This window comes from Hypanus sabinus, chromosome 3 (genome assembly GCF_030144855.1).
Source record: "Hypanus sabinus isolate sHypSab1 chromosome 3, sHypSab1.hap1, whole genome shotgun sequence".
Taxonomy (NCBI): Eukaryota; Metazoa; Chordata; class Chondrichthyes; order Myliobatiformes; family Dasyatidae; genus Hypanus; species Hypanus sabinus.
In genome coordinates, this window is record NC_082708.1 from 132,394,648 (window position 1) to 133,534,887 (window position 1,140,240).

Below are 1,140,240 nucleotides of genomic sequence, written 5' to 3' on the forward strand. Positions count from 1 at the left end.
TAAATATGTCAGGGATGGGGTAAGAAGGGGAGGAGGGGTATTAACAGAAGTTACCAGCCAGGATATAAGGTATTGTTCCTCCAACCTGAGTGTGGCTTCATCTTGACAGTAGAGGAGGCCAAGGATAGACATATCAGAATGGGAATGGGATGTGGAATTAAAATGTGTGGCCACTGGGAGATCCTGCTTTCTCTGGCGGACCGAGTGTAGGTGTTCAGCGAAACAGTCTCACAGTCTGCGTCGGGTCTCACCAATATATAAAAGGCCACACCGGGAGCACCAGATGCAGTATACCACACCAGCTGACTCACAGGTGAAGTGTCACCTCACCTGGAAGGACTGTCTGGGGCCCTGAATGGTGGTGAGGGAGGAAGTGTAGCACTTGTTCCGCTTACAAGGATAAGTGCCAGGAGGGAGATCGGTGGGAAGGGATGGGGGGGGGGGAACGAGTGGACAAGGGAGTCGCGTAGGGAGCAATCCCTGCTGAAAGCAGAAGGGGGGGGGGGGAGGGAAAGATGTGCTTGGTAGTGGGATCCCGTTGGAGGTGGCGGAAGTTACGGAGAATTATACGTTGGACCTGAAGGCTGGTGGGGTGGTAGGTGAGGACAAGGGGAACCCTATCCCGAGTGGGGTAGTGGACAGATGGGGTGAGGGCAGATGTGCAGGAAATGGGAGAGATGCGTTTGAGAGCAGAGTTGATGGTGGAAGAAGGGAAGCCCCTTTGTTTAAAAAAAGAAGACATCTCCTTCGTCCTGGAATGAAAAGCCTCATCCTGAGAGCAGATGCGGTGGAGACGGAGGAATTGTGAGAAGGGGATAGCATTTTTGCAAGAGACAGGGTGGGAAGAGGAATAGTCCAGGTAGCTGTGGGAGTCTGTAGGCTTATAGTAGATATCAGTAGATAAGCCGTCTCCAGAGATGGAGACAGAAAGATCAAGGAAAGGGAGGGAGGTGTCGGAAATGGACCAGGCAAATTTGAGGGCAGGGTGAAAGTTGGAGGCAAAGTTAATGAAGTCAACGAGCTCAGCATGCGTGCAGGAGGCAGTGCCAATGCAGTTGTCGATGAAGCGAAGGAAAAGAGGGGGACGGATACCCGTATAGACTTGGAACATGGACTGTTCCACAAAGCCAACAAAAAGGCAGGCATAACTGGGACCCATGCGGGTGCCCATGGCTACACCCTTGGTTTAGAGGAAGTGGGAGGAGCCAAAGGAGAAATTATTGGGAGTAAGAACTAATTCCGCTAGACGGAGGAGAGTGGTGGTAGATGGGAATTGGTTAGGTCTGTAATCCAAAAAGAAGCGAAGAGCTTTGAGACCGTTCTAGTGTGGGATGGAGGTATATAGGAACTGGATGTCCATGGTGAAAATAAGGCAGTGGGGGCCAGGGAACTTTAAATTATTGAAAAAATTCAAAGCGTGAGAAGTGTCATGAACATAGGTGGGAAGAGATTGAACAAGGGGGGATAAAACAGTATCCAGGTATGCAGAGATGAGTTTGGTGGGGCAGGAGCAAGCTGAGACAATAGGTCTACCTGGACAGGCAGGTTTGTGGATCTTGGGTAGGTGGTAGAAATGGGAAGTGCGGGGTGTGGGAACAATTTTTCATGGCTGGATTGTCTCTAGAAGCTAGATCTAAAATTTAGAGGCTTGGCCTGATATTTTAGTTAAGGCTTCAATTAACATTATACACCATGTAACTCTGCAAGCATATATAGTACTCTGCAGCAGTCCTAAGCACATACATACAGATAGGGTGCCCAAGACTTCCGAACAGTACTGTAGTCATTTTAGGCATTACACTGTACTTCTGCAAAAAAAAAATCATGACACGTGAGTGATGATAAACCTGAATCTGATATGGGTCTCTATTGCGGACTGAAAGTGGGCAGGGAGAAGGGAGGGGGAGGAGTGGGAAGCACCAGGGAAATATTCTGTAATGATCAATAAACCAATTGCTTGGTACCAAATTACCTTACTTGCTGTTAGGTGGGAGAATCTGCGCATACAACTGTTGCCTGGGTGCTTCACCAGTCGCAGATTTACAGGAGAGTGGCAAAGAGAAAGCCCCCGTTGAAAAAACCTCACATAAAATCTTGGCTAGTTGCCAGAAAGCATGTGGGAGACTGATGTGAGCTGGAAGAAGATTCTATGGTCTAATGAAACAGAAGTTCAGATTTTTGGCCATTGAACTAAATTCTATGTTTGGCATATGCCAAACACCACACATCATCAAAAACACATCTTCCCTACCATGAAGCATGGTGGTGGCTGCATCACGCTGTGGGGATGCTTCACTGCAGCAGGCCCTGAAAGGCTTGTGAAGGTAGAGGGGAAAATGAATGCACCAAAATATGGGGAAATCCTGGAGGAAAACCTGATGCAGATGGCAAGAGAACTGCAAGATTTGTTTTCCACCAAGGCAATAACCCCAAGCATAAAGCCAAAGCTACACAGGAATAGCTTAAAAACAAAGTTAACGCCCTGGAGTGGCCAAGTCAGAGTTCAGACCTCAATCCAATTGAGAATTTGTGGCTGGACTTAAAAAGGGCTGTTCACTCAAAATCCTCATGCAATCAGAGCTTGAGCAGTTTTGTAAAGAATGGGGGAAAAACCAATCCACACAGACTCAAGGCTGAAATTGCTGCCAAAGGTGCATGCTGACTTGAAGGGGGTGAATATCTATGCAGTCAATTATTTTGTGTTTTATACTTGTAGTCAGTTTAGATCACTTTGCAAGAGTCATCCAGCTTGAGCATAATAAGGAAGGAGAGTTTACACTTTGACATGAAAGAGTCTTTTTCTGTTCGTCAGTGTCAAAAAAAGCCAAATTAATTCCAACACCTCCTCCCTCATTACCCTTCAGGGCTCCACACAGTCCTTCCAGGTGAGGTGACACTTCACCTGTGAGTCTGTTGGGGTTATGTACTGTATCCAATGCTCTCAGCATGGCCTCCTGTATATTGCTGACACTCAGCATAGATTGGGAAATTGCTTTGAGGAATTTTATACAGAATTCAAAGGGCTAAACCCTAACTGATTTATTTGCAGCTTGACTAGTAAGAATAATGTTGCAAGATACCTAAGGAATAAACGAGTACTTGTTGCATGAGAAAGCTGCTTTGTGTAATCACTAATCAAGGATACCACACAATGATCAGAGTACAATATGATAATGAATGTTTAACAAGTAGCCCAGATAGTGCTTGGGGCTCACTTGATTACAGATTTTCCAGGGTCTATGAGCAGGGGCTCTGCAGTATCAACTGAGACACAAGCTTGCTAATAAATAATATGCAATCTTAAGTAAACTGTGTTTGACAGTTATTCCCTTACTCTGAACCTAAAGTCCTCTGACAGAGAGACAGATCAACAGCTTTAGCAAGCACCTACACACCATCTGTCAGAAGCAGGAACTCCAGTATAATTCCATTTCCCATTCCGATATGGCAATCCATGGGCTTCTCTACTGTCACAATGAGGCTACACTCAGTCTAGAGGAACAACACATTATATTCCATCTGGGTACCTCCAACCTGATGGCATGAACATTGATTTCTTGACTTTCCGGTAATGCTCACCCCACTCTCACCATTCCCCATCCCCTTTTCCCTCTCTCATCTCCTTGCATGCACAAAGCCTCCCTCCTTCTTTCACTGCCTTCTGTCTTCTAATGGATTCCCCCTTCTCCAGCCCTATATCTCTTCCAGCAATCAAGTTCTCAGCTCTCCATTTCATCCCTCCCTTTCCCAGGGATGAAACCTATCACCTTCTGTTTCTCTCTCCCCAACCCAAACCTTTTAAATCTACTCATCTTTTTTTCTTCCAGTCCCACAGACTATACTTTTACCCCAGAGATGCTGCCTGGTCTGCGAAGTTCCTCCAGCATTTTGTGTGCATTGGTTGGATTTCCAGCATCTGTAGATTTTCTTGTTTCCAAATTAAATTCACTGTGATTCAATGTTGTAAAACAATAAAACATGAATACTTTCTATAGGCATTGTACATACAGCTAGGGTGCCTCAAACTTTTGCACAGTCCTGTAGTTTCAAATATAACTGCAAGAGTCATCTAGCTTGAGCATAATGAGGAAGGAGAGTTAATCGGGATTAATTTCACTGGCATATGTTTTGCAGCAGCAGTACCCTGTAACACATAATAAAAAACAATGAACGTTAAGTATATATAAAGACATTAAATAAGTAGTGCAAAAAGCGAGGAAAAAGTAATGAGGTAGTGTTTATGGGTTCATTGTCCATTCAGAAATCTGACAGCTGAGGGGAAAAAGTTTCCAAAACATGTTGTGGGTCTCTTCAGGTTCCTATATCTCCTTGATGGTAGAAAAGAGGAGAGTGCATGTCCTGGGTGATGGGTGCCCTTAATGATGGAAGTGCCTTTTGAACATGTCCTCGTTCCTGGGGAGGCTGCTGCCAATGCAGACTGAGTCTACCATTTTCTGCAGCTTTTTCTAATCCTAGACTAATACCGGACGGTAACGCAACCAGTTACAATTCTCTCCACTGTACATCTGTAGAAAGCTGTGAGTGTTTTTGGTGATATACCAAGTCTCTTTAAACTCCCAATGAAACATAGCTGCTGTCAGCTATATTTCATCAGGAGTTTGCTCACTTTTTCCACTGCTGATCCCTCAATGAGGACTGGTGTGTGTTCCCCCAACTTCCTCTTCTTGAAGTCCACAATCAATTCCTTGGTCTCACTGACAAGTGAGTGCAAGGTTGCTGTGGTAACACCACTCAACCAGCTGATCCATCTCACTCCTCGTCGCCATCCAAAATTTTGCCAACAATAGTTGTGCCATCAGCAAATTTATAGATGGTTTTTGAGCTGTGCCTAGCTACAGAGTTATGGGTGCAGAGAGTAGGGTAGTGGGCAAAGCAGGCATCCTTAAGGTGCACCAGTGATGCCTGCCAACAGGCGGAATATGTTATTTTTTCTTATCTGCACAGACTGATCTCCTGTTAAGTCAAGGAACCAAATGCAGTTCTGCCAGGCTATGGGATTACAGATTGTTTTGGTTCATAAATGTATTGTTACCAAATGCTAACATTGCTTTATGTATGCCACAGTTTAAATTGCTAAATCTTATATGTCATGTAACTGAAATTGCTTTCACTTCAGGCAAGGTTTGTTCAACAGTCACTTCCAATATTCTATTATGTAGATACTTCTGGAATAGCAAAGACAAGATCAATGTAGTTCCTTTCATTTTTGTTCTTTCACACAAAACGTGTATAAGCTGCCTTCAGTGCTTCATCTAAGCTGTGTTCAATATGAATATTGCTTCATTTGATAATATCATTCCCAAGAGGTTTCCTTGCTCAAGTATAAAATGCACAGATCTCTCACACTGATGTTTTCCGACCAACCCTTGCTGCTATTTGTGCTGTAATTGGGAGACATGTTATTTACAATGAACCAAATGGAACAGGCACAAGTTGTGAGAAACATTGTAGGCAGGCCATTCAAAATCATCATGGCTTATAATTTCTGCCACTTAAAAATATTCAACTACAATCAATCCGGCCAACCACCTGTAATTGAATACTTACAAACACTACAGCACAGAAACAAGCCTTTTGGTCCATCTAGTATGTGCTGAATTATTACTCTGCTTAGTCCCATTGACTTGTACCTAGACCACAGTCCTCCATACCTTTCCCATCCACACTCACACCACCTCTGAATGAAGAAGCTCCCCCTCAGTATGAAAAATCTAAAACACCTCCACTGTGAACAAGTGCAGATGGAAAGGGACTGTTTGTATGTCAAATTCAGCCCAGTGTAATACATGCTCCCAAAGTCCTTTTCGTCTTTCTCATAGCAGTTGAAAGTGACAGCAAACAATGGCAGCTGTGTTGCAGCCCAAACTTCTGGATACATTGGTACTGCACCAGGAACGGAAGACGTTGCCTTCCTTGTAAGAATCTGCAGCAGTGATATCTATTCTCAGAACTGCAGATGCACAGGAAATCTGATTAATGGATGTGCCAACTGTGAGATCTTCTCCATGGGCATAACTACACTATAAACCACAGTACAGGAATTCAGAAAAACTACTGTAGCTATTAGAAATATGAATTAAAATGGTGTGGAAAATGCATTAAAAAGCCCACAAACAACAATGGTGAAAGAAAAAAGTTAAAAATCTAAATCCATTCCCTTAAAATGTTACCTGTTTCTTTCACCACAGATTCTGACTGATCTGCTGAATATTTCAAACACTTTCAATCATTGTTCAAAAATTCAAACTTGAGGTTGTGTGCAAAGACCCAGGTGAATATCAGTTCCTGTATATATTAATAAAATTTAAAACAATATTATATTTTTTTATGAAGGTGAGCAACCAATTTCAAGTGAATATTTCCCACGCCTACATTGAAGCTGAGGGATCAGATACAGCTTATGGAATTCAACTCAAATCAAAGGAGAATAGATCAGATAAATTCACATTAAAACTCTACCCCAGCTTTGCCTCCAAAGGCTGTCCGAGGACTCAAAAGCAGGGTCTTAGTAGAACAATGCCTCTTCCTTCAGGTCTCCACTGTTAAGCTGAATGAATATAAATAGCCATCTATGACATGCCCATGTGCCATCACAGCTACATGGTTTTTGTGAAGAAGGATCAATGACCAAAAGTGTTAACTCCATTTCAAAGTAACTTTTATTATCAAAGTACATATATGGTCATAGTAACTATAACAAGATCAATAAAATATCAACCAGAGTGCAGAAGACAACAAACTGCAAATGTAAATATATAAAAAGCAATAAATAACAAGAACATGAGATAATGAGATAAAGTCCTTAAAGTGACATTGTTGGTTGTGGGAACATTTCAATAATGAGGGAGGTGTGTATGGTTATCCCCTTTTATTCAAGAGCCTGATGGTTGAGGGGTAGAAACTGTTCTTGAATCTGGTGCTGCAAGTCCTGAGGCTCTTGTACCTTCTACCAGATGGCTGCACCAAGAAGAGAGCGTGGCCATGATGGTGGGGGTCTCTGATGATGGATGCAGCTCTACTACAACAACATTTCATGTAGATGTGCTCAATGGTTGGAGAGCTTTACCCATGATGTACTAGGCAGAATCCACTATTCAAAGGTTTCCTCTTTCCACAGAGAAGCTGCCTGACTGGCTGAGCAAATACTCAGCCAATCGTGGACAAGGCACACCAGCAGGCAATACTTGATTAGAAGTTTGAGGAGATTTGAAGACACCTGCGTATTTCCATATACAATGGAGAGCAGTCTGACTGGTTGTATCTCTGCCTCAAATGGGGCAGGATTAAAAGAAGCTACAGAGAGTTGTAAATTCAGCCGGCTCCAACATGGGCACAACCCTTCCCACTACTGAGGGCATCTTCAAAAGGTGGCACCTCGAGAAGGTGGCATCCTTCATTAAGGACCCTCACCATCTGGGTCTCATTATCACCAGAGAGGTGCTACAGTTCCTTCAGCTCAGGTGGACTGGGTGGATGAGATCTAGTGAGATCCAACGGCCAGGAAGGTGGAACTGACAGTTCCTACCACTTCACCATCACATTTCCAAACACCACCTTGCTGTTCTTCTTTTGGAATATTTATTTACTGTAACTTATAGTAATGGTTATACCTTGCACTGACTGTTGCCGGAAAACAACAAATTTCACAACGTATGTCAGTGATAATAAACCTGATGCTGGAGATTGTGGTAGTTGACAAACGTCTCTGACAATGACAGGAAACCTGGCAGGAGAGATTTTAAAATGGAAAAGCCATTGCACCGGGGCACTTCCACTCTCTCGACCTCAGAAGCCTGAGTCCTGTGGTACGAGCAAGTGTCACAAACCTGGGCCTTCCTAGGTTGCACTGGATGACCATGACATCTTCTATGCCCTTGTCATGCCCTTTGCTCTCCATGCAGCGTTGTCGCAGTTCCACCTTCCTGGCCGTTGGATCTCACTCATCCATCCAGTCCACCTGAGCTGACTTTGCACACTAGGACAAGCATGTCTCTAGCTCACTGGGGTGTGAGGCTGTCAGCTACCCTCACCTGGTTAACCTGGCTGATGGCCACTGTCGCATGGAATCAGCTACTTGGGAGCCACAGGGGAGAGTCGGGTCACTGGTGGGGACCAAGAGTGAGTGAGCTGCCCCAAAATAAACCCAGAAAGCCCCTTCACCAGAGGTGCTACCCCTCACTGGACAGTCACCATTCCCACCTCACTTAATCATCTTTCATCCCTCCTTGCCCAACCCTGTAATGTACACTTTCCACATCCAGTTTGTAGCAGAACCTCCTCTCATAACTGCAGCACATCTTACACCCTCCTCCCATCCTCATCCTGCACTCCTGGAGAATCCCCACTAGTTCTCAGATCCCACTCCTCCTATGGCCACACCCAACTGCATTCCATCCCCTAGAACTCCTCCACTGCCATACTTCATTATATACTCTCCTTTGCCCACCATCCCTCCCCTTAAGAACTCTCCTTCAATGCCCACACTGAGACACATTCTCTAGTGCCTTGTCAGACATCCCCTCCTACTCACATGCCCAGATAGACAAACCGCTGCCAATAACCATTTCCTGTGCCCACAGTCAGGCACAGTCCTTCCATACCCACCTCCTACGCCTAGACTTCCTTCTCCTTTACCAAGTAGACACCCCCTTCCCGTGGTCACAGGCATCCGCTTCCTGTGCCCTCCCTCACGATCTGTCATTCCCTCCTGCCATACACACGCCTTTATTCACCTTACTTCTCCAGCACCACCCCAACGTCCCACTTTAAATCGTACGAACTGTTTCCTGTATCGCCAGGTCACCGACCCGCCATCAGCCGAGCTATGCACTTGCGCCGTGCCGACCAATTGTTCTCTTCCCGTGACCTCTCGCATCCTTCCGGTAACCTCGACCGGCCGGGGCGGGGCGGGGCGGGGCGGGGCGGGGCGGGGCGAGCCGAGCCGAGCCGAGCCGAGCCGAGCCGAGCCGAGCCGAGCTCGGACACCGACCGGCTGCCCGCTCTCTGCCGTTTGAACCTGACGTCTGCCGCTGCGTGCAGCGCACATGCGCAGCAGGATCTGGCGGTTATAAATGAGAAACGGGGACGCGAGGTAACGGGAGAGTGAAGAAAAAAAGTGGTCGAAAAGAAAAGCAGCGCGTTGTCACCTTGTAAGTAATATAGTGAAGAATTAAGTTTCGTGCATGGGGAGGGAGTTAGTGACTAGCTTGAGGTACAAGATCCCGCTTTCCGGCTGAACATTTTCTGCAGGGTTTGCTGCAGGTCTGCAGTCTCCATTTCCATTCATTTCTAAACTGGACTGTGTGCTGTAAATTAAAATCCCTGATGTTTAACCAATTATTATTCACTGTTAGTGAGCTTTTTAGTTTTCTTACAAGCCATCTGTTAGTGATACTTTTTTTAATAATGAAGCGATGATATTGATTTAAATATTTATTGCAGAGCCACTATAGTATGTTTATAATTTTCTTTGTGGGGTGGGACATTTGTAATCAGCTGGATGTGAATGAGGGAAAGATTAAAAGCTGAAGATGTTAATAAAAATATGCCTGTGAAAAATTGATAAGGGCATAGATGTCAATGGCAAAATGGACAATCGGCAGTCTATGTTATCAGAAGAAGGCCTTGGGTGGGCCTCGCTATTCTGTATTTCATTTCACAGCCTTTTTTGGCTGTATGCAGCAGCAATTTGCTATATACTGCAAGATCTGATTCGATAAAATTTGCTTTAAAGTAAATGTAATTGGTCAGATTCTGTAGTCCAGTCCTGGTTGGTGATTCAACTCAAATGCGATGATATTTATCCTTTAACTAGAAATAAAATTAAAAGTTAACAAAGTAAATTTAGCCCTTAGGGTTGAAGTGATTACTTCAATTGCTTGCACTATGTATAATTTAGCTAGTTAGTGTCTGCCATGTGGAAATGGAAAATATGGTACTGTTGCAGAAGTTGGGGGATGGGGAGAATTGTAAATTCTGGTTAAGTGATGCTGTTTCATAAGTGCTTCTTAACCTTTTCAGTATTTTCCTCTGTAGTGCAGTTTTACTGTGCTGCTGAAGTGGCATCATGTGAAATGTTAAATCTGTTCCTCTTTCAACAGATATTGCTTGGAACTCAAATGTTTGACTCTATGTTCTACTATTATTAAAGCAATGATGGCCAATTTGATCAAAGTTGCAGATGACATTCTATAATGTTATAATGCATCAGACTTTCCTCAATTTCATAGTAAACTACATTTGTTATGCTCTACTGCTTTTTCATTGATCAGCCTAGTGGTCCTGTTTTCAGTTTGGTGATGTGTTGAATCTTGGCATCTAAATAAGTCACGTAGGTGGGTTCAAGCTTAACTCTAGAATTTTCAGTAGCATTCTGGTGGAGTACTTACTGCATTACCAAGAAATTATGTCCCTTATGTAAAGTATGAAACTGAGGCTCCATGGAGATGCCATAACATACTATCAAAAGAAAGATAGAGCTGGAGTTCTCTCACTGTCCTGATTAATTTTTTTCTTATCTCATCACCAATGGCAGAATAACTGATCACTTGTTGTGTAGAACTTGGTGTGAGCTAATAAGCTGCTGTGTTTCCTAGACTACACTGACTACAGTTCAGAAGTACTTCGGTTATAAAGAAATTTGACTGGAAGTTGCATCCTCACCACCAGGTTTAAGAACAGTTACTGCCCCTCAAACATCAGGCTCTTGAACAAAATAGGATAATTACACTTATCTATTGAGATGTTTCCACAACCAATGATCTCATTTTAAGTGCTTTTTATCTTATTACATACTCTTGTTATTTATTGCTATTTATTTATAGTTGCATTTCAACAGTTGTCTTCTATTCTCTTGCTTTTTAATTGATCCTGTTTACAGTTACCAAAGTATAGATTTTTCACAGGAAAAAGAATCTCAGGGTTGCATGTGGTGATTTGTATGTAATTTGGCTTTGAACTTTAAATATCTAACTTAGTTTCCAGAGCATCTATTTCTAATTCTAAAAGCCTCATTGCAAACACTTGTGTCTCCTTGCGTCAACAATTCTAAGCTGGCTTTCCATCCCACATCTTACCAAAATTTAATTTGTCCTAAATTCTGCCACCAGCTTGCCCATTGCTCGTTGACCTACTTTGGTTCATCATACTTCAAAATTTGTAAGGGAGAGAAGCCATGTTTAAATTCTTAAATTACTCACTCTTCCTGTTTGAATCAGAGCAGACCATTGCCAGTAATACAATTGATTTTTTAAAAATTGTTTTATGATTGTCATTGAGATGCAGTAAAGAAACTTCATACTGTTCAAAGTATATTATCAAAATATGTACTACCTTGTGATTCATTTTTTTGTGGGGGAATACATTAGAATTTCATGAAAAACTATACATGCACAAAGGCTGACAAACTACCAATCTGAAAAAGAAAGAAACTGAAAATGAGAATAATAACTGAGAACAAGCATTGTAAGCTGAGTCAGTAGATGACAGATTCAGTTCAGAGTAGTAATGATTGAAGTAGTGAGAAGAGTCAAGTCACTTTTATTGTCATTTCGACCATAACTGCTATGTACAGTACATAGTAAAAATGAGACAATGTTTTTCAGGGCCATGGTGTTACATGACACAGTACAAAAAGTAGACTGAAATACGTCGACTAAAAAAAACCTACACTAGACTACAGATCTACCCAGGACTACATAAAGTGCACAGAACAGTGCAGGCAATACAATAAATAATAAACAGGACAGTAGGGCAGTAAGGTGTCAGTCCAGGCTCTGGGTATTGAGGAGTCTGATAGCTTAGGGGAAGAAACTGTTACATAATCTGGCTGTGAGAGTCCAAATGCTTCAGTGCCTTTTCTCAGATGGCAGGAGGGAGAAGAGTTTGTATGAGGGGTGCATGGGGTACTTCAGAATGCTGTTTGCTTTGCGGATGCAGCGTGTAGTGTAAATGTCCATGATGGCGGGAAGAGAGACCCTGATGATATTCTCAGCTGACCTCACTATCCGCTGCAGGGTCTTGCGATCTGAGATGGTGCAATTTCCGAACCAGGCAGTGATGCAGCTGCCCAGGATGCTCTCAATACAACCCCTGTAGAATGTGATGAGGATGGGGGGTAGGAGATGGACTTTCCTCAGCCTTCACAGTAAGTAGAGACGCTGCTGGGCTTTCTTTGCTATGGAGCTGGTGTTGAGGGATCAAGTGAGATTCTCCGCCAGGTGAACACCAAGAAATTTGGTGCTCTTAAAGATCTCTACCGAGGAGCCATCAGTGTTCAGCGGGGAGTGGTCGCTCCATGCCCTCCTGAAGTCAACAACCATCTCTTTTATTCACATTCAGAGACAGGTTGTTGACTCTGCACCAGTCTGTTAGCTGCTGCATCTCCTCTCTGTAGGCTGACTCATCGTTCTTGCTGATGAGACCCACCACCGTCGTGTCATCGGCGAACTTGATGATGTGGTTCGAGCTGTGTGTTGCAACACAGTCGTGGGTCAGCTGAGTGAACAGCAGTGGACTGAGCACACAGCCCTGGGGGGGGCCCCGTGCTCAGTGTGATGGTGTTGGAGATGCTGCTCCCAATCAGGAGTGACTGAGGTCTCCTAGTCAGGAAGTCTAGGGTCCAGTTGCATAGAGGGGTGTTTAGGTCCTGTAGGCTCAGCTTTCCGATCAGTTTCTGAGGGATGATTGTGTTGAATGCTGAACTAAACTCTATGAACAGCATTGGAACATTGTCTTTTTTGTCCAGGTGGGTTAGGGCCAGGTGAAGGGTGATGGCAATGGTGTCGTCTGTTGAGTGGTTGGGACGATATGCAAACTGCAGGGGGTCCAGTGAGGGGGGCAGCAGCGTCTTGATATGCCTCGTGATGAGCCTCTCGAAACACTTCATGATGATGAGGTGGGTGTTTTTTTGTGGATGCTTTGTTTTTCGTGTGGTAGCACACCATGTAAATGTACTCAATGGTGGGAAGGGCATTGCCTGTGATGGAGTAGGCTGTATCCACCGCTTTTACATTCCTGGGCATTGGTGTTTCTGTACCAGGCCTTGATGCAACCAGTTAGGATATTCTTCAATGTGCATCCATAGAAGTTTATCAAAATTTTCAGTGACCTGCCAAATCCATGCATGCTTCTAAGAAAGTAGAGCCATATTCTTGTTGCCATTGTGATGCCACCCAAGTGCTGGTTCCAGGACAGATCCTCTGATAATGTCAAAGAATTTAAAACTTCTGATTCTCTCCATTTCCAAGAACAACGGTGCATTGAGGTAGGACAAGGTGTTACATTTACAGAGAGTGCAAGTGGACAATAAAGTGCAAGGTAATTGTGAGGTCAGAAGTCTCTCTCTGTCTCTCTTCCCCCCCACCCCCCCCACACCTCCCTCCCCCAGCTTTACTGAGGCACTGAGAAATGTAAGTAGACTCCATGGTGGGGAGGCTGGTTTTTCTGATGTGTTGAACTATGTCCACAACTCTGTGGCTTCTTGTATTTTTCAGTGGAGCAGTTGCCATACCAAATAGTGATGCACCATAGAGTGCATCTTATTGGGATGCATCAATAAAAAATTGGTGAGGGTCAAATGAAACATGCCAAACTTCTTTAGACTCCTCAGGAATTGCAGGTGCTGACGAGTTGTTTTTTTAAAGTTGTGGTATCAATGTAGTTGGACCAAGACAGGGTATTTGGTGATGTTCACTCCAAGGAATTTCAAGTTCTTGTACCCCTCAACCTCAGCACTGATGTAAACAGGAGTAGTGCAATGCCCCCCTTTCTTCTGAAGTCAGTTACCAGCTCCTTCGTTTTGCTGACATTGGGGGAAAGATTGTTGTCATGACGCAATGTCAGCAGGTTCTCTATCTCCTTCCTGTACTTGAACTCATTGTTACTTGAGATACAGACCATTACAGTGATATCATCTGCAAGCTTGTAGATGGGGTTAGAGCAGAATCAAGCCACGGTGTTCTGAGATTGTAGGGAAGAGGGCTGAGGAAGAAATTTTTGGAACATCTGTGTTGACGATGATCATGGGAAAAGTATTGCTGCCTATCTTTACTGAATGTTGTCTGTTGGTCAGGAAGTCAAGATTCAAGATTGCACAGGATATAACATTAAACAGTGTAAAGGAGAACAAAATAATTGTTGTGGTTTTGTATATCCATAAAGTGAAGCTAGGCTGTACACAAGGTGCCTGACAGGAAATAATATAGCAGTGGTGGAATAGTGGATGGAGCTGTTGATCAGCCTTACCGCTTAGGGCAGGGGTCGGCAACCTTTACCACTGAAAGAGCCATTTGGACCCGTTTCCCACAGAAAAGAAAACACTGGGAACCACAAAACCCGTTTGACATTTAAAATGAAATAACACTGCATACAACTTTTTTTTTGCCTTTATGCTATGTATAAACAAACTATAATGTGTTGCATTTATGAAATTGATGAACTCCAGCAGAGAAAATGAAATTACATTTCTGCATGCAACAAAAACATTTTGAACTCCGAAAAAAAAGATGTTGGGTTGAAGGTTACTTTTAAGTAAAATACTCAATGTCTTTGAGTCCTTCTTGTGTTTATGAAAAACGCTGAACTTAAATTGTCCGCCAGCAGCAAACCAAAAATAACGTCAGCCAGCTGTCAACCTGAAAAATAAAAGGACTATTTCACTGAACAATGAAAAAACATGAATATATGTAAAATAATAGGCAATTAAAATATTTATCATACTTGGTTAATGGGATTTCTGGTCCTGGACCTCAGCGCACAGCGTCTGTACATCAGGGCTGTATGACGTCACCTTCATCTTTACAAAACATCCACCAACATGTGCAGGGCTCTGCGTCCTTTCCCATGAAGAGTTGTCTTCAGGTGTGCTGTCATGTCTACCATGAAGTGTAGCTTTTCCAGCCACTCTGGCTGTTCCAGCTCAGGAAAGGTGAGCCCTTTGCTGCCCAGGAAAGTTTTTGCTTCTTCCAGACATGTGACAAAGCGTTTCAGCACCTCCCCTCTTGACAGCCACCAGACTTTGTTGTGCTATAGGAGATCAGAATATGCGCTTTCCAGCTCGTCCAGTAACAAACGGAATTGACAGTGATTGAAACTTTTTGCCATTATTTTATTGACAATCTGAATGACAACATCCATTACTTCTGTGCATTCCGGAGGAAACATTTGAGCGCACAGTGCCTCTTGGTGCACGATGCAGTGAAAAGTCAGCAGCTTTCTGTCCAGCGACTTCTGCAGTAAAGCCACAAATCCCTTGTGCGCTCCTGTCATACTTGGTGCCCCATCAGTAGCTACTGACACCAGGTGGGTGGTCTTTATTCCTTTGGCTCTTAAACAATTCAAGACAGTCTCACAGATGTCCTCCCCCCGTGTTTGGCCTTTTAGAGGTATCAACTCAATTATTTCTTCCTGTGGCCCGGCAGAGTTTACATACCGGCAGAACAGCGCTATTTGTTCAATATCACCTTTGTCTTTAGACTCATCACATGCAATTGAGTAGGCCACAGCTGAATTGATGACTTTAATTTGCTGTCTTGTGATGTCTTCTGCCATTTTTATTGTTCTGTCTTTGACAGTCTTTGCAGAGAGGGGCATATTCCTGATTTTCTGCACAATTTCACTCTTGTTTTTAAAGTCTGTGAATAGACGTTCTGAAATCTTAATGTAAGATTCTTTTATATATTCACCATCTGTAAACTGTTTCCCGTGACTGACTATTTCCTGAACGGCTACAAAACTAGCATATGTAGTTGATTTTCCAGACTCCATCTACTTCTTGAAATGATTTTTGCTCAGATGAACCTTCCGCATCAGTTCCAAACGACTTTTTTCTCTCATCTCCATCTGGATATTTTTGAGCAAAGGCTGCGTGTTTATTCTGGAAATGTCTTGCGACTTCTGACTTTTTGTTGTTTGCTAGTTTCTCATTGCATATTAAGCATACCGGTAAACCAGTCTTGTCAGCAGTGAAAGCAAATGAATCTGCCCACGTATCATTAAACGTTCTGTTTTCTTCAGTCACTTTTCTTTTTTTTAGAATTCTCCATAGTTAGCCTACCTTGGATCGAAAAATTAAAGAAATCACGCTCTGGCGGGTGTCAGGCATTGGCAGTGGTGACATATATTAATAGCAACAAAATACACGTTTTATTTAGATTGTACAAGATCACCATAATCAAATTTAGAATTACATTTCAAAAACTAACAAACTAACATAAAATACATTTTAATTAAATACTCATTTATTTTCCAAAGCCACAGGGAGCCGCAGCACAGAGATGAGAGAGCCCCGGGTTGCCGACCCCTGGCTTAGGGAAAGTAATATGATTCTGGATCCATTTGCAAAAGAAGGTGATGAGTCTCAGATGTAGGAGTCTGAAGATGTTTGCTTGGAATTGGTGTTGCAGACAGAACTGTAGTCAAACAATTTTTTTTTGTTTGACTCTTTTTTTTTTCCCCCCTTCAGACTAGTAGAACCAGATCTGCTGTCCCGGATGATGTTCTGTTTATCAGATATCGTGCAGGCACAGTCCTCTACCATTGATCTATTTGACTTGATATTTCTTTAACTGTTAAAGCAAATAACATATTCTATCTTAACTTTTCATGGTCCTGCTATTAACAAAACTTCACACTGACCTAGAAACATAACTACATCTGCAACTTTAAGCCACTTTGACTCCCCTTATCAAAGGTATTCCCTTTGTTCTTTTCATCTCACTTTTGCTCTGTGATTTAAAACTTGATCTAGCATTCTCTATTCTGACATAGTGCCTTGGACCTGAAATGTTAATATTGTTTCTGTTTCCATAGATGTAACTAGGTATTTCTACCGTTTTCTGTTTGCATTTCTGATTTCCAGCATCTACAGTTTTTACTTGCATTCATATTTAAATGCTTTATGGCTTTCCCATTTTGTCATCACACCTCCATAGCTTTGTAACCTTCAGACCTGTGCTCCTTCACGAATGCTTCCACTGTGCATTCTTTTTACTGCACCATTTCCGTTGTGGTTTTAGCTATTGTGTCTTAAGCACTGTAGCTTCCTCAATTTCTTTGTCTTTATTTTAAATCATGCTTAAGACAATGGTTTCACCAAGGATTTGGTCATTCCCAGTGTACTATTTGGCTGTTGTTAATTGAACAGTTGTAAAGTTGCTTGAAACAGTATCCATTTACTGAACTGAAGTAAAGTTAACAGAATTGAAGTTTGTGGATTCTCTGAAGTAAGCACGTGACTGTTGCCAGCTAAGACTAAATATTGTACAAAGCCTTAATGTTGAGTACATTTTGGATTTAATTTAGAGATACCGCATGGAACAGGCTCTTCAAGCCACGCAACCCACTAATTGAACCCTAGAGTAATCATGGGACCAATGGTCATGGGACAGTAATCAATTAACCTACAAACAGGTACATGCATCTTTGGGCTGTGGGAGGAAACTAGTGCAGTCAGAGGAGACCTATGCGCACACAGGAAGGGCCATACAAACTTGCTTACAGGAATCAAACTGCAAACTCCAGTGGCCCCAGCTGTAATGGCATCCCACTAACTGCTCTGCTACCATGACACTCCATGTCGAGTTACAACATGTGATGCAATGTTTTTGAAGATATCTGCCAGGATTTCTCTAATCATGCATCTTAAATTTGATTCCAATGATGTAAGATGATTTGGTGAGTCTTCAAACAAGTTCTTAACATGATGAGCTTTTTATGATATTTAGATCTGATACGATATTAGAAAGTCTACAGTTGACATATTAAACAGCAGAAAACTGGTTCTTAATTTAAAAGCAGTGCTACCATTTAAATTGTGATATTCAGTAAGTGAAGATATCCGCCATAGCTCCTGGTAGCTCAATCTGTTACACGTCTTTGTACCCGCCACCTTGTAATCAAAGAATCCTTCATTTTGCAAAACCACCTACAGCTGGAGGCAGCATTCTAATGTGCACTTACTGCTCATTGGTATTGAGTTATTAGGTATTGGGGTGGAACCTGGTGTGGTCTTCTGCTGCTGCAGCCCATCCATGTCAAGGCTTGACTTGTTGCATTTAGAGCTGCTCTTCTGTAACCACTATGGTAATGTGTGATTATTTGAGTTATTGTTGCCTTCTTGTCAGCTTGAAATGATCTGACCATTGACTCCTCTAACCTCTCTCATTAACAAAGTATTTTCACCAACAGAACTGGCACTTACCAGATGATATTTGTTGTTTTTTTTTTGCATCATTCTCTGTAAACTTTAGAGACTGTTGTGCATGAAGACTGCAGGAGATCAGCAGTTTGATGTACTCAAACCACTCCATTTAGCACCAACAATTATTCCACGGTCAAAATCATTTAGATCGCATTTCTTCCCCATTCTGATGTTTGGTGTGAATAATAACTGAGCTTTTTGACCAGTTTGCATGCTTTTATGCATTGAGTTGCTGCACCGTTATTGGCTGATTTGGATATTTTCATTAACAAGTAGATATACCTAATAAAGTGAGCACTTAGCGTATATTATGGGTGGTGAATTTAGCATGCTACATAATGCTGAAACTTAAAAAAACTAAGCTTTTGACTACAAAATCTTACACTTGGAGAACAAAGAGCAAAAACATGTTTCTTCACAAGAAGGTGATGTACAAGGTGTGTTTTATATGGTGATAGTGGACAAAGATGAGGCAAGCAGAGTGTGTAGGATAATATTAGGCAGTAGTTTGGTGGAGACAGATGGTACAAGTTTAAGGAAATTGTCCTGAATCAATTTTTTGTTGCTTTTCATATACACTGAGTAAAAACAATTCTGAGCAAGCTTTGTTGCTTTTCAATTTGCTATTACACTGGACACTAGAATACTACAGCACGGTACAGGCACTTCGGCCCTTGATGTTGTGCCAACCTGTATATTTTTTTTAAAGTACTAAACCCACACTACCCTGTAACCCCCTATTTTTCTTTCATCCATTCCTTTCATTTTCTTTCATTCCAAGAGGCTCTTAAATATTACTAATGTTTTAGCCTCCACTACCATCTCTGGCAAGTCATTCCAGGTACCCACAACCCTTTTTTTAAAAAAAAACAAAGAAACAAACTTTCCCCTGATGTCTCCCCTAAAATTCCTTCCCTTAACTTTGTACATATGCCCCCTGGTATTTGCTATTTGTGCCCTGGGAAACGGGTACTGGCTATCCATCCAATCTATGCTTTTCATAATCTTGTAGACCTCTATCAAGTTCCCTCTCATCCTTGTCTGCGAATTGCAAAATTCTCTTCTAATGTAAAAGAAAAATTCCACCTTATTCACACTAAAATCTCTTTTCATGATTTGAAAATTCTGACTTGGCCTCTGCCTTCCTTAGCTCTAGAATAGTAAGTACATCACAGTAAAGTTTGATTCTTTTAGTGCAAATACCATCAATGCACGCCTAACTTACCAGGGAAAAATATAATTCTTTTTATTGGTTACATCAGGGAAGCCATAGAGGTTATTCATTACTTCAGGTTTTAACTTCCAACAAATGTCACTTATTGACATTTATTTCATTTCATCCCAAGTGGCTGCTGTGGTAGTTGGTTGCCTCCTTTTGAAGTTTGTTTCTATAAAAGCCATCAATGATTAGACCTTTATTGTTTTCTCTAATCAATAAATGCACCACACAACAAATAGCAGCCTTCAATGTTAGATGACACGTTGGTTCTTTGATGGCAAAACTGTAGTAGGTTATGAAAGTATCATTCTAGAGTTGTATGCTTCAATATTTTTTATTGGCAATCAATTAATCCTTATTGTCCATTTGTTATTAAGATATCATCCAATTGCATATCACACATAACCCTACATAGTTAAATGATTGCTGTCATTCAAACCTTTCTATTACACTTGTAGTAGTAAACAGGAGGTGCCTTTGCACTTTACAAGCCTTTTTTTTTGAGTGATTGACAAGACCATGTTTAGTCTTAAAATCCCCTACTAGAACAGGTCAAACTGTCTTAAGCTGCTTTAAATTCCAGGGAAGACATCAGTTCAGGAAATAAAGTTATAGCCTGGTTGTAGCGGTGTGCTACATGCAGCGCTAAAATAACGACACAGAGTCGGTAAACTGCAATTAAAGATGATTTTATTCGAACTTCACAGCCTTGCTTTAAAGCCTCCCTCATCCCGCCTCCCTGGGCGCGGATGCTCCAAGGGACAGGTACTCACAAACCCCCGCAGGCTTTTTTCCCTTTGTTGCAGACCTGGCCTTTGTGCCTGCGCGCTGGCTATTTGTGAGCTGGTTCGAGTGCGCTCGGAAGTGGGTCGCCACATGGTCACCTTTTTCATCAAGTCCTGCCTTGTCAAATGCTTGTCTTCTGCATCATTTCAGCATATCATTGGACCGAGCTGATGGCCTCTCCAGCCATCAACACTAAATGAAAAATACAAAAAGCATTGAGGACAATCATGGTCTCATCTGTGAGACTCATTTCTTTGATCCTCATATGCAGCCTTATTCTCATTCATTGCCTAAAGGGATGTTGACCCAAATGATAGTGAAATCCAAACTGAGCATTTCTATACAGGCTATTGGAGAATAAGTGCTACTTCAAAATATTATCACTGAAACTGTCATTTTGAAAGCAGGTTGTTAGATATTAGTTGGCTGAACTGGACTTGTCCTTTGTGTAATCAGGATGTACGTGGATAGCTTGTTCTCTGCAAGCTCTTCTGTGCTGTTCATCACAGGAAAAACTTTCACCAGTTGAAAGAAAAGGTAATAATCATCAGGATGTTTCCAAACCCATATTTGATCATTTGTCATGAAACTTCAATGTACAGAGTTGAAGGTTGTTAGAGGCTTTCCTTCCTACCTTTTCACTAATGGAATGTACAGTACCAGGTATTGATTTAATAGCCTGGAGCATCAATTGTGAAGGATGACTCTATAAATATAAACTGTCAAGGAGTTCCTTGATTAGGCTGTGAAATGATTCTCCCATTTTGGAAGCTAATTTTGACTCTGTCATGTCCTTTGCAAATAGCCTGTCTTCCAAGCAAAGTAAGCCCTGTCAGTTTTGTCTTTCCTCATAACTGAAGTGTTCCATCACTGGTAGCAATATAGAGAATCTTTTCTGTACCCTTTCCAATGCAATCCTTTATTTCCTTGAATGTGGCAATTGGAACTGCACATAATGTACCTGCCGTGGCCTAATTGATTTTGTGTAAAGTCCCTGCTCTTATTTTCTATGCCAAGCTAATGAAAGCAAATAACCTGTACTCCATCTTCACCACCTTATCCTTCTGTACTGAAACTTTTAAGAATTTTCGGACTCGTATAATCTCTTCTATATCTCCACTCCTCTGATTCTAGCCTTCTTATTGGAGCTACAAAACTCTACAGCTCAAGAAATCTCTCATTAGCCTTGTTTTGTTTCCTTTTTTAAATGCCCCTCTAACCCAACAATCAACTGTCCAAATGTTATCTTGGATGACGTGAGTAACTCCTGTGACACAACTTGGACTATTTTACATTGTTGCAGAAATACTTGCCACTACAGGTAGTCCCCAAGTTATGAACGTCCGACTTAGGGACAACTCGTACTTACGAACCGAGGAAAGAGAACACTGTCCACCATTTTAAGTCATTGCCGTTGACGCTGTGAGTGTTTAACTTTGTATTTGGCTTAAAATTTTCTTAATAAGATTCACCCTGACCGCCCCCCCCCACGTTCCAGTCAGCTGGTGGTGCAGTCAGATCGGCACCGGGCTAGAGAACAGAGGTTCCCGAGTTCGATCCAGTGACAGACCGCTCCTGTGCCGGATTGATGTCAATCCAGTGACTCCCGTACCATCCATGCCGGGTTGATGTCGAGCTTGCAACTCGCCCTCTTTTTTTAAAAAAAAAAACTGCACCTCCAGTTTAAATTCCCATGCAGAATAATGTGGAGGATCAAATACCCAAACCCAGCACAGCCCCCACTTGTCCCATTTAACCTGTCTCAGTGTGGTGCAGTTTAGGACCCGGGGAGATCAGTGCGGAGGTCCTTGGCACTCAGCGGACCTTGGGAGCCGGCGCAGTTTGGGACTGCCGCCCGCAGTGTTTCTGTTCCATTGATGGGAAGCGATCGCAATTGAAAATAAAGTGGAAATAATAAAGTGTTTGGAAAGAGGTGAAACGCCATCAGTCATTGGAAAAGCATTGGGTTACAGTCAGACAACAATTGGAACAATTTTAAAGGATAACGGATAAAGTGAGAATAATGGAGCATGTGAAAGGCTCTGCCCCAATGAAAGCTACAATTATCACTAAGCAATGCAGTGGTTTAATTATTGGAATACATGTGTTTCTTAATGACGCTAAATAATACTGGATGTAAAGGCGGACTCAGGAACGGAACTCGTACGTAAACCGGGGACTGCTTGTACTTGTTAAATTATCATTTAATAAATGCTGCACCACCTTGTCTGTGATGTGTTTAGCTTGAATTGCCGGTGTGGTGACCTTGTGCTATCTGACTTGTATTTTTGTAAATGTTGAGCATAAAATATGGTTAAGCTTTTTTATTGCATTTTTTAATTTTGCTGTACGAACAGAATAAAGGGTAACTAGAGAATTCTAAAATGAGTTGGTACCTTCTGGAGTGGAAGGAAGACGATGGGTGCAATTTAAAAGAGAAATATAAACAACAAAATGATTCTCATTAGTTTTGTCTTCTACACAGGCAAGGCATCAAAATGAGACTGAAATGGGATTATATTTTTCTTGGATCTTTGCTCATAATAGCAGCTGTCTGGGCTGAAGGTGATGATGATGATGAACCAGAAGTAGATGTCTTGGAGGCAGAAGAAACAAATGCTGACAGTAAATCTACAATTCAGGTAACTAGTTTACAAATACTTCAAGGTGACCTAATGGTTCAGTGGAAAGAAAATGTTTACAACAGAAAAGCAAATAGTATATAAGTAACAAATTATGTCAAAGTTAAAATTTCAGCCCTTGTTGTCCAGAAACTGAAATTTGGAATTCTTATTGGTATTTTTCTACACTTTTAGCTACATTTTTGTATTTGTATACGTGATGCATCGCACTTCTGGTCGTCATTAGAATAGATGATGGTCTGGAGCAGTGGAACTTGTTTTTCAGCAGCCAATATTGATCAAATAAAGCAGAGTATATTTTATATATATATTTATATTTATACAGTTTTTAATTGACCTTTTCTGGTATCTATGTGATATACATTATTAGTGTGGGGGAAGAGTTTTTTAATACGTGGACTTCATTTTGTTCTGTTTCAGGTTCTGCTTTTATTTTTCATGAACATGAGTTTTTTTCATTTGTGTTGTGAAGCTAACATGTTCTTGGGGGGAGAAAATATAGTCCTGTCTGTACCAGAATGGATTGTTTGAGATTTAGATTGTGGCTTGATAATTTAAATTTGGTGAGAGTTCATTTTAAAATATTTTCGGGTAAATTGTTCACATTTATTTTGGTCAACATTGCAGGCTTTTTGTACAGCCATTACTTATTTTCTGCTTTGAAAAGGGCAATGTATAAATCCATAAGGGCAGCATCATTACAGTATAAATGATCATTTGCATTTACTTTCGATATACATTATTGAAATTGCAGGTATCCTACAAGACACCTGTGCCAATTGATGAAGTATACTTTGCTGACACATTTGATCGAGGAAATTTGGATGGGTAAGAGTTTATTTGCACTCTTATTGGTAAGATCCAGTTGATTTGATATACCATTATTGGCAGTTCTTGCGTTGTGCTAATGTACTGGCATCAGAAAAAATTCTCTCAGAATAAATAACTTTCTAATTTTGTGTTCCTCCATTTAAAGATGGGTTTTCTCCACAACAAAGAAAGATGATACAGATGAAGATATTGCAAAATATGATGGTAAGTCTCATTCAAAATATATGAAGTAATACAACTAACTAAAATCATCCCAGAGTATTGTTAAACAGAATATGTAGTCATATCAGCAGGTTAAATTTGTCTGTTAAATTCTGTTTGCTTTAGGAGGCCTAGCATTACCAACTAGACCACAACAAATCCTGGTATAATTTTACCAGCAGATAATTTAGATGTTTTTAATTTAGTGAAGAATTGGTGTTTAGTGCTGTTGCAGCTATATGCTGAAAGCGGATAAATATGTAGATAATTACAGAATTTAGTTGTCTTATTCAAATTAATGGGCAGTAGTGTTTGGGGGGGGGGGGGGGGAAACAATGGGCAACTTTTCATAGCATTACTGCAGTGAAGTTTGACCTGTCAAAAACTACAAGCCATGAACAGGCTATGTTAAAAGCGCGAAGGTGAATTTTGTTGAACTCTTAGGAAAGGGAAAATATGTGTAAGCCTTAAACTTAGTTATTATAGCTAATTCCATGCCAGACCAAGCCATCTGGATTGATGAAACACTGGTGTAATTGACATTACTGGGTGATAACTACTGAGGTATTAATTTCCTTGATTGGTTCACTTGTAGTATTTTCACTGAGGTGGTTGTATGAAAGTGAAATAGTACAAACCAATTAGAAGAATGATGCCACGGTCAGTAATGTAGACTCTAGAGGCAGAAATAATTAAATAATAATTCAAGTACAGTGGAAAAATATCACTCCTGGATACCCTAGAAGAAATTGACATGGGGGGGCTGGGGAGGTTGGAGAAAGAAGCTCATGGTATATCTTGTTGTTTATTCACTTAATGATAATATGGTTGGTTCTTCATGTGATCAGTGGATATCCAGGAAGAAATAAAATATCTTGGCTTATATACAATTACATTTGCTGCCATGTAGTACTGGGTGTTCTAGCATCTGGTACTAATGTATCCTGTACTGTAAAATGTCTGATCTATGGACCTTCTGTTATCTTTATTCTTTAGCAGTTTGTTTCATGTATTGTACTGACTCTTCTTCAGTAAAATAAGTTAAATTAATAAAGCTTTGACAGGGTGGATGGTCAGAAGAGGAATGTTTAGCACTCTGTTTATGGTTTCGGATTAAGGGATTAAAATGAGAATTCTCCACTTCCAAAGGTGCAGATGTTCAGTTAATGATTGAGTTTGATTTTTTTGAGCATAGAAAGATGTAATGATAGGCTGAGTAATCAATTTGGGTCTTTTCATACTTGAAAAACCTTGTGCAGGTTGCTCTTGTAGGTCCATGTATCACTGAGCATTTTGTATTCCTTTTGGAACTCCAAGGTAGTATTGTTGATATTGACAAGGGCTTAATTTTTTTCATCAATTTTCTGCTCTATTCCACTTTTTCTCAGTAGGACAAGTACACCTTTGCTGGAAAACAGCCTGCCCCAATCCATACTTGCCAGATCCTTTCTGAAGCCATCAAAGTTTGGCCTTTGATTTGGAATCTCAACCAGAGGACCAGACCTATCCTCTTCAAAAAATTATCCTAAAACTAATGGCATTGTGATCACTTGATGCAAAATGTTCCCCTACACACAAACTTCTGTTACCTGTTGTCTATGTGTGGTGAGAGAGATTTGCACTTGATCTCGTTACTTGCAGCAGCTTTGCTTACTAGGATTATGGTATCTAGCTTACATATACAATAATTTGCTTGCATAAATTTGCCTCTAAATTGGAGGGAATAAATATTTAATTTTGATCTTGCAATTTAATTGCATGTTCATTTTGTTTAGCTGGACAGTTTAAAGGAAAAGTAACTTTCTGCAGTTTCCAAACCTTAAAAACTAAGTATTGCTGAAACTTAAATAGATTGTTAAAATGTTTGTTTATTTCCCAAAGCTTGCTTATATGACACATGAATATGTTTGAATTTCTGTTCCCTTGTAGGAAAATGGGCAGTAGAGGAATTGATGGAAAACAAATTGCCTGGAGACAAAAGTTTAGTGTTGAAGTCCAAAGCAAAGCATCATGCAATTTCAGCTCCACTGAAGAAACCTTTTATGTTCAATGGTGAACCTTTAGTTGTCCAGTAAGTATATTGTTGTTTCGTTGCTTGCTAAAATTTTTCATATACTGAATATTCATAATTTTCTAAATCAGGAGACCATTCAGAAATCAGGGACTTGGGAGTCCCTGTGCAGGATTCCCTAAAGGTTAACTTGCAGTTGCGTTGGTGGCAAGGAAGGCAAGTTGGAATTCATTTTGAGAGGACTACAATATGAAAACAAGTTATAATGCTGAGGTGTGTTGCAAGGCATGGTCAGACCATACTTTGAGTAGTAGGAATAGTTTTGGACCCTTGTCTAAGAAAGCATTGTTGAGAATCAAGAGGATGTTCTTGGGAATTACCCTGAGAATGAAAGAGTTAACAAATGAGAATGTGTCTGGGCCTGTACTCACTGGAGTTTAGAAGAATGGGGGAGGGGGATCTCATTGAAACCCATCAAACGTTGAAAGGCCTAGGTCAGGGGTCAGCAACCTTTACCACTGAAAGAGCCACTTGGACCTGTTTCCCACAGAAAAGAAAACACTGGGAGCCGCAAAACCTGTTTGACATTTAAAATGAAATAACACTGCATACAACGTTTTGTTTTGCCTTTATGCTATGTATAAACAAACTATAATGTGTTGCATTTATGAAATTGATGAACTCCTGCAGAGAAAACGAAATTACATTTCTGCATGCAACAAAAATTTTTTGAACTCCAAAAAAAAGACGTTGGGTTGAAGGTTACTTTGAAGTAAAATACTCAACGTCTATTTGAGTCCTTCTTGTAGTTATGAAAAACGCCAAACTTAAATTTGCAGCCAGCAGCAAAGCAAAAATAACGTCAGCCAGCTGTCAACCTGAAAAATAAAAGAACTATTTCACTGAACAATGAAAACATATGAATATACGTAAAATAATAGGCAATTAAAATATTTATCATACTTGGTCAGGTTGACTCACACCTGACAATGCAGTCGTATTCAGTAGGGATGGATCGATGCTTAGGGGAGTGACCGGGAAGGATAACGTGTTTTTTTCCTCTCTGAACTCACAGAAGCGTTTCCCAAACGATGTTTGCATTGCGATGATTGCAGAATGTAAATACTCCGAATTTATCATGTCGTGACCTTGTTTGAACTCTCTCAAATTGGGGAAGTGAGACAATGTGCCTTTCTGTAAATCTCTGGCAAGCACTGTCAACTTGTGCTCGAATGCCAAAACATCCTCCAACATGTGCAGGGCTGTACGTCCTTACCCCTGAAGAGCTGTGTTCAGCGTGTTCACGTGCGCTGTCATGTCTACCATGAAGTGTAGCTTTTCCAGCCACTCTGGCTGTTCCAGCTCAGGAAAGGTGAGCCCTTTGCAGCCCAGGAAAGTTTTCACTTCTTCCAGACACGCAACAAAGCGTTTCAGCACCTCCCCTCTGGACAGCCAGCGATAAAAACACGTTGTAGCGGTGTGCTACACGCAGTCAGTAAACTGCAGTCAAAGATAGCTTTATTCGAACTAAACAGCCTTGCTTTTAAGCCTCCCTCAACCCGCCCCCCATGGGCGCGGATGCTGCAAAAGACATGTACTCACAAACCCCCGTAGGCTATCTCCCTTAGCCTGAACGCTGGCTAATTGTGAGCCGGTTCGGATGTGTCAGGAAATGGGTCGCCACAACGTCTTATTTAGATTGTACAAGATCACCATAATCTTCAAATTTAGATTTACATTTCAAAAACTAACAAACTAACATAAAATACATTTTAATTAAATACTGACCAATTATTTCCCAAAGCAACAGGGAGCTGCAGCACAGACGTAAAAGAGCCACATGTGGCTCCGGAGCCGCGGGTTGCCGACCCCCGGCCTAGGTCATGGAGAAAATGCTCCATACAATGGGCAAGTCTAGGGCCAGAGGGCACATTCTCAGAACAGAAAGATGTCCCTTTATGTTGTGTATGTGGCTGGGTTACACAACAAAACTATAAATACACTAGAAACTGAAACTAAGTTAACAGGGCTTTTTATTTATGGAACCCGAACTGAACACTTGTACAGATCAATATGTGCCTAACAGTGCATGCTCAATAATGTTACTATAACATAAACTAGTCCCATATTATACAGTAGGCTATATGTTACACTCCCCTCTTACTTTAAAAGTGTATCAACTTTTTAAGTTAATGGCCACTTCACTACACTAAACAAATACTGTATGTGTACCCTTCATATACAAATACCCACCAACTATTTAATTAGTAATAATATGAAATTATAACAAAGTAACATAATAATTATAATTGAATTCTCTATGGGGCCCTTCTCTGCCTCTCTGGGTAACATCTGCCCTGCAACATTTGATTGGGGAATGAGTCTCCACAGGCACATTAGGTGGGTCCTCAGTGCTGATGACAGGCTTATCTGTGGGCAAGCCTGATGTGGTCACATCAGGAGTGTTTGCTTTTATGTCCGGGGAGTCTGGGCAAGATGTTCTATTTTTCACCTGAGCTTTCAGGATTTGATCCACATGATGTCTCCATACATTCTGTCCTACCTTACTCTATATATCAGTGGCCCATCTATGGCAAAAATTATACCTGGCTGCCACTTTTCAGTCCAGTAATCCTGTGCAAGAATTGTCTGTCTCATATTGAAGGTCAGTCTTGACTTAACATTCGTGTTTGAACTGTCTCTTCTCTACATCATGCCCATACATCTGGTTTGAGAAAATCCATGCGGGACCTCAGGTTCCTGTTCAAAAATATCATCGCTGGAGTCTGGTTAGTGGTTGCATGTACTGCATTATGATAGGCAAGGAGGAAGTTGTCTATTTTGTGTTGTAGTGGTCGATTTTCGCTGTCCCTTTTTCACACAGGAGCTTCTTTGTGGTTTCACAGTACATGCCACACACTTACCTATCCCTCAATATGTCTGATAGACCAGCTCCAAATTAACAATGTTCTGATAATTTGCGCAATGCAGCACAATATTCAGAAATGCTTTCATCTTTGCTCTGATTCCGTTTATGGAATTTAAATCTTTCAGCAATGACTAGTGGTTTGGGGTTTAAATGCTGTTGGAGAGTGTCTACTATTTGCTTGAACACTTTGTCAGCTGGCTTTTCAGGGGGTTAACAAGCTCTGTAGCAGCCCGTATGTTTTCGCACCCATTACACTAAGTAAGACACTGAGTTTCTTTAACATCATTAGCATCATGATATAACTCTATTCTTTCAATATAAATTGCCCAATTTTCAAAGCTACCTCAAACGCTGTAATGGATCCAACACCATCCTTGTGTTAATTTATTGTTATGCAAATTTAGTCCCCGTCCTTTTAATTTAACCCCGGTCCCCTTTTTTTTCTTGACTCGTGTTACCTTTTTTTTTGCTAGCGTTGCAAGGATACTTGGCTATATGTGTGTGTGTCACTTTTTTAACCCCCTTCTGAGGCAGGCAGACCCTCAGCCCTGGGGTTCAGCACTGGCTGTGGTCTCACCTGGACACACTGCAGCTCCGACTGTGTTTTTCAGTCTCCCGACTCCTGCTGAATTCCTGCTTCTTTTCAGACCCGCAACCTCACTCTGCCTCTTCTGAGTGCTGTTATTGATTAAAACACGGCATTCTGATACAATGTAGGTTCATTATCCTCATCGCCAATTTGTTGTGTATGTGGCCAGGTTACACAACAAAACTATAAACAAAAAAAACACTAGAGACTGGAGCTAAGTTAACAGGGCTTTTTACTTACAGAACCCAAACTGAAAACATACAGATCAATACGCACCTAATAGTGCATGCTCAGTGATGTGTTAGTACAACATAAACTAGTCCCATATTATACAGAAGGCTAAATAGTACTTTAAAACAGAGGAGGAGGAGGAATTCCTTCAGCCAGAGGGTGGTGAATCTGTGGAATTCATTGCTACAGGCAGTTGTGGAGACCAGGTCATTGGGTATATTTAAAATGAAGGTTTGTAGGTCCTTGATTATGAGAGAAAGCAGAAGAATGGAATTGTGACGGATAATAAACCAGCCATTATTGAATGGCAAAGCAGACTTAATGGGCTAAATGGCCTAATTCTCTTGTCTTGTGGTATTGTTTAGTGAACTGAAACTCAAAACTTTTTGTTCTTGTTTTGTAGTATTTGTAGGGGGGGGGGAAATGTGTTTATTTTGATCAGTAGGCTGTCATCAGAATAATGAAAAGTTGGTGTGAAAGGGGCTTTAAAATGCAGAGAAGGGGAGAAGAAAACTAGAGAACAATTGCAGTAGTGAATAACGTGCTATGCAAAGTGAAGTTGGGTAATGTGACAGGTGAAGAAAGAAGGATTAGTTATGTAAATAGGAGGACCAGAATGATGTGAAATTTTTTAAAAAGGGAAGCTGGATACTGGTAATCTAATAGTAAAGAATTCTATCTGAAATTTGTTGAAATCCATTGTCTAGTTTGTTGTAATATGCCTTTAAATATCTCCAGTTGCTTCCTTTATATAATTTTTAAGGTATTCTGCTTCTCACTAGGATTGGAATTTGTGGTTTTTAATTCCAGTGCTGTGAAATGAAAATGATTTTATTATAATCTGTCTTCTACTCTAAACTCTTTACAGAAAGATATTTGATAATGGCTGCCATCACAGAACTGGCAAGCAATCTTGATGCTTCTCACCAATATCTGGTCATCAAGCATTACACTTTTATTTTAAGTTTAATCAGTTCAAGTTTTGGGGGGTGGGCACAATAGCTTAGTAGACAGCATAATGCTATTATAATTCCAACTACCCAGATTCAATTCAGCTGCAGTTTATAAGGAGTTTGTACATTCTCCCAGAAACTGTGTAGGTTTCCTACAGGTCTCCAGTTTTCTCCTACATTGCACAGACCTGCAGGATATTTGGTTGAATGGATACAATTGGATAGCTTGGACTCATTGGGCTGGAAAGGCCTGTTTCTGTGCTGTGGCTCAATTTTTTAAAAAAATATTGATTAAAATATCAAAGGATCTGTTAGCGTAAATGTAGGTGCATAGCTCATGGCTGAAACTGTTCAAAAGAGGGAAATATAGTATAAAATAAGCGCAATCAAGTAAAATGCAACATTTGGGGCTAAAGTAAAAAGAGCAAATTTGCCTCATTTATGTGACCTGTAGTTTTATGTTTTTATGTTTGCTGTAGAACAAAATATTTCTCAATATCGATCTGTGGGTCAGTTTTCTGGTTCAGAAAGTGCAAAGTATCTGGTCTGAATCATTTCTCTTTGCAATATCAAAGACTTGATGAATATGTCTGAAATTCTTTTTGCAGATATGAAGTGAACTTCCAAAATGGCATCGAATGTGGTGGTGCTTATCTAAAGTTGCTTTCTCATACTGAGAACCTGAAGCTGGTAAGTAACAAATCAGTGAATTACTTTCTTCCCCCCCCTCCATTTTCTTAAAGGAGAGTTATTAATGATTCACAACTGCCTTTCCTGAATATATTTAAATTGGAGTGATGGGAAGTATCAAAGCTAAGACAAATCCATTCCTTTGATCCAAAATACAAATTAGAACCCTGCCATATTGATTTACAAGTTTATTCATTTTAACAAAATAACCTTTGTTACAGTAAAATAATCAGGATGCTTTTGTTACTTGTGCTGTTTTAATGAAGAAAATCTACCACCCTTTGAACAATGTACATTTCACAAACATACTTGGCTCTAAGTCCACCCTCTTTGTCATTTAGCACAACAAACCAGATTAAGTTGAGCCATTCTGTCCACTTCTTGAGACTGGAAGAAAGTCAGAATTTTTTTAAAATCATATTTTGGTGAATTTGGCCAAACCACTAGTATATGTAAATAATAAATTTTAATTTTCCAAGCCTAGTGCATGATTTTCTTGAGTATTACTAAGTGGTTAGAATACAAATGTGGACACAAGTCTATTCAAAATCATTGGAACACTGTTTAATTACAGAAAATGATCAAAATTTCAAATGATCCCCTCTGAAATCCAAGGTGATTTATAGGTTGTAGTTAGAAGTTCAGTACAGTGAGACTGAGAATGAATGTATAGAGAGATGAGAAACTGCTGCATTCTAGTTTTCACCAAAACGTGGCAAAACAAAGACCATGCCTAACTCAAGTGTTCCGACTCTACAGAATGACCCTGTTCCTTGCAGACACAAACTCCTTGTGGTCTGAGAGGCCATACCTCCATAATATTAATCCCAGCACACCAACTGCTACTGAAAATGAGAAACCAATCACGAGGACTGTATGGCCTAATGAGACAATCTCTATACTTCAAGACTGCTTGAATGGACTAACTGGCAGATGTTCAAGGAGGCCACTACAAACAAAAGACACAGACCTTGAGGAATATGCCTCATATGTCACTGGCTACATCAGTAAGTGTGTAGATGATGTTGATGCCTCCAAAGCTTGTCATCTCACAATCCAAGTGTGAAGCAAGGGCTTCTGTTGAGGAGTGCTCCAGAACGCTGCTTTCAAATTTGGTGACAGAGCTACCAGGAGAAGCTTCATCTGAAGACATCAGAGAACAATGAACACCTATGCTCAAACATAAATATAGGAAGACCTGTCTGATAATGATCCCCAGCACATGTGGCTGGGCATCAAGGGCATTACTGATTTTGCAAAGAAAAACAGAATCATATCTCTCTGTCTCAGGTGGGCAGGGACTGTTTGTAAAAGCAGCGGATGAAGGAAGGACTCTGCAGAGTCAACCCCCCATAGGGCAGCCAGCTACACAACATCCTGGGCCCAGTGTTCGGGGGGTGTGCACATCACTTCACTGACATTTCCTGGACATCTTTAACCCATCAGTTATTCAAGCTGCTGTCCCCACACGCTCCAAATCAGCCACTATCTTCCCTGTGCCAAAGAACTAAACATCTTCAGAACTGAATGACTACCACTTGGTGGCACTGATGCCAATCATCATGAAGTACTCTGAATGGCTAGTAATAGCACATATCAAAAACTCCTTTTCTACCACAATGGACACTCAGCTTACAGACAGAACCACTTACAACAGATACCATTGCATCTGTCATGCACCTGACCCTGACATACCTAGAAAACAAGGATATTTGTGTCAGAATCCAGTTTCTGGATTTCAGTTTGGCATTCAACATTATTGTTCCACATACCTTCGTGAAGAAGGATCTCTGCTTGAATCGTAGACTGTTTATTCATTTTCACAGATGCTGCCTGACCTCCTGAGTACCTCCAGCATTTATTTTGTGTGTATGAATTTGGATTTCCAGCATATGCAGACTTTTTTGTTTATGATTTCCTATTCTTCTGTTTGAATTAAAGTCCAACACCCAGTTGGAGTTTCTAACCAATAGACCTCATAGTCGGGATGCACAATTGCTTCTCCCTCCCCATCATCAGCACTGGCGCCCTCCCCCCCCCCCCCCCGGACTATGTGCTGAGCCCATTACTGTACACTGTATCCCACACACAAGTACACAGCCAAGCACACCAGTAATCACATTGTCAAGTTTGCTGACAATACAACATTGGTGGGGCACGTCGCCTGATCAGTGAGACAGTCTGTATACAGAGAGAAGGTGGAAGAACCTTAAGCCTGGTGCCAGCCAAATAACCTCTTCCTCAGTGTCAATAAGACAAAGGAAATGGTTATCAACTTTAGGAGAACTCTCATCCCTCTTTACATCAGTGATACAGTCATTGAAACTAAGAACAGTTTCAACTCCTGGGAGTGCACATCTCATTCAACCTCTCATGGTACTAGAGAACGTTCTACATTATCAGGAAAGCTCACCAATGGCTCTACTTTCTGAGGAGCCTGAAGAGAGCTGAACTGTGTCCATCTATACTCTCATCATTCTACAGGTGTGTAGTAGAGAGCATCCAAACAAGCTGCATCACTGTAGAGTATGGAAGCTGCACTACAGCAGCCAGGAAGGCTTTACAGTGGGTAGTCAAAACTTCCCAATGCATCTCCAGCACTGGCCTGCCTACCATCAAGGACACGTATACAGAAAGGTTCTGGAAAAGGACCAATAATATGAAAGGATCCCACCCACCCTGCTTAAGGACTGTTCCTCCCTCTCCCATCAGGGAGGAGGCACTGTAGCATCCATGCTGGGACCACCAGATTCAAACACAGGTGCTTTCCACAAGCAGCAAACAGTCAACACCTCCACTCATTAACCTCCTCCATCATACTTCCCACGCACTACTACTTATTTCCTGCCAGAGTTTTCTTGTATACATACACTCCTGTGCCTTGCACCACTTTACAGACATATTGTAAATCTATGTATACAACCTGTTATGTATTTATTATTTTTATTACTGTATTTTTACCTTTTTTGTGCTGCATCAGATCTGGAGTAACAATTATTTCATTCTCATTTACACTTGTGTACTAGAAATGTCATTAAACAATCTTGGAATAGAGGAAGAGTGAACTCGTAGGAGCTGGAGTAAGCCTTAAGCCTGTTGCATAATTGAATATGATGAGCTGATCTATATTGGCTTAAACTCTTCTATGTCACTGCTCCATACCCATCTATTCTTCACTCTTCCAAAGCTTATTCTTTGATGGAATATAGTATAGAACAGTAGACATACTATATTAATCTTGGTATTCACTGTCCTTTGAGTTGCCTGACACAGACACAATGTTCCTTCACTTTGATTCCCAATAAAGTCATAGTGAATTTCTACACCAAGATGTCAATAAAGCATGCAATTTTTCAAATTTAGACTTTGGTAATGTATTCATATTACCTAGTCTTGTTCAACCTGACCTCCTAATTCTGGCAATCCGAGTTGTTTGTTTGTTTTCTTTACTGTTGACCTTATCAGGTAGATTTGGCTTTCACAAATAATGCAGTTGTGAACAGTGGTACACTGCAATCAGAATCTTGCAACACTTAAGGATTGATTTTTTTTTTCAGTTAAAGGTTTGTGATGATGTATATTATTTAATAACAGAAGTGAAGTGCCTTTTTACCTACCACGTGGGTTCTCCGGAGTCATTTTGGTAGCAGTATTCCACCTCAGGCCAATGTCAGTCAGGCTTTAGATGACCTGAGCAAGGGGATCAACATGCTCAAAACAGTGCACTCCAAAACCTTCATGATTGTTTTGGGAAATTTTAACCAGGCCAATCTTTTTAATTAAAAAGAAATCATTAAGCAATTACCATCAACAGATCACTTGAAATACCAGAGGAAACAGCACTGCGCCATTGCTACACCATCAAGAATTCCTATCATGCTATTCCATGCCCTCATTTTGGGAAGTCTGATCACCTAGCTGTACTTCTACTCCCTGAGTATAGGCAGAGACTGAAGACTACAGCACTAGCAGTGAGGACCAAGAATGTATGGACAAGGGAAACACAGGAGTGCCTACAGGATTGCTTTGAATTAGTTGGACTAGATTGTATTCAGGGCTTCATCTTCAAATCTGGATTAGTATGCTACAGTTGTCACTTTGTTAAAACCTGTGTAGATGAGTGTATGCCTACAAAGACTTGCTGAACATTCCCAAAGCAAAAGCTGTGGATGAACCAGGGTGTACGTCATCTGCTGACGGCTAGGTCTGTGGCATTCAAATCTGGCAACCCAGGCCTGTACCAGAAAACCAGATATGATTTGCTGAGGGCTATTTCAAGGGTGAAGAGACAACCTCGAATGAAGTTGGAAGCGACATCAGATGCACAGCAAATCTGGTAGGGTCTGCAAGGTGTTACTTCCTACAAAGTGAAACTCAATAGCATGAATGGCAGCGATGCTTCACTACCAGATGAACTCAACACCTTCTATGCCTGCTTTGAAAGGGAGAACACAACGTCCTCAGTAAAGATCCCTGCTACACCTGTTGACCCTGTGATCTGTCTCAGAGGCTAATGTTAGGCTGTCTTTAAAGAGAGTGAACCCTCGCAAGGTGGAAGGTCCAGATGGAGAAGGTGGGAAGTCTCTGAAAACCTGTGCCAACCATCTAGCAGGAGTTTTCAAGGACATTTTCAACCTCTCGCTACAGGCAGAAGTTCCCACTTCAAAAAGCAACAATTATACCAGGGCCTAAGAAGAATAATGTGAGGAGCTGCCTTAATGACTATCACCCGGTAGCACTCACATCGACAGTGATGAAATGCTTTGAGAGGTTGGTCATGACTAGACTGAACTCCTGCCTCTGCAAGGAGCTGGATCCATTGCAATTTTCCTGTCACTACAATAGCTCAACTGCAGACACGATCTCAATGGCTCCCCACATGACTTTGGACCACTTGAACAACACAGACACCCATGTCAGGAAGCTTTTCATTGACTATAGTTCAGTATTTAATACCATCATTCCCACAACTGTGATTGAGAAGCTGCAGAACCTGGGCCACTGTATCTCCCTCTGCAATTGGATCTTCAAATTCCTAACTGGAAGGCCACAATCTGTGCAGATTGGTGATAACATCCTCCTCACTGATGATCAACACTGGTGCACCTTGGGTGTGTGCTTAGCCCACTTCTCTCTATATATACAGTTGACCCTCCTTGTCTGCAAGGGATCCGTTCTGGGACCCCTCGCAGATACCAAAAAATGCGGATGCTATCAACCTGTCTCAATGCGGTGGACCTTGGGACCCAGCGGAACCCCAGATCTTATTTAACCTGTCTCAGTGCAGTGGACACTAGGACCCAGCAGCAGAACACTGAATCCGCAGTGTTTCTGTTCACGAAAATAATCACGATTGAAAATAAAGTGGAAATAATAGTGATCGGAAAGAGGTGAAATGCCATCGGTCATTGGAAAAGTGTTAGGCTACGTCGGTCAACGATCAGAACAATTTTAAAGGATAAAGTGAGAAAGTCTCTGCCCCGATAAAAGCTACAATTATTACTAAGCAACGTATTGGTTTAATTTTTGGGTTTTTAGTCCTTCACATCAACCCAGCATGGTGGAGAGCAGCCTGTTACTGGATCGAACTTGGGAACTTCTGTTCCTGAGCCCAGTGCTGAACCGTTTGTTCTTAAGCATTTTATATGAACAGAAAGGTAAAGTGCATACTATATACTAAGACAAACATTTGACTAACTGACAGTAAATAATACCAATGTTCCTGTTCCAACTTACTTGGTAAGAGAACTGATTTTTTTCGATCCCGATCCACAATAACCCACGCACATCCTCCAGTATATTTTAAATCATTTCTAGATTACTTATAATACCTAATACAATGTAAATATTATGTAAAATAGTTGTTATACTGCATTGGTTAGGAAATAATGACAAGCAAAGTTTGTCCATGCTCGAACAACAAGTGCTGGAAGAGTACTTCGGGTTTTCACGATTCGTGGTTGGTTGAATTCGCGCATGCAGAACTCGCAGATAAGGAGGGCGGACTGTACACGACTGTGTGGCTAGGCATAGCTCAAATACAATCTATAAAATTTGCTGACGATACAACCATTGTTGGTACGATCTTAGCTGGTGATGAGATATGCCAACTAATGGAGTGGTGCTGCAGCAACAACCTGGCACTCAATGTTAGTAAGACGAAAGAGCCGATTGTGGACTTGCTTCATGAAGGGTAAGACAGGAACACATACCAATCCTCTTAGAGGGTTAAGAAATGGAGAGAGTGAGCAGCTTCAGGTTCCTGGATGTCGAGATCTCTGAAGATCTAAACTGGTCCCAACATATCGATGTGGTTATAAAGAAGGCACAACAGTGGCTATACTTTATTAGGAGTTTGAAGAGATATGGTATGTCAACAAATATACTCAAACTTTTATAGATGTACTGTGGAGAGTATTCTGACAGGCTACATCAGTGTCTATTGGTATGTTGGACTGGAAGAAGCTGCAGAAGGTTGTTAATCTACTCTGCTCCATCTTGGATACTAGCCTACAAAGTACCTAGAACATCTTCGGGGGTGGTGTCTCAAAAAGGTAGAGTCCATTATTAAAGACCTCCAGAACCCAGGGTATGCCCTTTTCTCACTGTTACCTTCAGGTAGGAGGTACAGAAGCCTGAAGGCATACACTCAGCAATTCAGAAATGGCTTCTTCCCCTCTGCCATCCAATTCCTAAATGGGCATTGAACCCTTAGACACTACCTCACTACTTTTAATATATAGTATTGGAGCGGTGTGCTACACGCAGCGCTAAAATAACGACACGGAGTCGGTAAACTGCAGTTAAAGAAGATCTTATTCGAACTTCACAGCCTTGCTTTAAAGCCTCCCTGATCCTGCCCTCCCCGGGCGTGGATGCTGTATGGGGCATGTACTCACAATCCCGTGCCAGCTTTTCCCTTTGTTGGTGAAGCAGACCTGGCCCCTTTTTGGACTGGCCTTTGTGCCGGCGCGCTGGCTATTTGTGAGCCGGTTTGAGTGCGCTAGGAAGTGGGTCGCCACATAACCCCCCCCCCCCAGAACCGGCGATACACCCCCTAATGTCCACAGTCTGGGCCGGACTCTGTTTGGGAGGTCAGCCTCTGCACCACTGTGTCGGAAACTCGACCGGTTGCGCCAAGTCCACATGGGCCGGTTTGAGTCGGTCCACCGTGAAAATCTCCTCTCTCTCCCCCCAACGTCCAGCACGAACGTGGACCTGTTGTTCCTGAGCACCGTAAACGGCCCCTTGTAGGGCTGTTGCAGCGGTGGCCGATGCCCGCCCCTTCGTACAAACACAAACTTACAGTTCTGCAGGTCTTTGGTTACGCAGGTCGGGTTCTGCCCATGCTGCAAAGTGGGTATGGGGGCCAGGTCACCGAGCCTCTCGCTTAGTCCGCCCAGGACTGCTGCAGGTTCTTCCTCTTGCCCCCTTGGGGCTGGTATGAACTCCCTGGGGATGACCGGGGTGCACCGTACACCAGCTCGGCTAACGAGGCACGCAGATCGTCTTTGGGCGCCGTGTGGATGCCGAGTAGGACCCAGGGAAGCTCGTCCACCCAGTTGGCTCCTCTCAGGCGGGCCATGAGAGCCGACTTTAGGTGACAGTGGAAACACTCCACCAGGCCGTTCGACTGTGGGTGGTAGGCAGTGGTGTGGTGCAGCTGTGTCCCCAAAAGGCTGGCCATAGCTGACCACAGGCTGGAAGTGAACTGGGCGCCTCTGTCGGAGGTAATGTGGGCCGGTACACCAAAGCGGGACACCCAGGTGGCGATCAGTGCCCGGGCGCAAGATTTGGAGGTGGTGTCGATGAGCGGGATCGCCTCTGGCCATCTTGTGAACCAGTCCATGATAGTGAGGAGGTGCCGCGCTCCGCACAACCCTGGCAGGGGGCCCCACGATATTCACATGAATGTGGTCGAAACGCTGGTGGGTGGGGTGGAACTGCTGCGGCAGAGCTTTGGTGTGCCGCTGCAACTTGGCCGTCTGGCAGTGCATGCACATTCTGGCCCATTCACTGACCTGCTTGCAGAGTCTGTACCAAACGAACCTGCTGGAGACCATCTGGACAGTTGTCCTGATGGAGGGGTGCGCTAAGTTATGAATGGAGTTGAAAACACGTCGCCGCCAAGGTGACGGGACGGGGCTGGCCGGTGGCGACGTCACAGAGTAGGGTCCTCTCACCTGGACCTATAGGGAGGTCCTGGAGCAGGACTGCAGTTCTGTAACTCGGGATCTCCTCATCTGCCTGCTGCACCTCTGCCAGCGCCTCAAAGTCTACCCCTTGGAAAAGGGCATGAATGTTAGGGCGAGAGAGCGAGTCCGCCATGACATTGTCCTTGCCCGAGACGCACCGGACATCCCTCGTGTATTCAGAGATGTAGGACAGATGGCGTTGCTGGCGGGACGACCAGGGATCAGACAGCTTCGTGAACGTAAAGGTAAGAGGCTTGTGGTCTGTGAACACGATGAAGGGCCTACCTTCTAAGAAGTACATGAAATGCCGGATTGCCAGGTATAACGCCAACAGTTCCCGGTCTAAAGCACTGTATTTGAGCTCGGGTGGCCGCAGGTGTTTGCTGAAAAACGCCAGGGGATGCCAGCAACCCGCAATGAGTTGCTCCAGTACCCCACTGACTGCCGTGTTAGATGTGTCCACTGTGAGGGCGGTAGGGACGTCCATTCTGGGGTGCACTAGCATCACGGCATTTGTCAAGGCTTCTTTAGTTTTAATGAAAGTGGCGGCGGACTCCTCATCCCAGGTAATGTCCTTGCCCGGACCCGACAGCAGAGCGAACAGGGGGCGCATGATTCGGGCAGCTTAAGGGAGGAAGTGGTGGTAGAAATTTACCATACCGACGAATTCCTGAAGGCCTTTGATCGTAGTGGGTCGGGGGAAATGGCGGACCGCATTTTCCTTAGCGGGCAGAGGGGTCGTCCCGCCTTTAGTAATCCTGTGGCCCAGGAAGTCGATGGTGTCGAGCCCGAACTGGCATTTGGCCGGGTTGATTGTTAGACCGTACTCACTCAGTCGGGCATAGAGTTGACGGAGGTGGGACAGATGCTTCTGACGACTCCTGCTGGCTATGAGGATGTCGTCCAACTAGATGAATGCGAAGTCCAGGTCGAGTCCCACTGTGTCCATTAACCGCTGAAACGTCTGTGCGGCATTCTTCAGGCCGAACGGCATGCGGAGGAACTCGAAACGGCCAAACGGGGTGATGAGAGCCATTTAGGGGATGTCGTCCGGATGCATCGGGATTTGGTGGTATCCCCGGATGAGGTCTACCTTGGAGAAGATCTGTGTGTTGTGCAGGTTTGCTGCAAAGTCCTGAATGTGCAGCACAAGGTAGCGGTCCAGTGTGGTAGCCTCGTTCAGCCTGCGGTAGTCGCCGCATGGTCTCCAGCCCCCTGTTGCTTTGGGCACCATGTGTTGGGGGGGGGGAGGCCCATGGGCTGTTGGACCGCTGGATGATCCCCAATTCCTCCATCCTCTTGAACTCCTCCTTCGCCAGTCGGAGCTTCTCTGGGGGAAGCCGCCGAGCACGGGCGTGGAGGGGTGGTCCCTGGGGCGGGATGTGGTGCTGTACGCCATATCGGGGCATGGCTGCCGTGAACTTCGGTGCCAGATTGGGGAAATCTGCCAGGACTCTGGTGAAGTCGTTGTCGGACAGTGTGATGGAGTCGAGGTGTGGGGCTGGCAACTGGGCTTCTCCCAGGGAGAATGTCTGAAAGGTCTCGGCGTGGACCAATCCACACCCAGAAGTGGTTGGGCTACAGCGGCCAGTGTGAAGACCCATGTGAACCAGCTGGAGCCGAACTGCAGCTGCACCGTACTGGTGCCGTAGGTCCTTACCATGCTGCCGTTCACGGCCCTCAGGTAGACCCGGTGCCCTGTTGCGGGTGTCGTAACTCGTCAGAGGTAAGACGCTGATCTCGGCATCGGGGTTGACCAAAAAACGGCATCCCGACCTCTTGTCCCACACATATAGGAGGCTATCCTGATGGCCAGCCGCTGTAGCCATCAGCGGCGGCTGCCCCTGGCATTTCCCGGGAACTTGCAGGGCAGGCTACAGTGCCAGGTTTCTGCGCCCCACTGCTGGTGGTAGAAACACCATTGTTCCTTGGGCTCCTCACCCCTGCCTCTGAGGTTAGCGGGCTCTGCAGCTGGGCCTGGACTGGTTTGCTGCTGGAAGCGTGGCCTGGTGATCTGTGCGACAGACGCCCTACTCACCTTCTTGGCGTTCTACAGCAAGTCCGCCCGGGCTGCCACCTTCCGGGGGTGGCTGAAATCCGCGTCGGACAGCAGCAGGCGTATGTCCTCGGGCAGCTGCTCCAGGAATGCCTGCTCAAACGTGAGGCAGGGTTTGTGTCCGCCGGCCAGAGACAACATCTCATTCATTAAAGCCGATGGAGGTCTGTCCCCCAAACCATCCAGGTGCAGTAAACGGGCAGCCAGCTCACGCCGTGAGAGTCCGAAAGTCCTTATGAGCAGGGTTTTGAATTCCATGTACTTGCCGTCCGCTGGGGGAGACTGTATGAACTCCTCAACCTGGGCTGCTGTGTCCTGGTCGAGGGAGCTCACCACGTAGTAGTAACGTGTGTCCTCTGAGGTTATCTGCCGAACGTGGAATTAGGCTTCTGCTTGCTGGAACCATAGGTGAGGTCGCAGTGTCCAGAAGCTTGGCAGTTTCAACCAAACAGCATGAACAGATGCGGTGTCGGTCATCTCCGGTCCAAAAATCGTTTGGACCGTCGGGGTCACCAATTGTAGCGGTGTGCTACACGCAGCGCTAAAATAACGACACGGAGTCGGTAAACTGCAGTTAAAGAAGATTTTATTCGAACTTCACAGCCTTGCTTTAAAGCCTCCCTGATCCTGCCCTCCCCGGGCGCGGATGCTGTAGGGGGCAAGTACTCACAATCCCGCGCAGGCTTTCCCTTTGTTGGTGAAGTAGACCTGGCGCCCTTTTGGGACTGGCCTTTGTGCCAGCGTGCTGGCTATTTGTGAGCTGGTTCAAGTGCGCTAGGAAGTGGGTCGCCACAGTATTTCGTTTTAAAATCTATTCTATATACATACTATAATTGATTTACTTTTGTTCTCTTCTATATTATGTATGGCATTGAACTGCTGCTGCTAACAAATTTCACGTCACATGCTAGTGATAATAAACCTGATTCTGAACTCTTAAACATTTCAAGTAAAGCATTGGAGAAATGATAAAGGTAATGAGTACAACAGAGTGGATGTGCAAGTGGTTTATTGGCAAACTTGAAAAGAAATCCAGAAGTTTTCTACAGAAGTATTAATAGTAAAAGGAATTTTTACAGGAGCACTGTGACCAATTTAGGGATGTAAAATGATGATGTATTGGGAGAAGTTTCTATAAATTTGAGATGGGGAAGACTTCTGTTTAAAAATGAAAAGCTCCAATTTTTTTTTCTCACTCTCTCTCTCCCCCTCTCTCTCTCTCAATGTGAAGATGCAAGATAATTGAATCAAGTTGTTTTAACAATAGTACCTTCAAATAGCTCTGTCCTTGATCCGGGTGGGTTGCTTCCCAGTTTGCTGGTCACAAGTCTTTCCGTCCTCATGTGGGGGTGGTGCTAAAGGTTCAGAGAATAGTAAATATTGCACATTTTGTTCTAAGTACTTAGAATTTATAAACTTGGTAGTAATTGGCCAACATGTGATAGACCACAAAGCTTTTGAAAGCAAATGGAAGAAAGCAAACATCAACTTTTTTTAAAAAAGACACAACATGGTTTTGCAATGAAGAATTATATTTGACTAAACAATATCAGATAATAAAGATCAAGTGGGATAGTGTAGTTGATGCTGTTAATTTAACCTTGCAAAGGGCAATTAGCAATACGTCATACAACACACACAAAATGCTGGTGGAATGCAGCAGCCCAGGCAGCATCTATAGGAAGAAGTACAGTCAATGTTGCAGGCTGAGCCCCTTCGTCAGGACAAACTGAAAGAAAACTGCTGTGTTCGACTAGCATTTTGTGTGCGTTTGATTTTCTAGCATCTGCGGATTTCCTCATGTTAGCGAAACCTCATGATACGGTAGCCAAGTGAAGCTTGTGAGCTGAAAAAACAGCAGGTTGGAAACTTGTTAAGTAATACTGGCCATTCAGCAGAATGATTTTGTAAAATTTCAAACCTCTAGGGAGATGTGAGTCGTATTCTTTAATGTTTAGTATTGGAGCTTTCTAAATTGTTATAATGACTTAAATCTGAGCCTTGTGCCTCAAAGGTTCTCCTGTTATTGGTTGAGCTGCCTTCTACCATGCTAATAGTGAGTGACACCTCATATCATCAGGCCATCACTTTCCCAGATGTCCAGTCCCATTAAACATCCATACTACTAGGATTGTATAGGAGGTCTCTACTGCCTATACAAAGTATTCAGCCCCTTGGAAGTTTTATTGTTTACAGCATTGAATCAGTGGATTTAATTTGGCTTTTTTTGACACTGATTAACAGAAAAAGTCTCTTCCCTGTCAAATTGAAACAGATCTCTGCAAAGTGATCTAAATTAATTACAAATATAAAACAATAATTGATTGCACAAGCATTCACCCCCGCCCCTTAATATGACACACCAAATCATCACTGGTGCAGCCTGTTGGTTTTAGAAGTCGTGTAATTAGTTGAATGGAGATCTGTTTTTGGAAATCTGTGACCAGTCAGGGTGTTACAATTGCTTGTAGTAAAAATACACCTATATCTGGAAGTTCCAACTGCTGGTGAGTCTGGTAAAAACTACACCATGAAGGTAAAAGAGCACTCCAAGCAACTCCATGAAAAGGTTATTGAAAAGCACAAGTCAGAAATTAGATACAAGCTTCAGTGGCTGAGATGGGAGAGAGTACACATACTGTTGCCTGGGTGCTTTGCCAGTCACAGCTTTGTGGGAGAGCAGCAAAGTGAAACTCACTGTTTGGGGGGTGGGGGTAGGGAATTAACTCACATTAAATAGAGTTTGCCAGAAGGCACGTGGGAGACTCTGAAGTCAGCTGGAAGAAGGTTCTATGGGCTGATGGAACTAAAGTAGAGCTTTTTGGCTATCGGGCTAAACGCTGAGAACACTATCCCTGCCGTGAAGTTTGGTGCATCTTGCTGTGGGGATGCTTCACTGCAGCAGTACCTAGAAGGCTTGTGAGGGTAGAGGGTAAAATGAATGCAACAAAATGTAGAGACATCCTGGAGGAAAACTTGATGCAGTCTGCAAGAGAACTGTGACTTGGGTGAAGATTTGCTTTCCAGCAAGACAATGACCCCAAGCATAAGGCCAAAGCTACACAGGAATGGCTTAAAAGCAACAAAGTTAATGTCATGGAATGGCCAAGTCAGAGTCCAGACCCCAATCCTATTGAGAAATTGTGGCTGGACTTGAAAGGGCTGTTCACTCACAATCCCCATGTGCAGTTTTGTAAAGGAGAATGGGGGAAAAAATTGCAGTGTCCAGATGTGCATAGCTGCTAGCGACCTATCCACACAGACTCAATGTTGTAATTGCTGTTAAAGGTCCAATCTACTAAATACGGATTTGAAGGTCGTGAATACTTTTGCAATAAATTATTTTGTATGTGTAAATAATTTAGATCACTTTGTAGGGATGTGTTTTCACTTTGACATGAAAATCTTTTTCTGTGGATCAGTGTCAAAAAAAAGTCAAAAGAAATCCACAGTGATTCAGTGTTTAAAAAAATAAACCATGAAAACTTTGAAGAGGGTGTGACTACTTCTTATAGGCATTGTAAGTTTATTTGTCATGTGTCATAGAGTGAAATGTGTTATTTGTGTTGACTAACAACAACCCTGAGAGTGTGATAGGGGTAGCCCATAAATGTTAGCAACATAGCACGCCAGCAACCGTCAGGAGAATAACACAACATGAGAAACAAAAAAACGAGCCCTATTCCTCCCTCTTACCCACACACGTACACAGACTTTCAACCCTAGGATTGGCCTCCAGCTTACGTGGACTCTGTCCCGGCCAGTGGGGCTCACCTTCTAATTAGATTCTCTGTATTGATCCCAAGACAGGCCGACCACTGAACACTGAGCCTCAAACTCTCAACTTGACAACAATGGGACCCCAGTCACAAGGCTGGTGGCATAGTGGCATCAGTACTGGACTTTGGGGCGAGAGGTCCCAAGTTTGAATTCTGCTGGCTCCCTTGCACGCTCTCTATCTGTGCCTGGGTTGAGTGTCGAGGTAGCAACTCAACTTAATTTTTTAAAAAAAAGGCTGGAGAGGGATGGGCTCTGTCAGGTTTCAGATGCCTAAAACACGCTGTACGATGAGCAATCACCAAAAAGATTGGTGCAAAAAGCTTGTTATGATGGCACTCTGACTCCACCAGGGTTAAGGGTGCGCACACACACAATTTCAAGGTCTTGAACAGAGGGTCTTTGGAACAGTATCTAAGTTGAATGATGACCTTGGATGTCCCACATCTGTATCACTGGTCTGATGCAAAGAAGAGGCTTGGACTCCGGCCTAACCTCTAATTCTCCCACATCCCTGTTCCTAGACCCTAACCTGACCATTACTTATCCTCTCTGTCCCCAAAACCATCCTTGCGAGCCTGGAAAAAAACAAATTAAAACCCTAATCTGAGCTACAATTCAACGGAGGTCATAGCTTAGCACCAGCCTGGATTCTCACTATGAAGCAGTTTCTTTGATTCTATTTATTTCCTCAAAAATAGAGTACGGTAGAAATCCATGTATCAATTCTAGCTCACTCTTCTTTGGAATCCCATGCTGGATTCACTGGGAGATCTATTATAATACTCTTGCACTACTTTTTTTAAAAATTGTTGGGAGACTAATTGGGTGAATCCAATAATTTGGAAAACATCTTGGTTCAGTACCTTACAGGCATGCATGCTTATTAGAGATTAATGTGCTTTGCCCAGCAGATCAAACTTCCCCTCTGTATATTTTTGTAAATTGTTTTTCTCAGTTGATTTAAGATTTGTTTATTTGAAGATCAGTGCGAAAAATTGATACCTTTCCCTTTTTATTTATCTTAATAGCAAATTTTAATCTGAGTAAAATAGAGTATAAAGGGGAAAAGTTCAAAGTAAATTCTGTCATAATCTTAGATGATCTCTTGTTTGAAGCATTTCTAACTGAAATACTTGGTCCTTATTGAAAAATAGGAAAATTATAACAGTCAGCCTGTATATAGCAAAGATGCACAAACACCAGTGTGATAATTAACTGACTTTTTTCTGTATCATTTGTTAAAGGTTAAAGAAATTAACCATTACAACTAGGAGAATTTTTCTAGCTTTTACTCTTAGCATAAAATTATTATTTTTTTTGTCTTTTGAGCTCAAAGCTGAAAGCTGTGAATGTTCTCATTTCAAATTTCTCCCATTCTACTAATATAGTTGACTAAGATCAATTTCTACTGATCTTAAGCTATCAACTTGTTCTGGTTAAGAATTATATTCTGGTTCCCTGGATGCACTTCACATATTGCATATCTATGTTTCATATTGTGTAACTGTAACAAGGTATGGGAAGTACAAGTTAATAACTAGCAGTGCGGGCAATAGCATATCTGGGATATTGGTAGATGGTGGAACTAATGATGTACCTCAACTAAATTTAAGGAATGAACCCAGGAAGTAGGAGGAAGTTTAATACCAAATCAAAAATGGTAAAGAAAGAAGAGGAGATTTTATTTGTGAGAAATTAAATCAAGAATATTAAGAATATAACTTATTGATGAGGATCTTGTTCGGTTTGCAGGGTACTAACACAAGGTGGCAGAAACACTTAGCAGGTCTGAAAACATCTGGAGAAAGGGTCATTTACCTGAAGCATTAAGCTGATGTTTCATGTAATGTCTGATCTCTTGGGTATTTGCAGCAATTTGGTTTAAATTTGTTCAACAGTAAATGAGTGATCACAGAACATTCGTAGGGAATTCATACATGGATGCAGTAATTTTAACTCTTGTGGAGAGGCTAAGGACAAGGTTTGTGTGTGAAGATTAACTCATTCTAGAATATTACGACAGTTAACAATTTTGGGAAGCTCTTTATGGATTTCAATATTAATAACGTCAATGCTTTTCAACAAAATCTGACTTCTGAGAAATAAGATTCTACATGCACACACTTGATTTGTGGTTTATATTCTGTTTGCACTAGTGTCATCAATTGTAATGTGTTTTCCTGTTACTTGACTATAATCCACTATTTCTTCTGTTGTCTTGCATTCTTATTTCTCTTTGTGAAAGAAGCCTAAATATTTAATTCCATTAAATTTTGTTGTATGTTAACATGAGAATGTCTTGGTTATGAACTTGTTATCTTTTATGTTTGTGACAGTGGAAAATTCCTCAGCTAGGGTGTTGTAGGACACTGATTTGTGCTTGCTTGCCACAATTTTATTGCTACTAAATTTTTTGAAAATGTTTTAATTTTGACAGTTTAAGGAGATAGTTATTGGTGTTTTTGATCTTGACAAAAAGAGCCTTAATACTGTACCTTGAATTACAGTATACTGATGTATGTTGAAAGTGAGTCTTGGGAGGCAAAGCTGACTGTTGGTATGGATGGTATCTGATTTAATTGGCAATTTATGCTAATATGAGAGAATTGACATGTCAAATGTTCTTGTTACAAAATTTAAACAGAGCTTTCTGCTTTTCTCTCTCTAGGAAGAATTCTTTGATAAAACACCATATACAATAATGTTTGGACCAGACAAATGTGGCGAAGACTACAAATTACACTTTATTTTCAGACACAAGAACCCTATAACTGGAGAGTATGAAGAAAAGCATGCTAAACGTCCTGATGTAGATCTAAAGAAGTTCTACACAGACAAGATCACGCACTTGTATACTTTAGGTGCTATATAAATTCTACCAACTTCCCTTGATTATTCATGTATTTTTTCTATAATTTAATTGGTTCAGCACAACAGTGTGGGCCAAAGAGCCTGTTTCTGTGCAGTACTGTTCTGTATTTATCTGTCTACGTATATCAAAAAGTTAGGAAATTAAATCTAATGTTAATGCAGATGCATTTGTGGGGTGGGAGAAGAAAATCAAGTTTAGGTAATTAATGATGGTGCTTGGTCATCCATGAATGCAATATTGGTCAGTATCACTTAATTTATTTGAATTATGTCTCTTTTTAATGCCTCCATTCACAAGCTCAAATGTGCAAAATATTTTTGACAAGGCAGTTATCCGGGATGTTGTCTTCTCATCTGAATTGTTGAAACTTTTTTATTGTTATTTGCAATTGTATATAATGTTAAAAATGTGACAAAAATAAGATGTGATGACAAAGATGCATCAAGTATTTTGGAAGGGAATTGTTCATGTTAAGACAACTATAATTTATTCATTTAGCATTCCATACAAACTAAAGCCTTCTCCACTCATGAAATCAGATACAAGTACTCAACTTGAAATTTATTTTAAGATCTTCATCAGGAAATTGCATGACAAACTTGATGGAAAGAGATTTACTAAAATCAGTGCAGGGTGCATGTGCCTTGAAGTCCACTTCTTTCCATCTTGGTGGTTCTACTTATGAATACATTATGGAGCCTGGATGTACGTAGCATTTTCAGCAAAAAACAATGAAATTCTCAAAGTTTTAGTGGGTGCGAAAGCTGCACCAGTGAAAATTGTTTCTGTGTGTAAAGGGGACCTCCCAAATGGATCTGAGAACAATACACCGACTGTATGTAGTGACAATGTAGTTTTAATTACCTGGCCCTTGTTAAACTATCCTTTTATCACAGACAATTGCTAGTAACTTAAATATTCATCCATCCAACTGCCACCTGGTAACTTTCAGAAATATTGTCCTCATCCTGAACTCTCTGCTATATAGACAATTCAATATCCTAGTCTGTTCCTCTGATTTCTCCTACCACCCAAACTTCGGTAAGACCTGGCTCCTAGTACAGCCATTCTAAAGAAATTAGACCCCTAAGAAATAGGTGAAGGTTTTCTTCATGTACTCAGTACTGCTAAGCTTTCCTTTTAAGGCTGCCTTGGGTATGACTGAATTGCCTGGCAGCAGCTCCATGAACAAAATATCTAACCCTTGAAAATGCCAATCAAATGCTCTTGAGTTCCTTGTACTCCACCTACTGGATAATATTTTGCCTTGTCTATGTAGCCCATCTTCCAGTGAAGAACAACATGCCCTCCATAATCTTTTGTTCCAGTTGCACATGTCTTGCAGATGGATAGGATTAAAAGGTACGCATATATTCTTAAAAATCTGAAAAAAATAATTGCAAATAATTCTACATCTGATTTTCCCCCTCCCTACAAATGAATGTTTATAATATGCATAATTCAACCATGTATTGAGCTTCAGATGTCAATTAGTAATCAAGAACAAATTATTATAGAAGAGGAGAAAGCACAAATTGAAGACTTTTTTAAAATTATTATCATCATGGTCAAATTAGGAGTTGAGTATTGTAGCAAATAGTGCGCCTAAATTCAAATGTGTCTTGCTTTGAGTATTGTGCCTAGATGCTTCTGTCGTTAATTTTCAAAAATATAAACATGTTCTTGACTGCACAAGACTGAACAATTTTCTTCCCATGCACACCCCCCCCCCCCCCCACCCAATATAGCTCCATAGTATTAGCTGGATCTAAGAAGTAAAATGATCAGGGATCATTATGTGACTGCGTTGGGCTCTTTGAATTAACATTAGTTTTTACTTTTTATTCAGTGCTGAATCCAGACAACACCTTTGAGATTTTGATTGACCAAACTGTTGTTAGCAAGGGAAATTTGCTGGAGGACATGACTCCACCTATTAATCCCCCTAAAGAAATAGATGACCCTGATGATAGGAAGCCTGAGGACTGGGATGAAACCCCAAAGATTCCTGACCCTGATGCACAGAAGCCTGAAGACTGGTGAGTACAGTCTTTTGGGCAATTTCTCTAATGTTTTACTTTAATGTTTATTTTGATATTTTTAATCAGGAATCCGTGGTATCACATTCTGCATTTTTACCAATTTGCGGTTTGATTTTATGTTACATAATTTTGAATACTTCTGCAGTTCAAACTTCAAAATACCAGATCTTCTTTCAGGGATGAAGATGCACCAGCAAAGATACTTGATCCAAATGCTGTTAAACCAGAGGGATGGCTTCACGATGAAGCAGAGTACATTGCTGATCCCAATGCAGAAAAACCAGAGGACTGGTAATTTTGTTTTAAGCATTTGATTTGGGTTAGTTGCTCTGAAATTTAATGTCCTGTATAAGAAAGTAGCATTCTTCAAGGTTCTTCCACAGTTGAGTCACTGTGTGTGTGAGTGACATGTGTACACTTCTGTATTGTTTGGTTAAAATTACTACTTCATTTAAGTATATTTATGGAAATATGGGTAGAACTGTTTATTTTGTGTGAATATTTAATGTTGACCATAAAAATAGTGATATAAATCTCAAAAATAATATATACCAAGCTAATTAAAAGAAAACAAAGAATGGAGGAAACACACTCAACTGATCGAGTAACATCTGTGAAAAGAGAAGCTGATGCTGTTCGATCTGCTTGTTTCCTTCAACTGATTTCCTTATTCCCAATCTTAATATAGGGTCTTATATCCAAAATTTTAATTGTTTCTCTTTCTATAGTTGTTACCTGACCTGCTGATCATTTCCAACACTTTGTTTTAATTTCAGAATTGAAGTGTTTGATTTTCCAGCTGTTATATGTACAAATTGCAGGGCTGAATGCTAGATGCGTTTCAGTACTTGGGGTACTGGGGAAGTGTACTGCAGATGGTATTGATTATAATGTTTGACATTACTAATGTTGTTCCAACTCTAAAAGTGCATGTTGTAGCAGCACGACTGTTTGCTTGCCAGCATATATTGTAAGTCCAGGTAGAAATAAGTGTTTTCAAGTAAAATCCTTCAGTGACCCCATCTTTAGGGGTTTAGATGTGTATTTTGCAGGGTAGGATATGACATTATTTAACAAGATTGCAATGGCAGAAAATTGACATCTGAATATTGCAGTTCCAAAGTGGTTAAGATGTTTGTGCCGTCCAAGACTAATTTATATGTTTACTTATTTTTTTTCTTTTTGAAGTGTAGTAGTGAAATATCACAGTAAAATACAGTTGTTTGTATTTGGTCATACACATCCTTTCCATTTCCAGGGATGAAGAAATGGATGGCGAGTGGGAAGCTCCCCAGATTCCTAATCCAAAGTGTGAAGAGGCACCTGGATGTGGAGTTTGGGAACCACCCATGATCAGCAATCCTAACTACAAAGGGAAATGGAAACCACCTATGATTGACAATCCCAACTACCAGGTATGAAAAAAAAATTTCCTGGCATTTGACATTGCAGAGTTTTAACATTTAGCAAGGGAAGTGAAAGTAGAAGATATTCATTTTGATGTGCTGAATGTTGTGAAAGAAGCAAGGAATCGGGCAGTGTTAAATTTGAGGTCAGTTAAATATTCTTGAATGATTAGATTAAGGTGTTTGGGTTGGGATAATTGCACCCTATTGTATAGGCCACTGTTCTATTTCAAGGCTCGTACAATAGCATACTTTGATATGTGAGAATTGACTCAGTCTATTTTCCCACTGTTATTTATGTTCTCTGGCAAAAACCTTATTCAGACCACTCCTAAATTTAATTGGATAATTTGATGTAAGTGCTCTCACAAATTGTGAGCTATGGGTTAAGTGCTTTATACTTTTTAAAAGCATAGTGGTTTACAGGTTTCATATGCATTTCTATTTTCACAGCCTGTAAGGGAGCATGCCATGAGACAGAACATTTTTTAATATTTCTCAATATTAGCCAAGTAGTTGAAGAGTCAGCTATTGACTGTTGGAGCACACTTGTTTAGCTTTTAGCGCTTTGCTTTTAAGAGTGAATTTTGAATAATGCATCATAATGAAAAAATCAGAGTAATACAAAAATGGTTGTATACAGTAATTGCAGTTTTGGTTATAGAAGTATATAAGATGTATTGACATAAAATAAATCAGATTCTACTAATTCTAGTTCTGGAATATTTGAAGTCAAAGTGTAAGCATTTCTCTCAGGTCATTTCATGTAATTTCAATATCGGTTTAAGAAGCTGAGACCTGGTGTATTGGGAAAATAAGACTTAATGTTTGATTAAACCTGTTATTTTCCGAGTATTATGTGTACTTTTTTATATTAAGCAAATACTGAAACATTGACAATTTATACTTAGTTTTTTTTTAATTGCTGGGGAGTGAATCCTGCCTAGGATGTTACCTCATTTACTTGTAGTCCATATAGTGTAACAATATAATAACACTGAGCAGTTATGCACTAGCCTACAAAATTCATGTCTGCTTTAGTGATTTATTTTTTTCCTTTTATTTGGATCAAGAAGCTTAATGGCCTTCATTCTAAAAACTGCTACCATTTTCCTCCATTCTTAGCTCCCAGTTATCAGTATTAGTTGGGTGAGAAAATGTGAAAACCTGGCATTTAATATCATTGGCAAGAATGCTGGATCTTGACAAGACTTCTGTCAAAGTCCAGCATGTGCCTGCTCATGAACTTTATTGTGATGTAATATTTGAATTGATTATGCAGAAGTCTGGTTGATTGCACAAATGAAAATCACCCCAGGGGAAGATTTGAAACCACCTTTTATAATTGTATATGGATGAAGAAAAGTTTTAGTTAATCCTTCCAGGCCTTGAAATTTCATCACGTACTAGTTTTCTGAAACTCCCCTTGCAGTCAAGGTAGTACCATTTTGACTATTAACCACATGTGCATCTAAAAATAAGGAAATTAATAACTCATCTAATGAAAGGAAGTTGTGAGGAAAAATGGGTGAATGTACATATGATCTGGTAATAAGTCAAAGCCTCTGTATGGGCCATACAAGTACTGGATGCAAGAAGTATCAAAACGATGTTGATCAACTTGTTACTGGATTAAAGATGGGTTCAAGTAGCATCTCATTTCAGGTGTCTAATTTGACCTAGAACACATTACAAGCAAATTAGATCATTATTTGCAGAAGTGGCAATTTTTTTCATAACAATAACCTAAAGGAGTACTTTGACCCTAGAAAACTGATTGGATTGCATTATTTAATTTTAAATCTACAGGGATTGTGGACTCCAAGGAAGATAAAAAATCCTAATTATTTTGAGGACTTGCAACCTTACAAGATGACTCCAATTATCGCTATTGGTCTCGAACTATGGTCCATGACTTCTGACATTTTATTTGACAACTTTATCATATGTGCTGAGAGGAAAGTTTCTGACCAGTGGGCAGCTGATGGCTGGGGTCTAAAGAAGATGATGGCAACAGCAAATGAGGTATCTCATCTGCATATTATGAAATGGGTTAATAAATTGTGTTATTTATGTCCAGTCACTATAACTGTTTTCCTTTACCCTTTTTTTGGGGTATTTTTTAAAAAAATTATCTTTGGAGTAGGAATTTGTCTTCATTATTCCTGTTAAGTGTGTAATTTTGTAGTGACTGCATGATAGCACTGCCAAGATCTTTTTTAGCATTGTAGACCAAATCCATGGAATTTTTGTATTGATGTGCAGCAGCCAGAAATAAGATTTAGTCATGTGTGGTCATTGCTTTAAATTATACATCTTCAAGATGTATTCATCTCTGCATAGTCTCTGTAACTTCAGCCATCTCCAATGGGATCCCACCACCAAGCACATCTTATGGATATATCATGACATTTGATTTTGTGCCCATGAATCTAGTGCAAAAACTCTACATTCTCTGCGCATGTTCCAGGTTGCCCTAACCCTCTAGTATATGCCACAAATATACCTAGTCACCAGTAGAAATTTGCTGTGCACAATTGGCATTACAGTAGTGACAGCACATTAAAAGTGCATTAGCCATAAAGCATTTGGGATAACTTGATCATGTACAAAGTAAAGCTGATGTTTCACAGCTCATTAACTTGGATTCAATTCTGACTTCTGCTGGTATCTTCACCTTCTCCCTGTGATTGTGATTTCCCCCCCAGGTATTCCAGTTTCCTCCCACATCCCAGCTACATGTGTGTTGTTAGTTTGACTCTAAATTATACCTGTTTGGTAGGTGACTTAGAATTTGGTGAGAGCTGAAAGGAATGTAAAGAAAATAAATTGCATGGAGAATAAGTGTTGCTGAAAGTTGACTGACTTGACAGACAAAATGGTCCATTTTGCAAAAAAAGTGAAATTAGATACACCTGGATTGGAAGGTGTACTGATGTTAGCCAGTCTATACCCTTGAAGTTCAAAAGTATTCATTCACATTTTAAATCTGACAAAAGCATAATCGATTATTATACCAATTAATATGATATTGTACAGAATAATGCCAAAATGTATTTTGTGTTAATTCCATAAATCTATTAATTTTGTAGATTCTTAGTATCTTTTTACAATATTTTTATTCAGAAGGAAAAAAAAACAAGATTTCCGGAGTGCAACACATATAGATACATTGCAGCATAACACATAAAGGTATACCACTCTGTAATCAAAAATTTAAAGATGTCCTACATCATAAAAGAAATTTTTTATATTAAAAAAAAGTCAACCCCCCTACCAACTACCAAAGAAAAAAGCTGATGGATGGATAATTAGAAAAAAAAGACATATTCACTCAAGAAGGGAAGATAAAAATATACGTAAAAGTCTGTGCACTGTTAAACTGTATAAATTGGAAAAGTAATTTAGGAAAGGTCCCCAAATATCATAAAAAGATTGTTTCGAATTTAAGACTGAGCAGCGGATCTTTTCTAAATTTAAATAAGACATAATATCACTTAGCCATTGAAGTTGTGTAGGAGGGGTAGACTCCTTCCATTTAAGCAAGATTGCTCTTCTTGCTAAAAGAAAGGAAAAAACTAAAACCTGTAGGTTAGGAGTATTTAAAGTTATATCTTCATTTGCAATAATACCAAACAAGGCAGTAAGGGGATTTGGGTCAAATTGTACCCTAAAAAGTTGTGAGAAGGTATGAAATACTTCCCGCCAAAACTTTTCAATTGTAGGGCAAAACCAAAATGTGAATTAAAGAGGCATCATCAGAGTTGCATTTATTACAAAGTGGAGAAACATTCGGGTAAAAACTGGACAGCTTCTGTTTAGAAATGTAAGCTCTATGAATCACTTTAAATTGTAGAAGAGAATGACGAGCACAGAAAGATCTTAATTACATTTCAAGATGTTCCAAATTGTATAAAATGATTTGTTTTGTTTTATTTTCAGCTTATTGATTTTTGTTGCTAGGGGAATATTTTTCTCTGAACTAATTACTTTGTTTACGTGGATAGATTGTATTAACTCAAAATAACCAAATGTTAAAAGGTAGATTTATTGCTGTAATTTTAATTATGCAACTAGAAAGATGCATTTGCATTTTAAGCAGTCTTGTTTTTCCTTATAACAAACCTGATAAGTTGTTATTTCTCATTATTTTTCCTGCCACTAATTATTTATTTCATTTTTTTCATGAATTTTCCAATGGTAAAACAAACTATTAAACTAAGTCATGCACAGAATTCAATCCTATCATATATTCTTGGAGATATTGTTCTGGTGTAATTTATCCGCAGTGATTTTAATTATTTCCATTTAAAAATATCTCTCATTGATATCAAAATGAAATGCAAAAACTAACTTCACCTAATTTTCCTTTTTAGCCTGGTGTTTTGGGTCAGTTGACAACTGCAGCAGAAGAGCGTCCGTGGCTTTGGATTATTTACTTTCTTACAGCTGTTTTGCCTTTGGGGCTAATTGTGCTGTTCTGCTGGCCAAGCAAGGTAAAGAAATATTTGAAGGCTTTTTCTGTGGCACTTTTTTTTTGTGCAGTAATGGTGAGGATTCAGGAAGGTCTCGGGTTTTAATTATAATGCTATGGGGGAAGTTCTTATGGTTTATTAACCCTGCATTCATGGATTAATGAGAGAAATAGATGACTGGGTTCAAGATCTTCTCACTGGCTGTTGTTACGGATTCAGCAACAATAAATATATAAGTGAGGCAGGGTTTTTTTTATAACAGATAAAACATTTATTAAACACTGAAAAACAAACTTCCAAAAGTAAACAAACAACTAACATAACCGGAAATCAGCTGCTGTGTGGCAGTTCTTAAAGCGATGTTGCAAAAACAGTTCTTCAAAGCAGTACTGCAAAAGTTCAAAATGCTTAGTCCGTTAAAGGAGAGACTTTTTAGACAATTTAAATTCTCTTTCACGTTGTGTTGCTGCGGTTCCCAGTCGAACTATACTTTTCCTGGAGTATTTACGAAGATGAAAATGAAACGGCTTAAAGGCACTGACCTTTTCTTTACAAAACTGTACCCGACCCTCTCTGCTATTATTTGCAGGGGTTAACACGGGCACAGCCAACGAATTCCTTCCGAATGAGGATCAAACGAGGTCGAACCTGTTTCACCGTCGAAATCGACTTTCCTCGATCTTTTAGCTCCCGAACTCCAATCTTCACTGATTTTTAACTGGCAGTATTATAAAGAAACTGCCGGCAATGACCTTTTAAGCTTTAGGCATTAAATAAAACTCCACCTTTCAACCAAACCGCGTCATAATATTGGATAACGCAGTGGCATGGAGTCAAAATAGCAAATCCAGCCACGAACTGCCCCTCCTCACAGGGAGGGGCCCTCCTTTTATACCCTGTGTTTAAAAAAAACTGTCACATGACCTCTACTGGCAGGAAAATGACGTCACTCCACCATCACAAGACCACTACCTTAGGTCCAGCATATCTTCAACACCACTGTCACATGACAAGTAAAGATACCCACGGGTACGTAACACTGTCTTTACTGGAAATATGAGCATGTGCCTTCATAATGTTATCCACATTCAATCAGGTAAATGCTAAAGCATAATTTCTGTGTATAGAACTACAATTTTACAAGGAACAGCCTTGGTCTTAGTGACACAGCATGGGAAGGGGCCATTCAGTGCACTATATCCATGCTTACCAACAGACATCCAGTATTTGGCCCCATAGTCTTCCATGTCCAAACTGATCCAAGTGCATTCAAATCCAGTTAGTGATTCTTCTACTTCTGCCACACTCTGACAGTGCATTTCTGGTACTTGCACCCTCTGTGATCATTAATCCAGTCGCTCATTGTTTTCCAATAACTTGTTTATTACTGCTTTTAGCCTTGCAGATCTATAATTACAAGGATTTTCTTTGCCATATTTCTTGGAAAAAATTAGGACCACATTTGCTGTCAACTGGTATCTCACTTGCCAGTGAAGATTAAAATTTCAGCCAGGGCTGCAGCAATCTATTTTCTTGCCTCCTGTATCAGCCTGTCATAAATATCATCCATCCTTGGATTTATCCATCTTTAAACTCCCTAATGTATAAAGTACTGCATTATGGAGAATTGCACCTTCCTGCTTGAGTTTTCCTGCTTGTAAAGTCCGTTTTCCTTGAGAGGGGAGAGAGTTTTTGCTGGAGTTTATTGTAGCTTCAACTGCTATTACAGATGTATATACAGTAGGTGCTAATATACTGGAAAACTAATTTGAACTGCATCTTCATCTTTTGACAGTTCAGGAGAGAGATTCCTAGATTTGGATAGCATTTGACTAAACAATTCGGAACACTTTATTCATGAAGTAATAGACTTCCTGATAACTGGAGCATAAGTGGTTACGATTTTGTTTTTTAGAAACTAGACTCTGCAGCTGAATACAAGAAGACTGATGCTGTACAGCCTGATGTTACAGAACAAGAACAAGAGGATGATGAACAGGAAGAAGAGATGGATGAGAAAAAAGAGAGTAATGGTCTAACAGAAGGTAGAAGTTTATTGTTGGGTTATATATGTTTGCTAACGTAAAATTCTTTAATTTGCAATTACAGTGCAAACACCTGGATATCAGCTTCCATTTGTGCATTGGCAACAGTACTTACTCACAACCCCGCATTGTGGGCTGAATGGCTTGTTCAGTACTGTACTGCTCAATAACAAGTAATCTTGCAATTCAGAAAGTAGAAACAACAATGATCTTAATTCCAATTTATACTAAATGTCCTTCTCCTGTGTATCTTCTATACTGCTCTACTCCCTGCATATTCTTGTCTGTATGAAAGTCTCATGAACTCCACAAATTACCTGCTTCCATTACTACCCCTGGTAACCTATTCCAGGCAACTACCACACTCTGTGATTATTTATTTATAATGCTCCCCCCCCCCCCCCATCACTTCTAACCTCTCTCCCTCCACCCAACTTTAAAAGCATAGCCTCTGGTGTTTGACATTTCTAATCTGGGAAAAAGATTCCAGCTGTCTCTGCGTCATAGATTTTAAAAAGCCTCTCTTGTGTCTCCCCTTAGCCTCTGACAATCTAGGGAGGACATTCTAAGTTTATCCAACTTGTCCTTGTAGCTCATGCTCTCTAATCCAGGCAGCATCCCAATAAAGTGCACAGAATGCTGGAGGAACTCAGCAGGCCAGGCAGCAAATAATGGAAAAGAGTACAGTAATTACAACGACTGGTTATAAACTTCCGGCCAGAATAATAGCCTTCTCAGCTTTCCACCTGTTGGAAACTGATGTTTTTGATCAAAGGTTCTTCAGATGTCAAGAATTATGCATAAAATTTGTTGCTTACATCAGTTTTTATTAAGCATTAAAAGAGCAAAGGAATTAGGAAAGGATAATAACAAAAGCACAGCCTAGTAGCAAAGCAAGGTGAGGACAGAAAGAAACAGAGACCAAACCCAATATGGTCTGCTCTTCTTATACCAATTTGCTAAATTCCATTCAAATTCTGTTCCTTGAATCAACCAATAAAATACCCCCATTCAAGTAATGTGATACCCAAGAAGCTTCCAGAAAGATGCAGTGGAACTGTAGTCACTAGGAAACCTGTTGAACAATTGCATATACAAAAGTAATATAGTATTAATGGTAAGACTCTTGGCAGTGTGGAGGATCAAAGAGATCTTGGCATACAAGTCCATAGGAAACTCAAAAGTTGCTGCGCAGGTTGACTGGTTAAGAAGGCATACGGTGTATTGGCCTTCATCAATCATGGGATTGAGTTTAGGAGCCAAGAGGTAATGTTGCAGCTATATAATACCCTGGTCAGACCCCACTTGGAGTACTATGCTCTGTTCTGGTCACCTCACTACAGGAAGGATGTGGAAGCCATAGAAAGGGTGCAGAAGAGATTTACAAGGATGTTGCCTGGATTGAGGAGCATGCCTTGTGAGAATAGGTTGAGTGAACTCAGCCTTTTCTCCTTGGAGCGACGGAGGATGAGAGGTGACCTGATAGAGATGTATAAGATGATGAGAGGCATTGATCGTGTGGACAGTCAGAGACTTTTTCCCAGGGCTGAGTGGTGAGTGCGTGGAATGAGCTGCCAGCAACGGTGTTGGAGGTGGATACGATAGGGTCTTTTAAGAGATTCTTGGATGGGTACATGAAGCTTAGAAAAATAGAGGCCTATGGGTAACCCTAGGTAATTTCTAAGGCAAGGACATGTTTGGGACAGCATTGTGGGTCGAAGTGCCTGTATTATGTCTATGTCTCTGTGTAACTCTATAGAAATACAAACAAGCATAAGAAAGTTGAACTACAAAGAAATAACAATTATACAGTCTGATCCAATACACCCAACTGTCTTCTTTGGGTAAGGCAGTTCTTAATCCACTTGCAATTAACCATGGATCCCATCCATCTCTAACTTCCGAATCATCCTACCATGAGGAATCTTATCAACTGCTTTAATGTAGATAACACCATTGCCTTGCCCACATCAAGCTCCTTTGTCACCTCCCCAAAAGAATTCAGTCAAGTTTGTAAGCCATGACCTGCCCATGTTAACTGTCCCTAAGCAGGCCATGACTTTCCAGATGTGTATAAATCCTATCCCTCAGTATCCCCTCTAGCAGCATCTCTATCACTGACATGACTTGTTCAAAATCCTTTCTTGAATGAATTGCCACTCCCTTTTGGTTATGATTAGATGTAATACATTTCAGATTCAGATTGATTTATCACATGCACGTCAAAGCATATGGTGAAATGAATCAATTTAGTTACTAATGCCAGCCACACAAGAGTGCAAGCCCGCCACACACACATGACCCAATACCGGGACGAGAACCTATTTATAGTTTTGTTCATTTTTCCATTGCCCTTTTGTTTGTCTAAACTCTGCAGCCTGGACTTAAATCCAACCAAGTTTTCATCAATGAACCTTTTGCTGACTGGTCTTCATTGTTGAGCAATTATTGTCCTCTTTCTGTCAAAATTAGCCTTCATCCAATTTGAGACCTTTAACTTGAGGCCCTTGTCCTTTTTCAAAGCTTCCTTGAAACTTGCAGAATCAGGGTCACTGTTCCATCAGTTGACATTTCCATCACTTGCTGGTTTCATTCCTTAAGATGAAGTCAATGTGGCCCCTTTTCTGGTAAGACTATCTATAGTATATGTTGTCACAAAATAAGCTATTTTGTATGCACATAGCAAATTGTGCACAATCTCAAAAATTCTTTCTACTAAAGCCAATCCCAGTCAATACTAGGAAAGTTTTTTAAAAATACAGCTATAACCTTATTGTTTTATTGTTTTCTACCATTTGTTTGCCTATCTATTCTTGTAATTCCCACTGACTTTTGGGAAGCCTATCGTATGATGTCTTTTTCCCCAAGTTCTCGTCTTTAATGTGAAGTTGGACAATTCTTCAGGATATCTTTAATTACTACTGTGACAGTTTCTCTAAAAGCAGTACAAACCTTGTCCCCTCCCCTCCTCTTGCGTCCTCTGCCACACCAGAAGATTTTATTTTTTGGAACATTAAGCTGTCTGTCCTACCTTCATTCAAACCAAATTTTCTTCAGTTGTTATACATTGGTCTGTTTTGTAGTTGTCGTAGATCATTGTGTTCTGCATTTGTTCTTGAAGTTTAGATGCGATGAAACCCAAGAGTGAATTTATAATTATGTGATCTTTTCATTATGATTCTTCAATGCAGGGAAATAGTTTGCAACATCTACCTTTTTTCAAATCCTTAAAATATTAAGCCAATCCAAGAAATTACTGAACTGACTCCTGCATTTGAAATATGTAGAAACCAAGTTTAGGCACCTTGTCTTAATTAATTTTTCTTAACTTAATTTTAGTAAATTTCCATTACATACCTCCCAAGGCTAAATTAGCCACATTAACACACGAGATTCTGCAGTCATTGAAAATCTTGCATAATACAAAAAACTCTGGATGAGCTTAGAAGGCAGGCAGCATCAAAAGAGAGAAAAAACAGTTTGTCCAAAATGTGTTAAAATAGCCACCTTAAAATGTCATGTTCATACTAATTACAATTCGCCAAATAAGATTTGACTTGAATCTAAATAGGCACAATTCCCCCTCTTTTTATTCCATCTTCTTGCCATTACTCAACAGCATACTTGTCACCACCCTCGATCAAAAAAACTTTAAGGTATAAATTAGTAAATTCATCAATTTGCTTTCTGTACCAAGATAATTGGCTTTCAAAGTACCTATCCATTGTTTTTTTTTGTTGTTGTACTGAAGTTGAAGATGAGAAAGCAAGTGGAGATGATGAAAATATTGGAGAAGGGAGCCAAGAGGATGAGGAAGATGAAGAGGACATAAAATCAAAATCTGCCTCTGAGGATGAAGTTAGTATTTTGTTCAATTGTATGTCATCTTTTGGGAAATGTATATTTTACGTCTGAGCATTAATTTATGTTCAACTTTTCAGTGCAATGTATTTTGAACACAACTACCAGGCATTGTTAAAGCTCTGCAATAATTAAAACAAATATGAAAAGGAAGAGTAAAATTATCAAATAGTTCTATAGGTGCAGTTGCAAGAAAAGTTTGCAAATCCTTTCCAATCACCTGGTTTTCTGCATTAATTGCTCATAAAATGTGGTCTGATCTTGATCTAAGTCACAATAATAGACAAACACTAACACAAACAGTTGTACTTTTCAGGTCTTTATTGAACACATTGTTTAATCATTCACAGTCCAGACTGGAAAATGTATGTGAACCCTTTATTTAATAACTCATTTAGCAGTGATAATTGAGAAAATTATGACACAATACCACTTAATTGGGGACAGGAGACTGTTGCCAAACAATTTCTAACTAGTGTCAGGCAGGTCTCTTGCGTAGCCGTTAGATGCTACACTGTGCTTAGAGCAAGCAATTTTTGAGTATCATCAGTTGTGTGTGTTTGTGTTTGAAAAGCAATGATTTTTGTCACTGATAGTTAGTGAAAAATAAACAATAAGACAATTCAGAACTTTTGCACACTGTGATTTCAAGCATTCAGGCTTGGAAATGCCAAAAATGACAGAGTGAAAATCGAATGATTTCCCTACTTCAAGTTAGAAACTCCTTTTTTTCAGCTATCACGGGGGACTAGACAAGGTTGTCCATTAAGTCCTTTGTTATTTAACTTAATATTAGAACCCCTGGCTATTGCTCTTCGTGAAGCCAAAAATATTTATGGGATTTTTGTGAATGAGACCATGCACAAGATCTCTCTTTATGCTGATGATTTATTGGTATATATATTTAAGCCTGAAGAATCTATTCCTGCTTTGCTAAAATTATTTGACAAATTTGGAGATTTTTCAGGATATAAAATAAATTTTAGTAAAAGTGAATTACTTCCTTTAAATGAATCTATGTCTATATATGATAATATTCCTTTTAAAATTAAGGATTCTTTTAGATAATTGCATGTCATAATTACTAAAAAAAAATATAAGGACCTTTATAAAACCAATTTTTCTCTAGTGGACTCTATGAAGTACTCATTTAGTAGATAGAGCCCACTTACATTTTCACTTGTTGGTCGTATTCATGTAGTTAAAATAATGATTTTACCAAAATTTTTATATTTATTTCAATATATTTTTTTTTTGACTAAGAAGTTTTTTGATCGGATTGATTCTATTATTCTAACTTTTATTTGGATAATTAAAGACCAAGAATTAGTAAGTGTCATTTACAAAAGTTGAAAAAGGATTGAGGTCTCTCTTTGCCTAATCTAAGTATATTATTGGGCTGTTAATTTGCAATATATGTCCACTTGGTTATATTGGGGTGATAGGAATGATCGGCCAATTTGGGTAGACCTGGAACTGAGAACTGTGAAACAGTTTTATTTAACTTCGTTATTAGGAGTTGCTCTACCTATACAATTAGCTAAAGTTGCTAATTTAAACCTATATCCTGTGATTAAGCACTTTTTACAAATTTGGCTCCAGTTCCGCAATTTTTTTAATCTTAAAAAATTTAAACTTTGTAGTATAATTTATACTAATTACTTTTTTAAACCTTCCTGGAGTGATCCAATTTTTTTTTACTTTGGAAAAATATGTATTCTTATTTGGATTTATTTAAAGAAGGCAGATTGATGTCTTTTGAACAATTAGACAACAAATATTCTCTCTCATATTCACACTTTTTACAATATCTTCAAGTTAGACATTGTTTACAAAAATATTTAAGTAATTTTCCTTACATATTGGAGGCTGACTTATTAGATACTATTATGACTATGAACCCTTCAATAAAAGGTTCTATTGGAAGAATTTATAATTTATTATTACAATGGGATAAGCGTCCTTTATTTAAGATTAAACAGGATTGGGAGAAGGAACTCAATTTGTCGAAGGAGAGACTTTCTAAAATATTTCCCAATGTTGACAAGTATTGTGATAGATGTAAAACTGAGATAGCTACACTGACACATATGTTCTGGTCATGTTCTATATTAAAACAGTTTTGGAAGTCAGTTTTTTCAACAATTTCTAAAGCACTCAGAATCATCTTACAACCTAATAAATTGACTGTGCTTTTTGGAATAATTCCTCAAAATATCCATGGTATTTCTGTGTCTGACAAACATGTTATTGGGTTTTTACATTGATAGCTAGGAGGGCCATCTTGTTGAAATGGAAGGATATATCAGCTCCTACTTTGTCACAATGGTTCTCTCAAGTGATGCTGTGTCTTAGCTTGGAGAAAACTAGAAGTCGAACCTTTGAACCTTTATTTTATTTTGAGAAGAGATGGGGCTCATTTGCTCCTTATTATCACTTCAGTTAACTGATGGATTTCCTCCAGGATCTAAGTGTAAATTTTTTTCTTGATATATCTTTCTTCCTTGTTGGCAGTTTGATGTTTATTTTTAGAAGCTTTTTGTATGATGCATGGCTCCAGGGTTGGACCCCCAGTGGGTTTCTTTTTTTTCCTCATTTTTCTTGCTTAGTAGGGTTTTTTTATTCACAAAAATTTTCAATCCTTAAGATAATTTTTTTTTGAGGCATTGTAAGTGTTGTTACTTCAATGTACCTGTGTTATTTTTGAATAATGATAATAATAATAATAAAAAGATTTGAAAAGAAAGACTAAGTTAGGAACTACAAAGAATTTGAAAATATTGACGGTCATCTTGAACCTTACAATGAATATGAAGATTTAGAAAATGCAATTGCTTAAAGCATTGTATGAAGGCAGTCCCTTATTTGCACTGTGTGTGCACTGATTTTGTTCATTTACAGTCAATCAAAAGAACACGGCAGCATTGATTGGATGAGTTCCTCCAATAACTATTAGGAACCAGTACACAGTTTTTTGGTGCTGTAGTAGTAGTATCGGTAATGTTCTAATTTGTTCCCTATTTCATTTAAATACATGTTATTACTTAATTAAATGGTAGTTTGTATTTTTCATACATTTTTAAAAAACTGTTTCCATGAAACATCAGCTAATTGGAACAGCTGCTTAATTGGGGGGGATTGTATATGAGGTGGGGGGCAATCTGAATTGCAGGCACAGGTTGTTTAGAAGATATAAGATGGTAACTGGAAGACTAGTAAATGAAGGCAGAGAAAATCATTGAGGGAGGAGGTTCTGAATTCTGCTATCCCAAATGCTACGGAGACTTTAAATCAATTTTGTTTTTCTTTATTGCACCTCTAAATTCTCCCCTATATACTTGCCTCAACATCAATAATTTTTGGCTTTATTGATTAAAACTTAAGTAGGCATATGGATGAAAGAAAAATGGAGGGCTATGTGGAAGGGTCGGGTTAGATTGATCTTGGAGTAGGTTATAGGATTGCCACAACATTGTGGGCCAAAGTGTGCTGTACTATTCTATGTTCTAACTTCTACCTTGACCATAGAACTTAGTACAGTTGGTTCTATTTATCACTAGTTTTGCAACCTGGTCTCTGTAATAGCTAACATCTTGTACCTTCCAAATTGATTTTGTAAGTGAAATTCATATTTTTCAACCCTAATTCTACTCCTTGTGTTTGTATAAAAAGAAAATATTCTTCCCTGCTTTAAAGTTTATTTATTTATCTCCCTAGCTTAATCTTCCTTTTACGTCCCTTTTGATTATTAACCTCCTTTATTTCATTTTGTTTTAGAACCATTAATAACTTCATTTTCAAATTTGTGATTTCTACCCTGTGCCCCCCACCCCAACTTGCTGTTTTTAAAGTCCTTGTGCCCATCCAATTTGTATAAGCGCTGGGATGTTTGAGGATGATTCATGTTGTTAGTTGAGACCAGTTCCTGTCAGGAACCAAAGCGAATGTTCTGTGAAATGAAACCCCTTTTTTACCATAACATCTTAGTTGTGCATTTTCACCACCCCGCCCCAAATTTGCATATGTCATTGTAGGTATTGTTATGTAATTTGCTTCCAACAATTGGTACTTTCCAAACAGCCCTTTTTACCTTCTTTTTCCTGATTGGCCTCAACATGGACAAAGAAGTCTGAATTACCCTTTTCACTCTAATAGTATCTCAACCCAAATGTATTACTTGAAACATCTTTAATTTGGACTCTTGATCCAGTCTATGCACAAATTCTTATTGGATTATCCCAGAACTAACACATTGCTCTTCTGTCCATCTCCCTGTTCTATTTTGCATTTGCTCCAAGGTGCTAATGGTTTTCTAGCTAATCATCTTCTCATGATGTGTTCCTATTCCTCCCTAAGTGCATTGTACTCATTCAAAAGAATCCTTGCTTTCCTTGTCACTTGGGTTTCATTTGTTCTGTACAGTATGGCATACCTCTCTCAATAAGATCTCAAATTTCTGAGGTGCTACTGTAGTTAAAATCAAATTATCTGAATCTTCTTCCCTTCCCTTGTGTCTGACTGCTTCCAGCTTGCAACCTGGCTGAGCCGAAGAGATTTAACCCTGTAATTTCTACTGCCGACAGATTTAATGGGATGTCTGTCTCCACAATACTCTCTAGTTCAGATTCAAAATATACCTTGGCTTGCTATGGGTTATAAATTTTTGTTAAGTTTATTTGAAGCTTTTAATCAAACTCCATTTTAAAATACTAAGCATTTTTATTTCAGATTTATACAAACTACAAGTATTGAAGATCAGTAACAACAGTTTTCCATTTGTACTAGATTTGCATTCTGACCAAATTCTTCACATTTTAAAAACATACTTAAAAGCATCAGCAACAAGGGCTTGCATAGTTTGGCTCACCACACAGGTTGCCCTTGGATAACAAACCAATGAATTTGAGTTCCCATTTCACCATGAAGACCACCTCTGGGTTATAAACTAGTTCAACTTGGAACAATTACTAAAAGTGGAGAGAGGAAACTAATAAGAATCTATGTGCAGTATATATGTACATTGGACCTTTGAATTTAATAATATGAGAACTTTTGTAGGCTTCCATGAGTTGGATGTTTGTAACCCAAGGACAGCCTTTACAGAAAATCGGAAAAGTACATGATTTGGTTGTTAGTAGTGGATAGTTTGATGGAGTTCAAGTTGGATTGTTAACTGACTTTGTTTTATTTAAGTTGTAAAGTATACTAAATATTGAATTAAATATCAGTCTCTTATCTGGTCACCCAACACCTGATGACAAATTCTCATTCTAAACAGATTTTTAAATTGTTATGAATTGGGATATACCCATGAGAGAGATCTTAAATGAAAATAGCTCAAAAGTGAACAGGGTTCTGTGTACCATAATGGTACAATTTGAACTCCACTTGGATTGAAGAGACCAGATCTAGAAAACATGTAGTTTGAAAGTGCATTCATGAAGAGAGAAGAACATACTTTAGATATCTTCAACTGGTTACTGCTATAAGTTAATCTTCTGATGCCAAATTCTATGCTCTATTATCTTTCTACATTGACAAGATAGGATACATATGCATATAAGGTGGAAAACAGCGTTGTAATTTAATTTAGAAAACTTGACCAGAATCAGTTGTGTACTATTAAGTCAACAGTACATTGACAGAAGGAAGTAAATGGTGCTAAAAGAGGGTACTTCATTTGGTAGCAACATCTGAACTTCTGTAATTGATGTTGCTTTCTTTTTCCTTAGATGAAAGAAGCAGATGAAGCTACTGGCTCAGGTGACTGTACCACAAAACTGAGCCGTAAGAAAAAACTGAGAAAAGAATAAGTGCTTTAATACTCTCGGAATGGAGGCATTCTCATTTTCCAGGTGGGCATTACCACCCACTGTACTTCCTAAAAGCATGCAGATTTACTTGGCGTGATGGCTGGGTTATAAATCAGCCTATTAGAAGTACCTGTCCAATCCTAGCCTCCATACTATTATCTTCCCTGCTTCATTTACAAGCCTCTTAGTCTTCCTGGAAGAAACAAAAATACTATGAAGATGTTATTGATTTTTAATTTTAAGAGTATCAGAATATGGCCTCACCGAATGACTAGTTATGAGAGCATATTCAGGAATTGCAAAGAAAGATGTAGCAAGTATTTGGTAACTTTTGTGAAAGAAGTGTTTAACCAGGGTAAAATTGCAAATATTATAAAATGAAAAGGCAGTTATAGTTAAATGGTACCATTTGTAATAAAAGGGGAGAAGCATTGACATTTTATGACAGGTATTTGATGTTATTCATTTCATGTTTTCACTTTGTTAAGGGGAGAATAAACTAGTATGAACATACAGTCATTCCAATGTACATACTGTATATGAATTTGATTGATGCAGCTCTCGGCACAACTTTTAGTGCCAGTGTTTTCTTCCCTCTGTGGGTCTCCTGTTGGATTGTATTGTTGTAGCAAAACAAAAGATGCACTGAATTTCTTTGTACATATGAATTGTTCAGGAACACAGAAGGGTGCCGTGCTTTATTTCTCAACGCACCCACCCCTTTCACCATTGCCCTGACATACACACTTCTAAGTGGTACAAATAGCTGTGTTACATTTTGTCTTTACCACTAACTTAAAACATCTCATGATCTGCACTTGTATTATCAATTTAGCTGTGAGAAATTCTTTTCCTAGTTTTTGTTTTGGTGTGTGCATGTGTATTTTGGTAAATAATTTGTATTACAATGCAGTGACATTCCTAAACCATCTTCTGAGTTTGTTTTCTGAATACAGAGATGAATGATTTAACAAACCAAATGGCTGCAGTTCAGGAGATGAATGGCGTGGCGTGTACTAAATTTTCTGGAGTTTTATAGTTTTAATGTTACTCTGGTTTAGCATAATCCTTGTTTACACTGATGTTTGCAAATGTATAATTGCTCTTTGAAATAAATATTTAATATAAGGGCTATGTTTGTGCTGACTACATATTAAATCACCCTCTGTGTAATTGACTTGGATTTTTAAAACTGGCATTATGGAATAACACAAATCCACACACCTGAAATTCATCAAGCAAATACTTTTTTTGGTGCACCCATTCCTTAATGTCATGTTAGATCCTCTTCCTTTTTAACAGCAGCATTTAATTCCCTTGGATTTTCCCTAATTAATGTTTCCTCACTGAAGACATTTTTGCATTACAATAAAATGTAATCATTTACAAGTAGAACATGTTTGGTAAAGCAGCAATGAGTTAGTGGTGAATGCCCTTTATTAGAAATTATTTCTGATAAGCCAACATATTGGTACCCTAGTGGGTATCATCAGGATTGTGCAAATGCTCTGTTCATTTATTTACTAGGTATCCCCAAAGCTATTTTAATTCTGATTTTTAACTATCTCACAATTACTTTGACCTTAGGCCTTATTATTAACCAGATTTTATTTTTCATTGTTGATTCATGTTTTTCTCCCTGGAAGTTTTTTTCCTAAAATTTACTATACATAGTAGAATCATAAACAGGCAGTTCACTAACTGCTTGTCATCACTCTATCTGTTTTAACTTTTAGGCATCTGGTTTATGTTTTAAGAGGAAGAACAGTGTCGGGTAGCTATGAGCTCCATTTTTTGCATGATGTTTCTGTTGTCATAATGTATCTGGAATGGACCCTGAACTTTTACTATATGGTTGGGACCCACTATGACAAACAAGAGTGAGTGTGAAGATCTGCAAATGAATTGGTCAAGGCTTGAGTTCATTGTACTTTAATTCTTTGACTTTTAGGGATAACTTTTAAGTCTTGTATTTCCCCTTTGTTATCTAAAGTATTGATGATGTTTTTGTCTTGAACTACTTGCAGTCCATGAGAAAATCATAATAAACCAGAAATTGGAGAAAGGAGTTAGTGACACTGAATGGGGCAAAGACTTGACATACAGTACTTTGGGAAGGGAGAAGTTTGTAATGAACACCTATTTAAAATTTTGCTGGCTTGTAGAGGAACTTACAAACGCAGTGGTAGCCATTTGGTCTTTTCTGCCTGTTCAGTACAATCAAGGCTGCTTTTTTACTCCTGCCACCTTCCTGCACTAATCCCATTGGAATAATTTTGAATGAGTAAATGGCATCTCCTTTAACTGTTCTGTTCCCATTCCATGATGCTAATGCTTCTGCTGTTGCTTCTTGCCAGTCCAGTTATCAAAGGCACTACAAAGTAAACTGGAAATAAGGTACCTAAGTAAATTATTAAAGAAAAACTGTGCATAATGGGAAGAAGTTACTACTGTAGAATTTTCCTTCAACTTCTGCCCATTTCTATAATATTTATCTCTCGCAGTAGCACATCATTTCAGGCTGATGTGAATAAACACTTAGATATATTTAGTTGATGAGATTGTAGAGGCATTAGTAATGATCTTTCAAGAATCACTTGGTTCTGGAATAGTTCCAGAGGATGGAAAATTGCAAATGTCACTCCACTCTTCAAGAAGGGAGGAAGGCAGAAAAAAGGAAATTATAGGCCAGTTAGTCTGACCTCAGTAGTTGGGAAGATATTGAGTCCTTTACTAAGGATGTGGTTTTGGGGTACTTGGAGGCACATGGTAAAATAGGCCAAAGTAGGCATGGTTTCCTTAAGGGGAAAATCTTGCCTGACAAATCTGTTAGAATTCTTTGAGGAAATAACGAATAGACAAAGGAAAATCAATGGATTTTGTGTACTTGGATTTTCAGAAGGCCTTTGACAAGATGCCACACATGAAAGTGCTTAAGAAATGACGCCACGGTATTACAGGAAAGATACTAGCAAAGATAGAAGATTGATTGGCAGGAGGCAAAGGGTGGGAATAAAGGGAGACTTTTCTAATTGACTGCTGGTGACTACTTCTGTTCCATAGGGGTCAGTGTTGGGACCGCTTTTTTACATTGTATGTCAGTGATTTGGATGGTGGAATTGATGGCTGTGTGACCAAGTTTGCAGACAATATAAAGATGGGTTGAGATGCAGGTAGTGTTAAGGAAGCAGAGAGGCTGCAGAAGGACTTAGATTAGGAGAATGGGCAAAGAAATGTTGAGAAGTGTATTGTCATGCACTTAGTAGAAGGAATAAAATCACAGACTGTTTTCTAAAATGAAGCCAAGGTGCAAAAAGACTTTGGAGTCCTCATGCAGGATTCCCTAAAGGTTAATTTGCAGATTCGAGTCAGGTGAGGAAGACAAACTAGAATGTAAAAGCAAGGAAGTAACGCAGAGGCTTTTTAAAGTACTGATGAGGCTTCACTTAGAATATTGTGAGCAGTTTTGGGCCCTTGATTTAAGAAAGGATGTGCTGACATTGGAGAGGGTTCAGAGGAGGTTCAAAAGATCAATTCCGGGAATGAAAGGCTTGTCGTACCCTGGGCCTTTACTTGCTGGCATTTAGAAGAATGGGGGGAGGGGGACCTCACTGAAACCTAGAGAATGCTGAAAGGCCTGGATAGAGTGGATGTGAAGAGGATGTTCCTTATGGTGGAGGAGTCTAGCAGCAGAGACACTGTCTGAGAGCAGAGGGGCACTCATTTAAAATGGAGATGAGGAGGAATTTCTTTAGCTGGAGGGTGGTGAATCTGTGGTATTCATTACCACGGGCACTGTAGAGGCAGGTCATTTGGGTGTATTTAAGGTGAAAGTTGATAGTTCCTTAATTAGTCAGGGCGTGAAAGATTATGGGGGAAAGGCAAGAGAATGGGGTTGAGAGGGAAATGGATTAGCCATGATGAAATGTTGGAGCAGACTTGGTGGACTGAATGGCCTAATTCTGCTCCTATCTCTTATGATCTTAATTTTCAGTGGTCAATACAATAGAAGAATAAATTACTCTTCCCTGAACTAAAGTAACACATTTGTTAGCTCTTCACAGACATAATGCAATCTCTAATAAGTTTGATATTGGTACTGTTGCATAGAATTTCATATGTGGACTGACAAACAGTCATCTTTAAGGAATATGTCAAATATATGCCAGAGTATAGATCTATAAATTCATAATTTATTAATGGATGGTTCTTTTGTCAGAAGTCCGAATTTTTTAAGAAGTCTTGCACACATCAAAATGCACTGTATACACTTCTAGAGTGAAGCTAATTAGGGTATTATATTAAGTGAAATTGTATAATTTCAGAAGTAAGCTTAATTGATCCTTTGTTAATGAGAATTTCTCTTTCATAGACTTGTTTTTGTTATAATTTTTTTTTAGATCCTAAGGGTATTTTTTTAAGATAGCACCATTAAAAATCTTAGTCTGTGGAGACCAACGAAGTTTAAATCCTCCCCTTCTAGCAACACTGAATGAAGTGTGGTGTTCACAATGAGGAAAATTGTACAAATGCACACTTTGCTATTTGGTTGTGTTTTTTTTGCTGCTATTACTTGTTATTAAATTGAAATTAAAAAAGATGAGGAAAGTACTCATATCCCAGCCAAGGGGAAAGTAATGAAAATCAGTTTGACTGACCAGTCAGGACAGCATTATTAGTAAAAAGAATAAATAAAGCAAGTTCACAATGTGATTCAATTACACATTATATGGATATTTTAGGAGAAATTTGGCTTGCTGTAATGAAACATTGCATGGCAAAGCTTGGCTTCATTTAATTATTTAATAAGTAGTATTCTCGCAACATACACAAAACGCTGGTGGAACACAGCAGGCCAGGCAGCATCTATAGGGAGAAGCACTGTCAACCTTTCGGGCGGAGACCCTTCGTCAGGACTATTCTCATTTATTATTAATTATAATATCGTCAGTATTATTCTCGTTTTTTTTATACCCAGTGTGTGGTCTCTGCCTGAAAATGGACCTTAACCCAGATGCCCATAGTCTGGTACATTGTTGACTTCACAGAGTACCTCTTCTGACTTCAAAAAATGTAGAATTCTCAAATGATAATAACCTTTCTATCCTGCTTCCTGTAATTTCTTGGAGGAAATTCTGTTTTCTTATGCCACCTTTTGTTCTGGTTTGTTTTACAACTGTAGATTAAGTCCTCCACGACACTCATAGGATCACAGAAACAGGCCTTTGCAGCCCACCTTGTCCATTCAGACTGTACCTCAAGATGTAAACTTGCTATTTACCTTTACCTTTTGCTCTACTATCAGGTGGGAGGTGCGGTCATGTTGCGTTCCACGCCACCAGGTTCAGGAGCAGTTGGTGTCCTACAGCCATCAGACTCCTGGACCATCAGCCTCAATGCTGACCTGATCCACAGCCTGTAGATTTATTTCTGCAGTATGTGTTCATTGTATTATTTATTTACTTTTTCTTATTATTTGCACAATTTGTTCTGTTTTGGATGTTTGTCCGTCATTGTCGTGTGTGGTTTCACATGGTTTCTATTGTTTTTTTGTTTTGTGGCTACCTACAAGAAGGTGAATTTCAAGTTTGTATATAGTATACATACTTTGATAATTTATTTCAAACATGCCGACTCTGAACTCTTAGCAAGCACTTCCCACTGTCATTTCTTTTCCCATCCCCAACCCCATCCTAACTAGCACCTACTCCCAATCTACCTTTACCAGGTCCTGTTTCACACAAATGAAATCTGCCTTCCACCTCCCCCATTACTTATTATGCCTTATTATTACAACCCTATTGCTTTTATATCCTACTGCAGTCCATTCTCATTCAGTGACTATTAAGTGGCCTATCAAAGTGGCCAAACCCATCAAAGTGTTCAGCTATTTTATTCCTTATTCTACCTATATTCCCAAATTGACCAATGCCTCTATGATATCCATCCTAAGTATAGCCATAATACTCTCCCTTGTCAGCAGTGCAACACCTTGTCCTTTCCTGCACTTCTCTAAATCACATTTCCATTTTTGCAACAATATCATAAAATCATGTGGTGATTCACACTCAGCTCATCTACTTCAGCTGTAAAGCTACTTGCATTAAACTAAATGCTGTTAAGCCTACCAGTCCATTCGTGCTTCCCTGCTGATGACTACCTACTCTTTCTATTGAACTTGTCTTTTCTACTTTCTTCATATGAGTCCACCTCTACTTCCACAATCTACATTATCCACTCTTCACCATGGTGGAAGATTGTGTATGTGATTGGGGTTGCCTGTTCCATGGTTCTAAGTGTCTATTTGCATCATGTAAGTGGAATATAGTTACCGGTACATTGCTTTGGATCAAATTAACCAATGATGAAAATTTCCAGTCCAACTTCTTTCAGATGAACCATTCAACTAAGTCCCATCTGTCTATATGAGTGAAAGTTTTTTTTAAATGTAAGCATTATTTTAAGAAGAGTTGAGTTGTGTTGGGGCCTGGCTAATGTCCATCCCTCAATTAATATTAAGAAGAGTAAAAGGTCAGTTCTTGCCTTTCTAACGTTTTCAATAAACTGGCAGCCACTGTACTGATTTAAAAACATTCTTTTGCTGTTAAGTCCTTTCTGCATCCTAGGCACATGAGAAATGAGTGTATTTTAATATTACTGATAGGGCTGAACATGCTCATTAAAGGCTTAAATATCTAGTGGATATAATTTGATTAAAATTATTTAAGTACAATTTCCACAATACGTGTTGCATCTTATGCCCAAATTTTCATCTGCCTGTTCATGATCACATTAGACACAGGTAAATAATCTATTCCCAGGTTGTAGCTGATGTAGTACACATTTTTTAAAGCAGGATTCAAACTAGTATTTAGTAGGGTCTTCATTATATAATCACCCACCTTCTTCAAATAGACAACCTGTCATTGTGCATGGTAAAATGGAACAATTGTATTGGTTACTAAGCCACACAAGGAAAGAAGCCTTAACATTTCTGCACTTCTATTTCTAGCCAATGTTGAATTCACCGTAGCAGGGATTGAAAATTTTCTAGATTTACAGGCATTCTGGCAAAACTTAATTCAGTACATTTCAATGTGTTCACATAATTACTTGATTGCTTGTTATATCAGATTTAGGCCTTAAGCTTCCACTGTGCATCAACTTAATATTTAAACAAAATATTTTTAATAAAGTTTATAAGATTTCCTATGACATATTCAGCAATACCAAAGCAGATAGATGTTACCATAAAGCCAAATGCAGCAGTTTGCAAGATAAGCTGTGTGAAGCAGAAGTCGGATTGTACCCAGAATAAGTCTGTTGGCACCAGGCAGATGCAATTTGTTGTTTGTAATAATTGACATGATTATTTATTTTAAAAAATAAACATTTTTCAAACATTTAAACCAACAAAACAATCCCGGTGTGCAGAGCAGGGAGAGGAGTTGGGCCTTCACACTTCATTTCAGAAATAGAGGCATGACAAAACTTTTCTGTCCATTTTGAATGTACATTCTCTTATCATATAGGAAGTCAATGATGTTTCTTGTGTCTGGACAGCCACTTTTGTAGATCTTATCAACTGGAAGAGTTCTACATCCATATTTCAAGTATTGAGCAATAGTTGACAGTGCTATAGTACTTCTGCCAATATATTCAAAATATGCTGTTAGTATTTAAATACTTGCAGACAGAGTCAACACTTCCACTTGGCAATGCAGATTGCTTAAATGAAAAGGAATTGGACATTGTGGATAGACATTTCTATGTACATAAATATGATTTGGGGGTGATGTGTTGCCTTGTGGGTGTCAGGGTCATGGATGTTGCTGCATAACAGTCAGAAGCTATGGATTATATAGCAACCTGCCACAAAACTGGCCATTGAATGTTTATATCAAGCTTCCTTCTTCCTTTGCCCATCTTCTACCTCAACTTTAAGTTTGCAGTAAACGGACAAAAGTATTCAAGATGACTTTGTTTATTGTTTATTCAGTCAGTGACTTGTACAGCCAAGATCTGTGGAAGTAAGTTCCAAATTCTCATGACCTGGAGAGAAAAGTCTCTTCTGAATTTTCCATTGGATTTTTTTTGGTGATTATTCTTTATCAATGATTGTTGCTACAACTTTCTCTTTCCATATTTGTAAACTTAAATTTGCCAGCCCAATAACCATACCACAGTTCTTTACTTTATCCTTTTCACCAGTTTATTTGTTCAAACTCAGCCGACGAGAGGCTCGGAGCCAAGCATCAGAGAGACAGAATTCCTCTCCCTCTGGTGGCTCGTGACGAACCTCTATCAGCAGGTTACATATAGCGACATTTATACAGTTAAAAGAGGCCATCATTATCCATATTTGGAGTTGTTTTCCAGTTCTTAGTAGTCAGCCTTGGAGTTTTTATCAGACACACACAAGTCTGTTACTCTACAGAATCGGACAGTTCCGTCCTTGATTGAAACAAAGAAGTAGTTTAGCAATTCCACAACCTCACAGCTGCGCAAAGCAGCAACAAAGGATGCAAATTACGCTAACAGAGTACAAAGTCCTTGAAGGTCATTAACCCCTGCACCCCCAATATCCTCAAAAACTTCATCATATTCCCTAACAAAATCTTGCATCATGTTAAAACCTCCATTTGTGTCAGCCTTCAGTCTTCTTAAGAGACAAGAGACCCAATTAATTCATTATTCCTGTGATGTATTTCTGGTAAACAATCCCTTGCATCCTTTGCATTCTCTGTGTATGGTCTTATCAATGTGTGAAACAGATTCTGCTTAACTACACACTTTTCATTTCTATCCCTCTTTTAAAAAAAATACTAGCACTGTTTTTTTTTGTGGCCTTTTCGACTGGTGGCACAAACTTTAGTAAATGATGGAGTTGTAGTCCAAGATCTCTTTGTTCCTCTACTCCACTGAAATCATATCTTCAAAGTAATATGCAATTTGATACTTATACAAATCTGCTACCTCAGATTTATATATGTTGCATTTTGTCTTCCAGTTATTTGTTCATTCAAGTTTATTAAAAAACAATCATTTGGTGATGAATTTGTAGAATTTTTTTTACCTATATGGGAGAACAGGTCGTTGGGTGTATTTAAGGTACAGATTGATAGGATCTTGATTGGCCAGGGTATCAAAGATTACAGAGAGAAGGCCAGGGAGTAGGTCTGAGGAGGGGGAATAAAGGATCAGCCATGATTAAATGGTGGAGCAGACTCAATGGGCCAGATGGCCCAATACTGTTAATTCCATTCCTGTGTCTTGTGGTCTTCTGGTCTAATGACCTAGACTTTGTTACAATATTATCATTTCCAACCATTGCTGATATGGTATCAAAATTATAAATTACGTTCTTATTTTCAAAAGCAAAATCTTTAATGCAAATTGTGAACCACTCTGATCCTTTTGGAAAACTGTTGCCCAATTTCTCAAACCATGAATAAATGAGCTTTATTCACAGCCTTTGTGCTCGGTCCTGAATTCAGCTAGAAATCTATTTAGTTACTTGTCACTTGGTTCTACATTCTTTGACAGTTATTTGTCTAATGATAATGTACATTATCAAAAGCTTTATGAAAGTCTGGATAAATTACAGCTATTGATTTACTAATGTCCCCTCTTTTTGTTAGAATGTTACACCAAACATTGCCAACTCTGATTTTAGAAACTGCCAAAGAATGTCAACTATCGCAAAGAAAATAAATAAGTAATGAGGGTAAGGATATAACAGGGTTTTCACACACCTATAAAAGAAAGGAGTAGGTCCCTTAAAATTAGAGGATGAGACTGGAGAATTATTAATGGAAAATAAGGTATTGCAAGAGATTTTTTAATGTTATCTATATAGTAAATATAGACATATGTAACATATAATATAGATATGTTATCTATGTAGATAAAAACATCTCAATACTAGTAGAAAACCTGGGAACAGAAAAGAACAACAGCTTAAAACAATAATTATCACTGGAGAAAAGGTGTAGAACAAAATAACAGAACATGTTCCCTGCTTTCAATGGCCTGAATCCTATAGCATAAAAGAAGTGTCTCCAGAGACAGAATCTCTATATTCTGAAAAGCAAATCAGAAAACTTCTGATATGGCCCTATTAAAGAAATGAAGGAGACAAAAATCAAAAATTACTGGTTGGGGAAACATTCAAAAAATGCTAGATTTACAGTGGTGCTAGAAGATTTGTAAACCCTGTAAAATTTTCTCTATTTCTGCCCAAAGATGACCTAAAATGTGATAAGATCTTTACACGTCCAAAAACTAGATAAAGAGAACCCAATTAACACAAAAAAACATTATACTTGTTCATTTATTTAATGAGGGAGAAATAATCCAGTAGTACATGTATTTTTTGAAAAAAGTGTGTGAACCTTTGATTTCAGTAATGGTGTGACCCCTTTGTACAGCAATAACTTCAACCAAACGTTTCTGGTAACTTGATCATTCCTACATGTCAGCTTGGCCTTGAAGGAATTTTAGGCCATTCCTCCTTACAAAACTGCTTCAACTCTGGGATGCTGGTGGGCTTCCTTGCATGAATGCTTGCTTCAGGTCCTTTCACAACATTTCTATAGGATTAAGGTTGGACTTTGACTCAGTCATTACAAAACATGGATTTTCTTATTTTAAACCATTCTGTTGTTAATTTACTCTTATTTTTTGGATCATTGACTTGTTGCATTATCCAACTTCTATTAAACTTCAGGTGATAGACTGCTACCCTGACATTCTCCTGTAAAATGTCTTGATACAATTTTGAATTCATTATTCCCTCAAAGATTGCAAGCTGGCCAGGCCTTGAGGCAGCAAAGCAGCCCCAAACCATGTTGCTCCTTCCACCATGCTTCACAGTTGGGATGAGGTTTTGGTGTTGGTGTGCAGTGCCCTTTTTCCTCCAAACATAGTGGTGTGCATTTCTCCCGGGAAATTCAACTTTTGTTTCCTCTCTCCACAGAACATTGTCCCAGAAGCATTGCAGAACATCCAGGTGGTGTCTTGTAAACTTGAAGTGTCTAGCAAAGTTTTTTCTGGGGGGGAGGGAGCAGTGGTTTCCTCTGTGGTGTCCTTCCATGAACACCATTCTTGTTCAGTGTTTTTCTTGTAGTGGACACATGAACAGAGAATTTAACATGTTCTAGAGATTTCTGCAGGTCTTTTGCTGTTACACTTGTTTTTATTTTACACCTCCTTCAGCATTGCGAATTGTGCTGCTGGTGTGATCTTTGCAGGATGTGCACCTCTAGGGAGAGTAGCAACCGTACTGAGTTTCCTCCATTTGTAGACAATTTTCCTTACTGTGGACTGAAAAACATTCAGGTCTTTAGAAATGCTTTTGTAGCCTTTTCCAGCTTCATGCATTTCTACAATTCTAATTCACCTGAAAGCTATTTTGATCGAGGCATGGTGCACATAAACAGATCTTTCTTGAGGAGAGCAGGATCTGTCAGTAACCTGAATTTGTGTATCTTTTTTATAGGGTAGGGCTCCTCTACAACCCCACCTCCAATCTCATCTGACTCCAAATAGCTTTTGTAGAAGGCATTACTCCAGAGTTTCATGTACTTTTTCCAACAATTATGTATAATATTGGATCATTTTTCTCAAATAAATAAATAAATGAACAAGTATAATGTTTTTTGTTATTTATTGGGTTCTCTTGATCTAGTTTTAGAATTTGTGTGAAGATCTGATCACATTTTAGGTCATATATATGCAGAAATAGAGAAAATTCTACAGGGTTCACTTTAGCACCACTGTTTCTATTGCTGGGTCCATTGGTGTTTGTCATCTATATCAACGACCTAGATGATAATGTAGGAAACTTAATCATCAAGTTTGTGGATGATACCAAATTGATGGTGTAGTGGATAACGAGGAAGGCTAACAAAGCTTGCAGTGAGATCTGGACCAGCTGGAAGAATTGCAGATGGAATTTAATACAGACAGGTCTGAGGTGTTGCGCTTTGCGAGGACAAACCAGGGTACGTCCGGAAATGACTGGGGCTGCCCCGCTATTTCTCAGGCACTGGCCTCTTCAGGAAAAATGTTGCAGCTGCCACTGAGATCCATCAGCCTCAGGTACAAGCAGGAGAAAACCCAACTGACCATTGTGCTGAGGGAGTCCGGTGACCCACAGGTGAGGAGTACAAATCCCTCGATCCATACCGGCCGAAGCAGACCAGGCTGCAGCACCAAGAGGTTGTCGGCAGAGTCCAGGCTGGGGGAAGGCAGCATGTTTCTAGCCTGCCTCGAAGAAAGGGAGGAAAACCATGGTGGTGGAGGAGCTGACAGGGACAGAGCAGGAGCACTACGGGGTGAAGGCAGTGGCACAAGGCTACTAGGACAACATCGGAGGACACCATCAACAGGTCATTAAGCTGGTCTGACCTGTTGAAGTTCCTACAAGCCAGACTTTGCTTCCTCATCGGGGCAATATATGATACTTTGCCCCGCCCTGAAATCTTCACCACTGGTTTGGCAGTGAGGATAGCTGCCCCTGTGTGATACCCCTAATGCCAACCTCCAACACATCCTGGCAGGCTGCAAGACTGCACTGTCCCAAGGGTGTTACAGTGGCAGCACAACTACGTGCTAAAGAAGCTGAGGGAGATCCTGGGGACCTGCAGGCCGGTGTGAGAAGCTGCCTTTCCCCAGCAGGACGATAACTCATCCCATTTGTTAAGGCTGGTAAGAGCGCTGATTGTACCCACCCAAGAGCTCCTTCAGGCCTCCTCTCTACAGGCTAGGAGTGGAACATGAGGGCAGACTTCAGCAGACAGTTACAGTTCCCCATGGAAATCACCACCACATCTCTCCGCCCAGACATAGTACTGTGATCCACGGTGGTCAAGATAGTCCTCCTCATTGAGTTAACCGTTCCATGGGAAGGAGGAGTGGAGGCTGCCCACAAGCGGAAGAGGTGGAAGATGATAAGTAAACACAAAGTACACTGCAGATGCTGTGGTCAAATCAAGATGTACAAAAAAGCTGGAGGAACTCAGCAGGTCGGGCAGCATCCGTTGAAAGAAGCAGTCAACGTTTTGGGCCGAGATGCTTCGTCTTGACAAACAGTCTCGACCAGAAGCGTTGACTGCTTCTTTCAACGGAAGATGATAAGGTTGCTCCGTGATATGGCAGTGACAGGAACACGGCTCAGGAGGACCACCAGAGAGTTGGCTGAAGAGGCAGAAAAGTGCAGCTTTTGGATGACGGAAATTGGGGAGATGACTAGCCCTATTGGAAGCTGCAGGGGGTGCCAAGGAGACGCCCCTGCCACTATTCTGCCACCTGACATACCGGGCATAAAAGCAAATTACCAATGAGCAGAAATCCCCAGCATGATGACCCTGCAGCTGACCTAGGAGCTCTGTCGGAGGTGCAGCAGACAGCAATGCCAAGCAGGAAACAACATCTTCCTGTAAATCTCATAGAATTCAGAATACAGTAGAAGAGAGAGGTCAATAATTCCTTGAAAGTGGAGTCAGAAGAAGGTAGTGTTGTAAATAATGCTTTTGACATATTAGCTTTCATAAATTATCAAGTATAGGAGTTGGAATCTTAGGTTGAAGTTGTATAAGATATTGGTGAGTCATTTGGAGTATTATGTGCAATTCTGGTCACCTACTTACAGGAAAAATATCAAAAAGACTGAAAGAATGCAGAGAAAATTTACAATAATGTTGCCAGGACTTGAGGTCCTGAGTTATTAGGAAAGTTTGATTAAATTAGGACTGTATTTGCTGGAGTGTAGGAAAATAAGGAGTGATTTGATAGAGGTATACAAAATTATGAGGGGAATAAATAGGGTAAATGCAAACCACTTTGGTTGGGTGAGACTAGAACTAGAGGTCATGGGTTAGTTGAAAAGTGAAATGTTTAAGGAGAACATGAGGGGGAATTTCTTCACTCATAGGGTGGTATCTGGTGGAGAATATATTGGCTGGCTGCATCACAGCCTAGTATGGAAACATTGATGCCCTTGAACAGAAAATTCTACAAAAAGTAGTGGATGTGTCTCAGTCCATCACGGATAAAGCCCTCCCCACCATTGAACACATCCACACAGAGTGTTGCATCCATCATCAGAGACCCTCACTACCCGGTAATCTTCTCTTCTCGCTGCTGTCATCAGGAAGAAGGTACAAGAGTCTCAGGACTTGCACCATCAGGTTCAGGAACAGTTGTTACCCCTCAACCATCAGGCTCTTAAACCAGATGGAATAACTTAGCATGCCCCAACACTGAACTGTTCCCACAACCTATGGACTAATTTTCAAGGACGTTTCATTCATGTTCTCTATGTTCATTGTTTTTTTCTTCTTTCTTTTGTACTTGATGAGCTTATTGCATTTTGCACACTGGTTGTCCACCCTATTAGGTGTGGTCTTTCATTGATTCTATTATGGCTATTGGATTTAGACCATAAGACAAAGGAGCAGAAGTCAGCCATTCGGCCCATCGAGTCTGCTCCGCCATTTCATCATGAGCTGATCCATTCTCCCATTTAGTCCTATTCCCCCACCTTCTCACCGTAACCTTTGGTGCCCTGACTACTCAGATACCTATCAATCTCTGCCTTAAATACACCCAATGACTTGGCCTCCACTGCTGCCCATGGCAACAAATTCCATAGATTCACCACCCTCTGACTAAAAAAATTTTTTCGCATCTCTGTTCTGAATGGGTGCCCTGTAATCCTCAAGTCATGTCCTCTTGTACTAGACTCCCCCACCATGGGAAACAACTTTGCCACATCCACTCTGTCCATGCCTTTCAACATTCGAAGTGTTTCTATGAGGTCCCCCCTCATTCAACTCCAAGGAATACAGTCCAAGAGCAGTCAAATGTTCCTCATATGTTAACCCTCTCATTCCCGGAATCAATCTAATGAATCTTCTCTGAACCCTCTCCAACGTCAGCACATCCTTTCTTAAATAAGGAGCCCAAAACTGCATACAGTATTCCAAGTGAGGTCTTACCAGTGCCTTGTAGAGCCTCAACATCACATCCCTGCTCCTATACTCTATTCCTCTAGAAATGAATGCCAACATTGCAATCGCCTTCTTCACCACCGACTCAACCTGGAGGTTAACCTTAAGGGTATCCTGCACGAGGACTCCCAAGTCCCGTTGCACCTCAGAACTTTGAATTCTTTCCCAATTTAAATAATAGTCTGCCTGTTTATTTCTTCTACCAAAGTGCATGACCGTATATTTTCCGACATTGTAATTCATTTGCCACTTCATCATCAGCAAACTTAGCCACAAAGCCATCTGTTCCATAATCCAAATCATTGATATACAACATAAAAAGAAGCGGCCCCTGTGGAACACCACTGGTAACCAGCAGCCAACCAGAATGGGATCCCTTTATTCCCACTTTCTGTTTCCTGCCAATCAACCAACGCTCTATCCACATATGTAACTTTCCCGTAATTCCATGGGCTCTTATCTTGTTTAGCAGCCTCATGTGCAGCACCTTGTCAAAGGCCTTCTGAAAATCCAAATACACAACACCACTGCATCTCTCTTGTCTAGCCTACTTGTAATTTCCTCAAAAAATTGCACTAGGTTTGTCAGGCAGGATTTTCCTTTAAGGAAACCATGCTGAATTCTGCCTATCCTATCACATGCCTCCAGGTACTCCGTAACCTCATCCTTGACAATCATCTCCAACAACTTCCCAACCACCGATGTCAAGCTAACAGGTCTACAATTTCCTTTTTGCTTCCTTGCCCCCTTCTTAAATAGCAGAGTGACATTTAAAACCTTCCAGTACTCCAGAACCAGGCCAGAATCTATCAACTTTTGAAAGATCATTGCTAATGCCTCCGCAATCTCCACTGCTACTTCCTTCAGAACACAAGGGTGCATTCCATCTGGTCCAGGAGATTTATCTACCCTTAGACTATTCAGCTTCCTGAGTACTTTCTCTGTCATAATTGTGACTGCGCATATTTCTCTTCCCTGACACCCTTGAATGTCCGGTATATTGCTGATGTCTTCCTCAGTAAGACTGATGCAAAATTCTCGTTCATTTCCTCTGCCATCTCGTTATCTCCCATTACAATTTCTTCAGCATCATTTTCTATCGGCCCTATATCTACTCTCACCTGTCTTTTACTCTTTGTGTACTTGAAAAGGCTTTTAGTATCCTCGTTGATATTATTTGCTAGCTTCTTTTCATAGTTCATCTTTTCCCTCTTAATGACCTTCTTAGTTTCCTTTTGTAAGCTTTTTAAAACTTCTCAATCCTCTGTCTTCCCACTAATTTTTGCATCCTTGTATGCCCTCTGCTTTGCTTTTACTTTGGCTTTGACTTCTCTTGTCAGCCATGGTTGCATCCTTTTTCCATTTGAAAATTTCTTCTTCTTTGGAATATATCTGTCTTGCACCTTCCTCACTTCTCGCATTAACTCCAGCCACTGCTGCTCTGCCATCCTTCCCACTAGTGTTCCTTTCCAGTCAACCTTGGCCAGTTCCTCTCTCATGCCACTGTAATTTCCTTTACTCCACTGAAATACCAACACATCAGATTTTGGCTTCTCTTTCTCAAATTTCACAGTGAACTCAATCATGTTGTGATCACTGCCTCCTAAGGGTTCCTTCACTTCCAGCTCTCTATTCACCTCTGGTTCATTACACAATACCCAATCCAGTACAGCCGATCCCCTAGTGGGCTCAGCAACAAGCTGTTCTAAAAAGCCATCTCATAGACATTCTACAAATTCTCTCTCTTGAGATCCTGTGCCGATCTGATTTTCCTAATCCACTCGCATGTTAAAATCCCCTACAATTATCATAACACTGCCCTTCTGGCAAACCTTTTCTACTTCCTGTTGTAATTTGTAGTCCACATCACTGCAGCTGTTTGGAGGCCTGTCGATAACTGCCATCAGGGTCCTTTTACTCCTGAGATTTCTTAGCTCAACCCATAAAGATTCTGTACCTTCCAATACAATGTCATCTCTTTCTAATGATTTAATATAATTTCTTACCATTAAAGCCACACCACCCCTTTTACCTACCTGCCTATCCTTCCGAAACACTGTGTATCCTTGGATGTTCAGCTCCCAGAGACATGCATCCTTTAGCCACGTCTCAGTGATGGCCACAATATCATACTTGCCAATCTGTAACTGTACAACAAGATCATCCACCTTATTCCTTATGCTGCGTGCATTTAAGTATAACACCTTAAGTCCAGTATTTGGTACTCCAAATTCTGACCCCCATGCTGTAACAGCATCGCACTAACCGCAACACTACCATGGCGCTCCGTGGCATCAGCAATATCAACAATCTGTGGTAATGTAGTAAACTGTATCAGCAAATTTGCTGATGAGACCATGATTACAGGCGTAGTGGACAGCAAGGAAACTATCAAAGCTTGCAGCAGGATCTGGCCCAGCTGGGAAAATGGGCTAAAAAATTAATGCTCATAGGTCTGAGGTTTTGCACTTTGGGAATACAATCCAGGGTAGGACTTGCATGGTGAGTGGTAGGGCACTGAGGAGTAAAGTAGAACAGATGGATCTAAGAATACAAATCTGTCATTCCTTAAAAGTAGCATTAAAGGGAGATGGGGTTGTGAAGAGAGCTTTTGGCACATTGGGATGTTATATTGAAGTTGTTTAAGACAATGGTGAGGGCTAACTTGAAGCATTGTTCTAGCTACCTACCTACAGGAAAGTATCAATAAGATTGAAGGAGTGCAGATAAAATTTACAATGATATTGCCAAGACTTGAAGGCCTGAGTGTAGGGAAAGGATGAATAGGTTAGGACTTTATTCATTCAAGCATAGCATAAGGGGAAATTTCATAGAGGTATCCAAAATTATGAGAGGTATTGATAGGATAAATGTAAGCAAGCTTTTTCCACTGAGGTTAGGTGAGACTGGACCTAGAGGTAATTGGTTAAGGGGAACATGAGGGTGAGTTTCTTTATTCAGAGAGTGGTGAGAGTTCGGAATGAACTGCCAGCGGAAGTGGTGGATGTGGGTTCCATTTCACATTTAAGAAAAATTTGGATGGGAACAGGGATGGAAGGTGAATGGAGGGCAATGGTCTGGGTGCAGATCCATGGGACTAGACAGATTAATAGTATGGCATGGGTTATTTGGGCCAAAGGGTCTATTTCTGTGCTATAGTGTCAGAAATCTAAATAGAGTTTAACAAATTTATCAGTGTTCTTTGGGGATGTAACATGAAAGACATATAAAGGAGATTTGAGTTTCATTTTCCAGAAGGTGTTCCCGTATAAAAGATTACTCACTGAGGCAAGAGCTTTTAGCACTGTAGGTAATATATTAGCAGGGGTGGAGGATTTGCTAAGTAAAGGAGGTCGGAATTAGTGAATTGGTTTCAGGTTGATGAGCATCCCAGAGATCAGATGGCAGAAGCTTAACTGTTTCCAGTCTACATTAGTGATGCAGCAATGAGGATAATTTAACCAAATTTGTTGCAGGTAGAAAAGAAACAGGAAAACTGTTGTGAGGAGGACATAAGGAGTCTACAAAGGGATACGAGGAGGTTAAGTAAGAGGACAAAGATGTGGGGAAATAATGAGAATATCTGCTTTGCCTAACTCCGCCATGGACAATCCCAAGCCTGGCTGCAAGAAGTGAAGGCTTGGGCATGGGGCTAGCAACCCCATCCCATAAAAACCTAGACCCACATAAATGCCAATAGAAGCTCTTAAAAACCTCATTGCTGGGAGAAGAAGGATCTTTGCCTCGAAGATGTATGAAGTCGTGCGGTGACAGCAGAAGCCAAAGGGACAGTCAACTTAAGGTGCAGGACAGAGAACTCTGCGAGCTGCTATTGGCAGCCTGTGCCCCCAGTAGGGGTACTACTTTTCCTGGGAAAATGGAGAGAGACTACAGAATTCTGTGGTAGAGGTGTGTCTAAGGGTTCTCAGATACATAAAGTAGAAAGTTAGTTTATAGGTACAGTAAGCAATCAGGATAGCAAATGGAATGTTGGTCTTTATTGCAATGGAAGCTGAGGACAAAAGGAGGTAAAACTTATACAATACAATGGTGGAAACATACCTGGAATACTGCATACAGTTTTTATAAGTTTTCCTTCTGTAAGGAGGGATATACTTGCATTGAAGGCAGCTCAGATAAGTTCACTGGGTTGGTTTGTGGAATGACAGAATTATCTTCTTAGGAAAAGTTCAGCATGTTGAGAAAAAATGGTAGATGAGAGGGGTTGTTTCCTCTTGGGCAATCAAAGGATAGGGAACAACACACACAAAATGTTGGTGGAACACAGCAGGCCAGGCAGCATCTATAGGGAAAAGCACTGTCGATGTTTCAGGCCGAGACCCTTCATCAGGACTAACTGAAAGGAAAGATACTAAGAGATTTGAAAGTAGGAGGGGGAGGGGGAAATCCGAAATGATAGGAGAAGACCAGAGGGGGTGGGATGAAGCTAAGAGCTGGAAAGGTGATTGGCAAAAGTGATACAGAGCTGGAGAAGGGAAATGATCATGGGACCAGAGGCCTCAGGAGAAAGAAAGGGGGCGGGGAGCACCAGAGGGAGATGGAGAACAGGCAGAGTGTTGGGCAGAGAGAAAAAAACAAACAATTAAATATGTCAGTGATGGGATAAGAAGGGGAGGAGGGGCATTAACGGAAGCTAGAGAAGTCAATGTTCATGCCATCAGGTTGGAGGCTACCCAGCCAGTATATATGGTGTTGTTCCTCCAACCTGAGTGTGGCTTCATTTTAACAGTAGAGGAGGCCAAGGATAGACATATCAGAATGGGAATGGGATGTGAAATTAAAATGTGTGGCCACTGGGAGATCCTGCTTTCTCTGGCGGACAGAGCGTGGGTGTTCAGCGAAACGGTGTCCCAGTCTGCGTCAGGTCTCACCAATATATAAAAGGCCACACCGGGAGCACCGGACGCAGTATACCACACCAGCCAACTCAAAGGTGAAGTGTCGCCTCACCTGAATGGACTGTCTGGGGCCCTGAATGGTGGTGAGGGAGGAAGTGTAAGGGCAGGTGTAGCACTTGTTCCGTTTACAAGGATAAGTGCCAGGAGGGAGATCAGTGGGAAGGGATGAGGGGGAAGAGTGGACAAGGAAGTTACATAGGGAGCGATCCCTGCAGAAAGCAGAAGGGGGGGGGCGGAGGGAAAGATGTGCTTGGTAGTGGGATCCCGTTGGAGGTGGCGGGAGTTATGGAGAATTCTATGTTGGACCTGGAGACTGGTGGGGTGGTAGATGAGGACAAGGGGAACCCTATCCCGAGTGGGGTGCGGGCAGATGGGGTGAGGGCAGATGTACGGGAAATGGGAGAAATGCGTTTGAAAGCAGAGTTGATGATAGAAGAAGGGAAGCCCCTTTGTTTAAAAAAAGAAGACATCTCCTTTGTCCTGGAAGGAAAGGCCTCATCCTGAGAGCAGATGCGGTGGAGACGGAGGAATTGTGAGAAGGGGATGGCATTTTTGCAAGAAACAGGGATAGGGAACATTAGTTCAAAATAAAGGCAGTCTATTTATAATGGGGATGTGGAGGAATTTCTCCTGCCTGAGGGTCATAAGTTTTGGAATTCTCTAGAAGGCGGTGGAGGATGATCTGAATAAAGACTTAGTTTAACAAAATCAAACTCTGCAGCAGTTACTTATTACCATTGAGAAACAACAGGGCTAGTGAGAACATTGCAGCCAAGCAGAGAGGAGAAGAGTGCAACTTCTATCACAGCCAATGGACGATGAGGATCCTGGTGTCTGCCAACACATGAGGAAGCTACTGCCAGATTTTAGCAATGGTCTACATTCACCCTGCTTGCAGAATACACATCCACATCTCTCCTTTGCCAGATGTATCGCGCACTCCGATCCACCCAACATGAGCCATCGGGAAAAAGCTCCGCACTGAACTGTAAGGCAATTCATTGCTCAATTTGTGCTAAGTTCCTAGTACAGTAACAGTGTCAGTAACACATCTCCATTGCTTTTAGCTCCAGTTATAATAATGTTTTCTTTTCCTGCGTTTGCATCTTATAGTTAAGCGAGATACCAAAGTACTGTACATATGTAGTTAATCTGCTGAGAGAGGGAAAAAAATAGATTTAGTTTTAGGAAATAAACCTAACAGACTGGCTTCCTCAGTGCCCATGAAGAATGGGCTTCAGCTAAGCCACCCATGCATCATTGTCATTCTTCACTCATAAGGATGTCCAGGAGGCCCCTTATTCACGGGATTATGTTCTCTACTGTCTGTCAGCAGCAGGTTGGCAATGTTATAAAATACTTTCAGACAGGGGTATCCTCCTTAGGAGAGCAATTAAAATTATACAATATTCAACACTGAGATAATTAAACCAATTTGCAAAATGTTCAAATAAAACCTGTTAAAATTTATGCATTATTAAATTCAGATTCATTTACATCTGCCAATTGCAGTTTTCTTAAAATAATTTGCATCCACTTAAAACTTATGTGTTCAAAATTAAAATGATTGAAATCAATTGGGTCAATGTAATTGACTAACTAGAAGTGCAAATTGCTTATATTTGAATCACTTTGCATAAAACTTATGTATTAGGTCAATCAGATACATCAGCCCTTGTAGCAAATTTTGCAGAAAATGAAGTTTTTTTCTTTCTTTTACATCATCACCAGAAAATTATGTGGCTAAACCTCTCTTTAAACTATTTTTAATAGACTTGAGGCTTGGTTGCCTCTGCAGATAAAATGGGAAATTTGGTACCCAGTGGTAAGAGAATGAGTTTAGGTAAAACATGATGCTTAACTTCCAAAAGTCATAGCTGCAATTTGGAAATACAGTGTGGTTTCAAACAAATTTTGAGAGCAATTTGAACAATTTTTAAAGACATATTTTTGTTTCTCACTTAATGATTTTGAAAACTTGGCAACAGATCAGGCACAGCTGGTTCCTGATGTGAATGAATAATGTGCTGCATATCATTCCTGTCTTCATACACATTTTAATCACATTGGGCAGCATATAAAAGATACAAGAAATAGGAAGAAGCTTGGACAATTGGCCCTCCAGGCTTTTCTCTCATCAGTAAGATCATCTTCTACTTCGTTCACTTTCCAGCCCAGTCCCATGCAGCTTTATTCTTGTTCTCACACATAACACCCAACTCAGATATCCAGAGACTCGTATGCCTCAATTCATGGGAACTTTATCTATTTTAACTTTTTTGGGTGCTGCTGTTAAGAGATACCTACTTAAAACTAATTATCCACAGTAGCCTAGTGTCTAGAGGGCAAAAAGAAATTTGAGAACAGCAATTCTAGCTGTCTTATAGGACACCATTACTCAGGCACCACTTAAACTGTGCGCCACTGCACAACACACACACACACAGATTTTATAAACACATACCCCACAGCACCTTCAGGCTACAGCTATTACTTGGTCTTGAAGGACGATTAAAAAAATGGGTTGAAGCCTCCCCCTGCAACTCGACATTTACAAAAGGAAAATTTCCATTGTTTTAGTGGTCCTTGGGTGGGGAATACCAATCCAGGGATCACATTTCACTGGGAAAATGTCCTCACACCTAAGGAACTGGTTACATTTTCCACCACCCACAGACAGCTAGAACAATGATAGGTATATGAAAAACTGCCCTGCACCATGTCACAGTGACAGATATAAAAGTGACTTTGCGTTGTACTGCAGACGTGACAGAGCAGCTGACAAACACTACAACTCCATCTTTTCATTCCGTACCTACAAGGAACAGCCAAGGGTCAAATAAATGTAGTGATTAAACACATTCAAAAACCAAAGGAGTCTAAGGCTTTGCATGCTGGGAAAGGCAGAGAATAGATTAAAAGGTACTTTGACAAGTAAATTCAGACGTTTGAGTACCATCCAGATGTAGTTATAAGACGTAGGAACAGAGCTAGGCCATTCAGCTCGAGACTACTCTGCCATTCTATCATGGCTGACTTATCCCTCTCAGCCCCGTTTTCCTGCCTTCTCCTTGTAACCTTTGACACCCTGATTAATCAAGAACTGATCAACGTCCACTTTAAATATAGCCAATGACTTGGCCTCCATAGCTGTCTGTGGCAATGAATTCTTTTGATTCACTAGCCTCTGGCTAAAGAAATTCCTCCTCATCTCTATTTTGAGGCTGTGCCTTCTGATCCTAGATGTCTCCCACTGTAAAAAACACCCTCTCCACATCCACTTTATCTAGGCCATTCAATATTCATCAGAATTCAATGAGATCCTATCCCCTATTCTTCTAAACCCCAGCAATGACAGGCCCAGAGTCATCAAATGCTCTTCATATGCAAACCCTTTCATTCACGGAATAATTCTCATGAACCTATTCTGGACCCTCTCCAATACCAGCACATCTTTTCTCAGGACCCATAGCTGCTGATAATGTTCTAAGTGTGGTCTGACCAATGCTGTATAAAGCCTCTCAAAATGAATGCTAACATTGCTTTTGCCTTTGTTACCACTGACTCAACTTGCAAATTGACCTTTAAGGAATCCTGCACGAGGACTCCCAAGTCTCTTTATAACTCTGACTTTTAAATTTTCTCCCCATTTAGAAAATAGTCTATGTTTTTATTCCATCAACCAAAGTGCATGACTATATTCACTATAATCCATCTGCCAATTACACGCTCGTTCTCCCAATCTGTCCAAGTCCTTCTGCGGACTTCCTACTTCCTCAGCAGCCTTCTTCATAATATCTGCAAACTTGGCCATAAAGTCATTAATTCCATCACCCAAATCATTGACATCTAACATAAGAAGAAGCAGCCCTAAGAGGTCACCAACTGGTCACCAACAACCAACCAGATAAGACCCCCTTTATTCTCACTCTTTGACCCCTGCCAGTTGGCCTATTTTCTATCCATGCTGGTATCTTTCCTGTAACATCATGGGCTCTTATCTTGTTATGATACTGATTTTCCTAAGATAGAAGGGCCCCTCCCTCATTGTGAATAGAACTATACCTGGTTTAGATCCAAAATTAAAAGTGAAAGAAATGAATGGTACCAACTGAAGACCAGTAAATAATATATTTTTTCAGCTGTGGTCAACTACAATAGCAAGATGATTCCATTCAGCTTGTCAGAATGAACCATACTCATTAACTTTCATCACAAAACAAGGATTCCCCTCAATGATGCTTCTATATTTAACCCTAAGAGAACTGAGGAGAGATGTGCTCTGACTATTCAAATGTATGTACCTCTGCTTCATTGCGACATCAGACATTCATGAAAACTGGCCTGTTGTTTCAACCAGGGCTCTGAGTCATCAGCTTATGAAAATGAACATAGATGGAGCCCAAATAATGCAAAATATATACACACTATGTGGCCACTTTAAAAGGTACACCTCTACACCTCATTAATTTGAATATATAATTAAGCAATCATACGCTAGCAACTCAATGCATAAATATGGTCAAGTGGTCCAGTTGTTGTTCAGACCAAATATCAGAATGGGGGAAGAAATGTGATATATTGTAAGTGACTTTGACTGTGGAATGATTGTTGGTGCCAAACAGGTGGTTTGAATATCTCAAAACTCCAGGATTTTAACACACAACTGTCTCTAGCGTTTACAGGGATGGTGTGAAAAACATAAAACATCCCGTGAATGGCAGTTCTTTGAGCGAAGAAACCTTGTTGATGAGAGAGTTTACAGGGGATTGGCATACTGGTTCAAGCTGGGAGGAAGATAACAGTAACTCAAATTACCATGTCTTTCAATAGTGGTGTGCAGAAGAGCATCTCTGCGTGCACAACACATCGAACCTTGAAGTGGATGGAGTTACAGCAGCAGAAGACCTTGAGGTGCAGGAGATATCTAATAAAGTGGCCACTGGGTGTATATCTGCAAATAAGAAAATATTGTCACCCTCAGTGCCTGAAGCATCTGATTAAGATGAACCAACAAAATTAGTATGCAGGAAAAGAATTTTGGAAATTAATGTTGGCAATGGTGGTCAAAACCTAGTTTGAGCATGCTCTTGCTAATATTCCAGAGTTTGCCTTGATCCTAATAAACCTGGTGTAGCTACCGATGGTCTCTGTTCAAGGGTTCATATGCATTAGTAATTACATTAGAAATGCATAATCAGAAGTTAATTGGGAGATCATGTTTTCAAGGGATTTTAGTTACAATATATTAAAATGCTGGAAATTAGGTTGAAAATTAACTAAGAATCCTAATCAATTTTTAATATTCTCAATTCAGTGTATTCTTGTTTATTATTTAAAAGCAGAAATTGTGAAAGCACCATCAAAGATCCTAAAAGAAAGAACAATTGAGTTGCATTTTTAACTTAAGTTGTCTTCAACTAGAGATTATTAAAAAGATGTCTTTCAGCTGGATCTCCCAAAAGCTGGAAATCAGAGAAAATAGAGCAAAGTGCAAAATCTGGAGCAGTGTCAAAAAGAGGGCTCCTACATGCTAATAAACTAAGACTGATATAAAAGATAAAGTTAATTAAACTGCTTTGACAGTGTCTGGGGAAAGTGTCCCAAACGAGATATGGTATGGTGAGCTGAGCAAGCCCAAAGTAGGGGAAAGATGTGTGGAAGTCATGTGCCAGTCTGCTCATCGAGGAATCACCGTTTGGGTAATTATAAATGATTGCTCCACTGGCAAATTTAGTCGTATGAAACCACTGGGACACTACTCAAAATCAATAAAATATTCTTAAGGTGATGCATAATAGAACAGTGATTGAGCACCTATGAGATAGAATTAATATTGCCCTTAACCTATTAGCCTAATCTGTTCAAGAAGACAGCTAAAGGGAAGAGACTTGTTTTCTCCCTTGAGGCTATCACTAAGCACTGCAACCACACACATGGTCACTAACCTGTCCTATATCAGTTACACATGACATCTTTATGTCTTACACGATTGTATTGTGATAATTATGGTAATTATTGTTTTTCCTTAAGTATCTGTAAATTCTGTAAATCTTTTTAAAGGATAGAGTAAGATACAATCGATGATACACACCAGGGCTCAAATGAATCCAGTTACTGAAAAGTATACTGTGAATTAAGATGTTTAGGAAAGAAATTTTAAGACAGTGAGCACACCAGATTCTTCAAACAAATTAAAACTTGAGTTAAAGATAGTTTATTGTGTTCAAGTAGCTGTTTAAACATGTTTAATTCATCAATAATATTAACCTTAACTGGATCAAATCCTAATTTCACTATGAAAAGTTATGTCCTAATCAATCAGACAGTAATGGACTGTCATCCCAACATTGCATAGGCAGGTTTATGATGCAAAGGTTCAAATGAATCTTTTTTTTAAAAAAAGAAAGTCACCTGCCTACTCTCAGAATGGAGAATAAATTTCTGATGCACGTCAGGAAATTGTGTACATTTCACTCGAGTTGAAGGAAATAAAAATATTGGCTAGAATGTGCAGTTTCTCCATGTGCGCTTTATGCAGGTGTCAACATGGAAAATCTCCATTTTCCAGACTAAGTAACTTTTTACGTGTAAGTCTTGAACACAATAAACTATCTTTAACTCAAGTTTTAATTTGTTTGAAGAATCTGGTGTGCTTACTGTCTTAAAATTTCTTTCCTAAATGGTGTCAAGTTAGGAAAAGGGGAAGTATAACGAGATCTAGGTGTTCTTGTACATCAGTCAATGAAAGCAAGCATGCAGGTACAGCAGGCAGTGAAGAAAGCTAATGGCATGCTGGCCTTTATAACAAGAGGAATTGAGTTTTGGAGTAGAGGTCCTTCTGCAGCTGTACAGGGCCCTGGTGAGACCCCACCTGGAGTATTGTGTGCAGTTTTGGTCTCCAAATTTGAGGAAGGACATTCTTGCAGCGTAGGTTCACAAGGTTAATTCCCAGAATGGCGGGACTGTCATATGTTGAAAGATTGGAGCGACTGGGCTTGTATACACTGGAATTTAGAAGGATGAGAGGGGATCTGATTGAAACATATAAGATTATTAAGGGATTGGACACGCTGGAGGCAGGAAGCATGTTCCCACTGATGGGTGAGTCCAGAACTAGAGGCCACAGTTAAGAATAAGGGGTAGGCCATTTAGAACAGAATGCAGAAGAACTTTTTCACCCAGAGTGGTGGATATGTGGAATGCTCTGCCCCAGAAGGCAGTGGAGGCCAAGTCTCTGGATGCATTCAAGAGAGAGTTAGATAGAGCTCTTATAGATAGCGGAGTCAAGGGATATGGGGAGAGGCCAGGAACGGGGTACTGATTGTGTATGATCAGCCATGATCACAGTGAATGGCGGTGCTGGCTAGAAGGGCCGAATGTCTATTGTCTATGTGCATACTTAATCTCAGCCTGTTTTCACATCCTACAATCTATTCTCCCCCCATAAGTATAAATTATATCTTACAGAGTGTTGAAAGAAAATACTTAAGGGAATTTGTTAGATACTATTTAAATAATTTCCTGCATTCCTTTACTTTTGATTTAGTTCTATTTAAAAAAAAATGCATCAAATTCATCTGGAAACAGTCCAAACATTTTTTTCATTAGCAATAGTAATGTGTGTCCTGGAAAAGTCTGTTAAATGCCCAGTTATTGTGAACCAAGTTAGCTATCTAATTTGAATTTAAGAGAGACACCATAGCCCTATAACTTAAAAAATTAGCTCCAATTTTAATATGATAAGTACAAACAGCACAGTAGAATCATAGGTATTACCTCACTTTACACAAAGGAGGCCATCTTAAAAATGTCATGCATCTTCTGATTAGCATATGCAATGTTAAAATAGTTAATTTTCTAAATGTTAACATTATATTGCACGTTTTCTTAATCTAGGTTATATGTTGCACTCAAGTCAAGTTAAAGCTAGAGGTAACAGGAACATAAATTATTTTGATTCTGGGGCTCCAGTACTCTACATGCTCTACAAAAACAAAAACAATAAACTGTTGATGCTGGATACCTTAAAACAGCAAATGCTGGAAATGCTTAGGTAAAAAATAATTTTCTCAATCAGGTACCACCTGACCTGCTGAGTATTTCAAACAAGATACTCCATGTATTGTAATAATCAGGTTAATTTATGGATTCTTAACATTTAAATGTTAAAGATCATGTTTCAACATCTTTCTAACAAGGGCCAACCAGCTTGATGAGACTTGGATAATTTCTCAGAGGTCAATTTAGAAATAATACCCAAAAAAAAATAATGTCAGGCAGGTTTTACTGGTTGTAACAGCCAAGAAAATGATGTGGACTATGATGTTGTACAGAATACAAACATACTATAAATGCCAGTCTCATTTTCGTTTGCCTTTTGTATCTGTTGTTTGGAAAACGCTAGAAGCTGACATAAGGTTTTCTATGTACTGTCCAAGAACTTGATTTTCAGATTTCAGTTTCAGATTCTCTTCTTTCACAGCATCCACACGTGCAGACAGCTCTGAGAAAGCAAAAGAGAAATATTAAGGCTTAACAGCTGTCTGGAATATAAAAACAGTAAATTGTGGAACTGCTCTGCAGTATTTTAAAGTGGTACGAAATAAACTTTACCAATTCCACCCAGACAAATACTGCTGACTACAAGCAAAGGCAATTAATTATTGTTTACATTTCAGCTAGATTGAGAGGCAGGAATAAAATGAAAGCAACACTAAAGGTTCTCTTTCCAAAAATGGCTTCTCCTTACATGTCGTTCCTCCACTGAGATTTCAGCCAATGGTAGGTATTGTGACACAGAAGGACAAGGATTGACAGCAAAGCTTTCTGAAGCTGGCAAGACAGAAGTTTGCTGTTTGGGCCACCACGTACATGCTGATACTAATCACATTTCCCAGCATTTGGTCCATGGTCTTCTGTGCCTTAGCAACTCTAGTTTTCATTTGGTCACTTCTTCGTCCATCACCCCCTCAGGGAATGCATTTCAGATTCAAACCACACCCTGGGGGAAAAGTTCTTTCTCAGATTCCTCTAAACCTCCCATTACCCGAAAACCCCACGCCCTCTAGTTTTAGAAAAGCCTGTAATGGGAGGTAGTAATTTTTCTTACAATTTATCTACAGTTGCAAGAAAATATTTGTGGACCCTTTGCAATTACCTAGTTTTCTGCATCGTTAAGAGCACCAAATTTCTTGGTGTTCACCTGGCAGAGAATCTCACCTGGTCCCTCAACACCAGCTCCACAGCCAAGAAAGCCCAGTAGTATCTCTACTTTCTGCGAAGGCTGAGGAAAGTCCATCTCCCACCCCCCATCCTCATCACATTCTACAGGGGATGTATCGAGAGCATCCTGAGCGGCTGCATCATTGCCTCATTTGGAAATTGCACCACGTCGGATCGCAAGACCCTGCAGCGGATAGTAAGGTCAGCTGAGAAGATCATCGGGGTCTCTCTTCCCACTATTACAGACATTTGCACCACACGCTGCACCCGCAAAGCTAACAGTATTGTGAAGGACCTCACGCACTCCTCACACAAACACTTCTCCCACCTGCCATCTGGGAAAAGGCACCGAAGCATTTGGGCTCTCACGAACAGACTATGAAACAGTTTCTTCCCCCAAGCCATCAGACTCCACAATACTCAGAGTCTAGACTGACATCTACATCATTTATCATTATATTGTAATTTGTCCTCTACTGTGCCTATTGTCTTGTTTATTAATTATTGTACTGGCCTGCACTGTTTTGTGCACTTTATGTAGTCCTGTGCAGATCTGTAGTCTAGTGTAGTTTTTGTGTTGTTTTACATAGTCTAGTGTAGTTTTGTGTTGTTTCATGTAGCACCAGGGTCCTGGAGGAATGTTGTTTCATTTTTACTGTGTATGGTACCAGCAGTTTATGGTTGAAATGACAATAGACTTGACTTGACTAATTACTTATAAAATGTGGTCTGATCTTCAGTTAAGTCACAATAATAGACAAACACAATCTGCCTAAACTAATAACACAAACAATTGTACTTTTCATGTCTTTATTGAACACTTTGTTTAATCACAGTCCAGACTAGAAAATGTAGGTGAACCCTTGTATTTAATAACTTCTTCAGCAGCAATAACCTCCCTCAAGTATTCCCTATAGCTGCTCATCAGTTTTGCACAACAGCAAGGAGGAATTTTAGATCATTCCTACATGCAAAACTGTTTCAGTTCATCAATACTTCTGGGATACTTTGCATGAACAGGTCTTGCCACAGCAACTCAATTGAATTAAGTTCTGGACTCTGACTTGGCAATTCCAAAACACAAATATTTTCTTTTCAAATCATTCTGTTGTTTATTTACTCCTGTTTCGGATCATTGTCTTGTTACATCATTCAACTTCTATTAAGCTTCAGGTGATGGGCCCCTACTCTGACATTCTCCTGTAAAATGTCTTGATACAATTTTGAATTTGTTGTTCCCTCAACGATTGCAATCTGTCCAGGCCCTGAGGCAGCAAAGCAGCCCCAAGCCATGATGCTCCTTCCACCGTGCTTCACAGCTGGGATGAGGTTTTGGTGTTGGTGTGCAGTGCCCTTTTTCCTCCAAACATAGCAATGTGCATTTCTGCCAAAAAGTTCAACTTTTGTCTCATCTGTCCACTGAACACTGTCAGTGTTGTAGACTGTTGTGAACATCCAGGTGGTCTTTTGCAAACTTGAGACATGTAGCAATGTTTTTCTGGCGAGCAGTGGTTTCCTCCGTGGTGTCCTTCCATGAACACCATTCTTGTTCAGTGCTTTTCTTATAGTGTACATACAGAGATTTGAGAACTTGCTAAAGAATTCTGCAGGTCCTTTGCTGTTACCCTTGGGTTCTTTTTCACCTCCTTCAGCATTACACTTTGTGCTCTTGGCGTGATCTTTGCAGGATACCCACCCCTAGGGAGAGTAGCAACAGCATATTTGCAGACAATTTCTCTTACTGTGGATTGATGAACCCTCAGGTCTTTGGATATGCTTTTGTAGATTTTTCCAGCTTCATGCATCAGTAAGGCCCTCTCAAAGTTGTTTTGATTGAGGCATGTTGCACATAAACAGATCTTTCTCGAGAAGAGCAGGCAGTGTGTGTATATTTGTGACTTTGTGTATTTTTGTTGTGATATATAGGGCAAGGCACCTCTACAACCCACACCTCCAATCTCATCTCATTAATGGGAGTACCTGACTCCAAAAGGTTTTGTAGAAGGTATTACCCCAGAGGTTCACATACTTTTTTTGAACCCAAACTGTGATTATTTAAACAGTATACTCCGTATTGATGAGAAGTAAAATTGTTTGTGTATTATTAGCTTAGGCCGATTGTGTTGGTCAATTATTGTGACCTGGATGAAGAACAGACCATGTTTTATGGGTAATTAATGCAGAAAACTAGCTAATCACAAAGGGTTCACAAACTTTTTCCGTGCCCCTCATAACTTTGTATACTTCTATCAGGATCCCCGTCAACCGTCTCTACACCAAGGAAAATAAACACAGCTTGTCCAAACTCTCTCAAAACCAAAATGCTCCATCCTAGACAACATCTTTGTGAACCTCCTCTGCACCTTTTCCAGTGCAATTATGTTCTTCTACAGTGTGGCAACCAGAACTGTATGCATAACTCCAGATGCAACTAATATGTTATAAAGTTGTACCAGTGTATTCTGCCCTTATATTCTATCTCCTGCAAATGAAGACATGCATCCCATATGCCTTCTTCACTACTTTGTCCACTTGTACTGCCACCGTCTGGGATCATTGGACTAGAACAGATTTGAGGGCAGCACGGTAGCATGGTGATTAGTGCAATCGCTTTACACTGCCAGTGATCACAAAGCAGAGTTCAATTCCTCCCACTGTCTTCAAGGAGTTTGTACGTTCTCTCTGTGATCGCAGGGGTTTCTCCCACATTCCAGTTAGGGCAAGTGAGTTTTGGGCATGTGATGCTGTGGACACTTGTGGGTTACTTCCAGCACAATTCTCCGGCTGTATTGGTTGTTGACACAAAATGGTACATTTCACTGTACATTTCGATGTAACTATGACAAATAAAGCTGATCTTTGGAACACAGTTCTCTCTCAATACATTCTAAGACTCTGGCACATACTGGGTTAACCCTATACTATATTTTCCCCAAAATGCAGAACCTCACACGCATCAGGATTAAATTCCATGTGGCACTGCTCTGTTCCCTTTACCAACTGGATCAGTATCATGCCATAGCCTACATCCAGCGACTCACATCTTAGCAATGACACTACAATGTACCTGGTACATTGTACCAGGTACAAACTACCTGGTAACTTACTAATCATACCTCCTATATACATATCGAAATTATTAATGTATAAGTAATTACTGCTACAGTAAGAGTCCTAGTACTGATTTTTTATACTACCCCATCAGTCACAGGTTTCTACCCCAAATGCAACCCTCCACCATCACCCTTCTGTTTCCAAGTCAACTTGCGATCCAATTTGCCAGCTTGCCCTGGATTCCAAGGGCTATAATCTTTTGAACCAGTCTCCAATGTTGTTTCCAAAAAGGTCTTAATGAAGCCCATGCAGATTACTTTAAACTGCAATGCCATCAATAATTGTGTTACACTTCTCTCATCTTTATTTTCTGTCACCATCACCTTTCCCTTCATTCCATCTGAATGTCCTTCCAAAGGTGTTGGGATTGTGGGAGAGGGACAGAAAGTGATAGAAGTTTATGGAGACTGCACACAACTTTATACTTAATATCAGTCCTGATGAAGGGTCACAGACCGAAATGTCGATCATTTATTCCCATCTATAGACGCTGCCTGACCTGCTGAGCTCCTCCAGCACATTGTCTGTATTATTTTATATTCAAGACTCCCACGGATTAAAGGCATGTTCTTTAACCTGTGGCACTTGGAGCAAGAAGGCTGTGAGTGAACGGCTGATTTTTCGGAGCAAAGGGAGTTTTTTTTAACTACTCGGGTTAAAGAGAGGCGAGACTGCGCAGGCGCATGATGTCAGCCAGCACAGCGCGAAAGGTTTAAAAAGACCGCCGTATCCAGCAGGCAGCGTCGGAGTGAACAGCGGAAGTGAAAGGCAGCAGAGTGGTAGTGCTTTGGCTCAACAGGCTGAGGTGGTAATAGGACAAGGTGAGGTAGGTTTAACTATGTTATTTGAGGAAAGGAGGTAGTATGTGTGTGAGGCCAGTTTTCTGTGCTCGGTGTCAGATGTGGGAGGTCCTGGAGTCTCCCAGCCTCCCAGACGGCCATATCTGTACCAGGTGCGTCGAGCTGCAAGTCCTGAGGGACCGAGTTAGGGAACTGGAGATGCAGCTCAATGACTTTCGCCTAGTCAGGGAGAGCGAGGAGGTGACAGAGAGGAGTTATAGGCAGGTGGTCATACTGGGGCCTCGGGAGACAGACAGCTGGGTCACAGTCAGGAGGGGGAAAGGGAAGAGTCAAGTACTAGAGAGTACCCCTGTGGCTGTACCCCTTGACAATAAGTACTCCTGTTTGAGTACTGTTGGAGGGACAGACTACCTGGGGGAAGTGGCAGTGGCCATGCCTCTGGCACAGATTCCAGGCCTGTGGCTCAAAAGGGTAGGGAAAGGAAGAGGAAGGCAGCAGTGATATGGACTCTATAGTTACGGGGTCAGACAGGCAATTCTGTGGACGCAGGAAAGAAACTCAGATGGTAGCTTGTCTCCCAGGTGCCAGGGTCCAGGATGTTTTGGATCGCGTCCAAGATATCCTGCAGTGGGAGGAAGAACAGCCAGAAGTCATGGTACATGGTGATATCAATGACATAGGTAGGAAGAGGGAAGAGGTCCTGAAAAAAGACTACAGGGAGTTCGGAAGGAAGTTGAGAAGCAGATCCGCAAAGGTAGTAATCTCAGGATTACTGCCTGTGCCACGCGACAGTGAGTGGAAGAATAGAATGAGGTGGAGGATAAATGCGTGGCTGAGGGATTGGAGCAGGCAGCAGGGATTCAGATTTCTGGATCATTGGGACCTCTTTTGGGGCAGGAGTGACCAATCCCAGGAGGACCAATAACCTGATGCGGAGGTTTGCTAAGGCTACTGGGGAGAGTTTAAACTAGGATTGTTGGTGGGTGGGAACTGAACTGAAGAGACTGGGGAAGAGGAGGTTGGCTCACAAATAGAGAAAGCTTGTAGACAGTGTGAGAGGGAGGATAGGCAGGTGATAGAGAAGGGACGTGCTCAGACCGAAGGCTTGAGATGTGTCTATTTTAATGCAAGGACTGTTGTGAACAAAGCAGATGAGCTTAGAGTGTGGATCAGTACTTGGAGCTATGATGTGGTGGCCATTACTGACTTGGATGGCTCAGGGACAGGAATGGTTACTTCAAGTGCCAGGCTTTAGATGTTTCAGAAAGGGCAGGGAGGGAGGCAAAAGAGATGGGGGTGTGGCACTGTTGATCAGAGATAGTGTCACAGCTGCAGAAAAGCTGGACACCATGGAGGGATTGTATCAGAGTCTGTGTGGGTGGAGGTTAGGAACAGGAAGGAGTCAATAACTTTACTGGGTGTTTTTTTATAGACCGCCTAATAGTAACAGAGATATTGAGGAGCAGATAGGGAAACAGATCCTGGAAAGGGGTAATAATAACAGAGTTGTTGTGATGGGAGATTTTAATTTCCCAAATATCGATTGGCATCTCCCTAAAGTGAGGGGTTTAGATGGGGTGGAGTTTGTTAGGTGTGTTTAGGAAGGTTTCTTGACACAGTATGTAGATAAGCTTACAAGAGGAGAGGCTGTACTTGATTTGGTATTGGGAAATGAACCTGGTCAGGTGTGAGATCTCTCAGTGGGAGAGCATTTTGGAGATAGTGATCATAATTCTATCTCCTTTACAATAGCATTGGAGAGAGATAGGAACAGACAAGTTAGAAAAGTGTTTAATTGGAGTAAGGGGAATTATGAAGCTATCAGGCAGGAAATTGGAGGCTTAAATTGGAAACAGATGTTCTCAGGGAAAGTACGGAAGAAATGTGGCAAATATTCAGGGATATTTGCATACAGCTCTGAACAGGTACGTTCCAATGAGACGGGGAAGTTGCGGTAGGGTACAGGAACTGTGGTGTACAAAGGCTCTAATAGATCTAGTCAAGAAGAAAAGCTTACAAAAGGTTCAGAGAGCTAGGTAATGTTAGAGATCTAGAAGATTATAAGGCTACTAGGAAGGAGCTTAAGGAAATTAGGAGAGCCAGAAGGGGCCATGAGAAGGCCTTGGCAGGCAGAATTAAGGAAAAGCCCAAGGCATTCTACAAGTGTGAGAAGAGCAAGAGGATAAGATGTGAAAGAATAGGACCTATCAAATGTGACAGTGGGAAAGTTTGTATGGAACCGGAGGAAATAGCAGAGGTATTTAATGAATACTTTACTTCAGTATTCACTATGGAAAAGGATCTTAGTGATTGTAGTGATGACTTGCAGCAGATTGAAAAGCTTGAGCATGTAGACATTAAGAAAGAGGATGTGCTGGAGCTTTTGGAAAGCATCAAGTTGGGTAAGTCACCAGGACTGGATGAGATGTACCCCAGGTTACTGTGGGAGGTGAGGGAAGAGATTGCTGAGCCTCTGGCGATGATCTTTGCATCATCAATGGGGACGGGAGAGGTTCCCGAGGACTGGAGGGTTGCGGATGTTGTTCTTTTATTCAAGAGAGGGAGTAGAGATAGCCCAGGAAATTATAGACCAGTGAGTCTTACCTCAGTGGTTGGTAAGTTGATGGAGAAGATCCTGAGAGGCAGGATTTATGAACATTTGGAGAGGTATAATATGACTAGGGGTAGTCAGCATGGCTTTGTAAAGGTTAGGTCGTGCCTTACGAGCCTGATTGAATTTTTTGAGGATGTGGCTAAACATTGATGAAGGAAGAGCAGTAGATATAGTGTATATGGATTTCAGCAAGGCATTTGATGGGGTACCCCATGCAAGGCTTATTGAGAAAGTAAGGAGACATGGGATCCAAGGGGACATTGCATTGTGGATCCAGAACTGGCTTGCCCACAGAAGGCAAAGAGTGGTTGTAGACGGGTCATATTCTGCATGGAGGTCGGTGACCAGTTGAGTGCCTCAGAGGAGTGTTCTGGGACCCCTACTCTTCGTGATTTTTATAAATGACCTGGCTGAGGAAGTGGAGAGATGCGTTAGTAAGTTTGCTGATGACACAAACATTGGAGGTGTTGTGGATAGTGTAGAGGGCTGTCAGAGGTTACAATGGGACATTGATAGGATGCAAAACTGGACTGAGAAGTGGCAGATAGAGTTCAACCCAGATAAGTGTGAAGTGGTTCATTTTGGTAGGTCAAAAATGATGGCAGAATATAGTATTAATGTAAGACTCTTGGCAGTGTGGAGGATCAGAGGGATCTTGGGGCCTGACTCCACAGGATGCTCAAAGCAGCTGTGCAGGTTGACTCTGTGGTTAAGAAGGCTTATGGTGTATTGGCCTTCATCAATCGTGGAAGTGAATTTAGGAGCCGAGAGATAATATTGCAGCTATATAGGACCCCAGTCAGATCCCACTTGGAGTACTGTGCTCAGTTCTGGTCGCCTCACTACAGGAAGGATGTGGAAACCATAGAAAGGGTGCAGAGGAGATTTACAAGGATGTTGCCTGGATTGGGGAGCATGCCTTATGAGAACAGGTTGAGTGAACTTGGCCTTTTCTCCTTGGATCAAAGGAGGATAAGAGGTGACCTGATAGAGGTGTACAAGATGATGAGAGGCATTGATAGTGTGGATAGTCAGAGGCTTTTTTCCCAGGGCTGAAATGGTTGTCACACGAGGACACAGGTTTAAGGAGCTGGGGAGTAGATACAGAGATGTTTTTTTTTACTCACAGAGTGGTGAGTGCGTGGAATGGGCTGCCAGCAACAGTGGTGGAGGTGTATATGATAGGGTCTTTTAAAAGGCTTTTAGATAGGTACATGGACCTTAGTAAAAGAGGGCTATAAGTAAGCCTCGTAATTTCTAAGGTAGGGACGTGTTCGGCACAACTTTGTGGGCAGAAGGGCCTATATTGTGCTGTAGGTTTTCTATGTTTCTAAAATTAATTTACCTTCTAAAGTATGTTGAAGCTCCAAAACTTGATTAATCAGCCGTGTCTTCTCTTCTAATTCTACTTGACTCTCGGGGTCAATTACTAACATCAAAAGATTACACAACATTACAAATCAAAAATAGAAAGAAGCAAATAAGATTCAAAAAGACTACTGGCAAACACATCCAGTTACTTTAAAGATCAATGTTACCATGTTGTTGTCTTCATTCTTTTCACCACTCTTAATTAGGAAGAGATCTATGGCTAATCGTTAGGATGTTTTCAAGATGAAAGCTAAAACCTTATAATTGCCAAAGCTAGATACAGCTAATTAATGCAAATAGTAGTTGTGACTATAATCATCTGTACAGATGCTGGGATAGTGGGTGGTCTGAAATACAACATTATATAGAGCAAACCCAAATAAAATCCTCAGTAAAATAACTGTTCCGAGGAGAGCAAATCTGAAATTAAATACCATGTTAGGCTGCCTCAAAAATAATTAAAGTTTTCTTCTGAAGTTCACTGGACCAATGATATGCTTCAATTACTCACTGGATTTGAGAACCCCAATAATGTAGCACTTGGTGATACACTCCCAAGTCTTCGATTGGAGTACTGCACAGACACAACAGAAGCATTCCCAAGCAAGTTCAGTGAAGAGCTTTAAAAACCCAGTCTCTATAAAAGAGAGGTACCGTCTAGCAGAGCAGTCATCGGAGTAGTCCAAGTCAGAGTAGTAGGGCTTTGGCTCAACAAAGCTTCACCGAGAACAGGCGGAGGCAAGTTAAGTAGGTGAGTTCATTCCTTATTTTCTGAATTAACGCTTGAGAGAATAGGGGGCAGTCTTCTGGGGCAGGTGTGACCTGTACAAAAGGGATGGGTTGCACTTGAATCGAAGGGGGACCAATATTCTTGCGGGCAGGTTTACTAGAGCTGTTGGGAGTGTCTAAACTAATATGGCAGGGGGATGTGAACCAGTACAATAGAGCTGAGGATGAGCCAGCAGGTTTACAGTAGATGATGGGTGTAACACGATTGTAAGGAAGGCCAAGCCAATTACTGGATAAAAATGCAGACAGAGAAAAGAATTAAATTGTACCACAGAGGCAAAATTCGAAAGGGTGAAGAAAGCAGGACTGAAGGTGCTGTATTTAAATGTGCACAGCTTTTGGACTGAGGTGGACAAACTCATGGCACAATTACAGATTGGTCAGTATGACAGTGTGGGCATCACTGAGTTGTGGCTGAAAGAAGGCCATAGTTGGGAGCTTAACATCAAAGGATATATCTTGTATCAAAAAGACAGGCAGGAAGGCATTGGCAGCTGTGTGGCTTTGTTGGTTAGAGATGGAATTACAGGTACATTTTTAGAAAGAGGTCAGAGAATGTTGAATCTTTGTGGATGGAGTTAAGAAACTGCAAAGGTAAAAAAAAACAATCATGGGAATCATATATTGGCCTCCAAATAACAGCTAAGACATGGGGTTGAGATTGCAAAGGGAGCTGGAAAAGGCATGTACTTAGTGTATTGATAGAATTGTAATGGAGGGGTCTTCAATAATCAGGGGGATTAGGAAAATCAGGATGTCAGATCACAAGAAAGGGAATTTGTTGAATGCCTACTGGATGGTTTTTAGAGCAGCTTGCACTTGACCCTACTTTGGGAAAGGCTATCTTAGACTGGGTGTTGTGTAATAACCCAGATCTTATTAGGTTTTACTCTTAGAACCCTTTTTAAACAATGGAACCACATGAGCAATATGCCAATCTTCTGGCACCATCCCCGTTTCTAATGACATTTGAAATATTTCTGTCGGAGCCCCTGCTATTTCTACACTAACTTCCCTCAAGGTTCTAGGGAACATCCTGTCAGAACCCAGAGATTTATCCACTTTTATATTCTTTAAAATCGCCAGTACTTCCTCTTCTTTAATCATCATAGTTTCCATAACTACCCTACTTGTTTCCCTTACCTTACACAATTCAATATCCTTTTCCTTAGTGAATACTGAAGAAATTGTTCAAAATCTCACCCATCTCTTTTGCCTCCACACATAGCTGTCCGCTCTGATTCTCTAAGGGACCAATTTTAAACCTCACTATCCTTTTGCTATTAATATAACAGTAGAAACCCTTTGAATTTATTTTTACCTTACTTGCCAAAGCAACCTCATATCTTCTTTTAGCTTTTCTAATTTCTTTCTTAAGATTCTTCTTACATTCTTTATATTCCTTGAGCACTTCATTTACTCCATGCTGCCTATGTTTATTGTAGATCTCTCTCTTTTTCCGAACTAAGTTTCCAGTATCCCTTGAAAACCATGGCTCTCTCAAACTTTTAACCTTTCCTTTCAACCTAACAGGAACATAAAGATTCTGTACCCTAAAAAGTTCACCTTTAAATGACCTCCATTTCTCTATTACATCCTTCCCATAAAACAAACTGTCCCAATCCATTCCTTCTAAATCTTTTCGCATCTCCTCAAAGTTAGCCTTTCTCCAATCAAAAATCCAGTCCTATCCTTCTCCATAATTATTTTGAAACTAAAAAAGGAGCTAAATTAGGGAGCTTAACATAAAGGAACACTTTAGCAGTGATCATAATATGATTGAAGCATAACTCACATGTATCAGTATCACAATGGAACTAAAGGGAATTACTCAGGTATGAGAGAGGAGCTTGCCCAGGTGGATTGGAGGAGGATACTGGCAGGGATGACAGCAGAGCAGAGATGGCTGAAGTTTCTGGGAATAGTTCACAAGGCACAGGATAGATATGTCCCACAGAAGTTCTCAACTGGCGAGGTAGGCAACCATGGCTGACAAGTGAAGCTAAGGCCTGCATAAAATCCAAAGAAAGGTTTATAAGGTCGCAATATGAGAGGGAAGTTGGATGATTGGGAAGCTTTTAAAAAGGCAACAAAAAACAGCTACAAGGGAAAAGACAAAGGCAAACTAACCAATAATATAAAGCAGGATACTAATACATTTTTCAGTTATATAAAGAGTAAAAAGGAGGTAGGAGTTAACATTGGACCACTGGAAAATGATGCTGGTGAGCTAGTAATGGGGGACAAGAAATGACAAATGAACATAATGGGCACTTTGCACCAGTCTTCACTGTCAAAGACACTAGCAGTGTGCCAAAGGCTCATGAGTGCCAGGGAGCAAGACTGAGTGCAACTGATATTACAGAGGAAAAAATGCCAGGCAAACTGAAAGGTCCTAAGGTGGAAAAGTCACCTGGACTGGATGCATTACATCACAGGGTCCTGACAGAGGTTGCTGAAGAGATAATGGATGATTTTAGCATGGTCCTAGAGGACTGGAAGATTGCAAATGTCACTCCACTCTTTAAGAAGGAAAGAAGACAAAAGAAATTATAGGCCAGTTAGCCTAGCCTCAGTTGTTGGGAAAGCGTTGGGAGTCTATGATTAAGAATGAGGTTTCGGGGTATTTGGAGACTAATGATAAAATTAGTCAAAGTCAGCATGGTTTCTGTAAATGGAAATCCTGCCTGACAAATCTGTTCCGATTTCTTCAAGGAAGTTACAAGCAGGGTAGACAAAGGAGAGGCAGTGGATGCCATTCAGGAGACCCAGAAGATTAGTTTACAGGTCAAGTCTGTGGTAAAGGCAGCAAATGCAATGTTGGCATTCATTCCAAGGGGAATAGAAGACAAAAGCAAGGAGATAATGCTGAGCCTTTATAAGACACTAGTCAGGCCACACTTGGAGTATTGTCAACAGTTTTGGGACACATATCTCAAAAAGGATATGCTGTCATTGGAGAGAGTCCAGAGGAGGTTCCCGAGGAGGATTCTGGAAATGAAGGAGTTATCATGTGAGGAGCATTTTGCAGCTTTGGGCCTGTACTCTCTGGAATTTAGAAGATTGTGGGGAGATCTCATTGAAACCTACTGAATATTGAAAGGACTAGATAAGGTTGATGTGGAGAGGATGTTTCCAATGGTGGGGGTATCCAGAACTAGAGGGCACAGCCTCAAAATTGAGGGGTGACCTTTTAGAACAGAAATAAGGAGCATTTTTTTTAGCCACCGAGAGTAGTGAATCTGTGGAATGCTCTGCCACAGACTGTGGTGGAGACCATGTCCATGGGAATATCTAAAGCAGAAGTTGATAGTGTCCTGATCAGTCAGGGCATCAAAGGTTATAGTAAAGAACAGGTGTATGGGGTTGAATGGGATCTGGGATCAGCCAGATGGAACGGTGAAGCAGACTTGAGCTTAATGGCCTAATTTCGTTCCTATGTCTTATGGTCTAAGCACAAATGAACTATAAAATCTGCTGAAGAAGAGAGCAGAGAAATGTAGTCATCAACAGGTTTTCCTAAGAGCAAGGATAAAGCATAAATTTTTGTAGAAAGATGTAAGCGGATACCACTTTAGTTTCATATTTTAGCATGATTAAAGACAAAATAACCTTTTAAGTTTTATTACAGCTGTATTGTTTTATTAACCCCCATTGCAAGATCTCTGGCAATAATGGTATCACACATTTTCCACCACCATACATTGGACTTACACCTGCCTCGTGGTCATGTAATGGCATTTTTATATTAAGGTTATGTAAAAACTTAGAAGCATATTGAAAGACCACAATACTCAAAGTTTAAATAATTGCTAAAGCAATTTACACAGCATTAAAAATACACAAATATTACAGATATTACAAATATTACCCTGTTGTTTAACAATTGATTCAACTTCAAAAGCATAATTTTATCTGTGCAATGCTATACATTTTATTTACAGAATAAGTAATTTATAAAGTTGCAGTTGAAAAGTCTTGTACATATGGTCATGGCAACTAAAAGCTTACATTCATAACGCCATCTGAAGTGGAAGCTGGAGTAGGAAGTGAACATTCTCCCCACAGAAAGGAAAAGTAAAGTGTGTCTCCTGTTCCTCACACCTTTTAACAGACAGTCCTAGAATAGCAATAGCAGAAGCTGCAGCAGACTGTCTGTTGGCCTGCTCAATCAGGTGTAGCACAGAACTATTTCACTATCTTTTTTTATATCCCAGCCAAATATTTAAGGAATTACTTCTCCATAAGTACTCCATATATTATTGATTGAAGGGAATAAAGCATCCAAAATCATGATGTTTCCAAATTATCAAATTGAGGTAATTAACTCCTATCATTTTAGTAATATTTTGCAATAACTCTTGAATGAACTAAAGATGCCAAACAAAAGCCCAAAATAAAATTACATCGTCTTCCCCAAAGTTCAAATGTCATTCTATTAATTTTTATCTTTTCTTCACCAGAAACACTACACTCCATGTATAACAGAAGTCCTTCCTTTGAAAGTATCTCCAATCTGAAAAATTAGTACTTTTTAAATTCATAGGAATTGTAGAGGATGAGGATATAATACACAAAGTATCAGGAAAAGTACTAAATCGTTAAGAGGAATTTACTGGGTTAAGTAGTTTTTAACATTCATAGAAAAAAACATAGAAAACCTACAGCACAATACAGGCCATTCAGCCCACAAAGCCTTGCCGAATATGTCCTTACCTTAGAACTACCTAGGATTACCCACAGCCCTATATTTTTCTAAGCTCCATGTACCAATCCGGGAGTCTCTTAGAAGTCCCTATCGTTTCCGCCTCCACCATCACCGCTGGCAGCCCATTCCACGCACTCACCACTCTGCGTAAACCCCTGATACCTCTTCTGTACCCCTACTTCCAAGCACCTTAAAACTATGCCATTTTGTGTTAACCATTTCAGCCCTGGGAAAAAGCCTCTGACTATCCACATGATCAATGCTTCTCATCTTGTACACCTCTATCAGGTCACCTCTCGTCCTCCGTTGCTCCAAGGCTGAGTTCACTCAACCTATTCTCATAAGGCATGCTCCCCAATCCAGGCAACATCCTTGTAATTCTTAAAAATGATTATGGAAAAAAGACAGGGCAAAATTTGTCAGGTCTAGGAGGGTTTCTTGAAACAATATATTCAAGCGTTGGGGCTGTACAGGACCTCAGAGCCTAGCCAGGTGATCGTTGTTTCCGTGGTGGGAAAGGGGTGGCATTTAGGAGCTTAATCATAATTATGTAAAATTTAAGATAATTACAGATAAAATTCAGACTGCTTCTCAGGTGAAAGTTTAAATTGCAGAAAGGGTAATGACAATATTAGGCTGGGGAAGTAGATTGGGAGAGGCTGCTTGGCAAATCCATATCTGACAGGTAGGAATCTTTTAAAGGCTAGTTAGAGTCCATGACCAGCATATTCCTGGGAGGATAAAAGGCAAAATGGCAAAAGGCATCTTGGATGACAAGAGATATTAGAAGTTTCATCAAAAAAAAAGGATATGTAAGGTTTAGAAATCTGAAATCAGACAAGGCTTTTCAGGAATATAAAGTGGGAAAGGACTTAAAGAATTAGAAGAGCAAAAGGGGGCCATAAAATGTTCTTATCAAGAGGGTTTAAGGAGAATTTTAAAGCACTTTATACTTTTATTGGGAGCAAGAAAGTAGCTGGAGAAAGGGTGCTTCCACAAATGGAAGGAAATATGAGGGAATTCTTGTTTGAAAACAGAGGGAGTGGGTAAGGCCATTAATAAGTTCTTTACATCAGAATTCACCAAAGAAAAGGTTGTGGATTATTCTGACATTAGGGATGATATTTTGGGGTATCTGTATTAAGGAGGAGGTGTGTGTAATGGGAGATATTAAGGTGGAATCTACCCCAAAATACTGAGAGAAGCCAGGGAGGAGATAGAGTCATAGAATACAGCATAGATATAGGCTCTTCAGCCCATCTAGTCCATGAGGATTGCTGGGGTCTGACATCCTTTTTGTCAGAGGCAGTCATAGAAAACTGTTGAACAGACAATATTATTCCCTTGTTTAAGAACAAAAGGGATAAACCAGGAAATTATAGGCTAATGAGCCTTACATCAGTGGAAGCGTAATTACTCAATCATTTTTAGGGATAGGATTTATTTGCATTTGGAAGAGCCTGGGCTTAAAGTCAGTTTAGCTTTGTGCAGGGAGGTTTCTTCTTCACAAATTTATGGAAGTGACAAAGATTATTGATAAAGGTAGGGCTGTGGATGTTGAATACATGTACTTTGGTGAACCATTTGGCCAAGTCCCTCATGATAGACTGGTCCAGAAGATTAAGTCACATGAGACCTAAGGTGTTTTGGCAAACTTGGTCCAAAGTTATCTTGGTGATAGGAGGCAGAGGGTAGTCATTGACATTTGTTTTTCCAGATTTAACCAGTGGTGTATCAGAGGGGTTGTTGCAGGGGCCTTTGGTGTTCTTCATTATATGGATGAAAATGTTTGTGTTTGCTAAAGCAGCTTAGCTGACAACATGAACATTGGTTGAGTTGAAGACAACAAGAATGGTTGTCTAAAAATCCAGAGGGACCTAGATTAGCTGGAAAATTTGGTGTAGCAATGTCTGATGGAATTTAATCTGGACAAGTGTGAGTTAACACATTTTGGGTCATCTATTACTGGCAGGACACACATGTACAATAAATGAGAGACCTTGGAAGTGTTGATGGACGGAGTGATCTTGGAGTGAAAGTTCACAGGTCTCTGGAAAAGGTGATACACAAGTAGGAGTATTGAATATAGAGTTGGGATATCATGCTACAGCCGTACAAGACATTGTACAAGGCCAGTCTTGGAATACTAGCTGTAGTTATGGTCAACAAACTACAGAAAAAAAACATGGTAGCACTAAAAAGACACCAGAAAAGGCTCGCTGGGAAGATGCCTGGAATGGAGGGTTTTAGTTACAAAGAAAGATTGGATTGGGTGGCTGAAGGGCGACAGAGGTTTATAAAATTTTAAGGTGCATGGATAGATTAGATAATCAGTCTTTTTCCAAAGGGTAAGGGAGTATAAAACTAGAGCATACAGGCTTAAGCGGAGAGAGAAAAAATATATTCTTGAAGGAGATCTGACGGGCAAGATTTTCTACATAGAGGGTAGTGGGTGAAAGGAACAAGCTACCAGAGAGATAAATCTAGGGAAAAAAATCACAGTGCTCAAAAGGCATTTGGACAGGTACATGGATAGGAAATGAATAGAAGGACAAATGCAGTAGGTAGGAAGCTGCATTTTTAAAAGGAAGCAGCAATGAAGAGGTTTAGGTCTTTGCGGTAGAATGCATGGCTGCTAGCAATAATGATTAAAACTAGAAATACTCAAAGCCAGAACTGAAGATGTGCTAGCGACCAGTGGTTATGGAAGCCATCAGATGGCCTAACTCCCTCATTGCCCAGTCCCTGCTTAAAATATAGCAGGGAGTAGTGGGTTATGGATGGACTTTAAAAACAAACTTCAAAACTTTAAAATATAAATCAAAGCTCGAAGCAGAGCCACTGTGGGTAAGCAAACTTAAGGGAATGGGACTATGTATGAGTTAGGTTTGGCAGCAGACTTTAGAATGATTTCAAATTCTTGGAAGGCACAGTGTGGGTAATTGGCCCAGTGTATGCTGGAAAAGTCAAGTCTAAAGATAAGCACAAGGGATGGATGAATAGCAAATGAACTGAAGTTGGACAGAGTCAGGCAACATAATGGAGTGAGAAGTAGGTGGTTTAAGTGAAGGACTAGTCTGCAGCAGAGACAGAAACAGAAATAGCACAAACAGCAAGTCATTCTGGCCTTTTGAGCCTGCTCTGCTCTTCAATACATCCATCTCATTATCACATTGCATTGCCTTCCTTCGATCCTACTATGTATAGAAATGTGTACATCTCCTTAATATACCTAGCATCTTCGCCTTTGCAACCCCATGTGGTACCAAACTTCATGGGTTTACCACACTCTGAAAGCAAATTCTCTTCAATAGACAATAGACAGTAGGTGCAGGAGTAGGCCATTCGGCCCTTCTAGCCAGCACTGCTATTCACTGTGATCATGGCTGATCATACACAATCAGTACCCCGTTCCTGCCCTCTCCCCATATCCCATGACCCCGCTATCTATAAGAGCTCTATCTAACTCTCTCTTGAATGCATCCAGAGACTTGGCCTCCACTGCCTTCTGGGGCAGAGCATTCCACATATCCACCACTCTCTGGGTGAAAAAGTTTTTCCGCATCTGTTCTAAATGGCCTACTCCTTATTCTTAAACTGTGGCCTCTAGTTCTTCACTCACCCATCAGCGGGAACATGCTTCCTGCCTCCAGCGTGTCCAATCCCTTAATAATCTTATATGTTTCAATCAGATCTCCTCTCTTCCTTCTAAATTCCAGTGTATACAAGCCCAGTTGCTCCACCTCAGTCCTCAATGATCTCTCGTCACAATCAGTCAAGGGAACCACCTTCTTCACATCCTGTCTATCCAGCCCATCAGAATGTTAGAGGCTGCAATGAGATTCCCTCTCACCCCTCTAACTCAATCAAGTACAACTTGAATTAACCTAACATCTCCTCAGTCTGGTGAACTTTTGCTGCACTTCCTCTAGTGTAAGTATATTCTTTCTCAGATAATAGGATCTAATGAGACCCAATTTCATTCAGCAAGACATCCTTGCTTCTCATTCTAATGGCTAGCAGACCATTAGCCTTCTTAACTGCTAGTTGTATCCGCTTGTTCACTTTATGTGACTAATGTACACATATATTCAAGTTTTTTTGTACATCAACAATTTTAAAACATTCCAAAGGGTCTTGACCCAAAGCTTCAAAGATCTATTTCTATTCACATGCACTATCAAACCTGCTGTGCTCCTCCATTTGTTTGAGGTTTGCTCCAGATTTCAGCATTGCAGTATCATATCATCATTAAGTCATAACACTTCTCTGTGCTCCAACCAGAACAGACAACTCTACATTTGTTCATGTAACACTACATACACCAAAGTATTGCCCACTCACTTCATCTGGCACTTTGCTGCATCCTCACAGTTTACATTTTTGCCTCTTTGCATCCTCCTCACAATTCACAATTCCCCTCAACTCATTGTCAAACTAGAAAATGTTACATTTTGTTTCTTCATCCAAAACATTGATATATTATGAATAGCTAAGGTCAAAGCACTGATTTTTTCAGTACTCCACTAGCTACTGACTAGACCCTTAAAAAAAACTCCTTGCCATTTCTCACTTCCTAACAACTAATTTGTAATGCTTGCCAATACTCCGATACCATACATATTAATTTTACGCATGTGGGATTTTAGCAAAGGCTTCCTGAAAATCCCCATCAACTAGTTTGCCATCATCTATTCTAGCTCATCTTAAGAGTCCAAACAGGTGCCACTTCGTGAACTGATTGTCTCAGCTTTGAGGGGGAAGATGGATTCAATTGCAAAGGAATAACTTTTGTGTCTTTATTCTATGATTAGGGTTTTGAACATATTTAGTTGAAAATACCTGTCCCTCATCTAACAGTGAAGGTTAACAAATAATCTTATAATCTGGACAAAATGGAAAGGTCAAGAAAGGTAATGGCATTGGTCATGTACAGATGAAGAGAGATTTCTTCATTCGAAAGGATTCAAATCTTTGGAAAGGGCAGCACAGTAGCATAGTGGTTAGCACAACAATTTACAATACCAACAGGTTTCCTCCAGATGCTCTGGTTTCCACCCAGTCTAAAGATATACCAGTTGGTAGGTTAATTGGTCATTGTAAATTGTCCTGTGATTAAGCTAGGGTTAAATCAGGGGTTGTTGGGCGTATGGCTCAAAGGGCTGGAAGGACCTATTCTGTGCTGTATCTCAATAGAATCGTTAAAAATTCACTACCCCAGAGTACTATAAGTGAAGCTGAAGGAGAAGATAAATGGAGTAGTAACACAAGCTTAATGTAGTTTCTTTGTCTTAGAAACTACATGGGGGTCTTAGGCCACATTTCTCTCGACCAATGTCAAAAAACAATAATTAATCATTCACTTAACTTCCTTTTATCTAATCCAGTAAAGCACAAAGTTTCTTACTGTGTTGGGACAGAGATATATCAGACAAAAAAAATTAAAAAAGATTCAACGCCTGCAAAGATTAAGGTCTATTCAGGCACCAGACTGAAGTATAGGTGTCAGAAAAGTAGTATTTTGGCTCTGAATACCAGAGTAACAGCTGATTTTGTAAGAATTCCCCTATCTCATCTTTCCTTGTGAGAAATAAAATGGGAACAGGAAATTCCTTACCTGAAAGATAATTACAAGATGGTAGATTACATTTTAAAAGTAACAACAGTCATTGTAGATTTGACATCATACCTTCCATATCAGCATTCATCACAGGCAGTTCACTGTCAATATTTGAATCACAGAGTGTTGATCCAGAATCCCCTAAAAGAAAATATAAAGCTAAAGTTTACTTTATCGATATTAAAAATACCAGTGGAGGATCTCACATAAGCTTATCTGAATCATCAACCGGTGCCTCCCATATCAATGACAATTACCACCAGAATATGCAAGGGACCATTTGCAGCTTTTGTCCAAGTTGCAGACTTTGAAAATATATTGATGTTCCTTCATCCTTTCTCTGTACAAATCCTAGAGCCTCCTACCTATCTATGTTTCTATACCAGAAAAACTGCAGAGGTTCAGGATAGTAGGTCAACACCACCTTTTCGAAGACAATTAATTGCTAGTAATAAATATTGGCTTCCCCATCCACAATTTATGTTCGGATCCAAAAGAAAATGAAATAATGAAAAAAAAATGAGTAAGGGTATCACCCGCCGCAGTCAAAAGTCATACGGAGGAGAAATATCCCAGGTTTAACCTCCAGCTTCTGTTAAGTTAACCAATTTTTGCACCAAATAGTAGTGGGAATGTTGTCACTCAGTATCATTTGGAACAGCAATTAAATTCAACACCCTTGGTTCGGGAGGGGAAAGATTGAACAATAATCCCTGCTCCTGATCACGATCCAATAACTTCTGCTGGAAACCATGCAAGTTTAGAGATATCAGGTGACGACGGGATGATTCAGAAGTGATGCTCTAGTAATGTCAAAAAGCCTCTCAACACCACATCCAGACTGTGAGGGATGCCAGCTGGAGGTGGCTGCTCAACTAAACCAGACCCTTCTCAAAGAAACCAGATTCAAACTCAACACTTTACATCACTTCTGATGAATTTGCAAGAGTGGTATGTGGCTGGTATTGTTAAGTTATTCTGTCCCCAATTAAAACATTAACTCGTTCCACAGATACTGCCTGCCTGAATGCTTCTGGCATTTTCTGTTTTCATTTCAGATTTCCAGGATCTGCAGTTATTTTGATTTTCAACTTAATAACATTGTTTGTGAGAAAAGAAAATATACTTCATCATGCACAAGTAGTACAGTTTAAAAATACCACTGCAAAACTAGTACAATTATTCAAAAGGGAAATATCTATTTACCATAATCAACCCCAAATGTTAATTTTCCCCAAAATTTGAATTAGCTTGAATCAGTATTGGTTAATTTAGCCAATTTAGTCACATTTCCAGATATTGATGGAAATCAGAAATAAAACAGATAATGTTAGAAATACTCAGCATATCAAGTGGTACCTGTAGAAAGAGACAAAGAGTTAACATTAAAACTCATTCTGAAGTGCCAACTATTTTTAGCAACTTGTTTTATTTCTTTTGCTGAGAAACTGACCACCACTCTCATCCTTCAAAATTTATCTAATCCAACACCTCTTCATCCATGAAGAAAATAATTTGTGCCAGCTGCTCCACAAGAAGTTGGTTGAGAATTTAAAAATAAATAATCAGAGCTACACGATGTCTCTCTGCCACACAAGACCTCAGATACTTAGGGGAAATCAACTGTACAGAAGGACATAGAAAGCAACACACACAAAATGCTGGAGGAATTCAGCAGGCCAGGCAGCATCTACAGAAAAGAATAAACAATCGACATTTCGGGCCAAGACTCTGATTCTGATGAAGGGTGTTGGCCTGAAACATTAACTCTTTACCTGCTGAACTCAACCAGCATTTTCAGAAAATATACAACGAACTGCTTCAAAGAGCAAGTGTGCTTGGGATGCATGGGAGGGGCACAGAATGGAGATGGTATGGGAATTCTTAAAGCAGAAAATTTAAAGTCAATTTGGACATACAAGGGAGGAAGCAAGAGAGTCTTCTTATAATTTTTAATGAGTGCTTTGCTGAGCAGTTTTATTTTTCCAACAGGAACCAGCCACCCACAGGCAGATTACTGACCTTGTCAAATAAGTGCAACATTCAACCACATCAGACATTTGACTGGAATGTCTATAAGACACAGGAGCAGAATTAGAGGCCCATCATGTCTGTTCTGTTATTCCATCATGGCTAATTTATTATCCTATAAGTTTATTCTCCTGCCTTCTCCCTGTAATCTTTGATGCCCTTACTAATCAAGAACCAATCAAACATAAATACAGCGTGTCACTGGCCTTTATAGCCATGTATGGCAAATAATTCCTCAGATTCACCACCCTCTGGTCATAGACTCCCCTAGAATGGAAAGCATTCTACCCACATACACTCTACCTACGCTTTGCAATAATATCCCCCACCTCACCCCCATTCAACAAGTCATCAAACTCTCAATCACAAAAGCCATGGTAGAGGCACAAGTGAATTGATGGAAAGGGTAATGGGATGGATGAAATAGTCAATAACGGAAGCCCTCGGCTGGACATCAGGACCTCAGACATTCCTACATTTCTACTGCTAGCAACTTCAGTACTGTACAAATTTCCACCTGTCTCCTACCGTTCCTTGCAACAGTATCAATTCTTGAGTGAGGCAAGCCACTACTCCATACCAGCGTGGTTACTTTTAAAACCTCAAAGTTAGCAAGCCTGTTCCTAGCCACAACATGTTTTCCAAGAGTAACATTTCTGACTTATCTCTGCCTTAGCTGGTATCTATAAACAGGAGGTGGAACCTTGGGCCTTATGACTCAGCTTCTCTCCAATTTCAAGTTTTAATAAATATGAAGCACTTTGACTTAGAAATTCATCTGCTCTACCCCACCCCTCTCCAGCTGAGTGCTGAATGTGTTGGCTTGGAACTCGCTCACATTGTGTCCATTTAGAAAGATCATATTGAATATCCAGAAGAGCCAGTGTGTTGGACACCACCGTGAGCCACAAGCTGCCACATGACACACATCAGCAACAGAAGACTGAATTAATTCTGCAGTAGAAAGTTGTGACCTTGTCCTCAATTGTTAGAGCAGTACTGGCATATACGCTGACTAATATACCCATGATTACTGACTTGATAAACATAAAGCTGAAAAGATAATGTTCCCTGGAAACAGAGATGAAATCACACGTCTCTGTAAATTTAATAGGGATAAGGTCTTTAGAGTCATAGATTCATAGAAAAGTACAGCACAGAAACAGGCCCTTCTACCCATCTATTCCATGCTGAACCATTTAAACTGCCTACTTCCATTGACCTGCACTGGGACCATAGCTCTCCATACCCCTCCAATCCATGTACCTTTCCAAATTTAACTTAAACATTGTAATTGAGCTTGCGTGCACCACTTCCACTGGCAGCTCGCTCCACGCTCTCAAGATTCTGAGTTTAAAAATTTCTCATGTTCCCCTTAAACTTTTCATCCTTAACCCATGACCTATCGTGGTAGCTCCACCCAACCTCAGTGGAAAAAGCCTGCTTGCACTCACCCTCTCTATACACCTTCTAATTTTGTATACCGCCATCAAATCTCCCCTCAATCTTTCAAATTCCTAGGAATAGTCCTACACAAGGAAATTGGTACCCCTTCCTCTCAGATCACCAATCTTACCTTACTTGTTTGTGCTATCCAGCTTGAAGTTCCCTTTCAAAGCCATGGAAGAATCCATGGTAAACATGTAAAAAGCAATGATATTTCAAAGTAGTAGAGTGAAATAGAATGGTGCACTGGCAGAGCCTGTAGGGCTGATTCCTCACAGAAGCAGCCACCCATCTTTAACCCTGACCTCAGGTGCTACCTCTGTGCATAGTTCTCACATTCTCCTTTTGGGTTTCCTCTGGGTACTCCCACATCCTAAAGACATGCTGATTGATGGGTAAATTGGCCCTTAGTATATGAGTGAGTGATGGAGGGGAACTGATGAGAAGGTAGGGAGAATGATGAAATAAAATTAGCATAGGATTTGAATAGATGGTCAGCAAAGAAGGCCCCATTTCCCTGCTGGGTTTCTGCATGAAGCCACCCTGAGCACTTCAGGTTGCACAGAGAACACTTTGAGGAAAGATCCAACTTTGCCGCCAGCCTTCCACATTTTCAGCGACACACACAAAATGCTCGAGGAACTCAACAAGTCAGGCTGAATCTATAGAGGGGAATAAACAGTTGACATTTCAAAACAAGACACTAGAAAGGAAGGGAGCAGAAAGCCAGAGTAAGTAGGTGGGGAGAGGGAGGCGAAGGAGTACAAGCTGACAGATGATGAGACCGAGTGAGGGAGAAGGTAGGTGTCTGAGGTAGCAAATGAAATAAGCTGGGAGAGGATAGATGGAAGAGATAAAGGGATAAAGGAGGAACCTGATAGGAGAGAACAGTAGACCATGGAAGAAAGGAAGGAGAGAAACCAAAGGGAGGTGGTGGGCAGGTGAGGAAAAGGGTGAGAGAGTAAACAGAATGGGGAATGGATGGAGAGAGAAGCAGGGAGGAGGAAGAAATTACTGGAAGTTGGAGAAATCAATGTTCATGCCATCAGACTGGAGTCCACCCAGACTGAATATGAGGTGTTGCTCCTCCAAACTGAGTGAACTCAATCATGGGAGTAGAGGAGGCCGTGGATAGACATGGGAATGGAAGTCACTTTGAAATGGGTAGCCAATGGGAGATCCTACAGAGAGAGTGAAGGTGCTCAACAAAGCATTGTCCCACTGGTGTAGAGAAGACCATATCAGAAGCACTGATGCAACAGGTGACCCCAACAGACTTACAGGTGAAGTGTCGCCTCACCTAGAAGAACTGTTTCTGGCCTCAAATAGTGGTGAAGGAGGATGGGTAGGGGCAAGTGTGGCACTTGCCACATTTGCAGAGATAATGTCCGGAGGGAGATCAGTGGGGAGGGAGGACAAGACAAGGGTATCGCGTAGATATCAATCCCTTCAGAAAGCAAGGTGGGGCAGTGTGTAGGGAAAGATGTGTTTTGTGGTATGATCCTGCTGAAGATGGCAGAAATTACACTTCTAGTGCTGGATACAGAGGCTCATGGGGTGGTAGTCAAGGATAAGGGGAATACTATCCCTGTTATGACAATAGGAGGATGGGATGAGGGCAAATGTGTGGGAAATGGAAGACATTACAGTGAGGGCAGCATCGATGGTGGTGGAAGGGAAACCCTGTTCTCTTGGCCAGAAAAAAAGGACATCCGAGATGTTCCACAATAGAAAGCTTCAGCCCGAGAATGGTTGTGGAGGAGACAGAGGAACTTAGAGAACGGAATATAATGTTTACAAGTTACGGGAAGTGGTATAGTCAAGGTAACTGTTAAAGTCAGCAGGTTTGTAAAAGATATCAGTGGATACTCTGTCTCCAGAGATGGAGACAGAAATTAAGAGGAGAGAAGTGACAGAGAATGGGCAAATAAATTTAAGGTCAAGAAGGACATTGGAGGTAAAGTTGATGAAAATGATTGTGTCTTTGCTTTGCATTACAGTCTTGTTTTTGCAATTATTTTTGACTCTCTCTCCATTTTCTGGTGTAATTTATGTCTAATTTGTGTTCTGTGTGTTGTCTGTACCTTCATGCCTGTGATGCTGCTAAAAGCAGTTTTTTTTTAAATTGTATCCGCACCTGACCGTACTTGTGCACGTCATTAAACCTGAACCAGGAAAATACACTTGGAGTATTGTGTACTGTTTTGATAACCCTGTTATAGAAAAGACATTATCAAGCTGGAGAGGGTGCAGAGAAACTTATAAAGATGTTGCCTGGACGAGAGGTTCAGAGTTATAGGGAGAGGTTGGCCACGATGGATCTTTATTTGCTGGAGTATGAGAGGTGACCTCAGAGTTTATCAAATCAGAGGTGTGAATAAGGTGAATGGTCGTAGTCTTTTTCCCAGGGTTTGGGAGTCTAAAGCTAGAGGACACAAATACAAGATGGAAGGCAGAGATTTTTAAAAAGGCCCACGTAGTAACTTCTTTACACAGAAGTTTGTGAATACTTGAAATAAGCTGTGAGAGGAAGGCGGCAAGGCAGGTAGAACTACAACATTAAAGAGGCATTTGAACAGGTACGTGGAGGGGTTATGGGCAAATGTAGGCTATTTGGATTAGCAGGGAGGATGCTGTGGTTGGCATGGGCCAGTTGGGCCAAAGAACCTGTTTTCATGCTGTGTCTCTCTCTACTCCATGCCTCTACACCAGGAGAACTTCCAGTGCAAATACCCTGTCCAATTTCACAAAAGATGCATCAATTGTGTACAATGTTAAAAGAATTTCCATCACATTCCGCTGAAGGAAACTACTCTGAAATCCAAATCCTAGCTGTGCAAATCAAAACTCAAAACGAGTCCTGGTGGAGCGTCTCGGCCTGAAACATCGACCGTACTCTTTTCCAGAGATGCTGCCTGGCCTGCTGAGTTCCTCCAGCATTTTGTGTGTTGCTTGCATTCCCAGCATCTACAGATTTTCAAAATGCACTGTGACTGCTGTCGAGGGCTTTAAACCTGACACATTAACGTGGTTTGGTGAATAGAAATCGGGCACCGAGGGAGTTTTTAAAGCAGTCACTGGTCAGAGTCTCTGCCGGGTCTTGCCACGTCTCCTGGGTGCTTTGCCCATTTGGGGTTTCTCCCTTCGGTCCGAGGAAAGCTGGAGAAGGCTGGCGCAGGCCTTCCCCGGACACCTAAGTGCGGGTCGGACAGGGAAGGCCTGCGCCTACCGAAAACTCACCCCGCTTGGGTTCGGCGACCCGGCGCCTCCCTGCCCAGTACTCACCTGCCTGCGCCGGCGGATCGGTGTATCCGGACGGGAAGTAAACAAGCGGCTCCGAGGCAGTTCCGAGACAGACGAAATTGAAAGAACTGCCATGAACAAGGCGGCCACCAGAGGGAGGGCCGCCCCAACAGGAAGATGGGGAGAGGCCGGCGCTGCCTCTCATCCGGCCGCGGGGAGGCTTCCTGTCTGTCCGGCCGGCCGGCCGGCATCTTCTCCCGCCGGTTAAAATCCCCACAAGGTAGTGTCAACAAATTCAAAATCTGCCTTTCTTTGCTTCTTTAGTGTTCATTCATTGAAAGCCACTTCAAACAAAAGAGAAAGCTCACAATAATTTGCAAGCCATCCATCCACCTTGACCTCAGCTTATTTGAATTAAAAACTTAACTTTCAAAAGCAAGTTGATTCCAACCAATTATAGTCGGAAACTAAGGCAAAACAGATGTTTTGCCACGTCACCATAGTGCCACGCTGAGAAACCTTATTTCATATAGTTTGATTGTTTCCAAACAATATTTCATCCATCTCTTCAATTGCAAAAAGGCTCAAATGTAATCGAACCCTGTTGCCAAAGAACTGAGAACAGTAATAAAAGAACGACATCAATGACACAATCGTATTAAGATCCGACAGAACTTGTGAATGTGAGCTTATACAAGCAGTAAGCATACTTCCTGCACGGGAAGGTGCCGCACGTTTTTTTCTTTGTTTTTTTTTTCTTACGTATACACATTTGTCTTTTCTCTTCTGCTTATCTGAACAATGGTTCCCCACGCCGAACCCGTCCACCGTCCTTATTCCAAATCAGTAAGTCCTGAGTGCAGACGACGTTCAATCAATCTGCTTTGGGAGTAACTAACAATATCAAAACTTGTTAGTTTCTTTTGTACTTTGAATTGCCAGTTATCTATTAACTAGATTTTACCTGAATCGTCGGCTAGAGAAATGGTTGTGAAGGTGCCGTCCTCTTCTGGAATTTCAGCTTGATCCATATTCTTCCCAAGCAGACAGCGATCAAGTTCCTAACCATCAAAAGAGAGCTGGAAGATCTGTTGGTTCAAGTTCATCCGAATCGGATGCTCAGCACTGAATAATTGAAGCAGTACCTGGTACTTTGACACCTGATCTTCAGCTCGCCGGAAAACTAGTTAAAGGTGAAAGCTTACAACTAGTGGCTTAAAAAAATAACCCCGTAAACATTTTGTTTCCTTTAGCTTTCGCTTGCCTGTCATTTAATTGGACCATAATTAGTACAAGTAATCTAAAATTCACTTCACCCAAGTGCCCTTTTGAACGGCTTGTTTCATTCTGAAACTGCTTTTATGTAAATAAAAATAAAATTAAAAGCCGACGTAAATGGTAAAAATGTACATTTACAGTAGATAAAATAAACTGATACACTTAAATAGTAATTGCCTACTCTGTCTTGTGAATCCTATTCACCAGCCACTTTATTAGGTACACCTGTACACCTGCTCATTAATGCAAACATCTAATCAGCCAATCATGTGGCAGCAACTCAGGGCAAAAAAAGCGTGCAGACATGGTCAAGAGGTTCACACCAGATGTCAGAAAGGGAAGAAGTGTGAGATAAATGATTTTGATCATGAAATGATTGTTGGTGCCAGATGGGGTGGTTTGAGTATCTCAGAAGCTGCTGACCTCCTGGGATTTTCACATAAAGTATGAAAAACAACAGAAACAATCCAGCAAGTGGCAGTTCTGCAGGTAGTAACACCTTGTTAATGAGAGAGTTCAGAGGAGGATGGCCAGACTGGTTCAAGCTGACAGGATGGCAAAAGGAACTCAAATAACTACGTGTTGCAACAGTGGTATGCTGAAGAGCCTCTTGGATCGAAGAGCTTCTGTCGAAACTTGAAGTGGACGGGCTACAGCAGCGGAAGATCATGAATATACACTTAGTGGCCATTTTATTAGGTAAAGGAGGTACCTAATAAAGTGGCCACCGAGTGTATAATAAAAAAAGCCCACTCCCCTTGTTTTCATTTCCAGCTCTGACTATTCTACCCAGGGTCTCTCACCCTTTATTCCACTGTTCCATCTCAATCCCCTATCCCTTGTCACATCCCCCCACCTACTCATCGGATTTCTGTTCCCAAATATGAAGTCTGCTTCCAACATCAGGGGCTAACCTACTGTCCACTCATGCAATCACAGCTTCCATCATGATAAAGCTGCTAACTCTCCTCAGGGTGGTGGATATGCTCAGTGTATCTCAAAGTTTAAAGTAAAGTTTTTAACAAGTCACTATATACAACTCTGAGATTCACTTGCTTGTGGATGTGCTCAATAGATCCAATAACTATCATAGAATCGATGAAATACCACACCAGCTGGGCATTCACCCAGTGTGCAAAAGACAACAAACTGTGCAAATACAAAAAGAAAACTGATAATAAAAATAATAATATGCTAAATCGATACGCTAAAAGTGGCTATAAAATACCCTTAACTGGAACAGTACCAGCAGTGATAATATTCATAATTATTGATATAAAATTTTCACTTGCCTTCATTTGTATCTATTAATACATTACAAAATTTTTCTTTAAAATCTTGAAAAGTGCCCAAATTTTTGACAGAAGGTAAAACATATCTCTTACCTTAAGGAGAAATCACAAATAACCCATCAGAATATCATCCTATTACTTGTTTGCAAGCTATATATAAAATTGTAACTTCATGTATCTCACAACTAATCACCACTTGCTTACATAGCCAGAATATACTCAGAGAAGAGCAGAAAGTATTTCATAAGGGTATGAAAGAATGCAAAGAACAACTGATAATAGATTCTGTAATTCTTAAATCAAGCCCAGGGGAAAAGCAGAAATCTTTCACGTTGTTATATTGACCACCAAAAAGCACTTGATTCTGTCCCACACTCAAGATTTATAGAAGTTCTTAATATACATAGACTACACCCAATACTTTTGAAGAACTGACAAATCTGATGAAGCATTGGCGTACTATAACCACCCTATCTTTTAACTTCCTAAAATGAACAACCACTAACAACAAAATTAGTTGAGGCATTTTCCAGGACGACTCTAAGTCCACTTATGGTTTTGTCTAGCTTTAAACCTACACTCTCATTTACTGAATCAAATGAAAATAGTGTACCAAATCAGAACAATCAGACAAATTAAACCTTGGTTCTTCTCATATACTGCACATGGACAATTTGAAATTATATGCTACTTCAGTAAAGCTAAAGCAATTAACTCAAATAGTAGAACTACTTCATAAAGATATGAACATGAACTTTGGACTGGATAAGTGTAGAACATGAAGCATAAAGAAAGATGCAACAGAGCTAGTAGAATATAAAACAGAGCAGCAGATACATACAATCAATGGATGAATGTGAAACATATAAGTACCTGGGATATGAACAAGCAAAGAAAATAGATCATTGTGTGATAAAGGGAAAAGTTGTGGCAGAATTTACTTCAAGGCCTAAGAAAATCTGCCAAACAGAGCTCAACAGGAAGAATATAACAAAGGCAATAAACACTTTTGATGAACACAAATTAATGTATTCTTTTTAGTTCCCTGGGGTAATACAAGGCCAGAAGGTTAATACAAGAAAATTACCAAAAATACTTGATAAATACCAACAAATTCAAGGCAATACATGCAGAAAGTGTCAAGGGAAACCATAACAATCTAACCCATTACAGGATCCTACAGCAGTTTAACTCAATCTGATTACTTACATAGGCACAATCAAGTGGCAAATTTCATTCACCAAAATCTTGCTTTAAAATACAATCTCATAAAAGACACCACACTTAGCAATGAATACAAGCCTGATCCAGTTTTTAGAGTCAGAGTCCTGCAAGTTATATTACAACCAATCCATTATTACAGATAGGACAATTTATAATAACCGTCCAGATATAATATTATATATAAACAAGCAAGAACAACATGCTCAATAGATATAACCATTCCAAGCACACATAATATACAGAAATCAATAAGTGAAAAACAGCAGAAATATGCTGAATTAAAAGAGGAAATTTAAAGACTATGGGACATGAATAGGGTTCGCATTACCACAATAGTAATATCTACAACTGGTAATTTCCTGATGTCAACACATAATAACATTAAACAATTTGGTTAAAACAGCAATATTTATGTAAACCTTCAGAAATCCACACCATTAGAATAGTCCAAAAGTCCCTGCAATTTGTTGGAGCTTTGACCAACGACCGATCGGGAGATCAAAAGCTTGAGAAAAGGGAATTTCAGTCAGGCTCTCTAGCGGAGTAGAAAAAGGCAACAACTCACAGCAGTAGTTTTGGAGCTCTGACTGATTCGGGATTCGGCATTTGGGATTAATTAACAGTAACAAATTAAAGGAAGGCAGGGGCAAGCAAAGCGGCCTTTGTTGGAGTGGACAGAGTTAGCTTTTAAGGCTTCAGCAAGGAGAAGGTTCAAGTCAGAGAAAGCAGAAAAGAAAAGCTGTAACTAAAGCTTTTATTTCCTCCCTTCTTTACATTTGCTCAGCTAGGACAGTGGGGATATCAGGCAGGATAGTTGAATGCTTCTCTTGAGGGATGTGGGAAGGCAGGGAGACCTCCAGTGTCCCTGATGACAACACCTGCGGGAAGTGCATCCAACTGCAGCTTTCAACAATCTGCAATAAGGTTTGGAGCTGGGACTGGATAAACTCTGGATCATTTGGTAAGCTAAATGGGTGATTTAATGGGTGATAAATGGGTGATAGATAGGTGATATAGAGAGGTAGGTGCAGGACACAGAAAACTGGGTGACAGTCAGGAAGGAGAAAGGGGAAAGGACTACAGAAGAGTCTCGGTCCAAAACATCGACTGTACTGTTTTCCACTGATGCTGCTTGGCCTGCTGAGTTCCTCCAGCACTTTATGTGTGTTGCTTGGATTTCCAGCATCTGCAGATTTTCTTTTGTTTGTGATTGTATTACCTACCAATCTCTGTCTCACCCCTTCTTCTCAGTATTACATACTGATCTCTCTCACTCTCAGCCCTGATGCAGGGTCCCGACCCAAAGTGTCAACCATCCACTGGTGCTGCTTGACCCACTGAGTTCTTCCAGCAGTTTATTAATTTACCCCAGATTTTAGCATCTGCAGTTTCTTGAACTCCAATGCATGTACAGTGTTGATATATTAACGTTTTAAATACTGACTCATTAAAATATTCGATTTGCATACTATAAATATTAGATTTACATACTTTTCTTACCATTCACTGGAATTAGATAAAAAGTATCAGGGCTTTTAGTATCTGTCCATGAGCCACTGGTTTATATTGACTTGGTCGCACTACATTTTATTCCATTCAGTTTGTGGATTTTTACAAGTTTTGCAAGTCAGATCCCACAATTTTAATTCCCTTTTTCATGAAAATGGTATTTAATATTTACCATGCAGTAGTGCTCGAGACAGGATGTGGATATTTTTCTTTATTAGCCAAATCATAGAACATAAAAGCAGGAAGAACTTTACTCATTGACGTTGAGAGCATAGTTTGAATTGAATGCTCTGTGCAGTTCAGTTCATTACATTCTATGAAAGTTTTGAATGTACTGGGGTGGGTACCGAACAAAACTCTGAGGATATGCTAGGCATGGAAAATTGTAGCTACGAGGAACAATTGGATATGCCAGAGATGTTTCCTTTGTAACAAAGGACATTGGGGTGGACTTAATTGGTGCATATTAAGTCATGGAAGGCATATATAAACTAAATTAGAAGGAGTTTTTGTTTGCCAAAGTGAGGGCTCAAAAACCAAGTGGTACAAATTTCAACTAATTGATAGAAAGGTTAAAGACAATAGAAAGATGTTTTTCAGAGGGGTGTAGGCAGAAACTCTGAATATATTGTACTTTAAAAACACTTTGACATGTTCTTGAAGAGCTGCAAATTGTAGGACTAAGGTCGAGGATCTTGCCATGTTATTGACTGACCTACTGTTGCTCTTTTTCCAACCGATGGCCAAAATCCTTTCCTTCCATCAAACATTGTCCATGGTTCTCTGATTCTGTGAATAATTTCACAAAGAGCTTTAACATTTACATGGTGAAATTTTGTCATCAGGCACATTTGCCAGCAGAAATATTAATCATAATTATTTTTAACATACTGTTTATTTATTTCACACATGAAAGTAAAACAACGACTATCATAAGATGACAGGGGAACAAAGATACAGCAAAAAAATTTAAGATATGTAATCAACTAAGCAACCAATTACTGAAGCAAACATATATCAAGAGACAAATATAGAATTAATCTTCACAACATCCTTTTGAGTTATTGTTGCCAACCATCAAATTGATTTGTGTTTGTACCATTCTATTTTACCATATTAGGAGACTTAAGATGGCATGACTAAGACATCGACATGATATAACCAGGCTGTAGATATTTCACCATGCATATGTACTTCAGACTGACTGAAGAGCAGTTGAAAGCAGTAAGGAATATTCCGCTCAGCTATAATACCAGGGGAAATAAAATGGAGATAGAGTTCTATCTGCCTGAAGGATTCATCACTGACCATAACTGATTTAAGGCCAATTAAATAATTTTGGCAGATTCTCCTGCCTCAACTTTTAAGGTTGATTGGGAGTAACCACACACAACCAATGGCTTCAGGTTATTTGAAAATGCGTCGATTTTTTTGTTGAATTTCAATTTGTGGATTTGGGATGTTTAATTAGGACTTGTGCTGAGCATTGCTACAATGCACATGATGACAAGTGTAATTTCCCAACATTTCCATATTAAGTCAAACACCATCGGATCATAAGTTGACAGAACAAAGGAGGGCACTTATTCCATTGTGCTTGTGCCAGCTTCTTTAAAAAGCTATCACATTTATGCAAATACCCTGCTCTTTTCCCATAGCCTTATAAATTTATTCCCTTCAACTATTCATCCAATTCTCCTCTGAATACAACTAATTAATCTGCTTGCACCAGCCTTTCAGGCAAGGAATTCCACTTTATAAAAATATGCCATGTTAAAAAACAAGCTGCTCACATCATTTGGGGTTCTTATGTCAACACCTTTGTCAAGTGACATTATGAATGGATAGTACATTCAGTGTGTTTACATGTGCTCATACGGTAAACTGATTGGACTAGTGTGTTAATATAGGCAAATAACAATGTAACAATGTCACACCGTCAGTCGAAAGGAATCGCTGTTCTCTGTAAGATGTGCGTGCGCGGCCGCACCATAGCTGAAACACTCCTGCACACATAGCCCTTGTTGCCGTGCAGCGGGAATAAAGACAGGTGAGAAAACGTTTACAGAATATGCAGTCTTTTTCATTATACCCAATTAATGATTCAATCAAAAGTGTGCGATTTCTCAATTTCTAGATATCCATAGTGTAGACATTACAAAAAAAACATTAGAAGAGCTGTGCAGATTTCAGGCCATGTAAAAACTCCCACTCAGAGCTATAGTTTGTCCATGAAGCTCTAAAAAAATTAGAGGGAACATTGGAAGGAAGTTTCAGTTTAAGTATGTTGCTTTGGAAATCAACCATTATCACTTTGGAAGATGGTGCCTCTTCCAAATTTAAATTCTGTTCCTTTGATTATTGTCTCCTTTGCCACCCTTTTGCTTACAGAAGATAAATCACTGAAGATTTTTACTTTCTTCATCCTGAATAATCCCTGCCTTCACATATGATCCATATTTAAAGTATACCCTAACCATATCATCGTGGACGCCTTCTGCACCTTCTGCAATGCCAAACCAAACCCTATACTTCAACTGAGGCCGTCGCAACATTTACTTTTTAGAACAAGTTCTTTGATTTTGTACCTTTGCCACAAGTAACCATTAAACCTCGTGCATAATTTTAGCAACTTAGTCATAGAATTCCAGAGTGCTATAGCATGGAAGCTGACTCTTCCTATTTATATTCCGAACTGTAGCATTTCAAGATGTCCCACGTAGTCACAGGAAAAACAGACAAACTCCACACAGATTGAACCTGGTATCTGGTGCTTTGAAGCAGAAGCTCTACAAGCTTTAAAAACTGCACCACTGTACCAGTCAAAGTACATTTATGATCAAAGAATGGATAACTTATACAACCTTGCGACGGCAGCTGCAAAGGAAGAAACCCAAAAGAACCCGATTTTAAAAAAGACCAACCACCAATGCACAGAGAAAGAGAAAAAAAGCACAAATTGTGCAAACAATAGAAGCGAGCAACAAAAACAGCATTCCAAATCAAACTGAGTCCTTAGAGCCAAGTTCCAGAGTGGCCTGGAGTAGGCCCAGAACGTTGGTATTCAGTTCATTGTATTAGCAGGGCAAATCACTGCAACGTTTACAGACACAAAGCACAGCAGCCAGTGGCAGTCTCACAGCCTCAGTGTCACAGAGAGAGGAGCCCCCAGTCTATCTGGGCCGTTGTTTAAGTTGCCCGAAGAGCAGATTGTGCCTTGCATTAGGACCCAGACTCCACAATGGTGAATTGCTCTGGGCCTAGCTATCGCTGCAGAAGAAGCTGATCTTGACCTCTCCAAATCAGCTCAGTACCCAGAACGTTCCAACCTCACCTGACTCTTGACATACTGCCTTTCCAGTCTATCTGGGCCAGCGTTTAGATTGTCCAAACAGCAAATTGTGCCTCATATTCAGTACTTATCCTAGAATCTTCATAATTGTGAGTGCACAAAATGAGTGTCTCTGTTCCTCTTTAATACTCTAAAATTTTAATGCATTTTTCCTCTCCTTATCCTTCCTTTGAACATGATTATTGTTTCTAAAGTGCTTTGCCTCTGTGAATCATTAGTTCTGGTCTTCCCCTTCAGGATATGGCCTGAAATATTTAGACAGACATTACACATGATAACGTCACATTTGCTGATCTAAGCATAGGTTGTGAAGGTTCTGCCAGTTGACGTATGAGGAGGGTGGAGAGACGCTGTTCAAGCAAAGATTGGATCTATGATGCTCTTATTGAAAAGCAGGGCAACCTCGTTGGCCCAAAGAGAACTCACCCTGCAGTTTAGGAGGAAGAAACATGTCAAAAGGGCAATGTTATGATAGCTATGGGGAATTCCAATATGTAGATAGATTGAGAAAATCAGGTTGGTGCTGGATCCCAAGAGAGAGAATTTGTAGAATGCCTATGAGTGAGATGGCTTTTTAGAACAGTTTGTGGTTGTGCTAATTAGGGCATCAGCTATTCAGGATGGGGGTTGTGTAAGAAGCTAGATTTGATTATCGAGGTTTGGGTAAAGGAGCCCTTCAGAGTCATTGAGTATAATATGATAGAGTTCATCCTGCAATTTGAGAGGGAGAAGCTAAAGTTATATGCATTGGTGTTACAGTGGAGTTAAGGAAATTACAGAGGCACTGGAGAGGAGCTGGCCAAAGTTGACGGGAAGGGGATACTGGCAGGGATGATGGCAGAACAGCAATGGCTGGAGTTTCTGGGAGCAGTTCTGAAGGTGCAGGGTAGATACAAAGATTAAGTATTCTAAAGAGAGGATGAGGTAATTGTGGTTGATAAGGGAAGTAAAAAGCAGCATAAAAGCAAAAGAGAGGACTGATAATATTGCAAAAATTATTGTTAAGTTAGAGTATTGGGAAGCTTTTAAAAACCAACAGAAGGCTACTAAAAAAAGTCATAAGGAGAGAAAAGAAGAATATGAAAGGAACAAGCTAATAACATAAAAGAGGATATCAAAAGTCTTTTCAGATATTTAAAGAGTAAAAGAAACGGTGAGAGTAGATATCAAACCACTGGAAAATGATTATTGAGAGATAGTAATGAGGGACAAAAAATGTTGGACGAAATTAATAAATATTTTGCATCATTCTTCATTGTCTAAGACATTAGCAGTATGCCAGAAGTTTGAAAGTGTCAGGGGGAAGAATTGAGTGTAGCTTCTATTACTAAGTATAAGGTGCTTGGGAAGCTACAAGGTCAAAAAGTAGATGTCACCTAGATCCCATGGTTTTGAAAGAGGCAGCTGAAGAGATTGTGGAGGCATTAGTAATTACCTCTAGATACTGGAATCGTTCCAGAAGACTGGAAAATTGCAAATGTCACTTCACTCTTTAAGCTGGGAAGGAGGCAGGAAAAAGGAAAATACAGGCCAGTTTGCCCGACTTCAATGGTTGGGAAGATGTTGGGGTTGATTATTCAGGATGTGGTTTCAGAGTACTTGGAGGTACATGATAAAGTAAGACAAAGACAGCATGATTTCTTTAAGGAGAAATCTTGTCTGAAAAATCTGCCGGGATTCTTTGAGGAAATAACAAGCAGGATAGACAAAAGAGAATAGTTTACCTGGATTTTCATCAGGCCTCTGTCAAGGTGCTGCACTGTAGGCTGCTTAACAAGATAAGAAAGTTACTAGTATGGATAGAAGATTTGACTGACTGGTAGGAGACAAAGAGTGAAATAAAGGAGGCCTTTTTGATTGGCTTCTGGTGATGAGTGGTGATTCGCTAGCATTGGTGCTGGGACTGCTTCTTTTCATATTAGACGGCAGTGATTTGGATAATGGAATGAATGGCTTTGTGGCCAAATTTCTGGACAATATGAAGAGAGGCTGATGGGCAGGTGGTGCTGAGGAAGCACAGAGTCTGCAGAAGGACTTGAATATATTGGTAGAATAGGCAAGGAATTGTCAGATGGAATATGGGAAGTGTTTGGTCATGCACATTTGTAGAGAACAACATACATATTTTCTAAATTGGGAGAAAATTTAAAAAAACAGTGGTGCAGAGGAATTTGGGAGTCCCCATGCAGGATTCTCTCAAGGTTAACTTGCAGGTTGAGTCAGTGGTAAGGAAGCAAATGCAATGTTGGATTTAATTTCAGGAATACTAGAATATAAAAGCCAGGATGTAACGCTGAGGCTTTAGAAAACATTGGTCATATCCCAACAATATTGTGAGCACTTTTTGGGCCCTTATCTAAGAAAGGATGTGGTGGCATTGGAAAGGGTCCAAAAGATGTTTACAAGAATGATTCCTGTGTGGCGACCCACTTTCTACGCAGGTGAACTGACTCACAAAATGGCACGCGAGTCGGCAGAGAGGCCAGCCCCAAAATGGCACTGGGCCTTCTTCTTCAGCAACAAGGGCACGGGAAGAGACTTTTGTAATGAACCTCTGATGTCATTTCCGCCCGGAGAGGGCGGAAACAGAACTGCGTAAAAGCCAGTGCCGTGAAGTTTGAATAAACTAGTCTGGAGTGCAACTTACTGACTGCGTGTCATTATTTCTAGCTCTGTGTGTAGCACATCGCTACATTGGTGACCCGGACGGTCCAAACGGGATTTGGACCAAAGATGACCGACTCTTCATCTGCTCACGCAGTTTCGCTAAAGCTGCCAACTTTCTGGACGCTGCGACCAAGCAGAAGCCCAGTTCCAGATTTGGCAGATATCTTCTGATTCCACGCGTTACTATTACGTGGTGAGCTCCCTTGATCAGGAGACGGCCGGCCAGGTTGCGGATTTCATACAGTCACCCCCAGAAGAAGACAAACATGCAGCATTCAAAGAGCTGCTCATTGGGACCTTTGGCCACTCACGGCCTGAACGAGGTGCCCGCCTGCTTCACCTGGACGGTTTGGGGGACAGGCATTGATGAACGAGATGCTGGCTCTAGCTGAAGGACACAAGCCCTGCCTCATGTTTGAGCAGGCGTTCCTAGAGCAACTGCCCGGGGACATACATCTGCTACTGGCCGATGCAGATTTCAGCAACCCCTGGAAGGTGGCAACCTGGGCAGACCTGCTGTGGAAAGCCAAGAAGGAGAGCGTGGCGTCCATCGGTCAGATTACCAAGCCACGCACTCAACAGCAGGCCAGACCAGGCCCGGCAACAGAGCACACACAATCCTGAGGCAGGAGCGAGGAGGCCAATGAACAGTGGTGTTTCTACCACCAGCGGTAGGGCACAGAAGCCCGCTGTTGTCACCCGCCCTGAAAGTTCCCGGGAAATGCCAGGGCCAGCTGCCACTAATGGCTACAGCGGCTGGCCACCAGGGCAGCCTCTTGTACGTCTGGGACAAACACTCAGGACGCCGCTTCTTGGTCGACACCAGAGCAAAATCAACGCCTTACCCCCGATGGGGTACGACACCCCCAACAGGGATCCAGGACCCACCCTGAGGGCTGCAAATGGCAGCACAATACGGACCTATGGCACCCGCACAGTGCAACTGCAGTTCGACATCAGCCAGTTCACGTGGGACTTCACACTGGCCGCCGTGGCCCAACCACTCCTGGGGGCAGACTTCTTGTGAGCTCACAGCCTGCTGGTCGACTTGCAAGGGAAAAGACTGGTACATGCCGAGACTTTCCAGACATTCTCCCTGGGTGAAGCCAAGTTGCCGGCCCCACACCTGGACTCCATCACACTGTCTGACAACGAATTCACCAGAATCCTGGCGGATTTTCCATCAGTTCTGGCACCGCAGTCCATGGCAGCCATGCCCAAACACGGAGTACAGCACCACATCCCGACCCAGGGACCACCCCTCCACGCCCGCGCACGAAGGCTCCCCCCGGACAAGCTCCGCCTGGCAAAGGAAGAGTTCAAGAGGATGTAGGAATTGGGGATCATGCGGCGGTCCGACAGCCCATGGGCCTCCCCCTGCACATGGTGCCCAAAGCAGCCAGGGATTGGAGACCATGCGGCGACTACCGCAGACTGAACAAGGCTACAACTCCAGAACGCTACCCCGTGCCGCACATATAGGACTTTGCAGTAAACCTGTATGGGGCAAGAATCTTTTCCAAAGTAGACCTTGTCTGGTGATACCATCAAATCCTGGTACACCCTGAAGACATCCCCAAAACAGCACTCATCACCCCGTTCAGCCTGTTCAAATTCCTCCGAATGCTGTTCAGCCTGAAGAATGCCGCACAGACGTTCCAGCGGCTAATGGATCCAGTGGGACACAACCTGGACTTTGCATTCATCTATTTGGACGACATCCTCATAGCCAGCAGCAGACATCAAGAGCATCTGTCCCACCTCCGCCAGCTCTACTCCCGCCTGAGTGATTTCAGCCTCACGATCAACCCTGCCAAATGCCAGTTCGGATTCAACACCATCGACTTCCTGGGGCAACAGATGGGGCAACACCTCTGCCTGCCTAGGTAGACGTGATCCGCCACTTTGCCCGGCCCAACACGGTCAAAGGCCTGCAGGAGTTCGTTGGTATGGTGAACTTATACCACCATTTCCTCCTCTCAGCAGCCCGTATCATGCACCCTTTGTACACCCTGATATCGGGTAAAGGCAAGGACATTACTTGGGATGAAGAGGCCGCAGCCACTTTCGTTAAAGCCAAGGAAGCCTTGGCAGATGCCGTGATGCTAGTGCACTCCAGAACAGATGTTCCGACTGCCCTCACTGTGGATGCATCCGACACAGTAGTCGGTAGGGTGCTGGAGCAGCTCATCGAGGGGCGCTGGCAACCCCTGGCGTTCTTCAGCAGGCACCTACGGCCACCCGAACTCAAGTCCAGTGCCTTTGACTGGGAGCTGTTGGCACTGCATCTGGCAATCCGGCATTTCAGGTACTTCTTAGAAGGCAGGCCGTTCACCGCGTTCACGGACCACAAACCGTTGACCTTCGTGTTCACGAAGGTGTCTGATCCCTGGACGGCCCGCCAGCAGTGACATCTGTCCTACATCTCCGAGTACACGACGGACATCCAGCATGTCTCGGGAAAGGACAACGTCGTGGCGGACGCACTCTCCAGACCAGCTGTCCAGGCCCTGTCCCTGGGGGGTGGACTATGCAGCACTGGCGGAGGCGCAGCAGGCAGACGATGAGATGCCCAGCTACAGGACCGCAGTCTCGGGTTTGCAGCTGCAGGACTTTCTCGTAGGCCCAGGTGAGAGGGCCCTCCTGTGCAATGTGGCTACCAGCCAACCTCGCCCCATCGTCCCGGCAGCCTGGCGGCGGTGAGTTTTCAACTCCATACATAGCATCGCGCACCCATCTATCAGGACAACCGTCTGGATGGTCTCCAGCAAGTTTGTGTGGCACAGACTTTGCAAACAGGTTAGTGAATGGGCCAGAACGTGTGCGCAGTGCCAAACAGCCAAGGTGTAGCGGCACACTGAAGCCCCGCTGCAGCAGTTCGAACCCACCCACCAAATGTTCACCACATCCATGTGGATATCATGAGGCCCCTGCCAGTGTCGCAAGGAGTGCGGTACCTCCTAACTATGGTAGACCGGTTCACGAGATGGCCAGAGGCGGTCCCGCTCACTGAAACCACTGCCGATTCCTGCTCCCGAGCACTGATTGCAACCTGGGTAGCACGCTTCGGGATACCGGCCCACATTACCTCCAACAAAGGCACCCAGTTCACCTCCAGCCTGTGTTCGGCTGTGGCCAGCCTGTTGGGAACACAGCTACACCACACAACTGCCTACCACCCACAGTCGAACGGACTAGTGGAATGCTTTCACCATCACTTGAAGTCGGCTGTCATGGCCCGCCTGAGAGGACCTAACTGGGTGGACGAGCTTCTCTGGGTCCTGCTTGGAATCTGCACAGTGCCCAAAGAGGATCTGCACACCTTGTCGGCCGAGCTGGTGTACGGTATCCCAAGAGAGTTCATACCAGCCCCAAGGGGGCAAGCGGAAGAACCCACAGCAGTCCTGGACAGATTACACGAAAGGCTCAGCAACCTGGCCCCCGTACCAACTTCACAGCACGGACGGACCCCGACCCATGTACCCAAAGACCTGCAGAACTGTAAGTTTGTATTTGTACGAAGGGGCGCACACTGGGCACCGCTACAGCGGCAGTACGAAGGGCCGTTCACGGTGATCAGGAACAACGGGTCCACATACGTTCTGGACATTGGGGGGAAAGTGGAGGTTTTCACGGTGGACCGACTCAAACTGGCCCATGTGGACTTGGTGCAGCCGGTCGAGGTTCAGGCACCGCGGCGCAGAGGCAGACCACCCAAGCAGAGACTGATCCAGACTGTGGACATTAGGGGGTGTATCGCCGGTTCTGGGAGGGTGGGGGTTATGTGGCGACTCACTTTCTACGCAGGCGAACCGACTCACAAAATGGCGCTGGGCCTTCTTCTTCACCAGCAAGGGAAGCAAGCCCGCGCACGGGAAGAGACTTTTGTAATGAACCTCTGATGTCATTTCCTCCTGGAGAGGGCGGGAACGGAACTGCGTAAAAGTCAGTGCCGTGAGGTTCGAATAAACTAGTCTGGAGTGCAACTTACAGGCTGCATGTCGTTATTTCTAGCTCTGTGTGTAGCACATCACTACACCTGGAATGAAAGGGCTAATGTGTGGGGAATGTTTGATGGCTCTGCACCTGTCTCTTGAGCCAAAGGGGATAACTTCATTTACCTTCACTCACCCCATCACTGACCAGTTCCTACAATCCATGGACTCACTTTCAAGGACTCTTCTCCTCATGTTCTCGATATTTATTGCTTTTTAAAAAAAATCATTTTCTCAACCCAAGCTGGTAAAACCTGAGGTACGGCCATAGTCAAGCACACTCAATTGCTAGAAACTTCCAGACTATTCCAGTAGTGTTAAGTATGTGGCTTTCTGGAGATTTATAGAAGTAATTGCTGTGTAGGACGTTTAATGTTATTGTGTAGTGACTTCGGGCTGGTACCAGTTGTAGATGTTACTATAGCGACAGTGTTCATGTTCATGTTCTTTCAACTTTCTCTTTTAATTCAGCATATTTCTGATGTTTTATGCTTACTGCTTTCTGTTTGTAGCTGCATTTAGAATGGCTATATCTATTAAGTAAGTTGTTCTTGCATGTTCGTCTTGTGATATTATATCCAGACTGTTATTATGGATTGTTCTTTCTGGAACAATGGGTCAGTCATAACATAATTTATAGGACTCAAACTCTAAAACTGGATCAGGCTTGTATTCACTGTAAGGCGTGGTGTCTTTCATGAGTTTCTATTTTTAAAGCAAGTGGTGAATGAAATTTGCCACTTGATAATGCTTGTGTAAGTAATCAGATTCAGTTAAACTGCTGTAGGATCCTGTAACGTGTTGGATTGCTTTTGGTTACTCTAGGCATTTTCTGCATTTATTGTCTTGAATTTGTTGGTCTTTTACTATGTATTTTTGATCGTTTCTTGTGTTAACCAGCTGGTCCTGTATTGCCACAAGGAACACTCTGTTTCTGGGAAGAGGTCTCCAACTCTGAGCCAGGCGTTCAACGCTTCCTTGTTGACACCTAGTCCGCTCAGATCATGGGGATGTCTTCCATGGAGCGTCGTGCTCTTCCATTGGTTAACTTTTTCTTCTATAATGATATTTTTTTTCCATTTTCCTGCGTTGTGCTTTCATTTAATTTTAGTGGTGTGTACCTCTCATCAGAATTGCATATGCTCGCATGGAGTGCTGAATCCTGTTTTTGTTGATGAAAATATATCCTTAGAAATTTTATCTGACTGTTGTGTAAATTTTTTAACGTCTGTTACTCTGTCATAAGTAGTGTTAATCTAAGTGTGTTCAAGTACACAGTGTTTTATAAAATTTGTCATTTCAGTTCTTATTTTTCTTTGTAAATATTCCAGATTAGTTTCAGACCAAGATATTATGCCAAAAGAATATGTTAATATGGATTTAGCTGAAGTGTTTATTGTCTTTATTATTATTATTATTATTATTACTTATTATTATTTCTTTTTGTGTTTGCGGTTTGTTGTCTTTTGCACATTAAGTGTTTGTCCATCCTCTTGGGGGCAGCCTTTTATTGATTCTATTGTAGTTCTTGTATTTACTGTGAATGCCCTCAAGAAAATGAATTTCATACATGTCATATATGTTGACATACATGTACTTTGATAATAAATTTTGCTTTGATCTTTGAACTCACGAGCGTCTTCATTGGCACCTATCGCATATTGTACAGCCTTGATAGAGAGGATGCGGAGAGTATGTGGAGAGTGGACGAGTCTAGGTCCAAAGGGCACAGCCTCAGAATTGAGGGGCATTCATTTAAAACAGAATGAGGAGAAATTTCTTTTACCAGAGAGCAGTGAATATGTGGAATTCATTGCCACAGATGGCTGTGGAGGTCAAGTCTTTATTTAAGCTGGAGGTTGATAGGTTCCTGTTCATCAATGTTATAGGGAGAAGCCAGTAAAATGGGATTGAGAAGGGTAATAGATAAGCCATGATGGAATGGCCAAGCTGACCAGATGGGCTGAATGGCCAAATTCTGATCCTATACCTTATGGTCTTATGATATAAATGGTCTACTCCTATACCTCATGAAGAAATTTGGGCCAAGTTTTTATAATATTTCTCCTCAAAAATTTCTACCATATAAAAATTACCAACATTGTACGGAGATTGGTATAGCAGCATTTAAGTAAAAGTATAGCACAAAATATATAATGTTTGCCTTTAATATATGCTCTAAATTTATTTGTCAATGCTTAGAAAGTTGATACGTTTTCTATTTTTGTGCAAAATAAAATATTGACAGTTAAATTTAAGATTATATAGATTAAATAGCTCTGCTGAATAAATGATTGTGCAATATTTTATAGAGAGCACCAGGTGTCAGTAGACACTATATTCAAAATTCAAAAGATGCCATAGGGCTCAAATTTCACTTCCTGGCCAATCTTTGGCAGGTGACTTTGCAATCTCTTGCTACAATTCTGCACTATTTTAATTTGCAATCCACATTCTAATCTCCATAGAGATTTGCAAACCTTTATCACTTACAGAAAATAGTATGGATAGTTTCTGGAAATTTCCCTTACAAGTATAGAGGATTGCCTTATGCAGATGTTGCAGATCAGAAACTTCAGATCATAACTCCTTCACTTCAGGCTTGAAGTCAAATCAACAATTTAATTCCTTCCTCATCTCACTTTGGAGAATATCCAAAGGCCTCATATTTCTGGATTTTCCTTTAAACGAATAACTCACAACATCTCTCTCTTTGCCTCTGTCTCTGTCTCTCTATCTCTCTCTGTGTCTCTCTCTCTCTCTCTCTTTCTCTCTCTCTCTCTGTCTCTGTCTCTCTGTCTCTGTCTCTCTCGGTCTCTGTCTCTCTCGGTCTCTGTCTCTTTCTCTTCTCCTCTGTGAAACTACAGTGTGCAATAAAAGTTAGTGGGCTATGATGAGGTGGGATGAGGAATAGGGAAACACCCCAAATGCTGGTTTGGAGCTGGTTAACGTAGACTTAAAATCATGATAAGAGTGTTCTGCTCAGGAAATAACAATTACTTGCTCCGTTTCATGAATCTTTGTGTCGCAATGAACACATGCTTGTCCTTTTTTCTCACACACACATACGCACATTCATGCCCTCTTACAATTCCTTCCCCTTCTGACCCCAACTTTCAAACTCCTTTCTCCTAACAGTTGCCTCCTTACTCCTTACAATGTGGACTATTATTTAAATGGAGATAAGGTTCAAATATCAGAGGTGCAGAGGGACTTGTCAGTCCTCAGGCAGGACTCCCAGAAGGTTGATCTACAGGTTGAATCTAAGGTGAAGAATGCAAATGCAATGTTGGCATTTATTTCAAGTGGGAAAAAATTTATATAAAAGCAAGAAGATAATGTTGAGGCTTTATAAGACACTGGTCAGGCCACACAGAGTATTTTCAACAGTTCTGGGGCCCATATCTCAGAAAGGATGTGTTGTCATTGGAGAGAGACAAGAAGAGGTTCATGAGGATAATTCCAGGAATGAGAGGGTTAACATATGAGGAGCATTTGGGAGCTTTGGGCCTGTACTCACTAGAATTTAGAGGAATGCAGGGAGATCTAATTGAAACCTACCAAATGTTGAAGGGACTAGATAGGGTAGATGTGGAGAGAATGTTTCCTCTGGTGGGGATATCCAGAACTAGAGGGCACAGCCTCAAAATTGGGAGGTGACCATTTAAAACAGAGGTAAGGAGGAATGTTTTTAGCCAGAGAGTAGTGAACCTGTGGAATGCTCTGCCACAGACTGTGGTGGAGGCCAAGTCTGTGGGTATATTTAAGGCGGAAGTTGATCATTTCCTGATCGGTCAGGGCATCAAAGGATATGGTGAGCAGGCCGGTGTACGGGGTTGAGTGGGATTCAGGATAAGCCATGATGGAATGGCGGAGCAGATTCGATGGGTTGAATGGCCTAATTCTGCTCCTATCTTGTAGTCTTGTGGTCTTACTACTTCCATCTTTACCCTTGCTTTCCTTCTTCACCACTACAACCCTCCACACCCACATCCACTCTCCCATGTTGGGCCTCCCCTTCTCTTCTCTCTCCTCTCACAAAGGAAGGTCTCCACCCACACTCTCAAAAGCTGGCCCTTCTGTCAGTCAGCTATGCCTGTCACGCTTGCACAGGCAGTCACCTCCCAATCCCCACTTAGCTCACAGGAGCGTGAAGGACAGTGGAGTCATCATTTCTGCAGACTCCTGTTGTTGTCCTTTAGGTGAACTCAGTGTGCTGGCCATAGCAACAGGGTGGGTAAAATCAAGGTACCGGGTGCACTTCCTCTGGGAAATGATTCTGCTTGCTTCTTCAACATCCCTCAACCAAAATCAGAAGTTCTGCTGTATTCCCAGCTGGGACAGTCTGCCTGAACAGCAGCCAAAGTTCTGTTTGGCCGCAGCCTGGCCCTCTCAGTCTTGCATTCCAGGAAGCTCTGGTCACAAACACCTCTCAAGGGTTCTGTTAGTAAGAGCCGTTCGCAAGATTGCTTCAGCCAGTGAGACCTCAGTTTACAGAAATACTATGAATTAATCATTTACCCACCAAAATAATTATATGATATTGAAATTAGAATGAAAATAACAATTCACTATACTTGCAGCTTAGGCTATGACTTTGATTAATTATGTCTTTGTACTTTTGTCCAAAACCTCAGCCTGCAATGCTACACATTTCTGCTGTGCTTACCCCAACCTATCATCTTCATTTTGTCACAGCAAAATGGCAGAAATACTCTCAAGCTTTGTGTGGGAAAAGTGTACTAAAAACAATCGCAAATAGTGGAAGGTTAACCTATTTCCCAAGGGGGCTGGAATACAAAGAAAAGGAAGTTATGCTTCAGTTGTTGAGGACTTGATGAGGCACTGTCTAAAGTACTATATTCACTTCAAGAAAGATATATTGGTTTTGGAGAAGATGCTGCACAAGTATGTTAGTATTATTGTGTTAAATTATGAGCAAAGCAGAAATGTATTCTATATAGTGTGCAAAGGTTGAGGAGTGATCTAGTTATGGGGTCTATAATTCAAAAGGAATTAATAGGGCATTTGCCCTTATGGGGAAATGAGAAATAAAATGCCATCATCTTTAAGACTTAATTTTCCAGAGCAGTCAAGAATGAAATCAAGAGGCACTTCTTTACACATAGGTTTGTAAAAATGAAAATACTCTTTCTCCCCTTTCTCTCTCTCTCTCTCTCTCTCACACACACACACACACACACACACACACACACACAGACATACATAAACACATTATCTCTTTCACTCTCAAAAGGTAGTAGACAATCTAAGGTTTCATAATATAAGTTGAAATATTTTTGAGTAAGAGCAAAACAAAACAAATCAATCAAAAGCAAGCTATTGATTAATGACAATCTAATTGAATGGTGGAAGAGTTCAAAGTTGAAATTCAAAGTAAATTTATTATCAAAGTACATATGTGTCACCTATATACAAACCCTGAAATTCATTTTCTTTTGCGCATTCACAGTAAATACAAGAAACACAATAGCATCAATAAAAAACCCAATCCAACAGGGCAGACAAACAACCAGTGTGCAAAAGACAACAAACTGTGCAAATACAAAATGAAAGAAAAAATAAATATATATAATAATCATCATTATCATCATCATTATCATAAGAAATAAATAATAAATTTTGAGAACATGAGAAGAAAAGTCCTTGAAAGTGAGTCCATAGGTTGTAGGAAAAGTTCAACGATGGGGTGAATGAAGTTGAGTGGTTATCCCCTCTGGTTGAGGGGGAATAATTGTTCATGAATCTGGTGGTGTGGGTCCTGAGACTCTTGTACCCGCTTCCTGATGGCAGCAGCAGGAAGAGAGCATGATCTGGATTGTGGATGTCCTTGATGATAGATGCAACTTTCCTGTGACTGTGCTCTACGTAGATGTTCTCAGTGGTAGGGAGGTCTATACCCCCGATGGACTGGACCATATCCACAACTTTTTGTAGACTTTGCCATTCAAGGGCATTGGTGTTTCCATGCCACCAATCAACATACTATCCACATTGGGGTGGCATGGTAACGTGGTGGTTAGCACAATGTTGTACAGTCAGGAGGGGCCTATTCACGCAGTATGTATCTCAATAAATAAATATAGAACTCTGTCAGGAGGTTGAATGCTCTACTGGTAAAGAACTCCAGAGTATTTAAGGAACCTGAATATTTGCTTCTAATTTCCAGTGACATGATATAGGTTGTTCCTTCTGATCGAACAGCTCTAACCAACTCAGCTTAGTTCTTCAGGTATTTTTGCAAATTCTCTTGCTTTCCAGGGGAGATAAGCAGGAACCGTATCTACATAATTCAGTAGGTGCTTAATGAGGGTTGGCAAAGTCAAAAATAAATCAGAAACTGAAAGCAAAGTACTCACCTGAAAACATGCAGCTCAAAGTTCCAAGGAAACGTGAGTACATGCAGGTGAGCATTTTTAATTGCAATTATGTAGTCACGTAACTCCGTGAAATGGAATCAGTGTGTTTGTTGCTTAGCAAAACTCTGCCCAATTCCTTAAACTGATACCAGGACCCATAGATCCATGGATTATGAACATTAGCACAGAGACAACCCCTTTGGCCCTCAAAGTGTAGGAGAGCTAATTAAATATTAATCAAAAGTCCAACTAGATTTTCCCCTTGTGCCCACACAAGGCCATACTTCTCCATTCTCTGCACGTTCATGTGCCTCTTGTTTGCCTTTGCCATTTTTACCTCCTGCACCACCCCTGGCAGTACTGCATCACTCTATAAAATTCTTGCCCCTCACATCGCCTTTGAAATTATGCCCTCTCACCATAAACCATGCCCTCTGGTATTAGAGATTACAGCCTCAGGAGCAACAGGATACCAGCTGCCTGCTGTTTCTATGCTTCTCATAACCTGATATCCCCTCAGGCTCTGCTGCTCTAGAGGAAACAACCCAAGTTTGTCTAACCTCTCCTCATAAACACTTACCATCTAACCCAGACAGAATCCTTGTAAATCTCTTCTGCGCTCTCTCCAAAGTCTCGACTTCCTTCCTATAAAGGGGTGAACAGAATTGAATGATGCAGCCTAACTACAGTTTTATAAAGCTGCAACATAACTTCCCAACTCTTGAACTCAGTTCTTTGACTAACAAAGGCAGATATGTCATAAACTTCTTTACCACACTATCCCTGTGAAGCCACCTTCAGGGAGTTATGCATTTTGACCCCAATATCCCTGTGCACATCAACAATGTTAAGGATCATACATTAACAATGCACTGTCACTTTATATCTGTTCTCCCAAAGTACTACAGTTTGCATTTGAGAGGATAATAATAATTTCATAAGAAAGTTACAATATGTCCAGGTATGATATCTAAAAAGCCATCTCACAGGTGAAGTGGCAATTCTGGACCAAACTTGAACCAATGAAGGATGCTGAACAGTTCTGGCAGGGCATGAATACCATCACCACTCATAAAGTTAAATCAAGCGACATAGGAAGCACCAGGGCTTCACTTCCAGTTGAGTTCAATGCCTTCTGTGCCTGCTTCAACCATTTAAACATAAAAAAACAATCAGGAACTCCCACAACCCTCGATGATCTTGTGATTTCAGTCCCTGAAGCAGACACGTGAGCAGCGTTCAGGAGGGTGAACCCACGTAAAGAATCCATGTAAATTGCCAAGTTCTACAGACCTGTGCTGATCAACTGGCTGGAGTGTTCACCGAAAGATTTAACCTCTTGCTTTGCTTTGACAGTCTGAGGTACACACCTACTTCAAGCAGGCTTCAATTTTACTGATGCGTAAGAAGAACGTGATAACCTGCCTCCAATGATGAAATGTTTTGAGAGGTCAGTGATGAAACATATCAACTCCTGCTTGAGAAATGACTTGGATCCGCTCCAATTTACCTGCCGGAGCAACAGGTCCACAGCAGATGCCATCTCGTTGCCTCTTCACTCAACCCTGGAACATATATGTACAACAAAGATACATAAAACAGGATGCTCTTTATCGATAAAGCTTAGCGTTCAATACCATCATCCCCTCTTTCTTTGAGACCTCCTTGTGCAATTGGATCCTCGATTCCCTCACTTGCTCACCTCAGCCAGTTCAGATTTGCAACTGCATTTCTGTGGTGAACTATGTGCCTGTCGGGACACGCCCCCTGCTGACTGCTCCTGTGGCTCCTCCCACAGGCCCCTGTATAAAGGAGATCTGAGGCCTGACGCTCGGCCTCAGTCTCCAGGACATTGTATGATAGACACTCACTCCTGGTTCCTTCTTCCAGTCAATAAAAGCCGATATCTCGCCTTACATTTCAGTGTGAGTTATTGATGGTGCATCAATCTCCTCCATCATCTCCCTCAGCTCAGGTGCACCACGGGGCCGTGTGCTTAGCCCCCTGCTCTACTCGCTTTACACTTATGACTGTGTGGGTGTGCACAGCTCCAAAGCCATATTCAAGTTTACTGACGACTTCACTGTTATAGACCGAATCATACATAGGTGATGATGAATCAGTATATAGGAAGGAAATTGAAAATATGGCTGAGGGTGCCACAACAACAACCCCTTACTCAATGTGAGCAAGACCAAGGAGGTGATTACTGTATTGACTTCAGGAGAAGCAAACCACAGCTCCATGAACCAGTCCTCATCCAGAGAGTCAGTAACTTCAAATTCCTCAGTGTTATTATTTCGGGGGAGCCTCTCCTGGGCCCAGCACTTAAAAATTCAAGTTGCAGTTTCAAAAAGAGCACTAATCTGCATGTTGTTGATGAAAGATTTGATAATGATGAGAGACACACAGGACTGTATAAACCTTGAGATTTACAATGTGAAAACTGACAATAGACAATCAATATGGCTTGCACCAGAAGTGAACAGCAAATTAATTAAAATGGTATTAAACATCGGATCAGCTGTTTCAGTTATTCCACAGAATGAGTTTGAAGGGCATATCAAAGATATTGAACTGAAGCTTGCAGATATCAAACTAAGAGCTTATACTGGAGAAAAGATAACTTTTATGGGAATGACATTCAAGACAGTGAAATACAACAACAGACAAGCCACATTGAGCTTGTAGGTAAAAGCAGAAAGACCAGCATTGCGGGACTGTGATTGATTGAGATAACTACAATGACCAAAGCCCAGCTGGATGAATGGGTGGCCAAAAAGACAGAACGGGCTCGGCCCAAAACCTTGAATGTTTACTCTTTTTCATAGATGCTGCTGGTCAGGAGGGTAAACTGTAATGTGATGCATTCTTTCCATTGTATATAGACTGTTTCTGTGCACTCCCCATATACCAAACTAAGATATTCAATACCATGCAGACGGCTCGTTCTCCACTTTGAACTCTCATGTCCCGGGGATTCCCAGGATTTGGTCATATGTTTTGAGAACATTATTGATTTATTTCTCTATCAGCATGGTAATTTCCTCCCAAGGCAAAGCTCAGAATGGGGGTCTGTTTTGAAGTCTGATGTTGGGCACACAAACATCATAACTCGGATCTCAATATAGGGATGTTGTCTTGGGAGAAGACACTAATGAAGGGTCTTGGCCCCAAATGCTGACTGTCCATTGTCCTCCATAGATGCTGCCTGAACCTCTGAGTTTATCCAGCAGTTTTCTTACATGCTCCAGATTCCAGAATCTGCAGTCTCTTGTGATTGCAGAACACATAGACATTGGCTTGCCTAACTTTCCAGTCAATTCATAGTACCTTTTAGAAAGTACATTGCTGGTATTTTTCCAGTGCCTTGCAGTGACGTCCAGATCTCAGAAGGATATAGGAATGCAAGGATCACTGCTGCCAAGTAAGAACATTAGGATGGTCCAAGGTCATAATCTTCAGAAACCTCAGATTCAGATTCATTTATTTATAACATGTACATTGAAACATACAGTGATATGCATCATTTGCATTAATAGCCCTCACAATCGAAGGATGTGCTGAGGACAGATTCTTTTTGAGGAAAATACCCTTTCCTCAGTCAGTAAAAGATCATGCTGACACATTGAAGGCAGTGGTAAATTTAATCATTTTTGACTTCCCTGGCCAAGAAGTGTCTCCCAAGATATAAGAAATAATGAATGTTCTTTGGAGTCTCTCCATGAACCTTTGTAGATGGAGGAGAGTATAGTGAAGTGGCAGAGGGCATTTGTGAAGTACCTTTGTCTCACAGATACTGAGTGTAAGGCTTGCCTTCTTGTATGCTGGTGAATGAGTCTTGGACCCTGACTTCCATGTGATCATTATCTACAAACTGCAGTTCAGGTTCTGAGACTCGTGGTCTTGGCACTGGAGAACAGTTGCCATAAAGTGAACAGTTTAACATTAGTTTTGAAGATTACTTCAGTTTAGTGGGAAGTTTATTGGAGGTGAGAGAAAGTTTAAGAAAGGTGTTGGGGCAATCATGCAAATTAGTTTGACAATGGTCTCACTGAGATTGGTTTCACTCTGGACCATTGATCTAATCTTCCACCTGCTAAGAGGCACTTTCTCCTTCAAGTTTCATATCTAGTTGTGTTCATGTCCCAAACACTGAAAAATCCCTGACCCCATCCCCCCTCTGCCCATTTCCCTTTCTTTTCTATCAATGTTCCCACAAAGTCATTCTTCCAAATCTCCACTCAAATCAGAGGTGGCCATTAATCTCCCTCTTCTCTAAAGATCTTTTCTCTGTGCATACCCTCCACCACAACATAGCACTTACAATCCCCTCATCACCCCTTGGCAGCTGGATTTAGGATGGCTAACTTTTGAAACACCTGCTCACACCCACCCCACTCCACATTTCTCCCAGCTCCAAGTCTTCACATCCGGCCATACTGTGGCTCTGCTTCTCCTCAGTCCAAGTTCAAGTGGGGATTTCTATCCTCTTCATCTCTGGTCTCCAGTTCATCCTTTAATTCCTTTCCTTCTCCCTCTCACTCGTTTCAACTTTCAGGTGTGATACTGTTCCATCTTATCCTACGATTCAAGCTCTCCTCAGTTTCTACCCAGTTTAAGCTGGCACTGAAATCGTGCTGCTCTCCTGTCCATTCAAGTTAGTACTGATGCTCCCTTTGCTTCTGTCCATTTGCCAACAGTATTGCTCCCTCTGTGCCACTCCTGATTGCCACCTTCTGTAGATCCTTGGGAGTGAACATGATCGTCTACTATAAAATAGAATTGCAGATGTAACAAGATCTGGCACCCATAAAATACAGCACCATTTAATCCCTAGATAGAGCAAAAGGCAGCAAGTATTGAGAATTGGAAGATGGGCTCCGGGAAACGTCTCATGGGGGTGTTGGTCCCTGATATGATCAGACAGGTAGTATTGAAAGATTGTCTCAATGAAATGAGAATAGTTGGAATGAGGTTCACAGTACTGACCACAAATCAATAAAAAAAATTCGCAGCCATAGAAATTAAAGTAAATGTGGATTTACTAAGATGATACCAGAGATGAGACTGCAGAAGAGAACAGAGTAGGTTAAGAGTGGAGTATATTGGAAACTGAAGATTATAAAAGGATTTGAGACAGTATAAAGTGATGGATTACTTCCATTACAAAAGCCAGAAAGCACATGCCACCAGGCTCAAGGATAGCTTCTATCCTGCTGTTATAAAACTATTGAATGTTCTTCTTCTACAATAAGTTGATCTCTTGACTTCATAATCTACCTTGTTATGACCTTGTACTTTATTGTCCGCCTGTACTGCACTTTCTCGGTAACTGTAATACTTTATTCTGCATTCTATTATTGTATTATATGCAGTATATATAGTTAAGAGGCCAAAGGTTTTTGCACAGCTCTGTATTTGTCAATGTGGAGCGGAGAGTGAGTTTGTAAATCTGGCGGGAGCAAAGGACGTTGGGAGTGGCGAGGGTGGAGCGCTGTGGGAGGGCTGTGGGACAGGGGGCAGAGAAAGAGTGTCGGGGCGGATGGTGGTGCAGGTGCACACGCACCCACCTCTGAGACACCAGGCAAGGTAATTTGATTACAAACAATTGGTTGATTCATCATTACAGAAAGTTTCTCTGGTGCTTTCCGCTCCCCCCCCCCCCGCTCCCTTGCCCTTTTCCCAACCATGATCCCCCTCTCCCTGCCCCTTCCCACTCGCAGTGCACAATAGAGACCATATCAGAATCATATTTGCCATCACTCACATGTCATGAAATTTGCTAATTTTTTTTGCAGCAGCTGTACAGTGCAATGCATAAGATTACTGCAGTACTGTGCAAAAGTCCTAGGCACATATACAGTATATAACCTGCCCAAGACTTTTGCACAGTACTGTAAAGAAATGAACTGTTCAGATGACATGCAAAACAAAGCTTTTCACTGTACCTCAGTACATGTGACAATAATAAACCAATTTACCATCGCAAATGTAGAGCTTAAGGAGAAAAATTTCAGAGGAGTACAGGGAACATCGAGAAGGAAATTACAATGGTATTTTCAGGTTTTGAAAGTATTGTTGATATTGTCTGTTGAGAATCAATCAAATAATTTCAAGTGATATTAAATGTAAAATATTAAAGCATTATGGTAAAGAACAAGAGAAGGAGATTAGGGTTGATAGACCTTCTTGGTGAGCCAACACACAGTATGCAGCCATAAATGTGATTACATTTTTTCATCATTTTGTTACTCAACAATAAATGGTCCCTATGCAAATGTTTTCAAGGAAGATAGAGTAGTTAGTTTAGTAAATCAACTAGCCAGAAATTTTCATCCAAGTGGTATTGCTACCTAGGCCCTCGTGGGTTCATATGGTCAGTCTAATTAGAATATCTTGAGTGACTCCCAGCATGATCATAGCTGTGCTTGGGAGACCAATTTACCCCTGGGGCTTTGCCATGCTGTTGCATGCATCAGGTTGGCATTACAGTTTAAAGAGAAACTGATTGTAATGATTCCAGAAAACTGATGCAGAAATTTATACTTATGAACACTGATGGGTTTTCCATCAAATTCAATGACTTGTTTGTCTAAATGGTTTACTGTAGTTATTGGGGTAGTCCTTGGAAGTGTTAAGTACCAGTTAAATGGAGAAGCATTTAAGGTCCAGTGTTGTTAGAATTTTAATGATGACTATTTTGACTATGTTGTTTAAATGCACCATTGCAAATTAGTTAATCTTGGAAGGAATTCTTTTGATCTTTCGAGTCAGTGTTAAAGTAATACAATTAGTCCCACTGTTTTGAGTTTTTTTCTTATTCTTTGAGCTTTGTCTTGAGCTTTTTTATATCCTTCATCAACAAATAAAATTCGTAGTTATGATTCAATCTGCCATAAAGAACCATTTTCTCATGTTAGTTTTGGTTCAGTCAACTTCAAACATAGAAGTTAATGCTTTACAGAGGACGTCAGAGTTTGGAGTTCAATTTCAAAGTCCTCTGTAAGAAAGATTGTATGTTCACCCCATGTGCATGTGGTTTTCCTCCGGATGCTCCGGTTTTCTCCCACAGTCCAAAGATGTACTAGGTCACAGGTTAATTGGTCATTGTAAATTGTCCTGTGGTTAGGCTAGGGTTAAATAACTGGGTTACTGAGCAGTGCAGCACTCTATGCTTTCTGGTTCTTGATCTCTCCACCAAGATGAATAATTTCTCTCTTAAGCTCATCACGATTTTAAATACTTCTAACAGACTCTCTCACAAGCTTCTCCATCCCAGAATGAGCAGCTGTGGTTTCTTCATTCTACTTAATCTCTCATCACAGGATTACATTGGGTAAACCTCTTCTTCACCCTCTCTAAAGCCTTTTCATTTTTCCTGAAACTTATCCCTTTGAACTGGCTATGAAACTAAACTCTACTCTCACTCTAAGCATTTTATCAAGGTTCGCTATGACTTCCTTGTAAATGTGTTTTGTTATGTGTTATCATTGGGCAAATTTCACATACCTTAAAGCAGTTCAAGTATGGATAAAATATTTCTACTCAGAGCTGGTAACTATGTAGAACGAACTCCTAAAGAGAACGTTTGAATTGACACTTTAAAAACAAATAAGATTGAAAAATAAAAATAATAATGACAATACTGTTTAATAAGGCAAATTTATTTCAGAAAAAATTGGTGTTTTCTAAAGCCAGGGTTGAAATGATGATGTGTGACAAAGATGGGGAAGGAATGTTTATGAACAGTTATTTATACAGTATATGACAGCTGACACAGTGGTGTCAAGAAAACAAGCTCGTCCTCAATGTCGCAAAGACAAAGGACTACAGGACTTTGTGGACTACAGGAGGAATGGAGACAGGCCAGCCCCTATTGACATTGATGGATCTGGGGTTGAGAGGGTGAACAGCCTTAAGTTCCTCAGCACAAACATCACTGAGGATCTCACGTGGTCTGTACATACCGGCTGTGTAGTGTAAAAGCACAAGCCTCTTTCACCTCAGACGGTTGAGGAAGTTTGGTGTGGGCTCCCAAATCCTAAGAACTTAGTACAGGGGCACAATTGAGAGTTTCCTGACTGGCTGCATCACTGCCTGGTTTGGGAACTGTAACTCCCTTAATCGCAGGACTCTGCAGAGAGTGGTGCAGACAGCCCAGCACATCTGTAGATGTGAACTTCCCACGATTCAGGATACTTACAAAGACAGGTGCGTAAAAAAGGGCCCAAAGGATCATTGGGGACCTGAGTCATCCCAACCACAAACTGTTCCAGCTGCTACCATCTGGGAAACGGTACCGTAGCATAAAAGCCAGGACCAACAGGCTCCGGGACAGCTTCTTCCACCAGGCCATCAGACTGCTTAACTTATACTGACACAACTGTATTTCTATGTTATATTGACTATCGTGTTGTACATACTATTTATTATAAATTACAATGACTTGTACATTGCACATTTAGATGGAGACGTAACATAAAGATTTTTCTCCTCATGTATATGAAGGAGGTAAGAAATGAAGTCAATTCAATTCAATACAGGTGAGATGCAGGAAAATGGAACAATTACAGGCAATATGGTCCACATGGATGTGTTGGGCCATAAAGGTATCCATGCCTTACAGCTCATAATCTATATTGACTGTGGATGAGAGACTATCTTTATCTTACAGCTGATTTTCTAACCTTAAAATATCGGTTACTTTAAATTATTAAAAAAAGTTGTAGCCTCCATATTATTTTGTGAAAGCTGTATCTTTTTAATTTTATTTTAGTTTGGGAGTCTTCAAGCAGCACAGATGTAACTTTGTGCATGGAGACTTTATACTCATGACAAGTCTGTATTGGCTTCTGTCAAATGATAGCTTGATGGGTTTCTGTTTTATGTGTGTTGTGTGGTGTGTATTATGTGTGTATGGAGCAGGTGGTGTGGTTTGAAGGGGGTGGATAAGGAAAACATGCTAATTTCTAAATATTACTGTTAGCTTCGTATGGCACAGTCATATCCTGAAAAACCTACTAGACTGTATCCTTCAGACAATGTTTCCAAGGCGGTCACAGTGTGAAGGAGATACACCTCTCATTTATGATGGCTAGCCTCAGAGTAAAGTCTCCATGTGTTAAGGATCCGGCCAAAACACTGGGTTGAAGGGCCTCTGCTGGTAGATCTGGACCACAACAGGCTTTGATTTCTGCTTTCTTTCACCTGGCCATGTGGGTTTTGGCAGCCTTTTCCTTTTCAGACTTTCTCCAATTAGCTTGTTGTCTCCTCACTTGCACCCACCTGTTTCTATTTTCACTCATTACCCTGTCCATTTTAACCCTGCCTTGACTCACATTCTCTGCCAGTTTGTCCCAGTGTTATTCTAGCCTGTCATTGTGATTGCTGCCAACTGATTTTGCCTGTTCTGGGACCTGATTTTTGCCGGTGTGCTCTGGATCATCTGCCCTTGCTGGACTGCCTTTCCTGGGTAAGACCTCTGCCAGCCATTTTGGATTCATGCCTGCCTCCTGTTTTTGAAAGACTGTTGCCTTTGTGCTCCCTAATAAATCCTGGTAAAAGAGCATTCATTGGTCTGAACTTGAGTCTCACTGTAACCTGACACCATGATAATCAATTTTGTCTCATAGTTTGGATTGGTAGGTTAAAGGCACTGCTGGGCTTAGCATGCTCAGATAATTCAAATCATGATCACTATGATAAAACAGCCATGCTGTGGACTTGAATAAAGTTAGCAGTCAGAAGTTTCTGGAGACAAGTGAGTTATAAGAATAATGAAGCTCCAAAAATTATTAGCAGTATTACTGACAGCTGGACTCTTAAGGAAAGATCCATACCAATAATATTTGCAACACACACAAAATGCTGGTGGAATGCAGCAGGTCAGGCAGCATCTATAGGAAGAAGTACAGTTGATATTTTGGGCCAGGACCCTTCGTCAGGACTAACTGAAAGAAGAGATAGTAAGAGGCCATGGATTAACATATCAGAATGGGAATGGGGCATGATGTTAAAATGTGTGGCCGCTGGGAGATCCTGCTTTCCCTGGTGGACAGAGCAAAGGTGTTCAATGAAACGGTCTCACGAGCACCAGACATAGTATATCACACCAGTCGACTCACAGGTGAAGTGTCGACTCACCTGGAAAGACTGTCTGGGGCCCTGAATGGTGGTGAGGGAGGAAGTGTAAGGGCAGGTGTAGCACTTGTTCTGCTTACAAGGATAAGTGCCAGGATGGAGATTGGGGGGAAGGGATTTGGGGGGGGGGGGGAAACAAATGGACAAGGGAGTTGTGTAGGGAGCGATCCCTGCGGAAAGCAGAAAGAGGGGCGAGGGAAAGATGTGCTTGGTGGTGGGATCCCGTTGGAGGTGGTGGAAGTTATGGAGAATTATACGTTGGACCTGGAGGCTGGTGGAGTGGTAGGTGAGGACAAGAAAAACCCTATCCCGAGTGGGGTGAGAGCTTTCGTGTGTGAAATGGGAGAGATGTGTTTGAGAGCAGAGTTGATGGTGGAAGAAGGGAAGCACCTTTCTTTAAAAAAGGAAGACATCTCCTTCATCCTGGAATGAAAAGCCTCATCCTGAGATGCGGTGGAGATGGAGGAATTGTGAGAAAGGGTTGACATTTTTGTAAGAGACAGGGTGGGAAGAGGAATAGTCCAGGTAGCTGTGAGAGAATATTTACCTGTTTTCTTCCATTATGTTGCCTGGCTTTCTGGGTATTCACAGCATTCCCTGTTTTTGCATGGAGGATACCATTCTGTTTTTGCTCCAGGTTTTTCAAACCTGAAGTTTTTTTTGTCATCTTCTGAAGATAACTAAATATTTTGCCTCAGAATGTCTTCAATGTATCTTGCACTGCTTTTGCATCTTGAAGAAAATGAAGTTACATTTGCTGGTAATCTGCAAAGATAGTTCCATAAAGGTTTGCTGGATATGAACATCTTTGTTCAATCAGGCATTGGTTCAAATCATCAGTAAAATGGCAATAAGCAGGTAGATGACCAGAAGCTTCTGTGCAACATTTAAGCACCACTTAGCTTACACTCATAATTGTACTTGTGGGAAAATCAGTTTGGAGAAGAATGATACTTCACATTGCTTTGCTATTTACTGCATGTTTTATCAAGATTTCAAATGTACTTAAGTGAATCATGAGTTCTCAAGTACCAGCTCTACCCAGATGTTAGCTGTACAGAGGAACCCAGAAATTGATTAATGATCATCTCCGCATCTCAGTGAGCTAGATTGGCTGATTGAGTGATGTTGCAACAACAAATTCAACAGCAGCAAATTCAAGGAAATCATTGTGGACTTCAGCAAGAAGAAGTCAGCAGAACACACAGCAGTCCTCAGTGCTGGGTCAGCTTCAAGTTCCTGGGCATTGATAATCTCTGATGATTTGTCTTTGGGTCAACACATTAATGCAATCACGAGGAAGACACTCCAGCAGCTCTACTTTGCTAGGAGTTTGAGGATATTCCTAGAATCTTACAAATTTCTATAGATGTACAGGGGAGATCATTCTGACTTGTTGCAACACAGCCCAGTACTAAGGCTGCAATGCACAGGGTCCCAAGAGGCTGCAGAAGGTTATAAGTCTCAACCAACTCTATCATAGGCACAACCTCCCCTACAATTGAGGACATCTTCAAGAAGCAGTGCCTCAAGAAGGAACCATCCTTTACTAAAGGCACTCAACATAAAACCATAAGATATGTATAGGGGAAGAATAAGGCCATTTGGCCCATCACATCTGCTCTACCACTTCATCATGACTGAACCAATGTTCCCCTCAGCAACAATATCCTGCCTTCTCCCTGTATCCCTTCATGCCCTGACCAATCAAGAATTTATCAACCTCTGCCTTAGATATGGCTGCCTGTGGCAACAACTTCCACAGATTCACAACTGTCTGGTGAAAGACATTCCTCCTTATCTCCATTCTAAAGGATGCCCCTCTATTCTGAGGCAGTGTCCTCTGGTCTTAGACTCTCCCACCTTAGGAAACATCCCCTGCATATCCACTCTATCAAGGCCTTTCACCATCTGATAGCTTTCAAAGAGACCACCCCTCATTCGTCTGAATTCTAGTGAATTCAGGCCCAGAGCCATCAAACGCTCTTCATATGACAAGTATTCAATCCTGGAATTTTTTCGTCAACCTCCTTTGAACCCTCTCTAGTTTCAGCACATCCTTTCTAAGATAAGGTGCTCAAACCTGCTGACAATACTCCAAGTGAGGCCTCACCAGTGCTTTCTAAAGTCTCAACATTACATCCTTGCTTTTGTATTCTAGTCATCATGAAATGAATGCTGACATTGCATTTGCCTTCCTCATCACAGACTCAAACTGCAAATTAACCTTTAGGGAATTGTAATCAAGGACTTCCAAGACCCTTTCCACCTCAGTTTTTTAAATCTTCTCTCCATTTAGAAAATAGTTAACCCTTTCATTTCTTCTACCAAAGTGCATGACCATACACTTCCCAAATCTGTATTCCATCTGTCATTTCTTTGCCCATTCTCCTAATCTGTGGCCTCTTCTTCCTCAGAACTACCTATCTTCATGTCATCTGCAAACTTTGCAACAAAGCTATTAATTCCATCATCCAAATCATTGACATATAAAGTTAAAAGAATCAGTCCCAACACAGACCCCTGTGGAACACTACTAGTCACCGGCAGGCAGGCAAAAAAGCCTCCCTTCATTCCCACTTCTTGCCTCCTGCCAATCAGCCTTTGCTTTATCCAGGCTCATAGCTTGTTAAGCAGCCTCATGTGTCGTATCTTGTGAAAGGCTTTGTGAAAATCCAAGTACACAACATGAACCGAATCTCCTTTATCTATCCTGCTTGTTATTTCTTCAAATAATTCAACAGATTTGTCAGTCAAGATTTTCCCTTGAGGAATTCATATTGACTACAGCCTATTTTATCATGTGCCTCAAAGTACCCTGAGACCTCATCCTTAATAATAGACTTCAACATCTACCCAACCTCTCAGGTAAGAATAACTGGCCTATAATTTCCTTTCTTCTGCTTTTCTCCCTCCTTGATGAATGGGCTGATATTTGCAATTTTCCAGTCTTCTGAAACCATTCCAGAACCTGGTGATTCTTGAAAGATCATTACTAATGTCTCCACGATTTCTTCAGCCACCTCTTTCAGAACTCTGAGCTGTGCACCATCTGGTCCAGGTGACTGATCTACCTACAGACTTTTCAGTTTCTCAAGAACCTTCTCTCTAGCATTGGTAACTTCACACACTTTATGCCCCCGACACCTGGAGCATCCACCATACTGCTAATGTCTTCCACAGTGAAGACTGATGCAAAATATTTATTCAGTTCAGCTGCCATTTCCTTTTCCCCCCATTACTACCTCCCCAGCATAATCTTCCAGCAGTCCGATATCCACTCTCACATCTCTTTTTATGTATCTGAACAATTTTTTGGTATCCTCTTCAATATTAATGGCTAGCTTACTTTTGTATTCCAACTCAACCTTTTTAATGACTTATTTGCCTTCTGTTGGTTTCTAAAAGCTTCCCAATCCTCTAATTTCCGGCCAATGTTTGTTCTATTATATGCTCTCTCATTGGCTTTGACTCCTCTTGTCATCTTTCCTTTAGAATACTTCTTCCTCCTTGATGTATATATCCTGGTGCCTTCCAAATTGCTTCCAGAAATTCCAGCCATTGCTGCTTTACCATCATCCCTGCCAGTGTTCCTTTCCAATCTATTTTAGCCAACTCCTCTCTCATGCCTTTGTAATTCCCTTTACTCTACTGTAATACAGGGTGAATTTGATCATATTATGATCACTTTCCCCTAAGGGTTCTTTTACCTTAAGCTCGCCAATCAATTCCAGTTCCTTGCACAACACCAAATCCAGAAAAGGTGATCCTCTAGTGGGTTCAACCATGAGCTGTTCTAAAAAGCCATCTCATAGGCACTCTAGAAATTCTCACTCCTGTAATCCTGCACCAACATGATTTTCCCAGTCTACCTGCATATTGAAAGCCATTGTACCTGCTATTGTACCATTGCCCTGTTGGCTTGAATTTTCTATCTGTCATTGCAATTTATAGGCCTTCTCAGAGGCTGATGTTGGAGCGTAGAAGGTTGAGGGGGAATTTGATCGCGGTATTTAAAATTGAGAGGGATAGATTGAGTTGATGTTAATAGGCTGTTTCCATTGAGAGTAGGGGAGATTCAAACAAGAGGACATGATTTGAGAGTTAGGGAGCAGAAGTTTAAGGGAAACACGAGGGGGTTTTTCTTTACTCAGAGAGTGATAGCTGTGTGGAATGAGCTTCCTGTAAAAGTAGTAGAAGCCAGTTCAGTTGTGTCATTTAAGGTAAAATTGGATAGGTATATGGACAGGAAGGGAGTGGAGGGTTATGGGCTGAGTGCGGGTAGGTGGGACTAGGTGAGATTAAGAGTTTGGCACGGACTAGGAGGGCCGAGATGGCCTGTTTGCATGCTGTGATTGTTATATGGTTATATGTTAGGCTGCCTTTAAAGAGGGTGAACCCTCGCAAGGTGGAAGGTCCTGATGGAGTATCTGGTAAGGCTCTGATAACCTGTGCCAACCAACTAGTGGGAGTATTCAAAGACACTTTCAACCTCTCACTGCTATGGGTGGAAGTTCCCACTTGCTTCAAAAAGGCAACAATTATACCAGTGCCTAAGAAGAATAATGTGAGCTGCCTTAATGACTATCACCCGGGAGCATTCACATCGACAGTGATGAAATGCTTTGAGAGGTTGGTCATGACTGAACTCCTGCCTCAGCAAGGACCTGGACCCATTGCAATTTGCCTATCACCACAACAGATCAATGGCAGACACAATCTCAGTGGCTCTCCACATGGCTTTAGACCACCTGGACAACACAAACACCTAAGTCAGGATGCTGCTTATCAACTATAGCTCAGCATTTAATACCATCATCCCACAATCCTGATTGAGAAGTTGCAGAACCTGGGCTTCTGTACCTCCCTCTGTAACTGGATCCTCAACTTCCTAATTGGAAGACCACAATCTGTGTGTATTGATGATAAACATCTCCTCGCTGATGATCAACACTGGGTGCTTCTTACTTCTAAGTGTATTTTCACTTACTCTAAGTGTATTTTCAATTTTTTGATTGTTCAACAACAAGATGATTTAATGTTTCTAACCTGTCAAAATGGATGTAACTTATTCGTTAGGAATTCAAAAAATACTGTGTTCTCTTGTGAAATGTAAAGAAATTCCTTTTTATATTGCTGGTTTAGCCGTCAGTCTATGAACTTTTTCCCCATGTTGTGTCCCTCACTGATTTGAAAGTATCAACGAGTGAACCTCTCATCAGGGGTTTCACAGCTTTCATCCTTACACGTAGCTTCGAAACTGCTGATGTGGCTTTGGTGCCTAAAAGCATTGATGAAGTGGTTATTGCTGAGAAATTGATGCTGAAATTGCTGTGTCTACCAAAACACAGTGTTCGAACACAATTCAGTACAGTGTCCTTTCAGTGATCCATGTAATCTAATTAGGACGAAGAATGATAACACAGCCTAATGGGCCATGTAAAAAAATAAGATTGTCTAATGCTACATTTACCTTACAGCACTGCCCTTACTATGTCAATTCTGATTGCAGCTGCAGCATTGTAGTGCTAATGAGGTGGCCCGTCTGCCTACAGTGGCATAGAGTACCAATCAAGAGATGTTTCTCCCTCACACCATTGGAAATTCAGTCTCATTGCCAAAAGGTATAACGGGTAGCTGTAGATGCTGCAGCCTGTCATTTATCTGGCCATGAGTTAGTTAAGCACACAGTTTCACAGTGCAAGTAGGCATTACAGTTTTATATTTCAGTCCTGCTGAAGGGTCTTGGCCCAAAACATCAACTGTTCATTAATTTCCACAGATGCTGCCTGGCCTGCTGAGTTCCTCCAGCATTTTGTGAGTGCTGCTCGGATTTCTAGCATCTGCAGGATCTCTTGTGTTTATGGTTTTATATTGTTAGTTTTCCACAAATTCCCTTAAAAATGGTGATAGCAAGGATACAAACTGAAAATTACGACTTCTGCACAAGCTTGAATGCAAAAACATGAGCAAACTCTTATTTTGACATTGGGAGAATGAGCAAAGAAGTGGCAGATTGAATACAGTGTAGGGAAGTGTATGGTCACACACTTTGATACAAGGAATGAAGACGTGGACTAATTTCTAAATTGGGAGAGAATTCAAAAATCAGAAGTTCAAAGGGTCATGGGAGTCCTCAAGCAGGATGCAGGGTTCCATAAAGGTTACCTTGCAGGTTGAGTCTGTGGTAAGGAAGGCAAATGCAATGTTAGCATTCATTATGGGAAGACAGAATATAAAAGCAAGGATATAATCCTAAGGTTTTATAAGGCTTTGGCAAGACAGCTTTTGGAGTATTGTGAGCAGTTTTGGGCCAAAAACAAAAAACATTCAGGCAGTTCTGTGGACAAAAATATCTTTTCAATGAGAGAGGCCAGAGGAAAATGGGCTGACTGGTTCAGGCTGACACGAGGGCAACAGTAACTTAAATACCCACATATTACAAAGTGGTGTACAGAAGAGCATCTCCAAATGCACAACACATCGAAACTTGAAGTGGATGGGCTATATACAACAGCAAAAGACCGCAAACACACACTCAGTAGCCACTTTATTAGGTACAAGAGGTATTATATAAAGTGGTTTCTGTGTGTTTGTGACAATAATAAACCAATTTACTAATTTATCAGTTTGTTTTTAGATTGAGGTTGAAAACCTTGACAGATATTGGAGGAAGAGCAATGGAGTAACAAAATTCATAAGTGTAGTCCCTCTTTCTCTTCTACCGAATCAAGGGATTCCATGCACTCAACAACTACCTTACTGCTAAAGATAGCTCATTGAATATTTGCAATAGAAATAGTGATTTTTAGCTCTGAGTTATCTTCCAGAAATTAAGTATACCTTCACTGACTCCAAATGCAGACTATAAAGAAAAAAATAAGCTAGGTTAGATTCTGCCAAAAGTTATCATTATGATGTAATCAGAAGTAATGGTGTTACATCATCATCCTTGGCAAGAACTCACCTTGTACTGCAGTACAAACCTGATGGCTTTGCTACTTCACTTCCTGTGAACTAGAATCTGTTTGGCATTGGCATTGTTGTAGATATTGTATAGTAGTTACCAATCTAAAATAGTTCAATTTTGATTCTGAGAGGAGGCAAGATTTTATTAAAGTGTTAAAATAGTATCATTGTCACATGTTCTGAGGTATGATGTAACATTATTTTGCAGCCATCCATATAGATCATTTGATCGAGTGAGGACATTCAGTTAGTACAAGGGAAAGCAGAATGAAATGTTTCAGTTACAGGGAAAGTGCAGTGCAAGACCATTATGGGGGGGGGATTGTGAGGTCAAACATCACAAGAAGAGCATTTGATAATCCTATAACAACAAGGATACAAGCTGTCCTTGAGCAGGGTAGTACACTCTTTTAGGTTGTTTTTGCCATTCACCATGTTTTCTGTATCCCATTTCAAGCCTAAAGGATCAATCTCAGCAAAGAGCTCAGTTCCTTCTCTCTTACTCCCATCTCACTGAATTTCAAGGTTGGTGCAATAATGTTACAAGAGATCCTGATGAAGGGTTTCAGCCCAAAATGTTGACTGACCTTCTGAGTTCCTCCAGCACTTTCTGTGTGTTGGTAGACTAGTGAGTTCTTCCACCCTCTTTGTCTCTGTCCTGTGTCCTTTGGAGAGATTTTTGTCTCTTAGAAGGCCTTGACTTCTTGTAATTCTCCACTGCTGATATATCTGTAGGTAGAGTTACTGAATATATTCAAGCCAGAGATACAGATGTTTGAGCTATAGGGGAATCAAGGTGTATAGGAAAATGGGTGTTACTGCAAAAACTGGATCTGCCAGGATCTTACTGAATACCCCAGTTAGCTCAAGGGCCATTGGCCTGTTGTTTCCTATAATAGGTATCTTAGGAAGATGGAAGAAAGATTCTACCGCTATTACAGCAACAGCAAGATCAGGGTTTGATTCCCATCACATAAGGAGTTTGTATATTCTCTCTGTGACCATGTGGGTTTCCTCCAGTGCTCCGGTTTCCTTGCATTTTTCAAAGATATATGGATTAGAGTTAGTAAATTGTGGGCCAGCGGTGTTGATGCCACAAGCATGGTGACACTTGCAGACTGCCCCCATCAAAATCCTTGCTCATTTGATTTGACACAATCTGTGCATTTCACTGTATGTTTCAATGTATGTGTGACAAAGAAAGCTGATCTTTTTCTTTAGCTTTATTCAGCGCAGTAATACTTTTGTTTTCCAGAATGTGTTTGGTCTTTAGTTCTTAATTAATTTCAATTAGAATTCCAAATTCTTCCATTTGACATATCAACAAAAGAGTTACTTACAGAGTAGAGTTAATTGTTCTTGAATTCTTTAATTATTGACCTCAATGCAAATCAAATCTGTTTTGAATAGAGTGGGTTCTTTTCAGACAATGACTCCAAGTGATAAATTCTCTGGTCTCAAAATTCCGTCGGTCACAATCCACATACTTAATCCGGGATCACATTCAATATGCTCTTCTGTACTGACCCCATCAGAACAACTAGGGGTCAATGGAAAGGTCAACCTTGTACATACAGATAGACATCGGCAAGCCTTTCATGTAAATCCTTGCCATTCATCTGCTTGTAAACTTCGCCAGATTCTTGGTGGAGGTCATTTACTCACATGCACACCATCAAAATCACAGTGGCAGATCTAAAGGGTCCCAGAGAATAAAGGACAATCTGTACATAGATGTCAAAATCAGGTGTTTATACACTTGCCTCTGAACTGGAGGATTGCTGACCCACCTGTGCACCAGAGATCTGAGTCCAAAATCTACGCTAATGCTTTAACACCACACTCAGGGAATGTTTTAGTGGCAGAAGATCTTTATTTATAGTTCTACCTTTCGAATAAGATCCTATTGACTGACATAGATGAGCAAAATTGAGAAGATATTCCTACTGTTTTGGAAATCATTTATCCCTAAGTCAACATCTGGTAATAAATGGATTTGTCATTGTCAAATTGGTAGTAATTTGCCTTTTGCAAAATGGATCACATAGTTCCTACATTATAACAAAGATGTGCACTTAATATGGTATTTGTTTGACTATAATATTATGAGGTGTCCCAGGATCATAGCACATAGAACAGTACAGCACAAGAATTGGCATCCTATGTCTGCTCTGACCAAAATAAGACCATAAGATAGAAGAAGCAAGTTAGGTCATTTTGGTCCATCTAGTCTGCTCTGCCATTTCATCATGGCTGATCCACTTTTCCTCTCAGCCCCAATCTACCGCCTTCCTCCCACATCCCTTCATGCCCTGATAAGTCAAGAATCTATTAAAATCTGCTTTAAATATTTGTAAGGTCTTGGCCTCCACAGTAGCCGGTGGCAACAAATTCCACACATTCACCACTTTCTGGTGGAAGGAATTCCTGCTCAACTCCATTCAAAACGGACACTATTCTGAGGTTGCGTCCTCTGGTTTTAGACTCGCCTACCATAGGAACCACCCTCTCTGCAGCCACTCTAGACCTTTCAACATTCGATAGGTTTCAATTAGGCCACCTCTCAGTTTTCTGAATTCTAGTGTATACAGGCCTGGAGCCATCAAACCCTCTTCATGTGACAAGCTGTTCAATCCTGGAACCATTTTTGTGAACCTCCTTTGAATCCTCTTCAAAATTAGCACATCCTTTCTAAGATTACGGGCCAAAACTGCTCTCAATACTCCTCATTAGTGCTTTATAACGCCCCAACATTACATCTTTGATTTTATATTCTAGTCCTCTTGAAGTGAACACGAACATTGCATTTGCATTCCTCACCACAGACTCAACCTGCAAATTAACCTTTAGGGAATCCTGGACAAGGACTCCCAAATTTCTTTGTGTCTCTGAATTTTGAATTTTCTCTCCATTTAGAAAATAGTCTATCCTTTTTTTTTCTACCAAAGTGCATGACCAACACTGCACTCCATCTGCCACTTCTTTTCCCATTCACCTAATCTGTCTAAGTCCTTCTGTAGCCTCTCTGCTGCCTCAAAACTTCCCCTCCACCTATCTTTGAATTGTCTGCAAACTTTGCAGCAAAGCCAACCGTTCCATCATCCAAGTCATTGACATGAAACATAAAAAGAAGCGGTCCCAACACAATGCCAATCTAACTAATCCCATCTGCCTGCATGTTGTTCTGATCCCTACATTTCCCACCTGTTCAAGTGTGTGCAAATGCCTCCTAAGTATTGTTAACTTATTTGCTCTACTACCTTCCCTGTCATTGAATTCCAGGAATTTAGAACAAAAGATTAAAAGAAATGGGAGCAGGATTCAACTATTTAGCTCATCGAGTCTGCTCATCAATTTGGGTGATTTATTTTCCCTCTGAACCCCATACTCCTGCTTTCTTCGTGTATCCACCTAAATTACAGCCCTGTGTATGTAAAAACCTTGCCTTGCAAATCTCCCTTAAACTTCCCTCTTTCACCTTAAACCTGGGTATAAGATTTCCACCTTGAGAAGGTGGGGCTTAATTGCATGTTATTTTATAAACTTTTATCTTTATTAGGATGGTCCACTCTGTTTTCCAGCCCACCAGTGGGACACACTGTTGCTTTTGTGTTCTTGAGCTTAGTCAAATTAAGAGAGTGTTCCTGATTATGCCGGGGACAACTCCTGGTGTTCCTAAAATCGAGGCGTCAACCTGAAGAAATTGCAGCACAACCTGAAGAAATTACTGAGGTGACCAGACCCACTATCGACAGATCAAAACCCCACTGCCCTGCTATTTCCAATGATGAGTGCTGGCGGACAATAACGGGAGGAGGAAACACCATGAGCTTTCAGTTCTCAATGGTGGGGGAATAAAAGCAAGGCAGAATACTTTAAATACATGCAGCCAGGATTATTTAGAAATATTCCAGCTGAATTCCAATCAAAACAACTGTCACTCATTTGTTGTTATGATTGTCTCTCATGAGAGTGGGATAAGGTTATGGGACTTAACAATATCACAGCATCCAAGTCCAAAATTCCTAATCAAACTAAGCTTTTCCAAATGCTAGTAAGTCCTGTTTCTATTTATCCTCTCCAATATCTTATGCACCTCTGATGTAAGACTCACAGGTCTATAATTCCCAGGATTAACCTGATTACCTTTCCTTTTTGAACAAAGGAATAACTTTTGGCACTCTCCAATCTCTGCTGCTACTCTTGTAGCCAGTGGGGATGCAAAGATCATAACCAAAGGTGCAGTAATCCCTCAGGGTTTATCCCATCTGGTTCCAAAAACTTACCTATTCTTATGCTTTTCAAAAGTTCCAGTACATCTTTTTTCTTCCTGTCAATGTGTTTTATGTTGTCCTCACATTTGTCAAGGTCCCTCCCATTGGTGAATACTGAAGCAAGGTATTCAATAAGGACCTCCCCTCCCTCCTCTGTCTTCAGGCACATGTTTCAACCCTACACTCACTCTAGTCATCTTCCTTTTCTTCATGAACATGTAGAACACCATGGTATTTTCCTTAATCCTACTTAACAAGGCCTGCTTATGCCCTCTTCTAAGTCTCTTAATTCCTTCCTGGCTACCTTATAACTCTCTGGAACCCTATCTGATCTTTGCTGTCTAAACCTTAAGTATGCTTTTAAATTCTTCTTGACCAGATGTTTCACATCTCTTGTCAACCATGGTTCCTCCACTCTACCATCCTTTCCTCTCCTCAGTGGAACATTCCTGTCCAGAATCCCAAGGAGGTACTCCCTCAACAACCTCCACATTTCCATTGTACATTTTCATGAGTACGTCTGTTCCCAATTTAAAATCTAAATTCCTGCCTAATAGCATCTTAGTTTGTCCTCCCCAATTAAATACTTTCCCATGCTGTCTGCTCCTATCCCTGTCCAAGGCTATGATAAAGATCAGGAAGTTTTGACTACTTACTCCAAAATACTCACCCACTGATAGATCTGTCACTTGCCTAGTACTAGATATAGTACGACCTCTCCTCTAGTCAGCATGTCCACATTTTGAGTCAGGAACTCTGGACACATCTAAAAAATTCTGGCCCATCTAAACCTTTAGGGATTCCCATGCCCTTGCCAACCTTGTTTAATCCCTTCCTACAGCTCTAGAAAACCTGCCCACAAGAATATTGGTCCCCCTTGAGTTCAGGTGTAACCCATCACTTTTGTACTGGTTATACCTTTCCCAGAATTGATCCCAATGATCGATAAATCTGAAACCCCGCCCCTGCAGCCACACATTCATCTGCCATATCATCCTATTCTTACCCCCATTGGCACGTGGCACAGACAGCAATCCAGAGATCCGTCTGTCCTGATGAAGGGTCTCGGCCTGAAACGTCAACTGTACTTCTTCCTATAGATGCTGCCCGACTTGCTGCGTTCCACTGGGATTTTGTGAGTGTTGCTTGAATTTCCAGCATCTGCCAATTTCCTCATGTTTGCGTTTTTAAATCCAGAGATTACTACCCTTGGGGTCCTGCTTTCTAACTTCCTTCCTAGCTCCTTATTTTCACTCTTCTGGACCTCATCCCTTTTCCTACCAATGTCATTGGTACCAAAGTGTACCACAATTTCTGGCTGCCCCTTCATACTTTTTACTGTTGTTATTATTTTATTAAAAGATCAATATAGATGCCAACTCAATATATTTCAGTAATTATACTTACCAAATTCAGTCACTGAGTATCTAACCTTCCTATTGATGACTAAGAAACCACTTGATACTTCAACCAAACACATAAATGAGACATACATTCTAAGGAAGTGATTGCACTTGGGTTAACATCTAGATAAGAAGCAAGGCTGCCTGTGGGAAACCTGTAATAACTAATGTCTCAGCAGATTCTAGGTATACCTCATGAAGGAAACCAGCCAAAACCAATGCATTTGGCACAAAGGTCAGAAAAGTAGATGGAATTAAAGGCCGCTTTTTGTGGCTTATAGTCATTTTACTCCATTAACAGTGAGATCAAATTTTGGAAATAAATCTTGTCCATTGTGCCTAAGAGGACTTCATTTCTCTCTCTATTCCACCACTTAATTAGATCAAGTTAAGTCAAGTGGAGTTTATTGTCATCTGCTCGATTACAGTGAGGTACAGGTACAAAGAAAAACTTGCTTGCAGCAGCATCACAGGTACAGACAATCATTTTCTGTGCGAATTAAATAAATATCACTAAATTGAGACCAGAAATTTTCCTGGAGTTGTTCCCATTCCACTGCCAAGACTTTTCTCAGAAGCCCCATTTATATGTCAATTGAAGCTGTACAGGTGGACCGAAACTAATTCTAAGCATCTCCTTTCTTCAGCAAAATCCCTCATTCCCTGTCACCAGACAGTGATCAAAGGACAAAGATTTCAACTTCCAATTTTACAACAAATGTGATGATAGTTATTAAGACTGTGAAATCCATTTCCCTGGGAAAACAAGAATCAAGGAGATTAATGGGTGTGATACTGTCAGTGTTCCAGCAACACAGAAACTGTTGTGGGCAGGTGTGTAAAGCAAACCTCATCCAACTACCAGTCCCCATCACAAGCCAGGGCCTGTTTTGCAGATGTTGACCCCCCTCATATTGTCTGAAGCATTTCTTTCATCTATTAGTCCTTTGTGCAGCTTCTCTTGTGTAAAGCCTCAGTGGTGGCTTTTCGCTCAAGCTTGAGCCTGCGTCCCAGTGTTACCTTTGTTATTCTCAACCCCTTTCATTTCCTCGTTTGCTGTTTACGTCCCCTCAGTTTCTGCTGCTACTCCACCCATGCATGCACTGCCATGTTTTTGGTCTGCATACACAAACCAGAACACTAAGCTGATATTCCTGGAATTGCTCTTAATTTTGTCAATAAAAAACACCTATGTAGAGAAAGCACGCAAAATATGCAAACAGAAGATAATGTTACAGCAAAAACTAACCTAATTACATTAATTAATCTAACCAATCAGCATCAAGTCAGGAAGGGTTAAGTTTTAGTTTTTACCTGCTGACATAAGAACATGAGAATTAGGAGCAGGAACCCCTCAACCTACCCCCCCCCCCCCCCGCTCAATAATATTGTGGCTGATCCTCAAAACCAGGGGTCCCCATCCTGGGATCCACGGACCCCTCAGTTAATGGTAGAGGTCTATGGCATAAAAAGTTTGGGAATTCCTGCTCTAAACCAAATTTATTGGAGTAGAGAAAATCTAGTTGAACATAGAATATAGAACAGTACAGCACAGGAACAGGCCTTCTGGCCCACAAAGGTGTGCCAAATTAATTAAGCTTGTAAACAACTACCTAAACTAGTCCCTTCAACCGACACAATGTCCATACCCTTCTATTTTCTGCACATTCATGTGCCTATCCCCTTAAATACCTCATTTGTATTTGTCTCCACTTCTGGAGATGTGCTGTCTCCACTGGCTGCAAATTCCAGGCATCCATCACTTGAGCTCAGGTCTGTCACTTTTGGAGTTCTGTTTCTAGCCTAACATTACAGGATCTAAGGATATTATGGGGGTGAATTGCCTGAATGGGTTATTTTAATGTTTGATATCACCCAGGCTTTATATATTATCCTATGGACTTCAGTCTTGTATATACTCACTGAATGGATATACTCCAGAGCAGGGAAATCCAAAGATTCATCAGTCTCAGAGTGTAGGAATTTCTCTAAAAATCAGTCCTGAACAATAGACTCTTTGTGCTGGGATTATCACCGGCATATGTTGTTCATGATTTTTCCTCAATTACACTCTGATTCCAGAGTACTTCGATGGGATTCCCACTCATTCTCCAAAACTCAGACCATGCTGCTCATAACCCAGGGATCGTCAAGGAAAGTATACCCACTCTGAAGCCAAACCTGCACGTACTCCCAAACTTTGGTCTCCACCCTGAAGAGTGTTTCGTTCTTTCACCCCAACTCTCTGGCACTGGAGGACAGCACGCCACTTACATTTGTGGTTGCTTGTTTCACCTCCAAGATAACTATGTGTCTTATTTTCCTTTCAACTAACTAACTACAATGTAAAATATGCTGCTGATTTCACACTAGATTTTCCACACCATCTCTATAGAAATGCTGATATCTCTATAACAATCTTAACAATTAACACACAGCAATCTTGTGTGTGAGCTTAATTTATGGATCCAGATAGGCAATCCAAGAATCAGGTTTATTATCACCGGCATATGTTGTGAAATCTGTTAATTTGACAGCAATGCCTGATAATATTAAAGAAACAAGTATATAAGTAGATCAGTTACAGTGAGTATAAATGTAGCTGAGGAATTGGTGCAGGGGTCGGGGTTTCAGTTTCTTGGATCATTGGAACCTTTTCCAGTGCAGAGGTGACCTGTACAAGAGGGACGGGTTGAACCCAAACTGGACGATCCTGGCCAGGAGGTTCGCCAGCTACTTGGAAGGATTTAAACTAGTTTGCAGGGCAAAGGAAACCAGAGTACCAGGTCAGAAAGTAGAGGGATGGAGAGAAAGGGAGATGCCAGGGCCAGGAAGAACAGGCAGGAACAAAGTAATAGATATGATGGGATGGATAGTTTGACGTGTGTGAATTTTAATGCTAGGAGCATTATGTATAAAGGTGATGTGTTTAGAGAATGGGTCAGTACATTGAACTATCATGTTGTGGCCACGATAGAGACTTGGCTAAGAGAGGGACAGAAATAGATGCTTAATATCCCAGGTTTTTGATGTTTTAGAAAAGATAGAGATGAAGGTAAAAGATGGTGGGAGAGTTGCACTACTGTTCAGGGACAATATCACAGCTGCACATAGAAGGGACATAGTGGAGGGTTCATCCACCATGTCTATTCAGGCAGAAAAAAGTAGGAAGGATGCAATCACTCTGGGTGGTACTACAGACCACCCTTCCCAGTAACCAGTGAGACATTGAGGAACAGATTGAGGAAAGATGTAAAAACAATTGGGTTGTTGTCATGAGGGACTTCAACTTCTCCTGCATCAACTGGGACCTTCATCGCATAAGAGGTTTAGATGGGGCAGAGTTTGTTAGGTGCAAGCGAGAGGCATTCTTAATTCAATATATAGAGTGAGTCCAACAAGCAGAGGGGCTGTGCTGGACCTGGTGTTGGATAATGTCAGTTGGTGGGCAATTAGGGAACTTTGACCACAATTCCTTAAATTTTAAGATGCTATAGATAAGGATAAGTATAGACATTGCGGGAGAATATTAAATTGGAGCAGGGCAAACTATGAGATCATTAGTCAGGAACTAGAGAGAGTTAACTGTGCAGTACTGGATTTACACCACACATCCTGTCCCACTTTAAAAAAAGCCTACCCTTGCTCATAATGTCTTTGCAAAGCATCGCTTAGAAGATACAGTAAAAATGTGGAAGAAAGTGTTGTGATCGGATGAGGCAAAAGTGGAACATTTTGGCCTTAATAGTAAGCGGTACGTGTGGTGTAAATTTAATACTGTGCATCAGCCAGGTAACACCATCCCTACTGTGAAGTATATTTGAGGTAGCATCATGCTATGGGGGTGCTTTTCAGCAACAGGGACTGGAAATCTGTTCAGGATTGATGGGAAGATGAATGCTGCTAAATACAGAGAGATCCTGGATAAAAACTTGATAATCTCTGCAAGAAAGCTTAAACTGGGGAGTAAGTTTGTTTTTGAGCAGGTCACTGACCCAAAGCAGACTGCCAGTGTAATCATGGAGTGGGTTCAAGTGAAGAAAATTGATGTCCTTGTGTGGCCTAGTCAGAGTCTCGACTTTAATTTGATCAAACATCTCTGGTAAGACCTCAATATTGCTGCCCACTGCCACTCCCTAACTAACCTGGCACAGCTTGAGCAATTTTGCAAGGAGGAATAGGCAAATCTTGCTCCATCATGTTGTGCAAAGACAATAGAGACTTATCCAAAAAGACTGTATAGCTGCAAGAGGTGGTTCAACTGAGCAAAAGAGGATGAGTATTTTTAAACTGCTGACATTTCAGTTTTTGAATTTTTAGTTTTTCATGCTTTACAATTTTCTATTTTTTGTGGCTCTACTGTGAAAAATGGAGAATATAATTCACAAATAAAAATTCTCAGTTAAATTGATCAAAATCCCTGGTTGTAGTTCTCATTTGTGTGAACAAAGGATTGGGGGCTGAATACCTTTTCAAGGCACTGTACATGGTGACATATATGTTCTTTGATAATAAATATACTTTGAACTTGGAACTTTAGTAGGTCAAATGTAAGGAGACTGTATACTGTTAAGGGCAAGACTCTTAACAGTGTCGATGAGCAGAGGGTTTTTGGGGTCCAAGTTCATAGCTCCCTGAAAGAGGCTACACAGGTTGAGAGGGTGGTTATGAAGGCATCTGGCATGCTTGCCTTTATTTGTTGAGGTATTGTGTTCGAAAGTCAAGTACTTATGTTGTAGCTTGATACACATCGAGTTAGGTCGCATAAGGAGTATTGCATACAGTCCTTGTCATCCCATTATAGGGAGGATGTTGAGGCTTTGGCAGGGGTGCAGAAGAGTTTCACCAGGATACTGCTTAGATTAGAGGGCATGTGCTATAATAGGAGGTTGAACAAACTTGGGCTGTCTCCTCTAGAGTGCCAGAGCTGAGGCGAGATCTGATAGTGTTTATTGTGTACAGTTCTGGTCACCAAATTATCAGAAAGATGTCAACAAAATAGAGAGTACAGAGAAGAATTACCAGAATGTTACCTGGGTTTCAGCACCTAAGTTACAGAGAAAGGTTGAACAAGTTAAGTCTTCATTCTTTGGAGTGTAGAAGGTTGAGGGGGGACTTAATAGAGGTATTTAAAATTATGAGGGGGATAGACAGAGTTGACGTGGATAGGCTTTTTCCATTGAGAGTAGGGGAGATTGAAACAAGAGGACAGGAGTCGAGAGTTAAGGGGCAAAAGTTTAGGGGTAACACGAGGGGGAACTTCTTTACTCAGAGAGTGGTAGCTGTGTGGAATGAGCTTCCAGTAGAAGTGGTAGAGGCAGGTTCGATTTTGTCATTTAAAAAAAAATTAGGTATATGGACAGGAAAGGAATGGAGGGTTATGGGTTGAGTGCAGGTAAGCGGGACTAGGTGAGAGTAAGTGTTCGGCATGGACTAGAAAGGCCGAGATGCCCTGTTTCCGTGCTGTAATTGTTATATGGTTTATATATGGTTACGGGTTTACAAGATTATGAGAGGCATAGATAGAGTAAACAGGGAGTACCTTTCTGCTCAGGATTGAAACGTCTAATACCAGAAGCTATGCATTTAAAATGAGAGGGGGTAATCTCAAAGGAGATGTGAGGGGCAAGTTTATTATGGAGTGGTGGGAACCTGGAACGCACCAGACTGGTGGTAGAGGCAGGTACGTTAGAGACTTTTAAGAGACCTTTAGATAGGCACATGAATGTGAGGAAAATGGAAGGATATGAACATTATATAGGCTGAGGAGATTAGTTTAGTTAGAAAGTTGGTGACTAATTTAATTGGCTCAGCACAATATTGTGGGCTGAAGGGCCTGTTCTTGTGCTGTAGTGTTCTACATTGTATCTTCCATCCTGATTACTCACTAAGTTACTTGGAGAGTTGATGGAGATTTTGCAGAAGGAGAATAGCTGTATGCATCAGCGCACTATTTTGGGTGTATCATCCAGTAGATTACAGCAAAGTATCTGTGGCACAGGATTACAGTAATCAAAAACACCTCTGGGGTATAGGTCTACCTCAATTTTCTGCATTGTCATCTACCTCAACAGTGTTCTTTTAAAAACATACATGAATCTTTAAAAAAAACAACCATCCAAAAATTGCTCAAACTGATGATCAGACAGCTACACTGAAATTTAATGAATAGTTAAAGCGATGACTCCCACTGTCTCATTGTCATGGCAGCAGGATCATTAATCAATCAACAACCAGACAAACAGTCTAACCAAATAGAATATTCAGAGGGGATTCCCAGACAAGGTTAAAAACAGAAAAGAATACAAATACACAGAAGTTAATTCTATGCCTTATTTTAGATTTTTTTTGCAGTTTATCTGATCCTACTCAGATTCTGATCCTTGCACTGTTTGAATTTATGCTGTCTTCCAGAACATTGATCTGACACTGCTGACTTACCCTCAGCCAGCACTGTGAAAAGCTTTATTATTACCAGAGAGATTTAATACTTTAAGTAATACTTAATTGCTACAGCAGGGTTCGGCACTGAAAGCATGTTGTCTATCATAAGATGAGGTTTTAAACAACAGACATTTCTCTAGAATTAAATAGGACATTTCTATTCTTTTTTTCAATTTCCAAGCTGACAAGTAAAACCCATTGCATAGATTTCTGGTGTTGTTATTAATTGAAGGTATTTCTTTAAAACTACACTTAACTCATTAGCTGAACTATGGTTTTATTTTAATCAAACTGTAATATCTTGTACAGTTTGCTGGAGGGTAATTTTTTGAAGTTTCCAAAGGATAGCTAATATACTCTAAACTCAGGAGATTCTGCAGATGCTGGGAATCCAGAGTGATACACACAAAATGCTGGAGGAACTCAGCAGGTCAGGCAGCGTCTATGGAAATGAATAAACAGTCGATATTTCGGGTCAAGACCCTTCATCGGGGCAAGTCTGCATTTTGTGTGTGATACATACTGTATTTTAACTTTAGTTGTCATTCCAACTAACACATAATTCACATTACAATTTAAGATTACCTATCAGGTGAAAAATCTATTCCTATTTCAATGCCATAAGCTGCAATTGATAACACATTTAACGTACTGGGTGCAACATTAATTCATTGTTAAAGAGAAATTGATGGAGACAGTTGTAAACTGGCTTTACATCACAGGATATTACTCTGACTTTGGCTGGGGTCAAAAAGAGACAGGTGGACATGGCAGCTTATGCAGAGCTAGTCATATCAAAAACATTCATTCCTGCCAATTATGCTTTTATTTAAATGCAAGATGAAGAGATGAGATAGATGTTTATTATCCACCCTTAAATGCCCTTCTTGAATGCTGGTAAGGACAGTGCTTTGGGTAGGGGGCTCCAGGATTTGAACCCAGTAATCTCAAATCTACTTACACTGGGGACATTTTGAATGAATTTTGATTATTTTCTGTCTGTCTCTGTGAGCAGTGGCATGTTAGAGGCCTTATTTCATCTATCAGACTGTTCTTGGTGGAGAACCTTGATATGTAGCAAAGTAAGCCTCAATCAGATCCAAATGTGCAGGAGCAGGAAAAGCTGAGAGGTAGTGTACTCTGCCCAACACATCCCTCTCCAGCACTGGTAGCATCTGCACCACTGCCTCAAGAATATCCACCATCAAAACCCCATTATCCAGGCCAACCCACCTTCTTGCAGCTAACATTGGGCAGGAGGAACAGAAGTCTGATGTCCCACTTCACCAGGTTCAAGAACAGCTATTTCCCTTAGGCCATTCAGTTCGTAAACCAACCAAAAGACGATCACTGGATTTTAATAAAACTAGGACCACTTTGATCACCTTGCACTAAAATATAATTTTCTTTTGTTCTATTTATGTTTTGCTTCTGGTAGAAATTGTGATTACTTTATGCTTAAATTTTATTTTGGGTTTATACAGCCTGTGATACTGTTGCAAGAAAGATTTTTCATTTTTCCGCTGCTTTAGGGTATTTGTGGATAGGAAAATAAACTCAGCTGTTGCTTTTCTGACTTTTAACTTTTAAATAATGGCATTGCTGGTAATGCTTGGATCCTGAGAATGAAACAAAGGGATCTGATTAAGAAGCTTATTTCATCCACTCATCTCCTGGAGGTACCTTTCACATTATAATAAATGATATTTGTTATCAATAATCTGCTTCTAAATCTGGGTGGGGATGGTTCCTGTAGTGGCAATATCTCCTCAGAGAACATGAACACTGAGATTAATGAGATAACTAAAACAGATCTGAACAAGAAGTTGGAACAAACATGAACAAGAAAAAACTATACTTGTGTTAACAGACAGGCATAGATTTTTGATCTTTTATTGGCCAAAAACTGGTCAGCTGGTCATGCCTGGTCTCTGAAATTGCACAGGGTTCTTGGTCTGAAGCACTTCTTGCTGAAAGTCTCATTATATTAAGAGGCTTCCAGGAGAGAAGTAGAGCTTATAATGTTTGACGCAGTAAAAGTCCATATAAAATACGTAATCTGCATTGTTACAAGGGACAGTATGGTTTATAGGGCCTGCCAGGGAATTCTGTATCATATGCAAGAAGTAATCATTTTCTTTTTATCTACACTTTTACTGCTTTGCTTTCTATTATGCACGGCCTATAATGAAGCCCATGTTCCATTGACTGGCAATTTGTAAAGACTTCACAATAAGGTTTCTCATTGAGTAAAAGGACAAATAAGAAGCATATAGCATCCACTTGATACTGTCCACACAAACCACCATACTCTGCCTCCATCTGAAGTGATCTCCTGAGGTTGAACTTCTCAAACAGTCATTAAGTACTTGAGCTACTGGCTATGCCTGGAAAGGTCATAGCTAATCTGAACATTTATAGAGCTCAAGCTGTTGCTGAAGAGATTATTAACATTAGTCGGCTTTACACTGATTTCCATTTGTTAAAAGGCATCACTTCTAGCAGAGGAGGCACAAAGTAAGGCTGTTCAGCCACTGCTATCCAATTAGCCCAGTGTTTCTGCTCTTTCCCAATAGTTCTTCAGCTTTTATTCTTTCATCAAGTACTTATCAAATTTCTTCAGAAAATTATTTTGTATGTTTTGACCTCCCCATCAACAATCTATTCCAGATCATAACAATTCCCTACATTTAAAAACAAATCTTCTTATTTCTAGTTCTATTACAAATTATCTTAAATTAAAGTTCTTTTAACCAATGCTCCTACCAATGGAAATAGTTTTCCTTATTCATTTATCAAAGTTTTCTAGGTATTGCACAACTCAATATAATCACTCATTAATTATCACTGCCCTAAAGAGAATAACCTCTCCACATGACTCAACCTCCTCATTCCTGGTACTCCTCTATTGAATTCTCTGTGACCTTCTCCAGTGACTTTCTAAAGTGTTGTGGGCAGAATCGTCCACAAAGCTGCTTCTGAGTCCTAAACTGTGTCCTATAAAAGCTTAGTAAACTTCTCTCTCATGTCGCCAGGTCTTTTTGTTGTTGCACCTGCTTCTCCTCAATTTCTTATCAAAATACATTAACTCATATATTTATGCATTAAATTGCATCGATAATTTGCAAATATTTGCACTCTTCATCTCTTTTGATAGAGTTGTGTAGTGAAGGTCTTTTCATAAACTATATACAGTTCCAAAATATTAACCCAAAGACTATAAGATACAAAAGTTGAAATGGTACCTGTTTTGGAAGGTTAACTTGGAAGTGGAGTTACTCTCATGTCTTTGCCCTTCCAGGTGGTAGGGCTTGTTGATTTGGGAGATGCTATTGAAGGAGTTTCAGCAAGTTGTTAGAGGGTGTCTTGTGGATTGTGCAAACAGTTTCCATGTGCTGGTGAAAGAGGGAGTGAACGTTTAAGGTGATCAATCAGATAGGTTGTTTTGTCTGGATGGTATAGAGCTCCTTGAATCTTGATGAAACTCCATTCATCCTTTCAAGTGAAGACTTACTCTGTCATTATCCTGACTTGCACATTGTGCCTTGTCTATCATCAAACATATTTGGGATATTGGGAGTTGAGCTGCTTGTGACAGAACATAAAACATATTCCCAATCTATTCCGCTCAAATATTTATAGAGATAATCCCTTTAAATGGCAGCTTTCCAGAATGGCGATGGCAAAGGACTGAACCATGTTAATGTTACTGATGTTAAGGGAAGATCGCTAGAGCTTATCTTAGTTAAGATGCTCATTTCTTAGGACTTAAGTGTATAACTTATTGTGTTGGTGCATGGCCTAGTGGGCAAGGCAACAGACTAGTAACCTGAAGGTCACTGGTTCGAGCCTCAGCTGAGGCAAAGTGTTTGTGTCCTTGAGCAAGGCACTTAACCACACATTGCTCTGCGACGTCACCAGTGCCAAGCTGCATGGGTCCTAGTGCCCTTCCCTTGGACAACATCGGTGGTGTGGAGAGGGGAAGGCCTGCAGCTTGGGCAACTGCCAATCTCCCATACAACCCTGCCCAGCCCTGTACCCTGGAAACTCCAGGCACAGATCCATGGTCTCTCGAGACCAACGGATGCCACCAAGTGCATAACTGTTATTTGCCACTTATTAGACCAAGTTTAAACGTTGTCTGGATCTTACTTCATAATGGTGTAAGCACCATTTTGTTACCTGAGGAGCTGAGTGTAGCTTTCAAAACTGATGTTAGAGGGAAGGCCATTGATGAGTCTGTGAGAGGGTTAGTGTAGAGTATTGCCTTAAGGAACAACAAGCAAAGTCTAGTGGTGAGATTATCAGCCTTCAAAAACTACAGTTATCATACTTCGTCCTAGGGTTAACCAGCAAGTGAAAATATAGAAAGAGGAGACATAGAGTTAGAAGATGTAAAATACTTGTGGGTGGAGTTAAGAAAGTGTAAGGGTAGAAAGACATTGAGAGTCATATACAGGCCTTCGAACAGTAGCCAGGATGTAGGGTACAAATTACAACTGGAGATTGTAAATGCAAGTATAAAGGACAATTTTTCAATAGTCATGAGGGATTTCAATATGCAGGTAGATTGGGAAAATCAGGTTGGAGCTGAATCACAAGATGGAGAATTGGTAGAATGCCTATGAGGTGGCTTTTTAGAACAGCTTGTGGTTGAACCCACTAGGAAAAACGCAATTCTTGATTGGTTGTTGTGTAAGGAACCAGATTTCATTAGGGAGCTTAAGGTACGTAGAAAACCCCTTAGGAGTCATTAATCATTATATCATAAAGTCATCCTGAAATTTGAGGAGGAGAAGCTAAAGTCAGATGTATCAGTATTACAGTGGAGTAAAGTGAATTACAGAGGCACGAGAGAGGAGCTTTGGAAGGGGATATTAGAATGAGCAACAATGGCTGGAGTTTCCGGGTGCAATTTGGAGGTTGTGGGATGTATACATCCCAGAGAAGAAGTATTCTAAAAGAAGGATGATGCTAATGTGGCTGACAAAAGAAGTCAATGTCAATATAAAAGCAAAACAGAGAGCATACGATAGAACAAAAAATAGTGAGAAGTTGAGAATTGGGAAACTGTTTAAAAAAAAAACACAACAAAAGGTAAGTAAAAATGCCATGGGGAGGGGAGAAAGAAAGGTGAATTAGGAAAGTAAGCTAGCCAGTCATATCGAAGAGGATACCAAAAGCTTTTTCAGATATATAAAAAGTAAAAAAGAGGTGAGAGTGGACTGCAGTAAAATGACGCTGGAGAGGTAGTAATGGGGGACAAGGAAATGGCAGATGAACTGAATAAGTGTTTTGCATCACCTTTGCTATGGAAGACACTAGAAGTATGCTAGAAATTTAAGAGTATCAGGAGGCAGAAGTGCATGCAGTTGCTATTACTAGGGAGAAGGTTCTTGGAAAGAGACAGGTCTAAGGTAAATAGACCTTTGGACTACATGGACCATATGGACTACACCCTAGGGTTCTGAAAGAGATAAAGAGATTGTGGAGGCATTAGTAATTAATCAATAGATACTGCCATGGTTCCAGAGGACTGGAAAATTGCAAATGTGACTTCAAGAAGGAAGGGAGGCAGAAGAAAGGAAATGATAGACCAGTTAACCTGATACAGTGGTCGGGAAGACATAAGAGTTGATTGCTAAGGATGTGGTTTCAGCGTACTTTGAGACATTTGATAAAATAGGCCTAAGCCAGCATTGTTCCCTTAAGGGAAAGTCTTGTCTGACAAATCTGTTGGAATTCCTTGAGGAAATAACATGCAAGAAAGACAGAGGAGAATTTGTGAATGTAGTGTTCTTGGATTTCGGATTTTGTGCACATGAGGCAGCTTGTCAAAGATGAGAGCCCGTGGTTTACAGGAAAGATTCTAGCATGGACAGAGCATTGGCTGATTGACAGGAGGCAGACTGGGAATAAAAAGGGCCTTTTCTGGTTAGCTACCAGAAACTGGTAATGTTCCTCAGGAGTCAGTGTTGGAACTGCTTCTTTACACATTATATGTCAATGATTTGGGTGACAGAATTTTTGAGTTTATGGCCAAGTTTGCATGATACGAAGATTGATAGAGGGGCAGGTAATATTGAGGAAGCAGGGAATCTACAGAAGTGCTTAAATAGTTTGGCAGAATGGGCAAAGAAGTGGCAAATGGAACATGCATTTTGGTAGAAGGAATAAAGGCGTATTCTATTTTCTAACTGTGGAGAAAATTCAAAAATCAGAGGTGCAAAGGAACTTGGGAGTCCTTGTGTAGGATTCTCTCTAGGTTGACTTTCAGGCTAAGTCTCCGGTGAGAAAGGCCAAAGCAACGTTCGCAGGTGATGCAACATCAATAACTCACTCTGAGACATAAAGGCGAGATATCGGCTTTTATTGACTGGAAGAAGGAACAAGCAGTGGTTGACCACCACACTACATCCTGGAGACTGAGAGGCCAGGCCCAGGCCTCAATTGCCTTTATACAGGGGTCTGTGGGAGGAGCCACAGGAGCAGTCAGCAGGGGGCGTGTCCAGACAAGTATATGTAGTTCACCACAGCAGGATAGCATTTATTTTGAGAGGACTAGAATGTAAAAACAAAGATATAATGCTGAGGCTTTATAAGGTGCTGGTGAGGCCTTATAAAAAAGTATTGTGAGCAGTTTTGGGTCCCCTGTTTAAGAAGGAATGTGCTGACATTCAAGAGGGTTCAGAGGAGGTTCACAAGATTAATGCCGGGAATGTCAGGCTTATCAACTAAGGAGGGATTGATGGCTTTATAACCATATAACAATTACAGCACGGAAACAGGCCAGCTCGGCTCTCCTAGTCCATGCCGAACACTTACTCTCACCTAGTCCCACTTACCTGCACTCAGCCCATAACCCTCCATTCCCTTCCTGTCCATATACCTATCCAATTTTACTTTAAATGACAATACCGAACCTGTCTCCACCACCTCTACTGGAAGCTCGTTCCACACATCTACCACTCTCTGAGTAAAGAAATTCCCCCTCGTGTTACCCCTAAACTTTTGCCCCCTAACTCTCAACTCGTGTCCTCTTGTTTGAATCTCCCCTACTCTCAAAGGAAAAAGCCTACCCACGTCAACTCTATCTACCCCCTCAAATTTTAAATACCTCTATCAAGTCCCCCCTCAACCTTCTACACTCCAAAGAATGAAGACTTAACTTGTTCAACCTTTCTCTGTAACTTAGGTGCTGAAACCCAGGTAACGTTCTAGTAAATCTTCTCTGTACTCTCTCTATTTTGTTGACATCCTTCCTATAATTCGGTGACCAGAACTGTACACAATACTCCAAATTTGTCCTCTCCAATGCCTTGTACAATTTTAACATTACATCCCAACTCCTATACTCAGTGCTATGATTATAAAGGCCAGCATACCAAAAGCCTTCTTCACCAACCTATCCACATGAGATTCCACCTTCAGGGAAATATGCATCATTATTCTTAGATCACTCTGTTCTACTGCAGTCTTCAATGCCCTACCATTTACCATGTATGTCTTATTTGGATTATTCCTACCAAAATGTAGCACCTCACACTTATCAGCAGTAAACTCCATCTGCCATCGTTCAGCCCATTCTTTTAACTGGCTCTAACACTCTTCTCTCTGCAAGCTCTGAAAACTTACTTCATTATCCACAACGCTACCTACCTTAGTATCATCTGCATACTTACTAATCCAATTTACCACCCCATCATCCAGATCATTAATGTATATGACAAACAACATTGGACCCAGTACAGATCCCTGAGGCACACCGCTAGTCACTGGCCTCCAACCTGACAGTTATCCACCACTATTCTCTGGCATCTCCCATCCAGCCACTGTTGAATCCATTTTACTACTTCAATATTAATACCCAATGATTGAACCTTCCTAACTAACCTTCCATGCGGAACCTTGTCAAAGGCCTTACTGAAGTCTATATAGACAACATCCACTGCTTTACCCTCATCAACTTTCCTTGTAACCTCTTCAAAAAATTCTATTTGTCAAACATGACCTTCCACGCACAAATCTGTGTTGACTGTTCCTAATCAGACCCTGTCTATCCAGGTAATTATATATACCATCTCTAAGAATACTTTCCATTAATTTACCCACCACTGATGTCAAACTTACAGGCCAATAATCGCTAGGTTTACTCTTAGGACCCTTTTTAAACAACAGAACAACGTGAGCAATATGCCGATCCTCCGGCACTGTCCCCGTTTGTAATGACATTTGAAATATTTCTGTCAGAGCCCCTGCTATTTCTGCACTAACTTCCCTCAAGGTCTAGGGAATATCCTGACAGGACCCGGAGATTTATCCACTTTTATATTCCTTAAAAGCGTTAGTACTTCCTCCTCTTTAATCATCATAGTTTCCATAACTTCCCTACTTGTTTCCCTTACCTTACACAATTCAATATCCTTCTCCTTAGTGAATACAGAAGAAAAGAAATTGTTCAAAATCTACCCCATCTCTTTTGGCTTCACACATAGCTGTCCACTCTGATTCTCTATGGGACCAATTTTATCCCTCACTATCCTTTTGCTATTAATATGACTGTAGAAACCCTTTGGATTTATTTTCACCTTACTTGCCAAAGCAACCTCGTATCTTCTTTTAGCTTTGCTAATTTCTTTATTAAGATTCTTCTTACTTTTTTTATATTCCTCGAGCACCTCATTTACTCCATTTTGCCTATATTTATTGTAGATATCTCTCTTTTTCCTAAACAAGTTTCCAATATCCCTTGAAAACTATGGCTCTCTCAAACTTAACTTTTCCTTTCAACCTAACAGGAACATAAAGAATCTGTACCCTCAAAATTTCACCTTTAAATGACCTCCATTTCTCTATTACATCCATCCCATAAAACAAATTGTCCCAATCCACTCCTTCTAAATCCTTTCGCATCTCCTCAAAGTTAGCCTTTCTCCAATCCAAAATCTCAACCCTGGGTCCTGGCTTTGGGCCCTGTACTCACGAGAAATTAGAAAATTGATGGGGGACCTGATTGAAACCTTTCAAATGTTGAAAGAGCTAGACAGTGGATATGGAAAAGATGTTTCCGATAGTGGAAGGAGTGGGAAGTCTAAGAGCAGAGGACACAGCCTCAGAATAGAGGGAGATCAAATTACAGCAGAAATTCCTTTAGCAATGGTGGTGAATCTGTGGAATTGATTGCCACAGGTGGCTGTGAAGGCCAGCTTATTAGGTGTATTTAAGGTGGAGGCTTTTGGGTTCTTGATTGGTCATGGCATAAAATGTTATGGGGAGAAGACAGGAAAATGGGTTTGCGAGGGAAGTGATGAAATGGCGGAGCAGACTTGATAGGCCGAATGGCCTAATTCTTTTCCTATGGTCTGTCCAATATAATAAAAGAGGATACAAAAGTTTTTTTTTCCCAGGTATGTAAAGAGTAAAAGAGAGGAGAGAGTGAATATCAGACTTTTGGAAAATGACTCTGAAGTGGTAGTAATGGGGGACAAGGAAATTGTTGATGAGCTCAATAAGTATTTTGCATCAGTCTTCACTGTGGAAGACACCAGTAGTATGCCAGAAATTCAAAAATGTCAGGAGGCAGAAATGAGTGTAGTATCTATTACTATGGAGAAGGTGCTTGGGAAGCTGAAAGGTCGGAAGGTAGATGTCACCTCGACCAGATGAACTACACGCCAGGGTTCTGAAAGAGGTAGTTGGAGAGACTGGAGGCATAAATAGTAATTCTTCAATCCTTCAAGAATCAGTAGTTTCTGGAATGGTTCCAGAGGAATGGAAAATCGCAAATGTCTCTCCACTCCTTAAGAAAGGTGCATCCAATCAGTCACAGGGAAAATATGGAAACTCCACACTAATAATACTGGAAGTCAGGATTGAAAATGGGTCATCACAGTAATGTAAAAGGAGTAGAGACGTGTTTATCTGCGCCAATTTCAAAGTAGGCCAATCAGCATATCGCTTCTGCTCGCCATTTCATCATAGCTGATCCATTTTTCTCTCAACCTCATTTTCCTGCCTTTTCCCCATAACCTTTTATGCCATGACTAATCAAGAGCATATCTACCTCTGCCTTAAATACAATATTTCTCCCTCATAAAGTGTTCAGCTGCTCTTGATTAAGTCTCTTGCATATTCTTTCCTTTCCTGAATCACCATTCATGGAGTTAGTCTGCAGATCACGAGTCCACTGAAAAAAAGTTTTCAAAGTATCTCAGAGTATTTTCTTTCTAATTCATGGGTGTAGGCTAAATATATTGAGAGAAACTTATCCAAAAATGGCAATTTATTATTGTCAAACTTTCCACCAATTATTTATGTATTTAAATCAAAACTCTGTTACAAATGTCATGCAACATTTTTCCCTGTCAATCAAAAGTAAGTGTTTACATTTTTGCTATATAGTAAAGCTGCTGGAGTTGTCATTGCTAAAGATCACTGACTTTAAGATAATCTCATTGTGTTTATTTCTTGCATGTTTTTCTAAGGACAGCTGTGAACACTATCTTGCTATATTTGCACGTGTGCACGCACACACACACACACATACACACGTACATAACTGTATATATTCGCTTCCTCATTGTAATTTATAGTCTATTTTATTAAAGCACCATACTGTTGCCACAAAGCAAGAAACTTCACAACATACAGTTTGTCAGTGATTTAAAAAAAAAATCAGATTTTGATTCTGTTCTGGAATATTTCATGTTGGACTAAAACCTTTTACATCTCCTCTTCATTGACCTCCTCAAATTGTTAATCAAATCTGAAAGTACCAGGAGTGACCATGGATTACTTGAGAAGTGCTGCAATACTCTTAGTGATACACTAAAACATGGAAAGGATGAATTATAGTTCAATTGTTATATCATTTGGCCTGTATATCAATTAGGTAACGATAGAATGCCTGCAGCAACTTCACACTGTCTCATTGACGTTGTTGAATGAGTAATAGGGCCACACGTAACAGCAAGAGTTGGAACTGGAATTGGAACTTATTGTTTTCAGATGTACCAAGATACAGTGAATAACTTTCTTACAGATCAGATTATTACACAGTGCATTAAGGCAGAACAAGATAAAACAATAACGGTGCAGAATAAAGTGTAACAGCTAAAGAGAAAGTGCAGTACAGGTAAACAGTAAGGTGGAAGATCGCAACAAGGTAGTTGTGAGGTCAAGAGTCTGAATTATCATAACAGGGTTATCATACTAGATTTTTCATTAAAACTCAAGGACCAACTCTTGGTTGTGCCTCAAAGGTAATTCTGAAAATGTACAATTGTTTGACTGTTAGTTAAATGTTCCCACTCTAGGGACCTGACGGTGATTGTAGAATATCTTGTTGTTCACTGTTTCTGAAAGAATCACTACATAAGGGAATGTTTTATGCCCATAATAGGCTGTATACTTCTTCCTGCATGTTGCTGTAAACATACTCCCTCTGCGGGTGCCTTGATGATGGCATCATTAGGGAAGTCAATATGCCTATGGCTGACACTCAGAGCTGGTAAAGAACCTCGGGTGACAAGGCAGAGATTTACCCATCACCGAAGAGCCTGCTTCCAGAGAATCTGGAGAGACTCCACATCCTGCTTAAGCTCTGCGATGAAAAGGTTTTTACCACACAGCTGTGTCATTCGCTGTGTAAAGACTTTTGCTGATGCTTTCATACCTGGACTGCCCTCTGCACTCAAATCGTGGTCAGCTGGATCCTGATATTCCTTGCTATAGGCTCCATCCAAGTAGCTGCAGCAGATTGCTGGCCAGCATTTCATCAGAGCTGATCCAGACAGATTTCACATACTTCAAATGTATTAAGGGCAGATGGTATCCCATAATCGCTGACCATAAGAACACCACCTAATAACAAGAAGGGCCTACATTCCTACGAGGTGCAGGTGACCATGGGAATTCAGAAGAATTTTCTCATGGTGAATGCTATGTTTCTGGGAAACGTGAGCGACTCCTTCATCTTCAGTTTCTCTGCGCTACTGGATGTTGTGAACAGCCTGCAATCTCCATGGCATTGGATTCTGGAGGAAAGGGCCAGGCTCTCGTTCCTCAGCTCCTCATACCAACGCACACTCCGACCACAGCAGCTGATCACCGATACAAGCGTACAAGCCCGGTGAGGAGGCTACGTAAGGAGAATCCCACACAACCCAACATCGTGATCTTCTTAGAATGGTTTACTGCGGTTTTGTTATTATTGTCACATGTACTAAGATGCAGAGAAAAGCTTCTGTCTCGAGTCATTCCATATATGAAGACAGTGAAGAGGAAAAACAGAGTGCAGATTAGAGTGTTACCGTTATAAAGGAAGAGCAGTGCAGAAAGATAAATAAAGTGCAGGGGCTTGACAAAGTGGATTGGAAGATCAAGAATTCATCTTTTATTGTATAAATAGTCCTTTGAAGAGTTCAGTTACAACAGGATATAAGCTGTACTTGAGCCTGATAATATGCACTGTCAAGTTTTTTTAATCTTCTGCCCAGTAGGAGAGAGGGGAAGAGAGAATGGTTTCTTTGCCTGTACCATACCACAGAGCCTCTCTGTGTTAGCTCCCAGCCAGGTGCTCAGCTTTCATCATTTTATCATCGCATAAGCATCGACCATTGAACAATACAGCCCAGGAGCGGACCATTCAGCCCCCAGTGTTTGTGCTGACAGTCAAACCAGACTAATCCCATCGGCCTGCGCGTGGTCTATATCCTTCAATTTTCTGCCTGTTCATGTGTCTGTCTGAATGCCTGTTGCACATAAAACTGAGGGGTATAGACAGAGCAGATCACAGGAAACTTCCCCGTGTCAGAAGAGGAGGAAGTTCAATGGCTCTAAGACCAGAGGACTAAGAACCAGCAGGAGCAAGAAGAGCGGCAGCACCTCCCACCTCCCAGCCTCCTCCACCTGCCCACCTTACCCCCCCCACCTGGTTTTATCCATCACAACCCAGCTTCTCACTTCATCCCTTCCCCCCCACCACCTGCCCACCTTACCCCCCCACCTGGTTTTATCCATCACAACCCAGCTTCTCACTTCATCCCTTCCCCCCACCACCTGCCCACCTTACCCCCCCACCTGGTTTTATCCATCACAACCCAGCTTCTCACTTCATCCCTTCCCCCCCACCACCTGCCCACCTTACCCCCCCCCCCCACCTGGTTTTATCCATCACAACCCAGCTTCTTACTTCATCCCTTCCCCCTCACCTGGTCTCACCTATCACCTGTCAGCTTGTACTGCTTCCCCTCCTCCCCACCTTATTCTGGCTTCTGACCCCTTCTTTTCCAGTCATGATGAAGGATCTTGGCCAGGAATATCAACTCTTTATTTTCCTCCATAGATCCCACTGAGTTCCTCCAGCATTTTATGTTTGTGGCAAAAGGTGTAAAGTTCCTGCCAGCATCTAAATATTGGGGACTCCTTAACAGAGAAACACTCTTCTAAGAAACCTGTAAAATCATAGCAAATCTGGTGACCTTCTCTGCACTTTAATTGTCAATAACAATGCAGGAAACTAACAAACAAATGGAAGAACCTAGAACATGGAGAAATCAAAACAATAAGTAATCTTTCCTTGTGTGTTACTTTATAGATTTGCCAACACTGAATGTAAGGTATCGATAAAAGAGATTTTGTTCATTAATAAACAAAAACTTGATTCAATTACTGAAGATGTGATGCCCAGTACTTCCTCCCGAAACTCTAGCAACAGCAGGAAATGTTCAAGGAATGACAGGCTAGGGAAGGAAGTGCAGAGATCACACGCTATGGATTTGAGTGCCAGGATTCTTTTGTCTTACACCTGGGGGAATCTTAAACGTTCAGGTACACAGAAGAAAAAAATTTATCCTTTTCACCTTGTGTAAGGAAGGGAATAATTGTTGCCCGAATGACCTGAAAGCCAGTGGCAGGCAAAATAATGTAACTCATATTGATGAGGATAAAAGGGTAGAAATTGTTAAATAGCATAATAATTTCTCCTTTGAGGAATGTGTGCAAAAGTATTAAGATGAGATTAAAAGATTACACCAATTGTTACTCTTGAATTCTTTGAATAATTTATAAATAATTTGTGGAATCCTCTAGATAAAAATATTTGGGTTTTCAAGAAGTTTTTAGTGAAGTATTTTTTTCTCTGGACTTTTATAGTTTGATGACAAATTAAAGCTTGTGCTGGAACTGACCTAGAAAGGGTGAGTTGAGAACAAGGTGCAAGTCAAAAGGGGTTGAGTTTGAAGCCACACCTGGGAGCCCAGGGGAAAAGGGACTGGAATTTCAGCTTCACATGCTGGTAAACCTTAATGCAGCTTCATTTGTTTGGGATGTCCTTTGTGATTTTACAATCAGAATTCCTTCATTTAGTAGTTCCAGGTAACCAATGAGTTGTAAGATTACCTAAAACTCCAAACGTCGTGGGAGATTGAAGCATCGAGGCAGCAGCATACGCTGCAGTCAAAATAAAGTGACATTGCAAATTGTAACATGGAGACAGTAAACTGTTGGTCTCCCTCTCGAATGTTGAAGGAGTGATTTCTCTCTGCCTCGCTAGTGAGAGAGAGAGCTTGTCTGAGATGGACAGTAGTGTCCGATGATCATTGTCTCTTTGGAGACCTTGCTATTGTTTGCATGGCAGGTGGTGGGGTTGATGCTTGCTGGAGTGGGAGGGGGGAGGGCTGATGCTTTTGCTGCTGCTTGTGCATGGGAGGGTGGAGGAGGGGCTTTGGGGCCTAACATGTTTCGTCATTCATTCTTTGGGGTTTTTCCTCTGTTTCAAGGATGTCTGTGGAGAATAAGGAATTCGGGTTGTATACTGTATACATTCTCTGATATTAAAATTGAACAATTGAACCATTGAACCCCTTGGTTACAGCCATTTTGGGAGAGAAACGTTGTAAGGGTAGCAACAAAGATGGCATCCCATTTACTTTTCTCTGGAAATTATTTCACTGAAATCATGTAAGAGAGAAATCATTGAGTTAAGCAACAGAAGAGGACGTCATTCAGCCCAACAGTATCGGATTAGTCATGCTTCCCTGCTCTTTCCTTAAAAACCAATAGGTAGAGTCAGCATCTGCCCCAAGTCAGAGAAGGGAATTTACACTAAATAACAAAAGAGATGAAAATGGACAAAAACAAAAAAAAACAGACAAATAAAGCAAAAGGAAAGTGCCAAAATAAGATCAGGGATTCTAAGAAGCTAGTGAGGAGATGTGATAAATAAGACAGAAATAAAAATACTAAAATCCAATCTGAAAAAAATTCAGATTAAATGTGTGCACAGCAAAAAAGGCAGTCAGGGAGGCAGCCTGTCATGCATTTGCTGGAGGGCATGTTGAAAGAATGAATGGTTATTCATCAGCAGAAATGCAGGTCATTAACAGAGAAGTAGCCTGGCCTTATGGGATGAAGATCACGCCTGATGAATCTCTCCACGTTCTTTGAATTTGTGCTTATAACAAGATACGGTGACGAGGGAAGCTCAGTGGATGTTTTTTAAAATCATTTCTGCTAATCTTTTGATACTGTGTTACATGGTAGACTGGCATATAATCATAAATTTGGAAGACATTGAAAAGTACATCAACATAAAATCTGAAATTAAATGGACATTAAATGTGAATCAGACTGCACAGATAGAGGGAAAGAGATGCCTAAGGATCCTGAGATACTGGGAGTAACAATGTATATTAATGACTTGGACAAAAAAGGGAACCCAGCAGATAACACCAAACTGGGAGACAGTGCAATCTACGGGGAATTGGTTGATTCAACTCAGAAGGAGGGTAGTAGACTGGGGATTTTGGCAAATGAGCGACAGTTGTAATTTAGTGTTGACAGTGGTAAAATTTCTGAGATTCAGAAAGGGTAATGAACAGTGACAACAAAGCATAATCTATACTGTTCCCCAGAACTCAGCACAGGAGAAGGATGAGAAGGATGTTGGTGAAGGACTAATATATTCATTGGCAATAGGAAGCAAAGGTGGTGTCTTGGGCTCTATACCCAGGAAAAATGTTATGAGCTTATGAACTGTGCTGCTATGGATTACTGTGAATAGGTCTAGTCATCATCATTGGCATCGGCGGGAGAGTCAAGTGATTTATTATCTTCAGCACACAACTGGGAGCATCTGCTGAAGGGGCAGCAAGTACAATACCGCAGTCCACTTACTGAGTCAAAAGGTGTGATCATCCTTCAAAATCATCCCTTTTAAAGGACTTCTAGTGTTGCACACTGCCAGTATCATGGAAGGGCTGTCTGGACAAACAAGTAGTCGATGGATTCCTGGAATCCTGTTTGTTAATGGGAGGAGAATTGATGTCATGATGCTTGAATGACTTCAGGCTAACTATTTGGTGCAGGCATTAATCCTGCCTTCCCCTGGATCTTGTGTGCAGTAAAGGTCTGTGTGACCTGTGTGATCCCAGATCTCCCCTGCTTTACAAATGCCTCAGGCAATATTCTGACCAATGATCACAGCAGTTCCTTTGTAGACTTCAGTTCAGAGAAAATGCAATGCAAGCTAGACCAAAATACAAACAGCCCTTAGATGGATATCGATATCATTCAATTTCTGCTGATAACTGGTTCTTTCTCAGTTTCTACAAAGAGCACCTGGTTAACCCATGTGTTGTCCAGCACAGCATTTACCTGCTCATTAATATGATCTGCAAGAGAGTTAGGGATTTGCCAAAAGCATTGGATACGGCAGATGCTGGAAGTGTGAAACAAAAACTAAAAACAATTGTTCAAACAATATCTGTGGAGAGAGAAACATAGATAACATATCAAGAACTGCAAAAAACTGGAAGTGAAATCGGGTTTAAATAAGAGTGGGGGTGAAAAACAATGGAGGGAAGGACCGTGATTGGATGTGAAGTCAGAATCAGAATTAGCTTTCATGTGTCATGAAACGTGTTCTTTGGCTGCAGTAGTATATTGCAATATACAATAATAAAAACGGTAAATTACGATAAGAAGTTAAAAAAGAGGAAGTTAAATAAATAGTGCAAAAAGAGAGGGAAAATACTGAGGTGATGCTCATAGGTTCATTGTTCATTCAGAAATCAGACTGCAGAGGGGAACAAGCTGATGGATGCTGCCTTTTTGAGGCATCACCTTTAGAAGGTATCCTGGATGCTGGGAAGGTGAGTGCCCATGATAGAGCTGGAAGAGTTTACGACTTTCTGCAGCTTTTTCATGCCATGAAAGCAAGAATCCCTTCCAAATTGTGAAAGGGGAGGAGATAGCATCACAAGACATTTTATCTTTTTTTTTATATGACTCCATGCAAGGATTACACAACCTGGCTATGTTTTTGATTCTCGCCAAGGTATTCCTCATATTCCCTTATGAACCTAGTGAATTTCTAAACTAGTAGCTGGTTTCACTCCTTGAAGGCTCAATTCATGAATTCTCCATGGGGATGCCACATCTGCTGGAGGTTGTCACTTTTTTTTCACTTAGGGAAATTGAGTTTTTGGAAGTCACTAAGATCCCAAATTGTTTCTGGGTGATAACCTTTTCTTTGGTAGCTTCATTTTCTGTTTGAAGTGCCATCTTCAGCAGCTGCCATTGGTAAAATGGCATGGTCACAGTGGCAACTTTTGGGATTTCTGAAGTTTCACACCACGAGGCTTAATAACAGTTATTTTCCTACAATCATAAGGTTCTTGAACCAACCTGCAAAACTCTAATCCTACCTCAGAATCAGGTTTACCATCATTGACATATGTTGTGAAATTTGTTGTTAAGCAGCAATAGTACTGTGCAAGGCATAAAACTTAATATAAGTTACAGAAAATAAATAGTGTAGAAGAGGAATAATGGGATTGTATTTATGGGTTCATGGGTGTTCAGAAAACTGATAACAGAAATGAAGAAGACATTACAGGCCACCTCTTGCACTATGTACTTTTCTCTGATGAGCAGTTATTTCCACTAATCTCTCATGTTTGAATGATCTTTTCTTTTTCTCTTGTCACTGTGTGGTATAATTTATGCATCGTTTATATTTCGTGTGTTTTCTGTACTTAAGTATCCATGAGATGGTTATATACAAGATTCTCATTGCATCTGTACCTCACCGTACTTGTGCACAAGACAATAAGCTTGGCTTGACTTACCTTCTCTTGACATGGCTTCTGATAGAAAGATTTGCAGAATGGTGGGTTAGAGGGAATACTGCAATGTGCTCCCAAGCAACTGTCTCCCCGTTTTGCCTGTGCCTTGAAGAGATTTCAAAGTTCAAAGTAAATTCATTATCAAAATGCATATGTCACCCCATACAGTCCTGAGATTCATTCTCTTGCAGGCATGCACAAGAAATCCATAACAGAATAATAACAATATAATCAATGAAAGACTGCACCAACTTGAGCATAAACTGTGCATCTACAATAATAAATAAATAATAATAATAATAATAATTTTAAAAATACACATAAATATCAGGAATATGAGACAAAAAGTCCTTGGAAGTGAGTCCATAGATTGTGGGAACATTTCAGTGATGGGGCAAGTGAAGTTATCCTCTTTGATGCAAGAACCTGAAGGTTGAGGGGTAATAACTGTTCCTGAACAAGGTGGTGTGAGTTCTGAGGCTCTTACACCTTCTACCTGATGGCAGAAGTGAGAAGACAGCATGTCCTGGGTGATGGGAATCCTTGATGATGGATGCTGCTTTCCTGCAACAACGCTTTGTGTAGATGATGGGAAGGGCTTTACCCATGATGGACTGGGCTATATCCATTATTTTTGTAGGATTTTCCATTCAAGGGCATTGGTGTTTCTATACCAGGCCGTGATGCAGCCAGTCAATATACTCTCCACGATACGTCTATAGAAGTTTGTCAAGGTTTTAGATGTCATGCTGAATCTTCAATAACTGCTAATGAAGTAGATAGATAGATAGATAGATAGATAGATACTTTATTGATCCCAAAGAAAATTACAGTGTGACTGTAGCATTACAAGTGCACAGATGTACAAATATAGAAATATGAGAAGCAAAGTAAGAAAGAATAAAGAAAAGTTGCCTCAAACAGTTTAACAAAAGGGGTCATCACTTCTCTAGCTATAGGTTGACTCTTTATAGAGCCTAATGGCTGAGGGTAAGAGTGACCTCATATAGTGCTCTGGAACAGCACTTGTCTTAGTCTATGACTAAAAGTGCTCCTCTATTCAGCCAAGGTGACATGCAAAGGGTGAGAAACATTGTCCATAATTGCCAGGATTTTCCATTGGGTCCTTTGTTCCACCACAGCCTCCAGAGTGTCCAGTTTGAATCCTATAACAGAGCCATCCTTTCTTTTCAGTTTATTGAGCCTGTTGGCATCACTCGTGTTGAGGCACTGTTGTGCTTTCTTCACAATTGCACTTACATGCTGAGGCTAGGGCAGGTCCTCTGAAGTAATACACCAAGAATTTAAAGTTGCTGACTCTTTCCTCCTCTAATCCACGAATGAGAACTGGCTCATGGACTTCTGCTTTCCTCCTCCTGAAGTCAATAATCAGCTCCTTGGTCTCGCTGACATTGTATAAGAGGTAGTTGTTGTGGCACCACTCAACCAGAGTTTCAGTCTCCCTCCTATATGCTGATTCGTCACCACCTATGACATCCTATGACAGTGGTATCATCAGCAAACTTGAATGTGGCTTTCAAGCTGTGTTTAGCCACACAGTCGTAAGTGTAAAGTGAGTGGAGCAGGGGCTCAGCACACTGCCTGGTGATGCACCTGTATTGATGTAGATCATGCAGGAGATGTTGCTGCCAATCTGAGCTGACTGGCCAATGTTCCCTCTAATTTTTAGTAGTCAGTGTGCGCAAAAATCTTACGTTGTGCAAATTATTTTCCTGTGACAAAAGTATGTGCACACTGAATGCACACATGGCACAGTTTATATAGGTTTGCAAAATATTTGACATAAAACTGCACAGAATAACAACAAAATAACATACGTATTTAAGTCACTCAGTTATTTTTTCTCTCTCCTGTCTTTGACATTTACCCATTCTTTGTAAACTCTATCTAGACTAATAGAACTTCTATCCAATTGATAGCTTTTGATTCTCATTAACATGTCCAAACGAGATTCAACTAAATGGTTTCTCACCTTGTTTTTGAGTTGATTCGTTAGGCTAAAGCCTCGCCCACAGTCCGCACTAGACGCAAGAAAGGATCACCCAATGTCCATCAACTGAGCAAGGTCGCAAAACTATTCATTTTGAAGTTCAAATGCCACCATATGAGCAAAGTTTGAAATCAGTTTGGATCTAATTTTTTCTTGCACGGAAAATTTGAAATCATTAAACTATCTAACTATTACAGTATTTTCAGCTAGAAAATCATGATATTTTAGACATAAGGCATTAACTTGTTCATCGTCAAATGTGAAGTCACAATCTGCAAATGCGGAGAAATCAAAACCCGTGATACAGCGGTACAAACCGAAACAGGAAAGGTAAGATGACGAAAATTAGTGACGTGCATTGTGGTATTTGAAAAACCGACTAACTAGTTAACAGAAACATTTAGCTAAAAGATTATTTTCAATAAGTATAATTATTAATTGTTACATTATTTTAGGTAACTAACCTTTTGTGCGCAGATTAATTTCCTTTGTGCACTGGTTGAAAAACATCGCGTGCACACACACACGCAGAGCTTAGAAGGAACATAGCTGACTGGTGTCTGCAAGTGAGAAAAGCAAGCATCCAATTGCACAAGGATGTTTTAAGGCCAAGGTCTTGAAGCCTATTGATTAGTTTGGAGAGGTGATGATATTTTCTGCTCAGAAAGGAATCTGACTGGAATGTTCAAAGGATGGATTCTTGCTCTCAGAGTGAACTACATCACTGAAAGGGAAGAAGGTAAGTAAAGTTTAAAGATTTAAGATTAGCTTTATTTGTCACATGTACATTGAAACATACAGTAAAATGAATTGTTTTTGTCAAATGACATCAGAGATGATTGTACTGGGCAGCTTGCAAGTGGCGCCACACTTTCAGCACCAACATTGTGAAACACTCTGGTTCTGTCAGCTGTGTAAGTCTAGGGAAGACGATCTCTGGCCCTGCCAAACCTGCGAGCCCACCTCAAAACCCCCGGTTTGCGTGGGTGCTGCGTGATTTGTTACCCCATTGCAAATAAGTACCACAAAATAACGCAGTAAACCGCATACAATTGAACGATTTAGCTTTATAATTTTTAATTTGACTACAGGGTTAGTGAAGAAAATGATTAAAAGAAGAGCCCATTTTAATGAAGCAATCTAATGTGCACAAGTTGGAGCTCACAATTTCCCCCTTGCCAATCCTCCTTCCGTCTCCCCAGCCTTCGTCAGATCATGGCTCCACTCCAGGTCGAGCTCTGCGACCTCTCCTCTCCGGCATCTTCTCTCTTCATTTCCCGCTAACAAAAGACCCAGATCACACCAGTGTCAGGCACACGGCACTAAAACACACTCCTCTCATTGGGCGGCTCACAGTCCAGAGCACCCATTATTTCTAACCCTAACCCAAACACTGCTTCTACGGGAAGACCATTACATTAGCAGTGAAACCCTTCCCAGGGTGCTACAACAGCATGTCCACAAATTAATAACCCCAGTCTTTGGATTTTTGGAGGAAATGGAGCACCCAGAGGAAACCCACATGGTCATAGGCAGGGCATACCAACACTTTACAAATAGTGGTGGGATTCAAAGCCCGATCTGTGTTGTCCAGTACTGTATTAGAATTATGCTAACCGCTATACTAATACGCCATTAAGTTAAGAGGTTATTAGTATTACATTCTCCTCTGTAAAGCAAAATTTAATATACTGTCTAACATTGTTTCTGAGATCCCCAAACCACCCCGTCTGGGACCAACAATTATACCACGGTCAAAATTACTTAGATTACATTTCTTCCCCATTCCACTGTACCTTGTGACCCCGTCTGCATGCTTTTATATATTGAGTTGCTGCCACATGTTAGTTGATTAGATATTTCCATTAATGAGCAGGTATACAGAGGTACCTAATAAACTGGCCACTGAATGTATCTCTTTGTTTATACACAGATTTATTTCAACTTAATACCTTACTTCCTGTTACCATGATTTTCTCGAATGCTTGGACCTTCATCTCATTGTTTAGTTTTGCTGTTGTGTCAGTATTATGGGGAGTGATTGGCTGTTTCTTTGTAAGAAAGGCACTGTCGTTGATGCACCTCATTTTTAAAGAATCAGGAGTAATGGGACAGACTCACTATCATTCAATTATCATGTGCAACTGTCTAATCATCTTGGTCTTTTGCCAGGAAAGTTGTTTGAGAATGGAGGAGTGCAAATTTGAGTGGAGTTTGTGGTCAGAAGGCCAAACAGATGGCTTTTAGTGTCAGTCTTCTTTCTCAGCTACTTCCTTCACCCAACATGCAGTGTGAGTGACTGCTGACGGCATCAATGTACAATCGGATCGTGATTCTGTGGTGAAACTGAAGTCAATGCTCATCCAAGGGAAGTTACTCTAATAGCCGGTCAAATAAAGATGCTTGTGGTGGTCAGAATTAATCCATCCCAGTCACAGAACATAATTGCAGGAGATCCTCAGAGCAATGTCCAGGACTCAGCCATCTTCAATTGTTTCATTAATTACATTCCTTCCATCATGGGGTCCGGGATATTCACTGATGATTACATACTGCTCATTCTCACTTCCATCTCCTCAGCAAAGGATGTAGACCATGCTGGCATGCAGCAAGTCCTAGACAATATTCAGTTATGACTGGATAAACAGCAAAAGCATACAGGCTACAAATGTACAAGACAACAACCCATCCACTTGACATTCAATCAAACTAAAATCACTACACTCAACCTGCTGGGAGTCATCATTGCCCAGTAATATAATTGGACTAGTAAAATAAAATAATGTGGCTACAAGTGTAGGCCACAGGCTGGGTATCCTGTAATGCATTAACTCACTTCCTGCCACCCCAAGATTTCTCCACAATCGCAAGGTACTCTCCATTTATCCTGATGTCTGATTCAAAAACAGCCCTCAAGAAAGCATCCAGGCAAAGCAACCTACCGGGTTCAGACCAGCTAGCTTAATATTTCTTCCCTCTGTGACTGGCACACAGCATCTTCAGCGTGAGTTACCTACAAAGCCACTGCAGCTGCTCACCCAGACAGTCCTCGACTGCTGAGAAGAGCATGGGGCAGCAAGTGCGCGAGACTGCAGGCTTCTCTTCAAGTTGTTCACCATCCTGATTTGGGTGCACAGTCCATCATTGTCGCTGACTGATGAGTGGAGGTTGCAACATGAAGCAGACTTTGAGGTGTGGTTAATAGTACCTGGGATCAGAGAATTGGTTGCTGATTTTTGATGTGTTTTAGATCATTAAACCTTGCATCAGTGCATATTTCCTTTGGACCTCATTCCCGATGCTGAATTTAAGTAAGATCTCCTCATCCTACTTTCCTCTTCACATGATGGTGGGAGGATGGAAGCCTCCCCACCGTCAAGAGCAACTTCAAAAGGTGATGGCTCAAGAAGATGGCATCCAATATTAATGACCCCCACCACCCAGGACATGCCCTCTTCTCATTACTATCACCAGGGACGGGGTACAGGAGCATGAAGACACACTCTGAATGCTTTAGAAACAACTTATTCCTCTCTGCCATCAGATTTCTAAATGGTCAACAAACCCATGAACACCACTTCGCTGTTTTTGCTCTCTTTCTACACTACTTACTTAATTTATATATTTATTATTTAAGAGTGTCTTTTTAAAGAGACTTCAATAGGTACATGGAGTATTAGAAAAAGAGAGGGTTATGTGGTAGGGAAATTCTAGGCATTTTTTGGAGTAGGTTACTGAAGGGCCTGTAATGTGCTGTAGATTTCTATGTTTTTATGTAGTTTATAGTTTTTTATATATTGCACTGTACTGTTGCACAAAACAATATATATATAATGAAATACTGTATGTCAGTGATAATAATCCTGATTGAAGCTACTGCCACTGGATTACGGACTTGGCAAGTGTTCTTCACCCATCTTTTGGAATGTATGGAGTCATGCTGAATATTTGGTTCTCTCTCTCTCATTCCCTCTTGCTCTCTCTCTCTCTCTCTCTTGCTCTCGCTCCCTCTCCCTCTCTCCCTCTCCCTCTCCCCTGTAGCTTATGGTAACCTTTTAAATTACTAATGAAACATCCACCATTTGAGAAAGCATCTTCTGTGCAGGAGCTATAAGCTTGACCTCAAGCCGTGTTCACCTGATGTTACCAGTCATTAAATTGATGTCCACTGAGGTAGTTAGTGCTCTCTGAAGGTTGAAACCACAATAATTAGGCAATAGCATGAATTTTGCATGTATCCTTCACTAATCACACATGCGGTAGATTAATCACTCATTGTGATTCCTCAATACCCAGTGATTACATGGTAACTTTCTCAGAAATTTTGCAAAAGTCTTTAGGGCATTCACAAATGCTTTGTGGCAGCTCAGCTGGCTCTCTGACTTCAATCTGCCACAAAGTAAAGTGCCCCCTCAAAGAGTTCAACATAGATTTTTCAAGACTTAGGAGGTCCAAAATGTTCAAATCCTCATGCCAGTGTCCAATGTTGCACATTGCTACCTGTACTTTGTGAAGGCGAATGGTATATCTCAATTTGCTGCAGAGAAAATAGTTAGGAGGTTCACAGGAATCATTGGTGAGAATTAGTGAGGTAAGCCTACTAAGGGGAGTTCGAACAAGGATCAAGGCTGAATGATCAACTTTACAGGTATTAGGTATGTGCAGTGGTGTATTGGTCAGGGAGCAGCATGCAGCAAAAAAAAAACATTATTCAACAATCATAATGAATATAGAATTATATGAAATATAAAGCAAGAGGTTGAAGGAAGGATATTAAATAAAATGTGTATGAGTACATAATGTACTTACAGTGTAAACAGCATTATAAAATGTGTTTTAAGGTGTCTACAATGATGGGCTAACTAGAGTGGTTGATCAGATTTACTGCCTGGAGAAAGAAACATTTAGGATGGCATGAATTTTTTTGATTCCAGAAGTTACTTTTTGAAAAAGGCAGTTTGCGATGGGTAGTGTCTGCAATGATTTTTTTTTTTGTGCCTGCTTCTTTGTCCTGGGCACAAGCAGTACTAGTCATGTAATGTTGATAGACTGTTGCCGATGACCTTATCTGCTGACCAGAGAGTTCACTGTAATTTTGGTACATTGTGAGAGGATGCTGCACCAGACAGTAATGACTGATGGGAGTATGTTCTCTCTGATGGTAGTATTGAACTGCACCAGTCTGTTTTGAGGAAGATGCAATTTTACTATAGAAAGTCTATGTGATGGCATTACAGAAGAATAGGATGCTGAGCTTGATAACTGATCTTCCTATTAAGAGATGAGGGTGATCAGAGTTATGAAATAAAGGAAGGGAACATGTTAAGTTTATTAAGTCAGGTATATGATAACTTAGTTATGTATAGTGTTTTTAATATAGTTAAATATCTCAAAGTCTTCACAGGATATTTCTAGCAATTAAAATTTGATACTGAACCACAGTGGGATATCAGGGCAGATGGTCAAAAGCTTGCTCAACAAGTTAGATTCTAATGCCTAATGGAGGAATTGCATTTGGAGAAGTTGAGAGCAGAGGCTGAAAGATTTAGAGCTTCAGCAAACAGAGGCAGCTTTGTCAACAGTAAACCTTCAAATCTGGAGGTGATCAATGCAGCAAATTACAAGAAGTCAAGAGATCTCAGAGGGTAGAAGAGGCACAGACTTGCGATATTTGGAAACCAGACTTTAGAAATCGATGCAACAAGTATTGTAGGAAAGGCGATGGGATCAAAGCATGAATCAACACATGGAGTTATGATATTGTAGCCATTGGTTGCAGGAGGGGCAGGACTGGCAGCTCAATACTCCATTATCTCATTGTTTTAGACATAACAGAGTGGAGGGATTAAAGGAGGAGGAGTGGCATTATTAGCCCGGGAAAGTGTCATGGCAATACTCTATCAAGACAGACTAGTGATGTATTATGGGTGGAACCGAGAAATAAGAAAGGTATAATCACACTAATACGGACCACCGGACTGTCTGCAGATTTTTTAGAGAAACAAATTTGTAGAGAGATCACAGGCTGTTGCAAGAAACATAAGGTTGTTATATCAGGCGATTTTAACTTTCCACATATTGACTGGGACTCCCACACTGCAAAAGGATTAGAAGGGGTTGAGTTCATCAACTGTGTTCGGGAAAGTTTCCTTCATCAGAAGGAGAAGCAGATATCGTAACAATAGAGGGTGTGATCTTTGATCTGCTATGAGACAGGGCAAGTGATAAAAGTCTGTGTAGGGGAACGTTCTGCATCTAGTGATCACAATGCCATTAGATTCAAAGTAAGTATGCAAAAAGATAGGACTGGTTCATGGGTTGAGATTCTAAATTGGAGAAAAGCCAATTTTAAAGATATCAGAAATGATCTGGCATGTGTGGATTGGGACAGGCTGTTTTCTGGCAAAGGTGTACTTGGTAAGTGGGAGGCCTTCAAAAGTGAAATTTAGAGAGGACTAAGCTTGTACGTGCTTGTCAGATTTAAGATAAAGGTATCAAAGAGAATCTCTTGGTTTTCAAGAGATATTGAGGCCCTCATTAAGAAAAAACAAGAAATCAGCAGATACAAGCCGGAACAAACGAGGTGTTTATGGAGTATAAGAAATGCCAGAGAACACTTAAGAAAGAAATCGGGGGGGGGGGGGTCTAAAAGAAGGCATGAAGTTGCCCTAGCAGATAAGGTGAAGGAGTATCCTAATGGATTCTACAGTTATGTTAAGAGCAAAAGAATTGCAAGAGACAAAATGGGTCCTCTGAAAGATCAGAATGGTAATCCATATGAGGAGCCAAATCAAAGGGGGAGATCTTAAATAATTTTTTTACCTCTGTATTTACTCAGGAGAGAGACCCAATGTCTACAGAGCAAAGTAACTTCATGGACCCTATACAGATTACAGAGGAGGAGTTGCTTGCTGTCTTGAAGCAAAAGAGGGTAGATAAGTCCCCAGGGCCTGACAAGATGTTCCCTCAGACCCTACAGGAGGTAAATCCAGAGCCCTAGAAGAGATATTTATTCATCCTTAGTGACAGGGAAGACTGGGGGATAGCCACGGTTGTTCCACAGTTTAAGAAAGGCTCTAAACATAAACCAGGAAATTATAGGCGTTATTTCTGACATCAGTTTTGGGAAAGTTATTGGAAGGTATCCTAAGGGACCAGATATATAAGACATGGACAGATTAAGGATAATCAGCATGGCTTCGTACATGATAGGTCATGTCTAACCAATTTTATAGAATTTATCAAGGAAGTGGAAGAAGGCTAGGAAGTGGATGTTGTCTACATGGACTTTAGCAAGGCATTTGACAAGGTCCTGTATGGTTGTTCAAGAAGGTTCAGATACTCTGGATTCAAGATGAGGTAGTAAATTGGATTAGACATTGGCTTTGTGGGAGAGGCCAGAGAGTAGTAGTGACTGGAGGCCTGTGACTAGTGGTGTGCCATAGGGATAGATTCTGGGTCCATTGGTGTTTGTCATCTATATCAATGGTCTGGATTGTTACGAATGTGCCACTGCTCTGAGGGGCCGAAGGGTGCGGGGTAGCCCCCTCCTTTTTGAGAATCGCAAGATCACTATTGAGTCAGTTCAGGAGACCCAGGAAATGAGAGAAAGACATACAGAATCCACAAAGAGTTTGGAATGTGTCCTGACCTCCGAAAGGCGGAACCATTGATACCGGCTATTGTCTCTTGGAGACGGAATTGTGTATTGAATCCTGTACGATGTATCGAAGCCCCAGGCAATGAACCGAGGGGGAGGTTGGTGGAGGGATTGCATCATCCCAACCTGATTGACATCTGAGACCCTGTGAGTCAGGATAAAAAGAGGGTCTGTGGGAACAGCCCCTCAGACGCACCAGAAGAAACACTAGTGATCCCGTAATAGCGAAAGCCGGTGGGAAGGCCACGTGCATCCGTTTCCATTTGCCCTGGAATCAGTGGTCCTTTACCACATAAGAACAGTTTTTAGCTAACAATGGGGAAATCAACTCCCAACGACTCTCGAAGGATTGACATCATAAAAGGACTGGGCAAGTTTTAACCCGTCTTTCTCTCCAACCAAAAAGCTGCAGCTTGAATGAACTAAAGTGACTTTTATATTTCCATCGGACAATACATTATCCCCTAGACAACGATAGAGCTATTCCTTATTGATTATTATTATACCCGTGCTTTTAGATTTAGTAATGATGACGTATATTATCTGTATGTTTGCATTGATATTATTTTTGTGTATTTTTATCAATAAATACTGTTTAAAAATAGTACCATCAGACTTCAATGAACCTCTCTATCTTTGCTGGTAAGTGACCCAGTTACGGGGTACATAACAGGATGATAATGTGGTTAAGTGGATCAGCAAATTTGCCAATGACACCACAATTAGGAATATAATGAACAGCAAGGAAGGCTATTATGGCTTGCAGAGGTATCTGAATCAGCTGGGAAAATAACTGAAAAATGGCAGATGGAATTTAATGCAGAAAAATGTGAGGTGTTGCTCTTCAATAGGAACAAACAGGGTAGGTCTCTGAATGGTAGGGCACTGAGGACTACGGTAGAACAAAGAGATCTGGTAATACAGGTCCATAATTCTTTGAATGTGGTGTCATGGATAGATAGAGTCATAAAGAAAGGCACATTGGCCTTCATAAATCAAAATATATTGAGTCCTGATGAAGGGTCTCAGCCCAAAATGTCAGCTGTTTGCTCTTTTCCATAGTTACTGCCTGGCTTGCTGAGTTCCTCCAGCACTTTATGTGTGTTTGGATTTCAAATATCTGCAGATTTTCCCTTGCAATTGAATATAGGAGTTGGGATGTTGTATTGAAGTTGTGTAAGACGTTGGTAAGGCCTGATTTGGAGTATTGTGTGCAGTTTTGGTCACCTACTTACAGAAAGATGTAAATAAGATTGAAAGAGTACAGAGAAAATTTACAAAGATGTTGCTGGGTCTGGAGACCTGAATTGTAAGGAGAGATTGAATAGGTTAGGACTTGGAACATAGAAAATCGAGAAGAGATTTGATAGAGATATACAAAATTATGAGGGATATAAATGGGGTAAATGCAAGCAGGCTTTTCCCACTGAGGTTGGGTAGACTACAACCAGTAGTCATGGGTTAAGGATAAAAGGTGAGAAGTTTAAGGGGAACATGCATGCGAACTTCTTCACTCAGGATTGTGAGAGTGTGGAATGAGCTGCCAGCACAAGCCGCACATGCAAGCTCGATTTCAACGTATATGTGGTTTGGATAGGTACGTGGACAGCAGGTATATGGAGGGCTATGGTCCTGGTACAGGTCAACAGGGGTGGGCATTTTAAATTATTTTGTCATGGACTAGATGAGCCAAAGAGCCCGCTTCCTTACTGTACTTTTCTATGATTCTAATTTCTTCTAGCAGTGGTAAATGTGGGAGTAGTGGAGGTGCTACCTGTCGTCGCAATGGAACTTTATCTCCTAATATTCCATAAATTAGTTGACCTCCATGAATTATGCAGAATAATCAGCCACACATGTCAGACAACAGACAACTTATTAGCCTTCAGTCGTCGAACACTACAACATGGCTACAGGAAGTTTGGTCTATCTGTTTCATACCATATTATTCTGCCTAGTCCCATTGACCTCTACATGGACCATAGCCCTCCATACCCCATCCTGCCCATATATTTATCCAAACTTCTCTTAAATGTTGAAATCAAAGCCACATCCACCACTTCTGCTGGCATCTTGTTCCACACTCCGACCATCCTCTGAGTGAAGAAGTTGGGTTGCATGTTCCCATTAAATATTTCACCTTTCACCCTTAACCCATGACCTTTAGTTCTCGAGTTTGCCTTACAAAATTCAAGAATTTCTCCATCTTCAGGACTTTCAGTTTATAATTAATAATTAATTTATAACTACTAGTGAACTATCAAGTTTACAACCATGTTAAAATAAGGCAATGTTCTTACTTGCCCATCTTTCAACACTATGACTGTGCCCTGCACTACTTTTCTCATGGTATTAATGCCAAGTGATTCATTTCTTATTTCCTTTTGTCTGTCACTGCATCTTTTACTGGTTCTACAACTTACACAATTGAGCACTACAGTCATTCATAAAAAATGTCAATGAGGAGGTGTTGAACAATGCTCTTCAGGATTTAATCTGACACACTAATCCTTTAATTCAATCAGTACCCTTATTGGTAATTGTCACCTTCTCATTTATTAGTGGAAAGATTTTCTTCATAGCAGGGGCCCACAACTGCATCTCAATCCAATTTAAAACTATTAATGCAATAAATATCTTATTTGCAAATTTCCAAGATGCCGTGTGTGATGAGCTTATTGGAATTTACGTAACACACACAAAATGCTGGAGGATCTCAACAGGTCAGGCAGCACCTATGGAAAAAAGTACAGTCAATGTTTCAGCCCAAGACCCTTTGGCAGGAACTTACATATCTGTTCAGCCTTCAACGAAAATGAGACACAAGTGAGACCTTCCTGAATGCAAACACGAGGAAATCTGCAGATGCTGGAAATTCAAGCAACACACACAAAATACTGGTGGAACACAGCAGGCCAGGCAGCATGTATAGGTAGAAGCACTGTCGACGTTTCGGGCTGAGACCCTTCATCAGGACTAACTGAAAGGAAAGATAGTAAGAGATTTGAAAGTAGTGGGGTGAGGGAGAAATGCGAAATGATAAGAGAAGACCGGAGGGGGTGGGGTGAAGCTGAGAGTCGGAAAGGTGATTGGCAAAAGGGATACAGAGCTGGAGAAGGGAAAGCATCATGGGATGGGAGGCCTAGGGAGAAAGAAAGGGGGAGGGGAGCACTAGAGGGAGATGGAGAACAGGCAGAGTGATGGACAGAAAGAGAGAGAAAAAAAAGAGGAGGGGGAAAATAAATATATCAGGGATGGGGTAAAAAGGGGAGGAGAGGCATTAACGGAAGTTAGAGAAGTCAATGTTCATGCCAACAGGTTGGAGGCTATCCTGCCAGTATATAAGATGTTGTTCCTCCAACCTGAATGTGGCTTCATCTTGACAGTAGAGGAGTCCATGGATAGACATATCAAAATGGGAATGGGATGTGGAATTAAAATGTGTGGCCACTGGGAGATCCTGCTTTCTCTGGCGGACAGAGAGTGGGTGTTCAGTGAAACGGTCTCCCTGACTGTGTCGGGTCTAACCAATATATAAAAGGCCACACTGATTGCCCTTTTTAAATGGATAGGAAATCTCTTTCACCTTTAATTTATAGATATACTCCTTGCACATGCTCTTGTGGCGTTGTTCACAGTGTTCATTGTTACAAGAGATGTAGTTATTGCATGCAATACACAGAAGAACGAAAGTCTCTACTGAGCCGTTGCTGAAAGAAGACCAGAGTTGGGAGCTTAACGTCAAAGGATATACTTTGTATTGAAAGGACAGGTTGGCAGGCATAGGCAGTGGTGTGGCTCTATTGGTAAGAGATGGAATTACATCTTTAGAAAGAGGTCGTGAGAATGTTGAATCTTTGTTGGTGGAGTTAAGAAATTGCAAGGGTAAGAAAACATTATGAGAATCATAATTGCAGCCGAGATGTGGGGTTGAGGTGGCAAAGGCAGCTGGAAAGGACATGTAATAAGAGTAATGGCACAACTGTAATGAAGGTCTTTAATATGGAAGGGGATTGGGAAAATCAAGTTGGTGTTGGATCGCAAGAGAAGGAATATGTTGAATGCCTACAAGATGGCCTTTTATAATAGCTTGTTCTTGAGCCTACTCGAGGAAAGGCCATCTTAGATTGGGTGTTGGGTAATAACCCGGATCTTATTAGGGAGCTTAAAGTAAAGGAACCCTTAGGGAATAGTGATCATAATATGATTGAATTATGCTGCTATTTGAGAGGGAGAAGCATAACTCACATGTATCACTATTGCAAAGGAATAAAGGAAATTACAGAAGCATGGGAGAGGAGCTTGCCTAGGTGGATCACAAAAGGATACTAGTGGGGATGACAGCAGAGCAGAGATGGCTGAAGTTTCTGGGAATAGTTTACAAGGAGCAGGATAGATATGTCCCACAGAGGAAGAAGTTCTCAAATGGCAGAGGTAGGCAAGCATGGCTGACAAAGGATGTTAAGGACTGTATAAAAGCCAAGGAAAGAGCATATAAGGTAGCAAAAGTAAGAGGGAAGTTGGATGATTGGGAAGCTTTTAAAATCCAACAAAGTGCAACTAAAAAAGTAATATCAAGGGAAAAGAAGACCGGCCAATAATATACAGCAGGATACCAAATGTTTTTTTCAGTTATATAAAGAGTAAATGAGAGGTAAGAGTTGATATTGGACAACTGGGCAACAACGCTGGTGAAGTAGTAATGGGGTCAAAGAAATGGCAGATGAACTTCTTGGACTCTTTGCATCTGTCTGTGGAAGACCCTAGCAGTGTGCCAGAGGTCATGGGTGTCAGGAAGCAGGAGTGAGTGCCTTTGATATTACAAAGGAAAAAGTGCTAGGCAAACTCAAAGGTCTTAAGATAGATAAGTCACCAACACCAGGTGGACTACATCCCAGAGCCCTGAGAGAGGTTGCTGAAGAGATAACGGATGCATTGGTCACATGATTCTGGCGTGGTCCTGGAGACTGGAAGATTGCAACTGTCACTTCACTTTTTAAGAAGGGAGGAAGTCAGAAGAAAGGAAATTATAGGCCAGTTAGCCTAACCACAGTAGTTGAGAAAGTGTTGGGAGTATATTATTAAGGATGAGGTTTTGAGGCATGTGGAGACTAATGATAAAAATAAGTCAAAGTCAGCATGGATTCTGTAAAGGGAAATCTTGCCTGACAAATCTGTTCAAGTTCTTCAAGGAAGAAACAAGCAGGGTGGACAAAGAAGAGGCAGTGGATGTAATTTGCTTAGATTTTCTGAAGGCGTTTGATAAGGTGCCAGACATGAGGCTGCTTAACAAGATAAAATCCTGTGGCATTAAAGGAAAGAAACTGGAATGCATAGAGGAATGGCTGACAGGCAGGAGGCAGCAACTGTGAATTAAAGCGGCCTTTTCTGTTTGGCTGCCATTGACTAGTGTTGTTCCGCAGGGGTCAGTATTAGAACCACTACTTTTCACATTATTTGTCAATGATTTAGCTAATGGAGTTGATGCCATTCTGGAAAAGTTTTCAGATGATACGAAGATAGGTGGAGGGGTAGGTAGTGCTGAGGAAGCAATGCAATTGCAGCTGGACTGAGACAAATTAGAATGGGCAAAAATGTGGCAGATGGAATCCAGTGTTGGGAAATGCCCAATAATGCATTTTGGTAAAAGGAACAATAGTGCAGACTATTATCTAAATGGGGAGAAGATTCAAACATCAGAGGTGCAGAGGGACTTATGAGTTCTCATGCAAGACTCCCAGAAGGTTAATTTACTGGTTGAGTCTGTGGTAGAGAAGGGAAATGTTGTCATTTATTTCAAGGGGAATAGAATATAAAAACAAGGAGATAATGCTGAGCCTTTATAACACACTATTGAGGCCCACATAGAGTATTGTCAACAGTTTTGGGCCCTATATCTCAGAAAGGATGTGTTATCATTGGAAAGAGTCCAGAGGAGATTCACGAGGATGATGCCAGGAATGAAGGGGTTAACACATGAGAGTGTTTGGCAGCTTTGGGCCTGTACTTACTAGAATATAAAAGAATGAGGGAGGATCTCATTGAAACCAACCAAATGTTGAAAGGGCTAGCTAGGGTGGATTTGGAGATGATGTTTCCTATGGTGGGGGTATCCAGAACTAGAGGGAACAGCTTCAAAATTGAGTGGTGACCTCCCCCCCCCCCCAGGACAAAGGTAAGGAGAAATTTTTTTAGCCAGAGAGTAGTAAATCTGTGGAATGCTCTCCCACAGACTGCAGTGAGGCCAAGTCTGTACGTACATTTAAGGGCACCAAAAGATATGGTGAGGAGGTTGGTGTATGGGGTTTAGTGGGATCTGGGATCAGCCATGACGGAATGGGGAAGCACACTTGATGAGCTGAATGGCCTAATTCTGCTCTTATGTCTTATGGCCTTACTGCAACACCTTAGGGGGAAAATTGAACTACGCAGCATTCCCATACAGATGTCTCGCAGCTCAGAAAGAAAAAGATTTGAGACGATGTGGAGCATAACCCCAATGCAAACTCAAACTTGTCACAGATGCAGAACAATCTGCAAACTGACCATGGATCTGAGCAGAGGACAGCAACATTGTCCATGCGTGGAGAGGTTTTAACTCGTCTGCCTCCACTGATCTTGTCTTTGCTGATGGATTTGGCAGACGATTCTTTGCAGTGAACATGAGAATGGACATCCCTGCCTGACTCCAGACTTGATGGGGACACTATCTGTCTCCCACCCATCTGAGCTGATTAGGGCTGCATGAGGTATCTGTGTAGAGTATTGGACCCAATTTTTTATTCCCTCCCAAAACACATTTCGGAGAGTGTGCCCACCATATTCGTGGAAGATGCCCTGGGTTTAATGTTGCAGTTCCATAAAACTCTGCTTAGACCACACTTGAGTTTAGTGTTCAATTCTGGTCCTAGGAAGGTCACCTCATCATAGGAAGGATGTGGAAGCTGTAGAGAAGTTGCAGAGGAGATTTACCAGGATGCTGCCTGGATTAGAGAGAATGTCTTATGAGGAACGGTTTAGCAAACTAGGACTGTTCTCTTTGGAGAGGAGGGTGACAGGTGATTTGATAGAAGGGTATAAGTTGATAAGAGGCATAGAAAGAGTGGATAGTTAGCACCTTTTTCCCCAAGATGGAAATGGTTCATATGAGAAGGCATTACTTTAAGATGATTGGAGGAAAGTATAGAAGAGTTGCCAGAAGTAGGCATCACCCTGAAGGTATGCACTGCCAGGGATTGTGTTAGAGGCAGGTACATTAAAGATATATAAAAGATTCTTAGATAGGCACACGGATGAAAGAAAAATGGAGGGCAATGTAAGAAGGAAGATTTAGACTGCTCTTGGAGTAAGTTAAAAGGTCAACACAACAACATGGGTGAAAGGCAATCATACCTGCACTTCTTGTAGCATTCTTGATTTCCAGACTTGAATGCTTCTCATCTGGCTCTCAGCAAATTCCAGATTTCATGGTTCATCCTGGGTTTCTGACTGGGGTATCTCTTCATCTCATCTCTTTTTTTCCTGTCCTGATGAAGAGTTTTGGCCCAAAGCATTTGACTGTTTACTCTTTCCATAGATGCTGCCTGGCCTGCTGAGTTCCTCCAGCATTTTGTGTGTGTGTTGTTATTCCCTCTGACTTTGTCTTGTTTTCTGAACATCTTAGAGGATGAAAGCCCTCTCGCTGTTCTCCCTGATTGCTTCTCACCAGTGTATCGGAGAATCAAAGAGGGTTTTCAAGCTGTACAATCTCTCCTTAGTTCTCTGTGGCCAGCTTCCACTTCCACATCATGCCTTCTGGTCCTCCAGCAGGTGACAGGAGGCACAAAGGATGCAGTGGTCCAATGTGATACCAGTGGATCTGACCGTGAACAGAAAGTCTATCTGCATCCACTCCAGTCTAGTGTATTACAGCTGAGGGTTTCTGATGGTGTTGTACATCTTGTGTCTTCAGCAGTTTCCATCAGGAAACTGGAGCTGCTGTCCATTTTCCTGCAGGCACCACCGGTTGTCCAGCTTTGTCAATAATGCAATTGAAGTCACAGGGAGGAATGTTGGAGGGAGCTGTTGGAGGACAACTAGCTGCTTGCTCAGCACGGATGAGGCATATGCATTAATTAGCCAGAGTGGATTGTTACTTTGCATTTACCTGCCACCTCCTTGACTTCATTGATAGAGAAGTTGCCTCCCTGCAGCAGAATATTCAGACCATTATCCCTCCAAACATATAGACAATCACTATGACCATCTCCAGTAGTTGCGGAAATGTGGCAGCCCACACCCCTGAAAAATGTCACATCTGTCTTGACCTTGGCCAGGCATTGCAAGGCTTTAACACATTGCATGGTGTTCTTTACACTGTGCACACTTAGAAATGGGCTTTGTAGAGACAGTCTGCCTCTCCACACAAGCTGCAAGTTCTGATTTGTGAGCTGTCCTTCCTGGCACTTGCTGGTCCAGATCCCAAAGAGGTCATTGATTTCCACACAGCTTCCTGCTCCCTCAACATAACAGGCCGGGAAGAAGAGGACATCCCCAATGGGCACATGCTGATATGCATCATTATCACACACTTTTTCTTGGAGGGGTCAGTGAAGAGTGGCTATGCCTTCAGAAGTGATAGTGGAGTCTTGTTCCTCCCATAAGTCCTGTAGCACCATCTGCCGTCCCGCCAGGTACTTGAAGATAACATTAAAATATGCATTGCCTGGGAATGTCCTAGAGGTAGCAGATGTGCTTTGTCTCAGATTTTCGGCAATTCATCAGGACATTCATAATGAAAAGATTCATTGTGAAGGGGTGCCCATCTCTAAGGTCCTTCACTGACACTCTGATGTTGCTTTGAATCCCCTGTACTCCTCCTGAGGCGTGCATTGCTCCAGCATGCTCATAGATCTGGTTGATTATAGCAGGTTCAGTTGCTGGAAAGAGCTGTTAGAGTGATTTTCCAATCAGTATTAGGATCCAACCATGCATCAGCAGATTAAGCTCACGTCAGGCACCACTTGATCATGAAGAGCTTTTTCTTCAATGCTCGTTCACCCATGAATCCACTTTGTAAGTCAACCTCCATGATTACCATCCTGGGAGATCAACCGTGGTGATCACAAACATTTGAGACCTGATATAGGGGATCTGGGGTGGAGGGGGTAGGTAACTGTAAATTCATTGGCGTTATCATATTCGAGGATCTGTCCTGGGACCAGCACATAAGTGCCATCATAAAGAACTTCAAATCAACAACACAAAATGCTGGAGGAGCCCAGCAGGCCAGGCAGATTCTATGGAAAAGAATACACAGTCGACCTTTGAGGCTGAGACCATTCATCCAGATTTTCTCATGTTTGTGATAAAGAACTTCTACTTTCTTAGAAGTTTGCACAGATTTGACACGTCATCTAAAACTTTGACATCTTCTAAGGTTACATAGTGGAGAGTATCCTGACTGGTTGCATGGTGGCCTGGTATGGAAACACAAATGTCCAATAACGGGAGGGCCCACAAAAAGCGGTAGATGCAGCCCAGGCCATCACAGGAAAAGACCTCTCCACCGTTGAGCCCACCTACAAGGAGTGCTGCCACAGGTAAGCAGCATCCATTATCAACGACCCTCACCATCCAGGTCGTGGCTCTCTTCTCCTTGCTGTCGTCGGGAAGGAGGTATAGGAATCTTAGGTCCCATACTACCATGTTCAGGAACTGTTATGACCTTTTAACCATCAGGCTCACCTCAACTCTGAACTGATCCCACAGACTTTGGACTCACTTTCAAGGAATCTGCACTATTTATTTACTTTTTTTCTTTGCAGTTTGTCTTCTTATTGCACATTGTTTTTTTCTCTATCTGTCTTTCTGTGCAGTTTTCATTGATTCTATTGTATTTCTGTGTTCTACAGTGAATACCTGCAAGAAAATGAATCTCAAGGTAGTATATGGTGACATATATATATACTTTGATCGTAAATTTACTTTGAACTGTGAACTTTGAACTTTAATTTTCCCCTGCCAGATATTCCACCAGGTGCCTGCTGCACACATCTCTAAGGCAATCATTTCCTTCTCCCAGTAAGAAGATGAAGATTGCGCACAGTTTTCCAGGTGTGGTCTCACCAAAGCTTTATTTAATTCCAGCTACCACTTTCAACTCACAATCTCTAAACCTGGCTCAGAGTCAAGTGCAGCTCAGTTTGTTGCACTAACTCTAAGTCAGGAGATTGTGAGTTGAAGAATCATTGCAGAAACTTGTCTATAATTTCTGATGTAGTACTGAAGGAGTCAGACATTGCTGAAGATGCTGTTTTATGTGTTAGGCAATAAACCAAGGATCTGTCCATCTTCTTGGGTAAATATAAAAGTTTCCCCTAGCATTATTTTGAAGAAGAGCGGAGCAAATCTTTACAGGATCTGTCCTAGATAAATGCAAGTCTTTCTTTTCACTATCTCAATCTATTGTTCTGACAGATACCTTTCTTATCTGGCTTTGCATTGACGGCATCTTTGCACATGTCACACCTAGCCCTATGTTCAAGTCATTGATACAGACTATAAGTGCATAAGATCCAAGTACAGAATTTAATTAAACTGTATTCCACTGCAAAGCCAAAAAGAACCATCATTCATGTTATCTAGTGACCAGTCCCTAACTTACAATATTTCTTTTTCTCCCCACTTCCACAACCGAAGGACGTATGGGTTAGTAAGTTGTGCACATGCTACGTAGGTGCCAGAAACACGGCGACACTAACGGGTTGCCCCGGCATATCTTAGGTTATGTTGGTCATTGACGCAAATGACACATTTCACAGAATGTTTTGATGTACCTGTGACAAATAAAGACTATCTTTGATCATTGCTTTATGCCCAGTTCTATGAGTCTTAACCTTGTATAGCAACCTCTTGTGAACCTCATTCTCAAAGACCTTCTGAAAATCTAATTGTGCTACATCCCTTCTTCTATCTTCCAGTTCAGATGAGGGGTCTCGACCTGAAACATCAATTGTCCCCTCCTCTCCGTTGATGCTGCTGACTCACTGAGCTCCTCCAATGCGTGAAATGGGCATCCACGGTCTCTTGAGTCCCCTTCTTCCATCTTACCTGCTCTGCTGTTCACATCCTCAAAAAATAGTATTACAGCTGTCATAGTTTTCTCCCGATGAAACAACTTTGTGCCTAAGCATATTGAACCAGATCTTCTCTGACACTGAGATCACTGATAACCTGGTCCTGGACCATGTCAGTTGTTACAGTAGTGCCACTGACCCAGTCTTGCATTGGGATCTCAGATGATGTAATGTATGATGGCCCAGCACAAAATAGGAGCTGCCAGATTATAGTAAGCCTGCACATACAGAGAACAGCTTTTATAGCTGGTGACATCTTTCCCCAGATTCAGTAGTTGTCAAAAAATGACAATGTTGATTAGAAATGTTTTCACATTTTGTGCTCAAATTTATGTATATGCTCAAAAGCAATGAAACAGATTGAAATTGATTTAAGTCATAAAATAAGCTCCACTTACTATTTTTGTCACAGCTAGTTTAGAGTCATGGACTAATACAGCACAAAAACAGATCCTTTGGCCCACTGTGTCAATACTGAGCATTAAGCACCTATCTTTGCTAATCCTTTTTCCAGCACTTCTCCCATTGCCTTCAATGCCATGGTGATTCAAGCATTTGTCAAAGTATCCCCTAAGTGTTGGGAGACCACTTCAAGCAGCATGTTCCAGATTGCAGTCAGTCTCAGGGTGAAAATAAATCTTTCTCAAGTCCTTTCTAAGTCTCCATCCCTTTAAGCCCCTTTGGTTAAAGATACCTTTACCAAGTGGAAAGGTTTCTCACTATTTATATCCCTCATCATTTTGTTTGCTGCAATTAGTTTACCTCTCAGCCTTCTCTATTCAAAGAAGAACAAACCCAGCCTAACCAGCTTCTCCTAGCTGAAACGTTCTATTCTGGGCAATATCCTGCTCATCTCCTCCACATCCTTTTCAATGCAGCCCTTCTGATTACGTGAACATTACACAACATTCCAGATGTGTTTTATATTCACTGGAGTACAGCTACTGCACATGCTCAGTGGCAAGGTTTCCATCCTGAGAGCCAGAAAATCTTCAGAAGTTCATTCTGACCCTTGGACCTCAGGTGCAGCCAGCAGCACGGGGCAGGGTGGGAGATGCTGAGCTTTAGGCCCATTACCAATGCTGAAACTGAGACTACTGAAGGGACATGCGACCATGATCAATAGACAGAAGTTTCAGCCCATTATGATTATACGTGTGCTTTAATAGTAGGTTCAGAATCCAAGTCGGGTTTAATATCACTGGCGTATGTCGTGAAATATGTTCACTTAGCAGTACAATGCAATATGTGATAAATAAAGAAAAAAATGAATTACAGTAAGTATATGTGTATATTAAATAGTTGAATTAAAATAGTGTAAAAACAGAAATAATATTTTAAAAAGCGAGGTAGTGTTCATGGGTTCAATGTCCATTTAGAAACTGGATGGCAGAGGGGAAGAAGCTGTTCCCGAATCACTGAGTGTGTGTCTTCAGGCTTCTGTACTTCCTTCCTGACAGTAACAATGAGAAGAGGGCACATCCTGGGTAGTGGGGGTCCTTAATAATGGACGCTACCTTTCTGAGACAACGCATATTCCTAACAACTAGTTGGCTTTCATTTCTCTTTTCCCCATTTTCTCATTTCCTTTAGGTAATGGGAAGATTATATGTGCTGGATGTCCTCAGTAGGTTGGGCAGTATCAGAAATGAGAGAAACAGGGCCAAAGTTTAAGATCAAGGATGCCTCATTCAAACTTGAAAAGTAAGAAAGCAAGTGTGTTTTAAGTTGCAGAGAGGGGGAAGGTGATGAGAACTTTCCCATTGATAATGCCTGAACTGCTAAGTTTGTGTTTCAGATTTCCAGTATCTACAATTTTTTCCATCCAGGTTATATACACAGCCATCCAATCAACATTATCCATTGTATAATCTCAGTAAATCAGAAAAACCAAGTCCAATGTATTCACTATCTCTGTGTCCACCTCTTTTAATGCTTGAGAATACAGGCGTCAGCTTGATGGGATTAGATAGCTTTTCGTCTCAGTTATTCATCCAGTACCGTCACTTTATCACTTTAGTTTCTCACTCTCACATTGACCTTTCGTTCCCCACAATTTCCAATACATTCTCTTCTATGAAAGCAGATTCAAAATATTATTTAACCTCATTGACATTTTCTTTTCTTCATTATAACTTTGCTAGTCCCTGTCTGCAAGCAATCCATATTTAATTTTGCAAATCTTATTATTTTCACACATTTGGAATAGTTCTTATAATTTACTTTTATCTCCCTTGTTGTACTATTCCCAAATTACCCAATGTTGGCCATCCTCTGCTGATTTTCAAAAGTATCCTATTCCTGACTTACCACAATTTTGGCAACATTTTAAGCTTCAATTAAGTTAATCTTCCTTTATTTTTCCTACTTACTCTATGCCTTTTGGTGCTTATCATTTCTCATGGGAATTTATATTAATTGACATTTGTTATTTTAAATGCTTGCTATTACTTAACTAACTTCAGCTTTTAGCCTAATTTTGTGATCTATCTCGGGCATCTTACCCATCATATCTCTGTAATTTGCCTTGTTGAAATTGAAGCCCATCGTTGCTCATCAGACCAACACTGGAGTTCTGTTGCTGACAACATTTTGTTCTCCTTTCTTTTCGTATTTCTGCTCTTTTTGATGAACATCAATCTAATTAATATGATGGAGACCCTGACGTCCTCTATAAGGGGCTTTTAAAAAGGTGTAGTTGTGTACCATTGAGAACATGTCCATGATCTTTGAGACCAGATTAACATATTTTTAATGTGTTGGTTGTGCTTTAAGATTAAATGCAATAGAAACCTTGTGAAAATACTGCTCATTAAGAATTCTACAACTGCAACTGAGGAAACTGCATCTGAGTGAGTGGCCAAGGCTGTAGAGCAGAATTATTATCTCTGAAGTGCACCCAGAGACCTGTCCTGAGCTGAAGAGCCAGATCCTTGGAGCTTCTTCAAATAAAAGCATCTTGGCAGCTGACAAGCAGACAATCAATTGCATGATAGCAAATTATTGTCACAACTAAACTGCACAATGAAAGAAGAGCATCTTTTGCCATTGTTATATATCCAGTGAAAGGAACAGATCAGGCCCTCTGTGCCATTTATGACTCTATAGAGATTCTGCCCAATTGATAATATTGGAGTACTCTATCATATTGGCACCAGTCGCCTACGGGAACTTGATGAGACTGCCAGTTAGAGAGAACAATACATTTGTCATCTGTGCTTCAGCCTGGCTTATTTACAGATGTTCTCAGTGAGAGCTAGAAATGAAAAACAGCCGTATGTGCTTAGGGCAATGGTGACTTTAACACCCATTGGCAGAGTGGTGCAGTTAGTGAAAAGACCAGTAGCATTTGGCATAAAACCAAATCTCCTTTGTAAAGTGAAGGCTCTGCTTAGGTGTTCAAATCCAAATGGGCACACCTCTGCCAACATGTTTGTAGTAGGGGAATGTAGTTGGTTGCCAACTACCAGTCCTGCTTCCCTGCCATTTTCTCATCCAGGGAACAGATCAAGGGGAATCCTCGGCAGGAAAACCCACTGTGACCTGCTTGAACAGACGGGATTTGTTCATCAGCAAATAACCCACAGCAGAGGGGTCGTTCAACTCTGCCAAAGATCCCCAGAATGAATAGGTGCTGACCTGGAGATTTCTTGAGGAACTCCCTGTGAACCTGCTCAATTCAGATGTCAAACAGCAAGCAGACGTCATTTATTATTTTTACATAGTGGGTTGCTAAAAAGATATTACAGGTTTTCCTGCCTTTTTGTGCAGAAAGGCAGCATCCAATGTGACATTCTACAAACAATTCCAAGCACTAAATCAGATTTGACAGCCACTCTCAAAGTCAATATAAATATTCACTAAGATGAAGTTGCCGCATATTATTTAAAGAAGAATGGCTTGAACTGCAGTAAAATGTTTGTGTCCCGAGTACTAACACAGCAGTCACCTATGAATGGCTTTCCCTAATCAAAGCAGATTTTAAGACTCATAGGAAACTGGCCTCTCTCTTTAAGACTTTAAAACTTGTGTAGCCAAGTTGTTGCTCTTAATGTTTCCTTCTTTAGCTTTGAATCCACTTTTCCTACACCTCAAGGCAGAACCCATTACATTAAGGTGGTGCATGTGTGCAAGTTATTTTAAAATGTTGATATACATCTTGCTAGAAGCAAATATTAAATGGAAATAAGAATTGCAAGCTATTCTTACACATTTAATCATATTTTTTATTTTAGATTTAAGAGATTCTCTGGAAATCCATAGCAGCACATATGAAATGCTGGAGGAACTCAGCAGGTCAGGCAGCATCTTTGGCAAGGAATAAAGAGTTGATGCTTTGGGCTGAGACCTTTCATCAAGTCTGAGCATAAAACGTCAACTGTATTCCTCTCTGTTAATGCTACCTGACCTGCTGAGTTCCTCCAGCATTGGTGTGTGTTTCATTTTCATTGTACAGTTTATTCCTCCTCCTCCATTGCAGAATCATAAAAATTCACAACACTATATTTAGTGCATCGAGTACCTTAAATTCTTCTAATCTGAAGCTACTTAGCTCATTTTCTACATACTGAAACCCTCCACTTTATCAATTTAATCCAATTCCATTTTAGAGCATGAATACCGCCTGTTCCAATAATACCATGTGCTTCGGAATTTTCCACATTTTCCCTACTTTTTCCATTAAATATTTTACTCCTAAGCTACTCAATAATTTCTTTTGAGATCATTTTAACTTTGCAACTTTTAGTAAACGTTATGACAGACAATGGAAGCAATTTATTGCTATTTATAATAATGAAACTCCATATGAATCTGAAGATCTTTACCCAGGGGATTTTCCAGCTAAAATGAAAAGAAATTGTACAAGTATTTGGTTTGCAAGGGATCAATGACTGCTTCATGTGGACCTTTTTCTTTACAAATTTGTCTTTATTGGTCATTTTTTATTATTTTTTTCAGGATATTGGAAAGGCCAGCATTTATTATTGATCTGTAATGTAGAAATTACTGGCAGATGACATTGTTGAACTGCTGGAGTTATCACTGGAGAACCCAGCAACAAAGAGGGAATGATAGTATCTTTCTAAGTCAACGTAATGAGTCAGTTAGAGCGTGCAGTTGATAGTGTTCTCCTGCACCTGCTCACTTTTTTCTTTCGTGGTAGATGTTGCAAGTTTGGGAGCTGCTGTTGGAGTAGGCTGGATAAGTAACTCAACTACATTTTGTGGATGGTACACACCGGAGTAGAGGGAAAGTTTCCCTAGGTCACTGATGAGGTATTAATCAAGCAAAGAAAACTGAAAGCAGGAATTACCGGAAACACGCAACAGTGTCCATGGAAAGAAAAAGAGTATCATTGTTCCAGGTCAAAATCCATTGCTAAAGCTGGGGAGGAGAGAAGAAGTTGCAGATGAAGGAGGTGGGAAAAAGGATTTCCTTCCAAAGGGAATATCTATAATAAGGTGAGCCCAGGGTTGCCATAGAGATAAGTTGTTAATGGGTGCAGATAGAGGGTAACAATTCTGATTGCAAATTGCAGACCAAGGTGTGTTGATTGAGAGCGGGGAAGATGAACAAGGAAGCAGAATCCGAAATGAACTTTCAGCAAAATTAGCCAATTAACCAAAGTGCTTTCTTCAGGATGATGAAATTGGAATCAACTTGGCTCACTGGAACCTCCATTTTCCAATGTTATGGTCATCAAATCGGCTCCATCAGTGGTGCCAAGGGACAGATGTGCAAGCATTTGCTCAGAATTGCATCATGGACTTAAACAAGTTACTGGGGAGTGCTGAATACTTTGATAATACCAGACTCTGCTCAAAGAATTCAGCCCAGTGTTATGAAGGTCTTGGTCCATTCAGCTGTAAAGCCCAACAGCTCCAATCTGAAACCTCTTTTGAAAAGTTGTACACCTTTCACAATTCAATTAAGCCTGGATGAGCAGCTATCAATATTGTTTCAGAGAGCTAATTATTGATAACTCGTGGCTTTTTCATTACGTCAAAGTGAAGGGAAGATGAATAAACAGGCAGTTAAAGTGCCAGAAGCTCAGGTATCTCCTGGGAAACATTGTATCAACATAGCATGAAATGCTTGAGATAGTGCAGAAACAGCAGCTCTTTGTTTACCTAATTAATATTCCTAATTTCTATGACAACGGATCTCAGCTCCTTGCTTCCTGACTTAAGCATTAACTCAATATGCTACATTTGATATTGAAAAGAATATTTAAAATTTTATAACTTCAGTTCAGCGATAAATTTGGAAAAACAGAGATAGCCTGTAAAAGACAGCAAGCAAAAAGGCAAGTTTTAGTGGAACATTGACCAAACACGGCCAAGTGGGACTATTTTAAATGGGAATCTTAATCAGCATGGCTACGTATGGCAGAAAAGCCTGTTTGCATGCTGTAAGCACTCTGACTCGAACTGGATGTTGCCCAGTCAGTACCAACAAAGAGCAGCTAAGAGAATGGAAACGCCACTCATGGACCTTGCCCTCCACTGCATTTGCACCCTGGGCCTGTAACCTTTTCCAGTAACAATTTGTTGACTTCCATTTGTTTGAAGTCCCACTTTTGAACATAGTGAGCAAGTAGTAAACACAGCAGAAGCTACATGGAGAAAATAACTGATGAGAAGACAAAGGAGGCTGAGAAGTCCTAATCTACACAAACGGACCTGCTAAATGGACTTTGGCGATAGGGCACGAAAGGCTCCAAGTGAGCTGGCATTTGGTAATTGAAGTTGTAATGTCTGGATGTAGCACCCAAAGGCAGGAGTCAGAGGCCGGAATTGCTTATGGCCACAGGACTGTCAGGGGAGTTGGTGGAGGACGCTGAGGGAGATTAGTGCAATCTGTACTCTGCTATTGGGGTGCAGTGGGAATGGGAGAGGGGTAAGGTCCCTAAGCCATGACGGGTTGCAGAAAGAATGATCAAAATTGAAGCTTTGGGCTGTGGTGGGGGTGGAGATACGATGGCGGTGAGGGGAAAGAGATTAAACCCAGAATTAGAGTGTGTATCTGGGTTGCTGAGAATTGAGTAGAAGTTTAGGAGATAGGATGATTAGAAGTCAGGAGATCAGAGTCTTTTTGAAGGTGGATTCGGGTAACCGGAGGGATGGTAAATGGCTTGGCCTTGGGTTTGGAGTGTTGGAAATGCTGGAGGTTTAGGATGTTGGAGTTTCAGTGGGTTTTTCTGCAGGATAGCATCAGTGGCAGATATGCGCAAACTAAATAGGGTTTTAGCTAATGAAGATCAAAGCCCAATATAGCACTGTGAGGATCTAGTTGTCCCAGCTGTGCACAATGATACTAGTTTTCATGCCAACAGGCTTCACATTCCCCTGAAAACCTCCTGAAAGAACATTGGATGGTGTAGAATTGTGGGTACAGCTAAGAAACTACAAGGGTAATAAGGCCCTGATGGGAGTTATATACAGATCTCCAAACTACAGTGAAGATGTGGTATACAAATTACAACAGGAGATAGAAAATATATGTCAAAAGGGCAATATTATGATTGTCATGGGGATTTTAATATTCAGGTAGATTGGAAAAATCAGGTTGATGCTGGATCACAAAACTGCTAAATTGTAGAATGCTTACAAAGTGAGTTTTTAAAGCAGCTCATGGTTGAGACCACTAGGTTATCCACTATTCAAGATTGGGTGTTGTGCAATGAACCAAAATTGTCTAGAGTGCTTAAGGTAAAGGAACACGAAGGAACAAGTAATCATAATATGATTGAATTCATGCTGAAATTTGAGAAGGAGAAGCTGAGGTTAAATGTATCAATATTAGAGTGGAATATCAGGAAATAGAGGGACATCAGAGAGGAGCCAACCAAAACTAATTGGAAGAAAACACTAGCAGGGATGACGGCAGAGCAGCAATGGCTGGAATTTCTGGTAGCAATTCAGAAGGTGCAGGAGAGGTATACCCCAAAGAAGTAGTATTCTTAAGGCAACATAAAATCAAAAGAGAAGGCATATAATAGAGCAAAGATTAGTGGGAAGTTAGAGGATTGGGAAGTTATTAAAAATCAAAAGCAGGCAACTAAATTAGTTAATTGGAAGGAAAAGATGGAGACCAAAATTAAGTGAGACAATAATATTAAAGAAGATAACAAAAGTTTCTTCAGATACACAAAGTGTAAAAGAGAGGTGACAGTAGACATCTGTCTGCTGGAACATGATGCTGGAGAAGTAGAAATGGGGGACAAGAAAATGAATAACAGACTGAATCACTGTGGAGACACTGGCAGTATGCTGGAAATTTGAGAGTGTAAGGGGGCGGAAGTATATGAGGTTGCCTTTACTGGGGAGAAGTTCTTGGGAAACTGAAAGGTCTGAAGATAGGTAAATCGGTTACCCAGATGGTATACACACTGGGATACAGAAGAGGTGGCTGAAGAGAGAGTGGAGGCATTAGTAATGATCTTTCAAGAACAAATTGAGTATGGCATTGTTCCGGAGTCATTCCACTCTTCAGTCTGTCTCAGCGGTTGGTAAGACGTTGGAGTCAATTGTTAAGGATGTGGTTTCAAGGTACTTGGAAGCACATGTTAAAATATGCTGTAGTCAGTATAGTTTCCTCAAGGGAAAATCTGGCCTGACAAATCTGTTGGTATTCTTTGAAGAAATAATAAGCAACTTAGACAAAAGAGAATTGGTGGATATTGGGTACTTAGATTTTCAGAAGGCCTTTGACAAAGTGCTACACATGAGGCTGCTTAACAAGTTAAGAGCCCATGGTATTACAGGAAAGATACTAGCATGGTTAGAGCCTTGGCTGTTTGGCAAAATGCATGAAGTGGGAATAAAGGGAGCCTTTTCTGATTGGCTGCCAGTAACTACTGTTGTTCCACAGGTGTCAGTATAAGAATTGCTTCTTTTTACATTCTATATCAATGATTTGGATAAAGGAATTGATGGTTTTCTGGCCAAGTTTGTTGATGATAAGAAGATATGGTAGGTGGGGATACAGGTAGTTTTGAGGAAGCAGAGAGACTGCAGAAGGACTTAGACAGATTAGGAGAATGGGCAATGAAGTGGCAGGTGGAATACATTGTGGAGAAGTGTATGGTCATACACTTTGGTAGAAGAAATAAAGTGTAGACTATTTTCTAAATGGAGAGAACACTCAAAAATCTGACGTACAAAGGAGTCCTCATGCAGGATTCCCCAAATGTTAATTTGCAGTTTGAGTCTGTGGTGAGGAAGGCAAATGCAATGTTAGCATTCATTTGAGGGGACTAGAATATAAAAGCAAGGATGTAATGCTGAGGCTTTATAAAGCACTGCTAAAGCCTCACTTGGAAAATAGTGAGCTGTTTTGTGCCCCTTATTTAAGAAAGGATATGCTGACATTGGAGAGGGCTTAAAGGAGGTTCACAAAAATGATTCCAGGATTAAATGGCTTGTCATATGTGGAGTGTTTTATAGCTCAATGCCCGTACTCACCAGAATCAAGAGGTCTAAAAATCCAGGTGCGGGTTCATGACTGGAGATCCACCTGCAGAAGACTTTGATAACCACTGGCCTATAAAGCCTTCGTCTCCAGCTGCATTATGCCTTAGGTACAGGACCATGCTTCATGGAGAACTTGGGGTTTAAGCCCTATGTCCTTTCCCCTCTGTTTAGTCAACATTGCAACTTTTCCTTCCTCCTCTTGCACATGCTGGCAGCCTAACGTTAATATTTCTATGTGTACGGCATCAAAAGCCAGCCTGATGGAAACTCCCTCCAAGATTTTCAACTACAGTCTCCAGCTCTGAATGCAATCAGCTTTTATTTCATTTAATTTATTTAGAGATACATCACAGTAACAGGTCCTTTCCGCCCAATGAGCCTAGCTCACCCAATTTCACCCAGGTGACCCTTTAACCAACTAACCCATACATCATTGGAATGTGGGAGGAAACTGAGGCACCCGGAGGAAATGCACTTTGCCAAGAGGTAAACATACAAACTCCTCACAGACAGCAGCAGAACTGAACCTAAGAAGCTGGTGCTGTAATAGCATCATGATAACTACTCCGCCACCATGCCACTCAGCACAAATTGAGATTCTCCAATACAGTCTCCAAAAATCATGGAAGTAATTGATATTCCCTTAAATTGCTGCAGTACAGAAGACATGGCTTTCCACAGCTCTTCAGGCAAATTTACTTTGCATGTTTCAGCTGGAGGTTAATTACACATCCATGACTCCATTTCAGAGGGGGGAATCAATTGGTATTGTACATGGTTTGACATCATCCGCATGCAGCGTTCAAAGTCATGTTATGCAATTGAATTCTGAGGCCTCAGTTCACAAAATGTATAGAGTGCCCATGGCCAATGAAGTTCCTTTTGAACAGGTGAGTCCTGATGATTGGCATCCTTCAGCTTTAGATAAACAGGGTGTACACACCTTGCTAGGTGCTTTGAAACTAAAGTGAGAGCGACAAATGTGTAAGCTTATTAATGAAAGCTGAATAGGAGTGGCCCAGGTGGCAGTGAATGTGTCTGATCTGCATTGTATTACGACTCACTGAACATCTCCATCCTTCAAGCATCTAAGCACAAGTTATTGAAGAACATGAATTACAATTAAAATGTGCAACAGTTCATGGCAAAAAAAAATAGTGGTCCGGTTTTGAAGATTTTCTTTTTGCATTCCCCAGAAAATAAGGAAAATAAAATCAACAATGTATTGGCTGACCATTACGTGATGGGAGATATTTATCTCCACATTACAGACAGACTTCAATTTTATGCTAAATCAATTTTATTGCCAATAATTGCTGAAGTAAGAGATGGTCTAATTTTAATGTTAGATTATAATTAGAATCATGCACCAGAGTACTTGGTTCATCCAACTAGATGATAACTTGGATATGGCAAGAAAAATCTGGGCTAACTGTATATGAAAACAGCTAAGTACAACAGATGTAGAATACTTAATTTTCTGGTCAACTTAAAGGTGAAAGGATTTTCAGATATAGAGTATAGAACACAGAATAAAAAAGAATATCAATTTCAGTACAGGCCCTTCGACCCACAATGTTGTTTCAAACTTTTAACCTACTCTAAGAACTATCTAACCCTTCCCTCCTCCATAGCCCTCCATTGTTCCATCATCGATGAGCCTATCTAAGAGTTTTTTAAATGCCACTGATGTATCTGCTTCTAACACCACCCCCGGCAGGACATCCCACACACTCTCCACTATGTATACAAAATTTACCTCTGATTTCCTCCAATGCGTTCCTTCGATCACCTTAAAATTATGCCCCGGGTATTAGCCATTTTTGCCCTATACAAAGTCTTTGGCTATTCACTATATTAATGCATCTTAAATTAGTACACCTCTAACAAGTCCTCCTTCACTCAAAAGAGAAAAGCCCTAGCTATCTCAACCTATCCTCATTAAGACATACTCTCTAATTCACATAAATCTCCACTGTACCCTCTCTAAAGCTTTGATATTCGTCCTAAAATGACGCAACCAGAACTGTCCCAAGTGTGGTCTAAGCAGGATTTTATAGAGCTGCAACATTACCTCACGGCTCTTGAACTTAATTCCCTGATTAATGAAGGCAAAGACACCATCCACCTTCTCAACCATCCCAAAGTGTGTTGCAACTTTGATGGGTGTATGGCACAAATCAAATTAACTAAAACATTAAGGAGGCTATGTGATGTTTCTTTTCCCTCTACAAGCTCAGCCTTTATTGTCTATCCCTAATTCTTCGAAGTCCTTCAACTACTGCAATCCTTCACTGTGGATCATCCTACAGATTGCCGAGTGAGATGTTTATTACCAAGCCAAGGTTGTGCTTGACTTGGAGGAAGCATGCAAGTGATAATATTCTGATGAACCTGCAACTCTTTTCCTTCTTTGTGGCCGAAGCTGCAGGTTTGAGATGGGTTGTTGGAGTTGCCTTGATGAGTATCTGCAATACATTTTGTATCTGCTACACCCTGCAGCCAGTGGATAGATTAAGTATCCAGGGTACCAGTCAAGCTGACTGCTCTGTTTCAGTTGTGGTCAGCTGAGTGTATGGAAGCTGCATTCATGATATTCATCATGTGGCTTGTGGAGGTTAGAAAGGATTTGGGGTGTCAGGAGGTAAATCATTGAACACAGGATACTAAACCTTTGACCTGCTCATGAAGCCATAGTATTCATGCGGCTGATAATTGAACTTCCAGTTCACGTTGATCCTTACGATTTTCTGTTGGGGGTGGGGAGTTGTAGTTGGTAATGCCTTTGAATAGCAATAACAAGGATAGAGAGTTAGACAAAGTCAGTTGAATCTAACACAAGAACTGCTGATGCTGGGGTCTGGAGTAAAGAAATAAGTAACTGCTGGAGGAACTCAGCAGGTCAGGCCGCATCTACAGAGGGAAATGGTTTGAGACCATCAATCTGACTAAAATAGTAGAGGTAAGATAGCCAATATAAAGAGGCAGGGGACAGCACAGGGCAAGAGCTGGCAAGCGACACGTGGATCCAGGTGGGAGCTGTGAAGAGTGGTAACAGTGACAGAGGCTGGGGGGTGACAGGTGAAGGCAGCAGAGGGCTGAAAATGATGGAATACTTTAGGAAAGGAAGGGAGAGCATGGAATCAGATAAGGGAGATGGGCAGGTGGAGGAGGCTAAAGGAAACAAGTGATGTGGTGTGGGGGGATATGCGAGTATAGGAAGAATTGGGTGAACCAAGAGAAGAAATGAACAGAGGAGAAGAAGGTTATCTGAAACTGAAGAATTCAACATTCATGCCTCTGGGTTGTAAGCTAACCGGGCAGAAGTTGAGGTGCTGTTTTTAAGTCAAGTTGAAGATGGTCATTGCCTGTCACATTTGTGATGTGAATGTTATCTATCACATCATCGTTACTCCACCTCTTGACAGCTGCTTCATTCTTGGAAAACTTGAAGTTATAATTGTGCAATTATCTGTGACCGTTCTGACATTCTGATGAAAGAAGTCACTAGTGAAGAAGTTGAAATTATTTGAGCATAGGATTCTGCCCTGACAAATTCCTACAAGGATTTTAGGCCTTAGAAGACTGGTCCCCAAAGACCTCCATAATATGACACCATCATCATTTCTAGTCATCTTCATTAAAATATAGTGAACTCAAAATCTAGGCTGGTGTTTCAGGACACACTATAGAGGGATTCAGTCATATGTAATGTCATTTGGTTGGGATGTCAAAACAAGTTCTTCACTGATTTCTGAAGAGGGTCTGAGTAATCCAATAGCATTGTTTTGAAGAAGAGGAATGGAGTTTTCCTTGCCAATATTTATCTTTCAATCAACAGCACTACATCAAAATCTCTAGAATAAAACACTTTCTGGGCAATATCGCTCTATTTGTTTGACCTTTCTAAAGTAACTCCTTCTTGCAGCAGTACTTTGATGACAAGTCACTTAGGGAGAGTCTGAGCTTGTGAAGCATGTTATATAAATGTAGCTTTCTCTTTTGTGATACTGTAGGGATCAAGGGACTGTAGGAGATTAAAGGCCCAGTATGTTGATATTTAATTTTGCTGCATTTGGCAAAGTAGTTTTGTTAAAAATGTAGAATATGTACATCTACAATATATTTGTAAAGATCAGTGCAGAGAATCGCTCCTCTCAGATACAGCTATGGAACCTTTGCAGGAGGTTGTCAACGAGGAGAATTATTGAATATTGGAGATCTCCAGCTCCTTAATGAGCTCTCTCTAAGGGCATGGAGGAGTGGAGGTGGTCAAGGCTTTGAGAGGTAACTGAAGCAGCTGATCTGTAACCACTCATTAAAAGTTTAAATCATTCTCACAGCTCAAACAGCATAAGAGCAACTTGGCACATCTCTGATGAGTACACTGTTTGAAGTATGTATGCTATTTACAATGGCCGCTCCTCCACACACTGGTAACATATTTGAATCACTTATCATCAATAACAATGAAGTGGTATGGTGCCCATTAAATCCCTACAAGTGCTTCTTCAATCACATTCTTAGATGTTTTCACCCCAATAAAGCACTCAAATACTATATAATTGCTCGTTGCATGCCATATCATCACACCTAATACAGTCTCATGCTGAGAACTACATAGAGCTGAATATCTTAGTGACTGTTTCGAATCTGAATCTGCAGGAGATGTATTTTCAATTTTAGTAGCGTAATTCATTCCAAGTAGTGATCTGAATATTTAATTTCTATAGGATTTGGCATACACTGCCTTATGTGGAAGAAGGCACAGCAAAGCAGACTGCAGACAGTGCGAATGAGGCTTGGTCTTTGTCTTTTTCTCTGTGTCTTCGCCCCCTCTAAATTCTGTCCATGATCAATCTGAAAGGAGAAAACTGCCTTAAATTCACAGCAAGGTAAACTTCCAACAGCCTGAAAATTGTGTATGCCATAGTCTAACTTTGCTGGTGTGTTACATTTCTGGATTAAACTAAGAATTCTTCTAATCATTATCTGATTGCTTCCAGCCACTTTATCAAAGCAATTTTAGGAGTTAGGGGCTGCTTCTTTACAATGCAAATTTCTCTGTCCATTCTATCTCGTGGATAACGATACCATATGATTCCCATATTTAAGATTAACCTGGAAATTCCTGGGCCCTCTCAAAGATGTTGAAAGTAGAGTGGATTAGAATTCTGGCTTCAAGTCTATCCACCCTGGATTTGTCCTGCACCCAGAAATGAGGCCAAATGTACAACTTCAGAGAGTATTGGCATCAGTTGTGGCCCTCTCTCAGTAGCTCACTTATGAGGGGTGATTGATACGTTTGTGGCCTAAGGTAGAAGGAGTCAATTTTAGAAAACCTAGCACATTTATGTTGCAACATAGTCACCTCCTACACTTACACACTTAGTCCAGTGGTTCTGGAGCATACGGATCCCTTCTTTGTAGAAGTGGTCCACGGGAAGGGTGATTGATAAGTTCGTGTCCTAAGGTAGAAGGAGATGAGTTATATAGCTCTCGTTACATGCACATGCAGTTCAACTCTGAGTGAAAATGTAGAAAATTTGAAGTTAATATCTCCTTCTACCTTAGGACACAAACTTATCAATCACCCCTGCTGTGGACCACTTCTGAGGTCCAAGACACCAACTTCTACAAAGAAGTGATCCGTATGCTCCACGACCGGTGGACTAAGTGTGCAGATGTAGGAAAAATAAATGTGCCTAGGTTTTCTAAAATTGACTCCTTCTACCTTAGGCCATGAGCTTATCAATAACCCCTCGTATAGTGAAGTCGCAAATCCAGAACAGCTTTCAGTAGGGCAGATCTTTACAATTGGAACCTTACTGTTTCTGAGAGGAAAGCAGTATTCAGAATCACAATCAGGTTTATTGTCACTGACATGAGTTGTGAAATTTGTGGCAGCAGTACAATTCAGGCATAACAAATTACCATACAGTATGTTGCAATAAAAATTAAACAAATCGGTAATGAAGTTTGGCAGGCCTTCATTGTGATTGCACCAATACCTTGTGTCTAGGATAGATCCCTTGAGATGATGATGCCCAAGAACTTAAACGTTCACTCTTTCCACCGTTGACTCTTAAACAAGGACTGGTATACGTTCTCCTGAGTTTCTCTTCAATCGATCATTTTATCTTGCAGATACTGAGAGTAAGGTTGTTATTGTGACACCAAAATCACAGAATTTTATCATTAGTATATTCCCATCTCCTCCGAGAGGACCACAACACTGTCATTGGGTTTGGTGGCTTTTGTGCCTCAGTGACTTGGAGAGCTATGTTGGCTGGAGTCAGAGCTTTATGCTTTGGCTCTTGGTAGGGTCACCCATGCCAAACAGGTCAAAAGGTAGAGTTCAGACTGACAGTGGGCCACTGGTCCTCCAGGTTCGCGGGTTCACCTCAGGGCTAACAAAATTGTTATGGAAACAGCAATGAAGAATCCTTCTACATTTGAGTGTGATGGTATTCCTGAGTCTCCACCCAAAACTTGCATGACTGACAGTAGTGAAAACTGAGAAGTTACTCATACAATGAAGGAAGCTCAGAATACCGTCAGAGATGGAGGGCCTCTTCTCCTCATCCACTCTATTGAAGCCTTTCAACATTCAATAGGTTTCAATGAGGTCAGAATCAGGTTTGATATCACCGGCTTATGTCATGAAATTTGTTGTCTTTGCAGCAGCAGTATAATACAATGCATAATAACACAGAAAAAAGACAGTGAATTACAATATATATATATCTGATGGCAGAGGGGAAGAAGTTGTTCTTGAATCATTTAGTGTGTGCTTTCACACTTTTGTACCATCTTCCTGTTGGTAGCAATGGGAAGAGGGCATGTCCTGGGTGATGGGGATCCTTAATGAATGATGCCCCCTACTTGAGGCATTGCTCCTTGAAGATGTCCTGGATACTACAGAGGTTAGTGCTCATGATGGAGCTGACTAAATTTACAACTCTCTGCTGCTTATTTCATTCCTCTGAGGTAGCCCCATCCACCCCCCCCCCCCAAAACCAGACAGTGATGCAGCCAGTTAAAATGTTCCCCATGGTACATCCGTAAACATTTTTGAGTTTTTTTTTGGAAACATACCAAATCTCTTCAAACTCTTAATGAAATGTAGCCACTGTTGTGCTTTTGTTGTAGTTACATTGATATGTTCAGTCCAGGATAGATCCTCAGAGATATTGACATCCAAGAATTTGAAATTGATCACAGTTTCCAATTCTGATCCCTCTATGAGGACTGGTGTATGCACCCTCGTCTTACCCCTTCTGAAGTCCACAATCAGTTCTTTGGTTTTACTGACATTGAGTTCAAGGTTGTTGCTACGGCACCTCACAACTAGCTGAGATATCTCACCCCTGTACACTGTCTGAAATTCTACCAACTATGGTTGTATTGTCAGCAAAATTATAGATAATATTTGAGTGGTGCCTAGCCACATAGTCGTGGGTATGAAGAGAGGAGAGCGGTGGGCTAAGCACACATTCCAGAGGTGCGCCAATCTTGATTGTCAGCGAGGTGGAAATAATGTTTCCGCTTTGCACAAATTGTGCTCACTACTCCTTCTTCTGAAGTTCAGTGAACAGAGGCCCACAGCCATTAAAAACTCCTCATACGACAAACCTTTCATTCACAGAATCATTTGTGTGAAGTTCCTTTGAACTTCCTCCAATGTTAGCAAACCCTTTCTTAGATAATGAGCCCAAAACTGTTAACAATACTTCAAGTGAGACCTCGCTAGTTCTTTAAAAAGCTTTAACATTATATGCTTACTTTTATATTCTAGTCCTCTCAAAATGAATGCTAACATTGCTTTTGCTTTCCTCACCACTGACTCAACCTGCAACTTACCCTTTAGGGAATCCTGCACAAGGACTCCCAAGTCCCTTTGTACCTCAGGCTTGATCAACTTTCTCTCCATTTAGAAAATACAGTAGTCTGCATTTTTATTTCTTCTACCAAAGTGCATAACTATACACTTCCCAACACTGTATTCCATCTGCCACTCCTTTATCCATTGTCTGTCCTTCTGTAGCTCTCTACTTCTGCAAAACTACCTGCCCCTCCACCTATCTTCATATCATCTGCGATTTTTGCTGCAAAGCCATCAAATCCATCATCCAAGTCACTGATGTATAACGTAAACAGAAGCAGTCCCAATACAGACCCCTGTGGAACACCACTAGGCTCCAGCAGCCAAACAGAAATGATTGAAAGGTTCATTTATTATCAAACTATCGAACACTGAAATTTTTCTCTGAAACCAAGAAAGAAAACACTGGCAGCACGATCATCAACCACCAAATTCTTCCTCTCTGCACAAAAAAAAACAAAGAAAAATGGAACAGACACATTGACTCCCAAATCCCCCTACCCCACACAAAGCAACAAGAAAGATCAGGCAAAAAAAATGTCTGAAAAAAAGATCTATAATCCATCCATATCCAAAACACAAAAAACCTGGATAACATTCTCCAGGCACAGTAGTAGGCCTATCTCTCTCTGTAGCAGAGCGATCCCACCTTCAATCAAAAGACAGTCTCCCCTCTCCCACTCTTGAAGGCTCCTTTAATTCCCACTCTTTGCCTCCTGCCTATCAGCTAGGGTTCTATACATGTTAGTATCTTTTCTGAAATACCATGGACTCTTAACTTGTTAAACATTCATATGTGGCACCTTATCAAAGGCCTTCTGAAAATCTAAGTACACAACATCCACCAACTCTCCTTTGTCTATCCTGCTTGTCATTTCTTCAAAAAATTCCAACAGATTTACCAGGCAGGATTTACTCTTAAAGAAACCATGCTGACTACATTTTATCCAATGCCTCCAAGTACCCCGAAACCACATCCTTAACAATCAACTCCAACATCTTCCCAACCATTGAATTTAGACTAACTGGCACATAGTTTCCTTTCTTCTGCCTCTCTCCCTTCTTGAAGAGTGTAATTTGCAATTTTCCATTTCTTTGGAACCATGCCAGAATCAAATGGTTCTCGAAATTTCATTACTAATACCTCCACAGTCTCTTCAGCCAACTCTTTATGAACCCTGGAGTGTATACCATTTGGTCCAAGTGTTTTGTCTACCTTCAGACATCTTAGTTTCTTAAACAACTTCTCCCTTGTAATGGCAACCTCACACACTTCTGCCCACTGACACTCTTGAACCTCCAGTATACTGCTAATGTCTTCTGCAGTGAAGACTGGTGCAAAATACTTATTCAGTTCATGAACCATTTCTTTGACCCATTACTACCTCTCCAGCATCATTTTTCATCTGTCCAATATTCACTCTCACCTCTCTTTTACACTTTATGTATCTCAAGAAACTTTTGGTATCCTCTTCAATATTATTAGCTAGTTTACCATCATATTCCATCTTTTCCCTCTCTATGACTTCTTTAGTTGCCTTCTGTTGTTGTTTTAAACTTCCCATTAATTTTTACTCTATTATATGCCCTCTCTTTTACTTTTATATTGGCTTTAGCTTCTCTTGTCAGCCACGGTTGTGCCATCCTTCCTTTAGAATACTTCTTTCTGTTTGGGATGTATTCCTGTGCCTTCCAAATTGCTCCCAGAAATTCCAGCCATTGTTGCTCCACCATCATCCTGTCAGTGTTCTTTTCCAATCAATTTTGACCAGCTCCTCTCTCATGCCTCTGTAATTCATTTTGCTCTACTATAATACTGATACATCTGACTTTAGCTTCTCCTTCTCAAATTACAGGTAGAATACTGTTATATTATGATCACATGTCCCTCAAGATTCCTTTAATCAATTCCGGTTCATTGCACAACACCCAATCCAGAATAGCTGATTCCCTAGTGGACTCCACCATGAGCTGTTCTAAGAAGCTACTGTATCTCATAGGCTTTCTAGAAATTCCTCCTCTTGGGATCCAGCACCAACCTGATTTTCCCAATCTACCTACATAGACATGCATTTCTATCTCCCGTTGTAATTTGTAGACTAAATCTTTACTATGCTTGGCAAACTGTATAGAACACTTGTTATGTACCCGTGGATATCTTGTGACTGTCACATAGCCATGATGTAATTGAGGCTCTGCTGGGCATGATGTAATGGTCTTGTGATGGTGGAGTGATGTAATTTTCCCGCCAGGGAAAGGTCATGAGATCGCCTCCTTCAACAGGGTATGAAAGGAGCACGCATTGCTACATCACAGGTCAATTCATGGCTTAATCCAACAGTGAATCCGTTCTGCTGCGTATTTGATTTTATGACGCAGTTTCGTTTTAAAAGTGGAGTTTTAGTTTCTACTGTGAGAACTGTTTCCCAGTAGTTCTGAAAATTGCTGCCAGTTAAAGCCCAGTCGGAGAGTAAGGATTTATCGAAGTTGGGAAGCTGAAGGATTGAGTAAAATTGGTGTTGGCGGTAATACAGGATCAACCTTATGTAATCTTCATTCGGAAGGAATTAGTAACCTGCAACCCACGATAATCCCTGCTGTAAGAGCAGAAAGGACTGGGGCAGTGAGTTATTTGCCAAAAGGAAAAGGTCAGTCCACTTAAGCCGTTTTATTTCCTTCATTGTAAATCCTTTGGGCAAGACATATTTCGGCTGGGATCAGCAGTAACATTGTGAGGTCCAGGAATTTGTTACTTCTGAGAAAATCTCTCTTAAGTGACTGTGTAAATCATTTGAACTTTTGCATTTACTACTTTTAAGAACTGCGTTCGCATTTCTCATTTTAAGGACTGTTCGACCTGCCATATGGCAGTTAACTTCCGGTTAGGTTAGTCGTTTGTTTACTTTTGTTTTTTTTTTATTGAGCAGTGTTTAATAAAAGTTTTATTTGTTTATATAAAAAAAACTGTCTCAATTCTATATTCATTGTTGTTGAATCATTGAATCATAACAATTGGGGGCTCGTGGGATAAGTACCATTTTTGTGCTTAAATGTTTGTTTAATTATTGATCGGTGTTTTGGAAAAGGGGAATACCCAATTCTTTTGTTTGATTGGTATGTGAGTGGTATTCAGCAACAAAGAATATTGACGACTTTCTGGCATCGCCAGATCCAGAGTTATTAGCGAAGGCGAAAAAGAGTGATGCATCTGAGATTGCTAGCAGGTTGGAGCTTAAAGGTATTTTAAAGGTTACAACAAAGCCTGTAATTCAGAGGAAAATCACAGAACACTACATAGATTCAGGTGTTTTCGATGAAGCGATTTTAGATAAGTTCCCTGTGAGTAAAACAGCTATTCAGTTACAACTGGAACAAGTAGCATTAGAAAAGCTTAGAATAGAAACTAAATTAAAACAGAAGCAATTGGAAGCTAACTTGGAACTACGTCGGTTAGAAGCTGAAAATAAACAGAGGGAATTTGAACGTGCAATGGCAGAATTAAAGTCTGAGTATCAGTCTTCTGGTTCTAGAAAAACATTTGTTGTTAGTCAGGAAATTAAATTGGTCCCTCCATTTAATTAAATAGAAGTAAAAAAATATTTTCAACATTTTGAAACTGTTGCTCTGATTTCAGAGTGGCCGAAAGTGAAATGGTCAGTGTTGTTACAGAGTGTAATTAAAGGCAAAGCACAACGAGTTTATACAGCTTTAACTGCAGAGCAAGTACTTGATCATGATACTGTGAAACTGCAACTGAAAGGTGTATGAGCTAGTTCCGGAAGCATATAGAGATAGATTCAGAAATTTGAAGAAATCTTTGGAAAAAACTTATGTGGAATTTGCCTACGATAAAGCTGGGTGTTTTGAGAGATGGGTTTCCTCTAAAAATGGAAATGGAGACTATAAAAAATCAAAAGAGCTAATTTTAATGGAGAAATTTAAAAGGAGCATCCCTGTTGAAGTAAGGACATACTTAAATGAGAGAGACACTGCTTCTTTGCAGGACTCTGCTAAATTAGCTGATGAGTATGCTTTAATCCACAAGAATAAATTTCCTCAGGGCAGAACTTTTAAAAGGAAAAGTAACACAGAGAATCAAGGTAAACCAGAAATTAAATCAGAAGTTAATGAGAAAGGTAAGGAGGAAGGAAAACTTGTGAAGGAAAGACAGTTTGGTCCTATTTGTAATTATTGTACGAAACCTGGTCACGTAATAGCTAACTGTTTCCGATCGAAGAAGAAGGAGAAGGAAGCAGTCCCAGATGCTTGAGTGCAACATACTGAAACACCTGTAAATTCACAGGGTTTTGATAAATACAAATGAAGCTTTGTTAGAGTCTGACCAAGTTAAGAAGGGATATGATCATTTTATAACTGAAGGATTCATATCCTTGAAAGAAGGATCCACACCAGTGTCAATAAAAATCCTTAGAGATACTGTAGCTTCTCAATCACTGATGTTAGAAAGTGTGTTAAAGTTTAATGATGAGTCTGACACTTGTGAGGTAAACTATATACGAGGTGTTGTGAGTGCCCATATGCCTGAACATTTGCATAGAGTAAATTTATGGTCAGGGTTAGTTATAGGACTTGTTAAAGTAGGACTACAACCTAGCTTACCCATGAATGATATTTCTTTATTGTTAGGTAATGACTTGGCGGGTGGACAACATAAAGTCAGAGGAACCACGGATGGATTCTAACACAGATTCCTCCTGTGTTGTAACTCGAGCTATGGCTAAAAAGCATGATGTGCAGAATGAGGTTGTTACCCATAATTGTTCAACTCAGGATTTGAGTTTTTAGGATGTGACAGAAACTTTCTTACTTCTATTGTTTGAACAAGACTTTTGCAGTAAGTCTGACCATGAAGATTTGTCTCTGTCTCAGAAGGAGATGATAGTAGAGCAGAGTAGAGACCCTGAGATTATCAAATTAAAAGAACAAGCTCTTCTGGATAGTAAAATTGATAAGGTGCCAGTAGGATATTATTTTGAGAAAGGAGTATTGATGAGGAAGTGGAGATCACCTACAATTCCTGCAAGTGATGAATGGAAGGTTGTTCACCAGGTAGTTGTTCCTAAAGTTTATCGAAATGAGATTTTAACTTTAGCCCATAGTGTGCCCTTGGGTGGACATCAAGGGGTGAGGAAAACAGTGGACAAGATTTTAAAACATTTTTATTGGCTTGGTTTGAGAAAAGATGTTGCGACATTTTGCAGAACATGTCATACTTGCCAAATTGTGGGTAAACCTAATCAAGTGACTCCAGTGCCCCCACTGCAACCTATTGCAGCATTCGGTGAACCATTTTCCAAAATTATTATAGATTGTGTAAGTCCATTACCAAAAACAAAAACTGGCTATCGGTACTTGCTGACTATCATGTGTCTAGGTTTCCAGAGGCAGTACCACTTAGGAATATAACAACTAAAACTGTAACAAAGGCTCTTATAAAATTCTTTACTTATTTTGGGTTGCCTAAGGAAATACAATCTGATCAAGGTAGTAATTTTATGTCCGGATTGTTTCAACAGATAGTTCATAAATTGGGAGCTAAGCAGATTACCTCCTCTTCATACCATCCAGAATCGCAAGGTGCTTTGGAGAGGTTTCATTCTACCCTCAAGACTATGATTAGAATATATTGTGTGGAAAATGAAAGTGATTGGGATGAGGGTATACACTTACTTCTATTTGCAGTAAGGTGGTTGGTACAGGACTCATTAGATTTCAGTCCATTTGAACTTGTATTTGGGCATAGAGTTACAGGACCTTTGGCTTTATTAAAAGAACAATGGATTAATAAAGAGGTACACACTAATTTGCTGAAGTATGTTTTAAAATGTAAGGACAGATTACATAAAGCTTGTAGCTTAGCCAGGGAAAATTTAAAATCAGCTCAAGAGAAAATGAAAACCTGGTACAATAAAGAAGCTAGGATGAGGACATTTAAGCCTGGAGATAAGGTGCTGGTTCTTTTCCCAGTGCAAACGAATCCTCTACAAGCGAAATTTCACGGTCCTTATGAAATTATGTCTAAAATTAATTATGTGGATTATGTGATAAAAACTCCAGATCGTAGAAGGCCAACACAACTTTGCTATATAAATATGATAAAACCATATTATGAGAAACAGTCTGCTACTATGACTGTTGTGGTCACTAATAATGAGTCTGATCTCACTAGGAACATCATGGATGACTCATCTGAAACTCATTTTAAACCCAACATTGTTTCTGTCAGATTACCAAACTCAACCATTCTGGAAAATATTGCTGAGAAATTAGCTCATTTACAGACAGAGCAGAAGCAGCTGATGAACCAATTAATTTTTAAATATAGAGGTTTATTTCCAGATGTTCCTAGAAGAACCACAGTAGCTTCACATGATGTAGATGTTGGAGATGCCAAACCCATAAAACAACATCCATATAGGATGAACATGGAAAAATGTGAACTTGCTGAGAAAGAAATTAAATATATGTTAGAGAATAATATTATTAGACCTTCTAACTCGAATTGGAGTTCACCTTATGATATGGTGCCTAAGTCAGACAGTAGTATTCGGTTTTGTACAGACTACAGGAACGTGAATGCTGTAATGAAAACAGATACATAGCCAATTCCTAGAGTAGATGATTGTGTGGATAAAGTTGGAAAAGCAAAGTTCCTTTCAAAGATTGATTTATTGAAAGGGTATTGGTGTGTTCCATTGACGGATAGAGGTAGAGAGATTTCTGCATTTGTAACTCCATCTGGGTTATATGAATATAATGTTCTTCCATTTGAGATGAAGAATGCTCCAGGTACTTTCCAACGGATGATTAACTCTGTGATTCAGGAGTTAAAAGATACAGATGCTTATATTGACGATTTAATTACAGGAAATTATGCTTGGGAAGCACACATTCCTGCAGTGGAGAAACTATTTGAAAGGCTTGCAAAAGCTAACTTAACTATTAATTTAGCTAAAAGTGAATTCTGTCATGCCACTGTAGTTATTACCTTAGTTATGTTGTAGGTCTGGGCTTGGTTAAGGAAATACATAAAACTCCAATTTAGCAACAAAAGTTTGATGTTACAGAAGTACAATATTTTGATAACTCATATTAAAGGCAAAGATAATGTGATTGCTGATTGTCTATCTCGATGTTGAATGCACAATGTAATTTTTTTATGGAGTGATATTTTTAACATTTGTAACCTCCTGCTGTATAGTAAGTTGTAAGATGCTGTATGATAATACTATGTATACTGTTACTGTTGTAAATAGTTGTTAAAATTTTGTTCATGACAGACCAATTTTTTTTTTGGAGGGAGGTGTTATGAACCTGTGGGTATCTTGTGAATGTCACATGACCATAATGTAATTGAGGCTCTGCTGGTCATGATGTAATGGTCTTGTGATGGTGGAGTGATGTAATTTTCCCACCAGTGAGAGGTCATGTGATTGCCTCTTTCAACAGGGTATAAAAGGAGCACGCATCACTATGACACAGGTCAGTTCATGGCTTAATTCATCAGTGACTCCGTTCTGCTGCGTATTTGATTTTATGACACAGTTTCGTTTTAAAAGTGGAGTTTTAATTTCTACTGTAAGAACCATTGTGCCGGCAGTTCTGAAAATCGCTGCCACTTAAAGTCCAGTCGGAGAGTGAGGTTTTATCGAAGTTGGGAAGTTGAAGGATTGAGTAAAGTTGGTGTTGGCGGTAATACAGGATCGACCTTATATAATCTTCATTCGGAAGGAATTAGTAACCTGCAACCCACGATAATCCCTGCTGTAAGAGCAGAAAGGACTGGGGCAGTGAGTTATTCGCCAAAAGGAAAAGGTCAGTCCAATTAAGCCGTTTTATTTCCTTCATTGTAAATCCTTCGGGCAAGGCATATTTTGGCTGGGATCAGTCAGTAATGTCGTGAGGTCGAGGAATTCGTTATTTCTAGGAAAATCTCTCCTAAGTGACTGTGTAAATCATTTGGACCTTTGCATTTACTACTTTTAAGAACTGTGGTTGCATTTCTCATTTAAGGACTGTTCTGCCTGCCGTATGGCAGTTAACTTCTGGTTAGGTTAGTCGTTTGTTTACTTTTGGGGGTTTTTAATTGAGCAGTGTTTAATAAAAGTTTTATTTGTTTATATAAAAAAACCCTGTCTCAATTCCATATTCATTGTTGCTGAATCATAACACTCCCAACAGGGTATTTTTCCCCTTGATGTTCCTTAGCTCTACCCATAATGATTCAATACATTCCGATCCTATGTCACCTCTTCCTAATGATTTGATTCCATTTTTTCCCAACAGAGCCACACCCCCACCCCGCCTACCTGCCTGTCCTTTCAATACAATGTGATTCATTGGACATTAAGCTCCCAGCTACAATCTTCTCAGCCGTGATTCAGTGATGCCTACAACATCATACCTGCCAATCCATAACTGCTACAAATGACACAAATACTCACATTCTGAAGATAGTTATAACAAAAAAACACATAGAAATTGCGCAGAGAATAGAACAGTACAGCACAGAAACAGTCCCTGCCTTGAATCAGAATTACTTTCTTGCCAGCATTGACTGTGGTTCGATGCCAGGCATAAAACACAGGACAATATCATAACAGACAACACAACCACAGCCAACAACTTACAAGACAATAGTGCAAATAGCTATGGGAAACCAACAACTAGCAGAATGGTCACATGGGCCAATGTCAATAAACAAACTTAAGTGTGAACGTACGAACAAATTAAATAATTATTAACAGAAGAAGGGGAGCAGGAAAAGCCATTTAGCAGACCTTCTAAGGTTTTCATAACAACTAACGTCAAAGTGATTAGCCTAAGTCTAGGGATCTTGTCTTTTTTGGGAACTGGAACAATTGTAGCAACTTTAAAGCAGTCCGGAACCTGCATAATTTTAGGGAGGTGTAAAATATCTCAGTGAAGTGATCCACACAGTGGTGACCATGGTGCCAATTGGAATGAATCCCATATTCCGGCTTTTGAGCTGTTTCCCTTCATTCCTTACCTGTTCACGTGACTGCCTAACTGTGGCTATTGTCTGCTTCTACCACTTACCTGCCTACATTCAGTGTCTACTTTATTAGGTACACCTGTACACCTGCTTGTTAATACAAATATTTAATCAGCCAATCATGTGGCAACAATTCAATGCATAAAAGCATGCAGATATGGTCAGGTGGTTCAGTGGTTGTTCACACCAGACGTCAGAATGGAAAAGAAATGTGATGAGCATGGTATGGTTGTGCCAGATGTGGGGATTTGATTATCTCATAAACAGCTGGGTTTTTCACACACAAACAGTCCCGAGAGTTTACAGAGAATGTGGCAAAAAACAAAAAAACTTCCAGCGAGTGGTAGTTTTGTGAATGAAAATGCCCTGATAATGAAAGAGGTCAGAGGAGAATGGCCAGACTGACAGGAATGTGACAGTAACTGAAATAGCCACACCTTACAATAGGGGTATGCAAAAGAGCCTCTCCGAAAGCACAACACATCAAACTTTGAGGTGCATAGGCTACAGCAACAGAAGACCACAATCATATACTCGATGGTCAGTATATTAGGTACAGGAAGTACCTAATAAAGTGGCCACTATATACAATTATTTCTTTCCACACTCAAGATTCCTGTTAGGTCCTGAGTCATAGCCTAGACAAGAGACTAAAGTGTTGCTTCCTCAGATTTTCTTTTTGTTTATGTTAGATTGCGTGAAGCTGAACACAAATATAGTTTCAGATTACTTGTATCACATTGGAATCTGGAGAAACACAAAATTAAGTTTTATTGAACATAATGCATTTAATTGCATAATGGCGCTGATGTTTTGCAATAGTTCAACTGCTAATGTTAAGTTAAAGATTTTCATTTGTACTTAGTGCCTGAAGCTTCCCACTTAGTCAGCCAACATTGATGGATTCCAGTTGCTATGGAACATTTCTCCATGACCACAATGTCTTGGTGAAACCTTTCACCATGCTTGTCACTGTCAGTGCCAAGATTTGTAAGGAAGAAGTCAAAATGGGAATGCAGAAAATGAACTTTTAGTGACATGTTGCACTTCATGGTTTTGTATGCTTGAAGAATGTTGTCAAACAGCTGCACGTGGTTCGGTGCTCTGTAGATGCCAAGAAAATTTTCAACATCTTTGAGTACCTTCTATACAATTATCTCCAGTCCCACTTGAAGTGTTTCGAATTGCCTGTCATCGATGACCTGTTTGATTTGTGGACCAACAAAAAATGCCTTCCTTAATATTGGCATCAGTTATTCTGGAAACATTTGTATCAAATATTGAAATCCTTTACAAATCTTTTGTGCTTGGTGACAGCAGATCTATCCTTGCAGTCTTGAACCCAGTGATTCTGCTTTTGCCTCTGACAAACCCAAGTCTCTGACCAGGTATATTTAACTCAGATTGAGTCATCAGATGAGGCTCATTTGGCATAAAGGGTTCAAAATCTGTATCAGTATCAGTGTCGTTTTACAATCCTGGCTCGTGCATCATGGCCTCTTCGCCTGCCTCCTCCAGACTCCAAGTCTCTAGTGGATTTGGAACTGGAAGTCTATTGTCATTTGGCACAGGTCTCATGGCTAAAGAGTGATAGGGGTATTCAGCGGATTGCTTGTTTTGAGCAGAGAAACCAGTCAGACAGAAAGAGCGGTCTGTCACATGATCCTTCTGCTCTTGCCATATCATCGGGACTGCAAACGGCATTGACCTCCGAGCACCTCTGAGCCAAGCTTGAAGATTGACAGTGAATGTTGCGCATCAAATATGAGGAGCCCAGGCTTTGTCTTGGTCGCCAACTTTACACCCAAATTAGAGTTCATGGGCTTTCTTAATAAGAGGGGTCATGCTTCCTCGGTAAGATTTAAGAGTATACTTGCCACAAATATAACAGAAAGTATCGCGGTCGTTTGCAACATTGCTGAGACATTTTGCTATCACAAATACAGGTTTCTCCCGCTATCCGAAGGTAGAGCATTCCTATGAAACCTTTCATAAGCCAAAATGGCGTAAAGTGAAGAAGCAATTACCATTAATTAATATGGCAAAATTTTTTGAGTGTTCCCAGACCCAAAAAATTACCTACCAAATCATACCAAATAACACATAAAACCTAAAATAACACTAACGTATAATAGAAGCAGGAATGATGCAGACTAAGAGAGACCACTTTGCTATGAGCAGAACCAATAGTAACATTGGCAGCTGTCAAGATTCTTTCTCTCTGCGTATAAATAGTTCGAATGGTGGACGCAGGCAAGTTCAACGCACGCACAATGTCTTTATTTCGTTCACCATGATCGAAACGCTTAATTACATCCAATTTTACGCTAAGCATAACACCCTTACAAGCTCTCTTAGGCTTTTCTGATCCCTCAAGACACATCTTGCTAACGGATGCACAAAATAAATTAAGATAAAGCACAGATGCTCACAGACACAGTTCGAAGCTATGGCGGCTTGATGCTGAGTGTAGTTCCCGGTGTGTGTGTGTGTGTGTGTGTGTGTGTGTGTGTGTGTGTGTGTGTGTGTGTGTGTGTGTGTGTGTGTGTGTGTGTGTATGTGTGTGTGTGTGTGTGTGTGTGTGTGTGTGTGTGTGTGAGTGTGTGTGTGTGTGTGTGTGTGTGTGTGAGTGAGTGTGTGTGGGTGTGAGTGTGTGTGTGTGTGTGTGTGTGTGTGTGTGTGAGTGTGTGTGTGTGTGAGTGTGAGTGTGTGTCTGTGAGTGTGTGTGTGACTGTGTGTGAGTGAGTGTGTGAGTGTGTGTGAGTGTGTGTGTGAGTGTGTGTGTGTGAGTGTGTGTGTGTGTGTGTGTGTGTGAGTGTGTGTGTGTGTGTGAGTGTGAGTGTGTGTGTGTGACTGTGTGTGTGTGAGTGTGTGTGTGAGTGTGTGTGTGAGTGTGTGTGTGTGTGAGTGTGTGTGTGTGTGTGAGTGTGTGTCTGTGAGTGTGTGTGTGACTGTGTGTGAGTGAGTGTGTGAGTGTGTGTGAGTGTGTGTGTGAGTGTGTGTGTGTGAGTGTGTGTGTGTGAATGTGTGAGTGTGTGTGTGAGTGTGTGTGTGTGAGTGTGTGTGTGTGAATGTGTGTGTGCGTGTGTGAGTGTGTGTGTGTGTGAGTGAGTGTGAGTGTGTGTGTGTGTGTGTGTGTGAGTGAGAGAGTGTGTGTGTGTGTGTGTGTGTGTGTGTGTGTGTGTGTGTGTGTGTGTGTGTGTGTGTGCGTGTGTGTCTGTGTGTGAGATGCTTTTATAAATTTCCTAAAATCTATCCTGCAGCATCCATTCTGTGCCTAAGCATACACAGCCATGCCTGGACATTTCGTTCTCTGTTAGAGTCACAGAGTCACACAGCACATGAACAGGCCCTTTGGCCCTGCTGTCCATGCCAACCCAGCTAGTCCCATCCATGCTGGTCCCATTTCCCAGCATTTGGCCCATAACCTAAACATTTCCTATTGACATACCTGTCCAAGTGAGTGGAAAATCTCATGAAGGAAACAACTGGGGCCACATCCTGCCAGGTTCTCCGGCACACCTTCTGGCTCCCTGGCATAAACAACTGCCCTCCTGGTACTCCTCTCTCTGATGACAGGACTGGATCATTCAGAAAATCGGGGTGCTCTTTTCCTCTCTCCCCCCACAGCCAAAATACTCTATGGTTTGTTGTCATCTTGGTGCTGTGAAAGGGAGCCTTTAAGAGCTGGTAGTTTTCTCAGAGAGACACACGACAAGCTGTTGGAAGCTGCGTACAATTGACACTATCCAGTCAAGAGCCACACAGATCCCAGTATGGTGTGCATTGCTGGGTGTAAATTACCATAATACTTCTGGCTGAATGCTCAACTTTTTGCAATGGTTTGGTTTAGCTGTTAACTTAATTTTGCAACACTGACTTACTCCAATAAGAAAGGGTGAATCCAATTTCAAGACAAATAGCCTGATTGGTGAACTTGGTCAGATTGCTTACATTAGAAAAAAATATACTTTTGTGCTCAGGCATGACCACAGTCACATTAAAAATTTCCTTACTTAGAGGTTAGAACAGTAAACTTTAAAAACTCAACAGTGCTAGAATGGATGTAGTTTCTGGTGTGCTCATTCCCAACCCAACAGTCAGCAAGACATTGTCATGACGAATATTAAAATGGCATCAATCCAGCTCCTATTCAGAGTGCAGTGCAGCCCGAGACATTCCTAGCCACCCAGAGGATCTTGGTTGCAATGAAAGCGTTATGAGGTGCTCGTGGTAGGTGCAGTCTTCTGACAGGGTGACGCACCATCAATAACTCTCGGAGACGGGAGGCGAATGATAGGCTTTTATTAGCAGCAAACGAGACCACAACATCTTGGAGACTGAGGGAGGAGCAGTGCCTCCAATTGCCTTTATACAGGGGTCTGTGGGAGGAGCCACAGGAGCAGTCAGCGGAGGGGTGTGTCCAGACAGGTATACATAGTTTACCACATGGGGCATTCCAGCTGCTTAACTAGCAAATCTATTTACCCAATGGGTCACCTCCCCGTTCAGGACGAGTTACAGCTGCATTAGACACCAGTTTATAAAAGAGAAACATCATTCACACAAGCTTAAAAGGTTCCTTTCTGATTTAAAATAGCAAACTCTTAGCCACCTGAAAAAAACTGCTGATAAAGAGACAAACTTTCCATCTGATAGGGAAGATTAATGTTGAACAGAAATTTTAAAAATATATCTGCAGGTGCTGGAAGCCTGAAATAAAATAGCAAAAATTCTGGAAACACTCAGCAAGTGAGGCAGCCTCTATGGACTGAGAGAAAAGGTTAAGGGTTCTGATACATTTTGCTGTCTGTTGTCACACAAGAGGAGGATATTATCTGAGTGGATTCTCCTCTAGTCCAGTACAGTACAAGGCTGGGTTGACAGTCCCCAGAAAGATACATAAACTTTTATTTACAGCTCAGGATGTCACACACTCTCTCTCAGGCAGCATGCATGCAATGAATGCCATATTGCCTTGGTATGATGACAGCACCTATTGCTACGCTGACCTGGAGGTGCAACGCAGTACTTTGAACTGGCGGTATTCTGATGAATGATAACAACCTTCTGGCCACAACCAAGGCATTTGATGGCTCTTGGCCTGTACTCACTGGAATTTAGAAGATTGAAGGAGGAATTTCATTGAAACCTATCAAATATTGAAAGGCCTAGTTATGGGAGAGATGGAGAAACTGTTTCCAAGTCAAGGACAAAAGGATGCAGCTTCAGAACAGAAGGATGGTCCTTTAGAACAAAGGTGAGGAGGAATTTCTTTATCCATTGGATGGTGAATTCTTTGCACACTCAGCTGTGGAGGCCAAGTCACAGACTATGGTTAAAACAGAGATTGAGAAGTTCTTGATTATTAAGGGTGTCAAATGTTACAGGAGAATGGGGTTGAGAGTGTAACAAGAGTCCTTGACGAGGATAACTTGGACCCAAATGCTGGAGTATCCGAAGCAAAGATAGAGACGCGGTATCAAACTGAATTGAGAACTGAGTACAAAACAAACGCTCGACGAACTCATTAGTGAGGCCTATGTTCAGGTGTTATTTAAATGATCAATTCTTGGCACCCAGAACATGATTATCAATTAACAGGAACATCCGAAGCTTAAAGAGGCTGTGCCAGCTATCTGCACTCCAGAGAGTTAGAGCATTTAAGTCTCAGAAGCTGGTGTGGCTGGGATCAACTCGTAACAGGACCCATTGCCTTATGGCTGACTCCTGACAGCCCTGGCTGCTTGGTAGTCCTGGATGAGAGTCAGATCCAGGATGCATTTTCCAGCACCCAGTACCTTTCCTCTGCTCTGAATCCCTCCCAGTCCACTAGCTATTGCTGAACACTCAAACAGTATGCAGGTCCACATGTCTTTTCACCATGAAGACCTTTCCCCATTGAAAAAACCTGGGTGCCGGTGGGGCCAACGGTGGTGGGGCTAAGGGGCTGGTGCAGACATGTTTTAATTTGGAGATGTGGAAGGTGGGGTTGATCTTTCAGGTCTTTAGGGTGCTTGCAAGGTGTAAGATACTTTACTCAGGATCTTAAAGGGGCCAATGAACTTGGGCGCCAACTTTCTAGGTTCCACTCAGAGGCAAATCTTAAACGGACAGCCAGACCTTTTACCCAGGCTGTAATGTGGGTCCCAGACTTCTTCTTCTGTTTGCCATGGTCTCCGCTCTCCAGGTAGAGGCCAGCAAAATCTCTCTTCGCAGTGTTGGACAAGTTCTTCTGCCTCAGGGACCCCAAACTCGGCCTCTCGTTCTGGAAAGGCGAGGCAGAGGAACACCAAGCTGACACTGGAACAGTGACATCCCATGCACCGAGTGCTGTAAGTTCCTGTGGACAAGCTCGGCCCACATTAAATGATCACACCACTCATCAGTTCTTTCCAAGCCAGGCATCTCAGGGTAGATTCTAAATCTTGGTTGGTCCACTCTGTTGGACCGTTGGACTGTAGTTGAAACCCGGAGGAAAAGCTTACAGAAAGCCTTCCAGAAATGTGATGAGAACTGTGGATCTCGAACAGAGATAAAATGCACCAGGAATCCATGGACCAATACACTTTGGCTCAGGCTGTGTCTCGTCGATCTCCTGAAATGGTCCCGATTTCACTCTGCCAGACGATTATGAAGACAGGTGGACTGTTCAATGAGAACCCCTAAGTTCTCTGCAGGCTTTCCCAATGCGAGGGCATCCTTCAGTTTGTCTCTGAGTCTGTGGTGGTATAGTATGGCCAAAGCCTCCTCATTCCAAACACTTTCCTGGGCCAACGTCCAAAATTCAATCATATAATTGGGCGCTGACCATACCTCCCTCCACCCCCCCCCCCCCTCCAACCCCCTGTCGAATCTGCATCAGGCGATCTAAGGCTTGGCTGGCCTGGGCAGGGTGATAAAATATCTTCCTCACAGCGGCTCTGAATCTGAGCAAATCTCTGACCTCCGATCCCAGTGCATCGTGGCCCAGGTCCAGTCAGAAGAGAGATAGACAACCCCTCCTGCTGGTTCCATAATAAAATAGTACATGGTTCTGTAGTCAAACAGTAATGTTTTACTGGTACTAGAAGAAAAAAGGGATGAAAGGAAGAGGAGACCTTTTTCAGCCTGGCCTGCCCATGGAGAATGCAGAAGCATAAAATGTCATCAAAGCACAATTCTATTCACCTGCAGCTGACAACTTATCTTTCCTCTGTGAACGTCTATCGAGACACCATGCAATAATAAGTGCTTAATAAAAGAAATAGACATTGCACAAGAAATATATGCAAGGTTATCTAGTCCTGTTTGCACATTCCCTCGATGCATTTCCAATGTGCCTTTGTCTGCTTTAGTTCTCTTACCCAGTAACAGTGGAGTAGCTGCAGTGCATCTGCCAGGAAGTTTCAGGATGTTCTTTCATAAGGTCTTAAGGTGTATGAGCAGAATTAGGCCATTTGGCCCTTCATGTCAACTCTGCCATTTCATCATGGCTGATTTAATTTTCCTCTGTCCCAATCTCCTGCCTTCTCCCCGTATCCCCTCATGCCCTGACCAGTCAAGAATCTATCAGCCTCTGTCTTAAATATACATAAAGAGGTGGCGTCCACAGCTGCCTGTGGCAAAGAATTCCACAAATTCACCACTCTCTGGCTAAAGGAATTCCTCCTCACCTCTGTTCTAGAGGACTCCCCTCTATTCTGAGGCTGTGTCCTCTGGCCATTGACTCGCTCATCATAGGAAACTTCCTCTCCACTTCCACACTATCAAGGCCTTTCACCTTTTGATAGGTTTCAATGAGGTCACCTCTCATTCTTTTGAATTCTGGTGAATACAAATCCTGTTCATGTGAGAAGCGATTCAATCCTGGAATCATTTTTGTCAACCTCTTTTGAACCCTCTCCAGTTTCAGCAAATCCTTTCTAAGATAAAGGGCCCAAAATTGCTCACAATACTCCAAATGAGGCTTCACCAGTGCTTTCTAAAGTCTCAATATTACATCCTTGCTTTTATATTCTAGTCCTCTTGAAATGAATGCTGACATTGCATTCACCTTCCTCAACACCAACTCAACATGCAAATTAACCATTAGGCAATCCTGCACAAGGACTCCCAAGTCCCTTTGTGCCTCCATTTTTAATATTTTCTCTCCATTTAGAAAATAGTCAACCCTTTCATTTCTTCTACCAAAGTGCAAGACCATACACCTCCTGACACCATATTCCATCTCCCATTTCCTTGCCCATTCTCCTAATCTGTCTAAGCCCCTCTATAGTCACTCTACTTCTTCAAAACTACCTGCCTTCCACCAATGTTCATATCATCTGTAAACTTTGCAACATGGCCATCATTTTCATCAGCCAAAGCAATGACGTTTAACATAAAAAGAATCGGTCCCAACACAGAACCCTCTGGAACACCACTAGCCACCGGCAGCCAACAAGAAAAGACTCCTTTTATTCCGAGTCTTTGCCTCCTGCCAATCAGCCACTGCTTTATCCATGCTGGAATTTTTCCTGTGATACCATGGGCTCGTAGCCTGTTAGGTTGCCTCATGTCTGGCACGTTGTCAAAGGCAGATATCCCACCTCTCCCAGAAGTTCCTGGAGTCTCCCACATATTGATAGCGGCTCCCTGATGCCCGCAAATTATATACAATATCCCGGATATCAATTTTTTTGAGAGGGAGAGAAAGAGCAAGATGGAGAGGAAGAGGAAGAGCGAGAGGGAGTATGCTGACTGGTCTCTCTTCGTGTTAAGTAGACCTATCAGTTTTCTCTGTGGGTGGGCTTTACAGTCGACCTCTCTCTCTCTCTTTCATTGTCCATCAGTTCAGTTTAGTGTCCTGCTGCGCCATGGCAGAGTGTTCCAAAAACAGAAAATATAAAACGTACTTCACCTTAGACTACACTAAAGTGTAGCCCTGCCTAATAGGGGTCAAAAATAATGACAGTGTTGCTCACTGCACTGTTTGCAATGGTGACTTTTCTAATGCTCAAGGTGGGTTAAAATGTAAAAGACATGTTGAGGTAAGTTTAACAAGTGTCATTCATTCATTAGCATAGCTAACGTTATTTAAACTAGCTGGCTGGCTGCTAAGGAGCTACTCTATTGATGCCCTACGTGATGAGGCCAAGCTCCCTGTAGACTTGCTAAAGTTGTAATAGAATAAAAAAACGACTCCATGATAAATAAGTACATATTTTAATGTCACATTTTCTGCATATACCCTACTTGGTCTACAGATTAGACAAAATCACTAAACAAAGTATTACATATACACCCTTAGAGGTCGACCAAGGGGGGGGTGGGATATGGTGTTGGGGAGGGCAGGGGTGCTAGCTCCCTGAAATGAGTTTTTGCAGGGTGGGATGTCTGCAAAGGCCTTCTGAAAATTCAAGTACACGACATCAACCAATTCATCTTTGTCTATCCTACTTGTTATTTTTTCAAAGAATTCCAATATATTTGTCAGACAAATATATATTTCCAAGATTTTCCCTTCAGGAAACCATGTTGTTACTGTGGTCTATTTTATCATTTGGCTCCAAATACCCTGAGACCTCAAACTTAATAATCGACTCCAACATCTTCTGAAACACTAAGGTTGGGCTAATTGGCCTATGGTTTCCATTCTAAGCAACATACACAAAATGCTGCAGGAACTCAGCAGTCCAAGCAACATCTATGGAAAAGAGTATAGTTGACATTTCAGGCCAATTCTCCCTTCCAGAGCCACTCCAGAATCTACTGATTCTTGAAGATCATTATTAATGCCTCCACGATCTCTTCAGCCACCTCTTTCAAAACTCTGGGTTGTACACCATCTGGTCCAGGTGACTTATCTACCTTCAGGTCTTATGGTAACTTCATATACTTCATGCCCCCGACACCTTTCAAGAGAAGCTCAAGCAGTTCTGAGCCTTAAGGACTCATTGTAGACAATAGAAGTTTCACCAAGCTAGACAACAAAAGCAAAGTTGCTGGTAGAATAGCAATGCAAGAGTGAATTCACCTGCCCCAAGACAGTGCCATAGCTATCCTAGTAATCTATTAAAAGCCATATTCATTGAAGATAAATTGAAAATTTTTTGAATATGTTTCTCTCTAATATCGTTGACAGATATGTCTGAACCTATTGATAGATTAAGAAACATTTTCCATCGACAACCAACTAACTTAATCCTAAATTTGAATGGAGGAGGAGCTTAGGAGAGTCAATGATGCCTAATGGTGACTCTTCTGCTTGTACATTTGGAAACTGCTCTATTTCTATCTTCAATATCTCTATTTTTCCCTTTCAAGGTTCTTTTGAAGACCCTGACCTGGAGTTACACGCTGACTTTGGTTCTTTGCGGGAATGGGACCCGCTCTCGGGGTTTCATGACTGGCCATTATTCGGCGTGCCGAGGATGTGACCTGCGACATTAGCTCGCCTTCGGAGTTCTGGGAACTCGTGGCTCTGGAAATGGGCAGACCAGGGTCAATGCCTCTTTAGGAATTCGGTCTGTCCTGGGAGACAAAAGATCGGAAGCAGTGAGCTGGCTGCTGGCTGTGTGCCCAGAGACCCGAGATCATTGGGCACGGAGCTCGGAAAAAGCAACACAACAGACTTTTAACATCATAAACGAGCGAGTTGTTTGCTATGTCTCCCCTCACACTGTGAAACAGGGACACCTCTTTTTCCCTTATTAGGGGGAGAGAGAGTCTGTGGTATGTCGAATACCGGGTGAACAAGTAGTCTTTGGGGTACCGCAAATCTGTGTCTTTGCTGCATCCTTCAGTGCTTGGTGGAGAACACCAATGACATTTTTGCTGGTGCTTACGTGTTGGGGAGGGGAGCTGCAGGGGGTCTGTGGAGTTCTAACATTTAACTGTCATTCATTCTTTGGGGCACTCCTCTGTTTTTGTGAATGTTTGCAAAGAAAAAGCATTTCAGGATGTATTTTGTATACATTTCTCTGACATTAAATGTACCTTTGAACCCTTTGATCTTCACTGTCAGATTTTTAAAACACTACAGGAAGACTTTCATTTTCTCCACCTTCCAATGGAGCACATTGATTCTTGGTAGGGGTCCTTTGTCCCCTGTATCTCACTGTATACATTCTATAGCTAAATGCAGTGCATGTATATGTACATGTTTGTTTATTGCTGAAAGCTAGTTGTTCTGTAAATCACCAGCATAAGCTCACTCAGGTGACTGTACTGCTCTCAAAGTGAAAGCCAGGGTCATCCACATTGCCAGGATCCTCACCTCTGGTTCCTTCTACCTCCTGACTATGTCTGACTACTTTTTGCTCACTGCCACCCTGAAGAATTCAAAGCAGCTCAAATGGCAAAAGTGCAGAACCATTGATAATTGGTGACCATGACTTTCGCAATCACATCTGGAATTGGTATTTGACTACTCAGTAGTATTAATTTCATAGAAGGACTCAAGCCCTTGTAGACACTTCCCTACCCATCTCCTGTCATAACCATCCTTTACACTAGGAAAGTACCTCCAGCATACACTATTCTTCAGAATCCTGTGCAAGCTATTTTGTCGTCATTGCCACAGGCATCAGTTTCTTATCAACGCTCCATTGTAGTTTGGGTATATTGTTTAGAACTTCTTCCTGAAGTCTAAGCTGTGGGAAGGGCAACTACTAATACAGTAAATATAGCTTCCAGGGCCCACTGTTCTTGAAGCAGAGTAAAATTACATAAGTGAGTCTTCTAGTATTATTTTGGCACTGAGACTACTGATCATCATTATTCTTTTAGAGATTTAAACATCATTGGAAAGGTGATGAAACCACTATATTAATGCCAGACAAGCACCTCAGGTAGATTTTTGTTTGTTCCCGAAGAAACAGTCTTTTAACATCTACTCCATTATTCTCGCTCAGAATTTTAAACATTTCAATATAATCCCCTTTTGTTCTTCTTCGTATTTCGCCCTACACAATGACTTCTCAAATGACAACAATTAAAGATCAACTTCTTAATTATCAATATTGTGATTCTATCCGACATTTCCTCCAAGGTAGGTATATCCTTCCTTAAAATGATCTCTCAGATGAATGTTTGGCTGAGGAATTGGTGCAGAGGGCAGGGGGTAGATTTCTGGATCATTGAAATCTCTGCTGGGAAGGGTATGACATGCTCAAAAATGACAAGTTACATCTGAACTTGAGGGGGACCAGTATCCTTGCAGACAGATTTGCTAGAGCTGTTGGGGCAGGGTGTTTTAGACTAGATTGGCAGGGGGTTAGGAACCTGTGTGATAGGTCAGAGGATGCAGCAGCAGGTTTATATGCAACATGTGGAGACTCTGAGGAAGGATGGGCAGTTGATAGGGCAAAATTACAGTCAGTGGGATGAGTTGAATTGTGTCTATTTCAACGCAGGAAGTATCAGGAACAAGGGTGATGAACTTAGAGCATGAGTAAGTACATGAAACTATGATATTGTGGCCATTATGGAGACCTAGCTGTCACAATGTCATGATTGGCTGTTGGATATTCCAGAGTTTAACTGGTTCAAAAAAGATAGGGTGGAAATAAAAGAGGTGGAGAGTGGAATTGCTAATCAGGGGTAGTATCACAACTGCAGAAAGAGAGAACATCGTGGAAGGACTATTGGCTGAGTCAGTAAAGGTGAAAGTCAGAAACAGTGAGGGGGCAAACCCTGTATTGGGAGTATTCTGTAGAAGCCCCCAATAGCAGCTGAGACACTGAAAAATACTGAAAAACTGGGGGCAGACTTGGGAAACATGAAAAAATAATAGGGTTGTTGTCAGGGGGAACTTCAACTTTCCTAGTATTTATTGGTACCTCCTTAGTTCAAAAGATTTAGATGGGAGGAATTTGTTAGGTATGTCCAGGAAGGGCTCCTGTTATGTTTATTCCTTGTAAAGACAAACAATATGGGGAGAAATACTAGAACTGTTTTACTTACAGATTTACAGCAAAGGCTTTTGCTCCAGCCTGAGCACATATGACGAGCTCACCTGTATCATTTCCAGTTCCAGATGAACCCTCTGCATTGCCCACTGGGAAATTAACTACTTTATTATGTACACACATAATAACATGTCTTCACTCTTTAAAGAAAAAACAAGCACAACAGTATGTCCCCATAAAACTGCAAGAAAAAATAATCCTTCGCAACAAAGATATTTACATTCTGTAACTAGTTCCTTTTTCACTTAGCATCTTCCTATCAGTCTCTGGGGTGGTTTAATGATCCATTTTGTTCTGCTTTATGTTTCCAAAAGTATATTGCTTGTATTTGGTGCATTAGTATTTGTGTCTTTCTGAGAGTCTTTTCTTTACATCAGCTGGCCCCTTTGGTGTACTGACAGGTGAAGTGTCACAACTATGGGTTGGTGCTTGTGGTCGTAAATTCACATGGTTCCTTCATCCTTTCTCAGGGGTGTTCCTCGATCTGGTAGGAATGTGGAGAAACTTCTTCTTGTACATATCTTTTGCCTGGACCAAGCGCCTGAACTGTGATCTCAGATTTGCACTTGATCTCCAGGCTTCAGGATTAGTATGTTTTACCTAGTCTTGTCATGATACTTTTTCTCCTTCCATTTTACTTTGGCCAGTTTTTCCTTAGTGTGCTCCTTTAGATGTCAGCAGGTTTTAGTGCACTGGAAAGTTAGTGCGTATGCATCAACTCAATAGCACTTGGGTTGGTGAAAGGCAATTGTGCAGTGGTGCACTTCAATAAATCATCAAACTTTTGTGGAAGTCCTCTCATCCAACTTGCACCTTCATCATGGGACCTTCACTACCTTGACCAAACTCTCTTCTAGGCCACTAGATTTTGGATGATGTGGTCTTGAAGTTAAATGTCAAAACCCCTAGCCATTGGCAAAGGACTCAAATTCACAGCTCAATAATTGTGGACTGTTGTCTGATACCACTTCACATGGAACTTGATGCCTCGCAAACACAGTTTTCAGGAAGGTGATGACTGCTTTGCTGGATGTTGATTGCAGTGTTGCAACCTCTGGGTAATTGGAAAAGTGATCTGTTATAATAATGTGACTCTATCCATTACGTTTAAACAAATCCTTGGGATCCAAGGGAACCTTGCTTTGTGGATCCAGAGCTGACTTGCCCACAGAAGGCAAAGGGTGATTGTAGATGGGTCATATTCTGCATGGAGGTTGGTGACCAGTAGTGTTCTGCAAGGATCTGTTCTGGAACCCCTCCTCTTTGTGATTTTTATAAATTACCTGGATGAGGAATTAGAAGGTTGGATTAGTAAGTTAGCTGATAACTCAAAAGTTGGGGGTGTTGTGGATAATCTGGAGGGTTGTCAGAGGTTACAGCGAGACATTGATAGGATGCAGAACTGGGCTGAGAAGTGGTAGGTGGAGTTCAACCCAGATAAATGTGAAGTGGTTCATTTCAGTACGTCAAATTTGAAGACAGAATATAATATTAATGGTAAGATGCTTGGCAGTGTGGAGGATCAGCAAGATCTTGGGGTCCGTGTCCGTAGGACATTCAAAGCTGCTGCGCAATTTGACAGTGTTGTGAAGAAGGCTCTTGGTGTGATGTCCTTCCTCAACTGTGGGATTGAGTTCAAGAGCCGTGAGGTAATGTTAAAGCTATATAAGACGTTACACTTGGATTACTGCATTCGGTTCTGGTCACCTCACTACAGGAAGGATGTAGGTGCTATAGTGAAAGGAGATTTACAAGGATGTTGCCTGGATTGGAGAGCAGGCCTTATGAGAATAAGTTGAGTGAACTTGTCCTTTTCTCCTTGGAGCAATGGAGGATAAGAAGTAACTTGATAGAGGTGCATAAGATGATGACAGCCATTGATCGTGTGGATAGCCAGAGGTTCTTTCCCAGAGCTGAAGTGGCTAACACGAGGGGGCATATTTTTAAAGTGCTTGGAAGTAGGTACGAGGGGATGTCAGAGGTAAATTTTTCACACAGAGAGTAATGGGTGCATGAAATGCACTGCCACGGACAGTGGTAGAGGAGCGATACAATAGGGTTTTTTAAGAGACTTAATAGGTACATGGAGCTTAGAAAAATAGAGGACTATGTAATAGGCTAATTCTAGGCAGTTCCTAGAGTGGGTTACATGTACAGCACAACATTGTGGGCCGAGGGCCTGTAATGTGCTGTAGATTTCTATGTTCTATGTTCACTCTAACTTGAAGTATGGCCTATCTAGCCGTAAATGGTTCTCCTTGCTGGTTTGGTCTATAGGTAAGACATATCGCACATGAAGCAGTGGTCTTGCTGATGTCTTGGTTCATTCTTGGCCAGTACATCACTGCATGAACTCTTCATTTATATTTTTCATCAGCAAGATGCCCTTCATGTATCTTCTGGAGCATTTCCTTGTGTAGGGATACTGGATCCATAAACTTGTTCCCTTTGAAGACCATATCATCCACTACTGACAGTTCAACTCTGCATGCCTAATAACCTTGAGCACACATTTGACAGTCATTCTTAGTTCCTGGCCATCCTATCTGTATCGTCTCTTAAGTACTTTCTCTGTTTCATCTGTCCCTGCTGCTGTCCTAATCTTTTCTGTTCTATCGGGAGATACTGGAAAGGAGGTGACAATCACCTCAACATAGGCCTGTATATCTGCATTAATCTCTTAGTCACACTTCTCTTTCTTGTTAAATGCTTGAGACAGTACATCAGCAGCAAACATATATTTTCCTGTGTGTATGTCATCTTCACATCATATTTCTGCAGCTTTATCAACGTGGGATGTATCCTCATGAAACAGTCATTCAGTGGTTTCAACACACAATAATTGAGACTAGTGGGTCGTGGTCTGTCTCCACTTCAAAAGCTTGTCCATAGATGTACTTCTGGAACTTTTCACATTGCATATGTACTGGTGAGAAGCTCTTTCTTTATTTGTGCATAGTAGGCTTCCACACTTGTTTGCGTCCTTGATGCATAGGCCACCAGTTGCCATATGTCATCATGTTGCTGCAGTAGTACTGCTCCAAGGCTGTTCTGGGACACATTAGCTGAGATCCTAGTACACCTTTCTGGATCATAAAGCTTCCACATGGGCTCATCAGTTAAGAATCTTTTCTGCATTTGGAAACACTCTTCTTGCTTGTGAGACCAAAATCAACTCATTTCACTGCTCAAAGATTGATCTAAGTGGTGCTGACACAGTAGGCAGTCGAGGGATGAACTTAACTAGGTAAGTCTCCACCCCTTTCTTGTTTTAGGACCTTTCCCTCTTTTCAATGACTGATGTCTTTCTTGGGTCAGGCTTCACTCCCTCTTCTGACAACTCCTATGAAAGTCAGTGACTTAATGCAAAACTCACATTTCTCTTTATTTAATTTCAAATTGACGTTCTGTGTCTCAGTCGTGCATCATGTTCATCCTTGGTGGACCCCCAGATGATGATGTTATCCATCATGGTCTCGACACTAGGTATGCCTTCAAAGATCAGGTGGGTGGTTTTTAGGTAGACTTCTGGTGCAGACAGAATCCTATTGTTTCGGATCGCAGGAAAAGAACTTGTATCTCTCAAATGTGACGTTTTTACTTGGGACAAGATACTCAGATATTGTCATTAGTATCCAATGTAAAGGCTATCTCATCAATTATCATCAGCTATCATAGATGTCCAAAGTATCTTCACCAACTACATGCAGAAAAATAGATGCGTTCAGTTTTTCATCCACCCTTCCCACTCTGCTAGCCATTCTATATATATAGAATCGCTGTCTAAAGCATTTCCATTTATCTGTTAGAATGCCAGTAAAATGCATAGATGTGGAAAGACTCAGTTTATCTTTGACAGAAATATTTTGGCTCTCACCTGGATTTCTTGAGGAATCCAGTGTACTTCAGGGCACAGCATGCTGTCACCTCGCTGGCCTGCTTCACTCCATCACTCTCCGTCTAGCATCCCTTTCTTCAGTCGCTTCAGTCGTACACGTTATTTATTTACTGTCTGTGTTTAGACCTCACACCAACTTCTAACACCATGTTATGTTTGTTCTTTGTAATGACAAGTAGCACAGGTAAAAACGCTAGAACTATTTTATCTACAGATGTACAGCAATAGCTTCTGCTCCAGCCCAAGCACATGCAACGAGCTCACCACCATCACTTCCCGTTCCAGATGAACCAACTGCATTGCCCACTAGGACCTGAAGTTCTTTATTGTGTACACACACAATAACACAGTTCCTGACTCAATATGTAGACAGACTGACTAGAGAAGAGTCATAATGGATCAGGTACTAGGCAATGAACCAGGCGAGGTGTCAGATCTCTCGGTAGGAGAGCATTTTGGAGACAATTATCACAACTCCCTGAACTTTACTGTAGCCTTGAAGACGGATACAAGCAGATAGTATGGAAAAGTATTTAATTAGGGGAGAGGGAATTGTGGTGCTATTAGGCAGGAACTCGGGAGTGTAAATTGGGAACTGATTTTCTCAGGGAAATGCTCAACATGGAGCACGGAGCGACCACTCCCCGCTGAACATCAACGGCTCTTCGGTAGAGATCATTAAGAGCACCAGATTTCTTGGTGTTCACCTGGCAGAGAATCTCACCTGGTCCCTCAACACCAGCTCCATAACAAAGAAAGCCCAGCAGCGTCTCTACTTTCTACGAAGGCTGAGGAAAGTCCATCTCCCCCCCCACCCCCCCCCCCCATCCTCATCACATTCTACACAGGTTGTATTGAGAGCATCCTGAGCAGCTGCATCACTGCCTGGTTTGGAAATTGCACCATCTCGGATCGCAAGACCCTGCAGCGGATAGTGAGGTCAGCTGAGAAGATCATCGGGGTCTCTCTTCCCATCATTACGGACATTTACATTACACACTGCATCCGCAAAGCAAACAGCATTATAAAGGATCCCTTGCACCCCTCATACAAACTCTTCTCCCTCCTGCCGCCTGGGAAAAGCCATCGAAGCTTTCGGGCTCTCACGACTAGACTATGTAACAGTTTCTTTGCCCAAGCTATCAGACTCCTCAATACCCAGAGCCTGGACTGACACCTTACTGCCTATTGTCTTGTTTATTATTTATTGTAATGCCTGCAGTGTTTTGTGCACTTTATGCAGTCCTGAGTAGGTCTATAGACTAGTTTTTTTCTGTGTTGTTTTTTACGTAGTTCAGTGTAGTTTTTGTACTGTGTCATGTAACACCATGGTCCTGAAAAACGTTATCTCATTTTTACTATGTACTGCACCAGTTGTTATGGTTGAAATGACAATAAAAGTGATTTGACTTGACTTGAACAGAAATGAGGAGATTGTTTAGGGAGCACTTACAGGGGGTTCTGAGTAGGTTTGCCCCATTAAGGCAGGGAAAGGATGGTAGGGTGATGGAAATATGGTTGACAAAAGATGAGGAATATCTAGTCAGGAGGAAGCAGAAAGCTTAATTAAGGTTTAGGAAACGAGGATCGGACAGTGCTTTAAAGAATAACAAGGTAGCCAGGAAGGAGCTGAAGAATGGACCTAGGAGAGCTAGAAGGATGCATGAGAAGCTTTAGGCAAGTAGGATTAAGCAAAACCCTAAGGTTTTCTACACAAACTGTATGTGAAGTACAGGATGATGGCAAGAGTGACTGTAGGACCAATCATTGATCAAAAAGGAAACATATGCCTGGAGTTGGAGAAGACAGGGAATATTAAATGAATACTGAATAATATTAATGAATATTTTGCTTCCGTATTAAATAATGTTCTTAATATTCTTAATGTTTGAGAAGACAGCATATAACAGTGTATAATGTTAAGAAAGAGGATGTACCGGAACTTTTGAAAAACATTAGGATAGTTAAAGAGTTGGCGCGTGGCCTAGTGGATAAGGCATCAGTCTAGTGACATGAAGGTCACTGGTTTGAACCTGGGCAGCAAGTTGTGTTCTTGAGCAAGACATTTAACAAAACATTGCTCTTCGACGACACCGGTGCCAAGCTGCTTGGGTCCTAGTGCACTTCCCTTGAACAACATCGGTGGCGTGGAGAGGGGAAGGCTTGTAGCATGGGCAACTGCCGGTCTCCCATACAACCCCGCCCAGGCTTGCACCCTGGAAACTCCAGGCACAGATCCATGGTCTCATGAAACTAACGGATGCCTATCAGGATAATTAAGTCCCCAGGGCTAGATGGGATATACCTTGGTTACTATGGGAAATGAGGGAAGATAATGCTTTTGACAATGATCTTTGCATCCTTACTGGAGTAAGGAGTAGGACTAAATTATTGGAGGGTAGCAATAATTACTACCCTCCAATTAGTTACTGCTTTATTCAAGAAAAAGAGTAGGGATAATCCTTGAAATTATAGACCAGTGATTCTTACTTCAGTGGTAGGATATTTATTGAAGAAGATTTTTAGAGAAGAGATTTATGAGGATTTGGAAAAGCACAGTCTGATTAGGGGTAGTCAGTATGGTTTTGTGAGGGGCAGGCCATGGTTTTTAGTTACTCACTTTATAAGGTTTCCCGTGCTAAGCTCAGTCATGGGATCCATGGAAACTTGGCTGTGTGAATACAGAATTAGCCTGCTCATAGAACTTAGGCAGTATTAGTAGATGGAGTGCATTCTGCCTAGAAGTTGGTGGTGAGTGATGATCTACAAAGTTCTATTCTGGGACCCCTACTCTTTGTGATTTTTATACATGACTTGAATAAGGAAGTGGTGGAGTGTGTTAGCAAATTTGCAGATGACATGAAGATAGGTGGAGCTCTGTGAATTGTGTTGAGGTTGCAGCGGGACACTGATGGGATGCAGAGCTGGGCTGAGAACTGGCAGATGAAGTTCAACCCAGAAAAGGGTGAAGCGATTCGCTTTTGAAGGTCAAATTTAAATGCAATAATGGCAGGGTTAATGGCAGGATTCCTGGCAGTGTTGAAGAACAGAGAAATCTTGAGGTCCACATCCATGGATGCTTAAAGTTGCCACACAGGTTGATGGGGTATTAAGAAGGCATTTGGTGTGTTAGCCTTCATTAGTTGGAAATTGAGTTCAAGTACGACAGGTAATGTTGCAGCTCTATAAAGCCCTGGTTAGACCACACTTGGAATACCCATCACCTCACTATAGGAAGGACGTGGAAAATTTAGAGAGTGCAGAGGAGAGTTACCAAGATGACGCTTGAAATAGAGGACAAGTCTTATGAGACTTGAGGTTGAGCGAGCTAGGGCTTTTCTTTTTGGAGCGAAGGAGGATGAAAAGAAACTTGATAGAGGCATATACGATGATAAGAGGCATAGATAGAATGGATTGCCAGAGATATTTTTCCAGGGCAGAAATGGTTGATATAAAGGGACATAATTTTAAGGTGATTGGAGGAAAGCATAAGGGGGATATCAAAGGCAATTTCTTTACATGGAAAGAGGTGGGTGTATGGAACACCTTGCTGGGGTTGTTATGAAGACAGATACATTAGGAACATTTAAGAAACTCTTAAATAGGCACATGGATGATGGAAAAATGGAGGGCTACGTAAGAGGGAAAGTTTAAATAAACCTTAGAGTAGTTGGCACATCGTGGGCCAAAAAGCCTCAACTGTACTGTAATGTTTTATGTTCTTAAATGTAGAGGCCACAGATTTTTTGATGTTGTCTCTGTACAACTGCAGCAAGATCTCTTTACTCTTATATTCCAACCAACCAGCAATAACGCTCATCATGCCATCTCATCGCCTAATTGCTTACTGGACTTGTTGTTAAACTTTTGATTTTCTTGTGCAAGAATACCCAGATCCCATTATACACCAGTGTTAGTTTCTCCACATTTTTAAATGGTCTCCAGATTATTCTTTCCATTCTTCATATTTCTCTACTGATACCCTTAAGCCCCAGGTTCAGTGATTTATTGGTTTTCTATCACATGATTTTTCTAATACATTTTTTGCTACATTGCCATTTTTTTCTGGTGTGCTTGTTGTGCTTTCTATTCTGAATGTGGCCATAAAACATTGTAGTCATTTGCTTATTTCACATTACCATTTCAACTTGCCTCCCTCCAATTTATTCCGCTTTTACTTCTGCTGTTCTCATCCTTTTTATCTGCTTGGGGAAGCTTTTGTGTTTTTATGTGGTTATTTACTCTCATATGCTATACCTCCTTTCTTTATTATTTTTGATCATGTATTGCTGCTTTCTAAAACCCTCCCAGTACACAAATTAACAACTTTTATTAACCATCTTATCTGCCTCTTCTTTGAATAAATACTATCCTTGAGCTCTTTAGTTAGCTGCCAATGGACAGTGTAACCTATAGAATTTTTGTTTTGATTGTGCATTCAGAGTGATGCGTTTCCAGCAGAGACATTTTGAAGTAGCAATAAAGAATGAAAGCATAGGGACCCATTACTCTTATATGTGTTTAATAAAGAGATTCTGATTATATCATGTGTTATAGCTGCATGCATGATTATTCATCAGAATGCATCCAGATCAAAGTGCTATAAGCACCGTAAGTTACATTATTGTTACAAGCTTCTTTTGACAGTCACTCTTATGTGAAAGGAATATGTTCAACAGTTGATTATGCAATAATGTGATGCAGAGGTAACAACAGTGGATCAGATTCAGGTACTATATCCTTTGATTCTTTCATCACATAGACATTTAAAACCTTGCCATCTCTGGCTTTGTTACAAGGGAAGGTTTGTTCATCATCCTACACAGGCCAGTCTTGTTGTTTATTCAATATGAAGTGTGTCTGAAAGAATATTGACCAGCATATTTCAGAAACCTAGCCTAAAAGGGGGACAGACTGTACCTGTATATTAGGTGCTGTCGGCAAGTGAAATGTTGTTCCTCTGGCTTCCTTCCGAGATGCACTCTTTAGTAGAATTTCCCTCACCCCTTCCTCTACCAGAATTTCCAGGCCTTCTCAAAATAAGATGAGATATTAAGTCATGAGGAACCTTGAATTAGCCAAGTGACACTGACTACCTTTAATTGAAGTCAATATAAGCAAACGCATTTCAAATATTGGCTGATCCCATTTTAATACATATATTAAATGCTAATGAGCAGTGGTGTGCTTCAAATCTGTGTGAAATTGCTTTGTTTTATACAGCATCATTATAACTTATTTTGTTCTCTATTTTTTCATGAGAACAAAATGATCAAAAATTACAGCTTGGCAACTATCCAACAGATGTGTGTCCAATAGACACATAACTGTATCCTTGCTGTACAAAATGATGGCCTTATACTGTACAGCAATTCAGAACTGGATCGTGGACAACTAACGTTAAGTTTCTTCGAACTATGCACAAAACATCAACGTTTGTGCAAAATAGGCTGTGGAGAGCAAAAGTTGTTGATCAATTTACATAGCAAACAATTGTGGACACAGGACATTGATTTACATTAATAGGATTTGTCAAACTTTACCAGGAATTGCTGAGCATATTTGAAAAGATTTATAAGGATTAGTATATCATTTATTTATGATTACAAAGAATGGATACATCTTAACATTGCTTATCCGCTTCAGCAATTGACTTTTCTGTGGTGTCACTGCACTCACAATCATGTAGCTTGAAAAATAATTTTACACGCCACTTGAGTCTAAAATTCTTTCCAGTTCCTTTAGGTGGGTTTTGCATCAATTTTAAGTCCTTGTTTAATGTTAGACTATAAGACCATATGACAAAGACACAGAATTAGGTCATTCAGCCCATTAAGTCTGCTATCATTTCATCATGGCTAAATCCATTTTCTTCTTAACTCCATTCTTCTGTCTCATTCTGGTCCTCTCAAAATGAATGGTAACATTGGACTTGCCTTCCTCGCTACCAAATCAACAAGCAAATTAATCTTTTAGGAATTCTGCATGAGGACTCCCAAGTCCCTTTGAACCACTGATTTTCTCCTCGTTTAGAAAATAATCTATCCATTTATTCTTCTATGAACACTGTATTCCTTTTTTTTGCCCATTCTCTTAATCTGTCTAAGTTCTTCTGCAGCCTTCCTGCTTCCTCAACACAATCTGGCCCTCCACTTATCTTCATGTTATCTGCAAACTTGGCCCCAAAGCTAACAATTCCATCATCCAAATCATTGACATTCATCGTAAAAAGAAGCAGTCCCAGTACTGACCACAGTGGAACACCACCAATAACCAGTAGGCAATCAGAAAAGGCTTCCTCTGTTCACACTCTTTGCCTCCTACTAATGTTCTATCCATGCTAGTATCTTTCCTGTAATACTATAGAGGTCTTATCTAGTTAAGCAGCCTAATGTGCAGAACCTTGTCAAAGGCCTTCTGAAAATCCAAGTACGCAGCATCTACCAATTTTACTTTGTCTGTCCTGCTTGTTGTTTCCTCAGAGAATTCCAACAGATCTGTCAGGCAAGATTTTCCCTTAAGGAATCCATGCTGACTTTGGCCCATTTTATCATATGTATCCAAGTACCCCAAAACCATACACTTAACAATTAACTCCAAGCAATCATTGAGGTCAGGCTAATTGGTCTATAATTTCCTTTTTCTGCCTCCCTCCCTGTTAAGGAAACTGCACGCTTGAACATGAGATCCTAAAGTTTGACTCCTACAGGAACTGCAAAATTGATAAATGAAGCCTTATGTCAAAACTTTATGACCTTCTAAAAACTATTTTCCCTATTGTAATGTGTACTTTTGAAAAGCAATTATATTTTTCCTGGTGAATGCAGTCGATTGCCTAAGTTTTCCTTTTTTTGTATCTAAATGCAATGTACATTGATCTGTTGCTCATAGTCCTTACATCTTTATAATTAGAAAAACAACATTGTCACCAAATGGTTAACATACTAGAAAAGTATATCGATCTACAAACATTAGTTCATATCCCGCCATGCTAGGTTAGGAAATTATACTCAAATGATTAAATAAAATATAGAATAAATGTAGCTAGTCTCATTAATGGTGACCATCAAACTGATGAACGTTGCAAAAGTTTAAATGGTTTACTAATATCCTTCAGGGAAAGAAACCTGCCATCCTTACCCTCTCTGGTTGAAGAAATGACTCCAAAGCACAAATATAGTTCACTTTTAATTGCCTTCTGAAATGGCCAAACATGACACTCAGTTCAGAAGCAATTAGGAATGGTTAATAAATGCCATCTTAGCCTATGATATCTATATCCTGTGAATGAATAAAGAAAGTGCTATCCCAGAACACTCTCAATCACTTCACAGCCAATTAAGGACTGAAGTGCAGGCATTGTTATAAGGTAAGAAGTATCCAAGTTATATTCAGTTAGTTTACACAAATAGCAGTGAGATAAAATATTTACTGTCATTATCAATACTCTGTTTTTGGAGTGAAGTTTGTTGAGGGATAATGGAAAGTAATTTTGCTCTTTGAGTAGTACCATTCATTCTTTTCTATATAGATGCCAATAGAGGACATATGGTGTTGGGAGTGAAGCTCAGGATAAATTAGAAGGCGAAGTTTATTCTTAGCCTGGTTCCGTCTCGGACAGATAACTGAAACTGGCAAAGATACAAGAGACAGCAGATGCTGGAATCTGAAGCAAAATTAAACAAACTGCCAGAGGAACTTTGTAAGTCAAGGAGCGTCTGCAGGGGGGAATGTTTCTGGTTGAGACCTTTCATCCGGACTGAAAAATAGAGGGGAGATAGTCAATATAAAAGGATGAGGGAATGGGTGGATCAAGAGTTGGCAAGCGATTAATAAGAGGTGGATAGGTGAGGGAGGGAAGAGTTGTAATATCAACAGAGGATAGGAGGTGATAAGTGGAAGCGAGGAAGAGTGACAGGTGATGGAAATGAGTAGAAAAAGAAAGTAGTGAACAGGATCAAATAAGAGATGGGAGCAGTAGGGGTAGGGATGTGGGTGATGGGCAGATGGAGATGATGGACGGAGGAGTGGGGTGAAGAAACAAAGGGACTTAGGAGTCCTTGTGCAGGCTTCCCTAAAGGTTAACTTGCAGATTGAGTTGGTGGTTAGTGTGAGCATTCATTTTGAGAGGACTAGAATATAAAACAAGGATGTAATGCTGAAGTTTTATAAGGCATTGGTCAGACTGTACTTGGAGTATTGTGAGTAGTTTGAGGGTCCATAGGAGGTTTACAAGAATAATTCCTGGAATGAAAGGACTAATGTATGAGGAGGGGGTCTCATTGAGACCTATTGAATATTGAAAGGCTTAGAAAAAGTTGATATGCAAAGAGTGTATCCTATAATGGGGAGGTCTAGGGCGCACCCTTAGAATAGAGGGATATTCATTTAGAACAGAGATGAAGAAGAATTTCTTTAGTCAGAGGATGTGAAATTCATTGCTACAGACAGCCAAATCATTGAGCATATTTAAAGTGGACATTGATAGGTTCTTGATTAGTAAAGGTATCAAAGGTTTCAGGGAGAAGGCGGGAGAATGGAGTTGAGAGGGATTATAAATCACCCATTGATGGAATGGTCTAGGGCTTATGGTCTTATGAGCTAAAAGAAACAGGGAGGTGGGCTGGGAGCTGTAGTTATGATTAGGTGGGTGCAGGAGGGACTGAGTAGAAAAGGGACAGAAAAACTACCTGTAATTAGAGAAAACCCGAATTCCGTAAGCCAGTCCTCTTTGGAGGATCAGAGGTGGAGAGGGTAAACAACTTTAAATTCTTCCATGTTATCATTTAATGTCCTGGGCCTAGCATGTAAGTGCTATTATGAAGAAAGTGTGGCAGGGTCTCTACTTCCTTAGGAGCTTGTGGAGATTCAACATAGTATCTAAAACTTTGACAACCTTCTATAGATGTGTTGTGGAAAGTACATTGAAAGGTTACATCACAGCCTGGTGCAGAAATACCAATGACTTTGATCTAAAAATCCTGCAAAAAAAAAGTAGTGGATATGGCCCAGTTAATCACAGGTAAAGTCCTCCCTACCATTGAGCACATCTACACGGAATTGTTGTTGCAGGAAAGCAGGGATCTCCATTACCCAGGTCATGCTTTTGTCTCGCTGCTGCCATCGGGAGGAAGGTACTGCAGCCTCAGCACTCATATCACTAGGATCAGGAACAGTTATTACCCCTAGACTATCAGGCTCTTGAACTAAAGGGGATAACTTCACTCAAAATCACTTGTTCCATTGCTGAACTCCCATAATCTGTGGACTCACTTTCAAAAAGTCTTAATCTCATCTTCTCAATACTTATTGTTTATTTATAATTATTACTACTTTTATTATTTATTTCCTTTTGTATTTGGACAGTTTGTTGTCTTTTGCACACTGGTTGTCTGCCCTATTGATGCTGTCTTTCATTGATTCTATTATGTTTATTAGATTTATTGAGTACGCCCACAAGAAAATTAACTTCAAGGTTGTATACTGGGACGTATATGTACTTTGATAATATATTTACTCTGAACTTTTGAACGATGAAAATCATGATGTTCCATTTATCTCAGTAGTCTCATAAATTTTAAGGTGAAATTCTGATCACAATCTTTACAGATTCAAATTAAACACATCGTTGGCCTCGTTAACAGCAAGTCTGATCAAATGACTTTGGTTGACAGAATACCTGCAAAAGCACTGAAGGTATTGATATGTGTGGCAAAATGGGTGAGGCTTGGCTTGTCATCTTCAGCATCCGTATAGAATCTGATGAATCTTTTGTTAGGCTTACCAAAGGGCAGCATATAGATGAGAAATGTAAAAGGGACTTTAGATGTAATGGAACTGAAAGCAGGAAAAAAAAACCATTGTCAATGATTTTCTGGCTTGGGGTAGGAACAAGACCAAGATAGACCCTCCAGTTGAATGTTGAAAGTGAAGCATTGAAAGATGATGTTTTGAGGAACAAAGTCAGGCAGATTGAGAAGATTGACAAGCATAGGGAGGAGCAGTTTATCATTTGCAATCACATGGTATGTCACTTGTTTGTGGAATTTAAACTAATGCTATCCTGACTGATACTATCAGAGAATCAAAACCAACACTAGAAGGGTGATTGGATAAAAGCATCTTCCAATCAGTGTTGAATTACAGACAGTGTGGTGGCTTTAAAGTGTTGGAAATAACTGAAATATTACTAATGGTGTAAATCATAATGGTTCTCACTGTTGGAAAGTGTAAATTAATAAAAATTAAGTTGTCTCGTGGCTCAGAATCCAAATTTGGCCGGAACTGGTAGAGTCATGTTGCAAATAAAAGGATGAAGGATGATTTAATTTTTCTAACTTTATTGTGAATTCCAACAAACTTATGACTAAACTAAAGGATGCTAAATATCATCTTCAATAACTGTACTTCGGGTACCTGATGGTAATGATCTTGGAATTCTGATGTGGCTCTAACCTTTAACTGCCCCAGGAGCACCAGTAATGTTTGGGACTTCCAAAGCGGAGAGATGTCCCAAGAGTGCTTTCTTGGCAAATCTTTAATAAAAGAATAATTCTTATTTCACATTCTAGTATAGCAGCTGTAGCATTTAAATAATTATTTATAATAAAGGACCCGTCCTTAAAATACATGATTGGATTTCCCTAGAAATGCAATTAATGCCAGAAAATAATTATTTATGCAGAACTTTATTAAATAGACTCTAGGTTTCTAAATGGCCAACATTCATTGACATTCCCTCGTCTACCATGGCAGTGACCTCTTCAAAAAAAGCTCTATCAAAATAATTAAATAAGAGTAATCCAATAGGAAATCAAAAGCAAATACATATGAAGGGTGATTGATAAGTTTGTGGCCTAAGGTAGAAGGAGTCAATTTAGAAAACCTAGCACATTTATTTTTTAACATAGTCCCCTCCTACATTTAGTCCAGCGGTCATGGAGCATACAGCTCCCTTCTTTGTAGAAGTTGACGTCTCGGACCTCCAGAAAGTGTCCACAGCAGGGGTGATTGATAAGTTCGTGGCCTAAGGTAGAAGGAGATGAGTTATACAGCTCTCATTACATGCACATGCCGTTCAACTCTTGAGAGTGATTATGTAGAAAGTTTGAGTTAATAATTCATCTCCTTCTACCTCGGGCCACAAACTTATGAATCACCCCTCGTAAGCTAGTACTAATTCATAGGAGTGATCCTAAGCATCCAATCACCTGTCACTTTAACTCTGCATTCTGCTCATGCTCTAATTCAGGTAAAGTGGCATCTATGGGGAGAGAAACAACATTTCAGATCTGGTCCACATCATCAGATCAGGGAAGGAGCTAGTCTGGGGTAGTACAGTTGGTGGGAGAGAAATAGGTGAAACTAATGTAATATCTTTGGGTGAAAAATGGTTTCTAAATATGTCAGTTAAATAGCAGTTAAAATTAGATTAAGTTTCTTAGTCTTTCAAATATGTTGTTAACATGATGCTAATGGTGAGGGTCCAGCAGGCCAAACTGCACAGGAGCTGAAAAGAACCTGAACCAGATGATGAGAAGCAGAAATGATCCTTTCTAAAACAAACAGGAGAAAACAAGTCACCTAAAGTTGGCAAATTCAGTAACAGATTCAGAAGGCTGCAACACGTCCAGACTGAAGGTGAAGTGCAATTCCTCAAGCTTGTGTTGGACCTCATTGTAACAGTGAAGGAGGCCACAAATGTGAAGGTCAGAGAGGGAGAGGAATGGTGAATTAACAGGCCAGGAATCCAGAAGCTCAGAATCGCTCCTGCAAATTGAATGTTTGAGTTCTGCGAGGCAATTGCCTAATTTGACTTCAGTATCTTCAGTGCAGAGGAGACCGCATTGTGAGCGTTAGGTGCAGTATTTGGGATTGGAAGAGATGCAACTGATTTGCTGCTTTACCTGGAAAGATTTTTGGGTCCTTGGATGGTAGGAAAGGAAGAAGTTCAAGGGCAGTTGTGTCGCCTGAGACTGCAAGTGAGAGTGCTATTAGAAAGAGTGGTAGGAAGGAGCAAAAGGCAGACTAGGTCACGATAGAGCAAGCAATCCCCTTGAACTGCTGAAAGGGGAAGGAAATGAAGGAAAGAGAGAAAGGATAATCCATTGAAAGTCAAGACTGGAGATAAGGACTAGGTTCATGTTTGTCCAAGAGAAGGGTTGAGAGCAGAGGTGCAAGAAATAGATATGAATGCAAACCACTACAGTAGGGGTGAGGTGTTTCAGAGGCAGCAACCTATGCAGGTAAAGACATAGGTCACAGCTATACAATAGAGACAGAGGAATGTGGGAAATGGGAAGGAGTCCTTACAGGCAGCAAGGTGGAAGAAAGTATCATCAAGAACAAGGAACAATACAGCACAGTACAGGCCATTTGGCCCACAATGTTGTGCCGACCCTTAAACCCTGCCCCCCATATAACCCTCTACCTTAAATTCCTCCATATACCTGTCTAGTAGTCTCTTAAATTTCACTAGTGTATCTGCCTCCACCATTGACTCAGGCAGTGCATTCCACGCACCAACCACTCGCTGAGTAAAAAACCTTCTTCTAATATCCCTCTTGAACTTTCCTCCCCTTACCTTAAAGCCATGTCCTCTTGTACTGAGTAGTGGTGCCCTGGGGAAGAGGTGCTAGCTGTCCACTCTATCTATTCCTCTTAATACCTTTTATACCTCTATCATGTCTTCTCTCATCCTCTTTCTCTCCAGAGAGTAAAGCCCTAGCTCCCTTAATCTCTGATCATAATCCATACTCTCAAAACTAGGCAGCATATTGGTAGATCTCCTCTGTACCTTTTCCAATGCTTCCACATCCTTCCTGTAGTGAGGTGACCAGAACTGGACACAATACTCCAAGTGTGGCCTAACCAGAGTTTTATAGAGCCGCGTCATTACCCAGCAACTCTTAAACTCTATCCCTTGACTTATGAAAGTTAACACCCCATAAGCTTTCTTAACTACCCTATCTACCAATGAGGCAACTTTCAGGGATCTGTGGACATGTACCCCCAGATCCCTCTGCTCCTCCAAAGTGTACCACCTCACACTTCTCCGGGTTGAACTCTATCTGTCACTTCTCAGCCCAGTTCTGCATCCTATCAATGTTTCTCTGCAATCTTCGACAATCCTCAACACTATCCACAACACCAACAACCTTTGTGTCATCTGCAGACTTGCCAACCCACCCTTCTACCCCCACATCCAGGTCGTTAATAAAAATCACGAAAAGTAGAGATCCCAGAACAGATCTTTGTGGGACACCATGAGTCACAACCCTCCAATCTGAATGTACTTCCTCCACCATGACCCTCTGCCTTCTGCAGGCAAGCCAATTCTGAATCTACCTAGCCAAACATCCCTGGATCCCATGACTTTCTGAATAAGCCTACTGTGTGGTACCTTGTCAAATGCCTTACTAAAATCCATATAGATCACATCCACTGCACTACCCTCATCTATATGCCTGGTCACCTCCTCAAAGAACTTTATCAGGCTTGTTAGACATGATCTGCCCTTCACAAAGCCATGCTGACTGTCCCTGATTAGACCATGATTCTCTAAATGCCCATAGATTCTATCTCTAAGAATCTTTTCCAACAGCTTTCCCACCACAGACGTGAGGCTCACTGGTCTATAATTACCCGGACTATCCCTACTATCTTTTTTGAACAAGGGAACAACATTCGCCTCCCTCCAATCCTCCAGTACCATTCCCATGGACAACAAGGACATAAAGATCCTAGCCAGAGGCTCAGCAATCTCTTCCCTCGCCTCATGGAGCAGCCTGGTGAATACTCCATCAGGCCCCGGGGACTTATCCATCCTAATGTATTTTAACAACTCCAACACCTCTTCTCCCTTAATATCAACATGCTCCAGAACATCAACCTCACTCATATTGTCCTCACCGTCATCAAGTTCCCTCTCATTGGTGAATACCGAACAGAAGTAGTCACTGAGGCCCTCGCTCACTTCCACAGCCTCCAGGCACATCTTCCCACCCCTATCTCTAACTGGTCCTATCTTCACTCCCGTCAACCTTTTGTTCTTCACATAATTGAAGAATGCCTCGGGGTTTTCCTTTACCCTACTCACCAAGGCCTTCTCATGCCCCCTTCTGGGATATCCCTCATTGTGGGTTAGTCCAAATCCTGGATGTCAAAATCTTGATGCAGTAAACATAATGTTTGCATTTGCATTGTGTTGGCACGTGGCCTAGTGGATAAGGCATCAGTCTAGTGATCTGAAGGTCACTGGTTTGAGCCTCAGCTGAGGTGGCGTGTTTGTGTCCTTGAGCAAGGCACTTAACAGCACATTGCTCTGCGACGACACCGGTGCCAAGCTGCGTGGGTCCTAGTGCCCTTCCCTTGGACAACATCGGTGGCGTGGAGAGGGGAAGGCCTGCAGCTTGGGCAACTGCCGGTCTCCCATATAACCCTGCCCAGGCCTGCGCCCTGGAAACCTTCCAAGGTGCAAATCCATGGTCTCACGAGACTAACGGATGCCTATAAATGTTTGCATTGGTTGTAGTCTTCCAAACGCTCTTGGATTCTTGAAAGGTCCTGACAGATCTGAAAATCACAAACAAAATTCCCATATTCAAGAAATTGTGGTGATCAAAATGTAGGAAACAGTAGGCTAACTAGCCTTATATCTGTCAGTGGAAAAATGGTGGAAGTAGGACATACACAATAAAAATCAAAAATAGAAATCAAGTAGCATCAGTGTGATTTTGTAAATGGGATAATTGTGTTTTTGAAAAATTCATTGGGTTTCTTTGAGGCTGTGACAAGGTAAAAGGGAACTATCAGATGTAGTGCCTTTGGATTTTCAAAAGGCATTGAATCAGAGGATAGTACATGGCCTGACAGCATGGACAGACGACTGGTTAACAGCCATAAAGTAGAGAAGGGTGATAATTAGGTTATTTTCAAGTTGGCAAGCTGTAACCAGTAGAGTATCACAAGGATCATACTGGGGTCTCAGATATTTACCATCTATATTAATGAAGAGGCTTGTAAGTCAAATTTCCTGTTTTTACAAGGTAGGTAGCAAAGCAAGTTGTGAGGCCTCAAAGAATCTACAAAGGGATATAGACAGGTTAAGTGAGTAGGCAAACATTTGAGAGATGAAATATAGTATGGGGAAACGTGAGGTCATGCACTTTAGTAGGAAAAAATGAAATGCAGTGCATAAATTAAATAGAGAAAGACTAAAATTTGCTCCTCTAGAGAGCAATCTATGTGCCCTGTATAAAACACTGTAAGGTAACACATAAGCTCAACTGGTAATTAGGAATATAAATGGAATGTTGAAAGAGAGGTGAAATATAAAAGTTGTGAAGTCTTGCTACAGTTTTAAAGGGCATTGGTGAATCTATACCTGGTGTGCTGTGGACAGTTTTCATCTTCTTAATTAAGTAGAGATGTACTTGCATTTCAGGCAGTTCAGAGAAAGTTCACTGGGTTAATTCCTGAGATTAAGAGATTGTCTTGTAAAGAGAGGCTATGTGGATTGGGCCTATATTTGCAGTAGTTCAGAAGAGTAGCAGATGATCTTATTGAAATATACAGCATTTTGTGGGAAAAGGAATCCTACCACTAAAGATGCCTTTGCGACCCACCACCAACACCCCCCCCCCCCGCTTTCCATAGCGATCAATCCCTCTGTGTTTCCCTTGTCCACTCATCCTCACCCGCTAATCACAGGTTGTGAGAACAGTTCAGTGACGAGTCAAGTGAATTTGAGTGAAGTTATCCCTTTTAGTTCAAGAGCCTGATGATTGAGGGGTAATAACTGTTCCTGAACCTGGTGGTGTGAATCCTGAGGCTCCTGTACCTTCTTCCTGATGGCAGCAGTGAGAAGAGAGCGTGAGCTGGGTGGCGGAAGAGTCTGATGATGGATGCTGCTTTCCTGCAACAATACTCCGTGTAGATGTGCTCAGCGAATGGGAGAGTTTACTTGTGATGAGCTGGGCTATATCCAATACATTTTATAGGATTTTCCATTCAAGGATATTAGTGTTTTCATACCAGGCTGTGATGCAGCCAGTCAATATACTCTCCACAACACATCTATATAGGTAAGTCAAAGTTATAGATGTCATGCTGAATCCTCTGAAACTAATGAAGTAGAGGTGCTGCTGTGCTTTCTTCATAATTGCACTTACATGCTGGGCCCAGGACAGGTCCTCTGAAATTATATGGATTTATTCCAAGGCATATAAAGTTGCTGAAACTCTCCACCTTGATCCTCCGATGACAACTGGCCCATTGACCTCCTGTTTCCTCCTCCTGGAGTCAATAGTCAGCTCCTAGCTCTTGCTGACATTAAATAAGAGGGAGTTGCTGTAGCAACACTCAGCCAGATTTTCAATCTCCTTTGTATATTCTGACTTGTCACCACCTTTGATTCACTGACGACAGTGGTGCTATCAGCAAACTTAAATATGGCATTGGAGCTGTTCTTAGCCTGACAATCATAGATGTAAAGCATGTAGAGCAGGGGTTAAACACAGAGCCTTGTGATGCACCTGTGCTGATAGAGGCTGTGGAGGAGATGTTGTTGCCAATCTGAACTGACAGGGATCATAAAGTGAAGAAAGCGAGGATCCAGTTGCATGAGGAAGAATTGAGGCCAAGATCTTGAAGCTTATTGACTTGGTTTGAGGGGATGATAGTATTGAACAATAAGCTGTAGTTGATAATGTTTGTCCGGATACATGCATCTTTGCTGCAGAGCTGTTCCAGGGTTGAGTGAAGAGCCTTTGAAATGGCATCTGTTACAGAAATGTTATGGTAGCAGGAAATTGGAGCAGATCCAAGTTGCTTCTCAGGCAGGAGTTGATATGTTTCATGACCAGCCCCTCAAAACACTTCATCACTGTGGATGTAAGTGCTTCTGAACGATAGTCACTAAAGCATATTACTACATTCTTCTTAGACACTGGCATAGCTGAAGCAGGGATCTATGAACTTGGACTGCAAGATCCCTCTGCTTGTCAACACTGTCAGGATCTTGCCCTTAACAGTGCATTGCCTCTTTATATTTAACTTACCAAGGTGCAACTCTTCACATTTAGCCAAGTTAAACTCCATCTGCCATTTCCAGTTTTGAGTACATTTATTATCAAAGAATGTATAAATTATACAGTCTTGAGAATTGTTTGCTCACAGGTAACCAGAAAGAAAGAAACACAAAAAAAACCTAATTAAAGGAAAAAAGAATAAAAATAAAAGTAGAAGATCAACCTTCCATGCACAACAGAAATTTTAAAAAAATCATACAAACAATTGAAGCAAACAAGAACAGCATTCCTAACCAAATTTGAGTCCTCAGATCTGCGCCCAGAGTAGGCCCAAAGCCTCTCTCATCAGTACATCATATTAGCAGGCGCAGAGCACAGCAGCTGGGGCAGTCTTCATAGCCTCAGTACCATGGATATGACCATCGCAGAGAGCAAGTGAAATCGGCTCTCATCATGACCAGCACCCTATCTTTTCAGCCCATCTGGGCCAGCATTTAAATTGACCCAGTGACAGAACAGTGAAAGGCTCCGGTGCCCTGGAGTGAGGAGTGAAGATTGCACCCATATCTATTGATATTCCGCTGTATTCTTTGCCAGTCATTTACACCATCCACAACGCCGCCAACCTTTGTGTCCTCTGCAAACTTACTAGCTCATCCATCTACATTTTCATCCAGGTGATTTATATACAGTACATCACAAGCAGTGGAGGTCCCAGCACAGATCCCTGTGGAAAACCATTAATCACAGATCTCCAGCTGGAATAAGTTTCATTGGCCACTACCCCCTGCTTTCTAAGTAAAAGCCAATTCACTGTGGATACCATTAATTTTAATCTTCTGGATGAGCCTCCCATGAGGGATCTTGTCAAATGCCCAATTAAAATCCATGTAGATGACATTCACAGTTCTACTTTCATCAAACTTCCTTGTCACATCAACAAAAATCTCAGTCAGGTTAGCAAGACACAACTTGCCCCACACAAAGCCACACTGGCTCTCCCTAAGAATTCTCTCCACTAACATCCCTACCACTGACTCTCTAATCTATAATTTTCAGTATTATCTCAGCATCTCTTCTTAAATAAATTAGGTACTCACCAGTCATCTGGGACCTTGCCCGTGGCTGGAGAGGACACACAGATATTGGTCAAGGCCCCAGCATCTCATCTCTTGCCCTCTCTAAATAACCTGGGGTAAATCCCATCAGGCCCTGGAGACTTGTCCACCTTAATGCTTCTTAAGAGACACAACACTACCTCCTCCTTTACCTAGAAATGCCCTAACATATTAATACACTCAGCACTCATTTCCCTATGTATGCTCCACATTGAGGAGGGAAAATACTTGCAGGGCTGTGGGGAGTGGGTGGGGGCATGGGATCAACTGGCATGGTTTCAATGAGACAAATGACCCTCATCTTTGCCATAACTCAAATTCAGTCTAATGAGGAGGTGTATACCCAATACCCAATCTTTGATTAACGTTTGACCTGAAAGGCTACAAATTAAATCCAAAGATGTGAAGGATCAGGATTGAGAAATAATACATCTGATGGCAGGGAAGTGATGAATTCGAAGTTCTCTGTTTGGGATTTTAACTGTTTCTAATGTACATGAATGACATTGATTCTGAGACTCAGTGCATAACTGCAAATATGTGGATGATATCACTGCTGTCAAGCTTCTCCTGCTGCCATCAGACTACTGAGCCAATCATCTAGTTCCTGTCCCTTTCCTGGTGGTGCTGCTGCTTTCTTGAACCCTAAGTTCTATCTCTCATGGTCACTTCAACATTTCTTTTTATGTTACTTCAGATTGCACCACTGTGCTTTGTACCATTCCATTGTTTGGTATTCATTGCTGTATGCCTATCACCTTGTATACTAAAAAATACAACTGCAGATGCTGTGGATCAAAGAATATGTACACAACGCTGGAAGCACTCAGCAGGTCAGGCAGCATCCGTGAGAAAAGAGTAGCCAACGTTTCAGGCCGAGACCCTTCATCAGGAATGGTGGGGAAGGGAGGACCGAAGTATAATGTACTGCGTAATCTGTCTTTTTATTCTTCAACCAGTGTACTTTCAAAACGAATGATTTATTTGGATAAATAATTGTGTAATAATTGTACTGTTTCGAATCAATGGAATAATTGAAAATGTGAATTCTAAAATGTAATAAAATTAGCTCCTGGTTGTCAAAATGTTTTAAAACAGCATGTCATTATGTACATAGCTCTTCAAAGCTGAGTGAACTAACAAGAGGCTTTATCAAAACCATAAGAGTATCCTTACCCTACCCTGTCCCCTATCTCTATTACTGGGCTTCGGCCCTCCCTTCCCCCCCCCATTCCTGATGAAGGGTCTCGGCCCGAAACGTCGGCTACTCTTTTCTCATGGATGCTGCCTGACCTGCTGAGTGCTTCCAGCGTTGTGTACGTACACCTTGTATACTGTTTGCTCTGTGAGCTCCAAGTGAGTGAGGAACCTCATTCACCCTAACATATACGACAATAAATGAATCTGAATTTTGAAGAGGCAGATCGAATCAGAACATACGGTTAAGCAATTCCAGGATTTAAGTAAAATTTGCGAGCACAGAACAATGCCAGATAAGAATTAAAAATTAATTATTTTATTCGAAGAAGCAGAAAACTTCAGGCCAGTTAGTTTATTGCTTATCTTAAAGAAAATTATAGCAGCTATCATTAAAGATGCTGTAGCCGTATACCTAGAAAAACCTCAAGGCATTCAGAAAAAAATCAGCATTGTTTTGTGAGAGGGAAATTACATTTGACTAATTTATTGGTGCTATTTGAAAAATAACATGCATTGTGAATGAAGGCCAACTGGTGTATAAGCTATACCCGGATTTCCAGAAAGCACTTGGCTTTCTGCTGCTTCGAGAACTCTTGGCTCGGGGCACAGGAGGTAACACCTTGGCATGGATGGAAAACTGACTGGCTAACAAGAAACAGAGAGTAGACATAAATGAATAGGTCTTTCTCTAGTTGGTTAAATGTATCTTTTGTTTATGTCATTGATGGAAATGGAAGTAAGGAAGACATGTTTCAGTTGTGCAGGGCATAGGTGAGACCACATCTGAAGAACTGTGTAAGTTAAGGAAAGATACTAATGCATTGGAAGCAGTTCAGGGAAGCAAGACCAACATCAGGAAGGCAGGTTCTTTTGTGAGAAAAGGTTGGACTAGGTCTGCATCCATTGGAGAATAGGAGAGCGAAAGGGAACTTGATCAAAAAATATGGGATCCCAAGGAAGGCTACAGAGAGTATGCTTCCTCTTGTAGAAGAATTTTGAATTAGGGTTCATTGTTTAAAAACAATGGATCAACCATTTGTGCCGGAGATACAGAAGCAGAGTCCTTGAGGGCAGAGGAAGATAGACAATAATTAGCAAGAGGCTGAAAGGTTACTGTGGGTAGATGGACTGGAGGGTTGAGGATATAATCGAATTACTCAAATTCTTATTAAGTGGAGGAGCAGTCTTAAAGTATTTTTGTATCGTCCTCAATTCACATGTAAGTATAAAAGATTGACAGGACATGTAGGTCATGATTAAATTCAAAGATAAACCTCTCAAACCAAAGGAGCAAGCCATAATGTCTACAAAATGCTCAACTACATAGCCCAGACAATGGTTTATTCTTCCCAAACCTTATAGCACTCAGGTGAGATAATACTCAGAAAATGTTAGCTAATAGTGGGTCCAGAAATGTGTAAGTGTTCTCGGGTAGTGAGGATAGTGTACAGAGGCAGAAAATGATCCTGGATTCTAGAACCTAAGGAAAATCTAGGAAATTTTCTGCAATAGAAAATCCTAGAATATTATTTGTAAATAAACTGTGGGAGGAGAGCACACGTAAGCAAGTTTGAATCAGCAAAAAATAACTTCAGAATTATAATCACATTTTTTTCTTCTGCACAGTATATATAAAACAAATCTGTGGAGAAGATAGTGTAGCCAAATATTCTAGAGCATTTTACAAAGTAATTGGATAATACCAGAGCTAAAGCATTGGGATATCTCTGAAAGCTGTGTCCTGCAGCTTACCATCCTGTGATCCAGAGTAACAGCAACTACATCTCTTATTCAAAATTATAAGGTTCAAAAATGCAGGAAAAAAATCTACGAAAGTATTACTTCAAAGACACCACCCAAGGACATTCACAATTGATGCATTTATCAGGCTAAATCTTTTCCCCTTCCAGGGTGAGGCAACACTTCACTTGCAAATCTGCTGGGTCGCCTATTGTACCTGGTGGTCGTGATGTGGCCACTCTACATTGTTGAGGCCCAACGTAGATGGAGGACTGCTTTGATTTCCCATTGGCCATCCATTTTAATTCCAATCTCCATTCCCACATTGCCTCCTCTACTGCCACAATAAGGACACTCTAAGGTTGGAGGTGCAAAACCTCCTTATCATTCTGGTTGGGTAGCCTCCAACCTGATGGCATGAACAGCAATTTCTCCAGCTTCCGGTAATTTTCCCCCTCCCACTTCCCTCTGTTCAATTCCCTATTCTGGTCCCCTTCTTATCTCATTTCTTCTCCTCACCTGGTAATCACCTCCCCCGTGCCCCTCTTTCCACCATTTCTCCCATAGTCCACTCTTCTCTAATATCGGATTCCTTCTTCTCCAGCCCTTTACCTTTTCCACTTATCTCCTCGCAGCTTCTTACCTCATCCTCCTTCCCCACACACCAGGCTTCACCTATCAGCTTCTAGCTTGCAATCCTTCCCCTCCCCAACTTCTTATTGAGGCGCTCCCCTTCCTTTCCACTCCTGATGAAACACCCTGAAATGTCGGCTGTTTATTCATTTCCTTAGATGCTGCCGGACCCACTGAGTTCTTCCAGCATTTTGTGTGTGTTAAGATTTAAAGTAAACTTTTGAAGTGAAGGTTTCTACTTTCACGAGCTGCTTTATTTCCCTGATCAGATCTTTCCCTTCTTCACTGTTTCATCTTGTTCACAAATGGTCCACTTTGTCTCAGCAGCTTTATGCATAGAAATTTGGAGTCCCGATCCAAGAGATAGTCTATCCCAGCGTTTAAGTGTCACCCAATCCTGTTCCTAGAAAAGATCTGTCCCATATTTTAGATAATATCGTCAAAAGAATGTGTTATGATTTCTCATCCGAAATCCTTAGTATGTTCGTTGTTGAACCCAAATCCTGATCCTGTAAAGTCTCTATTTCACATTTTGTTTTTTTATTCCTAGAGAAAGTCCACTTAAATATATCTAGATTACTGGTCAGTCCACTGCAGGTACTAGTTTAGTCAAAACCAGAGTTTCCTCTGATCAGCCCCCTCCTCCCACCCCCGCCCCATTTAAACTATAGGCACATGCAGTTTGAGTATTGCTAAAAGACTGCATGAGTGTGACTATAAAGAGGGAGCAAGACAGAGAAAGAAGCTTTTGTTATGGGGAGCAGCTTCATTATCATGAGAACAACGAGGCTGCTGAGATACCAATACTGGCTTCACTCGACCTGAGTGTTTACAGGGAGAAAGCTCTACTATGTAAGTGATATGAAACCCACGTCTGACGAGGTAAGTTTGATTTAGTTCAGTTGATTTAAACTACTGGGAGATCTCATCATCAACCTCACAAACATTCGGATCTGTGTGACTGCGATGTCCTATCCCTGTTCAAAATCACTGTTTAATAGCCAGTTTCGTCCTGTGCATTGATGTAGATAATTCAAGTCAAAACTAGGAAGGACGTGGATCTGAGTCCAACTCTTTACAGAGTTCGGCTCGCTCTGTCAATAAACTGAGATTCAAAAGAAAGAGTAAATTAAAATCTACATTTATGCCATAACTTGTTTTTTTTTTCTCTCTCTGATGAAAGCCTCCAATGTAGGCAGGAAGGTAAAGGGGAACATATTTTATCAATTGAAGTTTGATTTCTAGAGTGAATCTATAGTTCTGGGGAGAAGAAATCTCACATGATCAGCTACTAAGAGGTTTGTGTATTTAGTCCGAATTTATGCCGATAATCCGGTCCATATTTTTGATTTTGTTTTCCCTCTCATCCTTTAGCTACTTGGGTATCATATACCTCACCGACACCCCTATCCTATCTCGCGGTTTCATAGATCAGTCTATATTGATGCTAAACTGATTCATGAACGTACCTGCCTACTTCACTGCAGGTTTATTGTTAACATAAATCCAGCCTGAGCTAATAGTCTCAGTTACAGTTCGAGGATCTGGACCAGGTTTTAGATCTAGTCACTATACCGTGGCTACATCTCCTTTCTTAGTCCCATTCCAATAAATATTCCATCGCACGTTTTAATTCTGATCCCAAACCTGCTCCTGTATCTGCTCTCTACGATGTACACTCCATCCTATCAACCCTCCAGCAACTAAACAAAATCTTTTTTTCTCTCTCTCCCGTGTTTCCGCTCTGGTTCGTTAAGGTGTCCAGTTTTGTTTTATTGCCAATCCGACCATGCATTGTTAAGCCTGGGGCCTCTCGTGTCATGAGGACAACGGGGGAAATATTTTTGAGCTAAAAGTTTGGGGTGGGGGTGGGGACGGTAGTGATCACATCATTTGGCTTTGGTCCCCGTGAATGTGTTGAACTATATTTGCTTTGCACATTATCTCTGTGCTTTTAATATTGGATATTATTAAGTTTATTTTCTATCTTTCCATTTCAAGTTGGTCTTTATTTTAGCCAAGGTGTCATGTCCCATTCGTGTTTTTAATTTATCATGAGCTTTTTGCCTCAATCTTAACGCAACGTGTTTTATTCTGTGAGTGCTTCTTACTAGACTTATAAGCATCCAGAATTATTCTATTCCGTCTTTAATCTCTGTATTACATTTTTATAATTTTGTTTCTTATGCTGCACGTTTTATTGGACCCGTATCTTGAGGATCTGTCGTTACAGACATCAACGTATTTTAGCCAACATTATGTGTGCAGCCCTTGGTGCATAGTTTGAACCCACATCCTTTGAGCTCAGTCCTAATACAGGATTGTTTGGAGGGTGCTCAGATCTCCATTAAGTATTGAGATGTTTTGAATGCAATTAGTCTGAAATAAAGTGAATGCATTTGTCTGTGTGTGAAGATTTGTTGAAATGGTGCACTCTGGCACTCAAATCCAATTCCTGTAGAACATCTATTGAATAATGGTTCTGTTTGTTTTAAGGAAGGGTTCTATCCCATATTTTGCCTCCTATCTCGTACATCCTCTCCTGTGGTTATTTTAGATATAAACTAATACTGTAAGATGATTGTATATTATCCAGAATGCCAGGAGGGTGATTGGCCACTCTTTTTCAAAAAGTGATAGGGCATCTTTCACCTTATACCAGCTGTGCAACTTAAGTTTATGCTTCTGCTGAGGCACTGTAGATTTCAGTACTGGATTAGTGTGTGTTCATGTGGATTTTCAATTTACCATTTTCAGAAACGAAGAAATAACTCTACTAATTGTAAGTGAGTCAAGCTGCCATATTGTCAATCCATTTCATTTAGAGTTACTCCATCCCTGGTTTTAGATTGATCCAACAGAGTTGATCTCCAGAGGTCTCAGGTAATGACAAAATTCCTCAGCATGGAATAATAGACAAACTTTCACACTGTCAATCAACCACCCCACCCAACACAAATATAGGTATTTTAGGTTTTAAATACTTGAACCTGAAAAATAATTATTGTAAGTCGAATTGAAATTGGAGCCACAGAGTCAGAGAGCTCAGTCTGGTTCTGCTAAACTCCAAGCAGCAAAGCTGCTCTCTGTTGCAGAAAATTCAACAACTAGAGATGGTAGAAATCTGGAATTTAGAAAGAACATTCAGCAGGTCAGGCAGTATCTTTTTAAAAAAGATGCATGCAAAATGGTCATCCAGCCTGCGTAAAGGAGCAAAAGACCAATTAAACTAGCTACACTTTGAGAACCCCTTATCTGAAATGCTTGGGGTGTTTTGGATTTCAGATTTTTACGCATTTTGGAATATATAATGAGATGGCGGGATCAGCATCATTTCTGGCTCTGAATTTATGTGCTACACTTAAGCAGTCTTTGTCTTACACTTGTCTGTACATACGTATATAACAGGAGAGGTTATTACACACCATTAGTATAATGAAAATAGAATGTGTGCAGGGTAACAAAAGCATCACACAGCATCGGGAAAATACCCGAAGCAGCTGTTGAACAACAACAAACAACGGCAGGCTCACAGTCTCCACCTACGATGTTGTGTTTTGATTGAAATGTTACAGTACACTGTATTTGTATTTTACTTTTTTAGGTTTAATGTAAGGCATAAAGATATAAAAACCGTCAGCATTGTGGACTTGTTCTGGTATTGGATTTTCATCAGCATTGATCTTGGCAAACTCATCAATAAACTTCTCTGCTGCTTCGTGATCAGCAGACACGTTAAAAACTTAATCGTGCCTTTTCTTAAAATTTTGCTATCAGCCTGCTGAATATTCACTTCAATTTTCAGTTCCTTCTTCTAGATCTTTGCAGCTTTACTTTAAGCAGCATGTGTTCACTCTGACACTGATAAATCCACTCTTTCGATACGCATCAAGATCTTCCTTTTTCATTTTATGTGGTGTTTTTCTATTTTTATTGACTTTTGTTCATTACATTTGTGAGGTCACTTCTCAGAACTGTCTGTGATGTGCAGAGACCTGTGCATCGCCCAAGAATCATGCTAGTGTCTTGTGGAATTTTCCATTTGTGCCATTATGATAGCTCTCAAAAAAACTTCGGATTTTGGAGGGCTTCAGATTTTGGAGTTTTGGATAAGGAGTATTATTAGCTGGTCCCCTCCAAAATTTCTTTCAAGAAAGCTGGCACTCATTCTATATACAGTTTTATCTGTTGAAGCAAATGAATAGAGACCTTGATATCAAAGCAATTTCCCTCTGGAGAATTTTGTTTGTTAAGCTTCAGTGCATTTGTGCATTTCTTTTAAACATTCCTAATCTGTAATGGCTCCACTTTTTCGAATGGACCCTTTGTATCAGATTCTGTCAGATACCTCTTTTTGTCTTCTTGAATATATTGTCCTTCTAGTGAAGGTTTGTGACTAATTCATACAAATGATCCACTTCATGATTTTCTCCCCAATTTTCCTATTTATTCAGTCCTAATTCAGTTAATTAGTACAATTTTTTGGTCATGATGTATCTTGTTTGTCACAATGACCATTGGACCAGCCATCCTTGGCATAGTCCTTCCAGGATGTTGTCACCTCTCTGGGCTCAGCCATGCTGAACGCAAAGCAGCTTAACTTGCTGGGAATTGATTTGAATTCCTAAGTTCAGAGGAAAATTATCCACTACTGAACGGTAGTGGACACCGTTCAGTCCATCACAGGTAAAGCCCTCCACGCCATTGAGCACATCTACAAGAAAGCAGCATCCACTATCAGGGATCCCCACCAACCAGGACATGCTCCTGTCTCACTGCTGCCATCAGGAAGAAGGCACAGAAGCTTCAGGACTCGTATCACCAGGTTCAGGAACAGTTAATACCCCTCATTCATCAGGTTCTTGATTTCACTCAACCTCATTTGCCCCATCACTACTGAGTTTTCCACCCAGTCTTCAGAATACAATGCAGTTGCAACAGGGTAAATTTTAAGTTCAGCCTTATTGATTCAGAGTACTTGCTCTCTTATTGTGGCTTTCTCAAAGTGCTTAAAAAAATGAAACATTTTCCTGGATTTTTACATTTATTTTCAGATTTGGGTCTTCTGGTCAAGGCCTGTATTTATTACCTCAGCCTCATTGCCCCTGGGATGGTGGTGATGAGCTGCCTTCTGAATGACAGTTGAACAGTGTTCTTGGGTAGGGTGTCCAGGACCAGCGCTATCTTTGCACATTAGGGAGATGTATGTCTTGGAGGGGAATCTGCAGGAGGTGGTGCACCTACACAGCTGCTACCCTTGTTCTTCTTGGTAATGAGGTTGTGAGTTTGGGAGTTGGCAGCAGTAACTACAATGTGTTTTTGTGCTATTGGTGGAGGGAACCCATTTCTCTTTGATACACACTGAGCCACTGCATGTTTGTGATGGAGGAAAGGCCCAGGGTGGTTGAGGTATTGGCAGTCAAGCAGGCTGCTTTGTCCTGGGCAATTTCAAATTCCTTCCAAATTAATTTACACTATGTTCGTCTAGTAAGTGGAAAGTATTTCCTGGCTTGTGTCTTGTAGATTGTGGTGTCAGAAGGTGAGTTAATCACCTCAGGAAACTCGACTTCTGATTTGCTCTTGTTGTCACTGCATTTATGTGGTCAGACTTGCCAAGTATCTTATCAATGGTGACTGCCAGGGTATTCAGTGTGACATCCAAAAGTTTGACAAACTTCTACAAATGTGAGGTGGAGAGTATATTGACTGCCTGCATCACAGCCTGGTATGGAAACACCAATGCCCTTGAATAGGAAATCCTACAAAAAGGGTAGTGGACACCGTTCAGTCCATCACAGGTAAAGCCCTGCACACCATTGAGCACATCTACAGGAAAGCAGCATCCTCTATCAGGGATCCCCACCAACCAGGACATGCTCCTGTCTCACTGCTGCCATCAGGAAGAAGGTACAGAAGCTTCTGGACTCGTATCACCAGGTTCAGTAACAGTTAATACCCCTCATTCATCAGGTTCTTGATAACTTCACTCAACCTCATTTACCCCATCACTGAAATGTTCTCACAACCTACGGACCACTTTCTTCAACTCCTCATCTCAGATTCGCAATATTAATTGCTTATTTATTATTAGTTCTTTCTCTTCGCATTTGCAATTTGTTGTTTTTTTGCACACTGGTTGTGTGCTGGTGTTGGTGCAGCCTTTCAGTGATTCTATTATGCTTATTATTCTGTAGATTAATAGAGAACATGTTAGAAAATTAATCTTAGCGTTCCATATGGTGACATATATGTATTTTGATAATAAATTCACAGTGAACTTTGAACTTTGGTGGGAGAATAGATGATTGCTGAGGATTGATACAGTGCAAAACTTAATTTTGGATGCAGACTATATGGATCAGTACATTGAGGTAGAACAGAGAAAGGAAGAGCAGGCCTTGAGGCAGGTTGTGATTTCAAGAGCTGATTTTATAGTCTTACTAGAATGAGATGGATGCTGTGCTTGAACCTAGTGGTATGTGCTTTCAGGATTTTGTATAATTTGCTCGATTGGGGATGGAGGAGAGAAGAGAATATGTCCAGAGTGGTGGAGTCTTTGACGCTGTCGGCTGTTTCGTGAGGCGGGAAGAAGTGTAAGCAGAGTCCACAGAGAGGAGTTTGGTTCCGGTAAAATGCTGAGTTGTGTCCACAACCTTCTGCAGTTTGGGGCAGAGCAGCTGCCATACCTAGCCATGATGTATCTGGATACGACGTCTGCTATGGTGTACCTGAAGAGGGTCAATGGAGATGTGCTGAATTTCTTTAGCCTCCTGAGGATATAGAGGCACCAGTTAGACTCCTGTTGGAGATGCCTGTTGCCTGTATTTTCGTAGCATGAATGTTGTGTGCTGCTTTGCAGCCCGTACCTGAATGTAGTCTAGGATTCACTATATACTCTTAAAGGCAGCTTTATTTGCCCTGCTGTTTCACCCTCAATCCATGATCTAATATGATGCACCTATATATTGGTGGTGTAAGGAATGAATTTCTAAGCGATGTGTTAAGTATCTTACATTAACAGACTTTGTGCTTGCACTTTACTGCTGTATTTTTGTATTTTCTTTTATGTTTGACCCTGTAAAGGTATTTTCACTCAGTCAGCCAACTCCAGCAGATTGCCATGAATCCCTGTCCAGATGAAGGGTCTTGATCTGAAATGATGCCAGTCTATTTTCTTCCGGGGATGCTACCTGGCCAGCTAAGTTCCTCCAGCAGGTTGGTCTTCACTCCAGGTAGTAGCATCTGCAGGTCTGTGTGTCTGCTGTATATTCGGTGTGATTCGACAGAAATCCTTTTTTCTTGCACATTTACCTCGTATTTATGATCCTGCTCAAGGGCATTTGAGGATTGCCACTAATCCCATTCTGCTTCTTTCTCTCCACATTTTCTACCATCTCAAACAGGTGCTGATTCATGGTGGGGTGTGGTTCTAGTCTAATGTTCTTTTGCATCTTGTTAGAAATAGATGATTAAAACATGAAATTGTTATAGAAGCATCTAATCAATATAGATTTAGAATCAATGGTTACTTTTATCATTAACTCCAGCCAGAGCAGTACACTAGTGAGGTGCATCCAAACCAAATGCAAGTGAAAGACTAACTTCTAGATGATCACATTGCCTGAATATTTATTACTTTAATACTCTACAGTATACGATCTATGGAATGGAACTTGGTTTTAGTAATCATCATTGAATTTAGAAGCACTCCTGTTGTAAATTTAGAGTTCAAAATGTTTGTAATGCTCAAAATCAATTCATACACTGGTTAGATAACAAGCACTCTGATCACCAAACATCAGAACACTAACTTTAACAAACAGTGTCTATGAACTGGGCATGATGTTACTGTCAGCAATACACTTCAGTGACATAAAGTATTCTTTAAGTGGAAAAGCTTATGATATAATGGTAATTTCATTTAGGAAGCATACAATGGTCCAATAAATGGCATGGAAAAGGTTTCCCACAAGGATGGAGGATCAACTCAAAGATGAGGGGCTGAATATGTTCTCCTCGGAACAAAGGTTGAAAGATGATTTTATAGATTTCTACCAGATCATGATCGCTTAAAGGGTAGCTGTTCCAATTAGCAGAAAGTTCAAAGACTGGGGGCAGAGATTTAAAGCTTTGTCTAGAAGATACAAGGGCCGCGTGGAGTGAAACTATTTTGTGTGTTGCTGAAGATTTGCACCATCTGCAGAGTCTCTTGTGTCTACATTTATTCGATTATTGGACATGATCCTTGTTTAAATGTCCCAAAATGTTCTTTGACTTTTACCCAATACACCCCCCACCATTTCTTCCATGCACACAGTCATTTGTCCTGACTGACAGTTATCCCTCATCACTGCCAAAACAGATTTTATAGGTATCGATGAAAATTTGCATAGGTTACAAAACTGTAACAAAATATTCAGTGGATCAAGTTGCATCTCCTGATCTCCCGACCTACTGAGTATTTCCAGCGTTTTTGTTTATTTTTCCTTCACATTTCAAGCATCTGAGCCTCTTTTATTTTTTTGCTTTTTGATGAAATAATCTTATGTTGAAAATGTTTCCCAAACACATGAGGATATGAGGCTATGTCATCAGTCTACAGCAGTGGACTTTTTTTTAATCTCACGCTCTAGAAGTAAAGGAGGTATTTCTTAGGACAAGGGTAAATGAAGAGGTTCACTTTTGTCTGAGGTCAGTTTAGAGTCATAGTGTCACAGAGCATGCAAACATGCCCTTTGGTCAACCAAGTCCCATCTGTCTATATACCTCTAAACCTTTCTTATCTATCTACCAGTCTAAATGCCGTTTAAATGTTAAAATTATACCTGCCACTACTTCTTCCTTTGACTGCTCATCCACATACCCACCACCCTTACCTGGGAAAAGTTGACCACGGGTCCTCCTTAAATCATAGCTGACCACCATATATCTTTGCCAAACAAGAGAAAATCTGCAGATGCTGGAAATCCTAGCAACACACACAAAATGCCGGAGGAACGCTGCAGGCCGGGTAGCATCTAGGACAGGGGTGTCAAACTCATTTTAGGTCATGGGCCGGATTGGGCAAAATGCAGCTTCATGCGGGCCGGATCAGTCGGGCGCGTGCGAACGCAGCTTTCATTGCCTCCGCTTTTTCAGCCTGTTCTCATGTGTCTCAGTCTCTGCTATAACTACAAAGTGTTTCACTTCACAAATTCCATTTCTTAAGAAGAAGACTGCTGAGCAAGCATTATTTTTATGATTGGTATTAATTTACAATCATCGGCTTCATATCGCCGGGCCATTAATAATTAAAATAATAGATCTATCTAAAATGATCTCACGGGCCGGATATAATTGTACGCCGGGCCGGATATGGCCCGCGGGCCTTGAGTTTGACACCTATGATCTAGGAAAAGAGTACAGTCAATGTTTTAGGTCCTGCCAAAGGGTTTCAGCCCGAAGCATCAACTATACTCTTTTCCTAGATGCTGCCTGGCTTGCTGACTTCCTCCAGAGTTATGTGTGTATTGATAAGTCTTTTCCATCTAGTCTAGACCATTCGCCTTAGCTGTGCCCTTAAGGCTTTATATCTCCTTCTAAAAGGTTACCCCATAGCCTCGTACACTCCATGGAAAAAAGTCCCAGACCTTCTCATCTCACCTCATAACTCAGGCCCTCCACTCGCAGTACCATCCTCATTAATCTTTTCTACACCCTTTTAGCTTAATCACATCCTTCCTTAGCTGGGCAAATAGCACACACTGCTACAAATATCGTCTCACTTACACATTTTATAGTCGTAAGATGACGTCCGAGTTCTTGCTCTGCTCGATAAATGAATGCAAGAATGCTAAGCTGCTTGCTGCTCAGTAACCTGCATAACTTTTAATTTTCAATATTTTCAGAGAAGTCCTGAGCTAATCACAGGAAAAATATCTTGCAACAACTTCCCTCCAGTGGAGGATGCAGTTAAGTACTTCTGGTTCACAGAAGGCAGTTTGACTGAGGGTTAGGGAAGTGCGTAAGTACAATGCTAAGATAATCCTAATGATCTCTTTGTAGTTTTCAATAAGGTACATAATTGAAAATGACCCAATTCAGAACAATCTTTTGGAAGAACAGAATTTTGAATCTTCAATTGCAAACTTGTCTTGGTTCCTCAACGTGCTCAGTTTGTCACCCCATCTAATGTAAAAATGGTTGAATCCCAATAATGAAATTGATTGTAAAGAGCTGGTATTTTTTGTCTTTTGTGCACATGATCCATAATTGCATTTTTTTTTAAGTCCCTCATCAGGTTGTTCACTGTGTATTGCTATTATTAGCAGTATTTCCCTGTCCAGGGGGGAGATGTAATGGGGTGTTTCATGAGTCCCATATACAGAGCAGCTGGGCAAACTCAGCTGACATAATGCAGATACAGAACTCCAGTACTTGTCAGATAAAGTTATGAAATCGGTGAAGCATTTTAAAGTTGTCCCAATGAAGAATCCTGTGACAATTTTCTGACAGTGTTGAGTAGTAAGAATGAGAGGTTCTAAACATAGGACCAGCCTAGCTGAGCTCTTCATTGGGCTATCTCCCTTCTGACCTTGTATCTGCTCCCAATCTCCACTTTAAGAAGGAAATGCTCTTTTTAATTGTTTACTCGGCTGGGCACACCCATTGGCATCTCCTCATAATCTCTATCTTGATATTTGTACCTCAACTGAAAATTCTTTGCTTTGATTCACAATTGAGGGGAAAAAAGTCCTGAGTAGATGAACGGGAGCTAGTGAACTCGAGATTGCCCAATAATTGAGGGCTTAATGTGATTACTTAGACTGCAAACTGGGGGTTATGATCCCTGAAAGAGATTACAGGATACAACGGGCGACGTTGCACATGGGTCTTCGTCTTGGCTAAAGTGGCTAGACCTCTGATTGGTGAAGATTTCCTGTGTGTTGGTCTTAAAAAGTGCCAGCTTGTAGATGTCAAGGACCCCACAACGACCCTGAGCATGCCCCACTGCATGTGAGCTCGCTCAATTGTTGGACGAATTTCCAGACCAACTGCTCGGTTCTCCACTACAGTGACAAAATGTGGGCTCAAGCACCACAATTCTACAATTGGCATGTGCCTAGACTGGACCCAGGAAAGCTGGCAACTGCAAAGGCTGAGTTTGCCAATATGGAGAGACTTGGTATTGTACACCAGTTGAATAGCCCCTGGGCTTTGCCTCTCCATATAGTCCCTAAATTCACTGGTAGTTGCTGCCCATGTGGTGGCTATCAACTCCCTAACGAGGCCGCCACCCCTAATTGTTACCTGGTCCCACACATCCAGCATGTTTAGTCAGAAAGTATTTTTTCCCTGGATTGATCTAGTTAAGGACTTCCATCAGGTGCTGTGTGCTTGGAAGAGATACCCAAAACGGCTGTGATAACCCCATTTGACCACCTAGTTTCTGTGCATGCCAGCTGGGCTGACAATCGCAGCACAGACTTTAACCAATGTTTGATGGACTCTGTATTGAAAGACTCAGACTTTGTTTTTGTTTACCTGGGTGACATACTTGTTGGCAGTGCATCCAAATCTGAACACGTATCCCATCGCTGCACACTTTTCAAGCTCTTAAGCCAACACAGATTGATCATTAACCCTGCTAAGTGCTAGTTTGGGTTGCTAACCATCGACTTTCTTGGCTATTGCTTCCCTGCAGAAGGTGCGAAATGCCTTACATCAACATTAGCTGCTATTAATGGATTTCCCACCACCCTGCACTACTAAAAGATCTATCGGAGCTGTTAGGCATGGTGAATTTCTATCACCACTTCAATCTGAGCTGCTGACCTTGTGCTTCCTTGGTATAGTGTGCTTAAAGGCACTGCCCCAAATCATGTGCTTGACTGGTCAGCAGACATGGCCAGTGCATTTGATGATACCAAACCAGCTCTTTCCATTGTGACCCTACTGGCGCACCTGTAGCCATTACTACTGAGGCTACAGACTGTGCTGTGGGTGCTATGCATAAGAGTTGGTTGCAGGCGTGTGCCAGCTGCTCGCCTTGTTCAGCCAGCAGCTCTGTCCCCCCAAAAGGGTGTACTGCAGTTTTGACCGTGAGCTGCTTGGTCTCCATCTGGCTGTCCACCATTTCTTGTTTTCTTTTGTTCCAGAGTGTTGGTTGACCACAAACCCCTCATGCATGCCATGGTCAAAATATCAAATCCTTGGTCTGCAGCAGCAGCACCAGACCTACATATCCGAGTGCACAACACATCAAGAGGAAAAATAATGCTGTGGCTGATAGCAACTCACAGCCATCCACTGAGGCCATACACACAGGGGTTGACTTAGTCAGCATGGCAGCCAGCCAAGCTGATGACCCAGAGCACCAGGCTTACTGAACAGCAGCCACGATCCTGTAGACAGTTGACATGAAGTTCAGAGAAACTGGAGTTTGTCTCCTGTGTGATGTCTTAACCGGTCACCCTCACCCCATCGTGCGCACAGACTGGAGACCGACTGTTTTTGACTCCATACATGGCCTCCTGCATCAGGGCCAGAAGGCCTCGCAGAAATTGTGTGGCACGGCCTTTGAAAGGACGTGCGTGATTGGACTGCAACCTGTGTGGATTGCCAGTGGGCCAAAACTGTCATGTTCAGGCACCATTGGAACCTTTTGAGGTTCCTGAGCGATGGATTGACCAGATGAATGGGGGTGGGGGGAGCTGTGTGGAGTAATGTAATTGGTTGAAAAGTACTTGATTCACAGCCACTGACATTGAGTTTGGGTTCACTTTAAGAAGTTGGTCTGATGTGATGACATAATTACGTAAAGTACTTTCACTGCTCTTTGTGTTCAGTTTTTGTAGTACAATAAATGAGTTGTTATGGTTTTTCTTAAACATAAAATGCCTCAGCCATTTTTATTTGCAAAACCTACACCATTTTAACTAAAAAGGAAATTTCTCATCACAAATGATAACTTATGTTCTTTAGGGAGTGGTGTCTCTGAAAGGCAGCATCCATTATTAAGGACCTCCAGCACCCAGGGCATGCCCTTTTCTCACTGTTACCATCAGGTAGGAGGTACAGAAGCCTGAAGGCACACACTCAGTGATTCAGGAACAGCTTCTTCCCCTCTGCCATCCGATTCCTAAATGGACTTTGAAGCTTTGGACGCTACCTCACTTTTTTTAATATACAGTATTTCTGTTTTTGCACATGTTTAAAAAATCTATTCAATATATGTAATTCCATAATCAAGTTCACAGACGACATCACGGTGGTTGGCCTGATCAGAGGGGATGACGAGACGGCCTACAGGGACGAGGTCCAGCACCTGGCCGCGTGGTGTGCCAACAACAACCTGGCCCTTAACACCCAGAAGACCGAGAAGATCATTGTAGACTTCAGACACGCTAGGAACCACACTCATGTCCCCATTTACATTAACGGAGCTGTAGTGGAGTGTGTACCAAGCTTCAAATTCCTTGGTGTCCATATTTCCGATGATCTCACCTGGTCCCTGAACCCCTCCATCCTGATCAAAAAGGCGTAACAGTGCCTTTATTTCCTGCAGAGCATCAAGAAAGCTCACCTCTGTCCCAGGATACTGATGGACTGTTACTGCTGTACCATTGAGAGCATACTCACCAACTGCATCTCAGTGTGGTATGGCAATTGTCCTGTATCGGACTGCAAAGCACTCCAGCATGTGGTGAAAGCTGCCCAGCGGATTATCGGCACCCAATTGCTCACCATTGAGAACATCTACCATAAATGCTGCCTGGGCAGGGCGAAAAGCATTATCAGGGATGCATCTCACCCTGACCATGGACTTTTTACTCTCCTCCCACCCGGTAGGTGCTACAGGAGCCTCCGGGAGAGTTTCTTCCCTGAGGCTGTGACCCTGCTGAACCTCACGTCACAGCACTAAGCAGTATTGTACCCATATTGTACTGTCTCAGTACTTATATATTTGTGTGCTGTAACACTTTTTATTCACAGTTATTTTGTAAATAACACTATTCTTTGCATTTCTGGTTAGATGCTAATTGCATTTCATTGGCTTTGTATCTGTAGTTGACACAATCACAATAAAGTTGAATCTCATCTAATTTACTTGTTTATTATTATTATGTTTTTTCTCTCTCTGCTAGATTATGTATTGTATTGAACTGCTGCTGCTAAGTTAACAAATTTCATGTCACATGCCGGTGATAATAAGCCTGATTCTTCATTGTACTGATGCCAGTCAGGTTGCTCTGCCAGTCGTCCTTCTGCACTTTTCCAGAGTGATATATAGGGATCACTGGCAGAGGGACCAGTTAATGTGTTGCATGAAACTAGAATGGCATAATATAGACAACTGGAAGTTTCACCAATTGGTAAGGCATTAGAGCTTTGGTGACTTAAATATATCTGAGATCTCACCCTGGGGCCAATGGGCTGGTCTTGTAATATGGTTTTTGTGAGTACACTGCACATTGGTTCATTAGGCCGTTGAAGACCACATTTCTTCAGCTAACCATGGGGCATACATTATGAAAGGACATCTGTTGTCTAAAAGAAGTTTGAAAAAGGAATGAACTGCCAATGTTGATTAATTTTAACTGATTTTCTTGCACATTTGTTTGTTCCCCTTTCTGCAGATCCAGGTTAATACTTTTTAATCAATGCCAAGTAATGCACTGGTGCAATGAAAAACTTCCTTGTAGCAGTGTCACAGGCTCATAGCATCAGACACGCAGCATTCTTAAGAAAATATCTATTTTACAATTGCTACAGAAAAAGACCCTAACCGTAACAACAGAAAAAAAAAATTACAACAGAAAAAACAGAAAAACGGAAAAAGTGCAAGGTTGTCATGGTGTTGCTAAATAACTATATAATATTATAGTTACATATAGTATTTTTGTAATTGTATAAAGCAAAAAAGGTGGCTAAAGTGAATGTAGGTCCTTTGGAGGACGAGAATGGAGTATTGATATTGGGTAATGAGGAAATGGCCAAGGCATTGAATGACTATTTTGTGTCTGTCTTCACGGTGGTGGACACGTCTATCATGCCAAAGAGAGATGTTACGGATGTGATGGGAGGTGAGGACCTCAATACAATAGCGATCACTAAAGAGGTAGTGCTGAGTAAACTTGTGGACAGGTAAGTCCCCTGGTGCTGATGGAATGCATCCCAGGGTATTGAAAGAAATGGCAAGAGTTATAATAAAAGCTATGGTGATGATTCACCAAAATTCTCTGGACTCTGGGCAGGTCCTAGCCGATTGGACGACAGCAAATGTCACCCCACTGTTCAGAAAAGGATGTAGGCCAGTTAGTTTAACATCTGTAGATGGGAAAATGCTTGAAACCATCATTAATGAAGAAATAGTGAGGCATCTGGAAAGAAGTGGATAGATCGGGCAGACACAGCATGGATTCGGCAAAGACGGATCCTGTTTGACAAACCTATTGGAGACTTTTGAGGATATAACAAGCACAGTGGATAGAGGGGAACAGATGGACCTTATTTACTTGGATTTCCAGAAGGCATTCGATAAGGTGCCACATAAAAGACTTATCCATAAGATAAGGAAGCATAGAGTTGGGCTGATGTATTAGCATGGAGAGAGGATTGGCTAACTAATAGAAAGCAGAGAGTTGGGATACATGAGTGTTACTCTGGTTGGCAATCAGTGGTGAGTGGTACGCTGCTGTTCACGATGTACATTACACTCAGTCCCCTCTTCCAGATTATTAATTTATCTAAGTTTGCTGATGATACTAAATTAAAAGCAAATTGTGCAGAAGATATGGAGAGTCTGCAGAGAGATATAGATAGGTTAAGCGAGTGGGCAGTGGTCTGACAGTTGGTAAATGCGAGGTCATCCACTTTGGAAGGAAAAATGAAAGAGCAAATTATTATTTAACAGGTAAGAAACTGCAGAGGGACCTGGGAGTGCTTGTGCATGAATCACAAAAGGTTGGTTTGCAGGTGCAGCAGACTATCAGGAAGACAAATGGACTGTTATAGGGATTGAATTTAAGAGCAGGGAGGTTATGCTGCAACCGTAAAGGGTGCTGGTGAGGCTGCACCTGGAGTACTGTGTGCAGTTCTGGTTTCCTTGCTTGGGGAAGGATACACTGGCTTTTGAGGTGGTGCAGAGGAGGTTCACCAGGTTGATTCCAGAGGTGAAAGGGTTAGACTATGAGGTGAGATTGAGTCACCTGGGACTGTACTCGCTGGAATTCAGAAGAATGAGAGGAGATCTATAGAAACATATAAAATTATGAAAGGGATAGGTAAGATAGAGGCAGGAAAATTATGTCCACTGGTAGGTGAGACTAGAACTAGGGGAAATAACCTCAGGATTCAGGGGAGTAGATTTGGGATGGAGATGAGGAGGAACTGCCTTTCCCAGAGATTGGTGAATGTGTGGAATTCTATGCCCAATGAAGCAGTGGAGGCTACCTCAGTAAATATATCCAACACAAGGTTGTGTAGATTTTTGCATAGTTGGGGAATTAAGGGTTATGTGGAAAAGGCAGGTAGGTGGAGATGAGTCCATGGCCAGATCAGCTATGATCTTATTGAATGTCAGGGGACACTTGACGTGCTAGATGGCCTAACTCTGCTCCTATTTCTTATGTTCTTATGCAGTATTGGTTAGGGTTGTGTAGATTGGTTCAAGAGACAAATGGTTAAAGGGAATTAGCTTTCTTGAAGCTGGTAGTGTGGGGGTTCAGACTGCTAGACCTCATGATAGCTGTGAACAGATACTATGGCCTGGGAGGTGAGCATCTTAATGATAGATGTTGCCTTCTTGATGTACATCCAATGATGGGGAAGGATCCCAACACTGACGTATTGGACTGAGTCCACTCTTTTCCGTTGCTTCTTGTGTTCCTGCATATTTGAATTGACCTATCAGACAAAATCCGAATCAAAAGACCGAATCAGGGTTATTATTGCTGATATATGTCATGAAATTTGTTGTTTGTTTTGTGGTTTATTGGAAAATGTACGACTGTGAGCAAACTATCCAGGGTTGTGTGCTGTGGAGAGCATTGTGTCTATGGATTATGGTACAATCAGTGAGTTCAAATAAATAACTGTGCATTTATAACTAAATAAAGTTTGGCAAATTTAAGCTTTGATTGGAGCTCAATGGGAATGATTGAGCTCCAATCAGAACCATCTTTCTTTGTGTGAGGTATGTCTCCCAGCATTGGAGTGTTCCCCATTTATTCAGTTCTGCTTGATGCCAAACTTCCTTGAATCAAAAATAGTTACTGTTATCTCATCTTTGGATCTCAACTCTTTGGTTCCTGTTTGGAGTGGGGCTATGGTATGATCTAGAAACAAATGGTTATGCCAAAACCCAACTGGACAACAGTCAGGAGGTTAGTAGTGAGCAAATGCCTTTTAATAACATCTTCCATCACATTGAAGGTCGAGAATTGTTGGCTTAGCTAGTTGGATTGGAATTTTTCCTGCTTTTTTGAACAGATCATATTTGGGCAATTTTCTACATTGTCAGTGTACAGGGACAGTTTGGCAGGAGACTCATCTCATTCTCAAGTGCAGTTCTTCAGCACCAGCAGAGGGAAGTGGTTTCCAGTGCTCTCAGCTTTCTCTTGATATCATTGGGGTTGTACAGTACTGTATTAGCTGAAGCCTACCATTTGTGATGGTGAGGATCTTGGAAAGAAGCAAGGATCATCTATTCAGTATACCTCTGAACAGGTTCACAAATGCAATTTGAGAAAATTCAAGCTAATGCTTTATTGACAGTATATGAGATCAAGCAAAATGCATCACCGGACAGAAGTGTTTAAAATTGGGTAGAGGGAGTCCTTTCTCCCTCAGTGAACATCTCGGATACTGGAGCAAGCACTGCTATAAGGTGACAGGGAGAAAACTTAAAGGAGGCCTGTGAGGCAAGTTGTGTTTTACAGTGTGATATGTGCTATCAGGGAAGCAGATATGATAACTGCACTTGTGTCATTTAGACAGGCATATAAACAGGTAGGGAATAGAGGGATATAGGGCATGTGTAGACAGGTGGGACTGGTGTCATGGTTTACAGACACTGGACCCAAGGGCTAGTTCAATGTCATATGGACAAATCCTTCCACTACCAATACTCCAGGCTGAATACTTTCAAGCTATTGTAAGATATTGATGTCCTACCTCAAGGTGACAAACTCCAGGAAGAATGTCATGATGACCATGACTATAAACACAGTTTTTTTTTCAATGTTATTGATCTCATTTGCCCTCAAATACAGGAGAAATTCAATAAACCTATCATCAAGCAAAGTGATGCAAGGTGTCCTCAGTAATTCTACCATGTAGTGTTTCCTCAGCAATTATTCTCAGTTTGGATTCGCTGGGACTCCAAAGCTCCATTCCTCATTAAAGTCTTTGTGTATCTGGACACAATGGCAGGTTTTACAAAATGATAGTGGCAGCCTTGATGTCAGCCCTGCATCAAACTGAATGTACTGATGAGAAACCTGGTGCAGAGCGAAGAAAAGAGCTGTGGTAGCTGCAGATGTATCTCACAAAAAAGAAGCCCATTATGGTTGCTGGAGGCTAAATCATGTCATTCCTTTTCTGCTCTATTACCTTTTTAAATTAAACTTGGTTCTTCTCATTTGATTTTATTGCAAGGTTTGGCTTTGTACACAGACGATATTGCCTCCCACATGGTTGACTATAATGGTCTAGCTCAGGGTGAAATGTTGAGCCTCTTTGCAGTATTGTATTCCAGCATTATTTTGCCTTCGAAGTTTTGGCCCTCGACATCTGATCCTACCAAGGGTTTTTGATCTCAATGTATTCAAAGATACTCTGTGACATTTTTTAGTCTCGAGCTTTCAGACCTCAAATTTTCAGTTTCTGGGTATCTATTTTGTTTAATTTATTTCTCTCACTTTCTTTTGTTCCAATCCTGAAATGTGTTTGTGATCCACCATGTCATGCACTATCCTGGATTAGTACTGATCTATATTTATCTGATATTTGCACCATTTTTTTTCTCAGTTCTAGAGATCTACATTATCCTGTGTGTTCACTGAATTCCTTTTCTGATGGTCAATCTTATTTTATCTCATTCTGATCATGTAAAATTGTCCTTGTATGATATTTATCTGTCTTCTGTTGTGCCATCAGAACTACAGCGTCTTGTCCTAGTCATGCAGCTTGAAAGTAAGCTTTATTATGGTTATGAGTTTGTTAGAAATTTCAAAATATGTCTTACATTGTTATTTTAGAGATGATCCTATTGTTAGCCCCACTAGTATAGATTTACTTGAATGTTTCCGATATGCTCTGCCTCATGATTGCTTGGTTAATTTTCATCCATGATTTTGAAGTGTTGCTTTTCCACATTCATGTCCAAGCTTAATCACATCTAGTGTACACTATTTATTTGTGATCAAGAGGGTAAATGCAGCCACTATTTCTTTTAACCCTTTTGCCAAAGCTCAGATCAGCTACCTTGACTCAGGTTAGCAATCTACCCTCTGACCTTTTTGATCTGTAATATTTCAAATCACATCAGTGATATAATTGCACCATTCGATATTATGCCCTCCCTAAACTTATCCCACTTCCTTCTCACTCCATCGTATTCCCATCAAGCTGTTGGTCAACAGATTCCTTTCATAAAGAGAAAGATTAGCTTTATTTGTCACATGTTCATCAAAACATGCTATGAAATGCATTGTTTGTGTCAAATCAAATCAGCCGGGATTGTGCTCGGTCACAAGTGTTGCCATAATTATGGAACCAGCGTAGCATACCAACAACTCACTAACTCTAGTCCATACGTCTTTGGAATGTGGGAGGGAACTGGAGCGCCTTAAGGAAACCCACGTGGTCACAGCGACAATGCACAAATTTCTTACAGACATTGACAGGAATTGAACCCCAATCATCAATCGCTGGTGTTGTAAAGCAATTGCGCCAACCACTACACAACTGCGCCATCCGTTTTTAATGGCTTCCACGTGTAGTGACTTCCCCTCACCTCGAGTTCACATGGTGGTAGATGAACTGATGGGATCCATTGGGCACATAGGTAATTTTAATAGAATTAGGTACACTATGAGGTGTGACTTGATGTAGTATTGTGTTAAACCCTGCTGTTAGAAAACCTACAGCCCACAAAGCTGCGCTGAACATGTACTTACTTAGAAATTACCTAAGGTTACGCATAGCCCTCTATTTTACTAAGCTCCATCTGCCTATCCAGGAGTCTCAAAAGACTCCATCATGCCCGCCTCCACTACAGTCACCAGCAGCTATTCCACACACTCACCACTCTCTACATAAACATTTTTTACCCCTGACCTCTCCTCTGTACCTACTTCCAAGCACCTTAAAACTGCCCACTCAACTGTTAGTTGAGTGTTGTTTGCCATTGATAAAGAATGTTTGATTGGAAGCTTTATCCTTGTTTTCTTGACTTATTAAGCAGCAGTATAAAAGAACCTATGATGCCACATTGTTGCTGAAGAAGGTAAAAAGCAATGATCAAAAGAATGTGAAATAAAACCGTTTCTGGTTAAGGAAGTAATAATCGCACAGACAGATGTGTTGGTGAGCTGAACAAGCATGATCTGTCACAGCCATTTGTGCTATCCGTGGAACAGATGGATATGTCCCTGAAAGCAGATGGTGTTGTAGAGATCCTAGATGGTAGTCGCTGATTGCCTTTGATGTGAGGGGGGCTTGTAGAAAATTTCCAATGGGGCACCGTGCATATGCTGGAATCAGAGTGAATGTTATGTATATTAAGTGGAATTAGCTCCCTCTGCATGTGTATAGTAATCAACAAAGCATTAGTAGCTTCCAGATCAATTGAAGATGTCAGGATCAATGTACTCACTGACATTTCTGCAAACCGGTCAGTAATAGGGTAAAATGAGTCATGAAAAGAGTCTTGAGCATCTTTTGGCCAAGCAAGAGTAAACTTGTCTAATGAGAGAGAGAATGGATACAGATGGGCACAGTTACCAACACAATGATGAGCCAGAACCTTATAGCTACAGTCAACATTGGACTGAGACAAATGTAAATGTAGAGAGAGTACACTGTTAATGACAAGACTCTCAACAGTGTTGATTACAGAGGGGTCTTGGGATCCAAGTCCTGACAGTGGCTACGCAGGTTAATATGGTGGTAAAGAAGGTGTATGGCATGCTTACCTTTCATTAGTGCAGGCACTGAGTTCAAGAAGTTCCGTTGCAGTTTTATAAAATTCCAGTCAGGCTGCATCTGGTGTATTGCATGCAAATCTGCTTGCACCCATTACAGGAAAGATGTAGAGGCTTTAGAGAAGCTACACTTTACGACACCACTCGCCGGATTAGTGGGCTTGCGTTATGAGGAGAGGCCTGACAAACTTGGGTTGTTTTCTCTGGTACGTGGAGGCTAAGGGGAGACCTGATACAAGCTCAACGGTTTGAGAGGCATACAGCCTGTCATAATCTTATAAACTGCCAGCATCTTTCTCCCAGAATTGAAATGCCTAATACCAGAGGACATACATTTAAGGTGAGAGGGGGTATGTTTGAAGGAGGTGAGCTTGTTTACACAGTGTACTGGATGCCTGGAATATGCTGCCAGGATGATAGTGGAGACAAATACGATTGAGGCAGTTAGGAGATTTCTAGATAGGACATGAATGTGCAGAGAGTGGAAAGATATGGACATTGTGCAGGAGGAAGGGACCAAACTAAGTAATTAATCATTTAATTACCAATTATTTTAGTCTGATGCAACATTGTGGGCCGTAGGGCCTGTTCCTGTGCTGTACAATTTTGAGTCATGGAAGCTGTTGCAAAGGATTACAGAATTGGATGGGGAAGTCGACTGGTCAGTTGGGTGGGGCCTAAAGATGATGAGAAAGCAAGAGGTAACGGCTCCTTCTCTAGTAAGGTTACCACAGATAAACAGTAGTCACTGTTCTACTATCTGGTCAGGCAAGGACTGGTGTGCCTGGGGAGGTGAAAACTCGTGACTCTTTCAACAGGTGATAGTATGGTGGTGAGGTACAGGTAGCAATACACTGTGATTTGTACAGAGCAGTCTCAGGAGTGCCCAGCTGGAGAGGAGTGGATGACCTGGATGATATGGTGAGAGAATTAATAAGTGCAAGGTTTCCTCTAGTGGAGGAAAGAAGTTGGATTAGTGCATGTAATGGCTGTGTATACCAGAAGCTGCTGAAAGGTCCAATACTGTGGAGCCAAGAACTGGAATAAAAAAGTGGTATTCCCAGATATGAAGTTGAGCTGCATGCTGGGAACTTATTATACCTTTTCTTTCTGGGATATGGAAATTTGTGGTGTTGACTATTTGACAGCTTACCAGAAATAGCTGTGGATGTGTTCACTACACTGGGAGGCAGCATGTCCTGCAGTACTCAGATACTTGGGTAGAACAGGTCACGGTTGTAATGTCTGCAGAGGCAACCAGAGCCAGAAATTCAGATCAGAGTGAGATTTTTTTGGAGTGATGTTCAATCTTTTGAAGTTGTTTGAGTCAACAGTGCAGCAGAGGCAGTAATATTGCTTCTTTCAAGCATAAGGAGAATTCCAAGTCCTTAGCAACCAGTTTGGAACTAGACACCAGGACGTTTGTACATGAAGCATGACAGCTGGTACACTAGAACGTTAAGACCAGTCTGATGTTGAGCTGAATGCCAAGGGGAAGGATTTTATTGCTATTTCCATGGTCTGACAATGTTACTTTAAGCCTGAATGTACTGATTTCAGCTTGATACACTTAGCCAAGGTTAAGAGTCAACGTAGTTGAGTTGCATTTGATGGAAACCATCTAGAGTGGGAAGGTCAGAGGTGACATTCTTTGCTTTAAAAGAGTAGTGTAGAAAATGTAAGATGCAATGCAGAGCCCAAGTGAGAACTGTGAAGTGAAAGAGCATGTGCAAGAAAGCAGAAAGATGGCAACATTAAACAAAATTTAATTTAGAATTATTTACTTCGGAGTTGTGATATTGGGAACATTTCAAAATTATGTACGATTATAGCTACTACAGAACCCTGCAAATATATTAGTCAGAGTTAAATGAGTTTGCAATTGATGATTAGTTAAATCGATAGTCATTGACTCTGTATTTGTAAATATTTAGTAACTTTTACATTGTACATACATGTAGATAGTTACTGACGTTAAGAATTTATTCTTGAAAAGGGGAAGCACTGGTCTACTGGAGGTGTAAAGACCTTTTGAAGAACTAGGTGTACCATGTGGCGTGACTTCTGACATGCAGTTATTTCATGCCCTGCAATTTGCTGAATGTTGTTCATCATTAATAATGGATCAATGAATTTCTTTTATCTTTGCCTTGCTAAACAGTAATTGTGGAAAACTATTTAGATGCTGCAATGATTAATCACTTTTCCTTTTCAATTTCTCAGACAAGGTGTTGGCCAAAAAGTAATAGGACATAAGACATTAGGTCATTTGACCCATTGAGGCCGACCCATTTCCCTCACAACCCCAGTCTCCTGCCTTCTCCCTGTATCCCTTCATGTCCTGACTAATCAAAAGCCTATCAACTTCCACCTTACAATCACCCAGTGACCAGGCCTGCACAGCTACCTGTGACAACGAATTCCACAGATTCACCACACTCTGGCTAAAGTAGTTCCTCCTTAGCTCAATTCTAAATGGAACATTTCAATATTTTGAGGCTGTGCTCTTTCCTTTAGACTTGACCCACCAAAAGAAATACCTTCTTCACATCAGCTCTATCTAGGCTTTTCAACATTTGCTAAGTATCAATGAAATCTTCCTCATTCTTCTAAATTCCAGTGAATACAAGCCCAGAGCCTTCAATCACTGCTCATACGATAACCCTTTCATTCCCAGAATCATTCTAATGAGCCTCCTCTTAAAACCCCTCTGATATCAGCACATCCCTTCTTAAATAAGGGGTCCAAAACTCCAAGTGAGGCCTCACCAGTACCTTCTACAGCCTCAGCACTACATCCTGCTTTTATACTCAAGTTCTCTCAAAATGAATGCTAAACTGCATTTACCTTCCTCATCACCGATTCCACCTGCAAATTAACCTTCAGGGAGTCCTACACGATGACTCCCAAATCCCTTTGCGCATTGGACTTTTGAATCTTCTCCTTGTTTATTAAATATTCTATGATTTAATTTCTTCTACCAAAGTGCATGACAATACACTACCTGACATTATATTCCATCTGCCAACTCTTTGCCCAGTCTCCTCATCTAAGTCCTTTTGCAGCCTCTCTGCTTCCTCAACATTACCTACCTCTCCACCTATCTTTGTATCATCCAAAAACTTGGTCACAGAGCCATCAATTTCATCATCCAAATCATTAACAAACAATGTAAAAAAAGCAGTACCAACATGGAGCCCTGTAGAACACAACTAGTCACCGGCAGCCAATCCGAAAAGGATCCCATTATTGCCACTCTTGCCCTCCTGCCAATCAGCTGAAACTGCAGGGTAAATTCTATCATATTATGATCACTGTTTCTTAAGAGTTCCTTTACCTTAAGCTCCCCAATTATATCTGATTCATTACACAACAGCCAATCCAGAGTCCATACCCCCTGGTGGGCTCAACCAGCAGCTGCTCAAAAAGTCATCTGGGAGGCATTTACAGATTCTCTGTCTTGTGATTCAGCGTCAACTTGGTTTTCCCAATCTATCTGCATATTGAAATCCCCTATGATTAATGTAACATTGCCTTTTCGACATGCTTTTATCTGTGCACCACATCCTGCCTACTGTTTGGAGGTCTGTATATAACTCCTTGCAGCGCCTTCCTACCCTTGCAATTTCTTAACTCTACCCACAAGGGTTTTACCCCTTCCGATCCTATGTCACTTCTTTCTAAAGATTTGACGTTATTTTTTACCAGCAGATCCTCTCCTCCTCCTCTTCATCCTGCTGTCCTTTCGATAGATTGTGTATCCTTGAATATTAAGTCAAACTGGGACTGCCTGTTATCTCCTCTTTTAAAAGTCAGCCTGCTTGACATCAAAGTTTCTTCCCACATTTAGTTCAAACTCTTGTACATATTTGTCAGTTTTCTTTCTTCTTAATGCTGTATCTCCAGCTCCAGCCATGTTTTAGTATCTATCTTGTAATTTTTTTTGTTCTCAAGTGCTTTCACCCTAATCTAGATAGATTTGTTGCTCTGTTTTCCCCCTGCTTTGTTTAATTTGTAATCCTATATCTAGGTTTCAGCCCTCATTTTTGCCTGCCGGTTGTTAATTTTTCAATTAAACCTTATCTTTCTCTTTAGAGTGTTGAAGATTTGTTGTCCAGATTTACAGTGAGTGTGGTTAACATGTTTCCATTTCTATATGGTATTTTCTACCAGTTGACTCCAATATTAACGTATCCCCTCTGGTTTCTCAACCCTTATTGTCTTGACCCTATCTTTGTATTTAATCGTCTTTTATTGTCAGATTCTATTGTTTGTTAAGCTAAGATTTTTCATCTGTTATAATTGTATTAATCTAAACCCTTTGGTAACATTCCCTGTTTAGTTATACTTGTATCCTTGGTATGTTCTGATACCCTAGCTCCCCGACCCTGCCATCTGCTTCCGTTAAACACAAGAGGTTCTGTAGATGCTCCATAACTAGAACAGCACATACAAAATACTGGAGGAACTCGGCAAGTCGTGCAGCGGCTATGTAGGGGAATGCATGCTGATTGTTTAATCCCCTCTACAGACGTTACATGACCTGCTAAACTCCTCCAGCATTGTGTGTGTGCGTTCCGATGTTTCCTTTCATCTTTTCTTCTTACGATCATCCAGACACAGATTAAAAATCCATCCCAGGTTTTCAATCCGCCAGCTATTCTTACAACACAGCAGCAACAACTAGTATTTATTTACTTACACCCTTTAACACAGTAAAATGGCACAGGCATGTCTCAGAAGTGTAATGAAACAAAGTTATGACATTAGGGCCACATAAAGACAGGTGAGAAACAGGGTCTTGTTAAAGAAGGTGGTTTTGGGGAGAGACTTAGAAGGTTCAGGAATGAATTCATACCAATCAATGATTGAACAGCAAGTGTTGGAGCAATAAAAATCAGGCATGTGCAAGAAGCAAGAAACAGGGGAGATCGGGACTGGCTGTTAAAAGGGCGAGAGGTCATGAAGCCACTTGTAAGTGGCGGGTGAGAGTTTTAAACGTGGAGGCATCGTGGCGTCCGAAACCCATGGTGAACGTGACTTGGAACAAGGTAGTATAGACGCCACTGAGCACAAGTTAAAGGGTAATCTCACTGACAATTCGCGCTTGGCCACAGATCCGGTTTGTTCTTTGCCCCCAATTATCACAATAATCCTCACCCTGCATACCCAGGGGATTCCAGAAGGGAGCGTGAGGGGTTCACGATAGGTCCTGAGCGCCCCGGTGTGCGGAGGGCAAGGCAAAGCAAACAAATGGAAGCTTGTGTCTGATATGCAGAGTTTAATAATTGCTGAAAGTTTAAGCAAATACCACAAATGTAGGGGTGAATCTAAAAGGGAAACTAGGGAAGCGATTCAGAGGGCATGGGAAAAAATTGCTGGGAAGTCAAATCCAAGAAAATCCCAGGGTGTTTGATAAGTATATAAAGAAGAGGAGAAAAATGTGAGAAATAAAAGCTTGACTAGGTTATTCCCTCCCCCCCCCCCCCCACCACCACCTTCACCATTCCTTATTCGTGTTTCCCTCTCACAATTTCCCTTCTTACCTGCCCGTCGCCTCCCGCTGGTTCCTCGACTTCCCTTTTCTTCCGTGGTCTTCTGTCCTCTCCCCTCAGATACCCCCTGCTGCTGCCCTTTCACCCGGTCATTTTCCCAGCGCTTCACTTCACCCGTCCCCCTCTCCCGGTTTCACCCGTCACCGGCCACCGTGTGTACTCCTTCCTCCCCTCCCCCGTGCTTTCCAGTCCCGATGAAGGGTCTCAGCCTGAAACATCGGCTGCTTGTTCCCACCTATAGATGCTGCCTGACCTGCTGAGCTCCTCCAGCACATCGTGTGTATTGCTCTAGCTTATTCAGACCCGTGTGCCGACTCGGACATTCATTAAGATCTATAAGATTCAGGCAGATTATCCTCTTCAGCGCTATGTAAGTGCATGGGTTCTATATCCCGCGTACCTCCTAATGCCCATGTGTATAATTCTCCAGTCAGGATATACTCAGAAACTGAGCATCGGTGTTCCAAGTGCAATCCCAAGGTTAGCCACATCTCATTAAAGATCTTTCTTTCTTTTCCTGCTTTTAAGACTCTGAGTGTAACACTTTACAGCTCCAGCAACCTGAGTTCAATTCCTACCGCTGTCTGTGAGGAGTTTATACGTTCTCCCCGTGATCATGTGGTCTTCTCCAAGTGCTCGAGTTTCCTCCTGCATTCCAAAGATTTACACGATAGGGGCAAGCTATGGTGGTACTGGAAGCATAGTGACACCTGTAGGTTGCCCCCAGTATATCCTCAGACCCTGTTGGTCACACTTTACTGAGTGTTTTAATACTTCAGTGTACGTTTGACAAAGTTAATCTGTCAGCCATTAGCTGGGGAGGGGTATATCTACTTCACAAAAACTCCTGCAGAAATTAGTATGTTTTGATGATTTAACCACTTAAAATAATGAATTTCAGGAGTGTTCAGACCAAGTCTAATTCTCTGGTTGCACAAGCCCTCAACCCAAGAATCGTTCTGATGAAATCCCTCTACAAGCGGGTATGTCCCTCTTTCAGAGTGAAACCAGATTTATCAACGGTATCCCAGGGCTTTATATAATTGGAACAAGATGTCCCTGCTCTTGTACTGGAATTGTCTTCCAGTAAAGACCAACACACTGTTTATCTTTCAAATTGCTTACTGAAACTGCATATTGACTTTCACTAATTTGTGTACAAGATTGCCAGGCCTCTCTGATTACCAACACCTTTCGGTCTCTCACCATTTAAAAATACTCTGACCTTTCTTTCAAAGTTAATTACCTCACAATTTTCCTTGTTATATTTAAGCTGGTAGAGCCTGCCCATTCATTTGGCCCATCAATGTCCCACTAATGCTTCTCAGCATTTTCCTTCTGACCCATACTGCCACCTAGCTTTTCATAATTTTTCAGCGTTGATATGTTACATTTTATAGATTGTGAGCGGGTCAATCTCAGTGCTGATCCCTGAGGCACCCCACTGGACACAGCCTCGCAAATCAAAATGACCCTTTAATTGCTACTGTTCTCTGTTCATTTAAATACAGAAAAAAAATCTCAGCCTGACCTGCAGATATTTTCAAGCATTTCAGTTGTTTCAGATTTCTAGTTGGTGCAGCTTTGTGATTTATTCCCCCACCCCCCACAATTCATACTTCCCCAAATAACATGCCCCTAATAATCTCTTATATGGCAGCTTATTGAAATTCTGTGAAGGTCCAAATACATCAACTGCTGTTCCCTCATGTATCACCTCAAAAGATTCCAACAGATTTGACAAAAATTTTCACTTTCATACACGTTGACTCTGCCCAATCCAGTGTATTATTCCTGTGTGCCTTCTTGCACATTATAAATAATAGAATGTACCATTTTACCTGCCCCCAATCAATAATTTCATATTTTCTCTCTTTCCTTTGAATAGTGGGATGATATTCACTGCTTTCCAATTTTGTGACTGTTCTAGAAACTTTGGAATTCTGGCAGATGACAACCAGTGCAGCTGCTATCGCTATAACCATTACATTCAGAACCTTATTATGTTACCTTTTTCGTCTCTGCCAGTGGAAGCAGATGTGGTTAAGGTTCTTCTTGAATATTTCACAGATGTTTGATACCGTGCTGATGTTGTTGTTAAGAATGCAGGGTGTGAGATATTGAATGGGATAAATGTGGTAATTATTAAAGAGTATTTAAACTATTAAACCTAGGACACATTTCAACCATGCATGATGTTATATCCGTTTCTGAAAATGGGTATAACACTACACTTGGATGAAATGTGTCCTAGGTTTAATTTTTTTTTTGGGGGGGGGAAGCAAAGAAAGAAAATATTGTGCTCCTCCTCCCACCATCTTTTTTCAATTTATTATGTCTGTAGGAGCAGTTCCAGAGGATTACAGTACTGCTAATATTGTGGGATAAATAAATTTTAAAAGGGAGGAAGGGGTTAAACAAATAATTAGAAGCTAGTTAGTTTAATTGAAGGCGGCAAATTATTGGGAACCTTTCTGAGGACAGTATAAAGTTTCACTGAAAATAGCTGTGTGGATTTGTTAAGGAATGATTATGTCTGACTAACTTGAAGATTATTTGAGGACGTTTCAAGGACTATGTGTCTGATGTAGTCCGCATAAAATTTAATAAAGTATCAGAATCAAGTTTAATATCACTGGCATTTGCTGTGAAATTTGTTGTTTTGCAGCAGTAGTACATTGCAGTACATAATAAAACCATAAATTACAATAAGTACATCTTTTAAAAACATTAAATAAGTAGTGCATTGCAAAAGGGGGGGGGGAATAGACAATAGACAATAGGTGCAGAAGTAGACCATTCAGCCCCTCGAGTCTGCACCGCCATTCTGAGATCATGGCTGATCATTCACTATCAATACCCAGTCCCTGCCTTGTCCCCATATCCCTTGATTCCCCTATCCATCAGATATCTATCCAGCTCCTTCTTGAAAGCATCCAGAGAATTGGCCTCCATCGTCTTCCGAGGCAGTGCATTCCACACCTCCACAACTCTCTGGGAGAAGAAGCTTTTCCTCAACTCTGTTTTAAATAACTGACCTCTTATTCTCAATCCATGCCCTCTGGTACTGGACTCTCCCAACATCTGGAACATATTTCCTGCCTCAATCCTATCAAATCCTTTAATTATCTTAAACGTTTCAATCAGATCTCCTCTCAATCTCCTCAATTCCAGCGTGTACAAGCCCAATCTCTCCAATCTCTCTGCGTAAGACAGCCCTGCCATCCCAGGAATCAACCTAGTGAATCTACGCTGCACTTCCTCAATTGCCAGAATGTCCTTCCTTAAACCTGGAGACCAAAACTGTACACAATATTCCAGGTGTGGTCTCACCAGGGCCCTGTACAAATGCAAAAGAACATCCTTGCTCTTGTATTCAATTCCCCTTGTAACAAAGGCCAACATTCCATTTGCCCTCTTCACTGCCTGTTGCACTTGCTCATTCACCTTCATTGACTGGTGAACTAGGACTCCTAGGTCTCTTTGCATTTCTCCCTTACCTAACTCGACACAGTTCAGACAATACTCTGCCCTCTTGTTCCAGCTTCCAAAGTGGATAACTTCACATTTATTCACATTGAATGACATCTGCCAAGTATCTGCCCACTCACTCAGCCTATCCAAGTCTCCCTGTATTCTCCTAACGTCCTCTTCGCATGTCACACTGCCACCCAGTTTAGTATCGTCAGCAAACTTGCTGATATAGTTTTCAATGCCCTCATCTAAATCATTGACATAAATCGTAAAGAGCTGTGGTCCCAATACAGAGCCCTGTGGTACCCCACTAGTCACCTCCAGCCAGTCTGAGAACACCCATTCACTGCTACCCTTTGCTTTCTATCTGCCAACCAGTTTTCTATCCATGTTGAAACCCTGCCCCCAATGCCATGAGCTCTGATTTTACTCACCAATCTCCTATGTGGCACCTTATCAAATGCCTTCTGAAAATCTAGGTACACAACATCTACTGGCTTACCCTCGTCTAACATCCTTGTTACACCCTCAAAAAACTCCAACAGATTAGTCAAGCATGATTTGCCCTTGGTAAATCCATGCTGGCTCGGCCTAATCCTATTTCTGCCATCTAGATGTGCCACTATTTCGTCCTTAATAATGGACTCAAGCATCTTCCCCATGACTGACGTTAGGCTATCAGGGCGATAGTTCTCCGTTTTCTCCTTCCCTCCCTTCTTGAAAAGTGGGACAACATTAGCCACTCTCCAATCTTCAGGAACTGATCCTGAATCTAAGGAACATTGGAAAATGATTACCAATGCATCCGCAATTTCCTGAGCCACCTCTTTTAGAACCCTCGGATGCAGACCATCTGGACCCGGGGATTTATTAGCCTTCAGTCCTACCAGTCTACTCATCACAGTTTCTTTCCTAATGTCAATCTGTCTCAATTCCTCTGATATCTTATGACCCTGGCCCATCCATACATCTGGGAGATTGCTTGTGTCCTCCCTGGTGAAGACAGATCTAAAGTATGCATTAAATTCTGTTGCCATTTCCCTGTTTCCCATAACAATTTCTCCCAATTCATTCTTCAAGGGGCCAACATTGTTCTTAACTATCTTCTTTCTCTTCACATAGCTAAAAAAGCTTTTGCTATCCCCTTTTATATTCCTGGCTAGACTGAGCTCATACCTGATTTTTTCTCTCCGTATTGCTTTTTTAGTTAAGATCTGCTGTTCCTTAAAACTTTCCCAATCATCTGTATTCCCACTCATCTTAGCCCTGTCATACTTCTTTTTCTTTAATGCTATACAATCTCTGACTTCCTTTGTCAACCACTGTGGCCCCTTCCCCCTCTTTGAATCCTTCCTTCTCATTGGAATGAACTGCATTTGCATCTTTTGTATTATGCCCAAGAATATTTGCCACTGCTGATCCACTGTCTTTCCTGCCAGGGCATCCACCCATTTAACTTTGGCCAGCTCTTCCCTCATGGCTCCGTAGTCTCCTTTATTTAATTGCAACACTGACACCTCTGATCTGCCCCTATCCCTCTCAAATTGTAGATAAAAACTTATCATGTTATGATCACTACTTCCTAATGGCTCCTTTACTTCAAGATCACTTATCAATTCCTGTTCATTACACATCACCAAGTCCAAATAGCCTCGTTCCTGGTTGGCTCAAGCACAAGCTGTTCCAAAAATACATCCCTTAGACACTCCACAAACTCCCTATCCTGGGGTCCAGCACCTACCTGATTCTCCCAGTCCACCTGCATGTTGAAATCTCTCATAACAACTGCATTACCTTTAGCACATGCCAATGTTAACTCCCTAATCAACTTGTACCCAATATCCACGCTACTGTTTGGGGGCCTGTACACAACACCCATTAGGGTCTTTTTACCCTTACTGTTCCTCAGCTCAATCCACACAGACTCTACTTCCCCTGTTCCCAAGTCACCTCTTGCTAAGGACTGAATCTCATTCCTCACCAACAGGGCCACCCCACCCCCTCTTCCCATATTTCTGTCTCTACGATAGCACGTATACCCTGGTACACTCAATTCCCAGGCCTGATCCCCTTGCAGCCATGTCTCCATTATCCCAACAATATCGTAGTTCCCCATTTTCATCTGAGCTTCAAGCTCATCTGTCTTATTTCTGACACTACGCGCATTCAAGTATAGAATTCTTAGCCCATTCCTCCTCTCTTTGCTTAAAACACTGTCTTCTGTACCTAACCCAGCTCCTTGAACTTTCATCGGGCAAATTGCACCCTGAATTTTGATGACCTTCTCAAGATCACCCAAACCTTGTACACATTTAACCCCATGCACCTTCTGACCAACCCTCTGGATCTGGATCCCTGCCCCCTGCACATCTAGTTTAAACCCCCCGAGCAGCACTGGCAAATACTCCTGCACGAATGTTAGTACCCCTCCGGTTCAGATGTAGACCATCCCTTCGAAACAGATCCCAATGTCCCTGGAACAAAGACCAATTATCCAAAAACCTGAACCCTTCCTTCCTGCACCATGCTCTCAGCCTCGTATTAATGTGCATAATCATTCTATTCTTCGCCTCACTCGCACGTGGCACAGGTAGCAATCCCGAGATTGTCACCCTGGAGGTCCTGCCTTTCAGCTTCACTCCTATCTCCCTGAACTCTCTAAGCAGGACCTCCTCACTCACCTTACCTACATCATTGGTCCCTACATGGACCACTACATCTGGGTTCATGCCCTCACTCTCAAGAATAGCCTGCACCCGATCTGAGATGTCCCGGACCCTGGCACCAGGGAGGCAACATACCATCCGAGACTCCCGATCTGCCCCACAAAATCTCCTATCTGCCCCCCTAACTATAGAGTCCCCTAAAACTATCGCTCTCTTCTCTTCCCTCCTCCCCTTTCTAGTTGAGGGTTCAATCTCTGTGCCAGAGGCAGGACCACTACAACTCATTCCTGGTAGGTCATCCCCATCAACAGTATCCAGTACGGTATACTTATTGTTAATGGGAATGGCCGCAGGGGTGCTCTGCTCTCTCTGCCTGCTCCCCCTGCCTCTCTGGACCGTCACCCATCTGCCTACTTCTTGGTTTTTTGGTGTGACTACCTCCTGATAACTCCTATCTATCTCTGCCTCCACCTCCCGAATGATCCGTAGTTCATCCAGCTCCCGCTCCAACTCCCTAACTCGGGCTGATAGGAGCTGCAGCTGGACGCACCTTTTGCAGGTGTGGTCATCAGGGACAACTGTGTTGACCCTGACCTCCCACCTACTGCATACGGAGCACACCACTGCTCTGACTGTCTCCCCCATACCTGAACTGGATTAATAGAATAAGTCTAAAAAGCACCTAGCGACCTTACCTTCTTCCCCTCAGCGAGCAATCACACAGGCTTACCGAAGGCTTACCGAATACTGAGGTAGTGTTCATGGGCTCATTGGCCTTTCATAAATCTGGTGGAGGTGAAGAAGCTGTTGCTGAAAAGTGTGAGTATTTGAGTTCCACATGGAGTTGCAACAAGGTAAAGGAAATACACAATAAGTAATAGCATAAGGAAAAATGTGGAGGTGCGAAGACTCCTTGGAGTGAATATCCCTAGATCCTTTAAGGTAGCACAACAGGATGATGAAATGTGGATACAGGGTGCTTCACCTTATTAGCCAAGGAATCGAATATAAAAAAGCCACCACATTTCAGAAAAGATGTCATTGCATTGGTGAGGGATTCAGAGTATTTTAGCCGTGAGAAGAGATTGCATAGTCAGGGGTGATTCTTTGGTCTAAAAGAGGCTGAGGCACAGCTTAATTCTGATATAAAGGATACTATTTTAAGGGCTAGATGTTGTAAAGAGGGAGTAACATGAAGGGAATGGAAGGATATGGATCGTGTTGGGCAGATAGGATTAGTTTCATTTGGTGTCCTGATTGGCAGACATCAAAGAGCAAATGCTGTGTAGTACTGCTCTATGTTCAATGACCTATTTACATTAGCAGATTCAACAACCAGGGGGCAGAGAGCTAAAGTAGTTAGTGGGAAAATTGAAAGGAAGATCGGGATTTGTTTTCACCAAGAGGGTGATGAGGTTAAAAGCTCACTGCCCAAAGAGGCAGAGACCTTCATCACATTTTAAGAAGTACTTGTATGTGCACTTGAAGAGGCACGACCTGCAGGGCTATTAACAAAGAACTGGAAGTTGGGATTATGTTTACAAATTCAAAGTAAATCTTATATCAAAGCTCATACATGTCATCATATACTACCTTAAAATTTATTTTCTTGCAGACAATCACAGTAGAACAAAGAAATACAGCAGAATAAATGGGAAAACTTTGCGCACACTAGGACTAACAAATGACCAGTGAGCAAAATAAGACCAACTGCGCAAATAAAAAATATAATAAATATGTAGTACTGGGAACATGAGTTGTAGAGTTCTTGAAAGTAGTCCATTGGTTGTGGAATCAGTTCAGTTAAGAGGTGTATGAAGTTATCCATGCTGGTTCACAAGCCTGATGTTTGAAAGGTAATACTTATTCCCGAACCTGGTGGTGTGGAACCTAAGGCTCCAGAACCTCTTCTCCAATGGCAGCAGCAAGAAGAGACCGTGGCCTGCATGATAGGGTCTTTGATAATGGATGCTGCTTTCCTATGGCATTGCTCCTTGTAGACGTGCTCACTGGTGGGGAGGCTTTTTCCCTGCGATGGACAGGGCTGTATCGACCATGTGGTTGCTCTTGATCTGCGACTGTAGAATTACAAAGCCAATTACTTCTTTCTGTGTTGGAATCGTATAAAAATAACGAACATATCACTTCTTTATGTCACCATTAATGATCCTGTCATCTGTAGCTCTGCACCTCTCCACTTGCAACCCTACCTTTCCCACAGCAGCAACTTCTACCTTGAACCTTTATACCCCCCCCTTCCAATGTTTCACCTCGTCTTTCCATTTAGTTACTATAATCTGTTCCAAATTTTCAGTCTTTCAAAAGTATTGCAGTGATTTTGATCATCTATCTCTGCTCTGTCTTGGGATTTCTGCCAGCCTCCTTGGATAAAATTGCATATCTGTGTACCCACCCTGCCCTGTGGATTTCTGTGTTTTCCCACTGTTCATCCTAATTCCATATTGGTGATGTACAGCAGGGTTTCTCTCTGCCTTTGATATTCCTGTTTCCAGCAATTCTCCGTCCAAGTGTTTGTCTGTTTTGTTGCGTCCCTTTCCAATTCCCTCACAAACCAAGGTTTATCTCTGTCCTTCTGGCCCAGCACATTGATGCAATCACCATGCTAGCCTTTCTCTTTTTGTTAGGAGTTTCAGAAGGTTTAATGTGTTGCCAAAGACTCTTACAAATCTCTATAGGGGTACAGTGAGGAGCGTTCTGCCTATTTGTATCACAGCCTGGAGGTTCCAGTGAAAATGCAGACACAACCAACATAATCCTTTCTACCAGGGGTTCCCAGACATAAACAAGATTAGGATATATTGAAGAGACAGTGCCTCAAGAGGACAGCAGCCATCATTAAGGATTCTCACCATCTGGGACATGCTTCTTCTTGTTATTATCATCAGGGAGGAACCGGAAGACCCACACTGAGTGATTTAGGCAACAGTGTGTTCCCCATCCACCATCAGATTTCTGAGCCCATGAATATTACTTTGTAACTAATTGAGTTTTATGTCTTTGCATGGTACTGCTGCCACAGAACAACAAACTTAACATCATAGTGATTTTCTTTTGTGCTGTCATCACCTATATTTTCTTCACCTATGAATATTGATCCTGCTCTTCTACTCTGTCCAACAGCTAGCCTCTGGCTCTGTATTGCCCTGCTTTTCCTAGTTCTATTACCCTTATCTGCCAAGGTGAAGAGGAAAACCTAGAGAAAATCCGGATCCTGTGCAAACGATCTGTAACTGGGTTTCTCTTTGACACTGCCTTACTACTGTAATCTGAAGTCTGCATCTGTACTCTGTTCTGGTGTTTCTGTCTGTTCCTGTCCTGTTGCATTTATCCTGGTTCCAAGCTGTACTCTGCCCAAGCGTTTTTTTTTATTTTTATTACTTTATGACTCCATACCTTGTATTTGTGCCTGCCCCTTTATTTTAACGAGCCCTGGTTCGAGATAGGGAATTTAACTCCAAAATTTAATTCTTTCCCTCTGTTGTCCCGATGCAGTGTTGAAATTCTGTCCCTGGATTTCTGATTGAGTGTATGAGTCCTTACTCCATGTCTTGAGCTCTGTGTCTGGATTTCTTTCTGGCCCTGTGTAATTTGCATTAATTGTGATTCTGGGATTTCAGTTTCTTCTAGCTGGGTTCACTGGCCATGTATCTGTATCGTTCTTCTGCCCCTGGGTTTTTCTCTGGAAATGCACTGTTTGCATAAATCTTGATTTCATGGCTCCATCTCGGAGACTCTTGCCGATTAGGTGTATTAGTCCTAATCCTATACTGTGAATCTGTCTCGGGTTTCTTTATAGGCTGACTGTTGCCTCCTCCCCGCCCCTTGTTGAAGTCCTGATCCGAAGTTGAGCTTTTCTCTGTGGCGCGTATTGCTTGCCACCCCTGGGTCTGCTCACGGCCTCTGGCTGATGTTTACTGTGTGATTGTCCCAGATCAATGCGCTGGCATGGTGAAGGTGATGGTGGTGGCGGCGGTGGCAGTAGCAAGCAGCTGCTCGCTGTTCCGTCCGACTTTCGCGATCCCATTGAGGATGTTCTCCCCCATGTAAAACGCCAGCATTTTAAGCTTGAATGCCGCGGGACGTCTGCAAGCGTAGATCCGCTTCTTCAAACACAGGACAAATGTAAACAGCTCAAAAAAACTTTCTTTGAAAAAGCAGCAAAAAAAGAGAAAAGCTTGCACGATTCGTTTTTGCATGATGATCGCTCAGAATCGGATCTTTCAGTGGAGTTGATGAAGAAACATTGGAATATATCTAAGAAAAAGAAGGAACGTTTCATGCAGCTTAATACTGTGCTGAACTCTAAGGCGCTGGGTTGCAATGAGTTAGTTATCACAACCTTTTTTTGTTTGTTTTCTGTTGCTTTATTTATTTCCGAAGGCAAACCAGCATAAAACCGTCGCTCGGGTGTCCTGTGCAATTTTCTTCGCTTCTCTGTGTGTGTATATATGTGTGTTTATATTTTGCCGGCTATTGGGAAGATCTCACACACCTAGAGACAGAGCGACAAGTTGCCCTGGATAATCGCTTTTGCAAAGGATGGGGGATTTCGTGGCCCCCGCGGCTGCAAACGGCAACGGCCCTTCGATCGCCGGTAACACCAGCGGCGGTATCCCCAAGCACAGCACCGTGGTGCAGAGGCTCCGGCAGCGGATTGAGGGCTTCAGAAAGCACCACAACAACTGCGAGGTGAGGCGCCAGCAAGCCCAGGCTCAACAGATTGAACTGGACCGCCAGGAGACCTTGACGCTCCACCAGAGGTGCCTGGAGCTCAAAGCGAAGAAAACGGGCAAGAACAAACAGGACGGAGCTTACAGAAGCAAACTCTGCGAGCCCGAACCTCCTTCCGCCCTGGCCGCCTTACCGGCGGTCGCAGATCAGAGGACCAACACTCTGATCGCGGTAAGACCAAACTTTCCCAAGTCTGCCTGCCTGTATCTCCGCGTTTAAAGGTCCAGGCAGACTCCTCTGCTATTGGTCATCTGTGGGGCGAGAGGGTGTTATTGTCTGCTTGGAAAAATCCAAGGGAGCGCTGGGGAGAAGGTACCCTTACCTGTTATAACGAGGAATTGTCCATTTTGTAAAACAAATTATTTTTGAGGGTTGAACGAGCTTCAGGAGTTACAAACTTGATTTAATGTTGTGAAAATTGGAAACCTCAGAGTCATAAAACTTGTAGGACCATTTGCAGGGGGCTGCAGTCAAAATAATTAAGTCACCTGACATTTGATTTAGGGCTACCTGACATTAAGAATTGTGCAAGTCCGGTTCGGCTCTCGATGCCATTGTAACGAGATTGTCTTTCGCTTTCTCTACTGGATGGTTTTCTTAAGAACGCATCTCTTTCAACATTGCACTCATCTTTGAAACAGGAAACCCGAAGTATAGCGACTTGTGAAACAACAAAGTGAAAAACTTTGCCCCTACCCCCTTCAAATGTTCACCCCCCCCATACACACAAATTATTTTTTCTTATTTTTATAACCTCTCGATCCTTGCTGTTTCACCCGTTCTGCGAACGGAACGCTCCAATCTACTATGGTTTCCTGCCTCAGTAAAAGGGGAGTTGATCTGCGATTTGTATTTAAAGAGGTGGGTGGGACGTGGCTGATGGACGGAAGAGGGGAGGAAGTGCTGAAAGATCTGTACTCCAGAGAGAGAGATCGATCCGGCAGGCAGCTGGCGGGCTCTAGGTCTCTCGGTTGTGCGTTGCTTGGATATTTTTAATATTTACAACAATTAAGAATGTTTCAATTGTGTTCGTCTGTATATATTTGCATATGCATGATATTCGCAGAAACCTATCCCAGTCTAGCTTGATTGTGTAGATATAGAATAAGAGACGCGGGGAGGAAAAGATGACATGGTCGAGAACGTGTTTGCGTTGGAGAGGTTGAGGGAAGGGATTCCACTGGACTGGGGAATAGCAGTGGGCATTCGGGAGAGCGATGTTGGCGATGGCCCCAGTGGCACTGCAGGAGGACGCTGTAAAGGTTTGGAGGGGAAGTTCTACGGTGTGGGACACGTTGCTGATGCAGTTTGGCAAGGACAGGAGTGAGTGAGTTTGGTGCGGGTCAGGATGCAGACGACACAGTACTGGCTGAAATGCTGTGACACGTTAAAAGAACTTGCCTTTTAATGTAGTGCCTTTAACATTATCAGGCAACGGCAAAGCATTTCACAACCAATACGTTTGATGTGGAGTTGATAGTTTAAGGACAAATATGGCATTCAGTCGTGTGGTCTTCACAAATGACAATGAGACAAGTGACTCGGTAATATTTATTTATTTAAAGATACTGTGTGGAATAGTCCTTCAAGCCACACTACACGGTAACTTCTGGCAACCCCATTTTAACCCTATCATAATCATGGGACAATTTACAGATTTACAGTGCTCTGGTGGTGGTAGTGAGGAAAGGTCACCAGAATACATACCAGTATCATTTGGAACTATTGAGCAGTTACTCAAAACCCTTGATTAAAATCTTATCAGACAATGGTACCTTTGACAAAAAGGCACATCTTTGGTCCTGCAGATACTTTTGACCCTGCTATCCTCTGATGTAGTGTCAGTACATTGAAGTACAAGGGACAGTTTCAACAGTTGGGCTGAATGGTGGTGAGAAGATGTTTGGACTGGAGAAGTTGGATGTGTAAAGGTTGCAAAGAGATCAAACACTCTGGTGAAGAATAATTCTTTGCAGTAATGAAGATTATCATTAGTGATTTTAGATACTGGTGCTTTGGAGCTGTGGGAAGATTCACAGGAGGGAGGAGCATAAAACTGCAGGGATGAACACATTCCAGAATCTTGGTTAAGAAAATGTCGGCTGTGGGGTGATTGCACATGGGGGTTTATTGAGGAAGTGATGGTTATGGTAGGTTTGAAAGGGAGAACGGTATCTGGCACCAATTATCAATGCGTGGTATCTATTTAAGATGGAAGGCAGGAAATGGCTTGATTACATGTATATTGGGATGGGTCAAGGGGGAAAAAGGTAGAAATTTTGGATGAGATGTGTTTGGAGGAACTGGAGGAGAGAAACTATCAGGAAATGTGTTGAGCTATTGTATGGATGGGCCTAGTTGGCAGAGTTTCATCATGAAGGAGCTAAATCAACAAATACAGCTAGGCTAATGGTTTTTAATGACAGACAAATCCTTGCATTGGTTGCAACTCTTTGTAGAGATGAGAGTGGAGAAGTTGGTAGGGGTTTCATGTCAGAGTAGATGAAAAGAGCCCAAGCTACAGTAGGAATATTAAACTCCATGGCATGGAAGTGATCAGCAAAGCTATTTCTATAAGAGCCATAGTAAGCTTACATCCATTTAGGGAAGAGAAATGGAACAAGACCAGTGGTTACTAGTGAGGATGGGAAAGAGCAAAGGTTTGCTGGAGCACAGGCTTGCAAACCAGAGTTATTTGAACAAGATATGATAAATAGGAAGTTAGCTAAAGGGTTGGCAGTTGGGAGACAATCATAAGCAATTTCACAGGAGTTTTTTTTCAGTAAATGAGCTGAGAAATTAATAACTGTTACAGAACATGAATGAATGGTGGAAATGTGAAACCAAAACCACTGGCAGTCAAACTGCACTGCTGAAATAGTGTTAAGAGGAACAGCAAGTTACAGTTGTAGATCTTTAGACAGTGACTCAAATCCTCCTAACTTTCTTTGGGTGAGGAGAAGAATGATCCTTTTGTCAGGATGAAAATTTGACCCTTTCAATTTGCGACTGTGGAGGGAGGCAAGTGTAAAGCACATTGTCAGAAAAGAAGGTATTGCTAGCAACTAGTTCATTGTGATTACATTGATATAGCAGTTGTGTGAGTTCATTCAGTTCCTTTCACTTAACTAGTAGTAGAATGTGTTTTCAATTGGTGGGTAGGTCCACTTTCATATGGTTGTGAAATCGGGATTTGAAGATTTTCGAGTGCAGCTGGTAATTGGTTTATTATTGTCACATGTCCCAAGATACATTGAAAAACTTTGTTTTGCTTTCTGTCCAAAAATATCATTACGAACCATAGAGTTATTACATTGAGGTAGCACAAAGTGGAAGGCAATAACAACACAGAGTATGGGGTTACAGTTCCTGTTAGAGAAAGCACCATGCAGTTAAATGCTAAGGTGCAAAGGCCACCACAAGGAAGGTTGAGAGATATTTAGTTCATCTTTATCGTACAAGAGATCTGTTCAAGTGTCTTATAAAATTGTGATAGAGCCTATCATTGGACATGGTTTTGTATCATCTGTCTGACCGGGGGGTGGGGGAGAATGACTGGGGTGGCTAGCTGTGATTATGATTGCTGCTTTATCAAGGCTGTGGGAAGTGTCACTGGGCTCAATACGGCACTGGATTTCATGATTTATGGACTTACACTGCCAGTGAATTTGCCTACTCCTAATAAACTTTCACATTTTTGTATACCTCATGTAGCATATTGTGTTCACCCAATATACAGATATTTTTCCAATTTCAATGTACATTGCAGTTCTGAATTTCATTACCTTTAGCTATTGTGAGATGCACACTGCTAGGCTTTCCTTCTTCCATTGAAAAGTGTACACCTCTCCTTGAGCAGATACAAGGGAATATAGTGTTATTTTTATTTACACTGAAATTGGTTAGGGCAGCCGTCAATGTGGACATATCTGACTCCCAGATATATGCATCAATTGAGATATCTTATGTGATCCCTGGGTCCAAGTAGTTTTGTTTCCTTACCATGACTAAGAAGTCTGTGTGTGTGTGTGTGTAAAAATGAAGAGCAGATTTGTTCTGGTAGGAATGGGAAAAGGGGAGAAGACTCAAAATCCATCATTATTGGAAGGGCAAGATAGAAAATAGCTTGCACCTTTTACCCCGACATAACTTTCCCTTCCCGGTTGCATAGTTCACTGTCACTCACTGTCTCGGTCCTCGGATGGCATTTGCTGACCATGCACAGATCAGTTAGTGTCCTGGTATCTGTCTTCCTTTGAGTTCCCCAGTAAGAGTTGGTGCATTAAACAAAGTACACGGGCAAGGGCTGGGAAGGTGAGGGGTTCTTTGAAGCAAGGGACTTTAAACAAAATATTTGTAGGTATTTCAGTATTCTGTCAAGATGCTAAGGAAGATAGCTGTCACCTGCTGGAGGAGAGTCCATGGAATTGGCAGTGATCTTGCCAATGGATTTTACACCTAGTTTCACTATCTTCCATGTCTGAAATAAAAATTAAACAAGTGCAGAATTTCATGGTTTTTAAATCCTGTTCCATTATACTTTACAACTGTTTTTTCATATGTGCATATTTGTACTTGAGCATAAACTCAACTTTGGCTTTTAACTTTGAATTTGAAGCCCGTAGTTGATTAAAAGGTGAGACCCAGCCTCTTGGTTAAACGCACTCTTGTTCTTTTGCTTTTGACAGAAAGTATTGGAATCTTTGTCAGTGCTGTGTAACTCTGGAGTCAGGGTTATTGAGCTCATCTCGACACAGAGAGCTTTCAGTCGCATATCTGTCAATGTCATGTGGATACCTGATCCCTCCATTGTGCATCTGAGCAGAGGATCATTGGGTGGAAACGAGGAAATAACTGTGTATTCCAGCCCTGCAGAAAGACCTCAATCTGAAATGTCAACTGTTCATTTCCTTCCATAGATGCTGAGCTCCCCTAGCATTTTGTGTGTGTGTTGCTCAAGATTTCCAGCATCTACAGAACTTGTGATCTCCAGCGCAGTAGTTATTTAGTTAGCCTTCCAGACCGCAATGCTGAGAGGGAATATCGAGAGCAGTGGCAACTGGCCTAGGAAACAAATCACATGTCTTCCACAAAGTTCAGTGAGTGGCTGACCTCTCTCAGTAACTGAAACTTTGACAGATACTATAGGTGCTGGCAATTGGCTGAGGAACTCAGTGGATCAAGCAGCATTGGAAGCACATGTATGGCTGATATTTTGGGTTGTGTCCAAACCTAAAACATCAACCGTATCTTTGACATATGCTGTTCGGCTGACTGAGTTTTTCTACCAGATTGTTTTTTTTTACACCCTGTTCTTCATCTATGGGCTTTGATAGCCATTTAGCCAACAGTCCAAGACAGTCATGGACTTCCACTCTCAATTCGACCATGAGGAACAGGAACAAGTTCGAGGAGCTGAAGTATTTCATGTTCCCACTCTTTTAAGAGCACAGTTTGCTGTAACAGTTTTCTCAGCCGGGGTGATGGTGTGCTCTCTGATCCCAGTCAAAGTGATCCGAGTGTGGCCTTTGGTTATAGTGAGCTTGTTTGCTTGAAAATTCTCCTCACCCAGTTGCCCATACTGTGAGCAGATGCTTTGAGGAATTTTCTCTGAACTGCTTTCTCAATCAGTTAGCAGAGTTTTGATGGGACATCAACAGAATCATTGTACCATGTACATAGGAAGAGGTTTCTGTTCATTTAGATCACAATGCTGATCTTGCTTCATATCACTTCATTCCTTGTCCTAGCAATAGCTAGGTCAGGAGATTCCAGCCCAACAAGGCTACAGTCAGGAAGTTCTGCAGGGGAAACTCCAGTTATGATTTCCTACTGCTAGTGTGATCATCAGGGCTTGGGCAAAATGTAATGGTGAAATTATAATCTTACTTTGTGTTAATTGCTTCTCTTTCACTGGTGATGGGAACATTCTGACATGATAAATCTGAAAGTACACTACTGCATAAGAAGCCCTCGAATTGTATTGACCTGAGAATAGTATTCTAAGAGGTAGATGAAACTAAAACAGCCCTCTGTTGTTCTGTTCCTGGAAAACACAGTATGTACCCTGTGCAAAGAAAGGAAAGGTTGAGAAAAGGCCTCTTAGTCAAGAGGTTCCAGGTAATACAGCCCCATTGTGGCTGTTTTATTCACTATAGGTTTAATCTTTTGCTTCTTTGAACATACACTTTCAGAGGAATTTTCACTAACTGAACACAGGAATATTGGAGGTTGAGTAGGCCATTCAGCCCCTCAAACCAGCCCTGCCAGTCAGAATTATCATGGACGATTTGCTCCAGGCCTCAACTCCTCAACTCCTCTTGCTGCTCTCTCTCGTCCTAAATTCCCCAGTCTATCAAAAAGAAACCCATTTGCTCTTTATATACCTTCAGTGATCTAGTCTCCACAATCTTGCTAGATAGAGAATTCCAGAAAGTGCTTTAGATATGAGCTTGAATATTTGGTATCTGCAGCTCATTGATTCTTGCAGAGGTGATCCTGGTTGAGTCTCAAAAATGCCACTGTGTAACAATGAAAGTTATGGTAGTTCCTCCACTTAATGTGCTACATCGGATCAGAAATAGGACCAAGAGAATTGTTTGATTTAATTTGTGTCGAAATCATAATGTGGATGTCTAATGATGAATAGCTGTGAGGCTGATTCAGCACTTGGTACACCACAATGAATTGTGTGCGACTTGTCAACAAAGATATGATAACTGATTGAGGAAGCCACTGTGGGAATTCTTGTTGACCATGCGTACCCTGTTACCTGTGTTGCCATGACAAAGAGCAGCCTCTTGTGTGCTGACAGTGCGCCAATGCTTTTCCAACACAGGATTAACAGCAGGAAGAGGAATAGTACAAATTGGGAGTCAGATCTGTACCCATTTTAATCTTCCTACTGAATCCACTCTTATCAAGGTTTTCTCGGGATGGGGAGTCTGGTGAGTGTTCAGCAGGGGTGAGGGCAGTAACTGACAGCCTTCTAAATCTCACCTGAATAGCCATTCTTTATAAAATAAAAAAGGCCAAGTTGTGGAGATCAGGCCAGTTAGGCAAGATCTTTAGGGAAGAGGAAGCAGTTCATGATTCAGCTTGATGAACTTTCTCTGAAACATCACCTACCTTGCTCTTGCTGCAGACCTGTCTGATCTGCTCAGTATTTCTTGCCCTTGCTGTGTTTAATTTCAGATATCTAGCATTTGTATTACTGTGCGTTTTTGGGCGGCATTGCCAAGCTGAGGCCTGGGATAGGATGAAGGGAGTGAAGATGAAATCATCTGCCTTGATAATGCCTTGAATGATTTTTCCCATTATGTGCATGTTGTGCTATTGACAGTTACAGGGTAAATTGTCCAAGAAGCTGATTTCATAGGCTACCATAAGTAAAGCTAACATTGGAGTTGGAGCAAGTGATCAAGAAACTCCCTTTTAACCATTTCATGTTCAGTTATCTTAAGGCAACTGTAGCAAGGCCCAGAAGTATTTTAAGCTGTTGGATAAAAGCATGCAGTCCCATTTTTTTGTGTGGTAGTCCGTTCCGTTTGGTGTGAGGTCATCAGCAGAACATTGCTTGGGATATTCCACAACTTGCTTTCTAACTGGAATAATTTAGATTCACAGACACGAGGTTCTGCAGATGCTGGAACTCTTGAGCAACACAGACCAAATGCTGGAGGAACTCAGCAGGTCAGGCAGCACTATGGAGGAGAGTAGGTTTACTCCATCTCTCACTCAGATGTCTTGCTACACTTGTATTAAGTCATTGGTTCGACCCCAATTGGTTCTGATGAAGGGTCTCAACCTAAAACCTCTTTTTCCATAGATGTTTTCTGGTCTGCTGAGTTCCTCCAGTATTTTGTGTGTGTTGAAGGGATTCACAAGGATATTGCTTAGATTGGAGGACTTGAGTTCCAAGGAGAGACTGGATAGGCGAGGACTGTTTCCCTTCAAGTAAAGACGGATGAGAGATTATATGATAGAGGCATGTAAAAGTTACGAAAGGCATAGCTAGAGCCTGTTTCCCATGGTACAGGAGTGTTAAACTAGAGGACATGGGTTTATGGTAAGAGGGAGAAAGTTAAAGTTTTCACACAATGATTAGTTAGTATCCGGAATGAGTTGCCAGAAGGGGTGGTGGAGGCAGTAACAGTGGCGACATTTAACAGGTATCTGAGCAGGTACTTCAATAAGTAAGGCATGGATGGATATCGAATTAATGCAGAGAAGTGGGATTAGTATAAATGGGTTTGGTGAGCGTTTTCTGTGCTGTACAGCTCTGCGACTGAATCAGCCAGTTATGTTCTTTATCCTATGTCAGAATGTAATGATAAAGCTAAATGTGAGAGGTACTGGCCTTAAGATTTCACTCGGGTTTCTATTGGTCATTTTTTAAAAAAGTTTACTATATATCCTAACCTTACTTAACACAACTAACAAACATAATGGAAGTCTGATAGATTTAGTTTCCCTTCAGTTTATTGTAAATTAAACTTTTAAAACACTAACAAATGCAAGGATAAGGCTCTCAGCTCCTAATTGGTTTCTGTATAGTGTTCGTTAAATATTTACTAAACTTGTATCCTTAAGAGAACTAAACACAGTCTGAACTGAAAATTACCTTTCAAGCACTGAACAGTAAATAGACAAGTGGCTGTTTCATTAGAAGTAATTATTCAGTTAATTCGTACTAAAAAGAACAGTAGTCCCTAGGGCCTGTTACTGGCTAGAGTATTCTCAAGTGCTCAGAGGACACTGACCCTGCACTAATGCTGGACATTTGTCCTTGTGGAGAATAATTTTCTTATCTGGACATGCAGGAATCTCTTTCCCCGTGAATAGTTTTGTGTTTTTTTAAAGGGGCACATAGCAGTGTGGAGAACAGACCCACACAACAAAAGACGAGTTTGGTACTTTTCAGGTTCCCTCCCCCAGAGCCTTTATTTGACATGCGACTAATTTCAATAGGAAGCTTTTAATCTGTCCTGTTCTGAGGGTTTTCTGCTGTGACGAGTGGGTGGGGCGGTGCTGGGAGGATGGTTGGTCGGGGTGTGTGGGTGGGGGTGGGAGTTGGGTGTTGGTGAACTATTTCAGCCAGCACAAACAAGTGGTTGTTTTTGTTAATATAGTCAACAGTTCCTGTTGCTTGGAATGCTGTGGAATGTGGCTGTAGTGACCATGTTGCTTCTTACCCCCACTTCCCTTACTGAATTCCACTTAACTGGCACGAGCTGGAGCCTTTAAATCAGACCAACATGCTCTGTTGCAGGCAGTGAAATTGGCTGGAAATAGAGGCTCACACTTTTTTCATCTGGTGCATGTGACATGACTGAAGAAAAATAAATGTTGGTAAGCAAGAAAGCATAATTTACTGAAGGAATTGTAGGAAAATGCAGGCAGATAATTGCGAGGTACATCACTGAGCAGAGATGATTTGTGCTGTCTTCATCATACTTCATTGTTTGCATGTTAATAAGAGCTTTGTTCTAAACTGGAAGGTGATTGCTGCTGGCCATTTTACTTGAGGTGGAATGTCTCAGTTCAGTAACAGGCCGGTAACAATATGGAAGGGACCTTATTAAAGAATACCAAGTTTTCCATTCCTGCTTCCATATCATTCTATGACGTGCCACTATCACTATCTTTTTCCAGTCCTTCTGCCATTCTCTAATTCCATTAAGTTGCTTAAACTTGAATTCCTGGAATTCCCTAAACTCCTACACCTTGCTATCTCTTTTCCTTTAAAACACACAGTAAAATCTGCCTTGTTGACCAGGCTATTGGCTGGTTGTCCTGTTGTCTCCTCCTATAGCATTGTATCAGACTGTGATTGAGCAATGCTTCTTTAAAATGCCTCGGAATGATTTATTACAGTAACGGCTGTATAAGAGTAAGGTGTTTGTCTTTTCTGTAACTGACCCTTCCGGTGGAATGTAGCTTCGGAAGTGCTTAAATTTACCAAGAGAACCCTATTGGACTTTTTAAAGGCAGATATTGTAACACAAATGTAATAAAACCTAAGGTAATTTTGTCCAATGTATATGGTCGGGCATTGTGTTCAGGAGTAGGCGAAGACATCATGCATGTTTTAGTTGGGATTTTCCAAAGCTCAGTTGGTCCTGGAATTGTTGGTTAGATTTAAACAATGCCAGATATATGGAAGGAGAATGAAAATGTCTTGCTTTACTTTGGTTGAAAATATGGGGCATAACGGGGAACAGGAAGTTCACTTTCAGACACTGTGCTGTAGACTAGATTTTGTGCAATGATTTCCTTAAAGTCTTCAGTGGCCTCCTACCTGCCAAAATGTCCTGGTAACTGTAAGCTCCTTTTTGATAAATCAATGTGTATGAATTGTTTTTCAATTGTGTGATCCCCTTTAGTGTCACCATGCACTGACACAGTGCTTTGTTTCAATTACCTGTTGTCCCAGGTTGAGTAATCAACATCTTCACTGCCATGTTGTCACTGATGAAGGATGGGTGAAGTGCAATGTGATTCTGAATCATCAAGGTTGCTGCATTTGGTATTGACAGGTTTCCTTTCTGGGGAGCCTCAGGCCTTAAAATGTGTACCACACATGACATGATTGGAACATGTGAGAAATTATCAAGTCAAGAAGTAGTGTCCTGATAACATCAAGTTTAATTTTTAAAAGCTGGTATCAGAAGTGTGGGGATTGAACGTTAAACTGGTTCTGTTGCTTTAAGGTCCTGGGAAGAGATGGAATTTGAGCTGGAGACTACACAATATGCCTTGATTTCAGCACTGTAGGAAGGTCCTTAGATCATGGAAGGAACAAAGCAAGATATTTCAGAGTGTAAAGACCATAAACTGTTTCAATATCTTGAAGAGATGAAAAAATAAAGTTTGCATCAATAAAAATCCTAAGGCAGTTTGACCTGTATTAATTCCTCTGTACCTTCAAGTTGCCTTTTCAAAAGAATACTACTTCCAATTCACTTCAAGTTGCTTTTGGCCTTCTAGCATCATAGTGCCTTGCTTAAACTGGCCAAGGCCAATTCTAAGTGGCAGCATTCAGCAATTGCACCCCTTCAATAACCTTACCTACCAGCAGTGCTTACTTGCATGGTGATGGTGCATTAGCAGTCCTGTATCTCCTTTATTATTATATCCAAGCCTTTTCTGTGAACTGAAAAATGGTACTGTTTTTGCAGATGTTAATTGGAATTAGGTTCCTATCAGCCAGTATTGTATCTCGTAGGCAAAGAGGATCTTGAACCTGCGGCACCATTTAGTTAATGTTTTTTTTGTACCTTACTCCATTTGCTCAATATTCCTTCTGTCTATTTCATCAAACATCCATAACCACATTTTGTGTTATTTTATATGTCTAACAATACAGAAGGAGGCTATTCAGCCTATCAGATCTGTGACCCTTTGTGCAAGGAAGGCAAATAGATAAATCCTTGCTCAAAATGCCAGTGCCTGTTGACAGCAGCGATGGTGGGCTCATAGTGGCCAAAAGGAGTTTGCTACATGGAACGACTACAACTGGGTGTGTGATGAATGTACCCTAGTGGAGAGTGGCAGGAATTTATGGTGATATGTTTTTCCTCTCCTGGGGTTTTCTGACATGCTTTGTAAAAATTGAAACCTCAAGATGCCTGGTACAGCTGTTGGTTGGGATAAGGGAATTCGATGAGTTTGGATTCCCTTCACTGGGAAGTCTCTGCTTCTGTTAACAGGATTTGGCATAAAAGACCACAGACTGTAGATTAAGTAACATAGTGAAAATTTGTAATTTAATTATGGTGTTGTGGGATTTTCTAGCAAGATCAATATTTTATTGTGCAGAATGTGGTGATGGACTGCAGTCTGTGCAGCCTGTGTAAAGTTCGTGCAGTTCCGTGTACGACACTACTGTCCTTGGCCACATCAAAGGCAGTGCGAATTAGGATGCAGGAGCCTCAGGACCCACACCACCAGGGCCAGGAACTGTTATTACCCCTCAGCTACCAGGCTCTTGAACCAGAGGAGATAGCTTCATTCAACTTCTCTCATCCCATCACTACTGTTCTCACAACCTATGGACTCACTTTCATCTCATGTTCTTGATATTTGTTGTTTATTATTTATTATTCTTTGTATTTGTGCAGTTTGTTGTCTTTTGCACGTCAGTTGTTAGCCCTATTGGGTGTGGTTTGTCACTGATTCTTTTGTGTTTCTTGTATTTACTGTGAATGCCCACGAATAAATGAATCTCAGGGTTGTGTATGGTGAGTGTGTGTACTTTGACAATAAATTTGCTTTGAACTTTGTACTGGTAGGCAGTGGGTACCAGGGATTGATTGCTTAAGCAACAGTGATGGGGATGGGATCACTGTGTTTAAGTGGTGCATCGTCTACCAGCCAAGTGAACTGCTTTATTCCTGATGTCTTTAATGTTCCATCTATGCAGATCCAGACAACTGAGCGGAATGCATCATCACCTGATCGATCTTGCAAGCGGTGGAAACATTTCCTTTGGAAAACTGCTCACTGCAGAATACTCACTCTTCCTCTTGTGGCCACAGTATTTATGTAGCTAGTACGTTTGAGCATCTGGTCAATGGTACCGCAGGATGCTGTGGTTCATGTGATAACAGTAATCCGCTTTTATGTCGTGTAGCTACACTCATGGAGAGACAGCACAGAAACAAACCCTTTGGCGCACTGAATTTGTGTCAACAGTGAGCCCATCTACATTCATCTCATTTCTTATTCTCCCTTTTAGAAATTCTCATCAGCTACAACAGATGCTTATACACGCCGCGCGCGAGCACGCACACACGTAGCAACTTACAGAGGCCAATTAACTTGTTAACCCAAGTGCCTCTGGGATGTTTGAGCACCCGGAGGAAACCCATGCAGCTCAGGACATCCAGGCCGCACAGTCAGGATTGAACCCATGTCTCTCTCGTACCGTGAGGCAGCCGTCCTACCAGCTGAGCCATTGTGTCACCACTGGTTGCCAGAAATAATAAAAACCGAATACTTTGTGATACATTTATTCAGTCCCCAAGCAATATTGTTCTCATCTTGGTACAAGTGCCAGACTGTGTCAGAATTGAAAGTGGAGCTGAACACAGGCAGTCCCCAAGTTATAAATGGCAGACTTATGGACAACTCATACTTACGAATGGACTGCCATAAAATCTATTATATTAAAAATTTGAGTTAAGTCAGATCACATTGCTGATAACACTGTGAGTGTGTAACTTCATATTTGGCTTAAATTTTTCTTATTTACCCTTGTAACCATGCCTCCAAAGCGTAAATCCGATGCAAGTGCTGATGATGCATCAAAGAAAAGGTAAACGATCACGATTGAAAATGCAGTAGAAATAATAAAGCGATTGGAAAGAGGTGAAACGCCATTGGTCATTGGAAAAGCGTTGGGCTACAGTCGGTCAATGATCGCAACAATTTTAAAGGATAAAGTGAGAATAATGAAGCATGTGAAAGGCCCTGCCCCGATTAACACTACAATTATTACTAAACAACGCAGTGGTTTAATTATTGAAATGAAAAGGCTATTGATAATTTGGTTAGACAATCAAAATCAGAGGAACGTGCCTATTAGCCTTACTTTGGTGCAAGGAAAGGCTCGAAGCCTTTTCAATGATTTAAAGGCTGCACGTGCAGCGAGTGAAGGCGATTGTGACGAGGAATTTGTTGCGAGTAGGGGTTGGTTCAAAGTGAAAGGTGGAGCAGCGAGTGCTCATGTAAGTGCTGCGAGTGATTTTCCTGAAACATTGACAAAAAATTGAGGAGGGAGGTTATTATTGAGGAGGAAGTGTTCTATTTGCATAGAAAGGTAAAATATATACCATATGCTAAGACAAACGTTTGACTAGCTGACACCGAATATACCTGTTGTGACTTATTAGAAATCCGACTTAAAGACAGACTTAGGAACAGATCTCGTTCGTGACCCGGGGACTGCCTGTAGAGTGAAATTATTTGTAAGCAGCCCACCTCTGATTTTTTTTTGACGAAGACACAATCATTAATGTAAGTGGCTGTAGATTTTTGGGTCTGTGAACCTGTGCAGTGACGTCTGGTGTAAGGGGAGTAATTACCAAAAAGGCACAGTTATTTTCCATAATAGAGGGTCTTGTCTGATCTCTGGATCCTTGGTGCCACGTGTTATTGAGTACTGAGTGGAAGCTGACATCAGTCTCTCTTGCCTCACCTCAAGGTGATGGGTTTTTAAGTTTTGGGAAAGTTGTTGCCACTATCTGTAGCCATCAAGAGTGCCAGTGGGGATTTGATTAGTTATCATTTAAGCTGGGGTGAGATAAGTGAGCTGGAGATGAGTTATATTTTGGAGGTAAAATTTGAGGAACACTTATTGATAAGAAAAACACGGTGCCGTGAAAATAAGAAATATTTTAAGAAGGCAACAGAAACAACAGCTATCTCTGAGAGCTCAGTTTGAATTTATCCAAAATTGATAGATGAAGGGCTCACCTTTCATGAATATCCCTCCTTCAACCACCCATTCTTCTGTGATTATAAATGCCAAACCTTATTACCTCCCTTAAACTTACTGTCTGTCCAGTTGCATTTTTGACTTTTAAATTTGCCTCTTGCTATATCCTCTGATAGTTTTTGAGAGATTATATTTGAAATATGTTTTATTTTGAACTGTTAAAATTTTTCTATTTTTCCTGTTTTTGAGCAGTGATCTTTGAGCAAAACTTGATCTATTTTGTAGGAACAGACAAGAATGGTATTGCAACTTGGTTTACACTCTGGCTACTTCTGGTTTGTGATGATGGAATACCAAGTGTCTCCTATTCTAGAATATTTAACAATTCAAAGTCTTCTGAACCTACAGTAAAGTTCAACAACAACACATATGCACCAAAAAATAACATTTTTACCCATTAGACAATTAAGTTTTAATTAAAACTCGGGTATGTTGCACGAATGTAAGTCCTCCTGGATCTTTGATCTGGGGTCTGCTCTCTGTATGACAGTAGCTGAAAAGACATTGGGCAAGTGGGCACAGTTGACATCATTTCTGCAAAATTGTGAATGACAACCAGATCTTTAACAATTGGGTTGGGTTGAAGCCTGTTCTTGTGTTAGTTACCTGTGTTAATCTCTTGTAGTCTAAGCTTCTTTCTTTAGATTTCTCAGTACTGACTGCTGCCTGTATCATCATACCCCTAGCTCTGAGTTTTTCCCTGATGCCCTGGAATTCACGTCAGAAACTAGCCTCCCCTGCGTGGGCTGACTACACTTCTTGCTACCCTAGAAAAGCAGACAGTATAATCAAAGACACCCTCCCCCCCAACACAAACACGCTCTCTCATCATCCCTCCCATCAGGCAGAAGATACAAAGACTTGAAAGCACATACCATCAGACTCAAAGATGGCTTCTGTCATGCTGTTACAAGACTACTAAACCATCCCCAGTACAATAGGTTGGACTCTTGACCTCACAGTCAACATTATGGCCGTTTGCTTTATTGTCTGCCTGCATTGGAGTTTTCTCTGGAACTATAACAGTTTATTCCGAATTCTGTTACTGATATTTCCCTTGCACCCTGCACTGACCACATGCAAAACTAAGGTTTTCACAGTACCTCAGTGACAATAATAACCTAATTTACCAATTTAATTTAATTTACCCTAGCACCTCACACTGGCAAGTAAAGATCCCAGCCCCAGCTCTTTGGTCCAACTCTCATTGCCTCGATAGCAGGAGAAATGACCTTCAGTGTGTGTCTGTGATAGCCAGGGTCAACATAATCTTTCGTCAGAATGCTTGTTGAGCTCAGGATGTAACCCTTGTTGTGGAACACCATGGATACTCCACCACGGTTCTGATGAAGTATTCTTCATCCTCGTACCTTAACTTTGTTTCTCAGTCCAGTCAGGCTGCCTCATCCGCTGAGTGTTTCCAGTACTTTTTACTTTTTTTATTTCAGATTTCAAGCATCTACAGTTTTTTTTCATTCCTATACAATGTTGATCTTTGGCATCGTCTTGTTTGTTTCTTTACCTGCAGAGTTTTGCAGGTGCCTTTAAGTGTTTGTCATTCTGAAGCAGACAGGAGCAGAATTAATCCTTTTGGTCCATGGAATCGGCTCCGTCATTTCACCATGGCTGATCCATTTTTCCTCTCAGCTGCAAACTCATGTTTTTCTTCTATATCCCTTTTAGATGCTATCAACTTCTGCCTTAAATATACATAAAGACTTGGCCTCCACAGCTGCCTATGGCAAAGAATTCCACAGATTTGCCACTCTCTGGCTAAAGAAATTCCTCCTCATCTCTGTTCTAAAAGGGTGCCTCTATTTTGAGGCTGTGTCCTCTGGTCTTAGATTCTCCTACCTTGGGGAACTTCCTCTCCACAGCCACTCTATCAAGACCTTTTATCGTTTGATAAATTTTAGTTAGGTCTCCTCATTCTACTGAATTCCAATGAATACAAGTCCAGAGCCATCAAACACTCTTCATTTGACAAGCTGTTCAATCCTGGAAACATTTTTCTGAACTTCCTTTGTACCCTCTAGTTTCAGCATATCCTTTCTAAGATAAGGGACCCAAAACTGCTCATAATACTCCAAGTGAAGCTTCACCGGTGCTTTATGAAATCTCAACGTTGTGTCCTTGGTTTTATATTCTAATCCTTTTGAAGTGAATGCTAACATTGCATCCTCGTGCGTCATGTCTTTCTATTATAAGCTGGGGTCTGATGCAGCTCTAACTCGTCCTGAGCAGAGAGGTCACAGAGGAGTGACCCACTGGGTAAGTACATTTGCTAGTTAAGCAGCTTGGAATGCCCCATGAGAAGACTGCACCTACCACGAGCACCTCATAACGCTTTCTTTGCAACCCTAATCCTCTGGATGGCTAGGAATGTCTCGGGCTGCACTGCACTCTGAATAGGAGGTGGATTGATGCCATTTTAATATTCGTCATGACAATGTCTTGCTGACTGTTGGGTTGGGAATGAGCACACCAGAAACTACATCCATTCTAACACTGTTGAGCTTTTAAAGTTTACTGTTCTAACCTCTAAGTAAGGAAGTTTTTAATGTGACTATGGTCATGCCTGAGCACAAAAGTATATTTTTTTCTAATGTAAGCAATCTGATCAAGTTCACCAATCAGGCTATTTGTCTTGAAATTGGATTCACCCTTTCTTATTGGAGTAAGTCAGTGTTGCAAAATTAAGTTAACAGCTAAACCAAACCATTGCAAAAAGTTGAGCATTCAGCCAGAAGTATTATGGTAATTTACACCCAGCAATGCACACCATACTGGGATCTGTGTGGCTCTTGACTGGATAGTGTCAATTGTACGCAGCTTCCAACAGCTTGTCGTGTGTCTCTCTGAGAAAACTACCAGCTCTTAAAGGCTCCCTTTCACAGCACCAGCAGCACAGAGTATTTTGGCTACCAGTGTTTAGAGAGGGGAAGGGAACTTACAAACCTTCTGAATGATTTGGTCCTGTCACTAGAGAGAGGAATACCAGAAAGGCAGTTGCTTCTGCCAGGAGGCCAGAAGATGTGTCGTGGGCACCTGAGGGAGAACTTGGCAGCTGTGGCTCCAGGTGTTTCCCTCAGGTGTGAGAGCCTGCACTAACCTGGACAGGTATGTCAACAGAAAACGTTTAGAAGGTTGTGGTCCACACGCTGGCAAATGGCACTTATTTGGATGGGGTATCTTGGCGTGGACCAGCTAGGCCAAAGGGCCCTTCTCTGTGCTGCTTCTGTGAGGGTCTGTTTCTGCTTTTCTTGCTCTACACCTGGACTTGCTGAATGAAATCACAAGTGAGTTCTACCCATCACTGAAAACAGAACAACTTCAGTAATTAGATCAGGGACTCGCTCAGTGAGGTAGTCCTGCACTGGGGGACCGAGGAATTACTATGCATTATTCTAGCTGATGAAGTTTGGAGCTGAGAATTGGGAAGATCTGTTTTTCTAGAATTAACATTGAAAGATTTCTATTATAAGCAGCATTATTGTCTGTTAGGATGGGTTTTCTAGTGGGACATTTTGATGGTAGCCTTCCATATCATCTTGCTTCTGTAGCCATGCAACTGCAGGTCACTTGTCCTTTGGTACCAGGTTGTGCAGCGAACGGTGCAGAAGCAGTCACTGGATTGATGCAGATGCCGGAATCTCTTTTTCATGAGACTATTGGCACTTTTCACAGTGATCCTGGCACTTGTGTCACTGGCAGTCAGCAGCTGTGGTAGAGCAGCCAGTTGGTGCGAGGAGCCAAGCATTTGAAGATGCCCCAGGATCCATTATCTTCAGGTTGCGCTGGCCGCTTCTGGGCTCCCTGAGAATAAAGATGTGGCACTGACAATGAGGAAGTTCTTCAAGTGATTCATAACCACCCTAACACAGAGGGAGTGGAATCCGCCCCTGCTGAGGAAATGGCCTTTATTGTTGAGTTCTTAAAATTTGGCTTTATTTGTCACATGAAACGTACAGTGAAAAGCATCAATTGCAGCAATGACTGACACTGAGGATTGTGCTGGGGGCAGCCCTCGTGTTGCCATGCTTCTTGTGCCAGTGTAGCGTGCCCACAGGTCACTAACCCTAACCCTAATCACACCTAATTTCAACTCACGTGACCATGGGGCGAACGTAAAACTCCATACAAGCAGGGATGTGAATCGTTGGTGCTGCAAAGTGCTTCACTGGTCACCAGGCTACTGTGCTGTGCCTTTGGGGTGAATATGCGCTGCCAATGACTACGACTCATTGTCCGCCTTCTACGGATGCAGAGTCATCCAGCACAGAAGTGGGCCCTCTCACCCACTGAGTCCAGTCCGACCTTCAAGGAGCCGCCTGCGCTAGCTCAGTTTTACTCTCTCCTCGATTCCGTCAGTTCCCCTTAGATTCCCACTTACCACAGTGGCCAGCCAACCTACAGGTCCCCCTGTCACAGTGATGTTGGGAGGGAGCCCAGGTGATCAAAAAGAGAATGTGCGGACTCCACGTGGAAAGCATCGGATGTCGTCATTGGGCCTGTGCCACTGTAGCTGTGTGGTGTTAGCTCTGCCGTCTTTGCGAAAAGTAAATGCAGGCAAATTTCAGTGCCTGAGATTCAATTCGTGGCACATTCGGCGATGAGCGGACCTTGACCTCCACAGAGAGACTAGTCTGAGCATGAGAATGTGGCTGAAGCTATTGCCTTAGTGTTGCACCTGTCTCTGGCATGACAGCCTTGGGAAGCCTGGGCTTGTGAACAGCATGGAGATCGGGTCAGGAGCACAATGTCTCTGAAGGCCCCATGGGAGGGGTCTCCCTGCAGACCCTCCTGCACAATGAGTCATTGCTATAAGATTCCACGCAGTAAAGGAGAGCTAACATTGGTAACTTTACTGTGGCTCACACTGCACGGACATCACAGCAGCTGAATGCTGAGAAAGGTACTCTGAACTTTGGAAAGGCTTTGAGCAACTTGCAGGGATTTCAGCCTGTTTAGTTGAAACTCCCAACACCCTTAAATAGATTTGGAAGCAGCGAAGTACCATGCCGTGCTCTTGATTTGGTTGTGACTGATCAACAACGGTCATGGGTTGTCCACCGATACTCCAGTTTATACAGTAGCGCAGCGGCTAATGCGACACTAACACAGCTCAGGGTGTTGGAGTTTGGACTGCAATTCCAGCAGCGCCTGTAAGGAGATTCTACATTCTCCCTGTGACATGTGGATTTCGTCTGCGTGCTCCAGTTTCATCCCCCAGTCCAAAGACGTACCGGTTGGTAGGTTAATTAGTCATTGTAAATTGTCCCGTTATTAGGTTAGGGTTGCTGGGTGGCGTATGTCTCATTGGGCCAGAAGTGCCTGGTCCACATTTTATTATTGAATAAATAAATAACACAATTAATAAAATTTAAGGGCTGAAATGTGTTGTGTGACGTAATTTGGAATGCATATGATGCTTGGAGGTGGCTAGACCACTCTCCCAACAGCTGCTGTTTCTCCACTGACGGACTGTTACTGTGCTTCAGACTGTGTGAAGTTGCCTTTGTGACTGATTTATGCTTTCTAAAAGATAGATGTGAATAAATGCCGTTTCTGGACTACAGTTTTTCATGTGCGTTTTTCAACAGGTGAGCTCAGCAGGAGTGCAATGCTGATGAAGCATTTTGTTGAGTGTTACCCTTGTATTATTTGAGTCTGTGGCTGTTTCTCAGTCTCTATTTCATCAAAAACATCTGTGATACCATTCAGGTACAGGCTGTCCAGACATGTCTGGCAGAGCTGAGGGAAGCAACACTCATCAGTCACTGTTGGGGATACATTACTGTCATCTGTCTGTGTTTTGTTTTCCTTTCATAAATTAACACTGTGGTTGGGTGGTTCAGAAAGTGATAGGTCTAGCAATTTACTCATATTTTGCTTTAATGTGTATGTTTACAGCAGTAGACATTAACGGAACATTAAGTGCCACTCTAGAAATTTGGGTATTTCCCACAAGGTCATCTATGTTGGTTCACGGTCTTCATGCAACCCTTGTTTGCAATGATGGTGGTTGAAATTCATTCACATTTTCCAATGCTCCCCTGTCATTGGTCACTTGCAAACCAATCAGATTTCATAAAATGGTTTCCCTGCCGCTGGGACATTTAAAGGGGCAGTCACCCTGTAACTTGTGCACTCTGCTGCACACTGGGGCCAAATGCACATTCTAAAAGCGGCACACCCCGGCCTCAGCCCACCTCTACCCTCCCAACACTGCTTCCATATCAAAACTTGGAATATTGTGAGTTAAATGTAATCAGAGGATAGAGACATTTTTAGAGAGCACTGAGGGAGAACATATAGAATTAATGTAGAGATAGATCCTCTTGTTTATATGGCTATAGAAACTATTACTAACTATTGGTTTCTTTCAGAGTGACACTGGGGAATTAATAAGGAAAGTAGAAAAATGACACTTTCATAATAATTACTTTGGATTGGCTTCTGCCACAAAGGCCACTAAAATAGTAATAGATAGTTCAGGAGCTCTGGGGAAGGAGGAAACTAAAACTATCTCTATCATATATCAAAAAAACCTAATGCGACTAACAGCTGACAGGTCCCCTGGACCTGCATCCTTGAGTCTTTAAAGAAGTGGCTAAAGAGGCAGTAGATGCATTGGTGGTAACCTTCTTAAATCACCTGGATTCTGGAGTGATTCAAACAGATTGGGGGTAAAAATAAATGCAAAATGTTCACGCAAGGAAGGAAAGAGATAGGAAGCTATTTGGAAAATCCTGGTATTCCACTGTTCAAGAGGTAAGAGGAGGACCTTTAGAAAATCAGGTAATGTTAATGTGGCTTTTTGAATAAGAAATTGTCAGAGTCATACATTGTGCAAAGAAGCTTTGTAGCCCCTCGAGTCTGTGCCAACCATTTATACTGATCTCATTTTATTATCTCATTCAAACTCACCTGGGTTCTACTGTCCCTCATACAGTAGGAGCAACTGAAAGTGGCCAGCTAACCTACAGTCTGAGATGTGGGAGAACTTCAGAACACCTAGTGGAAACCCATTGCAGTCATTTGAAGAACATACAAACTGCACACAGACTATACTGGAGGTCTGGATTGAGACCAGGTCATTGGAGTTGTGTGGCATTGGCTCCAGTAGCTGCTCCAATGGGACATCTCAGTATCAATGACAGCTGCATCCTTGGATCTGTAAGAAGTGGCAGAAGAGACGGCAGACGTATTGGCATTATAAAGGGAGCTGGTAGACATGGTATATTTGCATTGCTCCATAAAGGGCTAACTGACAGAAAGTAGAGTTGGAAAAATAGGCCGTTTTCAGACTGGCAGGCAATGACTAGCAGGGTTTTGCAGGATTAGGTGCTGATGGCTCGTATATTTACAATCCATATTGATGGCTTAGAAGATGGAGCCATGTATGGTGTGGCCAGATTTGCTAATGGTGCAAAAATAGGTAGATTAGTAGGTGGTGAAGAGGACCCAAAGAATTGAAAAGCGATGTATTGTAGATAGACTGAGCCAGTGGGCAAGAAGTTGGCAGATGGAGGACAACCTAGGGTAATGTGTGGTTATCCACTTTGGAAATAAGATTATTATTTAAACAGAGTGAGATAATAAACTGGATATTTTGGTAAGGAATTTGAAGTCCCAAGCATAAGAAACACTGAAAATTAATATGCTGATACAGTGAGAAGTTAGAAGGTTAATAGAATGTTGGCCTTTATTAAAAGGGACATGGATTATATATTCAAGGATTTTTTAGGTAACTGGTGGGACTCGAGTATTGTGGCCAGTTCTGGTGTGCGTATTTAAAGAAGGATTTATCTGCACTGGTGTCGGTGCAGAGAATCTACCTAGCATTATTCCTGGGATGAATGAGTTAACATGTAAAGAAACTTTGAGCCGATTGGGTTTATACTCACTGGAGTACAGATGAATGAGAAGTTGTCTGATGACTTTTGAGGGGGATTGGCAGGATGGATATTGAGAGTGTGCTACCCCCTCACCACTGATTACACTGGAGATTTTTTTTGTTTAATGACAGACCACTTGAAGCTGAGCACAAATATAATTTCAGACTACTTGTATCATGTGGGATTTTGGAGAAGCAAGAAATTAAGTTTTATTGAATATAATTGCATTACAGTGCTGACACTTTGCAATAATTTAACTAGGCTAAAACTGTTTTGTTGATGATTTTCATTTGTACTCAGTGTTTGAGGCTCCTTGCTTAAGTGTAATAATCAGCCAGCGTTGATGGATTCCAGTTGCCCTGATACTGCTTTTCCATGACTGTAAAGTCTTGGTGAAACCGTTCACCACGCTCATCACTGACAGCGCCAAGATTTGCAGGGAAGAACTCTAAATGGGAATGCAGAAAATGAATCTTTAATGACACGTTGCACTTCATGGTTTTATATTCTTGAAGCATGTTGGCAACCAACTGCACAAAGTTTGGTGCTCCATAGTTGCCAGGAAAATTTTCAACGACAACGTTGAATGCCTTCCATGCAATCTTCTCCAGACCCACCAGAGGTTCTTCGAATTGACTGTCATTGATGACCTGTTTGATCTGGATCAACAAAAAATGCTTTCCTTAATCTTGGCATCGGGTTTTCTAACTTGAATTTTGAATTGAAATAGCAAATTTTTAAAAATGGTGGATGGTTGGGAAATTTCATGGTGGTTTTCATGTTCAGCAGCCCAAAGTCAATATGATACACCTAAAAATTATCCAGGAAGCAAAATCTTTGTTGTCCAGTGTTATTGTATGTTAGATATAGTTTCACAGTATTTTATTTTGGACCGAAGCAAGAAGCTGTTCTCTTGGATGGCCAGGAATCTTTGGTATTCTTTATCCCAAAGAGCTATGGAGATAAGTCACTGAATATATTCATGGTGAAGCTTCACAGACATTTAAATGACAGGGAAGTTGTGGGTGGGGGAGGGTGAGGGAGAAAAGAGGTGCTGATGCCATGATTGAATCAGCCAGTAACTTAATCAATGTCAGAACAGGCTGGAGCAACTGATCAGCCTTCTACCAATACTTAAATGTTATATTCTTGAAATGTTTGTTAAAAGATTTGAAAGTGGTGCAAAGGCACTAGAGCCAGGGGTCTGGGCCTGGTTCCTGAGAGTGGAGGTGTAGATGTGGTCTGATGGGGTAGGACTCTGTGATGCGGAGCATCCAACCATCACAGCCATTCACTCTCAGAGTCATCCTCCTCTGCTCCTTCCTCATTGTGGATAGTTCGTGGTGTGGAATATCTATGGCTAACATGTGAAGGTAAGGATGGTAATGGAACAAAGCTGCTTGCACTGGAGCACTGAACTTGGGCAAGGAGATCGACTGTTGGATTATCCTTTGAAGGGATGTGTTTGAGCCTGAGGTAGCTCTCTTCCCCGTCTGGAAGGACAGGCATCTTGTGTCCTACGTTATTGGTAAGGTGGACCCACGAGTGTTGTTCTTGAATGTGTGAGTCAACATCTGGGTTAGAAAGCACACATAGTATCTGCACAATGTTCAGGTCTTGCTGTTGTGTGTCGCGTGAGATCATGCTGTTGCTTCAGGGTTTGGGATGTGTTGCTCTGGGTAGTGAGTTCTGCCAGTTTTTATCAGGTGAACCAGGCCTTTTCATCAATTGACTATCACCTCCTCCTCGAGTGGATGGATACCTTCCACTGAAATTTTGAAGTCTCCACCTGGGAGAACTTTTCCTCACCTCTTCTGCTGCTCTCTCTGCCATTTTTCATGGGTGTGGGTTGCTTGGACTGCATTGAGGCATGAAGTGACAGTTGCATAGTGACTTCGGCAGTAGCTCAGAATGGCAATGAATGCCTTGTTTGGGGGCAGGGTTCCTTTAGAACAGAGATGAAAATGAATTACTTTAGCCTCATTGATCCGCTTTTAGCCAGAGGGTGGTGAATCTGTGGAATTTATTATCACAGGTGGTTCTGGAGACTAAGTCATTGGGTGTATTTAAAGCAGATGTTAATGGTTCTTCATTAGTAAAGGCATCAACGGTTACAGGGAGAAGGCAAGAGAATGGTTTTGAGAGGATAATAAATGGCTGAGCAGACTTGGTGGGCCAAATGGCCTCATTCTGCTCCCATGTCTTGTGGTCTTACAGTCTTTGTGAAACAGTGTTTGTGGAAAAGTATCACACGATTACACAGGATTGTGATGCTTTATGCCACCTGTTAAAAGCGCTAGTGCCATGCGCTGAATTTTAACGCAGGGTTGATTTCAGAGGAAATTAATTTCTAGGGCCTTATATTTTATTTCATCAGGCCCCTTTTTGTAATACATCTGAGAACTGCTGTGGAAGAAATGCATTTCATAAAAATGAAGGTTGGTCTGTGTTACGAAGGGAGATGATGTGTTAGGCCCAAGGCTCTTTTTCAGGCTGGGTTCAACTGTGACAGTGGAATAATATTTCTTCCTCCCTGTTTTATCCTTTTTTTGGACCTTGGGGATGCCCACTGAAGTGTTTCTTTCTTCAGTGGGACCTATTTGGCTGTTGTGAAAAACCACTGCATTTTCTCCAACAGTAAGCCCTGTTTTCATAAATAAAATGCTGCACTCTCATAAATCCTGCAGTACTTGGAATAAATTGCACATTGTAGTTGAACAAGATAACATGAATTTATTACTTGCAGTTCAGTAGTTACTGGCTATAGTAAAGCATCATGGTGGGTGTGTGAAATGTGTAACTCTCAGCAGAACAGAAACAGATTTTGTCAGCCCAGACCTGGGTTCTTCCTGGAGAGAAATTTTAATTTAATTGTTGGGCTAAGTACTGGTAGTTACAGGCCTGTTACTGGTGGTGGTAGTGGTGGAACAATCTGTGGTAATGAAACAAGCATGTTCATAACACAAAAGTGCTGATGCCTGAGTTTTTTTAATTCCAGTTTATTGGTCAAAAATGTGCCCCGATCTGGGGAATAGGACTGAGTTACTGTTTGCATAGTAGAAAACAAGTAGACAGGCAGGAATAAAGGCATTGAATATCTCCCACTGCACAATGTGAATGTTGATGGGCTTTGTTGCACTCTCTCTATCCTCTGGAATAAGTTTCATGTCGTATACTTTTAGCAAAGGTTGGCTAAGCAGCGTGTGAGAAATCCCAGGAAGCAGACATTGCTTTATTCCAGAACATTTCCTGAGCAGCTAGACTACAGCAGGGAGTACTTAGCTGTTCACACCATCAGGTGGGCAAGACTTTGTACTGAAGAGTGCCATAACAATTTTGTGATGTTTAAACTGTCGATCAGTTTTCAGAGCTGCCAATCGAACATAGCATCATCACAGACACTTAAGTTTGCTCCTTTGGGATTCATGACCAGGATAATAGCGTGTGGTGAATGGAGCACAGCAAACTGTAGTTTAATAAATTATGCAAAGGAGGGACCAATGAATGGTTAGTATCTAAATTTTAGTATAGCACAATTTATATCTTTTGGGAAGTTGTTCAATCAAGTCCGAGGCTTTAAAAAGTAAGAGAATCCTTCAATTCTATAAATTGAAGCAAGAAGTCTCTTATTTCTGTGGTGCCTTGGACTGAAGGCAAAGTGCTTGATTCAACCAATCCAAAATGCCCCCACCATACTGAAGCAGGGAATCAATTGCTCAGGGTTTGAGTGAAAGTATGCACCTTCTGCCAGAGGGTGGATTGGTGGCTCCCAGTATACAGCATAGAATTACAGATTGAATGCTCATTGTGCCATTATGAAGAGGTTGAACGTGTAGCGTGGAGGAGTGCGGCTGTGGCTAAGGGTGGAATCAGGTTTGAAGGTTAAGATAGGAAGGGTACAATAATCGGTGACGAAAGTACAGTACTTCCGTTTGCTTCTCACCAATGCTTCGTCTTCATCATAGTGGGTGCTGGGTCCAAGGGATGATCTGCTTTCACAGTTTCCAAACAGTGGATGGTCAAAAGGTTGTGAGTTCAAATCAGGCTTGAGGATTTGTTGGCTTATCAGTGAGACTGACACTGAAGTGCAAGATTGAGGAAACGTAGTCTTTTGAAACAGTGCTCCATCAGCCAATCAGGAAGATGTAACATTTTCAGGGATCACGTGGCACTTCAGAGCACAGTATCAAATTTACCGCGTGTCTTACCCAACAACTGTCTGTCAGTTAATAGCGCCAAGATTTGGACATTCATTTTTGCCTACTATTTGTTTTCATTGTTGTGTACAATTGGTTAACTGAATAGTGGATAACAATAATAGATCAGCTTGAGTTTGGCACAGATTAGTTTGAGATCACCCAAGTAGAGCACATACTGATGAAAGTTCTGCCTTTGCATAATCTGTCTGGCTTGGGGGTGGAGCATTGTCACTATTGATAGTGGTACTGTTTCAACTCCAGTGTTTGACTTATGCTGGAGTCAGATAACTACATCATATAAACAGGCCATTGGGCCAGTCTGGTTCAAGCTGAACTATTATTCTGCCAAGTTGCATCCACAAGGTCTGAGAGGTACTTTGTCAAGAACTGAGGACTTGTACACCTTAATTTACCTCAAGACAGCAAGCACCTTCTCTTCAGGGAGGATAAGAGCTGGTGGCTGCCACAGATCGATGAGTTGGCAACAGAGTTCAGGGTCCTGTCAAAATTCTGGACTCAAAACCCAAGGTGTAACTATCTTTTTGTAACTCCTGTCAATCACCACTCTGTCTCAAGACTGATCCAAAGATCATCCAGCTCTTGTTCCCTAAGCTGCAGTTCTTGAACGTGTAGTCGTCATGGATACCGAAGTCTCCCTGTCTTCCCACATCCCACTAGAGGAAAGCTCCACTGTCCTGACTGTCATTCCCACTGCTGTAAATTTGCAATAAGAATGAAAGAAAACTTACCAGAATCTTGTCTTAGCCTCTATCTCTTCTCACCAAAGCCTCTTGAGCCTAAGTCTTAGCTCTCCACTCTAACAAAAATGGCCACTCTGCTTAAACCTAATATCTTTTATATGGGCCCTTGCCCAGTGCCTAATAACCCACGTGATCTCAATGTCTGCAGAAAATTCCAAAAGGCCCTGTTGCTTTTTAAATCTGGCTCTTAAACTCAACAAATCACTGCTCGTGCAATCTCAAACTCTGCAGAAAGTTTCAACAGACCCTGCTCACTAATTTTTTTATATCCTTGAATAACTCCAGAATCAAATGGGTAATTTGTTCTGGTTTCTTTGTGTGTCTGTTTCCCTTTGTTAAGAAGGATTTGTAATTTGAAGTTTCCTGTTGCACGCTAGGATGGATCTGAGCATTACTGGCTGAAGTCTTATATGAAATTCTAGTTCAATTTGGCCAAGTACAATACTGAATTGGAAACCAGGCTAGTAAAAGTTAGAAGAGGTTTACCAGACTTCAACAGCTTGTGGTGAGCATCAGAGGCTGCAGCAGTTGTTCTGTCATGTGACAGGATAAGGCATAGAGCAGCAGTTCTGCTGCATGTTCAAAGCAAAGGGTTTAATGATCACCAGAGTTTATATTTCAAATGCTCTGATATTTTCACTTGGGGTGCAATATGTCAGGGCTTTCAGAATTTTATCATGTAGGCTCTCGTGCAACGGGAGAACACGTAGTGTAAAGCTCCTTCTGGTCCACCCACAGAGTGTGGCTGAACCACAGCTTAAAAATGCTGACGTTATTCTACCTCTCCATTTCCCACATCAGCTTTGAAAATCTGTTGCCATTTGATGCCAAATTGGGAAGTGTTGGCTTATACATCTATTTTCTCTATTAAGTAGCCTCAAAATGATGTCCCTGGAGACAAAGAGCTACTAATTACCCTCTTACTGCTTACCTACTTACTTTAAAGGTCATCTACGGATCACTGAGAGTGTACTCTTGTAAATACATGCTGGTATTTATGCATATTTTATTCCACACCTGTAACTTCTAACTTTATTTTTATACAAATAATTGTTGAATGTTGTGTTTTGTTGCATGTTATGCCCTGACCAACACACCTTGGAAGATTCCTAATGCATGTAAGTATACATGGCGAATAAAGGTGATCATATCCTATTAAAAAGTACTTGTGTTACTTGACCTAAAATGTTTTCTCTTTGTGCCTTGGGCACCCCAGTGGTTAGTGCGATGCTATTACAGCTTGGGGCGTCAGAGTCCAGAGTTCAATCCCGTCCTCTGGAAGGAGTTTGGACCAGCTCCCCATGGAATGTGTGGTGCTCCGGCTTCCTTCCACAGTCCAACATCCCACCCATTAGAAGGTTAATTGGTCACAGTAAATTGTCCCGTGATTAGGCTTGCGCTAAATTGGAGTCATTGGGAAGCGCATCTCGAGGGCAGGAAGGGCTTATTCCATGCTGTATCTCAGTATTACCCTACCTACATCAGCAAAGTCACCTACCGCGCAGTATTCTTTTGCTGTGTGACTCTTTTATTCTGAATGTGTTTGCTTTTCTATTAGGAATAATGCTCCTGAGTAGTAGCGTGACTCACTAGAGGTTAATAATTTCATGACAATTTTCTGATGGGACTTTAGCTCTTTTGAGCTATGCTCAACTTTGGAGGTCAAGAGCTTTGAGCAAGATGTATTAAGAGGCAGGTTCCTCAGCATGCCTGGGAAAGTAATGAGAACTCGCTGTATTTCATCACATTTATGAATTGCACCGGTCTTGACGTCTGAGAGAGAGCAGGTGTCAATATGTACTCGAACATTGTATCCAGAGCAGACTCAGTGATCAAAAGAAGTACTGTGTGGAATGTTAATGGCTCTGTGGCTTGGGCTTTCACGGCCTTAATAACACAATTTGAATAAAAAGAATTAACTTGACATGTCTATTAGTGCACCTGTTATATTGAATGTTTTAGCATACATAATCATTGGAAGAATGGACCTGATATAGTGGTTGACAGCTGTTCATTTTTGACAGTGAATGGTAATTTCACCAATCTGGATGTCACCAGATGTGGATGCTTTTTCCAGGTGCCACAACTGGGGACCTGGGCACATTTCTACCTCCTCAGCCCTCATCCGCTGCAACAATTCTACCAGCCGTTCTCCCACTCAGGTCGAAGTCTGATAACTTGGCACGTGTCGGGAGCTGAATCGGGACACCGTGTGATCTATCTACGCAATTCACAATTACAGACTACCTTTAGCCATCACTGTTATTTGCATTGGCTCCAAGACGCATGGAGTCATTCACCATAACATGGTCTGTGGCTTAATTAAAAGGAAGTTCTGAGGCACATTCAGTTGTGGCAGTGTTTACCCTGTGAAGAATGGTTTTATTCCCCATCTATCCTGAAGTCTTCATTGTCACCAGTTGCTGTTAGTTATTAACTTTTGAACTCTTTTGCAGATTGGAGTGATGATGGTGGTCAGAAGTTGGACAATGTTATTGCGGAATTATTCTGCCCACAGTGATAAGTGTTTATCTCAGAAAATAGAAGTTGTGACACACAAAATGCTGGGGGAGCTCAGTAGGTCAGGCAGCATCTATGGAAAAGAGCACAGTCGCCGTTTTGGGCCAAAACCCATCATGAGGAAAGAGCAAAAAAGCTGAGGAGTCAGAGTTAGAAGGTGGAGGGTGCAGAGTGGTGATGGGGGAAGGGGACAATACATAAAGTCCCAGCCTGGAAGTTGTGACAGATTTTTAATTTGAAGCTTCAGAGGCATAGAAGGAGCCAGTGCCTTGAGTCCTTGCTCGGCTCAGTAGACCATCGTCGACTGAAAGAGGAAATCTTCCATTTCTGGTCACTCTTCAGTGTCGACATTTGCTAAGACTGGCCTAGCCGTGACCTGCCGCTAGGCTGAACAAGAATGGATTCCCAAACAGAGCCAAAGAACAAGCTTCCCTGTAGATTACGGAGTAATTCTCTGTGGGAGGGGAAAAAGAAATAAGCGGCAGAGAGGAAGCAACGTATGATGAAATGCATTTCTTTCATTTATTTAGGCCTTACAACTGGACCAGAGATCGATGGTAAAATAAGCTAATATGTGATGTAATATTACATCTTGTAACACTGCATAAGCATACAGATGATTGGAATAGAATGAGTGACTTGTGCCAGATAGACTAAATGCTTCACTTAGAAAGCATGGTCATTGTGAATAATGCCAGCATGTGTATAGCCTATGTGTTTAGTATCAAATTTGCAGTTGTGCATTACCCTTCAATATGCATGTTTTGGCAGATTCTGGGCTTCATTCAACTGTTGAATTTTGCAAAGAAATAGAGACATCCAGAATGGGTCATGAGGTATTAGTAAAGAACCTACGTGTGGTGCTCAGCAGAAAGGTCTGTATGGTTTGGTGATCAGCGTTATCAATAAAAAAAAACTGGCCTCGTTTCTTGATATTGCCACTTCCAATGGTTTCTGATAGCTTGTCAGTTTTCATTGTCTGTAATCAAAACAGCACCATAAGATATAGGAGCAGACTTGGGCCATCTGACCCATCGAGTCTGCTCCACTATTTCTTCATGGATGATCCAATTTTCCCTCTTGGCCCCAATCTCCTGCCTTCTCCCCGTATCCCTTCATGCCCTGACCAATCAAGAATCAACCTCTGCCTTAAATATACCTAAAGGCTTGGCATTTTCAGCTGTCTGTGGCAAAGTATTCCACAGATTTGCCATTCTCTGGCTAAAGAAATTCCTCCTCATCTCTGTTCTAAAAGGACACCCCTCTATTCTGAAACTGTGTCCTCTGGTCTTAGACTTTGCCACTATAGGAAACATCCTGTCCACATCCACTCTATCAAGTCTTGCAACATAATTCCCTCATTCTTCTGAATTCAAGTGAATGCAGGCTCAGAGACATCAAACACTCTTCATATGACAAGCCATTCAATCCTGCAGTTATGTTCACAAACCTCCTTTGAACCATCTCCAGTTTCAGCATATCTTTTCTAAGATGTGGGGCCCAAAACTGCTCACAATACTCCAAGTGAGGCCTCACCAGTTCTTTGAAGTCTCAACATTACATCCTTGCTATTATGCTCTACTCCTCTTGAAATGTACGCTAACATCACATTTGCCTTCCTCACCACAGACTCAACCTGCAAATTAACATTTAGGGAATCCTACAGGAGGATTCCCAAGTCCCTTTTGTGCCTCAGTTTTTTTAGTATTTTCTCTCCATTTAGAAAATAGCCAATCCTTTCATTTCTTTTACCAAAGTGCATGACCATACTCTTCCCAGCATTATATTCCATCTGCCTCTTCTTTGCCCAATCTGTCAAAATCTTTCTAGCCTCTCTACTTCCTCTAAACAACTTGCCCCTCCACCTTTTTTCATATCACCTGCAAACTTTGCAACAAAGTCATCTTTTCCAGCATTCAAATCATTGACATATAAGGTAAAAATAATTGGTCTCAACACAAATACCGACAGTAGTTACTGGTAGCCAACCAGTAAATGCCCTCTTTATACCTACCCTTTGCCTCCTGCCAATCAGCCACTGCTTTATCCATGCTAGAATCTTGCCTGTAAAACCATGTAGCTTGTTCAGCAGCTTCATGTGTGGCACCTTGTCAAAGACCTTCTGAAAATCCAAGTACACAATACCAGCTGATTCTCCTTTGTCTGTCCTGCTTGTTACTTCTTCAAAGAACCGCAACAAATTGGTCAGGCAAGATTTTCCCTTGAGGAAACCATGCTGATTGCAGCCTATTTTTATCATGTGCCTCCAAGTACCCTGAGACCTCATCCTTGATAATTGACTCTAACTTCTTCTCAACCACCGACGTCAGACTAACTAGCCTATAGTTTCCTTTCTTCTGCCTAATTCCCTTCTTGAAGAGTAGACTGACATTTGCAATTTTTCACACTTCTGGAACCATTCCATAATTCTTGAAAGATCATTACTAATGCCTCCACAATCTCTTCAGCCACCTGTTTCAGAACCCTAGAGTGTACACCATCTGGTCCAGGTGACTTATCTAACTTAGGACCTTTCAGTTTCCTAAGAATCTTATCTCTAGTAATAGTAACTTCACACAATTCATGCCCCCCAACTCTTGGGACTTCTGCCATACTGCTAGTGTCTTCCACAGTGAAGACTGATGCAAAATACTTCTTCAGTTCATCTGCCATTTCCTTGTCCCCCATTACTAACTCTCCAGCTTTGTTTTACAGTGGTCCGATAGCCACTCCTTTCTTTTACATTTTATATATCTGAGGGAAACTTTTGGTATCCTCTTTAATATTACTGGTTAGCCGCTTCTGTATTCCATCTTTACCTTGTTAATGACTTTCTAGTTACCTTTTGGCTTTTAAAAGCTTTGCAATTCTCTAACTTTCCACTAATCTTTGCTCTATTATATGCCCTCTCTTTGGCTTTTATGTTGGTTTTGATGTCTCTTGTTAGCTACGGTTGTGTCATCTTACTTTTAGAATACCTCTTCCTCTTTTGGGATGTTTATATCCTGAACCTTCTGAATTGCTTCCAGAGATTCCAGCCATTGCTGCCCTGCCATCATCCCTGCTGGTGTTCTTTTCAATCAGTTCTGGCCAACTCCTCTCTCATGACTCTGAAATTCCCTGTACTCAACTATAATACTAATACATCTGACTTTAGCTTCTCAAGTTTTAGGGTGAATTTGATCACATTATGATCACTTGCCCCTAAGGGTTCTTTTACCTTAAGCTTTCTAATCAACTCTGGTTCATTGCACAACTCCCAGTCCAGAACTGCCTTCCCTAAATGGGCTGAACCACAAGCTGCTTAAAAAGCCATCTTGTAGACAGTCTCGAAATTCCCCCTCCTGGAATTCAGCATCAACTTGATTTGCCCAATCTATCTGCATATGGAAATCCCCCATGACTATTGTAACATTGCCCTTTGGGTGTGCATTTTCTGTCTCCCATTGTCACCTCCCCACTAGGATATTAGTCCCCCTCCAATTCAGGTGAAAATCGTTCCTTCTGTACAGGCCCCACCTTCCCTAGAAGAAAGCCCAATGATCCAGAAGTCTTATGCCCTCCCTCCTGCACCAACTCCTTTGTTACGTACCCCGTAACTGGGTGTCTGACCAGCAGAGAAAGAAGAATCCGTTGGAGTCTGGTGGTACCAAACTAAAGGTGTTTATTAGTAAACTACACAATACAATATCAAAAACACAAATATACATATAAAACAAGTTAGCAGTAATAAACCTAAAAGTGTAGGAATAATAGTAATCAATAATAAACAAACTCTATTGATGTCTAGGGTAAATGAATTGTCATAGAAAAGTATAAAGTTCAGTTCAGTTCATAAATGCTGAGGTGGTTATGGTTGTTGTGTTGAAATCGTTGGGGGGAGAGAGAGAGAGAGAGAGAGAGAAATGTAACAGCTACAGCAGGCAAACCTTCCTTTGCTTTTTTAATCCGTCGTATCGTTGTGGTCATTCAGTTATGATCCCTCTGTTCTTCAGCTAGACCGTTCTTCTGTGGTGGACTCATCACTCTGGCATGAGTGGACACACACACAAGTCCCCACCGGCCCTGCTGTAACACTGTGAGATTTACTGACCGATCTCCTGGTTCGGTCTCCAAAGCCCCTCCCCCCCACCTTTCTGTGGGTTCACAATACTCAGTCAGTGTCCACTGGGGTGTCTGAAGGGTATCTCTCCAGACCTGTCTTTTATCCTCACTCACGGGGTCTCAGCTATCCATCAACTCTGAATGAATGTGTCCATCAAATCAGGCCACTCCTGCTATCTCCTGAGGAATGTTAACGAGCAAAGTACAGTCCTTGTAGTGGAAGGTAAATAATCCAGGAAGAGTCATAATATAGTAAATTAACAGTCTCTCTCTCCCTCTTATCTGTAGCAGACGTTCTTGCCTGGGCTTTATCTCTCTCTCATGAGCAGCATAGCAACAGCAATAGTTCGTAGTTCTCAGGAAGGGGGGGGAATGGTTAACTCTGCACCCCATTGTCCATCAGGTCTGTTCATCACTCATAACACCTTAGCCCTGTGTTAAACTGTATAATCTTCCTTATTCTGGCCCTACTAACATGTAGCACGGGTCACAATCCTGGGATCACAAACCTGCTGGTCCTGCCCTTTAACTTAGCACCTAACCCCCTGAACTCCCTATGCAGAACCTCGTCACTTGTCTTACCCATGTCATAGGTACCTACATGGGCTGTGACTTCTGGCTGATCACCTTCCCACTTAAGAATGCTGAGGACTCTCTCTGAGATATCCCGGGCTCTGGCACTTGGGAGGCAAAATACCATCCGGGAATCATGTTCTCAACCAAAGAACCTCCTGCCCATTCCTCTAACAAATACCCTATCACTACAACATCCCTTCCCTTATGAGTCACAGAGCCGGACTCAGTGCCTTTCCTCTGTTAGGTCATCCCACCCCCAACAATATCCAAAGTGATATACCTGTTGTTGAGGGAGATAGCCACGAGGTTACTCTGCACTGGTTCCCTGACTCCTTTCCCCTTCCTGACTGTCACCCTGTTTCCTGTGTCCTGCACCGTGAGTGTAACTGGCTGTCCTATCTATCTCCCCTTCAGCCTTCCGAATGATCCGAAGTTCATCCCATTCCAGCTCCAGCCTCTTAACACGGATTGTTAGAAGCTGCAGCTGGATGCACTTCTCACAGGTGTAGTCATCGGGGATACTGGAGGTCTCCCCACCTTCCCACATCCCACAAGAGGAGCATTCAGCTACCCTCCCTGGTGTCTCTACTGTCCTAGCTGAGCAGATATAAAGAAAGGAGAAAAAAACTTAGCCTTGAGCTTTTCCTTTATGTTGTGTTCCCTGAACTGAAGCCATTCTCAGGATCACTCTGATGACAGCCACTGCACTTGCCTCTGCCTTCCTTTAACTTGCTCTTGCTGATCAATCCAAAACGTGGATTGGTCGCTAGTCAAAGCTCTATTGTGCTGTAGTGACTTTTCTGTTTGGGCAGTGGACCCGTGTTAAATCCCCTCCTCTCAAAACTTCCGATGTCCAGATTGGTCAGTGGTCAAAGTTCTGTATAGCTTGATTACATGGGTGAAGATCAGGTTGCTGTAAAACTGCACCTTCTTGCATTCAAATCTTCACATTTAAGGATCACATTTTACTTTTCTTCCCCCGATCGTAACTCCTGCACAAAGTGTATCACTTCACATTTCTCAATGTGGAATTGCATCTGTCACTTATCTACCTCCTTTGCAAGCCTATTGATGTCGTTGTGTAGTCATAAGCAACTCCCTTGCTGCCTTATCCAGGTGGTTTATTTGTTTATAAGCACCAAGGACCTCCTTTAAAAAAAAATTGGCATTCTTCCATTTATTGAAGAAGTAACTGTATCTGAGGGAAGACTTTGAGTATCAAAGGCACAGCAGTTTTTATTGAGCCTAACTGGGGGGGGGGGGGGTGTCCCAAAATCCCCTTTGAAGATCACTCATCACGTAGAGGCTTTGAGAGATGTGCAATCACCACTAATGTTCTTTGGTGTGCCATTTTAAAAATGTTTCCTTTCACGTCTTTTTGACCTTTAATACTTTTCACCAGCCATTTCACTTTGCTGCAGTCTTTCCACTTCCAGCTAAGTCAGCATTTGATGCGCATCTTCTAATTATCCCCGGGGAGTTAGTGGTGAGTTTATGTGGTCCTGAAGTCATGACTACAGTTTCAGGATTTTGCTTCTGGCACAGTGAAAGATGGCATTACTGTTCGAGGGCAGATTGCGGTATAATTTGAGGAAGCTGTGGTTTTAAGTGTTTCTGTTGAAGAGATCTTGTTGAGTAACTACAACTTGGGGTGCTTCAGTACTACTGCAGTGGAAGGGTGCCTGCTTCAATTAATGAATTACCAGCTGGAGCATTGGCATGTTCTGGGATCAGTGTTGCGTGTGGCAGGAGGAATGAAGGCTGGTGACCCCCTAGGTATGCAAATTGTGAGAGCTTGAGAACTGGATTTCAGGTCCTCTGTCGTCATTATCAGCAAGTCCTGGGTTGAATCCAAAGGTCAAAGCCTGAAGGTCATTCCGAAGTCCAAATGGAAGTCAGAAGGTCAATCAGAAATCCCAAAGTCAAGAACCAATAGCTGGAGTCTATAAAGCTCTGAGTCTGCTGGAGAAGTTGAAGATACAATGTCTGCGAATCCATGAGTCCGCTGAGGCAGGAGGAAGAAGGTGAGGGTTAGAGGTCTGTGTAGGTGGGTGGAAGGGAGAAATGGGCTTGTTTTGCTGTTATTACTTTGTTGTTTAGTATGTTTTGTTGTTCTGTTGAGCCTAGCGGGCATGCTGTGATGGCACCGAAGTGCATGGCAACGCTTGCCAGTTGCCCCCAGTACGTCCTTGGGTGGGTAGATTGTTATCGCAAATGACACATTTCAGTGTATGTTCGGATATTCATATGATAAATAAAACTGAATCTGAGTACGCTCCTGATCTGAAGTCTGCCCTGCAGTGAATGGTTTTGAGCCTCTTGATTATTATTAAAGCTACTGTTTTCCAGGTTAGCTAAATGCAATGGATTCTGGTCAATTGGTCCATCAGCTAATCAGGGAAGCAGCTTATTTGGGACACCTCTTAAAGAACAAAAACTAATGACAAAAATAGCCGGGATTCCCTCTGTTTACTGGAACAGTACGCCAGTTAATTAGCACAGGAGACTGTTGCAAACAATTTCCATCTCTGGTCAGTCATATGAACTTGTGTGGCTGTTAGACACTACACTATGCTGAGACCGAACAGTTTTAAAATACCATCGGTTGTATGTGTTTGTGTTCAAAAGACAGTGATTTTTGTCACTGATAGTTGGTGAGAAATAAGCAGAACTTAAAATTGTTTTGCTCACTGTGGTTGCGAGCATTCAGGCTCAGGGTTGCCAGAAATGGCTGGGAGTGAAAATGAAATGATTTCAGTACCTCAACAAATTAGGAACTACAAAGAACTTGAAGGCATCGACAGTCATCTTGAGTGTTACAAAGAAAATGAAGATTTGGAAAATGCAAATGTCAAAAGTATCATATGAAGGCAGTCCATTATCCGCACTAGGTGTCTGTGCTAATTGTGTTTATTTACAGTCAATTGAAAGAACACAGCAGTGTGTTGGTTGTCTGGTGTATCTGACGATGACAGAGAAACCTGGTCAGGAGAGTTTTTAAAGTGGAAAAGCCATTTCACTGGGATAGTTTTACTCTCAACCTTGGAAGTCCGTGTCCCGTAATATGAGTAGTTGTCCCAAACTGTGGTCTTCCTTGATTGCAATGGATGATCATGGCATCTTCTGTACCTAGTCATGCCCTTTGCTCTCCACAAAGCATTGCAGAACCACCTGCTTGGCAGTTGGATCTCACTGCAGATCTCATCCGCTCAGTGACTTCTCATACTAGGACAACGATGCCCCGATTCTCTGGGGCATAAGGCCTGCCAGCTATCTTCAGCTGTTAGCCCGCCTGTCGAAGCAGTGAACAGGGTTGCGGCCACTGTCACATGTAAGCAGCTACTTGGAGCCACAGGTGGGAGTGAGTGTCCAGTGGGGACCAGAGGTGAGTGAGCTATTCCAGAATGGGAACAATAAGCCTTTCATCAGAGGTACTGACCGTCACTGGGCACCCCAAACACAGCAGCATTCATTGGACAAATTACTCCATCGATAACTGTTAGGAACTAATACCATTTTAGAGTACTGTTGTAGCTGGTAGTGTTCTAATTTATTTAAATTCATAATTTGTTACTCAGTTAAATGGTAGTTTGTCTTTTTTAATATCTTTGTAACCATTTTCATAACCAGCTTATTGGGATAGCTCCTTAATTAGATCAAAATTTACTGATCCCAATATGTCCTAATTACCCGAAATCCACTGTATTTGATTATACCCCGACTGGTATCTTGCAGATAATGGAAGTCTTTGGATAGTTGGAAGATGGAGAATTTGCCAAAGATTAACTGGTCTCGATTGTTTCAATTAAACCTCCAATCATTGCCTTCTCCTAAGTGTGAACTTGGGATCAATGCTGAGAAATAGACACTAGAAATAACCTTCGTACTTCAGATCCAGGAAAGATAAAACAGAAATTATCTTTTGTTTCTATTTGCAAACTGTTAATTTTACCCTCAGTCATTGGTGGTGATATGATGACAGGGTCTGGTGTGCAATGAAGCTGATCCCCATTCCTTGAGCTGTTCAGATTTGTTGTCAGAAGAATAGGTACTGGGTTAGATGGAGTCTCATGCAGACGTTAGGAGAGGGTGAGATTGGAGTTGGAACAAGATCAGCAGTTTACACTTACCTCAGGGCAGTTTTCCTGCAGTAACTCAATTTAATGGACATGAGTACGCCCAAGAAAGTTCATGGCAGGACATTTCCTAATGTATCCCTTGCCTATAGAACTACTGAGTTATCCTGTTTAAAGAAGGAAAGATCTATGATCTGCTGTTAAATTTGTACATGTATTATTCAGTTTTCTGTATGAAAAAAAATACATTATCGATATTGTATACTTGTGTGTTGTCTGGATCGGGAAAGCATATTAAGGAAAGTATGTAATGTAATACTTTAAGGTGTTTGTGTATTCTGTTAATAGTATCTTAATCCTTGGCTCTGGTGATGAATCTGTGATGTTAGCCACTGTGTTTCTGTGCCTCAATCTTTGTGACTTTGAGGTTAGCAGGCATGGTATCATTCTAAATGTGTTTCTGTGAAAGGCAACAAAATGCTTCTCTTAGAAAAATAGAGGGCTATGGGTAACTCTCGGTAATTTCTAAAGTGAGGTCACGTTCGGCACAGCTTTGTGGGCAAAGGGCCTGTATTGTGCTGTAGGTTTTCAGTGTTTATCATTGTCATTACCTTTGCCGTTCTTCTGCCCTTCCTCCTTCATCTGGAGATGCTAGGTAACAACTTGCCCAACTCTACCTCCATAACATTGCTCAATTAATGATTTCCAGTGAGCCTCAGATAATAAGGTATTCAACAACAGAGACATTACCTACCTAAGCAGCTCCAGGCTTGTAGTACAATGGGCTAGTGAATTAAGACCTATTGATAAAGCTATTCAAACTGGGCAAAGCACACAATTGCCTGCATGAGTCACATGAAGTTGATGAGATTTAAATCTTGTTTTAAAAACAGATTTAAAAATTTTAAAACTTTAACATTTATTTCTATTCTTGAGATTACATTTTGACATTCCATTATTTAACTTTTCTGCTTCCCTTCCCTCTTCCAGAAAGTGGCCGATGACCTGCTCTGGGGCGTCTTACCGGTTTTGCTTTGTAGATCAATGCCCAGAGTTATGCGGATCACTCTGGGTTGCCCTTCAACGTGTACATCTTGCTTTTCACACTCCCATTTTTTTTCAGCATGCTGTGATTTAACCTTGTTATAACCTTGCATTTTGCTGATTCTAAGGCATTCTAGTCTGTTCTGGACTTATCTCTGGTGAGCTGATAATAGCGGACTGAAATAATAGAAACTGGACAGCATCGTAGAAACTTTATTGGTTACAGAAAAATTGTATCCAATGCAGTGAGGCTGCCAAAAGGAATTTTTTGTCTATATATAGATAGAACTTTTTCTCCATTTTCTTTATAAGCACCTTCCTTATCAAACAGTGGACTCTGGCCTGATGTTGAGTAGTGTGTACAGGTATTTAAGTCTGATGAAATGTTGCTAATCATTGCAATAGTTAACTGAAAACTTTGTTGTAATAAAGGTGCCACTTAAATCTCCCTGCCGTTTGATTCTCCAGTAAGTGTGAATACTTGAAAGAGGGTAGATAAAAGGAGTACCATGTAGAATTCCGTTTCACATTAAGAGTGGATGGAGTTTGTGGTGAAAAAAGATCCCTTTTGTGTTGTTATTACTGAGAAACAAAACATAATGGATTTTAAAACAGGAATTCAGCAGTACTGATGGCATATTTCGAAAGAGCGAATTGATGTTTGAGGTTAAAAGCCCTTCATCAGAATTGGAGTAGATTGTTAACGTCCAGGGAGAGTGAGTGACAGATGGTTTGGACAAGGGGAATATTTGAGAGCTGGATTTGGGAATAGGTGATTCATACAGTCATAGAAACATACAGCATGGAAGCCACCGAGTCCACAATAACCACCCATTTAAACTAATCCCATTTTATTCTCACATTCCCATTGTCCCACCAGATACTACCATTCAGCTACATGTTAGGGGCAATTTACAGCAGCTAGTTAACTTGTGATACAATGGGTGATTATTTTCCGACATGTTTACTTAGCATGCATTAAGATTTACTCCACCATTTATTAAGCCTTGTCCATCCCTTCTAAACAGTTAGAAATTGTACCATGGCCCCAAGCCACACTAAGAAATGGTTCCTTATGTTCCTGCAGTTAACATATACCACGCAAGTTGGCATTCTGAAGGTGAGGGCTCTGTGAGGTCACGGTGTGGTAGATGGGGGTAGGTGGGTATGGTGTTGTGGGAGGAGACGAGCTACAGATTTCTGGGGGAAAGAGTGGAGTGGGATTGGCCATTATTGAGAGAGGTAGTGGGGGAGACTGAGATGTGTTGGGAAGAAGGAGAGGCCAATTAGTGAGGTTTACAATTATTGGAGATGTAAGAGAGACTCTGTGATCATCAGGAGGCTCATTCGAGGCCTTGTTGAGCTTTTTTTCATATTTTGCACTAGCCTGTCCTTCACCAGAAGGAGGGGAGAAACTTCGAGAGTCAGCAGCTCTTGCCTGTATTGCATTACCACAGCTAACCTTAAATAGTGCCTTGGACTCAGATTCAAATGGGGCACACATTCTGGTTGGGACTGGTCAGAGGAAGTATCATAATGAAATCAGTTCTCTTCCCTTCAAAGATCCAAACATTACAGGTTACAGATAGCTAATTTACTGATTTAGATATTCCCTAAATTCAATATATCTAGGCTGCCTTGGCTGATGTCTGCTAACAGGACAGCGATCAGGAACAACTGTCAGATATCATCTGAAACAGGAACAGGAATCCTTGGAAGACAGCAGAAATCCATTGCCAAGGAACGGACGCACAATGACTGGGTTCTCTTTCCACTGATATTGTTTTCCATCATTTCAATTTCTGTTTGATAATCCAGCACATGCAGTTTTTTGTCTTCCTGGCATTTCATTCATAATTTCTCTTTGCATGTAAATGGCGCCATTGCACCATGAAGGATCTTTGCTGCAGGCTCCAGTTGTCCAGAGGAACTAATGCAGAATGTTAGCACTTTATCTGCATTGCAAAGAATGAGACTCCTGAAGAACTGACAAGAGCAGGTCAGTGGGCCCATTTTTGGCTAGTGAGATTGGATTTCTAGATTTTGTAGGTAGGGGTATTCTGTCTCATATCTCCACTTTTTGCCACTTTCCTGAAGACATTGGGTGTGAGAGGAACAAACAGGCAATAGACATCAGATTGTTTCTCTGCCCACTGTAAATTTATCCTTTCTGCCCAGTCAGAAAGAAGGCAGCCAGCTATCTCCTGAATGCCAAATCATGTGTAGACGGGCAGGCCTGTATTGGCCTAGTTTTCCAACCTACTGCTGCTACCATTGCCAGTCCGAAGGTCCCACAGGATGGGAACTGTAGAAAATCCCATGGCAGCAGCAGATCTCTGGAGCTGCTTTTGAGAAGGGAGATTTCATCCTTTCCTCGAACTGCAGACGTTAGTCCTGAGACCATGGTTGATAATGAAGCTCCAGTTTGTGTTGATGTTGTCCTCTGTAATCACCGTAACTTGTGTATTTGCATTACTTTAAAGTCAAAACACAAAGTGAAGAGAGCATATACACAGTATCAGAGTAGTGATTGGGTAAATACTGGTGAAGGTACTAGAGACAATCTCCCTTACTTTGCTGTGCAATCTTGTATGTCTGCTGGATCCATAGGGTAAAATTTCATTTGGGTGGTACCTCCGAAGATGCAGACTGCCTGGGAGTCAGCATAGAATTCATCCATAGGCCCTCTGTGGTGTCCATTGTCTTTCGGCTCAGAGTTGTGGTGTTTCCACCAGCTAACATGCTCCCTCTCAATGGTGGGATCCCACCACATCATTGATGCCTAGGGTGTGACAGTGGTTCTACAGGTACTTGACCCTGTTGCTGTCTGGCCACATATAGGAATCAGGCTGTGTGTGATTGAAGTTTCTGCAAGTCAGACAAGTGCATATTTGGGAAATATTAAGTAAAAGCACAAAATACTAGAAACACTCAGCAGGTCAGACAACGTTGTTGGAAGAGAAACAGAGTTGATATTGCAGCTAAAAAAAATCCTTCATCAAAATAGAGAAAGTGTGGAAACAGATTAGTTTTAAGATGTGAGAGGGAGAGATAGGATGGAGGGAATACCTCTGATGCAGTTGGACTCCTGTTGCCCAGATGTTGATGTCTATGGAGCTGGCTAGTTAGTAATAAGGGTAGGCCAGAAGAGAACAAGCGACAGGATACATTAAAGGTGTTCATAGATTACAGAACAGTTCAGCACAATGTACACCCTTTGGCTAACAATGTTGTGCCATCCTTTGTTCTTAGAGCAGGTTAAATCTAACTGTTCTCTTTGACATAGTGCTCCAATTTTCTTTCATGCAAGTACCTATCTAAGAGTCTCCTAAATGTCCCTAATGTATTTATCTCTGCACCTAACACTCTGTTTAAAGAAGAAACTACCTCTGACATCCCTATACTTTCCTTCAATTATCCTAATTGGGTAATGTAAATGCCCCTTTCTATTGGCCATTTCTGCTCTGGGAAGAAGTCCCTGGCTGTCCACTCTATCTAAGTCTTGTATCACTTACACTTCTGTCAAGTTACCTCTCATTCTCCTTGGCTCCAAAGAGAAAAAGGCCTAGCAATGCATGTCCAAACTATTTCTAAAATCTGACTAGAAAAGGAGAATTTTGTATTTGGCCAACACAACGACTAGTGTCTGGAGAGAGATAAACTGCGTTCATATTACAGCTGATCCTGTTGAATCAAACAGAAAATCGAGTTACCTGAAAGTATTGCATTATTTCAAGTTTGGATAATTGTCATTACACCACCTTGTATACAAGACAACATTCCTCTGGGCCGAGGTGCACAGCACACTACATATAACTCACCCACACAACACATAAAAAGTAATGTTACTACAAATAATAAGGTGCATTTACAGCACAAGTTTAAGAAAGTAAACAGTATAAACTATTGGTGCTTCATACACGATGGGTGATGGCAGAGAGTTCAGTCGTCTCATGACCTGGAGAAAGAAGCTATTTCCCATCTTAACAGTTTTTGTCGTACTGCTATGGTCGGAGGTCAAGGACATTACATCCTGAGGCTGCAGATACTGTTTATTCTTGCCTGATATCTGCAGTTCCTCACACAAGTCTCTGAATCCAAAATACTGAAGATGCTGGACATCTGAAATAGGAAATGGTGCAAAAAGTACTGAGCAGAGCAGGCAGTATAGGTGATGGCATACAAATAGAAATCCCATTTGAACAGAGCTTCCTCAAGGTGAGGGACAATTAGAAATCCCACGACAGATGCTGCCTGACCTGCTGACTATTTCCAGCATTTCCCAGAAAGTGGATAACCAGACTGTTTATCCGAACCCACTGACCTCGCGTAATTTGATTACCACTTGATATGTGATTTCCCCCTAATTTAGCACAGTTGGGATTGAGCCTAGGAATTACTCATTCTAAATGGCGGTTAACACCTCTTTGTGCAATGATTGGGGTTCCATTTAAGTTTTAATTCCAATACTTTGATGAAGCTGTGTTCACTGGGAAAGTTTCTACTTGACTATCAATCGCATTTAGTTAGTGCAAACACAGGGGGGTTCTTTAAGGCTGGGTTCTAATCATAATGTATACAGGCTTGATACTGGGCTAAGTATTCACTTTGAAATGGGGTTTTGATAAAGCTTTTGCATTGTAGACTTCTGACTGCATGCAGGTATGGCTGACAGGCTGTAATTTTGGTTGGAGAATACACTTTACATGTGAGACTGTAATCTACACTGTTGGCATCTAACTTTGCATTCCCATTTGACACAGTAACCAATTATGTGTGAGTAGTGACCCTAATCCGTGAATAATGAATGTTGGTGTATTAATAAGTGGCAACAAAATACATAATGATTTAGAGTTCTAGTTGCTTCTGGCAATATTTAAGATTCAAACAGAGTGGAAAAGAGGATATGGGCATACTTATTTTAAATTTCCATATGGTGGACATTTTTTAAAAATTATTTTTTTTACATGAAAATGAGTTGGATCATGGAGTAGTGGTTGATGTTGGAATATCAAATTCCACAGTCCAATACCTATCAGTTTCAGTCTTAATCGGAACTTGGGCCTAAAAGAGTGAAGCTGATGGAGGTACCTGAATTTTGTAAGTAAAAAAAATAAGAGATGGGAATTTCCCTTGGGTTGTTTTTTTTGGAATTTAGAAAGAAGTTTGTCTATACTACTTGAGAAGAACATAGGAGTTGTTTTCAAGTATGGAATGAAAACAACTTCTCATTTTAAGTAATGCCTTTAATGTAGGAAAATGTCCAAAGTTCCTCCGTGGGAAGATGACCGTACAAAATTGAACACAATAGATGACCAGAAGCTTGATCAAGGAGCTAAATTTTAACCCCATTTTTTGCTTGAAAAGTATTCGTCAATTTTATTCGTGAATGTTGTTGTTCAAGCATTAAGATCATATATTCATTTATCCTAACAGTACAAAATAGTATCTCCAGATTCATACAATGGAATTGGATTACCATGTTAAATATTCTTTGGAAATCCTAAATCTAAAGTAGTTTCACTCATGTTTTTTGCAACAAGTTCACATAACTTGGTGCTTTAAGCTCCATTGTAATTTTGGTGAATCCATCGGAAGTGGCAGTATATCTTGTGGCAGTGTCTGAAGTTGAATGCAATGTTCCAAATGGAGTATGCGACTGAATCACTTCATTTCCTTTGGTGTCTCAATCATCTTGAGATAATGATTAACATTACATCATCCTCTGATTTCTTCTTAACCTACCTACTAGGGTTGTACATGGACATATAAATCCACTCCCCATTAAGAAAATATTTCTAATTTGTTTTTCATGAAGTCAAATTTCCAGGACTTTGCACTGCTCAGCAATGAATTCTAATTGCTAACCCACTTAGTTAATCTGTTAGTTCCTCTACATAGTTTACAGTGCTTCTGAACTATTGTCCATGCTGTAATCTGCATCATACTTACTTAAGAAACTCAGTACTTCAGTCCAGATCCTTTGGCTTCTCCATTAGTCAGTTCTTGCCATTCAATGTGCATTCCCTTTCTGCCCACTTGTTTTGCCTTCTGATTCATTAGCAATCTTCTGGGCGAGTTGGAGGCCATTTTAGCCTGGCTGGGAGTAAGCCAGGTCACAGGGCTGAAGAAGAGATGACTAGTGATGGGATGTCATCGATTGACAGTGGTATACAGGAGTTGAAATTACAGACCTTTTTTAGAGTTTGGACAGCTACTTTTAGCACAGAAAACTGGCACACAGAGGGGAAAACAAGCAGTTCAGACAGTGCAGATTCTCTGTGAGAATCAGAAACTGCCATTAAGTGTCTACTGTCTGCTTTAGTTGCTCCCGTTCTAGGGTTCAGGGGCATCTTACATAATTGGACACCTTTATTTCTGTTTTGGCCCAGTTTGTGGTTGGCGAGGAAAGAGTGAAGAAAGCTTAGAAGTGGTGTACCTGTCAGAGTGCTAGGAAGGCAGAAATTAACCAGAAAGATAGTGGCAGAGATAAATATTGGTGGCGGGAAGGTGCAGCTTTAACCCAACCCCTCTGTGGGGAGGTTGACCAGATTGGTTTTACACCTTGTTCTATTTAATTGCTGAAGGTAATGGTGTTACATTTAGTGGAATGCATAAGGCAGCACTGACTTACTTACATAAACATTAATCCCTGATCTCATAAGAGGTATCATTTATTGGATGACAAAACACATCATCAACATAAGGCAGGTCATTGGGAGTGATGATCACAACCACTTTAGCTAAAATTACTTGGAATGTTTAGGATGGAATGGATGTTTACACAAGGCACCAGCATTCAGGACAATTTTGTCTTCTCCTCCACCCCAAATGCAGCGTTTCTATTAATAGCAATTCAAGTCAACAAAAAGTCAGTAAAACATGAAAGCCACTGGGGAGAGAATGGGCAAGGAGTGAGAGTTCATGCATTCCTTTCAACCCTTCTGTTTACTTCTTTACAAACCCACCAGATCCCTTGTTTCAAAGTGGTCTGCTTGCTTTCACTGAAATTGAGTATTTCACATTTATTTAAAGCTAGCAGTGGAATAAAGGTGAAGGAATTATAGTCCAAAACTAGAACTCCAAGAAGCTAGCCATAAATTACAAGAATTTCCTGGTGATTATGAAAATCTTTACGTGTTAACAAAAGCATTTAAAAATATTCTTAATGCCTGATAAAATAATCCTATTGGGAATTGAATAGTTAAATATAGCTTGTTACTTCAATTGGAGGTATAACCTATATTGTATTACTTGTATTGAGAAAACATTTGCATCCTCAAGAAAACTATTTAAATGGTGAAGGAGCAAAATTGATGGGACATTTGTAGACAAGATCAAAGAGCATGCACCCTTGGGAGAATGGATAGATATTTGAGAACAATTAGTGTATTTTCATTGTAAAAGAAAGATGAAGTGAGTTTTGATTATTTGCCAGAAAAGGGTGTTCATAAACCTAGAGGCACAAGCAGTCTGAGAGATTGATTGGTCTCTGGTAGGTGGCCATCTTGTCTAGGCCCAGGAACATTCTTGTTGTGAATAGAGGACTGCCCATATGGACCATCTGCATAGCACTAATTGTGAAAAGCTGGATCCTATGAACAATGTAATGTAATTGCAATACTTCTTACCCCATTTTCTCCCCAATATTTTGTTTTGCATTGCCTATTTAAGATTTATGCCCATCCCCCAACTGTTAGCTATGTAGTTGTTATGTTGTATTGTTGTACAGTGTTATAGTCTGCCTATGAAATTTGTTCCAATCAAGTTAAGGGCTGAAAGATAGAAATATCTTATTTCTAAAATAAGGTATAAAAAGAGCAGGTGTTGGAAAGACTCAGCAGATCAGAGGGAATCTTTGCAGAGAAACAGGGTTAACACTTTGGGTAAATGACCAATGATGAATGATTTCTTTTCCCAACCAGCCGCCAAAAATAGAAAATCCATCATAAAGTGGGAAAGCTTAAGCAGATTCTCTCTTGGCAGTTGCTGCCTGATGTGCTGGGTATTTCCATAAATCTCTGTTTCTATCAAGGAATCCCCACACTTGTTCCTGGAAATCAGCTGTTAGAGAAAGCTGAGGCCAGCAAAAAGGCTGGCAACAGAATCCCTAATCTTTGTGTCGAAGGGTAACTGTGACACGTAGTGCCATAGATTCATTCAGGTACTAGCCTTCATCTTTGCAGTTTGCATGTCCTAAGTGTTCACTGAGGACTTTAAAGTTGCTGACCTTTTCTGCCTCTAATCCCCCAATAAGGACTGGGCTGAGGACCTTCTGTCTCCTCCTTCTGAAGTCAATAATCAGCTCCCTGGTCTTGCTAACTTTGACTGAGAGGTTGTTGTTGTAGCACCTGTCAGACAGATTTTCAACCTCCTTCCTATATGCTGAGTCATCACCATCTTTGATTCAGCCAATAACAGTGGTGTTGTCGGCAACTAAAATATGACATCGGAACTGTGCTTGGGCCTCACATTCATAAATGTAAAGCAAGTAGAGCAGGGGGCTAAGAGCACGGACTTGTGCACCTGTGCTGATGGAGATTGTGGAGGAGATATTGTTGCAAATTCGAACTGACTGGAGTCTGCAAGTGAGGAAGTTGAGGATCCAGTTGCTCAAGGTGGTATTGAGGCCAAGGTCTTAAAGCTTATTGATTAGTTTTTAGGAGATAATAGTATTAAATGCCGAACTGCAGTCAATTAAGAGCATGCTGATGGAGGCATCTTGGCTGTCCAGCTGTTCCAGGTTTGAGTGAAGACCCAATGAGTTGGCATCTGTTGTGGACCTGTTGTGACAGTAGGTAAGTTGGAACAGATCTGAGTCACTTCTCAGGCAGAGGTCGATATGTTTTATTATCAATATCTCATCATAGTGGATGTAAGTGCGACTGGATGATAGTCACTGAGGCAGGTTACTATGCTCTTCTTAAGCACCAGTATAATTTTAAGGCTGCTTGAAGCTGGTAGGTACCTCATACTGCCAAAGTGAGAGGTTAAAGATATTGGCGTATACTCCAGCCAGCTGATCAGAACAGGTCTTTAGTACTCGCCTAGGTACGCTGTTTGAGCTGGATGCTTTCTGTGGGAAAGGTGAGATGAATGTTGTGGTGTTATTGATAATGTAGGATGTTTTAGGTTACAGTGGGATATAGACATGATACAGAGCTGTGCAGAGAAATGGCAGATGGAGCTCAATCTGGAAAAATGAAGTGATACACTTTGAAAAATCAAATTTGGAGGAGTACAAGATTAACTTTGCTTTCAGTTGGAGATTGAGCAGTTACACAGTCTCTTCTTTTGTACTGATTTGGGACATCATAAACACCAGATACAATAGATGACCCTGACCTCACAGGGAGATGGGGGTGGACATCCTCATTGTAAGCAGTGTTGATCATAACAGTGTTAGTGGTGCAGCTGGCTGGATACTAGAATAGAAGGATTTCAGCAAGGTGTTAAAGGAAAGGTGGCTGTATGTGCCGGCAAAGGAAATATGGCAGAAGCTGGGACTGGTATTTGGGAGTTAAGAAAATGAAAATGCTTGCTTACGAAGGTTCAAAGGTCCAATTTAATATCAGAGAAATGTATACAATGTATATCCTGGTGCTTTTTCTTCTCAAACATCCACGAAAACAGAAGTGCCCCAAAGAATGAATGACTGTTAAACATAAGAATCCCAAGGTACCCCCGCCAGTTCCCCTCCCTCCCGTGTGTAAGGGGCAGCGAGCAATAATCCCCCCTCCCCCACCGGCAAAAAAGTAGCAAGTATTGGCACTGCCGCTGAGCACTGTGTGAGCAAAGCAACCCCAAAGACACAGACTCGCGATTACCGCAAAGACACAGACTCGCGATTACCCCAAAGACACAGACTCGCGATTACCCCAAAGACACAGACTCGCGATTACCCCAAAGACACAGACTCGCGATTACCCCAAAGACACAGACTCGCGATTACCCCAAAGACACAGACTCGCGATTACCCCAAAGACACAGACTCGCGATTACCGCAAAGACACAGACTCGCGATTACCCCAAAGACACAGACTCGCGATTACCCCAAAGACACAGACTCGCGATTACCCCAAAGACACAGACTCGCGATTACCCCAAAGACACAGACTCGCGATTACCGCAAAGACACAGACTCGCGATTACCCCAAAGACACAGACTCGCGATTACCCCAAAGACACAGACTCGCGATTACCCCAAAGACACAGACTCGCGATTACCCCAAAGCAACAGACTCGCGATTACCGCAAAGACACAGACTCACGATTACCCCAAAGACACAGACTCGCGATTACCCCAAAGACACAGACTCGCGATTACCCCAAAGACACAGACTCGCGATTACCCCAAAGACACAGACTCGCGATTACCCCAAAGACACAGACTCACGATTACCCCAAAGACACAGACTCGCGATTACCCCAAAGACACAGACTCACGATTACCCCAAAGACACAGACTCGCGATTACCCCAAAGACACAGACTCGCGATTACCGCAAAGACACAGACTCGCGATTACCCCAAAGACACAGACTCGCGATTACCCCAAAGACACAGACTCGCGATTACCCCAAAGACACAGACTCGCGATTACCGCAAAGACACAGACTCGCAATGACCGCAAAGCAACAGACTCGCGATTACCCCAAAGACACAGACTCGCGATTACCCCAAAGACACAGACTCGCAATGACCGCAAAGCAACAGACTCGCGATTACCGCAAAGACACAGACTCGCGATTACCCCAAAGACACAGACTCGCGATTACCGCAAAGACACAGACTCGCAATGACCGCAAAGCAACAGCAAAGACACAGACTCGCGATTACCCCAAAGACACAGACTCGCGATTACCGCAAAGCAACAGCAAAGACACAGACTCGCGATTACCGCAAAGACACAGACTCGCGATTACCCCAAAGACACAGACTCGCGATTACCCCAAAGACACAGACTCGCGATTACCCCAAAGACACAGACTTGCGATTACCCCAAAGTAACAGCAAAGACACAGACTTGCGATTACCCCAAAGTAACAGCAAAGACACAGACTTGCGATTACCCCAAAGCAATAGCAAAGACACAGACTTGCAATTACCCCAAAGACACAGACCTGCGATTACCCCAAAGACACAGACTTGCGATTACCCCAAAGACACAGACTCGCGATTACCCCAAAGCAACAGACTCGCGATTACCCCAAAGCAACAGACTCGCGATTACCCCAAAGACACAGACTCGCGATTACCGCAAAGACACAGACTCGCGATTACCCCAAAGCAATAGCAAAGACACAGACTTGCGATTACCCCAAAGACACAGACTCGCGATTACCCCAAAGCAACAGACTCGCGATTACCCCAAAGCAACAGACTCGCGATTACCGCAAAGACACAGACTCGCGATTACCCCAAAGACACAGACTCGCGATTACCCCAAAGACACAGACTTGCGATTACCCCAAAGTAACAGCAAAGACACAGACTTGCGATTACCCCAAAGCAATAGCAAAGACACAGACTTGCAATTACCCCAAAGTAACAGCAAAGACACAGACTTGCGATTACCCCAAAGTAACAGCAAAGACACAGACTTGCGATTACCCCAAAGCAATAGCAAAGACACAGACCTGCGATTACCCCAAAGACACAGACTTGCGATTACCCCAAAGACACAGACTTGCGATTACCCCAAAGCAACAGACTCGCGATTACCCCAAAGCAACAGACTCGCGATTACCCCAAAGCAACAGACTCGCGATTACCCCAAAGACACAGACTCGCGATTACCGCAAAGACACAGACTCACGATTACCCCAAAGCAATAGCAAAGACACAGACTTGCGATTACCCCAAAGCAACAGACTCGCGATTACCCCAAAGCAACAGACTCGCGATTACCCCAAAGCAACAGACTCGCGATTACCGCAAAGACACAGACTCGCGATTACCGCAAAGACACAGACTCGCGATTACCCCAAAGACACAGACTCGCGATTACCGCAAAGCAACAGCAAAGACACAGACTTGCGATTTCATTTCACCCGGCATTCAATGTTTCAGAGGTTCTCTCTCTCCCTAAAAAGGGAGAAAGAGGTGTCTCCTTTTCCACAGTGAGTGGGAAAGTATAACAAACAACTCGCTGGTTTACAAAATTAAAAGTCCGTTATGTCGCTTTTTCCAAGCTCTTTTCCAAAAGGTCCCGAGTCTTTGGGCACACAGCAGTAGATTTTCCGAATCCCCCACCGACACACAGGTCTCCTGCCATGAAATCGACTCTCAATTCGCCTTCTCCAGAGCCCCGAGATCTTAGGCTTCTGAATCCGAGCTAGACTCTCAGGCCGAACCCTTGGCGTGCTGAACAACGGCCAGTCCTGAAACCCGAGAACGGGTCCTATTCCCATCAAAGAACCGAAGTCAGCGTGTAACTCCAGGTCAGGGTCTTCAAAAGAACCCTGAAAGGGAAAAATAGAGATATTAAAGATGGAAATAGAGCTGTTTCCAAAGATGTGAGCAAAGGAGTCACCGTTTAGCACCATCTTAACTTCGCTCCACCTCCTCATTCATGAAGGAAATGAAAAAGACAATAAGATTTTAGTTCAACAAAGGAAAAGTATGGTGACATTGAAGAGCCAGCTTGGAAAAGTCTCTGAACAACTACCACCAACATATCACCTGTGGAACCAGACTAGCCAAAACTCTGGACCACTGTTTTACCACCATCAAGAATGCTTACCTTTCCAATCCCCACTGCACTTCGGAAAGTCCAATCACCTGACTGTACTTCTACTCCCGGTGTATGGACAGAGACTAAAGACTGCAGCACCAGTGGTGAAGACCAAGAAGGTATGGTCTGATATGGTCAAATCAAATACCCAAATCAAAAGCTGTGGATGAACCAGGAGATTTGTAGTTTGCTGAGGGCTAGATCTGTGGCAGTCAAGACCAGTGACCCAGAAATATACAAGAAGTCCATAATATGACAACTTTAAGAGCAAAAAAAATTCCAGTTGAAGTTACAGATGGAATGGGATGCAGATCCGTTCCAGCAGGGCTTGCAGGCCATTACTTCCTACAGAGCAAAACCTAACATCATAAATGGCTGTGCTGCTTCACTCCCAGTTGAGCTAAACACCTTTTTGCGTTCTTTGAGAGCTGGGGGGGGGGGGGGGGGGGAGAAACACTACACAGGTGCAAATTCCTGCAGCATTTGTTGACCCTGTCATCGCTGTCTCAGAGGTTGACATCAAAACAGCTTTCAAGAGGGTGAACCCTCGCAAGGCGTCAGCTTCTGGCGGTGTACCTGGTATGGCTCTTCAAATCTGTGCCAGTCAACCAGACAGAGTGTTCAAGGACGTCTTCAATCTCTCGTTGCTGCAGTTGGAGGTTCCCACCTGCTTCAAAAGGGCGACAATCATACCAGTGCCCAAGAAGAGCAGGGTGAGCTGCCCTAATGACTATTGTCCAGTTGCACTCACATCTACTGTGAAGTTCTTCGAGAGGTTGGTCATGGCCAGAACCGACTCCTGCCTTAGCAAAGACTTGAACCCACTGCAATTTGCCTGTCGTCACAATAGTTCTACACTAGATACAATCTTACTGGCTATCCACTCTGCCTTGGCTCACCTAGACGTTAACAATACCCCACTTCAGGCTGCTGTTTGTTGATACAGGTCTGCATTCAACACCGTCATACCCTCCGTACTAATCCAAAAACTGGGCTTCTGTAGCTCCCTCTGCAAGTGGATCCTTGAATTCCTCATTGGAAGACCACAGTCAATGCAGATCAGAAGCATATCTCCTTCTCGCTGACAAGGACCTGCATTGATCATTAAGGATGTGTGTTTTGCCCAGTGTTCTATTCTCTGTACACCCATGACTGTGTGACTGGGCGCAACTGGAACACCATATATAATTTTGCTGCTGACAGAATTGATGTTGGCAGAATTTGAGATGGTGATGAGGAGGTGTACAGGAGTGAGATATATCAGCTGGTTAAATAGCAACCTTTCACTCAGTGTCAGTAAGACCAAAGAATTGATTGTGTACTTCAACAGTGGAAAGGGTGAGCAGCTTCAAATTCCTGGGTGTCTACATCTCTGAAGATCTATCCTGGGCCCAACATATTGACACAATTACAAAGAAGGCACAACAGCAATTATATTTTTGGAGACTCAGTATGTCACCAGGGACTCTTGGAAAGTTTTGTAGGTGTACCATGCAAATGCATCACTGTCTGGTATGGAGGGGCCACTGCAGAAAGCTGCAAGTTCAGACAGCTCCATCATGGGCCCAAGCCTCCCCAGCATTGAGGACATCTTCAAAAGGTGATGCCTCAAAGGGTGCATCTGTTTTTAAGAACCCCCATAACCCAGGACATGCTTTTTTCACATTGCTACCATCAAGGAGGAGGTACAGGAGCTTGAACATGCACACGCACTATGTTAGAAATGGCTTCTTCCCCATCGCCATCAGATTTCTGAATGGACAATGAACCCATGTACACTATCTCATTATTTTTGTTCAGTTTTGTTTTCTTTTTGCACTACTTAATTAAATTATATCTACTGTATAGATAGATATATACAGTATATATTGTTGTAATTTTATAGTTTTTTTTTACTATGCATTGCAATATGCTGCTGTGACAAAATGTCCTCATGACATGTGCCAGTGATATTAAACCAGATCATGATTCTGAAAAGCAGGAGAAATGGAGACAGGTGGATGAATAGTTTGTGTGGAAAGAGTTGGAAAGGGAAATGAAGGTTAGTATTTTCCGAGGTCAGGGGTTTCAACTGAATAGGGAGAGTAAATGGTCTATTATGGCCCAATTTTTGTTATAACATCTGTACTCCACAGGCTTATGGACAAAAAAAAAGAACATTCTAAAAGTTTGATGGAGCGACCCTGACAAAATTGCTTGTGGTGTCTGCTGCTTTCCTTGAGGCCTCTCATAGCCAACGAAGGCCAAATTTCATTCTCGATAAAAAGACCGTTTTTTTTGTTTGGTGGGGTGGAGCAAACAAGGAAACACAACCAAAAAGTAATTTAAATTCTGCCAGAAGATGCTAGAAATGGAACAGTGGACTTAAACTTTATCATGCTTATCTGATTTGAGACCAACATGTTACATAAATCATGCTTAAATTGGTTGCTGCTGAACTATCAGTAGTCTTTTGCACTAGTGCATTATTTTATTAGTGCGTGAATTTAGTTTTTTCTTGAATTTTCTAAATAAAGATTTTTCTTTATTTAGAATCTTAAAAATGAGAAGGCCCTTCATTCCTCGTCGCCTGTGCTGGCACTTTAGAAGAGTAACCCGGAATGTTCCATGCATCTGTTACAGTATAAGTGAATGGTTTCATGTGGTATTGCAGTTTCTCGAGCTGTAGCTATGAGATTCAGATAGTGACAATTTAGGCAATTTAGATAAACAGAGATAGCCCAGCATTTTAAATTGCATTGTTCAAGAAAGAGAAGTCAATTTACCACAAAAAGGTACATACTTAGGAGCTAAACATTTTCAGAATCAGTTCAATGCATTGATTCTCTCTCTTGTAATCCAGCCAATGAGTAACGCTGGAAGCTCTGTATTGACTGTCTTAAAGGTAGATTATAAAACGAACTACTTTCTGCCCTTGTGTAGACAAGTGTCTTGCTTGTTGACACCATGTTATCAGGCGCCAGAGCGGTTAGAAAAATTGTGAGTGACATACATTGCTTCGCTGTAGTTACATGAAATGAGGGGATGGAAGCTGCAGTAGGAACTTCAGTGTAAATCACTTGGTTGGCTTTTAGCAGCCTTTCATTTAACTGCCTCACTTTTTCTTTCAAAAGTAAATAACAATGGGAGAGTTGTAAACAAGCGGCTGATTTTCTGTCAACTATTTTAAGCTGTCACACAAAGCCAAATTCTGCCTTGCAGAGTCATAAAGTTATCCTGAGTTCTTGTGTATCAGCGGAGGGTTCATGACCAGTTGTTCTGCACAGTGGATTTGTGCAAATGACAGCTCACTTGGATTTCCACAAGTGTGAGAGAGTTTATGAGGTGTAAGATGTATGAGATGTAAGAGAGTTTGAGATTTTTGGATGGCAATATGCCCTGTGGTGACTCTTTCCATCAAATAAATTGGATAGAAAAATGCAGTTTTTGTAATTGGAACACTACAGTGTTTTGAAACCCTTCTCCAGGTAAGAGTTTGCCTAAGTCAGAATTGAGTTCATTGTCATATGCGCAAGTATATGTGCCACCTTGGTGTCATAGCGGTTCGTGCAACAATGTTACAGCTTGAGCCGTTCCAGAGTTTGGAGTTCATTACCAGCACCATTCTGTAATAGAACCTCTCTACATCCTGCCCATGGAATGCACAGGTTTTCCCCAGTGCTCCAGTTTCCTCCACAGCCCAAAGATGTACTGGGTAGGAAAATTGGACATTGTAAATTGTCCTGCGATTAGATTAGGGTTAATCAGGGATGTGGGGTTGTTGGGGCAGTGTGGCTCAAAGGGTGTACTCTGTGCTGTGTCCCTAAATAATGAAATAAATGGATGCACAGGTGCAATGAAAAGCTGACTCGCAGTAGCATCACAGCCATAGGGCATATTGAGTAAGCAGTGTTCACAAGAAAAATATAAATTAAAGTACCTCGCAGCTGTACAATTAACACAAGAATGAACAAAAAAAGTTAATTTTAGCGCAAGTTGATCAGTGGTCATGATGTTGCTAAATGTAATGATTAAGATTGTGCTGATAGGTTCAAGAACTGAGTGGTTGAAAGGCTTTTCTTGAACCTGGTAGTGTGGGACTTCAGGCATTTGTAGCTCCTGCCCAATGGTAGTTGCGAGCATATTACATTGCCCCAATGTTGGGGACCTTTGAAGGTGGATGTCCCTCAGGCAACACCTCCTATAGATGCTATCACTGGTGGGGAAAGATGGGCCCATAACGTTTTGGCCAAAGTCGACAACTCTGCAGCTTCTTTCATTCTTGTGCAGTCAAATCGCTGCTCATGATGCAGCCAGTCAGCATACCTTTAACAGTTCATCTGTGGAAGATTGTTAGAGTAAACCTATGGAAAAAATACAAACACTCATTTGTATGGGGAACTGTTCTGAACAACATGTTGACAAATCTAGAAGCAGAGATAGAATTTTAAAAAGCAGCCTATGCTATAAAGGATAGGCTACTTTAGAATTTGGTTTGAGGTTATTCTCGGGCCTAAAGTAGTTGGAAACAGGGTCTGAAACTCATTTCAATAAATGCTTCCTAAGCTATTTTGCCTGATGTGGAGTTCAATGTTTAAAGTAAATTTATTACTATTAAAGTAGGTATGTGCTACCACGTACTGCCCTGAGATTCATTTTCTTGTGGGCATTCACAGTAGATACAAAGAAACACAGTAGAGTCAATGAAAAGCTCCATACAAAGGACAAACAACCAATGTTTAAAAGAAGACACACAGTGCAATACCAATAATAATAATAATAATAAAATATTGAGAATGTGAGTCATAGAGTTGTTGAAAGTGAGTCCATAGGTTGAGGAATCGGTTTAGAAGCCTGATGGTTGAAGAGTAATAACTGTTTTGAATCTAGTGGCGTGGGACCTAAGGCTCCTGTACCTCCTTCCCAATGGCAGCTGAGGGAAGAGAGCATGGGGGCCCCTAATGATGGATGCTGCTTTCTTGTGGCAGTGCTCCTTGTAGATGTACTCGATGGTGGGGAGGGCTTTTCCTCTGGACTGGGCTGTGTCCACTTTTTCTAGGCTTTTCCATTCATGGGCATTGCTGTTTTCATACCAGGCCACAATGCAACCATTTTTAGATGACATGCTGAATCTGCACAAACTTCTAAGTTGAGGCTCTGCCAAGCCCTCTTTGTAATGGCACTTACATGCTGGTCCCAGGATAGATCCTCTAAAATTATAACACAAGGAAATTCAAAGTTACTGACCCTGTTCTGTAAGACCACTTAACTCTACTGGTGGTAGGCAATGGCTAAATCCTCTGTGGTAGGGATAGAACAGATGAAGACAATGTGGGTAAGCACAAAAAACTCAAAGCTCCAAAATATGGGTTTTTTTACAATTTAAAATATGCAGTTCAGTTGAGGTCTGCTTTTAACTGGTGTCGTGGTCGAATTTGAACAAAACACCAGTTTTAAAATTGCAGACTTTATCATCAATTTATCTCACAGTTGGCAATGATATTCTATTTTTCACCTCATTAATGGTTGCTTCTTACACCAATGAAGCAAATTTTGTGGATTGCAATTGCTTTGAAGGATTTTCTTTAATTTTAATTGCAGCATGGTTGTTATTATTGTAGTCTCTTGCAGTTAATGTGTCAAAAAGCTTCTGAAGTGATATTTTAAGCACTTTTTTCTTTTTACTAATTCAGATGTTCTTTTTTATTTCATACATTGAGCAATGTCCTCTGGACACCTGAAAATAGTAATACTATTTTTGTTTATCAAGACATTGAGCCTTGATATATGCACGACCTCTACCTTTTAATATTAGTGAGAAAGTAACAATGAAGGTTGAAGACCTTTGCCATGCTTTCCATACAGCCCCCAGTGATTTGTGGACCAGTCTGTGACATTTTGTGTGGGTAGTTTTTGTGTTGGTAACATAGACCACTGTATTCTTCATGATTGTCCCAGTATATTTATTGCAGGCCAAGGGGGTTGTATTTTTTAACAACCATTCTCAACTGGATCTGACCTGGAACACCTATTAACAGCTGAAATAGAGTGTCAGTGTGCATTTGAAGTCCTGGATTGAATAGTTTTTGCACTGTGTTTGCAATGCTAACAAAATCAATTCTATTGCGATTACACATATTGGTGGAAAATCCCTGTGCCACCAACCCAGAGGAAGTCATTTTCCAGTGTCACAGTGCTGAATAAAAATTAAAAGGCGTGTTCAATTTTAACGTTGTTCTACCTTTCTTTGCTGGGACGTAATTACGTATGGTCTTTGAGATGTTTTTTGGAGTCTGCTCCTCTTGTGAGCTGCTTAGTTACCCACTACCAGTCAAGACAGGATGTGACAGGGTTGGTCTGATCAGTTGCTTATGGGATTGTTTAGTTCTGTATGAACTGCCTGCTGTTTTTTTTTTGCTGTTTAGAATTAATGTGCTTGTGTGTATGTTAGTTTTGTGAGTTAATCTTGCTGTCCTTCTTCCAGTGTTGTTCAACACACAGGAACACAGATTCATCAGCTGAGGAAGGACAAGAGGTGGTAATCTGCACCAAAGTTTTCTTGCCACCGTTGGGCCTGATGCCACAAGAGATCGTGGGGTCTAATGTCAATGTTGAGGATTGCTGGCAGTCTGCACAGAAGTATTCTTTCGTCTCTGTGGTGAGATGGAGCCTACCTAGGAATTGTGTAGAAGGGGTGTAGAATTTTGGTATAGCTGTGCTTGTGCCACATCGCAATGCAGTTGCTTGATTAAATTGGAACAACTGCAGCAATTTAGATATGACACCTCAGATATTCGCGGGAAATGTGTTGCTGTTTCCAGTCTTGGTGCTGAAGCAATGCTAAGTGGTACATCTGGCACTATTCGACATGGCAGCTAATACAAAGGAATGGCTTGTTAGACCATGGTGAAGGACCCATTGCTGTTGATCTGGAGTTGGCTAGTCCAGCTGGAGCAAAGACAGTTAATTTCTTTGCCCAAAAGCCATTAGAAAACCCTGATAGATTACTCTGATATTGAGACTGAGGCTGTTTTTCTTAAAGTATTCCAATTTATTTACTCAACTAATTATTAAAGGTGGAATTGCAGCCATGGTTTTGACTTGTTAGTCTCAGACTCCTGTACTTTAGCCGTTGTAACACTGTTGATTGCGGTGTGCTATGCTCTTCTCTGTACAAGCAATTACTGACTGGCATGAATAATCAAGAATTGTTTGTACAGGGGGAAGTACCAAACCCTTAGCAACACACACAAAATGCTGGAGGGTTCAGCAGACCAGGCAGTATCAATGGAATTGAGTAAACAGTTGACATTTTGGGCCAAGACCCAGAAGGAAATGTTGACTGTACTCTTTTCCATTGATGCTGCCTGGCCTGCTAAGTTCCTCCATCATTTTGTGTGTGTTGCTTAAGATTTTCCAGCATCTGTAGATTTTCTTGTGTTAGTCCGAAACACTGACGGGGTTTCTTTTCCTTAATCCCAGTGCAATGACATTAATTTTAGTGCTGATGTCCCTGTTGGGATCAACTCACTCAGTGAAGAAGATTGAATTAACCTCAACCAGCTGTGTGTTTAATTACTTGGGACTTCAGAGGAACTTCAAAATGAATGGATTGATCTCGTACCCTCTGCATCACCCACTTCTCTGCTCGTTTCTATTATACATTGACCATGTAACTTGTGGATGTTCACAGCTGCACTCCTCATTTCCTGCTAAACTGTGAACAAATTTGAAAACATATTTCCAGCAGTGTAGGCAAGTTTGAGGCAATCTGCTGATCCTCTTGCCAGAAATATCCCAGCTTGGGAAGCTCCTGGCTTTCTGTCCATGTTCTTCAAGCCCGCCTACTTTTGACCGTGATTCAGAGGTGGGGCATGTGAACAGTTTGTTGCCATGTTGCACTGGGTGAGAACAGGGTTCTGAATGCCACTAGAAGCAGTAATTGTTTTCACAAAGCACTGTACTTGTTGTGCTGAGGATAATTGCACTACCAACCTCATAAATAAATACCAGGCAGTGTCAAGGCAAGATCTCAGTCAGCTCATTCTGTACTGTGTGATAACTAAACAATAAACTTCAGGAATGTTATCTTCATTTCATACTCTTTGGACTGGCCCTGAACTAGGTTATAGTTAAAACAGCAGTTCTCCATTCTCGATCCTGTATCCTGAGGATTTCTCTGTTTAGTGCTTTTCAGTGGAGAGAAATTCTAATTAATGCAAGACTGCCTGCTATTTTTACAGCTATTAGTCTTTATCATTCCTCCTCCCATTTTCTCTCAAAAATGCCAATTTAATGCATCTTCACTCCTTCTGATACTTTTATCATTTTCATCTTTAAGTCTGGAAGGGCAGTAGTTTACTGCTTTGTTAAGTTAATTGGCCACTGTAAATTTCTGCTAGTGTGTGGATGAGTGGAGATGTGAGGGGAGGAGTTGATAGGAATATGGAAAAAATAGAGTGGTCTTTGATTGTATAGGGTGGTCATTGATTGTCAGCACAGACTCAAAGAGCTGAAGGGCCGATTTGCAATGTTACTACCTTTTTAATAATGTCAACTCTTTGTTGACATCATAGCTGTGTCCAGTTCCAACCTTGAATCTTCATCCTCACACCTTTTGATTTGTGTTTTATCCTTTCTTAGTTTTAGTCATATTTGATTGATTAGCATTCGTTCCTGTCCAGTGCTTTGTGTATAAAAAAAATAATTATATCCTCTGTGGATATTTCATTATAGTACTGAGGGACTTCCTCATTGTTGGAGCTGCTTTCTTTTGGATGAGATGAAAGATTCTGTGATCTCGTGGGGAGAATGTAAAATATTCTATGGCAATTGAAGGAGAAAACGCAGATGAGCTGACCAATATTTACCTTTTAGGCAGATGGTGATGATCACATTGTTACATGTAGGAGGTAACTGCATGGGGAAAAATAGGCAGGCAGCACTCTAGTGAGTGCTTTGGAAATATGTCATTGGATGTGAAAGGGAAGCCTTCCTCTATCCCTTTGATACTCAGAGCACAACGGTGGAATATCCGAGATTTAAAATGAACTAATGCAGCACAACCGGGCAGTCAGGACAGTGTAGACATTTGCGATATCTCCTCGAATGCATTAAAGAGAAAAACAGGAGATCTAGTTTTTTTAAAAATTCATGAAGTTTCACAATCTAGTTGCCTAAGTATTTACTTAGGTTTGTAAAGGAAATTAGGTGTAACATCCGCACTCTTAAAATACTCAGATGGGTCTCAGTTCTCTGGATAGTTAGAGAAACATGTAGCCACTTCACTTACAACAGAAGCCCAGGAGTAGCAATCCAGTGGAACTGGCCAGAGTGAGACATCTACTCTTCTAACTGTGCTATTAGGTTTTTACATCCACTGGAATCATATGTAGCAACTTAGTTCAGCAACTTGTCTAAATTAAGCTGGCGTTGACAATGCAGCAGCTAAGTGTTGCACTCAAGTGTTATTGTGGACTAAGTGCGCAGGTTCCAAAGTGGGCCTTTAGCCTTGACTTGCTGTTTCCAAGGCTAGAGTGCTTCCAAGTGAACCAAGCAGATAATTGCTTCTTAAAGCAGGAGTGGATGAAATCAAAAGAGAAGAGCTTGTTCTTTGTAGATAATGCTGCACCATCACAAGTTATTACTTCAATGTTTTCTTAAAAATCTAACTTGTTGGTTAAGTCATTTATTTGCATTTTAAAACTGTGTTCTGTAAATAATACTAATGCACTTTATCTTTAATTGACCATCTGATATTTCTCAGTCACGCCTGAATATTCAGCAGGAGTGTGTTCTGTTTGTGATTGCAGGGCCAATTAATTCGGCCTGCGTGACAGGTGAATTCAGCACTTGTTAACTCAGGAAGAGATTGAATCTGGACGAAAAGTAGGGAGTAACTACAGGCAGTGTCTGATTTCATTCACGTGCTTGGAAAGTGAATTGTATAGGATCTGTTTTTTACGGTACTAATTGTGCAAAATTCCATTTTATCTATAGTTGATTGCTCAATAATTGTTTCTCAGTGTAATCATATCAGTTGCAAAATTTGACTTTCGGTGCACAATCCACATTAGCGTGCCTGACTTTCTAGCAGCTGATGATATCTTCTGCTTAATGTCCATTTTTACCTGCACCAACACAAATTGGCCGTCACAAAGAAAAGTCTTCACAGAACCTAGGACATGCAGTGTTTGCTCATTGCTTTTCTCACTATTTAAAGGGACAATCTGCTTGCACTTGCCTGGGCAGTTTCAGAACAGGTGATTCTTTAAGCCACGTTGCCACTAACTGTGTTTTCTCCTGCAGTTTGCTCCTGGGTTATGTAGCTGCTCCGTTGGTGGCAGTTGTTACTGGAGGCAACATTATAGCCATTTCTTGCCACTAAATTATGTCATATTCGCTGGGGATGGAGGCTAGAACTTGCCCATATACAGATGGCTTACTCTTCAAGAGTTTTTCAGTTACCTCACATACCGAGAGCTGTCTGATGAACAGGTTTTTGAAGTCTGTCAACATTGAGATACGTGACATCTTGCAGTAAGATCCAAGGCCTCAGCGGATCTCCCACCTTGCCTCCCTATTTGCATTGGAAAGGTCGCTCAAAGATGGTATTTGTAGAGAACAAGTCGTCTCCACGGTTTCAGTGTCACCTCTGACACTGTTTCATTCATTCTCGTGCTGTAAAGGCTCGATAACCTGGACAGTTTTTGAACAGGAAATGTTTTTGCTCACGGAGCATTCAGATGGTAGGGGTCAAGAAAGTTTCCATCTGCTAGGAAGCACGCATGATGCCTTCATCCAAATAATGTCTGGCTGGAATTGTCCTTAGGAATAGATTCTGGTGGGATGAGGAATCTCTCCTAATCCCTGGTTCCTCACACTCGAGGTCCCTCCCACCAAAGCCGACGAGTAAAGAGACCTGCAAGTGGGAAGCACTGCAGTTTTCCTGAAGCTAAGGTTTTGTTTCCATTGATAGTACCTGTGAAGTAGACGTGCTGACCTGATTGTCCAATTGAAGCAGGATCCTGGAGTCTACGGCATAGAAACAGGCCCAGTAGCCCAATGCCAACCAAAAAGCCCATCTGGTAATCCCATTTGGTCCATATCCTTCCAAACCTTTCTGATTCATAAACCTGCCCAAGTACCTTTTAAATATTGTTCATGTAACTGCCTCAACCACCCCCCTCTGGCAGCTCCTTCCATACACAGATAGCCCTCTGGCCAAAAAAAAATTGCCCCTCGAGTTCTTACTAAATTTTTATCCTCTCCCCTTAAACCTGTGCCTTCTCAGTTTTGATTCCCCACCCCTGGAGAAATCTGTGTGCATTCACCCTCATAAAGAGAGGGAAAAGAAGCAGAGGTCATGAAGCGAAGCTTGCAGAACAGCAATATCAAGAGACAGAAGAAAGGTATCGTGTCCTTATTCAGTATTCACTGCCATGTTTCCCCACTGATTAGAGGAATCGGGCACTAGCTCCACGGGATGTGGGGAATGTTATTGCAGAGAGGATTTTCACAAAAAGTCTGCAAAGCAAGTCCCCAATGCAGACAAATTGGCCTCTCCACCCTACCTCAACACCAACACTGTATACTAATAATTGGGCAGTGGAGTCCAGATGTTGCATAAAACTCAAGTTCTACTATGCACTGAATGTAACATGAAAATAATGATCTCTTGACTTTATACCTTACAGACGGATATTAACCCAAGGACTAATGTTGGCTCATCAGATCACACTAACTAAAGTTCTTCTTTGCATCCAGACACAGAGATGAGTCACTTGATAGAGCCTGAATGGCAGGTGCTTTGTCCCTGCCATCCTCGCCATTCTTGTATGTGGCTCTTTGTGCATTCTGAGAAGGACTCTCTTTACAGACAAAGAGTTTCATGGATGGGTGAGGTGGGAATGTGCTGGACGGCTCTGCTCTTGAATAGGGGTGAGTTCTTGCTTGGTGTGTTCCTGCGCATGGTGTGGAGTGATCTGCTCTCACAGGATGTGCCTCTGCTAATGTGCAGCATTTTAAGTGCTTCAAGCTGCTCATGAGCTCCATCTTTCCTCTCACCAAGTCAGCTTCCCTCTCTCCTTCTCCCACTCCTCCTCCCTCCAGTCTTTCCTCTTCCTCCTCGCTCCAGTCTTCCCCCTCCACCTCCCTGCAGTCTTCCTTCCTCCTGTTGTTGTTCAAGAGTCCTTTCCTAAAACCCCACCAAATTACAACCGAGCCAGTTTGATTGCAGGGTTCACCATGGCCGGATTGAGTCTCTGTGCATGGTTGCACATGTGGTAAAGTATGTCTGGGGAACAGAGCAGTACTTTCTGCAGTGTACAACTGACTGACAGATCTCGGGAGATCACGATGTAGCTTTCAGCATCACTCCATGAAGTGGTGGAACTAACTCTGGACAGTTTGGACCATCTGCGGTCAGGCTTTTCTAGCTGTCAAGCTGGTAGGCCTCCTTCTCCCAACTCCACTCATTCCTCTCACGTGACCCAGCTTCCACTGGATAAGCCTCAGGACTTCTGAGCCCTTTCAGTAAATCTGGGGGTCTCTGTTGCTTTTACCAGCGGTCCTTCTCATCTTGTTGACAGTCAGAATCAGGTATTGCTGTTGTCTGGCGCCCATGGCGACTGTGCTTTTAAGAGTTGATGGCCTTTACAGATGATGGGCCGCAGGTTGTCAGAAGCAGCTATCAATTGAGTGTGGTCTTGTTAGGATCCATGCAGGTCTTGCTTTAGTGCTTTTTATGAATTTGTATCTTGAGCTACTTCACATAACTTTTTGACCAGTAGCATGTTTTGTTTTTACGTGATGTTGGGGCTAGCTACCATGCTGATAAAGCAAACCAGTATATAGGTGAAATAAAATTTCACTGAAGATCGTCATTGTAATGGGATTTAAGGACATGGAAAAGACAAGAACGTACATAACCAGGATTAAAGGATCAGTATATGAATTCAACGTGGCAAAAATAAAGACAAAAAAGAAAGAGGAAAGAATTAATAGTAGAAGCCATGCTGAAGGAAGTACATTACCGACAATTCATTTATGTGCAGTCTTCTGTCTGCTGGCTGCAGTGTTAAAGCGTCAGTGTTTACTGCCGTCTTTATTTGTGTATCACTGAACGTGCTTCATCTATTTTGATTTTTTTTAAACACTGGTCAGGTTAGAAAAGATTTTTTTAAACAGTGATTCTCCAACCCTTTTGAAATTCTCAAAGCTCTTGAGACAGGCACTGACAGCGTTAGGAAAATGGCCAGCAGCTGCTAACCAGTGGGAGAGTTGGTTAAAGATGGTGTTCCATGGATATAATATCGAATCTCTTCACACTGGCCCTGGTGTGGAGTGAAGAACCTTTTAGGACAGAGGATAAAATTTCCCAATTTATTGAATTCTGTGGCAAATCCCAGTGCTTCTGTGCCAAAACAAGTTGAATTAGGATACGGTAGACAAATAACACTTTTTAATCCCATCGTCAGCACCGTGTGTAATTAATTTATTTGAAGGATAGCAGATTCTATTTCACCCTTTGCAGGACGGGTTCCCTTAGTTTGGTTTTACTTGTACACCCCTTTGCAATGCACTACCTGCCAATTTGCAGTTAAATAGACTCACTCATAATCACAGATTTTCTTTCTGTTTCTCGCCCACTCACCCACCCACAGATTAACTCATAATCACTTGATCACGAACACAAGATACAATCTCAGCCCAGAGCAGGGAATGTTCAAGCAAGTGCTTCATAATTGTACGCATGTCTGTCTTTCTTAGGTAATCACATCTTGTAGTTGATAGGTGAATACTTCAGCAACTTTACCCATATTTATCTGTTTCCTTGTCCTCACTCACAACTTCTCTAATTCATTGTTAGTTTTTGTTTTTTTTTAATATAAGAAAATAAATAACTAAATAATTGCTGTTAAGATGGGACCTTTGCAACTTTGGGAACTTGTGGTGAGCTTTGTAACTGATGATGTAAGATTGAGTGTTGTCAGTACTGCAGTGTAGGAGCTGTGGGAGTCAACTGTGCATTGTAATGTGATCTTATCATTTGCTTTATAAATTATAGAGTTACAGGGTAAATTTTGGCATGGAATCTTTTGCATCCACCCATGAGGCAGTGTAAGGCCTAGGCCTCGATTTAATACCTTATCTAAAAGAAGACACCTTCGGCAGTACCAAGTGTTCCCTCCATGGAGGGTTGGAAAAAATCTTGTGCGTGAGCCTCTGGAGAGGGACTTTAAATCTCTGAAATGCAATTTTTTTTTAAGAAGGTGGGAAATGTCAGCTAAGGACTTCACATACTAGATTAAAGTCTGCTGACCTTGAAAGAACTGCTGAACAAATGGTGGTTAATAGATCAGACTATCTTGTAATGGTCCAAGGCTAAATTGGCCACCCATGTTCACATGGGGTAATGTATTCTTCTGACAACACAGAAGGAGGCCGTTTGGCCCTATAGGTCTGCCAGCTTCAGCAGAACAATCTCATTTGTCCACTCATCCTTTATCTTCCTGTCTCCAGCAACTTGCTCTTTCTTGCATTGCCTGTTTACAACCCTTCCCCCCCCATTGATTCTTTTGCCATGTATGCACACCACTGGGTAATTTACCATAGCCGGTTAACCTAACAGCACATCTTTGCGATGTGGAGCACCCTGTGGACAGGCAGCAACTGAGGCTGGGGGTCTAGAGCTGCCCAACAGCACTAACTGCTGCACCGCCGTGACATCAGGCATTTGCCCGAGGTAACCAAGAGCTGCTGGTTCTTGTGGATCCACTCCCCAGCAAGAGTCAAGTCTATTAGCTGGAGAAAGTGCAGGATTTAGGGATTTAAAAAAAAACATGACTCGTTTAATTTAAATATTTAAAGATGAAGGTGATTAGAGAGCAAAGCACTTCGAATTCCCCCATTCTGCACTGTGCATTATTAAGTTCATTCTCTTCCACTTCTGTGGAGTAATCGCTGGTTGAAAACCCAAGAGAATTATAATTCATTAGAAGCAAAATAATGATGCTGCTGTGGTAACATCAGTCACTGTGATTCTCACATTGCACATCTTATAGTGGCCATTAGTTGATGTGTGGCTCTACTTATGCAGGTCGATCAGGATTCTATTTAACAGAAGATAGCCTTGCTTGTTTTATGACCACCTGTGTTCCAATCACCAACAGCAAGCAAAGTCTGGTCCTGTAAATCTCTGTGCATTTGCCTCTGTGCAAATAAGGCCATATGTTTACATAGTATCTACAGTCAAACCTCGTACAAACATTTTAGCATCTTTACAATGAATTTCAAGTTGGTCACTGGTGTTATGTGATTAAGCACCCCATCTATTTGTGTGAAACTGTATCCCACAAACAGTAATAAAATGCACAAGCAATTAGTCTTTAAAGAAAAACTGGCTGATGAGAGCATCTTGCTCTTCAAATAATACCAGGGTATCTATAATGAACCATTGAAATGGGCAGGCAGAGTTTCAGCAGCGCCAGTAAATAATGCTCTCCTTCAGTGTTTCTTGAACATTGGCTTAGATTAAGTACTGATGTAACTGGAAAGGAAGTTGAATGCAGAATCTTAAAACTCAGAAGTGAGACTGCGGCATAGTAAGCCAAACTGACACTGTGGTGAAGAACATTGTTGGGCGCGACATGGGATCCTAATATGCAACATAAACAAAGAGGGTAGTAAACAAAAATAATAATTAAATTCACTCAGGATTTGCTTTAATGCCCTTTTATTAAAATTGCCAGTCCTGAATCTATTCTGTTACGTATGTGGATTGTGGTGATGCTCTGAAAATTCAGGCAAACATTGTACTGCAACTCAGGTTCCTGCAAGATTCTTTTAAGCAGCTTGAGATGGTTTCCTGGTCAAAGCTGCCACGTGAGTGCAAGTTGATTTGTTGTAGTTTCTGCATCTTACGTCAGAGGTGGATGTTTTAAAATTATAGCAACTGTAATATGATTGATGGGACTAATTTCAAAAACTTCCAAAGTTCAAGTAAAGTTATTATCAAAGTACGCATGTGCCACTTTATACACCCTGAGATTTGTTTCCTTACCGTCGTACTCAGTAAATCCAAGAAACGTAATGGAATCACTGAAAGACCGTAGCCAACAACTTTCAAGGATAACATTTCCAACGTCATGACTTTATTGTCTGTGCATTCGGGTGAAATATGCAAAGGATAATTTCAGTAGTAATAAATCTCATTCTCATCAAACCTATCACTGCGCATCCGGGTTCAAATTAACCTTGGTGCAGCTTCTAGCAGCGTGGGTTACTGTATATTCAGGCCCTCTAAATTCCTGCTATAACTAAAAGGCATGCCAATAGCTTACTCCTAGTGTAGGTAAGTAGCAAAATGAATCTGTGGGAAGGGAGAGAGAAAATTGCAGCATTGCAGGGAAATAGGATGGGGCAATGGAATTATCAGGATCGCTCTTCTGAATGTCTTTCCCACGTTGTTGCAAGTGCAAGGCTGTAAACCAAAACACAACCCAAACATTACCAAGGATAATTCTGTATCCTTGAGCTAACAACTGCTTCTCCATTAATCAGTTACCTTTCAGTCAATCTCATCTAGTTGAAGGAAATTTTATTGTCCTGTGGTGGTGCGTTTTTGATTCCGCTGCCCTTCCCCTCACTTTTCCTTGCTGAAAGGCGTGAAGGGTGGATCTGAAGGAATTCATCTGGGACTTGGGGTCAAAGTTCAGGTGCAAGGATTGAATATTAAGCTCCAATCACAGAGGTGAAAGGGCCAAGTTTAGATATGCATTTGATAAATAGAATATAAAATGGGAAAACTGTCACTAGAGTTGTAGTTTCCATCTTTGTCCTGGACTGTGGGTGATGCGAAAGGTTTCAGTTGATCCCTAGGCAATGAGGTTGGTTTATTGTGTGTAAGAGCTTGCAGTTCTTATTAAGGTATAGTAAATAACAATATGGATTTATATACACAAAGATAATTTAGTAGACAGGTGATTAGAACAGGAAGGTAATCATCTGTATTCTTTGGAGTATATAAGTGTTGCTAATAAGGCCACTTTTTTTTTACCCTTTCAAACTGCCCTTGAGTAGGAGCTTTCTACAGCTGCTGTGTCTTTCCAGTAAGGTTCTCCCACACTTCTGTTAGGTAGAAAATTCCAGAATTTAGATCTGGCAGCATTGAATGTTGTCCTCTTACAACAATGTGTAAAAGCCCACACTAATTCACAACATCAATTGCAAAATTTCACCTTCTGTGTTGTGTGTCTACGTTCCATTGCAGGCAGGTAGGTTCACTTTAATTTGGCATTATGGCCGGCACAGACATTTGCAGGCTGAAGCCTCTGCGCTGTACGGTTCTGTGAGGCACTGCCAGAATATTTCCAAGTCACGATGGTGAGTGAGTTGGAGGGGACCTGCATGTGGTCGTCCACATGTACCTGCAGTCCTTGTCCTCCTTGGTAATGGAGATCACATGTTTGGTTGGTGCTGTCAGAGTTGCCGAGGTGACTAACTACAGCCCACTTCATAGATGGAGGGAACAACTGGTGGCCAGGTTTTGGTATGTCAGAAATTCAGTCACTTGTAGTAGGATATCCAGCCTCCAACCTGTTGCAATATCCACAGTATTTATATGGCGAGAGTTCTTAGCCATTGGTGACTACAAGATGTGAGTGGATGGGACTCATTGATCGCACATTGAGGACAGATGGTCCTGTATTAGAATTTAGAGTGATAGATTGGATTTGATTAAGTTCAACACAGATCACTACTGAGATGGTATGTTAATTCAGAGATTGTAATCAGCTTTGACCCACTACCAATATTTAACCCATTTCTGTGCTGGAACAGCTATAATTTGGGTATTATAGGCAGGTAATTGTGTCTGAGACAGCATTGTGTATGACTGTGAAACCATTGTTCATTGACTGTCATGTTTCAGAATCCCAGTGCCACATTTGACTGTCAGAGAGTTTCTTTCCTCCCATTGTTCCAATAGGTGTAAATTGACGGTTCGGGCTGATGGGATTTAGATGTGGTCATAACTCATTCAAGTCCCAGTAACCCATTCGAATCGAAATCACATGAGAACCCGCTTCACTGATCAATTATAGGCAAGTGAGTGCCAACTCAGGTTCCTGATCATGTTTAGTTCTGGATCACTAGTAAACATTAGGCTTTGTGGCTGGTTTCCAACTGCACAAATATTCTGTGGTTTAGTATAAGGGCAAAAAAAATAGGGGGGGGGCTTGTGTGGGCTACATGGCCTCTCAAGCATGCTGTATTATCTATTTTGGCTAATCCTAAATTCATTTTCCCATCTAGTATCCAGATTTCAAAAGTCGTTGGATATGAGAGCCCGTTGGGATAAATAACTCAAAAGGTTCTTAACCCTCTGTGAAAATATTTTACCTCAGATTCCTATTATTATTCAGTTACTCCTGTTTCCAGACTCTAGCTGTGGAAGCTGTCGGCCTTGTCAAGCCCTCAAGATGTAATACATTTCAGGAAGATCACCTGTCCCTTCTAAACCCAGAGGGTATAGGCCCAACATTCATCCTTTTAGGATAGCCCTCTCAAGCTAGAAATCAATGTTAATGACTTCCTGTGTATAAATTCTAAGCCAATTACCTGTTTCCTTGGGAATAGAAACCAAAACTGCTCTCTGGGTGCTCTCTCTAATTGAAGCAAGACTTCCTTACTCTTGAATTCAAGTTCCTACAATGAAAGTCAATCTGCACTTTTTGAAGGTTTTTTTGTATCTACATACTAACCTGATGCATCTCTTGAGCCAGCTTCCTTAGATCTCACTATTGTTACTGTTCTTATTGTTCTATTCTATTAAAAATTCAGTTTTTTAAAAAAGAATAAACTTAAATTTCCTTCTGTAATACTCATCTGACAGCTTCTTACCCAATCCTTTAAACTTAAATTTCGGATTGTAGTCCCTTTTGTTGATGTACCAGTACACCCAGAAACTCCTCAACACAAACATCTATATGGCATGTAGATATTGGAAGAATCCGAATCAGACTTTAACCGCCAAGTACCTGTGCACATACAAGGAATTTACTTCCGGCAGATGTTGTCTCTCTGCTCATAACAATAATAATGATAAATATAAATGAAAATATAGATTATACATACAAGTAGTGCAATCCAAGTAATAGTTAGCCGACAGTTAACCGGCAGTTAACTGTTCAGCAAAGTGACCGCAGTAGGGAAAAAACTTCTCCAGTGCCTATTAGTCTTAGTCTGGAGGGATCTGAAGCGCCTACCAGACGGAAGCGGTTCGAACAGTCCATGCGCAGGATGGAAGGAGTCCTTTATGTTGTTCCCCGCCCTCTTCTTCAACCTGGAAGAGTACAGGTCCACAATAGAGGGCAGGGAGGCTCCAATGATGCGCTCGGCAGTCCTCACTGTGCGCTGTAGTCTGGTTCTATCCTGCTTGGTGGCGGCTCCAAACCACACAGTGATGGAAGTGCAAAGACAGACTCAATGACTGCAGTGTAGAACTGCAGCAGCAATTCCTGAGGCAGACCATATTTCCTCAAGAGCCGCAGGAAGTACATCCGCTGCTGGGCCTTCTTCAGGATGGAGCTGATGTTCTGCTCCCACTTCAGATCCTGAGAGATGGTGGTTCCCAGGAACCTGAAGTTCTCCACGATGGACACAGGGCTGCTGAGGACTGTGAAGGGGGACATAACGGGGGGATGTCTCCTGAAATCCACTATCATCTCCTTTGTCTTGAGTGTGTTCAAATGTCTTTTGTAAGTCCAGATATGTTATTGCTTACAGATCTCCTTCATAAAGTTGATACTGAATTTTGTAGCCCTCCATTTTCTCTCATTCTCCTTTTTCTTTTGCACAAGCATGTTTTCCAAGAATTAGTCCATAATAATAATAATTAATATTATATATTTATAAAGCACTTTTCACACAAATGGTGTAGTACTTTGAAACTTGATTCAAGGTGTTTTACAATGGGATAAAGTACAAACATGAAAATTAAAGGCAAAGAAGTTAATTAAAAGCAAGATTAAATAATAGGCTTTGAGTTGGCGTTTAACAGTATTAACTGATTCTGCATATCTTGTAGTTTTAAGTCTGAATTCCATAGTTCAGGAAAGTAATTCAAAAAAGCTGACCTGCCGGTTACCTTTTGAGGGAAATTGTTCGAATCTTAGAGATTGGCAGAAGAAGACCAGGGAGCTTGAGCAGGGCTATAAAACAAAAGCAATTCTGTGATGTATTCTGGCCTAGACCATTAAGGACTTTAAAAACAAGTAAGAGAACTTTGAAATCAATTATAAAAGATGCAAAAAGTGAATGCAGAGTAGTTAGGATGGGAGTGATATGTTCCCCCATTTTGGTTTGAGATAAAAGTCTAGTAGCACATTCTGAATGAGTTTGTCATTAAATTACTTTGGAAGGCCAGTAAGAAGTGCATTGCAGTAATTTAATCTAGTTGATATAAAGCTGTGAATTAGTTTTTCAGCATCATTATGTGACAGATACAGACATACCCTTACAATATTTCTTAAGTGTGGAAAAGTTGCTCTGGTCACTTTCTTTATGTGGGATTTAAATTCAATCTGAATCAAGGATAACACCCAGGCTTCAACAGTTCCTTCCCCCGAGCCATCAGACTCAATACCCAGAGTCTAGACTGATGTCTACTTCATTTATTATTATATTGAAATTTGTCCTCTACTGTGCCTATTGTCTTGCTTATTAATCAATTATTGTACTGCCCTGCACTGTTTTATGCACTTTACGTAGTCCTTTGTAGGTCTGTAGTCAAGCGTAGTTTTTGTGTTGTTTAGAGTTGTAGCCTTGGGTTGTCTCACATAGTGTAGAGTAGTTTTGTGTTGTTTCATGTAGCATCATGGTCCTGGAGGAACATCATTTCATGTTTGCTGTGTACTGTACCAGCAGTTTATGGTCAAAATGACAATAAAAAGCAATGACTTGGCTTACTACTTCTGATTTTACAAGGGAAGTCACGTTCCCAGGTTTATCAAAAAGTTTATTCCTTTAAGCTTTGGGACCAACCAAAAATATTTCTGCCTTATCTTCATTTAGTTGGACAATTCATTTCCTTAGTGCTATGATTTTCCCTGTGACTGTATTTCATTGTAATTTTAAACCTAATTATTAGGTTTCTTGCTCTCATTAGACCTTTTACTCCTCACTAATTCTGCTATGTTCATTGTATCATCTCTTATGAAGGTGGATAGTACTTTTTTGAAACACCAGTAATTTTTTCCCTCCATTTTAATTTCTGCTTCAGCTTTGAAGCGTTCCAGTTTTAAGTTCACTTATTTTTCAAAAACGTGTAAAAGCACATACATTTTTTTGGATTGATTATGTTCATTATCTATTCCTTTCGTTATTAAATGGTTAACAAATTGGTTTCCAAAGCTCCCCATTACCAAACTTGATACTACACTACACTATACTATAAGGCTTTTTTAAGATTTAATTCTATTCTTGATAATACTATTACTATTCTTGATAACTTTAGTTATCCATGGATAAATCAATTTATTACAGTTTTAAATTTCTTAATCACAAAATGCTATTTTAATGTTTGTTGTATGTGCTAACATCCCTTGTTATTCTAACTTACCATTTTGTTCTTATACCCATTTAATTCGCTTATTTAAGTATCTGGTTTACGACTTAAAATGTCTTGAAATTTAATTTAAAAATTCCTTCACATTCTGATCACTCTTGCCTAGAAGATAAGTTATGATGAAAGTACTAATTAAACCTGTCTCATTACCTAAGACTATACCTAAAATAGTCCATAACATGGCTGCAGGAAACTACTTATTTCAATATATTTGCCCATTATTCAGGAACATTAGAAGTTGAGTTATATAACAAGGGAAAATGCCCTTCTTTCTTTTGGGTCCATACTGTTCATCAAATACCCATTTGCTCTAATCCCATTTTATTCTCCCCGTGATCCTATCAATTCTCTCCAATTCTCCCACTTACTTACATATAATCAATTTACTGTAGCTAATTAATCTACCAACCCACATGTCTTTGGGATGTAGGAGGGGAACAGTTTAGCTGGAAGAACCCCACACAGGGAAAATGCATAAATGCCACATAGACGGCATCAGAATTGAACCTAGATCTCTAATGTGCTAACATCACATTTGCTTCAAATTTTTATTTCTTAACTAATATATTGGGGTAAGATGGTAAACTAAGCTGAAGGGACTTTTCTCCCTTCATAAATCCTCTAATTCTGATCTTACGTACTAATCTTCTAAGCCAAGATAATTTCTCAGTAGACCATGGGTTCCCAACTTCGTTTATGCCATGGAACAAAAAGCAAGGGGTCTGTGAACCCCTGCACTAGACCCTGACATTATTCTTCATGTCTAAACTATCCCTTTCCTTTCTAGTTTGTCACTCATACTTTGATGTGCCAAGTTACCTGTGTAACTAGATCTGCTACACGTGTTCAGAACAAGAATATAAGAAGTAGGAGCAATGTTCTGCCATTCAACTCCCCAAACTGTTGTGAAAAATCAAATAAATTTATTTGACATGGATCTAATGAATGGAATTTTTTATAACCTCTTCTTCATAAGGCAAAATTGTGTTCCTTTCTCGGCTAGTTTTGAGCTCTTGCCTGTGCTAGGACAACTTTCCTCTTCGTCTCAAGTTCTTCCTCTGTTTGCCACTGGGCAGGTAACGTGGGCTTTAGATCATGTCGACTCTCCTGATTATACCCTTGCGTTCTGTTATTTATGGATTCCCACCCAATTTTTCTTGATTTGACCTTGTTCACTGAATCAGTTTTATTACTTAACCTACTGAAGTAGAAATTTGTCTGTGATGGCATGTGCTGGGCTCATGGTTTGATTCTGTTTGTACACTGCTCTGTGCTTCCAAAGTTTGTTTGCTTTGAATTCAGTGAAGCCAAATTTCATAAACAGATTATAAGGTGAATATGTAAACAGATTACAAGGAGCCCATGGTACTGACTGTTTGTTTACACTTTATTGTTACTTCCTTTGACAACTATATCTTTACCTAAGCTATATCAATGCTGTATTACATTAATTTTATTAATTTATAATTTAACTTTTCCCTTAGCTGTGTTCCTACTTGTAAACCCTAGCTGTCTGATTTCCTTGTCCTTTCAAAGTTCAAAGTAAATGTATTATCCAACTACATATATGCCACCATATGCTTCTCTGAGATTCATTTTCTTGCAGGCATTCACAGTAGAACAAAGAAATACAATGGAGTCAGTGAAAGCCTACACACAAAGACTGATGTGCAAAAAAAAGTTAACTGCAAATACAAAAATGAATAAATATATAAATAAAGAAATAATTAATATGGACAAAATAAGACCTTCCCTATCTAGTCAGTCTATTATATAATAAATTAATACTTTTACCCAAGTTTTTTTTTGTTTAAGCCCCTTCCCTCTAAAAAGCAAATAAAGTGTAATACTTACCAACTGTTCCCTGTCTGCTGTTTAGTGACGTTATTCTGGATTACAATATACAGCTCAGGGCTGCTCCTTGTGTGCCCAGCTCCACACACGTTCATCCTCTCTCTCGTCACTTCTTATTTCCCCATATACTTTCTCTCGCCACTACTCCATTAGGCGCTTTCTCTCTCTTTCTCTTGCCTCTCCTTCCTTCGCCACTGTCCTCCATCCCTCCTGCTGTCTCACTATCTGCTGCTGCTCCTTAAATCCCAGCCACTTTCACACAGCTTCAAGTCTCTCTCGCTGCCACTTGTATTCGTGCTGTTGCCTGCTGCTACACACACTCAGTGCTCCCTGTGTCCCGGTGGAGAAGACAGACATCTTCTGACTCATTTTGTCTGTTCTTGCAGCAACTCTCCATCCTGTTATAACACCGTATGTTTAAATATTTTTTCTTTTAAACTAAATGACCATTTCTACTTTGGAAGTATTATATGGTGAAACTGATGTGCATGAAATTAGCAGAATGTTTTTAAAAATTGAAAACCATAATTATGGCAAAGTATGCCAGATGTTGCAGTTTTTTTTTAAAAAGAAAGCTGTAATGTAGAAGACAGGAAATTAAAGTTTGGTGTTTAAACACCAAATTATTTTTTTTTAAATTGACAGGTCATGCTTGACTAATTAATTTTTAAGGAAATTGCAGGAGTGATTAGATAAATTAAATGTGGATTCTTGGAAGGTGTTTGATTAGGTGCCACATAAGAGACTTGTTGCAGGAATCAAGGCCGGTAGTGTTACTAGCACAGTAGCTGTGCTACAGAGATGGCTAGGTGGCAGTAAAGATAAATCCTATTTCAAATTAAGGCAGATAAATTGAATTGCACAAATATATAAAAAATATGCAAAAGGCAGGAGAATGGGATTAGAAAGCAAAGCTGCAATTGGCACCATTACGGTTTGATAAACTGAATGACCTACTTCTGAGCTGTAACTTCTGGAATTTGATCGCCTAACTGCAGTGCTGCTTCATATGTTTAATACTGCAGTCCAGTCCTAGTGTTGGTCTATTACTTGAGGAATCCATAATCCGATGCCTGTTTTTGTTGTACAGTTTAAAAATAAACCTTCTCCAACTTTTCCTGTTAGTATAGAAACATAGAAAACCTACAGCACAACACAGGCCCTTCAGCTCACAAAGCTGTGCCAAACATGTCCCTACCTTAGAACTACCTAGGCTTAGCCATAATCCTCTATTTTTCTAAGCTCCATGTACCTATTTAGGAGTCTCTTAAAAGACCCGATCGTTTCCGCCTCCACCACCGCCACCGGAAGCCCATTCCACACACTCACCACTCTCTGTTTAAAAAAACTTACCCCGACATCTCCTCTGTACCTACTTCCAAGCACCTTAAAATGATGCCCTCTCGTGCTAGACGTTTCAGCCCTGGGAAAAAGCCCTGACTATCCACACAATCAATGCATCTCATTATCTTAGACACCTTATCAGCAAACCTCTCATCCTCCTGCTCCAAGGAGAAAAGGCCGAGTTCGCTCAACCTGTTCTCAGAAAGCATGCTCCCCAATCCAGGCAACATCCTTGTAAATCTCCTCTGCACCCTTTCTATGGTTTCCACATCCTTCCTGTACTGAGGCAACCAGAACTGAGCACAGTACTCCCAAGTGGGTTCTGACCAGCGTCCTATATAGCTACAACATTACCTCTTGGCTCTTAAACAGTCCCACGATTGATGAAGGCCAATATACTGTATGCCTTCTTAACCACAGAGTCAGCCTGCGTAGCAGCTTTGAGTGTCCTATGGACTCGGACCCCAAGATCCCACTGATCCTCCACACTGCCAAGAGTCTTGCCATTAATGCTATATATCGTATGGTATCATAAACAAGAGAAAATCTGCAGATGCTGGAAATCCGAGCAACGCATACAAAGTGTTGGTGGAACTCAGCAGACCAGGCAGCATCTCTGGAAAAGATTAGTCGACACTTCAGCCTGAAACATCAACTGTAGATGCTGCCTGGTCTGCTGTTCCTCCAGTATTTTGTGTGTGTAGTATGGGATCATGGTCTGTCTACAACATATGTGCTGTAAATCGTGTTATTTATTTAGAGATACAGTGTGGGGACTGGCCCTTCTAGCGCAATGAGCTGCAGCACCCAGCAACCCACCTATTTAACCCTCTGTCTGATACAGGACAATTTACAATGACCATTTAACCCTCTGTGTGGTATAGCACAATTTACAATGACCATTTAGCTTACTGTCTGGTACAGGACAATTTACAATGACCATTTAGACCTCTGCCGGTGCAGGACAATTTACAATGACCATTTTTAACCCTCTGTCCAGTACAGGATAATTTACAATGACCATTTAACCCTCTGTCCGGTACAGGACAATTTACAATGACCATTTAGCCTTCTGTCCGGTACAGGACAATTTACAATGACCATTTAACCCTCTGCCGGTACAGGACAATCTACAATGACCATTTAGCCCTCTGTCTGGTACAGCTTCGGACTGTGGGAGAAAGCTGGAGCAGCCTGGGGAAAGCCACACATTCACGGGAAGGACGTACAAGCTTTTTACAGCAGATGCTGGAATTGAACAAACTCTGATGCCCAAGCTGTAGCACTGCCACACGAACCAGTACGCTACATGAAACCCCCAGCTGTATGAAGAACTCTCAGGTTGCTTGCTGTCAATAAGCATGCAGCCGTCCATTCAGTCCCCTTTCACTTCTTTTGCTTATCGCACAAAGTGCAATATTCTTAAAGGTTCTCCTTTTTCCTCTCACCAACTTTGTCCTAGCCTTGAATGTATGCCTTTGATGAATATCTCTCTTAACTCTCCTTGTCTTCCTAGGTTCTGGCTGATCACCTGCTCTGACATGCTTTCCTTCTCCCTCTTCATTTGATTGTGTTTACGGTTTTGCCCTCCAACCTGATGGCATGAACATTGATTTCTCCTTCCGACAAACCAATTCCCCCCCCCCCCCAGTCATTATTCCCCACTCTGACCTTTTACTTCTTCTCACCTACCTATTACTTCCCCTGGGTCCTCTCCTCCTCCCCTTTCCCCTATGGTCCACTCTTCTCTCCTATCAAGATCTTTCTTCTCCAACCATGGCTTCACCTGTCACCTTCCAGCCAGCCTCTTTCCCCTACCCCCCCACCTTTTTATTCTGGTTTCCTCCCCCTTCCTTCCCAGTCCTGATGAAGTGTCTCGGCCTGAATCATTGACTATCTGTTAATTTCCATCGCTGCGGCTGGCCCTGCTGAGTTCCTCCAGCATTTTGCATGTGCGCATGTTTTACTGGTTCCTATCTCCAGGTACAGAGCTCCAACCCCCACCTTCAAGTATGCCCTTATTGTCCTTTTTAATAAAAACATTTCTGACCCTTATAAACCACCACCTCACCTCTAATCTGTTTCTACTCCAATGGTTCTGAGAGTGGTGTTGGCTTTTAAATCAGTATGGGCCTTTCTTGCAGCTTCATGTGGACCCTCTCTAATATGTGTCTGCCTTTGCTGATGTCACAAAATATTTCATGTGACAGCGGGTAATCCTTTTAGTTCTCCCTCTTTGGCAACTTTTGGCATCACGTCTTTTAATCTGCCGCCGTCAAAACCTGAAGTGAAAAGGAATCTTTTGAAAATACTCAACAGGTCAAAGTGCTTTACATTTTACATCAATGACTTTACATGATGGAAGATTCCATCAACCTGTACTGTTAACCAAGTCTCTCATTACACGTTCTGACTGACCCTGATACTTGTTCAGTTAGCTGCCTCTCTCAGTTTTCTAAAAGTATACTTAATTCCGTTTCGTGGACATCTTCCTATCAAACACCAGTTACCCAGCAAAGAAAGGACCTTAGAACAAAGAATAATACAGCACAGTACAGGCCATTTGGCCCACAATGTTGTGCCGACCCTTAAACCCTGCCCCCCCCCCCCCATATAACCCTCAACCTTCCACCTTCCACCCACCTTCACCTTAGGCTTCAGATATTTTGAAATCACTTGCGAAAGGGTCCGTAAGACTAGTTCATCCACATTACATCATCTGGAAGGTTGTCCATATGAAGACTATATTTGTAATAACGTAACCAGCTCTGTGGTTGAGTAGGATAGTGCATTCCTTAGATATTTACCAATGATAGGATGACAGAGGTCCCAAATATGCACTTAATTCAAAGCAATAACAATTGGAATTGTGGTAAATTATATTCAACAACAGTGATACAGAAAAATCAATAAGTTGTTTCTCTCAGGAAAATACTTTGCTTACACTTCTGCTGTTATGCCAAGTTCACCATTTTAAGTGCAGCAGGGGGCATCATTCAATTCCTCATTTTCTTTTTGTGTAATGTTTGGCCACAGTCAGTTTCTTTGCCTTATCCCTGGAGACACATTATTCTTCCTCTGGGTCTTCACTCCTTTCTCGGAGCTGGCCAGGTCAGTACTGTAGCCTTTGCTCTCAGGCCTGCTGTGTTTTGTCCACAATTCTCAGTCTGATCTTCTCTTGGCAGCTTTATAGAACATAGAACGGTCTAGCGCAAGTTCAGCCCCCTATGTTATGCTCAACTAATTAACCTAGTAATTAGACGCTAAACTAAAATAATCCCTTCTACCTACACAATGTCTGTACCCCTCCATTCTCAGTACATTCGCATGCCTATCTCATAGCCTCTTAAATGCTTCAACCTTTCTGCTCCGCCACCACGCTGTTAACACACTCCTGGCACCCACTACACTGCTGTGTCTTAAAAGAACATGTCTTGCACAGCTCCTTATTACTCCTGCCGCAACCCAACTTTAAATACATGCTCTCCCATAGTAGACATTTCAACTGTGGGGAAGAGATACCAGCTGTCTACCCTGTCTGTGCCTCTTATAAACTTCTATCAAATCTCCCTCAGCCTTCACTGCTCCAGAGAAAACAACCAAAGTTTGTCCAACCTCTTCTTGTGGTATTTCTTAATCTTCTGCTGCAGACCTGCCAAGTATCACTTCCTTGGAGTAAAACTTGTATAAAAATGCAATCTATTTTAATTCTGCCACACACAAAAAACTACTTGATTCATTGGATGAATTTTGACTGGTGCGAGTATGAAAGGAACGGCAACAAATTGTTAGTTAATTTTACATTTCACAGCTTTTATTTGTATTGATACGGAGGAATAGAGAAGCTGTCCAGTGAGCCATGGTTGGCCATTTCATTCACGCCTCACCAACCTACATTTTAAATTCCACCTACATTAAGGCAGTAATTGGAAAACAAAATTCCTGCACATGCTGGACCCTTAAAGAATGAGCAGCGAACTCCAGAAACACTCAGCAGATAAGGCAACCGTCCTTGGTGGAGAGAGAAAAACGGGTTCCTCTTGACCAGTGAAGGTCATTGAAAGATGAGCAGATGAGTGGTGGAAGCTGTGGTTGCTCCTCTTCAACACAAGATAAAAGTACTTAAAACAATGAAGAGTTGACATTCAGAAGAAAGAGAGACTGTATTTCTATTTGAGGAGTAAAGGATTAAGAGATGTAGAATAAAGATAATTGGCAAAAGAAACAAAAGTGCCATGTGGACTTTTTTTTCTATATAAGGAATGGTCAGGGCCATTACATACATCAGCAGAAATTTCTTCCAAGTGCAGATTAAGAAGGCAGAAATAATTGTACATTTAAAACTTCCTTTAGATCGTTGGAACTGAAGCAGTATATTTGGACTTGAGTCTGATATGATTCTTGGGCCACTTCTCCATTCGCGCTTTTAGAAACACATTGTAGCTGTGTGTACAGCGCTTGATTCTGCCCCAATCTCAACTTCCTAAAACACTCAGCCACATCTTTGTCAATGCAATGCTGCCCATCACTCTAGTCTCTTTACTCATCCAAAGCACTGCTGCTGCGTCTGTCGAACTTTTGGATTAGATGCTACCATCGCTAGTGATTTGAATATCCTCTTTCATGCCACCATGGTCATGTCCTTGCTTTGTGATCTCCTCTAGCTCCTTAATCTTCTTAGAGTCTTTGCTTCTTTAATTCTAGCCTCTTGCTCTTCCCTGAAGTTCATCATTTCTCTATTCAGTAGTCTGGCCTTCACATGTCAAAATTTTGAACCCTGGAATTTCCTCCCTTTACCTCTCTTACTTCTCGTTCATTTCAAAAGATGGTCAAAACCTAATCGTCGGCACGCTTTTATTAATTTCCCCTAGTAACTCCTTCTGTGGTTCTTTGTGAAGTGTCTTATTTGTAATTTATTTTTTTATTGAAGTTCATCAAACAAAAAGTTCCATAAGATGTATCTCAGACATTGTGCATATACATCATGTAATCATATATTTCACAAATCTCCACAAAATATTTATCTGAGGTATACACTTATAGAAAAGAGTGGAAAGAAAAAACAAGCAAAAGGAAACTATGTACAAGTAGGGAGTGAAGCGCCTTTTGATTGTTGACAATGAGGTATAAATGTAAGATGTTGTTGAATCAGAAGCTTTAGAACTGTTTTTGTAATTTGCACTTGATGCTATTTTCACGATGAGATACTTAATTATGGTCTCAATAGCTAATTTCCAATTTTTCTATGCTATGGACTAATGTAATAAATTCCAATAATCCACTCCTTAAGGGCTTTAGTTGTGTCAAGTTAGCAAAGTTTTCAGACTATTGGATGCCATTCCCATTAATTTTATTTCACTTTTTTGATACGTTACTTAATAAATTTTGAAGGTGAACTCTGTTTAAAGGGGGCGAGAAACAGAATCCTGGTGAGTTTAGAGGAAACACAGGAAGCAGATCTTAAAGGGAGTGGGAAACAGGCACCAGTTAGCATCAAAGGTGAACTGCAAACAGCGCTCTGCGTTGAAGAGGAGTGTGAAGTTGAGAAGGCGCGTGGAAATGGAGCCCAGTGAGGTTTTGAGTGAAATAAAGTTTACAGTGTACTGTAAAGTAATTGACGATTGGTAAACCGCTTTGCATTCAGCAGTACAAAAATTGGCAGTCTGATCAGGACTAAACCCACTGGATTACAGATGACAACGTTCAGGCCAGATAAGAGAATTTTGGGATTCGTGAACATTTTGATAGCAGCTATTGAAGTTTTACATTATGATTAAAGGCAGTTAATTGCCATGTCATGTGGCTGTTGTTTGTGTGTAAAATGTCTGGCTTGCTTATTATCTGATAGAACAGTTACTGCATGTAAGGTTAGAATTGGGAACAAAACTGTATTGAATGGGATGTGAACAGTATCGATAGGAAATGGGCTTCCCATTTTACCAGCAGAATTTTGAAGATGTGTGTTTGTGAATTGCCAATTTTCCTCTATAAACATTGGAATTCTTTTATTTACAACCTTTCATAGTGTATAGATGTATGCTTTTAATGAATGAGCCAGCACTTTGAGGCATGGGGATTGAATTGAATTGATGGTATTTCTTACATCCTTCACATGAGGAGTAAAAATCTTTACTTTATGTCTCCATCTAAATGTGCAATCATAGTAATTTATAATAACTTATAATAAATAGAACAGTCAGTGTAATAAAGAGTACACTCCAATCAGCGTGAATTAATCAGTCTGATGGCCTGGTGGAAGAAGCTGTCCTGGAACCTGTTGGTCCTGGCTTTTATGCTGGGGTACAGCTTCCTGGATGGTAACAGCTGAAATAGATTGTGGTTGGGGTGACTTGGGTCCCCAATGATCCTACGGGCCATTTTTACACACCTGTCCTTGGAAATATCCTGAATCATGGGAAGTTAACAACTACAGTTGCGCTGGGCTGTCCACACCACTCTCTGCAGAGTCCTGCGACTGAGGGAGGTACAGTTCCCATACCAGGCAGTGATGCAGCCAGTCAGGATGCTCTCCATTGTGCCCCTGTAAAAAGTTCTTAGGATCTCGGGGCCCATCCCAAACTTCTTCAGCCGTCTGAGGTGAAAGAGGCACTATTGTGTACAGACCACGTGAGGTCCTCAGTGATGTGGATACTGAGGAACTTGAAGCTGTTTACCCTCTCAACCCCAGATCCATTGATATCAATAGGGGTTAGCCTGTCACCATTCCTCCGGTAGTCCACAACCAGGTTCTTTGTTTTTGTGACATTGAGGACGAGATTGTTTTCTTGACACCACTGTGTCAGAGAGATGACTTCTTCCCCGTCGGCCACCTGGGTTCTTGTTTGAGATAAGGCCAATCTACGTAGTGTCGTCAGCAAATTTAATTAGCAGATTTGAGCTGTGGGTGATGACACAGACATGGGTATACAGGGAGTAAAGGAGGGGACTCAGTACACAGCCCTAAGGGGCTCCTGTATTGAGAGTCAGAGGGGCAGAGGTGAGGGAGCCCACTCCTACAACCTGCTGGCAATCTGACGGGAAGTCCAGGATCCAGCTGCACAAGTCAGGGTCAAGGTTGTGGTCTCTGAGCTTCTTGTCAAGCCTGGATGGAACTATGATGTTGAATGCTGAACTGTAGTCCAAGAATGGCATTCTCAGATAAGCACCCTTCTTCTCCAGATGTGTAAGGACAGTGTGTAGAGCAGTGGCTATTGCGTCGTCTGTCACTCAGTTGTATCGGTAGGTGAATTGTAGGGGGTCCAGTGTGGGTGTCAGCAAGATGCAGATGTAGTCCTTGACCAGCGTCTCAAAGTATTTGCTTATTATTGAGGTGAGGGTGACAGGACGCCAGTCGTTCAGACATGTTACCTTGGTCTTTTTTGGTACAGGGACAATGGTGGATGTTTTGAAGCGGGAAGGCACTCTGCACTGGGAGAGGGAGAGATTAAAAATATCAGTAACACACCTGCCAGTTGTGCTGCGCACATCCTGAGTACTTCGGTCCCGCAGCCTTGTGACTGTCCACTCGTTGGAAACATCTGCGTACTTCAGCCTCAGAGATGACCAGGTTGTCGTGGTGGCTTTCCTCAGAGGCTCAGAGTTAGCGACATCGAATCGGGAATTCACACGATTGAGCTCCTCTGGGAGAGAGGCCGCGATGTTGGCAGCACTGCAACATTTGGTGTTGAAGTCTGTGATTGGTAAGCAGCCCTCGCCACAAGTCATGTGTGCCACGTAAATGAGCCTTTTTTCCCCCTATTTAACTATTACGTGGTAGGGAATTGTGAACGATTTACTAACATGTAGTGCAAGTGAGTTGTTTGGTTTGACTTCCCCACTGTCTATTTCCTTCCTCCAACTCATTAAAGATTAGGAACTCCCTGCACTGACTCTCAATATCCGCTACATGTACACATCAAGGAACTAATCATTGTCTGTTTAAATAGGGTGATCAGTCTCCAGGCCACTTGTGTCAAGTGGCTCCCTGCTGTGCTTTGCTATAATACAGCTCACATCTTGATTTCATACGCTTACCTTGTGATTTCAAATCAGATTACCGCTTATAAGTATAAATACATACAATGAACAAAAATAGTTTGTTTGTCAATATAATTTACTTTTAGATTTTTAAGCATGTTACTGGCTTTCTTATTGATGCTTCTAACATCATAACACTTATATTTATCTAAGCGAGTGTATGAGTACGCACAAGAGGGCCATGTTTTCTTGTTACTTGAGGGAAGTTCTTGTCCCTCTCCCTCACATGATGTAAACTTAGATGGGGAGCGATGGGCATGAACGAGAGCCTGCATCATAGCTGCCTTATGGTGGGGCCTACATTGAAATGCTGCAGTGCCAGCCTGGCATCTCCTGCATCCTTTAGGCGCTGGTTATTTTCTCCTTTCCGCCCAAGATGAAACTAACGCTGGTATATCACGCTGGTGAGGCACCACTTCACCTGTGAGTCAACTGAGGTGATATACTGTATCCGGTGCTCCCGATGTGGCCATTTATACACTGGGGAGACCCGCCGCAGACTGGGAGACCGTTTCGCCAAACACCGGCGCTCGGTCCTCCAGCAGTGGCGGGATCTCCCCGTGGCCACACACTTCAATTCCACAGACCACTCCCACTCCGACATGTCTGTCCATGGCCTCCTCTGCCATCAAGATGAGGCCACACACAGGTTGATGTCAATACCTTATCTCCTGCCTAGGTAGCCTCCTTCCTGCCGGCATGAACATTCAACTCACAGACCTCCGTTGATACCCCTGCCCCCTCCCCTTTACCCCATCCCTATCTATTATTTTAGTCTGGTTCTCTTTCTCTCTCTTTCCCCCCCCCCCCCCTCACTATAATCTCCCCCCAGCCCTACCTTTCTTTCTCTTTTATTTCCCATAATTTTCCACCTTTCCCCGGCCCATTTCCCTCCAGCCTATCACTTCCCAGCTCTCTACTTTATCCCTCCCCCCACTTCTTATCCCCCCTCGACCATCCCATGTTACTTCACTCCTGATGAAGGGTTTCGGCCCAAAACATCGTCACTACCTCCTCCCATAGATGCTGTCTGGCCTGCTGAGTTCTGCCAACATTTTGTGTTTTTATTTATTTCCAGCATCTGCAGATTCATTCGTGTTGCTGGTATGTCACAGATGCATTTGGCTAGTAAGTACAAATCCAGACATTTCCAAACACAACACTTTGGAAAGTTATCTGTGATTAGTTTCCTCTTGGGTCAGCAGTTGTTCACTGTGGAGACCAAACGTAAAATATAATAGCAAGAATAGGCCATTTGGTCCTCCGCACCATTTAACATGATCATCTGCTCCATTAGCATTTTTCCACTTTCTTCTCGTATCCCTATAACTTTAAGAAACATGACTTCTTGCTTTTTAACTATATAGTGAGTTTGTTTCCACTGCATTCCTCTAGGTCAGGAGTACTCATAGACCAAAGGGTCCATAGCCCCCAGGTTGGGAACCCCTGCCCTAGGTAATGAAATTTCTTCTTATTTTGGTCCTGGATAGCCAACAGCTTATCTTGCTACTTTGACACCTCAATGTGTGCTTCCCAGGCAAGGAAGCCATCACTCCTGCAGTTTTGTATGTTTCTAAGAGGTTGGCTCCATTTTCTCGGGTTCAGCTTTCTTTAATCTCTCCTCATGAGGTTCCCATCCCATTAGACTCACTCTCATTCTTCTAACCTTGTAACCATCACCCACTCCCTCCTCTAATGCATGCGTACAGTAAAATGCCTCCATGGAAAGAAGATTGTTCTTTGGATAAAGAGGCAAGAACTGCAGAATCAGCTGAGGTCTCACTAAGACCCTGTACAGATGCAGTAAGATATTCTTGCTCCTGTGTTCAAATAAACTTAGACCTAACTGCTTGCTGCATCTGAACACTTGTTTTCAATGATTGTTGTACAAGGACACCCAACTCTTCCTTTCCCAATGTAAAAATAATCTCTTTCTATTTTTAGAACCAAAGTAGATAATCTCACAGTTGCTCGAGTTATTCTGCATCTGTGTTGCATTTGCTTAATGACCCAATTTGTCTTTATCATTCTGGAGCCTCTTTACATCTACTATGCAATTTACATTTCTCCTACCAATCCCCCCCCCCCACCTTACCCCAAGCATTGTCTGCCACAAACATGGAAATGTTATAAACCCCTCATCTAAATTATTGATATATATTGCGCTTAACTAGCACCTAGACCACGATCCACGAAGCCTGCTGAGAAACAGTTGTATTTATTCCAACTTGCCAATTCCTGACTGTCAACCAATTTCCAGTCTATGCTGGTATACAACCCACTGAGGTGTGCTTTAGTTTTGCACACTAAATATTTGCATTGCACTAGATTAAAAGCCTTCTGAAAGTTCAAATACAACACTAGTTCTCCCTTTTCTATTCCAGTTACCTCCCCAACAAAAGAAAAAACTGGTAGATTAAGTATGATTTTGCTTTCATCAACCCAGGCTGACTTTGCCTAATGTTGTTAATGCTATCCAAGAGCCCTGTTGTTACATCTTTTATCACAAACCCTGGCCCCACCCCTGATGTTAGACTGGCTGATTTTTTAACCCCCTATCTTTTCCTCACCTTTTTAAAAATAATGTGGTTATACATTTAGTGACCATTTTATTAGGTACACCAGTACACTTCCCCATTAATGCAAATTATGTGGCAGCAACTCTGTGCATAAAAAGCATGCACACATGGTCATGAGGTTCAGTTGCTGTTCAGACTAAACATCAGAATGAGGAAGAAATGTGATCTAAGTAACTGACTATGGAATGATTGTTGGTGCCAGATGGGGTGACTTGAGTATCTCAAAGTATGCTGATTTCCTGTGATCTTCATGCACAACAGTCTCTAGAGCTTACAGAGGATAATGCAAAGAAACATCCAGTGAGCAGCAAGTGTGTAAGTGAAAACACCTCATTAATGAGGAAGGTCAGGGGAGAACGGCCAGACTGGTACAAACTGACAGTAACTCAAATAACCGTGTGTTACAATAGTGGTGTGCAGAAGAGCATCTCTGAATACACATGTCGAACCTTGTTACAATAGTGGTGTGCAGAAGAGTATCTCGGAATAAACACGTTGAACCTTGAAGTGGATGGGCTATAGTAGCCTAAGGCCACACTGGCTTCCATTCCTGTACCTAACAAAGCGGCCACTGACTGTATTTGCCATCCTGTAACCTGCAAGGAACTCTTCCTTAGTGTAAAGAAATTTTAAAGATGATCGACAATCCATTCATTAGGTTCAGCAGTTTCATTTGCAATACTAGGGTGAAGATTATCAGGCCCTAAGGATTTATTAGAACCTATGTCTTTAATAACTCTGGTATTTCCCCTCTTCACTACACACTCGGTTCCGTAATATACTTGAGAGATACTTAAGTCCTCCTTTGTGAACTAGAATATGTGTTTGATGTCTATGCCACTTCTTTGTTCCCAATTATAATCTCCCCTAACTGCAGGGGGCTTGTATTTGTCTTGACTGACCTTTCTGTCTTCACATTTACAGAAGCTTTTACTGTCAATTTTTATGTTCTCTGCAAGTTTACATTCAAATTTCATTTAGTTCTCTCAATCAATTAATTGAACTCCTTTGTTAAATCCTTAAACTGCTTCAAATCCTCATGACTGTTGCTTTTTCAGGCAGGTATGTGCATCCTTTTTGGATCTAATTCTATCCCTAAGTTCCCTCATAAGTCAAGATTGAGCCATCACTCTGAACTTATTTTTATGTTAGACAGGAATGAATAATTGTTGTAATTCATATGCACATTCTTTAAATATCCACTGCCTATTCACTGTCAACCCATTTCGTAGTTCTCCAGTCTATCACAGGCAATATTGCCTTATTCCCTCATAGCTTCCTTTGTTCCGATTCAGAACTCTACTTTCTTGTTCAGTTACTTCACTCTCCACCTTAATCAAAAACTCCTTGATTTCTCCTCCTTCCAAGATCACACACAACTATGTTTTGCAATGATAAAGGAATAATTAACTATCCTATCTCAGATAGATCATACTTCAACATATTCATCTAAAAATGGTCACGTATGCATTCTAGGTGTTATTGTTAAATTATTTTGCCCAATCTATATGTAGATTAAAGTTATCCATCATTACAGTTAGACCCTTCTTGCCTGTGTTTCTAATTTCCTGATTAATTCCATTATATACCCCACTAATGTTTGGGGTGTATAGACATTGTCTCTTGGTGTTTCTTGGCTCCACCACCTGTACTTCCATATCATCATTTTCTGAGCATTGGGTTTCTCCTTTACCGACGATAGCATCTAAACTCCTTTCCCTTTTTGTCTACCTTTCCTAATTTTGGGTATCCTTGCATGTTTAGTTCTTACCCTTGGTCACCCCTGCAGTCATGCCACTGTTGTAGCACCTGTGTCATTACCATTTGTGCTGTTAATTCATCTATTTTCTCAATGCTCCGCACATTAAGGCACTATACCTTTTTTAAACATCTGTTGTCAATGTTAGCTCATTGACAACATGCACAATGGCCCTATTTGCCACTTTGCCCATTTTTGCTTCTTCCCTTCAGATTCTTTCCATGTTTCCCCTTCTTTCTTTCCCTTCTGTCCCTTTGCCATTCTAGTCGAGCCCTTCCAGGCAGTGCCAGCAAAAAACTTGCCTCGCACTAGAACCACATGACTATACTTCTCTGTAATTGCTGCATAGCACCGTTGAATAGGAATACTAGATTATCTTCCCACCCACTTTCCCATTTCAGGATTCTGAGGCTAATTATATAGCTGTTATCATCACCTCGGCTGAGATCACCTCATTTTGCACAGCTCATGGGTCAAATCTGGGACCTCGCTCGTCTGTACAGCTCTGCACTGCACCATGCAATACATTTTGCAAGCAAATTGCTGGGGAGAAACTGCTGCTTCAATGTGCTTTTGGGCCACTCTACTGTTTCATGCCGTACGTTGTCGCCAATGAAACAGGCCAGAGTCAAAGGATCACTGCAAACTAGCATGACCTATCTTGATCTGTGAAGGAAATAAAAAGAAAATCAAACCATTTATTTTCCGAAATGGTGCAAAAATTCCCATTTAGTCCTTAAATAATTAATGAATTGTAGTGAATTAAAAATCCTCTTAAGATATTTTAAAGTCGAGAATGGGTCATTATAGTCTTTCTTTTGAACAAATGTCCTTTCTTCTGGCAATGAATGCCAGTGCATAGTATTTATAAATCCTAAATCAGAATACATTACTGCTGTTGATTTGTGGGCTATTCTGTTGTAAACCAAAGCTGCATTCCCCCACCATCACCAAGTGAAGCTCTAGCTCTTGCTGCTGTGTTAGAGGCTGACAGTAAATTAGACTGAGGTAAACCTGCTGATGTAGTTTTATGGGGAAGTATTATAAATTGATTTCTTTTTAAGATATGTATGCAGTATTATAATTATTATATTGTTATTTTTCATGAATTGTGGGAGATCTGGTGTATGCACCTTAAAACAAGAACAGAGAGCTTTACATGAGAGGGGAGGTTTTGACAGGGAAGAATGTAATTACTCTTTTCCCATTAGAACCAGGAGTCCTGGGCAGATAAGCTGTCCTGTTACGTGTGACCAAGGTCTGGGATCATGGATTGTCTTACATAGTTGTCATGGTGACAGTGATGCAGACGGCCCATAACAGCCTGACTTGTCAGATCGCATACATCAAAGCAGTGCTAACAAGAGAGATGCGAGTTGGACAGTGTGCCGTATTATTTGGTGATTTAGGTTAAAGATGAGCAGATTAATAAGTGTTGTGTTAATCTAGCCTTTTTGTGTTCGATAATCCAAGACATTTGTGTGTTTTATTTGTGTCTTTTTACGTAAGGAAGGCCTGACTGTGGAACATCCTGGTCTGGCTGACAGAATTGATAAATGAGAAGCTGCCAGATTGGAAAGAAGTATATAGTTAAATAAAATTACAGTGCTTTGTTTTTAAAGGAGATGTATTTTAACTCGGTATCTACTGAGTTTTGTGTTTGTTAAAATGCAGTATCTTTTTATTTTACATCTCTGCTATTCCTTATCCACATCCTCAGCATTACCTTTCTACAACAAAAGAGAATTTACAGCACAGCCTGATGTATTGTGTCTGTCACCAGTTACTTCAACAACTTATAAGTCTCTTAGATGGGCAACAACCTCAGAGGATTGTTGTCCCTCGTAAGATGTATACTTGGGCTAGGTTTTAATTTCCAGATATTCAGTTGGGACTAGAACAGTGGGAGGAGGTTTAGAATGGGAATACAGGAAGTACGTTTAGCATTTTAGATGGAGGCTATTTGATCAACACATCTTATTCCTGCATGATTTCTAGATTTCGTGGATAGGCTTGGTGAGATGATTTCATTAATTAATTTAAGGGAATTTTGCAAACATGCAGTTTTATGGATTTTGTGATTGGGAGTATGATAGAGTGAAATGGCAGAATAGAGCCCAGATTTTCACCGGTTTTCAGATGCTTTCTTTTGAACCCACTGGAATTTGCTCGTGCACTGTTGAAGGAAGACTGTTGCATGTGAGCCAAAGTCAGTGTGGCAGAGATTCACAATGAGGCCACCAGCAGGAGTCACTGCCATGCTTGTGGTTTCCCTGCATTGGTGTAAACAGAATGGGAATGATGACTGCAGTGGCAAATTCACCTACAAACCAATCTGCATATCACCCCAACCTCTTACACTCACTTCTTGAAGAGCGTAATGCCAACATTTTAGAGGGCTTCACTCTCTCTTCAGTGCATTGTCCCTTGTAGATTGTGGATCAGCCCAGGTCCCCATACTTACCTGGGAAGTGGTAAGGCAGCTGGTTGGGATTTCACTTGCTGATTCACCTGGTACATCAGTAGTGAGCAGACCAGGCAGTGAACAGTTGCATTAGACAATGCTGGATGCAAAGCCAGCTCTCAGGAAAAGTCAATGAACATAATAGCTGTGTGATAAGCAGCCACATTTGAATGGTAAATAAGGTTTTAGAGATATTCAGCTTGTTTTATTTTCTCCACCTTGGGTTCCTTGCCAGATTTTGAAGTCGACTATATTGACTAGGTTTTAAAATGGGCCTTCCATTTTCTTGAGGAGCTCTCTAATATAGTTTACCTAATGAGATTGTAAGAGACCTCTTCTCATAATCCTCCTGTCCCTCGAATTTCATGACATGGATTGCTGCAGAGTGGGCGATCAAGTTTCCTTAGTTGTTTTATGAGGATTAACTCTCAACATTAATGATCAGTTAGGCACTGGGAGAATCTGCATTTACTGACAGGTATCTTTATTGTCTCAACTGACAAGCACATATATTTGCAAACAAACTAAGTTTGTTTCCCTAATCCTTCATGAGCCGTCAAAGAATAGAAAAGGAAATACCCAAAAAAAGGATTCTGTGCTGGCCAGTTGTTCTTCATAGTCCCAATGTAATCTCCACAAGTCCGATGTGGGGTCCTCCACATCCGCAATAGTTGGTCTTTGGAATTGTTGCTGTCTGTGCTCCCCAAATCCTCTTCTTTAACTTTTCCTTATCAAATCAAAGTTTAAAATGCATTTCATATTAAAGAACTTGCATGTCAACATATACAACCCTGCAATTAATTTTCTTGTGGGCATACTCAAATCCATAACAGAGTAATAACCATAAGAGAATCAATGGAGGACCGCACCAACTTGGATGTTCAAGCAGTGTGCAAAAGACAAAAAGATTGAAGAAAGAAATTGTAATAATAAATATCGAGAAAATGAGATGAAGTGTCTTTGAAAGTGAATCATAGATTGTGGAAACATTGCAGTGATGGGGCAAGTGAAGTTATCCCCCCTGGTTCAAGAGCTGAAGGATGAGGGGTTATAACTGTTCCTGAACCAGGTGGTTTGAGTCCTGAGGGTCCTGTACCTCCTTCCTTATGGCAGCAGCAAGAAGAGAGGATGACCTGGGTGGTAGGTGTCCTTGATGATGGATGATTTCTTGCGACAGTGTTCCATGGAAATGTTCTCAATGGAAAGGAGGGCTCTACACATGATGCACTGAGCCATCTCCACTAATTTTTGTAGGATTTTTCCATTCAAGGCATTGGTGTTTCCATACCAGGCTGTAATGTAACTGGTCGGTATGGTCTCTACCACGTATCTATGGAAGTTTATCAAAGTTTTAGATGTCATGCTGAATCTTTGCAAACTCTTAAGGAGAGGCACTGCTGTGCCTTCGTAATTCCACTTGTGTGCTGAGCGCAGGACAAGTCTTCCAAAATGGTAACACTGAGGAATTTGAAGTTTCTGATCCTCTCCACCTCTGATCCTCTGAGGACTGGCTCATGGACCTTTGATTTCTTCCTACAGAAGTCAATTGTCAGCTCTTTGTTCTTGCTGACATTGAGTAAGAGGTTGTTATGGAACGAATCGGTCAGATTTTCAATCTCCCTCCTATGTGGTGATCATTTACCACTTTTGATTTGGCCTACAACAGTGTTGTCATCAGCAAACTTCAGTGCGGCATTGGAGCTGTGTTTAACCACACTGTCATAAGTGACAAGCAAGTAGAACAAAGGGCTATGTGGTGCACCTGTAATGATGGACACTGAAGGAGATGTTGTTGCCATTCCAAACTGATTGGGGTCTGCAAGTGAGGAAATCGAGGATCCAATTGCAAAGGTGGTATTGGACTTGTTGATTTGTTTTGAAGGGATGATGGTATTGAGTGCTGAGTTTGGTCAATAAAGAACATTGTGATGTATGCATCTTTGCAGTCTGAATGTTCCTCTGGGGTTAAGTGAAGAGCCAATGAGAAGGCTTCTGCTGCGGACCTGTTGCTCCAGTAGGCAAATTGGAGCAGATCCAAGTCGCTTCTCAGGCAGGAGTTGATGTGCTTCATCACCAAACTCTCAGAACATGTCATCACTGTGTAAGTGCCACAGGATGATGGTCATTGAGGCAAGTTTCCACAGTCTGCTCAGGTTCTGGTGTAACTGAAGCCTGCTTGAAGCAGGTGGGTATCTCAAACTGCCAAAGCAAAAGGTTAAAGATACTGGTGAACATTTGATCAGCATAGGTCTTTGACCAGGTCTGGGTTGGATGCTTTTTATGGGTTCACCCTCCTGAAGGCTGCTCGCGCATCAGTTTCAGAGATTGAAATCACAGGATCATTGGGGGCTTGTGGGAGTTTGTGATAATTTCTCCTTGCAATGATGGTCAACACTCGTATTGAAAGTCTTGAGATAATCTGGAAGCGACCCTGCTGTCGCCTACGTCACTTGATTTTACTTTCTAAGCGGTGACAGATTCAAGTCCTGCTACAACTGTTGAGCATCCTTCGTTGACTCAAGTTTTGTCCAGAATTGCCACTTTGCCTGTGAGATGGCTTTCCAGAGATTGTACCTGGATCTCTTGTATATTATTTCGTTGCCAGACTTGAATGCCTCTGAACTGATCCCCAGTAGATTATAGATCTCATGGTTCATCCAGGGCTTCTGGTTGCAGAAGACTCTGGAAGATTTTAGGGGGTGGGACACACTTGTCTTCAACTGTTTTTATGAAGTCCATAACAACGATGATATATTCATCTTGATCCACAGTCCTTGAACACGGCCCAGCCCACCAACTTAAAGCAATCCTGTAGCCATTCCTCTGCCTCCCGCGACCACTTCTTTGTTGTCCTGATCTCTGGAACTTTGCTCTTTCACCTCTGCCTGTAAGCAGGTAGGAGAAGGACAGCTAAGTGATGCCTCCAAAGGAATTTCACAATGCAAGAACTTGCCTTTCTTGCTGGCAGGAAAGCAGCTGTGAGGTGTCAGTGCTTATTGGCACTTTTCCCTTCCGTATCCTCATCCCCCAGCTGTGCCTTTGCCCTGTTTTCACTGGCAAGTTCCAGGAAGCCCAGGAAACCTGTAGATCCAATGTTATATTGTGAAAGCCATGTTAATGTTGGTGTAATTGAGCAATTAACCTATTGAAATAGACAAGCCTGTCTCCCAAGGGGCTTCCAGCATGCAGGCCAACATGCTACAGTCAAATACGTAAGTCATAGTGTTGGAGCCAGCTATCCAACATGCGCGTAGCTTTGCCAATTTTAACTCTCAATTCAATGCAATGTTACATACTAAAATTCAGCTCCCAATCTTTGGAAATATTTTATAAATAAACTTTGTCCCTTTATTTCATGGAACCTGATCTGGAGACCTTTATCTTGTTGTTGTTTTAATTGTTTTGCCAGCTTATGTGTGAGGTGGGAGGGCTTGAACTGGGGAAGTAATCTCTTCCATCTGGCAGAATTTTCTAATACCGTTTAAATTCAGCTGATGCTTTGCCCCATTTTAATTCATAATTCATGCCTTCAACACATTGGGTGAACCCTCAAATTGAACCTGCCAGTGGTTTAAATTTTAGTCCGTACTGCTGAAATCCTTGAGTATATAATTTATCTTCTCTTTTACTTCAGATAATTCCCTTCTGGAAAGATGCAAATAGATATGATTAGGTCAAGATGTTATCAGCCTTTGACAAATTCTTACACAGAGTGACAACAACTGAGAGCAAAGTGCCAGTCTTACTATTCTAGTTTGATAGGGAAGGGACAGTCAGTGGGGTTGTGGGGGGGGGGGGGGGGGTGGTTCTGAGCTTCGGGATAAGAATGAGATCTTCAGGTACTCGGTGGACTAGGTGATGACCAACAGAAAATTACCAATTGTTGAGATGGTTCATTAAACTTTTGGAATGGTGACTTGACAATGATTTAGGGCTTGCTGTGGTTTTTAACTCGCTAAAACATGAAGTTTGGATTGTCAGTTGAAGTCTTTTTAGCAACATATTCTTGTTATCACTTCAGGCATGATTGGGCTTGCTCCTCCCAGGCTTTCACTTGGAGATATGAACATGGACGGCACGAAAACCCACTCTCTGACAACTACCTCTCCACCTTCTCTCAATGATTTGATTGTCACGTCTGTTCCTTTACGACTAGTTCAATTTTCGGATAATCTTCTGCAGCTGAATGAGAAGCTGAACCCATCATTAGATTCCTTCACAAACTCAGTTTTCCCCTTCTTCACAGGACAAGCCAGTCTGCTTAAAGTCAGCAAGTCCTGATTTATCCTCGCAGTGATTGGGATATGTAACCTTTTCATCATAAGCACTCTGCAATTGTTCCTACCTCCAGTTTGGTCTGTGTAGATGTTGCTCAAACTGTCACCAAGCCTCTGATAAACCTATTCCAGTGCTTCTAAAATCTCTCCTCTCCCCCACCCCTCTCAAACTTGTCCTCTCTCTCAATTCCCTTCACTCACTTTCTCCCCCCCTTCTCACTCGCACCACTCACACCTGACTTCTCACCCTTCCTATATGACACACCTCTCACTCGTCTCCCCCCCCCCAATACTGCTTGACTTGTTGTCTTTACAGCATTTTAGTTTTTATTTCAGGTTTCCTGTAACTGCTGTACTTTTTATTCCAGTCTGACCCAGACCATTGACCCATTAACCTCAGTAAAACACAGCTCATCCTAAACTTCCTCCCCAGATTCCACTGTGCACCAAGTCCTGCTGGACTGTTACCACTGTCCTCAGTGACTTAGTGTGTAATCCGATCTTCAAATGCCTTAATCTTAACATTGTCATCTTTCTGGTTAATTCGCTTCATGGTCTGTACTCTCACCACATCTGTAACCTAATCCAACATTATAGGTATCTACCAGACATTTCCTAGACCGCCTCCCAATCTGACTTTCCAAAACCGTCAATGGGCAAGTGATCCAAGTCACAGTATCTTGCAAGTCTCTTCCCAAATTGTCTTGCCTAGAAGTTAGATCTTAAAATGTTGCACCATTTTTATGTATAATGGTACATTAGATACAGCTCCTTTCCTAACCATCAGTAATTGGAGGAGGTACTCTCCATTTAGATTTGGTGTCGGCAATATTATTCCCCCGTCATGCAGGTGATGATGCCATCAACTTGTGCAGCTGGTAAAGCAGTTAATAAGTTATCAGTAGAAATTGGATCAAAAAGTTTCAACTGATGACCTTCATAATCAGCTGGCTCTAGTGCAGCATACATGATTTAAAGTGTCCTTTTTGTCGCATTCTCTGTAATTATTTATGCAAAGATTGTTTTTGTGACGGCCCTCACCATGCTGCTGGGAACTGACTGCTAAAGCCCATTGTCCTCGATTTGTGTCCCAATGATTACTGGTGATCATGGCACAAGCCCAGTCTGGCATGCTCCATGTTTGAGAGGAGGGACGGCACCTGGGAGACTCGTGTGCTATTATCCATCTCTCCCATTTTTTTCTGTCCAGCTATATTTGATCTACTAACATGACAGAATGCCTGGCCACGTGGAGTGTCTGTGAAGTATGCAGGTAGCGTTTCAAAGTTCCTTTACAGAAGTCATCTACTGCAACAACATCTTAAATCAAAACATGTTATTTTGTTTAATGACTCAGTTAGACTTTAGAGCTAAATCTACTGAGTATTTCATACAGGAAATTCAAGGGACTTCCATTAGCTTCCTCACCCTTAAGAGCCACTTCAAAATCTGTCGGGTACCTCTTCACAATGCTTCATTCCCTCCTTCCACTTCTGTGCAGCTCAGTGACACGCTTATTTATTTTACTTATTGTTAATATAGCTCAGTATTAATGCTACTAAATAGGAGTGATTTTGATAAACACACAGCAAAGCCCTGGCAACGTTGAGACGTGGGTTGATAAATGATAAAAATATTCATGCCAGGCAATGAGTGCCACAAACCAAGGAGAGTCTAGCCACCTACATTTGACATTCAGTGGCATTGCCATCACTGAGTCTCCAGCATCAGTATCTGTGGTGTCCTCGCTGACTGGCATCTCAACTGGACCAGTAAAGTGAGTTCCTAGAGGACCAAATAAGAGGCTGAGTATCCTGTAAGTGACTTGCTCTCTTGACGCCCCCCTGCCCCCCCCCCACAAAGCGTTTCTACGATCTATATGACAGAAGTCAAGTGCCTGATGAAGTATTCTTCCCATTTATCTCACAGAAGTTGCTCCTATCCAGGGCAAGGCAGCCGTCGGCCTACCCCACTGGTACCGTGTCCACATAAATAGTTATCTCCTCCGCCACCTGCATACAATGACTTTAGTGTGCACCATTTTAAAAAAATGTACGGCATGTACCCTCCCAGACTGACAGCACCCTGTAAATCCACAACCTTAACCACCAAGGCACCTGCAGGTTCCATTCGAGGTCACACAGCATCCTGATTTGAAAACAGTTCTTCTTTATGCTTATAGGGTCTAAACGATGGTAGCACTGTGGCAGTATCTCCGCCAGGACTGAAGCGATTCCAGAAGGGGGCTCACCTTTGTCTTCTCAGGCATATTTATGGGTAGATAATAAAGCCTAATATTGAGAAGATGCTTTGTATGGGGCTGGGGGCTCACAGGATATTTTCAACCCAAGTAACTGTCAAGTGATGCAGTTACGAGCATGCCACACAAACTTGAATCTGTTGAATGTGCAGGTACCCCTGTAATCTCAGCATTATTTCATCATTTTCAGTGGGATACCATGTAATTTAAAATCCAGGCATCCAAAATGACTAGTTGTCATCTCTGTGGCTGATTGAATGTGGCTGATGACTGTAAGAGACCTGCGGATGGTGTTATTGAGTGGGCTGTGTCACAGTTTCTAGATAGTTCAGAGGCACAGTCTCCCATGTAATGTGCCATATGTGTACTTAGCTCTTAATTTGGAATTAACCTATAAGTCATCTTGAATCAGCATCTAATCGAGACAAACCCCAACTAAAATCACAGGGAATTTTTGTCTGATAAAGTGAGATGGAGGAATACAATCAATATCATTTCTTTAGTGACTTGAAAACTGCAGAATTATTAATATAAAATATATGATCTATCCTGGAATCAAGATTGGAACTTGCAGTGACCAACACTGGTCTCTGTCAACATTTGACAGCAGGACTAATCCCATAATATGAGATCAACAAGAGCTTTTTGACTTTGGTTCACTCTGTTAACCTGTAGAAAGAGATCTAGTATGATTTACCCTTTTAAGCATTGCTCTGCCTTCATATGCAAGACCTAATCTCACTTCCTCTGCCACCCTCCTTGCTGTCCAGAATTAACACCCCCAAAAAAATCTTAAGTTGCTCAGTGACTAATTTTTAAATGTTTTTGATACATTCTTGTATATTTTAGAGCAATGCAGCAAAGGATCCAGTGCAGAATTATATCATCCAGCCTTATTCCCATCAGTTTATTGATAAGGAAAGAAGGCTTGTAGATTTTAGTATGAATCCAGAAAGTACAAAATTATTACTTCAAAATGTTTTAATAGATTTGCATTAATGTAGTGGGAAGTATATATCTCATGTGAGAGGAATTGACATCAATATGAATGATCAATGAATTAGTTTGGACAAGATGTCCTGGACCTCCAGATCGACTGCTGCACCTCTATTCTCATTTTATCTAGAGAAGCAGCAGATGTCTACAAGCAAGGTCCATTAACATTAATCTAGATTATATCTTTAATCGTAATATGTGCCCACAGTTTCTAGCCCTTTGAGCCATGGCTTGCTTTGATATTGCCCAGTATTTCCAGATTAGACAGTCCATTCAATTCGTCATATGTGAGAAGAATGAATGAATTTGACAATCTTCCAGTGTTGCAGTCATCAAATCTGTTCATTTGTGCGTAGCATGCTAAAACTTGTTCAAGTCTACGTCAAACTATTGTTAGAGAACTTGTGCTGTAAATTTCAGTTATTGTTTCCATTCTTTAAAGATGTGATCCCAGACATTTTTGGGGAGGTGCAAAGTTAGAGCCCTTCTAGGTCCGCAAAATGACAAAAGAATTAGGGATCTTCTTTCTCTTGAACCTGATGTTATTTCCAGCTCCGATCAGAATTTTATCCATTATAAGTTTGTTGCACCAGTGAGATCAGGTCAAGTCAAGTTTATTGTCATCTCGACCATAGACTGCTGGTACAGTACACAGTAAAAAGGAAACAATGTCCCTCTGGGACCCTGGTGCTACATGAAAACACAAAACTACACTAGACTATGTGAGACAGCACAAGGCTACACTAGACCACGTAAAACAACATAAAAACTGCACTAGACTACAGACCTGCACAGGACTACATTAAGTGCATAGACTTTGTCTCGCATTGCCACGTTCATGCAGCAACTCCAGAAGATTTTAATCATTGGATTTTGATCTAAGTGAAAAAGTAGCATAAATGTAAATTTATTGCTCATGCCTTTTCCTTTAAGTCAGCTGTCCACTGCTGCTAGAGAGCTAACATGCTACTCTTTAATCAGTTTAAACCTCGGATGGGGATGTGCTACCAGTAGCTGGTAGCAAGGCCTGCCTTGCTATTTAATCTGCTTCCTGGGAATTGGAGCTTTGTCAAGACAAGGTGACCACAAATAACCAGGAAGCAATTCCATATTGCTATCTTTTAATTCTGTTGGGTGTATTTTAGAGAAAAATAAATTGAAACAAAGCAGCTCAACTTACTGCTTTCTGCTGCTGTTACACTGCTACTGTTTTAAACATTCGCTCTTTCCAGCGTAGATGCATTGTGTACTCTGCAAAATACAACATAGTCACTAAGTGAGTCTTCTGTGGTTTTCAAATATTTTCTGCAATTCTAACAAATTTCTACTAGTTTCAAACACTGTATTTGCATTGCAGAATGACAAAGCCAATAGGCAAGACAGTGCCTCTATTTTGTTAGAAGTTTGTGAAGATTTAGCATGTCATCTAAAACTGGGTATATTGACTGGTTGCATCTCGGCATGGTATGGCAACAGAAAAGCCAGCAAAAAGTAGTGGACGTAGCCCAGTCCATCACAGGTAAAGCCCTCTCCACCAATGAGCATAACTGCATGGAATTCTGTTGCAGGAAAGCAGCATCTATCATTAAGGACCCCACCATCCAGGCCATGCTTTCGTATTGCTGCTGCCTTCAGGAAGGAGTTACAAGAGCCTCAGGACCCATACCTCCAGCTTCAGGAACAGTTATTACCCGTCAAACATCAGGCTCCTGAACAAGAAGGAATTTCACTCAACTTTACCCACTCTGTTAGTGAACTGTTCCGACAACCTATGGACTCTCTTTGAAGGACTCTTCATCTCATGTTCACAATATTTATTGCTTGCTTATGTATTTATTTATTTATTTGTTTGTTTGTTTGTTATTTTCTCTTTCTTTTTGTATTTACCTAGTTTGTTGTCTTTTGTACTTTGGTGGTTTGTCTGTGATTTTGTCTTTCACTGATTTTATTGTGTTTCCTGTATTTACTGTGTATACTTGAAAGAAAATGAATTTCAGGGTTGTATATGGTGACGTCTATGAAATTTAATAATAATTCACATTGACCTTTGAACTTTGAATAGGTACGTCAGTCTTCCAATTTCCTTTGCATGCTAGCCTGACTTGAACTTTTTTCATTGTTCTTTCATTGTTGTTCTGTCAAAGACTTGGAAAGTCCTACCTGATAGATTGGTGGGTATATCTTCACCAAATGGACTGAGAAAGGTTCCACCACTTTTCAAGATCAAGGATTAGAGTCAGTTTCATCACCACCGCTGTGTGACATGAAATTTGTTGTTTTGCAGCAGTGCAGTGTAAAAACACATCAAAATCTATGCATTGCATAAATAAAGAGTGCAAAGGAGTAGTGAAGTAGTGTACATGGGTTCTTAGGCTGTTCAGAAATTGAATGGCAGAGGGGATGGAGCTGTTCTTAAGTATTTTGGTATAGGTCATGCTCCTGTACCTCCTTTCCAATGGTTGTAACAAGAAGAGGCCATGTCTCGAATGGCCAGGGACCTTAACGATAGATGCTGTGTTCTTAAGGTACCACCTGTCTATGATGGAGAGCCTGTGTTGAAGCTGGCTGAGTCTATAACTGGAGGTGAGCAGAACATTAGCCTTGCTAGTCAATGCCCTTGACTTAAGAATCCAATTGTTAAAGAAGTTCCATTTCATTGTACGTGCTTGAGGCAACTCAGGAGAAGTTCTCCTATTCCACTGAAGCAGTTCTTCTACAGCTTATAGTAGTAGACCATGGAACATGGGACTGTTTGTGTCTGACTGAAGTAATAAAATAATCTATTCAGAGGAGAATCATAAGAAAATGAGGGGAAGATGATTAACTTAGTCCTTAAATGTGTACAGCTACTGATGGATCAAAACTCTTAAATAACACATTTTTTTCACTAAATAGTTATCAGTGCCTGAGTTTGGCTATTGTATACATGTATGTCTATATTTTTATATCTATGATGGTGGTGTCTGGAAAGGGGATGCTGTCCAAGTTGCATGCCATCTTGGACAATGACTCCCATCCACTCCACAATGTGTACTGGTTAGGCACAGGAGTACATTCTGCCCGAGACTCATTCCACCGAGATGCAACACTGAGCGTCATAGGAAGTAATTCCTACCTGTGGCCATCAAACTTTACAAATCCGCCCTCAGAGTGTCAGACACCCTGAGCCAATAGGCTGGTCCTGAACTTATTTCCACTTAGCATAATTTACTTATTATCATGTAATTATTTCTACTCTATTATTGGTTGGTGTAACTTTAATGAAACCCAATTGCCCTCGGAAGGAAGGAAGGAAGGAAGGGAGGGAGAGAGGGAGAGAGAGAGAGAGAGAGATTACTTATTTGCTGATATTTTCCAGAGAAAAATGCCCTCTAATAAGAGATGCTTACGATAAATGAACAGTAATCATTCCTTTTGTGAAATGATGAGCCAAATAGAAACTTGGGCTGGAAGTATGTGTATTTGATATATGCATAGTGGCAGAATATGGCAAATGGTTTGAAAAGAGGAATATTTAGCTTATTTTCTATCACTCCATTTTGGAGATCTCACCTGATAAAAAGAGGTTCAAATTCAGGTCCCACTGGACTTATGGAAATCTATTACATTTTTAATGTTTGCTGGAGAAAATAGATATTATAAATTGCGTTCATACTAAAGGAGTGAATCAACGTGCATATTTTTCAGTGAGATGGAACTGAGTCTATTTTCAGTACAGTGTATATCCTGGCACAATGAAACCTTTTGTGGCCTTATGGATTTCTTAGAATTCAGATTTTTAAAAAGCACCAGATAAGAAGTGAACAAGAATCTCGATTGTGCTGAATTATCTGGATTCAGAAGGCTAGGGGAGGGGTTAATGTCTGTAACTTCAAAAACTAATTAAAAGCCTGTGAGAACATGTACACCTAGTTTTCACTTATGATGCGAAGGCCTATTGATTTATGTAAACAACAAAGAATGCTTAATCAAACAATATATTTACAATATTACTGAAATATTAAATACACACTCCTCCCTGCTTGGCTATAAACTCCAACTCAAATGTGTGTGTGTGTGTATTTTTTTAAAATTGTCCGATTCAGGCCTAAAGATTTAATCACTGTGGAGGATTTCTTTTGTGGGATGATGTCTTTCCTTACGAGGGAGGTCACACTGCTTGGCAACTGAGACTTTTTACTGTGAAACAACCTCAGATTCTGGGACCTCCTTGATGGTTGTAGGAGTTGACGCAGGGACTGCAGGAAGTGGTTCTGACAGATCTGAATACCTTTCTGCTGGAGATGTTGAAATCCCAAACAATGCATAGCAAGCTGCTCAATTTGCTGATCTATCCCAGGCCAACGTCGAGGAGTGTCCTGTTTTGTAAATTTTTCAGGTATTTCCTTTTTCAAGGGTAAATGGGACAATCCATCAGCATTGCCATGAAGAGTTTTCCTCTTGAGTTCAGTCTTGTGGTTGTGCCCTCCACGAAACAGAGCCCATCCCTGCATTCATGCTGCTACAGTGAATGGCACACTCTTCTGTGGACTGAAAATGGACAGTAGTGGTAGATGATCAGAAATGAGGGTAAACTCTCTCCTATACAAGTCCTGGTTGAAATGTTTTACACCCCAAACCAGACTCGAGGCTCCTTTGTCAATTTGTGCATAACTTTTCTGTTCAGCGGTAAAGGAATGTGATGCAAAGTCTATGGGGTGTTCATATCCATCACTCGTAACATGTGACATGACTGCACCTGTATCATAGGACGAGGTGTCACAGGCAAGCTTCACTGGATGATGTGGATCATAACGTGTGTATAGTGTCCGATGTCACCATTTCCTTTAGCTTCTGCTTTGCCCATTACCATTTCTTCCCAATCCATAGTAATGAATTCAAGGGGTAGAGCACAGTAGCCAGCTTTGACAGGAACCGGTTGTAGTAACTGACAAATCCTAAAAAGGACCCCATCTCCGATATGTTCTTTGGCCTTGGGACATCCACCACTGCTTGAATTTTCTCAGCACACTTGTGTAATTCTTGTGTGTCAGTGGTGTGACCACAGTAAGTGATGCTTCATTTAAAAAATCCACACTTGTTGCGTCATGCTCTGAGCCCATAATCTTCTAATCTTTTTAAAGCTGTCTTGAGATTTTGGAGATGCTCCTTGTCATCCTCATTGGTAATAGTGATGTCATCCAGGTAACACAGAGTACCTGGGCAGCCTTGCAGCACTGGCTCCATAGCTTTCTGCCAGATGCTACCCCAAAAATAAGTCTAGAATAGCAATAAAGCCCCTTTTGAGTGTTAATGGTGAGAAACACTTTGGACTCTTCTTCCATCTCCATCTGTAGGCCGGCCTCAATTAAGTCCACCTTGCTGAAGTGTTTCCCTTTAGAAAGGCTTGCAAAGATGTCCTCTATCCTGGGCAGAGCATACTGATCTACTTTCAGTATTGGATTGATGGTGATCTTAAAATCACTGTAGATCCTGACAAATCCAATCTTGGCTACTGTGACCACTGGTGTTTCCCATGAGCTCCGCTAAACCTTAGAAAGAATTCTTTCAGCCTCCATGCAAACTGGCTCACTGACTACTTTATCAAGGATAGTATAAGGAATTGGACAGCCTTTGTAAAACTTGAGTGTGGTGTTTTCATTTAACACTATTTTACCCTTGATATCTTTGAGCTTTCCAATACCAGCCTTGAACATTGTTGCGGCATCATCCAATAACTTTCTTGGTTCGTTTTCTGTTGCAGGGGGTGTGGCATGCAAATAGTGGATAGATCCCCAGTCAAGTTGTAGTTGTCTCAGCCAATCACTGCCCACAATGCTGGCCCTCTTGTTTTTAACACTTACAAGCCAAATGTGTCTTGTTGGTTGTTGTATTTCACTGTTATGAATGTCATTCCCACAGTTTTTTCCCCCAGTATAAGTTCTTAGTTTGATATCTGCAGGCTTAGTTCAGTATTTTTTGAAATGCCATTCAAACTAGAATGACTGAAACAACTAAGCCAATGTCCCGTTCCATTTTAATTAATTTGCCATTAATTTCTGATGTAAGCCATATTGTTTGTATATTGACATAGGACGGAGTAGCCTTGAGATTTACATCCTCATCATTATCAGATTTTATATCAATGGCATGCAGAATTGTGCTGTTTTTGAAACTGTAACTTGAATTTTTTTATCTTGTTCTCCTCCTTGTGCAGACCATATTTTTTTCTGTCCATCATGCTCCTTGTATATATGTATATATCCTGTTTTGCATTTTCTGCAAATTTTGCCTTTAAACCTGCATTGGTGTGTGTGAGCCCTTGCCACATTGGTATACAATTTTTTTCAGCCAAGGAGGTTTCTCTTTAGAAGTTGCAATTTTGTTCCTGCTCACTTTCATTCTTGACTGCAAGTCAATTGCTTTTCTGACTTCTGTTTCCATTGATACAGCAATTTCAACTGCTGTTTTTAATGTGAGTTGTGCTTCAATTAGGAGCCATTTTCAAATGCTTTCTTGTAAGATTCCACAAGCTAACCAATCTCTCAGTGCATCATTAAGCCCATTACTGAACTGACAATGCGGAGACAACTTCATTTCAGCCACATACTTTGCAAAGCACTACTTATATTTTGCTTCTGTTCATGAAGCATAAAGCATTCTGCAAACAGCAGTAGTTCCCATTCTAAATGTTCCTGAGTTATATTCACGATACCAGTGAAGCTCATTTCAGCAGGGTTTAGTTGGAGCAGTCAAACTTCTAAGTAAACCATATGCTGTTCCACCAATTGCACTCAGCAAAACTGGCACTCGTTTCTCATCAATTATTCCATTCACTTTAAGATACTGTTCAACTTGTTTAGTATACATCCCCCAGCTATCTTTTGTGCAATCGAATGTACCTACCTTTTCAATGTAGCAAGCCATTTCTGTTTTTTTTAATTTATGATCATTATCACTGTTCATGAATCCATGAATGTCATCCATTTTTTGTCTTTTTTTTTAAATCTGTCATCTCTGTCTGTTTGCAAAGAAAAAGTTGCTGCTCATTTTTTTAAACTCCTATCGTCTTTCTCCCCTTGCAAGGAAATGAACGTGCTGAGCTTCAACAGCTTGGTAATCATCTTGGGTTTATTTTAAAACTTACTCATTACCACTGTTATGTTTTGTAACTCCAAAAACTAATTGAAAGAAAAACACCGGGGAGAATGTGTACACTTAGTTTTTACTTAGTTAGGCGTGCATTTGTGACGTGGTGGCGTAATTATATGTGCCGTTCACATACTTTTACATTTATCCTGTAATGTATTATGTAAATGACAAAGAATGCTTAATCAAAGCATATATTTACAATATTACTGAAATATTAAATACATGACAGTGTGTTGCTTTGCAGCAGAAAGATCAGTCAGAATAGCTGCTCCTGATTTTTCTAAGAGTACACAGGTTCAGGAAGAGAGTTCCTGCCCCTATGAGAGTTGAATATGTTATTAGAATTCAGAGTGTAGAGTCACACATGAAGAACGTTCACTGGAGTCAGAGTTGCTAATGTCCCAGGAATAACAGCGTGAGTAAGCACCTCAGCGAAAAGGGAATATTGGAAAGAACAAACAATTTGGAATCTTGCACTTCATGTTGAACTGGTTTGAACCCTTTAGCTTTGACCTTAAGTGGGTACCAAGTCTTATGAATGACGGCCTCGCTAATTTTCCAGCATCTGAGTGGGGGTTTAGATTTGCTAATGGAGGAGCTAGCAGATGGAGATGGAGTTTTTTTTTGTGATATGATGGATTTAGGCCCAAGCCCACCTCCTGTTGGGCCTTGGACTTTGTGTAAGCTGAAATGGTGGGTTGTAGACAGTAGACAACTCTCCTGGGCAGTAGTTGTTAGATCCACTGTGGTATGGCGACGGACGGAGCACTATGCTAGAATGAGGTTTAACTTGACTTATTTGGTTCCACAGTGCTAATAATAACTGGTATATTATTGTCACATATACCAACCGAGAATGAAAAGGTTGGTTTGGTATGCCACCCAGACAGATCATTTTGAAATTTAAATACCTCAAGGTAGTTCAAAGGTAAAAGCAGAGACAGGCTGTAGAATGTAATGTTATAGGTGGAGTGACAGAGAAAGTGCAGAGTTGATAGACAATGAGGTCCAAGGGCCGTGATGAGGCTTTTCTCTTTAGAGAGAGGGATGAAAAGATGCCTTGATAGAGATGTGGAAAAGAGTCATAGATCAAGTGGACCATGTGAGACTTTTTCCCGGGGCAGAAATGGCTAATATGAGGGGGCATTGTTTGGAGGACAGTACAGGGGGATGTGAGAGTTGGGTTTGTTACAGAGTGTGGTGGATGCGTGAAATGCACTGCCAGGGTAGTGATAGGGGCAGGTACATTAGGGACATCTGAGATACTCTTAGGCACATGGATGAAAGAAAAATGGAGCCCTGTGTGAAAGGGAAGGGTTAAATTGATCTTGTTAGGTTAAAAGATCAGCGCAATACCATAGGCCAAAGGGTCTATACTGCGCTTTGTGTTCTGTGTTCACTGGAGGGGAGGTTGGTTTTCATGATGTGCTGAGCTGTGTCTACAGCTCTCTGCAGTTTTGAGCACAGGAGATACCATTATCAAGCCATGATTCATCCAGAAAGGACCTTGGTCCATTTGATCAGTGGTCAGTCTGGTTTCACACCTGCTCCTTAATCTGTGGGTAACCAGTTAGGCACCAGGCGCTCTCAGGGCAGCCGTGCTGTTGGGAAGGGTCCTAATACATACAGACGCATTCAAATTAGGATTTATGCAAGTTTAATGCGTGGGTTCAGGAAACGTGTTTCAGTTTTTGCTAATATGGCAGCCAGTGCATTGAGTTTATGCAGGGAAGTATCCCACCTCATCGGACTCTCAGCTGTCCATTTTATGCCTGCTTGGCATGTCTTTCAGGCTGCTGTTGCCCTGCCATGGAACATTTTCAGAGACTTTATAAAACTACAATTTTCACCAAATGCTGACCAACCTCTCGCATTTTGAGAGCTCTTTTGGTGACTTACTATTTACTTTGTTGGCATTTTAAGCCATGACCTAACAGTCCCCAGTGACTTGTTATCCCATTGTTAAGACTCTGCCTGTGATCGTAAAAGCAGGCACTGTCTCCCTTAATGAGCTCCATATTTTGCCCAGTATTTTGTGTCCACTCCCATTTCCTGAATAATGTATTGTGTTCTGCTGAAATGTTTTGAACTGTAATGCAAAGCAGGAGAAATTCATGCATTTAAAATATTGGATTCATTTTGTAGCGTTGATTTAAAAAAATTTATTTACAGATATTCTATGTTTTCAGCCATTTTATACTTTGAAGCACAACATGGGAAGCAAGCCTTTTGGCCCATTTAGCTGGATTTGGCGCTTCCCTTTCAAAGAAGCACATTGGTTTAATTGCAGTTTCTTACCAAGTTGCCCTCCCCCTTTATTTCCCATCTTGTCGCTCTGTCCAGTCCAGTCTCTGCTTCAGCCTGACTGTCAGTGCTGGTTGCTTCAGGGATTGCTGGCACTAAGTGTTTGCTTTTGAACTGTGATGTAGCAGGTTCCAGTGCCTCGGCTTAAACCGGGGCTTGAATGTGCATGCACAACTGTGTTTCAGATGATGTTAGGGCAGTAGTTGTACACAGAGGGCGAGTTCCTTCACAGAGCTGGATACATTGAAAAGCTTTCAAAAGGAAAGAGTTAATTGACGTGCACAGTGCATTCATCTTCCTAGAGCCAAGATTAGAAAGCATGTTTTATAAATAAGTGCTGTAAGATGTTTTGTTCTTCCATTTGCTGTTGCAGTTTGGTAAAACTTTATTGCCTGGAAATTGGATCCATTAACTCTTGCATTTTTTTTTACTATATACAGTAAATCCTGCATAAAGATCACATTTGCTAAAATTACCCTGGTGTTCATTTTCTGACAAATGGACAAATTTACACAATTCACCTTTTTCCTGATGAAATGTTCTGAGGGCTGTTTGCATAACCAGTGACGTCCCAGACCATGCTATCTCCATCCTGAGCAGGAATGAAGCCTTCCTTTCAGGATAACTGACGTTGTCCACTCACAGATGAATTGGAAGCACATTGTACGGGGATTGACAATAAAAGAATCTGCATGGCAATATCAATTTGCACAACACATCATCTGCCAGGACGCTCAGTGCTCAGGATAATGGAAATCGCATTGCTGCTTGCCCTGTCATTATTTGCAGTCTTCTTTTATAAAACTCAAGTCAGAGCTGCATTCTGCAATTTCCAGCCACTTGATCATCCCATACTCAGTGATGTAGCACAGGACTCGGCTTAAACAGACCATGGTACGAGATTTATCAACCCTGGTGTTTTCCTGCACCACATGGTAACTTGTTTTGTGTGCAGCTATTACTCTGTGCCTGCCATGGGGAGTGAGAGCAGTTTAACCACCGATCCAGTGATCAGTATGGTGGTAGATAGCTGTCATGCAGTTCCTGCTGGGAACTTCATAGTCCTGTTTCCTTGCATGCATGCCCTTCTTTCTGCCAAATTTCATGAACTTGTACAGGAAACCTGATTGTGCATTACTGCCTTGCTCACACAGTTAGAGCACCAGAAGGGGATGAGATCCCGTTCCTAGGTGTATAACTTTTTAATTTCCATTTGTGCCTTAAGTGTATGAAGTTAATTGTGTGTTGAATACAATGGCCACTTTGCAATCTCCATTAATCATTTATGTACAAATTTTCCACAGTGTATTGGCATCTGTCCCACTAGTACTGCTGCCTGTACTGTAATCTGGTGGTACTCCTTGTGTCTCCTGACCAAACCTTCCACGCTCTGAATTTGCTATCACTGCCTGGCAGCTTGTGTGTCCTTGCACTGTTCACCCCAAGTTCTATGGTAATTGGGTAACTGCAGCCAGGACTGTTTAGATATGAAATAAAAACTCCCTGGCCTCGACTTGTTTCACACACTTGCATTGGGTAGGACAGAGTTTCTCAGGGATCGGATCTGATGACATCTGTGTGGAGTTTGCACCTTCTCCCTGTGAAGGTGTGGGTTTCCTCTTCTCCTGTTTTCCTTTTCCTGGGGGAGAGATTTGATGGGAGTCTGGGTAGAATAAAATGGTTGGGACAAGATAAATTGGTGTTTGACGGTCAGCACAACTCAATGGGTCAGAGGGCCTGCTTTCATACTGCATCTCTGAAAGGCACGATGGCAGTGACTCCAGAAATTGTGCGCACAATGTTACCAGATATTATCTAAAACATGAGTCACATACAATATGCAGAAACCATTGGGGATGCTCAGCAATGGCAGGTAATTTGCAATGGTTATTTGTGCGTCACGAGCAGGTTCTGTTTGGGGCTGTGGAAGATCCAGGCCTCCCACATAGCTGGCTTAACTGGAGATTACAGGCCAGTTTTGGGCCCAATCTTACCAAGTGCTGGTAGTGATCACTACCTTGTGGCTGGCCCTATGTTGTTTGATTCCTCCCCCATACCATTCATACTGACCCCTTTAGCTCCTCTCAAACCTCATCGTTCATTTGTACGTCCATCCCCATTCACCACCTGCTCACAATTGGCTCTCACCTCCTTTCCAACACTGCCTCCTGCTCCTTCCTCTAAACTAGATGGTCATTCACTTTCTCCATCTTCACCAACACCTCAACCCTCCCTGCCCCTCACCCACCAGCACTGCTCCCAATGGCTGAACTCTTCCACTTCCCACTTTGCATTGCGACCCCCCCCCCCCCCCGCCCCCGTGTATGCCCGGAAGCCTTGCACAGAGTGGCTATCGTGCTGCCTTGCTGTGTCTTCCCAATGCTGGGTTATTTCTAGCCCTAACAGTGTCGCTGTGGGTTAGAGATAAGAGATTTCAGCCTCCGGGAGACCATTCAGCCTTTCACACATGACAGTTGGAAGTGGAATGACGTTGCAACCGAGCCACTTAGTGAATGCAAGGAAGTTCTGAAAACGGTGATGCAGAAGGAGGTGCAAGTGTGAGAAATTCTGATTACTGCTGATGATACTTCATCCAGTTTGGAGCATTCCCAGTGAATGGCAGTCTTGGTCCCACTGGAGCTTCCTTTGTTTGAAGGGCTCTTTGTAGCTGGATCTTTTGTTGTGTTGTTAACTTGATTCCTGAATCTGTCTAGCTTGAAGCTATGCAATTCAGACTCTCTGAAGATGTTGTTGACGGCTGTTTCGTATCATTGAAAGGATTAACCTCAAGTTCTCAGGAATGGGATTTCACTTTATTGGCTGAAGCTTTTGTGATCCCTGATGCACTGAGATTCTTCTTGCAAACAATGCAGTAAGACATTCTAACTTCCTTGCGCTAATATTCCCCCAGTGTGTAATGTGTACACCTGATCTGCCCAGAAAAAAAAACTTCCGAAGCTTTTGCTCTTGATAGGTGTAAGCCTGGCTTGTGGGATATTATAAAATAGCTGATTACCAGTCATCAGGTTTGTTTATGCCTCTCACAATTCTCATTTTAATTGATGTAAGCAGGCTCCCAGCTCCGTTCACATGTTGTGTACTGCTGCACAAAGCCAAGCGTATTAAGAAACTCCCTTACGTAACCTATGAAGTTTAATTTCTTTCCTTCTTCACAACATCCAGTAACATGCACTGTGTGATAAAGGGGCTGATTTGTTGACATAATATGTTTAGCTTTCCATTTTCTTCATCGGGGTTTCCTCCAGTACAACATTTCCCATGGCCGTCAGCTTTTCTGACTATCGCTGGCTAAGTGTACACGTAATGTGGTCCCAGTTTAGGACCCGGGCAGTCATCTTTGAATAATTGAAAGTAACTTGAGCTGTTTGACATGTCATCCAGTACCTGGAGATAGTGACCATTAGTTGAGTGCTGGATTGATCTGCTTGATTTGAGAAGTATCTGGAACTGTACCCTTCTGATACTGTAAAGCAAAGGAAAGTAGAAATGATGAGCCTTTGGAGAGATGAGAGTGGAAGGTATCTTCCACCCGCCAATAGTATGTGGCAGCAGTAAAGTTGCACCACTGTTTCTTGCTTCTTCCAGAAATGACTTGCGGAAACCTTCTGTTCTGGCTCATACTGAGAATAGAAGAGCTGCTGACAAGCGGTTCAATTGGCCATCATGGTCCCAGTTGTATTGCTTCTGCTTTTGTCCACTCCAATGTAAATGGCCCCTTCAAGTCCTTCTTGTAAACATGTCTGTTCTTTAACCCATATTCCTTTTATTTTTAGAATAGTTCTGTTCGTAATGGCTTCTTGTTTCTTGGGGCTGAAACTCAATGCTAGACCAGTTCCAGCAGAGGTCACCAGAAGTGATAGTGTGCGAGTTGACTGGCTATTTTATTGAAAGAGGTTTCAGCACCCTAGATTACTCATTAGCTGTGATTGATCTTCTCAGTAAAGCCAAATATCTGACCCTTGGCTCGGTACAGAATGTTGACATATATTGACCTACTGTGAGATAATTTCAGTGTACCCATCTGATTCTTTTGGAATTGGCACTCAACGACACAGTCATGGGGAGTGTCTGGTCTTACCAATAAAACAAAAAAGTCTCTCTTTCACTGTCTCAAAGCTACTTGTGCATTTTCGTCAAAGAAATGATTTTATTTGTAGATGGAGCAGCAATGCAGATGTTGCTGAACTGGCTAATTTATAATATTGGTATCGTGTAGCCCCTAGCAGATCTGACTGGGAGGATTGCACAGCATACAAAGAAAGCTGTGCCCAGTTAAAGCTCTTGGATGGATGAAGAACTCTACTGCGTGGCCAGTTAAACTTAAGGTGTCTGCCCTCAACCAAGTGTTGTTGATTGCAATAGATACATTGCTCCAGGATTAATAGAATGTTACGGCACTGACAGAAGACATTTGGCCCATAATACCTGTTCCAGCTCTTTGAAAGAGCTATCTGGTTGGTTCCAGTCTTCCTCTTTAGCCCTGAAGCCATTTCCTTTTGAAAGTTACTGCTGAAGCTGCCTCTCCTACGCTTTTCGGCACGCAGTACACCTCACAAACCCTTGCTGCCTAACAGCAGCTTTTCGGCACGCAGTACACCTCACAAACCCTTGCTGCCTCTCCTACGCTTTTCGGCACGCAGTACACCTCACAAACCCTTGCTGCCTCTCCTACGCTTTTCGGCACGCAGTACACCTCACAAACCCTTGCTGCCTCTCCTACGCTTTTCGGCACGCAGTACACCTCACAAACCCTTGCTGCCTAACAGCAGCTTTTCGGCACGCAGTACACCTCACAAACCCTTGCTGCCTAACAGCAGCTTTTCGGCACGCAGTACACCTCACAAACCCTTGCTGCCTAACAGCAGCTTTTCGGCACGCAGTACACCTCACAAACCCTTGCTGCCTAACAGCAGCTTTTCGGCACGCAGTACACCTCACAAACCCTTGCTGCCTCTCCTACGCTTTTCGGCACGCAGTACACCTCACAAACCCTTGCTGCCTAACAGCAGCTTTTCGGCACGCAGTACACCTCACAAACCCTTGCTGCCTCTCCTACGCTTTTCGGCACGCAGTACACCTCACAAACCCTTGCTGCCTCTCCTACGCTTTTCGGCACGCAGTACACCTCACAAACCCTTGCTGCCTCTCCTACGCTTTTCGGCACGCAGTACACCTCACAAACCCTTGCTGCCTCTCCTACGCTTTTCGGCACACAGTACACCTCACAAACCCTTGCTGCCTCTCCTACGCTTTTCGGCACGCAGTACACCTCACAAACCCTTGCTGCCTAACAGCAGCTTTTCGGCACGCAGTACACCTCACAAACCCTTGCTGCCTCTCCTACGCTTTTCGGCACGCAGTACACCTCACAAACCCTTGCTGCCTAACAGCAGCTTTTCGGCACGCAGTACACCTCACAAACCCTTGCTGCCTCTCCTACGCTTTTCGGCACGCAGTACACCTCACAAACCCTTGCTGCCTAACAGCAGCTTTTCGGCACGCAGTACACCTCACAAACCCTTGCTGCCTAACAGCAGCTTTTCGGCACGCAGTACACCTCACAAACCCTTGCTGCCTAACAGCAGCTTTTCTCCTCCCCGTTTCATCTGGGGAATTCAGATTTTAGATCAGTGTCCTCTTGCCACAGGCAGGCCCACTTGTGGAGCCAAGTTCCTCGAAATCATAGGTGGGTCTGAACTGCCTTGCTGAACAGTTCAAAACTCTGCAGGTTTAGCAACGGCTCAGATACTATGATTCCCCTGTTAGTAAACCAGCTCACACCCTTCAATTAGACAAAATGTCCCTTGACCCATTTTGAACATTCAGCTGAATGGTGTTGGATTATTTTTTTATTATTGTTGTCAGATGTACCAAGGTGCAGTAAAAAAAAAGCCTTTGTTTGCGTGCCTTCCAGGAACATTGCTCTATACACGAGGCAGTATGAAAGAGAAGAAATGTAGTACACAGTATAGTACTATAGTTACAGATAGAGTACCGTGCAGGTAGCCAAATAAAGTACAAAGTTCCTGAGAAGGGAGACTGACAGAGCAAGAGTCTGTCATCTCCATATAAGAGGGCTGTTTGGCCTCGAACTGACTTTTTAGACCTGAGTCGGTGGGACTGCTACTCTGATGCTCCCTGTGTCGCTGCACAAATAGCCCAGTGACAGTTGTGCCTGGTGCAAGATGGACTGACAGATAAGAGAAGAATTAAACTTTGCCGCAGTTTCTGGGTCTGTCAGAGTGCACGGAACGCCTGTAGTGTGACTGCATATAATTTGGCAACTGCTGCTTGAAGGAGGTAGCAGTTTGACACAAGGGAAGGGAGAGGATGCGATACACGACTGGTTCTGTCGTGCAGAGCCCTTAGAGTCAAGTTCAGTGTGTAAGCCTGTCTTCCCCCTCCATTGCCCAAAGTTTCATACATATTAATGCAGGGTGTATTTGCAACACAACATCAATATTTCAAAAAGACTTGCTTTTATGTAGCACCTTTTAACTACATGTAATTCAAAGCAATTCAAAGCCAATTACAATATTATTGAAGTGTTGATGTATTAATATTCCTAACATGCTTTCAAAATATAGAACATGCAGATGAAGTAACACCTCCAGTGAAAATGCCAAATACTAGGAGGTGGGAAAGATAGATTTTAATGCTATGGGTTGGGCAGACCATATGGTATTGATGGTGGAGAAACTGTGGATGTAGTCATTGAGGAAAGAAGAAACTTGCTTCCAGACTTGAGGCAGATGTAAGTCGATGTTTTAAACCACTCTCCACCCATTACCATGCATATGTAAGTATTGTCATTGGAGAGAGTCCAGAGGAAGGTTCACAAGGATGATTCTGGGAACTAAGGGGTTAACATATTAGGAGCATTTGGCAGCTTTGGGCCTGTACTCACTGGAATGTAAAATAATGTGGGTGGATTTCATTGAAACCTACTGAATTTTGAAAGGACTAGATAGGGTGGATGTGGAGAGGATGTTTCCTATGGTGGGGGTATCCAGAAGTACAGGGCACAGCCTCTGAATTGAGGGGTGCCCTCTTGGCACAAAGGTAAGGAGGATTTTTGTTTGGCTAGAGAGTAGTGAATCTGTGGAATGCTCCACCACAGACTGCAGTGGAGGCCAAGTCCATGGCTATATTTAAGACGGAAGTTGATAGTTTCCTGAGGGCAGTAAAGGATATGGTAAGAAGGCGAGTATGAGGTAGAATGGGATCCAGGATCAGTCATGATGGAATGGCAGAGCAGACCCAATGGGCTGAATGGCCTAATTCTGCTCCTGTGTCTTATGGTCTTGTGCAGTGTGGACCATCTATCTACCTATATGAGAATCACACCAGCATCTCACCAAAAGGTTTTCAACAACATCTCCTATTACCACTGCCATTTGGACAAGCAGATCCTTGGCCTTATTCCTGGAATGCCCTACCCAGTAATGCTGTGGAAATGCATTTCTCATACAAAGTTCAGGGGCAGTTGGGAAAGAACCTTTAGCACAATTTTGCCACTAAACCTACATCAGTGAAGAATGGTTGGAAAAAAGACCGACTCTTAACTAGCCTGGTCATTCTGAACACCAGGTAGCACCAGAAAACTTGGGACTCAAAGAGAAACACATGGTGAGTATAGCGATGGGTAGAGCCCATTTCTGTTTCTGGTTGTCGACTCTGTCTTGCTGCATGTCAGATTATTTAATGTGCAGAGAATAAATTTGCCGTATCATACAACACAACTCTTTAGCTCAAACAGTTCATGCCCACTGAGGTCCATGTAAACTTATCCTATTTGATCCCAAACTATGTACTTTCTCTGTATCTGTAACATTTTATTCTGCATTCCATTATTGTTTCCCCTTGTATGCTGTTTTAATGCACTGATGTAATGAAATGACCTCTATAAATGGTATGCAAAACAAAGTTTTTTTTTCCCCACTGTACCTCAGTACATGGGACAGTAGTAAACTCATTTACCTTACTTATCCATGTACTTGTCCAAGTGTCTTTTAAATGTACCGACCTAAACCAGTTCCTTTGGCAGCTCATTTCCATATGCAGGCCACCGTCTGGATGAAAATGTTGCCCCTCAGGTTACTATTAAATCTCTCCCCTCTTACCTGAAACCTCTTCCCGCTAGTTCTTGATTCCCCAACCATGGAAAACTAGGTTTTGCTTTTGTGACTGGATTCTTGTCATACATGGACATGTGTCCCCTCGATGTGTTAAATGATTGTTGGAGGATGCCTCCATTTCAGTCGAGGATTAATTCTACTAATTGTATTCAGTGTGGCTGATGGGACGCCTTAGTGAAGGTTTGTTGTGGGATTGAGTTAATAATAATGCCTCTATTGCAGTTCCCCCCACCCCTGCACCCACCTTGCACGCTGCACTTAAACTAATGCAGTCAGAATTTACCCTTGTGACTAGCCAGAGCTGAACACGCTACAATCACCTCTAATAGCACAGGATTCCCACATGACTGCGCTGAAGTGTCAGCATAGATTATGGGCTCAGGTCTCTAGAGTGGGATTTGAATCCACAACTTCATGAGTTTAAATCCCTCTCCAAAGTGATACAGAGAGTGCAACTGCAAAACCAGTACTGACTGCAGTGAGCTCTACTTCCATATATATGAAATCAAAACTATGAACATGTAACTACAGCAGAAAACAAGTTTAAGTACAAGAAGGAAATAAAAGCAGCAGTTTATCTACAACCACCATTCATCCACCTGGTCACTAGTGAAAACCCTCCTGAACAAAAATGAAAGGAACTAAGCAGAAAAGGTGTATAGTGAGACTCAAGAATGAGGAACCATGACCAGTTGGAGAGTGAGCTAACTAACAAGGCAACCTCGGAGAAGAAAGCTGGAGATGGCCACAAACAGAGTGCCGTAAAAGGGGTGTGAGAGTTAAATAGTACACTGTCGCTATAGACAAGCTGCGTTGAGAGATTAAGAGAATTTCAGTCGAGGATTAATTCTGCTAATGGTACTCAGTGTGGCTATTGGGACACCTTCATTAAAGGTTTGTTGTGGGTTTGAGTTAATACTAAATTTGTTTTGGCAGTCTGATTTTAATTTTGTCCATCCTGTTGTCTATTTATCGCATGGCTCAATTTACATTTAACCAACAGTGTTAAATGGGGTGCCCTGACAATTACTCGTGCATAACAAGAATTTTGCCTTTGTCAATTAATTATTTCGATTGATGGTGGCATCCATCGGACTCGAGAGACCATGGATCTGCGCCTGGAGTTTCCAGGGCGCAGGCCTGGGCAGGGTTTTATGGGAGACTGGCAGTTGCCCAAGCTGCAGGCCTTCCCCTCTCCACGCCACCGATGTTGTCCAAGGGAAGGGCACTAGGACCAAAGCAGCTTCGATTAGGTAGTAAGAAATGCAAAAAGATGCCAACATTAAGTTCCCATTTTCTCTGTGATCCACAAAACAATTTGTGCTACTGACTTTTCCCATTTTCTCGGGTTCAGGCTGGGGTATCAGAGATGCCAGTAGCCTCCCCACATTATGGCCAAGTAGCCATTCTATGCATAAGTGTGGAGAATGACTAGGGGAAGTTTTCATTAGAAGCCTTACTCAAAGCTCCACACGTACACTTGTGATTGGCCAGAAGCTACAAGCAGGAGCAGGAACTCTAAGATTGACACATTCCAAGCCACTGCCTTGGCTTGGAGTTATTATTAGAGATTGAATCTGGGGTCATTTTGCACTTGGTTGGCAAACTCACCCACTTGCCTGCTTACGTGTCTGTTCTGTTCCTTGTTTGCCTCCTCCCCTGCACTCCCTGGTGTTGTTTGCAGGTTGAGGGAGCTGGTTGGCAGACCTTTTCCACACTGCAGAAGGCATGGAAAGACACAGAAACACGACCCACCTCTTGTGGTGTGCTCTTCCTCATCTCTGAGGGAGTGAATTTTACTTCTTGCACAAGTGACGCACCAAAGTCTTTTTGACTGAAATTGTTTATGACTGTCTTGCCGTCTTGCTCTTCAGATCATTAAAAGTAGGAGGGGGAATATGCCATTTACAGTAGCTGCATGAACTGCCTCTGCCATCCAATGAGATTGTAGCTGATCTGGGTATTGCCTCAGCTCCATATTCATTCCTACCCCTGGTGACTCCTCTCACTTCTCGAGAACATATTTCCCTCTGAGTTAAAGCATTCAGAAACCCTGTGTTCCCTGCCCTTCGACTCAGGTACTTCCAAAGATTTCATCACATCCCCATCTTTCTTGGACAACCCTTTACTTTTAAACACTGACGTCTCGGTGAGAAAGAGTGCACAGGGCAACGAGGAGGGGCCTGAATTGCTGGGGGCGGGAGAGGGGATGCAGAAGTAGAGGTTTGGGAGGAACTGAAGTTAAAATGAACTCAGCAGGTCGGGCAGCATCCGTTGAAACGAGCAGTCAACGTTTCGGGCCAAGCCCCCTGGTCTGGGCCCAAAACGTTGACTGCTGGTTTCAACGGATGCTGCCCGACCTGCTGAGTTCATCCAGCTTGTTTGTACGTGTTGATTTGACCACAGCATCTGCAGTGTACTTTGTGCTAACTGAAGTTAAGAGTTACCCAGGTGTGTGGTGGTGCATTCCTTTGTGCAGAGTCCCATCCATTTTCCAGTGGAAGGTATCCTCATACCCTGTAGCACCTTGCATCCAAGCCAACCCAGTGTTCAGTGCTATCAGCATGTCACAGTGCAGCAAAACAGAATCCAGAGCTCTGACACTAATCCAGGCATGATTTGCACATCATATGCACCTAATTCATATATAAATGGGGAGAGATTTGAGGTGGGGGAGGAGGGGCAGGCTGGGATTAGCAAAATCTGGGGTGAACAATTAATTTTGCGATCCTCCCTCCTGCTTTAATTCTATTAGTATTTGCATTTTACTCCATTTAATTTTAATTAAGGAGGTTGTTTGCTGTAAATTATTCAGGTTGCAAATTCCCTAACCCTTTTGTTTAGGAAAGATCGAATTTACTCATCCTTTGTTACTGTAACAACCCACACCATGCGGCATCATGTTTAAACTTGGCTTCCCAAGTGATCTTGGACCCCAGCCCCTATGTTGAATATCTCTTCTTTAACCCTTATTGTGCTGAACAAGGCTGGATCCCACTGCAGAACTGGCACTGTAAGAGTTGAGTGTTTTTGTCCAAAGCTTCCTGGTTATATTCTGCATCTATTTTTAACAGGAGGCAATGCATTAAATGGTTTATAAAAGCTTCTGAATTTGGATTTCAAGCTTAAAACTTATCAGGAATCACAAAGAGCTGACATTTGCTGGCTCCATCCATGATATTCCTCAGTGCTCAGAGTTCAGAGCTACTGCTGATGCCATGCAGATGCCATTACCATAGCAACGGCTTTCTCTGGCTTGCAGTTCTTATCCACATCATGCTAACCCCCTCCTCCCACTATTACCCACCCCTCCGCGCCTACTGGCCCACCCTCCCTCACCACAAAACACACTGGCACAGGGGTGCAAGACAAGATGTCTGCTTTAAACAAAGAAACACCATTTATCATTATAGAACAGCAGGCAACGGGTAAAATTAAAGCAATGCACTTTCTGCCTTACATACCAGTGAACAAGAGGGAGGGAGAAAGACAAACCTCAGCCTTATATAACTGAGCAGCTGATCTCACAGTGTTTACTTGTGCACAGATGGTTTTTCAAACATGTTATTTTGTTCGTGAGGACACCACGGCCAGTGGCCATTTATGCACTCAGTTTGCGAATGGAGTTACGAGGGCAAAATATAGTTAGCAAAGTAGAGGGAGAAAAAACAATGAATCAGTCAAGAAGTGTGAGAGTGTCTTTGGAGAGACAGGAAATGCTATTGGCTCAGACAGTGGCCCCACAGATCTAATGGAATTTGTTCTTCGCCTAAACCTGTGGGTAAATGGAAAGTAGCAGAAGTGTTCTTTCCTTTTTTGACTGGTAAACTAAATGCCCAATTTCTCAAGCTGTGTGAGTGTGCGGAACTGCAGAATGTCCACGAGGTATATTTCCCTATCTTCGCCCAACAGCACAGTACAGGTCCTCCCTGACCCAAGAACACCTGACATATCAACATGTGAACAAGCATTTGAGAAACCATTAGGATGGATGCTGTGTGGCTACAGGTCTATCCTGTTGCATAAAAGCAAGGATTTTTGCATGCTTTCTCTCCACCCCACTACCGCCCTAAAGCACAGCAAATGGGCTGGGTCGAGCCAAGCAGAGCTGGGAGCCCTGTGTCGACCTGCTAGTCAGAGAGATCAGCTGGCGGCCAATCTTCACACGCCCGCTCGCTCTCCCCTCACGGCTTGTTTCCATGATCCTCTCCCACACCCTGGTTTTGTTAATTTCTGACTTCCAAGCAATTGTGGCTCCTGAACAGTTCTCAGGAATGGAGCAATGTTGTAACCTGGGGACTGACTGTATTGGGATACTCTGTGCCCGATGAGGTTCAAATATCGACTTTCTCGGAGATGAAGTTTGCCTCAATTGATGTTGAGTGTCTGTACATTTCCCATTCCTTTTTTAAATGTTGCTCAGTCATGTGATGAGCTTCTGAAGTAGTTTCCTTTGTTTAGTGTACTCTTCAGCTTTCTTTCATCGCATGTGCTTTTCATAATCTCTCCCAGTTTAGGTTTGCATTCATTAAGACGCCCAAGAATTCTGGCACCTGTCTCTCCATCACACATTCTTCCTTGGAGTTGTGATTGGAATTGCTTTATCATTATCCCCTGTACTGAGGTACAATGAAAAGCTTGTCTTGCATATTATTCATACAGATCAAATCATTACACAGTGCATTGAGCTTGAATAACAATGCAGAACGAAGTGTAACAGCTACAGAGAAAGTACAGTGAGATAAATAATAAGATGCAAGATAATAACAAGGTAGATTATGAGTTCTGGAGTCCATCGTATTGTATTCAGTAATCTCATCACAGCCTGCTTTCAGACTTTCATAGCTTCTGCATAATGGAAGAGAGAAGAGAGAATGTCCAGGGTAGGTGGGGTCTCTGATTATGCTGGATGCTTTACTGATGCAATGAGTAGTATAGACAGAGTCCGTGGAGCTCTCAACCTTAATACAGTTGATATATATATGGACTGCCCCATTTCTTGAAATCAGTGACCAGCTTTTGTGTTTTGCTGATAATGAGGGAAAGGTTGTTTTCATGACACCATGTAACTAAACTGTCTGTCTCATTGTTATTTAAGGTTCGACCCAGCTCGTGCAAACTTGTAGATGGAGTTAGTGCAGAAACGCCACACAGTCAGGAGTGTACAGGATGTAGAGCAGGGGACTGAGAACAGAACCCTGTAGAGAACCAGTGTTTCAACTAATTGTGGCAGAGATATATATTACTGCCTATCCATACTGATTGTGATCTGTTGGTCAGGAAGTTGAAGAACCAGATGGAGTGGAAGATGTTGACTACCAGGGTCCAGAGCTTGGTGATGAGTTGGTTTGCAACTATAGTATTGAAGATGGCTCTATAATAAACAATAATATACCTGTTCGGATTCTCCAGAGATTTGTAGGGCCATGGAGATGGTATCCACCGTAGACCTGTTTTGGTGGTAGGTGAATTTGGTGGCAGTGGGTCGAGGATGGAAGGCTGGGGTTGACATGCGCCAAGACCAGCCTCAAAGCTCTTCATAGTGGGTATCAGAGTGATTGGGAGGTAGTCGTTAGGGATGTTGTCTTGTTTGTGGGACCCAACTCCATAAGAAAGCACACTGGTTAGCTCTTTAAGGGAGTCAAAAATCTAGTGTTATTGGACGTTCAAAATTATTGTGTGTGTAATTGTGTGCTTTGTTTGGATGTGTGGGTCGTGTCGGAAAATAAATGGCCAGGCTGAAGAGCAATGTATTCCATATCCAGATGTGCAGGGAAGAAGAGAATCAAAGTTTGTAGACTGTGTTAAAATGTATAGTCTCTCGGCTTACCATTTATTACTTCTGTTACACTTGTGAGCTCATTTGAAAAACTGATGTTATTTAACGGCAAAGCAGTTGCAAATGTATACATGTTCATTTGACACTAGGGTGAAAAGAATTTCTTAGGACAACAGCTTAGAGTCATAGAGCCCTACAACACAGAAGCAGGCCCTTCGGCCCACCTGGACCATGCCAAACTGTTTTCTGCCTAGCCTCATCACCTGACCCTAGATCATAGTGCTGCACATCCCTCCCATCCAAGTACTTACCTGAACTACTCTTGAAGGCTGCAATTGAACCCGCATCCACCATTTCCGATGGCAGCTCGTTCCATACTTTCACTGCCCTCTGAGTGAATAATGTCCCCTCGGCTTATATCACCTTTGCCTCTTAACCAATGACATAGTTCTAATCTCCTACATCTTCAGGGGGAAAAAGCCTACTTGTATTTACCCTATCTATACCCCTCATAATTTTGCAACATGTCTATCAAATCTTCCCTCATAACGTCCTAAGCTTTTGAACCTTTCTCTATAACTCAGGTCCTCAAGCCCCAACAACATCCTTCTAAATTTTCTCCGTACTCTTTCAATCTTCGTGATATTTTTCCTGTAGGTAGGTGACCAGAACTGTACACAATACTCCAAATTTGTCCTCACCAACATCTTTATACAACTTCAACATAACATCCCAACTCTTGTACTCAATACTTAGATTTATGAAGGCCAATTTGCCAAAAAGTTTCTTTGTGACTCGCTGTTTCAAGGAAATGTCGTTCCCTCTGTTCTACTGTACTCCTCTGTGCCCTTCTGTTCATGTGTAAGGCCTATCCTGGTATGTTCTCCTGAAGTGCAAAACCTCACACTTGACTGCATTAACTTCCATCTGTCACTTTTCAGCCCATTTTTCCAACTGGTCCGGATTCTTTGATAATCTTCCTCGCTGACCACTACCCCCCACCCCAAATTTGATGTCATCCGCAAATTCGCAGATCCAGTTTACCACATTATCATGCAAATCATTAATATAATAACAAATTACAACAGCCCCAGCACCAATCTCTGTGGCACATATCTAGTCACAGGCCACCAGTCAGAGCGGCAGCCATCTTCTACCTCTCTCTGGCTTCTCCCCCTAAGCCAATGTTGAGTCCAGTTTACTACTTCCTCCTGAATGTCATGCAATGAAGCCTTCAGGACTAGCTGCCCGTGCGAGACTTTGTCAAAGTCCTTAATAATGTCCATGTAGGTATTTTCCACTGTCTTTCCTTCATCAACTCTCCTTGTAACCTCCTTTTTAAAAAAAACTATGAGATTGGTTAGACATGACCTTCCACACAAAAACCATATTGACTACCCCTAATCAGACTTTTTCTATCCAAAAACTTATATATGCTGTCCCTTAGAACACCTTCCAATAATTTACCCACTACTCACTTCAGGCTCACTGGCCTATAAATTCCCCACTTATTCTTAGAGCCTTTCTTGAACAAAGGAACAGCATTATCTTTTCTCCAGTTCTCCAGCACCTCACTCATGGCTAAAGACATTTTAAATGGCTCTACCATTGTCCCAACAATTTATGTACTAGCCTCCCACAAAGTCTGAGGGGACAGTTTGTTAGGCCATGATTTGCCTCAAGCACCTCTAGTTTAAGAAGGTTCTGGTAGCAAACAGAACTATAAGTTACTGTATTAATCACACCTTTTCTGGGTTATAACCACTGCACCGAGGTTGGGGAGTGACCCAATGTTTGCCAATTGAAATGCCTGGTCAGATTGAAAAGACTGGGGTGTTGGGGGTCAGAGCAAGGGATGGGTTGGTGTTCAGCTCACTTCTCTGTGAGGTTTGCTCATCTCTGTGTTGAACTGAGGCTGTGGCCTGCAACTAAACTAGGCTAGTGGATCGGCTGCAGCGATTACTGGCTTTGTGGCTGTAGTCTCACCTTCGTGAACTTTAGTTCTGAGTGTGATTTGCTTACTTTTATTGTTTGCACAATTTGATTTTTTTTCCCTGCACGTTGTGTGTTTGATGTTTTTTCTTAATGGGTTCTATTGGGTTTCCTTGTATTGTGGCTGCCTGTAATGAGACAGATCTCAAGATTGTATATAGTATACAGACTTTGATAAATAATTTTCAACTTTCTCTTCTGTAATCCGATATGGTCCATGACCTCACTACTGTTTTGCTTCCGATCTGTAGACTGTGGTCCTCTCCCAAGTAAATACGGATGCAAAAAATCTATTTGGGATCTCCCCCAACTCTTATAGCTCCGTGCACAGGGTGCCGTGCACAATGCTGATGTTCAAAAGAACTAATTTTGTCCCTGCTATCCTTTTGCTCTTACTGTATCTGTAGAAGCCCTTAGGATTCTCTTTCACCTTGTCTACCAGAGCCTTCTTTTAGTCTTCCTGATTTTCATTTTAAGTGCTTTCTTGCATTTCCGGTACTCAAACAACTCATTTGTTTCTCTCTGCCATTACCTGCCCCGCTCCTCCTCCTCCTTAACCATGGCATCAATATCCCTTGAAAACCAAGCTTTCCTAAATCTGTTAGCCTTGCCTTTTATTCTAACAAGAATACACAATTCATATTGAATACTACATATTTAATAATTTTACAATGTTCTTTCCATTCAAAGGTTTCAAGGACAGTTTGGATGTCAGTGCTATCATAATACCACAAGGCTTAATTGGTGTTATTCTATCTGTTTTAAACTTCAGCAACCATTTGTGACAGAGGCTGGCCTCTGGCTCCACCCTGGTTCCCTTGCTGATAGGTAACTGGCCAATCCTAGTATTGTGTGATGGAAGGAGTGAGGTTGATAATGTAGTCAGGATGAGTCTAAAACAGAGTCTGACTGGTCCACTGGATGTTTCCCATCTCCAGAAATCTCCCATCTTGTTAAGAGTTTGTAACTTGAAGGGATACTGTTTTCTTTAGAGGAGATGAGACATCAGCCCCAACAACAATTTGGAGAGCTGATCATATCTCTTCATGTTAATAAGGTGAATACAGAAATAAGAACTTCTTCAACTTGTAGGAATACTCCACAGCCCACCACCATAACTAGTTAAGGAGATTTTACTTTTTAGCTTTATTGACCGCAATCTTTTTATGTTATTTAAACATTCAGAAGTGACATTTGCTCTTGGACTGGCATGTCAGATGAACAAATATTGTGATGAGTAACATATCTAAGCTGTTACTACCATTTGCTCCTGTCGATACTGTTAAAATAGTATTTCATTTATAACAGTACTGCCATGGATTCTGACCAAGTCTTGTCTTTGAATGTCAGCTATATTATCAGTGTGTGATAAAGTCCCATCAGTCATTGCCAAAAGTTTATAAGGCCAGAGGCTCCCATGGCCCCTCCTCCAGGCTGACCCAACTTGCTTCAGGGGAACTGAGGAGGAGGGGGACAGAGAGGTTGAGGCAGAAGTAACGTGCAAGGCTGAAGGTTCTTTGCATGTACAACAAGAATAAACAATTACGAGCATTAGAAGTGTATGACTGGGAGCATCCCAACCATACACTTGTCATCTTCTGGAAGGACAAAAGTTAAGGTACTTGTTTGATTTAGCCCTTTGCCAACAACTGACACTGGAGAAATAAAGACTGATCAAGACATGAGACGGGTGGGAATTAAAAACAGAATGTGCCAAAGCATCAGTGGTGCTGACCTGTGTTTCAGAGAGCAGTTCATGTTCTCCAAGCAGCTTTCTCCTTTTCCAGACTGTGAAAGGGCCCTCTGCCCACATTCGTAACATGTGCGATTATGTGGCAGTATTGGCAACTTCTGTTGAGTTGGTCTCTGAGGCAAAATACAAGCAATACCCTGTTTAACAGATGTGTTGCTACTCTGCACATCAGGGATGGAATGGCCAAACCCATTTCGAGATGGTTGGCCATTAAGTGAGGCTCCTGAACTGGCAGGTGCTACAACACAACCCTAAAGAAAAACAGTAAGGCAGGTATCACTGAGGAACGGCTTCAAACTTGAAAAGGCACTGAACAAGCAGTGGGAAAAATAGACAAGATAATCAAAATGTTAGCCAAGGTCTTGAAGTATTAGGGGAACTTGGCATTCAGTTCAAAGTTGGGATACGATGGGCAGTTTTGTTTCCTTTAGGCTAATAGTGCAGAGACTTGTCAGTTATGAAATATCCAAAAATTTGGATATAACCAGTTTTCTTTCCTGGGTATGTTTCAAATGCATGAATAGCATGACTTGTGTTGCAGAAATGTTCAGTATTTGTAGCTTGTGAGGAATCTTGCTGGGCTTTGCAAGATTATAAAATTGTTCCAATTGTTCCTGAAGTTTGATGTTGGAATAATGTCCGAGATTGAGAAGTTTGCGCAGGAATTGGATGGGGTTTAAATTGAAGGTTATCAGTTCAGTAGACATGCGCAAATATAATTTGAACTTTCCTATTTATGAATAATTTTTAAACTTGTTCCAGCCCTTAAAAAGAAACTGTTTGTAATATATCAAGTCAAATTGCTATTTAGTTAGATGGATGTAGCTATATTTAGTTGAAGGTATTTCTGAATGAATTCACTATGATGCATTGAATTACCCCTCTCACTGGTAATGATCCTGTAAATTGGCTTTCTGGACATCACCATTCACAGTTGTGCCAGATTGCAACTATTGTTCATTCTTGAGCCCTTAGTTCCCAGTGGAGCATAGGCCATTGATGACCTCCTGTCTGCATCGTCCAATGTTGATGGTCTGGTTGGAGTTCTTCAATGTTTCTGTAATCCATTGTATCCACTGTACAAGGGATTTGCCTATACAGTTTCACCAGAGCCCTTTTGGCTGGCCTTACTTATTTCCACCTCTCACAGTTGGGTCGTAAGGCTGGACTTTGAGAGATGCCATATTGCAACTGGTACCTTCCAATTCAACTTCTGGTGAAAGATCATTGCCCAAGATATTAATATGTGTTATTCTTCTTAATTTTATTCACCATCACTTTTTTCCCCAGTGCTTCTTTTCATTTTGCAGCGTGCAGTCATAGAATACCAATGATCTATTCTCTCTCGTTACGATGCTTAATCTGATTTTGGTGACAGTTTAAATAGTCCTCTGCATGTGGCACCCAACTGCATTCGACTCTGTAGCTGTTTTACCAAGATACTCTGAGATTATTTAGACATGACTTACTTGCACAAAGCTAGTTGACTATCCCTAATCAGGGTCTATCTATTCTAAAACTTGTATCTCCTTACTGTAGAATACCTCCCAAATATTGAAGTACTTAAGCCAGGGCTCTATTTTCTGCACTATCCTCCCACAAGGTCTGAGGGGATACCTTGTTTCAGCCCTAAGGTTTTATCCATCCTAATTTGCCTCAACAAGTTCCTCCTCTTCTGTAACCTGGATGTGGTCCAAGATCTCGCTACTGTCTTGCCTCCATTCGAAAGACTCTGTGTCCATCTCCCGAGTAAATACAGATGCAGAACGTCTACGTACAATCTCTCCCATTGCATAGATGACTATGTTTATTTTAAAGTAGACCAATTTTGTCCCGTGCTATGCTTTTGCTCTTAATATATCTGAAGTGGCCCTTGGAATTCTCCATTACCTTGTCTGGCAGAGCAACTTCATGCCTTTTTAGCCCTGCTGATTTCCCTTTTAAGTGTTCTCTTGCATTTCTTATACTTCTCAAGCACCTTATTTGTTGCTTGCTGGCAATACTTGCAATGTACCTCCTTTTTGTCAACAGTGCCTCCATATCCCTTGAATACCAAAGTTCCCTAAACCTATTAGAACATGCCCTTTGTACACAAAAAAAACAAATCCTGTACTCGCAATATTTCACTTTTGAAGGCTTCCCACTTACCAAGCACCCCTTTGCCAAAAAAACAACCTACCAGATCCTTTCTCATCAAAATTGGCCTTTCTCCAATTTAGAATCACAACCTGAGGACCATTTCTATCCTTCATAGTTATCTCGCAGCTAATGGAATTGTGATCATTCATCATTCAGCACCCTTTGCTTTAAGGAAAACAACACAGTCAATCCAAACTCTCCTCATAATTCATTCCCTCCTATCTAACTATCATCCTTGTCAATCTTTTGTGACCTTCTCTGGAGATCAGTTTCCAGTGTGTACAATGTTGAGATGATTCTTCTGATTGACAGCCAAGCTGACTAACAACAGAAATTACAGGAAAAGCTCTCAGGTGTCTACTTTAAGGATAGTTTAAAGACCATTTGTTTGAAAAGTGAAGCATACATTTGACAAACTTTTCTTGGGGAAAAAAGACTGTTTGATTTTGAAATTATTTATGGGATGCATGTATAACAAATTAAAATTAAATGATCAATTTCAAAGTGGAATTTGCGCATTTCCCTCCTGTTTTCCACCTTAGCAGCACTGTCTTGTATTTGATATTGCATTATGTATTTGCTTTGAGAAATCAAACAACGATTGTTCAGAATATCAATGGGCAATATCTGGAAGGACATCGCTTCTATTCGGATTTGGAGGGAAGTTCTGAATGAAACGTCGCATTTGATATGCTTAACATGCCAAAAAACTTTGAATGTTAGAAGTGAGTTTCTCTGTCATGCTTGGTAGTTGACATATGTGAAACCTCAAAGGACAGAGGAGGTGCTGTGATTTATCTTTCTTGTCCTAAATATCAAGATGAATCTGCCAGTTGTTCTGTTCTGTACTCTTTACATCTGTTTTGTTGTTCCACCAGGTCTGATGTCTTAAACCCTTTTGCCTTACTCCCATGTAGTCAGTAGCTCTTGCACATTGTCACTAGGCAGCATGGAACGATTAACCAAGCATGGCTCTTTCTTCTAGCTCTCCCCGCAGAGAGATCTTACAGCTTTCATGCAAAGCCCATCTGCTTCTGTCTAATGTAGAGGTGGGAAATAAATGTAAAGAAACAAATGCAAGTTATGCCATTTCTTCCAAACGATGATTACAGCACAGGAATGAAATGCAAAACTAGCAATATTGGCAGCAGTGCAGAATTTATATAGTGCTATTGTACTGCTCTTTTTATATTTCATGGTATAATTCAATGAGTGGTTTGAACAAATGCTCACTGTCTCCTGCAATTACTGTTGAGCAAATTCACCCAGGCTCAGCTTCAGTTTCCAGAAGTTTCTTGGACAAGACAGCAAAATCTGGTGTTAAAGTTTCTCTGCCTGCTCTTCCACCCGGGTTAACACCTCTGGACTGAATAGAAGCTCTTGCCAGTCATGTTCTAGCCTGTGTTTAGTATCTGGAATATAACTGTGGGCATATCATGCACTGAGCTAGAAGTCAAAGTGAATGGGTGCTTCACTTGTGTGTGTGAAGAGGTCAAAGGTCAAGAGGTGCTGCTTCTACGGTTTGATTGGAAGCTACTGTGAGAAGGAGAGTGGCTGTCAGCAGGGATGGAAGCGTGGACCCTTGTGTCACTGAATGAGTGTGTCAGTGGGGATGGAAGCGTGGACCCTTGTGTCACTGAATGAGTGTGTCAGTGGGGATGGAAGCGTGGACCCTTGTGTCTCTGAATGAGTGTGTCAGTGGGGATGGAAGCGTGGACCCTTGTGTCACTGAATGAGTGTTTCCTTCGCACTGCTGAAAGTAGAAGAGAATGTGAACATGGTAGAGACATCATGTTGAAGATGGTGGAAATTACAGAGAATAAATGATATACAGAATGGTGGTAAAGGGCTGGTAAGAGATGCTAGGAAGAGAAACTGGCAGTGGTAGTGTGTAATATGGAGAGTTGAAAACACTGTATTAAAAGTAAGAGTAAGGCACCTTGGGAGTGTTGTCATCAGGTCAGATATGACAGATTGAGGAACTAGGAGAATGGAATGGTGTATAGAGAAATCAGGGTTGAAGGGGGTGTGGAGCAGTTACCTGTGTGTGGCAGGGAGTCAGCAGGCCTGTAGTGGATCCAAGTTGCTAACTGCCCCCTGAAATAGAGAAAGGGAAGGGAACATTTAAAGGTGGACCATCCGCACCTGCATGATCAACTCCTTTTCCACAGATATCCCTTTTGTCCTTTCCATCTCTTCCTCTTCTCTGCAATTTAAATATCCTTGATTTCTGACTTTTCCTTGTTTGGATGAAAGGCCATTGACCTGCAACCTTTACCTGTGTCCCTCTCTTCAGATCCTGCCCGACCAGCTGAGCACCTGCACGGTTTCTGTTTTTACGTCAGATTTTCAGCATTTGCTATTTTCCTTTTCTATAGCTTATAATTATTGGCCTGAGCTTTAGGGACTAGGTTTCTGTTCAATTCAGAAACATTCTACAGTACAAATAAGATGCTGAATAATCCAAACTGAATTAGAGCTCCCTGGGCTAAAATTGTATGCAGGTGGTGTCAAATTACCTCTTAATACAAGTGTTGACACATTGTGTAAAATAACAGTCTGGATGTAAAATAACAGTCTGGATCTGGCAGTCTGATAGATCTCAACCCACTTTGGAACTAGTAATTGACTGCATACAGGAGACGGGGATTTAGTCTGGCATTCTCTCCTTCTTTGCCTTCTGTGTATTTTGAAGTATCTTCTTATTTCACTCCCTTTCCTCCCCCCGTCATTTCAACAATGTCAAAAACCATCCCAGTTTCTTGGCTGCCTGGTGTTAGCTACACCACATCGCCTCAGAGTTGGGGTTGTTGCTCCTTTGCCTACTGATGGGACCATCAGGAACTTGCAACCTGTTTTTACAAAGACCCGAAACTCCACAACACAGTCTTTTTCAAATATCTAATAGTAACTAAGAATAAAGTAAGATATTAAATACATCCCAGCATGTCCTTGTGGCTATAGGTATCCCACCTCCCCGTCCCTTTTATGATCGGAAGCCATTGCAGAAATGTCCAGTTTTAACTTGCAGCCACATTATTACATAGGTAAGACATTGATTGCTGCTCAAGACAACTGTGCCTAGTACTTCTTAGGTATTTCTGTTACTGCTGTCTGCTATTCTGCCTATAGTGGACATGAAGATGTTCCCTGCCCTTTTTCAGTATAAAGAAAGCTGGGTTCTTAAGCAGTAAGTATCCACACCAAAATATATGTACAGACAAGAGCTCAAATAATTCCTACAAGATGATGCACACTCCAGTGGTCCTAATGGTTTGCCGTTACCTGGTAATATTTGCTGCACTCACAGGGGCCACAGTTCCCACTCTCCGCAGCCATGCTGTAGCCCCAGTTCCTATGCTCTCTGCAAGCTCGTGGTTAAGTCGCCCGTGCTCCCTTGAAGCTGACTTGGTTTGCTGGAGTGTTTCTCAGTCATACAGCATGGAAGCAGGCTGGTCAGCCCAACTGGCTCATGCTGACCAGGACTCCCATCTAAACTATCCCCATTTGCCGATGTTTGGCCCATGTCTCTCTCAAACCTTCCTACCGAGGTACCTGTCCAATCTTTAAGATGTTATTTCTGTGCAATGTCTTTTTTAACATGGGAATTAAAAGTGTGTTGAAGTATCAACAAAATAACATCTAATAGATTGAAAAATCCTGCTGGTCCAGCAACAACAAAATCCTAATCAGATTAACTGAGTTTTACTCCTTCACCCCAACTCACAAAGCTTTTTATTTATTTTATATTCAGTAAATAATGCCATATACAAGATATAAAATCTTTCTGAACTGGATTAAGTGTGATCTGGCCACTGTTCACAGATGGGTTGCAATGTATCTGCGAGCTACTCATTCACTTTTAAGGTAACTACATCCATTGTCTTTCAACAATTTCTTTTTCGTCCCACTTTGTGTTAGTTTCATGGTTACATGTGGAAATATACACAATGTACTTCATGGCGGAACTAAAGGGTGCCGAGCAAAAGGTTGGGTTTAGGTCTGTTTATCACGTACATCGATGGAAGTGTCATTTACGTTATAAACAACACATCTACCGATGTGCTGGGGGCAGCCCACAAGTGTTACCACACATTCCGATGCCAACATAGCATGCCCACAATGCCTGGCAGAATAATACAGAACGCAACAAAAGAAGAGTATTTCTCAGACAGCAGGCATGACTATCAGTTGCTTATTAGTTGAAAACTGAACACACGGCTGGTTAGTGTAGATTTCGACAAGAATCTTGGAATAACTCAACAGTTCCAGACCCTTGAACAGAAGCAAGAATGTTTTACTAGCGCCCTTCTCCTTGCTAGTTCTGTAATGAAATATGTTTTAGGAGTATTTTTTCGTTTGATGTGGCCTGCTTCAATAAAGGATAGTGATAATAACAAAATGTCGATGTACGTGAGGTAGAATCAATCTTCTTTGCCTCTTAAATTTTTTTTGCAAAGTGCTGCCAATATTCTTGCCTTCGCCCTTCATACACAGACATAACAGAAAGCATTCTTAGCTAAGATATTAATATTGAAATGGTTATTGTTATGTTCTGTAACTTCGAAACATTAAACTAATTCAAAGGAAGACACAGGAGTCCAAAATGTGTGTCTAACTTTGGGTTTACTTTAAGCAAGGCATGCATATATCATATGGTAGTGTCACAGTGTATGCAATTCACTTATTTTACATATTACAATACTGAATATTTAAATAAGCAAGAATGCTTAATCAACAACTTTTTACAATAATACTCAAACACTACATTAAATACACAACACTCCTCCTTGCTTAACTATAAACTCCAACTCAATATAGAATGCATTTCAACTACTGTATATACACAGTATACTATATAATACAACTACTATATACAGACATCCACAACATAGTAAACTTTAAATTGTCCTGTTCAGGCCTGAAGTTTTAATCACTGTATCGGGCTTCTTGTTCTTCTGGGTAACGTCATTCCTGACAAGGGAGGTCACTCTGCCTGGCAGGTGAGATGTGGCAGTGAAACACTCTCATGTTCTGCGGCCTCCTCCGTGGCGGTTGTAGGAGTTGACTGCAGGAAGTATTTCTGATGGTGCTAGATCTAATTTGTGAATTTAGTTCCTTTGAGTATTCTCTTATTAATCTTTCCAGTGCTTCCTTTATGATCTGATTTCTCCTCTTAGTTTCCTCATCCACAACACCATCTGACAAATCCTCTGTTTTTGTATCTCTATTGACTCCTTACTTTTTGGCCTTCCATGCACCCAGACAGGCATAGGTCTTTGCATCTACTTTTTCAAGCAACTTTTTGTCTCACACTTGAAGTTCATCCAATAACCTTAATGTACACAAAGCAGATTGTGGTTCTTTATACTCATAGAAGTCAGTTGCTTGCAACTTTCCTGAAGCTCTTTTCCAGCTTAAAACAAGCCACATTTTGCAAGTAACGTATCAGAAGTTTTCTCAAATGTGTTGCCTGCAAAAACTGTTGTAGTCAGAAGCCCATTGCTTTTGTCACTTACACACTTCCTTTGAGCAGCATGGTCCTTCCTTGGTCCAATATGCATTCCAGCCAGAGGCACCAATAGTTGTTTGCTCTCTGTTGAGCATGGTGTACAGCATGGAGATGGTTATGGCATCATCCAGTACCATTCTTAATTCACTTTCTTTTGACTCTTGCTGGGGGTTGGATCTCCAATCAAGTTGTAGTTGTCTAGCCAATCATGTCCCCAAATGCTGGCTCTCCTGTTTTTATCTCAAGAAAACTCAATGTGGCTTGTTGCTATTTCTCTGCTACGAATATAATTCCCACATGAGTTTTCCAACTAAGAACCTATACTGGAAAAAAGATGTCGGTAGGCTTTAGTCCAGCATCTTTCAAGTGCCATTCTTACTCAATTTGTGTAGAAAGTTTGTGTAAACAGTTGAGAAAGTGTCCAATTCCATTTTAATTACTTTGCTGTTCACTTCTGGCGTAAGCCATGTTGCTTGTCTATTGTTAGCTTTCACATTGAAAATCTCAAGACTACACAGTCCTGAGTCACTCTCATCATTATCAAAATTTTCACCAACAGCATGTAGATTAGTGCTCATTTTGAAACTGCAACTTGACTTTTTATCTTTCTCTCTTCTCTGTGCAGCCTATTTATTTTTGTCTGTCTAACATGCTCTTTTTATGTGTCCTACTTTGTTGCAGTTTCTGCAGATTTCACCTTTAAACTTGCATTGATCTGGCATGTGAGCCCCTGCCACAATGGTAATACAATTTGTTTTGCCAGGCAAGTTTCTACTTAGATGTTGCAATTTTGTTCATGCTCACTTTCTTTCAACGGTTTCCATTGATACAGCAATTTCAACTGCTCTTTTTAATGTAAGTTGTGCTTCAGTTATGAGCTGTTTTTGAATGCTTTCTTGTAAGATTCCACAAACTAAACTATCTCTCAGTACATCATTAAGCCCAGTACTGAACTGACAATGCTCAGACAGCTTGTTCAATACAGCCACATACACTGAAATGGACTCCTTCCTTTTGATTCCATTTATGAAACTTAAAATGTTCTGCAATCAACAGTGGCTTCAATTCTAATGGTTAATGTTCCTGCATCACTCTCACAATATCATCAAAGCTCATTTCTGCTGGTTTGGTTGGAGCAGTTAAACTTTGAAGCAAACTGTCTGCCTTTAAACCCAATGCACTCAGCTATTCATTTTTCATTGGCTATTTCATTTGCTTCAAAATACTGTTCAATTAGCTCGGTATACATGAACCAGTTAGACGATGTGTAGTCAAGCATGTCAATCTTTCTGATGTAGCCAGCCTTTTCTGCTTGTTTTTATTTACCATTATTATCACCCAGTACTCACTGTTTATGAACTGTGAATCCTTTCATTTTCTGCCCTTTTTTAAACTTGATTGTCTCGCTGTGATAATTTAAGCATTTGGTAAAGTGAAGCACAATAAAATATTTGAAATATTATATGAAACTCTAGATCTAGATTCGAAAGACCTCCACCTAATCAGAAATCTATACTGGGAACAAACTGCTGCTGTAAGAATAGATGAAGAAGTGAGTTCATTTACGAAAATCAAGAGAGGCGTTAGGCAAGGGTGTGTTTTCTCCCCTGATTTGTTTAATGTGTACTGGGAAACAATATTACAAAAAATAAAAGACATCTTGGGAATCAAAGTTGACGGTGAAAACAGCAATAGTTTCAGATATATGGATGACACTGTGTTAATTGCAAGTACAGAGGAAGAACTACAAAACTTAATTAATATAGTTGTTGAAGAAAGTGCAAAAATGGGTCTATCAAATTGCAAAAAGACAGAATGTATGGTGATATCCAAAAAGAAGGAGAATCCTATCTGCAGGCTGAGAATAAACGGGGAAGACATAAAACAAGTACAGAACTTTTGCTACTCAGGAAGCTGGGTGATATCAGATGACAGGTGCGACATGGATATCGAAAGAAGAATAGGGATGGCAAAGACACCTTTATGAGAATGAAGAGTATACTGACCAACATGGCATGACAACCCACCTCAGAGTACTGAAATGTTTTGTTTATCCAGTTATGTTATATGGTTCAGAATGTTGGACAATATCTAGTATCATGAGGAAATGAATTGAAGCAGCAGAGATGTGGTTTTTGAGGAGGATGCAAAGAATATCATAGATGAAACAAAAATCTAACAAGAATGTCATCAACAGAACAAGCACAAAAAGAGAAATAATGTATGGGCAACGTAACTTCATTGGGCATGTGATTAGGAAAGAGGAGTTAGAATGCACGGTAATTATGAGAAAGAGTGAAAGGAAGAAAGCAAGAGGAAGGCAAAGACAAATGATGATGGAGACAGCGTCCAGGGAACTGGAAATGAATACCAATGAACTGATCCACTCAATAGGTGCGTGTGGGTCATGGCAGGCAAAGCTCAAGCTGGGCATGGCCCCTGATGGTGATGATGGTGATGGTGATGGTGATGTCTCGCTGTGCTTTAACTGGTCGGCTAGCTGTCTCGGTTTCATTTTGAAAATACCTGGTCACCACTGTTATGTCTTGCAACTTGAAAACATTAAACTAATTCAGAGGAAGACATGGGAGTCTGAAAGTTGAGTCTAACTTCATTTTACTTTAAGCAAGGCACTCACATATCATGTGGTAGTCACATGATATATGCTCTTCACTTGTTTTTACATATAACCAGTAATGAATTATTTAAATGAACAAGAATGCTTATTCAACAACAATATTTACAATATTACTCAAACAGTACTTAAATATTAACTACACAACAGTTATCAAAATAAAGAATGATCTGAAACAGAGCAGCTCAACATCAGGCCCAGCAAAACTCCAGAAATTGTGTACCATCAATAAACAGAAGTTGCAGATGAAATGAATGTTTTTTAAAACACTGAAACTATAGTAATGTTGTCTCTGTGCTTCAGATTTTGGCACCCCACAATGCCTAAGAGCGAACACCTGCTGTTCCAATCAGTTGTCAAGTAGCAGTTTCTTACACATGCTTTGCAGAGGCAAGGGCTGCGACAAGAAGTGCGTTTGCAACATATTGGAGTTGGTTACCTAAGTTTAGCAGGGAGAATCCTGATTGTGAGAAGCCCATTCCCATTCTCCATTGTACTTTGGAATTACTTAGTTTACAGTAAATCTCAGAAGGCAGGGATGTTGATGTTTGTGTCCATTTCATGTTGTGCGTAGGAGGCTCCGAGTTTAACTGGAAGTATTTATTAGAACATAGAATATTAAAGCACAATACAGGCCCTTCAGCCACGATGCTGTGTCACCCTGGTAACTCTCTCTAAGGTCAATCTAACCCTTCCCTCCTACATCGCCCTCAACTCCTCTATTATAGATTGCTGATCAAAGAGTTCTTAAATGCCCCTTATGTATTAGTGACAAGAAACTGTGATCTTTATTCATCGTTGTGTCTAAGGGAAATTGTCGTGCTCTAATAGAGTGTATTTACCATCACTCTGTCATTGTTGCACAGAGTTGCCATTCTACTGCTGAGGAATTAGAAAATCTAATGACATCTTGTGAAAATACAACTTACTGCTTGATTATTTGCTCACATGTCATTGCTTTTGTTATTGTGACTTGGAAATGATGCCAAACTAGAGAGACGTCGTGATCTGTTGAGGTCATCTGTGTTATTTTCTCTTACCGGCTGGTGATCCCATTCTTGTGATATAGGGGGAAAGAGCTGGCAGGCAGAGACAACGTTCCCGATCTTATTTATGTCACTGTCTTCATGATTTGTGCGGTGCATTCTGCAGATGGGCTGCATTGTGTTGCACCCAGACAGTCAGCTACTTTGAATCTGAATCTGAATCGGGTTTATTGCAAGAAGCAAGAAAAGAATTATGTAGCTCCATCTCCCCTCAAACTCCCTCCTCACCATCTCCACATCTGGGACCAATGTTCCCTCTAATTTTTAGTAGTCAGCATGCGCAAAAACCTTATGTTGTGCAAATTATTTTCCTGTGACAAAAGTATGTGCGCACTGAATGCACACATGGCACAGTTTATGTAGGTTTACAAAATATTTGATATAAAACTGCACAGATTAACAACAAAATAACATACATATTTAAGTCACTGTTATTTTTTTCTCTCTCCTGTCTTTGGCATTTACCCATTCTTTGTAAACTCTATCTAGACTAACAATAAGTATAATTATTAATTACTACATTATTTTAGGTAACTAACCTTTTGTGTGCACATTAATTTCCTTTGTGTTTGCCGGTTGAAAAACATGCACGCGCAGAGCTTACAGGGAACATAGTCTGGGACTAGTGTAAAAATTCAAATGCTTTTAAATGAGTGATTGGAAAGGTTTATGCAAAGTCTGAGCTGTTTTAGTTCTGTGTTCTGACCTGTATAATACTGTTGATTAAGTGGTTGCACGCTATATAAATCAGTGAAGTGGTGATGTCACAAATGTGCTAATTGCTCATCTTTTATGAACACCAGCTGATATTTCAACCGTCACATGTAGGGAATCCGAAATCTCGGCTGTGGGACTGACTGTCTGAGGCTATATGGTGCCCTGCTTCAGAATGGTGTTGGTCATTGTGTGCCAGACATTTTTACACAGCCACAGAAGAAAATTAGGAACTCTCAGTCTGGAAACTGTAACATTCCATTTCTAGTTCAGATGCTTTCCACCATCAGCAGGTTAATGGGAGTCAGGTGATGGTTGGCCTGCCCAAAATCATCACCTGACCTCTGACGAACAAGCCTGCCCTCCCACCCATCCATTTCAGAGATCTAGGGTTCCCCTCATGCATTGTACAGTAGCAATATTGGACTAGCTGTGAAGGGTCTGTAAAGCAGTGGTCCTGGCACTCAGACTAATCATTCCCTGCCTCCACTGCTGTCCAAAACGTTAACCATCAGTATACAAACAGGAGAAAATCTGCAGATGTTAGAAGTCCGAGCAACCCACACTAAATGCTGGAGGAACTCAAATAGGTCAGGCAGCATCTGTGGAAAAAAGTACAGTCACGTTTTGGGCTGAAACGTCAACTGTACTTCTTTCCACAGATGCTGCCTGACCTGCTGAGTTCCTCCAGCATTTTGTGTGTGTTGATCCATCAGTGTAGTTTAAAGCTACCTGTGACATCTCAAAGAAGCGGCCAGTGTGGGAAGAACATCTTCTCCAGTGTAGTATCAACAGTCATTTTCTATTATGTGGTAATCAGGAGGATGCTGAGCGATCTCTCACCAACACTTCAGATAGAGTTCTGGGCAAAGATGAAACTCCTCACCTTTGAGTGAAGTAAGTTGTCTTCCATTACTCAGTGTTTGACAGTGTTACAGAAAATTATAAATTCTTTAATGGGGGAGAAAAAATTAATCCCCTCAAGAAAGTAGTCCCCCTACTTTTCAGTGGGAATTTTGTTTTCCCTAGAACTTATCTTCCAGTGTAAAATTGACCTAAATGATGTCAACAATAGTATCACACGCAAAATTCATCACCTGTGATATTTTCAACTTGAATTTGATGTCCATTGAACCCCTAGCAGTCAAATAGCATTCTTTGCTTCTGTTGAGACTGGTAAACATCCATGACCGCAAATGCAGCATGGGCATGTGCCCATAATGGTTTGCTTGAGAAAGCCAAGGTTACAGTCAATCTCAGCTTTCTAGTTTTAGGATTGCTGTGAGCTGTTGCTGATGGAGCCTGCTACAGTGAAGCTTACTGGTTCATGAGGGAAGTCACCCCAATTCCATGTTCAAGCTGATATCTCCTACTTTTCCAAAGAGCCATCGGCTGGAAGAAGCAGCATCCGTGTGGGTAAGGGGTTGGGGGGGTGGGGGGTGGGGGGGGAGGAAAGTAATCGATTTGGGTCGGAGTATGGGGATTGGAGTTGAGTTTCTCCAGAAGGTGGTTTGTCGCTTCAGATTCCAACAGTCTCTTGCGCAGGAGCAGGCAGAGTTCACATGGGGCGTATGTAAGCTTTGTCAGTATTCCTGAAATGCAGGTGCTCATAGACTGTACATGTGTCCTTCTGTGACGTCTCTCGCAGCTTTCTGCCTGGAGCAACTAGCAGTAGCATCAATCTAGAAAGGGAATGCCTCCAGAATTCTTCACCAGATTTCTATGATTCCTTGGGATCCCAATTCTATTCCTCCTCTCTATCATTACAATATCTATTTATTTCCAAGTCAAATTTATTGTCAAAGTGTTAATAGTATATGTTACCATATTTTACCTTGAGATTAATTTTCTTCCTGCATGGGAGGTTAGTTAGGAGGATTCAGTCGCTAGGTATACATTGTGAGATAGTAAATTGGATTAGACATTAGCTCATTGAGAGAAGTCAGAGAGTGGTAGTGGGGGATTGCTTCTCTGAGTGGACGCCTGTGACTAGTGGTGTGCTACAGGGATCAGTGCTGGGTCCATTGTTATTTATCATCTATATCAATGATCTGGTTGATAATGTGGCAAATTGGATCAGCAAATTTGCTGATAATACAAAGATTGGAGGTGTAGTGAACAGTGAGGAAGGTTTTCAAAGCTTGCAGAGGGATTTGGACTAGATGGAGGAATGGGCTGAAAAATGGCAAATGGAGTTTAATGTGGACAAGTGTGAGGTATTGCACTTCGGAAGGTCAAACCAAGGTAGAACATACAAGGTAAGTGGTAGGACACTGAGGAGTGCAGTAGAACAGAGGGATCTGGGAGTACAGATACATAATTCCCTAAAAGAGGTGTCATAGGTAGATAGGGTCATAAGAGAGCTTTTGGTACATTGGCCTTTATAAATCAAAGTATTGAGTATTAGAGTTGGAATGTAATGGTGAAGTTGTATAAGACATCGGTGAGACTGAATTTGGAGTATTGTGTGCAGTTTTGGTCACCTAATTACAGGAAGGATATTAATAAGGTTGAAAGAGTGCAGAGAAGGTTTACAAAGATGTTGCCAGGACTTGAGAAACTGAGTTACAGAGAAAGGTTGAATAGGTTAGGACTTTATTCCCTGGAGCGTAGGAGAATGAGGGGTGATTTGATAGAGGTGTTTAAAATTATGACGGGTATAGATAAAGTGAATACAAGTAGGCTTTTTCCACTGAGGCTAGGGGAGATAAAAACCAGAGGTCATGGGTTAAGGGTGAAGGAGGAAAAGTTTAAAGGGAACATGGGGGGGGCTTCTTCACGCAGAGAGTGGTGGGAGTGTGGAATGAGCTGCCAGATGAAGTGGTGAATGCGGGCTCACTTTTGACATTTAAGAAAAACTTGGACAGGTATATGGGTGAGAGGGGTTTGGAGGGATATGGCCCAGGTGCAGGTCAGTGGAACTAGGCAGAAAAATGGTTCGGCACAGCCAAGAAGGGCCAAAAGGCTTTTTTCTGTGCTGTAATGTTCTATGATTTTATGGTTCCAACCATGTACAGGAAGTAAAGAAATACAAAGGAATTTACCAAAAACTGTACGTAAACTGAGACTGACAAACAAGAATGTCCAAAAGAAGACAAAATGTGCAAATTAAAAAAAAAACACTGAGAACATGAGTTATAAAGTGTCCTTCCTTGAAAGTAAGACTGTAGGCTGTAGAATGGTTTCAGAGTTGTGATGAACAAAGATGTCCATACCGGCTCAGAAGGCTGATGGTTGTTTCTGAACATGGTGGTGTGGGACTGGAGGCTTCTGTACTTCCTGCTCAATGGTAGTAGCAAGAAGAGAGCTTTGCCTGGATGGTGAGGTTCTTGATGATGGGTGCTGCTTTCTCGTGGCAGTGCTCCATGTAAATGTGCTCATTTGTGGGGAGGGCTTTGCCTGTGATGGGTTGGATTATGTCCACCACTTTCTGTAGACTTCTCTGTTCTTGGGTTCCTGGTTAACTAGTGAGAGCATTGCCCAGTAGTTGGAAGAGTGTCATTTATAATATAATGTCACCATTTAATAGTGATCCCCACAAGGCCAAATGCAGAGAGCAGTGAGAAGTTACAGTAGTTCAGTACAGAACATTGAGCTGAAGCTGACGCTGTCAGAGTTATCTGCTTTAAGAAGAACCACATGCCATTAATGCTGTTTATTTAAAGCTGGTAAAGCAACTCCTAATCTTGGATTAGCAAGTCAGAAGACAGTGGTTTTATAACCTGCCGCTGATCTTTGTGCAAAATCCTGACTTGCCGGTACAGTGCCATGCTGAAGCTGGTATCTTTCAGGTTTGATCTTATACTGAAGCACCATTGGAAGTGAAAAAAAAGTTCCATAGCTCTATTTTAAAAGAGAACAGGGGTTCCGGTACAAGTTTCCCAATGAATTATTACCTCTCAACGAACAGCACTGAAAAATTAGTAATTTTCGTGCTGCTGTTTGAGGTTCTTGCAGCCTACAAATTAGCTCATCTGTCCTGCAGCAGCAATGTCTGAGCTGCCCCATGCTAGAGACGTTTAGTATACAAATTCAAGTTCTTTCTTTAATCCGTTATGTAAGTGTGTTAGGTGCAGGATTAATGTTGACCCTGCCATTCTGTCATACTGTGGTGGTCCAATGGTAGCATGACACTATTACAGCTCAGAATGCTGGAGTTCAGAGTTCGATTCCAGGGCAGTCTGTTAGGAGTTTGGACCTTCTCCCCGTCAACCGTGTAGGTTTCATCTGGGTGCTCCAGTTCCCTCCCACAGTCAAAAGACGTACCGGTTAGTAGGCTAATTTGCCATTGTAAATTGTCCTGTGATTAGGCTCGGGTTAAATAGATGGGTAGTTGGGCTTGTTGGGCCTGTTCCATGCTGTTATCTCTAAATAAATAAGATTCTCTGGATGGATGGAATACCCACAAAGTGCTGGAGGAACTCAGCTGGTTAGGGAGCATCAACAGAGAGGAATAAATAGTCAACGTTTCAGGCCGAAAGATTTCAGTCATTAGACTGGAAAGGAAGGGGAAAGATGCCAGAATAAGAAGATAGGGTGGGAGGGGTGATGAAGTAATTAGCTCGAACATGATGGGTGGAAGAGGTAAAGTACTGAAGCGGAAGGAATCTGATAAGAGAGGACAGTGGGCCACAGGAGAAAGGAAAGGAGGAAGGGCACGAGAAAGAGGTGAGGAGAAGAGGAAGAGGGGGAGCCAGAATAGGGAATATAAAAAGAGAGAAGTGGGGGAGGGCGGGGAGAAATTACTGGAAGTTAAAGCAATTGATATTCAGGCCATCAGTTTGGAGGCTACCCATATGGAATATGAGGTGTTGCGCCTCTCCCTCCTCCCCTTCTCTTTTTTTCCATTCCCCATTCTGGCTCCCCTCTTATTTTACCTCTTCCACCTTTCATCTCGCCTCCGCTACCCACCTACCTACCCCATCACCTGCCAGCTTGTACTCCTTCTGCTCTCCTCATCTTCTCATTCTGTCTAATGCCCCTTTCCTTTCCAGTCCTGAAACATCGACTGTTTATTCCCCTCCACAGACGCTGCCTGACCTGCTGAGTTCCTGCAGCACGTTGTATGTGTTCCTCAAAAGCTCCAACATCAGCAGAATATCTTGTGTTTATTCTTTAAATGGCATGTTTTCTCATGTAGGCTGAGGGTGTACACATTCTTCAATGGACGGGTAAAGAAAACCTCTTGCCAGCTAATTAACCATTGCTGAAAGAGAGAGGTGCTCTCTTACCTACTGTTTAACATTTTTATTCACCTGGGCTGGTATCGGCATTAATTTTTGTCCCGTGTTTTTTTCCTTTCTCAGTTATTTTCTGTTAATTAAGGGGAATATAAAGGAAAAACCTTGCTTCTGAAAAGAAAAACAAACTCTGCAACGATGTTGACACAATTGCTTCAGAAGCATAGTCACTGCTAGAAATGAGAAAGCATGGTATTCTGGCTTGGGTATTGCAGAGTCCCATGAAAGGTATTGTACCAGTGAGGAATACTGAAAGAGAAATGTTGACCGGGATACTGTGCTCTATCCTACCACCGTTCCTTGAAAAGTGCTATGAAATCTGTGTTATCCTGAGAAGATAGATGGTGTCTCTAGTTTAATGCTCCATTGGAAAGCTAGTACCTTAAAGTATTCCCTCTGATCCATGGGAACGTTCACTTGTATTTGGTCCTCCAGTCCCTGGAGTAGGAAATGTGAATCAACAATCTTTTATCTCCAAGATGGGGGGTTGGGGGGAATATTACTAGATTTAGTAAGTCCTAAGAGCTAAGTTCTGCATCATTCAATCCTGTTCATTTTAGAATAGAAATTTCCTGCTTTAATTAGAGCCATAAAATCAGAGAGTTTATAGCATTGAAACAGGCACCTTGGCCCAATCAGCCCATGCTGACCAAGATTATGGTCCCGTTTCCAAATTCTTTTTGACCTTCTCACTTAGGAATTGTTTCAGCTCCATATTGATTGAAGTTAAACTTAACCAAGCGCAAGAGGGCCGGAGGCTTCTTTTGAGATTGTTTTTGATATCGACATTAGAACTAAAGGCTTGGCAGTAGACTTTGACAATTATCAGGCTCCCCAAGCTCAGTCTCTAATTGATTTTATATGAATTTTACACTTTCATGTCCAACATTGTTCATGAGATAAAGACTGTTTACAGGGGTACTCTGCACATTGTACTCTAACAAACTCTGCCTTATTACGAAGCCACAGTGGTTCTCAAGCAGGCCACATGTGGCCCAATCAACACACTGTTGCAGCCCATATGGCATCCTGTTAATTTTAACAGTAATGTACTTTTACTTTTAATCATTTAAAACGTATGCTTGGCAGTGTGGAAATGAGAGCTATTAGAGAACTTTCATTTGCATTAAATTCCTGTCAGAAGACAAAGTACGAAATGTTTATAAATGGATTTAGCAGAAGCTTGTTGTGTGGGTCCATCCCATGTAATGCACTGAGGACACCACTTTGACACATATATTATCTTCCTAGGGGGTTCAAGGATGATTGACTTCTTCTCCTCTTGTGTGTTCTGATGGCTGATGAGTCCAACTGAGAACCGTGGACTCTTCCCCATATGGGAAGTATTGGAGATGACAGAGTGGGAAGGAAGGTGCTCGTCTCCTCCCTCTGCTCATATAGGGTTTCTGTATAATCCTGGAACATTGCTTGGAGGCACCAATACCTTCTCAAATGCTCCTTTTCTGCTTTGAGTGGTCAGGAATCTGGGAACCGCAGGAGAGATGCTCCATTTCTTCAAAGGGGCTTTTAACACACTATTGAACCTTTTATTTTGTCTGCCAATCCTCCAAATGCACCGGGAGAATAAGTGACCCAGTTCTCAAGCCAACATTATCAGCAGTGAAGCCCCCATTCAGCCAAAGTAAACTTATTATCGAAGTACATGTATGTCATCATTTACAACCTGCGGGCCTACTCAACAAAAATAGAATCAATGAAAGACCCCACCAGCTTGGGCATTCAACCATTGTGCAAAAGACAACAAACTGTGCAAATAGAAAAGGAAATAAATAATAATAAATAAACAATAATATCGAGAACATGATATGAAGAGTCCTTGAAAGTAAGTCCATAGGCTGTGGGAACAGTTCAATGACGGGGTAAGTGAAGTTATTCTCTCTGGTTCAAGAGCCTGGGTTGAGGGGTAATAACTGTTCCTGATCCTGCTGGCATGAGACCTGAGACTACTCTACCTTATTCCTGATGGCAGCAGCGAGGAGAGAGCATGACCTGGATGATGGGGTTCCTTAACGGTGGATACTGCTTTCCTGCTTTCATGCAGATGTGCTCAGTGGTGGAGAATGCTTTACCTGTAATGTACTGGGCTAGATAGGTCTTGTAATTCACATGCTGATACGAGAGTCCTGAGCTTTGTCCTGGGTGATTACGTTGGAAAATAGCTTGTGAACCTCTGCTATGCCTCTTAGAACTAACGTGCAGCACCAGCAGTTTAAGTAAGTCAAACATAGATTAAGCTAAGTTTGATTGCATAGTGCCTGATAACTTGCATTACTTTGAGCGCTAACTAAACCAAGTGTAATTGAACACTGAATGCCAGTAATCATTATTGAGGCCACTGCCAACCAGTTTACTCTTGTAATGGAATAGTCTATCAATAATTGAAACCATCGCAGAATTAGTGAGACCGGAGGCTTGTTTAGTGTGACGGTGGCACATTGTTATACATTAGCACTATTAATCAGGTGTACAAATGAACCCAGTCATTCTCTGGTGTCCTTGCTGAGTCAATGCCAATTGATCAAAAGCTTGTTTATGGCTTTTTGTTGCTGTTAAAACCTGAATTTAATTCAGTGCTCAAACCTGTCGTTTCTGTTAGGGGGAATTCAGGCTTTGGCAAAATTTAAGATGATTTGCAAGCTGTAGTTTGAACTATATTTTGTACCTCTTGACTTTTAATTTCTTTGACACAGATTATTTCTTAAAGGGATTTCTAAATATGAAAACAAAATCTGGAACAAGTTGAGGCTGGAGAAGATTATTGGCAACCAGCATTTAAATGAAGAGGGACCAGAAAGAACAATAACCCCTGAAAGCAGTCTGTATTTAAGGGGTCTGCAACAATGGAAGACTGCTCTTGCTTTATGGATAGGAAATTTGGATGTAGAGTACATATTTTTTCACTTTGAGGGGTTTGTGAGTCAGATGATGCTGGTCTTATTCTTGTATAGTTCCTTATGGATCGCAGTTGATGGCTTGCGTTCAATGGTAGAGGATGGTGTCTATAAGGAACCTGCAGACTCTGATGACTCAAAGGTACCTCCAGATGGGACAGAAAAGGTTCATAGGGTGGACATGGTGTTAGTGTGGAAGGTGTTGTGCTCTTTCTTCCATTTACGTTGGTCTTGTCACTTGAATGACCGGATTTGAGATCCTCCCTTTCCATATTGAAAATTCAGGGCCATGGGATTCCGAGGAATCACTGGGATGTTAACTTTTTTCAAGGGGGCTTGAAGAATTTTTATATTATTTCTTGTTGATTTGGTAATCTCTTACTCTGAAGAAACTCAGAGAGAGAGGTGGTGTACATGCCTCTATCTGGACACTGAATATAAAAGTCAGGAAGTCATGTTGCAGCTGTATGAAACTTTGGTTAGGGCACAGTTCTTGTGTGCAGCTCTGGTTACTGCATTACAGGAAGTATATATGGCTTTGGATATGGTGCCAGAGAGGTTTACCAGGGTATTTTCAAGATTAGAGAGTATTTGCTATAAAGAGAAGTTCAAAAAAACTTTGTTTTCTCTAGAGCATTGGAGGTGACCTGATGAAAGTATATAAAGTTATGAGATTTATAAATAGGGTGGATATTCAGAGTCTATTTTTCCTTTAGTGGAAATGTCAAATACTAGAGAGCAGAGATTTAAGTTGAGAGGGGAAAGTTTAAAGAAGATGTGTGAAGCCAGCGGAGTTGGTGGAAACAGATAATAACAACATTTAAGACCTACTTAGACGTATATTTTAACTGCATGGTGTTTGCTCATTCTGACCCCTTAAAGCACTTTTCCAGGCCCAAAAAACATCCTCTGGTGAGATGGGAGAGAAGAGTGGAAATACGATGGTGGAGGGGTGGCTCAGGTGGTAGCAGAGTGGAGGAGAAATTACCCTGGAAAGCTCTTCATAAAGACCTCTTCTTACAACAGTGCAACTAATTGGAGACCGAGCATCCTCCCCAGAGCATGTGCCTACTGCAAGATTCAAGCTCAAGTTCTGGATGGCATCTAAGCCTGTTGCTAGATTAAGGAAGCTGAACACAGGACAGCAGCTGCATTGAAAGAACTCTCCTTTGACTAATGTACTTAAATAAATACTTAATACGTAATACTTAATGTACAATAAATACTTTGTCACCAAACAATTGATACTAGAGCATACAATCATCACAGTGATATTTGTTTCTGCGCTTTGCGCTCCCTGAAGTACAAATCGAAGTAAATATAATAAAAATTTAAATTATAAATCGTAATTAGAAAATAGAAAAGGGAAAGTATGGTAGTGCAAGTCAGGTCCAGATATTTGGAAGGTATGGCCCAGATCCGGGTCAGGATCCGTTCAGCAGTCTTATCACAGTTGGAAAGAAGCTGTTCCCAAATCTGGCGGTACGAATCTTCATGCTCCTGAACCTTCTCCCAGAGGGAAGTGGGACAAAAAGTGTGTTGGTTGGGTGGGACTTATCCTTGATTATCCTGGCAGCACTGCTCTGACAGCGTGTGATGTAAAGTGAGTCCAAGGACGGAAGATTGGTTTGTGTGATGTGCTGGGCTATGTTCACAATCTTCTGCAGTTTCTTCCAGTCTTGGACAGGACCACGTCCGTACCAGGTTGTGATGCACCCTAGAAGAATACTTTCTACGGTGCATCTATAAAAATTAGTGAGGGTTTTAGGGGACAGGCCAAATTTCTTCAGCTTTCTCAGGAAGTAAAGGTGCTGGTGGGCCTTCTTGGCAGTGGACTGTGCTTGGTTAGACCAAGTCAGGTCATTTGTGATATTCACCCCGAGGAACTCAAAGCTCTTGACCTGTTCCACCTGCGCACCACCGATGTAGATGGGGTCGTGCAGTCCGCTACTCCTTCTGAAGTCAACAACCAATTCCTTCGTCTTGCTGACATTGAGGGATAGGTTATTGTCTTTGCTCCATGCCACCAGATTTTTAATTTCCTCTCTGTACAGACTCATCATTACCCAAGATGTGGCCTACAATTGTGGTGTCATCAGCAAACTTATATATTGAGTTCGTTGGAAACTTGGCTACACAATCATGGGTGTACAGTGAGTACAGCAGGGGGCTGAGTACACAGCTTTGTGGGGCACCGGTGCTCAGAGTGATTATAGAGGAGAGCCTGTCCCTTATTTTTACAGCCTGGGTCCTGTCTGTGAGGAATTTGAAGATCCAGCTGCAGACCTGAGTGCTAAGACCCAGGTTCCGGAGCTTAGGAATCAGTTTATTTGGAATGATGGTATTAAATGCAGAGCTGTAGTCGATGAAAAGGAGCCTTACATATGCGTCTTTATTGTCCAGGTGTTCTAAGGAGGAATGTAGTGCCAGAGAGATGGCATCTGCAGTTGACCTGTTGCTCCAGTAGGCGGATTGCAAAGCGTCGAGGTTGACCGGTAGGCTATGGTTGATGTGTGCCATAACCAATCGCTCGAAGCACTTCATAGCAATTGATGTTAGAGCCACAGGTCGGTCGTCATTCAGGCATGCCACCTTGCTTTTTTAAAGAGCTGAAAGGAAAAATTCTCGGTGTCTTTCAATCCAGGTGTTATCAGCTCCATTTCCATTGGAAATTATATATATACTTGAAATCTGTTTAAGAAAAAAGTGAAAGGACTACTGAAGAAAATATTAAGGTGAAAGAAAAATAAAGGCAACAGAAAAGAAAGGAAGAACTTGATAGATGTCTTTCATGAGCCAAGGACATCTCAAAACACTTTTCAGTCTCTCAGTAATCACAAAATGGTCTTGCTGTTGTTATGTGGGATATAGGCATCCAATTTACTTAAAATGAAGTCTGAAGAGATAGAAATAGGTATTAAAGACATTGCTATGAAACTCTATTTTAGTGTCTGGATTACTGTACAAGGAGTGCTTAGATGCAAGTTAGTGTGGGCATTTTCTGACTGGTCATTTTGGCAAGGATGGGGTGAACATGGGAACTGTTGGAGATGCACACGTTAGCATAGTATGGTATCTTTGTTAACAAATTATGATTTTCATCGTGCTGGTGCCTATTTAAATTTGTTCAGTTTCATTCTACATTACTTACAAGTTCCTATTATCCAGTCTCCCATCCCTTTTGCTGCAATTCTTCCAGTTTAGAGACTTTGCATGGTTTGTTGTTGCTCTGAATTTAATCTCTTGCACTCCCTTTTATTTATTTATTGACTGATGATTTGATTGATTGAGATGCAGCAGGGAATAGGCCCTTCGAGACACGCCAGCCAGCAATTCCCAGATTTAATCTGAGCCTAATCATGGGATAATTTACAAGGACAAATTATCTTACCTACTGCTCTGTCTTTGGACTGTGGGAGGAAACCTATGCAGTTGCAAGGAGAATGTACAAACTCCAACAGACACGGAATTGAAGCTGGGCTGCCTGCACTGTGAGGTGTTGTGCTAACCACCAGGCTATCATGGTTTTAATTGCTCTGCCAATTGGAACTGTGTTTAGCTACCTTGATTCCAAACTCTGGAATTCTCAGCCTTCCTTGTCACTTTAAGAATATCCTTTAAAGTCTACTTCTCTGGCTAAGCCTATGGTCACTCGTTCCAATTTTCTTCTCTGTGTTTTGGTGTCAAAATTTATTAAGCAGTAGTGATCGGGGATTCACTGCTTAGGGAAACAGCCAAGAGGCTCTGTAGATGAGAATGGTATGTTGACTCACTGTTGCCAGGGTCAGGTCTCGGATTAAGTCCATAGAGTTCTTAAGAGGTAGGATGAGCAGAAAGAATTTGGGGTCTACTTCGATACCAATGTCACAGCATGAAGGGTGATGAGTTCGTGTAAGGTGAGTTCAGGGAGTTAGGTACCAAATTAAAGCACAGGACCTCTGGGGTTGTGATCCCACAATTGCTACAAGCGCTACATGCTAGTGATGTCTGAAATAGGAAAATAATGGCCAAGGAGATGAAGGACTGTACATCTTTGGATTATTGGGCTATCTTCCAGGGAAACTGGGGCCTGTACAATTTCCACCTAAATTGGAGGGGGAGGACTGTCTTTGCAGGGAGGTTTACTAGTGCTGCTCGGGGGGTGTGGTGGGATTGCAGGGGGATGGGAAACAGGACAGCAAGTGGAATGGTTGTGGGGAAAGATGTTGTTCAGCCTACATACAAAGACAGGAATTGAAAGGTTGAGCGTACTGTGAATTATGTTCTGCTTTGTGTTTATTTCAATGTAAGGAGTATTGTAACTAAGACAGATGAGCTTAGAGCATGGATCAGCACATTAAATTTCTTTAATAATCTTCCTGCTAAGTATCTTTGGATGTTTCATTATATTAGAATGAACCATGTATGAATTGTTGCTGAATGTTGTTGAAAATGCTTCCTTTTGGTCTTTGGTGATTGTGCACTTCTTGATGTGCAAAACACCCCACTTAAACTCAGAGAAGTTAGTCTGTGGGTTAGTTTATGGAGCTCAGCATGTGGAGAAGTGTGAATGTGATAACCATGCTGTGTTACTTTCTAACGCAGTGCTATCAGAGCAATGAGCACGTGCAACAAGCAACAGTATCCAGCGAGCGACTGTATTCAAAGGCAAAGAAATTATTAATGTTTGGTAACTTTTACAGGAAAGTTTAACAGCCTTAATACAAACTGAATATTCTTGTTTTCCGCTCCTCCAATGCATGAAAATATACACTAGACACATATGTATAAAGGAGCTAAACCATAGAAAGCTCACAAAACAATAATAATTATTAAGCATTAGGCTATAATAGTACAATTTTGGTACTGGTTACAAATAGTTGCAATTTTGATCAATCTTGATCTTCTGAACCACTTTTGAATTCATCAGATTCCTGCACCAAAGCAGCACTTTTTGTTATTTACCCTGAAGAAAATGGAAACATTTCATCTCTGCGCAAGTATTGTAGTGGTGCATCTTTACTACTGAATAACAAGGGGTTGAGCGGTGTTTGGGGGGAGGGGTTGCAATTAGTAATTTTTGACAAGTTCTTCAGTTTTGGCACAGAGCACTACAAACCCGGATGTAATCTGTGTCTAGGTATGCATGTCCCATTCTTCCGTTCTTGCTTCTCCACTGCCTAGCACCAGATCCCTGTTGAATTGAAGGAACTCGGCTCTGTGCAGGATCTGAATTCAGTCTCACGAGTGTTTCCATTCATGTCTTCCCTCCAGATCAAGATCAAATTACCTGTCCAATGCAGGCTCTGCCTTGTCAGCCAGAAGAAGAAACCAGAGGGGATTGCTCTCTCTGCCTGTCTGTACCACCTCTTGTCCATATGATTTGAGGCTACTGTTAACCGTTTGAATTCTAAACGCCTTTTCCATTTGCCAGACACCACTGGGTTTCTCACATCTTTCAGGATATTCAAATACCTCTCAGGAGAGAACCAGACATTAATGTTTCAGTGGTATGTGTTTAACAAGGCTCAGGGAGCTCCTAACCCCTGTTCTGTTGCACGGTTTGAGAACACAACTGAATTTAACCCCTCAGCTATTAAGTATTTTGAATTTTCCAATAGCTGCTAATGTATAAATTCCTAACTCCAGAAATTATTATTTTGGAAATGAGAACGCTTCAAAGCCTCCACTGTAAACTCGAGATATGTATGAGTCATTGTGTTGTTAATTTGTGTACAATACCCTGTGTGCTTGGTACTAGAATTGGGGCAGGAGGTTCCAGCTAATGTATACATTGCTGGTGGCATTTGTTCGTCTTGCCCTGATGTGAGAGTTGTGTGTAGTCTGGCCATCGTTAGTTTTCCCTGGATTTCAAATTTGCATCCAGGTTAATTAGTGTTCTCATGGAAAAATCCCACTTCACTTTCTCCTGGTTGGGTTTGTGGGGGTTGAGATATACGCTTTGAACATCAGCTGTTGGTTGCCCTTGGTGGAGTCTGTCATGTGAGGCTCTTAATAAAATCAAGTGCCGATTGATTTGTGTTTATTGTGGCGTTTTTGCATGCTAAATGTCATTCTTTGCAATAATGATGTGTGAGCAAATTTCCTAATTTTTATGTTCATGTGTAATTACTGAGAGTGTATACCTATTTACATAGCAAAGACATTGCAGTATTGCACTGGTCTAATTTATTCTGCTTGTTTATTTGTCTCACTGTCAGTTTTCAGCAATGCTGCACCCCTTAGTGAAAATGCTACTAGCATAACATCCTTTCCCATTGAGTATATAATCAGTGCTGGTTTGGCAGATTAGTATCAAAGGAAAGGATTCTCTCAGGTGTGATGGTCAATACAGATCCTACTTCCTGATGAACAAGTTAAATCTCACATTAAAGGTTAAAAAAGAATCAGACCCCACCGCCCAAAGAATTATGGCCGACAGTCCTCTCTGAAGTAACCCCACCGGAATCAGATTAAATGTTAGTCCATTTCATGAGTATTGAAGTTGCAAAATAAGCAAAGCATTTACCTACGTAAGGACAGTAGCTGCCCCATTCCGTGTGAAGTATTTTGTTTAATGCAGTACAGTAAATAAGATGTTGTTGCTTCACTGGACTGAGAGCTGGAGGCGTGGGCTCGCAGTCTGGTTCTACCTGTACGGGTTGTTGCCAGTTGATTATTGGCAATTGACTCCACTTTGCTCTAGGGTGCACCAAGTCTCGCTGGGTTACAGCTCCACAAGATCTGGCAACCCTCCACAGCCTTGCCTGTCAGAAATTCTCTGTCTATAAACCTAGACCATGTTTCAGAAGCTGATCTGTAATGCAGACATAAAATGAAGCCTTCAGCATTTAATGTACCTGTACTTTGGACAGATTGTTACGACACAGATGTTAACTCACCAATTGTACATTGGGATCCAATTTATAACAGCACCACAGTGGAACATCGGAGTAAATTCAGGACCTTGACATCATACTATGCAGGGTCCTGATCCTGAGATAATGATATATACCTATTGAATCGATCTCTGATTTCTTTAGCACATATAATATTTGAATTATTGACCACCAAGATGGTAGTTTATTAACTCAGACTTGCTTTTTAAGCTGTAAATAGACCAACATTTGGGGATTTCTGTGCCAGCGTACAGTTACAAATAATGAATATACAGGTATTAAAAACATAAATGAGGGTGAAATTAGCCTTCCTTTGATATAGCAAATTCATCTGTTGTAAAATGGTGGAAAGATAGTAAAGGGTGTGCGACCAGCTAGCTGAAGAAGCCCTGAACTTGCTTTCAAACAGCTGTAGATTGGCACAGATTAGAATTTACAGCAGCTGCGTAAATGATCCATCAGTCATAACTCATCGGCAATGCTGGCTGAAGCAGATGACAGAAGCTAGTGGGTGAATTACACACAGCTTGATGTTCTGCTGTGATAAACCAAATCGTCCTCCCACGGTGGCCAGCCAGTCAGCAGGCACTTGGGAATTCTATTCACTAGACAGCTAGTAATGTGATAAAAATGCTGCTGAATATTCAGCAAACTGGGGAATCAAGAAACACCGTTTGGACCAGCAGTCTAACACAAGTAAAAGATCCGGCATTTTTAAATCTAGAGAACTGTCCCTTTACCCCATCTCTTATCTTCCAAATAATACAATAATTCATGCAGTGGTTAGAAGGTATTTGAATTAAAGCAGGCAAAGGCATTAGCAAATATTCATTGTTCTTTTCCAGCCAATGACCTAGTGTGTTCCTTTTGCATACCACTAATTGGTCCTTCTACTGCTATTAGAAGTTAAAATGGGTAAGTGCTATATTAATATTTAGGGATTTGGTAGAAAGTTTTCTGGCAATTTTAGAAATCTAAAAAGCTAAGGTTGTAGTGTTCAAACAATAGGCGTCTCAACATCTGCCAGAGGGTCTCTATACAAATATTTATATTCTTTTTATCTGGTATTGGAGGAGTTCTGTTCTCCCAGTTTCTGTCTAGGTGGGAGTGCATTCTTGAGTCAAATTAATGCTGTCAAGTAAGGTACTACTGAAGGCATGCACCCCTTCTCCTCGTCCTTCCATTTCTATTTACCATCCTAGATGGTGTACCCCTGACCCAGCGTTGTATGGCAGGATGCATGTGATCCCAAGCTATTCTTTTTGTTCTCCAACACAGAGCAACCAAACTGAGGCAGTCCTATATTTTCCCTTCCTTGCAAATAGGTGCACGACCCAAGGGCTGTTAGTTATCTGCTCCTGAGTTAACAGAACATTCCAGAACATGAGCTTATTGTCTTGGCTAATATTTTGTGTAAACACAAGAGATTCTGCAGACATTGGAAATCCAGAGCATTACACACAAAATGCTGGAGGAACTCAGCAGGCCAGGCAGCATCTTTGGAGGGAAATGAACAGTTGATGTTTCAGGCCGAGACCCTTCTTCAGAACTTGAAAAGAAGGGGGAGGAAAGCAGAATACTTTGTGCCATTCCATTCACAGACTTGAGTAATGCCACTGCAAGCGTTTCATTGTACCTGCACCTCCCCGTACTCGTGCATGTGACAATAGATTTAATTTGTCATGAACTGACCTGATTCATTGCTCGTTTCATGTGGAGTCAGGCAGATGGTGGAAACCTTTAGGACTACTGCAGTTTATATGCTCTCCAGATTTGCTGTTTGGGTGGCACAGCATGTGAACTCTCAGAAAGTTGGGTGTTCAAGACTCGCTTGAGTCCAGACCCAGCTGAATCTTTAGTGCTGAGCTGTTTCAGAAGTGATATTTTGGATGAGATATTAAACCAGGCACTACCTGCATACTCAGGTTGATATGACAGATAAAGCAAGGTCTAATGGCTTAAGTCAAGCCCAGTATTGATCCCGTAGCTTCAGTGGAGAGGTATAGTGGTAAACTACAGGGAGAGGAATAACTGAAGGTACTGGAGCAACTCTGGCTTCTCGTTGTTGTGGCCTGGCTGATTGTTTTTTTTTATTAGTTTTTCACTGATTGGTATTTCTGGCATTATCTATTTTTATCTTAGATTTCTGGCATCTGCAGGTTTCTTAGACATTGGTGGAAACCAAAGTTTTGGTGACTATGAAGTAAAGTAAGAAATTGAATCTCGCAGTAGTATATGGTTACATACACATATTTGATAATAAATTTACTTTGAACTTTAAACTTTGAAGTAGAATTAAAACCTTTGGGGAAAATGAAGCCGTCAGTGTGGGCTTCTTCTGCTCCCATTTGTTAAGTGCAAGAGGTTCATGAGACCAGCTATAGAATCGTTGACTATGGAAACGGGCCATTAGGCCTTTCCCATTCACGTTGAGCAGCAAGCAGTCTTCTGTACTTACCCCGTTTCTCCAGTCTTTGTGCAGAGCACTCAATGCGAATGCAATTCAAGTATTTGTCGAATAATTTTTTTCAAAAGCTGTCAGTGACCCAGCTTCAACCATTCTCTCAGGCAGTGCATGAGAGTTACTTACCACCTCTGGGTGAAAGTCCCCTGCATATCCCTCTGAATTTCTTTCACCTTTACCCAAATTTATCTAGTTTCATCTATCACTGATATGGGGAAAAGATTCCTGTAGTTACATCTATTGATACCCCTTGTAACTTTATATAACTTTGTCATGTTCCCTCTTATTCTCCTCCACTCCAGACAATTGCTTAATACTCCACTGATCTTATCATCCACATACACATCATATATACACACACACACGCACACTACAAACAGCAAGGGTGCCAGCAAAGATCCTTGTGAAACACCACTAGTTATAGTCATCCTATTGCAACAAACAACCCCTCTATCATCATTCTCTGTCTCAAATTGCCAAGCTAATTTTGGATTCAGTTTGCCAAATTACTCTGGATCCCAAGGACCCTAACCTTTTGAACTAATCTCCCATGTGGGACCTTGTCAAAAGCCTTTCTTAAATTCATCTATATCCCTTCATTGGTACACTTTGTTTCCACGTAGAAATGAATCGAATTGCTTAGATAGTATCTGCTCTTGATAAGGCCATTCTGGCTTCCTCTTCCTCAGATTATTTTTCCATTTTTCATCTACTGATGGAAGGCTTACAGATCTTTGGTTATCAGGTTTTTACCTGCTGGAAGAGCTAACCTTCCAGTCATCTGGTACCTCACTTGTGTCCAGTGAATATTTTAATTTCTCAGCCAGAGCCACAGCAGTCTTCCTTGCATTCTGGAGCAACCCAGGATAAATCCCATCCAGTCCTGTGGAGTTATCCATCTTTAAGCCTTCCAAGGCATCAAGCACCTCCTCTTTATTTGTGGAGACCAGCACTAGACTTTCACCTGTCCTCTTACTGAATTCTCCAGACTCTTTTTCTCTGAATTCTGATGAAATGTATTTATTCATGACCTCCCCTATACTTCCAGGCTCCATGCACAGATTGCCACTGTTATCCTTAATGGGCCTACTTCTTCCCTGGTTATGCTTTTGCCCTTAATTTACGTATAGGGTGCTTTCAGATTTACCTTAACCTTGTGTGCCAGTGATTTTTTTAAATCACATTTTCACCTTCCTAATTTCCTTTTTTAGCACTGTCCTACACTATTTTTATTTCTTGACAGGCCTTCCCTGTCATTAGTTCCCTGTCTGTGCTTTCTTTTCTCTTTATAAACCCTCGCTATCTCTTGACATTCAAGTTTTACTAAACTTGTTATCCCTAGCTTACAGGAACATATTTGCCTTGAACTCTTATTATTGTTGCTTTGAATGCATGAAGTACATTATGGATATGAAAATACGTGACCAAAGATGCGATTGTTTTACGGCACCCTTTCCAAAATAAGTTTGATTTAAATGCCAGCGCACGCACCTGTTTCTCATGTTCTTGAGCGAGAGAAGATTTGAAAATAATGGTGTCGCTGTGATCTTCCTCCTCCTCTCCTCCTTGCGCTGGGAGATCCTGTCAGAAGTGACGCGTTTCAGAAGCTGGACATCCTGTAGTTGCAAAAGACAGGATGTAAGTGGAAGTTGTTCTTAGTGAGGATTCATTGACTTTGAAAGACTGACAGGTGGGGATGAGTTTTCACAGGTGGCTCGTTGCTGAGTTGTGAAAGAGGCTGGAAAAGATGTAAGTTGATTTTCCTCTTGTAGACTGAAAATGAAATTCCTTTATACCTATGGTGCTCTGTCCTAATGTTTAAAAAATATACCATTCACTTGTATCAAAGACAAAAAATGAACTGGAGAGTATCTTTCTTAGCTAGAATGTGGTCATTGTGCATGAAATGGATTAGAATAGTGAAAAATAAGAAAGCCCTGAATAGTGCGAGTGTGATGATTTTTTAGTGGTATGTCGGGATCTGTGCACTGTACCTGTCCATCTTCTGCCTTCCATCCAGTAGAAAACAAGCCCACACTATGTGTATTTCCAGATTGCTGATGGACAGTATTGCTATATAGGTTTGGGAAGATGTTGCATTTTAATATTGAAAAGGTAGTGTAAACTCTCTGGTCAATGACATGCCAGTTGGATGTGAATTTTAAGGAGACCCAGGGAAAAATTCAAGCCAAATTTTGTAGCTTACACCAAAGGCCATTAGTTACATCGCAGTGTGGCAGTTAGCCAAGGTGAGTGGCAGCCATTTTAAATATTAACCCCTCTCTCAACTGGTTGAACAAGGAGTGATGAAGGTGGAGTTTATTTTGCAGATCACTCTATACTTGGAATTTGTCCTTTAACACTTGCATGCGGCAAGCCTTCAGGAATTCATAAATAAACCATTTCTCAGACTGAGAGAATGAGCATGAGTGCCATTATCGGGTTAACTCAAGTTAAATCTGAAGTAGTCAAATAATTATGCAGATAGAAGTTGTTTTGTATCCATTAATTTGCTTACCTGCTACTCTATATTGTATGTATTGGTCATGTGGATGCAGATCTGAAAGCTGAAATATGTTTGAGCTGAAGGTGAACCCATGAAAATAGAAGCAGGCCCCTGAAAACTGCCCTGCATTCACGATGATCATGGCTGATGTACCAGGCACTTCTCCATAGTGCTGCAGTCTGTGATTTTTTTTTCAAACATTTATCTACCTCCACTTTGTATGCCTCCAAAGATCTAATCGCCACAACCATGTGGGGTAGAGAATTGCAGGGATTCTTCAACTTCCGTGAAAGAAAATCGTTATACCCCACTCTTTTAAGTGTCTGACCTCTACATTGCAACAAAATCTCCCCTTCATATCCCCTTAAGGTGACCCTTCATTCTTCTAGACATCAAAGAGACATGTCCAGTTTTTTAAAAAAAACTTATTTATGATACGGTAACACCCTCATCTCAGGAATTAGCCTTTCACAGACGGGGAGATCAAACCATACACAGGTCAAGTGTGTTGTGGCCTCACAAACACCCTCTACAATTTAGGATGGTGGTGAATATTGTAGCTGGGGTTGGGGCGTAGGATATTGCGGTGTTTGCTGAGGTTGGCGATTAGTTTGCAAACGTTTCATCACCAGTTTCAGTTGTGGGAGCCAAGCTCTGTGAACACTGCAACATCAAACCCTCTACAATTTTTACAATAATACCCAATTGCTATGCTCCGACCCATCTCCCTTGTAATTTAAGGACCAACATGCCATCTGCCACCCTAACCACTTGCCACACCTGCCTTTGTTCATTCCTTGGAAAAAGTGAGTTTTACTACTTTATTTCATCGCCTATCAGTGTATGTGTCCCTTGATCAGTCTTAACACAGGTTGTGATTTATAATGTCAGGTTCCTGACAAAAGTGCCATGACAATCAGTGTCATACGCTGCCCACTGCTCCATCAGTCAATGGCTTGTGGGTGAGCTTGAGAACGTGGCATGTCAAGTTCAGCCAATTTTTCTAACGTGGACCTGTTTGTGTTAGGAACTGCTGCTATACGCAAAAGAAAGTCTGCCATTTAGACTTCTACAGTGAAGTCCATTGATTGGTCTTATCGTCACACAAGGCTTTTTATTGTCTCGAAGCTTGCAGGTCGACATGTTCACTGAGCCAAGCAAAGCGTAACAACCAGCACTCCATACTCACTGTTAAACTAACTGTGTAAGTTGCCAAGAAACCTTTTCTGGGAGCAGATTCCTGTGTAATTGGACTCTGTTAATGGTGTGACATACGCAGAATTTTTTGCTTGGATCAGAAATTTTGCCATATGTAAGGTAATGAGATGCCCACTTGCAATTCCTAGGGTCTTGGTGATTTTGGCTGTACTTTTGTACTGTAGTTACATTATAAGCTGTAAATATCGGAGCTACAGCACAATTCAAATTGTTTCGCAATGAGGAATTGTAAATTATTTTACTCTGAAGTTGCTAGTACCATTCGACAGAGACTTGCATTTACATTGTTCCTCTCAAAATGAAAGCACTTTACAGCCAGAGAAATATATTTCATGTATTGTTATTATTTAAATTTAGAGTTCTGGCTCCATCAGTAATCTAATGCATCATTTAACTAACTATTAGGGCCATTATTGATAGTTCTGATTTTGGAATCATCGTTGTCATGGGAGTAATTACAACCAATGTGATTTGTGCTTTCAGCTGGGGTACCAGTTGGACACTAGATGTTGGCTTTAGGGGACAAAATTCAAGCTGGCTTTACAAGCCTACTCGTAGTCCAATGACCCCTGTTGGAATGTATGAGTGCATTCATCAGTTGAAAACAGGATCTGGCTGGGATAACTTGCTCCCACAATCAACAAGCCCGCCAACACTCACCGTCTAGACATGCAAATGAAAACTGCCCACCATGCTGAGGTACTGGACGGCTACCAGCAGCACTGTCCAGTGATATACTGACTCATTGCCTTCAGCAGGCTGGAAAACCCAACCACCACCAACAGGACCTGGGTGGTGTCCACTTACGCCTGGATGGCAAGTGTGTGAGCCTCTTCACATTAGTGACGGGACTGAAGGAGCCCATTCAGCTCAATTGAGACTGTGCCAGAAATACTTGAGTCTCAGCATGGAAGTAATTTGGGTAACATCAGTTCAGCTATGTTGTGCAACTGTGTAAATACCATATCATTTGCTGAATAAAATATGAAGTGTATGCAATCACTCTTTAATTTATTAGGATATCTTGAAAATTGATTCAAAGTGCCCAGGTCCACTTTATTATGTCATTGCACACAGTGAATGAGGTCTTACTAAACACAGTGAAGGCTAGCAAAAAGAGAAATTAGGAAGGGGAAGGACAAAGTAAATAATTATTTTAAAATCAGGGATGCTGTAATTGGTGATGATCCTTTCACCAGTTCGTGACCAGCGATATGATGTGCTGCTGCTATGAGGCTTTCATTGTTCCCGTGCATAATGTGTAGTTAGGATGTAGGAGCAGAATTAGGCCTTTCAGCCCAACGAGTCTGCTCTGTCATTCCATCATGGCTGATTGATTATCCCTCTCAACCCGATTCACCTGCCATCCCCCCCCCCCCCATAAATTTTGATGCCCTGAACTTACTTATCTCCGCTGTAAATATGGTGGATTCTGGTTAATTGGTCCATTGGTTAATCTGGGGCGCCACTTATTTGGAACAACTTGTAAAGAACAAAGACTAATTGACAAAATAGCTGGAATGCTTTTTGTTTATTTTAGACACTGTGCTACTTAATTGGGACAGGAAGCCTGTTGCTGAACTGTGTCTAACTTTCTTCAGTCACATACACTTGTGCGGCAGTTAGACACTACACAGTGCTTAGAGCAAACGTTTTTAAAATAGTGTCAGTTGCATGTGTTGTGTTCAAAAGGCAGTGATTTTTGTCCCCTGATAGTTGGCAAGAAATAAGCAGTAAGACAATTGTGAACTGTTTTTGCTCACTGTGATTTCAAGCAGTCAGACTTTCTGACACCAGAAACGGCCAGAAGTGAAAATGAAACCATTCACTACTTCAACAGGTTAAGAACTATGAAGAATTTGAGGGTATTAACAATATCTTGAATGTTACAATGAAACTGAAGATTTGGAGGATGCAGCCATCAATAATAGCATTGTATGAAGACGGTCCATTATCTGTACTGGGTGTCTACGCTGATTTTGTTCATTTATAGTCACTCAAAAGAACACAGCAATGTACACTGTATGATTTCCTCTGTCGATAATTAATAGGAACAAATCGTAGTATTGGTAGTGTTTTAATTTGTTCTGTACTTTATTTAAATACATAATGTGTTACAGTTTTTCTTTTTTATACTTTAACTATTTCTATGGGAAGTCTGTTAATTGGGGGCTGCCAGTTAATTGGGCCAAAATATACTGGTCCTGATGTGCCCCAATTAACCAGGATTTACTACATCCGATGAACTGGCCTCCACATCCATCCGTGGCAAAGAATTTCACAGATTCACCACCCTCTGGCTAAAGAAATTCCTTCTTATTTCTGTTCTAAATGGATGTTCCTCTATTCCGAAGCCAAGCCTCTTGACCTAGACTCCCCCACTATAGGAAGCGTCCTCTCCACATCCACTCTATCTTTCAGTATTTGATGGGTTTCAATGAGATCCCCTTCCCTCATTCTTCTAAACTCCAGTGAGTACAGCCATCAAACGCTCTTCATAACTTTAACCCATTGGATTCCTGGAATCATTCTAGTGAACCCCCTTTGGACTCTCTCCAATGCCAGCATGGCTTTTCTTGGATAAGGAGCCCAAAACTGCTCACAGGACTCCAAGTGCAGTCTGACCAATGCCTTATAAAGCCTCAGCTTTATTGTACATTTGACAATAAGCTTAATTTTGGTTTTTGAACACACTGGCTGACTCATTGTGTGTAAGCCTCCACAATGGTGCTGTAATTTGCTAATACACTTCTGCCTGCCAAACCACTTAACTCACTGTCTTATGGTCTCACGATTTTTAATAATATGTTTATATTAACCTAGAACCTGCTCTGCTGAAACCAGACAATTCAGTGAAGGGACTAGGTATTCCAAAGACCCAACCTAAAAGTCTGTTTAGGCAGCACCAGGGATGCCTGCCTTAAACAACTTTAAATACATATGAAACAACTTTGGATTCTTAAAGTAATTTCTTTTTGTCTGTATTTTTCATGTCACCTCTTTGCTTTCCTAATTTCGCTTTTAATTTCAAGCCTGCACTTCCTATGCTTCTCCAGGCTCTGCGTGGTTAAGCTCTCAGTATCTTTTATAATTCCCTCTTTTTAACTTCTTTATACCCTCTATAAAACGCAACAGGAGAATTAGCCCATTCAATACCATCATGTCTAATTTTAGTTTACCTCTCAGCCCCATTCTCCTGACTTCCCTCCACAACCTTTGCCGCTCTTACTAATCAAGAGACTATCAACCTCTGCTTTAAGTATAATGAGTTGGCTTCATAGCAGTTCTCTAGTAATGCATTCCACAGATTCAGCGTCCTCTGGCTAAAGAGGTTCTTCTTCATCTCTGTTCTAAAGGGACATCCTTTTATTTTGAGGTTGTGCCATCTGGTCCTAGATTTTCCCACTATTGGAAACATCTTCTCTGTGCAGACTTTATGTAGGCCTTTCAGTATTTGATAGATTTCAGTGCGATTCCTCTCTTTCATCTAGACTCCAGCGAGTTCAGGCCCAGAGCCATTAATGCGCCTTGTACAGTAACCCTTTCACTCCTGGGTTTATTCTTGTAAACCTCCTCTGGACCATCTCCATTATCAGCGCACCCTTCCTCAGATATGGGGCCCAGAACTGCTCACAATACTTTAAATGTGGTCTGACCAATGCTTTACAAAGCCTCAGCATTGCATCCTTACCTTCATATTCTCGTCCTCTCAAAATGAACGCTAACATCACATTTGCCTTCCTCACCACTGACTCAACCTGCAAATTAAAGTTCAGAGAATCGTGAACATCCAATTCCATGTCCCTTCACACTTCTGATTTCTGTCAAAGTCCACCTACAGACACCCTACTTCTTCAACACAACCTGCCCCGCCGCCTATCTTGTATCATCTGCAAACGTGGACACAAGTCCATCAGTTCTGTTATCCAGATCATTAACATATAATGTGAAATGTAGCAGTTCTACATTGACCCCTGCCAAACACCACTAGCCACTGGCAGCCAACCAGGAAAGGCCACCTTTACTCCCACTCTTTGCCTTCTGCTAGTCAGCCAACCTTCTATCTATGCTAATATCCTGTAATACAACAGCTCCTATTGTTTAACAGCCTCATGTGCAGCATCAGTTTCATCTTGTGAAGCTTCTGAAAATCCAGGTAAACATAAATTGACTGCCCTTTGTCATTCCTGCCTGTTAATTCCTCAAAGAATTCCAACAGATTTATCAGGCAAGATTTCCCCTTATTAAACAATGCTGACTTTGGTTTAGTTTGCCATGTGCCTCCAAGAACCCTGAAACCTCATCCTTAATAATGGAATTTAATATCACCACCTGGCCTACAATTCCTTGCCTTTTGCTTCCTTTCTTAGGAGTGGAGTTCCAGTCCTCCGGAACAATTGCAGAATCTAATCATTATTGAAAGATCACTACTAATTTCGCCTGAACTAGATGGACTACACCACAATTTCTTCAGATACCTATTTTAGGACCCTGGGGTGTAGTCCCATCTGGTCCAGGTGACTTGTTAACCTTCAGATCTTTCATTTTCCGAAGCATCTTATCCTCAACAACAGTGACTAAACTCACTCCCTCATGTCTTTCTCAAATTTCTGGTTGTTCCTGGTGTTTTCCACAATGAAGTCTCATGCAAGATCATTATTCGGTTTGTTGGCCATTTCTTCATTCCCCATTACTAGCAGTATCATTTTCCAGCAGTCTGATTGTCTGCCTTTTGCTCTTTATATATCTGAAAAGTCTTTTATATTATCAGCTATTGATAGTTCATTTTTTCCTTCATTATTGCTTTTATAGTTGTCTTCTGGTTTTAAAAAGCTTCCTAATTTTCTAGGGGAAGAAGAGTGTAGACAGGGGATTGAGTAGTTAGGGTAGCAGACCCGAGATTCTGTGGATCTGAAAGAGGTACCTGGATGGTATGTTGCCACCTCAAAGGAAGAGTTCCTGAAGAGAGAATATAGGGAGTAAGGTAGAAAGCTAAAAAGCAGGACTTCCAGGATAGTAATCTCTGGACTGCTGCCTGTGCCACGTGCTGGTGAGGGTAAGAATAGGACGATTTGACAGAGGAATGCAAGGTTGAGGAATTGCTGCAGGGGGCAGGGCTTCAGATTTTGGGATTATTGCATCATTCATTTCCATGTTAGTGTTCTTTCGAGAGGACCAGAATATAAAAGCAAGGATGTAATGTTGAGACTTTATAAGGCATTGGTCAGACCACATTTAGAGTCTTGTGAACAGTGTTGGGCCCCTTATCCAAGAAAAGATGTGCTGGCATTGGAGAGGATCCAGAGGAGGTTCACAGGGATGATTCTGAGAATGAAATAGTTAACATATGAGGAGTGTTTGATGGCTCTGGGTTTGTACTCATTGGTGTTTTGAAGAATCAGGGGCCTCTTATTAAAACCTATTGAATATTGAAAGGCTTAGATAGGGTGTATGTGGAAAGTGTGTTTCCTATATCTAGGACCACAGGACACAGCCTTAGAATAGAGGGACATCCATTCAGAACAGAAATGTGAGGGAATTTCTTTAGCCAGAGGTGGTGATTCTCTGGAACTCATTGCCACAGACAGCTGTGGAGGCCAAGTCATTGGCTATGCGTAAAGCAGAGATAGGCAAGTTCATGATTAGTCAGAGTATCAAAGGTAGTGGGGGGAAGGCAGGAGAATGGAGCTGAGAGGGTAAATAAATCAGCCATGATGGAATTAAGGAGCAGAAATAATACACTGAATGGCTTAATTCTACTCCTATGTCTTATTGTCTTTATGGTCTAGCTTCCCACATTTTTTCACATATTATGCCCTCTCTTGTTTTTATGTTGTTTTTGACTTCTCCTGTGTTACGTATCCCGTAACTGGATAACTCACCAGCAAAGATAGAGAGGTCCGTTGGAGTCTGATGGCACTATTTTTGAACGGTTTTATTCATAAAGGGGGGCACAAAAGTAAGGTTAATACAAACATTCAGAACATATACATCGGCAAAACTCAATCTAAAGCGCGGGTATAGCAATAATCATCATTAAGAAATAATCTCGACTGTTGTCTAGGGGATAATATATTGTCCGTTGGAAATATAAAAGTCACTCAGAAGTCTGCAGGCTTCAGTCTTTTTGGGGAATCACTGGGTTTCACGTGTTTCAGAGAGAGTGAGGAGAAACGACAAAACTTGCCCGGGTCTTTGACGAAGCAACTCCGTTGAATCAGGGGAGCGTTGTTTCCCTGTTATTAGTTCGAAGTCCTTCTCGGTTTTATCAGCCACCCGCTCCCCAGGCAGAGAAGTTACGGAGCGCACGTGGCTTTTGACTGGCGTCCAGCTATCACGGGAGCGTTGAGCGATCGAGTCCTTCTGGTGCGTCTCTCTGGGGTACTGCCTTCTGCAGTCCCCTTTTATCTTGACTTGCAGAGTTGTAGGTGTCCATCAAAGTAGGGTGATGCAATCCCCACCCCCACATTGCCCAAGGGTGTCCATATCCGTGGTAGCTGTCACGTAGCAGGGTCATGCCCTCAGCACAGGTGTCTCTAAGAGCCCTGGCCAACACCGTTACATTGTCTCTCATTTGCCTGGGTCCGCGACCCGAATTAATAGTCCTCTTGCGATTCTCCGGAAGGAGGGGGCTGCTCCCTCTCCTTCGTCCCCTCAGAGCTGTGGTACATTCATAACACCTGTAAGCCACATTTGCCTCATCGTCCACTTAGAATTCTTCTTCCTCTTTGGGATGAACCGATCTTGCATCTTCCATATCAATCCCCAAAACTCCAGTCATTGCTGCTCTACCGTCATCTCTGTTAGTGTGCCCTATTGATCAATTTTGGCCAGCTTCTCCCTCATGCTTCTTTAGTTACTTTATCATAATACTGACATGATCAATTTCAGCTTTTCCCTCTTGTAGGGCAGGGTGAATTCTATCATACTATAATCACTGCTTCCTAAGGGTTCCATTTTTTTAAGCTCTGATTCATTGAACAACACCAAATCCAGAATTGTGCTTTTCCCTGGTGAGCTTAACCACGAGCTGCTTTTTTTTTTAAAAAAAAGCCTTTTTATAGGCATTCCACAAATTCCTCCTCTTGGGATCAAGTACCAACCTGATTTTCCCAGTCTATCTGCTGATTGAAATTCCCCCACGACCATCATAACATTGCTCTTTTTATATGCCTTTTCTATTACCTGTTGTAATTTGTAACCCACATCCAGGCTACTTATCCGGGAGGCCTGCATATAACTCTCATTAGGTTCTTCTTACACTTGCAGTTTCTACCCACAAGGATTCTACATCTTCTGATCAAATGTTATTTCTTGCTAAGGATTTTATCTCATTTGTTTGCTGACAGAGCTACTCCACCCTTTCTGCCCACCTGCCTGTCTTTTTGATAGGGGATGTATCCACGGATGTTTAACTCTCATCTGTGATTTCTGCTCAACCACAATTGTGAAGCCCACAACATCATACCTGCCAACTTTTATCTGTGCTTTAAACTCAATTACCTTATTTCACATACTGAGTATATTCAAGTATAGTAGTTTCAGTCCTGTATTCATCACCCTTCTTAATTTTGGCTCTTTGTTGTCTGAGGTTGAATTATCCTTTTCTAAGCTTTATGTCGTCAGTAACCTCTCCTGAGCTTTACACCCTCTACTATTTAGTTTAAAGCTTGATCCATTGCCTTAGTTATACCATTCTCCAGGACCCTGGTCCTGGCATGGTTCAGGTTGAGCTCCCTCCCTCCCCAGTACTGGTACTATCTCCCGCAAATTCAAGCCCACTTCTCCAAACCAATCTTTGAGCCACACATTTAACTCTTATCATATTAACACTGTGCCAAATTGCACTTCGCAACCATAGAAACATAGAAAATAGGTACAGGAGTAGACCATTCGGCCCTTCGAGCCTGCACCACCATTCAGTATGATCATGGCTGATCATCCAACTCAGAACCCTGTACCTGCTTTCTCTCCATACCCCCGATCCCTTTAGCCACAAGGGCCATATCTAACTTCCTCTTAAATATAGCCAATGAATCGGCCTCAAATGTTTCCTGTGGCAGAGAATTCCACAGATTCACCACTCTGTGTGAAGAAGTTTTTCCTCATCTCGGTCCTAAAAGGCTTCCCCTTTATCCTTAAGCTGTGACCCCGCGTTCTAGACTTCCCCAACATCGGAAACAATCTTCCTGCATCTAGTCTGTCCAATCCCTTCAGAATTTTATACGTTTCAATAAGATCCCCCCTCAATCTTCTAAATTCCAGTGAGTATAAGCCTATCCGATCCAGTCTTTCTTCATATGAAAGTCCTGCCATCCCAGGAATCAATCTGGTGAACCTTCTTTGTACTCCTTCTATGGCAAGAATGTCTTTCCTCAGATTAGGGGACCAAAACTGCACACAATACTCTAGGTGCGGTCTCATCAAGGCCTTGTACAACTGCAGTAGAACCTCCCTGCTCCTGTACTCAAATCCTTTTGCTATGAATGCCAACATACCCTTTGCCTTTTTCACCGCCCTCTGTACCTGCATGCCCATCTTCAATGACTGGTGTACAATGACACCCAGGTCTCGTTGCATCTCCCCTTTTCCTAATCGGCCACCGTTCAGATAATAATCTGTTTTCCTGTTCTTGCAACCAAAGTGGATAACCTCACATTTATCCACATTAAATTGCATCTGCCAAGAATTTGCCCACTCACCTAACCTATCCAAGTCCTGCATCCTCCTCACAGCTAACACCACTGCCCAGCTTCGTGTCATCTGCAAACTTGATGCTGCATATAATTCCCTCGTCAAAATCATTAATATATATTGTAAACAACTGGGGTCCCAGCACTGAGCCTTGCGGTACCCCACTAGTCATTGCCTGCCATTCTGAAAAGGTCCCGTTTACTCCCACTCTTTGCTTCCTGTCTGCCAACCAATTCTCTATCCACATCAATACCATACCCCCAATACTGTGTACTTTAAGTTTGCACACTAACGTCCTGTGTGGGACCTTATCAAAAGTCTTTTGAAAATCTAAATATACCACATCCACTGGCTCTCCCCTATCTACTCTACTAGTTACATCTTCAAAAAATTCTATAAGATTTGTCAGACATGATTTTCCTTTCACAAATCCATGCTGACTTTGTCCGATGATTTCACCTCTTTCCAAATGTGCTGTTATCACATCTTTGATAACCGACTCTAGCATTTTCCCCACCACCGATGTCAGACTCACCGGTCTATAATTACCTGGTTTCTCTCTCCTTTTTTAAAAAGTGGGGTTACATTAGCCACCCTCCAATCCTCAGGAACTAATCCAGAATCTAAGGAGTTTTGAAAAATTATCACTAATGCATCCACTATTTCTTGGGCTACTTCCTTAAGCACTCTGGGATGCAGACCATCTGGCCCTGGGGATTTATCTGCCTTTAATCCCTTCAATTAACCTAACACCACTTCCCTACTAACATGTATTTCCCTCAGTTCCTCCATCTCACTAGACCCTCGGTCCCTTACTATTTCCGGAAGATTATTTATGTCCTCCTTAGTGAAGACAGAACCAAAGTAGTTATTCAATTGGTCTGCCATGTCTTTGTTCCCTATGATCAATTCACCTGTTTCTGACTGTAAAGGACCTACATTTATCTTGACCAATCTTTTTCTTTTCACGTATCTATAAAAGCTTTTACAATCAGTTTTTATGTTCCCTGCCAGCTTTCTCTCATAATCTTTTTTCCCCTTCCTAATTAAGCCCTTTGTCCTCCTCTGCTGGTCTCTGAATTTCTCCCAGTCCTCAGGTGTGCTGCTTTTTTTTGCTAATTTATATGTTTCCTCTTTGGGCTTGATACTATCCCTAATTTCCCTTGTCAGCCACGAGTGCACTACCTTCCCTGGTTTATTCTTTTGCCAAACTGGGATGAACAATTGTTGTAGTTCATCCATGCGATCTTTAAATGCTTGCCATTGCATATCCACCGTCAACCCTTTAAGTATCATTTGCCAGTCTATCTTAGCTAATACACGTCTCATACCTTCAAAGTTACCCTTCTTTAAGTTCAGAACCTTTGTTTCTGAATTAACTATGTCACTCTCCATCTTAATGAAGAATTCCACCATATTATGGTCACTCTTACCCAAGGGGCCTCGCACGACAAGGTTGCTAACTCATTGTTCAATACCCAATCTAGAATGACCTGCTCTCTAGTTGGTTCCTCGACATGTTGGTTCAGAAAACCATCCTGCATACATTCCAAGAAATCCTCTTCCTCAGCACCCTTACCAATTTGGTTCACCCAATCTATGTGCAGATTGAAGTCACCCATTATAACTACTGTTCCTTTATTGCACGCATTTCTAATTTCCTGTTTAATGCCATCCCCAACCTCACTACTACTGTTAGGTGGCCTGTACACAACTCCCACCAGCGTTTTCTGCTCCTTCGTGTTATGCAGCTCTACCCATATCGATTCCACATCCTCCAGGCTAATGTCCTTCCTTTCTATTGCGTTAATCTCCTCTCTAACCAGCAATGCTACCCCACCTCCTTTTCTTTCCTGTCTATCCCTCCTGAATATTGAATATCCCTGGATGTTGAGCTCCCATCCTTGGTCACCTTGGAGCCATGTCTCTGTCATCCCAACTATATCATATTCATTAATAACTATCTGTACACTCAATACATCCACCTTGTTACGAATGCTTCTCGCATTGACACACAAAGCTTTCAGGCTTGTTTTTACAACACTCTTAGCCCTTATACAATTATGTTGAAAAGTGGCCCTTTTTGCTTTTTTGCCCTGGATTTGACTGCCTGCCACTTTTACTTTTCACCTTACTACTTTTTGCTTCTACCCTCATTTTACACCCCTCTGTCTCTCTGCATTTGTTCCCATCCCCCTGCCACATTAGTTTAAATCCTCCTGAACAGCAGTAGCAAACACTCCCCCTAGGACATTGGTTCCAGTCCAGCCCGGGTGCAGACCGTCCTGTTTGTAATGGTCCCACCTCCTCCAGAACTGGTTCCAATGCCCCAGAAATTTGAATCCCTCCCCCTTGCACCATTTTTCAAGCCACGTATTCATCTGAAATATCCTCCTATTTCTACTCTGTCTAGCACGTGGCACTGGTAGTAATCCAGAAATTATTACCTTTGTGGTCCTACTTTTTAGTTTATCTTCTAACTCCCTAAATTCACCTTGTAGGACCTCATCCCATTTTTTACCTATATCGTTGATACCTATGTGCACCACTGGCTGGCAAGTAAAAATCCAGAGAATAATTCCTTTATGGTTCTGTGTTTTAATTTAATTCATCGATTCTTAAATTCTCTCAGCAGAACCTCTTCCCTTGTTCTTCCTATGATATGTCATTGGTACCCACATGGAACACGTAACTGGTTCTTTCCTCTCCCACTCCTTTGTAGGTTGGTGGAGATGTTCAGAACCCAGGCACTGGGCAGACAATACAGCCTTCAGGATACTCGGTCCTTGCAGCAGAGAATTGTGTCTATTCCCCGGACAGTACTATTCCGATAACAACTACATTCCTCTTCTCCCCCACCATCCCTGAATGGCTCTCTGAACCATAGTGCCACAGTTCAGTTGTTTATACTTCCTACTGCTCCCACCCCCATCCTCACATGGAGCAAGAATAAAAATCTCAGACTTGTTGGACAGCCCGAGGGCTGAGAAACTTCCAACATTACCAAGTGAGGCCTCCTGCCTGCCTCACCCTCTCGTCACTGAGCACTGACCAAATTCAAAGTAGTTGACCTAGTGGGTGTGACTTTCTCCTGAAACACAGTGTTCAGGTATTCCTCCACTCCCTGGTGCACTGCAGGATGTGAAGCTCAGATTCCAGCTCATCAACTTTGAGCCTGACCTACTTGAAGGACCAACGCTTGTTGCAGACATAGTGAGCGGGAAACACGATGGGTTCCATCAGCTCCCACATCATGCAACTACAAAAATCACCTGAGCCTGCATCCCTGCTTTAGAGTAGGAGGCCTCAGATTCCCACTGTTTACTTAGGCCATTAACAGAATGGCCATTCATCTTTATCCTGCCCTCCTTTCATTGGCTGAGCTGTCACAGACTTAGCCAATCACATGTTTCTAAAAAAGAGCAGCTGTTAGCTCTTCCTCTCTGCTGCTCTGTATGCTGCATCCAAAGAAAAGCCTTAGCGTGTTTGCACCCTGTCAAGCAAGGAGCTCCAGATCGGACAGTTCCACTCCTTTACTTTCTGACAACAGCTTTACTTAGAATCCCTGGAATCTCTTTTTTTAAAGAATCCCGCTGCTCTGATATTGATTTACCTTCCAGTCAACATTTGGTAAATGGTGCTTAGCTTAGTCAAATTGATCTTCACCAATTTAGAACTATTTATTTCTATTTTATCTTTGTCATAACCACTTACAATGCTAGATCTAACTGAACTATCCAAAAAGTTGCTCTTGCACTGACGCTCTGCTCAAAGCTGAATCCAAAACTGAGCCTTCCCTCGCGCACCAACATTGTACTCGGGCTTGGTACATACTGGTTTAAAAGGTTCTTTTGCATGCACTTGAGGAATTTTTTTCTATACCCTCGGCAAGGATTGTATGCCTGTTAATCTCAATTTAATTGATTTGCCTCCATTATTACTGCCCTATTAATGTAGATTAACAGGAGGACCCAGAAAAAGTTACTGTCTATTTTTGTTCTTCAGTTCACCATGTAGACTCAATTCACGTTCCTTCTAATGCATGATCCCTGCTCAGAGCTGTGACTGTTTCTTTAACCAGTATTGCGATATTCCCCTCTTCCCTTCTTATCCCTCTCATTTATGTCTGTAAAATGTTTAAGCAGCAGTACTCAGCCGTAATTCCTGTCCCACTTTTTGAGCTATGTTTCTGTGATAGCCACATTGTCTTTCTTCCAAGTGTCTCTGGCTTTTGAGCTCATCTGCCTTATTCCTTATTCATTATGTTCCTTGCATTTAAGTATATCCCATTAAGCACAGTCAGAATCCTTTTATTTTGAGTGTTTTCTAACAATTGTTTGCTCTGCCTTCAAGCTCAGGCACTGACTTTGAGACTTTCAATTCCAGTTCTGCTTTTCTCTCTTTTAAAGCAATGTCCAGTTTAAAGCATCCACTAGTCAAGCTGGCTTAAACCTTTCCTACAGTGCTTGCAAACCTGTCTGTGAAGATATTGCACTGCCCTCTCACAGAACAAGAGCCAGAAGTTCTCATGAACTGGCAAAGAATTTTGCGACTAAACTGTTTTTTTTGTGTATGTGGCAAATAAAGTTATGAAAGATCAAGAGTCATATAGTTACAGGAGACCGCTATTCATGTGAGTAGTGATGGGTGATTTTGTTTCAGACCTTTAATAAAGTCAGTCAAGCTTAGTGCAGGATTTGATTGTTAATATTGCTACTCGTGTTCACTCGTCTCTCCATTCCCAAGTGTAAGCTCAAATGCAAATGTTTTGACATTATTTTCCTAGCGGGGAATTGACAGGATTAGATTGGTTGTTTTTTTTCACTCTGTACCCGCCTCTATTCACCAGTGACTCTTTGTATCAAGATTATCCATTCTTGTATAAAATGCCACATGGGACACAGCTGGAGTACTGCACTCAGTTCCAGTCACCGAACAGGACAGATGTGTGAGTATAAGGGAGAGTGCCCAGCTGATGCACAAGAACCTTGCAAGGGTTGGAGAATTCTACTTGTGAAGAGACCGTCTAAAATAGATTTGTGGCTTTCAAGTAAAAGTGATCGAGGGGAAGTTTAACTGAGGCACATAACTAGGCAGGGTGAATATTTTCAATGACGGGTCTATATTTTCTGGACATGGATTGAATGGGTGGAGAGTTTGGGAAATTTCTTTTATATCCAATAGTAGTGGGATCTGGAATTCACTGCCTGAAAGGAATATGATTGTAAAAACTCTTACAAAGTCACTTAAGGTGTCATAAGTACAAGGTTCTGGACTGAAAGCTGGGAGTAACCTAAATAGCTTGGCCTTGCAGCAGTAAGCATAAGATGGACCCTGAGGCTGCTGGGTTTTTTTGAGGGATTTTTTTTGTAAATTTATAATTCCTGCTGGTGAGATGCTAGAGACTTCAGCTCCTGATCTTTCACTTCAACCACCTTTCTCTGTCAATTAGTTCTTCCCCACTTCCGATCTCTTGTCTTTAAATGTTTCATAAGCAGGACACAATGATGATGACGACATACTTTTTAAAAAAACACTCCTGAGCTCCCATTTGCAATGTTCAGGCAGTTAATCTGAACCTTTTGGGACTTCAGGACATTGCTTGAGCATTGGCACCCACATTGCTCCTTCACAGTGATAGAAAATATTTTGTCTTATAAATATAGCAAACTAATGGAAGGCCTTAATTTTGTAAATGAAAACTAATTTCTGGTCATTTTTGGGGGAGTTTAGTTAGGAAACTGAAGTGAAGTATTTTGTTTCTAAGACACGTTAAAATCTCAGTTTCATGGACTATATTAAACCCTGTCTGTACACTTGGCGAGCGCTGGAGTTTGTCCTTTCACAGTGGAGCAACATCTCCCTGCTCAGCACTTGTCTGACCTTTGTCCGGCAGCTGCAGGTTTTAAGCCTGCACACTGCTTCATCCGACCACAGGAATGCATCCAGAGAAATGCCTAGCTGTGCAAACTGGATCAGACAAGTTTAGGGCAGAGCTGTAGCTTGCACAGGCGACCAGCATTTGTGGTGCTTGTAAACTGCCAGCTTGAAACCACTGCTGCAGCTGCTTCCCGGGCCAGGGTTTAACAAAAAGGCAGCACCACTGTTCTGTGAGGAAACATTTCACAAACATTGTCTGGCTAGTCACGTGCTACAGTGCAGATCCAATCACGCAGAATCCTGGCAGTGCGTTTAATATGGCATTAATAATGGTGAAATGTTTCACATTCTCAAACCAGGACACCCGTCGGTCGGACTGTGAAGTGCCCATTGCTGGTATAAGAGCATGTTTAATAGCTATTCCATGTTGCCTCAGTATGATTGCCACACTTTGTGACTGTTTAACATTTTGTGCCAGTATTTTTGCAAAAAAAAGAAGCATTTTGAGATGATCAGACAAGTCCCACTAAAAGGAAAGTAATATAGTGAATGCTTTAGGTGATTTAACTCCAGTGTTTTAGGTGCAGGGAAGCTTGAGGAGCAGTAGTGGTGCTTGATCCGATTGGCTACATGTGGGCATATTTTATTGGAAGTATCGAAATAACGAACCAATCATTTTGGAGGTTAGGGTTTCTATTGAATCTAGAGGCAAAGATGGAAAGAAACTTTGTATATTAAGAAAACTAAGGGATAGGAAAGCGGGGTGAAATAAAAAATCAACTACAATCTCGGTTGGTGGAGTTAGTGCGAAGGGTCAAGTGGCCTACTCCTGATATTGTTTTGTAAGTTTTCCTCCTCCAAAAAAATCTCTGAGTCATCTCAGAGAAAAAGGTCTTCAAACAATGGTTCTGTCGCAACACTGTGGCTTTCAGAATAAACAGGGGAACATCAGCTAAACTTTAACAGCCTCCGAAAGTAACGTTCGTATGTAACAACAGCATCAATACATGTAGCAACTTGCTAGAGAAAGCTGCAGTCTCATTCTTGAGAACCGTAAACATAGACGTTGTGGGAAGATCTGAATCGGGTAACAAACCATATTGCCATTTAAAGAAAGTAAAGTCATGTATTGAGGTTTAAAAAAGAAACTGGGCATACTCCACTTGTTTTCTGAACAGTAACCAGTCGTTTCCCTGGCTACAGTGGGCACACATATGCAATTGTCACCTCTTCCCTGTTAGTCTTATAAATCTACTGTTTCAGAACCAAAGGACGGGGCAAGACTTTCATATTCCAGATTCATTATTTGTTAGTAAGTCCTGACCAGCTGTGATATGCATAGCTATTTCTTGAACAATTCTTATTAAGGACCGTCAAAGAGAAGCATTATGATATTTTAAATTAAAATGGCAGTTTTAAGTACCTGCACATGACCTTTTTTTTTCTAAACGGAAGGTGCTAAAGCACAGGGAGGTGAGGTTCCAACTGCACTAGCTGCCATCCAGTCCTTCGTCTGTGACCTGGGAGTGAGTCAGAATCAGGTTTATTATCACCAGCATGTGACGTGAAGGGCTGGTAGTTTCTTAGACCATGAAGGGCATCACAGGACCAACTAAAGCTCATGTATACTCGTACCCATTCTCCTCTCCCTCTCCCACTCCCACTCCCTCTCCCTCTCCCTCTCCCTCTCCTTTTTCTCTCTCTCTCCCTCTCCCTCTCCTTTTTCTCTCTCTCACTCTCACTCTCCCACTCCCACTCCCTCTCCCTCTCCCACTCCCTCTCCCTCTCCTTTTTCTCTCTCTCTCCCTCTCACTCCCTCACACTCATACACTCCCTCACACTCGCTCTCTTGCCCTCACACACTAGAGAGCATTTCGGAGAATGAGCCCTGTTTCTTTTGCTAAGCCGGATGTAACCGATTCTAGCGTCCTAATGGAGTCGGAGAGGACAGAAGCAGTCCTTTCAACCCACCATTTCCATGCCAACTCTTAAGTAGCTCTCTGTACTAATCATTGTGTGTGTGTGTGTGTGTGTGTGTGTGTGTGTGTGTGCACTCCAGATTCCAGCCACCCCTCCAGCTGGAGAAAAATCTTCCTCATCTTACAGTGGCTCTCTAAGCTTCTTGCCCCTTGCCAACCTAAGCACTGTAGTTTTAGATGCCTTAATATCTCAGTCAGTCACTGCAACTTAGTTTTTCTGAAGTGGTGCATCTACCTGTCCTTGTGGGTGGCAGACATTTTGCTGTGACCCAGCTTGCCTCTTGTGGACAACTATCTTCCATGCCATAACATAAATAACCTTTAGCAAGCAGCATCGCTCACGATCAGGAAATTCTTTTAAAAGAACAGCTCGGAACGACTGCACTCAAATTCAAGGTGGCTGAGCTGACCATTTGTTTTGAGTCCAAGGCATTAGTTAAAGCTTACAGATGGTTAGTTTAAGATCATAAGCGGATCGCTTGTTGACGGACAGGATATGCTGCCCTGTAATTTGAGCCTGTTAAGCCCCAGTGACAAGTGGCCTTTCCACTGCTGGTGGACTATGGTTGTTAGTTAAAACAGAGCGTTTCTCGATTTCTTTTCAGTCCATCCCAGACAGCCAGGGTATCTTTTTTTTATCTTGTACAGATTCATTCCTGCCTCTTATTTCTATAGCACGTCTCCCTTGAAGCAATATGATATTCACCACTGCAACAAGCCTTTGCCCTCCTATCATACATCTCCTTTTTTGAGCTCCTTCACTCTGTCTTGTCTCTCTCACTTGCTCGTCTTTCTCCCTTGTTCTCTCACTTTTTCGTTTTTCTCTCCTCTTTCCTCTCTCCCCTCTCCCTCTTCCCCCTTTCTGCCTTTCCTTCACCCTTCCTCCCTCTCCATGTCCCCATGTCTCTTTCTCTTGTCTGTACTCTCTGCTGTGAAAGTTTGTGTCCAGTGAATAGACGCAAAACCTCTCCAATAGTTGTTGGGTCAAGAATGTAGGGCCATGGATAAAATTAATTATATGTCTTAAATTACATTAATTTGAAAGAGCAGAAACTTGCTTACAAGGTATTTGCAGATGCAAAGTTAATTTTCAGTTAGTATTCAGGGTGGAAATTGCATGACTGTTCAAGAATTGACTCGAGACATGCTTGAAAGAAAGGAAGAACTGAACCAGTTAGAGTGACTGTCAATAAATTTTTTCAATCATGTGGAGAAAAAATATCAACAGGGATTCACTGAGACATAAGTGTTGCTTCTTGGTGGTACGTTTATGTGTATGTATGCATTTCTGCGATTCCCTTTCCTTCAGGCAAGAACTTACTCTCTTTGCAGTCCACCTTCAGACAACTCAACCATCGCCTACAACCATAGACCCTTACTCACCTGCTTCTTATCTTCAAAACCTTCCAACATCAGAATCAGGTTAATCATGATGGACATGAAATTTGTTTTGCAGCAGCAGTACAGTGCGATTCATAAAAAAAGCTGGTTAGAATAAGAGATATAAACAAATAAATAAATAGTGCAACAAGTGAGCATATTAATGAGGTAATGTTCATGAGTTCATGGACCAATCAGAAATCTGATGGAGGGGAAGGAGCTGTTCCTAAAATGTTGAGTATAGGTTTCCAGCCTCCCGGATGGTAGTAATGAGAAGGGGACCTGTGGGTGATGAAGGTCCTAATTGATAGATGCTGGATTCTTGAGGCATCATGTATTGAAGATCTGCTTGATGGCAGGCAGGCTGGTGCCCATGATGGATCTACAACCCTCTGCAGCTTTTTTCTGATCCTGTGCAGTGGCCCCTCCGTGCCAGCTGGTGATGCAACCAGTTAGAACACTCTCCACAAATTTCCTCAAATCCTAATGAAGTATGGCCACTCTTTGTTTTTGCACCCACATGCTGGACCCAGGAAAGATCCTTTGAGATGTTGTTACCCAGGAACCTGAAGCTGTTTACCCTTTCCACTGTTGACTCCTAGATGAAGGCGGCTGTGTATTCTCCTGACTTCCCCTTCCTGAGGTCCAAACAAAAACTGTAAAGAAAGTGAAAGCTTTGCATTTCAACATCTGACATTGAGTGCAAGGTTTAGTTTGCAATACGACTCAGCCAGCCAATCTACCTCAGTGTTGTATGCCTCCTCGTCATCATCTGAGATCATTCCAACAACATAGTTCATCAGAGAATCTATTACTGTGTGAGCTGTGCCTAGTCGCACAGTTGTGTGTAGAGAATAGAGGAGTGGGTGTCCTTTGGTGTACCTACATTGAAAGTCGGTAATGAGCAGATGTTATTTCTGCTCCACACTGACTGTGGTCTCCTGATGAGGAAGTCAGGGATCCAGCTGCAGAAGGAAGTACATCTCTGTGACTTTGCTGCCTCTTTATTGGCCTTTCTGTTCTTGACATTATCAAATGTATTTCTGTAGCCAGTCTGTTTTCCTCATCTCCGGGCTTAGAAATTCTGTCATGTAAACCAATATTTTACATGACACTATGCACTACGTGATTCATTTTAATCTATAAACTAACACTGGATCCACATAACATGCTTCAGAAAATTCCATCCCGTTCCTATCTGCATATAACATGCTTCCACATACATCCCACTGGGTGATGGGTGTTGGACTGCATTTGTGATTGTGATATACAGTAGCCCACAAATGTGCAGAAGGTGAATGGTACAAAATTCAAAGGCAGGAGCAGATCATGCCCAGAGGATAAAGATTCCAGCAGTGTGGATTGATCATACTTCAGTCGTCTTCCTTCCACTGCACTTGGATCCTTCTCAGCAATCACTTCCTGTCTTCACCCCCCGGGCCCACACATCATGATTCTCTACCAATCCCTCAGTCAGTCCTCAAACTTCCAAAAAGATACTGCTCCTTGTAATTCTCTTTGACCTTCCCTCATCATCTACCCCCATAGCCCTCTTCTCCAACTCTCCCTGTGCCATGGTAGGAGGTGGCAGGGGAGTGAACTTCTGCTCTGTGTTTGCAATGATTCCTGTTGGCCTCAAAGAAAACAGGCACGGGCCCTCCACTGTATGTCACCTCAGTGTATATGTTCTTACCTGGAAGAATTCTTGGATTGTCTTCTATGAACTATGGATGTCATCCAGGCTGTCATGAGTAAGGACAAGGTTGTCATCCTTAGCTCTCTGGACAGTCTCTCAGCTTTCTTACTGTTGATTTCCTCATGTTTTTAGTTTAAACCTGACTGACTGGCATCTCACTAACCCATCTGAGCACTGGTAGTCCTATAAATCTCACATATGTCTGTTGATGAGCTTTGTTTCCCTTCCCCTAATTCATCCCATCTGTCAGTGCAGTCCTCGTTCAAATCTTTGTGACATTCAGGCTCAACTTTTCAAACATCTGTTTGCTGACTTTCCACCTTCCATTCTGGATAAGCTACAACTTGTTAAAAGCTGCACACATCCTGTCATGGATTAAGTCCCATTCGTCCCATCATCTCTTTTATTCCTTCACTACTAGTTATCTGCCCTCCCCCCATGCAAAACATTCTATGCAACAACAGCTTGCATTTGTGTAATATGTTTAACGTACTTAAATTTGCCACAACAATTCACAGTGGGAATTATCAAACAAAATTTGTTACCATGTCAAATTAAGATATATTATAGGACGGTTGATCAGAATCTTGGCCACAAAGAAGGCTTTGAGAAGCATCAAAGATGAGAGGAATAGGGGTGGAAGAGCGGTTTACGGCAGCAATTCCAGAGCATATGGCCCAAGCAGATGATTTTGAAACAGTGAAAATTGGTATTGGGCAGAAGACCAGAATTAAAGGGGCACTGAGAATGCTGGATGATTCACAGTAGCTCATTAGTTCTGGAATGCAAAAAAACCCCTTAATGTTGGTAACATTTTCTCGAATTGCAAGGTGGTTGGAGTTTAGAAATACAGAAGTAATCCTACTATTGTAGAGGGCGTCTTGTGAGAGCACACCGAGAATACAGCACAAAGTTTTAATCCCATTATTTAACAAAGGATATGCTACCATTGGAGGCATTTCAAATGAGTTTCACAAGGCAAATTCCTGGAATGACAGAGTTGTCCTATCATGAGCAGCTGAAGAAAATAAATATATAATCTTTGTATGTTAGAAGAGGTGATCTTATGGAAAATGATCAGGTCTGCAAGAGCATGATAAGATTGATGTTAGGATGTTGTCATTAGTAGGATAATTTCTCAAGAGGACAGGGCATAGAAGAAAAGGAGGTGGTCATTTAAAACTGAGGTGTGTAACAACTTCTCACAGAAGTGTGTTGGGGGGTGAGAAGGCTAGTACATGGATATTATTTATAAAGGATTGGGGAGCAGAGAGCCTTGGGGATTTGACAGAAAAGTGGAGATGAGGTCTGCAGCATATCAACCATGGGACAGGTTTGAGAGGCTGAATGACCTACTCCTATTCCACTTTTCCTAAGCTTCCCACATCCTTAACACCCACACCCTCTCGTTCAACAAGGTGACAATTTCTTTGTAATGAAGGTTCACACCACCCCTTTTAACTAATTTTGCTACTTTCACTCCTTTCTCCCCCTAGTCCACTCAGCCACATTATTTCTTGGGTTCTACTCTGAACTGACATCTTCCTATGATTGCTGATGAGATGAGATTTGGTACAGAAAGATATGGAGGGCTTGAAAGCAGGAATCAAATTTTCAAAATTGATATATAGTCCAGCCAGAGTGAGAATCGGAGAAGATCAGTGAAGGCAAGGAAAGGGTTAAACAGAGTTTACCGTGACTAAGGATTGGTGTGCCAGAAATTTGGTTGACTATAAGTTTATGAAAAAAGTAAAATTAGAACCCTACTAAGAGAAGGTTTGAACACTAACTCTCAGAGATAGTAATGAATGAGATCATCGGTTGGCTGAGTGGTGTTGTAACAATAACCTTGCACTCAACATCATTAAAAGCATGGAATTAGTTGTGAATTTCAGGAAGAGGAAGTTGAAGGAACACTCACCAGTCTTCATTGAAGGGTCAGCAATAGAAACATCAAGCAGTTTCAAGTTCCTGGGTCTCAACATCTCTGAAGATCTATCCTGAACCCAACGTAATCAAAGTTCAGAGTAAATTTATTAACAAAGTACGTGTATGTCACCATATAGAACCCTGAGATTTATTTTCTTGTGGGCATACTCAATAAATCTATAGCATGATGACCATAACAGAATCAAAGGAAGACCACTGAACTAGGGTATTCAGCCAGACAGGAGAAGACAACAAACTGTGCAAATACAACAATAATAATAATAATAAATAAGCAATAAATATTGAGTACATGAGATGAAGAGTCCTTGAAAGTGAGTTAATTGGTTGATGGAACATTTCAATGATAGTGCAATTGAATTTGAGTGCAGTTATGCCTTTTGGTTCAAGAGCCTGTTAGTTTAGGGGTAGTAACTGTTCCTGAAGCTGGTATTCTAAGATCTGAGGATCGTGCACTTTCTTCCTGATGGCAGCATCAAGAGGAGAGCATGTCCTGGTTGGTAGGGGTCCTTGATGATGGATGCTACTTTCCTGCAATACATGTGCTCAATGGTCGGGGGGTGTGGTCTTTACCTATAGTGAACTGGGTCATATCCATTGCTTTTCCTCAGATTTTTCATTCAAGGGTATTAGGGTTTCCATAATGATGCAATTACGAAGAAGACACACCAGCAGCTATATTTCATGAGGAGTTTGAAGAGATTTGATATGTAACAAAAGACAAACAAATTTATACAGATGTACCTTGAAGGCATTCTAACTAGTTGAATTCGCCATCTGGTATGGAGGGGCCACTACACAGGGTCAGAAAATACTGCAGAAGGTTGTAAACTCAGCCAGCTCCATCATGGGCATCAGCCTCTGTATTTTAGAGGACATCTTAATGATGGATGCCTCAAAAAGGTGGCCTCCATCATTAAGGACCTCACCACCCAGCACATGCCCTCTTCTCATTAATACCATTAAGGAAGGAGGTACAGGAGTCTGAAGGCAGGCACTCAACGTTTTAGGAACAGCTTCTACCCCTCTGCCGTCAGATTTCTGAAAGGTCCATGAACCTGTGCACACTACCTCACTATTTTTGCTCTTTTTATGTACTACTTACTTTTTATATATTTCTTATTGTAATTTGTGGTACGTTTTATGAATTACACTGTACTGCCACCACAGAACAACAAATTACACAGCATATGTAAAACTGACTCTGATTCAGAAGACATGGATAAAAAGTTCACCAGTAATTGACATAGTTCATGTTAGAGTTGGAAGTATTGGTCTTAGTGGTGGAGCAGAAAGTGGATATCAGAACTCTTCTGATTTAAAACAACCAATTAGAAAAGGTGAAGACATAAGTACCAACCAATGCAGAGAAAAAGAAACTTAACTTACCCCGTAGTAAAGGTAAAAAAATATTAATCTTACTGAATGGTCGTGACTCACCTTTTTTATAGATTGCCAGGTCAGATCACTACCACCTATTACATTGATGTAATTTTTGTGGGTGGGTGACTGATGTTATTTATATGTGTTGCAAATTGCATATGAACAACATTTATTTCAGCCGCACCATTGCAGCACACTTCTAGATTTCATAGGGTTGCCATGTTCAGGATTCACTGTTGGGTTTGAAGAAAGTGTAGGTGGTGATGTGCATTGGCGCATAATTGGAAGAGAAGGGAAAGAACTGAGAACGTCATTGGATTCCATGCAATTACAATGCTGCCCTTGTACAATTTTGCATTCCAACGTCCAAATGTAAGCACATTAGCAGTTTAATGGGAAAACGGAACATGGTAGGAATTAAGTGGTGAAGTATCATGGGCTAAAAGAGAGTACAAATCCTAGCTTTAAAAATATCTAGTTGCAAAAGTGCTCACAGTTATAAACTGAAACTTTGTCAATGTGGCTGAATTCTATTTAATAATATCTATGCTTTCTTCTTGTTTACTTTTTGGTACACTCTCCAGCCAAGGTGCATAATTGGTTTTGCTTGCCAGTGGCTACATGTGTAAATATACTGGGTGTATTCCAGTTCACTAATACTCTGCAGGAAAGATCACTCTACCAATTTCCCACCACAGTTCCTTCAAAAGTGGTGTCAGTGATTGAAGAAAATGGCCATTCATATCCCTTGTTTTTCTGCTGGTGCTATGGGAGGTGATGTGACGATATTGAGAGTACCCATTCTACAGTCCAATACTGAAGCTAAGGCCTTAGTTTTATGCCTATAGGTTTATATGTCTCCTCACTTTAGGGAGGTTATACTACATCAATCTATATTTCAAACTCTAATGTGGTTAGCCACATTTGTCTCTTTTCTGAACGAGTTTAGCTGTCAACAGTCACTATTGTGACCATTGGCCTGTCCTCCCAACCAAGGAGGAGATATTTCCAGCTAACAAAGCAGATTAAATAGTTATTTTATTTTAAATAAAGCTCCTTTATTTTGAGGGGTAATTCTATCAGAAATTTCTACAAAGGATTTCCAACCGAAGTACAATCCTTGCAAACTAGAAAATCCTAACAATGAACATGTCGTCTGTCATGAAAAGAAGACTCTAGGAAGAGCTCCTTCGTGGGTCAAGGCTGAGCAGTGGGCTCCGTGTCTACATCTCTGCAACTGCTCTCCATCTTTCCTGCTCTCTAATATTTATATCTTTTTTTGGCAGCCATCTAGTGACAAACTTATCTGCATGTGATGTCTTCATGACTGCATTGATCAGATTGAATGGCAGGACCCTTAGGTTAACAGACAACATTGTTTCTTCTGATTCATTTGCAGTCTCATTTAAATCAACAGTAGGCTTCCTGAGCCTGGACAGCATTATTTCTCAAGAGATTGGCTAAATAGCATGAGTTAAACATTCACAGTAAACATCTTGAACCTTGAACAGATTTTTCTGGTGTGCTAAAAGTTGAGTTCAGCAAAAAGCTTCCTGACCCTAGGTAGTGAATATCCGTCATAGTGATTGGTTGATTCAATTTTCCTCTATAAACCCTGCCTTTACTTATCCCTTCACACCATGGAATCTCAGCTCCATAAGACCATAAGATATTGAGGCAGAAGTCGGCCATTCAGCCCACTGAGTCTGCTCTGCCATTCAATCATGGGCTGATCTAATTCTTCCAGTCATCCCCACTTCCTGCTTTCACCCCATACTGTTTGATGTCCTGGCTAATCAAGAACCTACCTATCTCTGCCTTAAACACACCCAGTGACTTGGCCTCCACAGCCACTGTTGACAATAAATTCCTCAGATTTACCACACACCGACTGAAGTCATTTCTGTTTCTCTGTTCTAAATGGATGTCCTTCAATCCTGAAGTCATGCCCCCTTGTACTAGACTCCCCTACCATGGGAAATAACTTTGCCATATCTAATCTGTTCAGGCCTTTTGACATTCAGAATGTTTCTATGAGATGCCCTCTCATTCTCCTGAACTCCAGGGGATACAGCCCAACAGTTGCCAGACATTCCTCATACCCTTTCATTTCTGGAATCATTCTCAGGAATCTTCTCTGAATCCTCTCCAATGTCAGTATATCCTTTCTGAAATAAGAAGCCCAAACTGCACACAAAGTGTGGTCTCATGAGTGCCTTATAGAGCCTCAACATTCATAGTAAACATCTTAGTCCCAGATGTTGTGGTGATAATCTGGCCTATCAACATCAATGCAGCCCCAAGGATACATTGCACATCTTGTTGGTGCTTGGAGGATAAGATATATTACATTTCAGATCATTAGAAAATCCACACAAAAGCCTATTTTTACTGATGCACCTGCTCATTGTAAACTTTATTTGCAATAGACAGTGGAACTGAAACAAACAATTACCACAATATTGTATCCAGCATCACCTTTACTCACTCAGGGGGAAACGCCAGGTTGTTTTGGTGCTATTTGAGAAAGATTTCCATTGATGCATATTGTGTTAGCTTTATATGCATTGCATAAATGAATGGCCTATAATTTCAGAAGTATCATACACACAGCAGTAGATGAAGTTATGTGTGTTTAGGAATTCACCTCCAATCCGCAATACTATATAATTGCATTGATGCATTATACCCTGCCTACGAAATGTATTCAGTTGAAGTTAAGGGAATGAATTTAAGAGGCAGAGAGCACTATCAACTGGAGGCAAATTCCTAGGCAACAGTGATTCTGAAATTCTCTGGGAATTAAATGAACCAGCTGCCATAATTCCATTTATGCTCTTTCTCTGGGGGTTCATCCAGCCTCAAGCCTGAATAATGCCAGAATTTCATCATCATTGTCAAACAATTGGGGAATGTTTAATGCTCATAGTCCTGTAAACAACCTGTTTATGGCAAAAGGCTTGTTGATAAGTTCATATGGATTTTTCCTGGTTCTTGAGTGAAACTCAAAAAAAAATCCTATTAATTTAATAAGCTTCTCTTCACAAAGGAAGATACATTTGATTTCCTATATCCAAGCATGAATCTTTAAGAGTATGAGAGGCACACCACAGCAATATGCTTTGGGCTGTTATGTTCTTTTGGGGTGTCATCAAGTTGGAATGAATAACATTCTGATGATTAGATGCAACCTTATGAACCATTATCTGAACAGGCTCAGCAATATTGTGAGCTTTACAAAGTATTGTGATTTCTGTAGCAAGAAGTTGTTGATTGAAAATCCAAATTCAAGTGGAATCTACTTTAATGGCTTAATAATTCATTGCTTATAACCTAAAGTAAAAGATAATTCTCTCTTCATTTCCAATAACTTCATGGCCCTGCTGATTGTAATTTCTGTATCCTCCAGATGTTCAGCCTCGCTCACTGTATTGCTGAGCCTTCAGATGTTGGTATGCAGGGCTCTAAAGATCGATCTGTAAACCTCCCTCCTTCTCTCCCCCCTCTCTCTTCCCATCATTTCCTCCTCTCTCCTGTCTCCCCTTCTGTCTTTCAGTCTCTCTCCCCCACTCTCTCTCTACCTCCACTCTTTCCCCTTCTCTCTCCCACCCTCTCTCTTATCCCCATTCTTTTCTTACCACTCTCTTTACTGTTGCCCCTCCCTCTGTTGCCATTCAATCTAATCACCCTCCCTCTCTGCCTCCCCATTAATCTTTCTGTAATGTTCTTGTCTGAAGAACATACTAAAGATGTTTGCTCTCTGCTACAAATTGCTCCAACACAAAACACGCCATCAACTATTATAGTAGTGACGATATCTGTTCCAAATGGGAGTTCTGGATCACGTGAGGCTACTGTAGTGTCCTGTGTACAAAGGGCAGTGCATGTGCTCTGCCATCCCAAAGGAATTGGTAGTATCCAAGCATTCTCATGGAGATTGTATCTGCATTTATTTGGCATGTGAAGCATATTACTTTGAAGTAGTTTACTAATCTGTAGACAAAACAAAAAACTCATTTGGAAGAGGTTGGAAGCTGATTGGTACGCTTTGAACGGTTTTAAGTAGAGAAGCCTTTATCTCAGTAACGTAGTAAAAATGAGTAACAGTCCTTTTCCCCTATGCAGCTGTGAATCAGTTTAACTGATAAACCAAGTGGCCATCTTATGACCCAGGTTTGAAATGTAAGACAAGAATTAACATAGACTAAGATAGAATGATGCAAAAGGAGCCAGTTTTGATTTATTATGAAGACCCTGTCCACTTCCAGTGGGTGCTCTTGTTCTTAAATGGATTTTGTTGCAAAAAGTGAACAGGGGCAGACAAGAAGCAGTTAGGTGGTACTTTTACTCTATTCCCTCACTCCCTTAGGGCAAACAGGGGACTATGTGAAGAAAATTAGATTAAATGTTAAGCAAAGAAATGTAAGCATTAATATAAAAATATGGAGTAAAACACTGATGATTTAACAGTAATGGATGTAAAAATTTTTTTCACATTTATGTTTTTGATCCTAATTCTACATGTCTCCTCCCGTAATTAGTATAATATAAACAAGTTTGTCCATTATGCTGACCTGCATTCTTCCCTCATCCTACATTGCTTGAAGCTGGATACTCTCTTTCTCCGTTGTTGTAGTTCATGCCAACGTAGTTGCTTTTAGCCTTGGCATAATGGAAGTGTTTAAAGCGGGTGAACTGCCCATGGCTGTAAGGGGAAGAAGGATGCCAGGATGGTTCCACTGTTGGTCAATGGCATCCTGCTGTAAAGTGCTAGACTTGTGGGTGTCAGATTAGAATGCCATATAGAATATCTCTAGTGCTCAAGTAATCAACTGAGCAGTAAGCATCCAATTGGACAAAGTTAGTAGCTTTAAGGCAGGGGAGAAAAATGAGTGACAAGGTTGTTTAAATATCATTGCACTGCCCCTGGTGAGAGTTACAAGAAAGAGGCTCACTTAGAGGGCTATCTGTGCTCAGTTGGGTCTTATGCCAATGGAAGACAATGCATCAAAGTTCATGTATATGGCAGCTTCCAGAGCTTGACTTTCCATGGGTTGGAAGAGCAGCCATTGATTTATGGAGAACACAGTCTTTTTTAAATTATTGACGTTTAAATAATGCACTTGCCTTCCTCTTGCTCGCTATGTTTCTGTTGCAGGCCTTCTTCAATATGGACCCATCAGTATTGTAGTGCCAAGTATAGGAAAAGCTCATGGCGTCCAGCTTAGTATTTTATGTGAGACCTGTCATTGGTGCAAAGGTGTTAAGTATCAATTAATTACTGAACATTGGAATGTACTCGGATTCAAAGCTAAATAGATTTTTTTCATTATTATATTTGAACCTTTCTCTGGTCTTTTCTATACCTCTTTCCCACTCTGCATTTCACTTTCTATAATTAGTTTACGCCTAAGTCATGTTATTTCCTCTTTTTGTTATTCTTTCAGTTCTTTATATTTTAATGCTGAAAAGGTTAGATTGTTGCTACATTTTGCTGGGCAAATAACAGTTTGCAAGTAGAGTAATTGTTGGGAGAAAAATGCTTAGATCTGATGGACAAAGAAGTGATCTGGGTGGAGGGGTGGAGATACGTCTCTACCAAAGGAGGTGTAAGGCACTCCTTCCCTCCACTAGCCTGTAGGTTACCCTTGGGAAAGGTGTAGCACCTGCTCAGCCCCTTGATCAGGGTCACGTGAAGCCGTGGGGACAGGTGGTGTATGGGCAGTTGGTGCATATCACGTCCTAGTTATGTGACCACTAATGCCAGGCAGACAATCTCTGAAGAGTATAATGACTGTGGTCATCCATCTTGTAAGGTCACTGCCCAGAAGAAGGCAATGGAAAACCACTTCAGTAGAAAAATTTGCCAAGAACAATCGATGGTCGTGGAGACCATGATTGCCCACGTCATACAACACGGCACATAATGATGATGTAGCAAATCCAATTATTTGTGAATGGAGCAAAATGCTGCTGTTCTGTAATTTCTAGTCTAATACATTTACATTGGAAATTTCGTATTGAAAGCAAGTGTACTTAATACTGTCATTATTTTTAACTTAAAAGATTTTTGGGATGCATCTGAGATGGCTTTGCTGAAGGATGCCTTCTCTGCCAATGTTGCATGTCGTTAGTAGTATACTAGATTTTATTTTGTGTACTGGTTCCTGGATAGAGTCTTCTGTCTTGTTCCCAGATGATTTGATTTATTTCCAATTGATCAGACATATTTCTTTGATGAGAAACCTTAGTTATTCATTCATGTAAGTGAGATTTGTGGGTGAAAGTATTATTTTCAAGATTGTATTGATAAATGTATGACAAAAATCAGGAAATACTTCCTTACACAGAGGAACAATCAACATTGATCATACGATTATTTGGTTCTGAGAGACTAGAATAATTCATGAACCAATCTTCTTGCATTAACCCCTCAAATGTTCAACCTCGCTTCACCATGTCAATATAAACTCTTCTTCCCTCTTTGGTTCTTCAGCCTTCAGGTTCAAATGTCCATTTTATTATCAAAGTATACAACTCTGAAACTCTTCTTCTCCGGGAAGCCATGAAAGCAAGAAAGAAAAGAAAATCAGCCCCCAACCCCCACTGCCCATTAAAAAACCAAACAAAAATGGAACAGGCTCATCAACTCCCAAAGCCCTCCTCCCATACAAACACGGAGCAAAATGAATCATGCACATGGACCCACAAATTCCTTCTCCTGCGCGGAAAAAAAACAAACAAAACGGATCAGACACATCAACGCCCAATAGTATTAATGTTAGTCTTCAACAGCGAGGTATTCTCACTGTGGGAATCTTAAGGTAATAGAGGGGGAGCTAGGGCTAAATTAATACTCATTAATTAGTCATTGACTAAATTAATTGTATTTGTACTACAGGCTTTTGTATTGTGCCTGCTTATAAGGGGAGACAATAATGAGTGAGAAATTCACGGACTAGCATACTAAGCTTTCAAATATGAGGTCTTGTCCATTTCTAGCTGAGACTTATGAGATGGAAAAAGTGCCTCATTTTCTTCGACAGTTCAGCGTGAAGTTACTTAGGGAACTGAAGTACAGGACTTTGAACTTTTCTGGCCACCAGTGATCTAACTAGCAGGCACAGTTTCTTTGTTGGCTTCTATGATCCTTCCTAGGCCACGGTGACTTGGAACGGAATGATGAAATTATGGATCAGCACACTCTACTAATGATCTGATGGAGACCGTTGTCACGCGCCTCAGGGGAAAGTACATTAGCTGAAGCTCTTGCTCTGATTGGCCGCATGGGGTTCCCTGCTGGAAAGTGCACATGTATGAAACAGAATTTTGCTTAGATACCACATAGCCCCTTCCAAAGACAGTCAATGTGAAGGTTCACACAAATGCAGATTACACATATTTAATGGCAACTCGGGAGATTATATATAGAATGAGAAATGAAATATTCCAGGAGTAATTTTACTTCTTACAGTTACCTTATTGCCATCTTGCTGATACATAGAATGTAGCATTCCTGATATTACAGTGCTTGTGGTGGCATTAATATCAATTTACAAAATCCAGTGAGGCTTAACATTGTACTGTTGGGCTAAAAGTATACAATTTAATGATTAAATGGATTCACTTAACCCCAGCCAAGTTTAAAAATCAAACTAGTTATATGACAATCATTCAGTCAGGAACTTATTGAATACATTGGGTAAGATCAGTAGCATTGAAGAAGATTTATGAAATATTATTTAGAAATGTCTAAGTTAGATGGAGTTTTTATTCCATTCTGGTGCACGTAGAGGAATTGTGCACATTTTCCACTGCACCTGCAATAAATCCTTTGGGTTTCAGCTTCAATTCAAGCTTGCTGATAAGAGCGACACGGGGAGGGAAGGAATGCCATGTTGCAACTGGTACAAGTCAACCGAGTCCTTGAATTAAATGCTTTGTCATCAGGACCCTCCGTGGTGACAGAACATTGGTGAAACTAACAGTTACTGCTAGGAGACTGACCAGGACACTTGCTGAAGGATAGACTCTACATATGAAATGAAATCAATAGCCTGGGATGAAGAGGAAAGGATGACGCTGGAAACATAAATGAGAAAGATAACCATCTTTTACTTCAACAAATAGAAAAATATTACAGGTAAATTAAACGTCATGTTCAATTTTACAATAGATAAAAAAAGTTAGTTATCTCCTATGTAATTGTGCATAATAACATGACATCACTAGAAAAGTATAAAAATATCTGGATTGTCTTCCAAACAGGCTAATAATGAGCAATGGTGCAGTATGTGTAAAAGATAATCACTGGCTTAAAATTAACATTATCATTGATTCTTCTAAGCTGCATGATCGATGTATTAGTATCTGATTGTGCCTTTCTGTTTACAGATTTTAGAGCAACTGGCCACCAAACTTCATCGATATGTCAGTCCAAGGATCCTCCATCAGATCAGTACTGTGGACAGGCAGCTCCTGAGCTACAGAAGAAGATGCTTTCCCGAGAATTCTTGCGCAAAAAAAAACTTTCTTTGTCTTTGAGCAAACGGAATAGCTTTGTCTCGTAGTAGAATGGAAAGGGGATTTGTTAATGTTTCACCAGCGTGGTGAACAGATATTGGTAGGATATTGAGTGCTTTGCCTACGGTATAGCACCTTGCAACGCGACCCATTCAAATTGCTACTTAGCAGACGTTGGTGGGGGTGCAAAATTGTATCTGCTGGTATCTGCTCGCGTGATCTCTCAACTTCTGTTATAGATCATAATGTCTGTGGCAATCTGGCAGGGTCTTATGAAGGATCAAGCATCAGGAGAAGATTCTGTCGTACGTTGTCAACACACAGCAGATGCTGTCCCTCTTGCAGCCTGTTTGTAACTTTACCTTACTACAGATTCTCTGGCTTTCAGTGACTCATTGCTCTCTCCCGAGTTGCTGAAATCTCACGGACCAAAAACAGCAGAATTACTTGAAAAGTGACTCATCAAGAAGGCAAGAAGGATGTCTTACAATTAATGATGTGTCATGAAAATACACAGCACTAGAAATTAAGAAAGACTATTAAAGTGACAGATAGGTATATGCAGATCAGTCACAGTTGATTTATTTACGGGGGGGACTTTTCAGTGTATTATATATTGCAATAAAATCAAGTCAAAACAATTTATAATATAAAACCAGTTTTAAACTATTAAATAAAAACAAAGTGACAAAAGTTAATCACCCTGTTCTCCTTTATTATGTACAGTATCCTGTCTGCCACTCCTCCATGTTACATTCTGTTGGAAAAAATAAATAATTCTAATTGTCTCTTATTAATATAAGTTAGCATTGCAGTGGTCAAAAATTCAAGTTGTCTTGCTTGATTGGTGGCATTTCTATATTACAAATGAATATAGAATATTAAGTCAATAAATGCAACTTGATATAACGTGACATGTTATATTGCTGTTTTGAATATACCAGGGATATTATTGAATTCCCCAAACAACTGTGTTTTATTTTATTGCAATAGAGGACAAGTCTATAGTTTACTCCGCATGGCTGCATTATGCTGCTGGGATCTCTACTTATTAGATTTTATTAGATTTATGAAGAGTAATTAATGGATTAAGTGGCTTGGCTGAGTTATGGCATGCATTCTAGTACAGACAAATGTGAAGTCATCTGATTGGTGACTCAGACCTGTTTTCCCACCCCCCACCCCCCACCTACTTCCACAGCAGGAGTCTTTGCACATGGGACCTGTCGCCCAGGGAGAATTAGTGTACGAGAGACCTTGTCCCGGTTAGAGTCTGTGTACATGGACCCATCCCCATGGAAGAGTCAAAGTTCATGGGACCCTTCACCCAGGGAGACTCAATACGGTCTTGTTAGGTATCGTTACCTGTGATTTTATGGCTCCTGTGTTATTGGCATAATCCATATGTTCAGCATAGGGTGTCAAAAGTTGTCCCTAAGACCCATGATATACAGGGTTGCATTGCAGAAATATTTCAAATCCTCTATTAATGATATTAGACAAGAATTCCTCATCTTTCGGCCCATTTTACTCTCATCCTGTGTTTTGATTCTGCTGTTGGCCTATTCATGCTTCTGTGCGGCTGGCGCTCCGGGTGTCAGTTTGGTGAGATGGTCCGTTGGTGTTGTTTATGACCCTGTTTATGCAGTCTGTTCCCTAAGCTGATAGTATTTGATAATTTCAATTTGTTAAGTCAGTTCCATTTTCGGCAAAGCCTAATCTCAACGCTGGTACTGTGGGGAAATGCAGACAAAGTGGTTCACGTAAAAACATGGGAGACTGAATTTGGTTATAAGATGGAGGAGAGTGCTTAGAGGCAGAAACAGAAAGAAACTGGAAGAATGAAATGAAAGTTGTCAATATCTTGAGGCATGTAGATTTACTGAGATTTTCTGATATTTATTACAAATCCTGCCATTACTCATTGTTTCATTACTAATTTGATCTATTTTATTCCATCAGTTTGTTTTGTTTATGAGAATTTTTAATGATCACTGTCTTTTATTTGGTGAATTTTGCTCTCCTGTCATCCATTTTCCTCTTTGAGTGGACATGATTAACTGATGCAAGCTCCACACTGACATTGCCTGTAATGAACTGCAGGCAGGCAGAGGAATCTCAATACCACATCGTGTCTACGTGGTGGACCGGCCTTCAGAACTGATGGTTTCGAATGACAGGCAGGACTGTGTTTGGGGATTTATTATACTAATTGTGAGTCCAGTCCACTCCTAGTATTGTTCATTATGCACACAATTGCAAATCCTTAAGATTTCTTTTAATTCTGAGGGGATAAGCATCAGTCTCAATAACCAAATAACCAGTTTGTTGTCATTCACCACTCTTTGGTGAAAACAAAACTTTCTCCCGATTACAAGATTGGGTACATGACATGTTAAGACTGCCAGCAATTAGTAAGAGCTGTATTTTAGCTGAAAATATGCTGTCCTGTGATATACAACAGTAGCCCCAGAAGATTCCACACTTGGCTGTAGGATCTCCTTTGTCTGACAGATTCAGAACTGTATGTTCACTCTTCTGAGTCCTTCAAGAAATCCTGCTGAATTTGCAGTACTTCAGATCTGCTTCCTTCACAGGCAGTGGCGGTGAAGAGAGAGCGGCATTACCAATGCTGAAATATTATCCCAGGCTGGTTAAATACTTACGTACAATTATTGTAATTGTTTGGGAATCATTCGTTTGTATGGTAACAAGTTGTAGACATTATATGAATAATGTAGGAGAAACTGTATTCTGTACAGCTGACCAAATAGCTGCATGACTTGGATGTATAAGTGGATCAGAGACCAGAATTTTGCATCTAAAAAGAAGTGTTTTTAGGAGTACATTTACATGAAGTGGAATTTTTTTTTCTCTCCGTTCTCTTTCCTTAATGATCTCCCCTGATTCTCCACACTTCTGAAATTGAATATGCTACATACTTGTTAGCTATTGTCCCTCTTGCTTTTCTGTTTGGATGATTCTAAATGCTATTTGCTAACTTTTGTTACTTGCACGTTTTTTTTCTCTCTCTGCATGTTGGGCGTTTGTCGATCATTTTTTTTATGGGTTCTTTTGGGGTTCTTTGCTTTGTGGCTGCCCATAAGGAGATAAATCTCAAGGTTGTATAATGTATACATATTTTGATAATAAATGTACTTTGAACTATGAACTTTGACTTGCTCTCCATATCTAACACTACTGAGATAGGGAGCCTGTCGTACTCTGTTGCATAATGCAGCGTGTTGGTTGCAGCAGGACACCCTGGAAGAGTTAGCAGTAGGTTGGACAATCTGCACTTGATAATAGTGAATTGTATAATGTATCCTCAGAGTTTTTGTTCAATGTAGGCACTGGAACGGGGGACAAGTAGTAATGAATTTGTGTGATTTGCCCCAAAATTCAGGTTGGAAAAGTAGGAATCAAAATGAAACTAGCAACAGTGAAGGGGCAAAGTTCAAAATTATTGAAAGGTCACAAGATCGTGTGCTGACCTCAGAGGTGTTGATGGAGTGATTATTCTGCTGGGTGTACAATTACTCTTTTGCAAAGTGTAACCACTGAACAGTTTGCTTATTTTCATATGACACATAGTTCTGTAGGGAATGTTCCATTAATATTTAACTGTAAACAAACAATAGTCCAGTGTGTGTCAAGTACTGTTGCTCCTCCTATAATTAATGGAAGTGTGTGTGTGTGTGCGTGTGTGTGTGCGCGCTACAGTAGCTGACAAAGGTCAGCCCACAGGCCATAATGTTGCCACAGAAGCTGCAGTAAAATAACGAAGGCATACGGGGACATATTTGTGAGACAAGCAGCTTATTAGTTCATTAGACAATGCAGCTGCCGCCAGGCCTATCTCTTACTGATATGTAAACGTTGTTCATAAAATGGAATGCAATCACTCAGCCTGATTTCAGGTGTCCATAGACACCCCAGGAGGCTTTCACTGGTGCTGTGCTGAAATCCACAATAATCTAATTATGTAGTCTCTCACTGAAACCTCTGCAGTGGCATTCTTCATTGACTAGTGACCTGCTGTGGGAATGGTTATTGCCAAGTTCACTCAAGCCATACCGAATTCATTTATCTTTCCTCCCCATCCACTCATACTGAAATATTTCCACGGAGAGCTTGGCCTTAGGTATACAACACGATATAGAGCTAACAGCCCCAAGCATGAGAGCATGAGCAGAATCATGCAATACGGCAATATAGAATGGTACATTTTAATAATGACATCCAGTGAAAGAGCTATTAAACTTGGTCCTATTTCCCTTCTATTTCTATGCATCTTTTAAATGTGTTCATCTACAATTCTCTAAAGAGGATAAATGTGTAATTCATCCAAACTATTTCAAGCAGCTGATTCTTCAAATTTTCTTTATAAGATTACAGAAATTCTCTTTTATCTTTTCTTTTAAGGATTTTACATTTATTCCAAAAATGAAAATCAACCGATCAGTGGAAGTCCAGTAGTTTTGATACATTCTATATAATTTTCATCACCCAGTTAGATTATCCTTTATCTGTCTTGCTATGGTATGAAGAGCTGCTTTTTATTTCCTAATAATTAAAGCCCCTTATCCCTCACATTAGCAAACCTTTTCTTTGTCCTTACTCCCTTCCAAAATACAGTAGTAGCATAGTAAAATAGAGATGAATTTCTTTGGGGGAGGGGAAACATATATTCAGTGCAAATAAAATCTTCCTTCTGCTTCATTCCAAACTTAGAAGGGAGTCAGTTTAATTTCCAGAACTATGTGTATTCCATTTCCCAAACTGGCCAGGCTGTGGCCACTGAGAACCTGGCAACCTGATGGAACCCGATTGTACAGACAACCACAGTTCATCCTTGTGATGATCACAATTCGCCACCAAAAAATCCAAGTTTAGGGGATAACAATTCACTTCCATGGAATTTATATAGAAATAACCAAGTAAATAAATAGAAATATTATTTTCTTTCTCAGTGCATGCACAGATAATGTGGCTTTATATTATGGAAAATGCAATACAGTTTTGCAGGAATACAATTCTCTGTATTGTGAGAAGTATCTGTATTGTAAAATGTTTGGGTTTGGGATGAATTTGGTATAACTTAGCGTTTCAGCTAGGTCACAATGATTTGCTTAGTGTTACTGCATGTGTGGTCTGACTTTGGTCAATACTTGGAGTTTCACTCTCGAACAGAATGATACAAGCAGATCAGTTGCATGTCTGGGGTTGGTATATTGGGGATTCAAAAAGGATGTGTAACTGTGACTACAGTCGCCCTCGGGTTTACCATGGTCGGCTCAGTTTTGTGTCAGATTAACTTTATACCAAAGCAGACCTCTTACTCTGAATGACATTGACTACAAGTCCTGCAAATTGGGTAATTTCATGCTGCTAACTCAGGCATGTGCAGAATAAATTGAGCCTAAACCTGTTCCACATAACACCATTACAACAGCACCAGAGGCACTTTGATATCAGAACTGGTAAATCGCGTTCTACACGTGATGCCACCAAATTCATTCCTCCTTCTCCTCCCCACTCCTCAAATCCAACCCCTTAAAAGTAGAGCCTTAACTGGATGATACATTGGTTAAAATATTGATCTGTTTTTCAATCAACTTCAGATTTGAAACCTGCTCCCTCTGCTGGCCATAAATCCCAGTAAGGTCTCAAATGGGTTTAAGCACAAAAATCATCGGCCAGCCTCAGTCAAGAATGAATTTGGGACAAGTGGGATCACTGCCGTGACAGGGCAATTAATGGAAGCAGGAACAAAGGCACTTTGGCCCTGAGAATTGCAAGTCAAAGCATCCAGTGGTTATTTGAATCTACATTACTGATCCAGACCATTGCCTCATAGGTAATAGGATGGAAGGGAAAGCCAAGATGGGTGGAGGACTGGGAGAAGAAGGCACATCCTTCAGATTAGACATGGTCCATAAGCTGGACACTTCCCTAACCTTTCTGAAGAGATTAAAAGATCTAGTTAAACTAGTGGGAGTTGGAAAACTAATCTTGTATTGCATGTACTGAGATACAGTGAAAAGCTTGCTTTGTTCACTGTTCGTACAGATCAACTCATTGAGGAAGAACAAGGTAAAACAGTAATGCGTAATAATAAACACAAGGCATTCTGTTGATGTTGTAAACTTTCAGCAACACACACAAAATGCTGGAGGACGACTCAATGGGAGGAATAACCCAATTCTTCTCCTATATCTTATGCCCTTATTGAACTCAGCAAATCAGGCAGCAATTATGCAGGGGATTAAGCAGACTATGTTTTGGGCTAAGACCTTTCAAGATGAACAACACTGCCAAGCATGTAGTTATATCAGGCATTGTTTTTGTCTCAAAGCAGAGGAATGTTATCATTGCTGAATCCTTCAGATCCTCACCCCTTTGTAAGTGGTGGCTTGAGACAGTAACCCTGCAAGTTTGATTTGAAGGCTTTAACTGTAATCATTCTTTCATGGAAACATGAGCAAAATAACTGCCCAAGTGCATCGGAATGCTTGTCAGTTTTCGGAGAATTGCACAGGTCGTTGTCTTTTGAACACTAGTAGGTGCAATCTTTCATTGACTCTATTATGGTTACTGACTATGCTCGCAAGAAAAGGAATCTCAGTTTTATATGGTGACATATACTGTATGGACTTTGAACTTGTTGGGCCAGGATAGGAGGATCCTACTTCACATATGGCTAACTTTATGCTTTCTCCACCCGCTCACATGTGCTGACTGAGTAATCAAGGTGTACAGATCTCTCCTTATCAGAAAATTGTCTGAACAGCCATCAAATCGAGTGGAAAAGTGACAGTGAAAATGTTCTGAGCAGCTGCTTAAATGACAGGAACGTGATCCAAAGTTCAGATATAAAACAACTCAAAGATAGAGTTTCCAAATAAAGTGCTAAGCAGTAGATTCTCCAAACCAATACTTGGTCAGCAGACTCTCGATGGCAAAATCCAGAGAACAGACTGCCTGGAAAATCTCCCAGACACCAGACTTCTCAGAGGAACTGCCAGACAGCAGATTCCACCGGGAACCTCTCTGAAATTAGACTCAATGGGGGTAGGCTCCCTACAGGAACTTGCAGAATTAAACAGTGTAACATAAAGACAGTAGAATCCCAGACAGGAGATTTCCCAGAGCCGCTCCCAGTTTGTCTGGATGGCAGAATATCCAGACTAATTGACGGACAGTGGTCTCTTCGGGAAAAGCTCACGTGGCAATAGGTCTCCCACCATCCCCAGCAGAAACTCATTGACAACAGATTTGAAATAATTCTCCAGAAACACTCTCCAGAGAAATTCTTGGGACAGAAGATTCCAGAGGAACGTAGAAGGAGCCAACTGTCCAGAAGTCGCATCAACTTTATTGTCATGTGCACAAGTACAGTGAGATAAAAATACAACGAAAATCTTGCAGCAGCATGACAAGCAGACACCACACAGAATATCAATTAGACCTAAATTATACAAGACAGTGAAGTGAGAGAAAATAACACTGCAGAAACGGGAATTAGTGCAAGAAAAACAAGAAGTAATCAGAGGCAAGTGTGCGGAGTTCAAGGATGGTTTGTAGAGGTCCATTACTGAGCTAGGGTTAAGCTTGTGCAGATCAGTGTCGGAAAGTAGTTGTTCTTGAACCACTTTAGGCTTCTCCCTGTCTGATGGTAGCAGCAGGAAGGGGGGGCTGAATTGGTGGTGGGGATCATCGATGATGGATGCTCATCATCTTAAATTGAAAGGTAAAAGTAGCTGCAATAGAATCTGCGCACTCGGTAATTTGAGTTTATTGATACAGTGTTGGCTGGCATCTGGGTACCTTCCTCAGCTTCGTCCCTCCATCACTACTCCCCTCACGTGGAGAGCAGTTTGCGATAGCGTCTTTGCGGCTGCCTCGTTGTAGCTTGAAGCATTTATTTTTGATGAACTTTATTATTCCAGTACTAATTTACTCTGCAAACCACCTGCATTAACATTTTAATTGTGTCTCTTGAAGCAGCCTATAATTGACATATTCCAGTAAAGTTCATTTAGTAACAATTGAAAGCACAAATATGCTTACAAATAATGAAGAGTCCTACAATCCTTGTGGTACACTTCTCCCATAGCCCCACCCACTGTGGAGATGAGTCCCAGCAGGAAGCACACCAGAGCACCACCGTATCAAGGAGTATATTGAATTGAATTGAATTTCGGTTTATTGTCATTTAGAAACCACAACTGCAGTGCAGTTAAAAAATGAGACAACGTTCCTCCAGAATTATATCACAAAAGCACATGACAAAACAGACTACACCAGAAAATCCACATAACGCTTGGCAATCCCCAAATCCAGAGTCCGGAGAGGCTGCTGCGTATTAATATCACACTACCATCTTAGCCTGCTCCCCAGAAAGGAGCCCCAAACCCACTAGACAACAAGACTACCCAGACACACCAAGTCAAGAGATCAACTCTACCACCCAATAAACCAAAAACTAAAGCTACAATACCTACACAAAACCACATAGTTACAACAGTGCAAACAATACCATAATTGATAAAAAAAAATTATGGGCGCAGTAAAAATAGTCCAAAGATGTTAAATGGCTGTATTCTATGGGGTAGAAAATAAGAGCTGAGATACTGTATCATGTCAAAACTTTATAAAACATTGGTTAAGCCAAACTTGGAGCAGCAGGTGTAATTCTGGACACTACAAGGACATGAGGGTGCGGACGACGTATTCACCAGATGTTGCCAGGATTGGAGCATTTCTGTTAACAGGAAAGGCTGGAATGGAGGAAACTGAGCAGTTGGCCTGATAAAGGTCTATTGAGATATTCCCACAGCCAATGATCCCACTTTAAGGACCTTTATCTTATGTTCTCATTATTTATTTTGCATCGGCACAGTTTGTTGTCTTCTGCACCCTGGTTGATCTTTCATTGATCTTGTTGTAGTTGCTATTCTATGGATTTGCCAACAAGAAAATGAATCTCGGTGATATATGTGCACTTTGATAATAAATTTACTTTGAACTTTGCATACAAAATGATGAGGGATATAGAGTAGCAATGTTGATAACCAGGATCTTTCTCCCCATAGATGGTGTGTGTCGTGGGTCGAGGATATAGGTTTAAGGTGTGAGGTAGGGACTTCAGAGGGAATTTCCTCCCACAGAAAGTGAGTAGTTGGAGTCTGGATTGCTCAGCCTAAGGAGGTGGCAGATGCACTGGCACAATGTTTTAAGAAACCGGCACTAAAGACTGAGAGAGCTGGAGTCTGTCAGTCTGCCGGAGGACATCAGTGGGTAAAGGAATTGTCGATCAGCATCTGGCTGTACTGCTCAGGTGCTCTGCAACCTGCGGAGTTCCTCCAGCAGATTGTTTGTTACATTTAAAAAGCATCTGGACAAACACAGGAATCACAAAGGCACAGAAGGTGAATTATCGATGGCTGAAATGGTTAGCATAGGCACGATGGACCAAAGGGCCGGTTTTGGTGTTGTACGTCTCAACAAGGAAATATTCACGTCCCTGTAATAAGAAATTTACTCAGGACACCCTTAATTATATACCATTCTCTGTGTCTCAGCACACTTCCCAAACCACTGACTTACTGGACAGTGGGGTGAGCTGGGCACTTTTGATTGATAACTTCCCACTCCAATGAATGGCGCCTAATTCTGCCAGTGGTCAATAGCAGAAAAATTCACTTGCTACCAAAGTTTTAAACTCTCGATTTCCCATTTGTGACTGTTGTATTGATAACAGTGGAATGGGAAGGCTCACCTGGTAGAGTGACTTTACTTTTCGAAAGCATGAAGGCAGCATCTCTCCTGGTCCTCTAAAAATCGAAAGTGCCAGAGTTGCTACTGACTTTACCTTCCTCCTTTCTGCACGAGGTGCATCATTGGCAAGTGGCAGGAAGGAGTCCAAACATGGGTTTCGGGTCTCTGTGATGGAGAGGTGCTCCTCGCACCGAGGTACTAACTTGGCATTCCCAGGGTATGTGAACTCAATGGAATGAAGGAATGGAAATGCAGGGCCAGGTCTGACTGATATACCTCTGATGGTGATGGTATGCCTATTCCTGTGACGTTTTTACACTTGCCCTTTTCTAAACGAGGTATTGGTAAAAAACAGAACATTTTAGCACAGCACAGGCCCTTCGGCCCACAATGTTGTGCTGACCTTCTAATCTACTCTAAGATTAATCTACCTTTTCCCTGTTCGATAGCCATCCACTTTTCTATCATCGATGCCCCTATCTAGGAGTTTCTAAATGCCCCTAATGTATCTTCCTCTATCAACATCCCTGTAAGGGCGATCCATGCACTCAGCACTCTGTGTAATGAATTTACCTCTAACATTCCCCGCCCTGATACTTTCCTTTAATCACCTTAAAATGATCCCTCTCACAATAGCCATTTCTGCCTTGAGAAAAAAACTGGCTGTCCACTCAATCTATGCCCCTTATCATCTCGTACACCTGTATCTTCTCATCCTTCTTCGCTCTAAAGAGAAAAGTCCTAGCTTGCTCAACCTACCCTGATAAGACGTGCTCTCTAATCCAGGCAGGAACCTGGTAAATCTCTGCCACACCCTCTCTAAACCTTCTACATCCTTCCTATAATGAGGTAACCAGATCCGAGAACAATATTCTAAGTGTAGTCTAACTAGGATTTTACAGAGCAGCAACAGTACCTGGTGGCTCTTAATCCCCTGTCTAATGAGTACCTTTTTAATCATCCCATCAACTTGCATGGCAACTTTGAGAGATCCACGGAAGTAGACTCCAAAATCTCTCTGTTCCATCACACAAAAATCATGCTATTAACCTTGTATTCTGCCTTCAAATTTATCCTTCCAAAGTGAATCACTTCACACTTCTCCGGATTGAACTCCATCTATCACTTCTCAGCCCAGCTGTACGTCCCATCAATGTTCTATTGTAGTCTACAACAACCAAAACAGGCCCTTTGGTCCATCATGCCTAGGTTGACCGTTTCAGCCATTGATAATTTACCTGTCCTTATCATACAAGAGATCTGTTCAAGATTCTGCTAACAGTGGGATAGAACACCACATACACCCTCTGTATATGTACAGGAGTGAGCTCAAGCACAGATCTCCTGGTCTTTCCCCACTCACCCCTTTTGCCCCTTGTCTTTGCCCCACTTGCACCCCATGTTTACTCCTGAACGACCTTCAGATTTTCTTCCCTTCCCTCCCTTGTCGTCCCTATCTTCACCTTACAGGAAAACAAAGAAATACAATGAATAGAATAAATCAAATATAATGTATGAAAAATATATGTTAAGGCCGATAAACAACCACTGTGTAAAAGAAGACAAACTGTGCAAATAAAAAATAATGCTGACAACATGAGTTATAAAGAGTCTGTAGATCATAGAGCCAGTTTGGAGTCACGGTGAATGAAATGATCCAGGCCGGTTCGGGAGCCTGATGGTTGTTGGGTAATACTGATGCTCAGTCTACTACTGTGGGATTAAGGCTCCTGTATCTCCTGACCAATAGTAGCAGTGAGAAGTGGACGTGGACTGGATTGTGTGGGTCTTTGGTGATTAATGCTGTGCTCCATGTAAATGTTCTCATGGTGGGGAGGGCTTTGTGTGTGGTATTCTGGCCTGTATCCACCATTGCAGCCTTTTCCTGTTCCTGGGCATTGGTGTTTCCAGACCAAGCTGTGATACAACCACTTAGGATACTCTCCATTGTGCATCTATAGAAGTTTGTCAAAGTTTTTGCTGATGTGTCGAACTTACGCAAACTTTCTGAGACAGTCGAGGCGCTGCCAGGCCTCCTTTGTGATGACACTGAGGAGTTGGTTGCAGGTCAGATATTCTGATATGTGAACACAGGAAGTTTAAGCTGCTGAACCTCTCCCCTAATAAGGACCAGCTAATGGCCATCGTTTCTTCCTCCTGGAGTCAATGATCTTTAGTTTTTCTGACACTGAGTGAGAGGTTATTGTTGTGCCATCATTCAACCAGATTTTCAGTCTCCTTCTGAGGCCCTCCTATGCCAATTCGTCACCACCCCCACCTTTGATTCGATCACACCCCTGTCTCACCTCTTGGCCACACCCTCATCCTCACTCCCATGATGCCTTCCAGCCTCAGCTCTTCCTAACCTAGCCCTGTGCCCACTCCCTGCCCCCCACCCCAAAACACACAGCCACATACCAGAAACAACAGCATTCACAGGAGACGGTTTAACATAAAACTAAAGCAAATGTGAAGACCTTCAGACATGACTTTGTGCTAAAAATACATTCATAAACTACTTCCTTTGGCTACATTTGCTTCCTTTGAAAGAAATGTCTGGAATAAGGCTTCTGCCACAAGCAGACTTATAAACAGCAAATGTAGAATTTCGAAGACAGCTTCCAGCTACTGGTCTCACCCACCTGCACTGTTAGGAAAACAGAAGCAGAAGGAAACTATTTATTACTTTGTGCCTGTTCCAGCATTCATGGAGAATGTGGATAATCCGAGACCCAACTCTACAGTACACACCTACCTTTTCCCCCTTATCCACGGATGCCTTGATCAGTGAGAATATATCATATAATTTAAAATTACTAGTCGACCAAGCATCTATAGCAAATTCTGAAACAGTTACAAATGTCTCCTTTCTCCTGCATGTTCCATCATTGCAAACAGTTTGTACATTCTGCCTGTGACTAGTGTGTTTCCTTTGGTTACGCTTGTGTCTTCCCACATTCCAAGGAGTTAAGGGTTAGTGGATAATTGGGCGGTGTGAGCTCGCTGAGCCAGAAAGGCCTCTTGCCATGCATTATCTTAAAATAAAAATAAAATAGAGTGCTTTCTAACTTCCGACAAACTTCTCAAGAGAGAGTTTGATCGGGTTTGAGAGAATCTTGCCTAAACTGTTGAACATGTAAATTAATAATTATATGTTTTAGTTCATTTTCCAATACATGGTCACTTCACAGTTGATCCAGAAGAAATCTAAACCAAAAGCATCAAATCAGTTTGTGTATGTTCAGCAGATTAAACAGATCGTTATTGTCCAGTATATTGACTGCTGGACATGTGTGGCAAATTGGGTATGCAGTTGTGGTTAATTGTATTTCTAATTAGCAGATAATAGGAGTAACAAGCACCATTGTTTGTGGGTGACTTTGTTGTTCATTTACACGGAATGTGCACTTGCCCTTTAATCTGGTTGTGCATTTGTTGCTAAAATGCTGTACTGCTCTGATTACTGAATGGTGGTAGATGTTAATTAAATATAAACATGTTAAATGCATTTATCTACGATCTGTAAGTGTGTGTAAGTAATTCGTAGGAAATGGTGTTGCATATAACTGCACCTGTGGCTCATCAGTAATTTCTCAGGGACCACGCTGAATTAAATTTTAGCTGTTCTCTTGATTGATTTCTCTTCTTAGTATTGCCACTCTCGCAGAGGCACCCCTGCCCTTCATACTGCACCACTTAATCCACACAAGCATTATGCCATCTTGAAACTCACAGAGGCAACTTATCCCTTCTCATTTTAAATCTCAATTTGTTGTTAACCTTCGCACCCACTCTGACTTTCTGTTTAGCTCATGGATGTTCTTCCTCCATAGAAATTTGTAGCTTCTACTTGGCACGTTGTTTTTTTCTGTTTCCATTGGGAACCACAGTGGACAAACATGAGGGAGAATTGGAACAGGAGTTATCTCCATCCCCTGACTTCCCTATCATCATAGGGAATTATGCTGGGCCCTGAGATTCACTTCCACAGTTTCCCACCACTGCCCACTGCAGAAACCTGAGGCCACTTCCTCCAAGGACCAGGAATAGCCTTTCAGAATCAGAATTACGTTTGTTTTACTGGCATATGTTCAGTATATACTGGCATTTGTTGTTTTTATAATGTTTGTATATGTTTTATAATGTTGTTCAGTCGTTAAGTCGAGTCCGACTCTTTGTGACCTCAGGAGGGTTTTCATGGCAAGATACGGAAGTAGTCTGCCAGGCCTTTCTTCCACACAGATACTGCTGCGGCCCAGGTTGGAACCTGGCTGGGTTTGAACTCTGGACCAACTGCCTTGAAGTCCAGTGCTTAAGCCACTACACCATCAGCTGGCCCGGTTTAGGGTTAGGTATAAGGGTATGAAGGTACACTTGTGCTGAATGTTGAGCTGTATTCAATAAACAGCAGTGTGATGTAAGTATTACTATTGTCCTGATAATCCAAGGCCAAGTGGAGAGCCAGTGAGATTGCATCTGCTATAGACTTATAGGCGAATTACGGCACATTCAGGTCCTTGCTTAGGGAACAGATAATTCTAGCCATGACCAATGTTTCAAAGCACTTCATAGTAGATGGGAGTGCCACTGGGTAATAATCATTGAGGACAGAGCTTTTCCTAGGCACTGGTATAATCGTTGCCCTTTTGGGAACCACTGAAAGGTTGAAGATGTACTTGAGCACTGCCACCAGTTGATTGGCACAGGTTTTCAGATCCCTGCCAGGTACACCATGATGCTTGGCAAGGGGTCAATGACTTGACGTCAGCCTCCGCAACAGATCACGGGGGCACCACGTTCTGCAGGGATTCGCATAGGCGTAGTTTTATTTGTTCTTTCAAAACTGCTTGAATGGCATTGGCCTCATCTGGGAGTGAAGCATCAGAGCTGTTCATGAAGTTAGGTTTTCCTTTGTGGGAAGTAACAGCCTGCAAACACTGCTAGAACAGCCGTGCATCCGATTCCATCTCAGAATTGTTTCTTCGTCCTCAAAACCGCCTCCCGTAAGACTTACCTGGACTTCTCGTATGGACTTCCTGGATGACGGGCTTATTATTATCACATAGCATTGAAAAGCCTGTCTTGCATACTCTTTATACATATCAAATCTTTACGCAGTTCACTGAGCTAGAACAAGGTAAAACAATAACTATGCCTGATAAACGGTAAAAGCTGCTGATAAAGTGCACTGCAGGTAAATGATAAAGTGCAAGATTATAAAGAGTTAGTTTGTGAGGCCAAAAGTCCATCTTTTCATACAATAAGTACATTCAAAACTCTGATAATAGTGGGATAGAAGCTGTCCTTGTGCCTGGTGCTAGGGGCTTTCAAGCTTTGGTATTCCTGCCCGATGGGAGAGGGGAGAAGAGTGAGTGTGTAGCATGGGTGGGATCTTTGATTATGCTGGCTGCTTTACTTCTCCAAATCTTGACTCTTGAGTCCAGATGAAGGGTGTCGGCCTGAAATATTAATTGTCCAGTTCCCTCCATAGGTGCTGCACTGACCTGCTGAGTTTCTCCAGTGTCCATGCCTCAAATCCCAGCATCTGCAGTCTGTTGCATCTCCGGTTGACTCTCATGTCTAATTTGCCTTCATAAAACTTTCTGTCAGTTCACAGCATATCCCCCGTTCCAACTATGCTTTTACAACCAATTCCAAACTTGGGCACTGGCTTGAGGTAACAACAAACAAACTTCACACTGTCTGCATCTCACCACAGCATTTCAAATCTAAAAGGAATAGTTTCTCCTCCCACCGTCCCTCTCTCTATGACACATCTACCTTATCTGTGCATGCCCAAATAACTTGAATTCCCTTGAGCCTAGTTGAATGCGCATTTTGGCTGTCACTGCAGACTTGACCCCATTACTTCTGCATGCGTTTTCTTTCCCTTTGCTGTCTCAGGGGAAATTTGATCTCTGGAGACAGCTGATCAGCTGTTGCAGTCAACTGGCTGATGTGCCACCCTAGGGGATTAAAAATTGTTCAGATCTACATACAATTCACGGGGCTGATCCCAACTCAGTTACAAAACTGTGAGAAAGCATGCACAATTCTTTGCATTATTAAATGTTCATTTCCAAAGTGTTGCTGTTGTTTACCAGATTAGCTTTTGTGCCTTCTGGCCTATTTCTCCCCTGTGTTTAGCAGCAGTTTGCAAAGCACAGTTTACCTGTTACATGTCTGTTGTTGAAACAGGAATCACACTTTGAAGTACTGAACGTCAAGCTGAAGACACCCAGTATAAGATCTTTGTGCTTCTAAAGAGCAGTATCATCAGATTTTTTTGTAGTCATGGAAAGGCAGATAGAGGCTCTTGTTTCATGTTACTTCTGAAAGACGTCATATTACCTACTATTTAAAGGGAAAAAAAAGCAAGGGTGATATCCTCAAGCCTCAGGATTGGAACAGCCATGGCTCTCTATCTCAGCGGCCACAAGGTGCTATAGTTGGCTCATTTACCCAAGCTGGCAATGACTGGAGTCATGTTTTGTCCCGACTGGGTAGCTTGCTTGTCTTTAATGGAGCTGGATCTTCAATCCCAGGTGATTTGACAAACTGAATTTAAATTTTCCACTTGCCATGACTTTAGAGTTTATATACTCCCATCCTTCTGTAATGTACAACTGAAGAAGAAGTTATAAAATAACAGCAAGAATGGTATAACAAGAAAAGCAAAAGAAAATGTGCGTGAGCCTGGAGGTCTTCCCCTGTCCATTCTCACATCCAGTCTCAAGTTCCATTATTGATTTATTTTTTGGACTGCCTGTACATTTAAAAATCATCTTTCATTTGCTTCCTTTCTATCTCCAGAATAGTTGGAGATTTTTTCCCGGAGATATACAAAATGATGTTCAACATATCTATCCAAGGCATATGCACAGTGACACATTTTCTTTGCTTCCTTTCAAAGAGATGTTTTTTTTAAATCCAAATAATCACTAAAACATAAAACCTCCAAATACTTACAATTCTATTTGGTGCTGTTTCCCAATTGCCTCTGGCGCTGATTGGCCAAAACAGTGAATCAATGCCGTTTATCTTGGTACAGATGCTGAAAGTACTGAACACTGCTGATGGAAAAGAGGCCAAATCAGTAATGCTAATTTTCATGCTGATTTATGGTAAATCAGTACATTATGAATAATATTAACAAATCACTTTGCTGGAAGATTTCAAAGAATTTCAGGAAATAGAAAAGGCTAATCTTTTATTTATGCAGTGTTATTCCCTTTATCATGTTTTATACTCTTACAGTGAGAGACGAGTCTGTTTTAAAGGATTGAATGTTCCTAGAATCACAACAGGGACTTCAGATGTTTAACTTTATTCTCTTTTGGTAGATTTTTAGACTAGTTCTGTTCCTGGCTTCATTTCTCTGCCATTTCTTTCCAAATTTCACCCCTACCCTGAGAAGGTATTTGATCCAAACTCAGATCCAGGATTTCAGTAGCACAACACTGTTAAAGTCAGCGTTAGGCATTTGAAAATTTACTTTACTCCGAGCAAAATTAATTACCAATCTTTTACAGGTCATTTTACATCACTCTGAATTGGGTACTTCCTGAAGTAATCTATCCTGGTTGGCTAGGCTAGTTACATGTGAGTCGCAGGTGAGATGACATCATTCTCAGTTCAGTGGTTCTTTTGTAGTATTAAGGGGGAAATTTGACCATGTTGTTCTGGGAGCAACCTTTATTGGTGCACGAGGGACTGCTAGGCTGTATTAGTGCGATGGTTTTTAACACAAGTGGTATAAGTGGCCAAACCAACTCTCCAATGCTGACTTCCACACAACACAATCTTTATTTATTCTGAGATATAGTGCGGAACAATCCCTTCTGGCCCAACAAGCCACACAGCCCAGCAGCTCACCTATTTAACACTAGCCTAATCACAGTACAATTTATAATGACCAATTAGCCTACTAACCAGTACGTCTTTGGACTGTAGGAGGAAAGTGGAGAACCCAGAGGAAACCTACATGGTTGATGGGGAGAACGTGCAAACTCCTCACAGACAGCACTGGAATTGAACTCCAAACCCTTGACAGGCCCGAGCTATAATAGTGTCACTTTAACAGCTGTACTACCATGGTGCCCGGTGTCCCAATCCTCCAATTTCCCAAACCTTTGGTTCCATCTTTGCAATACTCACTCCCCCTGCCTCCATCCTCCCTAAACTACTCCAACCAATTGTGCTTCCTCTCCAATTCCAGTCTCCTCTGGTTCCATCAGCACCTACAAGCCCCATTCTTCATGACATTGGATACTCTTTTGCTTGCTGCACCCAACTCTTTGTTCACTCCTCGCACTGATTTTCCTGGTGTGAGGGCAGAACTGGGTAAAATAGACTGAAATGTAACTTGGTGGACCTGCAATGACAAACATTTAAAGAGATATTTTGTAAGTATCAACAAGTATATATTTCAGGGAGATAGTGAATCTCTTAGAGAAGGAAATATATCTGTTGTTAACTAAGGAGGGTAAGAATGATATTGAATTGCAAGGTACAGAATATTGCAAATATTAGTGGTAGGTTAGACAACTGGAAAAAAAATTAGAAATCTGCAGATGATTAAACAAATTATAAAGGGTAAAGATAGAATATGAGGTTCAACTAAATAACCCAAAAGCAGTAGGAAGAGTGTAAAAAGGTTTGGTCCCATAGAGGTTGACACTACATAATTAATATTGTGAAACAGAAATGGCAAAGGTTCTAAATACAGTAAAACTGTTAATCTGCTACACTGTACCACCATTTAAAAAGACAATCATTTTGGATCAGTCTTTGCAATAGAAATTTTATTTATTTATTTGGCTGTCTGTCTGTATCTATCTAACTTAACAATATAGAGAGTGAAACAGGCCCTTCCGGCCCTATGAGCCAAGCTGCACAGCAACCCCTGACTTAACCCTAGCCTAATCACAGGACAATTTACAATGACTGATTAACCTACCAACCAGTACGTCTTTGGACTGTGGGAGGAAACCAGAGCACCCGGAGGAAACTCACGTGGTCACGACAAGAGTGTACAAACTTCTTGCAGGCAGCATCAGGAACTGAACTGTGGTCACTGGCACTGTAAAGCATTGTGCTAACCACAACACCACCATGCGGCTATCCAAATCAGTACTAAATAGCTCACTGTTGGAGAGAGAGGAACATAAAACAATCTATAACAATAGTGAATAAGAACTAGGCAAGCTAATGTGGCTAAAGGGTGACAAGCGCCTGGTAATCTGGTCCTTGGGTCTTAAAGGAAGTAGCTGCAGAAGCTGTGGTTGTAATTTGCTGGCTTTCTTTGAGGATAAGTGGTCAAAGGGGAAACAGTAGATGTTGTGTATTTGGGTTGCCTATGGCATTTGAAAAGGTGCCACAAAAATGGTTCCTATACAAGGTAGGAGTGCACTGGATTGGGATAATACATTGACGTATATAGGGTATGAGATAACTGACAGAGAATTGAGAGTTGAGGTAAATTGGTATCTAGTGGGGTTCTGAAGGGAGCACTTCTGGGATTTAGAATATTTAAAAAGTGCATTTGATGAAGGGACTAAGTGTCCTGGAGCCACATTTGCAGATGATACAATGAAAGGCTAGATTTAACAAGTAGTGAGGAAAACACAAATGGTCCCAAAAGGGTTATTGATAGGTTAAGTGAGAGGGCATGAGCTTGGCAGATGGAGGTTAATGTGGGGTCAACAAATTTGAAAGTAAGAATGAAAAGGGAAATGTTGTCTAAATGGAGTGAATCTACAATTATTGCAGTTGAAAGGGTCTGGGGGTCCTGGTGCGTGCAAGTACAGCAAGTAATTAGGAAGGCTAATGAAATGTTGAAGAGTTATAGAGTATAAAAGTAAGGAAGCTTTGATGCACCATTACAGGGTGTTTATGAGACCATACCCCTGGAGTATGCATAGTTGAGATCTCCATATTTAACGAAGGATATATTGGTAACCTAGCAGCAGCAGTTCAATGCAATGCATAATATGGAAGAAAAATAAACAAACAAACAAATAAATAAATTGTTTGGAGTATATGTATATTGAATAGATTAAAAATCGTGCAAAAACAGAAATAATCTACATTTTAAAAAGTGAGGTAGTGTTCAGGGGTTCAATGTCCACTTAGGAATTGGATGGCAGAGGGGTAGAAGCTGTTCCTCTATCACCGAGTGTGTGCCTTCAGGCTTCTGTACCTCCTACCTGATGGTAACAGTGAGAAAAGGACATGCCCTGGGTGCTGGGGTCCTTAATAATGGACACTGCTTTTCTGAGACACTGCTCCTTTAAGATGTCCTGGGTACTTTGTAGGCTAGTACCTGAGATGGAGCCAGCTAAATTTACAAACTTCTGCAGCTTCTTCAGGTCCTGTGCAGTAGCAGCCCCACCCCCACCCCCCCCCCACCCTGCACCCCATGCCAGACAGTGATGCAACCTGTCAGAATGCTCTCCATGGTACAACTATAGAAGTTTTTGAGTGTACTTGTTGACATACCAAACCTCTTCAAACTCCTAATGAAGTATAGTCATGTCTTCCTTCTTTATAGCTGCACCGATGTGTTGGGACCAGGGTGAACATATAGAATATTGCCTGTAATGCGGATGGATATCAGGATGTAGGGGGTATATTTTTTCTGATTAAGGAGGTCACACATATCAGATGGAGTTGAGGAGGCATTTCTTCTCTCCACACGTCAGGAATCTTTGGAATTCTCAACCCTCTCTTCTTCGCTGTAACATGGTGGTGAGTCATCCAGGGAAGATATTGTTGGCCTCCTGCTGGAAATCTCAGTCATGCCCCAGGTCCAAGATAGTCTGGTGTTAGGAGACATGTCAGCTGCAGCTGAAGCCCAGTCTGGGATTGAAGAGCGTTGGGTCGAGAGTGTTGAGGCTGAGGTTGGATGTACCAAAATCTTATCAAATGACAGAGCAAGTTCGAAGGTCTGATGGACCTGCTGGTGCTACTCCTATCCTCTTTCCCCACAGCCATTAATCTGCTTGTCAAGACAACTCCAAAGTCTTGAGCCTGGACCACGTGCTCGCTCTTCATCCCGAACTCCCAGTAATCTTCAGTGTGGGGCATTAAACTAAAAGCTTCTGATCGCAAACAAGATAAAACCTGCAGGTGCTGGAAATCCAAGCAACAGACACAAAATGCTGGAGGAACTCAGCAGACCAGGCAGCATCCATGGAAAAAGGTACAGTTGATGTTTTGGGTTGACTACAGTGGTTGACTACAGGGTTGACTACCCTGAAGAAATGTAAATCTTCCTCGATGGGAGTTCAGTGAAACCCTCTCTCACTGCTCCCCCTCTAATCCCAGCTGCTCTTTTGTGCCAAAGGGTTTCAGCCCAAAGCATCGTCTGTACTTTTTTCTATAGATGCTGCCTGGCCTGCTGAGTTCCTCCAGCATTTTGTGTGTGTTGCTTCTTCTGATCTCTTGGGTTGATGTAAAAATCCCATGCCAGTATTTAAAAGAAGAATGAGGGGATTTGCTTTGTTCAGGCCATATTGTAAACATTTTAACGTTGATGAGTTTTAATCATTTTTGAATATTTGAGATATCAGTAAATATGCCAGCGATAGTTTAACTGACTATCTGAGCCCCTTAGCCTACCAATTATCAAACCCAGACGGATGTCTTGATGGGAAATGTCGGCTGTCCATTTCTCTCCATACATACTGCCTGACCCTCTGACTCCCTCCAACGTATTGTGCACTGTACCACGTTCCAGCATCTTCAGTCTCTAGTATCACACACGTTTCCATTGATCCTGCATTAATCTATTTTATTATCCTTACATTCTCATTGATTCTCAGCCAGATTTTATCACTCACCTACACGTTAATGCAACTTGCCTTATTAACCTACCTATCTGCTCATCTTTAGGATGTGGGAAAAAGACAGAGCACCCGTGAGAAACCCAAGTAGTGGAAATGTGTAGGCTCCACATAGACATCACCGGCTCAGGATTGAACTTGGATGGGTGGATTTGTGAGGGAACATCTCTACAAGCTGTATCACTCTGCTACACACCATCATTGAGACAGTTTTCCATTTATGTCTGGAACTGGCCTGATCTCCCAGGTCAGCTGAAAGCCTGCTGACCTGAGAAGGTTCATGTCAGAACACCCTCAACAAACAAGAATGGGTTTTGTGGGCATGCAGTCAGCAAGCACACGTGCATGCCATTCCACACGAGATGTAGGCCATTGAAATGTCTTAACGTAGCTTTTTGTTTAAATGTGAGCTCAATGCTATATATCATTTCCCCCAACTCATTCACGATTGAGAAAATTTGCATCCACATAAGTGTATCATGTTTCTTCTTTGAATCAAGTATTTTGAACCGGAGTCACCATTTTTTGGAAATCGTATTTGAATTACAGCAGAAAGTGATAGGCAATAAGGCTGCTGTTAATTATTTGAACTTGCTTGGCCAAAATATTAAAATCTTTCCCTTCTTTCATCATGGTGCCTTGAAAGTCTGCCTGAGAGGGCAGAGATGAAGGGGTCTTTTTAATATCCCATCCAATTGGCAGGAGTCTTTCCTTGTGTCTCTCCAATTGCTTTGCACAGGGATGGGGTTTTGGGAAAAAAATCCACTCTGACAGTGAGATATGGTAGTGAGGTTGTGGTCCTCACAACCTTGCTGCCAAATCCCAGTACCCGACATCACTTGTACAGAACAGCCTTGGAAGTGACTTGCCACTGGGGGCAGACATGAATGTCAGAGTGGATTCTTTCCCAAGATTCCATCCCGGTACAAAACAACTGGAGACACATAAGGAAAAGTTCCTGCCATGCCACCACCATGAAAGAAGAGAAAGCTCTTTTAATAATTTGGCTGAACAAGTTCGGATAATTAACACCAGCCTTATTGCTTATTGCTGCCTGCACTAACTCAAAATATGATACCCCAAATAGTCTGACCAGATTCATTAATTATGCATGCAGACTTTCTAGAAGCTATTATTGGGTAGCAGTCGGGTGCAGAAAATCAAACTGCCCTTCTTTAACCAAGAGCCAATTATAACATCCTTTAAAAGTTAGCTGATTCAGCACTTACTGGGAGTCAGACCTGGGAAGGTCTAGTCTGTATGGCTCAGCTACATTTCACAACTGCCAACTCAACCATTGATTTGGCTTAAGGTACCTTTTAATTCAACTTGCAAAGCAATTCCGAAGGATTATTGATACCAGTTGGCAGTGTCTTAAGCATTAACATCTCAAATCATACAAAATGCCTCAGGCAGTGTGTTCTATTTAAACTTAAGCCAAAGCCAGATTCGCAGTGTGTTGTGTCTAAACTGGACGACTCACCAATAAATGACGTTTAGCAGTTAGTACTTTCAATATTCTGATGACATGATGTGTTAGAAAAATTAAAAGGGGACAAATCAGAAAAAGGATTGTCCTTTTAAAGTGTGACAGATTCATTTGTAATTCATTTGCACAGCAAGGGCCTTCCTTTCCCTATTCACCCAGCTATTACTCGCTACTGAAAATTCACAAAGCCCTGTCATTACTGAAATCAATCACTAAGGGGCCCGCAGAGCAATCCTGCAGCCTTGCATTTACTGTGTTAAGGAGCTCATGACAACTGGTGTCTCTCACTCTATCTGTCTCTTTTGGTGCCTGTGTTTCACACTATTTCCTTCTCCCTCTTTCTGTCTGACTCATTCACTTTTGATTTATCCTTACTTCTCTGCTGTTAACGGCACTCCTTTGTAAGTATGTTACAGCCCATCTCTCTCCCATTCTGATGGTGCACGTTGTTCCCTTATAATTTAGAGATGGAGTACGGTCACAGGCCTCTCCAGCTCAATGAGACTGAGCCACTCAATTCATCCATCTGACCAGTTAACCCACTAACCTGTACAGTTTTGGAATTTAGGAGGATACCGAAGCACCCAGTGGAAACTCATGCTCCTTACAAACAGTGGTGTGAAATGAGCCCAGGTCATTTGCACTGTCATAGTTTTACAGTATGTCACCATGCTGCCCCTAAAGAGGTCTTCCTTACCTTGCACCAGAGTCTCAACTTAGTTACATCTTTCTTTCTTTTTTACATCACAGAATTAAAAGGTGATCAGTTTGTAAATATGTGAGCACTATGAAAGTCAGTTATATGCAGAACATGAAAGTATTGAAGGAACATTCTTTCTCAGCGCCCTTAACACAATGGTAGTAAACCACGCAACCTCTTTTCAATTTGCTACAACTTGAATGCCAATGAAAATATACATAATTCTACACAGCGCTTCTCCAATTTAGCAAAATTCTCAATGCGTCACTTCCCAAATCTTTTTTTTGCAAAAATGTAAAGAGGAAGAGCAAATGTGATTTGAACGATGATTTCATACGAGCAGAGAGTGCAGGTGATGACGGAGTGGCCAAACAAACCAAGTCAGAGAATGCCATTGTTGAAGTCAAAAAGTTGAAGCTGCTTAGATACAGTGAACAGTTTGATTTCCCAGTTTTATATTTGGAAGTTACATTCAAATTGCCAATTCTGGCCACTTAATTTCCAAGTTCCCATTTATAACAGGACTCGCCCTTCGTGTTCTGTCTTTTCAATTTTACTTGCTGAAGCATAAATGAACTCTCTGGCAAGTGAACCGATTCTGCCTTGCTTTGTAACCGGAACCTTGCACAGTAAAGAATAAAACAATCCCAATTTGTCATCTAAAGTGGTTCTAGTCCGTGGCAGAGTTGACAAAAGTTCATACAATTTTGATTTATTATGAGATCCAGTGAACGGATTGTGTCTGCATGTTGTCCAGGCAGTGGATTCCATACATGAGTACATCGAGATAGTACAAAAAAGGAAACGAACGGAATGCAGAATATAATGTTGCAGGGGCAGGGGAAGTGTGGTGCAGGTAGACCATGCTGCAAGGGCCATGACGAGGTAGACTAAGAGATCAGGAGCTCATGTTTATTGGATAATAGGTATGTTTAAGAGCCTTATAGCACTGAGTAGAATCTATCCTTGAGCCTGGTGGTTTGTGTTCTCGAGCTTTTGTTTCTTCTGGAAAGGAGGAGAAGAGAGAATGGCCAGGTGGAAGGGGTCCTTGATCATGTTGGTTGCTTTCCCAAGACAGGGGTAAGTATAGATTGAGTTAGTGGAGGGGATGCTAGTTTGCATGATAGACTGAGCTGCAATTACAATTCTGTAATTATATTGCAGTCTTGGGCAGACCAGTTGCCATACCAAGCTGTGTTGCATCTGGATAGAATGCTAAATACGTTCAATCATAGTCCCATTTTAAAATATTTTAATACTTGGTACAATCTTTGAGTTAATAGAACCTTGCTTTTTAAGTTGGCAGCAGTGCAAAAGCAAGCGCCAAGGAAGAGGTCTGGGGCTTCAGCACAAAGAAATCTCTTGCATTTTGCAAAGTTGACATTAGGGGCTTGGAGTCAGGAGAAGCATGTAATCTGTGAGGGAATTTAGGCAGCCTGTGAGGGAACGAGGCTTCCTGATGTGGGAAGTAATTAGGCCTTTAGACTGTTTTCTGCATTCAGTAAAAATCAGACCTTGAATTTCCCACTTTCTGAAACTGCCAAAATTAGCTGAGTGCCACACTGACTCAGTAGGTGGAGCCTTACAGCTCTGATGAACCGGGTTTAATCCTGACCTTTGACATGGAGTTATCTGCATAGAGTTTGCATGTTCTCGCTCTGAATGCATTGGTTTCCATCAACTGTTCCAATTTCCTCCCGATCCTAAAGATTAAAAGGTTCCATAGATGCTACCTGGCCTGCTGAGCTCCTCCAGCATTTTGTGTGTGTTGATTAAAAGGTTAATTTGTTACAGTGCATTACAGTTGTACATATTGGTGCTGGACATGTGAGAGAGAATGGATTATGTGTAGATATGGGGGAATGGGATTGATGGCATTACTCTGAAAACTGGCATGGACTTGATGGATCAAATGCCTGTTTCAATGTTGCAGAGATATGAAAAATATGAACTCACACACAGCTACTCAACAGAACTGGTCCTATAACAGCTTAAACAAAACCTTTTGTAGAATTAGTGCAAGCTAACTAGAGCTGCTGGACAGCCTGTGTTACTTAACCCTGTGGAGTTTCAGTCTAGGAATGTTCCTTCTAACCTGCTGTAGGCTCTACTAATATATCCCTTTTGATCACTGATGCCTGCTCTAGCACCTTTTGAGTACAGGCTGTCATAGAGTACTGTACACAAACACAAGGAACTCTGCAGATGCTGGAAATCCAAAGCACCACTTGTGTGTGTTGCCATAGAGTAATCCTTTATCAAATCTTTGAACAGAGATCACAACACTGACCCCTGAGGCACCCCACTAGCCCCAGACCTCCAGTCAGAGAATCAACTTTCAACCATCACCCTCTGCTTCCTATTGTCGAGCCTCTTCACTAGATTCCCCTGAATCCAATGCAACATAACTGCCCGGATCAGCCTGCCATCTGGAAACTTGTACAAGGTTCTTTTAAAGTTCATAATAGCGACGTTTACTGGCCCACGTTCATTTATTTCCTTAGTAACCTCTTTGGAAAAACTCAAAGATTCGTTAGACGTGAACTCCCAGATACAAAACTATGCTAACTATTTTTGATCAGGCCTTCACTATCCAAGTAATGGTTAATCTTGTCCCTCAAAATTCTCTTCAGTAACTTTCCTCCAACTGAAGTCAGACTCACTGGCCTGTAGTACCCCCGCCTTTCCTTGCTACATTATTTGAATGAAGGAATGAGATTAACTACCCTCCAATCTTCTGGAACTTCAACAGTGGATAACAATGAAACAAATATCTCTACAAGAGCTTCCATGATTTCTTCTCTAGCGTCCATAAAGTCCAGCAGTGAACTTGGTCAGCCCCTGAGGATTTGTCTACCTTATTGTGCTTCAGGGCTACAGATACCACCTTCTCCTGATACACAGATGATCCAGGACCTCACTGCTTATTGCCCTCTTCTTTGGCATTCATAGTGTTATCCATAGTAAACACAGGAAAAATAGACCTTAAAAATCTCAGCCATCTTCTGCACTATCACACATAGGCGGTCCTGATGGCCCTTAAGAGAACTTAATCACTCACCTTTACTTTTGATGCAACTGAAAAATCTCTTGGGGTTATCTTTACCCCTGCATGCCAAATCTTTCTCATACCCTCTTTTTGCCCTCTTGATTTCTCTCTTAAGCATTTTATATTTGTCAAGGGAATCATTCATACCTAGCTGCCTCGGAACAATGCATGCTTCCTTCTTTTTCCTGACCAGAGCTTCCATAGCTCTTGTCAGTCAGGGTTCACTGGACTTGGTATGTCTCACTTCACCCTTGCAGGAACATGCTGCCCCTGGACAATTCATATAACCATATAACAGTTACAGCACGGAAACAGGCCATCTCGGCCCTCCTAGTCCGTGCCGAACTCTTAATCTCACCTAGTCCCACCTACCCGCACTCAGCCCATAACCCTCCACTCCTTTCCTGTCCATATACCTATCCAATTTTACCTTAAATGACACAACTGAACTGGCCTCTACTACTTCTACAGGAAGCACATTCCACACAGCTATCACTCTCTGAGTAAAGAAATACCCCCTCGTGTTTCCCTTAAACTTTTGCCCCCTAACTCTCAAATCATGTCGTCTCGTTTGAATCTCCCCTACTCTCAATGGAAACAGCCTATTCACGTCAACTCTATCTATCCCTCTCAAAATTTTAAATACCTCGATCAAATCCCCCCTCAACCTTCTACGCTCCAATGAATAGAGACCTAACTTGTTCAACCTTTCTCTGTAACTTAAGTGCTGAAGCCCAGGTAACATCCTAGTAAATCATGTCTGCACTCTCTAATTTATTGATATCTTTCCTATAGTTCGGTGACCAGAACTGTACACAATATTCCAAATTTGGCCTTACCAATGCCTTGTACAATTTTAACATTACATCCCAACTTCTGTACTCAATGCTTTGATTTATAAAGGCCAGCGTTCCAAAAGCCTTCTTCACCACCCTATCTACATGAGACTCCACCTTCAGGGAACTACACTGTTATTCCTAGATCTCTCTGTTCCTCTGCATTCCTCAATGCCCTACCATTTACCCTGTATGTACTATTTGGATTATTCCTGCCAAAATGTAGAACCTCACACTTCTCAGCATTAAACTCCATCTGCCAACGTTCAGCCCATTCTTCTAACCGGCATAAATCTCCCTGCAAGCTTTGAAAACCCACCTCATTATCCACAACACCTCCTACCTTAGTATCATATGACCCTTTTTAAAGCCTCTTCCCTCCCCCCCCCCCCCCCCCCATCAACTGTTCCTTTGCCTCTAAACAGAGACAAACTAGACAACGGGGTGACCCATTGGGGCACCCTTTGAGAGAAGGGTAGTGCAGTCTGATGTGAACAGAAAGAATGTTAAATTTTCCTGAATGCTATTGGTATCACTTTGCTTTGGAAATTGAAGAAGAAAACGTCAGCTTATTAAAGAAGAATGACACGTAGCAAGGCAAATATAGCTCCTCCTGGTTTAACGAAGGCCACTTTTGATGGCATCATTTCTGGTTGCTCTGCCATCCTTGTGCCTCTTGTAACCACAGAACTGTAATGAATGGCAGCAAAAGAACTTAAGTCTGATAACAAAGAACAAGAACTTTACTGTGCCCATTACTTTAAAAAAAAGAGATACCATTCATTTCAAACCACATTATGCCACTTGAAAGTGATTGATTAAGTGATGCCAACTGATGGCAGAATCTAAGTTACAACCCTTTGCCAGTACATCATCTCTTACTCCCTCCACCCCGCCCCTTCCCCACTAACAACTAATTCTCATTGATTTCCGGGAAAACATGAAACAGAAAGGAAAGGAAAATCATTGTAGACATTAACATTAAGGTATATCTTCTATTGTTCCTTAAAAAGACTAAGCTGTCAGAGGGTGTTGAACCTTTAATGCAGATTGACAAAACATATCAGCGTTGTCTCCACTATTTGTCTTAAAAATATAGTTTTCAGTGCCTAATCTCTGAAGGAATGAACCAAAAATAGTACCCTGCCACCTGTGAGCTTATTTTGCTTAAGGAAAGGTACCTCGGTAAGGCATTGTGCTGGCTTTAATAGGTAACCTGCCTGGTAACAACTGAATAATAATTACTATATAGTGTGCACGTGTGTTTCTGAGCTGTCGGCTATTGGTTCAAAAGCCAGTCAATTCATTTCAAGCTGTCCGGTTTGTGTCCATGCTGTGATGTGAATTCTAAATTCAAATCTTTGTTTAAAACAAAGGGGAGAGCTCTTCATCTCCAATGAGAATTAAACCCTAATGAGCCCTAATATATGGTGCACCTCATTCAAACTGAACTCCGCCTTCACTCCATCCAAATTGAACAGACCTCCCAGCAATATGCGTGCAAGGGTTCATACAGTATTGTGCAAAAGTCTTAGGCACATGTACCTATATTGTTAGGACAGTACTGTAGAAATTTTATCTATTGCCTCGGACTGCTGCAAAAAAAAATCAATAAATTTCATGGCATATGTGAGTGATGATTAACCTGATCCTGATATGGGTCTCTGTTGTGGATTGGGAATGGGAAGGGGGCCGGGAGAAGGGAAATGGCTGGGAAGAAGGGGACGGAGAGGGAAGTACCAGAGAGACATTCAGTAATAAACTAATTGTGTGCCTGCACCTACGTCACCACCTTCCCACTGCCCTGGCCTCTGGCACTCCTTCTCTGCCTCTGGTCCAACACCCTTCCCATGGTACTCCATCATTCCCATCATCCTTTACTTACGCCAGATTAACAAACTCACTGTCTGCTCAACGTTGACAAACACAATACTGTGCGAGCGTCTTAGGCATCCGAGCTATATATATGTGCCTAAGACTTTTGCAGAGTACTCTATGTATCATGAGTTCTTAACAGAGACATGTTAAAATCAGAAAAGGAATATGTTGTATTTTGCACAGCAAAACCTTGCTTTGTTTCTCTGGTTTAGTCGAGTGTCTCGGAAGATTTTGCTTTGCCATGTTAGAGGCAACAGCTGCAGGCTTGCATGCACTGCTGGAGACCATATAGAAATGAATCATTTGAAGGAGCAGTATCCCTGTGCAGCAATTGACTTGTCAGTTTATCAAATTCAACCCCAGCCAATAAGCAGTGTGCCTGAAAACATGTACGAAGGTCTGTGTGTTGCAGTTGTCTTTAAAACAGGGGTGTGCTTATAAACGCTTAAGTGTTGCTGCATTAATAAAGTGTAAATCTGACATTTGTGGTCAAGTAATTTGGAAAATTAGACTAGAGACAGTAGCAAAGGAAATGTTGTCAATTCTCCCTCCACCAAAGGTACGATTGAGAGAAGGCTTACAGTGAGTCTTCATGTGAATTTTCAAATTCTGATAGACAAGATTACATCTCTTTTTGAAGAATTCCTTGCTGTTTTATATGGGCAAAAGTGAAAATAACTAATAGAGGTGATATATTTCGTCTTTCACTTTCTTAAAATATAAATTATTCTATTGTAATGTCAGAACTGGGCGCGTGATGCAAACAGTTCACTAAATTTTCCCAATGTCTGCTTTAAACGAGAAACAAGATATGAATGAGGTGGGTTGTCCTTCATTTCCAACTGAGAATTTGTCACCTACCTTCAGTGATTGACATACTTCACATCTTACTCTGGAATGTATCCACCTGCTCTACATACCGTGCTTCCTATGGTTGGTATGGGCCCCCAAATCCTAAGCACTTTGTACAGGGGCACAATTGAGAGCATCCTGACTGGCTGCATCACTGCCTGGTATGGGAACTGTACCTCCCTTAATCACAGGACTCTGCGGAGAGTGGTGCGGACAACCCAGCGCATCTGCAGTTGTAAACTTCCCATGATTCAGGAAATTTACAAGGACAGGTATGCAAAAAGGGCCTGGACGATCATTGGGGACCCAAGTCACCCCAATCACAAACTGTTCCAGCTGCTACCATCCGGGAAGCTGTACCATAGCATAAAAGCCAGGACCAACAGGCTCCGGGACAGCTTCTTCCACCAGGCCATCAGACTGATGAACTCACACTGATTTGAGTGTACTCTATATTACACTGACTGTTCTATTTATTATAAGTTATATAAATTACTATGATTGCACAAGGCGCATATAGATGGAGACGTAACTTAAAGATTTTTACTCCTCATGTATGTGAAGGATGTAAGAAATAAAGCCAATTCAATTCAATTCACTGAAAGCCAGCCCTATAAAGAATGCTTTAACTATACTACAGTATTCTACCCCAACCACTCTCCATCTCCCACTCCCACCACTACCACACAATCCCACTTGATATTTCTAGGCAACTTTGCCAAAGTACAGCATCTCTGAATAAAGGTTTTATTTGAATTAGACGTTACAACTCAAGGATATTTTTTTTATTTCTTTTGAACAGATAAAGATTGAAGTACAGGCTTTGACTAACAATCTCTGAAGGAACATTGTCCTTGGCAAAGTACGTGGGGGAGAGGGGCCCCAAGCTTAAAGTGAGGAAGGAACTAGCACCTGTATGTAGTGTGCTGAAAATAACTATTGAGCTAATATTGTCTGAAAAGAGGCAAGGGGATTGTGGTGCAATTAATCCACACCGGTTGAGGGGAGTCCAGCTATCACAGAAACTTTGTACAACCCGCTCTCAGGAATAATTTCTTTATGCAGCTCTTTCTCCTGCTGTGCATTGGCTGTACGCATCAGCAGGAGGTATGATCTCCTCGATGCACCTACCCTGCTTAAAGCTACACTGTATTCCTTAAAAGGGCTGGGTATCATAACAGTTGCTGGAAGACATTCTGCCTGGATCTGGTCTGGGAGAGAAAGTTGCCTGACAAAGAGGGAGAGTGGATTGCTAGCTTTCAGAAATAGTACTGAAGGTTTTGACAGAAATGCTTAGGAGTGTGATGCTTTGCTTACAAAGAGGCAGGAGACCTGACACCCAGTAACAAGGCAGTGGGAAGAGAAAAGCTGATATTATTGCTAGATGTATAGCTGAATCTACTCCTTCCTTGTAGCAGAGAAGGAAATTGTTATCTCACAACAAAGTAGCCACAATGACATCCGATATTCAGCAATCCACCATAAATAGCCTGATGTTGCCAACATCTCCAACAATGTGCCAGTCACAGGGTAACGTCAGAACCACATGGGCCTTCACATCCTTTAATGGTTTGGTTTTTGCCCTCCTCGGCAGCTGAGGTAGTGGCTGCAATTGGCAGATTTCAGAGATGATCTCCTTTGTAAAGCACATCATTCAGCCGCATTGCTTGAATAATATTGTGGGCAAACGTGGCCTCCTCTTGAAAGCCCCTCTTCCTTGCTCTTTGCCCCCTCTGCTCATGGCCCGAGCCATCCTCCATTCTTCCTAGCATGGTGAAAAAGAAAACGGCTGAAGACTCCTGTTTTAATCAGTGGCAATAAATGCTTAAAGTAGAATTGCAGCTTCAGCCTGAAGAAATAAGCCAACAGCTTCACTGTAAGTAACTGACAGCACCTTTAAATACACTGGGAAGAGTGTTCTTCCTCACATTGCTTAAATCTGTTCACCTGATCTGTGTGGACGTTTGGTAAAAATGGACTAATCCCTGCCAGATATTTTAGATTTGCATTATGGGGATGGACCACTGATGCCATTTTGTAACTTGGTCCTCACACTGCCTCGAAAAGAGGCATCATTTGATGCAGCCTCCGTCCTCTGAATCCAAATTAATGTGGATATTAAATTTGAGGAAAAACGGCGTAACAGTGTTGGAATTATTCTGCTGCCCCTTATGAAATTTGCATTGTGAGTATATTTATATGACACAAAGAAATACTGGTTGAAACAGAGCTGATAGCAAGGTTGCGACATTATTGGCTGCTGTTTGCGACAGCTCTTACTTAGGGCCAGCTCAAGTGTGGCGTGTCTGGCTTTTCAAAGGAAATGGTAATCCTTCAAAAGGCATTTGCAGTAAATAACATTCCTGTTGGATAGGCAAGGCTGACTTTTCCTCCGCTTTAAAGAAGACAAATGAGAGAGTCATATGGCACTCTGAAGCTGTTTTTCAGATAAGCATATTGCTTCTTCCCAGAGGCAATTCAGAAGTACACAGTACAAATGAGCAGTTTCCTTGTGTTTTAGATCGGCAGCAGATACAAGTGTCATAATGGGTTCAACAATTATTTGAATACTCTGCACATAATCAGTAATATCAGTGACAGCATCAACAAATTAAAGGGTTACTTCCCACTACTGCTCCTTTCTTTGTTCCTTGTGTTCCAGATGCTTTCCATGTGCTGGTAATGTCACCCACTTAGAAATGAAGATTACATAAACAAATTTGTCTTTTACTTTTAAGCTGACAAACTGCATAAGCAGTGTTGCTTCCCAGTTTAAAGAGGGGGAGCCTCGTTTCACATTTTGCAGACTGAATATTTTTAGACATAACAGAATTGAAACAGAAAAGGAACATAGTTGGGAATTTCTGGATTGCAGAGAGAATTCGATGATGTAAACAAACTAATTGCTGAGTTAAACAACACCAACAAAAAGCTGGAGGATCTCAGCAAATCAGGAGGCATCTATGGAGGTGACATTTCTGGCTGAGGCCTTTCATCATGACTTAAGGATCCTGCAAAGCATGGACAATGAGGTCCATGGAATACTTGCACACTGAATTGTAAATAAAAAGCCACATATACTGAATACTAAAAGGCCTGGGTAGAGTGGATGTGGAGAGAATTAGGAGGAGGACCGAGGATCTAGGATCTAGAATAAACGGATGGCCCTGTAAAGCTGAGATAAGGAGGAATTTCTTTAATCAGAAGTTGTGGAATCCGTGGAATTTGTTGCTACATAGTGTTGTAGAGACTGTAATCCGGTATATTTAAGGCAGAGATTGATAGATTCAATTGATTGATTGAAAGGGTTAAAGACTACAGGGAGAAGGTTGAAAGAAGACAGCCTTGATTGGAAGTCCAAGCATCCTCAATGGGCCAAAATGCTCTATTTCTGCTCCTATACCTTATGATCTAATATCGAAACTGTGCTTGACTATCTCTCCTCAGCTCTCCTATGTTGAGTTCATTACTAACCCTAGTTGCCTTTAAACAAATGACTGCCTGAGCTCCATGGAATAATGGCTGCTTGTTGGATCCACCCCAAAAGCCCCATGCAATTCTTCTCCTTTTAGAGAGGAAGATTTAATGCACATTTGTAAAGGCATGTTCTTTTGAGAGCACTGTAAAGCAAAGGGTGGCAGGGGTGGAGATAAATCTCTACTAGAGGAGGTATAAGCTCTCCTTCCCTCTGCTAGCATGCAGGTCACCCTTGGCCAAGGTGTGGCACCTGCATAGACCCTGATCAGGGTCATATGAAGCCATGAGAGCAAGTGGTGGCTGGTCGTATGAGTGGCTGGTGCATCATCACAAGTCCTGGTTATGTGACCACTGATGCCAGGCAGATGGTCTCTGAAGAGTATTGATAACGGCTGGAGTCACCCGTCTTGCAAAAGACACTGCCCAGAAGAAGGCAATAGCAAGCCACTAATGTAGAAAGATTTGCCACGAGCGCTCAGGGCCGTGGAAAGTCCATGATTGCCCACGTGATATGATGTGGCACGTAATGAACGGACAACGTAAAGCAGAACATCCAATTAAGTACTTTTGAAATGTAGTTACTGCTGTGGCATGGAAATACTCAGGCAATATGTGTGTAGCGAGCTTTACAAACTATCATAGTTATAATGCTTAAGGAATAAAAGCTGCCCTGGACAAGGGAAATCATAATTTTTACCCAGGATTTATTTAGCTAATCACATATGGTCTCTGGTTAATGTCTCGTCCAAATTGCAGCAGCATTCAAATTATTTGTTTCTTTTGATCTGGGCATTCTTGGTAGCGAAGGTAGTAAGAGTCTTGAATAAGCAAGAATTCTCACTGCGCAGCCAAGGCTCTGTTACAACATGTCTTGAGGCTATTGCTGTGTAGCCAAATCAAGGCTGGGGGTCCAATGTGGAGTGGAAGTAGGAGCCACCATTGGAATGTTGCAAAATGAACAGATAAAGCTGTCAGTGATTCACTTGCTTTGTACTGCATTAGAGAATCAGCTTTCTGTACTTGAGTCACTGGAGCTGAATTGGAACGTGGAACTGGTAAACCAGAGGTAAAGGTTGACTGAGCCCATTTCTGTGTTTTGAATTTCTCTGGCACTTCTGCTTAATTTTCAGTGGTCACTGGTGGACTTTCTGATCAGCGACAGCATCAGGTTTTTTATTGCCTATCACAGATGATATTTTAGTATGCTGTGTCACAAACTCTGTCCTATAATTGTACAGGAAGCTCAGTTCTGTGAAGAGGATTTTGCTTGTTAAGGATTCTTCCTCTCTTTGCGTCGAAGATTCTCACTTTGAAACAAACAAATGTTTTGAATCTTGTAAACTGTAATGGCAAATCTCAGTATCTATATTATTGTAAATCCTCTACTTCAAACTTCCTCCCTAATGGCTATCTTTAAATGTGAAGTACTTGTATCCAATGTCTACATGCTTGGCTTCTGCCTCCTACTTTTCCAATCCAAATGAAGTGTCTGGGCCCGAAATGTCGACTGTTAATTTCCCTCCATAGAAGTTGCCTGACCGGCTGAGTTCCTCCAGCTTTTTGTGAGTGTGCTGAAGATTTCCATCATCTGCGGAATCTCCTGTGCCTGTGGTCTGCGTGCTGTCACTCAGAGATGTGGTGTTTTTTGCAGGTTACACATAATAGCGTGGAGATCAGCACTCTGCCATCTTTGAAATTCTCGATGGCGGTTTAAGAGTGAATTTCACTCCACTTTTTTTTTCTACCTCTTTCCTCTCCTGTGCAGATAATTCCTCTATGACAGTGTATGATACACAAACAAGACAAAGGGGTGACGATGACAGCACCTCAGAAGAAGAGACAGTCTCGTACCTCAGGGGAACCCAGTAGTGGGGTAAAAGGAGAGAATTGAGGATAGGGATGTCCCACCTTAGTTGGTGGGAAGCACTGTGGCTCGTTCGAGGAAAACAAGTCTAATGAAGAGTGTTGCTCGAATATCCTAGAAGATAAAAATGAGGACCCACAGCAAGTCAGACCTCTGCCTCAGGAAATGGCATGGGGGTGCAGGGAATAGAAGATGTGCATGTGTTTGCATGAGTTGGTGTGATGGGAGGGGATGTAATAAAATAAACTGTTGCTTTTGCTTATTTTGGGATTCACATTGCTAGCAGCTGGAACCCCCCCCCCCCCCCCCCACCACCATCTGCTAAGTATTGAGTGCCAATTGTAGCCCTTTGGAGCTTCGTTTGCTGATCGTTTAAAAGCCTGATTGATGGTGCAGTCCAGCATGGTGGCTCTGCAGCAAAATCAATTAGCACACAAACACGACAAAAATCAAGGCAGCCTGCTGTAGCATTAACAGGAAAGATTTCCATAATACTGCTAAACTTCAAAGCCTTTCAAGTAGCAGAAGGCTACTGCTGTAACTTGGCTGCACAAAGTGAAATCTTAATACTTTCCTTATTCAAGTTCAGTAGAACTGTCACATCGCCCTGGCCCAAGACAACAGGTTAGATACTGACGACATCACATATTAACCTGAGGTATTGAATTTTAATTTCTCACTGCAGTATCATGGAAACTTCAGTCATTGCTACCAGAAATGCTTTAACTTTTGTGCATTTAGACCATGTAAACCAAAAGGCTTCATGTTCAGTTTCTGATCTGTCTGGCTCGTCTGAACTGTGTATGTGGTCAAGGACATCTATCACCATTGGTTCACCAGGGCCATGGCTTTCCCATTACCACTCTTCAAGTAATCATTAAACTTCTGCACTTTTGCATGCAATGTGCTTTTTAAATTGGACCTTCAGAAGTTATCAGGTTTAAATTTCTGCATATGTTCTGCCTGGGGTGAGGATACGATGGATTCAGGTGTGAAGTCAGATGGTTCTCTGGCCTCCAGAGTAGTAGGTGCATCTCCTAAGTGAGCGAGAAACATAGCTGTTGCTGCGGAAATGAGACCTGGATGATTTGAACTCCAAGGCCTCATTATTAACACGCTGCTGATCTACATCCCACTAGGAACGGACCACATGCGTTGCCAAAGGTCCTGGGAGGACAAGCAACAATGAAAAGACTCCTCTTACAACCTTGGAGCAAACTCGAACTGTGCCAATTTCTCTCCTAGGAAACATACTGAAAACATTAGAAAACAATAACGTTTGCATTTACATAGCTTGGTAAACTTATAATATTCACCATGATTTCTCCCTTAAATAAAGTTCAAAGTAAATTATGTTACCATATACTGCTCCAAAATTTATTTTCTTGCTGGCATTCATAGCAGAACAAATAAAAAGACTGACAAAAAATGTGCAAAAGACAAACTGTGCATATTATAATAAATAAATAGTAAATAAATAAATAATACTGTGAACATGAGTTGTAGAATACTTGAATGAAAGTTGGTCCAGTGGTTGTGGAATCAGTTCAGAGTTGAAGGGAGTGAAGATCTCCACACTGGTTCAGGAGCTTGATGATTGAAGGGTAATAAGTTTTCCTGAACCTGGTGGTGTGGGGCCTAAGGCTCCTGTACTTCCTCCCGATGGCAGCAGCGAGAACAGGGTATGGCCTGGATGAAAGCAGTCTACCTATTTTCATTCCTCGTCTCTTGGTAAGGATCAGTACACTGGAGGTTCACCAGCCAGTTGTATTTCATCAGTGGTTATAAGCTGGCTAATTAACTGAGCAAGCTAGCGGAACCAGTACTGGCCTCCCATGCAATTCCTTCCCATTGGTGTTTCCTTCACCCCATTTACAGAGAGCTTTGAGATCCAGTTGCAGTGCATTAGCTTCCTGTTTGTTAATATCAGTTTGATCAACACCAGCAAGAATTCTAATGTGGGACCACGTTGGGCAAGTTTTTTAATTTAGGTATTTGATTCATGAACTTCCATTTGCATTTCTGATAACTTTTGAAGGTCCAGTTTAAACAGGATCCACAACTGGCTGTGTGGTTCATTATTCCCACCCTCCATCTCAGCATGAACATTTCAGTACTCAAACATAAACAATCACTTACTTAGCAAGAATAGGGGAGAAATTTTAGGGACCAAATATAAATTTAGGTTATTTCTTCCTGCTTGAGTGGCTAGTGGCAATACTTGTCTGTGTTCAAGAATAGCTTTCTCATGTGTAACACACATGTGCTGTACTGCTAAAGAATTGGACAGGCCATTGACAAGGGCACAACTCTGCAATCGGGTTAGGAATTGATCTGGTATTGTCCTTGGCCAATCCAGTAACAGTTACAGTGGTGTTAGAAAGTTTGTGAACCCTATACAATTTTCTCTATTTCTGTATAAATATGACCTAGAATGTGATGAAATCTTCACTCAAGTCCTAAAATGAGATAAAGAGAATCCAATTAAATAAGTAACACAAAAACATTATACTTGTTCATTTATTTATTGAAAAAAAATCTGATATTACATGTATTTGTTGGAAAAAGTATGTGAATCTCTAGGGTAATACCTTCCACAAAAGCTGTTTGGAGTCAGGTGTTCCAATCAATGAGATGAAATTGGAGGTTTGGGTTGTAGAGGTGTCCTGCCCTATGAAAAAGACACACAAAATCAGGTTATTGACAGAGCCTGCTCTTCTCAAGATCTGTGTATGTGCACCATGCCTTGAACAAAACAGTTTTCAGATGACCTTAGAAGAAGAATTGTAGAGATGCATGAAGCTGGAAAAGGCTACAAAAGCATTTCTAAACACCCAAGTATTCATCAGTCAACAGTAAGGGAAATTGTCTCAAATGGAGGAAATCCAGTATTTTTGCTACTCTCTCGAGGGGTGAGTGTCCTGCAAACGTGCAATGCTGAAGGAGGTGAAAAAGAACCCAAGGATGACAGCAAAAGACCGGCAGAAATCTCTAAATCTTGCTACAGTCTCTGTTCATTTACCCACTAAAAGAAAAGCACTGAACAAGAATGGTGTTCATGGAAGGGCACCACAGAGGAAACCAGTGCTCGCCAGAAAAACATTGCTGTAGTCTCAAGTTTGTAAAAGACCACCTGGATGTTCTACAGTGCTCCGGAGACAATGTTAAGTGGACAGATGAGACAAAAGTTGAACTTTTTGGCAGAAATGCACATTGCTATGCTTGGAGGAAAAAAGGGCACTGCACACTGACACCAAAACCTCATCCCAGCTGTGAAGCACGGTGGAAGGAGCATCATGGCTTGGGGCTGCTTTGCTGCCTCAGGGCCTGGACAGATTGCAATCGTTGAGGGAAGAACAAATTCAAAATTGTATCAAGACTATTTACAGGAGAATGTCAGGGTAGCAGTCTATCACCTGAAGCTTAATGGAAGTTTGATAATGCAACAAGACAGTGATTCAAAAGACAAGAGTAAATCAACAACAGAATGGTTTTAAAAAGAAGAAAAATTGCATCTTGGAATGGCTAAGTCAAAGTCCAGACCTTAATCCTATAGAAATGAAAGCAAGCAATTCATTCATGTAAGGAAGGCCACCAGCATTCCAGAGTTGAGGCAGTTTTGTAAGGAGCAATGGTCTGAAATTCCTCTAAGCTGGTATGCAGGACTGATCAATAGTTACCAGAAATGTTTGTTTGAAGTTATTGCTGTATAAGGGGGTCACACCAGTTACTGAAAGCAAAGGTTCACATGCTTTTTCCAACAAATACATGTAATATTGGATTGTTCTCTCAATAGAGAAACATGTATAATGTTTTTTTTGTGTTATTTATTTAATTGGGTTCTCTTTATCTAGTTTTAGATGTGTGAAGATCTGATCACGTTTTAGGTCATACTTATGCAGAAATGGAGAAAATTCTACACGGTTCACAAACATTCTAGCACCGCTAAGCCTTGGGGCTTCCATGTGAAATTCAGCTGGGATCGGAATTTTGGTTTTGCCTTTTCAACTGGAATTACTTTTCCCCTTTCCCCTTTCTCCTTAAGCTATTAGAGGTCACATGAGACTTGGCAGTAATTGCCTCCTCACATTGAACTGCTGTTACCTTTATTGGATTGGAGTTCAATTTCAGCAATCGCGTTTACCATGCAGTGTGCAAAACCATCGGAAACACTATGTGTTTAAACAACCTCCAATTAGCAAAGGAAACAAAACCAATCTGACTCAGATTAATGCGAGCAACATCTTTTGCATGCAGCCTATTCATAAACATTTGGATGAGCGAGACCGCGTCCATAGCAAGCATCTTCTGAAACGGGTTTGACCCACTGACTGCCCTCAGTAATGGAAGGGGAGGCTTGCATTGTCATTGAGCTTGGACACATACAGAGCTCATTATATCTCATTACATTAGTATTACAAGGACTCAGACTGATTCCCGAGGCGTCTGCTCCTGCCAGGTTCTTTCTAACCCTTTGTGTGGTGCAAATATTGCAGTACCAGTGAGCACAAAGGCAAAAGACAGGTTGTGAGCATCATCAGCAGCTCTTTGATCCCTGCGTCCGGTTGATATTTTATTTAATCATTTTAGTTGCATTTTAGCCAAAAAAATGTTTTGCAAGAAGCAATATATTTGAGCATGCTGGCTGCAGGCATATTCTGTTCACTGTTTCAGAGGGCTTGCATTTTCTGCACACTTGTCAAAGTAACTGAGGGTTCAAAGTGAAGAAAATTGGGATATTAAACTATTGAGTGAAAGATGGCTTTATAGCCAAAGTTAATTCCTTGTTCAACACAGTAATTCCAGTCACTGGTGCACACTTAATTCTTTTTTGTTTATTAGTTTTTATTTTTTGTTGTGATGGTTCCTTTGTCCTTGCGATCCCCTCCAGTTGTCTACCTTGTCTGAGGGAACATGCAGAATGCTTTAACCACTGCCACGCCATTTACAGCTAGCAAGTGCTTGGGGAATCATTGAGTCATTTGGTAAACCGGACCCAACAAATGGGTGACACCTGTGCCACATCACCTTGCTGGTCTCTATGTTAACTTCCTGTAGGTAGGCCAGGGCATTTGGTGTTCACAGTGTGGTTTATTATTCACCCGCACCCCGACACATACACCCTTTTCTCCCCCTTGGAGTGGAGAACTTGCCGACATTCTTTGGTCTTGTTTTTCTTTATTCTGTTTTTTAACTTTTTTTCCCCTTTTTTCTCCCCTCCTGATCCAACCACCCCACCCCATCACCTTATGTCCTTCTCCCTGTCCCTCTCCCTTCTCTATCTAACCATCACTTGTTGCCCTCCTCACATCCCTTTCCTTTATGCCATGCTCCTATCACCTGCTCAGTCTCCTACCGTACAGAAACACCTCTGCATGGACATCCAGACTGGAGAAGAGTTTTCCCCAGGGCTGCTGTGCAACTGAACAATGGCGCATCCCCCTACCCATAGTCCATGAGCACTATGAACAATTTCTAAGTGCAATACATGGGCATGTGCAATGTTTCGGTTTAGCATAGTGGTTAGCACAACACTTTACAGTACCAGCAGCCCAGGTTCAATTCCTGCTGCTGCCTGTAAGGAGTTTGTACATTCTCCCTGTAACTGTGGGTTTCCTCTGGGTACTTCGGTTTCCTCCCACAGTCCAAAGGTGTACTGGTTGCTAGGTTAATTGGTCATTGTAAATTGTCCTGTGATTAGGCAAGGATTAAATCTGGGAATCGCTGGGCAGTGCGGCTCAAAGGGCCTATTCCGTGCTATATCTCAATAATAAAAAAATTATTAAATGGGGTAGCTACCTTACTTTGATTTCAGAACTCTGTATTTTTTTTAATCTCAGCTTTAATTCTCAATGCTACTTTATATTTAGTGATTGCATTTTATAACATGGGCAAGTGCAATACTTGAATGAGACAGCCATTTTTTTTAAAACTTTGAAGTTATTTGTTGTGAACTTAGATATCATTCTAAATAACCAAGACGCTATTTTAAATTTGGTAATTGAATTGCCAGCCTGCTGTTTTGCATTGAATGGAATAGCACTGCAATCTCATTGTCCTCAGTAATGAAAATAAAGCTAACGATCATGTTCCATCATCTTCAGCCCTTTGTCTCTTCCGTCTATCCACTCCCAGCTTTTGCCATCTCTCCAGCCCTTATCCGCCAATCACTTCTCTCACCTGGATCCACCTATCACCTGCTAGCTCATGCTTCATGCCTTTCCACCACCCTTTCATACTGGCTATTTCCCCCTTTCTTTGTGACCTGAAATCACCATAGATGCTGTCTGACGTGCTGAGTTCTTCCAGTGCCTTTTTTGTTGCTCCAGGTTTCAGTATCTCTAATCTCTTGTGTGTGTGCCGCTCTCTCTCTTTCGTCAATGTTCTTTTGTCTATTTTTTCATTCTCTAACTGCTCCCATTCAGTATTGACCAGGTAACCTTGTTTACAACTTAGCACATGGTCACAGCATTTTACTCTTTCACAGACATTCCCCCTCTTCCACCCTCCTTGCAGCTTAACAAGTTTCTTTTGTCGCCTTTCTGGTTCTGATGAAGGGAACTTTGTTTCTCTCCCCAGAGATGCAGCCCGGCTTCTGAATATTTCCAGCAGTCTTTGTTCCCATTTTAAAATTTCCAGTGTCTCCAGTGCTTTTTTTTGGTTTTATATTTTTGCTTTGTTTTGTTGTATTGGAAGGGTGACCCAATCTGACAATTCAATGGCAAAACTTCAAATACAGCATTTTTCTTTCATAACCTGTGCAAACCCTCCTCTGGTATTACCCTCTACCTTATTCCCAAACTGCTAATAATTCAATTAGCTAATCAATTTGGAAAAGAAGGTAGATATTCCCTTAGTTTGTTTCTGACATCTATTGCAAAACTTTTGAGGAAAAATTGGTTATTAATTAACATAGAAAATTCTATTAAGTAAGCCAAGTTCAGTCTTGTGGTGCTAATTTATATCTGCTAATTGGGGTCTCATAATGGTGGTGGGCCCCAAAAGCAATCATAACTTTGACTTTATAGAAGAAATGACCATAGTTTTCTTGTCAGACGTAGAGGGTTAGAAAGCTGACCAGCCTTCCAGCTAAGTTTTATTTTAACGTCCTTTTTCGAGTTCAAAGGAAAAGGAAAGAGCTTTTGTTACTCTTTGCCCGGGAGTCATCTTCTATTCCCTATCCATCCTGCCGCAATTAATTTCCACCAAAGTTAAGTTCCAACAATACGCAGAAAGTCAGACTAGCAGTTAGCTGGCTAACAACCCTCGGGCCATGGAGTGATGGTAATTCTGATTCCTACACCCAGATCTGCTGGATAATTAGTGACAGCAATCTTCCTGCTTTATTCTGTGCGGTGATGATAAAATGGTGGGAAGGTGTCTGCAGACACAGTTGTGTGGACTGGATTATTAAGAATCCAAGATCTACTTTACAGCCTGCTCAATTCAGGGGCCTGAACAAGACTGTCTACTCTGAGTTGCCTATCGTTGGCTTAAAGACGATGAATCATTTCTATAGTGCAGAATCAGTCACGTTTATTTTCACTGATATATACTGTATCGTGAAATTTGTTGTTTTGTGGCAACAGTGCATAAAAATACTTTGTTATAAATAAATAGCATGAGTGGGAAATAGTGAGGTGGTGTTTATGGACTGTTCAGAAATCTGATGGTGAAGGGGAAGATGCTGTTACTAAGAGTGAGGGTGTGACCCTTCGGGCTCCAGTGCCTCCCCCTTCACAGGACAAAAGAATCTACAGCACATCACAGGCCCTTTGGCCCACAATGTTGTGCCGACCATGTAACTACCTAGAATTACCCTATCACTTAGCCCTCTCTTTTTCAAAGCTCCACATACTTATCTAAGAGTCTCTTAAAAGACCCTACTGTATCCGCCTCCACCACCGTCTCTGGCAGTGCATTCCATGCACCCACCACTCTTATGTGTGAAAAACTTACCTCTGACATTCCCCTGTACCTACTTCCAAGCACCTTAAAACTATTCTTCCTCATGTTAGCCATTTCAGCCCTGGGAAAAAGCCTCTGGCTATCCACATAACCAATGCATCTCACCGTCTTATACACCTCTATCAGATCACCTCTCATCCTCTGTCACTCCAATGAAAAAAGGCCAAGTTTACTTCACCTATTCTCATAAGGCACCCTCTGCAATTCAACCAACATCCTTTTAAATCTCCCCTGCACACTTTCTATAATATCCACATCTTTTCTACCGTGAGGTGACCAGAACTGAACTCAGTACTCCGAGTGGGGTCTGATCGAGGTCTTATTGATACTAGTAATGAGAAGCGGGCATGACCCAGCTGGTGGGGAAGGGGGTCTGAATGATGAGCGCCACCTTCTTGAGGCAGCACTTTTTGAAGATGGCATTCCTAGTAACTGGACTGGGTGGGCGGGTGGAAGATCTGATCCTGCAGCACTTTGTATCTTCTGAGAGGCTCTTTTGTTCTCAGTGGCACTGGACCGTACAGTAGCCAGCCCAAAGCCGAGAGTAACAGTCTGCTGGGTTTCTGTAATAATGGGAATTGAAGATCTTGTTTTAAACAATGCAATGTTTTTTTTGACAGATTGCTGAGCAATCTATCTTGTTGCAACTGGGTTGAGAAATTGTGTGTTTCATCTGGTGAATCTACCAGTCACTGTTAGTCTGAAGTAGAACTGCGGTATGCCACAACTCCTGGGCCATCACACATTGTAGTTTCCAGGTTGAGTGCGTTGTTCCGATTGGGATTAGCTAATTGGAAATCAATTCTGTTATAAAGAAAATCACTTAGTGCCCAGAAGGTTACTACGGTTTACAAGAAATACAAATGAAAATAGGTCTGTAGCACCATCTACTCAGTCAATGGAGCTCAGCTAGAATGACTGGAGGTGAATTAACTCAATCAAGTTTAGTGCTTTGTGTTTGTTTAGCAGTTGGCTAGAAGGGGGAGGGGGAGGGGCTGTGAAGATTTTGATTTGGTTCAAACACTGGCATGTGCACAGCACAGAGAGAGAGAGAGAGAGAGAGAGAGAGAGAGAGAGAGAGCGAGGGGATGGTGCTGAATACGGCTGCCGCTTTGTGTGATCACATCCATCATCTCGAATGCCAAGCGCAAGGGATCGTGGGAGAGGCACTGTGCATTTTTTGTCGTTGTTGTGGTTGCTGCAGGGTATAAACTGACATGGTTTTAGTCAGCTGGCAACCCAGTGCTGTCTGAGAGCCACGTTCCTGCAGCAAAACTTCAGCTTCATTTGTGGTCTGCCTCGTGGAAGGCGTGAGTGCAATTACCACTGCAATGGGGCTGACGCAGGGGGCTGTGGTCATACAACCACACCACGCTGTACTGTGGCAGGGAGAAAACCAGCATCTGATTTCCATTTGCCATCCACCAGTAAAATACCTAATCAATCTACAGCAAAACCGTTCAGAGGAAAAGTGAAAGATCTTATAGTTAACCGCATTACTGGAAATGCATGTCGTTAGTAGAATAAATGAGGCACCCTTCAGTGGAACAATTGCAACAATGGGATTTATGGACATATATGACACCTGGTTTAAAGTGCTGTCTTTTCATTACTGAGCCATCCTTCGTGTGACTGGAATGTGAAATCGAATGTTTCAAGTGATGACACTCCCAGTCACTCAGATATCATCAGATATCGTGAGGCATGCAGTCAGAGAAGCCAGAGTTTCCTGCCTCGAATCAGCTAGAACTGATACCAAGGCACACAAGAACCCGTCCCCTGCAGCAGACGAACATAAGTGTGGAGGGTTCAAAGATGAAGTAACATACTCAAACATCTTTCATGTAGCTGGAGTCACTTCTTTGTAATGGAAGGAGAGCAAGCCTTTGAACAGTAGGAATCAAGCTGTTTTTCCTCAGCTTGCCACTGTAAATAGAGCTCAAACAAGTGCCATTTTGTGTGAGTTGCATTCTGTAAATGTGCACACACTCAAAAAAAAGGAAAGCTTGTGAATATGCAACAGTTCTGTATTACTGTTACAAAGAATTAATGTCATGATCACTGACGCAGAATATGAAAGTCCTCTCACAGATGACTGTTAAGACAAACACTTTGAGGGAAACACAGAACCTGTCAATGCCACAGTACAGAGCTGGAGGAAGTCAGTGTGGAGGGAAATGCCAAGCAATGTTTCAAAGTCACCGTGCCTCGACCCAAACGGTGGATTGATTTTATAGAGAGGTTTCTGCTGCTTTACGTGTACCGACACCTCCACTGATGCGAACTTCCCCTAAATATCCCACATCTTGTGTAATGGAGATGACTTGCATTTGAACTGGTGACTAAATCACCTCAATCTCATTGGAGAACCAGTCTAAGATTTGGCATTAGTTTGGGATATGCACAGATCGAAGAATTCCTGCAATTTATTTATTTTATTTCGAGATAACGGCACAAAACAGGTCCTTCTGGTCCAGAGTGCCATGCCGCCTAGCAACCCAGCTAATCACAGGACAATTTACAGTCTACTAATTGGTACGTCTTCGGACTGTGGGAGGAAACCAGAGCACCCGGAGGAAACCCACATGGTCACGGGGACAATATACAGGCCCCCTACAGGGGACGCTGGAATTGAACGCTGAACCCTGAACCCTGAGCTGTAATCACGTTGTGCTAAATGCTACACTCCCGTTTTTCATTTAGAAGTTGCTGCCAGTATACAATTAAATCACACTAGAAGGTTAAGAATATTTAGAAGAACAGGATGATTTTAAATGTGACCATTTTGAATTACTTATTTGTAGCCTGACTGAAACAGTAACAGTGAGAAATTCCTGCAAGGAATTCCAATGGAATGCATGGGTTTGTAGGAGAGAGTGTTAAAAAAATTACCCTCCCTCCCTCTCCCCTTCTATTCCCCATTCTGCCCCCTTACCTCTTCTTACCTGCCTAACACCTCCCTCTGGATCCACCCTTCCCTTTCTCTTATGGTCCAGTCTCCTCTCCTATCAGCTGCTTTTCTCTCCAATCCTTTACCTTTTGTACCCACCTGGCTTCACCTATCACCTTCCAGCTAACCTCCTTCCTCCCCCCCCCACTCCCACCCCCCGCTGTCTTTCTCCTTCCTTTCCAGACCTGAAACGTCGACAGTTTATTCCTTTCCGTAGACGCCGCCTGACCTGCTGAGCACTCCCTGTGTGTTGCTCTGGTAATTTATACCGCTTGCTGTCACTGTGTTGACCAAATTTCCCTGCTGGTACGTGAACATTCGCTTTAACCTTGATCTTTCAGAACTACTGTTAATGCTCTTCAAATAAAGCACCTCACAGGCACATTTTATCCAGAGTGCTGACCAGGAAATGTTGGGCTTGATCTAGTGGTAGGATCAATGGCAGATGCTGCTAATGGAGTCGACGGGACGGGAAGGGGAAAGGCCTCTGCGATTCTCAGCCACAAATACTACCCAGTGCTCCCTGCTGACAGACTGAACGTGTGTATGAAGGCAGGCTCATGTTTGGCTCTGATGCTCCTCCCTACCTTCAGTCCACGACCTGCAGCAATTGTATCGTCTGGCAGTGCTTGCCCAGACATGAAGAATAGGCCACTTGGGCAAGATGCTAAAGGATGCTGGCACCTGCAGAGGCTTCTTTCAGTATGAGTCATTGACTTCAGGAAAGAAAAAATAAGGGAGAAAGAGGAAAGAAATGTGATTGACAAGATAATATGTTAAGCATCTCTCAGTCAATTATATTGCCAGCAGTGGGTCTGAATGTTAAGTGCATCGCGGCTCCCCCTCCCTTGCTAACCAGATAGAGAACTGTTGTGTCCCTTTGTATTCTGAATCCTCATTCAGTTCTGATAATTTAAACTATGTTAAAGCACATAAAGGCAAGACGTATGTTCACATCCTAGTTAGGTTTCCCAAGTATCATCCAGTATGGCCATTATTTATGGCAATGTCACATACACAGACAGCATCATATTAGCATGCTGACTGATTCAAGTAGCATCTCAATAAAACATGCACATTCAAATCACTTTATTTAGAGAAGTGATCAATCTGCAACCAGTACCTTAAAACAAAGAAAACAATTCCATGTGATTGACCTCAGGACATCCCTAATAGGAATTAAATTAATAGCCTTCTAGGGATAGATAATTCTAAACGTTACTTCAACTAAGAATTGGAATAATACATTATGTCAGTAAGTCTTGTGATATGTTCTGTAGCTTACTGTGAGCAGTATCGCAGCAAATCCACTTGTGTGGTGTAAAGCTTTTTAACTGAGCATAAGGCCAGTTCAGTTTCCCTCAGAAACTCCACTGGCTACAAGAAAGAGCTAACAATGAAACTATACGTACACATGGCTAAGGCACGAACCCAGAGGATAGTCTGCATTACAGGTCCTAGTCAACAGAAGCAATAGTAAGATCGTTCCGTTAATTTGTCATTTATAAGTATGCTAGAAATAAAAAAACTCGAGGACTTAATGGCCTTATTATGTAAGCCCTGCTGTTTTGTTTAGTCTTGAAGAAGCCTTTAAAGTGACAGTAATTTTAGTCATTTACCTGTTTAAATACAATAGTCAAAGCTTTTACAGCTTCCATGTAAACCTGATTGTTTCTACATTTTTCTGAATATTTTAACATCTGCCGAGGAGACAAAATGAACCTCAGCGTGGTTTTGGTTCCGATTAGAGGGTTAGTATTGTGGATTGGCCAGAGAGCACACTTGCACTTCGTTTTAACGAAGTGACCTGCTCACTGCTAAATATTTCCGAGAATAAAAATCTTCCCAGTTTTTTTTTCATTTTTTGCTGGGGCCCCAGCAGGTAGATTCTGGAAGAAAGCCAGGGATGAATTAGGAATTAACTACTCCTCGAAGGAATGCATAAAGAAAACTGTGGACAATCAGTAGAATAGTGACTAACTGCTTTTGAGAACATACTTGTCATTTTTATTATACTTTTAAGTATTGTGTGCTCGCAAGGAACAAGACGTTTCTGCAAAACAGTCATCTCACTGTGTGTAACATAACAAGTAAAGGCAAATAAAAGACAAGAGTGGAGCAAAACCGGTCACTTCCTCTGCATAGCTGAAATAACTGTCCTCTGAAGTCACTGTGGCAAACAGTGATGGTGGGGGAGGTGCACCACACTGAGCTTAGTCTGTTGCCATAGTAACACCTCGGTTTTATTTGTGTTGTTTTAGGGAAGGAAATGTATTGGGATCCATGGGGCACTGAGCAGATCAGTTTCTGCAGCCATTAGCAGTTAAAAACTCTTGTCTGTGGATTGCATCCTTCCATATGTTACTTCAGCTTCTTAAGCATTGTGTATTTTTAAAGGGGGACTGCTTTGAATAGGGTTCTACTCGGGGTCTGGTTCATAGAAGAAGAGATGAGATTTAATTAATTAAGAACCTTTTCCCACTCTGTGGTTCTTGTCAGAATGTTCAGTTTTGTACTTGTGAGCCAATAGTTTTTAGCAATTTACTTTGGACTGCTTCTTCATCAGGGAATAAGTACCAAATCAGAACGCTAACGGTAGTTTTTACACTCGATTGTTATGGAAAATGACCAGCACAGGCCTGCAGTGAAGATCATGGACTACATACATTCTTCCATAACATCAGAACACTTAGGTTAGTTCTACCACTTGATTGTTATAGGACATCCTGCAGTGAACATCATAGACTACATACCTTGGATCATGTAGGAGTTTTACATCTCTTATCCTCCCCAGGCTAACTGCTTCTGGTGTTGTTTTGGCATTGTTTTAATTGAAGCATTAAATAATGGCAGATCTGTTATCAGGAGTGGGAGAGGCCTGCTTTCTTTTTAATGCGTGAAACCACTTTCAAGAGATGTGGTAGTGTATCTAAATGCAATCTGCATCATTATATATAAACCAACAAATTAAAAGGTTTGCCAGAATATTTTACATGAAGTTAGAGCCCTCTTAAGAACGCAAACAGATTCTTCTTTGCAGGAGAACCAAACCATAAACAGGAACCATTAAAAACATGGTAAAAAAGAGATCTCTTGTAAAGGAATAAAACTTAGTCCAAGTACAGCAACTAATGAATGATGGACCAAGTTAGCGGAAGCCATGGAGCTTGCATGATTCCAACAGTGGCATAATAGAGAAGTGCAGAGCTTCTAGAGAGCTTTCATAATTCAGTGGTCATGAGTGATGCTGCTTTTGGGCCTCAATGTATTATATAAGAACATAAGACATAGGAATAAGAGTAGGCCATCTGGCCCATTGAGGCTGCTCCATCATTCATTAAAATTACGCTGATCTGACCATAGATTCAGATCCATAAGAGATAGGAGCAAAATTAGGCAATTTGGCCCATCAAGTCAGCTCTGCCATTTCATCATGGCTGATCCATTTTCCAATTTCCCCTACTATGCAAAAATCTATCTGACTGTGCCTTAAATATAATTAATCAGGTTATCGCTACTGCTTCCCTGGACAGAGAATTCCACAGATTCACCACCCTCTAGGAAAAGCAGTTTCTCCTCATCTCTACTCTGTAGTTAACCTACCCCCATGCCAAACTTTTGAGTCTATATATCCCCTAGTTTTAGTCTCACCTACCAGTGGAAGCAACTTTCCTTGCCCTATCTTATCTAACCCTTTCATAATTTTTTAAAAATGTTTCTCTAAGATCTCCCTCATTCTTCTGAATTCCATTGAGTATATTAGTAGGTGACTCAATCTCTCCTCAAAGGTTCCCTTTATCAATCGTGTGAGCCTCCTCTGCACGCCCTCTAAAGCCAGTATATCTTTGCTCATCTGAGAAGACCAAACTGCATGCAGTACTCCGCAGCCTCACAAGTACACTGTACTGTTGCAGCATGAACTCCCTGCTCTTAAGTTCACTCCCTCTAACAATGAAGGCCAACATTCTATTGCACACTTGCTATCTGATTGTGCCAGTATCCCAGGCTAGTGAATAGAATTTTCATGATAGATAACATCTAAGTCCTGTTTTCTGTGGCTTGTTTTTGTTCCCTTTAAAGGTTGGAGCAGGTCTCAGAGCAGTGCAGTAAAGTCTACTTACAATCTAGATTTTGCTACACCTTCCCCATGCAAATCTAAATAAATTTACCTGGCTGTAATGTTCCCAATGTGTATTAGATTTCTGGAGGCAACACACTAGGAATACTGAGGGACAAGTCAATACAGTTGCTTTGATTGAACCAAGTTTCTTGGCCTAGATCTTGCTGATTAAGCAAAGCAAATTCAGAACTTCGGCTCATGATTGCTCCAAACATCCTGATAAGTTCAGAACTATACATTCTGCCACAGGACAGCTGAAACCCTTGGAGATAGTCTCTAGATGCTTGTTGTAATTAATGAACCAAACTTCATCGTCCAACATCAAGACTTCTAATTAGCCTACAACTGAGCTCAGAAGAATTTTCCAGGACTCCTTTTGCTCTGAAACTAGTGAATGGCACTTTCAGATGATTCTCCTCTGATCAGTCTTCCAGCCAAGATAAGGAACATAGAGGTCAACTATAGTGAGTTCATGGATGGGTTGGGGATGCAGATGAAAGTAAAACACTCAAGACCCAATTAAATGATAATGTCCATCTTGCCTCTTCTTGGACTGCTGAGCTGCTAGTGGCAACTGCACTGTAGTATCCTTGAGGAGGGAGAGGAACACATGACAGACTCTTAATGTTTCTGAAACTTTAAGGTAATATAAGCCTAAGAATAAGTTCAGAAACCCATATATTAATTTTATAAACTAGAGAAAATTTGCAGATGTTGGAAACACACACAAAATGCTGGAGGAACTCAGCAGGCCAGGTAGCGTCTATGCAAAAAAGTACAGTTGGCGTTTTGGGCCGAGACCCTTTGGTAGGGCTGTGATACTAGTTTTATAATTCACCTTCGTTGCTGTCCCAGTCAATTGAGTTATAAAATCAGTCATGCTTCTGATCCCATCAGTTGGCCAACCTTTGAGTTTGGTTAAAGTTACCATCCTAATTGTTGAAAGCCTTGGTCTTGTCAGAGTCCTCTGCTGTGATATCCATTGTAATCACCATCTGCCACTGCTGGAGGCCAGACAGGATTTCTCCTATCATATACTGGAATCCTTCACCTAAAAAAAGCATTTTTCCGGAGTTAAGACAGGTACAAAACAGCAAAGAGAAATTCCAAAGCACTGGAAATTTGTTCTGAAGACAGAAATAATTCTACTTCCATGCCCCCCCACCCAACCCACCAATGTGAGCAAGTGAAATATAATAACATTAACAAAAGATTGTTTTCCGATTGGTGGAATTTTATAACTATTAGCGGTAACTATATTATGGAGAATTATGGATATTTCTTCATAATGGTAAGGTAAAATAATAACCAAGTTTCTTTATGTTTCATTTAAAGCTTCAAGAAACGGTAAAGAGAAAACTTGAAGGTGCCCGTTCGCCACTTAATGGAGACCTGCAAAATGGAGTTTCTGACAGCAGTTTCTCCCCGAGCAGCAAGCGAGTTCGAAAAGAGGGATCTGGGATAGACCAGGGCAACAGCCTCTCCAACAACGTCCCTATACCTTCTGTTTCTCCCCTGCACCAAATTGACTTGAAGCCGTCACTTCCAATATCTACCAGTGGAAATAATTCAACAGGGTTTGATGACGGAAATAAAGAGAGCAGGCATCCGAGAGTGAGCTTACAGGCTAATGGCACCAGAGAGGATGACGACTTCAACTTAATTTTAGCCAAGGATCTTAAACAAGAATTGATTGATGATCCAAGTTGTATAGACTCTTCAGATGCTTCCCTTCTCCATCAAAATAAACTATTCTCGGATATTAATCTTAATGAGCAAGAGTGGCAGGAGTTAATTGATGAACTAACAAGCACAGTTCCAGAAGATGACATGCATGACCTATTTAATGAAGACTTTGATGAAAAGAAGGAGATGGAGGTTGTCAAGCCTACGTCTCAGACCCCGGTTCCAGCAGATAACCCAAGTATAAAGAGTGAAATGTGTCAGTCTCCTTTTAATCAGTTGTCAATGGGATCGCCACAGGTTAGACCATCTTCATCAGGCCCTCCATTTTCCAATGTCTCCACAGTCTCCAGTGTGTCCTCTGTGTCAAGTATTTCATCCCTTTCTGCACCTGCTACTTCACCAGTGACATCTACAAGCCAACCCTCACAGCAGGCCCCAAGTCAAACTCAAGCACATGCAAGGTCGGGAAATGGCTTCTTGATGACAACGTCTTCTGGGTCAGGGTCTGGACAGGGACCCGGACCCGGACCGGGACCAGGACCTGGGCCAGGGCCGGGGCCAGGATCTGGTCCGGGAGCTCTACCGTCGACGAGTACTGATCTTTCCCGAGCAGAGCAGTTGAAGCAAATGGCTGCCCAGCAACAGCAACGAGCGATGCTGTTGCAGCAGAAACAGCAGCAACACACGCAGCCACACCAGCAGAATCAGGCACATGGTTGGTCCCCTGCAGCCCCGCCACACAGTCCCTTTGGAGGCACCTTTATTCCAGACAAACCAAATAGCCCAATGATGTACCCACAGGCCTTTAATAATCAAAAGCCTATGGTGCCTGCTATGACAAGCAACCCTCAGAAGGCCATGAATAACTACCTCTCACAAAACCACATGAACATAATGAATCAACAGCCAAATACTATGGGGCAGACCTCTGTGAACAAACAGCCTATGCTTTCGTATGCTAACACTAAGCCACTGTCGCATTATAATATTGAGCCTGTGGGCCAGAGAATGACCCCGCCAATGGCTAATCAGAACAAAGCTCCCATGATGCCCTACCTACAGCAACAGCAGCCGCAAGTTCAGCCTCAGACCTCTCATATTAGTGAGGAACAGAAGCACATGCTGTTAATGAAGCAGAAAGGACTCCTTCCCCAGACAATACCTTATGGAGCTCTGCCAAACCATGGTCCGGTAAGTGAGAGGAGAAAATTGAATTTAATGTTGGCAAGGTGGAGGCCTTCTGCTGATGAATTTCTTTATTTCACTTCCTCTAATTTCTGTGGTGTGTGAATAATTTTGAATTTTTGGCTTTCTCCCTTATTTTAATTAGCTTGATGTTAAATGTTATGCATATATTTTTTTTGGATTCATTGATTGGAGCATCAGGGGGTCTGATGAAAACTGACTCTCTGGGCTACACCAGTAATTCCTTGCTTCAGGCTTTGCTTTGGTGGGCATTTTGTGTAGTTTATGTTAAATAAGTAAATACGCTGAGAACGATTTGCCTTTACAAACTCTCAGAGATTAGGAAGTGTAACCAGGGAACAGCATATGATTAAAGGTTTGTAGCAAAACATAGGCTTCACAGTTTGATGTCTGAACTGCTCACTTGTGCCGTATCTTGTTATTTCTCTCCAGCAGTAGCTGACGAGTTGATCTGTTGTACTGAGGCAATAATCCTATGTTGTTGGTTCTGTAAATGTAACGACCCTTGTTCAAGTTGTAAAACCTTTTTGGTTGCCTGATAGCCAGTTAAAGGCTCTTGTTATAAAGGGTTAATGCATAACACCGGACAACAAATTTTAACGAAAATGTTGCTTTCTCAGAATTTACAAAAAAATTCACGATAGATCGCTTGAAGCTGAACACAAATATAATTTCAGACTACTTGTATCACCTAGGAATTTGGAGAAACAAGAAAGTAACTTTCATTGAATATAACGCATTTAATTGCATAACGGTGCTAAGGCTTTGCAATAATTCAACTAAGCTAAAAATGTTTTGTTGATGATTTTTGTTTGTACTCAATGTTTGAGGTTTCTCGCTTATGTCCAACAGTAATCAGCTCAATAATCAATAATCAGCCAGCATTGATAGATTGCAGTTGCTCTGATAGCATTTTGCCAATGTCTTGGCGAAGCCTTTCACCAGGCTCGTCACTGACAGCATTAAGATTTGCAGAGCAGAAGTATAAATGAAAATGCAGAAAATGGCATTTAGTGGCATGTTGCACTTCATCGTTTTGTATGCTGAAGCATGTTGTCAACCTGTTTGGTATTCTGTAGTTGCCAAAAAAATTTCGACATCTGTGAATGCCTTCCATGCGATTTTCTCCTGTCCCGCTGGAGTTCTTTGAATTGCCTGTCATTGATTACCTGTTTGATTTGTGCACCAACAAAAATGCTTTCCTTAATCTTAGTATCAGTTATTCTAACTTGAATTATAAATTGAAGTAATAAATTAGGTGATTTTTAAAAATTGTGTGTGATAGGGAAATTTCATGATGATTTTAATGATCAGCAGCCCAAAATCCATAAGAAACACCCAAAAGTATTCAGGAAGCAAAATCTTTGTTTTCTAGCATAATGCATTGGTTGTGTCTAGCTCCCATGTTTAATGATAGCCCAATATTCCTGCTTTTTTGACCTGAGCAATATCAGGTGTCCTTACAACTTTTAACATTTTTTGGGAAGTTCTGTAATATAGTGACAGAAGATATTATCATTTTGACTGCACATGTTTATCTTTGGTGGAGATAGACCCACAAGAAAGTAGCTGCTGTGTTTTACTTTGCTTCTTCAGGTCCAGCTCTTAAAGTCAACAATACCAAGTTTCAGAAGTAAAGAACAAAGCGCAGCCACAACTACATTGTGTGTTATTGCTACCAGTGCTTGTGGGTGCATGCTTTTCCCTCGTACTTGCAGAATTGGGCTTTGGCTAACTGGAGTTCAAGGCAATACACACAGAAGGGGAGCGTTTTGCCAATTGTGTCAATTAAGTGTGGTTGCCCAAACGCTGTGCCCTGCAGATTTCCCGCAGATCCGTGTCCTCTGATGTTTATCTTCTACAGCCCTCTGTACTTTGGTCACTCCCTGCTGTTGATGACAGCAGATGAACTGTCTGAGATGCCATGTTGATGGTTGACAGTGGTAGATATGCAGAGTTGAATTAGTACGCTGTGGGACTGGTGATTGAACACAACAGGTGTTCTCCTTCCCTTGAAGTGTATGTAAAAGTTCCAGAACAGGAAAACTAGGAGAAAGAGCACTTAAGTGAATATTCCATTTTGTGTTCCCTGCAGCTATCTTAAGTGCTATCCCAGGCTGACGATTAAAAGCCCTAAGGTTAAATTGTTCTTCAAGCTTAAAATTGTGGTTGAGAAATCCAATGAGGGCACATTCATCCCATATTGATCACCTTCTGTCCTTCCATTAGAAATGCCTGCCCCAAATAAGGAGTGGTAACTTTTAAAATGACAGCTCAGTGACAGAGTCTGCCAATGTGTAGGTAGTATCCAGAATTTCTAGGCCTACTGAGGCATTTAAAAACTAAATAGATCCCATGGAATAGAGCCAATTAGAGTTAGATTAGCCAATTAGGAAAGGCTAAATTTTGAAGGCTTTGTGATTCAGTTCATTATAATGTTCCCTCTTAATATGAGACTAACCACATTTTATTAACCTAAAGGGAGGCCATTTCCACCAGATATACGGACTAAAGTTGTCAGCAGCATTGATTTCCTAACTTTCTCCTCTTGGTACTCCAGTGCCCAGGAACCTAACAGGAGTTACATATAGTTTTACTATATATGGCTGTCATGATTACTGTGGGAACGTCATATGTAGTTGTCCCATTGACAGAGTTTGTGATGCATAAGATCATGGCATAGGAGCAGAATTAGGTCATTCAGCTAATTGAGTCTGCTCCACTATTTGTACTTTGCTGATTTATTTCCCCCTCAATGCCATTCTCCTGTCTTCTCCTTGTAACCTTTGATGCCCTTAATAATCAAAAACCTATCAACCTCTACTTTAAATATACCCAATAACTTGGCATCCAGAGCCTTCTGTGGCATCCTGTTCCACCTAATGTTGCAGGATACTGCATAATTTGTTGCTTCCCAGCCAGTTGTAGATATACTTACAGTACAGCAACAACAAATATGCTAACCATATGTGTATCAAGAAATTCTCTTCATTGTTATACACAGTACAGCTTTGCTACTTTGTTATAGATCAATGTCAATACCTTGCTTCAGAGTGATTGACTTTCCCTAAGACCTGAGATTCACTGAGCATTCATTTTGACTTTGGGTCTCTCTGTGTCGTATAGAGGACACTTAAAATTGCATCAAGCATATGATTAAAAGCCACTAATTCCAAATCATACCGGTTGACATCTACTTACATCAGAGACCTTATGGTGCTTTAGTTTTAAGGAAAGTGCCTACTTCATTCATGTTTGAAGAAGAATGAAAAATGTCTCAAAGTTCAAAGTAAATTTATTATCAAAGTAGATATATGTCACCAGGTACAATCCTGAGAATCATTTTCTTGTAGGCATTCACAGTAAATACAAAGAAACAAAAAAAAAGAGAAAATGAAAGAAGAACAAGCAAGATAATAATAATAATAATAATAATAATAATAATAATAATAATAAATATCAAGAATGTGAGATGGAGTCCTTGAAAGTGAGTCCATAGGTTGTAGCACAGTTTAGTGATGAGGCAAGTGAAGTTATCCCCTCTGGTTCAAGAGCCCAATGGTTGAGCAGTAATAACTGTTCCTGGACCTGGTGGTACGAGTCCTGAGGTTCCTGTACCTCCTTCCTGGTGGCAGCAGTGTGAAGAGAGCATGAGCTGAGTGGTGAATGCTGCTTTCCTGCAATAGTGCTCTGTGTAGATATGCTCAGTGATGGGGAGGGCTTTACCCGTGATGGACTGGGCTATATCCACGACCTTTTTTTAAGGCTTTTTCATTCAAGGGCATTAGTGTTTTCATATCAGGCTATGATGCAACCAGTCAGTATACTTTCCACAACACATCTATAGAAGTTTGTCAAAGTTCCAGATAACATGTTTAATCTTCACAAGCTCCCAAGATGTTAGAGTGCTGCTGTGCCCACTTTGTAATGGCACTTATGTGCTGGACAAAGGACAATCCCACTGGACGAAACACCGAGGAATTGAATGTTGCTGACTAAAGTTAATCATTTCCAGTTGTCTTCAAAAATGTATCTCCACAATGCCTTTTCTTACTTAATGTAGTAACTTACAGTATATCTACCTGGTATCTGCACCCAGACCACTCTGCTTATTATACATTGGACCACATGGCATCATCCGTTTTAAAGCTACATGGTGACATTTCAATAAAATGTAAAATTGAAAGTTGGGGATTTGCTGCTAGGAAGCTGGCTCACAGTTGTCATTCTGTGTCCAAAATAGGTATAAAAGCATTCATGCTTGGAGGACCCTAGACGTAGACAGTGGCATCCAAGAGAGGCAACTTATGTGTGGATGGCACTTTAAGTTTGTGCTTGCTGTCTGTGACGTTCTAAACTCCAATAAAGATATTAAGCCCTGTCTGATAAAGATATGGGTACCCTCACCAAAGGGAAATTATACTTTAGCCACCTACTCTTCAAAGACTAGGTCACTTCCTTGCTTATCTCCATGGCACTTCTAACTGCCAATACCCACATACACCTCTATGCCAAGAAGGAGATACTTAAGATAAGAAAGTAGTTTAAACATACTTCATTTATTTTTAGTGGTACTTGTTTAAATCCAGACAGTATTCTTAAAACACATTTAAGAATCAGGTTTTCTATCTTTAAAAAGATTTCCAAATAGCAAATGATTTCAAAATCAGGAACAATTTCAAAAACACAGACAAAATTCCTATAAGCTAAAAGAAGATATCAGCAAGTTGCAGATGAACGAGTAAGCCATCGCAGAAATTGAAGGCAGTGGAATGAATTCTCATCACTCCATCTTTCTGTCATTCTTCTTGCTCTTCCTTGACCATTCCTAACAAGCTTGACTGCTCTCTTACATTTAAACTCTTTTTCTGTCACATGTAGGTGATTTTTTTTTCATCTACCCTTTTACACAAACTGTCTAAAGGCTTCTGGATACAGTGTTCCCAGACACCCACAATTAATGCTATGAAGTTCTTTGAATACACAAACCTTCCAACTATTAATAGATCAGTTTAAGGATAAAGGGGAAGCCTTTTAGGACCGAGATGAGGAAAAACTTATTCACACAGAGAGTGGTGAATCTGTGGAATTCTCTGCCACAGGAAACAGTTGAGGCCGTTTCATTGGCTATATTTAAGAGGAAGTTAGATATGGCCCTTGTGGCTAAAGGGATCGGGGGTACGGAGAGAAAGCAGGTACAGGGTTCTGAGTTGGATGATCAGCCATGATCATACTGAATGGCAGTGCAGGCCCGAAGGGCCAAAGGGCCTACTCCTGCACCTATTTTCTATGTTTCTATGTTTCTATCAGTTGTCTGATGTGCTAAGGACTGGTATCATTCTGGTCTGCAAGCTTCCTTGAACTAAATAACTTAGCCAGCATAGTCTGGTGTGAAACAGGCCAATTGAAATATCCTAATTGTCTTACACTGCAACCAGCTCCATGCTACGGGTCAGTATCCTGTGCTCTATAGACAGTGCTACTGTTTGCAAACCTACCTTTTTAATTTCAGACTGATCATTGTTTGCCATTTACATTAAGAACTGAAGACTGGCTCTCGTTTATTACATGAAACTGAACAAAGAGTATTGGTTGTAAGCAACTCTTTGATCTCTGCAAGTCTCAGTAGCTATGTTAGAAAGATGGGCTTGGCAAAAAAACACCCTGAACAGTAAATACCCCTCACATGTGCAGATGCTGCTTTTCACAATTATTTGTTTTTCTTGCTCTCTTTGGCCTCTCTTTCCTTGCAAAACAACCTCTGTCCAACACCTTTTACTATCAATCATACCTCCCCTCCCCTCCCTTACCTGATCCTCACAACACTCAGTCATAATCACCCAGACTATCTATGTTTGTCCTCAGTCAACTGTTGCTTCCCTTCTCAACCAGTCCCTTGCAAACAATGTCATCTCAACCTCAGTGACATCTGTTCTTGGCTCTGAGACAGAAGGCTTAATGCTTAACTCCAATTCTAACATTCATGGACTTAGGGACTTGGTGTAACATGCATGGACTCAAGGTCTTGGATGATATATATTTGTGTGACTGTATTTTACTGGTATCTTATATGTGATGTATGTGCCTTGTGCTGTGCGTGACTGTTGGTGCTGTGTTTCGTACCTTGGCTCCAGAGTGATGCTGTTTGTCGATATTCATGTATGGTTGAACTTGAACTACAAGTATTTGAATGTAAATCCAGCTGACCCTTGAGTACAGTACTGAAGAGGGCAACATTGACAAAGCTGTCGTCTCTTTGAGGAGACACTAAATCAAGAACCTATCTGGTCTCACAGGTAGATGTAAAAAATACCGTACCGTTATTTTGAAGAAATGCAGGGGAGTTACTTAGCCTTGTGTCTCAGTCAATAACTTGCCTTCAAAGAATCTGACTAAAAGAGGTATTTGTGGAAGCTTGCTATGTATAAGTTATCTGCTGTATTCCCCCATCTCAATAACTACACAAATTCATTGACTCTAAAGTGCACCAGGAAGTTGTGAAGGGGATGCAATATGTGCAGCATTAATTTAAGGTTTTATTTCAAATTGCTAAGCTGTACTTCAACTCTGTTACCATCCTCAATATCCTTAGCATATAAAAAGCTGCCTGTCATGCTTTTGAAATTCACAATCAACAATACGATTAATGGTTTTTTTTGCAGGGCAAGTTCTATATTCCACTCCCCAATGTATGAAAAGTGTTTCCTAATTCCACTCCTTTTAAGTTATCTTTTTGGCCCTAACTTCTCACCAGAGTAAAGTTTCTCAACATCCTGTTGATTTCTGTTTTTATAACCTACCTTGTCTCAAGTCACTTTCAACTAAATGTAAACAAAATGGACCGCAAACTAAATTTCTCCAAACTGTCTCTGAAATTTATCCTTCATGTCATGATATAACTCGTTAAATTTATCTTAGATGCCATGCATCTGAAATAGTGTTTGAGTTGAGGCCATATCAAGATTCATAAACAGTGTATCCTAACTCTTAACAGTAAATCTCGTTTGGAGTAAAGGCCAACATTCCACTAGACCTGTTGGTTGGTATTTATGCCCATGGGTGAGACTTCAGTGAACTGTACACCAGGGAACCCAAGTCTTTTAATTCTTTCACACTATATAGTTTATTTTTGATTTGGAAAATATTTTATTTGTGTGCTTTCTCAAATCCAAATTGATAGCCTCACACTTCTTCTGCCATGGTTTTGCCCATTACATTTCTATTTTTCTCCCTTACATATGTAGTAACAGAGATATTATGATTCACACATTCATTTCAAGCACAGATCTGGATATATAACTCTACTCATTCATTTTACACATTTTCATAAATAGTTCAAAGTTAAATTTTCAGTACAGATCTCTGAGAAAAACCACTTATTCACAACCTGCTAATTAGAGCACATTCTCTTTATCTCAATTCCTCATATTCTGTCTGGGTAGCCTCCAACCTGATAGCATGAACATCGTTTGCCAGCCCTCCCCCTTCCTTCTTCAATTCCGTACTCTGGTTCTCCTCTTACCTATTTGCTTCTCCTCACCTGCATATCACCCCCCCCCGGTGCCCCCCCCTTCCATTTTTCCTATGGTCCACTCTCCTCTCCAATCAGATTCCTTCTTCTCCAGTCCTTCACCTTTCCCACCTATCATCTCCTAGCTTCTTACCTCTTCCCCACCTACTTAGCTTCAACTATCATCTTCTCCCCTCCTCCCGCCTTCTTATTCTGACTTCTTCATCCTTCCTTTCCAGTCCTGATGAAGCGTCTCACCGCAAAACATCGCAAAAAAGTGTTCCATAGATGCTGCCTGACCTTCTGAGTTCCTTCCAGTCCTACGAGCCATGGCCAGCAATCCCCTGATTTAACCCTAGCCTAATCATGAGACAATTTACAATGACCAAGGGTACTTCCAATTCCACTTTTGCTCATGTACAGCTTTATAGAAGTCCATTCACATGGTACCCATGGACATCCCACTAACCTCTTCAGTACCCATTAGTAATATGCCTTCAAAGAATTCAGATCAGTTAATCAAATATGGCCTGCCCTTCATAAACACATTTGCTCTCTGATGATACAGCCACTGATTAGCTAATACTCAACTGGGTTCTCAGTCACTTCTGATTAATAAGCCCATAACGGAGGCTAAAGAAACAGCTCTGCCTCTCATTGGACAATAATCTAATCACAAGATTCATAATCCTGACATAATTTTTATTGGTGCTTCTCAGTCCTTCAGGGCAGTTGCCATTGTGGCTTTTTATGCCTCATTAAATTTGTTTAGCAAGATCATGGTGGTTCTCTCTCATTCCCTCTTGTATTATTGTAAAGAAATAAGGTACGCGTTCTTCCCACTTTATCAGAAGGCTGTAAAATTGTTTGGAATATTGCAAAGTTATAAATACAAGCTTGTTTTATTTAATGCTACTCAATTTCTTACAGTGCACCCTCCTTGTGTTTTTCACTATTCTGGCATGTTTTATTTTTGTTATTTTCACCATTCTCTGGCCCTAAACTCATTCTCCTTTTACCACATCTGGTTTCCAACATGCTCACTAGCATGTTTTTGTATCTCCACCCTCCCCACACTACCCCACCACCCCCTTAGGACACAACGCCAAACATAATCTCTGGCAAAATCCTCATCTATTTGTATGTGGCTTGGCTTTCCCTCCAACTATTTAACTTCATGGCTGTGAGGGAAATCCTCCTCTTTTCCCAATCCCTATGGAATTGTCTAACTTGCCGTGAATGATTTTTGCCTTGCTCTTTTTTTCAGGTACATGTAGGCATGAGATATTGGCAGACCAGGAGTTAATCAAAGGGATAGTGTTGGATCAGGGATTAAAAAATATATAAACTCCACCCTTCATTGTGTTCCTTCCTCCTGGTTAGGTCATGCATCAGACACTTTTGAAAGCCACTGAGCTAAATTTAAGGGTGCTGCATCATAATGATTGGCAGATATATTACTTAATTTGTAATGCAACTAAAGGCATCTAAATATACCTGAAATCCTGAGGTTTTACTTAATTATTACATTGTGCCATATTGTCTAATTGAAGTTAAGTATTATCTCTGCAAGCTGATTTATACTGCGATGCATTCTTTTTTTGCTATTGTGTTCAGCCTGTGGAGTACACAGTTCCTCATTTGGATTAGATTTGCTCTGGCTACCTAATATGAAACTGACAGTCGTTTATTGGTGTCACATGACCAGCATGAATCAGAGTTTTACAATCATTCCGAGGTTAGACTTGCCTTGGTTCAAGGTTCAAGTTTGCATTGAAAATATAGCCCCCCCCCCCCCCTTACTCCACAATGCTTCATTTATTGTAACTGTTATAATGTTCACGTCAGCTTGGTCAGACACTCGTGATATAAACATGTTACTCATCCCCACTCGTTGCTTATGCAAGCTGTGCTGAAGCTGATCACACATGTTGAGACTTGTGGAGCTGATACGTTGGCTCTCTGCGTCGTGATTTTGGTCGAGACTCTCTGAGGGAGCATTTTAAGGCAGCACACTTCTGTACTGCTAAATCTTTTGGCTGCATTAAGGGCCCAGCAACATGCAGAGCATCAGAAGCCCTCACGCTAGATTTCACATTGACATGTAAATAAGGGCGGATGATGCACTAGGCGGCTCGCTGCAGAGCCTAGCGAGGACTAATAATAATGTCAGGAAGGGGAATCAATCACACTGACAAGCAATGCAATGGATAACAACTGGATATTGAAGCAAGGTGATGCACAGGCTTAATATTCCAGGCTAGATCTTGCAATTCACACTATCTTCTTCCACTGTCGATATCCAAACCATTTTTCCCCTTCTATTTAGACAATGAGAAAAAAAAATTACATTTTTAAAGGCTTATAGATTTTATTCCTCTAGATAGTTTAATTCCTGCATTTCATGGCTGTCTCCCTCCGAAGGGTGGAGAAATGCAGTTTCACTTTCCTTTTTGATGAATTTCTGGTCACTTTTTTTTTGCTAATGGCACAGTTCATTTTCATTTCTAGTGTAGGGGTTCAGGTGGGAGGGGAAGGGAGAGAAAGGAGCTGGTAATTATTCCCACTAATCATGCAAAGACTTTTGCAAATAACCAGGTCCCATCTTTCTCTTTTCATTGCCAATCATAAAATACTGTCGGCTGTTTCACCGACATCTTAATAGGTTCCTAATGCAATAGTTGGCACCTCACAAGTGTGATAGAAGCCACAGCATAAAACATTGACTGCAGAAGTTACCTATTAGCTCAGTAATTCATATTTTAGGGCATTAGTGTAGAAATATTAATTCAGTAGCATATGCCCATGTATTATTAAATATATATTTTCCAGGAACCAGCAAATTAACCGCTTTAGGGTGGGGAAAATGTTACTCAAGTTTGTCATGTGTGGACGTCAGTTAAGATAAGGATCAAGCAGATTTATGATGGAAAATAATTCAAGTTGGCTGAGGCTAACTCATGTAAGATGATGACTCAAGTAGAGCAGGAGAGACAGTATGTCCCAGGAAGGATTGCATGCTCTCTGCAGACAAGTGAAAAAAATCAGCAAGAGTCTAGGAGGAGAAAATAAACTAGCTTCAGGGCTAGAAGTGGTGATACAAATGCGCACTGATAGACTTAATGAGAATATCCAGTTAATACATAAGGTTACAGATGACCTTGGATGTACAAAGTACACCAGTATCTTCAGTCTCTTGCTTCGTCAGTCTGGAGTACACACCTGCTTCAAGCAGGCTTCAATTATACCGGTACCTAAGAAGAAAGTGGTGACGTGTCTCAATGTCTATCGTCCAGTAGCACTTATGTCCACTGTGATGGAGTACTTACAGAGGTTGGTCATGAAGCATATCAATTCCTGCCTGAAAAGCAACTTGAATCCACTCCAATTTGCCTACAGTCACAACAGGTCCGTAGCAGATGCCATTTCATCAAGCCTGGAACATCTGGACAGCAAACATACATATTTCAGGATCAATTTTATTGAGTACAACTGACCATCTCATCCCCTCAAAATTCAGTAGTTCAGCAGTTCCATTTAATATCAGAGAAATGTATGCAATATACATTGTGAAATTCTTGTTCTTTGCAAACATCCACGAAAACAGAAGAGTGACAGTTAAAACTTTAGAACCCCAAAGTCCCACTACTTCCGCAGAAAAGCATCAGCAGCCTTCATCCACCAAGCATGCAATAGCAAAGCCCCCAATAAAAACCGTCATCTGTGGCAAAACAAAAACTAATCGTTCCCCCGACAATTCGACATGTCACAGGTTCTCAATCTCTCTAATACCTGGAAAAACAACTGCCCCTTTCACAGCGAGAGGGGAGACATAAGACAATAACTTGCTTTTTGATGGTGTTAAAAGTCTGTCGCGCCACTTTTTTTCCCAAGTGCTCTCCCCGAAGCATTGGCAACAATCTCTCGCCCACCAATGAGAGAGAGGGAGAGAGAGAGAGAGCACAATTCACCAAGTGCGAGCCTGCGACAGCTGATCCACTGTTCCCGATATTCCATTCTCTCCTCCGATGCTTCGTTCAGCGACACTGGCTTAGAAAGCCTGCCTATAGGGTCATGAAACCTCAGAACACAGAAGGCACGCTCATGTTCCTAGGCTGGGTTCTTGGGATATCAAAACAAGGCCAGCCATGAGCCCTGGGAACAGGTCCCACCACTGCAAAGAACCAAAGTCTGTGGGTAACTCCAGGTCAGGGTCTTCAACAGAACCCCATCCACCCTAAAGGGAAGAGACATCAAAGGTAGAATTTAAACTGCTTTCGAAGATGAACACGAAGGAGTCACAATGTAGCTACATCATCCTTCGTCAACGTTAATAAGCTGCAAGACATTGGCCTCAATACATCCTTGTGTAATTGGATCCTCGACTTCCTCGCTTGCAGACCCTAGTTAGTTTGGATTGGCAGCAACATCTCCTCCATGGTGCCCATCAGCAGAGGTGCCGCAGAAGCCTGTCAGCTTAGCCCCACTTTACTCACTTCATACTTACGACTGTGAGGCTAAGCACTACTCCAATGTCATGTTCAAATTTGCTGATGACACCATTATCGTGGTGGTGACAAATCTGCATTTAGGAAGGTGGTTAAAAATCTGGCTGAGTGGTGCCACAACAACAACCTCTCACTCAATGTTAGCAAGACCAAAGAGATGATTGTTGACTACAGGAGGAGGAAATTGAAGATTCATGAACCAGTCCTCATCAGGGATCAGGGGTGAAGAGGGTCAGCAACTCATTGGTGTTATCATTTCATAAGACCTGTCCTGGGCCCAACACGAAGTGCAATTATGAAAGAAGTATGGCAGCGCATCTACTTCCTTATAAATTTGCAAAGATTTGGCATGACACCTAAAACTTTGACAAACTTTTAAGGGTGTGTGCTGGAGAGTATAATGACTGATTACATCGCAGCCTGGTATAGAAATACCAATGTCCTTGAACAGAAATTCCTACAAAAAGTAGTGAATACAGCCCAGTCCATCGGGGTATCAAGCATCACTGAGCACATCTACATGGGGCCCTGCTGCAGGGAGGCAGCATCTATCATCAAGGACCCTCAGCACCCAAGCCATGCTCTCTTCTCATTGCTGCTATTAGAAAGAAGGTCCAGGAGCCTCAGGACCCATACCATCAGGTTCAGAAACAGTTATTACTCCTCAACCATCAGCTCTTGGAGCAGAGGTGAAAATTTCACTCACCTATTACTGAACTCACTTTCAAGGACTCTTCATCTCAGGTTCTCGATATGAACATTTATTTATTTATTTATTTATTATTCTCTTTTGTATTTGGAGTTTGCACATTGATTGTTTGTCTTGTTGGGTGCAGTCTGTCATTGATTCTGTTATGTTTCTTGGATTCACTGAGTAGGCCTGCAAGAAAACAAATCTCAGGGTTGTATATGGTGACATATGTACTGTACTTTGATAATAAATTTACTTTGAATTTTGTGTTACATAAGGTCACAAATGACCTTGGATGTTAAGCTTGTACTATCCATCCCCCTTCCCCTTCTGCAAAGAAAACCTTAAAACCCCAAGCTCTTGTTTCTCAAATGTTGATACCTAGGGATGTGGGGTAAGACAGATGGAGTGCATGTTTTCCTGCACCTATTAGTAAGAAAACATAAAACAAGCTCATTAAAAACTGCACACACATCTGTTGGTGCTGTTTACTTTCTACTACACTAAATCTGAAGAAAAAAGGTGTGAAGAGATTCCACAAGTGATTTTTAAAAACTGAAATTTGAGAATACCAATTGACCCGTTGGGAAGGTGAGACACCGTAGTTGTCTTTATTTGTCCTGAGTGAATATGGTTTGATTACTGTCCAGAATCAATTCTGACGTACAGTTCAGTCTTCGTAGCATTGTAAAATTTCTTTTTTGTGTGCGTATGTGTATACATATATACGGACTAACTTGACCTGACTAACCCATAAGAATGTCTGAGGTCTGAGTTCCTTAAAATCTGAAGAGGACAGGTAAATATTCAGAACTACTACTGACCCCTTTGTACACCCATGTGACTGATTATGGAGACTGCTATGCATACTAACCTTGTTTCATTTGCTTAGTTTAGACTTAAATATCAGAACATATGAACATGGAGCTGTTGAAGGTGCTGCTATAGAGACTACATGTTTTCATCCTAATGGTGATTAGGGCTCTGTGATGCTATCCATTATTCGTAATGCTCTGATGCCTGCTCAGATGCGGGATATCAATATCGTAAAATAGTCTTTGTTTTTCTCAGTTATTAGCTTCATTTCTTTCAATATTTTTGAGGGTGAATTTTCAGCCCTGTCTGTTTATAGATAGCAGGAGCCAATAAGCACGTGGCCTCAATTTGCTTCCTATAGTGATCTGGGAGAGTGAACAAGAATGAGAGAGGCCAGTTACAAAGGCACAGATTGACCCTTCACTGTCCACCTCCAAAAGCAGATCAATTGAAAAGGAATAATAGCCGGTGACGTACAGTGTCACTGGTGCAGAACCAGAGAGGGCAAGGATTAAACAAAAGTTCAGAGAAAATTTATTGTCAAACTACATATATGTAACCATACATTACATATAAACAAGGAGAAAATGAAGGAGGCACTTGAGTAGATGGGGCAATGAAGGGTTAAGACCTTTACCCAGGCTATGGCACTGAATAATTATCTTCTACTCTGATTACCATTGTTAGCATTTATACTGGTCCTCTCAGCTTTTGCTAACCTGTATGACTGTCCTGGAGCTTCCTCATTCTTTCTGTCTTTGTTGAGCACTTACTGTGCTGCAGGATGCAGGATTTTTATTCCAGCATTCTCTGAAGTTCATTTTTATATCTGTTGGTAATGGCATTTTATTCCTCCCTGATTTCTGGAGCTTTTGTTCCCTTTGCCACTTCTACCTCCAGGTTTCGTTCTTTGTCACTTTTTTGTAACTGGGAGCTGCCAGCTGGCACCGGAGGTTTGGTTTCCTGAGGTCAAGTTGAGTTCATTAACGTCAAGGAGAGGGTGTCCTTCATGGGTGATCTTGGCCAGGGAATGTCAATTGGCTGATTGGCCATGATGGCAGGTTTACGCAGAAGCTAAATCATGCTGTCAGTCAGTATCCACATGTGTGGGTCTTACATCACTGTGTAGTGCTCAGGAGCTCTGACTCACTTCTCTGTCCATTGCAACAAATGCAGAGACCTATTATGGAATTTCTCACCGTCATTCTTGTTGAGCTCTGCTGACCCAACATCCAGTGCCTTGAAAAAGTATTCAGCCCCAACCCTCTCTTCACATAAGTGCGTATTACAATCAGGGACTTTGATCAACTTAACTGAGAATGTTCATTTGTCGATCACGTGCTTCTTTTTTCACAGTAGACTCCAAAGAAATGGAAAATTGTAAAGCATGAGAAACTAAAAATTGAAAACTGAACTGCCAGCAGTTCAAAAGAATTCATTCCCCATAGTTGAACCACCTCTGCCAGTTATTACATCCATTTTGTATTGGAATAAGTCTCTATTAGATTTGCCCATTCTTCCTTGCAAAATTGCTGAAGCTGTGCCAGGTTAGTTGAGGAATTGTGGTGGACAGCAATCCTGAAGTCTTGCCAGAGGTGTTCGATTGGGTTAAGGTTAGGACTGACTGGGCCTCAAAGACATCAATTTTCTTCATTTGAAGTCACTCCATGGTTGCTCCAGCAGTGTGCTTTGGGTTGTTGTACTGCTGAAGAATGAACTTGCTTCACAGTTTAAGCCTTCTGGCAGAGGCCAGCATGTTTTTATCCAGGATCTCATCATATTTAACAGCATTCATTTTCCCATTGATCCTGGTCAGACTTCTAATCTCTGCTGCTGAAAAGCATCCCCATAGCATGATGCTACCTCCACCATATTTTACAGGAGGGATGGTGTTAACTGGCTGTTGCACGCTATTAGAATCACACCACACACACACCGCTTAGTGTTGAAGTCAAAAAGTTCCACTTTAGTCTCACCTGACTGCAAGACCACCTTCTACAGCTTTACAGAATTTTCTTAATGACAAATTACGGGCAATGATATACTTTTTTTTATATAGCCAGGGCTTTTTCCTTGTCACTCTTCCATGAGTACCCTTCTTTGTTCAAGAACTCAGAGATTGTGGAGCCATGAGCTCCATCTCCAGTTGCAGCCACTGATTTATGTAGCTACCTCAGAGTGACTGTTGGAGTCACGGTATCTTCTCTTACAAGTGCCAATCTTCTCCAGTGACTAAGTTGAGAGTGGCAGTGTGGCCCTGGATTTCTATTTTACTGCCTCTTCACAATGGACCGCAGTGAGCTTTGAAATGACTTCAATGCTTATGAGATGGTCTTGTACCATTCCCTAGATTTGTGCTTCTCTATTATCATTTCCCTGACTTGTCTCGGATGCTCTTCTGTCTTCGTTTTAGGTCTTTTGAAAACCTGCCATACTGCTGGATCTAGCAGTTGGAAAGGTTATTTATTCTTATGAATTCATTGAAAACAAGCGATCCTCAAATTTTCTACATCAACAAATTGGGGGAGTTGGTAAAATAATATTGTATATTGCAACTGAGGAAATTTAGAATAGTAATTGCAAAGGGGATGAATACTTTTTCAGCCTCACAATTTTGATTTTTAATTTTTAGTAAATTATTGACAGGTTTTGGAATTTTTCTTTTGATTTGACATGATGCACAATGGTTTGTAGATGAGCTGATAACGTCCTGCTTCAATATATTTTAAATTTAGGAAAATGAGACAGTAAAATGAAAATAGTTGTGGGGGCTGAATACTTTTTTAAGGCACTGGAGATCCAGAGTCAAGCCAGCAACCTTTTTATTGTTACAACTTAATTCAGAATCCCCCTAAGCAGCTTCTCTTTAAAATTCCCCTTTCCTTTACAATTTTGTACCATCTTTGTCATGATTTTACCACTAAGTACACCTGGCACATTGCAGGTTGCACCCACGTATCCATACATCCGATGGTGCTGGGCAATATTAGCTCAAGCCCTGACCATAGGTACTGTTCACAATTTATAGCATTTTCCAAGTGAGTGAATTGAGTGCGTGCAGAATTGAATCAGTTCATCTTGTGTCCCATAGGATGTCTGCTGCTGCAGTCAAAATTGCCAGCCACAAGGCAGGAAAGCTCAAAATGTGTATAATGACAAAAAAATAATGCCGTCAATCAAACTGTATAATCTTATTGGCATAATATTACTACCTGGCTGAGTTTGCTTCAAATTGAAGCTGTTTGTCGGTTGAAATGTTTAATCAGCATTGCAGCAGCCATTATTTTAAGGAGCAGGATGCTATGCAAGCATATGTCCCTCAGTAAACAACATTAAAAATATCATAGCCGCATTTTGTTCTGTACAAAAGAAGAGATAAGAATTACGTCTTAAAACGGATAACAAGGAGCTGTTATGTTTGCATAAGTGGTAGTTTGCAGAGGGAACAGTGAGGTGACATTAATGCTGTTTTGTATAGATGAAGAAAAGCTGCACTAAATACAAATGTGTGTCAAAAAGATTTACTGCTGCACCACAGTCACTGTAAAACTGGAATCAAATATAGATGTACAATACATGCCAAAAAAGCTGAGATTCATATTTCTTAAGGATCTGATTATGAAAATGCATTGGGTGGGGTAGGAAGGGGGATGGGGAGGAAGAAAAGATAAATTTAAACATATTGTTTTATAATCTATAAACCTATTAGTCATGAGTGCAGAATGTGCACCTTTCTTTCACACTACATTTTTCACTGCAATACTACAAAAGCCAGAGGTTAATAAGCCATATTGCATATTGCTTTGTAATTGTTTGATGGGGGAAATAGAACTATATGAAAACCAATCCCACAGAAGCTGTTTAAAATGGGACTGGTGTGCAGGCCATGACAATTAAATTCCAAAATTATCTCATTAGCTGCTACACTTTGGTCTACCAACCTGTACAAGCTTGGTTTGGCGAAGAATTTACAGTGGTGTCATTGCCCTGTGTGCTGTTCCCAGATTTTCCGGCAGTACGGTGTGTCGCAACAGTAGTCAGTTAAGCTCAGTGTGCATTGAGATGGAAGTTAATGTGGATTGATTTGACCCAAGTGAACCTCAGAATGCTCAGTATTCCTGTATTAGCACCCTGGTGAGCCAGCATTTACACACACGTGCCCTGCAGCACTCAATCATGCAGGTATGTTGAGGGCGGCATATAGGGAGTAGCATATAGTGTTTGGTTCTGTCATTTGCACTGGCAGGTAAACCAAAGGAAATGTTGATTAAATCTAAGGCAGACAAGCCTTAAAATCACACACAGTTACGGTGCTGCTTCAACTTGTGGTCTAAGTTTGTGTGGGTTCTGATCAGATTCTACCCCCATGTAAACAGAGTTAACAATAGTTAGCATATCCCCTTTCACTTCTGGCTGGTAGGGGAACATGAGAGACAATAACATAGCTCAGTTTATTCTGGAGAACTAAATGGTGCATTCCTTCCGACTTGTGCAGAGGAGCTGCACATATATTCAGTTATGCAGCAAAAATATTGCTAACAGTACTTGCATTTCTATAGCACAATTTATCTCTCAAAGTGAAGATCTAATTAGGTAGATAATGGGTGAGATCACCCATTGAACCTTTTCTCTTCTAAGCTTTTTTTCCCCATAGTTTTCAGTATGTCACTTTCCCATTCCTGCCTGCAGTGTATCTGGATGCTAAAAAGACCCTCTCTTCAGGCCAGAGTTTTTCACTCTTTCCAATTCTTGCTTCCAATAAGCACAGATTGCTGTTTCATGAACATACTAAACCTTGAGGGAGTCTTTCATTTTGGGAGTGTGATGGGGAGTGGGGGCGAAGGGTTCTGGTGGGTGGGCTGTGTTAGAAGCATCACATTTTCTGTTAACATTGAATGAGGGAACTCATTGTGCAGAACAGGTCCTCAGACATGCCCCAATGAACTGGGACCAAGAGTCTGAAGCAGGGAGCATCTCAGACAGCCTGTTACGCCACTGGCATTTAGGGCTGCAAAGCCTGCAGTGGCCACATAAACAAATACACTAGGAATGAAAGAGAGAAGTGAGTTATGCTATCAGTGAAGCAGCTGTGACTGGCTCCCTACCTGCATAACCGTATTGGAGCCTGATGAAGGATCTCTGCCCAAAATTTCATCTCTCCATTCCTTTCCATAGACGCTGCCTGACCTGCTGAGTTCCTCCATCATTTTGTGTGTGTTACTCTGCACAACCTTTTGTTGATAGTTGGTTTGAATGAACTGAGACCAATAAAAAAATCAATATAAAAATTATATATGAGCCCCAACTGTCCAATTTAACTGATGCAGGGAACCTGACAATTTTGAAGATCTTCTGAAGTTGAAGTCTTCGTGCAAACCGATGAGTAAGCTTCAATCCTGCATTCAGTTTCGATGTGCAGCAAGAAGGAACAAATCGGTTAGCAAATTGGATAAGAATTTCCTTGCAATTCTTTGGTGAACCTCTGGTTGCATTATGTATAGCGTCCAAAAGGACTTTGGAATCCAAGGCTCATACCAAAATCTTGAGTTTATAATCTAGACTCCAGCAGTGTCAGATCCAAGTTTAGGACATGCAGGTTTTTCTTTTTTTTCCCCCTTCCCCTCATTTATTTCTCAATTCACAAAGGTGTAATTGGTTTGTGTGGGACTCCGCTCTGTGCAAATTGGCTTCCCCACACTTCAAAAATACTGTATTGACTGGAAGCTCTTTGGGAGCTGAGATTATGAAAAGTGCTATATAAACATAAGATTCCTTTGTAAGCTCCAACAAAGTTAATGTTACTGTATTCATGGACAGACAAGTTTTTTAAATTCCATTTTTCTTTTATTAAATTATGTAATTGTGGATTCTGTACAAATTAAGCATTAAAGACAGGACATCTTGATGGCTTCTGAGACCATGGTTACTGCTATAGATCAGCCACATGATATTCGAATTACACAATAGTAATAAGCCAGGAAATGGCTGGCAAAGTATGGATTTTAAAATTGTTGTCCACTACTTGAGGGTTTACATAAAAAATGGAAATTAACTCAAAGTTTAAACTAAATAATCAAAGATTTTGATCAATTTAAGACAAGAGTCCCTTTATGATATTCCATTTAATATCACTAGAATGTAAACTTATCCAATTGTGACCTGCCAGCAATGTTCCCTCTAATTTGCAATGACCAGTGTGCGCAAAAATCTTGTGCAATTTTTTGCCCAGTGACAACAACATGTGTACATTGAATATTTTCTTCATTAAAAACAGTATAAATAAGCTAGTTCTAAAAGCTGCAGACGAATCTGTTGACTCCGTGCTGTCAACATTGTCTGCATCAGAAACCAGAAAAGGAAATGTGATTGTGTACGATCGTGAAATATAGTTAACATGCCAACGAGGTGGAGGGAGACAACCTTTTGTGCGCAGTTTAAATTATTTTGTGTGCTAGTAGCAAAAGATGTGTGCACACACGCACACCTTAGAGGGAACATTGCCTACTGGGTAGGATACAGACTGAGGCCATGGATAATGAGTAAAAGAGAATGATGAGAAAAGAACTGACATGATTGGCACTGCTTTATTTGTGATTTCCATATTCAATAGCAAACCTTGGATTCGGACTTCTAGTTTAAGTAGCACCATCCTAGGGCATGGCTGATAACTATAGAAAATTAAAATACTGAGCATAGTTTAACGGAAAGTGAACATTTTTGCAACTGTGTCTCATTTAAGTCTCCAAAGAAGCCCTTTAGCAAACTCAGATGAAAGTTTATTTCATCAAACTAATGAAAAGAATATACTTGAATTCATTAAGATTCCTAAGAATGAACTAAAGCTTGTTCTAATATGTTTAACACAATTTAAATTATGATATTTATTGCAAATAATAGTTTTCAAATGTTTAGAAAGTTGAGCTCATTTGATGCAATCTATCTGTTGTTAAATTGCATTTTATCTTCAGTGTAGCATTGATACAAGTGACTTATTCCCTTAAAGCAAATTATAATTGAACCTTTACAGTGTATCATGTACATAAAAATTACATTACATGTTTAATAAAAATGTTGCAATTAAATTATTTCAGTCTTATAATGACATTTTTCTAAAATTCCTTAGTCGTTATCTATGGCATGGATAGTAGATTAACTTTGTATTATCGGCTTGATTTTGCAATTGCTCATTCCTGCTGCGAAGCCTCAACCAATGCGAGTACATATTGGGGAATATGTGATTTTCTTTAATGTGCTTCTAGAGGCTGACATTCTAAACTGGGATTAAACAATCTCCTTGGTTAAATCAGTACTGTTTTATTTATACTATGTACCATGTTTCATGGGAAATGACTGGATTTTACAGCACCTTGCCTTTAGTAATTGCAGTTCCACTTAGCCATTTGTAAATCACAATTAGAACATTAGAAAGTTTTTGACAAGAATAAGCTATTCAGCCCAACAAAACTTGCCAAATTCTTATTCACATAGTGTGTGGAAATAATTGTCGTTCAGATTTGAATGTCTCTAAGATACTACTCTTAACTACACAACTAGGTAGTTTGTTCCATGTGTCCACAATTCACTGTGTAAAGAAATGCTTCTTGATGTGAGTCTGAAATCTCCCTTTAACCAGTCTCCACCTATGGCTCTGTGTCCTCGATGAATGATTAATTTTGAAGTAGCAGCTGGCATCCACCTTACTTAGACCCTCAATGATTTTGAATACTTCTATCATGTCTTCTCTCATTCTAGGTCTACTTAGGCTAAAAAGATATAATTCTTACAATCTGTCTTCATAGCTCATCCCCTGTGGACCTGGAATGACTCTTGTTGCCCCTTTTCTGAACTCTCTCCAGTGTCTTTACATCCCTCACAAAATATGGGGACTTCAATTGTCCACAGTACTCAAGGGGTGGCTTCACAAGCATGTTATACAGCTGAAGGAGAACATCTCTAGACCAGGAAGCCAGGTCTCATACCATATAACAATCATAGCACGGAAACAGGCCATCTCGGCCCTCCTAGTCCGTGCCAAACTCTTAATCTCACCTAGTCCCACCTACCCACACTCAGCCCATAACCCTCTACTCCTTTCCTGTCCATATACCTATCCAATTTTACCTTAAATGACACAACTGAACTGGCCTCTACTACTTCTTCAGGAAGCTCATTCCACACAGCTATCACTGTCTGAGTAAAGAAATACCCCCTCGTGTTTCCCTTAAACTTCTGCCCCCTAACTCTCAATTCATGTCGTCTCGTTTGAATCTCCCCTACTCTCAATGGAAACAGCCTATTCACGTCAACTCTATCTATCCCTCTCAAAATTTTAAATACCTCGATCAAATCCCCCCCTTAACCTTCTACGCTCCAATGAATAGAGACCTAACTTGTTCAACCTTTCTCTGTAACTTAAGTGCTGAAGCCCAGGTAACATTCTAGTAAATCATCTCTGCACTCTCTCTAATTTATTGATATCTTTCCTATAATTCGGTGACCAGAACTGCACGCAATATTCCAAATTTGGCCTTACCAATGCCTTGAACAATTTTAACATTACATCCCAACTTCTGTACTCAATGCTTTGATTTATAAAGGCCAGCGTTCCAAAAGCCTTCTTCACCACCCTATCTACATGAGACTCCACCTTCAGGGAACTATGCACTGTTATTCCTAGATCTCTCTGTTCCTCTGCATTCCTCAATGCCCTACCATTTACCCTGTATGTTCTATTTGGATTATTCCTGCCAAAATGTAGAACCTCACACTTCTCAGCATTAAACTCCATCTGCCAACGTTCAGCCCATTCTTCTAACCGGCATAAATCTCCCTGCAAGCTTTGAAAACCCACCTCATCATCGACAACATCTCCTACCTTAGTATCATCGGCATACAGTGAACTTTCTAACTCAAGACCCCCCATTGTATATTTATATCCAATATTTTTATTTCCTATATGTAATATTTTACATTTGCTTACATTAGATTTCATCTGCCATTTATCTGCCCACATCTGGATTTTGTTTAGATCTAACTGTATTGATTCTGCTGCCTGAATGTTATCAGCCCATCCCCCTAATTGCAGCACTGTGTGCTGCTTAGCAAACTGAATCATGCCGTTCTGTTCAGTGTGCATGCTGGAAGTCCACAGAGTAAGTTGTCGATAATGTTAATCCTCCTTTGGAGGATGTGAATTGTGATACATTGGCCTGGGTTTGTGTACCTGATTGGCTGTGTACACCCTGCACACAAATCAGATGCAAACATCATCGAAATACCATCTTTCAGCATGTACTCTATTTAAGTAGATGGTAGGTTTGCTGAGGATTGAATTGGAGGAGATCTTATTGTATTTGTATGGTGTGAATATTTATACTGCAAGCATTGTTGGAAATTGTGGAAAGCATTGAGTTAGAGATTACTTTTTCCAGGAAGGCCTCTAAACCGTGGAGTCTGGAGGGGAAGGGGGAGAAGGACCCTGACTAAATGGGCCTTTTCCACCATAGACCTCGGAGCATTGTTAACTCAGTGGAGGGCCGTTGTATCTGGTAGTTTAAGTGTGATAAGGAGGTGATCACAGAGATTAGCCTTCTACTGCAGCACACACCGGGTTATTTAGGGGGTGGTTGCTGTTCTATGGATGTAGTTCACTGCATTTGTATCTGCATGGAGAGTGTTACTCATTGCCCTTGAAGAAGCTAGAGGTATCACACCACTGAATAAGGGATTGGGCAAAAAGGCAATTTATACCTGTATGCAACATTCAGTCTTGCTAATAAATGGCAAATTGCAATCATATCTCACTGATACCAGGTCTCCAAGAACCACAGATAAACTCCTGTTTGACATTCAATAGCATTACCATTGCCTGGTATTTCCTGACGAGAGCACTAGAGTTGAGTGGGCCCGTCATTTCCATGGATGCAAGAGCACAAGGATGAGTATTTTGCAACAAGAGACTCAACTCCTCTGACTTCCAGAGCCTTGCTAACATCCATTTGACAACTCACCACAACAGGGCTGTGAAAAGAGTTTTCCATTTGTCTCGGAGATTGTAGCACCAGGCGCATTAAAGAAGCTTAACATCAGTCACAGCAAAGCAGAGCACGTGACTGCTGCCCCACCAACCACCCTGAACATACACTGCTGCCCACCACTGATACACCTTGGCTGCAGAATGGACCATTTTCAAACTAGTGGGTCCCAACTTTCTGTTACTTCCATGACAGCAGCTGGATAAATGGTTACTTCTACTATCTTGTTCTGTTCTGACCTGGAACTATATTGCTGTTCGCTTCATGATCACTGTGCCCCAATTTTAGGAATTGGGTCCCTTCAACATAAAGGTTGCAGGGTTTCACACAGTCTTCTCAAAGACAACTATGAATTACCATTTAATGCAGGATTAATGACAATGCCTAAATGCACTGAGTGAAGAAGGATAAAAAGTAGCCAGAATTTGCAAGCCAGTACAATTCCCATGTTACTTTCCCCTTGTTACTGTTGAACAATTGTCCAATGGGAACATACTGTGAATAATGCCACGGTAACGTAGCCGTTTGTGCAACACTGTAATAGGTTGGGCAGTTGTAATTCAGAGTTCTCTTCTGGTGTTATCTGTAAAGAGTTTGTACGTTCTCCTTGTGACGACCTGGATTTCTTTCAGGTGCTCTGGTTTCCTCCCACATTCCATAGATGTACCAGTTAGTAGGTTAATTGGTCTTTGTAAGTTGCCCTGTGATTAGGCTAATGCTAAATCGATGCGTTGCTGGGTGTTTTGGCTCTTTGGGCCAGAAGGGCCTGTTCCACCTATCTCTAAATTAAAAAAAATTAAACATAAAATAACTCACCAAATCAACATACCAACCACAGATATTCAGGTACAAAAACTGTAAGGTTGTTTACCATATATTCTGTGCAATCTCCTCAAGTACATCTTTGGTTGCTGTCTCATTTCTGCCCACATCTCCTCTGCAGCGGCTACAGCCAACCTATTGAAAGGTCACTCACCACCATGGACAGTCTACCCTGGGTACCAGCTCCAGACTCTGCCACCCACACTGTGACAGTCTACCCTGGGTCACACTGTGAGAGTCTACCCTGGGTCACACTGTGAGAGTCTACCCTGGGTCACACTGTGAGTCACACTGTGACAGTCTACCCTGGGTACCAGCTCCAGACTCTGCCACCCACACTGTGAGAGTCTACCCTGGGTCACACTGTGACAGTCTACCCTGGGTACCAGCTCCAGACTCTGCCACCCACACTGTGAGAGTCTACCCTGGGTCACACTGTGAGTCACACTGTGACAGTCTACCCTGGGTACCAGCTCCAGACTCTGCCACCCACACTGTGACAGTCTACCCTGGGTCACACTGTGACAGTCTACCCTGGGTCACACTGTGAGTCACACTGTGACAGTCTACCCTGGGTACCAGCTCCAGACTCTGCCACCCACACTGTGACAGTCTACCCTGGGTCACACGGTGAGTCACACTGTGACAGTCTACCCTGGGTACCAGCTCCAGACTCTGCCACCCACACTGTGAGAGTCTACCCTGGGTCACACTGTGACAGTCTACCCTGGGTACCAGCTCCAGACTCTGCCACCCACACTGTGAGAGTCTACCCTGGGTCACACTGTGAGTCACACTGTGACAGTCTACCCTGGGTACCAGCTCCAGACTCTGCCACCCACACTGTGACAGTCTACCCTGGGTCACACTGTGACAGTCTACCCTGGGTCACACTGTGAGTCACACTGTGACAGTCTACCCTGGGTACCAGCTCCAGACTCTGCCACCCACACTGTGACAGTCTACCCTGGGTCACACGGTGAGTCACACTGTGACAGTCTACCCTGGGTCACACGGTGAGTCACACTGTGACAGTCTACCCTGGGTCACACGGTGAGAGTCTACCCTGGGTCACACTGTGAGTCACACTGTGACAGTCTACCCTGGGTACCAGCTCCAGACTCTGCCACCCACACTGTGACAGTCTACCCTGGGTCACACGGTGAGAGTCTACCCTGGGTCACACTGTGAGTCACACTGTGACAGTCTACCCTGGGTACCAGCTCCAGACTCTGCCACCCACACTGTGAGAGTCTACCCTGGGTCACACTGTGACAGTCTACCCTGGGTACCAGCTCCAGACTCTGCCACCCACACTGTGACAGTCTACCCTGGGTCACACTGTGAGTCACACTGTGACAGTCTACCCTGGGTCACACTGTGAGAGTCTACCCTGGGTCACACGGTGAGTCACACTGTGACAGTCTACCCTGGGTCACACTGTGACAGTCTACCCTGGGTACCAGCTCCAGACTCTGCCACCCACACTGTGACAGTCTACCCTGGGTCACACGGTGAGTCACACTGTGACAGTCTACCCTGGGTACCAGCTCCAGACTCTGCCACCCACACTGTGACAGTCTACCCTGGGTCACACTGTGACAGTCTACCCTGGGTCACACTGTGAGTCACACTGTGACAGTCTACCCTGGGTCACACGGTGAGTCACACTGTGACAGTCTACCCTGGGTACCAGCTCCAGACTCTGCCACCCACACTGTGAGAGGTTGTGAGCTGGAGTAGCTTGCAAATGAAAGTTTGGTGTCAAAATACATCTGATGTGAAAGCATTCAGAAAGAGGACAGGTAACTTATACTTCTCTAAAGCATTTGCCCTCTTCCAGCCTGTCATTGAAACATGAATTTTTCAAAGGACATTGCTCAAGTACCAAACTCTGTGGAATCCAAAGCCATGATGAGTTGCATGTCAGTGAGCTCATGGTGTCACACCGAACAAAATCAGGCCCTCCATCCCATCATGCCCATGCCAACCATTAAGCACCAATCTGTACTCATCCCATTTGCAAGCACTTCCATATCCTTCTATGCCATGTTAATTGTCAGAATCAGAATCAACTTTGTTATCATCTTCTTCTTGGGCCCTTACCTCCCAGTTGAGCGTAGGCCATCAAAGGCCTCCCATCTCCATCGAGCTCTGCAAAGTCAATGGTATGGTTGGAGCTCACCAATGTTTCTGTTATCTATTGAATCTACTGTTCCGGCGATTGGTCTTTACAGCTTTGCTGCCTAAGCGAGGCATGCACCCAAACAAACAGGAACTCCCAAGCATTTCTGACATACGGATGGACATAATCACATGGTCTTGCTCACATTCATTTTCTCTGCCTTTATCCTCTTTGCACAGCACAGTACACCTCATCCTCAAACCCATCACTCTTTCAAGACCATCTTACTACCTCTTCCCCCTTTTTCAATCTGCGTCCATCAACTTCCCCTCTCCCTTTGTGTTCCTGCTCAGCTCTCTACTCCTTTTTTCACCTCCTGCCCTCAACTTTCTTCTTTTCCTCTGTGTGCTCGATTCTGGGCTCAGCCACAGGCTTCAAAAGCTCATTTCCTGGAGTAGTAAGTAATTTCCTTCACCAATCCTGATGAAGGATCTTGGCTGCCCATTTTCCTCCACAGATGCTGTATGACCTTATGAGTTCCTCCACCTCCTTTGCGAATTGCTCTACCTTTACAGTATCTGCAGTCTCTTGTGTCTCAAAGATCCCATGTAGCTTATTACTAAGAATAGAAGACTCACTGCCAACATATTTCCTTCAACCATTGCTATCAAGCACATGTTATCTAGTTGTTATCTTAGTGATATTTGTAGAAATTCACTGTGTAGAAATGATCCATCAAAACAATGACTTCACTTCAAAAGTGTTTCTTTGGCTGTGAAGGATTTTTCCAACAAATTACATGTCCTCCCTTAATCTGTAGCTAATCCTTGAACAAACTCAGCTAAAACACTATTTATCTGTGACACACAAAAATGCTGGATGAACTCAGCAGGCCAGGCAGCATTTATAGAAAAAAGTAAACGGTTGAAATTTTGGGCCGAGACCCTTCATCAAGTTTGACTGTTAACTGTTTACTCTTTTCCATAGATGCTGCCTGGCCTGCTGAGTTCCTCCACCATTTTATGTGTTTTCCTTTGGATTTCCAGTATCTGCAGATTTTCTTGTCACTTTATTTACCTGTTTTACTATGGCCAGACACCAAATGGGATGTTTCCTGTATGCTGCCTCTGGTGGTTTTACATGCTGCCTGTTCTATCTCTCAACCACCACACACCAACAAGCCAGCTTGACAAGGTTTTCTTATGAGGAGAGTTTCCCTGTGGGTTAAAATGTTGGTAATGTTCCATTTTATTGCTTTTGTGCCATCACCATAGTACATTATTGAACATGGAAATGAATTTCCTTATCTTTTTGAGCTAATCCACACTAATTTACAGGATAAAAATCTATCTATATGTTAATGATGTGGTATGTCAGTTTGTATGCATTTAGATTACACATTTTGAGCATGCCGTGAACTGATTGGTTCGGAACTATGGTAACATTCTTAGTAATTATATAGCTCAGGGTCTCTACTAGGTTTAATGATATCGAAGGAGGGGCAATTGTAAGTCTCACCTTTTACCTTGACAAACAATCCATGGCCATTTCACATCCATAAACTGGATAAAAGGCACTAGCCCAGGAGTTGAACTGCCTTGGTATAGGCATGTTAAGTGGTGGATGTGAGCTGTGATTGTGACCTTATCACTTATCTTGACATCCGGGCACTTGGGCCAAAGCATCAGCAGCTACTGCATCTGAATTACACTTGATCCTTCCCACTCTGAGAGAACCGGAAGAACAGGTGCCGTCTCGGAGCAAGGTTGGGTTCAAAGGGTGAATGGGGAGAAACTGAGGGATGGGTGGACCTCACATGCATGGGTCAATGGTGGAAAGGGTTCTGGAAGGAGGTTGGTCAACGGTTAGAGGATTGCAGCCAGAAGGTTGGTGCTGACGATTGGCATGGCAGCCTGAGGTGGGAGAAGATTAGGGGAAGGGTGTGATCGGTAGTATGGGTTATGTTGACAGTCAGGACATAGAATCATTGGAAGTGTTTTTGTTCATCCAGTAAATGAGCTAAAAACGTTTTTGGCTGTTCTACAAAAGTTTAGGATTATATTTGGGGGTGTGACTTATTTTTCTTTCATTTTACAGGCAGAGATGCCCCTCGGTACTCTATGTTGTGCGGGAATATTCCCTGTGGTTAACACGGAGGATTACTTGGAGTACATTTATACTTAACTCTTGTGGTCAGAGGCCACCAACCACTGACCACATGATCTATCCATTATCTGAACACAAGGCTGAGGGAGCAGTGCTGAAGTCAGGTTTGCACGTGATTCTCCCAATCAGGACAGGGGTTATGTCTTGCCTATTCAGAATCGTCTTTGACCCCATTCATGAAAAGTAACAGAGCCAGTACCAAAGGTCTGGGCATTTGCAATGTTTTCAGCTTCAGCAGCTTACTGAAGACCTCCTGTATAGAAACTGGATTGTGTAGTACAGGTTATCTCAGCCCAAAGTGATCCAGAATCAAAATGAGCCAAACGGAATAATGCTAGCAACCACTTCCGGAGGAAATCACCAAAATCTGGAAATTGGTGACGATCCATGTTAGTGCGCCTGCTATTGTCAGACAAGCACCCTTTAAACCATTGGCATTGATCTAGTTGCATGGTCGAGCAGGCACAATGGGGCAGAAAGACCTTTTGCTTCACGTGCTTAGGTTCTATTTCTATTGTGATGATGATATAATGTCTGTTTCAGGTGACATAATTTGGAGCTCAAAGCTGAACAGAAACAAGAATCTCCGGAGAACATGAACACAGTGTATATTACATTCTTCTTTCCCTTGCAGTTCAAAGGGGCACTCTGCTGACATCAGTTGCCCCGACTAGGAGGCTTTATAACTGACAGTTAATGCCCAGTCACCACCCATATTCCCAGGGACGTGCCAAATCTAGCACTGTGTGACTTCTGCACCATCTGCTCATTACATAGAGCAGGTCAGGCAGCATCAGTGGAGGGAGAGAGAAAAAACAGTCAACATCTCAGTTCGGTGACTTTTGGCAGAATTGGAAAAGAGAGAAAAGAAATGTGTTTTCATTTGTCAAGAAGGAGTGGGGCGGTGGAGAGGATAGGGGAACTCTACTCCATCTTCATTAAATGGGTGCCTCCGTGGTGACACTGCTGACGGGCTCTGGCAAAGATGTAGCCATCCGCTCAGGGTGGGACAGAGAGCTTGGGACAGAATACAAGGAGCTTTCCGTTTGTGAAGACACTATTCCTAGAAATTCTTCAAAAGCACTTGATTCTACCTCCACCTAACCTGAAATTTGGGACTGGATATTTCATAGACGTTGTGACTTGCACTCTGGTATAATTTCTGTGCAGTTTTCTCAACATTGCAGGGGATTGATCACGTAATCTTGGTAGCACACATGGTTGAGCCTTCCCTGGTCTAGATGGTCCTCCCAATACATTGCTGGATCAGTAAGTTTGGATCCTAAAAGTGCACTCAATCTCCACCCTCATCAGATAATCACTCAGCAACTTTACAACTTGATGATTAGCCAAGTGCCTGTTTCCAATCTGTCCTTATAATCTTCATAATTGAACCCCCTGAAACCTAGCCTCTCATAGCAGAATGGAACATCACCCTCCAGGTTATTAAGGTGCTGCAGAATTTCAAGGCTAGTGCCTTAAGTGCAAATAGATAATGATCATAATAGATCATTTACATTTTGAATTATTCAGGCTTTAAGAGTAAAATCTTACAAAGGCAGTTTCATTTCTTATGGGCTACTGTGTGAAGTTGTACACAGCAAACATAGCTCAGTGTTTGAAAATCAAAAAATAACTTTGGATGATGGGAATATAAAATAAAAACAGAAAATACTGGAAATACTCTGCTGATCAGGATGTATTTGAGGAAAGCGAGTTAGTATTTCAGGGTTAAATACTTAAATGGTGATTTAAGATAAAGCATTCATGACTTTTATATTCCTACATTGAGAGAGGTAGCATCTGCATTGGTAATACAGCAATTTGCTGTTGTTTAACATTTGACCCTTTAATGTTAAGTGTATTCTCTAATTTTTCACCACCCAGTACCATTATCCATCCTCTAATACATGTTCAGTTGTCCTGTTTCAAGTTCCCCAATAAACTGCTGCTGGTCATAGAAAAGATTTAAATATAACAGTGAGGAAGTTTCAGCTTCTGCTATTTGCCAACTTAGACTTTTGGCAGCTCATAAAATCATGCCTTTGTGGCATTTGTCTTTTCTCCAGTGCAACAATGTTTTAAGTTCGAGAGGAAATAAATATTCTTATCCTTTCATCATTTCCTCGGCCACACGAGAGGTGAGTCCCTCAGCTAGCAGATAAAATATTTACGAACACTCAATGAGGCCGAATTCCCCCTTGGGGACTCTCACACCTATTATTTGAGGCATATCTCTGCTTTGATCATTGATTTTTACAACCAGCTTTCTTCCTCTTCACTTGTGGTGTGGTGACTCAGAGTGTCCCAGGCCTTGACCCCATTATTTGCATAACATAGGTAGGAGCCATAGTACTCAATAGGTAACAACACACACTCATATAAATGCTCACACAACCATGCACACAATCCTCTACAGATACTCCTTGGAGCCCAGATGAGATGTGAGGTTGGTTACCTGCAGGAATTTGGAATCGTCACTACCTCTAAAACATAACCTCAGTTATCTCAGACTACCAGACAGGGTGTCTGGTGGTGTTGTCATCTTGCCAATCAATCCTTTGACATGATGTTTTATTCTGGTCGTCCCAGCGTATTTTCCCAATGTCCTGGAGAAAGTTCCAGATCCCTGCTCTACTCCCTCACCATGGAACTCCCACAATCAGGGATGTTCAATAAGGCATTCTTCACTGGTTTCAACAAACACATTACTTGAAGTATTACCTCACACAATTACACCAGACAAAAATTCTACTAAGTCATAATTCAGCTCTTCACTCACTGCTCTAAGTCATAAAAATAAAAAGAGTCATGTAAGAAACATACTGCAGCCACGGTAACCACTATACCTTCTCAACAAGCAGAATGAAACTCGTTCAGCCTTTGAATGACCTGAATTTATGACACTGTATTCTTGGCCACATACAGTGGCACAGCCGGCAAAGAATCACTTAATGCTTGATCAACTTTGCCCACATCAGCAATGTGAAAAATAGCACATGAAGAGGGGCATGTACTGCTTTCACTACATTGGCCCTCTTGAGATCTTAGAAGTAGAGTCATGGGAGCAAAGGTACAAGCCAATAGTTGCCTTTAAAGTACCTACCCAAGGGATGCCCATGAAAGCAGGGGCAGGAGTAGGCCACTCAGCCCATCAAGCCTGCCTGTCATTCAACACAACCATAATAATCTACCCCAGCTTTGAACTCTTCTTTGCCAGTTCCCTATCACCCACAATTCCCAATCGCTTAGAAATTTATCTACCTCCTCTTCAAATACCTCCAGTATTCCAGTCACCATAGCACAATTAGACCAGCATAGGTTAGTGCAGCACCCTCTCAATTTTGGGATTGGTAAGCTTTTCTTTCACCTATCGCAAGTGTTCAGAGGACAAGGTAAGAAAGCTCTAGGGGAACTGGCAAATGATCTGAAAGCTACAGTGGATATTTATCCTGGTTGTTTGGTGACAAATAAATACAAGACCCTGTCCTAAAGGATTGTACCATGTATTCCATGTTATGGAGCTATTCATGGACACACTGCGGTGTTCTCTGGACTGTATGCTTCTCTCACATAACAGCCATTAAAAGTACTTAAAGTACATGTTCTTCAGATTTCTTGTTTGTGGGAATTAGCTACGAGAATAAAGTGTCTACCCTTGACTAACGCAGTAACAGTTGTTCTCTTTCAGTGCAATTCATTATCCATGGAGTGCTTTGGAACTTTTTAGAAAGATGTGATAAGAGCTTGTATAAATGCAAGTTTCCTTTGGCACAGTGGCAGAAGGATATCATAGCTGCTGCCCACTTCCTGTTGGAGTACTTGTGGAATCAGTTGGCCATAATTTAGTTCTGTAAGACAGTCCCTTTCAGTACGTAAATACTAGAAAATACATGAATTATTTTTAACGATTGTAATTAGGATTTTTTCTTCCGCAAACCCACCCCGCAACCTCCTCCACTTTAAATAACTGACTCACTGTTAATGTACTTTCCTAAGTGGTCACCAACTCTGCCTCATATTCCTATTTCTGTTGCACAGTGGAAACAAACAGTAAAAAGTGATCAATGCATTGTTTTTGCTTATTGGTTATATAATGTGTGAATGGAACTAAGGATCTGGTGAAAATTCTACTGATACATAGTGCTTGTAACTTCCTTGAATCAGTTATAGTTCTTTAATTTGGGCTGAGACCTCTGTAGTTTCCCTTACTAGATCTCTTTACCATTCTCTTTGTTGCTTAACATTGATGCAGAGCTCTTCCCCAGTAGTCTGAATGCTGGTGAGGAACTATCTGGGAACATGACAGAGAAATGCACATTATGCACTAATTTATGTTTACTGAAATAGCCATGTACACGGTTTTCATGCAGCTGCCCTTTAAGTTCATGCGGTTCATGAATGTGCCTGCCTTTGTCATTGTGCTTAGCTTTTGGACATGAAAGTCCAACACAAAACTAATCTGACAAAGGGCAAGATCTGAAAGATCTGGTAGAGCAGATGTGCCAGTTGTCACAGTGACCTCGGATGCTGCTCGGCACAGAGTGTACACATGCATTCTGTGACTGCGCAGATTTCCTCCAGGTGCTCCGGTTCCCTCCCATGTCCCAAAGCAGCACTAAGTTTAGTGCTGCTAGTACATAGACGTGTGGTAGAATTGAAGGAGGTTTTGAGGAGAATACAGAATTAGGTTAATGTTGGATTAGTGCAAATTGGTGTTTCATGGTGGGCTAAAGGACCTTACTCTATGCTGTACCTCTCTATGGCTATAATACAGCCTCTCTGTGACTATAAAGCATGAGTAACATGCTAATGTATCCCAGAGGACCTCAGAAGGAATGAACAAGGGTCAGTAAGCAAAACCTGGCTCAGAGCACATAAGAAGAGATTAGAGCAAAAGACCGAAAGGTTAGTCAAAATTCGACGAAATGTTCCAAAGAAGGAAAGAGGATAAGAAAGGCATAGAGGTTGGCTGGAGTTGAGTTAAAATTGCTTGGCAACTGAAGGCTTACCCTCAAAAGTAGAACAATTGAAGTTGAGAATGCTGAAGATCAGAGCTGGAGGAATACTAGAATCATGGAGAATTATCGAACAGGAGACAAGGAGAGCAAACCTGGGCAGTGATCCCCTCAATATTCATCTTGAAATAAAGTTTTACTGTATGTAATGTGAGGGTGTGAAGAGGCATATAAAGAGGCACTTGTTTATACTCCCCCGTAACATTAAATTTGTGGTCAAGCACCCAATTAATAAGCAATCAGATTAATACTCCTGCGTATAGCCCTGGCGGGAGGACATCACAAGGATAAGGCGTGGACAAGCCATGGATAGATTTGAATCTAAAAACTGAACTATTGGTCAACCCAACTCGGATTTTGGACGTCTGAAGATTCAAGGACATTCAGGAGAGATGATGGTGTGATGGAGCTGGGTGTCATTGAAACTCCTCCAGAAAATAAGACAGACTAAATCCAGAGGTCAGGACGAAGGAGAAGTTAACATGTGTAAAAAAACACCATTAAAGAATGGAGCCCGTAGTATTCCTGTACAGTACTTTCAACATGTGTGTGGGTGGAAAATTAGAACTGGTGGATCAGTCTCCCTTTCAATGTGCAGCTCACTTTCCCATTCCAGTGAATAAATAGGAAGAAATGCAGGTGTTCAGTCCACCAGTAGGAGTTTTCATTCCATTTGGGTTAATTATTAGTGATCTATTCAAACAAAGAGACAGAAGCCCAGTCTAAACCAGTTACACTACCTCAGAAAGCAACCTGAGAACCCCGCCGAGCTCAGGGTCATGATCGAGGTCCCTCCAGGAAAGATGGAGTTGGTTAATTTGAGCAGGTGTGGAATCCATGTAGGCTGATTAGTATCATGGAAAAATAAAAAGGGTTGGGATTTCTCTCTTTGGATGGCGGAAGGGAAGGAATGAAATTCTTGGAGAAAAAGAATGGAAATTGCTCAATTGAGCTAGTGGGTGGTGTGGTGAGGGGAAAGGATCATGTGAATATCAGTGGAAAAAGAATGAGGCAGATACAAACCTTTAGAGCTGTAATGCGCTGTGATGTGTGTTGTTTAAAAATTCAGAATGGTTTTGTGTGGGGTGAGGTCACGTCTTACAAAATTGATTTGAGTTATTTGGGGAGGGGACGAATTTGATTGAAGAGGCAGTGGATGTTGTATTCATGGAGCTTAAGGCTGATCCTGAAGCTCAAGGCTAACAGGATGCATGGAGAGTGGTCTATTGGATTCAAAGTTGGTTTGGCCAAGGAATGCAGAAGGTGGTGGTGGAGGAGTGATATTCTGAGTGGATATCTGTAACCTGTGGTATTCGGTGCTGGAACATCTGTTGTAGATGTATCACATTCTGTGATAGGCATAAATGAGTTGAACAAAATGTAGATGGTAGGTTGATAAGCTGCGTGATGACACAGATATTAGTGGAGTTTTCAGAGGATTCAGCAGGATGTGGACAAGTTGGGGATTTTATTTATTTACTTACTCATTTATTGAAACATGGTGTGGAATAGACCTTTCTGGCCTTTCGAGCCGCACTGCCCAACAATCCCCTGATTTAATTCCAGCCTAATCACGAGACTATTTACAATACCCAATTAACCTACTTCTTTGGATAGTGGGATGAAACCAGAGCACCCATATGAAACCCAAGTGGTTGCGGGGAGAATGTACCTGACAGGCAGTGGCGGGAATTGAACCTGGGTCGCTGGTACTGTCAAGTGTGCTAACCACTACATTACTGTGCCGCACCACTACTCTACAACAGGCAGGGAAATGGCAGATGGAGTTTAATCCAGCGAAGGGTGAGGTTTGCCATTTTGGAAGATGAAATATAAGGGGAAAGTATACAGTAAATGGCAGGACCCTTAAGGGTATTGCATGCAAGTCCATAGCTCTCAGAGTGGTATCACAAATAGATAGACAGGGTAGTAAAGAAAGTGTATGCCATACTTGCCTTTATTGGCCAGGGTATCATATGTAAAATGCAGCAACTCATGTTGCAGCTTTGTAGAGTATTGCATGCAGTACTGGCCAGCACATTACAGGAAGGATGTGGAGGTTTTGGAGAGCGTGCAAAAGGGGCTCTCAGGATATTGCCTGGATTAGAGATTATTATCTATAAAGAGAGATTGTACAAATGTGGATTGTTCTCTCAGAACATTGAAGCTGTGGAGCAATAATTTAAATAAGTTTATGAGGGTAGATACTCAAGAGTCTTTTTCCCAGGTGGAAATGTCAAATAGTAGAGGGCATAGCTGTAAGAAGAGATAGGGAAAATTCAAGGGAGATTTTTGAGGCTAGTTTTTTTTACACAGGAAATGGTCGGTTCCTGGAACATGCTGCCACAGGAAATGGTGGAAGCAGTTACAAAGCAATTTAGGCAGGCAGGGTACATGCATAGGCAGATGGATCAGTTTGGATCGGCACTGAGAATGAGCAACTACAGCAAAGAATTACTCATACGATGAGGAGAATTGAGTCTTTGTAGTAGAATTGAAAACCACATTCTAACTCGGATAACGTTGGCCTATAGGCACAGTGGCACCACTGGTGGTGCTATTGTACAGTCACAGAGATATAGGTTCAATCCCTGGCTTCTGTGAAGTTTGCATGGTCTCCCTCTGACCACATGGATTTCCTCCTACATCTCAAAGACATGCAGGTTGTTCTTCAGCCACTGTAAATGGTCCTAAGTGTGTTGCTAAGTGGTAGATTTTTGGTTAGATTGTGAAGCAGTAAGAACAACTTGGAATAGTGCAGAATTGGTGTACAGGAGTAGCGGATGTCAGCATAGACTCAGTGAGCTGATGGGCCTACTTCCATGTTGCACCTCTCAAACAGAAGCACTTTGTAATATTGTGAGTGTCGCTAACTGTGGATTAATCTTTGAAATACTTATGCTTAGATTTATATGGCTTGCAATTAAAAGACTTAATTAACATACCTGTAAAATACAGGCAAAAGAGTAAATATATTGCACACTACCTAGACAGTACGGAACTGGCTGTTTTGAACAAAAGAAATCCGATTGAGCCTGCTAGCATCAGCAGAATGTCCCTGGCATTCCCTTAACAGCGTTAATGTCCTTCTTCATATTTATATACAGTAGCAAAATGGATGAACAATCATTCTGTGGTAAGTGTGAAATGTGAATCTAGCATTTTTTTAAACGAACATTGAAGTACAGAAGGCAGCCATTCATCTTGTCAAGAATCTGAGAAAGAGACATCTCTCTGGATGTATTCGCCCGATCTCCAGCCCAGAACTTTGTAGTATCTTTCATTTCAACAACCCACTCAGCTCTCTTTTGAATGATTCAAGTGAATCTCCCTCATCTACCACTTCTGATCTACCAGACACTAAACACTCACTGTTTAAGAAGTGTTTCTTCATAGAACTTTTGGCACTTTTGAAAATTGTCTTCATTCCTTGTCCCCTCGTTCTTGACTGCTCCACCAATCGAAACAATTTCTTTCTCTCACAACACAGAGAAAATGCTGGAGGAACTCAGCACATCAGGCAATATCTATGGAGGGGAATAGACAGTTGATATTTTGGCTTGAGACCCTTCATCAGGACACTTGCTTTCTTCTTGATCTCGATCTTTCATGATTTTCTCAACTACTTGTACCCCAAAGAGAATCACATAAACTTTTCCAGTTTATCTACGTAACTAAAACTACCTCAATTCTCAAACCAATTTTGTAAATCTCATTTGCACATTTTCCAAACCCTTCACATGTATTCTGAATGTTGGCAGCTGGAATAGATCAGATTTCTTTAGTTCTACTGAATGAGGTAGCCCTAGCTTGTGGACTAAAATCTACGTCAACAGTTTGAACTTGTTGAAGTCCATGGTTTAAAAAAAAAGAGTTGAACATAAGTTCAAGATTCAAGATTGTTTATTGTCAATCATCAGGACAGGGGTGTAAAAGAGAACAAAATGATTGTTACTCCAGATCTGATGCAGCATAAAAAAAACACAATACAGTGGTGCTAGAAAGTTTTTGAACCCTGTAGAATTTTCTCTATTTCTGCATAAGTATGACCTAAAATGAGATCAGCTCTTCATGTAAGTAAAAAAAAACTATATAAAGAGAACCCAATTAAATAAATAACACAAAAAGCATTATACTTGTTCATTTATTTATTTAGAAAAATGATCCAATATTACATGTATTTGTTGGAAAAAGTATGTGAACCTTTGCTTTTAGTAAGTGTGTGACCCCCTTGTACAGCAATAACTTCAACTAAGTGTTTCTGGTAACTGTTGATCAGTTTTGCACATCAGCTTGAAGGAACTTTAGGCTATTGCTCCTTACAAAACTGTTTCAACTCTGGGATGTTGGTGGGTTTCCTTGCATGAACTGCTTGCTTCAGGTCCATCCACAATGTTTCTATAGGATTAAGTCAGGACTTTGACTTGGCTATTCCAAAAACACAAATTTTCCTCTCTTCAAACCATTCTGTTGTTGATTTACTCTTGTCTTTCAGATCATTGTCTTGTTGCATTATCCAGCTTCTATTAAGCTTCATATGACAGACTGCTACCCTGACATTCTCCTGTAAATAGTCTTGATACAATTTTGAATTCATTGTTCCCTCAATGATTGCAAGCTGGCCAAGCCCTGAGGCAGCAACACAGCCCCAAACCATGATGCTCCTTCCACCATGCTTCACAGCTCGGATGAGGTTTTGGTGTTGGTGTGCAGTGCCCTTTTTCCTCCAAACATAGCAGTGTGCATTTCTACCAAAAAGTTCAACTTTTATCTCATCTGTCCACAGAACATTGTCCCAGGAGTGTTGTAGAACATCCAGGTGGTCTTTCGCAAATTTGAGACATGTAGCAACGTTTTTTTGGAGAGCAGTGGTTTCTTCCATGGTGTCCTTCCAAGAACACCATTCTTGTTCAGTGTTTTTCTTATCATGGACACACGAACAGAGACCTCAGCAAGTTTCAGAGATTTCTGCAGATCTTTTGCTGTTACCCTTGGGTTCTTCTTCACTCCTTCAGCATCAGTGTGATTTTTGCAGGGTGCCCACTCCTAGAGAGAATAGCAACAGTATTGAGTTTCCTCCATTTGTAGATAATTTCACTCGGGTCTTTACATAAAAACAGAAAATCTACAGCACAATATAGGCCCTTCGGCCCACAAAGCTGTGCTGAACTTGTCCTTACCTTAGAAATTACCTAGAGTTACCAATAGCCCTCTATTTCTCTAAGCTCCATGTACCTGTCCAGGAGTCTTTTAAAAGACCCTATCGTATATACCTCCACCACCATTGCTGTCAGCCCATTCCACACACTCACCACTCTCTGCGTAAAAAAACTTACCCCTGACATCTCCTCTATACCTACACCTTAGAACTGTGCCCTCTTGTGCTAGCCATTTCAGCCCTGGGAAAAAAACCTCTGACTATTCACACGATCAATGCCTCTCATCATCTTATACGCCTCTATCAGGTCACCTCTCATCCTCCGTCACTCCAAGGAGGAAAGGCCAAGTTCACTAAACCTATTCTCATAAGTCATGCTCCCCAATCCAGGCAACATCCTTGTTAATCTCCTCTGCACCCTTTCTACAGTTTCCACATCCTTCCTGTAGTGAGGCGACCAGAACTGAGCACCAGAAATGCTTTCGTAGCCTTTTCCTGCCTCATGCATCTCCACAATTTTACTAAGGTCCTCTGTAAGTTGTTTTGATCGAGGCATGGTACACAAAAAGCAGGTTCTTTGACTTTGTGTGTCTTTTTTACAGGGCAGGGCACCTCTACAACCCACACCTCCAATCTCATCTCATTGATTGGAACACCTGACTCCAAATAGCTTTTGTAGAAGATATTACCCTAGGGAGCCACATACTCTTCCCAAAAAATACATGTAATAGTGGATCATTTTTCTCAATAAATAATTGAACAAGTATAATGTTTTTGTGTTATGTATTTAATTGGGTTTTCTTTATCTAGTTTTAGGGCACATGAAGATCTGATCACATTTTAAGTCATATTTATGCAGAAGTAGAGAACACTCTATAGGGTCCACAGATTTTCCAGCACCACTGTAAGTATAAACAACACAATAAAAATATAGTAAAACACAAAATTGCTGGAGGAACCCGGCAGGTCAGGCCGCATGTATGGAAACGGATAGACAGTCTAAGTTTCAGGCCAAACCTCTTCCTCAGGACTGGAAAGGACAACTGAAATGCCAGAATAAAAAGATGGGAGAAGAGTATGGAGGATAGGCAGAAGATGAAAGATGTAGCCAGGTAGGTAGGAGAAGTAAAGGGCTGGAGATAAAGGAATCTAATAGGAGAGGAGAGAGAACTATAGGAGAAAGGGAAGGAGGAGATGACCTAGGGGGAGGTGAAAGAGGTAGGGGTCGGAGTAGGGAATAGAAGAAGAGGTGAGGGGGAGGGAACACACACAAAATGCTGGAGGAACTCAACAGGTCAGGCAGCATCTTTGGAAAAGAGTACAACTCTGCTGAAGGGTCTTGGCCTGAAACGGTGACTGTACTCTTTTCCAGAGATGCTGCCTGGCCTGCTGAGTTCTTCCAGCATTTTGTGTGTGTTGCTCGGATTTCTAGCATCTGCAGATTTGCTCTTGTTTGTGAGGGGGAGGGTTTTTTTTACTGGAAGGAGAAATCGACTTTCATGCCATCAGGTTGAAGGCTACCCATAGATAATACAATAAAAAAGCACTGTGGCGACCCACTTTCTGCGCAGGCGAACCGGCTCACAAATAGCCAGCGCGCGGGGGGAGACTTTCGTAATGCACCTCTGATGTCATTTCCACCCGGAGAGTGCGGGCGCTAGGGATTAAATACCAGTGCCGTGAAGTTTGAATAAACTAGTCTCGAAACGACTTAACAACTGCGTGTCGTTATTTCAGCGCTGTGTGTAGCACATCGCTACTGCACAATAAATGTAAATACTGATTATACGCACATAAAGTGACACCATGTACAGGGACATTTGTACATTAGTGATTCTGACAGGAAATGATAAAGTGGTTGTGATGGGGTGGGTAAATGGTTGGAGGTGTTGATAAGTATGATGACCTGAGAGAAGTAATTGTTTTTGAGTCTGGTGGGCCTGGCATGGTTGCTGCAAAGCCTCTTCCCTGATGGGAGTGGGACAGATAAGGTGGAAGGAATCCTTCATGATATTGCTGGCCTTTCTCTATGAACTGTCTTTATATACGTCCTTGAATACAGATGGACTCGAGCCGGTGACCACCAGCCAGAATGTGGGTCAGTCTCAGGTTATTGGATGGAGCTTTGCACTTGCTTTCCACTTCTCTTTATGGACTTGAGGAAGGGGTGTTTCCCAGCCAGATTGGCCCAGTGCGCACACATTTGCTGCTATGGGTATCTCCTGGGAGAGAGATTAATCAATCAGTCAACTTATTGCAGTAACAGGGCCATTCTCCTCTATATCTTAGCAGGTTCTTTTTTTCCCAATTGCATTTACTATATTTGTGTTTCTTGATCATCGTAGTGATGTCCATTAACGTTACACAAGATGGAAGAATGGTTTGGCTCATCAAGTGAGTGATAACTATCAAGCACCATGTATACTAATCCTACACTGATCCCATTTTTATTCTCCCGTCAGACCTGTTCAATTCCCGCCAGATTTTACCACTTGCCTACATACCAGGCGTAATTTACAGTGGCCAATCATCCAACAATCCTGCATGGCTTTGGATGTGGGAGGGAACCGGAGCAAAGGAAGTAAAGGTTGTGCATTCACAGAAGCTGAGCACGTTCCACACAGACAGCACTGGGGCACAGGATTGAACCCAGATTCCTGGAGCGATGAGGCAGCAGCTCGAAGCTGTGCTGCTGTGCCACCTCCTGAGATATACCCTCCTTCGCACACGATCTCTGCTGCTCAAAAGTCAAGATGTCAGCTGCGGGCCAGCTGGTGTAAGGTGCTGCAGCTTGCTTTCCATCTGTGAGAACAGATCTTTTCCTGGAAGAGGCAGCAAAGCCGAGGACCTTGGCTGGTCATGAAGCAAGGAAGGAGCAAATAGCATTAGCTTTTTGCTGCTAGTTACCGTTAACCCACTGAGAACAAACAGCCTGCCCTCCAAGTGTTTTGAGAAACAATCATTAAGCCCACTCACAATGTGTCTGCTCCTGTAGCCTTTGTGTTTGCCATTTGTTCAAATAAGAGGTTGAAGCCATTGTATGATAAATTTATTAGCTACCAATCTAGAACTCACGCTCGAAGCTGAACCCCATATCACATCTGAGCTGACAACCAAACGTAAAACAGTGGAGCAACAGATTATTTGTAAGTGCCAAGTTCATTAATTTCCCTGTGGGATAGTGATGTGTCCCTTCCCCTTCCCCTGTCTGATGTACGAGTCGGGAGTTCTTCACCAAATGGTTGATACTTAATGCCCTTTAAAGTGCACATTACTCTGCTGTAAAATAGTCGTGACTACGTAGATAGGAGTGTACAACAAGCTGGAGTAACTCAGCAGGTCGGGCAGCATCCTTGGAAACGAGGGTCTCGGCCCGAAACGCTGACAGCTCATTTCCACGGATGCTGCCCGACCTGCTGGGTTACTCCAGCTTTTTGTGCATGTTGCTTTGACCAGTGTACTTTGTGCTTAGATGGGAGTGTCATGCTTCCTGGGTAGCAGTTACATCCTGGCAGGGTACTGAATGGCTAGTGGACTTAGAGGGAACGAGATAGAGGAGAACGGCGCCAGGCCCTGGCACATGTGGTTGGGGAAGCTTTGGAGAGCTGAGCTGCTCATTGGTGGGGAGACCTTTAGGTCTGATGCTGATGGGTAGTTGAGGTGAGGAGGAACTGCCACTGATGGTGGATAGCAGGGGAAAGATTGGGGTACTTGGAGAACATGTGATTATAGGATGTAGGATTCAGGGCATGGAGCTTAACTGGGTGGTAAGATCAGGACAGAAGGTTGTGGGATGAGGCACTGGTTCAGTGCAAGGAGAAGAAGGGGCAGGAAGTCGTAGGCAATCTCCTACCACCTGGTATTGCAGTGGGAACATGAGCTTCTTCTGGATATGCCCAAGCACGATGGTCAGACCAAAGGTTTTGCATAAGACACTGTGTTTTGGGGTAGTTCAGCTAGCAGAGCTGCTCTCTCACGGCTTCAGTGGGTGGGACTGTTTAGGATGAGGTTTTGAATTATTTGGATGAACATGATAAAATAGGCTGAAGTCAGCATGGCTTTCTTTAGAGGAACTCCTGCCTAACAAGTCTGTTGGAATTCTTTGAGGAAATAATAGGCAGGAGAAACAAATGAGAATCAGTGGATACTGTTTACTTGGGTTTTCACACAGATTTTGACAAAGTGCTGCACATGAGGTTGTAAAACAAAATAGGGAGTCCACAGTATTACAGGAAAGATACTGGCGTAGATGGAGGATTGACTAATAGGTAGGAGACAAAGGGTGGGAATAAAGGGAGCTTTTTTCTGGTTGGTTGCTGGTGACTAGAGCTGACCAGAGGACAACCTCAGAATAGAGGAGTGCCCACTTAGAATAGAGGTGGTGAAGAAGGTAAATGCAATGTTAGCATTCATTTTGAAAGGACTAGAATGTTAATGGCAAGAATGTAATAGTGAAGCTTTCTAAAACACAGTTGAGTTCTCACTTGGAGGATTGTAGGCAGGTTTGGGCCCCTTATCTAAGAAAGGTTGTGCAGACAGTGGAGAGAGTTGTGAAGAGGTTCATGAGAGTGATTCCGGCAATGAATGGTTTATCACATGGAGTGTACGATGGCTCTGGACCTGTACTCGCTGGAATCTAGAAGAGTGAGCAGGGATCTCATTGTACTGAAGGGCACAGCCTCAGGATAGAGGGAAGTCCATTTAGAGCAGAGATGAGGAGGAATTCCTTTAGCCAGAGGGTGGAGAATCTATGGAATTCATTGCCATAGTTACTGTAGCTGTGGAGGCTGAGTCATTGGGTTCATTTAAGGTGGAGGTTCTTGATAGATTCTTGATTAGTCAGGGTGTGAAAGGTTATGGGGAGACGGCAGGAGAATGGGATTGAGAGGGAAAATGGATCAGCCATGTTGAAATGGCAGAGCAGACTTGATGGTCTCAGTGGTCTGGTTCTCTTCCTTTGTCTTACAGTGTTATGGGCGCAAATTTAGAAATTGGAGGTGCAAAAGGACTTGGGAGTCCTAATGTTCCCTAAAAGGTAACTTGCAGTTCTAACATTGGAGAGGGTTCTGAGGAGGTTCATGAGAATGATTCTGGGAATGAAAGGGTTAACATATGAGGAGCATTCAGTGTCTCTGGGTACTTGCTGGATTCTAGAACAGTGATGAGGAGAAATTTCTTTAGCCAGAGGGTGGTGAATCTGTGGAATTCATTGCGACAGATGGCTGTGGAGATCCAGTCATCTGGTATATCTAAAACAGAGGTTGATAGGTTCTCGTTTAATAAGGTGTCAAAGGTTGGGGAGAAGGTGGGAGAATAGGGTTGAGAGGGAAAATAAATCAGGAGTGATCGAGTACAGAGCAGTCTCTTTAGGTCGAATGGCATAATTCCGCTCCTATCTCTTGCGGTCTCTGTCGCGTCCAGGTTCACCAGCAGTGAGACATGCTCTCGGTGCTTCTAAAGGAATACTGCATAGTCTGCGCTGTGACTTCAATATTGTTTCAGGGTCACGGTCAAAGTCAAAGCAAATTTATTATCGAGGTATGTGTATATCACTATATAGGACCTTGAGATTTATTGCCTTGCAGGCATTTTCAGGAAACAAAGGAAATACAGTAGAATTTAGGAAAAACTATACATAAACAAAGACTGACAAAGCAACAGTGTGCAAAAAGAAAACAAATCACATAAGTAATAAGAAAAATATAATTAAATATATGAGAACATTAAGATCTTTCACTGAGATTTTTAGCCTCTCGCTTCGGCAGTGAGTGGCATCCGCCTACTTCAGTTATACCAGTGCCCAAGAAGAGTGTGGTAACCTGCCTCAATGACTATCACCCCGTAGCACTTGCATCCTCAGTGATGAAGTATTTTGAGAGGTTGATGATGAAACATATCAACTCCTGCCTGAGAAACTACTTGGATCTGCTCCAATTTGCCTACTGGAACAACAGGTCCACAGCAGATACCATCTCATTGGCTCTTCACTCAATCCTGGAACATCTAGATAGCAAAGATACAAACATCAGGAAGCACGTTATCAACTCAGCTTAGCATTCAATACCATCATCCCCTCAAAACTACCAAAACCCTGGCATCAATACCACCTTCTGCAATTGGATCCTCGATTTCCTCACTTGCAGATCCTAGTCAGTTTGGATTGGTAACAACATTTCCTCCACGATCTCCATCAACACTGGTTCACCACAAGGCTGTGCAGCTAAGCACAACTCCAAAACCATATTCAGGTTTGCTGCCGACACCACTTCCATAGGCTGAATCAAAGGTGGTGATGAATCAGCAAACCTGAGATTGAGTATCTGGCTGAACGGAGCCACGACAAGAACCTCGCACTCAGACCAAAGAGCTGATTATGGACTTGAGGAGAAGAAGACTAGAGGTCCATGAGCCAGTTCTCACCAGAAGATCAGAGGTGGAGAGGATCAGCAAGTGTTCCTTGTTTTACTATTTCAGAGGAGCTGACCTGGGCCCAGCACGCAAGTGCAATTATGAAGAAAACACGGTAGCACCTATACTTACTTCAGAATTTGCAGAGATTTGGAATGAGATCAAAAACTTTGACAAACATCTATAGATGTGTGGTGGAGAGTACATTGACTGGTTATATCACAGCCTGATATGGAAGCACCAATGTCCTTGAAGGGAAAATCCTACGAAAAGTAATGGATACAGCTCAGTCGATCACGGGCAAAACCCTCCCAACCATTGAGCACATCTATATGAAATGCTGTTACAGGAAAGCAGCATCCATCATCAAGGACCAACACCGCCCAGGACATGCTCTCTGTTTGTTACTGTCATCAGGAAGGAGGCATAGGAGCCTCAAGTCTCACACCACCAAGTTCAGGAACAATTATTATCCTTCAGCCATAGGCTCTTGAACCACAAGCGATAACTTCACTTGTCCAATCATTGAAACGCTCCCACGACCAATGGACTCACTTTCAAGGGTTCTTCATTTCATGTTCTCAATATTTATTGCTTATTTACTTGATTCTGTTATGGTTATTATTCTATAGATTTATTCAGTATGCCCACAAGGAAATGAATCTCCGAATTGTATATGGTGACATATATGTACTCTGATAATAAATTTACCTTCCAACTTTTTTTGAACATGAGTTGTAGCCCTTGAAAGTGAGTTGATGGGTTATGAAGTCAGTCGAGCATTGAGATGAATAAAGTTCCTCATTTTGGTTCAGGAACCCGATGGTTGAAGGGTAATAACTGTTCCTGCACTTGGTAGTGTAGAACCTGAGGCTGCTGCACCCACTGCCTGAAGGAGGTAGCAGTAATAGTGTATGGCCTGGATGCTGGTGGTCCTTGATGCTGGATGCTACTTTCTTGAGGCAGTATACCATGTAGGTGAGCTCATTGATGGGGAGTGGTTTGCCTGAAATAGACTGCAATGCATCTACCACGTTCCGGGGCATGGTGTTTCCCTAACAGTCCATACTCTCCACTGTGCACTGTAGAAGTTTGCCAGAGTTTTAGATGACATGCTGAATATATGCAAACTTCTAAGAAAGCAGAGGCACTGTTGTGCCTTCTTTGTGATGCTCACGTGCTAGTCCAAGGACAAATCCTCTGATCTGGTAAATCCAAGGAACTTAAAGCTACTGGACCTTCTACCTCCGATCTCCATGGAATCTTGTTTCTTCCTCCGGTAGTCAGTAATCAGCAGATGTTGAATCAGAAGTTGTTGTTCTGGCACCAGTCACTCGAGTTTTCAACCTCCCTCTTAAATGTCAGTTGTTCACCATCTTTGACTCAGTCAGTATCATCAGTGAACTTAAGTATGGCATTGCAGTTGAGAGCCACAAACCTGTAGGTAGAAAGTGAGTGGAGTAGAGGGCTAAGCACACAGCCTTGTGGTGTACCCGTGCTGATGGAGATTATGGAGGAGATGTTGTTGCCAATCAGAACTGACTGGGGTCGGCAAGTGAGGAACTCAAGAATTCCATTCCACAAGGAGGCATTGTGGCCTCGGTCTTGGAGCTTATTGATTAGCTTTGAAGTGATGATAATGTGTGGTCGAATAGAAATTGTCATTGTTAAGTTTCAATCTGGAAAAGCTAAACTTTAAATTGCATAACCCTGAAAGGAGCAGTGCTATGTAGTCAAAGACTACAACTCATGTTCAAAAAAGTTGGAAGGTGAAATCTTTTGAAGTCATGAAGGCCATGGAATACTCCTGTTTTATGTAGCTGTGAATTTCCTAGTGGTGACTGGTTGCATTCAGCAGGGTTGAGCTGGACAAAAAGTGCCAAGAGAAACTTTGCAGAAACGAGAAAATCTGCAGATGCTGGAAATCCAAGCAACTCACACAAACTGCTGGAGGAATTCAGCAGATCAGCCACCATCTAAGGAAAGAAGTACAGTTGATACTTCGGGCTGAATATCAATTTCACCTTTGCTGGTTTAATCCAAATTTCTCGGTATATTGTTTGGGTAAATGTGTTAGTGTGATACTTGCCACAACATTAAGATTTAGAAAGGCCATACACTTAGCCCAGGTTCCTGTCAAGACAGCAGAATCTGAGCAGCAAGGCAGTGAGGCAGTTCCTCCAAAAGCCTAAAACCTGGCCCAGCTTTGTGTAGAATCGCTGTCCGTGTACCTACCCTGTTGGCTTTCTGTGATTGACAAGGTTTGGAGTAAGGCTTCAGTTGAAGTGACTGGAGGGCAGGCCCCTAGTTGAAGCTCTCAGAGCTCCCCCACATTTGTCAACGAGCTCCCTATCTTTTCTGCAGGTTTTGGATACTAAGAGGTATAGCAGCAGTTCCATTAAACTGCACTCATTAGAAAGTAAGGGAATTCTTTTTTTTTGGGGGGGGGGGGTATCATTATTGCATCCACGGCTCTAGTGGGAACACACCATCAGCAGTGTGAATGCACTATAGCCATGAGGTTTTTTTCACTCAAGAAATGCTCCTGATTAAGGAATCAGGAGGACTTAATCTCAGCTGTCAGGCCAGGAGCACAGAGCACAGGGGCAGATGGTAACTGAGGAAGAGAGAGGCTGAAAACTGTGTGAAGCTGGAGGGGGTATTAGGTAAACTCCTGCAACAAGGTATTTGTGTGTGCAAGCAAATGAATACATCACCACCATTGATAAAGACAAGGGGAAATACCCATATTTCTTTACAACATGGAAGGGGATATTTGGCCCATCATGTCTGGCTCTATTCCTATTCCCCCACTAATTTTCCCTGTGATCAATTCTCCACAAATTCCCATCAATTCTCAACTCCTTTGAGATTCTCCACTATCCTACACACAGTGGTAAGTGTCAGTTTATAGTGGCCAATTAAACTAACAACCAGGACATCTTTAGGATGTGGGAGGAAAGTTGTGCATGTTGAAATAACCCATGTGTTCACAGGAACACTGTGCAGACCTCACCGAGAGTATTAGAGGGAGGTCAGGGACGTGAGGCAGCACTCTGCTATATTTTTGCCACTGCAGACATCCCACCTCCCCCGGAAGTTCCGGGAGTCTCCCGCCTATTGATAGCGGCTCCCTGATGCCCGCAAATTATATACAATATCCCAGAAATTGATTTTTTTGAGAGGGAGAGGGAGCATCCTGATTGGTCTCTCTTCGTACTAAGTAGACCTATCAGTTTTCTCTGTGGGTGGGGCTTTACAGTTGAGGTAAAAAATAACGACAGTGTTGCTCACTGCACTGTTTGCCAAAGTGACTTTTTTATTGCCCATGGTGGGTTAAAATGTAAAAGGCATGTTGAGGTAAGTTTAACAAGTGTCATTCATTCATTAGCATAGCTAACGTTATTTAAATTAGCTGTCTGGCTGCTAAGGAGCTACTCTATTGATGTCCTACGTGATGAGGCCAAACTCCCTGTAGACTTGCTTAAAGTTGTAATAGAATAAAAAAATGACTCCATGATAATATAATATAATGTAATATAAGATCATATAAGTACATATTTTAATGTCACATTTTCTGGATATACCCAACTTGGTTCACAGATTAGACAAAATCATATGGGGTTGCGGGGGTGGGGTGCTACCTCCCTGAAATGAGTTTTTGCAGAGTGGGATGTCTGCCACTGTGCATTCCCTGGGCAGCTCCGAGGGAATCCATTCTACTTGCGGTGGTTGGGTTGGGATGGTAATGTTAAATTTAATGTCCATAGGACACCTAATGACCGATAACTGTCTGGCACTGGAAGAGAAACTTTTTGTGCCCATCTAAGGCCCAGCAGCCATGAAGCTGTTTACCGTTTCCTATTAAGCACTTGCCTCACAGCCCTGATCTGTGGAGTTTGCACAATGTTCCTGTGAATGCATGGGTTATTTTCCAATTTCTATGAACGTAGCTGGTTCTCCATTGGCATGTGGTCTTTTGTTTTCAAAGGAAAAGAGGAGAAACGGAATTGTGAGGTGGGATGTCGGGGACTGATACAGTGATGTGTGGGGCAGCATGGTAGCGTAGTGGTTAACATAATGTTTTACGGTACAGGCGACCCGGGTTCAATTCCCACCACTGCCTGCAAGGAGTTTGCATGTTCTCCCCATGAAAACATGGGTTTCCTTTGGCGCTCTAGTTTCCTCCCACAGTCCAAAGACATACCAGTTAATAGGTATTTGGTTATTGTAAACTGTTCTGTGATTAGGCTAGGATTAAATTGGGGGATTGGCCAGAAGGGCCTGTTCAACAGTGTATCTCACTAAATAAGCAAATAAAATGGGCAGAGGCATCCCTAGCTCACAATCTTGGAAATCAGATTTTTTTGTAGTTCTCATGCAGAGGGCTAAAAGTCTGCAGTTTTAAAAGCATGCTTAAAATTATAAAGTAATATCAAAACTGTTCAAAGTGATCTGTATATTTTTTCACATTGACTCCAAAGAGCAGTGCAAAGTTCCAGGGAGGAGTCTCATCACGCTGGCAGAGGGTTTGTTGAAATGGAGCAGTGAAAGTTCAAGGTCAATGAAAAGGTTAAAGCACAAAGTCTGCGACGGAAGTTGCTGCAAGTACTTGCACTTTGGTCTTGTTAGTTCAGTTACAAAGAAGCCTTCAGGATTCACTTCATTCATGCTTCACTGGGCACGATTTCCTCCTTTTGCAAGTCACAAATTGCGGAAGTGAGGAACTGACCTCAGAAGGATTTGGAGCACAATAATTCCTCGTGCCATTTGCAGCTTTATGTTACTTTATGTTATGTGATATTTTGAAAGCTGGGAGCCTGATAACGGAATGTCCATTAATACTTACTTTGTATTGGTCATTGAAGAGAGATTTCTCCCACATTTAACCCCTGAGAAAGTGCTGCTCCTTCTCCCATCAGCTTTAGTTGAGACACGTATTTTCACTTCTCTGTGTGATAACTTTGCACCCTGATGTGCTGCTTCACTTACAGTGTAGTTCACTTTCCATTGTAGAGCCAATCAGACCAGGATGGTTACAAAATGAGAGGAAAACCCGAGAACAGAACATAACTACCTTTCAGCTCTGACTATTGTACTCACTTGGAATCCCAGAGTAGCTGGGGAAAATGGAACAACTGGAAGAACTTTTCTTCAGTTCTATCTACCCCTACTTAAAGGCATTAAAATGGAAATGATGCTGATCCTTTGCTCGAACATTTCCCTGTGCAGAACTGCCAAATACAGCTCAGGCTGGCAGTTGGTGACACTGAGCAAAGAGCTGTCTTGTCCCCTGAGGAGGGAGGAGAACTCGAATTGTGATTCATCCCTAGGCCGCTGTTATCATCTTGCAGAGGCAGGAACAGCAGTGCTGGTAAAAAAAAGCCTGAGAGCTCAGCCTACAGCAGTAGTGAAGTAAGATTTAATGTCAAGAAGTTTATTTTTTGAAAAGGTATGTCTATCATGTGCTTAATGTGGTAACTATTCTAAGGAAGTCATTCTAAACTCTAGACTAGCCCACTGCTTTATCACTGTGGAAAAAAGGTGATACCTTCGTCTGCATCTACGTAAACAGACACATAAGCACATGTGGGTGACACATACCTTTAACACACCCTCTCAAAAGCCACATATTCAAATGCATACAAATCTGCATGCACATAAACATCTGCACACAGACACGTGTACATACCTGTATGTAACCACATGCGTATAATTATGCCCATACACCAGACACTCATTCAGTCAACTGTACACACACACACACTCTCTCTCTCCCTCTCCCTCTCTCTCCATCTCCCTCTCTCTCCCTCACCCTCCTAATACTCACCAACACTTGAGGCAACTATAGCCCCCGTTGAGGGTTTTTATACCAATCCTGGTTTACTGTTGCCTTTACCTGCTTGGTTAAGGTGAAAGCATTTAAATTTTAATCTCAGTCCTATTTTGAATTTAGTTTCGAGCTGGCATTGAGCTCCAAGAAGTGTTAAACATATTGGTGATCATGTTCTTTATGTCTGTGTGTACTAGGTGCTGGCTGCTTCTACTTCAGCAGTCTGCTCGAACAGTCAGCTTGGACTGTGCTGTGTTATAAAGTTTCTTCTGATGTGAAGTGAAGCAATCTGGCTGCCCACTCCCTGCTGATTTGTAATACCAAAGGGCTTTGTTTCGGTGCCATTTTGGGCCCTAGCCTCAGAAGCGTTGGACCATTTTTGCTGCTCTGTAACTTGTGTCATGGCAATCATGGTATAAACCTAAAAAAACATGAGACAACTGCATTAAAAATATTTTGTAATAACGAACAGTCTACATTTCGCCATTGCTGTCACCCACCTCCACATTTCACTGCAACAGCTGAGGTGTCCACTTAAGTGCCTGCAAAAATAAATGTGATTGGCAGTGAAATAGAACTTATTATTGACTGTTAAAGATTGAATATGAGCGGGGGAGGGGAAATCTGGCCTCTGTTTAATGGGCAGCTTGTAGGGAAGCAGCTCACCACTAATAAATAGCCTTTTCCTTACTGGCTGTACGCAGAGAAAGATTACAAGTTTGCAGACTGCAGTACACCAAATGTGTTTGGCTTTGACGAAAAAATGTTGGATGAGGTTCAGGTTGCAGGGGTTTCTGTTTCAGTTAGGGGAATAACAAACAGGTACTGTTCTGATTTTCTGTCTTGTTTTAAGAAAGGAATTTGCCCTGGATTGACAGTCACACAAGCAAAGTATGTCATTGGCAGGTCAACTGTGGGCTGAGTTCCTGGCGTGTGAACAGGAGCCTGTGGCAGAGGTAAATGTTCCAGTAATTGGCCGGACTCTGTTAAGAGCCCGTGAGCAAAGCTCTATGGGGACTGCAAGTGGCTGTTTTAACTATTCAGCTAAACAGCTTCCAGCTGGCAGAGCAGGAGTCTAGTCCTGTTACCTCAGACTATCTTTGATTGAATCCTGTTTCTCATCATGTCATCTGTGAAAACACCCTGACCTATCTATGAAGTTATGTTCTATATCACTTATTCTCATTTTTACAAAACCAAGTACTGTAAAACCCTGTTGATAAGATACTCTTGTGTTTATTTTAGAGTTCTCTTTGTTATAAAGACCACAAAGGTTTCACTCGGTGCAAACATCTGCTTTTAAGAGTCTTTGTAAAACCATGCATGTCACATATGACAAATATCAAATCTACATCTGCTAAGTGACTGCCAGAAATTCCACCATTATTTGACCAGAACTTAAGTCACCTACAAAGTTAGAAATGACATCTGAGCCAGCAGAAGAGGCAGTCGTATGCGCAGACAATTTACAGTGTGGTGCAGAAAGGGCATCCTGGTGATAAGAACTGGAGAAATAGAAGCAGGAGTAGGGCATTTGGCTCCTTCTATCTTTGTTACTTAGAAGGTCATGGCTGTTCTTTTACTCCAATGCCACTCTCTTATACTTAAGTGATATCCTTGATCATTTTAATGCCAAAAAAAATATTGATCTTTGCCTTGAGTACACCGTTCAGCCCACTTGGATAGAGAATCTCAAAGGATTTTCCTCTCATTTCAGTCTTGTGATCACACAGGTGAAACGTCGTTCCATCCGCTAGTCCGTCAAGCCAATGAGTTCACCTGTTATTCTTCTAAATTCTGTATAATCTCTCCTCATGAATCCATTCACCCAATCCGAGAATCAATCTGGTGAAACCTCAATCTTAATTAGTGAGAGCAAACCTGGTGCAGTGCATTCAAAGTATTGTCTGCAGTTGAAACTTCTTTTACTGCTTCAATTAAACCTTATAAGAAAGGCCAGGATACCATTAGTCTATCATTTGCTTGCCGAATCTGCACCTTAGTTTCCAGTGGCTTGTGTAGAAGAAATGTAATTTTCCAGTATGGTGGTGAGCACAGACACAGCGGCCGCTCAGGGTCCAGTCAAAGATTCATCTTGTAAACCTTTTTCACAATCGCAAGTCACTACTAAGAACTTCAAGCACTGAAGGGCTGTCCCTTCAGCGAGTTGCTCAATAGCAATGGGGTTGGACCTATTGCGTGTTGTGTTGTGTTGTCGCCTTGACCGGTTGCGCACCATCGTGCTGAGACGATCTAACAAACGGATGAGTGATTATCTTGGACGGTTTTCTTGGGATAGCGAGACCCTGTTTGGACATTGATACTGTATGTTACAGGGAAACAGGTTCATGGGTTCGGTAAGTGGGACAGAAAATACTGATTATGAGTAAGCTCGTTAGCCATTTATTTACAGACAAACAATACAATACGCAACCAAACATCTAAGTCAAACAAGTACTTATCAAATCCACTCTAAGTTACAAAAACTACCACACTAAACATTCAGTAACACTTAAATCTCAACAAGTACTTTGTTAACTCTCCAAAAGTTGCATAACTGCAGAACTAAACATTCAACAAGCAGGTACTTGGTTATGTAAACGCAGGAGGCTGGTCATTGTCTGCAATGCTCTTTTCCAATGGTCGTCCAACACTGGTTGCAACTTCAGCCTGAAATAAGCCCAGGGGACAAAGGAAGGAGCAAGTCCTTGTACATGCTAATCTCATACCCCTGAGGTGCCCGGAATCGGAAACTGGTGCCATTGTGCACAGGGCAACCAATGGGACGGAGCTGCAGTATCCATCAAATGGGCCAGTCAATGACTGGCACAGCAGAAGCGACTTTCGACCGGCGAGTAAATTAACCCTTCACATTACAAAGTAGAATACTGCAAGTCCGTGCATTGGCGAGACCCATGGTGGGGGAGCTACTTTGCCTTGGTAGTGGTGAGGACTCGGCTGTGGGGTCACCTTGGATGCAGCAGCTAGTTGCAGTCACTCGGGAGAGCAGGGGTCTCTGCGAGCGCACTGGATTCATGCTGGATTGGGGCCTGACTCCTCTTGACGGTGCTGCTCTCCAGTGTTCACTCACTATTGCCCTCTAGTGTTTGCTCGGTGCTGCTCTCCAGTGTTCACTCAGTGGAAGCACAAGCTGGACCCGGGACAATCTACAGTCATGCCACTCACTGACTTGGCTACAATTTTTTCTTTTTGACTGTATGTTTTTTTTTCTGAAATCATAACTATATGTGCTATTTGTGCTGTGTACTATTTGCAGTGTGCTATGTGCTGTTGGTAATGTGTTTTGCAGCTTGGCCCCAAAGGAATGTTGTTTCATTTGGCTACATTCATGTATGGTTGAAAGATAATTAAACTTGAACTTAATCTAGCTCCCTCCAAACTGAATACTTCTCAGATTCTCATCATTAGAAAAAATTATTCTGCTTTTGCTTTCTTCTGAAGAGGACAAGCATATGTCTTTCCATAGTATTTTTATCAGTCATGACCTTGCCCGTTCACTTTTCTGCCTGTATTCTCTTTATCCCTCACTGTATTTTCATTCCGTTCACTGCAACCCAGCTTTAAATCATCAGGCTATCCAAGCTTTCGTTATGGACGTCATTGCTTCCAAATCTAGTAAACAGCTTGCTCCATTGATTTACCAGGTGTGCCACTTTTCTTCCAGCTGCACAAATACCAGAATCGAAGCATAGAACTTCTTCCACATAATGCAACAGTATGGTGAACTATAACCAAAAAAAATTGGGGCCTGCTTCTGCATTTGTTCAAGGGAACCAGCCCTACTCAGTCCATAACCATGGAGTTTGAAATCTTTGTCTGCAAACCTTCTCTCCAGAATCTAATTACGGACTATATTTTTGGCTTTCGTGCCCTATCTAGCCAAAACACAGCTCCAAACCTGCCTTTTCACAATCTCCTTCCAACTCAGGCCACTGAATCTCCTGCTGTTGGGAGTGAGTCTCTCTCTCACTCCCTTCAGCATTATATGAGAAACAACAGGGCAGGCAGATGTTAAGGATCAAAGCAAACTGAAAATTAAAGTAAAGAGTATAATTTGACAGAGGATAGATAGACTAGAAGTAGAAATCAGGTTACAGGAGAAAGGTAAAATATTTTCAGGGAATCTGAAGGAGAACTTTTTCAATGAGAGGGCGGTACAAGTGTGGAATGAGCTGCCATGAGCTGTGGGGGATGGCATTCAATTGCAACACTTAAGAGAAATTTGGGTATGTACATGGATGGGAGGGGTATGGACTGCTATGGTCCAGGTGCGGGTTGACGGGACTATACAGTTCAGTAGGTACTTGGTGGATCAAGAGGCCTGTTTTTGTGCTGTTGTACTGTACAACACTACGACCAATCACCTCCGAGCTTGTACTCCATCCCTCCCCACACCTGCTTATTTTGGCTTCTTCCCTCTTCCTTTCCAGTCCTGATAAAAGTTCTCTCTCCAAAACATCGACTGTTTATTCTTCTCCATTGGTACACCCTAACCTGCTGAGATCCTCCAGCATTTCTGTGTAGGTTGCTCAGGATAGACAACAGGATGTTTTGACAGAACACCATTTCACTATGTGTCTCCAGTACAGGGACCACAGTTATTTCCGTACAGGTTATTGTTGTGTATTAAATATTTTAGTAATATTTGAATAATACTGTAAGTATATCATTTGATTAAGCATTGTTTGTTTGCGTAAGTAACTTATTATGTTTATATGTAAAGGTGTGTCAATGGCATACATCATTACACCATCATGTCATATTTGAGCACCTCACCCGACGTAAGAAACAAAATTCGCATGCATCTCCTGGCTCCGTGGTTTTCTTTCAATTAGCTTTATGTTTTGGAGGTACAAAACTTAACAGAGGTGACAAGTAAGTTTTAAAACAAATCCAAGACCTGTTGACCCCCAGGGAGATGTCCAAGTTGAAGAAAAGTGCAGCATGTTTGTTTCTTTGCAAAGTGAAGAGAAAGTTGGTCGAGAAGAAGAAAGGTAGAAAACAGACAAAATTCTCAGGTTCCTAAACAGTGAGTACCAAGTGATAATAGTAATACATTTTAAAAAAGAGCAGAAATGGCTGGCTTCTATATTGGAAAGATAGACGTGTATGATTGCGCAAGAAATAACTGAATATTAAACACTGAACAAATTGAGCTGTATTTTGAAGCAAATGAAATAGCCAATGAAAAGCCAGTCTTTCTGAGTGCAATAGGTGGAAAGGCATACAGTTTGCTTAGAGGTTTGACTACTCCAACCAAACCAGCCACAATGAGCTTTGCTAATGTCATGAAAGTAATGCAGGAACACTTAGAGATGAAGCCTTTGTTTATTGCAAAACGCTTTAGGTTTCATAAGTGTAATCAAAAGGAAGGGTAGGCCGTTTCAACTTACGTGGCTGAACTGAGGAAATTGTCTGTGCATTGCCAATTCAATAATGGGCTTAGTGATGCATTAAGAGATTGTTTAGTCTGTGGAATCTTGCAAGAAAGCACTCAAAAATGGCTTCTAACTGACATTTAAAAGAACAGTTGAAATCACTGTATCAATAGAAACAGCAGCCAGATACACAATTGAGTTACAGTGAGAAATGAAAGTGATCGTGAATGAAATTACAACATTTATACAGAAACAGGCCCGGCCAAACAACTTGTGTAACTGTAGAGGCAGGGGCTCATTTATACCAGACCAATGCAGGTTTAAAGGCAGAACTTGCAGAAAATGCAACTAAGTAGGACACATACAAAGAGATGTGTCAGGCAGGCAATAAATAAACTGCAAACAGAACAAAAGAAGATAAAAAGTCAAGTTGCAGTTTCAAAAAAGAGCACTAATCTGCACACTGTTGATGAAAAATCTCAAAATGAATAAAATGACTCAGGACCTGGTAGCCTTGAGATTTACAATGTGAAAAATAAACAATTAGACACTGGCTCGGCTGTTTCAGTCATTCCACAAAATGAGTTTGAATGACATTTCAAAGATGCCAAACTGAAGCCCGTAGATATGCAGCTAAGAACTTGTACCGGAGAATTTTATTCCTGTGGGAATAACATTCTCAACAGTGAAATACAACAACCAACAAGCCACATTGGGCTTGTATGTGGTTAGAACAGGAGGGCCAGCATTGTGGAGTCGTGCTTGGCTGAGACAACTACAATTTGTTTGGAGATCCATCCACCATTTGCATGTCACATCCCCTGCAACAGAGTCAACTGACAATGAATTAAGAAAGTTACTGGATGTTGTCGCAGCAGTGTTCAAGGATGGCATTAGAAAACTTAGACACATCAAGGTTAGAATAGTGTTAAATGAAAATACCACACTCAAGTTTTGCAAAACACATCCAGTTCCTTTTACCATGCGAGAAGGTGGCCAGTGAGCTCGATCACATGGAGGCTAAAGGAATTCTTCCCAAGGTTGAGGGAGTCCATGAGCAATGCCAGTGGTCCCAGTAGCCAAGAAGAATGGATCTGTCAAGGTGTGTGGTGATATTAAGGTCACCATCAGCCCAGTACTGACAGTAGATCAATACTCCCTGCCTAGGATAGAGGATGCCTTTGCAAACCTTTCTGGAGGAACACACTTCAAGTAAGTGGACTAAGCTGAGACCTACTAACAGATGGAGATGGAAGAAGAGTCCAAAGTGTTCCTCAACATAAACACTCACAAAGGGCTTTATCACTATAATGGGCTTATTCTTGGAGTAGCATCTGGCAGAAAGCTATGGACCAGGTTCTGCAAGGCTGCCCAGACATTCAGTGTTACCTGGATAACATCATTGTTACCAGTAAGGGTGAGAAGGGATATCTCCAAAATCTCAAGACAGTGTTAAAATGTGTTGTTTGTAGTTGAGATTAATTCTGTATTGAGTTGAAGTTTATAGATAAGCAGGGAGGAGAGTTGTATACTTAATATTTCAGTAATATTTGAGTAATAATGTGAATATATTGTTTAGGCATTCTTTGTTTAAATGATTCATTATAGGTCATATCTGAGCGCCTCACTGAAAGTAAGAAATGAAGTATACACACATCTCCAAGCTCTGTGCTTTTCTTTTGATTAGTTGTATGTTTTGGAATTACAAAGCATGGTTTGTTGGAGCAAGCGACAAAGCAAAGGAAAGCTGAGGTGAAGTGAATAGATACATAGAGTGATGGCTTCCTTTCCTTCCTACATTCCTTCCCAATTGGGAAAAAGACCCTCTCATAGTGGGGGTGGTTTGGGAGGGCACTATCTTGATTAGCCGCCAGGTATGACAATATTGCTTCAGACTGGGTGGCCAGGGAGGATTGCTAGCAAGGTCTCAGCCTACACTGAAATCTGCTCATTTTCCCAACAGAGTGAGTAAGTTTTGTAGGTTTAAGTCACAGCCTGTTTGCAGGAACATTGCTTGAATCATCCATTACTGTCTTCTTTTTTTAAAAGCTATGAAGAGAATCCCCAGGCTAATGAGTGGCAACAGTCTGAAGGAAGTGATAACAGAATGTATACTTTGTCTAATTTGCCTATTCATTGCAATTTTGGGTAGAAAGTGTGGCACCTATGCTCCTATCACATCCAGCAGGCAAAACCTATCAAAAGGCTATTGTTTCTTTACCAAACAGATTAAAGAAAAGGCTCCAAAAATAAGAATGATATTGGGGTTTATCAGCAAAGTGCACAGTGTTTGGATAAACTGCAGCAGACTTGAGAAAAACAACTTGACATATGGCTGCAAATGACACTTCCGATTTCATGAGCTGTAAACCAGGCCCTGATTAATAGGATGTAGGGAGAGTTGCAGAAATACTTTTATCCCCACAGATGTCGATGAATTAGTTATAGAGACAAAGAAAATGACTTTTGTTTCATAAAAGCAATTCTGCAGATCATAAGCACAAGAAAGTCTGCTGGTGCTGCAACACACACAAAACACTGAAGCAACCAAGCAGGTCAGGCAGTATCTATGGAAATGAATAGATAGTCGACGTTGGGAATGGAATGACTGGCTGAACATTGAGACAGGCATTCTGATAGTGAGGTTTGAGGAAAGAGACTAGCTGTGAATTGGAAAGTGGCTGGGTCAGTGGGAGATGTCAAAGAACCTGGAGTGGGGAACCAATATATTTATTTAAGTATTGACTAACATTGCAGATCTCCTGAGTTGTCCTTAGAGTGGCTAATAACAGGTTCCAATTGGTTCAAGTTCTTCTGCAATGCTGCAAAAGCTTTGCACAGGAAATGGGGTCATTATATTTAATTTAATTTAGAGATACAACATGGTAATAGGCCTGTCCGGCGCAATTAAAACCATGTGACCAATTAGCCTACTGTTCATATGTCTTGGAAAGTGGAAGGAAACCGGAGCACTTAGAGGAAACCCACACCATCAAAGGGAGAATGTATGAACTCCTTATAGACAGTGACAAGAATCGAACCAGTGTCACTGGCATAGTAATAGCACCGTGCTAACTGTTATGCTACCATGCTGGCCTTGTGGCTGTGGCCCTGTCACAACTTTCCAAGTGCCACAACACAAATTTTCAGGCACATTCTCTATACTTCAGGGCTTTCCTTTAACTCTCCAGCTGCTGAAAGCATGCTTCATCTGAGGCATGAACTCCTGCTGGGAATGGGGACCTATAATGTCTCTCAGAGAAGCAGTACTTTGATTTGATTTTAAAATTGTTATCTGTGTTTTCAAATGGCTTGCCTCCCCTGTTCTGTGCAGTCTTCTGTAACCCTTTGCTCCTCCATTTCTGCCCTCAGATTTAATTCCCTAAGTCCACCTCTCATTAACCAAATTCACCACTGGATGACCAAGTCCACTTCTCACTGACCAAGTCACTGCTCGATAACCATGTTCACCGCTTGTTGACCAAGTTCACCACTCGATAACCAACTCCACTTCTCTCAGATGAAGTCCACTTCTCTTTGACCAAGTCCATCTTTCATTGACCAATCTTTTGACCCTTTGTTCTAGTATGTCACTCAGTTATGAAGTTCACATTTTTTGATACTTTGAACATTTTCCTCTCTTAAAAATGCTGCATAAATGCAAATTTATACTAAACTTCATCAGTTAAGTGAGGGGCATAGTTAAAATTTCACAGATAACATGCTTCGGGAACTGTTGCTGTGCACACAAAGCTCACAAAAAATTCAGTCATAAAAGTTTTCTTTAAATTATGTGTCTCCCCTTTAATCTGTATGGTTTTGTCTCAAGTGTGTTCTCAGACTGTGGCAATGCTAGAAAAGTCATATTTCTTGTCCAACTCTAGTGACGTGGACTTTGTCAGGACAGATTTGATTATCAGAATCGGACAGCATTATTCTGAAAAGTCCTGCTTTACTCTAGAGTTGGAAGTTGTTTGTTATGAAAGTGGCAGTTCAAATTGGAACATGTTGTGTTCCCCAGTATTATTTCTAGACAAAAAAAAACAGGAACAGTTAGCACCGACTGCTAGCCTACTGCTCCCTGTTCACACAAAATGCAGTAAAGCATATACAGCCTTCTGAAAATGCTTCAAACTGGCTCATAATGACTAATCTGGTATTTTGTGAGGGGGAGGAGGTGGGGGAGGAAGGGAAGATGCAACATCAACAGCGGCTGTTAATTGAACAACAACATTCTTTGTTCAAACAATATTTAAACAAAGATTAACAGACTGAGAGAAATAAATGAAAGGATGTTAAAGTAAATGATGGTGGTTTATTTTTAATTAACTATGCTGAATGTGAAATTCTTCTTTAATCAAGTCCCTTCTCAAGTCAATCTCAAGTGCATGTGCTGGCATTTTTTTCCAAATGGGACATATTTATTTACAGGCAAGATTTAATGTTTTCAGAGTTTTTCTTAAGTGGGTGGTGGTGAGATTTATATTTAGCAAGGTCTGTCCCAGGCTGCTTTTTGACAGAGTAGTCAACTAACTTTCTTCAGTTGCACTGTTGGTATAAAGAATGGCAGTAAGGTCAGGAGTTAAATGCATTGGATTTCATTTATAATATCACTCCTTCAAGGCAATGTAGTGGGGGGGGGGGGGGGGTGGAAAGAAGAATTATATTCAAAAGCGGCAAAGAGTCATGGATATCTGATGGGCTGCTATCATACTTCTGGTGTGCGATAGTAGGGATATTGGACCATGCTCTGACCATTGCGTTACTTGAAGTATTGTGCCTCAGGATTGTTTGGGTGGTGCTGATTATTGCCCTTTTCCTTGGGTGCTATTGGCCCACTGAACAGTTTGCTCATGGCATATCTTGGAGTGATGTTGAGCTCCACAGCTCGGCATTGAGGAGTTACTTGGTCACTATGACTACACAGCCTTTTAATGACCTGATGGGAGGAGCATGATGGAGACCTGCCAGTGATTTCCTTCCACCATTCAGGCTCATTCATGGATTAAATGCCATTTATGTAAGATTTACAGGTCATGTTATTTCATGATGTGGTTTGGAACTTAGACAGTCACGAGAAATTACCTTGCCAGAACCTTCAGAGCAGAAGAAATAAAAAGCAAGTATGAACTATTCAGTACTTAAAACCAATCCACTGTTCAGTAACATTGTGGCTAGGTAGTCACTGGCCTGAACTCTACTTTTCTCCCTGATCCTGATAATCATTTTAGCCCTGCAATCCAAAAATCTGTCAGGCTCAGCCTCGACAATTCCAAGGATTCAGAACCTTGTGAATGAAGAAATTCCTTCTCATCTTAGTGAATGGTTGCACCCTGATTGTGAGACTATATCCCTTACTCCTAAATTCACCCATCAGAGGAAATAGTGTCTACTCTGTCAAGCTCCATTAGAATCTAGATATTTCAGTAAGATGGCTTTTCGCTCTTCTAACCACCAATAAGCATAGGCCCAATCTGCTCAATATTTCCTTATAAGACACCTATTTCAACTGGGGAATCAGTCTAGCGTGAATTCTCTGCTTTCCCTTCAAGTCAGGTAAACTCTTTGTGTAAGATTTAGGGTAAGGGGTAAGAGGTTTCAGAGGGAATCTGAAAGAATCTTTCAATCCGGGTGAATACATGGAATACGTTGCCTGAGGTGGTAGAGTAAGCAGAGTTGTGGACAGCATTTAAGAGGTATCTAGATGAACACTTGAATCGCCTGGGCATAGAAGGTTGAAGGCCGAGCTCTGAAAGATGGGATTAATGTGGATGGCTGCTTCTTGGCTATCATCGATGAGGGGTTTCAAGTGGCCTGCTTCCGTTCTGTATGACTAAAGCTATCTGCAGTTTGATATCACCAACAGCCTGTAGTGAGGAGTGAGACTTCTCCTGTCAACACTGCATCCACCGGCGTTCCAAATTTCTTGCTGTATCCATGAAGGAAATTTCTGTGTTTCATGTATGAACTACCTGCATCATTAGTTTCACACCTTTGAAATAATAATCTCTGCCATTCATTCCTCCAAACTGGATAACTTCTCACTTACCTACGATAATACTCCATTGGCCATCTTTTTCCCCTCTCACATAACCTGAAAACATGTCTTTGCAGAACTTTTGGGCTTGACATTATTTCCTATGGTGTTAAAGCACCACTGATGTCTTTGTGAAAGTCGCGTAAAGGATAAGTTTTTAAGTTGCGAAGTTCACACACCAGCACTCGAGTTCCTTTGCATAGCACCTCACTGAAACTGATGTTTCTTGCAGCTGCCCGCACTTAGACTGACAGGTGGGATCTGTGCACCCAGCAGTGTAAACACCACTCTGCCAGCCACAGAGGAGAGTGGCCTGGCTGCTGATTGCGTTGATCTTGCAACAAAGGGAGGGAGAAGGAAAAGTGCTCCCAGGTGATCATTGTCAGGCTGTTGAAGAATAATGGGTGTGTCCTTTGTGTAATGGGGACCGTTAAGACTTAGTACACAATGCTAAAACTCTTAGAGCTGTTGCCTTACAGTTCCAGCAACCCAGGATCAGTCCTGACCTCCGGTGCTAACTATGCAGAGTTTGCTTGCTCTTCCTGAGGTAGTATCCATCCCCATGCCAAATGTTGTAGGTTAATTAGCCATTGGGAATTGCCCAGAGCATGTAGACAAGTGACATGTTGATGAGACTGTGGGGAAAACAAAATGTGACCGTCGTGAGATTAGTGTAAATGGGTGTTTGATGGAAAGAAGGATCCAGTGGGCTGAAGGGCCTGTATACTTGTATCTCTTGACTCTTATGAAGATTCTCCAAGACAAGATTAAAATTGTAAGTTCTTCAGGAAGATGTCTCCAAGGACATAAGAATATGAATTCCTATGCTTTGAGGGAACTAGCAGTACAGGCAAAATGCCTGTGCCTGTCCTGCCCGCTATTGTTGGCTGACAGAAAAAATATCCGAACTCAGCTCTCCTTGAAAATGGAGTTTGGATAATTTAAGTTTAGGAAAATTAAAGTAACAATGATCTTGACTCCCACGAGTAAAGCAGTTCAGATGCAGATGGGAGGTTGTATTTGAGCCTGCACTGTGCCACAGTGAGGAATGCAGCGGATCCATCGGACCTTAAGTACCAATTCAGGTGGAATAAGGTTAGTAAAGTATGGTTACTCTGTGAATAAATATGAGCTGTCACTTTTCAGATCAGTGACCTTGAAAATCTCGCTGCAGATAATTTTGCAGGTTTTATCACTGTAGACATCATCGGGAGGAGCTCTACACCAGAGAAAATATCAGATAAATTAAAATGCCACTGAATAACCAGGAATAATTAGAATTATTATGCTCCAGGTTAAGCCAATTTTCAATTGCAGTGTTCTCTTTCCTGGAGTTATATGAATGGATTTATAGGCCTTGGCATCCTTAAGCATATCTTTATCCCAAACATATATTTCATTAAAATTAATGGGCGCATGGGGCAATACTTGACTTCTTAGGAAAATAATAATGAGATCATGTAATTTTCAAAATACTTATATTGGAGGGCCATAATGACAGGGCATTCCACTGTTGTCTGTTACTGCTGGCACATATGGCCATAGAACAGGGGACTCAAGTTATTCAGCTGTGGGCTTAGTGATGCCAATGTAAAGTTGCGCCAACTAAGGCAAAATATTTCCCTATAAGAACAAGCGGGGGTTCTCAAGTATGTCACCATTTCAAATCTTCAGGGAGAGAATGCCAACTTCACAAGAGTATTTTCTAGATTCCAGGAGTTGAAGAGAAATTTCCTAGAGATTGGAAGAGAACAGCACTAAGGCAATGAGGAAATAAGGCATTTCTCTATCATTTTTGTGTGAACAATTTCATTTGTTCATTGCAAAAATAGTGTGTTACAGGCAGTTTTGTGTCAATGTGTAACTTGGAAACAGGTGGTCATGTAATGAAACCTTTGAGAGTGTGTCCAACCAGAGTTAAAAGTACCAATTCTTGTCCGGGTTCTACAGGCTTTAGATTCATTTATCTGTTTAGATAGAAAGAAACACAGTTTAAAATCTCATTCAAATGACACTACTTCCAGCAACACAGCACTGTGTTCAGATACAGACTTACAGTCAAGAGTTGGAGTTTGCGTTAACCCTAACATCCTTTTAATATATAAATGATTACCAACAAAGCCTGACAAATATTTTTAGAACCATAAAACATTACAACACAGAAACAGGCCCTTCGGACCTTCTTGGCTGTGCCGAACCATTTTTCTGCCTAGTCCCACTGACCTGCACCTGGACCATATCCCTCCAAACACCTCTCATCCATATACCTGTCCCAAGTTTTTCTTAAAAGTTAAAAGTGAGCCTGCATTTACCACTTCATCTGGCAGCTCATTCCACACTCCCACCACTCTCTGTGTGAAGAAGCCTCCCCCCAATGTTCCCTTTAAACTTTTCCCCCTTCACCCTTAACCCATGTCCTCTGGTTTTTTTCTCCCCTAACCTCAGTGGAAAAAGCCTGCTTGCATTCACTCTATCTGTACCCATCATAATTTTATATACCTCTATCAAATCTCCCCTCATTCTTCTACGCTCCAGGGAATAAAGTCCTAACCTATTCAACCTTTCTCTGTAACTCAGTTTCTCAAGTCCTGGCAACATCCTTGTAAACCTTCTCTGCACTCTTTCAGCCTTATTAATATCCTTCCTGGAATTAGGTGACCAAAACTGCACTCAATACTCCAAATTCAGCCTCACCAATGTCTTATACAACTTCACCATAACAATCCAACTCTTATACTCAATACTTTGATTTATAAAGGCCAAAAGCTCTCTTTATGACCCTATCTACCTGTGATGCCACTTTTAAGGAATTATGTATCTGTATTCCCAGATCCCTCTGCTCTACTGCACTCCTCAGTGTCCTACCATTTACCTTGTATGTTCTACCTTGGTTTTTCCTTCCAAAGTGCAATACCTCACACTTATCTGCATTAAACTCCATCTGCCACTTGTCAGCCCATTTTTCCAGCAGGTCCAAACCACTCTGCAAGCTTTGAAAACCTTCCTCACTGTCCACTACACCTCCAATCTTTGTATCACCAGCAAATTTGCTGATCCAATTGACCACATTATCATCCAGATCATTGATATAGATGACAAATAATAATGGACCCAGCACTGATCCCTGTGGCACACCACTAGTCACAAACATTAATATTTTTATAGTATTAGTGATATTCTTAGGTAGCGTGCCAGTGGGTTTATTTGACACAGCAGTGGAAACTGCGAGTGCACCTCTCATTGACCCAGAACACATCCTACACAATCAGGGACTCTACTTTCTGAGGAGGCTGAAGAGAGCTGGACTGTGCTCATCTACACTCACGTCTTTCTATAATAGTGCAATGGCAAGGATCCTAACACGCTGCATTACTGTGGCGGACAGGAAGGCTCTACGATTGACAGTCAAAACTGCCCGACACATCGGCGGCTCCATCCTACCTGCATACAATGGATTCCAGCAAACTGGAACGCATTGGGACCAATATATTTTGGCCCAATTATACAGCAGACCCAAAAAGCCAAAGTTGCATGGAAATAGTGAAAACAGTATAAACAAAGACAAGCTAAGTAACAAATTATTTATTTAAATGAAATACAGAACAAATTATAACACTACCAATAATACTAGTATAGTATAAAACTGTATATCAGTTCCTGATAGCTATCAATGAAGGAATTCATCCAGTGTAGGCAATGAAGAAAATCAGCGCAGACATCTCGAGCAGATGATGCACTGCTTTCATATGGTGCTATTGACAAAGATTTGCATCCTGCAAATCTTTATTTTCATTGTATGTTGAAACCTTGAAGTTCTTTGTAGTTCCTTACTTGTTGAAGTAGTGAAAGTGTTTCACTTTCTCTCCTGACTGTTCCTGGCATCTCCAAGCCTGAATGCTTGAAGCCACAGTGAGGAAAACAGTTTTGAATTGTCATAGTTCTTGCCAACTATCAGTGACTAAATCACTACTTTTGGAGCACAAACGGGCACAACTGATGTGTTTGCTCAGAGCACATTGTGGCATCTAATGGCCAGACACGAGTTACACGACTGACACGAGTTAGAGCCTGTTTAGCAACAGTCTCCTGCCTCAGTTAAGTGGCATAGTGTCCCAAGTAACCAAAAGAAATCCCAGCAATCTCCTGGATTAGTTTTAGTTCCTTAAGAGTTATCGAAAGTAGGTGGCTGCCCTAATTAACCGGAATCCACTGTATATACAGAAAGGTGCCGGGATAGGGCCAGTAATATCTTGAAGGATCCCACATACTCTACTCTTGGATTATTTGTCTTACTCCCATCAGACCGTAGCGTCCATGCCAGGACCACCAGACTCAAAAGTAGTTACTTTCCCCAAGCATAAAGCTGATCAACACCTCCAGCCACTGATCCACTGCTCCACACCCCCACCACCACTACTATATCATTTCCTGTCAAGAGTCACCTTATGTACAGACACTCCTGTGCCTAGTGTCACCTTTTGGACATAAAATCAATCTATGTATATATGCTGTCTTATATTTATTCTGTTTTTTATTATTATATAAAAAGGCTAACTTTGAGGAGATGCGAAGGGATTTAGAGAGAGTGGATTGGGTCAAGTTGTTTTATGGGAAGGATGTAATAGAGAAATGGAGGTCATTTAAGGGTGAAATTATGAGGGTACAGAATCTTTATGTTCCTGTTAGGTTGAAAGGAAAGGTTAAAGGTTTGAAAGCACCATGGTTTTCAAGGGATATTAGAAATTTGGTTCGGAAAAAGAGGGAGGTCTACAATAGATACAGGCAGCATGGAGTAAAGGAATTGCTCGAGGAATATAAAGAATGTAAAAGGAATCTTAAGAAAGAGATTAGAAAAGCTAAAAGATAAAAGATACGAGGTTGGTTTGGCAAATAAGGTGAAAGTAAATCCGAAAGGTTTCTACAGTTATATTAAAAGCAAGAGGATAGTGAGGGATAAAATTGGCCCCTTAGAGAGTCAGAGTGGTCAGCTGTGTGTGGAGCCGAGGGAGATGGGAGAGATTTTGAACGATTTCTTCTCTTCGATATTCACTAAGGAGAAGGATATTGAATTGTGTAAGGTGTGGGAAACAAGTAAGGAAGTTATGGAACCTATGACAATTAAAGAGGTGGAAGTACTGGAGCTTTTAAGAAATTTAAAAGTGGATAAATCTCCAGGTCCTGACAGGATATTCCCCAGGACCTTGAGGGAAGTTTGTGTAGAAATAGCAGGAGCTCTGACGGAGATCTTTAAGATGTCATTAGAAACGGGATTGTGCCGGAGGATTAGCGTATTGCTCATGTGGTTCCATTGTTTAAAAAGGGTTCTAGAAGTAAGCCTAGCAATTATAGACCTGTCAGTTTGACATCAGTGGTGGGTAAATTCATGGAAGGTATTCTTAGAGATAGTATTAAGAATTATCTGGATAGACAGGATCTGATTAGGAGTAGCCAGCATGGATTTGTGCGTGGAAGGTCATGTTTGACAAACCTTATTGAATTTTTTGAAGAAGTTATGAGGAATGTTGACGAGGGTAAGGCAGTGGATGTAGTCTATATGGACTTCAGCAAAGCCTTTGACAAAGTTCCACATGGAAGGTTAGTTAAGAAGGTTCAGTCATTAGGTATTAATGCTGGAGTAATAAAATGGATTCAACAGTGACTAGATGGGAGATGCCAGAGAGTAGTGGTGGATAATTGTTTAACGGGATGGAGGCAGGTGACTAGGGTGCCTCAGGGATCTGTTTTGGGCCCAATGTTGTTTGTAATATACATAAATGATCTGGATGATGGGGTGGTAAATTGGATTAGTAAGTATGCCGATGATACTAAGGTAGGAGGTGTTGTGGATAATGAGGTGGGTTTTCAAAGCTTGCAGGGAGATTTGTGCCAGTTAGAAGAATGGGCTGAACGTTGGCAGATGGAGTTTAATGCTGAGAAGTGTGTGGTTCTACATTTTGGCAGGAATAATCCAAATAGAACATACAGGGTAAATGGTACGGCATTGAGGAATGCAGAGGAACAGAGAGATCTAAGAATAACAGTGCATAGTTCCCTGAAGGTGGAGTCTCATGTAGATAGGGTGGTGAAGAAGGCTTTTGGAACGCTGGCCTTTATAAATCAAAGCATTTACAGAAGTTGGCATGTAATGTTAAAATTGTACAAGGCATTGGTAAGGCCAAATTTGGAATATTGTGTGCAGTTCTGGTCACCGAATTATAAGAAAGATATCAATAAATTAGAGAGAGTGCAGAGACGATTTACTAGGATGTTACCTGGGTTTCAGCACTTAAGTTACAGAGAAAGGTTGAACAAGTTAGGTCTCTATTCATTGGAGCGTAGAAGGTTGAGGGGGGATTTGATCGAGGTATTTAAAATTTTGAGAGGGATAGATAGAGTTGACGTGAATAGGCTGTTTCCATTGAGAGTAGGGGAGATTCAAACGAGACGACATGAATTGAGAGTTAGGGGGCAGAAGTTTGAGGGAAACACGAGGGGGTATTTCTTTACTCAGAGAGTGATAGCTGTGTGGAATGAGCTTCCTGTAGAAGTAGTAGAGGCCAGTTCAGTTGTGTCATTTAAGGTAAAATTGGATAGGTATATGGACAGGAAAGGAGTGGAGGGTTATGGGCTGAGTGCGGGTAGGTGGGACTAGGTGAGATTAAGAGTTCGGCACGGACTAGGAGGGCTGAGATGGCCTGTTTCCATGCTGTGATTGTTATATGTTATATGGTTATTCATTATCTAATTGAGTGTTTATTTGTGCTGCACTAGATCAGAAATCACAATTGTTTCGTTCTTCTTTACACTAGTGTACTGTAGTTGACATTAAACAATCTTGAAAGTTGAATTTGTGTGAGTGAAAGTATAAGAAAATTGAGAGGTAGAGCTGTAAACATGGTATCCCTCATTGAAGGTAGTAACCACTAAACATCTGAGACTGGTACAGGAACATATCAAGACTAAGATATAATACATAACACACACAATTCTTCAAAGTACTGAAATATTTAATCTCTAGCCTTTAAAAAAGACAGTAAACCTCTATAATCTATCAACTTCTTACACACATAACGTTGAGGTTTTTTATTGATTAACACAAAGGGTGTTGCTATTATTCGTAACACAGGATTCTTGGCCATCCCTAATTGCCCTGAGTAAAACATTCCTGTTGATCCGCTCATGGATCTGAAATCCCGTAAAGAATAGTCAGTTTCTTTTTCTGCAGCACGTAAGTAAACCAGATGGGTTTTCTTCTGACAGTCTGATAGTTTTGTGGTTACTGTAGAAGAGACTAGCTTTAAAACAATCCAAATCTATTTAATTATTTGAATTTAAACTCCCCTGGTGAGATTCAAAACTGTGCCCTTGGGGCAATAGTCCAGAATCTGGTCCAGGTAATTTAACCACCACATCACAAAAATTGTTATATTTGCAAAGATTTGCCAGTATTGAATTCAACCAATATTAATCCATTGCACCTTCTGATCTTTAAATGACTGCTGGGATTTTCTCAACTGCATAGGTGGATTTGCCAATCCTGAAGGTTCATGCCCAGGTGAGCACAGGTCTGATAGATCACCTGCTGCTGTAGGCCATGCATCACCCACTCAGTTGCAGACCTCCTGTGCATCCTACTCCATTATCTTAATCCTGCAATGATTGGCTGCATCACCAACACCAGCCCCTTGTAACTCAGGTCATTCCATACCTTCTTTTTCTTGACGACCATCCCACTTGGAGTCAGATTGCTAACGTGAGCGTTTGGCCTCTACCTCCTGTTTAAATAATTTCACCCAAGCTCCTCACCAACCAACCTGTGCACTAAACAATTCAGCAGCACCCTTCAGATTAATGAAGACCTGGAAAATGAACCATCATGTTGTCACTTTTCAGTACAGTACCAATTTCTCCTGCTTCCTGATTTGCATTTACCAAATTTGTCGCACTCAAAAATCTCCAGTGATGCCAGATTTAAAATTGTCCTTTCAAGCTTTAAATGATATTCATGGGATTCCTCATCCTTAGCTTGTGGAGCTAGTAGGCTCACCAGTCTTCAGTCCTATCACCAGCAACCAGATTGTCTTCTTCCTGCATAACACCAATCACAATGACACGGTGGTGTAGTGGTTAGCACAACACTTTATAGTGCAGGCGACCCGGGTTCAATTCCCACCATTCCCTGTGAGGAGTTTGTATGTTCTCCCCGTGGCCTCATGGGTCTCCTCCAGGTGCTCTGGTTTCCTCCCACAATCCAAAGACATACTGGTTCGTAGGTTAATTGATGAGTGTAAATTGTCCCCCAATTAAGCCAGGATTAAATCGGGGTTTGCTGGATGGCATGGCTCAAAGGGCTGGAAAGACCTATTCTGTGCTGTATCTCAAAAAAAATCTCTGATTTGTCTCTTCCCTGGGACCTCAGTAATATATCCTCATGAACAAAGCCTTCTATGTTCAGAGTGAAAAGTTAAGTTCACTTGTTTCTGTTGAACTCTCTGTTATATCTGGAATATGCACTGCCTGTCAGTGAGCCCATTATCCACTTTCCTCTCACAAGCGTATTGTCCTGTTTATCCCTCAAGCAGCAACATTCCATTATTGTCACTAGTGTGGTGTTGTAGGTTTCTCTCTGTTGCCACATGAATAAGTAGAGCTATAAACAGAATGATCTTTATTGAAGGTGGTAACTCTTCACTAGCATCAGCATCCGGTGCAACAACACATCAAGGTCATAGCACATGTTACGTTTGGTTGTTAAAGGTACCCTTGAACTTGTATTCAGTATACCAGCAACCTTGTTTCTTTCCTTCTTAGAGGAGCACGTTTCATATGAATTAATGTAGCGTACGCAATTACAAGCTGATGGACCTGTCCAGTATACAGATCTACTAACAAGTAGAGACAAGCTATCTAACTAGAGATACAAGCTTCATATAAATCAATTCTTAAACCATAAGGAGAACAGTTGTCTAGATTTGCAACAGTGCCTTTTCAAAAACCTGCATTAGGACTCAGCTTGGATGACACAGATGGGCCAGTATAAGGAGGAGGGGCAGTGATGACCAATGGCCAAAGGTCGGAGTTCCATGCAGGCAAGAGGGATGAGGTTCAATGACCCCCCCCCCCCGCCCGGGTATCCGAATTGGCGAGTTTGGCGTTAGGGGCCTAGTGTTCGGTGATTGGTGGGTTCTGAGCTGGATGCTGAGGTTTGAGGCCTGAGGGCTGATCACAAGTCAAGGCCCGATGACTGACGGAGTCTGCAAGTCGAAACAAGTCTGCTAGGAACGTTGAAGGCCCTGTGTCTGCGAGTCCGACTCTGCAGGAAACTGGAGGACAAAGATGGCCTGACCTGGTGTTGGAGAGCTGTGAATGTGTTTGGGTGGTGGGAGGGAGGGAGGGAGGGAGGGAGGGACAGGGCTTGTTTTGTTGTTGTTGCTTTGTTTCTTGAGTTCTGTTTTGTTAATGATGTTCTGTCGAGCATTGTAGGCAGACCATGTTATGAGTGGCAACCGCATTCTCATCTATATTAGTTGTTAACAGAAACAACACATTTTACCGAATGTTTTAATGCACGGTACCATGTGATAAATAAATCTGAATCCTGAACTTGACCAGACATTTAACACAAATGGTGCGAACACTGATGAGCCGTTTTTCAGATGAGACATGTACATAATGCTGTTGCTCTTGAAGTTACATTCATTTAAAGCATTTTCAAGGGGATGTTAGGTTACAACTTATCCAACTTGCGCCTGTCAGATCAGTTTTCAGAGCTCTACGGTTGTGCAGTTTGAAGAGAGCACGCCTGACAGGCATGGTGAACTTGGCTGAAGTAGACAAGTGCTTGATATACCAAATCGTAGACAGCTATAGACCAGCTGCAGATAAATAGGATTCATATACATACACACTGTAGTAAGCATGAACATGTAGGGCCAAAGGCCTGTTTCTGTGCTGGATGGATCTGCGATTCTAGGTCTTGGAAATTATTTACTTACTGCATGGCCTTTCTCTCTAACCACGCCCCCTTCCCGTCAGTTCCAACCCACAGTACATGCCTAGCAACCCTCCCAGCATTCACTCTTTCCTCAAGTACTAATTGCAGGTTCCCATTTAATTGAATTCTGGAACCTTCAACTCTCACCATTTTCTAATCCATGACCTTCCCCATGTCCCCCCACCCCATCTCCTCCCAACCATACTGCTCTCCAACACTGACATTTATCTCATTAACTCCCAAGCCTCAATCCAGAATTTAACCATGTCCCTTCACAAACTCTACGCTCTCAGTACACAGATAGAGAGGGTCATTCTCAGCGGAGGACTGATTCATTGCCAACTAATGTTCTAGCTCTCAGCATGAGCTCATTGTACAAGGCATCATCTGTTATAGGAGTTTCTTGTGCATTTCAGCGGTCTTGTTGAAGTGCTTGGTAATGCAAGAGGAGATCCCCCTGCCTTCCATTAGCTTGCCTCTTCGCTTTGCCTTTCTTTCTCTCCCGTCACTATTCCTTACGCTTATTTATGCAAGCAAGTTTATTTGTATAGCATTTTTTAAACTCAAGGCAGTTCAAATTGTTTTACGTAGGATAAGATATAAAAATCAAACATCAAATTTCAGACAATGTGTAAGAGAATAAAGTCACACAAAAAGTAGATAGGATAAATGGAAGTTACAGTGCGGGAGATTCTAATTAAAAGCTACAGGAAAAGAAAAGTGTTAAGCCTCGATTTAAAAGAGCTTAAAAGTTGGGGCAGACTTCAGATCCTGTGGAAAGTTATTACAGGTATGTGGAGCGTAGTAACTAAAAGCTGCTTCACCATGTTTAGTTTTGACCCTGGGGACGGTAAGCAGATGACCAGAGAGCTCGGGAAGGTTCATGATGCAGCAGGAGATCAGAGATGTATTCTGGCCCCAGACCATTCAGTATTTCATAAATCTGTAGCAATATTTTAAAGTCAGTCCTCCGCTGGACAGGAAGCCAGTGTAGTGATCTGAGAACTGGAGTGATGTATTCGACTTTCTTGGTCTCAGTGAGGACTCTAGCAACAGTGTTCTGAATGAGCTGCAGCTGTCAGAGGGATTTTTTACAGAGACCTGTGAAAGTGCCATTATAGTAGTTAAGCCTACTAAACATAAATGTTGGACGAGTTTTTTTCTAAATCTTCTTGAGACATAATCTCTTTAACTCTTGCTATGTATCTAAAATAGTTGTACGCTGACTTTGTAATTGTCTTACCGCGGTAGTTAAAATTGAAGTCGGAGGACATCACACCACCAAGGTTTCTGGCTTGGTTTGTGGTCTGTAACAACAGGGATTCCAAGTGAGTACTGACTTTTGAGCATTCCTTTCAGGCGCCAAAAACAATTTTTTCAGATTTTTAACTGGAGGAAGTTTTGGTGCATCCAGTCAGTGATTCGTTCAATGCAGTTCTTAGTGATTCTATGGGACCATTGTCACTTGATGACACTGTTAATATAAATCTGAGTGTCATCCGCATAATTAAGGTAAGATATTTTGTTGCTTACCATGATTTGAGCTAGAGGGAGCAGGTATATGTTAAACAGAAGAGGCCCTAGTATGGACCCTTGAGGCACTCTGCATGTCATTTTTAATGTATCACTAATAATGTTCCTTTTTCATATGAAATTGGCAGAGTTTGCAACTAGTGCTGGAACAGGCATTGAAAAGCCAATTTTCTGAACAACTGTGCTATTACCAACATTGAAAGCTTATCTGATGAGATGCAGTATGGCATGGGTCCTGAAAATTCTTTCAGACAAAGCGAGAGATGGCCTCGTTTACATCTGATGAGCGTTCTCAGGTCAGAAGTCCTGTCGTATCCTTGATTGGTCAGTGGGTTCCGTGATTAAATTATGGCAGTAATTGTCAGTCAGCTGTCCTTATTCTGCACTCCTGATTGGCTGGGAATGATTTCCTGTGGTGAAATTAGGCAGGGTGGACATCATGTCATTCAACACTTTGATTGCTTAATTGGAGGTTAAAATGAACAGGGAAAAAATGCTTTGCAATCTTCATGCTCAATTATGTTATTAATAACTTATTTGTGATTCATCTACCTTATCCCATTCTAAGCAGTGCTAATACAATTTATATTACAGGATTGAATTGACTTCATATAAAAATGCCCTGGTATTGTATCATGAAACCTGTCATTGATTAAGGTATAATAGGAAATTTTGAAAGCAGTGGTCAGTCTGATAGTAGGTTGTTTCCAGGAGGAGTGTAGAAAGGAAATAGCTGGTGAAATGATAAAGTGATATGAGCTTCAGGCAGCTCTTTATTTCTCAAGTACCATCTCATACTATTTACCTTCCCTTCACCCGCCCCTCCATTTATGGCAACATGGCAGATGAATGTCTTTCTCAGACCTGCTTGCTTTTCCCACTTAGTCTGTGGCAAATTGGCTCCCGTTTCATCATCTCTGGCTTTTCTGGACTGCACTGCAAACATAATTGTCATGTGCTTCCCTCCCTGCTTTCGATTGAGCATGTTAGGATTTTATGGTTCACTGGAGAATAAATGGTTGTCATTTCACAGACGGGCCAGGATGTAATTAGCCACAATGCATTTAAGTAATGGAACAGATGTCTCTTTGTAAACCAAGTTTGCCGTTCCACACTCTATGTGTATGACCTGTCGAATGCTGCAGGCTATTCATCGCTCTCAGAGCCCAACGCGTTTAATGTTTTCCGGTGCAAAAGCTGTTTGTGTTGCAGGGTGTTGAGACACTGAACCAGCATTTATCTGAAGAACCAAGGCAAACAAAGACATTATAGGTTATTGTATCAACAGACGATAATTAATTATTGATAATGTACAGAACTGTCAAGATCGCAGTTCCTGTAATTTTTTCCACCTGCAGTTTTTAACCCTTATTGCCTAAATATGCAGATTTGCTATGGGCAAGTGTTGAACTGTTGCCTATTCTCATGTAATCACTCGGTATGTAGCTCTTCAACGGTAACAATCAGACAGCTCTGGCGAGGAAGGAAGGCTGTAGATGGTAACTTCCTCGTAGGTGATTCAAGTATGTGTACAATTCAGCCTGAACCACTGATACTCCAGCAACTGCAATGGCCTAGGCACTGAGACCCACGGCAGAAACTTCACTGTAATCATACCACACTGCCCCCACACCATCCCAGCTTTAGATCAGCTCCCCAAGACCCAGTAACCAAACCTGAATCCTTATCCTCTGTCAGTGATCCCTACACAGGAAGCCATTTACCCACAAGTCATGTGACAACCATTTTGCCATAACTTCTAAAGTAAGTCTGATTTTTTTTGTAGCTTGTTTTGATTATCGTTGCTCTCCATTGCTTTGAAGTATATTTACAATAATTGGGCTAACAGAAGCTTGGGAGTATTATCATGAGATCATAAGACTGAACAGCAACAATTTAATTTTGTTGATCTAGTTGGTTCTAAATTGTCAGGTTTAAGCAAACTGAGCCCTTTAACAACATCAATTTGCACTTATGCTTCACCTTTAGCACAGTGAAATACTTCAGAACACTTCAGAGCTATTATCTCCTGCAGTTCAATCCTCCAAAATGTCTGCACTCATTTATTTCTGGTCTCTTAAACAAACCTCAATTTGATTGTCAGCCATTAGGCCTTTCAGTTATCAACAACCTAAAGTCTTAAAATGTCTCCATTCCGCTCCACACCGCTCTGTACCTCCCCGAAAGTCCTTCCTTTTAGACCTAACCTCTCAACCAAGTCACTGGCTATCTTCTGCTGTGAGCAATGACCAAAAGCCAAGTGAAGGTTTTAATGAGCACCGAAAGAAAGAAGCAGGTTCTTAGGGGTGTAACTCCATGACTTGGAGACTTGGTAACAGGAGTTACGGTTAACATTCAATCATGGAAAACCCTGAACATCCTCTGCACAGCACCATCCAGAGACAGAGAAGCAGCTTCAGCGGCAGGTTGCTGTCAATGCAATGCTCCTCAGACAGGATGAAGAGATCATTACTCCCCAACGCCATTCAGCTCTACAATTCAACCACCAGGGGCAAGACATGTTAAGTGCCGGGGTTAGGACTGAGCTTAAGTTACCACTCAATGCACTTTAGTAAACTATTTAAGAACTTTTTAAAAGCTATTTATTAATGCTTTTTGGGAGGGTGATTTTAGATGCATATCATATTTATACTGTTAAATACTGTATGTAATTAGTTTTGCTACAATAAGTGTATGGGACACTGGAAAAATGTTGAATTTCCCCTTGGGGATGAATAAAGTATCTGTCTATCTATCTATCTATCTATCTATCTATCTATCTATCTATCAATCATTGGTGGGCATTTATATTCAAGTGAGACCAAGTGACCAGAGCTGTGGTTTGTAGAGTTGTATAGCTGGGTGAATGAAATTACAGGGGTGCACAGAAAAGCAAGATTGTGAGGGATTTACAAACCAAAATGACAGTTTTGAAATTAAGGTAATGTTTCCCCGGGGCCCGTAAGGATCAGCAAATGCAGGGTTTCTAAAAATGGTGTGAGTTAGGATATCTTTGGTGGAGTTTGGGTTGATTTTATGGAGGTTAGAACAAAAAAAAACGACAGCATGCAAGATGCATCAAAATAGTCAAGTTACAGGGGAGCAGGATAGATTTGGACGAGATCGTTGGCAGTCATTTGTTGCTTTACCAATATATTTAGATAGATGTCACCACTTCTTCAAGGGACAAAGTTTTGGGAGGGGTAATCATACTCGAGTGAAATCTTATCAATGTTTTGTTACATATCACAAGGCCTTAATGGTTTCTCTGGGGATTAACACTTGACTTCTGCAAAGGCGTTTACAGAGTGATGTTTGCATGACATTTCTGTTGATTGTGAAAAATGTGGATTGATTTAAAAGGGTGTATAAATTAAAGTGAAGGTATCTGATCAACTTACTTTGTGGAATTCATTTCACTACTGGTTTTATCAGCAGCTGCTCCGATATCAGACAGCAATTTATAAAGTTGATCAGTTTGGCACATTTGCACCTTGTTATCTAACAAAGAGGCCATGGAAGCTTTGTAGTGTTGCAGCACAAGTTATCTCTGGACAAATGTTTAATACTTTGAAACTATGATTCTTCTCAAATGGCATTATTTCTTAAAAGTTGTACTTAATATCATAGCTCTAAGTATATGCAATTCCTGTCTTTTCAGTGCTGCATCTTTAATAAAAACACTGTCTCAAGTAGTGTGTTCCTATTTATAGGTGTTTTGAAATTTGCACAGAGTGATCTACCCTGCTCAATGAAGACCTGGTGGAACACAGCAGGCCAGGCAGCATCTGTAGGGAGAAGCGCTGTCGACGTTTCGGGCTGAGACCCTTCGTCAGGACTAACCGAAAGGAAAAATAGTAAGAGATTCTTACCAAACGTCGACAGTGCTTCTCCCTATAGATGCTGCCTGGCCTGCTGTGTTCCACCAGCATTTTGTGTTGTTTGAATTTTCAGCATCTGCAGATTTCCTCGTGTTTGCTCTATGAAGACCTGGTCATTTTGATGCCAGAGACAAGATTTTATGAGAAATACAGCACCTTCATTGACATATAACATGTATCAAAAATTCCATTCAACTCCCACGTTAATGCGACATGCTTATGATTGGAGCCTTGGGAAGCATTGAGTTGTGTCAGGCAAATATAATCTGCAGTTGTGAGGATTATGACAGTGTAGTTGTTCAGTTGCTGGACTACCAGCTTGTTCTGGACTACTGAACCAGAGGCACATGTTGGAATCTCCCAACAGCAGGTAAATAAATCTGGAATTTAAAAAAAATTCACTGATCCTGTAAGGGTAACCATAGAATGCATTAGATGGCTGTAAAATACATCTGGTTCTTTAATGTACTTCAGAGAAGAAAACCTGTTGTTCCCACATAATCTGGTCTGTTTGTGGTTCTAGAACCACGCTCAGCTTCCTTCTGGGTTCAAGAAAATTAGGGAGGTGTAGTAAATGCTGGCATTGCCATCGATGTCATACCTAGTAATAAATAACTGCTACGATATTGTGGAATTCAAACCTGCTGCTATAGGCCTCAGTTGCAGAAAAAGGATTAACATCTTGCTCCCATGCCTACATGAATCAAGTCGCAATTTGTTGCCTTCCAGATGAACAAGGTCACCTGGCTATCAAGTAAGGCTTTAAGAACTTTATGGTGAAGTGACCCGGCAATCGATTGCTACATCAGGTTCATATCTTCGACAGTCTGAAGATATGTTTCATCTGAAACCACTCACAAGGACAATACTAAAACTGCCCCAGTGATATTTGCTGCTGACATGTGATTTCTGTGTGGAAATACACAGAGGACCGTGCACTTGGTACATGTATGTCATAATGTTGTGCTGTGCTTAGAAAAGGTCTGTGGGTTTTTTTTAATGATCTGAAGTACTGTGAATTCTGGTTAATTAGGCCATTGGTTAATCCGGCTAACCCCTTATTTGGGACAACTCAAAGAACAAAAAGCAATTGAGAAAATAATAAGGATTCCCTTCATTTATTTGGGACCTTTGCCACTTAATTGGGGCAGGAGACTATTGTCGAACAGGTCCTAACAGGCATCAGTCATGTTGACCTGCTGTGGCCGTTAGTCGCTACACTCTGCTTAGAGTGAACAGTTTTCAAACAGTTTTCAGTTTGTGTTCAGAAAGCAGTGATTTTTGTCATTGATAGTTGATGAGAAATAAGCACTAAAACATTTTAGAACTGTTTTGCTCACCGTGGTTTCAAGCATTCAGACTTAGAATTGCCAGAAATGGCCGGGAGTGAAAATGAAACGATTTCACTACTTTAACATGTTAGAAACAATGAAGAATTTGAAGGTGTCGACAATCATTTTGAATGTTACCTATGGGCCCCACTGGACACTTGACTCTCACCTGTGGCTCCAAAGAGCTGATTGCATGCAACAGTGGCCACAACCCAGGACACTGTTTGGGCAGGTGGGCTAATACAGGTGAGGGTGGTCAGCAGGTCTCTTATCCCACTGAGATAGCGACATATCTGTCCTAGCGTGCACAGTCAGCTCTGGTAGACGGAAGGATGAGATTCAAAGTGAGATCCAGCAGCCAGGAAAGTGATTCTGCAATGCTATGTGGAGAGTTTAAGGTGTGACTAAGCACAGAAGAAGTTGTGGTCATCCCCTGCAGCCGGGGAAGACCCCAGAGTTATCCCACTGGAACTGGACTTCCAAGGTCTGGAGAGTGAAAGTGCCCCAGTGCAGCGGTTCTCCACTTCAAAAGCTCTCTCATACAGGTTTCCTGTCATCTTTGGATACAATGGACAACACCAGTAGCATTGTTAAGTTTTCATATTTGTTCTGTATTTAATTTAAATACAAAATTTGTTACACTGTTAAATAGCAGTTTGTCTTTTTTAACCATTTTAGCTAGTTCCATAAAACCTGGGCTTATTGGGATAGCAGCTTAATTGGGCGAAAATGTGTCTTGATTTACCAGAATCCACCATGTTTCTAAACCATAAAGTAAATATGCTTGCAGTTCACCAAAACATTGCCTTTTACATTCATTTTGCTTACTATTTACTTAAAATATAGCCTACAGGACATGGAAATAAGTAGGTTTTGGATCTGTAGGTCAGAACTCATTGCTAGATAGAAAATGGGAAATGGGTGGTTATTTGCCTCCATGTCAGGGAAGCAGATCCTCTTTGTTTACTCAGTGTAGATTCTCAAAGGTTTGAATGCCACTTTGAAGTCTCCCCGGTCTCCTTTTATCCAAAAGAAAACATCTCCAGCTCCTTACAACTGTGCTTCTCCAACCTGGACACATCTGCAGATATCTCTGCATCCTTTCCAGTGTTGTCATAGTCTTCCTCTAGTGTGCTGACTGGAACTCTATGCAGTAATCTATCGGTGGCTTAATAATTGTTAAAATGGCTCTATTATGACTTCATCGCTCTTAAGTCTTTGTGTCTGAAAATAAAACCAAGGATCCTAAATCCCATCTTATCCAGCTATTCTTTCATTTTCAACTTACATGCACCCGGAGGCTCCATCTAGTCCTTTACTTTCTTTGCCTCCTACCATGATCATGTCATTCCTGGACTTGTCCATCTTGCTGTACCACATCACCACAGACTTCTCCAGACTGAATTTTATTTGCTGCTTTTGTACCCATCTACCTAGTCCATTGATGCAGCTTAGAAATTTCTCCATCATTATGAACAATGGTGTTAATTTAGTTAGGAAAACCTCTTTATCAAGTTTTCTGCAAATCATTAAGATAAATGCCACAGAAAGTAAAAGACTTTGTACTGTGCCCTGCAGCATTACTGTCCTCCAGTAGCTCCTGTTTACCATGACCCTTTTGCATTCTCCCAGTTAGCCAGTTCTTAATTTAATTTGTCACTTTCACTTGGATCCCATGGGCTTTTGCTTTCCTGATTTAAATGCCACGTGGGATTTTGTTAAAGAGCTTGCTAAAAACCCATTTAGATTTCACAGTATCTACTATTCTCATTGGCATTATCTCTGGAATTGACATTTGAAAGGCTACATATATTATGGCTGTAGAACTTTTCCCAGAGAATTTCCTTTTTAAGGCTTTTAAACAGCTGTTAAATAATTCACCTACAAAAAGTTAATTTGTACATAATTAAACTTGGTTAAATTTGGGGTATCAAAAATAACATTGAAGGATATCTCCTGCACCACATTGAGTGGAGAGGTAAAAGAGCTGCACCACATTGAGTGGAGGGGTAAAAGAGCTGCATCACATTGTGGAGGGGTAAAAGAGCTGCACCACATTGAGTGGAGGGGTAAAAGAGCTGCATCACATTGAGTGGAGGGGTAAAAGAGCTGCACCACATTGAGTGGAGGGGTAAAAGAGCTGCATCAAATTGTGGAGGGGTAAAAGTGCTGCACCACATTGAGTGGAGGGGTAAAAGAGCTGCATCACATTGAGTGGAGGGGTAAAAGAGCTGCACCACATTGAGTGGAGGGGTAAAAGAGCTGCATCACATTGAGTGGAGGGGTAAAAGAGCTGCACCACATTGAGTGGAGGGGTAAAAGAGCTGCATCACATTGAGTGGAGGGGTAAAAGAGCTGCACCACATTGAGTGGAGGGGTAAAAGAGCTGCATCACATTGAGTGGAGGGGTAAAAGAGCTGCACCACATTGAGTGGAGGTAAAAGAGCTGCATCACATTGAGTGGAGGTAAAAGAGCTGCATCACATTGAGTGGAGGGGTAAAAGAGCTGCATCACATTGAGTGGAGGGGTAAAAGAGCTGCACCACATTGAGTGGAGGTAAAAGAGCTGCATCACATTGAGTGGAGGGGTAAAAGAGCTGTATCACATTGAGTGGAGGGGTAAAAGAGCTGCATCACATTGAGTGGAGGGGTAAAAGAGCTGCATCACATTGAGTGGAGGGGTAAAAGAGCTGCACCACAGGGAAACTCCACCACATGGAAGTGTCACAAAAAAGAGCAAACCTCAAAAGCAGAACATTTTGAGACGTTGTCAGACTCTAAAATAAAAGTATTGAATAAATTCTGAGACCCTTAAGCTAGCCACAGCCAAATGGAGTCATCACAAAATCCCTGTGTAACAGTGACTACAGTTCAGAAGTTCTTTATTGGCACTAAAAGTGCTAAAGGACTCCGGTGATTGCAACAGTAACTGTATCAATATAAATCTTTAGTTGTATCCTAAGGAACAGTGAATATGAACCCATCTCTTGCCTGAGATTTGAACATCACATGTACTGGAGCTGGAGTTTCATAATTTGGATTTCAAAATCGCTTTAAACTTCATCTGTACTTTAACAAAATGGATGAAATGTGCTTGTTGCTTTGGTTTATATCAGTTTCACTTTTGCTAATTATACATATATTTCCAGTATTTCTTGAAAATAGTTAGGTGCACTCACAAGTAATATACAAACATTATTTTCCCACTGTTATTGCGCTGTTCAGTCATGATCAGGACTCTGGCTAAACACTGATATCTCTAAGCACAATTTCAGCTGTTTACACTTTTTGTAGTAGCATATTTCTACTGACTTTGCATAAATGCTTTCTACATCTCTGGATTTCTACTCTATTTTTATGGTGGCTATTCTTGCTCAGATACTCTTCCATAGGTGCTGACAGACATAAGATATACAGACAGAATCAGACCATTTAGCCCTTTGAGTCTGCTCCACCATCCCATTATGGCTGATTTACCATCCCTTTCAACCTCAATTCTCCTGCCTTCTCCCCGTAACCTTTGACATCCTTGCTTGTCAAGAACTTATCAACCTCCACTTTAAATATTCCCAGTGACTTGGCATCCACAGCCATCTGTGGCAATGAATTCCACAGATTCACCATCCCCGGCTGAAGAAATTCCTTCTCATCTGTGTTCTAAATGGATACCCCTCTATTCTGAGGCTGTACCTTCCGGTCTTAGACTCTCCCACAACAGGAAACATCCTCTCCACATCCACTCTATCTAGACCTTTCGTATTCGATAGGTTTCACTGAAATTCCTCCTCATTTTTATAAACTCCAGCAAACGCACCTCATATGTTAACCCCTTCATTCTCAGGATAATTCTTATGAACCTCCTCCGGACCCACTCCAATGCCAGTGCATCCTTTCTTAGATAAGTGGCCCAAAATTGCTCACAGAACTCCATGTGCAGTCTGAGCAACGCCTTACAAAGCCTCAGCGTTACATCCTTGCTTTTATATTCTAGTCCTCTCAAAATGAATGCTAACATTGCATTTGCCTTCCTCACCACCCACTCAACATGCAAGGTAACCTTTAAGGAATCCTGCATGAAGACTCCCATGTCCCTTTGCATCCCTGATTTCTGAATTTTCTCCCCATTTAGAAATATGTCTTTGCCTTAATTCCTACTGAAGTGCATGAGTATACGCTTCCCTAAACTATATTACATCGGCCACTTCTTCGCCCATTCTCCAGCCAGATTCAAGCATCAACAGGAGGCAAGCCCATCCAAGGCAGCTATTAACACTCTTTCATGGATCCAAGAGGATTAGGACTACCTAGTCTACCAAGACTCCTCCCACCTGTAGCATGAAGCTTGATGGAATTACAATCCTTTCATCTATCTGGCTGCAGTTGGGGGAACACAGCTTCCATGGACTCCGGGGTCAGGAAGATTCCTCCAGTCTCCTTCGGATGTCCTCCATAGCCACCAAAATTTCTTTGTTTCTATTAAATACATGTGTTTGTGTATGTGTGAAGATGATGGCATCTGTAAAACACGATTTGTGAATATAAATGCACTCTGTCATATAAGGCCTCAGTTGTATTATCCACATAGACAGAGGTTCCTGAACAATCATTAATCACTGTCCTGCCAACAATCAATCAAACATCGCTTTAAAAACTCATAATGAGTTCACAGTGCCTTTTGTTTGCTTTTTTTGCTCCATTAGCATTTCTGCCTCTGTCATTTGTTGGAGTTCGTTGGGATCTGTTGACGTGACCAGGTGCTGAACTCGGAGAAGTGATGGCTATCAGGAATAAGTCCCTGGTAGTGCATATTGATCACCAGTGTAGAAGCCAGATTATCCTGCACCAGCTCCCAATGATTGATGCTGGTGCCTGAGGTCCTAATCTGGAAAAACAGGGAGCTTGATTTCTGTTAAACACACTGGAATTTAGAGAGAGTGCCTGCTCGATATCTGCATGAGGACCCTTTTCTTAAGACTCTCTCATTGGTGAATTGCAGCACAGCTGGTAATAGTGAGTGGGGTAGTTTCTATTCCTTTTGATTAAAAAGCCAGTGCAAAATGGTTTACCAATTTCCTATCACCCAATAAACCCTTGAAGGTCCATCTCGCTTCTTTCATGTTCCCAGGTTTTTTAAGTGAATTAACCAATTCTTCTAGATGAATTAAAGCATAATATTCTGTGGTGAACTGATCCATCAACTCATCCATTGCTCATTTGAAGGCATGCAGGTGTAACATCAGCCAAAAATGCCTCATTAGATTTTAAGTTAGCTTAAGAGCTTGACATAAGTCCTATCTCTACCAGCACAATTCAATCAACAGCTAAGTTGAAGTTGTTACATCTTCCTCAGTTCTTGAGTCCTTCCACTTGTCAGTGTCTCGCTGCTCCGAGAAAGTCAAAGTAGTGACCTCAGCTGAAATGTAGTGAGTCGAGTGGAGAGAATTGGAATCCTTGTAAAAATAGAAGCCTTTCGGAATATTACACCCATGTTTCACAACATAAAGCTTTCTTCAGTCTGTGGTATGGAGTGAAAATGCATTTGCCAATAAGGTACCAAGAGCTATTGGAACCCATGCATCAAGTAGTATTGGATACACCTTTGAACAAAAATTCAATTAATGAATTTGGGTAATCTGATTTAATATTTAAATACAGGTCCCCATTAAGGAATCACAACTGGGAGATGCCAGTGTATGGAGGTCAGGAACAAATTTGACTGCATTGTTCCCTGTTACTAATGATGGTATGGACGTGGATGTGGTGAGGAGCTGCAAGTACCTGGGGGTGCACCTGGATGACAGACATAGGGGCTGTGTACAAGAAGGGCCAGAGTTGCCTCTGCTTCCTGAGGAGACTGAGGTCCTTTGAGGTCCTTTGAGGTCCTTCACATGTTCTAGCACTCTGTTGTGGCCACAGCAATCTTCTATGCAGTGGTGTGCTGGGGCAATGGCATCAGTACAGGTGATGCCAACAGGCTCAATAAACTGATTAGTGAGGCTGGCTCTGCTATGTAAGTCAAACCAGACACACCGGAGGCTGTGGTAGAACAAGGGACCCAACGGAAAATCCTGGCAATTCTGGACAATGTTCCTCACCCTCTGCACGTCACCTTGGCTGAACAGAGGAACACTTTTAGTAATAGACTGAGACAACTGCGCCAACTGTCATTCTCTCCCTCGGCCATTAGGCTCTATAATAGGTCATCCTATAGCCAGTGAGGTGATGAACCCCTCCTGTAAGACTGTTTGTAGTAACTTATTTTTTATTCTTTCTACTTCTCTTCTAACACCTGTGCACTTGTAATTCTACTGTGACACTGTCATTTCTTTTGGGATCAATAAAGTACCTGTCTACCTATCTAAAGTGCCTTCAGCAATTGACTTGTACCTTTCTCTTTCTGGGATCACACAAGAAGTGTGATTACTCCATCGGGGGGTACAAGGCCCTACTCGATTCAGTCAAAGTGCATTTTGCAGTGACCACAGAGAAGCATGCTTATTTGTTGAACTCATGCTGTGCATTGGCATTAAGTTTCAATTGGAAAAGATCTTACATTATTTGAAATTCAAGACCTTTAGTTTAAATCACTTCAAAGGTATTTCAAAGCAATTAGCCAAATTGAAACAAGAACATTTAAGTTTATCCTTCAGAACTTTGAACCTTGATAAGCTTCATGTTTAAGTGAGAGCAAAGTTTGAATTTCAATACATAGAATGGTTTGCTTATCTGTTTTCAATTCCTGCTATTGTCTCATTTGAGCAGAAATGACCAAACATCATTCTCACCCAGAAAGGATCAAGATTTTATTCCATTTCTTGTTATTACCTATAGTGAAAAGTATGGAAGTTGCAGTAAACTACTACCCCTTCTCAGTCCCACAGCCTCTCAGCAATTTTGCTTTGAGGTAAATGGTTATTGTGTCCTACTCTCAAATCACAGTGCTGAGTGGCTCCACTGGTATACGGAATAATTCTAAAATATTTCTGTAGCTATCCTAGAACTTTCAAAAGATTATCAAATGCTGACTATAATTAGTGCCCGAGCACTAAGTGCATGAATGCCTAACTTACCAAGAGTATAAACAATTGGTTGTATTGATGGATAGTTGTCTCCTTTGCCAAGCCCCTGTATAGGTTCCCAATAAACACTTGAATTTAACCATATCCTTCTCGTCCCCTTACGATTACAGTTTAATTTGCTGATAAGATCATCTACAATACAGTTACCATCCCTCGCCCTCCCCAACATCTAAAACCAAAATATTCCAAGCAGATAGGCTTACATTTATCTCCTCTGCAATGAGGATAAAGCATCATTTCAGTCCAATTCGACAGAACTGATTATCGTGCAGTGCATTGAGAAGTCTGGGAATAACTACCAAGAATAATTAGCACAGTTGGGGTACAACCAATTGTCAGCTATAGGCAATCCACACTTCTTCTTTCAAAGGAAGTTATGTTATCAAAGTACATGTGTATATGTTACCGTATATTACCTTCAGACCCATTTTCTTGTAGACATTTCAGGTAAGTAAAAAAATACAATAGAATTTATGAAAAACTCTGCATAAACAGGGATTGACAAACAGCTAATGTGTGAAAGAAGATACATAATGCAAATAAAACGTAATACTGAGAACGAGAGTTGTAAAAGGCCCTTGAAATTGAGTCTGTAGGTTGTAAAATCATTTCAGAATTGTGTCGTGTGAAATTATCTACACTGGTTCAGGAGCCTGATGATTGTAGGGAAATATCTGTTCCTGAACCTGGTGGTGAGGGGCCTAAGGCTTCTGTACCTCCTGCCCGATGGCTGCAGCAAGAAGAGGAGTGTGGCTTGGGTGATGGGGACTTTAATGATCGATCAACACTCCGTGTCAATGTGCCCAGTGGCAGAGATGGCGTGCCTTGTGGTGGACTGGGCTGTATCCATCACTTTCTGTAGTTGTCTCCTTTCCTAGGCATTCCATGCCAGTCTGTGTTGCAACCAGTTAGGATACTCTCCACTGTACATAGTCTATATTCAGCTTCCATTCATTGACTAACAAGTACTGAAGGGAACTGAAAAGAACATGAAGTGTAGAGGTCAAGAAAGTCTAGCAGTAATGGAGTGGTGTCCAGTTTTGTTCTTGAGGGATTTTTAGTAGAGTGTCACTGAAGGGATATTCAGTAGATTAGAATTGTGCAACATACTCTTCTGGATATAATACAGTTACAATAAATGTGGAATGCTCCTTTTCTTTATTTTTGAGACTGGAGAAAAGTGAGTTTTGTAGGTTCTGATGTGAATGATGTGTGGGAGCTACATACTCCATTAACAGTAGATAGGTGAGCCATTTGTGAGGCAGATGCTGCCTCCTCCACTTGCACAGGGCTTCTGTTTGCTTCTGATGCATGTGCTTGAGACCCTCGATGCCATCCTGAGCATCCCTGGGTAAGAGGTTCCCAGCAGTGGAGAGGGATATTTCATTTCTGAGCACATCCTTAGGTCTCATCCTCCCTCCCTAGGGTACTCTCATCCTGTGACAGAAGTAAACTTCAATGCCTGGTCTACATGGTGCAACTTGCGCAGAGGTGTGTACGGCATTCTTATGCTCTGTGATGGCTCACGAGTTGCAAATACATCAACATTATTTCAGAGAAACCTGACCAGCTGCTGCATCTGCATCTCAGAATTGGTATCAGGCCAGAAGTCTTCAGTGAGTGACAGCAGCAAAGCCATGCGAAACTTGTCATCAGCAGCTATTCTGATCCATCTCCAGAGAGTTTTAAAAGAGAGGAAGTAAGCTGTCACTTTCTGAATGGAGTGTACTGGATCACATATTAAACTATTACTTTTGTTTTGGAACCTAGTATAAATTCTCCCAGAATGCTTTACACTCTAAATTTGTGACGCATCCTGTTGCATTGACATGTAACCGTCCCCGTGGTAATGTCACCATATACACAAAATAAAATAGTCCTTTATTTGCTGTAATGCAAAGCTCACATTGCTACACACATCGGATAGTAAGGGCAAACTTCGTATGTTTCTAGAAACTGTTTATGTGACTAAGCTCCATACACTATTTCCTGTTGTCTCACTTTCATTTGCGGCCCCAACGACTGTCAGCATCTGGATTAGACTTGATCTGCAGGTGTTGTTTTTCAAATCGTACAGCAGTCGGAAGCTAAAGCAGTCATAATTCAGATACCTTGACTCGTATCCAAATGTTTTCCAATGTTCTTGTACCTTTGAAATTGTGGCAACTAAAAGCAGGAGGTACAGCGCGGGGGACAGGGCCTTCATTAACCCGGAGGTGCAGCGGCTGTTCGGGGGGGTGGGGGGAATCATTGAGCCAAGCACAAGTCCTTGGAGGGCCCAGGTAGTCATTGTTCGGACCAAGCAGAAAAATAGGATGGTCATGGACTATAGCCAGATCATCAATAGGTTCACGCAGCTTGACGCGTACCCCCTACCCCGCATCACGGATATGGTCAATCAGATAGCTCAGTACAAGGTATACTCGACCATAGACCTGAAATCTGCTTACCACCAGCTCCCCATCCGCCCGGAGGACCGCCCCTACACCGCCTTTGAGGCAGGCGGCAGGCTCTATCACTTCCTGCACGTCCCCTTCGGTGTCATGAATGGTGTCTCTGTCTTCCAGAGGGAAATGGACCGGATGGTGGACCAGTGCCAACTGAAGGCCACGTTCCCATATCTGGATAACACCACCATCTGCGGTCACGACCAGCAGGATCACGACACCAACTTCCAACAATTTTTCCAAGTGGCCAAAGCTCTTAACCTCACCTATAACAGGGACAAGTGTGTGTTCGGAACAACCCAACTTGCTATCCTTGGGTATGTCATGGAGCACGGGGTCATTGGCCCTGACCCCGACCGTATGGAACTCCCTCTTCCCACCACCCTCAGAGCCCTCAGACGGTGCCTGGGCTTCTTCTCCTATTACACCCAATGGGTCCCTCACTACACAGACAAGGCCCGCCCCCCGGTCAAGTCCACCGTATTTCCCTTCTCTGCCGAGGCCCGTGCGGCCTTCAGCCGCATTAAAGGGGACATTGCCAAAGCAACGATGCATGTGATGGACGAGACCATTCCCCTCCAAGTAGAGAGTGATGCCTCCGACTTCACGCTGGCTGCTACCCTCAATCATGCAGGAAGGCCAGTAGCATTCTTCTCTCATACCCTTCAGGGCTCTGAAATTCGGCACTCCGCGGTGGAGAAAGAAGCCTAGGCCATAGTGGAAGCTATTAGGCACTGGAGGCACTATTTCGCCGGCAAAAGGTTCACCTTGCTGACCGACCAGCGCTCAGTTGCGTTCATGTTCAGCAATCAACAGCGGGGCAAAATCAAAAATGATAAAATCTTGAGGTGGAGAATAGAACTCTCCACCTACAACTATGATATCCTGTACCGGCCTGGAAGGCTCAATGAGCCCTCTGATGCCCTATCCCGGGGAGCGTGTGCCAGCGCACAGCTTGACCGGCTATATGCCGTCCATGCACATCTTTGCCACCCGGGTGTCACCCGATTTTACCATTTTGTGAAAGCTCAGAACCTGCCATACTCCCTTGAGGACATCAGGACGATGACCAGGGACTGTCAAGTCTGCGCTGAGTGCAAACCGCACTTCTACCGTCCTGAAAAGGCGCAACTTATCAAGGCCACCCGCCCCTTTGAGCGACTGAGTATCGACTTTGAGGGCCCCCTTCCCTCCACCGACCGCAATGCCTACTTTCTCAACATAATCGACGAGTACTTGCGATTCCCCTTTGCCATCCCCTGCCCCGATACCACTGCCACGTCCGTCATAAGAGCCCTGTGCCAGCTCTTCACTCTGTTTGGATATCCCTGCTATATCCACAGTGATAGAGGGTCCTCCTTTATGAGTGACGAGCTGCGCCAGTACCTGCTGGCTAGGGGTATTGCTACTAGTAGGACCACTCCCCGGGGGAGTGGACAGGTGGAGAGGGAGAATGCCACGGTGTGGAAGGCCACACTCTTAGCCCTTAGGTCAAAGGGATTGCCGGTCTCTCGCAGGCAGGAGGTCCTCCCCGAGGCACTCCACTCCATCAGCTCCCTGTTATGCACGTCCACCATTGCCACCCCTCATGAGCGACTCTTTTCTTTTCCCAGGAAGTCAACCACTGGGACCACTCTACCGGTTTGGCTGACATCCCCAGGGTCAGTGCTGCTCCGGAAACATGCGAGGAGCAATAAATACTCCCCGATAGTTGAGAGGGTTCACCTACTACATGCGAACCCACAGTATACCTACGTGGTCTTACCTGATGGGCAGGAGGACACGGTCTCCGTCCGCGATCTGGCACCCGCAGGAGCACCAGACCCCTGCCCCAAACACTCCACAGTGACTAGGAACCCCGTACCCACCGATGTATATACCCTCAAGACACCGCGCTCCCGTCTCCGAGAGTTATTGATGGTTCATCAGGAATATTTTTTTTCCCAGCCTTTATTCTGTATGGAGTGGTGGTGTTACTTGGTCAGGTAGTTTTCACTTTAGGTGCTTACAGAGTGTTACTTTAAAATGATTTAATAAATTTAAAACTAGGAGCAGATCATTACCATTTCATGTCGATTGATGTTATGCAGCCTGATGTACCAAAACATCAGGATAACAATGAATTCTTTTCTGTGTGTTTGGTAAACAAATAGCCTTTTGAATTCAACTCATTCCTAGAATGCTGTTTAAGGTGGAAAAAGATGGCCTATAGCAGGGGTTCCCAATCTCTTTCATGCTATGGACCAATCCCATTAAGCAAAGGGTCCATTGTCCCCAGGCTGGAAACTCATGGCCCATAGCAACAAGTAATGGTGATAGGGTTTTTTTTTACACTTTAAAGATGATTTTGTTTGGAGAGACTAAAGAATGTACCCAATGCATTGCCACTAGTTGTAGATCTGTACATTATTATTGTGAATTTTACACTGACGACTCATCGGGGACAATATCAAGAAGTATTTCTAGGATGGTTTTACTTTGACCTACCATCGTACTAAAAGGGTCTAATGCCTGTGAGTTTCCCCAGTTTGCAGTAATTTTGAGCAGCCGCTGGTTCTCAAAGACAGCAACAGAAAATGGCCATAAAGCATTTTTACCTTGTTTTGTGACATCCGAACCTTCACCCAGTCACTGTGGCAGGACAATTTTCTGACCTCACAAGCTGCGTTGGAGCACTGGTTTAATGGGTGCAGCTAGATGCTGCCTTAAAGTAGCTTAGAGGCTCACAGCACTTCCAGGAGCTATTTTGCCAGTTCATTGTAGGCCTAAGATTAAATTTAGCAACTGTGTTTTGAAATCCCTTTCTTGTCAGGGATGGCACAGTGTCACGGCTAGTCAGGCAAACCACTGCCTCACAGTGCCAGAGAGCATTGTTCAGCCCTAATCTCAGGTACTGTCTATTATGGAGTTTGCACCCTCTCCCTTGTGACTAAACGACTTCCCTCCAGGCGCTCTGGTTTCCTCCCAGTTTCCCAAGGTGGACTGATTGGTGGGTTAATTTACCACTGTAAATTACCCCTAGTGTGTGGCTGAGTGATAGAATGTTGGGTGGGGTGGGAGGGCAAAATTGATCAGAATGCAGGAGAACAAAAATGGTATTAATGTAGGGTAGTATGGAAGGTGGTTGGATGTTTGACACAGACTGAATGGGCAAAAGGGACTTTTCACACATCCAATAGGCACCCGTACATCTGCTCGTTAATGCAAATATCTAATCAGCCAATCATGTGCCAGCAACTCAGTGGATAAAAGCATGCAGACATGGTCAAGAGGTTCAGTTGTTGTTCAGACCAAACATCAGAATGGGGAAGAAATGTGGCCTAAGTGACCTTGACTGTAGAATGACTGTTGGTGTCAGACAGGGTGGTTTGAGTGTCTCAGAAACTGCTGATCTTCTGAGATTGTTACGCACAACAGTCTCTAGAGTTTACAGAGATTGGTGTGGAAAACAAAAAAAAATCCAGTGAGGGACAGTTCTGTGGCCAAAAACACCTTGTCACGGAGAGAAGTCAGAGGCGAGGGACCAGACTGTTTCAAACTGAGAGGACAGTGACAGTAACTCAAATAACCACATGTTGCAGCTCTGATGTGCAGAAGAGTATCTCCAAACACACATGTCGTACCTTGAAGTGCATAGGCTACTGCAGCAGAAGACCATGAACATATAGTCAGTGGCCTTGTTATTAGCTACAGGAGGTACCTAATAAACTGGCATCTGGGTGTACATTGTTTCAATAATTCATAACATCGATCATGTCTATTCAAGGTGTGAGGCACTTTATAGTCATAATGTTGTGGCCCCATTGACATTCCACTCTCTGTAGTGGTCTGTGGTTTAGTAATTATAGTGATGATATTTAATGCTTTTACACGACAATTCTCCATATGCAGCTGCTGAGGCTTGTTCCAGCCTTAGGCAAAATAAACAACAGAAAGCCATATAGTTTCATCAGGAAGTTAGCTGCTGATTAATTCAACATAGTTTGCATGGCATGGCTGAAAGTTGGTACAGTGGGGCACCTACAAACCTTCTGTTTGGTAGGAGGATCAGCTAGGGAGATGGCTAACAAGGGTGGGGGGACGTGACCATGCAACTATTCTGCAGTTGGATTGAGCTTTATCTTCAGTATAATAGTTTCACAACTGAGGATTGCAGTGCCGAAAAGGATTTATAAGGTATGACAGCAATCCAATAATCCATTGTCCAACAGATTACTAGGATTACTGAGCCACAATCCTTGAGGACTGGCCGTGACTGCATAAATCTGCTGTCAACATCTCAGAAAGAAACCATTTCACTTTCTGCCTCTACCACTCCACTTTTACCCTTGCTGTTACCTGCAGGATAGTAAGCCCCAAAGGTTTGGGATGATGTCAACTTGATTCGAAGGTTTGAGCTATAAGGAACGGCTGAATAGGCTGGGACTTTTTTCACTGACGTATAGAAAGCTGAAGGGTGATCTTATAGAGGCTTACAAAATCATGTCAGGCATAAATAAGATGAATAGCCACAGTCTTTTCCCCAGGGTAGAGAGTCCTCTAGTTTTAGAGTGAGTGGGGTTGCTTTAAAAGGGATCTGATTGGCAACATTTTCATCCAGAATGTGCTGTGTATATGGAACGAGCTGGCAAAGGAAGGAGCAAGTGGGACTAGCTCAGTTGCATATCTTAGTTGACATGCTGAACAGTTTTTTTGACTGCAGCCATGGCTTCTAGGCAAAATTCATCTAACGCCTCAAGCTCTGAAAGTCATCAACTGGCCACTAGCCTTGCTACAGAATCATTACATAACACACTGGAGCTGGGTCAGAGTAAATGAGATGGATAAGTGATGAGGTAACTTGTTATGGAGTATGACATGCACACACACAACCCACCCCTCATTGAGGACATCGTCAAATGGCAGTGCCACAACAAGGTGGGATCCATCATGAAGGACTTTTAGCATCCAAGACAAGCCCCTTTCTCATTACTATATCAGTGAGGAGGCAAAGAAACCTAAAGACTCAAACTTAACATTTTAGGACCAGTTTCTTCCCCTCCTCCTTCAAATTTCTGAAAGGTCCATGAGGTCCTTACTATTTCTCTTTTGCATTATTTATTTATCTGCTTTTTGTAATTTATAGACTTTTTTTTGTCTTCTGCTATTGCCACAAAGCATTAAATTTCACGACGTCAGTGATAATAAACTTGATTCTAATAAATCAGATTCTGAGGCTCTAATGACTTTATTTGTAAATTATGGTCCAAAAATTTAATTTGGGATGGTTTTTATATATATGTTGTAGTCAGTGATGGATGGAGTCTCACATGAATGGATATGTAGGTTGTGAATACTGGCATTGGACTCAGATAGTCTGGGCAGGATGGGGCTGTCCAAGGTTCCCCCTCCATTTTCTTCTTTCATCCTCGTACATGATTGATCCCTTTTGGTGGTGAGGTTTGCACTTAGCACTTCAAGTGGAGAGAGTGAGCAGCTTCAAGTTCCTGGGTGTCAAGATCTCTGAGGAACTAAGCTGGTCCCAAGATATCGATGCAGTTATAAAGAAGGCAAGACAGCAGCTATACTTTATTAGCAGTTTGAAGAGATTTGGCATGTCAACAAATACACTCAAAAACTTCTATAGTTGTACCATAGAGAGTATTCTGACAGGCTGCATCACTGTCTGGTATGGAGGGGTGGGGGGGGGGCTATTGCACAGGACTGAAAGAAGCTGCAGAAGGTTGTAAATCTAGTCAGCTTCATCTTGGGTACTGGCTTACAAATTACCCAGGACATCTTCAGGGAGCGGCGTCTAAGAAAGGCAGCGTCCATTATTAAGCACCTCCGCACCTAGGGCATGCCCGTTTCTCACTGTTACTATCAGGTAGGAGGTACAGAAGCCTGAAGGCACACACTCGGCGATTCGGGAACAGCTTCTTCCCCTCTGCCATCCGATTCCTAAATGAACATTGAATCTTTGGACACTACCTCACATTTTAAAAATTAACAGTATTTCTGCTTTTGCACGTTTTAAAAAATCTATTCAATATACGTAATTGATTTACTTGTTTATTTTTTTCTCTCACTGCTAGATTATGTATTGCATTGAACTGCTGCTGCAAAGTTAACAAATTTCACAACACCTGCCTGTGATAATAAACCTGATTCTGATCTTAACATTGGATCTGCCAAGTGCTGCAAGTTACCTAGACCTGTCCAGAGAGTGGTCACATTGCCACAATGCACGACACATGATGTCGGGGTTTGGAGTGAGTTGCATGCATGTTGCACCTCGTACACTGGAATCATCAGACAGTAATCCTTATTGCCTTTAAACCACTCATAGTGGGTCCAATTGCAAATGGCATCAATCCTGTCAATGAGTATAGACATCATGACCGCAGCTGGGATAACAGGCATTGAGCTGCCTGATTTGCTGCCTCTGAATGCACACCAGCTGATGTATCTATGGAGCAGTATCGTTTTGGTTTTCACTAACACGCAACACCCACAAAGCAATGTGTTAGCAGCTAGTGGTGTCCTTAGCATTGAATCACAGCAAAGTCACTTGTTCTCTCTATCGGCTGGTCTCTGGAAAGGGACAGTGAAATGGATATGGAGCTGTGGGCACTTGTGCAAAAATCAGCAGTAAACCTCAAGGTGTTCCAAATCTGAATACCTCAAGTTTGAAAGGAGCCAGGTGCATTAATGTTTATGGTCATTGTTTGTTAATTACATCTCTTGGCAGTGTGGTCCTTGCCCAGCTTTGTGGTGCAAAAGCTGGCTGTTCTCGGTGAGGACGTTGTTAGTGAAACAAAGATACCTCATGTACTTTGTTTCACTGTAGTTCAGGTGTTAGCATCCACTCAGCATCCTGGTTAAGGCCTGTGAGCCCCTCTCACCCACTCCACCCCACCCCTCTGCTCATGCCCTCTCTGTTGTTTCATTCCAAGCACAGAGACATTTTGGCGATTTCAAGTCTTTTCTACAGACCAACTGGAGAACGGCTTGGGAGCAGTTGCTCTGTAGAAAAGACTTGAAGTCGCCAAAATGTCTCTGTGCCTGTTCCCCTCGTAACTTGAAACAATTAAAAAAGCAGGATCAATAAATTAACTTTGCAATACAACAAGGTTTAATAACAGACTGATGATATTGAAGGGCTTGTGAGATCAACAAGGGCTTAAGTTTTGTTTTGAACATTCTCCTGATATTGTCTGGCAATAAGGACCATACTTGTAGTTATTCTGCCTTTTTCAAATCTAGTTGAATGATGCCACAGCAACAACCTCTCACTTAATGTCAGCAAAACCAAAGAGCTGATTATAGACTACAGCAGGAAGAAACCCAAGGTCCATGAGCCAGTCCTAATTAAGGAATCAGAGATGGAAGGATCAGTAACTTTAATTTCCTTGGCATTATCATATCAGACCAGCATATAAATGCACTTACTAAGGAGGCACGATAGCACCTCTACTTCCTTAAAAGTTTGCGCAGATTCAGCACGTCATCTGAAACTTCGACAAACTTAGATGCGCAGTGGAGGTTATCCTGACTGGTTGCATTACGGCCTGTTATGGAAACACCAATGCCCAGAAATGGAAAAGCCTACAAGAAAATTATGGGTGCACCCAGCCCATCACAGACAACACCCTTCCCATCATTGAATACAACTACAGGGAGCACTGTCACAGGAAAGTAGCAAGCATCATCAGGAACCCACACCATCCAGGCCATGCTCTCTTCTCGCTAGTGCCATTGGGAAGGAGGCCTTAGGTCCCAAACCACCAGCTTCAAGAACAGTTATTACTCTTAAACCGTCAGGCTCCTGAACCTACATGGATAAATTCACTCACCTCAACTCTGAACTGATCATTTATATAATTATACATTTGTAGTATTTCAATGACCTGTGGTATTTCTTTGTTTCACTGCAAAGAAAATGAATCTCAAGGTAGTTAGTATATAGGGGCATATATTCAGCGGCCACTTATTACGTACACCATACACCTGCATGTTAATGCAAATATCTAATCAACTAATCGTGCAGCAGCAATTCAATGTTTTAAAGCAGGTAGATATTATCAAGCGGTTCGGTTGTTGTTCAGATCAGGATGAGGAAGGGATGTGATCTAAGTGACTTTGACTGTGGAATGTTGGTGCCAGACCGGGTGGCTTGAGTATCTCAGAAACAACTCATCCCCTGGGATTTTCACGCACAACAATCTCTAGAGTTTACAGAGAATGGTGTGGGAAAACAAAAAAAAATCTAGTGAGTGGCAGTTTTGTGGGCCAAGGTGCTTATCACTGAGAGAGGTCAGAGGAGAATGCCCAGACTATTCAAGCTGACAGGAAGGTGACAGTAACTTAGATAACCACATGTTACAACAGTGGTGTGCAGCAGAGCATCTCTGAATGCAGAACACAGTGAACCTTGGAGTGATGGGCTACAGCAGCAGAAGACCATGAAGATACACTTACTGGCCACTTTATTAGGTATGAGAGGTACCTAATAAAGTGGCCACTGAGTGTCTTCATACTTCGATAATAAATGTCTTTTGAACTTTATATTTTTTGTCACATTCATAGAGTGAGCAAAGTAGGAAAATTATGAATTTCATGGGAGTGCTACCACCGTTATATTTGGACAGATGGATAATTGATACACCCTTCTGTTCCTGTGGAATGATTTCATTTGTCTTATGCTGTAAAACCTCATCGAAGACTGACTTAGGTGGTGTCCACCAGCAAATATCTCAATCATTTTAATAAATATGGTGTCTTGCCACCAGAGATAGATTTGACAGCCTAATGTTCCCAGGCAATGAAATTTCTCCGGCAGTGAAGATTGTTCCGTAAGTAATACCGAACTTAAAGGTTGTTGATTTGTGATCTCATTTCCTTTGGTGTATTCCTAGTTTAAATTGGTTACTGCAGTTGTCTTCGATTTGGGTCTTAATAGAACCATCAGCAGTGGTGGTGGTGGGGAGCTGTTGCATCCAGTCTGTGGTATCCATTAGAACAGGGGTGGGCAAACTTTTTGACTTGAGGGCCACAATGGGTTCTAAAATTTGACAGGGGGGCCGGACCAGGAGCAGATGGATGGAGTGTTTTGGTAATACACCTCATAAGAGAAAATAAAATATCATGGGATATGTAGAAAACATGTGCTTTAATTTCAATTGAAAATGAACAAATGCATTACAACAAAATATCTGTCTTTGAAGTCCTATGGTATTTAGCTATTTATTGAAATGACTTTTAAAACACTGAAAATTAAATGAATAAAATACAGCTTTTTTTAATAGTAACAGTTATTATTTTAAAGCACTGAAAATTCTGTTATCCTTCAAGATATTATCATCATCACTCTCCTCCTGACTCTTTATTTCAAAAACGGTAGGAGATGCAGGACTACTTGTCCTGCTCCTTCTTATTCAATTGTCCCCTGTGCCAAAACTCAACAACGACCAGCACAATGACAAAGCAGGGAGAGCGCGCCGGTATGCAGAGCTCTGTGCTCGCAAATCCCCGCAGGCTATCTCTCTTAGCCGGAACGCTGGCTAATTGTGAGCCGGTTCGGATGTGCCAGGAAATGGGTCGCCACAAGGTCACAAAGTAAAGTGCAAATGTGGAGTAATACGCTGCACCTCAACAAAGGTCAATGTATATAGAGTGCGTCATCTATTGGGAAAACGCCAGAATTGCGGGGAGAAAACGTTAACAAGGTTTATTAATATAATTTCATCAAGTTCTGCGGGCCGGATTAAAAAGCTTAACGGGCCACATATGGCCCCCGGGCCGTAGTTTGCCCATGCCTGCATTAGAACCACTTAGTAACTTGTGCTTCCACCATCCTCACTTTCTTCACTTCTTCCACCTGGCTGTCCACTTTATTAGGAAACTTTCCAGCATGAGCAGCCTTCTTTGATACTGATGACAAGCTTTTATGTTTGGTAAAATGGGTCTTTATGACACAGTAGGGAGTGACTTCCCTTTCGGTGTCATCAAAAAGTTGTTCATACTTACTGAGTTTGGACCCATGGATCTCACTGGCTCAGGGTTTACCGAAGCTATTCTATACCTATGCTGCTACCTATTCTCTACACAGAATATGATTGAACATCTTGATGGCAGGGACACACAAGGGACTGCAATTGCTGGAACCTTCACGCCATTTCCCTCCATAGATACTGCCTGACATGTTGAGTGCTTCCTCTGCTTTGTGAGTTGCTTGGGGTCATGGATGAGAGTTTTGGAGATAAGATGAGGATAAAACTAACTCTTAAACCTGTAAATTAGACTCTGCGTCTCTGTAAAGAAGGAATTTACAGAGTAATGAGAGTCATGAATTCTGACAGTATCGTTTAACAGTTTTAAGCTCATAATTACCAACTTTAAAGATTATGTGTGCAGTCCTAGTGACATCTAGTGACAGAGAGCATGTTCAGTGACGGCTTGTTTCATAATTTTCATGATTGCAAGAAGTATGTTTCAAAGTTCAAAGTAAATTTATTATCAAAGTACATATATGTCACCAGGTAAGGCCCTAAGATTTGTTTTCTTGCAGACATATTCAGTAAACCCAAGAAATGTAATAGAATCAATAAAACCTATCTGTCCTGCTGAAGGATCTCGGCCCAAGACTTCGACTGTACTCTTTTCTGTCGATGCTGCCTGGCCTGCTGAGTTCCTCCACCATTTTGTGTGTTTTGCCTGCATTTCCAGCATCTGCAGATTCTCTCTTGTTTGTGATTGAAAGACTGCGCCCAACAGGATTGTCAGTCAATGTGCAGAAGACAACAAACTGCAAATACAAAAAGAAAGAGAAAAAAAGAAATAATATTAATAAATAAAGAAGCAATAAATATCAACATCATGAGATGAAGAGTCCTTGAAACTAAATCTATAGGTTGTGGGAACAGTTCAGTGATGGGGTGAGTGAAGTTGAATGGAGTTATCCCCATTGATTCAAGAGCCTGATGATTGAGGGGTAATAACAGTTTCTGAGCCTGGTGGTGTGATCCTGAGGCTTCTCTACCTTCTTCCTGATGGTAGTAGTGAGAAAAGAGCATGGCCTGGGTGGTGGGGTCCTTGATGATGGATGCCGGCTTTCCTGCGACAGCGTTCTGTATAGATGTGCTCAGTGGAGGGGAGGGCTTTGATGTACTGGGCTATCTCCACTACATTTTGTAGGATTTTCCATTCAAAGGCATTGGTGTTTCCATACCAGTCCAAGATGCAACCAGTCAATATACTCTCCGTCACACATCTATAGAAGGTTGGAATGGGCCTGGTATTTTGTGATGTTGATAGGTAATTAGTAGACTTACAGTGCTATTTCTTTGTAAAGGCTCATGATATCTGTTCAAGAGACCCTACTATTGCATAGTTTGCTGGCACCTTCCACTGGTGATCCCTAGGATCATTCAAGGCAAGAGCGGAATTGAGGATAATCTGGAGCAGGAAGAGAAGGAGCAGAATTGGATTGAGGGAAGTTGGGGGAGGCCGATGAAGGAACATTGAGGTCGGATGAGGAACAGTGTGGTGGGCCTTGACTTTGACACCATGATCCTGGCCTGGAGAGTGAGCATGGCAGTGGGATCAGTATAGTCCTGCGTCTTTATCTTTCAGCCAGGCTGCAAAGTCTGACTTCTGCTCAGCTCTACAGAGAAGTGCAAACATCTTACTAATTAATTACAGGTTTTTGTTGAAGGAGTTCCACTAATTGTGGCCAGTTTGCAAAACTGCTGCTCTCTTTGAAGCCATTTTTTGCCTGAGACTGCATGAATTCAGTCAGCAATTCTTGGTCCATGCTGTGGGCTGGTTTGATTTTTTCCTGCTCCCCCCCCCCCCCCCACCCACCCACCACATTGCACATAATACACTATAATGCAGCATTTTAAAACTGCATTTTTCTGCTATTTTCTCAGTCAACTGAGCCAGATTTTTTTGTTGGATGTTTCACAAAGTCGTTCTTCTGTTCAAGGGAATTAACAATATTTTTAATCTAGTATCACAGGGAATAGTGTTTTGCACACAGCCTCGTGGTAATATTGTTTACAAGATGTTGGTTATGGGGGAGGGGAAGGCACTTGCATACCAAATACATCAAGCACAATTTCCTCAACCATGTGCTTTGAGATTTCCTCATGATGTCAGCTTCAAATTGATGCCTTTCTTAGAACAACAAATGTTGCCCCTTGCTCACCATGACAACCATTGTATTTACCACTGCGCTTCCAGACAGAGCATTTTTTTAAAAAAAACAACCTGCTGATCCTTTTTAAAAAGGTGAATCATTTGGCAAATTAAAGGACAGCAAGTGTAAATGAAGTTAATGAAGGTGTTGACAGCAAGAATGACTGATAAATGGGGTGACTTCATAGCTACTGGGGCATTCCATTTAGCCACAGTTAAGTTTGGTTTAAGTAGATCACAAGCAGGAGCATATACTTTTTGTCACTGCTCATTAGCTGCTTCCTGAGAAGATACAGTACAGTTTTACAGTCATCTCAGATGTAAAGGAAATCATTAGTCTGTCTGTTGGAACTCTTTCTTGTCTTGTCAGTGGCAGCGTTTGCATCTGTTCTGGTGCTGTACACCCTAGGGACTTGTTTCCTGTTGTGGTTCTTAATGCATACTCCAGAGAGGTGATTTCTGTTAGTCACAGGATGTCATATTGCTTACAGCCAGTATGGTACGGGATTACAGAACATGCATTGGTGTGTGTTCTGTGTTCTAGGGGTACACAAGCAATAGATTCTGAAATAGGCCCGCCCCAGCTTTCAAGGATCTGATAGCAGGAATATGTGGTGAGAACACCATATTGGTTTAATGTGTGCCAGGGGCATATTGCAAAGTAATTACTCAGATGGTCTTGCACACTCAGTCTGTTCTCTATCTACATTATGTCCATCGAGCCCTGTAGAGGTTAAACAACAGCTCAGATTAAATATGCTTGCTGTTGGGGATTAAAGATTGCAGAAGATGGGAACAAGCAACAGATATAACAGAACAAGAACAGGCAGTTAGGCAAATATTAAAGCAAGGAAATAAATGTGAGAATCATTTGCTGTAACTTGACTACTGTATGATCAACTTTATATCATCTGAGTCAGGAAAAAAATATATCTAATATTCCATGTTTGTTTGTAAAATCAATGATTTTGCACAGCTCAAATAAATTGTTGGACTACCATAAGGCTGTTTTAGTGGCATTTTGGTGGCAAACATCGACAATACCTCACATTCTTGAAGCCTAATAATAAAGAGCTGAGGTGGGTGATTTAGGAGGGAAGGTGTGGAAAAGATCAACACAAGAGACTCTACAGATGCTGGAAATCCAGAGTAACAGTCACAAAATGCTGGACAGACTTGGCAGGTCAGGCAGCATCTGTGCAGAGGAATAAAGAGTCGACGTTTTTTGGGCCGACGCCCTTCATCCGGACTGGAAAGGAAGGGGGGAAATGCCAGAGTAAGAAGGAGGGGGAAGGGAAGGAGTTTAAGATGGAAGGTAATAGGGGAAAACTGGGTGGGGGAATGTAGGTGGGTGGGGCAGGGAGGATGAAGAGAGAAGCTGGGAAGTGATAGGAGAACAAGTCAAAGTGCTGAAAAAGAAGGAATCTGGTAAGAGAAAAGGTAGACCATAGGAGAAAGACAAGGAAAAGGGAGTCCAGAGAGAGGTGATAAGCAAATGTGAAGAAGGGATGGAGGAAGAGGAGAGCCAGAATGGGAAAAGAGAGAAGGGGGACAGGAAGAAATTACCAGAAGCTGGAGAAATCAATGTTCATACTATCAGGTTGGAGGCTTATTCTGGCTTCTTCCCCCTTTCTTTCCAGTCCTGATGAAAGGTCTCAGTCCAAAACATCAACTCTATATTTCTTTCCATTGTTGCTGCCAGACCTGCTGAATTCCTCCAGTTTAGAGGTGGATGAGAGATCCTCATTAAATGGAAGGAGAATTAGAAAGAACTGAACTGACCTTCCTTGAGCAATGGAATGGAGAGAAATGCTCTTGGGAAGAACAGATTCAGTGAAAGCAAGATGAATGGGGGTAGTATTGTGTTTGTGCCTGTGTGTGTAAGAGAGAGGTGGGAACCCTTTGAATCAGAGCTAAACTGGGACAGGACAATACCCATTGGTAGGGTATAGAGGAAGAGAGTCATGTTGTTAGAAGAGACATTTCTGTCGATGTGGGAGAAGGAAGGATGAATACTACAGTGAGCAGACCTGCACTTTAAACAGATGATCTCAGAGCACCACAAGAGAATCTTAATGATTTAAGATTGTTTGGTGGATGAGGGGATGGGAAGTATTTCAGATACCATGATGGCCTCCAAGCAAATACATTTACTCACTCAACAGGTAACAGTGTGTTTGGCATGAGCATTGTAGGAGTTTTTCCAAGACTTAGTCTCTAGTTTGTGAACAGATAACAAGTCTTAACAATGCAGAATTCAGGACTCTTCTGTTGAAGTTAACATTTTGAGACTGAGTAAATATTCCCGGCTTCCAACTCTGGATACTGCTCAGGGTACCCATGCTGTTAGTGAATGGCCCCTGAGAATAGGATAAGGCTCAGCCAAGGAGAATAGTGGTGTCTGTACAGGAATTGCCTCCGATTTTCTGCACTTTTATATAATTTGCATTAAAATGAACACTTTATCCGGTGCTTAAGTAGGCATGTATCAACATGACTCAAAAGTGAGACACCAGTTCAAAGAGATTCCATGTTTCAGTCCATGATCTGTGCTAAATTAACTGATCTGAACTGATGGAATGGTGAGAAGGAAATAATCTTTACTCATGGGATTGAATGTGCAGAAAGGTGCATAGGAATTTCAGAACGCCTTCAAGAAGTGGTAAATGCAGCCCAGTTCATCATAGGAAAACTCTCCCCACCATTGAGCACATTTACCAAGAGGCCTGGTATGGAAATACCAAAGAATAGAAAAAGCCTACAAAGATGGTAGATACAGGCCAGCCCATCACAGGAAAAGCCCTGCTCATCATTGAGTACATCGGCAAGGAGCACTGCTACAAGAAAGCATCATCCATCATCAAGGACCCCTGACATCCAGGAATTGCAGCTTCCTTCAGGAGGAAGGTACAGTTGACTGAGAACTCATGCCATTAGATTCAAGAGTAGTTTTTACCCTTGAGCCATTAGGCTCCTGAATCAGTGTGGATATCTGCACTCACAACACTGAACGGATAATTGAGCACAACCTATGGACTCCCTTTCTCAGTATTTTATATATCTATCTATCTATCTATCTATCTATCTATCTATCTATCTATCTATTTATTTATTTATTATTTGTTTCTTTTTATATATATTTGCACAGTTTGTCTTGTATATTGGTTGCTTGAGTCAGTCTTTGTACGCAATTTTTCATTGATTCTATTGTACTTCTTTGTTCTACTGTGAATGCCTGCAAGAAAATGAATCTCATGGTAGCCTGGCAACATATATGAATTTTGATAATAAATCTACTTTGAACTTTGAACTTTTGAACTTTAAGGTGAGCATAACCAGCACCAATATTCCCTCACATTTAGCATGGTAATAGTAGATGAAATTCTCCCTCTTTTTATTTCCAGCCTAGGGAGGAAAATAGAATTAAGAAATCCTTTGCACAAGAAAGCATTTTCCCCCTCTTGCCTGTGGTGAATTTAGATTTTTATTCTTGATTTAGTCTGGTAATGCAGAGTGCATGCATATCAAGAGAGAGCAAGATTTATTATGGATACATTCACCCTACTGAATTGACTTTACAAAAAGTATAAAACTAGTGACCATTTGATTATGAGGCAGGGAAAGGATGGTAGGGAACAAGAACCATGGTGTACAAAGGATGTTGTAAATCTAGTCAAGAAGAAAATAAAAGCTTACAAAAGGTTCAAAAACTAGGCAGCGATGGAGACCTTGAAGATTATAAGCCTAGCAGAAAGGAGCTAAACATTGAAATTAGGAGAGCCAGAAGGAGCCATGAGATGGCCTTGGTGAGCAGAATCAAGGAAACCCCAAGGCATTCTACAAGTATATGAAGAGCAAGAGGACAAGACATGAGAGAATAGGACCAATCAAGTGTGACAGTGGAAAAGTGTGTATGGAACCGGAGGAGATAGCAGAGGTGCTTAATGAATACTTTGCTTCAGTATTCACTATGGAAAAGGATCTTGGCAATTGTAAGGATGACTTACAGTGGACTGAAAAGCTTGAGCATGCAGATATTAAGGAAGAGGATGTACTGGAGTTTTTGGAAAGCATCAAGTTGGATAAGTCAGTGGGACCAGATGATATGCACCCTAGGCTACTATGGGAGGTGAGGGAGGAGGTTGCTGAGCCTCTGCCAATGATATTTGCATCATCAATGGGGATGGGAGAGGTTCCGGAGGATTGGAGGGTTGTGGATGTTGTTCCCTATTCAAAAAAGGGAGTTGAGATAGCCCAGGAAATTATAGACCAGTGAGTCTTACTTCAATGGTTGGTAAGTTGATGGAAAAGATCCTGAGAGGCAGGATTTATGAACATTTGGAGAGATATAATATGATTAGGAATAGTCAGCATGGCTTTGTCAAAGGAAGTTCGTGCCTTACGAGCCTGATTGAATTTTTTGAGGATGTGACTAAACACATTGATGAGGGTAGACCAGTAGATGTAGTGTATGTAGATTTCAGCAAGGCATTTGATAAGGTACCCCATGCAAGGCTTATTGAGAAAGTAAGGAGGCATGGGATCCAAGGGAACATTGCTTTGTGGATTCAGAACTGGCTTGCCCACAGAAGGCAAAGAGTGGTTGTAGACAGGTCATATTCTGCATGGAGGTCGGTCTCCAGTGGAGTGCCTCAGGGATCTGTTCTGGGACCCTTACTCTTTCTGATTTTTGTAAATGACCTGGATGAGGAAGTGGAGGGATGGGTTAGTAAATTTACTGATGACACAGTGGTTGGGGGTGTTGTGGATAGTGTCAGAGGTCAGAGCGGGGCATTGATAGGATGCAAAACTGGGCTGAGAATTGGCAGATGGAGTTCAACCCAGATAAGTGTGAGGTGGTTCATTTTGGTAGGTCAAGTATGATAGCAGAATATAGTATTAACGGTAAGACTCTTGGCTGTGTGGAGGATCAGAGGGATATTGGTGTCCGAGTCCAGGACACTCAAAGCTGCTACGCAGGTTGACTCTGTGGTTAAGAAAGCACATGGTGCATTGGCCTTCATCAGTTGGGGGATTGAGTTTAAGAGCTGAGAGGTAATGTTGCAGCTATATAGGACCCTGGTCAGACCCCACTTGGAGTACTGATTGCCTCACTACAGGAAGGATGTGGAAGCCATAGAAAGGATGCAGAGGAGATTTACAAGGATGTTGCCTGGATTGGGGAGCTTCCCTAATGAGAATAGGTCGAGTGAACTCGGCCTTTTCTCCTTGGAGCGACAGAGGATGAAAGGTGACTTGATAGAGGTGTATAAGATGATGAGGCATTGATTGTGTAGATAGTCAAAGGCTTTTTCCCAGGGCTTAAATGGCTGACATGAGAGGGCACAGTTTTAAGGTGCTGGGGAGTAGGTACAGGGGAGATGTTGGGGGGTAAGTTTTTTACGCAAAGAGTGGTGAATGCGTGGAAAGGACTGCTGGCAGCGGTGGTGGAGGCAGATATGATAGGGTCTTTTAAGAGACTCCTGGATAGGTACGTGGAGTTAGGGTAACCCTCGGTAATTTCTATAGTAAGGACATGTTTGGCATAGCTTTATGGGCTGAAGGGCCTGTACTGTGCTGTAGGCTTTCTATGTTTCTATGACGTTAGTAAGTTAGTGTTGTGGTGTCCATATGCTTAGGAGACTTTCACACTACTGAATTATATTCAGCTTTTGTGGGCACCTGTAATGATGTTGGTATCTTTATTGTTTTTATGCTGTCCACTTTGTTTTAGTGATTATGGTCCATCATTTTGGAAGCAGTGTTTTGGCAAGTCAGGCATCCTGTGCTAGAATTCTTTGATATCCAGGCTGTTCAAAATACGAGTCTCATCGATGGGAACAGAAGGAAAGGTAGGCTTGGAACTGAATAATTCTGTGAAAAGTATGATTATTGGGCAGGTTTGAGCAATCGGGAATTATCAAAATTTCAATAAACTGAAGTGTTTGGCTTTATAAGGTATCTGATCAAGGGATGGATTGTGGACCAGAAGAGGAAGTCAAGTCAAACTTCGTTAAGGGATCAGCATGGAAAAGGGTGAGCAGCTTCGAGGTCCTGGCTGTCAGCATCTCAGAGGATTTATTCTGGGCCCAACATATTAATGTAATTACAAAGAAGCCATGCCAGTGAGTATACTTTATTAGGAGTTTGAGAAAGTTAGGTTGTCACTGAAGACTGCAGCAAATTTCTACAGACACACTGTGAAAGGCAGTCTGACTGATTGTATCGCTGTCTAGAAGAGAGGCACAGGATCAAACAAGGCTGAGGAGGGTTGTAGACATCATCATGGACACCACCCTCCCCACCATTGAGGACATCTTCAAGAAGAGGTACCTTAAGAAGAGGGAATCCATCAATAAGGACCTTTACAGCTTCGGATATGCCCTCTTCTCATTTCTGCCAAATGGGGGAGGTACTAGGAGTGTAAAGTCCCACACTCAGGTTTTAGGAACAGCTTCTTCCCCTCTCCTGGCAGATTTTGAACAGTCCTTGAATTTTTACTATCCCACTATCACTCACTATTCCACTTTTACACCCCTTATTGATTTATTTTAATTGTAACTCATAGCAAATGTTTGTCTAGCACTATGCTGCTGCCACAAAACAACGGATTTCATGATATATGTTGATGATAATAAATCTGATTCTGATCTGGTCCATACAGCTCGGAGTTGGGGGTACGGTTAATGATATTTTTGTACATTGAAGACAGTCTGATGTTGCTGGAATGGAGGGGGCCTCAGTTAATAAGCAGTTACTGGCTGATAAGGCCCTTCCATTAAAGCAGACTGAACCAGCATTTGTATCTTCCTGGTGTGCAAATCCATACATGTGCTTCTGGAGTACGACTTGCACACGGCTAACTTCAGTGATTTACTGCATATACGGTTGCGGAACCCATTTACCACAATTTTCTGCAGCGTTCTCCATTCAGCAATGCTGGTTGGTTTTCTATTCCTCAGCACAGCGGCCTGAAGATCAATCAGAATGCCTCTGATGCTTGAACAGATGTCAGTGAAATAAGCACAATGAAATATTTTTATAGAATGTGTGAAGAGACTCGCGAGATAAATAGGGATGTGGAAAGCTTTCTTAATCCATGTGGCTTATGCATCCACAAAGATACGTTATTTCCCCTGAAACCTCCCAGTATTGATGAGTGCCGCAGATTCTTGGTAAGTTGCCACCCAGACAGAGAGCAATAGGAACTTTTGCTTCTTAAATGGCAGCAATTTTTTTAAGAGCAGCAGTGACTTTTTACTGCTTTGGTGCTGCTAGCATACATGGAGGAGTTGTTTGGACTGTCACCTTGAAATTAACCCAACCCACACAACTGTCCTATTTGTGGGGCCATGTTGTGTGCAAATTGGTTGTCAAGTCAACAGTGGCTTCTTTCATTATTCATTTGCCACAAATTGCTGGGGAATGATCTGTGAGGGGGGATGGGGTTGTGAAAGTTACTAGAAATTGGTTGTCTTTCTTGTTTCCTGAACTGAAATTGCATAATAAATATGAAAATACAATTAATTTTTGAGACGTTAACTCCCCAGATAATGTCCTCAGATTACTTAGATATTAAACTAAGGCCAGTAGTGATTACTATTCCCTTTTAAAATATAGCTGCTACAGATTAATTTTGAAAGGTACTTATTTTATATCTTCTAATCTGTTTGCCTCTCTTTAAATTGACTAAACAAATCCCTGACAATCTGAAGATAGTTTTATTTCCATGTCATACAGGAAAATACCCGTTTCTCGGTTCTTAAATAGTAGAATGTTGTCTGTGCATCTATGGAAGTCTGTCCATTTTATTACCTCAAGGACAGCAGATTTCAGTAAAAGTTATCCCCTAAAGGTTCACAGGGAATGGAAGTACAGAAGTTAACCTCAATGAAAAAATGAGCTTGATGAGTTCACACTATTGTCAGTGAAATCCAAGACAAAACATCTTTATCTGCTATGCAAGTGTTGGAGGCAGAATAGGAAACATGGACTACTCAGGGCAGACATAACAGCACAGATGAAAACAAAGTACTTTTGAACCATGTTAGTTTTTTGAGCCCAATGGTAAGTCATAGGTTGAGTATCTTAAGCATCTAAGCTGCAAGCTCTGATTGACTCATTCACTGAAGCCAAGAAATGGAAGCTCCTTAATTTGGCATACATAAGACAAAGTTCATCGACCAGCCTGCCCGCACAGAAAAACACTGCTCATAAATTTAAAGATTGTTAGGGAGACTCTGAAAGATGCAAACTACTTCTTTTATCTTGGGAATTACCTCCCAGCAAAAGTGAAATCCATCCTTTCATTTTTAGTGCACCAACACAGCCTTTGCTTGATTGAACAAAGGACATTTGATCATCAGTGTACAAAATATTTCTGTTTTGTTTTCAATATGCTTCTATTACCAACATTAATGGAAATGGATAGGAAAAAGGAATATGGGCCAAAAGCTCAGGTGGGCACCTCAATAGATGTAGTAAATGCGAATTAAATTGTATCATTTCAGATAGCTACATAGATGAGAAGGGTTTGGAAGGATATAGCCAGGGGCCTGCTGAAGGGTCTCGGCCCGAAACTATACTGTCTTGCACAGATGCTGCCTGGCCTGCTGAGTTCCTCCAACATTTTGTGTGTATTGCTTACATTTCCAGCATCTGTAGATTTTCTCTTGTTTTTGAAATCAATAGAAGATTTATCTTTCCTTATTCCTCTCATGGCTGAATAGAAATCAACAACCAGGTATGTGAAGGATTAACCAACAACCAGTGATGAGTGTATATCGAGGCATCCAGACCATAGGTTAGTGAGGATTAGGCAGCCGTTTACTTTGTACTGTTTTTTTGCTGGCAAATTTTACTCTAAATTTCCTTGTGTTGATAGCTCTGGCCATTTTCCACTGGTAGTGATATTTTTGTGTGCTGGTGATATTGGATATTGAATTACACGACTGGTTCGGCAAGATAGATGAGGGAGGACATGCATTCCACTGGATGTGCATACCATTGTGTACCCTTAATGTTTGCTGTTCTTTCTATACTTGGCTGAAGCCAGAGATCTGTATTACTGCTACTATTACAGGAGATACGTATGCATCAGTCAAACCAGACAGAAGTGTGCAGGAAAGTGTGGAACATGTTCTTCAGATGCCGAGATCAAGGTTACACTTGTAAAATTATCAAAGCAAATTTTGAGCTAATCTTGACCACAAAACTTCTGAACCATCTTGATGTTTTCCCTATGTTTCACTGAGTACCTGCAAGTGTCCATAAATCACTGGAACTAATTTCCTAATATTTAAAAATAGGTTGCTTATTATTTTGATTTATTGACCGCCTTTAAGAATATTCCACAATGCTGTGTGTGTATTCTGTAATATTTGCCTGTTCTGGGGTGTTCAGCAAGGAAATCTACTTTCCCTCCCTCTCTGCCGCCAACCCTCTCCCCCACCAATACTCTAAAGGAAAATTTAAGTGCCCTGGCCCAGCAGGAGTTGTATAGAGGCGGAGCTAAATCCACGCTTGGGAACTGCTGCTGTGTTCCACTTTGCTATTGGCCCATTGCTAAATTATTCTATTCTGGGGGTTGGAAAGTAAAGACATGTAAGCAATCATCTTGTGATATTATAAGATTCTTATGCAATTTTAGCACATCAGAACAGAAATCTCCATCAACATGAACCCATTAGTAAATTGATTTCTGAACAGATCTGAGAACAGTGTTGAAGGAGGCACTCACCTACAAGGATTTGGGTCTTAGCTGTTGCTTTTTTGTTAGACAAGAGCGCTTTCCGCAGAGATTGTAATTTTTATTTCCTAACTAAGGCGAATGTCGTTTCTCATTACTTTCTCATATTATGACCTGGAAGCAGGCCATTCAGTCACTGAGCTGGTACTGCCCCACTGAGCACTTCCCTGGAGCCTATTCTCGCTCGTGTGCCCATCTGCTGCTGTAGTGTTCAGCCCCACTGGTGCAACATGCTGCAGCCTGGTAACGTTGGCAGCACATCTTTGAGATGTGCAGGAAGCCCTTGCAGTCACAAGGGGAACTTGGGAGCTCCACACAGACAGCATGGGGGGTTAGGATCAAAGCCATGTGAGGCTACAGCACTTACTGCTGCGCCATTGTGCTGATCTGGTTTCAGGAGGAAAGACAATTAGCAAGGGCAGAGAGCCTAGTTTCAGAAGGCTGGTCTCGGGCGGATGACAGAGGGCGAAGGGTCAGAGGAAGGACAGCAAAGGAACTGCTTGAAGTAGAACACAACTTGTTCATTGTAAGTGTAGTCCCCCCAAAATTTCCGGCTTTCTTGTGCTATGTTTGTAGAGTGTATCCCTCAGATAGCCTGTTGTAGCCCCTGAAACAAGACCTGCTCTCCCAGGTTGCAATGCGTACAGAACAGAAGTAAACAGAACCCCAAAGCTCCTTGCTGTACTATCTCTCTAGGACAACACAGTGCCACAGCCCTCAGAGAACACTAAAGCTCATTACAGGCCCTTTGACCCACGATACTGTGCCAACCACTTAACCCACACTAAGACCAATCCAACCGTTCCCTCCTGCATAGCCCTCCATTTCTCAATCATCCATGTGCCGATTGAAGAGTGTCTGTACCATCTACCATCACCCATCACCCCTTTTTCAGTCAGTCATTTATGTACACTGCTCATCAAGGAGATAACCAAGAAAAGACTTCCTTCCCAGTGAACACAATCAGTTGAAGGCTTCTGAAGTATGTTGGGCTCCTTTATATGAGTATATGCCTGCCAAAGAGTGATCACCAGCACATGCCTGTACCCATTTTTCAGCAGCCCATGACGATTCCTTCTTTGTGGTTCAGTCAAACTCCCCACTACTTTTCCATCCCCTTAGCAACATTAGAAGATGTCTCCTTGGAGATAAAGGCTGCTCCCGCCACACACTATAAATGATATGCCAGTGTCAGCCCAGTTTTCCTGCATGATTGAAGTACAGCAGCTTGTGGAAATGTGCTGCCTGTCACAGAGCAGTGGCTAATGTAGGAGGTAAGAGGGCGGTTGTTTGTAGCACTTCCCCCTTGTATGTGGAACGCAGAGCTGCAGATTGTCAAGAACTCTTCAACAGTTATGACTTAGAAGCAAAACACCGGCAGATGTATATGAAGATCACCATATTCAAACTACACATATTTGCCACTTGGGCGTTCCCTGTGCCTTCAGTGTCATGCCGAACAGTTCCAGAACTCGCTGTCTATCAGTGCAGTTAGAAAACAGTAGCACTAGCAGTCCAGGCGGAGCCCTGCCAATATCTACAGAATGGTTAAGTGCCCATAATCTCAGAATGACTAAAACAAAAATTAAAAAGGGCTAGCTATTTTTTTTTGCTTTGTTTACTCTACTGGATCTTTAGATGTGAGCTTTCCTGTCAGGTGACTTTATTTTCAGTGGCTGGCTGAAGGGTTTGTTGTTAAAAGGCACATTGTTCTAGTGTTGACAGCAGCACTCATCATCTTGAAGGCAATAATGTAAAGTGATACTGGAAATTAATCCTTCATGAGGGTGGGGTCACGGTTAAAACAAGTTAGAGCTAGTTTGCACCTTAGCTTGAGGAATACTTATTATTAGAATAAGTATATTCTTCACCAATTAGTCTGCAGAAGAGCCCATGACAATGCTTAGTCCTTTTAAACTGGTGGAATTGTTGTACCAAGGATACTTCCCTCATTTTGCATTTTCATATTTATTCTTTTTATAGAGCATTGTGGTCTGAGAAGAAACTCATAAATGATCCTTCTTTTTCTGAGGTATCTTTACTGGCCTTATTACAGATACAGTAGCAACTGTTCCATTGATACAGGAAATGGCTTTCAGTTGGCATTGGTACAGGGTCGCAATGTACTAATTTAGAGTATCTTTAACTTTGGCAAATAATGTTTGAGAAAGAAGATTACATTGCGCCAACAGGATTTACGCTGTAGTCTTTAATATAACAAAAAGTTCCAAAGCACTTCTCAGTTATACAGTACGGTGCAAAAGTCTTTATGCACGTTTACTGCATTTTGCTAGGATGCCTAAGATTTTTGCACAGTGCTGCATTTGTCAACGTGGTGTGGAGAGCAAGTTTGGAAATCTGGCAGGAGTAAAGGATGTTGGTGATCGTGAGATTGGAGCACCACTGGAGAGTTGTGGGACAGGACACACCCATCCCTGAGACACCAGTCAAGGTCATTTGCTTCCAAACAATTGGTTTATTGATCATTACAGAATATCTCTCTAGTGCTTGCCGCTCCCAACCCACTCCTTCCCCTTTTTCCACCCTGCCCCCTTCCCACTCTCAGTCCACAATAGAGACCCATCTCAGAATCAGGTTTATCATCACTCACGTGTCATGATTTTTTTTGCCTCAGCAGTAGTACAGTGCAGTACATAACATTACTACAGCACTATGCAAAACCCTCAGGCAGGTTAGCTGTATATATGTGCCTAAGACTTTTGCACAATACTGTATGACTAAACAAAATATGATACCATCCTGCATGTGGAAATATGCCTAAACCTAGTCTAATGAGAAAGGTTTAAAGAAGTGTCTTTAAACAGAAACAAGAAGCAGAGTCTATGACTCTATGAAGTGGAGATATTTAGAGAGGGAATTCAGGAGTTTTAAACCTTAGCAGCTACAGGCAGGACTGCCAGTGATGGGAATGTCCACGTGACCAGAATGGGAAGAACCGTGGAGCTGTAGGACTGAAGGAAATTAAAGAACTGTGGAAGACAGGATGATGAAGGGATTTGGAAACAAGGAAGAGAAAACTGAAATCAATAGGAGTTTCTGAAGGTAGCCAAGCCTCATAGATGGAAATTCTTTTTTCCAGTTCTGATGCAAACTTTAGATTATTGAATGCATATTTACATAAGGCAGGAGACTAGATGTGTGTTTTGGAATAGCCAAAATTAGAGATGACAAATAACCAGATGAAGATTTCTGGTGAGCTGAAGCAAGGCCATGGAAGAGATTCATGTCATCTCCGATACATGCAGCATCTGCGGCTGCTTTTCTTCCTTAGCGTTTCCATAGGATTGAGGATGATTTACCTCCACTCCCAATCTTTTCGGTTTTGATTTGGTGAGTGGACCAAAAAGAAATAATTACTAAGGAGACCATGTCTTCCACAGAAAGGGCAGGAGGTGCTTCACGCTCATTTATGAGATGATGATTCATTCCACCACTTGCACAGAGCCTCTGGTGAGTGAATTCAAGAGTCTCAATATCATTCTGATTGCTGCTTCTCTGCTTGGAGTGGTCCTGGGTGAGAGATATCCAGATAGCAGTGGGCATGTTTTGTTCTTTGCTAATGAACATCTGAGCACATCCTTGAATCTTCTCTGTTTGCTTGTTAAAGTCATTCCATTGTAGAGAAAGGATGTATAATATCTCCTACTCGCTGACAATCAGCACCAATGTACACTCAAGGATGCGTACTTAGCTTACTGCTCTACTCCCTCCACACCCATGACTGTGTGGCTAGGCACAGCGCAAATGCTATCCACAAATTCACCAATGACAAAACTGTTGTAGGCAGAATCTCAGAGTCAGGTAGCTGTACAGGAGTGAGACAGTTTGGCTGGCTGAGTGGTGTTACAGCAACCCTGCATGCAATGTCAGTAAAATCAGGGAATTGATTGTTGACTTCAGAAAGGGGAAGATGAGGGAACACATTGATGGGTCACTATGGAAAAGGTGAGCAGTTTCAAGTTCCTGGGCGTCAACACCTTGAAAGAGTTACCTTGGGCCCAACATAGTGATGCATTTATGGAGTGAGAATGTCAGCAGCCATATTTCATTAGGAGTTTGAGGATAGTTGGTATGTCACCAAAAACACCAGCAAACCTCTGCAGATGTACCGTGGAGAGCATTCTAACTGATTGCATCACTGTCTGATGTGGAGGGGCCACTGCAAAGTATTGGAAAGAGCTGTAATGGGTTGTAAACAGAGCCAGCTCCATCATGGGCACTCACCTGCACACCACTGAGGTTACCTTCAAATGGCAATGCCTCTAAAAGGCAATGTCCATTATCAAGGCCCACCACCACCCAGAACATGCCGTCTATTAATTCAATTAGATTTTTTGAATAGATAGTGCAGAAAGCAAGAAAAAATAGTGAAGGAGTGTCCATGAGTTGATTCGTTGTTCATTCAGAAATCTGATTTCAGAAGGGAAGAATCTGTTCCTAAAACATTGAGCGTATCTCCTCTCTGATCATGCCAGTGAGAAAGACCATAAGACATAGGGTCAGAATCAGGCTATTTGGCCCATCGAGTCTGCTCCACTATTCAATCATGGCTGATCCTTTTATCCCCTCCTCAGCTCCACTCCCCATAACCTTTGATGCCCTATCCAATCAAGAACCTATCAAGCTCTGCCTTAAATACGCCCAACAACCTGGCCTCCATAACTGCTTGTGGTAACAAATTCCACAAATTCACCACCCTCTGATTAAAGAAATTTCTCCACATCTCTGTTTTAAATGGACACCCCTCTTATCCTAGGCTTACCCCACCATGGGAAACATCCCTTCCACATGTACTCTGTCTGGTCCTTTCAATGTTGAAATAGTTTCAATTAGATCACCCCTCATCCTTCTAAATTCCAGCGAGTACAGACCCAGAGCCTTCAAACATTCTACATATGATAATCTTTTCATTCCCAGAATAATCCTTGTGAATCTTCTCTGAACCCTCTCCAATGCCATCACATCAATTCTTAGACGAGGAGCCCAAAACTGTTCACAATACTCAGGGTGAGGAAAGCCTCAGCATCGCATCCCTGCTCTTATATTCTAGACCTCTCGAAAAGAATGCTAACAATGCATTTGTCTTCCTCACCACTGACTCTACCTACAAGTTCATCTTTGGGGTGTCCTGCACAAAGACTCCCAAGTCCCTTTGCATCTCATATTTTTGGATTTTTTCCCATGTTTAGAACTAAAGTGCATGACCATGCATTTTCATTCGCCATTTTCTTGCCCATTCTCCTAATCTGTCTAAGTCCTTTTGCAGCCTCTATTTCCTCAATACTACCTGCCCCTCCCCCAATTTTCATATCATCTGCGATCTTGGCAACAAAGCTATCTATTCCATCATCTAAGTCACTGATATACAGCATAAAAATAAAGGAGCCCCGACACCATCCACTGAGGAACACCACTAGTCTTTGGCAGACAACCAGAAAAGGATCGTTTTATTCCCACTCAGTGCCTCCTACCAATCAGCCAGTGCTCTAACCATACCTGTGGAAATCTCCTATGACTATCACAACATTGCCCTTCTGACACATATTCTCTATTTCTCATTGTTATCTGTGGTCCATGTCCCTGCTACTGTTGGGTGGCCAGTATATAACTTCCATCAGGGTCCTTCTACCTTTGCAGTTTCTTAACTCAAACTACAAGGATTCAACATCTTTTGATTCTATGTCAGATCTATGTATTGATTGGTTGCCATCCTTTACCATTCCCTCTGCCTCCCTTTCTCTCCATCCAATACAAGGTGTAACCTTAGACATTCAGCTCCCAACTACAAGCATCCTTCAGCCATGATTCAGTGATGGCCACAGCATCATACTGACAATCTGTAAAAGTGCAACAAGATCATACACCTTATTTCTTATACTCTGTGCATTGAGATATAACACTTTGAGTACTGTATTTGCCACCCTTTTTGATTCTACATCCCTAATGCAGTGATACTCACCCTGCTAGCTGCAATTTTGTCCTGTCATCTGCCTGTCCTTCGGGCAGGTTCTGCACGGAAAATAATATCATCTGTGTGCAACTGACAAGGAAATTGCATAAGCATTTTGTGATTGAGCAGAGCCAATAGAAATGCAGAGCTCAATGTTTCCAGACAGAAACATGGGAATTTGAGTACAGTCCAGACGGTAAAAAGTTAAAATCTGAATGTAGACAACAGTCCACCTAGTTTGATTTTTTACCGAGTTGAGACAGGGAGTGGGTGCTACTAACCAACTCCTGAGGGTCAGCAGTTGAACCCAATTCAATCAAGATCTATTGTGTTATGCAAAAGACTTCTGGGCTTATATTTTTTCCATGATATAACTGTATATTTTGAAACTGGATTAGTTTTAACCATTGCTGAAGATCCTAGCATGCAGATATGTTTGATTACATCTCAGTGCCATAGTCTTGCTATGATGACAAAGCAATATTAAATTTTCTTGCTCTTTGATATGTCAAATGCTTTAATGTTGATAAGATCTAATTATCTGAATTACTTTGGTTCTTTCATACGCAGTAATGAATTCTAATATAATGAAGCATTTTAATGAACAATGTCAAGAAAATTGATTGATCCAGTGGGTGGTGTGACTGAAAGAGACTATCAGAACTCAGCTGTGCAGTGACATGGTCTTTCCTATAGAACAGTCTGGTGGTGAATGATACATATCTATCTTTCAAATCACATACATGAATAACTAACAGGTTGCCACCAAGGTCCTGGTTTCTCTACCAAAGCATTGTTACATTAATAGTATCCATTGGCCTATTGCTGATGACACAGTGTAATGGAGCAGAGTTTGCCACTGATGTGTAACTGCCCCTGGGCCATGCTGTTTGTTCCACTGTGTCCTCTATTGCACTCTTCCAAGTGGAACTGATTTCCCAACCCTGGAGCATGGCCCAGTGCAGGACAGGGACTGTGTCAGCAAAGACAGTGGGCTGCACTGAGAAACAGTGCGGTCTTGCTCCATTCAAAAACAGTCAGTGTTACTCAGGTCCTTATATAACAATTACAGCACAGAAACAGGCCACCTCAGCCCTTCTAGTCCGTGCTGAATGCTTGCTCTCACCTAGTCCCACTGACCCGCACTCAGCCCATAACCTTCCATTCATTTCCTGTCCATATACCTATCCAATTTTGCTTTAAATGACTATACCGAACCTGCCTCTACCACTTCTACTGGAAGCTCATTCCACACAGCTACCACTCTCTGAGTAAAGAAATTCCCCCTTGTGTTACCCCTAAACTTTTGTCCCCTAACTCTCAACTCATGTCCTCTTGTTTGAATTTCCCCTACTCTCAATGGAAAAAGCCTATCACATCAACTCTATCTATCCCCTTCATAATTGTAAATACCTCTATCAAGTTCCCCCTCAACCTTCTATGCTCCAAAGAATAAAGACCTAACTTGTTCAACCTTTCCCTGTAACTTAGGTGCTGAAACCCAGGTAACATTCCAGTAAATCTTCTCTGTACTCTCTCTATTTTGTTGACATCTTTCCTATAATTCGGTGACCAGAACTGTACACAATACTCCAAATTCGGCCTTACCAATGCCTTGTACAATTTTAACATTACATCCCAACTCCTATACTCAATGCTCTGATTTATAAAGGCCAACATACCGAAAGCTTTCTTCACCACCCTCTCCACATGAGATTCTACCTTCAGGGAACTATGCACCATTATTCCTGATCACTCTGTTCTACTGCATTCCTCAAAGCCCTACCACTTACCACGTATGGCCTATTTGGATTATTCCTACCAAAATGTAGCACCTCACACTTATCAACATTAAACTCCATCTGCCATCATTCAGCCCACTCTTCTAACTGGCCTAAATCTCTTTGCAAGCTCTGAAAGCCTACTTCATTATCCACAACGCCACCTAACTTAATATCATCTGCATACTTAATAATCCAATTTACCACCCTATCATCCAGATCATTAATGTATATGACAAATAACATTGGACCCAGTACAGATCCCTGAGGCACACCACTAGTCACCGGCCTCCAACCTGATAAACAGTTATCCACCACTACTCTCTGGCATCTCCCATCCAACCACCGTTGAATCCATTTTACTACTTCAATATTAATACCTAACGATTGAACCTTCCTAACTAACCTTCCATGCGGAACCTTGTCAAAGGCCTTACTGAAGTCCATATAGACAACATCCACTGCTTTGCCCTCGTCAACTTTCCTTGTAACCTCGTCAAAAAATTCAATAAGATTTGTCAAACGTGACCTTCCACGCACAAATCCATGTTGACTGTTACTAATCAGACCCTGTCTATCCAGATAATTATATATACCATCTCTAAGAATACTTTCCATTAATTTACCCACCACTGACGTCAAACTGACAGGCCTATAATTGCTAGGTTTACTCTTAGAACCCTTTTTAAACAATGGAACCACATGAGCAATACGCCAATCCTCTGGCACCATCCCTGTTTCTAATAACATTTGAAATATTTCTGTCAGAGGCCTTGTTATTTCTACACTAACCTCCCTCAATGTCCTATGGAATATCCTGTCAGGACCTGGAGATTTATCCACTTTTATATTCCTTAAAAGCGCCAGTACTTCCTCCTCTTTAATCATCGAAGTTTCCATAACTTCCCTACTTGTTTCCCTTACCTTACACAATTCAACATCCTTCTCCTTAGTGAATACCGAAGAAAAGAATTTGTTCAAAATCTCCCCCATCCCTTTTGGCTCCACACAGAGCTGTCCACTGTGATTCTCTGAGGGACCAATTTTATCCCTCACTATCCGTTTGCTATAAATATAACTGTAGAAACCCTTCGGATTTATTTTCACCTTACTTGCCAAAGCAACCTCGTATCTTCTTTTAGCTTTTCTAATTTCTTTCTTAAGATTCTTCTTACATTCTTTATATTCCTCTAGCACCTCATTTACTCCATGCTGCCTATATTTATTGTAGATATCTCTCTTTTTTCTAACCAAGTTTCCAATATCCCTTGAAAACCATGGCTCTCTCAAACTTTTAACCTTTCCTTTCAACCTAACAGGAACATAAAGATTCTATACTCTCAAAATTTCACCTTTAAATGACTGCCATTTCTATATTACATCCTTCCCATAAAACAAATTATCCCAATCCATTCCTTCTAAATCCTTTCACATCTCCTCAAAGTTTCTCCAGTCAAAAATCTCAACCCTGGGTCCAGTCCTATCTTTCTCCATAATTATATTGAAACTAATGGCATTGTAATCACTGGACCCGAAGTGCTCCCCAACACATACCTCCATCACCTGATCTATTTCATTCCCTAACAGAAGATCCAACACTGCCCCTTCTCTAGTTGGTACCTCTATGTATTGCTGCAAAAAACTATCCTGGACACTTTTTACAAACTCCAAACCATCCATCCCTTTTACAGTATGGGCTTCCCAGTCTATGTGTGGAAAATTAAAATCTCCCACAATCACAACCCTGTGCTTACTACAAATATCTGCTATCTCCTTGCAAATTTGTTCCTCCAATTCTCGTTCTCCATTAGGTGGTCTATATTACACCCCTATAAGTGTTTCCCATTCCTCAATTCCACCCAAATAGTCTCCCTCAACAAGCCCTCTAATCTATCCTGCCAGAGCACCGCTGTAATATTTTCTCTGACAAGCAATGCAACACCTCCCCGTCTTGTCCCTCCAGTTCTATCACACCTGAAGCAACGAAATCCAGGAATATTTAGTTGCCAATCACACCCCTCCTGCAGCCATGTTTCACTAATAGCTACAGCATCATATTTCCAGTTATCAATCCATGCTCTAAGCTCATCCACCTTTCTTACAATGCTCCTAGCATTAAAATAAATGCATTTAAGAAATTCTCCACCTCTTCCTCTCTGTTTATCTCTAACAGTACAAAGAACTTTACTGTCTTCTTTTTCTTCCTTTTCCCATACATCTGTTCCAACACTCTGGTTCCCCTCCCCCCTCATATTAGTTTAAATCCACTGGAGCCTCTCTAGCAAACTTATCTGCAAGAATATTTGTCCACCTCCTGTTCAGATGTAAACTGTCCTGCCAGAGCAGGTCCCACCTTCCATGGAAAATTGCCCAATTATCTATAAATCTGAAGCCCTCCCTCCTGCACTATGTCTTCAGACATATGTTGATCTGCACTATCTTACTATTTCTAAACCCACCTGTATGTGACACTAGTAACAATCCTGAGATTGCTATCCTGGAGGTCCTGTCCTTTAACTTGGCACCTAGCTCCCTAAACTTACCTTTCAGGACCTCCTGACTCTTCCTACCCACGTCATTCGTCCCTACATGGACCACAATATCTGGCTGCTCACCCTCCCTCTTGAGAATACTGAGAACTCGATCCGAGATATTGCAGACCCTGGCACCAGGGAGGCAACAGACCATCTGGGATTCTCGATCTCTTCCACAGAACCTCCTATCTGCCCCCCTAACTATCGAATCCCCTATCACTACTGCTCTCCTCTTTTCTCTCCTTTCCTTCTGAGCTATGGATCCAGTCTTGATGCCAGAGACGCAACCACTGCAACTTGTCCCTGGTAGATCGTCCCTACCAACAGTATCCAAAATGGTATACTTATTGTTGATGGGAATGGCCACAGGGGTGCTCTGCTCTTCCTGTCTATTCCCCTTCCCTCTCCTGACAGTCACCCAACTACCTGTCTCCTGACTCCTAGGGGTGACTATCTCCCTGAATCTGCTGTCTATTTCTGCCTCTGCCTCCTGAATGATCCAATGTTCATCCAGCTCCAGCTCCAGTTCCCTAACACGGTTTGTCAGGAGCTGCAGCTGGATGCACCTTTAGCAGGTGTAGTCATCAGGGACAGCTGTGCTCACCCTGACTTCCCACATACTGCAAACGGAGTACTCAACTGCCCTAACTGCTGCCCCATTACCTAATCCCAATCTAATTAGATTAATTAAAGGAGCTTACCCGGCCTTACCTCACCTGGAGTGAAGCTGGTCCTCAGCCTCTGCTCACTTTTTAAATTCTCCCACTACGTCACAGGCTGACTTTCACGTGCTTGCGCAGTCATGCCCCGTTCAAATCTCGCCTCTGCCTGTTCTCACTGAAGCCTGTTGAGCCAAAGCTGTCCCACTCTGCCTCAGTCCCACTCCGACGATGGCCGCTGTATATGGCGGTCTTCCTTTTTAAACCTTTGGCGTGCTACGTCAAGCGCCTGCGCAGTCTAGCCTCTTTGTTGTGATCAGTTAAAAAGAAACAGCTTCTCTCCGAGCTTCTTTTACCTCTTAATGATTAAAAACATTATCTTGTTCTGCATTGAAAATGCTAAAAATGCCCAAAAGAATCTATTAAATGTATTGATTCCCAGTTAAATAATTTAAACCAGCTACTTTTTCCCAGCAGTCTCCCCATTCATGTGGAGTGGGACTCTCTGTGCCTACACCAGGTTTAACCCAGTGCTGGCTGAGCAGACTGAAGTTGCAAGTCAACAGCTGGACAGCCTGTCGATGTTCACACTTCTGCCATGCAAGAGCAGGCAGAACGGGTGACACAGGGCAGCACATGGCACATGGGCATCAGAAACCAGCACTTCTACATGGCAATATCCCAGCACAAGCACAGCATCCACCTTATTAATGTTATTGGGGTGAACTCTGCATTTGTGACAGCAGCCAGAATTTCGGCTTTTGTATTGGAGAGGTATGAAAAGCAGATAACTTTTTCTTGGTTCTGCTTGCTGGCCGGTGCCAGAAAGAATACACAAAGAGGAGATCCAACACTTAAACAGGTCCTGATTAATTTCCTGGGTGCTTCAGTTCCACAGTTGCTGACTTTGAGCTTGAAGCAAATAGTCAAGACATTAAGTATGATTATAAGTCTTTGAATACTATTTATTTTACCTTTTATATTGTTAAAATGAATTTTTAACAGTAGATGCTGAAAATCTTCTCCTAAGATTTGGTGCTTACGCTTGTTAAAGAAAGAAGGTAGAAATTTTCAAGGCAGACTCCAGATGAGTTCAGTGAAGGTAACTAAAACTCTCAAAAAGGAGCACTTTACAGAGCACATAAATCAATTGTAATTGTTCGGAATCTATGCATTTTTACCTCAGTATATTGCTTTCACTGTGTGTCACTCCAGGTAGCCCAGATGGTTCAGGTCATTAGCCTGAGATCCCAAGAGACACCTGCAATGGGTCGAGTGTTTTGAACTGGATGAAAGAGCACAGCACATAGCAAAATAATGGATTATTATATCATCATCCTTTGTGCTACTAGTGATCAAATTGCTCTTTAGGGATTACAGGGCAGATAGGAGGAACTGTTGAAAATAGAGTTTTCAGCACTGGTGTTATGGTTTCAGTTAGCTGATTGCTACTTTATTGCTCAGTAAAATTACATGATACTGATTTCACAACATAGCATTTTAGCGAGATTGGGTCAGTTCGCTTTGGAATTTGTAAATGTAGAGGAAAATGTGCCCACCATGAGGCTAAGAGGCTAGTGACTTTGTTAAGGGAAGGGACTGAATCAGCAGCAAGAGATAAAGGAATCAGTTTTGTTTCCTCAGCCATAACACTTTTGTACCTTACCTCCACGACCACAATATATTGACGTCTAAATGCTCAACATGAACCCAAGTTTTTCATATGTTGTCCCAAAAAATGTCAGTTAGCCAACAGCTAATTTTGTATCAACTTCCTTTCAGTAAGTTGAAGTGTTGCTGTCTTGTAGAAACTGCTATTGTACCATTAAAGAAACTAACAACATACCTTTCATAATGAGGGTACCTCATAGTGTTTCCACATCATAAAAAAGTGTAGTCATTGCTGTGAGATAGGAATCCTGGCAGCAAATTTGTTTACAACTTGGGTCTACAAGCAGCATTGAGATAAAGGATCAGACCGATTTGCATTAGCAATGTTGGTTGAAGTTTAAATATTAACTGTGATTCTCTTGAACTCCTGTCCTCTTTAGATGGTGCTATAGAATTTCTTTCCCCTCTACCAACAAAGGCAGGTGGGGCCGCAGTTCAGTGTGTCATCTACAAATGGCATCTCCAACAGTGCCGCCTGTCCGTCAGCATCAACCAAAATTATTATGCTCTGGTATCCGGAATGGGCTCAGACTTACAAGCTATTGATTCAGAGGCAATGGTCACAAAATACATGGTCCCACCGACTCGCAGTTTTATTTTGCCAAATAGCAAGCTGCTCTGTTTCAAGAAGAATGTTTAATATAAATGTTTATTCTAGCAGTGCTTTTGAAAGCTATCCACTTGTTTTCTAAGATAAATGTTTGAAGAAACTGAACTACTGAGCAGAAGGAAGTTTCTCGTAAGTCCATGCATTAAACACAGCAGCTGCATCCTGGAAAACTGGAAAGCATACGCTCATTTTACAGGGTCCACATTTCGCTCGAGATCTGTTCTTTCTCAGACTGGATGCTGCAGAGGGGATCTAGGTTTGAATGCAGATCAAGCTGATCAGTTAAGAAGCCCACTTTATAAAGCCCCTGTGCAAAATAGGTGCAGATTGCAACCTAGTTGTGAACCTGCATGAATCCACTGTCAAAAGCTGACCGGGAGCTGCAGGTTGGAAGCAGAAATGGTGCAGGAATAGCCAGTGAGAGAATGGGACTATCTGCGTCAGTGCAGTAGAGGAGGTTTTGCTGGCGTTGGCTTCAGAAGGACTGCTGTCTTTATGAAATCCAGGAAGAACTCCAATTACATTGAGAAAAACAGTCCACCAGCAAAGGAACCATTTCTGAACATAATAGACCATTAAAGCTATGGAGGAGTGTGAAGATTATAATTTCTGGTTGTAAATTGAACAGCCCTTTAATAATGCCTTCAGTTTCTGATTGATCTACAATCTTTACATGTTTATAATAAGGTAGACTGTTGACCTCACAATCTACCTCAATATGACCTTGCACCGTACTGTCATCCTGCACTGCACTCCCTCTGTAATTTAGACACTATTCTACACGCTTTCATTGTTTTACCTCAGTGCAGGGTTGAATTGAAATTATCTTTATGAACATTATACAAGTTTTTACTGTACCTCAGTACATGTGACAACAATAGACCAATCTACCAAGGATTAATACCGTAATTAAATTGCTATTTTTAGATGTGAGGTGGCAAAAATATATAAACACAACAGATTCTACAGATACTGGAAATCCAGAGCAACATACACGATGCTAGAGGAATTCAGCAAGTCAAGCAGCATCTATGGAGGGGAATAAGCAGTCGTCGTTGAACGTCAACTCTGTATTCCCCTCAATAGATGCTGCCTGAGCTGCTGAGTTACTCCAGCATTTTGCCAGTGTAGGCCATTTGGATTGTCATAACTAATCTGATCTTAATCCTCAACTATATATTCTCCATTAACTTTCACTTTTCTAATCTATCTACCTCTGCCTTAAACGTACTGAACATTCTGCTTCCATTATCCTCTGAGAGAAGGAGTTCCAAAAACAGACAGCCCTCTGACAGAATAAAGATTTACCTCAGCTCTGCCTTAAATGGACATCCCTTATTTAAAAATGACCCTTTATTGTGTGTGTGTGTGTGTGTGTGTGTGTGTGTGTGTGTGTGTGTGTGTGTGTGTGTGTGTGTGTGTAGATGTGTTTGTTTATGTTTTGTTTTTATCACTGTTACACATGTAAAGATTGATTGTTTTGTTCCCTGGAGTGGAATGTAATTATCACCATTTGCAGATCAGATCACACCTCTCTGTAAATCTGACCACATATCTCTGATCCCTTGTACACTTTCACAGTTTCCATGTTAATCATACATCAGATCATGTCATTCCCCACGAAACCTTCGATGTGAGATGCATGCTGTATCCTCACCCTTCAGGACCACGCCCCCCCCCCAGCACCACCCACATCTCCCAGTCTTATTTCTGACTATCTCCCATCCACAAACCTTAGCCTCTCACCCCAAGCTTGGTCTCACTCTGCTGATTTGGCATCTGAGCCTCCACAATGGAGGAATCTGATCTCCAGAGCCAGGAGCTCCGGTGAGCGGACCTGAACACAGTGACAAGCCGCAATACCTCGCTCTCGCCCTCTCCATCTCCCTTTCCCTTTCTCTATCCATCTCCATCTCCTTCTCCCTCTCTCCCCTCTGTTGCCTGACTATGTTTCGTTTATTGGATAAGTTTTACAAAGTTTGCTAATACCATTTAAAATCCACCAATTAATGTTAACATGACACTTAAGGATCCTAGGAAAGGGTCGTAGTGGATTTTGGAAGAATTCAGGTTTTGCTAAAAATGAATATATAACCATCTATTGAGAATGTAAATTCTTCCTTGGTTCAGTACTGTCAACAGTATGCTTGCCAGGGTGATGTGGAAGGGAAGAAGTTCTCCTAGTAGCTTCTTGTTTATACCAATCCGACAGTTAACGCCCTTTTCATCCTCCCAGCTCTTCGCAACGTTCTCCAGCCCCAGAAAACACATTTAATAACAGAAGACCTGGGCAACATCCAGAACTCGAGATGGTTGAGCCACAACTACAAGATCTGTTGGCATACTGCTGCTTCTGGCATCCTGTGCATCAGTGAGCTTCCGAGTCATTGCCCAAGTTATCACAAAGTTCAAAGTACATTTATTATCAAAATACTTATATGTCACCATATTACTGCACCGAGATTCATTTTCTGTCAGGCATTCACAGTAATTACAAAGGAAGACAGTAGAATCAAGGAAATACTTCACACAAAGAAAGACGAGACAACCAACCAGTGAGTAAAAGCTGTGCAAATTCAAAACTTTAAAGAATATAAGTAATTAAGCAATAAATATTGAGAACCTTAGTTGCAGAGTTTTTGAAAGTGAGTCCATAAGGGCAGTAAGTCAGAGCTAACCCTAACCCCTTCTGAATTTATTTGATCACAGATTCAGGTTTAGAATATGGCCAAACATACAAAAGCAGGACTTGGTCAAAAGAACAACTCGGTGGACACTTAACCATTTGTTTCTAGCAATCATTGCATTCCATTTATATGAATCAGTGGATTCAAATTAATTGCAACTGTTGTAAACGTGAAGTGGCAGGAATGCACAAGCAGAGCAGAAAGGCAGAGATTGACATTGTGGCCAGACCCTTTCACCAGATCACTGCCATGTTCATTTTGCAGAAGATCATCTTTGCTCTGGTGCATTTTTCCACTGGAGTATGAGATTTTAATCTAGCTTCCCTGGATAATTTGCATCTTTAAAGCACAGGTTGTCTGCATCCGAGCTTAATATAGCAAATGCCTGTGAATGTGTAACTCTCAATTGTGCCAAACAGTCAGATATATTTGTACATCAATTTCATTTTTGGATTTCATGGTCTATAAATAATGGTCTTTTTTCTATGGCCCAATGGAGTTATTTTTACTCTGCACATACAAAAAAAATGAACGGATAAAATCTTGAGCTATTTATAACTTCCATTAGACAGGAAGCTCACAGTGTCTTTTCAAGCATGTAAAGGGAATGACCACGGAGGGGCGGAAGAGTTATTATCATTTAAAAGTTATATTTCCTTAGGAAATGTAGTTGTGCAAGACAGACAGAGTCTTTGTGGGGAGTGGGGTTTTGAACTGGTTGGTGAATGCTACAATTGTAAGGTAGCCATGATTGTGGGAGACTCTGTGCTGCACCTGCCACACCTTTGTGTGCTACCTTAAAGATGGCCGACCTCTGCAGAGTCAGAAGCCAGGTGGCCGAAGCAAAGGTAAGTACAAATCCATGGCAACGTAAAAATAAGAACATACTGCACTTACTGGAAATCTGAGCTGAGTATGCTCAGCAGGTCAGGCAGCAGCTGTGGAGAAACAGAGTGAACGTTTCCTATGGAAAACTGTTCATCAGAATGAACACCAGACAGGTCTTCCATCTGAAGCATTAACCCTGAATCTGTCTGAGTGCTTCTGTGGCCACAATCTTTTACTCTGGAATAACCTGCAGCTCATTCCACTGGCCTGGGCTTTGATGTTTGCCGCAGTTTTTTACTTCCACCCTAAATGAAGGCTTGTTTGACTCTGAGGCAAATTATTAAAGCTGAAGCCACAGATTCCAAAGTTGGAATTCCCAGGGTGATGTTGCTCATATGCAGTTGTTTCTGTATTGGCTTTGATTTCTCCTCAGCATGATAATCCAATCTCCCAGTATTGTGTAGGCTCACATCTGTACAGAATTGTCACAGAGTCTCAAGTGACACACCCTTGAACCCCAAAGTACAAACGTTTGTAATTCATGGTTGCTCATGTCGAAGGCAGAGATTTGTGTACTACCAATTCTTTAACTGCACATGAACACAGAAAGAGGGAAGCGATCTGTAAAACATTTTCTTGAACGACCACTCCACTAGGTAAATTTTTTGCTGATACAGTTCATATGGATGAGTGAAGGGAAATGTCAAATAGTAACCTGGAGGTCTGGTGAATTTATTTGTATGCATTCGCTCTGAACTCTGTGTGTACATTCAACACAGTAAAATTACTACAGTGGATCTCACAATCCCTCACCAGCTTCATTTGTCAAGTCATGAAGATTCATGCCCGTCAGCTCACCACATCGGTACCAACCAGTGAGCACCTATGCACATTCATCTGTTCCTCTTGTGTCCTCATCACCCCCACTACAATACTCTTGCCACCCATTTGACAATTAATCCTCCATCTTTAAGATGTTGGAAGAAACCAGAGGATTGCTCAACCATAGGTATAATGAGTGATCTCCACACTGACACCGGCCGAGGTCAGGATCAAACCCAGCTCTCCAGAGCTCGAGGTAACAACGTAAACTGCTGAGCTGCTGTAGTTGTGTTGTATGATGTTGCTCCTGCAAAGGATCCGGACATTTCACTGGACTCAAACTGTAATACTTAGAAGTTGTTGCTGTACCTGGGTGATTCCTTCTACTCTTTAGGATCATCAGCACATTCCGCCTTCGCATGTATTGTTACCTTCTTGAAGTAGACCTCACTCTTGATCTTAAAGCCAGGTTAATTTAGAATGATGATTTATGATTCAGATTAATTTTCTTGTCACGTGCAATTCAAAACATACCGTGAAGTGCATTGCTTGTATTAACAACCAACACAACCTCAGGATGTGGAGGCCAAGTCATTGGGTATGTATAAGGCAGAGGTTGATAAATTCCTGATTAGTCAGGGCATGAAGGGATATGGGGAAAAACCAGGAAATTGTGGCAGAAAGGGAAAATGGATCAGCCATGATGAAATGGCAGAGCAAACTCAGTGGGCCAAATGGCCTAATTCTGCTCCTGTATCTTATAGTCAGATAGCCTTATGTGCTGGGGCAGCCCATAAGGGTCGCCACACATTCTAGTATAAATATTGCATGCCCACAGTGTTCAGCAAAACAAGGCCCTTTCTTCTCTCCCTCCCACCCATACACGCAGTCTTCCAACTCCAGGACAGGCCTCCAGGCCTCCAGTCTGGCTCTTGAGGTTTTGGCCATCGGGCTTTGACTTCCAGATTTCTGATTGACTTTCAGGCTTCACAACCTCCAAAGCTTGACAGGCTTCACAACCCCCAAACTAGCCAATGAAAGAGCCCCTGAACTCCGGGCTCGTTGACTTGCCACCCCTTGTTCCTCCTCATGCCTCCTTATGTCTATTATTGCACCTGTGTGCTATTATTAGTGCAGTATAACTTCACTGCAGCATCAATTGTCTTTTAATTAATGCAAGTGGAATATTAGATCCAATAACTCACCAAAATTCGAAATCGGTGAAAGGCAATGAATCAGTGATATCTAGCTAAATGATAACAAGAATATATAGTACTGTACAAAAGTCTTGGGCACCCTAGGTGTTTTATATGGCTTCAGATGGTGTGACCTCCACAGAACCCTGATCTCAACATCAACAAGGCCATCTGGCATTACCTGGAGAGACAGAAGCAAGCAAGACAGCCAATGTCTGCAGAAGAACTGTGGCAAGTTCTCCAAAATACTTAGAACAAACCACCAGCCGATTTTCATATAAAACTACACAACAGTGTACCTAAGAGAATTGAAGCAGTTTTAAAGGCAAAGGGCGGTCACACCAAATACTGATTGAATTTAGCATTTTTACTGTTCACTGCTCTTTATAGTAAACTTTATAATATTTAGAAACTTTCATTACTTTTGAAAGCATCTTTGCTTTACAGAATTTTTTTTCACATGTCTAAGACTTTTGCACAAAACTGTACTTTAAAAGTTGAACACTGTCAGTGGAAGGCTAATAGGGAATTACAGCTTTAACTTCAACATGGTGTAGATATGTGAAGGAGAGATAGGTGGAAAACTTCAGGAGGTTACTCTGAGTTCCCTCACCTTTGAACTTTGTCTCCCGCTGTTTAAAAATCCATGGCCTTCACTTGGCATGTGCTCATGCACAGCTGACACCAGCTGTAAACTACGTGAAAGATTGTGACCGTGCTACATGCCTTATCACAGCATAGAGTGACAGATGATAATTCTGATCTGCTTGCTTGCTTGTGCTGCGGCTGAGATTTTTATTTCATTTTGTGTGCTAGTTTCGGATGCTTGTGGTAGCAGCTGGTAAAACCAGTACACACAGCACACACTCCACTGATGATCCTGAACCCAGGACAAGTGCATAGATTCCGAGCACCGTTGCTGCTGTGAGCATCAATACTGCCTTTGTTTAATGATCATTGAGTTGTTTCTGATGGTTGGTGTTCAGTTTCATGCCAATGCCGTTAGCTTTTCCGTCTTCACAGTATCTGGACTGACAAGGATGGTATTTATTTTGCCATTCCAAAAGAACCTCTTTAAATCTCCCTCTCTGCCTCTCCTCCTCTTCCTTCACCCTTTCCTCTCTCTTTCTCTTCCTCTCTCCCTCTCTCTTCCCCTCCCTCTCCCTCTCCCACTCCCCCTCCCCCCTCCTCCCACCCTCTCCCTCTCCCTCTCCCTGTCTTTCTCTCTTTAGGCTACCAAGCGACTCAAGGCAGCACCACCAGTATGATCATGGCTGATCTGTTCAGACCCGAACTCCTCTTCTGCCCCAGTTCTTCATAATTCTTAATTCTTCAACCTTTCAAATATTTACCTAATTCCACCTTAATCATATCTAATGATCTGAGCTCCACTATCCTTGGGGGTGGGGGGGTAGAAGGTGGTGGAGAATTCCAGGGGCTCTGAACCTGCCAAGGGAAAAAAGTTTCTAGGAACATCAGGTTTAAATGCCTGGTCCTCCTGTGACTCTCCTTGGCCAATTAAAATCAACTCTCTGTATCTCTTGTTTGCTGTCTTTCTTTGTGTATATGTATATATCGAGATGTCAAGCCTGGCTTGAAATGCCTCAAAGTTGTGGTGTTAAAATCTCAATACTGTAGTTTCTTAAAATAGCGATTAAACAGGTCTTTTCTGCAGCTTATCCCTGTTGAAACAATGAAAAGTCCAGATGAGTGGATTGTATTCCAGCAAGAGTAAAAACAGTGTGGCGAGTATGCGTGCATGGGCAGGGAAGTGGAAAAGCACACTACACAGAATCCCAGCAGATGTTCCCACTATCCTTGGGAAATCCCCAAGTCCTGTTTTGGTTAACTAAAGTAAACTAAAATAGGAATGAGAAGCTGATGTCTTATGTTACAATTGGGGTGATGTAATGGCTTCACAAATGAAGGTTATTTGTAATCTTGTTCATGACTGCTTGAATCTTGTAATGCCCGTACAGGAGGGAAGCAACCTGCTGCTGAAAGCTTGAAAAATCAAAGTAGATGTCACGGTATTTGTGTCACCTTGAATAATGTTTCCGGTGAAAACCCTCCGTTTGCTGAACATCCACATGTCTGCCGAAAGTCATGGTATTGTGGTGCGCAGCAGTGGTGTCCGTGTGCAGTGGAAGCAGGCTGACCTGGATCGGGACCCGCCACTGACCTAGAACAACTCCTCTTGACTAGTCAGTAAGCAGCATAACAGAATTTGGAAGAGGTTTCATTGAGAAGTTTGCCAGGATTAATTGATTTGCCGTTCTTTTAGTCCAACTGTAAGCTCTGCCTGCTCACTTCATTGCTTTCATTCTAACAGGCATGTAATGTGGAAGGCTTGCTTCCTGCATTATTAATAAGTATTACTGGTCTGGGTGCAACCAATCTGATGCTTTGCTGTAGAATGTTCAGTCATTCCGTCGAGGATCCTGGAGGATTCTGACATAAAAATCTATCAGAATTGTGAAGGATGTAATAGGCTCAGGATGCTAGATTTCAACCCTTCAGTTGCTGGAGCAATTTCTTCTCGTATTCATGAAGCAAGGGCTCTCCACTCTTCCTGCACAATCTCGTATGAAATAAGTTGTAAGGGTGGACGATGTTTGTTGTAATAGTTTAGTATTAATCTGCTTGTCTGTATGGACCGACTGTCTTACTGCCTTATCTTCACATTAGAAGTTATATTGTGCTGTGAGCCTGCAATAGAAGACATTTATTTCCTTGTTTTCCTTTCTCATGCACAATTATCATTTATTTCAATTCTCCTTCCTGTGACTGTGACACAGCAAAAAGTGCAGAGTTCTCCAGTTCAGGTTCAAAGTATTGTCACTGCCGTTTATTGGAATGTGCCATAGAATTCGGACTGAGAAAGCACTGGAAGAAACAGCTCTTTATTTCGCAGTTCCTCAGAGTTAGGTATTATGGCACAGAGTGTTCTAGTTTTTTAGTTGTTATAAACAGGATATCGAGGGTTATGTGGAATTGGCACAGAAGAGGAGATGGAGTCTGGAGTGGATAAAACATAATCATATTGAATTGCCGGGTAGCGTTACACGTTCCAGTGGCCCTGATTTCTTATGTTCTTAGTCTAATGTTCACATGGTGAACCTCAGATCCCTCAACAACACACACAGAGTGCTGCAGGAACTCAGTAGCGGCCAGCATCTATGGAAATGAATAAGCAGTCAAAGTGTTTTGGTCCCTCAGTCTATTCAATGTATTAGTTAGTCACTGTCCTCCTCTCCTTAGACTATTGGAAATGTTATCTCTTTCTGGTCCGGCAACACACAGCCTCTAAACAGCTCTGACCAGTGTTGGCCATGGAGCAATATGTTGAGGAGAACGTGAATGAATTCTTCAATTCAATATAAGGAGATGTGTTCTTACAATCTCCTGTTATTCCTGATATTGAAATTGAAGTGAGGTCAAACATCAGACAGCCAAATGGTATCTGCGACCTTCAGTATTCCTGTGGCTCCCCTTCTGATCAATGTTCCTTTGGATTACAGCATCTTGATGCCAAACATTTAAATACTGTTGTATAATATGAAAACGGGTTTGGCCCAACTGGTCAGTGCCATATTTTATACTCTGTACACACGGGTTTTTATCCCACCCATTTTTATCTGATCCCACCAAAATATTTGCTTATTCCTCCCTCCCTCTTGTACTTAGCCAACTTTTCCCTAAATTTTGCTGATTGCTGTTGCGCTGTGTATTGTTTGCTGGGCTTCTGGAACCAAAGGAGCATTACCAAAAATTGACTTGAGAGTAGAAATAAAATAAAAGATTCACGGACAAAAAAATCAATATTAAAGAAATACAGTTAACAATACAAAGACGAAGAATTAAATTATCTAGCTCAGCTATCAGCAGTCAGGACAAAAGAAATGCTCAATAAGCATTAAAAGGTATTTTGGCCTAAAGTAAAGGTCCATTTGATATCATTACATGTTTCGTAAAAGCCGGATATTTAGCACTTTGCTTAGATTGTTGGCATACTCTTTGACACTATGGTAATAAACCTAAAAGGATTAAACTTATAAAGAATGAGAAAAGATTGTACAACTAAACTGTGGAACCTGCAGATCTTGTGAGTATTTCATAGTCCGTTCTTCTCAAATCAAGACAGGTAATTGATGATTGACGCTGTCATGTTTTACAGCTTTATTATAATAGCCTGATTCTCATATTGCAATAACAATATGTCCCACTGAATATCGTTCTTAACTTAATGAGCTTGTTAGTGAATAACTACAAAAATATGGAAATGAAGAATTGCAATAAACTGCATCTTTCCGCTGCATCTCTCTCTCTTTCTCACTTCTATCTATTCTCTCTCTCTCTCTCTCTCTCGCTCTCTCTCTCTCATGTTCTTGCTGTCCCTTTCACCCTCTCTCCTGTTCTCTCTTGCCCTTTCTCTCCCTCTCTCTCGTGTTCTGTCTCTCTCCCTGTCACTCTGTCTGTCTGTGTGTCTCTCTCTTTCACTGTCTCCCGCATTCCCTGCGCCCCCTCCCCACCTTGTCTGTAGATAAGAATTACTCAGCCAGCTCTGTCCTGGGGACGTTGAGAGGAGGCAGGGGTGAGAGAGATGGCAGCTGAAGTGTGCTTATTCAGATGGGCCTCAAACGCTCCAGGGAATTCTTAGGTTGTCTCAGGATACAGCGTGCAGTGTCCATCATGCTGTACAAACACCATCTGTTCAGCATTATGCTCCCGGTTGCCAAGCTACCTACTACACGCTGTCACAGCTGACTGGAATTGGCTGTACATTAGCCACATTATCTAGAAAGTAAAAGCAACGTGGTCATGATTAAGCCATCTGCTGGAAGGGCCCAGTGATGCCAGAACAGGACTCCAAGCTGCTAGCCCCCCACACTGGAAAAAATGCTTCATGTCAACACTCACAGTGTTGTACCTGACTGGCTGCAGACATCAGACAGGCTGTTAGCAGGCTATCTACAGGGCAGCTTACATCAAAACACAGGAACATGTTTGCGGGTCTGTACTTCAGTGAGAGAGTAATTACATAAAAACAAAGATTTTTTCGTGGAGGTCACGTTACTTTCTTGTTTCTCGTCAATTATCAGCTATCCCTTGTGTTAAAAATGGTGAAAGACTCAAGTTTCTCAGTCAAGTGAGGTTTCTTTCCAGTGCTCAGGTGAATTACTTAATAAATTTTGTGAGGATCATAGCCCTTGTAGTACCTGTTGGCTGAGAACTTGGTAAAAGGGCGTATTCCGTGCTATATCCTGATAGATAGATAGATAAATAAATAAATAAATACTTTGGGGGTAAATTGGTTTATTTTGTCACATATACTGAGGCAGAGTGAAAAACTTTGTTTTGCAGGCCATCTGTACAGACAGTTTCATTACAACAGTACAAGGGAAAACAATAACAGAATGTGGAATAAAGTACTACAGTTAAAGAGAAAGTGAGAACAATGTGCAAGGCCATAATGAGTTAGATTGAGAGCTCAAGAGGACCTCACAATCTACCTCATTTATCATACTAGAGCACCATTCAATAGTCTTAAACAATGGGATAGAAGCTGTCCTTCAGTCTGCTGGTATGCGCTTTCAGGCTTTCACATCCTTGTCCATGGTGGGTGGGGTTTTTAATTAAGTGATCTGCTTTACTGAGGTAACAGGAAGTATAGATAGAGCCCAGAAGACTGTATAAGATAAAGGAGCAGAATTAGGCCATTTGGCTCATCGAGTCTGCTGCACCATTTCATCATGGCTGATCCATTTCCCCCTCAGCCTCAATTGCCTGCTTTCTCCCCATTCCCTTTCATGCCCAGACTAGTAAAGAAACTATCAATCTCTCCTTTAAATATACCCACAGCCGCCTGTGGCAATGAATTCCACAGATTAACCACTCTCTGGCCAAAGAAATTCTTCCTCATCTCTGTACTAAATAGATACCCTTCTGTTCTGAGGCTGTGTCCTCTGGTCCTAGACCCCACAATAGGAAACATCCCTTCCACATCCAGTCTATTGAGGCCTTTCAACTTTCAATAGGTTTCAATGTGATTTCCCCCTCTTTCTTCTGAATTCCAGTGAGTACGGCCCAGAGTGATCAAACAGTCCTCATATGATAAGTCTTTCAATCCCAGAATCATTTTCAGGAACTTCCTTTGAACCTTCTCCAATGTCAGCGCAGCCGTTCTTAAACAAAGGGGCCCAAAACTGCTCATGATAATCCAAGTGAGGCCTCACCGGTGCCTTATAAAGCCTCAACATTACATCAAAGACAAGATATCTGTAAATGCTGGTAATCCAAAGCAACACACACAAAATACTGAAGGAACTCAGCAGGCCAGGCAGCATTTATAGAAAAGAATAAACAGTTGACATTTGGGGCTTTTGTGTCCTGATGAAGAGCCTCGGCCCGGAACATCTACTGTTTACTCCTTTTCATAGATGCTGCCTGGCCTGCTGAGTTCCTCCAGTATCTTGTGTGTGTTGCTCAACATTATGTCCTTCCTTTAATATTCTAGTCCTCTTGAGATGAATGCTAATGTTGCATTTGCCTTTCTCACCAGCAACTCTACCTGCAAAATTAACCTTTAGGGAATCCTGCACAAGGATTCCTTTACACCTCAGATTTTTAATTTTTCTCCCCATTTAGAAAATAGCTTATGCTTTTATTTCTTCTACCAAAGCGTATGACTTTCCGACACGATATTCCATCTGCCACTTCTGTCTAAGTCCTTCTGCAGCCTGTCTGCTCCCTTGACACCACCTACCCCCCCCCCCCACCTATCTTTATACCGCCAGCAAACTTGGCCACAATCGTTCATCCAGATCATTGACATATAACATTAAAAACAAAGCAGTCCCAGCATAGACCCCTGTGGAACAGCACTAGTCACTGGCAGCCAATGAGAAAAGCTTCACTTTCTTCCCACTCTTTGCCTCCTTTTTTTCATAGAATTGAATTGATTGGAGTTTACTTTATTACTTACATCCTTAATATACATGAGGAGTAAAATTTTTACATTATGTCTCTGTCTAAATGTGCAATGTGCAATTTATAGTAATTTATAATAAATAGTATGTACAGCAAGATGGTCAATAAAACATAAAAATACAATTGTATCAGTCTGATGGCCTGGTGGAAGAAGCTGTCCCGGAGCCTGTTGGTCCTGGCTTTTATGCTACGGTACCGTTTCCCAGATGGTAGCAGCTGGAACAGTTTGTGGTTGGGATGACTCAGGTCCCCAATGATCCTTTGGGCCCTTTTTTACGCACCTGTCTTTGTAAGTATCCTGAATCGTGGGAAGTTCACATCTACAGATGCACTGGGCTGTCCGTACCACTCTCTGCAGAGTCCTGCGATTAAGGGAAGTACAGTGATGCAACCAGTCAGGATGCTCTCAATTGTGCCCTTGTAAAAAGTTCGTAAGATTTGGGGGCCCATAACAAATCTCTTCAACCATCTGAGGTGAAAGGGATGCTGTTGTGCCTTTTCACCACACAGCTGGTATGTACAGACCACGTGAGATCCTTGGTGATGTGTATGCCAAAAAACTTAAAACTGTTCACCCTATCAACCCCAGATCCATTGATGTCAATAGGGGTTAGCCTGTCTCCATTCCTTCTGTAGTCCACTTTGATTTTGTGAAATTGAGGGAGAGGTTGTTTTCTTGACATCACTGTTTCAGGGTGATGATTTCTTCTCTGTAGACTGCCTCATTATTATTTGAGATTAGGCCAATCAGTCAGCAAATTTAATTAGCAGATTGGAGCTGTGGGTGGTGACACATTCATTTACAGAGAGTAAAGGAGGGGGCTTAAGACAGCCCTGAGGGGCTCTTGTGTTGAGGGTCAGAGGGGCAGAGGTCAATCATCCAATGTTCTATCCATGCCAGTATCTTCCTTAATACCATGGGCTCTTAACTTGGTAATCAGCTTCATGTGTGGCACCCTGACAAAGGCCTTCTGAAAATCCAAGTACCTAACATCCACTGATTCTCCTTTGTCTATCCTGCTTGTTATTTCTTCAAAGACTTCCAATAGATTTGTCAGGCAAGATTTTCTATTAAGGAAATCATACTGACTTTAGCCTATTTTATCATGTGCCTCCAGGTGCCCCAAAACCACATCCTCAATAATCGATTCCAACGTCTTCCCAGCAACTGAGGTCAGACTAACTGGCCTATAAATTCCTTTCTTCTGCCTCTCTCCCTTCTTGAAGTGTGGAGTGACATTTGTAATTTTTCAGTCCTCCAGAACCATGCCAGAATCTATTGATTCTTGAAAGAGCATTACTAATGCCTCCACATCTCTTCAGCCACCTCTTTCAGAACCCTGGGGTGTACACCATCTGGTCCAGGTGATTTATCTACCTTTGGGCCTTTCAGTTTCCCAAGCACCTTCTCCCTAGTAATGGCAACTTCATTCACATCTGCCCCCTGACACTCACGAACTTCTGGCATACTGCTAGTGTCTTCCACAATGAAGATTGATACAAAATACTTATTCAGTTCATCCGCCATTTCTTTGTCCCCCATTACTACCTTCTCAGCATCATTTTCCAGTGGCACAATATTTACACTTGCCTCTCTTCTACTCTTTATATATTTGAAGAAACTTCTGGTATCTACTCAATATTATTGGTGAGCTTAACTTCGTATTCCATCTTTTCCCTCTTTATGACTTCAATGTTGTCATCGATTGTTTTTTAAAAGCTTTCCAATCCACTAACTTCCCACAAATTTTTGCTCTGTTATATGCCCTCTCTTTGGCCTGTTATGTTGACTCTTTTGTCAGCAACAGTTGTGTCATCTTGCTTTTAGAATACTTCTTCTTGGGCCATATCTAACATGTGCCTTCCGAATTATTCCCAGTATCTCCAGCCATTGCTGTTCTGCTGTCATCCCTCCTATTGTCCACTTCCAATCAAACTTGGCCAGCTCCTCTCTCATGCCTCTATAACTCTCTTTACTCCATTGAAATACTGATACATCTGACTTTAGCTTCTCCTTCTCAAATTGCAGGGTGAATTCTATCATATTATGACCACTTGTCCCAAAGGTTCCTTTACCTTAAGCTCTTTAATCAATTCCTGTTCATTCCACATCACCCAGTCCGGAATAGCTGATCTCCAAGTGGGTTGAACCGTGACCTGCCATCTTGTACGCAGTCTACAAATTCCTCCTCTTGGGATCCAGCGCCAACCTGCTTTTCCCAACTTACCTCCATATTGAAATCCCCCATGACTATCATGACTTGCATTTACCTCTTCACGTTGTAATTTGAAGACGACATCTTTGCCATTGTTCAGAGGTCTGTATATAACTCCCATCAGGGCCTTTTTACCCTTGCAGTTACTTAACTCTACCCACAAGGATTCTACACCTTCCAGTGCTATGTCACCTCTTTCTAAGAATTTGATTTCATTTTTAAAAAACAGAGCCACCGGACTCGCTCTGCCTACTTGCCTTTTGATACAATCTGTATTCTTGGATTTTAAGCTTCCAGCTATAATCTTCTTTCAGCCACAATTCAAAGATGCCTACAACATCATACATGACAATCCGTGACTGTGCTACAAGTTTATCAACCTTATTCCGTATACTGGATGCATTCAAATATAACACTTTTGGTCTTTTTCACTCTTTTTGATTTTGTCCCCTCTTATTTTGCAACTAATTCCATTGACTGTAATTTTGCCCTCTTCATCAGCCTGTCCTTCCTTGCTAGCAGTTTCACTGCACATTGACTCTGTTTGTAAACCAACTGCTCCATCCTCAGCACTATCACTCTGGCCCTTTTCCTGTGCCAAATTAACTTAAACCCTCCCGAACAGCTCTAGCAAACCTTCCAGCAAGGATATTGCTCCCCCTCTGGTTTAGGTGTAACCCATCCCTTTAGTACAGGTTGTATCTTCCCCAAAAGGGATCCCAATGATCCATAAATCTGACACTCTGCCCCCTACACTACTTCTTCAGCCATGCATTTACCTACCTAATGTTCCTATTCTTACCCTCACTGGTGCGTGATTACTACCCTGGAGGTCCTGCCTTTCAGCTTTCTATCCAGCTCTCTAAAATCTCTGTTCAGGACCTCCTCATCTTTCTTATCTATGTCATTGGTTCCAATATGTATCACGACTTCTGGTTGCTCACCCTCCCCCTTTAGAATGCCATGGATCTGACCTGAGACGTCCCTGACCATGGCAACTGGGAAGCGACATGCCATCCAGGTCTCTCTACCATGTCCACACAATCTCATCTCCATTCCTCTATCAATGGGATCTCCTATTCCCAATGCAGTCCTCTTCACCTCTCTTCTCTTCTGAGTCTCAACACCAGACTCAGTGCCAGAGACCCGGTCACTGCAGCCCCCCACCCCACCCCAACAGCATCCAAAAGGGTATTTTTATTATTGAGTGGAACAGCGATAGGGGTGGTCTGTACTGGCTACCCATTTCCCTTCTTTCTCCTGACACCCCTAGGTTGCACCTGCTGTTGCAGCCCAGGGATGACTAACTCCCTGTAGCTTTGATCTAACACTTCCTCATTCTCCTGTATGAGTTGAAGGTCATCAAGCTGCAGCTCCAGTTCCTAAACATGTTCTCTGGGGAGTTACAGCTTGGTGCTCATGTAGATGTGGTTATCCGGCAAGCTGGAGATCTCCCAGAGTTCCCACATCTCACACAAAGAACACAGTACAGCCCCCTCTGCACTAACTGTGCCTTAACAGATGAGTAATGAAGAATAAAGAAGAAGGAAATTAAACATATCAGATACTTACCTAGCCCAAGTGTGATCTGGCCTAAGTCTGATGTACCAAAGCCAAAGCTTCCCCACTCACACGCTGGTCCACTCACGCGCCGGTCCAGTCACGCGCCGGTCCACTCACGCGCCGGTCCAGTCACACGCCGGTCCACTCACACGCCGGTCCACTCACACGCCGGTCCAGTCACACGCCGGTCCACTCACACGCCGGTCCAGTCACACGGCGGTCCACTCACACGCCGGTCCAGTCACGCGCCGGTCCACTCACGCGCCGGTCTAGTCACGCGCCGGTCCACTCACACGCCGGTCCAGTCACACGCCGGTCCACTCACACGCCGGTCCAGTCACGCGCCGGTCCACTCACGCGCCGGTCCAGTCACACGCCGGTCCACTCACACGCCGGTCCACTCACACGCCGGTCCAGTCACACGCCGGTCCACTCACACGCCGGTCCAGTCACACGGCGGTCCACTCACACGCCGGTCCAGTCACGCGCCGGTCCACTCACGCGCCGGTCCAGTCACGCGCCGGTCCACTCACACGCCGGTCCAGTCACACGCCGGTCCACTCACACGCCGGTCCACTCACACGCAGGTCCAGTCACACGCCGGTCCACTCACACGCCGGTCCAGTCACACGGCGGTCCACTCACACGCCGGTCCAGTCACGCGCCGGTCCACTCACGCGCCGGTCCAGTCACGCGCCGGTCCACTCACACGCCGGTCCAGTCACACGGCGGTCCACTCACACGCCGGTCCAGTCACGCGCCGGTCCAGTCACACGCCGGTCCACTCACGCGCCGGTCCAGTCACACGCCGGTCCACTCGCACGCCGGTCCACTCGCACGCCGGTCCACTCACACGCCGGTCCACTCACACGCCGGTCCAGTCACACGGCGGTCCACTCACACGCCGGTCCAGTCACACGCCGGTCCACTCACACGCCGGTCCAGTCACGCGCCGGTCCACTCACGCGCCGGTCCAGTCACGCGCCGGTCCACTCACGCGCCGGTCCAGTCACACGCCGGTCCACTCACACGCCGGTCCACTCACACGCCGGTCCAGTCACACGCCGGTCCACTCACACGCCGGTCCAGTCACGCGCCGGTCCACTCACGCGCCGGTCCAGTCACGCGCCGGTCCACTCACGCGCCGGTCCACTCACGCGCCGGTCCAGTCACGCGCCGGTCCACTCACGCGCCGGTCCAGTCTCGCGCCGGTCCACTCACGCGCCGGTCCACTCACGCGCCGGTCCACTCACGCGCCGGTCCACTCACGCGCTGATCCACTCACACACTGGTCCACTCACATGCTGGCTGCTCCACTTGCCCTGCCTTATTTTTATTCACCTTTGCTAATGAATTCTGTCCACTGATTGAGCATTGTTCAAACTCCAATAACTGCCACAAAACGCTGCTTTATTAAGCTTCAGTTGCTGAGCTGTGTGAAGCCACTTCCTTTTCTTACACTCCCGTTCAGTGATTGGGCACAGTTCAGACTTCCATGGAGGAGAGGCTGGTTTGCGTCCACAACTCCTCAGTTTCTTGCTGTCTTGAACAGAGCAGATGCCATGCACATCATGTAGGTCAGAATTCTTACCGATGATATTGACTGACTTGTGTACTTAAGGAAAGCTGCAAGAATTTCTTTTAATGTTCTTCTCTCTGCTGAAGGTGCTTACATCCTTCAGTAGCTGCACAGCGTGCATCCTTCTTTCTTGGGCCTAGTCATGGCGTGCATGGGAGGGAAGATTCATTTCACCAAGGCCTGCTTAATCTGGCCTCCTCTTGGCTCATCCTGGAGATCGTCAAGCAACAGCGGTCTTGATGCACTGAAGTGAAAAGGTGGCCTGTGCCAGATTAGCCATGATAACATCAAATGGCAGGGCAGTCTTTTTGGATTGAGTGGCCTACTCTGGCTGCTGTTTCTTATGCTGTTAACTGAAGTGGGAGGATGCCTTAAGTGGAGAATAAGCACAGCCTTGAAACCAGATGAAGTAGCCAGTCAGTAATATTCATCATCTAGTACCTCAAACGTTCTAGACATGCTCACACAATTCCAGTGCAGCTTGTGCACTCACCCTGGTGGAACAGGAGATTTCCAGTGAAGCACCGTGCCTCCTTCCAATTGTACTCGTACTCCAAAGAGTTTACATCTTCTGGTCTCTCAGAAGTAAGTAGTGGCTTTGAGGACAAGGATGGAGAGGATCGGGCTGCATGTGAAATGTCTCTGAGGAAGTGTTCCTCCAGATACCAAAGGAGGTCAGGCTCGAAGCTGGGTCTGTGGAGCTGCGGGGCACTAGCACCAACTACTCCACCATTGTACCACTCAGAATCAGAATCAGGCATGTGACGTGGAATTTGTTAACAGCAGCAGCAGTTCAATGTATTACATAATATAGAAGAAAAAAATAAAATAATAATAATAAATACATAAATCTTATTCCCTATACTTTATACAGTATACGTATATTGAATAGATTAAAATCATGCAAAAAACAGAAATACTATATATTTTTTAAAAAGTGAGGTAGTGTCCAAGGGTTCAATGTCCATTTAGGAATCGGATGACAGAGGGGAAGAAGCTGTTCCTGAATCACCGAGTGTGTGCCTTCAGGCTTCTGTACCTCCTACCTGATGGTAACAGTGAGAAAAGGGCATGCCCTGGGTGCTGGAGGTCCTTAATAATGCACACTGCCTTTCTGAGACACCGCTCCCTGAAGTTGTCCTGGGTACTCTGTAGGCTAGTAGCCAAGATGGAGGTGACTAAATGGAGTTTGAATTGTGCCCAATCAATGAACAGGAGTACAAAACCTTCTGTGAGGATTGGTATGTTTTCACTCAGCAGTTTACAAGAGGAATATGAAACTACTTGGTAGAAGAGGACAAATTAATTAGATCGGCAAAGTAAGGCTTGATGGAAGGATATGAACCAACAGGGATGACAAGAAATTTGATCGTGACCTATCCAAATGATGGGAGGTTGTGTGAAGACTTAACTTTAAGTACATCTGCATAAAACACTGTCACAGGAAAGCAACATTCATCATCAGGGACCCCCACCACCCAGGAAATGCTCTTCCTGCTGCCAACAGGAAGAAGGTACAGAAGTCAGAGGACTCACACCACCAGGTTCAGGAATAGTTAATACCCCTCAATCATCAGGCTCTTGAACCAAAGGGGATAAGTTCAACCTGCTTCACCTGCCCCAACTTTGAAATGTTCCCACAACCAGTGGACTCACTTTAAAGTACTCTTCATCTCATGTTCTTCATATTTATTGCTATTTATTTGTATTTCCATTTGCACTGTTTGTTGTCTTCAATGCTCTTGCCCTTTCATTGATTCTGTTTACAGTTACTATTCTATAGATTTGCTGAGTATGCCCACAGGAAAAAGAACCTCAGGGTTGTATGTGGGGACAAGTCTGTAGTCTGATAATAAATTTTACTTTGAATTTTCCTTAGGATCCTGCTGTGGATTATGTAAAGTTGGTGTTCCACGTGGATGGAGTAGCAAAATTGTGGCAAAGTTCAGAACATCCACTTGGACAAGAGTGACAGGAAATGTGGGGTTAAACACTTCCCTCGAGCTGGGGAAAATCCGGCACCGTTCTAATAGACCTTCTAGTGCAGGGCCTCCCAACCTTTTCGAGCCTTGGACCCTTACCATCAACCAAGGGATTCATGGACCCAGGTTGAGAACCCCTTTTCTAGTGGATAATTTACATTATAGTAGTGACAGTGAACAAGAGCACAGAACGGCATTACATCACCCCGCTCTCTCGTTCTCTCTCTCTCCCCCTCCCTCTCCCCTCCCCCCTCTGTCTCTCTCTTTCTCTCTTAATCACTCTCCGATTCAATATTTGTTTTTCTTTACTTATAAACCAATGATTTTGCACAATTGACAAGGCCAACTTCATTTAATCCCTCATGTCTGTGCCAGTCATTTTGGGGCTAAGAGAGTATAGACTGTAATCCACAGACCCTCTGCATTGACCCTGCATGAATTTGCTCACTCGGTCGGATACACTTCATTAACCACTGTCACTGTTGTCTATGATACCTGTTTTATGATGTTCGGAACCCCAGTAGTTTGGGGTAGGAAGGAAGGGTTGCTAGCTAGGATTACACATCTAGTTCCCTCCACCAAGAACATTACGTAAACCCCATTCTCATTTCCCTGGATAAACATTACTACCTCCATATTGGTTTAGGAAAACCTCACTTTCAAGGCGTCCAAGTTGAATCTCCTGCAGTACAGATTATTTTGGAAGGGAACATCAGTCATCTCATGAGGGCAACTTGACATATTTCCTCTTTTGTAAATTACAAAAGTTCAATAGCCTGCTGGCTTTTCAAGAGCATTTGGAAGCTCCAAAGCTCTCAAGTCAGAACAAGACCAAATAAGAATGGGTCTTTGTATATATACTGGTTCTGACCTCTTATACACTTGTGTTTTTATATTCCACTTATGAACAGATGAGCAGTACAGTGGCATGGTGGTTAGTACTACTGCCTCTCACCTCCTCAGTTCAATCCTGCCCTCTACTATGTCGAATTTGTGACCGCATCAAGGTCCTCCCATTTCCTCCGACATGCCAATGATATGCTGGTTGGTATTTTAATTGCCCCTAATGTTAGAAAATAAGGTTGTTGAAGGAGAGTTATTAAGTTGCAGGAAAGAAGATGGGGTTGGTGTAGATGGGAGCGTGAACTGTGATGTCAAAATGAAAGGCAAGTCAATCTGCTTCTGTGCATTATGATCCTATGGCTGGAATAATTCACAGGGAAGACCGATTTTGTAAACGGACAGCAGTTTAATAAATATATTTTAAATGCTAAGGGAGAATATTTTTTAAGTTGACATTAGAATTACAAAGGAAAATACGTTGTCTTCATCAGCAAAAATAGTGATCTTACTGAGTGAAATGGGAGGTATTACCACAAATGGCAGTGTCTGAATTCATAATGAATACAATTAAATTTAACAAAAGGATTAGCCATTTGTATGCAACAATGGGTGATCCAGTTGTTTTACGTCAAAGACAGGCAATGCATCAATGCTTCAGTGAACTGCACATCTGTTTCATATCCCTGTAAAAAGACTGCAGTGTAGGTACTTTGTACTTACAGACAGGTGAGCTGTGAGTGGGGCTCACCTCTTAGAACCAGGCCCACATGAGAGAATAGAATGTAATCTCTCTCTTGGAATCTTCACCTTTTCGCTGCATGTCATTAGATATAAGAGTAAAAGTGTTGTGGTAAAGACGTACATGATGAACAAGGGTGGACGGATACAGAATTTGCACTTAGTGGACATATAATTGCAAATTCCCACATTCAGTCAAAACTGCAATTTCAGCCAATCATTTTGTTCAGCAGTACTGTAAAAGTTTTAGTCGTTTGTTGATGGGCAGCACACTGGTACAGCTGTCTCACACTTCCAGGAATGAGGTTCTGATTCCTACCCCCGCTGCAGGTTTCCCACCGTTGCTCCATGTTCCTTTCACTGGCTCAAGATATGCCAACAGGTTAACTGCAAGACAATGTAGCCCTTTGTGTAGGTAAGTGGCAACCTCCAAGGGGACCTCAAGCTTGTCATAGGGTTTGGAGGCTTATGTGTCTTAATGACCCAGAGAGCTATGTTGGCTGGAGTCAGGGCCTTGTGCTTTGGCTCTTGGTCGGTCAAACAGGTTAATCAGTAGAGGCCAAACTAGGAGTATTCAGATTCAGATTCAGTTTATTGTCATTTATAAACCACAAATACAATGCAGTTAAAAAATGAGACAACTTTCTCCGGAATGATAACACGAAAAAGCACAAAACAGACCACACAAGAAAATCCACATAACTTTTGGTAATCCCCAATCCAGAGTCCGGAGAGGCTGCTGAATATCGATATCACACTACCATCTTAGCACGTTCCCCAGAAAGGAACTACAAAGCCATCAGACAAACCTAAAGCTACAAGACCTACACAAAACCACATAGTTACATATAGCTTCAACAGTGCAGACAAAACCATAATTGATAAAAGACTAACTGACAAAGACCACATAATTATAACACATAGTTTCAACAGTGCAAAACAATACCGTAACCTGATAAAGAGCAGTCCATGGCACGGTTTAAAAGAAAGTCTCAAAGTCCCGAAAATCAAAGTCAAAGGAAGTTCCAGTAGTTCTTCACGTTTGGGGTTCAGCTCAGGACCAACAACCCTGACTGGTCTAAAAAAAATTGTTATGGAAACAGCAATAAAGAATCCTTCTACATCTGTGTGCGACTGAGGACTCTGAACCACACCTGGGGAACATTAGAGAAGATAGCCAAGGACAGCGAGAGATAGAGGACCTTCATTGCTGCCCAAAATGCCAGCAGCATAACAGGCAGTAAGTAAGTAAGTAGGTAAGTGGTAAGACAAATCAAAGGAGAGCGGAGGGCCATTTGAGAGAGAGTATATTGCAGGGTTACAGGGAAATAAGGAGAGAGTAATGGGACTGATGGGATTGCTCTTCCAGGGAGCTGGTATGGACCTGACTGATCAAAAGACTTACCCTTTTGTAAAAAGTGATTAACTCTCATGCTAACCTCAAACAATAAAGGATGATGTATCAATGCAAGTGAGAATTTGAACGTCAATTAGGACATTGTTATGGGTGCAAAACATTCATAAAATGCTTACCATTTGAGAGCTATGACTCTGATTGTCAGAGCACTTGCCAGTCTGTGTCTGGGATAATGCAAAGTATATTTACTTATTATTATGAATATTTCTGCCTTTTAAAGGGGCTGGTTAGCTCAAAACAGTCCCTCTTGAACGGCTGGTTAACATGCTTCATCTAATTATCTAAGTTGAGCAACATCATAAAGAGATCCACAATCAAATCACTTAAAGCGGATGGCCAAAGAGTGTGGTTTTAACTAAAATATTAAAGCAGGGAAGAGTAGAGTGATGGAAAATTAGAGAATGAGTATCAGGGACTTTGTAATGGTGGACTAATCTGAATAGGGGATGATTAAGAGGCCAGAACTGATCGAGGTCTGTAGGAGAATCTTCTTCATTTTCTTAATTGGCAGTCCTTCATGAACAAGGCTGTCATGCTTCCACGCCAATTCTGTATGTCCTAAAGTGGTGCATGAGGTCAGGGAGACTCTTTCATAAATGAGGCAGGAGATACTTCATCGACAGCTTGGCAGGTACTTTGTAGTTGGTACTGCTTTTGTCAATTCTCAAGGGATTCTGTTACTCCTGGTGAATGGACTCGGGGTTCTTCCTGCCATCCTGAAAGCTCATTCCCAGCTTTACGAGGGGTGATTGATAAGTTCATGGCCTAAGGTAGAAGGAGATGTTATTAACTTAAAACTGTCTGCATAATCACTCAAAGAGTTGAACTGCATGTGCATGTAATGAGAGCTGTGTAACTCATCGCTTTCTACCTTAGGCCTCAAACTTATCAATCACCCATCTGTGGACACTTTCTGGAGGTCCAAGATCCATATGCTCCACACCCGCTGGACTAAGTGTGTAAATGTAGGAGAGGACTATGTTGAAAAATAAATATGTTAGGTTTTCTAAAATTGACTCTTTCTACCTTAGGCCACAAACATATCAATCACCCCTCATAATTGATCACAGGCCAGAGATCCCCTGGAGTTGGAGAGGATTTTGCATTTCTTCAAAAAGCCCTTTAAGCATATCCTTCAATCTGTTCCGCTGTCCATCAGGGTTATCTCTTCCTGTGACACAGCTAGGAATAGAGCTTCTGTTTAGTGAGTCTGGTATCTGGAATGCACACAATGTAGCTCACTGGATGTAACTAGAGACTCAGTACTGGGGACATTGCTTCAGGAGGAGATACTGATGATTCATTTTCTCTTCCAGTTAATTTGGAGAGACAGCATTGGCGATCCTGTTTCATTGGTGTCTGCTGAAGATAGTCCAAGTCTCAAAAAGAGATAGGATGATCATAAGACTTAAGAGCAGAATTTGGCCATTTGGTCCATTACGGGAAAATAATCAGCCATGATATTCAGCAGTTCAATGAGACCATCCTCATTCTCTTAAACTCCAGAACCATCCAACCATCCTCACATATTAACTCTTTCATTCCTGGGATCTTTCTTGTGACCCTCCTCTGGACCATCTCCAACGTCAGCACATCCTTTCTTAGATATGAGGCCCAAAATTATCTACTGTACTCCAAATGCAATTGGACTGATGTCTTATTAAGTCCCAGCATTACATCCTTGCTTCTATATTCTGTCCTCTCAAACAAAGAAAATGAGGATGACTGGTGTTTACAGAGCTAGAGAAAAGAAGAAAATACAACAAATCCAGTCATGTTTGGAAAATGTAGGCATCTTTTAGTTTTCAGGTGTAAGGCCATTTTAAAATTTCAGATACTACACAAATTCCTGAGTTTCAAACAATGCTGTGCAGTTATTTCAGATTTCCACTACTGTTGCCTTGGTCCCTTTCTAAATTTTTGGGCTTTATAGAATTCTAACAAGTAATTAGAAAACACGCTAAATGTTCAAGAGGTTGAGTTTAAGTAGCAAAGGCATATGTTCTTGATCATCTCCACTTTTGCTCAGATCTGTAACTTGTTTATCATCCATGTTCCTTAAACCATTTTTCATCCTCAGTAAAGTCACTAACTTAGAAGCAAGATAAAAATTAATAACATTTATCCATTGTAGTATATTCATGTCTGAAATCTGCTGTTGATTAAGATAAGATCCATTCATGTTTTTGCAAGATTAGCAGATCATCTTTCAATACATCAATGTTATTTAACTTTCAGTGGCTGATGAGTGAGGCACGTACTTTACTGAATTTTACTTCACTTAAAAGTTATTTCTCAGCTTGGAAAGTTTGGGAGAAGTTGCTCATTTCTGCCCTTATAGGTAATGTTAAGAATGGACTAATGATGAAAAGTAGCCTTCAGTTAGGCTGAAGTCTTTAATGTAATGAGCTCTGTTATTTATCAGGACATCTTAAATTTGTGAACTCAGAAATTGGCCTTCAGCCAGTCAGCCAAGTGATAGACATAGTGGTGAAAGTCCATCATGGTATCAAAGGTTTCATGTTTTGAGATGAAATGTTGGCTCCTTTTCCTTTGAAAGTGTGAATTTTCTCATTGTATATGTGGAAATAATTTATTCCACATTCCACAATAATGATGGTTCCCCACCCACTCCCAATGATGCTCAATGCACCAGATCAGAAATTAGGCACTGTGGGGCACAATCTATCGAGTATTTAAAGTGACAGCTGGAACATCACACGACTGTGAGTAGTACACCTGATAGACATATCTGGCAGGTGAGGTCCCTCGCCTGAAAATTGCCACTTTCAATCTTGCTTCATTTAATTCTTCAGTTTTAAAAATCACTCAAGCAAACTTCCTAATCACTCTGTTTCCCTTTCTAATTCCGGCTCTTTTTCTCATGCTGACTGTGGTTTTGCGACCTCAGTCAACCAGCTATTAATCATTGGCCATCTGATAGAAGGCAGGCAATTCACCATTTGAAGGCTATGTGCCCTCTCCTCATCTCATATTTTTACACCTGTAACTCCACAGCAGCAACTGATGAAAAACCAAATAAGAACACCCAGCTCCAGACTATATTGCATTCAAGGAATCTGGAAGTCAATGGTAAGCCAGGCATTTGTTGGTCCTTTTCCTTTCCAGAGGGTACTTAGGGATCAATCACAGTGGTGAGTTGGGAATCACATGCAATTGCACTTTTGTATCAGGGACTAATTATCCTGTTATTAGTGAGAATAATTTACTCCAGATTTATTTCATTGAACTTAAATTCACAATTACTATGATGAGATTTGAACTCATGTCTCCAAAAAAACAGACCCCTCTTAGATAGAAGGTACATTTAATGTCAGAGAAATGTATACAATATACATCCTGAAATTCTTTTTCCTTGCAAACATCACAAAAGCAAAGGACTGCCCCAAAGAATGAATGACAGTTAAATGTTAGAACCCCAAAGCCCCCCAGCTCTCCCCACGCACAAGCAGCATCAAGACGTGACCCCCCCCACCCCCACCAGCAAAAAACATTGGCGCCCTCCACCAAGCACTCAAGCATGCAGCAAGCATCAGTAAAGACATGGACGCAGTACCCCAAAAACTACTTGTTCACCCGGTAATTTGACATACCACAGGTGCTCTCTCTCCCTAATAAGGGAAAAAGGGGTGTCCCTGTTTTACAGCAAGAGGGGAGACATAACAAAATACTTGCTGATTTATGTTGTTGCTTTTTTCCGAGCTCTGCTCACAGAGAGTTGGCCCCAGAAGTGCGTAGATCTCTGGACGCACAACCCATGGCAGCTAACCCGCTGCCCCCAATGTTCCGTGATCTTTCGCGATATCTCGGTCAGGGGCACTGGCTTAGAATCAGCATGTTCCCAGATTCACGTAAATCTGGAACCCTGAAGGCATGCTCGTCTTCCAGGCCGCTTCCTTGGGATGTTGAAAAGCAGTCGGTCGTGAGGCCCTGAGAGCGGGTCCCATTCCCGCAAAGAACCAAAGTCAGAAAGTATCCCCAGGTCAGGGTCTTCAAAAGAACCTTGAAGAGGAGAAAAAGAGATATCAAAGACAGAAGTAGAGCTGTTTCCGAAGATGCAAGCAAAGGAGTCGCCGTTTAACGCCATCTTGACTTTGCTTCGCCCCTCCGAGTCATCATGAAGTCACTTAACCACAAAGCATGCACCTCTCTCAGGGCCGGTTGCTTTTAAAGCCAATCATTTTACTTGGACCTCTTACCTTGCACCATGACCTCCACTTACAGCTTGACTCCTGTCCAGTAATATCACCTCTTCCTAGTGCCCCAACCTTAAAGTAGCACTTCACCCATAGCCCTGTAACTTGACCATTGCCCAGCACAGCAACATCTGTTTCAAAACTTGCCTGTGCCCAGCACACCAACATCTGTTCAGTGACCTGACCTCTGCTTAGCACACCTACATCTGTTCATTCACCAAGGGAATTTCTACCATGTTAAATAATTGAGCCAAAGAGCACATGAGAAATTAAATCAGTAATAGAGAGATCTGTTCATTGTACAGGATGGAGTGAGATGCAAGATTGCTCATGGAGCATAAACATCACACCATCTGGGATAAAGATTAATATTTGGTATAGCATTATGCAAAAGAATTGGATATTATTAATAGTAATCAGATTATTCTAAAGAGATATATTAACATGGTTTATTTGCAACAATTAGCTCCATAAGCTTTTACTTAAGACCACAACCATGTTCTGTCCAACCTTGCCAATCAAAAGTGACGGCCCAAATCCTGGGATCTCAAACCCCACCGAACTACTAAGTGTTGGGAATTGGAGGCCTGCACTGACAACCAATACCACCATTCTCGGGGAAAGTCAATAATAATTTGATTTAGTTGGAGCACAGACTCACGAACACACTGCACCACAACATCTTTTAAAGGAGAAGCTTATTAATAAGATGCTTACATTATTCCAAATTGTCCTATAGAGGATACTTTGCAGGATTTCACTTCTTCCTGTTTTCAAAATTGTAGCCACTATGAAGGTCTACACAGAACTGTTTGCATTTGTTTTCCAGCAGATAATTGGGTATAAGAGGGTATACATTTTGGCAACCATCCATGCCCAGACAGGAAACACATATTTGAAATTGCTTCAAGCAGTGATGACAGGCATTCAACCCACCAGTGTGCAAATGAGGACCATTGTAGCAGTACTGGACTGAACACAGCTGGTATTGCACTGTTTACCTCCAGACTCAGGGACGTGTTACCACCTGACACAAGGGCAGCTTGTATTCCAGCTGTGATCACCAGACTCAATGAGAGCTTCTGTCCCTCTACCACCAGATTCTATTCCACTGTCACCAGCTTCCTAAACACACCTCTCATATGCTAAAGATAAACTCTTGATTTTGTGATCTACCACTTCATGCATTCTGCATTCTGCTTTTTTTTCACTATCTCCAGTTACTTACATATGGAAATATCTGATTGATTGGCATGCTAACAGATATGTGTAACCAATAAACCAATACCAATCTACAGCTTTCAGGACATCTGTTTTATCCATACAGCTGAACCAGAGATCCCAGGAAGCTGACCACTCCCACCCATATCTCCTCCTATCAATTTCTCCCATCCCCTGGACACCATAGACCCTTGGCCTGAATCTCAAGCGGCCTCTCCTGGATAGTTGCCCCTGAGTTGGTAGTCTGTGCTCACATCTCACCAGTGGCAGATTCATGGGACCAGGTCACTCAGTTTGCTGTGATGCTGCCTGTATCCTCTTTTGTTTTGAAGCATTTGGAGGTAGGGGTTGTGAATCCCAATATGCAGGCCTCCATGCAGATTTATCCGTGAAGAGAAGTGTAGTCACTCCTTCGCTCTCCTTATTTATGATGTTCCAGGAGCAGCAAGTCTGCTCTCAGCCAACCTCCAACCTGCAGTGTGAAAGCATTAAGTGGGGAATCAGAGGCTACTAGGCAAGTTGGTAAGTATACAGATGCGGTATTGCTTTTTATAACATTTAAGGATAAAGGATCCATTCAGTAGACTATACTTCATCCTTAAGCTGTTTAGTCTGTTAAAGCAAAGAAGGTGAAATTCTAGATTTGGCACTCTGCCCAAAATTCTGGGATTTCTCTGTGATACTGTCTGTGAGCCAGTTGGTCTGAGTAGTGAATGCAGTAAAACTTGGTATGGATGTCTGCACTTGTTGCCTATTTTAAGCCTGCCAAGCAGAGGGAGATGATTGACCCATCAGGGTCGTTTTACATTAATGTAATTTAAAGTTGCAAGGAGGACAGGTCAGACTTGGAGCTGTGACAGTGTGTGTGTGTGTGTGTGTGTGTGTGTGTGTATGTGTGTGTGTGTGTGTGTGTGTGTGTGTGTGTGTGTTTTGTTCCCTGCTGTGAAATCTGGGATCACAGAATTTCCCCCTTTCAGTCGTGGTTTTGCTAAGTAGTCTGAGCTATCATGAACGCTTTATTTTTCCAACATTCTCTCGGTTATCATGTCTTTATTTTTCAGACACACTTCTGCATGGCTTAAATGCTACTGAGTAAAGCAGTGGACAATGGGGTGGGATGACTGACTGGAACCATCTGGGAGTGGTCACATAACTGCAATGAACTTACTTGACGAAATGGTACTAAATGTGCAAGGCGACCAGAATTAGATGTCAGAAGTATATAGTCACTTCTAAGTGCACAAGGGAATTCAGGAGAAATTTCTACCCGGAGAGAGACCAGGTTGCGGAACTCCCTGCTGCAGGAGTGGTTACGCTGAGTTATATTTTGATGCATTTAAACAGAAGCTAGACAGATAAACAAGGGAGGAAGGAATAAAGGGATTTGGGTAAAGAAGAAATGATTGGAGTTTGGTAAATAAGGAAAGGAGGTCCTGAAGTGCAGAAGTTCTAGCATGGACCAACTGGGCAGACAGTTTGGGCCATACATTATAGGTGATTCTGTGTTAGTCGTTGGGGGCTGTGAGCTGCTGTCCAGAATGAAGTTAGTGGTACACAAGAATCACCTTGTGCAGCGTCTAATATCGGAATCCTGTTACACTCAAGCATTTCCATCTGATGTAGTTCATTGGTCCTGTGACTGATGCTATTGGTCTAGAGTCACACTTTCAAACTCCATTAATCACTCACTTCCCTGGCCCACAGACCTCCTTCAGTGATGGACAAGATCTTTGTTGCTCAGCAGGCATTTAAGAGTTTATGCCAATGACCAGCATTAGTAGTGGTTAGCTTTGAGATCTGTGGCCCCCGAGAGCAAACTTCCATTCCTTCGCCTTTAGTACAGCCTCATTTCCTTCGCCAGGCTGCACTTGAACTACAGCAAAGATGTGCAGGGATTTGCAAAAATTCCCAGACATCACAGAGACAAGAGGCAGAGGAGAGTGACAGGGTGCATATGGTAATCTGATGTTAAATACTTCAGTCACACAGTCCTCCACCTGATTATAACACTTGCTCATAGTAGCATACCAGCTCCCTCACTGCATTAGCTGTAATGATCTGTAAACTAAGATTGCTGTACTGTGACCAGTCAAATACAATTAGTCCTTCTTAATGAGATTCTCTACTGAGCAAGTGGATTGATTTCCTCCTTGTGCTGCAGGAGGTAAGAGGGAAATCTCTTTGGGTGTACTGGGACAGGGATGGAAGAATAAAAACAGTTGATGCTGAACATTTTTGTTAATAATCTTTTGCGTAGCTTTTTTTAATTGGCCTTTGTAACTTTCAGTTTATGCGTCTCATTCACTCGTCGTGCCAAAGCTTACTGGTCTTTTGGCTCTCGGTAAAGTTCACTCCAGCTGTAAAATTCTTACTCTTTTTAGCTCCTTTCATGGCCTTGTTCCTTCTCAGCTCTGCAGTCTTATGTTTCACCACTGGAATCATTACCTTCAGCTACTAGGGATATAAGGTCTGGAATTTGCTCCCTAAACCATGTTCTATTTTGACTTCCTTTTCCTGCTTTTCATTGTTCATTAAAACCTCCTCCTTAACCAAGTTTTGTCTGTCTACTGTCCCATTATGTGGCTAAGCAATGGCTTGACAATCTTCCCGCAAAGCACCTTGCAACTTTCCTCAACATTAAATGTCAAATGTGTAGGAGAGTGAGCACGGACACTCTCCTATACAAGCCTTAAGAAAATATGAAATAATCTTTTTAACAGAACTACAGTAAGTTGTTTCAGGGGACATTCACACCTATTCTTCAAATTCACATTCAGCCTCTGTGGTCACAGACAAGAGGGTGTGGCTGCGAGTGAGGCAGGTAGGGGGATCCAGGAGGTAGTCTCAGAGGAGCCTCAGCCGTTGAGCATGTGCAAATGGGAGTGGGGGCTGTAAGAAGGATGACTAACTGAACTAGGGCTGTGGATATGGCTTTAAACTAAATAATAGGAGGCTGGGTTCAACAGCCTGGAAATCTATAGACAAATTATAAGGGAAGGAGAGCACAGTAGAGGTTACTGAACTCTCCAGAATTAATATTAAGACAAAGTTTTGAAAGAGATGAGAATTTAACTTCAGGGAATATGGAAACAAATTTGAGAAAAGGGGCAGTGAATGCAGGAATGAAATCCGTTATATTTGTTGCACGCAGTATATGAAACAAGGTAGATGAGCATTGTTACAAATTGGCAGGTATGATGTTATGGGCATCAGAGAGTTGTGGCTGAAAGAAGATTGCAGCTGAGAGCTAAACATCCAATGATGAAGATCCTATTGGAAAAAAAGGGCAGGTGGGCAGATGAGGTGGGGTGGCTCTGTTGGTAAAAAGTGAAATCAATTTTTAACAAGAAGTAACATAGGATTTGAAATTGTAGAATCCTTGTGGGTAGAGCTAAAAAACTACAAGGGTTAAAAGACCCTAAAGATTATATACAGGCATCCAAATAATAGCCAGGAGATAGAAAAGGTATGTAAAAAATAATGTAACTTGGTGATGAGGGATCTGAATGCAGAAGTAGCCTTGGAAAATCAGGATGACACTGGATCACAGGAGAAGGAATTTATAGAGTGCCTACAAGATTGAACAACTGTGATCGAGTCCACTGGAGAAAAGGCAATTTGGAATTTGATGTTGTGCAATGAACCAGGTTTGGTTACGGAACTTATGATAAATGAACTCTTAGGAAGCAGTGATCATAATATGATAGAATTCATCCTGCAGTTTGAGAGGGAGAAGCCAAAATAAAATGAAAGAGGAGCTGGCCAAAGTTGATTGGAAGGGGACATGAGCAGGGAAGATGGTAGAGCAGCAATGGCTGGAGTGTCTGTAAGTAATATGGATCATTCATCTCAAAGAAAAAGAAGCATTGTAAAGGGAAAATGAGGCCACTGTGGCTGACAGAAGGAAGTCAAATACAGTATTAAAGCAAAAGAGAGGGCATACAGTATTGCAAAAATAGCTAGAGTGGAAATATTCTAAAAACCAACTGAAGGAAACTTTAAAAATCAATAAAGGAAGAAGTGGTAAAATATGTAGTTAATCTAGCTAGTAATATATAAGAGGAGCACAGAGTATTACAGGAAAGATAATAACATCAATAGAAGATTGTCAGAAGGCAAATGATGAGAATAAAGGGGTCTTTAATTTTTAATCTACCTCCTATATGCTAATTTGTCACCACTTTTGATTTAGCCAACAACATTGGCATCGTTAGTAAACTTAAATACGGCATTGGAGTTGTACTTAGCCACACAATCATAGGTATAAAGCAAGTAGAGTAGGAGGATAAACACACAGCCTCGTGGTGCACCTGTGCTGATGGTGATTGTGTAGGAGGTGTTGTTGCCAATCTGAACTGATTGGAGTCTGCAAATGAGGAAATCGAGGATCCAATTTCACAAGATGTTATCAAGGCCTAGGTCTTGGAACATAATAATTAATTTTGAGGGGATGATATTGTTGAGTGCTGAGCTGTAGTCATTGAAGAGCATCCTGATGTATGTATTGTCATTGTCCAGATGTTCCAGAGCTTAGTGAAGAGCCAGTGAAATGGCATCTCCTGTCATCATTTTGTAAGGGTAGGCAAATTCGAGCGGACCCAAGCCACTCCTCAGGCAGGAGTTGATATGTTTCATGACCAACCTCTCATAGCACCTCATCACAGTGGATGTAAGTGCTACTGGACAATTGACATTGAGGCAGGTTACCACGTTCTTCTTGGATCCATGTTAAATCATGGTATGATAGAAGCCTGCTTCAACCAGTTAGGCACTTTAGACTGCTGAAGCAAGAAGTTGAAGATGTTCATTAATGCTCCTGCCAGTTGATTAGCACAGGTCTTTAGTACCTGGCCAGGCATACTGTGGGTTCATCCTCTTGAAGGATGCTCTCACATTGGCATCAGGAGCTGAAATCACATGGTCGTTGGGGCTGTGGTTGCTTGTGAATGTGCTTCCATGTCCTGTTGATCAAAAGGCATTGAGCTCATCTGGTAGCGAAACTTTGCCATTTATGTTGCTTGTTTTTGCCCTGTAGGAGGTGATAGCATTCAAACCCTACCACAGCTGTCGAGCATCCTTCTGTGACTCAGGTTTGGTCTGGTATTGCCACGTCACATGTAAGATGGCTTTCCAGATGTCATACCTGGAAATCTTGAACTTTCCTGGATTCTAGACGTGGTCTCACCAAGGCCTACATTTTGTTTGGTTTCTTGTTGACATTCAAAGACAAGTTGGAGGTGGTCTGTAATGACTCTACTGCCAGATGATCTTGTGTTTCAATATTCCTTCATGCAAACTAAAAGAGTACATTTGCTCACCCACTGTGTAACAATATTTGAAGAGAATGCAAAGCAAAGAGAATAAATCAAACTGCACTCTGTTTGATTTGCTTTAGCAGCCTAGAGCATAAACCCAACCAAAGGTGCATATGAAACTGGAATAAATATTGTACCTCTGTTGTTATTAAGGTATGTGTAAGAGGCTTCTGCTGTGTAGACTTAACTAATATAATTTAGAATCTTTGCCATTTTACTATGATTCTCCAGTCTCACCCTCTATGGGGCCAACATTTACCTTATCTACTCTCTTTTTCATTGATCTGTAGAACACTTTTTCCCTGTTTTAGTATTATTTCCCAGTTTATTCTCTTACTCTATCTTCTTCCTCTTTGTATTTTTTTTTGTCATCCTTTGCTGGTCTATAAAAATTACCTAATCCCCTGACCCACCACTAATCTTCATAGCATTGTATGCCTCCCCTTTCAACTTGACCCTTAAATTCCTCAGCTAACAACAGATGGTTCATCCTTCTTATTGAGCACTCTTTCTGACCAGAATATATACATACACTCGGATTAATTAAATATCTCCTCGACTCTTCTCTAAGCTTACTCTATAGTCTATTTCCCAGTGCATTTTAGTCAACTCTGTCCATGCAGCTTTATAAGTACCCTTAGTGCAGTTTCAAATTCAAGTTTCTCATCCTCACTCAAATTAGAAATTCTACAAGTCTATGATCAGTCTTTCCTTAGTAAAGGCCTTGGAATTAACAGTAAACTGTTAAGGCTGATATTACAGCTGTGGTTCGCTATGGTCACAACAATGAGAGGTAGAGCGGCTTGTCAAGTAATGTGAGTACAGCAATCGGAGTCTCAGCGTGGGCAAGACAGAAGAGAAGGTTGTGGACCTCAGGAAGATGCAGATTGACCACTCTCCATTGCACATCAATGGTTCTGCTGTGAGAAGAGTGAAGGGCATTAAGTTCCTTGGTGTGCATGTAACAGATGGTCTAACCTGGACCCACAACACTTCCTCATTAGTCAAGAAGGCACAGCAGTGTCTGTGTTTTCTGAGGAGGTTAAGGCAAGCAAGGCTGCACACCCCCGTTCTAACAACTTCCACAGGAGCACCATCAAGGGTGCTCTGACTGGCTGCATGACCTCGGACCACAAGACCCTATATAGGATAATAAAAATCGCTGAGATCACTGGGGTCCCCCCCCCCCCCCCAATTTGTGACATTTACTGGAAACATTGTATTTGAAGGGCCTGAACCATTGTTGAGGATCCCTGGCACCCTTCCCACAATCTCTTTGATTCATTAACATCAGGAAGGAGGTACAGAAACATCAGGACTAGGACTGCCAGACTGGATAACAGCTTCTTCCCTCAGGCTGAGACTAATGAATACCGTGCCACCACCGAGGTCTCGTCACTAGGACAGCAAGCTGTTTACTGTTTACTTGTTTGTGCACTTCATCATTTTGAATTATATTTTATTAACCTACTTGTGGTAATATTTTGTTTTATGTGCTGTGTGCAATATTGTGAATGCACTGTGGTTCAGAGGAATGTTGCTTTGTTTGTTTTGTATATGTGTACAGTCCAGATGACAATAAGCTTGAACTTGGTCTTGGGGGTGCCAGAATTGCACCTACCATTGACAAACTCACCTTTGTTAGCAAACATTCCCATCTCCTTTATCTGTTTTGAAATCTGAAGATGCTGGAAATCTGAAATAAAAACTGAAATGCTGGAAACATTCATCAGGCCCAACAACATCTGTTTCAGGCTTGGGTACATTATTGGAGACATATGTCGTTCTGCAGATGCTGTTTGTGTTTTCTAATTTTATTTCTTTTCCTTTTACATATCCTTCTAAAATGTCAAGTGCCCTTGAAAGTTCAGTTCCCAACCTTACAATCACGTCTCTATGCTGATCATATGCATTATTTCTGTTTCTCCCTACTCTCCACTTTCCGCACGGATTGCTCTCTCCGTAACTCCCTCCCCACCCATCTCCTTCCTGGCACGTATCCCTTCAAGTGGCAGAAGTGCTACATCCATCCGTTCACCAGCCCCGGTCCTCCCAGGGTGAGGCAACACTTCACCTGCAGATCTGTGAGGGTCATCTGCTGTATCCAGTCCTCCCGGTCCACCTCCTTTACATCAGAGGGATCCGACATAGATTGGGGAGCCACTTTGTCGAGCACCTTCACCACAGGCGGGATTTCCCAGTGGCCAAACATCCTAATTTTACTTCCCATTCCTGTTCTAACATGTCAATCCATGGCTTCTCTACTGCCATGTTGAGGCCACTATCAGGTTGGAGGAGGAATGCCTGATATTCCGTCTGGCTGTCCTCAACCTGATGGCATGAACGTCAATTTCACTAACTATTTGTAACTTTCTCCTCCCCCTTCTCTTTTTTTCCATTCCCCATTCTGTCTCCCCTCTTCTTTCTTCTCTTTTCACCTGCCTGTCTCTTCCTTCTTTTCCTTTCTCCCATGAACCACCCTCCTCTCTTATCTGATTCATATTTCTTCAGTCCTTTGCCTTTTCTGCCTATCACCTCCCGGGATCTCACTTCATCCCCCCTTCCCCCGACCACCCACCTTCCCCCTCACCTGCCTTCACCTATCACCTGCGGCTTGTACTCCTTCCCTTCCTCCCACCTTCCTGTTCTGGCTTCTTCCTCCTTCCGTTCTACTCCTGATGAAGGGCCTCAGTCTGAAACATTCTCTGTTTATTTCTCTTCATGGGTGCCGCCTGATCTGCTGAGTTCCTCCAGTATTTTGTGAGTGTTACTCACCAGTGACCCAGAGCCGAGACTGAGAAACTGGAACTTGGAGGTGCCATGGCATCTAACCTGTTTCTAAAAAGTGACAACAGCTTTAATTAACAGACAACCATTCAGTCTGACAATACTAGATCTAAAGTTGATAGAAATAAAAGGGACTATTGCTTTAAGCCCCTCAAATTTCTGCTTGCTTGTAACTGTTAAGACATTATTTCCTCATAAAGCCTACATAGCCAGTATTCTTTGAATTTACTGTTTCTATAAGTGTTGATTTCCGCAGGCTCCTCACCCTCATGGACAAGCTGCCTTTGCCATCTGACACAGAAATAGGGAACAGAATAAAGGAACAGGGTATTTGGTCATAGTCAATAGATCAGAAGGAACTTTCCTTTGAATAATGGCATGTCCTGTGGCATTATTTGCACTTAAAGAATCTTTTACAGCAGACTGATGAAATATGTGGATTCTCTTAGAAAAATCCTGACTTAGAACTGCCATTGCACTCAGAAACAAATTGACCCTCTCCAAAGACTTGATTCTACTTTCCATGAGCAAAACTCAAAGCACAAAAAAACTGTTACTGACAGAACAAATGTGATCTACAAAATCCAGTGTAGTGACTGTGACAAATATTAGGTTGGTCAGAAAACTTATCGACCAGGCTACACAAATATCAGCTCGTGAGCAGAAAGGATGACCCACTCTTGCTAGTATCAGCTCATGAAGATGAGGAAGGGCACCACTTCAACTGGACAACAGCCACAGTCTTGACTTAGGCAAGAACAAGAAAAGAATGAGAATTACTCGAAGAATGGTTCTCCACAGAAGGATCCATTAACAACACAACTGCATAGCTCCAACATATGAACCCTCATGGAGAAAAGAGAGACAATGACATCAACAATCAACAAATTGCCAGTAATCTCAGGATCTCAGGACAGAGAAGCAAACACTTCCAATGGGCCTCCCTCAAAGCTGGCCAATCAGAATCTTCTACTGCTAAACTGTTCACGGTGTTTTGAACCAGCCAGCTCCAGAGGATTGTATAAGCTGGCATTCTGAGGAGACAACACCCTGAACTGCACTCTGATGATAGCTTCTTGATTGGAGCTGAAACATCTACAAACATTTTGCCAAGCTCGGCAGTCAACCAAACTTCCAGATTTCCATAGTTGCTGTTTGACCTGCTGAGTTCCTCCAGCATGTTGTGTGTGTTCCACTATCTGCAGAATCTCTTGTACGTTTGTACTTGGTCGTTGGTATACAAAGTTGGTTTTTGAAGGTGGAAGTATGTACAGAAATTAATTTGGAAGACACATGGTACGTTAAGCTTTATCGCAAGGTGTTGGATTTCAAGACTATTGAATTCTTACCAAAATTGTACAGGATTTTACTGTGAACTATATGCAGCTATAAACTCTGTGCCCAAGGAAAGACTATGAGTTGGGACACTAAATTATTTCTGAAAAGAAGGAATGAATAAGACCAGGCCATACTCTGGTGAGTTTAGTAGATTGAGGAGCAATCTCATGAAAGTCGGTGTTGAAAGGCTATTCTGGCTGGAGAATCTAGATGTTGGTAGCTGATCCTCAGGAAATGGAATGAGCTGTTTAGAAATGAGATCAGGGTTGCTTAACTCTGAAGAATCTTCGGAACTCTCTACCCCAGAGGCCTGAGGGTGTTCAGTCAATGTGTATCATTGAGCTGAACAAGTCAGAGAATCACATCGTCTTTTGGGCCTCCACGTTAATGCTGACGTTTTTGCCCATTTACACTGGTCCCAATTGCTTGCATTATTCTTCCATCCCTAGCTTACATGGTATCAGTCTAATGTCTCTTAAACATAATATTTGTATCAGATTCCCCCACCTCTTTTCACAGAATATACCAGATATGAAGGTTCCCACACACCCTGCTCATGGACTGTTCGTCCCTCTCCCATCAGGGAAGAGGCTACATAGCATCCATGCTAGGACTACCAGACTCAAATGCAGTTACTTCCCCAAGCCATCAGGCTGATCAACACCTCCAGCCATTAGCCCTCCCCACTACCACCATTCCTCCTCTACATTGGTGAGTCCTGACATAAATTGGGGGATCGCCATTAATGAGACCTGCCGTAAATTGGAGACCGCTTAGTTGAGCACCTCTGCTCCATCCGCCAAATGTGGAATTTTCCAGTGGTCAATCATTTTAATTTCTATCTCCATTCCTGTTCCGATATGTCAGTCCATGGCCTCCTCTTGCCACAGTGAGACCACTCCCGGGGTGGAGGAGCAACAGCTCAAATTCTGTTCTAAAGCCTCCAGCGTGATGGCATGTACATCCTTTTCACCTTCCAGTAATTTTCCCCTCCCCCTCCCTCTTCTTCTGTTCCTCAATCTGACCTCTTACTTCTCACCTGCCTATTACCTCCCCCAGTGCCCCTCCTTCTTCCCTTTCTCCCATGGTCCATTCTCCCCTCCTATCAGATTCCTTTCTCTCCAGCCCTTTACCTTTCCCACCCACCTGGCTTCACCTATCACTTTCTAGCTAATCTTTCCTCTTCTTTTCCAGGCCTAGAGAAGGGTCTCAGTCTGAAACATCATTCCAGCATCTGCAGAATCTCTTGCCTTTATCATTTCCTCTCAGAATCACTCCTGTAGCTACTGTCACTTTACGCACGTGCAGTCAGACTGTGTATGTTAGTTCATCTTCTGTATTTACATTTATTGTGTTCTTAATACTTATTTTAGTAACATCTGGTATCTGGATCACTTTCAACAATCCTCAGCCACTAGCCCTCGTGGTAACTGAATGCTTCTTACCTCGGAAGGGAGTCATTTGGAAATTATGTGATTGGGATCATTGCAAATTTAAATCATATTAAATCCCAACCAAGCCGATAAAGTTATTGTGTGTGGATAGAAATGAGGAGACTGTTGGTAAAACTGTTTCTTTTGAAGTGCAGTCCTTTCCCATTGGTCGACTGTAATACAGTACTAATGTGACAGACAAATCTTCCAACATGTATTTAATTTATTTCACAACCAGAGCCATGTATCCACAATGACTTTTACTGTTTCCAATTAATCATGCAGTTCCCTTCAGTGGTAACAAAAAGGCACTAACAGTGAGGACTATGTGACTTTTATTTTGGTGGGTGAGAACTGATATGAGCTTGCTGCCTGGTGCATGTTTTGAAACCCATCACTTTTTGTAATCGTCAAAAGAGGATCATTGGATATTCATCAAAGGTGTGAATCCCAGCTGATTTTCCCTTATGCTAGGATGATTGTAATTATATTTAGAGAATAATTCTCTCCAATGGGCTACCAGCTCAATCTAAAAGAAAAATTTGAGGAAAAGAAACATAATTTGTGTAGCGAGAAAGAGAGCAACATTTTGCAGGGCAGAAGGCATTTGAAAACCGCATGTCTCGTCAGGAGTGAGTCTTATTTGAGACAATGAACAGAAAGGAGGTATAAGCAGAGCAGCCATTGTTAGAGCGGGCCAGTGTTAGAGCTGTCTGTCTTTGGCTCGGTAGCCTTGGACAAGCACAGACAGAGGTTCTAAGTTAGTTTCCAATAAATATAGTTTCCTGTTAGTACGTTGCTAGTGTGCTGAGAAGTGGTAAGCTCCTTGTGTGCGGTGTGGGAACTTTGGGAAACCTCCAGTCTCCCAGATAACTATATCTGCACAATGTGCACTGAACTGCAGCTCCTTAGAGACTGTGTTAAGGAACTGGAGCCACACCTCAATGCCCTTAGGCTCATACGGGAAAGTCAGGAGGTGATAGGAAGGAGTTACAGGGAGGTAGTCACTCCTAAGTTGCAGAAGGCGGGCACCTAGGTGACTGTCAGAAGACGGAAAGGGAATAGAGTACAGTGTACTCTAGTGGGTGTTCCCCTCAATAATAAGTAGAACACTTTAGATACTTTTGCGGGGAGGACCCACCAGGGAGAAGCCACAGCAAGTAAGTCTCTGGTGCTGAGTCTGACTCTGTGGCTCAGGAGGGAAGGGAGGAGAAGAGGAGTGCAGTAGTGATGGGGGATTCCATAATTAGGGGAGTAGACAGGGGACTCTGCACATGATAGAGACATCCGGATGGTACTTTACTGCTCAGGTGCCAGGGTCAGGGATGTCTTGGATCAGATCCACAGCATTTTCAGGGATGATGGTGAACAGCCAGAAGTCATGGTACATAATGGTACCAATGACATAGGTAGGAAATGGAAGGAGGTCCTGAAAAGAGAATTTAGGGAGTTAGGTAGAAAGTTGAAAAGCAGGACCTCTAGAGTAATAATCTCTGGATCACTGCCTGTGCCATGCGCCACTGAGGGTAAGAATAGGATGATTTGGCAGATGAATTTGGCTGAGGAATTGGTGCGGGGTTTCAGATTTCTGGATCATTGGGATCTCTTTCGGGAAAGGTATGGCCTGTACAAAAAAGGACGGGTTACAAACTGAGCGGGGCCTATATTCTTGTGGGTAGGTTTTCTAGAGATATGGGTGAGTGTTTAAACTAATTTGGCAGGGAGATGGGAACAAGAATGATAGGGCTAAGGGTGGGGCAGTTGGTATACAAGTAGATGCAGTGTGTGGTGAGACTGTGAGGAAGGACAGGCAGATGCAGGGGCAAAATTTCAGTCAGTTGGATGAATTGAAATGCATTATGGGGGGCAAAATAAAAAAGGGTGATGAATACCAGACTGAAGGTGTTTGAACATTGATTTCTCGAACTTCCAATAATTGCCCCATTCCCTTCAGCATTCTCATATTTTTGTTTCCCTCCCTCATCTTATCTCCTTACCTGCCCATCAGCTCCCACTGGTGCTTTTCCCCCTTCACTTTCATCCATGATCTTCTACTATCTCCTATCACATTCCACCTTCTTCAGCCCTTTGTCTCTTTCACCAGTCAACTTCCCAGCTCTTTACTTCACCCCTCCCCTTTCTCAGTTTCCCCTGTCTCCCACCACCTTGTACTACTTTCTCCCCTCCCCCCACCTTCTTGCTTTGACTTCTCATCTTTTCTTTCCAGTCCTGATGAAGGGTCTCAGCCCAAAAAGTTGACTATTTACTCCTTTCCGTACATGCTGCCTAGCCTCCTGAGCTCCTCCAGGGTTTTGTGTGCGTTGCCTGAAGTTGTTATATTTGAATGCACATAGTATACAGGACAAGGTCGCTGATCTTGTAACGCAGTTAGAGATTGGCAGGGGTGACACTGTGGGCATCACTGAGTTGTGGCTGCAAGAAGATCATTAGTTGAGAGCTTAACGTCCAAGGGTACGCGTTATATTGAAAGGAGAGGCAGGTAGGTAGAGGATAAGAAATAAAATCAAAAAAAGAGCTTGACATATCCCACATTCCCTGAAAATCCATGGTGTTCAGGTCATCAGATCTTTGTGCAATTAAGAGGAGACACCAGAGACCTCAAATGCTGGAATCCGAAGCAATAAACAAACTGTTGGAAAACCTCAGCAGGTCAGACATAGTCTGTGGAGGGACATTCATGTAATGCATAACTCATAAAGGAAGAGTTAATACATTGTTCATTGTTTCGTTTGATGCATCTCAAACAAATGTTAGCAAATGTAGTTCATTTCTAATCACCAGCGCAAGAAATTTTCAGAGTTCAACTCTTGTGCCAACATGTTCTCAGATGAAGGATCTCGACCTGAACCATTGACTATCCATTTCCCTCAACAGCTTGACACTCTGAGTTCATCAGCAGCTCGTTTGTTGCTTCTCTGTCAATTTTCCTAACCTCTTGCTGCACCTGCATGTTAGCATTTAAGTGATTCATTTACAGGACAGCAAGGTCCCCCAGAACCTCAATATCCTTCAGTCACTCACTATTTCAAAAATACTCCCATCTTTTCTCTTTGCCCACCCTTGTCTCCATCCGCCAAAGCCTCTTTCCGCAGCTTTCACTGATGAAGTCAGAGAAGAAACCCTGCTCCTCCTTGCTTCACAAAGAAGAGTTTTGCCTTGTTGGGCCTCTTTATTAAAGCCAGCCCTGGTTAATATGCCACTAGGATTTTATTGTCATAATAGCACCTTCACTGGTGTAATTCTGAAGATGTAACCTAGGCTGTACGATTATCCCTGGTGTCTCCCCTGTTTCCCCAGGAACACAGCATTGTTTTCCACTGATATGCTGCTGACACCCAGACCCAGTTAACCTCCCTATTGATCCTTTCTCTGCCTCAGTTATGAATCAATCTGTCTGTTACTTTTATTAGTACCAGGTGAGCAACAACTTTTTCCAACTACATAGAGAGAAAAGGAAACCATCACCTTTCATTCCTATCTTAAGATCCATTCCTTAGTCATCAGCTCTGTCCCTCGCCTTGGTGTCTGTATTCCGAGGCAGTGAGCCTACCTCAAATATACTGCAGAGGTCTGCCACGCTGATACTGACCAGGCCCGGGTTCTGCCTAATTAGTTACTGACAGAGATCATAACGAGAACAAAGATAATCAGGCCCCATTACCAGGTGAAAAGTGCTTAATGAAAGGAACTTGGTGCAGCTGTTTTGACAGGTGCCTGAGTGGTCTGCAGAACCCCACGTGTTCAACTCCAAACGGCCACTAAAACATTGATTCCAGTGACACAGCTGGCTGATGCTAGCACTGAACCCACACCCTTCATCTGGCTTCCAAAGTGATGTCAACTGGGCTGCTTTTTAAAAAACTCTTCAAAGCTCTGTATGGGTTTTAAGATATAAAAATAACTTCAAGCACCTCACAATAGTGGGACCATTTTCTACTTTGCAACGCTGGCGTGCTTTGTGTCATTTGATACTTGGTTTGAGAGCTGACTCTCACACCCTTGTCCGACAAGGCTGTGTCAGCAGAGGAAGCCAGGAGGTGAACTTGGTGATGAAATGGTTCAAGTGCCCCTCCTATAGACCAAGATCCAGTACAGTACAGTGCTTTGCATTAGGGCTGTGGTGTAGGACTGACTCACTGTCCCTTTGAGTTTAAGTAAAAAACAACTGCAGAAATCTTACAATTTTGCTCCAGAACTGTAACAAGAAGTAATCTACTGTATCTGTATACGCATATATTTTAGGTAACTGCGATCAAATAAATCTCTATGCTCTTTTCCCCTCCCTTTCCCGTCACCTCTACCTCGCAGACAGAATCTGAACAGCTAGTTAGAAATTGCTGGCAATCCTTGCGTGGAGGAAAGCCATCACACCTGATCTTCTGTGAAGATCTCCAGTTGCCATTAGGATAATATGATGTTGCCATGGTAATCATGCGGATTCCAAATGCATGGCTGACATAGCTGATACAGTTCCATCAGTTTTAGTCCTGGATATCAGTTTTAGGGTGGTTGTGTGGAGGGATGAGATAGAGAATAAAAATGTGCTGAGAGTACCTGATGCTATTCTAATTGACTACATGGCAGTTGCCCATCATTAGCCTTTTACAGTTATTGTTCAGTCACCAGGAGACATATATGTTAGTGTCATAGCAGCACGGAACAGCATGCAGGATGTACCAGTTAGTATCTCAAGGCCATAATCTTCTTTCTGCCACATACCTTCTGCGGCTTCTCAAGAACAGGCTGATACTGACATCAGACTGTAATCTGCTCATACCTCAGCTCATCATTTTGCAAATTTCTGCTGCCATTCACATGAGCTGAAATTGGATAACACGCAAATGATGGACGTTTCAGAGACCAGCAACTACCCCAAGGCGTGGCTACACGTCGTGTGGATCATAGTTGTCAGACTATTTATTAGACACAAAGCACAGGAGTTTTACCTGTTGTGTGCATCAGTGAGAGAGGAGGGTATTGATGGATGGTCTAATGTGTGCTGAGCGGGTACTTCTTCGAATACACAATGGAGAGTAATATAACTGGTTGCATCATTCACCACTGCTCTGAATTGACTCTTCAATCTACGGATTTGTACTCTTTACAGCTCAGGTTGGAACATAGAACATTGAAGACTAAAGCACATGAAGCTGTGCCGAGCTTCCAATCTGCTCTAAGATCCTTCCCTCCTAAATAGCTCACCATGTTTCTATCATCCAAGTGTCTATCTAAACATTTCTTAAATGCCCTAATGTATCTGACACTGCAACAACCCCTGGTAGGGTATTCCATGTACCCATTTACTCTCTGTGTTAAAAATGTAACCTCTGACACCCCCATGCTTTGGGTCCAATCACCTTAAAATTATGCCCCTTCATATTAGCCATTTGCACACTGAGAAAAAGTCTCTGGCTACCCACTCAATCTGTGCCCCTGATCTTGTACACCCCTATCAAGTCACCTCTCATCGCCCTCCACTCAAAATAGATAAATCTTAGCTCGCTCAACTTATCCTCATAAGACATGCTCTCCAATCTAGACAAAATCCTGATAATTCTTCTCTGCAGCTTCTCCCATGTTTCCACATTCTTCCTGTAATGAGGTGACCGGAACTGAAGTCAATACTCCAAGTGTTGTCTAACCAGGCTTTCATAGTTTTCTCTTTGTTCTCGGAATTATTTTTTATTTGCAGTTTGTCTTCTTTCACATATTTGTTGTTTGTCAGTCTTTGTTTTTGTATCATTTTTCATAAAATTCTTATGTCTTTCTCTTTTTCCCCTGTAAATACCTTCAAGAAAATGAATTTCAAGTTTGTATATTGCTAACACAGTGGATTCTGTTTAACTGGGACATATTGGGACAAGTACATTTTGATCCAATTAGCTGAAATTTCATTGAAATAGTTAAAAGATATGAAAAAGACAAACTGAGTAACAAATTATGTATTTAAATGAAATACAGGACAAATTTTAACATTACCAATAGTACTACAGTATTAAAATTTCAAACTAAAACTGTGTATTAGTTCCTAATAGTTATCGACAGAAGAATTCATCCAGTATACATGAAGAGCAAATCAGCGCAGACACCTAGTGCAGATAATGGATGCCTTCATACAATATTGTGGATGATTACATCGTTCAAATCTTTTTTATTGTAACATTCAAGATGATTGTCGATACCTTCAAATTCTTCGTAGTTATTAAATTTGTTAAGTACTGAAATAGTTTTGTTTTCATTCCTAGCTATTTCTGGCATCTCCAAGCCTGAATGCTTGAAGCTGCAGTGAGTTTGGAATTGTCATGCTGCTTATTTTTCACCAACTATCTGTGACAAAACTCACTACTTTTTGAACACAAACACATGAAACAGTTGCTGTTTAAAAACTACTCAAAGCACGGTGTAGCATCTAATGGTCGCACAAGCATGCATGACTGACGCTGGTCAGAACTGTTGGGCAACAGTCTCCTGCCCCAGTTAAGCGGCATAGTGTCCCAAACAAACTAAGGGAATCCCAGCAATTTTCTCGATTAGTTTTTGTTGTTGAAGAGTTAGTTGTCCCAAAGAAGTGGCTGCCAGGATTAACTGATGGCCCAGTTAACAGAATCACCTGTATATACTTCAATAATAAATTTATATTGAACTTTGAAATACACTGTGAAGCAGGGAGCTATGGTTGCTTAGAAAGTTTAAGCAACTGCTCCAGTCTAAGCAAGAACTACTGTCATTTCTGTGAGATCTGGAGAAGCTGCAATGGACAGTTGTCTGTTCATGATACCTCACCATTCAGGCCATAGACTCTTCTCATCATTTACATCATGCAGGAGGTACTGGGGCCAGAAAGCACACACTTCGAGCTTCACCTTCGGCTTCTTCCCCACTCCAGTCAAGTTCTTGAACCAACCCAAAAGAATTCTCCTCTATCTTGGGACTGTATAACTTGCACTAATATTAAGTTTATTTGTCTTTATTTTGTTATATAGCACATAAGATAATATTAACATAATTAAAATATATATATTCTGTAGATGTAGAAGTTTGCATAAAGTGCATTTACGACATACAAGTTAGATATACAACAATATAATGCTACTGGACCTGTCATACATTGTCTGTACTGAGTGTTCAGAAACCTCAAAGCCTGGGTTAGAAGCTGTCACTCAGCCTGATGGTCCTTGTTCTTATACTGCAGTACTTTCTTCCTGATCATAGGAGGTCAAAGAGGTTGTGGGACGGATGAGAGGGATCCCTGACAACGCAGAGGGTTCTGTCAATGAAGTGATTCAGATACATATCCTGGATTGGGGGTGGGGGGCTTGTGTGGTGGAGAGAGACCCCGATGATCCTTTCAGCAGTCCTCACAATCTGTTGCAGGGTTTTGTGGTCAAGTGCTTTGCAATTCCCATACCAGATGGTGATTCAGCTGGCCAGGACACCCTTGATGGTGCTTTGGTGGAATGTGGTTCGAATGGGGGCGGGGAGCCTTTCTCTCTCAATCTCCTGAGGAACTGGAGGCTTTGCTGTGCTTTCCTGACTCAAGAGGTGGTGGTCAGGGACCAGGTGAGATCATCTGTGATGTGTACCCCAAGAGACTTGATGCTCCTGACTCTTTCCACGGAGGAGCTGCAACTTCCTGAAGTCCACAATCATTTCTTTAGTCTTGTCCATGTTAAGACTCAAGTTTCTGTGTTCACACCAATCCACAAGCTGCTTTGTATACTGACGCATAATTGTTGCTAATGAGGCCTGCCTCTGCAGTGTCATCAGTGAACTTAATGATGTGGTAAGGACCTGGTGTGACTTCACTCTGAAACTAGCCTGGGATCTTCCTTTGCCTGTTCTGCATGAACACAGAAGATAAGGAGCTTTCACTAGCACCTACTGAATTTTGCTATTACAGGCCACAATTATGATCAGCAGTAACCATTTATTGCTACTCCCAAGGAAAGCTAAACTTCTAGAAAATTATATCTAAACTATATCTTCTACTTACCTTTTATAAGCTGATTCGGCACATGATTGCCAGACCTCTTGGCTCACTCTCTGAGCTCTAACTGACTGAGTTTCACTACACCACAGACAAACTCTTGTATTGGTTAAACTATTCCCTTGATTCCTGCACAATCAATACAAATGCTCCCAATTAATGTAGGCACAGAGGTGAAAGAATTTTGGTTATGGGAAGTGATTAATAAGTAAGAGGTTGTTTTCATTGGAACAAAGGAGTCTTATTTAATTGTGTCATATAGAGTTATGGGAGGTTTAGGCAGGGCAAACAGGAATGACTTATTTGGGGTAACAGAGTGGTCATTAGTTTAACATAAGAACAAATGTACTGGAAGTACTCTGCAGGTCAGGCAGCATCTGAGAGCAGAGTTAATGTTTCCAGTCAGTGACCCTTCATTAGAACTGGTGAAGAAACTATTAGCTAAATTATTCATAAGCTGTTTCTCTTTCCACAGATATTGTCAGACTATTTGCAGCATTTTCTGATTTTATTTCAAATCTTCAATACCTGAGTGTTTTATTAAATTTTCAACGGATATAAGATAATTGATAGAAAAACTAGAAGGAAGTTGAAGAAGAGTTCTTTCAGTGGAAGAGTGGTGAAAAGGCTGGAACTCATTACTTAAAAGGATGGTAGAGAAAATACTTGGATGAGCACTTGACCGTATTGAGCACTTGGAGCCTGACTTTCAAGGCTTTTGACTGACAGGTAGAAACTAGCAATAACTTAAAGAGCTTTTTATAAATGAACTGGCTAAATGTTCTGTTAAATTATACAATTCTAACATATCCTTAATGAGAGTATCAACTTCTCTAGAAAGCCAGTGTTGTTATTCGGCACAGGTTCAACTTGCTGCAGCAAATTTGTCCTTAATCATCAAAACAGTAACTTCACTTTAAACATCACTCCACAGCTGAAATAATCTAACTAGTTTTTTTAATCTCTCCTTGGTAAGTCTTAAATGTAGGACTGAAGCTCATGGACAAGAACAGCAAATTGTGCAAATACAAAACAGAATAAAAGCAAAATAATAATAATAAATAAACAGATAAATAATTGAGAACATGAGCTGCAGAGTCCTTAAAAGTTGTGAATTAGTTCAGTGTTCAGGTGAGGGAAGTTATCCACTCTGGTTCAAGAGCCTGATAGATAAAGGGTAATATCTGTTCCGGATCCTGATGGTGTGGGACCTAAGGCTCCTGTACTTCCTTCCTGGTGGCAGCAGTGTGAAGAGAGCATGTCCTGGTGGTGGGGGTCTTTGATGATGGTTGCTGCTTTCCTGCAACAATGCTCCGTGTAGATGTGCTCAATGGGTTTATCAGAGATGGACTGGGCCATATCGACTTCTTTTTGTGAGCTTTTCTGTTCAAGGGCATTGGTGTTTCCATACCAGGTTGTGACGCAGCCAGTCAGTATACTCTCCATTGTGCTTCTATTTTAGGTGTCGTGCCAAATCTTCACAAACTTCTAAGGAAGTAGAAGCGCTGTTGTGCTTTCTTTGTATTGGGGTTTATGTGCTGGGCCCAGGACAGATCCTCTGAAACGATACCACCAAGGATTTAAAAGTTACTAATCCTCTCCATCTCTGATCTGCTAATGATGACTGGCACATGAACCTCTGGTTTCCTCCTCCTGTGTCAGTGATCAGCTCCTTGCTGGTATTGAGTGAGAGGTTATTGATATGGCCCCACTCAGCCAGATTTTCAATCTTCCTCCTATTGGCTGATTTGTCACCACCTTTGATTCAGCCAAAGACAGTACTGTCATCATCAACAAAGAGTAAACTTCAGGGACAACAGTAATGAAATTGTGTTATTTGAAAATGGTAGCAAAGTAGTCCCCGAGCCAAACCTCTATATTTCTGATTCAAGTTACTCACCTGATTCCCATTCATAAGTGCTTTTATGCTCAGGATCATGGTCTCTTCAAAATGTTATGCATTCTCCTTTGAATAATACTGATCTCAATTATTATTCCTCTGAGCAGCCATTCTACTTTTAAAACTCTCAAATCTATGCATACTTAGTTCTGTGATGCTACAAATTCAGAGACACATTGCAAATCATTGTAAGTTTAAGGACGATGTGCAGGGCAAGTTTATATAGAGGGTGGTAGGTCCTGGAATTCTCCTGCTTGAGTTGGAGACGGTAACGTACACGATATTGGCATTTGAGACATTTGGACAGTCACGTGTAAGTGAAGGGAATGGATGGTGTGAATCTTCGAAATAAACTGGATCTTCTGGCCTTTCAAATCACGGCCAGAGGTGTTATTATTGACACTGAGCTAAATTTCAAATCTCGTATTAACCATATTACTAAGACTGTGTTTTTTCATTGAAGGAACATTGCAAGAGTTTGATTTCTTAGAACATCTCAAGATGTATAAAAATTGATACACACTTTTGGTTTTAGCCAATTAGACTACTGCAATGCACCCTTCTCAGGACCGCCTAAGAAAGATATAAATTGGCTGTAGCTTGTTCAAAATGGAGCAGCAAAAATCTTCATTAAAAAAAAGAAAATCTGAGCACATCTCACTGGTTTTTGCTTCACACTGGCTGCCTGTGTCCTTTTGGACCAATTTTAAAATACCGTAAATTCCGGACTATAAGCCGCTACTTTTTTCCCACGCTTTGAACACTGCGGCCTATACTACGTGCGGCTAATGCATGTTTTTTTTTCATGCCGCCAAAAACATTTTGCCTCATAACAGTAGACCAATAAAATTGATGAGTAGTTCACAGAGGTCCAATGAAATTGTACGATAAATCAAGCGCACTTTCACAATTAAATTATTGTAAATCAGTCATTTGTACTCACCCTCATCAACATGGAAAACACTCGAAGAAAAGCATATGATGCAGCTTTTAAGTTAAAGGCGATCAGTCTGGCGGTTGAAGAAGGAAATCGAGCTGCTGCACATAATCTTGGCATAAATGAATCGATGGTGAGACGGTGGAGACGCCAGCGTGAAGAACTGAGTCAATGCAAAAAGGCGACAAAAGCTTTCAGAGGTAATCATAGCAGATGGCCCGAACTTGAAAGCTTTCTTGAAGATTGGGTTAACACACAGAGAGCAGGCGGCCGCGGTGTTTCCACCGTGCAGATCAGACTGAAGGCTAAAGCAATCGCCACCAAAATGAAAATCGAAGATTTTAGAGGTGGGCCATCGTGGTGTTTTAGATTTATGAGACGAAAAGGCCTGTCCGTCAGGGTACACACGACTCTGTGTCAGCAGCACCCTCCCGACCACGAGGAAAAACGTGCTAACTTCCGCACATTCACTCAAACAAAGATAGCGGAGAATTCCATCGGGCCAGATGATATCATAAATATGGATGAAGTACCTTTGACGTTTGACCTGCCTCTCACTCGGACTGTTAATAAAAAAGGTGACTCGTCCATCACACTGAAAACAAGTGGCCATGAGAGAACGCATTTTACTTGTGTTCTGAGCTGCACAGCATCCGGACTAAAGCTTCCACCGATGGTGATTTTTAAGCGGCTGACAATGAAAGTTCAGTGAAAGCTGCCATCAAGAGTACAAACTCAATTCCAGCTGTGATTCCTGGGGGCACCACGAAGTATTTGCAGCCACTGGACATCAGCGTGAACCGGGCATTTAAAGTGGCGCTGCGCGTTGAGTGGGAGGCTTGGATGATGAGCTGCGAGAAATCCTTTACCAAAACAGGACGCATGCAAAGAGCATCTTTAACTCAAGTCTGCCAGTGGATCCTAAATGTGTGGAGCCGTGTCACAACATCCACCATCACCAACGGGTTTCGAAAGGCTGGACTGCTGCGTGATGAAGAGGTCCACGTGCGCTCAAGTGAGAGCGACAACGAAGAGACTGAAGTGAGTGATGAGATCCTGAGGTTGTTCAATTCGGACACTGAAGGACTTTGATGGTTTTAGTGCGCAGGAGGAAGATGAAGAAGGCGATCAATAACTTCTCCTGGTAGGCTGCAGTATATATATATTTTTTACCAGTCGTTAGGAGATATTGGAATGTTGTTCGTGCACTGTTCAGTAAAAAAGTATACGCAACGTAATTTGTGTGTTACCGATACGTATGTATATTTAAAAGTAGCTGTGTTACAGGCACTGTTCGAAAAAAAGCATTTGCAATATGTATTTGTTTATGTTACCATACGGATTTAATTAAAAGTTAAAAAATCCTCACGTGTAATATCTTTCTGTGTAAGTATCTCATATTACAACGTGGGACACCTGCGGCTTAAAATCCGGTGCGGCCTGTACAAGTAAAAAATTGATTTTCTTTCTAAAATTAGAGCGTGCGGCTTTTAATCAGGTGCGCTCTGTAGTCCGGAATCTACGGTACTCTTAATTTTACGTATGAATAATATGGCTCTGAATAATCTAGCTCCTCTGTATATTTTGAACGTCTAGCCCCTTGCATCCTTAATCATAATCTTAGATCTGTGAATACTCGTTTGCCTAGTGTTGACGTGGCCTTTTGCTGTTATGCACCAAGAATCAGGAACACTCTGTCAACTAAGATATGCCAGGCTAATGCTGTAGAACTTTTCAAAACACTTCTAAAAAGCTACATTTTAAATTTGACCAATTTATAGGATTACTTAATGCCTGTTGATTCCATTTATATAATTTGGTATACTTGATTATATGTCCTTACTTATGATTTTTAATTTTGTCTAGTTATGACATCTTTACAATCTACGTAAAGAACTTTGAGCCTGCATCGTCATATATGGAAGGTGCCATATAAATAAAGTTATTATTAACTACAGGCAGATGGGATTAGTTTCAGACACCATGGTCAACACAGACATTGTCAGCTGAAGCTCCTAATCCTGTGCTGTTCTCTTCTTTGTTCTATCTACCACGTTATTGTGCAATGTAGTTGACTAGAACAATAATAATATTTGACATTTTACCTTTACATTAAGCTAAATATATTATTAGTTTCTGATTCTGATAGTGGAAAACTTTTCTTTCTCAACTATGAAAATGAAACACTTTGATCAACATTTAGAGATAAAGAAGCTAAACCCTGCAGACAAAATTACAGTAGGTCAACTTATATTCCCACTGTCCAAAATATTGTTTCTTTGTCCCATTTTATATAATAGAAAGATGTCATAATGTAAGGTTTGTTCTTAACTTTTATAATGGAGGTGTCGTAGCAAAACATGTTAACAGCTTGCCGTGAGATTCTTTTAAACAAATTGAAGTAGTTGATTGGGTCTTGAAAGTACATTTCAGAATCAGATAGCAGAAATCAGAGTCAGGTTTAATATCACAAGCATATGTCGTGAATTTGGTTGTCTTTGTGGCAGCAGTATATGCAAAGTAATAGAGAAATAAAATGTGTATATATGTAGAAGCTGGGGGAGAAGCTGTTCCTGAGTTGTTGACTGTGTGCCTTCAGGCTCCTGTACCTCTTTCCTGATGGTAGCAATGGGAGTAGCATCTCCAGCACCATCACACTGAGCACGGGGGCCCCCCAGGGCTGTGTGCTCAGTCCACTGCTGTTCACTCTGCTGACCCACGACTGTGCTGCAACACACAGCTCGAACCACATCATCAAGGTCGCCAATGACATGACCGTGGTGGGTCTCATCAGCAAGAACAACGAGTTAGCTTACAGAGAGGAGGTGCAGCGGCTAACAGACTGGTGCAGAGCCAACAACCTGTCTCTTAATGTGAACAAAACAAAAGAGTTGGTTGTTGACTTCAGGAGGGAACGGAGCGATCACTCCCCGCTGAACATCGACGGCTCCTCGGTAGGGATTGTAAAGAGCACCAAATTTCTTGGTGTTCACCTGGCAGAGAATCTCACCTGGTCCCTCAACACCAGCTCCATAGCAAAGAAAGCCCAGCAACGTCTCTACTTTCTACGAAGGCTGAGTAAAGTCCATCTCCCACTCCCCATCCCCATCACATTCTACAGGGGTTGTATTGAGAGCATCCTGAGCAGCTGCATCACTGCCTGGTTAGGAAATTGCATCATCTCGGATCGCAAGACCCTGCAGCGGATAGTGAGGTCAGCTGAGAAGATCATCGGGGTCTCTCTTCCCGCCATCACGGACATTTACACTACACACTGCATCCGCAAAGGAAACAGCATTATGAAGGACCCCATGCACCCCTCATACAATCTCTTCTCCCTCCTGCCGTCTGGGAAAAGGCTCCGAAGCATTCGGGCTCTCACGGTCAGACTATGTAACAGTTTTTCCCCAAGCTATCAGACTCTTCAATACCCAGAGCCTGGACTGACACTTTGCCCTATTGTCCTATTTATTATTTATTGTAATGCCTGCACTGTTTTTGTGCACTTTATGCAGTCCTGTGTAGGTCTGTAGTCTAGTGTAGCTTTCTCTGTGTTGTTTTTTTTAAGTAGTTCAGTCTAGTTTTTGTACTGTGTCATGTAACACCACGGTCCTGAAAAAACATTGTCTGACTTTTACTATGTACTGCACCTGCAGTTATGGTTGAAATGACAATAGAAGTGACTTGACTTGACTTGAACAGGGCATGCTGGGTGATGGGGGTCTTAAGTGATGGACGCTGCCTTTTTGAGGCACCACTCCTTGAAGATGTCTTGGATACTATGGAGGATAGTGCTCATGATGGAGCTGATTAATTTTACAACTCTGTGCAGCTTACTTCAATCTTTCACTCCCCACCACCATGCTAGACAGTGTTGCAGCCAGTTAGAAAGCTCTCTGTGGTACATCTAGATATTATTGACTGTTTTTGGAGACATACCAAATATTCTCAAACCCCTAATGAAATATAGCCTCTGGTGTGCCTTCTTTGGAGCTGTATCAATATGTTGGGTCCAGAGATATTGGAACCCAGGAATTAGAAATTTCTCACTCTCTCCACTTATGATCCTTCTATGAGGACTGGTGCGTTTTCTCACATTTTACCCTTTCTGAAGTCAACAATCAGTCCTTTGGTCTTACTGACGTTGAATGCAATGTATGCCCTCTTGTCACCCTCGGAAATTCTGCCAACAGCTGTTGTATCGTCGTACCAGCGTTGATTGTCAGTGAGGTGGGAATGTTGTTTCTGGTCTGCATGGATTGTGGTCCACTGGTTCGGAAGTCATGGGTCCAGTTACAGAGGGAGGCACAGAGGCCCAAGTTCCAGATCTTTTCGATCAGAACTGTAGGAATGATGGTGTTACATGCTGAGCTGTAGTCAGTAATCAGAACCCTGACATAGGTGATCCAAGGCCATGTGACGAGCCAATGAGATCATGCCCACCTTAGACCTATTGTGGTGATAGGCAAATTGCAATGGATCCAAATCCTTGCTGAGACAGGAGCTAATTCTATACAACTATAAGATAGAACAGAATTAGGCCATTTGGCCCATCGAGTCTGTGCTGCCATTTCATTATGGCTGATCCATTTTTCCTCTCAGTCCGAATCTCTTGCTTTCCCCCTATATCCCTTCATGCCTTGACCAATCAAGATCCTGTCAGCCTCTGTTTAAATATACATAAAGGCTTGGCCTCCACAGCTAACTGTGGCAACAAATTCTACCGATTCACCACTCTCTGGCTAAAGAAATTCCTCCTCATCTCCATTCCTCAGTGTCCTCTGGCCTTCGACACTCCCACCATAGGAAACATCCTCTCCACATCCACTCTTATCAAGTAGTCACCCTCATTCTTCTAAATTCCAGTTATTACAGACCCAGAGCCATTAACTGCTGTTCATATGATAAGCCGTTTAATCCTGGAATCATTTTCGTGAATCTCCTTTGAACCTTCTCCAGCTTCAGCACATCCTTTCTAAGATAAGGGGCCCAAAACTGGTCACAATCCAAGTGAGGCCTCACTAGTGCTTTATAAAGTTTCAACATTACGTACTTGCTTTTATATTCTAGACCACTTGAAATGAATGCTAACATCACATTTGCCTTCCTACCAAGACTCAATCTGCAAATTAACCTTTAGAGACTCCTGTACAAGGACTCCCAAATCTCTTGTGCCTCATATTTTAGTATTTTCTCACCATTTAGAAAATTCTATCCATAACTAACATCTCAAAGCACTGTAGTTGCTACTGGACGATAGTCATTAAGGCAGCTCGCCCTGCTTTTCTTGGATACGGGTATAATTGTTACCCTTTTGAAGCAGATGGAAACTTTCAACTATAATAAGGAGAGATTGAAAATGTCTTTGAACACCCCTGCCTGTTGGTTGGCACAGGTTTTCCGAACCCTACCAGGGGTCACCCTCTTGAAAGGCAGCCTGATGTTGGCCTCAGAGTCAGAGATCACAGGGTCACCAGAGCGGATGCTGCTGGGATCCATGTAGCTGTAGTTTTATTCTCCCTTTCAAAGTGCGCATAAAAGGCATTGAGCTCATCAGGGAGTGAAGCTTCACTGCCATTCATGATGTTAGGAGAAATGAAACATAGAAGACGACTTCTAATTAAATGTGAGAATTAAATGCTTGTAAAAGTTGAAGAACCACACACAAAATGCTGGTGGTACACAGCAGGCCAGGCAGCATCTATAGGAAAAAGTACAGTTGACATTTTGGGCCGAGACCTTTCGTCAGGACTAACTGAAAGAAGAGATAGTAAGAGATTTGAAAGTGGGAGGGGGAGATCCGAAATGATAGGAGAAGACAGGAGGGGGAGGGATGAAGCTAAGAGCTGGAAAGTTGATTGACAAAAGGGATATACAGCTGGAGAAGGGAAAGTATCATGGGACGGGAGGCCTAGGGAGAAAGAAAGGGGGAGGGGAGCACCAGATGGAGATAGAGAACAGGCAAGGAGTGGGACAGAGAGACCTCACTTGGAGTACTGTGCTCAATTCTGGTGCCTCACTACAGGAAGGACGTGGAAACCATAGAAAGGGTGCAGAGGAAATTTACAAGGATGTTGCCTGGATTGGGGAGCATGCCTTATGAGAATAGGTTGAGTGAACTCAGCCTTTTCTCCTCGGAGCGACAGAGGTTGAGAGGTGACCTGATAGGGGTGTACAAGATAATGAGAGGCACTGATTGTATGGATAATCAGAGGGTTTTTCCCAGGGCTGAAATGAGGGCTCAGTTTTAAGATGCTTGGAAGTAGGTACAGAGGAGATGTCAGGGGTAAGTTTTTTTTACGCAGAGAGTGGTGAGTGCATGGACTGGGCTGCCAGCAGCAGTGGGGGAGGCGGAAACAATCGGGTCTTTTAAGAGACTCCTGGATAGGTACATGGAGCTTAGAAGAATAGAGGGCTATGGGTAAGCCTAGGTAGTTCCAAGGTAAGGACATGTTTGGCACAGCTTTGTGGACCAGAGGGCCTGTATTGTGCTGTAGGTGTTCTATGTTTCTTGTTGGAGAGGTTGTTTTCTTGATACCACTGTGTTAGAGAGAGACACCTAAGATAGACACCTGTACAAAGAACTGAGTGCCAGAAACAATCTCCCCCCACCCCCACCATTCCAGCCCTCGAAAGAAAATAGAAGGTCTCACCTGAAGAAAGTCGAAATATAATTCATTAATGTATACAGCACATCATGCTGCATCATTTTGGGTGGTCCAGAACTGGGCCTACAATCTCTATTAGCTTTTCTTATCATGGCAACAGTATTTCCTTGCAGCCTGTATGGTCCAATAATGTCATAGAACTAAACACCACAGGAGCAAGCCTTTCAGCCCGGTTTATCCATGCTGAACAACTTGTCTGACTGACTTAGTCCCAGTCCTGTTTCGCGATCACTTTTACATCATAATTTATTTCCATAGTACGTAAAAGAAAACATGATCGCAAGATTGAATTTCTAGACTGTAACCTTCACAAAGGACTCCACATTATTTATGTGCACAGAGTCTTCAGCGGCATACAGTGTGGGTCTAAGAATCTCTTCCGTTAAGTTCAAGTTAGGTCGTGCGGGCTTGTCTTCAATTGTGTGTTTGAACAAGTCTGAGGTCTTTTTAAGTTTTGTACCTACTATATGTTATTCATGAATATTTTTAGAAGAAAATTTGCAAAGCCTTCTTTCTCTCTCTCCTCTATCCCCACTCTTACCTCTCTCCCCTCTCTCTCCTCTCTTCTCTCTCCTCTTTCCTTTCTCTCCTCTCTTTTTCCTCTCTCTCTCTCTCTCTCTCTCTCTTTTCTCTTAGCAAGTTCAGCTTGTAAAAAGAACACAATTGCAATAGAAGCCTCCAGCACCAGTTTCTCAGGCAATTAAGGAGTAAGCAATAAGAGCAGCCTAGCTAATGATGTGCACATCTCCAGAATAAAATCACCTGAGCATGCACAGAGTCAAATAGCCTGCCACTTATTACTGCTTGGGCTCTCAAAGCATTGACACCTGGGCACAGTACAGTAGGGCTTTTTTTCTGTCTCCATGGACCTGAGCTGTTGATATGATTATGAACCAGCAGTCTCAGAAGAAGCCTAATATGAAAAAATTAAGAGTGCTGAAATAAATGTAAAAATAAATCGATTTTTTAAAAAATACTTCTTCCTCCAACTGATCTGTAGCCCTTAGAATGTTAAAAATATATTATATTACTAGCTGCTTTGTGATGTATGTAAATATTAATATTTGAGATACTGCCTTTGTAAATTCATGCATACAATTATCAAAACTGAAGGTTGTAATTATCCTTTGAAACAAGTGCCTGCTTTCTTCTGATAAAGAACCATTCTTTTAGCTGTGTATGTTTTTTTTAATGCTGTGACTCTTAGAATGTCAGCCTTTCAGTTTACTAAATAATGTCTTAATGTGTAAGTGTAATAAACAAGCCAGTAAGACTGTGGTATACTACAGATCTGCTTGGCGATTGGTGATATTATACTAGTGGCAGGAGAGACATAACATTTTACTGTATCAAAGCCAGGCAAAATTAATCTTCAGTTGAGAATGCAACTGCATAATGCCTTATGTGAAGTACAGGAAAGTCACTGGTTGTTTAAAATCTGAAATAAAGCAATAGCTGCAAATCCCCTGGGTTTTGTAGTATACACTGATGAAGTATATGCTCTCATGTGAGCCATGTTATATAGTTTAATCTGGCTGGACAGTGGCTACTGGTTGCTTCACTTTGCAAATAAGCTATAGTTCATATAATCTGGACTCCCGCTTCTCAATCACAATCCTCTCACTTGATTTCTTCACTTGAGTCAGACTGGATGGGAAGATATTATAAGAAAATAAATACTTACCTCTTTATAACAAGCTGAATAGCCCCGTTTCATGAGGTCTTGGGATCAGGCTATCCTGTTGTGTATATAATATTTAGTAACATTTGAATAATATTGTATATATATTGTTTGATTAAATGTTCTTTGTTTGTTCAAATAATTCATTATGGGTAATATGGAAAAATAAATGAATTGCAAATGTCATGACGCTATCAGTTCATAAGTGCGTGCCTCATTTAAAGTAAAATCAAAATACATAATTTATCCCCGACTCTCCCATGTTTCTCTTCTGATTAGTTTTGGAGTTACTGAACCTAGAGGAGGTGATGGGGTATTCTTAAAATGAACCCAAGACAACTACCTGTCTGTGGAAGTGCAGCGAGGCATTTGAGTTTTAAAAAAAGCGCTGTGGAAATGTTCAAGTTAAAAAATAAAGCTGTACAGCCCATGTCTCTTCAAAAGGGGAGGCGGGAGAGAAGATAGTCAAGCTAAAAAAAATGCAGAAAATGGTCGAATTCATAGGTTCTTAAATAGTGAGTACTGTGTGATAATAATCATATATTTTTTTAAAAAAAGCAGAAATGGCTGGCTACATTGGAAAGATAGATGTGTTCACTTGCATAGAAGATAACTGGATATTGTATACTGAGCAAATCAACCAGTATTTTGAAGCAAATTAAATAACCAAGGAAAAGCGAGTGGCAGTTCTGCTGAGTGTTTTGGGTTTAAAGGGATATAGTTTGCTTAGAAGTTTAACTGCTCCAAGCAAACCAGCCAAAATGAGTTTTGCTAAAATTGTAAAAGTAATACAGGAACATTTAGAGCCAAAATCAATGTTGAAAGCAGAATGTTTTAGGTTTTATAAGCGGAATCAAAATGAGGGGAGTTCATTTCCATGTACATGGCTGAATTGAAGAAATTGTTTGAATCGTTGTCAGTTCAGTAATGGAATTAATGATACACTGAGAGACCATTTAGTTTGTGAAATCTTAAAAGAAAGCTTTCAAAAATGGTTCCTAACTGAAGCACAACTTACCTTTAAAAGAACAGTTGAAATTGCTATATCAATGGAAACAGAAGACAGAGGCACACTTGTGTTGCAGTCAGGAATGAAAATGAGCGTGAACAAAATTGCAGTCTCTAAATCGAAACCGGCCTGGCTGAACAAACTATGTTACCATTGTGGCAGGGAAGTTGAAACTTGTAGAAATTACAACAAAGCAGGACACATACAAACAGCACATCAGGTAGACAAAATAAATGGACTTCACAGGGAAGAGAAAAAGATAAAAAGACATGTTGCTGTTTCAAAAAGAGCACCAATCTTCATGCTGTTGATCAAAAATGACATAGGACTGGTAACCCTGAATTAAAAATGTGAATACTAATGACAGACAAGCAATATGGCTTACACCAGAAGTGAATGGCAAATTAGTTAAAATGGAATTGGATATTGGCTCAGCTGTTTCAGTCATTCCACAAAAATGAGTCTAAATGGTAATTCCAAGATACTGAACTAAAGCTTCCAGATATGTGACTAAGAACTTATACTGGAGAAAAGATAACTCCTATGGGAATTACATTCGTAACAGTGAAATACAGAACAAACAAGCCACATTAGGCTTGTATGTGGTTAAATAAAAGATGGACCAGCATTCTAGGGGTGTGATTGGCTGATACAACTACAACTTGATTGGTTATCCAGCCATTATTTACATGTCACATCCCCTACAATAAAGTCAACTGAAAGTGAATTAAGAAGGTTACTGGATGAGGCCACAGCGGTGCTCAAAGATGTCACCAGAAAACTCAAACCTATCAAGTGTAAAATTGTGTTAAATGAAAATGGCACACTCAGATTTTACAAAGCCCATCCGGTTCCTGTGATAAAGCAGCCAGTGAGCTGGATCACATGGAGACTGAAGGAATTCTTTCCAAGGTTGAGTGGAGCCCATAGGTAATGCCAGTGGTCCCAATAGCAAAGAAGAATGGGTCTTTCAGGAACTGTGGTGTTTTGAAGTTAACCATCAACCCAGTACTGAAAATAAATCAATACCCTCTGCCCAGGATAGAGGTTATCTTTGTAAGTGTTTCTGGAGGAAAACACTTCATCAAAGTAGACTTAAGCTTACCCAGTGATGGAAGTGGAAAAATAATCCAAAGTGTTTCTCACCATAAACACTCAAAAAGGGCTTTGTTGCTATTATAGACTTATTTTGGGGGTAGCATCTGCACCTGCACTCTGGTGGAAAGCTATGAACCAGATGCTGCAAGGCTGCCCAGGTATTCAATGTTACCTGGAGAACAACATTATTACCAGTAGGGATGACAAGGAGCATTTCCAAAATCTCAAGACAGTGTTAAAAAGATTAGAAGATCATGGGTTCAAAGCATGATGCAACAAGTGTGGATTCTTTAAACCAAGCATCACTTACTGTGATCACACCATTAACACACATGAACTACACAAGTGTGCTGAGAAAATTCAAGCAGTGGTAGATGCCCCAAAGTACACGATATGTCACAGTTGCAGTCCTTTTTGGAATTTGTCAGTTGCTATAACGGTTCCTGTCAAACCTGGCTACTGTGCTCTACCCCTGGAACACGTTCCTATAGATCAGGAAAGTAGACAAGGCAATGTGACAACATCATGGAAATGCTGATGGATTGTTCTTGTTTACCTCTGGAAAATTAGATAACTGAAATATTTACAAAAGAAGACACTCTTCTGGACATATTCTCCCTAATGCAAATTGAAAGACTCCCTATTATGGCAGAGATGATCTTCAGGGAAAGCAGAAAAGACACCACTCTCTATCAGTTCTACATGGCCTCACGAAGTGGTTGGAATGTGCAGCAGAAACTCCAGTCTCCCCATTTCTTTGAGTGCTGGGATGAACTTGCCCTTGACAGAGATTGTCTTATGTGGGGATTGAGGGTTGTTGTAACATCCAAGCTGAGAGGCAAAGTGTTGGAGGCTCTACATGAATCTTGGGGTCAAAATGAAAGCGCTGGCTTGAAGTTTTGTCTGGTGGTCTGGCATAGATCAGCAGCTCAAGCAGCTTGCCGTGCATTTTTTGGGGATGGCCTACTTTGCCCTGGCAGAGAATTCATGTGGAGTCTGCGGGACCATTCATGGGCACAAATTTCCCGGTAGTAGTGGATGCAGCTACAAAATGGCCAGAAATGTTCCCAAATTATCTTCACTACAGCTTTACACATTGTTGACGTGTTGAAAAGGCTCTTCTCAAGGACTGGTGTTCCAGAACAGTTAATCAGTGACATTGGATCACAGTTTGTTGTAGATGAGTTTCAGTCATTCCTAGAAGTGAATGGAATAAGACATATTACACTTGCACTGAGCAACCCAGCTACAAATAGCTTGGCGAAAAGGTTTGTTTAGAGTCTAAATAATGCTTTGTGAGCAATTTCATTAAAACACTACTGACACTGAATCAGAATTAGGCCAATTTGCACCTTGCGTATCACAGAGCAGCACCCTCCACAACAAACAACTCACCAGCTATACTGTTCCTTGCTCATCACTTGCATTCATGCTTGGATCTCCTTGTACCCAATCTCAGGAGTGTGCAGGACAAACAGCTGAGACAAAAAACTACTCAAACAAGAAGGTTTGATGTTTCACTCTTGGACAAGCAGTCCAGGTGAAGTGCTATAGAGGTGACCAAGAGTGGGTACTTGGGAAGATTAAGGACAGAAATGGGCCACTCTTCTACACAGTGGAGAGTCCATCTTACATCATCTGGAGATGACACATTGACCAGTTTGTGAGAGCAGAGTCAATTGTTAGAGGAGAAAGGCGTCCAGAGCTGTCAGAAACACCTTCTGCAGTCCCAGAGTCAATTCCTACAACCAACACGCAGAGGCCCCAGAATCTGAGATTGTTTCACGGCCACAAGTTTCACATGTTAAGCAGAGTGATCCCCTTGTCAGGAAAGACATTATCCCACAAGAGTAAGAAAGACTCCACACCGATTAAATCTTTACGCGTGAATGGGGAAATTTAAAATTAACTATGTTATGGATATTATATGCAAGTTAAGATGCATTCTATATTGAGTTGGAGTTTGTAGCTAAGCAGGGAGGAGCGTTGTGTATTTAATATTTCAATAAGATTTGAGTAATATTGCAATTGTGTAGTTTGTTAAAGCATTCTTTGTTTGTTTAAATAATTCATTATGGGTTATGTGTTAAAATAAATAAATTGCAAACATCATGACGTTACCATTTCATCAGTGCATGCCCTGCTTAAAGTAAAAATGAAGTCCATGAGTTAACCCCAGCTCTCCCATGTTTTTCTTCCAACTAGTTTTGGAGTTATGAAGCATAACACTCTTGTTAACATTTCAGAAGCAAAGCATGAATTGTTTGGATGAGGTTATTGCTGATCTGTTCATTTTACAGATAGTATCCTGTTTGTGGCTGTTGTTATATCCTGTATGTTTTTGAGCACTAAGTCAGTCCTTTTCTCTGCACAGGATCAGAATCCAGTGGGATCTTCTCGGCCGGCAGGATCCATCCAGCCCCCGGTCCCAGGTCCTGGCACTGGGGCCCCAGTGCCCAGCTCCATGACTGGTAACCCTGGAGGCCCTGGTTACCTTGGAAACCAGCAGCAGGCTGTCATGATGAAACAGTTGATGGAGCAGGAGAGACAGAGAATGCATCAGATTCACATGATGGAGCAGCAGAAGCAGCAGTTATTCAGGGAGCAAAGACAGCAGCAGTTTCTGGCAGAGCAGGTAAATATTTATTATAGATAGTGACTGCAACCAGGATCCCTCTCATACCTCAAAGTTCCCCTACTAAATCCAAAACTAGTCTAATTGGATGAGACCCTTGTGAATTTGCCCTGATTTCATTATATTCTCATTACGATCAGTGTCACAGGTGCCCTATCTGAGTACATGTAACTTTTTTAAAAAATTTATCTTCTTTTTTTCGTCTCCATTTCATAACAACTTAAAAAATATAGGAACAGGACTAGGCCATTCAGCCCTTTGAGCCTGTACTGACACTCAGTACAATCATGGTTATTTCTTATCTCAATACAATATTAATGTTCTTCCAACATCTCAATAGCTTTTGCAACGAGAAATGTAATTACCTCCTTAACTGTGTTCAGTGACTTAGCTAATTCCACCGATTCATCACCCTCCAGGTGAAGAAATTTTTCATCTTAATTGTCATTGTCTAACCCTATATCCTGAGGCTGTGACTCCTTGTTATCAACCCACTAGCCAAGGGAAAATCTTCCTCTTATCCGGTCTGTCCAGCTTTGTAGGAATTTTATTAGTTTCAATTATGTTACATCTGATTCTATACAGTAGGCATATACAAACCCAGTCAACATAGTTTCTCCTCAGACAGCAGTCCAACTATCTCATTTCTCCCTCATCTCAGGTACAGTACTGAAGTGATATGCTTGTCCTTCTCTGGTTTTGTGTTACTTCTTATTGGTCTTTGATGTTCAGTTACCTTGGTTTTGTGATTCTCAGCTGCAATGGAATCCCTTCCCCTCATGTGTCCTCCTGTCCACCCACTTATCCTGGGCTGTAATCCAGTTCTGTAGGCCTGAACCTAATCACAATGTGTTTTACTGTTTCTGCAATTCTCACCTCAGTACTTTAAATGGCAGCTTCAACACTTAGAACATAAACACTGTAAATGTCCAAGTTTTACCTCCTGTTGCACATTAATTGGGACTGTATTAGAACCAAGGAAAAATATCACATATGACCTGTCTCAGTACTTAAGGAGTCCTGTAGTCCCCTCATTTACTCTTTTCTAGCCAAGGATTTAAAATCTCTTTTTCTTTCATCCCTGAAGTCTGACCTTTTTTGCCTTCCTCCTCACTATGAAGCCAAGACTTGTGCAGGTCTGTCGATACAGTGCTCGGGCAGATCTCCGCATGGAGACCAAGGCATCTAACAAGTCCAAGTCCAAGTCCAAGTCCGCTCAAGGAGGATGGTAGCAACTCTCAGCTAACCTCACATTTAACTTGCCAGCAGAGGTCACTGGATAAAATCATGCGCCTGGATTGGTATACATATATTACATATACATAAAATACATGGTAGATATCCAGCATACCCAACAATGATGGGAAACTTGTACAGGAGAGCTTTGGAAGTGGAAAACCTATTGCACTGGTGAAGTTCCACTCTCTCGACTCAGAAGTCCAGGTCCTGTGGTACGAACAAGCACCACAAACTGGAGTCTTCCTTGGTTGCAGTAGATAACCGTGATGTCTTCTCTCCCTTGTCATACCCTTCATTCTCCACAGAGTGCTGCAGTGCCACCTTCCTAGCCATTGGATCTCACTGCAGATCTCATCTGCCCAATCCACCGGAGATGACTTTGCATGCTAGGACAGGCATACCCTCACCTGGTATACCCTGCTTTCAAAGCAGCGTTGCGCCGAGATGTAGCCGCTGTCGTATACAAATAGCTACTTGCGGTGAGAGCTTAGTGTCCAGGGGGCCTAAAAGTGAGCAAGCTGCCCCAGAAAGGACATGGCTGGCCTGTTCAGTAGAGGTGCTAGCTCCCTAAGGCCAGGGGTGCAAGGGTGCACCCGCCAAATAGCACAGGCCAAGGTTTGAACCAAATGAAAGTCATACTGTAGGTGGGCATCTCTCAAGCTTTTACTGGTGCCACTTCCATGCCAGCTAGCTGCATCGTGAACCTAACTAATATAAAGTGGATAGCACATTGTAGCAGTTTATGAGCCTTGGTGATCAATACTTTGCAGGAGCACTGAATGTGACCAGGATGGAGAGCTGCATCTGTGCTCTCAACTTTCAAATCAATTGATTTCTTCCCTGTTCTCTGATATAATACAGTTCTGGGACTTGGCTGGCACTTGCTGTTCAGCTATTTCATTACCTGTCACACAAATCTCCTCTTAAAAGTTGGCTCTTTCCTTGACTTTTTTCGGTATATTAAGAAACAAAAGGACACCGGGTCCAGTGATCCTGACCCAAATACTGAAACATCATCATTTGCACTTTTCTACAAACCACTCACTGTTTTGAAGTGCCCCCCACCCTTCCACCACCAAGCATAGGCTTGCCCCTCCATATCTTAAATGACCTCTGAAGTTCTAGTGATAGTCAGCAATGTGAACAAGGACATATCCGAGGTCAATCCCAGATTAACGCACTGCTGTCTGTGTCCTTGGGCGATTGAGGCAGAGTTGTAAAGTGGTAGCTGTCTAGTGACCAGTGTCGTCCGTGTTTCAAGCATTCTGCCTGCTTCAGATACTTTGCAAGCACTCAGGATGCAAGTTTGGTAAGAGTTGAATGGCCACGAAGGTGAGGGTTCAGTGGATATGTGGCCTGTAGCACCACACCCATCCAGTCCATGAGCCTGCTCTTGCTTTTGCTTAAAAAGCAGACTCTGAGCTCCAAAGTCATTATATCAAAAATTCCCACCCAAGACACAATTGGGTAAAAATACAAGTTCTAAACTTAGGGATACAAACATTCAGCATTTGATTTTCAAATTTATTTTGATCTTACGTGAAAACTAACTAGGGCACCTGATCTACATGTATGGTCTTTTCTAATACTACACCGTAACATCCAGAACTATGCTGTGAAAAACAAACCCAGTCAGAAGTGTGGGCTCCACTTGTTTTTGATAGGGATGATCAATTCTCACCGCGTCTCACCTATCTGCAAGTTGCTTTAGATGGCACCAAACCTGTTCACGCTGCCTCACTATTTGGTCCACTTATAGTCTCCAGATGAAGCCAACTTGCCAAGATTAAAAGTCATTCATTCTGCATGGAATATGTAAACAAAAGTATTTGATGCTTTCATGTTGGGGAAACCAGCTTTTAAAGAAAACACACCCTATACAAAAAGGTCTTGCTAAAGTTGTGGGCATGGTTTGTTTAGACCACAGATGTGGAGATTCGATGGTGCAGTAAGTCCTGTTAATGCAAGGGATTGAGCTGACTAGAGGCTGTAAATTCTGGCCAGAGCTAAATTATTGCTGCAAATGAATCTCTCTCTTTCTTCATCAATCCGAATTGTTGTTCAAATCGGGTGGAATGTAAGTGTACTGTCCTGACCAAGTAGGGTGAGGCAGTTGTTCTATTTTCTGTTCTCAGGCTAATGACAATATTCTAGTCATTTATTGTAGCTGTATTTGGAATCTTTAGTTTTCACTAGCTTACATTAATAACCTAATAACAGTGCAGTTTGTTTCCATGTTGTCCGTGGGATGCTTTCCTGTGGCAAAGGTGCTCCAAATGAATTCAAATTGCTGTTATCACTGAGGTGACAAGAGCCTGTTCACTTCACTGGCTTTATATGCATGTAAAGTCAAAACAAAAATTGCTGAAATAAGGGAGAAATGTTCTGAGAACTGAACCTTTGTTTAAAAAAAAAGTTGGGTGTTTCATGAGGGGGTTAACAACAGGGAGCTGTTCTAGAACAGAGGGTGGGCAGCTGAAGTTTCAGCTATTGATGGTGGAGCAAATTTTGGGGGGCTGGGACTCATCAGCCGTGATCGGCAGCTCATCTAGGAGAAGAAAAACCCTGATTTCAAACCTCCACCGCCTTGCAGCTACACTCACTCATGGGGTAGGCTTCAGGAGTAAACCTCAAGAAAAATCCAGAGCTGGAGTCTCTAAAGCAGTCTGACATTGATTGGCAACTCCTGTGACGCTGCTGGTACAAACTGTATCGGTCTCAGACATTCCTTTGGATTCATCAGCTGTGTGGAGAGAGGGAGCCTGCTACATTGGCAACAGCTTGCTCTCCGTATCGTACAACGCTGGCTTGCGTATCATATAGACTGCTGGGACACAACTTCGATGGTTGACCCTGAGCAATGGAGGGGCCTCAAGGCAGAGCAAAGAAAGGCCTTAGCACCCATGGATTGAAGGATTAGGGTAGATTGCCAATATGGGGGCATAGAATCATGAAGGGAAGCAAAAAAGTGGAAGAAATGTTAAATATAATGTAAAATGGCGAGAAGAATGATGGACGAGGATAGGACAATGTGAGATCGGTATGGGAAAAATTTTGAAAAAGCTGATATTTATGGAGGGGAACACTAAAAGCTGGTGGTGTCTTTGAAATGCTCAGGTATGGTGGTGACAGGGGAGTAAATAAAGGTTACAGTCAACGCATTAGAAAGAGAAGTCAGCTGCAGTATTGTAGTAGAGGCAAAGTCAATGTCCACCCTATTGTTATGAAGGGGATTTCAAAACATACATTTGATCTAAATTAAACACCTGTAGAGAAGTGTATTTATCAATGTAATCACCCAAATAATTTTTGAGCAATAGTGGAAATAATTGGTGATTGGACACTGCTCAAGAAGAATTGTGGGTTCATTGTAAATTCAGCTCTAGTCATGCATTACACCACTGATTAGCTGATTGAGAACTTTCAGTACTAGGTTTGCCCACTCTCAGCAGTTTTCTTGGGCAATGAGGAAGGGGCTACTTTTTGCCATCATGTCCTAGGATGGAACTCCTGCTCCTCGTAACTCTGCAGTGTCCATGAATATTGGGTGCAGGTGGGCAAATGAGAGGTTGTTTGTCAATTAGCTCACAGTTCTCACTGCTGTAATTCATGCATGGAGCTCAGTCATCAGTTGTACTTTTATACCAGTTTCTGAGGCACTTTCAGGCTGTGAAGAGAAAATGTTTGCAAGTTTCACAGTGATTCTCATAGTCTTCAGATGTAAATCAGTTCAGTGGTCTGTAGCACTCCGAGAGGATTGACACTTTCAATTCTTTCTACCATATCTCTGGATACGTTGCGCATTTGAGAAAAATTTTAATCAATTTCAGGCCTATAAAGCATCTGCAGTTTATACAATTTACTTCAAGTTAACTTCACTAAAAGTACCAGTAAACATTACAAACTAGGACCTTTGAAGGGGTGAGTTAATATTGGATACCAGTTGAAGAAGTAGCTCTGGAACTTCCACATTTGTTTAATTGAGGTCTCACTTGCATTAAACAAATGTAGATAAGTTATACAATAGGAATGTCATTTCTCAGTGAATTTCACCTTAAGTTTAAAGCTGTAGGTTAATTTCCTACATCAATGATCTAACATTTATTTTCTCCTGTTTTCCTATTGCTTTAGTTGGATTAAATAAGCAAATGATTTTGGGAAAGCCAAAAAGGGGGAATAAAAATCAAGGTAACTTTTTCAGTGGGTTGATAGAAAAAGCTTTTCAAAAATTTAAGGAGGTTGCAATGACTGCTCTGACTGCAATTGTTTATTCAAAATCAATGGGTATGCTTTCCTCCCATTAGCAACAGCAACTACAGCAACAACATGAACAGATGCAACGGCATCTGCCCAGACCACACCCACAGTGCAAAGATCAGCAGAGGAATCCATATCCTGTACAACCGGTCAACCAGTTCCAAGGTAAGCCTTACCTGCACTACATTTTCCCTGTAGCTGTTACTGTTTATTCTGCATTATCTTACTGTTTTACCTTGTACTATCCAAACGCACTGTGTAATAAATGTTGAAGCTTTTCACTGTACCTTGATACATGCAGCAATAATAAACCAATTCTAATTCCAATTAATATGCAGTTGTCTTACGCTCGGATTCTACCGCTCTCTTTCACTCCCAACGACAATGTTCACTACCTGCCTTTTTTGCATTGTTTTCTGCTCCATTCAAAACATGCCCTGGAATGTTTATTCCATTAACATTGCCCTCTAACCCTGAATAAAAACTATATATATATGTATCCAGGTGTCAAATGAAGGTACTTGTTACTGAGAGCCATGTAATCACAGTAATTATCCAACCCTGTCCTGAGCATTGCATGGGCCTATAGTACTTGGAATGATGCATTGGACCTCCATGCATTGAGTAATTTATTGAAAGTTGAAGTTCTTTATCTGCACGTTTCTTCTCATCTATGGCTGTGTACAGAAAATCACAGGAAAAAGTATCTGTGATTTTGTAGTACGACATGATTTTGCAATTTAGAAGAAGATCTGCTGTCTGGTGGATCAATTGATGTTCTCAATTGATGTAAGGATTGCTTTTGACATTCACGGCTGTGTTTCTCTCCGGGACAAGACAGGTTTTACCTGATAGTCTAAACATTCTGAGACACTAATATTACAACATGTTAAGAAAATTGATCCTTTGCCTGTAGAGTTAATGTGTAGGGAATGGGTTTTTGCAAACTGGAACAAATTCATGAAGTCCCTCCAGCTGAGTAAAGAGCACCTTGGTGATTTACAGCTTGCTTGAGATTGTGGTGGTCCATGTCCATGTCCACAGTATCAGTACATGGTTATATAGAGGTCATCAATGTGACAAACAAAGTGCCATCCCAAAAGGCTGAAATTTCACTGTTACCAGAAATCTCTCATCTTTTTTAAGCAATACAGCTCTTTTAACAAAATCACGCAAGAAAGAATGGCTGTGGCAAAGTACTTATCATCAGATCATCTCCTCAACCCTGTCTGAAGCTACAGAAGTTTATCACAGAAAGCTACCTCTCACTGTCTCTGGTAGAGAAGGGAAAGGGAGAGGGGAAAGCCCCAAATCTAGACTGACATATTTGGTTTCTGTCTGGACGTTGGTTGGTTGGTTGGTTGAGAAACGAGTTTAAAGATTTATTTTTTTTTATTGATTGATAGAGATACAGCATGGAATAAGCCCTTCCAGCCCTTTGAGCAGCTCCACCCAGCAAACCTCCCCCCACCCCTGCTGCTGATTTAACCCTAGTACAGGGGTCGGCAACGTTTACCACTAAAAGAGCCAATATGGACCCATTTCCCACAGAAAAGAAAACACTGGGAGCCACAAAATGAAATAACACTGCATACAACGGGTTTTTTTTGCCTTTATGCTATGTATAAACAAACTATAATGTGTTGCATTTTTGAAATTGATGAACTCCTGCAGAGAAAACGAAATTACATTTCTGCATGCAACAAAAACATTTTGAACTCCGAAAAAAAGACGTTGGGTTGAAGGTTACTACATAGGTAGCCTACCTTGGATTGAAGAATTAAAAGAAAGCGCGCACTGGCGGGTGTCAGGCATTGGCAGTGGTGATGTATATTAATAGCGATAAAAAACACGTTGTAGCGGTGTAGCGCTACACGCAGCGCTAAAATAAAGACTGCAGTCAAAGGTAACTTTATTCGAACTAAACAGCCTTGCTTTTAAGCCTCCCTCAACCCAGCCCCCATGGACGCAGATGCTGCAAAAGACGCGTACTCACAAACCCCCGTAGGCTATCTCCCTTAGCCGGAATGCTGGCTAATTGTGAGGAAATGTGTCGCCACACTTAGATCATACAAGATCACCATAATCTTCAAATTTAGAATTACATTTCAAAAGCTAACAAACTAACATAAAATACATTTTAATTAAATACTGACCAATTATTTCCCAAAGCCACAGGGAGCCGCAGCACAGAGGTGAAAGAGCCACAAATGGCTCGGGAGCCGCAGATTGCCGACCCCCGCCCTAGTATAATCACAGGACAGTTTACAGTGACCAATTAACCTACTAACCAGTACATCTTTGGCCTGTGAGAGGAAACTGGAGCACCTGGAGGAAACCCACGCAGTCCATGGGGAGTGCGAACAGACACCTTACAAATGTTGGCTGGAATTGATCTCCGGACTCCAATGCCTCGAGCTGTAATGATGTTGCACAAACCATGCTACCACGGTGCCCTTTAATTCTGCTTTTTATTGTGGCTGTCCATTATGCAGCTTTCACAGAAAAATCCATTGGATTAACTAAAATTTCAATGAAAAGCCACTTTTCAGTAGGATAATATATTGTCCAGTCTTGCCAGTTGCAGCCTAGATATTCTGTATAACTGTGTGTAAAAGTAAGAATTGCTTTTAACATTTATGTCCATGCTTCTTTCCAAGGCTAGACAGGAGACAACTGCTTTGTTTTTGAAGGCATGCAATTGTATTAACCTGCCTACCAAAGCAGGCAGTTAAAATGATTAATAGTTTGCAGCTCTGACTGCTATTCCACTGACACAGGCTGGAAACCATTGCACAGAATGTATCATCACACCCCCAATTATTCAGAAATGTTCATTCTCCTTTCACCATGAAGTTGTCTTCTATTTCATTAACAATCAGTTGGTATGTAACCGCAAGATCTTCCACTTGAAGTGTTCAGCAACTCTGAACAGCTGCCTTGTTTTGATCATCCTGTGATTGGCCAGCTTCCTTAATATATTCAAACTTTCAAGCCCATATAAGGTCTGTAAGCCTGGAGAATTTGGTTATGGCCCTGATGAGGAACTGCTGACCAAAGCCACTTAGAAACTTACTTATTTTGTGAGCATAACCTCAACAAAAAGTGCCCAGATCTGCCAAATATCTTTTTCTTTCTTTCTTTCAGTCCATTTTAACTCTGATCATTAATTATATTATTTTCTAAATGTTTTGTTACCATTGTATATTTCCAGTTTCCTTTCCCCTTTAGACTATAAGACAGAGGAGCAGAATAAGACTATTTGGCCTATCGAGTCTACTCTGCTATTCCAACATGGCCAATGAATTATCTCTATCAACCCTATTCTCCTGCTTTCTCCCTTTGGCGCACTGACTAATCACAAATCTATTAACCTCCACTTTAAATATTCTCAATGACGTAGCCTCCACAGTTGTATGTGGCAATGAAATCCACGTATTCACCACCCACTGGCTAAAGAAATTCCTCTCATCTCTGTTTTAAATGGATGTTCCTCTATTCTGTGGCTGTGCCCTCTGGTCCTAGATTCACCCACCACAGGAAACATCCTCTCCACATCCACTCTGTCTAAGCCTTTCAGTATTCAATAGATTTCAATGAACACCACCCCCCAGTCTTCTAAATTCCAGTGAGTACAATCCCAGAGCCATCAAACACTCCTCATATGTTAACCCTTTCATTCCCAACATCATTCTCATAAATTTCCTCTGGACCCTTTCCAATGCTAGCACGTCTTTTCTTAGACAAGAGGCCGAAAACTGCTCATGATACTCCCAAGTGTGATCTGATTTCTGATTAGTGCCTTGTAAAGCTTCAGCATTACATCCTTGCTCTTATATTCTAGTCCTCTCAAAATGAATGCTAATATTGGATTTGCCTTCCTTACCAGTGACTCGACCTTTAGGAAACCCTGCGCAAGGATTTCCAAGTCCTTTTGCACCTCTGATATTTGAATTTGCTCCCTGTTTAGAAAATTGCCTATGTTTTTATTCCTTCTACCGAAGTGCATGACCATACACTTCCTAACAGTGTATTCCATCTGCCGGTTCTTTGCCCCTTCACCCCTTCTGCCGAACTTGTTTTTTTATTTTTGCAGCAGTACAGTGCAATATATAAAATTACTACAGTACTGTGGAAAAGACTTAGACACCCATATATACACACACATATGCGCCTAAGGCTTCAACACGGTACTGCCCAATGTGAAAAGAAGCAGTCCCAATATCAACCTGTGTGGAACACCATTAATCACTGGCAGCCAATCATAATAGACCCTCCTTTATTCCCACTCTTTACCTCCTGTCAATCAGCCAACCTTCAGTCCACCTGAGTGTTTTGTCTTGTAATACTGTGGGCTCTTACCTTACTAAGCAGCCTCATGTGCAGCTGGTTGTCAAAGGCCTCCTGAAAATCCTAGTAAATAACATCTACTGACTCTCCTTTGTTTATTCTGTCTTTTATTTCCTCAAAGAGTTCCAACAGTTTTGTCAAGCAAGATTTCCCCTTGAGGAAACCATGCTGAGTTTGGCCAACTTTATCATGTTCCTCCAAGTGCCCGAAACCTCATCCCTAATAATGGACTCTCCCACATCTTCTTAACCACTGTGGTCAGGCTAACCTGCAGAACAAAGTTTCCTTTGTTCTGCTTCCTTCTCCCCCCCCCCCCACCCCCCTCACCGAACTTCTTAAGGAGTGGAGAGACATTTGAAATTTTCCATTCCTCTGGAACCATTCCAGAATCTAGCAATTCCTGAAAGATCATTACTAATGGCTCCGTAATCTCTCCAGCTGTCTCTTTCAGAACCCAGGTGTGTACTCCATCTGGTCCAGGTGACTTACCTGCCTTCAGATCTTTCAGCTTCCCAAGCACCTTCTCCCTAGTAATAATAACTACAGTACACGCACTTCTGCCCTGTGACACTCGTGTGTCTTGCATTCTACTGGTGTCTTCTAGTGTCTGACGCAAAGTACTTATGTTCATCTGTTATTTCTTTGTTCTCCCACATCATTTTCCAGCAGTCTGATGTCTACTCTCAGCTCTCTTTTACTCTGTATGTATCTGAAAAAAACTCTTGGTATCGACTTACCTAGCTCATCTTCATATTTATTTTCTCTCCTTATGGCTTTTTTTAGTTGCCTTCTGTTGGTTTTTAAAAGCTTCCCAATCCTCCCACTACTTCCCAAACTTTCCTCTATTTTTTGCTATATTTTATGTGCTTCCTTTTGCTTTTATGTTGTCTTTGACTTCCCCTTATCAGCCAGTTTCCTCATCCTCCCTTTAGAATGCTTCTTCTACTTTCGGTTATATCTATCCTGTGACTTCCTAATACCCCCAGACACTGTTCTGCCGATATCCCTGATAGTGTTCCCTTCTGTGGAACTGTGGCCAGCTTCTTTCCTATGCCTCTGTATCATTTATCCCACTGTAATACTAATACAGCAGACTTTATCTTCTCCCTCTCAAACTGCAGGTGAATTTTCTCATGTTATGATTGCTACCTCCTAAGGATTCCTTCACCTTAGGCTCCCTATTAAATCTGGTTCATTACACAACACCCAATCCAGAATTGCCTTTGCCCTAGCAGGCTCAGCTATATCTGCTCTAAAAAATCTCATAGGCATTCCACCAATTCTGTCTTTTTGATTTTCCTAATCGACCTGCATATAGAAATCCACTATGACTATTGTAACATTGCCTTTATTAAACGTCTTTTCTATTTCCTGTTCTAATTTATATCCTACATCATGTCTAGTGATCAGAGGCCTGTATATACTGTAACTCCCATCAGCGCCTTTTTAACCTTGCAGTTTCTTAACTCTACCCACAAGGATTCTACATCCTCTGGTGCTATGGCACCTCTTTTTAAGGATTTGATTTTATTTTTTACCAACGGAGCCATCCCACCGCCTCTGCATGCCTGCCTGTACTTTCAATGCAGTGTTTATCCTTGGATGGTAAACTCCCAGTTATGATATTCTTTCAGCCATGGTATGATATCCACAAAGTCATACCTGCCGATCTCTAACAGTGCTACAAGATCATTGACTTTATTTTGTATACTAAGTACATTCAAATTGAACATCTTCGGCCCTGTTTTCATCACCGTTTTTGATTTTGCCTTCAGATTATACTTCAATGTATCCCACTGACTGTAATTTTGCCCTATCATCTACCTGCCCTTCCTCACATCTCACCGCAGAGTGCATTGACTTGTATACCAACCGTCCTGTCCTTAACCCTGTCACTGCAGTTCCCATTCCCCTACCAAATTAGCTTAAACCCTCCTCAACAGCTCTAGGAAGTCAAGTCATTATTGTCATTTATCTACATACATGCATATAATGTATATAACCATATAATGGATAGAAACGAGACATTTCTCTGAGCCAGGGCATAAAGAACAGTAGTACACATAACACATGACTACTTATGAGGGTGAGGGTAAAATCTACAGATGAAACACACATAAATAACGAACTAAAGTATTATTAAATATTGTACTGGAACAGATTAACCCGTAACACTTTGAGTTCAGAAGCCCAATGGCCTGGGGGAAGAAACTGTTTCCCATCCTGACTGTTCTTGTTTTTATACACCGTTGTCTGCTGCCTGATGGTAGAAACTCAAAGAGGATGCTGGATGGATGGGTGGGATCCTGAATAATACTAAGAGTTCTGCATATGCAGCATTCCTGTTAATGTCTCTGATGGATGGTAGGGAGACCCCTATGATCCTCTCAGCTGTTCTCACAGTCCTTTATAACTCTTCCAGTCCGATGCTCGGCTGCTCTCATACCAGATGGAGATGCAGCTTGTCAGGATGCTCTCAATGGTGCTCTTGTAAAATGCAGTTGAGATGATGGGGGGGTGCCTTGCTTGCCTCAATCGTGGAGGCGCTGCTGTGCCTTCTTGCTCAGGGATTTGATATTAAGTGACCAGGTGGGATCATCCGTGATGTGAACTCCCAGAAACTTGATGCACTTAACTCTCTCTACGGAGGAGCCATGTATTCGCAGAGTGTGATAATTCGTCTGCACCCTCTTGAAGTCCACAATGATTCACTTTGTCTTCTCCACTTTCAGGCTTAGGTTGTTCTTCTCACACCAGTCCACCAGCCACTCCACTTCCTCTCTTTACTCTGTCTCGTCTTCGTTCTTGATCAGGCCAACCACTGTTGTGCCATCCACAAACTTGATGACGTGGTTTGAGGTGGATCCTTTGACACAGTCATGCATCAGCGGTGGGCTGCGCACACAGCCTTGGGGAGCGCCAGTGCTCAGCGTAATGGGATGAGAAACGTTGCTGCCCACACTGACTGACTGTGGTCCTGTATCCAGTATCCAGCTGCAGAGGGAGGTGTTTGAACCCTGCAAGGACATGTGGAGTATGATGATGTTGAACGCCGAACGGAAATCTATGAACAGCTCTCTGGTGTATGAGACCCCATTTCCCACGTGGGCTAGGACATGGTAGGGTTAGGGCATCGTCAGTGGGTCACTTTGAGTGATAAGCCAACTGGAAAGGTTTCAATGTCGCTGGGAAAAAGGTTTTATATGGCTTCATGACCAGCCGCTCAAACCATCTCATAATAGTTAATGTTATTACTCCCAGATGACAGTCATTCTGGCAGGTTACTGTCGCCTTTTTTGTAACTGGTATGATCACTTCCATCTTGAACACTGGAAGGATAATGGAGCATTCCAGAGAGATGTTAAATATATCATCAGCAAACTTGCCTGAAGGATATTGTTTCTCCTCAGGTTCAACCTGTCCTTTTTGTACAGGTCACACCTTCCACAAAAGAGATTACAATGATCCAGAGATCTGAAACCCTGTCCCGTACACCACTCATTCATCTGTACTATGCCTGCCCTAACAGGCAGGTGGTATTGGGAGTAATCCAGAGTTTATTACCTTGCGTGTCATCTGCCTCTTCCCTAACTCCCTTTACTCACTACACAGGTTCTCTTCCCTCTTTCTACAGGTGTGCACCACAGCATCGAGCTGGTCACCCTCTCTCCTGTAAATCTACAGCAGCCACCCTCAGACATCCTGGACATTACACCGTCCTGGCATCTCTTACGATGGTCACAGAATCTCCTGGCCATGACCCTAACTGTCAAATCTCCTGACATCATTGCTCTGCCTGACATTACCCTTCCAAACTGAGTCAGACAGACAAACATACTTTATTGATCCTGAGGGAAATTGGGTTTTGTTACAGTCGCACCAACCAAGAATGGTGTAGAAATATAGCAATATAAAACCGTAACTAATTAAATAATAAGTAAATTATTCCAAGTGGAAATAAGTCCAGTACCAGCCTATTGGCTCAGGGTGTCTGATACTCCGAGGGAAGAGTTGTAAAGTTTGATGGCCACAGGTAGGAATGACTTCCTGTGACGCTCACTGTTGCATCTCGGTGGAATGAGTCTCTGGCTGAATGTACTCCTGTGCCTAACCAGTACATTATGGAGTGGATGGGAGTCATTGTCCAAGATGGCATGCAACTTGGACAGCATCCTCTTTTCAGACACCGCTGTCAGAGAGTCCAGTTCCACCCCCACAACATCACTGGCCTTACGAATGAGTTTGTTGATTCTGTTGGTGTCTGCTACCCTCAGCCTGCTGCCCCAGCACACACCAGCAAACATGATAGCACTGGCCACCACAGCCTTGTAGAACATCCTCAGCATCATCCAGCTGATGTTAAAGGACCTCAGTCTCTTCAGGAAGTGGAGACGGCTCTGACCCTTCTTGTAGACAGCCTCAGTGTTCTTTGACTAGTCCAGTTTATTGTCAATTCGTATCCCCAGGTACTTGTAATCCTCCACCATGTCCACACTGACCCCTTGGATGGAAACAGGGGTCACCAGTGCCTTAGACCTCCTCAGGTCCACCAGCAGCTCCTTAGTCTTTTTCACATTAAGCTGCAGATGATTCTGCTCACACTATGTGACAAAGTTTCCCACCGTAGCCCTGTATTCCACCCTTACTGATGCATCAACTATGGCAGAGTCATCAGGAAACAGTCTCAGAGCTGGCCACAGTGCCTCTGGCTTTGATGCTGCTGCTGTGCCCTGATATGTCATCCCCCAGCAGTCCCCAAAGAGGTATACTGTTGCTGAGGGGAATGGCCGCAGGGAAACCCTGTACTGACTGCTCACTCCCCTTACTTATCTGGTGGTCACCTATCAACTATCTGAAGCCTACAATCTGCACTCAGTGTTTGTTAAATAATAGGATTACACTTGCTACCGTTTTATCCGTGAGAACTATTCTGTCTTTTGATCTGTGGAAACCATTCTAGACACTCGGAAATTCTGGAAGGTGGCAATCTTTATTACCTCCAATACCACCTTCTTTCAAAACATTGAGATGGAAGACTTTAGGCCAAGGGATTTATTGGCCTTCAGTCCCATTAGCTTCTTTAATGCTATTTTTCTTACCATTCCTCATTCACCCTACATCTAATTCTCCCTACTATTTCCAGGAGGCCTTCAATGTTTTGCTTCATGAAGGTGAAAAATACTTGTTTAACTTTTCTGTCATTTCCTTGTTCAGCTATGTATATTTTTTCCTCTCTTGGTCTTCTCATTTTTGCATTAACTTATGCTTACCTTTTTCTTCTTTTATATCAATGGAGGATTTTAAATTACATCATGTCCTGCTGAAGGGTCTCGAAAGGTCAACAGTTTACTCTTTTCCATAGATGCTGCCTGGCCTGCTGAGTTCCTCCTGCATTTTCTGTGTGTTGCTTAGAATTCCAGCATCTGCAGATTTTCTCTTGTTTAAAATTGTAAAATGTTTTTATGTTTCTTGCAAGATTACATTCATATTTTACATTGTTTTCTGAATTTGCTGAATTCTGAAAAGTTCTGAATCCTCAGGCTTACTGCTCATGTTTCTTTGATCAATAATATCTTTAACATCTCTTGTTAGGTATTGCTGGACCACATTTCCTGTTTTTTCTTGTGCGTGCCTTGAAGGGATATATATTTCCTGTACACCAAGTTTTATTGTGGCTTGCTTACTTTCAATCTAGTTTCCCAATGATTTGCCTCGTTTAGATATAAGACCCTGATTTTGCGTTGAACTAAGTCACTTTAAATCTTCATTTTAAATTCTGTCATTCCTAATGGCATCTTAACTACAAAATGATTAATGCATTACACAATTCTAGATCTAAAATAGCATGTTCCCTTGTTAGTTGTTCGATATACTAAGCTCTTGTAGTTCCATGAATTCATCCTCCACACTGTTACTGCTATTCTGATTCGCCCAGTCTGTGTATTGGAGATTAAAGTCCCCGATGATTGTTATATTGCTCCCATTATAATGCCTCAAATTTGCTGATTCGTACACTGCTGTCCTTTAGCACAGTTGAGTACTGATCTTTGTCACTGAAGCTAGGCAATTGCATACTCCCATTGTCTTTCTTACATGGAATATCCTCACCCATTTCTTGATGTCACATGGAGTAAATCAGATTGACTGAAGACAAACTTCTGTGACATTGCAGCCATAGTAGGAGGCTGAGATGGATCATTCAACTGGTGGTCCTGATTGAAGATGGATGGAAAAGTTCCAACATGCTTCATTAATGCAGTGTTTTGAGGTTCTGGGTCTATTCTGAATCATCTAATTTAATGTAAGTGAGCTCCAAACAACATGATGGAGAGAGGCTTCACCTAGTCCCCTAGAACATGTGCAATCTTGTCCTGTGTGGAACTGTACCCAAGCTAACCTTACCTCTTTTCTGACTGCAGACCACCTGTAGCCATTCACTCACCATGTGTAGAGCGCCCCCCACCTTACCCCCTTGATGACATTTGGTGAGCACTAGATCAAATAATGGGATCCACCTTCTTCACTCTCTTCTTGTGTAACAGCTGGGACCTAAACAGCTGGGAGCCCAAGAGTAGGGAAGACGTTATAAACGAGATGCTTTCACCTTGTACGGTACTGTGTAAGTCTTCGGCACATATATATAGCCAGGGTGCCTAATACTTTTGCACCATACTGTAAGCTGTTTTTTTACGTCATTTCCTGTGTGGGTTAATTTTGATTTGATTTGAAGCATACAGTGGAAAGATACCCATATCCATCTCCAACCTTGAAACAGCAATATCCATGAGTGTTAAAGTTTTGTTAATCTGGGTAGACATTTAGTAGATACAGTAATGTGCATCTATGTCACAGAGTGACATAGTGTTTATGAAATACAACAACAAACCAAGCCCCTTTCCTCCCTCCCAACCATGCACATACGCAGACAGGCCTCCAATTCCAGGACAAGCCTCCAGGCCTCCAATTCCAGGACAAGCCTCCAGGCCTCCAATTCCAGGACAGACCTCCAGGCCTCCAATTCCAGGACAAGCCTCCAGGCCTCCAATTCCAGGACAGACCTCCAGGCCTCCAATTCCAGGACAAGCCTCCAGGCCTCCAATTCCAGGACAGAGCTTCAGGCCTCCAATTCCAGGACAAGCCTCCAGGCCTCCAATTCCAGGACAGAGCTTCAGGCCTCCAATTCCAGGACAAGCCTCCAGGCCTCCAATTCCAGGACAGACCTCCAGGCCTCCAATTCCAGGACAAGCCTCCAGGCCTCCAATTCCAGGACAGAGCTTCAGGCCTCCAATTCCAGGACAAGCCTCCAGGCCTCCAATTCCAGGACAGAGCTTCAGGCCTCCAATTCCAGAACAAGCCTCCAGGCCTCCAATTCCAGGACAGAGCTTCAGGCCTCCAATTCCAGGACAGACCTCCAGGCCTCCAATCTCCAGGCTTCTGCTGTTAGACTTTGGCTGGGCTTCTGATCTGCCTTCAGATTTTGGACTTCGGTTTTGACCCCTGGAATATCTGATGATGTGACCCAGAACTATAAACTCAAGTTAAACAACTCAACCAAGTTAAAAGAATTATGCATCAAGTTAAACAGACTTAGGTAATCACCACAAAAGTTGGAGGTTCTTCTTTCTTCCCTTATTCAACATGACTTCCGCCAAGTTTCCCAAATATCAGGAGTGAATTGCATCTTCATTTTCAGGCCACAGGCCCTTCCCCTTTAGGGGATGCAGAAATGTCTTTTCAAAAGTAACAAGCAATCTGCTGGATAAACTCAACAGGTTGAGCAGCATCTGAGGGAGGGAGGAAGCTGTTGACATGTCAGGTCAAATCCCTGATACAGATTGTTTGTTGCTCCAGATTCTGGCCCCTGCAGCTTCTTGTGTCTCCATGGTTTTGATTGGCACCAGCTACTTTATAACTGATACTGCACTAGAGTTACTTTAAGATAGGTACCACCATGGCAGGTCATAACAACGAGGTGGGAACACAAGTTCTCAATGCATTCAGCATCAAAATTAAACAGGCCTAGTTAATCACCACAAAATGCTGGAGGAACTCAGCAAGTCAGGTAGCATCTATGAAGGGGAATAAATAGTCAATGCTTTAGGCTGTCACCCTTCAGTGGGACAGGAAAGGAAGGGTGCAGAAGACAGAATAAGAAGGTGGAGGAGTACAAACCTGGCAGGTGATGGGTGAAACCAGGTAAGAGAGAAAGTGAGTGGGTGGGAGAGAGGGGAGGGATTTGTTAAATTTCTCCAGCACTGTGTGTTGCTCAAGATTTCCAGCATCTGTAGAATCTCTTGTGCTTAGTTAATTGCACGCTTTTTTCCAGCACAATCCATTTTTCTACCTACCATCTGATTGTAACATATGCATTGCCATTGTACCAACAGCCAATTAATCTACTTTATCATGGCACTGTCCTACAATAATGAATGCCAATGTAACGTTGAAAAAAATAGTGGCTGGGGGTATGTTTCAGCATTGTCTCTGAAGTTGAGTCTTACAGTGGCAGAGTCTGACCTTATCTTTCTTCTTCATGCCGACACATGTTTTACCAAAACAAGTTCCCGCCTGAGGCATGGTCAGGGATTGAGCCATGCGCTGCCTTTGATCTTTGCTATTTGTGAAATCGCCTCTTTGCTGAATGAATCATTTCACATTTGGGATTTGCCAGTCTTCAGCTAGATTTGCCAGAGAACTGTGAATCTAAACATTAACACTAACACAATGATTCACTCATCAGTGAAACGCACTAACTCAAAACAACTAGAACTTCATTGCCACTGAGGGTCTTTTTGGAGAGATACCTCACATACCATATTTGTCAGTTTTAAAGAGTGCTTTACATTAGTAAGAGAATAACCTCTTTAAAAATCATGTGGATTTCTTTTTAATTTAGTACTATTTTACATGGAATTATATCAGATGTTCTGCAAGATTTTAATTATTAAGGTACTGTCTGTACAGGAATAACTTCACTATATGTAAGTAGTTCAGTCCATCTGGTTACAACGTACAGCTATTTGATTTGTTCCAATTAGATCACCCTAAGGAGGAAATGTTATATCATATTCAGGCTTGATGTTCGTGGTGGTGATCAGAGATGTGCTATGATACCTCTCCTCTCCTCAGCACTCTGCCCAACTGAATATAATGCCATCACTGATTATTTTAGCTCTCGCAGACTTGCAATTTGTATAGCGCTTTTAATCAATCCCAGTCTTCACAAGAGATATCACTAAGCAAATTAGAACACTGAAGAGTTAGCCTCACAAAGTGTCTTGGACCTAAAACATTAACGCTGTTTCTCTTCCGTCACGCGTCACCTGACCTTTTGAATGTTCCCAGCATTTGTTTTTTTATTATTTTGGATTTCTAGCATCTACGGTTTTAAAAAACTTTAACTAAGCTTTAGTTGGTGAATGCAGAACTACATGAAACTACTGAGCAAGCCACTGTCTAAGTGAGTAGGAAGTAGACTGCTTTATTTTTCCATTTGCTTAAATACCTGCAAGGAGGAACAAAGTAATACTGCATTATTTGAACTTGTTAATAGCAAAGCTGCTATTGAAAGGTCTTCATTCTAAAGTCTTTAGCTCGAATGCAGGATGCCAGCTTAACAAATGAACATAGAACAGATAGGTGAGGAACAGGTCTTTTGCCCATGATGTCTGTGGTGACCATGGAGTCAATTTAAACTGCATATCCGCCTGCACCTAGTCCATATCCTTCAATTCCCTGCTGTTCATGAGCCTCAAACGCTACCATTGTATCTGCTTCTACTACCTCCAGCAGCAATGCATTCCAGGCACATACCACTCTCTGTGTAAAATCTTTACCACATAAATCTCCTTTAAACTTTCCCCATCTCATCTTAAAGCTATGCCCTCTCGTATTTGAAAGTGCCTCAGGCATCTGTCTGAATGTCTTTTCTCAGCTATTTTACCAAAGGCATATATCTGTTTATATTATTTTGTACCTCAGCTCAAAAGAGCCATGAGTGGAATTATAGGCAGAAGTGTTAACCTTTCATAGATCTGTATGCTATGGTATAATTTTACACCATTCCAGTGTAGTTTTTCATATTTCCAGCAAGCTTTTCATATTTGCATTTACTCAAAAGAACAACTTATCCATTCCTATTTACTTAAATTTATTTTTAATATATACTTGCTATTGTAATTTTTTTATTATTATTTGTTGCCATGTACTGCTGCCACAAAACAACAAATTTCACAACATATGCCAATGATATTAAACCTGATTCTGATTCTGATTGAATTTCCATTGGTTTCAGACTGCAATTCTGGCCAGAACACTCACAGACAACAGATTACTTACCACAAGAATTTACCATACTTCTAATGCTTGTATTAATTTTCTACCATCTTCCAACAGTGCTCCCATATACAACAGTGAAATAGTTTCTCCTTACAACTAGTTACAAATGTTGGATTAATGGACTGCACAAGAATGAAGTCATTTATTCTTATAAGTACCTCATGTGCCGTATTAGATCAATTGCAAGAATGTGGCGAGGCGCATGCAACCAAACGATTGTGCAGTGAATTGATTGGGCCTCCAGTGTGTGAGTAACACTCTCTTTTGGGCACGGGCTTTCAAGTGCACGTCTTTTCATCTCAGCAGGCCCGGTTTGTTGCTCCATTACTATAAATTGCCACAGTGTACCATTACTAACATGACTCAGTAAAAGCATTTAATCATACTACTCCATTGTAGCTCTTGCTCTGCCCATTTGTCATATCTCATTTTCAATGCTTCTCTCGATACGAAAATTTATATTTTGTTTTGCTTTTTTCCCATTGATTTTCCCTTTCTCTCCTCTCCTCCTTCCAAAAGATTGGCTCATTTTCGTGCATTGTATCATGGTTAATGGTACTCCACAGTGGCATATCTAAGGTATGGCACGTGCCCTGGGCGCCACTTGAAGAGGGGCACCACTGAGCAGTTTCTATTAAAGTCAGACAAGCCATGCTCGGATAGTGAATAAAGAATTTTCTTCAGATGTGTGATCTGTCGTTGATAATCATGGGTGAGAAGCACTAGGATGGCCTTATTTCAGAGCACCGTGTAAGAAGACCATGAAACGTTTCTTCATGAAGAAGAAGGAAAGTGGAGCTGTAGGACGGAAGGGACGGAAGTTGGAGGCAGTGGAAGCCAAGAAGTCGAGCAAGTTCTTCATGCCCTTCTTTGAAAAGCCCGGAACAAGTAGTTCAACACATTCCACGGAGTCACCTGTACCTGCTACAAGTTTGTTAGAATCCAAAGGTGGATCAAGTACAAATGCGTCACAAGCCGAGGAGGAAGTCAAGTCAGATAAATCCGAATATGAGGAGATTAAGAGTGAGGCTGCCACAGAGAACGTGGACGTGACAGGAGGGGAAGACGATGGTGGTGGTGGTGATGTTGAGTTTATTGACAAGATTTTACCTGACGAGACTGAACCTGAGGACACTGAACCTAGTGAACTGGATGGTGTCAAAGAGCCTCGAACTGTCATACCAGAAGTGATTGAACAGCATGACATTAGACTTCTGAAATTCAACAAGAATTCTGGAAAAGCAATCCTGCCTGACGCGTTGAGAACAGAAATAATAAGGCTGGGTTCAAAGTATTTGCAGAACAGTGAAGGGCCTTTCCTACCAACAAATAACCGCTCAATGAACAAAACTTGGTTCAAAAGGAAATTGGGAAATGGTCATGATGAAGAAGTGACTTGCTCATGGCTGGTCTATTCCCATTCTAAAAAGTCTGCATTTTGTATCTGTTGTCTTCTCTATTCCAGGCCAGACCATCAATCCTCATTGGAGCAGGAAAGTGGATTCAACCAGTAGAAAGCACCTGAAAGGATTAGTTTCATGAAAATGCCAAGTATCATTGGGAATGCCTCACACAGTGGAAAGAAATTTAGCTGGAAACAGGAATTATTGATGCAGTATTTCAGTCACAGATTGAGAAGGAAAAGCAGAAATGGTGTGATATCTTGACAAGAATCTTTTACTGCATAAAATTCCTTATGACTCAGAACCTGGGTTTGCAAGGACACAGGGAGTCAATTCAGCTAGACGATGACTCCAATGTGGGAAATTTCCTTGCCTTACTGAAACTACTGGCCATCTTTGACCCTGTCGTAAAAGAACACCTCACTCATTTGGAAAGTCATCCTGGATCCATGTCTTATCTTTCACTGGGTGTCCAGAATGAATTCATCCACATGATGGCATCCACTGTTCGCCAGAGTTTACTGAGAAGCATTCGTAAAGCCAAGTACAATGGTCTCATGTTTGACTCGACTCCTGATCAGGCATACCGTGAGCGGATGTCAGAGGTAGTGAGGTATGTGGAAGTTGATTTGAGAGGAAAACAGTCCGTGTTAGAGAGTCCTTCCTTGGTTTTATCCAGTTAAGCCAGAAGGATGCTGAGAGCTTGGTTGAAGACATCTTGAAATGAAATGGAGCTGCAAGATTGTTGGTCACAGTGCTATGACAACGCTGCTGTGATGGCTGGACACAGAAATGATGTTCATCAAAGAATAAGTGAGAAAAACAACCTGGCAGTGTTTGTGAATTGCGACAATCACTCACTCAGCTTGGTGGGTGTACATGCAGCTAAGCAGGATACAATGATGGTCACATTTTTTGGAACCATCAAAGCTGTCTACGTGTTTTTCTCTCACTCAACACAGCGCTGGGAAAAATTCTAAAATGCAGTGCCTGTGGTTGTTAAGTCGGAGTCCGAAACCAGGTGGAGTGCAAGGACAGAAGCAATGAAGCCCGTCAACAAGTACCTTGAGGAGATACTTCAATTTCTTCAGGACATGATAGACAATGAAAACAAGACCAGTGAAACAAGAAGTGACACAAGGCAGCTGTAGAACCACATGTTGAGTTACGATTTTCTGACTTTGCCAGGATTTTGGAACAAAGTACTCATTCGCATTGACCGTATTCAAAAGAGGCTGCAGGATCCTAGCATGAACTTCCACAATGCTGCCTTGGATTTGAAAGCCCTCCGAGATAATTTTTATGAAGAAACACAAGTGTTGGTCAGTGAGTCACTCAAATAAGGAGTCGGTTTCTGTCAAGAATGGAATATTAAAGTTGAAAGAGACGAAAGAAACGAACGGCTGATGAGAACTCGGGAGACACTGGGTTAAAAGCTAAGGAGGAAATGGAAAGAATCATGAAGGGAACACTCAACCGTCTTCACAGAGAAATGGATGAATGGTTCACTCGTTTGCACAACACTGAGGCCAAGTTTGGGTTCCTTCTCAATGTCACGGGACTGTGTTATGGCGCCAGCAGTAACGACCTAAAGAAGAAGTGCAAAAATTTGGGAGTATTGTACAGCTCTGATGTTGATGGACAGCAGCTATATGAAGAAATTTTGGATTGAAGAATGTTGCTGTCAAGGCAGGTCAACATGAAAATATCAAGACCTGAAGAGCTTCTTGAATTTATTGTTCAGTATGGAGATGAGAGCATCTTCCCCAATCTTCACATTACTATTCAGATAATGCTAACCATCGCAGTTTCCATCGCCAGCTGTGAGAGATCATTCAGCAAGTTAAAACTAATACTTTTGTATTTGAGAGCCTCCATGGGTCAAGCAGACTCTGTGATCTTGCTCTGCTGAGTGTAGAAAGAGAAGAAACTGAAAAAACTGACTTTGATCACATCATAGACCAATTTGCATCAGGGAAAGCAAGGAAGGTGCAGTTATAATTTTCATGTAGTACCATAGTTTGTTAATTAAAAGATTAACGAGCTTGATCTGTATTTTTGAGCTGATATTATGGTGAAGTTATTTAAGAGATGGGTGTCAGATGTTTGGACAGGGTGCAATTTCAATGCTTGCCATAGGCACTATTTTCCTTAGATACCTCCCTGGTACTCCAGCCAGTTTTTACTCGTGAGGTTGTGATATTGACTCTCAGCAGGCTACCCGATGATATGAGGCAGTAAAATTGGGCCCTGTAATATCCCCTAGAATGTTGACAACAATTTTCTGACAGGAACTGCAGCATAGAGAATTTTTGCAGGGCTTCTCCCAATCCCCCACTGTAAGTTCATCGGGAGTCTCAGAGGAAAATGTTTCTTGTGCTTTTTCCTCAGCATTTCCACTTAGATTATGACAGGACATCAGCCAAATCCTCCATCACAATTCAAATCTCAGCTCTTTTGAGTGGAACGGCACCGATTTTGTTTCCATTGCTCAAGTCAGTGAGCATAATATTATGCCCTGACAAGGTAACGTAGCACACACTAAGAGTGGAAATTCTAAAGATTTTCGCAAACTTATTAAAAGAAAAAGGAGTGCTAGGCATAATGGGGTACCATCCCAATCTGGGTAAGGGTTGTCCCATTTGACAGAAAAGGCAAACAAGCTATATAAATGGCACTCTTGATTTGATCTTCACCATAGAGTATGAGAATAAAATGGAAGGAAATATGCAGAAAAATAAAAATTAGAGGAAAGAATTAAATTAATTCAAGTACAAAAATAGTGACAATTAGAATTAAAGGTTTGCAAATAACCAGGATGCAGTGGTTTCCAACCCAAGGAATTTAATTGGAAAAAAACCTTAATAGTTATCTCCTTCCAAACCTGTGTAAAATTCTGAAGTTTCAGGCACACCACAGTGAGCCATGTGGATGGAAGTGGAAATCTGTGGAGATGCTGATAGATTGATAGATCTATCTGATAGATTGCTGATAGTGAGTGAGCAACACCGTAGCAGACAGAATTTACTGTAGGAAAGTGCAAGCTCACCTATTTGGGTCAAAGAACAAATAAAAATCTGTAAAGATGGGGACTTTGATGAATAAAGATGTTCAGAAGCTCAGGTACAAAAGTACTACATTTCTGAAAAACTGGTACAGAAGCTAATTATAAATGCTGATGGAATTTTAACCTTGATCTCAAGTGAGCTAGAATACTCAGTGAGTGTTAGATTCCAGCTTATTCCATTACAGGAGCTATATGTGGAAAATCTAAGTATGGCAGTATTTAAGATGACTAAAGGAGCTGATAGGTAGGAATAATAAAGAAAAAAGCTATTTCTCCCGATGAGACTGTTGATAAGGGGACTTGACAAAAGTATCAATTATCAATAGAACCATCTATACTTTTGAAAAGTGCTGCTACTCTGTATGTCAAATACAGTTGGAACACACTCTCTGTAGAATTGTCTTTTTTTTAGCAGACATTTCTATTCAGAATTCAGAATCAGGTTTACTATTCACTGACATATCTCGTGAAATTTATTGTTTTGTGGCAGCAAGATGAAAAATAGTTAGTTAGAAATAAAATTAATAAGTAGTGCAAAAGCAGAATAGTGAGGCGGTGTCCGTGGGTCAGTGGACTGTTCAGAAGTCTGATGGCCAAGAGAAGATGTTCCTAAAGCATTGTGTATCTTCAGGTTCTGGTATCTCCTCCTGTTGGTAGTAATGAAAAGCCGGCATGTCCTGGGTGGTAGGATACTAAGTGATGGATTCCGCCATGTCTAACACACGTCCCTGTGCGTTGAAGCACAGAGGTCAAAAGGGTGAGCTGAAGGTCATATTCTTTCCATCCCTCCACAGAATCCGAGTTAGAGTACAACTGTCCCAACCTGAAGGATCAACTCTTCAGCTTGGCAAACATGGTATTAGATTTAAATCCTAAGTGCAACTAAGATGTTTGTTTATTTTCATTCATTCATTCTGTTTTATTATTTTTTTTTTATTAATTCAATCCATTTGGATTATAGGTGTGACCTCTGACAGTGGGTAGAATCACTGACAGATAGAAAGATCAGTTGGATAGTATTTCAGAAACCATCAGCTCCTCCACATCAACATACCAAGTTCAAATTTGTCCTCAAGTTCTATCTTGCAATCCTTTCCCAAATACTGAACACACTAAGTGGTCTGGAACTGAAGGACTCAAATTAGAATCATGGCAGTTTAGAAGATTCAAGGAGGCAGTGAATGCTAAAATTCAGTAGAATTCATCCGCATCTGACTAAACACATTCTATTAATCTGCCTTCTTCTTCACAGGGGCTGATGAACTATTGCAGCTTTTTCAGTACATATTGCATTCCCTTTCAGAATTGAGTTGGACCATTTCTTGTGAGTGTTATAGTTTGCCTTCAAATTCCCCAGATTGTCAAATGGGAAGAGGACCAGAAAAATACTATCAGCTGAGATTCAAGTCCATGATTTAATTTCTAATAATCCAGGCTGGCATGCTTGTGAGCAGTAATAGTAGGATCAGGTTCAAAATGCAATGTACAGTTTTGTTCAGGAGCTTACTTCGTTCACACTTGGCAGATGGCCACTTGGATAAAGGGCTAGATATCTGGCAGAACCTGTTGAACTATATCCCAGCAAAGACCAGGAATCTTCAGGAATCAGGAAGGGGCCACTCATTCCAAATGTTGTAAGTCTTCTTCTCCTGATGAGGCATTTCTCACATATTTTTGATCATGCTGTGCTGATGGCAATGCAGTTGTCTTTGAACTGAATTATCACATTAGGATGATTCGCTCCATCTGAATGTGAGTGAAAATTCAATCTAACAAATAAACCTCTGTTTATTGGATGTTATATTTAGTGACTTGAATGTAAACTTATACTGATAGTAAACTTCCAGCAGTCCAGCAGATCCTTGCTTTTAAAGATGTGGCATGCTGTAGGGAGTGTATGAGCAGCCTACACCCTCTCAGAATTCTCCAAGTCAGTGGTGTGTGTACATGCTGCCATTGTACCATAAAGAGGAAAAGTTACTAGATATCTGCTTACCCTGTTGTAAGCTTGCAAAATGTATCTGAATGTTGGCAATAAATGGGAATGTGTTCACTTTTAATGTCTGTGAAACCCCTTTTTACTGGGCATCTCTGAGAATGCGGCTCGTTAGCCCCTCATTAGCTCGTCAACCACTGGACTCTGCAGCGAGAAGCCCGCCTTTCTCAGATTTCAAACGTCTAGGACAGTGTACAGTTTCGGTCCCGCTAAATCCCTGACGTCGGGTGTCTTGCTGCCCAAACCCCGGTTTGTGTGACTGTTGGGTGATTTACTTCCCCCAGCCATGGTCCATCAGCAAGAAATAACAGATTGTACACTGTATACAATTACAAAAGTATATTTAAGAATGTTAATTTAAGCAAACAGTTATTACGTGAAAGACAAAAAACAAAAAGGACCAATGACTCTTAAACAATCAAATGTGCACACGTTAGAGCTCATCTTGAACTTCTCTGTTAGTCACACACTGAGCCCTCGGTCAGGTTGGACACCCACACCACCTTCCGAATGTCGCTCGAAATCCATCTAGGGTCTCCCACCGGAGTATTGGACCTTCCTCCTCGAAGCCATTCACCTGCACAAAGCACCTTGAGCAACAGCGACCGCATCCTCAGCCACCTTCCCTCCCACCTCCTCCCAAAAAAACTCAACCCAGCGTTCTCCAGAACCTTCTACCAATTCCATTGTCCTGATTGCTGACAGCACATTCCTAAGTTGAACAACAAAGCTTCTTATCACAGATCAAACCCAAACAGGCTGAGAGCAGAACAGACGGCTCTTACAGAGCTGCTAAAATGAAATACCCACAGCTTAGAAGTGAAAATCTTAACCAGGACGGTACATCTGAATGCTGAAGTCACATGATCACAATGGATGAATTTTATACAATGAATATATTATGGAATCAGCTGCAGACCTGGCACCAAAACAGAAAATTGTACTTGTTTAATGCCCTAAAGGATAGATACTGTATAGCACAGATAGAAGAGCTGTTTTCTCACAGCTTCTATCATCTGGGTTTAGTCTTGAACCTCTAGTGCATTCTGAGCATTTGCCCTGTGACTGTATGTACTTCCAGTTCCCAAAGACATGCAGCGTAGTAGGTTAATTGGCCTCTGTAAAATGATAAATATGGAGACAAGTATGGTTGGGAAAATCCAGACCCATAACATAGCTGGAATATTATTTATTATCAAACCTGGTGACTGCATGCTTTGTATAGAAAGGGTTAACGACTGCAAGGAGAGAATACTGTACAGTGTTTGAGATCGAGACAATACTATTTACTAGTTGATAATGAATTTCAAAGATGTTTCATCTGGTGCCTGAACAACAAGGAGCAAAATTTCCAGGCTAAAAGGCCCGGGTTCCTCAAGTGTTCCCTCATAAGTCATGCTCTTCACATGTGGAGTCAGCTTTGTATCAGTTCTCCGTACTGCTTCATTTTTGTCCCTTGAGTCTGAACAACCAGAATAGGATGCATTATTCAAAGAGCAGGCGCTATACTCTTTGGTACGGTTACGCTTTCAATTTTTTTTCACCATTTTGCCTGGGTAGCTAGTGTATAAAAATCTCACTTTAGTTTTGCCATCTACATTGATTGGAGAAATTGAGTGCTAAACTGACCAACCACATACTTAGCAATTTCATTACAATTAATGGTGCGTGCATGTTTTTATATCTCCACCTATGTGTCAGTTTACATTTTTCCATAGTTAACTTCATGTGCCATTTTCTGCATCCTTCGAATCAGAATCAGGTTTATTATCAACGATTGATGACATGAAGTTTGCTGTTTTGCGGTAGCAAACACATAAAAACTCTTCAGTTACAAAAATAAATCAAAAGTGTGAAAAAAAGGAGTAAGGAGGTTCATGGATTGTTCAGAAATCTGCTGGTGGAGAGAATGAAATGTTTGCATGTAGTTTGTCATTAATTCCATTGTAATTCTTTGTTCTATTGCAAGAAAGTAAATCTCAGGGTAGTATATGGTGATAAATATGCAGTTTGATAAGTTTATTTTGAACTTTGAACTTTGAAAGTTTTCCTGAATCTGAATATGGGTCTTCAGGCTCCTGTACCTATTCTCTGATGTTAGTTTCTTTTTGATCCTGAGTATCCCCATATCAGTATCAAGCACTTCTAATCTTGCAAACAACATTTCCATCCTCCAGTAATAATATAATTCACATTCAGCATACGCTCTTAGCACCTAACACTTGGCCGAAACCTGTTGAAAACAGTCACACACATTGCAAGAATCATGCAATTACTGTTTTATAACCCACGTTGACCCTGGACAAATGAGGTGACAAGCTTCACATTAAAGTGGCTGAAAGTTCAACAAACAACAAAGCCAAACCTTCAGCTCGGCTGCTGTAAAAGCTGTCAAGCTCCTTTGAATCTTTCAGAATATCCTTGGCATTCTTAAGTATTCACAAGCTCATGAAAATCAAAGTAAACAGTTTAAGAAATTGAATTATTAAAAATAGAAAAGGAAACTTTCAAAATAAATTTTTAATCTGTTAGAAGCATTAAAGGAAAACACAAGTATATGAAAAATGTATGCTTATATTTTTCTTCACTGTGTTAACAATTTCCATTGATATGAATGAGCTCATGGATTCTGTGCCAAGTCTAAACTGGTTCAGATTTGACACATGTATAATGCAACATGAACGCAGGTCTGTGCCCTGGCAGTGAATTCCATGGAGATTACGTTGGCAGAGCACATTCACAAATGACCAAACAAATTTGCGCCGTTATGCAGAAGGATGCTAATGCCAGTATCTTGCTACAGAGCGGCCAGCAATTTCTCACAAGTTGCAGCCCTTTGAGCGAAATCATTTCCTTTAGAGCAGAAAAAGATATGTATCCTTGTCTTGAAGTTCCTAATGTTCTAGAGAAAAAATAGTAGTTAGGACTTAAACAACACTGCCAGTCTTGTTTACTGCTCATCCTTAAATGCATGACAGATGGTGACAAAGATTGTTGTCAGTACTGTTGCAGATCAGTACCTGCTGGAAAGGTCAGGAAAAATATCATTGTTGCACATCCAAAGGATTGCCCTTGATCATTGTCAGGGAAGGCTAAAAGTAATGGTAGCCTGCTGTCAAAAGGCAGCCACCGAGACTGGTCAAAATAACATGAACAGCATCTGAGACTGCATGTGTCGCATGTCTGAGTTACTGTTGTAATAGCATTTATTCTTCACTTAATTGTTCCTTTCTAGAGACTAAATGCTGCTCATGCCTGAAGACAGGGTGCCTTGCAGCTCCTTACAAACCCAAGGCAGCAGATAATAGCAATGCTTCTAAAGCATCATCAGTCCAGAAGTTCTCCCCTATGAAGCAACAAAGAAGGAATCTGTGCAAAATTATAACCAGCACAGGCAATGGAGAATTTAATCTGGGCAGCATCAGTGCCACGGATATCATAAGTGTGACAGCAGAATTGTAGGTTCATGGTCCTGACTGTCAGCAATTCATTACTAATTCAGTTTGCTACAACAGTACATTGTTCCATTACGGATAAAGAAACAAATGAGAGAAATTTCAGTCGAGTGACTCTTGCAAAAAGCACAGATGGTATGCAAATTTATTTAGGAAAAGTTTTGAAAGTACAGTGTTATAGAACAGTCAGTATTTTACCTTGCCAATAGTTATAGCTGATTATATGGGTCATCCTGTTCAACTGGGCAAGGATTGGCACTGAAGACTGAAATTCAGAAGGAGGCATTCAGCTTCCAATCAGGCACCTAAATTTATGTTTTAGACTGTTGTAAAGTAAGGGATCATGAGATGCAAGGCATGAATATTAATTTAAACCTGGTTTCAAACCAATTTACTGCAAACAAAGAATTCCTGATGGAAGAATAACATTTGAACCAGAAAAAAGTGGAGTTTTGGTTAAAGTAATTCATAACTAAATAGTCATAACCAAGCCAGGTAAACATTGTGTGACATCCACAAAGCAACAAAATCAAACTGTCACTGATGAACAGCATCCATTTCCAACATTTCAGGACCTTTTTTCAAAGATAGCAGGAGCTACATTTTTCAGCTGAACCCAGATAAGGACAGTCAGAAATTATTCATTATCAATACGAGTAGAGTTAACTTAAGGATTGAACTGTGGTGCAGCAGCTAGCACTGCTGCCTTACAACTTCAGAAGCTCAAACTTACTGTAATTCTGACTTTGGATATTGTCTGTCTGTAGTTTTTTCCTGGTGCTCTAGTTTCCCTTCACATGCTTATGATATGTTAGCCAGCAAGCTAATTGGATCATGTGAATTGCCCCTCGTGAGGTGGAGTGGCAGGGGAACTTACGGTGGGTGGAAAGAGTTGGTATGAAACTTGTGTAGGTTTTATACAGATGGGTGCTTGATGGTTGCCACAGGAGCAATGGGCTGAAGGGTCTTTTCCATTCCTTGTGACTCCATGATGCATAACAAGTTGCTGTACTGAGTCAATTCTCACCAAAGATTTTTTGTTCCACCATGGATAAAATTTTGCTGGGAATAGATAATGTCTGTGCTACTAAGGCCATCTCCCTATGGCTATAGCTAGTCAGTGAGGAAGTCCTTAAAAACTTATGCAATGACAGTGCAAAACAGGAACAATTTAAATACACTGCTGTATTGCCTAACTGAGAGGGGGCAATAGAGCAAAAGCCTAAGAAAAGCAAGTGAAGAGTCAAAGTGACATTACTGGAGAGCACTTATGACACCAGTGAAGAGGTTCCAGTGCAAAACACTATTTGAAAAGCAATAGAAATAAGTTGTGAAATATCTGTGTTCACCTTGATCAAATGGTTGTAACAAGAGACGGACATGTACTGAGATCCAAACGATTATCCAATGACAAATTCATTCTGGCTCCAGTGATTGAGTAGTGCACTGGGTGATGCAGTTTGTCACAAAGCATGAGGCAGACCACAATGACATCTGAAGGCATAAGGAATTCATTCACTCCCAGTCCTTCCCAGCAAAGATTCAGTGGATTGGTGCCAGGAATGAAGAGCTATAGTTAGCAAAGAGAGTAGAAGTATCTGTACAATTACCCTTGGAGTAGAAGATGTTTTAAACAAGTTTAATTCATGCTTTTTGAAATTATGATTTGTTTTGAGGAGGTGAGGAGGGAACCCAACAATGTAGAAGGAAGTCATCAAATGAAAATGGTAGCCAAGAATGAGGAGAGACCTCTGAGTACACATATTTAGATTATTCAAAAGCATTGCTATAAGGAGGGGTTAAGGGAAGAACCAAGTAGTTATTGGATTTGGAGTAAGATCTGATGATGTTTAACATTGGTTATAGACTAAGTTTTCATTATATCATCGGTTGAAGAGGAAGGAGTTGTACATATTCCTTCAAGGAGTGCTTTTGACTATTCAAGTCTTGGTGTAAATATTGTGACCCAAACTTCTAGCTTCTTTGTAATTTTAATTGAAATAATTCAAGTATTTCTTAATTCCATTTGAATAAAATGTCAAGATTGGGAAGAACACGTAAGTGACATTCACTTCAATCTGAATGAGATAGCCATGAAACATATATAAAAAATCTTTTTGGAACCTGTATTCAAAGTCTTTTGTTTGGAATATAACAGTTGGAATACAGCTGAATGGAACAGTGAAGTCAATAACTGGAAAATGGGGTGGTCACAGTAGTACCAAGTTCTGCCAGGCAGGAATAGGCAGTGAGTTCACCATTGTGAGTCATAGCTGGAAAGGTGAGGGTGCCAGCAGAAGATAATGAATGCCAAACATATGGCATGCAGTTTCTAATAAACAATAAGAGACAAAGGATGCTAGTCTTGGAAGGCAAATTCTAGATAAACTGTTCGGAATCAAACACTGACAAGTTAACTTCAGTGACACAGGGGTGGGTGTTAAATAAGTATTATTTTAAAATATAAAATACCTTTGCAATGGTTTATCTGAAAATTTGATGATGAAATGCACAATTGCTACAGTACTAAACCATACAGAAGAAAAGTATCCCAGTTCACTGATGAAGCAGTCGACCTCAGCAAAGTGATGTGATGGGGTACTTAGGTGGAGGAACTGATAAATGGGCCCTTCTCCCAATGGTAATGCAGAAAATCATGTGATGGAAATTCCTTCTCACTTGTGGTAGATAAATGCACGTTCTACACCAACTCTACCCAGCTGCTGCCAAGAGTTGTGTTTGGATCTGTAAGAGCCATGCTGAACATAAATCTCAGTCAGTTATATCTAAAGCCTCCCCAGTCTGCTCAAACACTCACAATGTCAGTACTCACGTTCTTAGAGGAATTCCCACTTAATCAAGATAACAAAGAGCAATCATTCTGTCAGTGTACCATGACATAAATCATTACCATCTAAACTTTAATGGAAGTGATACCGTGAAATATGGGAAATACTTAATGCTACATTGTTAATGTAAGACAAAAAATCTGATTGCAATCTGAATTAATATAATGTTAAAATGTTTTATCTTTAACACTGTGCAGTGAAGAACAATGTTCTTTTATCTCCTTACATTACAGGCACAGCCCAGGAATTGGCGACAGCAAGGAGTCAAGCTCTCCAGAATGTGAGAAGTCCCAGAATGATTGCACAGAATCAGGGCATGATGCAGATGCCCGTCCAAAGTTCTGGTGCGATACCTGCCACCACTGGCCAGTCAGAGATTGGCATGGTACCCTACAATAATGCCCAGAGCAATCAGCAAGGAATGTACAGTGTGAGTCCAGGCATGAACCAAATTCTTCAGCATTCAAACCAAAGTAATGCGAACATGGCACGTAATGTTAGCCAGATGCAGAAACAGCCTGTTGCAGGACAAGGGGTTGGAATGGTAGCTGGTTATGGACAAAACTTACTTGGAAACCCTGTGTTGGTCCAACAGCAACCAGTCAAAGGACCTGTAGGGCAGCAGATGTCCAAGGCTCAAGTTCAAAGACTACAACTAATGGCAAGTTCTGGTTCTCCAGCTCAGAGTTGGCAGCAACATAGTTTACAAAACATGCCCAACAGAACTCAGGCTAACAATGAGCTCAATCCATTCAACAACAAATCGGCTTATCCAGTGCAACCTGGTCAATCCAAGATGGCCAAGCAACATTTTTCCCAGGCAATGGGTCAGTCTGTTCTTGAGTCTGCTGGTGCAGTTGGAGGACAAATAATGCCTCATTTTGGAGGACAGCCAAGGACCAACCAGTCTAGACAAATAGTTATGTCTGGCATGACCCAGACAGTCCACAACATGACTGGTTTTAACCAGGCCACAGGCCAACAGTTGGCAGGAGGCTGCTATGCACATAGTAACCCAGGTCAAGGATATCATACAAGAACCACAAGTCAGGACTTGACCTTCAATTATACCAGCCAATCAGGGGCTGGTTCCTTCTCTAATTTGACAGACAGTGTTGATCTGATGGACTCTCTAATCAAAAGTGGATCAACAGAAGGCTGGATGCAAGAATTTGATGAAATATTTGGTAGCCAGCAGTAGACGAGTTTTTAAAAGCTGTTAAATTACGGCATCCTCTAAATAAAAGTGTTTAGGGACCAAGTAAAGTAGACCTAGTTTTGTAGTTGCACTGCTGTTACATTACGGTGCTGATGTACATGTAGACGTGATACAAACTGTAATGGTTTCATGTAAATAGGTTTTTTATAAGTCCAAATGTAAGGCTTACCATTGGCTCTACTTCCTGTAAAGAATGGCTCTTTGTTTAACAAAATATTGAAGTATTTTTATTTCATCTTACAGTTTTCAATTCATCACAAAGCAATGATATTGCACCAGACAATATCTTACTAATTATTTGTACAGTAAACTCTAAACAGATGTGTTCATTGGATACAATTTTTTTCTAAATTTCATTTTTACTCTGTATCTTAAGCAGTGCTTGGAACCTGAGCTCCGTTCTTTTTAAACCTGTACAGAATCCTCTACTGTGTAAAAGTGTGATGTTGAATAATTTTTTTTGAGTGGGGGTTGGTTGGGGGTGGAAAATGTTATGTCAATGAATCATGAGATCTTATTAAAAAAGAATTTTAATGTGACCCATCGCTAGTAGACGTTTTGTTTACCCAGACAGATTTCAAGTGTACAATAGTTATGAAATTCAGGTGTATATGCTCTTTGCTGTGTAAGCAAAGACCTTCTCCTTTATTGAGAGGTTAAAAAAACATGGAACTTTAAACAAAATGGGAAATATACAGGATCATACTTAGACTTGTCAAATTCTCAATCCCACCTCCAACTTTACCCTCTGGTCTCTGGGCTGATTCTCTCAATTCTACACCTAGAATTCCCACAATTTGTGCTTGAATTCCCTCAATTGGATTAGTTTGATTGTCGCCGCCATCACAGAAATGGAATGACTGAAAACAATCACTTGTTATGGTTTCTGTGTTTGACTGTGACATGAGTAAACTATCACTCCTCATTCTTCTTAACTTGCCTTCAACCTTTGATGTGGTCAACAATACCATATTCCTCCAGCAGATCTTCTCCACTGAACAGATGGATGAACTGCTGTCAGCAGTCCACTTACCTAACCAGACAGGGTCAGAAAATCATCTCCAAAGGTATTCTATCCTTTCCTTGCACCCAGGATCTATCCTATTTATTAATTTTATGCTTCTTCTTGGAAATAATCATAAATAAATGATACTTAAGGTTCCATATGTATATCAGAGATATCCTTGGGTTGCTGCCTATGACTTTGCTTGTTCAACACCCAGTTTTGGTTAAGCAGAAAGATGTTCCAACTAAATCTTGAAGATAGTTTATGATGTTGGATGCTCGAGAATGCTGCATACCCCATTCTCCAATCCCCAAATTTATCCATGTTTCTGGAATGATAAGCAAATGAACTATCAGCAACATTAATATCACTTTTTTTTTAATCTTCAAATGAGAATCTGACTGCATAAACACTGCATCAATGGGATTGCCAAAACTCCTCCCTCTGCCTGTATGTCTCTAAACTTGTTGCCTCTACTCCAGTGCTCTGCTGGCCATCTTCACACTGTAAATCAGAATGCATCCAAAACTGCCTATAACATATAACATACCTTATCACTCATCCCTCTATTCTTGAACTACATAGTTCTCTGGTCTGGTAACACCTAGTGTTACGTTTTGTAACTCCAAACAATAATAAAAAAACAAGTTAGTCCAGAATATGTGTGCTTAGTTTCATTTTCTTTAGTGAGGCGTAATGGCAGATGCCATTCACATTCTTCTTGCATATAACCCAGAATGAATTATGTAAGCAACGAATGCTTAATCAATATATTTACAATATTATTCAAATATTAACTGAGATATTAAATAGACTACACCTAGATTTTAAAATTCATCTTGTTTACAGATCCTTGCATGGCTTCACCCTTTATATTTGTGGTCACCTGCAGCTCTGGAAACTTTTGGGATTTCTTATTCTGGCTTCTTGTACATCACTGCCTTAATCACTCTATCAGTGACAGAGGACTGTCATCTGTGAGTGCTCCTCTCCATGGAAATCCACCCTATAACCTTTCACTTCTGCTCCTCTTTGTGACAATCTTCAAATATGCACTTAATTGGGCCTAAGTGTATACTATAATCTCCACAGTGAAATGTTCTGAAGCTTGAAATATTTTAACTTATTGAAGCAAAATTGTTATTATGAATGTATGTGTATTTTGCTGCCGGTTCCAAGGTTTGTTGATTTATTTGAAATGTTCAGGTCTGATCTTATCTATGTGCCGAAAAACATGCAATTGATACTTTACAAATGGCTCCTGTTGGCATAAAGTAAAATGTTTGAAATATACATTGTAATATAAAAATTGATTATTTTAGAAAACTCCCGGTGTATTTTCAGTAGCAAGAGAATGGAGGAACACTATTACACACTTTTTTGTATAGCATATTCTTCAGTTGCTACCTCCTGTTGTTCCAATCAGAGCTATCTCGGTGCTCCTGTTCTACGTATTTCAGTACTTGTAGATATGAAAAAGAAATTAGTTGGTACAAATACAATTCATTTTCATTGGCCATATTTGAATTGCATTTCACAGATAACTGAATAAAATTAATTTGATTTCTCTTGACAGAGAAGGAGTGGCTGCAAAAAATGAAGAGAATTTTTGAAAAGTTTGAAATTGGAATAGTTCAATTGTGTTTGTGTTACAATTAATGATGTTAGTGATTTTGTCAAATCGCTTAGCACAACTTATAGTGGCAACATCTAGCAGAAACAACAAGGTAGGTCATGAAGAAATAGCAGCTGCTTTCTTTTTTTGTTAATGTATCTATTACCTTCGGAACACAAGCTTGTCCAGGAAAAGAAAAGAAACACTTAAATGAGAAAATTGTTCACTAAAGAAAACAAGGTTCAGTTCCAGTCACCATATTATAGGAAGGATGTGGAAACTTTAGAGAGGGGGCAGAGGAGATTTAACAGGATGTTACCTGGATTTGGGAGCATGTCCAATGAGGAAAGGTTGAGTGAGCTGGGGCTTTTCTCTTTGAGCGATGGAGGATGAGAGGAGATTCAATAACGGTATAAATAGAGTGGACATCTATTGTCTTTATTCCTTGGCTGATATTTTAAAGGTCCTGGGAAGAACATGTAGGGTGATGTCAGAGGTAGGATTTTTACACAGAAAGTGGAATTCACTGCCTTGGGTGGTTGTAGAGGTGGATATATTAAAGAGATTTAAGAGATTCTTAGATAAGCACATGGATGAAGTAAAAGTGGAGGTCTATGTGGGAGGGATGTGCTAGTCTTGTGGGCTGAAGGACCAGTACTGTGCTGTCCTGTTCAGTGTTCTATAAGGTTCTACCAAACTAATCTAAGCTGCCATTAATGGTTTTAAAAAATGATTTGCGGTTACAGTGAACTAACAAGTCAGAGCTTCTCCAGTTAGAAATGCTCAGCAATCAGGCAGTATCTGTGGAGAGGGAAAAGATTAGAAAATATTACAGATAGATAACGTTACAGTTGAACTGACTAATTCTGACGCAAGTGTGTTACTGCATTTGATTTTGATTACATTGTGCCTGGATGGATGGTGAGCTGCTCTGTTTCTCTGACCTGCTATGTTCCCGGCATTTTTATTTTTGTTTTTCTTTGCATGCAGGGCAAAGGCCTGACCCAGGATCATCCTACCTGATCAAAGCACTCCTGCAGTTAGAGGTTCTGTTCCAGAGAGGTATCAGCTGGAGACCAGAACACACTCTATAAAGTTGTGAAGGTGATATCAGCCATGGAGTCCAGTGCTCAACCCAGCTTGAAAACAGAGGGGAGAAGAAAAGCTCAAACATTTCCCTAGCTTCTACGATGGGTCACCCATTGAGACCCTGCCTTATGTATATTTATGCTTGCTTCCAGGCAGCCTGTGCCCAACAGTACAACAAAGCAAAGTTTGAAGTAGTGCCCTCCAACCTGTTCTATAGTTAAGGCCCAAACTATCCACATACGATGTATTTAAAGTGTAAAATCATGAAGGTGTTGTCAGTCATACATTGCATGGCAACTAATGCTCCTCAGCCTTCAGACTTAAGCATGCCATCTGCACAGAAGGCCGTAATTGATTGGCTTCATGGGCATATGTCGTAAGTCATTGGCTTGTTAATCAAACACAGATGTGAAGCAATTAAAATTGCTATTCAATGCATTTGAACTTCTTACCAGAGTATTTTGTCAAATGCAGGAGCAAAATTAGAGACTTTTTCTATAAAACAATCAGAGCATCTACTACAATGGGTTCCTAGGTCTCTGCTGATATAGCATGCATTGTGCACGGAGTAAGACGGGTAACCTGGTAAGTCAGGTTTAGTATTGTGACATGTATCAGGGTACAGTGAAGAACTAGGCTTTGCATGCCATCTATACAGATTATTTCATCACATCAGTGCATTGAGTTAGTACAAGGGGAAAACAATAAAAGAATAAAGTGCTACAGTTACAGAGAAAGTGCAATGCAGGCAGACAGTGAGATAGATACAAGGCCAAAAAGAAACAGGTTGTTAAATTGAATAAGTATCAGAAAAAATTTATAAAAATTGCATTGGCAGTTGCTAAAAAAGTTATCGCAGTTACTTGGAAATCTGATTTATATTTAACTATGGATCGTTGGAATAATGAAATATATAGTTGTATGCCACTTGAAAAAATTATATAATCTAAGAAATGAATATGATATATTTTTGAAAATTTGGCTCCCATACCTACAAAAGATGGGATTAAATATATAGGTCCTTTGAAGATAAAATTATTAAGTAATTGGGGAAAGTAAAAATAAATATTAAAATTATTTTGAACTCCATGGAGCATGTGGGGATCCTCCGATATCCAGGCAATCTTTCTCTTCTTTTTTTCTTTTTTTTTCTTTCTTTAGGTAAGGGTTAAGGGAAGGGGGGAGGATTAATATTTTTCTTTTTCTTACTAATTTTTCATTACATTTATTCTTTGTAATTTTCTAAAAATTTAATAAATAAAAAATAATTTTTTAAAAAAAGAAACAGATTGTGAGGTCAAGAGTCCATCTTATCATAGTAAGAAACTGATGTACTATTGAAAGAATCCTGAATGGTTGCATCATTGTCTGGTACAACAATTCCAATGCACAGAAGCTGCAGAGGGTAGTTGACGCAACCCAATACATCACAGACACATCCCAGCCCATCAGTAACATCTTCAGGAGGCTTTGCCTAAAGAAGACAACAACTATCATCCCATCACCTGACCATGCAATCTTTTCACAACTACCATTGGCATGAGGTGCAGAGGCCTGAAGTCCCACACACCAGGCCAATAGGATGATTTCTAAAGTGAATCAATAAAAATTGCTGAGAGTCAACTGGGGCATGCTAAATTTCTTTAGCCTCGTGAGAAAACAGAGGCACTGGTGCGTTTTTTTGACCATGGTGCATACGTGGTTGGACAAAGACACTGTTGATGTTCAGTCCTGGGAACCTGAAGCTCTCAATGCTCCTGCCCTCAGCACCATTGACACAAGTAAGAGCACGTGCACTGATCAGTAACCAGTGGTCTTCTGCAAGGATCAATTTTAGGACCTTTGGTGATAGTGATATATATTATCACTCATTCAGCTCCAAAATACACCATCAAAATGTAAATCACAGGCTCCAATCGATCACAGCTTAGTAGTAGAATCATATTTAAAAGAAGAAAAAGTAAAAGAAGTTGCCTGGTTTATAGAGTTTTAGCTCTAAGGTTGGACAAACTCAGATTATTTCTGCTTCTGAGCATTCAGATACAGAATCTCATGGGCCAAGCTGTGAGAGAAATTTGATGGTTCCATGTACTGAATGCTTTATGAATGCGAAGCCTGCATCAGTGTCTAGAAACTTGAGGAAATCTGGCACCAAACTGGCATGTTTTTTGCAAATTGGAACTCAGCCTTTGCAGCTGGGAACTGCTAACCTTCTCCATCTGCACAATGCAATCCCAGACATTATGCAGCACCAAATGAACAGTGACTTAAATTCCATTGTAGGACAAGCAACTGTTTAAATGCATAAGAAGGGAACTAAAAGCCAATCAACTCCCATTCAGTAACATCGTGATTGTTCCTTTTTCACACCCATGTTCCTTCTTGATTCCTTTAGTGGCTAAAAATCTATCAATCTCAGCCTTGAATATACACACATGGGCTAAGTAGGACAGAGAATTTCAAGGATTCACACTGATCTGAATAAAGATACTCTTTCCCATTAGTCATAACCAGGTGATCCCAAGAAGATTCCCTGTACTTTTAGATTCTCTACACAGAGCAGTTGGTCTCACAGCATCTACCTTGTTACTTTCTCTCTAGTTCTTTTTCCATAGTTAATCCAATCCTTAACTGTGTTTCACTATCCCTTTTGTTCAAGAGCCTGATGGCTGAGGGGTAGTAACTGTTTCTGAACCCGGTGGTGCAAGTCTTGAGGCACCCATACCTTCCACCTGAAGGCTACAGCAAGAAAAGAGCATGGTCTGGGTGTTGAGAATCTTTGACAATGGTTGCTGCTTTTCTACAGCAATGGTTCATGTAGATGTGCTCAGTGTTTGAGAGGGTTTTACCCGTGATGTACTAGGTCAAATCCACTAACTTTGTACGATTTTCCACTCAATCGCAGTGGTGTTCCCATACCAGGCTGTAATGTAGCCAGTCAGCACACATCTAACGAAATTTGCCAAAGTTTTCAATGACATGCTGAACCTCTGCAGAATCCTGATGAAGTAGAGGCATGTGCTTTCCTGGCAATAATATTTATATGATAGCTCCAGGACAGGTCCTCTGAGATAGCGACACTCAGGAATTTAAAGGTTCTGATCCTCCAATGAGTACTGGCTCATGGACGTCTGGTTCCCCTCTCCTGAAGACTACAATCAGTTCCTTGGTCTTATTGACATTGAGTGAGACATTGTTGTTATTGCACCACTCAACCAAGTTTTCAATCTCCCTCCTGTATGCTGTTTCGTCAACCCACCACTCCCCACTGACACAGCCCATAACAGTGGTATCATCAGCAAACTTGTATATGGTATTGGAGCTGTACTTAGCCGCACAGTCATAGGTGTAAAGCAAGTAGAGCAGGAGGCTAAGTACACATTCCTGCGCTGATGGGGATTGTAGAGATGTTTTTTTTTTTGCCAATCCGAACTGACTGGGGTCTACAAGTGAGGAAATCCAGGATCCAATTGAACAAGTGGGTATTAAGGCCCAAGTCTTGGAGTTTACTGATTAGTTTTGAGGGAATGATGGTGTTAAATGCTGAGCTGTAAAGAGCATCCTGATGTGTGCATCTTTGCTGTCCTGATGTTCCAGGGTTGTGTGAAGAATCAATGAGCTAGCATCTGCTGTAGACCTATTGCCTCGGTAGGCAAATTGGAGTGGATCCAAGTCGCCACTCAGATAAGAGCTGATATGGTTCAACACCAGCCTCTCTAAACACTTCATCACTGTGGATGTAAGTGCCGCTGAGCGATAGTCATTTAGACAGGTTACCACGTTCTTCTTGGGCACCGGTATGGTTGAAGCCTACTTGAAGCAGGCGGTGCCACATACTGGTAGAGTGAGAGGCTGAAGATATCTGTGAATACACAAAGCCAGTTGATCAGCACAGGTCTTCAGTATTTGGCCAGGTACTACATCCGGACCGGATACTTTCCTAGGATTCATTCTCTTGAAGGCAGCCCGTATGTCCTCTTCAGACACTGAGACCAAAGGATCATGGGGAGGGTATAATTTCCAACTTGATGGCATGAACATTAATTTCTCTAACTTCAGGTAACTTCTCTCCCCCTCTCCCTCCTCTCTTTTTCCATTCCCTTTTGGCTTCCCTTTTACTTTTCTCATCTTTCTGTGGTGTCCCTCCTCCATTTTCTCCCATGGTCCACTCTTCTTCAGTCCTTTACCTTTTCCACCTTTCACCTCCATCTCCCCTCCTCCACCCACTTCCCTTTCCCCTCACCTGGTTTCACCTATCACCTTCTAGCTTGTATTCCATCCCTCTCCCCATTTTCTTATTCTAACTCTTCCCCCCCCCCCCCGTTTCCAGCCTAAAACGTCGACTCTTTATTCCTTTCCATAGACGCTGCCTGACCAGCTGAGTTCCTCCAGCATTTTGTGTGTGTTACTCTGGATTTCCAGCTTCTGCAGATTCTCTTGTGTTCAAGAATAACATTTAATTTTCCTGTTGTACCTGCAGAGTAATTCTTAGATCACTTCCAGATCACTTCCTACACTAACACTTATTGTTTCTCACCATTTCAAAAAATATCCTTTCATTTAATTGTTTCTAGCATGATGAATAATGCCATATTTTCTCACTTTATATTCATTCAAATGCTCCTTTCCTGCTCACAATTTATTTCCCTTTACAGATATCATCTGTAAATTTGGACATTGAGCACTCTGTCCTTTCAACTCGGTCAAGAGTACAGATTGCAAAGGTGATGAAACTCCAGCACAAATCCTTGTGTCACTCCTCTAATAAATTATTTCTGCTTTCTCCTCTTCACCAGTTCTTCATGCCAACATAGAATCCCAGTCCTCTGAGTTATTTTCTTTACAATGACCATCTGGACGCTCATCAAAGGCCTTTTGAAAAGTAAGTATACTGCAGGGAGGGTATGGGGTAGCAGCTCTGGTCTAGGGGCTTGTCGTGTCCATTCTGGGATAGTTCACTTTCCTTTCTTTCCCCCCCACCACACCAGACACTCAGCTCCAAAGTGCGGCTTCAAGTAGCTGTCTGCCTGCAACAGCAGCCACACCCTGGTACACTGGTTCAGCAGGTGTGCTAAACCTGGTGGGGGTAGCCGTCCACTGTCCACCCCGATGGGTCAGGGACATGCCTGTCCCAGCATGCGAAGTCAGCTGCAGCACACCGGGCGGTTGAGATCTACGGGGAGATCCAATGGCCAGGAACGTGGCACTGCAGTGCTCTGTGGAGAGCGAAGGGAATGACAAGGCACCGAAGGTGTCATAGTCATCCAGTGCATCCACGGAAGACCCCAGTCTGTGACGCTTGTTCGTACTGTTGCACTCGGAATTCTGAGGTCCAGAGGGAGGAACTGTCCCAGTGCAATGGCTTTTCTTCTTTAAAAACCCTTCTGCACAGGTTTCCTGTCATCATCAGGCTTGATGGACAACCACTATTCTTCAGGGAGAGATTAATACATGCTAAAACAGCACAGAAATCAGGGTAATACACAACAGCAATCAGTTTCATTTCGTACTTGATAAGGTATTGATTAATTTCAAAATTCCATTTGGAATGTCTATTTTGTTGTGAATTTTAATTCTGCATTGTGGTTATCAAAAGGCAGGCAGTGTGAGGAATTTTGTTTGTGACTGTGGAAAACTGATGAATGGTATAAAACTTAGATTAGGTCTAGACACTAGACACTACTACAGCACAGTACAGGCCTTCAGCCCTCGATGTTGTGCCGACCCATATATTCCTTTAAAAAAAGTACTAAGCCTGCACTCCCCCATAACCCTCTATTTTTCTTTCATCCTTGTGCCTGTCCAAGAGGCTCTTAAATATTCCTAATGTTTTTAGCCTCTACCACCATCTCTGGCAAGTCATTCCAGGTACCCACAACCCTTTTTTCAAAAAAAAAACAAACAAACTTACCCCTGATGTCTCCCCTAAAATTCCCTCCCTTAACTTTGTACATATGCCCTCTGGTGTTTGCTATTGATGCCTTGGGAAACAGATACTGACTATCCACCCTATCTATGCCTCTCATAATCTTGTAGACCTCTATCAAGTCCCCTTTCATCCTTCTACGCTCCAAAGAGAGAAGTCCCTGCTCTGCTAACCTTGCTTCATATGACTTGTTCTCCAAACCAGGCAACATCCTGGTAAATCTCCTCTGCACATCCTTCCTATAATAAGGTGACCAGAACTGAACACAATACTCTAAGTGTGGTCTTGCCAGAGATTTGTAGAGTTGCAACATGACCTCTCTACTCTTGAACTCAATCCCCGTTTATGAAGCCTAGCATCCTGTAGGCCTTCTTAACTACCCTATCAACCTGCGCAGCAACCTTGAGGGATGTATGGATTTGAACCCCAAGGTCCCTCTGTTCGTCCACACTCTTAAGTAACCGCCCATTAACTCTGTACTCAGTCTTCAGGTTTGTCCTTCCAAAATGCATCACCCCACACTTATCACACTTATGATTGTTCTTCATAGACAATCGGGCAGAAAGTGGGCAACTCGGTTCTCCTCTTCATCCTGCTAAGGTTCTGCTTCTCAGCAACACCTCATGGTTTTGGGGTGTTACAGAGATGGGGGGTACCCTGGCTTGTAAGTGAGACAGAAGGCACAGATTATGAGTAGGCATATTAACCACTTAATTACAGATGAACATCTAAGTCAAACAAATACTCATCTGAATCACCCAAGGTCCCAAAACCACTACCCTAAATATTCAGTATCACTTCAAACTCAACAAATACTTCACGTTACACAACTACAACAACAAACATTCCAACACACACAAAATGCTGGAGGAACTCCACAGGCCAGGCAGCATCTATGAAAACGTGTTAACAGTCAACGTTTCAGGCCAAGACCGTGTGTGTGTGTGGAGACAGAGGAAAGGGCGAGTCCTCATTGTGCTGTTCTTATAGTCCTGAGGCTGCTGGAACCAGACACCAGTGCCGTTGTGCACAAGGCAGCCACTGGGAAAGAGCTGCTGCATCTCCCGAACTATGAGCGGCACGGCGGAAGCGACTTTCCACTGGCAAGTAAGTTAACCCTTCACATTACAGATGAGTACAAAGATGCGTTCCCACATGAAACTTCGACTCAGCAGATGGATCAAGTAGCATCAACGGGGTTTGGGGGGGAGCGAGAGAGCAGAGTTGCCATGGGGCAGGAAGGTGGGGGGAGTCACTGCCTAAGGGTTTTCTCTCTCCACAGATGGTCCCAACCAGAAGAAAGTTTTCCTGTTTTGTGTCACATTTTCAGCATCTGTAGGATTTTCAGTCACTTCCCTGTGATATCATATGAGGGGTGATTGATAAGTTTGTGGCCTAAGGTAGAAGGCGTCAATTTTAGAAAACCTAGCACATTTATTTTTCAACATAGTCCCCTCCTACATTTAGTCCAGCGGTCATGGAGCATACAGCTCCCTTCTTTGTAGAAGTTGACGTCTCGGACCTCCAGAAAGTGTCCACAGGAGGGGTGATTGATAAGTTCATGGCCTAAGGTAGAAGGAGATGAGTTATCCAGCTCTCATTACACGCACATGCAGTTCAACTCTTTGAGTGATTATGCAGTAAGTTTGAAGTTAAAAGTACAGGTAGAAGGAGATGAGTTATTATTTTCAAACTTTCTGCATAATCACTCAACATAGTCCCCTCCTACATTTACACACTTAGTCCAGCAGTCGTGGAGCATACAGATTCCTTCTTTGTAGAAGTCGACACCTTGGGAGATTTTAACCAGACCAGTCTGAAAAAATTACTAAGCAACTACCATCAACAGATCACTTGCAATACCAGAGGAAACAACACCCTGGACCATTGCTACCCCACCATCAAGAATGCCTACTGTGCTATTCCACACCCTCACTTCGAGAAGTTTGATCATCTGACTGTACCTCTACTCCCTGAGTATAGGCAGAGACTGAGGACTGCAGCACCGGTAGGGAGGGCCAAAAAGGCTTGGATAAGGGAAACACAGGAGCACCTACAGGACTGCTTTGAATTGGCAGACTGGACTGTATTCAGGGATTCATCCTCGAACCTGGATGAGTATGCTGCAGTTGTTACTGACTTCATTAAAACCTGTGTGGATGAGTGTGTGCCCACAAAGACTTACTGTACATTCCCAAACCAAAACCCGTGGATGAACCAGGAGGTACATTGTTAGATCTGTAGCATTCAAGTCTGGCGATCCAGGCCTGTACCAGAAAACCAGGTATTATTTGCAGAGGGCTATTTCAAGGGTGAAGAAACAATTTCAAATGAGGTTGGAGGTGATATCGGATGCAAAACAACTCTGGCAGGGCTTGCAAGACATTACTTCCTACAAAGTGAAACCCAATAGCATGATTGGCAGTGATGCTTCACTAGCAGATGAACTCAACACAACTAGAGCTGTGAAGATCCCTGCTGCATCTGATGACCCTGTGATCTCTGTCTCAGCGGCCGATGTTAGGCTGTCTTTAGAGAGAGTGAACCCTCACAAGGCAGAAGGTCCTGATGGAGTACCTAGTAAGGCTCTGAAAACCTGTGCCAACCAACTGGCAGGAGCATTCAAGGACACTTTCAACCTCTCACTGCTACAGGCAGAAGTTCCCATTTGCTTCAAAAAGGCAACAATTATACCAGTGCCTAAGAAAAATAATGTGAGGAGCTGCCTTAATGTCTATCGCCCAGAAGCACTCACATCTACAGTGATGAAATGCTTTGAAAGGTTGGTCATGACTGGACTGAACTGCTGCCTCAGCAAGGACCTGGACCCATTGCAATTTGCCTATCGCCACAATAGGTCAATGGCAAATGCAATCTCAATGGCTCTCCATGCATCTTTGGACCACCTGGACAACACAAACAGCTATGTCATGCTGCTGTTCATTAACTATAGCTCAGCATTTAATACCATCATTCCCACAATCCTGATTGAGAAGTTGCAGAACCTGGACTTCTGTACTTCCCTCTGCAATTGGATCCTCAACTTCCTATCCGGAAGACCACAATCTGTGTGGATTGGTGATAACGTATCCTCCTCACTAACGATCAACATTGGTGTACCTCAGGGGTGTGTGCTTAGCCCACTGCTCTACTCTCTCTATACCCATGACTGTGTGGCTAGGCATAGCTCAAATACCATCTATAAATTTGCTGACGATACAACCATTGTTGGTAGAATTTCAGGTGGTGAAGAGCGGGTGTACGGGAGTGAGATATACCAACTAGTGGAGTGGTGCTGCAGCAACAACCTGGCACTCACATCAGTAAAATGATAGAGCTGATTGTGGACTTCAGGAAGGGTAAGACAAAGGAACACCGACCAATCCTCATAGAGGGATCAGAAGTGGAGAGAGTGAGTGGCTTCAAGTTCCTGGGTGTCAAAGATCTGTGAGGATCTAACCTCGTCCCAACATATTGATGCAGATATAAGGAAGGCAAGACAGCAGCTATACTTCATTGGGAGTTTGAAGAGATTTGTTATGTCAACAAATACAGTCAAAAACTTCTATGGTGTACCATGGAGAGCATTCTGACAGGCTGCATCACTGTCTGGTATGTGGGGGGTGGGGAGTGGTGCAGAGGTTTGTAAATTTAGTCAGCTCAATTTTGGGTACTTGCCTACCAAGCACCCAGGACATCTTTATGGAGCAGTTTCTCAGAAAGGCAGCGTCCATTATTAAGGACCTCCAGCACCCAGGGCATGCCCTTTTCTCACTGTTACCATCAGGTAGGAGGTACAGAAGCCTGAAGGCACACACTCAGTGATTCAGGAACAGCTTCTTCCCCTCTGCCATCTGATTACTAAATGGACATTGAACCCTCGGACACTACTTCACTTTTTTTCAATATATAGTGCTTCTGTTTTTTGCAAGATTTTTAAATCTATTCGATATATGTGTACCGTATAAAGTATATTGAGTAAGATTTATTTTTTATTATCATTATTATTATTATTTTCTTTTTTTCTATATTATGTATTGCATTGAACTCCGCTGCTAAGTTAACAAATTTCACCTCACATGCTGGTGATAATAAACTTGATTCTGATAGTTCTTCTGTCTTCACAGTTGCCGCCTGACCTGCTCGGAATTTCCCAGCACTCTTGCTTCCTGTTTCCAGCAGTTGCTCTCTTCTGCATGAACCAGTTCCAGCAGAATTTTTGACTTCCTTTCCTTGTCATCACCATCACCTCTCAGTCTATATTTTATCAGACACTTTAATTTGCCTTTATTTGAGGTGAGATGTTAAATTAAGCATGTTTTGCCTGTTCAAGTGGTTGTAAATAATCTCATAGTACCACTTGGAAAGGAAAGAAGCAATGTCCTGGCCAATATTCATTCTTCCACTGAATCCCAATAGAAATAACAAAACAAATCACATCTTTTCAATGTCAATTATGCACTCTTCTTTTGATCAAAACTTCTATAAAGAAACAAAGAGAGTGCTTCAAAGAGGAATGAATTCATCTTGAAGCACTTCAGAACATTCTGGGGAGGCATGTCAGTTTTCTCTCTCTCCTCTTGCCCTCCTGTTTATCCCCCTCTCAGCACACCGGTCCAGCTGCCAAGGAGCACCATTGCCTCCCCTCCTCCCCCCCTCCCCCCTCCAGTTCAACACATGGTTGAACAACACAGGCTACCACTGTCTACATCCGCTCCTTGTCCTGCATCTACCATCCATATCTCCACGTACCAATGGCTATTGGCCTGATCTTCATCTTCCCCCAGCCCCAGCTTCCACCAATTCCTCAGTCATCATGGACTCACCTTCACTACTGAACAGGTGAGAAGGGTCCTGGGGAAACTCAGACATGGCAAAACATTTGGACTGGATGGTGTGTGAACTGTGAGGTCCTGAAGGAGTGTGCTGAGCAGCTGTGTGGCATCCTCCTGCACATTTTTTATGAGTCTCAGCCTAGAAAGGGTCCCGACTCTGTGGAAGACATTACGTGTGGTCCCAGTACCCAAGAAGGGCCAACCAAAAGTCTTGAATGACTACCGTCCAGTGGCCCTGACCTAAATCATCATGAGGACCCTAGAGAGGCTGGTCCTGTCTCACCTCTGATCCTTGGTTAGATCAGCCTTCAGTCCCCTGCAGTTTGCCTACCAGGAGCACGTTGGAGTCAACAATGCTGTCCTCTATCTGCTGAACAGAGCCTGCCCCCATTTGGATAAACTGGGCAACACTGTGAGGATCATGTTCTTTTATTTCTCAAGTGCTTTCAATACCATACAGCCCTCATTGCCGGGGAAAAAGTTCCATTCAATATAGGTTGGCACTTCCATTGTATCCTGGATAATGGACTACCTGACTGGCAGACCACAGTTTGTGCGGCTTCAGAGCTGTGTGTCAGACATGGCTATAAGCAGCACTGGCAGCCACAGGGGACTGTATTGGCTCCCTTCCTGTTTACCCTGTATACCTTGGACTTTAGATACAACACTGAGTCATGTCATCCGCAGAAATTCTCCGATGACTCAGCAATAGTTGGGGTGTATAAAGGACGGATAGGAGGATGAATACAAGGAATACAGGGCCTGGTGGAGGACTTTGTCAAATGGTGCAACCTGAATCATTTGCAGATCTGTAAGACAAAGGAGATGGTAATGGACTTTAGGAAGACTCAGCCTGCACTGCTCCCTGTTACTATTGATGATGAGGATATGAATGTGATGAGAACCTACAAGTACCTGGGGGTGCACCGACACAGAGGCTGTGACCAAAAAGGGCCAGAGTCACCTCTACTTCCTGAGGAGTCTGAGGTCCTTTGGAGTATGCAGGTCTCTCCTTCACATGTTCACCCAGTCTGTAGTTGCCAGTAAAATCTTCTATGTGTTGGTGTGCTGGGGTAAAAGGCATCAACATGGGTGATGCCAACAGGCTCAATTAACTGATTAGAAAGGCTGGCTCTGTTATAGGAGTCAAACTAGACACAGAGGAGACTGTGGTAGAACAAAGGACCCTATGGAAAATCCTGGCAATTGTGGACAATGTTTCTTACCTTGGCTGACCAGAGGAGTACTTTTAGTAATAGACTAAAACAACTGTATGCGCCAAGGAGTGCGATATGAGGTCATTCTTACCCTTGGCCATTAGGCTCTATAATAAGTCAACCTATAGCCAGGGAAGTGATGATCCCCTCCTGTTAGACTGTTTCAGGTAACTTTTTTTTTATTCTTTCTTACTTATCTTCTAATATTTGTATATCTGCATACTTGCAATGTTACTGTGGCACTGTAGTGTCCTTTGGGATAAATAAAGTATCTATCTTACCCAGATCTCCTTCTCATTGATTGAACCTTTAACCAAAAGGGTAGCACTCCCATTTGGGACAGAAGGTGAATTGGTTCACTGGGGTACTTTGTAGAGTTTAGATGGTCTGTAAGCACAGTGTCAAATCCAGCTAGTTACTTGCACAAGGTAAAGTCAGCACTGGTTGAGGGAGAGCAATACCCCCTTTCCCTGGAATGCCTCCGAGTCAGAAAGCTTCAAGGACACAAGAAAATAAGAGGCAGGATAGGTCCTTGGGCTCTTCAAGCTTGATCAATGCCAGCCTCAACTCTTCTTCTGTGGTAGTTCTACAGAAACAGAAGCTCCACTCCAGGCAGCTGGTAGCAAGCAGCAACAGACTGCCTGGTATCCTGTGTGGATAGTAAAATTGTCACAGCCTCTCTTGGAGAAAGGAAAGGCTCAGTAGGAAGACCATGAGGCAAGCACTAAGGTCTTAGCTACACCTCTTGTTCACAAAATAAAGATTTAAAGATGAGCTTTATTTGATATGTGTACATCAAAACATACCATGAAACAAACCATTTTGCATTAGCAACCAATACAGTCTGAGGATGTGCTGGGGCAGTTCACAAGTGTCACCATGCTTCTGGTGCCAATTTAGCTTGCCCACAACTTACTAACCCTAACCCTTACGTCTTTCTAGTATAAAAGGAAAGCAGAAGAGTCAGAAGAAATCTAATTGGTCACAGGGAAAATATACAGCAGTGTGTGCGCAGCTTAATGTGAAAAAGACTAAAGGAGCTGGTGGTGGACCTGAGGAGGGCTAAGGCACTGGTGACCCCTGTTTCCATCCAAGGGGTCAGTGTGGACATGGTGGAGGATTACAAATACCTGGGGATACGAATGGACAATAAACTGGACTAGTCAAAGAACACTGAGGCTGTCTACAAGAAGGGTCAGAGCCGTCTCTACTTCCTGAGGAGACTGAGGTCCTTTAACATCTGCTGGATGATGCTGAGGATGTTCTATGAGGCTGTGGTGGCCCGTGCTATCATGTTTGCTGTTGTGTGCTGGGGCAGCAGGCTGAGGGTAGCAGACACCAACAGAATCAACAAACTCATTCGTAAGGCCAGTGAACTCTCTGACGGTGGTGTCTGAAAAGAGGATGCTGTCCAAATTGCATGCCGTCTTGGACAATGTCTCCCATCCACTCCATAATGTACTGGTTAGGCACAGGAGTACATTCAGCCAGAGACTCATTCCACCGAGGTGTAACACTGAGCGTCATAGGAAGTCATTCCTACCTGTGGCCATCAAACTTTACAACTCCTCCCTAGGAGTGTCAGACACACTGAGCCAATAGGCTGGTCCTGGACTTATTTCCACTTGGCATGATTAACTTATTATTATTTAATTATTCATGGTTTTATATTGCTATATTTCTTCACTATTCTTGGTTGGTGCAGCTGTAATGAAACCCAATTTCCCTCGGGATCAATAAGGGGTAGACTGCTGCCATCAGAAAGAAGGTAAAGGGCCACAGGACTCCCGCCACCAGGTTCAGGAACCGTTATTAACTCTCAACCATCAGGCCCTTGAACCAGAGGGGATAGATAGCTTCACTGAACTATTCCCACTACCTATAAGCTCACTTTCAAGAAATCATCACTTCATATTCTCAATACTTATTATTTACTTATTTATCTTCTGTATTTGCACAGTTTGTAGTGTTTTGCACTTTGGTTGTTTGTCCGTCCTGTTGGGTGAGGTCTTTCATTGATTTTATTGTGTTTCTTTGACTTACTGTGCAAGAAAATGAACCTCAGAGTACTTTGATAATAAATTTACACTGAAATTTGAAATTTGAGACTTGATCTCTGACAGAACAATAGACAGAGCTGAAGATTGTAGACACTCCAACCAGGACCTTTATCATTGTATGTGAGTGCACAAAATATTTTGTCTAGAAAACTGCAGCAAGGACAAAACATATTAAATTGAGGGACATGTTTTTTTTTGGGTAGTTAGTATATCGACATTAAAAGTTAGAGACAATCTAGGGACCAATTATTTTTATGTAGTAAATTTAAATTAATGTTAATTTACCTTAACTTGTTCCACCACCTGAATGCAATGAACAAAATTAATAAGCAAAATAAGATCAGGTTATCTTTTGTGCAGTGTGTTACATTGAGTTTTATAGACAAAAAACACAGATGAAATGTTTTATTTGGCATCTTAATATCATGTATGTGAATTACAGATATTCAATGCATATTCATAAGGGGGTGTTTTTAATTATGCAATATTTGAAACTTAAAATATACAATAATCACCTGTATTTTGGCTCAACTGCCTGCATATTATAAAATAATTTTTTTGATCTTCTTAGCTAAGTTAAAATCAAAATATTTGTCAAACAGAGAATTTCCGATTCCTCCAGTACTCATACAGACTAATATCAGCAGCAATGCTATACCGATTCTGAATGCAGGGAGCCTGAAAACAAAAATAACTGTATGAGGAAAAAAATCACACAATTGTTTTATCACAACTTATTTTTAAATACACTTGATGTTTTTGTAGTCCATGTTTGTTTCCATTCCCAGCTTACGCTGGCTCGATGCACAAGTGTCTCACCTTCTGTGGTCTAGGCTGTGAACTGAATACTGAACACTGATAACCAAGTCTTCCCTATTCTTCTAAAGCAAGGGAAAAAAAGAAAAAAAGATGATGGCTTTCCCTTAGCCTAACTGCTAGTTTCTGTAGTGGTCATGCAATTGACATTTGGTGGGAATAGCAGATTAGAAAACAGACAGCCTCTTGGCCACACAAAATAAAATGGATATGTTCTCAAAGACGTGCCCATTAATGGAAAAGATAAGCTTACAAAACTGGGAATTCCCATTTTCCATTAATGGGCAACCACTTTACAGTCGAAGGTTGAGACCTCCTAGAGCTTTGTGAAAAGCTAGGCCTACATTCCAGTACAATATGGAACAGGCTCTGCACTGCAGCAGGTACCATTGATCAGATGAAATGTTTGGGCTCCAACCAGTCTTCGAGCTGGGTATAAGGATCCTACTGAACCGTTCCAGCAGCTTATTCATCAAGTAATAACGTAAAACCAATAGTTTGTTATTGATTCATTAGCCATTTATACTGCCGAGATTGGGACAAATTCATTCCTTAATTAATATATTGATCACAAAAATGTGATGGAATATTCTCTGTTTGCCTGGGGTAGCATATCAAACAATTCAAAATTATACAGGGTAAAGCAGTCTGCTTGAATGGCACCTCACCGTTCATTTTAAACATTCTCTCCCTCCAGTACTGCCTTACACTGGCTTCAAAACCATTAACAAGATATACTCTAATTGGTCGCCAGCATTTTTTCAACAGCACCTACCAAAAATATGACCATTTCTACCCCGAAAGACATGAGCAGCAGGAAGATGTAATTCCCCAAGGAACTCCCTACCTCAACTTGGAAATATATAGCCAATCTTTCTTTATCACTGCATTAAAGTCCCAGAAACTTCTACCCAAAAGTTGTGTGGAAGTATTTTTCTCCATACTTTCTGGAGCAGTTCAAAAAATGGCTCTGCACATTTTCTCATAAGCAGTTTGGGATGGGAATTAAATGCCACCTTTGCATGGCAGTGATGGCACCATTCCATCAGTGAACAAGGATCATTCAATGTACCTGTACTCACATTTGGGTATTCCTACATGTAAGAAGAACCGACCATCAACTTAAACTCATACCTTCTCTTTGCTGACTTTGCATATTCATTAAAGTATATGAAACGGCTGAACAGGTAGAGAAGACCAATGACTGAGGCAATTTCTGAAAGAAAACAAAACATGTTTAAACAATCAAAGTCAACATAACTTGGCACATGTTATTAATTATGAATGCTGCTATAGTCAAGAGCAAAACTTTAACATTGCATTTTTGAGATACATTTAATAATCAATTCTTTAATAAACTTTGATAATGTTCAGTTCGTTAATCACAAAGCAGCATAAAGACTGTGAATTTTTACAGGAATGTTTGTGATGTGAACAACTAGTTTTAATGTCTCTTGACTTGGAACTGGCCTCTGATGTAGAGAAAGTTCAGCTAGTGGCCAGTACTTCGTTGTGATGCAGCTGTGAATGAATGTGACACAAGTATTAAACTCTGCTAGACCGCAGTCAAATAGCATAATCCTATATGTCCACAGTCAGTAATCCACTGTCAATAATCCTATATGTCCACAGTCAATAGTCCAATATGTTCACATGTGGAATGACAAGATGCACAAATGATAAAGTGCAGGGTGATCCATGTAACCAAAGGGGAAAGGGGGGAGATTGTCAAGGAAGATTTGAGTAAGAATCCATGAAAATATGAAGTGCCAGTGGTTTTAATTATGCCACCTGGCAATGAAATAGTTAAAAGTGAAGTGCTTGCCTTATGGAATGTCTTTGTAACAATTTTAGTGAAAATGCTATGTCAACAGAAGTTGTTCATGGTCGACCAGATTCATCTTAATCTCTGCAGGTCTAGACAATATCATGTCTCTGAAATAAAATAGCCTGTTAAATTATGCTGCTATGTCCATTCTGCGTAGACTCCCTCTGAGCTGACAACAATCTGAAGGGAGAAGAGGCTGACTGGAGAGAGGAAAGAATTTTAAAACACAGGCACGGGAGTAGGCCATATGGCCAATCCAGCCTGCTTCACTATTCATTAAATTCCTGGCTGGTCTTCTACCCCAGTGCCACTTATCTCCATTTCACTTGATTCCCTCAGAACGTGTGCACTTGTGTGTGTGAGAGGGAGAGAAATGAGGGGGGTGCTGGTGGTGGTTGGGAAGATAAACATTACATGACTTATTGATCAGTGCCAGGATTTTTCCCTTCTTCAGTGGAAGCATCTACTTTTACAACCCCACTTTACTTTAACCCAGCTTAGCCACATGACTGTAATTTTAGAATTACACTTAGTTCCTAAAATCAATTGAAATAAGTCTTTTGTTTGAAACTAGATTTTAAAATGCGTTGGCATTTATTTTAATGCTGCAAAGTGAATGTTATAACTGACATTCTAATGATAGATTTCTATTTACCCTACAGAAATCTATTTCATCCTCTCAGTTTTGTACCATGTGTCCTGCTGATCAACTCCCTGTCACAATCTGGCCTTGAATAGCACTTCCTCCTGTTCATCAGCCAGACTGTGGCGTAGTCACAAAACAAGGCTACATTAATAGGTATCAGCAGTCAGAACGGAACACAAAATGTTGCACTGTAGCTTATACAAAAGTCCATGACGTAGCAACTTATTGATGTTAGTACCAATGCTACATTTAGTGCAAAGGTGACTAGTTATATCTCGGTTTGTTCTCTCACTCCCGCTCAGCCACAACTAGGCAAGTTGTGATGAATTCACTCAAGCAATAAGGAACCTCAGATCTGAGCATTCACCTCCTGAAAATGAATCTTGGCATCCAAACAAATTAATTGGGGCAAGATGTAGTATTTTCTAGCTGTACCAGAAGAAAATGTAATTAGTAAGAGGATATCAGCTTGCCACATTAGATGTGCTTACATGACCTATGAAGTTTCCTACAGCTTTTATGTAAATGGTTTAATTAAGAATCAGTTGTTTGAGCAAAAATTTAAAAAAGAATTATTGACAGCTTCATATTTCGCTGCACCAAATCCAAGATTCTGTGATGGCATGATTGAACAATGCTCCATATAGTGTAGTCCTGTGTTGCACATATTGTAGAAGCTCCAGGCTCAATTGCCAAGTCATAGTGCATTAATCCGTGTGCCAATGAAGACCTAGGCAATCACCTCCCAATGTCATACAACCTGCCCGCACTGTGTGCCTCAGCTCGCATATGAAAAGTGGCTACTTGGTGAGACATGGCAGAACTTTACCTCAAAATATCTGACCCATTGCAAGAGAAAGGCTGCAAAAGCTAGAGCTGCGACAGGGGCTGAATACAATAGACATGAATGCATTTTCTGACACTGCAATAGTTTATGACTTGTAACATCACATCAAAATGACCACCCTCCAATTCAACACGTTTCAATGCAACCAGTACAAAACATCTTGTGAAATATGATGAAACATTACTATATGAAGCAGAAATTTCCTTCAACTAAGTATTGAAAGATTGAGGCCATTAACCAAGTTCACTTCCAACAAGTGATTTCATCTGTCTTCCTAATAACTAACTGAAACATTTCATATCAGCAGTGCTTTGATTGACACCAAGATGACTAGATCTCATCTCTGCAACATCACATGACTCTTTCCCCCACCTCTGCCATTACCCCGCTGATGAAACCCTCAGACTCTGCAATTCTAATGCTTATCAGTAACCATCCCATTGCATTCTCTATACGTTTGATGTCTTCTAAATTCTGCTGCAATTATCCTGAAATGCACTAATTCCCCTTCTAACTACATTGATTCTCAGTTAAACAAATCCTCACTAGTGCTTGTCTCACCATCACTATCATTGTCACAAGTCTGCAACTTCCCGAATTCTGTGCTCCTTAACTTTCTGATTACCCTAAAAATTAAATCACTCCACAATTGGCAGCCATGTTTCTTACTCAAGATCTTCCGCAAACCGTACACCTTTGCTCATCGCACATGACTTTATAAAACTTGTATGAAATCTTATGGATTGTTATAAAGTTAAGTGTTATGCAAGGTGCTGTTTGATGTATGTAAATTTCCACTGTTGAGATAGTAGGTAAAACAGTATATTAAATAAAATCCATTGAGCTTTTAAGCAAAACAAAATTCAGCCAAATACATTTGACACTAGAATTTTTGTTTAAACAATAGTTAACTCCTAATGACAATGATATACATTTACAAAATCATTTCTTGGAATTACACCTCCCTGGATTATACATTTTGTAATACTATGTAATACTACTAATGAACATTCTAATTTGTGCCATGAAGAATTTTGAAAGAAGTAATCTGTCTCATTTGGGCAAGTTCCTTATTAAAACAATGGCAATATATTAAAGCAGTAACATACATTCATCATTAATTTCACCAAGAACAATTTGATGCCTCTACGTTTTGCATGTCAATCACTGTGGAACTTTTTGCATTAATGCGAGGGATACCATAGATTTGCAATGAAGTACTTCTCCTGCAGCGTGTGCTGGTAATAACATGTTCTCATGTTAGGTACCGTGCAGACAAGAATGGAGCCTCCTGAACCCACTCACAAAATACCTTAAATTTTTATCTGGTTACCATGTTACCTAGTGATAGATTTTTCTCCCATTTGCTGGCCATGAAAATGAAAACAGCAATATAGTTTGCAGTTTTAGCCACTTCTTGTTACTGTTGGTTTAGTGAACACTTTTCACCAGTAACAGAGCTAGAGGGAGAGAAATAACACACGGAAACAGGGGCAAAAATCGTCTCCTCAAGCCTGCTCAGTCATTTAATATGCTCATGGTTTCAACCACTCTCTCTACCAGTTCCCCATAGCCGTCAATTGAAGATCTTTCAAAAATATATGAGAAAGATGTACTGAGGTGTTTCATGGGGGTGTGGCAGAAAGATCCATGATCAAATTCCACCTGTAACTGAGTCATCTGCTGCCACGATATGACTACAGGATAAGACGTTTCTTTGGATAACAGATGTAGTGAAATAGTCTGTCAAAATTTCCTGCCTTGGTTCACACCTGGAGGATAGCCACTGCTGCAGGTACTGCAGTGTAGGTGTTAGAATCCCTTTGTGGATTTGTTGCAATAACATTCATAAACACAGCAAATGTGCAGAATTGGCTTTAAGCTGAAGGGAGAATATTGTCTCAGTGCAAAAGCTTACCAATGACTCACACCAATAATAACATCCCTTAAAAGAGATTCTCACATACTTTAAAGAACTGCGGCTAATGTGATGGAGGAATTACTGAGCCCTGGCAGAAATTAATTAACATCAGTGAGTACCATCTTTAACATGGGGTGGCCAGCACTGTTGTCATTCGACAGTGCAATTTATTTAGCTCCACAGTCTGTCAGGCATGGCAACTCCTTTCTGTCATCTCTTCCTGAGATGATATCAGCACTTGGAATATAATCAGAGAGAGGGAGAAAAGGCTGCAAACTAAGTCGTTAATCTAAGACAGAATTCCTTATCAACTTTTTCAAAAGCTTCATTACCAACAGAACCTGATGGAGATAAATCTTTAAATATTGTTGGCGACCACACATTTGAGAGGAAATGAATTAGGATGGGCTGAAATTTTAATCTTAAGTTATGAACTATTAATGGGGTGCTGCAGCACTGTGGTTAAGTTACTGGATAATTGATTTAGCATCATGAGTTCAAATCCCACCATAGCCAACGGAGAAATGAAATTCACGCAATTAAATAACAAGCTAGCATCTGCGATGTTAATCATGAAAATTTCAATCAGATTGTGGTTTTAAAACTTATCTGGTTTATTATGTACTTCAGGGGAAACAAAATCTTTCATCTTTCCTCCCCGGGACTATGTGTATCTCCAGACCTCCTAATGTGGTTGACACTTAACTGGTTTCTGAATGGCAATCACTAAGTTCAGGGTCAAATGGGGGAGACAATTATACTGGCATTGCCAGCAACATTCACATCCCATAGAAATTTCAGATCTCCTCAGAAGAGATACCAGATCTACAGGATACTGAATGAGGTTCCATTATTCAAGAAGGGCAGCCAGGTAGTTACGGGCTTTTGAGCCTAGGACCAATGGTAAGGAAATAATTAAAAATAAAGTTCTGAGAGAGGAGATTAATCCACACTGAGAAAGGTGGGGTTCAACAATGTCTTTGTCAAGGGGAGGTTCGGTCTGACTAACTTGATTGGATATTTTGTGATTAAGTGCATCAATACCGATTATGCAGTCGATGTAATCTACATGAACTTCAGTAAGGCCTCTGTAAAGGTCTGATATATGAGACTGGTTCAAAAGCAAGAGTTCATAAGATCCAGGCACTTTGGCAGATTGGATTTGAAAGTGTTTGTTGATCTTTGGAAGTTGTTTTTTTACTGCAAACCTGTGACTAGTGGTGTATTGTAGAGAACCTTGCTGTTTGCTTTATATACAGTTCTGTGCAAAAGTCTTAGGCACACGTAAAAAAAATTCTGTAAAGATGCTTTCAAAAATAATGAAACGAGAAGTTTCTAAACATCAAAAAAATACTATAAAGAGCAGTAGACAGTAAAAAAAAACTAAAACGAATCAATATTTGGTGTGACCACCCTTTGCCTTTAAAACTGCATCAATTCTCTTAGGTACACTGCCGTGCAGTTTTACAAGAAAATTGGCTGGTTGGTTGTTTCAAGCACCCTGCAGAATTTGCCACGGTTCTTCTGCAGACTTTGGCTGTCTTGCTTACATAAAACATAGAACAGGCCATTTGGCCCACAATGTTGTGCCAAACCAGCTATAAAGCAAGTCAAAACCACAAACACTAATCCTTCCTACCAGTACCACGTCCATATCCCTCCATCTTCCTTACATTCATGTGCCTATCCAAATGTCTCTTAAAAGCCTCTAATTTATTTGCCTCTACCAACATACCAGGCAGTGCATTCCAGGCATCCGCGATTCTCTGATCAAAAAGAACTTACTCCTCACATCCACCTTGAACCTACCCCTCTCACCCTCAATGCATGCCCTCTGGCATTAGACATTTCAACCCTGGGGTACAGATACTCCCTGTCCACTCTGCCTATGCCTCTCACAGGCTTCTATCAGATCTCCACTCACCCTCCAACACCCCAGAGAAAACAACCCAAGTTTATCCAGCCTCTCGTGATAGCACATGCCCTCTAAACCAGGCAGCATCCCGGTAAACCTCTTCAGCACCCTTCCTATAGTGGGGCAACCAGAACTGCACACAATACTGCAGATGTAGCTAATCAGAGATTTATTAAGTCGTAACATGACCTCCTGACTTTTGAACTCATTGCCTCCATTAATGAAAGCAAGCGTTCCGCAAGTCCTCATAACCACCTTATCGGCCTGTGTAACCACTTTTAAGGAGATATGAACTTGGATCCCAAGATCTCTCTGCTCAGCAACACTGTTCAGGATTTTGCCCTTCACAGTCCACTGTCTTCTTGATTTTGCCCCACTGAGATGCAGCACCTCACATTTATCTGGGTTAAACTCCATCTGCCACTTCTCAGCCCATATCTGCAACTGATCTATATCATACTGTATTCTTTGCCAGTCTTCTACACTATCCACACCTCCACCAATCTTGGTATCATCCGCAAATTTACTAGCCCACCCATCGACATTTTCAACCAGGTCACTTATGTACATACATATACACAGCAGAAGTCCCAGCACAGGTCCCTGCTAATCACAGCCCTCCAGCTGTAATTAAATAAGTCCCTTCAATCATTACCCTCTATCTTCTAGGCGCAAGCCAGTTCTGAATCCAAACAGCCAATTCCATAAGGCACAAGACATAAGACAAAGAAACAGAATTAGGCCATTTGGCCCATCAAGTCTGCTCTACCATTCAGTCATGACTGATCCCCTTTTTATCCCCCCCTCAACCCCACTCACCGGCCTTCTCCCTTTAATGCCGTGTCCAATCAAGAACCCATCAAGCTCTGCCTTAAGTATACCCAACAACCTGGCTTCCACAGCTGCCTATGGTAATCACTTCCACAAATTAACCACCCTCAAGCTGAAGAAATTTCTCAGCATCTGTTTTAAATGGAATCCCCTCTTTTCTGGGCTGTGTCCTAGGCTCCCTCACCATGGGAAATCCTTTCCACATCTACTCTGTCCAGGCCTTTCAACATTCAGAAGGTTTCAAATGGAGCCCCCCTCATCCTTCTAAATTCCAGTGAGTACAGACCCAGCTATCAGTGTTGCTCATATGATAACCCTTTCATTACTGGAATCATCCTTGTGAACCTCCCCTGAACCCTCTCCAATGCTAGCACATCTTTTCTTTGGTGAGGACCCCAAAACTGGTCACAATATTCAAGGTAAGGCCTCACCACTCATCAGCATCTCATCCCTGCTCTTGTATTCTAGACTTTTTTGCGTTTACATTAACTTTGACTTCCCTTGTCAGTCACAGTTGTACGATTTTGTCATTTGAGTATTTCTTTGTTTTTGGAATACATCTGCCCTGCACCTTCCTCATTTTTCCCAGAAACTCGTGCCATTGATGCTCTGCTGACATCCCTGCCAACAGCTCCCTTTCAACGCTCATTCCATGCATCTTAATTTTCTGGATTAGCCTCCCAAGAGGGACTTTGTCAAATGCCTTACTAAAATCCACATAGACAACATCCACTGCCCTTCTCTCCCCAGTCTCTCTCATCACCTTGTCAAAAAACTCTATCGTTGGTAAGGCATGACTTGCCCTGCACAAAGCCATGATGGCCCTCCCTAATTCGACCATGGGTTTCCAAATGCTCATATATCCCATCCCTAAGAATTTTCTCCAGCAATTTCCCCACAACTGACTTGTTATTCCCTGGTCTATAGTTCCCAGGATTTTCCCTTGTTCCCTTCTGAAATAGAGGTACATCTTCAGTCACTCGCCAGTCCTCTAGGACCTCGCCTCTGGCTAGAGAGGACACAGAGATATTGGTCAAAGACTCAGCAATTTTGTCTCCTGCCTCCTTCAATAACCTGGAGTAATTCCCATCAGGCCCTGGGGACATCCATGTTAATACTCATTTGGAGGACCAACTCTTCTTTTTCTTTGATCTCTGGAAATCTAACATATTTATACTTACTGTCAGCACTGATCTTCTGATCCTGGATATCCTTTTCCATGGTAAATACTGAAGCAAAGTACTCATTAAGTACCTCACTCACATTCTCTGCATCCAAGCAAATGTTCCCCCCCCCCCTTCTCCTTGAGTGTTCCCACCCTCTCTCGTTATCCTCTTACTCTTGAAGTATGTACAGAATGCCTTGGGATTCTCTTTAATCCTACTGTCAAGGACTTTTCTTGACCCCCTCCTGCTTTCCTAATTCCCTTCTTTGGTTCTTCTCTGGCTTCTTTATTCTTGCAGGTGGTAACACACAAATACAGTAAGACATGTGAGATCCTTCCATGACTTCTCTTGCTGAAACATAATTATAAGAGCAAGAAGGTTATAGTGCCACCATGTAAAACATTGGTTAGACCACAGCCTGAGTATTGTGCATATTTCTAGTCACTGTACTCTAAGAAAAAACATGATTATATTATTAAGAATGCAGGAGCGATTCACTGGGACACTGCCAAATTTGTGGACCAAGCGTTTCAGATATGAAGAGAGATTTGGGTTGGCTGAGGGGGCATAGGGATGGTGAGAAATGCTTTCACTTAGCAAAGGGGTCTGTAACTAGGAGGAGCTGTAAGGGGTTTTCAAAGGGACTTGAAAAAGAATCTTTAATCATCAGAGAGTGGTTAAAGTCTGGAACCCTGTGTCTGATGAGATGATGGAGGAGACAGGTACTTTCACAATTTCCAATAGCTATTTGAAATGATGCAGCACAGAAGCTATGGTCTGAGTGCAGGAAAGAAGGATTTATGTAACAAGGTGACTGAATGACATATTTCTATGCTGAATAGCTGTACGTACATTGTTAACATATTTGATTTGTCTTCTTCTTAAGGATCCTATGGATGTTGGTCTGTTGGTCATTTTTATGAACCATTAGAATGATTATTCTTGAATTTAAAAGTAAATAGTAGGGAATTAGGAATATCACTAGAGAATGTGACGTTGACTTTGAAAAAGTTCAAAGTACACTTACTTTCAAAGTATGTACACTATAAACAATCTAGAGATTCATCTCCATACAGGCAAAACTTTTAGCTCGATTATTTATTTAGTGGTGTTGGTGATGGTATTAATGGAATGACATGGGTTGAAATTTAGAAATTTACTCTGCAATATTAAACTGGAACAAATTCATGTTGAGCTTGATGTGAGTGGAAGGAGATGCCGTGGCTGGAAAAAGGCTGGCTGCCCTGCAAGAGCTCCCATAGTGCAACTTTGATACTTATTACATGGGGGATGTTAATGCAAATTAAACTATTTTAGTAATGTGTATAAGGAAGTTTGCTTAGGTCTATGATAACATGGCTTCATCTTATCATGGGCTGTGACTTGAAACAACATGCATCACCTGCCTTCATGTCATGTCACAGAGTCTTAGAGTTATATAGCATGGAAGCATGTCTATGACTCAGCTGGTCCTTGCTGACTGAGATGCCCCATCCAGGTTAGTCCCATTTGCCACTGTTTGGCCCAGAATCTTCTAAATCCTTTCAAACTGTTTACCTGTCCAACAATTAAAATTTGCTCTTGTATCTACCCTAACCACTTCCTTTGGCAGCTCACTCTGCAAAGATGACAGCCTTTGTATAAAAATGTTGCCCCATAAGTTCCTCTTAAATCTTTCCCTTCTCACCTTAAACCTCTGCCCTCTAGTCCTTGATACTCAAATTCTGGGAAAAAGACTGCCTGCCCTTCATGATTTCATACATCTCTATAAGTTCACCTCTCAGTCTCTTACCTTCTCAGAAATAAAGTGTTAACATGTTCAACCTCTCCCTTCCCTCAATAACATTCTTAGTCACTTCATCAAAAAACTGAATCTAGGTCATGAGGCATGATCTCCCATGCTGTCTACCCCTAATCAACCCATCTTTCCAGATATACTGTATGTATTTCTTATCCCCCAAAGTCCTCTCCAGTAATTTACCTACCTGCAATGCTAGACTAATTGACCTATATTCCCAGGTTTTCTTTGCTGCCCTTCTAAAGGTACAATATTCACCTTCCTCCAGGCTACACTAGATTAAAATAAAAAGAAAATCAAGCTTGTGAAATTATACAAATATACTGCATTCCAAATGGACTGCATTCCAGATGGTTATATCTGTTTCAGGATTAATTAAAAAGGATCCTGTAGTCTTAATAACTGTAACAAATCACATGGTATAACTCTCATATCTGTGTGCACAAACATTTGTTGATGCCATGAGTGATTAACGTGTTGGCTGATCTTCATATCAGTGTTGGAAGGACTCAGCCCGAAATGTCAACTGCTTATTCTTCTCCATTGATATTCTCTGACCTGCTGAGATCCTCCACCATTTTGTGTTGATCTGCAGAATCTCGTGTTTATACTTCTTCATCATGGTAGGCCTTAAGAAGGTCATGGACACTAAAGGCTAACTATATCCTTGGCCGTTCCTATGATTCCAAGTTGTTACCTAGCTACTTTCTTTTTGGTCCCACAGGCACACCCACTCAATGTGTACACCCTCAAGCTAACCTGAACTGATTGTTTGCCTTACTGACCACCTCTTGTTTCTCTATCCAAACCTATCTTTCCTAATCACTTTCTTGAAATAAACCCCACTCTGAATGACTGCCATAGACTGCGTCTAACCCTGCAACTGACTCTCACCTTCATGATCCAGCTGCCCTCTAATTGTGAGAAATGACAACTCAAGGCGTATTGTACAAGATTTGGTGTACTAAGCCTTTTCCAATGCTCACCTCACATGCCAAAAGATTTGGTGTAGTACTGTAGTGGTTAAATCACTTGATTAACAATTAATGTATCTGGAAGTAAAAGCCTAGCATGAAACTACCTCAATGTGAGAAAACCTGGTTCATTACTGACTTACAGGGAAAAATGGTCTTATCTGATGTGGCCTGCCTGAGCAGTCCCACAGCAATGTGATTGACTTTTCATTCTTAATGGTCAATCCATAAGCAGAATGGACTGGATTTCTCCAAAAGGACAATAAAGTCTGATCTTACTCAATCCTGAACAAAGAGAGCACATTATCATTCTTAAGCCGGGATCAGCAATCGAAAATCACAGTGAAAACGTGGCCAATATCTTCCACCAAGGTTGGTGAACTGCAGCTTACAGTGTTAGAGAAGGCCGGGAGTTGTTACGAACCCTGTAACTGGGTCACTTACCAGCAAAGATAGAGAGGCCCATTGAAGTCTGATGATACTATTTTTAAAAGTCTTTATTCATAAAGGGGCACAAAAATAAGATTAATACAGACATTCAGATAAAAGACGTCGTCAATACTCAATCTAAAAACGCGGGTATAATAATAATCATCAATTAAGCAATAGCTCTATCGTATGTCTAGGGGATATTATATTGTCCGATGGAAAGATAAAAGTCACTGTCCTTTTAAGCTGCAGCTCTTTGGGTTTAAGAGAGACGGTTTTAAACTTGCCCGGGACTTTATGAGGCCAATCTGTTGCGTCGGGGGAGTTGGTTCCCCGTTGTTAGTTCCAAGTCGTTTTCCGTGGTACCAGCCACCAGCCCCCAGGCAAGGGAACCAAACGCACGGGGCTTCCTTCAAATGGCTTCCCGCTATTGCGGGATCGCTAGCATTTCTTCTGGTGCGTCTGAAAGGGGTTGCTCCCCCAGACCCTCTTTTAAACTTCCTCACGGGGTAGTAGATGTCAATCAGGTTGGGGTGATGCAATCTCTCTCTCAACCAGCCCACTTTGCCCGAGGGCCAGCACATAGCATAGTCCCCAATCCACAAACGTTGTCTCCAGGAGACAATGGCCATGTCTCTCTCATTTCCTGGGTCCTCTGACTCAACCCAATAATGCACTTGCGATTCTCACAAAGGAGGGGGCTCCCCTGCCCCTTTGGCCCCTCAGAGCTGTGGTGCATTCATAACACCCCCTTTCTTCAAAGCGTTTTCACCAGCGGTGAAACGAAGATTTTTCAAACCTATTCTGCTCAGGATCACACTGGGATGTGCATTTACACACCAGATCACTTTGTGAGAATCAAAAAAAAAACTATAGATGATGGAAAAGTGAAATAAAAACAGAAAACACTGGAAAAACTTAGCAGTTCAGAGAAACTGTTAACATTTGAGTTCTGATGAAGGGTCTTCAACCAGAAATGTTAATGATATTTCCTAGCCTGCTGAGATTTTACAGCATTTTCAGTGAACAGTGGAAAAGTTAAACATTCTTATTCCACTTTGGTTCTGTTTTGTCAGCCCCCTGCAGAGCCAAATTAAAGGGAATACAGAGTTATTTTATCTTCAACTATGGCATTCTCCAGAAGCACAATGTCTCTGCAAGTAAAGCTCACGGTCTTGCGATCTGGTTCAATCCAAATCTCCGGGGCTGTCTGTACGAAGTTTGTATATTCCCTGACTATGGGTATTTCCATAAGATATAGGAGCAGTATTAGGCCATTTGGCCCATCAAGTCTGCTCCTCCATTTCAACATGACTGATCCATTCCCCCCCCCTCAGCCCCAACCTCCTGCCATCTCCCCATATCTTTTCATGCCCTGACTAATCAAGAATCTAACAACCTCTGCCTTAAGCATACCCGATGATTTGGACTCCACAGCCATCTACTCTATCGAGGCCTTTCAACATTTGATAGGTTTCAATGAAATCCCCATTCATTCTTCTGAATTCCAGTGAGCACAGGCCCAGAGCCATCAAATACTCTTCATATGACAAGCCTTTCAATCCCTGAGTCATTTTTGTGAACCTCCTTTGAACCCTCCCCAGTGATAGCATGTTCTTTCTTAGATAAGGGCCCAGAACTGCTCACAATACTCCCTGTGAAGCCTCATTGGTGCTCTATAAAGTCCTGACATTATAACAGCCTTGCTTTTATATTCTAGACATCTAGAAATTAGCAAGTGAATGCTAATACTGCACTTGCTTTCCTCACCACAGACTCAACCTGCATGTTTATCTCTACGGGATCCTGCACAAGGACTCCCAAGTCCCTGTGCACCACAGGCTTTTGAATTTGCTCTCCAGTTAGAAAACAGTTAAACACTTTTATTTCTTCTACCAAAGTGCATGACCATACACTTCCCGACACTATATTCCATCTGCCACTTCTCTGCCCATGACGTTAATGGGATTGCTCCAAATGCTGCCATGAACTTGATGGGCCAAGTGGCCTCCAGTATCATAGTGACTTATGATATTATGAGAAGTTAACCTTCCCCTCCAATAGAGCATATGTTCAGCCTAGGCATACTGCTCAAGAAATTAGTGGCAATTGACTTGCAATCAAACTAGCCAAATACAAGTCTAAGTGATGGAGAAGCTCTCTTGTTAGTTTTAGATAACTACGGCTCACCTTGATTGAAAAACAATCCAGAACTCCATAACACAACCAAGAACGTGGGATAGAATTCAACTGAGTTCTGCCTGTATAGATTCAAACACAGAACAAACATTAAATTACAGAAGGCATTTCCTTTAAACAGCTCCTCAAACCTTCAAATTCCTTTGGTGGTACAGGCTGGAGCCCCCCACCCTGATCTGAAAGTACCTCATCATTCTGTTTTAAAGAGTGACGACTTATGTGGAATTGAAGCTGGTGCAGGAAGATTATTATGGAACTGATATTCTTTTAACCCTAATGTAGACTTCACCATATTTACTTAGAGAGGTTTACCAATTTGTGGTCAGAAAGAGGGAACCATGGCTGATTTGTTCCGGGTTGTCAACAACAATGAGATGAATACAAACTTGCAAATTTCTGTTGACATTTCCACAAGTGGGACATCAAAACAACTATTCAGAAGTCTGATATGATGCATAGTAAAACCTCTAGGAATAGATGTCTCAGCAGCTGTATCTTTAGTGTCTTTAGTAAAGAGTGGGTGCTGCACTGTTAAGGTTGCAATCTGTCAGAGAAAACACTAGGCCAATGTCCACTAGGCCTTCTCTATCAGCATAAAACAGCCCATGGCATCATTTTGAAAGAGAGTTAGAGTCTATATTTATCCCTCACTCAGCCTAGCCAAATTAGATTATTTGGTCATTGCTGTTGAGGGGAAACTAACTGTGCGCAAATTGGCTGCAGTATTCCAACAGAGAATGCACTTTAAACATGGTTCATCGGCTGCAAAGAATTGGGCACCACACAAGTGCAAGTGTCCTTTTTAATGTGACAACTGAAGTTCAACTGGAAATGTTTTGTTTGACATTTGTATTCTGACACCCTCAGGATTGGAGTATTAAAAGCAATACACATCATCCATATCAAAGGAAGTTCTCATCCTCAAGCAATACTATAATGTCCTCAACCTCAGGACTAGAGTTCTGAAAGCAATACTATAATGTCCATATCCAAGGAAGAAAGAAATGGGGAAATGAGATCTCACTATCCAAACTATATGATATCCCTGATCATAAGCACCACCCTACTTGGAACAGACAGCATCGAGATGGGGCAAAGGAAAGAAAACTGCGAATAGTCTTTAAATAGTCATTAGTTTGAGATGGGAACAGGAAGCTACACTTTGGTAAAATTATGAAAAGGGTAATTATTGGCCGTGAAAAATTACAAATCAAATGCATTTCCCACTTGAGACAATCAGATCAGAATAAGACTTCCATATTTATTCTGCCTGGGAAAACACTTGCATGAAATATATTTAAACAAAATGATAAGGATATATTTATTATAACTTTACCATGACTTCCAGTAAGATGGCGGCCTCTTGGGAGCCAACCAAAGGTCTTTTTGTCTTTTTTAAGCATCTTTTTTATGACCACAAGACAACGCTGGATATTAGGAACTTAAAGTACTGCAGGTCTACCCCATCAGTGAGCAGCTCATTGGTGGAGGAGCTAGACGAGTTGGACCTGTTACTGTCTGCTACAGAGAGGCATCGGAGCAGGTGTGCAAAAGCAGTGGGCTGTCTAACAGTGAGTGATTGTCTTGGGCATTTCTCTTACAATAGCAAGACCCTGTTAAACACTGGTAATGTAAAATTTGCAAATCCATTTCCATGTTTATTAGCGAGACAGACAGCAGGGGAGCTGCTTGGCCACAGTTGCAGAGAGGATTAGGTCTCAAGCTGTGGGCTTGCCTGTTGCAGCAGTCCAGGAGAGGAGACGCTGGAGATGAAGTATGAGGCATCCATGCTGGCCCCTCCCATAGGTGCTGCCACCTGGTGATCACTTGATAGTAGATAAGCTGCATAGCATTCATGCATTTGTATATTCACCTGTGGACTGCTAAGAGCTGCTTGTTCTTGCCAATAACATCCATGCACCATCAATTTACAGGACATATCACTCAGGGACTTGGGCTATATACAGTATGTATATTTTGTGTGACTGTATGCTTACTTGCTATCTTATATGTGCTATTTGCGCTTTGTACCATGTATAACATTGGTATTGTGACCCTGCAGGAATGCTGCTATGCTTGGCTGTATCGATGAGTTTTCATGCATGGTTGAATGACAATTAACCTTGAACTTGAACAGTATGAGAGATGTCTTATATCTTCAATTATGCTTGTATTATTTGGGCATGTAGCCATCACAGTAAAGTTGCACACGTGCGATTCATATTTCTGTGAAATTAAATCTTGTGTTACCTAAAGAGATTTTCAAAATTATTTACCAGCATTGTGTCATTATATGGATATAACTCAATTAAAAGAAATGGGGCTGAGACATTAATTGCTGGCAATCAAAGATTGCAGCTGTAAGCAAATAAAACTCTCCATAGTATGAGTAGGTAAAATAGTTTTCCTTCACAGACACCAAAAGTTCTCCCGTACAAGTAGAAATGGTGCTGAAGAGTTTTAATCCATATTCAGCCTCCTGCTCAATTATAACTCAGTTTCCAGCTCCCAAATTCTTCTAAATCACAGAAGATCAATTAATTCCACTTTTATTCCTTACCAGTCATCAGAGAAACCTTTGATCACTTCGTATTCAAGTCAGCTGCCCACATCCTACTATGTACCAAGTCCCATTTCACTATCACTATTACCTTTATCGATTTATGTTGGTTTCCACTTCTTTCATGGAATAAATAGGTCCTTTCCATTTCTGCAAACACCTCCAATCAAGCTGGCTCCTTCCTTCATTCTTTCCTCCGCTCACCTTGTTGCTGGTAGCCACACTTCCTTTTCCTTGGTCTCCATCATCTGGAATTTCCCCAGATCCCTCTATCTACATCCTCCAAGATCATCTTGATACCAAAATTCCACTCATCCCATCTCTATTATAGAAAATAAAACAGTACAGCACAGTTAGGCTGTTCGATCCACAATCTACTCTAAGATTAATCTTTGCTCCAACATAGCTCTTCATTCTTCTTTCATTCATGTGCCCATTTAAGAATCTCTTCAAAAGGCACTAACGCGCCTGCCTCCACCACCACCTCTAGTAGAGTGTTCTATACACCCAACACTCTCTGCATGAAAAAAAACACCATCTCTAACATCCCCTCACACATTCTTCTAATCACCTTTAAATTATGCCCCTCCTATTAGCCATTTCACCCCTGAGAAAAGTCTCCTGCTATTTGTGCCTCTTATCATCTTAAACACCTCTAAAAATTCATCTCTCATCCTCAAACAAGAGAAAATCTGCAGATGCTGGAAATCTGAGCAACACATACAAAATGCTGGAGGAATTCAGCAGGCCAGGCAGTATCTATGGAAAAGAGTACAGTCGATGTTTTGGGTCAAAACCCTTCGGCTGGATCTCTCATCCCCCTTCACTCTAGAGATAAAAGCCCTAACTCGCACAACCTCTTCTTGTAAGACGTGCTGCATCATCCAGGCATCATCCTGGTAGTCTTCTCTGCACCCTCCACATCCTTCCTATAATGAGAGGACCAGAACTGAACACAGTGTGATGTAACCAGAGTTTTATAGAGCTGCAACATTACCTCTCTGCTCTTCAACTGAATCTCCCAACTAATGAAAGCCTACATCATATGCCTTTTTAACTAACCTATTGACTTACACAGCAACTTTGAGGGATCTATAGATGTGGACCTGAAAATCCCTCTGTTCCTATCCCCAATCAGAGATCTCTGGAAAACTTCCTAATATTAGTCCCCTTTGGCAGGATGCCTTTTCTTTCATTGAACACTATCTCTTTGAAAACCCTTAAGATATGTTGCCCTCAATAAACTCAATATTCAGAAAGCTATTGGCGAACACTTTAACATTACAATCTGCAGTTCCTCAGCATGAAACAAGATGTTCACCAATGTCTAGCAAGTTTTCACCATGAAATACCTTCTTAAAATTTCCCGTAACTGACCTGGGCTAGGGCACAATGGCACATCCAGGAGAATTATTGCTCACAGCACCAGAGACCTGGCTTCAGTTGTGACCTCTGGTTATTTCTATGTGAAATTTGTGCATGTTCCCTGTGACCACCTGGGTTTCTTCCAACTGCTTCAGTTTCCTCCCACACCCCAAAGATGCACGATTTGGTCAACTGGCCTTTGTGAATTACCAACTAAAGTGGAGGTGATTGGTAGAGTCTGAGGGAACTGATACAATTTTGGAAGAATATGTTAAAAGGAAGCATTTATGATGGAATGGGATTTTTCTGTGAGCTGGCATAGACTCAATGGCCAAATGACTTCTTTCTATATCAAAGGGAGCATGGGAAAATGGATGCTGGGAAATTAATTCAATCCTGGATACAGCCTCAAACTGCTAACCAACTAGTCTCCAACACAAATGGAAACAGTATCGCCAAGACATTGGATTGGATCCAACTAACCGCTCCAAAACAGAATGCTAAATTGAATGAACAGTGCTCTGCAAGGTACAACAGGAATGTCCCTTGCATCGAAAGAACTGATAGACTTAAGCTGTGTGTTTACCAGTGGCAGTCGCACAAGAGCCTCCCAACAGCCAAAATGATCACTGGGAACATTAAAGCATCTCTTCCCAGGATGGCTATAGACCAGCTGCATGAAAGGTTGCCTTCAAAATGAGGGAAAGGGCAATGGTTGAGGGGGAGGGTGGTGAACACATTGCACTATCCTACATGAGTGATGGGGCTCAAAATGATCATTTAGTCAGAAGCAGCTTCATGCCGCTGAGAGATGCTGAATAATCATTGAGGCAGAGATCACAGTGCACTGCACTGACATACATAACATCTTAAAAAGGCTCTGTAATCATTAATCGGGGGGAAAAAAACAAAGAGTTTGCAAAACGCAGCTGGCAGATGGCGTGTGCAATATATTGATCTCAGAACTGGGACTACGTCTCACTGGCAACCTTATTTGCTCCTTATTTTTGAAAATGTCATACGACATTCATTCTATGAACACAGGAGTTCTGTTTCTAGTTGGTGGTGAATGAAAGATCCTTTGCCAAATATGTTACAGTAAAGTTCAGACATGTTAGAGCAAATCCTGAAGAGCACAGTCCAATTTTAGAATGGTCATGGATTCACTCAGATTGCACCCAGTGAGATGTGCTTCAGGTAAAATCAATATTTGCATGTTAAATGCCTGTAAACAGGCACAAATTGATCCAGTTTCTTGACATGTACGTGTATGAAGATGTTGTCAGAGCAGCATCAATCTCGGCTGCAATGTACTCTACAGCCAAGCAGCTACATAGAGTTTACTGCCGAGACTCATTAATCAAGAATGCGCACAGACAGCAGAAAGTTGCCATGGTGCTGAATATCTTCAAGGAAGGAAGGCAAAAACATTGAAAATGTAATTGATTATTTACTTTGTACAATCCAAAATATATCAGACAGCTTGTCCTTAAAAGGAAAGCAGATAACAAGTGGAAGTATAATTCTTGTCAGGGATGTTAGCATTCCAATTGTTTTGTAAATGCCAGTTCCTGCCTATCCCAAAACAGCCAGAGTCAAGGGGAACTTTAAGGCTGCATTAGTGTGAAGTGGTGGTGCTGATTAGAACACTTCTGAGTTGCCAATCTGACTCCTCTCCAGCAGTATTCACCACTTTAAAAGCCCCGTTAATTATTCAACTCCTTAAAAAATTAATTTACAGTTAATAAAACTAAATCGATACTTAATTGCAGAAAACTGCACTTAGGACTTATGGCTGGATATGGGTCAGATGGAATGCTGGGCGGAGTAAGAGAAGAGTAAGAGAATTTAATCCTGACAAGTGCAATTTGATGCTTTTTTGGAAAGTCAAATAGGGTTAAGACATGTGCTGTAATTAGTAGGGCACTAGGGAACGTTGATGGACAGAGAAACTTCGTAGTTCAAGTCCACAGTGTCTAGAAAGTGGCAATACAGATAGTTAGGCTGGCAAAGAAGACATGCTTGCCTTAATAGCTTAGGCTTCAGTACATAGAAATTGTGACATTATGTTGCAAATATTAAAACACTTAAATACACTTGAGTATTGTGCGTAGTTCTGGGTGCCACATCATAGAACGGATGTGATTACATTGGGGAAAATAGCAGAGTAGAGTCACCAGAATGATACCTAGACAAGCGAACTTTAGTTATAGGGGAAGACTGTGTAGATTGGGCTTGTTTTGCCTAGAGTGAGGCAGGTTGAGGGGGCAAGTTAAATTATGACAGGCAATTGACAAGGCAAGACATAGAAGAATGCGGACAGATAGAATTAGCATGGGTGGGTAAAACCATTGGAGTAGACTGAAAGTCCTGTTTCTTCCCATAAAACTCTATTATTGTACAACAATTTAGAGACCAGAAAATCAGAGCAACACTGAAAATAAAATCATTTGAGAATAAAATGGAAAAAGTTCTTTGATCAATTAAGAGCTAATGCAAACTGTTAATGTGTACTGAAATAAACTTACTGTGCACGGAAAATCCTCTCAAAATCGGGCGATCCTGTAACTAATGGTGGCAGCACTTTGTACTTTTTCCTGGCATTTCCTACTCGCACTGCAAAATATGCTGCATGCACAACAGGAAAGTCAATTCCAGAACATCAAAGATTCTTTTTTTTAAAGAAAACAAGTGATTTTTCAACAATGGAACTAAAAAAAACAAAATTATTATTTTTGAGATAATATAAAATTCAAAATAAATTGTACACAATACCGAAAGTACAGAAGATATACAGCTTATCAACTGATAGTACATAATCAAATACAATTTGTTTAAGTTGTCCAATGTTTAAACACCTGTACACATCTATACTGGTACTGCAGGGAAAGCAAGTATATGAATTGATTGCAATGGATACAGAGCAATGTTCAAGTACTTCACTGCAGGTGTATGTAGATGACATTCGGATACTGTAACTCTTCAGTTCAAACATTATCGTTCAGGTTTGTTTTCAAGGTAGTGCTCCAATCATGAATTTTTAAGGACCAACAGCAGAACCAGACCTCTGTTAATGACACCTCACCAAGCCTGCAAGGTTCAGAACTTTTACACCTTGAACTCAAGAGAAGAGATTTTCTTTGAAGCTGACTAGGAGGGCTACAGGACTCATCTCAGGCAGAGAAAGACATTGTCGAGCCGTCAACAAGGACAAGCAACATTTGATAAGCTACCCTGAGTTTATCAGCTTTCAGATCAAATTTGTCACCTGACGACAAATTGGGTATTAAAACTAATCTTTTCTCTTTTATCTTTTTCTGTTCTATTCTCTTGATTGAAACGTTTTAATGCCAGTTCAAGGCAAATATCAGGAAACTTAGATAATGCAACAACCTGTCCATATGCTTTTAAGATCAAAGAGAGCAAGAAGCAAGTTAGCTCCATTTTGTTGTGACACTTGAACGATTAACCATAGAAACTCAATTAGCCTAAATAGCAAAGAGATGAGTTGCATTCAGATAAACTGCTATGTTCCCAGTATCAAAGATCATAACGATGGCACTTCCTGGTCTGTAGTTCAGTGCCAGCCGATGATCACCTCATATGCATTCTTCTCCAAATGAGGTAATACACCTCACAGCAGAGGAACCTGCACTCCCTCCTAAACTATGAACGAAACCCCATACCATTAAATTTGGTAGTGCAGCCGATGGAAGTGAGCAAGAGACAATCTGAACCTGTTCTTGCTATTCCTCACACCCTTTCACCTGCCAGAAAAGGAAGCACAGTTGTATTCATTTCAGTAAATGTCATCAAATAGCAAACAGAAACAAGAATCCTGCCAAAGCATCCCTCCTTCTCCAACGGCTCCTAAGCCACTCAGCTTGCTCAGACACCTCTCCAAACTGTCTCAGCACGGAGTAGCAATGGGGTGTTGTGTTTTCCCGGTCATTTCTAACTCAGCGTTGTGGCAAGCACAGAGTTAACTACTGATCCAGCCCATTAATACTAAGGAAAGATAAGCCATCAATGATGTTCCAATGTAGGCTCAATGTAACGGCGCCAAGATTGCCAGTAAACAGTCCGCTTAGGGCATCTAGTGGTGACAGTGTGATACTGCAGCAATATGTCACTGCACAGACCCTGGTGAAAACAATCTGACACCCCAAGTCCAAGATTAGTATCGCAACACATGTTGTTAAAGTCTGAATTTCTTGCTTTGGGTCTCTTCAACATTTCCACTGCCATGTCCTGCAACTCCAGATTCAAAGGAATTCTAAGTATAGCAATGTGCCAGGCCTCGTTAAAAGGAAAAAGATGATGCTTCACTTGAAAATTAGCAAAATCTTTTGTCTGATCTTAAGAAAACATTACCAATATCTGATCAAGTTCTAGCATTTATAGACAGTGTAATACATAATTTGTTCTGCACTGCTAACTAAATGCCCTTTAGTTATCCACAGCCACTCTGAACTGACAAACACAAATTATTTATACTTGGCTCACATATCAATCATGATACAACTTAATAATGTACCTTCATACTTGGTGGCTAGTTATTTCTCTCCGACTCTCTTTTTACCCACGATATTTAATGACTCCATATTCTCTGTGCATTTTGTTTCTGTTAGGGCCTAACTTGTTAAGAAACATAGCTAATTTCAATGTAGTGTATACGACCTATTTTAAGCAATACTACCAATTGTATTGATTACTGAAATCCATGCCAATATGGATACAGCAAGGTGGTGGACTGGGCAGCAAGCTTAATAATTGATCAGAACAACTACAACCAAGCCATACAGACAAGGAATTCCAAGGTCTGATCTTTAAATGTTGCTGTTTACAGGCAAAACACTGGTAGGGTTCTGCATGCTCAGGAACAAAAGGGGACCATAATACTGGTCCTCAAAACCCACGAGTATCACTCCTTATGATCCATGTGATCACTCCTTACAAGGGATGAGCCACAAGGGATTTGCTATAAGAGACTGCAGAGTTTGAAAGTGTTGTTACAGTTGAATAGTCAGCCACCTAAGTTCATTCATAATTCTTTGGAGATGCTGTTGGGTGAATACCTACTCAGAGCAGCGTAGGCCACTCTGATGGAACTTCCATTGTTGATATTTAAAGAAAGTGATGGATAAAGAGTGATCTTACATTTCTAGAAAAATGAGTGGAGGGGAAATAAAGCAGAATAAGGTTTAATATCACATCCATATATCATGACATTTGTTGCTTTTGCGGAAACAGTACAAAAAAAAAGCGAGGTGATGTTCAAGAGTTCAAGCCCATTCAGAAATTAGGTGGCAGAGGGGAAGAAGCTGTTCCTGAATTGCTGAGTGTGTGCCTTCAAGCTCCAGATGGTAGCAATGAGAACAATGCAGGTGCTGGGTGTGATGGAGGCCCGTAATGATGGACGCTGTCTTTTTGAGGCATCACTCCTTGAAGATGTCCTGGCTGCTGTGGGGGCTACTGCCCATGATGGAGCTGACTGAGTTCACAACTTTCTATAGCTTTTTCAATCCTGTGTGGCAGCCCCCCCCCACACCCCCCAATACCAGAAGGTGGTGCAGCCAGTTAGAATGTTCTCCACGGTACATCTGTAGAAATTTGATTTCTACAAAGGTAAAATAACACAAGGCTGCTCTCCTACAGTGTGAGAAAGCATCGCTGACAACAATTAAAGAACAGGCCTCTGTTTTGAAATTTAAAACAGAAAGTGCAGGACAGCAGCAGTACCGTCAGAATGCCATCAGTTACACACGATCCTCGGTGTATTAAACTGCAAAACACTGAGAAACATATTCAAATGGGCCATCCCCTATGTAAAGAAATCCCCATGTACCTCCATTTTAATTAAATGACTGTCCTCTACTTTTGTAACAACACCTTGTCATTTCACAATCTTTTCCTAGTGGAAACACCTCAACATCTGCACTGTCAGGTCCACTTAAGGATCATGTGCATTGCAATATTCATTCATTCTTCTAAATTCCATTAGTATGGAACCAATTTCTTTAGCTGTTTGTGTAGGATAGACCTCTCAATCCAGAAATTAGGCTAGTGAATCTCTTTTAGTCTACCTTGAATGCCATCATATCCTTTCCTAAATAAAGTGATCAAAACTCTGCACAGTGCTCATGTGCCCTCACCAATGTCCTGTGAAATTTAGAAAGTACTTCCCTATCTCTGAACTCCAGCCCTCTTGCAATAAAGGCTAATATACCATTTAAACTTCTTACTAGGATTTAGCAATTCATGCACAAGTACAAATAAACTCCTCTGTACTTCACTTGTCTGCTGGCTTTCCCCTTTTGGATTATAATCTGCCTATAAATTTCTCTTATCAGTTTATATTTGCTACTATTTTGTCCTCATGAGCTATCTATATCCTGTTGCAGAGTCCTAATTAACCTCATCACAGCATGTCCTTTAACCTTTTGAAATGAATTGACTTTATTACTTACGTCCTTCATATTCATGAGTAAAAATCTTTACGTTACGCCTCCATCTAAATGTGCAATGTGCATTTTAAAGTAATTTATAATAAATAGTATGTACAAAAAACCAGGACAGTCAGTATAACATAGGAATACAAATGTATCAGCATGAATTAATCAGGTGGTAGAAGTTGTCCCAGAGTCTGTTGGTCCTGGCTTTTATGCTGCGTTAGCAGCTGGAACAGTTTGTGGTTGGGGTGATTTGGGTCCCCAGTAATCCTTCAGGCCCTTTTTATACACCTGTCTTTGTAAATGTCCTGAACAGTGGGAAGTTCCCATCTACAGATGCACCCGGCTGTCCGCACCATTCTCTGCAGGGTCCTGCCATTGAGGGAAGTGTAGTTCTCACACCAGCAGTGAGGTAGTCAGTCAGGATGCTCTCAATTGTGCCCCTGTAGAAAGTTCTTAGGATTGTCATTTTCATGTCACTGGTAGCGAACTTGACACATTGTGCTCTGCTCCTTCCTCCATGTTACTAATATAAACTGTAAATGATTGAGGCCAAGAACCAATCGCAGGACCACTGTACTAGTTGTTTCCTTCCATCTGGAAAAAAACTGTATTCAGACCCTCTTTCTTCTATGCAAAGATCAATCCTCATTCCACGCTAACTATCTTGCTTTAATACCAATAACTCTTGTACACCAGCCTTTTATGTGGCACCCCACTGCAGATCAGGTGCCATCTGACAGACAGTAAAAAGTCAGACTGGGAACTATCACCATTACTCTTTGCCTGATGGACGTCTCAATTGTTCCCCTTCTAATATCAAATAAAAAACCTCACAATATCACAATAAGGGAAAGTTTCAAACTTTGGGAAGTTGCTCCTTTGCTTTAAACACCTAACTCAGGGAAAGAATGGATAAAATGAAGGGCACAATTAAATAACATCCCATTAAAATACAGGTAAGGTTAAGCCCCAACATTACTTTCTAAATATTTCAGCACACTGAAATAAAACAAGGAAATACAAACTAAAATTCATGAAAGAAAAAATAAGGCATACATAAAGAAGATTTTCTACAAAGAATAGATAATTTTACAGACAATTGAAGACCTGGGTAAGCAATGTGATGGGAAAATTATTTTTCTTAGAACTTAAAAATTAAACTAAAGTAGACTTAACTTTTCCTTTAACCAAATCCTTCTTGTGATCATCACCAGAACATCAATAGTCCATCACCAAGCAAAGTCATTATCTCTGAGATGAGGTTAGCTTCTGTATGGCTGATCAGAATAGCTCAGGTAACAAGGAAGTTTAACATCTATTTCAACATTATTTGCCGTAGATCTCTTTGGTGTTTTCTCTGACGGCGCATGTGAAACAAAAAAAAATCAGCACATAAATGTGCATAACTTCACCAAAACTAAGGAAGTTAAAGTTGACAATTCAGTGGAGTGCTTTTCCTTTCCAAAGGAGGCACTCCTTGTTGATGACACTCTAGTAAAGGTTAAGAGGTAGGTTGATTACACAAAGTGCTAATTTCTGACACTATAACATGGAATGATAAAGTAACCGGCTCCACAACATTTTCCACCCTATTATTAATCACCTTAAGTGAAACATGCAGGTGCCAAGAAATTAGATTTAAAATAAAATTTATACTCTGTCCCCATTAAAATCCTACAGTTCTTGCCTCCAAACTAAGGAAGTACCTGAAAGCACCAGAGATGAAGCAAAAATGATTTATGAGATGGAGAATTACAGTCGGAGATCAACCAAGATGGGGTTTTTTTAGGATAAAGCAGACTAGGGAGAAAAGTAATATAACGGGAGGGCTAGACAGAAAGAACCTATTTACCTTAGCAAAGAAATCAAAACCTGGAGGAGTAAAGGTAGAAAGCTTAGAAGGAAACTAGGTCTGGAGGCCAATCCCCAAAATAGTGCAAGACAGATATCCTCAAAACACTTGCACATTACCTGGACTAAGATTTGAAGTGCCATAATATACAGTACTCCCAACTGAGGCTTGGGATATGGAAACAGCCCAAGCCTCTCCTTTGCTTGCTCAGTTTAGTCACATTGAGCAGAAATGCCATCATCCATTACATTTGACTCAATTTCCTAGCTTAAGAAAAAAAATTGCATTTCCACTTAAAAAAATCACTGCTCACTTGTAGCAACACAGCAGGGAATCTCAGGGAATCTGGCTGAAGAAAGATATACCCTCATTTGGGTGCCACAACGGTTTATACTGTTGGCTCACAGACCCAAAGGCCTGAGTTTGATCCTGGCCTTGGATGCTCTCTGTGTGGAGTTTGCACGTTCTTCCTATGACCATGTAGTTTCTTCCGGATGCTCAGATTCCCCCCACATCTTGAAGACTTGCTAACATAGGCCACTGTCAATTGCTCATAATGTACTGTGAGCGTGTGACAAGAGAATATGACTGCATTGGGGTAGCTAGTGGTTAATGAGGATACAAGAGGAAAAACACAAATGGGTGCTAGTATGGTAACAAGGGCCCAATGGCTGTTTTTATGCTGTATGGTTCTGTTTTTTTCCCTCCAAAATACCTTCAGCATTCATTAAGAATGCTGCGGTGTTCCGTCTCTTCAAGAATGATTGCATAGTGCACGTGCTACAGCAGTGATAGCCATGCAACAGGCTATCTTGTGCAGTATGCAGTATCTGGAAATGAAGTCACGCCAAAATTATTTTATTCCCATTTCATTTATTGCGTGCCTCAGAGTAGACAAGCAAAATGTATCAGAAACAACTCTGAAAGTTACCGAATTTAAAATAAGCAATAACAGATCGTCATGTGTTTTGATTTTTGGTGCTGAATGGAACTCAACATTAGAAGGTAATGGCTTGGGGAAAAATAGAGTGTAAGAAACTCAATTTTGAAGCTTGGAGGCAACTCCACCATATTCATACTACAAAATCTGGGAAGATGCCATGATAACACACACAAAATGCTGGAGGAACTCGGTAGACCAGGGAGCATCTGTGGAAAAGTGTACAGTAGCCAACTTTCAAACAGGATAGAATAACTGCATAGAAGGCCATTTAGTTCATCAACCTTGCACAGAAAGTCCCACATCCCCCTGAAGGAGCTAACTAGTCTCACTTCCTGCTTTGTACCCATAGCTCTGTATACTTTTTGTCTACATTTTCAACTATAAATTTCAAAGTAATATTTTAATCTGCTTCACCCTATTATACATGCTTAATTGTAACAGCCCACTACATAGAAAACATATCTCCTTTTATCTTTGCCAGTTACTGTAAACTTTTGAGGTTCAATATCAAAAATATTTATCCCTCCTTCCCTTACAACATCAAACCCGTCAACTTGAAACAACTATCAAATACTCAGGCCGGGGTGGTGGGGAATCAATAGCTTGAAGGGAGGAAAAATCAGCAATGAATGAGACCGTGGAGTAAATCTTCATTTGACATCTGTTCTGCCAGTCACTTTAAAATTGTCTCCCTCAGATCTAATTAATTTGAAAGTCAGTCTTAACTGACCTTTTAATGGATGCATGATTATGACCATCTCTTTAACAATCCGAGGCTGGCCACTTGATTGACCAGTGGGACCATACAAGTAAACCGATCCCTGTCCAAATCCTATAGTGCTCTTTCTAGGACTGGAGACCAAACCTCAACTGGGGTTTAAACGTAGGATTCACCCAAAGGACCTCTATAAAACTCTTCTCCTACCCTCAAACTGTAGGGCGATTTGCCTTCCCCATTCGCCTTGCAACCCTCAGAAGATTCGTATATGTTAAGCCTGGGTCTCTCTGTTAAGGGATTTACAATTGCAGCCTTAGAAATGGCCACGGCGCTAATTAGGTCAACGTGGGGAAAGGAAGGAACGAGCGCCTCCCCGTCAGGAATGCAGCAGAAGCACTTTATGGAAGTCAGGTGATGGAACTTTAGCGGGACCTCCCACTCTGCGCTGGTTCGCAATCGACATTCATGTCGTGAGGTAGTTCAAAAGGCACCGTGTATCCTACAGTGAGGACGGTACAGTAAACAAGTCTCTTACCCTGCTGAATGGCAGACAGCAGTGAAACAGCAGCCAGCAAGGAACAGTCTTTGTTCATCGCTCCCGACAAAGTGGAGCGGATAGAGCCGGAACAGGTGGAGAAATGTGCGGCCCCACCCGCCGACGTGACTATCAGCCCAGAGCGAGGTCCTTGCATTTGGCATCGGGAAAGGCTACGTGCTGTCATCATTGTTCTGAAATATCAGAATGAACTTCATGTCATTGGCAGAAAATCGTTTGCCCCTTGAAGTGTGCACAGTAAAGGGGTATTCCTCCCGGCTAGATCATAAATTAAACACCGTTGAAGTAGGTCAATGTCAAACCTGATAGATCAGGTGGTTGATTAGTGTCGTCAAAACGACTTTGCACTCAACGTCAGTAAGACCAATGAATTGTGGACTTAAGAAAGGGGAAGTCGAAGGAACGACGCGAGTCCTCATGGAGGGGTCAGCAGTGGAAAGGGTAGCAGTTTCCAGTTCCTGGGTGTCAACATCTCTGAAGATCTTTTCCTGGGCCCAGTATATCCATGTGGTTACAAAGAAGGCTGGACAGCAGCTGTATTTCATTAGGGGTTTGAGGAGGCGGTATGTCACCAAAGACATACTTTTGCAGTCACAAACTTCTACAGATGTGAATTGGAGAGCATTCTAGTTTCGTTGCTGTCTGTGCTGGAGGGACCACTGCACAGCACCGGGAAAAGATGCAGAAAGGTGCAAACTCAGTCAGCTCCATCATGGACACTAGGATCCCCAGTATCGAGGACATCTTCAAAAAGGCGGCATTCTTCGTTAAAGAACCCCATCACCCAGAGCATGCCCTCTTCTCATTGCTACCATCAAGGAGGAGGTACGGGAGCCTGAAAACACACACTCAACAGCTTCTCCCCCCTCCATCATTATCACTCCATGAACACTTCCTCACTCTTATTTTTTGCACTACTTACCTCATTTTTATATATAATGGTAATTTATAGTTTTATGTATTGCAATGTACTGCTGCTGCATATCAACAAATTTCACGACATATGCTAATGGTATTAAATCCGATTCTGAACCTGCCGTTCCCTGTGTGAGCGAAGGTTCTCCTCCCTCTTGAGCTGTTCCTTCTCCCGAGGATCTGTCGCCTATTCACTGCAGAACTCATCCATTGTACGTGTGTCGCCCCTCCCCCCTCTCAATATATGAAGTTCACTGTGATATGTGGTTTGACTCCACAAGGAATCTGGTTTGCTCGTTTTAAAAAAATTATCTTTTTGAAATAAGTTTCCGTTTAATTTATATTTTCTGAAAGGTTCGAATATTGGAGTCCAAGCAGCAAATGTTTCCTTTACCCTTCTTCCATTTACGTTTCAGCCTCCTCTGACAAACCCATCACCTGCTCAGTAAAGATCACCCCAATTCTTCAGGACTGTGGTATACTCGTTGCAATATGCCAAATGAAGATTTACTCCCTAATCTTCTTAAATTCATTGCTTATCTCTTCATCCTCCAGCCGATCTCAGATGGATAGTTAAGTCCAGTCGACCTCCATGCTGATGCTTATTATTTGGAGAGAGAGATTATATTAGCTGTCAGTAAGTAAAATCAGCTGATAAGTGAAACCCCTTTCTGAGAGAGGGAAAAAAAATCATTCGACAGCAACATCTAGTGGCTTTTCTGGGCAACTGCACCTCAAAAGCACACAAGCTCAGTAAAATCAAGTTTACTTTATAATCCATCATTTAATGAAAAGATTTTGACTGGTAGGCATCAGCTCGAAGGTCACTGTGCAGGGTTCAAAGCAGGAAGAGTAGATCATGAAAAAAGAACAATTCTTTCTTCTGAACCAAACACCTTTTATTTAAATATCCAGGCTTTTTAGCCAAACTCTTCCACAACACACATACTATTATGTAATTGGTTTTTGTAAGCCCTTACTCTATGTTGTAATTGATGAAGGTTCACATTTGTTACCCGAATCATATCTTGGGTCACAGGATAATTAAGAAAAAATAAATTCAAAAATACCTATTGTAACTTCTTAAAAATTATTTCTGTTTATTTTTGTTTTGGCCACAGCTGGAGGATTACTCTACATCTTCATTGGACATCATGATTTTTATCTGTCATGAATATAACTTCAATTTGTCATTAATATAACTTATTCTCTTTAGCCGGAGCCTATGTCCTCTAGTTCTAGTTCTACTTCCACAGCTTCATTTACAATTATATATATTTTTTCTCTGTATATAATCTGTGTCATATATCAAAGCATTGCAAAGCTCGGATCAACTATGAAAAGAATGTCTAGCTTCTTGGGGTGTATGGGGTGACTAGGGAGGGGTAGCACCTCTGATGGGGGTGCCTGCCCTGCCCTTTTTCAGGGCAGCTCGTCCACCTTTGGTCCCCACCTGTGGCTCCTAGTAGCTGTAACACGTCTTGGCAGGTGGGCTAAACCAGGTGAGGGGAGCTGACACGAGGAAATCTACAGATGCTGGAAATTCAAACAACAACACACACAAAATGCTGGTGGAACACAGCAGGCCAGGCAGCATCGATAGGGAGAAGTGCTGTCGACGTTTCAGGCCAAGACCCTTCGTGAGGGGAGCTGACAGGTCTTCAGCTGCCTGTCCCAGCAGGTTAAGCAGAGGAGACCAATTAATGGTCCAACGGTCAAGAAGGCAGGCCAGCAGGCGTTGGTGGAGCACTAAGAGCACAAGACACGTAGATGTCCTGGTCATCCACTGCAAGATGTGGTGATCTCTTTAAACTCACCCGGCAGAAGGCAAAGCCAAACCACTGCTGTAACCTGCCACGAACATGATTTCCCAATATCTCAGAGCGGCGTGGAGGGAAATCGTCCGCCAACTGGAATTTCCAGATGCGACCTGACGACAACGGCAACTAACTTAGCTAAAGTGGTTGAATATTAATCAAAGATTATGGGGTCATTTAGGATGGTGTTGAAAGCCTCAAGGAGTACACAGTAACACTGCAAGCAGTGGAAAGAGCACGCCACACAGGTACCCGTAAAACATTGAGCACGTATACATGAAATGCTGTCACAGGAAAGCAGCGTTCATCATCTGGGGCCCCACTATCCAGGACATGCTCTCTTCTTGCTGCTGCCATCAGCAAGAAGGCACAAAAGCCTCAAGACTCACACCACCAGGTACAGGAAAAGTTACTAACCTTCAACCATCAGGCTCTTGAACCAAAGGGGATAACTTCACTCAATTTCACTGCCCCCCCCCCCATTGAAATGTTCCCACAACTGATGGACTCCCTTTTAAGGAGTCTTCATCTCATGTTCTTGATATTTATTGCTTATTTATTGATTAGTATTGTTTCTTCTTTTTGCACTTGAGAGTGTGCTGGCTTCTGTGCTCCGTTTGAACGTCCTAGTTTGGTGGTCTTTCACTGATCCTGCTTTAGTTACTATGCTATAGATTTGTTGAGTATGCCTACAAAAATGAACCTCAGGGTTGTATATGATAACTTGCATGCACTTTCATAACAAAATTTACTTTTGAACTTTGAACTGCGACCAGAGCATCCGTAAAGGAGTCTGCAAATCCTAAATTGGCCTCATTAGCTGCCTCAAAATACACAAAACTGATGTGGAAGCAAGTGATCCTTGATTGTGAGAATCTGCCCAAATAGAAAAAATGTGGATCAAATAGAAAAGCATTAAATCTTAAAGATCAAGACTTAGTTATCCATGGTGCCATTTATTCATGGAACAATTATCAAACTGCTCAGTCCATGTTGACAAATCCAAGGAAATTATCATCTGCTGCTTCTAACCTCTCAATTTAATAACACTAAGTAGCAGCTATGTCCTTAACTCTAACCTGATGTATATTTCATGTCATCTTTCTGTGTATCATCAGGCAAGCAATGAAAATTTAATGAATAAGTAAGGTAATATATATCTCAGTAATAAACAAGGGCATTGATACAGTTTTCATAGAAAATGAACAGTTGTAAAGTTGAGTCTATAAAACTGATAAAGAATGATGTAATAAAAACAGATTTTTAGTTACAGTTACTTTAAATCAATGGCCAAGATAACACATGACATCAACAGTCAGTCTAAACAGCATATCCTCAGACACTCTGGGAAAACTCAGTAAATGAAGATGAAATGACAATGAAGTAAAATATAGTTCATATCGGTCTGTTTTGAAAAATGATCATTTCCTCTCCTGTGGGAGAATTTGTACCATTGATTTGTTACTGTGAACTTGGTTGATGGTGGTGCACTTCTGCAGGTCTAAATTTGATCATTACAGCTGACTGCTTGTCAATTGTGGCAGAAGAGACCCCTGCTTACATTTACACTACACTCTACTGTATGTGGGTCAGAAGAATGCTTGTAATGCTTTTAACAGAGATAAAAAAGGGTACATTAGTGTTAGATTCGTGGGTTATGTCCAAAGGAAGAAAAATGGCTGGATTCACTTAGCACTTTCGTGCAAGGGTGTTTATTAGGCGTGTCAACAAACAAACTTACAAAAATTAGCGAAAGTAGTGAAAAGAAAACTGCCAATATTTACAAAAAATATATGTACCAAACAACACAATAATGGCTCCATACTTTGTCCATTGTGAACACCTGTCAGCCCTGATCTCTCTCTCTCCCACTGAGAGTGGTGAGCCCCGCTTGTTAGGCATCAGAACATACCATCTTTAATTACCCACAAAGTTAAGACTACCCATGACTCAGAATATGATGTACTCCACAACATAGTTATAAACATATTACAAAATAAACAGAAGTATCTAGCTTAAATACAGTGTACAAACAACATCCCCTTACTCAAGAAATTGAATATACCGCCGTGTATTGTGGGGTATTATTGTATTATTCAGCTCCTAACACCTGCTCAGCCATGCAGTAAGATCTTGGCTATCTTTTACCTCCTTTCCACTTTACCATATTCCCTTTATTGTACAACATCCTCTGAATCTTTAATACCCAAAAATCTATCAACATTTGTTTTAAATGAGCATGGCAAACAGAGCCTCCAGCACAGTATGGGAGGGGCTGGGCTGAAGGAAGTGAAGGACTTTAGTCCATTGACATGGGAGACTGATTGGAACAGCGTTATAAGAACATAAGAAATAGGAGTAGGTGTAGCTTTCTGTGCTTGTTGCGTTATTAGATTTCCTTTTTATCCAAAAGCCTTTTAATCTCTGCATTGAATATACTCAATAACCAAGCCCCCATAACTCCTGAGCGAGAGAATTCCAAAGATTCACCTTTCTCAGTGAAGAAATTCCTTCTGAGCTCAACCCTGAATGATCAGCCTCTTACACCGAGAGAGTCCCCTCTGGTTCTGGAGTCCCCTGCCAGAGGAGACATTCCCTGTGCATTTGCCCTGTTGAGGCCTGCAAAGGTTTTGCGAGTATCAAAGCAGTGAGGTGGTGAAAGTGTAAATGAGAGTTTTGGGTCCAGAAGTAAAGGGATAGGGTTGAAACATGTAATGGTATAGGTAAAGAACTTAGTTTTGACTGAACGGCTGTACTTGTGTTTTAAATTACCTTGGCAAGATTTGCTACTTTCTGATGAAGTGACTGCTTTCTGAACCCTTGTGTATTTCTCTTTCGACAGATGTTGCCTAACCTGCTGACTGACTCCAGGTTTTTTGTTTTATTTCAGATTTCACATACAGTATGTGCAGTGTTTTTTCTTCATTTGCTACTTCATAAAAACATATGAACTAGGAGCAGGAGTAGGCGATTTGGCCCATTAAGTCTACTCAGCCAGTCAATGAGATCTTGGTGGATCTGACCATGGACTCAGTACCACCTACCTGCCTTTTCCCAGAGCCCTTAATTCCCCTAATACGCAAGTCTCTGGTCTTAAACGTCTTTAATGAAATAGCCACTGCTGCTTCCCTGGGCAGAGAAATTCCATAGATCCATCACTCTCTGGGAAAAGCAGTTCCTCTTCTTTCCCCATCCTGAAGCTACTCCACCAAAAATTGAGGTTTTGTCCCCTAGTTCTAGTTCCACCTACCAGTGCAAACAACTTTCTTGCCTCTCTCTTATCCATCCCTTTCATAATTTTTTATGTTTCTATAAGATCCCCTTTCATTCCTCTGAATTCCAGTGATAAGTCCCAGGCGTCTCAATCTCTCCTCATAAGCAAACTCCCTCATCTTCAGAATCAACTTAATGAACCTCTGCACCTTCTCCAAAGTCAGTATAATTTTCCTCAAGTAAGATTGGAACGACACACAATACTCCCAAGACACATGTCTTTACCTGTTACCTTCCTGCTCTTAAGTTCAATTTCTCTAGCAATGAAGAACAACATTGCCTTCTTAATAGCCAATTGGACCTGCAAACCAACCTTTTGTGATTCATGCACCAGCAATCCTAAGTACCTCCACTTAACAGCTTGCTGCAATCTTTCATTATTTAAATAATAATCTGATCTTCTATTTCTCCTTCCAAAGTGGATGATCTCATTTTTACCAACTTTGTACAGCATCTGTCCAACTCTTGCCCACTCACAACCTATCGATGTATAGATATGATAGATAGATAGATAGATAAATATACATAGATAGGCTATATATATACACATATATGCACACACACAAATGGATGGAGAGAGACAGAATATATCAATATATGTCCAAATCTCTAAACCCATGATTGTGTAGGTAGGCACAGCTCAAACACCATCTATGAATTTGCCATTACCATTACTGTTTGCGGAATCTCAGATGGTAATGAGAAGGTGTACAGGAGCAAGATAGATCTGCTAGGGAGTGGTGTTGCAAAAACAATTTTGCACTCAACATGAACGAGACCAGGAAACTGATTGTGAACTTAAGGAAAACTTAAGTCAGGAAAGCGTACACCAATACTCATCAAGAGGTTAGCAGTGGAAAGGGTGAGCAGCTCCAATTTTCTGTTTGTCAACATCTGGGAAATTCTATCCTCCATCTTGACGCAAAAATGGAGAAGACACACCAGTGGCTATACTTCATTAGGAGTTTGAGAGATTTGGTATTTGGCCAAAGACTATAGCAAATTTCTAGTGATGTATCGTGGAGAGCATTCTGACTGGTTATATCACAGTATGGAGGCTTCAATGCACAAAATTGAAAGGCTGCAGAGGATTGTAGACTCAGTCAGTTCCATCACAGACACAAGTCTCTTCAACTTCAACGACATCTTCAAAAGTGATGCCTCAAGAAGGCAGTGTCTATCATGAAGGACCCTCACAACTTGGGGCGGATTCTCTTCTCATTACTATCATCATAGTTAAATAATTAATAAGTTAAATAGTTAAATAAGTGGAGCATAAACCCTAATAAACCTCAATACATGGGTTCAAAATCCATTCAAAAATCTGATGACCGAAAGGAAGAAGCTATTCCTGGATGCTTCAGAGGCGAGTGTCCATGATGGAGCCGACTGAGTTCACAACTGTCTGCAGCTGCTTTTAGTCCCATACAGTGCAAGGTTGTTGCTGTGACACACTCAACTAGCTGGTATACTGCATCTCGCTCCTGTGCTCCTCATCACCGTCTGAAATTCCGCCAACAATAGTTGTGTCATCAGCAAATTGATAGATGGCATTTGAGCTGTGACTAGCCACGCAGTCATGAGTGTAGAGAGATTCAAGCAGTGGGCTTGAATCTCTTTGAGGTGCACCATTGTTGATTGTCAGTGAGGTGGAAATACTATTTCCAATTTGCATAGACCAGTGTCGGTGCTGAGGTGGTGCTTGCAGCTGCTATTGCACCAACAAGAAATTAACTGAAATTTGACATACAAATCGCAGCTGCTTTCTCTGTATAGTTTTGAATACAGCTTGTTTTTCCAGTTGAGCTAGTGAAACAGCGTCTCCAATTACCATAGCACTCATGCAGCAATAAAGTTATAAACTCTGTGAGGTCTAAGGTCCGATCCACTCTACACTTCTGCTTATTCGTTGGTTGTCAATGTCTCGCCGTGGCTGTCCTCACACAGATCAGTTAAACTGACCTAAGATCATTAAGGTGGTGATGTCACTCACGCGAGAGATTGATAGTATACATACATTGTGCAGGATCCAGGTGCAGATCCATGGTCTCGCGAGACTAACGGATGCCACACAGACACATTGTGCTTTTACAAGCTAGCATGGGCCTGGCTCATGCATTATTTTGGGCAGCGTGAAAAATGGATCGATTTTTAGTGAGAAAACGACCTCATCCAGAGAAATCAGTGGAGTCTCAGCCTGAGCCTGTCTAATTGAAAGTGACATGCAGAAAGAAGCACATGGGGATGAGGACGACAGCAGTTCATCGAAGGAGTGTGAGGGCGAAGTAGAGGAACAAGAAATGGAATGGGATTCAGAAGAGAATGTGGATGAAGCTGCTCTTAGTGCTAGTGGGCATACTGTTAGCGATGTTAGCCAGCAGCCTGAGGAAGGACCCCGTCAGCCAGCATTGAAAAAGTATCCTTCGCAACAGTTTGGCAATCAGCAAAGGAGTTTTATTCGTGGCTGGTTTGACCTGCACTCCTGGCTGGAATATTCGATCATGAAAGACACTACGTTCTGCTTCACATGCAGGCATTTCCTGTGTGGAGGATGTGGGTTCCATCCTGAGTCTACCCTCACTGTCACCGGATACCGCAACTGGCGGATAGCTACAACAGCTTTCAAAACCCACCATGTAAGTGGAGCTCATAAGTTTGCTATGCAGGCATGGGCTGCATTCAGATTGAGAAAACAAGACGGTTCAAGTTTGGGAAATACGCTTGATAAAGGACATAGAAAGATTATCCAAGAAAATCATATGAGAGTAGTGATTGAGAGTAGTGCCAAGGCATTGCCCAGTGAGAACACCGGGAGGATGATGAATCTAGCAAAAGGGGAAACTTTGCTGAGTTGCTAAGTGTAATTGGGCAGTTTGATAAGACTGTAGCTAAAAAAGTAGAGGACAATCCTGGAAATGCAAAAAACACCCATCATGATATCTAAATTGAAATTATGGTATTATGGCAGATATGGTCAGATGTCAAGTAAGTGCAGAAATCAAGGAGACTGGACATTTTGCCATCATGGTGGATAAAAGTAAAGACTTGAGTAAAAAGGAGCAAATATCAGTGGTAGTGCAGTATTTGAATAATGAAACAGTGCTTGAAGAATTCTTGCACTTCACTCCCGCAGAAGGGTTGGACGCAAAGTCGCTTCTTAAAAGCATTGAACAGACACTCGCCCAGTGTGTTATTGATAAGAATGCGTGTATAGGTCAGTGTTATGACGGGGTGGCAGTGATGTCTGGGTGCAACAATGGGGTACGAGAGAGGTTTAGGAAAGAGGTCCCACAGCCATTATATATACACTGTCATGCTCACAGACTTAACCTTGTTTCAGTGGATGTTGTGAGCAATGTACACCAAGCGGGTGAGTTTTTTGAAACTGTGCAGCTGCTTTACAACTTCTTTTCAAACTTTGCCCATGATCTTTTCATGAAGAAACAGACAGAAATGGAATCAACTGCACAGCCTGTGGAGTTGAAGAAGTCGTCAGATACACGCTGGGCATGGCAGTATACAGCTTTGTGGGCTATAAGGAAATCACTCGCTGCCATTCCAGCTACACTACAGGATATTATGGGTCAACCAAATGCACGGAGGAAAACGGAGGCCAGAGCTGTAAATGGACTGATTGACCAGCAGTTTGCTTTACTTCTCACTCTGTTTGTGGATTTATTCCGAGTCACCAAGTTCATGTCAGACCAGCTACAATCTCCCAGTTTGGAGCTTTCAACTGCTGTGGACTTGGCTTAGTCTGTTATCGATGTTCTCTCAGCAAAACGGGGTGAGGAATCATGGAGTGAAATTCAGGCAAGAGCTAGAGACCTGTGCATCAAGGCCGGTATACAGAGCAGACCGCGTGAAAGGTGACAGGCCCAGCCACCCCACCGCCTACATGATTTTGTTGTTGAGGCCCAAACCGAACGCACACCTGTCACATCCTCTGATGACCTTCGCAAGCACTGTTTCTATCCAGTTATAGACAGACTTCTGACTGAAATGAAAAGACAGTTCTCAATTGAGACTGGGGGTATTCTGACTGGAGTCTTAGCATTGAGTCCCGAATACAAGCTCTTCCTAGACAAGAATTGTCTTTGGCCAATGGCCCACTACTATGGAGTGAGCCTGACTGCAAAGCTACAACAGGTTCGGCATCTGCTGGAAACAAAAAAAAAGCAAGGACTGACAGTGAATGACACAGTGGAATTTCTAGCTCTAATGAGACCCTACCGCGATGCATTTATAGATTTATACAAACTAATCTGCGTATCACTGACTCTGCCTGTGACATCTGCCTCATGTGAACGGAGTTTCTCTTGCCTCAGACGCCTCAAAAACGACCTAAGGAATAGCAGTGGCGATGCTCAGAACAGCAATTTGGCAATGTTGGTCATAAACAGCCGGATGTCCTAGGCACTTGACATCCAGAATATCATTGATGCTTTCGCCATCAGTCACAACAACAGAGGGATTGTGCTTCTCTGAAAACATCGATGGTGGGTGCAGTTGATTTTTTAATAATTTGGGCCTAGACTAATGCTGATTATAATTATTATTTTGTGGTGGATACCCCATTGTCCTTATGTTTCCTGCAAATCCTAAAATATTACATTTACTGCTATTAAGCCTACTGGTTTTGCTCAGACTTCCAAGCGGTGATTCTGTTGATTTTTGTTTTAAATTCGGTAGCCGAATTAATTGAGGTATTACATGGTCAGAGTACGATTTGTCCAACTCCTGGTAAAACCTTGTATCTGTTGTTTGCCTTGTTTGACTTTAATAATGGTGTATCTTTTGGCATTGTCTGTCTCTGTAATGCAAATAGCAGTGGACTTTGTGGGTTAATGTTGTGTTTTTCAGTTGAAAATCACGCATTTGACGTTGATTGTGGGATTGGAGCGTGATTCATGTTGTGCGCTGTGGGTCAGATGCTCTGTTGGTTTGTTTGTTTATGCTCTGTGTAGCCCTGGCTGTCTCCGATGCTGTTGACACTGTCACAGTTCACTTCTATATTAGACCTATCAATTGCTGTTGCTTGTGAATCAACAGGGGCATTTATATTAGGGTCACAGTGCTTGAAACTGACTTTTGAACGCCACACATCTGGCCTTGTGAATACATATTACCATACAGTACGTCCCTCAGCACAGTCACTGAATAATTCAGCCCCACTGTAGTACCAGCAAGAAAAAAATCTCTGGCGCCGCTAGTGGCATAGACATTGAGGAAGTCAAGGATCCAGTTACCAAGAGAGATACAAAGGCCCAGGATTTGGAGTTTTTTGATCAGAATTGTAGGAATGATTGTGTTAAACACTGAGCTGTAGGCAATAAACAACATCCTGACCTAAGTATTAGTAGTGTTCAGCTGATCCAAGGCTGCATGAAGAGCTAATGAGCTTGCATCCATGTAAACCGATAGTGGTGATAGGCTAATGGCAGTGGGTCTAGGACCTTGCTGAGACAGGAATTAATTCTAGCCATAACCAACCACTCAAAGCACTTTATCACCACAGATGTGAGTGCTATTGTTGTCCTTTTGAAACAGATGGGAACTTCTGACTGTAGCAAGGAGCAATTGAAAATGTCTTTGAACGCATCCACCAGTTGGTTGGCACAGGTTTTCAGTGCCCTACCAGGTATCCAGGGCCTGTCACCTTGCAAGGTTTCACCCTCTAGAAAGACAATCTAACAGTGGCCTCCGAGACAGAGATCGCAGGGTCAATGGGTGCTGCAAGGGATCTTCATAGCTGTAGTTTTACTCTCTCTTTCAAAGCGTGCATAAAATGTGTTTAGCTCATCTCAGAGTGAAACATCACAGCCATTCATGATGTTAGGTTTTGTTTTGTAGGATGTAAAGGCTTGCAAACTCTGCCGGGGTTGATGCAACCTCATGCGGAGTTGTTCCTTTGCTTTCGAGATAGCTCTCTGTAGGAAATACACTCAACATTTTTGAAACAGCTTCTTCCACTCCTCCATCAGATTCCTGAATGGTCCATGATCCCATGTACACTACCTTGCTATTTGTCTTTTGCACTGTTTATTTTTTATTGCAACTTATAGTAATTCTTTATGTCTTGCACTGTATTGCTGCCAGAAAACAGCAAATTTCTAGACCTATCGTAGACCTAAAGCAACACACACAAAATGCTGGAGGAACTCAGCAGGCCAAGCAACTTCTATGGAAAAGAGTAATAGTCAATGTTTCAGGCCGAGACCCTTCGGCAGGACTGGAAAGGAAGGGGAAAATTCAGTGATAATAAGCCTGATTCTGATTCTATATCTTTCCACAGACTCACCGTATCCTCGGCAGAACTTGTTTTTCTACTCAATTTAGAGTCATTAGCAAGCTACACTTGATCCCCTCTTCAAACTGGTAACATATATTGTGAGCCAGCACCAACTCCTGTAGCATTTCACTCATCACTAATTACCAACCAGAGAAGCACCCATTTAAACCAACTTTTTGCCTTCTATTGGTTAACTGCTCCTCTATCTATGCTACTTTATCCCCAACTTTATGCATCCTTATCTTATGGATGTCCTTCATGCAGCACTTTATCAAAAGATTTCTAGAAATCCAAGTATGCAACACCACTTGATCCCGTTTATCCACTGCCCTCATTATATCCTCAGAGAACTCCAATAAGTTTGCCTTCCTGAATAAGTTTGCCATGCTGCATCTGCCTGAAAGAACCACTTCTATCCAGATACTTGCTATTTCTTCCTTAGTGACAGCTTCAAGCATTTTCCCTGACTACAGATATTAAGGCTACATCCACACCAGACTGGATAATTTTGAAAACGCCAGTTTTGTGTTAAAACGATAGGCGTCCACACTATGCGTTTTTAAAAATATCTCTGTCTACAGTGAAACGGATATTTCGGCGAATCTCCTCCTACTAGGTATGCGCAGGACACATCTACTGAAAACAAGTGACATGTTTGGTGTCAAATCTCACCATGAAAGACAGTGCGCATTTGTTCAGTTACAGACTAGAAAAACTTAACGACGGACAGCTGTTGGCTGTCATGCAGGAGGACTTAAAACTGAAAGAAACAAATACTAAAGCGTATGGAGGCAACTGACAGGGAGTTCACGGACTGTATGACCCAGCTGACGATGAACATTGAAAAACTGACTAACTCTGTTGCATTAATAATGAACCTTGTTAAACGTGTAAAACATGTCTGCATCGGTATTATCTTGTATTTCTATACAATGTTACATTAGGCTGTTACACATCTATTGTCAGAGAAATACTTGCATAAGTAGGTAAACCATCTTCATACAAGCAAGGACAGAAAACAGGGGAAAGTGAGTATACTTGTTTATTCAGTAAGTTATGGGTCGAAGTATTTGGTGAGTACATTTCTAACTCTTCTGGCTTCAGTCTCATTGCCATCTGTTCTGAAATTGTTAGGTTGCGTTCAAGAAAACAATGAAATGGCGCGCTGCCATCTGACAGCGTTTTCAGATTTCTCCGGTTACCCCGTCCACACTGATCTGCCTGAGCAGCATTTTCAAAAATACCCACCCTGGAAAGCATTTCTGAAAAGCTCCGGTTTCAGGGGACAAAAACGTCATTTTAGTGTGGATGGAGGGTAAAAACGAAGAGAAAAAGCTTCAGTTACAGATTTATCCAGTGTAGTGTGGACATAGCCTAAGCCGGGGGTCGGCAACCCGCGGCTCTGGAGCCACATGTGGCTCTTTTACGTCTGTGCTGCGGCTCCCTGTTGCTTTGGGAAATAATTGGTTGTGGCGACCCTTTTCCTGGCACATCCGAACCGACTCACAATAAGATAGCCTACGGGGGTTTGCGAGCACAGAGCTTTGGAGCCTCTGCGCCATGGGGGGGGGGGGGGCAGGTTGAGGGAGGCTTAAAAGTGAGGCTGAAGATTTCGAATAAAGTTTTTTTCCTTCGACTGCAGTTACCGACTCCGTGTCGTAATTTTAGCGCTGCGTGTAGCACACCGCTACATGGTCAGTATTTAATTAATATGTATTTTATGTTAGTTTGTTAGTTTTTGAAATGTAAATCTAAATTTGAAGATTATGGTGATCTTGTACAATCTAAATAAGACGTTGTGGCGACCCATTTCCTGACACATCCGAACCGGCTCACAATTAGCCAGCGTTCAGGCTAAGGGAGATAGCCTACGGGGGTTTGTGAGTACGTGTCTTTTGCAGCATCCGCGCCCATGGGGGGCGGGTTGAGGGAGGCTTAAAAGCAAGGCTGTTTAGTTCGAATAAAGCTATCTTTGACTGCAGTTTACTGACTGCGTGTAGCAACCGCTACAACGTGTTTTTATCGCTGGCTGTCCAGAGGGGAGGTGCTGAAACGCTTTGTCGCGCGTCTGGAAGAAGTGAAAACTTTCCTGGGCAGCAAAGGGCTCAACTTTCCTGAACAGCCAGAGTGGCTGGAAAAGCTACACTTCATGGTAGACATGACAGCGCACCTGAACACGCTGAACACAGCTCTTCAACGGGGTAAGGACGTACAGCCCTGCACATGTTGGAGGATGTTTTGCATTCGAGCGCAAGTTGACGTTGCTTGCCAGAGATTTACAGAAAGGCACATTGTCTCACTTCCCCAATTTGAGAGAGTTCAAACAATGTCACGACATGATAAATTCGGAGTATTTACATTCTGCAATCATCGCAATGCAAACATCGTTTGGGAAACGCTTCTGTGAGTTCAGAGAGGTAAAAAACACATTATCCTTCCCGGTCACTCCCCTAAGCATCGATCCATCCCTACTGAATACGACTGCATTGTCAGGTGTGAGTCAACCTGAAGAAGTATGATAAATATTTTAATTGCGTATTATTTTACGTATATTCATATGTTTTCATTGTTCAGTGAAATAGTCCTTTTATTTTTCAGGTTGACAGCTGGCTGACGTTATTTTTGGTTTGCTGCTGGCGGCAAATTTAAGTTTGGCGTTTTTCATAAATACAAGAAGGACTCAAATAGACGTTGAGTATTTTACTTAAAAGTAACCTTCAACCCAACGTCTTTTTTTCGGAGTTCAAAATGTTTTTGTTGCATGCAGAAATGTAATTTCGTTTTCTCTGCAGGAGTTCATCAATTTCATAAATGCAACACATTATAGTTTATTTATACATAGCATAAAGGCAAAACAAAACGTTGTATGCAGTGTTATTTCATTTTAAATGTCAAACGGGTTTTGCGGCTCCCAGTGTTTTCTTTTCTGTGGGAAACGGGTCCAAGTGGCTCTTTCAGTGGTAAAGGTTGCTGACCCCTGGCCTAAGCTAACTAGCCTATTGTCTACATTGTCTGCCTTTTGTCTACATTGTTTTAAGTTGTGGCGTGACATTCACTGTCTTGCAATCTGCTGGGTGTTCAGAGAATTTTGGTGAATTATTTTGTTCTCCTTTACACTTGTGTACTGGAAATGGCATTAAACAATCTTGTGTTGCTTGAATTGAATTACCAATGCCTCTGTTATAACTTTTCAGTACCTTGGTATGTATTCCATCAGGACAATGGGACTTGCCTACTTTAAAGTTCTATAGAAGTGAAAGTTGTTACATTATGTCAATACTCTGCTATATAAACTTTGGTTTGTTATAGTCAGCTAAACAACATGATAGTTAAGTGATATAGCAATTATGCTGCAACTATAAATGAAATAACACAATAGATAAATGGTTTAAAATTTAACACAATTTTCAGCAGAAGTGTAACTAATGTCATATAACAATTGTGTATAGCTATATTTAAGAGTAAATGATATGATGCATTCAACAAGACTGTCTATCATTATCAATGCATTACTTTAATTTGCAAGCACATGATTTTTAAGATGTCTATGTCTTTTCCTTTGTTTGATGGTTATTACAGCAAGATAAGCAAGATACTGGCTGGTAAAATACATAGTAACTGTCAACATCCTGCTGCTTCTTTCTTTCCAGAAATGCAGCATTTGACTATTTCTCTTGTTCCTCAGTGACTAAACCCAGACGAAGTGTTCTGGCTACAGCTTTAAATATGCATAATGATTCAGACTCTGGATGGTTTCTCAATCATCTTTCCCCTTTGCCTCTCCATCCCACCACAGAAAATGTCTTAATCTTAAATTCTTACACTTTTTAAAATTGGAACTTTAAGTTGCAATTGCACTGTTCTCTTGCTTCAAAACAACAAATCTCACAACATATAAAAAAGCTGGATAAACTCAGCAGGTCAGGTATTCTTCTTTCTTCTATTCTTATAATCTATTCTTCTTTCAACGGATGCTACCCGACCTGCTGAGTTCATCCAGCATTTTTGTACGCCTTGATTTAACCACAGCATCTGCAGTGTACTTTGTGTTTAAATTTCACAACATACTGTATGTAAGTGACAATAAACCTGATTCTGATTCTGGTTTTGGAATAGGGTCGGTTTCTGGGATCCGCTGAAGTTGATGGAGTGGGGACGAATCTGGCAGCATTGCTGAGTCATTGATTTATAAATTACTAAGACTTTTGAGGGAGTTGAAATGGGATTGGAGGAGCTACAGGGTGGTAGCAAGCTATTGTTTTCAGTAGGAATTAATTATGGGTGAAAATTGAAAATCTGTTCAAATTCCCTCTGAAACTGGTTCCTTAACTCCCTAACCAGCAGGCCACAGTCTGTATGGATCGGAAATAACATCTCCACATTGCTGACAATTAGCACTGGTGCTCCACAAAGGTGTGTGCTTAGTCCACTGCTCTACTCTCTCTACACCCATGACTGTGTGGCTAGCTCAAATGCCATCTAGAAATTTGTTGCTGATACAATCATTGTCGGAAGAATTTCAGATGGTGATGAAAGGATGTACGGGAGCGAGATATACCAGTTAGTTGAGTGGTGTTGCAACAATAACTTTGCACTCAACATCAGTAAGACAAAAGAGCTTATTGTGGACTTCAGAAAGGGTAAGATGAGGGAATGCAAACTAATCCTCATAGAGGGATTAAAAGTGGAGAGAGTGAGCATTTTCAAGATCTGGGTGTCAATGTCTTTGAGTGCCTAACATGGACACAACATATTGATGCAGCTACAAAGAAAGCAAGACAGCAGCTATATTTCATTAGGAGTCTGAGAAGATTGGTTTGTCAACTAAACACTCAAAAACTTGTGCAAAAGTACCTTGGAGAGCATTCTGACTGGCTGCATCACCGTCTGGTATGGGGGGAAGGGGGCAGCTACTGCACTAGATTAAAGTAAGTCGTAGAAGCTCCATCATGGGCCATAGTACCCAAGATATCTTCAAGGAGTAGTGCCTGAGGAATGCGGTGTCCGTCATTAAGGACCCCAGCCCCTCCACCACCCAGGACTTGCCCTCTTCTCATTGCTACCATTGAGAAGGAAGTACAGAAGCCTGAAGGCACACCCTTAGTGATTCAGGAACATTTCTTTCCCTCTGCTATCTGATTTCTAAATGGTCATTCAACCCATGAACACTACCTCATTACTTTTTTTTTGCACTACTTACTTTAACTTAGCTACTTAATAGACATTCATATACTTACTGTAATTCAGTTTTCTTCCTCTACATTTATCAAGTATTTCATTGTACTGTTGCTGTAAAGTTAACAAATTTCATGATATTAAACCTGATTCTGATTCTGAAATTGATAAAATACGATTCCTTGCGTAACCCAGTCTCTCAACTTTCATTATATCTATAAATAACTTATTCAAAGAGATAGAGAAATAAATGTCTATATTCACTGACTACACCAGGGGTCGGCAACCCGCGGCTCCGGAGCCGCATGCGTTTCTTTGATCTCTGTGCTGCGGCTCCCCGTGGTTTGTTAATTTTTGAAATGTAATTCGAAATTTGAAGATTATGGTGATCTTGTACAATCTAAAAACGTTGTGGAGACCCCATTTCCTGGCACATCCGAACCGGCTCACAATTAGCCACCATTCCGGCTAAGGGAGATAGCCTACGGGGGTTTGTGAGTATGTGTCTTTTGGAGCATCCGCGCCCACGGGGACGGGTTGAGGGAGGCTTTAAATCAAGGCTGTTTAGTTCGAATAAAGTTACCTTTGACTGCAGTGTCTTTGTTTTAGCGCTGCGTGTAGCACACCGCTACAACGTGTTTTTTATCACTATTAATATACATCACCACTGCCAATGCCTGACACCCGCCAGTGCGCGCTTTCTTTTAATCCTTCGATCCAAGGTAGGCTAACTATGGAGTAACCTTCAACCCAACATCTTTTTTTTGGAGTTCAAAATGTTTTTGTTGCATGCAGAAATGTAATTTCGTTTTCTCTGCAGGAGTTCATCAATTTCATAAATGCAACACATTATAGTTTGTTTATACATAGCATAAAGGCAAAAAAACCCGTTGTATGCAGTGTTATTTCATTTTAAATGTCAAACGGGTTTTGTGGCTCCCAGTGTTTTCTTTTCTGTGGGAAATGGGTCCATATTGGCTTTTTCAGTGGTAAACGTTGCCGACCCCTGGACTACACCAAGAAGCACAGTAAATACTGAAGTAAGTTGCAAAGGGACTTTGAAAGACAATGAATGAGCAAAACAGTGAAAGATGAATTTCCACATGGAGAGGAGAGAGTTAATTAACTTTGGGTCTAAAATCTAACACATATTGGAACAGAGTATTCTCTAAGTGGCAAGAAGCTTTGGAGAAGTAGGGAGACACAGGGGCCTAAGGACAGTAATCACCAAACACTTCAAAAAACAATTAAACCCTTAACTGTCCTTGCCCCTTTTCAGCTCTTTGCTCTTTCACCTGCCATATCATTTACATGACTCCCTCCCCCTCGCTTCCCCAGCAACCCAACCTCCCCCCTCACCCAGATTCACCTCATTGCACACCAGCTACTGCCTTCCCCTCCCCCTCCTTTTTATTCTGGTTTCTGCCATATTTCTTTAAAGTCCCGATGAGAGGGCTTGGCCTGAAATGTCAAATATTTATTTCCCTCCATAGAACCTAATGGGGAGGGGGGGGGGGTGTGTCCACTAAGAGCAGGAACCATCAAGACTGGTTTGACGATAACTCAGATACCATCCACCACTTGCTTAAGGACATGCACAAAGCACACTGGGCAACTTTAGATAACCCATCATCCATTAGCATCAGACAGCAATGGCAGGCAGCTCAGAGGAAAGCGCAAAACGCAATACGGGCCATACAAAATGAGTGGTGGATCGTAAAGGTACATGAAATTCAGTCCTTTGCCGATAATAATGATATGCATAATTTTTACAATGCTGTCAAAACCATCTACGGCCCAATAAATCGATGCGTTACTCCTCTGAAAACAGTAGATGGAGTAACATATCAGAAGAATCGGAATACCATTCTGCTGAAGTGGGCTGAGCATTTTAGCATCCTGCTCAATCAGGATTCTGACGCAGACATTGCCATCGTGGATGAACTGCCTGAACTTCCTCCTATCCAGGACCTCAGTCTACCACCAACCTTCCAGGAGGTTCTATCAGCTGTCCATTCCCTTAAGAACAACAAGTCCCCTGGTACTGACAATATCCCTGCTGAGTTACTGAAGAACGGAGGATACATGTGTATGCGCACCCTCTACCAGTACATCACCAAGGCCTGGACTGACGAGAACATCCCACAGCAATGGAGAAATGCAAACATCGTTGTAATTTATAAGAACAAGGGTGACAAGGCCATCGGTGGCAATAGTAGGGGCACATCACTCCTTTCTGTTGCTGGAAAGGTCCTGGCTAAGGTGATGCTTCAGAGGCTCATCAGCAACATCACCAAGTCGATGCTGCCTGAATCACAGTGTAGACTTGGGAAGAACAGGAGCACGATCGACATGATCTTCACAGCCCGGCAGCTTCAGGAAAAGTGCCAGGAGCAACATCAGGACCTGTTTATGGCCTTTGTCGACCTCTCCAAAGCATTCGACACTGTGCAAAGAGAGTCTTATGGGATGTCCTCCTCACGTTTGGCTGTTCCAATAAATTTATTAACATCCTCCGCCAGTTCCACGATGGGATGACTGCTCGGGTGACCATAGGAGGACAAGAGTCCAAGCCCTTCCTTGTACCCACAGGGGTGAGGCAGGGGTGTGTGCTAGCACCAGTGCTCTTTAAAATCTTTCTCCTGTGTGTTGCCAAGCTTCTCCACAACGAGATTGAAGACAGCAGCGGTGTGGCAGTGGACATCAGGTTAGATGGCAACCTCTTTAACATCAGGAGGCTCTGCACAACCACCAAACTCCTGGAGCTGCAGTATGCAGACAACTGTGCTCTTGTGGCCCATACTCCGGAGGATCTTCAGACTGTCCTTGCTGTGGCGGTGAGAGCGTACAGCAGGATGGGGCTGACCGTCAATACCACCAAGATAGAAGTGGTTTGCCAATGGAGTGCTAATGTCCCACCCACCCTACCTGCCTTCACTGTTGGTGATGAAAAGCTGTCAGTAGTGCCATCTTTCAAATAGCTGAGTAGCATTCTCTCTGAGGATAGCACCATTGACAACGACATCCAGAGCCGCAATAAACAGGCATCAGCTGCCTTTGGGAGACTTCAGCATAGAGTCTTTCAGAACAGGAGCCTTTGTCCCTCCACAAAGATCACCATATACCAAGCGGTCTGTGTCACCACCCTCCTTTATGGCTGTGAAGCTTGGGTAACCTACAGCTGTCAAAAAAAGTCCTTGGAGCGCTTCCACATAAGCTGCTTTCAGCACATCGTGGGAATTACCTGGCGTGAGCGGGTGCCTCACACCGAAATACTTGTAAAGATCAACTGCAGAAGTTTTGAGGCCTTGATCACCCAGCGTCAGTTTCAGTGGCTGGGGCACGTGATAAGGATGTCCCCATGTCAGCTGCCCCACAGAGTGTTATACGGCCAGCTACATCATGGTCAACACTCAGCTGGAGGGCCGAAGAAGCGCTATAAGGATCAAATGAAGAATGCTTTAAGGAAGTGCAAGATCAGACCTGAGGACCGGGAGGATGTTGCTGCTGACTGTAACACTTGGTGACAGCTGTGTAGGGATGGGGTTCGTATTCTGGAGATGGAAAGAACAACCAGAAGACAGCAGAGGAGAGCCAGGAGAAATGCAGCCATGGTTGCCATCACTACCATCACTACCACAAATACATGTCCCACCTGCAATAGAACTTGTGGGTCCAGGATAGGACTGTATAGTCATCAAAGATCTCACCTTTAAAGGAGTGGACATTGTCATTGGATTTCAATGGACAACCAGAGAAGTAGAAGTTGCTCCAACCCAACATCTCCAGTATTTCTTGTATTACTCTTGCAATATTGGTCATTCCGTCAAGTGTGTTGTGATATGGCTGGTTGGCTGTTATGCTGTAACAGTACAAAGCTTTGATTAAAACTAATCTAGAGTTTTTCATTCTGTTTCACTTCATAATGAAACCATGATATTTTGGCCTTGGAGGAGAATCACTTCAAATTCACTAGAGTGAAGGCAATACAGGGGTTAAATTGCAAAGAGATGTTTCATAGACCAGGTTTGTATCCCCATAACTGTAGAATATGTGTAGAGGGATGATCCATTTATTAAGGAATTGGGAAATGTCATTTCCTTTGCTGGTGGAATTCAGATAAGGGAGCAAAAACTTAAAAGTCAGATCTTTCAAGGCCGATGTTAAAGAGTAATAAAAATCTAGAGTATTCTCCCTGCCCCTAAAATAAAAGATTGTTGTGGTGATGTTAAATGAAATTTTTCCAAAGCTTACATTAACAGATTTTTGTTAGACGTAGCTACAGGGAGTTGTTAGAAAGAGGTTAGGTATAAATAAGCCATAATATAATGAATCAAAGCAGGGGTTCCCAGCCTGGGGTCCATGGACTCCTTGCGTACGGCATTGGTCCATGACTCATAAAAAGGTTGGGAACCTCTGGAACTGTTGCTTGGTTGACTTTTCTTCAATATCTTGCTAATATCAGGGACAACCACAACTTATCAAGTGTTGTTGCGACACCATTCCTTCAATGTCACTAGACTAGAATCCTGGAACCTCACACATGAGGATATTATAAGAATGCCTCATTCATATTGATGATTGGAGGTCAGAAAGGTCCACTTTCTCAAAGAAAAGCAGGAATAGGCAATAGATGTTGTTTTTACCAGAACTACCTGTATTCCTCAAAAAGATGAGACATACAGTAAGAAAATAGAGAGGCTGGAAATGGGAGCACCAAATAATCTGCTGGAGGAACTTAACAGGTTATGCAGCATCCGTGGAAGGAAAGATTTTGTTGATTTTCAGACGGAAATCCTGCAGGCAGTCCACCAGCACATTGTTTGTTGTCCTAAAAGAAATACTTTGTCTCTTTCTTCTGAGGAAGACTAGGCTTTTCTCAGGTTCTCAGACATAAATGTCTTCAGCACATTCTTAAGCTACTAAGCTAGAAACGTAATTCTTTTGGACCAATATGGCTGCAAAGACAAAAAAATATTGTAACTGTTTGGAAAATCCTCTCATTGCGGTTGTAGTAAGAGGCACAAAGACAAAGAGGTGTAATTGATCTTGAAAATGAAGGGAGTATGGCACAAACAGGTCCAAATTTACTGCAGCTGGGACCCTGATACTGTTTGCTCTAAGCCTTGCGCTTGTGCATTTAGATTTTTAATGTTTTATGTGGGAGTGTAAACTGATAATGTTTCACAAAGGGGCACAGGCCACCAGAAACCTAAATGATCAAAGCAGTAATAAATAACATATTTAAAATGTTATTTGAATGAGAATAGACAATAGTTACATGTCTGTGTTGATCTTGTTTTTCATTGATTGTACAAACTTCACACCGATACTCAGTACACATCAAAGTTCAAACAAGATTTTAAAGTTCAAATTTGAAAGTTCAAATTAAATTTATTATAAAATTATGTATATGTTACCATACATGGCATGATAATGTTTCACAAAGGGGCACAGGCCACCGGAAACCTAAATGATCAAAGCAGTAATAAATAACATATTTAAAATGTTATTTGAATGAGAATAGACAATAGTTACATGTCTGTGTTGATCTTGTTTTTCATTGATTGTACAAACTTCACACCGATACTCAGTACACATCAAAGTTCAAACAAGATTTTAAAGTTCAAATTTGAAAGTTCAAATTAAATTTATTATAAAATTATGTATATGTTACCATACATGGCATCCAGGTTAAGATGACACTACTGTTGGATGACAACTTACTGGTGGTTCATAAAACAAAAAATACAACTAAATACTTTATTAATAACACTTTCTGTGGTAAATTATCACAGCAAACAATGAAGAGACAAGTGAAGACAAGGTTGGCTCGAGGGTCGGGGTGTACAGTTACGATGCAAATTTGAAGCAGGGCATGTTCGAGGAGAAGTGGTTGGAGCGAGGTCAAGGCATAGTCGAGACAGAGTTAGAGTGGAGAAGTTTCAGAGCCTGTCTAGCTAAACCGGGAGCGAGGTTGGTAAGCACCCGGCTGATTTGGAAAGGTCAATTATGGGCTGGAATGTGGCGGCAGGGTGCAGGTCCAGAGTGTATCACTGCAGTGGGACCCAGGTCCTAGTGCGGGAGATGATCCAGTGTTTTGACAATTTAAACACTGGCCCAGATAGACCTGAAAGGCAGGGTGTCGGGACTGCAGGTGAGGGTTGGGAAGATTTCGCTCGCTCTTCTGTGATATTTACTCCTCTCTCCATGGCGCTGAGGCTGTGAGACTGCTCTGGCTGCTCCAGGCTTCGTGTCTGCAAGCTTGGTGGCGATTTGCCCTGCCGCGTGATGATCTGAGACTGAAGCTCTGAGCCTGCTCCGCCTGCTCTGTGTTTTATGTCTTCAATTTTGTTCTGAATGCTATTGTTTGCATGATTTGTTTTCCTTTCTCTCCCTATGCATTGGCTTTGGTCATTTTTAAAAATTGGGTTCTTTTGGGTTTCTTCTTCTGTGGCTGGCTGTAAACAGATGAATCTCAGGGTTGCATAATTAATACATACTTTGATAATAAATGCACTTTGAACATTGAGCTTTGATCTCCTACCCTGAGATTCATTTTCCTGCAGGCATATACAGGAAAATAAAGACATATAATAGAATTTATTTTAAAAAAAACTATAAATAACAAAGACTGATAAACAACCAATGTACAAAAGAAGAACAAATGTGCAAATGACATAAAGGTACATAAATAATATTGAGGGCATGAGTCCTTGAAAGTGAGCCCATAGGTTGTGAAGACAGATCAGCATTGAGGTGAGTGAAGCTATCCAAGCTGTTCAGGAACATGATGGCTGAAGAGTAATAACTATTCCTGAACGTGGACCTAAGGCTCCTGTACCTCCTGCCCAATGGCAGTTGCGAGAAGAGAGCAGGGCCTGGTTGACAGATGCCCTCAATGATGGATGCTGCCTTCCTGTGGCAGCGCTCTTTGTAAATGGGCCTCAGTGGTGGGGAGGGCTTTACGCATGATGCACTGGCTTTATTCCCACAATTTTGTAGATTTCTAGCGAAGCCAAAGGCAGGGCAGCACACCTATACTTAGATGCCAGATTTTGCATATGCGAGTTAAACAATGTACATGTCCCAGCCTAACTTGAAACTGTGGCCCCACTGTTTCACTGGAGTTGCAGTATCATTCCCACACAGGTGGCAGAGAGCTCCATCAGCCTCTCTGCTGAGAGAAAATTCCATGGAATTCTAAATCATCCCTTTTGAATACTTTGAGGAAGTAAAGACATGAAGGAAATGGCCTCTCTCGAGACACTGTTTATATCAATGAAATGGAAGCGCTGGACAAGTTTAAATCAAACAAGTCGCAGGGATTGATGGCATTCATTATCCCAGACTGTTGCTGGAGACCAGCGTGAGAGCCTATTAGGTGATGTCAGTCATCATGAGGCAGTCGTTTATTATTTGAGAAGTACTGGTAGATTGAAACTGGTTACCATGGTTTCAATATTAAAAGATTGGGAAAGCAGACACAAACAACTACAAAACCGTGAGTGAAACTTCAACCACAGACAATGCAGATATAATAGCTGGCTGTCAGGAAAACCTGGAGGCAACAGAAGAAAACTGCTGGCAACAAGTCTGGAAGGAGGATCAGAAACACGAGACAATCTGCAGATACTGGGGCACCCACACAATGCTGGAGGAACTCAGCAGGCCAGGCAGCATCTACAGAAATGAGTAAAATGTCAATGATTCCGGCCGAGACCTTCAGATGTTCAGATTGCAGTGTAGTTAGGAGGAGAGCGAATTTGGTCAAGAAAGGTCTGAGATTCTATTGTAGGATATCATTTATAAGGCATTCTAAATATATCACAGACATTATTTATCGATTCCTCACAGGAAGAAAAAGGAAATGAGAGCAGTTCTTTAAACTCAGCCTCTGGGTAGGTGACAACCTGCTTGTCTAGTGTGGCAGACAATAGCTTTGATTTTAAGCAGATACAAGTCTGAGTGTAACTCAGTTTAAAGAATGTCATTGGTTGAATCACAAAGCATTGGCTACCGACTGTCAGTATTAGGAAAGAAATGATTAAGGATTAGAGGGACAGGCATCTAATGGTGAGGGTGCGATCATAGTCACAGAGTCAAGCAGCACAGAAATAGGCCTTTCTGTCCACTGTGACCATGCTGACCCTTCTGCCCAGTGCCCACGTCAATGTACACTAACGTAACTTGCCCAGCAGCAAACAGGGATTGTGCTATTTGAGCATCAAGAGCGGTTGGGTAGCCCACTATTGATGTTTGCTCTGATAGTAGTGAGCTTCCATTTATCAAGAGGGACCATGTGATCAGCAACTTACAAGTAGCCATGAGAAAAATATCTGCAACAAAGAAGTTGTATGTGTGATAATTGGTTTAAGTTTCATTGTTTGTGTTTCCATTCAGGCAATCCTGCACGTGGTGTATAAAATCCAACAGCAAAAGGTTTTGAGTGACCATTAGGCATTGGTCTAAATAACATCAATAAAGACTATTACAAATTTCATTCAGAATCAGGTTTAATATCATTGGCATATGTCGTGATATTTGTTGTCTTAGAGACAACAGTACAACACAATACATAATAATACAAAAAAATCTGTGAATTACAGTAAGTATATATTAAATAAGTGTATTAAAATATTTAATAAGTAGTGCAAAATAGAAACAAAAAAAAGTGAGGTAGTGTTCGTGGGTTCAATGTCCATTCAGAAATCAGATGGCAGAGGCGAAGAAGCTGTTCCTGAATCCTTGAGCATGTGCCTTCAGGCTCCTGTACCTCCTTCCTGATGGTAGCAATGAAAACAAGGCATGATCTGGGTGATGTGGGTCCCTAATGAGGGATGAAGCCTTTATGAGGCATTGCTCCTTGAAGATGTCCTGGATACCACTGAGGCTAACTCCCGTCAGCAGTGCAGTATTTCAACTGGAAAAGTAGCAAGAACCAAAGATAAAGAACGGAGGTTTGTGTTGCTTTGGCAGTCTTTGTGAATACAGCAACAATATTTGTTCATGAATTCATGTGAGTTTATAAGGAAGCTATTTCTCTGAATGTAGAATTATGAAATGGCAGTTAGCTATATCTGGCTGGTACCCAGGAGCACCTTATTTTAATAAGGGTATTGATGCTGTTGACTTCCATTTTACCAGAATCCATTCATGCCGCATATCATCTATGCTGCCTTGATGTCAGGAGTAGTCACTCTTTGTTCGCTTTGGAAATTTTGTTCTTTGGTCCATGTTTGGACCAAGAGTTCTGGAGCCGAGCAGATCCAATCTGGCTATCAGTGAGCATATTATTAAGTGCTACTCGAGAGCATTGTCAATGACAGCTTCCTTCACTTTACTGATGATTGAAAGCAGACTAATTGGGTAGTAATTAACCAGATGGATTTGTTCTGTGTTTCGTGAACACTATGTACCTGGGCAAATTTTCCACATTGTCAGATAACTGACAATGTAATTGTACTCAAACTATTTGTTTAGAGGCACAGTTGATGCTGGAGATCATAACTCCTGCACAGGCAGGCACCTCCTTGTCTCCACCCAGCTAACAGGAGTCACCAGCAACCTACTTAAACCCAGCTGTCGTCCACCCCCTCGCACACTCATCGAACCAGCCAGCCTTAACCAGTTGCTCGTAGCCTTCAGTTACCTTGATGCCTTGTCATGTTAAGTATCTGTTCTCTCTTGTTTTGTGGTCCCTCATTGCTTGGTATTTTTCAGTTGATTATTAAAGTGATTGCTGGCTGCTAAATCATCTCTGCTGCTCTGTGTTTGGGTTAAACCTCCTCTACATTTCCTGACAGGATGAGTAAACCATTGATTGACCCAGCAGAGTATGATTGCCTAAAGGAAGGCTTCTGTCAATATGAGCACATGATCCAGAAGCAGCAGGAAACTGTTGACCATCTGCTCACCTCTTTGAGTCTTGATAAAACAATACCGGAGGAATTAACCTCCTGCCTCTGAGTCCAAGGTTCCAGTGTCCAAATGGTTTGATGGATCCCCAGGCCAACACTGCAAATCCCTGTCCCAGTGCATCGTACACGTCTGTATTCCATGGACTGAGCCAAGATTGCCTTCATCATCTCTCAACCAGGTGAGCTCTGACCTGGGCTGCCAGTAACTGGGAAAATAAGACCACTATTTTCAAGAAGTTTGTTGCTGAGGGATGCCGTGCTTTTGACTATCCAGGAAGTGAAAGGGATGCAGCAGATTGCATACTTCACCTGCATCAAGGTTCATGCTTGGTGCTGGATAACACAGTGGAATTCAGAAATCTCATGAAGGAGTATGGCTGGAATGCAGAAACACTGCTGGCCCATTACCAACGGAACATTTGAAAGACGAGCTGCCTACCCAAAGATGCCCACTGACCTTGAAAGCCTCATCACTCTAGCCCTCTTATGGAATAACCTTCTCAATCATCAGCCAGAATCCCAGAACCGCTTCAGGCTGCAGGACCCTCAGCAGCACCTCCAGAACCCCTGTAGTAGGAGAGGATTTCCTTAAATACCCAAGAGTGTGAGCGTCGGTGGAGAAACAACTTGTGTGTTTACTGCAGAACTACCAATCACACAAGCCCACTGCATCTAGGAAATGGCACCACGAGGTAGAGACACGGGACCTTCTATCTGGTAAGACTTTCCTGGCCCCTCGTTCCAGCATCACAATCCAACTGTCCTCTTCCACACGCCAACAGCTCTACGCACACAGGAGCCTCTGGTGGATTCTGGCACAGCAGGTGACTTACTGTACTGGACCCTGTGTGTGAAACTTGGACTCCCTATGGAGTCCATCTCTCACTCCTTTTGTATCACAGCTGTTGACGGATGTCTCTTGGGGGTCTGGGATGGTCAAGGCACACACACACACACACACACACACACACACAGTTAAAGCCATCTCCCTTGTGTGTTCTTTTACTTAATATTTATGCAGTTGTGCACAGACACTAATTGGTGATGAGTACAAACCTGAATGTCAGAAAATATCACGACCTGCGCCAACAGATATGGGACAAAACAGTGAGAGTTAAACAGCACGAGAAGTCAAAGGACCCATGAGTAGTTGTGAAAGGCTCACTGAATTTAGAGTGAAAATAACGTGGAGGTGGCTTCAGTCAGGAAAATTAATGATTTTTATAGTGCTAATGAAGGCTGGGGGTCTTATGTTGTGAGAGTTGAACTGGATTGTAACACGAGCAACATGAAGAAGCAAAGCCCCTACACTTCTTAGCTTAATGGCCCCAAGAACATGCAGTCTCTTATGCAACCTAATAACCCCTGAAAAGCCAGCAAGCAAGATGTTTACAACTTTACAAAATCACTTGAGCCCTAAGCTGGGAGATACAAATTTTACAAAAGGAACCAGTCAAGATGAAAGCATTTCTGAATACATTGCAGAACTACGCAAACTTTCCCAGTACTGTGACTTCAGAGATGGACTTTCTGATGCATTAAGGGACAGCCTTGTATGTGGTATGTATAGTCAAAGCACTCAAACAAGGCTACTGTCTGAAAGAAACCTAACCTTAGAATGGGCATTGACCACTGCAATATTGTTGTAGATGGCAGCAAAACTACAGAAAAGGAGGTTAGAATGTGAAATGCACAAAATGTTCCTGAATGGTGCAAAAAGCCAAAGATGTTATCAATGTGGCAAATCCTCCCATGATGCAAATGACTGTTGGTTCAAAGAAAATGTCTGCAGAATGTGCAACAGACAAGGTCACATAGAGAGAGTGTGCAAGGCAGACAAAAGGCACAACCGAATGAAAAGTCTCAAACACAAAACTAAGCAAATGCATAAAGTCACCGAATGTAAAACAGAATCAGACAACATAGAGTCTGACAAAGGTGAACAGTCATGCCCAGAACTGCATAGTATAACTGAAGCAGATCACAGAATTATTTGGATCACAATAGATGTGTCCAGTGTAAAACTGAAAATGAAGCTGGATACAGGGTCATTTTTTGTCCATAATTCCAGAGGCCGACTATAACAGTGTTTTCTAAAATACCATTAGAGAAGACCTCATTGATGCTAAAGACTCACACAGGTGGAAAAAGTGTCTTCAAAAGGCAAACTGAAAGTAAATGTGACATACAAAGGCCAAACATAACAGCTAGAGCTTTATGTATTGAAAAGTGAAGGGCCTACACTTTTCGGATGTGAACGGTTGAGAAAAATCCAACTCAACTGGCACTCTGTCAAAGCTGTGTGTGACGTCAAAAGGCAATGGCAGCACTAACCAGAGACTGGCATAGCAGCTTAATGCTAATGAAAGGTGTTTGAGAAAGGGATTGGTAAACTCAAAGGCATGAAGAACAGAATTGAACTGAATGAAACAGCAACACCAAGATTCCATAAAGTGCGTTCAGTACACACTATGTCCTAAAGTGGATGATGAACTACAGAGCTTGGAAACATCGAGAATTCTCCCCAAGTCTGTGTGGAATGATTGGGCCATGCTTATTGTCCTGGTTATCAAGAAAGGGAAACATAGAAACATAGAAAATAGGTGCAGCAGTAGGCCATTCGGCCCTTCAAGCCTGCACCGCCATTCAGTATGATCATGGCTGATCATCCAACTCAGAACCCTGTACCTGCTTTCTCTCCATACCCCCGATCCCTTTAGCCACAAGGGCCATATCTAACTTCCTCTTAAATATAGCCAATGAACCGGCCTCAACTGTTTCCTGTGGCAGAGAATTCCACAGATTCACCACTCCCTGTGTGAAGAAATTTTTCCTCATCTTGGTCCTAAAAGACTTCCCCTTTATCCTTAAACTGTGACCCCTTGTTCTGGACTTCCCCAACATTGGAAACAATCTTCCTACATCTAGCCTGTCCAATCCCTTTAGAATTTTATATGTTTCAATAAGATCCCCCCCAATCTTCTAAATTCCAGTGAGTATAAGCCTATTCGATCCAATCTTTCTTCATATGAAAGTCCTGCCATCCCAGGAATCAATCTGGTGAACCTTCTTTGTACTCCCTCTATGGCAAGAATGTCTTTCCTCAGATTAGGGGACCAAAACTGCACACAATACTCTAGGAGTGGTCTCACCAAGGCCTTGTACAACTGCAGTAGAACCTCCCTGCTCCTGTACTCAAATCCTTTTGCTATGAGTGCCAACATACCATTTGCCTTTTTCACCGCCTGTTGTACCTGCATGCCCACCTTCAATGACTGGTGTACAATGACACCCAGGTCTCGTTGCATCTCCCCTTTTCCTAATCGGCCACCGTTCAGATAATAATATGTTTTCCTGTTCTTGCAACCAAAGTGGATGACCTCACATTTATCCACATTAAATTGCATCTGCCATGAATTTGCCCACTCACCTAACCTATCCAAGTCATCCTGCATCCTCTTAGCATCCTCCTCACAGCTAACACCACCGCCCAGCTTCGTGTCATCCACAGACTTGGAGATGCTGCATTTAATTCCCTCGTCTAAATCATTAATATATATTGTAAACAACTGGGGTCCCAGCACTGAGCCTTGCGGTACCCCGCTAGTCAGTGCCTGCCATTCTGAAAAGGTCCCGTTTACTCCCACTCTTTGCTTCCTGTCTGCCAACCAATTCTCTATCCACATCAATACCATACCTCCAATACCGTGTGCTTTAAGTTAAGGAAGGCTGGAGTTGTTCACAGATGTGGGGATTTCAACCATCAACTCAGTGTTGCGTACTGTTCAGTATCCCCTGCCACAAATAGAAGATATTTTTGCATCTTTGGTGGGTGAGGAAAGGTTTTCAAAGATTGACTTGTCACAAGCCTATCTGAAAATGGAGATTGAGTCAACAAGCAGGAGGTTCCTCACAATCAACACTCACAAGTGACTGTTCCAGTATAACAGTCTCATCTTTGGTGTCCCCGAAACAGATTGTTATCTTGATGACATCATTGTCACTGACAAGAATGATGAAGAGCTGATCCAGAACTTGGGTAAAGTGCTTACCAGACTGAGTGAGTCTGCACACTGTTACGAACGAGCCACAACTCTGAGGGGCCGAAGGGTACAAAGTAGCCCCCTCCTTTTTGAGAATTGCAAGATCGCTATTAATTCGGGTCTGGGACCCAGGAAATGAGAGAGAGACATGCAGAATCCACAAGGGTTTGGAATGTGTCCTGACCTCAGCAAGGCGGAACCATTGATAACGGCTATTGTCTTTTGGAGACGGAATTGTGTATTGAGTACTGTACTATTCGTTGAAGCCCTCAGGGAATGACCAGAGTGGGCTGGTTGAGGGATTGCATCATCCCAACCTGATTGACATCTGAGACCCCGTGAGTAAGAATAAAAGAGGGTCTGGGGAACAACCCCTTTAGACACACCAGGAGAAATGCTAGAGATCCCATGATAGCGTTTAATAGCGACAGCTGGTGGAGGGCTCGAGTGCGTCCTTTCCCTTTTGCGTGGGATTGGGGCCTTACCACGGAAGAATGGCTTAGCTAAAGTAAAGGACTGGCTACACCAACGGAACTCTCGAAGGATCGACGTCATAAAAAGGAAAAGCTGGCAAGTTTCTAAAATCTCTCTCTCTCTCCAACAATTGAAAACCCAGTGGTCCCCAAAGGCTGAAGCCTGTATGAACTGAATGAACTGAGTGACTTTTATATTTTCATCGGACAATACATTATCCCCTAGACAACAATAGAGCTTATTTCTTATTGATTATTATTATACCCGCACTTTTAGATTTAGTATTGACGACGTATATTATCTGTATGTTTGCATTGATATTATTTTTGTGTATTTTTACTATTAAATACTGTTAAAAATAGTACCATCAGACTTCAACGGACCTCTCTATCTTTGCTGGTAAGTGACCCAGTTACGGGGTTCATAACAACACAGAGAGAAAAATGTGAATTTTTCCAAGAATGAAAATTCATGCTGTGGACATGTCATTGACAAGCATGGCTTGCATAAGTCACAAGAGAAGATTGAAGCAGAGCTGCAGGCACCCAAACTGGAAAATGTGTCACAACTCAGGTCATACTTGGGCCTTGTAAACCACTACCACCAGCTTCTCCCAAACATTGCTAGAGTGCTGTATTTATTGAATGCACTGTTGCAGACAGGAGTAAAGAGCAAAGGGTCAGAAAGATGCGTAAAGCATCAAGGAAAGAAAGACTAGTAACATCCGATGAACTGTTCACCCATTATGACCCATCCCTGCCCATCACACTAGCATGCAATGCATCACTTTATAACTTTGGAGTTGTTCTGTCACAATTATGAAAGGTGGATCTGAACATTTGCTTCAAGATCACTGACGGGCAGAGAATGCCACTGCATACAAATTGACTGAGAGGCCCTCAGTCTAGTATGGAGAATAAAGTAGTTCCACCACTACATCTACAGACAGAAGTTTATGTTAGCGAAATAACACCAGCCCCTTGTGTCCATTTTCAATCTCAGGAACTGCTACCTGGCTACAACATTGGACACTATACCTATGAGCCCACTCTTATGACATAGAGTTCAAGGTACCAGACAATACAGCAATCCTGATGACTTGTCATGTCTTCCACTATTGGCAACTGAAGAAGTCTTCATACTGTGACCAAGCAGAAGTGTTCCACACCCCATTGGTGGGCCAGTTGCCGGTAACAAATTCTGAAATACAAAGGGAAACGAGGAAAGACCCAACATTGTCAGAAGTCTATGAAATCACGATGCAAAGGTGGCCAGCTCATAGTAACCCTATGTTTCCAGAGTTCTTAGTGAGACGAGACCAACTGTCGGTATGTCAAAGAACACTGATGTGTGTACCTCGTTGTGGTTCCCTCTAAACTGCACAGCAGAGTGTTAGAGAATCTGCATGAAGGACACCTGCTACAGTCAAGATGAAGAGTCTCACACAGAGATACATGTGGTGGCCAGGAATAGATAAACAGATTGAAGACTTGGCCAAAAGCTGTTCAGGACGGCAAAAAGTTCAAAATATACCCTCACAGGCACCATCACACCCCTGGGAGTAGCGGTCTTCACCAGGGCAAAGAGTACATATTGACTTTGCTGGGCTATTCATGGACTCTATCTTTCTGATTGCTGTGGATGCACAGTCAAAGTGTTTGGAGGCTATACCAATGAAGTCAACCATTTCAGCAAAGACTGTCTCCGCTCTGAGGACTATCTTGGCTAGAACAAATTGAGAGTGACAATGGACCACAATATGTGGAAGAATTCAGACTTTTCATGAGGAAAAATAACATCAGACATTTCAAGTCAGCTCCTCACCACCCAGCAACGAATGGGTTCGCTGAAACATTTATCCAAACCTTCAAAAAGTCCTTTAAGGCGATGGACAAGGAGGACATTTCTCTGCAGCACAAGGCGGACAACTTCCTTTATGGAAGTTACTGAATGCTCAGTCGAATATCACACGAGTCAACTGCATCCAACAAGGCAGACTCATTACAGTAACCGGACTTAACTCTGTGATGATGTCACTGACAGCAACATGACCACGGAAACCGAGAACATCATCTTACACAAGACACCTACCAAGCCCGATTCCACTCCACAAGTCCAGAGGTGCTATCCTGAAAGAAACAGAGCGCAACCCAAAAGACTGAACCTTTAGAACTGTGAAGCTGTAATTGTGAAAGCTTGATTATTTAGAATATGGTTTATGAAAGGGAAATTGAATGGTTTGTACATATACAGTTTTATGTTGCATTAATCAAAAGGGGGAGGAAGTGTAATGTATGGATCTATTTCTTTTAGAGCAATGACCCCCCCCCAGCACTATTTATTGATCTGCTGTCTGCATTCTCTCTCTCACTGCAATGAGAGTTAAAGCTATCTCCCCTGTGCGTGCTTTTATTTTTTATATATATGCAGAGAAACAGCACCATGGAACTGATCGCCTACTTTCTTAATCTTATCCACTGATTTCCAGATGTGATCAGCCAGGACAGTGATGTTCCCCGACTCATCAGTAATGTAGGTACAGCATTCTTGACCAATAACAGAGTAAGTGCCACCTTTCTCTGTGAGCAGATAATCTAAGGCCATCCAATTCTGTAAGGCAGCCATTCAGTGATCATAATTTTGGTCAAAACTTGGGTCAGGGCATCCTCTGTGCTCTGTGTGCTTGAATGCTATGGCCGTCTCATTAGCTAGTGTCTCCATAACATGCGTATCAGTTCCCTGGATAGTTTGGCTGAATTGTACTGGGGGGAGACTATTATCCAAACCCTTTCAGTCTCTGTGTTGGCCCTTTTACTATACTGGCCATCATGGGCAGGAAACTCATCCAGGGCCCCGAGGTGGTATACGTATGGCATCACATTCCCCAGATAGCAGTAGCCATACCACCCCGTGGGGAGCCACATACCCAGTGTGGTGAACTACATATACCTGTCTGGAAATGCCCCCTGCTGACTGCTCCTGTGGCTCCTCCCACAGACCCCAGTATAAAGGCGATCAAGGCCTGAGCCCGGCCTCTCGGTCTCCAGGATGTAGTATGGTGGTCACTCACTGCTTGTTCTTTCTTCCAGTCAATAAAAGCCAATATCTCGCTTTTACGTCTCAGAGTGAGTTATTGATGGTGCATCACCCAGTAAGTGCTATTCAGTGTCTTCGAAGTGCCCAGTGTTGTTCACAACAACACTCAGCATAGATACAGTCATCTAAAGATACCACTGGTGCTCATACACACTGAGTCCCACTGACTGGTTGGACCTGTGCTTGGCATATGGCCTATAACAACATTCCTTTCCCTTCCTTGTTGGCTGGGGAATCACTTTCAGAGTTGGGACCTTTAGGTTAAACAAGTCGTAAGGAGGGAAATACCATTCCTCAAAGTACTCAGTCCACCAGGGGTCACTAAGGCTCAAGTTCTTTAAGGCTGTTACTGTATGACTGGGCCAGGCTTGCTGGAGAGGAACACCTCCTTCCCGTTTCCCCCAAAGCAGAATACCAAAGGCAGTGGAGCAAGACAAGTTCCCCCTTTTCCTTGTCATCAAAGGGGATCAAAGTTCAAATTTCAAAGAACTTATTGTCGAAGTATCTATATACATGTCACCATATACAACACAGATTCATTTTCTTGTTGGCAGTAAATACAAGAAATATTAGAATCAATGAAAGGCCACACCCAACAGGACGGAAAATGACCAATGTGCAAAACAATACAAAAAGAAAGAGAAAAAGAAGGGAATAATAAATATTGAGAAGATGAGATGAAGAGTACTTGAAAGTGAATCCATAGGTATTCGTGGCACTCCTTCTCTGGCGTGGGTCAGAGTCCTCAAAGAAATCCAGCAACCCAACACTTTGGTCCTTTTTCATTTCATTCACCATCCACAGGAACCTCTCACCACAGGTCAACGTCAGCACCTGCCACTTCACCATTCTGCAGTGTAGGGAAACACACACTTACTCTCTCCTGCTTATTTAGACATGTCATTCCCGATTTCTCCTCCATAATGCTTCCCACCTCTTATTCCCCAACCTCCCTCCACCCAGTGACCCTTGTGGTTGCTGCACCCAAAGTGTCCCCAGTTCCTCTTCCAACTCCATTACTTATAGCTTTGGCGGGTCCAATACTGCTAAACGCTGGGACATTGGGGACCCACCCAGATTTGGCGGCCGGGAGTTCACTAGGCCCACCACTTGCTGCAGCGTACCCAGCCACCCTGGAGGGTGCAGGTAGGGGTCAATAGCTTAATCTATTGCCTCAACAATGCATTCGATCAGCCCCTCCACCTGCTGGTAGTATGGGATGTGAAAAGCAGACAAAATGCTGGAGTCTATGGTCCCATCCTGGCCGTTACTCCCACAAAATGCGAGCCATTGTCTTATTGAATCTCTGGCCACCAGGACATTCTGAATACGTGTTGTCCATTGAAAGCACATGCTGCTTTTTATTTTGTGATCACAAAGAACAGATCAGCTCCCATAACCATGGGACCCACCGGCCATCTCTTGGGCATAACTTGTCAGCAGGTTGGGCAGCTTATGGCCACCATTTTGTCCTCATTATAAATCATTGCAATCCATTGAGCCTCCACCCATCTCTTTACCCTGTCCAGCCCCAAGTGCCCAGACCACCAGCCAACTGAGGTTCTACCCCCGGAACACACAGGTCACCCTGTGCTGGTCTATCTGCCACAGATCTAGGCATAGCCTCATGTTCTGAAGGGTAGTGCATCTACATGATGGACTGTAATCTGCCCAGGCGTACATCCCTCCAATTATGTTCCCAACAGGGGTATGACCAGAGAGGTTGCACTCTCAGTTTTGCTCGTGCCTCTGAGGCATCCATACCACCATGCCATTGGCCACTGCCCAGGAGTTGGCATGGACTCCAATAGGCCCGAAGGGGCAGGGTGCCGGCCACCCACTCAGCCATTGGCTGGATCAGCCTCTCCATTCTGTATTATTACAGCTTGAAGAGCACAGTCTTCCTCTACAGCTCGCCACCCCACCAACGGCCGGAGCCCTCAGTGAACCAGGCGTGTTGCTTCTCCTCAGGGGTCAGATTGACAAATAGTTTACCCCACCATATGGGTGAGGAATCAATTTTAGGGACTCAGTTGTGAATGCAGAGGTTATTATTGGGCAGGGCCATGACCTGTTCAGAGGTGGCTCATCCCATCAGATCCCTTCTCTGACCTGTCTGCGATATACCGTCTCCATTTCACAATGGAAGACCTTTGGGTATGGCTCTCCTTGTGAGTTGCTTTTTCTCACTACACCCACTGTATGATAGAGAGATGATTGGCTGTCTGCTGTTCAGTGGCCCAATAACAGGGCAACAACTGCCAATCAGAGGGGCTGTATTGGATCTCTGCCTCTGGGGAGGTCTTCATCCGAAACCCCCAAGGCATGTGGTACCCCTTCAGCACCTGCCACAGGCTCCACTCAGCCACTCTAGGGGTAGGTGAAACCTGCAACTCAAAGGATACCCATTCTGTCTAGGGGCAAATGTAAGAGCCCATCTCACTGCCTGCTTGGCCACCTCAAAGTCCACTTGCTGTTCGGGATCTCATTGGAAAGCTCCTTCAGGGAGGCAACCTCTTCATTCAGTGCCTGCCTCACTATACCCTGCAAGTGTCCTTGTAACAGTACATTGTCTACATCAGGAGGTATGGAGATGTTAAGGTCTAGTTGTATCCCTTGCAAATCTGAGGAATCATGCCATGGCATAATGTGGGACTGTGTACATACCCCTGGTGGATGTGGCAGAAGGTGCACAACTGACCCTTCTACATGAAAGCCAACTGGTCCTGTGACTCTGTACATGGGAATGGAGGAAAAGGCATTAGCCAGGTACATTAACATATACCAATGCTTCCCCTCCCTTATGTCCTCAATAATAGTCACCACATCCAGAACAGTTGCTGGGAGGGGGGGGTGTTTAGTGCATGTTTATTTATCTGTTGATAGTCAATCGTTATGTGCCATCTCCCATCTCCTTTCTGCACTGGGCACACCAGGCTGGTATAGGGGGAGGTAGCAGAGAGAATGACTCCCTCCCACAACGGGGCATCTACAGTCTTCCCAATCTCTTTGGTGCCTCCCAGGATCCAGTATTGTTTGGTGTTGGCCACCCTCGAGGGGAGTGGAATCACCGAAGGCTCCCACTTGGCTAATGCCACCAGTACCTTCACCGAAGCCACCCCAAAGGTAAAGTGCCCTTCCTTGTTCATACCCAGAATGTACCGCCACCATGACAAGAATGGGTCCTGGCTGTCCTGGTCTGACGGCCACCTGCAGGCTAAATTCCCTGGTGGGAAGAAGGGAACACCCACCCCCCAAGCTCTCTATTGTAATACAGGAACCTGCCAAACATTGGAGTTACCTGGAATGGTGGAATGCACAGATCAGTGTCCGCGAGTGCTGTCCATTGCTACACATTCCCTTTCCCCCAATCCACTGCAATGGGTGCGTTAGGCCTTGGGTTCCCCCAGCTCGGAAAGGGCTACTGGGAGCCCTGACCCCATCTCTATGTGACTGGGGCAGGGAACTGTTACCCACCGCCCAACCCCTACAGTTAATGGAGTTCCACCAGTGCCTGCTGTAGGGCCTTCAAATTGGGATATAGGGAACCTGATCACAAGGGGAAAAATCTGGGAAGGGCTTAGAAGATGACCCCCTTCCCTTAACAGTTCACTTGCCCAACTTTCCGTCACATCGCATAGAGGATGGGAGCTGGAATCCCACCGATCTAGTCCTTTGCCTGAAGTAGCAACAAAAAAACATCTTCTTACAGGTCACACAGGATCCTCCCTCTTCCCATCAGCTTAGCCAGCTTCCAGACCCAGCCACGCACACCTTCTCCCACATACTCCAACCCCTCCTGCAGCCAAATGGCTGCATTTATAGAACCCCCCCCCCCCCAACAACTAACAACCCTATTAAAGGCAGCACCAGATCTTTAACTGGTGAGTTACTGTAACTCCTGTTACACTCACCAAGTACTGCCAACTGATGCACCATCAATAACTCACACTGAGACGCAAGGCGAGATATCGGCTTTTATTGACTGGAAGAAGGAACCAGGAGTGAGTGTCCATCATGCTATGACCTGGAAACTGAGGCCGAGCGTCAGGCCTCAGATCGCCTTTATACAGGGGCCTGTGGGAGGAGCCACAGGAGCAGTCAGCAGGGGGCGTGTCCAGACAGGCACATAGTTCACCACACCAACTATGCCAAATGTTGCATGAAAACAAATCTACAGATTCAGTAAGAGGGGCAGAAAATGTGAGTAAACACAGTTACTATTTATCAACAAATAGAAACACTCAACTAAGCATCTGAGTCAAACAATTACTTCTCTAAGCCTCCTAAGTTACAAAAATACAACACTAAACATTTACTAACACTTCTAACTCAAACAAGTACTTAGCTAAGTGTGTGCATGGGCCCTCCTTTCTGAAGCACACTTTCCCTGTGGTCCTGCAGCCCTGGTCACAACCGTTACAAGGATTTACCCCTTAGTAATAATAATCAATTTGCCACAGTGAGAATCCATTTTACCAACAAGTACCTTTATTGATTCACCTGAAGTGCATGTGAATTTACACAGATGAACACCTGTGTACACATCTGCTAATTTCCCCAACCCTTCATGAACAAAGACTGGAAAAGGTAATGCCCAGGACAGGAGTCTACAGTGACCAGGTGTACCTCATACTCCTGATTCAAACTCTACACATCCACAGGGTTCTGCACATCCACAACAGTTGGTCTCTAGGGAGTTGCCACTGCCTTGCATTTGAAGCTCCTTACTTTTAAACACTTCATAGCAGTTCAAATGTTGTATTTCCAACTCATTGGCTCAAGGTCACCTTCTTTCTTTTTGGTTCTGGTCCTGTGGTACAACCAGTATTGTTCTATGATTTTCTTCCATCAGCCTCATGCCTTTTGTTCTTTTCAACTCCGACTGGCCTAAACCATTTAAACCAGGTGACACAGACATTGAGTCTAATGAAATTACAGATTGCTCCTCCTGCAAGCTTGTCACTTTGCATAACAAGTAGCTACTTGTCTGAGAATGATCTCAGGTTTAGCAGGCAATTAGCTGGAATTCTACCTGAATACAGTCAATTACTCTGATTAACAAAAAACAAACAGGTCAACAAACAGTTCACAAAATGGCAGCTGCACGGACAGTCTCACAAAATGGTCGCCTCCATTCCTGTTTACTCACTGATTGTCATTCTTTCTGGCCAACACAACCCAATCTGAAGGGGAGTCCCTAATGAAAAAAGGAGATAGAGGTTCTCGCATGTGCTATTCTTATACCCCTGGAGTGCCCAGGACTGAAAGGCATTGCCGTGGCATGAAAACCAGCCAATGGGAGAGAGCTGCCACATCCTTCAAACAGATCAATCAGCAACTGACATGACACAGGAGCTTTCAACTGGCAGGTAAGTTAATCCTTCACATTACGGGTGTCCTTACTATGATAATGGACCATAGTTTCTTGCTTCAAAAAGGCAACAATTATACTAGTGTCTAAGAAGAATAGTGTGAGCTGCCTTAATGACTATCGCCTGGTAGCACTCACATTGACAGTGGTGAAATGCTTTGAGAGGTTGGTTATGACTGGACTGAATAGATGTATAGATGTATCATGAAGAGTATTCTGACAGGCCGCATCACTGTCTGGTATGGGGGGGGGGGGGCTACTGCATAGGACCAGAAAAAGCTGCAGAGGATTGTAAATCTAGTCCGCTCCATCTTGGGTACTAGCCTACAAAGTATCCGGGACATTTTCAGGGAGCGGTATCTCAGAAAGGCAGCATCCATTATTAAGGACCTCCAGCACCCAGGGCATGTCCTTTTCTCATTGTTACCATCAGGTAGGAGGTACAGAAGCCTGAAGGCACACACTCAGTGATTCAGGAACAGCTTCTTCCCCTCTGCTATCTGATTCCTAAATAGACATTAAACCCTTGAACACCACCTCACTTTTTTAATATATATTATTTCTGGTGTTTGCACAATTTTATTCTATTCAATATATAAAGACTGCATCTGATTTATTTATTTATTTGTTTATTTATTTATCTATTTACCTATTTATTTCTTATTATTATTTTCTTTTTCTTTTTTTATTATGTATTGCATTGAACTGCCGCTGCTAAGGTAACAAATTTCACATCACATGCTGGTGATAATAAACCTGATTCTGGTTCTGATTCCGATTCCACAAGAGTCCAAAGTCCAGAGCAGGATTTGAACTCCTGATTATTAGCCCAAGTTTATGGATTACTGACCTTAACCACTGCACCACCTATTTTACCATTATCATCACCCACTGTGGGCATCAGGCGGCTCCTGAGGAGGGGAGGCTGAAGATTGGGGGCACTTTGGTGGGATATTTAAGAGAACAGGAGGAAGGAAGATGAAGAGTAGAGATTGGGTAAGCAACCAAAAGAGGGAGAGATGAAAGGAGTGGTGGAGTTTAAGTGACTGGAAGTAAGATGGGAACAGTCATTGGTTAGAAGGTGTACCTCTAAACTCCAGTCTCTACATTGTGGATTACTGATTCAGTACATGATAACACATGTTGTTTATGTAATATTCGATCTGAATTCCTTTAAGAATCGTACCATGTCACCAACTAAGGTCTATTAGTATTTAATCAGCTGGAACCGGTTTGAGAATGGACAGTGAAAAGAAATGCTGTCTCTCCATGAAGATTCTATTGTTTAATAAAACTTTGTTAGTTTAACTTACAAGCTGGCCAAAGTCTGACAGATTAATACTGATATGGTTTGTAGCTCTTGGCAGGAAACTACAATTCCCTACAGAGACACATGTTGTGCCTATTCCTCAGTGGAAAACTGTGAACATTTGGGGTGGGCAGTAAGCAGAATAATCCGTTCAACTCTATATTAGGTGAGGTGATTTTGTTTTAAGCTAAAGCAGGCTTTACTCTCTTTGGATGCAGTAATGTGGGATCAAATGTGGTGTCTTGGGAGATAGAAGGGAGGGAAATGGAGCAAAAACACTGTCAGACTACCTCAGCTGGTTGAACGGCATCCACGGAAACAAAGGGATACTCAAAGTTTCAGATCAAGGTGTTTTACGGCTTGCTGATGTGGATGCTGACTAATTCAACCTTTATTTTTATAATTAAACACAGAACTTATAGGAACTGGCAGCATTCCTTGTTGCCACCCTTGAGTTAAAATGAATCTGTGCAATATTCCAGTACGGTAATGAAGAAGTATTAGGAAAAGGAAGTTGTAACATTAACAACACTGCAGCTACTGTAGACACAGCTTAACATGTGGAAGTGTTTTATAAACTTCCAGGTGGATCTGCAATGGCTTTGCTTGTTGAGGTGGACTCCCCCCACTCTTGTCTTTTCCCCACTGACCTAGACTGGTCAACAACGCACACGCACAGATACAGGCAGAATGGAATGAGTGAACAATCTCTGGAATTGTACCAAACTCTGTCAAATCACTCAATCATCAGGATGAAAACCAAGCCCAAGTTTGCAAGTGCGTTGTACCTCCTGGTTCTGAAAGTGACCAATTCCCTGTTTCTGCTCTGTAGCAGCCATCAGATCCATTTTCCCCTCATCTGGAGCCCAAAGATATTCAGCAAGCAAACTAGCAAAGTCACTTGGCCTATGTCCCATCTCAAAATCTGAACAAGCACCTTGTGTAACTAGTGGTGAGAAGGGCCTTTCCCATGACGTCCTTCATGCACAACTGAAGTCTCAGTCCTACCTCAACTGCTCCCAAGGCTACAGTGGGGATGAGACTGTTATACATCCCCTTCTGAAGTGTGCATTTTCCAAGCAGATCTAGAAAGGAATGCAGTGTTTTTGTTGAGGTTTATCAAATACAGCTGCTTTACAAAGAACTCTGTGATCTGTAGCATGTTCCCAAGAAAACACAAGCACACGGATAAGCATCAACATTTCCCGGGAAACGATAAACTCCGTGCAAGCTACATGTTGCTCTACCCAAATTTAACTGTCTTCCAGTGTAAGGAACTGTTTACTCTGTGCGGAGAGATAGACTAAAGCTTAATTTAGCCATTGCAAGGGCTTGGGGGGGATGGGGAGGGGGGAACTACAGCTTAAAGCCCTCTTCCTATTGTATTAGGAGAGGCTTGAACCTAGTAAATTCTCTTGGGCTTACTACTCATATGGAATAAAAACTGAAGTCGTGCAGATATCATGTAAATCATGTAAGCAAATGGAAAGTTATTTTGCTTTATTTTTATTTGAGATACAGCATGGTAACAAGCCCACGCCACCCAAATACACCCATATGACCAATTAACTCGTGCATCTTTAAATGTGTGAGGAAACCAAAGCATCCAAAGGAACCCCACGGTCACAGGGAGAACGTAGAAACTTTGTTCAGATGGTGACAGGCAGCAAATTAATGTTTGTATATTTTAGGAGAAAGAAACATCTGCCCTGCTCCAGTAACCTTTAATATACATCGTTGCTTAACAAGCAGCTTTTTCAAAATTTTAAAGATTTTCTTCACCTTGGCCTTTTGACAAAGGAAGTAGTCCCACTTTCTATAGCTGGAGTACCCAATCTTTGTTTCTGCCATGGATGCCAATCATTAACCGAGTGGTCCATGGACCCCTGCTCCATATCATCAAATCTCTTAAACATCAATTAGATTTGTCCTTAATCTTCTACATTAAAATTATTACATGCAACCGATTTTCAAAGCTTGAGCCTTTTGTCCCAATGTAATTATAGTGAATATGTAGTCCAGACCTCACAAAATCGATGCATCATTCCTGTAAAGCAGTGACCAGTAATTATTTCATTTGTGATCTCCCCCAGAGCTCTTTTCCCCTACAACATCTTATTGTTTCTCCATTTTTAAATGATTTTCATAAAGTGATTTTAATATTAGGGCTAAGCAACAAATATAGCATGGAACATTAATATAACTTCTGGAGCTTCACAGTTTGAGTGGCGGAGGTTCAATTCTGACTTAAGATACAGAATTTGCATCCCTGTTATTGTATAGATTTCCCCTGGATCCTCTGCTTTCCTCCAACTCCAAAGGTGCTGATTAGTAGGATGGCTGGCCACTGTTTTAAGTCCCCAATGTGCAAGGGAAGAATAGATTAAAGGAAAATTAGTGGCGAAATAGGACTTGGTGTGAGGTTACGACTGGTGGTGACGACAGGTCCTTTCCTCCCGCAATACTGCATCGCCTGCTGAGTTCTCCCAGCAGATTGTCTGCCTCTTGCTCTAGATTCCAGCACTGCGGCCTCATGTGTCGCCAGCGTGGAAATAGAATTACTCATCGAGTCTCTATGGACTTCAAGATATGGCGTCCTTCTATGTTTTTGATTTATTTGACATGCACCACAGAGTAAACCCTTTCAGCTCTTTGAGGGGAGCCACCCAGCAACCCCACAATTTAAACCTATTGTAATCACGGTCCTGGGAGCCGCGCCGCACAGGAATATCCCAATTTAAACCTATTCTGATCACAGGACAACTTACAATGACCAATTAACCTGCGAACTGCTAGGTCTTTGAACTGTGGGAGGAAACCACACAGTCATGGGGAGAATGTACAAACTCCTCACAGGCAATGATGGGAATTGAACCTGGGTTGCCTGTACTGTAAAGTGTTGTACTAACCACAACGCTAACATGCCGCCCAATATAAATACTAAAATATCATAGAAGATTGTCATTTGAAAAAGCTGTTCACCGATCAGCCACAGGCACTGAATGCCATCAAGATATCATTTCATTAGTAAAGGTTTGACAAACAATATAGGTGGAAGCACTTCATGTATTTGTTTGTTTAAACATCCACAAACATTCTGTGCAAACACTCTATTTCACGAAAATATGGAATTCTGCCATGAATTTATTAGGCACACTATGTCTAATGCAGTCTCTAATTTGTTTTTTGCCCTGCAGTTTCAGTCAATACATTAGTGTAATTGCTGCGATTGTTGATCTGTTTAAGACACATCAGATCCCGCCTCCACGGCCCACGTAGTTGGGTGTCTCCTGCCCTTTGCTATGATGTGTCCTGGTGGAGCCATTTTTTATTGGTCGGGCTTACCTCTGCTGCAGATCACAACAGCAGGTCTATTCTAGTCATTGATGCTCGTGTTTCTAGGATGCTGAATTAAGCATTTAAACCTGCTTAAACAGATAAACAATTGGCAGAAAACAGAGAAGAAAAACCTTACCACATTTTGCATATTTATATATACTTTAACCTATTTATGCATTTGTCAGATTAAACATGATGTAATTTATGAGCCATTGTGTGGTAAACTATGTATACCTGTCTGGACACCCCCCCCCCCCCCCCGCTGACTGCTCCTGTGGCTCCTCCCACAGACCCCTGTATAAAGGCAATTGGGGGCACTGCTCCTCCCTCAGTCTCGACATGGTTGTGTTCCCCTTTTCACTGTTAATAAAAGACTATCGTTCACTTCCAGTCTCCTAGAGTTATTGATGGTGCATCACATTGATAGCTAGTGACTAATATACTGATCATTTAAGCTTCTAAAACATGGATTTTAAAATATGGTCTTTTACTTGAATCCATTAAGACAATTACTGGTGAATTAGTGAATTAGAATGGAACCTGAGTGATCAGTTAGCAACTAAAGCACTGGAGAACACTGGAATAGTTACAGCTTTGGAAACTGGCAACTGATCATTAACACGTTTCATGTTAATCAAAGATACACTTAAAGTATTGAAAAACAATGACAAAAATTTATAAAGCAAGCCTAAAGTGAACAATGAAGATTTTAAATATGTTATAAACTGAAGCTCATCTTCCTGTTTATTCTGCATCTAAAGTAGGACATCATCTGTTTTTTATATCATTCTAACATATTTGGTGTGACAACTTAATGACAGTCAAGCAATTTCACAATCTGTCAAGATGCAGAATTTCTTCGGCTATGGTAGAATGAAACAAAGTAGTTACTATCATTTTCAGAATGAGATATGTACTCTATTTTTTTAAATGTCTGTACCTACAAGAGTAGGTTTCCAATAAGCTAAAGGAAGCAAGGAAGATAAAATGTAGAACACGAGAACTGGTCCTTCAGCCAATAGTGTGATGTCAATCCAATTCAATCCTGGAGGACCTGCACAAGGTCTTTTTCTATAAACAACATACACCCAGGAATCACTTTATTAGGTACGCCTGTACACCTGCTTGTAAATGCAAATATCTAATCAACCAATCATGTGGCAGCAACTCAATGCATAAAAGCATGCAGACGTGGTCAAGAGGTTCATTTGTTGTTCAGACCAAACATCAGAATGGGAAAATAATGTGATCTAAGAGTCTTTGGATGTGGCATGATTGTTGGTGCCAGATGGGGTGGTTTGAGTATCTCAGAAACTGCTGGAGATTTCACTGTTCTGCAGAGAATGCTAAGGTTATCCTCACCTTCTCTAGCATCACATCTCACAAACTACTGGTCCTTCCTAAACCAAATTTTCAGTAGTTGTACCAGAATACAAACATACCATAAAGAAACAACAACATACACAAAATGCTGGTGGAACACAGCAAGCCAAGCAACATCTATAAGGAGAAGCACTGTCAACATTTCGGGCCGAGACCCTTCGTCAGGACTAACCGAAAGGAAAGATAGTAAGAGATTTGAAAGTAGTGGGGGGAGGGGGAAATGCGAAATGATAGGAGAAGACCGGAGGGGGTGGGATGAAGCTAAGAGCTGGAAAGGTGTTTGGCGAAAGTGATACAGAACTGGAGAAGGGAAAGGATCATGGGATGGGAGGCCTCAGGAGAAAGAAGGGGGGGTGGAGATGGAGAACAGGCAAACAACTAAATATGTCAGGGATGGGGTAAGAAGGGGAGGAGGGGCATTAATGGAAGTTAGAGAAGTCAATGTTCATGCCATCAGATTGGAGGCTACCCAGCCGGTATATAAGGTGTTGTTCCTCCAACCTGAGTTTGGATTCACTTTGACAATAGAGGAGGCCATGGATAGACATATCAGAATGGGAATGGGACGTGGAATTAAAACGTGTGGCCTCCCCTTCTTACCCCATCCCTGACATATTTAGTTGTTTGCTTGTTCTCCATCTCCCTCTGGTGCTTCCCCCCTCCCTTCTTTCTCCTGAGGCCTCCCGTCCCATGATCCTTTCCCTTCTCCAGCTCTGTATCACTTTCGCCAATCACCTTTCCAGCTCTTAGCTTCATCCCACCCACTCCGGTCTTCTCCTATCATTTCGCATTCCCCCCCCCCCCCCCACAACTTTCAAATCTCTAAGTATCTTTCCTTTCGGTTAGCCCTGACGAAGGGTCTTGGCCTGAAACGTCAACAGCGCTTCTCCCTATAGATGCTGCCTGGCCTGCTGTGTTCCACCAGCATTTTGTGTGTGTTGTTGTTTGAATTTCCAGCATTTGCAGATTTCCTTTTGTATACCATAAAGAAATCCAGGAAATAAAACTTATGCGTTAATATGAATTAAAGCTCATGTCTGTTGACTAACTTCTCTATGTGAAACAACATTCAAGACTATTACTCACATAGCTTTCTTATAAGAAAGTATGCATAACCTAAGACAGAATGCCATCATTATAAAACGTAGAACATGGGACGACAGTACGGCATGAGAAAAGGTCCTTTGGCCCACTGTCCCAACCTGAAACCAATTTAAACCAATCCCACCTGTCTGCACATGGTCTATATTTTCCATCCTATGACAGTCCATGTGTCTGTCTAATTGCCTCTTAAGTGTTACTATTGTATCTACTTCCACCTCTTCCCCTGGCAGCACATTCCAGGGACCCATCATTCTCTGTGTAAAAACATTGCCTCACAAATCTCCTTTAAACTTTTCCCAACCAGACGCCTTCTGTAGCACTGCCTAATTCCACGTACAGATGTCGTGAGGGAAAATGCAATGCATATCACAGTGTGGGAAGGACATGATTATGGAGAATGATGTTACTAGGGGAGACAGATTTCTTCCTTATCCTCCTCCTTCGCCTTCATTGCCGATAAACAGCACATGACAAACCACAGCTGCTTTCCCCAATTACGTATTTGTTCTTCGCTTAAAAAAATATACTGTATATCTTATATGTTTCATCACATTTCTGTTTTATCCATGGAAACAACTATACATTCTTTTGTGCTCTATCCAAGGAATTGTGTTTGAACATATACCTTGACAATGAAGAGATCTATCCATCAACAATGACATCACTGTGTCACTCAAAAGCAAAATCCGCAGATGCTTGAAATCTGGGGAAAAAGAGGGTCAAAATGGCATCAACTGCAGAGGGAGAAACAGAGTTAACTGAAGTCAGAAGGCTTTTTTGACCTGATACAGGTCTCTGCGGAGGCCACCTGTCTTGCTGAGTATTTCCAGCCCTTTCTTTCTTACTTCCTCATCATTTCTGACTCCCTCATCGTTCAATGTTTATCACAGGAAGACATAAAAGAGAGTCAAGATTCATATAAGATGTCTTGCATTTTCAGTACATCCCAAACTAATTAACTATATTTAAAGGGCATTCATTGCTTTAGTGGAGGAAATTGGTAGACCAGATGGTGTGTATTTTTAGTGATGTTGGCTGAAAGTTTAATATTAGAATTATAATCCCTAATGTTCATGGAACATTTGCATCTGAATGTGTGGGCAGCTGACCTTGATCTAATATTCCATCAAGATTCAGATTAGATTAGATTTTGTCATATACACCAGGGTGCAACGAGATTCCTTGCTCACATAAAGCATACAGAATAAACTATAATAATAAATACAACAATGAGGTCAAAAGGAATGGAATGCTGCAAAAAATAGTCGTACAGATTGAGGTACAGCAAAAAAAATGCTGAAGTGATAATTACAGAAGAGGCAGAATTAAGGGCATGAAAATGTGGCAGCGAAAGAGGATTTATTTATATATCCATTTAGAATTGTCCTACCAAGACAGTCCATGACCAATTAACCTACTAACTGGTACATCTTTGGACTGTGTGAAGAAACTGGAGAACCCGGAGGAAACCCACACATTCCATGGGGAGGACGTACAAACTCCTTACAGGGTTCACTGGGATTGAACTCTCATCCTGGTCTGTAAGCATTGAAGATTGCAAGTTGCTCTGGGACTCTGCTGAACCTGATGTGAACCCATAACCTGATTCAGCTGAATCATCTGACCACTTAAGCAATTGTGTTGCCAACTTTGCAAAATGCTACCAGGTGTGAACAGGATCCATTATCTGATTTAAAGCTTAATTAAACAGGAACCAACTAATTGGAAACTATCCACCACGGAAATAAGCTCAATTTCACCCTTGTAGTCTTTATTCTTTATTATCTCTTCTCACAAACCACAGTACAATGTTAATCAGGACTTGATTTCAAAGTTCATTATTGCCTCCTAAGTTTCTGCAATATGTTTTACGTTAGGAAGTTTTTAATTGCTATTTTGAAATATAAATTATGCTATACTTAGATGAGAAACATAACCCATTTTTTAATGTGGCTATACTTAGTAGCTTAGCTGCATGAAGGATGGGAATGAATGAAAAAGATGGGACTTTGTTTGGCAGCCTGACGTTTGACTTCAATGTAATGGCATAGCAGCACTTCCACTTTCAAAGAAGATTGAGGCAAAAAAAAGGCTCCCCTACCTCCCCCCATCTTAACTGCATTTTTCAGGAGCAGTATTGAGAGCATGTTGACAAGATGTATCTCCATCCAGTATGGGAGCAGTCGAGCGTCAGACCAGAATTCCCTACAAAGGACTGTGAGAACAACTGAGAGGATCATTGTGGTCTCCAACCATCATCAGGGACATTTATCAGGAGCACTGCATAGGCAGGGCCCTTAGCATTGTTAAGGATCCCACCCATCCATCCAGCATTCTCTTTGACTTTCTACTATCAGGCAGGAGACTATGATGCATAAAAACAAGAACGGTCAGGGTGGGAAACAGTTTCTTCCCCCAGGCTATTAGGCTTCTGAACTCCCGGCTGCATCGTATTCTAAGTGTCATTAGTTCCAATACAATAGTTAATATTAATGCACTTCAGTTTGTCATTTATGTGTGGTTCATCTGTAGATTTTATCCTTACCTTCATAAGTACTCATGTGTTATGTGAACTAGAATGCTTTACATCCTGGTTTGAAGAAACGTTGCTTAGTTTCAATATACATTATATGCATGTATGTAGTTAAATGACATTAAACTTCACTTGACTCGACTTGACTATGGATGATACATAACACAGTAGATGGCTACTCTGTGTTGGAGGCCCATCTGTATATGTGGGGGGGAAAGGGGTTTATTTTGTTGTTGTATGTTGGTTGTGTGTTGTTCTGCTGAGCATTGTGGGCTTGCTACGCTGGCTCTGGAATGTGTGCTGAAACTTACAGGCTGCCACCAGCATTTCCTCAGATGGTGTTGGTTATATGTTTCAAAGTGATTATAAATAAATCCAATCTAATCTATCCAAGACCTCAGCTGCCCTAAATGAAACTTCTGAAATAGATAGGAAACTTCGTGCAGTAATGTAAAACATGTACCTTTTAAATAAGGTCAATAAAATGGACCATCTTAATCACTTACCCAATTTCACTTTGTATCACCTTGTTCTCCATAGATTGTGCGCTCTCTTTACCTGTATTACCTGTTATGTGTAGAGACCAGAGAAGCTAACATGGTTCTTCTTAGTGTCAGGGAAGTTAATGGAAGATGTAATAGAACTGCTCAAAACTACAAAGAGTTGTAATTCATTAAGTAAATAGTTCCTCACAGACAGAAGGGGTAGACCCAGATTTAAAATATTTGGTATAGGAAACACAAGGGATGAAAGGATAATATGTATTCAATGGCATGAGCTTGTGATGTTCTGGAAGGCATTGTCTAAATGGATGATGGAAGCAGGATTATGGGGCACAAGGAAAAGTGTGCAAGGATAATGTGTCAAAACAATGAAATGGGATCAATGGGAAAGCTCTTTCAAGAAGTCAAGTTAGGCACAATCTGTCAAATGGCCATCAATGAAACAGTCCGTCTTTATAATTTCCGTAGTACAAACATTTAAATGTAAAATATTTGCAGCAAAACACTTTGGGGGATGGCAAGTGGTGTGAATAGCACAGCTACAACCTTTCAGCTCCAGTGACCCAGGTTCAATACTGACCTTCCGGGTGAAATTTGCACACTCCCACTCAGATCATGTGCGTTTCCTTCAGGTGATCTCACAGACATGCCAGTAGAAGGTTTATTGGCTCTGATAAATCTCACTTAGTGTGCAAGTGGAATGTGAAAAGGGTTGATTAAAATATGGGAGAATAAAATGGGTTTAGTTTGGTGTAAATGGGTGCTTGATGCTCAGTGTGGAAATGAGGGGCTAGAGGCCTAATTCCATGTTGTGCGATTCTGTAGCTCTATGACTCTACAGCATCGTCATAGGCACATATATATAGCTAGGGTGCCTAAGACTGTAGTATATTTTATGTATTGCATTGTACTACTGCAAAAAAGAATCATGACATATGTGAGTGATGATAAGCCTAATTCTAATATAGATCTCTATTGTGGACAGAGTGGGAAGTGGGGGGCAGGGAGAGGAGAATTGTGGTTGGGAAAAAGGGAAGTGAGAGAGGAGGGAGCGGGAGGGACCAGAGAGACATTCTGTAATGATCAATAAACCAATTGTCTGGAATCAAATGACCTTGCCTGGTGTCTCAGGGCTGGGTGTGTCTGCACTCACAGCAGCACTAGCACACCTTCTCTGCCATCCATCCCACACTCTTCCTGTGTTGTTCCAACTTTGCCATTCACAATATCCTTTGCTCCTGCCAGATTTACAAACTTGCTTTCTGCTCCACGTTGACAAATACAATACTGGAAAAAGTCTTAGGCACCCTAGCTATGTATATGTGCCTAAGACTTTTGCACAGTGCTGTAATTCATGAATAGCGCTTACAGGGAAAAAAGGCAGGAATCTTTTTCTTGGGTGAGACAAAAACTCCCACGCATTACTTGAGGGACTCGTGCCTGAAAACTGAGGAGGTGGAAATGCATACTTAGAAAGCACAAAGTACATCACCTTTTTGAAATCCACAAGATCAAGTTCCAACATTAAATTTACAAACATTTATGAAACTGAAATAAAAATGACTGCCAATGTCGGATATCTGAAACAAAAAGTAGGAAATGCTGGGAGTATTCAGAAAGCAGTTTAACACCTGTGGAGAATATAAAGTAGAGAACAGAATTTCTGGTCAGGACCAACTATCTGATAGATGGTTCTACTAGCTATTCAAAAGCAAGTGTCTTTTGAACTACTGAATAAAGCAGTTTAAAGTGGAAGCAACATACACAAAATACTGGAGGAACTTAGCAGACCAGGTGGCATCAATGGAAAAGAATATTGTTGATGTTTCGGGCCAAAATCCTTTGTCAGGACTGGAGAAAAACAGATGAGGAGTAGATTTAAAAGGTGGGAGGAGGGAAGAGAGAAACAAAAAGTGATAGGTGAAACCTGAAGGGGGAGGGATGAAGTAAAGAACTTGGAAGTATACATGAAAGAGATATAAGGCCATGGAAGAAAGAAAAAGGGGGACGAGCACCAGAGGGAGGCGAAGGGCGGGCAAGGAAATAAGGTGAGAGAGGAAAAATGGTGAAGGCTATTACTGGAAGGTCAAGAAATCAATGTTCATGCCATCAGGTTGGAGGCTACCCAGCCAGAATATAAGGTGTTGTTCCTCCAACCTGAGTGTGGCCTTATCCCAACAGTGGAGGAGGCCATGGATGGACATATCGGAATGGGAAAGGGAAGTGGAATTAAAATAGGTGGCCACTGGGAGATCCAACTTTTTCTGGCAGACAAATTGTAGGTGCTCAACAAAGTGGACTCCCGATCTATGTTGGGTCTCACTGATATACAGGAGGCCACACAGGGAGCACTGGACACAGTATATGATCCTAACAGACTCACAGGTGAAGTGTCACCTCACGTGGAAGGACTGTTTAGGGCCTTGAATGGTAGTGAGGGAGGAGGTGTAGGGGCAGGTGTAGCACTTGTTCCGCTTGCAAGGTTAAGTGCCAGAAGGGAGATCAGTGGGGAGGGACAAATGGACAAGAGAGTCACGTAGGGTCCGAATGCTGCAGAAGGTAGGGGGGAGGGAAAGATGCGTTTGGTGGTGGGATCCCATTGGAGATGGCAGAGGTTTCAGAGAATTATATGCTGGATTATGTTTGTTTAAAATGGAAGATGACTAAGAGGTATTGGAGTGTCATCAGGTAGACCTCATGACTAACTTCAACTCTGTGTTTGGCTGAGAAACATGAAAAAAACATGCTCTAAATTTCCCAGATGATTTTCCTCCTTTAGATATCAGGTTTCGTGTTTATGTAACAATTTAATGGCATTGGGGAGTTTTGGAGAGGATGGCATTTGCTGCTTATCCTAACTGTTATTGGGAAGGTTATGGTGAGCCACTCATATTGTGAAGTGTCATGGGTGGGAAGTTTCACTGTTTGAACTCAACAATAGTAAAGTAATGACAGTATGCATTACTGAGAATGCAAATGCAGGTGGTGACGGTCCTGTTGTCCTTATTCATTTGTGGTAGAGGTTATGACTTTTAGGTGGTGCTGTTGAAGGAGCTATGGCAATCTGTACATTTCTTATGTAGCATATGCTGCAGCCTCTGTGCACCTGTAGTGGAGAGAATAGATACTTAGGGTGTAGTATTTGGTTCCAGTCAATCAAACCTGTCCTGGACAGCATTATGCATTGATCCAAGTAAAGTGAAGGACAGTCCATCGCACACTTGCACCTTGTGGGTGTTGGAAAGAGTGTTAGGAGATTCATTCACAAAAGAACAAACACACAGATCTGTTTTTGGTTAACAGTGACTCTAGAATGTTGATGGTAGGAGACTCAGCGATGGTGATATTAGATTCCTTGCTGCATTGTGTCACTATGGTAACTCAAATATGGACTCCAAAGTTAGAACTGAATGAATGTTTATTTACTATTTAAACATGAATGCCATCCACGACAGGTATATTGCCAATCGTGCACTTGACAGAAGGCAGGCAACAACATGCTTTAGCTTGAGCTCTTCAGTCACCAACCTGTTAACTGTAAAGGGTGTTAGACCACAGTTAGCAGAATGTCTCAACCATCAGAACAGCTTTTCACTGCTTTGTCCTGACAGTAACAAATTGCTCATTTTAATTAAAGCCGATGTTGTTTTTGAGGCAGAGACACTACAGAGCTCTCCTTTGTTGCACACACAAAATACTTGATGAATTTGGCTGAGTCACTATCTGCTGTCATCATACTTCTGTTGTTTTCAGACATTATTGTTCTGTCAAAGATTTGTCCTCTCCTTTTAGACCACAGTTTCTTAAATTGTTGCTCTCAATTTACAATCAAAATCTGACCTACACACAGGTTTTTGCAACGATGCAATATAATGCAATAATAGTAAAGGAATTTTTTTAAATCAAAAAAAGCACTTGCACCTCTCTGTCACCTAGGTCTTGAAGATGGGTTGTAGACCCAAAACTTTTATTATTTCTCTTTCCACAGATGCCACCTGACCTGCTGAGACTTCTTACAGCATTTTCAAAGGTTCAAAGGTCCAATTTAATGTCAGAAAAATGTATACAATATACATTCTGAAATGCTTTTTCTTTGCAAACATCCCCGAAAACAGAGAAGTGCCCCAAAGAATGAACGACAGATAAACGTGAGAACCCCAAAGACCCCCACCCCAGCTCCCCTTCCACCTACGCGTAAGTGGCATCGAGCAGCAATCCCCCCCTCCCCCCACTGGTAAAAAATGCAAGCATCGGCACCGCCACTGAGCACTCAGCATGGGCAAAGCAATAGCAAAGACACAGACTTGCAGTTACACCAAAGACTTCACATTTCATCCAACATTCAACATACCACAGATTCTTTCTCTCCCTAATAAGGGAGAAAAAGATGTTTCCATTTTCCCAGTGAGTGGGGAGACATAGCAAACAACTCACTGGCTTACGATGTTAGAAGTCCGTTACGTCGCTTTTTTCAAGCAATGCGCCTGAAGATCACAAAGATCCTGGGTCTTCAGGCCCACAGCAGATATCCCAACTCCTCCAATGACACATGGGTCTCCTGCCATGACATCAACCCTCGATTCGCCCGTCTCCAGAGCCTGAGATCTTAGCCTTCTGAATTTGAGCCAGACTCTCAAGCCAAACCCTTGGCGTGCCGAACAACGGCCTGTTATGGAACCCCGAGAGTGGGTCCCATTCCCACAAAGAACCAAAGTCAGCATGTAACTCCAGGTCAGCGTCTTCAAAAGGGAAAAATAAAGATATTAAAGATGGAAATAGAGTTGTTTCCAAAGATGCAAGCAAAGGGGTCACCATTTAGCACCATCTTACCTTCACTCCGCCTCCGTCTGTTTCCGTTTGTTTTATATTCTAACAATCAATTGTATCTCAAAAGTAAGAGATTGGACTTTCGGTTAGGAATTGCCTGGCACAGGTGTGACACAAATGTTACTTGCCATTCAGATTTTCACATAGTATTGCACTCTGTCGTATTTGAAGCTATTTTGTTAAAGATTGTCCTTAATTATCTCTCTTTGTGATTTTATAGATAACCTCAAGCAGTAGAAAAGTTACAAGCATTGTTTCAGAACCTCCTTGGAAATGTGTGCTGTTCCCACACTTGAAAATCTCTTGTCCATAACTCCTCAAAGTGAAGAAAGAACATTCAAGCTGTTGTTGGGAACTTAAAATCCATTCATTTTGATGGACTGAACAGTGGATTCTAAATTTATTCAGGACTTCATTGTGCTCTAAAGATTAGGGTAAATGGCATATTGAGCACAACACCTGATAAAATACACACCAACCATGCCTTCCAGCTCCTTCTCCATCTGTGGCAGAGTCTGTATCCACAGCGGTGTTATCGGTCACCCCAGAACCCACACAACCAGAGTGGAAGCATGTCGTCCCTGACTCCACATCTAAAAGAAGGAAGAAAAGTTGTGCCTTGTGGTTTCTCCAATTCTTCTGTAACACGTGGAGTTCCTTTGCCAGTCCAGTAGCAACCAGAGAGACTTTCACACTGATTGGGCAGTGTCGAGAGTTTTCAGTTTGTTCTATGATTCTCTTACAGCTCATTTTGGCAATGATTCTGGTGAAGTTAAGATAATTGCCTTATCTCTGACACCCATAATTTTGGTCAAGTGCTCAGGAAGCATACACATCAGCTCACTAATGTCTTCACCGACATCTTCAACAATTCACTTATCCAGACTGCTGTCTCCACATGCTACAAATCAGTCACCATCATCCCTGTGCCAAAGAACACCACACCTTCAGAACTAAATGACTACTGCCCAGTGGCACTGATGCCAATCATCATGAAATGCTTTGGATGTCTGACAATGGCACATAACAAATACTCCATTCCTGCCATATTGAACACTCACCAACATGCTTAGTGACAGAACCACTCTATGACAGATGCCATAACATCTGTCATACGCCTGGCCCTGACACACTTAGAAAGCAATGGCACTTACGTCAGAATGCTGTTTCTGGATTTCAGTTTGGCATTCAATGCTAATGTCTCACAGACTTTGGTGAACAAACAGCTACTCCTTGGTCTAAATACACTACTGAGTAACTGGGCATTGAACTTCCTAAACAACAGAACTTAGATAGTCAGGATGCACAACCGCTCCACCTTCCCCATTATCCTCAACACTGGTGTCCCCCAGGGCTGAGTGCTGAGTCCATTGCTGTACACTCTGCTCACAAAGGACTGCATGGCCAAACACCCAAATATTCACATTGCCAAGTTTGCCAAAGACACGACAGTGGTGGGTCGCATCAATACAATGAGATGGCCTACACAGAGGAGGTGGAAGAGATCAAGGCCTGGTGCCAGACACATACCCTCTTCCTCAATGTCAACAAGACAAAGGAAATGGTTTCTGACTTTAGGAGAACTTACTCTGCTCACACCCCTCTTTACATCAGTGGCACAGCAGCAGAAACTGCAGGCAGCTTTAAACTTCTGGGAGTACACACATTGCACAACCTCTCATGGTCCCAGAATGCACTCTGTACAATTGGGAAGGCTCACCAATGGCTTTACTTTCTGAGGAGGCTGATGAGAGCTGGACTATGCTAATCTACACTCACATCATTCTATAGTTGTGCAGTAGAGGGGATCCCTACATGCTGCATCACTGCACAGTATGGAAATTGCACTGGAGCAGACAGGAAGGCTCTACAGCAGGTAGCCAAATCTGCCCAGTGCATCTCCAGCACCAGCCTTCCCACCATCAAGGACACATGTACAGAAATTTTCCAGAAAAAGTCGAGTAGTACCATGAAGGATCCCACCCACCCTGTTTCAAAAACAGTTACTTTCCCCAAGCAGTAATGCTGATCAACACCTCCACCTACTAACATACGGTTACGCCTTGTACGTTTCCTGGCCTGTGTTTTCTCTTTAAACCGTGTTGGAACCCACTGGGGGCTGCTTAAAAACAAGGCCAAGGCCACCCCCACTCCCACTAGCTCTCTCCCATTCTGCAGCCAGCACTTACCACACATCATCTGTCTTCCTTTCACCTTAACTATGATTTAATAACTACCTTTTGTTTGTAATCCTTGTTGTGGTCTGACTTCTTTGTGATACTTTCTGAGAGCCAATGGTTAACATAATGGGGGGCTCATCCGGGATCTGGGAACAGCGGGCAACAGCAACTTCACCAGAAACCAAACCTGATTAGAGACAAATGTTATGCAAAGGCATGGACGAAAAAATCTGCACCAAAACCCTTTTATAAGTGTGTCTGAACCTAAAGCAGACTCAGAGAATGGCAAAACATCCTGGAGAATCAGACTGGAAAGCTCCTGTGTCCCTCCAGATCTTAATCAGTTGCTTTGACTCAGGATCAGAGGCAAGAGAAATGAAACCATCTATCAGGAAGGAAGAAGAGCAGCCAACACATGTTTCTTGCTTGAGACTTCACTATGTGGAGACAGCAAGGAATTCGCTATAGTTTCACAAAAGCTACAGGCTTCGCAGATTATGCTTCTTATCAAGCCCCTCTACTTGGCTTGCTGTTTACTGCCAAAACCAACCCTGTGGGTGAAGACATGCTCATCTTCCAATATGGCAGCTTGCTCAAGGGTTGATGCCTTTTGCTCATTTAAATAAACAAATACAACATCAGGCAGTCAGCTCTTAAATTCCTCAAGCAAGATGAGTTGACTAAGTTGTTCTTTAGTTTCTACTTGCTGAACTAAACAGCACCAGTCAGACAGATTCTTTTTCTCTTTGGCAAATTCAACATATGTTTGCTGGGCAAGCTTACTTTAGCTCCTAAAACACTGGCAATAAGCCGACTTGTAAGATTTCAAGATAGCTGCTTTTCAGTTCAAGCACTGGTTGTTCACGAGAGGGAAATACTTGGCCAAACCTGGCAGATTTGGACACTCACCTGTCTTATCTAAACCCTCCTGAGCACTCTGACATGATTCGGGTATTCAATCAGAATTTGGCCCTCTTCTCTGATATTCCATCCTATCCTAATGTATTTCAGCATGGCCTTGATGTGGGTAATGCTACCCCTATCAAGCAACATCCACACAGGGTAAACCCTGTTAAGCACCAGCTTCTGCATAAGGAAGCAAACTACATGTTGGAACATAGCACAGCTGAACCCAGCTCAAGTCCCCGGAGTTCCCCTTATCTTTTGGTTGCTAAATCAGACAGTTCAGTACATTTTTGCACAGACGTTCGTAAACATGAGGAATTCTAACCAGCATTTAACATGGTGGAGTTTATTCCTGCATAGGTATAGCCTGAAGCTTTGCCACATCTGTGGAAAAGTTATTGTGCTAGCAGATGCCCTTTTGATGTTGTAAGTGTATCTGGCATCTGTTTACGCCCTATATCCTTTATTGAACATACTGTATGCATTATTGGGGTAGCTTTAGGTTGCCCAGAGCAACTTTTTTAAGGGAGTGGGTGTTACGTCCTGTACGTTTCCTGGTCTATGTTTTTTCTTTAACCTGGATCATCTGCAATTACCCTTTCATTGCTGGCACCTGCTGGGAACTGCTTAAAAAACAAGGCTGTTCCCACTGGCTCTCTCCCATGGTGCAGCCAGCACCACCACACTACACATCATCTTTTTACCCTTTACCTTAACATTGATTTAATAACAATCTATTGTTTCTAGTTCCTGTTGTGGCCTAACTCCTTTGTGTTACTTCCTGAGAGCCGAGACTGTAACACCTACCCCTCCACCACCTCCCCCCCACCACAAGTACTTTATCATTTCCTGTCAGTCACTATATGTTCAGACATACATAAATGAGATTAAACAGTCTTGAATATTGAACCTTGAGGACATCAGGAGCTTAGTTAGTTTGTCATTATACAAGTTTTTAACAATTTCCATCCTCATTGGTAGTGTTGTAGCCTCATCTGTACAGTGGCTGTTTAAGTCACCTTTGACAATTCGAACTATATTTAGATGTGTCATTGTTCACAAAAATACAAATTTCTTATTGGGTGTTTAATATATCTCAGTTTATGAGGACTATGAGAGACAGAGGCCACTGAGTTAAAACAGGGTGCAGGAGAAACGGGTGAGTGATTTTAGAGGACGAATGAGGGTAGAGATTTCCTGAGTTTGAGAGTAACATGCAAAACAGAGGATCAATGACCACGCTGAATGATGGTGATCTCTCTTACACTGGCGTTGGCACCCCAGTAACCTGCCTGTAGAGCATGGGGACACTACAGTCTATTGGTGCAGGCAACACTGATGATTCTTGCAGCATTTTCTGGGAGATATCAGGGGCTTCCATCTTGTCACCGGCCTTGGGCAACACAGCTGCTGGGGCTAGGGATGATTGATTGGTGAACACCCTGGAAGAGGGCAAAATACGATGATTGGTCAATAGCTTCACTCTGAGAGAGGAGGGGCTGAGCTAAAGGATGGCAGGAGTGGGAAGAGCTGGGGAATCAAGAAGAAAAGAGAGAGAGGGAAACCAAAGGAGGGGTGAGGTTGCGGCAGGGCAACTGAAAGAGGGAAGGGATCAGGTGGAGAGTGTGATGTAAGGGTGATGAGGAAAAGGATATCAAAGTTCAAAGTAAATTTTATTATCTGTACGTATATGTCACCATATACAACCCTGAGATTCATTTTCTTGTGGGCATACTCAACAAATCTATGGAATAGTAACTACAACAGAGTTAATGAAATGCCGCTCAACTATGGCGTTCAAGCAGAGTGCAGAGGAAAACAAACTGATCAAATAGAAAAAGAAATAAAAATAATAAATAAAAAAGCAAAAAATATTGAGAACATCAGATGAAGAGCCCTTGAAAGTGAGTCCATTTGTTGTAGGAACATTTCTATGAGGGGGTAAGTAAAGTTGAATGAAGTTAGCCCCTTTGGTTCAAATGCCTGATAGTTGAGGGGTAATAACTGTTCCTGAATCTGGTGATGTGAGTCCTGATGCTCTTGTGGCTTCTTTCTGATGGCAGCAGTGAGAAGAGAGCTGGACCTTGTTGGTGGGAATCCCTGATGATGGATGCTGCCTTTCTGTGACAGGGTTCTGTGTAGATGTGCTCAATGATTGGGAGGGTTTTACCCTGAGAGACTGGGGCGTACCCACTAGGGTATTGGTGTTTCTGCACCAAGCTGTGATGCAGCCAGTCAACATACTCTCCACTATACATCTATAGAAGTTAGTCAAAGTTTTAGATGTCATGTGGAATCTCCACAAACTCCTAAGGAAGTAGAGGCACTGCTGTGCTTTCTTCATAATTGCACTTTTGTGCTGGGCCCAGGACAGGTCCTCTGAAACAATAATACTAGGGAATTTAAAGCTGTTAGTCCTCCACCTGTGACACTCCAATAAAGACTGACCCATGGGCCTCTAGTTTCCTTCTCCTGAAGTCTATTAGCTAGGTCCTTGGTCTTGGTGACATTGAGTAAAAGGTTACTGTTATGACACCACTCAGCTAGATTTTCAGTCTGTCTAGATTTTCAGTCTTTCTATATGTTGATTCATCACCACCCTTGATTTTGCCAACAACACTGGTGTCGTCAGCAAACTTATAAATATGGCTTACACTTATAACTGCTTAGTCACACAGTTATAAGTGTAAAGCAAGCAGAGCAGGGGACAAAGCACACAGCTTTGTGGTGCATCTGTGCTGATGGAGATTGTTGAGATGTTCGCCAATCTGAACTGACTGGGGTCTGCAAGTGAGGGAATCCAGGATCCAATTGAACAAAGAGGTGTTGAGGCCAAGGTCTTCGAGCTTATTGATTAGCTTTGAGGGGTTGAGATGTGGTTGATAAAGAGCATTCTGATGTATTCATCTTTGTTGTCCAGAAGTTCCAGGGTTGAGTGAAGATGGCATCTGCTATGGCTGTTGCTCCAGTAGGCAAATTGGAATAGATTTAAGGCGCTTCTCAGGCAGGAGTTGATATGTTTCATCACCAACCTCTCAAAACACTTCAATACTGTGGATGTAAGTGATACTGCATAATAGTCATTGAAGCAGGTCACCATGCTCTTCTTGGCACCAGTATAACTGAAACCTGCTTTAAGCAGGTAGATATCACACACTGTCAAAGCAAGAGGTTAAAGATCTTAGTGAACAAACTAGCCAGTTGATCAGCACATGTCTTTAGTACTTGACCAGGTACCCCATCAGGGCCAGATGCTTTTCATAGGTTCTCCCTACTGAAGGCTGCTCCCATGTTGGCTTCAGTGACGGTAATCATAGGATCATCAGGGGGAGGTGGGAGTTTGTGATGGCTCCTCAATGTTTTGATGGTCAAAGTGAACATAGAAGGCACTGAGCTCACCTGCAAGCATAGCTCTGCTCTCTCCTATGTTGCTTGATTTAGCTTGATTAAAGAGGTGATACTATTCAAGCCCTGCCACAACTGTTGAGTATCCATTTTTGATTCAAGTTTGATCTGAAATCGCCACTCATCCATGAGATGGCTTTCCAGAGATCATATCTGGAGACCACCTCTTTGTTGTCCTAATCTCTGGAGTTTTGCTCTTTAGGATATGGGCAAGACTATATGTTTGTGCTCATCTATACTTGCTTGCTGAATCTGTGACCTTGTCAGTAGAGCACAGTCTTATTGACCTCTTTGGCGCTAAACCAAGATGACTCTGCAAGATCCTTGACCCTAGGTAAACTGCCTAAAAGGAAGTGGCACACTGGATCTCATTATCATTGATGCTCCCTCAATAGATATGTCTTCCTTCATTGCTATAGAATTCATGACGTATTTTTTTTCTCTCATTGACCAGCTTCAGACCGGTTTTGTGACCTATTGCAGTTTGACTCTTTATGTGTCTCTTTGAATAAGGGGAAACCCTTGGATTGAAAAAAAATGTGGTCAGTGCCAGCCCTGAGGTGCGTCTACTTTTATGGTGACTTTTGAGCCAGTATGTCCAGTTGTTGGAAGCTTACTTGGAGAATTGTGATGGAGTTATGAATTCACATAGGATGAAACCAACTCCTTCAGCACACCGTACCCATCTATACCAATCCATTTTACCAGCACTTGGTCCATAGTCTTCTCAGCTATAGCAATTCAAGTAATTGTGTAGGTATCACATTAATGTTGTGAGGCATTCAGTTGCTGCAGGCTTACTCAGAGAAGCATGATTGTTGGATCAATTAGTCAAAAGGCTCACAAAGCGATGTGTGTGTGCCTGCACTGGCTCCCACTCAAGAAGGCTGAGGCCTGCGCAATGGGCCTACAGGCAAGGCTCAAGTGTAATGCCATATCCATCAAAATTGTTTATAGTCAATGCGCAAGACTATTTATTGATTGATTGATTGAGACACAGCATAGAATAGGCCCTTCCGGCCCTCTGAGCCGCTCCACCCATCAATTCATTGATTTAACCCAAGCCTAATCACAGGACAATTTACAATGACCAATTAACCTACTAACCTGTATGTCTTTGGACAGCGGGAGAAAACCGGAGCACCCGGAGAAAATCCATGCATTCCATGGGGAGGAGGTACAGATGATGTTGGAATTGAACTCTGAACTTTGACTCCCTGAACTGTAATAGTGTTGTGCAAACGCCACCACAGCAGCCTTGTGGCACTATCATAGAAGAAACAGATTGTGTTGAGATGATAGATTTATTAAGCCTGTGCCTGTATGAATGCAAGTTTATCAAAATATTTTGAATGATAGAAAGTATTTTTTACCAGAAACAAGCACTGTTATGTTCCAGATTGTTGAACAGCATGAGTGAATAATCTGCAGTTTAGTGAAGGTCGTCAGGCCCAAAGACAGGAGGTAAAAATGTGGCGATGGAGTTAATAGGGCCTAAGTTTAAAACAGTACATGGTAAAAACATCGTGTGGTCACACCAGGGCGTGATGCTGGGTAAAAATTAAGAAGACGAGGACAATTCTCCAGCGAAGTGTGAGTTGCTGATGGTTCTTTCCCGTTGGGGGCTGCATCGCTCGGGAGTGATGTCAGAGGAAGCGGGGCTGCGCCTGTCAATCAAGGGAGCAGCCGGGAGATGATGTCAGCGGCTGATCGCCGTTCCGGCAGCAGCGCCACTGGCAGCTGGCGGAGTGGGAGCCGAGCTTGCACACGGGGAGCTGCCGTGGCATTCCGCAAGCCCCGCTCGCTGCAATGGACAGTGACGACGACAACGTGGAGGAGACGGTGGAAGGTGAGGGCGCCCGTGCCTTGTTGCTTGCGGTGTCCGTGTGGCGATCTCGTGTGTGTTTGTGTGTGAAGGCAAGGCAGCGGCCCAGTGACCGAGCAGAAGGGAGGGGCAGTGCGGTGCAGAGCCGCAAAATTGTGCGTTTCAAACAACAATAAAATAACATTTTATTTTGTGCATTAATCTTTTTGATTAACTGCAATCATTGCATTTTTTCAAATTTTTAAAAAAATCACATGCCCGCGCATGTTTTAAAATTTATTTTTACTTTTCAGTGTAATTTTGAAAAGTTTGTTTATTCGTTTAATCTGAGAGTTTACTTAAACCGATGAAAGACACGACGATGAATTCTATAACTACTGTAACTTGGTGACATCATAACAACACTCGAAAAATGTGTTTTAAAAATAGTTAAAAGAACATCGTAAAGATACGAATCAGAAACTATCCTGAATTCCCGAGGCTTAATATGCATTTTATTTTTAAAGTGTGATGATTCTATTTAAGAAAAATAAGCCTATTTTAATAGTTATGTAACCTGGATTATAGTAATGCAGCCAGTGTTTTCAGTGCAACATGAAAGCGCTGGTGTTATGGTAGGGAGCGTGTTTTAATTTGTTGCTCATTCACTGGGAATGAGCAGGGAAACTATTACATTTACAATGCTGTATTTTTTTCTTTCATAATGCTTTGTTAAATCACCTTTTGAGGGAAGGGGTGATGGACAGGATTGTCCATCTGACATACCATTGTTTGTACTGATGTACAGAGGAATTGATTAAATGACGATACGTTTAGTTGGCGTTTCCCAACTAAGATGTTACTGTGGGGTTCGCAACAAAGGCAAAATAAATTGCCCCCTGCCGTCGTGTTGAAAGCTCTTCCGTTGTTTTCACTCGTGATAAATAATCCAATCAAAAACTCCCTCCTCCAACCTGGGCTGTCACGGATGAGAAATTGGTCTTCTTGAGCTAATGCCTGCTTTCTGATAAAGTGAATATTTCTCTTGATGTTTAGTCAGTAATAATTATTTCGTCAAATAATGAATGCAATGATGGATTTAAAACGATGACTGTTACTTTTGCCGAGGTTCAGTAAGTTTAAAATGTTCCTATTGTAGGTCCCCTGGATGAAGATAACCAGCCACATGGGTTCTGTAAAGTTACCTATTCCTCTAGTGACAGATTTGAAGGGCATTTTATACATGGTGAGAAGAATGGTCCTGGGAAGTTCTATTTTTTTGATGGCAGGTAAAACACTAGACCATCAATTTTAAAATTATCACTTTTATTTATGTTTACTCCATTAGAGAGAGTTTGTTTTTAACCTGAGTGAGGAAGTTCTTTATCTATTACTGGGAATATTTACAATTTATCTATTACTGGGAATATTTACAATTTATCTATTACTGGGAATATTTACAATGGTGTGAGGGAAGTTCCCTGCCTTTTCCACCATTGCCATTAAATTTGATGACAATAGACTTGATGATCAATGGACTGTCATTGCAGGGGAAACATGTTCCACATGGATATTTTGTTCCAATTGAGTCTGGCTGTAGGTATTTGCTTGCTATACCCATCCAGATTCTCCCTTGGGAACAATGCCTGGATAAGCAATAACATTATTTTTCATTAGTTTTAATATATATTGCAATGTATGTTGAACAAGCTGTGGGCTAGTTCTTGCTGATAAAATGTTCTATGTATGACTGTTGGTACTGTTTTTTGCACTTTGGCCTTGGAAGAATGCTGTTTGCTTTGGGTGTATTCATGTATGGTTGAATAACAATTAAACTTGAACTTGATATTTGGATTACATATATATTACTGTTGAGGATGATCTTCTGTTCTCCCTGGTTCATTTTCACAGGGTCAATCTGTAAAAATGAGAATGTTTGAGTATCAATGCTATCTTGCCACCTTTATTTTGTGTTATGAAAGCTCCATTGGATATATGTCTTTTTTTTTTGGTAGACCCACAGTCAGTACAACAAAGTGAAATTTGCTTTCTTTTTAAACATTTTGAAAAGGAAAACATGATTAAACTCAGAGATTTGGGGGATGGCAAGTCTTTAAAATTTTGAAGAAAAATGAATGACACAAGTTACCAAGCAATACAGTATTTGTTAATTTATATTAAATAAGTTTGGCTAAAGATAAACTTAAGTAAATGGTAGCACAATTAAAATCATATATTTTAATATCCATCTTTTTGTGCAAAAATAGGCTGCTGATTTTTGGTATACTTTTTGTCAGCTTTCTCAGTATCTGAATTCTAGGTATTTATTTGAGGTAAACCAAATATTTTGATATCTAGGCTCTGCATTGCCACAAATCATTCCCACTACTTTTGTCAAGTTTTCCCATCTAAAATATTTCACTATGAATTGTCTTTTTAAATTCAAAGGTGAGGAATTAAACAAGAATTTAAGAAGCATGCAAATCCTTTATAATAACATGACCACATTATCCCTTAGAGTTTTAATATATTTTAAATTTGCAGCATTTCCAAAACATGGCCCTTTGCTGAGAACTGTGGAGTTTGGCTGTGCATTCCAAACATGTGTCTTCATTTCAAAGCTGTGTCAGTGCATTCAGCCAACTGCATGGATGGAGTCTTTTTGTTATTTGCTTCTAGCAGTGGTTCCCAAACTTATTTTTTGGGGTTACTTCCCCCTTAGCTCCCAGACCACATCCCCTGCACCCCACTCTTCCTTTCCAGCCATTACATTAAAGCTGTAAAGAATTTTGATTTACAATTCAGTGAAAGAAAATGGGAACTTCAAAGCAGTGACAAATAATTGCAAATAATTATTCAAATCTATTTAAAGCTACACATAAAAGTATTTAATTAGAGTTAAAAAAACAATTTTCATCAACAGTTTTAGAGCGTACGTTAGTAGTCTACCTAATCACTACATTGTTTTTTCACCTTTCAATGAGATGGATGGGCTTGGTGCTGTAATATCAGCTTCTCAACATCAGGCTGAATGTCATTCAGGAGTCGTCTCAGATCCCTACATTCAGTAATTTGCAGTCTGTTTCATTGCTTTGGAAGAAGTTGGGCGACTGCACTGAAACCACGCTCCACTAAACGTGATGTTGGGAAAGCAATAGAAAAAAAACATCTTGACTTTTTTCCACAGTGCAGGATAGCATACAGAGATTTCCATCTGTAGCCAAAAGTCTTGATTTGATTATTTTGAACCTCGGCTTCAGCTCAAAATTACTTTGTTTTGAGATCAGTTCTTCTTCCGTCTTTCCTGTTAATTCCTAATAACAGTGTTCAGGAATGGATTTAATACCCAGTCTGGAATTTGGACTGGAAAAAGATCCTGAAATCTCTCAAACAAGAGAAAATCTGCAGATGCTGGAAATCTGAGCAACACACACAAAATGCTGGAGGAACTCAGCAGGCCAGGCAGCATCTGTCGGGGGGAAAAAAAAGTACAGTCAATGCTTTGCGCCGAAACCCTTTGGAAGGACTGGAGGAAAATGCTGAGGAGTAGATTTGAAAGGTGGGGAGGAGGGAAAAGAGAAACACAAGGTGATGGGTGTAACTTGGAGTGGGGAGGATGAAATAAAGAGTTGGGAAGTAGGTTGGTGGAAGAGACAGAAGGCTGTGGAATAAAGAAAAGGGGGCGGGGCACCAGAGGGAGGCGATGGATGGGCAAGGAGATAAGGTGAGAGATAAAAGGGGGTGAGAAATGGTGAAGGGGAGGTGGGGATAATTATTGGAAATTTAAGAAATCAATGTTCATGCCATCAAGTTGGAAGCTACCCAGATGGAATATAAGATGTTCCTCCAATCTAAGTGTGGCCTCATTGGAGGAAGTTATGGATGGACATATTGGAATGGGAAGTGGAATTAAAATGGGTGGCCACTAGGAGATCCTGCTTTTTCTGGCAGATGGAGTATAGGTGCTTGGCGAAGCAGTCTCCCAGGTCTAACCGATATACAGGAGGCCACACCGGGAGCACCAAGCACAGTATATGGCCCCAGCAGACTCTCAGGTGAAGTGTCCCCTCACCTGGATGTTGCCTGGCCTGCTGAGTTTCTCCAGCATTTGTGTGTGTGTGTTGTCTGACGTGTCCTTATGCAGCTCATCCAGGTGGGCACAGTATACTTGAAGGTCATTATCTGGTATTCTTTCTTCCTCTTTCAACTCAGAGGCTTGGAAATTGGAAAAGGTTGCAGTGGTCAATGTTGCTGTTAAACGGGGTTAGCTTGGACATAAATATGGAGATGACTTTGATAAGATTCACATTATTTCCTTTTAATTGAAGATTTACTTAGTTAAACCTTGTGAATATATCTGACAAATAAGCAATGTCATTCCTGAAAATCTTGAGTTGATTGTTGAATTAAGCATACAAGTCTTCAAAGAATTTTATCACAGTTTCAAAAAGAGCATAAAAGCATCTCAGGCAGTTCCCTTTTGAAAGTCATCTGACTTCTGTATGCAACAGCAACTGTTCAAACTGTTCACCATTTGCAATACAAAGCTCTCAAAATAGTCAAGAATTGAGAGTATGGGGCTTGATTTTATTTAGGACACTGATAACAGAATTTAATGATTTGTGCAGCTGATCATTTAGGTTTTTTGCAACAAGATGTTGTCTGAATTACATGGTGAGTTAGGTACAGCTTTTCTTCAAGTAAATAATGACACCATGGTGATGTCCTATCATTGATGGCATCCCATCTGTTGCACAAGTTGGTGATTTGAATGTCCCCCTCTTTGAAAAGCTGCTCAACAATTGGAAGTATTGACTCCCCCTTTGTATCTGTTTCTTGTCCCTTTGTGAATAACAACTCTCGAATCATGCCTTTATCTTTTATGAAGCAAACATAACCAAGAAGCAAAGATTCATTGCCTGGTAAAGTTGACTCCTCTGACTGCAGCGCATATTCTGTTGTCCTAACTATGTGGCACAATGTGCCTCACACATTCTCAGACATCTATTCATCTTTGAACAGAGCAGAATTGCTTTAATTATTTGGTCTGTTAACTTAGATGAAACCATATTCAGAATTTCCCTTATTGTTGGAAGAATCAGTTCTCCAATTGTATGGGCCTTCCTAGACTGAGTAATAAAACGTTAAAATGAAGCACGCAAACCATCACTGTTTTATTGTGAAGTGCTGGCAAACATATTTTGAAGTATTTTTCGTTTCTGAAAGCTATCACAAAGTGACTGAAGGAAAGCCAAGATCTTGTATGCTTTATGAGAGTGTATTCTCTTCAAATGTTCAGAAAGCTTGGGAAGTTTCATTGCCTCATTTGAAGAAATGTTGACACATTGACTGCTGACAGTTGCTTGGTGCTAGTGTAAATCCATATTTCAGATACTCCACACTATAGTCTACACTTTTCTTTCTACCATTTTCGTTATGGATTAATGACCATTGTTTAAGTCCAACCTCAAGTGCTGCAATCAATAAAGGAAAAATAATACCATTGTAGCTCAGGCGAAATATGACTCTCTGCCTGAAGGTAAATAAATTGGGGTAGTGATATTTCGGTTGGGCCACGTGCTAGAGAAATGCAGTCAAGACCATTCAAAAGGGCAGATTCTGAAATTTGCCTCATTGAATGCCGTATCCTAATTCACAGGAATTGCGTCACTGTGTGATTAGAGTGTGGGAATTGTGCTAGGTAGCACAGTACTACAGTAGCGAACAGCAACAACGCACAGGCCAGGCCTGGAAATAATACAACTTCAGTCCAGATTTTTCATAATATTGCCAAATACAGAAGTGTCACATTGCTTTTTAACAAATATAAAGTGTTTCGAGCAAAGTTTAAGAAAATGGTGGGTTAGCAAGAGATGAGGCGATTATGTCATCAAAGGATTCAAAGTACATTTATTATCAATGTTTCGGGCCGAGACCCTTCATCAGGACGAAGGGTCTTGGCCCGAAACTTTGACTGCTCCTTTCAACGGATGCTGCCCGACCTGCTGAGTTCATCCAGCTTGTTTGTACGTGTTTATTTGACCACAGCATCTGTAGTGTACTTTGTGTTTACATTTATTATCAAAGTATGTATGGAGTATACAACCCCGAGGTCTGCCTTCTCCACAGATAGCAAAGAAAACCAAGGAACCTGCTCAAAGAAAATACATCAAACCTATCCCTCACGCAAAAGAACAAATCGTGCAAACAAGTACGCCAACCCCCGTGCAAAAAAATTGTACAAACAAGTACATCAACCCACATGCAAAAAACAAATCATGCAAACGCCAACAAGAACTCTGTAATCAATAGAGTCACTGAGGATAAAGTGCTTAAAATAAATAACTAAATTCTTAAGTTTAGCCTGTAATCCCTCGGCTGCCTTCCTGCTACCCTCCACTGTCCACTTTATCTTAAATGCCCACAACTCTCAGGATCTGAGGGAGTGTGATATCACCCACTTCGGGAACCACTATTATAGCACTTTTCAAATAATTATAGAAAAAGTGGACACATTTTTAAATTCCTAAGAGAAAAATTATCTAGGTCCACAATTTATTAAGCTACAGATGTTGCCCATGTTTTCAGCCTTCTTTTTACCGGATAAAGCTATTCTGTCATTATTTCTGAAACCAAGGCTCTGAACTGATCCATGGAGCCCTGCACAGTGCAGCAACGTTGTGGTGCAACATTCCTTGGCAGATCTTGCTGTCAAATTTGTAAAATGGGTTGAAACGTTGTAAATATCTGATCATATTGGTAAGCTATTAAACATATTTCTTATCATCTTATGAAAAAGGGTAAACAGTTGAAGTTTCAGGCCGAGACCCTTCATCAAAACATTTTATTAATGTGAGAGATGATGAGTCCTGATGAAGGGTCTCGGCCCGAAACATCGACTGTTTACTTTTTACCATGGATGCTGCCTGACCTGCTGAGCTCCTCCAGCATTTTGTATGTGTTACTTTGGATTTACAGCATCTGCAGATTTTCTCTTGTTTGTGAGGAGCGGAAGCCTTTCAGCTTTGCTGTGTTGGTGAAGTGAGGGAGTAGTGACAAAAGTAGTAATAATCAAATGAACCGGCACAATTTAAACCAGCTCATTTAGTCTGCAAAATGGGTGGTGCAGTGAATAGAAAACAAAATCAAGTGGTGTGCAAATGGGCAGCCATCCTATCAGTTTCCCACCAATCACGCCAAGCTAAAATTACCTCAAAGTGCTCCATTTGGAACAGTTGAAATTGGGGGCTGAAGTTTTATGATATATTGTTCTTGACTTGCAAAGAGCAATGTAGTGGTGAGAATGACTGGTGTCACAGACTTGTGGTGAAGTTACACTAATACTTTTATTCCAAATGATAGTGTAGGATGAATTTCATGTTATCCCTATGTTTATCTATAATACTTCATGTGTTGAGAGTCAAATGGAACTACCAAGCTGAAAATATTAGTTTTTCTCCCCCTTTTAATTTTGTTGATTGGATGGTGCTATTTTAAACACCAGGCCATATAAATTGTAGAGTTGAAAACTCAAATCATTCATTTGATAACTCAATATGATTTATAAGTCATGACAGATATAAAATGACAGTGTTTACCTTTAAGCTAAAATAAACTTATGTGCCTTTATACTGTATGATTCAGAAATAAAACACCTTGAGAAAACTTGAGAAGGGAAGACAGGTAAATGGTAAAGTTTTCTGTGCAGTGCATTAAAACGGTATAGTGTGATAAATAAAGTAAATATAAGACACACAAAGATCTTGCACTTCTATCATGCCATTGGTCAGGGTGGAACATTCCAAAGTGCTTTACAGCCAGTGGAACTTCTGAAGTTCAGCAAGTTGTGGGGAAACTGCAAACTTGCACCCACAACCGAGAGTTGAACAAATTAACTGCTCGCAGTGATGTGTAAGGTGGTTATTCAGTCTGGCAGTGGAAATTTACCCATCCACTTCGGAGGGCAGATAGGGCTTCAGTTTATCACTACTTCTAAAAGTGGCACCTTTAACACCAGAGCATTCACTTAGCCTGAATTGATGTTCAGGTCTCTGAAGTAGAATGTGAATTAAACTGAAATTAATGGGCATGCTCCCAACTGGGCAATGGTGAGAATGTTTTTGAATGTTTTGGTGCTCAAGATATTTATAAGTATATAGTACTATTAATTGACTGCATTATTCTGTTTGCTACTTTGGAATTTTTAAAGAGTGCCTTGGAAAGAGTGCCTGGAGTACAGATAGATTGGAGAGTGTGTAACTCCAAATTATAAGCTAAGGGAACATGAGAATCTGGTAGAGGGAAATTAAGTTGACATCTAAGAGTTTTGACTACGCTGAGGGAGTCCCTTTCCTTTGCACCAACCCATTCACTTTGATTATAGGAACATTGGCAGTTGAAGGTATTTAACATTTTACACTAAGCACGTATTTCAAGAAGACCTTCCTATGAATTTAAACAGGTTTGCTTGAATAGTGGCATAAAACTGTTGAAGATCTAGGATCACATGTTGAGAGGCTTTACATTGATGGATGTGATTATGAGATTGGATGCCTTACTTGGCTGAGCAGCTTGCCAGCCGTGTAGTGTGCCTGGGTGAGGCTGGAGGAATGCGGTGACAGAGCACGCACGAACTCCTGCTGACCTATTGGATAAACAGAGCATGATAGCTTAAAGAACAAAACTGCCTGCTCTGGGGTCTTGATAGTAGGGTGGAATCCTTACTAAAATGAAAAATAACAATTAAACCAAACTATTATTTCATAATTGACAATATTTTATGGATAATCTCCAGTTGTAGTTACTTCAGGTTCAGTTATTTGAAATGTGATATTTGTACCCAGATGCCACTCACTATACAAATAAACATCACTGTCCATTCAGTGTTTGGAACAGTGAAGCTGCTGTACTTGTTTGTTTCCAGGAGAATTGCATAATCATGAAGGTCAAATACTTGAGCTGAACTTGACTCAAGCATTTTGAGATAAGTCCAAAAATTTTTTTCATTTTCATCCAATGGTGCTCTTCATTATCTCTTTCAACACTGTGTTTGCAAATTTTTATTTTTATACTTTCAGGTTCTTGGGGCCTGATCTGGAGTTCTAAGAGTATTGATGATTTCTAGCAAGGAAACTGTGGTATTTTCCCCCTTAAAATAATTGTTCATCTTTGAATTTGAGGAAGAAATCATTCGTGCTTTGCATAAATAGCTATTACATTGTTCTGTTTTGCAAAGTAAACACGTGAAATCAACAGCAGCATTTTATACCTTGGGAATGGCAGAGTATAAAAGAGATGCCAAATGTACAGTACCACACACCATACAAAGGGGTATTGTTAGGTCACTGGGATCCAGAGTGTCATACTATTGATCTGGGGACTTGAATTCACATCTCACCATAATGCTGGATAATTTAAGAATTCAAATTAAATAATTCTGGTGGGGGAGGGGGCAGTGATGGGAAATGTTGGTATCTGATGGTGACCACAAAATTACTGTGCTGCTGTTTTTTTTAAAAAAAAAAACATCTGTTCACTTGATACTACTTGGAAAGGAAATGTACTGTCCTTGCCATTGTAGTCTGTTTGTGACATAGATCCAGAACTGAAATTGGCTTGTCATCCCTTCCCTGTTCTTACCCCATTTAAGTGGTGTGGTATACTGACTGCTTTATTTTGCTTAATGCTTGTGCATATTTTCTGAAATCTACTTTGGAGTTTTACAAGCTGGGGCTGTAGGCTTAGAAATTCTCAAAATTAACAATCCTGAACAGTGAATATTGGTTCATTCTTGGTTAAGCTAATGTTCCTGGGTGCAAGAACATTTGGCGGGGAGGGGTTGACAAACTTCTAAAGGTTTGTGGTGGACTGTGTCAGTAGCAATTTTATTTTCCCTAGCAATTTTGTAATGTAAAACGTAACCAGCTTGTTTGAACAGTAATGCACTGTGAAAAGTGATTCCTGGAAGATTTTCTACCTTGTCATTTTCAGATCAACAGCTTTTATATTCAGGGAACATCCAGGTTTTAATGACTGTCTTTATCCGTGGAACCGTGCTAATGAAAGGGCAATGTGAAAATGTATCCTTAGTCCTTGTTGAGACCCGTAACCTCCGGTGATCTCCAGTGCCGTCACCTGCCCGTGGCTTGCTTGCGCATATTGTTACCACAGTTACTCTCCCCTTTTTTTATTCTGTAGGTCATCTAAGCTTCTACCGCTAGTCTCTGCTACACCTTTTTAGTTTGTGGAGCTCCTTACTGAAGGAGCGAGCACATCACCCATTTTCCTTTCAGTATGCAGGAGCTAGAAGTAGACTTCTCGGAGAAACAAACATTCATAGACTGCATCCCTGATTTGAAATGTCAGGCAGTACGAATAGTCCACACACTTCCTGTGCTCACTAGTCTTCAGCAGTGCATTCTTAAAGTGCTCTCTCCTATCATTGCCACATTCATTAGTAATATTCCCCATAGCTGGGAGAGTTGTAGAAAACCATAAACTTTGGGGCAGAATTAGTCCATTCAGACCACTGATTCTACACCATCATTTTATCATGGCTGATTTATTTCCTCTCTTAACCCCATTCTCCAGTCTCTTCCCGTAAACTTTGACAGCCTTACTAATCATTAACCTGCCAACCTCTGTTTTAAGCCTATCCAATGACTTGGCTTCCATAGCCATCTGTGGCAATGAATTCCACAGATTGAACACCCTCTTGTCTTAACATCCATTCTAAAGTGAATTCCTTCTTTTCTCAGGGTGTGCATTCTGATCTTGGACTCTCCCACTATTTGAAATATCCTATCCGTGCCCTCTTTAGGTAGACACTTCAGTATTCCGTAGGTTTCAATGAGATCCCACCCTCATTCTTCCAAACTCCAGCAAAGTACAGGCTCAAAGCCATCAAGCACACCTCATACGATAACATCTGTTATGGTATGTCCCTTTAAGAGTGAGCTACAGGGATGTGTCCAAACCCTATCACATAAGTACTTGAGAATGGAGAAAGCCACACTGAAACTGAGGTGATGCGGATTTACTCTGGGGAAATCTGACAATGCAGTTCCATGAACCTTGCAGTCTCGATCCTTATGCAACTTTCACAAATTGTTTTGGATTGATTTGCCATGTTGTTTTAGTGCCGTTAAAAGTTGCAAAACATTTCCTACCCTTTGCCCCTCAGCCTCCTTTGAGGACAGAGATCCAAATATTTTTCCCCAGAGAACAATAGCTAATATTAATGATTTAAAGTATTTACTGCACAAGATAGTAAATAAAAAATGTGTGACAGTATTGGGAAACAATGAGGTAGCACTTTATAAAATTTGATGCCTTTGGGTAATTATATTAGCATTTTTGTCATTTTAATGAACGGGTAGATAAAATCCCAAAAGTATATTTGTACCTTGAACCAACTTACTGGACTTGTTAACATACTCTTAATCTTCATATTAAATTATTTGCAATTTATGCATTAAATAGATGCAAAAGTAAAATAATATCTTCTGTCAGAAGTCATATCTATTCATTGGTTGTGTGCTTTGTGTGGACTGCATGCACACTTCATAGCCTGTCTAGTATTATTCACGGCAACCTTCTTCCTCTACATGCTGCCTGTTGACAACGTGTGTAAATACTGTTTCTCTTTCCACTTGCACACTTAAATGAAGCAAGCTGTGTCTCACTGACTCCTGATTTTTTTTTAACCCTCCAGTAGTCAGAATTCCTTCTGGACTTCAGTACTGATGGGACTGAAGTTTCCTCCTTAAACACTAGGAAGGTCAAAGCTTAGGTTGCCGTCACAAACTCTGGCCCTCTCTGAAATAAGAGATGGACTGTTTACGACACTGATATCACAAGGATTTGTTTGGATTGCATATATATGCTTCTGTGTAAAAACGGGTATTTCTACCTCCATAAATTAGCTTGTCTTTGCCCTGTCTCAGTTCATTTATAGTGAACCCCACATCCATTCAAAGTTAAAAAGTAAATTTATTATTGAAGTATGTATGAAGCTTAGTAAAATAGAGGGCTATAGGTAAGCCTAGTAATTTCTAAGGTAGGGACTTGTTCGGCACAACTTTGTGGGCCAAAGGGCCTGATTTGTGCTGTGGGTTTTCTATGTATATGGCACCATATACTACCCTGAGATTTATTTTCTTGCGTGAATTCACAGTAAGTCCAAAGAAACTCGATAGAATCAATGAAACACTGCACTCAACAAAAATGGACGAACTGCCAATGTGCAAAAGACATCTTGAGCAAATATAAAAAAGAATAAAAATAATAATATTGACAATAAGTAACAAATATCTAGGACGTTAGTTGTAGAGTCCTTGAAAGTGAGCCCATAGGTGGTGGAATCAGTTGAGTGAAGTTACCTGTGGTTTGCGAGCCTAATAGCTGAAAGTTTATAACTGTTCCTGAAGCTAGTGAGATGAGAACATGGCGTAGATGGTGGTGGGGGGGGGGGGGGGTGTGGGGGGAGTGTGTTTGATGGATACTGCTTTCCGGCAACAGTGTTCCTTGGAGATGTGCTTAGCAGTGGGGAGGGCTTTACCTGTGATCGTCTGGGCTGTATAATTATTTCTTGTAGGCTTTTCCATTCAAGGGTATCGGTGTTTCCGTACCAGGCTGTGATGCAATCAGTCAGTATACGCTCCACCACACATCTTTAGAAGTTTGTTAGTTTTAGGTGACATGTTGAATCTTTGCAAACTTCTAAGAAAGTAGGGGTGCTACCATGTTTTCTCTCTAACATTGCGTGCTGGACCCAGGACCCATCCTTTGAAATGATCATGCTGAGGATGTTAAAAGTTGTTGACTTCCTCCACCTCTGATCACCGATGAGTGTTGTGGACACCCAGTTTCTTAGTTGTGCAGACAAGATGGTTGTTGTGGCACCGTTCAGCCAGATTTTGCTGATTCGTCACCACGTTTGGTTCAGCCAACAGCAGTGGTGTCATCAGCAAACAAATATGGCATTAGAACTGTACTTAAGCACTTCCCACAGGCTGTTATCTTCCCACATTTAACGCTTCAAAGGCATTCCCCTGTGTTACCTAATAGATGTTAATCCAAAATACTGCCTGCATTTTAAGTCCTACCCACCCATTGCCTCTGAGCTGCTGAGCTACAGTGAATCCCTATCAAATAATTCTTCACATTTTAAAATCTGCAGGTTTATTTTCATATCTTTACATTTAGTTATACCTTTATTATTTCTGGCATTAAAATCATCACCTGAGCTCTCTAACATGCCTTCCCCAAATTTAATTATAACTGTATTGGGGTCTGTGCATTCAATTGCCAAGGTATTCAGTTCTGGAACTCTCTCCTTTAACCTCCCTGCCTGTGTCCATCTCCCTTTGACTCTCTTTTTGTCCATCTGCTCTAATTTTCCTTTATGCGACATAGTGTCATAGTTTGGATATAGAGTGTAGTACCCTGGGATCTATACGTCAAAGGTTCTTTATAGATTCGAGTTATCTTGCTGCAGTTAAGTTGTTGGCATCGGGGAGATACCTGAGTGGTGTGGTTTAGCCGCCAGGTCCCAAAGATGTCTGGTTAGGGTTAGTCAGTTGTGGGCATGCCGTGTTGACACTGGAAGCATGGCAACACTTGTGGGTTGCCCCCAGCACCATCCTCATTGATGCAAATGACACATTTCATTGTGTATATGATAAATAAAGCTAATCTTCATATATTTCTGCCATGACACATGCTTCAGAATTTATGGTTCCTAGTCTTCTCCGGCCTTGTTACTGCTTCTAGTGTTTTTTTTTACTGATGGACCTTCCAACACCTACTCTGTGATCTCTGTGTGGAGTTGAGAGAAACATAAACTGATGGACATTTTCATTGTTTCTTTCTGACATCTATTTGGAAGTATCTCATTCAAAGTAAATTCCTTGAAGCTGTTTCAGCTGCTTGTTCAGAAGCTACTAACCCTCTTGTCCTGTGTGCAAGCATAAGCCAAAGAGGCTATTTTGCACTGACTATATTTGTAATCCTTTTGATTCTTAAAATATTGTGGGAGATCTGTTGTTTTTTTAAGAAAAGTTGATGGGAGATTTTGTTTACCATGGGGGTGTAACAAAAAAGAGTTTGTGAAAAAAAAAATCATAATGTGATCATAAAATTAGAACCAGGCCATTCAAGGGTGGTGTCAAGAATACTCCTTCACAAGGGTTAGTTGAAATCTGGAACAGTTCTCTCCTAAAACCTGGAAGCCATATCACTAGAGATTAATAATACTCATGTTAAATGTTATGGAACCAAGGCAGGAATATAGATTTAAAATATGGATTGCATGGTGTGATTGAATAACATCATGTGTGATGACTTAATCTTGTTGCTAGATTCTCACTATCTGCAGTATTTGTTCCAGGTAGTGCTGTCAGCAAGTGTAAGCTTTCAGTGGAGCAGGTGGCATAGCTTGAGGCCAGCTTTCCAGCCGTCGTGATGTTGGACGTTAGCACCACGCACCCAGTCAGTCACACAGCCGTAACCATGGATGCTGCTACTATTGCTCTGAATTCTGATCTCATGACCATCTGGGATAACTTGGCTACCAATGGGGGTTATCTACTGCTTACATCTTCTAGGGAGTGGAAACCAATACAATTAGGGATTTTCCCACATTGCGAGTACATCCTAATACAGTGTACTTGTTGCCTCTTTCCTCCCTCACTACACTTGTGAAACGGTTAACTAGAATTTAATTATTCCAGTAACTAAATTCACATCCTCAGGACTTTGCTGCTGAACAAGCAGATTTTTTAGAATGTTGGATGTTACTTGCATTAGTCCCCCAACATACTTTTAATACTCACTTTTTGTGTGTTGCCTGAGAGTATAATAAATGTTATAGCGAACCCTGTGACTTAAAGGGAAATGGGACTCCAATGTGATTAAGTGAAATAAAGACCTGGTGAGGTTACAGGAACATAAAGGGCCTGTGATAAGAGGAAAAGGAATAGGGGTAATGGAGACCCTTTTATTTAAAGGGAAAGTGGGAAACAGCTGGAAATGGTACTAAGTGAGCTGCCTACTGAACCCTCAGAATTCTCACACAATGGTTCAGCATCCTTTATGAAGCAATGCAATGGGAATTTTTCTGTTTGACCGTGAAAGTTGCTACAGTGGAGAGCTTTCCTCTCCATCTTCAGTGTCCACTTCTGATGGGTCAGCTGGAACAAACCCTGACTGTTTTGTCTCTGTCTACTCTATAATGTGGCCTTTGTGGGTTACTCATTGTGTTAGGGATTAATTATTTTGGGACAGGTTATGATTGATTCTTCCAAGGGTTTAAAAGCCAATGTTCATGTTGGGTTCTGCATTCATCAGTAGAAGTGTTGGAAACTTATAGCTTTCTCAAAATCATTTCAGAACTGGTGATGAACTGTCGAATGGAATAGCCTGTCTCTATGCGGTAAATATGATATTCATTATATATTATGTGATTTTTGAAAGTGTTATACTATGTTGGAAAAAGAACTTTATCTGTTATGCTAAGAGAATATAGCAAGTGTATCCGATAAAAGGATCAAGAGTGACAGGATGTTTGTGATTGAGGTGGAAAAAACAATAGAGATGGTGCCAGGGTATCATGTTCTCTGTGACTCTTTTCTCTTTTTTTGAAAAGTGTGCCAGTGGAATTTTTATATCTATCTAAAACTATAGATAGAGCATGGACACGAGGAAATCTGCAGATGCTGGAAATTCAAGCAACACACACAAAATGCTGGTGGAACGCAGCAGGCCGGGCAGCATCTATAGGAAGAAACTCTGTCGACGTTTCAGGCTGAGACCCTTCATCAGATAGAGCATGGGCTTGTGTTCCCATCTGAAATTGGCACCAGCAAAATTTCCTTAGCACTGTACTAGAATATCACTTACTTTGCTGGTTTTTGCCTGAATTGAAACTGTAATGTTAAGATGCAGAGAGAAGAATACTCCTCCTTGCACCATAGCTGTCATTGGAAACTGAAATTTGCCCTTGCTCTATTCACTTTGCACTGGTGGATTTTGACATTTCGTCCCCGTTTATGTATTTGCTTACTGTTTTGGAACCGTTTTTGTGTGTAATTGGTTGTAGCTAACTTTGTAAAAGCAAAAGCGGGGAAGATGCATCAGTTATTTCAAGAATGACATCTATGTATACAGCTGATGACTATTATGACATAATCTGGATGAATATTTAATGCCACTCCACCAGCCATTCCTGCAGTCAGAACCAGTCTCTTGAGGACGGGGAAGTGGAGTGTGTCTCATTATGCATTCTCTTTAATATTTAGCACACTGGAAGGAAATTGCATTGATGATGCTTTGCAAGGTCAAGCTGTATACACCTACGAGGATGGAAGCAGCCTTCATGGTACCTACATTGATGGAGAATTGAATGGCATTGCTCAGGAATATGACTCGGAAGGACGTTTGACCTTCAGGGGTCAGTACAGGGACAATGTTCGATGGGGTGTTTGCTGGATGTATTTTCTGGTAAGTTTCATCTGAATGACCAGTGTGCTTCAAATCCTCTCTTTGATCCTGTTGGATTGCCAAAGGAATGGAGTGTTTTTTTTATCTTGGGGTCTCAATAGGTAGAAGGAAAAATAATTTTCATTTTCCCTTCCTGTAGTATTAAAAAAAACTGCAGTGTTTGAATATACCTAATGGTAAAATACTCTGCCAGTGGCTGGACGTTTGTTTAGGAATTGAGTAATAATTTGAGTAGAGTTTAGGATGACTAGTAGGCCCACCAGCAATTACTGTCTTCAGGCAAAAGTTGTATAAAAGTTGATGTGCAGTCGGGGTTGCATAATGATAAGTGGTTCCTTCATGTAGTTTCTCACACTAGCAAAGGATTTCATCAGCTGCTTTTATAACTTTACCAGAAGTGACGCAGTTGTATATAGAAAGCAAGCTTTGGAGACATTACAGTGAAATTACATTGAGATGCATGAGGAACTCTGATATTAACAGCCCAATACCTTTGCTTGGGCAAACAGCAAAACATTGTCATACTGATGACTAATGATCTTGTTTGACAGGATGGAGGCTGCCTTGTAGGTGAGGTGAATGAAGATGGTGAGATGACTGGTGATAAAATAGCATATGTTTACCCCGAGGGCAGGATGGCATTGCTTGGAAAATTTGTCGATGGGGAGTTTATCGAAGGACACCTAGCAACTCTGAAGTGTGTAACTGAAGGGAAACCTCAGTTTGAACTGGTACCAGATGGTAAGACATTTTTAAGTTACGTAACCTAACAATGCCACCTATGCTTTCAGTAGACTACATGCTTTGTGAAAATTCCAAGCCTTTATGAAAAGACATTAAAATCTAGAATATGACATTAAAATCAAAAACTTTTATTTAAAAAATGACATATTTGACAACTTTACCAGATACGGAGTTGTGTGATGATTCAAGCATCACATATTGGGGGGAGAATGGAGAAGATATGCTGATGATAATTAGGGAGCGAAGGAGCATGATGTTGTTGGTTTGACCCATGGTATCAATGGTAATTGACTTTAATTTTCTACCTCCAGTTACAGCACTAAAATACATGACAGTATAGCACTGCTCAGGCCATCTGACCCATGAATGTTTCTTTCCTTTTGGTTGTGTGCAGTTTCTATTGAATTTGCTGCGTTTGTTTGCATCTGTTGTGAATGCCCCCAAGAAAATGGATCTCCACGGTAGTATATGGTATATATGTACGTTGATGATTAATTTACTCTGAGCTTTGATGTTCTGCTGATCTTTTTGCTAATTTAGTTAAACCCTCCTGTGTAGCACTTGCAAGTCTCCAGGCAAGGATATAGGTTTCCTTCCAGTTTAGATACAAACTGTCTTGTTCGTACAGATATCAATTGCTTTGGACCAATGATCTCAACACATTAATCTGCAGTAGCATCTTAGCCATATATTGAACTGCACTATGAATCTATTTCTCACCTCACTATCACGTAGCACAAGTAGAAATCTTGAGACAGCAACCCTGGTAGTCCCGCTCTTTTTAATTTTCTACCTAACTCTCCAAACTCACTTTCCAGGACCTTATCCCTACTCCTGCTTATAATCAATATAGTTAATTGATTTTCATGAGACATTTTCCCACATATAAACCATAAGATGACAGACTGAGGAAAAGGTGGTAGAATGGGGTGAGAGGGAAAATAAGTCAGTCTTAATTGAATGGCCGAGCAAACTCAATGGATCAAATGACCTAATGCTGCTTCCATGTCTTGTGATGTTATGGACTGGCACGTGCTGCATTTTCCATGATTATCTTACTCACACACATCACACTTTGGCTTATGTATTTATTTATTGACTACGTCTTGGTCTGTTTTCAATGGTGCAAAGAATATGGTCCCAAAGAGTGCTGCTCATGAACTGCCAGACTCCAAATATTTTTATTTGATGTTGAGTTCACAGCCAAAGGGCTGTAATGAATAAACAGTGGATCAAGTGCTATGGTCACTGTGTGCAAAAGAATTCTAAACTTTGTAGACCTAACTTAAAGTTGTTAACTGAGATGTATCAGCCTGTTTCATTTTGTATACCACCATTTAGAAAGGAATTCGTAAATGTACTTTGGTATCCTGGAAATGTATGGCAACGAAGTAGGCCATTTGGTCTATCCATTAATGATGGTTAAACATGGACCCTTGTAATTCCACTTTCAAACTCAACCCATGATCACAAGCAAAAGAAAATCTGTAGATGCTGGAAATCCGAGCAACACACACAAAATGTTGGAGGAGCTCAGCAGGCCAGGCAGCTTCTATGGAAAAGAGTACAGTTGACGCTTTGGGCCGAGACCTTTCATCAGGACTGGAGGAAAAAATGAGAAGGAATCAGAGTTAGAAGGTGTGTGGGGGTGGTGTTAGGGGAGGAAGAAATACAAGGTGATTGGTGAAACTGCCTGGGAGCAAGATATAAATACTTCAATGTCAGAGGAGGTATGGGATGAAGTCCTCAAATTAGTTAACTCAGCCTCTTTTATGTGCCCACCACTGCCTGTCACAGTTCAAGGTCGTACACAGGGCCCATATGTCTAAAACTAAATTATCTCGCATTTACCCAGATGTTAATCCCTGTTGCGACAAATGCAAAAGGAGCGAGGCTTCCCTTATTCACATGTACTGGACATGTCCTAGCTTGGGAAAATACTGGAAACATGTCTTCCAAACTCTATCCCAAATACTTAATTTCAATCTGGAACCTAACCCTTTGATTACCCTTTTCGGCAACTCCGGAGAGGGGAACACGTACATAAGTCCCACTAAACATCGCACACTGTCTTTTGCCTCTCTTTTGGCCAGGTGTGCAGTTTTGCTCAGGTGAAGGGATGCTGCCCCACCCACCCACGTTCAGTGGCTCAGGGACATCATGTCCAGTCTATACCTTGAGAAGATCCACTACTCAATCCTCAAATTGGAAATAAAGTTCCAAAAAGGGTGGGGACCCTTTCTTGAATATTTTCAAAATTCACAGCCAGACTAAAGGTTCCATTCTTTCTCCCTTTCCTCAGTACATTATTCCCTGACCTCCAGCATTTTCTGGTAAATCTTTTCGGTCTCAGATTTGTTATCATACAACAGCCTTTGCATTAGAAAAATACACCTTCTCTTTACCAATGCAGCTCTGTGGGGACAAAGGTTCTGTTTAACCCTTTTTGCCAATGCATTGATGGCTTGAAGTTGGAGACTGGGAGGGGTGGGGTAATGATATTTGTACTATCTCTTCTGTGAATGTGAATTGTACATTTGTTACATCTGTTATGCACTGCACAATTCTCCTTTACGCTGTGTTCTGTTTATTTAAAAAAACAGTAAAAATATGTGAAGAATGTGTGAAAACAGAAGAAGAAATGCGAAGGAACAGTTTCAAATTGTGGATATTTAAGTGCAAAGCTTCACTGAAAATGTAGAGATCTTCAGGTCTGTGGTGTGGCGTATAGAGATAGAAAAGAGTGAAGCCATTGAAGGAATCTGCAACAAAGAATTTCACAATTAAGATTTTGCTGGGTGCCAGTTTAGGTCAATAAGCACAGGGATGATGGAAGAATGGGACCTGGTATGAGGTAGGAGATGGGAAGTGGTGTTCTGCGTGAAACAAATGTGTGCAGATTATTGGGTAGAAAATTGGTCAATAGACAATAAAAATATTCAGTGAGAAAATTAGATTCTCAATGAAATTACCTTAATAGGCATTTTTAAATTAAATACAGATTGTTGACATATATGAAAAATATGACATATTGCCATCAAACCTGATCAACTGTCATATTTAATACTCTCTTTTTACAACAGGCCCAGTCTACAGCTTGGACAAGTCCACTCCGTTTTGCATTTCCACTAAATGTCTCCTGGCTGACCCTTATGAAAATGAGAGGTTATTCAAATTTCTTCTTTCTTTTATCGTTCTAATGAAATTATTTATTCTTAAGGAAAATATTGGTGAATGATTTTTAATTTAATGAGACAGAGAAACAAATTTTTCCACCCAGATTTTTAAATACTCGGTGTTCAGCAACATCTGACAAAAAAAGCATTTCTTGGTTTAATACGTTTAACTAGTGTGCTTTAATCTTCATATATAAGTGTATAGGTTACGTATTTTGTTTCTGAATGTATTCTCTTTGAGGTTATGCCTCTTTCTACCTTTTGGGTCAGTCTTCTGTTTTCTGTTCATTTGTGGGAAGAAATTAATTCCTTTGCTTCCATTTCCTCTTGGGAAGAGGCATATTTTAAGATATCTTCCTGCAAATTTCTGTGTGCATAATTCCTCTTTCTTTCTGTTCTTGTAATCCTTCTTAACTATCTACTCAACTTCACTTAGTACTTTGTTTCAACTAACTCAGTTTTTATTAAATATATTGAAATTCTTGACAAAGTTGGGAAAGGCACAAAAATCACTTCATTGGTGTATTAAGTATCTTCACGGTATTGTAATGAATAGTGTCAAACAATACTGATGAGAAAGAACAATTACTAAAGATGGAGAGGAAGTTGCAACTTCTATTCATAGGAATGAGCGTGTGAACATACATCAGATTTTTGAATTTGGTAATATTATGGAAGTTTGTTCATACGAGTGTCTGGCATTGTCAGACATTGTAACCCAGGGACAGCCTGTATTATGAAAAGTAGTATGGAAATTATTAGTTATCATTCACTTCACTTATGAATTTGGACCACTGAATTCAGAAGCGATGGTTTTCCTTTTCATGTCTTTCAACATAGTATGTACACAGAATATTTAAGCTGAAAGTCAGCCACAAAACTGAAGCTTTGTCAGAGTTGCCATCTACCAACTCTATTAGCTACCTTTTTGAGGCTTGGTTTTGTCTGTTGTGGTTATAGCTGTGCAATCCCTTTTTACTGGGTGTCTCTAAGGTTGTAACTCGTTAGCCCCTCACTAACAGCCACTGGACTCAGTGGTGAGAAAACTACCTTCCTCTAGGCTCCATACGTCTAGAATTGATATGACTAGGGGTCGCATCAAACCTGGGAAGTTGGAATGTCTCGTCCACCTGAATCCCAATCGGTGTGAAGACTGTGTAATTATTGCTCCCATGCAATTGCCTGTCAGCAAGAAATAACAGATGCTGTATACAATTATAAAGAAAGTGTATTTATGAATGTTAACTTAGCCAAACCATTATTAAAGAAGAAAGGAAAAAACAAAAGGACCCATCATAATTAAAAGTCAAATATGCACAAGGTTGGAGCTGAAATTGCACATTCCAGTTGCATCGAATCCTACAGCCGATCTTCTCAAGCTTCTTCTCTCTCCATCTCCTGCCTAAAGGACCTCAACCTGCTCAAAGTCTGTCACAAGAACCTCTACTCCTAGATTCTGTAGAACCTTATCTCAATTCCACCTTCCTGATTGGATGACACAACATTCCCAAGAATGAACATCACAACTCCGTATCGTTATTGGTAACCCAAACACTACCAGCAGAACACACTACTTCTATGGAACACCATTAAATGAAATACCCTATAGTATTAACAGTAAAGTCCTAACCAGTGCGTTACAACTGCAAGAAGTAGATGAGTGTAACTAAATGGTTACATGGCCAGAATATTACCCTCAATAGTCCCAAATACCAGAAACTTAAAGCTGCACTATTATGCATTTAGCAGGGCAGGTAAAGGATGAATTGCAGGCAAGAGCTTTTACATTCCTGTCCTCATAGTTCCTTTTTACAAGTAGGCTGTTTGTAAACAAATAATTGTAAACCATTATAATTATAATTTGAATGTTGAAGCAATTGTTATATTTTTGACAAAGAGCATGTGTAAATGTTTCTTGTTTCTCCTGAAATAGGGTATATGTTGCTGAATCACTTATCCCTAATGCTGGGGAAGGTTTGTTTGCAAAAATAGCAGCAGAACCTGACACAGTCATGGCTTTCTATAATGGAGTACGGATAACACATGAGGAGGTAAGAGGCGGTCATGCAGCCTTCTAGTGAAGAGATAAGTCTGCTTAAGAAAATAGCAGGTTAATTTGTATAAAGTTAATTCATATAAAGTAAATTCACCTAAATGTTGAATGAACTTTTCTTGGGCTTCCAGCAGGATACAGTTGTTGATTATAACCAATTTCAATGACAAATGCTGCCATCTTCAAGTATCATTCCAGAAGAAGATGGCAGAGTTTGCCATCAAAACGTTGGTTATAATTGATACCAGTACCTGGCCAGAAGCCTGAGAAGAATTTATTTGTCATATAAGCCGGGAAGTCACTAGATCTTTTTTTTTCACCTAAATGTGTTTTCTTACCAGGTAGATTCTAGAGACTGGTCACTGAATAGCAATACCATATCACTTGATGATGATACTGTGATTGATGTCCCTGAGCCTTATAACAGTACAAAGCAGTACTGTGCATCATTGGGGCACAAAGCAAATCACTCCTTTACTCCCAATTGTATTTATGCCACGTAAGTAGTCATGTCTCAGTAATTGATTGTTACTGGATGTGGGAAGGGAAGGCTGCTAATGCACAATATGCATTTGTTAATTTATCATCTCAAGGAGAGAGGGCAATTAAATTATACTGTACATTAGAAAAATTCTAATGGCATGACCTATAGATTTGTGCACAACTTTGTCAAAGTATGTTCAATTGCAGTCCCATACCTGATTCTACACTTGAAAACAGATGTCTCATTATATATTGAATCAGTTACAGCATTGAATGCTCTGACTCCACCTTGAACACCATCTCCACCCCAATCCAGTTAGACCATGCTTTGGTCTGCTGATGGCTGCTCTTTGTAAAAGAGTGTATATAGCCTCTCCTTCTGGCCTTCGCAGCAGTACTGCAGCCTGCTGGCCTTACTTACAAACTCTGTAAACCCCCAGCTTTTATCTAAATGTATCTTTTATATAAATTTTCTCTGCCCCAGTTGGTTGAGTTGCATTGGTTGGTTCGTGAAATAAGACTAGGGTTTAAGCCTGATGGTCTTTAAGTGTGTGTTCTACGTAAACTTCTGCTTCTGAAGAATTGTAGAACATAAGCACGGTGTTTTATGGATCTCCCTTATTATCCTCAATTGGTGAATCCTGGATGCTGAATATGGGGAGAAATAGAACTCTAGAAGGAACAGGCCCTCCTCAGTTTATCAACACCTGACAAATGTACAGCTCATACACACGAGCGAACATTTGGGAGACTGCTGTATGGATATGCTGGCTTCTGCAGGGCTGGAGAGAACTTCTGCCGTCAAGTAACTCAGTTCATGACTTGCCAACTGTTTTGGTTGTGAACAGTTCAACAGGAATGGAACCCTGTGATAACCTGGAAGCCAGCAAGTCAGGCATCATTTGTGAAGGGGAGAAAACAGTTGACATCAATGTTTTTGGCCACAGCTCTGCATCAGGACTGGGGAAGGGTCTCAGCCCAAAACATTGTCTGTTTATTCCCCTCTACAGATACTACCTGACCTGGATTTTGTGTATGTTGCTTAAGATTGTTCGCAGAGTCTCCTGGAAATAACTTGTATAAAAGTGGGGTTGGGGGCATGTTTAGGGTTTGATTGATTGAAAAAGCAACTTTACTATACTATTTTGAATTTGACCTATTTATAAATTGGATTCAAAATAGATGAAAGCTCCGTTGACTGAAATTGCACACTTTCACGAACAGCATTGTGATTTCTACATTTTAGATATTCTGAAATAAAAGTCAATACAGCAATTTTCCATCAAAATAATTTTCAGTTTAATTGTTTTAGAGATTCTGATAATTTTGTGGTATACTTAAGTAAAATATTCAGATAAAAATTATTATTTCTGAGACTTTTTTTTTAAATTAAGGTTTATTCATCCTCGGTTTGGACCTGTTAAATGCATCCGTACTATCCGGGCAGTCCAGAGGGATGAAGAACTGACAGTAGATTATGGGTACGATCATTATTCTGCAGGCAAGGGTGGTCCAGAAGCTCCTGACTGGTACAAGATTGAACTGCAGGCCTTCCAACATAATCAGCGGAAATGAAATTTATGCAGCTTTCTCATTAAGCAAGAAGCAAAAGCAGAAGCAGCTATGCACTAGAGCTACATGGAACTGCCAGATTAGAAACTTCCAAATCCTCTGTTCTGTGAAGTATTATTCAATGCATTTAAATTATTCAAACTTAATTCTTGTGAAATACATTATACAAGGCTTTTGAACAAGCAGATATACATTTGCCATAAGCACATGAAATTTGCCATTTAGAAGTAAAGACTAACAAAATTAATATACTATAAAGCTTGCCTTCGTACCAGTCTTATAAGCAGCAAATACTTTACTAAATCTGTTAATGGACAGTTCTGTGTTCTTTGGTCATTTTTTGTGTCTCTATTTCAAATTAATAGGAATTACTCTGGCTTTTAAGTTACTTCCAACACTTCACAATCTGTTCATTGATTTGTAGTTATCAGCTCTTATCGATTAAAGGTGTTACATTTTTAGCTAATCTGATTAGTGATCACATTAATTGACATTTTTCAGTGTTGCCACTGGGGTGAGTGAAGTCTAACGTGCCAGTGTAAATTTTGTATCCTGTCCATTGTAATTGTGAAAAAAAATTAGCACAATAAGTTAGAAATTGAAAGAATTTTTGTTTGGAGGAAGCACTTTGAATTGCATATCAAGTAACACTTGAAAGAAGTACAGGTATTAATCTTTTACTAGTGATAGTTAAAGATAAGTTTTTTTTTGAATAACCAAGTGCATTAGCTTGCTTGTGATTTCTCCTCTGCTTTCATGGTATTAAGTATTTGTAGCATTTGCTCTCTTAACATTTTGCATACGGCGTCTTAATCTGACTAGAATGATTTTTGTTAAGTGCGAAAGTTTTCTTTTCCTGGTGTTCTCTACACTGAGTAATCAATGCTAGAAACACTGAGGAAAGTAATGTTATCCAAATACAGTGTTCATGTGCTATGTGGCAATATCACTTCAAATAATATTTAATCTTGCATCAGGTGTTAAGCTATAATATTGGCCATGTGTAAGTAGTTTTTTAAAGATGGGTAGCACAATCTACGCTCTTGTGTTTTAATACAGTGGCTTTCCCAAAAGGGTCTCTAGTTGAGCTATTGTTTCATCACTGCCATAGCAGACAGAGTAGAAATTATGATTTTTGCTAATAAAACTGAAGAACTGATACTGAGAGAATGGAGTTGTCCCAAAATTTTACAGATTTTCAGATTGAGTTTTTTTGATGTGTGTATGCTCTTTCAGTGTAGTAAATGAAAAATGTGTGCATTTTATAAGAGTGTCTGGGTAAGCATGAGAATTGTTTTGGTTACTGGAGGTGCGATAAAATTTATGATGTTTTAATTTTTGACCATCTGAATTATGATGTACTTAATTTATGAAGTTAACTTAGCACAGGGGAAGAAAACCTGTTTTCTAGTGGTCCTTTAAACGTGGTAAATTATGAATACAATGGATTTTTACCAGAAAGACAAACATTGAGAATAATTATGGATCTAATTGATTTAAATATGTAATATATGAATATTTTAATAATTCTGTGCATGGTGTGCTCTGAAAAATGAAATGCCTGTTCATTTTAAACCCTGTCTTTGTTATTCTTCTGCTTTGATTCAGTTTAATTTGATTGCAAGTGAAAATGAGGGAAGGGTTACAGCATTTGGGAAAAAGTGTAAATGTACATTTTGATCTTTCTATGGCATTGTAGTACTTTATACATCACTAATGGCCTTTGTGCACTTGTCAACTTATTGAATATAAAAACTTGATGCAGAAATTCTGCGTAACTGAGTAAATTTGTATCATAGCAGTAGGTCGTCAATGGCAATAAAAAGCTTAAAACTACCAACTGACTGGACCATTTTCTATTTTCACCATTAAAGACTCTGTGTAGCCAATGTTCTTGCTTTCAAAGTTACGTGCAGTTGTTATTGGCTTTTGGGGAGGACATTTGGCACATGTGAAATGGAGCTCTGCAAACATTGGAGAACCAGTTCTTGGTTTAAAAGTAAATAAACGAGCTGAAGAACTCAACCTGCTGGGCAGCGTCAGTGGAGAGTCTGTGTTGTGTTGGTTGATCTCAGCAGATATGTAAGTAGAGCTCGGCGGTAATATTTATCAATGAATATGATTGGATGTAAGGTGGGTGCTAAAAGAAAGGGTATACTGCAGGAAATTCTCTCCCTATCAGACAAAAATGAAACTAGAGACTGATTTAGGGTGAAGGGTGAGAGATTATTTGAGGGGTACCTTTGTCACCTGGAGAGTGGAGAGTCTGACAGTGTGCTGAAGCAGAGGCACTGGGAACATAGAAGAGGTGTCTGCTGAACATTTAAATCCCAACAGGTGAAGTGTTGTAAGATGAGATCAGTACAGATAGGTAACCCTTATCAGCTACCTGATGCCGTTCTTATTTCTGGTACTGTAATATCTTTAATCTGTAGTGATTTTGTTTTTTAATGGACACTATGTAGGCATTTAGTTGGTTGTAAATACATCTTACCTCTTGGCTTTTGTGGCCCCTCATATCTGGTCTAGAAAAACCCTTGTGTTTGCTTTAATTGTAAACAATTTCCTGTCAAGATACATGAAATGACAGTATTCATTACTCTACAAATGATAGTGAAATTAAATCATTTCACTCTAATTGTGTTGTCCATTGAACTGCTGGTCAGTAGAGCTTCATTTGGCAAAGCTGACCTGATTTGGTTCTACTACAGGAACTAACAGACCTTCATCAAGACTGGAAAAGAAAGGGGCAGAAGCCAGAATAAAATGATAATTTCTAGCATCTGTAGAATCTCTTGCGTCTATATTTGCTGAATCTTGGACGTGACGACAATCCAGAATATCGTTTTATCCTAGACACCTACAAGGAAAACACTAAATATTTGTCTAAATTTTTATTCATAGAACCTCGACAAATCGCCATAATTATATATAAAATGTGTGGGTGGTTAGAGATTTTCTACTTGTGAACCTCCCGGTAGTCAGAATTGGGGCAAATCGGTGTAGGTCAACTGTGGTGTTAACAGGAAAGGAAATGAGCAAAGCCTCAATTAGTAACATTGTGATAAACTGGGAGCAAGTTAAAAAGCAGCAGCAACAGGTTTGTTGGTTCCTTCTTGTGGCCGTGCTCGTGCGTGGGTTGGACAGGGTTAATGAGGTGTTCCTGCTGAGCTCTGGGAGCTGGAGTTACAGGAAGAGCCTGGTACAGGAGACCGTGCCGAGAGAGAGAGAGAGAGAAAGTGGATCCTGAAAAAAAAATGAGGCAAGCTATGTTCTACAGCTTCTCCAAAAGGAACATGTAAAAACTATATAACTCGTTGAAGTTTAGGAGGAAGTAAACATTGCTTAAATAGCAGGTAAGTGAAGCACCTGTGCCGGCCGAATTTCCTGGAGGCGGCGGGCGAGTGTGGACGTGAGGCATTTTTGTTCCAGCTGGGGGAGGGCGCGATTTTCAGTCACCTTAAGGAATATCAGGTGGGGATGCCTTGTTAAAGGCACTGGGTGAATAACATTTTAAAATAAACATGAGGCTTCTCTTAGGAACCAGGACGATGGCTTGTTTTTGCAGCTTCACAATCGGTCCAAACGTAAGTATTACGAAACCTGCCCGTCTTGAGTTTTTTTAATATTTATTGAATGATGTTAGGAAAGGTCTATCATGTTTTTTTATATACGACAGCAGACGATCGGGTTTACTGGAGAGTTGTAGCTGTTACGACTTCCTTCCATTTCCCAACATCCATTGGGAACCAGATGTAAATACTGTAATTAACATCACACACAAGTTACGAGGAAGAATAGTTTGTCCTTTCAAACCTACTCCATATATCTGACAAAAACCCCAAATCCAGATTCAGTAGCATTGTCAAGTATCTACTGTCTCTGCTTTAAATTAATCACTTTGTTCCCATTGTCCGTTGAGGAAGACAGTTCCAAAGGTTTGCAGCCCTCTGATAATTTTTTTCCTCTATCCGTCTTAAATTGAAAACCTTTGTAAGATTCTCCCACATCTTGTCAAAACCTCTCAGGATGATATATCTTTCAATCACACCCTCTTTCACTCTTCTGGAGATCGGTAGATACAAGGATGGTCTATCAAAACTACCCTCACAGGAAAACATGCACATTAGAGCTGTAAACCTTCACCAAACTGCTTCCAATGCATTACTGTTCTTCCCTAACTAAGGAGACCAATACTAAAGAGAGTACTCCACTGTACAACCCTGTCCCTTCATAGTTTAGCTATAACCTCTCTGACACTCAGTTCCTGAGCAATACAGGTCATCCCTGGGGAATGAACAGATTCTGTTTTTACAGATGATGGGATGAATTTGTCCATATTCTGGAAAATACACAAAAAACTATTCCATTCGGTAGACAGTGTTGTGATGAATACACAAGAAAGAACTATTTCAAAAAGTGGAGAGAGAGCGAGAGAGAGAGGAAACTAGTTTCCACTGGCTGTAGTAGTGAAATCAATATGCTTGTCAGACTTTTGAATTTAATAATGTGGGTGCTGGGTCTTGTATAGAGTGTCCATAAGTTGGGTGTTCATAACTTGGGATGGCCTGTAAACGATAATAGTCAAACTAGTTTTGTTTTTGCTTCATGGAGATATACTGTTTTCTGTTTGCTTGCTGAATCCACATACGTTTGCAAATCACAATAGAAAGTACAGATTCTTCTGCATCTGAGAGGGCTGAATCTCCATCATTCAGATAATTCACTTGTACATTATTTAAATTTTCTTGCTAAAATGGAATACTTATATTTTCTCTCATTACACACTGTTTGCTGGATCTTAGCTCGATCACTACCTGTACCAATATCCTTTGTGGTCTCTTTGCGTCCTCCTAACTTACTTTCCTGCCTATCTTTGCATCCTCAGCAAATTTATCAATAACACTTTCAGTGCCTTCATCAAATGCATTCATAGACATTGTTAATAAGTTAAGCACCATCCCCTGTGACATGCATCTTTCCATTCAGGAAAAGGCCCATTTATGTCTTTGTTTCTGGTTTTCTAAGATATTACAGTTTGGACTTTGGGGAATAAAAACACACACACGATACAATATTTAGATTCTTTTCTGTTTTGTAACTATATTAGGGGATATTTAGCCTATCTTGTAACTGATAGAGCAGGAGATTGTTCATCATTCAGTTTTTGGTGGGTTATGTTTGCGAAGTGTTTGGGATGTGTCAGCATCACAATAAATGTACTGTATAATGCAATTGCTTTTTAAATCTTGGTTCTGTAACATGATCTGTAGAGAATGTTTCAGGTTATAAATGTTTGGTACTGCCATTACCAGAGAAAGGCAGGCATTGCTATTGCATAGTGCATTTGGTTGCAAATCATAATATAGCAAAGAACTACACAGTCATCTTCACATGAAAAGATTTATCAATACAGCTTGCCAGAGAAGACAATGTTTAATGTCCCATCTAATTTCTAACAATGCTGCAGGTGCTCAGTTCTAAAATGAAGCTTCAGTCCACAAGCTGGGGAACTTTTGAAAACAAGCAAGCAAGCCAAGGAGGAAAGGTTGCAAAATGGTTGGCTGTTTCTTTCAGCAGTCCTTAATTATCTCTGATGATCAGCTATGGCTTTGGCAGGACAGTGAGAGGAGAAAACACTTGCTATAACCTTGAAAGTTCAAATAAAAATCTTAATGATATTGGCTTTCATATTGGATTTTGGACAAAAGTTAAATTTTATGCTGTGTGAAGACATATTCTCCAAATTGTTCTTTTTCAAGTGATTGTCCAATTGCTTGGTAATTCATGAGTCAAGAGCAATTTGCACCACCAGTTTGCTCGCACCTGCAAGACGTAAATGCTCTCTATTCCTTGACTGCAAATCCCATTGGAAATTAAACCTGTCTAACAAAAATCTGCAGTAAAGCTTTTGAAATGCACTGTTCCTAGCTAATTTATGTCCTCGGGTATGAAAATAGCAAAATGCTTAATCTCCACTTTTAAATACATGAGTTTAATTTAAGACAGAATACTACAGGAATTTTTACTATCTGTCTATGGCCACCAGCTTTAAGTTAGGTACTGACATTGTTTCAGAGATTGGAGGTGAGAGATCGTAGCCAAGCGAAGCCTAAGAGCAACACACACAAAATGCTGGAGGACCCCAGACAGTCTTGTGTTCAGGAAAGCTTTGATTTTGAGCTGTTAAAATCATATAGAATTTGGAGTAAATAAAAAGAATGTTTTGTGTCAGAATGGTTGATAATCAAAGGGTATAAATTTAAACTGATTACCAAAGAAACCCAAGGTGAAGAAAGGAAATAGTTTGTTTGCATAATGAGTGGTTGGGTGTGGAATTCATATCAAGTGTCAAAAGCAGAATCAGTGATGGCCTTCAAAAGAGAATTGCAAACACATTTGGAGATGCAGTTGCAAAGACCTGGGAAATAGCCAAGAGATTTTTGGTAAATTAGATTGTTGTTTAAGAGTCAACATAGACTGGATGGAATGAAGAGTTATTCTTCTTTGCTTTGAAGTCCACATCTGATATTTAGTTTTGTAGGAATGTGATTGAGGATACTTTACTGCAGGTCACTTCAGACTTGCATCTCCATGTTAAATTGTGGTGGATTATAACTATATTCCTTGTGACAGAAGAATTTAACATACAAGCAGATGTGAATGATGCATAACCCTTTTTTTCCTTTTCCTCCTAGTGAGTTGAAGAGAACTTTGCTTTCAACCTCCAGATGTTATTGACTTAATAAGGTTTTTTATGAAGGTTCTCCCACCTTTATAAGCTCCAGCAATGTCACGTTATAGATACTTCATATTTAACCAGCGTGGTATGATTCCACTGGGAATTCTGCAGATAGCTTGTTCTACTGTCTGTGTGGTGTGTGGCTTCATAGATGGATCAGTGAGGAAGGATTCGGTACTTCGCCGGACTAGAATACCCATCTGGACGGGCATGGTAAACCTAAATGATTTAAATCTCTTTAATGTGCTTTTATATTTATTCATTAAACTAATGGTATATTTGCTTGCTGTTTCAGGTTATGGCATTTCCAGGAGTTTTGGCATTATTTTCTGCTCAGAAAAAAAGTCCCATTCTTGTAAGTCACTTGCATCTAATACTACCTTTGTATCAGGAAAAATAATCTAACTGGTTTATTAAATGAAATGTGTCTAACAAGTAGCACTTATTTTGGCTAAGGGGGTCGGGTGACTTGATCATTTGATCTTTGTGCATAGCCAGTTAAGAGTTTTGTCTTTCTCCTGGTCTAAAATTTCTAAACCCCATGAACTGAGCATATTTAGGAGGGATCAGCTGATACTTTTCCCAAATATGGTAACAGATTTGTCAAGTACTTGGTTGGTCTTGAGGTAGGTTCAAAGTAGACTATAATACTGTTTTGTAAAGTTCATTTTTGGAATCTTAAACAAAAGCTCAGGCAATGCCAGTTTCATGCAGTCATTTTGTGGTTGCCTTCAGAGAATTAAGATAATATCTTGCTGTGGATTAAGTCATATTACGCATCTTTACTGAAACACCAGGGTCAGTCTTGAATATATAATGCTCTCCAGAATAGTTTCCTATGTTCTGAAGTATGGGAAGCCCACTTAATAGCATTAAGAAATATTATGTGTGAGTATTGACCAGAAGAGCCTGTCTTGTCGCTTTGTGCATTGCACATGTATATGTACATCAGTGACATTGTCAAGATCTTCCAAGACTGGTAAAAGAAATGTGGAAAAATTCAAGACTGAAGAAGCTTGCTTACCATCTATATCAACAACCTGGATGATATTGTAGTAAACTGGATTAGCTCCCTTGCAGATGACACCAAGTTTTTGGGTGTAGTGGACAGCAAGGAAGACTATTAAAGCTTGTAGTGGAATCTGGACCAGCTGGAAAAATGGGCTGAAAATGGCAGATTGACTTTAATGCAGAAAAGTGTCATATGTTCCACTTCGGGAGGGCAAACCAGAATAGGACTTACCCAGTGATTAGTAGCACACTGCGGAGTGCAGTATAACAGAAGGATCAGGGAATACAGATCCATAATCTTTGAAAGTGGCCTCACAGGTAGATAGATTGTAAGAAGAGCTTTTGGCACATTGGCCATCATAAATCAAAGTACTGCAACAGGGAGTTGGGATGTTATGTTGAAATTATATAAGACATTGGTGAGACCTAATTTGGAGTATTGTCTGCAATTTTGATCATCTACCTATTTCATTAAGAGTGCAGAGCATATTTACAAGGATGTTGCCAGAACCTGAGCTGAGTTGTAGGGAAATTTTGAATAGTTTAGGACTTTATTCCCTAATGTATAGGAAAATGAGGATAGATATGATGGAGGGGTATAGGTAGGGTAAATACAAACAGCCTTTTTCCACTGAGGTTGGATGAGACTAAAACTAGAGGCCACGGGTTAATGATGAAATGTAAAATGTTTGAGGGGGACAGGAGGGGGATCTTTTTCAGTCAGAAGGTTGTGAGAGTATGGAACAAACTGAGCAGAAATGCTGAATGTGGGTTCAATTACAGTATTTAAGAAAAAATTGAATAGGTACTTGGATAGGAGTGGTATGGAGAATTGTGGTCGATGGAATTAGGCAGAATAAAAGTTTGGTATTGACTAGATGGACTGAAGGACGTGTTTCTGTGATTTCTAATATGGGTGTGACAGTTTTCAATTGCTTTCCCATGCACTTTCAAGTGTCATTACATGTGTGTTAAATAAACTTCAATACTTAGTATGAGCCTGAAGTAATTCTAAATTTTTATTTCAGCAAAAAGTAAAATGCCAGACAAACATTTGTGTAATTTGTAAACAGCATACGCAAGATGATACTCGAGGCAATGAAACAAATCTCTTTACGAATGCTATTGAATCACAAACAATGTGGTAAATTCAGAATGGAAGTGACATTCTCGTATGCTGTGAATCAATCCCTGTCTAACTATATTTCCGTGACCGCCTACTAAAGCAAAACTAACAGGAAAAGCCAAGTGAATAAGTTTCACAAAGATTGGTTTTAATATCAGTACAGTAGGTCGCAGTTAGCATGACACTATTGCAGCTTAACGTTCACCGTTCAATCCCAGCGTTTTCTGTAAGGAGTCTCCCCATAGGAAGTAAGTGTTTTCTCCGGGTGCTCCAGTTTCCTCCCACAGTCCAAAGATGTACCGGTTAGTAGGTTACTTGGTCATAGTAAATTGTCCCGTGATTAGGCTAGAGTAAATCGGGGCTGGCAGGGGTTGTGGGGTGGCACAGCTCAAAGGACTAGAAGGGCCTATTCTGCGCTGTATCTCTAAATAATAAATAAAAAAAATCAAATGCCAGCTCTGTATTAAAACCGTCAATAATGTAATGCTATTTAGTGGTGTTTGAATTTGTTACACTATTTCATTATCACATTATTATACATTCTACGTTTAGGTGCATGCTATGGTTGGATCAGCTATACTATCTTGGTTAACCACAACTGTTTTAATAATATATGCGGCATTGACATTGAGTTATGGTGAAGATGATGATGAAGTGTTCCAACATAAACCCAGCGATGTCATACACATGGTAAGCTTTTTTGAATTTCTTTTTATTGCGGTGTTTTTTCTCTGCTGATCACAAGCTTCAAAACTCTGTGATGTTCAAACGTATTAAATGATTGTGTGCCATTATTTTCCTATGCAAAACACTGTTAGGTAGGGAATTTCTACATTGCACAACAATGCAAAACTTATAATCAGTCTAGCTGTGGAGTTGCATAAAAGAATGATATGCAAAAACTGGAGGAGAAGACTTCCTGAAGTTTCGGGGGTGGAAAAAAAAAGGACAAGAAATTTTAGTTTACCCATTTTATATTTTTCATTATTTTCTTACGACTTATAAAGTTGACAACCCCCTTTTTTGTTTAAACCCCAAGGAAGTCCATTTAGAAACATGCCAAATGTGCAATCTTCATGCAGACTGCACATTTTAATGCTTGTAGTCTTTTGTTTTCTGTTTAAATGAAACACTGTTGATGATTTTGGCCACTTTCTTAGATTTTTTTTTGGATGAGATTGAAGAGAACTAATTGCCTGTCTTCGAAGGCAACGCGAGTGAATCTGCAGATGCTGGAAATAAATAAAAACACAAAATGCTGGCAGAACTCAGCAGGCCAGACAGCATCTATGGGAGAAGGTAGTGACGGCATTTTGGGCCGAAACCCTTCATCAGGAGTGAAGTAACATAGGATGATCGAAGAAGTGGGGGGAGGGATGAAGTAGAGAGCTGCGAAGTGATAGGCTGAAGGGAAATGGGCTGGGGGAAGGTGGAGAATTAAGGGAAATAAAAGAGAAAGAAAGGTAGGGCTGGGGGGAGATTATGGGGGGGGAAGGAGAGAGAAAAAGAATTGCTGGAGGACAGAGCGCCGGTGTTCGGCGAAACAGTCTCCCAGTCTGTGGCGGGTCTTGCCAATGTATAAATGGCCACATCGGGAGCATCGGATACAGTATATCACCCCAGTTGACTCGCAGGTGAAGTGGTGCCTCACCTGAAAGGACTGTCTGGGGCCTAGGATGGTGGTGAGGGAAGAAGTGCGGGGGCAGGTGTAGCACTTCTTCCGTCTGCAGGGATGAGAGCCCGGAGGGAGGTTGGTGGGGAGGGATGGGGGGGATGAATGGACAAGGGAGTCATGTAGGGAACGATCCCTGCGGAAAGCTGAGAGGGGGGAGGAGGGAAAGATGTGTTTGGTGGTGGGATCCCGTAGGAGGTGGCGGAAGTTACGGAGGATTATACGTTGGATCTGTAGGCTGGTAGGGTGATAGGTGAGGACCAGGGGGACTCTATCCCTGGTGGGCTGGTGGGGGGATGGGGTAAGGGCAGAGGTGCGTGAAATACGGGAGACACGATGGAGGGCAGAGTTGATAGTGGACAAAGGGAAGCCCCTTTCTTTAAAAAAGGAAGACATCTCCTTTGTCCTAGAATGAAAGGCCTCATCCTGAGAGCAGATGCGGTGGAGGTGGAGGAATTGAGAGGAAGGGGTAGCATTTTTGCAGGAGACAGGGTGGGAGGAGGAATAGTCTAGGTAGCTGTGAGAGTCTGTAGGTTTGTAGTAGACGTCGGTGGATAGGCAGTCTCCAGAGATAGAAACAGAGAGATCTAGAAAGGGGAGGGAGGTGTCAGAAATAGACCAGGTGAATTTGAGGGCAGGGTGAAAGTTGGAGGCGAAGTTAATGAAGTCGACGAGCTCAGCATGTGTGCAGGAAGCAGCACCGATGCAGTCGTTGATATAATGCAAGAAAAGAGGAGGACAGATACCGGTGTAGGCTTGGAACATAGATTGCTCCACGTGGCCGACAAAACGGCAGGCATAGCTAGGACCCATGTAGGTGCCCATGGCTACACCTTTAGTTTGGAGGAAGTGGGAGGAGCCAAAGAAGAAATTGTTAAGGGTGAGGACTAATTCCGCGAGGCAGAGAAGAGTGGTGGTAGAGGGTGACTGGCTGGGTCTGGAATCCAGGAAGAAACGGAGAGCTTGGAGACCCTGGTGGGAGATAGAGGTGTATAGGGACTGGACGTCCATGGTGAAAATGAGGCGGTGGGGGCCAGGGAACTTGAAATCTTTGAAGAGATGTAAAGCATGGGAAGTATCACGGACATAGGTGGGAAGGGATTGAACAAGGGGAGATAAAACAGAGTCGAGATAGGCAGAAATGAGTTCAGTGAGGCAGGAGCAAGCAGAGACAATGGGTCTGCCTGAACAGACAGGTTTGTGAATCTTGGGTAGGAGGTAGAAACGGAAGTGCGGGGTGTGTGAACTATACGTTTGGTGGCCGTGGATGGGAGATCTCCTGAGCTGATGAAATCGGAAATGGTTTGGGAGACAATGGACTGGTGCTCCCTAGTGGGGTAATGTTCCAGGGGTAGATAAGGGGAGGTGTCAGTGAGTTGTCGTCTTGCCTCCGCTATGTACAGGTCAGTGCGCCAGACGACAACAGCACCCCCCCCCCCCCCCCCTTATCAGTGGGTTTGATGATAAGGTTGGGATTGTTGCAGAGAGAATGGAGAGCAGAGCGTTCAGAGGGGTTAGAATTCGAGCAAGGGGTGATGAAGTCGAGATGGTTAATGTCCCGATGGCAATTAGAGATAAACGGATCCAGGGCGGGTAGTTCTGGGCGGGGAGTCCATGAGGAGGAGGAGGGTTGGAGACAGGTCTTAGTGTTTTATTTGAAAGAAACATACGGCTGTTGTTCAATTGGTTCACTTGCAGAGGGAGTGATATAGAAATAGAAGAATGAAATTTACAGGAAAATGGAGATTTTGTTGAATGATGGATAATTATTTAAAATAAGATTGCTAAGGAAGAAGCAATACTATTTTTTTGGAAAAAAAAGTTAGTGTATTAAAGGACCTAATCTAAATTACTTCACTTTTGGGGCATAGTGTAGGGACCTGCCACACATGAAATCATCAATCTCATTTATCAGTTTGCCAGTCTGCATACTAATCTGGGGAATGTAGGGTAAAAAGGAAGGGAAATGTAAATTTATGTATTTAGTTCACTTTTTTAATTAATAAGAATTCTGAAATGATTACTCCCCCTCAGGTTTTCATGAGCAAACACATGAGCAATGTGTCCTTCCCAGATGGTTAACCAAGGTAAAATTAATGACTTTGCTATAAATTAGGTGGAAGTCTTGAGGCTTTAAAAGCTTAATAAATCTCAATGGATGGAAGGTATTCCAGAATCCTGAAAGAAACCAGACAGAAAATTTGCAATGCACAACTTCTTAAGGAGGGAGCTAGTCAAATTGGTAACTCTAAGAAGTACCACCAAATTAGAAGCAGATTAATGTGCCGCTGGATATTATGCATCAAAGTGTGCACTTACAATATCTCTTGGGACTTGCTTCAGTTTTGTCCAAGCAATTAAGTTAATTGTTGGGGGTAACTTTGAGGATTTTCTGTACATTAATAGCATAGTAAATTGCATTCACCATGATATCAGTGGTGATCTTCCTATGTAATAAACTACCTGGGCTTTAGGGGTGATAAAATAACTCTAATGAATCCGGAGAAATTCCACGACATGGTGGAATCATGGTGCCCGTGATTGAGCTGACTGAGTCTATAACCCTCTACTACTCCTTGAAATACCAGGCACTTGAGTCTCCATACTAGGATATGATGTCAAAGTGCTGTCCACCATACATCTATAAAAAAGAGTTTTTGATGATATAACAAATCTCCTCAGACTCCTAAAACAAAAGCAGAGCACTGGTTTGCCGCCTTTGTGCATGCATCAAGATCCTAGGAACTTGAAGCTGCTCACCTTTTCCATTGCTAATCCCTCATTGAGGACTGGTACAGTACATGTGCTCTTGACTTCCCTTCCTGAAGTCTGCAATCAATTCCTTGGTCCTGCTGATGTGGAGTGTGTGGTTGTTGCAACACCACACAACTAACCAATCCGTCTCACTTCTTTATGCTGCCTTGTTGTTATCCGAGATTATACCAACAGTGATGTCATCTGAGAATTATAAATAGTATTTAAGCTGTGCTTAGCCACACGGTCATGAGAGTAGAGCAGTGGGTTGAGTGCGCATCCTTGAGGTGTGCCAGTGTTGATTGTCAGCAAGCTGGATATGATACCTCTGATGTGTATTGACTGTGGTTTTCTGATGAGGATCCAGTTACAGAGGGAGGTATGGAGGCCCTTGTTTTAGAGCCTGGTGATTAACACCGAGGGGATGGTAATTTCTTTCCTCATATCCTATGTTTTCAGTAAAATCCAAAAAATCTCTTTGTCTCAGTCTTGTGCCTACTCAACAACTGAGAGTTACTGGGCCTCTGTGTAGAGAATTCCTAAGTTTTGCACCTTGCTGGTGAAGAAATTCAACCTTACTTCTGTCCAAAACATTAACTGCTTCTCCTGAGGCTATAACTCAGGATTAGGAGTTAGATTCTGAATGTTCAATCCAGGGGAAATGACATCTCAGAATCGAGCCTCTCAAATCTCTGGTATATATTGTTCCTCTGAGATTATCTCTCAGATTTCTCAATCCCAGAGACCATAGACCCAGCCTACTCAGTCTTTAATCATCAGACAGCGTCCACCTCAGTTTTCAATGCAGTGCAATAAAACTGACAATGCAGCAGACGTGGGACACTGGTGCAAGCTGAGAGATTTGCTGGACTAAAGATAGAAACATAGAAAACCTACAGCACAATACAGGCCCTTTGGCCCACAAAGCTGTGCCAAACATGTCCTTACCTTGGAAATTACCTAGGGTTACCCATAACCCTCTATTTTTCTGAGCTCCATGTACCTGTCCAGGAGCTTCTTAAAAGACCCTATCGTATCCACCTCCACCACTGTCGCTGTCAGTCCATTCCACACACTGTGTAAAAAGAAAACTTACTCTTGACATCTCCTCTGTACCAACTTCCAAACACCTTAAAACTGTGCCCTCTCATACTAGCCATTCCAGCCCTGGGAAAAGCCTCTGACTATCCACACAATCAATGCCTCTCATCATCTTTTCACCCCTATCAGGTCACCTCTCATCCTCTGTAGCTCCAGGGAAAAAAGGCCAAGTTCACTCAACCTATTCTCATAAGGCATGCTCCCCAATCTGGGCAACATCCTTGTAAATCTCTTCTGCACCCTTTCTATTGTCAAACGTTCCTTCTAATTATTACCCGTTACCCGATGCAAGAACAGACAGTACTACAGAAGGTAAAGCAACTGCTTTTTTTATTAGTAGCTTGCTACTGGAGAGAGCTCTCTCTAGGCCCACAGCAGCCCGTTCCGAGGGTCTCCCTACCCGCACACAGATACAGAGTCTTTTTTATACCCTTTCTGCCATGCAGCAGGAAACAATTTTCTGGCTACCCCTACAGTCATATGCCCAGCAACAATGGTATTTTAATACAAAGGCCCTTTGGTTGCCTTAATAGGCCAAAGGTCATCAACCACAGACAATGTGCATGATGAGATCATCTCTCGTAGTTCTTTTGTACGGTATTACCATATTGCATTCTGCAGGTGCACAAGCCAGCAGAGCTTAGCTTGAAATCTAATTTTTACCTGTCAGCAGAACAAATTAACCCTTTACTACCTCATTCCCTCCTTTTTATCATATGATAACAATTAAATTGGGGCTGAAAACAGTGCCGCTAATTTGGTAGGGAAAGCCTTGCAGCACGTGTTTAAACAGGTCAACAGTACACAACACACAATGATAATCACAACAAGAATGACTAACCCATGTAGGAAATAAGAGGCCCATGATCCCCCTAGCAACTAGCTGAGCCACCCTTCTCCTCCCGGCAGACCCTTGCCTAAAACTATCTAACTGAATCTGAATTTTCTGAATCTCTAGAATCGCGTACGAGATGTTATGGGACTCGTCCCTGACATGGGTGTTGCACTTATCTCCAACTATGGCACACACCCCTCCCTGCTGGGCTAACTGGTAGTCCACAACATACCGGGTCTGCAGAGCGTAAAGTCGAAGTTCTGCCATTTCTTGGTTGATTGCCTCCATTGTGCTGTTCCCCAATGCTGTCAGCCCACAGACGAGGTAGTTTCGATTCCCAGCTATGGCCCCTGCAGATCCGCCGAGGGAGAAAGTGCTGAGCCAGCCTTAGCCCACCGCCGATCCCAGAGTGGTCAGGTCCTTATAATCCGCACATAATTCCTTACTGATGGATCAAGCCACCAGTCGTCGTCAAACGGGAGCTTCCTGCAGGCCAGGAACGGTGATCGTTCCAACGGCGAATGGTGGAGGCAGAGCATTAGGACCCGTAGTGTAAGAGGAACACGTATCCGCTCTTTGCCCAGTAGCATGTGGAACTGTCAGAAAATGTTTTCTGATACCAGATATTTTCAGCACGGTATATTGGGGCGAAAGCCAGCTGACATTTTCCCTCTAGAAACGTGGGTCCCATTACAATGACCACACACGTACTGATTCCCTTCGGGTAGGACAACACACCTTTCTCGAGTACAGGTACATGAAAACTTACTGCTTTTTATTCCACAATCATGATTCAGACAGTGCCTTTCAATGCTGGGGATGTTCTTAGGGACTTTAACAATTACACACACCCATCCTATTCCTCGGAAATAGAAAGGGCAGCCGTGGGTGCCCCTACAGATAGTTCCATTTCCAGACTGTCATTCTGTTGCCTCTGTGCGTTTAGCCAGGACTGAGTTCCCCAGCTCTTGGATCACCCATTCTCAGAACTCCACCCTAAAGTGCTGTTCAAACTTTCCACACACTGTCCCATACTCGCTCTTGTAAACCTTCCCTTATCACCTTTACGCTCTCTGCCTGACGTATCCTCTTCCACTAACTCCTCCCAATTCCTTTCAGTTGGGTTAGCCACGAATAGTGCCTCTACAAGGGGTAACATACAGTTCTGTTACCATATAATTGCATATGCATTTCATAAAAGAGATTACTTTCCAAAGCATCTGTAAATACATAAAGAGTCCAAGTCCAACAACAATCGCTAGTCCTGACGAAGGGTCTCGGCCCGAAACCACGGATGCTGCCCGACTTGCTGAGTTCCTCCAACGTGTTTGTACGTGTTAACAATCACGTTTCGTCCGGCGACCCTCGCTTATAATCACTCAGGTGAATCCAACGGTTGTGACCTTGTACTTTTACTGCAGTCGGCATCTGGAGAAGGATCTGAAAAGGTCCTTTCCACCGGGGTCCAAGCTTGGGGTGCTCCCAATCCCTTACCAGTACCGAATCCCCAACTTTCAAATCCGGACACTCCGCTTCTGGTTTTTCCTGTGGTTTAAATGCCTCCTGCACCTGAGAATGAAGGAACTTTAGAGAGGATGTTAACTGCCTGAAATACCTTTGCAATTCACCCCCCCCCCCCATAACATTAAGGTCAACTTGGGTGGGAGGCTGTGTATTGACATCCCACGGGGTCCTTCCGGGACGTCCATAAATAATTTCAGCCGCTGATACTGTGGTAGTGGAATGGGGAGGAATCATCATATGATACAAAGCTAACAGAAGGACCTTCAGCCAGTTCAGTCCAGTTTCAGACATTAACTTAGCCAGCTTATTTTTCAAGGTGCCGTTAGCCCATTCCACTATTCCTGCAGCCTTCGGGTGCTGGACACAGTGGAATCGCTGTTGAATGTGCAGCACCTCGCATAGTTCTTTATTTATTTTTCCCACAACATGAGGACAATTGTGCGAACTTGTCTGTCTGGGTAAGCCGAATCTTGGTATAATCTCTGTAAGTAACACCCTTACCACCATGGAGGCTTTATTATTGGTGGTCAGAAAGGCTTCAGTCCATCTGCTAAGCACATCTACAATCACTAAACAATACCTATAACAGTGTACACGCGGTAGTTCGATAAAATCAAGCTGAATAAATTCAAAAGGACCCCTTGGCAAGGGGATTTTTCCTCGGGCACACTTTATTCCTCTTCCCGCATTTATTTGTTGGCATATCAGACATGATCGTATTTTCTCTTGTGCCGCCTCTTCCAATCTAGGGTGCCACCAGGTGCGTAGTAAAATGTTACTCATTCCCTCCTTGCCAAGATGCGTATCAGTATGCAGGCAATCAATAAGCATTGGTAACAAAGCATCAGGTATACAAACTTGGCCAACTGGTGTGAGCCAGAGGCTCTCGGACGCAGAGTGCAAACACCCATGTGACTTCCAGATTAGTTTTTCTGAATCGGGGCGTCCCCCTGTAGTTGTCCATGTCTGGAAAACCCTTTGCTGTTGTGGTTGGCCAGCAGGCCAAGGCCAATTTCTCTGCCGTGGAGACAATATAAATGGCAGTCTGTGCCGCTAATTTGGCTTCTCTGTCCGCCCGATGATTACCTTGGGTAACGAGAGGAGTCGGAGAGATGCGCTGAGCACTTAATTGTTTTGAAAGGAGGATGGCACTGAGGAGGTTCTTTATGTATGAGGCATTCTGGATAGGGGTCCCTGTGGAAGCGAGGAATCCTCGATGGGCCTATAGCTGGCCGAAGTCATGAGCCAGCCCAAAAGCGTAACGGGAGTCAGTAAAAATATTGGCCACTTCATCCTTGGTCAATATACAGGCTCTTGTCAAGGCAAATAGTTCTGCCCTTTGTGCTGAGACAGGAGGTGGTAAGGATGCTGACTCGACCACAGCCGAGTCATTCACAATGGCGTAGCTACTAAGGCGGGTTCCAGTAAAAAAAAGAGTGCTCGCTTCATCTGGGGTCACCAGTTATCCGACTAGTTCATATTGTTGGTCCTAATGGCAGCATCAATATTCTCAGGGATACATTGCACAAGAATAGCATTAAACTGGGGCGAGAGATTACCAGCATTAAAGGCGGTATCCCCGGCATAGGTTGCATAGGTGGAGCAGAAACGGTCCTAAAAGTCAGTACCGTCTTTTCTTTCCTTAGGTTTACATTCTAAGACTTTGCTCATGTCAACAAGCTGATGCAGGGTCGTCTTAAGGGCTCGTTTAATCTTGTCTACCTGTTCTGTTGGGTCTGGGTTCACTGTCAAAAATGCCTGCCAATTATTGTGATTATTTAGTCCCTGATACCATTTAGTCTGTTCATCCTGAGTGAGGGCCGTACAGCACAGACTGAAAAGATCTTGGAGAGTAGCCTGATACACTTGAATGATGCTTATTATATAGCGTATAAAATCGTCCAGATTCGTTTTATGGTTAGGTGCGGTGCTCATCATCATGCGCATTTCATGAGCTTTCCATGGGGTATAAATGCGCAGAGTGGGTTCATCGGCGTTCCCGTGGGGATCGGGGCAATTCCGGTCAGGAGTAAACGTGGAGTGTGTGCATCCGGGGCCACAGTTTCAAAGGGGTCATTTTCATCACACTCCTCATCAGGGTCAATCAAAGGGCAGTCCCCCTATTAAACTGTTTCTCTTGAGAATTGCATTTTTGCGTTTCGGCCGCGGGGTAGATTTTTTTCAGTGGCTTCAGTTCCAGCTGCAACGGGATCACTAAATTGTTCTGGCCCATGTCTCCGCTCCCGTTCCTGAGCTGTGTAAGGAGGTGATGGTTGGGATGCCTGCTTGCTGAAGGAGTGGAGGGTAAACTGGGGCCGTGGGGCGAACTAGTCAATCCTCCTCAGTTTCATCTGTATCATCAGTCTCATTTTGGAACAACATCGGTAAACCAGACTTGTCCGGAGGTACCTCCATTTTACCCTGGTAATTAACAACCTCACGTCCCCGTCCAGTTCCTTCTCCTGTTTTTTCCCTCCTTTTCTGTCCTTTATCATGCTCCTCGCTGTTACTTCAACACTTCCCATGGCTTGGGTTTGCCTTCCCTATCACATACACTAATCCCTCTTCTAGATGCATTGTGTTCCCAACTACTTTGTCTAGACTTATTGGTTAATTCCTCGGCCGTTTTTCTCCATGTTGACATTAAGATTTTCCATTTCCCCCCTGAATTCCGCTTCCACATTGTCTTTTCTGCATTAATGAATTTCTGCACATTTCAGGTTCCCCCTAATGGCCACGTTCCATTTCCAGTTTCTTATTTAATGAGTCAGATAATTTACAAAAATCATTTCCGTCCCTGGGAGTCTCCTTACAAATTTTGAACAAGGGGGTATCCGTTCCTGACTTATCAAGGGTCTGACCCATTTTCCTTTAATCCGTTAATTTTGTGCTGTGCCTCTCTGCACCCACTTCAGGGTACTGACCTTCACATGGGGGATTTTCCCTCTTAACAACCGGTCTAAGGCAGGGTGTCTGAGACAGGCAGATTATTGTAAACTCACTGTAGTGAATCCTCTAACTATTATCCCAGTGAATCCTCTAACTGTTATCTGGGACGAATCCTCAATCCCACACTTCTTGTACCTGGGCGAATCCTCAACCCCACTTTTTTAACACCTGGGCGAATCCTCAAGCCCCCCTCCAACCCCTTCTTACCGTAGTACTCGGGCAACCTTAATGATTCTTCAGGAGTCTGTCCAAGGAATGCCCGTAGACGAAGGGGTCGACAAGGTACACAACTAATGAGAGAGATCAAGGTAAATCTTACCTTGTGGACCCATCTGTCTCGGGTCGTTGCCACCGAGCCGATCACTGATGCCGCCTCACGGAGCTGCCTCGTCTTGGACTCCTGGTTGGCTCATCAAATTGTCAAACGTTCCTTCTAATTATTACCCGTTACCGGATGCAAGAACACTCAGTACTACGGAAGATAAAGCAACTGCTTTTTTTATTAGAAGCTTGCTACTGGAGAGAGCTCTCTCTAGGCCCACAGCAGCCCGTTCCGAGGGTCTCCCTACCCGCACACAGATACAGAGACTTTTTTTATACCCTTTCTGCCACGTAGCAGGAAACAATTTTCTGGCTACCCCCACAGTCATATGCCCAGCAACAGTGGTATTTTAAGACAAAGACCCTTTGGTTGCCTTAATAGGCCAAAGGTCATCAACCACAGACAATATGCATGATGAGTTCATCTCTCGTAGCTCCACATTTTTTGTACGGTATTACCGTATTGCGTTCTGCAGGTGCACAAGCCAGCAGAGCTTAGCTTGAAATCTAATTTTTACCTGTCAGCAGAACAAATTAACCCTTTACTATCTCACTATGGTTTCCACATCGTTCCTATAGTGAGGCGACCAGAACTGAGCACAGTACTCCAAGTGGGGTCTGACCAGGGTCCTATATAGCTGGAACATTACGTCTCGGCTCCTGCACTCAGTCCCACAATTGATGAAGGCTAATGCACCGTATGCTTTCTTAACCACAGAGTCAAACTGCACAGCAGCTTTGAGAGTCCTACGGACTCAGACACCAAGGTCCCTCTGCTCCTCCACACTGCCAAGAATCTTACCATTAGTACTCTATTCTGCCATCATATTTGACCTACCAAAATGAACCACCTCACACTTATCTGTGTTGAACTCCATTTGCCACTTCTCAGCCCAGTTTTGCATCCTAACAATGTCCTGCTGTAACCTCTGACAGCCCTCCACACTATCCACAACACTCCAACCTTTGTGTCATCAGCAAGTTTACTAACCCATCCCTCCACTTCTTTTATCCACGTCACTTATGAAAATCATGAAGAGTAGGGGGTCCCAGAACAGATCCCTGAGGCACACCATTGGTCACTGGCCTCCATGCAGAATATGACCCATCTACAATCACTCTTTGCCTTCTGTGGGCAAGCCAATTCTGGATCCACAAAGCAAGGTCCCCTTGGATCCCATGCCTCCTTACTTTCTCAATAAGCCTTGTATGGGGTACCTTATCAAATGCCTTGCTGAAATCCATATACACTACATCTACGGCTCTACTTTCATCAATGTGTTTCGTCATATCCTCAAGAAATTAAATCAGGCTCATAAGGCATGACCTGTCTTTCACAAAGACTATTCCTAATCATATTATGCCTCTCCAAATGTTCATAAATCCTGCCTCTCAGGATCTTCTCCATCAACTTGCCAACCACTGAGGTAAGACGCACTGGTCTTGGGCTATCTCTACTTCCTTTCTTGAATAATGAAACAACATCCACAACACTTCAATCTTCTGGAACCTCTCCCATCCTCATTGATGATGCAAAGATCTTTGCCAAAGGCTCAGCAATCACAGTAGGCTGGGGTACATCCTGTCCGGTCCTGGTGACCTATTCAATTTAATGCTTTCCAAAAGCTCCAGCACATCCTCTTCCGTAATATCTACATGCTCAAGCTTTACAGTCCACAGTAAATCATCCCTACAATGGCCAAAATCCTTTTCCATAGAGAACACTGAAGCAAAGTGCAGATTGAGTGCATCCCTTCTCTATCACCTGCCTATCCTCCCTCTTGCACTGTCTCCAAGCTTTCTTTATTTGTGAGCCAACCGCCTCTTCCTCCATCTTTTCGGTTCACTTCCCACCCCCCAGCAATCCTAGTTTAAACTCTCCCCAATAGCCTTAGCAAACCTCCCCGCCAGGATATTGGTCCCCTTTGAATTCAAGTGCAACCTGTCCTTTTTGTAAAGGTCACTCCTGCCCCAAAAGAAGTCCCATTGATTCAGAAATCTGAATCCCTGCCCCCCGCTCCAATCCCTCAGCCAAGCATTTATCCTCCACTTCATTCTATTCCTATACTGACTGTTGCGTGGCACAGGCAGTAATCCCGAGATTACTACTTTTATGGTCCTGCTTCTCAACTTCCTTCCTAACTCCCTGATATTATTGGATTATTGGATGTTATTCCAACAAAATTTTAATTCTCTTTTTGAAAATGTTACACAGTATTATAATAAATGTCTCCAGTGAATTGGGTAAATTTAAAGGCAGTGTGGGTATTGTGGTTCTGATGAGTTTGAAAAGGGTGTGGAAAACTTTGTTTAGGAGCCAGATGTTGGATCAGCAGCAACATTCACAAAACGCTAGAGGAACTCAGCAGGTCAGGCAGCATCTGTGGAGGGGAATGAACCATCAGCCTTTTAGGCCAAGACCCTGCACCAGCACTGAGAGGAAGGGAACCAGAATCAGCAGGTGGAGCAGGGGGAGGAGAAAGAGTACGACCTGCGCCGGGCCAGTGAAGGGGAAGGTGGGTGGGTGAGGGAGGGAAGGATGATGTGAGAAGCTGGGAGGCGATGGAAGAGGTAAAGGGCTAAGGAAGAATGAAACTAATAGGAGAGGACAGTAGACCATGGAGTGGAGTGGAGGGAAGGAGGTGGGGAGAGATAAAGGGCTGTTTATGCGTCGAAGAGGAGATGAGAAATAGTGAGAGGGTAACCACAATGGGGAATAGAAAAAGTGAAGAATGGGAAGGGGGGATAAACCAGGGGAGTGATTACTAGAAGTTAGAGGAATCAAGGTTCATGCACCCCTACCTGCCAGCTTGTACCTCTCCCCCTTTCCCTCGCCTTCTTATTCTGGCTTCTGTCCCCTTCCTTTCCAGTCCTGATGCAGAGACTCAGCCTGAAATGTCAACTGTTGATTTCCCTTTATTAATGTTGCCTGACTTGCTGAGATCCTCCAGCATTTTGAGTACGTTGCTCAAGATTTCCAGCATCTGCAAAATCTCTTGTATGCTGAATCAGTGGGTTTTCTGTAATTATCAGATTTTACAGTAAATAGACAATTTTATTTAATATTTCTTACTTTGATGAGAGGGAGACTCTCATTACTAGGTCAGGGAGACTAAAATTGTACACAATACTCTGGGTATGTTTTTTGCAAAATGTTCTATGATTACGGCAGAATTCTTTCATATGTTATTTACCTTATTAATTGCTTGTTATATCTGGCTGTTAATTACTAAAAGAACAACACCTCTTATCCTCTCTGGTTAGCATACAACCCAACAGCATGAACATTGAATTCTACAGTTTCAGGTAACTTGCTGTCCCTGCCTCTTTCTCTCACCTTCTGATCTACCCAAGTCATCCTACACACACCGCACTCCTACTATGTAGTTTCTTTCCAACTCCTCCACCTACTCCATCATCCACACAATTGCCCACTGCATTCCTACCCCCCCCAACTGTCCCCATCTCCCCACCTTTTCTTAGTGATTTGGTTCCACACTCCACTGTCCTTTCCCATCATTATGCATCATCTGTAGCCGAGTTGTCTTCACCTACTTCGCAGCCTCTGTTGTTATCTTCACCCTTCCCTCCACCACCTGACTTCATTTGCGTATAGCCCCTCCTTACCTGAATCTGCCTATCAGTTACCAGTTTTTTCCCCACTCCTTCACCTTACTTACTTACTTTATACCAGCCATTGCCCCTCTAATATTTCAGTCCCGATGAAGGGTCTCAATCTGAAACATCGACTGTCTGTGTATGCTGCATCCCTACTAGTTTTACACCTGGTTCGATCACCTGCAGTCTTGTGTCTGCTAGGTATTAATTTTCTGATTTCTATGTGAGTTATCTTGTTTTCAGATAGTCATTGTTATTTCTTGTCATTGCTCTTCCCAAGTGGGCAGAATACCCAGTGAGCCTGATGCCTTCTCCCCTGAAGTCACATGGAATAATTTCCAAAGATAGCTGTCTAAACATTAAGTAGGACCATGGCTGGTCACTTAGCCTGCAATTGCTTGCCAAATGAATATAGAACATGGGTCTTCAGTCTGAGAATTTTACCAGTATCCTGTTCTTTTACCAAAATTGGAGATGAAATGCATATCTCTTTCATTGCAGGAATATTTACTCAGTAGACTTGTTCAAGGAGTCAATATGACTATACTACTGGCATCTGTGGTTGGTATTCTGATGACAACCATCCTAGTGTATCTTGGTTGTAGAAGCCTCCCCATCTGTGGCTGTTTTGACAATACAACTGGAATGGTAAGTTTATTGCTCAGTCATAGTTCTCCAAATTGTTGTTCCTCTGTGTGTTGTGGCCCATCAGGCAGCAACCTTGCAGTTTCTTTAGTATTTGTTTTTATTTTATGAGACCGAGTTAATAGCTCGACACTCAATCCTGCATGGATGGGACGTGTGCAAGGTGCCGGCCAGATTTGAACTCAGGACCACTCACCTTGAAGCCTAGTGTGGATACCTTAACACCACCAGCCAGCTAGTTATCAAAATTACTTGTGTTTATTTAAAATGGCTTGTTGTGCTCTGAATGATAAATCCAAGAATGCATACTAGTTAATTTCTTTCATGTTCTAATCTACAAATTGAATAATTTAAAAGTATTATTTGGTTATTCAACAGCAGGACATCAAAATGCATTTCAGCTTTGTAGTCCTTGTACAATGTCTTTGCAGACATTTCCAGCAATGATTGGTATGGGCAATGCTGACAGACTTTAATAGATTAAGTTTACTCTAGTCAGTCATGGTTCTAATCTTATTTGCCATATCCCTTTAAAACCCTTGTAGATATTGTCATCCAACTTGATAAGCACCTTCAAAATATTTATTTGATGTAATGCCGTTTCTTAGCTTTTTCAGAAAATATGAATTTTAACTTTATAGGTGTTTTCACACCAAATCAAGTTTCAAAATGAGTAGGTTATCCAAGTGCAAAAGTATTTAAAATCTCTTACTCGTTTGGGCAACAATAATTAAAGCAAATTTATGAGAAAATGCTTTGTGTAATGAACACCTGAGATGGGAGAACGCCAAAGTGCTGAAGGTCATTAAAAGTGCATGAAGAGGACAAGTGTGCTGAGTCTACGGTAGGGAGATGGGGCAATTGAATGTTCAACTAGATATCGGACATTTTGAGAAAGGGCTGCTGTGGCACAACTGGTTCCATAACCACCTTTTGTGCTGCAAAATTCCATGAATTTCTCAGCACTGAAATCTTAAAGCAAACCTCACACCTGAATCCCATGCTCTGACCTGGTCTTAAATAGAAACAAAAACTGCTGGAAAGATTGAGCCACATCTGCTTGAACACACAATTATCTTTTCAGATTGATGACCACTGAAAATAGAAAAGAAAGGCATTTTGGTGGTGTGGAGTGGTATGCAAGGATAGTGATCAGTATGAATTTTTGAAGGTAATGAAATAACTTGGCTATGTTCCTGAGGAAAGCAAAAGAGGGACTTCTACTGATACTCAACATTCCCACTAAAGTGTGTGTGTGCATACATCTTTTGCTATTAGAGCACAAAGGAATTTAAACTGCACACAAATGGTTGTCGCCCTCTACCTTGTTGGCATGTTAAGTATATTTCGCACTCATACACAATCACATTTCCTTTTCCAGTTTCTGATGCAGACGGTGTTGACAACATGGAGTTTATGATGATTTGTCTGCAGATTTTAGAACTGTCTTATATCTACTATTTTTATTGAAGAAATTATTAATTCACTATGCCAAATTCCAAAGAAGCAACGCGCGTGAAGCGCAAAAGAACTGCTTGTTCATTTAAGGCAAAATGGCTTAATGGAACAGTAGAAACTGCAATACTGAAAGCTCATAAGCTACGAGAAAAATTTATGTACAATACAGAAACTGGTATTCCCTGTGTGCATTGTTACGATGCAAAAGTTGCTGGAGAATTTGCAAGTGGGAAGAAGTGGAATGATATTTTGAAACTAATTAGCAAGCAAATCACATATGGATGGTATGCAAAACCTCCAGCAGGAAAATCCTTCATTACATGTCACAGGCCTGCTACATATGTTTTGTGAGAGTCCACATGAACATGAGAGGAAAAGATCAAACGCAGAGGAGATCAAAGTTCTTATTGACAGTGTAGTAACAGTGCACACGTTGTCACTGGGCAAAAAAATGGCACAGTACAAGATTTATGCACGCACTGGTCATTACAAATTAGAGGGAACATTGCTGGTACTATGAGTTTTGTTTCTCCCCCTCAACTATTACTGCCAAGAGCAGTATTCTAGTGATTTATTTACTTTGCCTTTGGGATCTTTGACTGTGACATTGATCAGTTGAATTGACTGAATATGAGCTGAGTGATTACTGTATAAATGCAACTTCTGTTTTGTAATGGGACAAATCAGACTGAATAATAGCATTTCTCATTGCAGCAGCCATTGATGACAGAAGACCATCAACCTCAGATGATTGAGTTAATCAGTGTCCGGAAAAGTAAGTTTATAAATCTATTAATGGATCAAACACTAGTGTTGACATTTACAGTAGGTCTTTTGACAGGTAAAATGTGTTCATGCCTCATTTATGTTTTCATTTAAACTTGCATTCCTATGATGAATCCCTGTCCCAACCATTCCACATAAAGCATGATTGCCCCTCATTTCACCACCTTAGAAGTTTACTGTTCCAGCCACCACAAGTTCATTATGGCTGCGATGTGCGTGTGATCATCATGGTAACTTACTAAGACCTCTGTGGAGGACAATGGGAATGGTACTGAAGACTGTGCCACAAACTAATTTGCAGAGATAATCTCAAGTAGCAAGTTTTAATATGATTAGAAAGTGGTTGGGAAACTCAGCAGATCAGACAGCATCAATAGAAAGGAATAAAAGGTCGATGTTTAGGGCAGACACATCAATCAGGACTGGAAATGAAGGGAGAAGTGTCAACTCTTTATTCCTTTCCATAAATGCTGCCTGACCTGCTGAGTTCCTCCAGCATTTTGTATGTGTTACTCTGAATTCCTACCATCTGCAGAATCTCTGTGTTTAGAAAATATTAGGAGTACTTGGCAGATCAGGCCATATCTGTGGGAGAAACAGAAACGGAACTTTACTCAGAACGTGGTTTTAATGAAGGGTCTTTGAACTGGAACATAAACTTTGTTTCCTTTCTCACACAATCTGCCTGACCTGATGCATATTTTCAGCATTTTCTTTTTGTTTTTATTTTATTCAAGAGCCATCTCAGGCACAATTCTTTTGCCTGGTGAGATTCCGCAATTGAAGTTGAATTAAGGAATTACTGTCCAGTGGGGTTTACCATGTATTAATCTAATTCTATTAAAGTGAATATTTAATAGGAAGCATCTTTTGCTACCTCTGTGTTTGTTTTATAAACCCAGTGGCAAGATTGGATAAATGTCTTTATCTGCTATACCTTGTTCTGCTTGCCCTGAAATCCAATATTGTTTGCTGGGGCTCTTGACTTAGACCTGCAGAACCATTGTTAAGCATCTCAGATTAACAGATTACCAGTGTAGTTCAAAATAATTGGCTCCCACTTGCTAACTAATTTTTCAGAAAGTTTGAAATCCAGACATTTGATGGGATTTTGTCCTACCTCTGTCCAATGATTAATTTGGATATGGGCTCCTGGGCACCAGCTCAGATGTGATCAAGAGCTAATGGGGTTCAATTCTACAATCGTGAAGGATTGAACTAATCAATCAACCTCTGCCATTCTGGTGTAGTGTTTCTGTTTCCCATAAACCTTTGCATACTTTAGTATCTAAATAGCCTGCTCTAATATTAAGATAACACTTTCTTCTTGTAGATTCCAACATTAGATATAGTTTTTGTTGATCAACCCAAATCTCCTGTATCACTTTGAAGACCTGAACTGCATCACTCTGTCAGCCTTGTATATGCAAGTGTACAGAACACACTGCCTTGGGTGACGGTAGGGGCAGATACATTAGGGGCACTTAAGAGAGTTTTGGATAGGCACATGGATGAAAGAGAAAAAATAATCGAGGACTTTGTGGGAGGGGAGGGTTAGATTGATCTTGAAGTAGGTTAAAAGGTCAGCACAACATTGCGACCGAAGGGCCTGAACTGTGCTGTACTTGCAACAGAAAGCAAGTTTATGCCACTTGTCCTTGGTGATCAATGAGTGAAGCTTTACAATAGTTTTCTGTTCCAGCCAATGCAGGTAAAGGCCAGATCCTTTACTTTTTTGATTCAGAACTATAGCGTTGCTGATGGTTAAAATTGCTGTATCATTTCTGAGAGCAATTAAGTTCATATTCATTTAGGAGGGCAAAAAAATGCTGGCGCTACCTGTGATCCTGGGTCTGTGTGGATGTGGAGAGGATGTTTCATATGGTGTGGGTATCCAGAACTACAGGGCACAGCCTCAAAATTGAGAGGCAACCTTTTAGAATGGAGGTAAGGAATTTTTTTTTGCCATAGAATGGTGAATCTGTGGAGTGCTCTGCCACAGTCTGCGATGGAGGCCAAGTCCATAGGTATATTTAAGGCGGAAGTTAATTCCTCATCAGTCTGGGCATCAAAGGATATGACGAGAAGGCAGGTGTATGGGAGTGAGTGGGTTCTGGGATCAACCATGATGGAATGGCAGAGCAGACTCGATGGGTTCAATGGCCTAATTCTGCTCTCATGTCTTTATTGGTCTTTTGAAGAAAAATCCCTTTTTGTGCAATCTCTGTTCTCACCCTTAAGAACATTTCTTAACTGTGTACAAATTGGCTGATCTCCTTACTTTATCATATTTTCTGCCAGAGAGAACCTAATTGATTGGGTAGATCTATGACTGGCTATTTCAGTCCTGTTACTTGCATTATGATCTGGACAGAGCAATTTACCAGAGATCATTGGTTGGTATCAGTTATCCATTGGCTATACAGTGGAATCTTTTTAGGCAATGTATTTGGCAGAGCTATCCATGCTAATTTAATTGAGGCATTCTTTGCATAATTATTAATATGCTTCTACCTTTACTAACTTGATATGAATTTCTCTTAAAACAAGATGGCAGTGCTCAGCGAATCCTAAATGATCCAGTACTGAATGATGGGAATGGAGAGAAAGAAGAGGCAGAGCTGATGTCAAAGTCAACAGCACCCTACATGCTATTTACTTAAAATCAACTTTAATCACTTGTGGTTGCCTTACTTGATAGACAAATGGAAGATGGTTTCCTTTTATTGGACTTCATTGACAAGAATTTGAATCCGAGGAAAACTTAAGAAGTTTACCAATATTTTCCTCAGCTTGGAATAGTTTTTGTACAAATCACTTTTATGGCAGTCATTGCTAAGAGTTAACATTAGCACTGAGTATATTAAAAAAAATCAATTGAATAACCAGATAATTTGCCACCTTAATCTTTTTATATAATTGTACGGCTGTGATAGGTGATGTGATTTTCAGTGGCTACCGTGTTACTGTTTAGTGAGCAATGAAAAAGTATTGTTACATCTATTTTGACCAAAGAGCAGTTGAAGTGTTAACATTAAAAAAAAATAAATTACAGTCTTAAAATGCATATGTATTTTAAAAATTTACTCCACAAAATGTTTCAAAACTTACTGTAGAGGTTATTGTGAACTCAAGAAAATATGCACATGTTGGAAATCCAACCCAACACACACACAAAGTGCTGTAGGAAATCAGCAGGCCAGGCAGCATCAATGGAAATGAATAAATAGTTGACGTTTCTAGTTGTGACCCTTCTTCAGCACTGAAAAGGAAGGGGAAGGCAACAGAATAAAAAGGCGGGGGGAGGGGATAGCTAGAAGATGATAGTTGAAGCCTGATGGGTAGGAAAGACAAAGGCCTGGAGAGGAAAGAATCTGATAGGAGAGTGAACCATAGGAAAAATGGAAGGAAGGGGCCAGGGGATCCTCTGGAGGGGGTCCATGTCTAAAGCCACTCTCTCCCCCTCTATTGCAACATTTCTCCAAAACATGCACAGGTAACGCTGTTCTTTTTACATCTTAGGGTACCAGAAGTTGAGAACAGATATTTTTAACTTCGTGACACTCTGAAATGTAATGGGTAATTTTGCCAGTAATCATAAATTTGCAGTATCTTTAGACTAGGTCATGTTTCCCTTTTTCAGCAGGACTTCAGTTTTTTTTCTTGAATCATCCTGTTCATTAGAATTTTAGTTTGAAATCTGGATGCAGCATTGAGCAACACTTCTCTAGTGACTCCCACCACACACAGCTTTTGTTACCTTTCCACCCTTGTCAAAGGACTTCAGATCAAAAGCCTCTTGGATTCAGCAATTTTAAAAATATAAATTACTAGACACCATGGATATGAATCCAGAGTTTCCAAGTGGAGGGGCCAGGAAGGATTTGCACTGGGATTATAGAGAATAGCATTTTTGTTTAGCACTAAACTTTGCAATGAAATGGGAAGCTATCAGAATTATACACATACTGAAATGTTCTTTGGTCAGGAGAATAACTTACTCTGAAACAGATTGATTCTGTGCCGATATCAAGTGCTTGGATGATGTGCCATGTAACCAAGAATAGCTTGAAGCATTTAAAGATTCAGAATCATTTACAAAAATAACCACTTCAGCTAGACAGGCAGAAGACTGTTTAAGTGGAAAGCAAAGTAGGTTTTATTAATTAACTGTGTTCTTTCAAAATCAATACAGACATCAACGAAGACTTAAAATATGCAGATAATGCAAATCTAAAAGATTGGAACAAACAGAATTAAGTTTGTAATTTTTTAATATTTAAAATTGATTGTTTTAGTGCAAATTTAATAAACTAATGAAGCTATTCTTGATAATGGATTAAGTATGACAATTAATGATTTATTTTCAGCTCGCTCATTACAATGGTGAATTATTGGAAATCCAACCATCATCTGCAATTCTGGATAGATTACGCATTAAAACTCAGCCCCTCATCTTTCATCAGTGGTTACTATTAATACATGCATTTTTAGTCAATGATGAATAAATTGCTTGATAGTTCAGAGTGCAGTCAGTAAGTACCTTATTGCTGCATTGATACAAACAAAAGGAGACAGAATGAATGATTCTGACATTCTTGCATGTCTTCTCTCATGATGTTTCTCCCCATTTTACTGAGGGAAGATTTGGAAAACGTTTGTTCAGAAGCACCTGCAATCATTTCCTTTGTCAGAGCCAGCTTTCATGTCCAGGAATAAATGCACACACTGGCTCTTCCTGTCCTCTTACCTTGAGAAAAAAACTTAAACAATTAAAGCCTTACATGTTTTAGTTTAGACCTTGCTAGTCAAATTTAATTAAATCACTTAAAATGTATACTTTCGTATTAGCCAAATCACAGAAGTACAAGTTACAATTCAGCAACACCTGTCTGCATGTTGTTTGGCAAAACTGAATGCAAATTGGTGCACTAATACTTTAAAAATAAAATCTTCAATCTTCCCTCCTTTTCCCCATCAACATTCAATATCTTTTGCATGATAGTTACTTTAATCAAGTCACCACTTTTCCTATGCAGGTCCAAAAATTTAACCCAACTAACACAGGCATCATGATATTTCCAAGTATGCTAGAAGCACATTTGGTTCCCACCGAAAATGAAGAGTTAAGATTAATAAAAATGACCAACTGCTGCTCTGGTCCGAATTTACTAACAGCGTGGAGATCTTCCTGCTCCTAGACACTCAGCTATTTGCTGTTAACCAACTAAACAACTGAGGGGGTTTCAAAGACCAAGATGCCCAATTTCAAGATGGAATAGAAAAGATTAAGGAAAAGCTAAGAAAAGGACAAGGAAGTATAAAATGACATTAACTGAATAAAATATATAGATACTTCTCTTGTATGTTGAGGTACAAAATTAATGACTGATAACCAATACCAGAAAATGGACGCTTTTCAATTCTGGACTGTCCGCTGACTTCATTTTCAGTCAGTATTCGCCAGGATGAATCCTCGTTCTTGTTCAACCACATTTCCTATGATGGATGGCAACAAGATCTGCCATAGTCAGAGAACTCATTGCAGCCTTGTCCACACTCTACACAGTACTTAGCAGCAAAGCACTTTTCATTTTGTTTCAAATGGAAAACAAATAATTTCTCTTTAACAGTAACACTCCACACTTGGCTTTGGTTCAGATTCCAGCTCAACTTTGTACTGATCTACTTGCAGTTGGCTAAGCATCATGGACTTGTGGTTCTTTAGCTTATGAGCCAAAGTCATGAAAATGGCTTCTACGTGATCGTTATCGTTTGGGTTCTTAGCCGAGGTCTCAAACAGCGGCATGTTTTGAGTATCAGCAAATTTTTGAGCAAGGTCAGTTTTAATTTTGGTGGAGTCTTTCAGGTCACACTTATTTCCCACTAGGATGCGTGGAATTTCTCCACCTAGTGAGTGCTGTTTGCATTCTTCAATCCAGGCTGGAAGGCTCTGGAAGCTAACAGGGTTAGTCACATCGTACACAAAGACAACAGCATGGACGTTCCTGTAGTAGTGCTGCACCATGCTCTTCCGAAAACGTTCCTGGCCAGCTGTGTCCCAAAGCTGAATCTTAAAAAAAGGTAAAAACAAAATTACAATCACCTTACAACATCTTAACTGCCGTTGAAATAATTATTCACGTGTAGGCAAATTTTCACCGAAATTATGAAGGGAGCAGGAAGAATTATAACTATATTTACCAAGTGGAGCAAGTGCTACACCTGCTCCCTCACTACCATTCAGGGCCCCAGACAGTCCTTCCAGTGAAGCGCCACTTCACGTGTGAATCTGTTGTGGTCATCTACTGTACCAGTGCTCCTGTAGAGACCCAATGTCTTTAAGAGTTGTCCCAAGTAACCAGCTGCGCTGATTAACCGATGGCACAATTAACCAGAATCCACTGTATTTCAACTCTTGACGAAAAGAGAATAAGTGCTTTGGCTAACGTAGGCTGTGGGGTAATGTAAATAATAAGACAAAGAGGATAGAAATATTACAAAACAATGGAATTCAATGGGAAGTATGAGCTTTGTCATCTTTGTGGGAGGCATAGTGGGAACCTATAGGGCAGGGGTCAGCAACCTTTACCACTGAAAGAGCCACTTGGACCCGTTTCCCACAGAAAAGAAAACACTGGGAGCCGCAAAACCCGTTTGACATTTAAAATGAAATAACACTGCATACAACGTTTTTTTTTGCCTTTATGCTATGTATAAACAAACTATAATGTGTTGCATTTATGAAATTGATGAACTCCTGCAGAGAAAACGAAATTACATTTCTGCATGCAACAAAAACATTTTGAACTCCGAAAAAAAGACGTTGGGTTGAAGGTTACTTTTAAGTAAAATACTCAATGTCTATTTGAGTCCTTCTTGTATTTATGAAAAACGCCGAACTTAAATTTTCCGCCAGCAGCAAACCAAAAATATCAGCCAGCTGTCAGCCTGAAAAATTAAAGGACTATTTCACTGAACAATGAAAAAATATGAATATACGTAAAATAATAGGCAATTAAAATATTTATCATACTTGGTTAATGGGATTTCTGCTCCTGGACCTCAGCGCACAGCGTCTGCACATCAGGGCTGTATGACGTCACCTTCATCTTTACACAGGATCGCAAGCTGTCATCTGTGAGGCGTGCGCGATGTTTGTTTTTAATAAAGTTCATGTTGGAGAACACCTGCTCACATACATATGTGGATCCAAAGATCGACAGGACTCCAAGCGCATACTTTTTCATGTTTACATAAATGTCGGGCATAGCATTCCATGTTTCGAACACAAGTTTGTCCGGTTTTGGAAGGTTTTCAATATCACTCCATTTGTGATTCTGAGCAAGAACGGCCTTCTGACGGGCAACATCTTCAAGGTCTGCTGTCAAGCGTCTAAACTTGGACACCCATATGTCTTTGTCGGCTATGTCGGCCAGTTCCATCTCAAGATCAGGTTGACTCACACCTGCCAATGCAGTCGTATTCAGTAGGGAAGGATCGATGCTTAAGGGAGTGACCGGGAAGGATAATGTGTTTTTTTCCTCTCTGAACTCACAGAAGCGTTTCCCAAACGATGTTTGCATTGCGATGATTGCAGAATGTAAATACTCCGAAATTATCATGTCGTGACCTTGTTTGAACTCTTGTCAAATTGGGGAAGTGAGACAATGTGCCTTTCTGTAAATCTCTGGCAAGCACTGTCAACTTGCGCTCGAATGCCAAAACATCCTCCAACATGTGCAGGGCTGTACGTCCTTACCCCTGAAGAGCTGTGTTCAGCGTGTTCAGGTGTGCTGTCATGTCTACCATGAAGTGTAGCTTTTCCAGCCACTCTGGCTGTTCCAGCTCAGGAAAGGTGAGCCCTTTGCTGCCCAGGAAAGTTTTCACTTCTTCCAGACACGCGACAAAGCGTTTCAGCACCTCCCCTTTGGACAGCCACCGGACTTTGTTGTGCAGCAGGAGATCAGAATATGCGCTTTCCAGCTAGTCCAGTAACAAACGGAATTGACGGTGATTTAAATTTTTTGCCATTATTTTATTGACAATCTGAATGACAACATCCATTACTTCTGTGCATTCCGGAGGAAATGTTTGAGCGCACAATGCCTCTTGGTGCAAGATGCAGTGAAAAGTCAGCAGCTTTCTGTCCAGCGACTTCTGCAGTAAAGCCACAAATCCCTTGTGCGTTCCCGTCATATTCGGCGCCCCATCAGTAGCTACTGACACCAGATGGGTGGTCTTTATTCCTTTGGCTCTTAAACAATTCAAGACAGCCTCACAGATGTCCTCCCCCCGTGTTTGGTCTTTTAGAGGTATCAACTCAATCAGTTCTTCCTGTGGCCCGGCAGAGTTTACATACCGGCAGAACAACGCTATTTGTTCAATATCACCTTTGTCTTTAGACTCGTCATAGGCAATCGAGTAGGCCACAGCTGAATTGATGTCTTTAATTTGCTGTCTTGTGATGTCTTCTGCCATTTTTATGGTTCTGTCTTTGACAGTCTTTGCAGAGAGGGGCATATCCCTGATTTTCTGCACAATTTCACTCTTGTTTTTAAAGTCCGTGAATAGATGTTCTGAAATCTTAATGAAAGATTCTTTTATATATTCACCATCTGTAAACTGCTTCCCGTGCCTGACTATTTCCTGAGCGGCAATATAACTGGCGTATGTCATTGATTTTCCAGACTTCATCCATTTCTGGAAATGATTTTTGCTCAGATCAACCTTCCGCATCAGTTCCGAAACGGCTTTTTTTTCTCTCATCTCCATCCGGATATTTTTGAGCAAAGGCTGCGTGTTTATTCTGGAAATGCCTTGCGACATTTGACTTTTTGTTGTTTGCTAGTTTCTCATTGCATATTAAGCATACCGGTAAACCAGTCTCGTCAACAGTGAAAGCAAATGAATCTGTCCACGTATCATTAAACGTTCTGTTTTCTTCAGTCACTTTTCTTTTTTTAGAATTCTCCATAGTTGGCTTACCTTGGATCGAAAAATTAAAGAAATCGCGCACTGGCGGGTGTCAGGTATTGGCAGTGGTGACGTATATTAATAGCGATAAAAACACGTTGTAGCGGTGTGCTCACGCAGTCAGTAAACTGCAGTCGAATAACTTTATTCGAACTAAACAGCCTTGCTTTTAAGCCTCCCTCAACCCAGCCCCCATGGACGCAGATGCTGCAAAAGACGCGTACTCACAAACCCCCGTAGGCTATCTCCCTTAGCCGGAATGCTGGCTAATTGTGAGGAAATGTGTCGCCACACTTAGATTGTACAAGATCACCATAATCTTCAAATTTAGAATTACATTTCAAAAGCTAACAAACTAACATAAAATACATTTTAATTAAATACTGACCAATTATTTCCCAAAGCCACAGGGAGCCGCAGCACAGAGGTGAAAGAGCCACAAATGGCTCGGGAGCCGCAGGTTGCCGACCCCCGCTATAGGGGAATAAATGAATATTTACATCATTGCAGTTTGATATAAACATTTGTGGCCAAATACAAAATTCTTTTAGAAATGTGACATAGCTGTTTAATAAATCCATTGAGAAAGACATGAACTTTAATTTTATACACTGTTCTTTTGTTTATCAACTGAAGAGACTGTTCTTTTGTTTATCAACTGAAGAGACTGTTCTTTTGTTTATCAACTGAAGAGTCTCTAGTTAAGTATTGTTTTCTAGTGTGGATGTTCCATTTCAGAGAATACATGGACACTTTCCATGAATGAGAACAACACTTAAGAAAGGGTGGAAAAGAGCTGTACTTCTTGGAACTGGGACAAAGTTCATTTTGTGTCCTCAGAATTTATAAACCACTCCATAATTGGAATCAGGTTTAATATCACTGGCATGTGTCATGAAACATGTTCTGCTGAAGCAGTAGACTGCAATATGCAAAAAACTATATTTACAATATGATATAAAATTAGTCCAGAAAACAAAAAAAGGGGTAACAAAAAAGGTAGTGTACATGTGTTCATTGTCCAGTCAGAAATCTGATGGTGGAGGGGAAGAAGCTGTTCCTAAAACATTGTGTCTGTCTTCAGGCTCCTGTATCAACCCCTTGATGGAAACAATGAGAAAAGGCCATGTCCTGGATGATGGGGGCCCTCAACAACAGATACCGTCTTTTTGAAGATGTCCTCAGTGCCGGGGAAGCTAGAGCCCGTGATGGAGCTGGCCAAGTTTACAACTTTCTGCAGCTTTTTCCAATCCTGTGCAGTGGCCCCTCCATACCAAACGGCGATGCAACCACCATGGTACATTTGTAGAAATCTGCAAGAGTCTTTGGTGGCATACCAAGTCCTAATGAAATATGGTAGCTGTTGTGCCTTTTTTGTAATTGTATCAATAAGTTCAGCCCAGGACAGATCTTCAGAGATGTTGACATCCAGGAACTTGAAACTGCTACCCTTTCCACTGCTGATCCTTCGATAAGGACTGATGTGTGTTTCTCAACTTCTCCTTCCTGAAGTCCAGAGGAACTCGTACAGGCAGCATCTATGCAAACGAATACATTTCTCTAGCATTTTATGTGTGGTACTCTAGATCTCCAGCATCTGCAAAATCATTTGTGTCCATGACAATGACACACATTGCGTTGCCCTTAAGGCATTTATTTAGTTTATTATATTTTCGCTTTAGTAATTCATTTGTAATCGTTTTCTAGTTAAAGTTAAGGTTGTTGAAAGTAAATTTATTGTCTGTGATATATCGCGGCATGCGATGACGTCACACCCAATTTCACTGCGTCTTGTGTGAAAATACCAGTTTGGAGAAATGGGAAGGAGGGGGCTTGTGTCTGCAGGATCAGCGTGAGAAAAGTTTTCTTTCCACGCACTAGAAACATCATAGAAGCAACGCCGTAAGTTCATAAGATAATCGATATGTTGAAGTAAAAATGTTGACGCTGATTCTGTTAAAAGTAATGACAGATGATAAAGTTTATGTTCTTTGTTATTTAAAGAGTTGCGGATAGTTTGTGTTGAAGTATTTAAAGCAGTTGATGGTGTAGGTAGATTCTGACTGTATGTCGTATTTCAATGTAATATAGTTTGTTGTAGTTTTATTTTTGGAAGTATTTATGATGTAAATGTGATGCCAAGAAAGAAACAAATACTGTATATATTTTGTGTTGTTTTATCAACAGTTTTCACCATACGTTAATGTGGAAGAGTGAACAGTAAATGGTTAATCTTACTGGGATCACACCTCATGGACTCTGGTTTATACTTGGTGTTTAGTTCAGAGTTTTTACACCTGTGCGAGAACTGTCTTGCACAATACTGCTGCCATAAAAATATTTCACTAAACTTGATTTTGATTAAAATAGGTAAGAAATTTCCGATTACACAAACTTGCATGCTTTAAATATTTCAGACAGCCCTTCCCCTGCTCCCAAAATAAACAATTAACTTGCTATTTTGGCAACAGTTCGAAACATAAAGTGAAGATAAAGCAGAGGCAGCTTGAGATAACTCTACAAATATTATGTCTTCACCGTGGGAGAGAAAAGATGGCACTTTTTCATTTCCTCCCAAAGAAAAATCTTTGCCAAACAGCTTATTTAAAGGAGCAAAGTAAAATTGCTGAATCATAGCGCTGCAGCTGACCATTTTACACATGTACTCCATCTGATATCTTGGGGGTTATAAGGACAGTATCAGATCACCAAGATACAAAACAAAGTAGTATGGACACATTTGTCATTTGAGAATGCAAGAGGACACCAAAATTAAAATGGCAAAGAAACTTAAAGCATAGCTCAATTTATATTCAGTAAAATATCCTGTTAACTCTGGAGCAAATTTTAATCATTCACCTCTCAACCTTCCTCCACAATTTAGCTACATCATGGTGATCTGAAGGTAAATCTTAATTACTGACCTATGATTATATAATTACTTCACAAAAGAAGCCATGCTCTTTAGCTTAAAAGTTTTCATTTAGCACAGTGGTACCCAACCACTGGGCTGCGGACCAGTACCGGGCCACGGGGAAACGATATGATTTGGCGATATGAAACGATATGAGTCAGCTGCACCTTTCCTCATTCCCTGCCATGCCCATTGTTGAACTTGAATGCACTCGAGGTCATCAGTCAGTATGAGTAAAAAACAAATGATTCTCACAACTGATGCACGATCACCTAACTTCGCTTCTGACAAAATTCGAGCATTACTTCCCAACCACAAATGATCCAAGAAGTGTAAAGGAATGGGTCCGCGACCCATCTGTGAATGTCCCTGGTGAATCATCCATGTCAGCACGGGAAGGTCAACTCCTCAAGCTTGCAAATGACGGTGGGCTGAAAAGTATGTTTTTATCATAATATCTCTGCCGGCATTCTGGATCAAAGTCAAGGCTGAATATCCTGAGATAGCCACAAAAGCACTGAAAACGTTGCTTCCATTTCCAACATCATATCTCTGCAAAGCAGGGCTTTCTATAATGAATGCAACAAAAACTAAATTGCTAATAGACGGGACATAAGGAACCCCTTTCAAGTATTGCTGTCTCACATCACCCCTCGATGGGACCGTCTTGTTGCAGGGAAACAAGCCCAAGGCTTGCACTGATTCACCGATATTGGTGTCTTGCAATGATTTTACATGTTCATAAGAGGAAAATATGCGCTGTGTTTAATATCCAAACGTTACTTAAAATTTTATGATGCTATTGACTTACAACTATATTCACACGAGGAAAATATGCGCTGTGTGTTTAACATTAAATTTGTTAGATAAACCCTTTTAGAAATGGAATTGAGTGTATTAGCCACTTATAAGTGATTTAAAGTTTCACCTATATTCCAGTCATGATTAACACCCCCACCCCCCGTTGGCTAGTCCGCAAGAATCAATATTAAATCGGTCCAAAGAAGTGCAAAGAAGGTTAGGGACCCCTGATTTAGCAGAGCACCACAAAAATTCTTTTCAAAATCATTCCTAAATGGTATTTCAAACCATCCAAATGCAAAAAGTTCCAATAATCCACTATCCATTTAGAAATCTTTATGATTCTGTGTCTAGCTTACTAGGTAATGTTTACCATACTCATTTTCCTCTTACCTAGTTCACTGGAAAGATTCATTACTGTGCATCATATATTAAAAAAAACTGAACTAAAACAGTTAAGATCCAATTGCTTGGAAGATCTGCTAGTCTGGCATCTGAAGTCCCAAGCATGCCAGAACAGAGTTTTACTGCCTGTGCACAATGTATAAGGAAAAGCACAGCCAGGAGCAGAAAAGTTCTTGACGTTGTATCATCATTAATACCTACAATTGCAAAGGTCCCAATAACAAAATGCCAGACAGAATCCAGTTCAGTGAATGAAATATGAGAGTTGTCCACCATAAAACAATTGGAGAAAAAGGCAACAGGCTTTTTCTGAAGTCTACTGCTACGGGAGATACTCTCTTTATTCATCTAAAGTTCATGTTGAAATGTTAATGCTTTCCTCTTTCTACTCAATATTGATCCCTCTCATGAGCTTACTCTTAAAACTATGTTTTCCTGATCATAAGAAATACCACTAAATGTCAATACATTAATTTCCTTGAAGCAATCAGTGTCACACAGCAGAACTACATTTTTGGTGTGGTATCAACAGAGAACCCGACATGAACTCTGCGTACCTCAAAACTCAATCTTAGCTTGTGCATGGCACAGAGTTATACATAACTTGGACAAGAAGGGGAAAAACATCAGTGAAGGATGCTTCCAACCTGACTAGTCCACCACTATTTACTTTCACATCACTTGTAGTTTACTTGTAGAAGATACCTGCCCACACAGACAATGCCCGAGGTCACTGACATGAAACATTAATACTGCTTTTTTTCCCCTGGCTTTTATATATAAAAAAAAATCACAGATAGTTACAGGAAGTAGGTTGAGGTGGGGGACACTAGTGATTTTACAAATAACGAATCATGGACAATTTACAATGAGGCCATTTGGCCTATTGTGTCTCTGTAAAACAGTAACTGCCTAACTTAATCCTACATTTTAACACTTTTTGGGAAATCCTAGATTATAGTTCTCAAACTGTATACCCAAGAACCCGTTAACTGTGATAGTTTGTTCTGCCTTGACCACCCAAAATTCAGCTCAGCTCACTACTTAAAATTAATTCAGGTTAGGTTATTATCATATACCATCACAGAAATAAACCAGACAGTCTATGCCAAAACCATTTAAACTGCCTAATCCCATTGACCTGCACTGGAACTATAGCCCTCCATACCCCTACCATCCATGTACCTATCCAAACTTGACTTAAATGTTGAAATCGAGCTCGCGTGCATCACTTGTGCTGGCAGCTCATTCCACACTCTCCCTCACAATCTTCTGAGTGAAGTTTCCTCTCACGTTCACCTTAAACTTTAAACCTTTCACCCTTAACCCATGACCTCTGGTTGTAGTCTCAGTGGAAAAACCTTGCAGATACCCTATCTATACCCCTCAATATTGTATACCTCTATTAAATCTCCTCTCAATCTTCTACATTCTAAGGAATTACGTCCTAAACTATTCAATCTTTCCTTATAACTCAGGTCTTCCAAACCCAGCAAAATTCTTGAAAATTTTCTCTGTACTCTTTTAACCTTGTTTACACCTTTCCTATAGGTAGGTAACCAAAAAACACACACACAATATTCCAAATTAGGCCTCACCAACATCTCATACAACTTCAGCTTAACATCCCATCTTCTGTACTCAATACATTGATTTATGAAAGTCAATGTGCCCAAAGCTTTCTTTACAACTCTATCTACCTGTGACTGCACTTTCAAAGAATTTTGGACCTGTATTCCCAGGTCCCATTGTCCTAAGACACTCAATGCCCTCCTGTTCACTGTGTAAGACCTACCCTGGTTGAACCTACAGAAGGGCATTATATTCCACCTGCCATTTTTCAGCCCATTGTTCCAGCTGATGCAGATCCCTCTGCAAACCATGATAGTCTTCCTCTCCACAACCTCAAATCTGGGTGTCATCCACAAATTTGCTGATCCAGTTGACCACATTATCATCAACAAAACGCAACAGAACATCAGCAGGTGCTGGAAATCCAGATAAACACACACAAAATGCTGGACGAACTGAGCAAGCCAGGCACCATCTATGGAAAAGAGTAAACAGCTGAAACATTCACTGTTAACGCTTTTTCATTGATGCTGCCTGGCCTGCTGAGTTCCTCCAGCTTTGGGTGTGCATTGCTCTTATCATCCAGATCACCGATATGGATGACAAATAACAATAGACCTAGCACTGAACCCCACGACAGAGGCCTCCTAGTCGGTGAGGCAACTATCCACAATTCCCTGACTTCTTCCACAAAGCCAATCTCTAATCCAATTTTCTACCTAATCTTGAATGCCGAGCGACTGAGCAACCTTGTCAAATACCTTGCCAAAGTTCACATCGACAACATTCACTAATTTGCATTCATTCACCTTGCCGGTAACTTCCTCGAAAAGCTCGTACACACATAGTGTAAGATTCTTCGCCTGTGTATGCGGTAATAATTAACACAGCAAAAGAGCAAATCATCGGAGCGATGCCCTTTACCTATCGAGTGGGGAGAGGGCAATTGGTGGTGGAGGCGGGATTTCGGCGTTACCTTTATTTTTTCTCCGTCTATCTCCACCGTCTTCTCTCGGAAATCCACCCCGATGGTGGCTTCAGTCTTATCGGGGAACTTGCCAGCGCAGAAGCGGTAGGTCAGACAAGTTTTGCCTACGCCTGAGTCGCCGATGACGATGATCTTGTAGATCCTGGAACGGGGCGGCGCGGTGAACATCAGCGAGCCTGCTGGGGGAGCGCCGTGCGCCGGCGAGTCTATGGCCGACGCCCCCTCCTTTCCTCCCCTAATGGACATAACTCCGAGAAAAAGGGAGGTCCTGTCCCGTCGCCGCAGCCGGCCGCTGTCCGCGCTCCAGCTCGAGCCTCAGCCGGCCGCTCAGCGTCCCGGAGCCACGTCGCCTCAGCCGGCCGCTGTCCGCGCTCCAGCTCAAGCCTCAGCCCCGCCGCTCAGCGTCCCGGAGCCACGTCGCCTCAGCCGGCCGCTGTCCGCGCTCCAGCTCGAGCCTCAGCCCTGCCGCTCAGCGTCCCGGAGCCACGTCGCCTCAGCCGGCCGCTGCCCGCGCTCCAGCTCGAGCCTCAGCCGGCCGCTCAGCGTCCCGGAGCCACGTCGCCTCAGCCGGCCGCTGTCCGCGCTCCAGCTCGAGCCTCAGCCCCGCCGCTCAGCGTCCCGGAGCCACGTCGCCTCAGCCGGCCGCTGTCCGCGCTCCAGCTCGAGCCTCAGCCTCAGCCCCAGCCCCGCCGCTCAGCGTCCCGGAACCACGTCGCCTCAGCCGGCCGCTGTTCTCCCTCCACACATCACCCACCCCCTGATCTGCTGAATGGAAGAAGGAAAAGCACGAGTCCCGAGAAAGTATCGCGAGAGCGCCCCTATTATTCCCCCAGAAAAGTACCAGTCTTTCCTTAAATGCTCAGAAGCCGATATTTCTTTCTCTGCAGTATTTGTTTTAAATCGACGATTTTGCAACAGTTTTTTTTACTGGTTGGGGTTTTCCGTAAATCTGGACAGAGTATATACTTTTATTTCGTTCGTATGCGAAAGTTGCCTCAGGTTACCTGGGAGCTAATGGTAAACGGGAGAAATTGCTTACTCCTTCTGCTAGAGATGGTGAATAATTTGTATTTCGATTCTGGAAGAGTAATTTATATTCTGCTAAAATAATTTCACGTTAGAAATATTATCAGTTTGTAATATTACTAAGTACACATAGTTAAGGCTGATAGTTCTGAAGCGGCTTCCAAGCAGTATAATTCTGTTGATATGTGTATATTTAAAAGCCAGTTGCTAAAATTGTTTTGGAAAGACACACTAAAGCTCACATATTTACGTCACTTCATCCTGAGATATTCCATCTGTGTTATCCATCTATCCTCAACCCTCCATATAAGGTTAAAATTAATGTTATCTCTTTTTACCCCAGTTCTGGCATAAGGTCCTTATGAAAACTTAACTTTTTTTCTCTCTCCACGTGTGCTGCCTGACTTGCAAAGTACTTGCAGTACTCTCTGCCTTTGTTTTGGATATTCAGCAACTTCAGATTTTGATTTTTGATTTACTGTATCAGATGTGATGCCTATGCAGTTAGAGTTGAATGAACACGATGCATATGTAATAGCAGTTCCCTTTGTCTTTCTATGTTTTTCAATATACCTTCTGTGCTTGTGTGCTATACCCTGCTATCACATATGTTTCAATGAAGCAAAGAGCAGCAATTTGAACACAAAATATCCCAAACAGCAAAGTAAAATAGCCGGAACATTTGTTTAGGTGATGTTGGTTTGGTGGTTTGGTGGTGAATATTGGCAAGGATGCTGGAGAGAGTATTCTTGTACTTATTCAGAATAATGCCATCAAATCTTTGACAGTCCCATCAGAAGACAACTTTGATTATACAACAACAATTATCTGCATGCCAGATAGATGTTCAGCCCAATGTCACTCGATCGCATAGTGCTGAGTCACTTTCTTAAGGGGGACCTATTGTTTGACCTGCTTCCACTCTGTTATACAGACTGTTGGGTGACCAATATGGAAAGTGTTGACTCATCTGAAGAAGGGGAAAAAGCTGGCTGGTGGAACCAGTGAATGGGTAGTCTATGAGGTGGTATGAACCTTTTGCAATATGCAAATGGTTTCTGAGTCCTGTTGATGCAAAGACTTAAGGTTCTGTATAACCATCCTGAACGCTCTTCTCCATTTTTGGCAATCACGGGCCAGTGATGTTGCATTTTTTTCAAGGAGGCTTTGTGCACATTCTTGAATCTATACCTTTGTACATCATTAATTACTTCCCATGTCTCCGCTCAAAATAGAGTGTCTGTTTCACAAGTCTGTTATGGAGCATTCAAATGATGTGCCCTTCAAAACTAGCTAGGATCTCTTGAATTCTGGAAAAGGATATTGACATTGGTTTGCTTGTCTTTCCAGTACCTTGGTGACGTCTTTCTCATGTCTTGAAAGAACAGCTACAGATAGTCTAGCTGTCAGAAGTTTATTGGAGGGAAGAGATTACTGCTGCCTTGTAAATTGTGTTGTTTGCAAGGTCTGTGTCATTGATGTCCAAACACCCTTTTCTTCGGTCAACCAAAAGCAGAGTTGGTGCATAGCAAGTAATGGTCGATTTCATCATCAATGCCTGTCGTCATTGAGGGAAGGTTTATGAGATGTGGGAAGTCATCCATATTTTCCAGAGTCATTCATTATTTGAACCTTTATTGTTGGTGGGGGTGAGGTGTGATTTGATCCAATTGGGATGGGTGGTGAAGGACCATCTATCTTGTGGATGCTCATTCTCTCATATGTCTTGGTGAATGATATTCATTTATCGTTTTCATGTGTACTGAGGATCAGTGGAAAGCTTTTGTTTTGTGTACCAACCTGATAGTTCATGCCATACATTAGTACATTGATGTAATAAAAAGAAAACAGATTGCAGAAGACAGTGTAGTTGCAAAGAAAGTACAGTACAGAGTGAGAAATAAATTGGGAGATCAAGAGTTCACAAGTTCATCTTTTAGCATAAAAGAAGTCTGTTCAGCAGTCGGATAACAGTGGGACGAAAGCTTTCCTTGAGTCTGGTGCTTTGTGCAATCAGGCTTTTGTACCTTTTTCCCAACGGGATAGGGAAGAAGAAAGAATGACCAAGATGGCAGAGGCCTTGTAGGTCGCTTCCCCGAGGCTGCGGGAGGTATATATAGAATCAATGGAGGTTCGCATGATGGACTGAGCTGAATCCAGAACTCTCTGCAGTTTTGTGTGGTCCTGGGAAGAGCGGTTGCTGTGACATGCAATGGACTGGAACTTGGGTTTTGAATGCGAGTAAATGCAAGCGCCTTCAACTGTAGAGATTAGTTCTGGAGGTTAGACGCCATAAGTTGAATAATTCTATGTAAGTTCTGAAGATTAGCTTCAGTCCAACAAAAAGGTTATTGGAGGTGAGGTACAGCTTTCCAGTGAGAAAAACTGGAAGAAGTATTGGGGCAAATTTGAAGCCTTGTTTGACAACAGTCTTCACTGAGATTGTCTCTGCTGTAGACACAGGGGCCATTGCTTCTGTGCTGTCATGATACTTATGTAAGATGGAGGCAGGTTTTGAATTTGAGGAGAATGTTGCACAGTTCCTCATGGCTGATGCGAGCTTGAAAAAGACCATCTAAAGTGGCTGTTATTGCTCCCTGCAATTTTCTAAAAGTTGTTGCATTGTGAAATTCATGTCCATTGTGTTGCTGCACCTTGATGACCATCAGCTCGTATGGGAGAGCAAGGATGTAGTTGACGGACTAAAGGAAGTAGTCACCCCTAAGTTGCAGGAGGCAGGTACACAGGTAATTGTCGGGAGAGGGAAAGTGAAGAGGTAGCCAATGCTGAATACCCCTTTGGCCATTCCCCTCAATAATAAGTATAGCACTTTGGATACTAATGGGGGAATAACTTACCAGGGGAAAGCTTCAGCGAGCTGTTCTCTGGCACTGCATCTGGCTCTGTAGTTCAGTAGGGAATGGGGGAAGAAGAAGATTGCAGTAATGATAGTTAAAGGAACAGTCAGGAGATTCCGTGGATGTGAAAGAGACACTGGATGTGTATGTTGTCACAGTTAGAGATGTCTTGGATCGGGCCCACTGCGGTCTAAAGAGTGAACTGCCAGAAGTCGTGGTACATATTGGTACCACTGGCAGAGGCAAGAAAAGTTATAAGGTCCTGTGCCACAGCTCAGTGAAGGTTAAAGTAGGATGAAGAGGCAGATGAATGTGTGGTTGAGAAATTGGTGCAGAGGACAGAGTTTCAGATTATTGGGTCTTTGGAATCTCTTCTGCAGAAGATATGACATATACAAAAAGGACGAGTTGTACCTGAACTCAAGGGAGACCAGTATTCATGCATGTATGTTTGTTAGAGCTGCTTGGGAAGGTTTAAACTAATTTGGCAGTAGGATGGGAACCAGAGTGTTAGGGCAGAGGATGGGGTAGTTGGTATACAAGTAAATGCAGTGTGTAGTGAGAGTGTGAATAATTGAAGGGGCAAAATTGCAGTCAGTGGGATGGGTTGAAGTGTAACTTGGGGCAAAATTGAAAAGGGTGACAAATACAGGACTGAAGGTGTTATATTTGAATGCATGTAGTATACGGAACAAAGTAGATGATCTTGTGGTGCAGTTAGAGATTGGCAGATAAGATGTTGTGGGCATCAATGAATTGTATCTAAAAGAGGATTATAGTTGGGGGCAAATTAAATCCTTTCCAGTCAAGATGGTGCCAATATACAACACTCCCTCGGTCGACATCTTCGAGATAGCAAATGAAATTAGCTTTTTTACTTCTTCTATGTCTGCTTTTCTCCTTAAATGAGTTTCTGGGACTGTGAGGGCCTGCGATTTACAGGTGGAGATTGTTTGAGTGATCCAGCACTTTACTGGCTTCAAAAAGATCCTAGGAAGCGACGCGTACTCGGATGTGTATCTCTCTTATTTCCTGGGTCTCAGACCCGAAATAATAGCGATCTTGCGATTCTCAAAAAGGAGGGGGGTGGCTTTGCACCCTTCGGCCCCTCAGAGTTGCTCCACATTCGTAACACTACCCTTCCACCTATCTTCTTATCTGCAAAACCATCAATTCCATCATCTAAATCATTGACATATAGTATAAAAAGAATCAACCCCAATGCAGATCCCTGTGGAACACCATTAGTTACAAGTAGCAAACCAGAAAAGGTTCTTTTTATTCCCACTCTTTGCATCCTGCTATTCAGGCACTACTTTATCCACGCTAGAATCTCTCCTGTAATACCATGGACTTGTAGGCTGTTAAGCAGCCTTGTGTGTAGCACCTTGTCAAGGGTCTTCTGAAAATCCAAGTACACAACATCATCTGATTCTCCTTTGTCTATCCTGGTTGTTATTTCTTCAAACCATTCCAACAGATATGTCAGAAAAGATTTCCAGCCACTGAAGTCAGACTAAATGGTCTATAGTCTCCCTTCTTGAAGAGTGGAGTGACATTTGCAATTTTCCAGTCTTCCCGAACCATTCCAGAATCTAGTGATTCTTAAAAGATCATTACTAATGCTTCCACAATTTCATTAGCCACCTCTTTCACAACCCTAGGTGTACACCATCTGGTCCAGGTGACTCATCTACCTTCACACTTTTCAGTTTCTCAAGAATCTTCTCTCTAGTTATGGTAACTTCACACACTTTATGCCCCCTGGCACCTGGCATCGTACTGTTACAGTCTTCCACAATGAAGACTGATGCAAAACACTTACTCAGTTTGTCTGCTATTTTGATTTTCCCTATTACTACCTCTTCAGCATTGTTTTCCAGTGGCCCGAAATCCATTCTCACTTCTCTTTTACACTTTATGTATCAAAAGAAACTTTTGGTATCCTCTTTTAAAGTATTGGCTAGCTTACTTTTGTATTCTATCTTAACCTTCTTAATGACTTTTTAGTTGCTTTCTGTTGGTTTTTAAAAACTTCCCAATCCTCTAACTTTCCAATAGCTCCACACTCATCAGGATCCCTGATACCTGGAAATGTCACTGTACTATGGGTGTCTTCCACAGTGAAGACTGATGCAAAATACTTATTCAGTTCATCTGCCATTTGCTTGTCCCCCATTACTACCACTCCAGCATCGATATCCAGCAGTCTGATATCCACTTATGTCTCTCATTTACACCTTGTGTATCTGAAGAAACTTTTGGTATGCAGTTTAATATTATTGGCTATCTTACTTTCATTTCCCATTGTTACCTTATTGATGATTTTTTTAGTTGTCTTCTGTTCATTTTTAAAAGCTTCCCAATCTTTTAACTTCCCACTAGTTTTTGTTCTATGATATGCCTTCTCTGGCTTTTATGTTGGCTTTACTTCTCTTGTTAACACCGAGCGTCATAGGAAGTCATTCCTACCTGTGGCCATCAAACTTTACAACTCCTCCCTCAGAGTGTCAGACACCCTGAGCCAATAGGCTGGTCCTGGACTTATTTCCACTGGGCATGATTAACTTATTATTATTTAATTATTTATGGTTTTATATTGCTATATTTCTTCACTATTCTTGGTGGGTGTGGCTGTAACAAAACCCAATTTCCCTTGGGATCAATAAAGCATGTCTGTCTGTCTGTTAACATGATTGCATCATCTTTCCTTTAGAATACTTATTCCTCTGGGATGTATATACCCGGTACCTTCTGTATTGCTTCCAGAAATTCCAGCCAGTACTGCTCTACCAACATCCCTGCCAGTGTTCTTTTCCAATCAGTTCTGGCCAACTCCTCTGACATGCCTTTGTAATTCCCTGTGCTCCATTGTAATATTGATACATCTGACTTTAGCTTCTCCTTCTCAAATTTCAAGGTGAATTCGATCATATTTTGATTACTTGCCCCTTAAGGTTCGTTTACCTTAAACTCTCAAATTAATTCTGGATCATTGCACAACACCTAGTCCAGAAAAGCTGATCCCATTGTGGGCTGAGCTGTGAACTGCTCTAGAAAGGCCATCTCATAGGCACTCTAGAAATTCCCCTCCTGGAATCCAGCAGCAATCTGATTCTTAGTCTACCTGCATATTGAAATTCCCCATGACGATTGTAGCATTGCCCTTATGGCATGCATTTTCTATCTCCTATTGTAATTTGTAGACCACATCCTTACTACTGGTTGGGGGCCTATATCAATTCTCATCAGGGTATTTTTACCCTTGCAGTTCCTTAGCTCTATCCACAATGATTCAATACCCTCCAATCCTGTGTAACCTCTTTCTAATGATTTGATTTAATTTTATTACCAACAGAGCAATGCTGCCCCCTGTGGTAAACTATGTATACCTGTCTGGACACACCCCTCTGCTGACTGCTCCTGTGGCTCCTCCCACAGAGCCCTGTATAAAGGCGATTGGGGCACTGCTCCTCCCTCTGTCTCTGAGATGTCGTGGCCCCTTTTTCTGCTAATAAAAGCCTATCGTTCACTTCCTGTCTCCGAGAGTTATTGATGGTGCATCACCCCCTCTTCCTTCCTGCCTGTCCTTTCAATACAATGTGTATCCTTGAACATTAAGCTCCCAGCTACAATCTTCTCTCAGCTGTGATTCAGTGATGCCTGCAACATCTTACCTGCCAATCTGCAACTGTGCTACAAGTTCATCTACCTTATTCTGTATACTGTGCACATTCAAATATAACACCTTCAGTCCTGTATTCACCCTTTTTGATTTTGTCTGCCTGTTATCTTGCAGCTCATCCTGTTGACTGCAGTTTTGCCCCATCAACAGCCTCTCCTCACTACACATTGCCTCTGTTGTAAACCAGCTACCTTATCTTCAGCACAATTATCCACATTTCCCACAATACTACTTGCATTGAAATATACACAGCTCAGGACGCTAGTTGCACCATGCTCAACCCTTTGATTCCTAACTTTGTCTGAGGTCTTACCAACATCTGCCTCCACAACCTCTCCACTAACTGTTGTGACACTCTGGTTCCCATCCCCCTGCAACTCTAGTATGAACCCCACCGTGCAGCATTAACAAACTTTCCTGTTAGGATATTAGTCCCCCTCCAGTTCAGGTGCAAACTGTCCCAACTATACAGGTCCCACCTTCCCTGGAATAGAACCCAATGATTCAAAAATCTTTTGCCCTTTCTCCTACACCAACTACTTAGCCATATATTAAACTGTATAATCTTCCTAGTTCTGGCCTCAACAGCACATGGCATAGGTAGCAATCCTGAGATCACAACCCTGGAGGTCCTGCCCTTTAACTTAGCACCTAACTCCCGGAACTCCCTTTGCAGAAACTCATCACCTGTCTTATACATGTCATGGACCACACCTCTAGCTATTCACCCTCTCATTTAAGAACAGAGGACTCCATGAGATGTCCCAGACCCTGGCACCAAGGAGGCAATGGAATCTTGTTCTGTCCCCTTTCACCTCAATGTGCCCTTTCTGCCCACCATTCCCTTCTGAGTCACATCCCAAGCACATCGCAAAGTGGAAGAAGTAATCTAAAGTGAGGATGAGGCCACTGTGGCTGACAAGAGAAATCAAAGACAGCATAAAAGCCAAAGAGAGAGCATATAATATAGCAAAAATTATTGAGGAGTTAGAGGATTAGGAAGCTTTTAAAAATGAATAGAAGGCAACTAAAAAATTATAAGGAGCAAAAATATTAAATATGAAGGTAAGCTAGCTAATAATATAAAAGAGGATGCTGAAAGATTTTTCAGATATATAAAGAGTAAAAGAGGATAGAGTGGACATCAGACCACTGGAAAATGATGCTGGCGAACTAGTAATGGGGGACAAAGAAATGGCAGACAAACCTAATATGGACAGTGCCTTGAAAAAAATTTTCAGCCTCCAACCTTTTGTTCACATAATTACAACCAAGGATTTTGATCAACTTAACTGAGAAATTTTATTTGTGAATCATATACAGTATTCCATTTTTTTCACAGTAGAGTCCCAAACAGCAGGGACAATTGTAAAGCAGGAAAAACTGAAATGTCAGCAGTTCAAAAGTATTCAACCCCCTTTGTTAAGTAGTTAGTTGAATTTCCTCTCACAACTATGACAGCCAGTACTCTTTTGGATAAATCTCTATTAGCTTTGCACAATGTGATGCAGCAAGATTTGCCCATTCCTCCTTGCAAAATTGGTTAAGCTGCATCAGGTTAGTTGGGGATGCAGCAGTAGACAGCAATCTTCAGGTCTTGCCGGAGATGTTTGATCAGATTAAGGTCAGGACTCTGACTGGGTCACTCAAGGACATCGTGAAGCCAGTCCATGGTTGCTCTGGGAGTGTGTTTTCCTCCTCAGTTTAAGAGTTCAGGCAGAGGTTAGCAAATTTTTATCCAGGATCTCTTTGTATTTAGCAGCATTCATCTTCCAATCAATCCTGACAGGATTTCCAGTCTCTGCTGCTGAAAAGCATAATGCTACATCCACCACACTTTACAATAGGGATGGTTTTATCTGGCAGTTTTACAATAGGGATGGTTTTATCTGGCAGTTTTACAATAGGGATGGTGTTATCTGGCAGTTTTAGATCTCCACCACATTTACTGCTTAGTGGCGAGGCCATCAAGTTCCACTTCAGTCTCATCCGAGCACAGGATTTTCTTCCGTATTGCTGTAGTATCTTCTAAGTGGCATTTTGCAAAGCCTTTATGAGTAAGGATATGCTTTTTTTAAAGCCAGAGCTTCTTCCTTGCCACTCTTCCATAAGTACCCTTTTTGTACAAGGCTTTAGAGATTGTGGAGCCATGAACTTCACCTCCAGTTGCAGCCACTGACTTCTGCAGCTTACTCTGAGTGACTGTCGGTGTCACAGTCGCCTCTCTGACAAGTGTTATTCTTTTCTAGTGACTAAGTTTAGAGGGGCAGCCTGACCTAGGAATTGTGGCAGAGGTTTCATATTTCCACTTTTTCACAATGGACTGCACTGAGTTCTGAGGTATATTCAATGCCTTTGAGATGGCCTTGTACCAGTCCTCAGATCTGTGCTTCTCTATCATCATTTCCTTAACTTGTCTTGAATGTTCTTTGGTTTTTATTTGGTTTGGGCAGTTGAAAATCTACCATACTGTTGGACCTTACAGATAGAGGGGCTATGAATTCTTATGAATTCATTGAAAGGTGATCCTCCAATATTCTACATCAACAAATTGGGTGAGTTTGTAAGGTCATATATTGTACCTGAGGAAAGTTAGCATAGTAGTTATAGAACATAGAATAGTACAGCATATTACAGGCCCTTCGGCCCACAATGTGCCGACCCTCAAACCCTGCCTCCCATATAACCCCCCACCTTAAATTCCTCCATATACCTGTCTTGTAGTCTCTTAAACTTCATTAATGTATCTGACTCAGGCAGTGCATTCCACGCACCAACCACGCTCTGAGTGGAAAACCTTCCTCTAATATCCCCCTTGAACTTCCCTCCCCTTACCTTAATGCCAAGTCTTCTTGTACTGAGCAGTGGTGCCCTGGGGAAGAGGCACTGGTTGTCCACTCTATCTGTTCCTCTTAGTATCTTGTACACCTCTATCACATCTCCTCTCATCCTCCTTCTCTCCAAAGAGTAAAGCCCTAGCTCCCTTAATCTCTGATCATAATCCATACTCTCTAAACCAGGCAGCATCCTGGTAAATCTCCTCTCTACCCTTTCCAATGCTTCCACATCCTTCCTATAGTGAGGCAACCAGAACTGGACACAGTACTCCAAGTGTGGCCTAACCAGAGTTTTATAGAGCTGCTTCATTACATCACGTCTCTTAAACTCTATCCCTCGACTTATGAAAGCTAACACCCCTTAAGCTTTCTTAACTACCCTATCTACCTGTGAGGCAACTTTCAGGGATCTGTGGACGTGTACCCCCAGATCCCTCTGCTCCTCCACACTACCAAGTATCCTGCCATTTACTTTGTACTCTGCCTTGGAATTTGTCCTGCCAAAGTGTACCACCACACACTTCTCCGGGTTGAACTCCATCTGCCACTTCTGCATCCTATCAATGTCTCTCTGCAATCTTCGACAATCCTCTACACTATCTACAACACCACCAACCTTTGTGTCATCTGCAAACTTGCCAACCCACCCTTCTACTCTCACGTCCAGGTTGTTAATAAAAACCACAAAAAGTAGAGGTGCCAGAACAGATCCTTGTGGGACACCACCAGTCACAACCCTCCAATCTGAATGTACTCCCTCCACCATGACCCATTCTGAATCCACCTGGTCAAACATCCCTGGATCCCATGCCTTCTGATTTTCTGAATAAGCCTACCGTGTGGAACCTTGTCAAATGCCTTACTAAAATCCATGTAGATCACATCCACTGCACTACCCTCATCTATATGCCTGGTCACCTCCTCAAAGAACTCTATCAGGCTTGTTAGACACTATCTGCCCTTTACAAAGCCATACTGACTGTCCCTGATCAGACCATGATTCTCTAAATGCCTATAGATCCTATCTCTAAGAATCTTTTCCAACAGCTTTCCCACCACAGACGTAAGGCTCACTGCTCTATAATTACCCGGACTATCCCTACTACCTTTTTTGAACAAGGGGACAACATTCACCTCCCTCCAATCCTCTGGTACCATTCCTGTGGACAACGAGGACATAAAGTTCCTAGCCAGAGGCTCAGCAATCTCTTCCCTCACCTCGTGGAGCAGCCTGGGGAATATTCCATCAGGCCCCAGGGACTTATCCATCCTAATGTATTTTAACAACTCCAACACCTCCTCTCCCTTAATATCAACATGCTCCAGAACATCAACCTCACTCATATTGTCCTCACCGTCATCAAGTTCCCTCTCATTGGTGAATACCGAAGAGAAGTATTCATTGAGGACCTCGCTCACTTCCACAGCCTCCAGGCACATCTTCACACTTTTACCTCTAATCGGTCCTACCTTCACTCCTGTCATCCTTTTGCTTTTCACATAATTGTAGAATGCCTTGGGGTTTTCCTTTACCCTACTCGCCAAGGCCTCTCATGCCCCCTTCTTGCTCTTCTCAGCCCCTTCTTAAGCTCCTTTCTTGCTACCCGATATTCCTCAATAGACCCATCTGATCCTTGCTTTCTAAACCTCACGTATGCTGCCTTCTTCCACCTGACCAGATTTTCCACTTCACTTGTCACCCATGGTTCCTTCACCCTACCATTCTTTATCTTCCTCACCGGGACAAAATTATCCCTAACACCCTGCAAGAGATCCTAAACATTGACCACATGTCCATAGTACATTTCCCTGCAAAAACATCATCCCAGTTCACACCCGCAAGTTCTAGCCTTATAGCCTCATAATTTGCCCTTCCCCAATTAAAAATTTTCCTGTCCTCTCTGATTCTATCCTTTTCCATGATAATGCTAAAGGCCAGGGAGCGGTGATCACTGTCCCCCAAATGCTCACCCACTGACAGATCTGTGACCTGACCCGGTTCGTTACCTAGTACTAGATCTAGTATGGCATTCCCCCAGTTGGCCTGTCAACATACTGTGACAGGAATCCATCCTGGACACTCTTAACAAACTCTGCCCCATCTAAGCCCGTGGAACTAATAAAGTGCTAATCAATATTAGGGAAGTTAAAGTCACCCATGATAACAACCCTGTTATTTTTGCACCTTTTCAAAATCTGCCTCCCAATCTGCTCCTCGGTATCTCTGCTGCTATCGGTGCCTATAGAATACCCCCAGTAGAGTAACTGCTCCCTTCCTGTTTCTGACGTCCACCCACACTGACTCAAAAGAGGATCCAGCTACATCACCCACCCTTTCTGTAACTGTAATAGTATCCCTGACCAGTAATGCCACTCCTCCTCCCCTTTTCCCCCATCTCTATCCCTTTTAAAGTACTGAAATCCAGGAATATTGAGAATCCATTCCTGCCCTGGTACCAGCCAAGTCTCCGTAATGGCCACTACATCATAATTCCATGTATGTATCCAAGCTTTCAGTTCATCACCTTTGTTGCATTGAAGTACACACACTTAAGCCCTTCTGCCTTACTACCTTTACACCCTTTATTCTGCTTCTCTTTCCTCAAAGCCTCTCTATATGTTAGATCTGGCTTTACTCCATGCACTTCTTTCACTGCTCTATCCAGGTCCCATCCCCCTTGCAAATTAGTTTAAACCCTCCTGAACCATGCTAGCAAACGTACCTGCAAGGATATTGCCCCCCCTCGAGTTCAGGTGCAACCCATCCAATCTGTACTGGTCGCACCTTGCCCTGAAGAGATCCCAATGATCCAAAAATCTAAAACCCTGCCCCCTGCACCAACTCCTCAGCCACACATTCATCTGCCATCTCCTCCAATTCTTAGTTGCAAAGGTGATGAACATTCTTTTAGCCTCACAATTTTGGTTTTCTATTTTTGGTAAATTGTTCACAGGTTTGATAATTTTTCTTTTGATTTGATATATTGCACAATGTTTTATAGGTTCATTCAAAAGTTCCACTTCAACATACTTTAAATGTAGAAAATGAAACAGTAAAATGCAAAAGTTGTTGCGGGGCCAGGTCATTGTGTATATTTAAAGTGGAGTTTGATAGGTCTTGATTAGTCTGGGCCATAAAGGTCACAAGGAGAAGGTGGGAGATAGATAATAAACCAGCCATGATGGACTGGTGAAGTAGATTTGATGAGCTGAATGGCCTAATTTTGCTCCTATATCTTATAGTCTTCTGGTCTTACGAATTGTTGGAATTCACACTGTAATTTTGGGAGCAACTGCTTGACTAAAGGTTTGAGGTGATTGAGCAGGATTCTGGCAATTACTTTTTGTATGGCAAGTAGCAGAAAGTCTTTCAGGCTGCCAAAGCTGGACGGGCTATTTCTTGAAAGTGATCATGATTATACTGAGAAATCTTTGTGATTTCTTAGTATGCCCTCCTCTTTCCAGATGTGGGGAACAAAATGGATTGTGACTGAAGCTTCACTGCCCAATTTTAGAACTTTAAAGGGATGCTCTTAGCTTCATAAGTTTTCTTCCTTACTTGAGGTCAGATATAGATTTTTGAATATTTTATTCAGTAGAGGGCACGGCTGAACCAAATGGACTGTTGTTGATTTACATAACAAAGGTGAACACATGAAGAACAGGTTTGCAGTTGGAGAGACCTTTGAAGTGTTCCCTCAATTGAGTATGACTACCTTTCTGTCCTTGATAAGTTCTTCTCTATTCTAAGCCCTCAGTGAGTTGAGGTCTTGGGTGTTGGTGTTATCACTATCATTAACAGTGCTGAAGAACCTGTCAGTGAGTTGGTGGACTTTCTGCATACTTTCCAAGTACTAGTTATTCTTTATGTCATATTTTCTGCTGGACCTCAACCATCAAGTACCTGTAAAATCTGCACTGGTGGCTTTCTGGTGGAGTTTTCAATCCAGCAATGCAGTGTTGTAGCAGAAAATTAGCTCTTCAATCTCCTGGTTATTCTCACCAAACTTGAACAGGTTCTTTTTGATAGAGTCCCTTCGCAGGTGCCAAGTATGACTGAGCCTGTAGGCAGCCATACATTTGGTGTTGAGCTACAGGCTTGACACTATATGGCTCTGTTGGCTGGAAGTTAATGATTTCTCTCTGATGTGCTGCTTTTGTGGGGGCCCTTGAGACCTACAGCAATGATCTTGTTGTGACAGCATGTCTGTTGATGCTGATCTTTGGGGTTGCATTGATTGAAATTAGTCCAGCAATCATTAACACCTGTCAAGGCATTGATAATGTGGACAGCTTTGAGACCCTTTAATCAGCTGATGAAATGGGCTAACAGATGCTGATGTCCAGACCTGAGTGTGGTCTTGTGTTTGTACTCCATGCATTTTATTAAGAGAAAAAGCCTGTTAGAGAAGCCTTCTCTATTCCTTCCATACTGATTGTGCTTTGCCAGGTTGCATCTTTTCCCACCTTAATGTTACAGTTACCCAGCAGGTTACGTTTATCCCCTTTTGGATTTGGACCAAGATTTTTTCAAGGTTGGTATAAATATTTTCCTCGGCCTCGTCTGTAGCTTCCAGTCTTAGATGTTTGTGCAATGTGAAACTAATATTTAATTTGCTTCCTGGATTCTGAAACAAATTATGTGGTCTCTTTACTAATTGCCTAAATGTGTATTTTCTGGTAAGTATCTGGGTGGTTATGGAACATTCACTGGTTTTCTCAAAGCCTTCCACAATCTATTAGCACTGCATGACTTAGGTTTTTTTAATTGATCCAAATTCTAAGTTTGTATAACACATTGTTGGGTTTCTTTTTAATTAACGACTCCTTCCTTTCCGTCAGTTATTGAAGCTGACTTCACAGCTGCTTCTCTTGGCAACAGCAGCAGAGGCTTGCAGGATTCAGAGAGTTAGGCCAACACAAAGAGTCCCTTTATTTCGCCTTGCATTCTGTACTATCACAATGGTGTGCTCTTGCAGTGATTCTAGTCCACAGCTGACAGTCAGTCCCACTAATGCACCACGCTGATTTCTTTCGCTGCAAATCTGTTTCTGCACTCTGAATCTTATTTATTGACGGTAGGCAGTAAAGGCTGCTTGGTTTTTATGGTCTTTCTTTACTTTGTCAAAGGTCTCCTTAAGTTTCTCCAGGCCCCAGTTCTCCTTAATCAGTTTCAAGATTCCAGCCCCAGGTTTTTGAGGCTTCCATCTCAATCTTGCCCTCTGCCTCAGCCTGCAACCTTTTCCTTCCTCTGAACTTCTGACCCTTTCCCTAGCAGGCTTCTAGCTGCATTCTCCCCTTCAACCTAAATACTTGACATTTCTCTGTGTCATCAGCCCTTGACATCAGGCTTCTAACTTGCTTTTGTTCTTCAGAGTCTTGAAATCACTCCCTGACTGAGTGAAACGTATCAACACCTACCTGAGAAGTGACTTAGATCTGCTCCAATTTGCCTATTGGAGCAACAGATCCACAGCAGATGCCATCTCATTAGTTCTTTAATCAACCCTGGAATATTTGGACAGCAAAGATGCATAATTCAGGATGTTCTTTATTGACTCCCATTCAGTACCATCATCCTCTCAAAACTAGTCAATAAGCTCCTAGACCTTGGCTGCAATATTTCTTTGTGCAATTGGATCCTCGATTTCCTCACTTCCATTCAGTTTGGATTGGCAACAACACCTCCATGATTCCATCGGTCCAGATGCACCACAGGGCTGTGTGCTTACCCCCTGCTCTACTCACTTTACATGTATGACTGTGTGGCTAAGCACAGCTCCAATGCCATATTCAAGTTTGCTGTTAACACCACTGTCGTAGACCGTTAAAGGTAGTGATGAATCAACATATAGGAGGAAGATTGAAAATCTGGCTGAGTGGTGCCATAGCAATAACCTCTTATTCAATGTCAGCAAGACCAAAGAGCAGATTACTGACATAAGGAGAAGGAAACCAGAGGTCTATGAGCCAGTTCTCATCAGAGGATCAGCAGCTTTAAATTCTCTAGTGTTATTACTTTGGAGGACCTGTCCTGGGCCTAGCATGTAAGTGCAATTATGAAGAAAGCACATTTACACCTCTACTTACTTAAGATTTTGTGAAGATTCATTATGACATCTAAAACTTTGCCAAACTTTGCCAAAATGTGTGGTAGAGAATATATTGACTGGTTGCATCACAGCCAGTTATGGAAAAACCAAGGCCGTTGATCAGAAAATCCTACAAAAAGTGGTAGATGCAGTCGCCCAGTTCATCATAACTAAAGCCCTCCCCACCTTTGAGCACGTGTATATGAAGTGTCACAGGAAAGCAGCATCCATCATCATGCACCCACACCTGCCAGGCCATACTCTTTTCTTGCTGCTGCCATCAGGAAGAAAGTACAGGAGTCTCAGATTCAGAAACAGTTATTACCATGCAGCCATCATTCTCATCTCAGATGGAGTGCCAAACTGCTTGCTTTCATTGAGACACATGAGGTTGCAGATGCTGGAATCGGGAGTTCCAACCTGAAATGTCAACAATTCCTTCTTTCTCAGAGATGTTGCTCAACCCACCAGTTCCTCCAGCAGTTTGCTTTTTTCTCCTTATTTTCACACTCTGGCCTTTGCTTCTAAATTCCCAGGCTAGGGAAAACATCATAGATGCATTTATACTCCTTCGACATTGGCTAAAGGATATTGTATGTTTCAATAAGATCAGTTCTCATTATCTTAAACTCCAGAGAAGATGAGCCTGGTCTACCAAATCTTACCTCATAGGATGAATCCATCATCCCAGGGGTGTACACCTTTGCTGTACATCCTCTGATACAGATATATCTTCCTTCTGCAGGAAGACCAGATCTTTCTGTAACATTCCAGATATGCCCTAAATCATTTCAGTAAAATATATTTATCGTCGTATTGAAATCCTCTTGCATTAAAGGACAACATATATTTTGCCTTTTTAATTGCTTGCTGTACGTTTGGTGATTTGTGAAAGTGAATATCAGTTTCTTCTCAATACTAACAACATTCCATTTCATTTTCCTGCAAGCAAGCTTAAGTTATGAACATGAGTTGAGATTTTTTTTCTATTTTAAAATGTGCAAATAAAGTGGAAGATTGGAAGATATAAGGAGGAAAAATTAAATTAGATCAGCTCAAAGGAATATAAAACAGTGCAGCACAGCAACAGGCCCTTTGCCGCACAATGTTGTGCTGAAACACCCAGAAAGTAAATTTTAAAAAACCCAAAAGCTGATCCCTCCTACCTACACAATGTCCATATCGTTTCATCTTCGTCATATTCATGTGCCCATCTAAATGTCTCTTAAAAGCATCTGATGTATTTGCATCAGCCATCATACCAGGCAGTGCATTCCAGGGATCCATCACTCTCTGAGTAAAACACTTACCCCCCACATCCCCTTTGAACCTAACCCCTCTAACCTTCGATGCATGGCCTCTGGTGTTAGACATTTCTGCCCCAGAAAAAAGATACTCCCTGTCTGCTCTATCTCTGCCTCTCATAATCTTATAAGCCTTTGTCAGTTCTCCCCTCAGCCTCTGCCACTCCAAAGAAAACAACCCAAGTTTGAAGAAATCGGGACTGCCAGCTCCCTAAGATACGTAAGGAGGGTTCCGTCCTGAGGCCTACCATCAGAAGGATAGATTCTCCAACTTACTACCTCGCTAAGTATTCACTGACTGTGCTCTCTCCCTTTTTTGGGGGCTGTGAATAACACATCATGAATTTGATTGACTTAGTAATAACAATAACCAAAATCCAGCTGAACCCAGAGGACATAATGATCAGTTTCAATGTGGTGTCCCTGTTCACAAGAACTCCCATTGAGGACAGCTTGGTCCTCCTGCAGTCAAGGTTTGATAAGGGTACTGGTAGCCTTTTTTGAATACACCTTTACGTCGACGTACTTCCTCTATAAGGGGAACCACTATGCACAAACAGAGTGGCCAGTGGACTGCCCTTATCACCAGCTATTGTTAATTTCTACATGGAGCACTTTGAGGAGAGAGCTCTGAGTTCATCACCCCAAATGCTGCTTCAGATACATCGATGCCACCTTTGTAGTGTGGCCTCATGGACTCCAGGCAGTCCAACAGTTCCATGACCTTCTGAAAAGCATACATCCAAATATTCAATTTATGTTGGAGATGGAGAAGAATGGCTTCCTCTTTTTCCTGGACATTCTAATATGATGGAAACCAGATTGTAGCCTCAGGCATGGCGTCTATCAGAAAACCACTCACACGGACCTATACCTCAAGAATAACGGCCATCATCACACCTTGCAATGCAGAGTGGTTCTTTCTACTTTGATTAACCATGCAAAAACTAGTTCAGACTCAGAGAGTCTCCATGAGGAAATAAAATGATTACACCCAACATTCCTACAAGGTGAAGGAAAACAATTGGGCCCTTAAAAGGGCCTATGGAAAAACCAGAAAACCCAAGAAAGAGGAGAAACCTGTCACTACCACCAGTCTTCCCTATATTTCCACTGTTTCTGGAAGGATAACCAGTATCCTGAAGAGATACCAGATTAATACCATCCACAAACCCATAAGGAAGCTCAAAGCATAGCTTATGCCTGTCAAAGATGACCTGGGACTCAGGACAGCTGGAGTTTTTAGGATTCGTTGTGAATGTGGAGCAGCATGTTATCAGCCAGACAGGATGCATGGTGGAAACAGAAGGTGTATCGGTTTGGATGACCTGGAGAAATCAGCGGTAATAGAACACTGCATTCATAGGATTGACTTCAATGGCACAAAACTACTGTGCCATGCCAATGGCTTGTAGTGAAGGAAGCCATTGAAATGAAACTAGAGGAAAAGAATTTTAACAAGGACCAAGGTCTTGCTCTAAGTAAGGTCTAGAATTTAATTGTATACAAAGTGGGACAGTGGAAACCTGGTTGAATGAAGACTAACCAGTCGGGAGGGATGGACAACAGGGGTATAAGTACCACTAGACTAGACATGCCCAGGTATCATTCCTGATGAAGATGGCAAAGTTTGTTTTTGAAATGTTAGATGAAATTGATAACTACCCGGCTGGAAGCTGGAGAAAAGTTTATTCAAGGTTGTTCAGCCTCTCATGTTCTCTAAACCAGACAGCATCCTGGTAAACCTCCTCTGCAATGCCTGAACATCCCTCCTATAGTGGGATGGCCAGAATTGTATGCAATTCTCCAGATGTGGCTGAACGAGAGTTTCATAAAATTGCAACGTAACCTCTTGACTTTTTAACTTAATGCCTCAACTAACAAAAGCAAGCATTCCATAAGCTGTCTTAACCAACCTATCGATCTGTGTAACCTCTTTCATGGAGCTATGAACTTGTACCCCAAGATCTCCCTGCTCAGCAACACTGTTAAGGGTCTTGCCTTTAACAGTGTATTTTCTCCTTACCAAGGTGCAACACCTCACATGTATTTGGGTTAAACTCCATCTACCATTTCTTAGTCCATATCTGCAACTGAATTATATCACGCTGTATTCTTTGCCAGTCTTCTACACCATCCACGACTCTACCAATCTTGATACCATCTGCTCGAGTAAGTCCTTTCAACTAGTACCCTTTGTCTCTTACGTACAACCCTGTTCTGAATCCAAACAGCCAATTCGCCATGGACCCTATGCATCCTAATCTTCTGGATTAGCTTCACATGAGGGACTTTATCAAATGCCTTACTAAAATCCATGTAGGCATCATCCATTGCTCTGTCATCAGTCTCTCTCATCAGCTGGCCAAAAAAACTCAACCAAGTTGTTAAGGCACAACTTAAGCCTAATTAAGCCATGGGTTTCCAAATGGTCGTGTATCCTGAGGAGTTATGAAGAAAGATTGATCCATTTGGAATATAAGAATGGCTTTTCAAATCAATATGAGGTTAGTTAAAGACAGCAAGTATCTTTCTTTCTTTCTTTTTCAATCCTTTTATTAAATTTCATATATAAAAAAAAACAACACATAATAATGAACAGATTACAAATTCAATAAACTTGAAATTACATTAGTAATAGGATAATAATATCCTATTAAACATCAATCGACAAAAGGTACATAAATCAATCAAGTCTATATAAATATATATGAAAAAAAAACAAAAATAATCATCGAAAAAAGAAAAAAAAAATTGAAATTATATATGAGAAAAAATATATATTGAAAAAAAATACTAAACTAAACTAACATGGGCAATAATAGCACTTTATAAATATATAAAGGTGTCAAGAAAAGAACTCCGGAACTCCATACCTGAACAAGGATAAGTAGAGAAAAGGATCTGAAATAGGCCAAATTAATTCATATGAAAATGTCGAATAAATGGTCCCCAGGTTTCTTCAAATTTAATTGAAGAATCAAAGATAGTGCTTCTGATTTTTTCCAAACTCAAATAAGAAATGGTTTGGGAGAACCACTGAAATGTAGTAGGAGGATTTACTTCTTTCCAGTTTTGTAATATAGACCTTCTGGCAATTAATGTTACAAAGGCAATCATTCGTCTGATTGAAGGGGAAAGCTGATTGCCATCTTCATTTGGTATACCGAAAATTGCAGTAATAAAATGGGGTTGTAAATCGATATTCCATACTGAGGAAATGACATCAAAAATGTCCTTCCAATAGTTATGTAAAGTGGGACATGTCCAAAACATGTGGGTCAATGAAGCCACTTCTAAGTGACATCTGTCACATTGAGGATTAATATGCGAGTAAAATCGGGCAAGCTTATCTTTAGACATATAAGCTCTATGTACAATTTTAAATTGTATTAAAGCATGTTTAGCACAAATAGAAGAGGAATTAACCATTTATAAAATTTTTTCCCATTTATCTGTTGATATATTACATCGAAGTTCTTTTTCCCATTCTTGTCTAATTCTATCTGATATTTCTGGCTGTATCTTCATAATCATGTTATAAATAAAAGCTACTAATCCCTTCTGACAAGGATTAAAAGTAAAAATCAAATCTGAAAAATCCGATGGAGTTGAATTAGGAAAAGACGGAAGAATTTTATGTAAGAAATTTCTAATTTGTAAGTATCTAAAAAAATTAGATTTAGGTAATTCAAATTTGTTGGATAGTTGATCAAAAGACATCAAAATACCTTCAAAAAAAAGATCACGAAAACATTTTATACCTTTCCTTTTCCATATACTAAAAGCTTGATCTGTCAATGAAGGTTTGAAAAGAAAATTACATAAAATAGGGCTGTCCAAAGCAAAGTTTTTCAGATTAAAGAATTTGCGAAATTTAAACCAAATTCGTAGTGTATGTTTAACAACAGGGTTAGATATCTGTTTATTGAATTTGGCTAAATCAATAGGAAGAAAAGAACCAAGAACGGAAAATATAGAATATCCCTTAACCTCACTACATTCCAAATTTACCCACTGTGGGCACACAGGTGAATCCAAATCTAGTTTCCAGTACATTAGGTTACGAATATTATTCACCCAATAATAAAATCTAAAGTTAGGTAAAGCTAGACCACCATCTTTTTTAGACTTTTGTAATTGCCGTTTGCTTAACCTAGCAAGTATCTTTAGAAGTTCACTATCCAATTCATCTTCCTATCTGTTGATACTCAGACTTTCAGTGGGTAATCATTGAGTCTAAACATTGGGCAGTATCCAACACTAGCACATGTCTTAAGCGTTATTAAGCCAATGCTTGTTCTGTGGATACATCTATAACACTGAATATTGTGGCTAAGTTGCTGCTTTTTGGTGGGAGTAAGAAGATAAAAAAGGGAAATTGCCAACCGATAAAGTAGTAGCGTTGAGTTGAGGTCCTCCAGTGGTCAGGGTCGACCATGGATGTTGAATCCTAGCTGTTATATACAAGCCAGGACAGTAGGATATGGAAAACAAGCTGTTGCCCATGCAGCAGGCTCCCCCTCTCCACGCAGCTGATGAATCCAAAGGAACAGGAGAGACTGATACATTTTGGCAGGAGTTGACAGTCAGCATTGAGGCTATTTGAGACGCAAGCTATTGGGAGTATTTAATAGGTAGTGGGGGCTTACCTCCACTATCCGCATCTCTGGCGATGACAACCTTAACGAACCAATGAAATAGTACAAAGGTCTTTATTACAAATCCATTTAGTAGCTTTATGTAAAATAATAAAGAAGTGTGAATGCAATTAAAATTTGTAACATTCTTTCATTTCTGTTTAAAGATGTGCTGTAATTGGCTGCAAACGAGATCTGCCGCTGATACTGAATGAAGGTTGAAGGTTGCTGACCTCAGAGTGTGGCAGGTTAAACAAAAAGAGCAAATATAAACCTCGAGAAAGCAAAAGTCAACTTAAACTGCTGAGAAAGCGGCAATGAATATGGCAGCGACATTTTCTGTAAGTGTTTTAATAGAATCAAGTTAATGGCTTGTGCATTCACAGGTAGTAATTAAGACCAGCAAAAGACACTACTTCGGAGACTCTGTGCAATTGGAATGCTTTATTTGTTGAACTTTAGTTGTATATAATCAGCCGTAAATGGTAACTTTTAAAAATTATAATGTGGTCACTAAAGTGTACTGCTAACACTGAAATAGTTTTGTTTCAACTGGAGATAAGGTGCAGAATAGTGTCTTTCAAACCAGAATTAAAATTATATCTTGATATTAGATTTAGTTAAAATATTTTATATGTAATCATTGTAAATTTATATATATATATACAGTGGCATGCAGCAGTTTGGGCACCCCGGTCAAAATTTCTGTTACTGTGAATAGTTAAGTGAATAGAAGATGAACTGATTCCAAAAGTCATAAAGTTAAAGATGAGACACTCTTTTCAACATTTTAAGCAAGATTAGTGTATTATTTTTGTTTTGTACAATTTTAGAGTGGAAAAATAGGAAAGGAGCGCCATGCAAAAGTTTGGGCACCCCAAGAGATTTGAGCTCTCAGATAACTTAGACTTTAAGTTATCAGACCTTAGTCTCAGACCATAATCAGCTTGTTAGGACTATGGCTTGTTCACAGTCATCATTAGGAAAGGCCAGGTGATGCAAATTTCAAAGCTTTATAAATACCCTGACTCCTCAAACTTTGTCCCAAAAATCAGCAGCCAAGGGCTCCTCTAAGCAGCTGCCTAGCACTCTGAAAATTAAAATAAATGATGCCCACAAAGCAGGAGAAGGCAAGAAGATTGCAAAGCATTTTCAGGTAGCCGTTTCCTCAGTTCGTAATGTAATTAAGAAATGGCAGTTAACAGGAATGGTGGGGTTCAAGTTGAGGTCTGGAAGACCAAGAAAACTTTCTGAAAGAACTGCTCATAGGATTGCTAGAAAGGCCCCCGTTTGACTGCAAAAGACCTTCAGGAAGATTTAGCAGACTCTGGAGTGGTGGTGCACTGTTCTGCTGTGCAGCGACATCTGCACAAATATGACCTTCATGGAAGTCATCAGAAGAAAACCTTTTCTGTGTCCTCACCACAAAATTCAGCGTCAGAAGTTTGCAAAGGAACATCTAAACAAGCCTGATGCATTTTGGAAACAAGTCCTGTGGACTGATTAATTTAAATAGAACTTTTGGCCACAATGAGCAAAGGTATATTTGGAGAAAAAAGGGTGCAGAATTTCATGAAAAGAGCACCTCGCCAACTGTTAAGCATGGGGGTGGATCGATCATGCTTTGGGCTTGTGTTGCAGCCAGTGGCATGGGGAACATTTCACTGGTAGAGGGAAGAATTAATTCATTTAAATACCAGCAAATTCTGGAAGCAAACATCATACTGTCTGTGAAAAAGCTGAAGATGAAAAGAGGATGGCTTCTACAACAGGATGATGATCCTAAGCATACCTCAAAATCCACTATGGAGTACCTAAAGAGGCGCAAGCTGAAGGTTTTGCCATGGCCCTCACAGTCCCCCGACCTAGACATCATTGAAAATTTGTGGATAGACCTCAAAAGAGCAGTGCATGCAAGACGGCCCAAGAATCTCATCGAACTAGAAGCCTTTTGCAAGGAAGAATGAATGAAAATCCCCCAAACAAGAATTGAAAGACTCTTAGCTGGCTACAGAAAGTGTTTACAAGCTGTGATACTTGCTGAAGGGGGTGTTACTGAGTACTGACCATGCAGGGTGTCCAAACTTTTGCTCCGGGCCCTTTTCCTTTTTTGTTATTTTGAAAGAAATGTGTCATTTTTAACTTTATGCCTTTTGGAAATCAGGTCATCTTTTACTCACTTAGCTAGTCACAGTAACAGAAATTTTGTCCGTGGTGCCCAAACTTTTGCATGCCATTGTATATATTTTAAGCCAGTGGTGTACATTAGTCATAACAAACTGAATGATTTAAAGATAATTATTGGATTGTAGATCATTGCTTTGAAGTATATTCTGTTCTTGCTGTTGTACCTTTTTTTTAAAAAAAAAGATCAAGAATAGAACAAATTAACAATTGCCATATACAAGTCCACCCCAGGTTACAAAAGAGTTCCATTTCTGAGAACTGTTTGTAATCTGAACAGTTTGTAGATGGGAAATGCAGCCACCTGCCAATGTACTTCGGTGCAAATGTGGGCCAACCTAAAATTCTTGTGTTGCTAAATCACATCATTTAACTCAACCATTTAGATGCAGCCATGAACCAAGCTCCAATGCAGCAAAAGATAACTGGCATCCCCATGCTGCCAGTGTCTCAGACACTTGTTCATATATATGGGTTGTACAAGCTTTGGGGAGTTTGTAATCTGGGCAGGACCTGTAATGAAAAGAATTACTAAAATAAAAGCTCAAAATGCATATGGAGTTTACTACAAATTCTTTGCACTAAATTTTCTCTTTTGCAGCCTCTAACTGGTGTGGAGATTGAACCTCCTCCTGAAACTCTGAAAGTAGAATTCCAAACCCTTTTGACATCAGAAGCAATCCAGTTCCTTGCAGAATTGGTTTCTACTTTTGATGAAGATGTTGAGGAGGTATGTTTATCTTGGAGAATGGGACAATTCAAATATTTTTTTTCACAAATTTTATAATCACCTTCATATTAGATTGTTTGATGCAAATTAAGTTTTATTTCTCCAATAAGAAGAATTTAATAAATTTATTGTAAACATCCAAACATATTCTTAACTTTGTAGTAGAACATAGGAAGCAAACATCTGCCTCTCCAAACCTCTAATCACTTTTTTATTCTACTAAACACAGTTTCATTCTATGTAACTATCTTCTGACCAGTTATTTTAGTTACTGTTAGGATTGTTGGGCACTAGTAAATTAAAATGAGGCACAGATGCATTATATCTGAAGCTTTATGATATGAGTGTACCATGGAATGTAAATTCTGCATAGAAAGGTAATAGATTTTAAAATTATAAATTAACCAGCCTGTAAATAAGATGGACTTTCATAACTATTGGTAATAGATTAACTCAGCTGGAATGTTGTTGCAATGCTAACAGCTTTAGATTGTTCTCATGAATGCAACCTGTGTCAGTCTTTAACAGCAGTACTTTGTAAAAATGTAAAAACTGGAGAGCATAAAAAACAAGAAATGCATATATTAAAGGAGCAGAAAGGATGACTTTATAAGTTGGTATGCAGCACTCCATGCCCATGCACAAAGAGTTAGAGTGGTGGAAAAAACAGTGACAACAGCCCTTTATTGTATATATTGGCATACTTCCACAACAGATTGTTTTGTGATGATCTTGGAAGATCTAAGATGTTGTGGATTTATTACATTTCAGATCCATCATGATCATCCTTTGGAGACTGGCATCAGAATCAGGTGTAATATCACTGGCGTATATTGTGAAATTTGTTGTTTTGCAATAGCAGTACATTACAATACACAAAAAACTATAATTTACAATAAGACTACACACACTCAAAATTAAATTGAATAAGTAGTTCAATGAGAGAAGGAAAGTACTGAGGAAGTGTTCATGGGTTCATTGTCCATTCAGAAATCTGATGGTGGAGAGGAAGAAGCTATTCCTGAAACTTTGAGTGTGTGTCTTCAGGCTCCTTTACCTCTTCCTTGTCTTCTTTGTAATTATGTCAATATGTTGGACCCTGGATAGGTCCTCAAAGCTGTTGACAGCCAGGAATTTGAAACTGCTCATTCTGTCCACTTCTTGTCCCTCAATAAGGACTGGTAAGTGTCTCCTCGACTTTCCCTTCCTGAAGTCCGCAATCAATTCCTTGGTTTTACTGACATGGAGTGAAAGGTTGTTACTGCAACATGACGCAATCAGCTGATATATCGCACTCCTATATGCCTCCTTGTCATCATCTGAATTCTGCCAACAATAGTTTTGTCATCAGCAAGCTTATAGATGGTGTCTGAGCTATGCCTAGCCACTTATTTGTGGGTGTAGAAAGAATAGACCAGTGGGCAAAGCACCCCTCTTTGAGGTGTGCCTGTGTTGATTGTCAGTGAGAAGATTTTATTTCTGATCTGCTCAGACTGTGGTCTCTTGGTGAGAAAGTCAATGATCTAGTTGCAAAGGGAAGTACAGAAGCCCAGGTTTTGGAGCTTGTTGGTTAGAACTAAGGGTATGATTGTGTTGAACCCTTAGTCAGTTACAGCAGCCTGACGTACATAGTGCTATTGTTTAGGTCAGGGTTTCTCAACTGGGATTTTGCAGAGCCCTATGATTCTGTGAGAGACTGTAATTTTTAAAATAGCATTGTTTTTTGAACTTCACATGATGCGCAATGCTAAAGCTTGCAGTAGTGGACAGTGACTAAACAGCCCATTAGCAAACTTGTTAGAGAGCTCTCAGCTCAGTATAGCAATGCACAGTTGGACCATGTTTATTTGATTGAGTCCATTCTCAGTTTTTGATGTGAGATAGGGAAGGCTGTTGATAATTTGGTGAGTGCTGTATTTTCATTATAGAATATAGAATGATTATATAGAATGATGCAGAATGGCTGTTAATTGGAGCAAAGGAGCTTCAGCACCATGGATGGCATTGTTAACTCATTGTGGTTAAAGCACATTTCCATTCCCCTTTGGCTATTTCTTTGTTAGTCCATTGAATGGCATGAAATAATTTACATATTCCAATACATACCTTCCTGCAGATATTTCAGCTGAGAATAGTTAAAAAGCTGGGCTTGGATCGCCTTGGTGGACTTCCTGAATTTTTGCCTCATACCTCCCACATCCGAGAGGATCAATCCTGGAAAGTTCGGCCTGTCCCAAGGAGATTGCAGAACAGGCATGTAGACCTTGGGGATGTGTCTCCAGCCAATACTGAATGCTTCATCAGGGCCTTGTGCTCGACTGTACAGGGCATTCAGGTAAAATCTACTGTTAGGTGTGTTGTCTTATATAATGTGAAAACTAAACAATAAATTGACACACGTCAGATCTCTTAAGTTACAGAAGCCTGAACTTGGATGAATAGAGTTGAGTAAATTCACCTTTTCACTTAGAATAAACAATGTCCTTTGACATTTTTGCACTTCAAAAGAAAGAATAAACATTTGAAAATGGCTCTTCCACCAATTCTACTCTTCTCCCTTCAAAAACCTTACTCTTTTAAATTTAATTTTGCTCAAAATGAGAGTCATCATCGAGAATTTGCCCAGATGAAATATTTAGACGAGATGAAAAACTTTGTCCTGTCAAGATAGGCTAGCTAGTTTGAGCCTATGTTTCCTGGAGTTTGAAAGATTGAGGAGTGACCTTATTCAGACATGTAAGATCCCAAGGGACCCTGAGTGGGTAGATGTTTAAATATTTTCGCTAGTGGGAGAGACATAAACAAGGGCTTGTCACTGCAACATAAACAGCTGGTCATTTAAAACTGAACTAGTAGATACTTCTTTTCTCAAAGGAGAGTGAACCTCTGGAATTCTCTGCCCCCAAGGGTGGTAGAAGTCAGACCATTAGATATAGTTCAGATGGAGGAATATAAATACTTGGAAGATGCAGGAACTTGGGGTTAAAGGGAACTAATTCAGTAGAGGAGTTGAGGCCAGTTTAGATTAACCATGGTCATAATGAATGGTGACACAGGCCCCAGGAGCCTGCACTTATTTTCAAGTGCTGATGTTGGTATTACAGTAGAAAGCTTTATGTAAGCAGAGGGAGAACAAAAGGATCAATTGTAATATTCATGGGCTAAAATATAAAACATACAAACAATAGACATGGAAAATTGCAGCATACAGTGTCCCAGGCAAAAGTCTAGCAAACCAATTTCATTGTAGGCAAATTTCAGGTCTGCTTTGGAGTATAAATATCTATAATGGTAAAATATAAAAAATTTGGATGGCTAAAGGAACCTGTGGGTGGTGGGGAGGTTGTGGGGCAGGTGGATATTATATATTAAAGCCTTAACATATTAAGGCAAATTTTGATCAATGCTTATTGTGCTGGAGTAATTACTTACCAGTGTTGCAACAGAAATGGATTCTCTCAAATCTTTTGAAGCAATATTCTATTGACAGGCAGATGAAAGTAGCTGATTTGAATGTGTAATTTTGCAGACCCAGTTCTTCAATATTTTCCAATCAGGAAGCAAAGAATTCAAGTCCTAACACTCAGTGTCCAAATTAATTTGATCAAATTCTCTATTCAGGTTTGCAGTTTCACAGTACTTTAGCCAAGATAAAAATGAAAGTGGAAAATAATGGGGTCATTTCTATATTGAACTTTTATCTGATTGCAAGTCATCCAACAGCTTAGGAAAGCTTCAGAAATCACAATGCCATCTTTTTATATTTCAGTGCTTCTATCATAGATATTTTCCTTGTTTATTTTCCAAAAAGATTTAATTATATGTTTTTTCTCTTGCAGTGCCATATTCTTGCCAGTTGTGCTGGCTCTAATTTCCTGCACCCAACATCACCATTAATTTGATCAAATTCTTTATTCAGGTTTTGGAGTTTCAAAATACTTTATCCATCAGCTGACTCCTGACATTTACCCACCTTTATCAATGCCTCATTCTAAATCAATGCAGATGAGAGGAAACATTATCTTTGAAACTTAAGAAGCAGCAGCTTTCATTTATTGGTCTAGGTTTTTAGTAAAGTGAGGGTGCTTGCTGCTGACCTGTTAGAAAACTTTCAATGAAAAGCCGATGACCTCTGTGGTGAGGTTTGAATTGTCAGTTCTGGAGGGTCACTGGCATTCAGCAATAGTGATGTCAATAAGCAACGTAACAATCAATTACTCTGAGGGATTCTAGACATCAGACCCAACAGAAGAATGCACATTTTAAGTAATTAGCTAAGAGTAGAGCATTTCTCAGAGAGTAAGGAAGTAGTTGAAGTATCACAAAAAAACCTTCAGTAAAAAGGCATTTTTATTAAGTTCATTGTATTTTGAAATATTAACAATGATAATCTGGCATAATTGGGACTTTGATGGTGCCAGATGAGCAGATCTTCCAGACAGTTGGATGTTAAATTAATATTTTTAATGTTACATTCATTATCAAAGGTTCAAAGCTTCATTTATTATCAGAGTATACAACTCTGAAATTCTTTGGGTATCCATGAAACCAAGAAAGAAAAGAAAGGCACCACGATCCCCAAATCCCCCCTCCTGCAAAAAAAATTAACAAAAACTGAACAGGTACATTGACAACTAAATCCCCCTCCTCGCACAAAAACATCAAGCCCAAATCCCTCCTCCTGCACATAAAAAAACAAGAAATATCAGGCAAAAAGCGTAGAATATAAAAAAAACTATAAGACAGAAAAAAAAGTCTATAGTCCAAGTCCATATCCATTTCACAGTTAATCTGGTAAATTTAAAAAGAGTGCGAGAAACACTGGTAATTTTTAAGGAGATTGTGGAAAATGGCATGGTAAAGCGGAGGGAAGTGCAGAGTGAGTGGAAATGGAGTGTAGGAGCAGGGGCTTTGGTGACTGAAAGGAAGTACAGGAAACTGAGCCCGGATAAAGGGAACATAGGAAAAGTGACTGCAATAAATTGGAAGGGAGCTCAGCAAAAATTACCTGATGATCCAGATGATGAACCACTGGGATTCCTGAATCATCAGACAGCAAATTATCTGAGCTTTACTGTATCTGGATAAGTGTCAATGCATGCATTTACATTTAGATTTTTAGGTCATGAGAGGTTGTTAAGCAGTAAGTACAGCTCATATACAATTACAAACTCATCTCCATTTCAGTGATGCTTCATGGCTGTGAATAGGTTTCTAGATACAAAAAGCATCAAGGGATATGTGGAGAGAGCAGAAACTTGGTATTTAGATAGAAAATCAGCCAGGAATGATTGGTCCACAGCTCCTCCCATTTTTTAAAAATGTTTCCAGGCAATAATGTGCAACAATAGACTGGGAATAGTGCACAAAATAGTTCTTATCAGACCACGTGATTTTGAAGATTATGGTGCAGAAGGGTGTGAAGATCAAGGAGTTCACGTCAGCAGTTTCTGGACTTATGAAGTTAATGATGCATGTGTGTTCTCCAGAGGAGTTTGCAGTTTCACATCGTACAATCAAATGACAAAACTTGAGCTATTTTCTTCAAATGTTTACCACTGTCCTCATGGATACTGAAATCCTTTACAACACATATAGAGTCATACGTGCAACACTGTAACAGGCCATTTGGCCCACTGAGTCTGCGCTGACTACCGACCACCCCAGCTACACTGATCCTACAGAAATACAATTTCTTCTTCCCACATTCCCTTCAATTCCTCATGGATGGCACAAACCACCTGTGCTGTAGAGTGATCTACGGTGGCAAATTAACATACCTACCTGCATATCTTTGGTATACGTCCACCCATATACCAGAACATTCAAAGGAAACCCACACCCACAGTCAAGTGTACAATCTCCACATGGATATCATTAGAAGGCAGGATTGAGCCTAGGTTGGTGGAGCAGTGAGGCAGCAGCTCACTGATTGTACCGCACTGCACAAATTTATTTTGGTTAATTTTGGCTAAATCAGTATGGTTCAGAAAATACATTCTGTGTTACTGAGTGATATATTAGTTGGTGCCTATACTCACTAGCCTTTTGGAGAGTAGCAAAAGATAGCTGAAAGATGTGATCTACTATTTATTCCATGATCCTAAATGTTATCAAAGGAAAGTGTGGAGATTAAACAAACGTCTCTGATTCCTTCCCATATCCGGTTGTACACTTTAAAATAACTGATTAGACACAAAAACACAAAATGCTGGCAGAACTGAGCAGGCCAGACAGCATCTATGGGAGGAGGTAGTGACGACGTTTCGGGCCGAAACCGTCTGGCCTGCTGAGTTCTGCCAGCATTTTGTGTTTTTATTTATTTCCAGCATCTGCAGATTCACTCATGTTGATTAGACACAATTTTTGTATCAGCCCATCACCGCTGTGAGATCACGTATTTTGTCTCAGTATCTAGTGAAAGTATAGGATAAGTCCCCTTCCTCTGTTTCCTTCGGAAAAGGGAAACATCCGAGAAACTGTCTTGCCTAGGATAAATGAAAATTCAACATCTATGGGAAATGTTGAATTACTATCTTGATTGTCATGCTGGGATGAATCCAACAAATATCTGGGTCAGTCGGTAAGTATTTGTTACACCCAGTTCTTGTGTTAATACACAGGAAAGATGATGTATAAGAATGACATATGAAAATGAACCTCTGCAAATATAGATTTAAACAACTGATTTACTTAGTTGTGTTTTACAGACAGATTTTGATGATGGTCACTGTCCCACCTATTTTAATCAACTCCAAGGACTTTTCAATGTTTACAAGGCAGTTCATAACCAGTTTCCAGGTAAGAATTCAATCTCTGTTTAGTGTTAGTCAATCTACAGTTTTACTAAACAAATAACCTTTAGGACCAAGGATAGTCATTTTTCACTTTTTCTATTTGCCGTGGTTGTGTGACCCAGGTTTTTCAAGGCTCCTATTAAAATTACTCCAGGAGAATACATTTGGTTAGTTGGTAGAAGGAATAAAGCTGATGATAGGTCCTTTGTTATTATATGGCGCTGAAGATCTGGCTTATCAGCAATGTAGAACTAGAAACACCAGCTGCATTTACAAAATTCTTGGAGGATTGCTTAATGCTATAAAAGCCACAGGTCAGGAGCTGTGATGTGAACTTGGATCAGGTAGTTCCTTTTACACAACTGCAAACACGTTGGACTTTGGTGCCACAGAGTTCTATGATTCTATATCTATAAAGTGCTGAAGCACAGTTTGAACCGCACGTACGAGCATAAGAAACAGGAGCAGGAATAGGCCAATTAGTTCCTTTCCGTTTGATGAGATTATAGTTGATCCAAGCTTGGTCTAAACATGACTTACCTGTTCTCTCCCTAACACCTCTTGGCTCTCTTGTAGTTTAAATATCTGTCAGTCTCCACTTTCAATATATATTTAATTCCTCTGCTGCTATTGTTCTTTGGAGAAGAGAATTACAAAGACTCTCCACCCTCTGGCCTGCTCCTGTTTTCTCGTATTGTGCACATACATCCAATATTTGTGGAGCAATCCAGTCCACCATTGCATAGGACCATATTTGACGAAAGTGAAAAATTTGTTAAACAAAAAATTATTGAACCAATATGTGTAGGTTTATGACCGACAAGATCATTTCCCATTAGCCTAAAGTAATGCAATAATCATATAATACTTTACACTCTGCTTCTGAAATTCTATTTTATTGGAGCCAAAGGAATTGAATTTTGGAAACTGTGTACACGCTACGATATTGTACATTTAGTATCTGCAACCTAATATAAATTGTCTGCTGTGGAATTAATTTATTAATATATTGTAGAGTTTGTTAAGATCACTTGGGCAAAAATAATAAGGAGACATCTAAAATTCATAGCAGTTCGAAGCTATTAAAATTTCAGTCTGACTGATGCATTCAAAATATTAAGGGTGAATTTTATTTTATTGGGGTGGTTAACATGGAGGTAAATGAGCAAACTACTTTTCCTCCTATAGCATGAGACCCAGGATGTTATTCTTCTATCCCAACACTGATTCCCACCAGTGGGAATGCCAACTTCCCAGGAACTAGTCATCGAGAAAATAAGGAACACACCGGAGATTTGCATGGGTCTTTGAATGTTGGCATCCAGTGAGGTGGCAAAGGAGGAGGCCCGAAGTGTGTTCACCCCAGAGACCAGTAAAATAGAGGGAAAGTATTTGGAGTACGCTTCAGTATTTAGGGCTCAAGTGACCAAAATCATGCCTTTAACTGCAGAGACCAAGCCCTCAGGATTTAACTTTGTGACTAATGCTTTGCTCATCTGGAGTGGATGACAATATGAGGCAAGTTAAAACCTCCTCCACCAGAACTTTCAGATGGTGAGAATTACTAGTGAACTTCAACAATGTACTGGCTAATAGAGTTTTACCATATCACCATTCTTTCTTCCAATCATCTTTCACTGAGGGAAAACAAATCAGAGACAACATTTTTTGGCAAATACAATGGCAATAGCTAAATATTTACAATACTGTTGAATTATATATCTAGATATACCACCTATCTCAAAGGTTCCCATTCTAATGCTAAGACCAAGAGCTTGGAACATGGTTGAACACAATTTGATGGTATGTTGTTCTTCAGTCTACAAATTATTTTACTATTACAATAATCTATGTTGTAGATTTTAGCTATTCTAAAATTTCATATGAAATGAATATTGATTGCACTTATTAGGTTAATGGAAGGGAAGTCCCCGGGCCTCTGTTTGATTTTGGACTACTGATGTACCACTGTGGACGAATCTTATTTGAAAATGAATGTGGTCCTTTCTTTTATCTGTCAAAGGTATGCTGAAAGTTTCCTTTTGATTTATTTTATCATTGTTTTTACAATGAGTTGTTTTTCAGTTTCAGTCATCAAAGTCAGTCTGCAGCTGTCAGGCACCTGAGATGCTGTAACATGCTTTGCATTGCAGTTGATTCCAGGATAGGGTGAGCTTATAACTCCCGTCTCCTTTCCTCTCGAAGCTACTAAGCTGGTGTCCTTAGACAGTTGTCTGTCCAATTAGTAAACAATCTGGTTGTGTTCTGAAATCAGATGGGATCAGCTATTTCCAGATTGGCATTGATAGTATGTTTTCCATATAGTTCTGAAAGGGATTTCATTGCTTTTCCACATCAAAATAAGTAAGCTGTTTACCAAACAGTTCAACGTATTCCACTTATTCTTAGTTATTGACAAAGAGGCAGTTTTGAATTATTAGATATTGTTTGATACATGCTATTTAAGAGCAAATAAGAGAGCAGACATTTACGGTGTACTACTATCAAAGTGGCTGAGTAAAGATATTCTGTCCGGTGAGAGACTGAACCTGGGACCTTCCTAATCTGAATGTTCAATACTTCTGATCAATCAGGGGATTTTATATGTTTCTTTCAATTAATCACTAGAGGATATTTGCCATTGGTGAGTCAGTATTGAAGTTAACTGCTACAATTTACTTTGGTGGGTGACATCATAAATGCTGCAGATGAATCTGTTTAAGTAAAAAATCTTTTAGTGTTACATTTCAGCTTTTCTTGGATCATGTGGCATTTTCCAAATATATAGGAATGTTATAAAGAAGCAATTTATTGTTTCTTGGTGTTGGAGCGTGGCCAAGTGGTTATGGCGTTGGTCTAGTGACCTGAAGGTCACTGGTTTGAGCCGCAGCTAAGGAAGCGTGTTGTGTCCTTGAGCAAGGCACTAAACCACACATTGCTCTGCAACGACACCGGTGCCAAGCTGTTATCAGCCCTTGCCCTTCCCTTGGACAACATCGGTGGTGTGGAGAGGGGAGAGGGGCAACTGCCAGTCTCCCATACCACCCTGCCCAGGCCTGTGCCTTGGAAACTTTCCAAGGCACAAATCCATGGGCTCTCGAGACTAACAGATGCCTATTGTTTCTTGGGTGGATGGACATAAAAATCTGATTAACTGTGCATTGATAGACAGCAATAAAGGCTGTTGCTGAATATAATAGCAGCAGGAAAAATGGGATTCTTTAAAAACTGACATTATATTAAGTCTGCTATAGTATGGTTACAAAATGAGGGTTAATGTTACAATCTTGTGGTCAGCTTATGGGCTTGCGATTTGTCTGCACTTTTTGTAGGTTCAACTGCCCAACCTGCATTTCAATTGAACATATCATTTAACTTTTTAATGTTTAAACTTGCTTTATGATAAATATGTTGTTCAAATACATGCCCTGAAACATATTCCAAAGTTTACAGATTCAATTATTTATCAGCTATTCCATTAAATTGCAGGTTGAAAGTCATTTGGAGGCCAGATTATGGAATAGGATCTTTGTTTGGGCTCAAACGAAGGTATGGTTTTAAAGGAGAAGAAACTGTGAATTAAGAGACTGTGCATGGCAAAATTTAATAAAAATATATCCATATCCTTATTAAATTTTCAAATCATTTTAACTTACTGCCATCTACTGCTACTGTGTATTATTTTCCTTTTTTAATGTAGGTGTTTCAATAAGGTTCTGCAGAGAGTATTGTGTGTAGCTGTAACTGACTGCTTTTTATCATGTAGATGTTAAAGCTTCACTGCAATCCTGCTGTTTTTGTATCTTTACAATTTTTCATATTGAATAGTGTAAGATTTGTAGCTAACAATCTGAAACACTCTATGAATGAAACTCACCATTGATGAACAAAACCATCCATTCAAATATTGGCTGATAGGTGATTAGTCCTATGTGCAGGGTGTCATGCACTGTCACAGCCCATAAGACCATAAGATGTAGGAGCAGAAGTAGGCCATTTGGCCCATCGAGTCTGCTCTGCCACTTAATCATGGGCTGATCCACTTCATCCAGTCTACTCCCCTGCTTTCACTCCATACCCTTTGATGCCCAGGCTATTCAAGAACCTATCTATCTCTGCCTTAAATACACCCAATGACTTGGCCTCCACAGCTGCTCGTGGCAACAAATTTTACAGATTTTACCACCCTTTGACTAAAGCAATTTCTCCAAATACATGAGGGTACCTGATAATTGTGTCAACCAGAAGTAATAGTTGGAGCTTTGGACTTCTCTTACCCCTTCTGGCTGGTGTGCCTTTTGAATTCTGAAGTATTTGACTTGGAAGTTGGTGAACTTGCATGTTACTATCATACTCTGGTACCTTGGCCAGACCAGCTGATCTCACTGTCCCCGAATGGTAAACCATTTGCCAGGGTGCTTCCTTTTATTTGTTTCATTAGCTTAAGATGTGACCAACACTGGCAGCTCACCACCTGGAGGATTCCAATGTTAGTGGAAGTTTCTGGCTAAGTCTTATAAACTACCATTCAAAATGTATCTGGTATTTCAACACGTACACAGGAATCTCTATGCATACCCTGGCTTGTAACTCCAGAATCTCATTAGAGATTGGATAAGACTTTTTAATGCTGCTGTTTCATTATGGGTCACAAATTCTAGGAGGTGAAGCTTGGGGATAAAACCATATAGTTGTACAGCACAGAAACAGCCCTTTTATTCCAACTCAGCCATGCTGACAGTGATAGCTATCTACACTAATTTTTGTATTGTCAACAGACTTGCTAGCAATCTCAGGACCAATCTGTTGTGAAAGTCTATGTAAACAGTGTCTATAAAGCTATCTTCATCAAATTTTTTAGTTACTTCCTCAGAAAGTAACTTAATCAGATTTGTGAGATAGTATTCGTCTTGCACAAAGATATGTTGACATCTGCTATTCAGTCCCTACCTTTTCAAGTGAACTTTTTGTTGCTGTTTCTTAGAATTGATGTAAGGCTCATTAGTCTGTTGTTTCTTGGCTTTTTCCTCTTTCCCTTTTTGAAGTCACCAGTCTGCTGGTATGTCCCCTGTGGCTAATGAAGACACAACAAACTTGTGACAGCCCGAGCAATCTCCTTGCTAGCTTTGCATAGCATCCCGAGCTAGATCCTGTCAGGCCCTGGGGATTTATCCACCTTAATGTCTGCCAATATCTCTTGCACATCCTCCTTCCCAACACAGAATATTAATGTACCCCTCCTTTAACTTAAGACTCAAGGACCAACCTTATGTTTTTTCATGACTACCTTGAAAGTGACCATACTGAACTATGGTCACTTTTTTTAGTGTACCACCACAGACACATCTACCTCTTGCCCATGCTGGTTTTCTAAGATAAGGTGAGTACAGCCCATTTCCAGGTAAGACTTTCTCCATATTGTTTTATTAAACCTTCTTAAATGTACTTAATAGACTTCTCCCTCTGACTCCAAGGCAATCCATTTAATTTTGGGAGGGTTAAGCCCTATTATTTTTATACCCATATTTGATTTGACTAGCTACCTGTAATAGATCTTCAGAACACAGGCATGAAGTTCATTGAAGATTAGGGTAAGTCTGATGATCTATTTTCGCCCTAAATACAATAATATTAGTAACAACAAAAATATCAAAAATACATAATAAAAGACCAACAAATTCAAAATGATAAATGTTGAAAATGTCAAGTCAAGTCACTTTTTATTGTCATTTTGACCATAACTGCTGGTACAGTACACAGTAAAAACGAGGCAACGTTTTTCAGGACCATGGTGCTACATGAGATAGTACAAAAGCTACACTGAACTACATAAAAACAACACAGACAAAAAAACTACAGACCTACCCAGGTCTGCATAAAGTGCACAAAACAGTATAGGCATTCCAATAAATAATATGCAAAACAATAGGCACAGTAGAGGGCAGTAAGTTGGTGTCAGTCCAGGCTCTGGGTATTAAGGAGTCTGATGGCTTGGGGGAAGAAACTGTTACATAGTCTGGTCATAAGAGCCCAAATTCTTCGGTGCCTTTTCCCAGATGGCAGGAGGGAGAAGAGTGTCAAGAATAAACAGAAACAATCCAACACACTACATAATCCTAGAACAGTTTAACACAATATGATTACTTACATAGACATAATCAAGTGACAAAATTCATTCGTCAAAACCTTGCTTTAAAATACAAGCTGGTTAATTAAATCACACCTTCCTAGAAACACAAGTCCAATCCAGTTTTAGAGGCAGAATACCACAAATTATATTATCACCAATCAATTATTACAGATAAAACAATCCATAATAACTGCCTGGATACTTTGCAGTCTGAATAAACTGTGCAGAGCAGCAGAATTAACCTCCTTATATTACCTTTTTCAGTTGGGTTTACCAATTGGTTCCATCAAAGCCACAGTCTTAATAGAAAACATTTTAGCTGCATTTGAGATGGAAGAAATCCTTTATGAGCTGCGAGACCATTCTGCTGGACTGAACTGTGGCATCTGGGATTATTCAGCCTCATTTGTAAACAAAATGGGTAAGCAAGTATAACTCAACTCATTGAATTACATTACTGAGATTTAGTGTTGTGTTAATCAGTTACATACGATAGCTTTGAAGCTGCACAAATGCAAATTCTTTTTAAATTTTCTTTATCTTTAGTGGAATTCACAAATGCATTTGAAAGGGGCAGGGTTAACAAAAAGGACAGAATATTGGGAATATTATTAATAAAGCAAACTTAGCAACATTTCAAAGACTAAAATGGGCATTGTAATTATAAAATCACCATAATAAATCCAAAATGGAATTCAGCAGAAAATTCTGTACATGGGGCAGTTTGAAAATGGAACTTGAGCCGATTTTGGTGCAACTTTGGCAAAAGAAAATCTTTATGAGGGGTAAAGGGAAGGAGAGATATGAGAAAATGGGATGGGGAAGGTTGTAGGATTCTTATATAGAGCAGAAGTACCAGCATTGATTAGTCTGGTCCTGTTTCTTATCAAAGCTACACTCCTGTGACCCCTCTCGTCTATGGTTATATTTGTTTGTTGGAGTCCTCCTGGATTCTCCTTATAATTCACCTAATTTTTGCTAATTCAAAACATCTCCATTTAACAGAAGAGTTGAGTTAAGGCACCCACCTGAACTAGTTCTATCAACTAAATTGGTGGTATAGTTTTATCAGGTGTTTTTTTCATTGGACGTCTTATAAGAATTAGTTAATAAGAACATCTATTGTCATTCATACTGTAAGTATACAGTAACCTTAATTTTCCTGTATTTATTTTTCTACTTAACTATATGATTGACCCCTTCATGTATATAATAACCTCTAGAATTTAATGAGTAATTTAACAGAGGAAGCCATTTACACTACTCAGCATTTTCCAGCAGGCAGAAAGAAAGATATAAGCAAGGAGCACGGGGTGCTCCCTCAGTGCTACCCCGTGTTGGCATTGTGCTCCTGCTTCCTGCCCTGATATCAGCTGGGCACTCTCACAGTGCCAATCCAGTTAAAGCTGGAGAGCTCCTGCAGCATATCCCAAATTCTGACCAAAGTTCTTCCTCTTAAGTGCACTGATTTTGGCCCAGGTGGAGCATGTACTCATTCTGCGAGCTGGCTATTAGAAAGTGCTTGTTAATGAAGTGCTGGACAGCTATGCTTTTACTGTAGCTGGAGTCTACAATGCTGCAGCAAACAGCAAAGTTACCAGACATGTACATGTTATATGATTTGTTACACTCACATATGCACTGTTTTCTACTTTTGCATTTACCAAAAATGATCTTGCCAGATTTTAGAACTGGTACCATGTCTGGCCGACCGCTATGAAAGCTAAGGGTACATAGAAACATAGAAAACATAGAAAAACAGGCCCTCCAGCCCACAAAGCTGTGCCGAACATGTCCCTACCTTAGAGCTACCTAGGCTTTACCCATAGCCCTCTATTCTTCTAAGCTCCATGTACCCGTCCAGGAAATTCTTAAAAGACCCTGTCATTTTTGCCTCCACTACAGTTGCCGGCAGCCCATTCCACACACTCATCAGTCTCTGCATAAAAAAAACTTGCCTCTGACATCTCTTCTGTACCTACTTCCAAGCACCTTAAAACTGTGTCCTCTCATGTTAACCATTTCAGCCCTGGGGAAAAGCCTCTGACTATCCACATGATCAATGCATTTCATTATCTTGTATACCTCTATCAAGTCACCTCTCATCCTCTATCGCTCCAAGGAGAAAAGGCCGAGTTCACTCAACCTATTCTCATAAGGCATGCTCCCCAATCCAGGCAACATCCTTGTAAATCTCCTCTGCACCCTTTCTATGGTTTCCATATCCTTCCTATAGTGAGGCGACCAGAAATGAGCACAGTACTCCAAGTGGGGTCTGGCCAGGGTCCTATATAGCTGCAACATTACCTCTTGGCTCTTAAACTCAATCCCACGATTGATGAAGTTCAATGCACTGTACGCCTTCTTAACCACAGAGTCAACCTGCGTAGCAGCTTTGAGTGTCCTATGGACTATGGACTCCAAGATCCCTCTGATCCTCCACACTGCCAAGAGTCTTACCATTAATACTATATTCTGCCATCATACTTGACCTACCAAAATCTGGGTTGAACTCCATCTGCCACTTCTCAGCCCAGTTTTGCATCCTATCAATGTCCAGTTGTAACCTCTGACAGCCCTCCAGCATTGGTACCATTGTAGGTACAGCATTATATAATTCAAGCTGAGCTGCCTAATGAAAGATTAGCTTTAGTTGTCACATACACATTGAAACATACAGTGAAATGCATTGATTTGCATCAATGATCTGCATCTATTGAGGTGGGTTTCAGAGGTAGCCTGCAAGTATTGCCATGCTTCTAGCACCAACATAGCATGCCCAAAATCATAACCAGTATTGTATGTCTTTGAAATATGGGAGTAAATGGGAGCACTCAGACGAAACCCATGCATTCATGATGAGAATGTACAAACTCCTTACAGACAGCTGACTCTGTAAACTGTTGTGCTAACTGCTATGCTACCCTGTCACCGGTACTGCCTATGACTAGCTCCTAGCTTTGAGATGATGCCAAATGACTTGATCCAAACAATTTGAAACTTAAGTAAATAGATGCACATTGTTAGCTTATTTCACACACTTATTTTTCAGGACATCGGCGGGAATTCCTCTTACCAGATCGCAGTAAGTATGTGAATATGGAGAAAATGTTTTTGAAGAGCTACATGGATCTTCTAGTAAAGACCTGTCACAAGCGAGGTGCTTTGGCCACCGGAGGAATGGCAGCTCAGTTACTGCCTCGGGATAAGGAAAGCCCAGAATACCAGAGAATCTTGGCAAATGTTACTCGGTACGTGCAGCTGCATTTAAAATTAATAAACAGTAATGGGAGGCTCATTTTCAAAATGCAATATATTTTTAGAATGTCTTCCTTCAAAACCACTTTATTTTTGAAGTAACTCTCATTAAATTCCATTTTAAATTCAGATTTAGATTAATTTATTATTCACACATTGAAACATACAGTGAAATGTGTCATTTGTGCTAACAACCAGCACAGCACAACCCAGTGATGTGAAGGGGCCAGCCTGCAAGTAGATAAGATGAAAATTCGATACCTAACAGAAGTACTAAGCTGTGCAGACTGATAGGCAATGCACCTTGATATTTCCTATAAAATCATTCAGTTTCTTTTGGCCTTGCTCTATAGTCTGGGCTTCTTAACCCAGCTGTCTTCAGCTCTTCAAATGTAGACTCTGGCCAACTTGCTGGATGTCTGTGACCAGGACTTTGGGTAAATCTTGAAGCTATCTCCCTCTTTCTTTCCTGTAGCTCCTCTGCTCCATGGCAGAATGGTTGCTGACTGGCTGCTGGAGGGAACATGCCTTCAATAAATGATGTTGTTCTGTGATTGCTGCACTGCAACATCTATTTGAAACCCTTCCAGTTGTAGACCACCTCAATGTTATTTTTGTTGAATTTTGCAATCCTTGTGGTGGACCCGATGAAGTTATAGCAGATTAAGATAAAGATTAGCTTTATTTGTCACATGAACATCAAAATATTGAAACATAGAGTGAAATGCGTCATATGCATCAATGACCAACACAGTCCGAGGATTGTGCTGGGGATGGCCCAACACAGCATGCCTACACTAAACCTAACGCTAATCACACATCTCTTAGAATGTGGGAGGAAACAGGAGCATGCAAAGGAAACTCATGTCATGGGGAGAACATACAAACTCCTTGCAGACACTGGCAGGAATTGAACCTAATCAGTGATTGTTGGCACTGTAATACATTGTTAATTGCTACTCTAGTACATCACACACAATGAAATCCAATTTCTTAGTATTTGTGTCAGTCCCACATCTTTTCACCTTCTGCTGAATAGTCATATTGATAACTAAGTCTTCATTCATTATTCATTCTTTGTCAGCTTAAATATTTCTCCTGGTTATTCTATATGCCTTCTATTTTATGGATTTTTGTATTTAGTTCGTAAAGTTTATAAAGTCTACAAGTATACTCTTAATTAGATTGTGCATGTAGAATCTGACAGTGCTTTATTAATACTTTAGTTTGAAACTACTTGAAATCAATGCTGGAGTTGATGGATTCATGGTGTTTGATCTGGACCTGGTTGAACCAATGACAAAGGTATCCTGAAATGTATCTTTGATATGTTGCACAACCTTCATTGTGAATAACCAACCCATATGGGCATCACAGTGGTACAACGTTTTTAGAGCTCAGAGCATTCCGGAGTTCGGAGTTCAATTCCCCATGGACTGTGTGCATTTTCCCTGGGCCTCTGGTTTCCTCCCACAGTCCAATGTCATTGTGAGTAGGTTAATTGACCGTTGTAAATTGTCCCATGATTAGGTTAGGGTTAACTGGCATTGTGGGGTTGCCGGTGAGACGAGGCTCGAAGGGTTGGAAGGATCAACTCCCCATTCCTTCACTAAATAAATAAATAAACTTCATTCTTAGTTAGAGTTGTGGGATTACTACACAAAATTAAAATATTAATTTGGGTAAGCAATGAAACTTTAGGCTTTTGTGGGTTAAATTCCACCCCCGGATTGCAACAGACACTCCATTTCAGAATTCTACCAGCAGTAACTTACCAGCTTAAGAAGTCATTAAAGATCCTTTTAGTGAGGAAAGTGCTCTCAGTGGTTCAGACCAATGTGTTTTATTTTTGGACAGCTGTCCCTTTAAACGCCAGAAGGTGCATGTTTCTTTCCAAAGAGCAGGGAATTTCTGACTGATTTCTTGGTGAATATTTAACTCTACAAAATGTTTTCTGGTCAACATCTTGTTGGTGAAATGTTACTGTGTGTAAATTGACCATCTTATTTGTACATTATACTTTGAGACTATCCGTGAAATGCCACGGTACATCCTTGAGCCAAGTATTGCACAGTGCAGATGCAATAATTCTTTTCACTATTAGTTTCCAAGTTACATAGTTCAGAAATTCTGTTGAGTATGTGTTTCCCCTCATTGAACCTGTGTATTATTAACAAGCTCCTTACCATCAGAAGTTACTTTCATTAAACTGTCCACATAATGCCACACTTAGTCAAAGACTATGATGATAGCTATTAGTGAACAATAGGTACCATGCTGCAGTTCAACCAGGTTATCCCAGTAGATCTGGCCCTTGAAGATCGGGCAATTCAATACTTTGCCTGCTCATAGTTTTTCTTTGCTGGCTGCTATTCTTTATAGAAAATGGACAATTTTCACTGGAATTTCTTGATTCAGTCCATTGACATTGCTTGTGTTGGTCTGTTCAATCTCAGTTATTCCTAAAGCATACAAATGGACCCAACCAGCTACATATCCTGAGAGAAGATGTGAATGTGACTCCAAGTGATCTGCTCACTGTGCCTTCTGTAAGTGTTTGCAACACTCTGTTTACCCAATAGCAACACTCTGTTTACCCAATAAATGGTACATCACTGAAAGCTAACTGAGCAGAGTCTATGGGCACTTTTAGGTGGAAATTTTCATCATATTTTCTGTTGCAATTAAAGTAAGTTATGTGAGTAAATGGTATATACTTGTAGTTGTACTATTTGCATAACATCTTACAAAAGACACTGATCTGTGAATGCAAGTTTTTTCAATTTTTTAGCTTTTAACATGAGCTAGTGGATAATCCTGAAAAGTCCAAGCCAGACACTATGACTGAAAGATTCCTTTTAGAGTGTAATTACTATGGAATTCATTTCTCATGAAAGTTTAATTGTTGCAGTGAAATATTTAAATTTTTAGATCGGGGAATTGGGCAGATAGAATATTCGTTAAATATTTCCCTTGGATAGTGAAGTGTTCCTTCGGCATTAACTGATTGCATATTTAGGTCTAGAGTTAAGGCTTTAAATTCATAAACTTCCATTACAGAGCTAGTGTATAATCATAAATACAGCTTCTCACTTTATTTTGATGATCGCAAACAGATTCTTGTGAGGAAATGCACTTTCGTATGCCCATTGTTTTTTGCACAAATATGATTATATCACCATTCTTGGCCAACACAGTCACAAGAGTGCCTAACGCAGAAAGAATGCCCTTCTGGATTTGAGATTAAGATGGATTGCATACGTGATAGAGTAGGCTTTACTGTAGTTGTTTTCTAATTTGACACTGTCATTGAAATATAAAATAAGTTTTCAATTTCAACTGTGAACTCACTTGCTGAATTTATTCTTATATTTTCAATATGTAGGGTGGAGTAACCTTGAATGGATTAAAGTACAACATTGGTGTTGGAATTCTCTTCATAGAAGCATGGCTAAGAGGTATGGATAAATTTTCAAAAGAACATTAGTGCTCAGTTTTGATACAGAAATTTATATATTGAATGGTTATTTACTTGTAACTAAACATTTAGAACAACATTGGCTTTATAGACAATAGACAATAGGTGCAGAAGTAGACCATTCGGCCCTTCGAGCCTGCACCGCCATTCTGAGATCATTCCTATCAATACCCGGTTCCTGCCTTGTCCCCATATCCCTTGATTCCCCTATCCATAAGATACCTATCTAGCTCCTTCTTGAAAGCATCCAGAGAATTGGCCTCCACTACCTTCCGAGGCAGTGCATTTCAGACACCCACAACTCTCTGGGAGAAGTTTTTCCTTAACTCTGTCCTAAATGACCAACCCCTTATTCTCAAACCATGCCCTCTGGTACTGGACTCTCCCAGCTTCTGGAACATATTTCCTGCCTCTATCTTGTCCAATCCCTTAATAACCTTATATGTTTCAATCAGATCCCCTCTCAATCTCCTTAATTCCAGCGTGTACAAGCCCAGTCTCTCTAACCTCTCTGCGTAAGACAGTCCAGACATCCCAGGAATTAACCTCGTGAATCTACGCTGCACTTCCTCTACAGCCAGGATGTCCTTCCTTAACCCTGGAGACCAAAACTGTACACAATACTCCAGGTGTGGTCTCACCAGGGAACAGTACAAATGCAAAAGGATTTCCTTGCTCTTGTACTCAATTCCCTTTGTAATAAAGGTCAACATTCCATTAGCATTCTTCACTGCCTGCTGCACTTGCTCATTCACCTTCAGTGACTGATGAACAAGGACTCTTAGATCTCTTTGTATTTCTCCGTTACCTAACTCTACACCGTTCAGATAATAATCTGCCTTCCTGTTCTTACTCCCAAAGTGGATAACCTCACAATTATTCACATTAAACACCATCTGCCAAGTATCTGCCCACTCACCCAGCCCATCCAAGTCACCCTGAATTCTCCCAACATCCTCATCACGTCACACTGCCACCCAGCTTAGTATCATCAGCAAATTTGCTGATGTTATTTTCGATGCCTTCATCCAAATCGTTAATGTAAATGGTAAATAGCTGTGGTCCCAATACCGAGCCCAGTGACACCCCACTAGTCACCACCTGCCATTCCGAGAAACACCCATTCACCGCTACCCTTTGCTTTCTATCTGCCAACCAGTTTTCTATCCATGTCAATGCCTTCCCCCCGATGCCCTGAGCTTTGATTTTACCCACCAGTCTTCTATGTGGGACCTTATCAAATGCCTTCTGAAAATTGAGGTACACTACATCCACTGGATCTCCCCCATCTAACTTCCTGGTTACATCCTCGAAAAACTCCATCAGATTAGTCAAGCATGATTTACCCTTGCTAAATCCATGCTGGCTTGGCCCAATCCTATCACTGCTATCTAGATATGCCACTATTTCATCTTTACTAATGGACTCTAGCATTTTCCCCACTACTGATGTTAGGCTGACAGGATGATAGTTCTCTGTTTTCTCCCTCCCTTCTTTCTTAAAAAGTAGGAAAACATTAGCTATTCTCCAATCCTCAGGAACTGATCCTGAATCTAAGGAACATTGGAAAATGATTACCAATGCATCCGCAATTTCCAGGGCCACCTCCTTTAGTACCGTAGGGTGCAGACCATCTGGACCTGGGTATTTGTCAGCCTTCAATCCCACCAGTCTTCTCATCACCGTTTCCTTCCGAATGTCAATCTGTTTCATTTCCTACCCTATGTCCTTGGCCCATCCATACATCTGGGAGATTGCTTGTGTCTTTCTTAGTGAAAACAGATCTAAAGTACTCATTAAATTCTTCTGCCATTTCTCTGTTTCCCATAATAATTTCACCCAATTCATTCTTCAAGGGCCCAACATTGTTCTTAACTATCTTCTTTCTCTTCACATACCTAAAAAAGCTTTTGCTATCTTCCTTTATATTCCTGGCTAGCTTGCGTTCATACCTCTTTTTTTTCTCCCCGTATTGTCTTTTTAGTTAAGTTCTGTTGTTCCTTAAAAACTTCCCAATCATCTGTCCTCCCACTCACCTTAGCTCTGTCATATTTCCTTTTTTTTAATGCTATGCAGTCTCTGACTTCCTTTGTCAACCACTGAGGCCCCTTTCCCCCCTTTGAATCCTTCCTTCTCTGGGGGATGAACTGATTTTGCACCTTGTGCATTATTCCCAAGCTTATTAAACAAGCTCACCACTTGAATCTTAAATGAGAGAAAGATGTGGCTGTAGTTAGGTCCAGAAACAGTCTGGTTAGACAATGACATCTCCCTGCTAAATAGATTGATTGTTCTGAGTATATCAGTTCTCATTCTAGTGATTGGAAATGGTCTGTTAACCCATTAAACAGAGATGTGATGAGGTGTCTTATGTTTCTAGTCCAACTCTATGCCATGAGTCAATATTCTAACTAGCAAATATTACAAAGGCATGACCAGCAATCAGTCACGCATAACTGTGCTGCACAAATGAATTGGTAACTTTCATGGGAAGGGTATTATTAACCCAGTAACTGGAGATATGACATCATGAAACACATCATTACATTTCCAGCATCAAACAGTCTGGCAGAGGACTTCTGTGGGTCAAGCAGAATCTGAAAAGGGAGAGGAATTGTCATTGTTTTGGATTGACATCCTGCATCAGAGTCCTGATACAGGGTTTTGACTTGAAATGTTGACATTTCCAGCAACCCCCGCCCCCCCCAAACAGGTGTAGCTCCACTTTTTCCAGCACACTGTCTGTCCAGATCCCAGCATCTGCAATTTCTTGTGTCCCCATTATATCATCATCCAGGTTAGCAGAGTACCTGTTACAGATCTTTATGGGACTCATTTAAGAGAAAGTTTTAAAGGGACCAGGTTCTATAATATCGTATTGAACAAATTTCCTGATTAGTAGTGATAATTTATCCCCGGACTATGATATCAGATAGTGTGCCCTGGAATCTGCGCTGGGTGCAGGAGAAAGTAGAATTGGGAAAAGTAGCGTCTGTGACTTACGTGGCAGATAACTTCTGTACTGGACTAGCTGCAACTTGGGAGTTGGGATGAGACAAATACTTGGGATGAGAGTGCAGTTGAGCTCTGATTAAAAAGCTATCACTCTGAAATATGTAGTGTATTTCCCTTTGCATAGATGCTGAATGATTTGCAGAAAATTCCCAGAATTTTCTGTTTTTATTCACACTACCAACAGCCATAATGCTTCATTGTTTCAATGTTTTAAAGTGACAGACACAGACATATGCACAGATATCAGTTTCCTGCAGCCAAACTTGCCATGTTCAAACTTTGCAGAATCAAAAAAGGTAGTGAATACAGTAATTAAAGCCCAGAGTGTAAGAACTAAGGAGGATGATCTTGTAGCACTATTACAGATGGTCAGGTATGATGTTGTGGTCATCACTGAATCATGGCTGAAGGATGGTTGTATTTGGGAGCTGAAGGTCCAAGGTTACATGTTGTATAGAAGGGGTAAGCAAGGTAGGCAGAGGGGGTGGTGTGGCTCTGCTGGTAATGAATGGCATCAAATCAGTAGAAAGATGTGACTTCGAATTAGAAGATGTTGAATCCTTGTGAGTTGAGTTGAGAAACTGCAAGGGTTAAAGAGACCCTGATGGTAGTTATATACAGACCTCCCAACAGTAGCTGGAATGTGGACCACAGATTACAACAGGAGATAGAATAGGTGTGTCAAAAAGGCAATATTATGATAGTCATGTGAGATTTTAACATGCAAGTCAATAGGGGAAAATCAGGTTGGTAATGGATCTCAAGGGAGTGAATTTGTTGAATGCCTACAAGATAGCTTCTGCAAGCAGTTTGTCATTGAGCATACTAGGGTGGGCTTTACTGGATTGGGTGTTATGTAATGAACCAAAGATGATTAGGAAGCTTAAGGTAAAAGAACCCTTGGGAGATAGTGATCACAATATGATTTGAGTTCAACTTGAAATTTGTTAGGGTGAAAATAAAGTCTGACACAGTGGAGTAAAGAAAATTACAGTGGTAGGAGAGAGGAGTTGGCCAAAGTAAATTGGAAGGTGATGCTCACAGGGAAGACAGCAAAACAATAATGCTGAGAGTTTCTGGGAAAAATAAGGAAGGATAGGTGTATTCCAAAAATAAAGAAATACTCAAATGACAAAATAATACAACCAAAGCTGACAAGGGAAGTCAAAGCTAATGTAAAAGCAAAAGAGAGAGCATACAACAAAGCAAAGATTAGTAGAAAGATAGAAGATTGGAAAACTTTTAAAAACCTAGAGAGAGCAACTAAAATAATCATTAGGAGGGAAAAGATGAAATATGAAAGCAAGCCAACCAACAATATCAAAGTGGATAGTAAAAACTTTATCAAGTATGTAAAAAATAAGAGATGAGAGTGGATATAGGACTGCTAGAAATGAGGCAGGAGAAATAATAACGAACACAAGGAGATGGCAGATGAATTAAATGAGTATTTTGCATCATTATTTACTGTGGGAGACACTAGCAGTGTGCCAGATGTTGAAGGGTATGAAGGAAGAGAAGTGCAGTTACTATTACATTAATTTGCATATTGCACATCCAGAGACGTAATGTAAAAATTTATACTCATGTATGTGAAGGATGTAAGAAATAAAGTCAATTCAATTCAAAGGTGAAGGTGCTCAAAAAGTGGAAAGACCCAAGGGTACGTAAGTCACCCGGACCAGATGAACTGAATCCTAGGGTTCTGAGAGGTAGCGGTAGGGATTGTGGAGGAATTAGTGATGATCTTTCAAAAATCATTGAACTGGCATAGTGCGGCTGGTGGCATGGCATCAGCACCAGGTTCTGGAGCTCCCAATTTCAAATCCAGCCAGCTCCAAAAACCTGGAGAGGGATGGGCTCCGCCAGCCCAAGACATGCCGTATGCTGAGCAATCACCAAAAAAGATCGGTGCAAAAAGCTTGTCATGACGGCGCCCCAATGTCTCCACTAGGGGTTAAGGGCACGCACACACACAAGTGCCCTGAAAATTGCAAATGTTACTCCACTCTTTAAGAAAGGAGGAAGGCAGCAGGAAGAAAATCATAAACCAGTTAGCAGACCTCAGTGGTTGGGAAGATGTTGGAGTCAATTGTTAAGAATGAGGTTATGGAGTATTTGGTGACACAGGACAAGATAGTACAAAGTCAGCATGGTTTCCTTGAGGAAAAATCTTGTCTGACAAACCTGTTGAAATTCTTTGAGGCAATTACAAGTAGGATAGATAAAGGGGATGTAGTGGATATTGTATATTTAGACTTTAAGAAGGCCCTTGACAAAGTGCCACACATGAGGCTGCTTACCAAGTTAAGAGCCCGTGGTATTTCAGGAAAGTTACTGGCATGGTTAGAGCATTGACTGATTGGGAGGAGGCAGCGAGTGGGAATAAAACGATCCTTTTCTGATTGGCTGCCGGTGACTAGTGGTGTTCTGCAGGGGTCAGTGTTGGAACTGCTTCTTTATGTGTTGTATCTCAGTGATTTAGATGATGCAATAGATGGGTTTGTTGCCAAGTTTGCAAATGATATGAAGATTGGTGGAGGGGCAGTTAGTATTGAGGAAACGGGTAGGCTGCAGAAGGACTTAGATTAGGAGAATGGGTAAGAAAGTGGCAAATGAAATACAATGTTGGAAAATACATGGTCATGCACTTAGGTAGTAGAAATAAATGTGCAGACTATTTTCTAAATGGGGAGAAAATCCAGAAATCTGAGTTACAAAGGAACTTGGATTGTTCCTTTGGTTAACTTGCAGGTAGAGTCAGTGGTAAGGAAGGCAAATGCAATGTTAGAGGTCTAGAATACAAGAACAGGGATTTGATGCTGAGGCTTTATAAGGCACTGGTGAGGCCTCACCTTGACTATTGTGAGCAGTTTTGGGCTTCTCATCTAGGAAAAGATGTGGCATTGGGGAGGAGGTTAACAAGGATGATTCCAGGAATGAAGGAGTCCTCCTCATATGAGGAATGTTTGATGGTTCTGGGTCTGCACTCACTGGAATTTAGGATGGGGGGGGGGAATCTCATTGAAACCTTTTGAATTTTGAAAGGCCTGGACAGAGTAGATGTGGAAAGGATGTTTCCCAAGGTGGAGGGAGTGTAGGACAAGAGAGCACAGCCTCAGGACAGGTTCAAAGATCAAATTTAATGTCAGAGAAATGTATACAATATACATCCTGAAATGCTTTTTCTTCACACACACCCATGAAAACTGAGAAGTGCCCAAAAGAATGAACGATGGTTAAACATGAGAACCCCAAAGTCCCTCCCCAGTTCCCCCCTCGCGCATAAGCGGCAGTGAGCAACAATTCCCCCCCCCCCACCAGCAAAAAAGAACGTGCATCGGTACCATCACCGAGCCCAAGTGCGGGCAAAGCAAAGACACAGACCAAAGTTACCTCAAAGGCTTCGCATTTCATCCATAATTCGACAAACCACAGGTTCTCTCTCTCCCTGGCAAGGGAGAGGGAGGTGTCCCCCATTTTCATGGGGGATAGAGGGGCATTCATTTAAAACAGATAGACTAATTCTGCTCAAATAATCTGAGTTTTTAAAAAAAAAAATTGCAAATGATTCCTCTTGCATCTTTCTCTTTTTACCTCTTCTTCCCACCCCAACTCTTCATTCTGGACCTCCAAATACTAGCCAGTCTTGATGTCTTTGTTATAGGACAATGCAAGCCTCAGGAAGGATTGTCAATTTGCCTTGAAGGGATTCCTATTTAAACTTCCTCTCACCCATGGTACAAATCAGTAAAATTACCATAAATCACTATAATACCATAAGTCTGGCGTATTGACTTCCACACAGCTGAGGCCCAGTGCCGACTCTCAGACACTTCCTCTTGTTTGCCCCTCGAACAGGACCTCACTAAGGAACACCAAGCCATTGTCTCCTACACCATCACCAGCCTTATTGACTCTGGGGATCTCCCATCCACTGCTACCAACCTTATAGTTCCCACAACTCCTGTTTCTACCTCCTACCCAAAATCCATAAACTTACCTGTCCAGGTAGACCCATTGTTTCAGCTTGTTCCTGCCCCACTGAAAATATACCTGCATACCTCGACTCTGTTTTATCCCCGCTGGTTCAGTCCCTTCCTACATACATCTGTGACACCTCACATGCTGTCAATCTTTTCAAAGATTCCCTGGCCCCATCATCTTATTTTTACTATGAACGTTCATTCCCTATATACCTCCATCACCCACCAGGAAGGCCTCAAAGCTCTCCATTTCTTGCTGGACACCAGACCCAACTCATTCCCCTCCACCACTCTCCTTTGCCTAGTGGAACTTGTCCTCATTCTAAATAATTTCTCCTTTGGCTCCTTCCATTTCCTGCAAATGATGGGGGTAGTCATGGGCGCTCGCATGGGTCCCAACTATGCCACCCTGTTTGTCGGCTACGTGGAACTGTCTATGTTCCAAGGCTACACTGGTGACCGACTCACACTTTTCCTAAGCTACATCGATCGATGATTGCATTGGTGCTGCTTCCTGCACCTATGCTGAACTCGTCGACTTCATCAACTTTGCCTCCAATTTCCACCCAGCCCTCAAATTCACCTGGTCCATTTCCGATACTTCCCTTCCTTTGTCTCACTGTCTCTATCACCAGAGACAGCTTCACCACCACTGTCTATTATAAACCAACAGATTCTGACAGCTACCTGGATTATACCTCATCCCACCCTGCTACTTGTAAAAACTCCATCACCTTCTCTCAATTCCTCAGTTTCAGCCTCATCTGCTCTCAGGATGAGACTTTTCATGTCCTCCTTTTTCAAAGAAAGGGGCTTCCTTTCCTCCACCATCAACATTATCCTCAGCCACATCTCTTCCATTTCATGCATTTTTGCTGTTACCCCATCCTTCTGCCACCCTACCAGGGTCCTCACCTCCCATCCCACCAGCCCCTGTATGCTGCACATAATTCTCCAAAACTTCTGCTACCTCCAACTGGATCCCACCACCAAACACTTCTTTTGCTCCCGTCTACTTTCTGCAGGGATCACTCCCTACGTGATTCCCTTCTCCATTCATCCCTCCCCACTGATCTCCCTCCTAGCATTTATCCTTGTAAGCAGAACAAGTGCTACACCTACTCCTACACGTCCTCCCTCGTTACTATTTAGGGCGTCAACCAATCCTTCCATGTGAGGTGACATTTTACCTGTGAATCTGTTGAGGTCATATACTGTATTCAATGTGGCCTCTTGTATATCAGTGAGACCTGACGTGAACTGGGAGACTGCTTCACTGAGCATCTACGCTCATCGTCAGAATAAGCAGGATTTCCCAGTGGCCACCCATTTTAATTCCATTTCCCATTCCTGTTCCAATATGTCTATCCATGGCCTCCTCCACTGTCATGATAAGGCCACACTTGGGTTGGAGGAACAAAACCTTATATTCTGTTGGTGTAGCCTCCAACCTGATGGCATGAACGTCAATTTCTCAAACTTCCAGTAACACCTCTCCCCCACTTCCTTTTCACCATTGCCTATCCCTTTTTCCTTCTCTCATGTCATCTCCTTGCTTGCCCATCACTTCCCCCGGTGCTCCTCTCCCACCCCACTTTTCTTTCTTTTATGGACTTGTCTCTTTCAGCAATCAACATCCCAGCTCTTTGCTTCATCCCTCCCCCTCCAAATTTCATCTATCGCCTGATGTTTCTCTCCCTCCTGCCCCCACCTTTCAAATCTACTTCTCAGTTTTTTTTCTCCAGTCCTGATGAAGGGTTTCGACCCGAAACATCCACTATGCCTTTTTTCCATAGATGCTGCCTGGCCTGCTGAGTTCTTCCAGGTGTGTGAGTGAGTGAGATTTCCAGCAGCTGCAGATTTTCTTTTGTTTATAAATCACTTTTTGATATCAATCAATTACATAAACCTCTCCTCATTAACTGAACAACTTGGCTATTGATACTGATGTACTTTTGATTTGTAAACCAAGAGATAAGTTGGTATAAACCACTAAGTCATTGTAGTCACAGCTTCTGACAACCAAGTCCCACTTGGCCTTCACATGTGGCAGAACTATTTCTCCTTACAAAGGTGGACCACTGGCACCTCAAAACTCAGGCCTTGGATGGCAGCACGCAGAGGAGAAAGAAAACTGATTTTAAACCTCCACTGCCTTGTGGCCATACCCACCCATGGAAAAGGCTTTAGGAGGAAACCCCAAGGAAGAAATCCAGAGCCGGGTTTGATGTTGTTTTCAACTTCACTCTGGCAACCTCTACAACAACAATGGTGCCATGCTGTATCGTTGCTTGCCCTTCCCTTGGACTACATCAATGACATGGAGAGAGGGAACCGGTTGCATAGGCAACAGCTAGTTCTTCAAATCTTCCCACCCATGCTTGCACTCTGGAGAGGAAAGTCCACAGAGGCGCAAACCCCGATCCCCTGGGATTGATGGCTGCCTACACACGTCATTGGAAAGACTGCTAGTGCTGTTCCATGAAAACTATTGCAACACAAACTGACAAATAATATTGGGACTAATTGAATTTAGGAAAACTGATAAAAGCCATTTCTCCAAAAAGCATGTGTTCTTGCAAAATGTTTTGTTATGCAAGATTTAATACATCAAAAGTCCAAGACAAAATGTATGAGTATTTTGATATAAGGCTCTTCTTTGGTATGGAGAGAAACACAATATTCATTATAGCAAAACAAAAACTAAATCAAAGAGATTTGTTTGAAAGTCTCATTTGTGTATTTGTAAATCAGCAAGTTACTGTCTTATTTTCAACCCACACTATAGATAGTGAAAAGTTTATATTGATTCTTTTCACTTTATTTGAAGTGAGTCACAGGACCTTCATTGTTATCTGTAGGTCAAGGTCATTTTCACTTTCGGGGACAAGTGGAAGATTCAGCTACTGCTGAGATTTCACGATCACAGGTAGAAATTAATCACAATCTTTCCTTTTAATGTTACAGAAAACTTATTACATTTAAAATATAAAATTAGGTGTCTTGCTGTTTGATTTCTCAAAATAATTGCTATTCTATTACATGAAATACTTCGCAATTTCCGTAGTATTTGGTTAAGTTCTCTATGGATCAATATATAAACGGGTTACCTCTATCTACACTGTCGTAATAGGTAAAGGTTAAGGTTTTTCTTTCTGATTGTCAATACCCATTCAAGGCAGATTTTATATTATGTTTTCACATTTAAGAACTGGTTCAATTCTCCAGATCTTATTTTATCCACTATATTTACTGCCATCAGAGAACAGAAATATCAATACATTCAGAATATTGTTCTTTCAAAACTTATGTAATCAGGCCTCAGAAAGAGTCAGTAGTGGGGAATGAAGGGGTAGCAAGAACAAATACAATGCAGTGAAGATTTACCAACAGAGCTTCTGCATTCATTGTGGACCTGTCAGAAAAAGGCTTTTCCTGTTAATTTTAAATGTTTTTTTTTTGTACTTTGAACACCTTTCTGGTACACAGTATTGAACAGAACTGCCTATGGAAATCAGAGGATGCATGCTGGCTCTTCCTGGAAACTGGAGTGCCTCCAGCTACTACTGAATATACAGAGTGGCATGCAAAGGTTTGGGCACCCTGGTCAAAATTTGTTACTGTGAATAGCTAAGTGAGTAAAGGATGACCTGATTTCCAAAAGGCATAAAGTTAAAGATGACATTTCTTTAATATTTTAAGCAAGATTACTCCCCCCCCCATCTTTTACAGTTTCAAAATAACAAGTACTGATCCCACCACCCCATGTATGTTTTAATGAGATTACAATGAGCACTAAATGGTTTCATGGGAGTTACATTTCAGAGGATTCTTTTCCATTGGAAACCTAATCCAAAATTTCTTTCCCTGATTTATTTATTAAGAATTCGCCTATAATGCCTTACAACGTATAGGCCTGTTTTCTTAGCAGGTACTGATTCACAAAATTTCCAGGTTCCGGATCCGGCAAAGCTGAGTAACGGCATGTGAGATCTTGTGATCTTTTCTGGTTAAATCAAAAATCTGTAGAAAAGGGGTCAGCTTATACGCCAGAATATACATTAGCTAAGTGAGTAAAAGATAACCTGATTTCCAAAAGGCATAAAGTTAAAGATGACACATTTCTTTAATATTTTAAGCAAGATTACTTTTTTATTTCCGTCTTCTACAGTTTCAAAATAACAAATAAGGAAAAGGGCCCAAAGCAAAAGTTTGGACACCCTGCATGGTCAGTACTTAGGAACACCCCCTTTGGCAAGTATCACAGCTTGTAAACACTTCCTGTAGCCAGCTAAGAGTCTTTCAATTCTTGTTTGCAGTATTTTCGCCCATTTTTCCTTGCAGAAGGCTTCTAGTTCTGTGAGATTCTTGGGCCCTCTTGCATGCACTGCTCTTTTGAGGTCTATCCACATATTTTTGGTTGGGGGACTGTGAGGGCCTTGGCAAAACCTTCAGCTAGTGCCTCTTGAGGTAATCCATTGTGGATTTTGAGGTGTGTTGAAGAAGCCATCCTCTTTTCATCTTCAGATTTTTTTTTTTTTTACAGACAGTGTGATGTTTGCTTCCAGAATTTGCTGGTATTTAATTGAATTCATTTTTCCCTCTACCAGTGAAATGTTCCCTGTGCCATTGGTTGCAACACAAGCCCAAAGCAGTTGGAGAGGTGTTCTTTTCATGAAATTCTGCACTTTTTTTCCTCCAAGCATACCTTTGCTCATTGCGGCCAAAAAGTTTATTTTAACTTAATCAGTCCACAGGACTTGTTTCCAAAATGCATCAGGCTTGTTTAGATGTTCCTTTGCAAACTTCTGGCATTGAATTTTGTGGTGAGGACGTAGGAAAGGTTTTCTTCTGACGACTCTTGCATGAAGGTCATATTTGTGCAGATGTCGCTGCACAGTAGAACAGTGCACCACCACTCCAGAGTCTGCTAAATCTTCCTGAAGGTCTTTTGCAGTCAAACGGGGGTTTTGATTTGCCTTTCTAGCAAGCAATTCACTCAGTTTTCTTGGTCTTCCAGACCTTAACTTCACCTCTGCCGTTCCTGTTAATTGCCATTTCTAAATTACATTATGAACTGAGGAAACGGCTACCTGAAAATGTTTTCCTATCTTCTTCTCACCTTCTCCTTCTTTGTGGGCATCATTTATTTTAATTTTCAGAGTGCTAGGCAGCTGCTTAGAGGAGCCCATGGCTACTGATTGTTGGGACAAGGTTTGAGGAGTCAGGGTATTTATAAAGCTTTGAAATTTGCATCACTTGGCCTTTCCTAATGATGACTGTGACAAGCCATAGTCTAAACAAGCCAATTAAGGTCTGAGACCTTGGTAAAAGTTACCTGAGAGCTCAAATCTCTTGGGGTGCCCAAACTTTTGAATGATGCTCCTTTCCTTTTCTTCGCTCTAAAATTATACAAAACAAAAATAATACACTAATCTTGCTCAAAATGTTGAAAAGAATGTCTCATCTTTAGCTTTATGACTTTTAGAGATCAGTTCAACTTCTACTCACTTAACTATTCACAGTAACAAATTTTGACCAGGGTGCCTAAACTTGGGCATACCCCTGTAGATACAAAAAGTGTTACTTCTGACTCTGGTTGTGTTCTGAAGGGGAGGTGGAAGATTAATTAATGTAAACAGAGTTGAGAGGAGGATTATAACAGGTTATTCATGTCAAATTACAGAACGAAAATGATCCAATCAGTCCTATTACCCCACTCTATGCCTGTATTCGAATACATTACTTCCTGTTAGCATTTATTAATTTCCTTTTCAGATTGGAGACACATTGATGGGCCTCTGACAGGATAGCATGATGAGCCAGAAACCAGTAACTGGAAGACATGCTTTGAAAGGCATTAACACTATAAAGATTCAGAATCATTTACAAAAATAATTACTTCAGCTGACATCTTCTACTCACTTAACTACTCACAGTAAGAGAAATTTTGACCAGGGGTGCCCAAACTTTTGCATACCACTGTATTTTCCATCAGGAATTCTTTAAAATTTAAAAATGCAAATGCACATTGTCAATTATAATTTAAACAAATCCCAATTATATTTAGATTTCAGTAGTTACGTGGAAATGCATTATTTCCAAAACAAAAAGCACAATGCATTGAAAACTTCATGCATTCATATTCCTATCTGAAAGCTGTACACTGTGCCAGCCACCATCTCATTGGTTGGCGCGCGTGTGTGAGTGTGTGTGAGTGTGTGTGTGTGTGTGTGTGTGTGTGTGGGTGTGTGTGTGTGTGGGTGGGTGGGTGTGGGGCGGCGGCGGCGGCGAAGGGGATAAAGTCTTGTTTCATCATAAATCCTTTGCTTCCTTCCAGGTTAACTCTGAATGGACTTGAACTGCTTATGCTGCAGTATTAGAAACAGAAAACCTATAGCACAATACAGGCCCTTCAGCCCACAAGACTGTACCGAACACGTCCTTATCTTAGAAATTACCTAGTTACCCATAAGCCCTCTATTTTATCTGAGCTTCATGTACCTGTCCAGGAGTCTCTTAAATAGACCCTATCGTTTCAGCTTCCACCACCGTCACTGGCAGACCAATCTGCACACTCACCACTCTCTGCGTAACAAACTTACCCCTGACATCTCCTCTGTACTTACTTCCAAGCACTTTAAAGCTGTGCCCTCTCATGCTAGCCATTTCAGCCCTGGGAAAAAGCCTCTATCCACATGATCAATGCCTCTGATCATCCTATTTTTCATAACTTCCAATACATAACCTTACATTTTCTTTGTTATAAGAAAACAAAGTGCAAAGCTAAATGGATACAGTATTATAAATGTAAAATAAGACAGGAGTTACAAACTGATTGAAGATAGCAGGATTTTCTCTTGTAGATATTGTGAAAGAGAACTGTTTGAAAATGAGACAGAAAGAGTGACATATAGTACCAAATTGGAATGAGAGTGGTTACGAAGATGTTAAAATTATGGTATCCAACTGACAGGTTTACATTAATTCAGTGCCTGCTAATGAAACGAAAACAATGCAAATTGCTGTGAAAAGTTAAAGTTGATTAAAAGCCTGCTCCTTCGGTTGTTTTCAATTACAGGGCATGACTGGGTTAGAGAAAGTCAGTGTTTCAAGCAAAATGTTAAATACATTACACTGTAAAATGTTTTACTATTTCTAGTAATCTTTGTCTTACAGGTTTGGCAGTGGATTCGGCATGGAGTGAAGTTGGAGGATGATGATAGAATTGTCACCAGAAACCTTGTCCTAACTCTTGTAAAGGAAATAGAGACAGAGTTACAGGATGTTTTGCATCACTGCACTGACAGGTAAAACTTGCAAGTTCATATCTAATAACAGAATAAACATCAAACTAGACTTCCAACAAATGGAAGAGTGCTGATTTGCATTGCTTTTCACCTTGAAATCACAGCTTAAGTATCATTTGGGATAGAGAGCAAATACCTAGAATACTTTGTGGAATATTGGACCCCTCATACAAGGGTATTAGAGGAAGCAGTTCAGAAATGGTTTACTAAACTAGTAATTTGAATAGGGAATAGTTGAACAGGATAATGTTTTTCACCAGAGTTTCCCATATATAGTAGGGATGAAATGATATAGTGGGCGTGGAGGCAATTGCCTTGTGAGGGTAATCTAGAACCATGGGTTACAATTTTAAAAAGGGGGTTAACCATTTATAGAAAGGATAAAGTAGTTTTTTAAAATTAAGGATCATTGATTCCATCACCTTTTGAGGACGAGAGTTCGAGAAAATCATGAACAAGTATCTTTTGTAAAAGTTCCAAAATTAGTCTAATAGTCAATAGCATTTGTGAGCAGTAACATGGAGTGCATTTGCATTTCCTTCCCCACTAGAAGACAGGCATTATTCATTTTCCACCCCTTCCTATCCATTTTACCTCCACTTTTCGATTTACTTTTAATGGCATCCTGTCCAACAGTATCAATTTTGGCAAAATTTGAGATGCTTAATTAATAATCCCTTCACACGCAATTGACTGGAACAGGTTAGTTACCATCAACACCATTCATTGGATTATGTCTCACCAGAACTAAGTTGTAGACACAAGCCCCAAATAGACTAAATTGATACTACAAATGTAAAATTAAAAGTTCTGCATTAACATCTGTGAAAGGAGAAATGGTCAATGTTTAGGGTTTAAAAAGCCTTTAATCTTTGTCTGGTTCTGATGGCAGGTTACAGACCCAAAATCCTTACCGTTTCTCTTTCCACAGCTAGGGCTGACCTGCTAAGTTCCTTCAATACTATTTTTATTTCAGATTCTGAACATCAGAGAATTTTGCTTTAAATTTGCTTCAGTAGTATTTATTATGCTGGTTTTTCATATTTCATAATGCCACAATACTATTTCCCAGAACTTCAGCTACAATTCACAGGGTCAGAAAATATAGCTTTATCATCGTTGCACAGGTCAATAAGGATATTTATTAAATTCATTTATTTATTGCAAAACAGCGCAGAATAGGCCCTTCAGGTCTTTCGAATCACACTGCCCAGCAAACCCTGATTTAACCATAGCCTAATCATGGGACAATTTACAATGACCAATTAACCTACCAGTAAGTCTTTGGACCATGAAAGGAAACCAAAGAACCCTGAGAAAGCCCATGCATTCCATGGAGAGAAGATATAGACTCCTTATTGATGTCAGAATTGAACTGACACCAAGCTGTAATAATGTCGCACTAACCGTACACATCATTTCCATAAAACGACAAATGAGCTGCTTTAGTGTTAGAGGAAATTTGTCTTATTTGGCCAAACAAGGCTTGTTGAATTACTGTGACATTAGCCAAATGGATTTGTCTTTTTAGCACCCATTCTTTAAATTTTGTAAATATTAATGTTGACATAAACTTATTGACACTAAGGAACATATGCTATTAAGATTCAATTTACATTATTGGTTGAATACATTACAAGCACTATGTTTAGTAATTAATTACTCTTCCCTCAGCTCCAAATGGCAACTGGCAGTGGCTTCCGAAATATTTCTCGAAATTGTCCAGAAGCGAGATTTTCCAGAATTCCTCACTACTTATTTGAACTTGGAACATACATTTTTAAGTGCCAATCATTAACTGCACAGAACATTGCAAAGAAACTGATTTCAGTAGTTTCATTTAAAAGCCAATGGGCACAAACCACAGGTAATTATATCAATTAGAATTTTAAGAACAAATTAAAAAGTTCAGGATTACCACATTTTGAGGGTCAGTATTGTCTTTATATTCATCATAAAAGCAAGTCTTGCTGTGAAGTTGGCACTCATATTGAGGCTCTTATCAATTTCCACTGCTGCAGAATTTATCACCTCAGTACTTGCACCATAATTAACAGGCATAATTATAATTAGTAGGAATAAAAACAAAAATACCTGAAATGCACAGCAAATTTAACAGTATTTGAAGAGACCTTAATCTTCTGGTGTAAATACATTATGGCTGTATTTTACTCCATTTCAACACTACAATTTCAGACTAGTTGCTCAAGTTTCCTTTACCATCATTGCTGAACTGTGGAACCAAATCAGTTGATTCTGAAGAAAGCGATTAGTTATCAGAAAAACAAGTCCCAATGATATACATCTCACACTTCCTTGTAAAAAAAAAATCACTTAAATGACTGTCTAGTGAATAATCTTACACAACTAAATTGAAAGATCGTTTCAGCAGAAAATTCATATTCCAGTTCATATGAACTTTTAATAAACAACCTGCGAAAGCAGATTAGAGGAGATCACATCTTAAGTAGTCTTTAAGATATGTTTTGAACTCCTACGAATTATTTTTTCCCTCAAAATAACCCAATGGTTTCATGTATTCTCGAAGTTACGAGTTATCAGTTTCACCTTCTCACAATTCTTTTGAAAAGTACTTTCACTTGCTCCATGACAAGGACACAAGCCATTTTCATTTGAGGCTAAGGCATCAGGAGATCCTTAGGACTAGTTTTCACCAATGTGCTTAGGAAACAATGTGCTTGAGGCAGTCACCCAACACTAGTTTCCACTTTATCATTGCTACATTCGCACAGATTGTGAAAATTTTAGACTGCATGCTTAGCAGTTGGTTGAAATTAAGCTTTTAATAGTACATATTACTATAGTAGCAGGTAATTGCTTTTTGTGTTTTCTTTAAAGCATATGACTTTACAGAAAATTATTTACATTATGGAATTAAGAAATTTAGCTTAACATTAATTATTAACTGGGAAATGGTTTAATTAGAAAATAGATTTTCAACAATGATGTAATTAAATTGCTAAAAAAAATCCAAGCAAAAATCGTTTCTTCTCCCCACCTCATGTGATAGTCACAGCCTCTCCAAGCAAATGAACTCTGGACATTTGATAGAAGAATGGGGGAAAAAATAAAATTGTGCTATCTTGTTACTAATTACAGTATAACTAACCTACTGGATTAAATAACATTTTTGACTGCCTTTTACTTGACCTGTTCATAATTTGTGCAAATGGGGGGGGGGGGGGGGGGGTCTTCCCACTATGGGAAAGTGCTTGTATTCATCCAGCTGTACAATGAATATACAAATAAAGGTTTGAAATCTTTCATGTTTCAAAAAAAAAGCAATCTCTCACTTTAAACTAATTACTCCCCATATGCAGCAAAGTGAATGTAAGACTTGTGACAAAAATGACACACTACCAGTTTATTAGATGCTGAATACAACCAGTGTGGTTAAAATGGAACTAACCACAGAAACAAATGTAAAATTTACATTTCATATGCCATATCAGTACCCTGTGTGTTGGATGGATCAAGGACAATGAAAAATAAAACCCTACACCAAGCTCAGTGCTGAAATGGTTAAGACATGAACACAAAAAACCTCTGATCAAACCAAATACTAACAAGAGTTCAGGTTCAAAGAGATCATTCTGACATAAGCCCACTGGTAATCCGAGCTCGTGAACTGTGAAGCAAGTCCATCATTCATACCGACCTAGGAAGTTTTCTCTTGACAGACCCAAAGCTGCATTATTTGGAGAGATGTACAGTATACTCTCAGCTTCCAGCTTTAACTGTGTTAGAAGAGTGATTGGGGAAAAACACATATCCTGCAACATTAAAATGGAAGATTGTGCAGTCTTTTTACTTGGTTTCTGTCAAATGTCAAATCGTAACATAAGAATTCACAACTGAAGATGCAACTGCACTTCAATGCATTTTTCTTGGATAACCAGCTAGGATTAGGACAGACCAATTACAAACTGTATACAATTATCATAAAATAAACAGGGAGCAAATCACATTCTCTTAATAAGTAACAGACAGTGCTTTGAATCAATTGCTGGGGCACATTTTTTTTTTTAAAAATAAACCTCCTGGAAAGTGAATTCTACAAAATAAAACCATTTTAATAAATACCCCAGTTAGAACAATTTTCCAAAAGAAAGTTTATTGCGTTTTATATTTGGTACCTTTTGCATTTCAGAACCACGGGAATTAATTGTAACTGCAGAAATAAAGCAATTTATTTTTTCCAAAAATTGTGGGCCCCTTTTAAAAACATACAAAGTCTGGGGCATGAGTAAAACTGCAGAGCAAGAAGTATCCTTAGAAATAGTGGGCTTCAAGAACTATAATTGTCATTACATAAGAGGGAAAAACTGGTATCCAAATGATCAATGTATAATTTTCTACATAATCTGTCAAGATGGTTACTGATGATGATCTGCATCTGCATTAACAAAACAGTACTGAATCCAAGACTTGCCAACTAAATTAGAATGAGAAACAAGTTAATTTAACAAACACTTCCTACTGCAACCAGATTTAGGATTTGAAAGAAAAGCAGTAACTGCTGACTACCAAAATTTGCCACTTTAGGTCGCTGTAAGCAGCAAAATGGAAATATGGACTCAGAACTGTTCTGTAATGCAGCAGGTGATCTACAGACATACTAAATTTATGTTTTTTTTTAGAAAATCCCAAGCAATTTAGAAATGGTCAGTACACACTCTAATTTTGCCTCTTTCCATTCAGTCTTCAATTCCAAATACCTATCTGTCTTTAACACTTTTTTTTAAACTGGGTACATTAATCTGTACATCACAATTTACATAAGGTATCTCCTGTGGTCTGCATGAGTTTCCATTCATATTGTGTCAGACACTGCTGCTCTGACAAAGTTTGTGCTTAGAGGATCCAGTGATGCTGACCATGGCAATCTCAAGACTGTATTTGTTAGACTACATTTTTGTGTCACACCCAACTTTTTAAAACAGCTCTCAAAATTCTTTAGAAATTACATTAAAAACCCGGGAAGCCAATTGCAAGAAGAGTGTTGAGTGCATTTATTTGATGTCACCTTCTCACTCAAATGGGCTTCAGAAACACATTGTACAGAAGTCACCTCCAAAATTTCAGATTATTTTGTTTGAAGTCAGCAGGATAAAAAAAAAGACCTTCAACTCTGAAAGTCTGTGATCTGTAGGCATTTATGAAACCCTGACACATATTTACAGATCCTGTTGACAAGAGTGGGAAGCTGGCATCAGAGGTGTGCGACAAAAATGTTTTCACTTCAGTCACCATCTTCATTCAGATCTCATTGGTCAGTTCTTCTGGTTCGGTAGCACTATCCCCATTTACTGTGATCTTTACTTCATCTTCATATCCAGGAGGCATGAATGCTAGAGCATAGGGAAAAATCTTGTGGCACTGTGCTCTGTAGGCTTCAGCTGTTTCTTTACATACTCCCAGGCTACCATCACGCACAGCTTCTAGCACTTTCACACAAACCTGAATAGAAAGAAATAGAAAGGTCAGGCATGTGAAAATAAGTGTGTTTATTTTGTTTGTAATATTATACAAAAGTGTCCCTAAATCCATAGCAATGGTATTAATCATGTGAGATCAGGTTGAAGGTTACGGTGACCCTTACAGTCGGCCTTCCTTATCTGCGAGTTCCGCATGCACAAATTCAACCAACTGCGAATCGAGAAAACCAGGAAGTGCTCTTCCAGTACTTGTTGTTCGAGCGTGTACAGACTTCTTTTTCTTGTCATTATTCCCTAAACAATGCAGTATAACAACTGTTTTACATAGCATTTACATTGTATTAGGTATTATAAGTAATCTAGAGATGATTTAAAGTATATGGGAGGATGTGCGTAGGTTATCATGGATTGGGATCGAGAAAAAATTGGAAGTTCTCTTACTAAGTAAGTCGGAACAGGTACATCTGCTATTATTTAGCGACAGTTAGTCAAACATTTGTCTTAGTATATGGTATATATTTTACTTTCCATGCATATAAAATACTTAACATATGTTTCAGCGCTGGGCTTGGGAAGTTCCCAAGTTTGATCCAGTGACAGATCGCTTCCAAGTGCGCTCTCCATCCATGTCTGGTAGATCAAAAACCCAAAACCCCAAAATCCAATAATTAAACCACCGCGTTGCTTAGTAATAATTGTAGCTTTCATCGGGGCAGGGCCTTTCTCACTTTATCCTTTAAAATTGTTCTGATTGTTGACCGATGGTAGCCTAACACTTTTCCAATGACTGATGGCGTTTTAGCTCTTTCCGATCGCTTTATTGTTTCCACTTTATTTTCAATCGTGATGATGATTATTTTTGTTAACAGAAACACTGCGGATTCAGAGCTCCGCCACCAGATCCTAACGTCCACCGCACTTACGCAGGTTAAATAAGGTCTGGGGTTCCGCTGGGCCTAAGGTCCACCGCATTGAAACAGGTTGAATAAGGGACTTGAGCATCCGCGTTTACCCTCGCGGATAAGGAGAGCCGACTGTATTTAACTAAGACTGCAGTTAACAACTGACAGACTTTAGCAACAAGCCTACCCATCCAATGAAAGGGAATAAATTTTATTCTCTATTGGTGAACACCACGATACTAAGGATATTATAGAAGATAACATCTAATGCCTGGTCTGCCTGATTTACTATCATTTGCCATGGCATCCTTATAAATTATTTGGATAGGAAGCAAATATTTTGACATTACATAGAACAAGTTGGCCCTTGAAATGCCATTGACTAAGTTTTAGAGCTTGGAACTTTATTAACTTAAATTATCAAGCCGTATAACCCCAGTTAATGGTTCAATAACTTTAAAATCAGTGAACTAGTGCAACTATTTTTAGAATATACTCAACCATGCATCACTTAACTCCGCCTCCTGAGTTGTAGTTTTCCACCAGGAAGTATTTTCTCTTTTAAGGATATTAACAGTACAAATACTGCCTGAAGAAACTATACGGCACAATGTGGTTTAAAGCAGAATATACTAGAAATATTCAGCAGGTGGTCAACAGTGAGATACAACTTCAGCCCCCCATGTCTATTCCAGCCAATCTCCACTAATTCCATTTACCCATATTAGGTGTGTAGCCTTTAAGCCTTGATTATGTAAGTACTTGAATAGATGCTTGTTAAATATTATGAAAGTATCTTTTTCTGACAGCTTTTCAGGTAGTGAATTCCAGACTCCAACCACCTTGTGTAGAAATATTCTTAGACCTTCCCCAAGTCTCCTACCTCTCCCCTTGTATTATACACTCCTACATCATCTATTATCACAGGAAAGATGCTTTTACTATCAACCCCTTTCATAATTTTATACCTCCTAGGCCTCCTCTGCTCAAAGGAAACCAAGCCTACAAAGCTTTTCCTTATAACTGCAATGCTACAACTGAGGCAACATTCTGGTAAATCTCCTCTTCAACACAATCACATCCTTCTACAGAATGTTGGCCAAAAAGTGCACACAATCTTCCATGCAGTACCTAATCAATGCATATAAAGCTGCAAGTTGGCATTCCATCTCTATGCTACAGCCAATAAAGGCAAGCATCCTTTAAGTCTTCTTTACCAATTTACTTATCAATGTTGCCACTTTCTAAGGATCCCAAGGTAGATCTGTTCAACAACATTCCCTATAGCCCTACCATTTTCAGTAAATATGCTATCCTTGACTGCCTTCTCAAAATGCATCTTTTTGTATCAGGATTAAACTTAATTGGGGAAGAACAAAAAAACTGCAGATTCAGTTGGCCGAAGGGCCCATTTCCTTGCCGAAATAGCTAAACTAAATCAAACTAAAGAGGTCACTAAAGGTAACTTTTTAATAGCTTTACAATGATGGAAACTTACTGTGTAAACAATCAAACTCACCTGGATCCCTCTCTGGTTTAGATACTCATCAAGTCCAGTAGCTAACTCCACTGCCCTCTTTTGAGTGGAAGGGTCATTGTAGTACATCATTTTGGCAGCTGCAAATAAGTACAAACCGTGTTATGTATTTTAAAACATACAGAAATTGGTGTTATTTGGAACTAGGTGAGGTGAAGATTCCTGCCATAACCTGTTCACGTTATGAGAAATCTAAAGTTAATTCTTCTATCACACATTCAATTTAGCTTGGAAACAACCAGTATGTAAAGGAAACATTTCAATTGCTTAAGCACAATGCAATCTATAGGTTTCAAATAATTTACCAATAATATTAAATCACGATTATTAATGGGAGTCAGAATTTGTCCTTGCACAATTTCCCCCCAATATCAGAGATGTTAACTCTGCATATTAAAAAATCCTTTACTGCTAATGCTAATTAAACCAGAATATTCAATCATGTTTAAACAATGCTGCATCACAATCCCTCTAATATCTTGACTTGAGGGCCAATGCTCCATTATATGTTCAACAACGTCATTCTAAAATTTCTCCACCAATTAACATTCCTCAGCATTTAGTTTCTTCTAAGTTTACTGTCAATACAAATAAATATGTAACTAGTCTGTCTTGTTAACCTAGCCATTTACCAACTTTTTCTAAAAGTGAGATACAGAGAAAATAATTGTATAATGTCAATAGCTGTGCTAAGAGATAATTCATGTGATGCCCACCATAAGATACAAACATATCACCTTCATTAACACTGGAGCAAAATCCTGGGATCTGATACAGAGTAGTGTTACAAGTGGATTATGTCCATCAAATGGATTGAAGCCGATCAAGCAACACCTTTTCAACATTGTCAAGGTTATTTAGGTAGGTACTGACAAATAAGTATTGGGCTTTCCTGCTCTACTCACATTCCACAGGTTTTTTAAACAGCCAAATAATAAAGGAAACAACCGGAAAACTTATCCTGTTGTTTCTCCCTATATTTCTAGTCTTCTTCCTACAAAATAACATGCCACTTTTTGATAATTAACTCAAACATAGCACCTTTACCCAAACTTTGGAAAATTAGTTCACGTTACACCTTTTTTGTGAAAATTAAGCACTACTTTTGATTACAAACTTGGCAAGGAACAACAGGACTGAAATTACATTTTTTCTGTAGTCTTAGAGCAATTCCATTCCGCATTAAGTTCTCAGCAACTTATTCTCCCCAGATTTTCACCAATAGAAAAACCGATTCTAGTAGCCATTTACAATTCAACTAAAAGCCCACATTTTTGAGGAAACGTAAGCAACTAGGGAAACCCCTGCAATCACAGCGAGAAAGTGCAAACTCCAGCCGCACAACACGGAAGTCAGGATTGAACCTTCATCTCTGTACCATCCACCCCCCACCTCCTCTCTGAATTTCATAAAGGTAAGCAAAGGCAAGTTAAAGAACCTTATTAATTGATTCTGGCATTTTGCTGACCTACATGGCTCAACAAATAATATTCTATGTAAAAAAAAAAGTGGAACTTTGGTCCTATTTCAATGACTGAGGCTTAAATATTGCAGCATGAAGTAATTCTTTTAGCAATCAACTTTAAAGAAATTTGTCCTGTTGCTCATGGAAAATGTTTCTATTTTTTCAGCGATAGCTTAAATACCTTATATAGCTCACCACCTTAAAAGCAGGCACCATTGAAGAGGTAAAACCATGACAATTATAATTTTAAATAATTATTTAAAAAATATATTATTAAAAATAATGGTTTTAATATTAGCAGTAATTTGCAATAGTACAAATAAATGTACAGATAGAAAGGTGACAATTTCAGGACACTGTAGGATGTCAGGGCTCATGCCAACAACTTTCTATTAAATGAGTATTTAGAAAAATCACAACACCACTGTGAAACACCAAGGAAGAATTAAATATTTTCTACAGATAAAACAATATAGTAGTAATGGAAACTTAACAGAACTGAAAAAAAATGCTACATTTATCTGTTATAGATGGATAGTACAATAAAACAAAAACTACAGTAGGATTAAAATAGTGAACAAACAGAATTGACAACTTGTGCACAATTTCACCAAAAGTCATTTTGCTCAAAGTTTCAATCACTTTTTGTGTGTTACAGTAAGAGAACCATGTATTTCTAGTATTAGAAATGCTTTGATCATGGGGAATTCTGGAATTCTTCAATGGACAAACTGGAAGCACCATTTTAAAAGATATCCAGTTTCATTATTTCCAGTTTGTTACCTTTTATAGCTGGCAGTAAATGTGAAGTGACGACATGGTTTAAACTCCATTAATGGAGCTTTCCTCAAAGAAGCGTTCAGATGAACCACTTTTGCAATAAAACCACTACATGTCTCTTTTTTTTGCAGCGAAAGACTAATTTTGATTATATTGCCCATTTAGAAGAAGCTGCAAATAGACAAGAAATTAGTTTATAGGTGTGCAAAAGATTTGTTTTTTTAAGACAATAGGTAGGAACAAGTAATGTTAGACCAAAATGAATGCAGACTCCATGAGTGGCAATAAAATGTTTCTATTAAAATTCCAAGTCTGAAAGAGTAAGGTGAATCAGGTTTGATCTATGATGTATGCTGAATTAACTGATCTCAGTATGAGAGATGCTGGGATTTTTAAATTTCCCTGCAGTGTTAATGAACCTCCAAGGGAAAGCAACTGGTGAGCCAAGGAAAGGGGAGACGGGGCATCAGTATGACCATTAGCAAGAACTGGATCAAGCTGACATTCATGCAAGAACCACTGTTTGAAAAATAAAGAATAAAATTGTTGGCATCAGTGAAATTACTCACCAGGAAGAGAGTGTCTTAATGACATGGAGAATTGAAAGCATGAGAATTATGTGAATTGTAGAGATTTTCACATTTAATATAGCTGCAAGTGTGATTCTGCTTTCACATGTGCCAACTAAGAATGTGCAGCACAAAAATTTGACTTATTTACATAGGGACTTCCCTTTCTTGTTGAAACTGTGTTAGCAATTGTAATTTATCCTGTTAGTTACTCACTATATACATTCAAAAAGCTAAATTTCACTTACCAGCTAACCTATGTGGGATTGAGTTCAAGTGCTTGTTTAGAAAAGCCTCATTAAAACTCTTTGGATTTGTTTCTCCAAACAGCCTGCTCATTTGCTGTGTCAGCACTGTTTGAACAGCATCAGGCACATTTTTACTTTCAGATACTGCAATGATAAAATAAAAAAAAAAGGTCTTTTAGCTCTGTATGCAATCCTTTCAACAATACCAAATAGTTTAAACAATTTTCAATAAACTTACATTTGTTTTTATACTCAAGCCAACAATCAACTTGGTGAATTTAATGTTCTGCAAGTTTTTAGTCTATTTAAACAATGTTTATCAACATGCTGTACAAACTTAACTCAATGTGCAATTCTATATTTGATGAAATTAAAGGATATAGGCATCACCGTCAAGAACCATCTTTAAGATGCATACTTCCAATCATCCTTGAGAAGATAGTAATTGCACAGCTTCTTAAACTACTGTGTCTGTATGATGAATTTATAATACTGTTTTAAAGCATCAGTGTTTAAACAGAAGGAAAGCATTGCATCCAATTCAGGACTGGACGATAAGGAAAGCTTGTAGGTTACCGCTGGAAGTGAATTTTGTAGGCAAACCACAATGTCCAAATTGTAAAAATGAATATTTAGGACTGGTGACAATCCAATAGACTGCCTTAACTTGGATGAGTCAAGATGTTGGTGGCACTGCATTCATCAGGGTAAGTGGTAAGTACTCCGTTATACTCTTGGCTTGTGCCATTGAGAAAATGAAAAAACTTTAAATCAAGAAAATAACACACTGCAGTACATCCAGCCATTGTACTATATTTGCCTACCCCAGCATGCGAAGCCAGTTCCGGCAGATTGGGCAGATGAGATCAACTACAATATCCAATGGCCAAAACGGCATTGGTGCAACCCTTCGCGGAGAGCGAAGGGCATGACAAGTCACAAAAGGCGTCACAGCTATTCACTGCACCTGAGGAAGTCTCTAGTCATGACAATTTTTCATACCAATGGACCAAGACTTTTGAGGTTGAGAGAGTGGAAATGCCCCAGAGCAATAGCTTTTTCCACTATAAAACTCTTCCCACACGGGTTACATCATCTTCGGAAAACAGACAACCAACACTATTTGCTGCACATGGTGTTAGTCTCTGCTGATGCTGGGGTGTTTGGCAATGCAGTACCAGTGAAAAATCATCAAGTGATGGTAAACTCTCTCAACAGGAGTTGGTCATTGCCTTACACGAAGGTGTAAATGCATTTTGCCAATTAACATGCGCAAAAGCTGGAATTAAACATTCTGCAATCAATCAATATCCACATTGTTTGAAATTGTGGGTAAAACATCTTTGATCAGACAACTGACCATGACTAAGCACAGAAAAATATCTTGAACTCCTGTGGTTTTGTCCTGGAGATGAAAAGGAAGACTTCCAACAACCATGACTATTATCCATTGTGCTAGCCCCGGCCATTGGAGAGCTTTGGCAAGATTGATGCAGATAGGTTTCCTCTTGTGTGAGAATTCCTTATTTTGCTTACAGCATTAGAGGCCATTTAACCCATGATGTCTATGCTGGTTTGCAGAGCACAATCATCTACCATTTATTTTCCTGAAACTTACTGCTGGATTAGTGTGTAGAGTTGTTATTTTCTTGCAGTTCAACTTTCTCTATGCTTATTCATATTTTTATATCACTTGTAATTGTTCAGTGAATTTTCAATAATTGTAGTATAGCCAATTCTGTATTTTCTACAAGTTTCTCTGCAATCTGTCGTACCACTGCAGCTAACCATTTTATAGCTTATCTCTTATCAACAGAATGTTCTTTATCTATCTAGATTGTTTAAGATGACAACTTCTTTGTTCTTTGGACTTGGCTTTTCTTTAATCCTTCTTTGATTTTTTTGCTCTTATAACATTAATAAAAAGTCAGTAATTACCAAGTTTTAGATTTCATTCTTGACTTCTAAAGAACCTATGGAACAAAATTATCTCCCGATCCAAAATTAGAAATTCTTGATTCAGCTATCACCCAGATAAGGCAAAAATTATTTCCCAAAGTCTGTTAAGTCTTTTGGAGTTCATCCTCAATGGGAAGCGACATCAGAATAGTTTTAAGGCAGAGTTAGATAGATTATTGCTAAACAAGAGGTTGAAAGGTCACTGAAAACTGGCTGAAGTATGGGGTTGAATTCTTACCAGCTATGCCATAATTTTATTGAATGGTGTGGAGGGGTCAAAGATTTGAATGACCTACCCATGCATCAATTATATGTTTGTATGTTTCCCTTCACTGTTCATTTTCTATGGGGTCCTCAATGCCACACTTGGTCAAATGCAGTTTTTGGATCAGGGTTGGTTACATTAACCTCAACTGAATTCAGCCTTTTTGCGCATTTTTGTATCAAGGATGTAATGAGCTCTGATCAAAGTGTAATGGCAAAACATAGAATAAACAACAGAGATCAGGATATTGACGACCACTGATTGATCATGCTGCAGTGGCACCTCCCATTATTGAGAATTGATTGTTAAATAACTAGAATGGAAACCAGCTTAATAACTGTAAAAGAGCTTGACTGGATGCATAACCAGTCTTGAAGCCCAAATCTTTAAGTTCAATTGAAAATTTACCATATCTCAGAGCCTCTGTTGTATCCAATGCTTCTAGTCATTTTCTGATGTTGTGTGAAGAGAATCAATTTATCTGAAGATGAGCTTCTGTGATGGAATTTAAGGTTAATCATATAATTAGGAGTTTTGCTTGAAGGTTGTTGCAAACACACTAGACCTCAAGTTTGAGTTTAAGCGTTGTTGAGATGTAGAAGTACATAGCTCCTTCTCCTCCTGTTTCATCTGTGCTAGCACACAAGTGGACAACAGAACTTTGATCTGATAAGTTGATTATTGTATTACTTATCTGTCTGTTCATTATGCATTAATTGCTTGCAAGTCTGCGCCTTTGCTAGATTGAAACCACTTTTTTTGGAGGCAGGATCTCTGATTTGTGAGTACAACAAAGCCGGTTGTAACACAGTTCTTCCATTTTAGATACTAGTCCCATGCCAAGCCTTTGGACTAGTAATATTAATCCAATGCTGATAGAAGGTGAACAGCCTATTATTATTTTAGTAAGTTATTTCAGATGGCAGTAAAGTGTCGACAATCAAAAAGGCACTTTTTAGCAAGGCAATGTATTCTCTTTCCTCTAAATAAGTTTAATGGTAACCCTTATTGATAAGTCTTTTTTTAAAATACCAGATTAATTGACTAACTTCCACAGCTGATACAACAGAAATTGGACATAGCTGCACATCTTTTACTATACTGTAACTGTAAATAAATCATTTGTCAGTATTTTGCTGCTATGTCACAGATATGATAAACATTAATCATATCAGAAAAATTCCACCTAATCAATAAGGCCCAAAATAGAACATATACTATACAAAGTTCCATCACTTGTTCAGGCATTTTGTCAGCATTCTTTGAAAAGCAACAATACAAATTCTTTGAATTGTTACATACAAGTACAAAAAAAAAGTTTTCTGGTCCATTTAAGCAAATCGCAAAAGGGAACCATTACCAAGTTACGTGAATACTAAACAGAATGTAAGCTATTTCAATACTTCCCTTTAATTCAAGGCCTTTAAAGTTTGTACCTTTTAGGGTGCAAATTCAGCCGTTTCCCATGGGCACAAACTTTGAAACTCCTAAAACTAGCCTTACATTAGGGAAGGTGCTCGCTTTATGTACTCCACCACTACTGAGTGCAATTGATAAAAGTAAGTCCAATGCTTGGTTACTAGCTACTAGCAGGTCAAGTGGTGGGGAGTACAACTGGTAAGTGATCTAAAGAGACTAATTAAGTGAGGCTGTCACTACCAATCTGGAAACCTACCGAGGAAGTTGCTCTTTAAAACAATACAACTTCCTTTTTTCTGACAACACTCAATGTTTTGTACCATTAATGATATCATCACATCATTATTCAGCTGAATTTCTGGAATAGCATGATTCCACTCCAGAATCTGACTCCGGCAAACAGATTTTCATCCACACTGAAAAAAAGCATACAAATAATTTCTGGGCAAACATTTAATCACAAATAATTATCTGCCATACCAGTTTTGAAGAACCGAAACAAACACTCATGGAGCCAAGGGTTATCTGGATCTATGGCAAAAGCTCTTTTGACTGACTGCAGCATCAGAAGGAATTTTTCTACAAAAAAATTAAAAATCACATCAGAAAGAAAACTTTCTAAAACATAATTTATGCAGTATTTAATATTCCACTTTAATCATAAAAGATTCTTTAATTTACTGCCTTAATGTTAAAGATGGAAATATGGCAGCTAAAATCATGGTCAAAACAAAGAATTCTGAGGAGCCAAAGGGTAAAACATAGCCCCCTCCTTTTTGAGAATCACAAGATCATTATTAAGTCAGTTCAGGAGACCCAGGAAATGAGAGAAAGACATGCAGAATCCACAAAGAGTTTGGAATGTGCCCTGGCCCCCGAAAGACAGAACCATTGATACCGGCTATTGTCTCTTGGAGACGGAATTGTGTATTGAATCCTGTACGATGTATCGAAGCCCCAGGCAATGAACTGGGGGGGGTTGGTGGAGGGATTGCATCATCCCAACCTGATTGACATCTGAGACCCTGTGAGTCAGGATAAAAGAGGGTCTGTGGGAACAGCCCCTCAGACGCACCAGAAGAAACGCTAGAACTCCTGTAACAGCGTAATAGCGAAAGCCGGTGGAAACAGCCCACGTGCGTCCTTTTCCATTTGCCTCAGAATTAGTGGGTCTTTACCACAGAAGCACGGCTTTAGCTAACCGCAAAAGGGGAAATCAACGACTCTCGAAGGATTGACATCATAAAAGGAATGGGCAAGTTAAACCTCTGTCTTTCTCTCCAACCAAAAAGCTGCAGCTTGAATGAGTTTGAGTGACTTTTATATTTACATCGGACAATACATTATCCCCTAGACAACGATAGAGCTACTTCTTATTATTATTATACCCGCATTTTTAGATTTAGTGTTGACGACGTATATTATCTGTATGTTTGCATTGATATTATTTTTGTGTATTTTTATCAATAAATACTGTTAAAAATAGTACCATCAGACTTCAACGGACCTCCCTATCTTTGCTGGTAAGTGACCCCGTTACTGGGTACATAACAATTGGGGTTCTCGTCTCGAGATTTGACACCAAATTGGGAGGCCAGTGAATTGGGCTTGTAAGTCCAAACTTGGATCTGGTTACACGGGTAGCCAGACGGGAAACCGGCAAAGATGGACATGGGATGAATTTATAGAAAACCCGACTCCAGAGGCACTAGAGGCGGCCACCAAATCGGACTTGATAAATCTGGCAAAAGGGCTAAACCTCACAGAGGTGAGGTTGGCCATGAAAAAGCGGGAGGTGCGAAGGGCAGTAACTCAGTATTATATTGGGAAGAATGTGTTTGCAGCTGAGGTATTGGAAAATATCCCTGAAAAGGTACCAGCTAGTGGGACGGCTCAGTTAGAGTTGGAGAAATTAAGGTTGGAACATGCAATTAAGTTAAAGCAGTTGGAAAGAGCTGAGAAGGAGAAAGAAAGAGCCGAGAGAGAGAAAGAGAGGGAAAGAGCTGAGAAACAAAGAGAGCATGAAATTCAGTTAAAACAGCTGGAAGCAGCTGAGAAAGAGAAAGAGAGGGCCGAGAAGGAGAAGGAGGCAAAGAAACAGAGGAAACATGACTTGGAGATGGAGAAGTTAAGGCAAGGGCGGAGAAATCAAGGGTCAGACCGAGAGGAGTGGTTTAATGTTTGTCAGGATTTGAGGTTAGTACCTCCGTTCGAGAAGACGGATGTTGATAGTTATTTCTTGCTTTTTGAAAAGGTGGCAGTGAATCAGAAGTGGCCCAGAGAGCAGTGGGTGGCGTTGTTATAAAGTGTGTTAAAAGGGAAGGCACAACGAGCATATACGGCGTTGTCCATGGAGAAGGAAGAGGAGGAGAGTTATGACAAAGTAAAGGTGGCCATTCTCCGGAGTTATGAGTTAGTACCTGAAGCGTATAGACAAAAGTTCAGGAATTTAAAGAAAGGGTGAAATCAGACGTATACCGAGTTTGCCTATGAGAAGGGTGTGCTCTTGGACCATTGGTGTACAGTGAAAATAATGGACGAGGATTACTGGAGTCTTAGGGAGTTAATTCTGATTGAGGAATTTAAAGGTTGTGTTTTGGAGGATATCCGGATGTATTTGATTGAGATGCCGAATAAGTCCATCTCGGAATTTGCTAGGTTCACAGATGAATATGCCCTAACCCACAAGACAAAGTTTTCCTCGAATAAAAGTTCCCAGAGAGACCATGGGAATGATCAAGAAAGCCCGCCAGCTGAGGCAGAGGTCCCGCCAGGAGCTAGTGGTAAGATTGAGGGGGAAAAGGCAAGACTGCCAGAGATTTCCAGGCTTGTCCTGTTTTAATTGCGGAAAGGGGGGGGGGGGGCATATTGCATCTAGGTGCTTTGCTCCGAGGAAAAGACAGGAAAAGGGAAAGCAGCGGTCCCTATCGGATGTGCCGTGGTAATCAGTAAATCGACAAGAGATCCCCAGGTAGACAGAGTACGGGAAGGGTCTGAGACTTGTATGTCAAACAGAACCGCGTCTGTGAGGGAGGGAGACACACCAGTTCCACTTCGGATCTGGAGAGACATGGGGGCTGAACTATCATTGATCAGCAGTAAGGTACTAGATTTTGGTCGCAAGACGGGAATGGTAGCTGTGAAAGGAATAGGCAAAGGGATGGAAATGGTGCCCTTGCATAGGGTCATTATGAATTGTGAGCTAGTCTCTGGACCAGTTGAAATGGGAGTGTGATCAGAATTCCCGAGAACTGACGCGGACGTCCTTCTGGGCAATGGTTTAGCCAGTGGTAAGGTTTGGGCAGCAATGATGCTGACAAAACAGCCTGTGAGTGTTGAGGCTCCGCCCCAGATTCCAAGATCTATCCTGCATGCGCGGTCACTCGCAGCATGTCGAGAAAGGCAGCTGAGACAGAGAGCAGTTTAAATCAGGCCAGTATCGATTTGGCCGAGACGTTTTTACCGACCCTGTACCACGAGGGTTTAGAGGGTGGTAAAACGAAGAGTAGGAAAGTGAAAGAAAGTAAGGGAGAGGAGGTAGACCTGCCCTTAGCGAGGAGAAAAGTTCTAGAGGCAGGAAATAAAGTTGAGGAACAGATAGAGCTGTTAAAAGGTCCAGAGTTGAACATGGATGATCTGTCTGGTTTGGCAGAACTGTTTGAAGAAGTTGAAAATTCTAGAGGTGTTCCCGATAATGAAATGAGGGCAGCCCTAAATGAAAAGGGTGTCCTTACCTTGAAGAAGTCTGCTGGGTTGGCAGATGAGGTTGAGTTTACTCCGGAAGGGAGTTGCCCAGAGAGTAGCTGGGAGAATCAGGGGAATTTAGAATTTGGACCGGGTACGGGTATTGAAAGCCTGGAGGCAAATGTCCCATTTGAGTGTGTCCCAGATGTGGATGCACGTGGTACTGAATCTAATAATGGAGCTCAGAAAAAGTCTGAGGTATTTGATTCAGTTGAAAAGGAACGCAGTCCTTGTGGGTCAGATAGACTTGGTTCAGGAAAGAAAGGATTAACCTTGGTAATATTGGGAAGTGAGAGTTCCCAGGTGTTTGTGCTCCAAGGTGTGTTAAAAGTTAATGCGGAGATCAAAAGTGGGGAGATGAATATTATTATTGAAGGAAATGGGAAATATGTAGTTCCCAAATTGAATGAAGAAAATTTAAAGGCTGGATTGATATCAAAGGCAGCAACCAGGCTACAGAGACAATGGTGTGATACCACAAAGCCTGCGGATCACTTACAGGTTGAGTTGGAAGGTGACGGGGCCACACACTACATTGTTATTCCAGAGTGTGGTGTGAAAAGGCAGAATTTGAAATACTGTTTGAACAAAGAGTTCAAACTGAAAACTAATAGCCTGAAGGGTCCTGAAGAGAAAACTAGCAACTTCCGTAAAATCACATTGGTGATTGGTGACTTGGGTGGAAATTCAGAGGATGGTCTAAGTTTGGGACTCATTGTTGATAAAATAACTCCTATGGAAGGAGCAGACGAAAACCTATTTCGCCAGGGGCCCACGCTCCCCACGTGGGAATTAACCGGAAAAGAGGCGAGGGTTAATGGGGACGCCATTTTTAAATAGCAAAAGCCGGTTTTACGGGATTTCGACAAAGCATGTGAATAATAAAGACAACCCCATGGAAGCCTGCCTGTTAAGTTTGAAAGCCACATAAAGATTAGTATTTGCATGAACTTTTGTAGTATACACGTAAGCTAAGATCACAACTCTTTAGTTTTTGTTTGCTGAAGGAAAGAAAAAAATATAGGTGGTTATTAAATTGAAGTCTGATGCTACAAGACTTTAGTAAGGTACAAGATGTTAATATATTAAAGGAAGTGTCACTGTAATCGTTAACTGTTTAGATGCTGAATTGAATGTATAACTGCATTACTCTGTAGAAAAAAAAACTTTTGTATTGTGTTAGATTCTAAAATCCTGTAAGACTCTGTACTACTTCGTTTTCACCGCTGGTGAAAACGCTTTGAAGAAAGGGGCTGTTACGAATGCGCCACAACTCTGAGCGGCCGAAGGGTACAACGTAGCCCCTCCTTTTTGAGAATGGCAAGATCACTATTAAGTCAGTTCAGGAGACCCAGGAAATGAGAGAAAGACATGCAGAATCCACAAAGAGTTTGGAATGCGACCTGGCCTCCGAAAGGCAGAACCATTGATACTGGCTATTGTCTCTTAGAGATGGAATTGTGTATTGAATCCTGTATGATGCATCGAAGCCCCAGGCAATGAACTGGGGGGGGTTGGTGGAGGGATTGCATCATCCCAACCTGATTGACATCTGAGACCCTGTGAGTCAGGATAAAAGAGGGTCTGTGGGAACAGCCCCTCAGACGCACCAGAAGAAACGCTAGAACTCCTGTAACAGCGTAATAGCGAAAGCCGGTGGAAACAGCCCACGTGCGTCCTTTTCCATTTGCCTCGGAATTGGTGGGTCTTTACCACGGAAGCATGGCTTTAGCTAACCACAAAAGGGGAAATCAGTCCCCCAACGACTCTCGAAGGATTGACATCATAAAAGGAATGGGCAAGTTAAACCTCTGTCTTTCTCTCCAACCAAAAAGCTGCAGCTTGAATGAGTTTGAGTGATTTTTATATTTCCATCGGACAATACATTATCCCCTAGACAACGACAGAGCTATTTCTTATTATTATACCCGCGCTTTTAGATTTAGTGTTGACGACGTATATTATCTGTATGTTTGCATTGATATTATTTTTGTGTATTTTTATCAATAAATATTGTTAAAAATTGTACCATCAGACTTCAACGGACCTCCCTATCTTTGCTGGTAAGTGACCCAGTTACAGGGTACGTAACACATGAAGACTGCAGCACAAAACAACTGCTGCATTTCCAGAAAACTTTATTTTTGTCCCTCGCCAATTTGCTGCCTCAAAGTCATGAACTTCGTTCGTTTGGCTTCTATTTCAGTTTCTTCACATCACCTATTTGGCTTCTATTTCAGTTTCTTCACATCACCTTCGCAATGTCTATTCAGTGGAGAAGAATGTCAACAAATAGTATTTATGTGTACACATAATCTAATTTAGGCAACTAGGTGATGAGAGCAAACCCAAGATAATCACCGGTTATAATACTGGCAAAAATGTTCATCATAAATGACTAAAACAATCCAACATTTTCATTACTCACCTTTTCTATAGTAGATCTCAAAAGCAAAAAGATGGGTTTCTATTTTGTTTTTTACCAAGGTTTTCAGTGGTGTCAAAAATTTAATGGCTTCTTCAAGAGGACTGTCCACCTAGTTAATAGAAAAAGCATCCTGAATATGTGTCTAAATTAAAGGCAAACACATTTATGGGCAGCTGACAGTTATGTTAACCTGTACATAAACATTACAACAATGTGCTTTGTATACTTCAAAACTCAATGCAATGGTTTCATTCTGACAAACTTAATTTTTGTTGGCTACAGCCCAGGGGCAGTGATCCAAAAGCACAAGCAAAAATTGTGTTCGCACGTATATGCAGTGCTGCATCTCAATTCTTTAAATCTAACCATAATAGAGATATATAATGATTTATCTTTATTGTCAAATGAAGCAGTAAATGATTTTTATCAGAGAGCAGTAAGATGTTTTCACAGGATTCATCTCGTGCCAGCTTCGTGCAAGCTAGACAGATGCAGTAACACATGATGTTGGGTGATACATTGTAAGTCCTCTTAGTCCTGGAATACACATCATTACTTGAATCGTAAACGGCTGGGCCAGTTGGCATTGGTTTCACTCTGCTTATGTATTTTTTTCTTCTGTTATTTGCGAGTGAACACGGGATACTTAATCCATGAACATTTGTGTGATATGTTTTCAGTGATAAACTTTGCCCAATCCAATTCTAGAAGTAGAGCTACCATTGAAACTAGTGCTATGTGCATTGTTCTCAAATGAGCAAATACAAGCCAGATATAAACTACCTGTCTTTGTTAGTGCAGTGATAAAAGTCTTACTCGGCATAGTGTTTATTTTCCTTTCATTGATTTTTATGAATATCCACCAAATCTTCCTTGAGGCACAATAGCAGTACTATTTAGAAATTATTTTAATTGTCTTTTAAGGGATTAATATTAATAATTTTGGAACAAGTTTTCTAAAACACTTCAAAAATCCATATTTATTGTTACTTAATCATCATTGATAACCTCTGTTCAATATTACCATGGGAGAATTAAAAAGATTTTGTTAAAAGTTTATAGCGAATTTGGGCACATACTCTGACAAATGTTCGCCAACTCTGCCATAGCATTATCAACTAAGAAAAGTGATTTTTATCTTCCCTAACATCTGCAGAACACTTTCACTAAGAATGGAAGAGTTCAATAAAGAATAGAAAACTGACTGAATTTCTAATAAGTTAGGATTGCTAAAACCCAAATAAAGCTACATAATACAAAATTGGTCAGACTTGATGATACAACTTAATGTAGATATCTTCCTGATTCACTTAAGACAGCAACTACGTTGGCACACTTGCACTCGTATTAAGAATCTTTGGGTAGTAGAAAAGGGTAGAGGATTTGGTTCAAACCAAGAGCTCCCTGAAACTCCAGTCCCTAAAAGACATCTAATGTCTTTTGGGAAAGCAGTGAAGTGATGGAAAGAGTGGTAGCATACAGGCTTTGTGAATTCAGAATTCATGGACACAGTAATGTTATAAATTTACTTTTGCTAATTTTTCAGGTACAAGCTCTTCCTTCTGTGTGCCAATCTCCTCCTCATCCTCTTCTTTCTTTTTCCGTTGATTTTTCAGCTGCTTCTCTTTTTCTGCATTCCTCTTCTCTTCTTCAAGTTGTGCCTTCTTCTTTGCCCTACGTTGTTTGTTCCGTAATTTCTTCAGCTCTTTATCTGAAAGATTTGCTGCAGGGACAAAACACACTGATCACATTTTGGAACTAAACAAATAGCTGTGGAATGAGTTATACACACAAAATGCTGGAGGAACTCAGCAGGCCAGGCAGCATCTATGGAAAAAACTAGTTAACATTAAACGTTGACTGCATTTTTTCCCATAGATATTGCCTGGCTTGCTGAGTTTCTCTAGCATTTTGTGTGTTGCTCGGATTTCCAGCATCTGCAGATTTTCTTTTGTTTGTTGTTCAGAATCAATAAATTCTTTTAAAATTAAACCAATAAAAGGAATATGATATTAAAGCAAAAATTCGCAATACCTGTATCAGCCTCCAATTCTTTGTTTTCATCAGTTAGTGGATGATCATGAAGTTTAAGGTAGATTTCAATAGCTACCTTTGCAGCTTTAAAATAAAAAGGATGACACCGAAGTACATCCTCAAGTTTAAGCAAATCCACATATGATCTCAATGTCATTTTTCTCATGCAATAGGTGTGGAAATCAAATTGGTCATCGGTAATTTCTGCAAAATGCTGGATAAGAAAAACTTGAATCAGCACAGAATCTCACAAATCAATCAGCACAAACACAGGTACATCTAACTAAACAGAATTATTACAAAAACTGACCACACTTTATATTAGAACATTTCCGTTTTCAAGCCAACACTGGTTTCTAAAAGTTTTATCCAAGACAAATCCTAATACTTAAAGCTGGTATCAGGTGAAAACTGTTTGTACTATTGCTTTGGGTGGACAATTTTAACTGACTTCACAAGCTTACATCCGGTTTTAGCAAATTCCTCACAGTTATACATAAGACACAAGCTTTAGCCTGTTAGAGACTACCTATGTATGCAGGAGGGGAGGGAAGAAAAATTAAGGAAATGTTGCAAGGCTCCAACCATTTGGCATTTTTAAAATTAAGAAGGAATGCATTAGAGGATAAATTAGGTCCCACCATTTTTGTAATTATCCATGTCTTCATTTCTTACTCCCAACCCCATCACCTTACTCATTTCAGAAATGAGAATGTACATGATTTTTCTCGCACTTACTCTTTCTATCTCATGACACTTCTTAAGAGATTCTCCATACTTGTTCATAGATTGATAGGCTAGAGCACATTCTGTCTGGAACCACATACACTGCATCTCATTCAGATTGTCCACTGCAGCCGTCCCTTCCTAGAAAAAAGCATTACATATAAATATGTCACAACAAAATATGTAGCCAGCAAGTACAATTTAACGCATTTGGGAAGATATTATCCAAAACAATCAAGTACTTTAAATAACCAGTTAAACGATTAAATTATGTGCCCACAACAGATTTTGTTGCACAAAAACTATGCAGTCAACAGTGGACTTCAAAATCTAACTACGCAGCAAACACGCATGTCCGAACAAGAATCCACAAAATGCAAATCGGTTATGGCAAAGCATATATCAATATGTAAATAAATTAATATTTTATGTAGTATGATTAAGCAACAAAGATACCAACTCTTGTAAACTTGGAGCACATTTCCTCAGCTTCCTTCACCAGGTTGGCTTTTAGCATGTATTTAGCACATTTGGAGTTTATAAACCTGTCTGCTGTATCTAAAGCTTGAGCCTCATCCATCCATTTGGCAGCTTCCTTTATGTTTCCAGCATGCTGTAAGGAAAATACTACATTAAACACAGCAATCTAATATTATTAAAACTATCATATACTCAGATCTTCAATTTAGTCAAGTTTTAACTCAATCACATACAGAAAATTATTGATTTTAACTTTTAATTCACAATTTTCAAAACTATATTTAATGTTTCTTCTAAATTTGCAGTATTTTTAAATTTTAAAAAGTTTGTATACATGAAGCAGAAAAAAATTGAAAACATAACTAACTGTTTAAAAATTACAAAGCTTGCAGAGAGTTATTTATGAAGGACAGAATGTTTTGCATTTTTACCTTGTAGATTTTGGCCTTGACAAGGAACAATTCTATGAGTGTTGGGGTACTTTCAATTGCAGCATTGATATACTCCAAGGCCAAAGATGGTTGACCAATTCTATCATAATGCTGGGCTAAAAAGTACTGGACCCACAATCTAGTAGTAGGCGGTTCTAAGTTTCCATCATCTGAAATGGGAGGGAAGCCAAGTTCAACGTTAATGGGCAAACATGCAAAATTATTCAAAAAGATCTATGTACATCTGTGCAATACATGTCCAACCACCTAAATATTTTCCCCTTTTGAGGTTTATGTTCAGTTGGTGAAGTTAAATAAGCACAATGAAAATTGGACCAGTATATTAATTTATTAATAGACTTTTTAAAAAGCAGCATATACACCACCCTGATACTGACTTTTTTTAAATGCATGGAAATTTTAAAAATGGAGCTGATTTAATCAGCTGAATTAGCACGTTTTTCTTAGGAGCCCACCACTTGATCCTTCAAATCGAAGATAGCTTTTGTGAGAAAAAAAATCAAAATTATCTTTATCTCAAAGCTATGCGTTATCTTGCTTCAGTTACTTAGCTTCAAGTAATTGTACAAATGCTGTATGATTTACAAATACGATTTTTTTCATTTCTCCCATATGAACTTAAACATGACTGCCCGTTATCACTGATGCCCGGAGGTGAGGGAGAACATCTCACCATTATTCATTATTCTCATAGCATTGTTGGCAGCCTTCAAAAGTGATGCTTCTAATCCCTGCAACCCTCTAACATACCTATCAACTCTAACCTGATTTTCCTAGCATTCACCTATACCATTACACACACCCATGGAATGTGGGAGGAAATAAAACAGCATTTGGGGAACACACAGCAAAGGAAGACTGCAAACTCCACAGATCACAGATGATTAAGACTGAATACAGTGCTGGACTTGACTGGCACCAACATTATATAATGCATCACTCTTGCTTAAATTCTTGAATCTCTTATGTTGCATCCCTGGTCCCATGGGAATTGTCCCACGATGTCAAATGGATACAGAGGGTTTAGAACAAAATAAAAAGACATGTTTCCCAAACCTAATCATCTAAGGACAAGCAGTTTTGCATAAGAAATTAAAGTGAAGCCTTTTAGAAGGCTAGTGCCAGAGGTCATGAATTATTTCCATCCAACTTTCCAGAAAGGAGAACATTACAGACATTGCCTTTAAGTAAAAAACCATGAAGCACTGTAAAAATCACAAGATCAGCTTGATATAACTTTTGAGGATGCAGTAAGAAAAACACTTCTCTGATATGGCGAACTTTGAGAAAGACTGATATGGTATATTGATCAGGAAATCTGTAAAATTCAAGAGAAACAGGAAGTTTGTTAAAAACAATATGGCTAATGGAAAGTGGGAGTCTCAGTAACAGAACTGGAGGAATCCATAAGGTATAGGGGCCGAAGTGGCCCTCTGGCCCACTGAGTCTGCTCCACCATTCAATCAGGGGCTGATCCAATTCTTCCAGTCATCCTCACTCCCCTGCCTTCTCCCCATACCTTTTGATGCCCTGGCTAATCAAGAACCTATCTATCTCTGCCCTCAAATGCATCCAATGACTTGGCCTCCACAGCCACTCATAGCAACAAATTCCACAGATTTACCACCCTCCGACTAAAGTAATTTCTCCGCATCTCAGTTCTAAATGGATGTCCTTCAATTCTGAAGTCATGCCTTCTTGTCCTAGACTCCCCTACCATGGAAAATAACTTGGCCACATCTAATATGTTCAGGCCTTTTTCATTGTGTGTACTGGAGTCCTGTGGGGTTCCATATTAGATTGTTTTTTTTTGGTGTTTTAATAACAGTCAGTAATTTTATATGGAAATAGACCATTTGACCCAGAGTCCGCACGAACTAACCTGCTCCCATTTACACTTTTGTATGCAATTTATTATCTCTACAATCTCATCCGAGTGGTCAATTAACACACCAGGTTGTAAGTTTTTGGGATGTAGGAAGAAACCACAGTGCTCAAGGGAATTCCAAATGATTGCAAGGAACACAGACTGCACCTCATGTCAGGTTCATCAAAGTTCAAAGTACATTTATTACCCAACAGACATAGGTCACCATATATTACCCCGAAATTCTTTCTCTTGTGGGCAATTCACAGTAAATACAAAGAAACTCAGTAGAATAGAACCATAGAACACTACAACACAGTACAGGCCCTTCAGCCCTCCATGTTGTGCCAACCTACGTAATCCTTAAAAAAAGTACCAAACCCACACTACCCCATAACACTCCATTTTTCTTTCATCCATGTGCCTGTCCAAGAGGCTCTTAAATACTAATGTTTTAGCCTCCACCACCATCCCTGGCAAGTCATTCCAGGCACTCACAACTCTCTGTGTAAAAAACTTACCCCTGATGTCTCCCCTAAACTTCCCTCCCTTAATTTTGTACATATGCCCTCTGGTGTTTGTTATTGGTGCCCTGAGAAACAGGTACTGACTATCCACCCTATTTATGCCTCTCATAATCTTGTAGATCTCTATCAAGTCCCCTCTCATTCTTCTACGCTCCACAGAGAAAAGTCCCAGCTCTGCTAACCTCGCTTCATATGACTTGTTCTCCAATCCAGGCAACATCCTGGTAAATCTCCTCTGCACCCTCTCCATAGCTTCCACATCCTTCCTATAATGAGGTGACCAGGATTGAACACAATATTCTAAGTGCAGTCTCACCAGAGATTTGTAGAGTTGCAACATGACCTCTCTACTCTTGAACTTAATCCCCCTGTTTATGAAGCCTAGCATCCCATAGGCCTTCTTAACTACCCTATCAACCTGTGTAGCGACCTTGAGGGATGTATGGATTTGAACCCCAAGGTCCCTTTGTTCATCCACACTCTTAAGTAACTGAGTACTCAGTCTTCTGGTTTGTCCTTCCAAAATGCATCACCTCACACTTGTCCAGATTGAACTCCATCTGCCATTTTTCTGCCCAATTCTGCAGCCTGTCTATATCCTCTTGTAACCTTCAACGAGCTTCAGCTCCATCCACAACTCCTCCAATCTTCGTGTCACGAAATGAAAAACTTCACATGAGATGGACCAACTAATGTGCAAAAGACAACAAACTATGCAAATACAGAAAGAAAAAGAATGAATGAATAAACAAACAATGAATATAGAACATGAGGTGAAGAGTTCTTAGAAGTGTGGCCCAGGTTGTGGGAACAGATTAGTGTTAGGGTGACTGATGTTAACCCCTCTGGTTCAAGAGTCTGACATTTGGGAGGTAATTACAGGTCATGAATCTGGTGGTGTGGGTCCTGAGGATCCTATACCTCTTTTCCGATGGAGGCAGCAAGAAGGAAGTATGGCCTGGATGGTGGGGGTTCTCTGTGGGACTTTCTGTGACAGCACTCCTTGAAGAAGATGTGCTCAATAGTGGGGAAGGTTTTACCCGTGATGGGACTGGATTGTACAGCTTTTCCTTTCAAAGGCACTTAAGTTTCCATATCTAGCCATGGTGCATCCAGTCAACATACTTTCCACTACTCATCTGTAGAAGTTTTATCAAAGGTCATGCCAAATCTTTGCAAACTTGTAAAATTAAGTAGAGGCACTGCCGAGCAGGGAGATAATCGAAGGGATACATAAAACACAAGTTAGGCTACAGTGTTAGTTAAGCCTAAACACAAATATTGGAGAGATGAAAGTGACAGTTGTTCAGCTGCTGGCACTGATACCTCAGTTTTGGGATTTTTTTTCTTGTGAATGTAGATCTTTTCTGCTCAACCCCCCCCCCCCCCCCCACCAAAGAGAAGAGGGTTAACTGGATACTGAAATGGGTGGTAGGAAAAACAGGCTGGAGTTGGACAAAAGAAGGGGTTTAAGGAAGTCTGCAATGGGAGTAATGGGCCAAATTGTCCTGCTGTCAACTTGCCATGGGTGAAAAATGACAAACAGGTGACCCCCGCATTATGGTTGTTCAGGTAATGTAAACAGACCCTTACAAGATTTTACAAATCATTACAAAAGCTTCGAGATACAGAATAAAATTTGCTCTCATGGAATTTGTGTGAAAAAATAGTAAATTTTTAGAAATTTTTATTGTGATTTGTTGAAGGATGCGCAAATGATGCAGCATTGCTCCATGGAAAATCCCAATATGAACTGTTTTCGAGGAACACATTATGCAGGGTAATCTTCATCAGAAAAAACCTGATTTAGATTTTGGCTGTCTTCTTTGGAAAAATACAGGGAATATTTAATGTATTAAACTAGAGTCCTGGACAGGGTGAACAAAAAGAATTGATTTTCTTTAGGAGGGATACCTAGATTTAAATGAATTGGAAGTATTAGGGATGTCTGAGAATATTTTTTTCCACCAAGAGTCTGCCACAGAGGACCTATACAGTGACTGGATCAGAAATATTCACTATTTTAAAACATTTACTTAAACAAGCATTTGGTTTGCAACAAAACCCTCCTCATAGGGACATGTAGATGAAACTGTAATTGCTACAGAAGATAAATGGGTTACTAATACAAAGACTAACCAAGAAATTCATACTGATTTCCTTCCAGTACCTTGTCTCAGAATTCAATAATTGTACAGGGGTGTCCCCACTTCGGCTGCATGATAGCAGTTTTACCTCAATCAATGGATTAGGAGTTCAAACCCTATTCCAGGACTTGTCCACATAATCTAGATAGCGTGACAATATAAAATATTATAGGAATTTAGAGATAAAATGTACAGTGTGTGCAATTGTTAGGCATCAGTTTTTAAATATAAATTTTGCTTTAGATACTCTTTTTGTCTTCTGCATTAGTGTTAGTAGAAAGGAGCAAATTTTAGATTTCCGAACATTCATTTTCCTTAAAAAGTAAATGTTAGAGAATTTTTTTGTATTTTGTTAAAGAAAGTAACATATTTAAAGAACATTTTTCAAATAAAAACTTGATTACGTTGTAGGTATATAGCCCAGTGCATGATAAAAGAAAAGAAAACACAAACAGGTACTAATGATCAATGACATAATGAGTTGAATGAAATAAACTAATTAACTGAAACAGAAAGGGAGAAGAAGGACTCCCTCTTCCCCCAGTAGAACTGGGGGAAGGATATCCAAACTAAAAGGTGAGGGTTTGGCAAATGTGACAATTTAACCTTCAAATCAGCAATTCTTACACCATGGCAAGAGTGAGCATAGCAACAAGAAACAAGGTGGTCATCCTACATCAACAAGGTCTATCTAAGCAGAAAATTACAGCAGACAGGAGTTTCAAGAAGTGATGTACAAGTTCTTCTGAGGAAGCACAAGGAAACAGATAAGGTTCAGAAGAAGAAACGAAGTGGTCAGCCATGACAACTGAGTGGAACAGATGAGATACACCAAACTGACGTCCCTTCAAACCTGGAAAAAGTCCAGCACAGCTATGAACCTTGAACTCACAGAAATCACTGGAACCCAAGCATACCCCTCTACAGTCCAGAGAAGTCTTGTCAGAAATGATCTTGGAAGAGTTGCTGCCAAAAAGTCATTCCTCCAAAGTGGAAGCAAAGCCGAAAGGCATACCTATGCATAATAATACATGGACTGGGGTGCTGAAGATTGGAAGCAAGTGCTCTGGACTGGTGAGTCAAAATTTCAAAATTTTTTCTCCAACAGAAAGCAGCTTTTCTGTGTAAGAGCTGGAGAGTGCTACATTGATGAATGTCTGCAGCCAACTGTGAAGCACAGTGGAGGTTCCCTGCAGGTTTGGGACTGCATTTTTGCAAATGGAGTCAGTGATCTGGTCAGAATTAATAGAATCCTCAATGCTGAGGAGTACAAGCAGATTTCCCTCCATCACGCAGTACCATCAGGTAGGCGTCTGATTGGTTCCAACTTCATTCTGTAGCAGGACAATGACTCCATATTTAGGCTATCTGGAATTACCTGGAGACAGAAGTGAGACAGCCAAAGTTTGCAGAACAACAGTGGCAAGTTCTCCAAGCTGCTTCAAACTACCTATCAGCCAATTTTCTTATAAAACTGCCAAGTGTACCTAAAGAATTGGTGCAGTTTTAAAGGCAAAAGATGGTCACAGCAAATATTGATTTGATATAGTTGTTTTACTCTTTATGACTCTAAGGAGTAAATTTGTTTGATCTTTAGAATATTATTATTTTTGAAAGCATCTTCACTTTACACAATTTTTTTTGCGTAAGACTTTTGCATAGTACTGTATAGAACATTTTATATAGGAATATAAATGTTATTTATATTACAATATAAAAGGTAACCCTGAGGATACGGAAGGCGTTATATAAATTGAAGTTTTCTTTCTATAATGTCCTGGTAATTAAAACCTATACCTGTTCTCTTTTTCTGTCAGGAAAAAGAAAGGAAATACAATCCAAACTCTTTCATAATACAGACATGATCAAATTAGATACCAACAATGAAATCATGCCAGATGATTTTGAAAAAAATTCTCCTAAAACATTTCATGAAATAGCAACTGGCTTGTTTAAAGATTAACCTGTGAGCAAAATACTCTGGGTTAGCATTTACAGTGGATATTAGCCAAAATATCAATAGATGCTAATTAAATTCAGGTTGAAAGATGTAATGCCTTTTCTTGCATGAATATATTGAAAGGACAGGCACATCAGTACTCACTCACTGTACAATTTTCCTTTTGCAGATAACAGTTCCCTAGATCAGATTAACTGAGTTTATTCGGCATTAGAGCTGACCACATGAAGCTGGTTGTTTTTTAGCTATAATTCTTTCAATTTGAGTTCTCTGAAAAAAATTAATAGAAAATGGCCAAGTAGCAAGATACTTAGTAACTTGCTAAAATGTACTCATTTAAAATGTACTCTGCTAATTGATGAAAACCAGCAGCTGCCCATGAAGACTTTAGCTGAGAAATCTTTTCAGCCTTGGCTCTTGCCAAACGGCACCTACACCAGAGACTAGGCTGGATCTTGAGATAATTACACTACTAATTAAGTAAACACAAACATCTTAGTACTTTGGCATCTGAATCTTAAGCAAGACAATATTTTCCTAATATTAGACTATTGACAATGGCCTATCTTGCCAAAACTAAACAATAACTCCAAAATTTCTACTTTTATGTAGCTTGTTACAAGAGTATTTGATCATTAAAATGGCTAATAATCTATTAAACTTACAGAAAATTTAGAACCTAATAGTTCATCTTAATGAAATCAAATTTCAATGCTTATACACAAAAGATTTTGAAGTCTTATTGATTGATAAAGGAAACAATGATCTTAGAAGCTTTAGAATGGAAATATGCAAAACAAATTGCTATTTAGCAGTACACAACTTTGAGTAACCCAATACAATTAATTCAATACTCTGTGGATTCATTTTTAAAATATACACTGATATTGGTTCAAAGACATGATATCAACATACATGGAGATTTGAGATCACTTAGTGATGAAAAGCCAAAAGCTGTTGAATGGAAATGAAGGCACGTTTTTGGAAAGGTTCAAATCATGCATTGAGTATGCTACAAGCTAAACTTACCATTGGGGCTGAACAGGTTGCAACTTTTCAAAGAGGTTTCATACCCAACTACTAATTCTTCTAGAATTGATACCTACAGACAAAAAGATACTTTTAATTTTTTTTAATTTTACAACAAAACAGAGCTCTGATATTAATACAAACAATACATTTACCTTCTCTTTATCATTATACAATGATTTCAAGGTAGTAAACACAGGAGGACAACCTTTGCTGAAATTAATCCTTAAATACTTGTCCAAAACTTCTCTGAATTTTTCACCTGACAGAAAGAAAAATTAAATAGACTTGATTGTTGAAAAATTGTAGTACATGTAAAATTATTCTAAATGTACCCTGGAAATGCAAGGCCACCAGGCACAGACTATTCCAAGTATACTATGAACTCAAGAGTGATTTTGGGAAGTCTCTAAAGTTATTCAAGATCTTTATTATGCTTTTTAAATGGGGCCAGGTTGGTGAAAAACATATAAGTACTGTACTAGTTTGGTATGTTATCATTCTATTGATATGATGTCAAAACATATGCCGCTTCCCAATTAATTAAAAAAAACAGTTTAAGTTTATTGCCATGGGCACATTCAACATAAATGCCATGAAAATTAGCTTTTTGCGGCTGCAGCGCTGTAGTTGCAAGAAAAAGTTTGTGAACCCTCTGCAATTATCTGGTTTTCTGCATTACTCATAAAATGTGGTCTGATCTTCAAAAAAGTCACAATAATAGACCAAACACAACCTGCCAAAACTAATAATACACAAACAATTGTATTTCTTCTTGTCAATACTGAGTACACTATTTAAACAATCACTTTCTTGAACCTAGACTGTTTGTGAACCTCTGGGGTAATACCCTCCACTAAAGCTATTTGGCGTCAGGTGTTCTAATCAATGAGTTGAGATTGGAGTATAAAAAAGACACACAAAGTCAGGTCACTGATACAGCCTGCTCTTCTAAGGTTCTAATTAATGTGCACCATGTCAATCAGAACAACTTTCAGATGACCTTAGAAGTAAACTGTGGAGATGCATGAAGCTGGAAAAGGCTACAAAAGCATTTCTAAAGACCCCGAGTGTTCATCAGTAAGAGAAACTGTCACAAATGGATGAAATTCGGCACTGTTGCCATTCTCCCTAAGAGTAAGTGTCCTGCAAAGATCACAAAAGTGCAATGCTGAAGGAGGTGAAAAAGAACTTTTTGGCAGAAATACACACCGCTACATTTGGAGGGAAAAGGGCACTGCACACTAACACCTTAAAACCACATCCCACTGTGAAGCATGGTGCAAGGAGCATCATGGTTTGGGGCCTGGACAGTTTGCGACCATTGAGGAAACAATGAATTCAAAATTGTAACCAGCCTCTATACATGAAAATGTCTTCTATCACCTGAAGCTTAATAGAAGTTGAATGATGCAATAACAGAATGATCTGAAACACAAGTGTAAATCAACAGAATGGTTTAAAAAGAAGATGATTTGTGTTTTGGAATGGCCAAGTCAGAGTCAGAACTTAAACCAATTGAGACGCTGTGGGATGACCTGAAGAGGGCTGTTTATCCCAGAAATATTGATAAACTGAAACAGTTCTGTCTGGAGGAATGGTCTAAAATTCCTCCACAGTTATACAAGTCTGCAGCTACAGAATATGTTTGGTGGAGGTTATTGCTGCTAAAGGAGGTTCTACCAGTTATTAAACACAAAGGTTCACCTTTTTCCAGCCTGGACTGTGAATGATTAAAAATTATGCAAAATTTACATGACAAAATAAACAAAAACAATGGCAATACTGTAAGCTGAAAAGATTTAAAGGTATTCACTAGATTGTGGAAAACATTTTTTTAAAAATTGTTCCGTACCTGCTTCACCTGAAGTATCCTTCTCAGGTTACTATTACTCATAGCAACATTTAAGCCCCAAAATCTTGCAGCTTAAATTTACAAGTTTTATGCTATATTTATGTCAGGGAAGTGAAGCATGTGCAGTGAAAATTACGACTGAGAAGGTGCTCAGGAAGCTAAGGGTGGATAAATCTCCTGGGCCTGATGGAATGCACCTTTGGGTTCTGAAGGAAGTAGATGGAGAGATTGCAGAAGCATTAACAATGATCTTTCAAGAATTGATAGATTCTGGCATTGTACCAGAATTCTGGCATTCTGGATGACTGGAAAATTGCAAATGTTACTCTGCTATTTAAGAAGGGTGGGAGGCAGCAGAAAGGAAACTGTAGACTGTCAGCCTGACATCAGTAGTTGGGAAGTTGTTGGAATCTATTGTTAGGGATGAGATTGCGGAATACCTGTAGGCACATGACAAGATAAGCCAAAGCCAGCATGGTTTCCTGAAAGGAAAATCCTGCCCGACTAACCTACTGCAATTTCTTGAGGAAATTACAAGCAGGGTAAACAAAGGAGATGCAGTGGATGTGACTTTCAGAAGGCCTTTGACAAGGTGCTGCACCTGAAGCTGCTTAGCAAGATAAGAGCCCATGGAATTGGTTTTGGCATTGGCTGATCGGCAGAAAACAGAGTGGGAATAAAGGGATCCTATTCTGGCTGGCTGCTGGTTACCAGTGGAGTTCCACAAGGGTCAGTGTTGAGACTGCTGCTTTTTACGTTGCATGTCAAAAATTTGGACTATGGGGTTAATGGATTTGTGGCTAAATTTACTAATGATACGTAGACAGGTGGAGGAGCGGGTAGTGTTGAAGAATCAGAGAGACTTAGATAGTTTAGGGGAATAGGCAAAGAAGTGGCAAATGAAATACAATGTAGGAAAGTGCATGGCCATACACCTTGGTGCAAGAAATAAATGGGCAGACTATTATATAGATGGGGAAAGAATTTAAAATGCAGGGGTGCAAAGGGGTTTGGGAGTCCTTGTGTAGGATAGCCTAAAGGTTAACCTCCAGGTTGAATCGGTTGTGAAGGAAATTGCAATGTTGGCATTCATTTCCAGAGGTTTAGAATATAAGAGCAGGGATGTGAAGTTGAGGCTCTAAGGCACCCGTGAGACCACACTTAAGAGTACTGTGTGTAGTTTTGGGCTCCTCAATTTAGAAAGGACATACTGACATTGGAAAAGGTTCAGAGAAGATTCATGAGAATGATTTCAGGAATGAAAGGATTATCGTATGAGGAATGTTTGGCAACTCTTGGGCTGTATTACCTGGAGTTCAGGAGAATGGGGGGGGGGGGGGGGAGAGGATCTCATAGAAACATTCTGAATGTTAAAAGTCCTGAAAAGATTAGACATGGCATATTTCCCATGGTAGGGGAGTCTAGGACAAGAGGGCACGATTTCAGGATTGAAGGATGTCCATTTAGAAGAGATGCAGAGAAAATTACTTTAGTTAGAGGATGGTAAATCTGTGGAATTTGTTGCCGTGTGTGGCTGTGGAGGCCAAGTCATTGGTTGCATTTAATGCAGAGATATACAGGTTCTTGATTAGCCAGGGCATCAAAGGGTATGAGAAGAAGGCAGAGGAGACTCAATGGGCCAAATAGCCTACTTCTGCTCCTGTATCTTCTCCTCTTAAACAAAGATGCTACTTTATATTAGCACCAATATATAGAAAAGGAGTTCAATCAACACTTTCATTTGCTGTTTCAGAATCTTTAACGAGAATAATGGTAGCAGGTAAGGTCAAGGGATAAAACCAAAAATGGAAAGATATCACCACTGCGTACCTGGTCTGAGAGTGTAGCAACACTAAGTACAAGAAACATCATGCAAGTAGAAACTGAAGCTAGAAAGTCAAGCAGCATCTATGGAGAGAAGATGCAACTGAATTCTTGCCAAACAGTTTATCATTTAAATTTAGATTCTCTTTTCTACTTCCTTGAGAATTCATGAATAAGATTGGCAATTATACCCAGGGATCACCACCAGCAAGAGGCACAGGTGAAAAAACATGTACACACAACCATGCTCATCATTGTAGGAAGCTTTCCTCCATGCCAGCAGTCAGCACTGCAGACAATAAATTTTCAGCAGTTAACTTTAGTTCTGTACCATGTTGCTTGATTATTTCAGCAATTTTTTCAGTACAGCTGAGCTGATACATAGTTATATAGTTGGGTAACTTTCTGTTATCACATACAATTCTAAAGGCTACAATGTCATACAGAAGAGAAATTGAAAATATGAAAGCACTCACCAGATAAAAAGTTAAGAGGTAGCCTCCTAGGCACAAGCCCTTTAGGATACTTTGTCCAAGCATTTTCATAGATACTGAGTCGCTCCTCTACACCGACTAAAGACAGATTTAAAAAAAAAGTTATATACAGATTAAAAATATTTAGGATTTTAAGAAGGTTGCTTTCAGCATCTGAGTAGGTTATACAACACTGATCAAAGCCAACAGAAGACATTTGTATTACTATTTCAGACTACACTTGTTCTCAGAAATGAAAACAGCCAAAGTTCTCATCCTTGACAACTAATTAGCATACATAAAGTATACTTGTCTTTAACAGCCAAAAACCACACCAATCCCAATTCTAATACCTTTACCCTTCACTTCAGGAAGAATCATTCTCCTTTCTTAAGAGGATAAAAAATTGGAAAGAAGCAAACTCTTTTTGCTGTAACATTTTACATGATCAACCATACACATTTCCCTTACTACCAATACAAATTACTAATCTTCATGGCTAATATCCAACTAATCATCCTTCCTTAACCTAATTTTTGAAAACTTATTCAGCAACATTCTACAAGTACATTCAAACTAGTTCCAACTCTCATCTCCAAGAAAAATAAAATTGGTTCATATGTTGGTGTTGATTTTGCATTAATCTATCTTCATAAAAGTTTCTGCAAAGCCTGCCCTGACCCCCATGAGAGTATGACACAACACACCAGTGTTTCTAATCATACATTTATACTTTGTATAATAAATTATTTTCATAATGTACAAAATATTTTCTTTTACATAGTACTTAATATATTTTTGCTAACTCAGTACTTCAAGGTATGCAAATTGACCAGATTTTCAAATAGGTTATACCAGAAATTTCCTAGTATAGACTTAATGAAATAAAATACTAATGAATGAAGTTAGGTTTCTATCATCTCTCAATTCAAACCCAGGTTTCCTTTCTCTTTCTTTCTACTGCTCAAGAACATCCTCATTACCCATTAGCACCTTATCCCAGTCAAGACTTTGAAAGCTGCAACATGGAATTAAAACAGACCACAAAACAAGCACGATGAAGATCATTACTATGATTTGAAGAAATGTTATTAAAATAAGACAACTAGATAAAACCCTGTACCATGATAAAAAGCTGTCCAAAAAGATGAATCCAAGCTTTTAAATGTTACTTACCAGGTCTCAGTGCTTTTTCTAATCCTTCATAATAAGCCCAGTTTTCAGGATTTCTCTCTAGCAATCGCCTGTACACTTCTGCTGCCTCTTTTAATCTGTTCAATTTTAACATTAGCTCTCCTGTTTTTAGACCAAATCAGATTTTACATCATTAGTGTTATAATATTGGTTTCATTTAGGTAACACTTAATGAATTGGAAAAATTAATCACTTACATCTATTTTAGGAGAGAACAAATGTGCACAAATGAGCTGATGTACATAATTTATGAAAAATATATTTACAAGGTGTACTACTACAATATGCACATGCTCATTATATATTCTAAGGTTTAAAAAAACTAACCACACAAGCCAACATACAACCAACAGGAACCATTAGAAAGTCAACAAGAGCTTCAATTCCAGTCATATATTTTTTTAAAAAAATTCAGTTAAATGATTTGGAGGACCCTAGGTGGAACCACATTCGGACTCAACAGCCCTCTTTGTAATTAGATCCTTGATTTCTGGACCAACAATTAAATGTCTAAAATCCTTTTTAAACTCCACAAGTAAAAAAAATACTAAATTTGAAATGGCATTTCCTTAAATGTTGTTACTTTGTGTAAGAAACTTTATCCACACCACAATAAATAGTGTGGAAAGTAGTAATTCAGTGCCTATATTCACTAAAGTTAATACTGGTTATTTTACTACAACATGCAAATTGCTTACTGAGGCAATCTTTATACACGTACCACTAGTTCCTATAAATTGTCATAGGTACAGATAAAACTGTTTTACCTTGGCACTCCTCTACAGCTAGTTTGTCACAAATTTGCTTTTCATGATTGTCAAGATGTTCCAAAGCTTCTCTATACATTCCTCCTTCCCGCAACACTTGATTCTGATAAAGTAGCAGTTCACTATATTCATAATCAATTTTATCAGGAGAAGCCTTAAAAATGATAAAAAAGGAATTCAGAAAATCTTTTGCAAAAATAGCTGCACAAGTCACATTTATAAGCCATTTACAGTAGACATTTAAGCTTCTTTTGAAGAAAAAAGTGGAATGTGTGAAAAAAGTTGATTAATTCTACTGGACAGGAAAATTAACCCCAAAAGTTAATGAAAGTTATGGTCTAAGGTTTATAAATGAAAAAGAATGCTACCAAACTAGCAAGCTGGATTTATACAAAAAAAACTTGGGCCAAAGAAAAACAAAATATCTGTAGAGAACAACAACGCAGACAACAGACCTGTACAATAGCAAACTTAAGCTATGCTAGGACTCAGCAGATCATGATAAAATACGAAGTGCCACTGAGAAATATTCAAACACTGATTCAGATAGAATCCAAAGTTTGGTAGTAGTGCCAAATAATCACATTTCATCACTACTGATGATTATGCACAATTAAGGGAGTTTGCGGTAGATATAATTGTATCAAAACATTCATGGATGTAATTTTACACAGGTTAAGTGGGCCCTAAAATAGATTAGGCATTCAGCCATATGTCATCTGTCAAAGCGATGCAAGTGAGTAACCATGCTTTTAAAGCCCTTTGCCCTATCTGTAATAGCTCACTAGACTGAGATTGCTCCATCAAACTGGGATTTGTATTTACAAAAAACAGGACAATTGTACAGAACCAAGGTTCCACTAACTTAAAATCAGTCACTGGCAAAATGACATGAGTCATTAAGTAACTGCTATGGTAACGAGTCATTAGAGATTCAAAAGTTTCTTCTGATGAACACTGTGGAATTTTCTAAATACGATATGATAAAGAGACATCCAGAGACACCTGATATGACAAGCTTTTTGAACTTGTGCCCAAACTACTATAGATCAAGTGGAAGGCATATTGTGCAGCTATAAAAAGTTAAACAAAAATGCCTTGAACCCATGTTTATTTAAGCCCTGAACAATCAGTCCATAAATTTATGCAGAGTCTAAAAATCTGTGCAATATCACTCTCAAGATTTCTGCAAGCTAACTTGTATATACTGCGGAAACAGCATTTAACTTGGATAACTGCAGTTTACAGCACATGCTTGCCAGCAACACCAAGTATATCTACGTTTGCCTAAGCAAATACTGAAATCTATGACTAAAGGAAATATTGACATTAAAATTTTCAAAGTTTACAACTAATGTCAAGAAACCATCACCAGAGCAAATCCTGTGCATATTCCAGCTATTTCAATAAAAACAAAATTTCAAAGCAAGCTCAAAAAAAATTAAAGGAATCGTAGAAGATATAAGATAGGCCTTTAGCCTCTCAAAAGAAACAAATTACTATTTCAACTTTAATGTTGCTTTGTAAGTTTAATAATAGGATAATCAGTTTAAAATAGTATAACCAGTAAACCAGGGAATTAAGACCCTGACACCATAATAAATTTCAAAAACAAAATGGACCCATTTATTTGAAAATAGCATACCTGTTGTGTCTTCCTGAATTCTTCTAGAATTTTTGAAGCCATATCATAATCTTCTAATAAATGGTATGCTATGGCATAACCAATCCAGGATGCACGCTGAGCAGGGCGGAGTTGAAGTAATTGGTACCTGGTTTCCTAGACAAATTATGAAATTAAGATGAGTATTTCAATTTTATAAAAACATATTCAGGATTAGAAACAAAGGGAAACTTAAGAATGTGGTGTTTTATCAGTAAATATCTTCTAGATTGAAACAGATGCAAAAACAAGTGACTTTTCTTGAAAATATTGCTTGAAGCAGGACTCATCCCATTCATAAATATCACTCAGAAAAGTTTCTCACAGATACTTCCAGAGCACTGTTTTGATTCTATACTTCCAGCCTGTAAATTTTATTTTTGCCATACTTAATTGTGTTGCAACTGGAGATTGGTCTCTACCAAAAGAAGTGTAAGGTGTCCCTTCCCTCCTCTAGCCTGCAGTTCACCCTTGGACAGGGTGTAGCAGCGTCACAGGAAATCACGAGAACAGGTGGTGGATGGGCGTATGAGCAGCTGGTGCATATTACAAGTGTTGGTTATGCGACCATTAATGCCATGCAGACCATCTCTGAAGGGAATTGATAATGGCTGGGGTCACCTGTCTTATAAATGCACTGCCAGAAGGCAATGACAAACCACTTCTGTAGAAAAATTTGCCAAGAACAATAATGGTCATGGGAAGACCATGATCATCTACATTATATGAGACATAACGAACCAGTGAGCCATATTTATCTTATATTAAAATCCTTATTTTGGCATTACCATAGTTGGCTGCAGATGGAGATAATCAATAAGGAATGCTACAAATAAAAATAACTTTTTAATCAAATGTTCAGATAGGAATTAATCGCATTTAGATTTAGATCAATGAAAACAAACATCTACATGAAACAAAGCCTTGATTAAATCCTACGTACTACAATTAGATAAGTGTTCCAAAAGGGACGAACCAGAAGAGATAAAAGATCTTGACAAAAGAATAGAATCACATGATTCAATCTCAAAATACAGTCTACAACACAACTGTATAAAATGAAAGCTGCCAGACAAGGTGGTTTGAGTATCTAAGAGACTGCTGATCGCCGGCATAAATTCTCTAGAGTTGCAAAAAAAAAACAGGCGAGCAGCAGTTCTGTGGGCAAAACAGCTTGTTAATGAAAGATCAGAGAATGACCACACTGAGTCAAGCTGACAGGAAGGCAACAGTAAATCAAATAACCTCACATTACAACAGTGGTGTACAGAAGAGCATCTCTGAATGCACAACAGCTGTAGTCTTAAAGTTTATGGGCTACGTCAACAGAAGACCACACGGAGTTCCACTTCTGTGGCCACTTTATTAGGTACACTCATGTACCCAGTAAAGTGGCCACTGAGTATTTCTGACATTGAACCTTTTCTGCCAGCAGGTGGTGTGCTTGGGACAGCCATTTTTAACCAAGCACTTAAGTAACCTGTACTGTACAATGAAATATATTACAGTGCCATCTTGTGACAAGGAGCCCATTCTATGAATTCAAAAGCTTTATGCTTTTCTTCAATTTCTTGTTGACCCATGCTGGGTACTCTTCCACATATGCCTCCAACCTTTCTGCAAGTCTAAATTTATTATACTGATTCAAACTAAGCAACTATGTACTTGAGTACTCATCCATACATTACAATGAAGTCAAGGGTTTTTGATCAACATTACCTATTTTCCCCTTTTCTAGTTTTGTGTTACAATTGAACTATTGGTCTAAACATTGATACAAATAGTGAAAAACTTTGTTTTTCCATGCAGCTATCTATACACATCATTTTTACCACATCAATACATCAAAATATTACAAGAGAAAAACAGTAACAGTACACAGAATAGTGTTTCATTGTTACCACTACAGAGAAGCTGATGTGTTTTACCATGTGTTAGCACTGAAGACATTCAAAACTAAATTATAGAAGTGCTGGGCAATAAACGCCATATATTCAACATACACTGCGGCCAGTTTATTAGGTGCACCTGCATATTAATGTAATTATCTAATCAGCCAATCATGTGGCAGCAACTCAATGCATAAAAGAACAGACATGGTCAAGAGGTTCAGTTGTTCACACCAAACATCAAAATGAGGAAGAAATGTGATCTCAGTAACTTTGTGCAATGTTTGATGGTGCCAGATAGGGTGGTTTGAGTATCTCAGAAACTGTTGATCTCCTGGGATTTTTTTTTAATACACACACACACACAATACAGTCTCTAGAGTTTAGACAGAATGGCACGAAAACAAAAATGAGTGGCACTTCTGTGGGCAACAACAGCTGGTTAATTAGAAGTCAGAGGAGAATGGCCAGGTTGGTTCAAGTTGACAGTAAGGCTACAGTTAACTCAAATAGCCATATGTTACAACAGTGATGTGCAGAACAACATCTCTGAATGCACATGACAAACCTTGAAGTGGATGGGCTGCAGCAGCAGAAAACCACATATACACCAAATAAAGTGGCCACTTAGTGTACGTTCTTAATGAAATTATTCTTAAGGCTAAAAGCAATGAATAACTGAAGGTTCAACTGTCCTTTGATTTCATTCTTGAATGTTGGCATTTGACAAGACTTCCAACAATAGACAACCCATTCATTCTCAAAAGCCTACTCAGAATCCAATTTACTATCACTGGTATATATCATGAAATATATCGTTTTGTGGCAGCAGCAATACTTAACAAAAAATTATAAATTACAGTAAGTATATATAATTTAAATAGATAGCACAAAAAGAAAAAAATGAGGTACTGTTCATAGGTTCATTGTCTATTCAGAAGTGTGATGGCAGAAGGGAAGCTGTTTTTAAAATATTGAATGTGTATCTTCAGGCACCTGTATCACCTCCAATGGTAGGACTAAGAGGGCATGTTTTGGGTGATGGGGGTATTTAATGAGGGATGCCACCTTTTTGAGGCATTGCCTTTTGAAGGTATCCTGAATGCTGGGGAGGTGTCCATGATAGAGCTACCTGAGTTTACAACTTTCTGCAGCCTTTTCCAATCCTGTGCAGTAGCCGCTCTACACCAGACAGTGTGGAGATCCAGTCAAGCCCTTCAAATTCATTTTTAAATGGTCAGTTCTCATTCCTGCAATCTCAATTCTGACCTCAGCTATTCAACTTCTCTTCATATGACATTACGGAACCAGTTCTTGCTGTACTCTGTTATTTGTAAATCTCAATTTTTGGTGTCCTTGCCTTAAAAAATAATGTAATTCTCTTGGTGTGCTCCCTGTAAGGCCCAATGTAATTGTTGTAAAAGCCTACAAATACTGATGGCAGAAAAACTTTGAGAACTCAGAGCCCAACAGTTGCTGTGCTATTGTTTTTAGTTATCTTATGAAAGTGAGCACATACTAAACACCTCTATTTATATCTCAGAATGTAATGGGCCACCTTCTTTAACTACTCCAGTGGCCATGAAGGTATTCTCACAATGCTACTGAAAAGGGGTGTGGTCTGTATGATCTGTGCCCGTCCTTTTTGCAGTAGGCAGCAAGTTTAGGGTAATGTCTTTAGAGTAGCCTATGTAAAACTGCAGTACATTTTGTAGATGAGAAATAAGAACAAAGGACACAAGAGCAGAATTAGGCAATTTGGCCCATTAAATCTGCTCTGCAATTCCATCATGGCTGATTTATTTTTCCTCTCAACCCCATTCTTTTTCTTTTTTCCTTGTACCTTTGGCGCCCTTACTAATCAAGAACAAATCAACTTTGCTTTGGTTCCACGGGTGAGTAATGAATTCCACATATTCAACCCCCTTTTCATCCTTGTATCTGTTCTAAAGGGACATCTTTGAATTCTGAAGCTGTGTCCCAAGCTCTCCCACTATTGGAAACATTCTCGTGTCCATTCTACCTCGACCTTTCAATATGTGTTGTGTAATTGAGATCCACCTTCACAAACACTCCTCATACAGTGACATGTAGAAGTTCGGGCACCCCAGTCAAAATTTCTGTTACTGTCAATACCATAAATTCCAGTGTATAAGTCGAGAATGTGGCCCTAAAATTAGGGGGTCGGCTTATACAAAGGGTGCCAACTTTGGAAAAACGAATACACGGAAGACAGATTGTATTTATTGGCTGTTTGAGTCAAATTGGTTCCACTGTCGACGCATGAATTCTTTGAATGGTTTGTTTAAACACATCTAGTGGCTGGAGCACGGACATCAAACCACCTAGGATGACTGCAATGTCCGTATTTTCAGCTTTCAATGCTGCTTTTGTCTCACCTGACAAGTGCGATTGTCCCAGACAAGTAACGACTTTTCCTTCCTGACACCTTCAGGATGTCGACACCACAACTCTTAGACCCACTTCAAGCAACCCGCTTCATCCATCTAGCAGGGTTCTTGAACGTAAACACCCCCCCCCCCCACAGGGATTTTCTGAGCAATCTTTGTTTTTTGTGTCAACACAAGATCACGTCTATTCATAAATTGGGTGCACCAACTTTGCATAGCTTTGAAATTTTCGCTGACCTCTCGGTGTTTTTCGTCCCATTTCAACGCTTGAACTCAAAATAATTTCTCTGGTAACAATGTATCCAGACGATCGCTGGTGATTCACCCACACTAAAACTTTTTCTTCCAGTTCTGGCCACTGGCATGTTTTCCCGCGGTTTGCACATTTCGTCTTTGGCATTTCCCTCAGCATGTCCTCTGCCTTTCTCCACTCTCTCACTTGTTTCTCGTTTACACTAAACTTCTTAGCAGCTTCAGAATTATACGTTCCTTTAGCAAAATCAACAACCTTCAGCTTGAAGCCAGCTTCATATCACTTTTGTTTTAATCTTTTGTACATGGTGGTCACAAACTCAATTGAGTACATGTACTGATCCTGCCAGCCCGTGTTACGTCTTATTGAGATTACGATGGGCACTAAATGGTTTCACCCGGGGGGGGGGGGTTTACATTTCAGAGGATTCTTTTCCATTGGAATCCAAATCCAACATTTCTCTCCCTGATTATGTATTAAGAATTTGCCTATAACACTCTACAATGTGTAGGCCTGTTTTATTAGCAGGTACTGAATCACAAAATTACCAGGTTCCAGATCCGGCAAAGCTGGGCACCGGAATGTGAGATCTTGTGATCTTTTCTGGTTAAATCAAAAATCTCTGGAAAAGGGGTCAGTTTATACTCCAGAATATATGGTAGCTAAGCGAGTAAAAGACGACCTGATTTCCAAAAGGCATAAAGTTAAAGATAAGACATTTCTTTAATATTTTAAGCAAGAGTACTTTTTTTATTTCCATCTTTTACAGTTTCAAAATAACAAAAAAGGAAAAGGGCCCAAAGCAAAAGTTCGGGCACCCTGCATGGTCAGTACTTAGTAACACCCCCTTTGGCAAGTATCACAGCTTGTAAACACTTTCTGTAGCCAGCTAAGAGTCTTTCAATTCTTGTTTGTGGTATTTTCGCCATTCTTCCTTGCAAAAGGCTTCTAGTTCTGCGAGATTCTTGGGCCATCTTGCATGCACTGCTCTTTTGAGGTCTATCCACAGATTTTTGATGATGTTTAGGTTGGGGGACTGTGAGGGCCATGGCAAAACCTTCAGCTTGCGCCTCTTGAAGTAGTCCATGTGTTTGGGATCATTATCCTGTTGTAGAAGCCATCCTCTTTTCATCTTCAGTTTTTTTTAAGACAGTGTGATGTTTGCTTCTAGAATTTGCTGGTATTTAATTGAATTCATTCATCCCTCTACCAGTGAAATATTCCCTGTGCTACTGGCTGCAACACAAGCCCAAAGCATGATCGATCCACCTTCTTGCTTAACAGTTGGAGAGGTGTTCTTTTCATGAAATTCTGCACCTTTTTTTCTCCAAACATACCTTTGCTCAATGCAGCCAGAAAGTTCTATTTTAACTTCATCAGTCCACAGGACTTGTTTCCAAAATGCATCAGGCTTGTTTAGATGTTCCTTTGCAAACTTCTGATGCTGAATTTTGTGGTGGTGAGGATGCAGGAAAGGTTTTCTTCTGATGACTTTTCCATGAAGGTCATATTTGTGCTGATGTCGCTGCACAGTAGAGCAGTGCACCACCACTCCAGAGTCTGCTAAATCTTCCTGAAGGTCTTTTGCAGTCAAACGGGGGTTTTGGGTTTGCCTTTCTAGCAATCCTATGAGCAGTTCTCTCAGGTTTCTTAGTCTTCCAGACCTCAATTTGACCTCCACCATTCCTGTCAACTGCCATTTCTTAAATACATTACGAACTGAGGAAACGACTACCTGAAAATGCTTTGCTATCTTCTTATAGTCTTCTCCTGCTTTGTGGGCATCATTTATTTTAATTTTCAGAGTGCTATGCAGCTGCTTAGAGGAGCCCATGGCTGCTGATTGTTGGGACAAGGTTTGAGGAATCAGGGTATTTATAAAGCTTTGAAATTTGCATCACTTGGCCTTTCTTAACAATAACTGTGAACAAGCCATAGTCTTAACAAGCTAATTAAGGACTGAGACCTTAGTAAAAGTTATCTGAGAGCTCAAATCTCTTGGGGTGCCCAAACTTTTGCACGGTGCTCCTTTCCTTTTCTTCACTCTAAAACTGTACAAAACAGAAATACACTAATCTTGCTTAAAATGTTGAAAAGAATGTTTTACCTTTAATTTTATAACTTTTGGAGATCAGTTCGTCTTTTACTCACTTCACTATTCACAGTAACAAAAATTTTGACCAGGGGTGCCCAAACTTTTGCATGCCACTGTATGTTAACTCTTTCAGCCCTATGATCATTCTTGTAAACCTCCTCTGTACCTTCTCCAATGCCCACACATCACTTCTTAGATACAGGGCCCAAAACTGCTCACAATTTTCCAAATATGGTCTGACCAATGCTTTTTAAAGTCTCAGCATTATATACTTGCTTTTATATTAGTCCTTGCAAAATAAATGCCAACATTGCATTTGCCTTCCTTATTACCGACTCTACCTTCAAGTTAACTTTTCAGGAATCCTCCACTAGGTCTTGTCCCTTTGCACCTATGATTTCAGAATTTGCTCATTCATTCCTTCCACAAAAGTGCATTACCATACACTTCCCTACATTATAGTCCACCTGCAACTACTTTGGTCATTTTCCTAATCCGTCCAGGTTCTTCTGCAGGGTTCCTGCTTCCACAACACCACCTGTCCCTTCAGCTATCTTTGTATTATTTGAAAACTTGGCCACAAAGCTATCAAATCATCAACATATAACGTGAAAAGTCATGGACCGTAGGCCAACCCTCCAGAATACCACTAGTCACCAGCAGCCAACTGGAAAAGGCACCCTTTATTCCCACTCGTTGCCTTTTGTTAGTCAGCCTATCTTCTGTCCATGCAGGTATCTTTCCTGTGACACCATGGGCTCTCTTCTTGTTTAGCAGCCTGCGTGGCACTTTGTTGAAGACCTTCAGAAAATCCAAGTAAACAACATCCACTGTTTATCCTGCCTGCAATTTCCTCAAAAAACCTCCAAAAGATTTGTCAGGCAGGATTTCCCCTTAAGGAAACCATGCTGAGTTCAGCCTATTTTATTGTGTCCCTCCAAGTCCCCTGAAACCTCTTCCTCAGTAATGAACTCTTAACATCTTACTAACTATTGAAAAAGGGCTAATTGACCTATAGTTTGCTGTCTTTGCCTCTCTCCCTTCTTAGAGTGGAGTGACATTGTGATTTTCCAGTTCTCTGGAATCATTCCAGAATCTAGTGGTTCTTGGAAAATATGTTACTAATGTTTCCACAATCTCTTCAGCTACTTCTTTCAGAATCCTGGAGTGCAGTCTATCTTACTGCCTTCAGACCTTTCAGCTTCTCAAAGCACATTCTCTTTAGTAATAGCAGGTACACTTACTTCTACCCAACACAAATTTCTAACATGCTTCCACAATGAAGACAAAACAGAAAAACAGTAATCCTGTAGCGGTGTGCTACACGCAGCACTAAAATAACGACACGGAGTCGGTAAACTGCAGTTAAAGATTTTATTCGAACTTCACAGCCTTGCTTTAAAGCCTCCCTGATCCCGCCCTCCCCGGGCGCGGATGCAGTAGGGGGCACGTACTCACAATCCCCCGCAGGCTTTTCCCTTTGTTGGTGAAGCAGACCTGGCGCCCTTTTGGGACTGGCCTTTGTACCGGCGTGCTGACTATTTGTGAGCTGGTTCGAGTGCACTAGGAAGTGGGTCGCCACAATCCGTCATTTCTTTTCCCCCATTATTACCTTTCCAGTATCATTTTCCAGAATCCAATAACACTTCCGGTAACTTCCTTTATATTATTGGCTCGTTCATCTTCAGTGGGTGCAATAGATTGGCTGTCAATCAAATGGTTTGGGTCTGTCTTAAGTAGTGTTGAGCTGCTTGAGCACTTATGTACTCATCCAAGCAAGGAGAGATTATTCCAGTGTTATTTTGGCTTGTAGGTGGAGTGGTTTAGGGCTGTTGTAAGGTCAGTGCATTGCCTGCTGTTATGGCAAGATTGTGTTTCTAGACAATGACGACCCATCACGTGGATAGTTGGGAATCTTGCAGTAGCAATCTCATTAAACATCAAGGAGGGGTACTTAAGACTCTCTCTGTACGAGACGGTCATTGTTTGGTAGTTCTGTGTAATTGCTGCTTACCACATTCAAGATCAAGCCAAACTCCTTTGAAGACCTCACTGCATGCAGACATGAATTTATAATTCTGGCCTTGAGTGTGTTCATGTAGAGCAAAAAAATGTGTTCCAAAGAAAGCACATTGAATTTAAAGTAACAACAAAATACGGAAGTTCATAGCCAAAGTGAGTGATTGGTCATTAAGTTATGCACATATGTTTAAAGTATTTATTGGAAAATAACATCAATAAACAGGTCCACATTTTGTTTGCACCTACTGGACATCTCCAAAAAGAAAAAATGTAACTTAACTGCAGCTTGCTACAAATACTTGCATCAATGTCAGCAAGGTTAGAAATCTGTTTGCAGACACCTAGCAAATCTCAGAATAGTTCATTAGAGGCCAGAGACCTGCACTCAAAATGGCTTTCAGTTAGGTTATAGTTATTTAAACAAGAATCAAGATTACCAGCATGAATTCATATTGAGTGAACATGAGCAAAGATGCAGAGAAAAGTAATGCCATTAATCTCATGCACAACCACAGATTACAAAAAAGTGCTTGGTGTAACCATTGAATTTTAACGAACACCAAAGAATATCAACTTTCTTTGGCTATCGCTGCTACTTAACTCCTAGCCTTTGGCTTCTTCAACAATAAAAATTACCAAGCTGAATATCTGAACACTAATTCAGTTCAAGTAAACACATTCACAGTATGCTGCTCTCAAAAATGATTCATCACATGGTTATGCAAGACAAGCTCAAGGCAGCACTCACCCTGTAACCCTCAAGGTCACGCATTTGAATTTGTAGAAGAGAAAGATCTCTCAGAATCTGAAGATTGTCTTTATCCCATTTTAGAGCGTTCCGATAGCATTTGATTGCTTCATCATACTTTTTGTCTGATCTCTGAAGGAGACCGTACACATGCCAACCTGGTTCAATGTCAAGAAAAACAGCACTTGCAACTTCTGGAAATTACTAGCAGTAAACTCTAATGCTATTTAACGTAACCAAGTTTTAAAATTAACAGTCAAGGAGGTTTAGTATCAGAAATCCGGATGGGTTTCCAATTTAAAAAACTGCACTGTAAGGAGTTAACCTGAACCAATGAAATTGTATCCGATTACTGAAGTGAGGCACTGAATAAGACAAACATTCTCACGAACAGTCTTCTCACTGATTTGATAATCTTGAAAGAATTCAACAATTTATACTGTAAAACGCAACAGGTTACAATGATTTACATACATCAACAGTAATTACAAATATATCAGCATGCTGTGAGCAACAATTTGGAACTAACTACCAGCTTATTTGCCTCGTACCACTTTCCCTTCATATAACTGAAAAGTTACTGGGTTTAGCTCCGAATATATGGAATATTGAAAGTTTACAGCATACAAAATGTGCAAACTTTAAGTGTTTTATAATTGGTTACAGCGATTCTTTTTCTAATTCCTTTGTTATCAAATAGGAAACATTCAACACATTACAAAGGAATGATTGCTTTGTTGTTACTTGAGTAACATTATGAGAATTTACACCAGAATTATGACCGCAATGGTTTCTGAAAACTGTCCTACTCAGCCAATGCAATCTCCAGAACACAGGAATAGACTATTCAAGCCATCTAATTATTAATCTTCCAAATAATTAATGTTGTTATCGTAAGTACAGAAATATTAATCTCCTGAGTATTTTCAGTAGATGAATTGACTTGACTGTTCTGACATTTTCTGACTTGTGACAGAAAGGGAAATGAGCTCTTTTTGTCACTGCTGTTCTGAAATAGTGTCAGCCCACTTGTGTCTGGTACTGGAAAATTTCAAGCAACGTAGAAGTGCTCCTTGTGACACAGCTGTCAGAATTGGGAAGTGGTAAAAGTTGAGTATATTAGAGCACTAAATTTTCACTATGTGGGGCTCAGATTGAGTTGCTCCACCAGAAAAATGTTGATCGATAGCAAACTTATTTTCAAAAAGGATACAAACATGACTCTTCAGATCATTACGAAGGCCTCGTCGCACATATTCATAGGCTTCTTCTTTCTTTCCCAAACAGTTTAGAGTCAAGCCTTTCATTGCCAGAGTCTCTGCAAAATTAGAAAAGATGCAGAACATATGGTGATGTTTTCTCAACTTTATTAAACAGCTATACCACAGATTGAAGTACACATTATCGTTGTTAAACAAATTGTGTTTCTGGGATTTTTCCCCAGAATGAATAAATTACTCAACAACTGAAGTTTGTTACTTGGGCTCATGGAACTCAATGGCTAAATAATAACAAAAACGTATGTATTAATTATTCACCCATCATCCACCTCCTCACGATGATCACTATTATCTCAGAAATAACAAAGGAACAAAAATGCAGGCAGAATACCTGATCAAACCTTATCAGAATTTAAACTTTCAAAACACAATTAGAATATTAATTTTAACAAGACTCTTTTTAATATTAAAGCAGCATCAGATAGAAATTGTTCACTTCAAAAAATACTATAGATGCTCTGTTGCTTGGGGTCAACCACGACATTGTGTCCTAGCTATAACATTTAATATCCAAGCCAGGGCAGTACAATATGGAGACCAAACTGTTGTCCATGCAGCTCTTCACACAGCTGATGAATCCATAGCAACGGCAGAATCCGATACTTCATACCACAAACTCATATGAAAATCCAATAAAATGCCTAATATTTTGCAGTTTGAGTAACTACATGTCAAGGGTATGTCAGTACATGATCTCAAAATGGGCAAGGAAAATAAAACTACAAATTTCATAATGACAATATCATTTTTCAAACTTCGCCATTTGATTCAGTGTTGCATGAGGCACTGGTTTTTTTCATCAATCAAACCACCTACACTGGATATGATGCTCATGCAACAATGCCCAAATTAATTACATATTTGGATAGGTGTCAGTCTGTCTGAAGATCAAATGAATGAAATTCATTTGGACAGGGTGCATACATTGCAGATACAACCTGTGTAAGGAGTGACAGCATTTAGGAGAGAGGGAGACCATTTTGGCTCCTGTGATTCATAAAATTAATCTTGCTAATGCAGTTTAGTATACCAATCTCAAATTCACTGTAATGTGTTTTCAAATTGGAATACCTGTTTAATTCTACAATGGTCGTCACTTTACATGTCTCCTTGTTACAGAAATCCACTTTAAGTCTTAAAGCAGCTTCTTCACTTCACTTTATCAGATGGATGTTGAGGAAACAATCAATGAAAGAGGGCATACAGGACCAAGGGCAAGAGAAACCAAACAAAAGTTGATGAAATAATGCATTTTTTAAAAAAAAAAGCAAATGGATTTATATTTGTGTAATTCGCTACCCTAATAATAGATGCATGTCTACACATGAAGACCAAATCGGGTATAGTTTAAGGAACAGGAATCCTAGGGTAAGGACATCATGAACATTGACGGCTCCTCAGTAGAGATCGTTAAGAGCACCAGATTTCTTGGTGTTCACCTGGTGGAGAATCTCACCTGATCTCTCAACACCAGCTCCATAGCAAAGGAAGCCCAGCAGCGTCTCTACTTTCTGCGAAGGCTGAGGAAAGTCCATCTCCCACCCCCCATCCTCATCACATTCTACACAGGTTGTCTTGAGAGCATCCTGAGCAGTTGCATCACTGCCTGGTTCGGAAATTGCACCATCTCGGATTGCAAGACCCTGCAATGGATAGTGAGGTCAGCTGAGATGATCATCTGGGTCTTTCTTCCCGCCATTACAGACATTTACACTGCACGCTGCATCCGCAAAGGAAACAGCATTATGAAGGACCCCATGCACCCCTCATACAATCTCTTCTCCCACCTGCCGTCTGGGAAAAGGCTCCGAAGCATTCGGGCTCTCACGGTCAGACTATGTAACAGTTTCTTCCCCCAAGCTATCAGACTCCTCAATACCCAGAGCCTGGACTGACACTTTGCCCTACTGTCCTGTTTATTATTTATTGTAATGCCTGCACTGTTTTTGTGCACTTTACGCAGTCATGTGTAGGTCTGTCGTCTAGTGTAGCTTTCTCTGTGTTTTTTTTTTACGTAGTTCAGTCTAGTTTTTGTACTGTGTCATGTAACACCATGGTTCTGAAAAACGTTGTCTCATTTTTACTATGTACTGTACCAGCAGTTATGGTCGAAATGACAATAAAATTGATTTGACTTGCCATGACTTGAAAAAGTTGGTTAAGTAACAAGGAATGGCTTGTGAATGGCTATTTATCAAACTGAGGGGAAAGTGATCTGTATTATGACAATTGTAAATAATAAAATCTTCTGAGCCACACAACTTTTAAATTTGTGAATAACAAAAATTTGGCAGTACTGTGAGATACAGTATAAAGATAACAGCATTACAACACGATACAAGTTTAATGCAGAGAAGAAGAGGTGATTCATAGTAGTACAAGTAATGAGAAGAACCATTATACATAAAGGATGCTTTTCTGAAAGGGGTGTAGGAGTAAAAACTGCAAGGAGTATGCATGCATAAATTACCAAAAATAGCAGGGCAGGCTGAAAACAGTAAGTAAGTCAAACATAATTTTGGGTGTTATTAGTATTCATAATACAAATGCAGTGAAGTGATGCTGAACCTTTATAAAACATGGTCTGGCCTTTCTGTTTAGTTCTGGTCACTGCGCTCCTTAGGAAGGATATGAAAACATTACAAGTGGTCCAGAAAAGATTTACGAGAATAGTTCATAGGGTGAGGAACTACAGTTACCAGATAGGTAGAAGTGGTTGGGGTTATTTTCTTTTAAGAGAAGATTGAGGGGCGATTTGAAAGTATAGAAAATGATGAGTGATAAAGACAGAATTGCTTCAAGGAGAGAATTGGATAAACACACAGTGAAGACAGTTATGGAGAATGGGCCATTTTGTAAATTAATTCCTCTGGTAAACAACCAGTAAAGACACATTTGGGTGGTTGTTCTCCTGTGCTATGATTCTATGATTTTAGGAATTACAAATGAGAAACTTATTAGAAAATATAGCAACATGCATTGCATCAATCTACCTCTATTTCAAAACATGCAGTTAAACATTAAGTACAAGATTTTGAGATCTTGTATTTGTATCTCAAATAGAAATTAGATACAAACATACATCAACTTAGAGAAAGAGGAAATCGGAGAAGAAACTTTATTCCAATTGCATTGAAATAATATCCATGTTAAAATCCTGTATCACAAACCAATGACCAAATTACCTAAAATTAACTTTATATATCTTTTAAGTAGATCTTTTTTAAATTTAGATTTAATAACTTGTGGAAGAGTGGCAAAGCTAACTTACCTCCATGCTCTGCATATTTAGGATTGCTAAGGATTTGTTTGCAGAACTTCAACCCATGTCTATACTGCTTGTGTTCATAACATTTCTGTGAAGGGGTAATGGAAGAAGGGAGAAAAATTAATAAGAGAACACTAAACCTAGTTCTATAAGTTGATTCAAATCTTTGACAAAACACAGCCTACCCAAAATAGTAGAAATAGTAGTTCTGCAGGGGTTTAAAAAAAGATTTTGGTAACCAGTTCTCTCTAAGTACATCTGAAAATTAACATACTGTACATTGCTGATTATGTACAACTAAGTGTTCCATTTTGAACTTTATTTTGCTGTAACTTAACTGTTAAGTAATTACACCATGAGAACTACACCTTGCTTCTCAATTGAAAAGTTTCCAGTTTATTGTAACAATGCATTTTCAATCCCCTTTAAAAAGAACATCTCATGCTAATGTGAATTTTTCTGATTCAGAATAGTAGCCTATAAATCTAGTTTATTAGTCATGTTTACACTGTACGTACTTTTCTCAAATCATTACAAATCTACCTTATTCATTTACAAATATCCACCCTTAATTCTATTTTCAAACTATGATTCTGCCTATAATCCACCCTGGCTCAGTAGGTTTGATATCAGAGATCTACATTTAAATTTATCGTACCAAGTCAAAATGCAAACTACTGCATATATGCACACAGCTGATTCCAAATGGGATCATACGATAATTTAGCAAAGGTTATATTTGATCTGCCATGCTTATGCCAGATTCTTAACTTTCTATTGAGCTGCAATAATATTGCTTTCTGCTTCAAAATCATTATAATCCTATATTCACCATCAGTAATCCTTTCTTTTGAGATGATGGATCATTATCCAATGTTATCCTTGATTTGCTCTGCTGCTCTTGACATGCTCATGATCTTGACCTAAAGGATTTTTTTTCATCAATATGCAACACAAGACAGTCTAGATCATTGAGCCTGTTTGATCCCAATAACTAGTATGCACTAACAATTCCTTCTGCCCATTATACAATGTCATAAAGAAGACAAAATAGTATAAAATGCCCAAGCAAATTGGAAAAAAATACTTGAAAATTCATCTCCAAAGCAAAACAATTTAAACTGGTTTCAAATCACTGCCTCAGATTTTGTGATTATGACAACAAAATAGCTTGTGCATAAATGTTGCTACACTGATTCAGAACACCTCAGCAAACTACACTTTCATTCTTCTCCAAAATACACACTGCCCAAAAGTGGTTGAACTGAGGTCATGGGGCCACTAAAGATGTCTAGATCAGGAGTTCCCAACCTGGGGTTCACGGACCTTTGCTTAAAGTCTCAGTCCTTGGCATAAAAAAGGTTGGGAACCCCTGGTCTAGAAAAACACGAGTCACTTAGGCAAACACAAAGAAATCTGCAGATGCTGGAAATTCAAGCAACACACACAAAATGCTAGTGGAACACAGCAGGCCAGGCAGCATCTATTGAGAGAAGCACTGTCGACGTTTCAGGCCGAGACCCTTCGTCAGGATTAACTGACGAAGGGTCTTAGCCTGAAACATCGGCAGTGCTTCTCCCTATAGATGCTGCCTGGCCTGCTGTGTTCCACCAGCATTTTGTGCGTGTTGCTGGAGTCACTTAGGTCTGTTTTCATGCTGTACAATGACTCTATCAAAGGAAATCAAGAAAGTTGCTCAGAAGCTATACCCACAATAAAACTTACATTTTAAAATGGAAGGTACTAGTGAATTTTAGAATATACAAAGCCTTCATTATTAACATATTATCTGGCCATGGAAAGCAAATCTTCCCCACATATAAATACAGTGGATTCTGGTTAATTAGCCATTGTTTAAATGGAACAGCTGCTTATTTGGGACCAACTACTAGCATCATTTATTTGAACTTATATGGCAGTTAGACACTACACCATGCTTAAAGTGTCAGCTGTGTGTGTTTGTGTTCAAATAGCAGTAACTTTGGTCATTGATAGTTGGTGAGAAATAAGCACTAAAACCATTCAGAATTGTTTTGCTCACCATGGTTTTAAATGTTCAAGCTTAGAAATGCCAGAAATGATTGAGTGGAAGTTTCACTACTTCAAAAGTTAGAAACTATGAAGAGTTTGAAGGCATCTACAATCATCTTTAATATTAAGATGAAAATGAAGATTTGGAGGATGCAATCATCGAAAGCATTGTAAAGATTGTCTACCAGCTGCACTAGCAGTCTGCTCGAATTTCAGTCATTTACAATCAAAAGAACATGGCAGCATACATTGCATAAATTCCTCCAATAAGTATTAGGAACTAAAATAGTTTTATAGTACCATCAGTGTTCCAATTTGTTCTGTATTTCATTTAAATACATCATTTGTTACTCAGTTAAACTTGTAGCTTGCTTTTTAAAAAAAATACCTTTTTAACTATTTCCATGAACCTTTGGCTAATTGGGGCCGCCGCTTAATTAGGCTAAGTGCCTAATGTGTCCCAATTAACCAGAATACACTGTATTTAAAATTACGGGTGTCAAAATATCTGTAATAATTGTAACATTTAAATGTATAAATTAACCAAGTGTTATGTCCAATCTTCATGAACTACTGTTTTAAAACTAATTAAAAATAATTTTGCTGAACAGTCTCAGCCCAAAACACTGACTGTACGCTTTTCCATCGATGCTGCCTGGCCTGCTGAGTTCCTCTGGGGCGGGTGGGGTGTTAATTTAAAAAATTTTTTTTTTTGCTTTCTAGAGTCGTCTCTGAGAATTCTTTCCTATCACTAGCTCAAACATTTTGATGATATTATAACTGCATGCCAAGGATCCACTTTAACAATGCAATAATAGAAGCACACACACACACACAAAATGCTGGAGGAAGTCAGGCCAGGCAGCATCTACGGAAATGAATAGAGTTGATGTGTTGGGCCAAGACCCTTCATCAGGACTGGAAAGAAAGGGGGAAGATGCCAAAATAAAAAGTGGAGGGAAGGAGGACAAGCTAGGTGATAGGCAAAGTCAGGTGGTGGGGGACAGGATGAACTAAGAAGCTAGAGCTGACAGGTGGAAAACGCAAAGGGTTGAAAGAGTAATCTTATAGGAGAATGGACCATGGGAAAAAGGATGGGGGGACACCAGGGGGAGAAGAGGTAAGAGGCCAAAGTGGGGAATTATTAGAAGAGGGATGGGAAAGAGAAAAATTACCAGAAGGAGAAATCAGTGTTTATGCCATTGAGTTGTAGGCTACCTAGACAGAATATGAGGTGGTTGCTCCACCATTCTGAGAGTGGCCTCATTATGGTTGAAGAGGAAGCCACAGACTGACATGTCAGAACTGGAATAGGGTAGGAATTAAAATGATTGGCCACCGTGTAATTCCACTTTTATGGATGGAGCAGAGGTGTTTGACAAAGTGGTCACCAAATTTAAATTATATCTCATCAACGTAGAGGAGCACACATCAGGACTACTCAATACAGTAGATGACCAACATATTTGCAGGAAGTGCTGCCTTACATGGATGGACTATTTGGGGCCTGAATAGAGGTGAACGGGCAGGTGTAGCATTTCTGTCACTTACAGGGGTATGTGCCAGGAGGGAGATTAGTGGAGAAGGACAAATAGACGAGAATCACGGAGGGAGTGATCCCTGCAGAAAGCAGAAAGAGATAAAGAATATTTGATGGTAGGATCCCATTGAAGATGGCAGGTTTGTGGAGAATGATGTGTTGGATACAGAGGCTCATGGAGTGGTAGGTGAGGACAAGAGGAACTCCATCCCTGTTAAAGCAGCAAGATGGGGTGATCATGGATGTCCAGGACATGGACGATATGCAGGTGAGGAAGGGAAATCCTCATCCTGGGAACAGATGCAGTGAAGACAAAGGAACTGAAAAAGGGAATAGCATTTTATTTTGTTTTTAACAGGAGATAGGATGGGAAGAGGTATAGTCAAGATAGCCGTGGGAATAAGTAGGTTTATAAAAGATATGGATAGAGAGTTCATCTCCAGAGATAGAACAAAGATACTGAAAAAGAGGAGAGATGGCAGAAATGGATCAAGTAAATACAAGAGCAGGGTGAAAGTTGGGGTCAAGTTGATGAAATTGATGAGCTCAGCATCAGTGCACAAAGTTGCACCAATGAAGTCGTCAATATAGCGCTGAAAGAATTGGGGAGCATTACCAGAGAATCTTTCCTCCGAGTTCATTGTGGATCTGAGATTTGCAGAGAGTGAAATTCTTTTACACTAGTCTATAGTTTAAGATTTATATGCAAATTATCAACATGTTTAATTTCTTTTATCAATTCATAATATAATTAAAGATAATAAAAGCCCTTTTAAGTATATAAAGGGTAAAAGAGTCGAGGGTAGATATAGGACCAATACAAAATGATGCTGGAGATACTGTAATGAAAGATGCAGAGGTGGCAGAGGAACTGAATGCGTATTTTGTATCAGTCTTCACACTGGATTATACCAGATGTTTCAAGAGTTTCAGGGAAGTGAAGTTTGTGCAGTGAAAATTATGACTGAGAATGTGCTCAGGAAGCTTAATGGTCTGAGGGTGGATAAATCTCCTGGACCTGATGGAATGCACCTTCGGGTTCTGAAGGAAGTAGCTAGAGAAATTGCGGAGGCATTAACAATGATCTTTCAAGAATTGATAGATTCGGGCAATGTGCCAGATGACTGGAAAGTTGCAAATGTTACTCTGCTATTTAAGGGTGGGAGACAGCAGAAAGGAAACTATAGATCTGCTAGCCTGACATCAGTGGTTGGGAAGTTGTTGGAACCAATTGTTAGGAATGAGATTATGGAGTACCTGGAGGCACATGGCAAGATAGCCAGCACCAGCATGACTTCCTGAAAAGAAAATCCTGCTTGACTAACCTACTGCAATTCTTTGAGGAAATTACAAGTAAGGTAAACAAAGACGTAGATGTGGTGTACTTGGATTTTCTGAAGGCCTTTGACAAGGTGCTGCACATGAGGCTGCTTAGCAAGTTAAGAGCCAGTGGAATGTATAGAAGGCATGTCCTAATCTGCAGCATAAATGTAGTCCCCAAACTGTCTTTTCTTTAATGATTTATCATTATGTATTACTGTAATAAGAACCCAAGATTATGCCAGTTTATGGAATTCAACCCAGAAATTACTTTGAAAATTTATATGAATGGAAGATAAAGCACACTACTACAGCTCAATCAAGAGACCAAAAATGCTACATGGTGGAGCAACACACAAAGCACTTCAGGAACGAAGTATGTCAAGCAGCATCAATGGAAGCAAATTGACAGTCAACATTTCAGGTCAAGACCTATCACATGGATTCAAAACACTGACTGTCCATTTCCCTCAGTTAGTGCTGCCTGACCTGCTGATTTCCTCTAGCACATTGCTCTTAATTTTTTTTCATCCTCACTTATCTCCCCAACTCCCACCTCCTCTCCCTCATGCCAAGTTCTACCCACTTGTCTAACTGATCTGGTCCACAAGTGTCATTTCTTGTTCCCTTATGCTTATTCTCATTAAATAATTACTGAGATACACTGGCAACAACTAGCACCACTTAACCACAGTGGTCTTGGCTTCTCCAAAATTAGCCAAAAATCCTGCAGAATGGAATAAAGAGAATTTTCTACAAATCAAATAGGCAAAAATTAAACACAAATTGCTTCCTCATCAATTGTAATACTTTGCCTAACATTCAGTACTGGTGATCCAGAACTATACAAGAAATCCAGGTAGGACTTACGGAAGGCAATTATAAAAGTGAAAAACAATTCCAATTCAAGTTAGAGATGGAATCATATGCACATCAGCAATGGCAAGGTTTGCAGGCCAATACTTCCAACAAAGCGAAACCTAACATCATGAATGGCTGTGATGCTTTACTCCAAGATGAGCTAAACACATTTTATGCACATTTAGAAAGTGAGAATAAAACATCTACACAAATCCCTGCCGCATTTGGGCACCCTGTGATCTCTGCCTTGGAACTGATATCAGAACATCATTTTGAGAGAATAAACCCTTGCAAAGAGTCAGGCCCTGATTGCGCACCTGATACAGCAGCAAAAATTTGTAGCAAACTACTGGCAGAAGTGTTGACGGACATCTTCAATCTCTCACTGCTTCAAATGGAGTTTCTCATCTGCTTCAAAACGGTGACAATCATACCAGTGTCTAACAGCAGGCGAGCTGCCTCAATGATTTTCGACCAGTTGCACTCAAATCTACTGTGATACAACTCTTTAAGAGATTGGTCATGACTAGAATTAGCTTCTGCCAAAGCACAGACCTGCAATATGCCTACTGCCACAAATGGTCTGCAGCGGATGCAATCTCACAGGCTCTCCACTCAGCCTTGGTTCATCTAGGCAATAGCAATACCCCATGTCAGGCTACTGTTTACTGATTAACAGCTCAGTGTTCAACACAAATGTACTCTTGGTTCTAATCAACAAGCTCCAAAACCTGGGCTTCTGTACCTCCCTCTGCAACTGGATCCATGATTTCATCACCAAGAGACCAGCCAGTCCAGATCAGAAATAACATCTCCTCACTTACAATAGAAAATGGTATGCCTCAAGGATGCAGGATGCATTCTTAGCCCATTTGTCTACTCTGTGGCTAGGGAGAGCTAAAATGCCACCTATAAATTTGCTGATGACACAACTACTGTCGGCAGAATTTCAGATGGTGGCAAGGAAGAATACTGGAATGAAATGGATCAGCTGGCTGTGTTGTCATACAATAACCTTGCCTTCAAAGTCACTAAAATCAAGGAATTGATTGTGGACTTCAGGAAGGGACATTGAGAGAACCACACCAGTCTTCATTGAGGGACTTGGTATGTGATAGAAACATGGGTTGTGAACAAAGAAAGAGAGGTGGCTGGAGTTGCTGAGCACTTTAATGCAAGGGTATTTGCTAGGTGTGGGAAAAATCAGATTGATAAAAATTTTCTGTTACTAAGAAAAAAGCAAATATTTTATTTAAAATCCACATGTAAACACAGTAGTAGCTCTGTACTTACTCTTGTCCTGCATGAACTCCTGGCAGCACCCCCCCCCCCCCCCAACTCTCTCTCATACTGATTACCAACAAATTTAAGACTATACATCAATTAGAATATGGTGCACCTCAAACTCTAGTTACAATCACAATACAAAATAAACAGAAGTATCTACATTAAATACAGTATAAAAACAACATACACACATCCCCATTACTAAAGAAATGGAATATTCCACTGTGTATGGCAGTGTAGGGCAGGAAAGGCACCATAAACCAACCCAAACGCATCAGCTTGATTTAGGACCCAGCGGACACCATGGGGCTGCCAAGAAACAGCGTTAAATAGCACAAAGCTCAACACAAGCACACAATTACAGTTTAAGTACAAAAAGAATGAAATTAAATTAAACTGGTGTTTGACTCTGAATGTATGTAGCAATGCAGAGGAAAAACAGTGGGTTAATTATGACAATATACCGGAGAAGACAGTGAAGCACACTCACAACAGCAGAATGACAAGGCAATGTTTGTGAGTGAATGCGTGTGTAAGAAGTACATTTACTGAGTGCCATATCACAGTATGACACCAAAGACTCTCTCAAATTTTGACAGATATACCACGGAGAGCATTGGTTGTATCATCATCTGGTATAGAGGGGCAACTGCACAGGATGGGAAAAAAAGCTACATAAAGTTGCAAACTCAGCTGGATCTGTCATTGGCACTAGTTTCCCTAACATTGAGGACATAGTCAAAAGGTGACATCTCAAAAAAAAAGCAGCATCCATCATGAAGGACTCCTATCACCTAGTATATGCCCTCTTCTCATTGCTACCATCAAGATGGTGATACAGGAACTTAAAGACACACATGCAACATTTTGCAGCTTCTTCTCTACCACCATCAGATTTCTGAATGGACAATGAACCCATGTATACTAACTCAATTTTTTTCCTTCTCTTTAACGTTTTAAATATATTTCTGAATGTAATTTTTAAGTTTTTTATCATAATGTATTGCAATGTACTGCTGCTGTTAAACAAATTTCACGATATATGCCAGTGATATTAAACCTGATTCTGACCTGTCTCAGATCAGACTACAAATGCCATTGACTTTATAAAAAATTCTTCTGTGGAATTAATAATAATTCTCTAGCCCAACCTCCTCCTTAAAAGGCTGAAACCACGTTAAGATACATTACTTCATCCAAGAACTTAGATGAATTCCCCAGGAGTGAAAACTCAGGGGCGTACATAGCAAACAAATCATGAAAGGGCTCCATACCAATGCATGTGACTGCCCAACATCTTCACAACAGAATACATGTAAACAGAAAAATCCCAAGCTCCAAGGGATAATAGTGAACTGAGTGAAAAGCAACAACAGAGTTTGAACCACCAAATTTTGTGCATTCAACCCTTGGTAAAATGAACAATTTTAACTAAATCTTGCACAAGTTGTGGAATCTGAATTTATAACTTCACTGAAATTTGTCTTTTTAAAATATCATTTCAACAGGCAATCAAATTTGAAGATTCATATAAATGCAAGAAATTAGTAAAAATATCCAGAAGAAACTTTTTTATTCTGCCAGTGATTACAACACAGAACTTGCTATCACAAAGTTGAAGCAAATAATAATGCAGCATTTATACAGCAAAACTAAGTATGTGATACCACCACAGCGAGGTATATCTCATATAACAATGTGTTGGGAGTACAGATAGGAGATAGAGAGTCTTGGGATGAGATGTCATTACAATAACTTTTCCTGTCAATGTCAGCAGAACAAAAGACCTGGTCATTGACTTCAGGAAGCGAGATGGTGCACATGCTCCTGGTTACATCAATAGAGCTGAGATCAAGAAGATTGAGAACTTCAACTTTCTAGGGCTGAATATCACAGCCAAAGAAGCTCACCAGCACCTCTACTTCCTCCAAAGGTTAAAGAAATATGGCATGTTCCCTTTGATCTTAACTAATTTATATGCACCATAGAAAGGTGCCTATCTGGATGCATCACAGCTAGACATGATAGCTGCCCTGCCAGTGACTGCAAGAAACTGCAGAGTTGCAGCTACAGCTCAGCAAATAGTGGAAACCAGCTTCCCCTCCAATGACTTGGTCTACACTTCCTGCTACTGCAATAAAGCAGCCAGGATAATCAAAGACCCTATCCCACCCTGGACATTTTTTCCCTTCTTCCGACTCCCAATGGGCAAAAGATACAAAAGCCTGAAAGTACATACCACCAGCCTAAGGTCAGCTTCTATCCAACTGTTATCAGACTTCTGAACAGTTCCCTAATACGATTCAGTAAGATTCCTGACCTCAGTCACCTTGTTATGATGTTGCAATTTTCTAACTGCACTTTCTCTGTAACTGTAACACTTTATTCTGCACTCTTCCTTTATTTACCTTGTACAATCTCAATGCACTTTTATAATGAAATTGATATGCATGAATAATATGCAAAACAAGTTTTTCCCACTGTACCTTGCTACATGTGACAATAAACCAATTTATTAGACAAAGTCAAATGGCAAAAACAAGTTGCATCAAGAAGCCCCAGCATGGACAATTGGATTATACAATTATTTACTGTGCAACATGGCTGGTGGCGTAGTGGCATCAGCACTGGATTTCGGGGCAAGGGGTCCTGAGTTCGAATCCAGCTGGCTCCCTTGCACGCTCTCCGACCGTGCCTGGATGAGTATCAAGCTAGCAACTCGACCTCATTAAAAAAAAACCTGGAGGTTTCAGATGCCCAAGACACACCGTATGATGAGCAAGAAAGTATTTTGGTGCAAAAAACTTGTCATGACTGCACTCATGATGACTCCACCAGGAGTTAAGGGCACACGCACACACATTTTACAATGCCAAAAAGGAATTGTTTGACCTTATGATGAAAGAACTGCAAAGCATCATTTTACTGTTTCAAAAAGAAAAACAAACTAGATTGCTTCATTTCAAAGTTTATTAGCACCATATTCTACCCAGAGCTGCACTTTCTTGCAGGCATTCACAATAATATCAATTAAATTAGAATCAATTAAAAAATTCCAAACTGTCAAGCAACCAATATGCAAAAGACAGTCTGTGAAAATGCAGCAATAACAGTAAATAACTAATAGTGAGAACGTGAGAAGCAGAGTCCTTGAAATTGAGTCCATAGGTGGCATTCAATGACCAGTTCAGTGTTGTGGTGACTGAAGTTATCCACACTTGTTCAGAAGCCTGATAGTTAAAGAATAACTGTTCATGAACCTGGTGTGTGGGAGCCAAGGCTCTTGTACCACTTTCCAGCAGCGAGAAGAGAGCATGGCCTAAATGGTGGATGCAACTTTCTTGTAGATGTGAATGGTGGAAGACTTTTCCAGTGATGGACTGGGCCGCTTCCACTACTTTTTGTAGACTTTTCTGCTATTGGACATTGGAATTTCAATACCAGACCCAGATGCAACCTGTCAACATACTCTCCACTGCACAGCTATGAAGTTTGTCATAGCTTTACCTGACACGCTGAATCTGTGCAAACTTCTAAGTAGAGGATCTGCCATGCTGGCTTTAAAACCTGCTGGATCTATGTAATAGTTAGCTACTGGAATTTCATTTTCATGGACAAGCACAGAACCTGGTGATGACAGCTAACATAAAGCTGCAATGTTTTAAATCTGAATAATTGCTTGAATCTGAGATATTCCATTTGATAAATAGGAGAAAGCCTGTACACAGAATTCCAGAATGCAATTAAGTTCTATATGAGGAGCTATTATGGAAAGAGCAGAGCTGGAGGCAAAACTTTTGATGTAGATCAATAATTGTTCAGATTTGAAGCATAGGGGATAAAGAGCTCATTCTGACTTCTAGCATGTGTCAAATGTAGCCTCCATGTAGTCCTAGCATGAATCATATAACTTGGATGGAAAGAGTCAACATCTAAAATTGCAACCAGTGAATATTGCATTAGAAGATTCTCCACAGAATTACATTTTGCAAATCCAATTAAATTTTCAAAAATTACTAAGTTACCCACTTTGGATTCTAGATATATTATTTTCTCTAAATGGCTTGAAGCTCAGCAGTCAAAAAGAGAGTGGGTGCCCAACTAGGCAAATTACTAAAACCTAGTGCACAAGTGCAAAAGTCAAGGAAACCAATGGAATATTGGCCTCTTCTGGGCTATTTGAATGTATAATTGCGAATGCAATTTTTCAGTTGTATGATGCCTCACCCGAAACCCTTCTAAAATACATTTAGTTTTGGACATCCTATACCAGGGAACGATTACTGACCTAGAATTGGGATAGAATGGATTTACTTAAATTGTATCAGAGATTAAAATATTAAATTATGAGAACACATTGAAAAAATCTGGTGTATATTCTTGAGTTATATTAAGACATATAAACAGCATGCTTTAAGTGACGGTGCAATTCAAGAGAATCAACAATGTGCATTTTATAATTTGATTCAGGCTACTTAAGACTGAGATCAGGAACAATTATTTTACACGTAAAGGACATCAGAAAACTGGATTCTATCCTCTCAGAGGGATCTGGGGTTATTCAGATTAAGTATTATTGGAACTTTGATTTCAGCCAAATGCCAGAACAGGTTTGCAAGGATGAACATCTTATTCCTGCCTTCATACTCACTAAATTAATAGAGTATGTTCACAATCAGGCCACTAACTTAGTACCTTTAATAGAATATTTTCATTATTTGCAATTAGCATTTGTTACATTACACCTGATAACATCACAGTGCTTCATTCACCACCCCAAACTTACTTAAGAACTGAAGAGAGGGCCATTCAGCCTTTCTAGTCTACCCAATCATGCATAGCATGGCAAATCAAATCCAATTTTCCAGCATTAAAGCAATAAAGGAATGAAGTAATGACCAGAAACCCACTATATCGTGCTTTTGAATGTACATAACAATAAATAATCCATAACACAGAGCAGCTTGACAGTACCTTGACTGGCTGTATCAGGGTCTGGTAAGGTGATTTGAACATCAGCAGCTGCATAGTAATGGACTCTACGCATTACATCACCACCTTTGGTAGTATCTACAGGAGGTACTGCCTTAAGCAACATCTGTAGATGCCATCTTTCTGAAGTGACCATCAGGCAAGAGATACAGAATCCTGAAGTCCCAGACCACCAGGCTGAAGATCAGCTACTTCAATCATTCAGTTGTTTAACCAAGAGGCATAACCCAAATCACCCAGTTTAGCAACATTAGTCCGGCTGAAGAGTCTTGACCCGTAATGTCATCTATACTTTTTCCATAGACGCTGCCTGGCCTGCTGAATTCCTCCAGCATTTTGTGTGGTGCTTAGATTTCCAGATCTGCAGATTCTCTCTTGTTAGCAACATTATGATAATTTTACACTAGAAAGAGCTTTGTTTTTTAATTGTATTTTTCTTATAAAATGCTGTGCACAATTTATCTTTAATTTATGCTTTACTTGTGAGCACTGCTTGTATGATTCCATGTGTCTGTGATGCTTTTCATTGCGCAAATGACAAATTTGATTTTGACTTTGAGTGAAGAATTTCAAGGCTTTATTGCTCGCTGAGTGAAGCAATTTCTCTTCATCTTAGTTGAACAGAGTTGAATCAAAATTGAACACGTTGGCCTTTGTTTTGTAACTGTGGCCACTGGTCCCAGATAAATCAATCAGAAATCTTTTCTGCAGCAAGCCAATTGAGGATTTAAGAATTTGCATTTATGCACATCTAGAGAATAGGAACTGTCCATCTAATCTGTCCTCATCTGGCAAATCCACTACTGCTGGAACCAGCCTAATAAACACTTACCAAGACAATATCCTTTCTGAACTGCACACAAGATTCCAAGTGCAGACTCACTATAGCCTTTCATAATTGCAAAAAGACTTAAAGACTTCCCTAGTCATGCATTCAATCTTTTTGTAATGAAGGCTATCATTGTCTTTTCCCTCAAGTGCTTGCTGCATCTGCACGATAAATTTCTAAATCCCTTTTAGGAGCAACACTATCCAATCTCAACATGCAGCAAATGGTCTGCTTTACAGGCATATGCATGGGTGGTAGCATTATATTCCATCTGCCATGTTCATACCAACACATTCAACTTATGCACATTGTGATAAAGGTGATTTCATTCTTGTTAATAATCGAAATCCAACTTGGTTTATTATCATCAGCAAACTTGAAAACACACCACGTGATCCCTGCGGCCAAAGTATTACCTCCTATGTAGAAACTTCTCAAACATCTTCCATATCATCCATTGGTTCTTTTACACCTCGTCTAGTAGCATGATCAAAGAACTCCAAAGTAATCAAACCTTGTTATTTTAAACCCTGCTGCCTTTGCACAATCCCATTTTTCTTTGAAGTGATAATACATCCGATTTTATATAACTGCTTCTTTCCCCCAGTTTCTATTATTTATCTTAAAAGCCTAACATAATATTTGCCATTGCAACGTTACCAAATTTCTGCTGTAAAGCTACTCATTTTGGAATAAGTATTAATTATGATTAAAATGAAACTTTATCTGTGTCAGGATACTCAAATACCTTCTGGTTTTTGGAAATTTTATTTCTCCATATCTCAGTTCACTGTAAGTAAAATACAAGAGAAAAGAGATACCCTGAAATTAAAAGTAAATGTTTATGCCTTGGTTATGAGTTCAAATTCTACTGCAAAAGGGATGTAGTTTAGTCGAAACATTAAGTGAAACTACATTTGTCCTCTCAGATCGACAAAATAGACACAACTATAATATTCTAAGTGGGAAGTTGATCTTAATGTACTGGTCAATATATGCTCCATATCACTGAAATTTATGATTAATATCCAATAATCCATCCTTTACGTTCTTTCCTCCTCAAAATCCTTTATATCAAGTTACTTCCATCACATTAAACAATGCTAGTAAAGTTGATATCACTTTTGGCAGTAACAATGTTTGGTAACGAGAAACTTAACAAAATGTATTTTTTATATTGCATTTCAATTACATTAGATTTAATTTAACTACTTATAAACCTAGAATTATGCAGGTCATACATCCTAACAATTCTGCAAAATATATCTGTGATCACATCCTCACAATTGCAAAGCAGAGGTAAGCTAATTATCAGAATTCTCAGACATTATCAGGACAATACTGCACAGGGATTGCAAACAAAATACTTAATATTTAAATACATATTTTCTAAAGAAAAAGATTAACTTGTGTCCATATTCATACCATTACAACTTATTGCCCAGTTATTTTTACAATTACATTATTTATATTAACATTACATACAGGGAAAACTACACAAAAACTTCTGTTCGTTTTATTACACATTAGCCAGTCTATGTCTGGAATATAGTTACACACTCAACTTCAGCTTTAATTCTATTTTCCTGGAGACAGCTGATGCAAGATATTATAAAAAATGATTGAACACACTCACTTTCCTCTTAATTTCACTGATAACTATAATATATCTGGGATTTGATAAACCTAAATCACTGGATAACTTCGTATAGAGATTACGAAACCCAATATACTCTAGATGAGCAGAACCATCTATCTCAGAGCAAGTTTATTTTCATGTTTCAGTAAGGAATCAGCATCTGCATAAAATGTGCCTTATCCGACTACAGGCAGTTAATTCACATAATACAAGAAAAATTTGATTTATTTTTTAAAGTCAAACCCTTTCTAACAAAAGGGGTGTTGCAAGGCCTGGGCCACGCTAACAAAAAGCTGAGAGCGGCTCTAAACCTCGTTCCGGCCTCTAATCCAACGCCCAAGCACCGTTCACGTGTTTGGCTTGGCCTGGCAGGGGAAGGTGAAATCTCCAGGCCCGGCAAGAGATGGCTGCTTGAAACCGTGCAGGATGCCTACTTCCTAGGACGAGGCAAACTCCTCCTGAGGAGGCTGCCCGCTTTACAGGCCTAAAGCCGAGCGGCAGAAACAGATCGTCCTACCGGCTGAGCGGGAGTCAAGGAAGAGTGGCTTGTGGACGTGAACAGCGCTGGCGCTGGGCCCAACCGGTCACGGCGAGGGCGGCGGGGTGAAGACTGCGGCGTTGGCTGAAGCGAGGGTGGGCAGACACACTCACACAGACGCCGGCCGGCGACACGATAGGGGTTTTAATGCCACTAAAATGGTGCAGCCGCAGTTTCCGCGTGGGGAGCGGGAGTGGAGCCGGTAAACACCCCCCTCCCCTGGATGTGAATAACTTATGGGGGGTCGCCCCACCAGCTCTGATCGCACTCACCAGGATCCGCTTGAAGAGCGCGTTCTCCTTGGCTGGTAATGTTACCGACGGCATGGTTGGCGCGGGTGCGAGCTCCGAGGCCGGCAGCTGGGACACGCGCTATCCGGTGCTTTTCCTCTCCGCTCCGAAATCTCCTGGGCCGCCTCTCTGGCGCTCGCTCCCGCTACCTTGCCTCCCCACCCCTTCCCTCCCTCCCCCCCGCCGTCACTGAGGCCGCAATGCCTTCGTCCCGCACGCCGACTCGAGCAGACCTCCGCCTTCACGTGCTCTCTCTCTCGCGCTGCTGCCGCACGAAACTGAAGCGCAGGGAAGGGGGGGGGTGGGGTGGCGGGGGAGGGAAAAAAAAACTCCGCCAAGATGGCGGCCGCAACCACAGCACCAGCACCACCGGCTCCCTCCGGGTCATCCGCCAGTACGCCTGCGCCGCTGCTCGCCTCGCGAACTCCGCACCTCGTCAAGTGACCTCCCGAGCGGAGGGAACGCGCGGCTGACGGACCGCTCGTTTCCGCAGGCGTCTGTGGCGGTTCTGGAGCGCCAATCTGTAGTTTAAAGTTTTAAAAAATATATTATCAGACGGTTTTTTAAAATTTGTTTGTAACCAAATACAATACAGATATAAAAACCCCGAAGCAGGCACCCAGAACCCAATAGACAAGACCCAACTCTTAAATAGAAACTAGTAAACAGGTGACTTCAGGTAACACATTACTTTGCAATAATCTTTCAGTAAGAACTTACTGAGAAATCTCAAAAATATCTCATATGACGGTAATTTTGCGGAGAGGGAGGTAAGAAGAGATAGCTTCATATTACTTATCAATGGGACAAGACTAGGGACCGAAGGGCTTTCTGTGCTTCACGTCAGTGGCTGAAGCGGCGGTCTGAATCTCAAGACTTCCCCACTCGGTTAAGTACAGTGTTTTGTTTCAAGATTCAGATCAACAGTAGTATTTTGTACTTTGAGGTATTTCAAATAGAGAAGTGTCAGACACAATTACAAGTCGGGAAAGGGAGGAGCAAACTTTGATTTTTATATTCCTGTTACTGCTAAGTCGCCAGAGACAAACGCGCGAGTTAAGAATGGGCACCACAAATCGGCATATAATAAATTAACTGTGGGTTTGCTGTGCTTATGATATTAGAGAATAAATAATAAAATCAACGAAACTTCCCCGCTGAACTTTAAACAACACTGTGGGAACTTTTACAAATTATGTAGACAAACCTTCCGTCCTCTGTTCAATGGTAGAAGCTCTCGCTTCTGATTTTGAGTAATAACTGTAAGGTCTGGAGCAGGATTTAATCCCAGAATCTCCCGGTTTTGATGAAGGAGCTAAATTTCAACTTAAAAAGGGAAATAAAAATATAATTTATGACGGAAGGGACGGGGACATCAACGTATATCTCTGCCAATTTTATTTCCACCGGGAATTTCCCGATTGTCTCGCTAATCTTGGACAGAAGACGTAAAAGAAAACTTTGCAAGGACAGGACACTAACGCCAGTTCCTCTACGGATCCTCCGCCATGGTGGACAGCTAGAAGAATCACATACACCTTAGCAAAGAAAGAAATTGGAGTTACATTGTAAACGTCTAAGAGCATATAAAGAGGTAGGAAAATCGGCATGATGGATCTCGTGCTGGCTCATCTTCAACTGTTCTAAGCTTCAACTCTTCCCCATATTTATAACTAAGTGATGTGACAAAATGGGATGCTACATATCAAAATTTGACAATCCTGAAGTGGGATAGCTAGCAAAAAGTTGGAGCCACAGGTACTGATTGTGTATGATCAGCCATGATCACAGTGAATGGAGGTGCTGGCTAGAAGGGCTGAATGGCCTACTCCTGCACCTACTGTCTATTGCCATTACATCAAACAGTAATGTTAGTAAACTATAAGACCGTGGAAAGTTGATTTCAATTAAGATAAATATACGTTCATCTATGTTGGAACTAAAGGTACAAGAATGAGTGATTTTGTAAGTGGAAAATAATTAGAGGATGTGGAAATTCAATGAGACTGGGAGTGGCTAGGTGCACTTAACTTACAAATATGATGAGTTAGGTGTGAATGCACACAAATTTAGAAGACCAGGAGGTGCTTTTAATCAAAGTTTTCATTATATTAAAGGGAAATGATAAAGTATATGATGTAAAATCAATTTTATTCATTGTAGAGTCTAAAGGCAGGATACTTTTTTTCTAAAACTTACAGCTTTATAAATCTAACTTTTGAAATTATGAATATTTCAATATTGCAAAGTAGATGAAGATGATGATGAATGAGGGGGGGAAAGTCTGTTAAGAGCAAGGGCAATAGTATAAGAAAAGTCTCAGCTGCTGAGAGCTTGACTCACCAGACATTATGAAAGAAGCTCGGTGATAAGAAGAAAGAAGTTCATTATGAAAGATCCACATATGGATCACAATATCATGGGTAGAGTTCAATTATGCCATTTAATGTCAGAGAAATGTAAGCAATATACATCCTGGAATTCTTATTCTTCAGACATCCAGGAAAAAAGAGTGCCCCATAAGAACGAGTGACAATTAAAATGGTAGAACCCCAAAGTCTCCCCTCCTCCCCCCCCATACACAATCAGTGGCAAAGCAGGCATAAAGGGCATCAGCCTTTACCTCAGTGCTGCTGAGTTATTTCTTGCTCTGTTTTTCCTTTCAGATCATTTAGGAACTGTTTGATTGTGATCAAAGTCACTGGAGAGATGCTGAAGCTGGTGATATGAGGTCTTTCTTCATCATGATAAGCAGACACACTTCTGGAGATCCTCACAATAGAGTCTCACAAACTCAAAAATACACCACATTTTTATCCCCTTAAGATCAGTGGTAATAGAAGGCGATTCAGTACAATTTCATTAGTTACAGTACTTTGGATTGAAAATGCTTTTTGTGAATTGCATAACTACAGTGGGAGACACCTCTGAATGTTCAAATATACCTTTGCTTGGCAAATTATCTGCAAACTTCCCTGAACTTATTTATAATGATGTAAATTACTTAAACACATAGTTGCTTCCATTGATGCAGGCCAGTTAACACAACCCCATTGTCTTAACTTTTAACTGTTGCATATGCAAACATCTAATAGTTACCTCTTTGCAAATCATATCTCTAAGTCTGTGCACCAGCCTATGCTTTTAATATCAATTTACTGCTTGCAATTTACAATAATAACTAAAAACTGGTTCTTGCTTGAATTTATATCCGCTACAGTATATTCATATAACTCCAGAATACTCCCTGACATGAACAAGGAATGGGATTAATTATCTTAACCTCTGCCATTCAATTAGAATATGGCACATCATGGACATCAATCTGTCTTTTTTCTTTTGCTTTTCATTTAATTTGATTAACAAAAATCTCTCAGTCTTAGATTTGAAATTAGTAATTGATCCAGCATCAAATGCAGGGTTGAGAAAGGGATCCAAACTTTTCTCCATTCTTTGGGTGTACAAGTTTTTTCTAACTTCAATCCAGGCTACACAGAGAGGACATAAGCGAATGCAGATACTAAAGTTTGAAATAACATAAAAGAGTGAGTCAGGCAGTATCAAATGGAGAGAAATTGAGAGTTAACATTTCAGGTCAAGGCACTTCATTTTTAAACAATGTAAACTCATCTTTAGCTCCACAGCCAGTGGAATTGCTTTCCTTCTATTTATGCTTTCAGTTCCTGTTAGTATTTTGAAAAGTACTGGCCAGATTAGAGTAGAAAGACATTAGGAAGACTGAGAGCCAAAGCTGGAGACACATTGTCTTTAGTAACAACTGACAAAAAAATAGTGCTTTTCCAACACCGAGATCAATAAGTATATGGATTCATCCACATTGTGATGCTGGATAGCAAGTAGTTTGGTATAATAACAAACAAATTGATATTTTGTAGAACTGAAAATAATACAAATGCATTGTCAAGCTGAAGGAACATCACTAAAAAGACTACAAGAATCAAGTTAAAACTGGTGATGTGACAGGTAAAAAACATCCAATAATAAGTTTGACAATCAGTATTTGATTAAAATAAAAATGTGTTAACATTTTGATTTCTCCCTGTTTACTTTCTCCATGAAAATTATTACCTAATAACTCCTTTTGACAGCTCAAACATAACAATGTTCAACTTGCTTTTGGTCAATACAAGCAGAGTCTTGGAATAAAGTTCATGTTGGGAATAGAACCAGTGATGAGGTGAAACTAATGTGAAAGTTCTATTGACACCTGTCAGTGATAAATAAGGAAGATCCATGGATGTAAATTGTTGGTGCTGACTGGTCAACATATGGACATGCCAGGAAAAATAATTTGAAGCCTAATCATTTGACTTCTGCAGCTAAGTTTGTGATCTATTAATTTCTTGAACTACATTCTGTCATCCAATACAGATACAACATTGAGCCAACTTTTAAAGGAACAAACAATATTATGATATTGTGGCCATTAAAGTAATCAGTCCAGATTTCCCTGGAGAGGGGAAATATGGCAATGCGATAACTTCTGTGTGTAGTATAACAATGTTGTTATTTTGAGTTATTGTTTTAAATAAAGTTGTTACCAAAAATGCATTCCTCAACATCAATCTACATCAAGCCCACAAAATAGCAGTTTGAAAAGACCTGAAGATTGAATTTGGAATGCTGCAAAGAATCTGCAAATGATATGAATCTTGGAGAGGAAAGAATAGATTGAATGATTCTCCATTAAAGGCCTATTACTTTAATGGCCACAGTATCATAATGTTGTTCATTCCTTTAAAGTTTGGCTCAATCTTGTCTCTGTATTGTACAGCTGAATGGAAGAGTTTTGTCAATGAAATGCTGGGTGGAATTATCCTGAAGTTCAAGAAATTAATAGAGCGAAAGCTGCAATTTGGAAATCATTAAAGATAATAGTGTATTTATGTCTGAATTTTGGAGGAGGTGGAATGATAACAGCTTTGAATTAGGTAGGGTTGCTGCAAAATGATTGGAAAAACTGACAAATATTGGCAAACATGTGACCAAGAAAATGAAACTGGCTAGTCAGGAATTGAATCAAAATGAAGTAGTAAGGAAGGTACTTAAATTTGATAGTTCCTTTAATGATCTTAATCTATCCTAATGCACTATATGATCATAAAGTATTTTGTTTTATAGTATATACCGGGAATCAATAAAGTATTTATTATTTTATTACTGTTACTATTATTATTTTTCCTAATTTAGGGAAACACTGTAGGTGATTTATACACACAGCCAAATCCTAAAAACGGAGTAGATAATATTTTTTCTGTTGAACTCTTTAATAAGTAAGTGTTGATCTAGAAATATGGAGACTACCTTGCTTCTTTTCAATAGTGAAGTCCATCTTTGACACCCAGGATTCAGCTTAACATATAGTTCATAGAATATCTGCATAAGTGCCACACTTAATCAATAGCAAACCAGTGTTAGACTAGATTATAAGTTAAATGGTCTAAGAAACATCTAAATCTTACAAAATTCTGACTCACAGGAGAGAAGGTTCTAACTGGGACATGTGATTTTTTTTGCAAGAAATTAGATGAGATTGGAAAAGAAATTAAAGATAAAATGCGATGGGAATAAATACTTGATATAGTCAAATATTAAACATGAAAAAAATTTGCTGCAAGGTGTTTCAATCGTATGAGAACAAGGGTTGGATTTGTAAATGACAAGGGTGGGGTAAGAGGGGTCCGTGCAAGGTGGTAGGCAGTAAACTTACTTAAAATTGTTTCATTATGGAACTCAATTTCAACTGCTGAGATAGTTGGTCATTCAACAATGTACATACAGTATGTCAAACACAGAAATCCATCAATTTATCAATTTACCTGGTTTCTCAAAACTGGCTATTGAAATATGATTTTAATTGGCTTATAATTGTTCTCTTATTATGAGCTACATAGATAGGGTGAATGCGAAGAGCTCATAAATTTAGGGTGAAGGTTGAATTCAAAGTGAATTGAGCACATCTTCTAGGAGCGCTGCTGCAAGAAAGCAGCATCCATCATCAAGAATCCCCACCATCCAAGCCATGCTCTCTTCTCGCTGCTGCCATCTGGAAGGAAGTATGGGGGGTCAGAGGTTCTATACCACTATGCTCTGGACTAGTTATTACCCTTCAACTATTAGGCTGCTGAACCAGTGTTAATAATTGAGACTAGGCGGAAGATCAGGTCTGGATGGACTAGATGAGCTGAACAGCCTGTTCCTGTGCTACAGTGCGAATGTAACGAAACTCAATTTCCCTTGGGATCAATAAAGTATGTCTGTCTATGGCTCTAAAAGCTATACATATAAAATAATACATTTTCAGTGCTTTCTTACCTATCACTAGGAAACGCTTTGATTACAATGCTTGTGATAAAGATGTTAATTTATCAAATTCAGAAGCATTGGGACTCCAGTTTGTATAAGTTAATGCCTCAGCAGCCTCAAAATGGCTTGACACAGAGTAATATGATCGTCAGCAGTAATAATACCTTGCTTTTGGGAGGTCAGCAGAGAGTAATAGCATGCTCTGAAGATATTTATCTGAGTAAGTTATATTTGTGAAACAAGATTTTTATTAATAAAGTTGCTTCATTTCTCTGAAGAGAAGTACCTTCCAGGATAGACCTTATAGCATTATGTTGAGTCTGACATCCTAAGCTTCCCAGGAAATCTTCTCCCAGTTGGATCTTGTAGTTATACTTCACTTGTAACTGTCTTCTCTAAGGATCATCACCTCATCATGGTGGAGAGGCTTGTGAGTTCCCGATCCCAAGAGCAATGTCATCTGAAGTTTAGCTCCTGGTGGGGTCACCCATGATGGTAAGGTCAAGGGAGAGGTTCCAGACAAGGGGTGATCCAACCAAGACCTCAGTGGTGCAGCTGGCAGAAGATGACAGCACATCACAATTGGCAGTGGAGGTGGAGGAAGGGTGCAGCAGGGAAAGGTTCCCAGTCGCTTTGCAAGTCATGCCACTGGACCCTGATCCCAAACTGTCAAGGAATGTGTGGTGGTTGTGTACCCACATCCCCATGTTAAAAAGGTTATGCACAGGCATTCTCCATTAAGGGAACAACCCCTTTGGAGGACATCATACTTGACTCAAGTGATTGCACTACTGCTATTTGTAACTGCAGATGATCACTGTCTTCAAAGCATTTACTTCTTGACCATTCCAGAATGCTAGCGAAGACATAAACCCAGCATGAATATAATGGCCTACCAGGACTACCTACATCAGGAAATTCAAGGTACTGGAGAGATATCACCACCGCTAATTCCAATTAGCAAGATTAGTAAGACAATATCTCCAGTACTTAAGTTTTGGTGATGCTGAAGCAGCTCTGATGAGCATGCCATGTTATTCACATACATAGCTCCAGATTCCCCAAACAGACACTGAGCTCCCTCATGGCATGAGATTTTAAGGTGGCTTGAGAAAATGCTCCAAGGGTGTTCTCAACTTTTCCCTGAAAATTTTCAAAATCCTCATTCCTCCATTGAAGTTGTATAAGACATTGGTGAGGCCAAATTTATAGTATTATGTGTAGTTCTGGTCATCAACATACAGGAAAGATATCAATAAGCTCGAAAGAGTACAGAGAAAATTTACATGGATGTTGCCAGAAGTCGAGGACTTCAGTTACAGAAGTGGGTTAGATAGGTTCGGATTTTTTTCTCCGGAGCACAGGAGAATGACGAGAGATCATATAGACATATATAAAGTTATGAGGAAACTGGATAGGGTAAATGTATACTGGCTTTTTCCCTCAGTTTGGGTGAGACTAGAACTAGAGGTCATTGGTTTAGGATGAAAGGAGAAATACTTAAAGGGAATCTGAGGAGGAACATCATCACTTAAAGGTTGGTACGAGTGTGGAGTGAGCTGCCAGGGGAGGTGATAGAGATGGGTTCATTTGTAACATTTAAGAGAAGTTTAAATAGGTACATGGATGAGAGAGGTAAGAAGAGCTATGGCATGGATACAGGTAGTTGTGTCTTGGCAGACAACCAGGCTGGTACAGAATAGATATACTGAGGTCCCTGTTGCTGTACTGTAGTGTTCTGTGATTCTATGACTCATTGAGTTACTGAAACCCCTGGCTCCTGACTACTCATATTGGTTGAGCATTGAGTATCTTCAGCAGGGCACCTAACAAAAGGCAGAAGTAGCCAAACAACCCACCTACACATCGGCACACCTTACTCATCAAAGCCTATCTGCACACCCCACAGAAGTATAATTAGCCACTTCAGAACCCAGAGAACTGGAGCAAAAGCAAAGTATCCTCTTTTTGAAGACACTAGAATTTTACAGTTGGTTGCAAATAAATTCTACAAGGTAAGTCATTGAGGAGTTGCTTGGTAAGGCCAGCAATTACATCACCTTTGGCTATAATGATGTTGGCATTCATGTTTGTGTCTCTTGTGTTTCAACTGGTGCAGAACATTAATGGCTGACTATGTAAACATAGTGATCACAACCTCAATCTCCCACCCCCCACTTTCCAAATCAATGGGTAGCATTCTTAAACAAAGAGGAATTAGTTTCCATCAATGTGTGGCTAGTGTGAAACTACAAGAAATCTACAAGTGTGTGACAGATTTTTATGGAGCAACTAAAATGTTTGCATCCTTTTGCAGTCAAAACTCATTTACTATTTAGGTTCCAAAAGTAGAAACATAGAAAACTTACAGCACAATACAGGCTCTTCAGCCCACAAAGTTGTCCCTACCTTAGAAATTACTAGGGTTACCCATAGCCTTCTATTTTTCTAAGCTCCATGTACCTATCCAAAAGTCTCTTAAAAGACCCTATCGTATCCGTCTCCACCACCATTGCCGGCAGCCCATTCCACGCACTCACCACTCTCTGCATAAAAAAAACTTACCCCTGACATCTCCTTGGTATCTATTCCCAAGCACCTTAAACCTGTACCCTCTTGTGGCAGCTATATCAGCCCTGGGATAAAGCCTCTGACTATCCATATGATCAAAGCCTCTCATCATCTTATACAACTCTATCAGGTCACCTCTCATCCTCCATTGCTCTGGGGAGAAAAGGCCGATTTCACTCAACCTGTTTTATTTTCTATTGTAATTTATTTTTTTATTTAAGTTCATCATCAAATAAACATTTCCATAAGATGTGTTTCAGACATTGTACCTATATATCATATAATCATATATATCACAAATCTCCACATAGTATTTATCTGAGATATACACTTATAGAAAAGAGTGGAAAGAAAAAACAAGCAAAAGGAAAGAACTATGTACAAGTAGGGAGTGATCTTTTTTTTACAACATTGATTTGTGAGAATAAAATCAGGCCTATGAGGCATTATGTAGTTAAACCATTTTTCCCAGTATGAATCAAATTGTTCCAGCTTATGATTAACAGATGCTGTTAACTTCTCCATTTTGTAAATGCCCATTGTAATTTCCATCCATGTATTTAAAGTTGGGCTCTCCTGTGATAACCATTTCCTAGTAAGAGTCTTTTTACCAGCCACCAACAGGATATTTATTAAATATTTATCTCTTTTCAACCATTCTTGAGGTATATATCCAAAATATATGGTCTTACTCTCCAAGGGTATTTCACATTTAAAGATGTCTTGTAGGGCATTATGTATCCCCCTCCAATAGTTTTTGATAACAGGGCAGTCCCAAAAAATATGATAATGATTTGCATTTTGTTTTCCACAATTTCTCCAGCAAACAGGGAGGTTACTATCATAATGGGATTTCTGAGAGGGTGTAATAAAATATCTTACCAAGTTTTTTCCATCCAAACTCCCTCAATTTCTGTGAACTGGTACACTTCTATTGATACCTCCATATTATTGTCCATTCTTTCTCAGATATAATTATCCCTCCTTCCTTCTGCCATTTTGTTTTAATGTATGAAGTCGAATGTGTTTTAAGACTTGACAAACCCTTATACATGCTTGAAATGACTCTACTACCGTTATCTGAATTATATGCTTTTCTAAGTAGCTCTGTCAAGCATGTATTTGCCTTGGTTACATTTTTAAGTGTCCTATTAACATATTGTCACTTCTGTAAATACTGTTAAAAATCTTGTTTTTCTAATAAGTGTTTCTCTTTAAGCATTTCAAAACTGAACAGTGTTCCTTCTTTCATTATGTTGCAAAGAACTGTTATTCCTTTAGCTGTCCAATCCTTAAATCTAGCATCCAGTTTATTCGGCATAAAATTCGGGTCATATGCACACCATTTAAGAATTGCAATATCTCCCTCTAGATTATATTCTTTTATAGTAGATTTCCATATTTTAAGAGTCAATTTCACCCATGGGTTATCAATAGTATTTAAGTACCTTTGCAGGTTGTTATCAGCCAAAATTGCTTGTATGGGGTTGGGAAGTACCCGCTCCTCAATGTTTTTCCATTGAGCGTCATATGATGGGTTGCACCAACATATCACAGCTCTTAACTGTGCTGCAAAATAATAATCTCTAAAAGAAGGTAGGCCCCATCCTCCCTTTTCCTTTGCTAATTGCAAAGTTTTGAGACGAACTCTAGGCCTTTTACCCTGCCAAATATACCTTGATAGCATCTTGTTCCATTCGTTGAATTGATTTTGCTTAATCTCTATTGGTAGGGTCTGAAAGAGATATAACAGTCTGGGCAGTATATTCATTTTAATAGACTCAATCCTTGAACTAAGACTAAAAAAAGGAATCAGGTTCCATTTTGACATACGTTCCTTATTTTTTTTATATAAAGGCTGATAATTACATTCTGATAATTTTGCCAAATCTTTTGGCATAATAATGCTCAAATATTTTAAAGACTCTGTTTGCCATGCCCAGGGATATCTACTTTCCATTTCTCTTGGTGGGCTATAGTTATATGAAAGTAATTGGGTTTTATCTATACTCAACCTGTTTTCATAAGTAGAGATGGCATCTTTTAAATTTGACTGATGAGTCCACGGGAAACTTAATCTCCTCAGTTGTAGGGAAAACAATACTGTGGTGAGCATTTGGTCCATGATGACAGACAGGCAAAATAACAAACAAAACGCCCTGGCTTGGTGAGAACTAACTCAGCCACATATAGATGGGGGAGGTGATTATTACACACTCCATTTACAGTCAGGGTGGCACACAAACACACAGGCAAACAATTTCATAACTCGAGCAAAAATAAATGAACTTGAACATCCCACCATAATTCGACTGAACACACAAACCATGAATGCTTCTCGAAGAAGAACAATAAGAAGTGCTGGCTGCTAGGAATGCCGGAGCACCACATTACCCCTACCTGAGAGATCAGCTACCCCAAGCAACCCCTAGAGTCCACAACAAAACCCAAATGTCTGGTGGTGGTTGATGCCGCCACCTAGGGCATGGGGGGTGGGGGGTGTCTGTAGCTCTCCCAAGGGGCACATGGTTTGGTGAGGGAAGAGACAGGGCACATGAGGTGTCACCTCCTTCCTTCAGTCTCACAGGGTGATGTGGCCAAGGGACAATATGGTGCCAGCAAGTCCTGGCACAGCACGCCTGACTTCTGCACTCAGGCTGCCACACCCAGCATACAACACTGGGGAATAGTCCTTTCTTCCAGGTGGGGTAGTAGACTCACACTCAGTCCCCCCATAGTAAAGGCCTGACCCTGGATGCGGGTATCATTTTGCCAGCCGCTGGCGGTGCTTTGGTTCTGCCGAGCCGTACCGTGATCAACCCACAGGTGCCCCCGAGGTGCTGCAGATACTCCATCCTGGCCTCCCTAGGAATCTCCAGCTTGGGAAGACGGCCAAACACCAGACCCACCCAAACATGAGTGCAGGCAGCGTACTCCTGGTGCTCTCCTGGACTGTTGGCCGGTATCCTCCCCCCCCCCCCCACCCCCGTAATACTAGGGGTAGGTGGTGATCCCAATCATGCTGGTGCTGGCTGACAAGGATGGCAAGCTGTGTATGCAGAGTGTGGTTAAAGTACCACACACTCTGTGGGTGAAGGTGGGTGCTCCACATTTTGGTGACTACTAGATGCCTGCAGACCTCACCAAGCACCTGCGCCTCAAAGTTGTGCCTTTGCTTGCTGTGAGGTTCTACAGGCACCAAAACAGCAGAAGAACTCCTGCACAAGTCTCTCAGTGGTGGTGGTAGTGATCTGCTCTGGAACAGTGTACGCCTCTGGCCACTTCATGAAGTAATCCATGGCCACGAGAACGTAGCAGTTCCCGGCATTGATGCAGGAGAAGGGGCCCAGTATGTCCACCCCTACATGCTTCATTGGGGTCCCGACGAAGTACTGCTGCATTGGCACCCTTGACTGGTGGCCCAGCCCCTTCTGAGATGTGCAAATGTTGCAGCAATGCACAAACAGCTCCACGTCCTGCCTACGTCCAGGCCTATAGAAGCTTTCGTGCATCTTACCCAATGTGTTTGCGATCCCATAATGACCGGCTCCCAACCAGCCTGTGCACCAACTGCAGCACCACAGAAAGCCCCCGATGGACCACCAGCTGCAGGAGAGGAGTGCAGCTGTCAGAAAACTGCCACAGCCAGAACAGCAACCCTTCATGCACCTCCAGCGTGCCCTACTGAGAGTATAGGGTTTAAGTCTCTGGATCCAGGGTAGAGACCCATGCCCAATCAGGCGCCATCCCACGCTCAGCTATCCCCTCACCCAGGCCAGCAAGGGGCCACTTTCCTGCTCAATGGTCAATGGAGGGGAGGTCTACCTCGCCGCCAAATGCCACCACCATTGCTTGCCCCTAGCTCCGCTCCTTGTCCCTGGCTACGAAGGTGTCAAGGTGCTGGTCCTGGAGGTCTTTCCGTTGCTGCTGTTGGTCCTGATCCAAGCCCTCGCTCCTCCACTGCCACAGCTCCTGCACAGTCTTGCTGGAGGACACCACAGTAATGCTGGCGACATCGTTGCTGATAACGGGCATGGTGAGCTGTGCTGGGATGGCTGGTGGTGTTGTGCCTCATCTCATCGCAGGTTTCGGCGTTGTGTTGGGCCACTGTGGGGTGTGCTGCACTGCGGTGGGCCGCTGTGAGACTGGCGGTGGTTGTCTAGTCCACTACCACGGCTTCAGTTCAAGGTAGAATGTTGCCCCTGGTACATCCACATGGGACCCCAGCATGACAGCAGGTCCTGGGCAATGATGCAGAGGTCCCAGGTGTCAGCTAGTCACACCTGGTGCTCTGCTGTGTTTCTCCCCAATGCGATGTGCAGCTGCCTCTTCCCTCTCATCACTGCACAGTCACTGATGACCGTAGCCAGCTGGACCGCTGTCATTGTCCACCTATTGTCATTGTGGGGATGGTTGGTCAGTGTTGGGGAGGACACCTGGACAGATGATGGTGATAGTTGACTCCGTGTCCATCAGCGCACGGCACCTGATGCCCATCACCACGTTATTCACATATAAGCCTTGGTCTTCACACATGGCCCACCTGGGGAGGAGATAATGGCGGGATTCTGCTGGAGGACTTGGCATTTCCTGATGGCTGTGCTGGGCTGTGGCGTGGCACTGGTGTGGGGCAGTTCCAGGCCACATGGCCCGCCTTGTCATGCCGGTAGCAGAGATCGCACCATGGCACGGAGTGAACTGGCGTGGCACTGGTCGGACCTGTCTCATCGGCTCCTCACCAGTTTCCTCCTTGGTGACTCAAGCCTGGCTCGCAGTGTGCCTCATGGAGCTAAAATTGCATCTGCCCTCAGGTCCCTGATTTTAGATGAGGGGATTATGTTCCATTTTGCTGATGATACAAAGACAGTGTGTATTATGAAAGGTATATAAAGAGGCTTCATGGAAATACAGACAGGCTAAGTAGGCAAGAACACAGGTGGAATCTAATGTGGAAAGATATGAATTTGTCCACTTTGGTCAAAAAAGAATGGAAAAGCTAGGTATTTTTTTAAAAAATAATGTTAGTTGAAAGGAGTTCAGGGTACAGGATTTCTTCTGTACACATTACTAAAAGTTGATATGCAAGTACAGGAAACAATCAGAGAAATAAAAGAGTATATTAGCCATTATCACAAGAGGATTTGAACTCAACTATACAAGGCCTTGATAAGAAAAGAATATGGAATAATGTGTAGGCCTGGTAGCCCTGTTTTAGAAAGGACACATTTGCAACTTAGATCATGCAGTAAAGGTTCTCCAAATTAATTCCTGGAAAAGTGGGGCTTGTCATATGAGGACAGATGTATTAGACTAGCAATATACTTTCCTGAGTTAAAAAGAATGAAAAGCAATGAAAATTTTTACCCTTTATTTCTTCCATAACCTTTTCTTCTTTATCCAGCTTTCAATGTTCATTGATGTTCAGGGTTCGTTGGACTTAATTTCTCACTAACCAGAACACGTTCAGTTCTGGACCTTCACTTTCTCCATTTTGGATGATTCCCACTGATCCTATGCCAACCTATCTGTAAGTAGTTGCTCCCAGTTCATTACAATCATCTTGTCTTATTACAAAACTAGCCTTTCCTAATTGAAGACCATAATTTCTGGTGCATCCCTTTCCTTCTCCATATTATTCTCAAAAATTACGAAGTTAATAATGTGGGTGAGGCCCTAAATGAATACTTGAATCACCTAGACACAGAAGGACATATACTCAAAGATGAGATTAATATGGATGTGTGTCCACTGGTCGGAATGATCTTCATGAGATGAATAGCCCATTTCCATGCTGTAACATTCCATCTGACTGAAATATAAAATTCTTGTGAGCTTTTATAGGGTAGATGCATGAATAACTTTTCCTTTGATTGGAATTCCTGAAATTAGGCACGCATCACAGACTAAAAAAAAACATGCCTGCCACCTCATCACCCAGAGTGTAATAACACTTCATAATTATCATGGGGGCTATATGTTATATATTAAAAGCAGGGATTGGTAGTAAAAGGGTATCAAGTGATGTAGAGCAAGAGCAGGAAAGTGGTACAGAGGCAATAGATCAGCCATGATTGCTATTAAATTGAGCAGGTCTGAAAGGCTTAGTGAGCCATTTCTGTTTCTACTTCTTATACTCTAGGGATCACTCCTACCACTCTCTTGGATTTTGGCATTCCATGAGGTGTCTATTTCTATTTAAAACTTTGAATCTGTTACCACCTGAAGTCTGCACAGCTATTCAAGGTCTACATAGATTTGATAGCTGTCCACCTTATCCATGGACCATGGGAACCAAGAACTACCTTCCACAACAGGGAACTCGTGCTTTAATGAATTTCTATTTTTTTTCCTGAAGTTATGGATTGAAGAGCTGTATTATGTCACAGATTTGCCGCTGCTACTCAATAATTTTCCTTTATTTGTTGGATAGACACAGGTGCATATAAAAAGATCTACACTCACCAAAAGATACTCTCTCCAATTGTATCTGCCACCACTGTTTGTTCTTGATCATCCATGAAACACCATCTGTGTTTCTTTACCTCCCTCAGTGCAAATAAGTGTGTTGGTGGATTGTCATTGTGAGAAAGCACTTCCAAGTGGAATCATCTCCCTTGAGAGCTCATCCCATTACCATTGCTATGTACATGAAGAGAAAAAAGAGAAAATAAATGTTATTATTGATAAGGTCATATTGTGTCACATCATTCTTAATATGGTTCTATTTCACACTGTGTTGAAGGGGCAACAGTGACACGTTATCAAGAATTTACAAGGATTTTGCCAGAACTTGTGGACCTGAGTTAAAGGGAAAAGTTGAATAGGTTAGGATTTTATTCCCTGGAGCAAAGGAAAATGAGAAGAGATTTTATAGAGACACAGTATAATAAAAATGAGCGATATACGTAGATAGGGTAAATGCAAGCAAGCTTTTGCCACCAAGGTCAGGTGAGACTAGAACTAGAGGTCATCGATTAACAGTGAAAGGCAAAATGTTTAAATGGAAATTGAGGGAGAACTTGTTCACTCAGAGGGTGGTGAGAGTGTGGAACAAGCTGCCAGTGGAAGTGGTGGATGTGTGTTTGATTTCATATATGAGAGAAGTCTGGATAAGTACATGGGTGGGAGAGTATGCAGGGCTATGGTCTTGGTGCAGGTTGATGCAAATAAGCGGAGTAGTTCAGCACAGACTAGGTGGGCAAAGGGCTTGTTTCTGTATTGCCAATATTCTATGACTCTCATTCCATGAAAAGTGGGTCAATGATTATGCAACCAGGAAGTTGGAAGATGCCCATCAATGATGTCGTATAAAGAAATTCCTTCTGAGTTTTCCACATGCTATCTCTGGGGTGAAGTGGCAATTCTGGTCTAAACATGAATCAATGTAGGATGTTCAACAGTTGTGGCAGAGCTTGGATGCTTATAAAGTAAAACCAAGTGACTTGGGTGACAATCGGGCTTCATTTCCAGATGAGCTAAATGTTTTCCAAGCTCGCTTTGACCGTCAAAACATGGAGGAGCCTTCACACTCCCTCAGCCCCTGGTGATCCTGTGATTTCAATATCTGAGGCTGAGATGTGAGCAGCTGTCCATAGGGTGACCCACAAAAAGCATTTGGCCAAGATAGGCTACTTGGCCAAGTACTAAAGAGCTGTGCTGATCAACTGGCTGGTGAGTTCACTGAGATCTTTAACCTCTCACTTCGGCAGTCTGAGGTACCCACCTGCTTCAAGCAGACTTCACCTACGCTGGTGTCAAAGAAGAATGAGGTAACCTGCCTCAACGACTATAATCCAGTGGCATTGATACATCCACAGTGGTGAAGTTTTTGAGAGGTTGGTGATGAAACATATCATGTCCTGCCTCAGAAGCAACTTGGATCCGCTCCAATTTGCCTACCAGTGCAACAGGTCCACAGCAGATGCCTTCTCATTGGCTCTTTGCACAACCCTGGAATACCTGGACAGCAGAGATGAATACCTCAGGATGGTCTTTATCAATTACAACTCAGCATTCAATACCATCATCTTCTCAAAACTAATCAATAAGCTTCAAGACCTTGGCCTTAATATCTCCTTGTGCAATTGGATCCACAATTTTCTCATTTGCAGACCCCAGTCATTTTGGATTAGCAATAACATCTCCTCTATAATCTCCATCAGCACAGGACACCATAAGGCAGTGTACTTAATGCTCTAGCCCCCTGCTCTACTCACTTTATACATATTTAGACTCTGTGGCTAAGCATTGCTCCAATGCTGTATTCAAATTTGCCGATGGCACCACTGTCGTAAACCAAGTCAAACCTGGCGATGAATCAGCATGAGGGAGATTGAAAATCTGGCTGAGTGGTGCCACAGCAATATCTTGTTACAATAACCTGTCAACAAGATCAAGGAGCTGGTTATTGATCTCAGGAAGAAGAAACCACTTGGGTTTGATGATTGGGATGCCGTTCTTTTTTGTGTGGGGAGGTGGGTTTGATGCTTCTCTCTGAACAAATTTCATGCTCTTTCTTTGTTTTGTAGCTATCTGGAGAAGACAAATTTCAGAGTTGTATATGGATGCACACTTTGATAATAAAGGAATTTTTGAATCTTTGAACCTTTCATGGAAATAGTTAAAAATCTTATAGGATAAAGTCAAACTACCATTTAACTGAGTAAAAATTGTGTATTTAAATTAAATACAAAACAAATTATTACCAATTTGTAATACTGGTGTGGTACTATAAAACAATGTATTAGTTCAATAGTTATTGATGAAGGAATTCATCTGGTGTACACTGCCATGTTCTTTTAATTGACTGAACGAAATCAACATAGACACATTGTGCAACTAATAGACAGCCCTCATGCAATGTGTTTGACAATTGCAGCTCCAAATCGTCATTTTCATAACACTGAAGAATCAGAATCAAAATCAGGTTTAATATCACCAGCATATGTTGTGAAATTTGCAAACTTGCAGCAGTAGTATAATGCAATGCATGATAAATATAGAAACAAATAAAAAAACTGAATTACAGTAAGTATATAATGGTTAAAAAGATAACAAGAGCAAAAAACAGAAATTTTAAAGAAATAGTGCGATAGTGTTCATGCATTTAATGTCCATTTAGAAATCAGATGGCAAAGGGGAAGAAGCTGTTCCTGAGTCACTTTGAGTGTGTGCCTTTAGGCTTCTGTACCTCCTTCCTGATGGTAACAATGAAAAGAGGGCATATTCTGGGTAGTGAGGGTCCTTGATGATGGAAGCCACTTTTCTGAGACACCGGCTCATGAAGATGTCTTGGATACTATGGAGCTTAGTATTCATGATGGAGCAGACTAATTTTACAACTCTCTGCAACTTACCACAATGCTATAGAGCAGCACCCCGCCTTTCCCAAATACCAGAAGGTGACAGAATGAGAGCAGCCAGACAGAATGTTCTCCACAGTTCATCTGTCGAAGTTTTTGAGTGTTTAGGTGACAAACCAAATCTCCTCAAACTCCTAATGAAATATAGCCACTGTCTTGTTTTCTTTATAACTGCATTGATATGTTGGGTCCAGGATAGATCCTCAGAGATACTGACCCAAGAACTTGAAACTGCTCACTCTCTCCACTTCTAATTCCTCTATGAGGATTGATTTGTGTTCCTTTGTCTTACCCTTTCTGAAGTCTACAAGCAGCTCCTTGACTCTGATTCAAACTGATGTTGAGTGCAAGGTTGACAACACTCCTATATGCTCTCTCATCACCTTCTGAGATTCTGCCAATAATGGTTGTTATCATTAGCAATTTATAGGTGACATTTGAGCTATTCCTACCCACACAGTCAAAGGTATAGAAGAGAAAAATGCAGTGGATTAAGCACACATCCCAGAGGTGCACCAGTGTTGATTGTCCATGAAGTGGAGATGTTATAACCGATCTGCACAGATTGTGAACTTCCAGTTAGGAAATCGAGGATCCACTTACAGAGGGAGGTACAGAAACACAGGTTCTGTAGCTTTTTGATTAGGTCTGTAGGAATGATGGTGTTAAATGCAGAGCTATAGTCAACGAACAGCATCCTGGCATAGGTATTTGTATTGTCTGGGTGATCCGAGGCTGCATGGAGAGCCATTGAGATCACATCTGCTGTAGACCTATTGTGGTGATAGACAAATTGCAGTGGATCCAGGTTCATACTGAGGCAGAAGCTGATTCAAGCTATGACCAAACTCTCAAAGCATTTAATCGCTGGAGATGTGAGAGTGCTACTGGCCAATAGTTGTGAAGGCAACTCACACTACTCTTCTTGGGAATTGGTATAATGGTTGCCCTTTTGAAGCAGGTGGGTACTTCCGACTATAGCAGTAAGAGATTGAAACTGTCTTTGAACACCCCTGCCAATTGGTTGGCACGAGTGTTCAGAGCCTTACCGGGTACTCCATTGGGGCCTGCTGCCTTGCAAGGATTCACCCTCCTGAAAGACAGTATGGCATTGGGCTCTGAGACAGAGATCACAGAGTCACTGTGTGCAGCAGGGATCCTCATAGCTGTGATTTTATTCTCTCTTTCAAAGTGAGCATAAAAGGCATTAAGCTCATCTAGGAGTGAAGCATCACCACAATTCATGATGTTGGGTTTCACTTAGAAGGAAGTAGAGTTGACGTGTATTCAATGTCACCTCCAACCTCACTCAGAATTGTTTCTTCACTCTTGAAATAGCCCTCTGCAACTCAGACCTGGCTCGTCAGACTTAAATGCCACAGATCTAGCCTTCAGCAGACGGTGAACCTCCTGGTTCATCTATGGCTTTTGGCTTGGGAATGTACAGTAAGTTTTCACAGGCACACACTCATCTGCACAGGTTTTAATGAAGTCGGTGACCAATGCAGCAAACTCATTCAGACTCAAAGACGAATCCCTAAGTACAGTCCAGTCCACCAATTCAAAGCAGTCCTGTAAGTGCTCTTGCACCTCCCTTGTCCGTAACTTTTTGCTACTCATTGCTGGTGCTGTAGTCTTCAGTCTCTGTCTATACTCAGGGAGTAGAAGCATACCCAGATGATCAGACTTTCCAAAGTGGGGGTGTGGAATAGCACAGTAGGTATTCTCATTTATGGTGTAACAGTGGTCCAGTGTATTGTTTCTGCTGATGTTACAGTGATTTATTGATAATAATTCAGTGACTTGTTCAAGCTGACCTGATTAATATCCCCCAAAAGGATGGTGAAGGCATCAGGATGTGCTGTCTCATATCTGTTGATTACATCGCTCAGTTTGTCTAGAGCCTGTTTGTCATTGGCCTGAGGTGGAATGTACACATTATGATTAATACCTTCAAATTCTTTGTAGTTCCTAACTTATTGGAGTAGTGAAATCACGTCAGTTTCACTCTCGGCCATTCTGGCATCTCCATGTCTCAATGCTTGAATCTGCAGTGAGCAAAAGAATTCCAAATTGTCTAACTGCTTATTTCTTGCTGATTATCAATGACAAAAATCTCTGCTTATTAAACAGAAACACACACAATTAATGCTATTTAAAAACTGTTTGCACTAAGCATGGTGTAGTGTCTAACAGCCACACAAGTGCACACATCTGGCACGAGTTAGAAACTATTTGGCAACAGCCTTCTATCACTGTTAAGTGGCATAGTCTCTCAAATATATGAAAGAAATCCCATCTATTTTCTCAAATAGTTTTGGTTTTTAAGTTTTGTCCCAAATAAACAGCTGCCCCAATTAACTGTTGAGCCAATTAACCAAAATCCACTGTATTTATTATTGTAATTTATCATTTTTATTGCGTATTGCAATGTACTGCTGCCACAAAACAACAAATTTTTCAACGTATGTCAGTGATATTCACCTAATTCTGTTAATGTTGTTCCATTATTCAAGAAGGGAACCAGGGATATTTCTGGAAGCTATAGATGTGAGTGGTAGGGAAGTTACTGGAGAGAGGTGATGATGAGGTGATGAGAGTGACTGATGAAGGTTGAGCTGTGGATGTTGTCTAAATGGATTTTAGTAAAGCATTTGACAAGGTCCCTCATGGGAGGCTCATCCAGAAGATATACAGGATCCATGGTGATTAGGCCATTTGGATTCAGAACTGGCTTGCCCATAGAAGACAGGATAGTGGTCGAAGGTACTTATTCTGGAAGTCTGGATGTCCATGGTTAGTGGTGTACTGCAGGATTCTGAACTGTTTGTGATGTGTATATAAATGGCGTAGATGAAAATGTGGATGGAGGGGTTAGTCAGTTTGCAGATGATATGAATATTGGTACTGTTGGGGATAGTGTAGAAGGTTGACAAAGTATATGGTGGGATATAAATCAGTTGCAGATATGGGTGGAGAAACAACAGATGGGATTTGATCCAGCTAATTGGGAAATGTGGCACCTTGGTAGGACAAATGTAAAGAGACAATACACTGTTAAGCACACAACACTCAACAGTGTTAATGAGTAGAGGTATCTTGGGGTCCCAGTTCATAGCCCTCTGAAAAGTGGTTACACAGGCTGATAGGGAAGCTAAGAAGGCACATGGCAGGAAGTTATGTTGCAGTTTTATAGTTAGGCTAGTTAGGCTGCATCTAGAGTACTGCATACATTCCTGATCACCCTATTTTAGGAAGGATGTCAAGGTTTTGGAGGGATTGCAGAAGAGGTTTATCAGGATGCTGTCTGAATTAGAGGGCATATGCTTTAGTGAGGGGTTGGGCAAACTTGAGTTGTTTTCTATGGAGTGGCAGAGGCTGAAGGGATCTATCAAAAAGATCTGATAGAGGTTTATAAGATTATGAGAGACTTAGAGTAGACAGACTATCTTTTTCCCAGAGTTGAATACTAGAGGACATTCATTTAAGGAGAGAGGGGGTAATTGAGTGACAAGTTTTTTTTTACACACAGAGTGGTGGGTGCCTGGAATGCACTGCCTGAGGTGGTGATAGAGGCAGATACATTAGGGTTTTTATGACACCTTTAGATGGGCACATGAATGTGAGGAAAATAGAAGGATATGGTCATTGGCTAGGCAGAAGAGGTTAGTCTTCATATTTGATAACTAATGTGGAATTTTGATACTTGGCCATTTGATAACTAATTTAATTGGTTTGGCACAACACTGTGGGCCAAAGGGCCTGTCCTGTCCTATACTGTTCTATGTATTCTACTCAGAGATTACACAAATACTGAAACAAAAAACACACTTGTAAAAGGAAACCATTGGGTCCTATCAGTGTAAACTGTTGAAAAGAGAGAAATAGTTTTATATATTTACATAAAAACTCAATTTTTTTTATGAAACATTGTGTATCTGGGGTAAAGTCCAATAAATGAGTAGGAACAAGTTACCATTATCTAAAATAAATTATATAGCATAGTAGAGTAGCTGCTGGTGGTTATTTAAAAAGCAACTTAAATTCTGATTAAGATTAAAAGTACATTTATTATCAAAGTATGTATGCAGTATACAACCCTGAGATTCGTCTTCTCCACAGACAGCCACGGAACAAAGAAAGCATGGAACCCATTCAAAGAAAAACAACAATCTCCCCCCCCCCATGCACAACAAAGACAAATCATGCAAAAAGCAACAAAAAAGCACTAAAAACACAGAATATAAAACATAAAACTGAAAGAATCCATGCGTATTCAGTTCAGCTCAGTGTTTGTTATCTGCAGGCTGCCACAATTCAAAAATGTACAAAGTAGCAACAAAAAAAACACCAGACACACATCCCAAGATGAACTACAGTGTGCAATCCAGAAACCACGTTGATTAAACCTTGCCCAAATCCCAGGACTTCGGCACCTTCATCCAACAGCATCAAGTGAGAGGGAGAGAGAGACCATCACACGCAGACACCTTCCTCAGGCAGCAGTGAGCGAGAGGCTGGTAGATGGCTCTGAACACTCCCTCGTCTTTTGCACACACCTTGATGATTTAATCAGCAAGATCAACAAGAAATGGTGTCGATCATAGGCTCCATGCTTGTTGGTCTTGAGGCCACACACTTCACTCAAAGCATCTTGGAACACCCAAGGAGAAAGCAGAGCACCAGATTGCTCAATCGACCCAAAAACACATAATTAAACCGTAGATTGATCAAACAGATTCCAACAGTAGCAGAACCACATTTGAAAGACAAAGAAGACATACAAGAAGTGAAAGAATTAGTTTCATGAACTGTCTGAAGGATGTCGCCCTTGTTTTCATTGTTTCCTTAAGGGTTTCCACATTGTTCACTATAAATTTCAACATAAAAGAAACTGTTGTTTGTATTTTGTTTTGCTTCAATCATCTCAGGCAGAGCCATTTGCAATAATTCACTAGCTGGCTCAGATTGGCAAGGAAACCTGTGATAATTTTTATTCCACAAAAATAATGACCTGTTTATCCGTAATTCGAGCAACCAAACAGCCCATGACCCAATTAACTTTACAATAGAATGTACTGTAACTAAAACTGTCCAGAAAATACAGTACATGTTTATCAGAAGGGAATTCCCCATATAAATTAATGATCAGACTTGATCTCCAATGCTTGTTGCTTTGATGCAAGAATATAAATCACAGAACAATGCTGTAATGACATTTAAGGAGGGAAAAGAATGTAAGTTCATAATCTGTATAATCAATACAAACTTATTCCATTGGATGTACAGTTTATTTATCTCTGTTATTTTAAGTTCCTGAATATTTTTCAACTGGAGTTGCATTTGTTTCGTATACAATTTTAGCTACCAAGAGTATGCTTTGTGTAACTTCTGATTGAAATCCTTGCTTCAAAATTTGAATATTGCACATGCACAAGTACAGATTAATCTTGTCATGTTATGACAAATGACTCAGGATAAGAAAACCAAACATGGTAACAATTTCTACTGGACTGAAGCCATGCCTTAAAGAGAATGATCAAGTTCAAGTTTATTGTTGTAGGCATACATACCCAGGGTACTGAATGAAAATTAGCTTTTTGCAGCAGCAGCATAGAACATTATAAACAGGACAAGTACAAATTATCATAGACTTAAATTAGCATTAATTATTCATAATTTACATGACAAAATGAGACAAAATAAAAATAATAACAATAGTACAAGTTGAGGGAAATATAGTACAAGGTAAATTTAGGGTTTTACAGGTTGCTTCAAGAACATCAAGAATGTGCACTTACTTGCTGTTCGATTTTCTCTGCACTCATGACTGGGTGGTTAAATGCAGCTCAAACACCATCTGTAAAGTCACTGATGATGCCACTGTGATAGAATTTCAGAGGTGGTGTACTGGAGGGAGATAGATTGGGTATGTCAGTGGTGTAACACCAGCAACATCACATTCCAACATCAGCAAAATTAAGGAATTGATTGTAGGCTTCAGGAAGGGGAAGCTGGAAGAACACCTGTCTTCACTGAGTGGTCAGCAGTTGAAAAGCTGAGCAGCTTCATGTTCCTGGGTGTCAACATCTCAGAGGATCTCTCCTGGGCCTGTCACAAAGAAGGCACACTAATGGCTCTACTTTATTGGGAGAGTGAAGAGATTTGAAATGTCACCAAGGACACCTGCAAACTTTTATAGATGTCCAGTGGAGAGCATTCCGATTGGTCTGTCAGCCCTGCACATGGAGGCTCCTTTCAGTCTCCACTCAGTTAACAGGAGTAATTTGCCACTCATTTCCAATCATCACCTGCAGCCTATTTAAACCTCATACGTACCAGTCAGCCTGAACTAGATGTTCCTAGCCATCAGTTACCTGTTGTGCTACTTATCTCCTCTCTCCTGTTTTGTGGCCCGTCGTTGTTTGCTGTTTTGTAGTTTATTATTAAAGTGGGCTGTTGAGATGGTGGACCTGGTTCTCCAACATACAATGTGCCTCCACAGCTTCACCCAGGGCATTGTGTTGGAGTAGGGCCCACAATTCATCTCCCACTTCTGTCGAGTCTTCTGCTCCCATCCACAGACCAATAGACAGTCAGAAAGAGCCAATCAGCAAGTGGAGAAGTTTTTGCAATGCTTCTCTGCCTTTAACCCTTCCATATGAAAGAAGTATCTGGTCCAAGCTGAGCTGTTCCACAATCCACATACCTCGTCTTGCATGGGTATGTCACCCTTTAAAGTGCTTCATGGCTGCCAACCCCCATTGTTCCTCAAGGAGGAGCAAGTGGTGGAGGTGGAGATGGTTCACTGCTGTTGGAATGATTGGAATAAGACATGGGGGCCATCCTTGCTGCCAACTGTGCCTACTGCCGCCAGGCTAACCCAGACTACTCTGGGTTGGGGCCCAAGTCTGGCTATCTACCCGAAATAAGCCCCTACGCACCATCTCCCACAAACTTTCAGCCCAGTTCAAGATTACCTATCGCATCAGTCCAGCCACTTACCATCTCCAGCTGTCACCGTCCCTCAGAATCACATCCACTTTCCAGATGTTCTACCTCAAGTCCATTGTCCATGCACCGCTCAACCCACCTGAGCCTGCACTTCTGGAACCAAAGATGGTGGAAGGTGGTTCAGTTCACTGGTTGATGGATTCATGTCATTGTAAATGGTGTGTGCAGTGCCTAGTCAACTGGGAAGGGCATGGCCCAGAGGAGAGATCTTGGGCACCATCCAGTTACATCTTGGAACCATCACTCATCCAGGAGTTACACTGTATCCATCTGGATAATAGTGAGTCATCAGGAGGTCCTGTAAGGCCTGCATATGCAGGGTCCCCCCAATCTCCACCCAGCTAACAGGAGTCATATGCCACTCATTTCCAACTCATCATCTGCAGCCTATTTAAATCAACTGTCATCCACAGTCCTCCAAGAAGACCACAGCCTTGTTGTATGGTTTGAAGGCTTACGTGCCTTAATGACCTGGAGAGCTATGTTGGCGAGAGTCATGGTGTTATGCTTTGACTCTTGGTAGGGTCGCCCACTCCAAACAGGTCAAAGAGTAGAGGCTAGACTAAGAGTAGTCCACTGGTACTCCAGGTTTGGGGGTTCAACTCAGTGATAACAACCCTGACTGGTCAAAAAAATGTAGTTATAGAAACAGTAAATGCTGGCCTAAGTGCCAGTAGTACACACAGGCAGTAACTAACTCTCATCCATAATCCTTGCTCTTACAAACCAGCCAGCCTCAACAAGTTGTTCCCAGCCTTCAATTACCTTGTTGCTTTGTTGTGTTAAGTATCCATTCTCTTGTTTTGTGATGCATCATGGCTTGTTATTTTGCTGTTTATTAATAAAATGATCGCATGCCGCTAAATCGTCTCTGCTGCTCCGCATTTGGGTCAGGCTTCCGCACATTTCCTGACGTGGTTGCGTTGCAGTCTGGCGTGGAGGCTCCAATGAACATGATTGCAAGTAGATGCAGATGGCTGTAGACTCAGTCGGCCCCCTCAAGGGTACAACCACCCCACCCCCCTCCATCATCGATATCTTCAAGAGGCAATGTCTCAAGAAGGCAGTATCCATCATTAAGGACCCTAACCATCCAGGACATGCCCTCTGTATTACCACCATCCCTACATTATGGGAATGCCATATTGGCGCTGGAAAGTAGGGCAACAGTTGCGGGCTGCCCCCAGCACTCCTTTGGGTGGGTTGATTGTTCAGACAAATTAAAACATTTCACTGTATGTTTCAATGTACATATGATAAATAAGTCTGAACTGAATCAGGGAGGATCTACAGGAATCTGAAGGCCTATACTCAACAACATAGGAACAGCTTCTTGTCCTCTGCCATCAGATTTATGAATGGTCTGTGAACCTTTGAACACTACTTTGGTTTTCCTTTCCCATTGCACAGTTTATTTATTTTGTAATTTATAGCAATAGGAGGTCCTGAAAGCAGACTACAGGGAGTTGGGAAGGAAGTTGAGAAGCAGGACCACAAAGATAGTCATCTTGGGATTATAGCCTGTACCACGTAACAGTGAGTATAGGAATAGGGTGAGGTGGAGGATAAATGCGTAGCTGAGGGATTGGAGCAGGGGGCAGGGATTCAGATTTCTGGATCATTGGGACCTCTTTTGGGGCAGGAGTGACCTGTACAAAAAGGACGGGTTGCACTTGAATCCGAGGGGGACCAATATCCTGGTGGGGAGGTTTGCTAAGGCTATTGGGGAGAGTTTAAACTAGGATTGCTGGGGGGTGGGAACCAAACTGAAGAGACGGAGGCAGAAGCATTTGGCTCACAAATAGAGAAAGTTTGGAGACAGTGCGAAAGGGAGGATAGGCAGGTGATAGAGAAGGGATGCGCTCAGACCGATGGTTTGAGATGTGTCTATTTTAATGCAAGGAGTATTATGAACAAAGTGGATGAGCTTAGAACGTGAAACAGTACTTGGAGCTATGATGTTGTGGCCATTACAGAGACTAGGATGGCTCAGGGGCAGGAATGGTTATTCCGAGTGATAGGCTTTAGATGTTACAGAGAGGACAGGGAGGGAGGCAAAAGAGGTGGGAGCGTGGCACTGTTGATCAGAGATAGTGTCACGGCTGTAGGAAAAGGAGGAAGACATGGAGGTATTGTCTACAGAGTCTTTGTGGGTGGAAGTTAAGAAGAGGAAGGGGTCAATAACTCTATTGGGTGTTTTTTATAGGGACATCGAGGAGCAGATAGGGAGACAGATTCTGGAAAGGTGTAATAATAACAGGGTTGTTGTGGTGGGAGATTTTAATTTCCCAAATATCGATTGGTATGTCCCTAGAGCGAGGAGTTTAGATGGGGTGGAGTGTTAGGTGTGTTCAAGAAGGTTTCTTGACACAATATGTAGATAAGCCTACAAGAGGAGAGTACTTGATTTGGTATTGGGAAATGAACCTGGTCAGATCTCTCAGTGGGAGAGCATTTTGGAGATAGTGATCTCCTTTACCATTGCAGAAGGATAGGAACAGACAAGTTAAGAAAAATGTTTAATTGGAGTAAGGGGAAATATGAGGCTATAAGGCAGGAACTTGGAAGCATAAATTGGAAACAGATGTTCTCAGAAAATTGCATGGCTGAAATGTGGCAAATGTTCAGGGGATATTTGTGTGGAGTTCTGCATAGGTACGTTCCAATAAGACAAGGAAAGGATGGTAGGATACAAGATCTGTGCTGTACAAAGGCTGTTTTAAATCTAGTCAAGAAGGAAAGAAGAGCTTACAAAAGGTTCAAAAAGCTAGGTAATGATAGAGATCTAGAAGATTATAAGGCTAGCAGAAGGAGCTCAAGAAAGAAATTAGGAGAGCCAGAAGAGGCCATGAGAAGGTCTTGGCGGACAGGATTAGGGAAAACCCCAAGGCATTCTACAAGTATGTGAAGAGCAAGAGGATAAGATGTGAAAGAATAGAACCAATCAAGTGTGACAGTGGAGAAGTATGCATGAAACCGGAGGAGATAGCAGAGGTACTTAATGAGTACTTTGCTTCAGTATTCACTACAGAAACAGATCTTGGCGATTGTAGGGATGACTTACAGAGGACTGAAAAGCTTGAGCATATGTAGGTCTTAAGGAAGAGGATGTGCAGGAGCTTTTGGAAAGCATCAAGTTGGATAAGTCACTGGGACTGGACGGGATATACCCCAGGCTACTGTGGGAGGTGAGGGAGGAGATTGCTGAGCCTCTGGCATTGCACTTTGCATCATCAATGGGGACAGGAGAGGTTCTGGAGGATTGGAGGGTTGCGAATGTTGTTCCATTAGTCAAGAAAGGGAGTAGAGATAGCCCAGGAAATTATAGACCAGTAGTCTTATTTCAGTGGTTGGTAAGTTGATGGAGAAGATTCTGAGAGGCAGGATTTATGAACATTTGGAGAGGTATTATATGATTAGGAATAGTCAGCATGGCTTTGTCAAAGGCAGGTCATGCCTTACGAGCCTGATTGAATTTTTTGAGGATATGACTAAACACATTGATGATGGTAGAGCAGTAGATGTAGTGTAAGGAGGCATGGGATCCAAGGGGACATTGCTTTGTGGATCCAGAACTGGCTTGCCCACAGAAGGCAAAGAGTGGTTGTAGATGTGTCATATTCTGCATGGAGCTCGGTTACCAGTGGTGTGCCTCAGGGATCTGTTCTGGGATCCCTATTCTTCATGATTTTTATAAATGACCTAGATGAAGAAGTGGAGGGATGGGTTAATAAACTTGCTGATGACACAAAGGTTGGGGATGCTGTGAATAGTGTGGAGGGCTGCAGGACATTGATAGGATGCAAAACTGGGCTGAGAAGTGGCAGATGGAGTTCAACCCAGATAAGTGTGAGGTGGTTCATTTTGGTAGGTCAGATATGACGACAGAATATAGTATTAATGATAAGACTCTTAGAAGTGAGGAGGATCAGAGGGATCTTGGGGTCTGAGTCCATAGGACACTCAAGGCTGCTGCACAGGTTGACTCTGTGGTTAAGAAAGCATACAGTGCATTGGCCTTCATCAATCGTGGAATTGAATTTAGGAGCTGAGAGGTAATGTTGCAGCTATATAGGACCCTGGTCAGACCCCACTTGGAGTACTGTGCTCAGTTCTGGTCACCTCACTATAGGAAGGATGTGGAAGCCATAGAAAGGGTGCAGAGGAGATTTACAAGGATGTTGCCTGAATTGGGGAGCTGGATTTATGAGAATAGGTTGAGTGAACTTGGCTTTTCTTCCTTGGAGTGACGGAGAATGAGAGGTGACCTGATAGAGGTGTATAAGATGATGAGGCATTGATCGTGTGGATAGTTAGAGGCTTTTTCCCAGGGCTGAAATGGCTAACACGAGAGGGCATTGTTTTAAGGTGCTTGGAATAGGTACAGAGGAGATATCAGGGGTAAGTTTTTTACGCAGAGAGTGGTGAGTGTGTGGAATGGGCTGCCGGTGGTGGAGGTGGATATGATAGGTTCTTTTAAGAGGCATGTAGATGGGTACATGGAACTTAGTAAAATAGAGGGCTACGGGTAAACCTAGGTAATTTCTCAGGTAAGGACATATTCGGCACAGCTTTGTGGGCTGGAGGGCCTGTATTGTGCTGTAGGTTTTCTGTGTTTCTAATTTTCATGATTTGCACTGTACTGCTGCCACAAAGCAACAAATCCCTCAACAATTATCAGCAACAATAACCATGAATCTGACTCTGAATTGTATTCTGCTAGTTGCGGGGAAAAATCTGTTGTTGGGAATTTGTGATGTGAGTCTTCAGGTTCCTATATCTACTGCTTGATGGCACCAATAAGAAATGCACATGGCCTGGATGGTGGGGCAACATAATGATGGATGTTACCTTGTTGGGGCATTGTCTCCTGTTGAAATCTGTACCCGTGGTAGAATTGACTGAGTCCACCACCACTCAGTAGCCTTGAGGCATTCAATGCTGAGGTGCTCCAGTATTGGTGATTATTCAGAGGGAGATAAGGTTTCTGATCCATACTGACTGTGGGTCTGTGGTGAACTATGTGCCTGTCGGGACACGCCCCTGCTGACTGCTCCTGTGGCTCCTCCCACAGGCCCCTGTATAAAGGAGACCTGCGGCCTGAAGATCGGCCTCAGTCTCCAGGACCTTGTATGATAGACACTCACTCCTGGTTCCTTCTTCCAGTCAATAAAAGCCGATATCTCGCCTACGTCTCAGTGTGAGTTATTGATGGTGCATCAGGGTCAGAGGAAGGAACAGCGACCCTGGCCTTGGACCTTGACATTAAGCTTTGAGTATGTTGAATGCTGAGCTTCAGTCAATAAACAACAGCTTGACATGTGTGTTCTAGTTGTCCAGGTGACCTATTGTGATGTGGGTCCAGGTCCTTGCAGAGGCAGGAATTGATATGAGACAACTTGAAGCACTTCATTATGATGGACGTAAGTGGAACCAAACAGTAGTCATTGAGACAGGTTAATTAAGTGTCCATAATGGCATTGCACATGCATATACTTTCATGGACCCGTACAGCACAGAAATGGGTTCATTCCACCATGTTCGTTCCAACCAGTTGTCCATCACTATTTGTTCACATTTGGACTGCATTGTTCTATGCCTTATCTATTTAAGTGTCTGTCTAAGTGCCTCCTCAGCATCAAAATGCTTCTTATATTCTAACAAATACAGCATTAGTAACATTTTACACAGAGAAGGGAACGTCACTGAACCTTAAAGTACATATATATTCAGACTACCAGAAAAATTCCTCCCTTTTCCAATCTCTCTACTTCCTGGACTATTATACAAAAGAGGGAGAAAGTAAGAGAATGTTGATATGCAAAAATGGTAAGTCCTGTTATAAACTGAAAGAAGAATAAGTTACAGTATGTAAAGTTGAACAATTTTATAATGAGTCCTGCAGGCTGCAATGTGTCCTGTTGAAAGATGAGGTGCTGTTCTTCAAGCTTGCATTAGGCCTCATTATAACAGTGCAGGAGGCCTGACAGAGAGGTCAGAGTGGGAGTAAATGTACTAAAACTTAAATTGGTTACCTTTTGACTGGTAGTCAAAAATGTTACCATTGAGACAAGATTAAGTTAAAGATCATTGACAAATATTATAAGTAGTGCAGCTAATCTGAATACTCTGAGCTAGAAAGGAGGAAAAATCAATTCTGTAATAGATCATACTGAGAAATATGTTCTTTTAGGTAATTGGTTACACAATTAATCTGATAACATTGCATGCTTCTTCCAGCCCTAGGCAAACCTTCCTGAATAAAACATCTCCCATTTACCAGATCTGCAGTTTGCTGAAGGAGGATGGATATTATATGTGCCACAGGATAGTACTGCTATAATTTATCTTAATGTTGTTTTCTCCATAATAACTACAGTTAATAACAAATCATGAACTTTCACATTTCACTAAATCCAGGAATGATTCGTAACAAAATGATACTCACAGTGTAGCTGATGCATGAAAATGAATATTAGAGTTTTCCCTGGAGTCTGGGAAGCAATATTGCCTAAAACTGCAAAAGCATATCTTTTAAATGTAGAACTAGCTTTTCATTATGACAGAAGAATATATTTTTTCTTTTGTGTATAAAATACTATATTTCAGACCATACGTATGAACAAAATTCAGGCAACCATCAAATGAAAATAGAGAACAGGACATAAAAGTGCAAAGCACAGAAACAGTCCCTTCGATCCACAATGTTGTGCCAAAGCAACTTAGTTCGTCATAAAAGGGCTAACTAATCTCTTCTGCCTATACAACATCCATGTCCTTTCATTTTCCTCTTATCCATATGCCTACCTAAAAATCTCTTAAAAGTCTTTAAAGTGTCTCCCTTTACCACCACACCAGGCAGTGCATTCTAGACACCCACCACACTCTGTGCAAAAACATTGCTTCTCTCATCTTCTTTGATATCACCCCCTCTCACCTTAATACATGCCCTCTAGTATTAGTCATTTCAACCCTGGGAAGAAAGATACAGTATGTCTACTCTATCTATGCCTCTCATAATCTATACATCTCTTAAGTCAAGTCAACTCAAGTGGTTACATTTATTGTCATTTAACTATGTACATGTACCATCAAATGAGACAACTTTTTTCTGGACCAGTGTGTAAAGCATAGTAATACACAATACATACATATAACACACGATAACCTAGGAAAGGAAGGATAAATCTACAAATAAATTACACATATATAAACAATGTAAAGTGCTAAATTAAATATTGTAAGATACAGAATAGATTGACCAGTGACACTTTTGGATGCGGCAGAGAACACAGAAGGCTAATGTCTGGGGAAATAAACTGTTTCCAATCTTGAATGTTCCTGTTTTTATGCATCGGAGACCCCTGCCTGATGGTAGAAAGTCAAAGAAGATGCTGGATGAATGGGTGGGATCCTTGATCAGTTCTCTCCACAGTCTCTGCTGCTCAAGAGAAAACAATACAAGTTTGTCCAACTTTTTATTTTAGCACATGCTCTCTAATCGAGGTAACATCTCTTCTGCATCTTTTTCAAAGCCTTGACTTCCTTCCTATACTGGGGTAACCAAAACTCTGCAATACTCTAAATGCAGTCTAACTTAAGTTTTAAAAAGCTACAGCATAACCTCCTGATTTTTGAAGAGTGCATCAACTAATAAAAGCAAGCATGACAGATGCCTTCTTAACCACCCTATCAACCTGTGCAGCCACTTTCAGGGAGTGTGGTGAACTACATATACCTGTCTGGACACGCCCCCCCTCCCCTGCTGACTGCTCCTGTGGCTCCTCCCACAGACCCCGGTATAAAGGCAATTGGGGGCACTGCTCCTCCCTCAGTCTCCAGGATGTTGTGTGGTGGTCACTTGCTGCTTGTTCTTTCTTCCAGCCAATAAAAGCCTACCTTAACCCATGTCTCAGAGTTATTGATGGTGCATCAGAGCTCTGAATTTGGACTCCAAGATCCCTCTACTCATCTACACTGTTTAGGTCTTGTCCTGAACAATGTACTGTCTTGTTACATTTGGCCTACCAAGGTGCAACACTTCATATATGGCTAAGTTAAACTTCATCTGTCATTTCTCCATCCATATCTACAAATGGTCTACATCCCATTGTATTCTTTGCCAGCCTTCTATGGTATTCACAGCACGATCCACTTATGTATCATCTTCAAACTTAGTAACCCACTCATCTACATTTTCATCTACATCACCAACAGCATTGGTCCCAGCACAGATCCCTGTGGGACACCAGTAATCACAGACCTCCATCTAGGAGAGTTGTTCCCAGCCTGGGGTGCATGGACCCCTCAGTTAATGGTAAGGCTCCATGGAATAAAAATGATTGGGAATCCCTGATCTAGAATAAATTCCTTTGACAGCTACCCTCTGTCCTCTATGGTCTAGCCAGTTCTGATTCCAAACAACCAATTCACCATGGACCCCATGCGTCTTCATCTTCTGGATGAGCCTCTCATGAGGGACTTTGTCAAATGCCTCACTATAATCCACGTAAACAACATCCACAGCTCTACATTCATTAATCACCCTCGTCACCTCATTAAAAATCTCAATCAAGTTAGTAAGAAATGATTTGCCTTGTACAAAGCCAAGCTCTCCTTAATTAGACCATAGTTTTCCAAATGCTCAGAATCCTATCCCAGTAACTTCCCTACCACCGACATGAGACTCACTGCCAAAGATTCAAGGATTATCCCTTGCTCCCATCTTTAGTGATGGAACAACATTAGCTACTTGCCAGTTCTCTGGGACCTCACCTGTGATTATAGAAGGCACAAAGATACTGGTCAAGGCCCCAGCAACATCTTCTCTTGTCTCTCTCAATAACCAGAGCTATATCCCGTTAGGCCCTGGGGAATTATCTACCTTAATGCTCTTTAAAAGATCCATTGTCCTAGCATATCAAAAAGATCAGCACTGATCTCCCTATCCTCCACATCCTTTTCCTTGGTAAATACTGATGTGAAATATTCATTAAAGACCTCACCTACATCCTCTGCATCCAAGCAAATGCCCCCCCACCCCCACCCTTTATTCTTGTGGTCCTACCCTTTCCCAGTTATCCTTTTGCTCTTGATGTACATATAGAATGCCTAGGGATTCTCTTTAATCTTACTTGCCAATGACTTTCATGACCCTGCCTGGCTTTCCTAATTCATTTCTTGAGTTCTTTTCTGTCTTCTTTATAATTGCCAAGGGCAGTGTTTGATTCTAGTTTCCTAAGCTTTGCCTTTACTTTTCCTTTTTCTTCTTGACTAAATTCATCACCTCTCTTGATATCCAAAGCTCTCTTACATTGCCATCCTTATCCTTCCTTCTGACTGGAATATACCTGTCCTGTTCTCTGTGCAGTTGGTCTTTAAACACCCTCCACATGTTGATGTGGACTTGCCCAAAAATAGCTGTTCCCAAATAACTCTCCCTAGTTCCTGCCAACTCTCTCAATTTGCCCTGCTCTAGTTTAATACTCTCTCCTAAAATCCATACTTACTTATAGTTATCTTAAAACTTAATGAGTTGTGGTCATTGTTCCCTAATTGCTCACCCAGTGAAACATTGGTCACCTAGCCTGGCTCATTACCCAACACCAAGTCCAGTACAGCCCCTCGTCCTATTGAACTATAGATATTGATTTAAAAACCCTCCAGGTTGCATCTAACAAATTCTACCCCATCTAAACCTATTGCACTAAGAATGCCCCAGCTTATTTTAGGGAAGTTGAAGACCCCAGGACAACAACTTTATTGTTTTTACATCTTTCCCTAATCTGCCTGCATAACTGTTCCTTAATGTCCTGGTTGGGAAGCTGAAAAGTCAGAAAGCGGACATTTCACCTGGACCTAACTGACTACAGACCTGAAAGATGGAGCTGAAAAGATTGTGGAGGTATTAATCGTGATCTTTCAATAATCAATTCAGTCAGAAACACAACATAGATGCTGGAAATTCAAAGAGCCAACGTTTCAGGCCTGAAACATCAGCTCTTTATTCCTCCCCGTAGATGCTGCCTTAGCTGCTGAGTTCCTGCAACATTTTGTGTGTGTTACTATCAATAAAGTCAGGAATGGTTCCAGAGGACTGGAAAACTACAACTGTTGCTTCAAACTTCAAAAAGGAGGTAAGGCAAACGACAGAAAATTATAGCCCAGTTAGCCTGACTTCAGTGCTGGTAAGACTTTAGTGAGGAATAGGTTTTGGGGTACTTGGAGGCACATGATAAAATAGGCCAAGGTCAGCATGGTTTCCTTCAGGGGAAGTTCTGTCTGACAAACCTGTTGGAATTCTTTCCGGAAGTAATAGGCAGGATGAGCAAAGGAGAGTCAGTGGATGTTGTTTACTTGGAACTTCAGAAGGCCTTTGACCAGGTGCCATGTATGAGGCTGTTAACAAATACCAGTCAAGCACCCCTTTTCTGAAAATCCAAAAACCTCCAAAATCTGGTATTTTTTTGGGCACTGACATAATGCCACAAATGGTAAATTTCACAAGGCACTGGAAAGGTTCCCAAGCAATACACAGGTCTCTTCACCACAGACAGTTCTGAGAAGTGACCTCACAGACCCTGAGTGGGGCCCAGTTGGCACCATTTTGTTTTCAGCTGTCGTAGCTGGACCTTTGTGCATTACTCATAGTACTTACCATGTGTTTTGTGCTTATTCTCTGCCTTATGCTATGAAGATATTGTTGAAAGTGTCAGAAAAGCCTGCAATTATCCCATGGGTAATAGTGAAAAGAAAAAGAGGAAGCTTTTATGTTTATCTATAACACAGAAAATGAAGTTGTTGGAACTTGACAGCGGTGTAAGTGTGAAGTATCTGACAAAGGAGCATTGAGTTGGAACGGCCAACATCTACAACCTGAAGAAACAGGAGGACAAACTGTTAAAGTTCTATGCTGAAAGTAAGGAATAGAAGTTAATGAAAAATAGAAAAACACTGCATAAAGCAAAAAAATAATTATCTCAGTCGTGTATTGAAAGAGTGGATTCGTCAGCATCAGAGTGAACATATGCTGCTTAATGGTAGGCTGATCGTAAAACAAGCAAAGATCTATCATGGCAAACTGAAAATTGAAGGTACTTGTGAATATTCAGCAGGCTGGTTGCAGAAACTTAAGAAAAGGCACGGTATTATATAGTTTTTAAAGATTTGTGGTGATAAAGCATCCGCTGATCACGAAACAGCAAGAGAGATTGAAGAGCATGAGCAGCATGCATTCATAACAGAACAAGAAATCAGGTCAGTTTATAAAATCAAAGAAAGATTGCTATGACAGAAACCCTTGTTGATGAGGCAGATGACACTGGAAGAAACATTTAAAAAAGTCATCCAACACAATGCCTTCTCATCCCAATAGCATCCACTTCCAGGTTCCTCAACTGTTTCTAATATTCTCTTCACAATGACGTCATTGATGATGTACCCTCTCCCTCAAGTTTCTCAGACCTGATGTAATTGTAGTGTTTGGTGCTGCATCTATCTTCTTTTTAAGTGAAGGTCATCATGTTTTTTTTTTGGTAATTACAAAACATATTATTTTTGCATGCAATCTGAATTTCATCTCTACCTAAAATCCTGTGTTTGTGTGTAAAATGACCAGCATCATTATTGAGTTAAAAATAAAATGTTGACTTTTTCGGTTTTTATTACATTTACTTATAATAAATTCAATCTTTTGTTTTTATACCTTACATAAAACCTAAAAAAAGTAAAATACAAATATAGTCTACCGTAATCTTTTAATCAAAACACAGCATTGTAGGTGGAGACCTGATTCAGGTATTCTCCCGATGCTGCTGTGATGCTTTTGTTACCCTGCACACATTCTATTAAAGGTATATAATAATTTGTACTGTTATGTACGTATGTGTGGATGAACAAGTTTAAGACAAAGAATGCTTAACTGTAGCACATAAATTCAGAGTCGGGAATGATGGCGATCTCAAACAGCAGCTGACTGTCTCCCTGAGCGGCCAAGGTAATAATAGCTTACTTTTATGATGGTTCAATGTGCACATTATTTTTTTATGCACAAAATTATTAGAAATATTATATAAAATTTCCTTCAGGGTCTATGTGTAAGCTGTATACGTAATGTAAATGGATTTTGTGTTTAGACTTGGGTCCCATTCTGGAACTATATCATTATATAGATGAAATACAGTCGGCCCTTCTTATCCATAGGTTCTGCATGCGCAGATTCAACCAACCACGGATCGGGAAAACCTGGAAGTTGAGCATTGTTTGCCTCGTGCCTCGTTCGCTACTAGTGTTGTGAGCGAGGGGAAGGAGTTTAAGGCCAGTAAGGGATGGCTGGCTAGCTATGTAAAGCCACAAGAACTTAAAGATCACAGGTGAATTGGGGTTGGCTGAAGCCGAGGTGGCATCAGCGTTCCCAGAAGAGCTACGATGGTTGCGTCTGTACTGAACATGTACAGACTTCTTTTCTTGTCATTATTCCCTAAACAATACACTATAACAACTATTTGCATAGCATTTCCATTGTATTAGGTGTTATAGGTAATCTAGAGATGATTTAAAGTATACGGGAGGATGTGCGTAGGTTATATGCAAATACTACGCCATTTTATATAAGGGACTTAAGCATTCGCAATTCTTGGTATCCATGGGGAGTCCCGGAACCAAACCGCCGTGGATAAGGAGGGCCAACTGTATTCCAAAACTTGAAAAATTCTAAAATCTAAAACACTTTTGGCCCCATGCATTTCGTAAAAGGGTTGCTCAACTTGTAATAGCGTGTAGTATAGCAGGAAAGGTACTAGCAAAGAGTGAGAATAAAGGGGGTCTTTTATGGTTGGCTGCCAGTGACTAGTGGTGTTCCACAGTAATCGATGTTGGGACTGCTTCTTATCACCTTAGGCATCGATGATTTGGATGGTGGAATTGATGGTCTTTTGGTCAAGTTTACAGATAGGTGGATCAAGACCCTGAGTCCTGACGAAGGGTCTCGACCCAAAACATTGACAGCTCCTTTCAACGGATGCTGCCCGACCTGCTGAGTTCATCCAGCTTTTTTGTACGTCTTAATTTGACCACAGCATCTGCAGTGCACATTGTGTTTGCATTTGGCCTTAACCTGGAAGAGGGGGAGGCAGAGGACAGAGAGGTCAGTTTGGGAGAGGGGAGGGGAATTAAAATTGTTTGCAACCAGGAGTCCAGGAGTGCACAAGTGCCAGACACACAACTACACCATGTACAATGTAATGGCTTCAGTAAATGCCTGCTGTTTGCAGCAGAGGATGTGCATATACTGTATGATATTTTGTTTTAGAGAAAATGAGTCATAATGTGGGGTGGTACTTAGCACTTGAAAGATTCTTCTGATTTGAAAGAGCTGTTATACTAAACACAAGTCAGAGAAAAGTGACCAGCAGCAATTATTGAAGATCAGATTAATCAGTTTATATTTTACTCATATTCTCCGTGGAAAATAAAGCTGGGCAGTGCGTAGGATTCAATTCTGCCAGTTTCTTTATAAAGAGTTGGGAGGATTCCTTAAATGAAATGATTTCTTTTGACTTATTACACAGTTCTTTTCTTACAGTACTTTCAGTTGTTTTCCCATAATCTTTGTACCATGTTTCTCTAACTGACATTTAAAATATGGCATAATGGGTCAAAGACCTGTAGATGTAAATCAGCCTGATAAAGACTAGTATCTCAAACTGATGTGTTTAAAGTTCGAAGATCCTCAATTAAAATATTAAAATTATCTATAGTCCAACCATCCAAAAAAGTTAAAATGTTAAATTCAGAATTAAAAAGTAGTTGAGATCAACCAGAGCTTTTTTTTTCATTCAGATCTTCAATATCCTCATTTGCTTCAAAGCCCTTATGTGGATATGCCTTAAAAGCTTAAGGACCTAAAAATCTCTCAATTAAAATTTTCATCCTTAGGAGTTTGTGTTCCAAGGTTATAGACAACTTAACTGGGTTTAAGGCAGCCTGTCCACAGTGAAAGCATTTATTGCAAAAAGCTGATAGGGAGACTTTTCCAGGAGTATTGTTTACTCAGGAGCAACCTGTCTGGATAAGAATGCTCCACAGGGAGACCACCCACACACATTTTCTTATGATTACTCTATTTAGTGTTCTCACCCAGCAACATTTTTGATGGTTCAGTAAGCCGGCCAAATGATTGCCGAGAAGAAACCATGAGGGGGTGGGACTATACAAAGAGCAATGAAATAATGATAAGTTTGCCAGCTAACATCAGACCATGTACAACCATTCAGCAAGAACACCACTTTCTGTGGAAATACAAAATGCATTACCGGGAATGTATCTAGCTGTGGCAGTGGCGAGGTTTGCATCAATTTTGCTTTACAAGGTAGTCGTTTTTTGTTATTCACAGTTGACCTGTCACTGGCCTTCAAAAATGCACCATTCTGGCAGTGACTATATTGGCAGGAATAAACATCCTGAATTTACAGAAGAGAAAAGAGACTGCACCTGCTGGAAATTGGAACAAGAACAACCTCCACATGTACTTCTTGACCCGCTGAGTTCTTCCAGAGTTCTATTTTTCATCCTGAACTAAAAGAATGCTGAGTCAATTTTTAGCGCTATAATTTTCTATCATTTATGTTCAGATGCATTAAATAATTGACAGATTCATTGTTTAACACTGCAAACAATTTCATCCAGGCAGGAAATTGAAATTATCCAATGTGACAGTCCCAGAAACAACAAAGGAAAGAGCAATCGGTATTTGGTGGTGTTGGTTGAGGGAAGAGTTCTGGGCTGGAAACTAGGATGACGTTTATGCCTTTCTTTGGATAATGGTGAGTGATCTTTTAAATCCATCTGATTAAGCAGATTGGCCTTAGTTCAATATCACATCTAAAATATGACAAATCCAACAATACAGACATCTCTTGAAACCTCACTAAAATGTCAATCTGGATTAAATGGTGAAGGGCTAGAGCAGGCTGTGGACTCAGCATCTGCTGACTCAGATGCCAAAGGGCTTCCACTAAGCCCTCACTGACTGGGAGCTTTGTAAAGTTTTGAAAGCACAAAAGGGATTGCAAATGATGAAGGGGTAAATTACCAATATATTGGTCAGATGTAAAAATCAGGAAGCAATTTACTGCTTTATAGCTGTTGCAGCTTGTCTGTTGGTGTTCTCGTCATGGGGATTGGTAGTCGGACAATTGCAGTCTTTGCTTCTAACTTATGAAAATTCAATTGTCCTTCTGCTATTTCAAGAGGGAAGTCAAGAGTAGGACCTCCTTGTCTTGCTCTTTCATCCTGTAAGGTATTCACATTAGTATTGAGGGGTCACTGGCTTAATGATGTAATTCCTGCATCCAATCCAGAAGAATTTTCAATGCAAGACCCACTCCAGAAATTTTCAATAAAATGAATGGAACATCAGGTCTGAATTGCTGGATCGATGTATATTGGGCTTACTAGAATTTGATGGCTGCGGATGGTTTCACCAGTATTTCACACAGTGGAGGTACTTAGGCCTCTTTGGTTTTCATTACCTTGGAAAGGTAATCATAAGTAAAATCAATGAGAAACTATCTCTGCCTAGTAAATACTCAATCATGCCTAGTGCACCTTTAAGTACAAACTGTTTGAGCAATTTTTGGGTTTAGCACATGTAGCAATTAGCTCAACCAACTTTGGCCACTGGCCTTCAGACTCAAATATGCATTGAAGATTAAATTTAAAATGCAGACCAGACAGAGCAGGAGACAGGCACTTAACTGATTGTCTACATATACATGAATCCAATCAACATCCCACTGCATGGATGCAACATTAATTAGCACTTATTTTGGGTGTGATGGAGGGAAGATCCAGACATTTTGAACTCTTACATGTATAGTTCAAGAAGGCATTGTAAATATGGATTTGTTTGAATTGTCCTAAATTTTCTTTAATCTATGGCATATAAAATGGTGTATAGTGCTGGGCACAGGCAGACCTTTTCCTAACTGAGAGAGAAACTATGATGACTGCTGCATCTTGATTTGTCGGATGAAGAGGCTGCTTCATACCTACCAGTCCCTTTCTCTGGCGACTTCATTCATGCAACAATGCAAACCCACCTGCCTCAGGATAGCATATAAAACAGGGCTGCATGGAAAGATTTCTTCATGTATTCCATAGACTAACAAGAAATGACAAAATTAGAACTAAAAGTATTGAATATAAACATGTGGTTTAGTTAATTATTTGCTGCAAATGTCAAAACATGAAACTTGTCAGTAGACATCATCATATCCCAGGATCCTTTAAAATACATTCCACAAAGTTGGAATAAAACAAAATCTGGTTTGAAATTGATAATTCAGCATAATAATCAATAAAAATGCTCTGTTTTCATAAGTATATTGATCCATTTTAAAGGTCTCAGAAAGGAGAAAGAATCTGCTGGAGGAATTTAGCTGATTCAGCAGCATCAATGGGAGGAAATATTTCAGATTGAAACCCTGCATTAGGCCTGCAGAAGGAAGAGACAATATGCTGGAGAAACTCAGTGGATCAAACAACATCTGTGGGGGGTAGGGAGAGGAATTTCTTGCCCCTCACAGATGGTGCTCAACTCACAGATTTCCTCCAGCTGACTGTGGCTCCAGATTCCATTGCATTCTCTTGTATCTCCAGTGTACTGATATGGTCCCAAAAAACTCATGTTCACATGTGGCAGCCAACCATATGTGAACATAGTTCAGGTAGTTACTGGAAGGAACATGGATTGGAGTTAAGAGTTGATATCGATGGGAAGTATGACAGTAATAATGTAGTGAGTGCAAAAATATCAAAAGAAGAGTGACAAAAACAAATATATTATTATATTTCACATCCTGCAGAGTCAACAAATCTGTACTCCATCCAAATTATAAACATGCTTTGGCAGTTAAGCATCTTATGAGTGATAAATGTTGCGTAAAGTATAATAACAGGAAACAAAATGATAGATTGCATAATTCAAATTGCTGAAAGAAGGAATATATGGGTAGATAAGATTGTATTCACCTTATTGGAAGACACAAATATATAACTCTTAAGCACAGAAAAAGGAATTTTGTTTCATAACGCAGACTTCTTTCAAATGTGATTGACATTATGTCAAGATATTTTTTTAAGAGGAGGGAAGAATGCCAACTTGATTAGGCATTGGATCAATTTAAACTATTTAATTGAACTAAAATGGTATTTAATCAATATGAAATTTGACAGCCATGTGAATAAAAGAAATAAGTAGCATCTGTAATTCAGAGAGACAGAATCCTTTGTTTCTTGCACTTATGTATTTATGGTTTAATTCATTTTTTCTACTTTTTTAGATCAAATGTTAAGATTAACTATGTAATATACAGAAAGATTGTACAATCTTACAAAGAAATTCATCTTAAACCATTACCAATACAGTGGATTCCGGTTAATTGGGCAATTGGTTAACTGGAGCAGCTGCTTATTTGGGCTAACTCTTAAAGAACAGAAATTAATCAAGCAAATTGCTGTGATTCCCTTTGTTTTCTTGGGACACCATGATGCTTAATTGGGGCAGGAGACTGTTGCTGAACCATCTACCAGCCACATAATGCACGCAGACTAACTAGTATCTGTCACATGCACTGTGTGGCTGTTGCATATGTCTGTGTTCAAGAAGAGTTCATTTTTATCACTGATAGTTGGTGAGAAATAAGCAGTAAGACAATTTAGAGTTCTTTTGCTCACTGTGGTTTCAAGCATTCAGATGCCAGAAACGATCATGAGTGAAAATGAAACTGCTTCACTACTTCTCCGGTTAGGAACTATAAAGAATTTGAAGGTCTCAGCGTTCATCGTGAATGTTACAATAGAAGTGAAGATTTGGAGGATGCAATTGTCAATAGCATTGTATGAAGGCAGTCCATTATCTGCATCAGGTGTCTGTGCTAATTTTGTTCATTGTGTACACTGGATGAATTCCTCCATTGATAACTATTAGGAACTAATTCACAGTTTTATAGTTCTGTAATACTGTTGGTAATGTTCTAATTTGTTCTGTATTTCATTTAAATACATAATTTTGTGACTCAGTTTGTCTTTTTTATACCTTTTTAATTATTTCCATAAAGAAGAATCTAGTGCTTTCCCAGTGTATGTAACAAATAAACTTTTCTCAGGCTTCCAGCGGGTATGGGTATCAATTATAACTGGCATTTCGATGACAAACTGTGCCACCTTCTACAGGAGTGATACCTCGGTAAGTCTAGTCTGGTGGTATTTATACTCCTGTATTCCATCCCTCCTGATTGGTTAGTCCTCTTCTAATATGCTTTCGCTCTCCCACATTGTTTACAATTGAATTCTAGTTCTTACTTAGAGCAATACCTTTGTCTTCATTAAAATTCTTTTCCTCTAGTTTTATTTCAATGGCTTTCTTTACCAGGCGTTCCAAAAGCCATGGGTGTCACACTAGTTTTGTGCTGTCAAAGTCAATCTTACGGCCATTGCAAGTACATTGTTCTACCACCGCCAATTTCTCCAGTAACCCAAAGAGATACACCTCCTGTGCTCCTTGATGTGGGTTTCAAACTGTGCATTCACAGGGAATCCTTCAAAACACCAGCTGACTTAAGTCCCAGGTCATCCTTGACCCACACAAGCTGTAACTTGAGCTTCCTTACAGGTTTGTGGATGGCATTAATCTAGCATTTCTTCAGAATCCTGGCGATCCTTCCAGAAACCGTGGAACATAGGGAAGACAGGTGTTAGTGATGGGTTCCTCCTCGTTGTTTTCCTAGTTTTTCTGTCAGCCCTTTTAAGGGTCTGAATGATTTCCTTCACCTTATAGCCATTTTGTAGGAACATCGTGCCTAACTGTCTGATTTCCATGAAACCTTGGCACCCACCAAATTGGGCCAAAATGTACAGGTCCCATTGTGTCCCAATTAACCAGAATCCACTGTATATTAAATATGGTGTCATAAATAACCATTATGAACCATTTTATATATAGATGGTGTCATAATTGTTATTTAACTGGATAAATTATAGAGAGCAAGATTAATAATGCAGAGTTACAAGTTCAAATCCTTCTATAGCATCAGGAAGTTTAATTCAGTTATTGAATTAAATCTGGAATAAGAAACCAGTATCAGTAGTGGTGGCTCCATAAATACTACATTATAAAGAACACACACAATTCTCTAATACCCATTAAGGAAGAGAATCCTGCTATTGTTATCCTGTTTGACCTACTTTTAACTTCAGATCCGTAACAGCTGCCCTGTGAACTGGCCTCACTTCCAACTTAACTGTGCCTAGTCATTATGAAAATCTAAGCATGAAATTGGAAGGCCACCAGGCACCAGATTTGTAGAAAAGAATAGAATTATATCATCAAACTGTCAAAAGTGTGAAAGCCCAGCAGGTCAATGCCGCCTTTCTGCAAGAGTGACCTAAGCATTCCCACTCCCTGTCTCTCTCTCATCCCTTCAGAACATTTTCTCCTTCTAAACAATTTCCTTTTTGATGCTGACAATTGAACCTATTCCCAAAATCCTGCTTTCAGGCAGTGAGTTCAGATAATTACTTGTGTGAAAATCTTTATCATACTTGGCTCTTTTGCCGATCACTTTAAATCTATGTTTTCGGGTACTTCTCCCATGCTTTCTGGATCTCCATGATTATTAGCATTTCAGTTAAATCATCTTTCAAGTTGTTCTATGTTCTATGGATAATTACATTAATCTACCTTGCCATCTTCAATGATCTGTGGTCTGTTTCTGTTGTCCTTGGTGTGCTTGAACTTAACAGTCCATAAATCAATGGATATATGAATGTGCCAGATGTGGGTACTCTGTTGCAAATGATTCGTTTGGTGACTCCACAAATTGCATCAGTAAAGAGACGCAAGTCACCATGGAATGAATGTTGTAACTTACCATTGTTTCTTGGATGGCACATTTCAAACCCACAGATTTTAGCATCTTAAAGGTCAAGGGTAGCTAGTGAAGGGGAACACTGCTACTTGTGTGTTCATTTGCAAAAGACACACTTAGAAATATATTGGTCCAGAATCCTGCAATATCCAGATCAACACCATGGGACTGTAACCAGAGAGAGCCTAACAGTTAAAAATGCCTTACAACCAGCATTTCAAAACAAGTTTGTGATGGGCAATAATTGGTGGCCTTACCAGAGATACCCACATCCTACGAATGAATGAATTAGGAATGAGTTTAGGCAGAGTTGTGCGGGCTCTCAAACAGGCCAGTACTGAATTAGTTATTCTCAGTAGACTCAACCATGGGTGATCCAATTCCTCTAGTCCAAATTAAGGAATAGTGGAAGCAGGAAACACAATCACCAAATCCTCAGCATGTTGTTTGTACCTGTGGAAAGATGGCTTGGCATATCTATGTCTTACCTTTTCAGAGATGCACAAATCTATGATGGTAAAATATCAAATGAAAACATACTTTGGCAATATGTTGACAGTCATTTTGGCTCATAAGAGGAGAATACTTTGTCAAGCTCAAACATAATGACTGTGAGTGAAACTGGAACCCAGCAAAATGAAAATATCCTGAAGGGCAGAAACTAGCTTGAAACTAGACTACTACTTTTCTTGCCATCAATTGAGGAATAGATAGGAATTATTTTATTTCAAGGATCAGTATTGGGGTTGATGTCTTACATTACAATAAGGTCCTTTTTCAAATACCCAGAATTTCATGAACAGGTTCCACCTTGTTCATGCTTTGCGATTGTCAATCAATTACTATTCCCTTCCCTTTCTTGATTTCTTTATCTCTAACACTTAGGTTATGTTAAAGACAAATAATCATTATAAGCTCTTGGACTCCCTCAACTACTCCAATCCATTCGTCAGTTTCTTCTGCTTTGTCATATCTGCTCTGAGATTTTCTGTACCAGTGCTTCTGAGAAGTCTTTCCTAACTGTATTTTAGTTTCCTATATCTATTTTAGTTGATAGGATTTTCAACCATATCTACTTCATTTGCTGTAACTTTGCTTTCACCCTCTCTCCATCTACCCACAGCAATGACAGGGTTTCCCTTCCACACCACCAGTCCTTACATTAAATGGATCATAACTTCTGTTACCTTCAGTGCAATTCCACTACTAGATACATCTTCCTCTTTTCAATATTCCAATAGGAGTTTTTCCTTTACATTTCTCTGGTTCGTATTACCATCTCCACACATACCTATTTTCCTTCTCTTTTCATTTCCCATGAAGCCAAAGGAGAATACAAAACCTAAACTTAACTTTGTTTTCCCTTCCACGGATGTTACAAGAGTTCTTAGTGCTTTCAGCACTTACTGATTTTATGCAAGGACATATAGGTGTTTCATTCACAGGATGCCTGGCCTGTAAATGTTTCAAACTATCTTTTTTTGAAATGTCATTACATTCCACCAAAGGAGAAATTTGTCTGATGTTTTCAGGAAATGCAGGAAACTTGCATTGCTCAGCTAAAACAATGCATATAGATAGATGACAATTTCAGTAGCTGTTTCAGCCAAGTGTAATGGCACTTCTCCACAATCTAGGTCATTCCACTGACAGAACATAAGAGGGTTTTCACTAAACAAACTCTCCATTCCAATGCTGCTTGTCTCTTTATTATCATTTAAAAATTATTTTTCCTCTTCATATGCTACCCTTGTAACTAAAACCTTTCACAAATAAAAACAATCTCATTGCCATGCGGTGTTATATTTTTTTCTCAGGAGGTTGTGAGTTTGACAGAACCCTGACAATCTGCAATGTACTTGGCTCAGGGATACTGATCTGCAGAATCTGCTTGTGGTATTAAATTGCTTCCATATCTAATACCTTCTTGGCCCATTCTAGAAAATGCTTTCTGTGCTGCCAGTTGAAGTTACTACATTAATGCAACTCAGCCAAGTTAGATTAGTGAATAATATGTTATCAATTGAACCAAAGCTCTGAGTTCTGGTAGTTTTAAGGCTGTCCAGTAGCAATCAATAAAGCAATACTGTTGCTAATTAAGTAGAATCATCTCCTGATGGTTGATTTTGCAGAAGTCTCTTGGATTGCCAAATTGAGCTGGGTGTTCTGCACATTTTGACATCATCTGTATTGTACAGATGCAAGTTCTATACAATTTGCAGATTTTGGAGTCCAGTTTAATGATCTTCTCCAAAAAGGGAAGGGATGCATTCATTTTCTCCATAAGTCATCTATGCTCTCAAATCAAACTCCTTTTGACAGGAGAACTATTTGGTTTCCAAGCCTAGTTACTTCCATCTGCCTTTGGAAGAATGTCATTTGACTACTTAGGGAAAAGAATCCATGATGTTTTAAATCTAGGACCCTTCATGAAAAATAGGAAAGAGAGAAAATGGCTTATTTCATTCCTTGTTGTGCTAGGGGATTCCAGACTTACATCATGAATGATATTGCTTTCCACAGTTGCTGCCTGACTGCTGAGTTTTCCAAGCATTTTCTGTCTTTATTTCAGATATCCAGCATCAGCAGTTATTTCAATTTTCATTTGATTATTATGCCTTTCTGATCATCCTCCCTACTGATTCTGTATCTCCGTCCAGTGATATATTCAATTTTGTTTTCATCTCATTCTCAAGTTGTGTTGCCCGGGCTGAAGCATGGTTGGATAAGATGTGATGTCAGGAGTGGGTGCTGCAGGTGCTTCACAGTTTTCAGCATCTCTTATGGATACAAAGATCATTCAGACTAGAAGTATGCACTTACATGTGATAAAGCAGTAGTGGTTAGGCATTGTTAGGAAGAATTGTATTTAATGTCAATGCTTCTGGGCTAAAACTACACAAAATGATGTAAGGGAAACATGTAATCTGACAGATCTCCTTTAACCTTTCCAATTCCTTCCTCCTCCATAATGTCTGCTAAGTGATGAATTTCAGCCTAATGCCTTAAAAGGCCTGTTATTACACCTTCCTCCACTCATGACTCTTTGTCACTGCATAGACATAGAAAACAAGCACAAAGAGAAGCCAATTAGTACTAGGAAGATTTCACCCACGTCCACAAATACTGCTTCAGCTGCAAAAATATGCTGTCATCTCTGTATTTTTGACCAAATTTACCATTCTTTATCCCGCAGTCTAGCATAAAACTATAAACGCACAACTCAGGGTGGGCCATCACTGGGTGCATTATTGTATCTATCACAAACTGTAGTTACTTGCATTGGCATATCTCTCACTCCTCCAGGGACGTCGCAACTGCCAAGTATGACTCATTGCCGAACGTAGACTCAGCAGGTACCTAATAAAGTGGCACTGAGTGTATGTTCGTGGTCCTCTGCTTCTGTAACCCATCCACTTTGAGCTTTGATGTGTTGTGTGCTCAGACATGCTGTACTGCGCGTGTTGTAACACATGGTTATTTGAGTTACTGTCACCTTCCTGTCAGCTTGAACCAATCTGGCCATTCTTTTCTCACCTCTCTCATTAACAAGGTGATTTCACCCACAGAACTGCAACGCACTGTGGATTTTTTTGTTTTAGTTTTTCACACCATTTTCTGTCAACTCTCCCAGGAGATCAGCAGTTTCTGAGATACTCAAACCACCCCCTCTGGACCATCAATTACTTTCACAGTCAAAGACACTTCTTCCCCATTCTGATGTTTGGTCTGAACAACAACGGAATCTCTTGAGCGTGTCTGTATGTTTTTATCAATTGTGGCCGTCATGTGATTGGTTGATTAGATATTAGATGTATCTAATAAAGTGGCCACTGAGTGTAAATGGCAATGATAGGAGCAGCACCACATATTCCTTAAAATGTTGTGTCATGACATGACCCATGTATTTTAAATATAATTGAATGTGAAACTGTATTAAATTGAATGTGTTTATCATTTACTGTGTACCTTAATAGCCTTCAGCAATTTCAGTAAGTTCAGCTCTCAGCAAAGATATATATTCCTTTAGCTTTAGATGATTTATCAGACTGGATGCAGAGAATATTTCCCTTTGTCCATGAAGAACTGTTGCATTTACTATATATAGTCGATGATGTGGACATAAAGCATCTAAGTTACTTGGTTTTATAAATAGCACAGCAGATGCAAGAACGAAGATCATGTTGAAGTTTATAAATGTCTCATTCTACCATTTGTCTGGAATTGTTAGGACTCTTTTCCTTGGAAGAGCAAAGTTGAGAGGTGTTCTATTTAACAGATGATTTGAAGATGATGAAGGGTTTTGATAGTGTAGGAAGATTGTATAAGGTTGTATAAGGCAATGGTGAGGCCGAATTTGGAGTATTGTGTGCAGTTTTGGTCACCGAATTACAGGATGGATATTAATAAGGTTGAAAGAGTGCAGAGAAAGTTTACAAGGATGTTGCCGGGACTTGAGAAACTGAATTACAGAGAAAGGTTGAATAGGTTAGGACTTTATTCCCTGGAGCGTAGAAGAATGAGGAGAGGCTTGATAGAGGTATATAAAATTATAATGGGTATGGATAGAGTGAATGCAAGCAAGCTTTTTCCATTGTGGCTAGAAAAAAACCAGAGGACATGGGTTAAGGGTGAAGGGGGAAAAGTTTAAAGGGAACATTGGGGGGGCGGGTTCTTCACACAGAGAGTGGTGGACGTGTGGAATGAACTGCCAGATGAAGTGGTAAATGGAGGCTCACTTTTAACATTTAAGAAAAAACTGGACAGGTACATGGATGAGAGATGTATGGAGGGATATGGTTCAGGTGCAGGTCAGTGGGACTAGGCAGAAAAATGGTTCGGCACAGCCAAGAAGGGCCAAAAGGCCTGTTTCTGTGCTGTAATGTTCTATGGTTCTATGGAAGAGAGAAAAAGAAACATTCTGTGTAACATCATCTAGCTTTTAGTCAGTACCTAGAAATCATGAATCCTTGGCAAGAGCAAAGAAGAGAAAATCTGTAGATGCTGGAAATCCAAGCAAAACACACAAAATGTTGAAGGAACATGGCAGCATCCATGGAAAAGAGTATAGTTGACGTTTCGGACCAAGTCCCTTTGTCGAAGAGACTATATTCTTTTCCATAGATGCTGTTTGGCCTGCAGAGTTCCTTCAGCATTTTGTATGTGTTCCTTGGCAAGAGGCATATGGAGGAACTGTGGTGACCCACTTTCCAGTGCACTCGAACCAGCTCACAAAAAGGGTGCCAGGCCTTCTTCATCAGCAAGGGGAAAAACCCGCACATGGGAAGGGACTGTGAATATATTCCTGCCCAGGGAGGGTGGAAACGGGAAGGCTTAAAAGCGAGGCCGCTAAGTTTGAATAAATCTTTTATGCAACTGCAACTCACTGTCTGCGTGTCGTTGTTCCAGCGCTGTGTGTAGCACACCGCTACAATTGGTGACCCCGATGGCCCAAACGATATTTGGACTGAAGATGAACGACGCCGCATCTGTTCATGCAGTTTCATTAAAACTGCCAAGCTTCTGGACATTGCAACCTCATCTATGGTTCCAACAAGCAGAAGCCCAATTCCACATTCGGCAGATAACCTCAGATTCCACACGTTACTACTACGTGGCGAGCTCCTTCGACCAGGAGACAGCCACCCAAGTTGAGGAGTTCATACAGTCGCCCCCGGAGGACGGCAAATACACAGCATTCAAAGCCCTGCTCATAAGGACTTTCGGACTCTCACGGTGTGAGCGAGCTGCCCGCTTACTGCACCTGGATGGTTTGGGAGACAGGCCGCCGTCGGCATTAATGAGCGAGATGTTGGCCCTGGCTGAAGGACACAAGCCCTGCCTCACATTTGAGCAGGCGTTCCTAGAGCAGCTGCCGGAGGACATACGCCTGCTGCTGTCCGACATGGATTTCAGCGACCCCTGGAAGGTGGTGGCCCGGGCAGATGTGCTGTGGAAAGCCAAGAAGGAGAGTGGGGCGTCCATCGCACAGATCACCATGCCAAGCACCCAACAGCAGACCAGACCAGGCCCAGCAGCAGAGCCCACAAAACCCAGAGGCAGGAGTATGGAGGCCAACAAACAATGGTGCTTCCACCGCCGCTGTAGCCCGCACTGCAACTTCCCAGGAAACGCCAGGGCTGCCGCCGCTAATGGCTATGGCAGCTGGCCATCAGAATAGCCTCCTGTATGTCTGGGACAAACAGTCGGGATGCCGCATTTTGGTCAACACCGGAGCCGAGATCAGCATCTTACCTCCAACAAGTTACGACACCCGCAACAGAGAACCGGGACCCACCCTGAGGGCTGCAAATGGCAGCACAAAACGGACCTATGGCACCTGTACAGTGCGGCTATAGTTCGGCTCCAGCCAGTTCACGTGGGACTTCACACTGGCTGCCATGGCCCAACCACTTCTGGGGGCAGATTTTTTGCAAGCTCATAGCCTGCTGGTCAACCTGCAAGAGAAGAGACTGGTCCACGCCAAGTCTTTTCAAACGTTCTCCCTGGGTGAAGCCAAATTGCCAGCCCCACACCTGGACTCCATCACGCTGTCTGACAATGAATTCACCAGAGTCCTGGCGGACTTCCCATCAGTTCTGGCACCGCAGTTCATGGCAGCCATGCACAGACGCAGAGTACAGCACCACATCCCGACCCAGGGACCACCCCTCCATGCCCGTGCTCGAAGGCTTCCCCTGGACAAGCTCCGACTGGCGAAGGAGGAGTTCAAGAGGATGGAGGAATTGGGGATCATACAGCGGTGCAACAGCCCATGGGCCTCCCCTCTGCACATGGTGCCCAAAGCAACAGGGGGCTGGAGACCATGCGATGACTACCACAGACTGAATGAGGCTACAACACTGGACCGCACATTCAGGACTTTGCAGCAAACCTGCACGGTGCAAGGATCTTTCCCAAGGTAGACCTCGTCCAGGGATACTATCAAATCCTGATGCATCCGGACGACATCCCCAAAACAGCTCTCATCACTCCGTTCGGCCTTTTCTAATTCCTCTGAATGCCGCAAAGATGTTCCAGCGGCTCATGGACGCGGTGGGACGTGACCTGGACTTTGCATTCATCTATTTGGGCGACATCCTCATAGCCAGCAGTAGTC

At 41.3% G+C, this 1,140,240-nt stretch overlaps 9 protein-coding genes and 2 long non-coding RNA genes across 34 annotated transcripts; 5 read left to right on the plus strand and 6 right to left on the minus strand.

Annotated features, from left to right (window-relative positions):
* Window positions 1-6,686: 6,686 nt before the first annotated feature.
* LOC132391673 (calnexin-like) lies at window positions 6,687-68,975 on the plus strand. 3 transcript variants are annotated; one of them, XM_059965161.1, is made up of 15 exons: window positions 6,687-8,903; window positions 22,773-22,867; window positions 23,622-23,695; window positions 23,844-23,902; window positions 25,829-25,970; window positions 31,221-31,302; window positions 48,002-48,194; window positions 50,055-50,244; window positions 50,425-50,538; window positions 51,506-51,662; window positions 53,463-53,678; window positions 56,030-56,149; window positions 58,044-58,173; window positions 61,925-62,031; window positions 67,767-68,975. In XM_059965161.1, the coding sequence occupies exons 1-15, from the start codon at window positions 8,846-8,848 to the stop codon at window positions 67,845-67,847; spliced, it is 1,818 nt and encodes a 605-aa protein (XP_059821144.1). In that variant the 5' UTR covers window positions 6,687-8,845; the 3' UTR covers window positions 67,848-68,975. The 3 variants fall into 3 exon arrangements, with proteins under 3 accessions (XP_059821144.1, XP_059821145.1, XP_059821146.1); XM_059965162.1 differs by lacking the exon at window positions 6,687-8,903 and adding an exon at window positions 9,033-9,170 and having other exon boundaries at window positions 22,711-22,867; XM_059965163.1 differs by lacking the exon at window positions 6,687-8,903 and adding an exon at window positions 9,075-9,170 and having other exon boundaries at window positions 22,694-22,867.
* A 6,887-nt stretch (window positions 68,976-75,862) lies between these two features.
* LOC132391675 (short coiled-coil protein-like) lies at window positions 75,863-123,906 on the minus strand. Of its 9 annotated transcripts, none has more exons than XM_059965165.1 (7): window positions 123,706-123,906; window positions 116,091-116,162; window positions 104,879-104,962; window positions 101,444-101,541; window positions 101,331-101,354; window positions 84,898-85,008; window positions 75,863-76,301 (listed from the first exon to the last, which is right to left on the minus strand). In XM_059965165.1, the coding sequence occupies exons 1-7, from the start codon at window positions 123,770-123,772 to the stop codon at window positions 76,230-76,232; spliced, it is 528 nt and encodes a 175-aa protein (XP_059821148.1). In that variant the 5' UTR covers window positions 123,773-123,906; the 3' UTR covers window positions 75,863-76,229. The 9 variants fall into 9 exon arrangements, 7 of the variants coding, with proteins under 7 accessions (XP_059821148.1, XP_059821149.1, XP_059821154.1 ...); XM_059965166.1 differs by lacking the exon at window positions 123,706-123,906 and adding an exon at window positions 123,504-123,699; XM_059965171.1 differs by lacking the exon at window positions 123,706-123,906 and adding an exon at window positions 123,452-123,699.
* A 154,354-nt stretch (window positions 123,907-278,260) lies between these two features.
* maml3 (mastermind-like transcriptional coactivator 3) lies at window positions 278,261-783,735 on the plus strand. 2 transcript variants are annotated; one of them, XM_059965173.1, is made up of 5 exons: window positions 278,261-278,418; window positions 558,776-560,317; window positions 747,124-747,384; window positions 752,928-753,045; window positions 780,572-783,735. In XM_059965173.1, exons 1-5 carry the CDS (start codon window positions 278,398-278,400, stop codon window positions 781,537-781,539), a joined length of 2,910 nt encoding a protein of 969 aa, XP_059821156.1. In that variant the 5' UTR covers window positions 278,261-278,397; the 3' UTR covers window positions 781,540-783,735. The 2 variants fall into 2 exon arrangements, with proteins under 2 accessions (XP_059821156.1, XP_059821155.1); XM_059965172.1 differs by lacking the exon at window positions 278,261-278,418 and adding an exon at window positions 314,375-315,342 and having other exon boundaries at window positions 780,572-783,734.
* LOC132391678 (uncharacterized) lies at window positions 444,990-491,765 on the minus strand. The gene is made up of 3 exons (XR_009511306.1): window positions 491,144-491,765; window positions 472,914-473,038; window positions 444,990-446,118 (listed from the first exon to the last, which is right to left on the minus strand). It is a non-coding gene; the product is annotated as an uncharacterized LOC132391678 (long non-coding RNA).
* Window positions 783,736-799,695: 15,960 nt separating the features above from the next.
* Window positions 799,696-868,157, minus strand: mgst2 (microsomal glutathione S-transferase 2). Of its 3 annotated transcripts, XM_059965175.1 has the most exons (7): window positions 868,044-868,151; window positions 866,797-866,863; window positions 864,818-864,979; window positions 821,129-821,228; window positions 814,667-814,737; window positions 801,256-801,337; window positions 799,696-799,983 (listed from the first exon to the last, which is right to left on the minus strand). In XM_059965175.1, the coding sequence occupies exons 3-7, from the start codon at window positions 864,831-864,833 to the stop codon at window positions 799,848-799,850; spliced, it is 405 nt and encodes a 134-aa protein (XP_059821158.1). In that variant the 5' UTR covers window positions 864,834-864,979; window positions 866,797-866,863; window positions 868,044-868,151; the 3' UTR covers window positions 799,696-799,847. The 3 variants fall into 3 exon arrangements, with proteins under 3 accessions (XP_059821158.1, XP_059821159.1, XP_059821157.1); XM_059965176.1 differs by lacking the exon at window positions 866,797-866,863 and having other exon boundaries at window positions 868,044-868,157; XM_059965174.1 differs by lacking the exons at window positions 864,818-864,979; window positions 866,797-866,863; window positions 868,044-868,151 and adding an exon at window positions 829,104-829,433.
* Window positions 868,158-883,928: 15,771 nt separating this feature from the next.
* Window positions 883,929-892,517, minus strand: LOC132391680 (uncharacterized). The gene is made up of 3 exons (XR_009511309.1): window positions 892,366-892,517; window positions 892,100-892,258; window positions 883,929-884,413 (listed from the first exon to the last, which is right to left on the minus strand). It is a non-coding gene; the product is annotated as an uncharacterized LOC132391680 (long non-coding RNA).
* Window positions 892,518-892,707: 190 nt separating this feature from the next.
* On the plus strand, window positions 892,708-919,160 carry setd7 (SET domain containing 7, histone lysine methyltransferase). Of its 7 annotated transcripts, none has more exons than XM_059965178.1 (8): window positions 892,708-892,841; window positions 893,956-894,085; window positions 909,095-909,296; window positions 909,848-910,037; window positions 913,124-913,205; window positions 915,150-915,267; window positions 915,611-915,768; window positions 917,147-919,160. In XM_059965178.1, the coding sequence occupies exons 1-8, from the start codon at window positions 892,802-892,804 to the stop codon at window positions 917,325-917,327; spliced, it is 1,101 nt and encodes a 366-aa protein (XP_059821161.1). In that variant the 5' UTR covers window positions 892,708-892,801; the 3' UTR covers window positions 917,328-919,160. The 7 variants fall into 7 exon arrangements, 5 of the variants coding, with proteins under 5 accessions (XP_059821161.1, XP_059821165.1, XP_059821163.1 ...); XM_059965180.1 differs by lacking the exon at window positions 893,956-894,085 and adding an exon at window positions 908,187-908,229 and having other exon boundaries at window positions 892,712-892,841; XM_059965179.1 differs by lacking the exon at window positions 892,708-892,841 and adding an exon at window positions 908,187-908,229 and having other exon boundaries at window positions 893,954-894,085.
* A 1,318-nt stretch (window positions 919,161-920,478) lies between these two features.
* zgc:113425 (uncharacterized protein LOC541425 homolog) lies at window positions 920,479-947,850 on the plus strand. Of its 3 annotated transcripts, XM_059965187.1 has the most exons (8): window positions 920,479-920,680; window positions 920,865-920,911; window positions 924,023-924,279; window positions 924,362-924,421; window positions 926,756-926,893; window positions 941,479-941,625; window positions 943,795-943,855; window positions 945,681-946,401. In XM_059965187.1, the coding sequence occupies exons 3-8, from the start codon at window positions 924,115-924,117 to the stop codon at window positions 945,815-945,817; spliced, it is 708 nt and encodes a 235-aa protein (XP_059821170.1). In that variant the 5' UTR covers window positions 920,479-920,680; window positions 920,865-920,911; window positions 924,023-924,114; the 3' UTR covers window positions 945,818-946,401. The 3 variants fall into 3 exon arrangements, with proteins under 3 accessions (XP_059821170.1, XP_059821169.1, XP_059821172.1); XM_059965186.1 differs by lacking the exon at window positions 920,865-920,911 and having other exon boundaries at window positions 920,481-920,680; XM_059965189.1 differs by lacking the exons at window positions 920,865-920,911; window positions 945,681-946,401 and adding an exon at window positions 946,417-947,850 and having other exon boundaries at window positions 920,489-920,680.
* A 147-nt stretch (window positions 947,851-947,997) lies between these two features.
* rab33ba (RAB33B, member RAS oncogene family a) lies at window positions 947,998-960,543 on the minus strand. 2 transcript variants are annotated; one of them, XM_059965191.1, is made up of 3 exons: window positions 959,907-960,543; window positions 959,511-959,836; window positions 947,998-949,939 (listed from the first exon to the last, which is right to left on the minus strand). In XM_059965191.1, the coding sequence occupies exons 2-3, from the start codon at window positions 959,766-959,768 to the stop codon at window positions 949,493-949,495; spliced, it is 705 nt and encodes a 234-aa protein (XP_059821174.1). In that variant the 5' UTR covers window positions 959,769-959,836; window positions 959,907-960,543; the 3' UTR covers window positions 947,998-949,492. The 2 variants fall into 2 exon arrangements, with proteins under 2 accessions (XP_059821174.1, XP_059821173.1); XM_059965190.1 differs by having other exon boundaries at window positions 959,511-960,542.
* ugl (ureidoglycolate lyase) lies at window positions 959,468-1,022,137 on the plus strand. The gene is made up of 16 exons (XM_059965185.1): window positions 959,468-959,606; window positions 982,132-982,305; window positions 984,750-984,878; window positions 986,995-987,213; window positions 991,589-991,679; window positions 993,402-993,478; window positions 993,588-993,698; window positions 995,165-995,224; window positions 998,070-998,226; window positions 1,000,858-1,001,056; window positions 1,002,290-1,002,368; window positions 1,003,520-1,003,612; window positions 1,004,449-1,004,521; window positions 1,014,404-1,014,471; window positions 1,018,722-1,018,852; window positions 1,020,527-1,022,137. Exons 2-16 carry the CDS (start codon window positions 982,282-982,284, stop codon window positions 1,020,648-1,020,650), a joined length of 1,635 nt encoding a protein of 544 aa, XP_059821168.1. The 5' UTR covers window positions 959,468-959,606; window positions 982,132-982,281; the 3' UTR covers window positions 1,020,651-1,022,137.
* Window positions 1,022,138-1,022,222: 85 nt separating this feature from the next.
* naa15a (N-alpha-acetyltransferase 15, NatA auxiliary subunit a) lies at window positions 1,022,223-1,088,095 on the minus strand. Of its 2 annotated transcripts, XM_059965183.1 has the most exons (20): window positions 1,087,901-1,088,095; window positions 1,072,595-1,072,679; window positions 1,069,257-1,069,361; window positions 1,068,044-1,068,201; window positions 1,058,608-1,058,742; window positions 1,056,963-1,057,116; window positions 1,056,178-1,056,297; window positions 1,055,005-1,055,100; window positions 1,051,005-1,051,111; window positions 1,050,850-1,050,922; window positions 1,043,299-1,043,468; window positions 1,042,848-1,043,000; window positions 1,042,400-1,042,528; window positions 1,041,662-1,041,875; window positions 1,041,157-1,041,350; window positions 1,039,628-1,039,736; window positions 1,033,936-1,034,034; window positions 1,029,813-1,029,956; window positions 1,026,733-1,026,830; window positions 1,022,223-1,024,333 (listed from the first exon to the last, which is right to left on the minus strand). In XM_059965183.1, the coding sequence occupies exons 1-20, from the start codon at window positions 1,087,952-1,087,954 to the stop codon at window positions 1,024,133-1,024,135; spliced, it is 2,598 nt and encodes an 865-aa protein (XP_059821166.1). In that variant the 5' UTR covers window positions 1,087,955-1,088,095; the 3' UTR covers window positions 1,022,223-1,024,132. The 2 variants fall into 2 exon arrangements, with proteins under 2 accessions (XP_059821166.1, XP_059821167.1); XM_059965184.1 differs by lacking the exon at window positions 1,072,595-1,072,679 and having other exon boundaries at window positions 1,087,901-1,088,034.
* Window positions 1,088,096-1,140,240: the final 52,145 nt, after the last annotated feature.

Excerpts from the sequence above, each read along its gene's own strand:
- LOC132391673 (XM_059965161.1), top strand. The coding sequence starts at position 8,846 with ATGCACTTGCGCCGTGCCGACCAATTGTTCTCTTCCCGTGACCTCTCG. Across the intron at positions 23,696-23,843 it reads GATCGAGGAAATTTGGATGG|ATGGGTTTTCTCCACAACAA; the intron begins GTAAGAGTTTAT and ends CTCCATTTAAAG. Across the intron at positions 50,539-51,505 it reads GCAGAAAAACCAGAGGACTG|GGATGAAGAAATGGATGGCG; the intron begins GTAATTTTGTTT and ends TTCCATTTCCAG.
- LOC132391675 (XM_059965164.1), bottom strand. The coding sequence starts at position 122,946 with ATGAGAGGCAGCGCCGGCCTCTCCCCATCTTCCTGTTGGGGCGGCCCT. Across the intron at positions 116,163-122,783 it reads CGATCCGCCGGCGCAGGCAG|GGGATTCTGGATCAACACTC; the intron begins GTGAGTACTGGG and ends ATTTTCTTTTAG. Across the intron at positions 104,963-116,090 it reads GATGAATGCTGATATGGAAG|TAATTGACCCCGAGAGTCAA; the intron begins GTATGATGTCAA and ends TTTTGATGTTAG.
- setd7 (XM_059965178.1), top strand. The coding sequence starts at position 892,802 with ATGGACAGTGACGACGACAACGTGGAGGAGACGGTGGAAG. Across the intron at positions 892,842-893,955 it reads CGTGGAGGAGACGGTGGAAG|GTCCCCTGGATGAAGATAAC; the intron begins GTGAGGGCGCCC and ends TTCCTATTGTAG. Across the intron at positions 915,769-917,146 it reads CCCAATTGTATTTATGCCAC|GTTTATTCATCCTCGGTTTG; the intron begins GTAAGTAGTCAT and ends TTTTAAATTAAG.
- ugl (XM_059965185.1), top strand. The coding sequence starts at position 982,282 with ATGAATATGGCAGCGACATTTTCT. Across the intron at positions 982,306-984,749 it reads ATATGGCAGCGACATTTTCT|CCTCTAACTGGTGTGGAGAT; the intron begins GTAAGTGTTTTA and ends TCTCTTTTGCAG. Across the intron at positions 993,699-995,164 it reads CTTTCTTTTATCTGTCAAAG|GTTGAAAGTCATTTGGAGGC; the intron begins GTATGCTGAAAG and ends ATTAAATTGCAG.
- rab33ba (XM_059965191.1), bottom strand. The coding sequence starts at position 959,768 with ATGTCCATTAGGGGAGGAAAGGAGGGGGCGTCGGCCATAGACTCGCCG. Across the intron at positions 949,940-959,510 it reads TAGACGGAGAAAAAATAAAG|ATTCAGCTTTGGGACACAGC; the intron begins GTAACGCCGAAA and ends CCTTTTTTTAAG.
- maml3 (XM_059965172.1), top strand. The coding sequence starts at position 314,980 with ATGGGGGATTTCGTGGCCCCCGCGGCTGCAAACGGCAACGGCCCTTCG. Across the intron at positions 560,318-747,123 it reads CTCTGCCAAACCATGGTCCG|GATCAGAATCCAGTGGGATC; the intron begins GTAAGTGAGAGG and ends TTCTCTGCACAG. Across the intron at positions 753,046-780,571 it reads ACCGGTCAACCAGTTCCAAG|GCACAGCCCAGGAATTGGCG; the intron begins GTAAGCCTTACC and ends CTTACATTACAG.
- zgc:113425 (XM_059965187.1), top strand. The coding sequence starts at position 924,115 with ATGTCACGTTATAGATACTTCATATTTAACCAGCGTGGTATGATTCCA. Across the intron at positions 926,894-941,478 it reads CCAGCGATGTCATACACATG|GAATATTTACTCAGTAGACT; the intron begins GTAAGCTTTTTT and ends CTTTCATTGCAG. Across the intron at positions 943,856-945,680 it reads GTTAATCAGTGTCCGGAAAA|GAGGGCAAAAAAATGCTGGC; the intron begins GTAAGTTTATAA and ends ATATTCATTTAG.
- mgst2 (XM_059965174.1), bottom strand. The coding sequence starts at position 829,293 with ATGATGACAGCACGTAGCCTTTCCCGATGCCAAATGCAAGGACCTCGC. Across the intron at positions 821,229-829,103 it reads GCTGTCTGCCATTCAGCAGG|CATATTTTGCAGTGCGAGTA; the intron begins GTAAGAGACTTG and ends TTGTGCATGCAG. Across the intron at positions 814,738-821,128 it reads GAGAGGATTTTCCGTGCACA|GCAGAACTCAGTTGAATTCT; the intron begins GTAAGTTTATTT and ends GAATCTATACAG.
- naa15a (XM_059965183.1), bottom strand. The coding sequence starts at position 1,087,954 with ATGCCGTCGGTAACATTACCAGCCAAGGAGAACGCGCTCTTCAAGCGG. Across the intron at positions 1,043,001-1,043,298 it reads TCAAGGCCAAAATCTACAAG|CATGCTGGAAACATAAAGGA; the intron begins GTAAAAATGCAA and ends TTTTCCTTACAG. Across the intron at positions 1,041,876-1,042,399 it reads AGTGTCATGAGATAGAAAGA|CATTTTGCAGAAATTACCGA; the intron begins GTAAGTGCGAGA and ends TTTCTTATCCAG.